Genomic DNA, 824041 nt, shown 5'->3' on the forward strand with positions numbered 1-824041 from the left:
TGATGGTCCTACACAACACTTGAAAAAAACCTAAAGTTTAAAGCCAGTTAATCTTATACTAGTGCTGGATTTTATCACACTTCCAATCAGCAAGTATATTTTAATTGTCAAGCTGACATTTGTGAACCTGCCATGTGACACCATATCCTTGACTTTTGCATACTCTGCTATCTATTCAGAAGTGAGGCAATTGAATTGATCTGGCTTTTACAAACTTCTTTAGTCCCCACAATTTACTGTTATTCAGCAGTCAGTTCTGTAGGAAGTGATATTCCAGTGACTGAACCCATTTATCTATGAACCTTCCCCTGACAGACCTCATAATTTATATCCATAAGGTGTCCTTCAAAGAGGATAAGGATTGATGGTTGAACAAGAACTCTGCTTTAAAAGTCATTGCATTACAAGCTTTTTCTTTCAGCAGATCCAGGCTCTGATCATAATTAGGCAAAGTACAACTAAAACACCCTTAGCACAAATGCTTTGTATGGATGCAGGAGCTGGTACACTGAATCATGATTACCACGACAAGTATGGAGTTAGAGTGATACTGGGGGTTGAAAACAACCCATATACTACACATCCTCACTTATAAACAAACCTTTCACAGCCTGTTTCCCAAAATGAAAAAAACTTCCAGTTCTTTGAATTTAGTTGTGACTTTGAAGGACACCAAAACATGGGCTTAAACCTACCAAATTAATTTGGGTGAATGTTAAAATCTCTACGCTCAGATGAGTGTAATTTGGGGCAAATAGCTCTTATATCAATGGAAGTTAAGGGTATATAGCTTGTGAGTTGATAAGTGTATAGCTTTCTGAGTTGATAAGCAATTAAAGAGAGTCTATGAAAGTAATTTTGTGTATACACCCAAGTGGGTATTGACAAACATCTGCAATGCGAAATAGCTTTTCTTCCTATTGGCTACATCAGCTGATATCTAACTAGGGTGGGAGAAGTGGAGGAGTGATGGCTTCACTGATTTCGGAAAGAACTGTCCCACACAAAGCACAGCTTAGCTGTGTTGCACTCACTTTTATGGTCATCTGCAGAGAAGCAAGTTGAATGTTAATGTAACTGATTATAGTGTGTGCTTCACTTGAAAAATGGGAACAGGTCTCAGTTGGGAGAATTTAATTAAAGCAGTCTTCCAGCAAGATAATTATATACCTTTTCCTCCACTGGACCCTCCTAGTCCTTAAATTTAAGTTAATAATAGCACAATAATCAAAGATTTCTACATTTTTGGCCAGCTAGCAACATGGTGAACCTGAACAGTATCTGAAAGTGTGTCTTTTCTGACTACTGATGCTCTTGCAGCCTGAAATGCAGTTGACTGTTTGATTCAGCCCTTATCTTGTGGAAAATGAGTTCTAGTCGTAAATGACCTATAATGCTACCACCAATACAGTAACAGCTGACTCTTAGGATACTTCTATCCAGAAGTCTTTTTTTTTTTCTCTCTCTCTCTCCCCCAGAATATAAGCATCATTACTGTTTTTTCCGTCTGTAAACCACAATGACATGGAACTGAAAGAAGAAAGATGTTTGGCCTTAAGAGGGATGTTACTAGTTTTCTTCTATCCTCATTCAGTACTCTAAGCTGCTTATTACTCATTCGTACATATTGGGTGCGCAAAATAAAATGGTTTGACATCAAGATGGGACAACAGCTACCAGCTCACATGCATCAGTATGAACTTGTGTTATTTATTTACATGTAAAACCTTAGGGTTGCTTTCTACTTTTCTGAATATAGGATGACATTATCCACCTATTAAAAATGTAGATGTATCAACATCCCACTTATACCTTAAAATTTCACTATATTCTCAATTGGGAAAAGGAGAAATGTCTGTACATTAATACAGTAATAATTAGCACTTTTTTGTGCATCAGATACCTTATGGAATCAGTCCCTAATTCCTGAAGATGGTTTGGGGAAGACATAACTATTCCAGTTTCCACAGAGATGTATCTAATCTAATTTCACAGATGTGAAATAAGAAATGTCTTAAGAGAATAAATTTCATAATGCCCTTGTGCACAAGATAGTTATTGTCAGAATTATTATCCCCTATACCAGATGAAGAGCAGTAACAAGACAGTGGTTTAAGACTTCCCTTTATCACACATGAAGATATACAAATCAGGATGGACTGGATCTCTAATAAATAAACCTTTGCTAGAGGCTACTGACTTTCAATCATCTATACAATCATAAGCATGATTTAGTTTTTCATTTAAACTAAAGAAAAAAATATAACATCCAAATTCCTCAAGGAAGAGACTGCTTTTCTCTACAGCTAGGCTGCAGACTATAATACAGTACAGATCAAAACTGATCTTTAATTTTTATTTTATTTTATTTAAGCACAGTCATTAGTTACAATCCGAGGGCGAAAACTCCACCAGGATGCCAGTCCTGTCAACACTCCAGATCTCTTGGGTTCCCATTTTTAATGGCATCCTCATCAGTGAGGACCATTGCAGAGTTCATCTTGTGCAACTACAGCCTCCTTCAATGTCTTATGGATGTTAGTAGTCATAAAATACATCTGGGGGTAACTAAGAGTCACCATATATTTAAGAGGAAAAAAAGAAAAAATGAAAACTTTTGCAAAAGCATTAAAAGAACAGTAGATTATGGACTCAGCTTTGTGCATCCTGCATTCAGCAGTCTGTCTTATTCTTTTCAATCAGATGCCATGTCTGCATCAGGAAATGGTGTTGAAATAACGTTCAGGTATTTTTATATGTCACTGTGCAATGTTTCTTTTGAAACATACAATTTCCTTATCAAAAAGAATAAAAGTCCTTGCTCCCTTTTGGAAAGTATATTATAAAATCTTATTTGACATTCAATTCATTGTTCTATAAGCTAGCAACGGCTGCAGCTTAAATTACCTATTAAAAATATATAAATCAAGAAGCGTGCAATACCTGTTAGCCTTACATAAGTAGTATTTCTGTTCTTAGTAGTACATGAAGACACTGAAGGAAAAAAGATTTATCTTCTAGACATTCTGACTTTTCTTTTCTTCTTGCCATTATGAACCACAGCACATATTTTTACTAACGGGGGCAGAGGGTGTTTCTTACAAAGTTGTTAGGTTTTGAACCCATTATTCCTCTTTTTCTATACAGACTTATCAAAAGCTAGCTGTCACTGATCTGGGAATATGTAGCAGATGCATCAAAGTTTAACATGTTTCAAGGCACCCAAGGAGACTCTATGTCATGATTTGTGGTAAAAGAAACCCTATACAAAAGACTGGAAATATGGGAAATTGCCATTATTGCTATCTAAATCATATACACAGAGACATACACACCCAAAAAAATAAAAACTCAAACTTGACATCATAGGATTGGGATTCAGATCTTTTCAAGCATCATGATGAAACAAACAGAAGACTCAATGCTACTTTTAACCAAATCTCTTAATGCTCTTGATACTGGCATTCACAATTTAGCAGGCATAATCACTTAGGAATACAAAGAATAAATTTACATATGTAACTCAGATTCTCATGTAGATTCCTAAATTCTGTACTTTGCATCTTTCACTGATTATGTAAAATATTCTTCCCCATTAATTGTACCTCCAAATTGCAGACAAAAATCAGAGACAAGTGCGACTTTGCAACAACAGACTTAAAATGGCCAGTATTTATAAGCAGAAACTATTAACAATTTTGTAAGGGCAAACAATCATCATCAAAACTTTGCCAAGGAACTGTCTGACTATGCTATTAAAACAGTCAAATTGTAAGAACATTGTAAAAAATTATAAGGGGAAAACCTAAACAGTCTCACAGTTATACGGAGCATATGCAGTAGCAGTTAAAATAGATTAGAAAATTCATTTTTACTGATGATCAGCTTTACATTCTCAGTAAACTGTAACTGTCCAATAGGCAAATAACTTCTGCTACCTATTCATTCTGTAAAGAATCGATTATATACTTCCTGAGGATATTATCCTCTGGTCAAAAGCAGAGGAATGAGGGTTTGGGATTCACTATTTTGGAACAGACCCTCCGGTGCAGAGAGAGTTGCGTGAAAGGCAAAAGAGATATTAAGGTGATGCTTAGTAGTTTAGAACAAAAAAAAAAAAAAAAAAAAAAAAAAAAGAGTTGGCAAAGACCATACAGTTTCTGTGAGCTGATAAATCAATTTTGTTCTTGTATATGAAATAGGAGTTTATGTACTTGTATTATTTTAATATAATTGCCATCACTTTTTTTTTTTCTTGTTTTCTTTCTATTGTGGTCATTTTTCCTACCTGTCTCATTATTTACACATGTAGGACCTCAGTACTTCTTAATCACAAGCGTATTTATCCTTTACAACTTGTCTGTGAAGTAATGTAGTACAACGGTGTCATTATACAGATGGGGCACAACAAAAGGCAAGAGACTTCCAAGGGTTCTTCAAATAATCCACAGCCAAGCAGAAGAGTCAAATGTCTTAAGTCGCAGCCTCTTGCCTGACTGTCTCTTTCCTAATTCCCTTGCCCTATTCTGCTGCCTCCCCCTTCCCATTGTCTTACTTCTCCTCTTTAAAAGATCACAGAATCACAGAATTTCTAGGTCGGAAGAGACCTCAAGATCATCGAGTCCAACCTCTGACCTAACGCTAACCAGTCCTCCACTAAACAATATCCCTAAGCTCTACATCTAAATGTCTTTTAAAGATCTCCAGGGATGGTGACTCCACCACCTCCCTGGGCAGCCTGTTCCAATGCCTAACAACCCTTTCGGTAAAGAAGTTCTTCCTAAAATCCAACCTAAAACTCCCCTGGCGCAACTTTAGCCCATTCCCCCTCGTCCTGTCACCAGGCACGTGGGAGAACAGGCCAACCCCCACCTCACTACAGCCTGCTTTAAGGTACCTGTAGAGAGCGATAAGGTCGCCCCTGAGCCTCCTCTTCTCCAGGCTGAACAAGCCCAGCTCCCTCAGCCGCTTCTCGTAGGACTTGTTCTCCAGGCCCCTCACCATCTTGGTTGCCCTTCTCTGGACAAGATGATCAACAAGATGCCAGAAAATATGAGAAGAGGAACGAGGAGGCGAAGATCTTTGGGCAGGTTAAAGAACAACACTGCTGCTTCTGAAAAATGGTGCCTCCACTATTCTTTGACTTCAGAATTGTTCCTACTGCATTAAATGCCTATATTTAAATAAAGTAAATTTGAAGTATAGTTTGATTAACTCTGATGTGATGGTATGTTGACTGAGACAGTCATTTTCATTTACATAATTTGCGCTACGCTACCCGCAATCCTACCTTTTGAGCTTCACAACAACCCAGCATACTTTTACAACTTGTTCACATCTTCCTTGCTCCAAAGAAAGTTGTGCTCTGTTGTATCAGCCTGTCACAACCCAGCTATGAATCCAGTAGTGGGCTCCTTTTGAAGTTTTTGAAACCTGAGTGACCACCATATACTGTGAAATCACAGAATCGCAGTCTCGGGCCTGGCAGGAATTATTAGTTCCAGTTGTTGCTTTGCTATCTCCAGCCTCATGGCCTCTATGCACAGAAAGCCAAACACTCCAAATCCTATTTCTTCCTCCTTTACCCTAAGCACTTTGACAAAGAAAAATATACAACATCTTCAATTAAAGGTGTTTAATATACAGTAACAAAATGTATATTGACTATCCCAAAGGCAAATGCGTATTCTCATCTCCCGAGCCTCTCACCTTCATAAAACTCATACCTGCACAAGACTTTTCCATTCCCATCTTAAATGTAGCCCTGTTGCTCACAGCAGATCATCTACTCCGTGGAACATCTTCCCTTCCCATTGGAGAAGGCTCATCATAGCCATCCTTTTTCACTCAGAGCTCCACAGCCTTCTTAAAAATCACTCAGATGGTTTTTAAGTGAGTTGTTATAATAACACGAGTAAAATCCAGACCGTACAAAATTTTGAAGGTTTAAAAACCTTTTGAGGTGACTAATACATTGGCTTCACAACCCACAGAGAAAGTTTTCTTGAAAATTACAGCTGAATTAAGCATACCCATTTTAGAAGCAATTTAAAAAAATTACCAGAAGTCACATCAGAAGTAACTCACAGGCTGTACTTGCAAGCTATTTCTCCTCACACAGCAGATTAGACTGAGAGAACATCTGTACAACTAGCTGTTTCATTTTTCACCTTCCCGTTACCTGCTTTTCCTCCAGATTGTCCTTTGGCCACCAATGCACTAAAACACTACATAAGAAAACTCTACCTTTGCTTGTTTCTAGAAGCATCATTAATTCTTTTCGTGCAACATCTTCATAAGGAAATGTATCTGTTCAGACTCCTTCAACCACTCTCTACCTTACACAGAATCAGGGACCTCTCCAATTCAACCCCCAGAGCAATGTCAGCTGTGGGAACCAGACCAGGTTCCTTTGGACTTTACACAGTCTGGTCTTGAAAACCTCCAAGGCCTGAGACTTCACAGTCCATTCCACTGCTGGACTGTCCTCTTGGTGAAAACATTTTTCCTTATATAAAGGCAGATCCTCTCCCGATTTAATGCCTTGTCCTTACACCACTGTGGAGGAGCCTTGCTCCATCTTCTTGTGCACCACTGCAAGGAACCTCACTCCATCTTCTTGTGCACCAGCTGATTGTTCTCAGTCACCTTCTTCATGTTCCCAGACATGCTCTAAGAGGACTCTCCTTAACGTTTTGGGGAAGAAAGGAAGTTGGACCACTGTGTAATTTCCTAGATCATCCTTCAGACTCTTTGTCAAGATAGATCTTCCTCTAGTTATCGGGGACCTCTTCAAAAATAACAGAGCAGCCTCACAGTGACTTTGACCAGCTCCCGTGGCACCCTTGGATGCAGCCCACTGAGTCACCTCCCTCCCCTCTCCCTCTGCAGGGACACCAAGCTCTATAACCATACCTTACATATCTTAATGCTCTCCACATTACCTTTCTAACTGCTACCAATACACAAAGTATTTTTTTTTTTCTTAAGGCCTATCCTGCATTTTTAAGAATGCACAGAACACACGATGGAATCCTTCAAACAGAAAATGCGGTATTACTTACACTGTCTTGCATTTACCGGATTTTTACTCCATTTTCCAACTTGAAAACTATATTTTTTTCTTATTATTTTGATTATCTTAAGGTATTTCTTAGAGAAGTATGGTCTTTATTGCATTACTGCTGTAAAAGTAATAAAAACATTCATAGACTACCTGATCTGGACAATCACAGTATAAAATTGACATTATTAGGTACATTATGAGGTAAATTATTTCCTTTTCCGTATTTTCTTATTTTCCCTTTTATGAATTACGTATGCATCTACAGATTCAAGAGGTTTAAGAATGATAAATTCTAGTAATCTACTGATCCAATAATCTCCAATATAATCTATTTTAATTAAAATAGTATTTATAAAATCTAAGCAGAGTGAAAATCTGCTAAAATCCAGATGAGTTAGCGTTGCCTAAATCCTTTACTCAGAGTTCTTATATTCCAAGAATTAGAAGAAAACTTCTAAAACTGCAAAATGAGTTAAGCAGGCAGTCAGGAGAGACATTATTCTGCTTTTATTGTCATCGTTAGTTTATGCTTGAAGTTACAATTCTATTTCAAGACAGTATTTGCCTGTGAGAAAGTAAAAAAGAAAGAAAGAACACACCCTTTCTTGTTTTTCTTTCATATTTCTCAAATGCTATTTATCAAGAAACAGAGCTAGTCTTTTCAGAAAACATAGCTGTGTCCATTGGACCTAAGAAGTACTGACTGCGTCAATCCACTGATAAGTGGATCTATCTGAAAATATTTGTATCATTATATTTACATAACAATAAGATTAAATTTAAATTCTTATAATTATAATATTATTTTATAATATTATATTATAATATATAATTTTATAATTATAATAATATTTTATAATATTATAATATAATAATATTTTATAATATTATTTTAACAAAAATAAATGAACTTAACAGATAATTATTTAGACGTATTTCTAAGCATATTCTTCCCCATTTGAATTGAAAGTTATGTTCCAGTCCAACAAAAATGGAAAAATATATTAAAAACCCTCAAATCTGAAAGTGCACAGATATATTATCAATGCCATAGAACATTCCTGGCTTTGATTTAGGATTGTTTAAGTAAAAGCAATAATTAAAGCATGTTCAGCAGTTAATTATAGAGGTATATGCCTTATTTGATCTTTTTGTAGTTATAAATTTATTTAATTTTCTTCAGACACAGCCTTGGAATCCTTCTGCACCTCAGATTCCTACTGAAGCCACAGGGATATTTGTTGGAGCATCAACCACAGCAGGGTGCTTAATGTTTTTTTTTGTTTGCTGTCTCCTTCCCCGTTGCTCTTGGCCACCAATTCAGCTAAAGCCTGCTCAGCAAAGCTCTGCAAGTGTTCCCATGTTGCACTTCTGCCTCGGTACCCTAAAACTAGCAGCTCCTGATCCTTGCACGGGGCTTGTCACCTCCCTGATGCAGCTCAGGGATGATGACCAGGCAAACCCTCACCTGCTACACATTAGAGAAATACACTGTTGGAGGAAGCAGGTCCTTACCTAAACCCTTGTTTACATACTGTAAACTAAAGCAGCCAAGCTAAACCTATTTATGTGTTTCAATGAGTAATATCCCTGAAGTGCTGAGGACTGGGCAATTTCAATATAGGAACAGCCACAGTTTATTTCTGAATTACCTGAGAATTAACTTCTCTGGTGCTGGAACATTTTATCCCTTTCCAAGGCACTGGAGGGATTTTGCAGGGTTGGTCTGAAGTACTTTTAAGGATGTATCATCACAGTTACCTATATTTAGCTCCTATCATAAATGAAAAGTTCATGAAAGGGTTTTTAAGTAAATTGGAAATCTATTAGAAATTCCAAGTAAATGCTTGATTAGACATTGTGTTCCTTTGTTTTTATTACACACAAAGAAGACCAATCTTCTGTCTAAAGCATTTTAGTCCCAGGAGGAACGTTCCCACAACTCTTGCTTGTGTCAGCACATGACACATATTGGAAAGGTATTGTTGAGGATAAAATTAAACTCAAGGGTTGTAAAGAGGTTTTAGCTGTTGCTAATGAGTACCCTTTCTTTTTTTTTTTTTTTTTCCTAGTGAAAGCAGATTAAGACTAGTGTGTTTAAATAACATTAAAACATCCATAAGTTTAATAGACTTTGAATAGCTAAGACAACAGGCACAAAAAAAGTGAATATTTCAGATAATGACTTGCAGGCTGTTTATTTACAAGTCATCTGTCATATGCTTATTTCAAGGCTGTGCCATTGATCAAAACCTATAAGACTTATTTGAATTAGTTATGGGGCTACAGGTAGGTATAGAAGGGCTTGTGCTGTCCCCTGTTACTGGTAAAGAAGAGCCTTTTGTTAGATTTTCACAGTCAAAATTAAATTCTAATGCCCCTGTTAGCAGTTACCTTGAGCTTTCTTAATCCTTCATGAACATTTGCACATATTCTGAATTTGCTTTTACTTCCACCAGAAATGCACAAACATTTACCTACCTAACTGCTGCCTTTCTTCTCCACTCAGTCTCACCAGATTCAAGAAAATTGCTTCCAGAAGCAATGCCAGTACAGGATATACAAATAAACATTTATTTTAAATCTCTGCAAGCAGATAAATTTGTGTTGAATATTTTATGTTGTTTTGTTACAATCATTCTCCCTTTACTATTGCACACTTGTGGGATCAGAAAAAATTGATTGTTTCTGAATAACAAAGAACTGAGGTGGTTTTAAAGTCTGTGTGAAACTTGGAATCAAATACAATTTTTCTCCTTTGCTAATAGTCCTAGTAACAGTTCCAGTATAACTGGAGATAATTATTAGACCAGGGAGGGGCTAGATGTTGGGAGTGGAAGTACCCAAGAAGCTGCTGCTAATAAAGTGAAAGGCTTTTTACTGCATTCTTAAGCGTGAGACTGTATGATACAGAATAGTAGAAACCTGGATGCTGTTATTCTGACTTGATTTTTCCTGACTCCACCCTGCGGGAAGAAGAAAATTATTCTCTCCTACAAGAATAATTAGAAAAGATTAGTATCTCTCTTCTGAGAGTTCTCAAGGAAGATTTTTCCTTCACACAGGACATCTTCACAAATGAACACACACACAGATCTGGATAAAGACAGGATGACAGTCTTTTCCCCTCCATTTCTATCAGTCAGGAAACCTAATGAAGTTAGAAACTCCATCTCCAAGTGCCTCTCCTCTTCCTCTGTCCCTTTTCAGATAGGTATCTCCACTGATGGATCTGCTAAGGGCTGCCCTTAGCTGAGAAAGTCCTGATAGTCTGAGCTAAAGACAAAGGCTATGAGATGGTAATAGATCTGAAATTTCAGAGCAGGTATACAGGGAAACATTTCTGATGAAACTGCTGAGTGCGGAATTGGGCTTCAGCATTTGAAGCATCAATTTACACAGGTAAATTCAACTCTCACCTTTACCTGAAGAAACATGAAGGAAATTCCCCCTGCATCTGTTTCCCATGCAGCCTTATTACATGCACTTCCCCAGAGAACATAAGCAATTAGGACTAGGTACTTCTAAAATAGCAAACAAACAAACAAAAAACAAACAAACAAAAAACAAACAAACAAAAAATATATATATTATTTTTTCTTATGGGACTTAACATAGAGATAAAATTTGAATGCATTCATGTTTTTTCAATGATATTGCCCCTGCTGAATGCCACCAAAATTAATTTTGTTTGATACCTACCGGAATAGCCAGACATTCAGAGGCTACCTGTTCACTTGGAAACCCTAAAAATTATCTGAATTAGACAGTCAATCTCAAAGGCAAAACAGCATTATTTCCACAGGCATTATTTTGGGCTTTGGCAGTTCTTGTAGTACCAGAAGATGCTCAGTGAGTGAAAGAAGTGCTGGATTGAAAAATTCTGTTTCCTAATGCTATGCAAATACCTGGGATGTCAGGAGAACCAGAGGTTGAATTGCTATTTGGCCAGCTCTCATACAAATGTGCAGGTATAAAGGTATATATAAGTATATATATGTACGCATACATATACACGTACATGTGTCCCAGAGAGTCCAAGATAGTGTTCCAATAGCATCTCATATTCTGTGCTCAGAATCACTATATATCCACGGCACAAAATTACTTACTGCCTCGGACATCATTTCACAGAAACAACATCTCTGTTCCCTTTAAAATAATTTCACAAATGGAACCTTTCTGAAGATGCAAAACTTTAAGGCAGTGGTGATATAGCAACAGGGACAGTACTCAAATTTATAGCAGATGTTTCACTGTTAATTAATGCCACAATGAAAAATCTCTTGAAACAGCATAATGTGATATTTATTTACCATTTCCTTTCATAAGAAAATATGTATACAAATCATTTCCAAGTCTTTGTGACATACACAAGCCTTAGACTGCTAGGATTAGGTTCTTTAATCAAAATAAAAACAAAACAAAAAACCACCATGGAACAAAACTCCTATAAGCAGCAGCACACAGATCATAATCAGTTTATATAATCACTTCCCTTCCAGAAAACTGCCTGTGTTTTATTATGCAAACAACCTCCTGGTAAAAGATTTTCAAACCTTGCTCCCAGGAAGGAAATGAACATCCACTTGACTAAATCACAAAGAAATAGTGATTCTCCCACCCTACCCTGCAAGGCCAAATGGGTAAATGATCACACACTGCAGTACGAATACACGCCTATAAACACTTCCCATTGAGGCTGTTACAGCATCGTGCTTCCTAGTCAGCAAGTAGTAAATGGAAACCAAGCCTTGTTCTTTTGCACACTTATAATGCTCAAACTACATATATAACTTGTATTTTATAGACCTTTTATTTCCCTCAAGAGCCATCAAAAAAAAAAAAAAAAGCAAATCAGTCTTGCAAACTAAATAAATTACCATACACTCCTTACAAGCTAGAAATTTAAGCCAGAGAAATTAAATTGAAAATTTGAAAGCAAATCTTTAAAGGTACTCACATCCAGTATGTTCATTTTCCATGAACTTTGGAGTGATGGTTCATCCCATGGGGATCCAAACAAGCAAAGCAAATATGAAGAAGTAACTTCCAAGTAATTGCTGCATAGGTGGCATGTTTCAGATGCTATCTCACTTGACAGGAATTGATTGCCCAAATTCTTGGTCACAAATAAGAAGAAATTAAATGAGACAAGGCAGGATCTGATCACCTTTGATAATAAAATCAGATATGCCACACAGACAAAGTTTGTCCTATGACATGATACATGGCTTCCTTGTCCTCAGTGTGAACTTTAATTCAATTTGAGAGGACTGGGTGTTGACACACTATTTTATTTTTATTTTTTCCTCTGATGCCAGCAGCAGGGTGCTGAGGGTGGCCCAGCTGTGGGTAAGAGTCCCTGTAGCTGTCATCTGTGACACTGTGGACCATGAGGCACCAAGCTACAGGAGCACCACTGCCCAGGGTGAAAAACCTTGCTTTTTTAGCTCTGAAGCTCCGGGATCCACGGCTGGCACATCTGATTAAGACTTACTCTGAGCGTGTAGCCTCTGCCACCACAACACTGATGATCATTTGAGACCAGTGACTCAAACCAATTGGGACTTTCTATTTGCAGGAATGTTTACTAAGCTCATCAGGGAAACAAATCAAAAATTGGCAAGAAGTATTTTATTTTGTCACCTTTGGAATAAAAATATGTCAACAATTTCCAATATCCTGCCAGTGATTAGTTATATTGATATGCAGTGGTAAAAACTAGGTGTGACAAACACAGTTACCTTTGTTATTCCCAGTATTGATCTGGAAATTCAGTTTTGAGGAAAACTAATAGTTAATATCAATTCAAAAATAATATATGCAAGATATACTGCATTTTCAAGTTCTTGTACAGTAAATTCCACACAAATTCTTTCATTTTTTTTCCCACTCAGTTAAACTATCAAATGTTAAACTATCAAATATAAATATTACATGTATGTAATGAATGCATCAACTAGGTGGACATGTAAAGAAGAAATGGATTCAAGCTCTATGACTGTTCCATTAACTTTTTCTAGCATAAATACCAGTTTTTAAAGGAAAATAATCATTTAAAGACTGATTGTGCAATAAAAGGTCAGAAAAAAAAATGGTGAGTCTCAGAATGTCAGCTTAATCCATTCAGCAATTTTGAATTTGCTCTGTTTCATTAAGGCATATATTCAAATATTTTTCAGTCATTTGTAAAACAAAAAGAAAACGAATACTTGAGTACTTTAAATACACTGAACTTGTGTTGGGTAAAATAAATAAAACTGTAATCTCCTGTTCTTGTGAGGATGCATGTATAAGCATATGTCCATAAAATAAACACAGGTAGAGACAAATTCATAGTAAAGCTCTTTTTGTAACAGGTTGAACAGAGACTTTAGGCTGTACATGCTCTCTAACACATAGTAAATCTGTCATGTTATTTCAGACTTGGGATTTCTAATGTGGAGCATTTCAGGCATTCAGAAAGGGCTGAGTTGTTACGGAAGCACAGGTACAGCACATCTTTATGACTTGCATTAAGGTGTGTCACATTTAGCAAACATGCTACTGTAATCACAAGCAAGGACTAACTTTAAGTCACATTCTCCCTACTGGTTCATAGCTTCCCCAGTGTTCATTTTCCCCAAGTTCCAAGGTGAAATGTAGCTGCCTGCACCATTGGTTTAGAACAGCTGATCCTGAGAAAAGGATCCTGAGAAAAGTTTTCAGTCAAAGCCACCAGAGGTGACACGCTACATCTGTACTTAGTTTCTCTTTATTATTCTATATGAACATTCTTCGTTATATCAGTGTTTGGAAAATTATTTAAAATGTAATAAGGTGAGATTCTTACTGTAACTGTAGATATTGCACCTCACAGAGAATAGCATTAGATGTGTGTTAATTTAGAAAATGAAGACCCAGGACGTTATTCAGAAATTGGAAAGATTCTTGAGTAGTTCATAAGTAAGAATAGTCACTATGGAAGGCTTGTGTGGCATCCTCTACAGCTTGCAAATCAACGTTTAGCAATTTTTCTGACTCCTTCCCTCTAACTCAACATTTCCAAAATGGAAAATATAGTGCTTGACCTGATGGATACGAGGTATGAAATTCAAACCTGTTTAGAAGCCACCCTCTGAAGACAAATGATAACTTCGGTTTCAAGCTTTTTTTTTTTTTTTTTTTTTTTTTTTTTTAAGTGGGGCAGGAGCACTTGGCACTCCCTTCAGACACTAACATTCTCTGACTGTACAGCACACTGACAGAGACTCTAGCACTAAATATCTCAACCTGCTAATTTTGAAAAATGTGTTACTTTAAAAATTGCTGGAATTAAAATGAAATGTGCAATAAAATGTCAAAGCCTATAAGGAACTGAGTATCTGACTATTATAATTAATTATTGTATTTTACCAGCATACCCCCCGAGAATGTATTTGCTGTCATACACATAGATGTGTTGCTGGTAGATGTCAGTCAAAAATTTACATCATTGATCTTAGATTTTATGGGATCAATACAATTTGTCTTTGTTGTGAGCTGCAAGCAATTTTCTGCATCGAGCTATGTTTCTGGAGCCCTTAAAATTGGCAGAGAATATGCCTTTGGAAAAAGAAAGAAAGGGACAAATGGTAAAAATATACACATGCATATACATTTACACACATAAGAGTGATTCACACTGCCTACATTTGTCAAGATCAAACATCTTCCTGAAAACATAGCTGATTGAAAACAGAGCATTGATCCACATTTTCTGAACTATACTATATGCTACAGTGAAGCTGATGCTAAAACTCAAGCAGAAAATAACAATACCTACTGAGTTAACATTTAGAGTTCATGGCCTTGGATATGGAAACAGTTCTCCATGTAAGTGTTCTGAATTCAACATAAATTTATGAAATAATTTACATAAACCTGCTTGCCCATTATCTAAAACCTAAATAAAGTTCCAAACTATTAATTTCAAAGTCTGAAATAGATGGACTTTTCTACAAAACATTATTTTCCACGTGTGCACTCTTTAACCTCATGACCTTCCCAACAAATATCTGGGAAAGTTCTCATGTAGCAGAGTTCAATATTTGTTCTCACAGCATTGCTAACCTTGCAGGAAAATATCCTATATCCTGATGTTAAAGGTAACTTCAAATTCTGATAAAGCTAAAGGTTCAAACATTTGCAAGTGTTATCCAAATAATCTATAACTAGGTTTGCATCTTTGGCCAGAATGGACTTCATTTGCATAAATGACAGAAGGTGACTCAATATTGGGACAACAGGATTTATTGCACTGCACCCACTACCAAACATTTTCACTCTCTGCTATTTATTAATTTCTCATCCCTCCAGCATATGAGATCTATGATCTCTCTGTGCAAATAGGGGCAGCACGAACCTGACTTGAAAACACAGAAGGAGCAAGAAGGAAAACATCTCTGTATCCTGTTGAATAAAGATACAACTTGCATGAGAGTTGTGCATCTACTTGTCCATTTCTCACAGACTCTCATGCTACACTCTCCCACTAGGCTTTTAGCCTAGTTTTCCAAAAAAACTGCTAAATCACAAAAACATGGAAGCATGATACAGCTTTTTTCTTTTTTCCCCCTCTCAGAGTTTCCTGCACATTTTTGCAGATTCCAATCTTGCAAATTCAGTTAGATTGTAAATCTCACATATTAACAACACACCTTGGAAGACAATTAAAAATAATACCTCTTAATATGTCAAAAGTGTTGTCACCATGAAAAAAAATGTTTTCCTAATGCTAAATCTGACTCACTCTATCTTGATAAGTAGGCACCACAGTGAGTATTTGTGATAGGCATATGCTATATACACACTCACCACGGAGATTTCAGCCCCCTTTCAATATGTTGAAGAGGACAGCTCATCCTTTCATTTCCCCATCTTTCTCCACGTTAAATATGCAGTTTTGTCACAAAATAAGAGAAAAATATATAGACTACTTTAAATTTTAGCCAAAGACCAAGTTGCTGTAAATGTTAGAACAGACCTCCAGCTTAGAAATTAAGAAGTCTAACTGGTGGCGTTTTTTTTTTTTTATGAATAGTATTCTGTTGCACAGACATTGACGACCTGGTATTTACATATATAATCCACTCAAAACCAAAGCAAAATAGCAATAAAGTCTCAGTCACCAGGTCAGTGATGCTTATACCCAAGGCATAAAACTGTCTTGCTCTCTACTTTTCACCTATTTTCATGTGAAAAATATTGTCTAGCAGACTTAGCTTTACATTAATGTATTTTAAGCCTATCATGTCTCGTCTTTTGAGCAATTTTATCCCAACTTATCTTGGTGCTTACACTTAGTCATTTGTGATTTATAAAGATCTATGTGAGGAAAGAATCATACCTCTGAACAACATGAGTAATGTGTGAATTTTCCTGCATATCCCAATATTCAGCAAGAAGTCAGGTGCATATAAGTGTGAAAACAAACAACTGAGGATGAGACGTCAGGCCAAAGTCCCTATTTTTCTTCCTACTCCCTGTCAATCTCACCTTGGAAATAAAGTGACAGTCACTTCCTGTGATGTAACAGACTTTCTTTAGTCTTTATTCTATCCAGGACTATTATCTGGGGTGCATCTCATTTCCTGTCACAGAAATGAATTTCTGGCTTTAGGGAGGCCATTTGGTTTTATGAAATGCAACTTTAGAAAGGAAAAAGCTTTAACGAAATTGCTGAACCTTCTTAACTTTAATGGCTGCACAAAACTTTAGGGAGTGTTTTTTTTTTTTTTTTTTTCCCTTGTTGTTTTCAATTACTCTGATTATTGGGGGGGGGGAGGGGAGAGATCAGTGAACTTTTTGGTGAAAAAATAATTAAAAAATAATGGAGGCTGGTAAAAAGTTGTCCAGGGAGCTTTGGGATAAAACAAATAGATAAATCATAGAAGAGAAGGTCAAAAAATATAGGGGCAGGAGGAGAAAGAGAAGGTCAGAGAAGAGTTTGGACAACATAGGGATTAAAGAAAAGAAGGCTGTAGAAGACTAGAGAGCCAGAGAAGGTCAGAGAATGGAGAAGGACAAGCAACATAAGAACTAAAAAGAGGGCTAGACGAAAGAGAAGCTTGGAGAAGAGAAATGTGAAAAGACAAAAGTTATCATCGCCTATAAGGGTCAAAGGGCAAAGGAAAAAGAAAAGAGGACAAATAACCTTTGAGCAGTGAGATCATCTCTGAAAAACATTTAATGACTAAAAAACACTTTTCCCAGAAGAGATGTTAGGATAGAGATAGCTCTGAAATGATATAGTCGATAAATAAATGATAACACGTTTCTCACTTGTGGCAATGATCTGAAATAATAACAGAAAGATAGCTACTTTAGTCTGAGTTTTGCTTATGTCATTAAAATTTAAACCTGATTAAACTGAGCCAGTCTGGTTTTATAACCTGTCAGTATGACAAAGGGACTTTGACACATATTTCTTCCAACACATTATGGGGATTTACATTTTGCACCTTACAATTATAACTGTATTAAAATGACTGAGCACGTTGAATATGAAAAAGTGATTCATAATACTGGCAGTAAAAGCAATAAAGAGTTAAGGACACTGTGAAGGAAATGAAGCAGAAAGGCACAAGAGGCTTTGTATAAAGCAGAGAAGACAGGAAAGAAATATCTCTTTGCTCTTGCCTCTTTATTATGAGTCTAAATAACAAGATGTAAATGTAAGGGCTTTCTGCCTAAAGAATCAATACTGAAATAAAAAAGCCACCTAGAAATAGTTTTCAATCCCCTAGTCTCATTTTGCACTAAACACAGTCCATCCTGGGGTAGACATACATTAAAGTTTGAATCCTGTGTATGTCCATAACTTCTACAAGTATGGCTTTCTTAGGGGACTTTGAAGTCAACAGAGAAAACAGAGGTAGAGAAAATCTTTTTAAGACGTTTTCCAACCAATAAAATGATGGGGGGGGGGGGGGGGGGGGGAAAGGGGTTATAGTTTAAGAAACTATAACAAACTGAATTTAAATAGAAATTGAAAACTCAACTAAAACAGGTGGCAATTACAGCTTTTTTTTTTTTTTTTTATTAATTTCAGTCATATTTTTTTTTTCTTTTTATTGCAGTTGCAGTTTATAGCTGTTGAACAAAATGCTACTTTTAACATTGGAATATCACATCTCCAATGTCTGAAAATATTTACCTTAGACATTTTAAAATAAAGATTAATCTCAGAAAAAAATAGCCATTGAGTATAAGAAGATCTCAAAACTGGATATTTTTCATTGATTTGCAAAATAATAATTTTCCATTTAATATGTTTTGGCTGTGCGTTTTTTTTTTTTTTAATACTAATTAAAATCTTTTGTTTTCGATAAAGTATAGTGCGTTTATAAAACAACGTGAATAAAGAAAAAAAATGAAATCAGAGTTGAGCGTGTATGTACACAATACTGTTATGCAATCAAAAAATATGAATAGCATAGCCTGGGTTCACATTTTGGGGAAATCAATCAAAAACAATAGAGCTACAGTAACTTATACAAGTTGTGAATCTCCACCTATATTTAAACCTTCAGCCTCAACAAACAACTAATACTATTAGATTTTGCTTATTAAAATGTGTAGCACTAATAAATCTTTAAGCTCTGACTTTGTCATTCCCCTGTCAGATCCAATGTAAGCATTTATACTCCTTTGTGTTTGCCTCAAGCTTTCTCCTAAAATATTGTACATTTATTAAAGAAACAAAAACAAAGCCAACATTGCTGGAAGTTAAACAAAATGATAATTAAGTGTTTCTTAATAATGTTTACATGGCATTTAAACCAAACATCAAGGTTTTATGATTTGTCTTTTTACAATGCAATATTTGAAGATAACGAACAGCATACAATCTGGAGATAAGTCCATTGGCCAGGAAAGCAGAGACAGGCCCTCTCAAAGATACATGTTTCATAAAACATAACAAAGTGAAGGGAGCTATAAATAAGAAAATAAAGCCATAGTCTGCAGTTAAAATTCTTGCTGCTTGCAGTACATCATTCTGTTCTTAAGTGTCTGTTGCTGGGCTAGAGTTTCTAAAATTAACATTGCAATAGCCTAGATAGAAACCAAAATGCATACAAGAAAACACTGCTGAACTGGTTATTCTCTCTGCTAACATATGTTTGTTATTTTCACATGTTTCTCTCCCCTGGAAATATTTATCAGGATAAAATTCTGAATTGGCTCTTTGAACAGTCGATATGTAAATGCAAAGACAGAAGCGTGTAGTTTCTAGTAAGAGTTGAAGTATTTTCAAGTTTTAGCAGTTCCCCAATATTTACAGGTATCATTCTTATGCTTGCTATGGTCAGCACCATTTAAAAAAAATAAAACAGATTAAAGCCTATGCATCCAATATTAGGAAAGCAAGCTAAATTCATTTATGAATTTAGAAATGAAAAAAAAATAATCCTATCTTTCACTTAATGGATGAAACAAAAATTAATTGCTGTTATATCGTATATATCAGCTATCCTCTGTGTTTTGTGTGTTCACTCGGTGCATGCTGGTGCACAAGAAGTTTTCCTCTACACACAACCTTTCTCTACAATAACATTACCATGTCTCTGTGTAAGAATGTGAGGTTTGATGCCTTGCTGATTAGAAAAGGGTAGGCAGGTTCCATTAAAAATAAAAAGTGGAATAGAAGATAACATGACCAAGAAATAGGGCAACTGCCACTCACTGCACCGCAAGGGGCAGCAAGATTCGTGGCCCCACAAGGTACCTGTTGTTAGAAGCCTTTCATGGAGCTTTCCCCAGAAACACCTTGTGGCTCCACGCACAACATCTGAGGAACTCCAGGAATTTTAATGAGCATGGCTGAAAGTTCTCAGGAAGGACGAAAACAGAACCCAACCTGATGTCTGCCGGTTCTGATCTGTGCAGCAGGTTTTGGAAAACAGACAGTGCTCAGCCGTTACAATGGAAAAGATCAAACCAGCTGGGTACAACGTGGAGCTGAACTTTCATTTTGATGGTAGTCCGCACAGCTATCCAGACTGTTCTTGTTTCCTGTGAAGTCCATATGCACTCCTCTCCAATGAGAACGGAACCAACAGATATGGAAATATTTGGCAGAGGCATCCCTGAGGCTTTGGACTGATTTCTTTAGTTTCTTTTTATACTGGTTTTTAAGCAAGAGATTTAGACCCTCAGTACAATGTTTAAGAATGCACACGTTTGTGTTCCACAAACGTAGCAAAAGGGCCAATTAAGCCAGATGCCACTCATGCTGTTCTGCACACATACACAGAAACAAAAGAATATTTTTTGCCTGTTTGCTTGGCTCCCTTACATGATGAATTAAAAAAATAAAAATAAAAAAAAATAGAGAACAGCTAACACTCACTTAAAAAAAAAAAAAAAAAAAGACTTTGTGCAGAAATGTATGAGTTTGCAGCAAACACACATTTACAATGAAGGAAATTTCTGTCTCTGCCCTGAAATGACACAAAATATGTCAGAATCAACAACTATTAGTGTCTCTTAAACACATTCATCCAATTACAATGCATGTGAACAAAATTAGCCATATTGTTTTTTTTCTAATAGAAGTGTTAAAAATGGGTTTGTACCAGAAATACCAGTTATGACTTGGTCATAGTTTCAGTCACTTGTTCACATACATGCCCCCATTTTTTATATTAAATTGCTATACCTTCATTGGATTTATTTATTTATTTTAATTTAGCATATAGATCTCTGGGATGACTGTGACTCCAGTGTTAAAAGATGTAACCCCAAGTGTGTAACACGACTCTACTTGGTTACATATGGTTACCCAGCCACAACATAGGATATGGAGTGTAATGTGAAGACCAGACTGGATGCAGAGTTTGGCTCACTTAACATCTTCTACATGCCAAAAGATTGAAAACAGAAGTAAGAGCACAAAACCTTTAGGAAACCAGACAAATGTGATATCTGGACCTAGACTAGATTCTATATATTTCACCTTACATACAAAATAAGAGCAACTAGTAAGCAACAGTCTGGCAACAGCGATACTTAGTTGTAGTTCAGTTGGGATTTACTGGGCAGTTCTCAGTTGCTGAATACTGGGATGTCTTAGGACGTCTTTATTTGATACCTGAGACTCTGCTCTTTTGGAGATAGCATTTGAACTAAAGCATTATTACCAAAGGATTCTGGCCTTTCCAAAATATAGTGTCACTTGTTTTAGTTTAAAAGCATTAGATTTTAAATCAGTAACTGTGCACCTGATGGGATCCCAGCAGTTATAAACAAAGTCACATATTAGTTCTGCGCAATATCCTCCTATCATAATCTCACACCTCTTCCTGGGCTAGGACTGATCTTATTCCACCTTTTACCAGGCTAGTCACTTTACATTACTTTCAGTTTGCTGTTTTGTAGCCTCTTCAACCAGGAGATGTTACTGCCTCCAGGAAAAGAGAGGAACTTGAGATCTGTTTGGGTGCTTTCCAGATCTTGAAGATAGGCATTCTCCTACTGCTGATGCTGTGCCAGGAGGCTGCATTCTGCTCTATTCAGTCACCACACGTAACACATCTTCACGCTGCTCTCGAGAGCCACGTACTTCTGAAGTCACACATCTCAAAACCCAGCTCACTGGTAAAAGAAACCAAATACTGATAACTCATAATTTGCTAGCTATTAATGGGGCTATTTACAAGGAAGATTTCACCTAAGAAGGCACAGAGAACATTAATGTATGAGCACTACTGAATTAGTGTAAATCTTCCCGTTTCTCCAAAAACACTACGTATTTAGCTGAAACACCATAAACTGTTACACAGCTAATAGGAAATGGTGTAGTTGCTGGGAGATGAATTTTCTGGAAGCCAGAAAAGGCATTATTATTATTAGGAAAATGGGCACTTATCCTCCCCTCAGGAGTTCTCACTGTGGCTATGGTCCAGTTTATAAGCATCACGCTGTGCATGATAAAAATGTGTAAATGAAAGGATGGAAAACAGCTCTCAGGTTTTATTACTGCAAAATCAAGGATCACAAAGGGACCTCTCAAACTGGAAACCATACTGGAAAGTTCTTTTTTCCCCTCTACAGAGCTCTCTCAGAGGGGAATTATTTTGAACATCCCTTTTTACACAATATTTTTGTGTAATCTGCTTGGTGTGGAGAGGCACAAGGCTGCAGATTATTTGCAACCTTGTTGAATGCACAATAAGTGAATAACTCTACAAAGAAATTGCAAAGTTACCACATACAGATATTCAGGAGGCTGAGAAGACTGAACTTTAAGGTTTCTTATATTTATTCTCACATGTAACACAGAAACACCCAGAAGTTCACACCAGAACACAGAAACCATATATCTACGTAACAAAACCCTGATCCCCCAAAACACACTGTCTAAATAAACACCATAACAGAACAGATAATATCACATTGCAGTTGAGAGGGCTGGAGCCCAGAGAAGCATTGCCCAATGATTAAGTAATCTTTTTTTTCACCCTCCTTTATCATGCCAGGTATGGTTGTGTCATCTCCCCAGAAGAGCACGCCAAGGCACTTCTGGGTACACCAGAGTCTGGGACTTCAGGTGTTTCAGCATGGCATTACTGGCAGGGAGATGCTCCCAAAGAATAGCACTTACTGTGGACGGTCACTGGATGATACCTTGGCATGCAAGGCTGCTCCTGGAAGACCCATGGATTTTCTTGGCAGTACCCAAAATTTGCAAATACCTGGAGGAAGCTGTTACTAACAGCTGCTGCCCCACTCCCAGCTGCTTATGGTCTCCTTTCAGAGTATGGGGCCTGGGAGTCAAGCCCTCCCCTTTGAGCACAGGTTTTTTGCACTAACTAATCCAACTCAAATGCTGGACTACAGCTGGGATGAGGAGGGGACTGATTTCCATTGAGCTGCTGAAGTGGCTTGATTGTGCAGAAACATTAACGCAAAATTTTTTCACCAGTGAAAGAGAGCATGAGGGCGAGTATAAATCTGTAATCCAAGGTTTAGTCTTATGTCTGGGAGGATCTTGTTTTTCATTCAATGTCATTCGGTGCCTGTTTCATGTGAAAAGCAAAGGCTGAAGCTGGGAGTCTGTGCTTTCAGCTTTGTCCCTGCTGTTCAACACAGTGCTCGAACCAGGTCCCTAAAACACTGCTTTGAAAGTCATCAGATGAAACCCCTCAGGACCTGACTGACTTTATACATGAAATATTTGCTGAGGTATTCAGGCAGAGGAAGACCTGAGCACAAGCAGGTATATACAGTACAAAATATATTAAATTCCCTAAGCTGAGAATTTGTATCAATATCCAGTACCTATAAAGCCCTGACACTTCCCTTGTAAGGCAGCAGCTGAGTGGGAATTTTCAGAGTTGCAGTTCAGTGCCTTCTCCCAGGTGACATGACCAAGGTCTCCAAGCACATAACCCTCTGCCTATCTCCTTCCTTTCCGTTACATCTGGGGCCACAAAATAAATGAGAACAGGAATAGGTCCAGTGATAAAAAATCATGTAACCTTACAGGTACATTGAATTGCGAGTGCTGTGTGCCACAGAGTTTGCTGCTTCACGAGCTCAGTGCCCCCAGGAAAACAGGACCAGGACCAGTCTACCTTCCTTGTGAGGGCCAAGGCAGCTTGTCTCAGCTGACCACAGTATATGTTACCACCTGGCCTAAGGGAGTGAATACTTCATTTTCAATACTTCCTGATGCTCATTCGAAAACCTCAAAACTCGTGGGTGCACTGCCACGAGAGTGACTTTGACTGCCAGTGGCATGAGGACAAGAGGGACTAAGAGAAGGAGACACATGACATGGCAGCAGGTGCACAAGAGGCTGCACCAATGCAAAGGGAAGGTCAGTCGTCTTTACAGAGGTGACGGTGCTCCTGGCGTGGTGCAACAGTGAATTCAGGAACAGAGATGAAGCAAGTCCTAAGTCTGTGCCCTTGAGACAGCAGTTGAGAATTTAATTTCTCTGATCTGTGTCCCAAAAGATAAGCTTAAGAAATGGAGGAAAATGCCAACTTCTACAAGATCACAAATCTTGGAAACGGTGAATTAAACTTGTCCAAAAAGGGAACCTGAATTTCACAGCCCATGATGTTTCTACATGACATATGCTGTTAAAAGAAAAACCAAATGAACATGCACAAAATGCCTGACAGTGGAGGCATGGGATGAATTATGGATATTTTCTAGCATATGCTACTATTTTGACACTCTGCCATGTTGCGCCAGACAGCAACCAGGTCACAGCAGGAAAGGAACAGATCTTCAGAGAAGCCTGTGCTCGGTGATCTCAGTGCTGTAGCAAAGCCCAAGCTTTCCAAGCAGCAGGGAACGCTGCTCACCTTTTGACTGAACAAGGCTGGAAAATAAGTTATTTCCCGAATTTTTCCTCCATAGGTTGTCTTAATCATCGTCATCACTGCCATAAGTCATGCGTAGGTCACACATGTACCATGTCACGTTGGTGCTACAGAAGAGGGCTTGTTAAAGTTAATACTGCTTCAGGGGGTGACTAGCATTTTTCTAATTTTCTGCAGTAATGAATCCAAGTTCTCCAGAAGTTATTCTTACATGTGAAACACCTTTTACCTTTTCTTAAAATTTCTTTCTTTGATAATAACTTCAAACTTTTACATAAATCAACCTTCACCAGAAGGTTTTTTTTTTTTTTTTTTTTTTTTTTTTTTTTTTTGTACTCTGATAGTTGTTTCACTGGTAAACAGCAAATTAAGCCTAATTTTCTTCACTATTAAATGCACTTAATATAAATGCAGATTCAAATTTTTCTTGCATGGAAAATTTTAATCGTTGCAATATTGTGCAAGGTCAAATTCAAATGGTAGGTGTTAATAAAAGATTGGGTAAATATAACAATATGAACCTTTAATGGCAGAAATTGAAATAGATTTATTATCATTATTATTATTATTATTATTTTTATTTTTATGTCATTGTCTCAACTAGAGCAGCTAATTATTTTGCAAGCATATCATCTTATCCTAATTCACCACTACCACAGATCAGCACCACTGAAGACTTGCTTAGGAACTGCTGGTGTATAGATGCCAGTTTTCAACTGTGACAGGCTGTCTGTTATCAGTTTAACTAATATCAACTCCTCACAAAGAAAAGCACTATGATCCTATAGCAGATAATCAAGGGATTATTTAATGTACAAGGAGAAATATATTATTTCTCTGCCATGAGTATTACTATAAAAAAAAAATAACAGAATGATTTAAATTCTTGTGACTATGCTTCTAAATATCATGCCAAACAGGAGGAGTTCAGGAAAAAATTACTTGAGGAAACTGCAAAAGCCAGGTTTTCAAAATAGCCAGAGAAGTTTGCCATAATATTTAGCAATTGCTTTACAGCTCACTGGTTATTACTGGCCACCTACAAATTAGCTCATCATTCTGCATTCCATACAAGGGAGCACTGGTGTGGGTTTTTTTGTATGTTCTATTTTTAAGAAATCAATAATTGGTTTATTAGCTTTTCAAGGAATGAGAAATGGAAAATATTTCTCAAACATAATTGATACTTATAAACCTTTCTTTGGTACAACAACATTTGGTTGTTGGGCATCTTCTGATAGAAACCCCTATCATATACTTGAGCAATGCTAATCACAAGCATCAGACAAGGAACTTTTTTGGAAGAGTTATTTATTTTTGACTGAGTTTCCTAAACAATTCAGTCAAATGGATTTCTAGCAAAGAAATGCAAACTAAAAAAATAAATCAATATAAAATGTGTGATTTTTTTGTTTATTCTTTCTAGAAGGACAGCTAATCTAAAAAGAAAAACAAAACAACAACAACAAAAAACAAAAACAAAACTAGTTCAGACCTGTTTATTAGAAGAAAGAACTGCATTTTGAATGTTTGCACAATTTCTGTGATGTATCTGTTTGTGACATTGCCTACTTGCCTGAAAGATATCAAGGTTTGCTGACATTATCTCATTTCTTCTCTGTAGATTATTATCTTCCCTTGCCTCCCACTTTCTATAGCTTTCTGCATACTTGCATGCAGAATTTGAAACAAAGAAGCGAGGTTTAGTTTTGCTCTCTTTTACCTTTCTCTCTAAGGCAAGAATAAAAGCAGGATATTTAAGATAAGAGTATTTTATATGGTGAAGAAGTCATTGCTTACATCCTAAGGTGCTAGCTGAGAAGCTGAAACTGACAGCAAACACCATATGAAATTTACATGTGCCCACTCCAATAGTAAAAAAAATAAAATAAATTAAAAAACAACAAAAATTACAACAGTTTATTTCTGTCATAACATACAAGCTGTTAACAAATTCAGACAATTCTTCCTATACAGCATCTCCAGGTCCAACCGTCTTCCTCACCACCCCTACTGCTAAACCCTGTCATCTCACACACCAAATGTGGTACCCTGCTGGTCCCTTGGCTTCTCATAGTTACACCTTCCTCTCCTTCTGGTTTGCTGACATATGAAATGTCTCGCTGTCAGAATAACTTTCCTCACTTGTTGTTGATTTTACTCCCTTTTACAAATGCTTTTGCTTCATACCCAAGCGCCTTCCGTATAAAATGTTTTAATTTTAGCAATTATATTATTACACAGAATAGTATATTACACAGAATACTGAATATGTAGATCTGAAATAGTAACTGTCATTAACACTTAAAAAACACTGCATTGTAAATACCAGTAGCAGCTACTTGTGATAAACAAGATTTATCATGTACTGGTGAGGCAGGAACACAGGCTGCAGAACAGAGATTTGAAAGGAGGCACCATGACATTTAAAGTTATTTAAAGACAGATAGCTTGAAATCAAATGTTTCTATTTGTGAGGAAGAGAAGAAATGTTTTCTTTCACAGCAGATTGTGCTTGGTCACAATAGAATTATGGAGAGCACAATAGATACTGGCTCACTTGTACAAATTCAGCTTGCTTAGAAACATGTATATTTTTATTTGACAAAGATAAAATTAACCACTTCAAATACATGACAGTATCTTTCATCTTCTGTAATAGATGTCCTACATCCTTTGGCAAATATTGGTGGCATATTGGTAAAAGACGACATAGTAGCTTAAATCCTATTTTCCAAAGGCTAAAAGGTGGATTGATCTGAAACTACAATGAAATTCACTGAGCAGAAGCATTAAGAACAGGAGTTTACTAGCTGCAGACATAAAGAGGCCCTGTACTTTTAATGCCGGATGTAAGAAAATGCATGCTGTAAGAAACCATGGTCCTGCCTGGGAATTCTTTCCAAGACCTATCAACAGAGAATTTCTGAAGCTCTGCTGATGCACTATAGTTGTGGCTCCATGAAACAGTAAATTAGTGAAGATGCTTCATGATGGATCAAAAATGCCTGGACACATTGCAATAAAATTCGAAAATGTGCAAATCAACTATGAGAGTCCAAATATGTTCCAACACATTTATTCTGGAAGGTTTCTGCAAGCTTAACACGGATCACATAACTCTAAGCGTACAAAATGTGAATATGAAGAATGCAGCTGGCATGGAAAAGCATATTGTTTCATATACCTAATCTGGATCAAATTTATACTGGAAGAAGCTCCAAGAATACAGAGTTTTTATAAACTATATAAACTATAATTATAAACTATAAATTATAAACATAATTCAGAAAGCACACATTCACCAAATTGTTTGACAATACTGTGTGTGTAAACTCTTTTAACTCCTGTACCTGAACTGCATCATATTTATGTACCATTAGCAGTCACTGGCTGCCCAAGTAGCCTTTAATTATGGAAGAGTTTAACATCTATTCTGTAAAGCGGAAAGGGACGCTAGATTTTTCAGTGAATTTATGCTGGAAAAAGTAACTCCTCCAAGAAATGTTATAAGCCTATTGTTATTTAATAGTATGATTGATGATCCTGTAAACATACTTTTGAATTATTCCAAAATAATGAAGGAATTATGCATGTACTGTACTTTTTTTTTTTTTTCTTTTTTCTCCCTCCACTCATTAGAATGAGGCACATGGGAATCAGGGAGTTTTGGGGAGGGAAAAAGTGACAGAAACAATGAGTTTTGTCAGCATCAGAAGAAATGGAGAACACAGTGGCTTCTGTTCTGGCTTGATATGACCATCCAAATACTTCCCCCAAATACATCACAGTTACCTTTATTTATGAGAGAACTTAACTTGGGTAGGGAATACTATTAATCTAAGATCTTTCACAATGAAGAACCATTGTTTCATAATGAAAGAAACACTTTGAAGTACCACTGCTGATTTATACAGTTGAATCAAAAACAGATCTGGAAGGTATGAAGAACCAAACACTGGGACTGAAAATATATGAGCTGGTATGGAGAAAAGCATAGCCAGCTTCATTCCCCCTTTCAACTTCCAGGACTGGATTTGGTCACTTGGACACTTGGGAGAGACCACTGGAAATGTGTTTTCTGTTTGGGGTACATGAGAACAGCTATCATGACTCTACCTCTCTTTCCCAGCCCACTAATGATGGTATACATGATTCTCAACCTGCTCTTTGCACTCTACATCATGGTGTAGGGTGGTACTTTCCTTTTGTGGGGCAGGGAAGGAAGCTGAGGAGTCGAATGTTATTGTTTGTTTGCTCTGACTATGAACTAAAAAGGGAAGAAGTCAGGTCAACTGATAATGGTTTGTGCAAGGCTGCATTTCCAGATCTGGAACTCACTCTGCCTTCCCTGGTTGTTACCCTGTGCTCCTCCAGCCACTGCTAAATACTCTTGACTTTTGGCATACACCTAGTGTCCCTCCTGTATACTCCTGCCACCTCTCCACTGTATACAATTTGCCAAGGCTTCTTCCAACAGATCTTGTCTCTTGCAGTTGCTGAACATGACTTCTCCCAAGCACCACCGTCCCTCCAAACTCCTTCCACCATCCATACAGGCCCTGGGAACATCCTGCTCCAGTTGTCCTACCACCACCTTCCATCTCTTTCTTAACCTAGAACTTCCCATGTTCTGTTAGCTCTGGATATCTGTCATAATTATTTTTACTTGATAATTTTCTAGCCCCCTTTTGGGCTATTTCTTATCTAAAGACATCCTGGTCCCTTCTGTCTGTTTCCAACATTGCCTTTAATTTTTGTCCCTGAGATTCTCATTTCTCTTGAACAGCTCCCTGCCCCTTATTGTCTGCTAGCTAGAATGGGAATGCCTACACAGAGAGATAGAAAACACAAAGGGTTTGGTTTGCTGAAATTTTTCAACTCTGCTGAAGCCACACCTTTCCACAGACATTTCTTCATTTTGTAATCAAGTTAGAATAATATTTTTTAAACAAATAGGAATTCTACAAATATCATCTGCTTTCCCTCAGAAAAAATGCTGGATAGCATTATAAAAATGTTATCTAGTATTACTAGATAATACTACTATTACTAGTATTTTCTGTTATTGGCACAACCATAGACGTTACGGTATCACAAATGTGAATTGGGTGCTAGAATATCACAAGGACCTTAAATTACAATTTATACAATACCCTTACTCTCCTGATCTTGATATATTTTTCTCAGGCTTTTGTTGGACCCAGTAGACACACAAAAAGCTGTCTCTGCCAATCATTTATCTTTAAGCCTTTTACCTTCTCCACAAAAGATGCGTTATTTTCCTAAGAATAACCTGCTACTTTACATTTCTGTGAATAGCTTATTGCAAAGTCTCTTTAAAAAGTAGTTTGTGTTACTGGGATGTAACTGGCTTTGATTTTACAATAAAAATATATAGAGTATCTTGGTTATGGTGATCCATATGCTGATCCATGGTGATCCAATGATACCATTGCTTATGGTAATAAGAAAGGGCACTTACAGAACACAGCAGGTGAGGAATAGCAAGGGTTGGCTTCTCTTAGCATAATTCACGATGGTCAGTGTGTATTTAGGGACAGGATTAGCCAGAAGACAATAGGGTAGCTCCTGTGAAATAGCTCCTGGATGTGAGTATGGTTGGGCAAGGCAGAACATGTCACTTTTACATTAATGACAGAATCAAGATCTCTACAGCTCAGCGATAATGAGAAATTGTGATATTTCTCGTAACTTCTAATTTGGTGTTTAAACTATCCTGGAAACCCAGACTGAAGAAATTTGAAACTCTAAACAACAACTGCAACTAGAGGAGTCAAAGAAATAAGGAGGGACTTGCTAGAATGGACATGGTTTCATTATGAACATTTTTATAACTGATTTTGAGGATTAACATTAATTTATAAAACTACAAAGTGCACACAAATTAAAGACCAAGTCCTTTCACTGCTAAATTTCTTCCTGCCACTGCTAGCCTGTGATCTCTAGGCTTAAAACTGATCTGCTGGAGCAGTAACTGATCTATTGGATCTTCTCTGTAAGTTCCTAACAGTTGAAATCTATCACTGTAAGGTGGGGCAGCAAGAAGCCTGGGCACCTTTTCATTTTCACTGAGGGCATACCTCCACCACAGTAAAGAGGGTACTGCCATTGATGTGGACTCAATCTGTCCTTAACCTAGTTAGCTGGGAAACACAGCAAAGTGCAGCCACAGCTATAAAAGAGCTTGAAACAAGCAGGCTGAGTACGTTCCTGTCCCCCCCGACACCCCCACCCCCACATTTTGCAGCTTGTAGTAGTGCAGAAGCAGCATTATGAGTAACCAAGGCTGCTAGTTTATATATAACTCGGACACGCATAAATGGGCTGCTGTGTAATGGTTCCTTGAAGCATTATTCTGATGGATAGACTTGCCTTCTATGCTCTCTCCATACTGAGATGAATTCCATCCAAGGAATGTACTTTATTTGAGAACGATAGTTATAGCACTAATGTGTTTGTCATGTTTGGCTTGGCCATACTCAGGACATTACTTTTCTCCAGTACTGCTATGGCTGAAGTAAAGTTATAGAGCTATATAGCAACAGTATTAGCTAGAGTTTTGGTTGCATACATCTAGAAAACAAACAAACAAACAAATAAAAAACACCCAACAACAACAAACAACGTAAGAAACAGTAACATGAAGAAAGAGCTTATTTCTTATTGATGAAATTTAGGTTATTTTCGTATGGCTAGAATGCTTAAAGCTTCCTGCAAACCAAAGGAAGTGGTTTAAGCTCTCTAAGTATCAACAAATTGTTTATTCCCTTGCAAGTCAGACTGCTGGAGAACATATTTAACTTACATCATTCCCACAGTTATCCTTTGCATCAAAGAGATGATTATTTATGCAACAAGACGTAACTGGGGAAACAGTTTTTCTGAGATAATCACACCCCTGGGACATTGCAAGGCTCAGGGTTCATTACTGTTGAGAGGAAAAGTGTATTTTGTTCTGAAGTTTTGAATTCCAAACTAGTTTCAACTAAGCAGCATGTTTCACTTGGATTAATATATAATATATTAATATATATTAATATGTATATATTAATATGAGGTAAGTTGCTCACCTCACCTGTCAACCAGAATATTGCACCCAGCCCAAGAAAATTTCTTAACTCATTATTTTTCACACTGTTAAGTGGTCATAGCTCTTGGAAAGGTGAGCTTGTTATTTTAGTTTTAAATGACAACAGATGGAGCAGAATATATCCAAGGGGTATGCTAGTATTCATATAGAAGGGGATAATCTACAGGAAGTGCCAAAGCAATATTAAATTCTCAACATGACAAGTTTGTATATGTAACTCAATTGTTTAATAAGATGAATATTGATAAGTACTTACTGCCAATTATCTGAGTTGTCAAAAAAGATATGTATATTTTCTATAGAACAAGGCACCCTTGTAGTGTGATGGTGCCTTGGAAGCATCTGGGATGAAACAGCCCTTGCCTGCCAGTCTTATACAAAGACAGCATGGCACTTACTGCCAATGAAGGTGAAATGCAATGAGGAGCTCAAAAGGAAAACTTTTTGTGCTTTACTGTGTGCTCTCAGTAGTAGGATCAGAGAGGGCTATTTAACTACTTTTCCCTCAAGAAGCAACTCCTCTGACTGATCATTTTGATAAGCAGGGCCTTGAGCAGAAGTATTTACAGCCCCTTGCAATTTGAAACATGCATCAAAATCAACAAAGAAAACAAATGTCAAGAAAACAGTGCAATAGACTCTGGGCAGAAAAAAACAGTGTTACTTTCTCCCCTCTTTGGTTAAATGGAAAACAAAATAAATATTATCAGTTGTTTACAATGATGCTCATTCTCCCTGAGGTAATGGATGAGAGATCTCTATGGAAGTGACATATAACAGCTATACGCACACTTATCTTTCTCCCAGTGGGATAATTGTTTCTGCCTCAGACCTTCGATACTTTCTCCTTTTTATATTTTGCAGAGACAGCTTCCATCTGCTCCATAAGCTAAATCTCATTTTGAGCATACAGAGTGATTAGAAATATTACAATCTCCTCCCCTCCCTCCTTTTTCTGGAAAGAAACTGTTTGAAATAGTCATCTCTCTGGTCTGTTTATACATTATGGTTTTCCTCTGGTCTAAGGAAGTATTTTGCTTTCGGAGATTTTTTTCATGCCTTAGATATACATTTTTTATTATTATTATTTTTTTAATTTAGCTACTCATTCATTAGCTTTGTGCTTTTATTTTCTCCCTCTTTTCTGATCTGCTTCCAGCTCGACTAATTTAGCTGTGGTAGAGGATTTCTTTCACTTTTTTTTTTTTTTTTTTTTTTTTACCTGTGCCACAAGCAATTATAATTTCTCAAACACAAAACTTGAAGGCTTCCTGTAACACCCCTTATGATGAATTTTATTAAAAAGTAAGTTATTAAAGAGGAGATATAATTTCCGAATGTTACGTCTCCTGATAAGTCCCTGCTTTTAAGCCCCTATATTCTTTTGCTACCATAATTAATACACTACTTCAAAGACACACAAAGGACAAATGATTCATGGAGGGCAGTCCTGGTGGTGAGAATTTCAGTAAGATATTTCATCTCGCGGAGTCCAAATATATTACATCTGGTACTAAAGAAACTGTCAGTTCCTAAAATAATTGTCACAGACAGAAGAACAGAATGAATATCCTTCAACAACATGCTGTGCTCTCCATGTCTCTGGAATCATATTCATTTATTGCACCAATTAATATATTTACTGCCTTTGAAATATGTTTAGATTCGTGGGACAAGCTACGCAGCTTTGCATTTAGTGTACTATCAAATTATCTCTCCAGATTATGCAAATACTTAAATGCACTTTAACCACCAGTTCTTAAAAAAAAAGATTTTCCTGCAGTTTATCAAGGCAATAGGAGTGAGATTCTTGGTTGGTGGAAATAAGGGTGAATGTTGGCCTTTTGTCACAAAAACATTGCTTTGCACGCTTCCTCATTATAAATGGTTGAAAAATGATTTATCTATAGCACTTTCTAGTCTCAAATGACAGGTAGTTGGACTTTACAACATATTCAGCTGGAACTGATGCTTTGAGTTGTCTTATAGTGCTACAATACAAGCAAATATTAACACAATACGGAGGAAATGTTCCAAATAGATCTACATTGACCTATTTCCGAAGGAGTTACAGACTTTAAAATAGCTGCCCCTTCTCTATGGGAAAAAAAAAAAAGAAAAAAAAAGGCAAACAAAACCAAAAAACAAGCAAATAATAATAATGAAAAAAACCAATAACAAAAAACAAAACACCAACAAACATACAGCATATGTGGAATGGAAAGGCAATCTTATTGTTATTAGCATTAGACTTTAAGCACTTCTTGAACAAGAAGAATATTTTTTCTTTTCTGATGTTGTAGAATAAGAGTACAAAAAGGTCCAGTCTAGTGATCCTGCCTCTCTTTCTGATAATAGTACTCAAGTGTCCATTATGTCTTTATGCCTCTGTTTATTGAGTATTAAAACCATAGTGTTTATAATTAAGATACAACTGGCAGCTTATGAGAAGATATGAAAACAGGGAAAGAAAAAACATCAATAAATGATTAGGAGAATACATCAAGAGAAATAAAATCAGAAAAATAAACATTGAGTACATCTCTCTAGGCCTCTGAACAAGCAATATAAAAATATGTCTTGTTTAGCAGTCTGTGCTACTTGTTGTCATCTGATTTTAAAAATATTCTCCCTGTTGCACTATTGAATAATCAATAAATTCATTTTCTTCATCAGTGGTTGGTTTTCCCTGGCTGTCATAACACAAGGACTTCTCTAAGCAGGACTACTTTTTCATTAGATTTCTCCTAACTGAACAACAGAAAGCTTGTTCGTGGAAAGACAGCCAAAAGGTTTCTATTTATACACAGATAGTTTCAAACAGAGAAACTTGACATAGACCAAGTACTAACAATACTTCTATTTTTTATATATTTTTTTTTCTCTCTCATCTTAAAATGAAGTAACATGTAAGTTCACATGTCACTTCAACATTTCAAATTTTAGTTTGCTCTGGTGGTATCATTAGCAGAAGCGGCCAGTTACTGTAAACCCCAAACCAGATATTAAAACCATTTTGCTGATACCATTTGTGAATGGAAGTGCTTACCGCTATGTAAGCCACAGAAACAGAGGGCATACTTCATAACTACTACAAAGCCTGATGCATGAGTTGACTGAGGAGATTATTAAGAAGGGAAGGAGAAAGAAAGATCGATGACCCTTCTCCTTTCAAGTAGCAAGAAAGAAGTCTCATGAAAGAGTTTTGAGGCTAACCAAACAAACACCAGAGTTCCGATTCTTTTCAGAAGTGTAAAAATACTCCTAACTAAAACAATTCTTCTGTGGAATAGAAGTTTTTTTTTGCTACATTCCTATTCCTTGTGTATAGTTTTCTGAAAAAAAAAAAAAAATGACTTCTTACAGTAGCATAACTGTAAAGACAGGTTGCTTTCTATATGGGAAAAAAAAAAAGAGGCATTTGGTGTCTCAGCCTCCTTCTGTGGAATGTCTTTTCTGGTCAGCCAGGATTATCAAAAACAGCCATCCACATGCACATCCACATCTTCATGCCGGCAGCTTTCCAGTATTGTCGCTACATTTTTCAGAGCCCTTAATAGTGGAGAGCAGACCAGATCCATGGGTTACTGCCCTGACTGTCCCTTCTCATATACACATATATCTGCTGTAGCAACTACTTTCAGATGTGAGTCTGGAATTTCTCTGGTGACTTCATTCTGACTTACATGTATTAACATCTTGATCACCTCCATAGTTAGGTCCTTGAGAGGCTTAAAACTGTATATGAACATACTGTGCATGAAAATATACATAACAAAACAAAACATGCTCTGCAGAATGAAACAAGTTTAATTTTAACTCCCACAGCTAAGATATATAAGACTTGTTGGGGCAAAAATAATCGAATGAAAACAAAAACCCTTTGGTCAGGTCAAAAAAACAATTGCTAGTACTATGAAATTCTTATTCTAACTTTGCATTTATTTATTCTTTTTAATTTTTGAATAGTACTTTTTATATACTTGTAATAAAAGGAAACACATTAAAATTCATTTCCAAGGGAAAGTCAAAGACTAGAACAACTACATACTCTTGGGATTTGTGGTTTTAATTAGGCTTATAATTTCTGCAATTAAAACAACAGTTATTTCCTTTTTAAGGAATGATTATTATATAGAAACACAGATATTAGATATGAATATGCTAGAAGTAGATGACTTGTATCATCTACTGTTTCTTTAAGGTATAGGCCACTACAGCCACAGCTATGGACAACCTCTGACATCTTTATATTGTTCTCTTTCTGTCTTTGTGCAAGCAAATTCTGATAAATAATTTCTAAATACTTACTAGCAAATACCATTTGTTCATATTTTACATTACTTCCTTCTTTCATATGATGAAGAAAATGATTTTTATATAAATCTCTCCTGCCCAACTGTTTGCAAATAACTTCAGGTTAATCAGTGGTTCTATTGATAGTGCACAGGGATAAACAGACACTAGAGCAGCTGAGCAGTAATATTTAATTAGTTACTTTCAGTAATTAAGTCACTAATAACGTAACATACAAGATCTATGTAACAAAAAAACATCATGTCAATCAGGTCTGTTTTCAATTAATATGTATTTAACACAAAATCATGATTTGATCTGAGTTGTTTCTGAAGTTATCACAAGCAGATAACATGAAAAATTAAAAAAATATATTACTGTACGAGGAAGGCAGATGTAGGAAGCAGCACAGGGGCAGATAGCCTGTGAGCTGCTGTGGCTTCTCATCTGGCTGGAGCCTGACAGAAATGACAATTCTGGACTGCACCTGCTTGTCCTACGGCATCATGAGTGAACAAAGGAAGAACTCTAGAAGGAAGCACTTCTTTGATACTGAAGACATCTCATGTTTTCTTAAGGCTCGTATAAAAGCAAATAAAAGAAATAAAATACCCTGATAGGGTGGTTTATCTGCAATGAGCAATCATACAAGAATAATATATGATGAAAGGTGTATATATATATATTATTATTTTTATTTATTTATTTTTAGTTAGAAGTAGCAAAGTAAGGATCTGTAGCTGATTTAACACAGCATGTCAATAAAACATCAAACAAATGTAGGATGTTAGGGGCATTATATACAACAGAACTACCTAGAAAAGACAGATATCAACCGTTAATATGCCATTGATGGCCATAGGAGATAAATATAAGTTTTAAGATTTAAATGGAAGGACTCATGCAAATGGAACTAAATATGTTCTGATATTCCTTGGAAGAAAAGTGCAGCAGATTTGGGTGGAGTGAGGTTTGATATGTTTAACAGAAACCAAAAAGAGACAATTAAAAGCGTGCAGAAATGAAATGCATCACAAATAGCAAGAACCTAGTGAAACTGAAGCTGTCCCAGACTTCAGGGTGAATCCCAGTGTCACTTCTATGCGATTTAGATTCACCATTTCTGTGTCAATATTCTTCTGACACAAAGAGCTGAATGTGGTTCCTTTTTTTTTTTTTTTTCTAGAGCTGCTGTGCCTCTGAGCAATGTTTTTCACTTTAATTCACAGTCTATGATATATTCCATAATTTTAATAACTCTTCTAGTTTAAACAGAGAATATAGCTGTCAAATTACTATTCAAAAATGCCTAGGAAAGGAAGAAAAAAGCCATTTATATCCTCAGGTGTGGCTCCTTCAGGGAAAATTATTTCTGAGCCTTACTGAGCAGGCAGATTTTGCAACCTTCTGATTGGTTTTCTTCTTACAAATCCAAGTACAGTAACACTGGCTTCTGGCGAGGCACAAAGAACAGAACCCTGTCCTTTAATTTTTGCTAAGTACTTAGCTTTGCTCGAGCAAGAAAAAACAATCAATCAAACAAACAAACAAACAGAAAACTACCAGGGGATGACAAAAAATAAATCTGTGGATTGTGAAAGTGCTTGATGACTAGTGAACTGAGTGCAGAAACACCTTGATTCAGTATGTGCCATGCTGGGAAACTCCCCTTTCTGGAGAACAGAAGCACATCAGCACCGCCAGAGAGCCCCTCCCTGCTGGGAAATTTGGAAGCTAGGCATAAAGGTTCTGTCTCTCTACATGGCAAATTTATATCCGAAATGACAGCTATGACTACACCTTTGAGATAGCTTTCAGGGAAGGAAATAGAGTGCACCTGGGTGTCAGTGCATGAAATAGCATGAGAAATGGATAGCGTTATTAATACAAGGTCCTAAATACTGTAATGGGAAGAAAAATTTACCGTCCATGGATGCATGTTTCACTTTATTAGAAGCTTTATTGCTTCAAGGACGGAAGGAAACTCCCGTTACATATGTTTCAAAGGTGCTTCTCATTGTTCAGCACAACCATGCCCACACAGAAAGGAAGCTGCCTGCTGCTCGGTGAGATGGTTGCCATTTTCATCTTCTTCAAATCCACAAATACATCCAGGGGAGGAACTGCAGGAACAGCTCCTTGCCTGCAGTATCACCTTTTGATTATGTTTCACTCAAAAAAAGGCATTTTCTGCATGAATTTTTAACTGACATGACAGCTATTTTGGCTAAAATAGATATGAACTTGTTAATTCAGCATGGAGCTCTCATTTTAACCTGTGTCAGGACTTTTAAGAGGGGAAAAAGAAGCCAGTGTTGGAATGAGATATCTTCATAAAAGCATGTAACAAAATCCAAAGCTAGCTTAAAGGAAAAGATACAAGTACAGGAAGATGCTGCTGCTAAGCTGGATCAGATGGAAGACTTCAGAAGGTACACTGTGAGGAATGTGTTCTGCCACCTAAGTCCAAGAATGCACAAAATTCATCAAACAGCTATAAAAATCTTCAGTGAATTATAAAAAGCTACCAGATGGAAAAAGGCTAGATGAGAAAGGGCTGAGTTACTTAAGAGCACAGTGACTTCAAAGGAAGGAACAGCAGGAACCAAGGTGAAATTTTAAAATAAAAATAAATTTCTGAAGATGAGAAGATGAACTTTTGTTCCAAATTAATATATATGTGTATATATATATATATAAAATAAAGGAAAGATATTATGGTGCTGAGAACTTTAGAGGCAAAACTAAAATAGACCACAGTTTATGCAGGCATGAAGGAAGGAAATTATTATCTGTGCCAGATGGCCAATAGAAGGTCTCTCTCTACATCCTAGATATGAAATGCAATGAGCATCTCATAGAGGCCTCGTGCAGTCTGGCAGGAGTGAAGCCAGCCCGTGCAGGACCTGCTGCCTGTGATGGCCCTGAGCACCACACCTCACTTCTGCACAGAAGAAGTTTTCTAGCAGAGCCCCTCAAAACGCTGCCAGCAAACAGCAAAGGGGCAGGAATCGCCCCTGCCCCAACTGTGCAGGCATCCCTCTCCAGCTTGCCCTTTGTTAAAGTGATTTTCCACTGGGCGGTTCTCCGCAGGCGTATTACTAACGTTATTTTCACCACTATTTTGGGAACGGGGGAAGGTTCTTTGGAGTCGGAGCACTGGGGCTGTGCCAGGGATCCACCAGGCACCTGATTGAGGCTGCCAATTGACTGCAAAATTCAGCCAAAACAAATGCATCAGAAGCTGCACTCCGGCACCGCTGCCTTCTTGCTGCTTTCCTTCCAAGCCAGGTGACTTCTTTTGCCTTGCAGACACCCACAGGGTATGGATTGGGCTCAAGAGGGTACTCACACATTTCCCTGTGTATCTCCCACAGCATTATGAGCTCCCCTGCTTTACAGCAGCACGAGACAGGGATTTTTATTTCAAATGTGCACCAGATAAAAGTAAAAAGGTCACTCTTTGAAGTGAGTTCACAACAGCAATAGAAAAGGAGGTAAACCGAAGACTTGCACTTTCTAGCAATTTCTAACTCGGCTGTGTATTTTGTAGTAACAGCCCATTTTCTTTAAGAGTATTAAAATCCTATACCGGTCTCTTACTTGTCCACTTCACTTAGAAAACAACAACAAAACAAACCAAGAACTGCAGGATAACCATGTGGTTTTCCAGCAATACAACACACAACAGCTCCAAAACGATACAAAGGCATGCATCTGGTACTGAGTACCAGTGCTTGAAAAGTTTAGTCTGAAAAGTAAATCCACAAAGCATTCTACATAAGAAATATGGATTACTCTGTTTACATCAAAAGGACACCTGATTTTGAACTCGGTACACTAGAATTATCAAATATTGCAGATAACATGAAAGGAGTTATTTGCTCAGGTATGCCAGCCACAGTGTGCCACAGCAGATATTTTACTCTGTAAACACTGGGAGATCTGGACCTTGCAGATGGGAAAACATGCTACTCGTGAGGGGAAAATCTCTCTTAAATCACCGTTTAAATGAGTTGTGGCAATAATCTCCTGTGTGTTAAACCTGCGCTTAAGGTAGGTCTTGATATTTTCCTCACTAGTATTAAACATCCATACCCTTTTGCACAGTTTAACCATTTGATTATCAATCCTCTCATCTGCTATGGCTGTTGAATGCAGTTGCTGTTGACAGCCCATGATGCAGGATAGTGAAATCTGTCTAAAAGGGGCAATCAAATCTCTGTCTTACTCCAGGGTTTGGTTGTCTGCCTGCAGCCTTGGGGGCCCTGCAGGCTGCTGCTTCTGCTCCAGTTACTCGGGGAAAGCTCTGCAGAAGAGGTGAGGCTTGCAGGCCAACCTGATAAAGACAGGGCTTTTACTTTTTTAAATCTGCCTTTGTGGGGAGGGAACAGGGATCCTGATACATTAATGGTATCACAGGATTGCCCTCACACAGTACATTTACCGTAACACAATTTCTACCATGCCTGGTAGCTCCATTAAGAACTCGAAAACAATATTGCGTGTGTATTTCTTCTTTCACTGTGAGCCAGTTCTTTCACAAGCACTATACCCCAAGCCGTCTGACATAGACAGATCTCCCAGATGGGAACAGGACCTAATGTGGCCTTTTCTGCTTAATACAACAGGTTTGTAACTACAGAAAAGCAAAGTTCTCATATTAGAGGCTTTAACGTCCCAATGTGAATTAACTTTATGCAGAAGCTAATATGCTCAAGTAAGACAGAAATTACTGTATTGCACTGAGCTAGTGAAAAGGGAATGCTGGGGCAGAAATATATTTCAACTTTATGTACTTAGCAGGAAAAAAAAAAGTGAAAATAAAACAATTTTCTCACAGATTTACTCTAGACACCTGTCTTTGAAGTAATAGGAGAAGAATCTGGCAGAAATGACAGGTTCCTTAGGTCAAGGTAAATAAATTGTTCAAATGAAAGAGGGAAGAACTGACAGAAGCTCCAAGGCAAACAAGTTTACTTTAGAAACAATTTTTATAAGCTTATAGACAGATTGGGGCTATTAAAACCGGTAAAGAACTTTAAGGAGACAAAAACGAAGACAGTGAGTTTTCTGTGATTGTTACATCTTTGAACCATCTTTAATTGTTACAAATCCTGCACCAAACTCCCGAGACACAGAAACCAACAGCAGAATTCCCAAGAGATTCAACAAACCAGGATTTCTGTTTAGACAACGCACTGAATAATTAATAAAAATGAAAGGGGTAGGCATTACGGAATTCACAGGAAAAGTAATTTAAGTAGTGCTGCTGAATACTTGAATCACTCTTCTTACATACAATTTAGGTATTTTAGCATATTTTACTATATTTTTTACTTTGTACATTAACAACAGCTAACTACCATCAGCCGTCTTGTGTTGCACAGTAGAAAAAAAACAAACCATGTCTCAGTGTTCCTATATATATATATATTTAATGTGTAAGCATTTAATTGAGACATATGGCAGGGTACATACCTGAGAACACTGTGTAGGTAATAGTAAAAATGCTGTGGTCACACTTCCAACATTAAGAAATTCTGCTTGACTTGCATCTTAGGCAACACCACTACCACCAGCTAGATAGGTAGTTCAAGGGTACAAATTAACCATATCACTGCAGTATTTCCAACTTACATTCATGTCATTAAGAGGAATGATTTAGTACAGCTGTGGCAATGAAGCTTGTGAGGGGTCTGGAGAACAAGTCTTACGAGGAGCAGCTGAGGGAGCTGGGCTTATTCAGCCTGGAGAAGAGGAGGCTCAGGGGAGACCTTATCGCTCTCTACAGGTACCTTAAAGGAGGCTGTAGCGAGGTGGGGGTTGGTCTGTTCTCCCATGTGCCTCATGACAGGACAGGAATGAGCTAAAGTTGTCCCAGGGGAGGCTTAGGTTGGATATTAGGAAAAACTTCTTTACCAAAAGGGTTGTTAGGTATTGGAATGGGCTGCCCAGGGAAGTGGTGGAGTCACCATCCGTGGAGGTCTTTAAAAGACATTTAGATGTAGAGCTTAGGGATATGGTTTAGTGGAGGACTGGTTAGCGTTAGGTCAGAGGTTGGACTTGGTGATCTTGGAGGTCTCTCCTCTCTCCCAACCCAGATGATTCTGTAATTGCAAATAAAAACTAACATGGCTGTGTGGAATCAGAGGAAAATGTATGTTTGACATAGTTTCCCATATGCACAAGCAAGGAAAAACTGAAAACCCAAAAACAACTCTGCAACTTTATTCACAGCACTTGAAGAGACAATGATCCCTGTAGGCTGACTGGAAAATTCAAGCTGTGTCTGGTTGCTCTATATCTTACCCAGAGAAATCCTACCTCCTGTCTCTGATTCCTTCTGAGGGATGGGGAAAGGGCTTGGTCCTAGGGAGACAAGTTCAACTGCTTCCTTACTGTATGTTTTCACAGGCATCAACTTTGGCTCCTGAATGGGCAATATGCTTGACTGGTTTCACTTTTCATTTTTTCTCCTTCAAATACACTGTTTTCACAGCTTTCCACAAATAACAGTAAAAGACATCTTAGTCTGTCTTATGAGCAGACTTGTAACTGAACGGATACTCAGAAATTAAAGCGATGAAAATTTGAGATACAGAACAGGAATGGAAATCACTGGGGAGGAAAAAGCCCCCATATCTCCCAAAAGCTGCACTGTGCACCAATATCGGCAGGAGCTGGTGGGAAAGCCACTAAGCTCAACTGTATGAAGCAGCCAATATGCCACATCAGGTGTTTTCCTCACTGCAGAATAGGGCAGGGAGAGTGCTGTAAGCGGGTTTCCCGCAAGCCCAATTAATCATTACTGCTGGAACAACTGTTAGCAGCACGCCCTAACAGAAGCTGTACATGAAGTAGCCTGGCAGGTAGCAAAAGTATGCACCCTGATCACAGCAAAGAGCTAAGGAAAGTCAAAGAGCATCCTTCCAATTACACGCATGGAGCAGAGTGGCCACTGGGTTGTGTATGTGAGAAACGTAGCCAACACAGTATACTAATTGGAGTTGGCCTGCAGAAAAGCAAGCTGGTTTTTATTCAGCTAAATTATCACTCAAGGAGTAATAAGTAAAATCAAATTCCTTTCTAATTCATTTGGCACCTGTTTCTGTCTGATTTTGAATACCCTAAGTGGTTTCTACATTGTTCTGTTATCTCCATCACTGCAATTTCAGACTGTTCAAACAAGCTTTGAACTTTTGGTGCTATGAAGTTGTTTACCTTAAGCCAAATTGCTAAAAGCCCTAAATGACTGTCAACCACTAGAAAGGCTCTAGAAAGCCTATAATATTATAAAATTACCACAGTGTCTCTCTGGAAAGGTTTGTTTGTTACTGTTTCAATTTTATATACTGTGAAAAATGAGGCACCTCAATGTTGCGTGCAATACGAGGTATGATTATCATTTTAATTAACAGAACGAGTACATACTGATCTAAACTGTTGGTTACAAAACTGCACTCTGAAGAAATACACATTCAGAAAGTTTTACTGCCTATAAATTGCTTTTTTGTATTTTTTTTTTAGTATGCTAGCAGAGATTTGCATCACTTTGTATAGTCTATTTTTCAAGCTGTAAATTAGTGAGTATACAATATGTGTTCCAAATATGAACAGGTGGGACCATAAGGTATAGTGAATTCCACGTACATGAGGAAGCTATGGTTCTTCAACAAAATGAAGAGACAGATAAAGGCTCCAATAATTCACTGGTCTTAATACACACCCGGAAGTTCAACCAGAAGTGGACCTGAAACTATCTGCCTTTATTAACAACAGTCAATATGGATTTAAATATGGATGCTTGAATTTAGCTTAGTATACTTGAGACATTTACATTAAGTGTACTCATTCATTCTAAAGAAGGGCATCAGAACTGGTCTATCGCTGGTCTTCTTTTTTTTTTATTATTATTTATTTTTTATTTTTTATTTGTAGTTGTTATTTAACTGCTATATCCCAAATCCTGCTATTAATATCGAATTAGCTCACGATGAAGACTTCTACTCCCAAACCATATGTGCCATGAATGTGATGTTTCCACCTATGGGTATGTTAGACATGCCTGTTTCTATAAAAAACTGTCACCTACTGAAACAGGCTGTAGACTTTCTGTACTAAAAATGTTTGGCATTAGGAGCAGAAAAAACAAAACTTTAAAGAATGTTTTTCAAAATCAGTGTTTAGTAAAATTTTGCACCACAAATAAGCTTTACTCACCAGTATTTCACTTCCTTTCCTTCTTAAGTGTAAGGCAATTCTTCCATAAACTGTCTCCTGGTTGCACTGGTCAAAGGGCCAAGGGAGTATATACAGGACTGCAGCATGCTTTATGACATATGCATCTGAAAACAGAGATTCCTCTACTGAAAAAAATGTCCTTCCATCCACATTCTTCCATAAAATGCCATATACTTATATTTGAACGATATAAAGCATAGTAATTAAACCCAAAAGAATAGTGTACAAATACCAGCGAGTAGCTGTTAGGATACTAGCTTATGCAAAAGCTCTCTGTGTTTGAAAGCATTTCAACAAAGAGCTTTTATAAACGATGGAGATCCTTCCTGTTTTATACTGCATTGTTCCATGGGAGAAATCGATATTATATGTCTTCTGTCACAGGCAGTATTGTCATGTCCATGGTGCAACAAGCGATGTGTGCCCCTTGTCACAGACTTGCCACAATGCTGAGGGAACTGAAGCCACCTCATCTCTTCTTAGGAATATAGCTGCTGCACCCACTGATCAAGTGCAATAAGCAATTCCTCCACCATGAGACCTTCCCAAATTAAAAGGTCTGAGCATTTCCATTTCCATTCTTCACGGCTTTGCATTGAAAAGCCACAGCAGCACAAAACCGTAATCACAGTGAGTCCTACAAAAGGGACTCACTGACTCCTGAAGAGAGAGTCACAACAGCAAGAGAAAAGACCTGAACAGGTTTAGAGAAACCATTGGTTTGTGACTTGGGTGTTTCTGTGATATAAATTCTCTTTTTTGCTGTGTATCTTTAACTTGTATTCCAACACCCACAGGAGAAAGCCTGATCTTTGTTCATTACTGCTCATTATCAGTCATTTAACACGAGTATGAAATTCATTAAAACAGTAAAGATTTTTGTTTAGAAATACATTAATCAATATTACTTTTAAAATTGCCATTAACCTCTTCAATCATTTAAATATTAAAGCAGGAGGATACCAACAACTTTATCAATGCACAGGTATTTGTGATGCCTATGTAAATAACTGTCCAAAAAATATAAAAAGGCAATAAGCAAAAATTGGACAATGTAGTAACTGTTTTATCCCAGGTTTTTGGAAGTAAGAAAGCATAATGAGGAGGACATGGTAATATTTCAGATTAGAACTATTTCTTCCACAAAAGCCTTGATTTTAAACTTGTTTTGTACATGACATTGCAGAGAACTTGAAGTTCAATAAAGGAAAATGCATGCACTTGGGAGCATTTTCTTAATTGGACTCTTGAACTGAAAACTCAGATGTATTTCTGGTAGATGAAATGCTTCATATTAAATGTCAAGATGTAGTAAAGAAGTGACACTTAAAATGAACTGAAAAAAGAAGCAAAATGGAGGAAATTTTAGGCACTGTTTATTAGCTGAGGATATTCTGTGCATGAAGTGACTCACAGTTTTAAATTAATTTCTATCTATACAGGGTAATGATTGGGTGTGTCAGGAGTCAGAGATACAATGCAAAACCAATATCAGAAGGGAGAAAGGAAACTCCTATGGAAATACCTAGCAAACATGTACAGGAAGACTGCTGTCTTGTGCAGCTCTAATTAACAATCAATGTAAGCCATTTCTGTTCTATAAATATACCCTAAGGAACAATTCTCCAGACACATCATTTGCTTTCCTTTTAAAGAAAAACTGCTTTGTTTGAAAATTTCTGAGCAATGCTACATATGCATACTGTAGGCCAGGAGACCAAGACTTGTCTTAGTGATAATTAGAAGTAAGCTAGAGTCTTATCCAAGCTCCAAGTGTTTAATTCTGAGTCCAAGAAGCCAGCCTCCAAACTCAGGGGCATGCTTCCCCTCCTGCCACGTCATCAAGTGGGCTCCCTCCACCTCTTGGGACGTCCTTGTACTCGAGCAGCTTGCTGCTGGGTGACTGCCCCCTTTCCCTCTTGGCCTCCCCCCACAGAACACCTTCCCCTACCACTTTAGGTAACTTCTGGCTGCTCATCCTATGCAGACCTCCAGGCTTCCAGTCTTATCCTTCAGTATCTATAGTGACCCTGGAAGGTCAGTGAATCTGACCTCATTTTCAAATACTTTTTAAAACTTCTTGGAAATTCCCATCATTTCAACATGTCCTTACTCTCTTGCTATGGAAACCTCAAAATCTCTTTCACTGCTTGAATTACTTCCATTTACTCATCACCTATTTTAATTCAGCTTCACCGGCTTTCTCTTTTCACCCTGTCAGACACTTTTTACATCCATCTCTCACAGTCCTCTCTACCTTTTTAATACAGTTTCTCATATTGCCTCTGACAAACTGTCCTTTCTGTTACTGACACCATGGTGCTATCATATCCTGAGGTCTGATTCTCCTCCAGCTCCTCATCCCATGATGCTGAAGCAAGTATGAGAAAGTGCTCTAATTTTGCAGACTTCCTGCACTTCATTTTGATTCTCCCTTTTCTCATCTTTGTCCTTTTCCTTTTACAATGGCTGAGGCTGATTCTTCTGCTGTCAGCACTCGGTATGAATACGGCTCCCTCAAACCTGCCACCACGCATGAGCTTCTCTTTTGAAACTCTTATTGACATTTAATCTGAAAGACTATCAACCTTCTCTATATCCCTTTCTTGATTGGTGAACTCACTCACAATTCTAGAACTGACCTTTAAACTCTTACCAGCCCTGATTTGAAAAAAAAAAATCCTCATATTTTGTGATTTACTCTCATTGCCTAGTATTATCATCTTCAACTTTCTTGTGTCTTTTGTATCTGCTCATCAGAACTGATGCAGATTAATAGGCAGAGCTTCTTTTTGCCAGTCCTTGATTTATTTTTTCTTCCTATTTGCAGTATCTTCAGTATCTGAGGAGTGTGATTTGTCTATTTCTTCTCAGCTTTGCAGTGCTGAGTAGAACTACACTGTTATTAAAAGTAAGACTTAGATATTACTACAGATTTACACTAATTGCTGGAAATGACAAAGAGTAAAAGAAAAAAAAAAAAAGAAGGGATAGTAAGCAAGGAGAGAGAGAAATGCAAGCCAAATTGTAGGCTGCACCAAGATTAAGGGCAGTTTTGAGGTGGAGGAACTTGCAATCCTCCTACCTCACTCTCAGTCTTCGAGGTTTTTCTCAAGGTTACAACATGCCCTCATGGATTTACCTATTGTTGTGTTCTGGGGGCAGCTTCTTCCAACCCTCCTACTGCTTTCATTCTTCCTTTTTACTGCATCATGCTTTAAAGACCAGGGCACAGACAGACTCGATGCTAGAAATGTTACACTTCTGCGATCAGACGGGGCAGATTTATTTTATACAGAAAGATACAGCTGCAGAGTTGATTTTGGTTAATAGATGTCCATTCCAACCAGCTGGAAGTAAAGCAACTGTCATGTGGGTGGTAGCAACATGCAGATCAATGCTACGTGAGGATATTTGTCACTATTTATATCCGACACAGGTGTATATTAATTATATATTTGCTGGTAGGCAGCCAACAGTCAAGCTCTCAGAAAAGCAGTTATACAATGGTCTTACAAAAAGATTAAAAAAAAAAATAAAAAAATAAAAAGTAAAAATAGAAAGGATCCTACAATTCTCCTTCTTTCTTGTTTATACTCACTCTCCAGGTCCAAGATGGAAGAGCAATTGCAAATTTGAATGCTCAAAGGAACTCTTTACAGGATTCATCAAATACCAGTCCTTGACCTCCCCCAGTAAGTTACCTTCTACAGCAAAAGTTTCAGGTGAAATATTTTATCTTCAAGAAAAAAATGCAATTCTTTTGCTAGATCTGGAACTGGCTTGTATGCAGAAAGATGTGACAACTTCTAGTAACTGCCAGCATCAATGTAACATACATAATTGTAAGAGGGACAATCAACTGGCCTGATACTAACTTCACCAAGTCACTTCTGAGTCAGTTCTGCTACAGAACAATTTTGAAGACAATCTCTACAACAGCTCCCAGTGAATACATTTATGCACTAACTTGCAGAAATCTCCCTCAACCACAAGTTTAAAATACAAACTTTGAGGAATTTGTGAATGACGAAGGGTTAAATGCATAGAAATGCTTAATTTTATTTTTATTTTATATTTTTAAGTAAATATAGTTTAGATTTCTTTCCGGTCACATTTCTGTCTAGGCTGCAATCAGTATTGAATAAAAACCTGGTATATGGTCATACATGTCCTATGGAGAGAACATGTTATGAGAGGAAGCCCTTTTTTTTCAGCTCTGTCATCTGTTTGTTGTGCATCAGCAACTATGTTTATGCCATTTGTACGTGTAGGTGGTATGAGAGTTGTCATTATAATTGCATTTTTCAGAGAGAGGCACAACGATATTTGCATTTTTGCTTGCAGGATTATCCAGCTAGGGAAGCCTGTTTTTAGAAGGTATACAGAGGGAGAGTCCGATTCTCCCTGGCGGCGGGAGCAGGGCTGAGGACAGATCTGTCTGCTATGAACATCCCTGCAGAATGCCAGGATCCTGCAGATGCAGCCTGAAACACGTTTTAGCCTGTCGTAGTCTGCAGGGAGGCCAGTGAGCCTGTCTCATCCTTGCTGCTGAGTGGCTAAGGTTCAGAGGTTTCAGATAAACGATTCCTTCAGCCAACAAAACACTGGAAACAACAGAGGTTGAAGATTCCTCCTATGCCATTGGCTTTGTACTGATTTCTGAACTTTCAAGCAGCGACCTGTTTGGCTGTTTCTTCAAAAGTCAGACACTCACAATCCTTTCCTTCTCTCCTGGTACAACAGTCTTGCACACAGTTCAGCCTTTTGCAGTAGAAAAACCTAATTAGCTCCTTCTGTGATACCATATAATTGAGATATTTTCTGAGCTGATCTTCGAGACTACTCAATAATATTTCATTCCTATTTATCAGTAACATGTTCGCTAATGCATTACATGGCACCATTAGCATCTATATACTCCAAGATTAGTCAGTGTTTCCATTAGGGAATTATAACTCATCCTTACAATTTGACTCCAGAGAGAATTGTAGCTTTCAGTGTCAGAGCCCAAAGTGATTTAAATAATGGAATTGGACTATAGAATCTGTTCAGTTTTCAGATTATATTTTACATTTAAAAAAATGCGACAATATTAAAATAGTTAAAATTGGGTTATTGCAAAGCACAGTTAGCATGCAGCTTTATTCATATCAAAGATCACTACTTTTGTACTTTTTTTTTTTTTAAATAATGTTATTTCTATGTTGAGCATTCTACAAATAGTTTTCTCAAAAATTCACAAGGATACTATCACTACAGATTTGCATATGCATCTATCTCTGTACAAATAACATACTGTTACATTGGCAGCTGATATTTTGAACGTAGAATGGCTATGAAATTCTGAAGAATGTATAAAAAGCTCTTATGTTTTTCAGTTGACAGTCCTGCACCATCACATTGTATCAATGACAACCTTTTACATTCAAGAAACTGTTTTCTGAAGAAGAAAGGTGAGATTGCCAGGAAACTCATTTGAAAAATCAACAGCAATCTATGACCATGTGTAGTGGTTTTAGCTGTGACAGAGTTAATTTCAGTATTGCAACAAAAAGCAATACTGTTTGCAACCATAGCTGTTATGGTGCTACATTTTGGATTTGTGATAAAAGCAGTGTTGATAACACACTGATGTTTTAGCTGATGATGATTAGTGCTTGCAGAGTCAAGGACATTTCTGCTTCTCATGCTGCCCTGCCAGGAAGTAGTCTAACTTTCCTCCAGTGAGATAAACGTGAGAAAAATTTTGGAAATTTTGTGTGAGAAAAATACAGGTAGTTTGATAAGGAAAGCAACAGCTGCACACATGGGCAAAGCAAAATAAAGAATTCATTCACTATTTCCCATCAGCAGAGACAGCTCCACCAAGATGGAACCTCAAATAATTCTTTAACACTTGTGGTAGTTCATCTGGGATTTGAGCCGAGCACCTCTTCTATCAGCTCTTAGCAGACTACAAGAGTTGAACCACAATATCAAGGTTTTCAAAACTGTTAGCTTATATACAGGTTTAAGTGCCAAGATACACGTCTTTCTTTATTAACATGTCATTCTGCACATGATGAGTCTCCCAGGGAGAATTCCAGATGTTTGTACTACCCTTGTCAGTAAATGCTGGTATCCATGGAATAGATCTCCTTTTATTTATAACTAATTTTATTTATAGTTAAACTATTTATAGTATTAAATAGGCCATAATTCAATGGCCTACTTAAAACAATGCCTATTAGAGGGATTTTTGTTCCTTTTATTCCTTGTTTCATTACATCACTGAAATCAGATAATTTCATTTTATATTTGAGGATTTATACATGTTTATATATAGATATATAACATTATATGCATATATTTCATAGAGTTATAGAAGGGCCTCCAAAGGCCATCTACTCCAACCTCATGTTCAAAGCAAGGCTACTCAGGTCAGGTTGCTCAAGAATGTGTCCAGTTGAAACCCGTGAAGGAATGAAATACCACAGCCTCTCTGGGAAAGGTCTTTCAATACATGGTCACCCTTGTAGTGTAAATATTTTATCTTAAATCTAACCTGAATTTTCCACGTCTGTTGCCTTTTCCCCTGACACCGTACATTTCTGGGAAGAGTATGACACTATATTCTCTATGCTGCCCTGTTATGCAGTTGAAGAAAGCAACAAATCCTACCTTAACTTATGTTCTTAAGGTTGAACAAATCCAGTTCACTCATGTTCTCTTTGACCAACAACATCTTCAGGTCCCTGACTATACATGTACTGATCAGCCCAAAATGGGACCCAGCACTCCTGATGGGAATCATTTCCTATTGGGATAAAACAATGCAATGAATTTGCATTTATTTTATAAATTTACTATATTTATATTTATAATGTATGATTTTATATTTATGGTATTCATACTAAAGTCCTGGTATGACACTCTTTTAAAAAATATAGAGCGTAGAATTTGTTTTATGGATTTCATAAAAGCAGAATGTGAATAAAAGACAGTTAAATCCTTGCTATATACCCCCAAGAAAACTAGTAAGCAAAATGATAATTGAGCTATTATCTAAGGGGAAGTATATGTGACATTCTTATTACAAAACGTTAATGTATCATTAGAAATCATTATGCTTTAACTTCAGAAAATACTTCTGAAGACAAATGTCCACTGAAATAGTCAACAGATAAAAAATAAAATAATATAGACAAATAAAAAAACTTGCTTCTGTTTTAGAAAAGTCACAATATTTGATTTGTTTAGACTTCCAAAAATCTGCTACACATGTGCTTTTCAGGGTTAATCCTGTTATAAAATTTATTTACTAGGTTTTATGAGGAAGGTTAAATGATATGGGTCATACACAAAGACCAAAACTGCATTCAGAAATTAGTACCAAAGTATCACAACTATTGTCGCTATCTGAACACACAAATCACAAGCCTATTATGCTGTAGAAGTTATTTTTTAACGTAGGATGAGGAAGTCCCCAAGATCTATCAAGCTATTATGACAAAGCAAAGGATGAGACACAAACATGAAAAGATGCGTTATTTCCATTTGATGAAAGTGGGAGACAGAATGCTGAGCACTAAAATAAGCTGCCTAAGGCAACATGTGAAGATATATGTGCTGAAACCAAACACTCTGAAGCCCAGACTTGCAGTAATTCAAGAGCTCTGGTTTCAGTTCCTGTGCATTAACCCATCTTCTGAACAGTCATGATCCTTCTTCCACTTAATTGAATGACAAAATTCAGGCTACCTGAGCAGTATAGGGTCAGGATACACATAGAAATGGACAAGTTTCTCCCATTCCCCTGAGGGAGCAGAGTGGTGAGATGCTCCTGGGGCATGTCACAAGTTGTGCTGGATGGAGCAAGGACACAAGAGGGTGCAAGGAAGTGCTCAGGGCTGTACCAACAGACAGGCTAAAAGCCATCCTGATGTGTAACAGAAAGCTCTCATCACTTCCAACACAGTTGTGTTGTCCACCACTCAATTCACTAGCTCTATCTTAAACTACCCATAAAACAACTTTACTACCACAATACCAAGTTATTTGGTTACTCTCTTAACTTTCTATCAAATGACAGTCCACTAAATCCTCCTCTACCTTCTCCAGTAATACATCAATGATATGATTTTGTTCCTTTTGAATAGCTTTTTGAATCTCTCTAGATCTGCTGCTAGTACATATATCCACATTTATTTAAACATACACACACAGAACACATATTAATTTTAGCCTACAACATTTTCAAATAAGATACTCAAAAATTCTTCTTTCTGTCTATTCAAGAGCATTAAATGTTCCTGAATATATCTTTATGTATTCTGAAAGTGTATATGCTGAAATTTTAAAATAAAATTTATGATTATAAAACTACTCACATTTTAATGTTGATAACTAGAAAGATGCAGAATTCAAAAAACAGATGGATATTAAATTGAGACTATGAAAATAAGAAGTCTCTATTTAAACTTCAGTGTTGTATTACAGGAGTCAGGTAGTTAACTTTAGTTCACCAAAACTTGGAGCCTGGTTCAAGGTGAAGTTGTCTCCAGAGCTTTAGAAAATGAATGGCTCCGCACTACAGAGCAAGTGTGCTGTCAATTCAAGAGTGAAACTACCACATGGTTGGACTTGGTGATCTTGAAGGTCTTTTCCAACCTAAATGATTCTATGTGCAATGAGCGTGTTTCATTACCTGACATTCAGCTTGATGTACAAGGAAGTCCTGCATAACACCTTTGCAACAGCTAAGTATGAAAGTAGACATAAAAAAAAATAAAAATAAAAAGTATGCAATGACCACAAGAAGCAAGATAATACTTAGTGTTTCAACTACCCCACTGCTACATGTGCACAAAGCTGTATAGCCAAGCTCAGCAAAAAGGCCTGTAAAATTATTTGATGGCATTCCACTGACTCCATATCTTGCCCCTAATATGAAATGCCTTTAAAACTAATATTACATACAGATAGACAGTGTATTACCATTTGGATGTTGCAAGCAAGTCACAAAATCAGGCTCTGTCGGTTTTTGTCACAACCTTGGCACCACAGACAGGAATGCAATCCACATGCGTTTCAATAGCAACAGTGACTGTTACACACCCAGAGATACCACATAATTGATTGTAAGGTGATTAAGAGGAGAATGAAGCATCAGTTCATTCCTAGATTTATCTTCTATGATTCTTTCCATTTTGCCAAAGATTTCATACTTTCTCTAGTCACAGTAAAATATTTCTGTTTGTAGAAAAATTGGTATAATGTTTGCATTAGATATAAATCTAATTCTTTCCTCAAAAATGGATTTAATTTTACCAAGTGCTTAGTCAAATTTTAAGCCTGTAGGAAACCTTTGCCAGTCAAAAACTGTATTATACATGACAACAGTTTTTGTTGCACTTCATTCAGTGACCTGAAACTTCATCTCATTTCAGAAAACTGATGCTTCAACACGAACTGAAGCATCCGGGAGAACTGCAAATGTGCTCTGATAGGCAAAGCCAGTCAGGAAGCTGGCAGTCAGGAGGGCTGACAGATAAAGAAATTCCAGTTTCTCCTCCATGTATGATTTTTTTTTTTCCCATTAATTATTTTACATATAAGTGAGTAGCATAAATCTTGTTTTTTTGAGGAATATAAATTGCCTCACTTCTGGCAGTGTTAAATAGTCATCTAAACCCTTTCTATTAATGCTATAATGGCACTTATCTAAAATAGCTTTGGATACAAACAAAATAAAAAATTGGACAGGAACTAGTGGCAATTAACAGACTAAGTCAAATGCTTTATATAAAATCTTGAAGAACTTTGATCATTTTATTGTTCAAAGCTGTTTATCTCTGTACAATAAAGGTGTTTAAGAAATATACCACAGTAAACCAGTAATGGTCATTCTAATTATTAGGTAAAAATGACTTTGACAATTATATTCACAGAAGACTGAAGCAAGTGTACATGATGTATAATAAAATATTGCTAATGCTAGACGGAAAACAATGGACATTTTGTGAGTGTGAAGAGTAGGTATCAAAATCTGCTTTTGTTTCACAAATGACGAGGCCTTTCAAAATTCCACCTAAATAACAGGTGAATAAAATAACAGCCCAGAATGAAAGCTTGCTAGGCAGTAGAGCCTTTCACATTTCAGAGGCAGGTTGAACATCCCTCCAAACCCAAACTCATGGCTACAATGCCATATTTACTCACACTGAGGCTGTTCTTCGTTGTGGCATACTTCTGCAGAAAGGTTCTTTTGTGACAGATGGACACCATTCATAGAATAAAGCTCTCCCAAATTTGTTGTTTTCACCCTGAGAGACTGTCTTTTTATGTTAAAAATAGTAATAAAAGAAAGCCTACCTTCCTTTTTGCTGCCCTAACTCCCTGTGAAGCTCATGCACACCAACATCCAGGACATCCAGCCACTGAATACTGAGATTCTTTCAGTGACACCTTTTTCCACAGGTCCTCCCAACTTTCTACCTCAGTTTCCCTAAACTAATTCTCATGGAGGCTGTGAGAATTAATAGCACACAGAGAATTAATTGCATACTAGCTGGAAATTGGTTGGAACATGCAAATAAGTATTAGGTAAGATTAATTGCATTAAAAACATTAGTTATAAATCATGTGGCATGCTGCAGAGCAGAAAATAGCATTGAAATACAAAACTATTTAACACGTTGCCATACACTAATAAAAGGCTTTGCGACAAGAAGTATGTGTTCCCTTTGCTTACGCAAAACTCTTCAGTGAGCTGAAGTGAACACTCAGTATGCACTGGGAATTTTGGTCAACTGAGATTTTCAAAAGAGGCCTGTATGACACAAAAGAGTTGATTTATAAGTTAGTATAGCTAGCACAGAATATGAACACCTGTGGTATTTCCAAATGGCCTTCTGTGTATGGCTCAAACAATTTACAATGAAGATAAAAGTGACAAAAGTGATTAGTTTTGTTTGCATTCGAGTTCATAAACAAAAGTTACAGGTGTATTTGAATAAATCATACATCATGAATTATGAAATTATACAACATTGGAATGATGAAAACCATTGATTTCTGTGTCTGCCTAAGGGCAGACAGAAAGAACAAAAGAACAAGATTTACGGAGAATTCACGAGGAATACTTCAAAAATGATGTACGTTTTTCTTTTGGGAGCAGATCAATACAATAATTTTATTTTTAAGCTAAGGCATGGGTAAGGCTAAGACAGCCTTATCTCTTATTCTATCCCATCTCACACATATGCAATGATATTCACACAATGTCTATACCAGAAAGACACAAATTTTGAAAATATAACACTTCACCCTGAGCTCCTGGCAGCTGAGATCACATTTTTGTTCTACATCTTGCACTTAGCTTTAGCGTCCTGTGGCTAAGTGACATTTGCCTCCTTCACTCCACAAAACAAAATGCTATTTTACTTCAAACAATTAATGACATGGGGTGAAGGACTGATTGAAAAATATATGTTTCAGATTTTCTATGCAATATAGAATAATATGGAATGGCTGTTATAAAACAGTCTAAGCTCTTCCCTGGGAGGAAAATATGCACTGAAGTCAATGTGTTTCTTTTTTGCCTTTTGATGACAAATAGCATGTAAAAAGGCCTGCAGGAGAGTGTGTGTAGGTCTGTCTTTGCTCAGACTTGGGGAACACGCACACCACTGGCATTACAATGAAAATGGATACTGCATATGGTGGGGCACCTCTGTCCTCCCCAGGACTAGCTAGCTCCAGTGGCAAAATACATAGCAACAAGCCTTACTCTGTGCAAGCCTGTGCAGTGCCATCAATGTCTCAGGAGATGCATGAGAAGAGCGCGGTAACTTTCCAGCTGGGCAGAACAATATGTCTGCTCTTCCTGATAACGCTCCTGCAGCCTCAGGACATGACTGAGCCCAAGTTTGCAGGGGAAAGCAATATCTTTACTTAGATCAGCTAATGCAACCGAGGAACAGACAGGCTGTCAGATACACGAGAATTCTTCGCCTCCTGTTGGCTACTAAAAATCGTGGACTCAGGAGAGATACCATTCTTACAGGAATTTATAATCTTCCCCACGATTCCTTCAGTGTTCCATAGGAGATAATTTACCTGTTTCTCTCTCCTACAAATAATGGCTTTCCTCCAACCTTACTCTCCTTCCCTTCACTTAATATTCTGTTAGCAACACTTTCCTCTCCCTTTCCCCCCCCACCCCCCAAGAATAGACTGACTGACTAACACACCTAGTTTAGAAGTAGAACAATTTGTTCACAACTTCTGTTTAGCTTCTAAGCTTTCTGCTTCTGTTTCAGACAAGTCTGGTGAGCCTTGAAAGCTCATCAACTTTTCTCCAGGCATCCCAGACTCCAGCAGAGAAAGCAGCAGCAAAAGGTTTGGAGATGCTTTTGCTGTCCACTCTTCACTGCTCACCAAAGAAATTTTTGTTGCAGGGAATAGATTTGGTTATGTTGCAGACGGAAATTTTGTTGTTGGGAAGTTGGCCCCTTATATAGAACATATAAATAGAATATGCAATTAAACATATATACTGAGAGTATGCCTACATTGTCTTGGAAGTGAAGGTTGCTTAGTGGAGACCAAGACTTTAATTGCTTGTATTTATGAAAAAAGGTAACATTTCTAAATAAGTGCAATGATTCAGCACTATCTTTAGTACTTATAGTCCCACATCCAATGAAAAAACATTAACTATAATTTACCATTAATGGACATAACAAGATGTTCTTTTGGAGATTTAGTGCCAGTTTATTATAGTCTAAACAAAACCAAGAATATATACATTTTATCTTTATAAAAGGCAGTGGAAAAAAAAACACACACACACACACACAAACCCAGAAATTTCAGCTGTGTAAAGATTAGATTTTTTTTTTTTTTAATGGAACTAAATGTAAAAATAGACTGCTCTCTTTTCGAAGTTTTCAAGACAGTAGTTACAGTCTGAAATATGTCACAGTGTAGTTAGTTCTACAAAATGTAAATTTAGCTCAACAGAAGACCAATCCTCACATAAGTTTCAGTGCTTACCATATGAAAAAAAAGGAAGGATTTTGTGCAGCTGTGTGTTAATCCCATCAGATATATGTGAAGTTTTGAACTTTAAATCAAACCAAACCATGATTACAAATAAACATTCGAATGGTTAACACAACATGAAACTGTTTCTTTGAGGAATAACTAACATTCTGCATCCCCCTACCAAAAGTTCAAAGAAAAAGAAATCACAGTGTCAGGCCAAAGCACTAAAAGGGCACAGCTCTGCAGAACCCCATCATGCCACTGCCCAGCATGCAATATGGGAAGAGCATGGACAGGTACCAGCAACCTGTCCAGAACAGCCTTTACAGATGCACACAGTGGGGATGCCAGTGTTAAGAGGAGTTACCGGCTTTGCTTTTTGGAATTTCACACTGGGCACTAGTGTCTGTACAGCCTGAGCTTCATTAAGATTTCTAATGAACGTCCTCAAGTGACTACATGCTTCAGCGTAACAGCACTGTGTTGGGAGGACTCTGTTAGTGACACTACCTTAACCACCACACATTTTTATAATGCAGCACAAATAGCCACGAGGAGAAAGGGAAGGACTCAATCCGTTTCCCACTGTATCTTTTCCCCTCTATGACCAGAAGTTCCAGGTAATCTAACAAAGTGCAGAAATGTGGAGTGAAAAGCAAATTGGATCTCTGATATATCTGTAGACATGATTGAAGTCAGCAGGACTATTCCGAAAAGGAACTAAGGTCTGCCTATTCCAGTAGAAGCATTTTATAAACGTTGATGATAGATCATTATGTATTATGGTGTCTCAAAGGTAATAATAGCAATAAGAAATAATTTACAACTAGTGCCCCGTTTATGGCCTCGTAATAGTATGACTTAAATGCTGCATAGACCTTGGACTGGCCCTCAACAAAGAGTGAAAAGTTTTATTCTTTATGAACCTTGCATGATGGCTATTTTATCTGAACAAGAAAGCTGTTTAAAGTATGAGAGCAGGAAGTTTTCCCTTGGTGTCTCTCTTGCTGTATGACTAATGTGCCCTTTTGATTTCTATTGTATGAAAATCCACTGGGAGGTTTAGGGTAGTTTTATTGCAGAAACCTATCAGATCTTATTGGCCTTCTAGGCTGATTAGTGGTGGGCTGTTTCTCACTGCTCTCCTTTGTTCTCTATCATTGTACCTCTCCTTGAGCTGCTCCAGCGAGGTTTACAACGCTAAATCTTGTTTTGCAGGAATGCGTAGGATGGTTTCTATAGCCTGATTTCTGTGTCACAAAGAATTGCGTAAGGTGTCCTTAAAAGTGACAGAACTGGTTACAGTGGATCTCTTTTCAGCTCATAAACCTTATTGATTTTTTTTTTTCTTTTCAAATACAAATGTGCCATTAAATTCAGAGTCAAAAGCAGCTGGATATTACACGCCTTCCATGGAAACAAATGTTCAGATTTTTGGATGTCTTCCAGCCACTTTCTCATGCTAGACTGGTGGAAAGCAGGCTTGAAACTGGTGATGCCTGCCAGGATCAACACAGGAATTCTCTCTTATATGACTAGAATACAAGCTCTAAAACAACTGAAAGAAATATTGGATGAAGATACAGGTTTAAGTGATGTTTGCCTGTCCCATCCTTAGCTCCAGAGGAGCACTTTGGTAGCAAAGACAGCACAAAGTAACCCTCAGGCTTCCACTCGCTAACAGGACAAGAGCGTGCTATTTTGCACGGCAATGATACAGCATGGGACTCTAAAATTTGTCCACAACTCCATGGCCTGAGAGAAATGGAGCAAGGCCAAGGTAATCAGCTAGATCCTGCCATTTGGTCACCTCCAGCTCTTCCCAAGATAGCTTTGCGACAGACAAGGAGCAGAGCTCGGGAACTACCAACATACACACACCTTGGAGGCTGGGTAGATGCTCTTCTTCTGGGAATCAGGGTATAAATCTCCTAATACAGAGATAGAGAGAGAATTGTGTGTGTGGAGAGAGAATTGCATGTGTGACACCTCACAGTAACCCACGATAGTCTGAATTATAGTAACCTTTGGAGAAGCCTGGAACTAAAACAGAAATTTAGTGGGGAATCCATCCAATCTGTTGTGAAAAGAATTAATTTCTTTTTCTTCTGAATTCAAGGGATGGGATAGGTGCAGGTAGGTCTGAAGCTCCTTACTCTGTAGTTAGAGGCATAGACAGAAACATAACTCCTGCAGTTAGACACTGTAATGCAAATAGTCTGTTCTGGTAATTTGTATTATTAGCTGGATGAAAATCTTTAAAATGAATAATTTATTTGCTGAAAAAAAAAAATAAAGGATGTCTAGCTCTCTTTGTGAAAACAGTTTAAATTTGCCAGAATTTTTACTGGGGAAAAAGAAAGAGGAGGATAATAGAACTCAAAACATTTAACTTTTTCTTTTTTAATGTAGAGAATTCCTTTTTTTCTTGTTTTGAAACATTGTTTTGAGACTACATTTAGATTCATCAAACAGAAAAAAGATATGAACAAAAAGTATTTAATTCTGGACCAGGCCAATGTGCATTTTAAGTATTTTTTTTTAAGGGTTCAGACATCAATGTAAGTTACAGACTTTTTCTATGTATCTCTAAGTATTACATCTTGCTTTTCTGTAAATTCAGTGTTGCACTGTACATTCATTCACCATTAATTTCTTACAGCACTTCTTTCTTACAATCTGTTGTTCAATTCATAAAGAGAACATAAGCAAGTAGCCTTGGTAGTAATGTTCAGTAACACCTGAAATGGCTTCCAGCACCCCCATAATAATTCAAAAGTAATAACAAGAATGTCAATGCATCTTAAAAAAAAAAAGTCACTGCTATGTGCAGCAGTCTATGCAAGTCATTGGCTGGCAGAGAGAAAATCTTTTGCTGAAATATTAAGCAGGTTATAAAACATCATTTGTGTCTTATTTTCACAATGATTTTAATTTGTCATTATAAAACCATTCAATTAGGACAACAGAAAGGAAGGATATATTTTAAAGAGCTGTTTATGCCCAAATTAACTGCTTCATTTTGACTTATATTTTTTCCAAAATGTTATGTTTGATTTTTATGAATTGCACAACATATTTTATTTTTGTTTGAAATGGGAGCCATGGGAAAACTCCTCTGATTTACTTGGAAACTTGAGCTACGATAGCACAGATTTTTTAAGCAAAGACAGCATTTTAACCTATATACACTGCACCATAATATCATAACCAAATTGTGGTAGGTTTGTTCCAACTGCAATTTAGAGAAATTTGGATACGAGCTTTTTATGAACTTCTGTTAAACCAGTAATTATCTTATTAGATTTTATAAAGTACCAAAGAAAGGGAAATCTTGGTTTCTAACTTGGAGACAACCATCTGTTTTTATGGAAGTGCTATTTGCTTGTGTACTGGCAGTGAGAAGAACCTTGCTTTATAATAGCAGAAATAGCAACAAATCTCCAAATCCACAATCAGCTCTGGTTTGAATTGTAAATATATTCACTCACTAAGCAGGTCAAGGTGTTATTTGCAGTCTTTTGTTCAGTCCATTCTAAAGGTGAGCCTGACACCAAAGCACCCTGAATTTTCAGTCAGGGGTTACTTCCTGCATTTCTGAGATGGCATTTTGCTTTGCTGGGATACTTTTTTACTTCTAAGTTATAGAAAAACATATTATTTTACGCATACACATATGTTTTCCTATCATAAATTTTTGCCAACTCTTTGTCAGGAAAAGGAATTTTTCTTTATAGTTCTCCTGGACTAGTTACAAATAAACTCACGCCTCTCTCCTAGATTTATTGGGGATGGACTCCTACAATGCCGTATTTCTTGGGGCACTGACAAAGCTTGTTCATATCTAAAATAGCAAGTCTGACACCTTAACATACTGTAAAGTTTTGTTGTAGTCACGTGCTTGTGGCAGGTTTCTGCTCCTTGCACTGCAACAAGGGAATTTTTTCCAGTCCTCCCAACATTTTTTTTTTTTCTTTCCTACCTCTTGCCTCTACCTTAGCAATCAGAAAATAGAGGGGAAAAACTAAAATTAGGAAATAAGGTCCTGAACGAGGAGCAAATGTTCTTTTCATAAGAAAGTGGCAGAGAGTCTATTTAAGCTAAGCTAGCAGCCAAGGTATACCAGAGCAGCAAAACAAATAAGAATCAAATTGTTCTAAGAAGGCACAGCACATTTTTGTACACATCCCTGGATTTACTGTCTTAACATACAACATATTTTCCAATCTCCTTTCTTCCTAACGCTTTGTTTTGCTCTCCTGATCTTTCAAGTTTATAACTGTCCTAACCACCTGGTACATGGTATGAAACTGTTTTCCCAGGGAGAACACAGCTTAATTAGGCTTCTACATGGTATTTATTCTGCTTATTTCCTTGCCAGTTAGACAAGTAAATCATCTGACAAAAAATGTCCCAAATGTGTTTCAGTTTAGATGCAGATTTGCCTCTCCTTGCACACATGTGAGTTGACTCTCGCACATGCACAGAGCTCTTCTGCTGTCAATCTTATTTACAGCAGAAGCAGCAATAAGCTGGAGATTTATTGAAAATTGTCTGTGATGGAGAATTACATGCACACATTTCTTTGTTCTCCTATCCATTCTTTACTCCTTATTACAGTTTCTGGATCCACTGATTGTCCTAAAATTATCTTTATGCTTCATGGTTAGAATTTTTCTGGCCACCTTGTCCACAAGAGCTTTTTCAAGTAACAGAGCAGTGACACAAACCTCAGGAAGTTGTAAACAAGGATATTTTAAAGATTTATGCCTGAATTATAACTATCAAAGTCAAACCACCAACAAAGTTCTTTGTGCCTTCACATAATTTCTAGCATTCTATGAATACACAAAAAATATTGTTTTCAAAAAGGGGTAAGCACCAGTGCTAAGTCTGGGCTTCAGGAACAAAAGGGTGTGTTCTTTCTCAAATATTACTGGATTTCTTTCAGGGAATAATTTTGAAATGCTACTGGATCAATATGTTGATCTCCTTTCAGGATATTGCATTGATAATGTAATAGAAGCTATCCTTTTTCCTTGATCTGAAAAACTTTGAGCTATTTATTTTATATTAGATTTATATATCATTTTCATTACTATTTGGAAACTAAAGCTACCTGGAGTTTAGAGTGTCACAGAAGCCTTACAGAAATCTATGTACAGTCCAATACTCACCCTAAGAAGGTTCAGAATAAAGTACTCGTAAAAGTCGGAGGCAGTTGAATAATTTCCAAATACATTTCATAGTCAAAAGCAATTTAAAATGTTTATAGCACCTTAATATTTTTGCTGTAAGTGCTCCAATTTGGAAATCAGTGAAGCTGAATTCTCACAGCAAAGTTCAGGACATGCTGAACTTACTTACAAATATAGCACTCAAAATGGAGATAAATAGATAGATGAGGACAGCCAGCTGGGGAAAAATAACACCCCAAAAATAAAAAATCAGCTTTGACTGAATAAAAAGAAGCAATCAGAACTCCTTGTGGTCAGCGATGTATATTGAGCTGAAATGAGAGAAAGAAAAGTGAGTGTCTCTCATGCTATGAAAATAAACAGAAGGAAACAAAACTATAAAGTCTTGGCAATAGCTGGATATTTCATTACAATTGCTAACGCTCTCTTTTCAGAATGATTTCTCACGTGCAGGTGTCTGCATACACCTATTTGCTTTTTTCCTCCCCTTCATAAAGCAACACAGCATTAGTCAAACTTTTTGAAGGAGGCTGACATACTTTTCTGGTTTGGTAAGGAGAAAATAAGTGTGTCACACCTCCTCCAAGTCACCTTTCTTCTGCAGTGCCACAACGGGGGCATGCACACAGAGGCTAAGCCCAGCTGCCACATCCCAGGCTCCAACCTAGTCACCTGCCCTGCCCTCACAGCCCGCTCCCCACCTCCTATGTTCTGCAACACCCACGGGCACTCGTTAACATCACAGAGACCCTGTTTTGTCACGGCTGCTCTTGGATGCTGTGCATTTTATCCCCCACTCTCCAAACACCTTCTCACACTCCTGCAGCTCCATCCAGTCAATTTTATTGAATTTCTGTAAGTGGCCACCCAGCTCAGAAAGTCTCCACTGCCAAAAGTTCTCCTGTCCACTAGAAAAATTACTATTGTAAGACACCAGATTTGCGTTGATTTGCATATTCCCTCAGGCCAAAAAACAACAACAACAAAAGTTTAAAACACTTATTTATTGTCTGTAATTTGGCAAAAAAAAAGCTCTTTGTGGCCAGCAGCAAATGGTTGTTTATTTTGGTTGACCCACTGAAGAGTACCTTGACAAACACAATCTGTACTTTGTTTGTAGGCAGTATATTAAACCTGAAACAATACCAAGTTAAAACCCCAAATTATAAGAGATGTCACATACTCTATTAAGAGCACTACAAAAAAAGTCACGTTAATTTTTAACTATCTAGAGCAATAAAACATGACACTGCAATAGCATATTCTCACTTGCGCTGGAAAGCTGACTTTATCCTCTAGGTAAGACTTTATTTTCCACCCCAGTTTCAGTGGTGACCATGAGCACATAGAATCTATCAGACAAAGATCTTCTGAGGAAAATTTGTTACATCAGGAACAACTCCTTCCAAAAATAAAAAATAAAAAAAGAAAGGGAGAGAAACTGAAGATGCTACCTGGTCTAGAAGTTTCTCTATTTCTCTATTCACCGTGTTAAGCAACATCTCCCTTATTTTTCGTCCCCACCTAAAAATTTACTTCAGACAGACTTATTATTTAGGAAAATGTTTAAAAGTTCTGTAGGAAGGAGTAATAAAACCAACGCTTTAGAAGGGACGTGCTCATTCTGGCCTTTCCTCCTCTACAGTGAAATCAGTTCTACTACAAAGCTTCAACCCATGGCTCACACATCCCCTACATTTCAAACGACGGAGTCCTATTTTAGGGACTCGCATCAGACCTTCTGTTGGTAGAAGGTTGAATTTCACTCCCACCAGAAGCAATACGCTCACAGTCTGTGCATCAGACGTGCTTCACCTTTGCACCATGCCTTTATGAAATTTTCAGACTTTACTGAAATATAATGGAAGTGCCACATGTCAACTTAGGGTTTATTTCTGTATTGTGCCATTCATTTCTGTGTCTGTGTTTTGGTTACCTAAGAAACAGTCACTGGGTAAAATGTGACTGATTATGTTGTCAGGTTGATTGTCAGTACCGTGGGTAGAGTTTCATGGGGGTATACGAGTGTGGAGGATGCAAAAATTAAAATAAATACTCAACAATGTTACTTCTTTTTGGTAGTGTTACGGAAAAGCTATACAAAAACTGGGAGAAATTATGCTTTTAAGAAGTCTATTAGGAGCTGAATTACATTTTGAGGTTAGTTTAGTCAAAGAAAGAAAAAGAGAAGAGGCCTACAAGCAGAAAAGAAGTGTATTTTTAGAAAAGCAATCTGTATTGAAAGGTTAGTAACAATAACTTCATAAACTCCCCAAGATTTTAATAAGAACTGAACTTATTTTCAAATAACAGCGCTGCTCAATGCTTTCATTTGTCATTGCCATACACTAAATATGGAAGCCTAACAACCTTATTTTGTGACTTTCCAGTGTCAGAATCTCTACGTGCTTGATTATTTCGGCACCAGGAATATGTGCCATTTCACTTACAACCCACATTATTTAGATTGAAAGAACTTGCTAAACAAAAACTAAATAGCTGTGTTCAGAGATGAATGCCACCTTCTAGTTAACCCCATGCAGCACGGATTTGCTAAGACCACTGCCCTACTCCTCATGGAAAGAAAGAAGCTGCCACATCAAATAGAGCTTTTCTGCACTTGTGGCAGTAAGGCATGCAATTAGAGGAAGGAAAGAAAAAATATCATTTTAATTATCATGAACATAGAACAGGATTTTACCAGAGCTCTGATAATATTACAGTGATCCATTTGAATTGAGAAGCATATGTTCTTAAAGATTTTTAAGTAATGGCATGAATCAGAGGAGAGATTTTTGGGCACAATCTAAAGGCCTTTTCCTCTATTATAACCTCCCCGGTACCTCTTACAGATGTAGTTTCACTCCCCTTATTATTTTACTTCTAATGACAAGGGGAGATTTGCTCAGCAAAGTTATGACATATTACCCTCTTCTTTCATGTCAGGCAAGATTGTTAGTGCTGCATCTGCAACGCCAAAGTATGCTGAAAGCAACACACAATTCCTTGATAAATAACATTTATAGAACAAGTATTTTGGGGAGAAGAGGGATTGCTTTAAAGTATTTCAGCATCAATTCTCCTACCATAGATGCTGAATGGTTCAGCCAAGGACAGAGCTGTACACAGCGAAAACAGAAATCTCTAGTGGAAAAAAGTGGTTACTGATGACTGTGTAACAGTGGTGAAGAAAACTGTCTTGTTGACCAGTCCTGAGCATGGCACAGTTGCTCCTAAAGTGTTCTGGCTGGACAGTAGCCAGAGGTTTCTGGGTGCAAGTCCCAACAAGGTCAGCTATTTTTTCTCTCATTAAAAAATAATGTCAGAACCACTGTAGCATGGTGGCTCGACAGCCTAATGTATCCTGGTTAGTGCTCTGGCCTTCTGCTCTCAGATACCAGTTGGGGATCAAAACACGCAGTGAAAACTCAATGAATTTCCAGGTCTGTTGCACAGGAACAGAGAGGGGTCTTTGTTATTATGAAGACATTTAGCTTTTGGGAGGGGAAACAGACCATATGTTTGGAGAGATGACTGACTTCTGCAGGGATTTGAAAGAGCACAGATCTACTTTGTAGATTATTTCCGTAATGAGGACAGAGTGAATAAACACATTACCAAAAATTCAAAGCACTGGAAGAGTGCTTCAAATGAGAGTATGACTCGATGTTGTACAGCATTTGCTATTAGACATATTTTAATGGGCATATTACCTGAAAAATAAGAATCTTATTTTTTAAAATGTTAGCTTTGCAGTTTTTTTTCTTTTTATTCTGCAATATTATATATATTTTTAATATATATATTTTTTCTTTTCCTTGTACTCATTCCAGGGAAGATGAAGTTTTGGGAAGAAGAGTAAAATAAAAATAAAATAAAATCTTTCATTTGTACAGACAGTCTAGGTCTAACAAAAGATGGAGCATAAAGGTAGGGTTTCTACTGTAGTTTCCAATTTCACATTAATGAAACAAAATATGCTTAGTGCAAACCAACTGAATAGATAAAAATACTACTGGGATGAAGAGAAATAACAGAAGTTGAAAAACAGCATTTTGGCTGGCGAAGCCTGGGAGAAGAAATAGGGATCACAGGTTAAATATAGATATCCTGCTCTACTGTACGGGGCCCAGAAGATATTCCTGTTTATAAAAGGATAAATTTTTGCCAGGAAGAGCAGACTTGCTGCTCCAGCCTTTCCAGAGGAGGGGCTGGCTGGGCAAGAAGGGAGATCTGTTACCATGCTCTGAAGTGGGTTGACAGTTATGAGAAAATTGCTATAAATGAAAGAGGCATTATGGTGTATTAAGCCATTTGCTTATATGATTGCCACAATGAAATTCTGCATTTCTCCAAGCCCTTGTGCGTAAGCACTATATTATCACTGGGTTTTTGCCTTCTGATCCAAAACTTTTGACCATCTATCTCATCCGCTAACAAAATTTGTTTTAAAGAGGGATAGAAAATGTTCTACTATAGGGGAACACCATTCAGGAGTGCACACACTGAAAGCATAAATATTGTCTTAATGAGAGGAAGGTTGATGCCAAAGACCAATACAGCAAGTCTCCATAATATTAAGATGACTAGGTCGGGGCAGGTTTACTTAGTTTACTCTCCTGAACAGTACAAACCACCTGAGGAATGGTACAAAGGAATAGCAGTGAGCTGAGGAGAGTTAGAGGCCCATCCTGAATAGAAATAAGGTTTAAAAATTTGCATGTGAGAAACAAAGCGAACAACACATTTAAGTATTTCACTACAGCTGCAAGACAGGCCATAACCTTGGTTATATCGACTGCAAAGTATATTTACAAGTATATAAAACAAAAGAAACAAGAGCAACAAAAAACAATTTCACTGTGTCCATTTAATGTAATTAGTTGCACCACTAATGCAAAAGTAACTTGAGAGCAATAGTTGAACTTGAATTACTTCAAAAGATGACAAGGCTGCATCTTTAGATGCTTCACCTCTAAGTTCTCTTTTCCTGTGTCACACAAAAAGAAAGTTGGTGCGTTGAGAGTGTCTAGAAAGGTTTTGCCAACGCTTTTGTGCCAGTCCAGAAGACAACCTTAGAACATCTCTGATACATGCTGAAGGGGGAGCTCAGTTAAAGTTGTGCAACCTTTCTCTATAATGCTGGGGATAGGTCCATTTTCTACTGCTGTTTTATTTCTACAACTGATGATTAAATAACCCACCATGCAGTTGCCTTATGGCAGTCAGTACAAAATTAAATATTTCCCCATGCAGAGTTCATTAGGCATTAGAGTTTCCCAGTTAATTCGTTAGGCCTCTATGAATTCCTAGGGAATATTATAAAATTATCATTTTGGTCTATTCTCCTCCAGTCTATTACAGAATACGTTTCATTTTCTCATATCTCAAGCATAGTGAATGAAACTATTAGAGAAGAAAACACATCTGGATCCCATTTACATTTCTTTTCATGCAGATCAACATAACAGGAAGCATTCCTTTCTTCAATATTCTTTATTCAGGGAAGAAAAAAATCAAAATGAAAGAACTACTAGATTGCCCCTCCTACTACATAGCACTATTTTTTCCCCACTTCATTCTGTACTGCTTTTAAGGCAGAAGTACTATTCCAAATAACGCAGCACCTCCTGGAGAAGGGAGAGAGCATCTGGAGGCATGAAGAAGTTGCCAACTCAAATTCACACCTTAAAGCCCCAGACATGTCTCTTCCACACTGTGTTCAGCTGAATGAATTTAAATTTGCATCTACTTTCCGCAGGAGAAATTGTATCTTCACCTATAAGCTGCAAGAAGGTCCTAGCCTAGACGCGGCAAGATGACTCATTGGACTAATATCAAGAGCAGACAAATAAGAGAGTTACTCTTGTGATCCCTAATCAGCAACATGAAGTCCTGAAATAAGGAGTGTCATGCACAGCAGAACGTTCAGTTTTTAGATATCTCACATTTCACAACAAACCCCAACCCATTTAGAGATGTAGAGGCGGGAGAGTGGGCTGAAAGAAAGCCCATGGAGCTCTAGAAATATCCCCATCATGCTCCAGGTGTCTACAGGGAAGGAGCCAGGGCAGGGAAACAGGCAGGACTCATAATGAACTCATATCAATTCTCAGGTATCTCAGGTAAGGAGAAAACAGGATCCATATTCTTTCTTTTTGGAGCAGTTAACTAACTCCAGTAAGTGTGGTACATCTGATATTTTGTCCAGGTTTCTCTGGAAAAAAATGACGTTAGGAAAAAATATTGTGCAAACGTAATCTAGAAACTGTCACGGCAATAAAACACTTGCCACCAAATTTGATGGGGAAAGGCTACATTCTGCTTTAGTGGATATAAGACCTCAAAGAAGATTTAGCTGAGAGTATTGCACATCCTGCCTCCCCACGGACATTTCAGAGATCTGGGCAGCTTCATAACACGTTTTGTGCAAAAGAATAAGTCTCCATAAATAAGACTGAATTATTTTTGACACAAAAAAATGAAGTTGTTAATTTTCCTTACTGTCAGTACTATCATTACTTGCTCATTCAGAGATAAGGTCCTAAAGTATTGGATACGCTGCTAATCTTGTTTGCAGACCAAGCTCGCTAGCAGTTGTGGAGTCACTTGTCTCTCCTAATCAGATAACTGCTCTACCATCAATGATGTACTCTAATCTCTAATCAGTAGCCATTTCCCAAAACCACCCAGTGTGTTTTCATAAATACAGATATATTCACTGAAGTTTTTATTTTTGCCAAACACTTAGGCAGGAGAGGGGCCTTATAACTAATTGTTAATACTATACTGAGGTTAAGTGCTTTCTCTCCACTAACAGATGGACAGCTGGTCTAAAACTGGAATGTTTGTCTGGATGTTAACACACTTTATCACAAATGTTCATATATTCAAGTGTTGCTACACAAATAGAAGCATATGTGGATGTATGTACCTGTGTACATACCTACAGTTCTGCAGTCTGGCATCTTTACTCATTCTAATGGATCTCTAGCCTGGTAAGAAATGTAAAACAACAAAATCCAAATTCCTTTAAAAACGAAATAAAACACCTCTAAGTATTCCACAGCATCGGATAACAGAACTAATGATGAAGGTATACTGCTCTTGGGAATCTGATTTAGATTAATTCAGACGATACACTTGCTTAGTGTTTCATTTAACTTCAGCAGTCCACATTACAAATAAAACTTGCCTCATACTCCATAAAACTAGCCTGAATCCCAATCAGGAAATGCTAGGTGGTCATGCATCTTCTGTTCTTTTACAAAATTCTCTGCAATACTAATCACCGCAGTTTACAGCAGCATAAAGAATGTAAATGTATGGTTTTCAAAGTTCAAAAAGCAAGGCTATTCAATGGAGGAGCGTTTCTGGCTATTAGTGTTAGGCTTTGTTTTTCCAGGTGGCACTGCCCTATTTTGCACTGTAAGTACCGTTGGCTGAAGAAAGTGTAGGTACAATTGACCTTGTACCATGAGAAAGTGAAACTTGGAAAAAAAAATCACAAGTCATTTGTTTCAGATATAAAGTGCCAAATGCTTTCTGACCCTCATGTGGATGTGCCAGACATATGAAAAATGGGGTGTAAATTCCCATTTTTCCTGTCTTGCTTTTCCACAGGTTGCAAAAAGCCTTGCACTAGAGTTCTGTGTCCTAAAAAAGCATCAAGTGCTAAGAGGCATGCACCATATTGCTTACAATGCCTAAGAATAACAAACCACTGTGCGTCCCACAGAGCTGCTGATCCACACCTTGTAACCTTGAAAGCTGCCCCACTAACTGTTAACTAGCTAAATACTGACACAACATTCTTGTAGGAAAGAGAAACGGGTCTGTGACATACAAATGCGGGGTTTTGTGTGTAGAAACAGGTGAAATCCAGGTTTCTTGGTGCAGGGAGAGCCCTGCCTCCCCAGAGCAGATTTCAGAATCCACTCTGGCATAACTGAAAGTGTGCAGTTTTACTATATCTGTGCTCTTCCTCCTGACACTGTATGTTTTGCACATACCTGAGATACTGACAGGAAAATATGCACTATTTTGTCTTCAGCATATGATCTTGATATAATTATAGCAATCTCAATTAGAAAATTTTGATGGCTCTGTTACGGAATGATCTCTTTGTAGCATCCCTCCTATTTATGTGCTTCATCATTCCTGACTCTTCTGTGCCTTTTGTTCTTCTTTTGTTATGAAGAGAACAATAACCGTGGAATATACTGACACAAATTAGAACAGCTTATTCTCATTAACTTCTCTAACAAAGAGAACAGAGAACGAACAGTATCCACAACAGCTCTGTCAAACACTGATTTATGCTGCACTGTCTTAGTTCATGAAAAACAGGGATGTGGGATGGCTTGCACAAAAGTAAACAATTGTTTGGATGAAACCCACTCATTTTCAGTTCTGCACGAGGAGACTAAAACCATTCAATGCCTTATTGCTCTTTGTTGTGCCTCTGCAAATCCTGCCTCCTTTTCCTCTCTGACCCTTGTTACAGGGATACCTCTGCTCTGTGCTTGTCAGAAGCTGCAGCCCAGGCAGTGCTGGTGGCCACCAGTGACTGGCTCGATTGACAGGTTGCTGGTGTCTATAAAGCACTTCACAGGATGTGAATAAATTACTGTCTTGGCCTGCATTTACAGCTGCCACGTGGAGGTAACCTGAAAACTTCCAGGTGATGAATGCTTAACGAGTTCTCAGCCAAAGTCATCAATTCTCATTTTTTTCCAGGCTTACTTGCATTTTTCCATAGGCAACTGCTGCAAGTCTCTAAAATCCTTTATCATTGAATTGCTTTACTAATCTGCATATGCAAATAGAAGCAATTCAAAGTTAAGTGTCAATTTCCATAAACATGACAATATCTCGCTTGATAATATATATGTGCATGTGAAATACTAAGCCTAATTAGACCTCAAGAGTATATATAAATAACTTCCATTGTCTTTCTGTTTTGAACCTAAGCTTTCAGACACTTGAACTCAAAAAACAAGAGCTTATTGGTTGTATTGTAAGATATATTCTCTGATCCTTTAATGTTAGAAGTTTCTGCTGTAATAACCCCTGCCTCTAATCAGAACCATGCTAATTTAAACTAATTTACAGAATAAAATAATATCTCCAGAGTTCCCTTTTCCATAGGTCATTTTTTTGTTATTTGGGAATGAGTAAGAATAATATATCAACGCCAAATATAGTTTTCTGCCAGTAATTTCGGATGCACATGGTGGTATTTAATGATGCTCATATTTTATTTCAGTGAAATATATGCTAGTTTTCTAAGCAGCAACACTTCTGGCTTTGATAATGAGAACTTTTTGTGAACATTGAGTTTCTTATATGTAGATAAAAATGTGGAAAGGTAATAAAAAAGACATAGATCTGGGTTTACCGTATACATAATACACCTGCACTTATTTGTTATGTTCTGATTTAAGGCAGGTTGATTCTCATCAATCTCAAAGGTTATGTCAGATTCAACTCTAATGAAATCAAAGGTAATGTGAAGAAAGCTTATTCTAAATTTGAGACATACCACTATTTTTTTTTTCTCCCAAGTTATTTCTTTAAATAAATAAAACCACAGATGCAGACATTTAGAAATAAGAGCTACGGAATGGCAGATATGTGCATGATTGGTCACTTACTAAAATTTAACACATGTCTTTTTTTTTTGTCTTTTTTTTTTTTTTGTTTGTTTACATATTTAAATAAATGTTTGGAGAGTGTGAAAACAAATATATTGTGGAAAATTAATATTCCAGTCAGACATGAAGAAACAGTCTTGAAATTCAACCACAAAACATTTACAAATGCAATCAGATCCTGTATAAAAACCTGTCTTGATTTTGTAAATGGTTCAGGATGCAGGCTGCCTTTGTTTTGAGAACTTGTGGAATGGGATCCTGACTAGTGAGACACCTTTAGGTGTTTTTCCTATCAACAGACCAATTTCTAATCACAGCCCAACAACAAAACCTATACAAAACAAATACCAGCATTAAATAGATTAATCAACACTTAAATTTATAAAATGTTGACAGTAGATGTGGACTTTTTTTTTATTTATTTAGAAAAGCAGCTTTCTAATAGCATTAAAAAAAAAAAAGAAAAAAAAAAGAAAGAAAGAAAAGAAAGGAGAAAGGCCAGCTTTTACAGTGATGAGATTTGAAGGTTTGAAGACAAATTTTGGAAGTGTTTTTGTAAAGAAAGGAAAGAAGGTGCAGGGGTAAAATCCAGGGTTAGGGATGCAACGGGGCAGGTGCACTGCTTGAAGAACCAGCTGGTGAAAGCAGGCACAGAATGGAAACTTGAGAGGAAGGTAAGGAAGAAAGAATTATTGTTCTGTCCAGGGTGTTTCTGGAAGACCGAAATGACCTTGGTAGTGTTTGTGATAAAACTGCTAATGTGTGCAGTTGAAAGAACTATTATTATTTTAAAGAAGGAGAAAAATAAAAACACATTCCCTGTGTGGCATTTCTCCCATGAAATGTATCAAAGACACATTTGCAGTTATCTTAGATTGCTTGTTTTAATCATGACCCAGTAGGAAATGAAGTTTATGCATTTCTGTGACAACCTTTGCAGCTTCCATTTGTTGCATTATGGTGCGTGATCCATGCACAGAGGTCTAAAGCATCTATGTTTCACAACAAATCAGTGCAGCTCACCTGACAGAAGGGGAATATGACAAGTTTTAAAAATAGCAGCACAGCTAAACTGCAATTTTCCCCTCTAACCAGCATGTCCTAATCTCTCAGCTTTGATCTCCTCTTCATCTGGGAAACTTGACACTAAATACTCCAGGCAAATTTGTTTCACCTAGCTGTAAGCATTTCCTTGGAGACCATGCATGAATGAAATTGGAGGATAATCTTTTTTCATTGCCAGTGTTCAAGGTTTTAAAGAAGAGGGGCACCCACTCTGAAATCTGGGAACTTTTAAAAGGTCCCTCCTGGTGGGACTGACGTGACAAGCAACTAAAATATTTACAGTTCCACCCAGTTTGTTGTTATGAATGATTATGCCTTCCTCATATAAAGTAATGTGGCTTGTAGCTCACTGCAGGAGAACTTGCCCATCCTTCATGGGGCGTGGTGAAGCTACCCTTCTGGTAGCTGAGCACAGCTTCTGCCAGCCTTTTTGGGGTATGTGACATTTAGCACAGTGGATCCATGATAAACAACCACCACCACCACCCATATCCCATATATTAAAGTCACTGATATTCTAAGTAACAATCACAGCTACATCACAGATTTACTGGGCACGCCTCTCCTTCAACCACCACCAGTGTATACAAAAAGCATCTTCTGAAAGATGACAAAAAAGCCTCTATACAGTCATTTTAATTGTAACCAAATCTAGTAAATACAACAACAACAACAACAAAAAATGCTAGGCACTTCCCATAGGCCGGCATTTCAGGTTTAGAAACTTGCTCTACATTCAGACACTAAAATAACAATGGCTTCTACATTCCAAAGGCCTTGAAAACAACATTTTTTTTTTTCAGAGGTCTCACATGGTTTGCTTCCTTTCCTACAGATAGAGGATAATATGTCCTAAGAAGTCATGCTATGCCTGGACATCATCACAACACCCCCCAAATCTAAGAGAGTTACACACCACACCTCCTCAGAAGGCAGGACAGAAGTCTTGTCATAAATTTGGCTAGCCCCCAGTAGAATCTCTGCATGTTATTGAGACAGACAAATATTGAACCATCCAAAGGCTAAGTAAGGACAGAAGTGCTAATTACTGTTATAATGGATTTTTTAAACATTTTACAAATAATTGGACCAGATATCAAAATAGGGCAAGTGTGGATGTGACATACACATTTAGGATAAAATCTGAATCAACGTTTTTCTTTAGTTACCTCACAGAACAACAACTGCAATTAGATCCTTGTTTGACAAGTCTGCAGAATGACTGTAATCAATGGCTTCACTTTTTTTTTTTTTTTTTTTTTTTTTTTTTTTAATTCATTTTTGAGTTATCTGTGAAAGTAGGGCAGCTACTCTTTAGTTTTTAAGTAATGCCGTAGTGGCACATTTTGAGTATATAAGATATTGTATTTAAGGAAAGTCTGGAAGAACCTGTCTATAGAAGCTTACAATGCTCTGATACTGTAATCAGCACTCTGATCAAAAGAATGCAATGCAATCATAAACAATAGAAGAAAGACATCAGATGTAAAGTGCTTTTGGACAGTGTTTTCCAAATTATGGAAACACATCACCTTGAAAATTAAAAGCTGTAGTATTTGAAATTATGGGGAGTATAAGTTTTATGAGAGGATTTTCAAAGTGACAGCATTTTTCAGTTCAACAACTTGGGGGTCACCTCCTGCTGGTATCCCTCTCCCACCACTTTGTGCCGTGGCCTGAAACCTCGGTACCTTCATGTCATGCTGAACTTCATATTGGTTGCTTATGCCCAGATGATCAAGAGCTCTAGATCAAACCTGTTTCCTTCAGTTTATTATTATTATTATTTACTACCCTTATTCAAGGCACATACTAAGTGACAGCAAAAAATCTTTGTTATTTCCAGGTAACTGAAAAAGAAAATAAATCAACCACAAACTATCATTTCAAGAATAAATGTTTTAGGGACCTAACTGAAAACATCCTTTCTCAGCTCATGAACATTAATGAATTAATCATCTTTTATATATTTTAGTGACTGAGCCATCATTTTGCATGTTCTGACTTTTTCAAGTTTAACAATACTCAAATCAAAGCTAAGTGGTCTTTTACAAATATATCAGTTCAGCTCAGTGCACTGTTTAAATATTAATTTAAATCACTGTATATTCTTGCAGGGGAAGGATGAGAAGTTATTTTCCTTGTTTGAACTTCCAGGCAAATAAAGCATTTAGTTGTATGTTTCATGTTCTGTATCTACATTTTGATTCTTTTCCGAATGAACAATAAGGCTGATCACCTGAAAGGTACATGGGTCATTCTGCTTACATACGTATCACCAGAGAATTATCATTGCTAATATCTCCAGATTTACTAAAAATCATCGCTAGTGGTCTGAAGAAATGGTAATTCACTTCATTAGAAACTCTTCAACATATCACAATCAATACCACTGCTCTTAACACAATCCTAATTTTAGTTTGTTTAGCATCTTCTTGAAATGCTAATGGAATGAAAGTTCATTGTATTTGTAGAAGTACTTCCAAAATAAAGAAAAATAATTATAGAGAAATGGGAATTGTTATTCTTATAATGGATAAGATACACTGTCAGAATTCTGTTCAAAAATAAATCTCAAATTCCTATTACACTAACTTTGACAGCCACAGAATTCTTTCTGTACCATTTGGTTTCCCCTGCCAATTTATTGTAATCACCCACTTCTGATTCACATTCTCCCTTTTTACTTTATGTGCTATTTTAGAACAAATAGCGATATGGTTTAGTGGAGGACTTGTTAGTGTTAGGTCAGAGGTTGGACTTGATGATCTTGAGGTCTCTTCCAACCTAGACAATTCTGTGATTCTGTGAAATGTAAATAAATTAAAATGGGAATTTTGTTTCTTAATATTATTAGTGCTTTCTCTCACATTTTCCATTCTTTTACATATGTATTTAATATACTGATGCAAACCCTGAGTATTGTCTGAATTTTATATAAATATCTGAAATTTTCGTTAGTTTATAGGGGTGTTTACTTCTAAATGTGTTTTCTAAAGCATAAGCTTTGTTGACTTGTTTTAAAACATTTTTTTAAAATAACATGGAAATTAGAACCAGAACTATGAAACAATTTGAAGAGGTGAAGGGAAATATTGTGTTTTTCTAGTTATGACAAATTTTATGCTTTAAAATTAAATTAGAATACAAATTTGTCTTTCAGCTTCCAATATATTTAGATGTAGTTTCAAATATTAAGTTCAATTATGAGTAATTTGAGACTAGATTGTCTCCTTGTTATTACTTTGAAAGCTTTCTCTGTCTTTCATAACCTGTGGTGACAAGGCAGAAAAAAGCAATTTTTATGAGCTGGTAGCAGACACTTTTTCTACTCTAATTAAAAGTCATAATTACATTTTTGATTAACCCACAATGAACAATAAAACAGATTAGTTATCTGCTTGCTGCATTTTGTGGAACGACATTGAAGCTTAGAAAATTTTAAATTCACTGACATTCTTAGCAAAACTAGATAAAGCAAAAAACGTAAATGCAATTTATGCTTAACAATTTACATATATTTATTTCTATTTTGACACCTTCTTTTAGAAAATGTGCAGAGAATAATTCATACCAAAGGCTATCGTGGTAGACTTTTGTTGGTTCATAAGGTATGTATATTGCTTACATTATTTTTAATAGCTTAATTTCATAGTCAGAGGTTGTGGATTTTATTTTTATACCAAAAATCAGTTATTGAGTTAAACAGGTATTCAATTTTTGAATGTCAGAGCTGAAATATGTCAAATTTTATGCTTTTAAAGAGGTCCAATACACACATCTTTATGTGTGTGCATGCGTAAGTTTGGTTTGTTCTTTTGTTTGGAAAAAGATCCCTTTAATGATGCTGCAAAAAGAATAAATCCATCAAGAGACATGATCCAGTATATGCAGGTTGTAAGTCAGAAAGGCAGACTCCACTTCAGGATATTGTTAAACTGCAATAAAAGAGAGTGCTGCTCTCTCTCCATACCACAGGTGCCCTTATATCTTCTACAGATCCTTTCATAAAGTGGAACTAGAGTATTTGCAGTACCTGAACACAGGAAATGATACTATTTTTCTCCAAAAATGAAGATTACCAATCACTTCCTGACATACTCAGTCCCTGTCCTATCTCAACTAAGAGGAAGATTCACTTTATTTTCAAAGAATATCGATGCCTCTCCAGAAGTAAGCTTCTAATTCAATTTCAATGGGTAGAGCTGGTAGTCCATGGGAGATTAGTGAAGCTTCATAAGCATGAGACATAGATATGATTTCCTTGGTCATCATAATTTATTATTTAATTAGCCACAAAAGTCATTGTAGTATTGTAGGAAATCTAATAAATCATAGGAAAGAATCAAAAACTGGATGGTTTAAAATGTGAAAATGCAAAGGTGGCTATGAAAGCGATTGGAAAATCCTATGGTATTCCAGGGCAGCCCATCAGAAAATTCTTGCCACAGACTCAACTGCTGCAGAGAACTCGTTTAAGAAGCATTGACTGTGGAAAGGTGTTCAGACCATTTTAATAACTGGACTCATGTTGCACAAGTATAAAAATAAACAAATGTTAATTTTAAATTACATTTACTAAGCCATAAAATATTATTGAATTTGGGGGTTGAATCAAGGGTGAAATCCAATTCAAATCAGGCTGACATCTAAAATAAGCATTTCAAATTTCCAGAGCTCTCTAAGAATATCATAAGTCTTTACAGACAGAGATCATTTTTTCCATATTCTTAAAATCTTTTAAAGTGAGAGATACCTGGTACTACTGAAAAGCACTGATCTATAGGGTGAAAACAATTTTAAGGCTGCTGAAACTTATAAGTCTCACTTCACAAAATAAATCACTTTTGTACAGAAGACATGAAAGAAGCAGGGCTCTTGAGGCTTGACTGACAAAATTGAACTTATCAGCAGGACCATACCTATGCAACTACTGCAACCACCTCTTTTTCACCTTCCAGCTTCTGACCACAAATTTGCCTAAGGCATGTTTTTACTTCAGATATGGGAAGGGGAATCAAAGAAAGATATGTTTATTTTATTTTTAAAAAGTCAAAAAAGGTATCAGCCCAGTGTTTACAATTACAGGCTGAGAGATTCATACCCTGATTTCAAAAGCAATGTTTAGGGATTTATGGAGATTGACCCGAGCAAGAAATTTTGCATATTGACTTTCTTTGGAATTTGTTGCTATGTGTACATTAGAAAAAGTTGATGCATATTAATCTATTATGAGGCTGCTGGGAGAATCCTTAGTGTATTCAGGACTCTAAAATAATAGTGTTGCATGTGATCAAGTAAAGACCCAGATGTACCTCTAATTACTTCAGGCTTCTTTAAAAATGTATTCATTTTGTGATAAAATAGAAAATATAAATATTTAGAATACTCAGAAGACAATCAGCAGAAAATTACATAAGGTTTAACACGTTAGAGAAATTACAAATTACTGAGATTGTATGTGATACCTACATATTACAATCTTAGTTTTAAAAGTGAGTTTCTATGATGCAATATCCTAAAATTGATGACTTGTTTTAGGGGTTTCCTAAGGTGTTTCTTCATTTAAATATATCTAATTATGGTTAATAGTGGTTTTGTTAATATATAAGGTAACTCTTTCATAGTGAAAGTGTACATAAGAACCTAGGTTCTACAGACAGCTAATTCCAGAAAAAAAGAAAAAAAAAAAGAAAAAAAAAAAGGAAAGAAAGAAGACTTTTTTTTTTCCCTATTAATTTACTTTTAAAAGTGGAGAAGGAGAAGAAGAAGGAGGAGGAGGAAGAGAAGGAGGAGGAGGAGGAGGAGGAGGAGGAGGAGAAAAGACTCCTGGTTTTAAGTCTGCTAGTTTGCAACTAGCAAAACAAACAAACAAAACAAAAAAAAATTAAATTGCTGTTCAGAGAGATGTCTAGTCATGCCATCCTTTGAGCCTAAAACCATGTGCTATAAATGTCTTATTTAAGAATTTTGGAGATTTCTCCTTAAAATTCATTGCTTTTACTTGGTAACTAATAACTCCTGGTAAAATATGCTACTCATCAAGTCCTTTAAAAATATTTATGACTTCATACATAAAATAACACAGATGAGCAATACGGCTGTTAACTAGTTACTACTATTAACTAATAAGCTCAATTTCCTTTGTCAAATCTAAAGGCAGACACATCCTCAATTCCTGCTTTGCAACAAAATGAAAGAAAAGTGAACATCATCAGTAATTATGTAATATATGAGATGGAAAAAGTTCCCTGTATTAAAAATCAACTCTGATTTCCAAAGCGTTCATCTTGCAGAGTGACTCATACTGAGAATAGCAGAGTCTCCTTTGATACTGTTCTTTCTGTAATATTAGTTCTGAGATTTATATCTGCAGTAACATGAAACCTTTTTCTTGTAACTTTAAACACTCAGCAGTTGCCATATTTTCCTCTAGATGTAACAAGCTGAGCTATTATAAACAGTCTCAAAACCTGCTATGATATCCAGTGATACATGCCTATTCCCATACCCAACCCTCACAATACTCAGCATCCGCACAGAAAATTAATGCTTATTTCTACTTCATTGGCACACATGACACTCAGGCAAGCAAAGAAACACAAAATATTTTTTTGCAGTATTCTATCATAAAGGTTCAATTTCAGCCACTACTTATTTACTTTACAAAAAAATACAGGTAATGGGATCCTGTACTGAAAAGAATGAAAGAAATTTTCTCACTGTAAAAGCACACAACAGTCAGTGACCAAGAAGAAATCTTTTTAGCTCAAAACTGATTCTTTTAGAGAACTTACAGGGTATATGAAAAAGGGTTTAGGCGAAAGTAGGAGATCTCTTAGAAATTATTTGCATTTCAAACTGTACCTCTCGAGGAGTATAGGAGTATGTTAATATAGCAAGCTGCATCCTAATCTGTTAGCAATGAATGGAGTAATGGGTTTGCAAACAACCCAGCCTCGTTCTCCATTAGCTCACTGAGACTCCTTCATGTATCTCACAGGGAGCAACCATTCTTAATTCTTTGCAAATTTCCTTGGGACCAGAGACAACAAAGCTGCATTTGAGTGCAGCTGCACCACAGTCTTTCCAGGCTAGGTCAGCAATAGCCTTGGGATTTCCTCATTACATACTAAATAATATAACTCTCCCTCTCCATCTGTTCACTGTTTTCCCTTTATTGTGCTATCTATCAAGTTTTTGTTTTATCTAGGTTATTCTGTTTTTGTGTAACAATATGCATTTACCTACATGGTCAGCAATCTGAAAAGTCATCAGGATCCCAAACTCTTCCCCCAAAGTTCCCTGATAGCATGCTTTTGCTGTGGGAGGAAGCCATGATTAATTACATCAATGCTTAGTTCTTTCAAGCAGGAGTTGTTCATCTTCCCATTTTATATCACTGTAAATTGAACCATTCTCTTTGAAATTCTTGTTTAGTTAAAACAAAAACAAAACAAAGAAACAAAACCTCACAGAACCACCACCAACAAAAATGACATCAACTCTCAACATTTGAAAAGACAAAAAATAAATAAATATATATATATATATGTGTGTGTGTGTGTGTGTGCAACATACTGCATCCCTGCCTAATTCTGGAGATGCTAGTAAACAGAAGTGTCTGATTTTCTTATAACTATTAAAACACTTGTTTTGACTCTCAGTAGCTTTGCAGGAAATTATTTATGTCAGAGGCACTCAAATGGTGGTTATGAGAAAGTTTCAGCTACTGGCAAACACCTCTTTTCCTTACTGGTCTGACTGAAGACTGTGAAGAGATTAGAAAGGGACCTGAAATTTCCATAAACTGCACAACTGTATTATGGAACTACATTGCAGAAAATATGGCTGTTTTTCATTTTATTGCTCTCCAATTCTGTGTTTTTATATGGGGGAGTGGTGGAACAAATCTGAACTATCGCAGAACCATCTCACCCTTCCTATTAAACTACTGCACTGGCAAGCAGACACACTTTGAGCGTACTGATGCTGTTCATCCTCTAAAGCAACTGCCTTTGCCAATAGTGTGAGTGATGGATTGCACAAGAGTTTAGCCTCTGCTGGCAAATGCCTCCTCTTGGTTATATCATTTAAGTTTAAAGTTTTTGTGAAAATTAGAAATAGTATATACAGTTGAAAAATAGGTGATGAAATAATTGTTCATAAATGCGCAGAAATAAATTTAGTTAGGAAATAAAATTAAGTGAACACTTTCTAGTAGAAATACCAGAAGAAACAGTTCAACAATATCGGGATAATTTCTGCATGTTGCATGACACAGATAGAAAATCATGACATGTAGAGAGGCCTCTCTGCAGAGAGGTTCAAAGTGATTTAATGCTGTTCCCATAGTTTCTGGCTGTGGAGCAACAGCAGCATGCTATGTTCTCAGGTTACTACCTCAACGACAGTGTCTTTGTGAGCTAAATAGAGCAGAACAGAACCCTGCTTTGATTGTGCAGGTATTTGTGAAAACAGCTGGTCACATCCTCTGCTATCACAGAGAACTGCAGGCAGGTCAAGACTTCAAGCTGTGATGTGACAAATTCCTTATTTTATTTTATTTTTTCTTAAATAAATGATTCCACACTAAAGACAATCTCCTTGGCTTTGCTCTCCTATATCATCAACATAATATCAGAGAAGAAAAGATGAATTTCAGGGAATAGAAACTCTATCTGGAATTCTGTTTTATGGAAGAGATCTAAAGATAAAATGTGGTTTTTATTTTTTCCTTCTATTTTTAATGTAGAAAGTCTTCCAGGTAGGTGAAACTTAGAGAAGCATAATCACATTCAATAGAAAGTTTAAACCAAAAAAAAAAGAAAGGTATGTAAAATGGTATAATAGCTATTTAGGGCTCTAAGTACCTCACAGCACATATTGAACTATGGAATGAGTTTCACAAAAATAAAGAGGAAATTCTGTCAGCTTCAGATTTGGAGAAAAACTATGGGTTTTACAAAACAAATCTGCAGTGTCAAGAGTTGGAGCTGAAAGGAACAGTCCTAACCTATCCAGTTAACTGCTAATATTAAAATTGGCTTTATGTATCGTTGTGGCATGAAGAACATTCCCTCAACGCTTTCTGAAGTTGTCATCATGTAGTGTCATAAAATAGTTTTTAGTCATTATTCACTTCTGCAGTAAACGTAATCTAATACGTGTTTAAAAAATGCACTTTGTTTTATCTTATTTTTATTATTTAAGTGATGATGTCCTTTGGAACTCTGCTACTGAAAAGGGAGAAAATAAAGATCAAGAGAAATGCATTCTACAAAATTGAAGTTGTATGAATGCTTAGAAGTGTAGCATTTAAATTAAAGAAAAACCTAAAAGGTTTTGAGACGTTTGCTTTACATCATGGAGACTACATATGCAGAACTCTCTTTTTCACACAGAAATACACTATCATTTTTGTTTTATAATGTGCGGAAAACACAAATTTTGATCTGATAAAATAAAGAAATTCATAATCCAAATAGCCTGATTTTGAAACCTTTGTTTTCCTCCAATATAATTAATGACAGAACTCCTAGAAGCAAATTTCATAAATTAAGGGCTCCTCACCCTTGTCCCCATTTACCTCCTTGTTCAATCTATTCACTTAGGGAAAATAACATTAGGTGGACCAAAATGAAATCATGAGGTGAACCCATTCTCCCTGCAGTGTTACCTCAACTTAGGCAGAAGTCTTTGTTAGCTCTTTTGTTCAGTATAGCAGGATTTTTATTTTTATTTTTCTTATAGGGTAGGTTTACATTGTTTTCTTCTTCAAATGATGTTTTCTTTTGCTTTCTGCTGTATTCTATTAATTGCCACATTCAATATAGCACTCAGCCAAATATGGTTTCTATCTTATTTAAGATTGACTTGGAAAGTACCCTAGCTTTATACACTTCCTACCTAGGATGTTCAGAATGATCGTTTTCCCTTTAAACTCAAAGTTTCCAGTTAGACTATGCTCTTCTATGGTCCCTGAGGCTTCTCTTGCTGCTTCCTAGTTTGGAGCATTTCTCAGGCTCAGTTAATTTCCCATCAGTTCTCCTCATATTCTAATATTCATTCCATTTCTTCTCTCTCTTCAGTTTCTTCAAGTGAGCCGGAAGCTGCTTAAGCCACATTTGAGGGCAAATGGGAGAAAAAAAAATATTTATGTATATACAACACGTGAGTCACTCTGTACAAAGTGAGGGAGTAACATATGAAATGGAGAGATTTTAGTATGAAAATGATTATGGAAGGTTATGGATCAAAAATGTGAGAAATGCATGGTAAAAGGGAATAGATTAAATATTTTCCATTGCACTTAAAAATATTTATTATTTCAATAAACTATTTTCCAAACAGAAGGCTATAGTCTTATGAAAAATTAATGGGATAAACGAAATGCAAATTTCAATGCCACTTATATATAAAGTTGTTGCCAACTGTGCTGTCATTCATACAGACAGAAATAATAATTGATTATAAGCTTAATTAAGTATAAAATCTTTTGCACTGCTCACTCTGGCTTTGTACATATGCCTGCCTTTCTCAACTTGATTTATAACTGGAGGCAACACTGAAGTCTCTTAAAATCAGCCTGTCTTCTTTGCCTCCATCATCACAATTAAAACTTCTAGAGACTGCTGTATCAATTGCCTCATTTGTTATCTAGGCTTTCTTGGTCCTGCACAACAGCATCACTAAAACAAAATAATTAGTAAGCCAGGAAGCCCAGCAGACTTATGAACTAAACTCAAGGCAGCAATGAATGGGTGTGTGAGAACAGAAAGCACTGAGAAAACCCAGGAGAAACAGAATATAAAATCCAGAGTAGTAACTAAATGTGGCTGGGAAGACTATTCTTAGTAAAAAGCCTTAAACAGACTTTTTGGGGCTGGGTGTAGACGTAAACTTTCAAAGGAAGGAAGAATGTTACTTCAGTTTCTTCTCCTTTGTTCAGAGAAAAAGGATTTACTTCAACAAACAACACTGTCTCAGAGATGGTTGAATTCATCATCAAAATATCTAAAATAACCTTCAAAACCAACACATTCTGGCTGGCTGGATCTGAAAATGTAACAATATATGTCGTACTAGGCTGAATAAAAAAAGTTTCATAGACTTCATGTTTTCCAAGCAAGAATTCTAAATGAGAGTCGTGCACACTTTTATCACCACTGAACATTTTCCAGTATGCGGGTAGCTTTCCCATGGGAGATATTTGCTGATATCATAGAAGGCTTTTCTGAAGATTTCCAGCATTCTTATGAGGATTCTAAAGTTCAGCAGTGCTTTAGCAAAGTCAGTCTGTAAATTCCAAGGTTTCTGGGATAAATAAGGGCTTCTGAGGTCTGGAGAGCAGTGAAACTCATGGGAGAAACCAATAAAACTGACAGAATGCCTCATGATCTTTTTATTCCTTGCACAAATGTCTTGCCTTATTTTAGGTAAGTCAAAATGGTAGCTGGAAGAATACTGGCTTAGCATAACTGCAGAAGTACTCACATGTGACAGAAGTGAGGAGCAGGGAGGATGCAGCACACAACAAATGATAGCATAATTTCTTGTATTATAATCGCTTCAGTTTTGTAAATACTGCCTATTTGATACCATAAGCTTCTGTTAAACAGAATTAAAGTTATCAGATCTGATCAAAAAAATATACATACATATATATTTCCTCAGTGCTCTTTCAACCTCTGGGCTTCCAGTAGATTGATCATATACAGGAATCCAGCCCATTTCATTAAATATATTAAAGACCTTCTCAAAAGGTTTCTCTGAAGTACTTCTCACATCTACCAAAAGATTGCTCCGCCAGATATAGTTTTAAACACATAAATACAAATAGCTAATCAACAAATCATTATCTTAATGCTACATGAAACTTTTAGAAATAAAGAGGTCTCATTCCATTAAAGAGATAGCAAAACTGATGGAGTCTGTAAAGCTAGGTAAACATTTCATATGAAGACAACATTTACATAAAGAGCTCGATACAGTGTCTCCAACAAGAGATGACTTCTTGATCTAGTTATTTTAGTGAATATACAACTTCAGCATTCTGCATGGAACTATTAACATTACAACAGAGACTATAATCTCTCTCTGTTGGCTTCCATAAATCAAAATGAGTGTGAATCCAGTTCACCAAGTGAAGTTTATATAGTTCCCTATACCACAAATTCATCTAAAACACAGTCCATGAACTAAAAACGTTGCATTTATCCTCAAAATATATAACATTGCTACTATAGAGTAAGACAACTCCAACAAAGTGAAACCTGTCATTAGTTGGCACATATCTATCTTAGATAAATATTAGTTCCAATACAGAAAAGCCAATGTGTTTATTTTGCATACGTAGGATTTCTTAAAGCCTGACTTATTTGCCCAATTTCAAGAACACTTTTCTTTTTCCAAAAATAATTACTCTGGAAGTGAAGAAATAATTCAGAAAAAATATTTTGGATTCTCAGATGACATTTGCATATGAGTGTGAATTAACAAGAGTTAATCTTTTAATGAACAATGTGCTTCAGATGAAGGCTGTGACAAATGTTAAACAACTTCAGTACTTTTCTCAAATGCAGTAACTCTAAAATTAGTTTGACCTTTCTGTACCATGAAACAGCCTGAGTATAGCAACCTAAAGATCAAATTGAAAAGTAAAAAAAATAATTATATAAAAATAATCACAATCCTAATGGACATACATACGGAACAATCTGTTCTCCTCTGCCTTTCTGAAATACTTAAAGAGGCAGTTTTTGCAAACTGCAGCAAACTTTTGAAAGCAAATTAGAGAGGCAATACCACTGCATGTTACTTCTCTAAAGCTGTTCTGAGGGGTAGAATGTTAGATATCTAGTAAATATCTTATTCACTGTCATAATTCAAACTAAATAAAGTGAAATTCACCTACTACTGTCAAATTCAGTTACTCCTGCAATGATTTTCTTGGCAGTAAGAAGAGTAGATGCCCTTTTGTCATGCACATATTAGTGTTTACTTTGGATGTAGGAAACTTATGGCTTATTTGCCTATCAAAATAGTGACAGTATTATTCTGGACATGGGGAAAATCTGAATTTGATCTGGCTATGTGCCAAATCATAAGAGGTTCATGCTGAAATATACTTAATGAGTAGCCAGAACAAGTGGCCAATAATTGGCAGTTCTGCTACTGTGGTAGAGAATGCTCATTAGGAAGAAAGACTGACTAGACAGCTTCTTCATTTATTCAGTTTTTGACCCGTAATTTAAACATGTCAAATTGTTCCATTCTGAAATACAGGACAAAAAGACTTTTGTGATCTCACGTATGGAGGTGGCAGTTCCCAAAATATTTACAAATGAAGCAGTCAGTTAATATCTTTTGCCATGCTTTCAATCACCTGAATTATATCTGACACTAAGTAAACAACAGTGATAAATAGTGACAAGAAACTACCTGTTTTGGAGAATGTGCAAACTATACAGAATTTTGTCATTTCCCCAAAGCGTGCTTGCAGTTTTTTATTTCCAGGACAATGGCAGCATGCTCACTTGGTGCTCAAGTGGGTGCAAATGTTGTGCACTGTTCCGGCCCAGGAATCAAGGAAACGTAGCACAGGATAGCCATAAGCAGTCATGTGCAAGATGTTGTCAAACCCTCTGCCATTCAAGAAAATCACTGAATCTAGCATAGATTTTGAATGGATCCTGTATCAAGCAGCATTTGGAAAATCAACTTGAGTCAAAAAGCAACCAGACAACAAAGCAAGGCATCATACACTCAAGATAACAAGACCAGGCTATTCATGAAGTGGGAGAACAAAGCCTCTGTTGCTTTTAGACAAAACAGAGCATCTACCACCACAGCTGATGGTGAAGCAGAAAAGAATGATAGGAATTTCTGTAATACGTTCCTGTGCCAGGACTGATTACGTGCTGAAAATGAATTTGGTATCAGCTGGTAGTAAAACCAAAGTAAGCAAGTTCCATGATCCAAAATTAAATAACCGAAACACAGTAACAAGTTAATTCCCAGTCATTTTCACTGATAAACACCTACTTCACAAACATAGATTATTTGCCATCCATCAGTGGAGGTTCTGTTAAAGCACCCTTCCCACAGCTTACTGCCCCAAACTTCCCCCAAAACATTCCTGTGACTGCTCTGAACAAGCTGCTCTCCTAAAAAGAGCTTATGCATATACTAAAATCTATAACCAAAAATCTACGTCTGCAAACACATGGTAGACTAGATCCTAAACCTGTGCCAAAGAGTGTCCCATCATCATTGTATATACAGCATTTCATGGTCTAAGCTTCACAGTGATGTGAAACATAGCTCAAAGAACTGCAGATGGACTGTCCTCAAATGTATGAATTTGTGATGCTTTCCATGAGCTGATCAGATCTGTGGGCTGCTATCCAGCAGGTTCAGCTGAGCACAAAGCATGAAAAATTGAATCAAGAGACTCACTTTCCATAGCCACTTCATCCGAGCTACTGAGCACCGTCCTCATCACCAGATAAAAACATCAGAAGGGCCAGAGATGTCTTACATCAAGCTACCCAGCTGCTGTGGACCATGCTGAGTCCAGCAGGGATATTCAGGAGATGGGGGGCAAGAACATCCCAAAACAAGTGTTATTCTGGCTTCCTCCACATCTCCAAATTGTACAAAATCTTGGTCAAACTGTTCATGTCAACATGCACTCATTCTTAAATCTATGCTCTCTGAAAGCTCATTATTTCAATTTAGTCAAAGGAAGGACAATGACAGTCACTCCTGAATGCATGCTGGTACTGCAGGATGATTTAAACAAACAAAAACAACCTACGTCAGTCAGGCATCTGCTTGTGAGGCATGATACAAGTGATTACACACACCAAATCTCCTATTAGTGTGGAAGGACAGTTTGCATTTTGTTGTTGTTTTTAATTAACAGCATGGGTAATTATCAGTACTGATATTTAAACAGCTCATATTAACCCAGTCCTTCCTCAGCAAAATCCTCTGGCAATATTCTGTTTATAAACTTAACACCTACTCCTGGAAGAGCTCTTTGCTTATATGCCTTGTTTGGAGGGACAACACAGTGCTTCTGAGAAAAGGGCTTTTTTTTTTTTTACTTTTTTTTTTTTTTTTTTTTTTTTTTTTTTTTTGACAGGATAAGCTGCATCTGTACCACAGACCTTGGAGGATAACTACATCACTTATTGAGTTTGTACAATTCATGGGTTCCCTCAAAGTGAACACATTAATCACAATTCAAACAACAACAAAAAATAATCTATTTTTCCTCTTGAGTTGAATGTTTTTGTCCCCTCAAGACAATTTGAGGAAAGTCTCATCTTTCTTCAGTAACTAAGGAATTTATCCAGAAAATTCTGATGCAAGCTGATATCCCTTTTCTGCATTTAAACTGCTCCCTCAAAACCTGCTTAAGGAAAAAATATACCAAAAAAAGCATTTGAACAGCCAGGTATGGGGTTTTGGCCAGAGGCATGATAATGGGCAAATCCTGGGTACAAACCAGCTTCTGATGTAAAGATTTTTCGGATATTTGGGAAAAATACTGTTTTTGTGCTCTTTTGCTGACAATAAACATTTTAAGGGCACAGCATCATGTGGGTGAGAAGTATTGCATGTCTGGGGGATTCACAGCCCTTTCTGCACTGGATGCAGAGCAAACAGATCCAGCACAGGACCAGAATGTCCCTTTGTCATAGCACCCTGGTGACAATCTGGCAAGGCAGCACAATATTTACTGTCGCGTGCTCCTCTGTGCTGTCCACGTACTCTAAAAGGCAGGAGGGACAGCTTCATGCCACTCGGGCAATGAAGCCTTTTGTAACTGGAGGAAAACACAAATGGATTTATATTTCAGTATTAGCCACTCATTGTTAGCATCACAGCCCCAGCACGGAGAGCAACAAAACGCAAAAAGAATCCAAGGGATTTCTGGCAGAGGAGGAATGACCATATTTCACTCATCTGAGCAACCCAGACACTTCAAGTATCTTTTCCCTGCTCTGGTCACATGATAATTAACACTGTTACATCTATGAAGAGCAACATGCTTCAATAATTTCAATTTCAATAATTTTAATTGCAAAGTGCATTTTAGACAACCTATTTAGTATAATTTAGTGCAGGTATGCTAACTGATTGACTAATATTGTCACTTTTTCAAGAGTGTCCTCTGGGTTGGATGTAATTTCATTTATATACCATCAATGTCCAGCTAATTTTCTTAAAACTGTAGCAACTTTATATCATGCTAGAGAATGTTTCCTGATATATGTATCTCAAAATATACACATTACTGAATATATAAGCGGTATATAAAAATAAAATACTAATGATAATTGTAGAACTATATAAGATATGTAATGTGCTAAACACAGCAGTGGCAGAATGACAATATGCAGGATGTGAGAGATCTACAACTAAATGGAGCAAAGACAACAAAGGAAAAGCACTGGTCAATCTGATTCTGCACCAACTTATCTCAAAGTGTAACTGGACGTTTCTTCGTCTGCAGACTTACCAGTTATAAATACAAAACCAATCCAAATACAGAATGAGCAATAAACAGAAATTTTATGCAGTGTAGAACTGGTGGCTTTTCAGACTAGCATTATTCACAAGCATGCCACTTGCTTTTGTTCAACTGAATTTATCCTTGAGGACACAGATCACAAAATATCGGATTTCAATGACATATTTTTAGAAGTGGAAAAAAAAAAAAAAAAGAATTAAATTAAGTTTGCATCACCAGAAACAGAACAAACAACCCATTTTGTTAACACTCAAAATATGTCTTCTTTTAAGGAGGAAAAAAGAAAGGATTAAAATGATTTCTATTGACCTTTTCTATTAAAAGAGACACTGACAAACACAAAGTACTTTCATCTTGAATTACTACCACTTGGCGTTCTATCACTGATAGCAGTACTATTAGCCAAAAAAATAAAGTGTTTCAGATATTTACATGTAAAAGTGCAAATGTTGCATGTTTATACAATTCCTATGTTTTGTTAGATGCAATAAATTAAACCTTTTGTATTCATAAAATATTTTTGTTCTCAGATGTAGAATTGACAGCCTTTCTTTAGTTATGTGAATGCAGCACTACAAATACAAGCACAGGCATCTCCCCCGTTTCCACCAATATTTTGTTATCCACACTCCCCAGGTCCACGATGAATCACAGAATTAGCATATGCAATGAATTCAAGAATGAATATTCAGGCCCTCACTTATTTTATTACAACTTATTTTGTAATGATAGATATCACTTATCAGATATTGAAGCACAATCCCCAAACAAAATGTTTCCAAAAATTACTGGAGGTTTAAAGATTTCACATTTCTTGTAGCTTCATTATCAAAGTAAATACGCAAAAACAAAACAAAACAAACAAACAAAAAACAGTCAGCAAGCACAACTGATGGGTTTTTGAGAGCACAGGCACTCAAAACTAGGCCTGTATCAGAAACCTTTGCCTGAATAACATCCTTCACAAATGCAGGGTAAATAAAGGAAGTCACATATTTTATTTATAGTTTCCAGAGCAGGTTTTCTACCTACATGTTTTCTATATCTGCTTCAGGAAATTTTACCAATTAATAATCTGTTCAAGAATTTTATTCAAGTGGATTTTGACTGACTGCCAACTGGGAGTCCAAAAATTTCAGGAAGGGTGTGTTATTTTAGCTTTTGAAATGCCATGGGATAGGACTTGGCATTTCCAATTGAACTTTACAACATTCTTGCTTGCCCATTTCTCATCAAAGTTGGGGTGCTTCAGAAGGACATCAAAACCATCCTGTGCATCACCCACTCCTTCCAGCTTCACGTTTGCAAACTTGCTGAGTACACACTCTGTTGCATCATCCAGGCCATCATTGAAGGTGTTGAACAGTATTGGCCCCGGTACCCACCCCTGGGGCACTCCACCACAGACTGGCCTCCTGTAGGTCTTCGTGCCGCAGAATCACAGAATCGTCTAGGTTGGAAGAGACCTCCAAGATCACCTAGTCCAACCTCTAACCTAACACTAAGAAGTCCTCCACTAAACCATATCACTAAGCTCTACATCTAAACATCTCTTAAAGACCTCCAGGAATGGTGACTCAACCACTTCCCTAGGCAGCCCATTCCAATGCCTCACAGCCCTCTCGGTAAAGAGGGTTCTTCCTAATATCCAACCTAAACCTCCCCTGGAGCAACTTTAGCCCATTCTCCCTCGTCCTGTCGCCAGGCACGTGGGAGAATAGACCAACCCCCACCTCGCTACAGCACTGATTACAACTGATTACTGCCACTGATTACAACCCTAAGCCTTGCTAATCCAGGGAGTCTTCAGCCCACCTCACTGACCATCCCTCCAGCCTCCATTCCCCCTTTTATTCCAGTAGAAGGATTACCACAGACATAACATCTGGGGGTATCTGTGTATTAAATGCAGGATGATTATAGCTGGATTTTGGAACCAACAGACGTGATCAAAGTGATTTCTTCCAGTAGCAGCTACACAAAAACCACATTCGCAGTTAAAGGTTTGCCATCCATATGTGACATTAACTTGCCAATGCTGTTCACTCATTTTCCATATTTCATTTGTACAGAAGTCTGCTGTGCCCCAAGGAGTTGCTGTAAATGAAGAGGGCATTTTTACCTCAGTAACTTTAACTAAGAAATGCATATGATCTAGGAAGGGAAGAAACTTTTTTCCAGGTATATTTTTTCACCTGAAATTTTATGCTGTTTTTAAGAGCAAGATCTGAATTTCTAATCAAATGATAAGTGAAGCCAGATGTTAGCTGTGACTTTCCAGATTTATTAGAAAAAAATCTTCTAAAATATGAAATGGTTTTGTACTAAACATTTCCCTGTCTCTGATATAGACTAATAATTTAAATGTACATGATTATTTATTTTTTTTCTGAAATTTATAGCTAATGATCTAAGCTTCTGTATACAGAAATCATGTGAAATTATGGGTTGCTGTAAAAGACCATTTTGCATACATATATGGAGCAATTCCTAGAATAAATTAATGTATTTAAATCTCATATGCAACACCTCTGGCTTATTGAGTATTTCTATTGCCTCAGATGAAATACTTTGTACAGGCACAGCAGTTCAAGAAAGATGTGAATAAACCACAGAGTGCAGAGGAAAGAAAGAAAAAAAGGCAGAAAAGGCAGAGGTCTATAATGCATCTTCTTTGGTGCTTAAAAAAAAAAAAAAAAAAGCCAGAGAGGTTAGCTCAAGGAAAAAAATAATAGGAATGGTAACAGTTTTTAAGCACGAAAAAAGGCATCTATGGAGAGGAAGAAAATTATTTCCTTTAATGTACTAGGTAGGAAGCAAGTCATGAGTTTCAATTTCAGCATGAAAGATTCACATTAGTCATTAGAAAATGCATACTAATGGCTATTCCAGTAAGCACTGGAATAGGCTGCCTGTGGCCATCCCATATATCCTCCTCTACTTTAGTCTCCTAGCACTCAGACTGTCAAGCAGCAATTGCAAAGAATTGCAAACGAGTCTGTGAACATAACATTTGGTATAACCATAGAGTTACCAGGCAGAGCTACCCACAAACGTTCAAGAACAAATGCAGGTCTGTGACAAACAGGTCTGGACTTAGGCACCAGTTCCCTTCTGGAACTTTTTGTGGTATTTTTCTGGTTATGTTAAAGGATAGACATTCAAATATTAGAATATATATATATATATATATATATATATATATATATATAATTTTTCATTAAAGTGGTTCATTCAGTTTTAAAGGCATTGTATTATTGTGATATTTAGCCGTTATCTCCTTGGGAAATGTTCAACTTCAAATATATTTCAGTCTTACAAATTCAAATCCCTTTAAGTAAATATTCCTTACAGTTTGTCCATATTGTCTCAGAACTTTGGATACATTTAAAAGTTTTCTCCTCTGTGTTGTACCTTTGTAAATCTTCTTTCAAAATATCAGTAAGTCATACAAAGACGGGACTAATTCAGAAGGGTATAGCGCGCTATTTGAGGAATTTTTGTTACATGCCCAGTAATGTTCAAAAAACCACTGCACAGCAGCTGTGGTTGAGGCCGTAAGTACAATGACTAAAACTGTTTGGGCTACAGGTAGGAATGTATCTGAATAATCTCATATTTATGTAGTACACCTTATGTCACTAACACCTTTTATTCAAGTGAGCATACGCATTTGTTTATGAAACTGTGTTCTTACCAAAAAAAGGTTTTCAAGGTATAGCATATGCTACAGAGGAAAATTGCACCTTTAACCTATGTAAATCCACATTTTCACAATATTTCCTTTAATCTAAAAATCTTTCTTCTCCATCACCTGCAGAGATTTTTCAATCAAAACATTGAGTTACTGGGAAAAAAAAAAATAAAGAGAAAAGTATATATTTACGAAATTTGGGAGACGTTTTAAGCAGATTTTGAAGATCATTAATTTTGTCTATTCTAATTATACACAAATTAGAATAGTTACCAAATGAATATTTGCCCTAACAGTAATAAATTATAATAATTAAACAATAATTATTCATTGAAATTATGCACTGAGAAATGAAGACACATTTTCAATGTATCTGTAAAAGATCAGAGCAGTTTTTTATTAATGGTGTGTTTTTTTTTTCCAAACATACATATATCCTTTTCGAAGCAAAGAGAAAACAGCCTTAAAATTCCATTAATTTAACAAACATTACTCCTACCTCCCCATCCAGGGATATAAGAGAACACATTATATATGTCACGCATCAAGAATTTATTTTACTGTCCTGCCTCTAATTCCACATTTTGCCCATTGAAAACTCTGTATTCAGCAGTCACACAGCAATTCAACTGAAAAGCAGTTGAAGTTATCAAAGGTCACTCTCAGGAGGACATATTACTTAGTGCTTATAAACAAGATTTCCATTTAATATTTCTCTGCATGACTTTGACCCCAAGAACTTTGGTGACAATTCAGCCAAACCTCTAAAGCACATGCATTATCCTGCTGCCCTTGGCAGGGGGTTGACAATTTATTGGACCCCATTGAGTAAATCTGGTTCTGTCTTTCAGAACGACCGATGGGGTGATCCTGGAGGAACTATTTCTCACATACCAGCAAAAATGAAGTAAACTGTTGGACTACTCATGTCAAAAATAACAAAGAAACTCAGTTGAACTAGGTACAGCAAGATGTAGTAACAGCTAGCAAGAAACTTGTTATTTTAATGTTCTTGTAAAGAACTATTCATGATTTTATCACCTTTCAGCTTCTGAATTTGATGCATGCACTGTGACTGCCCATTCTTTTTTTTTTTTTTTTTTCTTCTGAAATACAACTAATCAGAAGATTTAATTTACAAGCATCAACTGACCCTTACTGGGTGATCACGAGGAAGTCCAGAACTTGAGAAACAGTTAATGTCACAAGACTCATGACAAAGGATTACAAGATTCAGAAATAGCTATTTACTGTGGGTCACATCGGCATTCAGCCCTAATCAAATGGTATCAGTTATTCAAATGTAGTACAAATCCACTTAAAGAGTGTTTCTTAATCAATGGATTGACAAGGCCCTAAGGAAGTTGCAAAAGGCAATCAGCATATGCTGGCAGGGAACTGGAAATGTAATTACAATCTAGGAAAATAAAATTTCAGCGTGTCCTTCAAAATGAAGAAAACTATCATCATTTGTATGATGTCCTTCCTACAAATAAAGATGCAGAATCACCATTCTTACACATTTTCATGTTAGTTGTCTAGTAAATCCACAAGCTTGTGAAATGTAAGATAAAAAGGGAAAAATGAATTTTGAGTAAAGACCTACTCAAATCACTGGGTAAAGTATCAGGAAGATTTAAGAATGTAAAAGTGATGCTACCAACCCCAATTATTAGCCCTATGGATCTGATGGCACTTACAAAAAGATTAATATCTTATTGAAGAAATCACAGTAATGTTAATATTGCTCTTATGTACATAACTCCATGAAAGAAATAAGTTGGAGGTTTAAGTTGTCTTCTAAAGAAGCTGAAATACAAAAACAAAGATAAACAGAGAACTTGGAGTAAGATTTATGAGTCCACAACCTACCTTTTGTGGTACTCGAATTCCCTCACAAAACTCGATCACTCACGAGACTCTTTTTAATTGAACCACTTTCAATGATGCATAAAAAAGATAAAGCTTGGTCATGCTGATGATACGAACTTTCAGTAACTCAGGTCTTCTGTATTCAAATACAATTTTCCCCTTTTTATTCCTGATTATTGTATGGCTCATTAACAGAAACAAAACCCAGCATGACATGAAAAATCACTTTAGTCTGATAAAATGAAGTAAGGCTGTGTTCAGCAGCAGAAGTAGCTTAGCTTGCTCCTAAGTGAGAGCTGAACAGTAATTACTTTTATTTATTACAAAACCTATCTTACGATTTTAATATGTTTTCAAAAATTACACCTCTGAACAAGAGAGATGCTCTCCTACTGTGAGGAAATCTCTTTTTATTTTGAAATTTCCCTTCATACATACGTTGCAGTGATTTTAGGGCAACTGAAATTTCAGTTTGCTTCATGTTCAAAACTTATGCCTAATTAGGATAACCTGCAAACTGGAAATTTTAGAACAGAGAACCAGCATATGAAACAGTGAAGAGTAGGAAAAAGGCTTTTTTCACCTACTTGCTTGAATGTTTTCAGTTACATTTATTGAGTTAATTTTTAACAAGGCAGATTTATTTTTAGTTCTTTTACTGAGAAGTCCCTGAAAAAGCAAGCACAAGCAACACTTAGGCTACACATTAAGTTTCATGAAATCACTGAAGGAAAACATCAGATACCAGGCATTCCAAAAATAACCAGGGATACTCTAATCACAAACTGCTCCAGGCCCGAGCCAGTGGACTGATGGAGAACCTACAAGAACCTCCCTATAAGGGCTACACTGAGATGGGGTGAGGATCCAACCTGCAGAGCCACAGATGGGAGCTGGGAAGCCCCTGCAGGTTCCCAACGAAATTATACCCCAAGCCTTCCCAGCTGGCTTCTTAGGAAGCTTGGAAAGCAGCAACTGATGGAAATGCCACTTCTTGGCAGCCTCCCTGAAAATAATAAGCAATAGCAAATTTCATTTTCAATAGCCAAAAAGCAAAACTCTGATTGCAAAATATCTTGGTTTTGTTTGACTAGGAATGAGACTTTTGTGTAAGTTAAGTGTTAGTGAGTGAAGAACCAATTTCATTCCCTCAACCCCTCATTTTATGTAAATCAGGCATCTTGCTAAGTTTTGCAATCTTTCTTTTCTTTAATAAAAACTTGTAAAAAGAACACACACTCCCCATATACACACACATTTTAATGGCAACTAGCAGATTTTGGAGCTTGGTTCCCTATTTGTTACCAAGGAAACTGCACTGACTTAGAGAGATTCACATGCAAATGGTTTCCTAATCTGCTCTGTCATAAGAGCACAATCTAGCACTCAACTAGTAGTATGCATTAAAATGCAAAGCCCAGGATTATCAATGAGTTCAGTCTTAGTTTTGGCTCTTATATTCACTGCAGCACCATGTGATGAAACTGCTGCTAGACCCTTCTGATTTGGCTCATGCCTACGCTGCGCAAGGAAGCCAGCAAGAACCAAGTCCTCCCTCTCACGTACAGAGCAGACAGTCCTGCCTCCAGAGTCATCCTGTGGCAGGCACATCCAGCCCTGGTGTCCCCCTGGGCTAGAGGCTAGCAGAAGTTGGTCAAGTGGGCTCTGAACCTGCTGCTACCAAGGTCACTGCTCTATTAGACTTGAAAATCAGGGATGTTTAAATGAAAACACTGGCAACATACAAGAGAGAAATGGAAGTTTTGAAGTCCTACAAACCTAATCTCAGAAACACTTCGCCTACTTTCCTGAAGGGGAGTGCTCCTTCGCTCTGAGCGGGGAGTGCACTTTCAGTAACTCCCCCACCTCCTTGACCTCAGATAAACCATGGACTTGCACCGGGGAGCTGCATAGGCTCACAGAAGAAGCCAGAGCCTCCTGAAAGCTCCCGCAGCTCTGCTGGACCCACACCGCAGTAGCCTTGGCAGCACTTCATGCTTGAGCCAGCATCATTAATAGCTTCATACTCTGCCAAGGCCAGCAGGCATATACCCTGAGGAAACGCGATATTTATGTTAGAGAGTGCCTAAGGAAGATTACTTCAGGGCACAACAGCACTATAGAAACCTGTCTGCTCCTACCTCCTTCCACTCAGGAGAGGATGTGTTATCAGCCTCAGCTCCCGGTTAAGTGATACTCCATCTTCGCTGTGATAGAAACTTGTCAGAAGCTGACAATGTGCATTTAGCATTTGATTACATCACCCATTGGTCATTAAGGAAACCACAGTTGCATCTTCCTGTTACAGCCTGATTAAGTTATATGATACATCCTCCAGCATTATTCACGTCCATATACACTAGGAGCTAATTTCCTTTGCTGCACGTCATCCGGTTTTTATTAATGTCTCTTCTGAAATGAACTTTTGGACTTTATTTTTTTCTCTCATACCTTCTCACAGTTCAGTCAAGTTATCACAGACATTTTATTAATTTATCTGAAGAACATACCTGTATTTAACTGTACCAATAAATTTTATTTCATACTTTATTATAAGTAGTTTTAGTCTTGGTTTAACTGCTTTTTTTTTTTTTTTTTCCTTTTTTTAAGAATGCTGATTAGTTCACAAATACTCAGCAAATTTGGTTTTGAACTGTGGATGACAAGCAACTTTTACAACATGCTATTTTGCATAAATATAACTGCTGATATTAAATCAGGGAGGACTAGCTAGTGGTTTAGAGTAGTGACTGAGAACATGAATTCTGTCACTGTCATATGCATAGATTGTAGAAAATTATTAGGAATGCAGTGTTTTCACAATATCTCTAATAGTTCAAAAGCATAAAACACACATAGAAGTAGATATTTCCAATTAATCTAGTTACTGTCCATTTAAATGCACCTGAAAAATACTCGAAAACTTTAGACTGTATCTTCATCTGCCACAGTTGCAGCCTAGTGAGATAAAATAAGTGAAAATGCAAAACATCTACTTTTCTTTCAGTTCAGTCAGATTCCTAGCACAGATGTGCCAGATGCAGGACCCCTCTCCAAAAGACTTAGGAGGCAGTGACCTGCTCACGGCAATACCTGCACCCAACAGGTTGAATCATCCCTGGTTAGAACATGAGAAGAGACCTTGGCTGAGAGAGGTTTTTGCTCTGAATGTAGGACTAGTGTCTTGACTCTGCTTTCAAACCCTATTAAGACAAAACTGATGCGTTTTCACATAGTGGGACCAATTGATACATTTTTCACATTTGCCCTTGCCATACATGCTAGAACAAATGCCTGCAAACTTGCACACATACGAAACTTAGCTTTAACATTTCTCCTAAGTTTTGTCTCTCAAACTTTCAGTTTTGATTTAGAGCAGATCCTCTCCAATAAGTTTATAATATAATCTCCTTCTTCTTCTATAAAAATGGCAGAAGTGAGCAGAGAATATAGTAAAATATGCAAGAACTGGACAGAGAAATTTATACACTGTGTGCATTATGGGTAGTAGTGAATAGGAGGCCAAGGCAAACTCAGAAAGTTCTTGAAAAATAACTTAATAAAAGATAAAATGCTTTGAAGTGTTTTAAGTCTTTCAGGATTATTTAAACATCTTCCTGGAAGTGAGCATGGCCCAGTTTGGTCTTCCTTCCATATAAATGTGCTTTTCATTCTAAAAGAGATCTTCATAATCCCTTTGCTATCCTGTTATTTTGGCTAACTCCAAATGTATCAAATACACTTGCAAATTCTGTTCTTAATTGCCATTAAAATTATACTTAAACATGCCAAAATGATAATTGCCAGCAAAAAAACATCAGGTTTATTTAACAATTTCACCCCATCTTGCTACTCCATACTGTCTATAGAGCTCTACAGGGTTGAAAATAATTTGCATAACATGACAACAATGAACAATTACTCTAGCAGAGCTATGAGTGAATATGGTCGTCAGTGATGAAAATTGTCTGAACCTACTTCATCTCATTAGTATTGAATTAAGTAGGCTTTATTTATTCATATGACATTAATGATTATATAGAGCCTATAACTGTCAAAGTCTCAGAAATTCTTAGTGCACTTTTGTGGGGGTTGTGTTTAGTAGTCCTATAAGAGAGAGTAATATAAAGTTTTAAGTCTCTCTTTAAAACACCATACTAATTTTTATTCTCATCCTGAACTTTTAGATTCATAAAACTTCAGCCTTATTTTTCCCCCTACAGCCACAGAACAGTTCAGTCTGAAGTACAAAAAGCGCATCCATAATGAAAGGCTTCCATAAGAATTATGTGCTCTTCAACTGCATGATTGCTGTATGATTCATTATGTTCAAAACCAACAGCAGATATTACGAGGATACCATTTATTATATGATTACAATTATTGAATTCTTAGTATTTAATCTTGGTGCATTTAGTATCCTACTTTTTATTTAGCTCTTTTCTAAAGAAATATTGCTTGGATGTTACAAAAAAAAAAAAAAAAAAAAAAGAAAGGGAGGAACAAGATTAATATTTCCCGGGAACGTGTGCTATTACTTTGATTTGTGAATGCATATGAATAAAAAAAAATCTTCAGATACATTACTCTGTTGGGTATACATGAATTAAAATTTAGCCTAAAGAAGGAAATTAAAGTATGAGAATTAAATATGTTTTCAAAAAGGCTTATATTAAAAGGTCTAAGTGAATTGTATTTTACACAATATAAAATACCTTTGTGAGATGTTTAAGTGTCACCTAGTTTCTGAGAGAAATAATATTGTGATGCTTAAACAGAATGGAGAGAAACAAAACTGAGTTTGATGTATCTGCTTGTCAGTACAGAACACTAGCTTTTCCTGACTTTGACTAAAAGAAGGGAGATACTTATAGACCACAAAGCTCTGTTATGTAATCAAGCAGAAATGATATTTTAGAAAGGGATTCAGGTACCAGTCTATTGATAAAAATTAGAAGAAGTAACCTAGCAGTGCTCTCATGTAGTAGTTGTACTTATGAACCCTGCCATAGAACAGCCAAGAGAAGAATCCAGACACCTAGTTGTCATATTATTACTTCTCTGGTTTGACCCTAGAAGAGGGGTCAGTAAAAAATATAGTTTAAAAAAATATAGTTTAAAAAATGGCATCAACTTTTTAGAAAATCTAACGCATCAATCACATTGGACGATTATTGGCACTTACAGAGAGGCACATTACAGTACCTGACAAAAGACTTCAAAAGGTTTTAATGGTGAATGTGAGCTAATGTTCACAGGTGAAGGAACTGAAATGCAAAATAGAAATAGAAATGTCTTGAAATACCAAAAATCGAACTAACAAAAAAACAACCCCACACTCACCCCACACCTCACATTTTTTTTTTTTATTATTTTTTTTTTTTAAGTCTTGACTACAAACACCATGTAAAATGAAAGCTGGTGAATGGACTGTATTTCACTGTTCCCATAAACCTTCTAGGCAATGTTACATATGTTCAGAGGCACCTTTCAGCATATTGATATTGATCAGCCATGTTGTGTATAAATACATGTATATGTAGCTTTGCAGATACATGTATATAAATATCAGCATAATAATTATATTAACATATGTAATTAGGACTCTGATAATGTTCCTGATAATTTGCTTCTAATGAAGGAAACAGCAGGGTGTCAAAATAAAAGATAATTAAATTTGTATTCCACTGCTTTGTCCTGATTTGTAGTTAAAAATAAAAAAATAATAAAAAAAATCTTGAAAATGTTTTTCAAGACAGATTATCAAATAATTGTTAACTAATAATTTAAACATTTTATTTAACTTATTTTTTTCTTGATTGGCTTGCATTCCAATATGAGATTTATATACATATATATGAGTAAATATACACACATTAGGAAAAATAATTTTCACACAAAAGCATCAAATGGAATGTGAACTACTAAGGAATTTGTAAATGCAGGAAAACATTGAAATTGATCTTTAATTAGGTGTGGTTTCAGAGAACTAGCAGTTTTCTGTGAAAACAATTCCCAAAGCTTGGGCAGCTTAAAGCAAAGCAAAACAGCAAATAAGTGTTGAAGCATATGTCTTCCCAATTTCAGAACAGAGAAAGAGAAGAGGAGAAGCAGGATACAGAAAGTACAGTTTGATAAGATTTCCAGAGAAAACTATGGATTTGTTTCCTCACAGTAAAGACTGCATTGAAAAATCTCCATTGGATGTTGATTCGCTGAGTTCCTGTTAAAATAATTAATTCCCCACTGCTCGGATAGCAGTTATAGATAGTTATTGATGTATTGGGCCACCAGGAGACTTGGACAGGCAGCCTTAATTAATTATTATCTAAATAAATAAATACAATTAAGTAACATGCCTTTGTGTGAAATTCAAATCAAGTCTCAGAGGTATGTAAATATCACCTTTGTTTAAAGTTGATCTGCACTTACAAACTGATGACTTACAGAAACTTTTAAAGATCAACAAACCTTTTGTTGATGCTGAAAAGGTGTTAATTGTAGGAGTTGGGAAAATACTCTGAAAAGCGTATTCTTATTTTGATCGTTATAAAACCCCAATTTTGTCGAGAGAAAGGCAAAATCTGTGGCAAAGACACAGATGACAAAATGAATGAGAGATATCCAAAGGTTGTGACACCTGGAGTTTGCATTTAATATTTATTGCAATTTCATTTTTCCTCTTTCCAAAGCTTTTGGGCATGTTATCCCAATTCTAGCACCAAGTGAAGAGGTGTCTCCACCAAGATTGAAGTGCTTATCACAAATCTATTTATCATTGCAGAGGAATGGTTCCAGCTGTGAAAGAATGGCTGTAACACTGTCATGAATACTAGCAGCAAAGAAAAGATGCACAGAAATGTATGCGTAGGCAGGCAATTTCACTGGAATGAATTATATACATTCACCACCCTGAGTCAGCTTCTCCAAAGGATATGAGATTGACTTAAGGATCATTATTTCACTTGACTTTATATTTTTTCTCCTATCTTTTACTGTCCATATTTGCTAGCTCCTTTGTGTAATCTTAAGACCAAACGATACATGTTTTTAATGACAGCTGAAGTTCTTACATTATAACCTCCCTCCAGGATGTGAAACTTCATGGAGAACATGAAATATCATGAGATCTAAAATTAGTAGCCTAAATACTGCAAATATTTAAGGTTTCTCCTGCAAACACAATAGGCATTTTATTTAACTAAAAAATAAAAACTGTTAGAGAGTTTGGTGGCAGGCAGAAGAAGGTCCTTACAGTAATATATGTCTAAACTCCAACACCAAATCCACTAAAATCAAAACAAAGCTTTTCATCAGCTTTGGTAGGGTTTGAATTCAGATTCTACTGAGGCAATTAGAAGACTTTAAAGACAATACAGAAATACTTGCTCATTTCTCCAACAGTTTCCTTGTAAGCCCTCCTCATAACTTTTTGTATAAAGTAACAGAGGGATTTAAGCAAGAAAGGGTCTGTTAAGAAAGTTGCAATGTCAGACTGTGTGCCCTCTGAGGCCAACACAAGATGTCTAAACATTACCATTACCATAACCATTTACTATCTGGTTAGGCATGAGCTGAAGAAAATCAAACAGAAAGACCAAACTGGAGAGGAGATTAAGAAAAAAAAATCTTAAAAAATACACAAATCAATGACATTAACAGTACTGAAGATATTCTTATGGGGGAAATTCTGCTGTTCCCCACAGCTATTTTGAAGTGAGACTGCCATATGACTAACACATTCAAGGAAGTATCTTTTATTGCATTAAACCAATTGTTCCTGCCATTAAACCACTGTTCCTGCCTAACAAACTTGATTTCCTTTTATGATAAGATCACCCACCTAGTCGATCAAGGGAAACCAGCTGATGTGATCTTTTTGGATTTCAGCAAAGTTTTTGACACGGTTTCCCATAGAATCCTACTAGACAAAATGTCCAGCATACAACTTAACAAAAACATCATCCGATAGGTGAGCAATTGGCTGATGGGTAGGGCTCAAAGGGTCGTGGTAAATGGGACCACATCAGGCCATGGTAACTAGTGGGGTCCCTCAAGGCTCCAATTTAGGGCCAGTCCTCTTCAATGTTTTTATAAATGATTTGGATGTAGGATGTAGGACTAGAAGGTGTTTTGAGCAAATTTGCTGATGACACCAAACTTGGAGGAGCTGTAGACTCGACCGAGTGTGGAAAGACCTTGCAGAGAGATCTGGACACATTGGAGAGCTGGGCAATGCCTGCATGAAGTTTAACAACAGCAAGTGCTGGGTCCTGCACCTGGGACGGGGCAGCCCCGGCTATCTGTTACAGACTGGGTGACGAGACGCTGGAGAGCAGCCCTACAGAGAGGGAGCTGGGGGCTGTGGTTGGCAGCAAGCTGAATATGAGCCAGCAGTGTGCCCTGTCAGCCAGGAGGGCCAACCGTGTCCTGGGGTGCATCAAGCACGGCATCGCTAGTCGGTCGAGGGAGGTGATTGTCCTGCTCTGCTCTGCACTGGTGCGGCGTCACCTCGAGTGCTGTGTGCAGTTCTGGGCACCATAGTACAAAAAGGACGTGAAACTGTTGAAGGGTGTCCAGAGGAGGGGGATGAAGATGGTGAAGGGCCTAGAGGGGAAGACGTATGAGGAGTGTCTGAGGGCACTGGGCCTGTTCAGCCTGGAGAAGAGGAGGCTGAGGGGGGGCCTCATTGCAGTCTACAGCTTCCTCGCGAGGGAGAGTGGAGAGGCAGGCACTGACCTATTCTCCTTCATTACCAATGACAGAACCCACAGGAACAGTGTCAAGCTGAGGCAGGGGAGGTTTAGGCTGGACATAAGGAAGAGGTTCATCACCGAGAGGGTGGTTGCACACTAGAACAAGGTCCCCAGGGAAGTGGTCACTGCACCAAACCTGTCTGAATTTAAGAAGCATTTGGACTGTACACTTAGTCACATGGTCTAAAATTTTGGGTAGACCTGTGCGGTGCCAGGAGTTGGACTTGATGTTCCATATGTGTCCCTTCCAACTTGTGATATTCTATGAAACCACTGCAGCAAGTTTCAGCCACCCTTGTGCTCCCTCGGGGGCAGGACATAGGGGATGACCTCCTTCTGCCTTCCCTCTCCCCAGTTCCCAGGTTGCTGGGGTAACTGGGAGAAGCCAGTATTTGCAACCAGAACGCCCTGCACAGCCACACAGAGGAAGAGAGCAGTGACAAATGACAATTTGCATCCATGACAATAATGGTGGGAATAAGGTCTGAATAAGCAAAACAATCCTGGTAGTTCATAGGAAAACACAAATTGAGATCTATAGTGGTGTGAATAAGGCACCATAGGCAAAACAAAGGAAAAGAAAGCAATTTGAAAACACTGTCCAATCTGTGGCTTCATGGACAGCATCTCAAAGCCATCATGGTGAGATGCAGGTCTCAGGGCTGCAAGCACCTCTCACTTGCTCACTCAAAGCATCACATGCAGCTGGAGGAGCCATCTTGCCATAGTATTTTTCTTGAGCAGTCCACCAGCAAGAAGGAGAAAGTTTCATGATTCTGGGGTAAAACAGGATGGGGAGAAGAGATCATTTCTACTGCAAACTATATACAGCAGTTTCATTCAAACGGAGGTGGAAGATGCCTGAGCATTTCAGGAGGGTTCTGCTGATGTACTCCATAATTTGAAGTTTCTACAGGCTAACCTGTCTTGCACAGGGATGACAATTGATTTTCAAGCATTTAACCACACCAGAATCTAGAAGAGCTTTTAACATCCATTTCCATTTCCCAGCCACAGTACTCAGTTACCCAAATACTGCAATGTCATATGGGTATACAGGGCTAGATCTTCAAACCTAGCTCAGAACTGAAGACTGAAGAACCCATCTGCCACTCCAATCTTGTGTCTGTTGCATTAACTAACAGCTGGAGCACAGGGAGAATTCCCATCCCAGGTCCAATGAAGACTGTTTGTAAGCATGAATGCAACACATGGTCATAGAAGAATTCTCCTTAGCACATATATCACCTCCATAACTTCTGAGGACCACTTTGTGTTTGGTATGATATAAAGCAGGTAGACTAATGGATCTGAGCTATCCCTGTGCCTTTTCTTTTTTTTTTCCTTTCTAAAAAAAGTGCAAAAAAATACACTGCCAGTCTGCTCCTTCTGAGATCCTCTTCCATTTCTATTAATAATTTCAGCACTTTTCTATATTTTATATTCACTCCTGGGATTTCTGCTTACCCAATTTTTAAACTGTAGGAGATGCAACAGCAACACCTGAGCAAGTTTAGGATTCTTAGCACTATCCCCAGACTGTGGTCAAACTGGATGAGTTGTCAGCTCTGCTAGGCTCACTCAGACTTCATGTCAGTGCTCCTCTGGGGCAGACATCGCAGCAGTACTGCCTTCATGCCAGTGTACCAGACAAAGCCTTCTAAAAGATTCTCTTTGATGTGTAACCAAGGGAGAGCACAGGCTCCAAGTTCAGTTAAGCACGTTGTAAACACGAGCTGATTTAGCTCCAGAAAACAAAAAAAGAAAAGTGACAACCTATAGGTCAAGGTATGAGTTTGGAAGGGTCGCTGCAAGAAAAATGTTTGAGACTCGGACACTGCCTATACAGTGGATTTTTCAAGCAAAATATTGGAGCTCCTAAAAAGCACCCATGCCTGAGCTTTGTTGATAATGGCACAGGTATTAGCAATGGGCTTTGTAGTGCATCCTTACCAATACCTGTCCTAGACATGTAGGCATGGGGGGGGGGGAGAGGAGGGGGGAGAGAGGGCGGGCAGGAAAGTACCATTTCCTTCCCCGACATTTAATTGCATCTTCTAATCAGCATGCACTCGACTTTTAGTCCTTTCCTCATACCATTCTGACCTCTTTGTCCTCAGAATGAAAATTCACATCTGGTCATACCCAAGGCATGCAGCTGTCTGCAGTTAATCCCACGCACCCAAGGAAAGCAAGTGTCCTCTGGACCTAGCTCCCCACTGAGCACAGGTCAACCTGGATGAGCAAATTGGTGTAAGCTGTCTGTGCCAGTTAAGCCTATCCAATTTTCCTATGCAGAGCATCATTCTGCAAATAAATGGGCATGCTATCTGTGAGACAGCACACAATCTCCTGCCTCATTAAAAAAAAAAAAAAAAAAAAGAGAGATGTTAAAATAAAACCATCCCTAACTAATGACTTAACACTAAAGGTGTCAGGCATCCTCCTTTCACACAGAGATAAACTGTTACTGTACACTGTCCTCTGAGCATCCATTTTACAAAATCAATCTGTGTCAATACAATCAATGTATCAGTAAAATACATATAAGAAAACAACATCACAATACGTTAAAAAACAAAAACAACAACAACAACAAAAAAAACCAAACCAAAACAAAAAAAAAAACAAACATTTCCCATTCCTCTAGAATGAAATATGATGTAAGTAGAAAGTATTTCCATGCTATCTGCAGGTAAAGTCACTTTTAAAAGACTATGTTCCCTTTGGTTTAAAGTGCTGGGAGAAAGTTATATTGTAATCACAGGAAGAATAAACATTAACAATATTATATCTCAATAATAAGATCAATTATTAGTAGTAAAAATGAAGTAATAGATGTATTGCAATAAAAAGTTAGCATTACTCATATCTATTTCACACGTGCATCAAAGTACAATTGTATGTAGCTGGAATTTTATAGATCTACCAAAATACTGTTTACATAGATTATGCATATAAAGGACTAATTAGAATTATTCTAAAATTGCACTTGACATTCATATCAAAAGTGAGGGGAGCAGGCTGCTACTCTTTTGTCATTCTCAGCTGATATTTATCCAGCTTATTCTGAAAAATCTCAACAATCCCCCTCAGGCCACATCTTGCAGTGCTACACTCTGGATATTGCAGACGGTTGGGGTTTTTGTTGTCCCGTCCCCCCAGGAGCAAGTCCAAATTTCTCTGTTTACAGTTTAAATCCCTTACTGCTTGTCTTGTGAGTCACAGAAGCAATTTTTTTTTCTCCTCTTTGCAATAGCCTTTCACGTACTTGAAAACTGTTATAATGTCTCCCCGTGATTTTCTCTTCTAAAGGTTATAGCATTGCCATTCTGTCAATCTCAGCTGTGGATTGCTCTTTTCTGGACTCCCACCAATAAATCCATATCCTTCTTGAAGGAAAATCATTGTATTTTTACACAGGATCACTTCATGCCTTTTTGCAGTCTATGCTCTGTTTATATGGCCTAATAAGGTATTTAGTTAGCTTTCTCTCAGCGACATGACAGTGTTGACTCACGTTCTGCCTGGAGAGCAGGAATTGCAGTTCTTCCCCTTCATGCACCTTGGGGTACTGGCTTACCTGGCTAAATCTCACAGCAGATAAAAGCATGGGTATAAGCAGGAGACTGCATGCTCTAGACTTATGGCAAGTTTTTCTTAGAGTTTAAATTCAACCTCAGAAGAGAGCATCAATTTCTCACAAAGAAGACAACCAGGAAATCAGACTGATAAACAAGTAGAGCCCTGATACTCTTGGTTTTCCAGATAGTTAATTTCTTTCCGTCTGGATTCAACACAGCCAAAGGAAAACAATTCCTTTAAGGCACTGTCTTAACAAATGACAGTGTCTTCGGATGGGCAGCATTCACAAGTGATAACACCCTACTTCATAACATGGCTGTACGTGAAGCTGTAACAGTGAAGAGGGAAGGCTAAATTATGAATAAACTGAACATTATTCAAGTTTATGAGAGGAAAAGGAAATCTAGTGGAAAATTTATTGGCATACAAATTTGTATTTATGCAAATACACATTTTCAGAAAAAGCACAAAGAAAGAAAAGGGTGCCCTCAAGGCAGTATCAGTTGTCAGAGGGAATTACATGATTTATAGGAGCTCTCACAGCTGGGGCAGGTGGCATAAAGATATTTATAGCCATCTTCCCAGCAGAACAGGTGTGTTTTGTGAATAAAGTTAATTTCACACAATTTCATTAGACAAATTTTTGTGGTTAGGGCCATGATTCATCAGATTGCTTTTTCTATGATTATGGGTGTTTAAATGCCTTATTGAATCAGGTTACTACATTCAGAGTCAAGCTTAAGACTGCAGCCAACAGCAACCCTGCCTTTGGTGGGAAACCAGAAAGAATTTTACAACATTTCTTCCATTGCCTGTTTCAAATGTTGTCTCAATACATGGACACATCTGTTCAAACTTTGGTCTTGAATAAATAAGGACTTTGTGTTTTGATTCTGATATTTTTCGTTCTAAAACCCAGTGCAATGGCTAAATCAATTGTTTAGGTATAGGATTAGATAGAATTCACTTCAATCAGCAATCAAGTTAATTTATTCTCTTCCAGGATATATTTACAATTTGATCTGGCAGCAAGCAGGGTATTTTTAGTGGTTAAGGACACCTTAGGGAGTTTGAATTTTGCTTTACAACATCTCCATAGACAGTGACCTGTATGTATATTCTACTGCTGCTTGTGTTCACGACTCTTAACACAGGCTGCCTGCACCTCCGGGAGAGCTGGATCTAAAAAGCTGGATGAACATGAAGCAGGATTTGGTGATCACTTCAGGCTACATGCAACTGCCAAAGCTGCATTTTGGTTGCTGCACCACTGTGGATGGATTATTTTTTTATGAACAACAATAATTAAAATAATATGCACTGGACTGTGCTGATCATTCCAAACCTTTTTGTCCTTGTAACCTACTCTGAGTTTAAAAAAAAAAACAAACAAAAAAAGGTCATTAATAGATATACTGATAACCCTGACAGTTCCAAAAAAAAATTAAAATACCTTCTGAAGAATTAAAAAAAAAATAAACACAAAATATTAATAACTTTATTTTTAAAATATTCCTTGGGGATTTTTCTTTTTCCAACATCTTATCTGAAAGACAATGAAGTCATCTTTTCCCCTAAATAATTTCCATCTCCTCACTCACCAGAACAATCTTAAAGCAGTCCTAACCGTTTGTTAATTTTCTCTTCCATGTAAAGAGAACTGATATTGTAAGGAAAGTCTCAACAGATGTCCTCTCTGAAATCGTTCTGCCTTCTGAGGGGTTCCACAAGACATTAGAACCAGAAAATTTGCAAGCCATTGTACCAATGTATTTCACACAAAGATAAGTTCAGACATTTTTCACAGAGGTAAAACTAGATCCAAGGTATCACCGCTGATCATGATACCTACCATCATTTCATCGGAACAGCGTTTGTGAACCAAAAACCTCAGCTGCCTGTCAGGACACTGGGAAGGACACCAGCCTGCTCTGCATGTATCCAAACAGCAGACGGTCTGAGCAGTGTGGTTAACACCTTCTGATATGGTATCATTAGTACATAGCTGTATAGGGCACGCTGCAGGGCCTTGCTGCCAAGGTTGTAGGTAAGAACAACTTCTGAGCATGATCATTTCTCAGTTTAGCTAAGTCTGATGTGAGACACCATCTCTCAGAGATATTCCCCACTCTGAGCAATGTGTTGTGGTTTGTTTTTTAAGGCAGACACGTTTTTGCCATTACCTAAAATTCCATCCTTTTTCTCAACCCAGAGCAAGCTAGATGGATCATCAACCCAGCAAGTCACGGGGACAGAATCAGTGCAGAAGGGCTCTCATATATAACGAAAATGGGGGCTAGGCTACAAGAAAAATAGCACAGTTTGACACTTCAGGGGAGATTTGCCCACACGGTTACACTTCCAGCTCTGATACAAACCTAGTCCACGAGCAGTCTCCTAATTTACAAGTAGCCCAGAGTATTCCATAGTAGCCCAGATGAGTTTATGGTTTTAAAATAAATACTAAATCATATACTCTCAGTTGTGCAAGGCTGCAATTTATGCTTTGAGAAAACAGGTTTTTACTACAACAGTAGCTGTTTATGTTCAGAATTCTTGCCATTGAATAATACCCTTTATGATCAGAAATCATGATATTACACTCTTAGCCTAAACATCTCAAAGGGGTTTATGAAGGCATTAAATATAAATAGGTGGGGGTATATGTAGAGAAAGAAATATGTATGTCTCAAATATATAATGTTAATGATAAAGATTAACTCCAGTTTATAAAACTTTCAGGAGTCTTCAGGATGCTTTCAACAGAATCTTGCATTAATAAAAGTATCCAAGACGATAACTGATTGAATTTGCTGTATTTAAACACAACTTACTGCATACTGGATGAAATCAAATGAATGAAATCACGAATTCCTTCCTGAATCTATAAGACCGGAGAAATAACAATTTGAAAAAATTTACCCACAGAAATAACAAAGAAAGTATGGTTTTATTTATATATATATGTGTGTGTGTGTGTGTATATGTATATATGTATATAGTTTCCTGTAGGGGTGATAATTTACAAGTATTTTCCAGGGCAGCAATCATGAAGCTTTCATTCAGATCTCCCCCAAGAAAGAACATGCTCAGTTTTTTTCTCCCCAGGAAAATAAATAAATAAAACAAAAGTAGGGGTTTCCTTTATAAACTAAAGCGTATATTGAAGAGAAATATCAAGGATAAAAGAGGATAGAGTGTTTCTGCCTTGCAGAACTTCATTTTTGCAAAGATTGGTATGACAAAAACACTCAGAATTGTAGCAATGAATGCAGTTGTATTAGGACAAAAATCTGATTGCAAATAGTCATTGTTCATGTATAGTCTCCTACATTTATTCTAACCTTCTTTATCATATTTTGTGTTGGCAGATTTTCTCTCACTTTCATTATACATGTTTATTGTTTTTGTCTTTGTCCTGTCCCCAACCCTTCTGCTTCTAAGAATAAGCACTGAATCCAGCAGCGTGGATTTAAGGGGTTTTCACCATCTTATTTTAGATTTCCCTTAATTTTCCCCCAACTCATTCTCATTTCTAATGACATCAGTATTGAGAATTGTCAGGTATATCTTAAAATCCATGTGAATATTTCATCAGCCTCTTCTGGACTATTTGATTTCACATTTCATTCATTCTAAGATTTTGATAGTTAAGAAACCTCCCAGGATACACCGTAAATTTTTAAGCCCAAGAATTCCCCTGACGTACAAACACTTCTGAGACCAGTTCTGAAAACACTGTCAGCTTTCCCAATAAATCAAACTCCTAAATATGAGAGTTTGAAGACAGTTCACAAGATACATCTCTGCAATATGTAACACTTGAACAAGGATATAGTTAAGATGGAAAAAGGTTAAGTCATTAAAAAAATAAGTTACTAGAAATGCATAAAATAAGCAAAATCCTAGCCAATGAACAGCTCAAGTAATAACCTTCCAGAGCTCTTGTTTAATAACATCTTATTTATGAAAATGAATCTGTGAAACCAAATTGTTGAATATTTTCTGGTTTTGCCTTTTTTTTTTTTTTTTTTTTTTTTTGTCATTTTTATACAGCTAGTGCAATGGAACCGATAAAATGACAAGTTTCTGAAAATGATTTGTATTGCAGTCAAATTATGTTTGAAATACATACATATATATATATTAAATTAAGCGCTTAATCACATCTGTGTGAACAGGTTGTTTCTCTGCTAAGAGAAGGTAGATTTCTGCATGGAAGATGCAAACCAGATGCATACAGAATACAGCAGAATTCCAGAAGAGTATTTTGTGTTTAGAGAAAAGGGTACTCAATGTATTTTTCTTCTATGCAGTTTGAGTGGACAAAAATTTTCATCTGAAGCCTTTTAGCTATTATCACCAAAAGGCAGCTTTTACAAGTGAAAAATTGCTTTCATCTACTGAAACCCTATTTCTTATTCACTCTGAGATGAAGGTCAAAGTTGAAATATATCTTGCTGTGTAATGAAGACATAATAAAAATGTGAAGTCATAAAAGAGAAAGCGATTACAACCACTGTAATAGATGTCCTGTTTACTCTGCAGATTGCATTACATCATGCAAAACTAAGCTGTAACACACGCCATTGCTACCTATGGCAGATGATAATTTTGATGTCTCTTGGGAAGTGACATCTTCAAGATTATATTTATGAACAATATGGCGCCAATACTGTTTGTTAGCCTGAAAAAGCCCTTCAGTGTTAAGTACAAAAATAGTCCCCGTTACCATAAAAGATGTTGATGAAAACAACTTACAGTGCAAATAAGCCAGAGGCTTTTAGAGAGTGTACATTTGTAGTTTGAGACAGAAGGAAAAAGGACGCCGCCTGTGTCCCAGCAAGGAAGAAACACTAATGGAAGAACTAAGAAAGGAAGCAATATTTGCGTGAAAGTGGTGGGTTATCATACAGAGGAAAAGAGCCTTATTTGCTTAAGGTCAGAGAAGTAATTTGATTTCAGAGAAGTCAAAAGGGGTTTTAAACTACTGAAGTTAGATTATAGTGGAGTATATTTTTGAACCATGTATGTATTTACCTTTGGGTGCAGGTGCTGTACCTATGTGTGCTTACATTCAGCAAACAAAGCAAAAATAAATTACTTATATTTATGCAGTTTTGTAGAATTGAAGAAGTCCTCAGTAACAGAGCTATCACATGCACCAAGTTCTGATCTTGGACATGCCAGAAGAGCAGAAGGTTTTAAGCACCAATATGGGCTGACTGTAATTCCAACACGCAAAATAAGCAACTGACTCCAATGCAGCATACCAGCTATTCATATTTCTGGTGAGCAGAGAAGATATTTGAAGGCAGATAATTCTAGAGCACAGCCTGAGTAATTTCTTCTCTCCTCACTGGTTTTAACTTCACACCATTCATGCTTTGACTTCTTTCCTGATCCGCCTCCTTTATGGGGGTTGTATTGTACAAACGTGCTGGTAGTCAGTCAATTCTCGTAACAAATCCTATTGCTTGGGCAGTTGGAAAGTTCAGCAGTGAGCCAGCCCTGAAGCAATTTTCTTGGCAGTGCTTCCAGTAGATGTAAGCAGGAATTCAGTGTTTGGTCCATCAGAAAGAACTGTTACTACTATAGCATTTCACGAATGACTTTGATCTCTACATAAGAAATAAACTGTGTTCACACAGTAATGTTTAATTTTTTTCTTCTTTACTGTTCATGTCTTCCCCCACCTCCTTCCTAAAAACTAACACAACAATAAAACACACGCAAAATTATGAAGATGCAGGATGACTTGTAGCAGGGCTTGGGCAAAGACAATTGTTTCACTACAAACCTCTCTGGCTGCTCCAGTCAATTCAGTCATATTGCCTCTGGATTGAGCCTTGCATCTTGCTACCAATCATTACCTCCTGACTGATATTGTACAACATTAAACCAAGCAAGTACAAATCACCTGCAGAACCTCAATTTCACTTAATTTCTCTCAGAGCATTATAGTTCTTACCTTGCTATATGGATGTACAAAGCAAAGAAACACCAGGCTGTAGTAGATGGGAGCCCTGTTGTTACCTCCTAAACCCCTGCCAGAAAGCAGAGCAGATTTGTAGGCAGTACTGATGGTGTTACACCACGTGCAGACTAGGCATGACTTTGATGGAGTAGCAGAATACAACAGCTTTTAAAAAGCAACCACTTTGCTCAGAACAAGACACAGTTTGGGCCACTATTTTGATACCTCTGTGCATATGCACTAGCTCCTAAGATTTGCTCTCCAAAAATGGGGCTTGCATCTCCCCAGAATAACACTTGCTCTATTCTATGCATATTTGACACAAAATCCTACAAAGAGGAGATGCCCACTGGATGGCCTTGCCCCTTCACAGCTTTAGGAGATTAAGAAATCTCCTAAATTAAGGGGTTTGGCTTAAGTCATAACATGACCTCCTGCAATAAAAAATAAGCATACTACTGAACAGAAATCTAAAATCATTATTCCTCATAATGAAAACTATTGGTGGCAGGGATACTGCACGGTTCTTTGGCACAATATATATAGCATCTCAGAGCTTCTCATTTGAGAATTTGAGACACCTCTCATTGAGGTCTGAAATGTGGCTGTTTCCTCTGTGCTCCTTCCTCTTTCCTCCTGTCAAGTAAGTTTGAGAAGAGCTGTTGTACGGCATTATTTCTTTTAGTATCTTTACTTACAGTTCACATGAGAAATTCCAGTTTACTTCTTTAAAAACTGGGTGCAGAAAAAGAAGCCATGTAGTATGATTTCTAAGGAATGCAAAGCTCACTGACGGACGTTTATGGCAGTCCCCAGTTAGAAACAGGATCTCAGTATTTAAATCTATGAATTATGAGGTGTCACAGAAGTACTAGCAAGAGGTTTTCCCCAGATTTCTTGGAAATGGCTGGACATCTGCCTGCCAATGGGAAGCAGTGAATGAATCCCACGCTGTGCTTTGCTTGTGAGCACAGCTTTTGGTTTACCTATTAAACTATCTTTATCTCACCCCATGAGTCCTTGCTTGCACCTTTCCAATTCTCTCCTCCTCCCCAGAGGGGGCTGAATGAGCAAATAGCTGTGTGGTGCTGAGGTGCCTACAAGAGATAAACCACGAATATCCACTTATACTCTTGGGCTTACCAGTGCTGGCCCCTTTAACAACCTCCTGTGGCAGCTACTCTCAAAAATGTAGCACTTATTGCTGCATAGACATGGACCTTCTTTACTTTCTCTAACAAGTCTCCTATTTTCTAAAATACATCTTCTAGTCTAAGTACTGTGGGATCTGCTGAACAGAGTTCTGCCTCCAATGCCTTTTTTGTGAGTTCAGAAATCTAGAAGAGCTCCCCCTCAGCCTTCTCCCTGCAGACTGAGGAGCCTTTCAGCCCCTCCTTGTAAGGCAGCAGCTCCTGTCCTTCAGCTGAGGACAGATCCTCGTCAGGTCCAGTGTTAGGTTATGGCACCTAGGTGCACAACCACACATTCATCACCACTGAAGCTCCATGTGAGTTTATTCTCCTTGTAAGCTGCAGCACCTGACTCCAGAAACTTGGTTTTCTCTCTCTGTTCCCTTTTCCAGGTCATTGCTGAGATGTTGATTGAGATCTGGGAGCTGCTGCTTTGCATCAACTCTGTACAGCAACAGTGAAGCACTAGTACTTGCTTTCTACCCTTTGATCAACATTCAGTCCAAAAATTTATGTTTTCTCCAATCTGGTCGAAATTTATTTTAATAGTTCCCTTGAAGCTCTTTTGAAAATCCAGCTATGCTGCATTTGTGGGAATCCCTTCATTCCCATGCTGCTCACCTCACATAGCACTTCAGTGTTATTCCTCTTTTATAAGAGACTGTGTTTATTCAAATTCCCAAAGACGACATTATTTTATATTCCACCTTTCTACTGGCCTGGGAAACAAGACTCAGTCTGTAGTTCCCCACAGAGTACCTTTTGTGAGGAAGAAGCAGGAAGGAATTAGACCAGCAACCCACCAGTCCTCCAACACCAGCTATTTGCAACGGTCAGGTAGAAACCCTGGCCAGTCCTTCTCCAATTTCATATTTGAGTTTCTCTTGGGTGAATGCCATCTGATCTGGGGACTTACTGACATCCAATACATGTTTGGTCTAACATTTCCTGTATATTTACCCACACTCAGCTACTTCATCTGACCCCTACCCTATTTACTCAAAAGAATGGCTCAGTTGTAGAAACCTCCCCAATACCTTCAACAGCAAGGAGCAATGAAAGGAACTCACTCAACTTCTCTGCTATAGCTTTATAAATCCCAAGTTCTTCCTTACAGTTTGGTCATTAAGTGGTCCCACCTTTGCCCTGCCTGACCCCTTCTTTTGATTTAAGAACCTTTGAAAAGAAGCTCGAGCACCCCTTGTAAGCTGCTTTTCAAATTTTTAGTCCTCTATTTCCTGCCTACATTTGACCTGCCGTGATTTATAGGTTTTCTAGTTCTCATTTGGACAAGCTTTGTATTTTTTTTAAAGGGCATTTCTAAGTCTTCCCTGTGACAGCCTCCTCAGAGTCATGCTCCCAGGAGCTGGATCACTTTAATGTCTTTTTTCTCTTGTTTTGTTTTTTCCTTATTTTTAAAATGGGATAGTTTACCTGTGCTTTTGATAAAGCACTTTTGAACACTGCACACTGTGGACACCTTACTTTTCAGACTTCTAGTATATTTATTTGAATAACTGTCTTTTATATATATATATATATATATATATATATATATATATATATAGTTCCCCTTCTCTATACTGATGTATTTGCAGACTGAATTTATTCAGCCTGCTCTCTCCCACTATGACATGAACTTTATTGTATTGTGTTCACTGCTAAGGAGGGGTCTTTCTTTAATTTGTCTTGAAGTGGAACTTTTGTAGCACAACACAATCCAGAATTGCCTTTTTTTTTTTTTTTTTTTTTTTTTGTGGGTCCTAACATTACCATTCAGTCAGCTGTGTCCAAAAATTTTCTCTCTCTCTATCTCATCCTGATGAACTGCTGACCTATCTGTGTGTGTAGATACAATCTCTTATTATTTAGGGTCCTAAATTCGCAGCTTCTCTGATTTAACTTCACATTTCCTAATAACTGTTGTGGCCCTGTGCAAGGGTTTGCAGTACATTCCTACTTATTTTTATTAGTTAATCTCTATTATTAGAGTGGGCAGAAATCCTGTGCAAGGCCTTCCCTTTCGGCACTATTTTTAAGCTGTTACACTTTTCATGCTGTGACACTCTCCCGCCTGTACATATTATTCTCTCATTCCTGCAAAGCTGGTAGCCTGGCAACTCTGTTACCCCATTGATCACTATTCCATTGATCATCCTCCTTCTACTGCATCTGAGATATGTATCATAGCAGGCTTGTCATCCGACGCCTGGCTCTCCTGCTCTCTGTCTCACTTTTTAGGCTTCTAACACTGGCACAGAAGCACTTACAGGTTCCACCCTTCCCCTGCTGTTTAATATTGCATATGCCGGTACACTGAATGCCCTTCTTTGTTACCGTCATTATATTTTTTGTTCTGAAAGGACCAGGAAAGCAACAAACTGAGCACTAACCACATCCACACCCTGTAGGCTGTCTCAGCAAAAGCTAGGTGCTCCTGTCTGCGTGCCAGTTTCTCCTAGTTTCTAGTTAGTGTTCATACCTGTGTTTGCTTGAGTGGTACCAGCCAGAGCAAAGAAAGCAGCGGGGATGTCTAACTTCTACTGCAGTAAAATCAGTACAGCACTGAATAGAACATTTGGTTTGATTTTATGCTTGAGTATTTAATGCAGTTTTTTAGGACCTGATTCCTTCACCCAATACTTTCTACTTAGGGTAGATTTGTGATTCATCATCATCCTTGCATTTTTGCAATAGCATGGCATTTTTTACTCAGGTTTTTCATCATATGCTATAACCCACAAACTGAATCTCTTTTTATGATTATTTTATCATCTTAAAAACACTAAAAGAAATGACATGCACTACATATAAATGAACATCATTAGCATTTACTTTCAAGTGTACCATTGACAGCAACAGCAGTACTCGTCTTCCCTCTTATTCTTTTTTTTTTTTCCCCCCAGACTCTTCATACTTTTGTAACTATTAGAGCTCAAAAAATAAGCTTAATGCATCTGCAGGCTTACCAATGTTGCTACCACTTGAGCTACCTCCCCCATCACTCTTCCTGGATCTTGTATTTCAATCATCATTATACAGGCTTTGTTGATTCAATATTGTCTTTTATGCACTAAGTTCGTAAAGCCTTATTAAAGTTTAATGAAGACATGAAATTGGATAATATTTGCATGTAAAATAAATCTGTAGTCTAAGCAATACAAAGTATCTATAATCATCAAAACAAATCATTCAGCTTGAGACAATAAAAAGAGAATGCAAACCAGAGAACAATTTCTACAGAATCTCCTCCTGGTAATCAACTACCAGAGGTTCACTACCTACAATCATTTAACGTATAAAAGAATACTTATTGAATTGATATTTAATCATTTTTTTTCTACATTAGAAACCCTGATAAGATTCTGAAATGCAGTGAGAGCTTATCCTAATTTTTAATTATTTCTAAAAATGCAACCCCAGAATACATCAATTAAGTGCAAACTATGACATATCGGCTAAGTGGTAGATGGAGGAGCCCTTTGCTCCTCATTCTACAGAACAACATGGAAGGAAGGAATCAGTTTCAATATACCATTAAAATTAAAAAACAAAAATAAAAACATAGTGACAGGAGAGATGAAGGTGCATATCCTTTTGCTCTTGTACTATCTGCAGGAGATCTAAGCAATTTAAGACCTAATTTATTCTAAGATCAAAGTTGTCCTAGTTCAAGTCTCTCTGCTGGCAGAAATGATTTTAAACTAGCAAATTATTTTACTGTTTTTGTAGTGATTCTCAGGAGATGTGTTTTTATGTTCTTCCAATACAGTAGGAGATGACTGAAGACTAGGAAATATTTTGGCCGAGTCAAAGCCAACTCAGAAGTCTGCTTCTCCTTGAATACAGGCAGAACAGCACTTGTTATTCTTAATGCAAATGCTCCACTAGTTAAGGAAGGAGAAGATAGCATGTCCCTCGTGAACTGCCACTAGAATTGAGTCAATGTTGCAAAATACTATCTATGAATATTCATTTCAATCTTAAAACACATTTACTTGGACTTCAATTTTGCATCCCTTTTGTGTTTGCTTTTGGCATGTTCTAGTAAATTAATTGCTAGCAGAAATGTTTGCTGAAGCTGTGAATTTTAAGCAAATACTACAAAATATTTACTGAAAGTGCCCTTTGAATTTACAGTTGTGGTTATAGCCAGCAGCAACATGATTCTTTAGGTTAATTTAGACATGTCAATGGGGAAGAAAACAGCAGGTAAGCCACATCTTTGATTTCCTGCTATTAAAATCAGCAAGAAACCATTCATGAGTCATAGTGACTTAATTGCAGATAGATGCAGTAAATAATTTTGGATGATAAATATTGCAGAACATGCAAGTAGTCCAAAAACATACTGTGATGTTAGGATGACACAACCTTTGTTACTCCAGTGTGATTACACACATGGCTTTACAACATCCCTAGTGCTGGAACTGCTGCAGGAATGGCAGCTCCTGCTTTACCTAAACAAGCACTTTACTGCTGGCACTTCTGTTGTGATTTTTCTCCTTCTCCCCCCAAATCACAAGTCTGCATATTAAATTTGAATGTTTATACAACTGGAGGGGAAAACAAAACGAACAAACCACAACAACAGAAAACAACAGTAGCATGTAAACTGCAGACAACATCAAAATGCCATCCTGAAACTTGTGAGGGGGTAGATACATATCTGCCATCCATTGTAAAATGAGGTACAGTCTGTTTTCTGCAGGCTATACACAAATATTACTTACATTTTTAAGCTTTACTTAAACTCCTGACATAGCTGCGAAGCCTGGGATTTCAACATAGCAAAGTACAATTAACAACATTTGTGTTTTTGACTTGCAGTGTGTGACAGATTCATTTTGCTAACCTGAGCTGCTTTTGAATGTTGATTGCAGCAGGGAATGTGCCCCTTGCTCTCACCAGGTCCATGTCCTCCCTAACTCTTTGATGAAAATTTACTTCACATGAGTATTTACAACATCTCCTGCCAACCTCAGGCACCCTCCAATGACTGGACCTAGTTTAGGTTTTGTTTACAGTGTACTTAGCTCTCTCTTTCTCTCCCCTAAAACACCATATGTCTATGAAGTCATTAAGATAATCGAAGATATACATGCTTCATGTGTATATCTATGCCTACAATAACACAGACTATAGCCATTCCAGCAGAGTGCAGTCCCTTTTCTGCTTAATAAGGTGTCTTGTTAACATCTCTTTTCACCAGCAGTATTAGATGCTACAAACCACCGTTTCTGCTGCAGCTATGAAATGGCCTGACCTGGCAACACGAATACTGTCTGAGCAGAAGAGCAAAGTAACACAGCTCTTCAAGAGATCGTTGGGTTTGCAGAAAGTCAACCTTGTACACTCCTAGCTCTAAATAAGCCTTTTATTAAAGCATCAAAACCAAAACAACAGCCACACATACACACCCCTCAGAATACCAGTATGAACTTTCATTGGAGTATCCATGAAAGAGATCTTACAGCAAGGGACAAATATGACTAACGCAGGGTGGTGTCCACATAACTTTAAAATATTTTATGAGAAACAGGTGCTTGCTACTGAAAAGGAGAGGTTGAAAAGAGACTGTGGAATTAGATTCATCTTCTTGGAATGACATGACTTCAGGGAAAAAACAGTTATTAAGCAGCAGCAGAAAGACTTCCTCCAGAATAGTCACACTTCTAAGGTAACAGTTGAAAAATAATAAAAACATGTTTGCCTCAATTATTTCTCAGGTAATGAAGGTCAGAAATTGGAAGTACTGAAGGACATTTTGCTTAAAGGTTCAGCAAGCAGAGGGAGAAAATGTTCTACTATATCTGTGCAGAGGCATGTAACACTGAAGAAAAATCATGAAGGAAATAATAAACTTTATTGGGATGATAGATGAGTTTATTTCTGCTTTTCAAGATGCAGCATTTCACATTTCAGCTCTTGGCTTCTATTCTCTAAAGACATTTTATGACTAAATAAAAACTTGTACTTTTATTAGGATGTTTATACAGGCAAAAAAATAAACTCTCAATCTTTGGTGAATAAGCCTCAAAAGAATTCCTCAAAATCCTACAGATTGCTCTCTACCAAAAGATTGTGAAAAACAGCACTGCAAACAGAGTAAACTAAAAAACAAACAAACAAAAAAAGGAATTTGAAGATAATTCAAAGAAGCAACCATAGTGCACGAAGATGCCTTCAACATTTTCAATACTTGAATACTGAAATATATATTTCCATAAAAATTAAAAGTAATCTATACTTCCCTTTACTGATTTGCTGCCATACAGCATTCACTTTAAGACAAAAAAAAATATCTTATAATCAGAGTATTGCTTTTCTATTTTTCTATTCCACAGTGTTTAGAGGAAAATTGTGATTTTTTTTTCTTAAGATTCATACTTTCAGTTAGTTATATGCATATTTCATAGCTTCTTCCAATAAAGTATTTTATAAACACTACTTAATAGGAAATTACTCTTCTGTTTCCTGTGATGTAAATCACTCAAAACCAATAATAAGAGTAGTAATTACCCTGAAACTCTTTTCTCTAACTTTTCTTTTATAAGATCTGAGGTTAGCAGACTTATCATTGATTTGCCTCACCTATTTTAACACAGTGCTGACTACTGAGTAGATTTAATTTAACCTTGCCTATTTTTTCAGCTTGGATTTCACCTGCCCAGTGGTACAGTATGACATGACAAAGCAGTGACATGTTATGCTCTTCAGTGGCATAGGAAAGTGGAAGGTTGCTATGTGAACCTGTGATCCATGTTCAAATGAGTGAGGATGTTGTCTTTAGCTGAGAAACTTCTCACTCATTAGCAAAAAAGATTTATGACTGTTTTGGGATTTGCAGGTTTCCATTCAACTGGATACCTCTAGAAGTAACAGCAAGTGGTTCCATTCAAAGATGAGAAAGTTTGGACCAGTCTTTATTTCAGATTAGCTGACGGGAGTTTCAACCACATACAGGTACCCTTCTTCTCACGAGGCATCACCAAGTGCAGATGGCAACTTTCCTGTTCACAATGCAAGAGATCTATTAGTCAGTTCTGTCTGCCTCCCTACCCTTCCCCAAGGGAGTATTTTCATTCATGTTCCTAAAAACCGGTCATGTGAACACCTACTGGGAAAAGAAAGTTGACAAAATTTGAGAAGGGTCAAATAATTCACTCAGACTCTGAGGAGTGAAGTGCTTCACATCTTGTTTAGTTAGTGATCTGTTTTGTCGTTTGAACTGGAGAAATTTTAGAAGACATTTTAGCCAGCCTGAGACTTGAGGTAGTAAACAGTGTGATGTTCTTCTACTCTATTTGTTTCGAATTCCTTCTTGTTTAGGAGTACCTCATTACTGAAGAGATGAAGACTGATCCAGTTGGGGTAAGATTAAAATACGTGCCTTGTTTTTTTTTTGTTTTTTTTTTTTTTTTTTGTTTGTTTGTTTGTTTGTTTGTTTGTTTTTTTCTTAATTAGTTACTATCCAAGTAATAAGCAGTCGATAGTAGGTGTTAAACTGCTGTTATTATTCTGGGTGGAATGAAACTCTGGGTGGTGGCTTCTGTTACAAATGAATTTCCCAGGTGTTAAGAGGTACAGCTATATCTACTGTCTCACTTGAACAGCAGGACTAGAAACATAAAGAAATGATACTGGTCATTATTAAGAAGTTAATAATATTATTACAATCCTTTTCTTTTAGGTTTACTAACCATCACTCAAGGACATTTTGAGGCATTACCATTTTCAACTAGGATTCTGATAAACATTTCAAATCTTTATTACAATCCTGTACTTCGCATAAAAAACCTGTTTGAATATATTATTATGTAGAAGGCAACTATCGATGTTGGGGTGGATACATCATCAGACAGTAAAAATAACGTATGACTCAACTCAAGAGAATTAGATGCATTAAGATGTGAAAATTCAAGTTTCTAAAGGTATCTCCAGAAATAGAAAAATTCACAAGTGGTCCACAAATAAAATGAGAATAGAGTTTTGTAATCTACTGTTTACCTGTCACCTCTAATTTCAAAAACAAAAATAACCACCATTTCACAGGCTGCATTTGTAAATAGTTTTTCTCAAGTATTTCTATATTTTTTTTTCAGAATACCTTTAGAGTTATAACATGAAAACAATTAGGAAAACCAACGGCCTAAAAAAGGGATAATTTACAATTACTGAGTAAGAAGCTAAAGGAAAGATTTCTTATTTTATACACACACTACAGAGCTGAAAAGTGCCATGGAAATCTGAAATTTACTTCAAGGCAGAAATACACTCAACCACTTCCAAATGCAAGAGAGAAAACAGGTTGTGGGGCAGAGGGGAGGTCTGCTCAGTTCTTGGAGTATTCTGTTTCTATGAGAAATTGGATAAATAGATTTGCACAAGGCTCATTTTGCAGAGATAGTTGAGATGTCAAGGACTAGTGTTTACAATTGGATTTGTTGTCTCAATGTATAAAAGCAAAGTATTTATATACTTTATAAAGACAACTTTAGATATTTCTGACTGTTCACAGGATCAAGGGTGATGACAATGAGGTGGCACAATCAGTTATCATAAAACTTGATGTTTGAAATAAACAGGATGATCTAAGTTAACAAGTGCAGTGGTCTTCCATTCCTAATAAGAACCATAAAACAGAGCTCAAATCATGAAAGCAAATGTTGTGGCAACAAACTAAACCAGAATGCTAACTCATAGTAAATCCTTGGCAAAGTTATGATACAGGAAAATAACACCCTAGCTCGGTGACTGTTTAAAAAGAACATCTCCAAGTATTGATATATTTCTTAAGTATAGCTAACTTTTCACAGACTTTTCTCTGCAACATATGGAAAATCATCCTCCTTTCTTTCATGCTAAAATTAAAGTGCCACCCACAGGAGGAGAGAACAAAGAATAGCTGTGCAGCCCACCTTGAAAGAGCAACTGTCTGAGCAAGATACTCCATGAAGAGATATGCAGTAAATTAATTACTCCCTGGAGCAAGCTGTGCTGGGAGGTGCAATCATGTGCATTCAAGGAAGATGGAGAAAAATGCAAATTATCTCACATATTTCTAAAGTATTTCTTACTGACAGAAATACTGACAAGTCTTGAGATTGGCCAGAACATCAGAGGGGCCTGGACAACACAAATTCCTCCTTAGTGTACATCCACGGTGGCAATGCGACATCTGAAGCCAGTTACAGCTGTAAATAATGCTATTAAGAGAAACCACTGAAGTGATCAGTGCTGAAAAATAATTTTTGGAGTTTTCTCTAACTCTATGGCTAGTTGGAACAAACAGCACACAGCTACATTGACTGAAGTTCACAGCTTTCTGGCCAGACTCTTTTTGAAAACACTAGCCTTTGGAGGCATGATCCCTCCAGTGTCACAACCGGTATGGTTTTAGATAAAATGAAATCTAAGCATATAATTTAGTCCAATGAACGTAATAAAGGAAGGTAACAAGTTCAGATAGTACTAAGAAGAGGAAAACAGTTACTAGCAGCAAGTACAAATAACAGCTGTATGGCACTGGTGGGCCTTAGGTACAGTGTTCCTTTAGGTGGGGCCAGAATATCCATTTCAGTTTTATCTGATTCCATGTAATCTCTAACATCTAATCCAAAAATACATCAAGGCCATGGGAGTAAACCCATAATTTACAGTAGCATTTGAACAAGAGCTTGCTCCCTTTAAGATACATAAATGTGTTTTTTCTTAACAAGGAATGAAGCTAATTCTTAGTTACAGACAGCATTGTCAGGGACAAAACTCCTGCAGGACAAGCGAATGTTTGCTGAATTTGAGGTTTTGGTTAAAATTGGCCTCAGACAAGTGCCAAAGCCAATTACTGCACTAATCTGTGCCCATTATACCTAATGGTGCGTAAATCAACTTGGAATCTAGCCTTAGCATTCGAGGGAAAGACATTGAAGACTCAACACGACATGTAGTTCTTAAGTTACCAAAGGCCAACATTTCTTGACTAAATGTTTAGCCTTAACTTGATATAGATACAAAAATCTGTTTGGAAGGAATTAATTAATGAAGAATTTATCCTGTTTTAAAAAGCAAGATAACAGTAAAAACAAGGTCTAGGTTTAAAACATCTCCATTTGCAATTGAAATCCTCAAAAATGGTTCATTGCATTTGAGATTGATCTGGCTGGATTTTGCTGGTAATAGTACTCCTAGTTACAAACAGGTTTACCCTTAGCCAGGACTAAGATAATTTTCTTCCAGGGTTATTTTGCTAATCTAGTCATCAAGACTCATACAGTAATGAAGAATTCTGAAAGAGTGATGTATTCATGATGCACAATAAACATTTATGGCCGGTCCTCTTTAACATCTTCATCAATGATCTGGATGAGGGCATTGAGTGCACCCTCAGTAAGTTTGCAGATGACACCAAGCTAGGTGCGTGTGTCGATCTGCTTGAGGGTAGGAAGGCTCTGCAGGAGGATCTGGATAGGCTGCACCGATGGGCTGAGGTCAACTGTATGAAGTTTAACAAGGCCAAGTGCCGGGTCCTGCACCTGGGGCGCAATAACCCCAAGAAGAGCTACAGGCTGGGAGAGGAATGGCTGGAGAGCTGCCAGGCAGAGAAGGACCTGGGAGTGATGGTGGACAGTCGGCTGAATATGAGCCAGCAGTGTGCTCAGGTGGCCAAGAAGGCCAACGGCATCCTGGCTTGTATCAGAAACACTGTGACCAGCAGGGCTAGGGAGGTGATCGTCCCCCTGTACTCGGCTCTGGTGAGGCCGCACCTCGAGTACTGTGCTCAGTTCTGGGCCCCTCGCTACAAGAAGGACATCGAGGTGCTTGAGCGGGTCCAGAGAAGGGCGACGAAGCTGGTGAGGGGCCTGGAGAGCAAGTCCTATGAGGAGCGGCTGAAGGAGCTGGGCTTGTTCAGCCTAGAGAAAAGGAGGCTCAGGGGTGACCTTATCACTCTGTATAAGTATATTAAAGGAGGCTCTAGCGAGATGGGGGTTGGCCTGTTCTACCATGTGCCTGGTGACAGGACGAGGGGGAATGGGCTAAAGTTGCGCCAGGGGAGTTTTAGGTTAGATGTTAGGAAGAATTTCTTTACTGAAAGGGTTGTTAGACATTGGAACAGGCTGCCCAGGGAGGTGGTTGAGTCACCATCCCTGGAAGTCTTCAAAAGACGTTTAGATGTAGAACTTAGGGATATGGTTTAGTGGGGACTGTTAGTGTTAGGTCAGAGGTTGGACTCGATGATCTTGAGGTCTCTTCCAACCTAGAGATTCTGTGAAATCTGTGAAATTTATGATTTTTTTTTGGGGGGGGGGAGGAACATCCTATTTTATCCTATCTTCAGAAATTACACAGGAATAAAGTAGGTTTTTTTTTTTTTTTCTTAAAAACTTTTCTGTATTTTACCCTAAAAAATAATTTTTTATGCAGCATAATTTATACCTTTAGAACTTAAACCTAAGACTCTGAACAACTTCCACGAGATTTCAGCTATATAAACTCAGGTTTTCATCAGAAATAATAATAATCATCATCATCACCATCATACATCACTCAATATAAACGTGGATGGAAAACATAAAAAAAAACAACAAATATTATATGACATGCATGATGTATGTATAGTTCCTTTTAGGTGTATTTCCTTGCAGAAAGACAGTCTAATGAATTCTCCAATTCAGCTAGATTCAAGAAAAAAAAAAATGCTGCAAATTAACTACAGTTTTTTTTTTGTTTTTTTTTTTGTTTTTTTCCAGGACACTTGCCATCTAGCATAGATAAATGCATGTGTGCGTGCTCACATGCAGGTCTCTAGCAGAAAACAGCTTTCCTGTATGCTGTACACTCATTCTTGAGGCAGTAGCCGGAATACACCATATAGAACAGCACAGCCACCTCTTCAAGCCCTCCAAAACAAAATACCACCCACTACAGGTTATTTTACATAATTTCCAATTACAGCAAGATGTTGTACAGTTTGCCTGGAGATGTTTTAAGCATCATATGAATTACTATTGCTCTCAGGATCCTCAGCATGGCTATGAGTTCTATGGTGTTCCACCTCATACACCTGCAAACAGACCATTCCCTGCCATTCTAGTAATAAATTAGTCTTACTAAGGACTTAGATATTTTTCATTCCATTTCTAATACCTAATAATCAAAGATATGTCACAAGTACCTTCCCACTTCTACTTTAATTTACCTGAGTGTAAATGGGTATTATCTCAAAGTTGGTATAAAATGGTGAAAGGAAAAAGTGACTGTTTTGCAGCAGAAATCTGCATGTACCAGCAGAACACCAGGTTGAAATAACAATATCCTGCCCTTGCAAGGTTAGTAGAGAGATCCAATATTTTAAGAAGAAAGTGATCTACCTTAAAAGATAAAAATGCCTTCCATGTCCTTCCTGTAGCTTTTGACTCTCTATTTTTATTTTTAATCTTCCAATACCAATAAAGAATTAAAAAAAAAAAGAGCTGTATGGATAATCCATTATTGTTGGAGAGTAGCTACAGCTTTATCATACAGAAAAGGCCTTGCAGTTCTCATTGGTCTTTTTTAAAAGATCTTTCCAAGTGGGTTCACATTTGCATAGAAAGTTCTTTCTATTGCACTGGCCTGGCTTTCCTTATTTATGCACTACAAATATTTTATGGTAGTAAGACCTCTCTCTGCATCAAAACTATATGCTGTTATCAGACCTTACAAATCCTCCAGCCGAGTTTTCTTTACAGACTTTCCTTACAAGCTGAAGACATATAACACCATATTTTAAAATGCAATAAATCTGAAATTACAGAATTTACTTCAACCTTTTTTCTTATATTTCCTCCATCCAACAGAACTCTAAACCAAATAACCTCACTGGGAAGCAATGAATTTAGGGAAGATTGCATCTACTAAAGTTTTTGATGTGAAAAACAATGCTCTCTTTGGTCTATGAGGTGGCAATATATATACATTGCTTATCAAAAGCAGAACACTTCTTCCCCTATGGTTAGAAACTGATTCACAAATTCTCATAATGGAGAAAAAGAAAGGTATCAAAGACAAATCGATTGGCTCAGAAATTTTGTCTGGGAGATTAAGTCTGTATGCTGTGACTACAAAAGAAAGCTTCCAGTAAGTAGTAAGGAAATGAAACACCCTACTAAAAGAGGAAATTATGGATTTATTTATATTTTTTTTCAGCAGTAAAAGTGTGGATATTCATATTGCCTGGCTTTATGCAGCTAACACCGTTGTCTAAGCAAATGCAGAGAACCATATCAGTATGTGACACATCCAAAGCTGATTCAAAATGCCTAGCCTACCAGTACAATTATTTGCCCCGCATATTAAGCTGACTGCTAAACCACAGTTTATGCATAGCCTGAGTTGTTTCTACTTTGAATTACTTTGAGATTCCCCACGTCTCTACTGGCATATAGGACCAGGGGAGACTTAGACTCCCTGCTACTCCATGTGTTCTTGGCCACAGAATGGATAAAATGTGTATCTATGAAAGAAAAGTCTTTCCAATGATTCATTTTTCACCTGCTTTAATAGGAGCATATACATAAAAATAATAAAAAGGGCAACAAAACAAAATGCTACAAAGATGATTCAATTATCACCTTGGGGATAGGAGAAGGAATGAGCCAGACATGACAGATGTGAGTCGCATCACTTAATGCCTAGCTGCCAGGCTCCTGGATACTGAAGTGGTAGAAGACGCCTAACAGAATATGACTGGAAAGGTAACAGAAGCAGACACGAACCTCTGATTGATGGTTAGCTAAAACACTAAATTCAGACTTCAGAAAGGATGAAAAATATTTAATTCTTCATAAAAACGGTGCTGAATGAACAGTGTCAAACTCAATTCATAGTTAGCATTTTAGCTAATTGCAGTCATGCATTTAAAATAACTACAACTGTGGGGAAAAAATGAAATTAAATTTGTGTAGGGAAGCATGGCAGTTAAATAGTGATTATCAAGGAAAATTATGGGGCTTCTGGGAAGCACTCAAAGCATTGATCCCAAATAATTTACCATTCATGGGTAAAAGACTGCACGTTTTATAGTTCCATAGAGTATTACTTCATCTTCAGTGAGAGAAGAGGTAAGGCCCTTAACATACCACAGTGAGACCTACACATCCTGCTACATAATATGTAGACTACAAAGACAGAACACAACAGAAGCTTGAACCTTTCCTGCATTAGACCATGTAATTATGCAAAATTACATAGATTGACTCTCATCACCTATATTGAGACAAGTGAAATCTTAGTGTCCTGCCTCAGAACTGCAGAGACAAATGGCAGGACTCAGTACCAACATCTGTACATTAGTACATTTTGGGTTGGTTTTACCTAAAATTCTTGACAGAACTGACCACCTGAATGGTCGTTAGAGGTTGGATGCACAAGATGGACTCATGGAGCACATCCCTCTTTGAGCCTATTTGCATTTTTGTCCAGATCAGAAATGAACCTTCCAATCTTACATCCTCTTAGCCTGTAAATGGCCATGGCACATACCATGCCCTGACAGGCACGTTCCTATCAGGGTAAACTAATTAAAGAATCACTCCAATCTGATGAGACCCAACCTCCAACAAGCATTTAGTCTACAGGAGCAGGTAACAGATAATGACTGAAATCCACTTGGTGAAGTTAGATACCTACTACCAACTGTTTTGCTATAAAGATTTACTGCTCCAACTGGGTCATGCTAGGTGGTTAATATGTTCACAGCCAACGTGCCTGCCTTAGGCCAGCTCTGTTTTTCTTTAAATGGCACTAAGTTAATAAAAAAAAAAAAAGAAATAATTAAGATAAATAAAAATCTGACCTGCAGCTGACTTCAAGCTTAGTGTTTCTGGATAAAAAGTTCTTTCTGCAGATTATACGTATTCTGATTGTTTTAAACAACACTATGCAGCATGCAAGAAAGACAGAGTGTAGAGAACCATGTGAACAAGATTAGATTTACTTATTTTTTTTAAAACTTTCTTGGTTAATGATTTTTGGGATAGAAAACAGACATTTTTCAGCTGCACTGCTTAATTGCAGAACCAAGTTGGTGTCAAAGGTTTTCATGGGAAAATATAATTAGCACTGACTCAAAAGGCAAATAACTTCTGTTTCCATCCCACCAAGTAGGCAATAGCTTTAAAGCTATATTTAGACTTTAATAAAATCACTTCACAATCTGAATTTTACAGTGAAAAAGACACCAATGAAATTAAAGTTTAGGAATAATATATTCTATAGCACAAGCTAAAAATCTACCTGCCTTGACAGATCAGAAGTTATGTCAACATGGCTCAGGTAAATACCTTGTTGGACATCATTACTCAAACTGCTGTCAAAGTACTTAGCCAGTTGAATCCAAGGAAGTGGTTTTTTTTATGTTTTGCTTTGTTTTTAAGGCAACATTTTTATTTATTTATATTTTTTTCAACCTTAAGCAGTTGTAGTTTGACTGTCTAGAAAGCTTTGAGAGATATTCAACTGTCCTTTCATGGTGACCAGTCCCATTCTTCAGGATCCTCCCTTATATCTATACGTCTTTACCAAAAGAATGCCAGAATGTGTGAATGCGAGACCATCCTCCAAACATGCAAATGGCATCTGAGTGCTTTAAAAGAGAAAAGAAATCAGGAAAAAAAATACTGTTAAGCTTCTGCTCCCACTGCTAGTCTTCTCACATTTGAAGTAACAGGAATAAATTCAGCCAAAACAAGCAAACAGAAACCTCAGTTTTGAAACAAGAGCTGTCACGTAATCATGTTTAATCTCAGAAACCTAATTAGCATTGATGTTAGGCAAAAGAGATGTCATCTCCTCTGTCCCAATGTCACCAAGTAAACTCAAGCAAAAGTTCCTTCCTGGAACATTATAGCTTTGTAGTTAAGATCAACTAAAATTTATAAGTTGTATAGAGTTTCCCAAGCCAAAGTGATGCCACTAAAATAATTGACTACTTTCTTTCTACAAATGTAAGATCTGACATGAACACTGAAGTTATCATTTAATTCAGTGTATCCTAAGTCTTTCTCTGCTCAGGTCTTCAAGAAAACGTATGGGTATTTGAATATTCACAGGAAGCATATTGATACAAATAGTATATCAGTACAAATGAGAAGCTTTTCATAGCCAAAACAAATCATTATAACTCACAGAAATCAATATCTTTCATTTTTTTCATTATACTTCAGTTCTCTTCACATCCCATACTGTTGAAATGATAATAAAGAACTACCCTTATCAGCTGCTCAAGTACATAGTACAACAGTCACGGATTTTAAATACTTGCTAGGAAAAGCAAATCCTTTAGGGGAATGTTTCCTTTCCATATTTTCAGGCAAATGCAGGAACAGAAGCACTCAGCTACTGTTTAGACTCCCCGCCCTTTGTTACCATCAAATATCAAAATATCACTGATTAATTCTTGGCAGACAGTGTATTTTTGTGGAAACGTGAAATATCCACAAATCTAAAAACATAAACTCTCTAAACATGTATTTTAACATCAAAATATTTACTCCATGTTATTTTAAATAAATTTAAATAAATTAGCCTATCTACAAACCAAGATTTCACAAAAGCCATCATATGTATTTACTATTTTTTAAACTATGTTTTTAACTAGAAGAGTGCAGAATGGTCCAAGTTCATGAAAAGTTTTCACTGAGAACACACTGTGTCCTGCATTATTTCTGATTGGGAACCTGGAATTTCTTTACTTTCAAGATAAATGTACTGCTTCTGAAAAGGATTCTACAGCTCCTAGTCCCTTGGAACTGCAACAATAACTGGACTGAGCAATTAAGCTTGACCGATACTGAGTAAACATTGGCAATTTTTAATTACTTAGCATGGGAGTGATGGCTACAGGCCTTCTGGACAGGTCATATTTATCGTGCCATTCAGCTTTTAGAGTACTGAGCAGTTTTGTGAAACAGAATAGGGACTAATACCACCTTAAAGAGCACTTAATCCTAAAGGTTTCTGTAGTGTTTTAGGGACTTCACCAGGAAATTGAATATTTGTCTGAAAGAGGAGAGCCAGTGGACTCATCAAAACACAAATAATAAATGAGAGGAAGGTACAAAGTGAGGCAGCTATGTTTTCATAATTCCTGAAACTGTACCAGATGGCCCAATGCTTGCCTTTCATTAACTAGTGTGCTGGGATAAAGCTGTGTTAATTAAATCACTAAACTACCACTAATTCTTTGTTATTTACTAATTCAACAAATTTAATTTTTTTGTTTCGTTCAATACAGCAAATTCTAATTAAGTCTTGTAAAGTTAAAATGATCAATAATTAAATAAAATAGATGAATTATGATATACGGTTGTCTCTGTTGTAATACTAGCAACAAAACAGAAGTTTGAGGCACACAGTAGCTTACAAGGAAGGAACATTTTGCAGGAAAAAGACAACAGAACAAAATATTCAAGCAAGAACTTTATAATCTACTTGCTAGAGCATCACAAATGCTGCCAGCACGCTAATCAAGATGTAGGCTGTTTACCACCAAGCGTGCAGCTTTTCACTGAGATCACCCCACAAATGGTACAGTCTCCTCAGAACCTGATTTTGTGCCCCCCACCCAGTCATACAGTTTCAGTTTCAGCTTCCCTGCTTTTATAACATGCAGCACTCCAAGCTGTAAAGAGCAGGTCCCATCTCTGCTCAGGTTTCCCTTTACCACAAAGTCAAAATCTTGTCAGGAAAGTAGCTGGAGTGCCAGGCATTCTTGTTACCCTTTCCTCCCTCATGGCCTTTCGGGGGAAAACAGCCAGCTGAGCAAGCCAGAGCAAGCCACCAACTGTCCTAATTGTTCCCAGCAGGACTAGCAATTCAGTCTTATCTGAGTGTTTCCCCTCATTTCGCTCTCTGCTTGCAGCAAGCGGTCCTAGGAGTGCAGAACATTATTTATTAGGAGCTGTTCCTTCACTCAGCTATAGTCACAGTCAAGTCCTTCCTTTCTTTATCTAATGTGCTGAAATTTGAGAGCCAGCAGAAAAAAAATCACTCCATAAAATAATCAGACTTGCTCTTTTCTTTCTCCCATGCAAGGCCTCGGGCAGCCTTCTGGGTGCCTGATGAAGAGGCACATCAGCTCTAGGACAACAAAGGTGCAGCCCAGCAGGCACACAAAGCCCTGGAGGCTAAAGAGTGAGGAGCGGGAAGCAGAGGAGGACTGCTCCTGCTCCAGAAGGGCTTCTTCACATTGCTTGGCTAAGAAGTAGCATGGCAGAGCTCAGGGGCCATGTTAAAACACATATTAGACTTGAAAACAAGCTAACATTTTTTTTCTAGTTAGGGAGTTGGGCCTACTTCATAGCATATGAACTTCATATGAGTTCATAGCATATGAACTCATCCAACAAACTTGCAAACTCACAGACAATTACTATGATTTTTTTTTTTTTTTATTATTAATTTGTATGTATTTTTGAAGGCAGAGAACTGTACAGAAAATTGATACTTCAGGAAAAAAAAAAAAAAACATGATTACAATTGACGCTGTGTTCATATTCCAGCCCCATTCATATCTTGTTCCTTCTCTGTGTGTGGAAAAATGCCCCACCATTAACATGTGTGCAAGGCTGACAAATATATGAAATCAGTACAGAAAACAAATTTACCTCCAATACAGGAGAATCTTCTGACAGGAGAGAGAAAATATCACTGTTAAGTGAAGATTATTTTTTTTTTTCCCCCCTGAAAGCTGGACTGTAGCGAAGACTGTTGAGAGGATGGTGGGAGTAGCACCCAGGGTTAATTACCAGTGTCACCCTAGAGAAGACAGATCATTAGCAGCACACAGAATGGATAACTACTTCCTTGGATAACAGCTGCAGTGCTAATACTCTAAAAAAAAAAAAAAAAAAAAAAATTGGCAAATGAGCCTCTATCAAATATTTATGCCAAAATGCTCAGCTATGTGTATGACAGGTGTAACTAACCCGTCCAGTTTTTAATCCCTTCCATATTTGTATTTATGGTTTTTAATTGCATAGTCTTGATACACTCACCCATGAATTATGCCTGTGCCAAAAAGCTAGGAGCTGGACTTGTTCGTTCGCATTCTAATAACTAATTATTATTTGGCTGTTAACAAATGGTGATATTCTAGGAGATGTATTTGCTTGGTTTTATTCCTGAGGCTTTTCTTAAAATATATACATGTATACACATACACAAACGTGCATGTAGGACACGTTAATACCATTTTCCTTCTGAAGCATTAGTGAAAGGAAATGAAAGCAAGCAACTGAATTACATAAAGGGCTGCTTTCTTGGAAGGTTTCCCAAGAAATTAGTTCAAGAATTTGAATTGTCAGAGAAACCTCAGCTGCAGAGCCTGCTCGTGGAGATGGACAGGCTACCAAACCCACCATGTTTCTGTCCTCAGATGAAGCGTACAGCATTTCTGCCACCGTCCTTCTGAAGTCACTTGCAAACTGAGAAACAACTCAAGGCTAAAACACCAAGTAAATCTCATCCCTGGTGCCTTTGGGGCAACACATTGATCTGACTCCCTCCTGAGCAAGTTCAGCTCCTGTGGAAGCACCTCCCTGCCCAAGCAGTGCTCAGGCAGAGTGGGGTGAGACACAGGGGCTCACTATTGACAAAACTCATGGAAGTCTGTAAAGTGCTGAAGAGCACCAGTTCTCAGTGCATACATAAACCTCCTTTAACACCCATTTTTGGGAAATGATTAAGAGACAAATATACCACAAAATGTGAAGCCTAACAGCTTTTACATTGGTTTTAACTGAGAGAAATAAAAGTTGTAGCCAATTTTAGTTATAAAAACTGGTATGCCGGGCTTTTTTTCCCCCTTTATATTTATTTAAGCATCAGAATCTCTCTCCCCTCCACTCTGTGTGCCTCCCTCTCCCTTCCCCAAAAGAAATTGTTTGTATTAAAGAGATATTTCTGTCTTTCCATACATTTCTTCCTGTTTACTTGGCAAAATGTAATACATGTAGTTTATAAAACAATTATTATTTCATTTTTCCTGCTTATTCATTCCTTTGTAGAAAGGATTGCTTAACAATGCATACAAGCAAAGTGAGAAGAAGTTCAGTGGTCAAACTCCATTCATAGTAAGACAACTCAGACAGAAGACAGTTGATATAACAGACATGTACCTATTATGGATATGATTCTATGATATGGATATACATGTACACACATGCAAGCATAGAGAATCTCAGCCACAACCTCCATTCCAAACAGAACACCCAAAGAAAGCACAATTTAAAAGTGCTAATGTTTGATTACACTACTAATGATAAAGAAACAAGGCTGATTTACATTGCGTTCTGACAGATGACTTTTTTCAGCTTTTCCTCTGGAAAAAATTGCTAACCTGGATGTGTTCCTTACTTGGGAAGAGACTGGAAAGAGGTGAAGTGTGTACAATTATACTTTCTTCCTGTTGTTTGTGATGCTCAGACTGAACTGTACCTCTATTAACTAAGGAGCTTAGCAAGGTCACAGTCTTTAAGGGATTATGCTCTACTGAATACTGAATAGTAGGTGTAAAATATTTTTCACCTGTACTAATGCCTCAGAAAACAAATCTTGAAGAATTTAAAACATGATTTTGAATAGGTTTTGGGTGGGGGACTTCCCCCCCCCCCCCGCCCCATTTCCCTTTGACATTTTCTTTGTGCAAGAAAAAGAGGACTGTATTTAATGTATTTATTTCTTACTACTATTTTGAAATAGAGGATATCAAAAAAATTGAAGAGATTGGAGAATATTTGCAACTATTTAACTTACCTGTTGAGAAAAAAAATACCATTTTTTTGGGGTAGGAAATACAGAGAAAAAGAGAATGACAAAAGCAATCAGAAGAGAAACTTCATTCTTGTCCATATGCCCTCTGATCAAAGGGAAAACAAGACAGAATATATTTTTTTAATTGGTTGCATTATCTGGAGAAAATAATGGTATCAAATCTGGTGTACTAAGATACTCAAGATGCTATAGTCAAAAATCACTAACATTACTGAATTAAATGCATGATGACCATTTAATTAAGTTTGTATTTTCATCCTTTAACATGTTTGTATTTCTTTTAAACCTAAACTCCTTGGATCTACAGTAACTGGTCTAGAGATCATTACATGACCTGTTAATTGTATTTCATCCTAAACTGTTATCAATACAAACTTCCTATCAGTCAAATTCTGCTTAGGAACAAACACAAAGTATTTCCAAAATTCTCTCAAGTACCAGAAATACAACTGTTTATTGATTCATGTATATTGTCAGGAATCAGATTTGATCACAGCAGAATTCTCCCAGTAGTTCTGCTCTTCCTTTGGAACACAAATGAAAATACTTTGACACTTTAATTATCAGTAGTGCTCTCAGAACAGAAACTACATTTTAACCCTGAACTGCCCAGTCTTTCTCTTCCCTTCTTGATCTTAGATAAAGCTTTCCAACTTACTCATCTGTAGCGAATAGGTAAAGAAATTAGAGGCCTAACTAGATTATTTAAGTCATAAGTTAAATCTCTGAAATTTCCAGTTTATCAAGGTCTGAAGGTCTGTAAAGAAATAATGAATAAATCTACCTTAATCAGAAAGAAGTCCACTCTTCCTCGGCTTGACATTTTCTGCTTTGTGCCATGTAATTTTTGTAAGGAATAATTATACTTTCATTATCTGAAAACTGATAATATTTAAAACGTAGACATAGGCACTGTAGTCTGCAGCCCGTATCAAAAATTCCATAGACATGAAGCATTGCAGCTGCTCAAACTCTCCACGCATTCCACATCGCTTTTAGAAATACAAGGTTTTAATTAAAAACAACTTATTCTTGCTGGTTTGGATTGTTCTGCAACAATCTCACTTATTAATCTTTGACCCTGTACACCCAAAATGTCACTTGCTAAATTAGCTGTCTGCAGTACTGTTCTAATCAGATTATTTTAATACATATGCTTGCCATTGGCTCCTCTGCAGTCTCAAATAGATGCTTCACAGCCACTCTGATTTTTATTATTTTTTTTAAACAAAGTAATTCTGAACTATTCATTACATTTGCTGATCATGTCAAATTATGAATGATAAAATTATTTGCTATGTCAGAGTAAATGTAATATTTTATGTACCTTGCTAATAGGTTCACATGCATTCAAAATTCTTTGGTAGTCTAGAAGTAGCATGTTAAATTCACTTAAAATACTATTTCCCACCCCCCTGCCACCCCTTCCCCTCAGTATGTCTTAGTTTTATGTACCATGTTTCAGCATACTAAGATACAAGTAAAAATTCAAATATAAGAGCTGAACCCATCATCATTACCTTTCACATATCCACAGCTGATGGATGGGAATTGTCAATTGTCTCCTACCTTAAAATATTAAATGAAGATACATGTTCTTCTTTTTTATTTATTTATTTATTTTTTTTTTCCCCAGCACATCAGTATACACTGTCTCTATTTACAAACCAAGCATTTACAAACCAAGCAAGAAGCTACATCTATTTCATACCCTAAAGTACCAGAATAAAGAGTAATTCTGCCATTAGGAAACTGGTAAGGAACAGACACTGGACTAGCATGGTCATTGTACACAGCAAATTAAGATGCTTATTTTGAGCAGACTTATTTTAAAGACAGACTTTATTTGAATACAAGAAATAGGTACCTCAAGATATGCAACTCATCAGTGGACATACCCTGGGACAAAGAAGATTTTGATAGATCTGAGCTGTATTACCTCCAGGCAGAGAATGACAACTTCCTTTCATTGGGGAAACAGGGAGCTGAAAATGGAGAGGGGCAGTGCTCTTCACTACCACCTCTTGCACACATTACCATCAGTGGAAATGTTATTTAGTCACTGGGGAAAAAGGTTTCTACTGAGCACAAAAATTCTAACAAAGTTGACTTTTCATAAATTGTTCATTTGCTAAGTCTGTCAGTTGTTACTAAAATCCACTTTCCCTGAGACTGTAAGGTCCTATAAAAGAAACAGCTTCCCAGTCTACTAAGTGAATACATTGCGGAAAAAAAAAGATATAATTTGGTAAATAAAGTTCATCAAAAATTTTATCCTTCCCCCTTATTTCTTTTAAGAATTAGTGTTTTTTTGTTTTGTTTTGTTTTGTTTTTTTCTTTTCCCCTCAAGTTTCATAAAAATAGGTATTGAAATTATTATTTTTTAAGGGGAAAATTAAAGTCTTGCATTATATATTTTTTTTTTTTCTGCAAACAATATCAAAAAATAATGGTAGGTATGAGAATACATTACTTATATCATTTTCTTCCATTTGGGAGGACAGGATACTATAAGATGGACATTTGAAAATCTAATTAATATCCAAATCCAAAACTCTAATCCTTATGCACTCTAATTAAACTGTCCTTCATGAACTCTTCTGTAAGAAAGAAACAGTTATTTTGCTTCCAAAGCACTGATTTTAAGGAAAGAATGCATTGTTTGTATTTTTGCTTCTCAGGTGGAAACAACCATTGAATTGTACTGCTAGCTGTTTGTAAACTGATTTTGTTTAAAAAATAATAATAAACCAAAAACCAGGCTAGCGCTGCAAGTATTTTAATCACAGACTGTAAGAGCAGAGAGGAAAAGCAAGCTTTATGGTGAACAAAGCAGTCTGTCATGCTATTGTGCCCTGAGGGTGAATATAATGCTAGATGTTTTATCAAATCAAATAAAAACAGCTTGTACCTTTCTTACATTAATTGGTTCATGATTGAACTTTAATAAACCCACAAACTGTCTTCAAAAGTTTCCTTCCCATTTTTTTAAGCTTTATCTTTTTATTTAAAATTTCCTTGTTTAATGGAATTTCTCAAGTTCAGTGCAGTGACAGGGTTTTACTGCCATTGAGTGCTTTATTCTATTTCAAAGCATTTCAAACCAGCATATGCATTCTTGCTCAAAATATTTTCTTCTAATTTTCATCATATTTCTCTATAATCTTTTCAACTAGCTTATCTATATATGTTTTTCTACCTTTACAGATAACTCAGCCAGAGTTGTACTATTTAAATGTTATCCTCCAAGACAATAGTAACTATTTTGAAATCATTAGAAAGGGAAATGAATAAGGGAACAATGGCAAAGCAAACATTTAAAGTAATCCACATCCTTAAATTGTTTGTTTCTTGCCACCAGCTAGTATATTTAGACAGCCAAAGATATCTAGTATGTAAACTCCTGTAAGCTAGGTTATGTGAATATGCTAGTTTCTGTGTATTTAACTTCAGATTCACCTGTTCTGAGAATTATTTTTTTTTTCCATCTGTGTCTCAGTGTAGTGCAATGTCTAGAATTAAACAGGTGGGAAACAAAAGTGTAGGCAGTCAAAACAGAGCACGTAATGGAAATCAGCTTCCACCTTAACTCCAGAAAAGCAAACAGCTTATTCAGCCTGGTCATGATTAGTGAAATGACTGATGAAGGGAAGGGGCTTTGCAAAAACTCACAGCTCTCTGAAAGATGAAGCTGTAGCATCCATTGACAATAAAATAAGTGTGATGGAAGTTCTATTTCAATCTCTGCAGATATATTGCACTAATGCTACTTTTTCAGTTCTGTAGCTTTTAAATTCAATCATATCACTGTTGATGAAACCAGCCAGCACAAAGTCTTTAAATTAGACCATTAAAAATAGCGATTCAGTGTAAGACCAGGTTAAGACTGGATCTACTATTTAGAATAAAACTGTATTCTAAACTACTCAAGTTACATGTCTGCCATTATGACATTTATCATTCTAACAATTTCAGGAGAATCTTGGGGAGTGAGGGAAGAGTATGGAAGAGTCTGGAAACTGCTTCCATCAGCTCTGACTTAAAAGATTCAGCATCCTGCTCTTTCTTGCCAGATGAAAGTTATCCAGTCTTCTGTGCAACTTCACTGCTATACATTTTATGAGGCACTTTACAGTTGTGCAAATTAACCTTTTATTTCCATAACTCTGGTGTGTTTAGCAGAACGAGGCATCATTGGATTTATGAGGCCATGATATAATTACTCTGAAGATTTTAACTGTGACTATTGTTTTAAATAGACAAAGAAAACAAGTTTTCTTGGAGGCCCAGGGTTTTGACTTTGCTTACTTCAATTTTTTTTTATGTTGAAGTCTACTAAACGACCATCCATCTTTTAAAAGTAGATGTGCTGGTCAATTTTAAATCCAAAGTCATGAATTCTCAAGTATCTCTGAAGTGAAATCTGGTTTGGAATGCATAGATACTGTAAAATTAGGTCAAGCACCTTTACACAACCTTGAATTATTTTACAACAGAGATAATAAAATAAAGTTACCTTCTCCTAAAAAAATAAAAATAAAAATCCAAAAAGTCTAAGGTTAGCTGTCTTGTTTGTTCAATAAACCTTGAAAATTAGATAAGATTGGCACCATTTGATTATGAATTACTGGGAAAGGTTCCTACCCACCTGAGTGCTGATTTTTGAGCTCAGAGTATGAAGCTGTTATTTTCCTATGGCTTTATGGTGGGAGAAAAAATATGCACTTTTCCTTCTTGATCTATGTAATTATTATTTTTAAACATCATGCTTGTACTTTGGAGAAAAAACAACTCATTTTCTGAAGGTAGTATTTAATGTCAGTAATCAGCAACAACTGCTTTTTCAAAGACTAGCAATTCAAACTATGCTGAAATAAACAAAACAGCTCTAATACAAAAAAAAAAAAAAAGAAGAAGAAGAAGAAAAACTCAAAATAGCTTTTCCTCTATTTTTAAACCAATGCAAGCCTTACATTGGTATGAGTTTGTAGTCATTACATCAGTGAACATATTCACTTCATCTGCACTCTACAATTATGCACCATACGGCTAAGGCAAATACATAAGTCAAGTAAACTGACAAAAAACTAATCACAAAAATAAAACAAGTTCTTTTCAAATACAACAGCATCTGTAAAAAAATAATAATAATAAAAAAATCCTACACATACAATCTTCCTCTTCTAAAAATACATGCAATGACGACACCCCATTCTAAATCTGTTGTAGCCAACAAAGGAGCCATTAGTATATCACAGTTACCATTGAAGAATCAGTTATTGACCACTTCCAGCATTATAGAAGCAAGTTAATAAAAAAAAAAAAAGAACTCATACTCAAGTCCAAAATAAAGTAATTTTGAAATAATGGTCAGAAGACCTCTGACCATATATTCAGATGTGCTTATACTCCTCGACTACGTATTTGTTTCCTCAACTTTATTTCCCTATTATTAAAATTAAGTCACTAAAAATTGCTATTTTAATCCCCCAACTCAGTAATTGCTGGAGGATCTGGCATGCTGACCATTTGAAGAACCACTTTATGAGGCAGTATATTTGCAAATTTCTATGGTTTTGGCTTTTGGTTATAAATGCTAGATGGGAGATTTTATATGCAGAAAAACATTTCTGTGCTAGTTCTCTCTCTTTCTAATGAGGTTCATGTCATCTTGTAAGATAACTTAGAGCAAAGAGCTTACTGGTATTCATGTGATTCTTTTTTCCACCACTAGAATCACTTGCAAACTTCATTAGAGTGATAGTTGTGCATATCAACTGCAGATTATTTTCATAATCTCACTATAATTTTGTGTTGACTATTTAATTCCTTAAATGCTTCCTCAGTACTAAAGGGAAAAAAAATAAAAAAAATGATTTGGTACTTCCATCAATCTGTCCATCTCCAAGTAGTTAGCGCTCAAATACTGACAGTACAGGAACTGATTTACTGACTACAGCTAAACTAGATACTATTAAACCCCCAAGGATTAAACCTTTGGATTCAACAAGAGCTTTAGAATGAAACAAAAACTCTAGTTCAAAAGATAGTTCACAGGTTCCAAGTATAACAGAATACACTGAAAACCACTGAAGAAAATAATAAAGAGAAAAGAATAGAAATTCAACACTGAAGCTTTATTTGCTGGTGACACTGCACACTTTAGAAGCACAGACTGATTTAGGTTAGTGGAGATGTCCAGGGGTTTTCTGTAGTAAGATCCAACCGTGGCAGGTTGCTGAGAACTACCTAGTTTCTCCATCTTTGAGAATGGAGATTCCACAACTTCTCTTAGCAGCCTACTCCAGGGCTGGCCAGCCCCCAAGGCCAAGGAGAATTTTCAGCATATTCTGTTGGTATTTCATATTTTCCAACTTTTTGCCTGTGCACCTCTATGAAGAGCATAGCTCCATGTTCTCTACATCCCTCCTATTAAGTGAAGGAAATCAGCAATGACATCTCCCCTTTAGCTTCTCTCTGCCTCTTCTTGACCATCACATGCAGTGTCCTTAGCAAGCTGTCTCCCAGCTTCTCCTTTTATGCTACTGGCATGACTTTCTTTATTCTGGCATCTAACTAAAGAATTTAGTTTCTTTGAAGTAATATCGAAAGCCTTCATAACAAGTCTCTCTCTCTTAGAAGTATTAGGATTCAGGATTAATTAATTGTATGAGGTACTTCATGCATAAGGAAGTGGGTAGCTAAAGAAGCCCACGCAGAAGTTTTCATGTCATTTTTAACAGTAAAAGCCTCCTCAATGCTAATATTGGACAATATTTCCACACATAATACAACCCGCAATATTCCTAACTGTCCTACTCTTTTTTTCAGGCTGAAGCAGCAGAGGATTCATGGTCACATATCAAAGCAAAAATTTTGCAGAACTAATTCATTGGTCAAGGAAGAATATGACAGTATGCTTTAATTATTCAAGAAATAATTATTAAAAAAAATAAATTAAAGGATCATTAATATGCAAAGCCATTAATACGTGAAAGTATATCCCTGAGACACCAACCTCAAAAGTGAGATGCCAGTCAACACTTGACTTGGAGTGATTTACTCACACATGCACACAGAGATATGACAATATAAGAATCTGGGAAAGTGAAGAATATTTTTGACAAACAACTATGTTCACAACTGCTGATACATCTATAACTGTTGGAAAACAAATTCACCACTATTGAAATCAGTGGAGCTATGCTGATATACTCCCTTAAAAGGTCAGATTCCTACTGTTGTCCCCTCCAGCTTCTCAAGATGCTTCTCTTTTGCCATCATGCTGGAAATTATTCAGTTCTCTAAGTTATTTTCAGCCTAATTTCTTTCTTACCCTTTGTTCTAGCTGAATTTAACAAGAATCATTTCAGGAGTTGTTAAACAACTGAACCCATAGTCTCCAATATTTATTAACGGAAACAGAGCGGAGTCTTATTTTGTCTGATCAATAACAGTTTGAAACAATTAGGACTCAATGAACCACAGCACCACATACCTTGCTCACTACTCTGCTGTTGCCTGGCAAATCTTTAAGATCATGCTTAATGCATTTTAAATGTATACTTAACATAGATGTTCAGTTAGCCTTGAGGTCGCTGGTGCTATATAGTACAAAACAAATGTAATGCCTCACAGCAAAGCATTCAAGTATATGTAGAAGTCTAGCACATCATTCATACTAAAAGGTATGCTTCACCTCAACTACTTTCCTGAACAGTGGCCTTCAAACAAGGAAGCTTGTTGGTTGAAAGCATATAATATGGTACTTATTACCACTAGCTCCTACATCAGAGGAATTCATCCCATAGATCAAAATCATTTTGCTAAACACCACTGTTCAACTTAGAAATATTATGAAGGGAAAGCAGTAGGAACAGTATTCTGCATTAAGGAAAAAAAAAAAAAAAAAAAAAAACTTTTTTCCCTGAAGCACCTTGCTGGCTGTGAAACTTAGCTGCATGACAAATTCAGCTTCAGAACAGAAAGTGTGTTGCTTCTTGTAAGGACAATCAATTGCCATCTAAACTTCAGGAACTAGCAGTATTTTGTTCCCTGAAATGATCTATCAGTAACTGTTATGTAGAAATGCAATATATTATCAGCTTGTGTTGCTGAGTTCCCCCCCACCTAAAGTTAACTCCAACTCCAAGCTCTTTTGAAGCTATGGGAATGGGAGCAGAAGTGAAGAGCTGTTACCAGAATATTTTGCTAAATCACATATCTGCTACTTACTAGAGTATCTTGCAACTTTATTGTGTAACCACAGCTTTAATGAGATGTGATCAACGTTTAAGAGCATTTGGTTAGGAATAAGCATTAGTAGTTTGAAAACAGAACAATTCTTACACAGTTAAGAACAATTCTTAACATCTTATTTTATTCTTTCAGCAATTCCTGATAGTAAAAATTAAGTAAAGGTGAATCATCTTAGCATTGCCGACTAACTTAAAATTTAAGACATGAAGCAAAAAATATGAAATTCATTACAAAAAGGACAAAACAGAAGACCACTAGAATTGAACACAACAGGAATATGGCAAGTTGGAATCCTGAGTTCTCAAACTCAGTGGCTCAGCACTATAAGGAATTAATTGTATAACTGAGCTGAGCATACAACACATTTGATACATATTAATGGTCTAGAAGAGTTTTTTTCTTTCTTGCTATAGAGCTATGATTCTGCAGAATTCTGCAGGAAGAGGTTTGTATGCATGGAAGAAACATCATTTAAATATTTTTCTCCCACAAAAGTATTCAGGGATCTAATTATAAAAAGTAATGGGAGGAAGGAACAAAGGTACAGTTTTAGGTCTGTTCATTTTATGACTTCCCAGAGAAAATTAGTTAAAATCTGAGCATTATATTTCATCTGAGCACTATACTTCAATAGCAGAATGAAAAGGTGAGAAAAGCAGTATGTTGGTCACTCTAAAGACACATAGGGTAGAAGTCTCATAATGCACAGAATCTGAGAGAGAAAGAGAGAAAATATATCCAGGAAAAAGCTGTAAAGTATGCGAACTGGGTCCTGGCTTTGATTTCAAACCTTCCCTCCCTTTCCTTTCCCCTTCAAACTCAAAGCCTCAAGTTTGTTTCAAAGATGGTTTTATTGTTTGAAAATTAATATACCGTTTATGAAGAAGACAGCTGACAACACTGTAAAACAAATGCTCAGGTCATAGGATGGAGAGGTGGGGCAATAGTTGTCCTACTGTCTGTGCCAATGATCTGTCCAGGCCTGTTCAGGGTATATCATGTTTTCTATCTATTAGCTGAGCTGTTCCGGGATTCTGCAAGAGCAGCCTATTAACTTCAAAAATAAGTCAAAAGAGCAATCCTACAGAAACTAGTGAAAATACTTGTGCGTATAAAATACATGTAAATCACATTTAAATCCTTCATTTTTATCTTCTAGAATTTTTAGTAAGACATCAAGTACAGACTTTTTTTTTCTTACATCAGCAATTCTCACAAATTGGGATACCAATTCCATTTCCACAGAATATTAAACACTGATCCATTAGCATCTCTTTTCTCCAGTGTTTATGTATCTAAAATGCTACTTTGGAGTATTCTTAGGAGCAACAGATTCTAGGTTGGAGTTCTGTTACTCAGCTATTGTTTCCCATTGTAGCACTACTCTTAGGATATATTAACCCTTGCAAATTATTTTTACGCAGCCGAGCTGTCATATCACCCTTCCGTTTAGTCACTGGTTCTCTATCATTATCCAGTGAGCGGCTGGGAGAGCCAACCAGAAATTCCTGAAACAAAGGAATTAATATGTGGTCTCCCTACTCTCTCACTTCAGGACTTTTTCCCTCAAAAAAGCTAGCAAGCTTGGAGAACTAACAATAAGTATCTACTAGCATTCACCACATGGTTTCAGTCAAGACTGCCACTTCTATCTGTGTTCTCGAGTAATACAACCAGATAGAAAGCCATTACACATCCTGCCTACAAGAGAAAAAGGTTTTACAGAGGTTTACATACAATATCAGAGCAGCATAAGGGTAAGTACAAACATTTGCAGCTAGCTTCTCGTTTTATAAGCATAAGCTCAATACTACCAAATACCTGCTTCGTGATGTTTTGGAGGCTTTTCACTGAGTATACTCCCTATAATTTTTGCCTTCTACAGGCTCTCTCCTATGGTTTCTCTCATGTCCATTTCTCATACATCTTCCATAAGAAGTCACAGACATCACTTTTGAAGTCACATTACAGTCTTTCAATTTACAGTTGCAAAAAAAAAAAAAAAAAAAAAAAAAAAAAAAAAAATAAGGCTTGATCCAGGCTGCCCTTATTACAAGCCGCAACAGTCTTCTTACCTTTATTATTTGTGACTATTGTATCGTAGCTATGCACACTGAACTGTGTTGTCTCCAGAAGACTGGCATAAAAATAAATGATTGCTCCTTCTTAGCAAAGCTACTTAAAGTATCCAGGGGCTTGAAACAAGCACTAGGATTTCTCTTCTTCTGCATTTATATTACTACTAGTAGTCTAGTTTATAATACATGGTGTTAAAGAATAAAAGCAAGTGGACAAAAGACAATGCATTGATGGCTTCAGTAATAACTCAAGAAATCTGCTGTGAATCAAGTTTGAATTAAGGAACTTGATAACTGGCACTGTGGATGCAAGTACTCAGGCTGCATCCAGACAGCTACTTATTTTCCAGGATGCACTGAGTAAAAAATAAATAAATAAATAAAAATCACAGCTACAGAGCAGTTTGAAACCTATTGTTTCCTAAAACAAAGTACCTCATTGTAAGGAAAGTTCATTTATATTAGGGACCTTCTGAGACAATTAATGGGTGAGTGACCTGGCTATATTTGACAGTAAAAGACTGCTTTCACAGACGGAAATAACATAGTGAAGGATGCAGTCTTAATGGAGCTGAACTGAAAGCAAACAATCACTTAAAATTAAAATTGAACAGAATACTCAGGGCATCAAAGAACAAAGTATTCACCGGACATTGATGGGCAGATGTTAATTAGACTAGTGGCCAGTGAGTGCTATCATACACACAAACATAACACACTGTAGGATAATAGAACTGGAGTGAGATGTAGAAAAGCCACACATACTGCAGTGGCTCAGAAACTGTAGACATCATGCAAAAATAGTGTTTCATACTTGAAATGGAAGGAAGCTTTTATCACAATACCCAACCAGTGAATAAAAATTATTACAAGAAGTCATACAATTCTGAAACATTTCACAATAAAAGGAGCATCTTAACCTGGAAGTCAGGTGATCAAGTGTGCAGCAGAAAAATCAAGTCAGGCTGTGGATATTTTTTTTTAATGGCACTGCCAAAATCAGAATTACTCCTATCAACACAGTTGTGCATGATGATCAAAGCACAGACTGTGATGCATAAAAACAAGACAGCTATATCATCTACAATCTGAAGGAATCCTTCAAGATGCTCCTCACATGCAAGAAATCTACAAGTCTGCCCCAACCAGAACAAGTGCAGCTACCAAGTGAAATGACTGTAGCTGTGATCACAGCAGCTATATTCACTAAAGCCATGGGAAAAACTAAGTCAAAAGGGGCGGGGTGGGGGTATAATGGTGTTGTAACAACACAATATATTATAACACCGTTATTGAGCAACAGCCTTACTAATGCCAGTTCCAAAGGTTTTTTGTTTGTTTTGTTTTCATTAGCAATTAATAGAGTAATACTTTGATGATGCACCACAGGGGATGAATGTATTCTGCAGGACACTGCTCTTCAATCACTTTTTAGGGGTGTGCTGATCTGTGGCACTGATAGCAAGATAGGACTTTGAAAAGCTTTTTTAATAATTATAATGACAATGAAAAGCAGCTTCATTTCTTTTATCCCTCATGAATCTCCATTACTGTGAACAACCTAAGCTGTGACAATACTAGTGTTGAGTAGCCAAGCAAAAACATTGAGTCATATCCTAACAAACCTATTAAGAAAGGAAAATTAATAAGATCACATCTCAGTACCATGATACTTACTCTTTTCATGCAGCTATGCAATATATACATATCAGCTTCTGCACTCCTACATTAATAAAGAAGCTGCAGGCTTAACCTGGATACTCTCATCTCTGTTCACATCTGCAGCAATGTTCTTCTTTCCTGCTGTTTTCTCTTAAAGGACGCCAAGAAAGCAACATTTAAGTCTTTTGTCTTCTCTTTTGCAAATCCTGCACTGTTATCAATTCCTGAGCAGAGAGAATTTCCTGCCAGGCACCATGCCCAAAGCCTTGGCAGTCAAAAAGGCTTTAACTCATTCCAGGACAGATTTGAGCATTTTGCATTGAATGGGAAGGAGATCGGTCACAGAACCAAACAACTGGAAAGATTTAGCAGAGTTTAGCAGAACTTAATGAAATAAATCTCAAACTGTCATTTTGAATAGCTTCTCCTATCAGTTCTCTCTCTCAACACAAACACACCACTTTTTCTTCATGTTGCTTTCAGAGCATCACGGTCAGCATTTGACCATCCAACTAGGGAAAATATCTCCAAGTCTCATTGCAAGGCAAGTCGTCTCCTCATACACAACCTCAAGCAGCCCAAGAAAGGCTCAGATGCCTCATCACACCGTCATTTTTACAAGCTCAACTCAGCACTAATAGAGCTGGGTCAGTTTTTGTGCTGTTACAGAGCACAACATTGTAATTGTTAACTCACTATAGGAATAAGCCACCACTTAATGCTCCCCCCGTTCAAATGAAAACCCTCAAACTGTGCAGTAGTGTGCCACCTTTGATAATTCAACCATAATTTATACCAAATCTGAATTAGCATATACTGTGAAATATGCACTTGGCTAAGGCTTTAATGGTTTTCTGAAAAAATAAAAATAAAACAAACATACAATGTGGATTCCGATTAAAATGGTGTAAATAGAAGTTAATGAATATTATTACTTGAGTTATTAGAACTTTCTGCTTGAAAAATTTTAATCTAATATTCCCATTTTTAGCATTGCCAACAGCACTGGGGCATGCAGTTCAATAGTTCAAAGTTACCAGCTTTATAATTGCTTTCTACAGACCTTAAAAAGGCATTTATGTTTCAGGATATAACCAAATGGAATGAATTACCCATAGTCACTTCAAATGCAAACAAACAAAAAAAAAAAGTTATTACTGTGCACCGAGGCTACCCATATACCTTTTCCTTTGAGGAACACAAGGAAGAACTAAAATTCATGGTAAACAAGTGAGAGAAAATTCAGTGAAAAAATGAGGAAGTCTTGCGCATATCCAGTTCAACCAATACTTTAAAAAAAAAAAAAAAAAAGCCATATATATATTAAATTGATGCCATTTTTTTTTTAAATACATTCTAAATACCAAATTGCATTTTATGTACTGTTTTCTATGCTCTTTGTACTCAGAGTATAACAAGTAAAATTCTGTCACCTAGTACCCTTAAAGCATCACACCTGAGGAGAAAGGTTTTCGCATGCTATCTTCTGGTTAGATGGTATTAAAACACAGTGACAATTTTAACTTTGGCATTTAACACTGAATGCACAGAGCATACCATTGGAAGGAGGAATCATTTCATTCTCATACTCTGTGTTGTCTTGTTAATGGCACCATCAGATTTACTATTTGAGTGGCAGCCACAGGAATAGCTCAGTGACTACCTATAGCAAGGATGCATTATTTGCTGAGTAACTACCATGACAACCTATTTTCCATTACTAAGAAGTATTGATTAAAATAATGAGTCTAAATATTAATCTTGATAGGGAAAAATAAGGTAGCTAGCCCAAGAATTATTGTTCTAAAAATCACGTTTCTATTGACAGTGTTTTATGAAAAAACTCTATCTTTTTTAAACTTGCAAGCAAGCCCGGTCCTCGGTGGACAGACTTGTCTTCTTCCTGTTGTCATCAAGGACTCAGTCCAAAATGAAAATTTCTTTTCAATATTTAGGAAAAAAAAAGTCAAAGTTTTTAACACAGATTTGTATTGTGTTCAGCAAAGGGATGGAACATCAGTCAGCTTGGGGTTCATATTCCTCAGCCTGAGCACATTCACATGAAGCACCAGCCTCAGTTCTGCATACACAGAAGCAAGCAACCATTCTCTAAGTCACAGCAGATAAGAAATCAATCATGCAGAACATATCTAAATAGTGAATATGAATATGAGCAACTGTGAAAAAGCAAGTTGCAAGTTGAAAATCTGTATTTTGTTTTATGGTCTCAAACCCAAACCTGTTACTTTAATCAAACATAGTTTTTTTTGTGCACCATATCACATTTTCATAGATTAAAGAACAAGAGAAATAGTTATAACTCAAATATGCAGGAGTAGATTGATGCAAATTACTCTCACTTAATCAGTACAAGTGATTTCAAAGGCCTTGCTCCAAACAAAGCAATTTGGCCTCAAAATCTTTAAGGTTCTCTGAGATTTATGGAACTCATTGTGAGTGGGAAAAGGTAAAAAAGAAAGACCATCCTTGACCTAATACCTCTATGAATTCTATAGTTCTTACTTCACTCTCAGCTACATAAACACTGAAAGTACCGTTTATGAAAAGAAAACCCCATGATTTTCAATGAGGCTATTACTGAGATAATTGCTTCATAATTCTGTGTTCAAATGCCATGATCAATAGCTCTGTGAGCTTTTAGGAAGGTGAAGGACTAGTTTCAAAAAGATGGTGTGCCTTTCTTTCCTGTATTTGCCATGAATCGCAGAATCATGTAAGTTGGAAGAGACCTCCAAATCATCTAGTCCAACCTCTGACCTAACACTAACAGTCCTCCACTAAACCATATCACTAAGCTCTACATCTAAACACCTTTTAAAGACCTCCAGGGATGGTGACTCCACCACTTCCCTGGGCAGCCCATTCCAATGCCTAATGACCCTTTTGGTAAAGACGTTTTTCCTAATATCCAACCTAAACTTCCCCTGGTGCAACCTTAGCCCATTCCTCCTCATCGTGTTTTTCTGGGAGAATAGACCAACCCCCACCTCGCTACAGCCTTCTTTAAGGGACCTGTAGAGTGCGATAAGGAAAAATAAATGGAATTGAAGGAATTCAGAAATTTATAAAAGCTATCAAAGAAAAACAAGGACCGCAGACAGACATCCCCATGGAGTACCACGACTGAATGTATATGCAAAGAAAAAGCAGGATTCAGCGTGCAATCCTAGTATAGTTTGCTTTTCAGTTTGATTGTGTCTGTACAATACAGCAGAACTGTCAAAACCTGCTTAAAATAAATGTTTAACTTGAAAATATTCCTCAGAGACCAGTATAACCTGTGTTGACTTGAATTGAGATTACCCTCCCCCCCCCAAAAAAAAAAAAAAAAAAAAAAATTAAAAATGTCCTTTTGAAAATAGCTTTGTGCAGAAGCTCAGATTTTTCAGAATTCCCTATAAATTTTGGAAGAGAAACAATATACAAACTTCTTTTACTGGTTTGTAAGGCTTAACAGTACAGACTGGATCAGAACTTCAATATTCCTAGAAATTGCTTCAAGGATTTTTATTTTTATTTTGAAATATCCAACTATTACTTCTTTCTTTTTAAAGCACTGTGCAGTATGAGAAAAGAACGTGTCCACATTTCTGTCAAGAGGCTTGGGACCGGGCTATTGTCTCAATGGTCTGTGAAAACCTTTTTCTGTTTGGATACACTTCTGACATCAGCAGGTGATAGATCGCCTGAACACACTGAAATCCAAACCTCTGATACAAGCAAGGAATTTAATTATGAGCTCAATATTCACTGAGTGCTCATTTTGAATGTCAAAGCCTTCCAGGGAGAGATTTTTCATTTCACTTACACCAGTGCAAAACTGAAGTATGTACAGTGATTTTTTCCAGTTGTTTCTAAATTGCACTGATGTAACTGGCAGAAAGTTCAGCTCCATACTTCCAAGAAAGTGCACTTGAGAACAGTATGGCCATTGCACACAGCCTCGTCATATAAATAGCAACAGCTTTTTCAGTAGTATTGCATGAACATCCATCACACTCAAAGACTGACTTTTAATCAAACAGATATTTAAAAATAATTCAGTAGTATGTGGAAAAGATAAGAAAAATCCATTTATAAAAGACTGTTACCTTTTACACCTTTAACAAAAATCTCCTTTTATTTCTGCTTCAACATAAAGACACCACAGAGTAAGTCTAGATAACTTCCAGATACTTTAAATAACAATTATTTGGGTAATGGTTTGTGCGCAAATAATGGGAATGAGAAGAACTTTATTATTTGTCCCTGCCTACGGCAGGGGGGTTGGAACTAGATGATCTTTGAGGTCCCTTCCAACCCAGGCCATTTTATGATTTTATGATTTATTATGGTAAAACATTCCTCCAACAGACAATTACGGGAACAAAATGATGACAAAAGATGTTGAAACTGACTGATTGAACTATATAACCTGGAGGAAGACTGTGAGCCACCCAGACTATGCGGTTGGTCCAGTTTTGGAGGTTTTGTATAGACAAATGCTCACAAGTATGGAAGATTCAAGTACAAAGCAGACAACAGCAGCCAGTGAACTCCAGAACCTCCAAGGGACCAGGCACTGCTGCAAACACCAGCACAGGCTCCTCTATCATTACAGCTGGATTAACAGTAGGGGGAAAAATTCCCCTTATATCACGTAGTACTGAATCAGTGACATAAAAGCCTGAGGCTAAGCTTCCCGAGGGAGACAGCTCTGAAGTGAATAGACTAAAAAAGAGCCTAATCCCAACTAAGCTGCCTGTACCTCATGTACAGGCACAACAGCAGCAGCTCTTTAAAGAATACTGCTCAGGGTTTACTGTAGTTAATAAAGGGTTGAGAGGGGAAATATTTAGAATCCTGTACTTCCTAGATATTACCAAAACAATATGAAAAAAAAAAAAAAAAAGGAGGAAGATCTTGGGAAAAGTTCAAAAGCAGGAAAACAGAGAAATAACCCAGAAAAGGGAACTAGGAGAGAAAACTAAGTCTTTCTGGAGTCAAATGCCTCATCTAAAAAAATACAGTCTAAGACATATTAATACAGTCTTAGGCAGACTTAAAAAAAAGATGAGACAACAGGCAAAACCGACAAAGACCTTCAGTGGAGATAAATGTGTAGTTGTGCACTTAATGTACCATAACCTAATGCTGGGCCTGATGAGGACCTGTCTTCCAGCTGAAGACAGAGCTCAGAATCACCACTCACAGTTTGGCAAAAACATCCCCTCGTTGGACAGCAGCAGCTGGAAAGGTCATAAAATGAGGGCTGGACATTGCTGGAAGGCCAGTGAGAGCCTTAGGCAGCACCATTGTTTTGCTAGGATGTATTGCCAGGCTGCAGTGGATGGTGCTGGAGAAGGTACAGAGTAGGGCCAGCAAAGCGTGCCATGGGGGAGGGAGCAAATGCCTTACAGGGGGACTGAAAGGCTGAGGGGGAGCTCTTCAAGGTTTCTGAACTCACAAAAAAACACAGTGGAGGCAGAACTTTGTTCAGCAGATCCCACGATACGTAGAGTAGAAGACAATTATTTAAGGAAATAGAAGATTAGTTGGGGCAAGTAAAGAAGGCCCATATTGCACAGCTGGTGGTGTCCTGACAGAAATTGAGAGGCAATTTAAAAAGTAAACTCATATCATATTACAAAATAAATTTAAATTATTCAGTGATCACAGATCCATTAAGACATACTGAAAACCTCTATAGCATCCTCTAACATCCCAAATACCTCTGGATGTGAAAGTTGTGAGGATACATGAAACTAAAACAAGTCAGGTGATGATGCTCCCCCCAGACAGCATTTTATTACCATACAAGATGGGTGAGATGATGAACACTGACCAAACAGAGCATTTTCATGGCCTCAATAAGTGTTCTTTTTTCCAATATGGAAAACTTATGGTTTTGCATTTATCACATTTAAAAGGCTATCCCCTTTTTTCTTGCAAAAAGACATGAACACCACCTGATTTATCTTCTTTACACTATTCATCTTATTTCCATATTTAATTTTTATTTTAATTTCCATATAACACATTAAACATCTTATGAGAGATGGTTCCCATTCTTATCCTACAGATTACCTCTAATTCTTTTATATTTGTATTTTTATGTATATATATAGCAATTGGTACTGGCTACTGTTCCAGATGTGGTTACGTAAGACAAATTAATTGTCTTATGTAAATTAATTGTCAATATATTGTGATTTCTAGACTTGCAAATCATAATTGTGCCCTGAGCAGTGGTTTCTGCTGAGCTGTCTAACAAGATGCCCAGGTAGGCTACCTAACTACAGATCATCTAAGCCATATGATGCAGGAGTTCTCCCCTCCACTGCTTGACCTCGCATTTATGAATACTGAACAACACTTCCCACACATATCTCAAATAACTCACAATCTTGTCTGGCAAAGAACAATCAAACAATCTTCTTCTAGACTTAATCCTAAATGCAGCTCTCATTTTTTCAAGATTGTGAAGTCACATTCATATGGAAATCTAAGGTACTCCATTTGCACCTGTTCTTTTTTTTTTTCCTTCTTCATCTTTTCCTATACATAACTACACTGGGTCTCTCATTCTTGTTTGTTTTTCATTTCTAAACAAAAAACGTTTTTTTTTTTTTTTTTTTTTTTGTTTTTTTTTAAGGTTGTCTGTTTTGTTGTAATTGTTTTAAAAACACTTGAGTCACCTCTCCTTTCTGATCACTAAATCACTATCAGTTCTGGTTAAATCACCTGTGAACTCATCACCTCCCATACCATTTACAGATAATTGTATTTCTTAGCCTTTCAGCTGAAGCAGTCTGGTTGGCTGTCCACATGTTAAATTAGGCTATCACTGTGTGTGAAGCCAAAAATAATCTTTCTTCCTTTGGTGAAAGATGACCTATATGCTTAGCACAAGTATGGAGTGGCATGCCAAGCAAAATATCTAGAATTTGGTCATCTTAGCTGAAATTAATTTTAATATTTAATTCAATCACAAATTGGCAAGAAATCAGATTTTTTTTTTGAGAGAAAAAATTATAGTCACAGAAGATTTATATAAGGAAAACCTACTCCCATTCCTTTAAGAAATATATGTTTTTGAAACTACATTAAAAGTTGGCTCAGAAGGCTATTTTTTGTTAGAGAAGTTTTAGTTACTTCATTTCTCACATAATACCAACTAAAAACTTAGAATGCTGTAACCCATTGCAATTATTTTCTTGCCCATTTAACATTAAGTCTGTCCAGGGATGGAGTATAATATGACTTTAGTGACACTGCTGGACATGTGAAATCATTATAAAGAGGCAAGATATGGTCTCAAACTGACTTTGGAGATGTTTTACAAATTAATTCAAATTCCTTGACGAAAAGTTCATTGTCAGATTTGCTGCTTCATGCTGGGTGTTACCCAAGCACAAAATATTTCAGTGCCAGTAATCACACAGGGAGAAGATTCCTCTAGTAACAAGCTAGCAGCTAGAGTACTTTGAACTCATGGACTTTGAGCTATATTCAGTTTTGAAACTATGTTAAGTTTTGCTTCTCCCTAGTGAGAAAAGTTAAGTTGCAACATATTAATGAGCTTTTAGAAAGTTAGGTAATTTAGGTAATTCCATGGCTGCTGTTTCTGTCTCAGGTATATCTGTTTCTGTCTCAGGTGTATTGACATTTTTTATTTTTTTTTGCCTGTTTCAAGTAAATAAAAGTCCATATTTATTTATTTATTTTTAAAAAGAAATGATAGTTATCACTGTGATCCTACAATACAGTTTACAAATCCTCTGTGGTTGTTGTGTAGTAATTCTTTAGAAGCAAAGAAAAACAGTCTCTGTACTGCATACTTAAAGTCCAACTACATGAACAATAAAATAATTGCTAGAAGAGACTGTAACAAATCAACCTTCTAATCTAAAAGAGGTAAACAGCCTTCATATGAAGTTTAAAATGAGCTCTAAAAATCTTTTAACTTTAATGGCTACTGACAAAGCAAGTTGGACTGAATTATTCCATAAACTCTACTTGAAAGTACTTTGAAGTAATCCACACCTTAAACAAAGAAACAATACTCTGCCTGAATTTCTGTGCAAGATGTACTAGGAGCCTCTGCTAAAAGGACATGGTCTCTACTGCTTGTCAAGAAATTTGTCATGAAGAACACAGCTTTTGATCTGTGTAACTTATTCTTATTCTTTTCATAAACATGGAACTTTATTTTTAGTGCTTATTTATAGACTCATACAGATTCACTTTCAGGGATGAGCTTTCAGACAGGAGAAATAAAAAATTTCCTTAGAAAAGGAAAAGGAAAAAAAACATGGCACATTTTTTCTGCAGGTGCAGAACCTCATAACAAGCTGCATGGAGGTGCCTCAGCATTTCTGTGGGCCTCCTAGAACAAAAGTAGTACTGAACTGCATGTAACATCCAGCAAAGATGAGGACGGTCTTAAGGGATAGACTTTGTTTAGCACATCAAGCAGTATTAAAATATAGGAACTGCTATGCATTAACCGCATGAATTCTAAATTGCTAGTCAAAACCCAGGAATAAATCAGTCTACATCTGAAAGGAGGAGAGATGGATAAAACAAGACTGATCTTAATATTTAAGCAATACTTAAAGGCTGCTTGTTGATGTTTAACTTTTATCTATGAGATATTCTTTGTCTCGCACTGTGCAGTGCAGGTGTGCTCCAGTGTAGGCCTTGTGGTCTTGCTACCCAAACCATTTAAAATAGGCAATAGCTTCCTTCCAGTAGCACTAAATGCACATAGAAGTATAGGCCCACCTATCTTATCCATACATCCACAAGGAAGCTGCCAAGGTAATTATTTGGACCTGGAAGCCAGCTTTACAGGTACAATTGGTACGTGGCCATGTACTGCAGTGCAGCAAATTTAAGTTGCCCAAACAACTTCAATTGCGTGGACTGGAAAGACACTGACCGTGAAGATCACAGCAATTTAACTTTTATTTGTTCTGAAATTAAATACTTTCATTCAAAGAAAGTGAGAAATATAAACTAAAAAGGAGAAGAGACCTGCCAGAGGTCACTATAAAAAAATGAAACTGTGCTGCAGGATTAGTTGCATGTCTTTAGGAGATGGAGGTTTTATTAATGTGTTAGCTATATATACACTTGTTATTTATCTATTTGATAATAAATAATATAGAAGTAGTACTAGACATCATTCAGGCTAAGAGAAGATGACAAGGAGTACCATTTAGACTAGTCATTCTGAGAACAGCAGTTTTACAAACCCTCAGTGATAGATATTTTATTGGTCTGCAGAATATATTCAAGTACATAGAACAGAAGCCTCAGAGGAAATTAAAAACTCAGGGAAAAATGTGATCTAATGAGAGAGACTACAAACATTCCAAAATGGGAGAGAATATTTGTCATTAACACCTGCAAAAAGTTTAAATGTACCTTCAGACTTCTGGACTTTCAGTGTTAGACAATGTTTTACAAAATATATTAATTAACACAGCAGAAAAATCTGTGACAGAAGTAGGTGGGAGGGAATAAAATGATTATGTTTGTTTTCCAAAGAAAAGTATTGCACTTTCTTATATTAATAGGTTCTGTGTTGTAGGATTGGAATCACTTCTTTCCATTTTTAAATGGAAGTACAACACAATGGCTGGTCATTAGAGGGCTTTGTTCACCCAGTGAAACACAGCATTATAATCCTGTGCAAAGGAAGCACATGCACCTTGTTTCCCTAGATGAGCAAGATGTGAGGAATAACAAGAATCTTGCCTTCATATCTGTGCTACTGGGCTATACACCTGATGTTTTGGGGACTGACTGTCAGGGAAAAAGGAAAGCCACAAAATTCAGGGCAGGTTTGTTAAGAAGTGAATAGAATTATGAAATCTGAAGTGAAACTTTAAAAGTTCCTGACAATTTGCATTGGAAAGCGAGTAAATGGACATTGGAATGAAGTTTTAAAGCAGTGTCCCAAGCATTAAAACATGAATTAAAATGAAAGAATGCCATGTTTTACCATTAGAAAGTTTGCCTAATATTTGTAATGTTTCTGTTCAAAGACCATGAGTATAATTTCTCTGAAAAAAACACAGCAAGAAATTTTTTCTACTTTACATCACTGTTTCTGTACTCAGTCCCAACTTCCTGTGCTTTATCTCAATGGTACTTTATATTTGTAATTGTAAAGATATTGTAAATTGTAAAAATTGTAAAATCTGAGTACATTCATAGCATCTTTACTTATTCAAATTAAATTTTGGCAGCTGTAGTTTGAGAAACAGTCTTTTTTTTTTTTTTTTTTTAACCCCCCTCAAATGAATCGTATTTTCTTTGCTTGAGACTTGCACTACTATTTAATGCGCTTTTTCCCCTAGAGGGCAGTATATTGGCTTAAAGAAAACACTGGGCTACAAGCGTATTAGTAGTTCAAAACCTCTTATTTCTTTGCTATTAATTGCTATAAGGTTGAACACCCAAGTTAATAAGAAGATGAGAACAAACAGACTGCTCCATGTTATCAACATGAATAGGTTATAGATTTTATTAGTTGCTCTCACGCAAATCCACAGAGCACATTCTGAAAAAGATTAGTACTTTAGCTGCAAGGAAAATTTTGGCAGAGACCATTTTCTCAAGTACTTCATCCCAAAAACATGCAAAGTTTCAGTTCTGCCACCTCTGTTTTATTTTCCAGTACTGCATGCAGATGAGGTCAACTATTAGTACTGAAATAAATGTAAAATGTTCTAAGAGATTAAGTAGGAGACACAGAGGCCAGAGCCACCTGCTTGAAAAAAAAAAACATAGTCTTTTTAGGTGTCAAAGAGAAGGGTCAAAATCATGACACAGCTCTTCTGGCAACTATTTTACGATCTCCTTACCAATATAAGATAGCATTTTTAGAGCTAATTGTTGCACCCAGGGTGTACATGTAGTAGCTCCTACTGTTGGACTGCTAGGAACTCCTTCAGAAAAATTTACAATCAGCCCAAATTCAATTAAAAGCTCACTCCATTGATAGCCTTTTAATCTTTCCATGCCAGTAATTCAAGATATTTGATATTGGCTTATTCTCATAATATGCATTCCTATAAGTCCTTGTTTCCAAACACACTGTAGTAAGCAAAATATCTAGATATCTTATCATCAAACCCTTCTCTTTTGTGTGAAAGTCACTAGTGTCCCTTTTTCCTGGCTATTTGATGTATTTACTGGTATGATTTCTTGAGCTATGAGCAGAGCTACACTTACTCCTAAATTACTATAAACTCCATCCGGCTAATGCAGAACAACTCAAACAACAGTTGAACTTTTGTGTCTGAAAACAATGATTCAAACCTAGAACAATACAAGCACTTGGAAGCACCCATGAGACTAGAGTTTAAACTCTCTCCAATTATCCCAAAATGCAAGACAGAAAGGCATATCCATGGTGCATTTGTAATCAAACAAGTCTCAGAAGAAAAAAGCTATGGAGAATGAACCTGCTTCTCACAAATGGGTTCTTCTCCAGTTTAGAAATGAAAGCAATAAGCAGTCTTGGTAAACAAAAGGCTTTTGTTTTCAGAGCTGTCAACTTGGTATCCTATGAGATCATGAAACTAACTTTCATTTCACATGCGAAAGAAAAATTCACATGAAGTTATTGTAAGTAAAATGCAAATGCATCCTACCTCTGGCAAGGTGACCACTTGCCACACATTCCATCAAGATTTCCTACAAGCATTAAGAATTCCTACAATTGCATCATGAGGAATTACACTTAAAATATTGGTTCTAAGATTTTTGTAGCTTTTGTATGCAATAATGCAGAGGGTGCCATGCCTTTTTGTCTTACCTCATCCCCTGTAGCAATTTTATGATCTTAAATACATTAGCTCACAGCATACAGCATGTTAATACATATGCTGTGGGACTAATGTTTTTAATTTACCTACCAACAGTTGAAACTTTTCCTTTCATTCTTACAGACAAAGCAATTCAAAAAGTTAGCCAAAAGTGTCATATTGTCTGGGTGGGCCAGGGTTATAGGTTAGACTTCAACATTTTATCCAGGCACATTAAGTAATTGCATGAAAATTAAAATTAACTTTAAAACTGCAATGACGTAAAGCTTCCATTCTGCTTCCCTGTCTTTTTAATGGTCCAAGATTACGTTATCTTGTAGTCAGCTCAAGCACACCTCAGTACTCACGATAATGTCTTTTTTGTATCATAGATTCAATTTCATATCCTTCTTCCTAATTTAGATTCCTATTAATATCATCCCTCCTACATATTAAAAAGACAACAGCAGTAATAACCTGGACTACTTAACTTATTCTCCCCCGGTTTTACATCAAATGGGTTTGCCATGACAGAAGCCTCTGGAACACCTCCCATTTTAGTATTGGTATAATTCAAGACTGATACTTTATTTTGCATTATTTAGAACAAAGAGCCTTTGCTTCATTTTAAACCATTAGGTCAAAATATAGAGGGGAAAAGATAAACTGGCACTAGCCATTTTTAAAAAATCTTAATTGAAACAGGTCAGCCTTCATAGACTTTCATTTAAGCAGATGGTTTTATAAACCAGTTGTAAGCTTTGGTTATAAATTTTCCTTCCCCCCAGAGTTTTGCAGAAATGTATGCATCTCTATATGTTTTCAATTTCATTCTTTGGGCTAAATATATAATTTCATATTTTAATTCACTTGCTAATTTTACCTCAACATATCTTCACAGATGACAAAAATTTATCTCCTGTGGCACATTCCTTTGGACCCAATTGCATATCCACAAAACATAGCTGTCATTGAAGTCACCTGCTTACTGACAAAATATTGTCTAGAAAAATAAAGTAAAAAGCTACACAGTTGTTCAAACTCTCTAACTTGAGTTCCATGCTACTTTGAAAAAAAGTCTCCAAGACAGGTAAAGGGAATTCTGAGGACTGGCTAGGAGCTTGCAGAGCAAGTGACACATATAGCAAAAAGTGCAGATAGAAGGGTAGAGAAGGGAAGGATAGGTATTAAAAACATCGCTTCCACTTACACAGTCAAAACTTATTTTATACTATTTCCCATATACAATTATATTTCCTTATCTCAGCATTATGATAGAAATATTTGGGAGAATATATCTTACTTTCACTTCACTTCTGCATTCATGCAGGCAATAACCAATATGTGTCATGAATGCAAAAAGCATAAAAAAAAAAAAGTGTAGTGTAAGGACAGACATCTCCTTTCCCTGTTCATTTCTCATTGTCTACTGCAGACATAAGCATGTTAATTTTGACTATTGCTTTATATTTGCCAGTGTTTCTGATAAAACAAGAAGAAATATGTGGATTTTGGATCAGAATAAAACCACCTCAATACTGCTCTGCTCTGGATCAAGGCAGCTATTGAGATCAGGAATACATAAAACTGCATTTCACTTGAGAAGTATAGTATGTAATAAAGATTAAATGCCGTTTTCTGTTCTGAGACATTTCCTAATTACATGGTGAGCCAGCTGGCTGCCCCATCTTCCCTTACTTTTATCAAGGTGTGACCCATCAAGATGAGATATGAGAATATTCTTACAGACAGCTAACCTATATCTATATCAGGGCATGTTTCTGCAGTCCCTGCTTTCTAAGTATCCAGAGGAGAGAACCTGATGGTAGCATGACCAGGCTTACTTGCACAGCAAAGTAAAGGAGTGGAGAAGCAGCACTTTTTCATTCTGCTTTGAGATGTGCTGGGAGAGACATACCTCCTACTTTCGCAGTACACATACAGCTGTTGCCTCTATTACTCTCCATTGACTAGTGTTTTGATGATTCTCATTTTACCCATGGAATTTGGAAGGCTCATGAAGTAGAAACGCATTTGTCCTGATATACTATATTAAAACGTTCTGTCCTGAAACATACCACTAAGCAATACAAATCTTTAAAACCCATAACCAAAGCTATCTAGCTTTCTTTCTTACTTTATCAAACATGAGATTGTCTTTTCATGTTATATCATCACAAGCTGACAATTACTAAATATTCATGTCTTCAGAACAGTAACTGCATTGGCAATTTATTTCAAAGCTCATGATCTATAACAACAAAAAAATCTCAAAGTGATTGGGTCTTATAATCAAGAGTATTATAAGTCATTTAAATGCACATGTAGATCCATCACAAGTGATGGTAGAAACAGTAGATGAGGCATACTGTAGCTATAAAAAATAACTGAAAGGGCCTGGTATCATAAATTACTAGTTAGGACAATGCATTTTCACCTGTGACAGTTTGCACTAAAATTTAATTGTAGCTATAATGAGGTGTATCATTTGAAAAGCAAGGGAGAAGTTACAACTGATACAGGGCTTCTACTCTGTTTGTATTTGATTTTATAGACGTTTTTCTACTACTCTTATTTAATTAGAATTAGACCTTAAACTAGTTAAATATATATGCATATATATATTATTTTTATACAGATAGATTGTTAAATATTTGTTAATAGTAAAACTTTTATTTTTTTTTCCCTACTCTTATTTACACATTGTCACATAGGAAACAAAAATTAAAAGATCAAAAATCAACACGTAACTCCCCAAATTATGTTATCCAGAACAGTTGCTTGTAATAAATGCTAATTAGTCACCTGGCACATGCAAATAGAGGCTCTTGACAGTGAGAAAAGAAAACTAGACAGTCTAAAAATGTTGGTTCAGTTAGAAGAAAAAAAATCATGCAACAGTTCGTTAAAACATAGAATAGCCATGAAAGTATTTCTGCTTGAGAAAATGTAGTATTCCTTCTCCAACTCTGTATTCCATCAACTTGGATTTCATACAGCAAAAATCTTGCACAGTTAAAACCAACTCTTCTTTCTCAAAACAGATGGCCAAGGTAGATCCAATTAATATTAAACAACCACCAGAAGACCTATATTTTCTCACGATTCTTTCTTGGAAAGCAGGGTAGCAAACAAGTCCTTAAAAATTGAACTCACCATTAATGAGTCTTACAAGCCAACTATCACACAGAGCTAATTGTGCATAGTCACCCAGCTCTACCTTGAAACACAAACTCCATCATTACCTCCTTTGGACTTCAAGAGATTTGCTGCCTCTAAACAAGATCTGCACAAATAAATGATATTAATGATGCATAAGAGAAGCCTTAAGCTTGGTCATAGCTTCATAGTGCAGGCAAATTGGGTCAACAGGTACAGCAAATAGCAAGAGCATTTTTTCATTAGGGACAGCAGATGGGACCGAGCAGATTCAGGACACACACATGAATAAGGGATTACAGTCAGTAGAGCTGCTTGAGCACTTCCCTCAGCATCTGTGAGCACTGCAGAATGGCAGCAAAAGCTGATGGACCTGATGCTTTGCATGAAGCCTCATAGTTAATGCTGTGTATTCACACAAAACAGTGGAGCTATACAGCCTAAGGCAGCGTGATTATTTACATCTCACTTGACAACGAGGCTACAACCTAAAATATCACAGCCACTTTCCACTTCATCCTAACGACCCTATCATTCCTCCCTGCCTGAAACAGATCTACCCACTTGGATATTTACATTGCTTTTTTCCTTCCCCAAGTTTATCTAGCATTTACTAAAACCTCATGAAGGAAACATACAATTACATGGGGGCATAAATGTCTGAATAGATAAAGAAATAAATTCCCTCCCTTCATTAACACTTTTTTCCATGATCTAATCCAACAGAGACTCTGGTTACCACACTTCATCAATTTTACTCTAGAAGTGAGCTAGCTCCTTCGCTCTCTGCAAAATTTATTTAAAATTACCTACTCATGCAGAGTTTCATCTCAAATGCTAAAAAGATACGATGTTGTTCTTTAACCTCTAAACTTTTAAGGAACTGAATCTGGGACTTTCCTACGCGAATCCTCTACACCTTCACAAGCAGCAGATGTTTTGTCTCCTCCTGAAGTATACGCAAGTTTTCTAGGATCGCAGTGGATGGACTTCAGTCAGATGAGTAGCTAAACATATTTATGTGTGATATCACAACAATTTCATCTAGAAAATGGATAGATCTATCTGTCCCTTCCATAGTAGGTGCATAGTAGTTCCTTAAAGTATCATAAAAGGTATCAAAAAAAGTATCATATCACTTCATATATATATATATATATATATTTTATAGGGTAGTTTGTTGTTTCAGAAATGAACTGTTCAACTGCTGATATATGTGTAAAAATAAATAAATCTAAAAGCAGCTTTCATTTCACAATTCATGAAGGAGAATGAGGAAGATAAACACAATCTGCATAGCAAGCTGACACACCATTATGATGGCATATAGAAACAAGGAGAAGGTTAAGGAACAGCAAACAGCAGCCCAGAGAGACTGCACAGTCACCATGCATGGAGGTTTTCAAAATCCCAACAGGATAAAGCCCTGAGGATTGGAAGCTAAGTTTATAGTTGACCTACTTTGGACAGGAGGTGTCCAAGGTCCTTTACAGTCTGAATGATTTTGTGATTCTTGCCTATATTAGTTGTTCAACATGAAGATGATAAATCCACTTCACTGTTTACCAGTTTCTTTGGTATTCAGTAACATTCAGCTCTATCAGGTGAAGAATAAAATCATTCTAATTAGAGATTAGATTTTTATTTTGAGAGTAAAAAAAAAAGATAAATCTTTCTTACCGTAAGGAAATTGGAAATTTCTAAAGTAAATTTCAAGTTACACAAACTCAGTATTTCTTACCTTCCTTGTCTTTGGCACTGAAAAATAGGAAATAGTCAAATATAAGAAACCACAAATTCTGAGTATTCAGTTTTGCATTTTGATATCAAACCTCTTTCAAAACAAATTAGAACACACATTGGCTAATTCTCAGAAAGTTTTTTTCTATCTACTTACAAAGTGTAATTTATTACAATGTTTGACTCTTGTTAAAATGCCTTTCTCCCAAGCCAAGCAGTAGCCTGCCCATTACCAAAAAAGGAAAACACATCTACAGTATTCCTGCTGCTTTGTCAGAGACTTAAGCATCATTACCCAAAAAAGTAGATTTGTCCTTCTAATTTTGATGCTTGGAAAAGGAATGTTGTTTCCTTAAGAGAAAAAATGGTTGTTGTATCAAGCAACACCAGGAATACTTCATCTTTTGCTAACAGGCTTATTAATAAAGAGATAATCTTCTCACATTTATACCAAGGTTGAGACAATCCATAGTACTAAAACAAAATCCCTCACTCATCTTCTACTTGTGTCCTGTTAGTCATATAATGTTATTATAAAAAAATATAGTAAAATAATTATTGTTCAGTTACTTTTCTTCCACACTATTAACTAAATTACTTTCTCATGGACACACTCGGTTCTCAATGCAGTCAGACTGTTTGTTTATTCTCTTGCCCTCCAGGCTGTTTAATGTCATTGAAATTTGGAAACACCACAATCATAAAGATGCTTCCCACATACCTGAGGGGAAGGGGTGCAGGTGGGTTTCCCGAGGCCCCCATGTTCCCCCAGAAGGAAAGAGGGAAAAAGTGGGAGAGGAAGCAGTAGGGGGGAACACAGCATTAATGAATTTTCTCCTTGATAGTCAGATCTGATTTTGAGTTTTATTTGAAAAGCATTCTACAAAATTTGGAAAAGCCTATCAGATGCATTACTGTATAGCCTGACATTAAATTGATACAATGCATCAGTAACAACAAGTACAAAATGAATTACATCTATTCCTTCATTTACGTGCATTATCATTATATAGAGAGATTATATAGAATCAGGTAATATTAAGTAGCTGTTGACAGAATCAAAATATTGTAGTACAATACAAACACACTGGGAAAGAGATGCATAATTGAAGAAGATGCATTTATTAGAAATTTCTGGAATGATTCATTTTAAGAGCAAGAGATGGCAGAAACAAAAGCTGACAGAAGACTTGCTAGAAGATCATTCATCCTTTTAATGCAGAATTACCCTGTATATGAGGTGTTACTTTGACGTGTTTTCCCTTTCTGATCTCCTACTATTAAATTTTGGTCCTGTCTCACCAGGGTTAGTGACCTGAACTTCAGTAAATTGAGCATCATCTGCCTCAAGTTCCAGTAGAATATATTCCTCACCACCTGGTCTTGATAATCTCACACTTAGAGAAATCACCTATAGTGGACAGTAACAGTGATGCTAGTCTTCAGCCTCCCTATTTCATCACAAGTAAATTCCTTGAAGGTAAGGAGCGGCCTGCAGAAGATGACAACTAGCTTCCACAAAGAAACCCACAGAAAAACTATAGGCATGCTCAATGCACTGCTGGACTACTGTAACTGAAGTATTATGCATCCATATTTGAAGAATACGAAGCAGAAAACACTCTAGTATCTGAAAACAGACAGCAGACTTTCAAGGAAATATTTTATTTTAAAAACAATCCTCTGTAGGATAATGAGAAAATATAAACAACATAAGCTTTCAAAATAGTCAAAGGGTAAAACCATGCTAGTATTTTGTTTTGGAATACTGAATGCTGAATATTGAGTTCTGAATATTAGAATAAATATTGAATATATTTCGAAATATTGGTGTGTTGGAGGTGGATATACTCATGTTCAATGCTATTTATGAAAGCAAATCCAAATGTGTTCTGAAAGGGTTATATTTGAAACTGAACCTGAAGACATATTCAGTTTTATTACATATTATTATTCTTCTATTTGACAGGTAAGTACAAAAGGCATTAATATATGAAACAAAATGTACTACTCATTTTTCATAACATTATACTAAATATTGCCATCCATTTTTGAGGACAATAGAAAACTTTCATACTTGGAAGGTAAAAACCAGATTATGGAACCCGTTCCAAACTTGTAAGGTCATTAAAAACATATGGTTTGAAATGGAAGCTAAATATAAATGAAAAAAAAAAAATCCTTCAATGCTATCAAATGCTCTACATCTAACTCTGCTGATTTATGGGTAAAAATATAAGTACAACTATACATGTTTGCATGCACAGTTTGTATTTGAATGAAACACACTGTAGACACTCTCAGCAGAGAAACTGAGACATTTTACAGAAAATAACAAATGAATTATCTCAGATAAGTTTTATTTGCTTCAATAAAAACTGACAGTACCAGAAAATAAATATTTAGGAGAGAAAACACTCAAAATGGATTCATGGTGGATTCATGGATTCCAAAGATAGTAGTAGACAAAGGAGACAGGAGTCCATGGGAGACTAAAGTCCTTTGCATGACTTGGTGGTTTCTAGCATACTTCTCTTATTTGAAATACACAAACTCAACCTCCAGAAAACAAAATCATACAGTCAACCCATGAAATCATTAAACTGTACTGAGTTATGATGTGCAAATCAGAGTTGCCTTTTGAATCCTATACTAATATAACTTATTCCTACACGTGTTCATAACAGGTCACTCAGAGAGGCCAACCAAGACTCTTTACAAAAAAAAGTCACACAAAACATTAACATATTTGGAATTTCCAAAGAGGTACATATTTTTACATACATACATGTATTAAACACATACATGTATTGTACTTTCAAAAAATATACACAGATATTTTGTATTAAGAGAGAAAAAATAATAAAATTAATAATAATTGTATTAATAGGCAGACCTAAATGTTTGGGAAACTTTCACAGGTAAGCCTTATCCCAGGAATTTGTTTTTTCCCCCCCCCCACCTAGTAGCTTCCAGCATCCAGGAGAGAAGTACCCCAGCTGAATGCATTAAATGTGTTCATGGCTGAAATCCCAATTTATTTATTTATTTTTAATAATTATGATTAATGGGTCACATTTAAATGAAAAAATATGATTTAATAAATTATGTCCCATCTTAAACTGAACTTTAGAAATATGTAATATGAGAAAGTGCATTGTTGTAAAAGGAAAAGGAGCATCAAAGTCATAAATGTACAGTAATGTTTTCAGTAATTTATCTTCAATTTTCGACACTGCTCTTTCTAATTGCGCTGGAAGAAAAAGTCTGCAGCTTTCAAACGGTGTACTATTTTTAATAAACTGTTAAAAATAAAGTTGATAAAATCGCTTTCCTTTTAACTGATTTACTTCAGGTAAGGAGGTTTGCAAATCTTTTATGGTAAATCTAGTCTTTAGAATTCTAGCTAAATGTACTTTTTTCCCCACGACATTTCTCAGTGACAATTTTTTTTACCACTAGGGTAAAAACTCTTCCACACTGCTGTACACATTTAGACTATTGATGGATAACCATGATCAGATAAAGCAACCTACAGAAAGGTTAAAAATAAATAAATAAATATAGAAATAAAATCAAACAATACTTTTTTCAGTACTTTTTTTTTTGGGGGGGGGGGGGGATGAGGAGGGGAAATGAGTGATAGTTCTTGGCTCTCTCTCATCCTCTGGAATATGGTACTCCTTCAGTAGACTTTTATGGTTTTATGTTTACCAGTGTATTTACAATGCACTGAAATATAAATAGAAATGATTAAATTCTAGTATAATGGAAAATAAAGTATGTCTCAGTGAGAATGGTGGGAGACAATCTCATTCTTTATACACCTACCACATGAAAAACAGCATGGAATTTCACATCTTGGTAGTCTGAAATATTTTTTTTTAATATCTAAAATTTTTTATGAAAACAAACATCTAAATCAGCAGTATTCAAAGGAAAATTCTTCTCAAAAATTGCTGGAAAACTTTTTTTCTTTACACTGTAAGTTAAGCAACATCTGTTGCTTAATTAAAATAAAACTAAAGAAAATTCTGTATGAAAAGAAAAAATAACACTGAAGAGATAAAGAAATTTATTATTAGATTTCTCATAAGTGAAAAATTATTTCATTCATATTTTTCATTGGCAGAAAAATTTGGCCTAGTTTTGAGAAACAATATTAATCTTCTTGTTTTACTGTGTTAAACTTATCCTTAAAAGCTGTAAGTGATGGTGTCATACACAGAACTGTTAGTCAGTGTAAGGATGTGATGTATGAACATAGGAACTATGCTTTTTCCTAGCGTGTAAGAAAAGCAATAAGAAAAACGCAAAATAAAACTAAAGATGTCACTAATCATCAGAAAAGATGAACCGACCAATATTTTGTTATATATTTTTAATAGCAGGTGTTTAATGGAGCATTGTAGAATAATTCTAGCCAGAGGAAGTACTGATCCGAAGTTTCCCAAAAGCTTAGGACAGTTTTCCATTGAAAAAAAATTTCCGTGTTACAGGAACTAGGTCAACCATTTGGTATACATATTTAAGGGTAAGATCAAATATTGCTACATGCTTAATAATTCTTCTGCTTAGCTTATTAAGTAATTCTATAGTGTGTTTAGGGTTTTTTTTGTCCAAGTTTGATTTCTGTGCTAAATTCATCAATAGCTTAGAACAACTGCAGATTATAAATTTGAGTCAGACTTCTCTCTTCTTTATATTTTCAAATTCATTGCCTATTCTATAGATCACACCAGAATTTCAAACTTCCAGGATTCACAGGAAAAAATGTTTCCTTATTCCTCATCTGTGCAAGCTGAGACCTTAGTCTGATATTAGGATTCAGCCACATCTTATGAATCTTCTAGACTGATTTGTGGAAAAAAAATAAATAAATTAATAAAGCAACCAAAGCCTATTATTTCTCAGAATGTTAGATATTGGCCTATGCAGAAGTCACCTCAAAAGATCAAATTATTTACTTCATTGGGTAATGGGATCAATTTCTTTCTGTCTTTCAACTTCAGAAATACTAAGTAAATACCAAGATAATACTCCACTACTTCTATGACACTACATGTCACTTCACATTAGATTTAATGCCGATTAAGAAAAGATTATTGCTCAGTTCAGAAGCATTAAAAGCTTTTATTTTTACTAACAATGGATTACTGATTCCCTAATCTTTTAAATAAATAAAGTTGAACTCTGATATGTGCTTTGTGCTTTTTCTATCCTGATATTCACCTTTGCTTTCATCCTAGGACTTTAGAATAAGTGGCCTTTTGTGAATGCCTTGTTGGAACTGTGGTCTCTCAAAGTCCCCTTAGTGCAAGCCAGTGTCACAGTTCTACCATGTTTTCATTCTGGTAATCAAAAATACTATTCTATCAATTATATGCAAGAGGCAAACTTGGCTTACTTAACAGCTTTTGTCCAACAGTAATAAACATGGAAAAAAGAACTATTTTCTTTCAAAAATCTAAGCCAAATCCTACACACTTCATCACAATGAGTGCTTCAAGACATCTTTGAAGGTCTTTTTATACTTATATAAAACACCATCCAAATCACTCCATTTAAAATTAGCCAATTCTTTTATCAAAATAGCCCTGAAAAATCAAATTAGGTCTCATTTCCTTCAAGATTTTATGCATAAAAATAGCTAAAAAAAAGGTACTAAAACCTCCACATTGAACTTATTCCTATGAACGTCGTGTCAATGAGATTCCTACAACTTTGGCCAGGTGAATACAAAGCACTTCAAAGATTTCAGGTACAATATCAAAATAAACAAAAAAAATCATAGCAAATAAAACTGCTGAAAATACAAAGTGAAGTAACAATAAGTAACAGTCTCTTCATACTCTGCTTTTATTTTAAAACACGTTATGAGAGAAATTGAATTGCAACTCTTACCATAGAAGAAGACACCATCCTGACCCTATGAGATGAATAAGGTTAACGAATGCTGTTGTTTAAAAGACAGTACTGCGGTACTTACTAGACTCACCAGGCTAATTACTAGGTCTTTACTTTCAGGTTCAGATGCAAGCGTATACCTTAAAGTAGCCCACACAATGCTCTTTTCAAAAAAAGTCTCAAGTCAGTTTATACATAAAGTGTTTCACTTCCCACTCCAAAGTTACCACTTCTCTTCCCGACTTTCCATCAGCAGATTTAACTGTAATTAGTATATGTATACATATTTGAAGGATACTAAACTGTATAAACCTCTAACTGCAAAGAATTAATAAAGTTAAGTTTATAAGATTTCCTTTGCAATAAGCCTTAAAAGCACAAGAGACATTCTACCATGTTACAGGCACGTCCAGCAGGTCACGTTCCCAATCAAGGATTAGTTTTCACCGCCTTTTCTTGCTTTATTTTCACTTTACATTAGTGCTATCCCCTCACTTTGTTAAAAGCATGTTTATACTAACGAGCGATGAGTACATTTACATTAGTAATAGTATTAGTTCCATAATATTGCTGTACTTTCTTACTCAAATAAAAAGTTACTTAAAAGAATCAATGGAGCATGGGCCTTCAATGTCAAACTCTTTCCTTCCCTTCTGTTAAGGATCTACAGCCTGCATAAAAAAAAAAATAATAATAAAAAAAAATATAATATAGATAACATACGGTATACATGGGAAAGTATTTTTCTATTACAATTATTTATTTATTTTTTTATGAGTTGCACTCTTTGCACCTCCCCCCAAAAAAAAAAGATATCAAGCCAAAATAAACCAAACTTGCATGTTAATTATTAAGAAGTAACAGAAATAGAGCTCTTTTTGCTTCTGCTGTTTTAGCACTATACACTAGCCAGCCTGGGGAAGTAAGCATAAAGATTTTGTTTTGTTTAATTTTAATACCAACAGAATCAAACACACAACATAAAGCAGATTATTTAAAAAAAATAAATTTTGCAAATTAGAAAATCACTTCTCTGTATTTGGGCTTGATTACTTATTCTTGAAATACTATATTGGTCTTCCAGGTGGAAAAAGTTTGAAAAATACTGTGTACTTATAATCATCTCTTTTGAAACAACAAAAATCCTACAGCAGCATCACACTGCATGTAAACCACCATCTTTCAAGGTGCTGCTTGGAGTTACAAGTTTCTGAATCCTTACATCCGTCTGTCCTACTCCTACAGTTGACGTCAGCTAATCTGCTCTCACCAACAGCCCTAAACGCATATGTTCTGTTGCCCAATGGCAAGGTACTCTCACAAATTCCCTAACCCCAACAGTCTGGCAGAGTCCAAGCTTACAAGCCTTCAGGGCATGCTGCAGGGCTTATCTATTTATTCAGGCTTTCGCCTGAGGGGTTGGGCTGCAGAAGCAAAAAGAAGGTTAGCAAGTTCTTTATTTGCCAACTAGGTCAATTTTATGTATTAATTTATGTATATGTTCCTGGAGATTCTGGTGGGCACAATTTATACAATAAAAAACAACTTTAGTCATATCCTAAATAATGCTAAATAACAGGAAAATACAGAATTTCATTATAGACACGTTCCTGTAGAAAGTAGCCAGAAACATAGGTACTACAAAAAGCAGGAGAGTTTGTCAGGCCCAAGAGGAAAAAGGAAAAAGCACTTGGCTTCTCACAAGTTGAGATATACATGTAAAAATCTAAAACCAATACAAGCATTCTATATAAGTGCATGACCCTGTTCGGTATTTTATTTTTATTTATTTATTTATTTTTTTTAAAGTCCTTTGAATTATGATGGAACACAAGGGAGCAATTCTCCTAGTATAACCAGGTGTAAGTTTGAGAAGTATTCAGAAGGGTTAGGGATACTGTAGTTCACTAAACTTGAAAGGAAATAAGGAGCTTCTATGAAAGGAGTATCCTGAAAAAAAGAGCACAAAATAGTATGCTTTGTGGTGTTATACTGAAACAGTATAATCAATAGCAGAAATTAATTGGAAAATGAAGGTGACTGATGAATACTTTTCTAGCAAGTCTAAAGAGACTTTCCTGCAGTTGTTGCTTTGACCCATTCCCTGAGGAAACACAGGCATGATATTAGATTGTCAAGTCTAGGGCACATCTTAGAGATAGCATCGTTTTAAAGAAAAAAAAAAAAAAAAAGAAAAGAAAAGAAAAGAAAATGCATTTAAGGTGAAAAACGTCAGTTCCACAGATGTATTTGAAAGAAATGCAGGAAATCTTATGGCACCCATTTTCTATGTTGGTAAAATGATTTAAATTAGTATGTTACTTGGCAACACCAAGTACCAGTAAAAAGACATTGCTTCAAACTTCCCCTAATTTGGGACTGTTCTTGTCCCAGGCCAATATATTAAACAATATCAGAGCAGTATTCAGAGGAGCCAATAAAAGGCTTTAAGAAGAAGATTTTAGAGATGCTAAGAGAAGCTTCAACCTAATAAAATTTTGCTGTACATTTGCAGTTTCTCAGAAAGAGTTAAAGTGAATCATCCTGACTTGGGTGGCTATACTGACCACTTTAAGAATGGCTTTGCACTGATGGAGATACAAAGTGGCAGAAATGCAATTGAGAGTTGCATCAAATGCTATAAAATGATCAAGTACCAAAGGTTTATAAAAAAGTGAAAGTAACCTGAAGTTGTAAGACAAAAGCTCGTACATTTTTTTTAATATATTCAAACTAACAGAATAGCTTATCTGCCACTGACGTTATTTCCAAAGGGAATGCATGGCATGGTTGCAATCCTATTGTGGAAAAGAAGTCAGACTTTCAAACATACTCCAAGTATGAAGTCACACATATGCCTTGATGATAGGCATGTTCCAAATACCTTCGAGAAACATTCACAGGAAGTAAACAGAAAACAGCACATATCGGGAATAATACAAGTAGGGCAGAACCCAGCTTTATCAGGATGGAAAATAATTGTAGTCACAAACATTTATGTAAAATGCCGGTGAATAATATGCTCAGCAGGTTGCACTTGAAAGCTTTCTCTTCCAATATCTGAATTACAGGAACATTCCTGAGTATGATCTACCCTTTTTAAGGAGGATATTGACAATATCAGTAGACCTTTATCTTTAATTAACAAAACTTTCTGAGCTTCACTAGTCTGCAGCTGGTTAATAAGTTTGTATTTTAGGGCCATATCAAACTACTTTCTGTGTAACACAGAACCCATTCAGTAATGCCCTCCAGTTTCAGGTATCCTTTTCCTTGATACATGAAGCATGTTTCAAAAGAGGCAGTGATCAGAACTAGGGGATTGGGAGACTCCTAATCAAAGTCTCCAGGCCTTTTCCCGTTTGTCACCCTTGAGCTCTGAGTGTTTTACAGAGACCATTTTGCAATCTGTAGAGAAACATGATGAAGTTCTTCTTTAAGTACAAACAAACTCAGGATGAAGAATACCAAGATGACTTTAGATTTCAAACTTATCTCGTAGCTCTGTTGCAGGATAAAGCAGCCCATAGCTCAGCTGCACAATCTGCTCTGTGCCTGTTTCTCAGTGTAAGTAGGGGAACAGGTGGATTTAAGCTGTATTGCCAGTTCAGGTACAAGTTGTGATAAAATGCCACATAAGAGATCCTTATTGTGAAAAATCATCCCATCAGGTTTAGGGTCAACTGCCCTGTCTGTAATGCAATAATTCCTAGGTGATAGATGAGGTTAATGTAAATGATGTAAACCCAACTTTATGTTCAAAATAAACTCAAGCCTGCTTACAGCAGTTGCAAAGTACATTAAATTTTCTTTTACAAATGCAAACATTTCATTCTGGTTTTAGCACTATATGGAGATTCAATAGTGTTCATTGACACTATTGGTTTAAACCCTTATTTAACTGTAATGACAAATTGAAATATATGATATCCCCTGGAGTATCATTTTCATCAATATTTTAATTCAATATATTTGCATTCAATATTTTTAAGAGACTACTTGGAAAGTATGCCTACTTTTACATATAACTGAAAAAGTTCTGAAAATCAAAAAACAGTTGCAGAAGTTATTTACTGTGAAGAATTCCCTGTTTCACTTCAAACACTGTTCACCTTAAGTCACTAAGCTACTAAGACTTAAGTATGAGTGCCTAATATCATGAGTTTGAGATTTTTTTCGTTATCTATTTTCTTTACTCAGAACTTCTGACATAATTGTCATCAACTCTAAAATGCTAGAAAGTGATTATATTATCCAATCAATGTGGTTGGAATGGAAAGAAAGGAAAAAGTTGTTTTTTCCAAGGTTTAGGAACATTAAGTCCTTAATCTGTCTACTTGTTTATCATGAGACCGCTCAGTCTTTGCTGGGGATGCGATACCACACATGACAGATGGTCTGCCAAAACCCTATCATGTTTGCTTCAATTATTTGTGAAAGCCTGTAGAGAAGGGAAGGACTCTGATTATACAATGAAATCTAGAAGAAATACAAAGCCAGGTACTAAACAACAGCAAGAATGATACACTGAAGCAAATTGATATACATGCACAAGTTACCCTGAAACTACTCCCAAATATTCCACTTCAACAGAAATGAGGAAAGTACAGAGCCAAATGAGCATGACACCAACCCAGATAGTTTCATTGTTCATTATGCCTAATTTTTCCCCAACCCTCCAAAGACACATACAGCTTGCTTTGCATAGCTTGTCCATAGAATTACAAGTGTGATATTATGAGGACATACATTAAAGATGCACCATGAAGTGTAGTAATTATCTTTAAGTTTAATTGCAAAAGTACCTAAAGGGCAAATTTGTAATGTGAGGGGAGATCAAACTACTTGCTAGATGTAAAGCAAATGCTCAACACAACAGAGTTATGCTTTTGCTTCTCTTAAGCCTTTAAAAATGCTTTTTCTTCCTTAGCCAAGGAGCTGCCATGCAGAAGAACGCATGCAGTACGGACATATGAAAGTTCTCTTTGGTTTCCACACATCTTATGTATCTGACACAAAATGCAAATGCAAACAACATGGTGCTACTTTAAGCAATTTAATATTAAAGGTAAAAGAAAAAGCATGTAGTGGAGATATTTATAAATGAAATGATTTTTTTTTATTGTTATTATTTTTGTTGGGCTAATAGGATCTTAGGTAGGATAGTAGTTGCAGAAATCCAAGATATTTGAGGTAAGATGATTTGTTAGTTAATGAAATCTGTAATCTTGTTGCATATTGCAAATCAGATGTCACTTTTACCAGCTACTTCTCCCTTACTGGATTCAATTAATTATATTTACTACCTTTCTCAGAGTGCCAAAGCTTCTTATGAAGACAACAAAACCAAAAAAAAAAAAAAAACAACCCTAAACTAATTATTTCTGACAGTATGTTCTAAAGATTCTTCTGTATGTATGAAAAAGGTCCAATCATCCATTTGTTGCAGTTTCAATTTCCTGCCACTGTCCCTTGACAAATGCTCCCCTTCAAAAATTCACCTGTTGCTTTCCTTGTAAGGACACACTGGCAAACTACATGTGATTTTCAATATATTATATAAATTCAATATACACACATATGATTGTATTAGATAACTAGACATTTAACTTTTTTTTTTTAATATCATTCTCTATAGGAATATTTGCTCTGTCCAGAACTTCCAGAAGGAAGCTGCTTTCCCCACCTAACAATAATCATTACTTTTTAAGTGCATATGCTAAAACCCCAGTCAACTTCATTTTAGATTTCATCAATGTCACAAAAGTAATCTGCCTCTATATTTGTACTCATATTTGATTGCCTATTCAAGAATCAGAGAACTGTTATATTCAAATAAAGATAATTGTTAGACATGAAGCCCAGACACCTCTCCAGCCCATAAGTGACTAAAGCATCTTTATTCAACACCGCGGGGTACTATATCTTTAAACCCACACTGGGTTTTACTAACAGTAATTATTTGAATTGGAACCATTTTGCCAGAACAATCTGCACCATACAACCTGCCTAACTCTTCAAATTTATTTATTCTTAACTGTTCATTCACTTACCTTTTTGTTAACCACATAAGCCCCCTCACCTGTACTTTATTTTCAGATCATTGCTAGATATTGAGTGATACTGGACATCGTACCAATTTGCACCAAAAAATCTCCACAATTATTCTTTCCTCAAATAAGATCTCACAACAGTTGTTTTGAGCTGTAACCAGCATTCATCCTTTCTCAGGTGCACATAAGGGACAAAATAAAGGAGTAAATTCTTCCTCCACAATCAGAAATGTTATGCAGCATGAGATGAAAACAGATCATTTTCACAATTAGAAATATTTGCCACATTTAAATTGTCAGAAAGTGAAGCCAGCTTACTCGACAGGGCATTTTCCATAAATCCACAGACATCATTAATCCATATTACTTCTCCTATTACTTCATTTCATCCTAATACCAACTGACAAGACTACAGCTGCCTTGGGCATCCAGCTACAATGTTGCTCCCTCCAGTCTGAGTTCTGACTTAAAAAAAAAAAAAAAAGATATATATATTATATATATATGAAGAAATATCACACACGTATGAGAATCAGTATTCGTACGATTCTGTGATTTGAGTACAAAACAATTTGTAAGTAGTGTTACTTTAACTATGCAAACTATTCAGAGAAAAAAATGTCTAAGTAGTATGTAATTATATGTTAAATTAAAACTATTACCATAGATTTTCAGTCTTACAGGAATCAGATAGAAGAGCTAAATCCATTTCATTGCTTCAGTACTTCTTGAGGCAATTAACCATTTTGATTCCCCAAAATTACTAACAAAAAGAGATGCAAGATTGACTTTTGTGCTCCTACTCTCATATAGATCTAACAAACTGAGCTGTTCCTTTCATTTACAAAGGAGATAAAAAACAAGAAAGGATGATTAGAAGTGCATCACATGCTATCAACAGTGGCAAAAACTAGATTTTTGAGATAACTAAATTATATTCTTGCAGACTTTAGATTTTGTTTCATGACAATTTGAGTCCTTCCTGACTGAAGTATGAGTTTTGATTTAAACCTTGACCCTCCTGCTTAGAGATAACTGCATTTGGGGGTGAAACATGCCTGAAATCTGAAGTTTGTTTTAACAATTCACATTCCAAGCTATACAGTAACAGATCTTGGAAGTTACTGTGAGGTACTGCATTCCTACACTGTATTGCATGGCTCATACAAACGCACCTTTCACCTCTTCTAGTGTAAAGGTTGCTTTCAAGTCGGATTACGGTGTGAAATCTGGTCTCTGCTCCATTGGTCTACAAAAACATTACCCAAAATGAATAGTGGCTTTCAGGTTCAGAAGCAAAGTTTTACATCTGTAGACTTATGATTGAGAGTTACCTTCCCTCTTCACTGCACACACCTTGGTTTGTTCTTTGACATGCTACACGTGTCAGTTTAACACTTCTCACCATTTGAAAGAAAAAAAAAAAATAAAAATCAATAATGGTATAAGAGTACTCCAGGAACATACACTAATTGTCACCAGCTTAAGACACTACAGAAAGGCAATAATCCATTCAGTGTCCATTAACTCTATGACCTCTTCAGATCAAACATTTGTCTAGAAACAACATCGAAACAATTTGAGGCTCATTGGTAATGTTTGATAAGATTAATGACATTGACAGGAGGCTGCAGTAGGTGTAGAGTTCCCTATTGATGGTTCCAATAATCACCAGTACAAGGCTGTGTTGGAGTCACAGATTGTGAAGAAAATTACTTAAACCATCATGTGATATATGAATAACACAAAATCCTTCCTCTCACTGTTCAAGAGGTGTTATAGTTTCAGTTTTTACTAATATGCATTTTGAGTATAAAATCAGAGATATTGGAGTCATCATGAAATGTTGCTTCTTGCTCATTTTTCTGGCAGTGAAATCTCTTTGGCCATTAACAAATTATTCCTTTTGAAGAGGCAGAGACCATAGTTCAGTTGAGTAACTATCTAATTTCTTAATAAAAGAAAGCAAGTCTAAGTTACCTGTGAAAATAATGGAAGGAATGTCTCTGAAATTACCAATTGTCACAATTGTCACTCCTGCAAATTCAGTCACTCGTTCCAATGTCTTGTTCAAAACAAGTGTGCCATCACATGTGTCATTGCAGATGATAATGATATTCAATCCTATTTTTGAGTCTTCGTTGTAGGAGGAAAACAAAATAGCATCTGCACTTCAGTTATTTTTTGCTTGTATATGTGAATAGTTAACTGTAAAGAGTGTTGATGCTCAAGTGTATGTAAGTCATGTCCGTGTAATATTCTAACAAAGAGAAAGCACTCTGCAGTTTCCACACCATTTCAGAGCAAAGAGACTAAAAGTAAATATGAGAGCTATGTAACACCAGCATTCTTTATAGCTGCCCCATTTCAGTTGCAGAAGTACACTTCTCTCATCTGTCTAGCCCTATGGAAGCTGTACAAACTTTAAACAGTATGACATTCAGTAATTCCAAATAAAATTTTAACTATAACAACAGCAGCAAGCCATTATGTTTCACCAATCCATCATTTTTATACAAAAATGTATTTTCTTCACAATGAGAAATTTATAGATTCAGAGAGTATATCTGGGACTCATGTTTGTAGTCTATTTCCAGAAATAAAATAGTTCTAGTAAGAGTAAGGCTAGATAAATATTGGAATAAGTTGACATTTTGTGGAGATTTTTAAAATCTAAAAATAATTTGGTAAGCATTGCACCAAATAGTGAATAGAAAAATCTACAGCTAAAATCTAAAAAAATCTAAAGCTGACATTATTTTCAAGGAATATATGTTCCCACAGAGGAGGAAAAAACACCTCAGAACAGGTGTTATTTATGTCTTTTGCTTATACTTAACTTTGAGAGCATAACCTCTTGTGATCACCAAATTGGTAGGTCACTTTTCTGGTGATTTGTGTTACATCATCTGTGCTCAGATAACTTTGTGCTTGTAGCACAAAACTTGCCATACTTAGTATTAAAACCATATAGCAATACCTACCATCTTCACTTGTGACTTCAGAAAATAAGTTCTCTCTTCTTTCTGGAGAGGGCAAGTAGTCCACTAAGGTTTCCCACTGCTCCTTTAAAGCCAATTTTGGTATCTCCACTTTGTACCCTTAGCAATCAGGTGTGTGGCTCTTGGCTTGTGTGTTTTTTGTTGTTGTTTGGTTGGTTTTTAAGAGCAACAGCAAATTTCACAGGTAAATCAAGCTCTGCCCACACACAGAATTCTAAATATTCATTCAATGCTTTTAAGTACTAGCATTCTTGATTTTTCTGTAAGTTGGCCACAAATAAATATTAAAGGTATCCTTCATGATCCCTTAAATATAATTTCTGTGCAGTTTGATACTAATTAACCTATTCCAGAAGAAAATGAAAACACACCTCTTTTGAAAAGTAGATATTTATTTATTTATTTTGAATACAGGACTTTCTTCACCCATTCTGAAAACAGATACTTACTTTTGGGGGAAGAATTAACATTTGACAAAATACCCAAGCAAACCTAAACACTTACAGGAAATAATGAATCAAGTTTTCCCTTCAGAGTCTACAAAATCTTAAGGTCTAGTGCATAAAATGCCTTCTAATAAGCATATAAATCCCAAAGCCAAAGGGGCAAGGAGTTATTTTTCAACTGTAGCCAGTCCTTTATTACAGTATGAAATTAGTCTGCCATAAGCTATGTCAACAACTTACAATGAAAACTAATGAAAACAAATCTCTCAAATACAAGAGTAACACATTAATCTGGTCAGACAAACAAGACGTTTTCCCAGATAAATGGACTCAAGCTGCTAAGTGATTTGGCTACAGTAATATCTTCAAAACACTGCATATAACTGATTTCCTTCTCTTTTCTTCTCTTTTGGAATCAAGTAGTTTAAAATATGTATATTAGTAAAGGATATATTCATCTATTTTACTTATACTCTGTAGAAATATTGCCTATGGAAAAATCAGGCTTTTTGAGCGTGGGGAGAACAGAGGAATATAATGTGCCTATGCCTCCAACAGTATTATTCCTTATTATACCACCTTACCTTTTTACTTGTAATAGTTTCCTAGTCTATTAAAATTGGTTCCACACTACAAACAGAGGACACCCACACAAAATATTATTTCATTGTTCATTAAAGATAAATAAAAAATAATGTTAAGTGATACTTCCTTATCCACTTTTTTGTAGGCTTCTCTCTTCCAGGAGATGAAAAGTTACTCTTCTAGAAATCACACCTCAAATTGAAGATCAGTAAAAAAACAAAAACAAACAAAACAAAAAAAAAGTACAAGAAACTTTGAAATATTCTCCATTTCAGAGTCCTCCTTAAGGGAAACTTTGAGATCTTTTCTGAAAAAGCCTAATTTCTCCTGTTAAAATTCTTCATTTTTAAGACTTGAATAGCTTCATTAGCCTAAATATGTTCAATATTTGAATGGATAATAAAACTATCATCAACACATTGGTACCACGGAACAACGGTGTCTGTTCTGTATAATCTTCATTAGAACTGCACGTACAAAGCACAAATACTCCAAATTACTTGAAAAACCCAGATATTATTCTTATCCATCATGTGAAATCAAGAATTTAATTGATAGTCACTCTAAATAAAGAAGAGAGTAATATCCAAGACAGTTACGGCAGTCCTAAAGCTAAAACATTTCAAGTTCTGAACACCTCGCTTGCAGGACTAGTAACTAGTCACCTCATTTATTGACTGCAGTGAAATTATGTGCAATCATATCTGCTCTCCACTGTCTAAACTGCCTACAGGACCTAATAAACAGTAGTCTCACATTGCTGCTAATCAACTGGTACTCAAGGTATGTGAAACATCACTGAGAAACAAGCAAGAGGAAACAAATCTGTGCTTGACAATAACATGTTCTGAGAAACAAAACCCAAACCTTTGACTAAAGACAACAACTTTAACTGTCATGTTTGAATGTCATAGAACTTCTCACTGCAAAAGTGTTTGAAAAAATATGCCTTTGAATCACTGCAGAAGAAGTGGCATTCAGCAGATCTGCTGATCATTCAGGTTTTAATGAACCTCTAGCATATTTGCAAAAGAGAGGATATTAACCTTGGTGTTCTGGTTAAGTTCCAACTTATGTAAATAAAGTTCACCTGCTGTGATTCAACTTCCCACCTAGCTGGCAATAGATAAACCTATCTTCACTTCTCTTCAAATACACTTCATGCAGAGTCATAGTGGCAGAAATCACTGCATATCAGCTGTACAGTGTTAAATGTACAGTAATATTTGTTCCAAGAAGGAATCTGCTTTTGGACCAGAAATTCATTATACTTATACAAACACTGTGTTAGAGTATATAGTTGCAGAGATATGTATAAACTGTGTTTAATAGCATACAAGATGTATAGGGGAAGATTAAGACTTCATACACACGTGCTTCCGGCTTTATTGTTACACTGGCAACACATAGTGCAGAAATATTTGTCAATCACTGCTGAGCAACATAGGATGCATGATGCAGCTTAAATTAGAGGCAAAAGTCCAAAACAGCTTTCAAAGCTTCAGGATAAAAACACCCAATAGCCCATGAAGTGCCATTAAACGCCCCTCTCCCAATTTGGATTCATGTAGCATGCTAACTTTGGCTTCAGTTCAGAAAGTTGCTTGAGGATGCAGCTAGCTTGAATTCTTTAAATGGCATGCTGATTTGAGACTACATGCACACATATACTGGCATACAGTGACAGAGCCACAGAAGTTACTTAGGGTCTTAATTCCTATTTTTTCCTCTGTAGTGCAAAACCATAGATTTGTGTGTACACAGCTGAATGATTTTTTATTTTTATTTTTATTTTTTAAGACCCATCAGCTTTATCACTCCAACATCTTGTTGCCTATGAACTTTTTTTTTTTGGCATAGTCCTGTGGTACATTTTTTCATAATTCTTTCTATGACCTCTCATCAACATGGTCTTTCATTATAGGTACAAATCCGTGTTCCTATGTTACTGACAACATAGCTTCCATGCACCACCATTCCATGAATAACAGGAAGAGAGGAAAAGGTTGAAGGTAGATTTACTATGGGATTAGTTTGCTCTTTCCTTAGTAATTAGCTGAAAGAGGATGACTTTATTGATATTTTTTTTTCCTTTCCTTCTACTACACAATATCTTGGAAGTTTCATACCTAAAAATGCTCATCTAAGTATTATTACTTATATGAATAAAATACTCAAGGGAAAAAACAAGTTCCACTTCCATTTGACTCTTCTTGGACCACTGTAACACCTCACAAAGACCTAAAGCTACCCAGGATAAGCCTCCCTAAAACTGGGGAATTACTTAATGACAAGAATTATTTCATAATTTTCTGTATATATTATTTCATTTATTTTTTGTTTTGGTATAATATCCCAGGGATATTATCCTCCACTTGGAGGAGAGGCAAGGAGAAGAGGGGACAGCTCCTGAAGGACAGAGACTGAAAGGAACTATTAATCCTTGACCACAAAGGCTGAGGTTTAAAGAAAAATTATCTCCCAGGGCCTGTTGATAAGATAACTATGCTTGTAAGCATTGTACTTTACTTAAGAACATCATATGAGAAGATATTTATTCTTAAAAAGCAACTATTTTGTAAATATTTGTTTAGGTCACTAAACTTGCTGTTAACTACACTTTCTGAATAACTGGTAGCTGATCAGCTTGGATGGACCAGGTGAAGAACAACAGAAGCAATATGAAATTTGTAATGCTAAGCCCAGAATAAGAAAGCCAGAGCTGCTGAATTCCTGGACAGATGGCAGGAGAAAGTTGGTGAATGGGTGTGAATTTTCAGAACCCCAACATCAGCAGTACAAGGAAAGCCTCCTAAGCCTGGGTGCATGCAGCATGCATCCCTCTAAGATTGGCCTGTCAGGAAAACCAGGACACACAGGCTAAAAATAAAAGAGAAATTGTGGCTCACTGGCACTCTACACATATCACAGTAAACAGAATGATTGCCAAGGTTTCTCCTCTCTCTGTTTTAGGCATATGCAGCTGGCACTGATGTGTTGTTCTCATGCACCAAAGGCAGCAGATGGAATGAATTACATATTTCAACAGCCCTTGACATCACATCAAACACCTTGGCTTTTAGTTTTAGAAGAGTAACTCTTGGGACTCTCTTTTCTGACTTCACCATCCAAATAAGTCATACACAGTTATTTCCTTCTTTATAGGACAATATAGCCATGCCATATGTTGCAGACTTGCCAGTCCTGCATAGTAAAACTGTGCACCAGTAGCAAAAGAAAGCATTATAATTGATGGTTTTTAGCTAAGATGTAACCACTAAGCAATGTATTATAGGTAGCCTCTGCAACAAAGGGCTTTACAGTGTCCGTCATATGATAGAAAAGGTAGGGAGTTAAGAAGTTTTGTAAGGAAAATAAAGAAGTTTCAAGTCTTTAATGTTCAAAACAGCTATATTGTGCTATGTTAAGTCAGCTGCATTTACAAACATTCTCAATTACTTGTAATTTATTCCTTAAGTTTCAAAGTTCTCTCTCCCTCAGGAAGTCCACCTCTGTCACAGGTGGGGTTCCTTCCCCTGCATGATGCTGATTGCAGTGACAGGTTGGGGGCAGTGTCTGGCACAGCTGAATGTGCCCCACAACACATCTTCATGGAAAAATCTCTATACACACAAAAGTCAGCTGAATGCCTGTTTCTGAAGTTCAGAGTACCTGTGATCCAATTACGTCTGCAACTGTAACACTACATAAGGTGGACAAGGGATAAAGACCCCACAAGCCTGCTCCAACACCTGACCTCCATCACTTGCTTGCTTTCCTCTCCCAGAGTGGTTGTCAGACAGACCAGAGGAGTCACTGTTCTTATTCACTCTACATATGCATCTGAACCATCTCTGTGTCCTTTCCCTACCAAAAACCCCAAATTATGTGCTTCTGCTAGACTGGGATACCAGTTGGAGACTGCTTCAACATAACAGACTGGAAGCTTCAGCACAGAGCAGATGGTAAGAGTGAGCTCTGAGGAGGGGAAAGCAGGGAAACACCATGTCTGCTCAGGGCCAGGAAAGTACCTCATCTAAATCCCCTGAAAATTTCCAAGTGAGTAAGGTGATGAGTTTTCCTGTTCTTAGAAGCTTGCAGGCCTTCCATCTTTCTGTAGCAAGTTAACAACAGCCTCTGCTTTTATGTTACCAATCATTTCTTCCAGTCTCAGGATTTTGGCGGATCAAGCAAATGTACTTTGTTATGACCTTGATTCCCTCCGCTTTTGCTGAAGTGTGATCAATGGTGGCTATTCTGCTATTTTCAGATAACGAATAGCTTCTAAGACTTCCAGGCTACATCAGACCCATATCCTGCTATAGCTTTTTAGCTGGAAATTTTGCATGTACAAGTGACTTTGATCACAGCTAGCTCAATACTTCTTTGAAATACATTACCTAGTAGCTACTAACACTCATGTCAATCTCTTAATCATACTCTGTATTCTCTTTCCTCCTTTCAAATATTAGCATCACTGTTTTCCCAAAAGGCAGTTTACTTGCATTCAACTACTTACAATTTTAGTAATTCAAAAGCTGAGTTTATTTTATTTTTTTTAAATTTCATTTAGCAGGAAAACACTTGAGATGTAATACAGATTTTTCTCATGTGCACCTTCTTCCTCCAAAGATATTTTTAGTTATTTTTCTTGGGAGAAGATATGCTTCTCTCTCATTTTCTTCAGTTTAAAAAAAAAGTTTCAATATCTACCCCTGAGAAATATATTCCTAAGAATTTTCTCTAGCTTCAGGATCTGCTATGCTAACAGTTCAGAGTGAATTGATGATCTGTTACAGATCCCCATGTAATATTGGGTGTTTCATGTTCTTACCTCCATCCAAAGTGTACTCTCTTCTCCACCATTAAGATACTTACTCGCTTTGCCTCTTCTCATTTTTTCTATGTATCTGAAGTTTAGCTTTCTGCCCAGTTTCTATTTATTTATTTACTTTTAAAGCAGAGGGGACAGCTGTGAGAGACAGGATTATTCTGACAAAGATGAACTACTTCAATTCATCTCTGTTGTCCACTATCCTAATCTTTCAATTGTTTTAAATCAGCCACTCTAAGTGAACAGACTAAAACAGCTTCCAGAAAAAGAATGAGAACATAAAGCCCAGCCCAGATATATCAAAAAGGTGGAAAGAAAATGGATTGCTAAGTAAAAGCAAAGTAAAACATCAACTCAGCTTACAAAAGCAGACAGAAATCAGCAAGATGTAGGCAAAATACATCACAACTGAAATTACCTAAAATGGAATGAGATTGGAGTTCTCAGTCTGTATATTCAGAGTCACTTTATGAAAGCATGCCAGGCAAAGTACTTATTTGTTGTCATCAGCACTGCTTCAAAATAAACTGATGTTAGCCTTCACGCTCAGTACCATGCTTATCTAATGTATTTGCTAATCCTATGTAGTTCATAACATGATGCAGTTAAGACATAATTGATATAGAAAAAAATCAACTGTCACAGTCTTTGATTTAAAAAGCAGAGATGACAGTGTATCCTGTTCCTCTTACAGGAGTCAAGCACAGATCTACTTTTCTTTGCTATTGATCAACTAAATCACCAGCTGTTTATGCAGAATTGCTGGCAACCTTGGAAGTGCAATTTATCTTTCTAAGCTCTATGAACTTGATTCACCCATTTGTTTAAGAGCACAGCAAGCTAACAATATGTATGTTTTTCTTATTAGTACATAAAAAGGCTCAAGAAACAGTCCCTAACCACGCAAAACTTCCACTGGAGAAATTTATACCTGCTGAAGAGTTAAAGGATGAACTCCACAAGTTCATCACAAGTAGCATCTATATGAAATGAATATCTTTATTATATATATATAAAATATATATAAATATCTTTATCTGCCTAAGGTCTAACACTTGAAGCTTATTATAGGCAAATTTTAAAAGTTGTACCAAGTCCATATAGGTGTGCACACAGGCAGGGAAAAATGTGTCTCTTTCCCCCCCAGTTTTAATTACTTTTTTTTTTTGTCTCCTTTTTGTTATCAGCTTACTATCATGGTCTTGCGCAGCTGAGTACAACTACAGAAGTTTTTACATACCATAGACATTTTGATATGCAAAAACCCATAACAAGGACGTCACATTCTCTACTTTCACATAAGAGCGTAGTTTCAGTTTTCTGTGCATTTCAAAAAGCAAGTTAAAGATCTATGAGGTGTAGGTCCTGCCTAGCAAATTTGATTTCCTTTTACGAAAAGCTCACCGATCTTGTCGATCAAGGGAAACAATCTGAAACTGATGTGATCCTTTTGGACTTCAGCAAAGCTTTTGACATGGTTTCAATAGGATCCTACTGGACAAAACGTCCAGCATACAACTAAACAAAAACATCATCTGATGGGTGAGCAATTGGCTGACAGGTAGGGCTCAAAGGGTTGTGGTAAATGGGACAACATCAGGCTGGTGGATGGTCACGAGTGGGGTCCCTCAATTTAGGGCCAGTCCTCTTCAATGTTTTTATAAATGATTTGGATGTAGGACAAGAAGGTGTTTTGAGCAAATTTGCCAACAACACCAAACTTGGAGAAGCTGTAGACTCGTCTGAGGGTGGAAAGGCCTTGCAGAGAGATCGGGAAAGGTTGGAGATCTGGGTGATCACCAACCACATGAAGTTTAACAACAGCAAGTGCTGGGTCCCGCACCTGGGACAAGGCAACCCCAGCTATCTGTACAGACTGGGTGATGAGATGCTGGAGAGCAGCCCTACAGAGAGGGATCTGGGGGCTGTGGTTGGCAGCAAGTTGAATATGAGCCAGCAGTGTGCCCTGGCATCTAGGAGGGCCGACCGTACCCTGGGGTGCATCAAGCATGGCATCGCTAGTCGGTTGAGGGAGGTGATTGTCCTGCTCTGCTTTGGTGCAGCCTCACCTCGAGTGCTGTGTGCAGTTCTGGGCACCGTAGTACAAAAAGGATGTAAAACTGTGGGAGAGTGTCCAGAGAAGGGGGACGAAGATGGTGAAGGGCCTAGAGGGGAAGACGTATGAGGAGCAGCTGAGGGCACTGGACCTGTTCAGCCTGGAGAAGAGGAGGCTGAGGGGAGACCTCATCACAGTCTACAGCTTCCTCGAGAGGGACAGGCACCAGTCTATTCTCTTTAGTGACCAGTGATTGGACCCAAGGAAATGCTGTCAAGCTGAGGCAGAGAAGGTTTAGGCTGGACATCAGGAAGAGGTTCTTCACTGAGAGGGTGGTTGCACACTGGAACAGGCTCCCCAGGGAAGTGGTCACTGCACCGAGCCTGTCTGAATTTAAGAAGCATTTGGACTGTACACTTAGTCACATGGTCTAAAATTTTGGGTAGACCTGTGTGGTGTCAAGAGTTGGATTCGATGATCCTTAAGGGTCCCTTCCAACTCGGGATATTCTATGATAAGTCATCCTGGAAATGTTGATCACAGTTTTCCACTAATTTTTGGTAACAGACCATTCTCATGTTACTTGCTTCAAAACTTATTAGTTCAGCGTATATTGGCTATATGTTTGCTATCAGATCCTATCTGGAAGCCAGGTTTCCCTCTATCCAAAACAAAAGCAAACTTATTTTAACACCTCACATTCCCATACAAGACACTCATTAACAAATGTGCCCAGGCACAATCAGATCACATCTGGTAACTTGTCTAGATTTAGTAGAACTATCATGACCATTTACTAAAATTAAAAACCTCATGTTTTAAGGATATGTCACAAGTGTTCTCACAGATCTCCAGTGCAGTATTTTACAATAGAGTGGATCACAACCTCTGAAGAAATGTGTATGCAGCAGAGAGAATGTACATGCATGAAGAGTTGAGCACACGGTACCTGTCTTTTTCAAGCTGATTATTCTGATGCAGTCTGACAGAAGCTACAGCTTAACTGTATCATTTTCAAAGGCTCTCTGACCGTGTGAAAGTCAACAGATGTGGGAATGTAATAACAGTTGGAAAGACTGAAAAACCAGGCACAGAACAGCAACTGTTAAGTTCCATTTTTCTCTCCCTGCTCTGACACACAAACACAGAGTAGCCACTAAGTAAAGCCTCCTCGTGTAAACCCAGCTCTTTGGAGAAGGGATGAGAGCAGCAGGGAAAAGGCAGAAATGAAAGAGTAGCAGGAATACATCATTCTGTCTGTAAAACAGAAGTAGGAAGAATGCACATGCCAGAGCCAGCAACCCATCACGACCTAGGTGACAGAAAACAAACAGTGGGGAAATGGAGACATTTTAAAGACACTTGCAAAGATAATTTACAGTTACAATAGTGATCCAGAGCACTGAAAAATTATAGCTGTCAAATGACTAATTGGTGATGAACACCAAATGACTGAGTGAAGCTGTTTGACAATAACTGTCAGCATGATCACAAACAAAATACCAGCTACGTACCCAACAGTCCCACCCAGCATATTAATAAGAGAGCTGGGACAATCCTTCAAACTATGCTGCATAACTGAGGCCCGAGTCAGTGAGGTCAAGTGACAAGTGATTTCATTTCCAATTAAAGCTCTTGTAATCATGCATTAGCAGGTACCTTTTAGTTGCAGCACTCACGGGTATAAACCAAACTAGTTTCTTACAAATAAAACCACAATCTATTCTAACCATATACAGCACTTGCATCTGAACCTGCACAAATTGCTTCTTCCCAAGATCACAAATGAAAATAATTTGTGCCTAAGAGCCCTTTTTAGAAATCTGTTATGATTTTAATCAAATTCGCTCACCCCCAAATACTACAATATGAAACTAATCACTTGCTTTTTAAGTTTACACAGACACTAAGGAAGTTTCAACAGCTGTTGGAACAACATTGCAGCCTCTGACTTTTTAATAAAGTTGCTGCAGCCAAAGTTTACTATAAATTGATGATTTAGCTGGATTAGATGTTAATATGCAGCTTGATATATTATTCATGAGACTGAGTCACAGACCTAATTAGAAACATGACATGAAAAGCTTTCGAGTCCACAATCTGGATTCTCCCTGACATGAAAGATTTGACATGTGAATAAATTTTCACTTACTGAGAGAAGAGAGATAAATGACCTTTTACATCTAAATGTAAAAATGTCATGTTGGAGATGCATCACTTGCCTTCCTGAGAGTTTGGGAAAACCAGGAGCAGTATCCAGTTTGATATAAGAGAAGCCCTTCCGAAACAGACCACCTATCTCTATGTGGTTGCAAAATGTCTGTTCCATTCTCCTGCCCAGTCACAGACATTAAATAAAAACACATAATCCCCTGCCAGACAAACTTTTCAGGAGCTTCATTAAGACGGCCTAGAAACAGCTTTGCTTAGCTGTGTGAAGGAGGCCTATGTTGTAACTACACAGCCCTAAATACCTGCATATACCAGTTGGTGTAATGTCAGCTTTCCAGGCTTAAATGATGATTAAATAATCTTAGAGAATTGTTACTTAGATGTTTTGGCCCGAAATACTATGTTAGTGAAATTAGTAACAATAGACTCAGACAACAGCAGAAGGGAGCTGCTGTTCAATTAATGACACTGACTAGCAGCGGGCAATAAGTGTACCTGGGAAAGCATTAGTAACACTTCATATTAGGGGATTATTTTGTGCAGTGAATTATTCCAGTAATAATTTATTTATTGAGGCATATGCCAAAACCCAACTTGCTATAACACTAAGTGAAGTTGGTATGGTAGCATAACCCTTAATTATTTGCCTTCCTAAAGACTACTTTTTTTTTTGAACTCAGGACTGATTTTAAGAGCTCATTTTCCCACACTTGCCTGTTTCAGCGCTAATCAATGTGTTTAGGATGACAAATATTGTTTTAAGAAATATTATTTCTGTTGAGATGTATTTTTGAAAATTTGGGTTAATTATTTCTTATCTTGGTACATAGAAGTTTGATAATTTAATTTCTACTATAATTCTTTACATCCTCTATTCATATGCTACGTATTATCTTACGCACAATGAAACCAACCCTCAGATATAGAAAAAAATGAAGGTATCACTGGATACATCTGAAATAAATATGGTCTGCCAGGCATAGAGAGAATATGATGAGAAACACTTTCTTCAGTTTACAAAACAAACCACCATGATATACTAATTAGCTGACAACATGGAAGAAAGTATTTTAAAAAGAGAAATTAAACTTAGATAGAAATTAGTGTCTGAAACTTGCAATCTCTCTCTCCCTCTATACATATATTCCTAGCCAACATTGATCTGAACCTGGTAAAGCCAAAGGATAACCCAGCATAAGCAAGGCTTCTGAGTCCGTGAAAACAATCTGAAGTGGCACATAAGCAACTGAAAGCTTTTTCCAGACTTGACAACATTGAGAAATACAACAGCACAGAGCAAGAAGTCATTATTAATAAACACAGCCAACAGATTGTAGTCAGCTGTCTTTGTATGAGGGCAATACTGAAGGAGATAAGAAGGAAGAGGTCAGAATGTACTAGTTTCCAAAATTAGTAATTCATTAACATTTCACTTGAGATCTATTATGAAGAAGTCAGAAGAGGAGTAGAGTAATTCTTAGCATCAATGATCTCAGTGTCCTGATTTGTACAGGATCAACTCCTGAGCCATCTGTAAGATTTACATTCACAACCAAACTCGCTTCTCTTACCTCAAGTTGTTTATGGTTTTCCAGCTTGCAGGAAAAAAACACTGTGACAAGGATAAGAGACTATTTACTTCTGAGTTATTTTAAAATAGTATTATGTTTTAGACTTACTGCCAAATAGCTTCTGTTGGTGGTACCATTCATTCTACTCTGAATGCACCAAACAGCAAAAAGCGCCAACTGAGTAGAAGCTACAAGCAAGCAGTCCCTGTCTCAAACTGTAACTGTGCCATCTGGCCTTTTGAAATTTGTAGCTGTTTCTAATAAAGCACTAATTAATGCTTTTCATAATCCGCCATTGTTCGGCAATACATTAGTTTTCATCTCTAGTGAAAACTTTTTCAATCAATGTAATTCACATTCCAGAAGAAAACATGGAAAAGATTAGAGGTAGCTGATTTTTTGATTTATAAATCAGATTAAAGCTTCAACCACTGTTGTAGAGATTACTAGTATGTTCATGGTCCAGATATATAGTTAAACAAATTGAAAACCCATATTTATAAAGATAAATAGCTTAACTAAAGAAAGATCAGGAAAACAAAAAGAATACACAACAAATCAAAGAGCACGGGCTTGACAACTTAAGCCTTATGAGCCCAATTTCAAAGTCTGTCATTTAGCTACAACGTATTCACCAAATGTAACTCCCCCAAAGGACATAACTCTTCATAAGTCTTACTGAAGATAAAATGAGAAACTCACACCCTTGACATTGTCAGTGACAGAAAACAGACCTCAATGTACTACTGTTCAGATGTGTATTTATTCTAGAGAGGGATCTCTTTTCTTACCGTACATGAAAGAGCAGATCCTTTATATTCTTCTCAGCTCAATTGACACTCCATTGGTTAAAGCTAGGGAGGGGGAAAAAATAAAAAACATTTTAGGTAAGGGATTTTCACAAATTTTCTTGGCCTGATATGTTTATACAAGACTTACAAGAAATAATCATAAGACAAAGGTTCTGATGGAGGTTGCCTATGTTATGGCTATTTCAAATTAAATCTAAAAAACTAACAGCTGATGCCAATATGCCACAAGTCCTTACACTAGAACAATATAGTAAAGATGAGGTGGAGTCTGGTGATTTTCTATTTCTTTCTCCCAGCAGCGTGTTATTCTCTTAACAGAGAGTTAGGAAGGAAAGAGAGCTAAGAAGGTCAGACATGTAGTACGATGAGCCTGCCCTATCAGAAAAAGTTTTCTACCTCTGCTCCTGTACATGTTTTTGGATTTCCTTATGAAAGTTATGAAGTCAAATAAAGCATGTAAACTCTGGTTAAAACAAGAAGTTTTGCCTGTAGCATCGTGATGACGAATGCAAGTAAGAATATTTCAGACCTACCAATGTGAGCAACACATTAGTAGTTTCTACACTTTCAAATTCCATCCAGAGCAGTAATTAATAGATGCTTAATAAGAAGCCACATGTAGTCTCATTCAAATTCACCCCAGCACCTCCTACTAATTTTATTCCCTATGTAGTGATCTCTTTCAAAAAAGAGCAATATACTGAAGTCAATAGGACAATCCCATTCCGTAAAAGGAGAGAATCTAGACTAAAGATGTAAAGTACCTCTTTAATAAACCAAGTAAAGTTTGGGAGAGATTCCTGAATACAGTCAGCTCTAATGGAGACATGAAGTTAAACAGTGAAAGGAATAACTGCTATCAAATAACATTGACCTATTGTAAAGAAAATATAATCTATTTACAGAACAAGCATAACAGCAACTAAGCTCAGTGTTTGACTCAAAAGCAAATAGTATCAGTGCTTTAACTGATGTAGTCTATCTTCCTTTGAGATGGTAACAATTATGTTGTTAGAAGATTTATATTTTTGGCTTTCTAGTTCTGCTTTTCAGATAGCTACTATGGTCATCTGTAACAATCCAGCTAGTTATTAGGGAAGCATTCAATGTTCAGAGAGATACAAAAGTCATTCCCCTCTCCTTCCTCTGCTAAGGAAACATTCCAGATAAGAATTTAGGGATGCAACTCATTTAAAGGTTCAATTCAGTGTTTTATGAAGAAGTTTTAGTTTGGAAATTATAAACTGAACAAGCTACTGAGAAAATTCAGACTTTTAGATGCAGATTTAACATCACGCCCCTAAAATGATGCGTTCTGCTACAAAGTAAGCCATTTAAAAAAATGGGTTCCAATCTCCCCTTTTCCAGATTTCTATTGCTGTTAAATTGTAAGATTAAACAATCTGCTTTACCAGTTCAGTGAAAAAAAGTTTCTATAGCAAATTATTCTAATCTCTTGTTAACAGTTTTTCTTATATTTAAACACACCATTTCCCTGATTACCAGATGTAACCAAGATTCCCAGAAGTGCTTATATCTAGGAATTTTTACTAGAATTATCAGTCAACATCAACACAGTATTTGCTGCAGAATGCATACTAGGCATTTCAATATGATAACATCACCCCAGACTGCATTTGCCTTTAATTTATTCAAATCAATTTAATCCCAAAGCTTTTATACTGCAGAAGTAGAATATGCTCCCTTGCACATACTTAAATGATGATGTTATATTTGACTTCAGAGTACTATATTAAACACTTGTATATCATGATATATCAGGCTTTCATCTGTGATCATTTTCCTTTCATGTTAATACTTCTTTCAACACACAGCAGCATTCACGTATGGCTCAGGCTCCCATAAAGCTGAGCTTGGCAGGAACTAAGGGTACTACAGTGTGGTCGCAGCCATCTGTCAGCACAACTGGCCATACATTTAAACAACAACAAAACAAAACCAATTAGAAGTCACTGGCCTGGTTACTGCTAAGACCAGAAGAAAATAACTACCAAATATGACACCCAGGAAACAAGCTTGTTGGAGCCAGGGCCAGCTCCTCATTCTCCTGTAACGTGCCTTTGAGAGGCAGTATTGGGTTTCAAGAGCTGTCTTTCAGTGACAGGAGTTTGCCAGAGACCATGCTGAACACTCATCATAGTCTACTTGAGTTATCTTGAGTTTTCAGTTCATAAGCCCAAGTTTCTAAGTTGCGATAGCTCATGACACATTTCCTATGATCAGTCATTCAGATATATCCATGAAGATGATCCAGAGATGTACTGAGGATATGGAATGGTTTGGAAAGAAAACTAAAGAACTAGGCAGAAACACCTAGTTTGGACCACCATTTATACTTTTATTGCATTCTAGTTAACCATCTCATGGCCACTGCGAGATATAGTTAGTAGTCCATTCAGGTTAACAACACAAATCAAGTTTATTTTTTCAACCTTATCACTGAAAGCATGAAATTCTTTTTTTTTTTTTCATCCCGGGTAAACGCTTAATTATATATGCTTATTATATATGCTTAATGCTTATTATATATGCTTAATTATGCTTATTATAAATGCTTATTATATATGCTTAATATTTGAAAACACTTTCTTGGTTGATCAGAATAAAGGTACATTTAAGTATAGTCGCAAGCATTTTATAAATATATAAAATTCCCATTGATTACTGGATTAATTCCCAAGTTTATTTTTTATCTTTTGCTCTTGCACTTATTGTTGCCTTAATTTATATTCTGTTATTACTTGTAACACAGAGTGACCCTATCTCACTACAGTGCAATAATAAAGCAAATATTACCTAAGGGATGAAGAGTGTATCCCCCAGTATGTTCCACAATGATGAAAAGTAAATATTTCAGGGAGTTGAGCAATTATTATTATTTTTTTTTAAATAGGAAAGAAAAAAGAAAAAAGCTTGGAAGATGTCACGAATTCTAGCTCAAATACAGAGCTCACTAAGAGCTTCTAGATAAAGCCAAAGAAACACATGCACTGTCACCTTATCAGCCTATGAGCAGTATCCCTCCTGAACAGAGATTTAGATCAGCTGGCTTAATGACAGGGAGGGTGAATACCGTGACCAATTTTAGCTGTATTGTCTATAAAGACGAATACTGTCTTTGACAGCACCACCCAAACGCACGCTCTTTTCTATGTAGCTTTCATAACATTTAGGTATCTTGACTACAGAATTAAAAGAGCTAAGGTCTATTTAGTATCACTTGACACTGAATCTTCAGATCAGAGATAGAAATGCAAGTATTTAAGCAATTAACTGGAAGAGAATAGGAAGTTGATTTTTATTTTACAGGAAGGATTAAGTGGGAAGTAATCAAAGTTAGCTTTCTACAGAGGCAGCTCTCAGCTAACAAACTCTTAAGATAGCACCACAAGCTAAAAAAATATGAAATCTGGTTGTGTTGTATACCACCAACAGCATATGAAACTGCTAGCAAAATATCATGGAGACTATTCTCCTATATCTCTGAGTTCCAGAGAAAACTTTGCTTAAAGCCTGGTGTGCCCCATAGGTAGTAACATTAATGCTAACACTGACCAACAGAAATGACTGCAATCATGCTACTACAATCTTCTACTGCAGATAAAGGCAATCATGCAAATGAGTTTCCTGTCAAATTGCTATCTAATTTTAGTAATGTCCATCCAGCCTGGATATCATTACTTTATATTTTTGTTTCTAAGTCATCACAGAACTGATAGCTGCAAGTAGAAAAGAAAGAAACAATGAGAATGGTCCTTGGGTAATAAGGAAAAGAAAACTTCTGGGCTGTCAGGAACTAGAAATAGCATATACTACCTCTATCAGCTGTATTTTTTTTTTTCTTCTCCACCATTGCCCATTCCAGGTATCCCATTACTGTGATTTAGGATTTTGCAGGCTCAAATACAGAGGGCAGCAAATTTAAGAGGCCTACAAGAAATAAACCTTACCAGACCCTTCCCACCTTCCCCAACATAAAGTTTAAAGTATAAAATGAGAAGGAATACAAATTTTTTGTAAGCATGATTCTAGAACAATACAGTATTAGCTGTAGATTCAAAAATGCAAGGGAGAATGTTTCTAGCAAAGTAGATGCTCCGTGTCTGTCCCTTTAAAGGGATGAAGGATGGAGAAGCAGCAGGGAAACGTTCCTGAAAGTGTCTTTTAACACCAAGTAAAGAGACAAGTTAGCCATCTGAAAAGCAAAACATGATTTCTTTTACAGATCATAAGACATATTAAGCAGGGCTACATTCTTGGGTTTCTGTTCTTAACCAGCAGCAATGTACTTACTTGTGGTCATGAGGACAGTAATTGCTCTTGGATATTTTTGTTTCTAAAAAAGTTTCTAAACAGAATATGGGGAGACTGCATTAAACACACTTGATCTCATCTTTTATGAAATCTGCACGTGTAACTAACAAGACTATGTAGTTACTGTCCTAAATGCAACATTTTCCAACAGAAGAGGCATGTAAACCCTCCATCAGAGATATATTCTCGAAGGAACACATTTCATCCTGAGACACCATACATTTTTTAAATTCAAGCTTTTGCAGGCTTTAACATTACAGTTGGACTATCCAGGTTTTTTGTTAAATAACTAGGCTTGTAATCAAAGAAAAAGAAAAATCCAAAGGAATGAGTTTTAGTTGGGACAAGTCCTGTTTTCTGTAGCATTAGAACCTCAAATGCAACTCAGGAAGGTGAAAGCTTGTGGTTGAAAGGTGTCCTGAAGATGCACACCAGCAGCTAAGGACTAGATGTCTCAGTTGTTAGGACACCTGCAGGTGGTGGCAGTTACTTGGCAAATGTGTAGAGCACTTCAGAGGCAGGTGCTCTTGGTGTTTCCATCAGCACCTAGACCAGTTAAACACCCACCCACCCACTCCCACCTGGAAGACTCATGCTCCCTCCCTCCCTATCCTCTCACCACAGTACCTCCAAGTTTCATATCCCCAAGCCCTTAGCCAGGCAATCAGAGGACTTCCCACCTCCACAGGCATCAACAACCTGCACCAAGTGAGATGCTGATGTTAATTAACAGGTGGGCATCTCCCTATCCAAGGCAGGTGCGGGCTCCTGACAGCCTGGAGAATGTTTCAGTTCAGAAGTGCAGAAGAACAATGGGAAGAGAAATATTGCAGGTTTTCTAAATGATTTTAAACTAGTAGAAGAGGTATTAAGTTTCAGAAAGACTATGAACATAGAAGTCAGGAAGAAAAATTGGAAGATGACAATAGGAAATATGCCAAAGAAGCGTGGCAAGGATAAAGGACTCAAAGACAGATAAGAGGGGATTATAATCTTTGTAAACTGATGAGGGAAAATGACAAGGACTTGCACATTCAAGTTCACCATCTTCCTGACTTGTATGCCTTCATCCCACTTCTCATAAATCCAATAAGATTCATTTCCTGGAACAGCTTCCAGGTCTCCATCCCCAGACCCACCTCCTCTCCAGCACTCCCCACCTGAAGAGTGAGCTGCGGACATATCAGGAGCTGCGTTCCTAGCCAGCAGCATTCAAGGCAGCCAGAGTGTCAAGAAAGTGGCACCATGCAGCATCCAGGAAAAAAAATAATAATTAGGAAATAGGAAGAAGGAAATATTGATAAAAGGTCACATCTATTCTGAGTTTTATGCTTTCAGCTGCATGTTCCTTTCCTACTAAAAGAAGCACCTGAGAAAAGCTTGCCAAAAAAAAAGAAAAAAAGGGAGTGGGTGGAAGCCATCAAAACAAAAATATATTCCTATATAAGAAGAGAAGCTGATTCAGTTGTCACCAGACTACAGAGAGTGGTTTCATTACCAAAGAACAAGATATAACTTCTCCCCCTACACTTAGGCATTGTAATAATAAAAAGACCCTGTAAAACCACTGCAGTAAATTAGGAAGCTAGAAAAAATACACAGGGCACAGGTTAATGGCATTTATACATATTTTTGGGAAGAAGAACAATTACAATTTGCATCTCAGCACATGCCCACTACTTAGCATAACCTTAAACACTAATAAATTCAAACACGACAGATCAGTGGTGCTCCTACCTGCTACTTTCCATACACAGCAAAGGGCAGCAGCAAGTACAGCTCTGTTTTCCTGTGGCTGCTGATGCTGCACTGCAGTTATTCCAGCCACACCAGCACTAGAGTGGCCCCAAGTTGTACAGCCAGTGCCTGAAACAGGCATGGAAGCGCTTTGCCTCCCAGGTAAGGACAGCTTGCACTTCTCTCCCTTCTCCAGGAGGAAAACAAGTAGTACTAATATCCATGCCTCTTAAAACCTTCACTTAACAGATTAGAAGAGCTGACAACTACACACTCCTCAGAAAGCCTGTTAATAAGATGCAACTCACACCCCCAGGACTGGCCAGCCCCAGCTGTCCCTCATCACCTTTTGTGACCTCCAGCTAGCACCCCACACTCCTAATCAGGTCCTGCTCTGCCCCAGGGCACAGCACATGACTGAAGAAGCAATTTCTAGAAATAGAGTTTTCTTCTTAAATTCCTTTAGTCTATGAGTTGTGGTGGTAGTTCTTTGTTGTTTTGGTTTGCTTTTTTGTTTGTTTGGTTGGTTTTGCTGACAAATAAAAGAGAAAATTACCATCTTATTCTTTTTCTGCAAGCCAGCCTACTTTTCTACCTCTGAGATAACCGTGAGCATAGCAAAAAGCTTCTTAAAATCTAGTCCTGCTTGTCCAGGATCAGTAGCCAGACTCCTTCTCAACCCACTGAATGAGGCTGTGACCTTGAGACTGTAGATTTGCCACACAGGAACACTTGCAGAAGGTAAAAATGCTTCCTTTGCACCAGCTCTGCTTCTGCACCATACATTCAAAATAATGACATTTCTTACCACAAGGCACAGAGCTGCACTTAAGCACCTAACAAATATGAATGTGCACTAGAGTATATAACTGAAATTCTGCCTCTGGACAGCTTCCTCCCCAAAAGATTTTTATCTATAAAAATGATATGTGGTTCCTACACACCTGGGGAAGATTTAAAAAGGAAAAAAAAAAAAAAGGAAACCCAATTCCATATGAAGATGCTTGATGAGCTAGATTAATGTTATTATCTAACACCTTACAATTTATCTTTTGAATTGTATTGGCAGTGGTGGTGGCTACAAGACAGCAGAGACACAATCAGACACATACATGGTACATATGCCCAGGTTTCTTCACTGTCTGTATTAGGTTTTGTGATTTCCATTGTGAAAGTAATAAACTGACACTTTTGTGTAGCTATGTGAATAAATGCTCTTTTTCTTTTTTTTTTTTTTCTTTTTTTTTCTTCTGTTAGTTAAAGCATAATATTACTGCCCAGAGAGCAACAACATACTGGCCAGAAATGTGCTCATCTATTTGTAATACTGACAAGTAAGGCTGCAATCCTCTGTTGTGCAGGTGACAGCCCCAGCACAGCCTGCTCAGAGGTCGTCCACTCTCCTCTTTGGAGATCTTCCAAAGCTGTTTGAACATGGTCCTGAGCACCCCTGTTTTGGATGGCCTTGATACAGCAGGTGTTGGACCAGCTCTCTCCAGAGGTCCGCTCTAGCCTCAAGCATTGTAAAAAGTGATTCTGTAAAAGGAGAGCAGGATGGGCAGCAGCATTGTTTACTCATACTTCTGTTACATGGAAAACTTCTGGTTTTGTTTTGTTTTGTTTTGATGTGTTAAACGCTTGTAATGTTGAAGTTTGCTTCTGAGAAAATAAAGGGAGAAATAGGGCAAATTCAGCCACCTGAAGTCATGTACGACAGTTTGTAGAGGTAAATCAAAGACACAAGGAAAGCTTTTCTGTGTGAAGAGTGTCAGAGCAAATTAAGAGAGATATTGACAAGATTATCAACACAGTAGAAATGAAAAGCATCTGCACTGTAATGGAGGCTACGCAAAATCAGGCTCTGTATCAAGAGAACACAATTCATATTTCTGTGGCTAGATATCATGTATTGAGATCTAATTAAAATATATAATCCAGCATTTATAACTGCATTCTGAGTCAGACTCAAAAGGAGGTGGGGGCACCAGAAAAAGAAGGATTTTCCAAAAATATCATTAGTATATTAGTGAAGGTATTAAACCCTACATTTAGGAAACATTTGGCTGCAGTACACTTTCAGAAGTACTACTGTGGCCCAGGAAGAAGTCTTCTCCCAGTCACTAGTCAGCAGACCAGGCAATATGACCCAGACCAGGGCCTGTCTGCTGCAGAGGTGCCTGCTGGCCAGATGGTAACATCAGAAACAGTTTTTGTTTGGTAATAATGGTGGAAAGGGCCACATTTCTGTTTCCAAAGTGCAAAAGCAAAAGAAACAAGGTTTGTGACAGTAGTGACTTCAAAGCATGCTACAAACAATTTCATCTGCCATGCTGAAGGGAAAAATGGGATCGAAGAAACAGAAGGAACAGGGAAACACAGCAGCATGCTACAGAGCAGTCTAGAGAATTAAACAAGGCTTGAATAGCCTGAAAACATACAGTCTCACAGCTTGTCAAGCACATATCCTGAAAAGAAATGCTTGGAATCAATTTATGTTATCATTTGCTTATTTTAAATTTTCTTGTCTTGTAATAGCTAATGATGCAATCAATTTTTTTCTCTTATCTAAGACCATCTAGATTGTCACCTAATTTATTTATTTATTTGTGCGCTGCACTGTCTGTGATAGTTAAACTATTTATCATACAACAAAAATCCCTATACACTCTGTTTGCATTGACGAAATCTGTGGCAGCTGTGTTGTGATCATTGTGTGCCTCTAAAAGCCAGTTTGACATAGATTGGCAATATCTGACTTCGAAGGACTGGTGGTAACGAGGGGTGGAGGAATCAATTCCTCATTGCTCTGTAAGAAGGAAAATAGAAGTACTGAGCTGGGTCTAGACTACTTCTGCCACTATGGATTTACTGCACATTGTGATACAATTATCTATAGGCAGGAATTCAGCTTGCTGATGAAAAACAGCAGCAGAGGACTGAATAAACCACCTCTAACACTGAAGAACAATGGATTAACCATTGCAAGGATTTCACTCCACAATAAGGTAAATAAACAAATTGCAGGTAAAATAAATCTACACACATCTGTGTTGAGAGAATCTGACTGGCTTGGCATCTGCATGTTGTGTGCATAAGAATCTCTACCCAAACACTGAATTCTAATTGACTTTCACAAGTCAATTCATAGTGGATTTCACAAAGGCAGTTGTCAATGCTCTATGGTTGAACAGCTTATTGAATTAGGAGGAAGTCACTCGCTATTCTGAGCAGCCTGCATTCTACAAGTTCTGGTGAAACAGCTAAAAATTCCATCAAATATGACTTAGCAAGAAAAGGTTTTATAAAAATTCCACTGTAAATAGGAGCACATTGTTCTGATTTTACTGTCATTGTTCTATGAAATTAGGATGACTTATTTATAAATAATATGTGATTTTTTGTTTATTGAACATAAGTGATTTTTTCTTTACAAATGGCCTCATGGATTAAACACTGTTTATATATTTTAGAAAGCTGTGGGAGAGCTGTAAAGAATTCTGCTTAAATCACCATAAGTGATGGATAAATTGCCTCTAAAATGTTTAAATCACACCTAGCTCATAAGACAGGAATTCTGTGAGAAGAGGCTAACTACAAATTTTCAGATTTGGAATATTCTGGAGGTGTGAATAATACATCAACATTTTAATGCTTATCTTCTGCTGAGGACCCAGCTCACCTACTAGTGTTTGGGGTTATTTGGCAGGATGTTCAGCTCAGCAGCTTGCTTCATTCAGTAGTTGTTTCCAAGCACGTTAAAGAACACCAGCTGTGATGGTCATTTTTTCATTCCCCTGTCTCCACAGTTAAATTATTTAAACAAATAATATAGGTTTGAGGCAAGATGAAGAAAATATGTTTAAAGAACTTATCAAAATGGCTAGGAGAAACATAAATGGCCAGTGATAGAGTGGAGGTCAAACTGGGCAATACAAATGTTAGCTTTTTTGCTATGCAAGCATGAGTCTGTCACTCAGAAAATTTGTTATCAGGGAAGAAAGAAATTCCATAAAGGAAAGAACTTATAACTGCAAACTGGCACTGTTCATTTTGCAAGTCAGTATAGCCCTGAATCATTTTTCTCTATTTCATATTGGATGCTCTCATTTGTGCTGTCTTTTCACTAACTCATCCACTAACAGTGTAGATCCTGAACAGTTTACATCAACTAATCCCTCAGGCTTGGGAATACTGCAGAGAATGATACACATCACAGATCTCTTTATCCTTTCATGATATACATCTTTGATATGCATTATTATGACACACAATAAACCTCACTTTAGTGTAGTCACGCAGATACAGCACATGTCATCAGTCACTGAAAAGTGGGCCTGAGGGTTTTTAAGGCTGAGTAGGTGGGTGTTTTATTTATGACATGAATATGACAACTCTATTAATGTAGAAACTGTATGCAGTAAACGCTCTTCCACCACTAACGATTGTATACTTTTATATAATGCAAAAGCAAAATAATATTTTTTCTATAGTATTTGTTTTTAAAAATAATCCTCTATATTTTACTGAGTAACTTGCTGGATACTGAAAGCCATGAAGACTTTTTCATTTTTTATTTTATTTTATTATTTTTTTTAGGTCTAACAACATGGTTAATATCCTTAAACTATTTTCTCCATGTAAGATTTCATTCCATTTTTTGCTATCCAATCTCATCCAATTTGTTTTCATCAGGTACCAGCTTGCTGTCCAGCAAGCCAATCTCATTCCATATTGATCTGTGGTGAGACAAAAGGATAGAAGAAAGCAAAAATAAAAGAAAAAGAATGGTAGCCAAAAAAAAAAAAAGAGAAGCACCTTGACCTCTATTCCTTCCATGCTGTGGCAGTCTAGCTAGTCTGAAAAAATAAGTGCAGTGCTATATTAGTAAGGAATTCCTCTGACAGAACAAATGTATTTGTGCCCCCACCTCCATACAATAGCTGCTTGCTAGGTTTGGTTAGTTGATGTTGTGTGACAGCAGTTATGAGTCAGCAGAAAATGTGTTTTAGTGCACACTTGAGAAATCCATACGATCAATAGCTAAGGGAAGAACACAAATGTGTAGCATGTTTGTTTGCCCCTCCTTTCTAAAGTATCTCATCACTGATCCGCTCTGAGCTCAAACATTCAGACCACAAGTATTTTCAAAATGGTTTGAGCCTGTGTCATATCTGTTTATACACTGTCAGTAAAATGCTGTTGCATTACTAAGGATGAGTGATTTTCAACACCGTTCTTATTGAATATCTCTGCAAAAATAAAGTCTCTGATCATTTGAGATACTGAAAAGCTCAGACTGTCTCAGCTCTTGAGGGCAGCTATGTTACATGTCAGAAACATGTTTAACACTTGAGGGCTTACAACAAGCACCGTTTGGAATCAGTGGAAGTATGTAATGGGGTAACAGAGAGCTATGGTATGAGAGCTAAGACAACCAGACATCCTCATTACAATTGCAAGTAACTTATGCAAAGAAAGTCTAATGTGGACAGAAATTGAAACAATTCTCTTGTGTATAGTTCACTCTAGCAAAAGATCGTTTAGCAGAAAGATACATTGTGAGGAGTCAGCTCTTTTCTCCTTGTGACGTGTGCGCTATGTCAGTCTTCTGCTGAAGAGCTGTCCATCCAAACAGCTTTCCAGACAGAAATTCCTAAGGTGGTGAAAATCTGTCCCTGATTTATAGATCACAAAATCAGTCTGACTCATCTTTGAAGCTGACCTGACAATTTTTGTCAGTGCATGGGAGGAAGCTACAGAGCAGCACTAAACCAACAGAAACATTGCTGAGAAACACCAGTGCTGTTCTCACCTGTGGGCTGCTGCTGAACATCACCAAAAAAGTAACAGACCAGAAAATGAGGACCACAAGCAAATAGGAAAACCGTAGTTTGAATTCTTCATATTTGTTCAAAGCAATCAAAATATCTCCTGGCAGGCCTAAAATACATTGCATTGCAAGCAAGATCAAGGTTTAGCCCTTTTTTTTTCATACAAAAGCATAACTTATATCACCATGTGATATTAAAAGCATGAAAGAAAGCAAGCTTCTTTAGCATATGGTAGTCAAACTTTAGTTTACTTTTTTTTTTTTTTTTTTTTTAAATAATTACACAATTAGCTAAGATTTCAAACAGGAAATGAAGCTTAATAGACTGCCAAAGAAAAAGTTTGATGATTTCTGGGCCATTTCTTCTCCCATTGCATACAAGGTAGAAAATGTTATACACCATTGAAGTAGAATTTCATTCTTCCCTTTGAGGAAAACAGAAAATAACTTAAGAGTAATATTTAAAAGTTAATGTTCCCATTATTCTGAACCATCACATGGAATAGTGAGGGTTTGTTGTTGTTTGTCTGATTTAAAAAAAAAAAAAATAAACAGTCAAACAAACACCACCACTACAGATAAATAAATAAATAAATAAAAGGAACGGTGTTTTTACTCTCCATAGGAAGAGAGACAAGAAAAGTGAAGGATAGAGTGGGAAGAACTATCAGCCTAGAACTAGAAATACTTAGCATTATCTATGTAATCTCATATTCATTATATGCAAATATGTTAGCAATCCATCAGCTCAGAGATCTGCACACATTTAAAACATGACAGTTTTAATTTCACTACCATAAATTCAAAGCTATGTTCCCAAATGCAGCTCATGTCCATAATGCAAAAAATGAAGCGAATAAAAAACCAACCTTTTTTTCCCTGATATTTTAAATCACATTATTCATAGACCAGAAGCTTTATTTGGGGAGGAGAGGTTGTTTGTTATCCCAACCCACCTCTTTAGGGACTGAAATAAGACTCCTGAGGATGGTCAAGAACAACACAAACAAATAATATGAGTGATTCGGACTCCGGAGAGTATACTTCCCATGTCCTTTCCCCTTTGGTACAGCTTTGCTACAGTAGCTGGCAGACAAGGTTACTGACATTGCTATTGACGGTAAAATGCTGGTTCCATAGTCCTGCAGCATAAACATGATAAATCTACCAATTCTACAGGCATTCCCCGAAGACAAAAAGGGATGAGAGGTCTGGTCAAGAAATCTACATTTAATTAGCCGTTTTCTTTATTCTGCTGCTCTGCTTAGGAAAAACAGACTGTCAAACCTTTCTGCATATTCTGAGGGGTATCTTCATGTCTCAGTAAGCAGATATCTTGAAATATATGGATCTGCCAGGGGGTGAAAGAAAGGAATCATCCTTCTACAGTTTTCTACCCTCATTATCTTTATTTTGAGGATGAGAAGCAAGAACATCTCTGTCACTGAACAGTAAGCCTGCAAAAACCCATAGAAAATATGTGATGTTCTCAATCTTGAAACTGGAATAGAAAGAGTGCCTTTCAGATATGCTAGCCTAGTTTATCTGTACAAGGAAAATAAATATTTTAGATTCATGTTACACCTTCTGGAAATCTCAGAGCACCATCTGTTTTTAAGCAAACAATTGCAATTCATAAAGTAATACACCTACAGTGATTTACAAAGAATGGTTCAGACCTTTGTCCCCAAATCCGATGACAGAAAATTACATATTTTTCTAAATCAATGCTTCCTGGAGATTCAGAATCAATGGAGATGTCCTTTCTTTCTTCAGCATTGTATCCATTCCTAAATTAGATTAGGCTAAATACTATTAGATTGATAGATAATACATGTATGTCTTTTTTCTCAATTTGACTAAAAGACACTTATAATGCTCCTAAAGCAATGCTTTTTCATTTGAGTCTTCATGGACAAAACCTGGGATTCAACTGAAGTTCGATTTTGTGTTTGCCCTGCTACAGTCTCTGACAAAACTTATTTGGATGTGTGAAAATGGAAGAGGATGGCATTTAGAGTAGGGAGAAATCTGAGGAGTAATAAAACAGGAAAAAAAAAAAAAAGCTCTAACAGAATATAATGCAAGGTTCATAGAATCATAGAATATCCTGAGTTGGAAGGGACCCTTAAGGATCATCAAGTCCAACTCTTGACACCGCACAGGTCTACCCAAAAGTTCAAACCATGTGACTAAGTGCACAGTCCAATCTCTTCTTAAATTCAGTCAGGCTCGGTGCAGTGACCACTAAGGTTCCTTAGTGACAGCTGTAGTCATCCCTAATGAATCAACCTTTCGTTAGTGGCACTTTTACCTTTAAAGTATACATTTCATACTCCTGGTGTGATGATAAACTCCAGTGTGAAAACAATCCTCATTGTTTCAACCCTGATAATTTAAATCCTAAAGTGGTATGTGTTGACCAAGTGTCCTGCTATTCAAGTTCTTCAAAAATAATCTACCTCAGGTCTTTCATTTACAGAGATTTCACTTTATTTATTATTGAAAAAGAATTCAACCAAACAAAAATTGTTTGGCTTTATTCTGTAATGCTTCTTTTAGTCACCATTCATGTTACCCCTTTTACAATAATTCTCAAAAGTCCTGATTCTGAAAGACAGTCTATCTGCAGATAAGGTTCAGAATTAAAAATGTTGATCTAAAAGTATTCTGATATGAATTTTTAGAACTCCCCTCTCTGGTCTGCTAAGTCAGAAATAACATTGTTATCTACAACCCTTAGAAAACTCTTATTTAGAAATACTTGTAATGTTTCAGATATTACACAGCTACTTTGCTCATTGTAAATCTGAAAATAATTGGATTTCGGGGAAAGAAAATGATGTGACATAGTAAGTTAAGAAGCAGTTTCTTTTACTTTATAGGTAAGTGGAGATGTCAGGATTTATGAATGGTGTTGGAAGGGTCTGAAATGTTTTCAGGCAATCTAAAGAATTGGGGTGCTTTTAAAGTTTAGGACATGGTCAGTTCTTCAGTTATCTCTTTTTATCTGATATTTTAGTCTTTTGTACTTATGATAGCTGCCATCAAAATATATAAAAAAATATTTAAGTGCAAGCATTTGCCATTGCAGTCGTGACTGGAGAAATATAAAATAGAAATCTCAGGTTCTTCATGTTCTTCTCCAGTTGCCAGTCTGCTTTGAAGGAGAAAGGGCACAAACACAGGAGGCAAAAAAAGCCTGCAAGTTCTTTTCCTTTGTCTCTCTCCATTGGAGGTCTAACAAACCCAAGATCAAATGTTCTGCCGAATTATGCCATGGTCGCAAGTGTATCAGTCAGATATATTGACTACTGGCCTGTTCACAAAGAGATATATTTCTCTGTTGACATCTTTAAACTGTAAAGCTAGCCCTACAAAAGGTTGGACAAATTGTCACAGGCAGCTTGAAGCTAGATCCAGAATTGCAGGTAAGAGGTCAAGGCAGCAGGAACGATGCATAATTAAATGTGCCTTTTAGTGGTCCCTGGTCATCTTCATGAATTAGCAAAGCATGCATCCTTTAATAAATGTTTGGTATATCCTTTGAGATCAGCAGGCCTTGGGGTACCCCAACCACTTCTTTCTCCCTACAGATATTATTTCTTCTTCAAGAAGAATAGGGGGAAGTGTAAAGTGCCATTATTTCTCTACGTTCTCTCAATATTAACCTACAGATTGCAGCGGTAAGTGGCTAAACTCAATACACATCCATTCAGACTACCATGATATATAAATTATCTTTAACTCTGGACACTCTAAAGTCTGCCTGTAAAGCTAGCAGTATATTGAAGAACAGATCTGTAGGTTACTTGCAACACATGCAGGCTAATTAATAATTGTTTTAGAAGATAACTTTCATCTTATATCTGAGATAAAAATACTATAAAAACAGCTGTTCTAAGTATAGAGCAGACATTTGGTTCTGGTGTGATCTGTAAAAGGGTAAAGGTATGAAATTAAAAGATTACTGGAGAAGTTTGGGAAGAAAAGCAGGGAAACAGTCGCTGATCTTTGCAGAACCCTTTAAGCAATAATTAACAAGAGTTCAAATAACATCTCCGTCAGCCCCCAACAATTTGTTTGTTCCTAACCAGAGATTTAAACTGATACCAATGATTGTTATGATGGCTGTCAACATGCGTAGCTTTGAATTGTATTTTAGAAATATGCCAGCCCTATTATCACCCAATCACAGCAGAGTCATGAGACAGAGCTGGAAAGAGAACCTTTCCCCTGGTGAAAAGTTCAACATTTTTGCACGTAAGTGTTTAGAGCTGAAAGGCAAAGGGTAGCTGAGGTTATTTAAGAATCCTGGCATCATTTTCCCAGCACTCAAACCTGGCAACAAAGAACATCATTTTTTCTTGTTCAAATCTTTTGGGGTGTAACATTTGCTCAAAACTTGAAGGACTAGAGAATTGTAGAAAAAATAACTTTTATGCAGCATGGCAACTAAAAATGGAAATACTCAGAATTTTAAAAATAAAATGTTCTGATGCATACACCTACTACAGTTAAAATACTTTCAGCAATGTACCAGATTTGGACATCTGAATTCTATGTGACTTACTTTTTATCATTAATGTTAAAACTAAAAGTTACACATGCACCTCCACATCCATTTCTCTGTTAGGTTCCCTACAGCTGTGAGCCTGTCCAAGTTGTGTTTCTCACTAGCAAGTCAAATATTCTGCATAAAATAAAAATGCTGAAAAATAGGATCTTAAACATGCTTTTTACAATCTCTAGTTTGAGAAATAAAGCAAATATTCAGATCTCAAAGCAAGCAAGGACTCATAAAATATTAAGAAAAAAATGCATTATTTTCTCCAGCTGTCACCATTAAATGTTTGTAGTTTACCACAACTGCATCGGTCTACAGTGGCATAACACGTATCATTCTGAAAGGATGACTTAACTAAGTATAAATCAGTGAAGCTTCTCAGATTTTAATGTGTGAATTTGACAAAGAATCTGAGAAAAATCAGTTAGTGACTTGCTCTCCAAAGACACTCTGGGGATAAAACAATAAATAAAAAATGAGCTGGATTGAACTCTAATAGTCTAATAGATCTGAAGAGGGAAGTCTCACAATTTGTTGGGGTTTTTGTTTAAGTCAGACATATTTTCCAGGGTTCATTAAATGACATGGTGTCCAGAAGAGAAGTCAGGTCATGCATTAAAATGCTTCTATAATGGTACAAGAAACCCACATAAAAAAAAAAAAAAAAAAAAGTTAAAAGCAGTGCTTCTATGCTTTAGAGTTAATTGAGCTTTTCCAGAGGGAAATTCAGAGCCAGACATTATAGAATGATTAAAAACACCTGAATTCTCTTTGCTTATCTCCTGTGAAAACCCCAGGGATTCATAGGAAATTATACATTAGGTAGTACCAGTAGAGCTAGGTGAAGTCTTTATCATTGTCTTCAATGGACAGTGATTATATCACTAATCCATTGTTATTTTCTATAGAAAAATTAATTTACATCATTATTGGTTGCTTTTTTTGTTGTTGTTAAAACAATTTTGGCATTGTATTTTCAATAGTTTTCCAATCATTAATTTTAGCTTCTGATAACAAAATACTTCCTGTTTTCAGTTAAAAACTCTGGAAAATGGATTAAAAAGAAATGAGTCATAATTTCTCTAATTTTTTCAGTTTTTCTTAAATCATAGTTGAACACCTCAATTCTTGAGAAAGTAATTCAAATACTTTGGAACAAAAGACAATTGAATCAGATCTACTTCTACTCGCTCCTGTCACACAATTCTGTTGATGCAGCAGTCTTCCTATTTCTACATGCTCAGAAATCCTTAGGGTCTTCTCCCACCCTCTACACTCCACAAAACTGTAGAAGTCCCAGCTTATAGTCAATGAACATACTAATATACTGAGAATGTGTTTCTTGCCTCCACAGTGTACATGCTTTACATAAAGTCTAGATTTTTCCGTTCAGCTGAAGTCTTCTAATTAAAGACAAACCTGTTGAATTCCATATACTACTGTGGTCATCACTTCTTTTGGACATTCATTCTCATCAAGACTTGCAAGCCATACCAAAGTTTTCAGAATAAGTATAATGATACTCAGGTCTAGGAGATCTTTTCGTCAAAGAAACTAAACAGAGTTACAAGACTAACCATCTTTAAAGGACACACTTTTAAGCATTCTAGAAGTAAGCTGGTTCAAAGCCATTTGTGAACATGCTGAACAGAAATTAAAAGACCAGATAAATGTAAACATTTTAAAAGGAAAACACATGTTTTCCTTTGTTCAGTAATCTTGAAAAGCCTTTTAAATAAATAATGCTATGACATTTGATATAATTAGGTTCAAAACCTATCATGAAATGCCATCCATTTAAGAGTTTCTATTTAACAAACTATCAGGGCTTTGAATGAGGGGGGAAAAAAAGAATCCTGATGAACAATTAAAACAAATGTCATCTCTTTACTTGATTCACTTTTATTTATTTAGCAGAGAAAACATTAATAGAAATTCAGATACATTAGGACATTATGATAATTCTAGTACATTAATAATGCAAATGGCATAAGAAGGTTAATTACTTCTGAAATGAGCAGTTATTGTATAATGTTCTTCCTTTGCAAAATACACCAACTCATTCCAAGACAAAAGCTTTTTTTTTTTTTTTTTAAATCTGTGGTTTGCAGCTAGTATCATAATACACATAAGCATTTTGACCTCTTCAGTTTGAAAATAATTTTCAGTCCACTATCACATGCTGAAGTCCAGCATTCAAAGATCAGAATACACTGTCAGTTGAAAAATGAATAAATAAATCTAGCCTTTATGCAGCATCAAAAACAGATAGAATTACTTCTGTGCAAAAGGGCCATGTGACTGGAGCATTAATGCATTCTCTGAATTGTTTTAACACTGTAGGAGCTCTAACATATGAAATAAACTGTCCATGCCACATTCAGTTGGTTATCTGAGTTCACTTTCCTGGTTTAAACTGCAAACAGTATTGCCTGAGAATTAGGATTTCTACATCTGTAATATTTTATTAATTACTCAAAATAAGAAAAAAGTTTCACAGTGCCCTGCCACAGAGCAAAAATTTTGTTCTGCTTTGGCAACAAGATCATCATTGCAGTGACTGTTACACAGGTAAGAGTTACCAATATTGCTATAGGATTAAATCTCAAATCACATCTTTTATTTATAATCCTATATGTAACAACACATTTATTAGTATGCTCTGCGGAAAGAATCTGTGGTTCTTAATTACACTGAATGCATCATTACAGGATTTCCACCTCTACCATGACAGCCAAAATATATGCAGACTCCTCTGTCCAGACAAGAACTGCCTTGGATAAAATGTTAAAAGACATGGTCCTTAAAAGTGGAAAAATGTATGTCCATATTTCCAGCAGCTCAAAGCTTACTGGTTGGCTCTGGGCCAAAGGGGCAACCTCTCATTTATACTTTATTTATTGTTACGCTTATTCCTCTGACTGTGTTAACCCTATGATTAGGGCGTTTGGTACTCCATATGACCTGTACTATAAGTCTCTCATTGCTTTTTTTGTTTTTCTCCCTAAGTCAAATTGTGCATTATTTATCATGCACCCCTATGTCCAACAGGCATAGCTCTTCAGATGGACAGTGCATGACTCCGCAGTCTTATGTCCCAATATAAATCACAATTCTTGACATAGTAATTAACCTTTTCATTTATCCTCTTCACAAAATTCAGACAGCCTTGAACTGTCTTGACAGTGCAAGAAGCACACTGAAGTTTATCGCAATGCTCCAGCAATGATATTTTTTCTTCCACTTAAGTTCTGAAGCTTTCAGTTTTCCAGACTTGCTCCTACCCAGCTGCAGTATGGAACTGTTGGGTAACCCTGGTCCCCACACTCTAATCAAAGAGATTACATATTAATTTGTGTTCTCTGATACATGCACATCTGGTAATTCTGTCCCAGTGCCATGTATCATAAAAATCTATAGACAAGAGATTAGCCCAGTGCACAACCAGATTTAAGCATAACCATATTCTGTGTGAACATCTGGAAGAGAATAAATATTGTTGGGGGAAGAAAGAAATAAAGGAGGATGTGATATTATGAGTATATCCTATAATTATCTGATCTCTTTCAGTTATCGGATTGCTTCTATTCTTAGGCAAGTCACCAGTGTGTGTGTAGGCCTTGGGCAGCTGGAAAATATGCTTTTTTTTTTTTTTTCCTTTTTTCGTATCTTAGTCAGCTTTAAAGAGAAAATCTATTTAAAAATAATAATAAAAATAATAAAACCCAACAGACAGCCTCCTTGTTGTGCACAATGGATCTGATGTTTTATTACAGCAGAAGGGCATTCAGGAAAGGTCAGTTTGTTTCTAAGGAGCACTCTTATGAATGCCACATGAAACATCGCAGATTCACATCTTGAATCACAAATTTCTGGGTACATATGGCATTTGTACCAGAATTTCCCATGTAACCTGGCACCAGCTTTCAAGCTTGTCACCACCTTCCTCCAGAACCATCTGCACACATACTTTCAAGTCCCAAAATCCAGTGAATCCACACCAAATCATGAGTCGCAAGAAGTATTCTGAAATTATGGAGGTGTCTAGGCCCTTTCCATAAGGAACAACACACCAAAGACACACAGATCTGCCTGCACATAACCATGTTTAAAGCACTTACACTCTCTGTGTGCCAGAATTTGTCAGGTAGTAAAACCTAATAGTTTTAACTCTGAATGTTACCATTGTCAAGGCTGATAGCATTCAAGTTTCCAAAGCTATGTTGCCCTGAGGTCCTTGCTAGCACAGTTTCTAGAGTCTGCTGATATCAGCTCCTCATAAGTCTGCCACCTGCATCTCAATCACCAAGGCACAGAGGAAGGGACTGCAACTGCCCCGGCCACTGATCCACAGAGCATAATGAAAGTCTAAATCTACATAAATGAAAAAAATGTATAAGCCACTTAGAAAAGCACATTTTGGATGAACTTTCATATTTAATGTCTTTTCTATTTTATTTAATATTATTTTATGAAATAATAAATATAATTTGTGGCCAGATCACATTGCTTCATTATGATTTGACTTAAAAAAATTGTTTTTCCTCTTCACATTACAACTTCAAATAATCTAAGAGTCCAGGTATTTTGTTAGGAAGCATATTTCAGCTTTAATCAAAATGCAAAGATTTTGCAAAAGAGCAGACTAGAATGGGATGATGTTTTTGTCCACTCCAGACATTACAAAGAAATGATTAAATGGATCACTCTTAAAAGAACTTAAAGGTGTTAACTCTGAATTGCCATAAGTCACTACTAGATTTTGAATCAAATTACCCAGTTAACACAGAAATTCAAGCAGTAATAAATAATGTGATATATCATTGACAGGTGATATATCATTTATTAATGTGAAATATATCATTAACACTGCATGTCAATGTATTTTGCATTAGGAGAAAAGGTGCTAAATAAATATGGGAAGTTTATTATAATTACCTATAAGGATACTCATAGGTGAATATGACCAAAACTCAAGTTTTATGAGATAACAAACTAATAAATGTTTAAAAATATTTATAGCATCATAAAGTAAATAAATAAATAACCTGCAGATTGTTCTGCTGTCCCTGTGACAGAAAATGGCAGGAACAGACCTCTGAACATTTGGCTCTGTGGTACTATGACAATTTCACTCATGGTCTTCAACATTCTTTTTCTCAAGCAAATGTCTTAAAAAAGAAACAAGTAGGAATTTCTGCTTAGATCTAGAAAATGTGGGAAAGATGTAATTATTAGACAAATAATGATAAGCAATGAGGCATTCCTCAAAATTCACCTTAAAGTCTCATAAATAGTATGATCCATTGAAACTCAATAAACCAGCTCTGTGGCAGGAATCTGTGTATACGTACATATACCTACAAATGTTAACCTACAAATCTATCTAACAGATGCATTATATCATAATACTGGAATTATTATGATATATAAGTTAAAAATACCAAAATTAATAATTATGCTAATATGCACAGGTTAAATATATTAGCAAGGGTTTATTTATATATATATAAGTAAATGAGTGTGTGTGTATAACATTTTAGTCTAACTTTAAAGCCTATCAGTCTCCAGTAAGGCAGCTGTATGAAAGCTGGAAGTAATCACAGAGCTCTAATCATAGCAGAGGCTACAAAGCATCCCCTCAAATGCTGAATGTGTCAACAGGGTGTTACTAAAAGTAAAAAAATAAAAAAATAAAATAAATAAAAAAATAATAATAAAAAATACTCAAGGAAAATTCTGCTTAATAAAAGACACACTAGGAGCTGACCATTAGAGCCTGGCTGACTGCACAGTGCTCCCTAGCAAGGAGGCAGCACTGAAGGAGGAGAGCAGAGTAGGGATGGGGAGGGCAGCTGGGAACCCAGGCATCACCTGCAGGTCTGCAGTAGGCGTCACATAGAGAAGCCAGGTCAGCAGGTGAGGATCAGGGGATGGAAGGTGTGGAGAGCGAGGGTCAGGGTCTGAGCTTTAAGGCAGGTGGGGAGTAAGGAAGGCACTGGGGTCCCCTCCACCACATCATCACCACACACTTGCACCCCATTGGAGTTTGCTGTGAGCCCCAGCAGCTGAACAGGAACAAATGGCCAGGAGGTAACCAAACAGCAGCTCTATTGCTGATCTACTAACCTGTTGATTAAAATACATTTGGGTATGAATTGTGAGAGAGGTCTAAGCAAAAGGGTCCAGTCCTAATCCACACTACTACAGCTACTATAGACTGAAAGAAGTCTTATTTAAACATCAGATTAGTTAAAAAAAAAAAAAAAAAAAAAAAAGCTGCAGTTAAAAATAACAACAGCAATAACTTCAGAATAGAAATTCCTCTGTGAACCCATATTAAAACAACCTATATGATTTTCTTTCATCTACTGCAAATCAGTGCTCAGGAAGCCACTGCACGTTTTGAAGGAGCACATAAAGATATGAAGGAAGATGGTGCAGTCAGTTCAGCGTCCTTGCATTTTCTGGCAACATCCCTCCATATAGGCAATAATGGTATAGAAGGGAGTATCCTCTAGCAAAATAATTGCTGGCAAAAGACAGTAAACAACAGTAACAAGCCATCAATGTGTACAGTAAAAAACAGGTTGCCAGTATGGCATGAAGAGATCAAATACAGATAATTATCTCACAGTGCAAGATCCAACTCAAAGGAAATGGCTGACTTGACAGCTTAAAGCAATAGACTCGTTTTCAATTCTATAATTCTCTGTGAAGAACCAAAGTACAAATGGATTAAAAAAAAGAAGTAAGATAAGAAACTAGGACCCTCTCACCACTATAAACAGCTTCTACATGGCCTTACCAGGCACAACAGCTCTCTCAGAGAATATGGCACCCACCAAGTGTCTGCTTCACAGTCAGCTATTTCTGTGAAAAATCTGCTACAGCTGCGTGTTGCTATGCCCATTGACAAAATGGGAATCAACAAGAAGTTAAAAGACAAAGAAATAAAGGGCAACTTCACTGACTGTGCATCTCCAAAGAATTCTGCTCAAGAATATGCAAAGATTTGCATTGATCAATTCTCCTTTTTTTATGATGGGATTTTTCAACTATTATTACCATGGAAAAATGAAACTGATATTCATATTTTGTAATGTATTATCCCCCTCTCTTGTGAAATTCATTCTGAATATGAATATTTATAGCATTAGCTAGATCACTAGAATTTATTTCCTCTTTTGCAGGTTATTTGTATAAAGTAAGTTCCAAAGGACTCAGTGTTTTCAGTGCAACCAGTAGAAATAGTTCACACCTCACTGTAACCATTCCTTTTTACATTTGGCTCCCTAGGTTCACGTCATTTCAGCATGCTTTGTCCCCGTCTTGCAAATGAATCAATTCTGCCTTTGTCCATTTATTTGTATTCTGACATCAGTATCTCTCTGTCCATGCAGATCCCCTTATAAATTCAGGGACTCAGTTTGCTTTGTTGTTTTCCTTTTTGATTCTTGTCAATCTCCAGGATGATGTACTGTGACAAACTTCACCTTGTATTACCATCTTCCATGTTATTTGATGGAACAACTCAAAAATGAAATGATATGCTATTTTCCAAAGAAAGCTCACTGTCAGAATTATGATTTACTCTTAGGTTTGTAATCACTGCTTTTTTCTTCAACCTGTAATAAATAAATAGGATTTCCTAAACAGCAAACAGAAACAAGCCAATACCCCAAACAAGAAGAAGCTAACTTCTGGAAAAGGTCATAAGAAGAAGCAGGGTCATGCTGCTACTTCATGAAATGTAGGAGGGAGAAATCTCCCATCCAAGCTGACTGTTGTCCTTTTACAGATGGTGACATTCTTGCAAACTGGTGTTCTTTCTGAAATCTTACTCTATATTCCTAGTTACTTTCTGCATTTTTCTTATTTCACTCCATCCATCAGTTAAGTATGCAAGCAATCCCAGCAAAGTGACACAGATGTCTGTAGGTACCTTCTAAGCACAGTCTCACACTCCAGGGAACAGAAAAGAAGTGGTCTCTTGATGAGCAGCAAGTTCGTCAGTTTTTGCAAGACTTTTCACCCCATAGGTCTGAAGACAGACGTGAATGAACTGTGTTCACTTCAAAAAAAGGTAAAAGGTGAAAGCTAGGTCCTAAAAATTACATGCAATAACAAACATTCAATTAGATTAAGCTTTGTGTTTGTTTTATATATATATATGTATAAAATATAAACCTATCTATTATATACATTTATATATATATTTATATTTATAATATATATACTATATACTATACATAATTTTATATATACTTATATTTAATATGTAAAATATATTTAACTATACATATCTATATAGTTAAAACAGCTACACAAGGTTGGAAATTCTCTACGTGCTTGCTCAGTACCTTGCAAAACAAAGTTCTGATTCCCTTCAGCACTTTCAAAAAACCTCATACAATCAATGTTAATATTAGGAACAATGGCATCAATAACAACAAAATTACGCATGAGCATCACTGCATTTAGCAGCAGTCATTACTATAATTGCCTTTAAGGATCAGTTCCAAATTAAACATTCCTATACATGTTTTACGGTGATTTCCTTTATTTATTTTTTTCACCAACATTTTTTTTTTTTTTGGTTCTTAAATATCATGCTTCTGTTTGTCATGATGCACTTGGCATATGATCCTAATACTGACATATCTAAATTTGAATTTCTATGGCACAAGTGAGTTTAAAAGACTTTCTGAAGTGAAATATATGTGTGTGTTTTCTATAACAAAGTTTTCGCAACATCAGGTCATTTTGTTTTCATTTTAGAATTTGGTTTCACATTCACCTAACTTATTGCAACAGCAGTCAAACACCAAGGGCATCTTAGCTCTTCCCACCTCCTCTGTGTTGTCCATCCATCACAAACCTACCATTTTTTTCAGAAGGAAATGGATTTCCACCAAGTTCATAAAGTTGAACCCAGGTCCTCTGGTTGTTACATTTTTGCTAATCCTTCTGAAAGCAAGCGGCAAGCATAGGACCAAGCAGAGCAGGACTACATGTCAGTGGTGTTCGTGGTGGTACAGATGAAGTGTGACATCGATGCTGTGCCTTTATCCTTAATGAGAACAACACTTAAATTCTAAACCTCAGACATGTATTAAACGTATGATTTTATGTTGCTAATGTGAGATGTAAATACTGCCCCATCTGTCTGTGACCACTTCTCCTTTTAAGACTTCAGTCACTGTTAAAGTGTTAAGAAATCATCTTGCTAGGTTTCCAGTTTCTCTCTTTACAACAGAAAGAACAATGTAGTAACACTCCCAACTATTTTCAGGTAAAGCTAAATGTCATTTTTAATAGCTGTAAATTCTATTCATACTTCTGTGTGGCTTTTAAATATTAAATGAAAGAAATATGGTAATTATTAATATGACGTTGGAAAGGAAGAGAGTTCATAAATATATTTGCATTACTTAGAGCATTTTATTTCTATTCCCTATGGAAGTCATATTAATATTAAGCATAATTTTTAAGTCACAGAATGCAAGCAGCAGAGATACAGACTGCAATACCACAAGCCACTGCATGGCTGTACCATACATCATCCTGATGTAGCCTAACCATTTATACCCTACTCTTTACCAGTTACTGTAAGCAAGGACTGTTAGTATGGCTTTACTGGAACTGGACAAGAGACCCATCTTTCATATTATAGATTAACCTGCTTCACAATCCCATGATAAATACGCTGCATTTTTTAATACATTATTTATTTAGTATATTTCTACTCACTGGGTCTGAAAAATTGGTATTCAATTTCTAAGGTCTTACCTAAAACTTCACATACAGGTATCTACCAGGAGAGGGGAAATAAAACTTTGAGAGTGTATCTTAAGTTAAAAAAAGGCAAAAGCTTTTTTTTTTTTTTCTTTGTCATAGAATCATAAAATCAAGGCTGGAAAAGATCTTCCAGACCGTCAAGTGCAACACTCAGCCTGACCTACCATGTCCCATTACTAAGGGACCATGTCCCTTAGTGCCACATCCACACATCTCTTAAATACCTCCTGGGATGGCAACTCAAACACCTCCCTGGGCAGCCTATTCCAATGCTCAATCGCTCTCCATGAATAAATTATTCCTAATACCCAACTAAACCTCCCCTGGTACAACTTGAGGTGATTTACTCATGTCCTGTCACTTGTCACCTGAAAGAAGAGACCAACACCTTCATCACTGTAACCTCCTAAAATGAATTGAATCGAGTAACATACTTAGCCAAGTTATACCTTTCTGTTAACCATGACTTTTTAATTAAGAAATCTAGATTTTCAAAACTTTGTAAAAATATTTTGGTATTCTTTAAGGAAAAAAAAATAAATTCTTTAAAGTGTTTTAATCAGAACTGGGTTAGGTCACAGGAAGCTCAAGAACTACTCATTGGATCAGCTACAGCCTTAATCGTCCACTGTTCAGAAGGAGCTCTTCATTTCCTGAGGCCACATGATATCATTTATATGTCTATAGGAGAATATCCACGTTTCTGAAAATCTGTGCATTTCTGGAATGAAAACTCATCTAAAAATTTACTTTTTTATTTTTTTTTCCCCTAATGCTAAGAATTTGGATCCTGTTCTTAACTATTATACTTAATTAAAAAGTCTTCACTGATTTCAGTGAGACTGTACTAAATCAGAAATGCTTAACATTTAAAAGCATGAAGGCTCAGAGGAAGCAAAAGGAGGGAGTCACATGTATTTTCAAAGTAGTTTAAAAAAAACACTCAATTAGGCAGTTGTATTCGTCCTTTCCCAATCCCCAGCTCACCAAGTAATTTTAGTTTATCTGCCACAGTGTATAGAAACGTATGCCTGGGTTTTAATCAGCACAATCCACTCCTCATTTCATTCACATTTCCTAATAAGAGGCACACTCATCCTCTTAACATATACATTTGGCAAGAGCAGAATGCAGCTTTGGGGGAGTAGAAATTACAGAGAAGCTTTAGGGTTTGTGTTCTGAAAAGAGTATGCGCTTATGGTCTTATACCCATAGAGCCTGCTTTTCATCTGAGCCTGCAAGCAGCACTACTGGAGCCAAGGGCCAGTTAGTAAGTCTATTGTAAAATTTGCTTTTTAGAGTTTACATGTAAGAATTCACTGTGGGATGAAATTTGGCATCAAAGGCCCTGGCATAAAGCACTCTTAAAATGACACCAGTGCAGAAGAAAATCATTTCAGATCTAATTCAGTATTTCAATGGGGAACTGCAGAAAGTGTTCAAACCTGCTAAAAATCTGGCTTTTATAGTATTGTCTCCAGTATGGTGCCTGATAGAAAAGTTTCAGTGCCAACCAAAAACAGAATTATCCTCCATTTAGAAGGAAGTAAATAGATCATATCTCTCTGACCTCCAAAGAGGAAGAACTATTCTATCCACATGTCAGTGAAATGTAATAAAAAGAATGATACTCTTGGGATCCCTTCCACCAACGAAAAACCACTGAGCACACTAACAGCATAGATAATCAACGCAGTTGCATGAAAAATGAGGAATTTAAAGGATTGCTGGGAATGGGACTCTGGCCAGTAAGAAAAAAGGCTTGCAGACTAGCTAGGGGCAGCAAGTGTAATTTAATATATTTCTGGCAGAAAACAAATAAGAAAATACTCATCTGCAATTACAGGAGATATATTCTCTTCTGAACTACAGTTTGCAGGATCTGTTTGTAAATACCGCTACGTTTTTTCTTCATCTTCACTCCTATCCTAGCATAAAGCCTTTGCTCTACAATGGCATTAGTAAGATATATACTGAAAAGATTAACGCACTTTGAAGCAGAGTAGTATTTCACATTTCCACTGTGCTGCACATTATTTTTGCAAGTTCATTCAGAAGGATACGGATGAAGTATGTACTTGGAATTTTGAGATCAATTGGACTTTTTCAGAGCCACGTGTAAGATCACAGTAGTTTTGCTCCAGGGAAAGCCTGCAGGTGGTAGCTGGCTTCCAGCCCTTCCCTGCCTTTGCTAGAAATGATCTGTATTGGGTTATGACCCAGCACTGTTCGCACAGTTCGTATCCCTGGCTTAGCTCCATGGATATAGCACAGGCCCTCCTGCACCCACAGGCGTGGCTGCATTAAATGAGATTTTCTAGGGACTGCAGCAGTCTTCGTGCCAGCCCGCTAGGTCTGGCCTCGGTCCAGGGATTGTTAGCAAGACAACTAATCCCTATGAACCATGAGGAATGCTCACCTGGGCACCACCTCTCTGTCCCACCGCGAGGCTTAGAGCACCGCCTGGGCACCTCCTCACCAGACACAACACAAGATCCTCCTGCAGATGCCAGAGGGCTGCAGATCTCTGCAGTTTTGCACCCCACGCTCAGCATGGGTTGCAGGGTCTGGTTCTGCCTCAGACCTTGCTCTGAAAATTTTACAAGATAAAAACAGCTCCAGCTTAAGGAATCTCAGCTGCAGATTTCTGTGATGTCTGACTGAGCAGGGTGAACAGTCCGTTCAACACTTATAAAACCAAAAATTATTCTACTCATTTCTTTTAAGAGTAGAAGAGCTTACCTAGACCTACAAAAGCATTATCCTACATGAGTTAAATAAGTAACTGCTTTTCTATGCTGTTTGTTAAATGCGAGACTGTGTGTCCATGCTAATTCATCCTCTGGATAGCTGCTTCACTGTGTGAGCTATGTGTTATCAAGCCATTATTCAGCATCAGTTTTCTCATCATTATAGCAAAAAGATAAAACACACAAACTCCAGTGTAAAGCACTGATATGACACATTAATACCTCAAATTAAGAATACTATCAAACATCGGTGTTGTATCTAAATGCTTAATATATGTAGGCCAGTTGCCATGGAGATAGCAAAGCTTCCCGAATGATTTCGTAGTAATGGCAACAACTTTAGAGCCTAAATACTTCCAATTAGGCTGGAAAGCTGCATAAACAGGGAGAAAAATGGCAATTGCTATTCCTGATATAAGTTAGCTATCTAATATATTTCTGAGCAGGTGTTTCAACAAGAAAACAAGCGTAAGCTGCTGCTGTACATGTACCTATGGCACATTTTATTTACCAAGTCCTCAGCTTTTGCAGTGAGTAATATAGTCCATATTACTTTGAACTGGATTTAAGGTGTTCAATAACTGTAACATCTGGGTCTTGCAATTTCCTCTGCCCTACATAAGCACTTTTTTTCTTCTGTATTAGGAATGAGAAGAGCAGTCAAGAAATTGCTAATTTGCGGTCTGGGTAAAAAGCTGACTTAGTAGCTCATAAGGCTTAAGATACCACATTTGGCCCTGGCAGCAAGCGTAATAACCTACCTAAAGTGTCTTCCAGTTTGACCAAGAATTAGCTTCAAGCCTTGGTCCATTCAGAGGAACAAACTGATGTGTTCTGTAAGGCTGTTGTTTTCCAGGGATCAGACGCAGCATGTTGGTTGCAGTCAGTGATGATTCGAGGGGATTTTTGAGAGGAATAGCATTTTCCTGTGCTGTGAGACTGGCTGAAGCTTTTGCTCTGTCCACTAACCAATATTCTTTGTATATAAGCAATTTTAAATGAGAATTAAGACTAACTCCACTGAAAGTGCTAGATCTGTATAGCAGTAAATCTGACATGAGGGGAACAGATCCTCCTGTATCCTTCTAATTATCTCGGCAGTGATATTCTTTTCTGCCACTAGAAAAAAAAGCATAATATAAATTACATATGGAGCAAGGAGGAAGAGAAAATGGAATTATCTCAATCTAGCATCTACAGTCTGATTTTAGAATATGAGAAATAGAGTAATATTCCCTGGCAGTTTATGGCAGAAAAGCTTACTGGGACTGTTTGGACTACCACCCAAGATACTACAGTAAATAAAAGGGTGAATTACTGATGAACATTTTAATGGACAAAGACTTGCAGCAATTACCCTTTATGTATAAGTACATTATTATTATATGTAAATATGCATGAAAAGGATAATATAGGTGAGCCAGTTACTGTTTTGTCCTGGTAAAAGACTGACAAAATAACTCGCTCCATTAACACAGGCTTTCCAGTGATACTTGAGGAAGGGGAGTATGAAGAAGCTCTGTTTTCTTCACATAACTTTGTCTGAATTGTATCAACAGAGGCTAAACCTTAAGGGGTTTTGAAAAGCATTGGCCTACCAGTTCCAGAGGTTTCAATTTCCAGTTTTTGGGGGAAAGCATCTATTATCCTGCATCTATTGTGGGATTACAAAGAAATGATATCTTTTGTGGAGCCTGTCTATGTTTCTATAACTTCTGTGACAGCAAAGGCAACCCACGGCTTCATGGAAGAGTTATTGCACACATCTTTCATGAAAGCAGTTGGTATTGAGATCTGAGATACATTTGTTTGGGAGGAGCACAATTACAGGAAGCAGACTCAGAAATAAAACACTAAGCCATCATATTTCACCAGAGAAAGTCAAATCAGAAGGGAGCATTTCCAACATAAGTTAATGTCAGTGTTAACTGAAATAACCTGTGCATTTTAGCAGTCGCATATGTGTAGTCAGTAGGGATTTTTCCAGCTACATGTGTTTTTTTTTCCCCTGCATCTGTCAGATAAATCAGAGAGCCAAATGAAAATCTAGTACTCGGGAACACTATGTATTATAATATTATGTCACACCCCCTGGAGGGTTGCAAGTTCATAATGCAATGAATAAATTACAAGGAAGCAGTCTGAGATCCTGAAAGTTGCACCTGTCCTTTAGGACATGCATGTCAGGACAAATTCCATTTAATTATGCTGAGCACAGATGAAAAATAAATAAATAAATAAATAAAAGCATTATCTTTCTCTCTGATAGATGGAATTTTTAAAGGCTCCATGTGTGTAAAAGCAAATTGACCTCATTCACTGCTGCATTGCTTCATTACATTATAACTCCACAGAAGTGACATTGAAATGGATTTCAACTTGCAGAAAAATAGAGCAACATGGTGTTTCAATAGGCCCATATATCAATCTTAGAAAACAAGGTAAACAGACAAAACTGGCTAAGTGTCGATTATTATATTAATGTAAACACAAAAATTGCTACGATTATGTTATGGTTTTTTGTTTTCTTCTCTTGCCTGTAGCCTTCTCCTACAGAAATAAAAATGCTCAGCAGTTCCCCATAATCAGTATTTTGAAATTTTAAAATAATTAGCACAGCAGGAGAATGTGCACAACAAGCAATTTGTTTCCCTGTTAAAATTCTCATAAAGTAGATAGCACCTATAATTTCCTTCTTTTTGTTTTACGGTAGTAATTCAAAGTGAACACCAAGAAATGATATGGTAGGCCTTGTTTTTATTTAACCTGAGGCTCACAATAATGTTACATCATTTATTTCGCTGAATTTTTGCTGATTAACATTTCTGTTTAGAAAAAAAAAAAAAAAAAAGTTTTCCCAAATGTGGATTTTGTTCAGAGGCTTATGCTAGGGATGTGAGAAGTTAATCCATGCATCCTTTTAAGATAGAGCTACAGCTGTTGGTAACTTATCAAGGCAGCAAAGACAGATATGAGACATATTCTTAAATATAAACTCTTCCTTACAAAATACGAAAATGCCAACAGCCAGGTTGTTCTGAACAATTTCCCCATGCAAATTTCACAATTTTGGCAAATTTCCCAAATTTTCCCTCAGCAAAGACCAGTCATTGGTAGCTTTTTAGCAATCATTAAAACCAAAAACAGCTCATGTGTGTAGGAATCCGTACCCATATCACCCTCAGGTATTTAAGGAAAGTATCTCCCAGTTAGATTATATTTGGCTTCAACCAGCTTCTACTTGCAATCAGCAGTGAAATACCACCTATCCTCAGCAGAAGCTGGTTAGAGCCATCCAACTCACCTTCTGTGTTGTGTTCTACCCTAATAAAAAAGAGGACTTTGGGGAAAGTGAGTTTTGGTCACAGGAAGAAAAAATATATATGTATATTGTACATGTAAAACCACTGCTTACAGGAACAGGACTGTTTCCAGTGGGGAAGAAGAGAACTGAAAGGATAACAATTCCTTTTGATAACTGCATCTCTATGGTTTCAGCTTGCCCAGCTTGATTGCAGAGCCATCTTCTGGTTGCAAATAACAATTTCATATTTGTTAAAATAATGTGTATACATATGTGCATTTTACTTTAGCTATGTGTTTTGAAGTGTTTCAATTCCCTGTTTTTAACCACTTTAGACAAATGACACTGGAAAGAAACAAGCTGGATTATGCTTTGTTCTGAATCCAAATAGCCCAGTGGCATGTCAGGATTTTAAATAAATTCCACTCTATGCAGTTGGGACTACTTGTGATGATATAAGAAACAAAGATTGCAAACATGGACCCTGAGAAGTGGTGAAACCAGAATGAGAAAGTTAAACAGAAATGGGATGAGAAAAGTTCTGGACATATCCCATGAATAGTCTCTTTCTGTAATAGATCTTCCCTGCTGCTTTGACTTCTCATAATGTTACTTTTGGAAGAACAGAACCACCTCATTAATTTTTTTTTTTTTTATTGTTTTTTCCTTGATTTCTGAGCATTTTCTGTTTTGGCTTGATTGCTGTAAGTTTTAGCTAATACAGCATTAAATTTTGAACTGATTACAGTGTTAGAGGTGTCTGTCAAATGATTATAGCCTAGACAGAAAACTAATCATACAGCACCTCAAGCAGAGCATGACTGTTATAATGTCACTCTGATTCGCAGTAAGTTTTTCTTATAGTCGTGTGATTAGAGACGGTTGATCTGATTCCAGTATAGGTCTCGCCTCACATATTTCAGAAAGGCCAAGGATTACAAAGACACAGAGTTAGCAGTCTCTCAAAAGGATCATTACTAGAGATACGATGCAAACACTAAGGAAACTGTTGTATCAAAAAGAAATCTTTGTTTTCCATTTTATAATGAAAAGAGGCTTTTACTTTGTGGGAGCAGAGACAGCAAGAGATTGATTCCAATCTCTGAACATCACAAATCCAGTGGCTGTTGCTCACTGCACCCAAGAGCAAGGAAAAAGTCCCTCACACCCTGACAGTTTAAGCTGCGTCTTCCACCTTTCACGTAGATGCCCTAATGACAGCCTACCTCATTTATCTGGGAGCTGTTCCAGCCTCTACAAGCAATTTCCCTCCCATTAGAGGAATGACGTGAACCTCAAGCTGCCACCTGCATGCCAGGTAAGGTTCTTAACCACAGGGTCCCCAAATCCCATCTCTTTTATTCAGAATGCAGAATTATTTATAGAAACTTAAACAGCTCCAACAGAAATGACTGCAAGAACAAGACCAACTCTTTAGCCTCTAGGCAGCAGATTAGAGCCTTTCTATATATATGTGCCAAGTTATACACTAACCACTTGGCATGTGATCTTTCTCCCAAAAAGAAATTCGAATTTGAATTGCAGTTAAAGGCCTTCATTATCAAAATTAGCATTTTCTTACAAAGTTCTTTTTGTTGGGACGCTGGCAAGAAAACATTTACTCCTGACATGCGTGACTAGCTGTAGCAGAGGCCAGCGAACATGACACAACACAGGGTGAGTGTTATGTGGGGAGGCAGCCCCGGCGCTCCCAGCACAGAGCCCTTCAGGTCCTGTCGCTGATCCTCAGGCAGTGCAGAGCAGAGAGTCAAATGCTGCTTCCTCAGCAACTCTGCAGCCATCAGGGAATTAAGGTTATTAAAGGCTGAATTTAATGAAAGACTTAAATCCTAAATTCAGTAGTACCTAAGCCAGGTACTATTGAAATCAATGGTGAAACCTGCTCCGATTTAGCAAGGCCAGATTCTAACAGCCATAAAACATGCATCTGTTGCATCTGAAACATCCTTGTTCTTTGCCTAATGTGCACATGTGTTTGTAAGGAAGCAAATCTATTTAAACAAAGCTTCGAAAACATTTTGGTACCTGGTAAAGAATAGATCAAATTCATTTTATTTTTAAAATTCTATATTGTTTTGAAGTTTAGCTGCAACTGTGAGACAGGTTTACGAATAGCATGCTTTTATGTTCACAGCAGCACAATTGAACTATTTAGTTCACTTTACATTGATTGCTGCTGAATAGAGGACTTCTGAAGTATCACTTTAAATCTGTTTGATATTTTAAAAACAAAACTGCTATATGTGTTATCTTTGTAGTGGAGTCTTTCAAATTATTTCCTGAGAATAATTATTAATAAGTTAAATTATTTATAACATTTAAAAACAAGCAAGTTCTGTTATGCCTTTTAGATCAGTTCTTAACAGGAATTGTTTGTTCTCTGAATGTGCCCTTCACACTGCTTGCTCTTAGAGAGTGTATTAATAGCATATTATTTGTGAGCAAAAATACAGTGTTATTAGTAGCTCTTGTTTAATGCCCCCTAATTCCATTTGTGTGTTTCTGCTAAGGAGGGATGTTCACAAGCTGCACCAACAGTTAGAAAACCAATCCATTTCTGTCTAAAACCAGGCACCAGTTCCTTAACTGAGTAAATCTATGGCAGGTTCGGTTACTTCAGCTCATCTGCAACGGCTGGAAAGAGATGAGGATTGCTCTATGAGACTTACCTCAGCACCTACCAAATTCACCAGAAATGGGCAGCAGGGAGCCAACAGCGTTCAGATAGCCCTGCTACCAGTGACAGTGAATGAATCTCAGAGACCCTCGCAGGGGTGGCATTTTTGTGTCTCCTAAGGTGTCTCTGAGGTTTGATGCTTCATGGCTGACATGGCCTCACCATCCCTCCTGCCTGCCCTCTCATGGCTGCGGTACCACAACCTCAGATGAGAGCATGGGTCAGGATGGTTCTCAAGCTATTGCTTCATCTCCAAGTAAAAAAAAAAAAAAACAAAAACCTGATATACAGACATATACATCACATGCATATAACCCTTTATATATGTACATATATATATAAATATATAGGTATATGAGATATATAACACCATATTAAGAAATCTTGCATATGCATAAATTGATGTATATGTATTTTAATATAATAAAAACACTACACATATATCTAGGGTTCCTACTTTTACAGTAAAAGCCCTGATTTTTGTTTAAAAAAGATTTTTTTTCCAAATTCTAATAGAACAGAAGTCACAGAGATGTTCAATTAAAATGAGTGGGGAAATTTTAAAGTGCTGTATATAAACTTTTCATTCTTTTCCTGACATACCCACTGGCTACTACATTAGTAAAAAACACTTCAAAGTAACGTTTTGGATGCTCAGCTCATGCTCCTCTATAGCTCTTTTTAAAGGAGTTGTTAGCAGCAGTGCTCTAGTTTCTTCACTTTTTTGGTCAGTTTTCCTAACATTTCAAGTGGAAAAAAAAAGAAATAAAAAAGGAGGGAAACAAAACAAAACAAAACTTAAAAGTAAAAAAGATAAATGTGCAAAAGCATGCTAAAATGGTAAATATGGAAAATCAAATCCAAAGCACCTCTTTTGTTACAAACTTGAAGTCTTTGCTTAGCTCCTGTATGCGTGCAATATTTTCACACATTTCCATAAAGTAAATAGTATCTTTATTTACAAGCAGAGTATTTGTTGCAAATGAAAAATAATTAGTAGTTATAATATTCATTTTATTTATGAATACCTTGATTATTAATTTCAATTTCTTTTTCTTTATCATCAGGACTTGTTCTTCTCTCATTTGTACTCAAAGGATTGGAGAAGTAGAATCAAAAAGGAACCAAATATGAGACAGATGAGTGAATTAGACACCATAATTTGTCAAGATACAGATTTAAGAACTACCACATCTGCCACAGAGCTATATAAAAATTCTAGTAAGTTCTAGTGGCATAGAAGACCTTATCTTCATGACTTTTCTTGTGATGTGCTTTGTGATGTGACACGATTTGCAAACAAAATAAATCATCAGTCTCCTGAGTGAAAAACAACTTTGATTGGGGTGTTTTTGATTACTAGGTGCCTTATTCATTTAAGCAATTGTCTTGGAAAATGTTTTTACCTGAAGGAAAGCTTGGGAAAATGCAGTTGCATATCCTTGCAGAGGACAGAAATTTGACATTCAATGACAAACTCTTTTGTCCCTTAACCTGACACCTCCAAACACCTATCTGGAATTGTAAGTTTTCAGTGACAAATATCTTCAAAACTCATGTCCAATTACAATGAAGATGTAGCAGAGATATCAAGAAAAAACAAAACTAAACAAAACAAAACACACTTGTACGAAGGTTGTTTTTTTTTCGTACTCTAATATGAATCTACTGAAAAGTTTATTTCCTCCTACTGTCAGCCTACCAAGATACAACTGCTGTGCACTGAGATCAGAAAGGAACAAATAAACTCTTTTTAAAAGAAGGGTCTGTAAAATGCTTTAACATTGAAAGCAAGGGAAAAATTTACTACACTAGTCCATTCAAAGACAGTTTTCCAGAAAGATGGAAATGAAATACCATAGATAAGTATTTTGATTATTGCTCAAGAAATCCATGTTAATTCATAAATACAAAATGAAAAGCTCTTGAAGTTGTTCTTACTTGGGAAAGCCTTCCTAAAAAAAAATACTGTGTTTGCATATATATTTCAATACTGTATTTAATTTGACTGTAAGCCCACATTTCAACTGAAGCATATGCTTAAACACCTTGTTTCAATATAGATGGACTTAAATATATGCTTAAGTGCTTTCTTGAAATGGGATTTATGCCACAAATTATGCCTTACATTATTACATTGAAAGAAATTTCCAATTATAATGTATTACCATTTATGTTGTCTATTTTCCTGCTCCATTTAATCAGGTTGGAAGGAAAGCCATTCTGGTAATTTCATCTTTTGTTGTAGATGGATGGGAATTAGAACTGAGACTGCAAGCGGCTGTACTTTGGGGAAATCAGGATTCAGATCCAGAAACATTTAATCTATGTCTTTGAGATGTTTGTCACCTCTTGTAATGTCTGTGTAGGTTTCAGCAATTACATAATAATCAAATTGTACTGGCCGCTTTTGGATGCCATCATCCTCTCATTCCCTGGTTTTCAGATGTACAACACTGCAATCCTTTAACGCTGTTGTTTTCTCTTTTCATGTTTGCTTAATTACATTTCTGCCCATAGATTTCTACCATAAATACCATGGGAGATTTCTTTCTACTTTGGTTTCAACCAGACAAATTATTTAGCTGAACTATTAGAAAAACAAACAAACAAACAAACAAAAAAACACAGACAAAAAAAAAAAAAAAAAACAAAAAACAAAAAACCAGTGACACTGCACAAAAAAAAGCACAGATGACAACCTTGAAATTAAGGACTGGGAATAAACAAAGCATTCAAATACAAGTCTTAGCCATCCTTCCTTAACACACAATGCATTAAGGGGACAGGGAAATACTATCGATCTAATTAGTAAACATTAAGTGATCTTCCACATTAATCAGCTCTTTAGTGATTTTCTATAAAATTAGTATTGAATTTTTGTATAAAAGCAGTCTTTTCAAATTTTTCACAGCTTTCACAGCTACTTCCAGAGTGAACAAGATGAATTGCCTGCTCACGTGCTCGCACACTTGGAGGAGTTGTGGACTTGAATGAGGGTGGAAAGGCCTTGCAGAGGGATCTGGATAGGTTGGAGAGCTGGGCGATCGCCAACCGCATGAAGTTCAATAAGAGCAAGTGCCGGGTCCTGCACCTGGGACGGGGAAACCCTGGCTGCACGTACAGACTGGGCGATGAGACGCTGGAGAGCAGCCTAGAAGAGAGGGATCTGGGGGTCGTGGTAGACAGCAAGTTGAATATGAGCCGGCAGTGTGCCCTGGCAGCCAGGAGGGCCAACCGTGTCCTGGGGTGCATCAAGCACGGCGTCGCTAGCAGGTCGAGGGAGGTGATTGTCCCGCTCTACTCTGCGCTGGTGCGGCCTCACCTCGAGTACTGTGTGCAGTTCTGGGCACCGCAGTATAAAAAGGACATGAAACTGTTGGAGAGTGTCCAGAGGAGGGCTACGAAGATGGTGAAAGGCCTGGAGGGGAAGACGTACGAGGAACGGCTGAGGGCACTGGGCCTGTTCAGCCTGGAGAAGAGGAGGCTGAGGGGAGACCTCATCGCAGTCTACAACTTCCTCGTAAGGGAGTGTCGAGAGGCAGGAGACCTTTTCTCCATTAACACCAGCGACAGGACCCGCGGGAACGGGGTTAAGCTGAGGCAGGGGAAGTTTAGGCTGGACATCAGGAAGGGGTTCTTCACAGAGAGAGTGGTTGCACACTGGAACAGGCTCCCCAGGGAAGTGGTCACTGCACCGAGCCTGACTGAATTTAAGAAGAGATTGGACTGTGCACTTAGTCACATGGTCTGAACTTGGGTAGACCTGTGCGGTGTCAAGAGTTGGACTTGATGATCCTTAAGGGTCCCTTCCAACTCAGGATATTCTATGATTCTATGATTCTATGATTCTATAATGGACGTGTACATATAGGAGCGGTCTATTCCCATGCGCCCAAAGATGAGCCAGCGGGGAAGAAGACCAGCCTGGCTCAACAGAGAATTGTGGCTTGAGCTAAGGAGAAAAAAGAGGGTTTATAATCTTTGGAAAATTGGGCAGGCCACTAAGGAGGACTATAAGGATGTAGCGAGGCTGTGCAGGGACAAGATTAGGAAGGCCAAAGCTCATCTGGAGCTCAATCTGGCTACTGCTGTTAAAGATAACAAAAAACGCTTTTATAAATACATCAACACCAAAAGGAGGAGTAGGGAGAATCTCCATCCTTTACTGGATGCGGGGGGAAACTTAGTTACAAGAGATGAGGAAAAGGCGGAGGTGCTTAATGCCTTCTTTGCCTCAGTCTTTAGCGGCAAAACCGGTTGCTCTCTGGATACCCAGTACCCAGAACTGGTGGAAGGGGACGGGGAGCAGGATGTGGCCCTCACCATCCACGAAGAACTGGTTGGTGACCTGCTACGGCACTTGGATGTGCACAAATCGATGGGGCCGGATGGGATCCACCCGAGGGTACTGAGAGAACTGGCAGAGGAGCTGGCCAAGCCCCTATCCATCATTTATCAGCAGTCCTGGCTATCGGGGGAGGTCCCAGCTGACTGGCGACTAGCAAATGTGACGCCCATCTACAAGAAGGGCCGGAGGGCAGACCCGGGGAACTACAGGCCGGTCAGTTTGACCTCAGTACCAGGGAAGCTCATGGAGCAGATCCTCTTGGGAGTCATCATGCGGCACTTGAAGGGCAAGCAGGCGATCAGGCCCAGCCAGCATGGGTTTATGGAAGGCAGGTCCTGCTTGACGAACCTGATCTCCTTCTATGACAAAGTGACGCGCTGGGTGGACGAGGGAAAGGCTGTGGATGTGGTCTACCTTGACTTCAGCAAGGCTTTTGACACCGTCTCCCACAGCATTCTCCTCAAGAAACTGGCTGCTCTTGGCTTGGACTGGCGCACGCTTCGTTGGGTTAGAAACTGGCTGGATAGCCGGGCCCAAAGAGTTGTGGTAAATGGAGCCAAGTCCAGTTGGAGGCCAGTCACTAGTGGCGTCCCCCAGGGCTCGGTGCTGGGGCCGGTCCTCTTTAACATCTTCATCAATGATCTGGATGACAGCATTGAGTGCACCCTCAGTAAGTTTGCAGATGACACCAAGCTAGGTGCGTGTGTCGATCTGCTCGAGGGTAGGAAGGCTCTGCAGGAGGATCTGGATAGGCTGCACCGATGGGCTGAGGTCAACTGTATGAAGTTCAACAAGGCCAAGTGCCGGGTCCTGCACCTGGGGCGCAATAACCCCAAGCAGAACTACAGGCTGGGAGAGGAATGGTTGGAGAGCTGCCAGGCAGAGAAGGACCTGGGAGTGATGGTAGACAGTCGGCTGAATATGAGCCAGCAGTGTGCTCAGGTGGCCAAGAAGGCCAACGGCATCCTGGCTTGTATCAGAAACACTGTGACCAGCAGGGCTAGGGAGGTGATCGTCCCCCTGTACTCGGCTCTGGTGAGGCCGCACCTCGAGTACTGTGTTCAGTTTTGGGCCCCTCGCTACAAGAAGGACATCGAGGTGCTTGAGCGGGTCCAAAGAAGGGCGACGAAGCTGGTGAGGGGCCTGGAGAGCAAGTCCTATGAGGAGCGGCTGAAGGAGCTGGGCTTGTTCAGCCTAGAGAAGAGGAGGCTCAGGGGTGACCTTATTGCTATGTATAAGTACATTAAAGGAGGCTGTAGAGAGGTGGGGGTTGGCCTGTTCTCCCATGTGCCTGGTGACAGGACGAGGGGGAATGGGCTAAAGTTACGCCAGGGGAGTTTTAGGTTAGATGTTAAGAAGAATTTCTTTACTGAAAGGGTTGTGAGGCACTGGAACGGGCTGCCCAGGGAGGTGGTGGAGTCACCATCCCTGGAAGTCTTCAAAAGACGTTTAGATGTAGAGCTTAGGGATATGGTTTAGTGGGGACTGTTAGTGTTAGGTTAGAGGTTGGACTCGATGATCTTGAGGTCTCTTCCAACCTAGAAATTCTGTGATTCTGTGATTCTGTGATATCTACTTTTTCCACAGCTGAGAAAGGCAAAATATAGATGTAAAAGGAGAGGGGCCTGGGCCTGGATTTATCACAGATCTGTGGCATGATGGCAAGCACCTGCCCTTTGCCAAGTACTCCCATGGGATTCCAGATGTGGAATGGGTTCCTGGAGGAAAAAAGTCAGGTTGGAACAACTTCTCTTGGCTCACTGTGTCAGAAGAGAGGAGGGGAGGAGGTACAAGATTGATCTGCATCTGTATTGGACTGAAGGTGATTCCCTAGGCTGCACCTAAGAAAGCCTGAGGCAGAGGTTAGGCACAAATATGTTTTTGTAATTTTAGAAAAAATGTGAATTCTGTACTCATTTCTGAATAAATTTTATCTTCACCACAGCTGGTATATTTTTAAAGTTTACTTCAATTATCTATGCCCATGCAATTTTTTTTTCAAAGTTCAGTATTTAAGTCAGATCCTTTAGTCAAATGAATACTGTCACAGATTTCTGCAGTTCCTGTGCTTATGCATATGGCTAAATGCCCCAGCAAAGCAGATTTCAGGATCTGCAAATTCCTTTTCACATCTGTCTCTCACAGTTTCCTTATACTATATCTGGAAAAAGTTGCTTTATTTGAACTAGAAAGAATTATCTAGAAATCATCAGATAGAGCTAGCTAAAAACATTCTCACTACAGAGCTTTCTGTAACAAAATGCGGTCTCATCAACTTCTTGTATATGATAGTATTTAATCTTAAAAAGATCTAAATCTTAATAGATTATTGTGTCAGGAAAATATCCATATATTTTAACTTTTTTTTTTTTTTTTTACTCATTGACATTACATGTTTTCTTTCAGTTATCACCATCAATGACATTTTAATTGGACATCAATAAAGCAGTATTTAATATTACAGTTTAATAAACATGTCATATTATGTGATCTTGTCATATGCCATTTTTCTCGATACTGTATAGGAATCATGAATCTTCTTTTCTTTTCTATGCAGACTTCTCTGTCTTTGCACAGAACCTTAGCCTAATTTTACTGAAGCAAATCCCTGTCATTTCAACATTGTTTCCCATTCAAACTCACAATGAAGATTGTTAATGATTCATGTTTGAAATAACTGAATATTCAGGGGAAAAAAAAAAGTATTTTATATACTTGGCAAACATATATTTTAACATTGAAATGTTTTAAGTAAAGAGCATTTTCCTATAGGGTGTTAATAAAGTGGCCTTTCTTTCTTATTTGGGAAAGAACATATCACCACCTCCTATCCAGCTGATAATGTTTGTTACAGTTTCAATTTTGTAAAATGATTTTACTGCCTGAATCCAATTTCCTTTCTCAGCGAAATGAAGTGGGACTATAGTATGAAGGAAGAGGCACCCAGGCCAATAGTCACCAGACACTCAATGAACTTTACAAAGGGACAGGTTCACATTAGTGTTCTTTACACTGCAGGAAGCAGCAGTTAGCATGACAAATGCAAATCTCTTCATTCTGCAAATGGAGAACTAAATGAATCCATCAGCACATCAGACAGTCAAATGAAAATTTACTCATGACGTGAGAACAAGGCCCCCTCAGCATAAAAACAAATAGCAGTTGGTGTTTTGAAAGATCTGCACGCTCAATGAGACAGGCAAGGATTATGTAGCACATCCCAGCTACGCTGTGCATAGTTAGTGTGCATAGCTGTGCACAGTTGCTCAGTCCTGGATGAGAAGCCGCTAACCAGTATTCTCTATGACACTTGAAAACTGGCACAGTGACACCGTTAACAGGACAGACCCCATGTCAGCAGAGTGGCATTGGCCCTGAATGCACACGGGAACAGGAAAGTGACCAGAGACAATGTGTAGGGCAGTGAGTCTACTGAAATAATCAGAGAAGACCTGAGCATCAAGCACTTGAGTTATGAACCCCGATCTAAATATCACTAGCTCACAACGGACTATCATGGTAGGAAGTGTTCTGAAATATCTGTAGCTTCTTGTGAGATTTATTAGGGCAGCAATTCAATTATCCTGAATCAAATCTTGAAGCATTAAGAGTCCCGACGGCAATGAACATTTGGAATCCCATTTCCTCCTCCCTTTCTTCCCATGGCTCACATAAGTTACCTCATTAACACAGTCACATATTTTTACTTCCAAACCAGAATAATGGAAGAGTAAATTTGTATGTCCACAAAATGCAGCATTAGTGTGCCAATGGGATCCAAAAATACAAGCCTCCAACACAAGAGGAGTAGCTTATCAGTTCTGTCCAATCCCTGGGATTTCTCACTAACAAGAGAAGCTTCAGTTCACCTTACTGCAAGCTACCTGACTCAGTAGATTTGAGTTAATATGGAACTGATGTAAAAGGGGTTGGAATTAGGTCCTTCAACTTTGTGTGATCTCCTGGATATCAAAATGAACACAAATATGTGAAAATGCCACCAACAACTTAAAGAAATACTGAATTTGCCTTTAATAAAGAAGTGCATACAATAATTTTAATTTGCATTTCACTTGAGCCAAATTCATTTATGCTAACAGCATGGAGAATTGCTTTCATTCAAGTCTTGCTGCAGAGAAAGCACATTCATTTTTTTTCCCAAAAGAAGTTTTTTCACCCCTAACAAGCAGTAAATTCAGAAAAAAATGCAGCTTGTCAGTTTGACATTGTTTAATTTGCAACAAACTGTAAACAGAGTATAGAAAATGGAAACTCTAATAGAGACAGGCAGAGACAAACCATATTTTTTGTCACAAGAAAAATCTGTGTGGCAAGAAATGAATCACATATATTTGCATTTGTCCCTGTGACATAATGTTAAGTTTAATTACTTATGTGTGAAGCACCCTATTAGAAGGTATGCACCTAAAAATAAATAAATGCTGGTTTAGTTAATTGCAGTCTGAATTTTAGTCAATGAATGAATATTCTGTATTCATTCACAGACACTTCCAATTTACATACTTCAGAAAGTGTGTAACACTCTCATTTGCTTAAATGTCAAATGACAGAATTATCCTGATAAATACCATTTAAAACCAAGAAATATTCAGAAACTCTCCAACTGCAGCTCACCATATTTTTGAATCTGAATGTCTAAGTCAACATGTAGGAGGAAAGTATCATCCAGCTTAAATTTCCACTGAGGAGCTGGTCCTAAATTTTATGCCAATACAATTATACATGTTATTGTTTCTTATTCACCATAACATTTATTATAGTGTCCAGTCCTTCCAATTACTCTTGGTTAACCAAAAACAGCCATAAGAGAAGTTGTATAGGGAAAGCAGTTTGCTCAGTGAGGAGCACTCCTACATATCCTAAAGTCCTTTAATATTTCCATGTGTTTTAAACATTAGCTCTCCTTGCTTGGGGTTGCTTTGACAAGCATATAATACACATGAGAATGATGTGAATACAGCACTGGAGGCCATTGAGAGACTTTGGGGAAAAAAGAACAAAAACAAATGTATTACCAAAACAGTTTTAGTAATGTAGTTACTGATCATGAATATAAATAAACAAATCCCCTGAGCTATTGTATGCAGAAGTGTACATTTAAATATTTAATTATTCATATTCAAAGTGTTAAGAATAAAGATCCCGAGCTATAGCCTGTTGTAAGATAAAAACAGAAAACAGATCTTTGGCCATTTCCAATCCTCAGATCTCAGAGATCTTCACACATTTAAAGACATGAGGTAGACAAAAGTAACACCAAGTTGTTCAAATAGGCAATGATGACACCTTTGCTGAGACCTCATCCATAACCTGCTCACACAAGTGGCATGTACCACAAACACCCACTGAAAGTCCGTATTGTGCATACTCCTCAGTACTCTGGCATATGGAAGACAGTGCTGTGAGTGAGCATCTAATGTACTGGTTCAAATATTTGCAACAGCTGTTTTGTTGTTGTTGTCATTTTCTTTTGCCTTTGCTTCCCCTCCATTTACCTTCACTAAGTGGGTGTGATGATACTGAGCTTATAACATGCAATTTCAGCTGTTCGGGCTAGCTGTAAACCATTCAGTCACTCATATTTCTCTTTCCCACTCAGACACACTGGCTTACATGGTGGCTAAATTTCACCTAGTAACTTCTTCACTGGAGAAAATAAACCATTAGTGGAAAATAAAAAATGTGAGAGCATAACAGAGTCCTTGTACAACTCGTTATTGTCCCTGTTCTTCAAGTAAACAAGTAAATTTCAGCATGTTGAACCAGGCAATGACTCAACACATGGTTAAGCCAGGCTTAAATAAGCATTGACAATTCCTGTTTTTTAATTAGGGCCATTAAGAATAAATAAAACCAAAAGTAATAGGCAAGAGAAGAAAGTACTGAGAGAAAGCAAGCTGGAGAGAAAGAGAACTTATGAGCAACTGACAATGAAAACTGAAGAAAAAGATAAATCTTAGACTCTGGAACAGAAACACCAACTGTTAAGAAAGAAGCAAAGCAATGAGAAACGAGAAGCACCTGAGTGAGATGAGCCACAAAGAGTCAAGCTCAAAAAATGCATAAAACTGCAGAGTAGAACTGAAGTCAAACCATACTTTTGTAATTACAGTCAGTTTTTATTTAATCCTGCCAATTATCTAAAATGTGATTCAAGAACACTTGACTTTAGTGAATTATGTTCTATAACACTTTCATATGTATCATTCTCAAAAGTCAAGTGGGCATTGATTGCATTTCAGATAACCAGTGATATTTCTGAAACAACGGTGAGGGAAAAGCCACGCTTAACTATCTGTTTAGCATGAAGTTATATGGAGCTTGGGTGCATTTCCTCATGCTCTGCTCCTGCTAGGCCTCCTCCTGCTCGAGGCTGTGTGCACATACATGTTGGCCATGACCAAGGGCAGCGGCGTGCAGCACAGGTCAGCTGGGCTGGCTGAGCCCAAAACCAGCTCCTCCACTGATAGAAGGAGTTGTGAAGAGAGCTGGAAGCAAGCTGGCCCTTGTTCTCCCACCACTCAGCATGGGAACCTGACCTCTGTCTCCGGCCTTGATCCTGACCCAGGCTTGTTGCACCTTGGATCCTCGCTGGCATAGCCACAACTCCCACCTGCCTCCTGCTCAGCCCTGGGCTCCCCATCCCCTGCACAACAGCCACCTTGAAACACCCTGGCAGCAAAGGTTGGCAATGCCGGTTTTATCTGCAGACTCCCTGTACGAGTGGGTCTTGTAGAGCCCAGGATCTGCATAAATACACTATGCATAATTTTGATGTCCTGCAAATCTGCTAGGGTAATCTAGTTCATAGGTCCCAATTGCCATTAACCCTATTCTGATCCTCTTCCCTTTTTGGCTGGATCACCCACTAGAAACTTTATGGGGTGAATATTCATTCTGACTAACCGCTGTATTAAAGTATTAAAATGTCACCAGATCAAAGCATGAACTCAGCACCGGGGAGCTCCATGCAGCCTGGTTCTCCAGGCACTTCGGGTAGGGTAGAAATCACTCTTCCTATGCTGAAACAAGACCTGGGCACATAACCATTGCATTTATGAGGTGTGGCAGCACTTCCCTATTCATAGTCAGCAGTCATAGGCTGTAAACAGACTGTAGATAAAATCCATATCATATAACATAGATAAGGTATTGACATTAATGGCAAAGCCCATGAGAATGTAAATCTGAGAATTGAACCACGAAACACTAGCGGAAGAAAATCTTAGTTATGTCAGCAAGAGGCTTCCTTCATCTGCAATATTTTAGTAAGGTAAGCCTGGAAGAATTCCCCCTACCCCCTTAAAAACCTTCTATAGTTTTTGGGAAGCTTTTCATGCAAATTTGGTTGTGCTTTTATTCCAGCTGGTTTTGCCTCTAAAGACACTGCAGGTGGTGATTCACTGTGTCCTTTGATGAGAGAACAGGCAGTGGTAGGTGTCCTATGGCTGCTGCTTGTAGGAAGTAGCACTAAAACAACAAGCAACCTGCGTCTGTTGTGCAAAGTGTTTGAAGATCAGCTGCCAGCAGATGCATTTTGATCAGAGACAATGAAGGAGCACTTCCTAAGGCATTTTTCTTTGGATATCTGTGAAGGAAATTGTTGAACATGGACAGGTTTCCTACTAAGCTGCTTCCACTTTTCTTTTTTCTCCTCTCCCCTAACCAGTAGTCCTACAGGGAACTCTAGGGGTGGGAACTAAAGATGCATATAATCAGTTTTGTACATAATCAATAGATGGTATCAGGAAATTAAACTAAATTTCTAGCAAGGCAAATATCAACATGAATTCAGCATTTTGGTTTGAAAGATTGGTGTGAACTTCAGAAAGATAAGAAAAAAAAGAAAAAAAAGAAAAAAAAGAAAAAAAAAGAAAAAAAAAGATTTCTCATAGGTACTTCAAGCCCAAGTTTTGAGAGCCACATTTCCAAAGATTTTAAGGCATTTGTTTTTGAAGAAGACAAAAGAAACACACTCCTGCAGATCACCCCGACAACCCCATTATTATACACACACCTGATAATAACATCCCAGGGCTGCTGAAAAACTTCCCACCAGTTTCACGTGGATAGCCCACAGATGGTTGGATGTTGAGCGCTGTAAGGGTGTGTCACATTATTCCTTCAGGTGACTTTACTCTCCTGTTTCAAGGGTAAAACGTTCATTTGTTTTTGCTATTTTGAATAAATTTAAGTCAGAAGCATCTTTCTGGCATCTAATTCTACTCTCAAACCATTAATGATCAGCCTTTTCAGACTAGGATCACCCTTTCTTGAGTGAAATTGTTAACACCATCCCTAACAACTGGGAGATTTATTTTTATGTATCTTTGACAAGGAAACCAAACATAAGTTACTAAGACAGATGTTAAGTTTTAGTGATCACTTTGACCGTTTAACTCGTACAAATTTAACTACTTTCTTGAGGTCACTTTTCAAACGCTCTAGGCAAACTTTTAGTTTCAGTGTTATTCACATGTTCTGAATTCACATTTTCTGAGCCTGTGCTTGCAACGCATTTGAAATCACATCCTAAGAAAATCATTTTTTAGCCAAAAACTTTTGTAGCTTAAATATTTGACAGGGAAGGAGGAATTAATTTTTCTTCCAGAAGATCATTTATTCATTAATAATTACATGTTGGGGCATTTGGAATTATTTTAATTCTAGTTCTATCCACTCAATGATTTCTGCTTAAGCAAAAATGACAACTTTGGAAAAGTTGTAATAGAAGTCTACTTCAGAGAGAATCTTTCCCTCCCTGAAATCAAAACAATCTAATGTAAGTCAAACTTGGTGTCACAAAGAAACTATTTTTTCTTGTTTGTTTATCTGAAAGAAAAAGGAATGTGTATTTCTAGTTAATCCAAATATTTGGGGGGCCAGATCTATACTTAAAATCTACTAATTCAACTAGTGCTACCTGGCAGCGACTGAGGTGGTGACAAGAACTCAAATACGGTCTTTGGACTTTAAACAGCAATATTTTACCAGTCTAACCCAGAGCAGTCCTAGCTCTCTGGAGGAAAGATAAAATAACTCACAGTTGATCTTGCAAGCCTGCAGCAATGGAAAGAAACCTTCCTGAATCACAGGCTGTTCAGGAGTGCCCGAAGCGTACTGGGAGGCACAAACCCAATAAAACAATAGTGTATAAAAACAGAACACTTGAAGCTGTGGAAGGAAGAGGGAGAAGATTTGACTTGCTACCCAATACTGAGATGTGTTGTGTGCTCCAGTAGCCCAATTTACAATTCCCTTTGGGAGGATGAGAGAGGCACTGTATGGTTAGCAAGGCTTAGACCTGCTGGAGAGACTGCAAGAGCCTGAAAATCTGTCTGAAAATCACCCCCAAGAACCTACACTAGTTTTTGTGGAAGTTTACTCTGGAAAGCTGGATAAGAGATTAGTTTCAATAGGTAAGAGCTTATTTCTAGCACAGTTTACATCAATATATCTTTTCTTATTCACTGTAACAGAGGTCAGTTATTTTCCATCATGTGAATGGAGGTAATGAGTGTTTTACCCCCTCTCAACATCCCATTGATTTTGTGATGACACAGAAGCTGTATAAAAGCAGTGAGATCACACGGTACACTGAAAATTGAGGGCCAAAGAAACATCATTTTTCAAAGGCAGATATAGTACCAGTTCAGGACTCATTTCATTTTCAGGTGAACTTCTTCCATTCAGAGTTGAAGCACAGAAAACAAGCTGCTGTTAGAGAGGTCCAGGCTAGTGCCTGAATAACAACTACAAGTCATCCCCAGCCATGCCTCTGTAATCCACAGGTGTGTCTCTGGAGGGCTGCAGGACAGCAGTGAAAATTATTAAAAACACCCACTGGAAAGTGCTGCAGACAGCAAATGCCTGAGGCTTTTGGTGTGGATAAAGCAGGTCCCATCAACCACGGCCAGCATGACTTCGTTGAGGCACCCTTTGGTTGCAAATACGTTTGCGTGCAGCAGTGGGAGCCTTTCATTTATTCATTCATTTGCATTTAAAAAGCTACAGCAATTTAAAATGTTCTACTGGTAACATCGATAAAAACAACATAAAACTCCCCAAAAGGACACATTAAACAAGAGCAACGTTGCCAGGTAATATTCAAGCTAATGCACAGATTCTCTAATGGTGGAAGAGTGAAAGGTTTGTCATGAAAAGCCTTTCTATCCCGTTGAAAGTATCAATACCACACACTGGGGCTGGCACTCTCCAAGAAATAAATATTGATTTCCCTCTCTCCTTCTGTACAAATGGCAGACAATGGCTTTTCTAACTCCCAATCTTTTCATTGTTTTAAGGTTGAAAGATTTGGTTAGTATAGAGTTTTTATTGTTTCATTGTTCTCTTGCCTTCTGCTGTTCCTCCCAACGCACTTTGCATCTTAAAATGCTTCAAACATTCATGGTGTGTGTGTGGGGGGGGTGCTTTGATTATTGTTTTGTTTGTTTGTGTTTTGCTAGACAGGACATAAAAAGGAGTGGTTGAAATTAATGTAGCACTCCCTGTACTGCAGTTCTCTGTCAGGTCTGATTCATCTAATTTTAGGATAACTATCAGGAACACTAACAATTTCTTGGGTGCATGATAAAACATTCTTATTTAAAAAAAAAAAAAAGAAATACTTTCCTGCAGATCATGCTATAAGACATACTTTTATCCTATAATTGTGAACTGTAGACATCATATTACACTCAATTCAACTAATAGAAACACCAATCTTACTTTCTGTCCAAAAGAATCTGTAATTTCACAAATTATCCAATGAAAGTGAGATGCAGAAGTGGAACAAAAAGTCACAAAAATATGTAGGCACGTGTGATTCAAATGATCCAAACACTAAGCAGAATCTGGAGCAAAATGCAGAGTGTAACAGCAAAGTTTTGTTGGTGTTTTTTTTTTTTTTTTTGATGGAATATCTACTATTCTTCAATATTAAGTATATGTCATGAAAAGCTTACAGAATAGTTATTCATTTTCCTGAAGGTCATCCAGACATAGTAAGTTCATTTCATTTTCTTGACAACACATCTAGGCTTGTTATGTACTCTATGAAACATGACAGCGAGTGATTGTCCCTCCCATCCATTTCAAGCAGATGTGATTTTACCGCTGAGGAACAGGGAGATAGAGGAGGTAGCTAACCCTGATCCAGCTGTACCTGTGTGGGCCCTGGGACAACAACTGAAGGGAAACGCTTTGCAGAAACATCCACCCAGCTAGAAATAGGTCAGAGCATGTGGGTGTCTGAATCTGGCCTTGCTGTGTGCACACGGCAGGCAGCAGCACTCGGTTGCGGAGCAGCCTGCAGGTCTGCCCCTTCACGGGCCACACACACAATTAAATCCTTTCTTCCCTCAAAACACAGAGGGAAAACAAGCACTGTCTCAGGAGTGGGGTGTCCCCCCAGTGCTGCTGGGGTGGTGCCTAGGCTCTGCAGCCCAAGTGCCGCAGGAGACATGGTGCAGAGTATGCCTTGCAGGATGGTGCTCAGCCCTACTCCCCAGCCCCTACTCCCCATTTGCTGGCATAAAGGCAGCCAAGGTGGGAAGGTGCAAAACCACCGTGCACTCAGCTCACCTTCTGCCTGCTCAGGACCCTTTGCTCTGATGCACACCATGAGCATGCAGAGAAGGCAAACATGGATCAGTGCATTACTATGATGCCATGAGCTTATAACATATTAAGAAACAAATATTTTGATAATTTATTTGCATGCACTGATTACTTATTTTTCTTTCTGCTTTTCTTTTGCAGCCTCTTTTCTAATCTTATGTCTTTTCTTCATCCCGGTCCAATTATCCATGATTCTTTTCATTTTTCATTTATCTGGACACAACACCTTCTATTCTGCATGGATTTGAAAGTGTACGTCATCGGTGATTTGAGTTTTCTTGTCACATTTTTAATTACTGTCACCTATCTTATGGCATATGCTCGAATGAGATCTTTGGAAATACGGATGCAACTCCCATTTGGGAATTACATGTATTCAGACTGACAGGGTAACAAAGGCACAATGCATGGGCTTTTAGCATCTTTTCTAGCGCTTCTGTTAGTAATGTGATGAGGATGAAGCAGGCAGCTCCTTCACAACAGAAAATCTACAGAAGTACCATGTTGAGATGGGCAACTGCAGCAATTAAATGGGACGTCAAGCATGTATGCTAAGGATAAACATGCAGACAAAACTAATTAGTTAGAATTTGTCTGGGAATTGTGAATAATAAGAGCTATGAATTATGAGACAGCTGTTAGCATTGCCAAATTTTCTCCTGTCTATCTTTTCAGCAATGAAAGTCTATGAAGACACTGAGCTGTGGCTGGTATTTATCCATTACCATCTTAGAGAATAGAAATGCTAAAGGAATATAAGAAGCTCTCTTCTATCTTACTCATATTAAAAGATAGGCATTCTCAACCACATATATGAATCACACTTTTATATTATTATAACTCTAAATATAATTATATAGATACAGTAATAGCATTGAGATTTTTTTCTAATTTATCTTTATGGATTTTCAATGAAGTATCAATCTATAGCCTGATTTTTAGCTGTTGAAAAAAAAGGTTTTCTGAAAACAAGATATGATCTTCAATAAGAAAAAAAGGAAAATCTGACTCTAAACTATGGCTTTTCATTCTTACATTTTGATAAAGTTCCTCAAATTTGGCTGTCAAATTCTTTAAGCCAGCAATTTTGAACTTTTATTTATTATTTAGAAAATCCTAGAACTTGAATATAATTTTTGTAAATGATAGTTCTCAAAATTGTAAACATAAATTCTCAAAATCTTCAGAATTCTGTTACCAATTTAAATGAAATATTTTAATGTGATGCATTCAAAAGGGAGAAGTTATGTTAAGAAATTGTGAAAACTTGCGTGAATAATTGCAATCATTTTTTTCCTGGATAAGTCTGGGAGTGATGCCAAGAAAACTCTTATCCTCTGACAAAAGTTCCTAAACACCACAGTGCTAGAAAGAGTAAATATGTAAATATTAGTGCTAGTAGTAAAACTTACAAAGAACATATGTATATCGAAGGAAAAGGTGGTTGGTGAAGCTTTAATTTTGCTCCATCACTGTGATCACCAATGAGTGCTAAATGTATTGTAACATTTTGTACATGCATGCATCTATTAAGAATTGGATAAAGATTTTATAAGCATAATGCAAGATGATGAACAACAAACAGAAAACATTACTGACTGTCAGTAACTTGGCCAAAATCAAAAGTGTGGCACTGCCACACAAAGTAAGGTAAAGACAGAAGTTTGTTAAACTTAAGAGCAACAAAACAACCCAGGGCTGAGAAAAGTGATAATTTCAAGCCAAGCAAGATTCTAATGAGATTATCTCTTGAACACTTGTCATCTGAATGATCCAGGAATTAAGACCAAAAAAAAAAAGCGCTAAATACCAATAAGGGTTGAAACTGAATAGAGGGAGTCCTGGAGGAGATAGTTAGGATCCAGATCTAATCTTTGATCAAATTTTGCACATTCAAACTCAGATTTTCAGTTACTAGCCGAACTCCTTAATGAGAAATTACTGGATAGTAAGTTGATGTTTTGGATGACAACTTATCGAACGTGTTTGTAGAAATCGGTGGATTTATAACAATTTACACCAGCCAAACATGTGCTCCTTTACGTTCCAAAAGCACAGAATACAGAAACCTAATCTACCACTCTTGATCATAGCTAGAAACATGTGACTGATGAAGCTGGAGATTCCCATGAGTATTCATGCTTCAGAAGGGAACGGGGACTAAAACTGAAACATGGATATCATTGCTTGTATCACTTGGCAATATCAGACAGCTTACAGTACATTACCTCACTTTCCTGCAATTTGGTGCTTGGATTTCATAAATTACATTGACACACTATTAAGATAGGTAAATAGACTAAATAATTGATCTCTCCAGAGAGACATCAGAACCTACTGTAAAAACAGATCTGCAGCACATGTGGGCAAGTCACTGTTAGAACCTTACATGCCTCAATTGTTTCTTCTTTCATTCCTACGTATACAAAAGTGTTCTTCAAACTAAAATTATTTTCTTGATAGTAACCTACTTTGGGGCTGCTATTCATCCACTCTGACAATACAATAGGCCTTTATTATGTAAAATGAGAAAAATGGTTTAGAGATTTATAAGATAACCATGAAACCATTTGTTTGTTTGTTTGTTTGATTTTGAGGAAAACAGAAAGTTGGATTCTCTGCTTAGTCTATGCTGACAACAAATAATTTTCCACAGTGAGAGAGCATAAACAAACCAGTAAGGTGCCGTAATGTACGCAAGAGAGCGGGGAAATAACATGGCTGTGGAAACAGGAGCCCACATCTCAGTGTGGCTCCAGGATGAGGCACTGTGCCATTGTAGCTGCAGGGATGTGGCCCTAAAGAGGTAGATGGGGAGCTCAGCACGTGCAGTGTGCCTGGAACAGTGTTTGGGTCTGACACCCAGTGCTTTTTAGATGGGCTTGTACTGATAACTACTAGGCCTCTACCATGAGCTTGTATTAGTTTCTGTGGTTCTTTACTCTCCATTCAAAACTTTGCATGGATCAAGGGCTTTTTTGTTTTTAAAGGGTGAAGGTGAGGTAAAATCAGATTAAATAATATCTGGCACTAGTTCATGGAAAGAAAGTTCTTCAGCATTTTGAAACCATTTTTATTTTCTATGTAATCCCAAATTCTGCATGCTGTAGGTAGGCTGAAAACAGCTCACCATCAGCCCTGCTGCTGAAGATAGAAGCCCCAGCATCATCTTCTGCTGCCACTTCTTGTATGGGCAACCAGAGGCCAACTCTATCTGCAGGGAACAGCCTTCATGTCTGGGCACACAGCAGCAACCCAACAGGTGGCCTGGCTACTGCAAGAGCCCTGTGGATGCTAACCTTGGCACATAGCCTCGCTTTTAATTACAGAGCAATATTACCTAAAGCATTATCTTCTTATGAAGTGATTCATGCCGGGGGGAAACCTATGTTTATTTTATTTATTTATTTAATTTTAATTTAATTTAATTTTAATTTATTTTTTATTTTATTTTTGTTTTGTGTTATTTGTTTATAAATACTTTATTTTAATCATCAGCATGTTCTTTACAGTACTAAAGGCACCAAAGGAGAATGGTAATGTTGCAGCACAAACCCACAGCTTCCCCATTCGTTACAGTATTACATCTCTATAAAGAAGCAAACACTGCATAATAAAGACCCAGTTAGGACTCATATTTAATGATGAAATTGCCAATAAGTCAGTTGTGCTCAGCTTCACAAAAACTTCAGGAAATGAAAGAGCATTCTAGTTCTTCCCTTTCTTGCAAGGACACTTGACCACCTTGTTCAAGTGTCCTTTGGTGTTTTGTTTTGTTTGTTTGTTTGTTTCCTATTCAGATTTTGGTATGTTTGTGGTAATAAAGGACATGTCTGCCAATATATAAAATCTTGAACAATTATAGATTATGCAAGAAAACATGAATCCTAACTCTAACTGTTTGCAAGAACAATCATCTCAATGCTTTTTCCTCCATAAACTGTCTTCTTACAATGTCTGCACTGGGTGCAGCTGAGTTTCTAAATGCTACAACTGCCTAGTATGCATCATTACTTTGTACCTGATTAGAAATCCATGGTACAAACTTCAATTTCATAGAAAATGTTGCAACAATATAAGAAACATTTCTTTCCTAACTTACTGATCACCTCTATTGTTCCAGCACGCGGAAGGAAAAGTGACATCGATGATTTAGAATGCATTCACCTTTTAGAAAAGGTAATTTGGCTGTGTCTTTCTTCGCATGAAACACATCATTGCCTTATTTGTGGACAGAATTGTTTGAGATAACGGGTCAATATGCCACAGATTTTAAAATTTGTAGAACTTGCATGCTCTCTGATAAAGGGATTATTATGAAGACACAGAATAAGACACAGACAAGAGCTGAACTCTACTGAAGAGAAACAAATAGGTGCAGAAGTCAGTGCTGTATGAAGTATGGCAAACCAACAGAACAATAAGAACCAGATTGTTTGACTATTTGAGAACAGACAGAAAACAGAGACAAGGAAATCCTGCAAGCAAAAGAAAGGGAGACGAGGTAACAGAATGAGTGAGTAAGCAAGAAAAAGAAAACAAGAAAGCAGGAAGGAATCCACCCAAACAAGCAAATAAGATGAGCATGGGAATGCTAGGAACAAACAGATTCACATTTTAGAAATCCTCATGGCCTTTATGGATGTAGAAAGAACACCATTGTCAGATGAATGATATTGATCTGATAAGCAACATAACTGAAATTACAAAGGTTTGAGGTAATAACATGAAAGGAAGGAAGGAAAGAAAGGAAAAAGGCCTCTGGAAGCACAAAGAACAGTTTACATTTGTGGTTTTCATACCTTACTAGAAAATATGCTGTTGGCATATGCTGGTTAAATAAGAGAAAATATGTTAAAAACTGGGTTATTAATCCAGCTAGTAGACTCAGCACAAGTGATGAAAGGTAGCCATGTGTTCAGATAGCTGAGGTATGAATCATTTTAAGACTAGTAAGCCATCCCACATTTTCATAAGCCATCTGTTTAGTGAATGAGCATTAGGTGTATGCAGCACTAATAATTCTTACATGTAACAATTATGCTCAGCATGACACATCATCGGGAACAGCAGAAAAATACTTTTAGATGTCCGTACGGGATTTTAAAAATAGTAGGTGATGGTATGTTCGAGTGGGCAGTGATAAGCAAGAGGAGCTTTGGGTCTGCTCTGAGAACATGCCTCTCATTTTTTCTCAAATTCTAAATATTATCAGCAAAGTTTTATGTTTTCTTTGGATCTGGTCAAAAATTCTCGGAAATGAGACTGAAAAAAAAATAAAAGCAGAACAAATAGAACACTAATATTTTGACGGGCTCAGGGTGTTTTGGCTTCAGATTTATGTATCACAGTTCTCTCTTATATGTCATGTTCCATTACAAAATTTAGTGGACAAACTCCAGAACAACAATCCTCAGCTTTGACTTGACCACAGCAAAAATACTAAGCAAATAATACCCTGATGGTAATGTTCTCTCCCTCTGCGTTGTCCACAGCAGAAATGGTGTCATCTTTATCTTCAAGTTCCTGAGATACTTCAAAAGAGTTTGACAATCATCCGAACAGTGTGTTGTGACTGAGCTGTCATAGCAGCCTACTTCCTTATATGATCTATAATTAGGAACAACTCGAGTTAACCTACTCATACCGTGAGCGCAGTGACTGCACAAATTGTAGTATTAAATTTAAACTTTGGGGTTTGAATATATTAATTAGGTTTGACATCTTAGTGGAAGTTTAGGTTACTTCCTAAAAAAAATTAAGTGTAATTTTTTTCAAGATGGAAGGGAAGGGATGCCACCTCAGAAAGGAATACACCTTCTGAGCCCAGGCTGCAATCAGCTATTAAGTCTGGCTTTAGTAGACACATGATGACACGGCTTCCAACCGTGATGTTGTTTTGCACTCCCAGAGAAAGTGACTCTCTTAGTAAGAAACTGGAAGTTCACATACAGATGCAAGCAAACCATCTCAGCAGGACAGGAAAGTTGTGGCCCTCTTGGAACGATTCAATGAGTTGCAAGTATGCCAGAAAGATAAATGAGCACTTGCTATACAGTTGGTCTTAATAAATATGCCTGTATCTTTTATGGTATAGCTACCTGGTGTTCATGAATTCAGGAAGAACTAGATAAGTGAATTATAAACCTGTTGTAAATAAATATGCACATATCAGAAAGATTATATTTTCGTATTTTCAAATTTTAACAAAAACAATGTGATGAATCTTGTGTAAATTAAAACAGTAAGTCATAGTTTTGTTTATAGAATACAATGGTGAGCTAAATACTAATGGAAAACTGAAGCACAAAACCTAATAAATTTAAGCATTGATCATTCTTCTAATGGGTCAGCACGAAGTGTTGTCATGTGTTCAACTCTATTGGACACACCCAAAGCTTATGACTTCTTAAAACTGACCATTCAGTTCATATTTATCCAACACCAACTAACCTCACCTCTCTCTTTATCTTTACTTTCTTCTGTTACGTCATAATATATTTTTGTCTTATCATATTTCTGGGAAACTTGAAAAGCCTTTAGGGGAGCCAAAAGTGCATTGCCAATAAATAAAGCCCTCAAGCTCTATAGATCCAGTAATTGTGATCCTGTACTTGTATGGCCAACCATGGAGTATAAAAGCTTAGCAGCCTTTTTTCTTCTCTCCTTTTTATGACAAAATAAATTGTTTCTTTCTGAAACTGATTTTTCCTGAACTCTGGAAAGCCCAGCATATCCAAAAATACAGTGAACTTTAACTGATTTAACAAAGAATATTTTCACTGTTCATTGACAGTGTAATTTGTCTAACTATACTGATGAATAAACAGTGTTGAGAACTCCTAACCCTGTATATATAACCCTGTATATCAGGTTCTGACTCAACAAACACTGGTTTAAATGCACATATAAATACATGTGGAGCATGCCTGTGCTTCCCAGCGGATACTCCCTCTACTCAGTAAGTCATGTAACTGTGTCTCATCCTGAGATTTTTTTCCCCACTTCATGAGATTTGAACAGTTCTTCCTAGTGGCACCGTTTCACAGAAGCATTGAAGAGCACTTGGAGAATATTTCCCTCTTCCTTTTAAGAGACTTGGTGGTTGGCTTGAAAATGAGGATTTGAATATCCTGCATCTGGACAGAAAATAAAATCACTCTATCTAAAAGCACCAAGATATTGTTGGTTTTGTTTGTTTGGTTTGTTTTGCATGGTTTTGTTTTGTTTTGTTTTGTTTATAAAAGGCTACCTCCCACCTCTTTGGATTGCAGGCATGAAAACTCTGTCAGCTAGAAATCTTTCAGACTCCCCTACATTTTGCATTTGTTAAATGCTAGGTGCTTGCCTGAGAAATATGCTATACTGTACAAATTGGTGTTAATATTTTCTAAGCCTAGTCCTCCAGCTGGAATGAACTTTTACAGTATCACAGCACATATTGTTAAATACCTTCTCATTTTGCTTATAGAACATAGGGTTTAATGAGATCTGAACTGTGATCTTTTAATGTGATCACTTAGTTCATTAAAACACTACATCACCTACACAAATTTCTTGTTCGTGAAGTTCACTGCAGTGAATCACAGCACACACAAGTAACTGTAAAGCAGTACTGAGTTTTCCTACATTTCTGCAGTACAATACCCATTGGGTTTTCACAATGAAGACTTTTTCAAAGACTTCTGTTCTGAAATAATGAAAAATCCCATTGAGGAGACTCATTTTCATTTTTTCAAGAATGGAACTCATTTCTTGGTGAGCCATCACACTAAACTTCAGGTGCATGAAGTTCACCATCCTGCACTAAAGCGCCTGTTCATCCAGCATTACAAATACAGAAAACCATGGCATTTGGTCAAAGTCTGGCATTCTGGGAATTTTCTGCTGTCTAAAAGCAGAGGACAGAGAATGAAGAAATGGAAAAACAGACAAAAAATAAAGAGAGAAAACTTATTTGAAATGGAACCTGAAACTGTTTTAGTCAGTGCTAACACTGATCCCTTCCAGGACTTTTCAGGAATAGATCAGTTTGTATAACAGCTGAGCATTTGAAAGCAGCCAGTCCTACAGTTCTACAAGGAGTTTCAATATTAATTTTCCCATGCCAGTGGTATCAGACTTTGTCCCAGTAACCAATAATTAAATTCCTCATTCCTGCTCCTTCCTTCCTGCAAGAAGGAAACCAGGGCTGACAGGATGCAGGGGATATATGGCATCTCAGAAGAATTGTTGGGAGATTAACATTTGCTAAATGTTTAGGTGACAAAGAAAACAGGCTGAAAAGCACCTTTGCAACCTAGATAGAAAGGTCCAAGAGTTGATGCCTTTTGCTTCACTAAATAATTTATAATATATAACTTCAACTCAAGATTCAATGACTCAATTGAAAATTATCCATATATTTTCCTATTTTATTTTTTTGTGGAAGCATATTTCTTCTGGTAAAGTAAAATCCATAGAAACACTTCTTCATTATTTTTTTTCCTTTCCAGGCAAAAAACATTATTTATCCCGCTTTAGAATAAAAATTAAAAAAAAAAAAAAAATCAACCAAAACCAGAAAATGGAAGAAACAATGCTTCCTATTTCTGGTAAATGTTAGGCATTTTTTGGCAAAAAACAAACACTGACGTTTGAAGAAAAATAGAGATATACAAAACTATCTACATATACAGAAGGGTTAATCTTTCCATAATCGACTTTCTCCAACCATCCCATTTTCACACTAAATCTAACTTCACTTTGTACTTATAATGCATGCTTTCCTCCTTGACTATGTAATACTTGGCAAAGGCTTGAAATGCCCAGGGTAGATTAGCACAGAGAGTGAAGAGACACTGCCAGAAGTGCATGATAAATGTGGTTCATCATGTGGCTGTCCAATTTATCACCCAGATATCACCACGCATGGAGGGTGTGTAAGTTTTATTAACCTAATCAAAATCCTTCTATCCAGAATGATTGACTGAGAGAGCTACTACTTAGAAATCTGTGGCCTAGCATTGAAAGCCTTGTTCTGATACTTTACAGCAGCTGAGTAGAGTCCCATGGCTGTTCCCCTAACATGTGAGATGAAGCACCGCCCTGGGCAATTAAAACTGACAGGTCCTGCCCACAGAAGTATCAGCCTGTATAAGCTCTCCTCCAGGGAGTGTTGAATATATTTTCCCAGACAGTGTCAAGTTATGCTGCACCATTATTATAAACTTGACAAGTAAAAGTGCAAAAGGTAAACAGCCGAGAATAATGTAAAAGGGCAGGGAAAACCAGCAGTCAACAAGATGTGAGGAAAAAAAAGGGAAAGGGTTTTGGTGGAGAGTCCTTCTGCTAAGTTCACTTTAGCACACACAGCAGGAGAAGCAATGTTCAATGTTATCATAGGATTGTTACAGAGATTACCCTAAATCAGAGTACACAGAAAGAAGCATTTTTAATCTGATAATCAGAAGTAGAGGGAAAGCAGTAACAGAAGGAGGTATGTCCCAGAAAAATTACTTTTACAAAGAGCCAGGGTCCTGCTCAGGACCCTGCAAGCAGCAGTTTCTGATTAAGCTGAGCTGAGAGCCTCGGGGAGATATAAAGAAAAAGAAAAAAAAAATAAAAATTCAAAATAGCTTGAAGAATAATAAATTTTAAAAACCATTTATTCAAAATAAATGACTAATTTATTCTAAGAATTTTTCATCATTTCTGAATAATATACGTGATGAAGTGTGAGAATGATGCTTGATTAAATGAGGTCCCTGGAGTGCATCAGAGGAGATTTAGTCTGGAAAACAGCATCTGCTGTCTCTTTCTTTCCTTCTCTCAATGCTGTGTTGTTTCCACATTTCACAGCATATTACCCTCTTTCATTCTTAAGAGAATGGGACAATATTTATTCAGATTTTTCTGTGGTGGCCATACAATGGGTCTTTTAATGTGTTAGGTCTGAAAAATATTGCTGAATATTTATTTATTTTTCCTGGCTGGAATAATAATAATTATCAGATATGTTCATCAAATCCATTACCTTCTCTTAGTCTTCACAGGTTACACAGACCTAAGTTATTATCTGATATAATCATGCCAGCAAATTTAATTTTACTGGCTTCTTTCCGGACTAATTTTTTTTCTGTATTTCTGTTCTTAGCTACCAACTCACATGATATTGAAGATCATGGATCAAAAGTAGCAGCACTGAGGGCAAAACAGATGTTGATGACCAACAGTTAGAAATTTGACCACTTTGATCCCTTGTCATTTCATCTGGCTTTATAATAATGAAACACACATTGTCCAATACAGCTGTGTTGTACACATCTACTCTTACCCAGTTCTAGAAGCTGAGGTCATGAATTGCTCAGTTTGAAGACCAGATTAAAGGTTAAGTTATTGGACTCCAGATGCAAACACCAATGGAGAATTTTGAACCATGGAAATAAAAAGGGTTAGGAGATCCCATTAGCTCCATTCTGATGGTGTTTGGAAAGATGAGGTTGGGGAAGAATTACCAATCTTGATAATAAGAGAAAAGTCAGTGATATCAATATCAAATCTCATATTTAATTTCATTATAATGTAGCAAAGTGCACAGTAATAAATGTTGTGCCAGAATCCAGGTGCCAGAAAAGAAAGGTAAAAAATAAAAATAAGAATTAAAAAATAAAATAATAATAATTACTATTATTAAAAAAAAAAAAGTGAATACCTTTGGACAGTCCTCAGAAAGTTCTCTAGAGAACACAAGCCTGGCACTAGCCTTCTGCAATGTCCCAGCCCACTGAGCGGGATTTTCATCCCACTTTCTCTTGCTGTACTCACACCATCTGCTAGCAATTCATAGTGCTATGGGAACATTCAGTACCTGTGATACCAAAGGCTTGGATAAAAAAGCCCACTGTAACAGAGTATTTATCCGGCATCAGAAATAAATGTCAAAAGATAACTAGTATGTAGGTGGCCAGATGCTTGTCCACAAATAGCTTTGGATTAATAATGGATTCAGGGTGTGTTTTTTGCTTTTTTTTCTTTTTTAATCTGAAAGTAAAACCATTCACCCACTTCCACTGTGCACTGCTTCTTTATTAGCACACATTTTCTCCCTACCATATACTACATTTGATTAGAGAGACAACCACTTTTACAAGAAAATGTTATGCCAATATTAACTAGCAACAAAGATAATATCAAAGATAAAACTGCCATCAAATTATTACAAGGCTGTAATTTACTTGAACATTTTTATGAAATTATAAATTGGATATCATATCTATATCTGATTACGAACAGCAACATATCCCTGTGAGTTAATAATTACAGTCTTGTTTTTACTTGTTGACAGTCTATGACTAATTGCTGTCTGAAGAGAATTTAAACAGATCAATTCAAAAATCAGCTATCTAAAGAAAGGTACATGCTTAAACCAGGTACTTACTGTGAAATTTTTGTACTTTCTTTAGATTTTAGATACTTCTATGGTATGGTAGACCTTCAACAGATTAAAAAGAACATTATCTAAATTTAAAGTTAATTTAAGTTAAATTACTAGTTTTATCTTTTAATTCTTTGGGTTTTGCAATGCTGTTATTTCTCCTCTCTTTAGAGCAAAATAAAGAGTATAAGGATTCCTCCTTTCCAGCTTTTAGATCTTCCACTAACTAACCATGAGGAAGAAGCAGTGGGTGACCAGACTCTCCCCCATCAAGAGGCTCCCTAGCTCAGCCTCCAGCAGGGCACAGTGTGAACCAAGAGGAGAGCACCTCAGGAGTGAGGTGCTTGCTGCTAGACCTGCTGTCTACACAAGACATTTGGTGTTGGTCTGACAGACAACCAAACAAAAACCTTTTGACTCTTTCTGATCTAGTCCCATGGACTTTATGTCTTTTTGGAGCAGGAATGCATTGGATGCTCAGTCAGTGCATTTTCCAGTTTTGTTTCAGCTGAAAGGAAGCCAGGCTATGCTCAGAGCACTCCGGTATGGACATGTGCACAGTAAACAGCATGATGCAGAGATCTGCTTCAAAAGCATGACTGTCATCCACGTTAAATCAGAAATGCCCTCGCTGTGTTTAGGAGTGAAGCCTGACTAGTTAGTTGGGTAAACAGGAATGACAGAATCTTATCTCAACTTTATATCACCCAGCTTTCAGAAAGGATATCTCTATTTAAAGAACAGGCACCTTTATCACATCAGAAGGTTTTTATTATTTTTATCTGGAATGCCATTTGAAATTCAGGCTCATGTGTTCTTTAACAAGCAAGCATCACCACTGCTTCTACAAAGTCCCAAATACCGTGTGAAAGATAAAGCAAAGCTATACGATTTCTCTCCTTCTATGAGCTTCTCTTTATTAAAATGCCAAGTCTGATTTCCTTTAAGTATGATATTTAAATTGTAGCTAATGGCTGCGATAGCAAGCATACTCCCCACATCTGACATACAAAGGGAGGCTGAGAGTTACCAGTCTAGAGAAGAGAAGGCTTGGGGAAAATCTCAATATGCATAAACAGCAGCAAATTAAAGAAAATGGGCAAATGCTGTACTATTTTAAAAATAAGGAAAAAATACTTTTTACTGTGAAGGTGGTCAAATATTGGAACAGGTTGCCCAAAAATCTTGTAGAGATAATCAAAGGCTATCTGGACATAGACCTGAGCAACCTGCTGTAGCTGAGCAGAGGGTTGGAATAGATCATCCTCAACCTCAAAACATTCTGTGAACCTATAAAAATTAGTACCAAGTAGAGATAGATCCTGAATTCCTTCCTCACATGACCACTATTGGGCAATAGTGGTCAAAATATTGGGCAAATAGCCTTATATTACTTCTTAGAGTATTCTCAGGGTGCCAGATTATATTCTCTTCTATCTATGAATTTCTGAATCTGATTTTAAAACATTTTACCAGGAAACTTTAAATATATTTCAACAGATTCATAATCTCTTCAAGATAACAATAAGGGCTTAATGTAAAGGGAGATTAGAAAGGATTTAGGAAATTAGTGTGTGAAGTCACAGTTTAATTGCTTTGTGGTTCATTAAGCAACACATTTATCTGGCAACAAATAATTTAGCCAACAAATTTATTCTGTGAACAGAAAATCATTTTCAGGTATTTTGGTGAGTAAATTTAGGTGGTGAACTTTTCACAAGTAGTCTGCTTTCAACTTTCATTCAATATTTATTTTTCACAACTCAAGCTAGGGATGGTCTCTGCAATTGCATCTTACCTTTCTGCTTCTCAAAATGAAGAAGTTGGAAAGTTTTTTGGTTTCTCCCCCTGTAGGTAGGCTGAAGTAATATGAAAAGAAAGAATGAAACAGTGTGCAGCTGAAGAAGTTTTAAAAGTAAAACTGGAAAATAGTGCAAACAATTCTTCTCTGCTGAAAAAGGATTCTTAGGAACATTGAAATACAAAAGGCTACAGACCTGTACCCTTCAGTCACCAATATTATGCATATTTTTCAATCTTTTAAAACGAGATATTCATCTGATTCCATTCATATTTAATACACATAAAAGTAATGTAGGTGAGTGTTGTTATTAGTAAATACTATTTTAACTCATTTACTCCTTCCCACCACTTCTACTGAAAGCGTAAGAAAAGAAAAGCAACTAAGACATACACAGACAATTTCAGTCTTCAGCAGACCAGTCTTTCAGAATGCCTCTTTGAAAACAATACCAACCAGACAATGCAAATCATACCCCCCACACAGGGACACGTGAAAGAGGCAGGTGTCCTCCAGTTCCCGTATGGTGCAACAGCTTCTCTTCCCTACATTTGGTAAGCAGGCTCCAAAAGTAAGGGAAAATCCTGACTATACTTGGAATTCATGAATTCTAAAGGATGGGAATGAAAGTATCTATGAAAGACCTCTTATTTTCTTTTCCTAGGAAGTTTCCATAATCTGACCAGATTTCTTAGAATGTACAAAGGCCAAACACAGAAAGTTTTAAAGAGAAGAATATAGAAAATTCCAGGTGCTTTAATACCACTGGCAAGAGTAGAGATACTACTGTTGCCACTGAGAAATGTTGGGTTTAGAACGTGAAGTAAACCATTGACAGAACATTCTTGAAAGCCAATTATTTGCTCCCCACACATATTATTCCCACTGATGTCAATAAATATTGATCTTTGTTTGGGTATCTATTGAGATTAATTGAGTCACGAACTAAATATTGACCAAAACAAAAAGGAGGTCAATATGTACATTGAAGGAAAATATATCTTCATCTTTGCTGAAAATACTAAACCAATAGGCCAAATATTTACCCTAATTTATTTACCCTCTGGAACTCCTCGAAATTCAACTGGTGAAACGAAGCACAAAACAATTATACTGTCCAGAATATGCAACTCTCAGCAAGTAGCTGAAATGGATTCTCACTATTTTGGCTGTTTCAAGGCTATTAAATTCATCCTAACAATGCCATAAGACTCAGCAGTTGGGATTAACTGCTCTCCAGAAGTAGTGCAAGTTAAGTACTATTCTGCAAATTCTATAAATGAGCAAAAATATTTAAGAAATATTTTAAGAAATAAAATGAAGACATGTTCCCCCTTATATGTAGGGTATTTCTAAATGAAGTATTTTGTTGTGAAAATATATGATTAAGTATCAGAGGAATAAACTGTGTAAAATGGAGCAGATTACCCTCAGATATTCCTTCCTACTCATATTGTCTTATGTTTTTTTTTGAATTTGTTATACACATGTGAACAGTGTCCAGAAGGTAAATAAAGACTCATTCAGCAGCTGTATGAAAGGATTTTTATTTTTTTTTAAACTAGAATCAAACCTGTAATAGTTTTATCTTTAATGATTAGCTATTTTGCATAATTGTAACTTCAAATTCTTTTCCTATCTAAAACCTTTTCTAGTTAAGAAGTATTTTATTTGGCGTAGAACAAACACTGGGCTTAGTGATATTTGAATCATTATTTTCCTTGCAATTTAATCTGACCTAAATAGGAGGCCTATAATGACAAACATATTATAAATGAGCAATGGGTGCCATTTTTATCCCATCTTTTATGAAACATTTTATCATGGGTTCTGGGTATTATACAAATTAAATAAGCATTCATCTAGCCATTGCACTGGAAAACCTCATATGGTATGTTTAAAAGGCAACTTTTAACATATTCATATGTCTAAAATACATTTCCCAGGCAAAAAGTCTTTGCTGAGAAGTAGGCATGGCATAGTAGAGAAAAATAGACAACATATTTTTCCTAATTTTTATCTGATTTTGTTAGGAATGGCAATGTTCACACACACTCTGGATGCCACTTTACTGGAAAACAGCAGAAACTGCTAATTTACACAGACAAGAGAAAATTAGACACCTGGCTTTTGAATACATGATTTAATTGCGGCCTTAATATGAAAGCAAGGATCTCTTATACAAAGGATTCAGCTTCAGGTAACGGCTTTTATCTTTATTTTCAACCTGGTGTAATGAAGAAGCAACACATGAGCTTCTTTGTTTTAATATTCCCATTTTGCTTGTGGGCAGCAGTGATAATGTCTTTGTCAAAGCCTGCTATGACACTGTTTCTAAGGGGAAAAAAGCCCAGGAAGAAAAAGACATCCAAATAAGGTCACCCTCACTACTTCAAAAAACTCAGACTTCTGAATGATTTCTTTGTATTTGTTTCACTAAAAAAGTCCCTTACATACCTTATTAGAATTGTGGTCAGCCATCCATCTGTGCCACTTTCACATCGAAGAGGAAAATAACGGTAGAAACTGACATTTTAATTTCTATCTGTCAGGACTGAAATATCTGAATGAACACTTACTCTATCAGGGTAGAGGGAACCTGATTGATATCTTCACACTAGATTACAGCAAGGAACAATGAATTACTAGAAGTCGTTAATGATACACACACACACACACAAAAATTCCTAGACTTTAGTTTGGGTGGACATGTTACTGTTGCATAAAATTAGTAAATTCAAAGTATAAGTGAGAACAAAATGAAGGACTTCTGCACTATTTAATGATTATCATCCCAGAATCAAATCAGGCTTTCCTGATACCAGTTAATCCTGTTTTTCCATAGATCTCAATAATATCTCTCCCTTGAAAACACAAAAATGTCACCCGTAAAAATACAAAAGTGCCTGTTCACTGGTAATGTCAATCTACAAGTCAAGGAGACAAATCTCACTGATTTTTACATGAAGAGAGAATGTACTTAGACTGTAAGCCAAATATTCAGAAACAGTTGCTTATGACTAGAGAAAAAATGATCTTTTTCATATTCTTTTTCATATGCTTTTTCATCTTTTAAGAACATCTGTGTATCTTTTAGCATATGCTGACCTCTTAAAAACATATATTTTTTCCTTGAACATATATCACATACATTTGTAATAAAAGCAGACAAAAAAAGATAAAAAAAATGATATATTTTGCCCTTCATTAGAACTGAAGAGAATAAAAACTGCTATTGTCCTTCCTCCAAAACATGGATTCCTCCAGAAAGTGTGTAAAAAAAAAAATTAAAAATGGTGACAAAGACAAGTAATTACTAGAAAGCATTAAAACTAGCAAGGGAATCAGAGTGTCAGAAGTAAAGTCACATAGCCATTCAGCAGCAGCATGTGGAAGACGGGCACTATTGCACAGTAATCAGATTTCTTAACTTGCTAACTGCATTGAGAGTAGTCCAGCAAAAAATAATAATAAAAAAATAATTTAAAAAAAACTCTAGATTTTCAGATATACTTGTCATTGATCCAAACTATGCTTGTCATTGTGACAAAGTAATGATAAAAAAATATTGCTGTGTCATAGAAGAGCAAAGAAGAGCTCACTACTTGTAACCAAATAACTAGCTCTACAGGTTGTTAGCTCCAAATTAGACCTAGTTCTGGAGATATTTCATGTTCAGGTGTAACAAGTGAAAAACCTGTACATACAGCAAGATTGGAGTTAGACACACTATAAACATGTTTTATTCATTTCATTTACAAGTGTGTCTATAAAGTAAGTCTATATGAAGAAATTTTAAAAGAAGTAGGGTTACCAGTGTCAGTAACAAGCGGATGAGACAACTGATGGCAGGGATAGTTATGAAAGCCTCACTTTGATATATCTGTTGCTTTTATCACACACAACAAATGCGTGTAAGGAAGAAAAAAAAAAAAGTCAAAAAAAAGTGGTTAAATATGGTAATAATAGCTCTGCCACATTTTAATTCCTCACAGTCTATGCAAAGAGATAGAGCCCTGTGACAATGTCTGTGACAAAATACTAGTACAATACAAACTAAGTTGCAAATGCTTTGAAAGCAACTCCTCCAAAGTCAGCAGTTTTCTAGGGAGTGCGGTAATCAGTGGTGTTCTTTCATTGTTGGTTTGGTGTGAGGTTTTTTATTAAAGAAAAGTCGTTGAGATTTTGATTCTCTGAGGATAACAAAGAAGTACTCATGTCAATTATTTCTGGAGGAGTTAGTTATGACAATAGGTGAACAGTATAATTGTGAATTAATTGCTGTATATTCTTGCATACAATTGCATTACTTATTGTGCATTTGTGAGTGTCAAATGCAGTCTGCCCCAGATTATTTCAACAGTAGTGAATAGGAGAGATTTCATGTTAGTTCATTGGAAAAGTTTAGCAATTTGGTTAAGAAAATTGGTTAAGCTGCAAATGTAGCGATTCAAGTAAGAAGCTGCTTACTGATGCAGACATAGATAGGCTGGCATGCAAGCAGTTATTGCTCTGAAATAACAGGTTTCCAAATCCTCACTAAGCTATTTCCAATTGTGAGGAGAGGAAGGAGTTACCATGGGCATGGCTCTGGCTCTGTAATCATAAGGCCAGTTCTAACAGAACAGGATGTGGAATTGCATAGTCCAGGACTCATGCAGTGGTTGACAGAAGTGCAAAAAGGAATTTTGCTCTACCAAAGACCACCAAACACTTCATATTTCTCTACACTGGCACAGAAACCAGAGCTTCACAGATTCTCTGTTTTCAGAGACATGTAATTTCTACATGCTGGATGGATAAGTTTCTGCTTATTTTTGAGACAATATTCACACTTTTCAAAGAAATTACTAACTTGCAATATTTTTCTAAGACAAACAGAGCTTTTCAAGTTTTGTGATCCTTTTCCTATGATACAAACACCCACACCTCACAAAAATTGTGAAACTGAGATTGCAGATACCCTATTAATGTATTTAAGATCTCAGACAGAAGATAAAACTACTCACTCACATTTATTCAACCCTTAATTACTCTCTAGTAACATTAATCTTGATGGTGGTTTCCCTAAAATATTGTGAGGTGCCTACCCAAGGAATCAGTTATAGGTAACTGACACAAGAGTGGAAGTTTGTTATTATTACCACAAACAGCTGTATACTTTGGCAGAAGAGTTTACACAGTGGCCTCCAAACAAATTTACAAATAAAGCCTCTAAAACTAATTAGAGTCCTCAAGCAATTAAAATTCTGTGCTGGTCTGAAGCCTTGCACAGGTCTCTGCCAACTCCTGTGCCTCAAATTGCAGCTGTGGCTCAAGGTAGGAAATGATCAAGTGACAGAAGCGTGGTGACACAAGGTAACTTGGTAGTAGTCAAGCTCTCAGCAGTCATCGGAGACAGTCTTTTCCTTAAACAGAAATTTAGAGCAGGAACCAATTTAGCTGTTCTGATCAGCCCTGCACAGGAGTGCATCCTGAAGAAGGTTTGATTCACCAGTCAAAAAAGCTTTTCTGGGTATCTCACTATTTCCTATTTCTCGCTATATCTCCATACTTAGTACAGCTTTGTCATATATACAATTCCAGAAAACATATCACAAATTATCAAGGTAAAGTCATGTTGACACTTTCATGACTGGTGTAACTCTATCAAGCTCCATGGGGATGAAACTCATTTTCCCTTTTTGATCAAGAGGGTAATTGTACAAATAGGACTGCCGGGGTGGCATTTCAGCATGCCTCTTGAGAGAAATTACTCGCTTTGCTTAGGTTGAAAGTATTCATGGAGCCACTGTATTAAAGTTTATGGAATTACACCAGAAATTAATTTTGTCTTCAGTGTTCAGAGTGTAAACAATGGCATTATTAGTGCATTCAGACCTCTCCAGTTTTAATGAACTGATCAGATTATTCTATTCACAGGCTTCACAATGATGAGGATCATTATGTATTGTCAAAAGAATCAGCACATAACATTCATAACACTGAAGCTTAGTTGAAGTATCCTAATGTTAAAGGCTGATAAATTAAGCAGCCTCAGAATTCTCATTAAGTATGTCAAGCTGAATTGCTGTGTGTTTTGCCTTAGCTAAAGGGTTGGGTGACCAGCAGCAATTCACAATTGAACTGAGGGCATAATAAGATCATCTTATTAAGGAAGCAGAATAGTAGAATGAGTATTTAGAGGAGTATCAAGCAGTCAAAAGCTGCTTAAAAAAAAAAAAAAAAAAAAGAAAGAAAAAAAACAAAGGCAACTTTTAAAGTGGGCTCTTCCATACCATAAAATATAAATACTTTTAGAATCAAGTTTTTCATGTTCTTAATAAGACAGGCACAAGCAAGAAAATACATTTCCTAGGACAACTATAAAATAAAAAGTGAGCTCTTTCTTCATGATGGTTAAACATGATTCAAACTGCTTGTTTCCCACCAGTTTCAGCCACTGAAGCAAGGCACAAACACTCCCATTACTGATTCATCCTTCCAGCTAAGTGTTAAATGTCATTGTACACCATCTGTATTTCACTCCTTTTTCAAGCAAAATCTCTCATCTTTCCTGTCTGCTACTAATGCTTTCCTCTCATTTGTATGAAAATCTTGTGAACCAAAAAGTTCTTTTCAGAAGTCCCATCTTCATGCACAACAGAACCAAGAAAATACCGAAGATATAAAACCCTAACAGCATTGTTACTCCCTGGTCTCCTTAGGAAAGGCCTAAATCATTTTCCATCCTTATTAAACCTCCTCTGAGATGTTTCGTTTGGTTTTGGTTAGAACAGTTACTGATCGGTAACCCCTACTGTTAATGAAGCTTTACATGAATCCTGCTGAAGAGAAAGGAACCTATTATTCTTAGATATTTATCTGTGCACCACCACTAACGCAGTTTAAAGTCTGGTAAACACTTCTCACTGCATTTAATGATAATACTAAAAGCTTGAAACAGATACTACTATGACTCTGCTTATATTTGGAGATACTGCAATGATACTGAAATGATGATTCATGTTCCTTTGAAGAGCCCTTCTACAAATCCATGAGTAACATTTTTTGTACAAAATGAGAAAAAGTACAGAAGCATTCATGACAAGCACTTTCCCTTGCCCCATCCTCCATGGGTCTTCCTTGTAGGAATTGATCCATGACAAATTGTCAGTTGTTGAACTCAGCAGATTTTAGACTAGATTGAGTTCTTTATTTACATGCATTCACCACATATGTATAGACGTGCATGGACTTTCTTCTTCTAATGCAATTGTACATTAACTTTTGGCCTGAAGATAAACAAAGCATTCCCTTTTTTTGTTTTTGGTGGACTGACAGTGGGCATTTAACTTTTTGAAGCAAGTTTTCAGATTATTTTTCTTGGTTGTGTCTCAGTACTTGGTGAACACACCCCTTCCTTATTCTTCTATTGCAGCCAAATGGCTGCGTACCGACACTCCAAAACATTTTAAAATATTTCAGATGTTTGTCTTCATCACATACAGTTAAAAATGGAAACAGACATTTCTTTAAGGATCAAGTTCTGTAATTTTTGTTTCAATTTTTTTGCAGAACAGGTCTGACCTTCCTCTTGGAACTGTAACTTGGATTGAGAGAACACATCAATGCATTTGTTGGAACTAGGGCGTGTTGAGTGGCTTGGACATATTTTCTGTGTACATCAGGCATGTTTAGTTAGTGCAATGAAGCTAGTCCAAGAGCCACAATAACAGTTCTGCTACTGATATATTCTACAAGCATATTAGCATTCACACAAATAAACACAGTTCCTTGAGGCCACAGTTCCTTTGTTACAGCGTTCCTAAAGCACAGTCATTCTGTATGATGTAGAGACGTACTCTGGCTCTAAATTACAACTCACCTTTTCAAAAGCTTTCAAAGCTACAGAAGGCAGTGACATTCTTGAATCTAGAATGGGACCAGATATACAAAGGAATATAATTTGCTACCCCTCATACATACATAAGTGGATGTATTTTTCAAAGCAAAAATGCCACAAAGCAATTTAGACTAAATGATACAAAATTCCTGCAATACAAAGTCTAGTTAATGACCTTATTCACTGTGTTTCGGGATAATTAAAGAACATAACTGCCAGTGACTATTCCTTTGAACTTTATTAAATTTTGTGATGAACCCGTCCCTATCAGTTTGTCACACGAGTGCCAGGAGGATTGCTCAATGCAATATCTTCTAACTGTCATCTCAGGAGCATTGCAGACCATCCCCCATGGCGACCTTACTGACAGTTGTAAAAGGAAATTTTCATTATGTGAAGTGTGGAGTTTCTGACTAATAATACAGTTTATCTTCCACTCTCTTCCTGAGAATATTCTGCATTTGCCTTTTCCTGATTTGTTGCATTTGTACTTTACCAAATGTAAAAATTCAACCCGTAAGAATTCAACCCCAACTAAAGCCTTGTGGGAACAGGGTCTAGGTGTCTCAAGTTGCATGAAACAGAGACTCAAGGGGCTTTCAGTTGCGTTTCAGCCTGGGCTCCTGGAAATCCACTTTAAACTCTATAGAAGCACTGACCTAAAAAATGCATAGGTAAAATGCAGATTTGAAATATTCATTAAAAATAAAAAAAATACAGTGACCATTCTGGTACCGGACCTTGTATAATTCAAGCGGGTCTCTCCAGCTAGCTCAGTACCAAGAGATGCACTAGTAACATTCCTGAAATGATCACTTCCAACAGGAATTTGCAACTAACAGTAAATGTCAATAACCTTTTAAAAGACACCCTCAAGAGCTCATCTTCACCATATATAATGTCTATATTATACAAAGATGGACATCCAACCTGAAATTTTGTAATTATGAAAACATTTTAAATTTGAATGTAAATAAAAAAAACTCATTTAATTTATAATGTAAGTTAGCACGTTTTTGTTTGTTTGTTTTTTCACCTGTCTGCCCAAAATATGACCTCTTATTTTGGTAACACCTGTTAGCATTTTTCTTGCTCTTTTAAGAAACTGGTCCTTGGTCACCAATTATTTAGCACATACACATATTAACATTAGTTATGGAACATAAGCTGTTTCCTTCTTTCATCATCTTAAACTAATTTAGTCCCCAAACGCCCACATCACATGGACAACTCAAAATTCCCAATGAGAAAGTCCATTCTTTATGTATCGAGTACATTTCCTGATTGCACTCATTTTTAAGATTTGGATAGGTACCCTTGCCTTCAGTATAGAATTGTGAAACCTCAAAGAGTTTTTAGATCTGCAGATAACAAAAGCTTGTATGGACTGCAAATAAGCTGGAGGACAAACTAGGAATTCAAATGAACTTCACAAATGGGAAAGCAGATGAAAAGCGTAGGATGTTTATTCAGCAGGGACAAAGGCAAGGTTCTGCACCTAAGCAAGAATAATTAGCTATACAAATGTAGAATGTGGATCAAGTAGATAGCAATTTTACAGAAAAGAATGTGATGTTTGTAATGCACCAATGATGAACAAGAATCAATGATATTATACAGTTGAGAAAAGCCAAATACCACCCTCAGACACCTGAAAATGTCAAGAGTCAAGAGCCATCTCGGAAAGAAAATCTTTCCCTTTAGAAGAACTGATAAGGCTTTGGCTGGAGCATGCTGTCCAGCATTTAGCTTTTGTCTCTGAAACATGGATGAATTGGAGAGAATAAAATAAGGGCAATGAAGCAAAGTTCATTAATTAACAAATACAGACAGAAGTATTTGGAACTGTTTTGCTCAAAGAAAAGAGTATGGGAAACAGTGATGATAGCATTTTATCATAAATAAATAAAACAAGTAAAAGCATTTTGTAAAACAGAAGTGATTAACATGTCCATAACTGGACATGTATAGTAAAGAAAACTGCAATAATAAGGCTTCAATTTACTCTCCGGGAGGAGAAAAAAGTCTCTATTTCAGCTCTTAACTTTCTTTATCAACTGGAATGACTTGGGCATCCTTAACATGGAATCTTTAAGACCAGGTAAAAGAAATGGCTAGTAGAAATAAAGAAGGTGTAACAAATCCTGCTATTGTGTTTTTTAAAGTGCCTTCCAGTATTTTATCTACTAAAATGTCAAGGAACTATACAGTTACACATGAACTTAGTGGGGAGTAAAAGCAATAGAAAAAAATCTTTTCTCTCGTAACATTTTCCCACTTTTCCTTAATTACGGCAGAAGGAAATAAAAAAAAAGGATACAGCTAGCTTGAGCTGCTAACTAGTACTTATGAACACATGCCATACTTTGATAGTTCAGCAAACAGGAAATAATTAGTTTTTTACATTCTAAAAACACTGCAAAGTTAAATCCAAGAGTTCTGTCAAAGTGATAATCTGATGCTGCTGGTAGTTGGTGGTTTATTCCCGTGAACAATATTTAGCACGTGCCCTCTTAAATAAGGAGGGCACATACCGTTGGAGTATGGAACAGTGCTTTTAAGGGGGCAGTGCTTAAAGTGCTTTTAAGTGCTTTTATTTTTTATTTTTTTACTTTTTTTTTTACTCCTCCACCAAGAGAACCACTCATTACTATTTCCAAATAATTAGCTGGGAGGAATAAGCCTAGGGAAAAACATTGCAGTGACTCCAAACTAACAAAAAGAATGAGACTGGAATGGATAAGAATTTCTCCCGACTTGCTTTACAAAGAATTCATTCTGTAGTGTTGTGACTTTTTTTATTTTTTATTTTATAAAAGAAGTGAATATAGCTAATATGTGTCCAAAGTTTGTAGACCCATCACACAATTTAATGCAGATACCGAGCTGCAAGACAGAAACAATAGAGATGGTATAGACGGTGGAGGCCAGTAATTTATGGAAATAGATGGTACAGTGACATTTTTTTATCTCAATGACAGTGGATTCTTATTAAGTCTGTAGGAAGTATTAAGCACAGAGGCAAATGCCAGAAGAGACTGGTGTTTTTATAGTACATAAGCCATCTAGAAAAGTGTTTTAGATGTTCCATGAAAGGGTCATTCTAGAGCAGAAACAATCTGTCAGAGAAATATCACAACTGACAAGTGAAGCCAAACAGAAAGCACAAGCCTTTAAGCATTAATACCAGATTAAACCTGCAATTAAGTTTATTTATCAATCAAAAATATACAGAGGTGCGTTTCGATAGTAAGGGATTCTTGTGCACAGATGGCCTGTGGTGCTGTAGCAGTATCTATATTTTTATTATCACCATTTCTCTAAAAGCACCTATGTCATTGTTTTGAATGTAATCTTTCCCATCATCCAAATTCCCCCTTCCTTGATCTAAACATACCAAAAATCTTTAAAAAAAGATAGTATCAGACAAACAGGTACCAACGTTCATAATATTTTCTAGTCTATAGTTTGTAAATTAAATTTCTGAAGGGGGCTTTCATGTGTAAACATAGTAAACAGAATTTAGTTAATCCATAAATGTATTAGCTTAAGGAACAGTTCTACTACATGGTGCTATTTAGAGATCTGTGAGGCTTTTAGAAACTCAGAATTTCATTCTGCAGAAGAAAGAGCTTTAATTTCTGTTGCACTGAACTTTCATAGTATCAGATTTCAGGATACCTATTGGCAAAAATAATAACATTGATTCAAATAAAATGTAATTTATTGTTGAGAAAACAGCTAGACAGATTACACTTCGGGAGATATTCTCTTTTCAGTACATGTGCTTAATTCCTCTCAGCACTAAAGGGTATTATTTGCATGTTTCAGAATAGACAATATGCCTTTCAACCCTACTGCAATATTTAGGTTCCACTTAAAAAAACGAATGGGTGTTAGACGTAGGAACTTTGTACACAGCACTTAATATTACCCAGTGATAAAAATAACATGGCAACACCATGACCTGAGGGTTTGAAGCACTGCTGAAGGAGATGCAAAGCAGCAGCTATCACATACTGCTCTTAAGGCCATGAAAATACTTGTTCTTACTCCTCTGTGTTTGTTGTGTCCAAATTATATTGTCTCTTGTTCTATATCAGGAGCAAGGAACACAGCCAAACTACGTTCTCCTGCACTAGGACTTACCAGAAATCTTGCAGTACAAAGAAGTGGCACCAGAAACCTTTCAGTGCTGTAAAATGCCTGTGCCGTCATGTGAAATATAGAGTGCTTTTGCTTTGAAATAGATTGAAATTATGACTGGAATTCATTATCACTATATTATTTGCTCCGATCGACCACTGATTTTATACAGCCTTGGAGAAGTAACCCCAAATTTACATCTCCATTCATTCCAAATAGATCTGAGGTTTAACTTCTGATTGATCATGATTTTGGAATGTCAGTAGCAAGGAACAGAAAAATGAAGATCATTTTTTGTAGGTCACATATCTGATACAACTAAGATTATACACAAAATTGTGGTGATAGTAAATGTAGGGTAAAAATACCCACAGTGCCAGGCAGAAACAGGTATAGGAGTGATAAAAGATGGAAAATGTAAGAATAGCTACTGGATTTGAAGGTCTCATCAGCTTTGGCTGCAATATTGAAGGATTGTTAGTGTTAGACCAACTGAAGTTCCAGTCATACCAAACACGTCCCTGAGTATTTTTATGCCTTTAGCACTCCAGTGTTCACCAACAGAAGTGTCTTACAGAAAAACTCTGCAAGTATTTAATATAAATCCAAAAATTTTCATTAACACTGGATATTATTCAGAATGCGGGTCCATTCAAATGACCAATACCATGCTAATAATCAAACTTCTTAGGGAACCTACTTAAAGCAAGAAGAAACATCATCCTTCCTCATCTACTACACTGGCAATGAAGCAATATATGACATTTAACTGAGATTATAATCTGGTCTAGAAACAATAAAAGCTTAGGGAAATATGAAACTCTGCATTTCTCAGAAATTTTATGAAGTTGAGCATTACATACTTTCAAGATAAAGAGTGAAAGGTAGAGCTAAGAAGAAATCTTTTCTGAATAACTTTAAAGACACCTTACAGTCACTACAATAGAAAAATTCTTACTGATCTAGTTTTGCATCCCACCTACATGCAGTCACTAACAAAAATACAAAGGAAATCCAAAAACTCTCGAGTTGCATTTTTAATGGGAATATTACGTTTGAAAAGTAAGAGAAAAATTTGTGACAGAATCCAGGAGATAAGAGAAACAAATTTGTTTCTCTTCAAAAAGGTAATAAGAACGCTTCCCTCAAAACTTACACAAAATGTGCTAATTCTACCTGAAAAAAAAAAAAAAAAAAAAAAAAGAGAGAGAAAAAAAAAAAAAACTACTAAAAACGCTATTTGATGTATGCTATTTTTCTATTTGGCAATGTCAACTCCTCCCCTGAGGGATGATCTGGATCCAGGATGCTTCTTGAGGGGCTTTTAAAGCTGAGTGACTGATGTCCCCTCACTTCTGTACAGCCATGTGGTGGGCTTGCCTTCGGCGGGCTTCCAGGCACCCACCCACCCTCTCCTCAAAAGGGCAGGGGAGGAAATAACATGAAAAAAAAAGTCTCTTGGGTTGCAATACAGACAGGGAAATCATTTACAAGTTATCACCACAGGCAAAATACGCCATAAGCTCATGGCCCACCGTTTTCTCCCTGAGCAGAGCCTCCTTCTCAGCTGCTTGAACTCCTCCCACCTCCCTGAGGAGCTGAGGGCTGGGTCACCACACAGCAGTCCCTCTCTGTCACTCTGTCCTCCTCACACTTGTCCCCTGCTCCAGTGTTGCTGCTGTCCTCAGCCTGCAGCTCCTCCACGACAACCCCGCTCCAGTGCCAGCTCCTCTCAGAAGCCCACTCCTGGTGAGCCCTCCTCAGGCACAGGGAAATAAACGGCTGCCCTGCCACCTGCAGCGCCCCACTGTCTTTTCCCAGCTCAGTGCTCACTGGGCTGCCCTCCACACTTGTCACTGTCAGTGAAGAGTTTTCCCCTTCCTTAAATAGATTTTCCACTGAGGGTCCACACTTGGGGCTGAGGGGCTCAGCTGTGCCCTGTGACAGGGCCCTGTGGAACCTGGCCCCAGCCTCCCCTCACAGCAGCTGCTGCAGCCACCCCAACACCAAGGATGAGCTTGGGCACCCCACACAGACCATGAAGACCATGGCACGGGCCTGAGCTCAAACCACCAGCAATCTGCCATTTTAAAACTTGTAGCCTTGTCTGAACTAGGGGTCTAGACCCCACTCAGAAGGCAATGGCTAGTGAGGGAGGTGCCTCCTAGCCTTGACGCTGAGGACCTAGACACAATCCCATAGTACCTTGTAACCACAGGCGCTGAGGAGAAAAAGGAGCTGCAAGTAGCGATGTACCATTTAGCAAGTGATAGGGGCAGATGAGAAAGATCCATGCCTTTCTGGAACACAGTTTCACTGCATTTTTATTCTGAAAATTCAATGCCCCTTTGATGCCTAACCGAACTAGCAATTAGTTGTCAAGGCATAGCTAAAACAGCAAAATAAAACCTGTAGATTTAATCAGCATTTCCATGGTAGCTGAAATTATGCTGCTTAACGGCTGGAATGTGTTGCAATGAAAATGAGTTGACTGCGTATTCCTAAAAATTGATTCCTGAAAGAACATTCACACACAGTTGCTTCAGGAAATAAATAAATAAACCATGGGTCTCTCAGTTGCCTTAAAACATGGACATATCTAAAACTCTTTAGTAGTACACCAGATTTAGCCATAGATGTAGCTAGAGAAAATAAACTTAGAAAGAGAAATTTTGTTTGGACTAAACTTGCAGAACACCCTAATTGACTTTTGGTAAAGACTACTTTTTTTTTTCCTGGGGAAAGAAATGCTAACTCCCATGATGTTGTGAATATTGTTTTTGCTAGTGTGAAACACATTGTTTTCATTTTACTTCCCCAGACAATAGTGCTCTGTCATTGAGACAGCATATATGAAAAAGAAAAAAAAAAATCAATTTGAAAACAACGTGTTCTACTTTGTTACAAAAAGGAATTAAAAAGTTGGGGGTACTCTGATGAATGCTGTAAGTTTAGATGCGTTGTTAAAGCTGAACTGTTGCTATTGTTCCAGATGCAACAATCATATTGGATATAAAGCACCCAACAAATATTTGCATGAAAAAACTGAGAAACAAGACTGCTTGTCTAGGTTGCCATAGACATCAATTTCCCAATAGCTCAAGAAGAGTGTATAGATTATGTTTAAAATTTTGGGGCTATCTTATAATATTCATATGTTCATTCTCAGAGACTTCTGTGGTTTGGCAGTCATTAAGATTTGTCTCAACATGTTGTGGTTTTATACAAGATATTTGGTAAAAATAATGGTGGAAACTGATATTCTTTTTGCAGTTGTTTCTGAATAGAAATAATAAAATAGAAAATACTTCCATCAAGTAAATTAATCTTTTGGAAAGATGAGACAGATATCATTAGTTGTCTTACTGTCAGATTTTAAAGGAGTATCTAATTTTCAATGAACTTCTGTAAGTGCATAAGTCTATCATTATTACTATGTTTAAAAACCAGAGTAAATAGAAAAACACCAAAAAAAAAAACTTTATTAGCTTTACCCACTTTTTTTTTTTCCTAATGTTGATAGTACTTGAATACCACATTCCTCACAAATCACAGTTGTGGACCTGTGCTACCAACACTCTTTGCCTTCCAGGTATAGTGTTGCTTCACCTTCAGCTGCTTCTTACAAGTCTTAAGAGGAGTGGCCGAGGGAGTTGGGGTTGTTTAGCTGGGAGAAAAAGTGGCTCAGGAGAAACCTTATTGCAATTTACAATTACCTTACAGGAGGTCATAGTAAGGTGGGGATCAGGCTCTTCTCCCGAGCACTAACTGATAAGATGAGGGTAAATGGCCTCAAGTTGCACTAGGGGAGGTTTAGGTTCAATATCAGGACAAATTTCTTCACTGAAATGTGTGGCATTGTGGAAAATGCCACAAAAATGTGGAATTGTGTGGCATTGGAATAGATGTGGGAGGTAGTTGAGTCACAACCCCGGAGGTCTTCAAGAAAGGTGTAGATTCAGAGCTTAGTTCTGAAGCATGGTTTAGTAGCAAACCTGTCAGTACTAGGTTAAAGATTTGACTAGAAGATCTTAGATGTCTTTTCCAAGATGAATGATTCTATGATTCTCCCCCCATCCCTTCCTACAGAGATGCCCTGCAACTGTTCTGCCCCAAAGCTGTGTGGATGCATGGGGTTGTTGTGGCCTGGGGACAGTACTTTGCATTGACATTTGGCGAAAACAAGTTTCCTTCCATCCCAGTCCCATAAGCTTGCTGTTGTCCCTTGGAAGGTTCCTCTGCCATCCATCACATCCATACCATCCATTTTCAAATCATCCAGACAATTTATAAGAGAAAATTTTATCCCAACTTCCAAACCACTTATAGAAATGTATATTTGGGCATCAGATTTTAGGGACTGAACTTTTAACAACTGGTAGTTTTTACAGTTTATGCAAGAGTCATTACTTTATTTGAAGAAGTTTAGAAAATTTTCTGCAGCAACAAACTATGCCATAAACTCATGTTAAGCAGCTACTGAATAAGATTACAGTGGATGAAATCATCACAGAAGGTGAAACACTTTCTTTATTGAATTGGAGATAAGAAACAGTAAAATTTTGAAGCTTGACTTTAGAAACTATGAAACTTTTACAGGACGTGATGCATTATTCACAGTTCTGAAAAATATTTCTAAAGTTCAGTGATAGAGAAACGTCTGCCATTCTGAAAGCTGAACCACAAGTAATCAGTTTGCATTTTATCACTGTCTCTGTGGTTAAAAAGGACAAGTGCAATAACAATACAGCAAATATTAGGATTTTCAGTTAGCAGCCTGCCTGTGACACTTCTCATTATTTCACTTGGTGTGCAGATGGCTTTCACAATACTTTTCCCAACAATCCTGCAATACTCAAATGCATTCTATAAAATGATTTACCATATGTTTATATTATGTACATAATCATTACATCCTGGCTGGAAGAGAGGGAGATTTGCATACAGAAGCTGTCAGATACCTCTCTAATGGACGTTATATATAACGCACACATAAGTGAAGATTACTACCAGAGAGGAATTAAAGACACTTGTTTCAGGACAGTGACAGTCTTCATATAGATGCATTGAACTACCTTAAGACAATTTGAAAAGTCTGTAGTGTTGTGTGGACAGAAAGATAATTTGCTAGTACAAATGTATATCCAGTCACTAATGTCTTTCATCTCAAATGAATGCTTTGGACCTACAACAAGTACTATGACAAGTAAGATATCAACAGTACAAATAAAAAATAAAATAATAAAAAAAGAAAAAGCCAAGTCTAAAGGCTGCCATGACAGAAGTTTTGAGAAATATTGGGAACACCTGCCTTTCAAAAGAGTTGTTCTTACAAGTTTGCTTGGCAAATGACATGGGCTGAAGTTCCAAGCTACCAGCAAGTTATAAGAGATGCACCCTTTATCAAATTTTCAAATCAACTTTAAAAATATCAGACATTTTCATTAGCAACCTGATGTTTACATTTATATTCTGCATATTCCTCATGATGGAAAGGACTGACCAGAAAGGTAATGAACCTCAGTCTTAAGACTGAAGAGATGCCATATGTTTTTCTGCAGCTCCTTGCAGTGGTTAATTTAACTCCAGAATAAGAATCCCCAAAACTGCTGATTATGATTTTTCCTTTGAGTTAGCATTTCTACTTCCCTCTTCCCACTAACTCAGAGTTTTCTATTGTAAAAATGTCAAATTTTTGTTTTCATCTCTGCTTAGAGGACTTCTTCCACTAGAGGACTTTTGTTCTCTCAGCCTGCACAACAGGACAGTAACTCTCCTCGGGCAACCTGTTATTTTCTTTCACTGTATGCGTTCAGTAGCAGCCATTACTCTGCTCTGAGAGTTTTCCTGAAATGGAGGTGCTGAATTACTGATGTGTGTGTGTAGACACTCAGAAAGCGTACTCTAAGAATCTCAAATAGGACCTAATTTAACATTATGGCCTATTCAACATGTAATTAGCCTTGGGTAAAAATCACAGTGCACAGTCATGTTGTGATAAGAATTTTGCTTTGGTACATTCACTTTCTGAAAAGCTCTTGTTCCAGCCTAACACATAAACCTGAATGTAAAATCATTGTGTTTGAAGTCCCTCAACAGTTAGATCTTTTAGAATAAAGAAAAATATCTTTGTTTAATGAACAAAGCCCTTTTTGATTGCAAGTTGCATATCTCTGGTCATCATAACAGAATTTTAGCTGGGTTCTTTAAGAATGAAACACGAGTGCAGTATAACCATCTTTCACCAAACATCAGTCTACATCTTGAGAATTGCTACAAGGGGATTCATGCCAGAGATATTTAATGAAACTGGTTACAGGAATTGGTCAGTCTTAAAGTGAAAAATTAAAAGAAATCCATAGACATTGAGAACAGTACAGAAAGCAACTCATAACCTAGCATAAGTTATTCAAATCTATTATATACTTCCTTGTACATGTTCTGCAGAAGGTTGCGCAGCATTTCAGATGAGATGCTGCAAGAAGGGGCACTGACTTTGCTCCTGCTCCTCAGTGCTGCTTGAAGCCTGCAAGGTATGCAGATACCTGCACCACACAGGCAGCTCAACAAAACTGCTTGGAAACAGATTCTTATAGCCTTTATGTATGAAAATGCATAGGTATTTTTTTATACTCCTTTAGATAAAAAAAAAAATCCCACCCAATTAATTCAAAATATGCAGCATCACTTTCATTTTTTTCTGTCTAATTTAGTAATTACAGGAGTCATCATGCTGCAAACTGACTCTTCTGAACATCAGACTTCTCATTGTTTGGAGTAGTTTGACATTAAAATACACTCATTGACTTGCTGCAAAGCCGAGACACCACACACTATTCCCCATGTATCTTTGTTTAGTGGCTCTGCACAACAGATGGAATTTTATGTCATGCGGCATTAGGCTACTGTTAAATTTTAATTTCAATTAATGGTCTTTATACTCTTTCTTTATGCACACCAGGGATATTTTAGGCATCCATTTCCCTTCTAATTAGCTTTTATTGCTGAATTCATTCTGAATCTCTGGAAGTCATTAGATTCTCAAACATTCACAGATGAATTTACTTACTCTCTAATAAAATTAATTAGTCCCTCACAAAAAAAAAAAAGGCTAAATTTGGTGTACCTCTATACGTCTAGGTAAGCACTGAATGTAGAAGATGGATAGAAGCATCAGTTGACCTCTCTTCCCCATCTCCCCCCTCCGCTTCCACTATTGACCTGCATCTTTGTTACTATCATCACTGTTTCTTGAGTTGTTGCATTGCCTACTTGGGCTAAAATAAAACCCCGTTCAAGTGCTTTGTCTTCTGTGTTATCGCACAACATCAGTTACACACTAATCTCTGTCAAAGGGCTGTTGTGTCATGAGTTTCCTTGGAATATGGTGATCACTGTAAAATTGCATGCAGCAATTAGAGCTGAACGCAAAGGTAGTTTCCACAAATATAGCTTGAAAAATTCAGATTATGTAGGCTAATGAATCATTAAGCAGTATTTAGTGTGTCTGAAACAGAAATAACTAAGGCAATGTAAGTAAGAAAATTCAAAATCCCCCCCCCCCCCAAAAAAAAAAAAAAAAGAAAGATTTACTAGAAGAGAGGGTCAAGCTGGGAAAGAAAAAAGTCTTGCACTGCACAGTAATGTGACCTTTTTTTTTTTTTAATCCTTTGGATAGTTGCTTATAAGAAATCTTGTTTCCTTTGTAGCACAACAATATTAAGCTCAACTTAATCATCATGCTGTAATGATGAAAATTGAAGTATACACCCTCAAGAAAGAGGCAATGAAAGACTTAACGTACAGATTATGGGAGAATATTTATGACACTTGCTAAGAGTCTGCAACAACTTGTGGTAACCTCCCATTAAGTGTAAATTATATGCAATTATATGGATGCTATGCAACATAAATAATTGGTAAAATATTAAAATATTTGTACTACTCACTTGAACTTTTGCACATAGTTTATTTATACTTTTAATACTGTTAGCATTTAAAGACCTCTAATTTTCAAAGCTGATTATTAACATGCTAAAGACATCTCTATTTATGTATCTAAATGAATGAAAAGGTAGATTTATACTAGAGGCACCAGGTGTCTCTGGGATTAGTTTCCTTCAAATCTGCCATTTCCAAGGACCCAACTTCCCAGAGGCAATGCACCTTCCTCACAGACAGGCTTCACAGCAGACATACAGCAGTGGCTTCTTCTGGACTTTAGCATATGGGGTAATACTAGTCTAAATACCGTTCAGAAACAACAAAACAGAGTAAATGATGTTTCTGAAAGTGTATTTATGTAGGTGGGGGCTGCAGCAGTGAAGACAGGGCTTTATCTCACTGTCAGGTTTGGCATTCCTATACTTAGCAGGCTCTCTTGCCAGGTTCCTGTTCTGTGGTCTAAAGCTGTTTCTGACCTCAGTAAGCCAAACACTAATTTAAGGAGTGTAATACTACAAAGCATTTGCCCGTTCCAAAAAGCGGTAGTGTGAGGATAAGAATTAGCTCAATTCCCTGCTCAGTAGAAGAGAACAGAAAAAAAAAAAAGTTTTCTCAAGAAAAAGAACTTTGGAAATTGCATGCTTATTTAACATTTCCCTGGTTTAGCCTTGTAATAGAAGCTGATTTTTTTTCCCCTTTTGAATTGCCTATAGGGCATTCTTTTGCTCTCCTAATTTCTCTTTTTTAATTAGAAACTACATGATAGACCCAAGAGCAGAAGTACCTGACCTCATTCAGCACGTTCCCCCTCAGCTATTCCCTGTTTGGCTGGTGCCTGCTTTGGCAAAGCTCAAGCCCTTTCCTTCTCTGCAGCAGGGGCAAATGGCCACCCATAAGAGCCAACTTTTGTGTGTGAACATGGAAACGGGTTCAGAACAAACATACAGATCAAGAATATACACAAAATAAATGGACACATCCTAAATAAATGATTTACATTATATATTATAAAAACACATATCAAGATTAAGTGTGCAGTCCACTCCTGATGATACTGTTAAGTAGCTTAGCAAAGAGATCCAGGTAGAAATAGGAGACAAACTTCACCCCAGATCAGAGAACCACTGGAGAAGGGTTAATTGTTCAAGGAAGCCTATGTGAGAAGTACATTTTTCCTCCATCAAATACGAGGTACCTTACTGTATTCCCTCAAAGAGGTGGAAAGCTCATGACTCTTCACAACCTCATAAACACAAAAAAGAAGGGCTCACAATGCCTGAGTAAATCCACATTATCAATTACTTTGGAGACAGGGATGAAAACAAATGTGAGCACCACACATTGGGGATATAGCAGCTATATACATTAACTAGTTCAAACCACTCATCAAATTAACTAGTTAACTGAGTAGGGACCAACATCTCCTGTTTTAAAGATTATTTTAAGTCCCTTAAAAGTCATTTCTAAAGATTAATTTTTATATTCTGGAATATTTCCCGAATTTCATTCTTTCAAGCAAGTGTCCCAGGGAAGTAGTTGAACCATGATTCCAGAAGGACTTCAAAAAACATGTAGATGTAGTGCTTAGTGATGTCTTGGCAGAGCCAAGTTAAAGGTTGGAATCGATGATCTTAGAGGTATTTTCCAACCTAAATGATTCTATGACTCTATGATTCTATGCTGTGATAGATGGGGAAAACTAAAGAATTTTAATTCAAGTCTTTCCCTCAATTGAGGTGAACTTCAGCTTATATACATAGTGAACAAGATTGAAAAAACATCTTGAAATTTGCTTCATAGATGAAGTTGTACTGTGTTGTGGTTTTTTTTTTCATTTTTTTTGTTTTTTGTTTTTTTCTCCTCTCTCTCTCTTCTTCCCTCTAATGAATAATACTCCAACTCGATATAAAAGTCAGTACAGAAGTAGATTAAGGAATTAGATCACTTAAGGAAATTAAAAGGCCAAATCTGCTCTGCCTTTCTGGAACAACTGGTGGAAACAAAAGCAAGAATGATTCCAAATGGTATTTTCTTAGGTTTCTTCATTATCATGAAACTATTCATTTTCAGACAGTGCTTTGTCACAAGATTAAAACAAAAGTAGAGTTATTTATAGAAAGTATTTAAATATGCATGGTCATGAAGCATGGCACAGACTCATTTTATGTTATTCAGTCTCATAAGATGTGAAATAAAATGATATTTTCCCCCAATTCAACCTTCTTAAAAAGGAAATGCTGACTAAAACAAAAGAATCATGCAAAACAGATGATTAGAATAAAAGGATCATCTGAACTATGGATGCTAATTGAAAAGCTTTTTCTTTTTTTTTTCCTCAAAAGCTATTATGCATTTTCATCTAGAGTTTTTGTGTTGTTTTGTGTTGGACTTTTTTGCATAAATAAAAGTTTAAACAATAGGAAATACAAATTTATATGTGAATTTTTTAGATGAGTTGTAAATAGCCTAAGAATTCAAGACGGTCAAAAATGAAACAAAAATAAACCACCTGCTCCAATTAACATACCTAATTTCTTCTCTGCCCTATGTACCCATTTTTCCTACGAGCATTTCACATGCAATAGTTAAAACTCTAATTCAAACAAAAAATCCAAGAAAATAAGTTAAAGATTTTTAAGACTCACTGAAGTCGTATTTCTTCTTTTTTTTTCCTCTCCTTTTTTTTTTTTTTTAAAAAAAAGCTGATGTGCATGCCTGTTTCCCTGTTGTACAGGAAACTTTCTTTAAAGCATCGATTGAATTGTTCCCTTCACATTTCCAACCACTTGGCTTTGAAACACTCAAAGCTGCTTTTGCTACTAGAGGGCTATATAGTCACCTCTCCACAGAAACCGATGAGCTGCGGCTGTGTGTCGTTGGTGCCCTTTCATGTGTTTTTTTTTTTTTTCGTTTTTTTTCGTTTTTTTTTTCCTTTTGCAGCTTTTGTTGGGGATTGTTTTATTGTGTCAGTGACTAACAGGCCTCCTTGGATTGTCATCTTTTATTGCCTATTCCTGCCAGCTGCAAAAATACTGGCTTCCTTTTTTAATCATGAAATGAATTGTTGCAGGAATGGGGAATGCTACAGTTTCCTCCACATAACATTCTCCAATCAGAAAATTATAATTTCTCAGATGCATTAGCACAATATACGAGGAAACAGCTGCATAATTTAACTTAATTGTTAAGCAATACCTCATTATAGCTAGACAGTAAATTCAGCAGTTCACATTTTTTGTATGCTTCTCTTTTCAGTGCTCACATCATGTTCCCTTTTTCATCTGTCTTTCTCCTCCCAAAGGTGCTGAAAGTCCCATATTTGTGATAAAAATGAATTTAACCTTCTAAGATTCAGCTTAAATTCACAGTAGATGCCTTAGATGCAAATTTATAGGAAAATAGTCCTTTCTAGATATCTCTGTAAAGTCTGGTAGCAGATATTCACCAGATCAAAAAAAAAAAAAAACAACCTCCAAAGTCCAACATCAAATAAGCATTCACATTTGAAATAAATCTTAATTTCTAAAGGCCTGTGATAGCAGTAAACATTGCACAGCAGGGTAGCACTGCTAGAAAAGTGCAATTCAATGGTAATGTGTGGCTAGCAGCTAAGGTACTCTTAGAAGCATAAGACACTATTAGAAAAGAAACTATTTGCATTCACTACTAGTTCATCTAAGAGAAAATACAATTGTTTGTACAAACTGGAACAGGCAATGTTGGCAATCTAACACCATCTCTTCTCTAGGTATTCGGTGAATCTTATTTTCCTCTGCTTTTCTTTGACATGTTTCAATAAAGATTTTGTCCCAAAACAATTTATTTTGTCTTAAATTTTCTCCACTTCCTAGTGTGTTTTTTTTTTTTTTTAAATCAGTACTTTATGAATCAATTTGAATATATTTATGCATTTATATTTGAGTCCAGCAGCCAGACTCAGCTATTTGCATTGTGTATTCATATATGTGTCTATGTGCTGATTCCTAACTCCTGTGCAAGTTATTAATTTACGGGCTCCTCTGGGCCGAGGGAAGAAAAAATTCAACTCAGTTAGTTTCTATATTAGACATAATCCGTGTTTCAAATAACGCTTCCAAACATGCATCACTTTTATTGCTGCCATTGTCTAACAACACATTTAGGTTTCTCTAAAATATTTATATTGTATCATAAAATAAAAGTACAAAAACTTACTGGAGTTGCTAGTAACTTACAGATGCACTATCAGGTCTTTCTGCTGTTGCTGGTTTCCTCCTCTCTGAACCAGAAGTGTTCTGGATGTGGATTGAGACTGACAATGCAACTAGGAATGGTACGCTGTACTCTGGTTTTAGTAGTTCCTCTCCCATATTCTTAACCAAGAGTTCATCTAGTATCTAGGAGAATGAAAAGATTTTACCAAAATTGTGATACTCACCCTCTAGCCTCCCAGAAGAGATCATCAGGAGTGTGGCCTCTCCAAGTATTGAAAATAAGGGAGGGAGATAGATAGCATCTCCATTAGAAACTCTACTTTAAGGCATGCAGAACTCATTTCGGGTTAGGCCAGAAGAGTAAATATTAAGAAAAACTGTTTACATTCCCCTCTGTAAGTTAGGACTATTATAGAGATGCACTCAAGAGAGAGTAGGAAAACTTCAATGACCTTTCTTCTTGCTGGTTCTATGTAGTATGAGCAATCAGTAATTAAAGCCTTTCTATAACTCTAGTCAAACACGAAAAAAAAAAAAAGCTCTAAGGGTTGAGCCTCTGTAAGAAGGTTTTGGGGTTTTTGTTCTTTTGTTCTTGCTCTGGTTTGTTTCCTTTTTTTGTTCAAGAATATTCGAAGAAAATCACATACAAGAAACAGCAACACTAGGATTCTGAAAGCATTTAGTCGGAACATGTAATTATTGATAACAATCAATCATCCCTGTAGCTTCTGCTCCATATAATTCTCCACCCACTGAAATACAACTAGTTTCTAATAAATGCATCATTACAAAAAAAACAAAAACAAAAACAAAAAAAAAAAAAAAAAACATAGTTTAATGATAACAGCATCCTAACCAAATATGATGCTTTTTTTTCCGATTGCTGCACATTTTCTTGCAGCCTAAGTTCCATTAATAGATTTTAGAACTTCACACCACTGTATACCATCCTTTCTGCTATGTGATATCTGATCATCATGATTCTGAGTTCATGATATCTGTGTATTAAAGGTTACTGACCCAAAACTGATATTGGTAGGGAACTGAAACAGTTCTGTGAAGTTTCTTTAACGCAGTTTCTTGTTTTCCATATCATGGACTAATACACTAATCTTCCTTTTTCTCCTTCATGAGGAAATCAAAGGGACCTCATCTCTACACCTGGACTGTGGTAACCAGGATCTGGCAGTTCAGAGTCTGATGCACAATGGTGAAAATAGCTACCTGTGTATTAACATACAATTATACGGCAGTTTGTCTGTGGTGATCACTAAGGGGAGTGACTAATTATCTTTCTAACCTGGTCATCTAATTAAAGTAGGCAGAACTAGGCTCATTATATTCAGTTCTTAGGAGAGCTGACTACTTTCTGTTGATAATTACAAGAGAATAGAAGAGAAACAGGCTTGACAGTTCTGGTGTAAGGGGAAAATATTTCACTTTCGCATTAAGCAAGGGAAAGGAAAAGATCATTACAAATAAGTGGTAAAAATTAATTTTGAAATGTATGATTTCTCTTTCTTCACTTCTTCAAAAATGCACCATTTTATTTAGAAAAGACACCCAATTAGAGGAAAGCTGCAAGAAACCAACACCTGCTATGAGATATTGTTGAGATAGAACAGAACAGCAATACGGCAGCCATGTCCACAGCTGTATCATTAATGTTTTCAATGTGAGATTAACCTTGGTGCTAGAGCCAGTACAGAGATGAGGAGCAGAGCCCACCCCAGGGCAGGCTATCCTGTACGAAGTGGGTTCTTCCAACCTATTGAAAGAGGCTCCTTCAAATGCAGAATAATGTATCACATATTCTAATATGTATTTTATATATGTACACTAATTACACATTCTTAGTGTATTTGATATATAGCAAGTGCTTTGTTCATGCTATTCACAATTTTTGTTACCCCGTTCCAAACATAACTGTATTTTTGACCACGTCAGTCCCCCATTGCTGTTATTTCTCAACATGATTCAGCTGGTCTGAATGTGATATAATTAACCTGACTCTGTGTTCACTGTTCCCAGTTAAAATTCAGGAGTAGCTCAGATGAAGAAATTGCACCTGTTTAGCCGGGAGATGAGTCAGGTCTGCCTTCGAAAAAATGTCAAAGAAGGACAAATTAGCAAATGGAAAATGCTAAAAAGTAACAGCTATTGTGTTGTTTTTTTTTTTTTAAGCCAATTGCCCCCAGAAAACTGTTTGTCAATCAGCTACTGTAAAAATATTTACAAATGGTTCTAGTGAAATCTGTGCATCTTCTTACAACAGGAAAAAAAATGCAATCCTGTGGTCAGCGTAGCAACTCTGAAAATAACATCTAAAACCAGAAATAAATCTGAAATGCAAAAGCTAAAAATAATTATTCAAACAGTGTAACTGATGCCTAATATACTAATGTAAACAATTACTCCTTTAGCATATTTTATGGTTCCTTGATACCCAACCAGACTTATCAACAAGGAACTGAGTTTTCGTTCTGCATGAATTAACCTTCATCTTTATCTCTCAGAGTTTTTGAATGGCAAACACTATAGCAATGGTTGGGATTAAAATGTTAGCCTGAAGTCAGATACCTGATACAATGGATGAATCTTTAATTCACTTTCATATTGCTTAAATAATGTTACATTCAAATTTTTCTGCATGGATGAACATTAATTCTGCCACAAAAGAAATGTTGCTATGTTTAATTCAATAGTTTTAAAAATTTAGTTATTAAAAGATTCTAATTTAGCATTTCCTTTGGTATTTTATGTCTTGCTTAGTGAGAAGATGCATCAACAGGCCATGATAAAGAGATTAAACAAAGCTGTAAAAATTCTGCCAGAAACAAGTATTTGCTTTTATAACAACAGCTTTTAACACAGGCAATGATGACAAAAAAAGAGTGACATAATTCAATTGTAGGTTAATACAATCACAGTCTCTTTTTCTGAAACAGTTCACTGATGGGTAGGTAACCACTAATACAGAAGGCTCTTGAAGCATAGCGGGTGTAACTGTGTAGTTTATCACTAATTTGACACTTAGACAAACAGATGCTTTTGCTTGAAAAATAAAAGGTTGACCCTTGATGAGAAAGGTGCTAATCAAAGGCCTTATAAATCAAAACGTAAAGGTCTCAATTCTGATCAATGATATTTTACAAAATAAGCTTATTTTCGTATTTTGAAAGCACAGAGAATTTTAAAATTCCTTAAACTGTTTTAAACATATGTGGACTTGAATAATGGTGAAATGAATATTTCCATGAAATAACATGACTCGGATTTAATGTAATATTTATTAAGGAAAAAATGGGAATGTGTAGAAACTATAAGCATTGCATATTTTGATGGTTTGGCTGTGCTTCATATACAAAACCTTTCATGTTAAGCCACCATGTTCTGTGAGGAATTGTGCAATTACTAGAAATGGATTGTTCTCTACAGATTGGGGAAATCAACATTTTTATTCCTTCTTGAATAATTTGCCTTCATAAATCTTATATTCGTTATAATAGATAGCACTCTTTAGCTTGCCACCTTCCTCCTACTGCCTTAGAATTCTTGAGGGGGGTCTAGGAGAAATCTAAACGGAGGTGTTTGGGTTGGTTGGGTTGTTTTTTCCTTTAAGAGAATAAGCTATCCTGAATGACTTGCATAATAAGGAGGAAAAGATTTTCAAGAAAGATCAAAAGCTTTCTTTCTCAGTTTCAAATAAAAATAGGTGATTTTAATCACTGGTATATCCCTGCTGCTCTGCTAGTCCCCATAAAATATCCCAGTTCTGTAATGTCAGTTCTTAACTGAGCTTTAGGAATCTTCTACCAAAACCATTTTTTTCAAGCTGGGAAATTATAAAGAGAAAGCTGTATCAAGTACAGGTCCTAGAGTTAGGTTTGTCCGAGACACATTTTTGGCCTGCAGAAATATGACATTCATCCAACAATACTAGAAAGTTGTCTCTTGAACAGAGTACTCAAGGTCATGGAAAGCATTGGGTCATTTCCTTTCTGGCCAGAGCTTTTTAAGTGTCATCTGTTAGAGCACTCTTCCTTTTAGTCTTGTCTGGCATTTAGCATCCACCGTTCATTTTCATACTTGGTTTGCTCATGCTACAAGAAGCAATCTGTGAGGGGGTGAGGATTCATTGGAGGTATCCTTCAGTTTGCAGGTCCCTCCACTACTACCAGTTGATGTGAGTCTGCTGGGTCATGCTGAAACTATGGGATAAGACATCCAGCCCTAAGGCAGCTTTTGTGATAGATTTGCACAGATAATCAACAATATCAAATCAAAACCCAAGCCGCATAGCTTTTCTGTAGCTAATCATTCATGTCCTGCCTTTATGTAGACATTTAGGGTATTCCTGAGGAATCACAGCAGTTAATGCACCAACAAATAAAGGCCTGTCTCACAGCCTGGGGGTAGAAAACTAAGATACAGCAAATATGACCCTGAATATTACAAGGCGCTTTTGGGGTGCCATTTGTACGGCAGAAATGCACAGTGAAATTCCAGATCAACTGTGAGGAAACAACAACTCCCCAGGGAGTAGTCTGAAAATATTATAAACCCAATGTTCTGTTATGGAACTACAGAAGGGAAAAAAAAAAATGTTTTTCTTAGGACGTGTTCAGTAAAAAGCTCTTTGAAGAACCTTTTGGTTAATAGGGCAAAAATTTAGGGCAGAGCGTGAAACTTTCTTTTGTTTGTTTTGGTGTGTGGGTTTTTGTTGTTGTGGTGGTGGTGGTTTTGTTTGTTTGTTTTTGTTTTTAAGCTGGTGACAGCTCATATTTTTCAGCTTCTAGCAAAAGATTTAATTAAGACTAAAAACTGTCCAAAGATTATTTTTGCTTAAACAGACTTTTTTAGCCTACCATCAGCAACACAGAAAGTTTCAGCTATTGTTAATTTGTCTTCAACCATAAAAAGAATACATTAAAATTGAAGTATACATATAAGTGATGTTAAAAGCTTACAAAACATACTAAAATTTTCAAAAGAGTTTATAAGAACTTGCTTGTTCATTGTGGTAGAGCTAAGAGTCAAAATGCAATATGCCAGAGGTGTCTAGAATCCTAAATATTCAATGCATTTTTTTACAGTCTCAAATTGTCCTACACATCATCAGAAAGCTCACCCTAAAACAGCATCAGAAATGTTTCTTTGAGTGCATGTGTGCCCACAATTTAATCATGTAACCTCAAAAACATCATCATCATTATCCTAAACTGGTCAGAAAGCTTGTATCTATGTGATATTTAACCAAGCCATAGGTTCATGTCCATACAGCAATATCTAGCTCCCAGTAAGTGGAGCTTCTGTCCTTACCTTACATGTATTTTCAAGCAGGCATTTTGTTGAAGGTTTAATGTAAAGCAGTGCACCTTTAAGGCCCAAGCAATGGTTTATGGTGCCATGTAAATAACTGTGCCCATTGCATGTTATATTGGACTTTTTATTCCACTGTCTGTTGTGGACTGTGTGGATATGTTTTTGAAATATTTCAGCTGACAGAAAGACAGAAATTGTCACTTTCTTATTTGCAAAGCCAGGTTAAGGAAATTCAGTCTTGCAAAACAAGGAAAAGAAAATCTGGGTGTTCCTAATACATATTTGTACTTCCTCTCAGCTTTCATTAAATGCAAGTAGTTAGCACACAGCTAGCAGAACATGAGCCAGGATGGAAGCAGCATCTGTACTGGCCTTGATGGGAGGAAGAAAGGAAACCAGCCTCATCTGCACCCACGTGTCCTCAGATGATGGGGTCAGGCTGCAGCAAATGAGGCAGTACAGTTTAAGATGGGTGTGTCGCAGCTGCCAACAGCCTGCACAAGGGGATCTGGCCAAAATGCTCAGGGGATAGGTAGGGGATGTGCTCGAAACATCAACAGTTTGTCCATGAGATTTTGTGGGGTTATATTTATTTATTTGTTTTAAAGTTTTGGAAGTCCTTTGGGAAAGATCTATTCGTTCTGCATTCATTACAGAAGAAGATCTGCTTCAGAAAAATAAGGAACAAACAGCAGTGCACACTTTTTTCTGTCTTTTCAACCCTTTTTAATTTTAAAATTTGGATAATACATGACATTTATTCATGAATTGCATCCCAAGATAACCATATCAGAAATATTCGAGGTATAAAACACAAAAGGATAGGTGCCGAACTTGGTTACTTCTTTTTAATTTTGCAAATTCAGTTTAGAAAAATATTTCTAAATAATGCAAGGAAATATAAGGCAAGTGCTGATTTTTTTTTTATTTATTTATTTTTTTTAAATTAACAGCTGGGGTCCACTGATTTTGTGACTGGATAAAGAGAATTAAAAAATTCCTATATTAGCAACTTCCTGTAATACAGCAATTTAAAAGAGAAAAAGAACAGCCCAGGTGCAGGATGGAATTGTGTTTTGTAAAGACCCTGTAGAGGATCCAGCAGATTTCAGGAAACAATAGCTAAATTTAATATATTAATACATTAACATTTAAAAAAAAAAAAAGTTTACTGACCTGAAATATTGCAGAAAATTAACCAGCAGAAGCAAAATCATCCTGTTGTGCTGTTTACATAATTAACCTAGCTTGGCTGAAGTCTTGTAAGTTATAAATTAAACAAAAGAATGTGTTGGATACTTAGCCTGGTTTTCTATATGACTTGTCCATGTAATTTGCAGGTCCATTTTGCACGTCGGTGCACATTCACCCCAGGACCCTGCATATGGCCATACAAAAGTATTCCTGGCTGTAATTTACATATGACTTGCACAGAAAAGTTGTGCTTCTCCAGGACAAAAGCTAGGAGTGCTGCATAAAGAAGGGAGGAAGAGGAAATAATTGACTGATATTATTTTACATCATAAGAATAATTTATTTTGAGTCATAGAAAGTAGTCTCAAAAATACCCTCTGCTATACCTGCAATGCAGCCCTAGCAATTATATATAAGTGATAATCTAACATTAAAAAACAAATTGCCTGTTTGAATATTGCATATTGACACTACAGGTGTCAGTCTTCAGGTCATCATCCTTCAAAGGTGTGGATGGAAGGGCACATAGGAGGAACAGCCCCAGATTCCCTTTCCAGCACAAGGTCTTTCCACTCCAGTGCAAATCCAGTGCACATCAAAGGTTCAGGCTGTGTCATGCACTTGAGTGCTGAATGCACCTGATAGGAAGGCATCAGAGGGAGAAGTCTCTGACAGCAACTATGATTTGTTTTTGGCAGGTAGATATCTCTTTATTCTTTGAAGGGTAGAAATATGTCACCATTTAAAATGGAACCATATTGTTTAAGTAGGGAAAAAAATCTTTCTGCATCTTTGTGTATACTAAATCTGTCACTTCTGAAATGAATTCTCTTCCAGAGTATGGGTAATGACTTGTCACCTCTTCAGTTTGATCCTCTGCCCTTTCATCAAGGCTTGCAATGGGAATGCAGCACTCTCAGCAGTACAACCACTCAGGGAAATCCCTAAAGAATGGAGAAGACATGCAACAACTCAAAGAAAATTATTCTGACAAACCTGTGATTCAGACTCATTCATTTCTGCATCCCCTGCCTCCTTGCCAAAAATGTGCTCCCTCTTTGCCTGTGTCTCTCACACATTCCTGAGCAGTCTCTCACTGTGCTCAGCTTCATTTAGGGTGCTGCTCCCAAGGTGAAACTTGCTCCTTGGAGGTGTTCAGTGCAGTTCAGATTTATCTGCATGTCTTGCCTGGGGACCCAACACGTAAGAGGAGGACAGTTGGTGAAGGTGAAACACAGAGGGTTTTCCTCTGCTGAACTGTGACTTTGGAACCAGCGAGAAGATAGTAATCTCAGCACTCAAAAAAAAAAAAAAAAAAAAAAAAAAAAAAAAAGTGAAATGTCCCTCCCTCTGACTTTTAATACAGTAACACAGAATAATCTAAAATGTCAATATACACTCCTTCCCTTCAAGGCTACAGAAGATCATGACCAGCTGGATTACAGGGACCAGCTTGGTTTAGGATAATGCTTAAAGCACACATTGATAAGCAGGATAAATAGGAAACTATTTCCATCAGGGCACCAACACAAGATGTTTACATAGAACGTAGAATACAGACTAGAATAATGCACCATCTCCCTTTTTACCTAAAATAATGCCCCTGCCATCACCAAGATTAAGTCCTGGATTGTATCCTTGGAATTACAGAAATAGCTGTGATGAGCAAAAGGCATTTTAGGTAAGTTTTGGGATCTCTCCGGCAATTCAGGTCAGGAAATACCAAAGATATTTCATTTTAATTTGCAAGGGCAAATGTTATAATGGAGACCATCCACAGTTCTCAGAAGATAAAAGCAGGGTCTCACTTTGTTCAACGCCAGAACATGTTTATTTTGTTCTCTTATAAATATTCTGAGCTGATCTATCAATCTGTGAGGCATCTCTATCATTCAGACATGTAACTCCAATAGGATTGATTCGCATTCTGTAACTGCTCTGTAGCCCCAAAATGAAAAGGCTGGTGTTAACAGGAGCAGTTTATAATCAATCACCCAGTGAGCCTATATCTGCAATTTCTATACAATGAATTTATTTCATCGTTTTAATCTAAGACCATCTGATTAGATAATTTACAATCAAAGGTTACAAATTAGACAGCTGAACCTAAACTATGTGAAAGGTTTCTTTTTAGGTCTACTTTTTACTTTTGTGAAAGTTTTTTTTTTTTTTTCCTGCAAGAGAGATATTGGTTTTCAAAGAACTGTAATTAAGGATGCAAGTAATATTCAGGCTGAGAATGATTTACAGCACATCAGCTTCATTCTAAAGCAAAGGCAGAAAACAATGACATGTTGGTGAGAAATGAATTACTCTAGGACAATTAATTATTAGACCCTGCATGCCAATAACAGTGAAATAATTCATGTAAGAAAATACTTTTATAAATTGTTAGAAGATGGGGTAAAAATCTGATTAAAATATAATACCTCATAAGCATGGCATGGTATGAAGGAAGGTCCTCTTCAGCACCCTGCTGAAGGATATAATGGAGTCACTTTGGGTATTTGGCACATTGCTCTGGGTTTTTTTCAGGTTTTGATATGATAAAACTACTGAAAATGTTTACTAGGTGAGGATATGTTCACTAGGTGATGCATACCCATATGCATCAGCTTTAATAAACTTTTGCAGTTTTCAGTCTCAACTCCTTCTCCATACACAGTCTCTCTTCTCAACAGCAATGAAAACAATGAGAACCTCCAAGACGTTTACAAGATGGAAAGGATAAAAATGAACATTGCAGAAAATATGTAGAAAATATACGGGCTAAAACCAACCACGGAATTGGGGCCCTGCTTGTATGGAAATTAAGAAATGGCATCGATCCAGGAGACATTTTGTTTCAGCTTCTCACTTTCTGTTATAAAATTAACAGTCAATAGGAGGAAATGGATCTTAAGTTAATTATTGCTCTGTGCCTTTGAAAACAGGGCTGTTCAGCATGACAGATTGAAAAGACAAAGTTTGAGCATTCATTTCTTTTCTTAGACTTTCTTAAACAGCATCTCTCTCTGCTTTTTCCAAGGTGACTTTTACCACTACTTCAGAACCATGGCAATTCTAAATAGTAAAACTTAATGCACTGAGTTTTGCATTTTGGGCAAAGCTACAGTTACCAAGAATCACTAGGCAAAGTGATGTCAAAGCAACATTATCTAGAACAAACCTAACTGCTGCTGTAGTCAAAATGGAAACTCTCATAAACAGTTTCTTTCTTTCTTTCTTTTCCTGTTAATTTATTTAGCTCTTATCACCCAGTTCAAGAAAACAAAAAACAAAACAACAACAACAAACAAACAAACAACAACAACAACAAAAAACAGAGAAGATTCAATAACTAAGAAAATTCATATTTTTTCTGCTCACGATCTTTAATTTCCATTGGGACTTTCAAGTTATGCACCCAAAATTAGAGGTTAATTAAGTAAATATTATACATGTCAACTTACCAACCTGAGTCACATGTACTCTTCAAGGATTCAAATTGACTTATTCAGAAAGAATTCTTAGAAAGACTAAAATAAGCTGGAGCTGTTCAAAACATGTCTCCCTAAACTAAATCACTTTGGCAGCTTGCAGTTAAGTACTATTCTCCAAAAGCAGCTTTTATAATTCTGAGATGAAGTCAAGTAGCAGACTTAGTTTTAAGCTATGCAAAGTGACCAAAGGTTTATACTTATTTGAATTTGAATCTCATATCAAATTTAAAAAATTGAATTCATTTGCCTGTTTTTTGCATACACTTTCATTTATAAGATTATATCTAATGAAAATATTTTATTGATTTCCTAATTCATTTTAAAATCCATATTATCACGTATTCTCCCTGAAAGATTTGTGATGCATACCATACTTGCACAAATCGACTGATATTTTTCTTTACCTATTTAGCTGAATGAATTATGCTCTATCAAGATTTTCAACAGCCTACATTTTGTATTGCTTTACATTTTCTATTCTTTTTTTTTTCTCTTGCATTATTGCTAGCTTAAATATTCAATTTCTCAACCATCATCAATAGCAAAAGTACCTTTCTTCTAATCTTTTTATTTCAATAGTTTCCACAATTTATTTTCAGATTTTAAAATCCAAAGTATTGAAATAGTTTAATAGACCTAAGTTTAATATCAATAACAGTGGTGAGAAATGGTAGGGTGCATAAATTTTTGAAATTTTTAGAAAGGGTGAACCAATTAATTCTTGGAAATAATTTCCCTTTACAGGTAATGCCACCTGAATTTCTTACTACTTATGAAAATTTTGTCTAAGCAGTAGAGACTCTTTGACATTTATTCAGTTCCTGTATTGCACCGTCTTTAAAATAATCCTTTGAGCATTTAACTATCTGCCCAAGTGTGGAGGAACAAATATTGAATCATCTATTGCACTACTCCCGCCACTGGCTTGTCATCTTCAGTACTAAGTATTAGATGTAGTGGGTTTACGTGGCAAGGTTTTGGTAGCAGGGGGCCATAGAGGTGGCTTCTGTGAGAATGATCTAGAAGCTGCCCCATGTTTGGTAAGGGCCCCACTGCTGACCAGAGCGGAGCCAATAAGTGATGTTGTTGTGAAATGTTAGTGATATACCTCTGTGAGAGCATATTTGAGACAGGGAAAAGAGCAAGGAAAAAAAAAGAAAAAAAAAACGCTGTGCCACAAAGCATCTGGGAGAGTGAGAGGAATGAGGAACAGCCTTGCAGGCGCCAAGGTCAGTGCAGAAGGAGGGGGAGAGGTGCTCCAGGCGCCGGAGCAGAAGTCCCCTGCGGCCTGTGGTGAGGACCATGGTGAAGCAGGATGTCCCCCTGCAGCCCATGGAGTACCACGGTGGAGCAGGGCTCCACGCTGCAGCCCGTGGAGGAGACCACACAGGAGCAGGTGACCTGGCAGGAGCTGCTGCCCATGGGGGACCCAGGTTGGAGCAGTTTTCTCCTGAGGGATGGACCCCGTGGTACGGACCCATATCTGGAGCAGTTCTGGAAGAGCTGCTGCCTGTGGGCAGCCCACACCAGATCAGTTCAGCAAGGACTGCATCCCGTGGGTGGGACCCCACAGCACAGGGGACGAGAGTGACCAAGAAGGAGCAGCAAAGAAGCGCTACAGACTGACCATAACCCCCATTCCCCTGTTCCCCTGCACCACTCGGGGGAAGAAGGTGGAAGAGGGTGGATGAGGGGGAAGGTGTTTTTGGTTTCTTTCCTTTGTTTCTCGCTTCTCTAGCTTGTTAGTAATCAGCAATGAATCTTATTATCTCCCTACGTTGAGTCTCTTTTGCCCATCACAATAATTACTGTGATTTCCTCATCCTTCTCTCAACCCTTGAGCCCTTTTTATCGTATTTTCTCCCCATTCCTCTTTTAGGAGGGGAAGTGAGAGAGTGGTTGTGGTGGAGCTCAGCCGTCCACCCGACTGAAACCACCACATTAGATACCAGGCCACAGGAAAACAGGTGCCAGCACCAGAAAAGGAATGATGCTCCATGCCACCTTTTGCATAATAATATCCTCCTTGAAGGCCAGCTGGCAAAGCTACTGTTCCACTACTAACATTATAGAAGAAAATGTGAGGCTTTGTTTAAGGCTTGGGGTGAAAAGGAGGAGAGAAGATATAATAAGGAAGGGTTTTGAATTAATATCTCAAATTAGTTAATGACAATGCATTTGGTCTGTGTGGTAAGATAATCACAATAATCTAACACAGTAGCTGAACTTTAAATATATATATTATTCTTTATATATATATATATATATATATATATATATATATATATGTATATATATATACCTTTTTTATTGTCTTTCTAGTTTTGTAATTTAATTTGAATGTATTTTTTTAAAGATAAACATCAGCATGGGTTTTTACCAGAATCTGCCATATTGCAAAGTTCTTTCTGACAGTTTATTTCGGAGTCTATCCTTTGCAGCTTAGATTCTGTCCCTACTTTAACATTTTCAAATTTATATGCTAACAGGAACACATGACTTGATAAAGACTTTCCAATGTCCAGTCTGCCAATTCTGACATCCTAATTCCACTCTTAGCCTAACATCTCAAATGGAGGCAAAAGCTGCCCAATAGCACGTTCAGCCAGTTTCAAGTAACCAGGGAATAGGGATGACCAACATATCAAATAACTGAGCATTGAAAAGGTCAAAATGGTCTGATTTACAGTACCGCCGCGTTGTGCGGAATGTGGGAGGCATTTTAATCCTCATTTCACATTCTGCAATGACAATGCCTTTAATGAATAGGAAATGACATATTATGAATTCATTCTTGTGATGATAATTGTAATGAGACTAGTGAATGGTACAACAAATCTAATCCATCTTCATGACAATTTAAAAACTGTAATCTGATTGCAATCCTGGGGTATTTTTCAGAGACTTTACAGAAGAAAACTAAATACAATTAAGTAGCAAACAAAAATATTGCATTTCCCAGATAAGTTAAACCTGTATTTATTAGAAAGTGTTGAGATATGAGAGTAAGTCTTATACAAAAAAATCTTACTTTAATTGCATGGAATCTTTGATTTCCCTTCTATTCAGCTTTGTATGTTGTAACTGTGTTAAGAGAACTTTAAAAGCCATCAACTCAAAATCATGCATTAACAGGGGATAAAGAAAAGAACTGGAAAAAAGTTGAGTTATTCCAATAATAATCAGATGTTCTGTATGTAATAGAACACAGTGATGTATTGCATTTAATAAACTTAAGTGTATAAAAAATCAAACTCTCCACTACAAAAACAAAACAGCGGCTTTGCACAGAACTCACAAAATTCTTATTTTGAGCGTGGGGGAAACAGGCTTTGTTGAGTAAAATATATAGTGGTACACCCTGCAAATTTGGAAATGCAATAATTTCAGCGTGGGAAATAAAAATAAAAATAAAAAATAATAATAAAAAAATACATTTTTAAAAAACAGCTTCTCTAACTGTAAATATTGATGTGAAAACTGGCAAATGGCAGGCCTGTCAGTTAGATCTCCATCTATTCTTTGTAACTAGTAAAGTGCTATAATTCATAAATTGTTGATTTTTTTTTTTTATGTTTTGTTGGTTGTTTTTTTGGTTGGTTGGTTGTTTTTTAAATAGTGTTTCTACCAAAAAATTATCGTTTTCCTCCCAAATAGTACCCTATTCTCTCTGAGATATCCTCCCTTTGCTTCACCATAACTTCAGTGCTATTTTATGTTTTAATTCTGCTGCTTCCTTCTCACTGTGTAATTGAATGAAGTCTGTTATATAGTGCTGCTCCAAACCTAGGCTTGAAATCATGTATAGGAGGGCTCATTTAATGGATCATTGCTTGCTAAGTTTATGTAGTATTGCTTGGCTTGCAATCCGGTTCTGTATGTATCTTGTTACTCAGCTGATGTTCTTGTAACTGTGCTGCTGCATCAACTGAAATTTATGTTTCTGCTTAAGATTTACTTTGGGGATGATTTATTTTGTTTTCAAGAGTAATTTGTATTCTAACAGGGCCTGTTCTAGAAAAATGCAGAAAGCATTCGCTGAGAGGTTTACATAAGCAAAAATAAAAATTATAATGACAGTTTGTAATTTTCACAGATGAACTTTTAATGCTAGTGCTCTAGTAAGCAGTGACAATTTGCCTTCACTCGAAGAATTAAAATCATTTGATATGTTGATTGTATTGAATTAGTCACCTGTATAAGTCATGGGTGTTGACTATTGAATTTTTTTTAAAAGGTCTTTATTGATTTTCTAAAGGAGAAAATGTATTTAAAAGGTGGCCCACTAGTGTAATTCTGCTCATTATAAAGTGCTAAATAGCTATAGGGGACTAAAAGGGTATTTGGAAAAAGAGTATCTATTTTTAACTAATTAGCTTTGAATCATTTGTCTGGCTAATCCATGCTTTCAATCTATGGCAGTATTTGGAAGGTAATTGAAAACCAGTCTTCTAATAAATGTACAGATTATTCTTGTGCTGCCCTAACCAGGAAAGATTACTGTACTTAGGAAAGGGGACAGAGATGACTACAAATGGGTACTGGGAGATCTGGGGAATGATCAACATCCAAATGGTCACTGCGGTGCCCTCAATGTGTGCTAATGTGAGTTAGTACTCACACTGTGACACAGCCACTGATCTCCTAAAATCATAGAGCACCATCAACAAGAGCACAGTTATTAAATATTGGAAACTTATGCTGCTGGAGAACCTTTTTTTGTTTTAGTTAAACTGTGTATCACTGTGACTGTGCTGGCATTTTGTATATAGTCAGTAAAGATGAATGAACTTTGGGAACAAAAATACAAAAATATTTGGAGTAACAATTAATCCTATTAAACCTTAATAATTTCAGAATTTCTGTAACATTCTAAGTGTTATTGGAGTTTCAACTTTTAAGTCTCTACTTTTGGGTTTGCCTAAATAATTGAGCAGTAAAAGAGAAAAGAGCACACTTCCGGGTTAAAATAAATAAATAAATTAATTAAAAATTCTTATTATACTAGAAAAGTCCATTTTTAAAAAAACTGTTAAGTTAATTGCTTGTTTACAGGGCTTTTATCCCAAAACAAATGTACTTGAAAATTGGTACTGTTTTAAACTGTAACGTGTAATTTTCTGGGGGATGATGCGATTGCTGTGGTTACATCTCACTTCCTTTTAGACTTCTATTGTCTGAAAAACTCTCTTGTTGAAACCACTCAGTATGGAAGGTTTGTGAAGACCAGAGCTGAACTATGGCTCTTCTTCAGCATCAGCATGCAGACATCAAACCCAGATAGTATCCCAAACCTATCAGATCCACTTCATGTAGAAAAGTGGCCTTTAATCTCAATGTTGCTCCGTGTTCCTTTGTTCCAGTACAATGCTGTGTATGCACTTTGGTTTTTTACCCTTTAAAAAGAGGTAGAAGCATCAGTGTGAATGGCTTTGGAGTTTTGGATCTAGTAATTGTTGTTGTACTCTCCATAAAACTGCTACTTCCTGACTTTGAAGCACTTTATATAAGATATTTATTGTGGCTTTCTTCTTAAAAAAAAATAAAAAAAGAGAAATACTTTTAATTATCTGCTATGATAAAGCAAATGGTTTTGAGAAAGTATCAAACAACTCTACATTAACATGAGAAGAGAAAAAATAAACAAGTAGATTACTGATTTTATTTCTATTTCTAGACATCCTTCAGAATAGCCAGTCATATATTTTAAGTAAGCTCACTTAACTTAAAAATACAGTGCCAGTAAATAATACCCTAAGTGCAACAAGCGCATTAAGATATAAATGAACATCACTATACTAGACAATGTAAACACTCCAATACTTTCTTTCTACCTCTAATTCTCTATTACAAATTCCACCTCAATTTTCAAGTAGAAGAACTTCAGTGTTGACAGATCCATTACTTTTATCTACTGTTTCATTACTTCTCCATGAAACAACTGTGTCTTTATTATACCACTGAATTGAATAGAAGTCTAGACCACAAAGGAAACAAGCAGAAATACTGAAATGCTGCTCTGTCTCCTTCCTACAACTTTCCCCCAACACATACCTGTCTTTCTCATCCACTGAAAGTTGCTGATGCTTGGAAAATTAGCTGCTACAACCCCAGCCCCTATGAAGAAGCCTGTAAAGTCCTGAATACAGAAACCCATGCTGTATCTGATCTGTTTTGGATAAACTCCTCAGAAGTTAATGGAACTAGGCTTGTTAGGATATTTCAGTGAAAATAATAATAAATATTATGATATATTCTGAAAGCCAAACTACTTTTTCAGAGTATTACTGTTGATAAATATTTAACCAAGATATTTTCTTCCTTCCCAGAGGGAAGGGACTCGTGTTACAGCATTTTGTATATTCCCCGGAGACGCAAAAGTTTTCTGTTCCAGTCCTATGGGATCCATTTGTGTATAAAACATAAGCAGCCCTGGGGATTTAAATTTAATTCTAAAGCACATGGGTTGTGAGCACAACCTGTCAAGTTGATGCTGTGGGGAACCTTTCTTCTCTGGGCATGCTCTTGCATGCTGCCACAGCTCTGTCTTCCTCCTGGGACCTATTCCTGCTCCCACACCTGCAAGGACGCAGCAAGGCTGCCGTGCATCTGAAGACCCAAAGCTATGTGGAGCTGCTCCGGTTAGAAGTTCAGTGAATCTTTGGGATCATAAAGTGATACATTTTACCCTCTTAGGAACATCCACAGCACGGTTACACACAGCTCCTGCTCCACAGTGAAGCTAACATGAGTAACTTCCACTTTGCTTTCAGCCTCCCTTCTGAAAACATTCACAGTGAGGGCTTTGTTTCCATTTTTGGTTTGTTTTTCAGAAGCAAGTGTCAGTCATCCCATTAGCCCTCCATTGGCAGGAGCCACCTGAAACTGCAGTTTCCCCATAGTAAAAGCTTCTATTGCTTTGTCACTCTTATTGAACGAGCTCTCTGAGCACGGACAGGTAGGTTAGTGTCACTGGACATCACTTAACTACACATGCCCTCTTTGGTTCCTTCCCTGGAGCTGTAGAAATGATATTAGTTTTTAAGTATTAATTTTTAGTAATTGGACAGCAAGATAAATGATTTGGGGTTTGTTGTACCTTGAAAGAAGAAAAAAGTAAAAAATAATTTATCTTGACCTGACATGGCCTGACCGGGCAGAGAGAACTTCCTGATAATTTGCTTAGGGAAAGAGCTTGCCATTGTTAGCAGCTGAAACATGTGGATGCAGAATCTCAAAGGCCTCTCTCCATCTTTCTCTGCTTCATTTTAAATTGTCTTTGGTGTACCCTGATTCAACAGGATTAAAAGGTGATTGAGTCCAATAGTATTTTTGAAAGAGCCGGAGAAACATCAGCTATTTCTCTCCAGTTTATTTAGCTCATCCTTTGCATTATGAAGAGGATTCAAATCCACCCAGATGCTCCCCTTTATTTAACAAAATACAAACCAACACTAAAAGCCATCTCAGTCAGAAACACTAGATCTGCATTTTGCCATGCTCAACCACAGCACCCTGTACGGTGGAAGAATTCAGTCTTCATCTCCCTGTCTCCCATCTTGTGTTCAAATGTGGCTGGCTTCTCCATTTGGATTTTTTTTCCCTTCTTCCATAACAATTTGCCTGAAGGATGATATGAATGAGTCTGGCTTTGCAGGATGAGTCACAATGCGCTACCAACATTTTAATGATTTCAATGATTTACTAGACAATAGTAGAACTGGAAAAAAAAAATTGACAGCCTGTCACAGACAATGCGAGCTAAGTTGTTTAAATCATCTCTAGGCATGTTCTAATTTAGCTCATTATTAATTTCCTGCCAGGAAATCACTGCCCTAAACCTCTCTTTAATTCAGACATAAGTCATTCTAAACTCTTGCACAGACAGCTGATTGAACTCAAGACTTTTGTCTCATTACAAAGCCCAGATGCTTTCAGGCAGAAGACTGTTCTAGGAATTTAATATTTTGAAACAAAATGTACTGTATAATTAATTGAGTATGAAATGCGTTGTTCATCACAGAATTAGTTTATCTTTTCAAGAGTTTGCTAGCTGTATGCAATCAATCATTCATATTTCACAAACTGTTGTAGGTTTATGAATTTTCACTTTTGATACAATTGAGTTCTAACTGTGTTGCAAAATGAATACAAAACACTATCTGGAGGCAAACTGAGTGAAACCCCTCTTGTTTTATCTGGTAAAATAAAATGTTAGGTCATTAATCACCTTCTTCTTCATCACTTTTCATTTTTTCTGGCAAATGATTTGTATTCCAGCCACGTGGGGGACACTAGCAGAGAACAAATAAATCTGAACTGACAAAGCAGGAAATATTTCCTAATTACCAAGGCTGCTGAAGAGGGCTAGAAAGCAGAGACAAAGAAAACCCAAGAAAAGATTGCTTTGTGAATCATTCTGTTTGCTAGGCATGAGATGTGCCTGTCGTGTTAACTTTGCTTGCTAACTTTCTTCAAAAGGCACTTCAAAATTGTGTGCTGGGGTGCCACCAAACAGGGGGGACCCGAATACCTGGGCATTGTACAGCAGAAGAAACTGCTTTTTTTGCAATTAATTGACCACAGTGAGAAATGAGTTGTGCTTTCTAGCCTTCAATTTCTCTGACCAGGACATGTGGAAGCTTCAGACATTTAGATGTCATTGTTTTCCTTTCTTGATATCCCTTTTAGCATAAGATGGAAACCAGTGTCCCCCACGTTCAATGCTGAATGGGGAGATCATACCCAGTACTAATAACAAATAACAGTCCTGTCAGCATGATTGTGTTCCAGTACCAGCACTTAATATCATACATGTATGAAAAAATATGGTATGATTTATGGTAGCATAAATCTCTGTCTCCACAGTTACTTTGCACAAGAAATACTGAAGAACTTTCTTCCAGCAGGACTCACATGTCCATAATCCTGGAGAAAGAACGTGTGATTCCTTTAGACAGAGCCTTTCCTACAACTGGACTGATGGTTGTAAGAAAAATGTCTGCAGAACAAATAACATGTTATACTCGACTAGGTGCTATAATAACACCCCATAGTCTTTTAGGAGATCTTGGTGGTGGATTTGTGCTATTTTGATGATAGCTGTCGATTCACAGCTCCTCAGTCCATTTGACAATAGGGCTCCTACTGTGTTATATAAAACATGCACTTTAGCTTTAAAAGCTCAAACCTTTAATCAAATTCAAAATGCGAGAGTGGAAAATTTGAATCACTGTCAGTATGACTTCACTCATGTCTTCAAGTCTGACAGTCTCAAAAAAATACTTTCCTAGCTATACTGTATCTAATGGAATTAGCTTAAATATAGCGGTAAGACTTTATAATAAGGAACCATATTTATTTCTTCGTTTCCCTACTTACATGAAGAGCAGTATGCTAAACCACATTTTCACTATTTCTGTTTTTTTTTGTGTGTGTGTGTTTTGTTTGTTTGTTTGTTTGTTTGTTTTTCTTTTCAGTGAAACCCAGAACTGTTTCAATCTTCACCATGTCGGTCTTCAATGACAGGACAAACATTTCTAGGTGCTGTTTTTATAAAATAGAATGACTGATAACAAACCAATATAAAAAGCTCCCCCAAACAGCTTTATGACATTCAGCTTTTGACATTTAAGATGATTCAGTTACTCACGACCAGACACATAAAAATTGTGCAGCACTGTACTGCTATAATTTTAATAGCCTGCCTTTAACAGTCTTCCCAAATACAGACATGTAAAACAGAATTAATCAAAAACAACAACAACAAAATAATTATTTCAAAATAATTTGAAATAATCTATATTTTTATTTCCCATTCTATTTTCCATTTGAAAACCAAGCCCTGTGAGAGAGTTAAAGTTCCTGTCATTATTATCATTCAGAGAGAGGAATCTGACTAGGATTAAGAGATGCATCAGAAAGCCTGCTATTTTCCTGAATTGCTTAAGTCTTTCCTGAGCTGTTGTCCATCAACAGAGTTCTCTCTTCAATTGAGATGGCTGCTTAGAGGTGATTTTCTTTGCACTGATCCTGCAGTATCCCTCTGCAATAGCAGAGGCTGACTTAACTCAGAGCAGCCAATAAATTCTCTAAGCATTGCCAGTTTCTGAGTAACTTATATGAAAACCAGTGGAAGCACTGGCAAATGCAGGGGTTTCCTGATGAGATGGAAGAGCTTAAAGTGCTGTTTAGATCTGCCATCTTCATCTTGAAGTCCAAGTGGAGGGCTTGAAGGACTCTAGCCTTCTCATATCTCATGCAGTAAACACATGAGATATGTCTTCATTAGCCTGAGAATGTGATGTCACCACCATGGCCACAGGCATGGAATAACTGGGTCTGTATATCTGCCCGATTCCAGCAGTGGTCAAATCTTTATCAAGCCTCTTGATTTTTTTTTCTTTTTCCAGTAATCTCTTTCTCTCTCTACAAAATCAGGAACTTCAGAGGGCTTTAACAAGATCAGTTAAAGGGGGCAACATCGCTTTAGGGTACAACTTTCACCTCAGAGCTTTCCTGTTGGCATGGTCATTCGTCTCTGTTTTCCTGATCTGCTAAAACTGAGTCATTCTGTGCTTTACATTCCTGAAAAATATGAGTTCCCAGGCTCAAACTCCACACCTAGATAGATTCAGTACTCGGCTTTTATAGTCGGGATAGGATGTTATATTACAGCTGCCAGAGTCCACCCATATTGACCCCACTGAAATATAGTTTCAAGCAAAAACTTAAATTCACTAGTCACAGAAAGTACAAACCTCTCATAACAGCATTATATAACAAGCATAAACCTCTCGGTGCGCTAATGAAATTCACAGGTGATATTAAATTCAAAATTCTGTACACCACAACAGTAAAGAGATGATACAAAGGGTACAAGAGAATAAAAAATTCCAAATAATAATAATAGCTAAAGGAAAAGTGCAGAAAAAAACAAAACAAACAAAAAAAAAACTGTAAAGAAACAATGGGAAGACAAAAAAAAATATAAGAGATGAAAACCCAGGATGTACTATGAAAAGATGGAAAGGAATAATATAAGCAGACATGAATTCATGATATAGTCAGAAAACTAAATGGTATTACAGATACCTTTTAGGTGTAGAAGAGACATAGCAATGATATGAAGATGACATGGTATAACCTTTGTTCATTTTAGAACAATGCATTCCCAGAAAGAAAGTAACAAAATTGAGATGCTAAAAAAAAAAAAAAATCAAAATGAAGGAAAAATAGTGAAAGAACCAAAGCATGTGATTCACCAAGAAAAAAAATCAGAAAAAAAGCCATTACTGAGTGAAAGCATGACAACAGCCTAAAAAATTATAATAATAAAAATGTTAATGCAGTGAATAATAATTATATAATGTGGTACATGACAAATAATGAGGTAAAATCAGAATAGAGAAGACTAAATTTTAAGAAACCACTCTGAAAATTAGTTTACTAGAATGCAGAGCAATCTTGCAGAGGAAGCAATGAAAACAGCCCATTGACTGGGAATTAAATATGGCATATGCATGTGTGTAAATGGCATCTCTAATAGATTTCTTAATCAATCTATTTTGACCAAATGATGTGTATAAATACCTGGTAAATAAGTGAGTCCTTATCCCATTTGATGGACTTTATCTTTAAGTGAATAGTCAGGCAAGCAATAGTAATTTTTAAATTGTTTCTAGGTAAAAATAACAAATGTTCATGTAAGTATTTAATGGCAAATACCTTGATGAATATGCAACACACACAGAGTTCACAAGTATTTCCTGAAAACTTCTGATTAGGAACTCATCCAATCAAAGAACAGCAATATCACTTAGAAACATTCACAAAATTAATGTCACATTGCAGATCTTGAACACAATATGCAATAATCCCTGTACTCTTTCTGTAGGCTAAAACAATTCAAGTAACAAAGTAATACCAAAATATTAAGAACATTTACGGATAACTCTAGAATAAAATGGATTGTCAGTTTAAAAAATAATAATGATTGAAATACAACACAATATTTTTGAAATAAATGGTGTTATTGTATGTGGCAATAAATAAATAAATATCATTTTCATTAATATCAAAGCTAGTTAATATTTACTGCGCCTAAGCAGATAATTATACTGAGATCCCCCATCAGAAAGTCATGCACTGTCTCAAACTTGTCTGATGGAGATGGGCATTGCCTTGCATTTCTTCCTGAGACACCGAAAAAACATTGGTCCAAAAGTCTTCTCCACCAGCACTCAGGAGACAGCACGTATACAGGGTCTCGGGAAGGCCCTGCTCTGACTGCCACTCGAGTAAATTTGAGACAGATTATGTCAGTTGGTCTGTTATTGAATAGTACATTCAAGTTAAAACTTTTATTTCAAGGGACAAACTAATAAATCACAGTAGCTTCAGATGACCATTAAACTTGTCAAGATTTCACTTTCCTACTCACATTTCTTGTGACTTGACTCAATATGAGAATTTTAATGGTGGCCACGTAACGTAATGCCAGGATGACCTTCCCGGTCAGAAAGGGCCCATGGGTAAGCATTGAGATGACCTAACCTCTAGAGAGGACTTCAAAAATTAAATGAATATGAGCTTAGACTGTGTGACTGATGCTGTGGAACAGTATCCAGGCAGTACTGTACACACTGTACATGCTGGGAATCTGAATGAAAACTCCATCTGCAGCTTCCTGCCACTTTACATAAAATTACAAGGCTTATGTATACATCATGGCTGACATCGGTTCAAGGGGCTGAGCAGAAATTACAAAGATAACCTTTTAATGAGCAATGCAAATGTAATGAAAGAAGTATGATAGACATAAACTGAGTTTTTTTATGATTGCTAGTTTAACAGTGTATAAGATATTAAACATGAAATCAGAAGCAAACAACAACCTTTCTGTAAAGCATAGTATTGATTAGAGTAACAAACTCACAAAATCTCTGAAAAATTAAGCTCTACCCCTCTCACCCCCCCAGCTGTGACTGAACATTTTCACAGAAGTTGGACTTGTGCATGATCTACCAAACAACTTATGCCTTTGTTTTAACAGGGAGAAAGCAGAAACGATTAAATGTTTCCAACAAGGGAACGAGAGCAACTGCCTCCTCAAAAGTTCTCGGTGTGACCTTCCAAAAAGTTATTTCCTTTTTCCTAATAATAACATAATCAAAGCTTTTGGGGGTAACTCTATTTCTGACTATCTTATTCTGACATGATTATTTCCCCTCCTTCACTGGTAATTTCTTAGTGATTGGAAAATTAGGAAGGGGCAAAGTTCAGTACTGTGTTCCAGCTAGCTAATTAAGAAGGGACAACTAAAGCACACTTTAGAGCAGAAAAGTCTGGAAGGTATTTGTATTCTTTAGATCTATCATGCAATAGATATACTGAGTTGAGTATATTCAGCAGCCATTACTGCATCTCAAAAATACACTCGTAGTTTTCTTTCTGAAGAGGTATTCATCATATTTGCAATGTCAGGGCAAAGCCCATCTATATATTTTTGAAATTATTGCATTGTCCAAGACAGTCTTTCTCTGAATTAGTTAATGCACTATCCCACAAGTTAAGGGCTTATCAAGTTAAAAGGTATCAGCCAGCTATGTTCTAGGAAACTTTAAATTGGTCATTTGTCAGAGATTTCTTGTCTCAATAGTTAAATTGCAATGAAATTCACTGTATGACAATGATGTGTGAGGAAAGAATACTATGTTCTTCCTAAGTGAGAATTGAAGGTCAATCCTTGTGTGGTGTAATCAGTAATATGTGTTAGTAAGGCTAATAAAAGAAGAGCAAAAATGAAGTCTTACAATGACTGAAGCCAGGCTGCGGCATGCACATTCTGCTTGCTCCTTCTCTCCCTCCTTCCAACTGCTGACCTGGGGAAGATAGCACAAAGGCACCGAAATCATTGAACAGGACTTGCAAACCTAATTTTCCTCATGAACCCCAGGCCTTTCTGTGGCTTACCTACAACAGCAATAAATCAGTGATGTTATTTTCACTCTTACATAGAGAAAGAGTTCTCTTAATCATTATTGTCATTGTGCTGTGCTCTTATATTGTATCTATCTTGTATGATCACTTAATGATCTTTCTGTTGCCTAAAAAAATCTTGAGTGATTGTGTTTGTTTTTTGTTGTTGTTTCTATTTACATACTATTGAAGCAGTTGCCAAGCAGGACATAATAAATATAAATTCTGACAAAATAAATAGATAATGTGTTGTAATTGGATTATTTGTAGACTGTCTCACTCAGCATAAATTCGTGTAACAGTCAGAGAGAACACTGCAAATATTGGAAATAAGCAATAGAGCTAATTACAGGTTTTGTTTACATGTATCTTCCTGAAAACACAGTTAAATCAAAAGTATACGCTCTCTTTAGTTTTCTTAGTAAGGCTTACTTTAAGCATTGTTTTAAAATGGCCACCTCTTCCCTGATTATAATACACATGATAGATGATGGAAAGTAGAAGATACCTAGTATCTGATCTGTGAACCACCCAAGGTTATAGAATCAATGCTTCTCACAACCCGTCAAAAATAAAATAAAACTCCATCACCAGCACAAAAAAAAAGGATAACATAGCCAATTCCAGCAACATGTACTATTGATTTTTATTTTTTTTTTTAATAGGTAGATGTATAGAAGCCAACAGAACACATATCTGTGTTCATGCAGATGATCACTGAATTAAAACAGAGGTGTCTATTTACTTGTTGTCCGGTCATATACAGGAGGAGGTTTGGCCTTTGTGCCTAAAAATGCTCACAGGCTGTAACCAAAACTGGGATTTCTGAAGAAGGAAATAAAAGTTTTTCTGTTTTGCAGAAACAGTGCATTTTTAAAGTTCTTAAGAAAGATCAGCAGCTAGAGCCAGGCTGCATGCCCTGAGTAGCAGCACAGTGAGGCCACTTGGAGACTGCAGGTACCCCCCTACCCTCCTGCTGCCTGACTGGGGGTGTGAATCCCTCCCAGGACCCTTCAAATGGCCAATGCATTACTTCGTGCCTGTTTGAATAGCATCATAAATTTACATTTCCAAAATGCCAGCCATTCCATGGTCTTCTTCTGTTCATCTTTTTTAAAAGAAGAATAACTCAGGAAAAAGTAAAACAAATATTTTAGCATCTCTCATCAAAATTGTGTCCCGCAAGAATCCCAAGTTTCAGTATAGTCTCAAGAGGGAAGAACTGTGTTAAATAGGATTAAAAGTTAATGAAATATTTTATGATGGTGTTTTACCATAGCAACTGGAAGTCAGATCTGAGCATTGTATAAATATTAATATTACTCCCCTCATCTCAATCAGTAAAAGACTTGGGGAAGGCGTACAGAGGGGGAAGAATCTCATTTTTATGGTTCTAAAATTCAAATGTGAAAGAGGAAGAGAGATTAGGTTATAAAAATAAGGTACTGCATAACTTGCCTAATGGCCTATAATCTTCAGGAAGTACAGCTGCAGTGAGCTTTTAAACAGGTGCTCTGATTATAGAGCATAGCAAACACGTTAGGCTTTGTAGTGCATTTAATAACTTATAAACAGCTAGGCTAATTTGGGTAAGGCTAATGGATTAGTTCAAATTGTACTCATGTAAAAGGTCTGCGATTATATCTCTGTGCATTAAAGCTGAAAGACTACGTTTTTGGTGTGCTGAGCTCCCCAACCCATGCATCCCAGAGCAGAGGCATAGGCAATGCCTGGAGGCTGCTAGGTGCTCACAGCATGATGGAGAGGTGGAGATGCTCCTGCATCCCACCCATGGCTTTATTTGTTGATCCTGTATCTGTATAGCCTTTCCTTACAGGGGAGTGGGGGAAAATGAGCTCGAGGTACTCCATCTGCTGTCATTTAGATTTGCCTCTTCTTCAGAAATCTATGGCTAGGTTGCTATTTTTTGTTTGTTTGTTTGTTTGTTAAGTGAAAATATATCAGGTACTGATAGCTCATCTGTTCATATGTTTTGTATTTTCTGAGGTTCACTTTATCAGGGTGCTACAAGAAACAGAGCGAAGAACACAGTGCAATGCTGTATCCTCAGCTACACTGGTCTTGTCTGGTACAGCAGCTCTTCAGGTTGGTAACACCTTGAACGCTACCTGCAAGTCTTGGTCATTAGTACTGACCTATGCCAGTTGTGTTTTGGTTTGGTTTTTAATCTGTAGGGGACAGGACAGAAGAAATGGATGTTTGATAGGAAATAGTGGGGGTGCCTTGGAGACCCAAGCTGGAGCTGGAGCCCCACATGGGGCTGTGGTGCCTGCAGGTACCTGCTCAGGACACAGCCAGAGCCTTAGGACTTGCAAAGAACAGAATGTTCCCAGATGCATGGAGAAAGTCAACTCTTTTAAGAGTTTTATTTATTTGTTTGTTTGTTTTATTTACAGATATATATATTTATTTTTTGTCAGAATGGTTCTACATACCTAAGATTAAATTCAACTCAAATTTAATATTTTTTTATGCATACTGTAGTTTATTGCATAGTCATAAATAGTTAAGTGACTCAGAAATTTTTGCAAGTTCTGGGATTTTTTTTTTTTTTTCCAGCAGCTGACATGTTTAAGTTTTAATATTTATGCTCAGTTGAGTTTTGACACCTAAAATATCAGAAAGTGATGTGACCTTTTAAGATTTCTATTTGTTTTTTATTTGAATAGCTGCTGTTCTTTCAAGCATCTGTTTGGTGATATACCATGCAGGAACACTTATTATTAGATAGTTTATTTTAAGAACAATGATATAATAGATATGTCATTGTCAGTTGAAATATAAAATGTAAAAAATAGGGTGCAAAGCTGGCGACTCAAATACATGTTTCAGGGAGGCATATTAGGTGGTGAATCCATTTCTTATTCCACTTGTTCCACAAAAGAAGAAAAGTGGATTCTTTCATAGCTACATTAATACCACATGAGCCATTCTGAATCAAAAATGCAGGGTCTCAGCTCCAATGCTGTAATCCAAAAGAACAATGAGATGGAAAGTATGTCCCATCTTCAAAGTAGTGATTCCCATTTAAGGAAGAATATTGGAAGAGAAAGAGATTAAGCTGCTCATGCTGTAAAAATTCAAAGGTTAAAACCAAAAGATTTAGAGCAAGCACGCACGGCAGCTTAAGCCAGAAAATAGGTTCTCGTGGTGAATCCCAGAATTGCAAAGACATTTATCTCAGTCCAGTCAAGTTCCTTGATCTCTAGATGTCTCTAAATTGGTGTATATAAATGTTCCCCAAAACCTACAGTAAACCAACAGCAAAATCTGCCGGTTTATCCGCTATTCTACTGACCAAATTACTTAAATCATGCTCCTTTCTACAACCAGATATAGCAGTGGCATAACACTCGAGCCTCATTTTTTTAACATATTGCATCAAAAATATTGCATACACTATTCAAGATCACTTTAGACTTTATGTGTGATTCATTATGTGATCTTAAAAGCCTAAAATGTGATATAATGGAACATTTAGCTGAAAGATAAGGAAAACAGCACACTGCACTTTGCAGCCATTTGATATCCCGACAGGAAAGGGAACTGACACATGATAAAGAAATAAATAGCACTGGAAGTGAATTATGGCTAGAACGGATCCATTCATGCATTATTTAGCAAGTATCACGACACAGTACACTTTAGAATTGGCCAGGCCACCATTTTGCTTTCCTTCAAATAGACTTGTTTCCTGTGTAAAGAACTGACAGGAGCAAATAAAATTAAAATATACATACAAATGGGAGGTAGAGGTATGAAATAACAAACCCAAGGGCAAATGTGCACATCCTGTCAATTCCTGAGCCATGAGGGAAATAAAGTATTCAAACATTACAGTGATTCATAATGTATAAAGGGCAGATAATGTAAAGCAGTTGTGATGATCCTCTACAGCACAGGACACAGAACTTCACTGAATCATGTTTTCCTTCTTTCAGGTGAAGAGTTTTATGGAAAACATTATTATTTTTTTTAATTGCATCAATTGGAAGTATAAGCTGCCTATGTTAAATCACTTTATGGTTATCCTCACTGTCAAAGATCATACTGCTGTAGCAGTCTCTTTGATTAGCAAAACAACACAAGCATTTGATTCTTCCTGTTAAACAGATTTTATATCCCCTCCATTGTTCCTGTAGCTGAAGAACTCTCTTCAATTTATTAACACCTAAAAGAAGAGAAATCAAGAAGCTGATTAATGATGTATAAAGGGGAAATTCAAGAACATAAATCCAGCAGGAACTTCCCAGTGCAAAAAATTGCTCTTCCACAGGCTCAGGGCTCCAGAGCTAAAATCAGAGAGATGGGGAAAAGTAAAAATAAAATAATTAAAATTGCAGGCACCACGCTGCTTGTCCTGAAAGGGTGAACACCCCCACGTCGGGAGTCAGCCCATCTTGGTACTCACTGGGCAGAGAACTTGCCCTCTGACATGCTTGGAATCCTGTTTTATGGATGCACCTTTACAAAGATGTTCATTCTGGTTTTGTTTGTTTGTTTGTTTGTTTTTTTCTTCAGTGCCGTTAATCTTGAGATGCCCTGCATTATTTTTTAAATCGTTATTTCCAAGGAGTTTGACACAAATTCTAATTCAATTATTTCCTGCTTTCTGGATAATTTTAGCAATTGAAATAAATTTTGTGACTTTATCTTTTGGCGCTTCATTTCAGATATGTAAATACAAAGTATGTTTAGCTAATGTCTGTTCAAACTACAGAACACTAATAACATAAAACTATTTTTCTTGATTAATTTGTCAAGCACGGATCTTTGCACAGAGTACCTTGTTTTTTGTAGTATTAATCTGAGTTGCTGCTGATAAAATGAGAATATGTGAGGTTTCACAGCAAGAACATAAATTCCAATTAAAAACCAAACAGAAGAAAGAATTAATTCAGTAGACTATGTATGCTGAAAGCATGTTGAAGTAATAAATATTATAAATATTTCTTACATTTTCATAGTCTCCACATGCCAGTAGCTAAACAAGGTTGAGAAAAAAAATCAATAATAAATTGCACTCTTTGCAAACACTAATATATATTCACGTTACTTCTATAGCCCCTATGCACAGATCCAAAGTAATACATGTAAATCATAAGGCTTGTTTCATTTTTACATTTGGCCACCACCCAGAAGAAAGCAGGTGGACAGATTAAAAAGGGTTGTTGGAGAATTTTTTTCATTCAGTTATCTGTCTGTCCCTTCATTGTTTCCTTGATAGGACTACTATTTTCATTTTCATATACAACACAGTTGTTTGTGTCCAATTAGAGTTCTGTAATTTATGGAATACTAGCTTTGGCAACAGAATGTGATTATATACACTACAGTAACTCCTTTGGATAAATAAATGCAGTTAATCATAGTACTCCTAGCTATAGGACTTTATCCAGAGCAGAAATTGCATCTGTGAAATAATACATGCAATTAACTCCAGACCAATCTGCAGCTCATTATATTCTTTAGGACACATGAGGGAAGGAGAAAAGGGATTGGAAAGGAAGTGAAAAGAATTCTCAAATTTGATTGTATTATACAGGGAAGGTTTCTTAGAGGGGAAAAAAAGGAAAGGAAATTATACAGCTGAAAATGAGCATTAATACTACGGCTCTCTTCAAAAACACTTTCAGTGTAGCTCCTTTTTAGTGTGAAGAATGTAAAAAATTAGTTGGACAGCTCCTGTGAATTGGTATGGAGATTAGGTTTGTCCAAAATATTTGAAACTTCATTCAAATTATGAATATGTTTCTTAAAGATTAATATATATATATATATATTGCTTTAAATTGAAGGATTTTTATCGAAGTAAATTTATTTAAATTTTCAAAGCATCTCAGCCCAAGGCTGAAGAGGATGGACTGAAAGCCTGATCTGGGATTCCTGGGCAGAGCAGACACAGCGTTGAACCTAGTACTTCCTTCAACTCAAAGCAGACAGCCCAACTGCCTTTGCAATGCTTTACCCTATTTTGCGTGTGCAAGGGCTGTCAGATCTGCAGTCAGCACGTTAAACTTGTGCTGAATTTTTAATTTGAAAATTAAGGATTAATTAATATGATTTCCTCCCTACTTATTTTCTGGCACCTTCCCCTCTCTATGAAAGGAGACAGTGAGTAGGAAAAGGATGAGTAGAAAGAGACTACCTCTATTCTTGTGTTAATTATTTTGAATTTCTAGGTGGAAATCTGGCAGGAAAAAAATATTTCTACAATATCCAATGAATTTTTCATCCATTCTGTTGGAACTTGTTGCAGCAGGAAAGAATCTCTAGCTTTAATGGTTAAACAGGAACATCATTCACTGGTACTTAAATGGCTGAATGATGCTAATTAAAAAAAAAATAAATAAATCTTTTAAGCCATACCTGCTAGAGTAACTGGCCATAATGTTTTGCACAGCCTTTGTTCTCCAGCATAATGGGACAAACATTAGTGCTCATATTCCACCATAACAGCAAACCTTTTCTTATGTTACGTCCTGTTTATTTTCATATAATTTTTACTGGAAAAAAAATAAAATAAATTTAAAGAAATAAAACCTGGAATCTGAAACAGTATTCTGCAGATCATAAGCATTATGTTGGACATCTGAATCCGTGAAGAGATGGTTAATGTTGTGGTTCTTTGCAACAAATATTGTGCTTAAAAGTCATTTGTGACAGGGTCTTTGAGAGCATCTGTTGCTAGGAACACACAGGCTGAATCTTATTATTGAAAACTATTTGAGTGACAATCAGCACTATCTTTCACTATTCATTATCTTTTCTGCTTGGCAAGAGATCTGTACCCTCTTTCCATCATTCCTGCTACCCAACAAATACATCAGACATTTTTTAGTTTGACAATTGTAACCTCAAAATCACCTATTTCAGGTTTTATTTTATTTCTGTTCTACACTACATAGTAGAATTATTTGTTTTCCTGAAGCAAATGATTGAGGAGACAGTATGCCATGGATACACTAGCCACTGAGCCATGATATATGGGCAAATACAGTTCAAGAAGTGAAACTATTTAGTTAATCTGAGCAAACTAAGGTTTGAATGTTTCCTAAATGACTAAAGAATAATAGCTTAATGCTATTCATATTTGAATCTTCATTTGTAGTTCACTCCTCATGCTCTTTAGAAACCAACCTTGTGGTACAGGTTGGAAATACTGGTTGTGGGAGGAAAGCTGTACCAGCTCTTCCAAAGGTCTATATTATTTTCATTTGTTAGGAGAAGGAATTTGGTATCTACAAGATTCTCTACAACAAACAAACAAAACCATGTAGAAGTCAGGGATTATTGGCAGATAGAACATGATACAGTATCATCAAAATGCATTTTTACTGATTTAAAAGATTTTGCCAATTCTGTTACTATTCCTCCAGTAAAAACACTAAAAACACCAGATATGTCATCTATTCATCTAACAATGAAAGCACCTTTGCTGGTTAAAAATGTTCACCTCTGAGTCCAATGTGAAAGCCTAGGGATCAATTAATTCTGCTTGAATTAGAGTGGAAATATTTAAGTCCTGGAACCACTGTACTGAACACTCGACTAGACATAAGAAAAATCAGTGCCAGTGAAGTCTTGTTTCTGCTACTAGCCTGGAGAGCTGACCTTGTGGAGCACTTTGCAGTGTCTGAACACCATCCAACAACAACCTGAACTGTAGCAGCTCCATTTCCTTCTGAAACAACCTAGGGGAGTGTCAGCATCTCTGACCTTCTTTGTGTTCTCCTGCTGGACACTGTAGGCTGAAGGACATGGAGAAAGGCATTTGCTGAATGATCAACCTTTGTTGTGCTAAACTGAATTGGACTGGATGCCACCATCCCTCCCACTAAAATCCTACAACTGCTGCCCAACAAACGGTAGCTTTATGTTCTTGCATTCCTGTTTGCAGACACTCTGTGCACACTTGAGGATGCCCAGATAAACTTGCCCAGGAGAAGGGGCAGCACTATGTGGCCAATAGGAGCATACGAATCTGCAAGTAGGATTTCAAAGTTGTCTCATCTCATAGCAACTGGCAGCCCTCTTGGAGTACAAAGGCACCGAGAGTATTGAGCAAACCACAATGATCCCCTGAAATGTAAAATGCCTTTAAATTCTAGTGCCTTACAATCTGGTTTACAGTGTGACTCACAGTTACAAGTGAAACACACGGGTATACCTCAAAACAGATTACCAACAGACTACACAAATCCTATTTGACGCTCACATGTCTGTCATATTTTGTTTTGTGTACTGATACAGGGATGACATTTAATAACTTAAATATGCAGCAGCTGAAATGGAAATACAAGTTTCTAACAGCTAAAATACAAGCAGTATTTGGAGTTTGTACATTCTGGTGTTTGTTATAGAACGACGGAATGGTATAGTTAATGCAGATTTTTCCTCCCAGACAAACTTAAGTTATACATTCATACATAATGCTTTTGAAAAAATCAGGATAAGCATCCAGTAGAGTCAGTAATACCATATACTTATATATTAAGCTACTGACTCTACCATATAATATACAACACAAAACTGTTACCTCAGTGTTCAAAATTCTGTTTAGTTTCCTGCCACATTGCCTGTACACAACAGTGGAAATTTCATTTATTGAATTTTACCGACAATGGCAGAAAACGCAGATTTCCTATTTTGTATATCATGTGTATATATTGGAACAGGATAGCCATCCTAAATTATTTAGTTTCCAGTACATAACATAGTTTTGCAAACAAGAATCAGCACATGCCAACACAGAACTGTTAAATAATGTATTGGTTTTCTTTACACTGTGCATAAAGTGCTTTACCTTAGCATCATGCTGTCCAAAGAGAAAACCATGAGTGCTGTAAAAACAAATGCATAACAGTACAAATATAAATTCCTATGGGCATAGTTCCCATTGTCTTCCTCCTTATGTCATCCTTCATCTTTCTGTTAAGTGGGCATATAATACAATCAGATCTGAAAAGCAGCTGATTTATTACTCTTTTCACAATGGTAAATGAAGACACAAGATGTAGAACAGCAAGAAATTTGATCCTTGGTCTTCCATAAGCCTTTCTTGTTTGCTCTGAAGTACCAGCTGTGTTTCAGGTCAGTAGAGATTAAAGTGTATTGGAGCAGCTCTAGTAGCTGCCATAAAACGGCTTTCATTTCCCAGCAGTCACTAAAGCAATCACCTATTATCAAAAAATAAAAATAAGATTGTGCTATACTTAGGAAATATCTAACAGCTATAACAAAATAGGTTGCAGATATTTATTCTATAGTTTGGGAAAATGGCACATGCATGCTACTTTCCCACTTCTGTATAACTCTTTCAGTACTGTTAAAAGGTACCTTCTTTGAGCTGTTTTTTTTTTTTTTTACTAGATTTCAAAATGGATAGAATTGATAATTAGGCCTTGATCTTCAAGAAAACTTGGTATACGCCCAGCCCTTGAGAAAACACATTTCTCATTCAGGTGAGATACTTTACATCTGCCAGAAGCAAACTTAACAGGACTACCAATATCTGGTCAAAAGAAAATCTAACAAACTAGTCTTCCATTTGTTTAATTTTCAGAGAGTGAAGATTTTACCTGTTTGCATTCCAAGTAGTTATATGATAATCTTAATTTACTATGAAATGATCATGAAAAGTGCTGCTTTGCAGAAAATGTCATCTGAATATATGCTGATTTATGTTTATTACATTTATTTATTTTATTTATTTTTAAGGTGGTAATGGTGTCAGAGCTGCTTACAGCCTATGGCCCACACAATACTGGGTCCATGGCTATTACCCAGACTACATATAATTTGTGATTTCTGCAAACAGAATTATTTGTTTAAATAATCAGTAAGGGTTATGTAATACTGACACACACATACCCCTCCCATTGTCACCTTTCACAAATATCTTTCATGGAACATCAACTCATTCAAAGCGTAAATACTTTTAGTTGCCTTCAATTTCTTCTGGCTTCTAAATGAGTAGTGTAGGGTAGAAAGGAGAAGGAAAAAGAAAAAAAAAAAGTTCTTACCTTCCATTCACTAATCCATTCAAAACTCAAATACAAATATTTTGGTTGTCATTTCTTCTACTTTGAACTGTATAAATCAGAAAGTTTTGAGCTGGGATATTATTCACCTGGGATCTACAAAATCATGAAGACCATGGATATTGTTCATTCAGAACTGTTACTCACTAAATTCCACAATATGAGAAAGAGATGGCGCTCAAACAAACCAGCAGAAACTGTTTTAAAACACATATGGGGAAGCAGAGTAGATAGAAAAATTCTGAATTTCTTTGCCACATAGATTTGCTGTGGGGGTAGACAGATATCAGAGACAAAAAAGGAATTAGAGCAACTCATGCGTTCAGCTTCATAAATGGACCCTGCAACGTATCAGAACTATTTTTGCTGTGAGACTACAAGGGGAACAAACCACTTCAAGTGGCTAGGCTTGAACACTCTTCAGCTCATCTAAAGAGCATCTCCCTTCACCTTCATCAGAAACTGACTACTGGGCTGAGATGAGCCTTTTCTGACCCAGTATGGGATTCTGCCTGTCCCAAGGACTTGAACTGGGAACACTAAATGTGACCACGCCTCAAGGCATCTTTCCAGGTGCAGTTCTTTTTGGCCAGTTACAATAAAACACATAATAAAAGCAGCTGTTCCTTGAGAAAGCAAGGATTGTACCTTCCTGGTGCCCTGGCGCAGCACCATGCATGCAGGTGACACCTCTCACCACTTCCAAGCCCCTCAGTTCTCCCAGGAGCCCTCCCTCAGACATGGGAACTTGTACGAGAAACATATGCAGACATTTTAGTCAAGTATTGTAGCATATTTTCTAAAATTGGATTTCTTTTTGCAATATTTAATATTGTCTTCTGCTTGTACACAGCACATTTTTAACAAACATTCCCTGGGTAGGAGTTTGACATATGCTTAAAGATCGCAAAATGAGTTTTGCATCTGATTTTAGTGATACAATCTCATTTCGGCAACATTCAGGAGAAAGAACTTCACTTTACACTTCAAGCACATCTTGTTCCCTGAGTACACTCTTCCTTTAGGTGCATTTGCTTGTTTTTCTTATTACACACAATTTGATACCTTTCAGTTCAAATGTCAAGTTAGACACTGTGTATGGAGTTGGAACAGATAAGTGATTTCTCACTGATACTGATGTATGAAAAGACAGACTTTTGCCAGACTATTCTTGGAAATAAGTTTGAATGATCATTCCCTATGAAATTAAAGTAAGGGTTTGTGATTCTAAAATATTACAACAGAGGGTTCTTCGGAAAATGCCTTATTCTTAACAAATTGCCTGGCACAGAGAGAGAAATCATATTACTCATTAAAAGCAACAAATATGAGACTCCGGTTTTCATAAAAAAGAATCCAAGCTGTGAGAGCCAAAAGAATTAGACTTTTGTGTGTGTGTGTGACTGTAGCTACATGCTAGAATATGAAACATTAATATGAACTATAATAGTTATCATATTTCACATTTTGCCTAGATTTTTGCCACTTCAGTCTAACTCAAATAAATACCAATGAGATACATTCAAAATAAATCCTTAACAAATGGAAAAGCATGTACCTTTTTCTTTGGAATTAGGTGACTTAAATAGATTACTTTATTTGCACATTTTTTTTCCCCCTGCAAGTAATGTCATTGTTAAACAGCCACAGATACAACCAATAAAAATATCTGAATTGGCATAGAAAACAAACAAAAAAAAAAAAACAGATTTTATACAGAGAAAAGTAAATCATTCTTTTGTTGCTTGGCACATAAGGATGACAGATTAGAGTCCCAGAAAGGAAGCTGGAAAAGAGAATTCACTGTATCCCATGTTTTTGCATTCCTACATTTAGCTGTTTCTTGTTCTCACTTTACTGTTGAACTCTTGGGTGAAAGTCTGCACTTGTGAAAAGGCAAAGGTCTTGAGAAATGGCTTAGCTTGATTCGAGGTGAGATGTGGTGGCAGGAGCAGGGTATCCTGTCTGCATCACTTCTCCTCTGCACAGAAATCTCAGCGGGGCTGAGCTGATGCAACGGAACCAGTGTTAATTGCATACAAGAAAGTGCTCCCCCATCAGAAATAAAGACCAAATTTTAGGCAATGGAAAAGGTTGCTATTGCCTACCAAAAACAAACAAACAAAAAAAAAAACTATGTAGATTAGCCTGTACTGCATAGCTCATACAGTTTTAAAGCAGCACACATAAGGAGGGGCGGCCTTTCCAGCTGTTCTTTGTGCTAACTGTAGAAAGTCTTCTAGGCTGATTTTTGCTTTAGATGTGAGTCACAGCTCACTATTATTATTTCTTACTGGATGGAGAAGCCCAGATAATGTGCAAAGAAGCAGAAGCTGTCGAAATACCAATGAGCACTTGTGCTCTCATGAACTGCACCTCAGCTGTCTTATACCCAAGCATGGACCAGTGATTTTCATTGACAAAGTTGCAATATTTGACAGCACCTTGGAACATGACACAAAGAAGAAAACATTTCATCCACCATTTATTGTTCATTTCAATTTTTCTCTATATCCTGCTACTTTATTTCTGCAACTGTATTACCTTATTCTGCAAAGTATTTTAGAGATGCAAAGTGTTAGGAAAGAGGAAAAATATATCTCTTGTTTTAGATGGATTTTAGAAAGCTAGAAGATGCTTCAGATGCTTAGCATCACCTGTTATTTTGAAACAATGGAAAGTCTGGAAGTCTGGATCACAGAGAATGAATTAGTTACAGGAAATTAAAGTTCATTAAATAATTTGTTCACAAAGTAATCAGTAATCAGCAGTAATCCTTCCATTAAAAAATCCTATCTTCTTAATGGCCAATGTAATGCTTGCTTCAAGTTAAAAGAACACGTGTTTCTAGTTTGCCTGTCACAGCAGAAGATGACAATACATCTGCAGTATGCTGACACTCCTCCTTATCTGCCTGCACTGCTCTACTTGGAGAAAATCACTAGAAGCTGCGATAAGCAGGTATCCGAACCAAGAACTGACAGATGGTTGCCTTTTACAAGGTGAATCTTTTTTTTTAATGTTCATCACAGAAATTTTACCATCTGAAAAATAAAATTACATTTAAGGAAATGTTTCTTAGTGTTAGAAAGCCAGGTATTTTCACTGACCAAAACCACAACTTTTGTGTGAATCTTCTGGGAATGTTTCCAGTTTATGGCAGCAGCTTGTAAATCAAGAACCAAATGTACCAGTAAAGCAAAATTAATTTCTGCACACACTTTCATTTCCTATCTTCTCTCTCCTCCTTTATACTCAGTAGTTGCCTTTTTAGGGACTTGACACTTTCATTTTTTCCCTTTGTCTGTAAGAATATGCTTGTACACGTACATGAGTGTACATATGCATGTAGATATGTATAAATAACTCACTTATGGAGCAGCTATGTAATGACTGGACTGCAATTAAGTACAAGTGTGCTACAGCAAAAAGGTCACAGATGTAGACAGAAGAGCTTGGTTTCCCTTCAGGACTCTTCTGCTTAAACAAATAGAATCACAGCAAAGGTAGCACCTAGTGTATTGGTGTACCCATGATAGCTACCAATGCAACAGCACCGTGCATACAATGATTAAATCTAGCTATGGTATGGATGCTGAAGGTCACCAAATGCATCTCCAGAAGCCACTTTGAATTCTTCAGAAATGGGTAAGAGGAGTAGAATGGTGGCATCTATTCTAGTATACCTTAACAAGGCTGAATATTCAGCATAATGAAAGCAGCTGGAAATTTATCACTTTGAACATGCAAAAGATGGGACTTCAGATCATTAATGTAAAAACTGAAAGTCTGATCAAGTAATTGCAATAAATAGAAAGCACTAATGATATTGAAAATAAGTCGTAATGATATAAAAAATAGGCATTGTGACTGACTACTGCATCGGCTGTTGAATAAGAATTACTGCTCATATTGCAGCTGTGAACAAGATAAAAATAAAGAAATACCACTTTCTTTATGGATGGAAGAATAGACAATAGAGGGCCTATAAAGGGAGAATAAAAGCACACCTGTATAATGAATCTAAGTTCTGCAGTGGCTATTTGTACAGGAGTGCTAGCATGGGGAGAAACCTGCACTGCTGAGCAGTATATTTTATTTCACCCTATACCCTGTAGTTCCTGTGGCTCGGATTTACACCAGCTGTGACAAGATGCAGCAGAAGTTTCCATTTAGCTCTATTTTCTGACCAAACAGTCCATTTACTCCAGCTGTGCATTCTTTATCAGGATTTGGCCCTTTGTGTAAAGGTGAATGCTTCTTTGGCTGTGGTCCCAGTGGGGTGTTTGATAACTTTGTCAGAAAGAATCAAGAGAATGTAATATGACTGAACAAATAATAGGCTGTCAAGGAGACTTGAGTTACAGGAGCTGAAAGATAGTCCAAAATGCTTTGCTCTACAAAGAAACCTAGAAAAACTTTGTCTTAATTTGGCCTTGAGAACTTTGACATCAGCCTCTGCTTGTCTGCAAGCATCAGCTCAAACACAGGAGTTTATATGGATAGTTAGTCCTCATGAGAGATTTCTGGCAGGCTGCTTTCCCTCAGGTCAGTTACGTATGGCATATGCTACTGTTTTTTCACCTCCATTTCTTTATGAAAAGCTTCATAGACTGTACTAGAAAAAAACTTTTTCTAAAAAATGTTCAAACAATGAATTATGCTTATTATAGAAAACAGTTTCTTTTTTTTTTTTTTTACTTATTTCTATATTTTGTAGTAACTCTTGAACCATATTTCAAAGATCAGATTCATCTTCATTAAAGTCAATAGATATTTTTGATCTATACTTTTCTTTTGCTTTGCAAGCTGATATATTGTAAGAGGCAAATAGAACAAAATTCAAAGATCAATATGTGTAGCCAATATCAGTCTTTTACTTTGAAAAGCGTTTTTAAAGGGGAAATTCTTCAATGAAGGCCACAAAAGAAAAATCTTTCACATCTCTCTCCACCCCATACTCTATTCCCACACCTTGGCTGTGCTTATTTTTGAAGCAGGGTGTCAGTTCACCTTTAAGCAGCTCACCTTTTCGCACTGTTGGTTCCCTGCTCTGGAAATTATTTCCTCTCCCTTCATATCATCATTCAGTTCAGCTAGAATAGTTAGATGTGCAAAGACATGACACAGGCATATCTCCCATTTCTGCATTCAAAATAATAAACAAATGAGGAACAGGAAGAACATGCAGTACAAAGATTAAGAAACTGCATTTCTGTGCATGTCTTTTTCCTTACCACTTAATGCAATAAATCATTTTAATTAGACATAATTAAAACAGTTTGCATTTGAAATTTAAATTAAAATTGGAATCAGCATTATCCAGTCTCCCCCTTCCACATTTGTCTCAACTATCAGGAGAATATTGCATATCTATCTACTCCTGGTATAGATTAAGTTATAACTTGCATTTTTTGTATACAATCTCTGCTTGTAATCAAGCACTAGTATATGGACTTTTATAATCAATTCCACAGTTACACAGCCTTTCCTAAGTTCCCATCCAGATACCTCTGGGTTTTAAATCCTTTATTGCCTTTTATAATTTTTCTTTTCATCTAAAATTAATTAGAGCACAGGCTCCTTTGTCTTTTTCTTATTCCGTTCAGTTTTTAGGGTGCTTTTGTTCTCCACCTGAACAGCAGTCCTGTGAAGCTTTGTTTAATACCCCGCTCTCCTGCCTACAAGTGTAAACTCAACAAGAAGAGTGTCATGGCAGATACAGGGCAAAAACTATATAATGAAAAATAAGGCAACCTTTGTCTTCCACTATACACAAATACAATATTATGATACTAGAGTGCACAGCAGTGGACTGATTAATTAAGATAATAAAAGTGATGTAATTAAGCATGACATAGATTCCTTTTATTAGACCTTCTGTTGTCAAATAAACCTTTCAAACCCTGTAAATAAGCAAGCCAAACGATGGTTTCCATTGATATGCAGGGGATTTGAGTTACTTAATGTTGTAATTTTTTGCCTGATTTTCACTCTTTAGAGCATCAGCACTAACACTTGAAATAAACACATTGATTTGGCTGTATTGTCAGTGGGTCACTAATCAGAGAAATCATTGATTAGACAGTAATCTGACAATTAAGTCCAACATTGTCTCTGGTGCCTTGGCAATAGGAGGCTGCATTTTTCTTTAAACTCAGACCTTGACCTTGTTGTCTTCAACATCTGGAGCCAGAAATCAGGATTCATGTTAAGTACACTCATCCTTGTTTTTTTCTTTCCCCCCCTAGTTTTTTGAGCTTGTTCTTTTGAGATTGTCATGTGTTTTTCTGCATTTCTCTTCTTCTGAAAAAGCCACACCATTCCTGCACGTAGCTGACGTTTTGACAGGTTAAGACACTTTAACCATTTCCTCCCTCACTTCCTGAAAATTGATTTTTAGGATTCATTCATCTAAATTACATGGTGGTGTTAGGTTATAAACCTGCATTCACACATGTATATGTGTCACACTTATTTGGCTCTTGAGGGGCTCGGGATGTCATTCAATGGCCGTTCCAATTGTAAGCATTTCCAAGCTCCTTGAGCATAATGGCTCAGCCCAACTGATGTGCATCTGCAGCATTCATGGAGAAAGGGAAATGAAATGTGATGTTAATCTCCCTGGATAGTACAAGAATGAGTAATTCTTCCAATCTAGTAATAAGACACAATGTTAGTCTTGAAATTAGACACTTGGGCTCCAGTCCATCATTAATCAGAAAAGCACTTGAGCATGTCTATACCTTTAGGCATGTACTCAAGTGTTTTGCTGCAGTGGAGCAGGCTAAAGTAAATGCTTAAATGATTTGTCGAGCTTGTATTTCAACATGTTATGGTTAGCATTTGTATATAGCATCAGGAGTGCATATTGTTTTCTACACAGAGAATACTGTTATCACTCTGATTTCAGTGAATTAAATCAACATCACTAAGTGAACTCAATCACATGAAGTTGTTTGTGCTGTCATACTAGAAATCCATTGTCACTCTGCGATGCAGGGCAAGTCAGTGATACCCCATCAACTCACCCGAAAACAAGATTTCACTTATTATCATAAAATGCTCATCATCACTTATTTCCAGACCCAGCTATATTTTCCTATAATTTAGAAACATGACCAGAAAGCAGAATTTAGTATTTAGATACTAGGAGGCATTCACCTGTATTTAGAAGTGACTCACATTTTCTACTGTTGACAAAAAATTAAATCAACACTTAATTACTGCTTTTAATTTATCTCATGGCCCTCCATGAAATATAAATCAGTATATAATGAGGTACTGCTATATCTGAAACCCAGAAGTAGAATATAAGGTTAAGTTAATATTTAAAGATATATTTCAAGGTTTTTTAACTTTTATCTTAAGTTTAGGCCCTTTTATCTTAAGGGCCTAAGAAGCATGATAAATTTTAGGGAAAAAAGTTTTGAAGCATGCAGTAAATAGTCAACCTACACGGACCAGTGCTTAACTCAAAGTCTTCTGATATTAGTAGAGTGAGAATTTAATAAAACAGTACTTATCTCCTAAGAAGCCTATACAAGCATTAATCAGACTGAATGATGCATGGCTCCCACATGAATCATTTACTCTTAGTTCACATGTTCTGTTCCTTAAAAAAAAAAAAAAATTAAGGGCTAGAAGAGGAGATGGCTTCCTTTTTTGGAGAAACTAAACACAGAAAAGCTGCCATAGGCTTCAGACTAAATTAAGAGAGGAGACAGTCACAGCAGGACCGTGTCCTCAAACAACTGAGTGTCCTCTAATTAGAGGAGCTCTTATTCATTTGCTATTAAAAATAGGCCATTGAGTCAGTGTTTCATGGCTGCTTTCAGGAGTTCACTTTTGGATGGAGGTTTATGTAGATCCACCTCAATCCAACAGATGTGGTTTCTGCAACAGCAAGTATACACAATGCTGCAAAAATGCCAAAACCCCTCCCAACCAGAAAATATACTGCATTCAGGAATCTGTTCCAAGTTTATGAAAATCTACGGCACATTTCCACACACTAAGTTATTTCATTGGTCTTTGTTATTAATGGAAAACTATAGACCTGTCATCACCTGCTAAGATATTTGTATTCACAAGGAATAGGTATGCTTATTCTTTATTAGAAAAAAATCAAGCTTTCTTAAAAATTCCTCCAAAATATTGTACCCTGCCCACACACACTGTTCTTCCACCTCGTCCAACCAGCATCCTACTGAAATTGTTTACAGCATTCCGCTTACTTCAACTCCCTTTTAGTCAGCTGTTCCTCAATAGAAATCCATCAGATATTTCTTCACTGATGTAATAGTAGCATTCACCATGTTTCTATTTTCTACAGTGAATATCCAATAGTAGAACAGTAGCACATTCAACACTATCATTTTCAAACAATACACAAGAGGAATAGATGTTAAAAATTGCCTCAGCCACATAATGTATTGTCAAAAAGTAATTCTTAGAGAAAACACTGACTTTAAAAAAAAAAAGTGACATTGTTAATGAATATCGTCAGCATGATAAAGTAATAGACCCTTAGCCATTTCTCTATAGACCTACCTGAATAGATAGGCTTTAAAAAAGAATATTTCCTAAGAAAAAAAATGTAGAAACTGAAGTTTTATAACACCTTTTGCCTTTTCTCCAGCTCTTGTCTACTATAGTTTTATATCCAAGCATTTTTATAACTTTTTTTTTGTTTAATTTTGAAGTACATAGTGATAACAGGTATAAGCACGGCTTAGAAATTTTTTTCCTCCCTCATATTCATTTCACCTAATATTGCCCAGTACCTGGCATAGAAATGTGAAAAATTAATCACAGTAATTCGGAAGCGATATTACTCTTGGTGTCTTCATATAGTTGAAAACATGAACAACAACAGCAAAAAAATGATTCCCCTCCAAACTAATCCTTGGAATGAAGTAAAGGTGTCATGCAGAAAGACATCTGTCAGAAAAGCATTTAAAATATAATAATGTGAGTGATTAGTCTAATATACTTCTTATGTCAAATCCCAGTTACCAGAATGACAAAAAAGAGTGAAGTATTTCATTCACTGCAATCTTACACAAATTCCCACCCTACTACTGCATGCAATACCGAGGACAGAACAATAATCACCACTCAAAAAAAAAAAAACATTAAACAACAACAAAAAAAAAATGGTGGTACTCATGTCGTCTTTCCTGTAGCAGTGCTGAAGTTAACATATACTTTTGTCTCAATACTATAGTCTCATCTGGCTATTTCTGACTACCTAAGATCAGTAACATTAAGGTCCTATATAAAATAGGAAAGAACAGTCATTTTCTTGAGCTGTCCAAGAACAGAATCCATAGATCCTCTCAAAGAGCTGCAGAGCATGCTAGTAAAGACACTAGTTTTATACTGGTTTTGCCTACACTGTTTATTAAAACTGAAGTGTTATTTACAGAAATACACAAACTAATAACTCATCTGTAATATTCACCAATAAGCAGCACTGGCAAATACCCAGTTATTTGCAACAAGTAATCATTTTGATATCATTTGCTCTTCTGATTCACAAGACAAAATGCTTAACATTCCAATTGACAGGTCTTTGTCATTATTATTCATTATGCTTTGTTAAAGCCATTTAATCATGTGCAGGACCCTACAAAGGATTTCTTCCCCTTTCTCTTTTTAACAAACATGCTTTTTGAAGGTAAGCTTGCATAGCAAATAACTTATCTGATAGAAATAATTACAGACAGCAAGAAGGGGAAAAAAATCTAATCTGCTGGGAATTGTTCTTTGCTTTCATTGTCCTGCAGCACCATTTTACCAGAGAGTGCTCTGAATAATTTAGGCGCTGCTAATATGATTGCAATGTCTTCTGATGTTCACCACAATTGCTTGAGGTCACCATGCTATCTGGTTATATTTGATGCCCAAGGAAATAGGAAGCTCTAAAACTGAAAGCAGCCTATCAAGTAAGAAAGATCATTCCAGTTGAATTTCAAGAGATTTTATAGGCCACTTAACGTGTACAGTAAGGACAGAGAAATTCAGATGACATTCAGGAAGATGATGGTTTCAGAGGTTTATTTTAGCAAAAACACAAAAAGAGGAAATTGATTATTACTTCTGCATTTTCCTTGCCTATGCTCCAGAGTTATAGCATGAACTAACGTGTTACTTAAGGCAGTAAACATCAGCTGTTAAAAACATTAAGTTAGAAAGGCATATTCTCCTTGCAGAATTAACAGATTAGCACTCTGGGGTACGGTGCTGTACTGTACCCTATTCAGCCATCACATGGATAACTGAACCATGAGTTTTCGAGTCTTTGTTCCCTCCAAGAACACATTTAAATTGAAAAATTAGTCACTTTCAAAATTACAAATAGCAGAGGATGCTATATAAAAGCTATTCCTTTTCTTCTAGGTATATGAAGAAATGCACAAAGGGGCATCCAGCCTCAGTCTTCGAAAAATACTGTATTGTGAGCTGCAACACTACTAATAACTAAACTTATTGTGTGCCAATCAAGCAAATAAAAATACATATATGAAATACTTGTTTACTTGTTTTGAGATTCTTCCTCAGTTTATTTGCTTACAATTAGACAAAGATTGACTTAGGATAATGCAGGAGTTTCATCTAGCACTGCTTTCCTATGGGAGCTAAGGTAAGCCAAATGAAGTTAAGACCCATAGAAAGCATAAAATACACATTTTTGACATAGTATTTTACACTTAATTAAAAGATGGAAGACTTGTTGACTGCTGTTACTGAAGAAAATAAATAAGTTGGTTTTCCACACGTTTTCAAGCCTGCTCCTTCACAAACCAGCTTACCCCATATGTTAAGATTATGATAACAGAACAATCTTTAGGGCCTTCAGTAGCCAAAGAGGTATGATTTCCCTATTTCATACTTAAGAAATAGGAAGTTATCCCTATACAGCTAGATATAGCATCTTCAAGTTAGAAAAAACAACTGGTGGAAATATCTTCACCACCACACGCACCATAACCTCAAGACATGCAACAGTCAGGGAGGGAAAAAAAAATTGAAGTAAAGCAGCAGAAAAGCATTTTCTCTGAGGAATCTGTTTGCTACCTTGGGTATCACCTTACTTCACCTGTATTTGAAGATCTACTAAAGACCATCCACTCAGGTCAATAACTTCCCAGCTTTCCTAACTCAGCTTCCTCAAATACAATAGAGACATTCATGACAACTCTTTACATCTGTGTGAGGAATAACAAGCCCTCCAGAACCAACATTGCTCAAGCAGAAGAGCTTCCCTCTTCTGCCACCTTACTTCTACACACCCACCCACACTACAACTCCTATCATCTAACACTCATACCCACCTGCCTTTGGTGCCCATTAAATAAGGCCTCTAATTGCTCCCAAGTGTGTCATTATTGGTAGCAATTGCTTGGCTTATTTTAAAAGCTTCTAATACCCATCATAGTATTGCAATTCTCTTTCAAATATGAGCTTGTTCCTACAATTATTTCCTCGGGAATTTTTATTTTCTTGTTTTTACATAAGGATAAGGTGTGGTACTAACTAGTCTCAGGAGTCTATGCTCTATTTGATGCCTAGATTATTGAAAGGGAAAGGATTTTGCGTCAGGTGTTTGTGGTAAAGCTCCAGTAGCATGGCTGGGCTGTGAGGGGCCTAGTCAGTGGCCAGGTTCCACAGGGTACAGCTGAGCCTATCAGCCCCAAGTGTGGCCCATCAATGGAAAATCTATTTAAGGAAGGGAAAAATCTTCACTGATAGTAAGAAGTGTGATGGGGACAACCTTGTGAGTACTAAGCTTGGAGAAGGCCCTGTGTCTGAGGAGAAACCACCGAGAGCAGGCTTCTGAGAGGAGCTGCGGCCTGATGAAAGGAGATAGCGCTGGAGCAGGGTTGTCTTGGAGCAGCTGTGGGCTGAGGAGAGCAGTCACACTGAAGCAGGGGACAACTGTGAGGAGGACAGAGCGACAGAGAGGTACTGTTGTGTGGTGACCCAGCCCTCAGGGAGGTGGGAGGAAGAGCTGAGGAGGAGGAGGGCTGAGATGGGGGGGGGGGGGTATATTAACTTTTGTCTTTGCTTCTTACTATGTTAAACCACTTTAATTAGTGATAAACTAACATAAATGTCAGTTGTTACATCTGTTTTACCTGTGGTGGGTAGTGTAAGCGATCTCCTTGTCGTTATCTTGCCTTGTGGGTTCTCTTCATTGTGCTTTCTCTCCCTTGGAAGGGTACAGGGGTTACAGTGGCTGAGGCACTCAGGTGACCAGCCAAGGCCAATCCCCTGCAGGCTGTAAACTAGTCAACTTGCAATCTTGCTCTTTAAGTACATCTTTGCACTACCAAACTCTGTTTTAATATATTCAAAACATAACTGCACAAACTGGAAGCCAACTAGAAAGTCTGTTTTTGCTACTCCTTTTTCCCTGAAGCTGGGAGTATCTATGGGCTTAATGCTACTGATCTACACAGAAGTGAGGTGTTTGGAGGGATTTTCTCAGTGAGCACCCTCTTATTCTTAGAATTGTAGTGGAGTAGTTTCAGTTGTTCATGCCAGCTATGGCTAAAGACTAGCTGAGATGAGAATTGTCACAGCTGTTGCAAGGTGTTGTGCATTCACTTGCATGCTGGGGAAATTTTGGGGAGGCCAAGGTAAGCATGGGCTCTGAATGAGATAGTTTCATTCTCAGGTGTTGCAACCCGCATGTAGATTAATTCCTAAGTTCATTCACTTAATGACATTCACTTAATGACTATGTGCAATGAATAAATCTGAAGGGTGATAGTGTGGAACTTGTAAATGCAAAAAAGGGTAAAACTTGCAATTAAATGGTTCACTCTGAATCATTTGCTTTGACTGAAGGGTGTGCTGGTGGGTGGTTGGACCTGTAAGTGTAGTTAGAGACTGGCTGGAAGTTAAGAAGTTGCTATTTTGTTATTAGCATGATGTGTTCAGAGCTAGTGATTACTCATATGCTGGACGTTGGGCACTTTGGAGCTGTTCAAGAGTGAAAAGCAAATCTTTCTGCTAGACCTCTTGCTAAAGGCTGTTTTTTGTTGTTAGACTTGGAGAAAGGAAAGGTTTCTTTAAGAAGACCATTTCTAACTGCAGATTATTTGTCTATCAGTGGCTCACTTTTTTTTTTTAATTTGATGGTGTGACCTAGAATGTTACAGTAGGAACCTCGTCATCCAAACTACTGAGGTGTCTGTGAACAAACAATATATGCTGTTATTTCAACATGTTCTCTTAGATAATTAATCCACATTGTATCCCTGACAGTTTTTTTGCTTTATTTTACTTAAAAAAAAAAAAAAAGAAAGGTGGGAGAGGAAGGTGGTCTGTATCAAAAGTCCTGGAAGGAAAGCTGCAAGAGATGTGTGTGGTCCCAAGAGCAAAATCCTGAACCTTACCAGTATCTTGTGATGCACTATTTAACACTGCCATCAAATGGCCAAATATATTTATTATTGTACAATGGCATTTCAGCTGACCATCTGTAACACTTGTAATTCTAGGCAACCCAACTGAATCACACAGGCTAAAAAGCAAAATAACAATGGCTTTCCACTTTCAGGGTTCAATGGAAATACAGGCCTGATCCTACAGCTAGCTTCAGAGTGAAGAGTTTGTATACCAGGAGATGTCTCACTGGTGCCTACGGGGCTCTATGCAGATACAGGTGTTCATTCAAGCTGATTCATTCATAGGATCCAGACTTGTTCCTTCTATGGTGTAAATATACATCTTAGAATTCAGGAAAGTACTGAATTTTATTGTTCCTTGGCATGTCAGTTTTTTGCAACTTCAGTGTTTCTCTCCCTAAGAGGCAATATTACTGAAGGTTTGCATTGTCCCCCAGATTGTTTACTAAACATGCAAAGCAGATATAGAATGAAGTAATATATGTTAAACATGGTCTATCACAGCAGAGGCAGATGAGCAAGTGTAGAAGCTACATACCAGTGTGCAACATAAGGAAATAGACCAAGTTTAATTGTTCTGTCACAGGAAGGTTTTGATCAAAAGCTTTCAGGGGCCTCTGGATGAGCTAGGCAACTGAAGTGTCCAGCAGTGAGCCCAGGTGGAAACCATGCTTATCTGCCTTCCTGTACTCCTAGCTACTGCTGAATAGCACCTTGCTGCCTCTTGGATCTGCTCCAAGAATAGAATTACCATACACAATTGTTTTGCATTCTCAGTACAGACCTGTGTAAATAGTGTGTTTAAATACTATATGCGTCTAGTGTAAGCTGTCCAACTGCTAAACTTGTAGTTCAGTAATCTCTCAATGCCAAGAAGTATCAAAGGTATCTTTTCTGCTCTGTATCAGCTCTGGTAATTAGTGTTTTGCCATAACACTCCAAGGGTGGTAACATCAGTTTTAATTCTAGCTACTTTAAGAGCATTTTGGAAAACCTTACAAAGCTACAGCAGACCATGCTTTTCTCTCTGGGTGTTTGTAACGTTGTTCCCTAATTCAAAATTTCAAAAAATTCTGTGGTGTCCAGGGTATTTGTAAGGTGTGGCTGAAACATCCCTACTATAGCTTTAAGTCCATTACATCTGTGTCAACAAAAGCAGCCTTTTTTACCTGTTCTGTCCAAGACCTATAGGATTCATGGATGCTGTACATGTTCACCTGGCACTAGTGCAAAACCTGTCATGGTATGGCAACTCACTGCCGTGGTCTTACAGTTTGTCTCGGGGAAATTAATATCTTTAAAAATGTTTGGCCTGTTGTCTTAGAGTTTGTTTTTACTTTTTCTCTGTACAGCTTCAGACCTCAAATGATGAGGCAAGCATTAGCTTTAGGTTGTAAAAATACCACCAATCCGTAACATAGATCATCGGCACTGTTTTGGCACTTAATGAAATTGTCTTGATGAGACTTGGGGTCTCTGTCACATTTCAAAATGTTACCTTCTTTAAAAAGTTTTCTATATTAAGGGGCAAATGGGATGAGTATAGTGAAGGACAACATATCTAATCTGAACTGAACTTCAGAAGTTCTACCCTAGATTATAAACACTTGTTTATTGTCAGTTATTACTGATGGGGTATAGCAGGTCACTTAATCTACTTGATAAGCGTGATGAAATTGCTTGTTGATAGTACCTACTAGCAAAGATATTTTGACAAAATAATGTATTGGAAGTACATATTTTTTTGTTTGTACGTAATGCTTTATGCAAGATATCTTTGGTGGAACTAGCATGAACTTGTTCAAGCTATAGGTCTATTTTTATCAATACAAAGAGCCTTAGTAATTCCTCGATGTTACTGTTCATTTGAGTTCAATATAAAGTGTCTTTGAACTTCTTGTGGATGATGGGGAATGCAGGAGATCACATCTTCTGTAATACTTTAGAAATAATCATCCTGCAGTCTTAAAATAAAAATGCATTTAATCTCAAAATTCTCACTTGCATTTCTAATGGTTTACTCCTTGCTTCTGTAATTCACTTCTAAAGGGCCTCTTCCTGGGCAGATGCTCTGACAATTTCAGTCCCCATTTTCTGTTCTTGGTGAATGCTTTCAGGACAAATTGATATGGATATAGTATAGATGTAGATTTTTCTTCCACAGCACTTCTCTCAGCTGCTGTAGAGAATTTTCTCAAACAATGTTCTTCCTAATCTCACTTTACAATATACAATATTAAGACTGGAGAGAGAGAAAAAAAATCTGTCTGCCACATGGGTTTTAAGAGGCAATTAATGGTTTATAGTCAGCTTTAGTGACTACTCCCACCTTTTATATGCAACTGTTTATTCTCAGGAAGATGGTTATTTCCTTTTTATTGCCCATATTCCATTCCATCCTCTTACCAGTCTGAAAGAAATGTCCATCTCCGCAGTGCTTTTTTTGATGGTACTTATTGCTTATTTACTATTAGTTTTGTACTTATTAATGTAGCATCTCATCTCCTAATTCTTTTCAGTTAATTGCTTGATCTGGAAGGGACTGCTATCCAACATCTGTGTGTCTGTGGACATCTCTGTGTGGTTGCACACATACAGTAGGGTTTTCCTGTGTTCACAATTTGAGTGGTCAAGGATTCTTTGTGGTCTGGAGAAAGCATGCTGATAAGTCTGAGGATTAAGAACAGTTTTTTGTGGGTTACTTTTATCCCAACCACATTATGGTAAACTGTTTTAAGCAAGCTGTAACCTTACAGACTTAGCTCCTCTGGTGCTTTGCAGTGTTGGCCCTGCTCCTTTGACAGATCAAAATGTCACCTGTGTAAGGTGGATGCCTTGAAACTAATCAAAATGGCATTGTAGGAAAGCGACTGTCTTGCACGTTTAGTCCCCGTAGTGAGATTCCTTTATTAGTATAAGCTATGAATTTAGCAGTTTACCTCTGTCCTACAGCTAACCTTTCAATGTCAGTTTCACCTAAGAAAAGGTGAACTCTAGGCTGTGTGCCCCTACTTGGCCCATCCCTCCTTATCTTAAAAATAGGGGAAAAAACATTAATGCAGTGTGCTCTTTCTATGCTACATAACCAAAATAAATTCCAAATGTCATGTAAAAGTTCCTAGCAATTCCTTATTTCTTCATATCTTAAAATGGTCCTGTCATTTTCTTACTACTTTTTAAATGGTGCTAGGCATATTGACAAAAAATGATAATGAACATCTATAATTCTGTTGATAACCAATTGGTATGATGTCAACCACCTCTTTTATTGATTGCCATAGATTGCTTAAATATTTATTTAGGAAAAAAATATTTTAAAAGTGAAGCTAATAACAAATAGGCAATGAACACAACCTCCCTGCTAAGGTGCTAAAAACGAATTCTCCGGTTGAAAACAGGTAACCTTTTGCTGCTGTCAGTGTGATGCTGCCTAATGCTTCACTGTAGATAAGAAATCACATCAACCCACTTAAACTGCTATATATCTCAAGCTGCTGGGGTTTGCTTTCAAGTCATCACCTTGTACGTTGCACAAAGCTCATGAGAAACTAAGTTAATTGTCTTTGTCCATCTTTGTCCTTGTCATATATTTATGAAAATGATGGCAGGTCCTCTGCAGAGTTGGGAAAGGAGTGTAGATAAATCTGTGGGCTGAAACTGCCCAGTATATCACACTTCTGTCTTTAAGGTCTCTCCATTCCTGATTTACAATTATAAAACACCAAAAGTCACAGGAAAGTCTTCCTAATATTCCTTTAAGGAGTGGTTAACTGCTTTTATCTTCAGAATTTATATGCTTTTGAGTGAGTAACCTTTCCCTGCATGTTCTGAATTTCTCTTTTGACCAGAGTGCCCTCTGTGTCCAGAGAGTGACCATTCAGGTAATTCATTTTTACTTTGCTCTGAGCTGAATACTGACAAGTGACATGATCTTCAGGGATAATTAGAATGGATAGCCCAATCTAATCCATGTTAGATAGAAAATGCAATGTCTTCAGAGCTACTACAGACAAATCCCATAAATGAATTCCTCTGAAGAGGTGCTATATACATGTCAAGAAGCTGTGGAAAGCTCAATGTAATGCTAACAGACTTGTTGGGTCATTCAGTTAGAGGGAAGGGATCTTCAGCTAATGCAAAGTAGCCTAATTCTGTGAAAATCAATAGTGCTCCTCCTGCATCAGTGAAGATCTCTTACTTTCCCTTACGGGTTTGGTAGGCATCAGTCTGACTCCTTCCCAAGCTAATCATGTGAGTAGAGGCACTGTCCCACCTCTGAGGGAGCGGAGACCTTCTCCAAGGCCTTCAGCTGCCTTTCAGAAGATGGGCCTCCAAACACAGTGGCACCTGAGCCCCAGCTCAGCACCCAGGGGGCTTGCTGATAATGGTAGGCCACCAGGTTAGTGGCATTAGGGTAGCTGAATGAGGCCTGTTTACACCCACCTCAAGTGACAGAATAAACTGCAGCTATAACTCAAATTTCCCCTATATCCTGAAGCCATTCTAAGTGCTAAACTGCCTTGGCTTCCCAATGTTGCCCAGTTTGTTGTAAGTTGAGCAGCACATAGAGGTGCAATGCTATTTTTTCATAAATTAGAAGTACAGTTTGGGTCTGTAAGGGGAGTATGTATTACATATCCAAGCGTACAGAAACATAACAGAGCACCCGTGAGAGCTGAGAATGGCTTCAGAAAACAATCTATAAATCTCTGGTGTTATCTTTCTGACAGCCTCCTAATCTCTGCAGGTTGTTAAGAGCTGCATTAAACTAGCCTGTCATTGATCCCAGCTCTCACATCTTCTCAAAGAGATGCACTTCCTGTGATCAATTAGAAAAAGAGGCAACAGCTTCTTAAAAGCATCTTTACAACAGTGCCCTGCAATAACATATCTTCCCAAAATGTGTATTTCTGACATCTACATCATACCTTGTCAAAGTACAGCCAGCATTTGCACCAACAACATAATTCAGTCTTCTGAAACAAGTAAAAAAAAAAAAAAAAACTTGGATTCCTTACATAGCATCATCATTCTCAGCTCAAAATTCAGCCCCAAGAGAAACAGCTATGTTAAAATAGTGGTTGCAGTTTCTTGCCATTTATTTAATTTTGAGTGTTAAAGAAACTCTGAATGAGAAGTAGCTTCCTATTAGCAACATAGGGGTGTAAACAGAACGTGAACCTTCTATCTTGGTTAAATCTTTGTGAAAGGAATCTGTCTTACTGTCCAACTCCTCTTTGTTCCACACATTTAGTATGAAAATACTTCCTCTATAAAGTCCTGTGTATTATTTCCAAAGACATTTATGCATGATGGAGTAATTACACTGCTACTGTGGGATTTATGTTCCTATTGCATTCTCTTGCAGTACCTGGAGAAGGTGAAGTTCCTTTTCTAGCCAGGTTCAAGTCTCACTGTGATGAACTGCAAAATCTGCTGTAAAAGGAGCCTGACCCAAAGAGGTTATAGTGCATGTACATGAAGGTGACCAGCTGCCTGGTTTCACTACAGGAGCACAAATGTGGTTGTGGGAAAAAGAATGTGCAGAGGGAAGAGAAGTAATACTGTTCTGTTGCTTGATACAAGATATTCTGGAATGAAAGTATAAAGTAACATTCACTGTATCACAAGAATCAAAGCTTGACTTCTATGTTCTTCCCCTTCTCTCTTTTTTTCATCTTTTTTTTTGTTTAAAAATTAGAGATCAACCTTTCAGCTACTATGCTTTTTAGTACTTGGAGTAGTCTGTCTTCTTAACAGGGAAATAGTGGAAGGGAAAGATAATGATCTTCTGAATTTAAAATATATATTCTCAACATTTGTTAAACCATGGCAAGTTAAAGTAACACAGATTCTCCTGGACTGGTTTTCCATTTCACATCTTTGTAGCCACTGACACTGACAAAGAAAGCCAATTTGTGTGCCTCAGCTTTTAGAAATTTTAGGACAAGACTTCATAAAATTGCCGCAAAAGGATGGATCTGTTTCAGTGTGCACTTGCAACACTCCATATAATTAGCAAGCTAAGCGGTAGTGCTGTATTTAGCTCACTGGCTCTTAAATGGAGTTACTTTCATTTGTTTACTGAATGTCTCTACCCACTAAAGGCTAATGAACTAGTAATGGATCTGTCAGAAAACGGAAAAGACAAATACTTCTAAATGTTGCTATTATAGCCTAAGAATGTGACTATTATTGTTCCCCTAACTCATGATCTTCATAAGAAGGAAGGCAGCAAGATATTTGGTATTCAATGGGTGTAAGGAACCACAGACATAATCTATGTACTGATGGAGTGGAAGGGAGGAGAGTAGCAACCCTCAGGAAACTATACAATAAGCCAGCATATTCTTCCTGCATATTTTTGCTACTGCTTTTCCATCTTGAGTTCCATGCTTCTGTGTGAAGTGTATTCATCTTCCCAAATCTTGTATGCTACGTAAAGCCTGAAAGTCTTAATCAAAAGCAGTGTCCTGCTGTGTTAGATACTGCAGATACACAAAGATGTTCAGGACTGGAAAAGCTTACAGCAGAGTGAATCTCCTTGGTCTTTATAGATGGGGAAGAGACACAGAAGGAAGCTTTGAGTCTTCTTTTTCTAATGTGAAGGCCTGTACTGGAAAAAAGCTACAGCCTGGGTTACAGGACTTGAAAAAGAGCAGAGCCTGGGCAACTTTTGCTGTCTCCAAATGTCATCAGTTAGATGGACTGAGCACAAAAGACATACTTGCATTTCATTCTCCAATAAATGTAGCAGAAAATTGAAACCCTGCACAGAAAAAAAATGGTTTGGGTTCACTGTAGCAACTGATGGACGGATGTTTCTTCATGTTGAATGTTGTTACTGAGGTTGCTTTGCATGTTCATGATGTGTTCTTCAAAAAGCATCTTTTTTCCAACTTAAATTCGTGGTTCTGTTTAACCAGATGGGATACTACCCCCTGTTCGTCTCCTGAAGAGAAAAGAAAGAAGAGAAATCTGTGGAAAAAGTCAGGTCCTTGGTTGTACCCTGAAACACAAATGGTCCCCAAACTGTTGCAGGACAAACAGAATAGCTTGGAAGTATTTGGGATATAGGGTTATTGTTCCCTTGCTAGGCAACCGTGAATAATCACACCATTTGCAGCTAATTTTCTAATCAATCCTCACCTTTGCTTGTATCAACACAGTCTGTTGTACAAATTTCCATGGGGTGGTCCTTGCTTACATAAAGCCTGAATTCATCTCTGGGCTACATTTACACTTTTCTGTGAGTCAGAAAGCAGATCAAATGTCAAAGTAAATTACATTTCACCTGCTTGGAATTCAACAGTTGAAGCAAAGGGGCAGGCAGGTGCCTCAGCCAGTCAGATTGTAAACAGGGTGTAAAGGGGAAATGCAGCATTTGGAGCAACAGCCAAGTGATGGAATTTCTGTCACTAATTTAACAGAAACTTTGACCCGAGGAATGTGAAAATAACATGGGCCACCTGCCGACTGGGAATCATACTTGCTAAATTTGGGGAGTCTGAGAATTTTGTGGACTAATATTCTGTTCCTATGGACCTACATCACTAGATTTGGCCCCAAATGGGAAAGCAACCAAGAAAACCTGACTGGGCAGACTGTCCTTAGTTGAGCAGGTTAATATGAAATATGGCCATTCAGTTCAAAGCTTATATGCAGATTTGTCACAGCAGTGCAAACATACCCACAACTGCATTTTGAATAACAGCGCTACTAATGTTTTAATGAATTAAATTTAATCATTCCTGCCCTTAAAAACAGAGATTAAATTCCATGATATTCACGCATTGGAAAGGTTCTTCTGTCTGGCTCATATCACCTCTGTCCTTTAGAGACTAATGTTCCTGTAGATATGTAAAAATTTCTATTATGCAGTACAATCTTAGCATTTTTCTGTAGTTTTATTCCTTCCCTATGTACCTTAATTTCTCTACTCCAGTCCCCACTGTTAGTGTTATTCTGCACTTCTTATTTTTTTTTATTGGGGGTTATATTTATGACCTGTGTTTTTTCACAGTTGATGTGGTACTTTTTCATGTCTTTGCATCTGAATGCTGGGACTGAGTTAGACAGTCCCGTGTCTGAGTTCAGATCTAGACAAGCACGGAGGACGCAGAAGAGCCTCTCAGCTGTCAGACCTTTCCCTGTTTGAGGCATCAGATCTGCTGCTTCATGCTCAAGCTTGCACAAACTGTTTGAAGTTCAAAATATGTGGCTACAGGAGTAGATCAGTTCCTTACCTGATACTGTTTGCCATGGTGAGGACCCAGGCACTGAACATTTCTAAGTCTTTATTCTGGTGGGACATGTTTGTGCTGACCACCTGAAGATAGTTCCCAGTTTCCTCAGCTGCCTTCAAGGCATGGAGAGTCTCAGTATGGTTTCAAGATCTAGCTCACCACAGCAGTTTTCTGGGATAGAGGTAGGTGTGACCTAATTTTAATAAAGTAGAAGCTAAAGAACCTAATCAGACCCTTAGCTTCTCTTTGAAGTGTGGCATGACTGTTAGGAAAAAGTTCAAGTCATTATTTAAAGTCTGATAATGAGGAGACTTTCCTTTTGGAGAAAATAAAAAAAAGAAAAGTTACTTTTCTCTTGAAATCTTGTTGCTGAGAGTCCCTCTTGCAGAAGAACATAAGATTGTGGAGAAAAAAAGTATGTTTCTTTATCCCCAGAAGACAGTAATACATCCCTTACAGCTGTAATTGCTCTCCACCCAAGTATGTGCATAGCTGATGTTTAAGAAATCAGCATGGTGTTTAGGGGCTGTTATGAAAATGGGCTTTAGTTACTCAGCAGGCCATCATGACTAATTCCAAACTTAGTCCAGTATTTCCTGTAAAAAAGAAAAATAGTATAGCAATAGGCCTTTCCGAAGCACTTCTGGGTTTTAACTCGGCATAGATCTGTCAAGAATTAAGTCATGTCATGCATTGCTGTGAGCTCTGTCTTCCAAGAACTGAGCTCTGGTCCTGTGAAGGTGTGTAACCTTCAGCTTGTAAAAAATGTTTTAACACAGCTATTTGCAAATTCTGACACATTTTTATGAAGAAATTTTTGTGATTCCCTTCCTTTCACCCATACGACTTTGACACCTCTAGGCTCCATTCTTGTGCAGTAACTCGCCTCCCTGTGTCTCACCTTTTGGATTCATGATCCCAAATCATCCCTATAGCAACGAAGCACAGTTGCTAATTAGGAAGAGCAATGTTAGGAAATAATAATGCATTTGACAGTCACTTCGCTCCTTTTGGAAAGACAGCTTACTTCCACTGTGCCCTGCTTCATTTCTTTTTCCCTCCCATCTGCTCCTGGTGAAAACAAGGTGGATGCTGTGGTGAGTCAAATGCAATCCACGCCCCAGTGGGACAGTGTTCAGCAGACCCTCATCCTGTACCTGAGTCAAGTCATGACCAGTTCCAGACATAGCCTCACTTATAAACAATTTGTACAGTAAAGACCAGAGGTGACTATTTATATCATTGGCCATTAGGTGACCAAAGTCAGACTAACATAGGCAGAATTTGTCAAAAGATGTCATTCTTCTTGTTTCACTAATGTCCACAAAATCATTAAATATTTAAAGTAACATTTAATTTTATATGCTTGCACATTGCCTATTATATTTGCATATTTTGTTCATTGAGCATATAGAATTAAATTTTTAAAACAAATGCAAATGTTCTGCCTTGCTTTCAGCTCTAATGTCCAAAATAACATCTATTCTCTAACTAGATAAATATTGATTCTGTCTTGGAGCAGCTTTATGATATCTTTACTGTTTCCTAAATTTTTCAAAAGTAATAGGAATGAAAACATGGAATCTAAAGTTTCTGGAAAATCCCCCACAATTTCAGTTTTACGGTAAATAGGCTGTTTCCATGGCATGTTCAGAAGTGTTGTTAATACTAGGTTTCCACCATAAGGCTTGAGTGAAGAGTATACAGAGAAAATTCACAGGAAAATATGTCCTTTACAGCCTATGGATGTATTCACTTTGTGTCTCACTGAACAGTGCTGGAATGGATGTGTTCGTGTTTCTGTCAGGGATTATTTTGGGAGAAAATGGTAGTCCAGGTGCTCATGTGCCTACATATTTCTCACACAATGCACAAGACCAGCCAGATCAGATGGGTTAGAGCAGCACTTTGGGAGGATTCTGATCTTAAATTTACCTCTGCTTTTGCTGCCTAAACCTGCCTTCCCGGGTCCCTGAGTCTTAGTTGACGAAAGCTGGCTAGCTGCAGAAAGTCATCAATATTTGGTAACCCTTAGGAAGCCCAGTGCCCACCTGTGACAGGCTGTAGGGCTCCTTTTATTGTGGGGCATTTTGAACTGGACTGTGGGCTGTGGTCAGTATTCATGCAGAGTTCTTTAGCCTTATTTCTAAGTGGTAATGCTGCTTGCATGGTCTTTGTCTTTTGAGAAGCAAGTGTGATTTTTTATGAAGATTGTAGAATAATTGAAAATAGGTAATATTTTAAGCATGCTTGGAAGTGAGCATCTGTAGCTTTAATAGTTGACTTATTGTTCTTGGAGTTTGTATATTCACACTTTAAATTTTTCATGAGTAAATATATTTTGTAACTGAATTTGCAAAAGTCTTATACAATCTGCATACACTATCGTAATATAAAAAACTGCTACGGAGGGCTTTAAGATACTCAAATCTTGAGGCAGAAGGTATACATTATGTACTTCCTCAAAGCCTAAGATGCTGCAGAATGCAAACACTACAGATGTTTTCTAATGTCAAAATGGAGGATTGCATATTAATGTTTCCTTGGTGCTTTTGATTAGGGATCTGTTTTGTCACGTTCTAGTAGTTTTTCTTGTTTTCTTGGCTATGAAAGTTTCAGTTTTATGAACTAGGAAGAGAAGTTCTATGGCTTCTAGTAACTCACAAAATATCTGCCTGAAACGTGAAGTCTGAAGTCAGATCTTGCTGTTTGTCTTGTCTGCTTGTCTGGTATTAGCTTTCTTTGTGAGTTAAAAGTTGCACTGTTTTCTGACAGAAATTTTAAAGGCCAGTTTCAAGTAAGGGAACTTAGGTAATGCTGATAAAACAAAGTGAACTGCCTCCAGAATATCACAGTTTAAAAAGCTGCCCTTTTGAAGATTTAATGCAAGAATAGGGGAAGATTTGATGTGCTACCTCAAGCACTCAGATACTGCTGGGAACTTTCTAGGTGTCAGTGCAGGACTTCCCCTCTGGCTGCACGGGGGGCAGTGCTGGCCTAAGTCAGACATCAAAGTATCGTGATGAGTTACAGCAAGATCAATAAAGCTCTGCAAGCACACAGACTGGGAAGGCATGTTTTCACTCAGATTTCAGGCCGCACTGGTCTTCCACACAGCATGGGTTCATGATAGCTCTGCGAGAAACTAACACATCCAATATGCAGGGGAGGTACCTGTAGCTTTAGCTGAACCAAGGTGGCTAAAATGGTGAAAATAAATGTCACTGTGCTTCCAAGGCTTCAGTGTGGTGTTCTTGTGTGCAGAAGGTGGGAAACTTTCATGGCAATGTGGCCAATGCAGTCAATCAGAAGCTGGCACTGCACATGATCTCACCGTGGTCATACAGATTAGTTGAAGAAGGATACATAACGCCAGAAACCTCAGCCACAGGTTGCACACATGGAACAACTCCCAAAACAAAACTAGGAAAAAACTTGGAAGCAAAAAAAGCATTCTAGGAACAGATGTCAATTAAGCATTTAGCTTATATCTCCAGGGCAGTATAGACTGTGACAGAGAATAACAACGTTAACAGAAGAAATTAACAGCTCCCCAAGTCCTCTCTGCAATGCAAAGACTACAGTTCTTCACCATGGTGCTTAGATTAAATAGCTCTGGTTTTAAAAAAAAAAAAAAAAAATCTACTTTCTGTGTCTGTTTCCTCTTCTCATTATGATATTACATCAGCAGCTCTTGACAATTTAATGAATTAGGTTCAGCGGAAACACATTTTCCACCCATGTTTGATTGATGTGATGGGAATCAGAACTAGCAGATCTAATGTCAGATGGTGTTGCAACGGAAACTCAAAGGTATCTGAGCAGTGAAGAGCTCTAAAATGCGATAAGGAATTTCTCTCAAAGATGGTATATGAGTGAATATTCAGAGTATACATCTGGAACTATCCATGGTCCTTGGAATAAGATTGAAAACTTGAAACAGAAATTAAGTATGGAGTTGTTCTCTTGACAGCACTAGGGACAGAGCTCAGAATCTAGAGGGGCAGGGATTTCTCAGCACATCTGGAATATAAGTCCTTAGTATGATCACATTCTCAACAGTCATCTTGTTGTGGGGCTAGACCTAATAATCACAAAATATATAATTTAATCCTAACAACATTTCTAAAGCTGCGTACTTCAACTAGAGTGGCCAGAATAGCAAACCTAAGAACAGCTAAATAGTAAAGGTTGAATAGGGGAGCTTATCAGTGAATAAATGGCAAACTTGGAAATATATGCCACTTACTCAAAGCAATGAACTCATCTCTTAAATTTGGCCAGCACAGCTCCTTTTTCCTGAATATCTGATGGCATTTTAGGTTGTGCTTGTTTTCAGTCACTGTCAGTTCTTGCTACTCATTTCCAGAGAGGTTCTGTAGAAATCCTTGTCGTAACGCCTTCTCTCAAACTTTGTAAATGTAGGGTAAGGGGTAGCAAAGAGGGAAAACACCTAGTTGTCTTCCTTGTAAATAAAATAAACCAACAGCAACAAGAAAAACAAAACAACCCTTGGTCTGGATGTTTCTAGTCTGTCATAACAAGCTATTGTAGAGGACTGGAATGGGGTATAAGTGGGAACTGCCCAGAGATGACCCCATTTTGTGCCAAGGGCTAGAGTCCTCATTAGCTCCTGGATTAACTGGAGACTCATAATGGCATTGAGCAACTGTTTTTCCTCCCTGCCTGAGCTCTGCATGAGAGCTTTGCAGCCAGAGCCAAGGATCTTACAAGGAGAGAGAATACTGTGATTAAAACCTGTTTCTTGCAAATAATAGACAGACAGCAATTTCTATCAAACTGCTCTGTACATGAAAATCTGTCTTGCCAAAGCCAGCCAGCCAATAACATGATGCTAGTTAATAATAAAAACATGTCCCAAACTTGCCTCAGACAACTACTAATCTCTCCTCAGAAAAGAGGAATGACAGTTTCTTTCAGAAATACAATTTTTCTGTATAATTCTGATACTGGGGCTCAAGTGTCTATATTTTATCAGCATATGTAGCGGTAATAAACAGCTATGTTGTCTCCTCTTTTAGGGCTTGATTGCAAAGAACCATTTTCTGTCAGGCACTGGGAGTTGGTTTAAATATTGTACTCTGCATCATAGCTTCTTCCCAAGAAGCAGTTTAATTTTGTCTAAACATTTTAATTGTGATCCTATGGGAAGGGAAGTCATTGCCCGTATTAAACATGAATCCCATTATACTAAAACGTTTATGTTCCTCAAAGGCTATTTATAGATGCTTCACTACTGTATGAAAATGTAAAATGCCAGAGCTGAACAACAATCTCTTGGCTCTGCTTGCCAGCCTGAACCTCGGCTTGTTTATTCAAATGGTCAGGCAAGGCATAGACACAGCATCACTTTTGGCATTACTGTGATTTCCTATAAACATTTATGGCTGGCTTGTTGCGTCAGGGCAGATGCCAGTGGAGAGGGCTATGCCCAGCAAGGAGAAGAGTCGATAGCATTGCAGACATACCAGAGAACAGTGAGCAGATCAAAAACACGGGGACAAACCCAAGCTGCCATCAAATACAGTGGTTCTGCCACAAAATGGTAGCTAAGAGGAATGCAGATGCTTACTGCTGCATTGCTGTCTCATAAATGTGGTGCATGTTCTTGAACTTTGAATGCTTGAACTTTATATCTGCTTGATGCCAAATAGATTCAAATAATGTTTGACAGGCCTGACCCAATGGCAGACAAATGCCAACCAATGTTGGTAGGACCCTGCAGGCTTAACCGGCTTTTCAGATATGGCAGCAATGATCTCCTCCAAAAAGTGGCCTTGAAAATGGGTACCAGGCTCTCCAGACTGCTGTAGAACTTACTAGAAGGTTAACTGATTTGGCTGATACAAATAAAGTATCTTCCTATTGCACAAACTATATATACTATGCACTGTGTGAGTAAAGGTTTGGGTCTTTTATAACCTCTCACTTTTCAGAGTTATCAAAGCAAGTGAAAGCCTTATTTTTGTCTACTGAACTGGAATAAAAACTTGAAATTGGGAAAGTGGCAACACAGTGTGCAACACCATAATCAAGGAAATGTGAGGATTTAACACTAATACAATTGCAACTACTTTACAGATATGCCATCAAGAGAAATAGATTTTCCTCCAGATTATTAGTGAATCACATGCTCAATGAGAATGAACCTAATTTTGGACATTTAATATAAAGTATCAGCAATACCAAAATAGCACTCCCAGTAATAAATACAACAACAAGCCCATTACTTACGTGGAAATAACTGAAGGTACTGCTTAACTTCTGTCAAACACAAAATACCTAAGGAAGAGAAAGCAATTGTGTATTTCTTAGTGCTCAATGTAGTCTTATCTATTTTGTTCTGTTACTGATAAAAATGATTTTCCCTTCCAAAAAGATCTTCAATAAACAAAAGAACATTTATGGAAAGTCAAAACGTGATTTTTATTTAAAAAATAGGATTCAAAGGCTCTATTGTTGCAATCTGAAAAATATAAATAGAAAATATTTCACATTCTTTGTTCTTTTTCATTCCAGATAATTTGTAAAGCTACTGAAGTCTTTGAATTTCATAGTGAATAATAATCACAGGAAATTATCTTTCCCTTAAAAGAATATTTTTGTTCCTGGTATGTTGAGATTAGCTTTAACATCTCACTGAACAGCCTGACAATGGACAGAGTAGAATTTCTTCCTGTACATACATCATTACCAAAGAATAAACTACAATAAAAATTAGAGCAGTGGAAAGTGCTGCGGCAAACCAAGATATTTTACCGAAGACTTGCCTTTTTTTCTTTCTCTCCTACATGACACTACTTAATAGATCACATGGCCCTACTGACAACGAAACTGTGAAACTGCATTTTCTAATATCCATAGCATCACAGGGAGCATCCATTTCTAGGAACCCCTGAGTGCTGAGTTAATATTGCAGGCTTATTTGGTCTTACATAATTAGTTATAATGACAAAAAGGACTACCGGAACATAAAGTCTTTTCAGCAGGCACTGTCATTTCTGTGTGGTGTTTTATATAGTCTAGACTGTGGCTCCCCAGCTCCAGCGGAATTTCAATTAATGTGCAACATAAAAGAGGGTAAAACACTTTGATTACTTTGGGCATGGAGACAGGAAATGATGCTCAGCAATATATTTTAACATAATATTTTAGCCTTTTTTTAAAGTAGTTTTGCGATTATGTTTGTTCTTGATGTTAAGGGGAAACCAGTGCATTACAAAAATTATACTGCAAATTAAACAGGAAGAAGTCAGCCGTGTATCTTCTTTAAAGATGTTTGTAGCCAAGGCAGCTACATGTGTATTATGTATTTGTGCATGTTCATGCATGAATTAATAATTTACAAGCTAAATAGTAGTAGGATGTAAAGTTAAAATTAAGAATTGTTACAAAGAACATGTAACTTTTGAAGTGTAATAATTACTAAACACCATATCAGTAATTGACAACTGACATCTTAGTGGGAAATGTTTAGTTTGAGTGGTGTTCTTGTCTAGTTTTTGTATATTCTAACTAAAAGTCGTAGGCAACATTGTATTTATCAACATGTTTATATTCTGTCACTTTGGGCCTATCCGAAGTCATTCATTTGCAAAGTTCCTAGGGATGAGAAGGATGAATCATTTAATGAAACTTGGGTATCTGCAGGAATGCTTTTTGCATTGGCAATCAGCTGTATTTTGTTTAATACTGTAGATATTTTACTTCTCATGTTTAAAGTTAGCCTGCCTGCCAGAAAGGAGCTTTAGAGAAAGGCAGGCAATAGAAGTGTGACTAAGGCGATGCTTCTTTAGTTATTACATGAGGGAAGAGCTGTGGAGGAATTTGGGGGGAACTGCAGGTTTCTCTGCAGCTCTGCCTGCCAGTGGTGGTGCTGCATAGCCAAAGCCCTGCTGGATACATCTACACCTCAGCCTTGGAGAAAAGAGGGGAGCAATAATGATCTAAATTTAGCCAGTGTTTTTTCTAAAGCATCAAGTGTGTTAATAAAAAATAAAATAAAATAAAAAAGCCAAAGTTTCTAGGATTTAAGTACTTTGCTGCTTTACTTCTTACATTTTATTTCAGCCGAAAAAAAGGAGTTGAGAGGCAGATGAAGGACACTGGAATGTGTCCTACCTGGGAGACTATCTAACTATAGGATTTAAGTGGAGTGGTAAAGCTGGCCATCTGCTAACACAATGGCATCATTTTTCACCTTCTATATTAACACTAATAATGAAGCTAGAAATATTGCTTGGTAATAGAACTGTGACTTTACTTTTTTTTTAACATACAAGAAAAGTTAGTGCCTTTCCTGAGGAGAGTCTGTGTGGGATGTCCTAGATGAAGAGTTGAGCGATGCTGTGCAGTACTCGTGTGTATGATGAGCTGGGTGGAATGGTATGTTTACACTGCTGAATTACTATTCTGTGCATCTTTTGTGGATGTTTCTTAATTGTGATCTTTAGAAGCTCAATGTGATATCTCATAATAAAGAAAACAACATTGAAACACTAACCAAAGGAGGGAAAATCATTAGATGCTATTTTTTGTGAAGTTTTTGTGAAGTCACAGCACCCTGTGACTTTCCTGTAGGTTAAGTCTAACTGACCACACATTCTTACAGGCCAAGTGCAAAACTCAAAATATATCTTCCTAATCTATAGAAAGGATATATCATAGTGTGAACATCTATTGGCACGCAGTCAATACAGTGCATATGAATATAATTTAATTACATCATTTATAAATTATGTTTAATTGCTTATGGAATCCCTCGGCTGTGTAACTCAACTGTATCTGGTCTGTGCACATGAAATAGTTTTCTGTACTATCTGCCTACAGTTAGCACTGATTTATCAGTTTCAGACAGACTATTGGCCAGGAAGCAAACTTCTTTGCTTGTGGGAAGGACTCTGAGGTTGTGAAGTTGTGATTTGATGTTGTGATTAATGAGGCTGTGAGGCTTTTCATTTCTCAGTATAGATTCCAGCAGAAACTGAGAAGTAACAGCAGAACCCCCAACTTAATGTTTTATTTGATTAGCTTCCTAATGATAGATTCACTAAGAATTTTACACTGAATTTGTCTCTTTCCACATATTAATGTTAAAAATAGGAAGAATAGCCTTATGCTCTCTTTAGATATTTGATGGACTCATGCTATAATCCTCTATCTGTATTGAGTGATTACATTCGTGTGTCTTCACTGCAAGTTGCAAGTTAATACTTTCTCCTTTAGAAAATTCTTATAAAAATAAGGAAAAGGAATCTTCTTTCTAAACCTCTGCAAATATGTAGACAGTTACAGTTGTGACAGTGTAGTAATGAAGTGCTTATCACATACCCTTTGCTTTTCCAGTCGTATTTCAATGATTATTAAAGAATAGTCTGAAATTTTTGCAACTGTCTATTTTTTTCACAGAATTGAGCAGTGACACAGTTCATTGACTTTTTGAATGTTATTTACCAGAGTCTTCAGTGGTTCACATTTGGCTAGCACTTGTGTTTGTGCCCAGTGAAACCCACTCTCCACTAAGATCAAAGGCATAGCAAATCATGCTGATTTACTGAGCATAAGGAGCTGGAAAGATGTTCTCTGAGAGTCTGGCAAGGACAAAAAAGGGCTCAGCATTAAAGCCATGTATAGGGTTGCAAGTATAACATAATGGCAGATGATGAAAATAGAATCCATTCCTAGAATATATCAATAAAGACATACAGCTGTAGTCTAACAGGGTCTTGTTCTTGTTTGGCAGCAGTGCCTGTGAGGTATGAGCCAGGAAAAGGGGTGGTTGTATCTCAGGCACCTGCATGCCAGCTGCCATTTGATTCCTTTAAGCTTTTGCACCACAGACCTTCTCTTCCCCATTTAAAACCAGATCCTGAGATTTGTAGACTCAGAGCAACAAAAAGCACTGGTATACCCTGACACAGGGAGGCTCCTGCTCATCCTTAAACTTTTCTTAGGCGTGTAAGTCTTCCTTTGTACTTACACAGCAGTTAGGTTTTGTAGTGATGAGCTTCTGAAAAAGCATTAAGTTAAAGAAATGCTCACTGCATCACACACTACTTTGGGACAATTTTGCGTCAATACTCAAGCTTGATATTCCTGCTGAGTTTCTTATGCCAAATCATTTCCCGTTTCTTGCACAGAATATATTAGGTTAAAAACTACAAAATTGCATGTCATAGTTTCTTTGAAGAGTGGTTTCTTCTCCAGGGTTTGCCATATTTGATCTGACACTGCTCTGTTAAATATTCAGATCCGTAAGAACACTACAGAAGACTAAAATAGCGTTAGGGATGGGATTACATCAGTATATAATCCCAATTATGATGGGAAAGCCAGGTTTGCTGCACTACTTTCTGGTATCTAGTTGACCAACAGTACTCCTTCAGGCCTGAGAACATCTTTTAATGTTTCTAACAAATGTAAACTGTCTTGTGAAGAATAAACCAAATTAAAATAGAAAAAAAATCTATAAATATTTTCAGTTGGAAGTACTAGAAATATCTGTTTTACAAAGATGAAAGCAAGCTGGTCAAACCTACAAATTCCTCATTTTAATGTCTAATTACATTTTAAAATGCCCAAATTTCTTTTTATGATTAAAATTCACTGACTAATAATACAGAGTATCTGGACTATTATGCTATTCCAGAGCTTCATTCTGCTATGTTAATTTGGTATATTTTAGTGTGTGGAATAACTGAGCTCTCTCTCTTTTGCTAATTTCTGGAAGACATATTGAAGGTGTGATCTTCTTTCAATTAAAACCAGATAAAAACTGTGGAAAAGACACTCAATTTGACCTGGCAAGTCTGTCCTACACTCATTTTAGGAAGCTCAGGCTTCCTTTCAGCATTTGACCCAAGCCCTAAGGCAGCAGGAGGATGGCTGTGAATTCAGAATGAGGTGATTCCTGTTAGCATTTCACTATGCAGAGTAACTTCAGAAGCAGTGAACATTGCACTGGGCTTTAACAAAGCATTAAGCAGGTACTCCAAGCTTTCCAAAACTGCCATTTAAAATATCCTTTCAAAATCTGAGACATCAAAACCCCCAATTTATTCTTCAAAATCTTGTCCACAGTTAGACTGAAAACTTGGGTGGAGTGATGTTCCTTTAGAGGTTGCCCTACTGATCTTCATGGATCTTTAACTGTTTTTGTTAACTGGGAAATTATTTTCTCTCTATAAGTGATAAGAGCAATTCTGAATATAGACAGAATCAGCGGAAACAATTTGGATTACACTTCTCTCTTCTACTATTTCTGAACTCTCATGAAAGAAACACAGAAAAAGGGAGTTACTCCTCTTGTAGCAGCTCTTCTTGTTTCAGAGGACGTGTGCCCTCTGAAATACCTGTGGTAAACAACTGTGCACTTCTAAAAGAATGTTGATGTGCCTCAGGTTGCCCTGTCAGAGGGCACCTTCTCTTCCATCGTGGTGTTTGAGAGGAGGAAGGCCTGGTGCGAGACCTTACAACTCCACAAAATGAGCCAGGGCAGAGGTGGGAGAGCAGGATCCACCAGTCATACTCATTTAAATGTGCTTATTTAGCTATGGTCTGTCTGAAGTAACATTTTCCTGAGCTTTGTCAGATCTGATCCAGAGGAAGTATAGATGCTGCAAAAGACATTCCTGGAGGAAGAAAGGATTTTGCATTTGGAATACGGAAGCCAGTACATTGTCTGGGAAACAAGCCTCTGGGGTCTCAACCCATCATCACTGAAGTGTGAAGTTCTAATTGTATTGCTTTTCATAATGTATCTGCTACATAAATATTATTCAATACCTGCAAATTTGTACTAGTGGGAAATGGAGAGGTTATAATGCAGGGAAGATTTATGCCTGCTAGATGCTGGGCTGTCATGATTAAAAATTTTCCACCCATTATGTGAATCCTATTGATCATTGCAGGAAGCAGAAAATTGTGCTGTTCATTGATTTTGCGTGGCTACAGAATGCATTAGGCCTGATGCATTTGATGGGTAGGCAAGTTTTCAAAGGAAGCTCAGTTAAGCTAATCTTAGTTCAGAGGAATATGCACAATGGAATAAGAAACCTTGTAATTGCAAGAGCAAATAGAAGAGTCAGAGGACTATATTATGAGCCATATCAGCATAAGAATTAGACATGAGCCTTCCCAAGAGACAACAGTAAAACGCATCGAGGCTTTGATGCTGTTTTTCATGAACGTAGCAATTACTGGATAAATTGGGTTTTAGCTTCTCACCCATCAGCCAAGATAGTGAACAAAAAGCAATTAGTTCTTCTGCCTCCTTAGCAAAAGGGGGTTATCAGGTTTTCATCGACTCCATAAAATAACATAGTGAAGAAATGAGTTTGAATCCAAAAGTAAAACAGGGTTCAAGAGAGAAGGAACAAACTTGCAGGCAAAGGGAATATTTTACCTTTGAAATTTTGTTTCTACCGATTTGGTCCTTATCTCTGTCTTTTTATTAGCTTATGATAATGCTTAGTCATCTGTGTATCACATGCTGCATTTCCTATGAACAAAGGCTTTGAGCAAATTTAATCCCTAAAACAAATTCTGTCAGTATCTAATGCAGGGATTAATTCCAATCTTGGAAATAAGGGGAAGGAAAGATCAGTTTGCATCCCAGCTGGATGCTGTCTTGCTGGCATGTTGCTACAATGTAGAGCTACCTCTGTGATAAAGGAAATATTAGAATACCTTGTACTTTTTTTTTCTTTTAGCCAATGAACTCTTATTAAAATTCTGTGGCATGTGGAGCTCTAAACATCTAAAGCATTACTAAGAGTGAAGGCTAAACCATTCGGGTCATGCAACACTTCTGAAGGATACATATATTTAGGGACCTGGACTAAGCATGTGTTTATTCTTATATTCTCATTTACTAACTCTGGTAATTTTGTCAAGAAAAAAGCATTATTGCTTGAAGAGAATGTGAGTGTATAAAAGTTTTCTTCGTCTTAAACATCTGCCAAAAACTACTGGCAGCAATATTAAATATTTTTAAATTGCAATGTGGAATTTATTCAAATAATATGCTGGTTTAGGTGGTGAAAGTGAATGGTTGCTACAACATTCTTACTGCCCTTTTTATTTCAAAATCTGTTGTTTTAAAATGTCTGATGAATTTCAAGGCATAACTCCTTTAAGTTTCAAGTATCATCACCATGTGCACAATAGTCATAGCTGGCCTCCATGTATAAAGAGTGATGAGTGAGGTTCAGGAGTTATGTTTTGCTTTATTCAGTTACGGTTCATAACCTGGGAGTAGGATGGAGTATTTGGTTTTAATAGTGCAAAGATAATCATCAATGTAGATTCTTTGAAATGACACTGCTCATACTTGTATAACCATCATTAACATTTTTTCAGCTTTAGGATATATCTTTTTTACAAAGACTGTATGATCAAGTCTACTTAAATATTCTCAGTAGATACACAATGTCTTGTTCTTGCTGAGGTTGAACTAGCGGGACTTTTTTGTACGTGCAGCCTAAGTCCACACACAGTGTGGCAATACCTGTAACAAACTTTGGAATCAAAAGGGATTGTTATGGAAGCTTTTCCCCTCTTTTTATTTCAATTCAGTGTGCAGATCATCACAACTATTCCAATTTACCAGCAAAGTAAAATTTCAGTTAAACTTTCTATGTCTAAGTCCTGCAAATGCTTGAAGAAAATCTCCCAACTCCCGTAAAGACTTATCCCATACACATGAGTCTTTAGAGAACTAGAGTCCTAACCTGTAATGATGAAGCAAACCCTTGTACAGTAGTTTAGTTATTTGGACCACTTTTTTAAACCTAGCAGTGTCTAGGGGATTAAAGCAATAGTAACAAAAGCAATGTTGTAATATAAAATGTCAGGAATTGAAAGAATGGGAAATCACAGAAGGAACAACGATCATAGCTCTGCACTGAGGTCTTTAGCCATACAGCCCAGAGGATAGATTTGCTCTTGTCTGGAAGCCAGCCCAGCTCAATTTAAAAGACCAGGTTCAGGAATTACTCAGACACTGTCTGGCTAGACTGGAGCAATTGAAATATTTGCCCACACAGTTGCTTACCAGACAATGTATTCATCTTTTGACAGACCTTTCATCAATATTATTTAACAGTTGTTTACTCCTAAAGCATCCAATTACCAATTAAATGCTATTAAAAGGCTTGCATCACTTTTCATTTAATTCCACTGTTTCCCCGGGAAGATGTCGCAGACCACATGCCTTAACTTTCCAGCAGGCAAATTTGAACTGTAATTCTGTACTGCGCATCAAGCTGAATATAAATAATGGGGGATGACAAACAACCCCGGCGTGGGGGAAAAAAAGCAGTTTGACAGAAAAACCACCTGCTGGTTTGGGGTTCTCCACTGCAAACTTGAGGGTTCCTGCTGTCGTTCACACAATATTTCATCGTGGCAGCCTCTGAGATTTTAGGCCTGTGGCAGCTGCTCTCCTGCCTGTATTCCCCCTCCTTCGCAGTAGTTGTCAAAACTCATTGCGAGGCAATTATGGTGATAAGTACCAAGACAGACGAGAGAAAATTAGATAAAATGTAAATGAAGGGAGATGATGCCGAGGCTGTAGGGTATGATCTCAGTGACCTCCTGTGGGGCTCTTAAGAGGCACAGAAAAGAGCTGCACAGCCTTGCTGTTCCATAATTTGTCATAAACCTCAGTTTGTGGTATCTTAAATCTTAATACTTGGAAACAAGAAGTTCGCAGGCTGCAAGTCTCCTACTTCAGAGCATGTAGGAAATTTGGGGGGGTGGGTGGAAAAAGGGGAACACAAGCAACTCTTCCTATAAATGAGCATTTCTGTTCTATGAAGCCGAACACAGAGAATCCTTGCCTTGTATTTCATCCTGTGAAGAGGAGTTGGCAGGCATCATAGCCAAGCCTTTAATGGGCTAGACCAGCAGAAAAGTGAAAAATGAAAACTCTTCTTGTAAATCATCCTGCTGGAATGCATTATTGCTTATCTAAAGCTGAAGGCTTCTTTACAAAATGACATTCATCTGCAAAATGTGTTATGTGTCCTGCAGGAAAATTAATAGCTCTTCCTCTAAGATGGGTTCATAAAGGAACAATGTTTTGGGTGAAAAGCCAAAAAAGGGTCAATATCTTCAGGAAGAGTAAAGTACTAATGTTTTTACACAGAAAAATGACGAACAGGAAAGACCAGATCCAAAAATCTGTGGATTCAAGGGGATGTTTCTCCTGATGTCAGTAGTTTTGGATCAGGCTTGAAACATCTGGAGTGGGTGGGTAGTACTGGCACCAAAACACAAATGGCTGTCCAGGATCATGAAAAATCCACCTGAAAGAATAAAAATGTTTTTAATGGTCCACGTAGAATCTATTTTAGGGGTCCAAGATTATGGTACTTGATTAAGTACAAGATTAAGTACTTGATAAAATTTATACAGGTGTATGGTTATAGTTTAAGGAAGATCTTTTGCTTGATAGAGTGCACTCCAACTGCCTCACGGTCCAGCCCCCACTGAGAGGATGTCTCAGGTAAGTCCCAGCAAGAAGGGATCCCCACCAGTTCATCTAGGACAAAGGAGAGCGTGCTTCTGCAGCCATATGTTCACTGCTGGGTGACAACCCTGACACTGAGTTATTGGCAACTGGTTTTCAGTACAGCTTTCCCTTTTCCTTCCTAAAACCTCTCAGTTAATGCTTACCCAGGACCACACCAAAGAGATGAATCTAATACATCTATTCAGAGCATGCATCAAAATACAGCTGCCTGTACTCTTGCTGAGATGAAAGAGTGAAAAGCTTTTTGGCGAAGTCCTGAAGCATAGGTAGAATGAATTGTTGGAAAGTCCCAGCTGACTGAAGCGTGACAACAGCTTGCGTCTGCTCCTATGGCTTTTCTGTCCTCTCACGTACATAATGTGTGGTTTCCTTCAGATTCACATCCTGGGTGCACTCCATAATGCCAGAAATATGTCTTTGTTCACAAACACTCATGTATGATTTAAGAACTTTTTGGTTGTTTTTGTTGCCTTTTTTCCTCACTTAATGATCCAGCACACAATATTTGAAACAAATTATTGCTTGTTTATAGACAGCTCCATTCTGACAGACACTGAAAAGGATTTTATCACGTTCCTCACAGCAGGCCATGCATGTTTTTACTTATGATTTGTATGTCAAATAACTTGTGTTATTCCCCAAGCCACCCTATCAAATGTTTGCTATTTAATGACAATAAAAGGTGATTTTTAATGTCCCTGAAGCTGGTTTGCTTCCACTCCAATGGAAATTTAGCTTTTTTTTTTTTTTTTTTTCCATTAGATCCATGGTTTCTTTTATTTCACACTGCTAAATGCAGTGGAACAAAACTGATTTTGGAGAATTAAGTTCTATTTAGATTCATTTTAATTTTATTACCAAAATGCCCATAGGGTTTACCTTCTGTGTGTGTGTGTTTGGTAAGAGAACTATTTTTTTAAAACACAATATTATATAAAAGGAAAAAAAATACATGATAGAGACCAGTAAAAGCTGCATAAATGGGGGAAGTGGGAAAAATATTTACATCTGTTGGAGGTGTAGGGTAGTTAGTTACTCAGTTAGGTAAGTTAACAACTGATGATGGTTGAGTGTGACTTCCATGCCATATTGTCTATAACATGTGTCCATCTGGCTTATTATAAATCTGCCTTGGTGAATGTGCCTCCAGTGCTCCAGGGAGCGTTGTGTGCTCCATGCTCTGCTTCTTCCCCATCTGAACGCCTGCTTCACTGAGCAGCCTACCTGAGCAAATGGGTTTGGGCTGTCCTGGCACACGCAGCCCCGGCTGTACCTGCAATGGCCTTGGCATGAGCCTCTAAAAGCTCTGGGCTACAGGTGTCTGGGGTGACCCTCAAAAGGAAATGTGGACATATCCACATGCTTAATTGACTGACATTGCATTTCCCATGGCTCGATACTGAAGATTTTAAGCACTGCCTTTGACCTTAATTTCTTTAAATCCAAAGTTTAATACCTGTTTTTGCCCTTTTCTGAACTGCATCCACAATGAACTGTTTAACTAAGTCATTAGGGCTGTAAGCCAAGCAGATATCTAAGCCAAGCACGCCTTTAAGACCCATTGAAAGGACTGGGGCTATCCATGCCTAAATCCTGTGTTCTTCTCAGCAGTGCTTGAATACCTTAGACAACACAATTTAAATTTAGGGGTAAAGTTTAGGGTGCTAGAACAATTTGACAGGCTACTTTTCTTCATTAAAAAAAATACACCTGATAAGTTTTCCATTTCTTTGCAAAAAGAATCATTGATACGATTCCCCTTTGATTTTTATTAGAAATTAGTTGGAGCCATCTAACTTAATCTTACCTAATTCACTTCAGGATTTTAGGTTGCCTCTGTTCACCTTGTTATCTGGATTCCTTCCATTTAGCCAAAAGTGATACTGAAGTCCCAAGCAAATGTCATGGAGCTCTGCTACTTTTGTCTCCTGCTGTCAAAGCTTTCTTTGGAGTATGTTTTTTTGCTGTTCTTTTGTCTTACTTTTTACTGCTTTACTTCTTTTTTATTAGTGAGTGATAATTGATTTCAAGTGTGTCACTGACTACTGGAAGCATCGTTCTCATAGTGGAAAGTTATTCTTTGAAATATGGTTTGTAAAACTTTCTATGTAGTATATTAAGCAGAAGGTCAAGGTAGTACACATGCCATACAGAAGCATGCAAATAACACATAGAAGCCAAAATAACAAATGGACACTATAAAACAAAGCTCATCTTATCTTGATGAGACAAAAATGAAGTAGGGGTAAATCTCACACTATGGATTTTCTCAGCAATCATTAACAGTTTTCTTAATTGCTTCTGTGCCTTATACAATGTGCCAATTTTGCCAGTTAATAACATGTTAAATTCCAAATGCCATGGAATAAACCTGCCATTCCCTGCAAATAAACTCCAGTGGATTAGAAGAATGTGGGAGGAATCAAATGTTGGCTGGAGAACAAGGGGCCCGTTGTTTCCCATCGTGGAAATGGGGATATCATAACACTCTCTATTTCATTTTTAACTTGTAGAAGAAAAAAATCTCTTCTGGTTAACTGTTAAGCATGCTCCTGTCTGGGCCCCGTCAAAAGCTATGAATAAAAAATACTTAATTTCAGTAACTTTTAAATTTAAGATAACTTTTTCAAGATTTTCTCTAGAAAGACACTCGATACTTTTCTCACATTTTTTTTCCAATATTTTCATGTGAAAAGGTATTGTTTTAGCCAACCAGCAGAAATGTCATCATTATAAAAGACTAACTTTTTCCAGCTCTATGAATCAAGTCTGGAGCTGCATACCAACCAGATCTATTCCTCTTGTGGAACTGAGGGAAAACAAAAAGCCCTGTCATTCTGTTACTCAGCACCTGTATGGGAGGATAAGCTGCAGACCTTTTTGGTGGGATAAGTGGGCAGAAAACCAGGGCCCAGCAGCATTCCCTTTCTCTCTTAGCAATACCCATGTCAAATGTGCTCACTCAGGCTTGAGGCAGGGACTAGCCGTCATAAAGGGAAGAAAGAATCTAGCTTTTCTTCATCAGTATCTTCAAAAAAGGGTTTAAGAAGCAGTGTAGATTGGAGAGTAATTGTATGCTGTTAACCATTGTTCTTAAAGAGACAAAATAACCTTGCAAACACTTTTTGAAGAAGCACGTTGACTATTTTGCAGCAAATTTCATTGTCAGCAGTAAATTCTGGATTTATGGAAAACTTTCCTTTGTAATCAAAGATGTGATCTAATAGATGCAGACAAATCAATTGTGTTTCCTTAGGAATTCTACAGCTCACTTCTTTAACATCCTTGCAGCATGATCTAATTTCTAGGAAGTTTCACCAAATGCGGCCAGTTTAGGGGTATTGAATATTCCTCCTAGCAACCACCAAGCTATATACTGCTGTTAAATCTGCATAATTTATACAATGCTTAACAAAACTTATGTAGATGGTGACTGCTCATTCTGTATTTCTATTTCTACTTCATATTTCTATTTCAGTATGTTTCACAAAAGTCTACTTCAGTGTTTCACAATGAAATTTCTTCATTATTTGTCCTCTACTTAAATTACTCCCCGAGACAAAATGCACTGATATATGCATAAATGATGGCTATCTGACAGCACATCTGAAGAATGTTACCCTTTTTCTCAATTTATCAATTATTTCTCAATTCTTTTCTCTGTATCAATATATTTTTTGAAATATAGGGTTTAAAGTTGCTGGTGTTGATGACAGATAAAACAGGAAGCTGGAAGGGAGCACTGTAATAATTTTCCCTTTTTAAACAAGATAATTCCCTATATTCCAGGGACCAGGGTAGAGGATATTCTGGATTTGTTGTGATAGTTTGTAGTGAAGAATGAGATTTAAATTTCAGTCTTCCTACATTTCTCAAATGAATTTCTTTTATGAAGGCACAGTTCTACAAGGAGCCTATCCATGGAGTAGTAATGCAGCTTCCCATTATAAGCAACTCTTTACATCCAGGTAACGCCAAAACCAGGAGCTGAGGAGACAGCCAACGTATGCTCTGTACCACTTCTGCATTGACTTAACAGGTTGTGGTCGTAACCCCATGAAATACAGATGGGTGAGGACACTTATTTTCTGTTTCATGATGTAAAGGCTTTTCTATTTCAACAGACAATGCTTAGTACCTTAATAGTAGTAGTAAAGCCTAATTTTTATGGGTCAGTTTTTAAGACTTCAGGAAAAATGCTCACCAACGCATCTCTCCATCAGAGAATTAATTTCTTGTTTTATGAAGGGACCAAAATTATTTATCACTGCACGATTTTTCCAGGCTTCAAGGAATGAGGAACTAATTCTGGAGAGAATTATTTATACTTTATCTTATTTATACTTTCTTGCTATGAAAATACCTACTGAGAATTTCCTCAGCATAAGCTTTGAGTTCTTTGCATACTGACTAAATTGCTTCAATAATGTTAGAGAAATACAATATCAATGCTTTAATAATATCACCTTTTCATATCACCACAATTTCCACTAGTTTCTTGTGAGTTGGAATTAAAAGGCCCATTGTCATATCGACTTTTACCTAATATCATCACAAAATGTATTCGTCTAAGTGTACCTTCAATATTTTCTGGAGTAACAAGCTGAAAAGGCAGCTTTTGCCAGCAACATGTTCTTGTAAATGGACCTGGAAATCAGCACATCTTGAAGGCTGATGAAACTTCAAAAAGTTACTTTGCTCTTTGCTAATAACTGTAATTACACTGTGTGAATATAATAATGATCCAAAGCAGTAAAGCAGTATCTTTGTACATCTCCTAACAGGAAGCTTTGGCATTGCAAAATCCAAAAATACCACACACTAAAGCTAATAAAAGTTTTTATTCTTTAAGTTCCCACCTATAAGCCTCATCAGCAAACACCAACTTTTCCCCTCACAAATCTACAGCTAAAATCTAGATCATTTTTTTTCCACACATTAAAATCTTGTACTGTGCCTCAGATGTCTTCCTTTGCTTTATGATTGCAACACATGATTGATAGATGGAGCTTTTAATCTTGATCCTCAAAACTCTTCTTACTATCTGTTGTCCTAATACAGAAAACATCCCTCTCACGATACTAGTCTTCTGCAAGTGATAACCTCAGGTCAGGCCTGTTTGTGTTTCCAATGTAGTTTTGCAGATTTTTTTTCTGAATAACAGAACTAAATCATGCATATCAAAGTATACAGTTGAAATTTTCATCTAGCCTTTTTTGTACTTATATCACTTAATTCTTCTGCCCAACCCTGACAAATGTAATCTTTCCTAGTTCTCTGCCCTGCCCCTCCAAATCTCTCAGCAAAATATTGTGAAGATTTGTTTCTGGTACTACTTCATTTTTAAGTTCTCTGTAGGCATTTCTCTGTGGTTGTCTTTCTGTTAATCTAATCAAACAGAAGCTGCTAGCCATCAATTTCTAAGCTGCTGAGTCCATTCCCATTCTCTTACGACTGCTCTATCATTTCTTAAGTAATCTCCTATTCATTACAGGGAAGCCAGTTGTCTGGCTCTCAACCAGTCCATGCCATCAACTTTCTGTATTGCTGGATTCACATTAAAACAATCTTCCTGCCTTTTCTGATGCCTCTTGTACCTGCAGGGAGTTATCTTCAAATAAGTGCAAAGTTATCTCTCCCCCTTCAGTTCCGTGTTTCCATTAAAAGCTTACAGAAACTTCATGAAAGTTTGAAATCCCAAATGCTGCCTATCTGCTCACCAGAGCTGTCTTACACCTTTAGTATTTCTAGATCAGTCTGCCAGTGGGCTGCTTCTTCTATACATTGAGTATGATTTCCTGGGGACAAAGGTAGTCCTTTTGTCTATGTAGACCAGATAGTATAGGCAACTCAGGACTAGACGTGATTAATCTGCAATTCCAGTTAATTTTACTTGGCATATTACTTTTTTGTATAGTTTATGTACATGAAACGTACAGATTTTATGAACAAGAAACAGTATTCTCCGAGTGTTAAAGCAGACTGGGATTTCCCCAAAGCACTTGTTTGAGGTTTCTCAGCAGATTTTTAATTTACATTCTGTACCTTTGAGCTTGTTTTCAGATGTCATGCACTAAGTAATAGATTGCCTGGGGATGCTGTGAAGGCTCCCTCATCGTGGGTTTTTAAGAAGGCTCTTGACAAACATCTGTCAGCGAAGACTTGGGAATAGATGATCTGACTTCGTGACAACGGGCTGATCTAGATACTGGCTTCTATTTCTGGGTTTCTCTATCTCCTTTTCAATGACACTAAAAATTAGTCTCAGTCCCATCTGAAAAGTCCTGACCTAAGTACAGAAGTAGAGCTTTCTGCAGAAAACGTCTGTCACCATGTGGAGCAGGTGCTTGAGTGCCAAAGCTGTGTCCACCTGGGGTAAGGTACTCTACCCCTTTTGGATTAGGTAACAAAAATAGTTGCAGTAAAGTATTGAGCTAGCTTGTTCACTTCCAAACCTACCTGAAGTGTCTCCATGCAGCAATGCTAAATGTAGCATAACCTGGCTCTGGGCTTCCAACAGAGATTTCAACCTACAGGTAGGAATAGCTGCTACTGGGGAAAATTAGTCTCTCTTTTTGAGCTGCTTAAGCTACATTTCATGCTTCTATAGTCAGACTCCCTGGCTAAGGAAATTAATTTCAGTTTCCTCACATCGTGTTGAAGAATGTAAACATTCCTTTATGCAGGGTTCTATCTTTGAAATATGTAATTAGATCGCTGTCTGGTGCATTTAATTGTCTTTCCAGCAGGGCTTTAGAGAAGAGTCTTAGGAAGTGTGTCCATGTGCTCAAGTGGTATAAAGTCCTCCCTGGTCCTCACTGTGTTTTGTCACTGAACTCAGAGGCTGAGATTTCACCTTGGTCTGGTGTTGTACTCAGTTCTTTTCTTTGATAACTAGTTTAACATTTCCCTTTCCTGTTGACTTTGAGCATAGGCTTGAGTTGTGAGCTCCTGAAGTATTAAAAACAAAACAAAAAACACACACACACAAAACCACTGCTTTTAGTAGTCATGTAGTATGACTGTAAGCCAAATCCAGACATGGCCAGGAACATTTATTTTGTCAAAAGAATTCTTAAGCCTTACAACCAAAAGTTTTATATCTGCAACAGCAATATGCATAACAATGTTGAACAAGGAGTTTATTCCAGTCTACCATAATTTGAAATGAAAATGTGTAAATTGTTTTATAAGAGAACAGCAGAACAGTCTACGTACAATTAAAGATAATAGCTTGGGGGAGACGAAGGCTGCAGAACATATGTTGGTGCTCAATTTTCAATAATTTTAAACATCAAAATGTACTTTCTGTTAATTTTTTATATTCCTGCTACATAGCTGGGTTTAAAAAAAAAAAAGCTAATGATCATATTCATAATGCTGCAACTTTTCTTCCAGGGCTGTTTAATCTGTCTTTCATGGACTAATTTGAGGAGAACCCAAACTTACACCCAGCTGTTTAGTTCCATTTGATTGTCAATAAATTTATTAAAAAAATAAGGATCTACTTTTTATTAATTTATTGTTTTAACCTACCAACTAATTTAAGGGAGCTAAATTATTATAAGAAATGGCTTTACTTTTTCTCACTTGAAAATTACCCAGGCAAATTACTGCTTTGTTCCTATATGCATATGTATACCCCGGCGTAAACACCAGTACCCCTTGTTTCGATGCAGAAACGCACTGTATGTTTATGAATATTCTATGTGAAGGAAATAAAAATCAAATATTAGAGTAAGTTTTTGGCCTTTCCTAGAAAGAAATAAAAGCCAAGCTAAACTATTTTTGAAGCCCACAATTTCACGTTCAAACAATAAATGTTAAGCTACGCAATTTCTAAAACAAGCTGCTGAAAAATATCATATGCATCTTTTAATATTTATAAGTGTTTTATGAAATGGTGATGTAAAATATAAATTTTGCAAAGCAACTGAGTCCACGTCACAACAGTTATTTTTTTTTCCTCTATTTTATTGCTTTGGTACTGTAAAAGCTGTAACTTTTTTCAAATTCAGTTCCATCACTTTGTAATATTTTCTTATTATTTTTCCAAAATCACTGATGGATATTAATTTGTCAAAAGCCTATCCTTTAATTTAGTCAGAAAGAAATGTGAGTTAGTGTAGAGTCCCAAAGTTTGAAGCAGCAAAAATGTTTTAGTGATTAAAAAAAAAAGTAAGGGCAAAGTTTAGTCTTCCAGTGTGGTGTTATGCTGTTGGGGTATACAGTCCAAATTTTCCTATGTATAGACTCTCGATATGGCATAATTCACAGTACCTTTTCTCTCTTGTAGGAGTATTGTTGGCAGAGATCTTCGTGTGTGTCTGTAACCAAGTGTGCAGACCAAGAATAAGTTCTTCCTACAAACCACTGCTACCATGATAGATTTAGTCCTAAACCAGTTTAGTATTAGGGGGACATTTGCAATGATGACGTCTGTTGTCCCAGTAATTGTTAGTGTGCTGGGCCCTGCTTTCCTGGAAATGGTTGCACATCTGCCTGCCAATGGGAAGCAGTGAATGAATTGCTTGCTGTGCGTTGCTTGTGAGCACAGCTTTTGCTGCCATCTCACCCCGTGAGTTTTCTCATGTTTAGCTTTCCAGTTCTCACCCCAACCCCAGTGTGGGAGAGTGAGCGAGCAGCTGGGTGATGCTGAGCTGCCTGGTCAGGGTTAAACCACAATTCCTAACGTTCCTGGCGAGTGCACACCTTTGAGTCCAGAAATATCACTTCTTACTGTGGTTTCATTTATTTCTCTGATAGCTGGTTTTTACATTTGCACCACCAACTCTTGTGTTTCACTTTTGCCCTCTGCACTTCCTAGGTTGGCATTCAGACCTTTCAGTTGTTGTCTTCTTGTCCTTGCTTCCTTCCTTCCTTCCTGGATACTGCTTTCTGGTGTGCTGTGTTCAGGCATTTATGCAAGCAGCTACTTCCTCTCCTCTATCTGATTTCGTACTCCTATTCCTCTTACTTTCCTTTTTCTGCATATCAACACCACATAGGTAGGTGCTTAACACTTTTGAGCTTCATCTGCTAGGAACCAATACCATCTTGTGGCAATCCATAGAGGCTTTGAACAAGAAGGGGGTGCTCCCTACAACATTTTCCACTCATAGCTGGTCTATGGCAACTTGACCAGGTTAAGAGCTAGCTGAACCTAACTCTTTTGCAATGGCTGTCCTAGAAGGTAAAAGGGCTGTGGGGTATGCAAGTGTTATGAAAGCATTGCTTTATGATAGCTATAGACTACAGCGTTGTGACTGCATGTGGCAAATGTGTACATTTGCATGCAAAATTGTGGAGCTGAGATTCCAAAAAAAAAAAAAAAAAAAAATTGCACCAAATCTGTACTGTTTCCTCTGAATCATTTGTTTCTTTGAATATCTTTTAGGGAATTTTTCTTGGGGAGAAATACATCTTTTGTATGTTTTCTCAGAAAATGAATACCTAAATGTTATTTTTGTTATTGTCTGTAAAGTGTTTACAGCAGTAACAGTATTATTTTGTCTGATTGCTCTGTGGTTATTTAAATAACAGAAATAGAAATCCATTAAATGATATTTTATCTGGAAGGGAAAAAAAAAAGATAGTTATATGAGTACTTCTGTATGAATATGAAATGGCACAGTTTATGTTGAAATGGTTTTGCATTTTCTAATACCTCCATATTTTTGTCAGCAACCTTAAGAGATGGAAGTAATTTTGGATGTATATACTGCATTGACTGCAAGTATATTATTTCTGGTTTATTCATAGAATTGGAAGGGAAAAAAAAGACACTTAAATTAATTGACAGCAAATATGTTGATAAACAAGAAAAAGCAGAACCTGTTGGAAGTACAGCAGTACCACGAAACAAGTGTGAGGTCAGCTTCTTCACTGCTAAAATTATCAGGGACTAAATAAACAGCTTTAGAGTATTTACATGTAAAACATACCCTGACTACCAAGGCTCAGCTGCCGAATTAAATCTATTGCTGAGACAGCCTTGTCCTGTATGTATATATACTATGCTAATTATAAAATAACAACCTGGATTTTCAATGTGACTCTCTGTGGTCACAGCTTTAAGTAGGTAAATATCACTGACATGGATAAAGTGGATATCTACACTGCTAATTAGAGCCATTGCTGGCCAGCAGCGGGCACCAGACTAGGAGTCAGGAGACCTGTGCTCCTTTTCTGCTGACCTTTGCTATTTCAACCCTGTGTTTCTACTACTATTTTTTTTTTTTAATACTGTTTTCTTCCATGTTTTTTCTTTTTTTTTTTTTTTTCTGGATTGTCAGTTCTTGGAAGCCTATGCAGAGCTGAAGGTTGTTGATGGTAAGCTTGAATTTTGAGAAAGAGACACTGAGTTTATTTTTTTAACCAACTTTTGCAGAAAATAATGTCTTCATAGAATGAATTATTAAAAAAGGAAAAAAAATCTAGTCGGAATAATTTCATTCAAAATGAGCCAAATGCAATGAAAATAAATAACCAGTCTGGTCAAATAATGACAAATAGAAATCCCCAGGGAACTGGAAGCTGTACCTCCCAAACCCACATACTCCTGAGAAGCCGTCTCTGGATACAGGAACCCTTGGCTGAAACATTCACAGATCCATTTATGCTTTTCACAAGCTGGATCTACTTTAAAAATTAAGGACAAATTAATTTCAAGATGAGTTAAGTGCATCCAGCTGGCTAACTGGGGGGGCGGGTGGGGAGGTGGTGAATTAAGACATCTAAATCAACTCAATTAAAAAAAAAAAAAAAAGGCTTGTGTCACTCACTAGTCAGGCTTATGAGGTATTGGTAGATACATGATAACAAAATAATGGCTGTATAAAGAAGAGTGACCAAAGCCTTGGCATGCTTCTGTCAATAGATCTATTCCAATTTATAGTTTCTGATGGTTGGGCTTGGCACTTTAATCTAGCCATTGTCAATTCCAGTTCTGTTTTTATTAATCATACCGGTGATGTCTGAATAAGTAACTCCAGAGAAATTGGATTTAGGAGGTTGGGATTAAAGAATAAAGTGTACAAGTACAAACTGATGAACAGAAAGATATATATTGGTTCTTTTTAGGTAATATGTATTGCTGCATACGCCTTCAAGGTATCTGTTGAGCAATTTAGCTGTGTTTTCTGGCAGCTGTCACTAGTATCATCCATCAGAACGAGAGCCTTGGCCGACAACTCTTTGCTGAGATGCTAAAGGGATGTGGATTTTAATTCTGGGCGGTTTCATATGACAGACAGCGTGACAGATGAATGCCAGAAAGGCCTAGGACTATGCTAGAATTTGCACAGTTTCAAGTAAATAATTGGGCAATTTTTCAAGTAAAAGAAACAGCTGGACTGTTGCTGTAACTTCTGTGCACTGTTATTTCCAGGTTTAGGGTGGTTTTTACCAGCTTTGTTCAAGCAAGTTGTGGGGGTTGGTATTGAGAACTCAAGGACTGCAAACCCCAGAAATCTGAGATTTGTAGGAGCATCTCTGCTTTCCCTTAGCCTCTTTTGGTCATTACGTACACAGAAGTACCTAGATATAGGTGCAAGAAACCTGTATCACCAGGAAGTGTGGTGTGAGGATGAAAAGGAGGGGAGAATAACAAGTATTGCCTGCAAACACATACTGAACTTCTTGGAATGACAAGGTAAAGAGACATTGTGGGACAGCTGATGGCATCCACCCCTGACACAGACATCTTCTGCCCATGCCAAATGGAGAGGTTATGGTCTTTCATATTTCCTTAGCTGCCTGACATTTTTTCCCTCTTCTATAAATTAAACTTTCTGTTCTCTCATGAGCTCTTTGGCTGCCAGGTTCAAAAGCAAACAGATTTACTTAGGAATCTAATAGATAGGTCTTTGTTAACCCAATTTACTTTGACTTGATTACAATAAACTCCAAACTCCAAAGCAGATTAGGAAGCATCCACGTGAGCAACTTGGCAGGTAGGAGGAAGCGATGAGGATAATGGCATATAACTGCAAGGGCATTTTCATTTGCATCAATATTAAAAAAAAAAAAAAAAAAAAAAAAGCTGTGCTTCATCAACTTCACACAGGCTCTGTTTAAAACTATGGATTGCTGAGTGTGCCCATTAGGACAGAGGCTGTTTGTGTAGCCATGAAATGCTTTAGTCGGATGGGGCAGGCATAGATTGTACTTTCACACAGAAAGAAAAGGTTTTAACACAACTGGAGGTTCTCTGCAAGTGAATTTTACATCTCCAAAAAGTAATAATTGAAGCCATCACAGGTCTGGTATCAGCTGGAGTGCAGCACAGTTGGCCTCAGGCTGATTTCTCTACTTAAAATTTAAAACTAGGAAATTGCTGAGCTTCAGCCTGCTCTAGCTCCTAGAGGTTTCTGTTGCTCCAGTGTGAGGCAGCTTGAGGATTACTGGGGGCCTTTGCCAGCAAATGCAGTGGGGGGGACCCTCCTCTAATCAGGGAGTTTACAGTGTTTAGGCATGTGCTGATTTTCTTTAGGTCTTTACAAGACAAAGTAATGTTTCCCTGCTTAAAATCTGCAAGAATGTTTTCTCCACCTCTTGTAAGTCTTTGATACGATATCAAGATAGGAATGTTGCATCCATGGTACTACAGTAAACATGCAGCTTTTGTTCACTTCGATCTCTCCTAGAAGTGCTGGGTGTCTAAAGATGCCTTGAATAAAACTGTTATCGCCTTAAAAAAATAAAAGGCTAAAAAAAAAAAAAAGAGGAAAAAGAAGAGGAGGACAAAAATGTCTAGTGTTTACAGGTGTCCAATTTAAGGACTAATTTTTGAAAATGTTGATTACTCATAGTGAAAAAAGCAAGTAGCCAAACACAGCTAACACTTCTAAAAACCTTTAACCTAATGTATAAATTTATTTTATCAAGAGTATTAGATGTGGTGTTTATAATGTTTTTGTCTCTAAAATAACAAAAAAAAAAATCTATTTTGTTGAAAGTGTTTTGCTTTGTATCTCTCTTGAATTGACTTTAAATTAGTGAGGCTCTTATAACGATTGATGTAAGAGAAATGGATTGAAGCAAACAGATATTTTAAAAATAGGTCTCAGAAATAACCTACATTTTTATTTTAAATGTTTAAAATATTACAGCATACTTTCTGTATGCGATAAAGCAGCCATGTACTCTGAATTATAAATAGGTAAGACTGGAATTTCTAGCAGGTTAAAAATTGCAATATTTTCTGATTTTCAACCTGAATTAAAATTGCAAAACTACGAGGAATGCAATTATTTCTGTAGAACAGAGAACTCCAGTTCAGATATCTAACACTTATAGGTCTGCACTGTGTCTGGGATGGCTGCTGTGGAGGGAAGGAATCATCTTCTCTCTGGTGGAGGGGCCCAGCATGAGGAAGGTGGCAGAGGCTGTGATAGTGCCAGAGAAGGTGAGGGAAGAGCAGGTCCAGGAGCAGAGCCATTGCTGGGGGCTCAAGGTGACAGGATAGGGGAGACTTTGTGCGCCTCTGGTGCTGCTCAACCCAGGAAGCTGCCCAACTAGAAAATAATACTGGAGGGACAAACTCACCCTTCAAGGACAGCACTGAGAGGGGCATGTTTTTCAACTGTTTTTAATACATCTTTTCACCATGTTTTCTATTTAAACCGACACCTTGTTCTAGTTTATTACTTTAGTGTTCTGATAAATGTCTTTTGATATCCTTTGGCCCATATGTTTAAATAAAAAAAAAAAAAATAGGGGGGAAAATGTGTGAACAGTTGGTGGCTGAGCAGGTGGCCAGGGCTATTCTGCTGAGCTGCATTTCCTGAGATGCACAGTCTTCCTCACCCCTCTGAGACACCATGGCAAATCACACCAGCACCAAGTAATTCTGAAGTGACCCAAGGTAAAATGTAATAATAGCAATCAAACTCTGAATTTGAACTTTGTGCTTCCCAAACTCATTAAATTAAAGGATTTCTATGTGAAACTGTTCAGTACACTCAATCTTTTTTCTTTCTCTTCCACACTTTCTCTTTCAGCCTTTCCTTCCTTTCCGTGTTTTTTTTTTGTTTTTTTTTTTTTTTCCTCTCTCAAACACTGCCTACGCTATATGTGGCACACCTGAAGAGTGAGCTGCTAAGGCTGCAGTGATGGTGCCTTGTAGGCAAACCCAGACCTCTCATGGGGCAGCCGGAATCTATCACAAACAGCCCCATGAAACAAGAGTGCAAAGCCTCAGAAAGAAAGGTGGTGGTGTGCTCAAGAAGCCTTCTCACCTTTGAGAAAATCCCAGATGCATGATTGCTTCTTGGTAATGATGGTACCAATACTCTTTCTGTACCTTTGGAATTGGAGGAAGGAAGATTTGAAACTTTTTGAAAGAGAGGGCTCTCATGAGACATGAGCAAAACTATTCAGTGTATTGGAGCTTAAAAGAGAGTGTGTACAAAGCAAGAAACTCGTAAACAAAATCCTCTCAAGGTCTTGCATTTCTGGTTCACTGGTGTAGATGTATAAGCTTCCAAGTGTGTATATGTGAGAGTTCTGTTCAGATAATTTAGCCTGGTGAAGAAAAATGCCTTCCTACACTATGCTTTCGTCTGTGTCTCAACATCTGTGATCTATCCTAGCTCTTTAGTACTTTTCTAATAAATGTTTGGGTTTGCTAAAATTTGGGACTTTGTAAGACTTAATTCTTGCAATGGTCTTCTGGACCGTGTGGTACCCTAGATAGGAGGTAGCATCTCCAGCGTGCACAGGGCTGTCAGAAGTGTACAAGGCGCCCTGGAATCTCTGCCAGGGAGATGACAGAAATGGGAGGTTTCCATTTGTTATCAGGGAGGTCAATGATGTGCTAGGTTTATGTTGTTTCTTTCTTATTTTTTATTTTTTTTTCCCTGAAGTTACTTAAAATCGCTTTACTGGGTGTTACTCATACTGAGAGTCATCAGCAGTAGAGCATATACCAGAAGGTTTGAGAAAACTGAGCAAATGGGCAAGCACCAAGGAGCTCGTGCTCAAGAGCAGCCCACGGCTGTCCCCTTCGGTGCCACCTCTGCTGGGTGCTGCTGAGCAGGGGCCGGTTCGTGTCCCCCCACAGCTGTGAACGGCCTCCAGGAGGCTGTGCCCAGACTGACAGCCTCAGTGGAAGAGGCAGCCACAAAATCTGCGCATTCTAATAAAATATTTTATTCATAAATTCATAAACTGAATTACAGCTCCTAGATACTTTTTCATTTAGATTCTTTTTTTGCAATGTCGCTCAGCTATAGGGACAGAACAAAATCAGTGTTTATTTGAGAAGTGTCATAAAGCATTAATCTTTGTTTAATATTGCTATGGCTGACTGGCTCTGAACACAAAATGAGTAGCCTGTGAAGTTAAATGTTAAATCTGCCGTGCTCTTCTTCACGTAGCTTTTGACACTGCTGTACCTAGCAGGGCAGTTCTCCTGTTATCATCCATGGCTGTGTCAGATCATGAGGTGTTTTACTGATCACCAGAACCAAAGCCAGATAAAACAGTCCCTGACAAAATTCAACTCACAATGATATGGCAATGAAAGTTAGTTAATGAACTGTAACATTAAACAAACACAATTCTTCTCTGGTCAGAAAAAGGCAAGCAGAAATTGGTGCACAGGGACTGTTTGTGGGAAGCACTTGTGGCCTTTGCCTACGGGCAGCCGCCATTTTGTCGGCGTGTCCCGGCTGCTGCTGGCCTCAGAGGGGCACTGCAAAGGGAGGAGCAGGTCGTCAGGCGTTTGTCCTGGCTTTTCGCTGCTCGTGTTTTGAAAGAAGGCTGACGTTTCGTAGAGAACGGGAAACAGCTTATCAGCTCATTTGTTAGCATGAAGTACCCTCGTTATCTTTTTTTTTGTTCTCAGATGTTGGCCATTTTCACCTCATCGCACGTCAGTGCTGAGGTGATGCCCGCCATTTTGTTGTCAAGGCTGGAGGCAGAGCAAGAATCGGCCTCGGGGCAGGGCTGCCCTGGCACCCGGTGGCTCGGGGTCCTCTCGGCTTAGCATTCCTCTTTCCTTTACACGCCTTCCTATGAAAAGTTTAATGCCTGTCTGCCTTTGATACCACAGGTGCTTTCAAGCAGGGCCATAAGTATATTTCTATGTGGCTGAGGTTGCTCCAGGAGGAAGGTGGTTTCCTCAGATTTCCCTCAGGGCCAGGGAGAGAAAAGAAAACCTTGTATGTCCCAATGAGTGACTTTGGAAACCTTGCCTGTGCAGAACCTGTCAGCACTTGATGTGTTGTCTTTGTAGGGCCCAGCAGACGGACAGATGCAGTTAAGCTTGGAGAGAACTGCTTGGTTAAGGTTAAAAAGATTGAACCGGCCTCACTGCTGTATCCAAGAGTTTGTTGCTTTTCCCACAGATCAGCTGCTATGAGAATATTTACGTCGGATTTCTAGTGAGTGACTGTATTTTTGATTTGAAGTCCTTCATCTTCCCATTCTGTGCACTTCACCAGCAGCATCTGAACTCCCTGATACACAGCATTTGCCTTGAAAGCGACCCATCATTGCCCACTGGGATATTCTTATTATAGCTGTCCTAACCCCACCTGGTATTGTACAGATTGAATTCTGCTCATCAGCTGAGCCCAGCCAGTCTAACCACAGATTTAAATAGAAGGAGAAGTGTAATGAAACCCAAAGGCACCCTTACGGTTGTGGCAGGCAGTCCATTCCTTAAAGTGACAAGCTTTACCAAACCAATTTTTCAAAGGGTGTGAGGGCAGGGCTTTTCACCTCTGATGTGCAGGCCCTGAAAGCTAAATTGACCATAAGGTCCACTAAAGCTGACTGATAGTAGGTTTGCATTTACTGTATGTACTTCCTCATGAAAATAATCAAGGACTCTCAAAAAATAAAAACTGAAAACCACCAGTACAAGGTAATATTTTAATGTTTGTCGTAGATCTGTTCATCTTACTGGAAACATGCCACACCTGGAGCCTTTTGTATCACAAAGAAAGTGCAGAAATGTCCCTGTTTGCTCAATATTTCTATAGTGCTCCCTCTCTTTTTTTTCACCCTACCATTTTCTGAGTAAGAGTCCACTTTCCTGTACCACTTCTCCAATATCTTCTTCCTAGGACATGGCATCACATCATTCTGGACCTGTATAATAACCTGTTAAATTGTTAGTGATGTTTTCTGATCAGTGTGTTTTGGGGACATGAATCCAAAAACATGCAGCAGCTTCCCAGCCAGTTACCCAGGAATTTCCAGCTCTGAAACTGTCCCTAGATAGCAGACGGCTCATGAGGGAAGATCAGTTGTATGCCTTCAAGCCCAGGGAAGAGGTGGCTGGGCACAGGGGATAAGGCAAAGCAGCAGTGCTCCCTCCAGCCAGGGGAGCCCTAAAGGAGCCCTCTGCTCCCATGGGGATCCAACAGGTCTGGGGAAGCCTTCACCTCACACACCTTGCTCCTTTGCTTGGGCAGCCTGGGACTAGAAAGGTAGCAAAATATAGCTACCAGCTTCCAGAAGAGAATTAGAAAATAAAAATCAATACCATAGTTTTTGGTGAGTAGTGTATCGGGTGTTCCGTTTTCAGCAGAGATGGCCACAGAGCTTTTATCTTAGTAGCAAAGAAGACTTGTCTTTAATTTCCACCTCATTTGCTTTCCAGAAAACGAGTGGGATAGTCTGCATCTGAAACTTGAGCATTGGTTGTTATTACAGGTTGTTATACTTTCCTTCCTTTGGAAAATTTTCATGGATCAATGAATAAGCATCATGAGAGTGGGGGCCCCAAACAGCTGTAAGGATCACTTCACGATCCGTGCAGCTACCATGTCACAGCGTCACTTCTGGGGAATGACAACATTTTCATTTGAGCTGTGCGGAGAGTTTGCTGTCTTTGTGCTTGGGCAGCGTTAATTGTTTGCACAGTTAATTAAACCATGGGTGAGGTATTCTGTTAAATATCCATGTGTAATGCACATATTGACTGTTTCAAGGTGAATACTTTTCTAAATCATGAGCTATTGAATGTTGACTCACTGTGGTCTATTTTCTCTAATAGGCTTGAAGCTTCTCCCTATTGCTTGTTGTGATAGTATGCCCTCCCCCCCCCCCCCCAAAAAAAAAAAAAAAATTATTCTCAAAATACAAACACCAATGGGTGTTTAGAGAATCACTGTGCAGAAAGAGATAAAGAGATCCTCTTGTGTACATGTGTAGGTCAGTATTTGGCTGGTGTTCACCTCTGTGTTAAACAGCCCTTGGGTGTGTGCTTGGAGGCCTGGTAGGCCCCAGTGTGCCCACCAGTCATGCCATACAAGTACAGCAGAGGACCAGTGTCTCTTGTGGGGTCACAGCTTTGCTTTCTTCCAGCACTCTGACTTCATGTGAAAAGATCCAATAAATGATTGTTTTCCATATGAAATGACCAAACTATAGTTTGGTAAACATCTGCAAGCTCTGCAAGAATTCTTAGTGTGTAACAGAAGCCATAAAGATAAGCGAGTTTTTCTGGCCTCACCTGATATAAAATGCATCATTCCATGCAAAGCCTCCACTCCAAATATACTTTATATCATAGCATTCATTCAGAAGCAAACTGATGAGGAAAACTAGCTCTCAGATGAAATTTCCTAACTCATTATACATTCAGAAAGAGTTACACATTTGAAGAAATTAATTCAGTTGTGTAGTTTAGTAGAATCTCCTGATAACCCAGGCTATGGTTTGAGCTACGTACTTAAAGTGAAGTCAGGGAAATTTTTAATCCATATGTATTTGTGTGACTCTGTCCATTGGTCAACATCAGGTGTGGGATCATATATGGGACATCCATTTTTAGCTGAAACAATTATAAAAAGAGACCTCTGTGGCTTTAAGGGATTTTACCTTGAATTGTAATAAAAGTAGTAGTGAGATTCAAACCCCAATAGCAATTTAAGAGACATAATTCTATAAAAACTGATTTCACTTTATTTCAATGGCTTTTTTTTTTTCTCACCAGTATGGAAAAAAAAAATCCTCTGTGAATTTAAATGGCATTTAGAGCATTTAAACCTATCTATTGAATGATAATTGCTGCATTCAAAATTCATGCTCTCTTCATCACGCATAAGCAATAAGATGAGAAAGGAGAGTGTTTAGAGAAGAGCAGATACTGCTGGTTGCCACTCAGCTGAGGCAGGAGGGATGGAAGAAACTTGCCGAGACTTACAGCACAGCAGAAGGTAAAACACTGTCCATGGTTTTCCTAGGTCTGTTTCTGATAAGAAGCTGAACTCCTGCCCTCAGGAGGGAGATGTTACAGAGAAATGAAAGCAGCAGCCTTTGCCTCTGTCCTTCCTTATTTGACCTAGAAGTCAAAGTACTGAAAAAGACTGTGTGGTGTAACCTAGTAGGTGTAAGTTGTGTGGTCATACCATCCTTGGAGCAGTTATCAAAATCCTGAGTTGATTCTCACAGGCAGAATTGGTAGAATTGCACAAAAATCAGTCTGCAAAGAACTGCTTGTTAGACAAAAAAATAATAATAATAAATTTTCTCCAGGCCATGTGGGAGAAGAACTCTCTATGTAGAGTAAAAAGTGAATCCTCTTTCTTTGGCTGCTGAGCAGGGGAAGGTCACGCCTTCACAGGCCTCCTCACCTTTCTTGCTTCTACCAGAAAACTGCCACTAATGATATGAGCTCCTGTTGTTTTGTAGCCGCTTCTAGAAGTATGTTTGGACTTGATAATCAAGTAGGGAGGTGTGGAAATGGCTAAGCAGAAGTAACAGCTAATAAGCGAAGACAGAGATGAAAACAGAACCTGAAATGTACAGTCTCTGACCACACTGATGAAAAGTTAGTTGTTGTGTTTTGTTGTTTTTTTTTTTTTTTTTTTTATCACAGTCTTTGCTTATTAGGTAGTATCTAGTCCTGCTCATTATTTTCCAGACTAAGTGTGAAGTTTTATTTTATCTGTCGATGAGCTAAACTTTTAATTAACTTTCATATTTGCCTTAAGTTAAGGCTAATGACTCTCAGAGGAATTGCTTACAAATCCTTAAAGTTTTGAACAAAGGGACCAGAGAAAAAGCACCAAGCTTCCTTTGAAAACCAACCTTTCTATTAGAGAACAAAATCAAACATAAGCAACTTGAAACTGGGAAACACACAGGGTATTAATATTCATCGTTAAAACAAACTGAAAGAGAATTTAAATCTGTGTTGACCCCAGAGGATTTTTGTTAGGAATTTCAGAAAGATTAGCAAATTATGTTAATGATTTCAGTACATGGTCTCTAAACTGGAGGGAAATGGTTGGTGTTTAAATCAAGAGTTTCTCTGAAGTATTAAATACTTTGCTTAATGTTACTTGTTTTGATATAGACATTTAGAAACAAATTATAGTTTGCAATAACTTTTACAGAACATCCACTTGTACAGATTTATTTTCTCTTCCTTCCTCCATATCGTCATATCTGCTTATGTTAATGGGAGTCAGAGCTAGCTGTGTGCCCAAGAAGGCCAACAGCCTCCTGGCTTGTATCCGGAATAATGTGGCCAGCAAGAGCAGGGAGGTGATTGTCCCCTTGTACTCAGCTCTGGTGAGGCTGCACCTTGAGTGCTATGTTCAGCTTTGGGCCTCTCACTACAAGAAGGACATCGAGGAGCATGTCCAGAGAAGGGCTACAAAGCTGGTGAGGGGCCTGGAACACAAGTCCTGTGAGGAGCAGCTGAGGGAGCTGAGGTTGTTCAGGCTGGAGAAAAGGAGGCTCAGGGGCGATCTTTTTGCTCTATACAACTACAAATGAGGACAGGAATAAGAAAAGAGAAACACAAAATTTTACAAAGGGGTATAACTCGGTTATAAATCCTACAAGTTTGATGAGGGTTTGCCCCAGGGTGAAATTAGAAAATTAGCTGTGAAGGTTGAGCTACGCCTTTCATGTTTCAGTGGCTGACAAGAGCCCGTTGCTTTAGTACATATCCTTGAGATGGTGGTATGTTAAATGACTGAGCATTACAGAGATGATGCAGAATATGAAAAGAATGTGGCTTTGTACAGTATATTTGACAAAACTTGGCTGCAGCTCTTTTTTCTTTTTTTTTTTTTTTTTTAAGTCAAGTAGTGGTTGTTGTTTTTTTTTCCTTCTTTCTTTCTGGCTCCTCTGATAGCATGTGTGCTTTCCTGCTCTGTTATTGACTTTGTTGCAAGCAGTCCTCCAAGCAGAATTGATTTATGATACACTTTGCAGCCATCCAGACAGCTTCCAGTGAAGTGACAAAGAAGTTCTGCTTCTGCACCCACCTAATCAATGAAACGCAGAGAAAGACCAGACAAAACAGAACCCCCACATGGAGCGATGGGATGCCAAATATCAAGTACAGTTCACAAAATCCACGATGTAGCTCTTTTAGTTATCATATGAGCATAATATGCCTTTTTTCTATCCCCCCTCCCTCCCCAAGGTAGGAATCTTTCTTTTAAGGAACAAAAAGAACAAAAGAAAAGCATGTATCTAGCTACAGATCAGTGTGTAGAAATGGACTCTCAGTTTGGCAAATGGAATATTAAAACCATCAGATCTTAATATACCAAAGTAAGCAACTGTTAGCTGTTTTCTCCATCTTTTACAACAAAGTATATTTTAAAGCTGAAAATTCTACAGATATCTGAATAATTAGCCAGTAATGGTTTGATCTTGCAAAGAACTGAGCCATGTGGTTCTGATCCAACAATTTTGTGAAGTGTGTATTTAATTGGAGTGTGAATCAACACTTCAATCCTTGGCACAAACCACATAATCAACGTTAAACATCAGTAAATATTTTGTTAAAATGAGGCCAAATGTCCTCTTCTGGTCGAATCAAGCCAAGAGAAACTGGAAGGGCTTTGTCACCCTCATACCTGTGCGAGGATGATAGAAAGTTGTTGGTTTACATTAGAAGTTTCTTCATTATGTAGTAAAGAGATGCACATCGGGATCTAAAATGAAGGGCAGTGAAGGCAGCTCAGGCACTTGCAAGAATACAGGAGTCTGCAGTTCATGGATGAATTTTTGGGAAATGTTACGCCTCTTTGAAGTATCCCATTGCACAGCAGTGCCTATACCAGATAAAATGGCTTCATTCTGCAGTGGAGTGCACTTTTTCCTTAAACGGAAGCCACAATCAAATTTTGAAAATACCTTTTTCCTTTCTACCACATGGCTCCATTTCCACAGATTATATATAGCACTGATTATTTATGCAAACGGTATTGATAAAATAGTTATGTACCTGAATAACAACCTGATAACCTGATGTTAGGGAGACTTATTTTCCAGAGCAGTAAATCATCACACAACTTCATCCATTTACTCAGACAAGCATGTCCTATTATATATGGTTTATATCTATGTAGAAATCTCCAGCTGGTATAATTTCAGCTTTCAGGGTGAAAAACTTCACTATTTATTGAATAAATGGTAGTTCTTTAAAATTATCAGCAGACATTCATACTCCCTAACAATGTAAAAAACAGTTGAATCTCTGTAGTTATGGCTGTAAAGGGAAGATACGTCTGGATTCACGTGATATTCATGAGCTCAAAATTTACTCATAGATCAAATCTTTGGAAATCCTATTAAGGGTAGCACCTTGAGATGTCATGATTAATCCATACTAGTCCTTCAGGAAATCTTTGTGTAGTCACTTTGAATGCCTCAGTAATTAATTCCTCAATGTCATTTGGTTTGACTCAGGAATATAATTTAGGCTGTGCTGGAAATAACTACAGTGAGAAGGACATATGACAATTATGGCTCGTTTATGCTTTTTTATTTCTGGTGTAGTTCTGATTTTTCTTAGGACTTTATTCAGGTTTTGATACTTTATCACTCAGTTATGTACATTAAAATGGAAATATATATTTTTTTTAACTGGAATAAATCCGATTGTGGGATAAAATGGAAAACCTGACCATTACAGATCTTTCAGGGTGGGACAACGGGCTGGTTCATTTAGTCTGGAAGTTAATGTACCTACAATTAAAAATACAGAATAACGAGAAATCTGAGAAGACTTGTTCTTACTAGTTGATGTTCCCAATTTGTGATTCTTTAACCCAAACTACCCCAATTTCTAGAAAACAAGACGTATAAGGAGCAGCTGAGGGAACTGGGGCTGTTTAGTCTGTAGAAGAGGAGACTGATGGGGGAGGCCTCATCGGTCTCTACACCTGCCGTTCCTGGAGGTGGTTTCTATTCTTTCATCTGGGACTGTTTTTAGGCCCATTCAGTTTTGCTGGAAACATGTTGGATTTTACAGACATTCACCTAATCTTATCTGATCTGGGCCTTGTCCTGACTGTTTTGCCAACAATGTTCAGTGACTTTGGGCCTTCCTTCTCCAGGATCTTTCTAGAGCCGAGAGCCATGGCCAGTGGTGGGGCGGCTTGGAGGAGGTGATCCCCATGAGCCTGGGGAGCTGCTGCTGAGGCTATGGCTCTCTGGCAGCCCCCAGCCAGAGCCAAGCCACCAGCTCTACCCCAAAATTTCCCCCAGAGTTTATCTTACCTTCCCAGCCTGGGCTCAGGGACCTGAAAAAAATGAGGCAGTGTCAGGCTCAGCATCCCTGAAACTGGAAATTCTTATTTGATGGAAAATCATTAAACGTACAAGGAAAAAGTTAATGAAATAAAATCTGTATCAGAAGTAGATACCTGACTGCCAAAAGGGGAAAACATCAAATGCTATGTTAAAATCTCTAGGGTTTTGCTGTTAATTTAATCTGGAATTTGAGTAATCTGGAATTTGAGATTTCATGCAAATATTTAGGGAGAAAGGTCATCTTTGGTGGAAATCTTGCCAAGATTTCTTAGCTATTTACCACAAACCTGAAATACTTGTTTGCATATGCCTTACATATATTACAAAATATATATCTTGTTAAAGATGTAAATCTGAACGTCTCAAAATCATCCACAAGCTTCACTTGCCCATTTTTTCATTACATTTAAAAGGCAAGTTGAGTCTACTCAACTCAAATTCGAGTCTACTAGATTAGAGTTAAAACTTTTAATGTCGTGAATGTCTGGACTCAAATCCATTAGGAGGTGAACCATTTCATCTCTAACATTTGGTTAGACTTAAAATACTGCTTGTAGAGTTTTACCCACTATCATACACACAACTAGAGAAAACTCCCCCCAGAAACAAGGGTATGGGATATAAATAGGTAAAGAAACAACTGCTGTGCATAGGATTCTGGGTTTTAGATAGCAACATGGTTGAAATTTACAGTGTGTATGTATGGGTGCACGTTACACTATCTATGTATTAACAGAAATAGATATATGTAATGCATTTATATGCTTGCATGCAAATACAGAAATGTGTATATCTGGTTTAAATATTTACACGTGCTTTGTCTATGTATATTATAAGTGTAAATATTCAAACTAAACATACATTTATGTATTTGTGCGTGTCGGTGTGTTTTTAAGGGGACAGAAAGAAGTCAGGGACTTTGAGCAGCACAGATTAGCACACTGCTTGCTTCAGAGAGGAACCAAGGAGAGCAAACACTGCACGTGAGACTTGTTACTAGCTCAAACACAGATGCCAGTGCTGCAGCCTGGGCTGAGCTGACCCTCCTGATATGAGAGCCACGAGGGGGAAAGTAAGCATGTTTAGGACATGGCTAAGCAGATTTTGGAGCTGCCGTATTGTTACTCTGCCCTAAGATGCTGCATGCACTGCTTTGAAAATGATGGCTTGGGGCTGCCATGCTGTACTGCTCGGTGGCAGGGCTCAGGGTGTCCTTACAAAGGAACACGTTCCTTCTCATTTTAGTATATTTTTAAAACGATGGGTTATTAGTGAGCCTAAATTTGTAAAAGAAATTATTTTCAAGTGAACAAAAAAGGGCAAAAACCCAAAGAAACAGATTTATTACTCCTATTTTAGATATAGTGACAGGTTTTTTAGCACATTTCCTTTCTGAGGTGCAAACCCCAGCTTTATTACTCAAAAATCGACTGCTTTCAGATGTGTGTTAAGATGATTTTATGAGCAGATGGCTTTCCAAGAACTGTGATAGCCTGATCCATAAAACACTTCCATGCTTGATTTACTCTTGCTTCATTTATAAACTTAGAGAAAAGCAGACTCTTATGCTCATTGTCAGGTTGGAAAATGAAGAACCGAACTTCATGAGGCAGCAAGCATCTCTGCTGGAAGATTTAGCGTATAAAAATGATTTCAGTACCTGTCCTGATGCTGTTGCTGTCCTTTTTGTGAGACACTTGCACCTCTTCTAGCTCAGGTTGCTATGTTCTACAAGAAGGAGGTATTGTTCTGCTTTATGGACTCTGAAGGAAGAATATCCTACTCTTGATAGTGTGGAAGTATCCTCGGTGTTAGAAAAAAGACAAAGAAAAAAAAAAGAAAGAAAAAGGAAAAAAAAAAAAAGATGCTGTTCCTTGACTGAAAGAATTTACTGCATGGGTCACCAGCCACTGGAAGCCACACATGCTCAGGGGGTTGACCTGTATTTGGAGGAGAAAAACAAAAAGATCTGTTTGAAATGTAAAGATGCTCTCCTCTGCAGTGACAAGGTACCAGTTGCTACTTTAATAGCAGCAGCAGAAAAAAGTGGGGAAGACAAATGCTGACACACTGCTGACTTCGCAGAAGCATGCTGTGTCCATGTTTATTTGCTTTTCCTCCAGGCTTTTATTATATTTTAGAATTTATCTATTTCTATTCTGATTGATTTTCCATAGTAGTGAAGGCTGGATTAATTTCGTTGTGTGGGTCATTTGATGTATCAAGAGACAAATTTTGCCTGTTAGACATGGTTCAGAGGAGACAATGCAAGTCTAAATGTCTGAGGTTTGGCAGTTTACAAATCAATTATTTCAGTTAGGTAGCCAACTGCTGCACCAACTGGGAAACAGATTATATCAGATTACTGCACTTTTAATTAGCCGATCGTGACAAGCAAGGTTTGAAGAGGAAAAGAAATCAATCAGGAGCTGCCAAACTTGGTCAGCTGAGCACACAGCACCGTTATTGAATTTTAGATGTTGTTCTGAAGCTGCACTTGATCTCCTGGGCTCCAGCAAGGGGACCTGCCTCACACGAGTGAGCCGTCTTAGAGCCAAAGGTTATTCTGGAGCAAATATTTCCAAACATTTGTTATAATTAGCTTCTGACAAGATCTGTTGCAAAGCAGAATCTGGTTTGTGGGAAGGAGGAATGGGGCACGTTGCATGAGGGCTGTTCCCACAGTGATGTGGTGGAGCAACAAATGCCTCCGCATACAAGAAATGCGTGTGGTTGGGGGGAAATATTTGCTTTGTACGTGTGGAGGCCAGCTTGTGTGCATAGACGAGGACATTTTGGCCAACAAATTTTAGAGACGCTTTCCTCACCTGTTCAAGGGACTGAAGTACTCCAAAACTGAAACACTGTTTGCTTTTCTATCGCAGTTGGTTTATAACTAGGTAACTCTAGTGATCCAAATCATACAGTCCTATAAAACAAATCTTAGGGTATGATGTCTTAGAACCGAATTCTCTTATGCCTTCACCTCACATAGTCGTTTGCTCTGCAAGCTACATATACAACAGCCTTACACCGAGGTGGTCCTGCATTGCGCAGGCAAAGGGGAGTCAAGATTCGCAGCTCAGCTGAATTACAACTTTAAAAAAAAAATAATAATAATAATAATAAAATAAATTAAAAAAAAAAATGAGGACACAGGGAAAGTTTCTTTGCAGGAGTACACAGAGCAATGTGTCAGTTGGAGGTTAAATTTTGGGAAGCCTTGTTGACCTAAGAAAGTCTTTCACTGATCAAAAAAAAATTGCAATTGACTTGAAATCCATTAATAAAGCGTAAAATTATGAAATAAAATCACAGATCTAGATGGTCATGTTTACATGAAGAAATAGAGGAAGAATATGTCTGATTTTCTTTTCACTTTTTGCATTGCTTTCTGATGTAACTCTCTTCAAAAATTGTTTTTACATCCTTTGATCATTTGCACATATATGCAGTCTGATTTGAACATGATTTATAGATTTAACCACAATAATTGTATTTTTACTGAAGCAAAGGCCTCAGTCTTGCAAACACGTGATTTATTTTCCAATCAAGTGAAATATGCATATCTTCATAAATCAAAACTTATCAAAATGAAGATTAATTTTACTTCAGTTGCAGCATGGCTGGAGTTTGGGTCTTATTCCCAAATTCTCATAACTTTGCAGCTCATGGTAAAGGGATGTAGCTGCTGCCCCTGTGTCCCAGCTCTCTGCTCCAAACTGCTGAAGTCCCACATTGCTTCAGATGTGTTTCAGTACCTAATACCACACTAACCTTATCTGAATTTCTCATTCTTTGGTTTGGCAGCCAACCTGAGGCATAATACCCATCAACTTTTGGCAGAATGAGTTTCCATTTTTAACTCTGCCCATTTTTAAGGCTCAGCTTTTTTCCTTAGATGCAGGTACCAAAGTATTCTTAAAAGGCCTTTGTGCACGTTGGAACTAAGATTATCAGGATGTATGTCTGACCTACAAAGGAAGATAAACTCAAAATGCCTTCTGGTTTAAATATGAGATAGGACCTATGCATCTTTGTTAAAATGATCCTCAGATTAACAGTAAATCCTCAATTAATCCTCAGATTAACTCAATTCCATCACCTTTTCTGACTGTGACCAGAACATTGAATTAAGAAGTGCCTATCACTGTTTTTGCTGCCAGAGATGTGCACTGGGCATTGGAAAAATAAAAAATAAAAATAAAAAAAAAAAAAAAGGATTGCAAGGGTGAAGCCTTAGTTGGTTTTTGGAGGTTGGAATAAGCTTATTTTCCATGGGGAATAACAGTCAGCAGTTTGGGAGGCCCAATCCTTAAATCCATCAGGCAGTCACTATAAATTAATAGCATTTCACCAAAGACCATATGTCGTAACATTTGAGGGCCAGGGCACAAATGTTTTAATTTGGATAAGATGAAATGGAGTTAAAACTGATGGACTGGTGGGGCCAGGAGGCAGCAGGACAGACAGACAGACAGAAGGCCGCTCGTGATGGAAAAGCACGGAGAGGGCCACGGGTGCAGGTGGACGTTCAGTACAGCCAGCTCCCTGCCCTGGTCTGTCGCCTGCTGACAAACAACTGCTGCCAAATTACCAGGAAAAAAATAAAAATAAAATAAAAACACTCTCCCTTAGTTTGCCCTCATTAGTTTTTAATTGCACAGTTCTGAAAAGGTGTTGAAGAGGTGCTAATTTGAGGCAGCCTTTGGGCAGCCCTGCAACAAACATCTGGGGCTTTCTCCCAGTCAGAGAAGTAGTTGCTGTGAGGAAGAATAATGCGTATGACCAGCTGTTCAAAATCTTGTATTATATGCTGAGCACTTGAGCACACAGAGCACTGAAGCATACTGTTCACTTTGTCCTCTATAGCTGGGAGAAGTTTAAAGCTGAAATTCCTCTGCGCACCCTCACTGCTGCTCCATAAGCCCAATTTCTGTAGTGGGATTAAAGTGTTTAAATGGTGCTTTAGCTTTAGCATGTGTTTGTAGGAAAACAGTGGCTTAATTCGTATCTTTGTTTCTGCGCTGGATGGTCCCTGGAGAGGTTCTCTCCAACACAGTTTATAGAGGGCTTCAATTTTCAGGAAGACTTCTTGGTTCTGGGGAGTTATAGCACCTGTAATGTTCAGTTTGTTTTTCATCTTCCAACACAGCAAAAAAAGAAAGCAGCTGGCATGGTTTTAGAGCATAGTACAAGCAACACATGCCTTCAGACCAGGGACTTGTGAGGTCTCACCTGTGCAGCATGTGTCTGGTAAAACCCTGCACAAAGTATTTGGAAGTGATGTTTGTCTCAGAACAACGTGAGGATTTTCCCTTTGGCATAGTACAAATTTCAGTTTATTCTGTGACTCAGGATGACTTCACAGTGCTTAGCCCCATCCTTTGCTGTGGGAAAGCACTCCCAGAGAAGTGCTCCTACATGTATCTCTGCTCCTTTTGTCAGATTCCCACCACGTGAATGTCTCGTTAGGTGCTCGAAGGTGTCCCCTTGGTGTTTCCAATAAAATCTGTGTTAGTTATTCCTGGGCTTATGCTGAGATGTCACAGTTTCTCAAGATGCTACATTTTTTCACTTGAGAAAGCCTTAAATTATTGTTCCAGTTTATTCAAAAAAAGTTTTATTCAAACAGATTTTATTCTCTTAAGAGCATACCTGGAAAAATAAACTCTGTTTATGAGAACCTCTGCTAAAATAAACCTGTGTTAGCAAAGCAGAGCCCTGACAGCTCTGGGAAAATGTAACCTTGCAGAGGTGGAGGGCAGAACAGGAGAGAGATCTGTAAAATCCATTTTTTTTTTTAATGCATTATGGTGAGTCAAGGTCAAACCATTTTGATTTGGGTCATTTGTAATAGTAACATCAACAATGATGATACATTTCTTTCACTTTTTACGCTTTGAAATCTGTAGTACTGAAAGACATTCCTCTAAATAAGTTTGCTGATATTGGATGCCTGCTTCTTGTCTAGCTGAAGCATTTCCTTTTCCTGGAACGTGTGTTCTTAAATAGGAGAGCAGAATACCAACAAAATTAGGTCAGGTTAATATTTCCAGTAAAGGAATTTTGGTCCAAGAAGGAAGATAGGTTTAGAAAGCCTGTTATCTGCCCTCTGATATGTTGTGCTTGGTCTAACACTTCAGGATTATGAAAATTAAACTGAATTTCATGTATGAAGACAGGTGTTTGGGGCTCACAGTTCTCAACTTGGTGTGTGAAGGGAGGGGGAAATTCAGCCAAAAATAAGACCACCTGCTCCAGAAGGAAAAGCACGTGCCATTATTAGTAGTAATATAATAATTAGTAACAATTGGTATTTTCTAAAGCTATAGGCAATAGGTGATAATTCTGAGCGTGGTATGAATTATTGCCTATAACTAATGAGAAACATCCTACAATTTTAGCATTAGGGTTGTTTTATTTATTTATTTATTTTTTCCCTTTAGTGATGGGATACAGGAAATGAAGTTTTGGAGGTTGCTTTGTGTCTTGACCATTCCCCAGTACTTCACACCTACACTTCCATATGTTTTTCTCTAATGCAGAGACAATTTTTCTATTATTTGTTTTCATTTATGTTTCTGAACTACAACTGTCGTGTGTTCCTCTCGGTCTCCCACAGTCTGGGCCCAGCAGGCAGGGTGCACACCTTCGCTCTAGTCCTCGTTCCTAGTAAGTTGTGCAAATCCTCAGGGAGAATCCTTGCCCAGTTTTATTCAGGTCCCAAGGTACTGATCTGCTGCTGCAATGTTCCAAAATTGCTTGCTCTCAGCTTGTTCCGTATTCAGTTTTTCTTCGCACTGGAACAATTAGCAACATCACATAATAGTTTCAGACACCCTTTTACACTAAGAAATCTAATATTCCAAACTACTAATTAGCAAGTTTTATGTCCTACATTTGGTTTTAACCATATAATATCCCATTTGTGATACCATGACATGGTGTTTTATGTACTTATGCATTTTGTGAATATTTTAAGAATATAATAAAAATATTTTTAAGTAGCTAATATTTAATTCAACTTTATTTACCTCATTTGATGGCTTTGGGAGATTACATGAGGTGATAAAAACTTCCCAGAAATCTTGTCCGTGGGTCTAACGGTAAAATTAGTCCTATTCTCAGGCTGAGAGAACTGTTCTATATTTAGGTTTCCAATTAATACGTTAACATTTTTAACATGACTTATGCGTGTTCAATTAAGATTAGAAGAAAGTGGAAAATGTGTACTCATAAGGAAACAACTTTATTACTTCAAAAATTAAAACACTTGATTAAAAGGAGAGGAAAAGATCTTGAAACCTGACTTCCACTCTTCAAAGCTGCTTCCTTTATTTTGTCTGATTTGTTTAATTTCACTGTGGCCATGATTAAGTGCTAAGCCCAAGTGGACTCAAATGTGGACGCAAATGCTAATTATTCACGTTAGTAGAATGCTCTGAAGTGTTCCAGTATTACGTTATTGACTATATATGTTTTAGCAAGCTTCAGTCTCTTTAAAACAGCATTACTTGTTCTGATCCACATCTTCCTATAAATTATTCCCCTCTGGTTTCTTCTTACTACTTCAGTTAACCTTATTTTTTGGTTCTTTTAATCTATGATTTAAAGTTAATATTCATATGCTGTTACATAATTCTTAGCTGGGGGATTAATTTTGTTGATTTGTAGCTCAATTTCATCCCTTATTTAAGAACATGGGGGTTGTTGTTAATTAAAATAAATAAATAAATAGTCTGCCGATGTATCTTTCTTTTGTATGTTCTGTCTCTGCAATAGCTACCTTCCTTGTTGTTTTGCAATGTGATGGCTTGAAAGCAGTGAAACTTCTGGAGGAGCTGTCTCGGTACAAGTGTCACTTGCTGCTCGATAGCAAGCGGCGGCAGCTGGGGCACGGGACGTGTCCTGCTCCCACACACCCATGACTCTTATGAGGAGCAACTGAGGGAGCTGGGCTTGTTCAGCCTGGAGAAGAGGAGGCTCAGGGGTGACCTTATTGCTCTCTGTAGGTACATTAAAGGAGGCTGTAGTGAGGAGAGGGTTGGTCTATTCTCCCATGTGCCTGGTGACAGGACGAGGGGGAATGGGCTAAAGTTGCACCAGGAGAGGTTTAGGACAAACTTCTTTACTGAGAGGGTTGTGAGGCATTGGAACAGGCTGCCCAGGGAAGTGGTGGAGTCACCATCCCTAGAGGTCTTCAAAAGACGTTTAGATGTAGTTTAGTGATATGGTTTAGTGGAGGACTTGTTAGTGTTAGGTCAGAGGTTGGACTTGGTGATCTTGGAGGTCTCTTCCAACCTAGATTATTCTATGATTCTGTTACCTAGCAGTGGGGCGCTTGGGCAGCGTGCGAGACCAGGTGGCTTTCCATGTCACCTCGCTTAGCTCTGAGCCGGCGGGTGCTGTGGAGAGCAAGAAGTGTTTGGGTGCACACAGGGGAGACCTGGCAAGGTTGGGAAGGCTCAAGGTTATCTGCAGGTGGTATTTTGCCTTGAATAAGGTTTGGCGTGGCCTCTGAGCACGACCTAATCTCACTGTTGATAGTGTTTCTTCTGGTTATTTAGAAGTGGATGAGAAAAGCAGTTATAAGGCTGTGGACAGGAAGGGGAAAAATCACAGTCTCAATCAAAAGCCCATTTTGACAAAATGCTATGACTAAAGCAAACTTTGAGGATTAAATTTATATAATTATGGGAAGTAACAATGCAGAACATAGTCATTTCTTTCGCTGCTGACTTCATTGTCTGAGTCTTTGTCATATGGCTAAGTCCTTTTTTTTTTTTTTTTTTTTTTTTTTTGCCCCTAGCAAAGAACTATTCATGGCAAACCAGGGAACAAATTGCTGCTTTTACAAGCTTGAAACTTTCCATCATTATGGGAAGGAAGTTCTTACTAGAAGAACACGCGAAATTGCTAAATGTACTTATGTGTGAGTGAGATACGTAGTACTTTTCATTAGATAAATTAGGACTATATTAGAGGTTAATTTTGGCTGAACCTTTGATGTGTGATAATTTCAAACTGTTGAAAGCAGCTCTTCAGTCCCAGAGTGCTTATTTCAGAGTGTCATTATTTCAAACCTGAATGAACGTCTGTCATCGTGATTTCCCAAATCACCACTGTTTTTTGAGCTGTGCGCTCCAAGAGAACTAAGCACATTGGTCATTGCCTAAATATAATAACCAACTGTATCTTAAACATGTCCTAGAAAAGCTATGCTATATATAACTATACGAAGCTTATATGTACTATATAACTATATATGTAACTTATATTAAACTATACTATTAGGAGTTATATGAACAACGTTTTCCATTACATTTTCTTCCGTTTTCTTTTGTTGGTGTAGAGGTAAAGTACAACTGGAAGGGCATGATATACTGCAAAGCTCTAAACATCCGTGAGCAGAACAATTCCAGAATAAATTTGTTAACTTCACAAAGAAACTTTAGTTGTTGTCCAAGTTTGTCAGTTCAGAGCGGCTTCCAATTCCTTAGCATGTGATTGTGCTATTCATCTTTATTGACAATGGAGTTGGTACCAGAATCAACAGGGAAGCTTTAAAACCAATGTTAGGTTTTGTTTTTTTTTCCCAGCTGGTGTTCCTCAAGGTGCAAGCAAGCTTCTTTTGAACTGCAGGTGCTTGATCACAACATATCTTAGTCTAAGGAAACTTTCATTAGATAAAAGTTCTTAAAACTTGTCTTTGTTCCAGGAAATTAAACAAACAAACTACAAACAAACAAAAACAACAACAAAATTGTTGGTGACAGTTAGGGTTCTTCTCTGGTATTTCTGAGCCTGTATCATTTTTTTGTGCTACAGGAATTGAAATTAAAAGCAACTTTTTTTGAACAGTGGAAAAGCGAATGAGAATCAGCTTCAGTAGCCAGCCTTATTTCGCACATTGTATCTTCATGTGAGGGGTGGCGTACTTTTGAGTACAAAAAGATTTTGTACAGTGATCGGCTGCATTTTATCTTGTTGGTCAAAAAGCAACTCGGTGACATGAGCACAGAATGCAAACTCCTAGTATGTGGCACAGACATTGTTTTAAAAAGATGTCACTTTATCCCTCAAAACTCAAGCAAACAAGCAGGCTCCAAAACATAGGCGGGACCAAATAGTAATGCGAAACAGAGAGTGTGTTGCTGACTACCTGCATTATTTTTGACTTGGGCATGCTGTAATATTCTTTCACACTATTTTTGCTTTTAAACTGTAGCAGAATAACTTTGGTAGTCATTGCCTGTGTCTCTGTTCTTGGCCTGTTCTCCTTATTTTCTAGCCAAAGCCGTCATTTCACATAGAAGTCCAGTCATTTACCTTTTTGCATTTGTGAGTATTGTGAGTGAACTCCCTGAAAATTCTTTATCAACTACAAAGAAGAGGTGGTTTTTTTTGTTGTTGTTGTTTAAATAGCACACTTTGATCCAGGCTTTGAATTTAAGTTACTAAATTTTTAAGTTACTTGAACTTGTAATTTTTCCTGGGAAGGTTGTTTTGTAGTAGAGGTGATCCAGGACTAAAAACACTCCTGGTCCCATTTATTACTGTGTGCTGACTTTCCTGTCTTCTTTATGTAAGTCTGTTTATGCTACTAATTTATTAATTTTTACAGCTATCTAGAGAATCTGTGCAGCAACCTTGATGCTTAGATTTGACCTAGTCTGATGCAACCTTGTGCATTAATCAGTTTTGCAATTGCTTTCTTTATGTTTGTTCACTCTTAGCTTGGCAAGTAGTGGGACCACTTAGACACCTTCAGACCTTTTCTTACCTCATTTACCTCATCGTGGCTTCTACACTTCAGGCCTGAGTGGAGATTCCAATCTGCTAAGGGTTTCCGTGCCAGACTTCTTGTATGGAGACTGGCCTTCAGGAACCCTTCTTCCTTCTACTTTTTCCTTCTGAATTTCAGATTCCTCTGCTGCACTTTTCACCATATTAGTGACCTGGTAAATGGGAGGTAGCGTGGATTGTCCGTTTTCTTTTGTCACTTTGTTTTGAATGCTCTTTTGGTGGTAATGATAGAATCACAGAATCATCGAATGGTTCGGGTTAGAAAAGGCCTTAAAGACCACCTAGTTCCAGCCCCCCTGCCATGGGCAGGGACACCTCCCACCAGACCAGGTTGCTCAAAGTCCCATCCAGCCTGGTGTTGGGCACTACCAGGGATGAGACATCCATAAGTTCTCTGGGCAACCTGTGCCAGTGTCTCACCACCCTCAGAGTAAAGAATTTCCTCCTTATATCTAGTCTAAGCATACCCTCTTTTAGTTTAAAGCCATTACTATCTGTGTAATCAAATAGTTCGTGGCAAACTTATGTTTCTGTACGATCCCATTGTCTCAGTCCTTTAAGAGTACCCTTGCATAAGTGGTTTTGAGGCCCTATACGCACCTCAAAGGGAAAGGACTTCATCCTACTATGTTTTTATAACATCAAAGACAGTGGAGCATGATACAGAGTGGAGTCTACCTTAAGCAATGGATAAAAGTAAGAGAAAACCACGCTTTCGTACCTGTGTCATTGACTTCATTTCTGATAGACACATGGCAGTGAGGAATCAGGTGCCGGTGCCAGCACTGCTGGTTATGAGGAGGATGTGGGTGATGCGACCCTGTTACAAAGCAGGAATTCAGCTTCCCAAGCAAGAGCTGAAAGTCGTAAGTATGGTAGGTTTACCAAATTAAGAAAAGAGAGTAAGACATCAGCTCTATAATCCCATTCATAGCAACGGTATTACACGTTCATGAATTTAGGGTTTTTCCTCTTCAAAGGACCGCTGAAATGTACTAGCACATTATATTCAAAGTTCAGCCTTGATTTTTGATCCTGATCAAAGGGATACACTTCAAGTATTTTGACATCTAATCCTTTTTCCTCACTTTGATCGTTTCAAACTGAGGTACAAGTAACCACTTCCACTGCCTGTGTTAGCCAAGACTGAAAAGCATCTTATCTGCAGATAATGGATGCTGCTGCTTGGAACTTCATCCCCTTGATATTTGAGTGTAAAAGATGTCTCTCTTCTTTTGCCTGGGGTTTTTAACACTGTTGCACAGTATCATGGGAAAAAGAGGAAAAATCCAATCTACAAAGTACTTTTTAAAAGAAAAATCTATTAAATAATAATTTGGGGCCATCAGATATGAAACCTTCATAGGGTATGTGTGAATTCTGTGCAATACAGTGTCAATGAGGCCTTAGAGAGTAATAAAAGATTAAAACAAACAGGCGCTTTATTGTTGCAATATAAAATTTCTCATGAGATGCAATCATTAGGCAGATCATTACAGATTTTTTTTCCTCCTTGTATCGTAAAACAGAACCGGCATTTACTGGGGCTGATATCTCGCACACTAAACTATCAGAAAGATTTATGGTGGCAGCAGAAGCCACATAAAAGTTGTGTGGTGTTGAGTGCTATGGGATGGGCTCCAGCAGCTGGCGGCCAGAGGGCTCGCCAGAGTTCCCTCCAGTGCCAGTGATGGGGCAAGGGGGTCCTAACCCGTCTGCTGTAGTCACCTTCTGCTTTTGTCACCAGGCTGCTTTGAGAAGATAGTAAATTCCTGCAGCTGTGCCACTAGGTTGGCCTTGAAGATGTAGCAGTACAACTGTGACCCAAAATACTTGTATGATATATCACTTGGGAAATTTGAGAAGAATAAATGCTGGGGAAAGTTATTTCCTGGTTTTATGTTTCCTCTTTCTTAATGTGCTTTTAAAAATCAAAAGAGATGATTTGTATTCAGTTCTGTAAAGGAAGGATTGTGTGTAGGGTTAAGTAGCTGAATATAGCACCATTTTGCATCCATAAAGTATCACCGGTTTCTTATGACATTTTTTATTTTTTTTTAATTTTAACGCTGTCTTGCTTTAGATGTCTTTGCCTTCCTCAGACTATATTGTTAAGCATCTTTTAAGAGGGACCCATATCGGTGTTTTTTTTCAAGTGTATGTAGGGAAATGCAGGATAGTACCAAAAGTGAGGAATCCTGCTATCCAGATCTTAACCACAGTGATAAGCAACTGGACTCCATCTCTGGGCTTTCCAAGTCCTTTTAGCTGATCGCTTTCTTCCTGTGCAACCTTTTTCCTACTCCTTGCCATCATTTTGTCCTGCTTTTCCCTGCTGAGGTCCTGTACTTCCTCCCTGGCTTCTTCCTTCTGGACTTTGACCCCATCTCTCCTACTGTGGTGGCTCCATGAATGGTGAATCGGGCAACTGTTTGGTGGCAGGGAGGAGAAGGATGTCCTCAGGCCTTGGAAGCACCAGGACGGGCCTCTGTAGGAGCAGTAGCTTGCTGTTACTTGCTTACAGCCTTGCTAATGAGTGATGCTTCAGAGATGAACCACTCTCACCTCAGCTGAATGGCACTCGGCAGAGCTGTGATGGCTGCTCAGTGGCTGGCACCATCTCACAGTTTGCATCTCACTTTTGTTTCTGGTCTGGTCCACGGTGGGAGCTGAAAAATCTCACAGTGGCTTCATGAAGCAAATAAGTCCATGCCTCATGCAAGGCTGTCAAGAACTTTGTGGGACTTGTGCTGCCTTTTGTGTTTTATGGACAGCAGGGCTGAAAAGGAAACAAGTGCCAGCAGGTAATTTTGTTTTCCAAATAGTCCAGGCGTGAAGTGTGTGAGCTCCATTTATCATTCCAGCGGAATCTCTGTGGAGACTGACCTCCTGTTTGCCCATTTTTTCTCATTTTTTATTATTTTTTAGTTTTCCTTGACTAAGTGTTGCCTGCTGGAACAAACATTTTTGAATCTGAATTTCTAACCATGCACAAATGATAAATTGCTCTGTTTGTTCAAGAAACATTTTTGGAGGAATGTTTAATTGTAATTAATAAGAGGGAAAAAAAAAAAGGCTGATCGTTGTTGCAGGCATTCTTTGTAAGCAAAAACTGTGTTGATAGCATCAGCAAAGACAATAGATGCGAAAAACAACTCTGTAAACTTGGAGGGCTACAATTACATGATTTATTTTTTTAACATACAGATATATTAGGAATTTATCCTTTGTTTCAGAAAATGTTAATTTTAGAAAGGTATTAAGCTATAAATACCGAGATGAATTTGCTATAGCTTTCCCCCATCATTTACCAGGTGTAGAAAAGACCAAGATAAAACAGCAATGCATGTTTTACACAGGTTTTTCCAGCTTACCTGAGGTTCTTTATCATGGAGATGCTGTGATTAAGACAAAAAAGACAAAATATTGCTACTAACTCTTTTATTATTCATATCCTTGAAGAGAAACAAACAAAGTCACAACCAGAACAGACTACCTTTCCTTCAAACCTGATCCTTCCACTATTTGTTAGCAGCTTTCAGTGGCAACACAAAGCTGAGTGGTCCTGCCTTCAGGAAGATGGCTCTTCCTCTGGAGAAAGAGGAGGTACTGAGAATTTTTCCAGAAGTTGCGAAGAGGCAGCTGTACATGTAATTCTTTGTCTTTGATCAAAATGTAAGTGTTCTGTTTCTCAGTTTAAACCTATGTGACCTTCTGCAAGAATACATAGGCTGAACAGTCAGGCAATTAATAGGAGAAACTGTAATCTTACACTACAATAGCATTTCATTATCCTTAAAATAGCCCAAGAAAAGAGATTCTCTGATTCCTTTGACCTGCAGCATCTGAGTGGTGTTTTCAGTTTTGCAGAAGCACCGGGCTGTTCCTTCATTGCTGTCTGCGGCAACCTGAGCCTGCAAGGGTGAAAAGGATGAGCTGTGATGAGTGCCATAAAACCGAAGGGAGCGGAGAGAGATGCCTGAACAATTCAAAGTGCTTTTATTAATCCCTCTTTCCATAACTTCTTAGAGGGAGGGGGAAAACATCTCTTTCAAGCTTGGCTAGACTTGGAATTAGCTGCTGTCTTCCTTTCATTGTCTCGGTACTTTTGTGGTGCTGCTGCTGTCTTGTTAGCAGCTTCGGCTCATGAACAGCCAGTCTGTTCCTGCCTGCAGAGGGGCTGTAATTTCATCCCATCTTTACAGATATATTGCTTTGACTTTGTGGTGAGAGCTCTGAGGACACTCTCAATGCTAGCTTTAATTAGTTATTTTTGGTTGTTTTTCCCAAGTAAAATTTGTTTCCTTTTAATGCAAACAGTAATTTGCTTTGAATACCTCTATGTCATTGCTTGGGTGATGAAAGCCCTTTCTTTATGAAAAGAGTCTCTTTGCAGCTCCTTCTCAAGGCATACAAGAGAGCCTTCTTAAAAGCTTTTGGAAGAGCTGGATTCTAGCTTTCTAAATGTAGCAAGGACATAATTTGGTAGGCTGAAGATTTTCCTAACTATTTTTATAAATCTTTCTTGGATAGTTTCACTTATGTAGTAAAACCAAAATAAACTACTTTATTTTGGCATGTGAAGTGCTTTGTGCCTTTACATACCATCAACAGTAGGGAAGAACTTGACAAGCGTCTCTGAAGGAGGTGGGGTATATTCCAAAACATGCTGCAAATGCTCATTTGTAGCTTGTCAGGAGTGTGCTGTAGACAATATCTTCTGTGTCATAGCTATCAGTGTCTTCAGGTGGTTTGTGGTGTGTCTCGTTGTGGTGTGTGTGTGTTTCATTCTTTTTGGTTCAGTAACTCAAATATTGAACCTATTAAATAGCTATTCAGAAAAGAGGAAGGAAGTCCTATCTGGCCCACAAACTGTCATAACCTACAACTGTGTATGTCTTCTTATGTATCTTAAAAAGCTAAATCACTTTAAAAAATGCAAATTTTCAGTGCCAGAGCTTTTCAGAAATCAGCCCATTTAGGCTGTCTGGTATGCACGCTTTGCTTTGTTGTTGTTCATGGGCACTGTGTGAAGGTTTCTTCTCACCAGAAGGCCTGGTAAAGACAGGCTTTTATGTGCTCACGCATCATGAGCACATGAGCATCAATATTTTCCTGCCCATAGCTTAATACTGTGGATAACCCTGTGGTTGCTGGCTGAATTCAAAGGTATATCTGCTCATACATAAATGTTATTAGTAACTATTTCAAGAGAATTTTGGCATAACTTTCTCCTTATGGGTTTCATGTGTAACATCTAGTGCAAGAGATGAGTTCGGTCTCTTAAGATCCCTTGGTTTGATTGTCCTTTTGAGCAAGGGATTTGCATTTATGGTTCATCATTTGTTCTATGTTTGCATCTTGCATACTTCATAGTGTAAAAAACAAATGAGTCAATCAATGCTTTTCTGCATCTTTTGGAACAACATAGCATAACAACAGGTTGCATGGAGAAATGTCTAGCTCTGAAAGCAGGCTAAGAGCAAATTGAAAGCGTGCATTTCTTTGATGTGTAGCTTGTCCTGAACTGTAGGAAGTGGAAATCTTTGGGGGCTTATTTTATTAACCTGAATATTTCCATTAATAAAATAAGTATCTAAACCATAAGCAGTATTATAGTCTAGAACAAGCCTGTGTGTAAAAGCACTCACAAGAGTCTCTTAAAACCCAGTAACATCATAGGTAAGTTCTCATTTATCTAACACAATGAACACAAGATATAATTTCATTAACAACTATTCTGGCTATTAATACCTGGAGAGGATACTTGAACGTTACCCTACAGCAAAGAATAAAACACAATGATCTCTCTCTAAGAGTTAGCGTACACAAAGCATGTAATATGCTGTAAAACCTCGTGTAGTAAAAGCTGTTGGGGATGACAAAAGAAAAACTGGACCAAGTTAGGAAGATATTTTTTAAAGATAAACCTTTATCTATGCAATGAAAGAGGATGAATCTGATTCCTTTCTCCCCACTTTCTGAAAGTGCTGATTGCTGTGTGGGGAGGTAACGTTTATCAAGTTACAAAACCAAAGGTAGAAGTAGAAAAGAAGAATAAAACCCCAACTTTGTTGCAGTATTTCAGGGCATACACAGACCTGTACCAGGTAGCTTAGCCTTGTTAGTTATAGGTGCTGTGACACACTACAGCTGTTGCAGTCAGTTTTTGCATGTCCACTTTGCATGGTTACAAAAAGTTTTTTTTTTGCGCTTTTATTTAGAGCTGGTTACTGCTTTCAGATACAAAACATTTACCTACTTCAACAGGAGAATTGTTTTCTTAATTTACCAGCTATTCTTCCTGTCACTGTGACAGATCTCAAACTACCTCAGGCTCAATCCCAAATGTAACTTCATGTTTGCTTTAAAGTCAAGAAGTATCTGAAAGAATAATGTTAGGTGTTAGTTTTGTATTGATTAAGGCCATTTCTCTCTACTAGAAACATCATTGATACCTTTTGCTTATTTTGAATTTTTTTAACATCTTATATTTTAATATTGGCACACTGTAATTTGAGTACTTTAAAATGTCATAAATTCAAGCAAATTCTTAAATATATAGTTTTACGTTTTTTATATTTATTTTTGAATTTATAGTTTTAAGTTTTAAGAAGAGTGCTTGGTCATTTCTGAGACTCCATAAGGAGAGAAATTGGAAAACCTTGTCTATGACTCAGGAAAGAAGATTCCAATGATTCCAGTACATTCCAGTGTAAATTCCCGTTTGAGGGAGATGCGGATGGATTCTTCATTTCTGAGCATGTTACTCTGGCCAGCTGCATGCAGTATATGGTGTTAATTCCGCCTCTGGAATTTAGACAAATGCTATTTTGAACCAACACTGAAATTTACTGAGAAGGAGCTATTTTGAAGAATAAATCACTTTGTTTGAACTGGATGTGATTTTTTTTTTCCCACTTCTGTTAGTGATTGAAGTGATAATAACACAACGTGACACACATTCATATTTCACACAGTATAGGAGGACCTGAGCTCCACACGCTCTGAAAAAGTTGGCAAACAAACAATTCCTTCATCAGATAGGTGTAGTGCAGAGAGGGAATTCAGAGAAGCTTCGCTGGCACTAACAGAACCTACAATTACATCTACTTGGTAATGCCTGTGGAAAGATTAAGTGGAAAAAAGAGAAGGAAATATCAGAAGCTGCTAATGTTAGATGATGATACCCTCTTTGTGTTGGTGGAAATACACTTGAGAGAACAGCGGTGTTTTCCAGTTGTCTTGGATGTCTCTGGCCTTTGCCACCAACAGGAGATGTGCTGATGGTCCACAGAGCACAGACTTGTGCTTCCCCCTTCTCGGTTGCGCTTCAGGGGACAAAGTCACCCTTGAGAAGAGATGTGTTTACTTGTTTCCAAAGGGCTGAGGTCCAGCAGGTTGCTGCACTGGGGTTTCACGTAATATGTAGCCTGCAGCCAAGGTGCCTCATCAGCACCACTGCAGTAGGAGCGAGGCCACCTTGTCCAAGAGTAGTTGCTCTACAGCTGGGTAGGTGGCGCGGGCTCTTTCTCTTCAGGCTTGGCCAAACTGAGACAGTTTGCTTCTGGTTTGAACGCAAGAATTTGACTTTGCTTCCCAAAGCTGCCAGTGCTTCTGCAGGCAGGGGGAGGCTACTTTCCTAAAAGGTTACTGGTTTGGTTCGATAACCTGCTCGATGCTCTTGCTGTAGAAAGGAAGGGCTGCTGGAGGTCAGAGGCAAATGAATTAACAAACCCTGCTAAAACACAGACCTGGAACATGCTTTTGTTGGCATAGTGGCAGCCAGTCCAGATTTTGCAGGAAACACTATTAGAAATAAGCACGCTTTTTTCTCTTAAAGAGAAGAGATTTCCAGAAATACTAACTGAGATCTCAGAGTGCTGACTTAATTTTTTCCCCGATACCTGGAGACAGAGGTAATGCCCTGGAGTATTCCAGTGAGCCCTCTTTTGCACAAACATAACAAGGCAAAATCCTCCGGTCAGGAGCAGCTTTGCAAAGCATTAAGCTAAACACATATGTATTTGCCTGTTTTTGACTGGAGGATTAGTAATTTGTTTCTTTGTGAAACTCTACACTGAGCTCTTAATTAAGCTTACCAGGCACAAGTGCACTTCAGGTGATCCAGACGACCTTTAAAGGGCCTGCAGCAGATGGTGGAAAGTCTGTGTTCGCACAGTATTCTGCTGTTTTGTCTGTTAAATAAGTATCTAATTACTCCCAGTCTTATCTTATTTCAACACTGTGTCACTAAATTACTTACATGGCTGTAAGTAAGGTAATCCTTTGCCAATCCGATAAGCTTTCAGCTTGACTTTTTGGGAAGTAAACTTGCACCTGATGAGAATTTTCTTTCGTGCAGACACAAGCGTCTTCCAGTACTTTTCCAGAGGCTCTTAACAAGATCATTTACCATCTTTCCCACATAGCTTTTCTTTCAGCTGTTTCAAATAAATTGCCTGTGACAAATTCTGATTTTTAAAGTTTGTTTCTTGAGGGCAAAATGGCTTTTGTGATGTTTTACACTGTGATGGGCAAGGGGAAGTAAGCACTTCTGAAGTAACAGCAGCAAGTCTTTGTATTTGCAGATACACAATCATTTCTCTGTTATTTTTTTGAACTGCTGCCCACGTCAGGCAGAATGGCTATTATGTAGAGCAGCACTTAGGCGGGTGGTTGAGTCATCCGGAGTTAATTTCTTCTTGAGTATTGTCTTGAAGAGACCTAAAGTGCGAGAATAGGCAGGTTGTTAGTGGAGTCGATATCTAGATATTTCCTCACCTATGGCTCTTTTTTTTTTCCCAGCCTTACTAATCCTGTAGTGGCATGTGAAAAGCTCGGCAGCACTGGGGAGGCTCTCCCTTCTTCTGTCTTCCACCTCCACGTTTCCCCACCTGCAAGCCTGTTCGCCATAAAGAACGGGCATTGCATGTGTGCACCTCTGTGCCTTGAAAAGAGCGAGATGCCACCACCAGCTATTCATATCTTTAGTAGCTATTTTATTTCTTACTATCCCACATGCCTGTAGAAATCAGTGAAGTTCTGCACGTGTTTGTGGCATTCGTGCAGAATTCAGCATAGGGTGAGGCTCCGTACATGTAAGATTGCCCTTAACTCCTTACCTCAGCTGCTATTCTGCAGTAACAATATTGAGAGTGGGGAATGTTTAGGAGAAGCATAAAAATGTCACTGCTCAATTGTTTTATAGAGCTCGCATGCCTCAGCTTTGCCGCATAGGAGCCCAGCTGAATGTTTACCACAAGCTTGGAAGCAGGTCTTTAGGCCAGTAAGTGCTGACTTTTATTTTTAGCACCACTGTTTTCCTCCTTTGTTTAATCACAAAACGCCATTCAACTAAAATGGTGCGGAAAAGGGGCTCGGTTCAGTCAGGACTCGAGATGATGTGTTAAGATGGACACGGCTGCTGCCTGTTTTGGGCTTGCAGAGGAAGGAAGCAACGCTGCTGTCTTGTTTTCCTCCGTGAATGTGTATGTCCTGGTACCCTGCGATGCTCTGTCTCGACTCCATGCCAGCAGCATTTAGGGAGGCAGCCTCCTTGCTGTCTCCCTGTGTCTGTGAGGGAAGCAGAGTGCTCCATCCTGCTGAGCTGAGGACCGCGGCGCTGCTGCATCTCCTGCTCTTTGCAGAAGCCCCCCTGCTTTTGCACAGCAGTGCTTTGTCCCGTGACTTCCACCCTGAACACCAGGAGGTGATCGGTTTTGTTCAGAAGCTTCAGGGTTAGACCAGTATTCTTTTAGTTGCATTTAATAGGAGGTTAGATAAAATAATGCAATTCTCCCTCCTGTCCTGAAAGATCTGTGAGTCTCACCAGCATAGGGAAATGTCTTATTCCTGTAATTTCAGTCACTGTCCTTAATCAAATGCTCAGAACAAGATCCAGGAAAAGGCATGCTCACAAGCAGCCTGACGACCTCTTTGACTTTAGTTTCTGAGTTCCCATAAATGTTTTATAAAATAATTGTCCTTTTAAGAGAGAGAGAGGAGGGGAAAAAAACACGTTACTAAGGGCAAGATGTTTAATATGTTTCTGGTAAATATGCAATTTAATCTAATAGCGCTGTTCTTAGCTGTTAATATCCATGAATGACCTATTTTGGCATGAGCATCTGAAAGCAGAGCTGTCCTATTAACCTGCCAGGGTATCTGTTAGCCTCATTTTGAGAGTGATTTGGAAGAGCTTGATGAAGATTGTTGTAAACATCATAGCATGATGCCAGGGAAGTATTACCATGAGCACACTTGCTGCTTTTACTGCGTGATCAATTGCTAAAAAGGTCGCTTTGTTTATGCTTTTGCATTAGAAAGCATACCAAATTAAATAATATTTTGTTCCCTCTGTGACATGCTGTTGGTAACTTTTGTTAAACTGGATAAAAACTCCAGCTGCAGAATTTGAACCCTATCTCATTGTATGGGTTAGAAGCCATCCAAAGGATTTTTTTTTTTCTTCCCTAAAATAAAATCCTTTCTTGACTTGCAGTGGGATCTCCTATATTTAAAAGACCTTGGCACCAGTGGTATTAATGCAACCTCTGCTGGCTGTGGTTGCGTGGAGATGAAGCCTGAAGTCCCTGCTGTTGCCCTACAACATGAGTATAATTAAGGATGCAGTGGAATGAAAGCAGCCGCACCATCCAAGAGAGGTGAGTGACCTCTTCACAGCAAGTCTGGGGAGGGCTTTGGGATTGCCTGGCTTTGGTGTCTGCGTCTGTGCCATATCTAGATGCTACTCTATTTCTTTTGTCTCAAGTAGGAGAGCCATATATTCTTGCTGCTTTTATCTGTGGCAGTAGATGGGAATAATCACACAGAATGAAACTTGTTGCCACCGTTTTAAGTATTTGTCTCCAGAAGGATGCTTCCAGCTCATACAAATTTTTGAGCAAGGTGCAAGAAAGCACACAGCAGGTGGAGGCCATCCTTCAGGCTCTCTGGGGTTGCCCACCCCATGCCCTGGGCTGCAGCTGGGGGCTGTGGAGGCTCAGGCCCCACAGGTATAGCAGGGGGGCACTGTGCCCCCCAGCCCTGAAGCATAGCATTGCTCCTTCCCCTCGTCCCTGCTTGGGGAGTAGAGGAGGATGGAAACCTACAACCCATTCCCCATGTGCTGCTCATTATTTTGTATGTTTTCAACACAGCTCTCTCAAATCTCCCTTCTAAAGCAATCAATCTCATCTCTGAAGTAATCAATCAGGAGCTGTTTGAGTCTTTTCACTGCGGTTCTCCATTTCCTTAATCACTCCTGTTGTTCATACAATTGCCCTTGGACAGTACTTTACCTATCAGGTTCAATAACTGCTCAGTACATGACTTTTCTCCCTCCCTCTTTTGCCTTGCTCTAGTTGATCTGTTTTAATACCCATGGAAAAAAAAAAATCATATCAATGTAAACTTATTATTCAAAGAGATTTTATGTTCATGCATATACAGATAGTTTTCATAGCTTGGACTAAGCAAATGCTGAATTTAATTTTCTGTTTAGAGTTGCCACTATGGGGTGTTAAATTGTTGCTGCTATAATGAAACTGCACCAAATGTAGTAATGAATTTAACAGCTGTATATGCACCACAGTAGAGCATAACAAGTCAATTTAGGGTTTGATCTGAGGAAATACTGAATTTTTTTTTAAAGCATTCACAATTCACAGCTGCAAACTATCCTGTCTTCACATACGACTCCAGGAATTAGCTAAATGTTTATGCATGAGTTTAAGGATTTATTATCAACTGCAAGAACTCTTATTTCTAAGCTAAAACTTCAGAGAAAGGTAGTATAATTTGAGTAAGCTGTTTTGTTCTGAAATATTTCCAGCCTGTGCAAGCAGCATGATTTAAAAATTTCATTTCCTTAGGTGATAATCTCAGGTGATGTATACTGGAATGCTCACATGGACCTTTCTTGTATTCCATTTTTAATTTTATTTAGTCCTCTCCAGGCTTTGGAGAAAAGTTAAAATAACCAAACACTTGATTCAGTTGTCCGTGACTTCTCTGAAAATGGCTGACTAAATACTAAAGTGAGAAGGGAAGTAAACACACATTGAAATCATGAGAGCTTTTCTATGACGCTGAAGAGAGAAGTCCTTCAGAAGCTGAAAGCAGAGGGGAAGCCCTGGTTGTTATCTGTGGAATCAGCTCTGTATTTCAAGGTGATTTTTTTCAGGCGACATTATGTGTTTGCAATTGCTGCATTAGAAAAGCTTGATTTTTGTGTATTTAAGCTGTTATTCAGTGATCACTTAACTACATATTCCATAAATGAACTGAAATGTACTTGTGGGCACATAAAAACTACAGCCACAGCCAAATGTCGGTATCCATTTCCTTGGCCAGGACATGAGATGCACATTAAATGGTTTATTTCCTGAATGATACAGGAATAAATACCAGAATTCACGTTTTCCAGTACAAAACAACCCTTTCCTCTTCAGCTATCTGATGCTCTCAACAAAAGGTAAGTATCTGATGTCAGAACTCTTAACACAGGAACCCGTGTGCTTCGAGGTACCAAAGATCCTCAGCACTGAGCTTTATGCAGCTCACACACACACAGCTGTGCTTCTTCCACTGTGCTTTCCACCCCTGTTGTGAGAGGAGTAGCTGTAACATGCTCAAGAAAGAATTTCCAGGTGCAAATCCCATTTGTCTGTCACTCCTATTTCTGCCATTCACAACGATGACAGTTATTATGCTATCAATTATTTTGAGAGGAGAAGGTGTTATATATCTTTTCCCTGGTAATAATGATTTCATAACAAATACTAAAATCTCATTCCAGAGAGTGAGAGAAGAGAACAATAAAAAAAAATACACATTTTATAGCTTTCACAAATTATCCTGGTTTTGTAGGGACAGCCAGTGTCAAGTGATTCTTGCTGCAGACACCAGGCAGTTCTAGCCAACGATACGGAGACTTACTGCATACCATCAAAGTCAACATTTTCATGTGTTAAACACCTGAGCCTGCAGGCGTTCATGCTTCTGTGTTTTTCCATCACAAGTGGTCACACTTCTGTCCTTATTTTATTGAAGAGGATGGTTAAGCATCCTCTGCTGGCTTGGGCAGCTCCTGGGGCTGCCTGTGCACTTTTGCAGTGCTGTCAGGAATGACTGACAGCAAAACTCTGTCCTCACCAGGTTTCCTCTTAATATGAGAATAGGAGGTGGATGGACCAGTGTTGGCGTGAGTGAGGGTTAATTTGAAAGATGCTCCTTTGCTGGTTTTATGCTTTGCATTCACTCTTTTAAATTGCTTTCCTTCCTTCTCTTTGCTCCATGGGTAAAGCCATGTTCATTAAAACTTTAAAAAGTTCCCCATCAAGGCTCTCCCATAACGTGCTGCTCTTCAGAAAAGGGGAAGTAGTTCAGAGTCTGTGTCCATTACTCTTGACTGCTTGAAAACAATATTGAGACAGTTTTCATGTTCAGTCATGACAGAGAAAATATTTGCTCTCTGTTTCTTGAAAACTTGGTGTAGGTTTCTTCCCCATTTGATCTTGAGACATTAGTTTTCTATTAAAAAGAAAAAAAAAGTTAAATATTCACTGATAGCTGTACAGTAGCACTGAGTTTGTTGGATGCAATGGAGTAGCAATGTTCTTTTATTTTGCGGTTTAAGATCAGTTCCACATACTTCAAAATACATAGAAAAAGAAGCAAAAAGCAACCTGGCAGGCATAAATTCAAAATCAAATTTCTGTGCATAATTCTGTGTATAAGTTTTCTTCACTTGGTTTAGCTATGGGCTTAATAAATTCTTCAATTTAGTCCAAAAAAAAAAAAACTTTCAAAAACCATACATTTCTGGTTTGTTAGGTCTCTGGGATAGATTCCTGTAAGATGACAGTCATCAGGAGGAATTGGGAATTGTCATTCCCTCTTTGTCATTGTCATATGAATGGAGAGAGATGAAACTCCTTCCAGAGGTAATAGATTACAACAAAAGATGTTACTGCTCAGGCATGGTGTACATAGAAAAGAACATACTGGGGTCTCTTTCAGAGGTGTACTGGGGCTTATTGCAGGCGGTACAGAAAAGCACTGAAGATAGCTGCATTTTAGGAAAAACCAATCTAGCTATAAAGTCGTTTATGGAATTTGCAAGTGTCATATAAAGGATGATCCTCACCCAAAGGTTACTGAAGAAATCCCAAGACCGCTCACCTGATTATATGCCTACAAGCAAAGGTGGTGCCTCTTGTTGTGACTTCCTGACTTCATTATTTTATTTTATTTTTTTTCAAAGCAATTTGACAAAATTTAATCATAAAGATGGTATTTTGTCAAGCAGCTGTAATTTGCTCACAGATAGCAGTCAAGTCCACTAATTTGCTATATAATTTTATAACAGTCATGAAATCAAACAGTTGAGATGCATGTGTGGCATGACAAAGGTGCGGTTCAGCAGCAGGTGAGGGAAGAAACACAATGCACTTGAAAGCAGGCAGGACTGCACATCCAAAAATACTTTGTTCATATACTTTGGCAGCTACTTGAACTATTTCTGACAATATTTGGTCATAAATGCTCAGTGTTTTTTGACTCCCTATTCAATAACCCCTAAAACATGAGATTTGGGCAAACTTCTTCTACTGAATTGTACAGAATGCATAGGAAATAATGTAGCATATTATGCCAGATTTTTTTGATGTGCCTCTAAGTACATATGCTCATGTATAACACATATGCACACTATTTTGAGGTTAAAATGTTCCACTTTGCAAACAAAATCTTTCCATTCATGTCAGATTTGAGCAGCGTGTGACAAGGAAGCTGTGACAATGATAATAGTTTTGGGAGAAATAAGTTGATAATCACTTTCAAAGAGCAGTGGGGATGCAGGCTTAAATAACGTCTGGAAAGCTCCAGTATTCTCCCACGCAACTCAATACTGTATGAAACAATTAACAAATTTAAGTATGTTTTTGCTTAATGTGCTACCCTAGGATCTGGAGGCCATATCTGTTTCCAAATGAATTTTAAGCCCTTCGGGGAATTTCTTTGGGACCCGCACATCATTTCTCTGCAATGCTGAAGGATTTTTTTTCTCTGACAAAGCAACTTGGGCGGGGTTTTAGGAGAGGGATCTATCACTTTCAGTTTAATTAAAATACCAAGGAAATTTTGAGGAGCCGTGGTCTCCGTGCTGCTCTGCAAATTATTGTTTTGCAGTCATTGAAATCCGTCCAAATTGCTTAGGTCAGTAACTGGTTTTCCACCTCATTGGTCCTGGTGGTTCCTTGCATCCAAAGGCTCTCTTCTGCTGCAAGTGCTGCTGCCTCCTTCTTTATAATATAAAGTCTTAACTGTAAAGTTCCTGATGTTATGATAGAGCGTACAGGGGGGTGTTTCTTATCTCATGTTCTCTCCTGGATTCTTGTCATGCCTTTTTTTTTTTTTTTTTTTTTTTTTTCTGTGTGCTGGACACAATATTACATCTTGGGCAGCATCCATTGTAGGCACAGGAGCTATTTTCTGTATCGCACACTCTGAAAGACTCCAGAACATGAAAAATGATGGCTTCAGAGGCAGACAAAGGGGATACTGAATGCAAAAAAAAAAAGGACTTTCTCGCTCCATCTCTCCAAAAGACCCATGCCTTGTGACAGTGGTATCAGGGCAGCAGATGGCAAAGTGCGAACAGCATGGGAAGTCATCAGGAGTCCCTGGAAAGTGTATTTCGGGAAGCTGTGTGGCAAATCAGGGGACATTACGGGCAGTACTGAGAGCAAGGCAATCGTCTGCATAGCCATAAAATAACCTTCACCTTTTCTGGCGGAGACTGACACTGCAGTAAACAAGCTCAAACTGGGGAAGGCACACGGTAAATGTTACAGATGAAGTCATAAAAGTCTGGCAGCCACGCAGTTCGTGTCCTTCATAAAATCTGTGAAGAAGCAAATGGGAAGCCAGGGACCGGCCAAAGTACCAGCACAAATCAATCTACCTTTCACCATCTAAGGGAAAGAAAAGCAGACCTGAAAAAGACCTGCTGAGCGGATCTCTTCCCAAACCCTGTTAATGCGCTGCCACATGTTACTGGAACTTGCAAAGCAAGATGGGGTCCAAGAAGATTGAATGAGTTGGGACTGGCAGAGGGGCAGAAAAATCTTTTCTTTTTAAGTTGGGGTAGCCTGAGAGAATTCAGTCATCTGCTCTCTGTCAATCTGCAGTGGTCTGCTATACACATACCAAAGCTACTTGCTGGGGTTTGTATGGCTGCCTCAATCCATTTAATTTTATTAAAACTTCCAGATGAAAAAATAATAGGTGTTTCACATGGAATAAGAGGAAATAATTCCTTGGCTTTGGAGCTTCTAAGGAAAATCCTTACATGGAGTTTTTATGTTTTATGAGCAACTTTACAATGACCACTTAGAAATATGCATCAGTTGGTTTCAGAGCCATGTATTTTGTGCTGGAGTTCAGACTCTGTTTCCCTCTCTCTCCTGCTCCTAGCTCTGTATTCCTCCCTTTGCAGGACTGCCATAGTGCGGTGAATTGAAGTGAGCCGATTTGTCTCTGTAGGAGCCGGGGTCAGTACAGCAAGGCACAGGACCTGCAGAAAAGAAAGAAAAGAGGAGAGCACCCTTCTTTCAGTGGGAACAAGTTACCAAGTGAAACCATACCTTGATCAGCTGGGATTTTGGATTGGCTTTGATTTTTCTTTGAAACTCCAGGGGAAAAAGTAGTTAAGCCTGCCACTGAACAGGGGAAAAAGATGGACTTTGCTGTTTTCTGTGACTACCTAGGCCCTAATCTGCCCTGTAGGATTAACAACTCACCACACATGTCTTCTGAAAACCTGTAATCCCTGGTTGTTGATGATACAAACCTTAATGCTTCTCTTGGACAGGAATAGGGTAAATCTCATCTTCTAAAGGAGCAGCTCTTGCACAGGGAAATGAAATTTCATCTCTGCATGAACTGAGCCTGCTATTTAAGTGATCCTGGGGGGAGAAGAGCTGCTGAGCAATTTGTTGGGAGTAAAAACAACACCTCGTGATTAACTTTCAGAGAATCATACCTTTTGGCTCTTGGCCACAAACATTTAGTAGTAGGTCAGGCTTGCTGGAGCTGCTTTCCTGCCCGGACCTTAACTAGTAAGCCAAATCCACTACTCCTTGACAACTTAATTTTGACTTGGGGACAAATCAGAAAGGAACAAGAATAATTATGCAACAGCTGTCACTGCAGAAGAAAGAAAAAAAAAAATAAAGACTAGCTTGTAAGTCATGGCATCCTACTTCAGGAAGCATAAAACTTGCAAATGTGGTGCTGGAGCAGAATCACTCATATGTCCAAATTTTCTTTCATAAAAGAAAATCGAACTAGTTGACGAAGTAGACAATTATTCCACAGATGTTTGGTTGGCAGCAGTTATAACACAGTTCTGGAAGTAAAGGAACATGTCTCATGTGCTGTGTACACAATTCAAATGACATGTTTAACTTGTCAAGAAAAAGGATTTTGAGCATAAGGCAAAATCAGTAAAAATGGCTCCTCTGGGATGTTTCTGGCTACAAGGCCAATTTCCTCCCCCCCCCCCCCCCCCCCCCCCCAAAAAAAAGAACCTTTATTTTTTTTCTTCTGGATCTGGAGATGGCAAAGATGAAACGGAGCTTGCTGAGTTACTTGTTCTAAGGCTGAAGTGTTTGGACATTATAGTGTTTTCAAAAAAAGAAGGAAAAGCAGGGTTGTGCTGCTGGGGGTAGCCATCAGCTGCTTCTGCAAATTAAAAGAGCATTTACTGCAGTAACAGACAGGGAACTGCAAAAAGAGAACAAGTCTAAATTGAGCTAAAATAACAAACATCAGAATTTGCCAAACATCTCAAACTCAGATTGTAAAAAGAAAGGAAAGATGCAACCCCTTTATTCTTCTATTAATTTTTCATTTTGGGGGGACATCCAGGTCTTCATTCAGGACTTTCTGTTCTCCTGAATAACTATAAATTCAGATGACACCAAGTTAGGTGCGTGTGTCGATCTGCTCGAGGGTAGGAAGGCTCTGCAGGAGGATCTGGATAGGCTGCACCGATGGGCTGAGGTCAACTGTATGAAGTTCAACAAGGCCAAGTGCCGGGTCCTGCACCTGGGGCGCAATAACCCCAAGCAGAGCTACAGGCTGGGAGATGAGTGGTTGGAAAGCTGCCAGGCAGAGAAGGACCTGGGAGTGATGGTGGACAGTCGGCTGAATATGAGCCAGCAGTGTGCTCAGGTGGCCAAGAAGGCCAACGGCATCCTGGCTTGTATAAGAAACAGTGCGGCCAGCAGGGCTAGGGAGGTGATCGTCCCCCTGTACTCGGCTCTGGTGAGGCCGCACCTCGAGTACTGTGTTCAGTTTTGGGCCCCTCGCTACAAGAAGGACATCGAGGTGCTTGAGCGGGTCCAAAGAAGGGCGACAAAGCTGGTGAGGGGCCTGGAGAACAAGTCCTACGAGGAGCGGCTGAGGGAGCTGGGCTTGGTCAGCCTGGAGAAGAGGAGGCTCAGGGGCGACCTTATCGCTCTCTACAGGTACCTTAAAGGAGGCTGTAGAGAGGTGGGGGTTGGCCTGTTCTCCCACGTGCCTGGTGCCAGGACAATGGGGAATGGGCTAAAGTTGCACCAGGGGAGTTTTAGGTTGGATGTTAGGAAAAACTTCTTTACTGAGAGGGTTGTGAGGCATTGGAATAGGCTGCCCAGGGAAGTGGTGGAGTCACCATCCCTGGAGGTATTTAAAAGACATTTAGATGTAGAGCTTAGGGATATGGTTTAGTGGAGGACTGGTTAGTGTTAGGTCAGAGGTTGGACTCGATGATCTTGAGGTCTCTTCCAACCTAGAAATTCTGTGATTCTGTGAAATTCAGGGTCAACTACTGTGCCTCGGAAGAGCTGCTCTTCTCATCCTGTGGATTTTGAATAAACTGGAGCTTCGACTACCTGCTCTCCTCTCAGCCCTTGAGCACAGCGCAGAAGACACCTCTCTACCCAGATTCTAGCAGACCAGCACCAGCTAAAACAGGAAAACAATGAGAGAAATGGGGATTGTGACTGAATAATCACCGTGATGCTGGAGGTTTTCAAGGTGCAAGTTGGAAAGGGTGCGAGATAATCTCATCTAGACTCCATTTGCTTCCATCAGGTTGGACCTAATAATCTGTAGAGGTCCCTTTTGAATGGGGCTGTGCAGTGATTCTAAGTTGTTTTCCTCTTATCTTTATGCAGGAAAATTCAGTTTTGCCCACGTATAGCAGAGAAGCTTTGAAGCAGCTTTTTGTGTGCTATATAAATATGTATGAAGAAAAGTGTTTATGACAGGATTAATTCCTTTGTGCATCTTAGGAGGCCTCAAAATGGATTTAAAATGCCAAAGTATTTATATCTCCACTTAAATTTTTCCTAACCTCTCCCCGCCAAAGAGGGAGAGAAGATAATGTTTAGAACAAAATACTAGTTATGTTTGTGCTGTCAAACATGAATCCTTTCTGATGAAGAGACAGCCTCTGCCTCTTACAGCAGTACGTATACTGCAGGTTAGCAAAGTTCTCCATGCGTTTCTGATTTCTTTCACTTCTCTGGTCTTTGCAGTAGGTAATACTGACCCAGATCTCTTATCCAATCAATCCTTTTTCCAAAATTAGGGCAACATTATACCTCCTTTCCCTGGCTGCACGTACGTTCTTGTTTTCCAAGTTTGTTTGAACTAATTCCCAGGGAGCCTTAGAATGTGCTAACTGTATAGAATATATTATTTTGCCATCTGTTTTGGGAAAGACACTTTTCCCCATCACATTCCTATGCTGTAATTATTTAAACTTTACAGTGAACTCTCCAGACTGCTGGTATTTATACCCCTGTAAACATAATTCCCTTTGTTTTAACAAGAATAAACAAGGAACTCTTTTATTGATCAACCTTTGAAAAGGCTTTTGTTAACACTCTGATGCAAATGTTGACACGATGGTTCAAGTTAAAATTGAAATGTGAAATACCTTCACATGCAAACATCACTACTGACATGAACTTTTGATTTGAGGTTCAGTCCTTGCATAAAAGTTGCATTGGTGCAAGGCAACACATATCCATGAGCATTCCTATGATCTAAACATGTGCTAGAGCATCCAAGATTTTGTAAGAAAAACTTGTCCTCAGACAATTGAATGTTAATTGAAAACATTTGCATATCGCTCTGGGCAGTTTTACAAACTCCTATTCACCAGTTCTCAGCAGCAAATTGATTCACTGTTAATGTGTCACCTATTGTTGTGGCTATTTCCAACAGTTATTTACAGCACACCAAAAGACAATTGTCAGTAAGTAAATAAATAAAAACACAGCCCACCTACTGAAATGAGTTCACCTTGTAAAGTCAGAGAATCAAACCACAGCCAAGGTTTGCCAAGTTGGAGATTTTTTTTTCTTTTTGTTTGTTTGTCACTGAGAAGTGCTGGGGAAACTTAGTATTAGCTTAACTTTCTATCTGTGTATTTATTGTTCATGAAGATCTGATACCTTCAAGCATGATATTTAGAACTTCTTATATATGCATGGCACTATGTACTGTACTATTAGTACGTAGTAAATGCGTGTTATTGCAATGCATACTAATATAAATTGGATTTACTTCTTAGGAATGCATGTCAGATAGTGATTTCTTCTGATTTGTTCACGGCTGGAATTAATGCAGTACTGATGTGCTCTGAATGTCTGTAACACTCGAGTTAAGTCACAGATATCCTGAATGAATTGACTGTGATTGTTTTAGGCTAACTACTAAGTTCCTACCAATAGCACAGGTCTAGCAAACATAACAGAGCAATATTGATTTAGTGTCATAGCTGTGTTCCCTGACTGAGTTAAGATGCCTTGGTTTGGATCAAGAATCTGAATCTTGAATCTGATTCTTTGGGCTTCGGTGGAAAATCTGTGGGGAAAAAACAAACAAACAAACAACAAAAAAAAAACACTCTTTGGCCTCTTTCCTGCCTTGATGTCACCCAAACACTTCTCTAGCACTGTGTCCACCTCTTGCACCCAACCTCATTTCATTAGCAATCGCTTTCAGAAATCATGGTTCAATCAGTTTTGTTTTAAAGGAAGAATCTCATGTGCTCTTAGGAGAAGCCCACAAATTAGATTTCAAATGTTTTGTTTATATGAATGCACTTGCACAGCCTTGAAATAATTGTCAGCATTAAAGCTTTCAAGTCCAATACTGAAAACACGCTTTTTGTTTCTTGTATTGCTCACTGTGATGGTTTAGATCACTACAGGTCATGATTAATTTGCAGTTAGCTGAATAAGGAGAAAAGTATCAGTATGTACATGCAGCAATGCCATAGGACCTAAAAGTAAAGAAGCACAAGCTAAAATCTTTGTTTGAGCTTTCACTTCAGTAACAAGTTGACTGCAGGAGTGAAATATTGTGAGTCTCCCCGGGTTAATCGTAGAGGCCCTGGAAGCTGATGGCTGTCGGCGCTGTTAGGGTTACTCTAAGGAATAAACTCCTAACCTGTTTTGGTTAATTTTCTCTTGTTTTTGCTTGTTTTTGTTCCATTAATAAAAAAAAAAAAAAAAAAAAAAAAAAAAAAGCCTTCTTACCCTTGAATTTATTTTTAACTTTCATTGATTGCTACAGAGCAAGAGAAAATGGCAGGCGGGCATCTTGAGAAAGTGACAAAAAGCTCTTAGCTTTTTTCTGGCTACTCTCAGCAAATTTATGTACAAGCAATTTCTCTCTCTTTTTTTTTTTTTTTTTTTTTTTTTTTTATCTGTTTTCTTGGAGAAAAAGGTTTGGAAGTGAATTTTAAAGTGTTTTAAAAAATAAATGCAGGAAAAAAAAAGTTGCTGGTAAGTGTTGATCTAAAGATAAAGACACCACCAGGAACCAGCAGTGTTGCAGAAGGAAAGCTAAAAGCCTGAGCGCTTACAGTCAGGTGAGGAAAGAAAGTGCTTTGGTGCAGTACCCTGTATTAATCTCTGCTGCCACCTGTGTCCTTCTGAACTGAATCAGAGTTCAGATTGTGCTATTACTTACCTCTAGCTACTTATTATGGTGCAGAAACTTTTCAAGTGCACAGCCTCCCAGTCAAAAAATTCAGTGGACTTACTCGAATGTAAGCACGTACACAGTGCCTATCCAAGAATGACCAAACTTGTTGCCTTTGCTGGTTTTGGAGGGCATTGACATGAGCCATCAGTTTGACACTGAAAGTAATTCAAGTATAAAATACCTAAAATCTGACTGTAGATAGTAAGGCATGCCAGAATCAGATCAGCTCCTCTAGAAACTTCCACACACCTAAACAGTACTACAAAAGTAACTTAAAATCCTTCACCACGGAACAATCAGAGTAAGGTACAACAAACGGTTTGTTAATGACTTCAGTTCTTCATTTGCTTCTATTCCAAACTTCTCAACATTTTCAAGTGCTTCCCATGTAGCAATTTCAGTCTGCAATTAAACCAAAAATACAAAAATAAAAATAAAAAATACATCTTATTTTCCTAAAGGTAACTAACCAGGCATCAGTTCTTAAGTATTCATAATACAGTGACTAACTTTGAATGCATAGGATGATGTGAATCCACAAAACAGATTTTGGCTGCCCCAGTAATTCCTGTTATCATGAATCTCTCTGTCATGGAGTGAGAAGTTGGTACAAGGGGGCAGTTGAGAGAAGATTTGTTTTCAGCAGTGTAGGAGCCACAATATTCTTGTGTTATGTATGATATTTATAGCGTATGTGCTGTCACAAAGCCAGTAATAGATTTACAGGCACAATCTAGCCTCGTTAATTTGAAGAAGTAGCAGTTAATAAACATAAAGTAATACAAGTAATTTGCCTAGCAAAATAATAGGAAGACTTTAATCCATATATCCTAATGCTTAATTCAAAATAGAAAGAGTACTCTACAGTTTTGATGGGAGGTTTTAAAGAATAACGTTAAAGGAGGTTGTTGGGTTTTTTTGTTTGTTTTTTTTTACATTTAGATGGAAGCGAAGTGAGTCTTGCATTTCCTCTAGAATCCCTGTCCTGTTTGGTCTGTTTTTTCCCCTTTCACTTGATGTAAAATATCCTCATTTGGGTTCAACATGGGTGTAAAATTAGTCCTTGTTTATGGACCAGGGGCGTTGAGACTGGAACACTGCAACTCTTGCAATGTACAACCACCAGGAAGCCGAATTGGGTGAGGAGCCACTGCTGGAGGCTGTCTGGTGCAGCCTGCTCTTAAAAGCCTTAGCAGAGCTTGCCTGGGGCTAGAACCCTTCCAGCAAGGCAGATTTTACTGCTGTATGACCTGATCCCACAAGTTTTGGAGCTGCTAATCTAGATTCACCTCTCAGTTAACTGGTACTGAGAAGGCAGAAAATTATAAAATTAAAAGCTAAGCTCAAGGAAGCGGTTAGGATTTTCCACCAAAACTGTTCATTTTTTATTTCCTCCAGAAGTGTTCTCAGGTATATTATTTCCATTTGCATCCATCCACCTTTCACCTATTCTTGGCCCCTTGCTGCCTGCGCTGCACTGCACAGCCCATGCAGGTGCTACGCCAGGGCTAGGGGATGTCTCCTACCATCACTGGAGTGGGAGTTGCATGACGTTTTCTCCACTCCCTAGGCTGTGCGAAGGAATGATCTGATGTTGAATTTAGTGTCTTTGGGACAGGCTGGTACTGAAACCCCATAGCTACACACAGGGCAGCTGTGCTGTGGGCAGCAGCAAGGGAAACGTGTGGAGAAGAATTTGAGCAATCCAGAAGGAAGCAGAAAGCTTGTAAGAAGAAAAGTGATCAGCTTAGGTTTTCTCCAGTCAGCTTTTATGCTTATAAATAGATACACTCACTACAGCAAACACAGTAACACAATTACTCAACAGAAAATTATTGACGACCTTACACCTGCCTTGCGAAATGGGGGTTTTTTCTGTATTGACTGACTTGCTGTCTGCCTGACAACTATACAACTTTTAGATTTCCTGGCAATTTCCTCTGATATAGGTAGTCAAAGAAAGAATCCCTTCCTCAGTTTCGTGAAAGAGATGATCTTAAGGGTTTTCAAAATGAATTTGTTTTAAAGGGCAATTTTTCCTCTAATTACAAATCAGAGGAATATTAAGACCTTTGTGGTAGTGAGAAGGTTGACGTGTGTTTCTCTTAAAATTTTCACTCTAGCAAAGTGACCAGTTCTGCTTCACTGTTTAAACCCTCCTCAAATGACTGACTTGGCTGGAGAACCAACAGGCTAATAGTTATTTCTTTGTTGATCAATGCTTCAAGAGCAACTTCCATCATCTTTGTTGATCACCACTTCCAGCATTTTCACACACAAAGCCTGAGCTGCTGAGCAGAGCTGAGCAGCCTTCCACTAGCAGCCTTGATACCAAAAGATCTCCAAGCAAAACTTGTACAAAATCCCTGCAAGAAGGTATATTGCTTATAAAGATGCTCCATTTTTTTTTTCTTTTTTAATTTATATCATTTTATTATTTTATTTTTACAACTTGAAGGGAAACAAAGTGCTTTTATTGACAAGATATTTTTTTCTTCTGTTGGATCAGCTGAGATCACCAAAAAGACTCCTCTGCATAATGCTGCCTGTTTCTAGGGGGGGAGCATTCAACATGACATCTGGCTAATGCATTTCTCAGTTTGCCTGGCATTCACTGAGCAGGCAGGGTTATCAAGTACTCATTTTGTTTTCTTTTTCTGAGAGAGCCCCCTGGGCTTGTAAATGTAAATTTAATCTAGTGCTGACATGCCATTAAAAGTGAAAGAGAAGAAAATAAAGAATTTGTAAAATGAGGAACAGCAAAAGATCTTTGTAAAAGCCTATTGTTATTTACTTCTACTGAGTTAGGTGTAAGAGATGTAGTTTAGATAATTTTCCCCTCACTATTAGGTTCCCCATCCTATCAAAGAGAGTTTCACTGAGCTCATCCTGGCTGTACAGAAAAATATAATCCTGTATGTGTATTTCCAGTTTATTGTTCAAGTAACTCAATCTGAAGATATTGGAGTCTGCTTTCTTCTTGAAAATATAGAAGACAATGGATGTATAAAGGTAGTGTATAAACCTTATGAATAAGACTCATTTACTGTCTTTTGAATGCATAAAATATTCTGAATTTGAATCACTGCATCTTGCAGTGTGTATTACTAGGGCACCCCCTAGCTCCCATTATTTCCTGATCAGAAAGGAAACAAATTGGTTTCCATCAATTCCGGGCCAGAACAATGCTATTTTCTAAGTTGTAATAACATAGTGTATGATTAGCAGTTGCCATTAAAAATAAAAATAGCTGGCAGAACTTTTATTGCACAATTTGTGTTTTAATAGGATTTTTAATATGAAAGGAAATTACCCAAACATTGTAGTAAATGTAATAGAGTGGTGCTGATTTTTTTTCTTCTTCTTCTTTCTTTGATTCCCAAAGCCGGTTAAGGTAGAGCCGGATCACTGCAGTGTATCTGGAGGCAGATTGGGGCGGTGTCTGCGGCAGGAGGGTGCTTGTGCAATGAATTTTACGATCCCTCACAGGCAGCACAGTGCCCTCGGAGCACCCAAACTGGATTCTTTGTGTGGCACAAAGCTGGGAGGTGTGCTCAGGGAGCTCCCAGTGCCCCCCAGCTGCCATCGGGCATTCAGCTCAGCCCTGGCACTAGGAGTCACCCAGTATCATTCTTCCTTTCCTCCCACCTGCCCCAAAGCCCTCAGCATCTCACGGAGTAGTTATGTGCTGAGCACATCACCCTGCCTGTGAACATAGAGGTACAGATGTGGCTTTAACTTTTGGACCAGAGGCAGGGGCAGCGCAGGGCCTCAGACTGTCTCCCTTTTGCTTGGGAGCTTATAAAACAGCACTATGCCACAAGTCTTACTGGTTATTATGTTCCCCAAAGGCTGTAGGAATAAAAAAGTGCTGAACTCCTCCATGCAGGGGAAACAGTGATTTCAAACAGGTTCTTTCAATAAGCTGCTTCCTCTATACTCACCCACATAATCAGACAGACTATTCTAAACAGGCTGTTTCTTGGCATTATGTTTCCTTAATGCAGATTTTTATCCTCCCTGTTCTTAAGCTGCAGTTTGCATAACTCGTTTTATAAGTAGTTTTGTATCAATTGCTGAAGTGCGAGCCCATGGCCTTGTTTGTAGGTTGTTTTCCTCACGATGCTTACAATTTAATCCATGCATCCCCATTAAGCATTCCCTAGAGTGACTATGTGGGGTTTTCCTTCACATTAATTCATTAGTTTTAAAGGCAGAATACCTAACATCAGAAGAAGAGGTTTCCAGATTGAGCTGTAACATTCTGGAGGAAAATAATCTTCAGTGCTTCATAACTACGCTAACGTAGTTGCAGCAGGCTTAAAAATACCCATGAACCTGTCATATTATTTGCTAATTGTTTCTTTCATATATCACCTGGATTCATTTATATTAAAAATATCATTTTGCAGATCATTTGAGCAAGCTAAACAGCCCTGCAGGTACAGAATGTGAATTAATGAATCTCTTCCTATCAGCACATTACATTGCTGCAATAGTATTGCTAGCGCCTTCCACACAAAATCAGTCATGGTACTGAAGTCTGCGCTGGACTTCCGAGACATCACTGCAAGGGACAGCCAGAAGGGACTTCAAAGGATCACCTAATCCATCTCGTGGCTCTGAGGGGGGTGTTAAATGTGCCCAGACGTTTCTGATAGATGTAAAATGCTTTGAAGAAGTCTGATGAAGGGAATTCCACAAGTCCGCAGGTAACTGCAGGGGTCTTTTAAGTCCTTCACGTTTGGCACTGTCTCTGACAGTTTACATGATTTACTTTTCTTTTTTTTTTTTTGTCCAAATTGAGTTAATTGGTCCTTTCTTCCAGTGGAAAAAGAAAATGATTACTGTCCTCAGCAATCAGCAGCACTTGTTGTCTTGGAAAGCCATATAACATTATAACATTCACTCTCTCCTCTTTGACAGAAAGCTGCATTCCTTCAGTTCTTCAAATTGTGTTTTCCAATTTTTCCTTCTTCTTCATCCTCTGAACTCACTAAGAAATCTGCTTAGAAACTCCTACCAAAAAATGGGCATTGGCCATCTATGTGAATTTTGCCAGGCACTCTTTTTCAACCATTTGTCAGTGAGTTTGTGATCAATGGTAATTTTTAGTCCCTCTTGGTCAGTAATTTTATTTTCCATTTTGTATCTGTGTGTAGGCCTTTTATTTTCTAAGCATTGTACTCTTAAATGTGTCTTCATTTAACTTTTCTTGCTTTGGTTTGGAAGCTTTTTTTTCCCGCTTTCTCAGGCCTGGCCTGTTCTCCTCAAACCTGGCCAGTTCTTCATTGCCTTGCTACTTGCCAGATATTTGTAAATAGTTTAGCAAGTGACCCTTTTTTGGTGTTTCTGCATGTCTGTGGTGTCAATAGCTATGGTTGCACTGAAGGGATGAGCACCACGTCAGCGCATTGGGTTGAGAGGCGCTTGCAGAAGGGCAGTTTTTTGTGGTTGCCTTCAGTGTGTTGCTGGGAGGTCTGACTCTTGCTTTCCATGTATTTGAATCATAGATGATGCTTTCTGCTTTCCTGTCCTGTTTCACAAAGCAACATTATAATTTGTCATTTTTAGTGAGTGCCCTTCTGTTAGGATTGCTCTTTCTTTTTCTTAAGTTTGTCTTTGATTCCACCACAATTTTACATTGTAGTCCAATTTTGAATTTCAGTCATGTACTTTAAAAACAACAACAACAACAACAACAAAAAACCTGTTTCTGCTTTGATGCTAACTGGAAATTTTCTGGAATCCACATTTTTGTGGTTTTGTAGTATTGGAAATGTGGACTGTCTTCCTGGGTCTTCGATTTCTGAATGCCGTGCTCCTGCTAACAGGGAAATCTCTAATAGAAAATTTGTGTTACTCAGCTGGAGAATAAGATTTGGTTACTTCCTGAAGTAGGGAACTGACAACATCCTAGACCCTTCAAAAAATAACTTTTGTAAGTAATTCAGAGATGAAAAAAACTCCTAAAATGTTATTTCTCTACATGAAACAAGATCATCTCATTCAGGGTATATTGAGTCGGAAACAATCAAACTTTCTTTTCTACTATGTCTAGAGTATATTGGAAATGTGAATTGGTGAAATGTGAATTGGATTTTGTGTAAGAAAGCTTTCCTGTTATGCAAAGGAAATTCCATGCTGGCGTTTAACCTACCTGTTATGTCCCAGCTGAACAGGAGATATTGTTTATGTTCGATTTCTCGTGTCAAGGATTTCTTTCTTTATTACTTGTATAAATGCAACATTCACTGGAGCTTGTATTCGTTTTTTTTTGGTTTTGGTTGTTTTGTTTGTTTTCTGATCACATTCACACAATTGGAATTGAGCTTTTTTTTCACATCTGAAGCTAGATGTGTGAGCCAAGTCATGAAGTTTACAAAAAAATACTATAGATAATAGCTGAAAGGTTCTAGTTTCTTTGTAATTATTATTTTTTTTTTATTTTTTTTTTTTTTTAGGAAATGGGAAGGCATAAAAACAAAGTAGAAACCTTGTTATTGTATGAATAGACACATCTGTCTCCTTTTTGAATCGCTGAATATCTTAGTAGACTAAAACAACCATAGACAACACGCACTGTTCTTCATCCCAGTGCTGTCATCAGGCAGCATCCTGCCTGTGGCAGAATCCAAGTTTTAAGATTTCAGACTTTCTGTGCATGTGTACATATATATATGCATAGTGTGTGTATATATATATATAGTGAAAGGTGATTAAGAAATTTGTGTAGTTCTTAGTATCCTTTGTCCATATGCCACTGCATGCAAATGATACTGTATTGCCATCATGAGAAGAGCAGATGGTCTGGTTCCCTCCGAACACCAGTAATTCACATTTCTTTGCCTTTTCCCCTATGATATTTGTATTAAAACTGTTGTCCTGGAGTAGTAAACTTGGAGCCAGATGGACCTATCATTTGAACTACACAAACTTGCTTCAAAAAGAGTTCTGGAAAATATTGCATGATTTTTATTTATTTATTTATTTATTGAAAGTAACAAGTGAGGAATTCAAAACTAGCCAAAATGATGGTATCAACCTGTATTTCATGCTTATAGATTTATTGCAGCTTCCATTACAAATGTATTTTTAATGAGAATTTAGAAAAAAATCAATATGGTCTGCAGGAGAAAAAGATAGGATCTTTCTTGAAAAACTTGCTGCAATGACACTTACTGATAAACGTGGCGAGCAGGGGAAGGGAGGAGCAGAGTCACTGCAGGCACTCAGTGTGACTTTACTTTTCTTTCCTCAGAAAGTGCAATGAAACCCATCCAGGGAAGGGCACTGCAGGGCTGCCGCTGGTGCTGGGGCCACAGCACTGGAGACACTTCCTTGTGTGCTACCTTCTGCAGGCTTCAAGGAGTTTCTCCCTCTCTAAACACTAGAGGAAAAAGTGCTTTTGGCCATGGACTTCTACCCTCAGAGATGCTCTCAGTGCTCTCTTGTGCTTAAGTGTGTGTATTTATTTGTGTATACATAGCTGAATATCAGTTACATTTCTAGTGCAGTTTTCTTGGGAACCTCCCAACAGATTTCTTGTGTCGGGAAATTGGTTATACAAAAAAATAATAATAATCTTGAGTATACAGACTAGGTTAAAAAAAAAATATAACAATTTCTAGCCAAAATATATGAAAAAGGGAGAAGTTTTACATGGGTTAAAAACAGTAATCTGAAAGGCAGGAGAATCATGTTCAGGTCTCTGAACTGATTTCACAGGGCCCTCCTGGAGAGTCCTATAAGTACAATTGGGCTATTTAGATTTTTGTTTTTTTTCCTTTTTCCATTTTGTCCTAATAGAAAGAAGATGATCTGGAGCACCTGCCTAATGTTCTGCTGAATACTTGGAGTTTATGATTCTAGATAAAAGCTTTTGTCTCTAAAATTGTCTCTAAAACTGATCGAGCAGATTGTTTTTGCGAAGTTGTGGACAGAGAATGTTGGAAAACGTGCCCAGCTAGAAAACTGCAGTCTGTCAGCAGCACAGAAACTAGTTGTTCTGTTCTTTGATACAGCTTTGAATGAATGGATGCCTGTTCTAATATTTCTTTGTGAGTAGATGAATAGTTGGTTTATTCTGCAGAATGCTTTATCTTCATCAGAAATACTTGATATGGTTTCCTTTATAGCACTGACTTGAAAAACATCATCTTGGTGTGAAGCTTTATATTTCTCTTGTGAATGATTAACTTGATTAAATACATTTCATCTCACTTTATTTCCCATTTATCATGATTATGCAGAATATAGTTTTAATTAGAAAGAGGTATCCTTTCTTTCTTGGATTCAGAAAACTCTATGAAATCTTCTATGGAGGCGGGAGCTCTGTTTTTCCTTCTGTTTGGATGCTGTTGCACTATGTTTCAAACACTTCTCCCCAGCTGGCAATTCCCTTTCACAGATAAGGTTGTAAATGTCTTGGTTCTGTGTGATTTCAGAATGAAAAGCCACTGTGTGCTTAGCTCTTACAGAATTTTTAACACACTCTTGTCAGACATCCAAAATGAGAGTTTGATTTGGGATTAAATAATTCTTGAAAGAAGTGAGACATTCACGGGATAAATCAATTGTGTTGAGCTCCAAATGAGTGTTCTCTTTTTGCTTTCAGAGCATTTTTGGCCACAATAATTTCTTTTGAGCAGATCCAAGAGCTCAGTGCTTTGCTAGGAATTAGTTTTATTTGAATGTCCATGAGTTATCTCATGTTTCCAACCAATAGCCTTTTTTTCATGCAGACTAATTTGGCCATTGGTTGACAATATCTTACCATTGCTTATCCTTATGAACTAAACAGCCTCATGAGAGTGAAAATTTGTGTTAACCCCAAACAAGTCAGCATAAGTATGTATTTTGGCCTTCACCTATTGGGACAATAAATAAATAAATAAAGTCTTTCCTACTGTCAGAAGACGCTCTTGATATTTAGGCTTCAGAGATGATGATTTTGAACTTCAGTGCCCTGCCTGCATTGTTTTCCACTATGTATTCTTGCCCTTTGTTATGTGAAATTGCTCTTTGACCCTGCTTACATACACATATACTTAGAATATACTAAGATATACTGAGAATTTTGTGACTACTCATGTACACTTCTGTGGTGAAGAGTGTAAGGTGAGTTGCATTGGTCTGGGATGTTGCACTGCAGCCCTTCTTCAGCAGCAAGAGTACAAAGTCTAATTTGTGAAGAGGAACATTTTGGCAGGTTGAGGGAATTCGTTTTTCCTTGAAATCAATGAAAATTTCAAAATAAAAGGTCCTGATGAGAACTGGCACAAAGACCATGCAAGTCCTCTTCATTTCACGAAGAAATGCAAGAAACAGAAGACTCACAGTAGGCAGTACGGGAGAATATCATGCTAGAGGCAAAACAGCAAGGTCGACTTCAATCTGAACAGACGATTAAACAGCTTTCATTCTACTGGGACCACATACAAGAATCTGATATTGTAATTTAACCATATTAAAAATGCTTAGTAACTCTTTGAATGCATGAAATAACCACATGAGCTCTCCACTCTGTTTACAATCTCCTGATTAACCCACCCAAAGGACCCTGTAGTGTACAAAGCCACAGCTTCTGAGGCCTTGTTAGCATAACGTGCCTTAATTTTTAAGGGGAAAAGAAGGGTAAGCAACCAGAAGGACCCTGCAAAATGTTTTGTTTTGTTTTGTTTTTTGGTTGTGTATTTTCTTTTTTTTTTTTTTTTTTCCCTCTCTATAAGGAGCTTGGCATATCAAGGACAAACACTGCGGTTCAGAAAGCTCTCTGAGTACTGTATCCTGCTTACCTAACAGAACCTGGTCTGTGCTCTGGTTATATTCAATCTCTAAAAACAGAAAACAAACACATGAAGACAGTCAGAGAGTACTCTAGTGCTTGTCCTGCAACCAGCAAACTTTCCTTCTCTTAAGTGGAAATAAAAACGTGTTCTCCAACAGAGATCCTGTTCCTTCTGACTGTTGTGGGGCTGTTGAAAGGATGAATAACTTGCAATAAACAAGTTAGTACAGAGAGGGGAAGCAATAGTCACGTTACAAAGGCACTCTGCCCAGTCTAACATCTCCTTTCTCACCAGGGCTGAGAATTAGCATTTGTGGGATGCTAGATGAAAATAACTATCTAGCACAGTTCAAAACTCTTCAAGCTGAACCTTTGTAGCCCTCTGGCGCACAGAGTTGTGATACTTCCTAGGTCTTGGTAGAGTTCAGCCATCTGCCTGGGGATTTAGGCCCTAGCTGTAAGGTTTCAGTCCCTAAATCAGTCAACATGGGAAAATGCAAGTAGGAACAAAAAAACAAACAAACAAACAAAAAAGAACCTTTAAATCATTTTCAAATAAATGTTGGTAAGTTTAAAATAAGAAAAAAAAATCGATTATTCTAGAATAACATTCTAGCAGTATATACACACATGTTCCAACTATGTTCTCAGCTGTCCTTCCTGAGCAGTCCAAATGCTTTATTACAACCATGTTATGTAATTAGGTGAATAATTACATTAAGTGCCATCACGGTCTGAGGAATGAAACAAACAATGGCAAAATCACCTGTAATTATAGTTCTGGCATGACTGAATGTAATGCATTCTCTAAATGTAAAGCACTAGCCTTTGCGAAATGGCCTAGTAATTACTTCAAAGCTGTCCATATTATCTCAAAGGACATGTCTTTTGTACGTTCCTCTGCTGACAACTCTTTAACAGAAAGTTTAGGTGATATATTAATTGTTTTTGCTTTAAAACTGTTCCAATTACAATTTTTAACTAACAGGTATACAATAACTGAAATTCACCTTAACTGGTAGGATAATTACTATATGCTTACTATGACATTAAAATACTGAGTGTATTTCATAAATGAACAATTATGTTGCAATTTTTTCATACATTTCTGCTTAATGTGAGTGTGAGTACTGTAATTACCATTAGTTATTCATTTCTTATTATTTCCTTGGGATTTTTTGGCATTTACTAATGTTCTGTAATATAGTGCAATAACTGTTCAATTAATTTTTGACAATTTTTGACATTTCCCTTACTGAATGCTTATATACAGTGTTCTACCAATAGAAGCTTATGGTTAATCAAAAATATGGTAAAATGTAGATGTTACTCTTGATATAAGATTTTGGAATGGTGTTTTCTGAAACAAATGTATGTTAATGTGAGATGAACTGCAAAAAATGCAAAGAAATGCGCTTAGTTTGACACTAAAGCATATATCAAGTAAGTATGAATTTACCCTGGAGGGAGAGGCTGGTCATAGCAGTTCCCTTTTTCAGTCACATTAGCATCACCCAGAAGGTGATGGGCCAGACAGTGCTCCTTGCAGTTGTTGGACTGAGTTTTAGAAGATTATGCTGCAGTGCAGGTGGGTCAGGTGTTTTGGTTACAATAGCTTGGTTAGCTTCAATGAATGTAACAGAGTCACCACAGAAGAACTGCAGGTTGTATAGTAGTGCTGCTGTTATTAAATAATTAAAAATAGGATAGGGACATTTATTTCGTACTTTCAGCAGAAAGAGGCAGTACTTGCTCGCAGCAATTTCTCATGTCAGGAATTGGCAGTACACAGGCTGTGTTCTTTGGCTGTGTTTCTGGAATGTCTGAAGATACAATGGTACAAAATCGTAATTAATTGGGACCTTTGCTTTTATAACTTTAAAAAGAAAAAGTATGTTAGCAGGGATAAGATAATTTTAAAGACTGAAGTAGTAACAGAAGCTCCAGAGGGCATACACGTGTTTTATCATTGCTATCTCTAATTCCAAGTCTTTGTTAATATTTCCCTATTTTCCATGCACAGGGAAAAATCCCTATGTATTTCTTTAACTAAAATACCAATAAATATAGCACAGATACATGTGTTTATATTTGAACAGGATATATGTAGATATGTAGATTTCTACACATCAGCACAACCTCCTCAAATTACATTTATTTTTATGTTGCCTTTCTGAATTATTCCTACAATATTGTCATGGAGGCTTGACAATAAATGTGGTTGCAGTGGAGGAGGATGTCAGATGTGAAGACATATGCGCTTACAATTACTTGGTCTTTTTGTCTGAGTTAATGCAGGGAAAAGAGGGGTATCTGAATACTGAAGCACAGCTCATAAAGGAGTAGGTGAAGAGAAACACCTCTCTAGGCCTTCTGGTCATCGTTTTCTGCTTTCTGGAATCTATACCCAGTCCTTTACATGGTCTAATCCCTAAGCAGTATGCCTTGCTAGGTAATACTTTTACTTTTGGATTATTTAATTTGTATGTAAACTTGCTTAATTGTATGTAAACTAGTCTTCCAGTTGCTATAATACGGTGTGCTTGCGTTTTACCTGTAGGAAGAGCACTGTGCAAAGCCTCCTCTGTTTATTGCTTCAGGACTCTAGCTATGCCAAAAAAGTGGTGTTTTTCTCCTGCCCCTTATGGTGGGAAGTCACAAAAGTCATGGAGAGGGATGGTATTTCCAGCCTTCATGTTCTGGTTGTGTTTTTTACCTCCTGTCCACTCTGCTCTTATGATGGGGGTAGGGAGACCACGGAGCTGAGAGCCTGCTCAAGGATTGCTTTGACAGTCAGGGCTTGTGGGGAGCCCCAGCCGTGGTGTGAAGCCGTCAGCAATGCCCTTTCAGCACAGGTTGGTGTTCAGCTCCTGCATCTTAACAGTCAAAATTACAGCCACAGATGTACTCTGGAGAAATGCATGCCAGAGCAAAAAATGTCTGGGTAGGTAGCTGGGATAGCAATATGACTGTTACAGTCGAGATGATAACATCTCAGGCTGTTTAACAGCTAAGAACAAGTTTGTGTTTTAATTATGGAGACAGTAGCTTGATTAGCGAGCACTATGGAAAAGTACTGAAAAATAAAAATAAAATTTCTGAAGCATTTGAAAAATAAAGTACTAAGGACAAATTTTCCTTCTAAAAGTGTCAAGTCTTCAAAAAGGAATGAAGAAGTGTGTTACAAAAAGGATGGCAGAACTGAAGTCTTCCCATCCCATGAAATCCCTCTGAGGTTCCTGGAACCTGTAGTCAAAGAGGTAACTTATTGGACAATAAATTTAGAAAAGCTTCTGCATCCTGGACAGCCTTGTCAGAGCTGTCAGATGCAAGTTTGACATCATTCTTTCTAGTGTCTTTTAGGCTATGTTTGCTCAGAATGTGACTAGAGATAAAGCTTCATTTTTAACTGATTTTTCAGATTTATTTTTTTTTTGTCTGTTGTTTCCTGTTTGAGCTGAATCCTGGTTTATTTATTTATTTATTTATTCATGTTTAGTATGTGATAATATCTGTGAAATGAAACACGTTTATCAGCCTTGCATAAATGAATGGGAAGCAGGAAAGAAGTAGGGCAGTAAAGCCATACAGCTGTGTGAATGACTGATCTTCCAGGTTTGCTGGCAGCTTAAAAATAAACATAACATCATTCAACATAAACATGATTCTGAGATTGAACAAAATATTTCTTTGTTATGTAAGGTGCTGGTATGAATACATATGAAATCCACAACCATAGTTCAGATTTCACAATCCTGTGAAAGCAATGTGCAAACACCTGGGAAATAATTTCAGAAAGTGAGTGTCAAAAACATAAAATCCAAGACTATTTGAAATCTGAAAAGATGAGACTTGAGGGTTATCCCTAAGGCTAAATTGATAGGGCTCCCTTGTAATCTCTGTCAGAGAACAACGAGCCTTCCAGTTTTGAAATTTGTGAAATAGATGATTACTTTAAAGATAATGGTATCAGCATGTCTTCCTGACAGCAGCATATCCTTGCAGCTATTGTGACCACAGTGCAGTCTTAGTCAAAATCTTATCCCCTTATTAAATCAAATTGTGAGGTAACTCTAATAGTGTTTCCCTTATTTATTTACATGTATAACACTTTAAAAGGTACATGTGGCAGGGTTGCAGTATCAGCCACATTTCTTTCTGTACAGCTGTTTTAAAAATCAAAATCTCAAAACTGAATTTAAACAACATTTTTATTTTGTTTTAATCTCAATTATATATTAAGGATTGCTATTAGAAGGCATGTATTCATTTTTAGAAAATGGCAGAATAATTATTCCAACAGTCATATAGAACTTTAATATACACACCAAATCTTACAGCTGCCCTTGGCTACACTAACATATGCAACCCTACAATATTTAATGAGTACGCCTACACTTTTCCCTCATTAGTAGATTTGCTATTACAAAAGTTTTGATATATTATGCTGTTTTGGTTTCCTAACTTTTATGTCTGCCTGAAGTTTAAAAACAAACAAACAAACAACCAAAAGACAAGCAAAAACAAAGCTAAAAATGTTCCTTTATGCCATTTTTGAGAGGTTGGATCCTCAGGCCTATGTAAAAGGAAGTCTGGCAGAATTCTGTTATGGAGGATTGTTTGATATAAAACTGGTATTTCTGAATCTGTTTGGATGAAAGAATCATTATCATTTTGTCTCTATGAGGACTCAGGAAAGCTTAAAACAAATCAAACCAAATTAGCATCCTATGTAGGTTTCTCATCTAGAAATAAAGTGATCTTAGTTCACTGCAGCTTCTCTCCTTTTTTTTTTCTTTTTTTTTTCTTTTTTTTTTTTTTTCCCCTGAACTTATTCTTGCAGTGCTGCATTCCACATCTCTGAGAAAGGCAGACCAGGATGAAGTTATTTATTTCTCATGACATTTTCTAACACTTTGGATACTTAGCTAATGTACTATAATTTTAGCTTATGCTCTTTCAATTAGTAAGACAAATTTCTTGTATTGCTCATTTACAGGCTGTTTTCATGCTGCACTAGTTATCTGTCTTGTTCCACAGGAACAGACTTTTAAATTGGGAATGGGTCAAGAGAGCACGCTTGAAATGACTTCTGACAAGCAGCTGACATTTTTCTGCACCTAAGATGTTCTAATCTTCATGCTAATAAGGACATTTATTCTCATAGACTTTAATAATTGTTGATGGCTTTAGAAATAAAAAAAAGTAGCACTTAAGTCATGCACAGTGTATGCTCTTTCAGGATGTGAGCTTAGTGAAGTGGCACACAGCGCTTCTAAAATTGAAGACTATTCATGTCTTTAATGAAAAAGTTAATAAATGTCGGCAAAGCCTTACAATGTTTTTTGTTTTGTTTTGTTTTTATGACTATCTTAGAATCGTATTTTTATTCATTAATCAGGGAAACATGTTTAACCATAAGAATAGTTATAAAGTGCACGTAACTCTTTTTGATTTTGGAAATCAAGATCAAGCATGTATTTTTCTCATTTTAAATCTTTATGTGTGAAATAGCAGTTTTTAGAAGTGGCATGAAAGGAAGAATGCAAGCTGTAATAATATGAGATCACATCACAAATCTAAGCACTAGGTTGTTACATCTGCTCTTAAAGCTTGATTCAGTAACTGCAATGGATATTGGTGAGATGGTCAATAATGAGATGATTCAGTGAAACCTACATATATGTAAAGTTTGGGGCATTTCATTGTTTTTCTTTTGTTAAAGGTGAAGGGTGAAAGGAAAGCAAAACATATTGTTTAGAATGCACTATCCAAAGAGACCTATCTGATGGATCATGAATGTGGAGAAAGAATAGGAGCAGACTACCTGTCTTTTTGTTTATTAAATTAATTTCATATCTTAAGTATTTTAGAACTATTTTACATCTTGAAGTAATATATATTTTTTTTCACCTTCAAACCAAATTTGGGTAATCATCGTCTGGCGTCTTTGTACCCATTCAGGCAATGGAAAGCAGGTCACCAGACTGTTGCAAATAACTTGCATCTCTGAGAGATGTATTTGTTTTTGCAATACCTTCATTTGCAAGCAGTGGTTCATGTTCAGTCATAGTTTCTGATTCCACTAGTTGACCACTGGGGCTTTTAAAGGTAATATAACAGATAGTGACCAGAGAAACTTCTGTTAATTACAGCTCAGTCCTTCAAAAGTAGGTGCCTAACTGTACAAAACAAACACCAAGGAAATGTGGGTTTCACTTTCCTCCCTTTGAAGTCAAGAGCTGGATAGGTTCCCTACAGGACTTGTGCATGGAGTTTCCATACAGAGGAAATCCAGCATTTGTTGTGTAAAAGTTTGGGCCCGTGTTGAACCAGACAGCAGATCTCCAGGCAAAGGAGGGACAGGGAGACGATGGCAGGGTGGGATGGTGGAAGATGTGTCCCAACGGCACCAACCTGCTGCTTTCCTGCCCTGCCTAGGTGGCTGTGCACAGTGTGTCACTGTAGTCACACACTTCAGAGTCTGGGCACCTCCTCCTGCAGTGTGCAACCCACTGCATTTGGCTGCCCTGGGTAGCAGTCCAGTTCCTGTACCTGGCAATGCTTTTGTTCTTGAACACTGCCTTTTGCCTTTCTCCTGGTGATGTACTGCTCCCAAAAGCACCTCTTTGCAGTGACAGTCAGTCAAATCCACAGTGCTTAAGGTAAATTAATGTTCTATTGCACTACATTTATATCTGAAACAACTGTATTTCCAAATAAATGCTTCACTGTCGGCTTGGACCAAAACACTTGTGCATGGGGGGGTGCGACTGTATAGATATATATTTTTAATTTTCAGCAAAAAGAAAATATTATTGTCAAGTACTATGCAGTTATCCACCTATGACTTTTTGCATGAATGATTTATGTTCCATCTACACACAATTTAGATGTAATTTATATGGAGAAACCATGACGGATGCCCTCTGTGTATATTACACAAAATTGGTATCTATCAAGATTGAATGCTTGGCACACAACAGGGCAATTGCCTGCAATCTGGAAGTGAGAAAGCCATAAAGAGGAGCAAGAAAGCATAAAAAGCACTCTCATCTGCATAAGTATGCAAATACAGCTGATGGAGCAGCTGAAAATCATAGCAATACCCTGGAAAAGTCCTGAGCCTGTATATCAGCCCTAAGGAGATCAAAAGTACCAAAGCAGATAGGTGCAACAGAGAATTAGGCATTAATATGAATGCCTGTGTAAAATGTGACCTGTACGCAGGCTGGTGTATGTAGGAAAATACTTTTTTTTTTTTTTTTTTCCTAATTTATTAATGATAATAAATTAGCAAATAGCATAGCTATTGTATGTCTGGCTGAACTCCTCCTTATCCTTCCCATAAGTGTGTACCCGAGGCAGTATTAGCAAGCATTGCCCGTACTGAGCAGATGTTCAACAGTTCAGTAGGTGCAAAGTTGCTAAAACGATGCAAAGCATTGAGAAACTTCTCCTGATATAGAGGAAATGCACATTTCCTTGAAAGGGAAGAGGTGATGTCCACAATAGGTGTGGTACGCTGTTCTGCACTTGCTCTTTTGTTAACAAATTATATAGGAAAGAAAATAAACAAACCTTTGATCTAGAAGCTGTTCAGACACTTCAGACCCTGTTCCTCCATCCCTAGGAAATCAGGTGTGTTTGGGCCAGGTTCTTGTGAGGCAGTGGAAGTTCACAAATGTTAAGAAAAAAAAACTCCTGTTCCAATTAAATAAAAATATAATAATGATAATGAAAATGATAATAATAATCACTTTTATTGCAGTGCTTGGAAAAATCACTATAACCCATCTGTAATACCAGTCAACTCTAAAGCTGCATACCAATGATGAATTCTATAGTTTTCTGTGATTTCACCTAAATAAAAGTGTCTTGAGAAGGTATCAGACCTATGAAAACCAACTTTCAAAATTACTTTTATGTCATTTTGGCACCCTGCATTAGACTTGCACAGATTAGGCAGCCATATATTAGACTCGCATTTTAAAATGCTACACTGAAAAATAGATAAAAAGGAATTGGGAAAAAAAAAAAAAAAAGTTCTGAAGGTCGCAATGGAACAGTAGATTGAATAAAATGTTTTGCAACCTTTAAAAATATCCTAAAAGGTTATTAGAAAACTGCAAAACGTCCATGAGAAATTGGTGGTCATCTTGGTTATGCAGCTTACTTGTAAGATAAATAGCTGGCACAAATTACTCCCAGTCTTCTTGTTTACTAAAAGCTAGCATGCGGTTTGTGGAAAACTAGCTAGAGCCTGAACTACATGAGATTTTAACATGCTTCTTGTTATCACCACGTCTTTACAAGGAGCTGTGCCTCTACTGCAAAGTACTTTGATGCACTGGGCATAGAGGTATTAAAAATGACTTTAGAAAAAATCCAAAACATTAACATGTGGGTTTTAGATGCAATTTTCTAATATATGGATTTCAGTATTGAAAGTTGACTCACAGACAGACTTTTGTCATTTTAACAACTTTGGTGTTTTTAGTACCTACTTGGTCTTTGGGCCGTCTGCTCCTCATTCTGGTTAGCCGTACGTTTGGAGGAATGGCATCAGCGTCCTCAACGTGTGGCTTGATAGACCTTTCTCATAACATATATTTAGTGTTTGATATGGAGTACTTATCTTTAACAGCACTTCAGGGTTTGAGTGGGCATGATGGTGCCGTAGTGTCAGCCTCGTGCCCGTGAAGGCAGGGAGGGAGAACAAAGCGGTTACCTTGCAGGAGTAAGGGGGAACTGGAGCTGGTGAGCTTTTAGCACTATTTAGAACTCCTTTCTCTTTTCTTTTACACCAGCATAACTTGATTAAAATAAGTTATTCCTCATCTGCTCCCACGTAAGGAGGAGGCCGGTTTCTGGAGCCAGCACAGAACTGTCAGAAGAGGTTTTAATTTAGCAGCACCAATTCACCAGAGGGTAGTGGTATTAATTTTAAACAATTCTGTGAGCTATTGTGAAATGCAATTTTAAAACAATTAAGTGTTAAAATGTGCTAGTGCTATTAAAAAAAAAAAAAATGTAAAGAGGATCTTGCTACTTTACCCAATAGATAAGAGCTAAATGTTATGCATTAATAGAAAATCTCAGACGCTTTCTCTAACAAAAATATTATGGCTATACTTTTCTATTAACTTCGTAGTCTTAAGCAAAGATGAATAAACCTCTCAAAGGTCTATTTGCTTGTTCTGTTTAAACTGACAGCACAAGCATGCAAAGGATAGTTGCCAACAGACCATTTCTGCAGGCTGCAGCTGCAGCAAACCAAGCACATCAGCGAGTTTAACCGCGTTAGTGCGGCCCTCACTAGGCACTGCTAGAGGACAGGACTTCTCCCTCAGCTCACCTGACGTCTGAGCAAATCCCATCACCAAGCCTTGCTTTTCTTTTGGTAATCCCACTCATGTTGGTTGTAACAGTCCTGTTGCTATGAGAATTACAAAATGAATCATCTGCTTCTTCACAATTACTGTTTTTATCATGAAGATGATGTACTTTAATTACTGCTTGCTGTGGTGCTGTGCCATCTCACTGTTGAGCTGTTTGTTAGGAAACAGCACTAGAGATTTTCAGGTTTATTTTCTGAAGGAGCCAAAGAGATACTAAAGCATTTATGACAACATCAATTTATGAAACATTATTTATGTGAGCATTAGATTAGTGATATTTTAATGTTATTCTTGAAGTCATTTTTCTTCAGTACTAAAAATGTTAGAGGGTAAACAAAAAAAAAAAAGTAATAGTAATAAAAAAAAAGTAATAGTAATAATAAAAAAGCAAACCTTTCTAGGTCTTAAAAGCGCTTCTTCTGTCATGTATGGAAACTGAAAATTATATTAATTTACTGTGCAAAACAAATACCTGAATAGAGAAGGGCTTTATGCAGACAGCCTACACATATCCTTGATAGCCAAGTAAGTTCTTAGTAGGTAACACAAATTACAGAATGTCATAAAATACTTCTAGCTAAGAAAGGATCCAGTTTTGAGTGTTCCTTTCTGTTTAAGCTCTTAAATGAAAGAAGCTTCATTTTTGCAAGTGCTAGTCAGGTACTCCCTTTGGTCTTTGCTTATCACTAAATAATTTAGCCACCTTTTAAACTTGAAATATGATCATCTTTGAAATATACTGCAGAAATAGTATTCATTCATGCACACATTTAAAAAAAAAAAAAAAAAGCACTATTAAAAAAAAAGACAAATAGGCACATACATTCATTACAGTTTTGCTTTCTCATGCCACAACTAGGGCATTGGAATTTTTTCTTTGTTTCGGTAATATGGTGTCAGAGGACATTATTACTGGCAAAAAGCAAAAACAAGTAGGTGGTTTGGAGCTGAGAAATCAGCTTGCAGTGATTCCCACTAGCATGAGAGGCATGGACCTTCCCAGAACTGCAGGTCAGGCTGGAATCTGCCCCACTACGCTCTGTGGGTCTCCTTCTGCTTCTCCCTTCATGTTAATGTTCTTCCTCCAACTTCTCATACAGCCACCGTGTACTGTCTTCCAGCGATGTGAATTCAGTGCAGATTAGACACATGCATTGCTTCTTCTATACCTTTCTGCTAGCAACTGTGAGCATCTGCATTGTCTAGCAAAATCTAAAATTTTGAATGAACAGAACCATTGAATCATTTCTAGGGTGGTATGAAAGCTGATGAAGACAAGGCTCATAGATACCATAGATGAATCCTTTTTCCTTTTTTTTTTTTTTTTTTTTTTAACCCATAGTTTTCTACTTATTCAAGTGGTATCTGTAACAACAGAAAATAGAATGATATTTTTAAACAGAGAGTTTATGCTCTTTTATGCCTCAAAAGCAGCAGGAGACCCAATCTACCTCCTTGGCATTAGGGATGCAAACACACTTTTTTTTGTGAGAACGTGAATCACCTAATTTGCCTGTGTCTGAAGGATGTACCAGCCTTTAAGCAAAGCAGCTTAGGGGGAAAAAAGTAGTTAATTAGCAAATGTGTTTGAATGCACGTTATTGTGGCTGATTTATATGGACCAAATTCTCATGCCATTTATATGGCTAATTTAGCATGGACAAAATTCTCATGCTAACTTTGGTCTTTTGGGGGCCTGTTAAAAACCTCTGCCTCTGCAGTGTTCTGTATAAGTTTTCAGAAATATAGGTAAAGCTCTTATAAAATTTCTAATTTCAAGAGCTGACGTAGATCATTTCTTAATTTTCTTTAAAGGCTCAAATTACTGAATGCCTTGGCACTGTATATTTGCATAAAAACGTAGAAATTTCTCAGATTATGTTACCAGATACCAGTTTTCTTCTGGGAAGCTCTCAGGGGGATTTGGGCAGGGGTAAGATAGTGTCCTACCAACTCAGACAGCTATGCAGAAATCCTGACCCCGAGGTTCAGGGGAGAAGGAGTGATAGAAGGTGGTGGGAGCAGGACAGAGGAGTGAATATATTACTATTGAATATTTTACCATAATTACTGTAAATAAAATCATTTATATATTACTGGAGGAAGAGGGAAGTCTCCTATTCCAGAGGGGCACAACTGTTTTCCAGGTACCCTAAAATTTGGCCTAAAAAGTATACCAGACATGTCCCACGCAACAAAATTCCTGGACTGAATAACACAGACTTAACAGCAAGCCAGGAAGGCAGCTGGGAAGGTGTGTTGTGTTGATGGACAGTGCATTTTTAGCAATGTAATTTACTGCTGTTCAGCTTTACTGACCTTTTGAAAGATTAAAAAAAATATATTATTCTCTGTGGTCTGAGTGATTTCAGCTGTTTCAGCTACTGTACTCAACCACATAAAAGCTTCATATCAAAGGAGCCCCAAGGGAATACAGGGTTGGAGAAATTTCTAATAGTCTCAGGTCTGATTGTTATAACCCCAGCTTGTAATGGTATGCGAGGGTGCAGGACTGAGAGCAGTGGTTGTTTTGTCCTAGCTCAAGTGGCATATTTTTATTGCGCTTTGTTTATACAATTGTTTTCAAAACCCCATCCTGGGAAACAACCTGGGGATCAAACCTGTGGAAGAGGAATGTTGTTTTTACCTGAGATTTCAAGCTCTTTTCTGCAGGACCGGCTCAGCACATGTACAACTGGGAGCGAAATGTGTTTTCCCTGCCACGTAACCTGCCCGCGGCAAGGCACGCGTCTGCAGGGCTGCAGCCCATGCGGCTCCCGCAGCTGCTGTCCCTTGGCTGGCACTTAGACACAAGGTGTTCACAGGTAGCAGCTGCTGCCTTGTGTTTGCCTATGCAAATAAATGCCCACTGAAGCCAACACTTTATTAAACAAGACCAAGACATGCAGGTGACATCTTACCTGATGTTCCACCACCACAAAAACCCACTATGGAAAGGTGCCGTCCTCTCCTTCCCCAGCCCTAGTAGAGCAGAACCACCCTCCTGTGACGTCCTCCCACCGCCAGTGCATTTGCAGGGCCCAGGTGAGCAACATCATCAGGATAAAAAATAATGCAACGATAAACTCGGTGCCCCAGTCCAATTTATCACGCTGCTGTACAAACACTTCTTGCCAGAAATGCTGGGCTATGAAGGATAAAATTTGAGTTCCCAGAAAACAGCACACAGACAAATTCAGAATCCACACAAGCCATTAATCATACGACAAATCAGAAAAGGGAAAGCATGCTAAACTGCCCTCGTATTTGTAATTTTTAATATCTGATTTATTATTTTTAATGCGTTTTTCTTTGAAACTCAAAGTTCATTAGTGTTCTACCCAGCAAAGTCATGACATCCTTTGACTAGGAGTAACGGCAGCTTAAAGTTAGATTTAGCTGTTTCAAGTAAGATGTTTTTTGGGGATAAAAGCACAGTAGTGATAGGGGTGAGGAGGATGAAATAAAGAAATTGCTGTACTAAAGCAGAACAGAAATCAATCTAATCTAATATCTTTCTCTGCCAGTGGCCAATACTGGGTACTTCATGAGAACATATGAGAAAAACTGGGATAATTGCTTTCACAGGAAATATTTCTTTCTGTTGCTTCTTACCCTTGTATTTCTGGCTACCATATCTTGAGATACAATGCATCAAATCCTTTCCAAAATTTTACTTTAAGACTCTTTTTATAGCACCTCTAGAAGTTCTTTTTATTGAAATAAACATCTGTTCCCTTTGAAAAAAAAAAAAAAAAAGTACTGCTTTTTGGTCCCAAGGATACTCATTCCATAAGATCTCATAGGATTATTATGCTTTGAGTGGAAAAAAGTATTTACCTTCACGGGTTTTTAAAATTACTGTCTTCCAGCTTCACAGAACAGATGACAAGAGAAGTAGGGAGAAGTTCCCATTACAACTTCTGTACTGCTTAATGTTCCATATAAATTATCATGTCATAGTTCTGTGGTGATGTACTTAAAAGGATTACATTTCTCTGAAGTTGAGATTTCTTAAAAAAAATACATCAAAGAAATGGAAAACTTTGGGGAGGAAAAGGAAATCATTATTTCTTGTAAATGGGCATTAAAGCATTGCCATTTTAGTTGCCATGTCATGACTGGCTTTGCTTATTGCAGATTATTGCATATCCAATTTTATTTTTTTTTTTGTCTCTCAAGCTTTACCCGAATACAGATATTGTCATCATCACCTCCGTCATGCTGACAGCTGTAGAAGTCTTTTCCCCAGAATGCAGTTAACCACTATAAAGAGACTGCATTGTCTTACTGATCGGCTGCTCTGGTGGTGTCTTCACTGCCAGCTGAGCTTCGGTGTGGTTTTAGGAATGGTTTAGCTTGAGTGGATCAGGATCAAGCTTAAGACAAACTGAAAAATACTACTCTGTTTGAAAAACAAACATCCTTCGAAAGCTTTGTGTGAATTGAAAATGTGTCTTTTAAGAAAGATGACTTTTTAGCACAGATTTTAGGTCCCTATAATTTGGGATTTATTACAGAAGGTTGTGCGTTGCAGTAGCTGATGGACTGAGCTCTGACCAGACAACACAGGCATGCCTCAGCATCCTGGGCATTTTGCAATACCTGGTGAAAAACAACCAGGTGCCACAGTGGACATAGTGCATTATATGACCTGGAAAAGGAGGTTTCCTGCTTGGAAATATAGGTGCAATTTGTAAGCATGCAGCTAATGCGTGGGAAATGTTATATGTATTTCTCTGTCCAACAAACTGCATACAAGAGAATTATTTTCATGTCCTTGTTTGAGGAGGGAAAGGCAAAGGGAAAATAATATCATGGGGAGTTGATTGGTTTTGATTATGTTTTCAGAAATGCGTTTATTTCACTACCAGTGTTGCTATTGTTGCATTGTTTGCTTGTCCCCTGCGAGCACGCTGATCGGAGCAGAAAGGGCAGACAAATGGCTGTAAGCAGGGCTGTGTGGGACCTTGTATGACTCCAGGGTGTTTAGGAGGAGCAATGATTATATTTCTTTCCTTTATCAAAACCAGTTCACCATCCTGCAGTGCATATGATCAGATAATTCAGGCCCCAAATATGCCGGTTTTTTTAATTTCTATGAGGAGCCTAGAGGCACATCTCCAGCTGCTGTAAGCTGAAGGAGCCTCTCTGGCAGCATCAGCAGAGCTCTGTACCTGCTGTCAGCTGAGCCCTCATGCGGTGTTTCTGCATTTTTGTTTGAACAGTGCAGGAGACTGAAAGGGGATATTGTGTGGGGAAAAGAAAATCCAGGTGGAGTAGTTAAGGAAAGCTGTGCACATTCACATGACTTGTACAGGAAGCCCACAGGCTGGCTGCTTTCTCCGTTCCCCCAAAATACTGAGGTTTTTCAAGGTCTGCTTACCCTGAGTTAGTTGGATCTCCTGTCCGATGGAAAAGGTCACATACAACCACTTCTTCCTAGGCATTGCTGCCACGATGAGTGCACTTTTAAAAACTCAGTAGGTATTTCTTCAGGTGTGGGCCAAAGCATAGCTGGAAATGAGTATGGGGGATGTCACGTAGGTCTTACACACCTGAACTCAGTGTAATTATTTTATTTCAGTGGATATGCACCAGTTTACATCAGCTGAGAGTCTATTTTTTCTATATTCTTTTGTTGTAACTTTACAATAAAACAGTAAACGTAGGAAAACTGCAAAAGGTATTCATTTTTTCTCGTTTCAGAAGCAGTGATACTGACTGGGCACTTGATGTGCTCACTCACTGTTGCATTTTGCCTGCATACTTTAGCTGCCCTCTAACAAACTGTTTTCAAACTGAAACACCAGATTTGTTCGCACAACCAGGACATGAAGACAAACTATCAAGTCACCCTGCTGTATATACTTGTGAAAGCATAAATTAACCCCAGGCACTGTTATTTGACTGCATTTCATGACCCTTTTTAAAAACATTAATGAATGTTTAAAGTCTTTTCCCCATGTGGCTAACACTCTGTTAGTTCAGTGCTAGATAAGACTCCACAGTTTTGCTTTATCACTTGAAAAAACATTGAGACAAAAAACGAGCCTATTCTCAGGAGAAGGCAGCCTTCTACATTTATGCCAAGAAGATTAAGACTAGCATGTTTGTGATGGCTAAATATAGATTTTGGACAGTCTTTTCCAAAGGAACGGTACATGATGAAATACTTGCTCAAGAACACTATAAATGCACAAGCAATTGTATTTTTGAATAGGTGAAAAAATGATGATTTTTGAAGCTCAAGAGTATCGAGCAGTTGTTATTGTATGATTAAGCCACTTACAGGCCGCAGTTGCATGCATTTACCTGTCTAGTTTGAAGGCAAAAGGGTTTGACACTTTTTTTTATTACAGTGGGAAAGAAATGAAAGTGCAGACAAGGAAGCCTTTGTATTTCTCCGTATATTTCCTTCAAAATAATGTCTGTCATTCTTTGTAATTTAAATATTACTTTGCAAACAGTGGGGGAAAGAATCACTTTTCTGTTTAACCTAGGGACACCGACATATTTCTTTGACAAACATTTAGAGCAGCAAGTAGAGAAAAGCATTAGAAAGTCAGCTAAGGGCAATTATTCCCACACAGCTATGACAAATGTTTCTTCCTGTATGTGTCAGAAAGTAGTCTGGAAGTCTGATTACCACTGCAATTTGCTTGCATGTTTTCCCATATTTACTGTATATGAGGTACCACGCTGCATCACGTATAGGAAAACTATTAAATAGTTTATAAATAATGGTAATAAAATCATGTGGATTAAAGGAAAGTTCAAGGGCAAACAGAAAGCATCTGAAACTACGGGCCTGGCTTCTCTTGTGAGGAAGGAAGGATGAAGTCCAGCTGCATGTGAAATTGTTTGCCCTACCCATGCCATGTACCCTGGGTCCTGGGATCGATGCTATTTGGTGCTCAAGTTGGTGCCAGTTCTGGCCACCCGGCAACACAGGTTAGCAGAAAAGGTCCAACAAATCAGTTTTGTATCCTTGGATGGACTGACAGAAGAGGGTTTCACAATACAGAAGTTTTCCATCTTTTTCTAAAAGTGCCATTTTCCCCAGGCTGTAAACAAATAACTTGCTGTGCTCTACTCTGTTTTGTAGAACTTTCAAACCGTGATACATATTTTTTCAGTGTCATAAGATTGCACTGGGATAACCTCTATTTTGCTCATTCTTTTCTAATTTTAAACACTATTTTAAAGGCAATGCTTCATAATTCTGGATCTTAACTGTTTGGACCCATGGATCCTTCAGAGATATATTACATAAATTTTCCTGTGCAGATTTCTCTAGGCTGCTGTACAAGCTGGTTAGGTACAGATTCTGCAGGACCATTTAGGCAAATGTTAAGTGATGTGTGCCAAAAGGTTTGTCTTGCTGCTATGGAGAATAAAAGGTTAGCTATTTATCATGGACTTCTTTCACAGATATTTCAGTTCCTCTCTCATAGTGGAGCATCTGATTGTGTGGGACACCCAGGTAACAGCGAGTCTGCACTGTGGGTGCCCCTCTAGAGCTCAGAGACCAGCAAGCCCCACACGTGGTGCACAGCATGAGACCTCTCTTCAGCACGGCACAGGGAGAGGGTATTCTTTACACAAGTCTGTTTGAGAAAAGCCATGCTAAGGGAAAAGATACTTTAGCAGGCAATGTTGGGCAGGTCAATTCTGACAAGTCTATGTGCCGTAGAGGTGTGCATGTGCTCTGATTCTTCCAGAGATATGTATGAAAATAGGGTCCAGATGTGCACAGTTCATTCTGTTAATATGATTACTTTTTGCTCTTCTGGGATAGAAACCCTGCAATACCCTATGAACATTGCTGCAGAGCATGTTGGATTAATTGTAGACTTAGCTGAATCGTGTTCTCAAGACTGAGAGTGGAGGAAGCAAACAGGCTTTCTTATGACGTAAATTTGGGAGCAGGACTCCAAATGAGTTATTGCACCTTCCCTTTCATAGCAAACGGTGTGTTCTCCAGGGATGCTGGATGCAAGATTAGCTTTATCCGTATACTTTAGATGTGAATCCAGGTGGGAAATAAAAATTACAGAATAAGCTATCTGGAAACAGATTCTATTCTTGTTATCAAAGTGTTGCCTTTATGTTTTCCTTTTCATATTTTGCTTTGTTCCTCCTTCTTTCTTTTATCCTCATCTTTGTCTACCTTTAAGCCCATCCTCATCTTTTCTCTTCAGCCTCTGTGGAGACCAGTGGGCTTGTCGCAGAGTTGGAAAAGCCCCAGCCAGAGGTGCTCTGCAGCCATAAGCAGTGCACGGGGACACAGCAACTCTGTCTCCAAATTTTTAGAGCTGGGCTGGCCTTTTGTTTGGCTTGTATATCTCCTTCCCATCTTCTGCAGCCACCCTAAGTATCCTAATTATGCATTGGTGTAGTGGGTTTACGTGGCAAGGCTTTGGTAGCAGGGGGCCATAGGGGTGGTTTCTGTGAGAAAGATCTAGAAGCTGCCCCATGTTTGGGAAGGGCCCCATTGTTTTCCAAATCTGAGCCAATAAGCGATGTTGTTTTGCGCCTCTGTGAGAGCATATTTAAGACAGGGAAAAAACTGCTGCGCCACACAGCAGCCGGGAGAGTCAAGGGAGTGAGAAACAGCCTTGCAGGTGCCAAGGTCAGTGTAGAAGGAGGGGGAGAGGTGCTCCAGGCGCCGGAGCAGAAGTCCCCTGCGGCCTGTGGTGAGGACCATGGTGAAGCAGGATGTCCCCCTGCAGCCCATGGAGTACCACGGTGGAGCAGGGTTTCACGCTGCAGCCCGTGGAGGAGACCACGGTGGAGCAGGTGGCCCTGCACCGACGGAGGCTGCCGCCTGTGGAAGACCCCTGCCGGAGCAGATTCCGGGCCGGACCTGTAGCCCGTGGAGAGGAGACCACGCAGGAGCAGGTGATCTGGCAGGAGCTGCTGCCCGTAGGGGAGCCAGGTTGGAGCAGTTTTCTCCTGAGGGATGGGCCCCGTGGTACGGACCCATATCTGGAGCAGTTCTGGAAGAGCTGCTGCCTGTGGGAAGCCCACGCTGGATCAGTTCGTCAAGGACTGCATCCCGTGGGTGGGACCCCACAGCACAGGGGACGAGAGTGACCGAGAAGGAGCGGCAGAGAAGAAGTGCTGTAGACTGACCATAACCCCCATTCCCCCGTTCCCCTGCGCCGCTCGGGGGGAGGAGGTGGAAGAGGGTGGATGGGGGGGGAGGTGCTTTTGGTTTCTTTCCTTTGTTTCTCACTTCTCTAGCTTGTTAGTAATGAGCAATAAATCTTACTATCTGTCTTCTTATGCTGAGTCTGGTTTGCCCGTTACACTAATTATTGCGTGATTTTCTCGTCCTTATCTCAATCCTTGAGCCCCTTTCACATATTTTCTCCCCATTCCTCTTTGAGGAGGGGGAGTGAGAGAGCGGCTGTGGTGGAGCTCGGCTGCCCACTCGAGCGGAACCACGACAATTGGTTTGTCTATATTAATTAGTGTCATACCCATAAGACCACAGCACATGATCTTTATGGTGGTGTATTAGAAGACTCTTCTACAACTTCCTTGGGAGAGACAATTGACTACATTATTTAGAGGAAATTTGGTTACTGGTTTTATCACCATTAAAAGCTCTGTTACAGGTAGGTGAACAAGCATTTCACTAACCTGGAGGAATTAACCACAGGATAAGAGTTAATCATCTTTGAACTTGTTGCCAGGCCCAAGTAACAACACAAACCACATACACCATGGATGTGGCAGTAGGCAAAAAATCTCTGATTTATGATTTGAATGTCAGACCTAAGTAATATGATATGACAGGACCTCTGGTTCGTTGTTATAATTCATAACTACTGTAGTAATGGGCACAAAACCTAAGGCCCAGGGCTGTCAGCCAATTAGTTGTGAATTAATAGAATTTCACTGAAGTGTCACAGGCAAAGACAAAAACCTAAAACATTTTATATATGGATATGATATATTTATATATACTTCCCATCATACAATCCACCCCATTGTAACGTGTATTACGGCCTCCACTTTCTGAACACTGATTAAGCAGTGACATAACTTGAATTCTCCTTCCTATTTTCTGTTACCTGGTAGAGCTCATCAATCCCAAAACATGAACTGTGCCACATTACAGTCATTGCTTCTGGAGTTCTTACCATCAGTTAAATGATCAGAATTGTGAATTTCCTGCCATGAAATGCAATATGTTAAATTCTAGAACACGTATTTTAACACAGTGGGATTGCTTAATTTCTTCTACCATTTCATTACTATGGACAATGAATACTATCTTAAAATAAACAGGTAGGGTCATCTGAAGTGTCCTTTCACAGGTTTTCTCAGGCACCTTTAACCATTAGGTCTCAGTGAAGGTGGCACACTTAAGAGTGTTTAATGCCCTAGTTTACATTCTTAAAGTGATGCAAGCTGTTGTATTTGACCCTGGGATTTCATAAGGTGACTAAAGTAATTAGCACCCAAATTCCTCTAGCTCAAAAAAGGAATCATAATTAATGACCTTTTTGAGTATTTTATACTTACAAAAATATGTTATTATAAAATAGCTTTATAACTCATTAGTGTTAGTAAAATGTTAGTGTTATATCGTATTAAAGCAGATAACAAAATGCAGGGAGCGCAGGAGCCATCTGCCTCATGAAAAGTCTGAACTCAACCTGACTCCCCAGTGTCCATGCTGGTGGTTGGGCCTGCTGCTATCTGAAAGCATTCCCCTGTGAATTGGTGACAGGATGAGGCAAATCTTCAACAACAGCAGGCATGGGGAAAAGAAATCCCCTCCCTAACCCCCAAGAACTGCTAGGAGAATGCAGGGCTGACTGAAATTTCTGTTATCTATGTAACATTTGCTGCTGTTGCTAAAACTCTGCTTTCTTTTTGTTGCTAAAACTTCACATTTCCTACATCTAAAGAAAAAAATAAAATAGAAAAAAAAAAAAAAACGCATCTTGTACCACTCTAAAATCTAATTTTTTGCAAATGTCATTAGCTGTAGATTTCCCCTGTTAATTCTTTCTACTGTAGCCAAGGGGAAGAAGAAATCTTGTGCTCCTCTGTGTCCCTCTCCAGGGATGTTCAGAAGAGAGTAGGATGTATTCTCTCACAAAAAAATGTCATGGTCAGGAATTATGTTTGCATGCAATAGCCAATAAAGAAAACAAAAACAATGATAGATCATTACTATAGAACCTCTTTTTCTTTCTCAGCATGCTCCGCAGGAAATGATGGAGATAATGAAACATGTTTAAAAATAATAATTCACCATGATGACAAGAAAACCCTCAAGCTTCATTTAACATCTGACTTTATTGGCCCACTACCTTCACCATTTACTATACAGTGAAAATTTTGGAAGATAGCCCAAAAAGTCACTGCTGTATTCCTAAAATAACAGAAACACGAGCTGAGTGGTTTGATATTCCCCAGCCAGTGAAATGAAACAGAAGAAAATTGGTTATTAGAGGACCACTGCTGCTCTGCCTCAAAATCTCCCATGGAGGCTAATTGGAGATACCCAACTGGCTTTGGGAAAAATAGTAGCACTTACAAGAATGGCATGTTTCAGGAGGAAACAGGAGTACGACCATATGATGTTATCTCTGGTTAATTCATTGCTGCGCTTGGGCTCCTCGCTGTGTTTTTATTCCCACCGCGCTTTGGCGGCTGGTGTACAAACCAGGCACCTGTGATCTGGAGCCAGCTCTTCCCCTTCTCCATGCTTCAGGGGAGCCTCATGCTGGGGGAATGGGATTATTCGTGGGACACAAGGTTGGCCATGCTGGGGTGGGGGCAAGGACAACAGCCTTCTGGTCACCTTATGCCTTTTGGGGAAGCTAAACTGATGTGTGCAAAGGTACAGGTGCATGTTTTTCAGAGCAGATAAAGTATGCACAAGTTGATGAAACCTGTCAACTGCTGGCTACAATTAAGGAATAATACAGGTGATAGTTTAGTACAAATTCACTTTCTACTGATTTGCAGAGGGGCTATTTTTATAGTGTTTTCCTTGGGGGGAAGAGGAGATTACTTCTTTTCAGAAATTGAAAACATCAAATGGCAACCCCTGATATTTCTATTGATGTTTTTCTCATCTGCTAGTGCTCTACACTGGATCTTGCCGGAAAAAAATCCTACTGCTTCTGTCTCAATAGCAGCTTAGTGCTGTTGATGGTGCGCTTTATTCACACTCATCCCCGTCATGCAGCTAGAGTGACCGCAGCCCCCTCTGAGTTTGTGCTATGCAGTGGTGTGTTTGAGTGTCGGGAGAGGGAGGGGAAGTAAGAAGGGGTCACCTACCTGAGCAGTGCTGTCCTACAACTGCTTTGATATGTTTCCTAGAGACATCTTGTGCATTGGCTGCATGGTATGTGACCCATGGACTGTGTAGCAGCTGCAGGACCTTCATGAGCAGTAGGAACTGGGTAAAGCCAGTCTGAGGGAGAGTATGTTGTTTGAAAATCTTGACAGTTTTCAAGCATTTACCCAGGAAGATACTGATGGCTTGTTTAATTACATTTTTCTATCCTAATATCTGGAGAAACAAATATTTTATTGACTAAGTTGTTGTTTTGGAGAGTGAGTTTTCACATTTTGCTTTCCATCCCTGGAAGTCCCAGTAAATAGGGATTATGTGGGGGAGGGAGGTGGGATTCCATCCCCCAAAAGCTGCTGTAAGTAGGAATTATGTGAGTGAATTATGCAGAATGTAAAACAGAGAATAGAACAAAGTAGTAATAGTCACTTTGGAAGGCTTTAATTATCTTTAGACAGCAAAAACAGTTATTGTTACAGTTTATGGCTCAAGCTGAGCCAAATCCCTTTTGCACCATTTGGCCAAAGTGGTAGGAATAAGAAAATCAGAGCACAGAATAGCCTCTAAATGCATTTTCTTTGCATGTAGTTGCCAGTGAACATAAACCTGACTAACAATAAGACTATAGAAAATAAAACATTTTAATTCTTTTATCTAAAAATAAATTGAATATGTTCATTCTAAGTCATATATTTAAACATTACTGCTTCATCATCAAAATCACATGCTCTGTACTCCATAGAAAGAAAAACCTGCATGTATAGCTGAAAGTAAAAACCTACCTCATCCAATTCCTCTGTAATGAGTGATACATATGTGTATCCACAAAGCAATAGATTAAGCTCTACTAAATGTAAGCATTTTCTTCCAATGAAGTTTAAGCCAGTTCCAGAACTTATTAAACTCTTTTGTGTTATTCTCTAGGCCATAATTACTTCTTCACATGAAGACGTGACTACAAAATTCATACAGACATTCTAACACTCCCAAGACAAATCCAACAACAGCAATGTCATAAAATATGTTCATTACTTATGTATGGTTTTGGTTATTGATAGGAAGTAGTAATCTAATGTTTACTAGCTTTTCTGCAGCTACAAATATAACTGTAGGTGAAGGTCTGTTGTTTGTTATTTTTTTTCATTTTGAGTGATGGGAAAAAATATTACCAAGAAAATATTCCTTGACTCGCATTTGGTAATATAAAGTTACTCTATTGACCCATTTGTATGAGTTGGAAATGACGATCATTTTGCAGTCAGATGCAGGGAAATGCATTGTCTTAAACAATCAGACTTTCTGAGCTTTACTTCTTTGGTTGTGATTTTGGGGCTGTACTGTCTCAAAACAAACTTGGGGTAAAAATGATATAGCACAGGTATCTTCAGTTCACAATGAAGCAACACTTCCTGGCTCTCTTCTTTAGCTTCTCATCTCAGTTTTTGTACTCTTTATATGTTGTATTTGCTTAGAAAAGACAAAAGATAACTGAGATGAAGTGAAACTTGGACTGAAGAAACCAAAATGCTCGTTTATACATTAACATCAAAACTATAAAAAATTCTCATCTTCCATGAAAATATTTCAAAAACTGACAGTTTCTATTTTCACGAATCAATATATTTCACTAAGATTTCTTTCATAATGTTTTTGATGAGATTCTTGAGCTTACTTCTCAAGATAGCTTTGTTTTTCTCAAGACCTTTTATGAAAATATTCTGACTGATAGAATCTACTGAGTCTTCAGTTTTAAAATTGGGCCAGTAGCTTTCTGTAAATAGCTTAACACTAATTTCACACTGATGTGAGTTCTAAGTTCACAAAGAGGGCAATGTACGTGCAGTCTTATACTGAGATTCCAAAATCCTCTATTTTTTCTAAAAATCTCTTAATGTAAAACCAGGCAGTACTGTTATTACTTCCTTATTCCTAGGTAGGTGGTATTTGAGTAAGACCTCTTTTCTCATCCTAAAATGGGGTAGGGAGTAGGTACATACAGGCTATTCGTATACAGAATCACAGAATCATTTAGGTTGGAAGAGACCTCCAAGATCACCTAGTCCAACTTGTGACCTAACACTAACCAGTCCTCCACTAAACCATATCACTAAGCTCTACATCTAAATGTCTTTTAAATACCTCCAGGGATGGTGACTCAATCACTTCCTCGGGCAGCCCATTCCAATGCCTCACAACCCTTTCAGTAAAGAAGTTTTTCCTAATATCTTCTTTACTTTATACATGAGAGCTGAAGTTGCGTAGCTGAGGATCTGGGAGAAAAGCCTGTGAAAGATATATATATTGGCTCTGGCAACAGTCCTTGTAATCCTTTTCAAAATTCCTTGAAGTACTGCCTTCATCTTACTCTGCCTTGTTCTAGTGTCATTTAGCACTTCGCCTTTTTCATAGGCAATTGCTTCTCTAACCCACTGCTGTATACATGAAACTACCAGATTTATGACACGAGTCCAGCAGCTTTTGTATTCAGAAACTGTGTTGTAATATAAACGTTTCTCCCTGAATACAGTGGCAAAGCAAGATGCTTGTTTGTTTTCATGGCTTGGAGTAAACTGAGAGACTAATACTGGCAAAAAGGGAGCTGTGTTAAGGGCTTATGTAGGAACAAAAACAAGGAAAGGGAAGATTTCAGCAGAACAGAAATGGCATCACTTACTGCTTAACACATATTGATCTGAAGGAAATAGCCCAATTTTTATCAGGTTGACCGATCTTGAAAACAGTCCCTATTGTAGCATTAAGCCAAGACTGTCACAGATACTCAGTCCAAAGGAAAAATTCTGACCTGTACCCCTATGTCCAAGGGAGTGTCAGTTTGTAATTAACTGTGTGAAATCCCTTCCCCTCGCTGTCGTCTGAGGCCCACTGACTCGCTCCGGGAGCTGCTGACTCCCAGAGGTGGGCAAAGAGACTCCTGCATCCAGCCCGACACAGAAAATTGTCACCTCTGTGAAGCCATGTGCAGCTCCTTACTGAACAGTGCCTTCATTGAAAAGGGTTTGACTTTGCAAAAAGCAAGCTTGCTCCGTGCTAGCACCAAACAGAGTTGTTTTGGCCACTGCGGACATTTCATGGGCTTCAGCACCATCCACCAAGCCCCTGTCCTGCTCTCATTGCTGGCAAGGACGCTTGCTCCACATTTCGATGGCCTCTCTGGTTTCAGAGTAAATGGGAGTCCAGCACAGACATTTCCCTGATGACTTTCTACAGACACTTTGAATAAACTGAGGAGTAAATTTCCTTTCACCTGGCTTTTCACTTCTATTAAATACCTAGGAGTGCACTTATCTCACTGAACCTCTGATCCTTTAAAATTAAATTACCCTCCCCTGGTGAACCAGATCAAAAAAAAAGACCTTGTAAAGCAGAATAATCTTAGCTTGTCCTGGTTTTCCTGATTAAGCACTATTAAGATGAATGCCCTCCCCCATGTGAATTATTTCCTTGAGGTCCTCCCTGTTCTGCTGCCCTTGAGTTATCTTTAAAAGCTGCAAAGTGATTTGTTAACATTTTTGTGTGTTTCAGAGCTTAGAAAGAATTGTTTCATATATAAATAGAGCCCTGTGACTGAATTCCTCAAAACTTTTTCTCCATAAGCTTATCTAAAAATGGAAATGGGAGACAACCAGCCAGGAAGGAGAAAAAAAAAAAAAAAAAAAAAAAAAAATATATATATATATATATATATATAAAAGCAAGGAAAAAGACTTTGTTTAGGGAAAAAAAAAAATCAGTTCAGGAGTTTTCAGGAGCAGTCTGCTGTCTTTTCTGCAACCCTATATATATGTATATATAAAGTTATAGTACAGGCATTTCACACAATCTCAGTTAAGTACTTAGGGCATTTTCACCTTCAGGATGCTACAGCCAGTGATAGCTAATTGTTATTAAAATTATATTAAACCTACTGGGTAGTGAAGTCTGCCCTCACATCTGTTTTTATCCTGACTCCGAGGACACTGAGTCAGCCTGAGATAAGAGTTAGCTAGTGTAGAGTAGCTCACAACTAGCCCCCGACCAGCACTGGAATTGCACATGCCAGGATAAATTTAGGAGTCCCACTTACTGTCTAATCAAATGCTGTGGCGTAATCTCCCCCAAACAGCTGCCTAGCTGGGGATCTGAGCTGCAAGCCAGCCTGCCTCTTTGTAGAAACCTGAGACAGAAAGCTTTCTCCTATATTTATATTGTTTATACTGAGCTATCTCACTGTTAAGAACCACATGGAGACTTAAGTATAAAGTGCTGTTCATGCTCCTGCCTTCATGAGTTCGAGCCCTTTCTACAAGCAGCAGCAGCAGCAGTGACACCTCTGCTCAGGTTCTCAGAGCAGACTGCTGTGCTTAGCACAACTTGGCTGTTTCATTCAAAGTTTCTAAAGATCCAGCCTTCCCCTGAGTAAATTATTAAGAAGGGACTTGATCAGCCGAGACCCAGTGACCTATTTAGAGAACTCATCATTATCACCCTAAAGTAATGTCTCTGTGAATTGAATAGAAAGTTCAGTGGTTGAGGAACTCAATAATTTTTTTGCTTTGATGTAATCATTCAGACTTGCATTAGTCTTATTTTTTTAAAGCTGTTAATATAGGACAGAACTTTTGACTTGGGACAGCTCTGTGATAACCATAAATCTTTTACATCATTAGGAAAAAATCCAGAATTGAATAACTGCTTTTATTTTGCATTCAGCTACAGGGCAGCTCACTTGAAGAAGTACAATTTCAGGCATATTCTGTGTGTGAGATAATGCCTTAATTCAAATTGCAGAAAAATCCAGAAAATCTTAATGCTGTTTTTAATGGATAAGTTGTGGAAAGCACTGTCGCCTACATTCAGGAAGAAATAGAGGATATGACTCAGATATTTTTATATAAACTTCTCCTAAAAGTTAGTAGTAACACAGGATGACACCCCACGAGTAGGAGGACCTGTGGATTTAGCTGTATGGATTTACAAATACACTGTTACTAAATAAAAGAAGTAGTTTCTCATAGAAGAGTAGTTTGATAATTTTCACTGTAAGCAGAATGCATGGCATAAGTATTAGCTTTTATGATTATTATGGGCTTTAGAGCCATATTTGTTTAGATGAGGATAAAAATAAGACATGTTATCATCCAGTGAGTACTGGAAGGCAAGCCTCTTGGTCTTTTTATACAGGATAATGTAATGTATCAGGTTATGCTTTTAGTAATCAATTAGAGTACTAAATTTGTGAGAACCTATGACATCTAGAATAGCACAAAACTGTTTTAACAAGTGTGAGATCTGTCTTTTGTTTGATTCTGCAAGTTTATCAAGAACCTGATGGATTCAATTCTCTTCCACTTAATTTTGCTTGGTGTGGTACTTAGGATATCTCTCCAATGCATCTCTGTGGGTTTAGCTACACAAAGGGTGAAAGAAGTTGAAGGCAAAAATCTGCAACTATTCCTCTTAAGCCTCCATTCTGTTTTAGTATGCACCATGTTTTTCTTCCTAAGACTATGAATAAAAGAAAATCTTAAACTGCTAATGTATATCAGATTTCAGAAGAGCAGATTTTTCAACACCAAGAGCAAGAAAAATAGATGAAACTTTAATTACAACATCTGTATATCAAGCTCCTGATGATGATCCTCTGAGGTTAATTCAGTTGGAATATTTTCAGTAAAGTTACAGGCAGAACAGAGCTACACTTACATGTTAAAATGCAAATAAAAATAGAAGTCTCACTTTCTAAAAGAAGACTAAAAAATAAAATCCTGAGTTGCACACATAGTTCAAGAATCACTGGTTTTAATCTACACCATAAACAACAGCATCATCCAGTATTTTGCCTTCCTGTGTGTAAAGCATAAGGCACAGAATGTTGCATAATACTTCTGAATAAAAAAGTAGATTGTTGTCTGATATAACTCAGAAAATTCTCTATGCTAAATAAAGGTTTATCTTGGCCTTTTTTCTGATTGGCAACTTTTTTTTTTATAAGAACACTGTTAACAGATTGAGAGTACAAAACATGAAGCTCATCATCCCGGAGTTACTATTGGTAGCAGCTAAATATTATTGCCAGCTCAACAGAAACATAAGATCTGCAAGTACATCAGACTAGTAGGACATCCTTTTCATTGGTTACTTTATTTTCTTTCACATGTTTTAGCAAAGATGAATGAAGAGCAAAGTAAATCATAGCACTCATATACATGTATGCTAGTTTTCTATCTTGTGCTTTTTAATGTGGTTATGTCTGTAAAAGCAGCATACAGTATCTGAACCTTCTTGGTCTTAGATCTTTTGGGAATACGTGCTATCAAGCAGATACACCCCGCTATGCAATTGGTATCAACAACTACAGCAGGTGGGATCTGTGACAGGATTTTACATATTGAACCTATGCACAAAATTTGCATAGAAAAGCGTAAAGGGGAAAAGCAAAAAAAAAAAAAAAAAAGTTTACACAGCTCCAAGCCTAGCAGCTTACAAACTGATGTTAAGAAAACCTGGAGTTATAATGGTAAATATTAAAACACTAAAGAAGACTTTTGAAAGAAAATTAGATTTTCCTAGCTCTAGGGTCTGAGTTATAACTATTGGATGTTCTGAGAAAACAGCAGAGGAGAGTAATTTCTAGAAAAGAGCAATTTCTTCCTTTTTGTCAGAAGCTGCTGGTAACCACTGAGCTGACTCAGGGAAGCCATCACTACATCTCCCAAACAGTGGGTTTTCTGTAGTGTCCAGTTCCAAACATGGCATATATTTTGGCTGGTAACATGCTGCTGAACAGGGAGAACAGCTAAAGGGCTTTCAAGGAATAAGTAATATCCCTCTTTATTCCCATCAGGCTGAGAACTTTTCTAAACAGAGGATGCGTTTTGCAATATGTCCAAATAATGTCTAGCATCCTCTGGGTATTAAGCTAGTAAATATATGTAATGTACATAGTCATGTGGCATGGTATGAATATTTAAGTTTTTTGGTTGTGGGTTTTTTTTTTTTCCTATGCTTTTGTTTCAAAAATTCTCTAACCCAGTAACCTGTGACCTAAATCCAGATGTAATCACGTGGAAAGGATTTTTAGGGAATGTGACTCTAGATCCAAGTCACATTAAGGGGCATGTTTTTATTCATCAAGTTTAAATTACTAAAATGAACCTGAACCTGTGCCTTTAAAAGAACTTGAGTACATCCCACTGAAATAAATAACTTCCCTTTTTTGTTTTAACATCCTGTGAAGGTAGAACTGCTATGCCATGTGTGTTACCTTTGCTCCATCGTGAACACATCAACATCACCCTGACTGCCAATGTCATCAAGTATAATCAGAATTGGAAGTATAGTCTTTCAGAAGAAAGATTATATATATATTTATATATATATATATATATATATATAGTGGGTAAAAATTATTCTTACATGTAGTAGACATGTCTGTAGACATCCGACTCAGTCAAGTGGTGTGGAAATCTTTGCTAGAAGCATCTCTGTCAGAGGAAAAAAAAAAAAAAAAAAAAAAAAAAGAATTAAAAAGATAGCAGCAGAGAAGGGAAGACTAGACTGGACTAAATGTAACACTGTGCACATGGCTTAGGAGTACTCATGTCTGTTAGACTACAAATGCATGAATACCCTTCAGGAGAATAAAAAAAAAAAAAAAATCTAGATAATTTTATTTAAATAACTGTATTCAAAGCAGGTTGATAACTGCTGTTAGTTAGTACTGTGATTTCATGAGTGCTTCAGTTAACATTTGCAACACTTTTCACCATCTAATTGTTGAGCCAAAGAGAAATCTGGAAGAGCAACCTCCTCCTTCCAGAATGGGATTTCTGTGTGGTGATGAGAAGACCCCTCTCCCTGGAATTTGTCTTGCTCCATGTTCCAGTTTCTGTCTGTGCCATCTGTCCCATTGCATGCACTGTGCAAAAAGCAATAACCAGTGTTATCAGTGTTATCTCCAACACGTACGTCTATAAAATTGCATTCCTCTACCGGGTGTTTTTTTCCCAGAATTTATCAGTTAGGTTGTTCTTTTAACTTGCCATTCCTCCCTCCCTTCTGTCCTCTTTAATTCCAGCTGCTCTTTTACAAAGTCTTGGCTGATCATTTCCTAATAAAATACTCTGGTAAATTTTAAATGTATAGTTAGACAGTTAGTTGCAGACCTCACCCAGATAATACTGCCTTCTAGATAGTGTCGCTTGGGATTATGTGTATATGTTCAGTTTGGAGTGTTTGGTTGTATTCTTTTCAGTGCAGAAATGAAGGTCACATTTTTGCTTCTGTCCAGTTTTATCTTCCTCACATATCACCGAACATTTTACCAAGAATTTTACCATGGAAAAAAATATTATTTTACCCATCTGAGGGCAAGAGCATCTCTTCTTTTTTAGATGCAATGTAGATAAAATAAGAAAGTTTCTGATTCTGAAATGCAATGATCTGTATGGTAATGGGAAAGATACTTCAGGAATATATTATTTCTTCAAAATAACTCAATTTTGAAGAAATGAGAGGGAAATGGTCTCTATTTACATAGAGAAAAGATCCTGAAAAGATTTTAACTGCAAAATTGTCAGCTTAGTGTTATTGTAATTAGTGCTTCCCACACTGTATTCATACCATCCTGTTATGGCCAGTTGACAAATGCTGCTTATTTGGAAACCTGAATAAGCAATGTTGCCTTAGACTTTTAAAGTAGGAGTTTTGCAGTTGTCTCATCCCCTGTTTATTGGGAATCCATATATTATCTAAATACAATGTATATAAAACACACAAGGCCCGGTTTTTAACATTTCTAACATCACTTCCTCCAATACTTTATGGTGCAACAAGATCAGCTCTTTAATCACTGAAAGGTCAGGGAGGTCCAGAAACACCACTTAATGATTCATTAACGTTGAAAAAGTAGGCACAGTTGCAAATGATCATTCTTCTCTTAGGACTAAATCAATGAGTCTTCTATACACAAATAGGCTCTTGTTTGTTTGTTTCCACTAAGCAGTTTCCACTAAACAGTTAGACTGAAGCCAAATTAAACAGTTAGACTGAAGTCAAATGCTGTTTTCTACTTGCTTGCCCTTGCTCTCTCTGCATCTCCCTCCCCTGTGCAGCAGCAGCCTCAATGTGTCCTACATGTATTGTGAGTTGATGCTGCCATGGTGAATCAGTGAGGGACCTTCACAAAGGAGCCCCAGACATTTAAAAAAATGACTGAGCTTCAGTTATGGGGACTGACAGATAAATTTTCCATCTATTTCTATGTATATGTTCTCTTTTTTTTTTTCCTTTTTTTTTTTTTTTTTGGTGTATGTTGTTGGAAATAAGAACAACAAATAAATATTTTTGTTATGAATGAAAACACCCCAACCTGTTCTGTCTCACTAACAAAGACCCCACCAGAGACAGCATGGTGAAATGAAAAAAGACCTAGATCTCTGCTGTGCATCTTCATATTTAATGTTCGTGTATGTGGAGTACAAAATTAGAAGTGTGGGAATATTTCACTTATGCTCATGTAAACATATTTAGGACACCTGAACCTATTTTTTTCCTGTCAGAAAGACAGCTAGAGGCACAGGAGTGCAGTGTGTGGGAGTTGAATCTCTTGGGAGTGTTCTTGGGAGTGTCAGGGTTTCTTCTCCCTGAATTGCCTTGAATTTGGAAAGTCTATTTTATTACCTTCAGTTGCTGTTTTCTTTTTTCCTACAAAGATCCTTACTCAAGCAAGCTATCCTTTTAGCTAATTCATGACCAATTAACTCAAGATGTCTTTTGAAGTTTGTTTCTGAGTGAACTCTTACGGACATTGACTGGCTAAATGAAAAATGAAAATGATTCCTTTGAAGGTGGTGTTAAATGTTGCTTATGAAACAACAGCATCTATGATAAATTAATAGAAAGGAATCCTAAATATGAGCAAAGCAATTTTAATTATTTTGTTTAAGTGGCTATTAGTAAGAATTGATTTGAGATACTAACTCGGTTGTTATTATCCTGCCTGCTGTAAAGTATATTATTCTGGTCTTAATTGTCTCGCCATGTTTATTATTGACATCGTCATGGCTAGACTTGGTCAATAATTACAGCTGATTATCATCACTAAAAATAATTCTACACTGCTGAATCCTCAAATATATAAATCAAGGCTTCTCACACAGTCTTTTTAAAATATATTTGAGTACAAGGTGGATGTCAAATGAAGCTAGATTAAAGAAGCAAGGGTTCTATAACTGAATATAATAATCACGATGTTTTTTAAGGGTGTTTTAAGGAAAGCAGTCAATGTTAGATTATTGGGTTTGCAATAGTAACGTTGTTGCTATTTTAAATGTGATGCACAAGTAGATAAATATGTAAAATCACAGAGCACTTCCTTTTTTGCATTAGTAGAGAAAAATCCTTCATAAATTTCCTTTAAATGCTACCTGTAACAGAAGCTATTGTCTTGTTCTTGGGCAAGAAATGTATTAGTATGAAGATGGTAACAACCTCAGAATGTGTTTCATTAATTCAATTCATAAAAATACGTTCATAAAAGCGTGTTCATACCATTTATAAAACATGGTAATTTCTTTTTGATAAGAACCTATAAACATGTAGGCTCTCCATAACGGTTTTAAAGTGAATGTTGGAGTTTTTTTTAGCAAGGCTGTAGGTGACTGATTGTCTTATTTAAGTCTCATTTGACTGTTGTCGTATATCCAGCTTGTCTAACTTTAGGTATTTGGAAGGTAAATATATGCATCTGGGCAAGTCTTACACCCTGCTTACATGAATGTAGAGAAGTACACTTCCTGAATACTGCCCACTTTGACCTATTGCTGTCACCTAAAACAAGACATTGAGTCACATTATGCAAGACTATTTCTGGCTTCAAATGTGTGTTACAGACATTTGCATTTTAATGTTACATCAGATTAACTCCACTTTCCACGTTCTTCTTGCTGGGTTGGGTTCTACCCAACTGCTCCCTTACTCCCCCTCCTCAAAAGAAGAGGGTATTTAATTAAAGGAAAAAGAAAGAGGGAAAAAGAAAAACAAGCAAAGGGTGTGTGGAAGCAAAGAGGAAAGAAAAAAAACAATCATTCTCTACTTCCCATCAATGAGCAATGACTAGCTACATCCCGGGAAGCAGGGCCTACACACTATAATGCATAACCTCCACACTATAATGCATAACCTCCAATGTTGTTTATCAAATTATACAGTCTGAGATAAAGATATTTATGTTTTTATGTAGAGGCATTGAACCTTGAATTATGAGAATGTGAGGAGAAAGAAAATTTGCTCTGGTACTTTCATTTCCTATTTGGATTAATTCTTCAAGAGTAAACTGTTCTTTATGATTTGAGCAGTGGGTTTGAACTGAGTTTCCTGAAAGAATTGATAACTTACATGCTGGCTTCCCTCGTCTCTAGATTAATGTTTAATCATAGTAAGAGTTCAGATAAGTCCATTTCTTCTCTGCTCAAAAGAGTCTAAATAGTTTTCCCAATTAGCAGAATATTGCCACTGGTATGAGAATGATCTGAAAGAAATGACAATTTAAATGACAGTATTTTCTTACTTTGCTCTCTACGTCCATCCCTAGATATTCAAACTGCAGATCAGTGAACCCCTTCACTCACTGTACACTCAGCTCACTGCTGTGTGACTTTTCTCTCACGATTATCTGGTTAACAGTGTTATTCTTCCTTTCATGCTATGTTGTTTAATTTTGTTTGTTTGTTCGTTACTCTGTTGTTGATTTATGTGACATTAATCATCCCAATTGCAAAGGAAAAAACCATCAAGTCGAACTCACAAACCAAACTACTACCAAGGGTTGATTTTTACACTTGGAATGACAAGCCATCATTTTCAAGATAACACAATACATGTGTAATAGTGATTGCAATCTGCACATGACACAGTTAGATCTAGGAATACATTCTAACACCCCCCAAGGTTATTTTCAGCATATTAGTAAATGGTATGATTTACTATGTTCAGATGCACTTTTTTTTTTTTTTTTAATTCCAGCATTTCAGCAAACACTTAGGTCAGATTTCACATTAAACTTGTTTGTATTAGGTAGGTACATTATTACGTTATTACTTCCCTTTCCTGAATATAATTATTTTCTATAAATGAATCTTGTCTTGAAAGACAAAATGAATTGAGTAATATAGCTTGGGGAGAGAGCCTACTTAGGTTTTCCATGTGCCCATTACTAAAGATATGATATTCATTTAAAAAGAAAAAAAAAAAAAAAAAAGAAAAAAAACCTTCATACCCTGAGGAAGCTCCAGAATCAGATTAAGAGATAATGGATCATTATCAGGACTATATAAACAGCATTTGTATTGATTAATCCATGTTACAACTCTTTAAAAGAGCTAATAATTTTAGTGCCAAATAAAGAAGAGATTGCAGTTTCCAGTGAGGAAATGGCCATAATTGCCATTTGGGTAGTGGATAAGAGATGATTATTAGACACCGTCCATTATTATGATCCAACAGTGAAGCTGCTGACCACAGAGGCCATTATTCTGCAGATGAACACTGAGCTGCAAAGCATGTGCTGGTCTCTGACACCCACTCCACATGCTGAAATAACAATAAAAAGTAAGATTAGTGTTCAATGTGCATTTCAGTATGAACCTACGTGTTTTTAAGCATTCTCCTTGTCCCTAATCTTGACACACCTAAACTACACGGGGATGCCCCTTCAAAATATTATGTTTGTGATGTGGCCATATGTCTAATCACATAAATGAAAGGTTGAATATTTAGTAATAATTTATTCCTACTTTCCAAAAGTTCATAGACACAAATGCTAAAAAACAGCATCTATTCTCACTAGCACATCTGAATTCTAAAAATATTCATGGGGAGACATTACACTTTGATCCTAAAAAGACTTTTTTTATTATTATTTCTGTAGGGGAGAATTACTTTTGTGTATTTGTAACTTCGTGTTCTCATCAAGTACTAAATATTATCAATACCTCTTTCTGTGGAGAGAATAACTAGATTGGAGGTACTGTTCCTCTGTGTTTGAGACCTATGTGAGACCTTACACTATAACGAGGAATTATTAGCATTTATTCTCCATTTATCTATAATTAAGGAAAAATAATCAGAATCTGGAAAAAATTACTTTTAATCTAAGTTCCAAATGATAGCTCAAATTCTGCAACTTTCATCAATCTTAATTCATGGCATTGTTTCTAGAATATAACCTAAGAGCGTATCTCTACAACAGCTGTTAAATTTTAGCTTACATTTTAATATTGTTATAAGTATTGTCCCATTCTTACATTCTAACACAAATAGGTGAAATTGAAAAAAGTTTGAATGGTGCAGTGTGTTAGGCATTGAGTCAGCTATTTGTAACTGAATTCCTAACAGTAAATGGTGGTATTAACACAATTATTGGCAATTTAGTTATCAAGCTAAAAGCATTCTTAAGTGGACCTAGCCAGTTCAGAGATGATTGCTTCTTAAGGTAGGAAAAAGATACTTGTTTAATCTTTATCCTTCCATGTATTCTTGTTTACTAGAGAATACGTTAAGTGCCCTGTAACTTTAAATTCAGTTATTTTAAAATTATTTTTACATGTTTCCATAAGGATTCCATTACAGTTAAGCATTAATGAGGACACATAATAAGCAGTTACCTGTAAAATACTTTCATCTGAGATGTACTTCTAAATAGTACATCTTGGTGGTAAAATTTTTGCCTACAGCAGCTATCATGTCAGCCTACAGCATGCATTATGCTACTTGTATAAATGCAGAATTAGAATGCCTAAGATTTTAAGAGATTATTCTGTAGTTCAGTGAGCTGGTCTGGAAGCTAAAAGCAGTTATCTAGATGATGTTGATCTGAATGACTATAAATAAGATGTGCTTATACAATTGCTGATAAAATGGCCAATACACAAGTGATTAAAATTTCTGTTTCACTAGAAGATACAGGAGATTGCTGTCTTTTTTAACAAAACTTTCCTCACCATACTTTGCAGTTGAAGAACTAGATAGATAGGCACCAAGCGTGTTGGAGTTTAAGAAGCATTTGGATTGTGGACTTAGTCACATGGTCTAAAATGTTGGGTAGACCTGTGTGGTGCCAGGAGTTGGACTCGATGATCCTTATGGGTCCCTTCCAACTCAGGATATTCTATGATTCTACGATTCTATATTTTAATAGGGTAAGAAAGACAGTCTGGAGTTTACATTCAAAAATAACCTTTTTAAAAGATACACTGTATTTTTAATAAAGGACTTTTTTACTGTGTCTAGTTAACTTAGATTGCAAAATGCAAACATTTTTATTGTTATTACTCCCAGAAGTACTTGAAAAAAAATGTGTTTTCAAAAATGACACCACAACAGAAGGCATTATGATATACTACTCGCTCATGGTATTAAAATAACAATGCTGCTAAATATTCAGCAGCAGAATTTAGATATGGATGTGATAGGTACCTTCACTTAAAGGGGAATTTTTCACTATAATTTATTTCACACTTACTCTGAAAAGCTTCATTGCTGTGGGGTTTCCTTCTCTATCTCCTTTCTTCCCCTAGAAGAATATTGCATAGGAGAGATCATGCTCAGGTTTATTTTTATGACATTCTCTCTAAATTTTTTGATAGATTTTTTCCCATCACTACTAGCTTCAGCTGCTTTAAATACTTCATTTGACTTCCTTCATATTTTATGCTCTCCAGGGACTGCTTTTGAAAAGTTGCACTACAATCATAACCCCTAAATTATTGCTCAGTAAGAGCTCTTCATTTTCACTAGTTCTTTTAATCTTTTAATCTTTTAAGTAAATATGGTGATCAAGTTTGTTACTGTGCTCTGGACTCAATAATTTTATTTATTTATTTCTGTAATGTTAATCCCAGAACTGAATAATTTGTAATGCACATTACCATGAAACTTGGTTAAGATTCATTTCTAAAACCATTTCAAATCACTTCAGTTGCTGAAGAATCAATCTGAGCATTCTTAGCATTCACTGAAGCCAAAGCAGAAATTCTTCCAGTCCTGATGTCATGGACATCAATGGCTGCAATACAAAAGAGGGCTGAGACACATAAAAGAGGACTACATGAGTATATATGATTTAACATGTATTTATGGTTTTCTAGCATTTAGGTGGTTTCAGATGTGTAGAATTCAAACTCACAACTAATACAGAAACAGAAGGAAGGTTTTAAGATGCAGACTTCTGAAGAGTAATGGTCTGTGTGTTATTTCTTCAAATAAACCCTCATACTAAAAATTGGTAGCATTCCTATTTCACCAGTAAACATTTTGGTTATCACAAAAGCAAGTTGTGTCTGACTTGATTGTTACTGAGACTTAAACACGACAAGCACTTTGTTTGAAAACTGACAGTCATGTATAGCATCTTCGAGCTGAAAATGGAAGGCAAGAAAAAAAAGAAAGCCACTCCTTTTTGTTATGCTATTCCTTGCTAAAATAAAGTGGTGATGTTTGTACCTAGTCAAGCATAGCTCTCCTTTGATCTACATAATGACTCATTTACACATTCACAGTCAAGCTTGTACTTTCCCTGACATGTAGTTTTTAATCAACAGACTGACATCGTCTGTAGCAAATTGCCTATAATCAGTGCTGTCCTGAGATGGGGGAAGGAACCTCAGCATGCCATAGCTCCAGAAATGTGTAGGTTTGTAGGATACTGCTAGCAGTTCTGGTGAAGAGTAAACTATAAGCTTCCTTTTCCTAGTGGCTTTCATGTTAGTGTCATCCATAGAAGTATCTTCATCTTGCTGTATAGATGACTGGTCTTGTTAGTTTGTCACCAGTATGTGACCCATATTAAGGGTACTCCCATGTTAATGTTGTTTTTGACAACACAGAAATTCCCAGTGAGTTATGTTAATCCAATTCCTGAACGGAATATCATTTTATAAAGATTTCCATAATAGAAAATTCAAAGCCTCAAGGAAATAAACCCTTAGATAAATAAGCATTTTGAATATGCACCTTGTTTTACTTGCTAAATTTTCTGGCATGACGGGAGAGAAGGGTTTTCCTACAAGGTGACATTCATGGTTTCTGTCTTGCACTGCAGCTGCCAAAGGTTTCTGTTCTCACTAATATGACCCAATGGGTTCCTACTTGCAAGCATCCTACTGTCCCCACTTGGACTTGACCTCAGTCTGACTTTGGCATTTTTATTGCTAGAAGAGAGTATTGCTAGACTTGACATGGTGATTACATAACTGTATACAGATTTTACTGTCTGTTGTTTAAACTAGCACATTACACTGTTTACAGTGCTTCACTAATATATTTTAAGAAGTAATTGGATAGTTTTAACTGTGTAAAATTGCTTATACGGGTGTGACAATGCAGTACACTGCTGCTAAGCAGGTTTTAATCAACTCAACATTGGGTTCATTTGGTTACTAATCTCAGATGTCTATGCTTCATTTTTATATTATAGGAAGGAAGTTTCCATAAATATTCAAGACATACTAAGTAAAAGTAATTATTTAGGACTTAGCTGGGAGAGTAAGCAATGGAATGAAAAGCTATATGAGCTGAAAAGGAGATTTAAAAAAAAAAAAAAAAAAAAGTAATTCTTTGAGTATAAGCTAGATTTACAAGAAAACTGTGGATCATCAACATTCATATGAAAGCAATATAGTAGACTTGTTTACTTGGAGTATATGTGTGCTACCAGAGTCACCTTGTACAAAAAAGATGAGCTTTAATTACAATAAAACATCTGTTCCTCTTATAAAATGGAAGTCAGCTTCTAACAAATTGTGCTTTTCTCTTGCATTGTTTTGATATGCTTACAATTTTACAAAGAAATGTTTTCAGAAGAAAAAAAAGAAAAAAAAAAGAAAAAAAAAAAAAAAAGGTTTTGGAAAATTTTCATTGCTGGTGCTCTTCTTCCTGTGCAGTTTATCTGGGGGATAGGCTGGGGAAAGACCTTTGCTGTGGTGACACAAGAAGCCTGGAGCCTCCCCTGCTGCTCCCTCCTGAGTAATGGGGAATCTCTTCTGTTGGTTTGGGTTGACCTGGCTATGATTCCTCTCCTCGGTTTTCTGAGAGACATGCATCGTTTTCTTCCATTTCTGATATTTGCTGACACCCACAGTATTTGTACCTTGTAGCTTCAGAAGCTGCTGTTGCATTTGGATCTTGCATGCACAGCCAAAAAATGTCCTCTGTTGTGAACACATTTACTGCCAGCCTCCCCTGATGAGGGCATTCTTCATTTTTCACTGATGCTGGAACCAGTGTATGGCACACTTTTAAAACAGCCACCAGCTGAGGAGCCACCTCCACCCCAGTCTCACAGGCAGGTCTGCCAATGTGAGTGTTGGTTGTAATGCTGTTATGACATGTTTTTGACATGTTTAGGTAAACATTTACATCTTTACCCTTTCTGTTTGGCATGTGTTGACACAGGTGACCTCCCTCCTGCCACCAGGCCTGATCCTGACCCCACCTGGGGGGGACATCCCAGCCTGGCCTTGGCCCAAAATGGAGGTGTCTGGGGGTCAGGGCTCTGGGCCGCCATTTCCCATCGGCCTTGCTCCCTCACTGAGGTGCTGTAGGAAAGTCCCTGTCAGTCAGCTTGTGGCTCCCCTCCCGCAGGGTGCTGAGCGCTCTGAGCCCTGACAGGAATTTTCTGCTCTCTCTTCCTACTTCTTCTTAAAATGATACCTGAAGATCTTTTCAAGGTTAAAAACTGCTAAAAAGGAACCGAGAAATTAAGTTATTTTCTCCACTTCGTGTGAAGAAAGCTCGTACGTTGCTCTGCCTAGTAATAGCTAAGCCATTTAGAGTACCAGCTTGTTTTAACAGAACAGAGTCTAATATAGCCATGCCCTTATTATTATTTTGCGTATTTGTTTGTTTATTGTTATTTATTCCTCTTTACAGGTGTTTTCCTGCAACCAGTGGCATCGAGTTCCCCGCCTGGAGAACCCCAAGATGGCAGCCGGTCTCTGGGTGAGTCACGGCTCCTGCAGCCTTTTGCAGGGTTTTGCAGCTGCTTTGACAGTTTTGCTGTTTTTGCCTTTTTGCTCTGTTGTTTTTTTTTCCTGGAAGATTTTTCATCTGGTATTGTGGTAATTAAAGGCAAGCAAGTCATGTCTTACCTTGGATGAGAGAAGATGAGAGATGGGGAAAAAGAGGCTCAGGTTTAACTCTTTCCTTTGTTCTCATCTATCAAAGAAGAGATTGCCATATGTTTTCTGTGTTTTTGCTGCTGTAAATGTGACATATATTAATCACATGTTGCACTAAAAGAGTTTTGCTCTTTGAAAGCTATTCATATTTTATCCTGTGCTTCATTTACACTGTTACTTTTTGATTTCATAATTGCAGACTGGATTTTTTCATGTTTTTACATGAAGTATGGGCTACATATTTCTGCCTGAATGGTATATAGGAGAATATTATGTATGACAAGTATATTAACTATATTTGATTCCAGTAATGGAAGCTGAAGTTTCTTCATTAATGTTAATGACAACATAATGATTTATGCCAGCTGTGAAGATCTGTTTGGTTGTATTTTCTGCTTTAGGAAATCCATTTGTTTAGTAGAACGGCAAGGTTCTTTTTTTTTTTTTTTCTGAATAACTTGAAAATATTTATTAGACTGGTTATTAATTCTTAATACATAAACATTCATATTCAGAGGATTATTCATAGTGAAGCTGCTTTGTGACTACAGTGAAACTGCAGTTTCCACAGGGTTATGGTTTGCCTAGGTATTGACCTGGCATAGGTTTACAATTGCAGTGATGTTTGCTCAGCTTATTGAGAGGTGATAGATGCTCTCAGGTTCAGGGCCAGTCATTTGCTCTGTACACAGGGGGCGGTGGCAATGGACAGGACCTGCTAAATGCTGGGGTTGGTTTGGTCACTGTGAGAGCAGGGATCAGCAAACAGGAGCCCACTTTTCCATATGTCTCATTCCAGAACAGCTGCTCTTTGTTATTGATGGAGGTTTGACCTTTTACTGGAAAATCTAAACTAGTGTTGGTATACATACCTGCAAATATTAACAAAACATCAACAAAACAATCCTTTTCTGTTTTCAATATTGACACTTTTTGCAATGAACTACTCCTCACAATTTAAAGTGATTCTTATAGATAGCTTTCAGACAAAAGTGTTTGCCTTCTTTATCACTTTGTATCTTCCATGGTTAAAGCTGCAACAGCTGAAATTTCACAAAATGGCATTTTTGTGCAGGGATCTGCTCTATACAAAGAAACAGCACGTGTTTTGCTGTCCATGCTGTTTTAACACTTGATCTTTCATTTCTGCCTTTATAGTATGGTGTGACCTTTCTTCTGTACCATATTGTGTCTGTCCTTGTGGACTCCCTTCCTTTCACCCTGGTGATATTTCACTTTAATTTCTGAGTCCGTATGTAGTCTACTGCCTATTTCCAGTGGAATTCAGGTTTCTTTTCTGCAGACCAAGCTCTATTCAAACTATAAATTTCATCTCTCTTGGTATTTTTTGCTAAGGTACTGCATTTTGAAAATTTCTTTTTGCTCTGACTTCCCACAGTTTTAATTTTTAGCCTTATGAAGAAATGATCTCAATGTTCAGACAAGCTAATTGCTACACATTTTCAAGCTTCATTTGAATCTATTGTAACTAAGTCTCTTTATTTGATAAAACTGAGCTAGACAAGTAGATTTCCCTAAGTGTGGAGGTTACAAAGTATATGCAACCCATTTTTGTTTATATATGGAAGAAAATTACTGACTGTTCACAAAAGCAAAGCAGTTCAGAAATGATTCAGTAATTCTGTAATAGTGATGCTGCTAGTGCTTCCCATTTCTTCCCCATATTTCCTTTTCCTTTTCCTTTTCCTTTTCCTTTTCCTTTTCATTTCTTCTGTTGCATAAATTTAGCTTAATGGTTAGTGTTTTTCTTTGTTGGTTGTTTTTGTGTGTGTGTGTGTGTGAAAGAATAGTGCATGTGTTTCCTTAGGATTCTTTTGCTTAATTGGTTTTGTACATTAATATTAAAAAACAAAACAAAACAAAAAAAAAAAAAACAATTAACCTCATCACTTGATTGTAATTCAAAATTTAAGAAAGCATGTGGAAAAGATGTGGAAAAGACTCCTTTTAATAGCTAATAAAATTATATTACAGGAATTATGAAATTATTCATTACTGGAGAAAAACTGAGAAATAGGAGATCTAGAAAAACTTAAACTTTACAAACACAGAGCTACTAATAGAGGGCTTGGGACCAGTGTGAATGTGCATTTTAAATATGCACTAAGTGACCTGGTAGTCAGAAGGGATCATAGGTATATGTGAACACAGGTATCGAGGTTCTTCTCCCAACACACTGAAAAGGTTCAAGGAAATATATGTCGTTGTCTCTTAAACAAGTATTCTATTAAATGCCTTTAAAAAGCAAGCAGTTCACTGGAGTTTGAAATTTGTAAGTGATTGCAATTACAAGAAACACTATTTAAATATATATATATGTAGTTTTACATGCACACATATTAAATATTATAACTGCAAAGTTACTCTGTTTGGGTAGTTGGAAGGGAAAATTTATTTTGGCAGTCAGTAAACATCATTTTACTGGTCTTTATTTTCAGTCAAGGAAGAGCATGGATTTATATTTGGAGTGAAAAACTTATACTAATGTGAAGACTTGTTTGTTCTTAATGCTTTGCATCTACCCTTCCCTAAAGGGTAAATTCTTCTAATGGACTAATTTTCTACTTGACTAAATCAATTATCAGTGGTCTTTTCAGGTCCTTCTTTTGTCTGCAGAAGCAAGTCATCTAGTTAGGGAACAAATGCATTGCTTTGGGTCCAAATGGCTACTTTTATCATGGAAGTACAATCTAAAAACTCCTATACTCTATAGCAATTAGTACACTTAGATATTTTTAAAGTTTATGATTCCTTAAATAAACACATATGATAAAGAATTTTCCCAGTACTCTTGCATCAGTACTTTCTTGTCTAAAAAAATACAGAGGCAGTGAAATGTACTAAATTTTGTAGTAATTTGTGTTTTATGTCTGTGAATTTTAAATTTCTACTTTTCATTTTGATGAAGAACCAAGGGGTGGAAAAGCTTTTTTGAAAAGAATTTCAGATCTCTAAATAATGGCTTAGATTAAACTTTTTTATGACCAGGATGCCTCTTTGTATTGGTTGGTTTATCATCTGTTTATTGCATTATACACGTGCTCTTCAACCAGGGTATGGGATTAAAGCAGATAGAGTATTGCAGGATTCAAATAGTATGAATACTAGATAGGATATGTTTTGATTTAACTAATATAGCAATAGCATAGATTATGAAGCCTTTGAAATGAAACACATTTCTCTTGTTTAAACATTTTATATTCAAATATTAGATTCTGCTACTTCCAAATAATTATATTTCACCAGATTATACATGCATATAGTGTATCAATGAGGGTGAGATCTTCTGGAATATATAAAATTTAAAAGAGAAAAGTCTTCTGTTTTCTCAGTAGACAGCGATTGCACAAAGAGAAGTAATTAATAAATTAATCTTACTGAAGATCTAATGGCTTGATTTCACAAGATACTGAATATCTTGGTCCTCAACAAGGCCACAGTGCATGTTTGGATCTAAGTTATCCTTAGCCTCATAGGAACAAAAGGTTAAAATCTTCCATTTAAGTGAATGCTCATCAGTTTGCAGGATTTAGATCGGCTCAGAGCCCTCCTAAACCCTAAATTAATACTGTTTACTGATTCTCTGAATATGGGGATGATCCTTGGATCCATTTGAAGCCCCTGCATTTCTATGCACAGGTTCCATGGGTCACCATCTGAGTCAGTTTTCAGGAAAGGGCTTAATTCTGTGACCTGCCTGATTTCATCCCCTTTTCCAAACAGAGGCTTAGGAAGACTTTGAGCTAATCACACAAGTCAGTACAAACCAAAACTGTCACTCAAAGCTGATTTTTTCCCTTGGTATTTATAACTTTGTATACCTAAGAGTAAATCTGAGACCTAAAAAGGCATTTCCTTTCTTCTAGATATGTGTTCTAATGAAAATAACTCCCTACTTTTAAAGAAAGGAGTTATAAAATTAACACCTGTTTGAAAGACTGCTAAGATTTATTTCAGCTGGGTGTTCATCCATAAAACATTATCTTTTTCCCACTAATGACTGAGACTCGCAGTAAGTGAAGTACAGTTCTTGGTTCACAGTGCTAGTTTTCATTGCATTCACTTTTCATTGCATTTGAGAGATACTGTAGGTGCAATCATTTTAAAAATGGATTTGCTCAGAACTGATTGCTGGTTCTACTGCTAATCATTATGCTATTCTTTACTTTTTGTTCTTTTTAAAGCATAAGTATAGCATTATAAGGTAGCTTACTTCTAGAAGGAGCAATGTTGTGTAATGATGAGCTATTTAAAACTATTCCAGAATCAACTGACTTAAGCATTGGGTAACTACATACATCTTTCTGCCAGAGGACGCTGGTCCAGAGGCCTGTAGATTCAAGGAGCATCAAAGCATAGATGCTGGAAAGCAGAGACAGTGAGACTGTTCAGCCATTTCATGTATATACCATTATTAAACCTCAAGAGAACATTACTGTTACAGATGAATGAAGCTTTGGGATAAGGAATATGAAGGTATTTCCTTAGAGTCCTCATGCCTGAAGTATCTTCTAGAGGCTAGGTATGATTTCATCATTTTAAGGCCAAAAAGTGTTAATTGCAGTAATCAATAATAAATAACCAATATTATTCACAATCAAATATTAAATATGTATAGCTAGGCATTTACTAATTAGTTTCTATCAGTTTAATCACAGCGCATATTCGTGCATATGCTCGTATTACACAGCAAATGTGATATTAAATGTATTTACATAGGAGATTTAAATTAATCATCTTACTGCACATTTTATAACGCACAATGAATACACGGAAAGCTTGTTACTATGGCTCAGCTTGTTAAGCCGTGGTAAAATGACCATATGTCTAATTCTTAGAGTGTCAATATCAAGATTTAATGCTGTTTAATGAATGCACTTTAAATTGATACCTCTTGTTAATTTGGATTAACTTTCAAGGTGTCTCTATGACAAATGTGGAGAATATGATAATATTTACTTTACTGTCCTCTAAAGTAGCAGGAACCATTATACTCCAACTTACTGATCCCTAAAAGTATCATTGGCAAGCATTATTTTCATGGCTACATAGTCTCTTAGGAATCATATAAAACAGTGTTAACTGCTGTGTTTTATGCAGGGAAACATTTTGGGTTTTTTTGGAAGATCAATGAGTACCATCTCTACAGAATGTCCATCTACTTTTTTTTTTTTTTTTTAAATACAGGCTTTATTTTCCATTTGGCACAGCTTTTTTAATAGTTAGTACTAACTATATTTACAAAACTATTAATGTTTTATAAGAGATAAATGTGTAGGTCAAAAAGAGTGTCAATTTTACTTTTATGTTCTGAATTTTCTACCTTAAATTGTTTGTGAAGCAATATTTTGAAACTGCAGTAGCTGATAGGAGTGAGCGGAAAATATATTTTGTCCACTGTAACACATTTAAACAGCTGACAAAAAATAGTCATTTGTAGCAAAAAGGAGTGCTGCAAACCCTGTGTAGTAACTAAATTAATCCAAAGCTCTCTAAGTAACTTTTTTGGAGGAACATGCTTTCGTATGGTAGTCTTGCTAGAATCCCGTTGTTCTTTCCTTGTACTACAAGTGACAGATACTGCAATCTGGTCTGGTTAAACTCACAGGTTTGTGAAGTTTACAGCTGGGACATTGTAGTATGCAAGCCTGAATGATTGAATGCAGTATTATAACCTGTACAAAGCTGTTACGGAGTCACTCTGAACATTCCCACGTGCATCAGTTTCATTTAAGAAGCTATAGAAATACTCAGAGATCTTGTTTATTTACCTAGTGCATGGAACCTAGCATAACTTTAATCATGTACTGGAGGCACAAGTCCTCATTAATATAGCTAGTTTCTCCTAAAGAAAGAGATGTAAAACTGTTTCTCTAAACTGTAGCAAAAATACTTCTAATTCTCCTAGTATTTGTGATTTTTCTATTGCCATTCATGTATTTTTTGCTTAGATCTGTCTCTGTGAAACTCCCCTTGAAAGGCAAATGCTTTGAACATTCTAGGTATTTTCGTGCTCTAAAGAAAATATTTACAATGGAGTGTAGACCTGTTTTTTTCTTCTTTTTTCTTTTTTTTTTTTTCTTTCTAAAGAACCGTGCTATTACAAGAAAAGTTTATTGTTGGAGCTGATCAAAGGATAAGACTTTTCCAGCTCTTAAACTGGCTGAAAATTGTCAGTGTTAAAAGACAGGGTATTTTTTGCAAGTCTTAATGAACTCACTTGGCTTATTCTGAAAAGCAAATAGGCACAGAAAATGCATGTTGAAGTCCCAGATTTTGGACTTGAGAATTATCTATAGTTAAATTTCTAAATTCTGCAGTTGGCAAGGAGCCAGTTCAGAAAATGAAGTCAGCTTACTCTGACTTAATGAGGAATGTGTTAGACAGGAATGGATTTACATTGACACCAGGCCAGAACAACAAAGCAACCAACCCTAGCAAAAACAGCAAAACACAAAAACTCCAAACAAACCATACTGAGTGGCAAATTTACACTCTACTGTTCTCCTTAAGGGATAAGATGAAAAACTCTACTGAAAAAAATACCAGACGAGCATCAATTGAGATCACATAGACACTGAACACACGTTCTAAAGCAAAGTCTCTAGATGGAAAGTCTGAATATCAGCTTTCAGGGTCCTCATAAAAATGGTAAGAATGGTAAGCTTTGAAACTATGTTGTGCAAGAAGACTTTTTATCCATTGAAAGTCTATAACGTATCTAAAGTCAAGAAAGATAACTAATCCTAATCTTTTAAACATCTTGAAAAGAATCAGTTGGATATCATGAAGAGTAGAGAAGAGGTACATGAGAAATAGACAAATGTCTACAGTCAGCCATTTGCAATTTATAACCAGAAAATGTTAGCACTTTCTTTGACCATTTTAAAAGAGACAACACCACAGAAAATCAAGAAAACATGAAAGAAAGTATTCAGAAATTCCTTAGTCCTGTTCTGCTAAGCAAAAGGAAATGCTGGTCAGATTTAATTCATACTTGTAGAAAAAATACTTTTTATGAAGATAGAGGTGTGAATTTTCTTCAGCTATACTGGAAAAGAAAAGAAATCATCAATACAATATTTTCTTGTAAACATATTTTCTATACAATTTCTGAAGCATTAGGTTTAAAATAGGTTTGTTCTACATTTTATATAATCGCAATACTATTCTTTGCAAAGAAATCATCAATGCCACTGTTTTCAGGTTTTTATTTATTCATAGCTAGGACTTAAGATGTCATGAATTTACCAAAAGACTTAAAAGTGCCTCTAAAATTATAGCAGCATTTTTATGCCACTGGGGTCAAGATTGTGTCAGTATTTCTCTGATAAACTTAACTTTCAGGTCAATGATCCATGAACTAGGAAGGATTTACAGATATGCCAATGAGGGCATATTTATCTTTTGTGTCAACAAACACATCTGAAATAATGTTGTATTAACCAAAAAAAAAAAAAAAAAAAAAAAAAAAAGTTCTTAATGTAACACATCATATTGAGCTGAATGATTTCGGTGGCAAACCTGGAATTAATTTGGTCTTTTAAAAGGGTAGCTTAAGCAATATTTTACCATGTAGGCTGGCTGACCAACAAGAGCTTGAACAAAAGTTGCAATGGAAAATCTGTGTTAAAATGTGTAATGGCCGTCCAATGTGTTACAAAATACATCCTGTAGAATTATCAGCTTTGTGGATTTCCTTTTAACCTCATGTCTGTAAGAAGACCATGGCTGTTTGTGTAACTGGAACCATTCTCATTTATGGGGCGACACCACAGCTTTATCTTGTATGCAAGTGACACCCTCATATAGGGTGCAAGGGTGGTGTATAGGCCAGAGGCAAGACAGTGGACAATGTGATACTACTGAGAAACTTTCACTTTTCCACTTATGCTAACAGTTCCAAAACTGTTGAAAAAAATGAACAAGACAAGGGTTCTAAGATGTTTTGGAAGAGATCTGCGTTTTGATGGATGCATTTGCAGTCCCTGGTTTTGATCAACCAAACTTAAACAAACAAGTAAACAGAATGAGAGCTAAGATCTAGCTATACTACCTTCTTCTCTGGTGTGACTTTCATATTACCATCATCAGTTTGGGGAAATGTAACCATAGAAATTAGAAATGATTTTCCAAACAGCAGTTTGGGAATCATTTATTGAAAAGGGTACACCCTTTGAGGAAAAGGTAGGGAGTAGGGAAAGGGAAGAGGTTGTGTGAATCCAGATGAAAGACCAGAACTTGAAATACTGAAGGTCTGATCTGAGATCTGATGACAGAAAGTGGATGTAATTGGTATCAGTGTTAATGAACCAAAGTGGAAGATAAATATATTAGCGTAAAAATAGTCTATTGCATTAAAACAAAAAAAAAGAAAAAAACTATTTTTAAAACCTTTTCTGCCTCCAGAATCCTTCCTATTCATAAAAGCATTTGATGGTTCTAATTGTTTGAAATCTCATCAAAGCATCCAATATCAATGGGAGTGTTCACTCTTCCTGGATATGATTTAATAATTTAATCACTATGGTTTCTTACCGAGAACCCTGCTAATGGGGATCCTACACAGATTACATAAATTGTATTCACTCAAGTACAGTAAATGGTGAAGCACTTAATTCTATTATTTTTTTCCTCAATTTAATTGAAGCGGAACCATTTAAATAGAGCAATTAGAGGGCTCTCTGGCAGCCCAAGAATAGTTAAGGTTATCTTTTTTATTGTGATTGCTTTCAGAGATGGTAATGGAGACAGCTAGTTTGGAGTTATTTCTTATATGAAATAATCTTACTGATTATTAATACCATGTACAATACATGTATATAGGCATGAACTGCATTCCTGACAACTCCCATGTCCTCTCTTGTCAATAATGTTTTCCGTGAACTCTTTCACTTGATGCAGGCTTTCTGTGTGTTACCGTTGTTGGGGCTGCTTGGATAAAGCAGATTTCACCCTGCCACCTTTCTTGCCTTTCCTCCTGAAGCTGTTTATGATAATGCCAGATGAGTATTCAGAACATGTGCATGCTATTGTTGCCTGTCACACAGGCTGTTTGGCATGAAGGCTTTCTCTGATCTACTTCTCCTCTTAATAGGCTCTTTAAGGTGCCTTGAGTCACATTTGTTAAATCTTTTCAGGCTAAACTTACATGTAGAAAGCTTGCTGTATTTTCTAATGATTTACTCTAAAGAAATCACACAAGGCAGTATGGCTCTGTTTGCACAGTCTGTTAATTCCAATCAAACTTGCTAGCAACCTACCTAATACATATAGCTTAAAATGCCCGTTTACAATCTATGGTTTATAACTGCTGAGGGTTTTCCTTAGTAACTTGCATGTTTAAGCATACACCATTGTAGTAATAGGTGCCTAGATACAGTTACACTATATTTCGTTGAGATTTCTGTCAGCCAGCTCCTTTCTCTTTTGCACCTCCTCTATGGTTTTATCTAGATTCTAAGATTGTACATCCAGGATAGCTTGGCTGTAAAAGAAGCCAGGATTTGGACTGTATTCTGAAGTTCAGTAAGTTCAATCAGTTTCATTTTCAAAAGAAATTATTATTTTTTTTTATCAGATGCCTATTTCTTCAAGGCAACTTGATCCTAAGTTCTTGATCCTACCAATGGGACTGGCAGGAATTGGTGTGGCCAACAGAGATTATCTTCCAATTTCACTTCCATTGACACTGAAAACTAATTTTTCAGGTATGTCTCCCTTGTATGTCTCTACAAACAAAAGAAGAGATGGTGACAGCTTGTTCTAGGGAGAAGATTTCAAATTGCTCAGCTACTTTCCTCTTTTTTTCACTTACCCATACATTTGTTACAGCAAAATATAACTGAACATTCTAGTTTGAAATACCCTGACATGTTCAGTCACAGTTGTATGCTGGCTGGGAAGATCTACGTATCCTATGATGTAAAGCTATTTATGACAAAGCATAAGATTGTGAGATTTCCATGACTCTATTCAGCTATCACATGCTTACATTTATTCCCACAAAACCACTCACATCCCACTCTGCATTAGCAAATGTTTAGACTTCAGCGAACACACCTCCATTAGTGTTTCAGTTTGGATAAGGCAGGCAGTTCTCAAATTAAAGAGGCTTTAATTTGGTGGGGCTTGTATGATACCTTATTCTGGTTTGCAGAAGCAGGGTCAAACAAGTTCCCTTCAGATGAGCTGGGAGTGCTGTCACTTGAAATGCACACAGTGGGCTCAGTCTGCTTGCCAGGATGGGATACAGGCTTGCTGGGACCACACTGGTATAGCAGGCTAAGGTGAATAATTTGGATACCTTGGGATAGGACAGCTTTAGATCATCACGCTAACTTTGGAATATTAGATAAAAATATGAAAGACTTCAGATACTCTGACTACAAAAGACCTTCCTTTCAGGAATCTTACAATATTCCTGCAGTTATAATTGTCTACATTCTTTATGCTTTTTGAATGGGTAATAATAGTTTTGCAAGTAAAATTGTAAAATCTTGAGTTTATGAACAAGACAACTTAAGTTTCCAATTTTAACTTCTCTGGATAGTTCCCATGGTTTTATGGAAAGAAAGAAGCAAGCTTCTACAAAATACCTAGAGATATTTCACAGTGTTTCCTATAGGCTTTGGGAATCAAGTCTTTGTAGATCTGTTCAAACAGATCTAAAATTAACAGTATTCCTTTTTTTTTTTTTTTTTCTTAATTCAGTCTGTCCATTAATATAACTTAGTGACTTGCATCAGAAAACTGTTTCCTGTACAAAATAATAGCTGATATTTAGGGTTCTGGAGATCAGCTACAATATCCATACTCCTTGAAGGTTTAGAAGTTGTTTGAGTCTTGACTGCTTAGTTGCAGAACTGGAGGAGGCTATAGAAACTTCATTGAAGGTTAGTGTATGTTGCGCTCTCTTCTCATAGGTTGTATATTGTAGGCAGGTTTCCTCTGATTTGCATACTCAGCTTTGCAATTTTATGAATGCCTATTTCACAAATGTAGTTGATATTTTCTGCCATTTCTGCAGAAAACTACCTATCCTCTTTTTTCAGTCTTAAAAGGATTCATTTGCATCTGTAAGAAGATAAATTGTAACTATAGTTACTCAATCACAGTGATTTAAAATTGACTACATCTTCAACTTTGTCAGTTTGGCTTCAAGTTATATGGTCAAGACTGAAGGCACACGTTTAAATAAACTACATGCTGTTTATTACATCATCTTAAAATTCTATCAATTGCATTAGAAAACTTGTGCTTAACTGGTAAAATAATTTGCATGGCAGCTGAAATTTGCATATCAATAGAAAGATCAATAGCCATTAGAGTTTTTTTTTATTTATTTATTTTATAATCAGACTTAAAACACAATTAAATGAGTTCTAGAAATGTAACACCTTCATACAGAAAACAGAGATGAATCTCCACAGCATTCTTGCTGATTGTCTGCTAAACACTAGGATTAAGACATCAGTGAATGTCAAGGCAGTTTTCCAAGAGTTGATTCCTATTTGGCATCATCTTTATCATTTCTTAAACACTGATAATGTATTTGCCATTCTTCATGTTGTAAAGAATGTTCCTATTGAACACCATTAGCAACCTATGTAAAATTCTTGGAAACAGAAGTAACAAAGGTGAAGTGACATAATTTTCTAAAAATGATTAATATTGAACTACGCCTACATTAATTATCCTTTCTGGTCTAACTTACTAACTAAGGGCAGTCTGTGTCTTAAGATAAATAAGCACAAGCTTGTGTCTTTTCTCAGCAAAGAAAAACAAATTAGCAGTTGTAATGTCCTAATCATCACTTATGATCTTTACTCCCAAATAAAATGTTACTGTTATAAATGAGGTCTCAACTCAATCTGAATTTAGTAATATTTATAAAATAAATATTTCTAAAAGGTATAAAAGGCAAGTAAACAACACTGGGTGTGTGGGGAGTCTACGCTCCACCCACACGCACACACGAACATCAAACATTCTAAATATACAGAACATTGCTTTACATACTAAACCTGAGTATGGGTTTACCCCACAGGGTTTGCCGACCCCGAAGTCACACTCCCACATCTCCTCCTTCTTTATTAATATCAACCATCTTCTCGACGCGAATTTCCACTCCATATATAACACTTCCCAGGTGCAACTTGCTTTTGTTAAATCTCATCTGGTTTCTTCCTGCCCAGCTCTCCAGCCTGTCCAGGTCTCACTGAATGGCAGCACAGCCTTCTGGCGTGCAAGCCACTCCTCCCAGCTTTGTATCATCAGCGTACTTACTGAGGGTGGACACTGTTCCTTCATCAGAGTTGTTGATGAAGCTGTCGAACAAGACGGGACCCAGCACCGACCCCTGAGCTTGTCACAGGTCTCCAACCAGACTCTGCGCCGCCGATCACCACCCTCTGAGCTCGGCCAGTCAGCCAGTTCTCAACCCACCTTACTGTTCGCTCTTCTGTCCCACTCTTTTTCAGCATTGTTAGCAGGATATCATGGGAGACAGTAGCAAGAGCCTTTCATTTTTGTTGTGTTGTTGTTGCTTGGTTTTGGAGATTCACATCACACTCCGTGATAGAAAAGTTTAGCGCATCAGCATCCCACTGGGAAGACACAAAATGCACTCCCAAAGTCTTTCCCCAACTCCTTAGCACTGGAGGTGCCTTAAGAGGAGAGTGGTCATGGCTGGGCCCCTGCAACGCTAGCAAATTCTATGAAAAGTTGCATTCGGCTGAAAAGTAAGTGAATGACATGAACATGATCTCACTATTTGAACTAATGAGTTAAATGTCCACTCCTGCAAAAATGCTCCAAGAAGTAATCCAATAGGTTATGTGTAGTTAGGCAATCACAACTGAAACTGCAACAAAGTGCCGATGGTGAGAAACAAACAACAAAGCCGTTTCCTTCTCTGACAGCAGAACACCTTGCTCAGGGAAGACCCCCATGTGTCTTCTTCTGAAAGCCTGTGACACCCTCCACCTCGTGCTCCCATCAGCAGTTTGAAGAAGGTGAGAGGGAGCGGCTGACAGAAGACTGCTCTATCCAGAGCGTGGGGTCCACTGTGAAATTTTCCACTGAAATTGTGTCCATTTCTGAGGATTGTATTTCAAGGAACACACACACCAAGCAGAAAGCATCCAAGGAACCCAGGAAGTGATGCTAAGAACAACCCTTCTTAGGATCAGACTTTTAGGAAACATGGTCTCTAAGGAAAGATTAAACATTGGATTAATGGACTAAGGCTTCAATGTCAAGAGAAGGCAGAACCGAGATGTGGAGAAGGATGCTGCAAATAAAAAGCGAGCAAACTTCTCCCCAGGCCATAGATTTAGGACAAGGCAAAAATGACTTCAGATGCAGCAAAGGGACTTTAGTTTAGGTGTTACAGTGTGGTGCTTTTACTCGGGTGGGCAGCTGAGTTCCACCACGGCCGCTCTCTCACTCCCCCTCCTGAAAGGGAAAGGGAGAGAAAATATGATGACAAGGGCTCAAGGGCTGAGATAAGGATGGGGAGATCACTCAGTAGGTATCGTGATGGGCAAGCAGACTCCGAGGACGGAGACAGTAAGATTTTTCCCCCCCAGTACACCCTCTCCCACCTCCTCCCCCCCGAGTGGCTCAGGGGAGTGGGGCCATGGGGGCTGTGGTCAGTCTGAAGCACTTTGTCTCTGCCGCTCCTTCTCGGTTGCTCTCTGCCCCTGCTCCACCGGGGTCTCCTCCGCGGGCCGCAGTGTGGAACCCTGCTCCACTGTGGTACACCATGGGCTGCAGGGAGACAGCATGCGTCGTGGTCCTCACCACAGGCTGCAGGCTCCAGCGCCTGGAGCACCTCTCCCCCTCCCTCTTCACCGACCTTGGCGTCTGCAAGGCTGTTTCTCACTCCTCCCTCTCTCCCAGCTGCTCTTCCAAAGCAATTTTTGTTTGTTTGTTTTTAACCTTTCTTAAATCAGGCCTCACAGAAGCACAAACACTAGCGCTTCTTGGCCTGGCTGTGGCCAGCAGCGGGCCGCTCTCTAACATGGCGCAGTTTCTGGATTCTTCTCGCAGAACCCACCCTGATGGTCCCCCCCCCTCCCCACCCCCCCCCCCCGCTACCAAAACCTTGCCACATAAACCCAGTACATAAGGCAAGAGAACTCAGAAATGGTTTGAAAGAGATTTATAGCAGCATGACAGAACATGGCACCTCCTAGTACAAAAAAGACAGTTCTACATTAAATGATCGGTTGGCAGATTGAAAACAAACAGAAGAATGTGCTTCTTCACACGTCAGGCATAGAGCTGTCGGTCTGGCTGCAGACATGGTAGATGCCAAAAAAGCACCTAATTGCAGAAAACACCAAAAGCTGCATGATGAAGAAGTCCTCAAGGGCCGTAGTGAAGAAAGCACCCAAAGCTGCATGATGAAAAACAAACTTCTCAGGGCCTGGAACCAAATGCTAGAAGATGAAGCACTTCTCAGAGGCTGGAAGGTGAAAACAACACCAAAAGCAGCATGATGAAGCTCTCATTAAGGAAAACATGGCGAAGAACTCCAAAGGCTGGATGGTGCAGAACTCCTCAGGGCCAAGTAGAAGAAAACACCACAAGCTGCACGATGAGCTCCTCAGGGCCGTAGTGAAGAAAACACCAAAATATGCACGATGACGCATTCCTCCGGAGTGCCAAAGTGAAGAGAACCCCAAAAGCTGCACGATGAAGAACTCCTCAGGGACCACAAGGTGAAGAAAACACAAAAAGCTCCACGAAGAATTACTCCTCAAGCGCCACAGTGCAGAAAATGCAAAAAAGCTGAATGATGAAGCCCTCCTCAGGGGAAACGTGGTGTGGGGAAAACCCCCAAAAGCTGCACGATGAAGAGCTCCTCAGCGACGTAGTGAAGAAAATACGAAAAGCTGCTTGAGAAGGCACTCCTCAGAGGCTGAAGTGGAGAAACAACAAAAGCTGGACGATGAAGCTCTCATAAAGTGAAAACATGGATCCAAAGAAGCTGAACGATGAAGAACTCGTCGTGGGCCGCAATGAAGAATACGCCAGAAGCCACATGCAGAATCACTCCTCGGGGCCTGGAATGAGAAAAGAAAAACAGCAAATGTTAGAAGATGAAGCACTTCTCAGGGGCTGGAAGGTGAAAACATTACCAAAAGCAGCATGATGAAGCTCTCATTAAGGAAAACATGGCGAAGAACTCCAAAGGCTGGATGGTGCAGAACTCCTCAGGGCCAAGTAGAAGAAAACACCACAAGCTGCACGATGAGCTCCTCAGGGCCGTAGTGAAGAAAACACCAAAATATGCACGATGACGCATTCCTCCGGAGTGCCAAAGTGAAGAGAACCCCAAAAGCTGCACGATGAAAAACTCCTCAGGGACCACAAGGTGAAGAAAAGACAAAAAGCTCCACGAAGAATTACTCCTCAAGCGCCACAGTGCAGAAGATGCAAAGAAGCTGAATGATGAAGCCCTCCTCAGGGGAAACGTGGTGTGAAGAACCCCAAAAGCTGCACAATGAAGGCATCCTCAGTGGAAACACAGTGAAGGAAACACAAAAAGCTGGACGATGAAGAGCTCCTCAGGGCCGTAGTGAAGAAAACACCAAAATATGCACGATGGCGCATTCCTCCGGAGTGCCAAAGTGAAGAGAACCCCAAAAGCTGCACGATGAAAAACTCCTCAGGGACCACAAGGTGAAGAAACACAAAAAGCTCCACGAAGAATTACTCCTTAGGCGCCACAGTGAAGAAAATGCAAAAAAGCTGAATGATGAAGCCCTCCTCAGGGGAAACGTGGTGTGGGGAAAACCCCCAAAAGCTGCACGATGAAGAGCTCCTCAGCGACGTAGTGAAGAAAATACCAAAAGCTGCTTGAGAAGGCACTCCTCAGAGGCTGAAGTGGAGAAACAACAAAAGCTGGACGATGAAGCTCTCCTCAGAGGAAACGTGGTGAAGAGATCCCAAGAAGCTGAACGATGAAGAACTCGTCGTGGGCCGCAATGAAGAATACGCCAGAAGCCACATGCAGAATCACTCCTCGGGGCCTGGAATGAGAAAAGAAAAACAGCAAATGTTAGAAGATGAAGCACTTCTCAGGGGCTGGAAGGTGAAAACATTACCAAAAGCAGCATGATGAAGCTCTCATTAAGGAAAACATGGCGAAGAACTCCAAAGGCTGGATGGTGCAGAACTCCTCAGGGCCAAGTAGAAGAAAACACCACAAGCTGCACGATGAGCTCCTCAGGGCCGTAGTGAAGAAAACACCAAAATATGCACGATGACGCATTCCTCCGGAGTGCCAAAGTGAAGAGAACCCCAAAAGCTGCACGATGAAAAACTCCTCAGGGACCACAAGGTGAAGAAAAGACAAAAAGCTCCACGAAGAATTACTCCTCAAGCGCCACAGTGCAGAAGATGCAAAGAAGCTGAATGATGAAGCCCTCCTCAGGGGAAACGTGGTGTGAAGAACCCCAAAAGCTGCACAATGAAGGCATCCTCAGTGGAAACACAGTGAAGGAAACACAAAAAGCTGGACGATGAAGAGCTCCTCAGGGCCGTAGTGAAGAAAACACCAAAATATGCACGATGACGCATTCCTCCGGAGTGCCAAAGTGAAGAGAACCCCAAAAGCTGCACGATGAAAAACTCCTCAGGGACCACAAGGTGAAGAAACACAAAAAGCTCCACGAAGAATTACTCCTTAGGCGCCACAGTGAAGAAGATGCAAAAAAGCTGAATGATGAAGCCCTCCTCAGGGGAAACGTGGTGTGGGGAAAACCCCCAAAAGCTGCACGATGAAGAGCTCCTCAGCGACGTAGTGAAGAAAATACCAAAAGCTGCTTGAGAAGGCACTCCTCAGAGGCTGAAGTGGAGAAACACCAAAAGCTGGACGATGAAGCTCTCCTCAGGGGAAACGTGGTGTGAAGAACCCAAAAAGCTCCACAATGAAGGCATCCTCAGTGGAAACACAGTGAAGGAAACACAACAAGCTGGACGCAGAAGCACTCCTCAAGTCGCAGTGAAGAAAACACCAAAAGCTGCTCAAGAAAGCACTCCTCAGAGGCTGCAGTGGAGAACCACGGAAAGCTGAATGATGCAGAACTGCTCAGGGCTGCCGTGATAAGAACACCGAAAGCTGCATGACGACACCCTCCTGTAGGGTCACACAGTGAAGACAATACCGAGAGCTGCACACAGGAGCACTCCTCAGGGGCCACAAGCAGCCCAAAGGCCACCCCTCGCCTGTGCGCCACCATCGCCGGAGTGCCGCAGCCCCAGCACACCCAGCACCATGTCACCCACCCTGCCCTGTGACACCTCTGCTCCATCATAGTCAGGCGTTGCCCCATTGGCTGCCTGCCTTGGCGGCTCTGGGCGCAGCCAATAGCGAGGCCGCTGGCGCTTGTTGCTAGGCAGCGTGGAGCTGTGGCAGCCAATGGGTGCCAGGAGGCCCCAGGGTGGGGCTGGCCTCCCAGGGCTGAGGCCTGGCGCAGTGCCTGGCAGGAGCCATGAGGCTTTCCTGACACCACCTCCAGCTCTGCCTCGCCTTGCCCCCGGCCCTCCAAGAGGCACGTTTTGGCGCTAGGAGCACGCAAACTGCTCCAGCAAGGTGGCGGCAGCATTGTGCAGGGCACACTGACATTGCCCATCAGTCGATCCCTCCTCTGTCCCCGGTGACACAGAGTACGCTGCCCGCTTAGCCGTGCTGCCCACGGACGTGAAATTGGGTCCTCAGTGTCCTGAAAGGGTACAAACCAAAGCCAGTTCTGTTGACACAGCCCACAGGAGAAAACTCCGTTAAACCATGCACCGTGAGAATGCCCATCTCTTTCTTCCTCACCCAAACTGCCCAGTGGTATGTTGCTTTTGCATCAGCTTCTTGCAGAACTGGATCTTCAATGTTCCTACAGCTCTGCAAAGCCTTCCGCTCTGCAAACTTTTGAGTCTGTGGACTGTGGAAGGACCAAGGCCCCACTATGCAATTTGCCGTTCGATGTCGTCTTCAAAACCAGGGCTTCTTATCGATGCAAGCCAGGTCTAGAAAGACTGCATCTTCCTCGTTTCAATTGTTAGGGGTAATCCAAGTGTTAGAAGACTGTGGAAACATTGTATTAATGGAGCTGTTACTCCAATATGTTCAACAGAAGATAGAGAAACCTAGGAGTTGTGGGGCTCATTTCACAGAATTGTAGGGGTCGGAAGGGACATCCATAGATCATCGGGTCCAACTCCCCTGCCAAAGCAGGTTTCCTAGAGCAGGTTGCACAAGTAAGCATCCAGACAGGGCTTGAATATCTGCAGAGAGTCCACAGCCTCCCTGGGCAGCCTGTTCCAGTGCTCCATCACCCTCACTGTGAAGAAGTTCTTTTGTGTAGTGGTGTGGAACTTCCTGTGCTCCATTTTGTGGCCACTGCCCCTTGTCCTGTCCCCACAGACCACTGAAAAGTGGTTGGCCATATCCTTGTGTCTCCCACACCTCAGGTATCTATAGACATTGATAAGATCCCCTCTCAGTCTTCTTTTCTCCAGGCTGAACAGAGCCAGGTCTCTCAGCCTTTTCTCCTAGGGGAGATGCTCCCATATCCTGTCTATGAGCCTCCGCTGGACTCTTTCCAGGAGATCCCTGTCTTTTTTGTACAGGTGAGCCCAGAACTGGATGCAGTACTCTAGGTGAGACCTGACCAGGGCAGAGTGGAGGGGCAGCATCACCTCCCTTGACCTGCTGTCCACGCTCCTTTTAATGCACCCCAGGATCCCGCTGGCCTTCTTGGCCACCAGGGCACCCTGATGGCTCATGGCCAACCTGTCGTCCACCAGGACCAACAGGTCCTTCTCCGCAGAGCTCCTCTCCAGCAGGTCATCCCCCAGCCAGTATTGATACATGCGGTTGTTCCTTCTGTTATAAATGAAGTCTCAACTCAATCTGAATTTAGTAATATTTATAAAAGGTATATTTATAAAAGGTATAAAATGCAAGTAAACAGCGCTGGGTGTGCGGGGAGTCTACGCTCCACCCACACGCACACACGAACATCAAACATTCTAAATATACAGAACATTGCTTTTACATACTAAACCCGAGTCTGCCTATATATATGTACAATCAGAAAAGGTAACAAACAATCCTTTAAGTTCCACGACTTACTAAACTTGTGTACGCCTATACATAGGTACAATCAGAAACAAGCCGAACCGATCTTCATGAGGTAATCAATGTGTGTCTTCCCATCCTGGTCTCCGTTCTGCTAGCCTGTTCCTTTTCATTCCTTCTTTCTGCTTCTTTATTGATGACATAACTTCATCACATCGCATTGCCTTTTTTGTTTTATCTTGGGGGCAGGCTCCCCACTTATACCCTTCACCCCACGGCAATCCTTTTCCAAAACAACTTTTCATTGCTCAAACAACTTTGCAAATAACAACAACAGTAAATGCCCAGAAACTTCCATGCCTTAACGGCTGGAGAACAAGCAACCCTGAGACTGCATGGAGTCTCCTGAATCACCCTTCTTTGTTCCCTCTAAACTCTTTTACATTCATGATGGCCTCATCATTAAGAGTCTACTGTTATCATTAACCACAGGGTTTGCCGACCCCCACGGCCACACTCCCACATCTCCTCCTTCTTTATTAATATCAACCATCTTCTCGACACGAATTAACACTCCATATATAACATTACTATGCTGAGTAATACTATGACAGAGCTTTTTTCATCATGTTTTACATTGATAGATGAAAAATTTTCTCAGCACCTTCTAATCCTTCCAAATATATTCAAAAGTTCTAGATGTAGTGTAAATCAGACAAGGATTTTGCCACAACTATCTGCTTCTGTTTTCAGTTTCACAGGTCAGATGTGTACCATGATGATCTGTGAAGACTGCACACAGGGAAAAATTTCATAGTAGGATCCCCACCATTTTGATAGTCCAGGCCAAAGGATAATCTGTATTTCAGCAAGGGATTGATACCTTGTTCCATTGGTTTAACAGCTGCCCACTTGGACTAATGTCAGCGAGCAGCCCATTCAAATCAGGAACCTGAGAGACACACAGGAGAGTTTGTGTCTCAAAGCAAAGGTGGCAAAAAAGACCCAGTTTTTGTTTGTTTGTTTGTTTGTTTGTTTTTAAACTAAGCTTTTATTTTAACTCAAAATAATATTGCCATTTAAAACTCACAGCTAAAATAAGAACTATGTAACATGTCATGAGCAGCCAAAAAAAAAGAGGAGGGGCACTTGAGCTGTTGATTGATCTCACTTAACACGCAATTGTGTGAGTGATATGGGCACTTTCGAGCTCCCATTCCCACAGGGAGAGGCTGCTACAGAGATTAATTGCAGCTCTGACAGTAGCTTTTGTCCATATGTTGTAGCAGGCTGCATTCTCTTCAACAAATGTACTTTTTCCTTTATTTTTTGTTTCATTTTATCTGTTGGATTCCCTGTCTCTACCGTTTTTTTCTCATGCATAACATTCTGAGTAGGGAAAGTTTTTGTTTTAACTTTTGGTTCACCAACGTGAACCTCACATGGTGAGGATCGGGTTGTCAAGCACAGTAAGTGACCTGCTGGATTTAAAACTTTTGTGTTCTTATCTGTTATGTCTGTCTGTCTGGAATTCTCTGCTCCTCATTGTTTAAGTAAATGAGTAAATGGTAATACTTCTGAAAGTCTTCCAGATTATTTAAAATAGATACCTTTCCACTTTCTGTTTCTTGCAGTTTATCAGAAGGGTTTAAGACCATCTGGTTTAATATTATTATATTTTTTCTTCTCCTGCAAATGTACAGCGCCCGTTGTTCCAAGCAGCTTGTTTGGGATTTAAGCACGCTGATGTACCTTGTTCTGCCACAGTGAAAAACAGGAATTCAAGGCCAGACAATTCCAGGCCTGATCACCTGGGAGCTGTTCCCTCCTGCTACAGTCTGTGTCCCCACTGAGGGCTTCTGCTGTTCTTTCTCTGATCTTTCAAGTGTAGAAAACATGCAAACTCATCATTAGCAAATTTCCTACATATAGACTATTCACAGACTAATGCATTTTTGCGTGGCCATGTGGTGGTTTTGCTTGGGTGAGCAACCAAGCTCCACCACAACCGCTCTCTCACTCCCCCTCATCAAAGAGAAATGGGGAGGAAATATGATGAAAAGGGCTCAAGGGTTGAGATAAGGATGAGGAAATGGCATGGTAATTATTGTGATGGGCAAAACAGACTCAGCGCAGGGAGATAGTAAGATTTATTGCCTATTACTAACAAGCTAGAGAAGCGAGAAACAGAGAAAAGAAACCAAAAGCACCTTCCCCCCCCCATCCATCCTCTTTCACCTCCTCACCCTGCGCGGCTCAGGGGAATGGGGGAATGGGGTTATGGTCAGTCTGTAGCACTTCTTCTCCGCTGCTCCTTCTCGGTCACTCTTGTCCCCTGTGCTGTGGGGTCCCTCCCATGGGATGCAGTCCTTGCCGAACTGATCTGGTGTGGGCTGCCCACAGGCAGCAGCTCTTCCAGAACTGCTCCAGATATGGGTCCGTACCACGGGGTCCATCCCTCAGGAGCAAACTGCTCCAACCTGGATCCCCCATGGGCAGCAGCTCCACCTGCTCCACCATGGTCTCCTCCACGGGCTGCCGGGGGCCAGCCTGCTCCACCATGGGCCTCACCACAGGCTGCAGGGGACTTCTGCTCCAGCACCTGGAGCACCTCTCCCCCTCCTTCTTCATTGACATTGCTACCTGCAAGAGTGTTCCTCACTCCTCTCACTCTCCCAGATGCTGCGTGTGGCGCAGCGTGTTTTTTTTTTTTTTTTTCCCTGTGTGCTCTCACAGAGGCGCAAACAACATCACTTATTGGCTCAGCTCTGGTCAGCAGTGGGGCCCTTACCTAGCATGAAGCAGCTTCAAGATCCTCCTTCTCACAGAAGCCACCCCTGTGGCCCCCTGCTACGAAAACCTTGCCACGTAAACCCACTACAGGCCATTCCCTGTGGTATGTCCAGGCTATTAAAGTAGGTATTAAACCACCTTCTATCAGTCAGAACTCAATTAAGCAACAGCAGGGCAACCCACATCAGGTCCTTTCATGTCCATCACTGTAGCAGCGAAGTCAGTTACCTACTGCTGATGGTGCCAGATATAATTCTTCCCATTGAGTTCAAAAACACAAGGTCAGGATCAATGGAAAGCATATGCAGCTGAAAACTCACAAAACAGAAAGAAGAGACAACATTCTTTGAGTCAGCAATATTTAAATCAATATAAGGCCTTTTTAGCACCTATCCACTGTCTTCTTTCATCAGCTTCCTACCTGGATCCCTCTTGGCTGCATGGAGGGTGTTGAATGTACTTTATTTCAAAGATAAAGGCTTCATTGTAAACAGGAATTTAGAGGGTGGGAAAAGACAGAAGAAATAGTTTGAAACATTGTGTTTACCATGTTTGACAAGGAACAAAACCCTGCTTTCATGTGCAATGTTGTTCTTATCAGACACTCCAGGCTATTTTCAATTCCAATTACTGGCTTTTTTTTTTTTTTTTTTTTTGTCTTTAGTTCTTTTATGGATATCTATCAGCTTCTACAACAGTGATGATTCCTTGTTACAGCAGACACCTGAGTTAAATTTGGTTATATTGTACAGTATTTCTGCTTTGCTGAAAGTTCTGAAAAGCACAGTAAAAGGATATGTTTATAAACATCAAAGTTACTATGCCGTGCCCTGCTTTTGTTTTCTATTTCCACACAGAGACATGTCCATATGTCAAGTATCTGGTAAGGTTAGTTCCAGGCTAGCTACCTTCTAATTCTTCTCTGTGTCCCTTTCAATTTTTAAGCAACGTAAACTAGGAAGCCAAGATGGAGTTTATATTCTATATTGCATTAATGTTTTTAAATAATTTCCTCTACTGAAGGTAAACTCTAATACCCTACTCTATTCTATAATTCACCTGCTGGTGAATTTATCCATAAATCAAGTAATCAGTGAAATAAGTATATGGCGATGAGCTTATCTGTGAAAAGCCAAATAGGCTGCTTTCAAAGATAGGAGTTGAAAATTCAGTTAACCTTTGATTCTGGCCACAAATATGGCTAAAAGATGAGAGAATTTCCTTTTGAATTGTTTTTCATTGCAAAAACTGGGAGGAAGAGGGTTCTTTCTGTATCAGAAAGTGAAAAATGTGATATTTGGAAAGAGGTTAGGTTTAAAAATAGACATGAGACCTTAAGGAAAGGGGAGTGCTCACTCTGTAACCTAGAAACTGAAATCCCTGAAGAAGTATCCACTACAGCAGGATGTGAAAAGAAAGAGAAATTTAAAAATCCAGCAAAATAGGCAGTGTAGACTTCCTAAAAATGAATAATTACAAATAAAGTAGGAATAATAGACTTTGGTCTATGGCTCCTAGCACATGTGGTCCTTTGTACTGAGGAATTCTGTTTGGAGATATTTTTTTCATGATTGAAAATAACTGTCTCTCTGTATGTCTTTGAAAAACATAACAGGATTTATAAACTCTTAACATACAACTAAATTGCTTGCATACCAGAATTTCATGGTGAGAATGCAAACTGTATGGTTCTGGGGCTTATTTTATATATTCTAGAAAATGGGTTATCCTGCTACTGTTCTGTGCTTAAAATGTTGCAGAGGATATACAGTTTTAGTTTGTAACACAAAAATCAGATCATCCCTTCCTATGCTTCCATTAATGTCAAAGTGAGCTCAGTATGTAGAATTTGTCAGTAAAATTTGGCTGGCATATCTGGCAATCTCAAGGATGTGTAGCGGTTTAGTGAAGTGTAGAAACCCTCCTTTTCCTTGCTCAGTGCGTGTAGTGGCCAACTCAAACTTGCAATCTGTGTACTTGCCGCTGACGGCTGTTGACAGATGATGCTAAGACAGTAAAAGTGTTTAATGCCTCTTTTTCTTGCAGAATCCTGTGGTTGCTGTATTTAACTTACAACTCCAATTGATATAAAGTTTTCTAGTACCAGACCTTTTCCTAAAAAACTCTGTTTATCCTTTGTGTTGTGCACAATCTCTAAATCGTGTAACTTCCTTTTCCTACGTCAACTTGCTTGTTGATGCTACAAACTTACAAAAACAGGCAATAGAATTCTGCAGCTTTACCTTGCCTAGCAAAGTAATTTTTAGGCATTTTAACAATTCTGTCAATTCTGTTCTCTGGTGGGCTTGTTTCATCTGCTCATTTGTTTCTTTGTTGTTGTTATTGTTTGTTTGTTTCTTTGTTGTTTGTTTGTTTGTTTCTTTGTTTTAAAGAAATATTCAATGAAGATGAAATGGAAAAAAAAAAAATAAAATGGGGGAAAAGGGTCATGGATCATGACAGGAACTGAATGCACACCTTTATGCCCAAGTGACTGATTCCCCAGGTCAGGGTTTTCCTGGTATGGGATGAGAAGACTCTTGGACTATGTCAGTTTTCACAGATCAGAAAATGCACAAAAGGTAAGAGAGCATATTTCTGGTTTCACTGATCAGACTCATGTGTTGGTTATCCTGCCTTTCTTAAAAAACAGACAAACAAACAAACAAACAAAAAAACCCTGCATAGATAACAACTAAATAGATGTCAATATTAAACAGGGTGCTGCTTGCCAGATTTTTTTTTTCCCAAATGTAGCACACTTACATTTGTTTTTCTTGCTGAATTAAGTGTGGGGTAAGAGAAGAATCTTTGTCAAACACAACCCAGCTCCTTAGGTCAATAGAAATAAATAAATAAATGCAGGCAAATAGAAGATCCTGATTTTTATGTCAAGGTAGCAGAAGTCTGGATTCAGGTTCTGTTTAAATGACGTTTATCCAATAATGAAGACCAGGCAGAATGATGAATGTGCTTCAGTGTGACTGTGCTGAAATAGGTTTATAAACAAGCACCTGCCATAAATCACAAAAACGGCTTTGTCAAAAGTAACTAGAGACCAGATGCATCTTTATAATTACCTGTGACACCCTTTGTCCTGCTTTCATATCCTCTGCTCCTCACTTAGATAATCTGTTTTATTTTACTTGTGGTTTCAGTGATTTGCATTCTCTTTTGAAACCTCGACTGATGTCTGGGAAGCTTCTCGAAAGTCTCTAACAATTGCTTTAGAGGTAGTAAAAATTTGTGAGGTTCATTGGTTAAATGCTGCAAATCATTTTTTTCAGGAGAGAAAATGAAACTACTCACTGGTAGTTTTACAAGAACTTTGACAAATATTTTCCCAGAGCAATTATTTTTATTCGCTTGTCTTCTGGAGTCTGTTCACCAGAAAGGGGAAACGTCATACTTGTTTTCTTTGGCTACGTCTCATAATCAGTGTTATGGGGGTGGTCTCAACTCATGAAGGTAATTTTCATTTCTAATTAATAAAGAATTGTAGAACTCTCATGAATATTTTTGTTCTTTGCATTGTCCTTTTGAGTTGATCTTGCAGTGTGAGACTAACCAGTTGTTTGCAGTTCCAAGTAAAGAGTTGTTTCTTGTTTAGCTTAGAGAGGGCTGGAATATGAGTTCCGTCTCTCTCTTAGTCTTTGCTAATTTTTCTACCTTATTGTGTTATCAGGCATCTAGAAATAGCATTAATGCAAACAATGTTAGGCACAAAGCAGGCATCACACGGGAAAGGAGATTAAAATAAAAGAGAATATGAAAGCTTGGAGGTAAATGCTGATTGAATTTGACTTTTTAAAATGTTTTTCTATTTCCTACTGTGGCTACCATGCTTAGCTGATGTACAATCACAGTAATGTGTTCCTTCATATTGGTTTACAAAAGAGCTTTGCAGTAATCATGGAATAGAAAGCGCAGAGCTAGACAATAAATGTGTCTGCTCTTAGGTCAGCCCATTTAATTTCCTTTTCAAATCCAATTGTTCACCTGCTGTGCTTATTAAATATAAGCATACTGTCTGTATTTGAATACACTGTCTGCTACTTCGGCACTCTCTACCTATTGCTTTGCCATTACTGATGCAAGTTGCCTCTGAGGATGATAACAAGAATATGAATGCATGGTCTTTTACTTAAAATGTTGCCCACAGTTATTTATTTTCTGTGGTTTTTGTTTGTTTGTTTGTTTGTTTGTTTTGTTTTTATCTCTTCTTTCTCCCCCCCCACTCCCCCTCCCCCCACTGTCATGATCAGTGCCAGGACATTCAATTTGGTGGATTTACTTTTTAACTGTAAGTTCAGCTTCCCAGTGCCTACAGCCCGTATATTAATACATCTTTCTAATAAATCTATTGCTTCTGGTCACCTTAAGAGTCTACCTCTACATGGAGTAATTCCAAGTAATTCATTATCCTCTCTGACCCTTCTTGTGTGATTACATTTTATGGTGATAATGGGATTATGGCTATTTAATTCTTCCTTTTCACAACAGGAATGAATGAATCTCAAGTACCGAGAATTAAAAACATGATTGGATATAAACTAACAGTGTTGCTACCATGACATAGGCTGACCAAATCCTGTATCTTATCTGTAATAAAAATAGCACTCACGCAGGCAATCACTTCACCTGGCAGATTATTCCTGCTCAGTATTTTTTCCTTTTTTTTTTTTTTTTTTAAAGTCTCAGTTCCTTAAAAAGATTATTTCTTTCCAGGGCATATATATGAGAACCCCAGAACAAGTCCCATAGGGAAGAAATAGAGCATGTTCTTCTGCAAATTCAATCAAACCTAGGACAGAGCCCAGACAAGCACAGTCAGTAGCAAGGAGCCATGGCCATGGTCCTGTCAAAGCAGGAGGATTCATCCTGGCTGTGAGGGAGGGCCCATCTTTACAAATCCACAACATGGAAAAAATTCTTAATTCCCTGTCTTTTGTGCAAGGCTTTGTGCGTGCTTCCCTAGCCATAGCAAAATACGGACCTTTTCATTTCCCTCTAAAGAAATCATCTCTTAAATACAGAAGATGAGATGAGTTAGCAGTTAATCCAATCAGCAATCAGTATTAATTCAGTTTCAGAATGGGTCTCTTGCTGATGTAGTAAAACCACAAGGACTAGCAGCCCTTTTGTTTCTGTCCTTCAGGATTTAATGGTCATTGGGAATTGCCCTGAACCAAGAGTCTGTCACAGAAACACAAAGCTCAAAGTTACATTGAGTTACCTTTTTCACACTTCAGATTTCAATGAGGGAATGCAGGATAGAAATAGATCAGTAAAATGAATGCTGTCTGACCATTAGCTACAACTCATATTTCAGTACATCTGAAAAGCAATATTAACGTGCAGTTTTAAAGGATGAACACTGAGTAGCATTCCAGTTTTAATTTGGTTTATTCAGATGCAGGTTTGTGTTCAAATTTGCAAATCTTCCATTTATATTTATGAAGTCTGACTATATGGATCCAGTTTAGCATGCATCATGCATACCCTGAACTTTCTACCACTACAAAATAACATGACGAGCTCACTCCTAACTGCTCTGTAGAGCAAGAGATTAGCTGCATGGTGAAAGTTTCTCTGTTGTCTTCTAATGACCAGTAGTGTTCTTTATTCAGTGCTATCAGCAGAGTCCTGTAGTACCAGGCCAAGCGTTACACTAAACTTATTCCCAAATGGTTTGAAGAATGTTTATGTCACTGTACATAAACTGATGTTTCCTGTGTGTCTTCTTATACACATGGGTGTGGTACATGTTGTTCTGTGTAACCTTTTTGTTTGGCAGGAGAATAAGATTCCTTGCAAACATGCTTGATTTTCTTACTGTAAGACTATTCTGTTTTTAATCTAAGTAAAACATAAATATTTCTTTTTCTTCCTAGAGCTTTCCATTGGGTCTTTCTGAGCTCTAGTGCAGCTAGGCTCCTTGTAGCTGAGATACCTATTATAGATTTAGGGATATGGGATGTGTAGGTAAGCTGCTGCTTATGACTAAAGCAGTCCTAAAGCAAATGTATAAAACTACATTACATAAGGTGGGGGATTCTTAAGTTTAACCAGAATATATTAGAAAATAGAGCGCACTTTGCTAGTCACAAGTGATGAATTCAACTAAAAAAAGCTATGGAAATGATATATTAGCATGCTTTATGTGCCTTCCTGTGCTTTCCTTGGTTGATTTTAATCGGAAGTTAATTTATCCAAAGCACACCTCATCCTATTCCTGAGTTGCCTCCCCAGGCTTGTTTCTCCTGGGAATGGATCTCATTTAAGTCATGAATAAAAAATACCCAATTTCCTTCATAGGGCTTCACTCCCTACAAGTTTTATATATTCATGTACGTGTATATAAATATGCATATATGTATGTATATACACTTATGTGTATATATTATCCATGTAAATAAAGACCTTGATAGTCTTTATGATACAGATTCAACTTCTGCTAAGTTAATATAGGCACTTTTGACCACTAAAATTTTATCCTGTATTTGGGGCTCTATAACGGAACACAGAATACGTCCATGTTTCTTCACTTATTTTCTTTAGGCTATGTATTTCTGTTGTTTTAATGGAATTATTCTTTTTTGTTTGAGATGAATAACTAATGATTAATATCTTTAAAATGTATAGCCATTAGGGACATGGCATTGCAGTATTGATGAAGTCACTCAAATGCAATTTTTTTCTCTTCTTTAGTTGTGTTGATAAAACCACACTAAAGAAAATAATTAATCTATACATATATATGTTCCTTTGCCTTTGTTGTTCTGTGCTTATCTGCATTATGTATTTATGCTAGCTATGAAAAAAATGCATTTTATCCTGACTGTAAATCCAGTCTATTGAAGAGACATATTTACCAGAAACAGATCATTTTGCAGTAACTAACTGGTTTATGTGAGTGTACAGGTAGATGTGGTACATTTGCAAGAAACTTCCGTACTGGTGCTACACAATCTTTACACAAAAGTTTCCAGGAAAGACAGGATATTTATCAGGGAGAGTTCTTTGTAGCTTGGATCTTTAAGCACAACTGTTATTGAAACACAGATGACAATCTATTCCTCACCAACTGCTTGTTTCTAACAGTAATGCCCTTATGGGCATTAGGGATGAATCCTTCCGATTAACCAGGTCTTGCCTAAAGAAAAAAAAAAAAAGGGAAAAAAAAAAATGTGCTTAACCTTACATTTATATGACCATGCTTAACAGATTCCCATCCAAGTTCAACACCATGCATATACTAAACGATTTGTTTTGACTGGCCTGTTCTCATGGCATTGTCTCATAGAACGGCAGTATCTGGGCAGAGTGGGTGGTTATGCCAATTACTTATGGAAGCATGATACAGTATTTTAGTTTTGTGCCTCAGAACTGTGCATATGCCATGTAGAATATAAATAAAAAAAAATACACTTTGCAGCAGAGGGAACCATCAAACCCAAGTCTCAGAAGTTCTCTGTTTTTCTTAGAGACCATATTTGCATAGTATATTTTTTTATAACATTTAAGTTTTTCTTCATGTTTTGTTGTTGGTGGTGGTTTCCTTTGTTTTGTTGTTATGCTGTTACAGTGTAAGGTTCTGGTTTAGTAACTATGTTCACCACAAACATTTTTTTTAATTAATGCCTTCACCAAATATTTATGAGGATTGGGAGAGAATATGTAACCTGGGCTCTGTACGATAAGTTAAAAGCCTGCTACACTGCATGCAAAAACACAGAAGCCAAAGAGCTTTGCAGCAACTCTACACAACAACAATGATGCCTGCAGTATTATCATGGTATGTGAGGAATAAAACCGAAAAATAACAAACCTATTTTAGGATTATTACGTTCTTTTGTATTGTCTCTTGTCTATGCTGCATATTACCGGGAGATATCACTGACATAATTCATAGTTTAGAATCCTTTTATATGTACTTGTTGCCAGCAGCATCAAAATTCTCTGGAATACTTTTGCAAGAGGTAGGAGCTTTCTAGCACAAGTTAAAAAAACAGGGAAGATTTGTAATTGATATGAGTTTTACTGGTGAAATTGGAGTTTACAAAGGAATTGTAGGATCAATCAATAAAGGATTGATCTAACAGTTTTAAATACTCCTAAGTTTCGATACAAATTATCCACATACAGTTCTTTGTAAGAAATATTTCAGTCTTATTATACAAGGTAGAGAAGAGAGGAGTTGACCTAAACAAATCCCTTAATGACCTGTAATCAACCCAGTCCTCTGATCTTCATGTCGTTTTTGTAAAGGAATACAGGGGACAAGTTGTTGCCGTTTCTGATGAGAGAAGGTGCCTATTGGTCTTCTGAAAAATCTAATTTGGGGTACATGCTGTTAAAAGAAGAGTAGATTTGTGGTAAAAGACCAGGATTTGTGACAGCAGATTTGTCAAATATTCCCAACCTGGATAAATCAGTTTCTTTGTTAAACTCTAGCAAGATAATATAGAGGTTTTGATTTACTTTACATGTGCTACAGTGTCCTAGTGTCATCCTAGGACATCAGCTTCCCTTTGAGTGGCAGCTTTATCGGTACAAACATCTGCAGAGCACCACCTACATTTCAAAGCCTTTCACTAGCAGTTTTATGTAACAAGGGTATGATAAGCACATATATTTTTGCAAATTGTCAGGCTCTGCTTTGTTCTTTGTGGCATCTTCTTCATGTGACAAGCTTAGTGGAGGCAGGTTTTATATAAAAACTGTTTTAAAAATTTAACTTTGAACTTTCCATGTTGTCTTTCAAGGTACATGCAAACTCAAGGCAATGATTTCAACCACTGGAAAGTTATTCTGAATTCCGCATTACATAAAACTTACTCTTACCTTAATGGTTATTTTCTATGCATAATTTTCTTAGACCCCACAAAATTGTCTCTGCAGTTTAGCATGAACCACTAATATTTGCTTCAAGTTGTTTATATTTATTAAATGGTACTTTATTACGAGCACAAAGTTTGGCTATAGCCCCAGCATTTCCCCTTTGGTCTTTCACATTTTAAACAAAGATTCATTTACCTCTGGATTTTGTTGATGCTTGCATATTTTTAGTTTCTACTTTATCTGTGTTTCAAAGTGTGTTTTGAAGAGGGAAAGACTGCCAATGAAGATTTTTTTTTTATTGATTGTAAGGGAAGTAAAGGGTGTTTCTTTGCTAACTCAGTTACAAACCCTCCACTAGTGTTTTCAAATAGCCTTTAAGCAACTGTCAGCCATTCGCCTGTGAAGAAAAACTTCAAGTTTTGTCATGCAATTAGTGAGTGTTCAAAAGGCCACAGAATTCACAGGCTGAGCTCTGCCATGAGACTCTGTACAGGCAATTCTTTCTTAGCATACCTGCAAAAAAGCTACCAGAGGTAGAAGGACTCAGAATAAAATTCGAGAGGAGATGCAATAATAAAGTGTTATTTTAAGGGGACTCAACAATATTAGGAACTTGCTTAGATGCCTGAATAAGGAGCTTAGTTTTAAAATATATCCATATGCCTTATGACAATGTTCCTGAGCATATATGGACACACAATGCACCCACAAATGACACTGTTCCTTCAGCCCTGCCTAAGTGTACTTCTGAATTAACTCAGTTACTATGGAAAGATCTTCTTTCAGTGTGGATTATAATGAAAATGCTACGCAAAATTTTGGTCTTCATTCAAACCTCAGATCATTCAAACTTTATTTTCCAAGTATTTGTCCAGCAGACCTCAATTCTGGAAGCAATTTCAGTAACTGTCATTTGGCAGGTACCTGGCAGCTCATTAATTGTTGCTTTTAACTTTAATGTGGAAAGGATTTCCTTAGTGAAATATCTGTAGGTTTTTCTTTTCTCCTTCACGTGAGAATTTCTTACCTTTTTTTTCTCCTGTTATTTTACCACTGTTAGTTTTTCTGAAAATGGCTTACACTTTTTCTGCTATAAAACTGATTCTTGACCCTCTAGCCCTTATGTGTTGTGTTAAAATTGTTCTTTGGAAATAAAGATGCTACTTTAGTGATGGTATGTCCATCAACTTCTGCTTTCTTCCTGTTCCACAAAAACTAAAGACAAATGGGAGAAAATCTGGTGAACATTTTTATTATTGTTCATGAATTCCTCAGCTTTATGGCATTTTGGTAAAAGATTGACCATAGTCATACTGAAGGGCAAACACTGTCATAGGTTCTAGTCTAGAGAAAATATCTTGGCATAAATGGAAGACATATATATCGTTTACTCAAGCATGAAGGTAAGCTTTCAGGCCTGCCAATCCTTACCAAGATCTTCTTGAAATACTCCTGTCTATTAATAGTTATTACAGCCTCTTGTTTTAAGATATTATTCATTAATGCATGTTTATCTAAAATTGGCCTTCAACTTTGGTACTGTAATATTTGTTACTGTAATATTTGGTTCATGAAATGAAGCAGATTTTTTTCCACTGTGGGGTTGTTCAAAAGAAACATACTGTCTTCCTGGTAGGCATAGAGCTCTGCGATTGTCAATAACTTGATCTCCTGTAAGAAGATCCTAATTAAGCCATTCAATTATTTTACACAACAGAGAACAATATTAGAGAATTTGGTGCTGTTTTCCAGACACTTGCATTTATACACACAGATATGTACACAGACAAATCCACGTCCCCACGCAGCCTTGCTCACCATTTGTGAACTATTTTCTTTCTAATAACTAATAGACTTTGGCATCTATTGCATCAAATAAAGTAATGGAAAGATTTGTGTGGATAATTCCCATTATCATTAATGGTCATTTTAATTATCACGTCTCAATGAGATGAAATAACCCTACAATGCTGAAGTATCTCTAGTCTTCTAGTGGGTTACCTGTATGTGAACTTCCTAAATTATTAATTGGTGCCTCTCATTATTTAGTTATTTTAACAAGTCTCATCTAATATCTAATTAGTCATATCTAATTTTCCTGAAGTCCTGCTGCTGCTATTCTCTTCTTCCTTCAGTAAAGGGCAAGTGCATTGACAACAGCATCCCAAATCTTATTCATGATAAATAGCTGTAAATCAAGATTAATTCCCCTGGTAACCTGCAATTTAATTTTACTCTTTGAGTATGAATGTATTCATCATGCATCTGTGAAGAACCAGCCTCTGATTCGTAACTCTTCATTGACTTTTCCTGTATCATGCTGAGGACTGTGAGATCATTTAAATGTATTATGAAGTTTGTATTGTATTGAATGATAGTAACAACTGATGTTATAATTTCAACACAATCTTTTTAAACAGTGAAAGATCAAATTAGAAACCCTCAGAAACCAAGACAATTACATATATTATCACTAAGTACTGTCTAGACTGATATTTCTTTATTTTCTACTATAAATAGAAATAGAAATCTAGTAAGTAATCACACAAAAAGAGATTTCACATTGTTCTTAGTTTAAAGTTGCCACCAATTCTTAAACTTTTGTTTCAGTCTTCTCTTTGTAGGATAATATTCTCTGCACAGAAATGCATTGTGTAGTTTTAGTGGCAAGATTGCACGTGCTTGTCCTGGCCACTTTAGCTGGTTTTGAATTATGAAAAGTGTTAGTGTCTAGTTAGCTCCTCTGATCTGGGGAGGTGCCAATGTGGCCAATGGAAGCATGCTGGAAACATCACGATTTATGCTTAGCAATTGAGTGGCTCTTCATTTTTTCTTCAACCTTTTATTTCCTATTGTACTAGCCTTATTCGTGCCTGGGTTTCTTTTTCTAAAGCCGATAGGCTAAAAGCCTATGACCAGTATTTCAGGGTGATAAAGGGCTATCTCCTATGGTGAAGCTAGACTTAATTCTCTTGCAAGCTCTCTTGAATATTTGTTCTTCATAAATACAGTGCCGTTTCTTTGTTCTAAAAGTGCCTTTTTGAATAAATATGATATCGCATTTAGAGTAGTGGAAAGGTGAGAAAAATAATCTAGACCACAAGACAAAACTATTTCCTGATTTTTCCCTTTTAGGTAATCAACCATGAAGTCTTGACATTTCTAACAGAGATATTGTGTGTTACAAGTCTCAAACTAAAAAAAAAAAAATCCATCATGATAAATAAGGCAGTTCATAACTCAGGCTTCCTTCTGCCAGGTAGACAGATAACATTAGAAGGTGTACATGCAGATCAATTTTTTCAAGGTTAGCTTCAGAAAAATGAGAACACTGGATATAATTGAGAAATATGTAGACTGAGAAAAATATGGCATCAGTCAATTTTAATATTTTCATACTGATGGTCATACAGTTCAGTATCTAAACAACAAAGTAGTATTTGTATTATCTTGTCCTTTATCTCTTTTGCTCAGTTGTTTTCCAGACCATCATTAAACAATTACTGTTTGACATGAAGAACGAACTGTTTTCTGTCACTTCAGAAATATAAATGCGAATACCTTTATTACAGACCTGATTTCCAGAGAGCTTGAGCATCACAAGAAAGGTTCAAATAAGGTGTCAGTAGTCTGTTTCTTCAATGTAAGTCTGTGGCAGGACTGCCTTGTGACATAGTACAGCATTTGTTTCGGTGAGTTTGGGAGCTAGCAAATAGGGACAAACTAACAACAGATCGTATTATTAAGGAATAATAAGGAAAGAGGATAAAACAGCTGCATCCTTTGAGCTGCATTTGGCCATAGGAAATTAGCAGATTTGTTGTCTAAGAAATCAGAATGAAATTTGTTAGTGATTACTCTGCTCTACTGTGTTCAACTTTTTGAGAGACTTCTGCCATGGGGGTCCTAAATCAAAAGGATTATATCTACAATTGAGCCTAACAAGAAGAGTTTTCAAAAGTGGTGGATTACACAGCTGCTTAGCTTTCTGTCTTTGGTTCAGGACTTTCACATCTTCCTCTGCCTTTTTTTGACAGCAGCACAACATGAAGTCTTAGAAGTAAAGCGTCCTGTGTAAAATTGCTTTACATTAAATGAAATCCCCTTATTTCTGATTTGTGCTCTTAGGATGCGTTAAGGAGCTGAGATACTGAGCAAGTCACTGCTTCATTTAATTACCCACAGACCTGCTGACATACGTGCACCCATACCCACAACTTGCAAGGTTCAGATTTGTGATCTGCTGTTGACAATGAGATGATTTTTGTTATTGTGTCTGTCATCTGAGACTAGATTAGATAAGCAGTTGGTCTAGAAATGGCTACTGAATCCAAATGTAGAACACTCCTTATCTCTCTTATATCGGTTTCCCTAAACATTTTGTGTGTACAAGAAGATTTTTTTATCCTGTTTGTATGTACACCCATCCATGAATTCCTAGAGGACTGGTAAATATGTGTGAATTTGAGAAACTCTAATTTTTGAACTATTGTGTCAATTTTTTCTTCCTGATTCATCTTTAAAGCTTTGGCCGTATCTTTTACTCACTCCTAACAATTACCATAAGAATATTAAATTAGTTAACATAAGTAAGGCCTTTTTCATTATTGTTAGTATGCTATTATTTGTATTATGATAGTGGCTAGAAGTCCTGCTTAGTAATGCAGACATCATTAGGCTAGGTATACTACAAATTCAAAATAGAAGACAGCTCAATTCAAATCTAATAAACAAAATCAAAGCCAAAACCAACACTTTTAATTTCTGGAAAATAATCACCAATATCCTCCTGTCATGTCACCTAATATAGCAGGTTTATAATGATCTTTGTTGGAGCTTGAACTGTGCTGATAAAATGTAACTCATAAGCAGTGGTACAGGTTTGTTTCTTTCTCCTCACAAAATAAAGGCAGCTATTATCAAGAGGAGGGCTTGAAGAAATTTAAGCTATCTCCCAAGAGCTACACATTTAAATTTAAAGGAATAAGCCTATTAGAAATATTCAGTTTAGATGCTTTCAATTTCTCTTTTTACAGAGCCTCTATATTCTGGTCTAATTAAACCATAAAAAGGAAAAAGGCTTACTTAGATATTTACTAGTGCAGACTTCAGTACAAACTTGTTGTATCACATATATATATATCATCCTACTACTAGTTCTAGTTATCCATTCATGGTTTTAGACGTAAAGGTTATTTTAACTTCCTAAATGGCACCTCTGAAATCGTCAGGAGCTGTCTCACTCCCTGACAGCACAACTGCTGGTGGTGGGAGTGTGCCCAAATCAAGCTGCAAGCATGTCTGTTCCACGTAGCTGCTGTATGCCCAACAAGGAACCAGTCATAATATCCTTTGGTAGAGAAGTGGTGCAAAATGGGGAGGAACAATAGTTAAATAAGTAAGTAAATAAATTATTGAAAGAGAAAGAGAAAAGTAAAAGTGCATCTGAACTTAACACACACAGAAAGTTTTTGTGGTATTCACCCAGCTCTGTGCTTGGAATCTCTAAATCAAATTAAAGAATTACCTCAATTAATACCTAGCTGACAGCATAGCTGAACTAGGCAAAACATTAGTAGCATAGCATATTTTAGCAAAACTGTGCTTTCTGGTGTATAATTAATTCCAGTGGTTCCCTCCAGCCTTCCAAGAGGTCGGTAAAGAAACAAGAAATGTAGCTACAGGGTTTTTCTGCCTGGAGGCATATATCATCAGAGCACACCCCTTTGTAGCTCTGTTTCAGATAGCTAGACCAACAGAAGTCTGTATTGTAGACCTTGTGTAAGTAAAAGCTTCCTAACAATGCTACCACCCAAACACTCAGGATTTTTTAACCCTCCCTGAAGAAAATATTGGTTCCTTTTTAAAGTAGCTTCAAAGGAATAAGCAATATGTAACATTCAAATGGAAAAGCTTGTCCGTTTCAGAGTATGTAAGAGCTTCCTATTGACTTTTCTTCCTTTTGATTCCACAAAAAGGGTCAGTCTTTTCTTCTACTCCATTGTCTTTGACAGAGACCTGCAGATTGCAGGGAACCACACTGCCTACAGCTTGCCCAAAGGGATCACAGCAAGACAAAGACTTACACTGAGCCCAGTTTAGTTTCTTATAACAAGCTTTTTGGAGTATTAAAGCCTCTGGATCTGTTTTCCTGCTCAAAGCAAGTTCAGAAACTATTGCTTGTTGTATGTTCTAGGGACCGTGTGCATAATATGAGAGAAAAAAATATCATATGGTGCTCTGCTATGAGTGAACATGAGGGAGTTCTCTTTTGATTCTTCCATTTTGCTTTCTCCTTAGTACACAGATAATTAATATTTGTAGTTAATATTGACTCAACAGATGGACCAACTTGTTTAAAAAGAACCTCAAAATATGTCAAATTTTGGTTTACTCTTCAAAAGCACATATTCTTGCAAGTTATCCATAAACTATGTCATGTGAGATATTGGGATCAAAAGATAAGAGCCCAGAATTACTCTTTTCCTAGGTTAGGGTGCTTCCCACTAGCCAGGACTACACAAGCATACTTCCTCTTCTTCCTCCCCTCTTTTCCCCAAAGTAGCCTTCATTCCAGCTTGCATAGCTACTGTGGCTCAGCAACAGGAATGATAAAAAGCTGTTATCTGTATTTCTTTTGTGCTATATTAGTGTACGTCAGTGTAGTACAAAACTTCAGCATGTATTCTCATTGGGCTTAGAATGCATGTATTAATTGAGTCCTCTTCCAAGGTACATTAATTGAAGCAATATATTCTCTTCCACAATGTAATATATAAGCTGTTACATACAATATGTAGAGAAGAGCACACATTTTTCTGTATTTGAGTGAACACATATACCTGATAAAATGAGTAGTGGCATACTTCTAACCATAGCAGACATATATGAAAATATGTTAGCTCATTCTTAAATTAGTCTATTGGAGTTGCTTGAAGACATACAGAGAATAGTTTCAGTTAATGTCTTAATGTCTTAACATGTCTTTTCCTTTATTTTAGTTCACTAATCATTAATAAAAAGTAGCAAACCATAATAATAAATGTTGGTTGTTCTTTTTTGTTTTAATTGCCTGACTAGCCCTGCTCAGAGGGTAACTAATCACAAGCTAACACAAGAAAACCATTTTAAGTAATGCATTTTGGAAATGTCAACAGATGACCTAAAATTAGTTTCTGATACCAAAAGAATTTTAGCTTCACCTCTCTCTCAAAGGCCAGGACAAATGCCTGCTTTTACAGCTTTTTTAGTTTTCTAAACATACATTTCATTTTACAGTCAGGGAATACGAGATGAAATTAATTCGTAGAATCTCAGGACTTTGAATAAGATGTTTTTAAGTATAAGGAGGGAACATTTATTTGAAGTTTCTTAGAAAATGGTTGATGCTTAAAGATATGTAAAATTGAGAAGTTGGACTGGTAACTACAATCTACTTGGATTTTCAAAGGTGTATGGTAAATTGCTATATTTCAAAGCCAAATGAGGTCTTCTAGATTGAATCATTACATGTGATTGTTGACCAATATATTCCTTGGTTTTGAAATAAGAAATGATGCTGTTGCCGTTCTACATTTGATTTTCATTAGAGAAATTGAGAGATTACTCTAATTGCTTAATAATAATAATAATAATAATAACGATAGCAAGAACAAAATAAAATCCTCAGTCCTTTAAACTTTCCTTTAGGAATGAATGAAGAAATTAACTTGAAAGACTTGAAGCACCTGTTCATTTAGCCCTTCCATTCTAAATCACATTTGATGCCGTAGTTTCAAATAGTTATCTTGATGGTACAAATAATCGCTCAGATGAAAAAGTTAATGACACTAACAGTAACTAATGCATAATGTACATAATGGAATAATTTGGGGTTAACTGATGATCCTTTAATATTTGCGGTCTAATCCTGTATGAGCATGCCAAGCTCTCTCCTCACACTTTATCTCCATTTTCCCGATATCACTCATACTTACCCTTAGGCCTCCATCTTCATTTATTTCCTATAGTTCTACTCCATTAAGTAGATCATCCTGAAATAGCCAGTTCCATTTGTCAGTCTTTTGTTCTGGTCCCCAAGCTCTCTGGTACCTGGATAATGTTTCTCATGCCCTTCTACCTTTTGTGTCTTCAATGAAGTTTGTCATTCAGTATCACAGATTAGGTCCGGAATCAGATGAATAATTAAATAGTCAAATATTACTAGCTGTGAGCAGTGAATGAGACTACTTGTTTCTTCCTTTCTGGACCAGGTTGGGAGTTATACTCCTCTCAGACAGACTTTTGCTTGCAGAAGTTTCTCATTTGTATCAGTTACCATAATTTTTAGTTCTCCGATGCATGCTATTTTTCTTTTTTCACATACTGATCTATGGATAAGAGGTTTCATTGGTCCAATGTTTAGCATCTAACTTTCAGACTCCTACTAAAATTTAATCCAGTAATTTTAGGACTGTGGGAACACTGAGATTAGTCTGTCTTTTAAGGAGAGTGCTGGAAATTAGGAAGTTGATGCTTTTTCCATTCTGAAATGCAGCGAGAGAAGTGTTGCTGCTGCTGCATTTTTTGCACAATAAATAACTCACTGACTGGGTAGTTCCTCAGGATGAGTGGAATTTAATTACCACTTGTATTTGAGGGGAATTGCAGTCAGTTCTTCACTTGTAGCAGGGCCTTTAACCTCCAGCTGCTCACTGTGCTGACCAGACTTTGATTGACCATCCAGCACTTCTCAGGAAAGGTTTGTAGAAGGTTCAGAATGACCATGGATCTGCTGCCTAATAATCATCTAGCAAGAGAAAGTCTTAGGTTCTCCTCTGTACTTGATGCACTGCTTCATGCATTTTGTACACATCCATTCACTGGATTTAAAAAAATGAAAAAACATCTTTGAAGATGGGTATGCATGGAGGAGGTTTCCAAATCTCTAAAATTAGCTCCCCTTTAGGCACCTGCATTGTTTTATTTGGGATACAGACATTGGTGTATTAGAAGACAAATTGTTTTTTTCACTTTTTGTTGCCATTTAATTTGCCCTTTAGCCAACATGCTGAGGAGGTATGTACTGCTAATGAAACTCTTATGTGGAACTATCTTCTCAAAAACAGCTCCCTAGGCATCTTTGAGCTGGTAGACTGAGGAGTAGTCTGGTATGACAGCAATAAATTTGCACTGTACTGCTTCAGTGATCTACCCTTTGTAGAACACTTCTCTAGGGCTCTCTTAAAAGCCATCACACATGTTTCTGCATCCCCATTACATTCTGAATGATATGCTACAAATCGGATACGCTATAGCACATCCGATTAAAGAAGTCATTCAAAATGTGGAGACGTAAATGCAAACTCATTGTCTGAATTTCTGAGAAGAATCTGACACACCTGAAACATATCATTCAATTGCAATTACTTTATTAGTCATATTAGCTTTCATTTGAATTACTTCTGAAAAGGAAAGGGGGAATAATTACTGGTTAATGTAGTCTCTTTTCCTGAGGAATAAAGGGAGAGATTTCTATGGGTAGACTTTTTATCTGATTCTATGTGTGTATCTATCATCACAATCTATGTCATAGGTGTTATTCATTGTAAGTAGCTAGGGCCAGTCCTGTACCAAATAAAGTTCTCAGACTGTTTCAGTACTAGCAAGAATAATTCCCAGGAATGTGAGTGCAATGTTAATTACTGAAATTTCCTAGATCGCTTATTAAAATCTAACCTAACTTGGTGCATGTTAATGGTGTGCGAGCAGTCTTCATGTGATTTTTCAAAATCATGCTGTCTGCTGAGAGTTAAACTCAGAAGGAAAACTCTCAGAACAAATTATATTTCTTTAGATGGTTTCTCCTTTAAGGAAATACAGGCACATGATTTGAGTAGCTGCCGGGGATGAGCTGCAGCCTCTGGGAGCACTCCCAGCTTCATCCCAGAGACCTGCTTACACTGCGCTGGGGCATGGAGGTGCAAGCGAGCCCTACCAATCCTGTGCACCCGCAGCAGGATGGAACCCTCCTGCCCCTGCAGGGCCTGGCCCAAGCCTCTGGCTCACAGGAGAACACACCTGGTCACTTTGGCAGACAGAATATTTTTTTTTCAAACAAAATGAGCTCACTCAATGCAGCAGTACAATTAAACAATACTTGCCTGGTTAGGTAATAACCCAAAAAACCCTCCACGATACCATTTGGAAACAATTCCAAAATGAAGCAGGTGTGTTGCCCTTCAGGACCTAGTTAGTCACTTAGCACTTTTGTAAGATACATACTTTGATCATAAAGTGAGTTAGGGATCATGGGCGTGTTCAGGCACTCATTTCAGAAACTGGGGATAGAAAAGGTACAGGAGATAGAAAATGTCATCAGACATTTCTAAGAGCATTTAAATCCTTCCTTGAGGCCAGGACACTGATGCACAATTAACACATCGCACAAGGAAGAAAACAGCCCTACAGGTGGTTATGTGCTTTAATATAGGTCTCACTCTCCTCAGTTCCTAAGCTTCAGTTACATCTGCTAAGGCTGCATTAGATGAGCAACAACTCTCACTGCTGTTTTGTAGCCAGCTTTTCCCAATATCAATTTAGTATTTCCTGGGAAAACAACACACATTAAAGTAAGACTGGTGTACTGAATAAGCTAAATTGTATAAAATACACAGTTTATACTAGATGTTCTCTCTCTGTCCTTTTTATTCCATTATGCAATATTTTAAAATATTAAAAGACTATTGTTATTGCTTTGGTTTTACAGTGATGAAAGACATTAATCCTCCAATGATGATGAATATTGCAGTCAATTTAGTTCAATCTAATTTAGACCAGTTAAATTAACGTAAGAATTTGGAATATATGATATAGTTATTGGTATAATATTTGCAAGAAGCAAATAGTTTACAGGTATATTTATTCAGATGAATATGGCATACTGGTGGCTCTAATATAGATTGTAACCAAGTTCTGGCCAAGATATTTTAGTTTTTGTCAGATTAAATAATGAGAAAAGACTGATGAGGCTTATTGTTTCTGAAGGACAAGATGTCATCCAATAGCAACCTGTTGCTAAGAAAAAGTCTTGTAAAAATACTGAATGGCTAGAAAAGGAGTAGTAATGTGCATGCATGAGGGTAGAACATTATTCATTTTATAAGGAATGAGATCTTAATTATTTACAAAAATAGTCAGCAGTCGTGAAAAAGCAGATTGAAAATGGAAGCCAGGTGTGGAATGACATATATGTGAATGCCATATGGTCGTTTAAGACTGTCAAAATATGAAATCACAAGGGCTGACAGGGAACACTTAGAAATATCAGAAAAATATTGAAAGTTTTTTTTAATAAAAAAATTATCAGTTTTCTACTAAGATACTTGCCACAATGCACAGAATAATAACTAAAACAATAACTTCACAGAAAAAAAAAAAATGTGATAAAACTGCACCAGGAAATACTGTGTTTATCTAGGAGATCACTAGCCTTTATGTCAGCTGAAGCAGAGATAAGTGTGTCACTAGTTGTATACATTGAATTTTTTGTTGGAAAGTTTGATTGATCTTCAGCTTATCACTAACTAATAGGTTACTCAAACTATGGCCCAAATTTGAACTTTTGAATTTCAGGGTTCAGGAAGCCCAAAGGTTGGGCTAGCTCTGGAGTTAGTGGACTATGTGTGACAAGGAAGGATCTTTCTGACACAAAGTCTTAGACGTACTAGTATAAATGTCCTTGTAAAAAATAGGGCTGCTGTTCATGTTATCATTTTTCTTTGTGCAATCTGGCCACGTAAATCTCCTGAAACAGAATGTATTTCTGGATTGGATCCCAGAGTATAAAAGACACTAAGGGAACAGCAATAATCACAGTGACGCCTCACAGCAGTAGTAGAAACACTCCCATCAGCTACAACAGGGTGAGCTGGGAAAAAAAATGAGGTGTTATTAGTGCAATTGAGAGTACATATCATCAGAGCCATCTTTTATTCCTCTCAGCCCCATCACTGCAGAAGAGGACATGTTTTCCACGCTCTAATAAAACTGGAGGGGGTAAGGGGAGGATAATCTCATAATGGAAAACCCAAATGCATCAGTGAAGCATTGCTGATATATTAGAAATAGTTAATGGTCCAGATTACAATTCTCCTGAATTTCTTCATTCAGCTAAACTAGCTGCTTTCTCATGCCCTTGAGAAACCTTGCAGTTTCCCAGAGCACAGCATTCTCTTAAAGATGAAAAGATCATGGTTGAAATACCTGAGCAAAATTCAGGTGATATGTAGTAACAACATGCTATTACAGGTTTCTTAAATTCTTCACATCAGGCCTTGTGGCCTTGAGGAACTCTGCCCTTACAGGCCCTCAGAAGCCCCTCCTTGCCCAACTGCTGTGCCTAGGGGCCCACAGCCCCTTTTTGGCTCTGCCTGGACTGCTCAGCTCTACTGGAAGTGTGCGAGCCTCCACTGCTGATGTCTGGATGGAGCAGCACTGGGGCATGGTTCCCAGCCACACTTACAGAAGGTAATTTTAAAGTCATTCAAAAGGACAGATTCAAAACTGGGAATAGAGAGCTCTCAGTTCTGTCCACTGAAAAGAAAAAATCATGAAAGAAGTTACAGCAGTTCTTGAAAATTTCTTCTTCAAAAGTTTTATGAAGAAATCTCTCTGCAGGGAATGCACTGTCTCTGTTACTAAAGCTTCCAGTAATCTGGAAATCAACAAGACCTAAGCAAAGTGTTATATAGTTTCCTTATTAATTCTGTCATTCTGTTTCACTGGTGTGTGCAGCTCTTGTTTTCACTCTGCTTTTGTATGAATGACAAGAACTCAAGGGCAAAGAAGCAGTATGTCACGCAGGTATATATGTTTATCATTCAGTGAAATCCAAGAGCACTCTGTTGCATTGCTGATGACTTTACAATTTCTATATGCTTAGAACAAATTAAGAAATAGGAGCATTGAGTTTCATTTCTCTTCCTTGAAGTCATGAATCTGAGTGTGAGATGATTAGCAGCACCAGATTGCAAATATCATCAAAAGTAAGGTTGAGAGTCTCAGGAAGTCAAATACATAATCCCCTCCAAATTAACCTCAGCAATGGGAATCCTGGCAGGGTTAACTTGTAATTTGAAGTCTCCTGTGATGAAAATTTCTAGCTCTTTCTTTCTGCTGCTCAGATATCCTTACAAGGGAAAGCACTTTCCTGAAGTCCAGCCTATACTTTTCTGTCTTGTTTGGCATAGTATGAAGAACAGATTATTCCACTTTAGTAGCAGTTTATGCATCTTTATTCCTCCTCCTCTTTTTTTTTTTTTTTTTTTTTCTATTGGTCAGCCTCAAGGATTTAAATCTTCATACCTAGATCTCTAGGCTGCTGATCACTTTGATCACTTCTTACAACTGTCTTCTTAACTTGCCTTTTGATCCATGTCTCTAAGTCAGTGTCCCAGGTCAGCTGCAGTACTCCTGCTGAGGTCTCACTGTGCTGTCTGAAGCACCTAGTTATAAGCTGTTCATGGGGTACTCCTCTCTTCACAACCCTCATGAAATTCCATTGAGATATTCTTTTGGGAGAAGATGAAGATGGTGACAGCTCCTATGACAACGTCATTGAATGTATTTCCAAACATTATGCCAAAGCATAAAAGAAATCCAAGTTATCTGCTTCAGGCCTAGTTCCATAAGCTACCCCTGCTCAATCGTATAATAGTTGCCATGGTACCAGCAATGAAGTAGAGGTCTCTGTCCAATTTTCCTACCAGTGCTAATCCCATCCTTCCTCAACCGCTGCAGTCGAGACTATTCAAAATTCTGTTACATCAATTGCAAGTCTCGGTGGTTATGCCACTATGTCCCTCTGTGCCATTTGAAAAGTCATGGAGTTCTTTAACTGCTCTAGGGCTGTGTGCAGGTTTGTAGTGAAGGTCTACAGATCATTACTAAACACTTAAATGTTTCTGGTAAAAAAAAAAATTGTAGGTTTACAAGCATAAAAAAAAAAAATAGTCAAAGAGCATGAGAACAAATATCACACTGCTCCTTGGTAAGCTCCTGTTATGATAAAATAAAGGAGTTGATCTTATTTCACTTTTAATAAAAACTCGTCATCTAATGTGACAGCACAAATAGCTAGCAGTGAATGGTCAAAGAGAACAGCTCCCAGATGACTCATAGTATTTAGACAAACAGTTTGTCTGATTCTATAAAAAAAAAAAAAGGAAAACTATAGTTAAGTCACAGACAGTTTCATAGATGAAAGGGCTTGCATAATTTGCAAAGCATATAAATGAATAGTTCAACCATCTTTACTCAGTGGGATTCACTATGCTAAAAAAGAGCGTTTTTTAATCTTTCAGAAATCTAGTAGTGGATAGAACAACATCAACAACAACAAAAGCATTTAAAAAAAAATCCTGAGTATTAAATACAAGATTTGCAAAACCAACAAGAAGAATTTGGGAAGGAGGAATTTAGAAAATGAATATTCACCTAATAAGTTTGAGACAACATCTGGACTCAGTCAACTGAGGAACAAGTTCTTTCCAGTTAAGAGGCAGAGTTCCTGTTGTCCTTTGATTTGACCCTAAATAGGGCAGGGATGAGGCAGAGAGATTTACAAGTTGCTCTAAATGAAAAACTATGACAGCTCTTTATTTCCTTGTATACACGGAGCCAAAAATCAGGTGTTACTCAAGTTCCTACAAAAATGTTGATTTAATCTTTTTTTTTTTCCTTGCAATTAAATCAACTCTTAGAGGTCTATGTACAACTCCACCCTTCTCCTTCTCTTCCTTGCTGCACTTTATGAACTAGGGTGATCAGCTCTATAAGCAGAGTTTGTATATTTCCATATGGCAGTTGAGTAATTGAGAAATCAGATTTCTCTGAAGGTTCTGTATTGCTAGCCTTAAATAAGTGAGACAATGTTAAAAACTAGACAGTGACTTCAAGCACAGTGTTGAGCGGGAACTGATGAAGAAGTAGCCCTCATCTCTTTGTAGGTTCTTTCCGATTGAACTATTTTATTCTATCTCAAGAAAGCAAAAATATCATATTACAAAAGGGATTAAGTCACTGTTTAGGATTGCTTCTGGTGAAGTTTGCCACTTTATGCTTAAATTCATCTCTCATCTCTTCATCTTTCTCTCTCTTAATAGAATTAACCTGACCTGTACCAACTACATGATGTGATGGCCTTTTGAACCCTTACAATTATTATTTGACTCTCTTGCCTGGCTGCTTACTTCAGTATTACCTGAAAGGGTGTATCCAATCTGTTCCCCCCCCCCCCCCCCCCCATTCACTCCCTGTGAGTGTGGTAGGTTTGAAACATAAAGAAATGAAGCTATGAAGGAGAATAATAGATCAGATAAATCTACCAATTTTTGTATCTGTTCTTAGATTTTCTATCTCTTTTTGAAGAACTTTGCAAATTATTGAGAATCACATAGATAAATGAAATGGTCATGCTATCTATAAATGAATGGTACAAAGATCACCCTGTAGTTTAGTTGACTGTTGAATGTGTGTGCTGTATAGTTTGCAATCAAATTAATATGCTTTACTTTAACTTTGTTTTGTTGCAAATAGAGTCACATACAATTGCAAAGTCAACAAAATTTGTGTTCTTACCTAAAGCTACTAGAAAGCAATGCAAGAAAACTCTCAGAGTTGTCAGAAATCTGCCTTTAAGGTACTCCAGAAATATGCATTATTTTATTTCCTTTTTTTTTTTCTGTCAGTGCCAATGTGAAGATATGTATTTCTTCTATTTCTGACATTCCTATAAAAGACATACAACTCAGCATAAATTTTGTTATCATTTTTCTAAATTTGTGCTTCCCAAATATTAACATACTAATGTGCAAGATACTGATGTGCTAGTTCCAGGTCTACTTTTCTTTCTCAGATACATGGGGAACTAAAGGGCTCACAGAGTCCTAGTGAGTGTAAATCAACAGAGCTCAACTGGGTTTAATGAAGTTATGCTAATATACACTAGCAGAGGTTGTGCTAAATCTCTCAAGAGCAAATGTTCCCTTTGATTACATTTTGCTGTTAGGTATAAGCATTGTCCCATTCCAACACAATTACTTCTTACTGTTCTTTCTATATACATATATTCCCTTTAAAGTATCACTACATGGTTTTGAATGTTCCTTGCCTATGTAAGTCCTTATAAAAACACTTCTGAAATCACTTACATTTAATAAGGCTTGAAAAGATGCAAAAGATCTAAATAAATTCTGAGGTGGCATTGAACTGTTTCAGATTTTTCAAATCTTACAGGTGGGTTAAGTCTCTACAAGCACGCAGTAAGCTGGGCAAACTGTGGAAATACGCTCCAGTCATACTGGAAGCAAAAGGTGGGGTTAGAACACAAGAATATGATTTCAGTGCTAGTTATAAATATCTCAGCTATTAACAATGTCAAAGGTAAAGCTAAAGTGAATGCCTCAGCAGATTTACAAGTTTCTAGAAGCCCACATTAGCTATGTTTGGCATCCAGTGGGGTAGCAAAAAGCATTTAACTATGTAGTATAAAATGAAACAAATAGCATGACTTATATTAAATAAAGACAGTTAGGAGAAGGGAACTAGTTGAGAAAATAACTGCCAAAACTTAAGGTAATGCACCCTTGCAGTACTGCAAGCAGTACTGACCCTATATCACTTTTCCTATTCCCTTTTCACCCATTTTTTAAATGCTGGGGGGCAAGGTCAGTAAGACATTTGGAATAAAAAGCTCAGCAATCCAAACTGACAGCACAGAATAAGCAAGTACTGAAGAGGAGGCAGTGGACATACACTCTTTCCCCCCGCTTGTAAGTAGGGTGTAAGTGAAGCAGCAGTGTGATGTGCTGGGAGTGGTCTAAGAGGTCTGTGTAAGAAAGAGGAAACAAAATGTTTCAGGGCTACAACTTCAGCAGAAAGCTGTGCCTTGGTTTCCTCTGCAATTCTCAAATCAGAGCCTCTGTTACTGCTGACGGCAACCTGAATTAGTCCTTTATTCTTCATTGATCTCAAAGCATCTAAAACCTGGCCGTCAATATAATTTGCAATAGCCTCAGGTTTGCTTTTATTTTGTGTCTCGCTACAGCACAAGCTAGACAGCAAGAAGTCATTGACTTAGCAATATTTGGGGCATGCCCCCTTCCTCTAGTTTTTGCCCTTGGTACATTTGTTAAAATGGGAGTTGAATACTGCTTGTTAGCAAGCAAATTCTGAGTGTGATCACTTGTAAGGCTTTCTGCAAGGAAGCTTCTGTCCCTTCTGCCTGTTTTCTCAGAGCAGAAGAAAAGGAAAGGACTATTCAACATAATCAAGGTTTTAAAATCAGGTTCAAAAAATGTCTGCATGTAACAGGGGAGAAAACAGAAATAAAGTTGGAGTAAAGCCTTTGAATGGTATGTGTACAACAAGTTTTTAGAGGATGAAAAATAAGAACCTGGAAAATGGAGCAGACATCTTCCTGAAAGATGAGAGAGCATAATCCTCACATTTTCCAATTCAATAGCCGGATGTAGGAGTTTATTTATAATTTTAATCCTCCTCCTGGAGTTATACTGAAGAACCAGTTCACTTCAGCAGTTTTTCAATTGTATTGTGCTGTGTAAAAAAAAAAAAAAAAAAAAAAAAAAAAAAAAAATCAAGATGAAATAACCACTTTGACAGATCTCTTTAACCATGCAGGGCTGGTTTCACCCATCACTGAAATGGGCTGAAATTTAGCGAGACATTATTGAATTGAAATACCGAGGATTTTGGGGTAGCTAAAAGGTAACCACCTTCCCTGGAATTTGGCCAGGACACAAAGGACGTTAGACTTTCATTTCAGTACTGCCCTGGGATTGGCAGTGACAAAAGAAGCTCCTTTTTGCGCCATCCAGGTGCTGGCACCGCTAGCAGAGCAGTGACTCAGCTCTGTCTTGTTCTCCTCGTTCAGTAGTGACCTGGCCTGACCTCCCTTAACAGGAGGCTCGCAGCCTGAGGTGAACTGGTTTGGCTGCAGGCTTGCTGCCAGACAAGAGGTGCTGGACATTGTAAAGAAATCTAGCTAGAATAATTGGAAGCCACAGTTTTTATTGAGAATTATTAGAGTGTATTTTGGTCTGTATTTAAGCAGCTTTGTCAGATGAGCGTTCCTTAAAGAGATAAAGAGAAAGAAACACAGTTACATGCGTAACAGTTGCCATTGAAAGAAAATTGCAGAAACCCAGGCTTTGGCTTAAAAGGATCAATACTTTACATAAAGCATACCATGTAACGTGTACTGCCTAGCTATCTAGGTGAGTAGCAGAATATTTTAATCTTCCGAACCCTATGAAATTCACACAAAGGAATCTGAACTTCCCATGGTATCTCTCCTTTTGTTTCAGTGTTTGAGTGGATGAGAAAATGCAAACTAGCTCGTTCAGAATCACAGAAACTGAAGGCTATTGATCTTCCTGGTTGTCCTTCTGTTAACATGCCACTGCATTTTACCTTAGAATCCAAATCCTTTTTCTAATCCTCCTTTACATCTCTGAAAAGTTTTCTGTAGCAGCATATTTACAAATCAATGAGTTTGGCTGTCTGTAAAGTTTCCTAATGGCCTTCTTTATATCTTTTTTTCTTTCAAGTCCTTTTTCTTAATCACAAGCCTTTAGACAATTTGATGAAGCTGATCTTCTCTTTCTTTGCCATTCCTTTTCCCAGAATATCTGTACACAACAATCTAATCCCCTTATTCAGTTTCCTGTACTGTAGTTGGTAATATCGGATTCAAAACTTAACCTCTTAACTTTATTTATTTTTTACTTTTTGGCCTTAGGACATATATGAACTTATCACTTCCTAAAATTGCAGAGGTCAGACTAGGTGCTTTCACACAGACTCATCAGAGATGGCCATCTTGCCTATTTTTAAAAACTGGACCATGAACTTGACACCACTTACCTCTGGACAGTTGTAATTGCTATAATTTGTAGTCGATCATTAATTGTATCCTATATCAGTGAGGAACCATTAGAGGCAGAACAGCAGCACTTCCCTTCTTCCTTTTCTTTACTGACATGCCCTGAAATTTCTTATGACAGTTTTCAGAGGAAAATCTGAAGTTTTTGACAAGTGGCATTTGTTTCATTAAAATACTTGTGGACCACCGCATATCGGTTGCACCCAGCCTTCCTAGCTATAGCTTACATAGCTAAAATAAACAGCATGTTGTGTTTTTTTTTTTGTTTTTGTTTTTTTTTTTGTTGTTTTGTTTTTTTTTAGCATAGAGAAATGCTGTGAACAAGCAAGGAAAACAAGTAAAAGGGGAAGAAGTACTTCAGCCTGAGGAGAGCATTCTAGGGAGCTGCAAGCATGCACAGGTAATTTATTTTGCCCAGGCAAAACTCAGCAGACCATGACCAAGGGAATTAGAAAAGTACATTATGTGCATGAAGCCCTCTACACCAAATACAAAGGAAACAACAGAAACTGGAAAGTATAGTGATGCACAGAAAAATGGAGAACACTGAGACATAGGGATGGCTTTGCCCTCTTAGCAGTGGTAACTCAGGAAGAGCCTTTGAGATTACAATAACATGAAGATAAAGATCTCTAAAGTGAGAAGAAAGTGATAAAGATTCTTCTTCAAAATAATTTCCAAGCATTCCTTTTCTTTTACTGCAGTTGATTTGATTTCACTCGTAAAACAGAAATGGCCAACTTTGAATATATTGGCCTTTTAAAAACTGACTGTGCATTGTAACAAGCACACTAACAAGCTAGTTCTGTAGCAATTGACTTCCAAACAGCTCAAGATTTAAGTGTGTGCTTAATTTTCAGCATGTTAGAAATCCTACTGAAGCTGATGGGGATTATTCACCTACTTAAATTCTGTACAACTTTATATATTTTGCTGAATAAGGTCCAAAATATACTAGATTCATCCCAAAGCAGCCCAAAATGCATTCAGGAAAAGAAGCATATACATTCAACCCAGTGTAACACAGAAGTTGTGCTGGAACACAGCAGGCCATTTCCATACTGCTAATCTAACTAGCATAGCTGATGGATTTATCATTTTTTTATGTAATCCAACACAATTAAAATAAGAATTTTTCTTACAAGCAAATTCAAGCCAGGCTTTAGCTGAAACAGGTATTAACACAGCATTCAATAAATTTAAGTAGTTACTTAATGATCTTTGAAACAGGGACTTCTTTTCATTACATGTATGTCAATATAGTGGCTAGCACTGTGAACCCTTACTTTTGGTAATGGTTTCAAGTTCTGTTAATATTATTAATGAACCATGAACTATTGACATAAAATTATAATTTAGATTAGCAACAGAATAGCGGCACTGTCAAGTTTACAGTCTGCCCTGGGACAACGTTAGGAATTTTGTTTAGCGTCTGCTCTATAGAAAAATATGCTTTATTCAAAGCATTCTTGTTGAATCTTGTTTCTTCTAAGCAATGTTAGCCATGTCTTAGATTGCCAACCTTAGTCCCAGTAGAGTGCTATTGATCTGGCTCCAATAGGCCCATGTGATAAAAATGAAGCAATAATGGTCATTCAAATATGTACTACAACATGGGTATCTAGAATGACTTTCAAAGAGAAAAATGCAAGGTAACGTAAATGAAATATCATGATATATCATTTATGAAGGATAAACAGGGCAACATTTCCTTTTTGCTTTCCAGTGTGTATTCAGCATACTCTTGTGGGTTGGAGTATAGCATTTCATTTCCAAAAACAAACAAACAAAAAAAAGTGAAATATCAAAATAATTGTTTACTTTCTTTGGGTGGCCTCAAAGTATACTGGATATATTTTCAAAAGCCTGTGCTTCCCAGGAGGAAGGAGTAATTGAGTAAGAGATTTCAAAAGAACATAATGCATAAAAATTATTTGTATATGTGCAGTGTGATACTTCATTTCACTGCACGTGATAATAATGCATCAGTGTGTGGGCAGTAGACCTGTGTATTTATCATGACTCCATTTTTTTGTATATTTGAGGAAGTCAACATTTTATTTTGATTCTGATGAATTCTTGTATGGCTGTGAGGTATGGCGTGTTTGAGCAAATTTCTATGTGTAAATTTAGGTAAATAAAATAAGGTCAGGTGTACAGTTTAGAGAAAAGTAAGAATCTTAGCTTGTCCTCACAATGACTCCCCACAAATCTTTCTCAGGGCCCAAGGAAGTCTGGTAAAATTCTTTCTCTTTACTGTTTTTTTCTCATTTATAACTCACCTTGTTCTTCAGACTCCATGCTTCGAGCTTAAAAAGAGTAGTGCCAAGGTAAGACAAGAAACAGTTCTTGTGGTTTCCAGCTTTGACCAAAACAGTAAATACTAGACACCTACCTCTCCTCCTCCTCCAGAAAAAGTAATGCTATTCAGTCTTGTATCAACATAGTATGTGCTAAAACTAAATCATGAAAAACTTTACTTTTTAATAACAAGAAATTATGTTAATTACACACATCAAATTATTACTGCACAAAGTGATAACATTGCCATGCAGATTTGTAAGCCTACTTTGTGCTAACCGCAATACAGGAAGTGCTGCTCACCGAAATGCAGGAAGCTTCCCTTTTTGCAGTCTTACAATTCATTACCCTAGTAGATTTAGAGGCTGAAGTCTTACTAATGACTAAAGCTGGATGTGTATTTCAAATTCTTCCTGTGCAGGAAGTGAAGAGGTTGTGACTTAGTGAAATCACCAGTCTTCCTTGGGGAAAAGAAAAGAAAAAAAAAAAGAAAAAAAAAGAAAAAAAAAAGGAGCCTGTGTGAATTCCTAACCTTTCATAAACCCTACTATCCAGCCATTCATTAAAGAGGGAGTACAACACGTAACAAACAAAATCCGAAGTCTAAAGTGGCACAATGGCTTTGCAATGCCAAGATACATCAAGCATATTTTTCCTATTTTTCCTTTGCTTATTAACCAGCGGCTCAGGCAAGTCAGAGGAGACATGTCTTTACGTAGAGCTGTGGTTATGACCTATCAACACATGTCTAATAGATATGATATTTATGTCACTTAGTGGGCCATGTTTTTAAAAATTCAGCTAACCTATAGTTCTGAGCACTTTCATAAAAACAGAAATATGTGAATACTTCAGGTGAAAGGTAATACTCGGATCAGAGGTAATAATGAGATCATATTCGATTATCTAGCTTTCCTTCAGTGAACAAACCTGCACAGTACTCTTAATCCTCCTAACTAGAGAAAATCTCTACACCCAAATTGCTTCGATATAAATGAACTTAGGTTCAAATTAATGTTGCTGTTACTTTAGAGTAACCCTGCATTTTTTAAATTGTTCCATGTTACTATCAAGTATTTCTACACTATTACATGAAAGCAATAATGTAGTTAACATTCATTATCATGCAGATAAGTCATTGCTAGAAAACTGAGTCTTCAGACCTCAGCAAGGATACTTAGAGACACTTAACTTCTGGAAGGACTGTAGTATATATAGTGTTTAAAATTATAATGGGGAACTTTCAATGACTTTGCAATTACTTTGTGACAAAATAATTTCATCTTTTTACTTCTGCTGATTAGGATAATGATTAGTATAAGAAGAGGCTTTATTCTTGACTGATACAATGATGACAGAAGAAAGCCATGGTGATATCAGTAATACTATGTTCTCAGCATTTAAGTTTCCTTTGCTCCTGGGAAGTGATTCTATTATATTCCCTGTTCATACACGTTTGTCCAAACAAATATCATTCCTGTTGTGGAGAAAATAAGAAACAGGCAAAAGTGTTAGAACTGAGAGTGGAAAACCAGAGGTGCAAAAATGAAGCTAATTTATGTACCACATCTCGTTGTGATTAAACTCTTACTTCAACTGTCACCAGACATTCATGTAATCGGTTCAGCTCCAAATCAGGAAAAAATAACAGTTAAAATTATTTTTGGTTTAAGTTTATGTTCAACCCCTTGAGAAAAGAAATGAAAAGAAAAAGGAAAGGGAAGGAAAGGGAGGGGAGGGGAGGGGAGGGGAGCAGAGGGGAGGGGAGGGAAAAAAGAGAGAAAGAAAGAGAAAGAGAAAGAGAAAGAGATAATTTTGTGGGGATTTAAACTTTTTGAAAAAGTGTTTTTTTTTTTCTATTTATATATATATATTTTTTTTTATTTTTTCTTTTTGAAACATCAAATTCTTCTCTTAAATTGAAGTATACCTTAGGGGCTTATATTTAGATCATGATGTCCATGTGTAAAATATCACAAAAGCTTTTAGAAAGCTTTCGCTTTTTTTAGTGGACTTTGGTTCAAAGTTGTGTGTAGGCCTACAAACACAAAAGGAAATTCTGGGTATGTGTTTGATTCTGTTTTCAAATATACTTATTTTGAAAGAAACCAATTTCACTGAAATCATACATTAAAAAGAAAAAATGCATTCATTTTCACAGTAAGAAATGGTTTATCCACAGTAGCATGGCAAGTCAGCAGCAAAACTAGTCATAACCGAAAAAGTTCTGAGATTTTTCTCCTGGAAGATGCAATTGCAAATAAAATCAAGATACAATATCCTAAACCCTTCTATTTTAACCACACTATTAACTTGTATTTCAGTAAACCCAGATTTCATTTCAAACTCCTAAGGCAGTGTTGGTTTATTTCAGTATGGTGATTTGTTCAGCTAAGGGTGTCTGGTTCTCTAGCTGTGGAATTTTGTCTGTGTTTTTAAGCACCCAAATAAGCATTTACCTTTGATTAAGTAAGAGCCCTATGGTGTAAGACTACTGGCCACTATTTATCTACAGTAGAGGGATGTTCATGGCAGCCTCAGTTTAAATTTTCTTGAGCCTTTGGTATCAATCCTGCTAAATTACTGCTCCCCTCTATCAGAGGGGGGAAAGTAGTTCCATTCATGTATCTTAATGCTGTGGTATCTGAATAAACTGATGATAAAGAAGGTGAGTATTGTATTTTTATTGTTAAATAAGAGTAGAACTTGTATTTTTCTTGTTGGGTTTGGGTAAGTTGTCTAGTAACTGCTGGTCCCAAGATTGGACCAGGAACGAAATTCCTAGAAAGGTGTGGTCTTATAGGTAATGAACTGATCTGGATTTCAACCTGTTTCTGTTGCCTCTTTTCATTAGACTCACACAAAGCAGTTGTGTCTTCATGGAAGATAGAGACAGATCTATAATGGATTCAAGCTTAGTAATGTCAAAGCACAGCAGTTAAGAGAGAGGGTAAATCTGATGAAAATGAATGAATATTGCAGAATCATATAGTCAGTGGCTTACACAGAAGCCTGAATGAAAGCAGTGAGAAGGCTTCCAGGAGTCTGCAGTCTTCTCCACCTACTGCAAAACTCCATCTGGTGTCAGGCAGCTGAGGCTCTTCGTCTTTAGTCAGCTGGGAGGTTGGAGAGGTCTTTCAGGGCCTCTGTGCAAAAGCTGTCTACAATCATCTTTTACAATAAAAAAGCATTGCTTGACAAATTAGTTATGGAATATTTAATAATCCTTTTTGGTCAAGGCTTTGGTTGTATAACTTATTCAAAAGATGGATTCAGATATTTAAAAAGTGTGACTTCATTGTGCCTTCAATATTTTATGAATAGAGACTCTTGGACAAGTTACACTCATCAAGAATTCTTAAAGAAGACAACTCTTGAAAAGGAACTCCCTCACTTGCTCTCTCTCTATCATTTTATTTATTCATTTATTCATTTGTTACTTGTATATGGACTTCAAAATGTTACTTCATTATCACACTTCTGGCTTTTCCAGACTAGTACATGCATTGAGATACACACATTACAATCAAAGCATTTTATTTCCTAATTTAGATTTTAGGTTGGATGTTAGGAAGAACTTCTTTACCGAAAGGGTTGTTAGACATTGGAACAGGCTGCCCAGGGAAGTGGTGGAGTCACCATCCCTGGAGGTCTTTAAAAGACGTTTAGACGTAGAGCTTAGCGATATGGTTTAGTGGAGGACTGTTAGTGTTAAGTCAGAGGTTGGACTTGATGATCTTGAGGTCTCTTCCAACCTAGAAATTCTGTGATTCTGTGAAATTACCTACCAGTTATGCAAATTACTCCAATCATGTAGATAAATGCAAGTGTGAGCAACACGGAAGAATCCTTTGGAACTCATTCGTATGCAAGTTATCAGATTCATCACCCTTACTGTTAGTCTGTGGTCCACTGGAGCTCCCAGTAGTGTTTGTGCTATCTCCTTCCCTTTCTGTTTCTTGTTATTTATCTTTTCTTTGTTGTTTTATCTTTGTTACTGTCAGTCATCCTGACAATAATGTATATAAAAGCATTAAAGAAACAAATAGTTGTAAGGGCATCTCCTGACTGATAACTAAGAAAAGAGAGGTTCTATCTTTCTACAACAATTTACAGTTTTACTGACAATATAATTCACTGAAACTTCACGATTTCTAGCTAGGAGAGAAGAAACAATCAGCTAATGTTGCTAGAAATAGGGAAAGAGACTAAAGTATTTATGAAAAATAAAAAACAACATGAGAAATTTAAATTTTATAAAAGGTTGCACACAGTATGAGGTAGATCCTTTGTATATAACCTATAAGTATGCTTATTTCTATTAGGAAAGCAGCTGACTTTATAAACATAGCTCCAATTTTGATAAATAAGCTGAGCCCACAATAACTATTAATTCATACAAATATTTTTCTTCATAGCTTTGTCTCTCATTTCTGGAGTTTTAGTTAGCTTATTCAAGCCTTGTAAAGTATAGTATTTATATAGTGAACTCTTAGAAACAACAATCTGTCCGTTTTGTGGGGGTCCTGTAGCTACTATATGTCTGTCCTGGTTTTTCATTATTCTGCTTAGCCAGGACTGAGGTAAGAGTTACTCACACATTACCTGCTTTCAAGTTATTTAAGTAGGATATAGCTTTTCTTTCCTTTGGCATAGTTTTTACTCAAATAAAACCATATATCCAGATATACATGCCAACTTGCATTCACTTGAAAATGTCTTCTGTACAATTAAAAGCATTATTTAGAAGTTCTAATCTACATTTCCATTCACCATTGGCAGTGGTTGTGCAAATGAGTTTATTACTAATAAGATTGTGATAGAAAACTCATTGGAAATTTTACATCTGTTGATAGATCTAGAATTGTAAATAAGAGGCTCTTATAATAAATAAGCTCTCTTGGAATGAATTTTTTGTATATGTGAAGGTATAAAAATACACCTTTTTCTTGAATTCTTGTGCATTTACAAAGGGCAGCAGAAAAACTTAAGGTCTTTCTTACACAGTGTTATTTTGGTATAAAGTAATTAGTGACTTAAATTGGTGTGATTAAAGCAGCTCAACCTACTTGTTTTCTTGTGAAAGTAGATTAACTCATTTCAGTTGTTTTATGAGCTGAGTATAAATAAAAATCTGCAGACCTTTGAGTTCTTTTTTTCTTTAACAGTTCACAGAACAAATTCAAGTATAATTGTTTTGTTGTGTGTGGAAGTCCTAGCCTTCTCAGAAGAGTTTCCTAAGAACATTTTTACTGACCAGTAAAGGCTGATTTCTCCATAGTTTGAATAAAACAAACTCTGAAAACTCAAGAAGGGCAGACAGTTAAAAATTAAAAAATGTAAATGTATGTTTGCAGACAGATCTTTACAACTAAGTCCTTGGCTCTCATCTTTTCATCAGCTTTACTACTACATCCTGCAATAATCCTTTCTAGATATCTGTTAGTAACTTTTGAGATGCCTTCTTTCTGCACATGCTTTGCACTGCTGAGAAGACAGCTGCATAGGATATGGTTCTAAGAAGCTCTGTAACTGCACAGAAGTCAAACTCATATGTGAAAAAGAGCTTGGGTTATGATGGTTGCTTTGGAGGATGAAAAAAAACTCTAATGAAGCAGTCATTTTCATACAAAAATTCTTACTGATGCCTACACATAGAAACAGTAAGGAAGGGCAAGTTCTTTGCTTTGACTATTGAGTCTGTCTTCCCAAAAGATGCAATATAAACTTGGTACTTCCCTTCTAACATATCAGATATGCCTGGTCCTTCAAGTATCTGCTTAAAGATAAAACAGAAACAACAACAACAAAAAATAATAATAATCTTAAACATATCTGAATAAAACTCAGTCAATCCAGGATATGCCAAAATATATCACTTTTGAAAAGGGCAGTCTCCAAAATGGCAATAGATGAATCCTCTTCAGCCATAGGATTAAACTGGACCTCCTATGATAAATCACTGTTGATGTTACTTGCATTTTTTCATTTCTTAAATATTTACTGGGATATGTATGACTTTGAATTCATCTGTTTAATCTACGGCATCAGTTGTCTTTGAAGTTGTCTTTGAAGCAGGTAAATGTATATTCTGTTCATGCTTACAGCCATGTAATTGCTCCAGCTATTTTGATTTTAAATATTGAAAAAAATAAGGAGGGGCAAAGAGATTCTCAGGGTGACTCAGCAGTGTTGGAAATAATATTTTGAGCACGGTATACTTATGCATATGTCTTCCCCTGTGTGTTGGTAAAGGCTGTCTTTCTTTCCTATCAGCTGTTGCAAGAAAAGCAGGATCCTACTTGAGTCAAGAAATGCCAGCTAAAACTGTTCTTTCCTGGGAACTTTCCATGGATTGAGAAAGAGTACCTGCACCAAGAGGTGAAGGTGATTCTCTTCATCTGACATCCCTTCTACCAACCAGATCTTCTTGAATTTGAGGTGCATCATATAACGCAGATGCTTAGAAATGGTTTATCTCACTGCATTTCAGTTCACTCTTCTAGCTCAGTGGTCGAATACACTGTTATGAGAAGCAGAATACCATACATTCAGTCTGAATGTTTCCAAATCTGAATTCTCTTAGATCCTCTTTCAAAGTGATGTTGTTCTCTCAGGATTGAGCCGAGGACTAAGGCAAAGGGTTGATAGGATATGTCTGGGACATGCAGACAGTATTCACAGAAAACACATCTGAACAAATGGCACTGCCGATTCAGAGCCACTGTTCTGCATGTCAAGTACTTCATTCCCAAGGATTGGAAATATCCATTCTTGGGCAGATCTTTCAGCTGTGCCCACCACGAGAAAACAGTAATGAGCAATCAATTCTGCTGCTGTCCAAGGGGCCCTTTCAAGAACATTACAATGCATTTTAAAATGAAAGCAGACTTAACCAGCAGCTATATCATAGCTGCCCATTACCCATGTTCCTAGATCGCAAATTCATATACAAAAGCATGCTGAGCATTAGGAAGGTACCAGGGCCTAGTGTCAGAAAATCCCCTTTGCTTTTTTCCTTACTACCAGCATTCTTGCAGTCCTCCTGAGGCTGTCACCAGAAACCCTGAGGGACAGGGCATGGCTGAGACAAGGGAGGAGTTTATGTGGCAGATTGATGGCTTTTATCTTCTGATGCCACTGTGCGAGACACATCAGGGTCATGGCAGGTCAGCAGCTGGCAGGCTTCGGAGGTCCCCAGTCATGGGACAGCATTGTGTATAAACAGCAGTGGGACCTAGCACATCACAATCCATCACTTTGGAAATTGAAAATAAGCTTTTTATGAAAGAGCGCCAGCAGCACCATAACAGAAGTTGAAATTAGCTCACCACTGAGAGCTTCTGTTTGTGTACACATATTTTCCAGCAACTGAGAACAAAATCTATCGGATATCCTTATAGCTGCCACAGTGGAGAGGCACGTTCCTATTCAGACATATGTAGTCACTCTGAGGCCCATATGTCCTTAGAACTGACAAAAAGGGTGACAGGATGCTTTGGAAAAAGCCACATTGGCACTGTCACCTTTGTAACAATGTGCAATGTGTCCGCAGGCTGAGACATGTTAGAAAACAGAGTTCATGAAATGTCTGCAGAAATGATTGCTTTGGATCATGGCATTTGCAGAAGATTTTAATGTCTTAGTTGCTTTTTGAAAATCCCAAGATATTCTTAAAGCAAAAAGGTAACAAGCTTGCCCACGGAAAACCAGTGAAAAATTCCCTTTAAAATTTTCCTCTCACCGCATTTTTGTTTAGATGGTTGCATCTTTTCCCTTTGGAATGTATAGATGAAAAAGGCCAAATTTATTCTCCTTTATCAGTAATTCTGCAAGGCTTAAGACTTGAATAGACATCAGTGCCAATGAACATGCCATAAACATTCTGCCGAGCTTTCAGAAACATCTTTTTAGAGGCCAGAGTCAGGGAAAGTGCTTAAAACTGCTGTCTCCCCGGCGGCCTCCAGATTAGATTCATGACATCTGATTTTTCTCTGCTTACAGAAGCAGAAAAGATAACTTATGTTTGTTTTTAGCAAATTAATTGTTCTGTGTTTTTTTATTGTAAAGGTTGACTCAAGCAAGGAAGGAATAATTTATCAAAGATAGAGGGAATATGATTTTTTAGAGTGAGTTGAACACAGCTGCACAGCAATGAGATGGGATATTGCGATGTTCTGTGTGTGTGTGTGTCCTTTCTGCCCATGCATGTGGGTGCCGTAGTGGGTACCGCCGGCTGGGGACCAGGGCTCCTGGCAGGATAAGCCATGTGGGTTTTGTTGCCATAGAGACCAGTGTGCACTCATGTATTAAAATTCCCTAAGACAGGAGAGCACCACACATTGTATTAAATTAAGACTAGTCCTGGTATGCTTCCTAACCTGTATTATAATTTCCTTGAATGATGAATCAGCAGACTGTCAAAGTTCAAGGGTGACAGGAGAGCTGAGCAGTTATATCAGGTTAGCATATTAATCACCACTCTTCTGTTCAGGAACATTTCTTCGTGAGCACTGTCGTGCTTTAGCCTTTCATAACGCTTTAATTGGTACCTCGGGTGATCTTATTACTGGTTTTTGTTACTGCAAGTTAAGTAGGCAACACAATAAAAACCTGCAGAAAGAAACCAGTAACATAAATTTATGTAATAACAATATAGGCTCCTTCAATGGAAATCACTGTGAGTGATGCACTCAAAGCTAATAACATATCCCTGCCAAAATATTTGAGTCAGACTCATTGTATTTCCTGTTATGGCTCTGGCCTGTAAACATGCCCTGTGACTGCTTCGTTGGACTCACAGTTGTCTATGGGGTGAAAAACCCAGGTACAGGTCTTTGGAATACACAAATGAGCTACAGCACTAAGTGCACCTTGGTAAAAACCACACACACTTATGATAATTCAGCTTGCTGGCAGATTAGGAAAAAACAAACAACCACAAAACAAACAAACAAGACACAGAAAAAAATATAGTCTCTTTTGGGACTGCAAGTGTGAGCAACTGGTCCAGTTAGTATGTCCACACATATACCAAAAATATTTACAGCTGTGTAAAGGTAAGTGCTGGTATACTGCAATCGTTGGTATGTTTCTACATTAGTGTGATGTTAAGAGGTGAGATACACCACTCCGGAGACAAACGTGATAAATGTTGTGGCTTCCCCATTGTACAGACTGAGAAAAGAATCCAAGTTTTGCTCTATTTTGTACATTCTGCTTGACTTCAGTTTTATGATGCCACCTTACATTGGCTGAGAATCTGGTCTTGGATGATTCATAAAGAATATTCAGACACAATATAAATGTTTATCTTTTTCTTTTTTCTTTTTTTTTTTTTTACTGTGTTTTTTATCTTTTTTTCTGTGTTATCTTTTTTTTCCTATGTTGTTTATTTTTTTCTGTGTTTGCTTGAGATGCATGCGTGTGTAAATACATGGATACGTAGGTTAACCTATCCTCTTACTAGGCAACTGCCCCCTCTATTAACAGGCATGGGCCAGAGCTTACTCTGAATGTGGAAAGTTACCACCTGAACAAAGAGGTCCTTACCCCTTACCTGCCACGTTGTTGGCACATGCAACAATCATACAGATGTAAATAGCTACAAAACAACCTGGAACAATACCGACCAGAGACTTAACAACATTTTCCACTCACTTTTTACCCAAATCACTGGCAAGTGCAGCCTACACTCCTCTGTGCAGATGTTGACATGCAGTCTTTCAGTTTGGGACATACGTGATTTAGATGACAAAGAGATGATTCAAATAGCAAAATGGAGCGTTCTGCTAAATAATGATGTTCCCATTAGGTTTCCAAGGTCTATTACCAACTAATGGTTTAAGTCCCAAACTATCAAAAACATAATTATGGGGGTAATTGTAAGTGCCTTGGCCATGCTTGTAGCATTTCTGGAAGGCAGCCCTGATGCCAGTCTCACAGCTGCATGGTGGCCATCAGTCCAGCCAACCTTGGGCAGATGAGGTGCAGAAGGGTTGCTCGTAGCAGTCGGTGAGCTTCATCAGCACCACGCTCTGGCGGCTCTTGCAGGGCAGGAATCCACTCACTGGCTGCAGCTATCAGCATGGGAGAGCTCTCCTCTGTGATGCTGTGAGGGTAAATGAAAATCAATGGTCACCTGCTCAGAAATTCAGATCAAAGTGCAGATTAGGCACTGCCTGGTTTTGTAAACTCAGAGATGGGAATGAAAGGGAGGAGTAAGTTTGGGGAAGAAAATTCTTTTAGAAAAAAGGGAGATGTGGAGCTACCCATGGTATAGAGAGGTGATGAGCAGATTTAGCTATGTCACTGCACTGTCTTCCACTTTGATCACAAGGAGACATCATCCCAAGGATTAAAGAGTATTTTTGTTTGAGCCAACCTTGTTTCCTGAGCTGTAGTGACACATTGTGTTGGCTACAGTGTAATACTTTCTGTTCAGCATGAGTGTCTACAGCTGCCAGGATCAGATTGCAGTGGCACTTTGTAAGACAAAATACAAAAAAGACTTTGAAGACTAACTACAGGAAATACCCCAAAAAGTCCATCCAGGCTGTGTGCCAGTCGCTTGGTCACCACCTGAGCAGGGAGGCTGGGTGGGCAATGTGACCCTCCGCAGGATGCCCAGCTGTGGCCATCATTGTAAAACCCCAGTGCTCAGAATCTGAGCCCTCTCACGCAGTCCTGTACTGACCATTTCCTTCTTCTGCCAGGTTCCGAAATGTATTGACTTCTGTGTTTTTTAATGCAACAGTTTAGGATATTGCACTGTATGCCAGATAAGTTAATTGATTCCCATTCAGAAATAATCTTTATTTTTCTCCTGTCTTTCCATAAAGAAAGGGAGAGGAACATTTGTTTTTAACCTGAATATATTCAGTGAGTGCTTATACACAGTGGCCATGTAAAAGATTATGTTCATAAAGAAGAAGGGAATTAATTCCTTTGAATGCTGGTTTTGCTGCCAAAAAAAGCATTTCGCCTAAGTGAAGTCTGTCTAAGCACTGAATTTGGAGTGTGTTTTGGCAGCATACAGATATGGGTAAAAACTGGAAAAGTTAGATTGGACTTCAAAGACTTTGTCTAACAATGTATAATTTGGGAAAATAGTGAAATAATTGCAATTATTTTGCTTTTTGAAGAATTCCTGTGTCGTTGGACTACTGCAAATTTTGTGGTGCCTATGGAGCTTTCAGTTACAATTACCTGCTGACTGTCTCTCTTTGATTTTACTCTAAAAGTGGCTATTAGTGGTACATACCTACTCAGTTGATCTTTCTGTATGTGTATAATACTATGGCTTGGAAACTCAGGTTCAGCAGCAGGTGTTGCATTTAGAAACACAGCTCTTTCAGCATCTGCTGCTCAGTGACTCATAAAGAGCACTGACAACAGCTGGGGTTGTTTGCTTGCCTTATTACTTGAAGGAAAGCTGCTGTGATAGATGCAAGACAAAGAAGAGAGGGAAGATTTGAGTCAATCTCTGAGAATTGCAACCTTATTTATGGAGGGTATGCCACGTTCTTCAGTTTCTTCCATTTGAGAGCATTTGGTGGGAAAGAGGAAGTGCAGGCAGACTGATATGGCTACTCACGGTGTTTATGAGTGGGCTTTCAAATGAAGAGTGTGGGGATAGAAGCGTGCCATTGCCTGATGTCCAGAAACAGGCAATTTCTGTCTGCTTAGCAGCAAGAGGGCAGGTTTCGGCTTGCATTAGCAAGGGATTTTTCCTTTTGTTGCTGTCAGGGAGAGTGGGAAATTAAGGTCTTCTTTCTGTTTCCTTAGATGATAACATACCTCTTGCTGATTTCTGTAGGAGTGCAGATGTGGAACCGTTTTCTTGCAGAGCCTTTTCTCCAGGTATCCTTTTAGCAGATGCTTCATGGTTAGTTAAATGCAAGGTGGTGTCAGGCTTTTCTTTCTTAAACTTTTTATCTGTATACTTCCTAAATCTCAAGTGCTGGCTTCAGTACCATGTTGCCTGTGTACCTTTATAAAATCAGTTCATGAAGATAAGGAACATCCCAAGAGGTTTTTGGGATCCTCTTGGCTACTTTATATTGGGAACACAGTAAGTGGAGCTGTGCAAAAGCAAACACAGTGATTATACTCTTTGTGCTTCATCAGAGCCCTGACAAGTAACTGGATATGAGCTTCGTCTTAAAGGATGAAAAGTTGTAAGATTGAGATAAATGCCCACTGCAAAGATTAAGTGGGGGGCCAAGAAAGAGCAGCAGGAAAAATACTCATGATCTGATTTTGAGAGGTTGAATTTTCCTCAGGCTCTTTCTCTTAAGTTGCTTGGTGTGAACAGTGGGCATCACAGCGGCTGCTTTTGGCCTGCCACCAGTGCCTGGGCTAAGGCTGGTGTCAGCCAGAGGGCTTCAGGCAGGGGTCAGCTACAGAGAGGTGCTTTCTGTGCAGGTGTTTTTTGGAGTGGAGGGGAAGGAATCTCATCTGTCAAGGCTTGTTGTTCCAACTGCAGCACCGTGCTGTTATCACTGACCATGATCCGTGGAGGAAGAGGGGGGGCTGAAAGCACATATGAAAGCCGACCCTCTCTAGCTGAAGTCAGTCAGTACTTCATGGCTGTTTGTAAAAGAAGCAGCAACAGCTGGTTAGGGAGGATTCAGCTATGCTGCAAACATACATGTAGGTATGGTTCTGTCAGCTACCAACCGCGCTGCAGAAGCCAAGGAGCTTCCCTGCCTGCCTCTCAGCAATTTGCAAGGGCTAATTCCAGGTGATTAAATCAGATGAAGCAGTAGGGGAAAATCACAGCAGTTGCTCCTCACAAGCAGTTCATTATTTCTGTATCTTAAAGGGTAGGGTGTCTATACAGACTTACACCATAACATATGCTCAGTCCAAGGTTATATTCCAAAGCCTGGAATGTACCATGAGGGGATTCCCTGGCTCTGGGAGTATGGGTTTTCAGTACGTGGGCACTACTGGCTAAGCAGTTAAGTTACCGAAAGGAGTCCCTCTGTTTCAGCCTCGTTGGCAGTGGAACACTCAATCTGGGAAAAAACTGGATGATAGCTAAAGCATGGGATCTACAGAAGGGCATATATCTATCTGTTCTCTGGGACTTTTCCTATAAAAAGTGACCTTCTTGTGTTTTTTTTTTTTTTTTTTTATAAGCTGTAGGTACAGTGAGAAAACTTCCTTCCTTGCACTGTTTGCAGCAGCCCCAAAATGAACATCAGAAATGCCCCTCCAGCATTTGCACTTCCCCCAGTGTGCATGTCCAGTAGACAGGGGCCTTTATACAAAACACAAAAATAACTTTTTATTCATTCTCTGTATTATCAGAATAAAATCTATTTGAAATGGAGATGTGATAAAATAATCACTGATGTTGCTTTGAGAAAATGATATGGGTACTTGGTTCATATTTTTGCTTTTCAGCCAGTAATTTTCAATGTCAACCTTGTGCTGCCAGCTCCTGCTGGAGTGAATAAGGTTCTGGGTATACACAAAGTGCTTCTGAAAATGCAGGTGTCTGAAATGTTCACAGTTAGCGAACAGTCAGTTGTTCTTAATAGCATTTTTTAGACATCAATATAGACATAGGCCTACAAATGTTGGCAAAACTAAAAAAAATACTTGTCTTGGCCAACACAACACAAATAACCAAAAGTGCCTAAAATTTTGAAGGATTTTCTTGTTTTCATTTTCACAAGTTTTACTTGTTTTTTAGTCAGGATCAAGATAAGCTGCCAAATAATACTAAGTTGCAGGAGAAACTGAATAAACAGGAACAGAAAAGGAGCAAATCCTTCCTTGACATAAAATACAGCTTCCCCTGTGCTCTCTCTGTTGACTCTAGCACACCTTAATATTCAACTTCAGCCAGGCATTATTTGGGAAGGAACATTACAAAAGCAGTGCCTTCTGTGTACTCCTAGTGTACCTCTGCAGAGTGTCTGCGTGTCTTATGTTTATACACACACATGCGCGGGTGTACATGGAGGCAGATGTGTATGTAGATAAATGCAGTGCCATAGCATCACAGGTAATAATCATCTTCATCTTAATGAGTAGGCTTCTTGATACCTGACATTTTCAAAGTAGGAAGACGAGGGAAGTAGGTCACGAGGGTTTATTGATAGAAACTAGAAGTGTAAGTCTGGGATTAGAACTGGATCTAAACCAAGACATCCTGAAAGGTTCTCATGCCAGACTCTGTCCTGGTCTTGATTCCTCCTGTCTGGATCTCAGAAAACAAGGCTGCCTGGTCCCTGGCAGCTTCAGTCACTGGGGTTTACCCACATTTCTGATAGATGTATTTGTAATGGGCCTAAAGTGCTGTGTGGCCTCAATGGTATTTAAAGGAAGAGAAAACTTTCTGGATCCCAGAATAGATAAAATTGCTGTTGTGGTGTATCCCAAAGGATTCTCCATGGAACTGAACATTTTTGGAGATAAGCAACCGTTAGATGATATTTTAGAAAAAAAAAAAAAGAGATGTGCAAGTCTCCTTTTCTGAAGAGAGGGAGGTGTGAATATCACAAGGGGAAAGGGGTGGGAGGAGACTGCAACAGCTGCACTGGCCCTTTCCTTTTCTCTCTTCCCACTTCCAGAACTCGATGGAGGAGGAATCACAAAATGTGTCTGAGAAGTGTAGATAATGATGAAGACATTATGAAAAAGTGCCCAGACATCTAAAAACTCAGAGGAAAAGTCTTGAAGAAAAGTAGAGGGATGAGAAGTGGGTGAATGACAGTTTAGGGGAATAGCTCCACGACAGTAAAAAATTAAATACATTTTTAAAAGTCCTATCCAGCACTGTTTGAGACAGCTGGGAGGAAGGGAGAGTTTCGCATGCCAAACTTCGTTGGAGGGAGGAAAGCTTCAAGAAAAGGGAGGAAAAGATAAGACAAAAAAAAAAATAAAAAAAATCTGGGGAAAGCATTTCCAGGGCCCATCTGGAGAGAAAGTAGAAGACAGAGCAGTGAGGTGGGTAAGATGGAGATTAGTGTAGTGGATTTAGGATGTTTCTGAAGCAAAACAGATTCTTAAATGTCAAGAGTCAGGATTATTAAGTGTTCAGGAAGCTGTTGAGGAAGAGTGCAGTGAGAGCAATATGAAGAGTGCATGGTGAATTGCATGAAAATATGAGTGAGATTTTAAAAAGCAAATCTTTTGGGAGCATCTGAGTTGCAATTAATATGGAGAACGGTAGTCACTGAAATACATACCCTCTTTTTTTCTTAACACACTATTGCTGGTCCACATGAAACACTTCAAGGTGCAACAAAGTCTTCCTATTTATTTCTTTACCTATGTAGTTGCAATCCCACGAGTTTAAGGACTTTTCCTAACATCTTATTGCTCTCCATTGCTTAGCATTTTAAGTTGTAGAAGGAGCAGAGAGAAGGTCTAATTTTCTTCCTGGATTTTAGTCTCTTTTTTGTTGTTTTGTTTTGTGTTTTGTTTTTGTTTTTCCATCTATAACACCTCTTGTACCACTGCAGACTGCAGCTGCACGTGATCTTCACCATAGTCATGCATTCTGAAGCTGTAAAGGAGTCCAGTTAAAGGATGTTTACGCATGTATGTACTCATAGTTTGAATGAATGGCCTTCTCTGATAGTCTTCACATACACCTTACTACCTCATTCCCCACCTTGCAACCTGAACAATGTGCACATCCGAGTGTCATAAGCAGAACAGAACTTTCCTGGTTTCTCACATTGAGGCACTTCTTAGAAGTGTGGCAGGTCCCCAAATCCTTTCAGGCACTATGGAAACCTGCCAAAAGTTACAAGTAAGCAACATGTGATCAGCACCATTCCCTGGTACAAGAACCTCTTCTGTGTCACTTAGGCAGGCTCTGGATATGCAACAGTGCATCCTCTCCTTATGTTAGCACAGCGGTCTCCAGAGTTCACAGCTCCTGGCTCTGAACCGGAGCTCTCTTCTCCATCAACATTTCCATCCCTTGAGTTGCTGCTCACTAATACTTCATATTTCATGGAAGTTTTACCCTAACTAGCTATGCTAGGTTTAAAAACTGCTATAGTTCCAATTTATGTTGGTTTTAGGGTACTTTCACCGCCTTTTTTATTGTCTGAGTGAAGAATACAGCTTTAAAATGTCATCGTACCCCTTCCCTGGCTTCTCCGGTCACATTGCTGCTTGCTAAATTTGGTATTACTCTTTTTTAACTTTTGCTCCTGTACAGCATTATCTCTACCTTTCTCTCTTGTTCCATCTGCCCTTTGCTCCAGCTGAGATGTTTAACCATAGTGTACAGAGGATTTCATTTCTCCCCACTCCTGTGCCTGTTTTCCCCAGGTGCAGTAGGTGTTTTGCTTTTCCCTGCTGCTCTTCATGCTTCACAGAAGAACACCAATTTGGAGCCAGCCTTTGGGTTAATGGCCATGTTAAAAAACGTCCCTCTGTGAAGCATGAAAGACAATGCAAAGCACCAAAGTAGTCCCGAGAGACAGGGTGGGAAAGCAGCTGACTTTCTGAAAATCAGAAATCCAATTAGCAGACGAGCCATGACCTGGCACACCTTACATGAACAAACTCCACCTGCCCAGCAGTTAGCTGTTCACCAAGCTCTAAGGCTTGCCATAACCCTGCTCAGTTGCACCCCACACCTTTAAGGGGGCGACCAGAGGCTGAAGCTCACTGTGAAGTCAAGCTGGAGCCTATGCTGACTGCATCAGGAGCAGGTTCAGTTCCCACCTGTGCTGGATGAGTTGCTTCATGAACAGGGTTGAGTCTTCCATGTTGTCTGTGTACGTGCCACATATTTGACATCACAGAAATCACTGCTGCCCTACTCTATTAAAAGCAATAAATTATTGCAAGACTATTTTTCTGATATTCAATTCAGTTTTACAACCCTGAAATTAAATGGGTGACCAATGTCCAGACTAATGTGTTTGTACTGTTCATATAATTAAAAGCTTGTACCAGCTTAGCACAGAAAATACTGTGGATCCTTAACCAGAATTTTTGAATTAGTAAAAAGCAGAAACAATCTGTTTTCAATTCACTTCCATTCTGAGCACCCTGAAACCACTGACCAAAAGGTAACAGAAAAAGAAAAAAGAATAACAAGGGAGATGGTTGATGTAAGACTCCTCTATATCTTTTCTACGGGTAGAAAGCATCATAGTAAGTACAAGCATACCTTTATTTTCAGTACCACTCTCACTGGTTATCTTCAGGGACTCTTGTTCTTTTCCTTTGTTTTGTATCTCAAAGAACAACTTGAGACTAATTATTTAGGAGAAATATTAAAATAAGTGAGTTTCTTCTGTAACAAATTTCTTTAATATAAGGTTGCATGCTGGATATAGCACAACAGATGCATTTTGAAAGTGCCATGGACACAAATGAGGTCAACTGTCTGTATTGGGAAAACAGTGAATTGCTTGCACGTGCCTTCATGCCTTAATAGGGGTACGATTTTAAACTATTTATAAACATGCTGTCTTCTGTCAGCTTGTCCTGTGAGCAACTGATTGCTAGATTATTCAAAATCTGACACTAAGGTTTTGTAAGAATAGTTTCCCCATTCTTAAAATAATCTTATAATGGCATTAGCAGAAGTGTTTACTCTATCTGCAGATAAAGGGTTATCTTCCAGGCTGTAGAAGAGGGTTGGAAAAAAATAGCAGGCTTAGCAATTGGAGCTGCATAACTGGCAGGAACAATAGCTTAAATTATAACATAGAAAAAGGCTATTCTGTTTAATTAGTAGTGGGTGACCTTCTGTAATACCTACTGTATCTAACATAATTTCAAACTCAGAAATCAACTTTTGTCTCCAAGACATTCATTACAGAGAGGAAGGAAAAAAAAAAACAACACACATATTCCCAGCTACAACAACAGAAGCCTTACTTAAACATAGTCTGAAATCTGATCAATTTGGCTGTACAAAATGCCAGGGCGTCAGATGGTGCTTTGCCTGGGGAAGGTGGAGGGAAAGAGTAGGGAAATAGGAGGCAGAGAGACTAGGGAAATAGAAGGCATGGATATGCCAAGGCCATACTTTGCAGTATGGAAGTTTGTTTGTACAAAATAAATGGAATTACTGGGATTGCATGCATGCTTGAAGCTCTGTGGGTTACCTCTCTGCTGGCTTAGGGCACTAGGTTCTTACAAGTCATGGAAAGGGATGCAGGCTTTTAAAGCTTTGATCTGTCTGGGTCCAAGATGACTGATTCAAGCCAGCTCCTTGTGGAGAGCAAAAGGCTAAGAGCGGGGATCTGTGTTAAACAGCAGATGCCTCACATGCTATAAATGCCTTCTGTATCACCAGGAAGTGATGCTCCTCTGCTTTGGTCAAACACAATTGATTAAAGAGCTCCTGTGGGTTCTCTGTCGCTGGACATAGCTGCAAAGTTTCTTCTCACTGTGTACACACAACCTGATTTTTGTTGTTTTTAGAAGCAGCAGCAGCCAGGGCTGGCTTTCTGACTTCTACCTTAGGATTTTGGATTCTGATTAAGATTCTGAAATTGGAAGGAGCCAAATTACATCTGGTGCAATGCATGAATTCAGGGAAACGAATCTAGAGTGTTCCATTTGACCTGACCGAGATGCAATTTTAAAGAGAGATTCTAATTATGAGGGATTGTATACATGCACTCTTAGAGCAGGTGTCGAAAGTTCGTGCTTGCCAAGTTCCGGAGGAACACGTGCATAGGAAAGTTTAAAGCTAATGTCCAAACTCCCCAGAACATGGCGAGATCAAAGTAATTCTGGTAGCACATTTGTATTCCAGACTTCAATACCATAATTTCATCTAACTAGAAATACAAGAATATACTTCATGAAAGCCAGTGGCTGCTTAGCAATGCTGCTTGCTATAGTCTCATCAAATCTGTCTGCCACTCTCTGCTCCATGTCTTCTAGTGTAAAATCCTGCACAAATCATTTTCCCCAACTGCAGCTTGGGATTGTCTCTTGCTGCTTGTGCTGCAGCCTTTCACCTGCGATCACAGTTCTTAACAGGAGGCAGGAACACTGGAGGCTGAAAGAAGCACTGGGCTAGTCCCCCAGGTGACTGTGGAGCAGGATTGTTGTAGGAACAAGGTCAACCTGGAGAAAAAAAATCTCTGTCAGCTCTTCCACTGCCACGAGGAAACCACACTTCCTCATTCTTCCATGCTGCAAACAATGAGAAAAGAAGCAAAAGCTTATAAGATGAGCAAATTGTTTTAGTTACAGATTGAGAAGGAAGTAGAAGGGATGTGTTGTCATTTCTATTTTTAAAAAAGTTTTGAAGCATTTGCAAGCTGGGGATGTGGGCTCACACATGGCAAAATAAGTCATGGTACATATACTTTGTCAGTTCTACAGAACTGACAGAGTTCTACAGAGTTTTACCCATTTCTGATAGTGGTTAGGTGACTAGAAGTATTCAGTACCCCTGAGGATGTTGTACTCCATATAGAGATCATTTAAAATATTGTTTAAATCCCGGTTTTGTTCAGAAAGGTTCATATGAGAAATATGTGCTTTGTTTTTAGTTCTAATATTCTAATCCTCCTTACATAAATAACTTTGTAAGTCTTAAACAGAACTATGCCCAGATAACTAAAAAATTCTCTTCTCCTGCTGCATTTTAGAAAGTAGTTCTTGTTTTTCACTTCAGTTAATGACAACGCCTCTACAACTGAACAGGATCTTCTGACATGGCACACACCTGCCTTTCTTTATTATTCATCATAAAAAAACCTCCAAGAAAGCTCTGGAGGGATTTATTTTTGAATAATAATGTCTTCTTAAGGGAAGAGTGGAAGTACAATCAGAAGTGGAAATACTTGAAGCAAGAGCTCTAGAATATGCTGTTTCTCACAGTAATCTCACTTAGCAAAGCATCTGAAGTATGTGCTTGAATCTTAGTAACTACAAAAGCAATAAACATACATTTTTAAGTAAGAAGGATGGGCTCACATACTTTAAATATTGCTTATGGTTAATGGGTTGAAGAATCATGGTCTATATTAGACCAACATTAGAGATTATGATAGTAATGAGCACTGATAACTGCATTTTACAGCTTCTTTCCCTGTCAGTGCATGAACATCCCCTACATACTGTCTCTTTGAGTTTCACCTATTTCTTCTAATTGCATGAACTAGCCCTAGGACGCAGGAGCATCTTATTGGTCAAGTAGAAAAGTCTTGTCATAAAGAAATATGTTCTGCTCTTTTAAGAAATTAGTCTGGAAAAGGATGATGCAGGTTGGTCGAATGATTTTCTTAACTCTTTAGTGTTTTATTTATGCATATGTATATTTGTTAGATACTTAAACTACAATACTTGTTTTTAGAGATTACTCTAAATTGATGTAATTAGAAATGTACATTTTAAAAGTTTTTCAAAAATGAATGGCAAAGTACCCAAACAGTTTTTTTGAATGAGCAGAAAAACATCTAGAGCCATTTTGTCACTGGTGCATTATAAGTGAACTTGGTACAAAACTTTTGACATAACACTCTCACAGCATCTTGTTGGAAACAAATGTCATAACTGAGCCTGACTTGAAACATAGGAAACAGAAATGGGAGCTGGGAAGAAGTTTTCTTTCCAATGCATTTTCTGCAATTCTTTGATACAATATTGTGTGACAAAAAGGAGGATTATTCCCTGGACAAAGTGTGTTTGGTAATATATGATGAAGTCTAAAGGCTAGCTTGCATAAAATTACTCTTTTGGGCCAGTTGCTGCTTTTTCTCTTTCTCCTTTTTTTTTTTTTTTTTTTTTTTTGTTATTATTATAAAAGAGTACTATTGCCTAGTACTCAAGCGTAAAGATAACCATAATATTAATTGGGAATTCATTTATCTATTGTAGTAGCTTTACCAAAATATCCCTGAATTTCCTTCATACAAATGACCTTGGAAAAACATGCATCACAGTATATTTCAGTTAGGAATACATTTATGGTAGGAATAGTTCTACTTATAAAAGGAGAAGCATTTATTGAATCTTAACTATGTTGTCAAATAAGCATAATCCATGTGACAGGATTTGGGAGAGGTAATTAAAGTAAATCAGAAACTAAATGCAAGACCGTCATGAAGGTGTGCAGTCAGACCCTTGACTTCTCCTGTGCTTGCACTCAGAACTCCCACTGGCATTTGTCATCACTGGCCTTGGCCTCAGAGTCCAAGATAATTAAAATCAAGCAAGGATTATGTATTCTCCCATCTAATGCATATGCTTAAGCAAATAGTTGGTGGCTGGGTGGTGAATGTTCTGAGTAGCTAAGTTTTCACTTTAAATTAATTAAAATTAAAGGTTTCTTTGTAGGAAAATAAGAGTTCTAGTTCACCTGCACAGTTAAAATTGGTAAACTTCTGAGGCCAGGTCAGTACTGACATTTCACCAAAATTAGTGCTTCATCAGGAACTTCAAGAGACTTTCAGTGATGTCCTTGCTTTTTGGCAAGTTGCTGTCCTTTTTAATAATATTCTAGAAGCTGTTCAAAAAAGCATAGCAAGAACCAGAACCTCTTCTTCCCCACTTTTCAGTGTGGAAAGGTAGCTCTGTGAGGAAGAACAGAAGTTATACGTTGCGCTATGTTATTATTAATAGTGGATGTGAAATAGAAACTTCCACCCTTCGTTCCCAGAAATCCAACAGTGAAAGTACAACAAAGAAATGCTTTTCTATCAGCAGTTTGGTACAACTGATGATGTGAGAACAAAACCAAAATAAAACAGAAGAGCAGTATAATTTGTGAAGTCTGAGTGAGTTAAGCAAGAATTGCCAGCCTACAGACTATGAAGGAGAATGTATAAAATGGGAATTAAGACTGTTGATGAACTGCTTTTATTACTGTTTGGCACTATTGGCAGATTCTTTAGTAGAATTTGGTTTATTGTGATTTAAAGTGAAAATGGTTTTCTGTGCCACACTGTGAGATCTTTGTCCTGAGTTATAAATGCCCAAATGCCCTGGGCTTCATATTTGTCCTCTTACAATATGAGTTATAAAGCCAAGGGTTTTTTGAACAAGAGCCACACATTCACAGATTCACAGATTCAGTATCAATATAGCATATTGTTATGCATGAATAAACACCAGCTTACATTGGTATGAGCCTTATGGGACTGATTTCCCTGCTGACACTCCAGTAGCCCAGCAGATCACTCCTCATGCCCCCTCCCAGCCTGCTGCCAGCACAAGAACACAGAATCCTGTTCGTGTCTTCCATCAGCTCCTGAGGATTCCAGAGATCAGATACACCTGACCTTTGCTTAGGGTTTTCTTTCTATTTTCTTTAAGAAATTGTTTGTGAAACAATTAGACAGACTAAGGTGATGTTCTACTTATATCACTGGGTTTAGTATTATCAATTGCTGGTTGCTGATTTTGAGCCCATCACCTTTGCTTCTGGCCAGAATACCTCGAAATAACATGAGCTTGTGTTTGCTGTTGGGTTGACAGAGCCAGCCTGTAATTAGCCCTACAGTCTCGAGAGCTGACTGTCAAGAGGCTCTGTCTGCAGTTCTCAGTGGAAATTGTCTGAATATAACTGCTACTTTGCATTCCTGTGCTGCAGTTTTATTCTGTGCCAAGTATATTTTTTTTACTGTTTAGGAGTTGTTTTTATAGAATTGAAGTTTCTCTTTTGGTGTAAAAAAATGAGGGCCTTTGGAAGAATGTGATATTGGCTTTTCACTGAGAGCTGACAAATAGTCATTTACTGACACATGTATAGGTGTGATGTCCAGTGGCAAGACATCCATAAGTGAGTGTCATTCCCAGCAAGTCTGCAAAGAATAGCTTCCAGCCGCTCTAAAAGGCAGGCAGAAAGGTTTCCTGTGAGTTAGAACACACCGTGGATTGCTGTCTTCTTAATGTTGTCTTTAAACTTACCCAGTGCTCTTACCAGCTTGTTCCAGAGTTCAGGAATTCTATCTGTTAGTGAAAAACGAGACCAGTTAAAGGTCTTGAGGAAATTCATGGGGAAGAAATGCTTTTTACCATGAAAATCATCAGAATGAATTGCAGAATTTGTGATCTCTTTGTGGAGGCAGGGAGATTTAGCTGCTAGATGGATCCAGCTGGAGAGCTCCACACACCATGAGCCTGTGAATTTGTTTGTGTCCTGACATGGGACTGGGTGACCTCTTTTAAGCTGAGGCTTGAAGCAGCTCTCCTGCGCCTGGATTCACTACCACTCTTTTCATGAGAGTAGGACAGCAATCTCCAATTTTATAGAAAATTTCAACATGGGAAATGACTTTGGCCTACCTGTCTTTCCCCTCCACCTTTGAAGAGAAACAATATCTTTCTTTTCTGAACTGTCCTGATATAAGCTGTTGCCATGCATTGCTATAACTCCTTTATTCCCTGATGCGTCAACAGAAATTGAGGTTCTAGCAATAAAAAAAATGACTACTGGAAAGATAAAATGTCCCAAAGAACAGGCTGAGAGCCAGACTTTGAATATCTAGAAGATTGAAGTGGCCTCCCAGCTCCCTGGTGACTTGTGATCTTGTCTAGTTGGCTGCCATTGCTAAGAGATATTCCCCTATTTTTTAACAAGGATATTCTCCAGGAGTTTTACCACACCTGCTTAATTTCCTTTGTTTTATTCTTCCTTCTAAAAAGAAGGAACATACAATTTTGAATGAGTATTTCTACATGTCTTCCTATATGTCTGATAATAAGTGAATGGTGCGTGGACATTTTAAGGCCATACAAACACTCTAGATTTTTTGTAAACAAGCACGTGACATCCATATCTTAATGTGCTGTCTTCATTTTCATGTGCAACTGGTATGTTTTCCCTTCCTGTATGAACTGCAAGCTTTAACACGCTTGCTTCACTCTGAATGTCAGCGTGTACCACTAACACTCCTTGGGTGTTGCTCCACAGGGGTCATGCAATTAGACTGCAATTGAGCAGCTGCAAATCCATAGGAGGCTGTAGAAATCCTATCTGAAAATGGATCAAAATGAACCAATGTGCAATTGTTTCCCTTGATTGGAAATTGCTTTCTATTGATTAGAGCAACAATCCATGCCATGACACATACCAAGGACACTGGAGCTGATGCCAATTACTACTAAGCTCCAGATTCCTGGCAAGATCATTTTTGATAACGCAAGACTTTAGAAAAAATAATATTTGTTCTCATTGAGATTACTAGACTCTAATTAACAACTAAGTCCTCTTGTAAGACTATTGTGCCATAATTCTCTCTCTTCCTTAGGCTATAAACCCTGGATCCTTCCAGATCCCATGCATTGCAATGGGGTCCTGAATCCAGTCACAGGCCGGTAGGAATTAAAGTTTGCCTTAATGAGAGACTTTTCTACTCTTTCAATGAGAAAAATACTGCTGTTGAGGTTTTGCACGAAAATCAGAGCTTTTTTAAGGAAGGAGGACTAGCTTTGCCAAAATTCTTTTTTGCACACTTAGGAAAAATAATTTCAATTGAGTTTTTATTCATACAATTTAATGGTGTTACATTGTATTTGCATGAATTTAAATGAAATCATACACTTGCCAAAATAATATCTCATATATTTTGCTTTTAGGGCTTTCTTTAAAGCCCTAAATTGTGGTGACAATGGCATACAGAAAGGAAAACAATGACTCCTATCTTAATGAAGCAATAGGAACTGTTTTCATTCACCAGAAATATTTTTTTATGCTCTGAAAGCACCTTATAGATGTTATTTGAAGCACAAAATAATGATGTGAAACAAAGCAGTCATAATATCAACCCACAGAAGGCAGCCCTGTTCTTTCAACAGATCAGCAGCAAGTCAGTCAGTCATCACCAATCCTAGTCTGGAACCCTGACTTATTGTAGTGGTGTTCTTTTGTTTAGCCTCATGAAGTGAAATATTCTTCTGGGACGCTGCTAGGTGCCTGTAATCAACAGCATGCTTGCTTTGGTATTTGTGAAATCAAAATCAAAATTGTTAAAGTACTTGCCGAGTATAGCTCAACACGGAAAGTCAATGCAGACAGAAAAAGATAGTCCTTAACCTCAAGGCATTCAGTCTCAGAATAGTTTATTCATTGCTGACTATATTTTCAATTATAAACTTAACAGGTTGGACAGAAATACAATGATGTGATGGTACAAATAGACAATTACTGTAAGGGCAAAATGCCTTTGAATACAATGAAGGACAACAGCGCACCCAAAAAATCCACAAATAAGGTTAGGGAGGAGTTGGCTACAATCAGCTAACAATGGAAATATCTTACAAAGTACCTGGGGGGAAAAGGTAATTTTGCTTTGATAAAATGAGGGCAATCTGAATTTCAGGCTCTACTTCTTCCACCTGCCTCAGGCTTTCATTGCAGGGCCTCTCTGTTGAAGTGAACGGCATTTTTGTAGGACCAGAATATTTTTTCTGAAAGTGTGTCTGCAGTGATGCAGAAGCAATCTAAGGCTCTACTTGCATGGCTATGTCAATTAACTATAAGAACAAACCATTACAAGAGAGAATTGCTAAGGCTTGCTATTTCATTACTGCAGGCGCCTACAGTAATAGTAATGTAGGACAGGATACCTGGAATACACTGATCACTACAATGCAGAGCCACTGTAACAAGAAAATAGCTAACAGAAACAAGTGAAAGGAAGGGCTTGACAGTCCTGACCTATCCATCTTAGAAATAATAAATCACACTTATTACAACAGCATTATTTCTACTTTACAACTACAGCATGCAAAATTGCCATAGATAACTTATATCTTTGAAAGTTCTTCACATGTTATGCAAGTCCTAATTAGAGCTCACTGATGGAAAGGGTAAAGTTAAAATATTTTCTTCAAAATTTCTTTCTTACTGTTTTATTTGCAAAATTTGGGCTTTGCAGAACTGTCTTCTGTCAAGTCTATAGCACTATGTTCAGGAGGCCTGTCTGCCAGAATATCTACATGTGCATATTGAAGGATGATTTTACTAAAAGAATAATCTAGTGCTGTATCATGCAAAAGCAGATGTATTTATTTCTTATGCTTCAAATGCTAGTATGTGTGAGCCTTTGCCAGGTCAAGACCCTTCTAACAACAAAAAAAGGAAGGGAAGGAGGAAATAATCTCATTTTACGTATGAAGAAATGTGGCAACAGCAGTTATGTGACATTTTAACCTCTCACTGCAGCACAACTTATTTCTGGAGCCAGGAATCATACTTGGTCATAATTTCACTTCTCTAAAATTCTGAAGCCAAGAACGAGAGAAGCCACTGCTATTCAAACCTTCCCAATAACAACAATGTGAAGAACAGTTTGCCAGAAATGAGCTTTACAACAAACATTTCCAACAGGTTTCTACCTAGCATAGCTTCCTCCATCCCATGTATTTGTCTAACATACTCTGCTGATTTCCAGCCTGTCAGATCCCAAGAAGCCTTTACCATTATTATGGTATCAGGATCTCAGGATCTGGACATCAGTTTCCATGCAACTTAAAAGATTTTAATAATGATAGTCTGTCCTTTTCTGCAGGCCTATTCCTACCTTTGGTGCATGGTTAACAGCATATTATCTGTTATCGGGCCATCTTTTCCCATTTAATTAAGCTTGCAGGGAGGTTATATTTTCTGCCAGTGATGATATTTGCTATCCTAAATTTAATTTCTTTTTATAATCCTTACAGTGGCAAGTAGTAAAGAGGAGTTTTAACTAATAAAAATGTTATTTGAGCATTAAAAGAAACCAGAACTTGGCAAAAATATGTATTGGAAAAAAAGTAAATTAACATAGTTACTAGCAAACATACACACGCTATAAAGCACTGCCCGTATTAAGTTTGTGAGTATTGGTGCTTTCCTAATGAAGAACCTTGGCTTTTAGGAGAGGGATGAAGGGGTGGAAAGGCAAAAGTCAAAGCAGTGTGGTTTCTTCTCATTCTGGTCTCCACTCTTTCTAAGCAACCAGAGCCATCAGCTGGTTTCCCAGAGCCCCTGAGCTAGCCTGTGGGGCCCAGTGCCTGCGGAAAGGGAATGTAGATTCACCTCAGCTGCTGGCTGCAAGCTGGATTCTTCGGGCTGCAAGCCACCATAGACTATCAGTTAAAAATATGCAAAGCTGTTGCTTTCAAAGTGTGCCTCACAATCCCTTTGGGACTGGGAGACTTAGTAAACAAATCTGAAGATACAAATGAAAAATGGGGCCCCTAATTCAACCATTCTAGCTTTGCTGCTTTGCATTAACAATGCAAAACACTTAGAAAATATGACTGCTTATTCAGCATGAAATTTATCCTGGTGTTCAGTGTTGTAGCTGCTTTTCACACCACTGAATTTTACGTAAATATTTTAGCTAGGCTGAGCATAGGTTTAAATGTTGTATCCCTTTTCTTTTACCAAAAGGGATTCATTGAATTAGGTGCTGTCACCTTTTTAACCTTGACTTTTTGAAGCACTTTCAAAACAGCTTTTGATTTTCTCATAGAATCAAAACAGTGGCTACATCCTAACATTTTGAACTGCTTAAAATGATCTCATAAACAAGCCACTTATTTATTATTTTATATATTAACTATGTATATTATACAGTAAAACTGGGTGAGCATGAGTCTAGGAAAAATCTGCATTCCTGCCATAAAAATATTTTTTAAGCTGAGGAAAAGATTCACAGCAGAAGAAAGCTGTTGTGTTTAGCAGGTAACACTTCCAAATTTAAAAGCAAACATCACTTTCTTTAGAAGCAAGGTGTATGACTGCCTTTGAGAGAAAGATCATCCTACACTTGCAGCAAGATGTTCTTTTTTGGTAATTCACAGCAAAAACAAATGCAGAAGTACCTGGTGGCATGAAATAAGGGGGCTGACATTGGTAGGAGGGAATGGTGGTTGTTTACGTGGGATAGAAACGCTTATATGAGGTGCAAAACTCATCTAACAGTAGGAATACTTGTTACATTAACAAGATTTACTGACAGACTCCATCTGTGCCTTCCCACCAAACAAGGTCACTCAGTTAGATCCTAAGGAGCCTAATGAGCAAAGTGCCAAGTCTCTGGAGTGATAATGGAGGCTTGCTCTGACTTACGCCTCAGGCACCTGCAATATTTTTAGTACTGAAAAATAAAATAGGGGAGAGGAAAAAAGGTCATAATTTTTATCAAACCAATCCACCTTGAAAAATATCAGTGTGTGTGCCTGTGCATGATTATACCTGGGCATTTTTTCTCTCTTCCTGGTTATTCACAGTTTACTTTTCTCTTTTACTTCAGAGTGGCCCTTGAGGCACTTCAATGCCTTCATCTTGGCCATTCACTTCACAGCTGCACCTCGGTTACAGAAATTTCAGCGTGGTGGCAACATGCCCATTCCTTTCAGAAGGCTGAAACATCAACAGCATGGGCAGTGGTTGCATAGTTGAGGGAGAAGCTTTAACCATGAATTTTTGGTGCATATCCATTTTCTGTCTGCAGTTTCTGAGATACAGTCTAGTCTGCTTGTAGCAAATAGTATGCTAGTGAAAAGCTGGAAAGGGACATAGATAAACTTCGAGCAATACAGACAAAACCATCTGTGAATCACATTTAGTATCTGTTATTCTTGGTATTGATTTGTTGCTGTAGACTTGCTGATAATTCAACAAAAAATTGTTTATTATTTTTTCAAAATTTCCAGCAGAACTATAGGGTACCTTAAAAATATTAAGCCACAAATGGAAAGAAAAAGACAGTGCTTTTTCTATGCCCTGAAGCATGATTTGTGTGACTCTTTGCTGTGAAGCATTGTTGGGGTACAGTTATAATTTGTTCATCTTTTAACTAGTAGCACAGTGGTCTCAATGCCATCTCAGGGTCGAGTTTCTATCATTGCTTATTTGCCTTATTTCTTAAACTTTTTGCAAAAGTGTCTTCTGGTGTCATCTGAAACAGAATTATGGGTCCTATAAACCCTGGGTTTGATCCAGTATCTATCAAATGTACCCACGATTGTTACAAATATAATCTAATGAATATTTATCATACAAATGCCAATACATTATGAACTGCCCACAGAAAATTAACACCTTATTTAATTGATCAGTGAATAAAATAAAACTTGTCTAAATCTGTGAGATAGGATTAGGGAGACTAAAACTGCTTTGTTTTCCATTCTATAAAATAAAATATCATAGTGATCATTAGAAAAACAAATGAAGGAATAGAATAGGAAGACAAATTTAGAAGCAGTGACTAGCATCACCAGTGAAGTTTCTCAGTCCCATCTCTAATGTGCTGTAATGTTTTTGGAATGAAGTAGTGCTTCTCATGGCAAATGATTTATTGGTCATGTTGAATTCCACATATGGCTACCAGTGATGTAGTATGAAAAATATGCCACAGCAGATCTGGTGGAAATGAGTGCTTCACCTCCTGATACATTTATGTTCTGTCTCAGTGTAGAAGAGCTCAAGTCCTGGCATACAGCACACAGAATGCTTGTTTATAGGATGAGGATTTAAACTTTCATCTGTGTGTCTTCATACTTAGTGTGTACAACAGGACATGGCAAAATTGTACACTTGGTGATCAGAATAGAGCATTAATTTAAAAGTTCCTGGGGGAGAAGTTGCCAGGAAAATGCACACGTACAAATGAATATTTCAGCATTCTGAAGGGAAATGTCTCTACAATTGTCAACGGGCTCTGCATGTTAACACCAGTGCTCAGTTGCCTTGTAAAATACAATTGAAAAAGATGTCTTTATGTGATGATATAACATCGCTGACTTTAGCAGAAGTAGAATCTATACAAGTGGAAATTACACTTGTCTTAATCTTAATCCTGACTTGAAGCATCCACAAATATTAAAAATCACATTTTTATCGATCATTTAATTTATAAAGATGCTATTGTTCAGGCCCTGCAACAATATCCATCCATCAGCAGACAGTGCAGGCTGGGAATCCACAACTTGATGTTAAGCCCAGGTCTGCATGGGAGCTTGGTCCAGCCGCACCAGTGTGGGTGTCCTGGGCTGATGGCAGCTGAAGAGCACGTGTCAAAACATGGATGTGCATAATTCAATTCCACTCTTTTTTAAAGACATCCTTCTCTTGCTGTCATCATGAACAATCAGCAGTAGCTCTCATAAAAATAATAATAATAAAAAAAAAAAAACACAACATGTCTTTCAGTGGCTATATGTGTCTGGTCCTAATTGAATTGCCATCTCTTTCACCACCACTCACCATATTTTTTGGTATATGAATGAAAATTCCCTATGACGTAGAATACCTTGATAAACACAATTTCCTCATGCTTCAAGGCTTTGTTAACAATACTGAGAGCTTTTCTGAATTCACCAGTTACAAGTGGCAGGTAATTAGTTCAGCAATAGGAATTACACTGAGAGAAAAATTGGTATTTTTCCTTTATGCACTCTCGTTTCTTGTCACCTGACAAATCAAGCTTACAAAATGTGCTCACATATTCCAAATATATATATATATATAATTTAATTTATCTAATAATCCTCAGTATTTTTTTTCTGAGTGATAAATATTAAATATTCTGAAAGACGGGTGTGAAGCGTTGCAAAATCTCCAAACTATGGAAGTAAGAATGTCATTCATTCCCATACATCACATGGAGCAGCACGTGACGCTCCGTACACACGCTGGGAGAGGCAAAGGTTTAAATTTCAGCGCGTCTCGATTTGTGCTGTAAGGAGCAACACCTTGTTTCCTAAAGTCCCTGTTCCTCCATTCCCCAATTAACTCAGGCAGGCTCCTCCAGCCAGGAAGCACATCATTAAGTACAGCGTGGGCTTTACCCTTAGGTCACTGCAGGCAGAGCTTGCCAGTACCCAGAGCAATTTGTTTTCTCTCCAGTCATACTTCATTTCTGTTGGCAGTGATTTTCTTTTAATTCCAGCCTTCTCCGCAGTCATATTTACCTCAAGCCTCTATATATGTTAACTCCTTTCAAGCAGGCCTTTCTGTCCAAGGCCCTGTGCTCTGATGTTTGACCAAGGTGAGTGGCAGCCTGCTGGCACCCTGCACCTCGTGCTGCCCTCTTACCAGAACTTCCTGTCTGGTCCTCACAAGCACCTGTTTCTTACGCGAAACGCAACAATTTTAAAAAATGGTGATTCCTGGCTTGCCCTAAGTCATAGGTTGTGTTGGACAAATTTCTTCAACTTGTATATTTTTTGCATGGCAAAAAAAGGAGTGGCCTCAGATGGCAACCTGGTGTAGGGAGAAAAGCCTGTCTCTATAAAATGTGTTTCAGCTCCTCACCCAAGCTATATTATTCAATTACTCATTTAAAATTAAAAGTGTGTGTATGCATGTGTCTGTATAGTAATAAGGAACATTTTATTTTTGTAGAGGAGAACCAATTTGTAGAAAGCCAAACAAAAGGAAGCAGTTGATACAATATAATTTAAACACCTTGTCATAAAGTCCAAGGAAAATTAATGCCTGAAAATAAAGAGTTTGAAACATGTTTTTCTATAGAACCTCTTTACAACAGAAGAGTTGAATAAGAAAGATTACATGTACATGTATAGTCGACAACAAATCTTTTGCGTGTGTGTCTTACAATGCTAGCATGCCAAAAACAACACAAAGATCAATAGAGGAAGCTATTAGGTAGCACGCATGCAGATGTTGTATTGAACAGTCTTATCTAAATGAAAGAAAGAAGTGGTTACAATAAGCTTTAAGTACCCACTTTGAATAAATTGAATTTAGAGAGACTTAGGATCAGGTAACACAAGCTCATGTAACATAACTCACGTAACTATACAGAGAAATAAATTATTTCTTGGGATCTTTCCATGGCACTGGTTTAACTTGTCAATAAAAGATGTAAGCTTGAGCAGCTTTGAGTTAAATATGTGAAAGAAACACAAGTGAAACATTTAAAACTCCCTGCCATGGTAGCAATTTATGGGCTATTTCCTTGCAGACTTTAAAGGTGTAATGCCCAGGCAGGTGTGAGACCCTGAGATCTCTCTGCCTTGCTCACTCATGGATGGATTTCCACCAAGTTTAATCCCTGCCTGAGTCACTTGCAATTCTTTGTCAGTGTCTACTGGAGATGGGTCAAGGAATCGTGCAAGAGCATGCATAAGAGTGGCCAGGGAAAGGTAAAGAAAGGGAGTATTTGTATATGATGGTACCAGACTTGTCATAGAGCAAGTACTCCATGTCATGGGAGTGATGCTGAATCAGCTTTGCTGAGGTCTGGGCAGATGGTGTTTATTTTTTATTACTTCCATATACACCTTTCCCAGCAATTAAGGGAGTGCCACACCCAGTGCTCGAGACCATCTCAGGATTTGAGATCTTATTTCCACGAAAGGTACTGAAGTATTAGAAAAGCAAAGCAAAACCAAACAAAACGCCTGTCTGCTTGTTGCATTGTAGTTTGACGAGTCACCTTCAGGAAGTAGTGCTCCTCTATTTGCCACCTGGTGATCAAGCATTACAGAGGATTTAACCAAATAATAGGGCCCCCATCTGCTGATTTTTGACTCATTGTGCTTCCTGTCACATACCACAAAGCACAGACTGAAGCCTCTGTAGAGATTACCATGATAGTATCCCTCCCAAAGACACTGACTGACAATCTCATGCCTCAGACAGTGTTCGATACCATGCCAGCGTGCTGTTTGCATGCAGGGAAAAGCTAAGGACAAATAATTGTAAGAGTTTCTCTTTCTCTGAACAGCTAGTATGCACAATGCTTATGATCTATTTTTCTAATAACCACTTTTACGTGGAGGCAGTGGCAGTGGAACTTTTTTTTAACTGGTTCTCTGAGGATTCAGACGTCACTTGACAACTGAAACAAAAGTGCTGTCTTTTCAATCTGTCTTTGCACCAAGTCATCACTGAACAGCTGCAAAGCTGCTCAAGGTGCACAAATGGCTTGAAGCCAACCTCTGTCCTAGGTACTGGGGACATAGTACCCAAAAAAAAAAAAAAAGCAATGACTGTATCTAAAAGCCTGTCTCTTTTCTAACTACTGTGTTTTGTGAGATCAGATCAAACCTGACTCAGCCTTACCCACCTGCCCCATGTCACAGAAGTTGGAGTTGCACCAGCACAATAGCTCCTCCATCAGCTTTGCTTACAAGTCCACCTCTGCTTTGTGCAGCCTGCTGTAACCCGGTATCAGGTACAGTCTTCTCATTAATGGATGATAAATCAATTGTATTGGGTGGGAATGTGTCAAAGAGAACTGAAAATATTTCTCACCTACTCGATTTTACACAGCAGCAGATTCCTTGGGACAGATTCCCTTATATTTCTTCTTTGGTTTTGTGTTTCCAAGAGCAGAGTTTTCAAAAGAAAAGATTTCCTCAAAGGAAAAGGCTACTAAATGGCTAAGCTGCGTGACCTAAGTGATAGTTTAATCTGTATGCCAGGAAGTCTTGAACTGGTGCCTTTCCTGGCTTTCTGGCCACATCAACAAGAAATTCCCAGTGCTTTTCTTCTCATATTATAACACTGTGGAAAAGATGGAAAATCCTTTGCGAGAGGCAGCAAATATAACTGCAAAGCCTCATAGTAGCTGAGGATCTGGTCTGTGACGCAGGCTGAGAGCCGGAGGTGAACAGCAAACATTGCCTTGGAAGGAAGTGTCCGGGGTCTTGCAAACATTTGGAAGTTTCTGTTTTGTATTGTAGGTTTTCTAAGACATCAAGCACTGAAAACAATACATAGTCATTTAGGATATGAGGATACAAACAAAAATGACCTGACTGTCCTTCCTGGAGTCGCTGGCTCACGGGTTTGGAGGCGCTGCACGCAAAGCAACCTTGTGCGCAGCTCAATGGGATTGTGACGGGGCCTCTGGGACACAGCTGCCATCTGGGGGGAGTACTCTCGCCCATCAGCCCTTACGTGGTGGCATGTGAGCCGGAGGGGGTCACACCTGGGAAACCTCTTGAGTTATGTGTTATGAGGCTACAACTTTGCTCCTGCTAAACGCAAGGAAGTGGCGCGTGTTTTTGAAATGGCGTTAATGCTGTCGGCTCAAATTGTGAGCCAGCAGCTTGCTATGTTCAGAATAACTACCTGACAGAGGCTCCAATAATTCCTGGGCAGCAGTAGATGTACGTTTTGTATAGGAATCCCACTACACAATTATGATTGTTTGCAACCTGAAGCTCAGAGACTCTATTTGATATTTGTTTCTGACAATTTAAGACAGCTTGGAGGAGAGGGAGGAATGTCAGCAATCCAAGTTATTGTCATTATAGTGTGACTGTCGAATGAGCACAGACCACTCTTGATAAAAAAACTTTTTGAGGGTACAGAAAGAAGCATAAAAAGATTGCATGGTTGGTACACAAGCTGCTTGGCATTAATTTTGTACAGCAGAAATCCTAAAAGAACTTCAAAACCAAATCTTTTCAAAGTTAACAGTGTTGACATAGACATAAACATTTCCTCTTCATTGGATGTGTCCTTTCACAAAAATAAATAGATAAATAAATAAAATAAAATAAAATAAAATAAAATAAAATAAAATAAAATAAAATAAAATAAAATAAATTGCAGCTCTGAAAGGGCAAACCTCCAGGATCAAAATTTTGTTTAGGTGTATGAAATCTTGTTTCAGTTCTAGAACAGACCTAAGTTTAAAAAACAAATTTGTCTTATAATTGAGTTCTTTGTCTTTCCATGGCAATTAAAATAATTGCACTTTGTCAAGTTGCATCTTTTATCCTAGTTAAAGCTAGAGCTTACTGAGCAAACATAGACTAGTCTGGTGACAGATGAAAGATTGCACAGTGTGTCTGAAGTAGTTGAGAGCATCACATTATGCTCTACAGAGGGAAAGCTTCATGCAGTAAACCTTCTCATACTCACACAGAAGAAATGAAGTACTTTATTAAAGAGCGATCCATTCTGTGTATCACATTCTTAAACCCAGATAGTTTTAGGTATATATCAAAGTTAATGAGTGCTTTGGATTCTGCCTCAAAGTTAATTATCAGTACGTACCTGGTTGTATTTGAAAGCAAGTGTCTAAAATCACAGGGAATAAAATTAGATGAAAAAAATCTTTGATCATTAAAGTATATACAGTTAAGTTTAAGTTATTGGTGCAGAAAATTTGGTTGTTTACAATATAATTACTGATTTGACTGTGAAAAAAAAAAAAAAGAATTGCAAATTGTTTTGCTTCAATTAACAGTACATAAATAATTCTGTTATGCATAAATATTTTACCACTGAAAAGTGTAGCACATAACTTTTTATGGTGCTCTTAAAACAGGTCTAATGCAAAGTTAATAAGACACATGAAAAAAAGCCTGTCTGGGGGGTGGGAGGGAGGAAGCCATCTGTCATAAAGAGGACTACAATGGTGTTGCACCAGAACCTGTTCAGTGAGTAACAATTACAAACAGTGTAAATAGTGAAACATCGAAAAGCAGGACAGCACAGCTTCAACAAAATATCTGCTGGGTTCATCCTGACTTTTGCCAGTTCTGAGCTTGATGGCACTGCTTAGCACCTGCAGATATGCAGACAGGTTCACCACTCCTACGCTCACGTGTCTGGGACACGCTCTGTCTCAGACTGTGAGATGTTTGGGGTTTGGAAAGGTATTTGAATCTTCAGTCTCTACTGTCATGTTTTGCTTAGACTTGGAATTATTATTATTATTATTATTTAAATTTAGACAGGATTTGCTTTAGCAAATGCTTTAGTGTTTTTTGTTTTTTGTTTTTTGTTTGTTTTTTTTTTTGTTTGTTTGTTTTTTTTGGTGGGTGAGAAGAAAAGAGAAAAGAACAAAAAAATAGTATTATCTGTCCCATTTCAGAAAGAACATTTTCAAATTGCCCTAACCCAAAGCAGTGTTTGCTCTCCTTGTGCAAAGGAAGAAGACTTCTCAGGCCTCAGAGTTATTGAAAAACATATGTGCAATAACAAAAATAGTGTACTTAGAAAGAACTATTGGAAGAAACCTAACAATAATAACAACAACAAGTGCATCTGTATTAATAAGGATGTCCTTACTAATTGACTTAGCTCATTAAAGTCCAGATTCCATTCTAGTGCATTAGCACCTGGACATGGCACAAGGTGCAGCTGATACATGCACTAGTTCTAGCACATAAACAATGTAAACTTTCTTTGTAATGTTTTTTCAACTCCTTCATTTTTGTCATTCTTTGTTTTTCTGTGATTTAAAAAACAAACAAACAAACAAAAAAAAAAAACAAGAAAGAAAAAGAAACAAAACCTGCAAAACCTGTTACTGTTCTGAGCTTTAGAATCTACTAAGTCTGGCTTTTACCTGATTAACACTTCTTACAGAGGCAGAGAGGCAGAAACCCAGCTTTAGAAAGTTGTCAACATTGTGGTGTAACTGCACAATGTGATCTGAATGTTTTCCAAAAATGAGGGGGAGGACAAATTATTCTTTCTTTCCTGTATACAGCAGAGCCAACATAAGTTACACTAGTTGAGCATCTGCTCCCTCGTTTTCTTAAAAATTCTTAACTTTAGCATCAGCAACTTGTGGGAATAAGAGGTTCTTGATAGCTTAGTTTAACAAATGCTAGAATTTGTCCATGCAATTAGAAGGCGATAAAATGCTTGTGCTTTTTTGAATCAGGCTGGTAGAGTGGGCTGTGTAAGTGATCTGCTTGATAGAAGGGCCAGGGCCTTGTCTGCCCAATATTCCTTTACATGCTTGGTTGTTCGCTGTCATGAAGCAAAGCCTTCCTCTTCTGGTAGAGGTCATCTGAGCTGGCATTGGCTGGGCAAGGGACATGTGGCAGAGATTAACAAGTATTTCTCCTTCCTCATATTCATTTCCTCTACCCACAAGAGAATAATAATTCCCGTTGTGTAAGCAGAACAAAGTTTTCAATTGTATCTGGAAACGTAGCGATATTCTCTCTTCTTATTTGAAAAGTTAATTTATGTATGGTGCCTTTTGTGTGATTCTTAGGCTTTGACCATTTACAGTTTAGATCATTTACTGTTAATATAATATTTAATATCAGTAGTTCAGGTTCTGCTCTAGGTGCCCATCCCATTAGACAGAGATTCGTAACTGTCAGGAGCTGCAGCCACTGAAAATAGTTGTAGAAGGAAACATTAAAACAGTACTGTACAGCAAAAAAAAAGCAGAAAGCCCTGGAGACAAAACGGAAAAAAAAAAAAAAAAAAAAAAAAAAAAGCCAGAAGATTGACCAATGAATACACAGTAGCCACTACTAGCTTTGATTGCTAAGAATATAAAAACTAGTCTTCTAGGAAGAGAAGGAAACATTTCATTCAGGTGTGAAATCACTGACAACCAGATGAATCAGCTGACTTTGACCAAGAGCTTCTTTTCAGTGGCAGCTGCTTGGAAAGCACACTTCCTTATCTTCTGTCTTCTCTTCAGAGGCAAGCTGAGACCAACAGGCTGCCTGACCATGCAGGCAGTTTCCCTCTGAAATAATTCCTCCAGGTATCCCTCCTTCTGCCCAGCTTGTTGGCTGAGATTTATGGCTGTATCACTGGCTCTGGCTGCAAAAATAAAGAAGAAATGCAAATCCCACAAGACACTGGAGCTGTGTTTAAAAATACAATTCTTATGGCTTGGAACAAGCATTGAAACTTCTCCGAATTGGTTGGTTGCTTTTATGACATGTGGTAATTTTCTAAAAGAGGGATAATCTTATGAAAAAGAAGCAAAAATAAACAAAAATATGTTCAACTAAAAAAGAATTTTAATTTTAACTAGCTCTTGCAATCTGATAAGTATCTGTACTTTATATAAAGATCTCATTAAGTAACCGAGGAGATATTTTTCTGAGTTGCAAGCACATAAGCATCTCGTTCTAATTCTACACATTTCAGTAGAATTACACCAGAAGCCCAGCAAAGCACCTCAGCTGAAACCATGTTCCCTGCTACCAGGCTAGTTGGATCACAAGAAGAAAGAGGAAATATGATAGCTTTTCTGTTCTCTGTGTGAACACTGAAATGTCAGAACTAGCTGCCAGATCTTCTTCAGACCTGTGTCTAATGATCTTGTAGCACAGAGATCAGATGTTTACATTACACTTCATTAACCTTGGCAAAATCACTTTTCCATACCTTCTATAAAGCTACGCTTAGAATCCTAAATTCAGAATAACTACTCAAGAATAAAACAAGAAATCCTGACAATCACTGCAAGCAGTGTAGTCAGTAGAGGAGAGGAAAAAAAGTCAACATGTTAGAATTTAGGAAACAAAGAAAAACCTAGAAAATGGAAAAAAAAATGATTATAAAAAGGAACTTCTCTTGGCATGTCACACTCACTTCTGATCCTGTTTCAAAGTCAGGGCTGAGTCAGTGGGATTAAGAAACCGGTGTTAAAAACTTCAGCACATGATGGGATCTGGTAAGTTTGGGGCTACTTCGAGCATACCTCCAATAAAAAGGGAAAATAAATAAATAAATAAATAAATAAATAAAAAGTATGAATTGTATATTGTCAAGCAAAAATTTCTATACAAAATCTCCTATAACAGAAGAAAAAAAAAAAAAAAGAGAGAGAGAATTAAAAAGTATTAAAAAGCAATAGATTTAAAATATATTAAGACATTTTTACAAAGCATATAATTAACCTGTGGAACTTGTTGCCAGAGGGTAGCACTGAGGCCAAGCGCCGAGCAGAATTTAGAAAGAGCAGGCATTTTTATATATAATCAGAAGTTACCACGTCGCATTAGAGAGCATAAAGTGCTTTTATGGAGGACATAAACTCCAGTCGTTCAGGCCGTAAGCCACAGCCGGTCTCACAGGGGTAAGGAGGAGAAGCTCAGCTGGCAGGGAGCTCTGCAGTCACCTCCAGGCTTCCTTGGGGCTGCCTCTGCGGCTTGGCTGTGCTCGGGAGAAGGCGAGGTGGGAGCCAGCCCCATGCAGCACCACAGCTCAGTCGGCCTCATCCCTGCTGGTATTTTTGTTCATTTACCTCTCTGCAACAACGTTTTATTAAGAAGATGAATATCTCACAGGTAAATCCTGTCTGGCACTCTGTGTCTTGCTGCTCAGCAGAGGAGAGCAAGGGTGGGGTTTGCCCATGTAATGCCTCTGCAGCAGCCTTCACGAAACAAACGCGTTGTACTGCAAGGCAAATGCTTCGCTGGTTGTTCCTATCTGTGCTGCTGGAGCCGACATATTTCCTTTTACAGAAAGACTTTCAAATCACCTCATTCTTCTATTAATTCGACATAACTGATTGTAAGAACTATGTTAGTAAAATTAATATTTCAGAGCAGCACTGCGAGGGATATTTTTAACATGCAGCACCACAGCCCCTGTCTCTTGTCACTTGTGTCATCCTGTCATCATGTACGCCTTCAGACACAGGCAGGCTGATACTAATGAGCTCACCACTCCATGTTCCTCTATCATGAAGTTCAGTACTAATGAGAAAAATTCCCAGACTGCACTCACACTCTAAATCAATTTGGCAAGATTGATCAAAATATTCATTAAAACAGTTTGTTCTTCAACTCAGCCTGAACCCTGCAGGCATATCTTTCTTGCTTCTATGTGGTTCTGTGTGTGTCTGTGTGTATCTATATGTGCGTGTGAAATTAAAAAAAAAAAAAAAAAACAAAAAAAAACAAAAACAGTTGTTTTCCCTCCCCATGTGATTCAAGCACTACTTTCTGAAGAAAAAGGCCAGAGCTGATTTCTTGCTACGCTTTCTTCCTTGGGAAGTACCCAGGAGCCTGGAAATGATAGGAAGAATATTCTGCACCCCTCTTCTCCTGTGCCTGTCAGCAGCAGGCCTGAGAATGACCGACATGAAGCTACAAATTACTGTCAAAAGGGCAACAAGCAACACAACAAATGGGAATCTGTCAGAAAAAGAGAGACATCTCTGGCCACACAACCCTGGGAATTTAATATATCTTTTGTCTGTCATCTGCATGCTAAATTTCCTTGTCTTCCTTCAACAGAATTTCTTCTTGCCGTGTCAGCCTTGATAAGTACAGGTTAGCTCCCACTGTCTACTTTTTCACAGGCATTTCAAGATAAAACATAGTCTGCGGAGCCAAGAATGACATTAGCTGACTAATGCTCAGCCAGCTGGGCTCTCTGCTCACGAGGGTCTAGACACAAAACCAGAGAAGCACAAATTGCACTGAGGGATGAGCAACGGATAGATTTACAAATCTCAGCTATGATGTTATCTGTCCCTCCAAAGGGACAAGAGTAATTCCTGCTGGTACCAGTTTAAAAGCCAGACACCCTGGCTAGTCATATATTATGTACTTCTGGTTCATTTCAGCAATAGAGAAGGTTGCTGTTGATCATCAGACTTCACTGCTCATTGCCTACAAACTAGGAGCTTGTTCAAAGGCTTTAGAGGGCTTAAAGGAAACTTCAGACAAACTTAAACCAGGCATAGTTTTAAAAGACTTGATGGATTATTGTTCACAACCCTGCAAACCCACTTTAGTTTCCAATGTTAAATACATAAACTGCATTTGTAACAGCCTATTTCTTAGATATACTGTATGCTATAAAAATGAGATAATATTATTCCAGGAAGCTTTCAGTGTGGTTATGAGCCCAATCATTCAGAAGCTCTAGCACAAACCCCACAGACAGTGCTCTGCCAGGTCCAAGCAGCGGGCTGCTGGTGGGGCTCTGCACTGGCTCAGGGCACCCCAAACTAAAACAGGCGTAAGGATTCCTCTGAAGAAGGAGGCACAAGGCACACAAGGGCAGCTCTGCATTTTCCTGAAGGAGAAGGAGCTCCCATGTATGCAAACCCTCAGAAACAAACCCACTATTTAAATGGCAATGATGCAAAGCTCTGTCTCAAGGGTAGCCTAAGCTCTGCCTGTGCGGAACACTGTTTGTCTCTTTACACCAGAGAATAACGCTGCTATCAAGCAAAAAGCAGTCATGTTGTCCAGACAGGTTCTCTGGAGATGAGATAAGGTGTTATTAACCAAATGCTCATTTAACAGGCATGATGTCGTCTGCCATAGAAAGTGAGGATCAACTCCTGGTACCCTCCTTTCAGAGTGCAAGATGCTCGTTTTAATGTGCTTCCTGCTTGTCCACTTTTACTTGGCTGGTGAGGTTTATTTCTCATGACAGAAGCTGTCCCCAGGCATCTGTTTCCACAAATAGAGGGAAAAGCAGATCCTGGAACAGTCAGACTCTCTATTCGGTGCATAGACTCTACTAGATGGCCACTGTAATTTTCATGAAAGGAGGAGTTTTAGGGAATCCAGAAGCTACCATGCTTTTATAGTTTTTCCCTTACTCTGCAAGAAAAGTGCTTGCAGGAATGAGTTAGAATTTCACTTATTCAAAATGTTTCAAAACCTTTAATCAAAAGTAGAAAATAACCATTCAAAGTATATTGTGGCCTAATAAGTGACATGAGTCTTGGGTTACTTAAAGATATTTTTTTTTTCCTACACTGGATTAATAATTGCACAGACAGCAGAGAAAGCAAAGTTAAACACATAGTACCTTATTTCCCTTGTTTGATCTTAACAAGCCAACTCATTCGTTTTTAAATTGTGTAGAAAAAAAAAAAATGCTGATGAATGTTGTCAATTCAGAAGAGTGAGGCCTTTGTTTTGCAAGAGACTTCTGAAACCCTCCATAGTCCTTTATAGTCCTTTTGTACCTTGCTTTAAATTACCGTGTTCCCTTTGTGTAGCTTTGCAGTATCTCAGATGTTTTTAACACCAGCAGAAGATTCCTTGGCTTTGCTGCAGGTTTTTATTTATAACTTTCATTCCTCAGCATCTTCGGTAGTGGGTACAGGAGGAGATACATCCACTTGATACAATGACAGAAAAAGCTATGGGATTCTTTGCCGTAGGTATGGAGATGCTCTGCAATGTTCTGTGTCGCTTTTCCCCTCTCACCTCCCACCAGTGCCAGACTGTTCTAGGAGAGCTGCAGCCCATGCTTGAAGGAAGCTGTCACTCCCCTGCTGAAGGAAACACTGGATCATTGTGGTGCATTTTCAGTTGCCTTGACCTGTATAACCTAAATTAAGGTTGTTACTCTTCTTCAAGATCCAACAAATATTTCCAGTGCACAAAAGCACACATCCAGATATTTCTATTCATGTATAATAGAGTTAATAGAGAACAGGGATGGCGTTATTGGTTTTTGTTTATTTGTTTGTTTGTTTTAATTTCTGGCTTCACATAACATTTAGGTGCAACTGTGGCTAAGGCATGACAAGATTTATTTTACAATGTCTTGGTCACCACACAAAATGAATAATGATGCTATATAGTGTGAGACGCTGCTATTCTTAATGGCTGTCATGTGGTAATAATTGTGCTTATTAATGTGTGATAGTAACAGTTATTATCAACGGTAAACTCTAGCCCATCACAGGTTTTCTGTTATTGGCCTTATTTCAGGTAGCATCTTCCTTTTCGGCAGCTTTTCAAGATAGTAAACTTGGTAAATCCTCCTCTCAATATTTAGTCTGAACTACCACAGGCAAACTAAGTTGTTAATTAAATATAACGCTTTCAATTGGATACTCTTTTGATATGAACACACAACAGAGATAGAAGAGAATATTGGGTTTGAATGACAATGATGAATAATATTAATATTTACCTGCTAGTGGAACCTGGAGCTGCTCCAATGAGCTACAAAGTCTTAAAATCTTAATTAAAGGTTAATGAAAGAAAATATTGAAAAATCTGCTCAAGGAGCAAGAAGTGAGGAAATAGGGTATTCTAAATCATCCACAGCACTGCTATTTCCAAGCACAAAAATTGCTTCAATCAGGCTTCCAGAAGGCTGGTCTATGCACAGTGTGTGCATAGCTTTGAATTCACCTTTTGGCTTTCAAACCTCCTAGGCTGCAGGTACAGTCCCATATTCACTCCTCCTTTTTGCAAAAACATCCTTTTGTTAAATTCAAAGACGGGTATGTGATATATTCATGTGTCCCTAGGAGTTCAGTTATAAAGTACTACTGAGATTCACAAGAAAGATTGGCAACGTTATGAGCAGATCTACAAAACAAAATATTCAAGAAGTATTGATTTTATTCCTTTTGAACTCTTAGGAAAATTCAGGCAATTTTTTCAGCTTAAAACATTGGAATGATATAATTGGTTCTAAAGTCAGAGGCTGCATCTTCATTACATTCCTAATATATGATACTTATTATGTATTAATAACACCTTATTATCTCTTGTCATCTATAATAAATATAGCAGCTGAATATTAACTTGATGTTTTATGGCAGTTCATATGGTTTGAAAACAGAAGCTCTGATTTCTTGTACACCTCAGACATTACTTCAGCATTTCTAGCACTGTTAGGGAATAGTAGCTCTATAGAATTCAGTGAATATAAACTTGGATACATGTAGAATGACCAGTTTACAATGAAATTCTTTCTAACTGAAAATGAATTTCAGATAAGTTTGTGTTTTGGAAATAATGGAGGAATATACTTTTACTACTTTGGTTTGTGTTGGAAGCCTGGCATTTGAAATAACTAAAGAATAATCCCATTTGAGTCTTCAGAAGTGCCACTAATGCTGCAGAAGTAAAACACTCAGGAAATTCATCCCTGATGATACATTTTTCCCCCTAAGCCTTTGTAGCATGACTAACCAGATGCAAAAGCGGTGTCATTATCAATTCAGTATTGTACATGAATATGTACACAGCAGAATTACACAGTAAAATTTACAGTGTCACTGTTTCTTACCTTGCAGACTTTTCAAGAGGCTCAGGAACTTCATATTTATAGAGTATTCTCAGCTGTGATGATATCTACCCTGCAGTCACGTGAGTCAAGATTTTTTCTTTTTTAAAGAGTAATAATTATGATTGCTTCTTTTGATGCTTAATTTAGTATTCTTTCAGATAGTCCTGGTTCTCAAGAATTAAATATTAACCTTATATTCTCTTTAGGGCTCCTAGATATCACAAAATACAGTTTTACCAATCACTTTGGAAGACCTTGGTTTATCCCCTCATTGTGTTGCAGAAGGAGTAATAGCTATAATCGATCCTAATATAAGTAAACATTACATTATTTATTTACACATATACAAAGGTCTGGGGAAATTTATGCTGACAATATAGAGATTTGATCAGAAATTAATCTATATAGGGGACTGCTTCAAAGCAGTTTCACTAGCTTCTTGTTAAAGTCTGCTAGTCTCTTTGGTGTGTTGGGAATGGATCTGTTAGTCAAGTCTTCTAATCTTCTAGTAGTACAACTAGATTAAACAATGTTGATCTCATGGGTATAATAACTATTAGCACACAACAAGGAACTCACTCACCATTAGTTGCTTTTCTTTCTCTTAAAAACAAGTCACTGAAGTTCTTGAAAGATCTCTGTTCTGCTTTCCTTCTGAAACCTATTCTTATTTTTCTAGATATTCAGGTAAGACAGAAAAAAAAAAAAAAAAAAAAAAGTCAGAGAAGTTTCTGCAGTGGGTGGAAGTTGTAGCTTAACACATCACCACTTGACACTGCTGTGGCCTGCACTTTGGGCTGGTGTGATACCTAATGAAAAGTAAACAGCTAATCTATCCCAATTCCTGTCCATTATGGACAATCAACTTTATACAGAGATTTGTTTCATCTGTAAAATATTGTCCACCATAAATATCTTTCAACAAAGCCTTCTTTGAAGTAGGTCTTTGGCTACAAAACACAACAGAGGCTGCCCATGCTGCACACACAGTTCATAGGACCTAGAGATATAAGTTGAGTGGAGTACTAGTATAAAGGTGGGAAAAATCAATCTCTCTGTTGACTGTTTCTAACCTGTTGTCAATCTGCCAACTGTGAAAAAGCTAAATATTTTTATTCGTGAAAACCTATCCCCATTTTAAGATAAGAAACATAAATGTATATAAAAATAAGAGCTCTATGACAGCAGAAACGGAAAATTTCTAAGGTCATAAGTAGTCATAATAATAATATATTTTGTAACATATCTGGAAGTCCACAGGTATAGGATTGGTAAACTATTATGATTAGCTTGTAATTTATAAGTTAAATCTGTGCAACTAAATTATACACTCATGTTATCCTGGAGCATCCATTTCAGTTTGTTTTAGAACTACACTAATCATAATGACATTGTGATATTCTTGTTATTGGAGATTTATCATATTTACTAAGATTTTTACAGTACACTCATACTTCATACAAAGTTCAGCTGAACCCCTATCCTATTTAGGGAGCAAGCTAATGATCCAGGTGTTTTTGTCTTACTTATTTTCAGTCACACTATTAAACACCAAAAGTATTTGTGCTGCATACCTCTTAAACTAATGAAAAATCCCCCAAAGCAAACTTGTATGGCACTTTTTTTTTTTTTTTTCCAGTAGAAAATTGATCAACAACCCATTAAAACACAGTGGTCAGGACCTTAAGAAAGTGTTCATACACTCTCATAAGGTAATTCTACATCCTTCCATTCATGTTTTCATCAACCTCTTTTTTTCTTTGCTATGGGCTTAAGTACTATGGAAATTAAAACTGACTCAACAATACAATTACATTTCCCTGGACAATAATCTAAGCAGATCTAGCTATTATTTTATCATTGACTTCTGTTGTTCTTAAATTTTTATCAGTAACTATATAATACTACACATCTTTTCTCATTAATTGATAACCACCATATATCTTTATAGGCAGAAGAGACTTTTCTTTTTTTTTTTCCAATCCCCTCATATGTCCCATCAAATAAATGTACTTCTGAATGCACTTAGAAGACTTTAAAAATTCATTTTATGCAAATTCATTATTCATTTTCTTGGCATTATTGGACATTTATTTAAAAGCAACTTGCTATGAAAACAAGATCTATGTAAGCTGGTGTATTCTAAATTAGTTTTTGAGAATCCCATTATAACATAACTATTCATTGAAAAGGCCTATGATAAATGTCCACTTTGATCTGCAAGGCTGGTGTGATACTCTAAATGGAAATGTAAATCCACTAGCAGAAGCCGATTGAACCAGATATACCAGAAGAAAATTAAGATACAAGAGATGTGGTTTAATTAGGCCACAGTTGTACTAATTTAACTCATCTGGGAAGTGTAGGGCTGTAACTTGGACAGTGCAGATCACGATTATTTCCTTAATCATATACACGTGGTAGGTGGTAACGACTATCTACCCTCTACATCTGGTCCTGTACCTGTTTACAGGAGAGAAATATAGGCTGTAGTGGAAGTAGATGCTCTTCCTCTTAAACATGTAGGCTGACACAGGCTATAACTGCCCCTGGATATGGCATGGGTTGTATCAGTGTCAAAAAGCAATCTGGAGAGAACAAAATGCAGAAGTATACAGGAGTATCAAATGTGAAGTTCCTAAGCCACCATGCCAAATCCACAACATGGAAAAGGGATTATCTGCTGGCTGTTGCAGTTCAGCTATCTAGCTTCTCTAAGGCATGCCTCCCTCTAGGGCTAATTTCAGGCATGATTTATCAGGGACCCAAAACCCTATTGGTGAAGATCACTAGATACCTGACATATGCTGACTGTGACAGAACAATCCCAAATATATTCCAATAAATCTGAAATACTGTAGTTAAAAAAATAAATCACCTTACCCTTGTCAGTGTAATTTTAAATGATTTGTGATCCGTTGGAAGATAACTCTTGCATAAAACCTGATACTATATTAATTTTAGGGTTGGGATGTTGAGACTTGCTGTTCTGAGTGGGAGAGGACTCACACTTAGGACTCACAACAGAGTTGTACATAGTAGTGTTTATACATGCAAACTCTACAAGTCAATTTACACATAAATGTTTCTTCTCTCCGTACTTTAAGGTATGTCATTATGAATAAATCTGCTTTAGATGCCCATTCTCTCCTCAAGGATCTTAGAAGTTCCCTGTTTGCACTTGCCTCTGAGTTACACTGTACTGTAACAACCCCACAAAGTAGCATAAGTACACAGCTGTGTGGAAAATGAACTGTGGCTCGGGCCAAAGCAGGGTGAGATCTGTGGGTGCCAGCTCAGATGTGGAAAAAGTATATATCATTGCAACCCCATTATATGAATGTCTCCAGTTTTTCCACACTTCAAAGTATCTACTAATGTATTTTCCACACCAGTCCCATTGAACATACCCCACCAGTTTTGTTCATAGGAAGTGCATTGTATGCGTCAGTCTTACATCTTTTCCTTTTTCTTCATGGAAGAATTAATTGTCCTGCTGATGTTCTCCTTCATTCACATCACAGTAGGGTCATTGTTAATAACCTCTTTCCTTCCGTGGAAAAGGAAGTATGTGCCTGCAGGAAACAAGATGTTATAAATACAGTATTGTTCTATGGAGCTGGAGGGGGAGGGAGGTGCATAAGCTACTTTCCATAAATCTGTCAGGTTTCTGGAATGAATTTTGGGACTTACAGAAGCCAGTAGCAAAATGTCCGTGATATTTTGGAATGCACAGTAACACAAAATGAACATACCTCTGTGAAATGCTTTAATTTCAATTGGCAATTATCTCATTTCAAATGACAAATATATGCATTTTGAAACTAACTATCTTTTCAACATACAATATTGAAAACATTTGAAATTGAAGCCTGTGTAGCAAAATGCAAGACATCTTTGACTTCCAGTGTCTTCTATGAATACTCATCTTTTAGCAGTGTCTAGGTATGAGCAATTTATTTGGTATGAGTACAATAAAAGCTTCTTCTTGAAAGCTTTATCCTGTGCTATTTGAAGTCAATAGGAGTTTTGTCATTGGCTTCAAAGGAAGTGAGGTCAAAATCCTAATTAACAGTGTCAGCTCCAACTATCAATCAAAGACAGAATATTCATAATGAAACATAATTCCAAAACAGATCAAAATGCAAAGTATTAAAAGAGGGTATGTACATATAAAGAGTGAGACCTATATCTTTGAGATGCTGAATGTTTTCTGATGATGGATGTCTTTGGGGTTGTTTAGTTATTTTTTCATATATTGGCAAGGTTTTATAGGCTTCTGTATAGAATATGTCTGTAAGCTTACACCCCTGGGTAGCTTTGAAATCAACTACCTGACTTCTATGCACTGCACAGAGCAACCTGAAGACTCTGTCCTCATCTGGCTCTGTGATGGTGCACCTTCTTTGGGGTCTGCACAATTCTATACTCAAAGTGATCAGGTAAAAGTAGAAAGGATTTCTCACCTGCCAGGCTATTCAGCCCTGCATACTCATACTTGGAGGGACTATCTGTGTGGATTCCTTCTTACAGTTGCATGTATTTTTACATATATTAAGAATGAATAAAAAGCAAATAAAAGCATCATAAACAATTTACAGCAGGGTAGTGTATACTGTGTAAGAATGTATGCAAATGTAAACACAAGTAGATTAAAATGGAAGTATCCTCTTTTGAGTTGCCTTTTGGTTGTCTCCCTAGAGTTAAAAGTGCATGCATACCCACTGCCTAACTGCTATAATATCAGTTTCTGTATCTCATACAGCCTGACATTCTTAAATTTTACATTGGGTCACAATTCAAATTGTTGTTTTGATTTTTAGTATGCTCACATCTTATCGCCAAGACATTCAGTATCTCAAAATGAGAAACAAAATGCGTGGTACACAATGACCTCCCTATAAAAATCAAAGCATATTTCCTCAAAACTTTATGCATAACTGAATAAGCAAAGGAATCCCAACATGGATTTTAAGATTATTCAGGAACATGAAATCAATAAAAGCATAACACGAAAGTCGTAGAAGATAATCCTAAGTATACAGAAAAATGGTTTGGACCTTGCAGTACAAGGTCTTCCATAGAAATCTTCTTAAAGCCTTATCAGCTCTAAATGAATGAAGTGTACAGTACATAAGTGTAACAATAGGAATGCATAACATTTCTTCAGAATAAGTGTCTTCAGCCTAAGTATGCTCAAGCAATTAAGTGAAAACCTGATATTTAAGACTGAAAATAAGAAAACCTGTGGGAATAATATTTTATAGTTAACAAGAAAGGTCTGGCCTCACATTTCATTTAAAAGAGATTAACCTCTCTAGGCCAATAGCTGTCAGCATCATTTGCTTTCTTTGTCTCTACATATGGTGAAAGGAATCCTTAAAAAATTCACAGGGAAAAACCTGAAAAATATGTTTTATATAAATGATTATTCTTCCAAACAGCAGCCAAGAAAAAATGTGTGTCTACTTCAGTGTGCATCACTCTTTATTACCAAAAATCTCAGGAAAATCAACTGCACTGGTAGAGTATTCAACATAACCTAACCGAATTAGGATATTGTGTCTTACTGAAAAATGGAGTAAAGAAAAAAAGACCCCAGGGCCATACAGATTTCTCTGAAAGTGCCACATGCCTGTGCACTTCTTGTCTCTGTGAAATGAAGACTGCAAATGGCCCAGCCTGGACCTCAGAGCAGAGACATCTCCAACTGGCCATCCCTATGCTGATGTGCATGTATTCTGTAAATCCTAATGTTTAGGCTCCCAGCTTCTAAAAGCTTAATATAGGTACATGTAAAAGTGCTAAATTTACCTGACAATTTTGAATTTACTTTGTCTTCTTTAGTAATAGGTTTTCCCAAAATTTGAGTAATTGGTGATTAATTTGTACAAAAATGAGTACAATTTAAACCTCAGAAGTCTTCTTAGAAAAGAAAAAGACTTTGCCTTCATTGGACCAGAAGTTTAAAATGACCTCAGAAATGTAGAATAAAAATTAATTTTAAATTCCTGACTGGTTTATGAGGAGCCCATTAAACTGAGATACTGCCCATTCAAGACCTAAGACAACAGCAATGGCATTTGCCAGAACAGTTACGCAGTGCTATTTTAAAAATATATAGGACTAGAGTTCTAATAATGATTTGCTGTGTCTCATAATAATGTACTTGGAAAAGCAAATCCAGTCTTCTGAGTTCTCAGCATTTGAAGGAGATGCTGAACATTTGTAAGGAAACTGTAAAAAATAATAATAGTTCTGATACCAAAAATTGAAATACATCGAAGATGTGTTAACCAGTGTTAACACAGGAAGCTAAGCAAAATACCTGAAATTTAAACAAATTCCAAAGAACTAGTTATCTTCTGTTGTCCTTTATCTTCTATTTAATTGTTTTTAAAACGCTACTAGACATTCCAGTGAAAGTGTTCCAAAAAGTCTGTCAGTTTCTGAAATTTCTTTATGTTCATTACCGACTTACCAATCACTGCTTCACACAAACTCTGAAGGTGAGTGAAAAGTGTCTGGAAGTAGCCTTTGCTCAATAATTCTTATGAGACAATGACATGAAATTCCTCCAGAGATTAAAACAAGGTTGTGAGAATTGTAGTTCTGTGTTTCAATACCTAAGTCATACCTCTCAGACTTTAAGCACCAATCCCTTTTTCAGATCATAAGTAAAACAGAAGCATGGCAACAACCTGCATGTAGCTCTCTTAAAGACTTAAATTAGTATATTCATCATGGGACCTCTCTTCCCCTCATATGAATGAGCTACCTATATTTTTAAACATAGACCACTCCACAAATTACTCTCACTATATAGAATCATTGCGGATAAATTAAAATATGCCAGTTCCTTGTTTTAGAAAATAGAGCTTTTTTTTTTTCTTTTTCTTTTTTTTTTCCTAGCAATGGAGACTGAGCCAATTTTGCTTAGGGCGCTAGCACAATGAGTTTACAACAATCCTAACAAGCAACTGTCTTCATCAAAGCCCATTATTTCATAAAAAACTTGTGTAGATCAATCCATATTATACATAGGAAAAGAAGGATGGTTAATTTCTACTTTTAAAGGAGAAAAATGACATTTTAATTCAAAACTCTCATGTTTCTAAGAGTCCTTGACTTATAATGATAGGTTGCATTTTGAATAAATCAATTGCAATGTTCTCCACTGGGAATATATGATCTATGTCAAATCTCAGATTTCATTGCACACCACTAGCATATTTATGTCCTCTCTGCAATTGCAATTATTTAAAGAATAACTAAAATAACTCCATTTTCGGGATTATGTCTGGAGGTGTAAAATAACAACTGTTCAAAGCAGTATATTTATATTACCTCATGGAGTTGAGGACTGAAGGCAGTATTTCATGAGAAAATGTCTTGGAATTTTAGCTAGCTTTAGCCTGCCAATACTCTTTTTTTTTTTTTTTCTTCTGTTTTCTAGTATCTTGTGGGCATTCAATCTAAAATTCTACTCTTTGAATGGGCAAGGCCAACAAACATCTCCCACTGTACTTGACATGCTGAGTTACAAGATGAGACCGACCCAAGGAGTAGGAGATGAAAAGTGACTAAAATGGCAGGAGTTAGCTTTTGCTGGGTCGCAGCTTTGTAGTATTTGACATAGCAAACATTTTTTGATCAACCCTCTTTTCAGTAAATTACCCCCTGGCTCCCAGAATCTTGAGAAAGTCAAATTAGAGGTGTTACAGTATGACACTAGTTTTAGAGGAGAAAACATTTGTAAGGCATCTTCCTTTTGGCATTGCATGCCTTACAGTGAAGCAAGAAAAAGGCATTTGTCTCGCTTTCCCCAGGGAAAGTATTATATCTGTTTTTCTTGCTGGGAAGTAGGGCTTTTGTAAGGGGAGGCTCTAAGTCAATTTAACAAATGGCTGTTTTGTTGGGGTTTAGGGCCAGTGATACATGTTAGCCTTTGGGGTCTGTTTTGTTCCAATGACTTTTGCTTTTCTGGTGGTTAATCTCACTTAAAAACTCTTCTGTCATTATACTTTTACAATGGCTGTTTGCCTCCTTCCCATCGAAGAAGATGTAGATTTACATTGGCTACAAAGAAAATACAATTGAATGATCTTATTATTTTTCACAGCTTTTCTCATGTTCTGAATTTCTCTTACCTCTTCCTTTTGTGTTCAGGCTCTGTTTCCCGTATGCTTTCATTATTTTCTAATGACCTGTATTTCATACAAGCAATAACAATCTACTAAATGCAAGATGTAGGCATTAGCATGATAGCAGAAATCTCTTTACCCAGCACTACCACTGTATCAACCAGACTCACTGTCAGGTTTTACAAACTGCATCTTATTTACTAAATCACACAGATGAAACAAAACCTTTTTGCCTTTTTTCCAACATATTGCAATGTGCAGTCAGTATGGAGTTTTACCACCAGCGAGCTTTTTACTGTAATGGTCTGTTTCTCTGTTGTGCTTTCAGTAATAGGCTCTCAAAATATCTTGTAAAAAACAAGGACTGGATTTTGATGCTCCCATGTATTGATGCATAACTGGAGGAGTGCAGGGAGGCCAGGAAAATAACCTGTGAGCAGCCTCTGCAAGGGCTGGTCATAGCCAACCGTCCTGTAGCTGATGAATGGAATACTTCCTCCCTCCCAAAGCAAGCAAAGCCAAAAGCCAGCCTGGTCCAGGTGCTCGCAGGAGCCCTCCTCACAGGCATACTTCCCTCCAGCAGCCTGGCGTCTGGATGAAACACTTACGGCATGGCATGAAGTGCAAAGCAGAGTAAGGCAGGAGTGAATTAATCTTAGCATGAGGCATTAATCACAAAATCAAGAATGTTGACCTTATCGTAAGTTAGTAAAAACATTTGAAAATGTTTCTGAAATACCAGACAGACCTCTGTAAATTGTTGTGCTCTAAGGTGATAATGATATGCTCTGTGGAGGTCCTTCTAGTGGTTCATTTTCTCTTGCGATATAGGAAAAACGCTAACCACAGAGAGAAACTTGCTTCGTCTGACCAAGCATGACATTTGCACTGCTTATATTGAAACAGCCATCCTGGCTTCATCCAAAGTGGAGAGGAGCTGGCCTTCTAGGTACTGATACGTGTCACTTTAATAGAGCTGTATAAATTAGGTCTAATGAATCATTCTGTAGAAGTGCCATTAAGTATAAAAAGTTCCCAGGATGACTGCATTGAGGACACCTGGTGTTAGAAAGGGTATATCCCAGAAGGGTCTCACTGCCTCCATTGCTGCTTTTGTCAGCACCCCTGGGCAAAAGATCAGATTTTCTTATTGTTCAGATGAGGTGTCCCACTCCCTCTCCCTTTCAGTAGTATTTTGTATTCAAATCAAACAGCAACACCGTATTTTGAAAGGGGGGATTGTACTTATGAAATCAATGTCCTCATGCCATGTCAAAACATGAGTTTTGTCCCGCTTTCAGCTTCACCAAACAAATACTTGAACACAGCTCTCTGTGAATTCCCAACAGCCCAAGAATATGGCAAGGCACGTCTTGTCTGAGCGTCTGGCTTTGGATTCAAGCTGTACTAATTGCTTTCACCTTTCCTCAAATGCAGAGTCCTGTGTATCCTGAAAAATGCCATTTTCATCATGTGTTTGGCACAATGTTTTAGAAAATTGACATTAAAAATGTATTTGTGACCAGCAACAGAACACCAGAATACTTCAGGGATATCTTCTCCACATGACTCATTTCTGCACTTAGATTTTGGGAGCTATTTTAGATAAATAGGATAAAGAGAAAAGAACTACCAGGTCAGGATAATTTCCCATATGGATGTTTGTACATAAATGTATTCCTAGCCTGACTGTGTGATGAGAACAGCTCCAATAGCTTCAAAGTGAACTACAACTCTAATTATATTTACAGGGATATAATATTAATTAAAAATACACATACATTATGGGGTATTTTGTGTGAAAGAATCCTTTCCACTTCTCCTATTTTGTTCTAACAGTTATTAATCCTGTGCAAAATGATTAAGCAAGATGTTTGGACTAAAATGCATTAAAGAAATCTCGTTCATGGCAAGCTGAAATATGCATGGTGAATGCAGTGCAGTTTTGTCTCCAGTAATTGCAGATCACTGTTTTTAAAGAGATCCATTTCACTTGATCATGTAATCACATAAATTAGGACACTTGCAGTTCATCATGAAAGTAATTATGAAAATGTATGAACCATGATGTATCTTTTTCTCTCTTTTTGCACCTTAATGTAATACCTTGCTACCGACTTTATTTGTAGGAAGAAAAAAACAATTAGATTGTCTTATGAGCTATTGCTGTTTATTACTTGTATTATAGTGGCACCAGGCTGCCTCACATTAGATATTTCCATTACATAGTAACACATTATAGACATCAGGTAGATTACAGTCCAAAGTGGAAAGACAGATCAGGGAATTATTCAGAGTTCTTTGTTTCCAAGGAAAAGAAAGAAACAAACAAAAACACTGATAACGTGCACTGATAATCTGGAGCTACATAGCTAAGTATAGGAAGAGTCCCCTTCCTGGTCAGAAAGTATAAAGACACTATTTTGACATTAAGCCCACATTATTCCTTTGAATAAACAGGGACATATTTTTAAGATTAAGCATGTTCTCCAGAGCTTTCTTAATTGGCAGCCAAAATGACTTGTACACACACGGAGTTACATACAGGATAGAGGATTTCTTAAATCCCAGTGAAGCTTCAGGATTTTTCATTTTTACATGAAAACAATTGGAAAATAATATATATTAAAAATAATACTGTTAATTTCCATAATAACTAAGCGCATTGTTACATGCAAAATGGTATCTAACATAATCCCTTCCATTTCATGTGCTACCACCAAATAGAAAATATATTTTTCAGAATCCAATAAACCAAAAATATATAGTCGAGTATTTCTGGAGGGCGCCTAGAGCTCAGAGTCATACAGCTTGACTGGGACATGAAAGGTGTCAGCTAAGGCAGACGGCAACAGATGAAAAGATAGTGTTTGCTGGTAGTTTGATAATAAGAGGGTGAGTGCTCCAAAGTTCACTCACAATTCTCCAGTATCTTGCAATAACTAAAAAGTCTTTTCACAGCAACACAATAACACATTTTATAGAAAAGTTACAATTTGGTAACCTTTCACAATTTCACTGCCTCCATTTCATTGCATAGGACCATGATGTGGGCCCTTTGAAATCCTGGGAGATGAGAGACAAAGAAAAAAGAAAAACAGACAGAAAGTGTGGGAGGGAAAAAAAAGGGAAAAGGTTTCTGCTCAAGGCTGTAAATTAATACATTATTGATCAAAACTTGATTCAGCAAAGTTCAATGATTTGGTCATGACTGGCCTTTATTCTCTCCCTCAATTCATATACAGTCAATATTCCATTATATTGCTACTTTGAAAAGACGTCTAAACGAATAATAAGCTTGAACCACTCGTTCCAGTTAACATACCCACGTGTAACTAGGGGATTGGTTTTCTTCCAGTTATGAGGGAAATACATAGGGCCTAGAGAGCACACAAATGGCACAGGTACTTCTGCAATGACCTGCATGCTAATATGGAGCTGACATTAGTGAATCTGTACCGATGTCTGGCATGCACTATAGAGGGGAGAGAATTGTTGTTTATATCCATATTGCTGGAGTCAGAGCTTCCACTTCTTATAGATTCCCAAGGAAAGAGCACTTTAAGCCAGTGTTAACATGCTGTGTAACTTCCTTCACTGTGTCTTGCTGAAACTAGCACGAGGCGCCCGTAGCTCGGTGTACACAGATGTGGGTAGGGCATGTGTAGGATGCAGCCAGCTGGTGGCTGTACCACCCCTTGCCTCAGCGGGTACCAGGCCTGAGCCAGCTGAGCCCGCAGGACCCCCAGCTCCCCGTGGGCACCCCGCAGCAGGGATGGCCGGCACAGCCCCACCTTGGTCATGGGGTTCTCGGGGACAGGAGCAGGGCCAGCTCCCTTGGGTGCAACCCAGCCATGGAGAAAACCAGGCAGCCTTTGCTGCCAGGGACCCTTTGGCTCTTCAGGGCAGGGGCTGGAATAAAAATCGGTGCCAGGATTTTCACATACTCCGGTGTGCAGCCCCCCTCTTCCTCTTTAACACATTGATGTAAAGTGATTTCACAGTCACTCACTAGGAATTACACTGAAGGTAGCGTACATTTTGAGACTGTTTTTCATTTCTTTCTTAGTAGCTGGAGTTCAGGGCACATTTAACAGCACAGTCAGCTCCTGCTGATCCTCAATGTATTTTTTTAAATTACTCCTGCTAGGATAGATAAAAAATGTTGTCCATACCATACCCCACTAGATTGGCCTGTGCCACCCCAGTTGCTAACTGGAAAAGGAAGGTGAGGAGGAGCTTGAGAAATAATGCTTCTTTTGCAATATGTCCCTGCAAATATAAGGTCTGCAAGAGGCCTGTGGGGTTTCCTCTCCAACCCCTCGCTTCTCCCCCCTGCTCTGGCTGCAGAGACACACAGGGTTTTGCAGGTGGGGACACACAGGGTTATGGTGTGATGACACCTGGCAGCTGGGGCTGACAACCTGCAGGTGCAAATCAGGGTAAGTCCAAGGCTGCTGCAGGTTGAGGAGGGCTCCTGGGCCTCCCTGTCCTTTCCCCACACCGGCAGCGAAGAGACAGCAGAAGTCAGTGCTGTGTCTGACTAGGAAGTGTTGCACCCCAAAGTTAGGTGTATGCTTAATAGGAGCATTCAGCATTCATCACTGTGGCTTCACTGCCATATGGGATCTGTAGGATAACTTCCAGTGGAGTGCTTCGAGGATGCACAGTAATCTGCCCAAAAAAAGTACAAACCAAGAGCAAAAGGAGAAGGCATCAGTGGTGATGTATAGGGAAACGCATCAGAAAAAGGGAGCATTCAATTAGAGACCAATCGTGGATACTAATTGAGAATAAGTAATACAAATGTCATAACCTATATATAATATATATATCAGTTCAAAGCATAGCACAGAGAATGTTAGATGTGTTTTTCTGCTATAATGAAAGAATACTTAGTGTTTTGAGCCTTTTGAAAACATTTATTTGAAGACATCTGGGCTGGTAACAAAGTATCAAGCAAATTATTTCATTTTGTGTAGAAAGGCGCAAAACTTCCTGATGTTCTCTGTTCTTTGTGCAATTAAATCAAAAAGTTGGCTTTACTGTTGATTAGCTATGGCGTTGCACAGCACCGTCTGCTAATCTGCAGCAGACCTGGTAACACAGAGAAACACAAGTGGTCAGAGAAACATGCCTCTCTTTTTCTTATGTGTATATATAATACATTATATATACTATATAATATAATATTTTATAGATTATACATTACATATGTATTAAATAGCTGCAGAAGCAGGAGAAGCTGCAAGGCAATGAGACCATTTTTATTATTTTTTTTCTTTTACCAAACAGTAAGCCAGCATTTCTCATCTCCAACAATGCTTTGTTAGCTAACCAAAGACTTAATGTCAAAAATCCTGTTAACACAACTTGACAGGAATGAGTGAGGCAAGCAGTCTGGCTCTGGGGTCCCTGTTACCTCCTTCCCCTCCTTCTCCATGTCTCATGAAGGGAAAGGAAAGGAGCATCTGCCCGGGGCTGCCTCCGGGACAGAGATGCGGTGGGGATGGGGTTATTACAGGAGGACAGCAGCAGCCTGACCTTGATTTCAGCAAAGGGGAAATCCGTGTTCTGGTGGCTCATAAGCTTAACTTGTAGAGGCTGAGATGGCTGGCTCTGTTACACTAATTGCCATTTAAATTACTTCTTGCCAGCCACTACATGGATGACAACTTTCTCTGCAAGGCTGACTTCTCAGCTTCCTTCCCCCACCCTTGTGCTGTTAGTAGTGGATCTGAGCGCTGATGAATATGAAACTGGAACTTCTGTGTGCTGTAGCAATAAGCCCATTAGAAATTCAGTTTACAGCCTGACCTCTGTTCTCTGAGGAGAATCTTAAGGACTTATTACCAGTTTGGTTTTGCTGCTTGCTAGTGCTTGTGAGCATGTATGTACAAGAAATTACATTAAAATGATATATTAATCTAGTAATATATTAGTCTTCCATCCTTAGAAAGTTCTTCTAGAGAACCACTAGGGTATACGGGAAAATGAATTATAAAAAACAGTGCTGAGAAAGAAGCGACTATTAAAAACAGAGCATTTTAATTGACCGCTCCAGCTTTCTTCAGCACTTCAGGTTAGTTTAAGGGAGAGGCAACAGAAATATCTGTTCCTAAAACGAGAGAGAGATTCATTGCCTAATTCCTAAATATGTTTCCTTACCTACTTCTAGTGGTAAATCTGTTTTTATTCATAATAGCTAACTTTGTTCAGTTACTGACTTTTTAATTAAAGATAATAATTCAGATGACAACATGCTCCTTTGTCCAAATATTAGATCAGTAGCTATGGAGTACAAGTATAAGCAGGGGTCAAGTAGTTAAGCATCATACTGTGCCTCGTACAGCTGTTGTGAGAGTTGTCAAGCAGTGTCTGTTGGTGTCTAATGGTAGTGATAGCGTAGATACTTGTTGGTGTCTTTAGAGGTGCTGAGTTAGTACTCAGAACTAAGAGCATTCATGGTCTTTGCAGCTTGTAAGGGTGAAAGTACAAAAGCACTGATATGCGGAGATGTCTTTCCAACATATTTTGATGCTTTTATCACAATACAGCTAAAAGGCATTGCATAAAACAATGGCCATACATTTAAATGCCCCCATTGAAATCTCTCCATCACTATTTACATGCTTGCTAGGAACATCTTCCCTGCCTAGCACAAGATGCACAGCTCCCTGGAATTGCTTGGATCTTGATCTCTGAAAAACACTCAAAAGTTCAAGGACAAGTATGATGGAGTTATTCAGATTCTCACTGACAGCTGAAAAAACCCTTCTCTGTCCTTATTAAAGATAATCATTATTATTTCATCTGTTGATGTCAGTGGCAGAAACACAATATTACATTCTGTTCCCTTTTCAAGGTGTTTGGAATAGTAAATGAGTTATTTTTCCCCAGAGATTTGAAAATAAATGTCCTCTGAAAATCTGGCAAGATAAAAGAGCTCCAGACAATACCAAATTAAAGCCCAGATACACAGTTTTTACTTAGCTGATGTGAAACAAATCCTATACTTCAAAGCATTTCATTTCTCAAGGTCAAATTGCAGATCTCTTTGCATTTTCCTGTACACTTCAATGACTAAACAGGCAGCTGAATCCACTTGTTGCTTTTGAAAATCTCAGTGAAGGACTTTCCCAAGCAGCCTTCCACAGCTAGAAGATCCTAGATGCTAGAAGAAAGCGAGATTTAATGGCTCCAGGAGGCATGAAACGCTGGGGCTTTATTGCAGGGCTGCATTCACCAGTGAAAAGAAAAAGCCGTACATGTGTCTCTTTGGCACTGCCATCTATTAATCCAATTTCTTCTTTCCTACCTTTTCTCTACTTAAAAGAAAGGAAGTGTTCAAAGGCTAACTTGCTAAGCTAAAGCATTTCTGGTTACCTAGCTACTGGAAACGTATCCTCATCAGTAAGAATAAGAAATCTGTATGGGCAATGGGCAGAGCTGTTCTCCTTCCCATGTTTCCAACCTTGGTATCTGACAGCAGCCGAAAGCTTGTTCTAAAAGATGTATGGTTAAAAACATGCATTCCCTAATGCATTTGCAGAGTTTTCTTGCTATTAATAACTTAATCTAAACTGCCCGTGTTACATTTGAATTTTTACATTAAGACCCTGCACTACACTTCAGCTTCCACTTTGTTTACTGGAAGAAAGTGATGCAGTGCGCTGGCATTACCAGTCGTGGGGGATGTATTCCTTCCCTCCACAGCATGACTTACCTTGTTTTTGTTAGAACTTGCTTCTTTAGTCTCCTACTGAGGACAGGATGTTGCTGTGTTTTTGCTGGCTTGTTTTGACTGTGGTAAACATGAGAAGTGGACTTCAGCATTTAAAATCTGAAAAGCATTTATGACGCTGGCCTGCTTAGGGTGCTGGACACGTACTGCTGCTGATTCTGATTTTGCAAGTGTCTATAATTGTTATCAGCATTGAATTTCTATCCTCTGTTAAGCAATTGAATAATTCCAGGGTATTATTTGGTGAGGGAAGACCCTCATATTGCATAGTAAAGTAAAGTCCCAGCAATTGAGAGTCCATGCAAGGAAAAAGCATGAAGACAACATACTTTCTTGCCTTTCTGGGAGATTCCAGTCCAGACTCTGTCCTTCACTCGATCCATACATTTAAATGTATTACAATCATTTTCTTTCTTTTACACTACTGTTAATTTTTCCATGGACAGCAGTGCTCATTTTATACATATGTGTATATTATGCCTACTTTAAAAAACAGCAAAAAAAAAAAAAAAAATTCATATCGTTCAGAAATGCCTGAAGGCCCCCTATTAGTATCCACAGTGTGGTATAGAGCAGGGCTGCCAAACAAACATACACCATTAGCATCTATTGAGTTGTCTTGGCAACAGAAGAAGGAATCTCACCTCACAGCAAGACCGTGCTGAATGCCCCAACTGTTTGTGACTGACAGCAGCGAGTTACCTGCTACCATGTACAAAATGGATGACAGTTTCAGGGTGTAGGATTTGCATGCTTCAATCTGTCTGAAACGCTCCACATAAACTAATTTGGTTTTCTGGATCCTGGCCATGCTCAGCTTTTTTTATTATTATTATTATTTATTTTTATTGTTTTACCCCAGGTTTCAGCACAGGTGGCCCCTCCAAGCCTTATCAGAGTGAAACCTCTCAGAGTTTTTCTGGAATCATTTTCATGTTTTCCCCTTCCAGTATTTCAATCTTTTTATAAAAAGCAATACACACTGCAAAAAAACATTTAGTGTAGCTAAATGCAAAGGGATCAAATATGCGTTTTTTTCCTTGGTTGTCCTTCTCTGTCAAGATTATTAAAGTTGTTCTGAGTCAGAGCTTTGAACTGAATGTTTAAGAAAATGTTGGGTGAGGTAGCACGTGAAAACTCATAGGAGAGAGGTCTGTCTGTATGTAGTGCCAGCTTCATCCAGCAACATCCCTTTCAGATCATTATGTTCCACTGCCTTCTCAGGGTACTTCTCATCACCGTGTTACATCCCTTCTTGCACTTCTTGCTCCATAATGAATATTTCACTTCTGTATGAAACTCCCACCAAGGGTCTCAGATCTTTACTGAATAAAGAAGCTGGTGAGTAAATGCAAACAAGTTATGCAGCTTATTGGAATAACCAATTAGGTTATTCTTATAAGCTATTGCTATGCAGCAATTGGAATAACCAATAAGGCCTTTCTTCTTTTTTTTTCCTTTTCTTTTTCTTTTTCCTTTTTTTTTTCTTTATAATTTTTAATTTTTTCCTTTAAGTGTCCACTTAAAGGGATAAGGCTTAGGGGAAAAAAAAAGCACCAGTAGTGTTGGCAGCATTCAGATAGTAATAGCAAGGAAAAAATACAGAAACATGAGGAAATCTCATATCACCTATCTCTCTCTTGGCATCATCTAAGATTATAGTCCAGAAGTCAAAATTTAGCTCACTGTGAATGTTAATATGAAGGAATAACATACTAGGAGTCCCCTAATACTGAAGGGTCACAGAAATTGTCAAATATGACTTATGTCAGTCTTTAAAAAAAAAAAAAAAAAAAAAAGAGGACCTGTGGTGAGAATTTTCACGTTCTCCAGATTTCATCCCTAGAGAGTTTTCAGGATAAAGCTGCACCTCAGAATTGCAAGTGACTGCTCAGCACTGAAATTCCTTGACTGTGACAAGATTTTAGGATTTTTTGAAATATATTTCTGAAAAACTGACCTAACATAAACCCTATTGGAGATCTGTACTCTTGACTGACTCAGTAATCCCATGAAACCTTATTCGTCTTAAGTCCTAAAGAGGACTAGCCTTCCTTTCCAAACAACACCCTGAAGATATCATGTCTCACTGACCATGCTAAATAAATGAGCTGTCTGAAAAAAAAATATCTCTTGTGCATATTCCTACTTTCTACATAAATCACATCCTGTGGAAGGGAAAGGTGTTTGAAGAACTGATTCATCAACATCTTTGATGTCCATGACAACTTCAAATAAAAAGCTCCAAAGGAGAACTTGATATTCACTGCTTTACAATTTTTTTTTTCATCCGCTTAAAGAGGTCTCAGTGCAAACACTTTCCAACATTTGATCAAAGCTCAGGATAGTCTCTTAAAATGTGTTAGCTTTAGAAGAAAGGGCACTGTCACTCAGCTACAGTCTTGCAATCAAAGAGATGAAAATATACAGTAGCTCACCCATTGCAGTACATGTGAAATGAAGAAACTGTTGCTTTAGCTTACCCTATGCAACTTGCTACCATTAGAAAACACAGCATTTATAGAATAATAGAGCTTTTTTATCTCTAATGAGGACTAAGATTTTTTGTTATAGTTAAAATAAAAACACCAGTCAGTATAGCCTATCCAATCCAGATCTTTCCTTCCATTCTCTTTCTGTCCTTTTCCGTGATTCAGGGGTCAGAAGTCACTTTTTATTATTTTTTTTCTGCCATTTATCTAGAACTCCCTTTTTCTTTATTCAGTCCAAGACATTAAATCACCTTTTCTTCTAAACTCTCTGTATAAAATCTTGCTTTTTTCCTTAACTTATAATTGGCTCTCTTGCTGTATGGCATTCTGTGATACTTATCTAAAAGCAAGTTATATAATGAAGAGCATGGAAAAGACATCCATACTTCTTAGAAAACTTTTCTAAGCCTACAGTTGGCTTGGCAGTATGTCAGAAAAATGACTCTTGTGTTTATGTTTCTAAAACAGTGTCAGGAAAAAAAAATCAGTCGTTTCACATCTGAATTGTTTAAAAAGGTTGCTGTGTTTCCATGTCCTATTCTAACCACGCATCTCATGAAGGATTGTCATTTAGAACAATTCTTAAGGAAAAAGACCGAGTCTCTGGTGATCATTGTTTTGAGTTTCACACAACAAACCAATAAATCACTGTTCTGACAACTGCCTTTGCAGGAAGCAAGAGAGCACAGTTAGTCCCATTTGCTGTAGAAATGTTCTTTCCCTAAGAACTACGTCACCTCTTCCAGGGACACCTTGGAGGGCTCATTTGTAGGGCCTCATTTGGAGGGCTCAGGTATGGCCTTCCTCTGTGCAGAACTCCTGGGATGGCCTCAAAGCTTATTAAATCCACTATGATATTCCTCTTGGTGTCAGGTGGCTTAGGGACTGACCTTGCTTTTGAGCCAGATCTTGGTTTCCTTACCAAAACGGGTGATGTCTGTTCATTTATCCTGAGACGTGGCATCATCTGAGAAGACTGTACAAGGTTGTGTGGCAGTGGCAAATGTTTAAAGCGTATCTTACTTTGGTGAAGCCCTCGGTCACCTGTTTCCACTCATGTTGTGCATTTAAGAACGGTGCTGTGGTGCAGATCAAGGGATACTTGTGGTTGAAAAACACTTTTGAAAAAGAAAATAAAAGACAAGTTTCTGTTTAGCTGGATCAATTCTCATGGCTGTACAAGTGCTTTAGCTAGCAGGCTGAAAGAGAGCCTAAATGGGTATGAGGGGGAGTGGAGCAGGCAGCAGCTCCTTAAGGCAGTTTCAGCAGTTCTACTGTAGCATGTCCTGTGTGGTGAGGGTCTTTACATTCTTACAGAGATGAGAGCCAGAAACCATTGGAATGGTTCTTTAATTCATGCCTGGGTCATATTCATTTCACTTTTTTTTTTCTTTTTTTTTTTTTTTCAGAGTTTTCCAGTCTAATGCATCTACAAACACATCCTGAAATTAATTGTCAGTGTATTAATTCATTGGCCATCAGTCTCTAGCTTGTGTATCCTTCACTGTCATTTAGATGGGCCTGTGCTGTGAACACCACTCAGAGCTACCTTTCAGACTTGTGAACTGGCAGTGGGAGGACATGGTGCATAGAAAATATCAGGAAGGTTGTTTCCAGTAGCAATGCTTTTATGCTTTTTGCTGCTCAGTGGACAAGTGGGCAGTAATGCCAGATCTGTGAAAGGCTACACACCTTAACAGGCAGGATTCAGTTGTTTGCCAAGTTGCGGGCAGCTGATGATTATTACTCCTACCCACAGTAAGCCGTACAAGCTGATGTCTCTTATATGAGGCTGAATGAATTTCTTTAGGCAGTGGAGAGCACTGCTGCACACCTTAATTACACTTGTCCTGGGGAGTTTGTTGGCTGCTGACAATAAATAGCAATTGCAAATTTGCAATGTGTTCACACTGTCTAAGGTCAAAACACCTGAAGCCATTATTGAACCCTGAAGCAACCCTGTGGATCCTATATGTTTTTCTAGAAATAGTAAAGAAATCCAGAAGCATCTTTCTGTCTCGTTTAACCAGCCAAAATAAATTAAAAAATAAAATAAAATCTGAGCTACTTTTCTGTAGAAAATATTTTGCATATTCTAATTTTCACCCAAGACTGTTCAATTCTGGGCTCCTTTCAGTACTGTTTCTTACACGTGCATCCAACTCACAACAGGTTAGTTTACAATGGAAAATAGTGTTCTGTTCACATGTAATACGTACTGTCTACTAAATAAAGGAGAATCCTTAAGTTCACAATTCTTATAATGTGTACATATATTTGATCTAATTCAGATTTCTATCATCTTCTCTATTACAATTAATCTATTTTATAAGATCAAAAGGCAAAAAGGTCTATGATCTTTCTTGTTCACAACCTGGTCAAAAATACCTACAGCATTGGTGAGCTGTACTTGGCTTGTTTTCACTGCACAAGTGAAATGTTCCTTGTAATGGACATATTTGGTCTGCAAGGACAGAGCATTCTCAGTGTAAATGTTTTATTTTTCACCTTGTTTGCACTGATTTCTAAGTGGTCACTGTCAGTCAGGAACTGGACAGCTAAACTAAACAGTGTCAAAACAAGTGAAGATCATATGATCATTGCTGCTCAAACAGTGCGCTGAGACAGGGTTTTACATGATGTGATCATTGCTTACATTTAATATTAGGAAAAATAGTGTATTTAAAATATACTAGAGAAATATCAAAGCCAGATAAGAAATTAACTTTCAGCTGATACTGTTGCTTGTCTTTTAATGTCTATACCATCCTTGAACCAAACTGTTGTAAGATAAGAGTGCCACAGAAGTATGGTTTTAGACAGTTCTTCTGCTGTTATTCTGCAATCTGTTTGGTATATTTCTTATTCTACAAATGTAATACGTGGTATATTGTGTTGCAGATTCCACATGCATTTGAGAGTGAAACTGCCCTACATTTTAAAGTGTAGTATACAATGCAAACGGCTGATACTTTTCCTCACCTGATAATTTATTGTGTGAATTGGACAATCTGCACAGACTGCAAGTTTTCTCCTGTCTCTGGGAGCAAAAGGTGTGCTAGCAATCCATCATGGGAACAACCTCCACTTCTCTAAAGTGGTCTCCCACCCTTGACTCCCCACAGTCACTTGGGCTGAATCTGAAAAACTAGATGTGAGTGAATCTGCCTGGTCTAATCAGAAATCAAATCCAAAGTCTCTCTGGGACCAGCAGTCCTTGGAGCAATGGGATGTTAGAACAGATCAACTAATACAAGGAAAACAATTCTGGAAAAGCAAATTAGCTGTTTTACTACAGCTCAGACCATGGGCAATTTACAGGGCATAGCAGGGATGCAGGCAGTAATTACCTACCAAGGATGCTTGGGGGAACAGAGGAAGAGCATGAACAGGGGCATCTTCAAGCTCCTTCCTTAAGGAACTCTGGGTGGGTGCCCATCCAAAATGCCAAAAGCCTGCATGGCATGGAGGAGAGGCATGCATATATGCCATACAGTCTACAGGGAGAGGGCAGGTGCCAGGGAGAGACCTCAGCTAACAACAGAGCAGGAAGAAGTGCTCTCACCCAAGGAGTGATAGAGCCAGCCTGGCAGTGGGCTCTGTGATGGTCTGACTAGTGCGGTTCTGCACAGGGCAAGGGACCTAGGGAAAGAAGGACAAATTGCCCCAAAGCACCGTCTGGGGCCAGCCTGCCCATGCACAGCTAAACCAATTGGTTTCTCTCCTTCCTGTCTGGAACAGTACCGGGATTATTTAAAAAGATGATCAGATCCTACACTAAGGAGTAAAGTTAATGACTGACCTCATTTTAGGCATTTACACTTTCTAAAATGTCTTTCATCATATTTTCTGCCCATTTGTCCTTTGAAGAATTTCCACAGGACAGTATGACTGCTTTTCATCCCGCAGCTCCACAGTGGGAGGGGAGAAGTAAAGTTCATTTCCACAGCAGTTTACGAGAATCAGTGTCAGCTATAGACTTCTAGATGGTCTTCATATTATCATTGTTATAAGAGGGAACAGCAATATTTACCTACTTCAGACAGTGCTTGAGAAAGAAAATATAAAAAGCTGTATTACTACAGTCAGGGAGCCAAATAAGCACTCAAGTACCATGTGCCAAGCAAGTACATGGTTTCATGCATTTAAAAAAAAAAAACAAAACAAAAAAACAAGAAATGTGCCATAAAGAAAAATATTTTTATTTCTGTTGTGTGCATCTTGTTTAATGCTTGTACATAAATACTGTGTATGTCCCCTAAAGTTCTCTTTCATGTTTATCATGACTTTAATCATGGTGCATTTGTACAGCTCTTCTCGAGCAAAGAGCTTAATACAGTCAGTTTGTGAAATGTAATTTCAACATCAGTAGAACATGTTTCTATTATAAGTTCTTTCAACAAAGCACAATGTAACATTTGTGAATTGAAAAAAAAAATAGTTAATGTTTATTCACTACATGCTATTTGCTGGTTGTTCTGAAAATTCAGTAATCGAGTGCCTCCCTAGGAGGATGATAAGCACAACACCAAAGTTGTCACATTGCAGCATTCCACTTGTTCCTCGCAGTAACTCTTTCGTTGCTAATTCAAATTCTTCTGATCCCAAAGCTTAGTAAAATGCACAGAAAGCTACTGAAAATGTACAAAAAATACTTCTTTCTGAACAGAAATACATGTATATGCACCAGCATTAGTGTGCATAGTGCAATCAGGGTAAATATATGGTTGAAAATGAATATATATATATATAAACATACATACATACATGCAAGTACCTACATATGTGTGAGTAAATAGACATGATGTTTAATTACAGGTTACTTTATTCAAAGAAGTACTTATATTTATGAAGATTTGTTGTTCTTTGTGGAGTCCTCGTTTTATTGCTGTGTTATATGGTGCTTGATGCATTTTTAATGTTAATTCACTTAGAAGAAATTAGCTGTGATAATATGCCATTAAATAATACTGGTTTATATGTAACAGCGTATATGTATGTGCATGCATGTTTACGAGTGTCTGCAGGTCACTTTAGTGATGGCATGTCCTGCTTCCTTCTTCTTTGTCTTTAGATTATTTATTACAATAATTCAATCGTTTATTTGCAAAGCAATGAAGCAGGCTTATAAAGCTTGTTTTACTTTTTGCCATAGAATTGATAGTTCAGAGAAGACAGAAATATAACATTCGGTATCAGGACATTTTAATCTAATATGTTTACATGTCAGAGAAAATAAACCAATTACACTCAAAATCAAGATGAATTTGTAATGAAAATAAACTGGAAATACCAGCAATACCTTAAATATCAGATCTTTAGTTATTTTTGGTCTATTAATTCCACTGGATTTTTTTTAGCTGTGAAGGATCCAATAGCTAGTATACATCACCTTATAATTTTGCTTGATTACTTGAGTGGTTGCGCCTTCCAGAGGATCTTACCATATATTCAGCAAACCAAAAATGTGCCCTAGTGCAGACCAGTAGAGCCCTGTAAGGGTCTCTGTGGGGCTGATATTGAACCTCCAGCAGCAACCCCAAGCTGCTGGCCTTGAGCAGCAGAATCTAGAGCGCTTTGGTGTGGTCATCTCCTGCAGGGTCACTTTTGCCTGTAGATGCTTTCACCAGCCTGCATTAATAAAAGTTCTGGTGGTTCAATGGGATTTACAAGACTAAGATGCTATTCGCAATTACAAGTACGCTTTGTGATTTCTTATTTAGAATTCACATTTTAAAAGAAAAGAAAAATAATTGAATATCAATCAGTATAATAATTAATCTCTAGCTAAAGATTAGAACTAGTATCAAGTCGAGCATTACTGATCTATTTCATAACCAAATACAAAACTAGATCCAATCGATTTGAGTTTTGTGACAACTCCTCAGTTACTTATAAAAAGAGAAATAGTGAAACTACTGTGAAACTCTTGTACCATTCCAAAAATAAACCAAAAAAGCATTAAAATATAAAAGTTATAACAGCTTGATATAGCAACAATCTACACTGATGACTCCAATCAAGTAAATGACAAAAATTATCAATCAGTCAGCACTCCGCAGTGCAAGACCAATGTAAATCAGTCATTAACAACAACAAAGTATGTGATTAACAAGTGCAGAATTATTATCTTCCAATCAAATAGCCAGCAGCTAAACAATTATTTGCTTTTGTGCAATTTGTTTCAAATCCTTCCAGAATTAGGATATATTATTTTTGATTTTCAGTAGAGTTTGGTCATTGATTTTCTCCTTCCCTTCCCTTCCCTTCCCTTCCCTTCCCTTCCCTTCCCTTCCCTTCCCTTCCCTTCCCTTCCCTTCCCTTCCCTTCCCTTCCCTTCCCTTCCCTTCCCTTCCCTTCCCTTCCCTTCCCCTTCCCCTTCCCCTTCCCCTTCCCCTTCCCCTTCCCCTTCCCCTTCCCCTTCCCCTTCCCCTTCCCCTTCCCCTTCCCCTTCCCCTTCCCCTTCCCCTTCCCCTTCCCCTTCCCCTTCCCCTTCCCCTTCCCCTTCCCCTTCCCCTTCCCCTTCCCCTTCCCCTTCCCCTTCCCCTTCCCCTTCCCCTTCCCCTTCCCCTTCCTCTCTTACAGTAAAAATGGAGTCCTGATATCCAAATCCAGTTTTCACTTAATGATACAAATAATCTTGGTCTTAAACAACAGTTGTCAAAAATGTTGGCTTGGCCAAACACAGTAGGAGACTTGCCATTGGGGTCCCCGTGGCAGGTTCTCATGCACCACTTCAAAAAGTGTTAAATGCTCCATAATGTGCCATGGTGTTAGAAAAAAAAAAGCTTTTATAGTTTCACCTTTTTTATGCAACTAAGTATTTCACACTTTCTGTGCAAGTTGTTATTTTAAATACATATTTTATACTTAGGCTTCCAGAATTGTTATTATTCAATTTCCAGTACAACCAAGAAATACTAGTGACATATACCTGTGCTTCCTCTTAACTTGTACAACTCAGATTATCAAAAATAGATTAACTAGATTAAACTTATATAATGTTCAACAGTCATCAGGAGAAGATGAATTTAGAAGTAATAAATTTTGTGCTTATTTATTCACTCCTCAGAAGTAAAACAAAAAGTGGCTGCATATTCTGCTGCTTTTCAGATATTCTGATAATTCTTAATATCTGAACCAAAATGATGCACAGTGAATAATGAAGACATCCATTATTTTTCATGGTGTTAATGGAAAGGAAATAAAAGAAAATAGGTTTGGAACAAGTGAAAGAACAAGCCCTCTCTTGTAGCACACACATAAACTCTGGAGCTTGTTATCATAAATGACAGAAGCTAAAAATTTCTCCCAAAAAGCAAATTAGACAAACCGATGGAGAATAATTCCATTGGTACCTGTTTCAGCTGATGGTCCAGGTGAAAGCTGTTTAAACTGCTGATTTCTGGACTGTTGAGAGGATGTGCAAGAGAGACACTAGATAAATGCCCTGGTTGCTTTAAAGTAACCTGCCACAGAGCACTGTCAGAAGATATGCTGGGCTCCGTAACTCTGGCCAAATCTAGCTTGTGTTATTAGGACAAAACTAACATCAAACAATCATTTTCCACACAATGTAACTGAGACAGTTTATTTAGGGAAAATCAGGCAGTGTCTGGAAATGCAGAAAGAACAAATCTTAGCCTCTTTGGGTGCTTTCAAAGCTCTGCTAAGTAGCACAATTTGTGATTCACAATTCAGGCACGAACCTCTTCCTAGAATAAATACACAGTGGTTTTGACTAAGAGACACAAACCTTCAGTGATGTGCTCAGAGGTACAATAGCAGAGGGATGTAGAGCAACAGGAAAAAATAACAGGTTCTTAATAACTTGTGTAATTAAAAGATCATCAGAGTGCAATGTTAACTAAGACAAAAAGAACCACTGTCAGCTCTAGTACCTTTTAGCTCATGGAGTTGTCAACAGAAAAGTCTGTAGTGTGTGTGTACCTGGGTCTGTGTTTAAGAGAATATCATACAAAGCAAGGCAAATGCAGGTTACCTATTATCAAAATAATGGTGGAAATGAGAAAAAAAAAAAAAAAAGTTGTATTAAGTTGCTGCTGCACATCATTATAAAGACAGAACAACAGTAACGGGTTTTATCAAGGTGTCTAGGGTTCTGCTGGGGCTGGACCAATGCCTGAGGACAAGCAGTGCCCTGCAGGAGCCTCATTCCTGAACATCTCCTCAGCTCACCAAACAAGGCATTGTGTTGCGATTAAATTCCTGGTGGCACTGAGAGGCACAAAATGGACTGAACTCAGCCTCTTGCTCCGAGTGAAATTGTGATTCCCAAACCTCATAAGCACAATGCACATCATTGGCCAATAGAGAAAAGAAAGCATATGAGCTGCATTTCACAAAACCAAAAACATTTCTGAGCTTAAAACATATTGTAAAAGTGCCTTTTTTATTATGGCCTCCTCATCAGGGGAGAATTATTTTAGGGAATGGATACTGCAGTCAAAAATACTTTTGAGTCTTTGCTGAAGAGTTTTCACCCTTTTTCCTCTTTCTAAAAATATGCCAATAGAAAAAAGTTCAGTACAACAAACTGTAGATGGGAAATCAGTTTGAGATTAAAATACAGGGCAAGATAAAACAAGAATTGATCTGAACCTTCCCACAAAATGCAGAGGACAGCATGAATCATTCTGAGTTTAAAAATATGGCTGGCTTCAAGCTCTGTTTCCACACTTTTTCACATCATCAGAGATTAGAAGTAGAAATAAAAGCCCCAAATCTCTTCTTGATATATTCCCAAGCTCCACTAAAATTGTTTTAATATGCTTGACCTTATATTCTTTGATGATGTTTCAAGCTATGGCCAAAGTCAACACTAATGCCAGAGGCAGACAAAAGAGAAGAAACCCTCTTAAGAAAAACATTACTCTGAATTAGTCCAGGTCAGAATAGACATTTATGGGAGCTAATGTCTTTGCAAGTCATGGACCATAACTGCATGGAAAGACATCCAAATCACTGATTGTAAACGTCTTTCAGGATTTCTTATTCAAAAAATTGGAGTTTGTGCTGGGTGTTGAGCACTGGGGGGTGGAAGTGCCACAGGTACTCATAGCCAAGCTTCTTCCTTATGTTTTGGTTTTCTACTTTTTTTTTTTGCTACCTTCTAATGCAAGCAGAAGAAAAAATATCCGTCAGTTTAGTTTCACAGATGTTTCCATTTACAAACAGAAGCCCTTGATGGTGCTGAAAGTTCCTCAGCATTGTTATAATTTGCATACGATTAGACATGATGTTTTTATTTTGAAAAGTTGAAATGTTTGTGGCTCGTCATTACCTAGTCCTAACGATGTTCAGTGCATCTGCTTAAAAAGTCGCACCCAGGCAATGTTCTATACTACAAACATTTTTTACAACTTTTACTGTCTTCCAAGTTTTTCCATTCAGATATACTTAAAGACTCTGTTTTATGTACATACAAATTGGAAAATAACAACTGGAGAACAAAGTTGGGTTGTGTGCTGCATACTGCGTCTGTATTTCTGCATCTGTCACAAGAGCTTTGTGCTGAGTTGTACAGACACTTCACAGGTTTTGTTTGGGTAGGCTCATAAAATTAATGTCTCATTTTGTAGATGGCATAGTGAGTTAAACAGGTGTAACAGGAAATTACAATAAGAAGGAGTAGAAATCATGATGACAACTAAAAAGCATCAGTAAAAGAATAATTTCTTCAGTTCTTTATTCTTGTTTCCGTCCCCTAACCATACTAGCAAATTGGTGACTACTCTTGATCTAACGTTAAACCATATCCTAGTTAAAAGCAATAACAAAAGGAGATTAACCATGTTTCAGAGACGTAATTTTATTAGCAGAGATCTACTGTAATGTTCACCTGCATCTTTATTCCCAAGCTGGTTGTTCCTCTGCTGTCTTACGTGGGACCTCTCAGAAGAAACAGAAATCCTCTGTATCTACCAAGGTGTGTCAACCTCCCTTCTATCTAAGCAGAAAAGCAAGCAACCCATTTCTGTGAACAAGCAGAAAGTTCAGCACTTGATATCATACAGAGGTTTTCCTGACAAACATCGTTGTACACTTGCCTTCAAAACCCTGATCGAATTCACCGAATTCACCATCTTCATTTCTGCTATTTTCTTCCTTTTTTTTTTCTTTTTTTCTTTTTCAGTCACCTTTTCTAATTGCCTTTTTCATCTCCTTGCCCTGAATTTGATATGGCAACTTCCTCAGTGCTTGCTCCTACAGTTAAAACAGCCTTTCCATGGCCACCTGCCAAACTCCTCAGCTCTCCCCCAAATTCCCACCTGAAACACATTGTACGAGTTTCTGTAGTGTGGCACTTTCTCCAGTTGTATTTGGTTATGAGCTCCTAAGGCAGGAAACTGCTATGTACTTGTAATGCACACACTTTAAGTGCTGTATAACTAAAATTCCAAATGCAAAAAATATGTGAAATAAGCATATCTGTCTCCTTAGAAGAAAACATCTACACATGTTTAAAAGAGAACAATTAGAAGTGGATCAAGGTGGTATATGTGTACACATTTTTAAGCTCATGATAAAAATATTAGACAAATAACATATGATTGAACCAAAACAAATCTGAATCATTGTTTTCAGAATCTAAAGTCACTCCCATGAACCCAGAAGAATTTCATTCACAGCTCCCCTTGAATGAGAAGTGAATAAACAAGGTACTGCTTCAACTTTTTTGTCATCTCAGCTATATATTTTAATGCTCTCTAGCCTTTCAGGCATTCCACAGTAGTAAAAATATAAGCAGAGTTGTACAAAAAAAAAAAAAAAAAAAAAAAAAAAAAAGAGTTCTGTTTTTTTAATGATGGCATTTGCTCACAGCTAGATACCAATTAGATAGTCCCTGGCCATTCAAACCCCAGCTAACTGCCAAGGAAGCACCGGCTGACAGTCAGGCAGCCCAAGACAAAGCTGTAAGTATAAGATCCAAGGCAGTACTGAACACATAACCCAACAGTTTTCGACTGCTCCTCAGCATATGTCTGCTAATAGCATGCTGGTAACAGAATGCGAGTTTGGAGGCAGCTGAATAAGGGACTTCCTATATGGGGAACTAAAATTCAATGGGAATTGTCAACTAAATGGATTAGGTGATATTGCCAATGTTTGTAATGCATTTATGACAGTTAATTTTGCTAGGGAAGGTGGTCAGAGAGGAAATACTGTAGTAAATGTGAAAGCAAAAGTGCTTGCTCCAGGCATGCAGTGTTCAGGAGCTACTCTCCTTGTAGCCCCACGAGAGGCAGAGTTCCGGGGAGGGAGCACAGCTGAGGACAAATGGCACTGCTTGGTATCCAGAAGTTAATGCGGTGCTCGGCAGGAAGATGTCACTCATGGTAAGACTCAGTTTGAATCCAGCTGCAGCAGCGATCGTGTGGCTGGAGCTAATTAAGGGCTTTTAGCAGCTTTTAAGAGTAAAAGCTGTCTCTAGGCAAAAACATGAAAAGAGATGAAATTGGCCCTTTTTGCAGATGTAACCATTCTAGTGCAGATACCATATTGTCCAGGGGTTGGATGTTGTGAAGTCTAGAAGACAAGAAATCCCTCTTTTTTGTTAACTGATGCATTTTTATATCCTATTTGACAGATAGGACTTACTATGTGAAAAATGAGATACACAAAAAATAACAGGTTTTAACAATGTTGGCTATGATGAGAAAAACGAGTATCTCAGTGAATATCTTGTTTTCCTATGGATCTGTATTATATTTCTTTCTGAAGAAGCAGGGCTATAATCTCTCTCTAACTTGAATTAATTCACTCAGATACCTCTTCCTCAGTAATGGTACTAATAGGTTCTGGCTACTCTATTTTCATTAAACTAATAGGAATTTGATATGCTTGAAAATGCTGTCTCTTTGCCAAATGTAGCTGAAATTATCCAAGAAGTTCAAAAATTATTAGGGCAGAACACACAATATGCAAACTTAAAAAAAAAAAAAAAAAAAAAAAAAGATCAACAGTCCCAGCAAATATTATTCTGGAAAAACTCCTGAGTGATCAGTATCAATAAAAAGGAAAATCATAACCTTTCTGCATATATCATAATCAGGAGATTAAACATTAGCAGCAAAGAAAAAAGAAATCAAACCATCACACAATAATATTGGCAATTAAAAAATAAAAATAGATGCTCATGCAGAAGGAGACTAGGACTGCAGTCATGGAACAAACACATAGCTATTACAAATAAGAAATCAACTACAAAATAAAAAATACTAAAAATTAAACCTGATGTATATTAGAAAGAATTCTAATCATAAAATAAGTCAAAGCATATGAAGAGTTCATGATGCAGATTAGGCTCTCTGGGAACCAAGCTGACCAAACGTTGGTGCCTAGGACAGATGCCTGGTTGTCAGTGGAGCACTTTTCTAAGAGGTTTCTTCTCACCCAGCCCCATTCATTTGTACCTCACTGCTGACAGGGTCCTTTTTGTCAGAAAGATGGGGAGAAAGGAATAGTGGTTTAGTAAACATTTGAAAAATATATCAGACAACTGTGAAAACCTCCTGGGTATGTGGGTTTAGGTTTTTTTTCAAGTCAAGTTGGTTTTCAAGTCACAGATTTCACTCTGAGAAAACATATTTTATGTGTGAAGATTAATTTCTTTCCATCCCGCTGTGTCTGCCAGCATCAGCGCTAGAGAAAAGCAAAGGAAAGATAAAGAAGCAACAGATGGGAGAGAGAGAATAGAGAGAGAATAGAAGCATCTTTTTTTTTCTTTTCTTTTTTTTTCTTTTTTTTGGCTTTCATTCTTGTGTTTCTCCTTACTCTGAGCCCAGCAGAAGTTTATTCTGCTGCACAGCATGACCCACAGCACTGGGGCCAGGGCACAGTGCCATGCCAATCCCTTGTTCCTGCTGGCCTGGGGTCTTGTGCATTCGCACCCTCGGGTGCCTGCATCTCCCACAGAGTCCGCCTGCCCCAGACCTCCCTGGGGACCAGCCCAGGAGCAGCCTTCCAGCCTCCTGCAGCCAAAACCAACTGAGGCAATTGGTACAATTGGTTTTGCTTTTTTCCTTTTTCTTCTTCTGTAAGCCAGTAAATAAACACAGATCCGTATTTTCTCCAGTGCTGAAGCACTAACAGCCTGAGGGGTAATCTCCTAATGTAATGGAGCTGTTATTGCCCAGATGTGTGCAAATGTAGAAAAGAATAAAAAAGGGGAAACTACCACCACGAAGGGGTAACAGATATTACTACTTTTCAGAAGATCTATCCCTCTTTCTAATCAAAACACAGGTACTACAACACAGGTGGAAAAAACACACACAAAACAAAACAAAACAAAACAAAACAAAACAAAACAAAAACATTCTCAACAGATGTAGACTTTTTCCCCTTGCCATATTTCTTCCTCTATTCCGTCTCTATTCTCTCTTCTTCAGGTTTTGCATTTTTATTTTCACAACTACTCCTTTCCATTTAGTCATGGCTTATTCTGTCACAGGTTTTTACTTATGCGTTGAACTGCACTACAGCACTACTTAAGATTAAAGGCTATTAAAATTGATAATCTTAATTTTACAAAGATTGAAGGTTAAGAAAGATTAAACAAGAAGGCTGTGGTGATTGATAGTCCTTGCACAGGGAACATGACCCAGATGTGGGAGAAGACAAAATACATTGAGGGTAACAGAGGAAGTAAAATAGCTCCCTACCATCTTTTATCCTTGCTCTAAATTTATCATATACTAAGTTTGGGGAAGTTCCAGATTCATCAAAATAACTTCTTAATCCACCAGGAGCCAAGTTTTTTCCAAAACTAGGGCTTGTCAAAAATGGTGAGAAGTTACCTGCTGGTCTTTAAAGCGTGTTGGTAGTGCTACAGATTGCAGGAGCTGAATAGCCCTGGAATCTGTTCAGCAGGATGCCTGAGATTTTATGAATTCATTTGGCTCCTCTCCTGTCAGGCTGGCATCAGCTTTTATTTTAAACAGAAATCTCCCTAACAGGAGAGAATACAGGAGACAACACCAAGGGAAATATCAGGTAATTAAAGATAAAAAATACAGAGCTGTTGATGTGCTCAGTATATCCCTTCCTATATTAGCAGTTAACTTGTCCATGCCTGCGCAGTGTGTTGAGGCAGAGGAGGAAAACTTTCGGTAACTTAGCTTAAAACCAAAGACTTTGTAACAGGTGAATGCAGTGCCAGCAGCACACAAGGAGTAACCAAACAGGTCCTGCCCTGCTCCCCCCAGCCCCTCCTGGGGGAAATATTGGCTCCAACCCTTCCTGTCAAAGCAATGAAACACCAAAAGAGCATTTGCTTCTGATTTGAACCCCCTGCTTCCACAAAAATCTGTACCAGAGGCAAGATGCTGAGGGAATTCAAGTTCAACATTCTCAGTCATTTTTAATCAACGGACATAGAATTAAAACCTTGTAAAGTTTTAAGCATTTAAGTTGTTCCCCTTGCTGGCTAAACTCGCATGGAGATAGAAGGTGAGGCAGGCTTATCTTCCCAGCTTTACAAAAAGGAGCCATGTTTCTCAATGCAGCTGAACCTCCATCGTCTAAGAACATAATTCCTCGGAGGGACAAAGGCAGCCTGCCTTGTCACGCTGCAGTCGGGTACAATAAACCACATGCCTATACTTTGTAAATCCCACCTCTCCAGCTTATGTACAAAGACTTACTGTGCGCTGCTGGTGGCCATCACAGCCGAGGAGCTGCTGTTTGGATAGGGGTCCACATGAGAGAAAAGAGGACTCAGGAAAGATTTATGCAGCTCGGTAAAGAGCTTAACAAGGTGATTTATAAGAGAGGAGAGCAGCTTAGAGAAAATTAAAAATGGGAAGCAGAATAGAAAAGGTACAAAGATAGAAGCTAAAGCCGTGTAAAAACCTGATAAGGAACTAAGGTCGAAAAAGTGCATAAATATAGCAAAGGAAATACAAAAGGCAAACAACAAGGAGCATGTTAGCAGCAAAAGCAGCAAAGATCCAGGCCTGCATCAGTGAGGATGGGGGGCCAAGAGGTCATAAAACCATGTTAATGACAGAGATAAGGTTGACGTCGCTGGTAGCCTGGGTTCATTGCTTTCTTTCATACTTCAAGGAAGAAGCTGAGGTGGTCACGACTCAGGAACAGATTACTAGAGGGGCTGGTGGCAGAGACATGGAGTGAAGTGAAGAGGCAGTGTTAAAAGGCTTTGAAATGCCTCCAGAATAGATAAGCTGTTGAAGAAAGAATTAAAATTCACCTGGTGGCAGTGGATTTATCGCAGAATAGGGAAGTAGAAGCGGCGAGGTAAAATAGTGATGACCCTTCAGAAAATATAATTAAATGTTCAGTAAGGGCCTGGCAAAGAGGAGAGGCTTCCAAGAGGACTCAGGAAACTACAAAAACATAACCTCCTTTGGTATTGTTAATGTTAGTTTCGTCGTATGGAGTCAATAGATGTAGCCCATCCATAGCATAGGTCTGAGATCACTAAACTAGTCTGATGGCATTAGTACTATAAAGAAATCATTAACTTGCAGGAGTACAAAGTATTAGAGTGAAAGGTTTTTCTAAATTATTTTGACCTTGTAGCCAAAAGTAATACATGTGTGTGTTTATGTTTAGAAAAAAATCTAAATTCCAGAAATCTGTAGTAGTGATGTCAAAGCAGTGTGAAGTATTTCTGCAAATCTTACTCTTCATACATATTAATGAGGAATGCACTTAGATCACAAAACATAACTTGGAAAAATATATGGCAAAGCTCCCTCCTATTTGGCGAGAAGTGTGAAAAATATATATATATATATATATATATATATATATCAAGAAACAGCCCTTAAGTAGAAATAGATTCAACTTTACCTTTCCAGGGAAGCACAGTCAAAAACAAGCATAAATGCACTTTTTTTTTTTTTTCAAGCACAAGTGAAAAACATAGCATTAAGCCTAGAAAATGTCAACTGGTTTTCATGTTGTCTGTCTGCCGTGTGCTAACACGTGTCACAATGGATGTGGAGATGGGTGAAGGAAGCCAATATTGACCATGGTCCAAATGAATCTTGGGTTTGTTTGAGGCCTTTAGGGATAATATAAGCATACAGATAATCCATATTAATTCAACCTCTGCCAAGTGAAGGTTTTCATGATAAAATTTTTGTATTGTTAGGAAAAAAAAATAATAATAATGCAAATGCACTTATCGTTAGACCTGCAGGTACATTTAAATATTCCTAGCATATATTAATATTTCTGTCATCCCTTGCAGGTTCTCATATAGTTTAAAAATGGAACAAATTTATAAAGCTGCACTTGAAGGTCGTAATAATTTTCTCTGTAGAAAAATAACAGAAAGTGAATGGGTAGGAATATTTTGTGCAATAAATACAAAGAAAAAATCCTCCAAGTCTCAAATGTGAGATTATTTCAGGAAAAGAAGTCTGTCATTATGTACAGAACTAAAGTTCAAAGACTTTGTATCTATTCTCAACTCTGCTTTGGCTCAGGGTATGACCTCTGACAAATGATTTCAAGGGAGCCTGTAAAGCAGAAGGAAGGGGTACACCTGTACTGTGATGAAGAACAGATCAATGCTTCATCCAACATAAGAGTGACCATCCTGGCCCATCTGGCCCAGTATCTTTTCTTTTAAGTGGCCCTAAAAAGGAATCAGTAGGTGCCTCAAGAAGGGCAAAAGAGTGCATTAAGTATATAGAGCACTTCTCCTTGAACCCTTTACACCTTCCTGAAATCTTCAGTTTAGGGCTTTACTACAGCCTGTGTATTGGTCTGCATCCCATAAAAAAAAACACTAGTTGTAAGCAAATAACAGTGGTACCGAAAACAACCTACTCATGCTACTACTTAGAAGTCTGTAAGAATCCTTTTCCCCTGCTGAGTAGTTGGCTCTAAGCTAACTTGCTTCAGGTTAGTTCAGGTTAGTTCCAACAAATTATGCTGCAGCCTGCGTACATTGCAAAAAACATGGCAAAAGATGTTCTGAGGCATTAGGGAACGTGTTTTGCTGGCATTAGGAAATGTGTTTTGCCGGAGGTAGATGCTAAAGAGGGATTTCTAGGTGCAGCCTTCGTGGCATTCAGAATAACATACATGGGAGCAGACTGGCTCTGTGTGGCTTAGATATTTGGTTCTCTGATTAGAGGCCAATCCCTTCATAAGAGGTCCCCATTAGGATCTCGTTACTGCACACTCGGGAACATCGAGTGCGGTGGCCCTGCCCCTGTTGCACCTCTCCTCTGCACCCTCTCAGCTGGCATACCCTGTGCCTCGGGTGGCATGGACAGGCTCAGGTAACAATCGTGCACTGCTCTGCTCCACTGCTGCTGCAGGGGCATCCCCTCCTTCGGAGCAGGCATTTTTATGGTCATACACTGCGCTGTGCTGGCCTTCTCCCTGAAGAAAGAGGCCAAACACAGATGTTTTGTTCAGTCCAACTAGGAGAGCGATGGAGCTCAGGCTCTGTTTTATGATAAGATGACGTTGCTGCACAGTCTAGAATCCAGACATGTATAACCCTCTGTTTCCCTTCAGGTACTGGAGCTGATAACAGAAATAAATCATCAGCTATAGCACAATGGTATGAACTGCAGAATTTAGTTGAAGAGAAAGGATGTAAAGCATGCAGAGTTAGGAAGATTTGAATAACTAATGTAATATATATATATATATATAAAAATTACATGTCAAGATCCTCAGGATCCTGAGAGCAATTAAAAAGAAACCTAGCATGCTCCTCACCTAGTTGTGTTGTTGTCAGTGAGAAAAACAGGGCTCAAAACAAGTTCCATCCACTCCTGAGTCTCAGAAAAACAACTCTACAGAAATCCACAGTATGTTTTTCACTTGAACAATTTATTGGACCTCACAGAAGTGCACTTATACTTTCTGTGAAGGATGCCACTATACCACAAAGGAACTTACACCTACTCCTATTAGGTAATTAGCAGTGAAAAGCACTGGCTTGGAGAACCATTCTGAGAAGTGTAAGATAAAGTCCATTTCTCACTCATCCCCAGTTATTAATGGCAATTTTAGCAATATGTATGAAGAGTATATCTGATCTCTGCTGTCGCACACCAGACAGATTTTAACTCAATTACTTCCCTCTCACCTTATCTGAATGCATTTATTTTCCTGTATGAAATTAGATCAGCTGTTATCTCCGAACACATACCCTCTGAATTGTGGATGGAAATATCCACAAGGAAAAGCAGATGCTCTTGTGATTGACAGAAAAGCCTGAAACACTGTCTGCTCCGCAGAAACAAAGCCAGAGTTGTCATAGGGATGATTTACTGGACTATATTACACTGGCAGGGAGAGATTTTTGTATTACTAAGGGTCTGGTCTCATTGCAGAGTAAGTAAATATACTTGCCTCAAATTCAATCTAATCTAATTTGCAGCAGAAAATTAGAAATATTAGTATAGCAACTATTAAATCAAGTGATTTAAACACAGTGTAAGATGGAATGAAAAAACATCTCTGCCATTTCATAGTAGGAAATCCCATACTGCATGTTTTGGATAAAATCAGCTAGAGAAATAACAGTAAATAACACCTAGAAGACTACAACTGCTAGAGAGATGATATTTTGCTGTATGCAGAGATTATTCTAAATCATGTATTCATACCTGTATTCTCTACCATTTACTCATAACCCTTGATGTCAGTGGTATAAAGTACCTGTAGTGAAAATAGAAAAGGCTGCCATTTCCCAGCATTATAGTTTCAGTTTTCTTAAAAAGACAAACAAAAGACCCAAAGGCCACAACTGTAGGAAACTATGGCTGTTTTTTTGCATAAATCAATAGAATTTTGTTCCTAGCTGTAGTGAGTACTAATGGAACTCTTGTCTTCTAATACTGACCTGTGGCACATCACTGGGGTAGTAATGCCTGAACAAGAAGGACTGATCACGTCTGGTGAATCTCCAGTTACTCGCAGCTGAGAGGCCCTGCAAGGTGGAATATCCAAACAGTTCATTAGTAGTTCTCTGCAAGGAGAGCTCTGACCTGTATGTTACCATGAGTTAAGATTAATGAGAAAGTCTTGGAGTCCTTAGACATCTTATTTTACTTTGGAGATTTGCTCCTTCCCCAGGGAAGGCTGTAAGGGCAGGGATGGCACCAGGAAGGTGAGAGACTGAGACCTCGAAGGGTTTGTTCGGAGAAGAGTGAAAACCCAAGCGATAGCAAAGGACATGCTCTCACTTCCTGAAATGGCAGCTATTTGAAAACTTTGTGTCCTCTATTTTTCTGTCTGGTCGGAATTAGTTGGGTTTGTGTCCCCTGCAACCTCGACATGCAGCACACGAATGAGTACATAGCATTTTCTCTTTTTCCTTGGCTAGCACAAAGACACCACAGTGATGTCTGTGCTAGTGAGAATGCAAAGTATGTCACTGAGTCAGTCCTTCCACAGATATACATGTAAGTCACCGTGAGAGGGATAAATTATATAGCTGAAAAGGCTATACGTGCCCACATGACAAATGAAGAACAAACTGCAGAAAGGTGATGGGTGAATTTTAGCTGGGGAGTGCACTGGAGGATGGAAAAATAGGAGACAGAAGTCTCTGTATAATGATGATTTACAAAATGAAAGCACTGGGGACTGGGAAGGTCTGTCAGAAAACTGCTGTGTCATTTGTTGCAAATCTGGAGCTCTCAGAAGTGCTCTCACAGTGGGTCACAATGCCTCTTTCCAAACAGAAAGTTTCCATGCCCTGCACAGCCAAGTTTGCACAACCATTTCTCCATCTATTTAGAAATCTTTCTGTGTGCGTGCCAAATAAAATGCCAGCAAGCTTCTTTTCAGGCATTTGCCTACCCACCTTTGATCCATCCATGTGAAAGCAGGCAGGACATCTCCAGCTCGAACTTTTATGAAGGCAAAAAAATCTTCAGCAAATCTTTAAATAAAACCTTGTCAAAGTGCGGCAGCGGGAGTTTCTTAGAAATCACCTGCAAAGTCTGAAGCAAAATAATTGCTTGAGAACATAGCAAACTGTATTATGTAAAGAATAGCATTTTCATTACACTGGATTATTCTCAAAGGCCTTTTCATTAAATGGCTTCACAGATTTGATCATTTGTATAAATGTATCCAAAGCTGCCTGGGGTGAGCTAACTCAGCTTGCAGTCCCACAATGAGAACCGAATATCATATCATGGAAAAAAGAACAAAAGAGTGATTTTCAGAGATGAGCTTCCTTCTGAGGGTCACATTTGGAAAGCGGTAGCTCTCCAAAGATCCTTCTGTCCCTCCGGAGTGATGTACTGTGCACCAACTGCTAGAAGTAAAAAGTGATATTTAGACAGAAAGCTGGCTTCCATTGCTGAAAAAAATACAGAAATTTGAAAATACAAGAGAATGCGCAATGCTGATAGACTTGTTATGCAGTAGTGTCGTCAAGCCAAGAGACCTTGCTTGGGCATACACATCATTGCCATAATTCTCTGCAGATGAAAGTGTGTGAGATACTCTGTGTTCAGGTGTTGGCTTGGCCAGCAAGATCTGCTTGGTGGGTGGCTGGACAGACTATTCAAGGTATTGCAATGGCCTAATGTTTTAAACTTTTAGGAAAGGATTAATGACAAGAACCACAAGGCTGAGAAAACCATATACGATGTACATATTGATATTTTATCATTTGATAACCGAATGCCCTTTTTTGAAATGGAGTGAAGAAATCAGGTTTATTTTAAAGGCGTAGTAAGCAAAAAGCATATGTGGAAAATGACTTTCAATGTTCATGGGTTTACTGGCGTTACTAAATTTAATACAGGTAAAAAACAAACAAACAAAAGATACAACACATCACCTTACAAGCAATGGATACAAGGCAGAAGAGCATGTGAAGTGCCTCTTTCCTTGAAACTCCAATATCTTGTCAGAAACCATTTAGTCATGTCAAATTGCTGAATTGTATTTAGTTGGATTCATCAAATAAATGGAATTGTGGATATAGTGTTTTCTTTTAGCAAGCAGAACTCATTCATTTAGTTCTGTAAAACCTCTGCAAAGAAACTCCAGGAAATTACACCATGGGGACAAAATGTCTTTTAACTGATGAGGTATAAAGACTGATAGTAAAATGACTGATAACACAATTGTCGAGCAGTTGCAGCAAAGCCCAGTCTAGCAGTAATCAAAAACATTTGTCTTGATAAGTGTGAGAAGCAAAAACAAGAAATGGTACTATTCCAGAATTTCTTAAGAAGAATGTAGCAAAGGGTGAGAAGCCTGCTTCTGAGACAGTGACTTGTGTGGTAAAAAATTCAGAAAACTGTGTCAACTCCTGCCAAATGAACAAAGGAAGTATTCATAACTGTTCTGATTTCAGAATGATGAGGCAGAAAATAGGCTTAAAATGTTTAAAAATCAATTAAAAATGAATCAGAAGGAAAAAAAAAATCTGAAAAATGATATGCCATTTCCTGCATTTAAACTGTTCCCCTTTTTTTTTGTCCACTGTTGTTTTCAAGTGACAATCTAAAATAATTTAATTTTAGACTACTTTATTATCCTATTAATAAAACAGAAAGAAAAGAGGAGAACAGGAATGCCTTCTTATTCTAATTTAATTCATGTATTTAATAATAAAAATAGATAAGGATGTCAATAATTATGAATATCAGAAATTATTTACTGTAATTTAATCTCTTTAACTTCTTATACAACCTTCCTAACACTACATTATCTCGCCATCTTTTGGAAATGAATTAAGTCAGAGGACCTTCATAGATCTTCCGTCTTCTTCACATAAGGAAAACCATGTGGTGTGTGCTGTTTTTTCATATATATAAAAACATTTTCATACAAAGCTCAACAGTGTTATTTCTGATGCCTGTTAAGAGGAAGGGCAGAAAAGCATATGTTGCTTTTGAAAAAGATACTAGTAAAGGTTGTGGCTTTAATTAGTACTCAGTCTGTATGGCTTTTTGTTCCTCAGTCTTGGGCTATTACTTAAACCATCTGGCTTTAAAGTCTTTCCAAAGTTTACACTGATTTTTTTTCTATTACAGCATATCTACAGATCTTGTGTCAGCAATGTGTTAGTTCCTAAACAAAAACTACTGGTTGGGCTGGGGAAAGAGGTAGGTGACTGGCCAGTATCTAAAATGATCAAAAAGGGAAATGTAGTTATTTTCCAAGTTGTCTAAAACAGGTTAGTCTTGATAGCCTTCTCACCTGCCTGGTAAATGCAGCACGTGAAAACCACTACTGGCAGGATAAGGGCAATGGAGAGCATAAAAGGAAGCTCACTGCCACGTCAGAGTTGGCACCATGCATATGTGTGTCCTCTGCAGGTCCAAAGGTCTCCTCCCATCAGTAAATATACATGGATGGACAAACATCTCTGGGATGAGGGGGCAAAAAAAAAATAATGAAGGAATGCAATGTCAGATAATATTCACAATATTCATGTAATGCCCTGGACTGCCAGGGCCTTGGCTACTAGGGTAAGAAAAAGAAACCAGGACCTCCCTGCCTGTTTGTACATTCTGTGTGCTTGGAAAGTAAGGCTTCCTTCAGAAGTAAACATGCCTCACTGCTCCTCTTTCTCCAGCACTTCTTGTGCCTGCTTCTGGCCTTCCGTTTTGCCCAGGTTGTTGAGAAGCCGTTCCTGAGCTGAGTTTTAGTGGCATTCAATTCATTACAGAAAACATGCCACAGTATAGTGAGCACTTAAAACTCTGTCAGAATATTTTAGTGCATTGTACAGATGGGTCGTTGGCAGTTTACTCTCCACTCGAGTTGTAACAAACAATTTTTTTTTTTTTAAATCTGGGCATTGTCTTTCAAGCTCTACTTTCTCTTGGAAATCTCTGAAGTTTAAAAGGGCCTTTCTGAAACTTTCTTTTGAACATCTACAAGGGGAGCATCTTTGAGCAAGACTTGAGAGAGTTATCTATCAACCTCACCTGTAGTATGAAGCTTTGATATATTACAGCCCATGAACTTGGGACCTTTTATTCTCTTTGTTTCTGGCAGCCGAAGCTTACTTGGAAATAATTTTGCATGTCATGAAAGCTTAGTAGTCACATAGCAGAACTGCTTGTAGAGCTTGTAAATTTGAGAAAGTTAACCCTTACAGTCAAAGGACAATTTATTTTTCAAAGGGAAATTCCACATTGCAAATCAGAGTATTCACATGAGATATTAAAGACAAAGAATCAGCACAGAAAAACAGATAGTTGATGTGGCTGCACCCATAATTCACCAGTGCTTGGCTTCTAGTAAATCATACAAACTCTTATTGCTCTGTCCTACTAGAAATTACCCAAAAGGGGGAAAACACACACACACACACACACACAAAGCAGCAACCAGCAAAGCATCAACAATGAAAAGATCTCTCTCTTCAGTTAAGAAAGCTTTCAAAAATGTTTTTAGCAATGCACTTTCCTGAATAGCTTCCATTTGCGTTAGAAATGCCTACACTGAGTTGGACTGGATTTTAAAGCATCTTTTGTCATTCTTTTTTGTTCAGCCATGATTAAATGCAGCCACTCTGTACATCCTTATACACTGCAACTTCCACAAGAGAAGAAAAAGGAGTCTTTCAGCAACAGGTGCCCATTTATGAAAATTACAATCTTTAGGGAAGGAAAACATTTTCTAGCTTGTGAGCTGATGCCACTAATTTGTTCACACATACTTCTCTGGAGTATGCAATTAACAGAAGCAGCATTTTTTAACAATTTAAACAGTAGTAAATTTAAACTACAGGCTGTAGTATCTTTAAGAAATTTGTTATTCATTCAAGCACTGGGCACTCAAAAACAAGAGCACAGGAAACAAGGAGAACAGAAAGAATAAGTTCAGATGGGGAAAAAAAAAAGTACACTTATAACTCCTCATTACCCAAAGTTCATGTTTTTTAATATATAAATAAATATATATTTATCCATAATAAAGTACAGGAGCAATAAATAGTCAAGTAAATATCCCATGTTCCAGGATGAATCTGTTCCTGCTTCTGTCCTTGGGAAATTGGAGGTTAAACATTTCCTATAGTGTATAGGAAGAAGTTGGTGTCTCTTCGAAACCACTTCCAAGTAACCAGGTGTTGACAATATTCTGTATTTTAGAAGGAACATGAAAATAATAAACACAATGCTAAGAATATAGCTTAACCTTTCATGATGTTTAATATATGTAGAAATTTAGGATCTAAAAGTGCCTGAATGCTTTCTGTGTTCTGACATTGTGCCAGAAGAAGTAAAAGCAGGGATGTTGGGCAATAAATGGCCATAAATCCCAAATGCAGCGACAGACCCAACGAAAAACCTACTGTAGGAAGAGGGGAAAACAGTGAGGAGATTAAAAATGCCTGTTGTAAAGGAAAAATGGGCCTGCCTGATAGTTCAATAGTATGCTCAGTGAAAAGCCTGAACCACCTCTAATAGCATTGCTGATGAGATAAAGGTACTATTTTTCCTGAGTGTAATGGGGGCAAAAAACCTACAACTTGCTGTGCAGACTAAAAGCCTTTGTTAAGCCAGCGGACAAAACAGTTGCTGATAGCATGGAAAGAAAAAAAAAAAAAAAAAAAAACAACTTCCAAAATCACCTGTCGCCGAAGTTGCTGGTGATTTGAAGAGCATTTCTGGTTTTGTTGTTTTTGTAAGCAGTATGAAAAGAAAATGAATATTTCTGAGTACGTGGCTGAATTAGGAAAATTAACAGAGCATCACTTGTTTGGAAGGAGTTTAAGTGATGCACAAAGAGCCCCAATAGCATGTTCTATACAGAATGAACTGATGCAGAATTGCCTGTTTACTGAGGCTGTTTATACCCTAAAGCGTTCCCTAGAAATCAATGGTTAGGTGAGGAGAACTTCTTGCAGTGATATAGAGTTGCAGCACAAGTTTTTAAGTTATAAGCATAAGTTTTCTTATGCATAAATTTTCTTATGAAATTTTCCATGGGACCACTTCCTCTTGCAGTATTTTGGTACCTCCAATTTGTCTTACAGACAGAAGAAACTGCAGCCATTCAAAATTAACAAGCAGTTTCATTAACAGTTTATTTTATTTTAACATGAAAAAAAATTCTTCACATTGATGCTTGCTAAGAGCCAGATTATTCTGTCCTGGAATAAACAATTGATTTCATTGACAGCTGGACCTCTGAAAGGCCTCATCAATAAGCTGTACCTGAACAAGTTTCCCTGTGCCTCCTACATGCAGCCGAGTCAGAAGCAGCTCTGAGCTCAGTCTTACTTGGTATTAGGACAGCAGTGAACAAAATTGACCTTTTCAGCTGGTCCTGATGTTCTTGACAATATTTCATTAGTACTTGCTGAAGGATTACTAGCTTGTTTTGCTTATCACAGCATCTTCTTTTCATTAATTTCATCAGGGTTGGGATTGAAGATGATGGTGAGGAGGAAAGCATGGAGCCTTGTTATATTCACTTTGAGACCCAGAACTGCCCCCAGCCTATGTCCTATACATATTCTAAGTAAAGAGCTTTCTAGACAGAATTACTTATCCTACCCATCCTTACCTTGCTTACTATCCTTCCCATGAACTTTCTTCTGGTCTACTCCAGCAGGAGTGAAGTAGATGTTTTCTCAGGGAACCTGCACTCTGCTTCAGGGACCATCTGTGTTTCAGATGTCTGCCAGAGCCATGGCTACACACATTGGCACATAGAAGAAAGACATGTAAATTGTCCTAAAACATAACCACGAAGGAAGGAACAAGTCATTCACCTCTGCAGTCCTTCCAGGGCATGTGTTTACAGTGACATGAAGCTGCAAATCCCCAGTGTTGCTTCTCAGGAGAAGGTCATCTCTCTCACATTATGATCTCCCTTGTAGCCCTTTTCACTGATGTTTGCTACGAATGGAGCAAAGCTGCAAAGGGGAGTTGAGTATGGAGCTGACATGAGCCCCATGCTATACAGACTGCATGTTCCCCACAGTATGTATATGTATGTTTCTGGATTTGGGTATTTAAATATATGTACACATAAATATAGAATTATATGCAGATCATGTGCATGTCTATAGTGTTTTGTATTGTATACGCTGTGTACATATGTCCTAGCTCATTGCAGTAGGACAATGTGAACAAGGATTGCCTAATGACACCCAGCTTCTGGGATTGATTCAAAGCACAGTTTTTGCACTAATTCGTTACTTAATTTTCTCCCTATCATTTACATTTTTACATTTTACTTTTTACTTTTACATTCAATTCTGCTTCTGATTAATTCTCCTATACACTCAGACGTGGCAAGCTTTTTTGTTGTTGTTGTTGTTGTTTTTTTTTTGTTTTGAAAGACTGAACATATTTGCCAGATTGGCTTTCTTCCACAAAGCCTAATAACTCCAATGCTCAGAGCTTGTTAGGACTGATTCTTTTCTAACTATATCCATGCATTCAGGGATGTGATTAATTCTCCTGGAAAAAAAAAATAAAATTCTATGCAGTTGATAGCTTTAAAAATGTATAACATGGATAAGTGTCACACAGCTGGCTATGAAAAGAGAAGGGTATTAATCACAACATTTAAATTAGATTACAGATGCAGTTGAACTTTTTTCTCTCTTGCTGAAACCATTCTTTTTGGAACAGTCACTGCTCTGCTATTCTAACACGGAGAAAAACACATCTAATTTATACAGCTGAAAAAGCTTGGCCTTAGTTTCAAGATCATCTCATGAATTTGATAAGCATGGCCCGTTGAAGAATACAGGCTCAGAGACGGGAATTATCCTTAGTGTAAGATGTGACAAGCTGCTGGAAGAAAAAAAAAAAATTCTAAGAGGCAAAAGGCTCTCAAGACAGTAAACACATTTGATGGAGGCAAATGTACAATGTTAATTAAAATCTCAGACTGCCTTGGAATTTCACACTGCATGGAATTCGTGACCCTTAAAAGCATCACTGCTTCTAAGCATCTAAAAGCATCTAAGCTGGTGCTTAGAGCTTTGGCTCAAGCCTACTCTGGCTCTGTTAGCTGCCAGGGGTAACACCTCTGGTGTCTTCAAAAGAAATCAGAGCAAGCCCACATTTCTGCCTTTGGTTCTTTCAGGCTAAATGTGGGAAATGCAGCGGACCCAGAGCAGGGTACGTGCCTAACTCAGAGACCTTTTTGCTTTCTGTTGTGGAGCTCTGGAAAGATTCATTTCCTTTGACAGCATAAACACAACCATTGGTGATGCTCAGGAAAGTTTTCTAAGACAAAACAATTTACCCCCTCATTCTCTCCTGTGCCATCACAGATGTGGGTGAAAAGCTTTTTCACCAGACAGACTTTTTGCTATGGAAATACGCACCTGTGACAGAGCAAGACAGAGCATTTCTTCAATAAAAATGGGATTTCAGTGTCCCTCAGGAAAGGCAGGACATTTATATGGCTGCTGTCAGCTTGTGTGGCTGTTCAGGGGAAGCACACTAAGAAGTGCTTGGAGAGCAATCAGATGTCTCTGGGCTAAATGGAGGTGTTAATGCTGCAGCTTTCTCATGAAAGCCAGCTTCAAAATGATACCAGGCCAGTCCTGGTTGTATTCTTTCTTCTTCTGGTTTAGTAGTGGGAACTAAATGATGCAAGAAACCTGTGATTCCTTTTAAACGAAGTACTCTTCAGATGTCATCACATTTTTATGTTAAACAGTCTCAGAAAGACAACAGGTCAGCATGGGGAATAAGTCAGTTTAAGTTCCTAACTCTCATTCCCGTCACAGCATTGCAGTTTTCCAGTCTGAAAGGTGCTTTTAATTTGCTAAAAGTTAGTTTTGAAGTGCTGCATTTTGTGCTTTACTTCAGAAATATACATGTTAGACCAGGTCATGACCAGGAAAGGCCAATGAATAGACTAGCAGACAACTTTTTATTCCTTATATAACTCAGTACTGGACCATTATTTCAATTTAAATGTAACAAATTACATGTTTCCATGCTTTAAACACAGATTTTGTCTGAAGATTTTTGTCACCTTACCACCATGCCTGTTAATTTCTCACCATGAGTTTTTTTCATGCCACCTGATAGGGTAAGGTATCACCCCGGTTGGTACACCTGCATCTGGTCAAACTGTTCCTAAAACATTGTGTATCCAAATAATTTAAGCTGTCTTCTCAGTTCTACAAAATATCCATAAGAAGAATGTGACTTTTATTACTTCATTCCTTATTCATAACTGTTTGTCAGATCACTTACATGAACAGATAATTGCCTACATGTATATATTCTTCTCAAAACTTCCAATCATTCCTGGCCATCTGGACTAGGAAGCTGGCTTTGTTAGTCACCTGGTCTTATTATGTCCTTTGGCTTCACCATAACCATCTTTCTGGAGACTGAACAGGGGTTGCCCAAGTTAAAAGCACAATTTGCTTCAGCTTCAGTTACCTCCCACTTGAGCTGCAGTGTGCTCAGATGCTCCCAGGAGCACACCAAGTAACATACATGTACACCTGCTAAGGGAATCTGGAACAAGCTGAATTTAAGGAAACTTACCAACTAGGTAACTGTGCTGGTTCTCTAGAATACTTCTGGTTTGCGTTACATATCTTATGTACGTATGTAGATGTGTTTGTGTGCTAGAACTAAGCGAATTATTTGTATTTCTTTTCTGATATATGGAGCAGTTGAGGCAGTAAGTGTCTAGCCTGGAACATTTATAAAAATAAACACATACACGTTGTATATTTAAGGATACATTATTCATCCCGCGGGGCTGTGTCCTCGCTCCTTGCTTCTCACAGCCAGTTATGCCCCTGCTTGTTTTCTGCCACATTACTGACTGTCCTGTCCAGCCTTCAGATGGATTATTAATACAGGTACTTCTGGCTCAGCTTGCCAAAGGTAAAGTCACTTTACCTTCTTTTCTGGTTTAGATTTTAAAGAATTTCCACTACTTAATTCTCTCTATTAATAGACTATTATTTCTTGGTATATATCTTTTTTCTATTAAACGTTTTCATTTGGAATTCACACCTGGAGGTTTTCATTTACTTTTCTAACATCTTATTAAAAAGTGAATATCGTGGGTTAGGAAATGATTTGGGAACATAATTCAGCATATGAGCTCGATCTAGTTACTAATTATCATGCATTAGTGCTTGAAAGGCCAGGCTGCTTTCTGAGCAGCCCAAATCTGTGTTGATAGCCACAAAAGATTCGCTCCTGCTGTACACCCTGCGCTAGGCAGGGTGTGAGCTGGGAGCCTGGCAGTCCTGCACAGGCAGTAGGAGTGAGCTGGCTCTGCCTCTGTGTGAAAACATCTGGAAAGAGACAAAGAGCATTATTGTACAGGGGTAAGTAGTATTTAGTAAATAGTATTTAGCAAATGGTAAGTTGTATTTAATAAATAGCAGTGTTTAAAATTAAAATACCAGAAGTCTGAATGTTGTACATTGACAAAGAACAGAGCCCCGATGTAGTAAGTCTGTGCTTTGGTGCTACTCGCTCGGGCTGCTCAGCTCCCTCACTGGCCTTTGGGTGTGAAAAGAAAGGAACAGGCACTCGGCTCTTTTGAAGCAAAGGACTGGGCTGGGATGCTGCTTAAATGCAAGGAAGACCTTGGAGCACGTATCGCAGTGGTGTACCACAGGCAAGCACAGCTTGTAAGCCTTCTCACAGGGATCAGCCAGAGCTCCTGCTTTGAAGCACCTGTGACCCCACCACCAGACTTCTGGCTGCTTTTACTCTGTTCTGCATGCAGTGCATTTTTTCATGTTCGTTACCAGCTCTTCCACCATTTTTATGTTGTGTGCATGCATAAAAAAGTTAAAGAATACTGATTTCAAACCTAGATAATTCTCTGTAAAATTAGACCTCCATCCTTACAGCCATGCACCCATGCAAAAGTCTGAGTGCCTTCCCTGAATCCAGCTATTCGGTCATGGCTTTGCGTGAGGAGGAACCAACAGTATGCACTTGGCACACGGGTGCCAGGCCTTTGTTAATTTGAGAGGAGAACACAGTAAGAAATATCTTTTCAAATGAGTCCATTGTATTACTCAGGAACAAATAGCTATATGCTGGGGGCAGAGTTTAGCTGGGAAATAAGTGCTGTCAACGGGAAAGAGAGAGACCTGAGAGGGGATAAGAAAGAGGAGGGCAAGGCTGTAGAGCATGCATGCTGTAGCAACACGATAGATGGATTCTTGACCAGCGGCTTAGCAACCACTGGTCCAAATCCAATAAATCTTATCCACAGGGTTAGCAAAAAAATCTTCCTAGTGAGAAATAATTGACTGTGCCTCAGGGCAAAAGCAAAAAATAAAAAAATAAAAAAATAAATTCATCATGTACACAGCTGCAACATAGGACTCTGGTGATTCTTCTGTCACAATTTAGCTGAAGACTTCAATGCATCTTCCAATGCTCTAACCTCTGTCTTAATGAATTAATAATTAAAATAATAATAATAATAATGGGAATACTGAGTTTGTTATCAGATTAGCAGAAAGTGTTAGAGCCCGAGTAATATCATCTCGGATACAGTTGCAGACAGTTTAGACAGTCATAGACGTTCAGCTTGTGCTCATCCTGTATGGCCCTCACCATCCTCTTTCTGGGGTTGCTGTCCCTGCAGCTGCCCCTGGTTGAACAGGTCACATCTGCCCTCTTAAATCAGTCCTGGGCAAAGAGAGCTTGTGGGAGAGGTGTGGGAAATGGCCTGGGTCACTGCAGCACTGGTACTGTGGCACCAGCTGGGAACACTTAGAGCACAGCAGGCATAGCTCATCCTCCTGCTAGGGTAATTGTAGGTAGGGAAGTTCTTAACTGTTGGGAGCACGGCATTGTAAACCAGAGAGCAAGCTCTCCCCCCTCCAGAAATGCTCACCTTTTTCCCTGTGTAGGGACTTTTAAACTCTGAAAGAACATCAGACTTGTAGTAACCAGTATAACTCAGGCATTACCTCGTTGCATTTATGGGTTTGGGGATGCAGACTGTTCCCTGTTGATCATCTGGCAGCACTAGAACTCAACATAAATTTTCACATTTATACATTTCAAACATAAGTGGTTAATTTATTTAACTGCTCTCTGAAAATAATAAGGCTCCCGTTGCTTTCATTTTCAGAGCTAACCTCTTCTGTACAGGAATTATTTTAAAATTGTGTTTCCTACTTCTGCAGTCATATTAACATATGTTCTTTAATGAAAATCATCAAGTTAATTTAGACGTATTCAGTTTTCTTGGATGTTAGCCACAGCTCTCATTGCTCAATGCCAAGCTCAAGGAGTGCCTCAGCACCCGTGTGGGATGAGGGCCCTGATCAGCCTTCAGTGGCCACTTAATAACACAGTTTGTCCCTTTACTTCTCCCAAGCCACTTCAGCCATGTGAGCCCTACCCCACAACTCTTTAATTCCTCAAATACCAGAAACCAAGGCAATTAAGTGTTGTGAAAGTGTGCCTGCTGAAAAATCTGGGAGGTTATGGGACAGCACGCAAGTATATGCCATTTTAGACATTGATGCTCTTACAATAGGAGAATTCACAACCATACTGTTGTGCAGTAAGGTCTTCCCTTTGTCTCCCTCCTTCAAATGACTGAATGCCATAAATATGACATAAGAGACCCCATTAATTCTGCCAAAAATATGTATGTCTGAGGAAAGAGAACAATTAAAACATATACTTCAGCGTAAAACAGCTCAGTTTCTTATCAAATACTGGCTTTCCTTTTTCATGGTTTGGAACTGGGGAGCTATTTTCAGTTTGCATATTGCTGGATGCAAGAGCTAGACTGATAGCAACTGCTAGAGAAATTTGAAAACAATGGCTTATGTATATGGAAATTTGTATGTTTTAACCTTTAAAGTTTTGTTTCTCCTCTTTTTTTTTTTTAATGTTTTCAGCTTTGGTGTTTTTGTTTTGTTTTGTTTTTGTTTTCAGTGGGGCATTATAAAAATGCTGGTAAGCAATTAAATCAGTGCACTGAACTGGAATTACATAAAATATTAACTGTGTGTTTTTAAGGCAACCAAGAATTGCATAAACAAAAGTAGCAAGGTATACTGCATTGAGCAACCCATCAACAGTGCTTCCTTATCTTACTTTTATAAGACATTTCTGTAGCATTAGAAATCTTTTCTTGTTACGGAGAGGTCAGTTGGATTAAGCAAAGTTGGACGACATAAATTCTCTTCAAGCTTGAAGGCTTAATTGATTATAATGTATCAATCTGGAAGAGATAATAGTCCTGATAATTGAACTCATTTGGTTTCTTCTTAAAAAATAAATAAATAGGTAGATACAAGAGAGAGGACGTGTAATTCTGACATAATTCAGTTCTCCAGTTAGAAAAAGTTGCACGTACTTGCTTGGCAGAGCAAGGCATTTTACAGCCAAATGTCAGATCTACCGTGTAGTTTGTCATATCATGTGTGAGTTAAAAAGTGTATAGTCAGATTGCGGAGAGGTCTGCTTGCTGTTGTTTTTATATGTGACTTTATTTTATATAAATATGTATTTATAAACATGTATTGTTAAATATATTCCAGTCATTTTGAACACGATGTTCCTCCTAACCATTCAAACTCATAAAGGCTTAGAAGAATATACTGGCAAAACTACACATACAAAATCAGTTATTTTCAAACAAATTCATTATCAGTACTTATTCTTTAAAGATACTAAGAGGAAAATAATCAGTTGCTTTCCACCTCTGAAATTTTATCAAAACCACTATTTCATGGACTGAATTTGTTAAAAGTTGTCTAGAATAAATGAATCTGGCCATTCAAATTGTATCTGACAAAAGTGCCTGCCACTGGAAATTTTATATTAATTTTTAGGCTGAAGCAAATTTATACGACCAAGCTATAAACGTCTACATAAGAGTGTCTGGAGAAAATGCTGACAGGCCCCTATCTGCAGTGATGCTGCCAGGTGCTGTTATAATTAGTTCTTTGGAAGCGAAGAACTGTTCATTTCTGCAAGCCGAGTAAAACCTTGTCTGCAGAGCAGGTCTGGTAATTTGAGACTGAGCATTATTTTAGCACTTGGTCTTATATGAAGAATAAAGAGCTTTTGGTGTAGGCACTGAATCCTGGGGTCTAGCTGTTGGGTTCCCTAAGTCAGCAGAAACTGGCAAGGGTTAGGAAGGTCTGAGCATTTTCAGCTCATTTGAGATTTAATTTATGAAATAAACCTTTAGACAGACATTTAAACAAGCAGCAAACTGCAGAAAAAAATAAAATGGTTTCTCATGCAGCAGTGCAGCTGTCAGTGAGTTAGGGTCTGTTTGCAAAAAGCTTTTAAAACTTGGAGAGAAGAATGTGTGCTATAGAAAAAAAAAAAAGAAAAAAAAAGAAAAAAAAAAAAAGGAAAAGGTAACAGAAAATAATAATAATAAAAAAGAAATGCCACAAGGTGTCTTTATATGAAGATCCAGTAATATTTTGTAAGAAGCTGTGATTTGGTCAAATAAAAAAATGTCAAAGCGTACAGCAAGGGATGGATTGTTAGCCTTTTTTTCCCAGTCTCTACTATTCTTACTCTCTTTGCAAGCAGAACCTTAATTTATCTTCTCATAAAATGCATGTGCAAATATTTTGGACACCTCAGGGATATATTAAGAGGCTGAATTAGTGTTCTTCATTAGTATCCCAAATTGCTGTATACATTCTGTTGTTTAGACTAGCTGAGAAATACAATAGTCTAAATGTGACTGTGGTGTGAGTGAAGAAGGACAATAGGTCTGATCAAGATAAATTACTCTGAGAAAAAGAAAATTACAGGGGAATCTAGTACTGAGGGCAAAAATATCAGCATCTCCTACAGCAGAGATTGTGCTCAAATTAGAAATCGGCTGCCACCGTGTCCCCTGGTAAATTGTGGGAAAGCTCACCTTATAAATAATCCACAATGGTGAGATTAGATGTATAATGATAGAGGTAGGTATCAGAAGAAATAAGACAGGTTTGGTGCTTAGACAATAGCTGCAGCTATGAACCCCTACTTGTTTTATTGGTTGTCCACTATCCTCTGCAGATGATATTAACTGTGTCATTGCTGAGAAAACATTCTCTTGGTCTCACTACAAGTGTCTTCCTCTGGACTAACGTATCAGAGTCTCAAGGAACTTTGACGTCGAACACTAGGACAGTCTGAATTGTAATGTCACAAGGGGCAAAGCATTTGTGTTAGCTTTCACATGGTCCACATCAGAAGATGCCATGATAGCAAAGAACACAAATTCCTGAAGCTGTAAATGCTTAAGACATCTCAGCTGTGGAACCATGGCCATCATCACTCTCAAGTGTCTGACAAGCCTCCTTCTGAGGACCTTTTGGAAAAGCAGCATCAAAAATGTGTTGCTGACACCACCTGATGAGGGCAGTTACTGATTATAGTCTGATACCAACAAGTAGAAACTTACAGTTGGCATCCATTGCCCTCAATGCTAACCAGGAACAGAAGCCACAAAACTGGGAAACTGGCAGAGATAAATTTACAACCTTGACAAAGAGAGAAATATGTAGATGAAGCTAATAGTTTCCAGCTCTCTCAGTCCAGAGGCAGTCATCCTGATGTTGAAGTAACATCTTTCTACTTTTCTCAGGATGAAATAGCTAAAATTCATTTTGTCAGCTGAGAGAGGGGAAAATATGACACACAGACTGCCTGGTCATAGGACTGTTGTGCTGTGGAGCCCCTCACCTGCCCCTCCCAATAAATGTGAGCAAATTACCTAATTTATTTGCCAGTTCCCTGGTTGCAGGCTGCAAGTCAGACCTGCCTTCTCCTGTAATCAGAACAGTAAACTGCTTTCAGCTCTGTCAGACACCAAAACCTTCCCCACGACCCTCAGCTGTAGGACTTTACAAATTGCACCCAAGCAGCAAGTGCTTTGAGCTTGTACCCATTTCTTCTAGGAACCTAGAGGAGCCTAGAACTAGTGAGAACCCAAGTGTCATGCCTGCTCTACTGTGTTTTTGCTGTGCAAGATGCCTCTGTTCTGTTCTAAAGGTATTTTTACACAATTATTTTATGAATTCCTGTTTTTGAGTTCAACCCTGCTGTTTCATGAATTAGTCCTTTTGTAGCTTCCAATATTAGCAGGATTATGCTGAAGAAAACATGAAAGTGATCTATTAAATTCTGAGAGTGGGCTTTCTTGTCTGTTGTGGGTTTGTTATTTTTATGGTGAACTAGAAAGGTTTTCTGTTCTAACAATGTTCCCTGGGGTCTTGCCTAGATCCAACCTGACTGTCTGGCAAATAAACTGAGAATAGGGTAATGCAGATTAAGATTACCATTAAGCACCTGTATGGTTATCTGAGGACTTCCTGCTTGTCTTGCAAAGTTATTTCTGTAGCAGCAGTTCCCAGTCTGCTTCCTTTCTTGCTTCTATGACTTTGTCCTGCTCCATGAAGGGTCAATTATTAGAAGTAAACTTACATTGTAGAGTTGTAAACTTGCAGTGTAGGGTCTGTGTAGGACAAACTTCCCTGGTGATCTCCGCTTGCTAGCACCAGCTGGGGCCCTGGGGAAGGGGAAGCTTGTTGGAGGGGTTGTGTTTTGTGGGACTCTGAAGGCGGAGCTGTGTAGTGACCCTGGGAGGTAAGGCGTGATGTGATCTTCACAGGAAGATCATCACTAGACAGTAAATGAATGAAATTCATATCTACCTAAGTTTGAATCCCTATGACTTGTTTCTATTCCTGTCTGCATATAAATCACTCAGGTGATGCTGCTGACAGGTCCTGTAGCAAAACTTAATAATGAAAGCATGTGTTTTCTTAAGCTAATTATCTCTGCCACCCTTGAAATTCAGATTAAATTTCTGCTTGCAAAGAGGGCTGTTCTAAATGCAGGTTTTTAGTGTTTGTGTGTTTTCTGGTTCTGTCCATTTTCTGTAAGCATAGCTTCTAATGAAGCCTCTCTTTTGAGGCAAAAGCAAGGGTCATGGTGCTTATAGATAGTCAAATAAAAGGACTGTAGCTTAAGATGTATGTGATATGCAAACTTGCTGAGAGGCAGGGAGAGAACTTGTAAACACAGCTGCCCATATGTTGTATCTTGAGCACTTTAACAAGGAAGTTGATTATTTCTCCCCTCGCTGTCTGACAACACTTGCAAGGGTTCATGATTTTTCACTGATAAAGCTCCAGCAACTTTTTTCTTTTTATTTTTTTTTCTGAAAATAGAGAATAAAGGCGCATCCAAGACAGCAGTTCACAGGATAGATGAGCTCCCAGGGGGCTTAGTTTCTTAGGGTTGGCAGATGATAAAGGAAGCAGCTTGTTTTGATGAAAGAATTTGGGGAGTCTGAATGAATAATGACAACAAGTATGTATAGAAACAGGAATATTTTTCCCTGTGTTTTTGACCATGCATGAATTTCTTAAAGCTTGTCATCGAGATAAGTAGCTTGAAACTATATTAATGATTAAAGTGAAAGGAGGCTGTGGGAGGCAGAAGAGGAAGAAAAAGGAAATTCATACAGTGCTGTGGGTGGCTTTTTTCTTTTTGAGAGCTTCATGAAACATAAAGGTGATAAATACAGGGTAAGGACAGAGTAGTTGAAAGATCCTGACAGGAGGAGGAAAACATGGGTTAGCATTTACGAAACATCTGCAGAGCTCGGGTGGGAGAGCAGGAGCGTACGGCCCATCTGGATGGCGAGGGGGACAATCTGTGTTAATTTGGAGCCTACAGCCATGTAAAATGGGACTGAGAATTAGGCCCTGAGTGTTGGAATAAAAGGAGTCATAACTGAAGGAAAACTGCTACGAAGAAACGGTTAGTGGAGGCAGCTCAGGATGGAAGCGGTGAAGTAATGAGGAAGAAAATGGAGGCAGATAATAGGCAAGTTGGGAACTGAGAAATAATAATAAAAATAAAAAAAAGTTCTGTCGAATAAAACCTTGATTTCTTTCATGGGGTGAATCAGAAAGGACTGTCTTTCCCTTCTTTAAACCACTTGGCATTAGGAGAACTCAATAAGTAACTCCTGTTCTTCTCCAGTGCCAAAAGGAAGAGAATCAAGCCTGTTATAACTAATCTATTTGATTTTTATTTTTTTTAATACCTCTTGTTTTCCTCACAGATTTTCTTTGTGGGCTTGAACAAAACCAAGAGAAGTCAAGATTATTGATGTCAGGATTGCACTGAAAGAAACAGGAAATAGCAGTTTGATGCCATTTCTACCTTTAATTGTGTAGAAATCAGCATTGCATTTGGTTTATTGTGATGCTATCCTTTTTAATGTTAATTGTGCATGATTTGACCTATTTACTGTGATTTTTTTCATATTCAGTCTTTTCTCTGCATTGCTCCCCAGATTCTCTTCTTTCTTGCTTAATGAAACTGTACCAGCTTGTATTGGTGGTTAAACAGTATCAGAAGCTAGATATCATCTTTAACCTTATTTTCTATTCCTAAGTGTAATTTTAACAATTAACCTTTTTGTGCAATGAAAAGAAAGTAATGTAGAAGAAGTGACATTAAGAGAAAAACCGTGCTGTTATTAAAATTGCTATCAGGATAAATTAGTATCTTCACAGATAATTGCTTTCATCTTTTGAGCCTCCTTATGCTAGAGAGCAAACCCTCGCCTCCCACATGCAATGGAAATATTTTTCATTAACTCTTTGAGGAAGGAGGAAGAAGGTACCAGTAAGAACGCCAGCTCCTCTGTACCACCATGTTCTACCATGTAGCATTATCTACCAAGTACAAGCATCTCATCTGAAGGCAGTTAAACTAAAGCTTATGCCAGTGTGAAAGCTACCAACAGCAGTTTTGCAATGACCTCTTAGTGGGTTTGTTTTGAGCACACAAGTGAGTCTTGCCATGGTGAGGTCAGATTTTAGTTCTGCAGTAGAGTAGTATTTAAAACAGCTTTTGTTTCAGCTCTAAAATCAGTTTTCAAAGCTGCTGTTCATGGAGATGAAGGAAGCAAGCTGCATGAGCACAGTATAACACTTGTAACAAACATGTCAATACTTAGTTCATAATTCTGTCCGTAGGCTCTTCCTAAACGCTCAAGGGCAGTGTACTTGAGTGTAGAGCCAGGGCAAATGAGCACGCTGTGCACTGCTTCACTGCAGTTCTTCTGGGAGTGCAAGTGATCCAAATCAGCACCACAACAAAGGCTTTTTAGTTTCTGAAGAAAAGTACTGATGTACCAGAAGCAGCAATAGCATCAAAACGCAGAGGTAGTGGGACTTGTAAACTGCTGATCAGGATGTGAGGAGGGAAGAAGAAGGGATTATTGTACTTCAAGTGAGCCTTTGGAAGAATTGAGGGGTTGGGGGGGAAAATCCCCATTTTTGAGGCCTATGCCCTCTGAATAAATTGTAGGAGAGGTTTCTGAACAAGAGCACTGTGAGGCATGGCTGGCTTAAATAACCTGCAGATAGGGGACTCCTTCAGCCCGTCCTGCTTTTGCTTGAGTAAATGCTGCTTTGGTGCCCTGCTGGGATGTGGATTACTGGTTAAGACAATCTCTTGGTTGGCTTGATTCAGCACTAGGACATGTTTATAGCAATTCCCAATGATATAAGCTGCTTAAAGGGATTGAGGGAAACAAACAAGTGGTGTATATAGTCAATCTGGGAGTAAACCCTGAAGATGAGGGTTGATGGGGACTCACACTTGGAATTAGGAGTTGTCCCAGCTATCCTAGAGTGGGACCCTGTGCCACAATATTGCGAAATACCAGCTGGGGAGATAACCCTTTCATTAGCCTGATGGTACCAGATTTGCCCACAAAAGGGCATTGAAGAAGGCTTGTTGAATACACCTGGGACTGAAATCTCAAACCTAGTAACAGAATGTGCTCCATGAGTGCTCATTATGTGAGGTTAGAGATACCACTGAGTTTAAGGCCAGGAGGGACTACTAATATCAGCTACTCAGACTTTCTGCTTTATATATGCCAAAGAAACTTCACCTAGCAATTCCTGTGTGAGGCTCATCATTTCTAATTAAGCTAGAGTACAATCTTCAGAAGGTTAAATATATTCAAATATTTAATGCGATGAAGAATCCAGATCCACCACTTCTTAAACTTAATAGGGAAGATAATTTACCTATATAACAAATGGGGATACATTTGTTTAAACTTGTCACATCTTTTCCTGATCCTTCAGCCTTCATAAGGAGAAGCCACCTGAAGTGGTGAAGGAGTTGCTCTGCCTCCACCAAACCTCCCAAGATGTGTTTGGAGGTAATTTCACTTGTAGCTGGATGCAGCTGAGCAGAGAGCTTACCCTGGAGCCTGTCATACTCTCTGCTTACAAACCTGCTCTGTAGGTGCTTGCAGGATCAGCCAGCCAGATGATTTTTCTATTCCTCTGTGGGCCGTCTTTGAGCACAGTGAGGCTTGGCTCTAATGGTGCTTGTGGAGATGGTACTTGATCCATTATGACAATACAAGTATTGACAGTCTTGTTATTAGGCATGCTTATAAACAAGTATGCCTCGTGTTTCAAAACTTGGCTTAGTTCACAGCTAAACAGATTAGCTGAACAGCAAAATCACAAAAAAAAAAAAAAAACCAGCCCTGCAAGTTGACAAAACTTTAATCAAGTCGATGTGTGAAAATGGCACAGCATTGTGTCTGATATTACTTTCTACTGAGTAGGAATTTTCAGTGAATTAATGGCACAGTTGGATTTTTTTATGCATACTAGGTGTTGAACCCTCTAGCTGAAACCTACTGGTGTCTGGGTGTGGCTAAGTTCTTACCTTTGGGTATCAAAAAGGGTCTACTTAAAGCCTTTTTTCATATTTGCCTACCACTGCTGTCATGGAAGGAGATCTCAAAAATCCCACTGCAGATTTTAAACTCTCCTGACCACTGTAATTTCTGTGCCAGGGTTGGTAGTGTTTATTTTGTGTACATAATTCTGCACATCTTCTGCCTTCATTCTCTGAAACCTTTTAGCTTGAAGTCACAGATATCTTGCATATCTGAACTATTTGTGGAGAATAAGATTAAATTAGGCACAAGGGGCCTGAAAAAATTCAGAAATGTCAGAACAATGAAAGAGATGCTTAATATCAAGACTTGAATTTATTTAAAATCTTGATCTAAATCTTTTCTCTAAACAAACTCCAAAGCGTCAGACTGAAACACATTACTCTGAGGTGTGAAAATGGAGGATGAGGAGTTCAAAAGGAAGCAGGCTGTACCGATCCAGGAACATTGCTGGATTAGCCTTGTCTTCACAAAAGCCTTCAGTTACAGGGAGCTGTGAAGTGCTAATGAGTGTGTTTTTTTGTTCTTTATTATGATATTTTCATCTCTTAAAAATGGTGAAAGGTTTTCTTACAACCATGAAATTGAGGTCCCATTACAGCAATTTGGTGCTTGCAAGTCATGTTCCCGCCATAACTGCTCTGTGACCGAGCTGAGTGCTTTGCTGTATCTTGCAGCTCTTGTGCCAAAGTTCAGATTCCCGAGTGCACTTGTGGCCCAGGTTTTCCACGTGATAGTAAGGTTTTGCATCTGGTATCTCTTTCTTGTAGCGAAGTAATATTTGCTAGGTCTTTAGAAGATTGCAGAAAAGCATAACTGCTTTGATAGATAGCTCCATCTCTCCTCTAAATTAAAACTTTATTTAACAATAGGAGTGGCACTCATTCAGCGTGCACAGGTGAATGTTGTGTGTTCTGAAAACCAAAGTTAAGCGTCTGACAAAATATATGGCATGTAATTTGCTCCCCAAAATTTTATGTTTTATCCAAACAGTTGCATAGTATTTCTAGTATCTGCATGAATTATACTGACTGAACAAGATGAGTTTTTGTTGGTGATTAGGAGGACCCCATACTATGTGTTTTTCTTACCCTGCTAGATAAAGAGAAATTGGAGCGAGGGTTACTAACGTTACCGCTGTGTGTGTTAATTTAATAGAAGGAAGAAGCACAGTCACTCAGGCAACAATATATAATAGCCAGTAAGATTGTAATAAACACATCACCCTGTTAGACATATATGGAAGAAAATGTGCAGATAACAATGCAGTGGGTGGGTCTTTCACGGGCTGCTGAGTTTTTTGTCACAGCAATTTGAAAAATCAATGGCAGACAAAAGGAAACAGGTGAGCATGGGAACATCACCAAACGATCAACATGCGTGGGAGCATGCTGCAGTTGGGCTATGGGGCCTTTTTATAGGGAAGATACGATGATACAGAAACATGGGGAGGTTTGGAAGGGGGCAGGCCAGCCTGTGCTGTGTGGGCCCTGCTTGTGTACAGCTAGCTGGCTTCTGGGCACATGTGGGAGTTTGGGGAAGTATGGTGTGCCCTATGGTTATAGCCATTAGCTTTGTCTGGTCCCAGGCATCTCCATCGCTATCCCGGCAACTTGTGGTCCCCTTAGCTGTTACTGGGGGAGAACATGAATTGCTTGCGTGTTCAGAGGGTAAAAGATTTTGGAGAAAGGGAATGGTAAACCTAAACAGAGGTGTATTTCCCCATTTTTAGGACCATGGCATTTATTTCTAAAGATCTGTATCTTCAGGACTGTTTGTGCTGGCAAACACAGTCTTCCATAGAGCATGTCCTGATGGTGGCACGGCGATGTGGCTCCTCCAGCACTGCTGATGCATGTGGTGATTTTTGTGCTCTCTGAACTCAAGTCCTGCAGCTGCTTAAGAAGCAAATCACACTGGTCTGTGGTGAGAGTAGGAGACAGGTGTCTGATCGCTAGGTATCTAATATAATTTCTAAGGGTAGGGAAAACACTGTTTTCATAATCTTACTGAGCTTATTGAATATGAAGGCATTTTCTGCCTGTGAAAAGCATATTTTTCTGCACCACCTACTTCAGCCCATGTTACTCCATGAATTGTTAGAGGAGTGAAGCCAGTAGAAAGTGCTTAATGTGGGGTCAGTGTGTTGGCTGCTTCTTGGCTGTAAGAGAGGAGTCTCCTGTATTACTGTCTTTTAGGTTTGGAATGACTTGAGCCATTTCCTACTTTGATATGCAATACTGTATTGATGTAATATTGGCACCGAGGAGATAACTCACAGTGACTTGGGTGGCTTAGATGCAAAAATCCATCATCTCTGCCCTCGCTGGCTGAGAATAAAATCCACTCTCTTCTAGCAGAGGCAATCATTAGGTGTTTGCACTGCAGCAGTACAGTCATGGCCATGAACACTGAACTTTGCCTCTAATGACAGTGGAAGTGGGTTCCTCCAAAACCACTGCTGCTGGGTCACACCTACACCTGCACCCTGCCCTTTCCTACAAGCCTGGCAGGTTCAGTAGCAGCCTGTGGGTTGGCCTGGTAAGGAAGATGGTGCCAAATGGGCTGGACATAATTGTTCTTGCCATTGTTCTGTGTAACTTAATGAAAGAAAAATTCAGTGACAGGTTACATCAGTGTAAGTCTGGATAAGCACTGGTGTTTACGTATCTTGGTCTATGCTATGCCCTGCCAAGGTGGGGAGGTAATGTTATTTTAAACTACCAGGTGTCTAATTTCAGAGAAGAAAAAATACTAGAGGTAAATTCTTGATGCTGCCTCAAGAGCAGGTGTGAGAGTGACAACCATGTGCCATGCACCAGGCTGCTGCGGGCTTGGATGTCTTGTGTAACAACAAACGAATGTGGCATCCAGTCCCCAGTGAAGTGACCTGCACCAAATCCATGTTGTCACCTCAGACAAATGCCCAAGAGGTCTGTTCCTTTTTGCATGGCATGCTGGTAAGACGTCATTGCGCTGTGTTCAATTAGCATGTAGGATTTCTGCTACTGGTTCTAAGCAGCTCTGGAAAGGTGTGTCCAGATCCTCAAAATGCTTAGACACAACCCCCTGTGTAAATGTTCAAGGGCACAAAACTAAAGCTGAAGACGGGAAGAAGCAAGCTGCTGTAGTAGTCTAAAAAATAAAATTTGGAGAAAAATAGGAGGCTGGACACCAAGTATTGGCTAAAGGAAAAGCAGAAGGGAGCAGTGTGCTTTTCCAAGCATCCCTGCTATGTTATTCTAGTCAGTATAAAAGAAATGTAAATAAAACAAAACTAGTGCTTTGAGTGAAGTTACTTTTTATCATGTCCACAAATAGTTGTACTGTATCCAACAGTGAGTTCAAGGGGGACCAGTTTGCTATGAAGCAGCGAGCAGTGCATTGGTATCCTTCCTGGTAAAGCCTTTAGTTTCTTTCTTGGTATGCAGAAAAGTGATTCTTCTCTCAAAGTAGCTAAAGCATGTAATCCATACAAATCACACCAATGCATCTTTGCTAAACAACACTTAACTTTCCCATGTCCTCCTCCTTTTGCTTGGTACCTCTTACACATGTTTTTCTTTAGTCTCTGAAAGCACAGATCATTATATGCCATTTCTTAGATGCTGATACAAGAGCATTGCTGTCACTTAGTTTTATTTATTAGAATCAGTGAAATATTTTAGTAGCTGGATGCATCTGTTTTTACTGGTGCTGCTCTTCTGGACTCTTTTGTGGGACATCATGAGACAAGATATTTAATGTTCCTGGCAGTGTTAGACTGACAAATTCAGCTGAAAGAATGGCCTGTCATTTGATTTATCTACTGAGGAGATGCAGAGCTTCTCCAAAAGCAGGAAAATCTGCTAACCAGGCTATGAGTCTCTCATAAATGGGGTTGTAACTTCCAGCTTTATTATAAGAGGGAAATAATTTGGCCTCATTTGCTGTGTTTTCTATTTTATGTAGTCTTACTAAAACAGAAAACAATCAAACAGCAAAAACATTGGAAAAAAATTTAACTTTCTAATTGTGACTTAAATTGTGTAAGCTAATGTATTTCAATATGTATTTTAAGGCTGTTGTCATTCTGAAGCCAAGCACAAATTATTTAAACAATTTATTAGTCCCCAGTTGTATTTGCCAGTCATTCAGCTAGAACTGTTTTTGGTCACTGAAATGTTTAGCTATGCTTGCTTTTTGCAGAAGCAGTAAGAGCAGTCCATCTCCCCAGCAAGAGACGACCTGGTATAGTAGCTCAGATTATAAGGCTTATGTTCTGCATGTCTCAACTTAAATACAAGATATTCTGGTTTCATGTCATCATAATCAATAGCTTCAGAGGAGCACAGTCAAATATTAAAAGGGTGTATGTCATTAGGAAGGTGCATTTGGAAAATATTGTATAGGAAAATACTTTGCTACTCAGTCATTTATACTTCAGTTTATCTTGGAAAGTGTCTTTTCAAGAAAGAAAATTGTTCCCACAAAGTAATATTTGACAGGGATCTCTGCCTCTCTATCAAAGACTGGGATAAATGATTGTACAGTTCTATCATTAGTTTTAAATTAATTTGGGACTATCACAGAGTTGTAGATATGCCATCTAATGATGTGACAGACTTCCATTAAAGTTTAAAAGTTATCTGTTAATACGGCAGCCTTTTAAATGAGTGAACTACAGAAACAGCTTCATATTTCTGTGACAAGTAAATAGTTTCTGTATTTTAAGACCTTTAAGTTTTAATGACATCAAAACCCTTGTAAATACATTACTTTACAGGCCAAATCACTTATAAGCCTTCTCAGCCTCTTCTTTTTGCTAGAAAATACAGTTTGAAGTAGTATTTATCTTCAAATAAGAAGCTTGGTGTTTTTATACTAGAATATTTTGTGTATTTTTGTGAGACTGGTGTGTGCCCGTGGCTGGATGGCACCATGCCCAGCACCTTCTCTATCTGTGAATGGGGAGGGTGGCATTAGCTCGATTCAGTGATGTTCCTGAGAGTGCTGCCGCTTGGAAAATTGCAGCAGCAGTAGAAGATAGGATGGAGATGCCCAGAATACCCATTGTGAACACTTACTGATTTCTTTTTTTCTTCCCCACAAATATTTTTGAGTTCTTTGCATAAAATCTTGTGGCAGTTAAGGTTAGGAGAAAAATAGTCCAGCCAAATCTGTAATTACCTCTGCTGTCAGCTGTTCAAAGTGTCCAAGATCCCATAGCACAACCATGGCAGGGAAACAATGTGTGAGACAGCACAAATCATGGAGGGAAATGTTCCAGTGCTTGCTGGTGCTTCTTTTGGCCATGGCTGCTCTTGCTTCCCCATTTTGAGGCACCTTCTGTCATCTTAACAAAAGAAGCCATGCTTGCAGGCTTCCTTACTCCTCTGCTAGCACATTGCTCTCCCATCCTAATGCCTCAGCATCTTGAAGGAGCTGTAAGGCTTCTGTTGCAGCTACAAGAAACATAAACATAAGCCTAATAATAGAGATCTGCCACTAACCCCATTCTTTAAACTAAATTTTGCTCCCCAACCATCTGGATGTTCTTCCAGGGGAACGCTGGGCCTGCCCTGTGCACACCCATTCCTGTCTCACTGAACTGGGGAAATGTATTTAGCTGCCCAACGCAAAGGTGCTCACCCTGGTGTGCCCTGTGGTGGGGCTGAGCCACCTTCAGGGCCCTCTTGCTCTGGTGACAGCTCCTACGTTACTGTCCTGATACCAAGACCTTTGCACAGGAGAGGACAAGGATCCAAAGAATCCTATTTTTGAACACAGCAAGCATGCAGGCTTCCACTGCCTCGTTTTGAGGATGTTTTTGTTTTTAAGACTTGGATACCCTGCTTCTGTTTCAGATCTCTGCTACAACTGACAGAAGATGGATATGAAACCCTAGCACCAATCCATATACTATTAAATATCAATTTATTATGACAATGTGCTATTCTGTCTACATTACTTCCTATTAGATATTAATTCAGAACAAAGGAAGGTGACCTGGCAGGACAAAAATAAGCTGATTCGATACAAGCGTAGCAGAAAATATAACAATACAATTTACTAAAGCAGAGCCCTCTTATGTGTGTAGTGTATGTAACAATAATAAGGATTAATGTCCAAGGTCTTCACATTGGAGGCTTTTTGAAGAGAAAATAACTAATGGGCTGCTAATAATTTGTAATGTGACTTCAAATATGCTATTACCTTATCACTAGGAAGACTATTTTTTTCTCCGCACACATTAAACCACTTTGAGTAACACGAATTACACTCCCAATAAACGCTTATCTAAAACCTTTGAAAGTATGAAGGTAACATTTGGGAAGCAAGAAGGCAGCGCGAGACAAAGGCAAGCTCTAATCTGTTCTGTTCATGCCATCTGATAAGGCTGCCGAGCAGCGTGGCAGCCGGGCAGCTGGCTTGAGAGTCTCTCGGTGTGTTGCACCACCGGCTCCCCCTGCACACAAGCACTTACAGTGCCAGGTGGGTACCAGGACTCAGTCCTTTGTCAGCCATTCACCACGGCAGCATGGGGCAGAGAATCCAACAAACCTGCTGCTGAACAAGAAACTCTGAACGGGAATTGGACTCTTAAAAAAACTTCATCACGATATGAGTGTTCACTGTACTAATGCAGTCTAGGTTCTGTGGTTTAACCCGCTGCATCTTGTCTCAAATAAGGACACCTCTGTCGTCTGGATAAAGCCACTCAGCAGCTGAGTTACTCCTATGGGCCAGTCTCGCAATGAAGCTGTAACTGGGAGTTTATGATATCAGAGGAAGTTGGCAAAATAATTGCCAACACCAGCCTGGCTTTAGAGAGACATGATGTGATGCTGAACTGTTGGAGTCCAATGAAATATTGAAGAGGGTAATCTGTTTAAAGCAAGGGATGCTATGCTCTTCCCAGGGTGCGAATGCCTGGGACAGCTCTCCAGCTGGTGGGAGCTGGCAGTGTTGCACTTGCTTCTGCAGAGACGTGCAGGCTTACTGCAGCTGAGCAGGATGCCAGCTTTGTGGCTCGTGTGTGCTTTTTCATGTGCAGAAACAGCTCGTTCTGATTCCAAGTAGGAGTTCAAGTACGGGAGGATATTTGCTCCTTTCCACAAGGTTCTTGCTCCTGTGAAGATGAAAAATTAAAATGCCTCTCATTTCTGCAAGTTAACAGTGTTTCCTGGCTGAGAAGTTTCAGGCTTACTCTCAGTAAACTGTTTGGTCCTTTTTGCTTTTCTGCTTTCCAGACTTTCTCATTACCCAGCTCCTCATTTTGCTGGCAGTACTTTCATGTGTGTTTCAGAAAACCAAGCAGAGAAGGGTGGGCTCCTGCATCAGAAGCAGTGTTGGGGCCCCAAGGCTCGCTCAGCACCGGCTCTCCCATGCAGAGAGCAAGCCCTGCCAGGATCATGCCCCTCTGCCCACCCTCCAGCATGGAGCCTCGCGAAGTATCTTCAAAGCTGCTAAGCAGGATGCAGTGACCAGAGGAAGATCAATTAATTGCCCTGGTCCTGCTTAAATATGAGCTGCTTTCTGCTATCCTTTTAAACTCGCATGCTAGATCCAGCTCAAAACTACTTGCTTAAAGATATAACAAGGAGAGAAGGAGGGGGGGGGATGGAGGGAGAGAAGGTTATCATCTCCCTGCAGGTAGGTGGATGCTGACTGTATTCAGTGATTTGATGTGTGACACTGCTACAGTCGCTAGACCCCCTGCAGTAAATAGATTGTCTGCTGCCTGCTTGCTGTTTTTTCCACCTTGTCACCTTTCATAGGTTTTCATCTGCTGTATTGTCAATGGCAGCCTCCTTCCATGACTTACTAGGAGAGGGAAAGCTAATAACTTTCTCAGCCAATATATCTTGGCTATCTAACAGAGAACCCCTTTCATTTCACTTATCAGTAATGGAAGCCACCAGTTGTCTTTGGAAATGCTCAGATCTAATGTATTTATACACACCTGCCATTTATTGATAAATAACTAAGCTGTAAATATCAGCAACATTTTAAGCACTATTTTCTCCTTTCTATTATCATTACTTTTGGCAACCTATTTACTTTTCAGCAGATGAGCTGGTCTTGTGTAATATTAGGGGAGCAGAAAAATCCTGTGCTAATTGAAAATCAAAATAAATAGAAACAGATGAAACAAGGAAAGTTTATCAAGGGTTTTTCTCGTATTAAAAAGGGGTAAAGCATCTAGGACGTAATGACTAACTGAAAGCTTTACACTGGTTTTTGAGTGGAGTTGGGACAGCTTAACTATGTTCCACGGTTTTTGATGCTGCTTGAGAGATGGGGTAAAAAGTATTGTTAATTATGAGGGTTTTCAGGAAGGCGTGAATTTGACATGAGTTCTATAATTCTTCCTTCTGGACTTGTGATCCTAGAACCAGGAAGGAATGGATCCCTTGAAATTGTGCTAAGATTCAGAAAACTTTCAGCTGTACAGGTACAACTATAATCCAGGAAAATCAAAGATTTAGGGCTAACTATTAAAATTTAACTAGTGTACTACTTGAGCATTATTAAATGCATTGTTGAGCTCTCTTTTATGCTCTGTAATGTTACAGCATAAGGTATTTAGGAAAGGCCATTAAAAAGTCTCAGGCTCTGATGCCAGAGATTAGAGAGCACTGCAAGCAGAAACAGTTGCAGAATCTCTCTCCCTGCTAGCTTTGTAATTCAGTGCTGTTTGCCATCATGTCCTGAACTACATGTATAAGGGAAAATGTCTTATTTGACTCCCAAAACAGTGTGCTGAACTTACTGCTAGCAAACCATGGGGCTACTGGACAGTTAGGCTGGTTTCTCCCATCCATCTCCTCCCTTCCTCTCTCTCCAAAGGGAATGTGAGCTAGCTTACCTGTCAACCCACTCTCACAAAGGAAACGTTTGGAAAATGTTCATGCTCAATTCACGCTTGAAATTCAGTACCGTAGGAGCTGCAATATGTCTGTCACTGTTTCTTTTCACCTGCACCACTTTCAGATCTCCTCACATACATTCATATGACTTCTAAACACTTCAAAATTGCTCACAAATGTTGCTAAAGCTACACCACAAAAGCCGAAGTTGTTCTTGTGTATGTTTTAGAGGCCACTTACTGCAGCAGCGTTAAGTTAAACTTCCAGGGGGTGCTTATGGGAGGTGAAAAAGAAAAACAACAAAGTCTTCAGGATGGAGCTTGGAAAATAACTATGCATTGATGCTGTCACTTTCACACACTAAGGGCTAATGTGGACTAATACCTTCTGAAAGTCCAGCATAATTAAAACAGTGTGTAAACCCTCTATCTGTCCTCAGCTGGTTGAGTTGAAGTGGATCTCCTGTGATTCTGGCATTGTTTGTGAGCCCCAACTCTTAGCAAGAAGGCACAAATTAATCCATCCAAGGAACCCCTCAGCAGACGATGCTGGGGTAGCACAGCCCCCTGAGCCCCTGGAGAGGGAACACTGCTGCTCCTATCTGGCACAGAGGGGAGAATAAAGCTTGACAGCTTGCTACCATCAGAAAGACACAATAAACCAGTTACCAGGGAGATGCAGACCCTGAGCTTCTGCTGAAAAACAGTTTTCACTTGGTGCTATTTCCAGTGTTGGAAATGCAAAGGTCTGTTTTGTGTGTTTTATGCAAAGCAGGTTGAAATCAACATCACACTTCATTTGGCTCCCAGCAGTTGAACAGAGAAAACATATAGAACTAGAAACATATTTATTTCAGAGTACTTTCTGGAGGGAAAAATCAAGCACCTGAGCCAAGCTCCTGGTTTGGGCACCGAGTAGGCTGAGGATGTGAAAGTCATTACCTGTTTCAGGCTGACACTGTTGGGGTAACTCCTTGATGTAACTCCATTCTAAAGCCCTTTACCCCCTGGTGGGGTGGAAAAGGGATGTTCTCCTTCCTCCTAGCCATGAAGAGGCTGTCGCAGGTGCGTGGCCACCCAGCCCTCTGGGCAGTAACAGCTCATCCTCAGGGCTCAGGCAGAAGGGTACTTGCTCTGTAAGAGACTTGCTCTGGTGTCTTAACTTTAGAAGGTTAGTTTAAAATGTCATTAATGACAATGGTTAGCAATGTTATGGGAGCTTCTAGCTCTAAAGTACACTTTTGTATTTTGTATTTTTTGTATTTTTCCGTACGGTTCTTGTTATTGTTGAATAAATATGTGATACCCCATGAAAACCCATGCTGCTGCTTTTGCAGCCAACACTACCTGTGCAGTGCTCTGTGACAAGAGCCAGATAGCCCAGGCTCATGTCCGATGGAGGCTGTGGGCCTGGAGCTATTCTGCTCCAGTGTCAGCCCTGCTCTTGCTCTTATCCCTGTATTTTTACAGCTGACTTCACATTTATTCAGTGAAGTCGCAAGAGACACCTTCCCTCTGAAAAGCATCTGTCACCAAGCTTTGAAAGAGCCTATGGGGGTGGGGGGGACAGTGTTTTCTTGGTGAAATATATATGATTTCTGATAGCCCCTGTACCAATGGTGGCTTCCTATCTCCTGTTTGTCTTCTAGAGACAAACAACATCAGCTGCACCAGTCCTTTCACCTTTCCTTATGGCATTAGTTTGTTTGAAAGTAGGCTGTGTGGAGCGTGCTGTAAATTACCGTGCGTGATGTGTTTGTTTCCAGGCACAGAACAAAATACTGAGCTCAGAAGGCAGGTGGCAGGCTGCTGGTGCTTAATTTCACTGTCTGCTGTTTTCATTGCATGAGAAGTTTCATCCTTGGGTTCATATAGACATTGAGAGTTTCAGGTGATCAAAATCAATCATTAAACAGAACTTGTTTGACTCTGACAGATGACTTCTCATTTTTTTTTCCCGAGCATCTTTTATCACCTGGGTCCGTATGAGAAGCACGGGGCTCTCCCCTGCCAGCCCTATTCCTGTGCCTCTTTCCCCCAGCCTGGGAAGGAATGGCTGCATCTCAGTTCTCTGCAGCCCAGCTGACCTCTGGCCGAACCATGTCCTTGCCCAAGTCTCCCATCCGCAGGGCAGAAGCCCCTTGGTGCAGAGCAAGCTTCCTTGGCTTTGAAGTTCAGAGTATGTGATGTCCTTTCTGGTGCATGCAGCTGTGGCTGTTCAGCCAGAAATGCACCTCTTGGTTGGAGAGGACGAGCAGTGGTGACTAGCACAGCTTGCTTAAACCTGCGACGATGCTGAAGCTCTTCCTTTTGCTCTTACTGTCTCCTCCAGCTGAGCTTCCTTCGGACTGCTGGTGCCACATCGCGCTCCCACCCTCTCGCACATCTGGCAGAGTAGTCACAAACCTGCTGCCAAATTGTGAAATTATCCTTTTCTCTCTCGACTGCCTCAAATAAGCTACCATCTTACGGGATAAGTAACTCCCTACCCGCAGCTTGTCAGCTTGCTGTGGTGCCTTACCAGCAAATAATCTTAACGCAAAGCAATCGTTACAAATGGGACCTGTAGATTATTTTCACAGTGAAAATCATTAGCAAGGATAATTAACTAAGACTGTGGTGATGAATAGCGCTGCACTACTGATCAGTGTAATAAAGAACAGAAGCCACTAATTACAGATAGCAAGCCTTGAAGCCAATGAGAAATTTAATTTAACGTTGCTACACAGACTCCACACAGTCTAATGTAACTTTGCAATTATCATAATAAAATCTTGCCACAGATGATGCTTCTGGGAATGTTCCAGGTACAAGGATGTGTGTCCATCAGGGTAAAATGGTTTGTGATCTATCAATTACAGCATCTTGAGAGAACAGGTTAAAAACCCTGAGTCTGAGCAGGCGCAGTGCTTCTGCATCCCGCAAAGTCCCGAGCTCAGGTCCACTTCCACAGGCTCCAAAGGTCCCAGTGTTTCTGAAGTTTGCAAAGCAGAACCCTAATGTTGTTGTTAGAGATCTTAGAGTTGTGCTTTTACCTAAAGGCATCTCAAAATGTCTAGTTCAGTCTTTCAAAGCACCTTTTTTGCTTGATGTTTGTCATGCTCCATCATACTAAAGCGATGAATCCTGGGCAAGAGGAAGTGATGGGGACCAACCTTGTTATCCCCACATACACATGCAGCAAACCGTGTTAGATACCTACTAGGAAATGGCCTTCAGCTGCAGCATGCTGTATTTCAACCTCTGAATGAGGCTGTGTGAATTAAATGCTTGTGTTTGTAACCAGGGCTATGACGTGATTTCCAGAAATCGAGGCAAGCCCTCTCTCCTCTCAGCTCTCCATCCTACATTTCATGTGCGCTTGGAGAGCATACGGAGTGAAGAAGAAAGCAGTGGGGCTCCCTGGTTTTGCATCTATTTGAACAGGCTGTCTGAAGTTATTTTTGAAAGCACTGCATGTTATCTTTGATTGCCAACTGCGATGTTTATGAATGGTGTCAGGATATGGGTTGTCTTGTGTGAAGATGAGCTTTGCTTTAATGAATGTGGGATGAGGAGCCTATGTTAGTTAGGTGGAGGTGGAGTAAGTGGGATTTTTTGATAGCATAGATGATTTTTTGACAGGAGTATCAATTGCACTGAGCTTGCCAAAGTTCTCCTATCTGGTAAGAATGAAAGGAGGAAGAGAGAAACTTCAAAACGTTTAAAGGCTTGCTGAAAACAGGTAGGTAAGTCTACATGTCAGTCTCTATTGGATAAGTATTAATATGCTGAAATTAGATTTAAGGAAACCTATCAGTTTGAAAGCTTGTAGTATAGTAATTTGGAAAGATATCAGTTCAGAAGACTTGTAGAGGAAGCTCTTAAAATTGTTTAGGTTGTCAGGAGTTGCCTGGTTGAAAATGTTCCTCCCCTGAGGCAGAGGAATGGACCAATAAGCCCTTCTAGGCTTATTTTGGATATTTTCCTGTAGTCATTGCTCAGATGACCAGTAACCCTGGCTGCACCTGCTATGCAAAGCTCCAGTGTGTTTCAGCTGCATTTCCATTCCCCCAGTCTCCAAGTTAGCTTGGAATAATTGTAATCCTGAAGACACCAAAAATCTTGAAATAAAGTGACAGCAAAATTGGGTTAAGTTCAATTAAAAGAAAAATGCAAGAAATCTTCCCTGGCCAAAAGGACAGGGGGAGTTCACTCAGGTTGTGGCCAGCTGCTGCCTGACCCTTGTGCCCCATGAGTGTGCCTCTGTTTGCTCTGAACATTTTGATTTTGTGCAGAGGTGGGGAGTCAGGGCTCAGGATCTGTCTGCCACTGTTTTTTGTTTTTTTTTTCAGAGCCCAGTGCACAGGTACTAAACCTGCAATGGCCCCAGCCTGATCCTGAGGATCAGGCACAAATCCAGGGTCACAACAGTGCCTCACCAAGTGTTTGCTTCCTTCTTGAATCCATACAGCGAGTCGGCCCTGGCTAGGTGAATACAGTCAGGGAAATAGCACAGTGCCCGAGATGCATCCTGGCTTCATATATTCAGTATGATTTCATTATATTCATAATTTCACTATGATCTTTGTTTCTGCTGGTTTCCATTTGGAATGGCATTTTTGGAAAGGCAATTTCAAGAAGAAATAAAAATAGAAAGCTTTAAAAAAAAAATCTTCATTGAAAACTGATCTTTTAATTAAACTCCCAGAATTTATTTTAGTGCGAGTTAGTGTGACCAGTCAAGAAAAGGTACGGATTGATTAAGCTATTACCATTGACATCATATGGTATTAAAGCAATAATACAAATGAGTTTAGCACTTGTTAGAACATGATGAGAGCAAAAGGTTGTGGTCTACTGAGATGGAGAATGCATCATAATCAAATGGAAAATCGCAACGCAGAAGTTGGCTAGTCCCTACAGAATTTAAGATGTCAGGCAGTGCTCATGTTTACAAAACTTACTCCTACTACTCTTCATCTTGGTACTTGTTACTTGTATGGCAGGAAAATTATAGGCTATGCTTTAAATACAAAGCTTCTGTTTCCCTGTCCCAGATTGCTGACGCTGACTGTGAGGTAATATTACCTGATAATATTAATGGTGGTAATATGAATGATAATATGAAAGGGATCAAGACTCATTCTTTACGACTAATATTGGTCAAAAAAGTAAATAAATTTACAGACTAAAACTTCTATTTTTATTAATGAAATGAATTTTTTTCCTGTAGCTATGTGAAAGTGGAAGCTGATCTTTTAAATATTCCATTTATCCAGATCAGATAATTCAAGACACACAGATAAAAACAAATTGCTAAGAGAAGGCTTATTTTGATATACTTAACCCAACTCATTCCAGGAACGTTAATTGCAGTGAATCATGTCACAGTCAAGTTGTTTCACTGAAGCAAAACTAACTTGAAGATTTGTCACTTTTTTTCTTTTTTTCTTTTTTTTTTTTTTTGTATGGAGACTTTCAGACTTGTTAGCAATACATGACTTAATGAAATGCACTAGATAGTTCTGCCTGCAAAAGAAAGAGGAGTGAGAAAGTGGGTTTAGTGTCTGTGATACCAGCCTGGGTTCTATCAAGAGATGTCTCTCTCCCAGATCTGTTTAATTCAATGTAAACTTTTGCCCTGAGTCATGTGGATCTCATGCATCCTCAGGTAATGCCCTGATCATAAGACTATTTGTGAATCCCTTCCTGCAGTTAGAAAGCTCAAAGTCATGGTTTTGTGTAGTTTCATTTATTTGTTGGTTTTATTTCAAAGCAGAATGAAAATGACTTTCTGGAACTGCTCAAGTTGTTACGAAACAAAACTGTCAGGTTTTTTTTCTTTGGGTCTGTAGCTGAAGAGCTGCCTTGATCCTCCTTTGTACATTTCAGTTTATATTTGTATCTGGAACATTCAAAAAAGCATCATAAGTTATAAATTTTGACTATAATGGCAAATTTATGTAGCAGATAATGTAAACTGAGACTTTAAACCAATGCCTTCCCTCGTGCTTCATAGTATCAATTACCAAATTAAATGTATGCCCCAATATGATCTTAGCAGAGAAGCACAAAGTGAATGGAGTAGAGATGAAGTAGCTTACTAATGATGCATGTTGCAACCTCAGAATTTCTACCAGTAAAGTTTGTTTTAATAAAATAAGGAAAATGCCTGAAAGGATCTCAAAGGAGTTACAGATCTAGTAGGCTGTAGTGCTGTTTCTATCTCAACAGCTTCTCATGTCCATAATTCTCTGCAAAGGACACGCACGTGTTTACCAGAGGCCTCCGTTCTGTTTTAACTTGTACTTCATTTTGATGGACAGATCTCTAAACACTCTTCTTGCTCAAACTTAGACTGTTATGGTTAAAATGAGTCAAGACCACACGCCACACCGTCATGATGTAGCACGCTGTCAGAGCACGTGTCACTTTAAAAAGCCATTATCTTAAGCTAGCGCAGCCTGGGGTGTGTTCTCCCAGCTGTCCCAAGACAACCTCTGTGAGCAAGATTAATTAATTCTTTGCTCACCAGTCCCAGCTGGTGGTGACATTTCATTACTGCAAGTCCAGCTTTCAGGTTCTCCCCATTGCAGCAAATTGAGTTGGCCTTTGCTGTCCTGCAGCCACAGCTGCTGAGACTTGCCAGTCCAAACGGCTTTCTGCTACAGCTGAAAAACAGGTTGCCTCTGTGTTTGTCTGAATCAGCCTATATGTCCTATCTTTAACAGCAACCTGTAAACCCCCAGTGGTGGAAGGCAGCCAGGCAGCAAGCACGGATGCAGTTGTGTCATTCATCTGGTACCAGAATGTTGTTGGGGATGTTTGGCTGAGAGACAGGAAAGAATTACGGAAGGTTGAATGAGAAGTGGTTTTAAATAATGTGTGTCTGTGGAAGAATATGTGCTAGTTCATATGTTCACGTATATCCAGTTCACAAAATGTTCGCATACATCCAGCATATACTATATTTTCTGGGAAATAGGGTATCATGGGAAATATGTGAAATGAAGTATTGTTCTCCTCTGTATCTCACTATTTTAACAAGTGCTTTGCTAAATTCAGCTGAACAGATAAAGAAATTACTACATCTCTGGAGAATCCATGTTGGGTCTAAGAAAATCTAGGTTAGTATGATTTACTATTTAATTTTCTCAAATTCCTTAAAAACTTTGGAAGTGGAAAATGCTGGGGGTTTTGTGTGCTGGCTGAAATTGCAATTAGACTCCAGCTGGAGACTGCAAAACACAGCAGAACCCTTGCAGGGAGAGTATTTGCCTTGGCTTCTATTTGAAACTCCTTAGCAATATCACCTTGTCGCAACAGCTGTTCTGAGAGCTGGGATTGGTGTGAATTTCTCCTCCACTGCCTGGCAAGCTGAAAAGATGTAATACATTTTTGGTTCATTTTAGGTTCAGGTATCGCTAGGAGCAATCTTCATGTTCGTCTAAAGGAACGAGATGCTAGGATTGCGAAGCAGAGATTCAGGAACTTATGCAAACTGCTCTCAGTTGGAAGCCTCAACTGGGACTTTATTGCAAAAGCACCAGGCAGTAGAAGATCAGTTGCTAAATTAGCCAGAATAAATGTCCAAAGGTACAAAACTACTGCCAACCTGCTCCTTTGACAAGACGGGTGGGCTGGCAGTAGGCCTGAGAAAAGGTCTGCATAAACAAGAATAAGCTTGGTACCTGTGCCACTTCAGCGATTTGCTAATCGGTGATCTTGCTTGGCAGCAATGCCTGTTACAGCCACTGGTTCTTCAGCTGAGCTCTTGGAAAGCTGATGTTCTTGGTTAGCAGACAGTAAGCAGAGAGGGCTAGGTGGGTAGCAAAGGTTTCTTTGGAAAGTCAAGTGTCTAGCACGGTGAATGATGGGGAGATCTGAGACTGCTCATTAATAAATGTAGGGGCAACCTGCTGCATCTGCTTGCTCTTGTTTATCCGTTTTGTTTCTTGGCAAAGTTCTTGGGAACTTCTTGATGTAGGGATGGTCTCTAGCATGTTTCATGTCATACTTCCAAACATATCCTCTAGAAGCTTTCTCAGTTACCCGGATGAAATCTTAAGATCCAGCAAAAATATTCTTAATGCCACTGTTCAAAATAGTCTGCCCAGACATCCAGATCCTTGAAAAGAAGGTAGAAAATGTGGGTCACGTTTCTTTGTCCTCCCAGGAAGCTCTCTTGACCTCTCTGTAACTCAGTGCTAGCTGGGAGCTATGAAGCATCTGCAAGGATGCTGAGACCTGCTTAGCTCCTAAGGCAAAGGCTGTGTGCGAGTGTATGGGATGGAAACTTCCCACAAACATTAAGGTTTGAAAAGATGGTTGAAAAAGAAAGTAAGGCATGCTGAGAAAGACAGAAACATCAAGTTAGAAAACTAAATCAAGAGTCTGTTCTCAATTTAAATATAGGCCTTCAGAAGGAGTCTAGTTTCCAGTCACCACTTTTGTTTGAAAAGCTAGATGAAAAACACTTCCATGCTTGCAGAACATAGCAGTCCATCATGAATTGACGTTTGCTGCTCTGAGCATCCCTCCTAAGGTGTAACGACAGAGTCTCACAGCAGGGTGCCTTGAGGCTGATGTGCTGCGATTAACTGGCTGGGCCCTGGGCATTGCAATCTGTTTGGTGCAGGGTTCAGATTAAATATCAGCGTGAGTGTAAGAGAAAAGGGAATATTCTTTCCCCTCTGCAAGCCCTGACATCAATTGTTTTATTCCTGCAAGCACGGATGTGAACAGAACAAATCCTTATATCTTGGCACCCACGTACCTTCTATCACTTTCTCTGAGAACCATGCTTCAGTAGCACACCCAAAGCCCCATTTGAGCAGGGGAGACTGCGCAGTTATGCCACTGGTACAGTAAAGCACAGTCCGTGTTGTCACCATTAGGGTTTCATTTATTGCTGCCTGGGGTGCAATCTGCATTTGTTCTCACCTTGGACTCTTCCTTGGCAAATCAGAAACATATTTGATGCCAGTGTAGAGATAGATTTAAAAAGTGAGCTATGACTATACACGTATTTAAACTGTGTCTGTTTTTGGAGAACATCTATATAGTGTTTGCAGCAGATAAATATCCATTGTTTATAATGTGCAGAAACTACTGGGTTTATCATTAACATTTCTATTCATGTTGCTATAAGAGGAAAAGCAAGTATTCTGAATGTACAGGCAATCTGTTACTGGAAAGTGGGACTGATTAGCTGTGGTCAGAGTAAAATTAGGTTATTTGTATCTTCACCACTTTGCAGATTATTTCTTTTCAAAGGTTTTTCAATCAATTGCTTAGCTATTAGGATATTAAATAGTTCTTCCAAACATCTCATCACAGATAGGGATGAAAACAGTTCCACTGGGAAACCATTCGAGCTGAAAGAGATCCAGTCAAGCAACAGGTGGACTTCTGTTTCTGAGCAAAGAACCAACCAGGTTCAGGTTCACCATCTCTTTCCAGAGCTGCAAGGGATTCTGTGGTCACTCCATGTTGCTGAGCAGGAAAAAATCATTGAGGTGCAAGTGTTTTTCATATTTAAAAGTGGCCTGCCTGTCTAGAACCAGGTATAAAGGTAGTCCTAGCGAGCTCCTGGGTACCCCAGCCCCAAATTAAACCCAATGCTGGGATCATCTTTCAATCCACAAAGTTTATGCTTGCAGTAAGAGCTCCTATACCAAAGAAAACTTCTCTCTTCAAAGTCCTAATGTAAAGCAAGGCTGAACTTGCAGTCCCTATATTCATATTTTAGATATTGCTGGGTTTCTGTAGCACAGTTTGGCAAGTCATTTTTCTTCTCTCATTAGTGATTAAGTGGATTTGCGTGAATGTTTTTCTCCTTAACTTCTGTGGGATTTTTTTTTTGTCTGCACCAAAATACCTCTTTTCCTCCAGAGAACAAAGAAGATAGATTTTCTGGCCATATGGCTGCAGTGAAGTGGTTTCCCTGGCAACTGTAACCTACAGAACTTCTTAAAACTTTTTCCCTCTGTGGATTTTTTTTAGTGGTTTGATTTCAGGATCTTGTCATCTTCTCCGAAATCATTACGGCACAGGAATGGAGGTTAACTGTGGAGGCCCTGGAGTGTGCTAGGGCCCTGGCAGTCTTCTAGAATCTGGGTTCATTTGCAGTGATTCAAATGGTTTTCCTTTTTGTGGATGTTTGGCTCAATTTCCAAGATGTTTAGCAAATTCCTCTGAGTTAGTGCAGTAGTCTTCACATAACCATTACTGAAAGGTGTCTGGTATGATTTAGGAGGGAAAAAAAAGTTCAAGATGAGAAGCAAAGTCAGTGGGGCTGTGCACAAGCACCTTCTTGCTAGGCAAGAGCACCAAGCAGCCAGGGTTGCACCCTGTTGTGGTACCAGAGGTGGAGCAGGCTGCAGACTTTCTCTCCTGCCCATGCAGTCCCTGCTCCTGCATGGCAATAAATAAATTAATAAAAGAGGGGGTGAAGAAAAACAAAAATTGTTAGTTATGAATTAAAAATAAAAATTTTGCCCAGTAGAGATCAGTAGAAATCACAGAACTTTAAGACACAGATTATGAAGCAAAGCAACAAATGGGCAATTACCTGCCCTAAAATTTGTCCCACTCCTATGTTTCAGCAATCTCAATGCAGCCATCAGAAATAGTGATAGCGCAAGTGTTGTTCCAGGAACCTCATCTTGACTGCCATGCATTCAGCTGAGCATCCTGCTGGTGGCAAGTTGCAAAGATGAACCTGAAAGTGTTTTTTACCCTCGGCAATACAGATGGAGCTATTGGCTGTACATGTGTGTCTGACAGTCATCGCATTGACCTTTCTCTGATGTTTTTATGTTCTTCTGGGTATTGTTTGGAAGATAATTAGTAGTCCGAGTTGCAATTGAGCAAACGATCAACAGAACCACGTAGTAGTAGTAGTAAGAAATTCTTGTCAAGAATAAGTAAGTTTGCAGTAATCCTCAGAAAAGTCACTGAGAAGAGCTAAAGTCATGTAAAAATGTGTGAAAACTGGGGAGCTTAGAAAGGCAACACATGGGCCAATAAGATCAACTTTGATGCAGATGAATACTGGTGCAGGTGGCTTTTGTCATGCCAAGCAGGACATTTTCAAATGAAGTTTTCATACCTCCTGGTTTGAGATAAAGGGGTACAAGCAAAGTACTTTTTCTACTTTGCATGTATCATGTTAATTCCAGAAATCAGTATTTCATTCCTACAGCCTCCACCTATTTCTTCTGTGGTTTTATTTGTAGTTTTAGCTTCCTAGTTCTCACGTAGGAAAATATAAGATGCTTCAGGAAATGGGCCAAGAGTTTTGTCCTAAAGCAGTGAGACCATACAGTAAGACTATAGGCAGTTGGAGGGATCAACAATAAAAATATTTCTTCTTTTACCTTTGTTCATTTTTCCTCACATCCTTAATCTTTATTTTGTAATATTGCAGCTCTTTTAAGGAGGGCAATCCGGAAACCACCTGAATTAATCAGTAAGTTGTCAAAAACTCATAAGTCGTTCCATTCAAATATTAATAATGTTTTTCAAATTCCTATTTTTTTCTGAGTGAAATAAACAATAACAAAAAAATCCAGAAAGCCCTGCTGTAAACAAATCCCACAAGCACACTCATCATTAGGCAGTAAAACACACAGGACAACAGATGCTGGATCTGAATTTTTCCAGGATAATAAATGTGTTCAATGTCCCCAAGAAGAAGATTTTAAAGAGCATTTTCTGCAGAGAGCTAAATAATTCATCCTCAAAACCTCTCTGTTTTACTTACTGTGTTAAAAGAAAAAGCACAAAAGAACATTGGAATAAAGTCATAATGTGCTGCTAAACCAAGGGACAACATCTTAGAAGTAACAAAACTCTGTGTTTAGAGTAATTAATTACACTGAATATAAATTACTGCTTCATGGTTTAACTCTTTTCTCTATATCTTTTGCTTGGAGTGCAACTGGGAGCAACTAGAAGGGATTTACTCTGGAAAACCTCAAAAGGAGAGTCATAACTTTACTGCCACTATTTGGATATTTGCTCAAGCATTTGGGGGGTAGAGGGGATTTTTCTTTAAAAGACTGAGTTACCTCTGAAGCTTGGACATTATTTCCCTTTACTTTTGTCATGCTTTTCTTTTAATTCTTTATCAGATCTGAGCTGTTTGGGGTTTTCTGTTGGGTCTGTGGATCGTGATTTCTGCCTGTATCCCCATGGACATGAATATAGGAGTCAAAGCTAACTTTACCTGCCTCTTCCTTCTGCTTACATATACAATCTTTTGCTGGATGCCAGATGTAGTTGTCATCCTGCCTTTGACTTCAGAGCTAACATAGGTTGCTGTTCTCCTCTAAAAAAAGTAGCTGGAGCGTACCAAGAGCTATAATAGAAGCATCATTTAATTGTATTCTCAATTATTTAGTAGGAAAAAGTCTAACCTTGGGGTATAGTTTAATGTTGGTTTGAATTTCAGCCAACATAAGAAACCACTTACAGAGGCAGGAAAAGGAAGATCATGTCAGCCTGGATGTTTTTATAAGGTGCACCTTACCATAAGCTCAAGAGTTCGTGATTACTGCAACATCTTCAAACATCAGGTAACTTTAAAGAATTCATAGGGGTAAAATGTCCAGACAAGCCTCTTTGGCATTGATCTGTTGGCATGAAGTGGGTCAGAGGGCTGCGGAGTCCCTGGTGGCCTGCAAGTGCTTGATGTGGGGGTGCTGGAGCTGCCCGTGGAAGAACAGCTGATGTGCAGCCAGGGTCAGCTTCATGGGCTCGGGGGACTTGGCAGTTGCTCTCTGCAGGAAAGCAAGAGGAGAGCAGCTGTGACTATCGAGGAGAACATAGCATCCCTTCTGTGTTGTTTTTGTTGTTTGTTTTTTTTTGCATTTATCCTGTATCTGTGCACCTTCTCTTGTGTTCCTGTGAGATCAGTTATTAGCAGCAATTTCTTCTTTAACTGTTAATGGATTCTAGACTAGAATCACAAATATTAAAATTCTTTGAACTCATATAATTTAGGAGGGATAAAGAAAATGCTAAGCTCCTTCCAGGAGCTGTCAGGTTTATTAAATGATACAGTCAACGTGAGTTTTCTGGAAAAATGGGCTAAGGTATTGGTCCTGAACTTTGCTTGTTTATGGCAAGCTGTAAAGGAATTTTTGAAAATGACAGTATTTCTCACCCATAGAATAGCTGTTCCTGTGCAGAAAGCTGAAAGATAAATGTAATGTAGCTTGGACCCTACGAGTGTGTATTTATACCTTCTGCAGAAAGTCACAAGTGTTCAGATGTGCTGTGCCAGACTCTTGCCTGCATAATGCAGGCCATGTAGCACATCTTTTATTATTAACTGAATTTACTCAGAATACATGTTTCCACGTCCACTAAAATATGCCCATCACAGGTAGCTGAATGCTATCATGATACTTATTTTTGTTTTCCCGTTTCTTAATCCATCTTCTGCCATTCTTTATTGACCCTGATCTGATCCCTGTCTAGCCATGCAAGATTACTGGTGCTCACTCTTGTTTAGACCAGGTCAAGAGGATTTTTGTCAGTGTGAAATTCCACATGGAGCTCTTTGCCAAGTGCTGTGGTGGCTGTTAAAATATCCCTCTACTCAACAATCAGGTAATAGCTGGATGTGTTTCTTTAACATGGGGGCTTTGCTCTCGGTGTGCCTTGTTAGCCATTGCTGCCCCAAACTACCCCTCAGTGCAGAGGGCAGGATGAGGCCATGGGGTCCTCACACCAGTCTGGGGCATTCAGCATAAGGCTGTCGTGGCTTGTATCCTCAGCATCCTTTGACCCAAAGAGCAAACTGAAGCTTTTCATGATAGGCACAGGCACATCAGTGCATGTGAAGCTGCAAGGGATAAAGGAAATAAATATTTCCATTTGCCAGATGTAGGAGGCTCTGAGTGGCAGGCCATCCCTTGAAGGACCAGCTAGTCAAATAGATACTGGAGATGTGAGCCCAGATACTCACTCAGCATTTAGCACAGATTGTCACAGAAGCTGAAATATTAAAAAGAATAAGGTAACATCAGCAAACTGATGACACTCGTATTCACATTTAATCTTTTTCTTATATTCAGAGTCCCAAGTGATCACACAGTTGAGAGTGAAAGGCTCAAGCCCTTGTTTTAAATTAACCTTATAAGAAAATAAGTGTTGGCAGTGTGTGGTTGCTTAAAAAAAAATGAAAGGAAGACTGCTCTTTCTACTAGCAAGATCTTTTAGTTTCAGTGGAAAATCCATAATCAGAATTAAAACATAATTAGTATTAAAACCTACTGAAATATCTGGCAACCTCTGCACAAATTACGTGGCCAAAACCTTATGTGGGCACACTGGGGCTTGATTGCTGTTGTCAGGTGTACATCGTTCAGCAGCTTCCCTGGTGGAATTGGAAGGCTCCAGAAGAGCGGAAGGTGTCACAGGGCCTTGTCCATGGGTTTGGCGACCCACACTAGGAGAGAGGTGCAGCACTTGTGACAGTGATGTCTGCCACCAGAACTAACTGCCTGAGCCTATTACAGAGGCTGGTTAGAAGGAGATGTGGCTGTTTCCTGTGACGAAAGTCATACTTCATTTATAACCTTCAAGACAGGCAATTTGTAGGACATTTTACAGATGTAGGATAAGATCATGTAAAAATAGGTCTGGCAATAAGGTCTCTCTTGTCTCCACTACAGTGATAAGATCTGTTCTGGACATAATGATGGGAGAGGTCTGCAGCCATGAGTATTTTGTGAAATACCAAGTTTTTTAGTAAGACTGTTTCAGGTAGAACCATTCTTTTCCTGTTTCTCAAGTATCAATGTTCTGATAAAGAGGTCTGCACTATACTAAGGTGGTGGTGTCTGGTTAAGTTCTGTTTCTTATGCACCTGTAGTTATTGCATGCTTCTGAAACCCATACCAGGGTCTGTAGAATTAAGCACATGCTGAGGTTACTTAAGTGCTTTTAGTATATTCTGTTTGCAAAGAAATGCTTTCTTGGAGTAATTTGTGTGAACATTTGCATTGCAGTATTTGTATATAAGCTATTTTGGTGAAGTACTTTAATGGCATTGCTTAATGTTCAGAGACTTACATATTATTTTAATGAAATACTCGTGTTTGATCTGTAGCAGGAGCAACATGAAAGCTTAGCTTGTTCTGTGGGTGTATCACAGAGTTTAACTCCTCTACAGTGGATATGAGTGGAAACCAACTTTTTTCTACTTTATCTTTTTCTCATTTCTGAGAGTATTAACAAAATCTCACCCTGTGCCTGTGTTTAGTAATGGGTGCTATAACATTGAACCTGTATAATCTGTGAAGAAGCCTTTATATCTTAAGGAATGCTTATCTGGGAGTGAATAAAATGTTTAATTTAGGCTAAACTGACCCTATTTATAGGGAGAAGTCAGTTTTGAGCGAAGTCAAATGTTGTGTCTCATTTTCAGTTAAACTATTTGTCCTGCTACCTGTACTATATTTCTTGCAGACAAATCTAGAAACCACAAATATAAAGTTCTTTTCTAAAGCTGAAACAAAAGCATGCAAAATGGGGGAGGCGGTGTCTCCTAGTCTGGGGGATTGGGCTTGAAAGTCTCAACACCTAAAAGAAAAGAAACGTCAAAGACTTGGAGTATGCTAATATTTTATCCCCAGTTGCTTTCACTAATGGAAAACTCGGATGTTGCACATTGAGACCACTCTCAAGTGGTAAAGTAGAGGGAGTTCACAGATTTAGCCTATGCTTCAAAGTGCAGCTCATGATTCTATGGAAAAGGTGATGAAGGATCACCTCATTGCTTCATGCAGGCAGCAGCTTAACATCAATCCATCTGGAGTTGTGCTACTGAAAATCTATGATGAAGATAAACTCAAAACAGCTACCAGGTATTTTATCTACTTTCACAACAGTAAAGCTCTGAATGTTCTGTATTTGATTTGAAGTCTTCTGGGTTCTTTTCACTTCCACTGCTAGACGTATAATAAGAGCCAAGGGCAAGGTTTCAGAAAAGGTCTTCAGATTTTCAAGCAAATTGCGTATCGCATTTGCAGAGATGAATTTGATGGTGCAAAATCCCATGATTCTGTACCACAGTGCAGAACTGCTTGGTTTTTACATCGTTGTTTTGTGTTTGTGTTTATCTTAAAACTTCTGGCAAAAACTTCTGTCATCTACAGCTTCTAGGGGAAGGTAAGGATGCCATTCAAGCACATTTGGCCATTAAAATCAAACAGCTTAAAAACAAAAATATTTTAATGAGTTTCCTGCACCATCATTTTGTGGAATCATTGTTCAGTAATATCCATTTCTTAATCTTTGTGCTAGGGGATTAAGTCAATATTAAGGCTATGGTAACTCTATCAGAGATAAGCAGTTGCATTTAACTGGTGATGAAATTGAGCTTTTCAAAGAACTTGTTAAATGGCCCTTGACTGAACGAGGCTGATTCAACTGGGTGAAATTTAATTTTTCTTGTCAGTTGGCAGAACATCAACAAGCTAGAAGCCTCCTCTAATTCAGCAACTTTTGGCAGAGAAGTGCTGCTGGAAAGGAGGGAAGAAGTACTCTGTTCTCTGTGTACTGTGCTGAAGGGAAGGTTTTAATGTCAAAGCAGTTCAGTAGCATTTGTAGAATTGCTTTTGTATAAGAGGAGAGATGCTGGCCCTCTGCTTAGTCAACATTGGATTATTCAAGGCAAAAATAGACTTACTGATGAGAATTTATTTTTAGATAAAACTTATCTAAATAAGCATAATATTTTAGTTAGTGGAGAAGTGTCCTGATGTTAACTGAGAGAGCTGGGGCCCTTTGGTCCCTGGATGTAGCACAGGCACAGGCTATTTGTCAGAGTTAGTCCCACAGGCAGATTTGTGTAACCATGTCAGTGACACACAGCCGCCTCCACAGGGACAATATATGTCCCAGTTGAAATGAAGCTTTTTCTACCTATAGCAGCTTTCTCTTTTCTACAGGTGTCAGTTAGAACAAGTATTGCCAGGCTGGAGCAAACTGGGATGCAGCATGTTCCTGTAACAGGTGGCCCACAATTTCTAACAAAAAATCTTCAATTTTCTTGTTAGAGAGAAATTCTCAATTCTAGTCAAAGTGACATAGGAATTCTGTTTCTCTTCTGTCCTTTACTTCTACAGAGGTGCTACATCATAATCATCCAGAACATGAAGTTATTTGCTAAATCATTATATTGCATGTATTGAGAGACTTTTCTGTGGGAAGTTTAAAATGTGATTTGAAAACAGTGATAAGACAGGGAGGTCATACAAAGTGAATTTAAGGAAAAATGAATAATAAAAAGAATGATTTCCCATCTTGACATCCATTTTATTTGCTGTCAGCCTCTTTGTCAGTTTGTCACCACAGCTGATGTTTTCTTCTCTTCCATTTACTCACATATTTAAATTGATCAATATTTGTATTGTACTTGCTGGCATCATCTTATCATTTGTACACTTATAGAAGTGAAAGTTCCATTTCTTGGTATCGATCCCTACCCTGCTCTGAGAAGCAGATATAAGTTGTTCTGTCTGCCGAGGCTGACCTTTAGTCCAATTTAAATATCATCTCTGAAAATGGATGGCAACATAGGGGACAAGAAAGCAGGAGGTGGTTTTTCTGTTTGCAAGTCTCCAAGAAATGCCAGTGCCCCACTGAGGAAGAGGCAGTGCAGCAGAGAAGAGATGGCGTAGGCTGCTGTATGAGAAGTCAGAGCCTCCCCTTGGCATCGGTCTTTGTCTTCAGCATGTGTATGAGACTTACTCTGATCCAAAGTTTCCTGTGAGAAAGAAAGCCAACATGCCTGACTACTCCTGTTAATCCTACACACACTTTTTCTCTCCACCTTCAGTTGTCTAATTCAGACAATTCATTGGTAAATATCTTTTTTTTTTTTTTTTGCAATGCAGTGATAATTATACACAGACTGTGATATTTTTTTATGCTGTTTTTTCTTGTCGTCATCTTACATTGAAGCCTTTTGTTGCCTGTAGTCTCACAAGACCCAGTCCCGCTCTCTTAAATCAATTAATGTTTTTAAGGTTGCCTTTGCAAAGTGAGGACCTCACCTGAGATCCTGCTGAGGATATGATTTATCTAGTAATGTGGGTTTAACTAATTTTAATTTATGGTTATTGAGGTAATAAAAAATGTTCCGCATGATGCATCTTTCCTTAAAGATTCCTTTGACTCCAGTGTCCCCTGCAGTTTCTCTACTAACAACATCCAAAAATACCTCAGAAAATGAAGATAAGTGAGACGGTTCATATCCATTTTTTTGCTTCTTCCAGCAAATGCTCACTTATCCGAGTAAACGAACAGCTCAGCAGCCACACAAGACTTGTTTATGTTGTTATGGGCTGTCTGTGTAATCGTTTCCAGAGCCAACTGAAACCTAAAGAAAAAATTTGCCAAGCTGCAGCTGGAGCACTACAAACAAACCATGACATTTGGTGGAAGTTTAAATTAACATATGTTAGAGCAGGCAACAAGGAAACAGCTGGGAAATATGACAGCTGTTATCCATAAATAATGTTACATTATCGGCACCTATATTTATATGGGATTTTATTGGGTAAAGATGCAAATAAGTATTTCATTACTTAACATGACTGCACTGTAGGAAGATGTTTTGGCTATCTTCAGTGTGCTCCATGTGCTGTGCAAGCAGCCTTCCCAATTTGACATCTGAAAATCCAAAGCAATGGTTGAAGGTCTGCTTTTAGATGAAGTGCTCTTAGAATTGCAGAAAGGCTTCTCTGTTACCAACATAGGAGTTGTAGCGATACTGTTGTTCTCCAGAACTTCCATTGTTGCTCTGGAGGTTGGTGTATGGTGGTAGTTTAGGTGTTTTGGTGTTTTGGTTTTTTTTTGGTTGTTTATTTTTGGGTTTTGTTTTGTTTGTTTTGGTAAAGACATCTAAAACTAGGAGGGATTGAAAACTCAGCTCCTTTAAAGAGCAAGGGCACGCTGGTTACTCTTTAGACAGACTGTTTTCAAGCTACTGGCGCTGCTCTTAATTCTTGTGGTCCTTGATCTGATACAGCAAGATACAATCTTGTCAATGTTACTCATAATACCTTTTACATAGAAAATAGAAAATTCACTCCTGAGATAATTCTGTTAGCCAAGTAAAAGAAGAGACTTCTACAGGCCTCTGAACTTAATCCCTTTACTTTGTTTCAACTCATCCCTGGAAATACCAGTGGCAAGCTTAAATGAAGTAAGTGAATATGTCTCCAGCATCCGCTGATGACATCCAGCTTGATATGGATTCTCAGTTACATGGAGATGCTTTGCTATAGACTATACATACATATAGCGTTGATGGTCTTAAGGAATTATGGTGCAGCATAATACTTTCAGTAAAGCCAAGTGGGATTACTTGGGATTTATTTGTTAAATCTGAGCATTTTTATTCTTAGTGTAAATCTATTCTTTTTTTAAAAATAGAAGTGATGGTGACTTAGTTCATACAGGAAAAAAAAAAAGACAACAGAAGACTTGAGGTTAAAATATCCACAAGATGTTGGATTGAGGTGTTGACTGTATTCAGATTTGCCTGCTGATTACAGACTCATAATAAACAAACTTAATCATTGATTATGATTATGATGGTCTGTCTGTAAAATAGTAACAATAGTAACTGACTACTTGTGTCTGTTTTTTTTTTTTTTTTTTGGAGAACATTACCTTAACACAGGTGACTGATAAGAATTTCTTCAAAGTTTTCCAGTAACATTCGTTCAGAGGAAGAATAAAAAACAATACCTCTGGAGCAGCTTTGTAAATAATAATCGATTCTTTCCAAAGTGGTGAGGCCTGTAGAAGCAGTGCAGGGGAAAACTTCCATTGCATCAGTTGTCCAATAGGTATTTTTCACTAAAGTGTGGAGATGTGCACTGACTTCATAAATATTTATACTGGAATTTTAGCATCCTAAGAAAGAGAACAATCTTGCTTAGGAAAACAGTTTCTTTGTAAAGCTAGATAGTTATTTATTGTAAATACACAGGCTTGTATTGGCAACTGTTTATGCTAAGGAAAACATTCAATGGGAATATATTGAGCTTAAAAACAAACGAATGAAAAAGGGTCTTTTTATCATCATCACACTCAGCATATTGCTTTTAAATAGCTCTGTAGTACAGATAGAAGATACATTAAGAGACCTATTTAATTCAGGCGCTTCGCCAAGAGTAGGCACTGATGTTGTTTTCAGTTTATTAATACTGAATAAAGTGAAATTATATTCAATTTTATCATCTGGAGAAAACATGTCTGTAGAAAGGTCAGACAATTGAAAGGCTGTCCAGGTTCTAAAAATGCAGAAGCTGAGGATCTGATCCAGGGAATCACAGTAAAAGCATTGGAAGAGCATCTAATAGGAATCTGACCAGAAATATTAATCTGCTCTCAAACTGCTGTATCACATCCCTTCACATGTAAATTATTATATATGCCTTTGCACAGTTTAAAGAATCAGCAATGTGAAAATAAGTGGAGGCTGGAAAAAATAATTGTAACTTTAAACCAAAAATTGGTGTAGCTGACCTAGAATTACTTTCAGGCAATTTGCCATGCCTTGTGTGAAGAAAAGTGAGGATCCATTTAAAGTAACCAATTCGCAGCAGCAATGACATAGATTTGCAAAGCTGTACCAAGTCACTACAGTTACTGGGGGTGAACAAATTGTGTCATTTGTCCTCGAAGAGAGGCTTTTCTACCAATAATGTTTCTTTCCCCAGTTCCCAGCACAGTGAAAACCATTTACTACCCATCGTGGTCTTAACATGTGCTCTGGAAAAGCCGGCAGTTTAAATGGGCATATCTGGGAAATGAGATGCTCAGAATAATCCATCATTCCTGTTTGGGATTTTTCTCTTAATAGATCTGTTGGTGTCCTGGTAGCAAGAAGTGGTGAGCACTAATTTTCACCTTTGTTTGATGGTGACAGAAAAAGCTTCCTGCCCTGCCTTATCCCAAAGAACCTAAATAAAATGATTCCTTTTGCCTTAGGGATTTTCTGTAAGAATTGGGGAGCACATGGCTCTGAGTGTGCTCCACATAGTCTCCCTTGGGTGGGGGGTGAGGGTGGTGGTGCTAGGAGTGTGGAAGTGAAGTCTTTAATATGTGTAGATATGCACAGTATTAGTAATGCCAGTTTAACCCTGCTAACACAGTCCATTAAGATTTTGGACAAAAAATAAATAAAATAACTGTGCTGCCATCTCTGGAGGGGAGTCATCTTTGCAGTCAAGAGGTTCTCATTATGTTACAATTTTGAACTTCTTATTTTTTTTTGATTGGAAAATCTGTAATTTCAATTCACTACCATCCTCATCCATTTGCAGTCCAAATGTAGCGCTGGTATACTAAAGCTTAAAATTTAAGGGGGGGGAAAAAAAGGAATTAATGGTCTAACAATTTCTTGAATCAAAGATTGGGAGTTAAAAATCTTGTTAGGTCTTCAGTTTTAGCTCATGTTGATGCCAAACTCTTCTTGTCTTAATTATTCTTATACAATTTGTGGTAGGAACCTTTTAGAAAATGTCCTTGTTCCTCTGCCCTGTGGGCCTCACTGATATCTACACTGCTGAATATTAACGAATCACTTCCCCCAACACCCAAAAAAAAAAAAAAAGAAAAAGAAATACGCAGCATATGCAGCACCAAAGAAATCTTCAGTTTTTAACACTTAAAAGGGAGAGCATATAATTGAACCTGGAACTTGGTGACAGCCATGGAGATGTGCTCAAGGTTTTTTGCCAAATAAAGAATGTACAGTGGACTGTTCTGGGAAAAACTCAGCATAGCTTTGGCCCATTTTAGAAGCACCCACTAGTTAAGCTGTGGTATAGTGTTACTTTTGACTGTGCATTCCCAAAATCCATCTAAGCAACACTGACATTAGGAGGAAGATCTGTCCTCCAAGTTGTAGAGTCTGCAGACAAAGGGACTACTTTCCAGACAGGTGGGTTTGCCTTTCAGTCCTGCCTTAGATTTCCTCCACTTAATCTCTGTCTCTCAGTGTTCTGACTTCCAGGGAGATGATAACACTGAATTAGAGGCCAGGTAAAATAATGCACTTCAAAATGATCTGCATTTATTTTTAAATAAGAAGAGATGGTATACTTGTTCCTGTTCTCTATAGCAACAAAAAGCATCTGAGCATTTTGGTGGTAATTAACCTGACTGTGAATGCAAAGTAGCAATCAAATTTTTTCTTCAGCAGTTATATATAATCCAAAAGTGGTTCTCTTGACAAACAGAAATCAAGGATGTAATTTCTATATCTAGTTACACATGCTGAAAAGTTACTACTCAGAGATGCATGTCAGAAGAACCTAAGGCATGTCAGAAGGACCTAAGTCATTATAGCAGTGAAATAAGCTTGTTGCAATAAAGTGTGAAAAATGGAAATTCTTTAGCATGATACAAAAGGGTACCACTAATTAAACCTGGCTTAGAAGTGAGCAAATGTGACTTTAGCACATTATTTCTTAAGATAGTTGACGAGCCATTTGTAGCCGACTTGCGGTAAGAAATTAGAATGTACTGTGAAACTCGAGGATGGAAAGTATGTCTTCATGGTGAAACAAAGGATGTTACCAGTTAGTGACCCTGGTCAGTAAGAAATAGCTACCGATAGTATGGGCTCCTGCACTGTGTAAGAGGTGACCAAGTGAAAGAACAGTAATTGGAAGTCTGTCAGGGATAATTTTCACAATAGGTTTAGGAATGTAATTGTGGAAGGATGCAGTAGCTGTTAGTTAAGGCTGACTGTAAAAAGCAGTTTCTAGGTAACAAGGTATATCTGATGTTCCTTGCTTCAGTTTCCTAAGGACTGAATGAGGACCATGGAAATTTAGGCAGAATATAATGCTTGCCAAAGGAAACTTGGACATCAGGTAGGAAATTAGAGGCAGTCTACTTAACTTTGTTAATTGGAGTCAAGTAATGAGGACAAAACTGTTGAGTTTAGTAAAATGGCTGACCATGGAGACCACCATAGTGACTTATAAAACTGAATATGAACAAATATTGTAACTGAATTTCTTTCTCTGAAAGTGAATAAATGTATGATTAGTGGAGATGTGTTTTTGAGCTTAAAAAAAAAATAGTTAACTAAAAAAAATATTTATTTTGGAATAAAATTAATTACAGATAGCTATTAAAGATGGTGCAGTTACATGAGGCATGAAGTGGCGAGCAAGCTTTTATTTTGCTTCTGGTCTGAAGGTTATATTGTTTGTCATACACTAATTCACAGTGCTAGTCTCTGCTGCCTTTTTGTTCTTGGGACTGGCTAAGCCATTATATCGTCTAAAAGAGCATGCTTTTTTCTGTAGCCTTTGAATAAAGACTGACATATCCAAGATTTCAAGCAGATTAAAAGTCTCCTGTTCTTCTTTACAATTTTTATGCAAATTAGAAACTCATGTGGTACTACCTTGGGCAGATACTTACCCTTCAGTAAGTACCTTTAGGATATTTCTCTAACTTAGATAGTCAAAAAATCAAAGGTGGGAAAAGTGCTGCTCCTCACTCACACATGCACTTTCCAGGGGCAGTGTGCATCTTGAAATTAATGTATTATTAAATATTGATTATTTTTTTTTTGCCACAGGTCTGTATACTGCAAGTAGATTTTTAAGAAGTGAGATACCTGATGGCAGTTCTCCCTCCATAATTAATTTGGACGTTCATAACTATTTTAATAATTAAATAAATTTAGCAACATAATCTTGAAAAAACACTTGCCTACACTGTAGTTTATATTTGTGGTTGGAGATGGTGGGAGTGTGGAAGCTGTCCATGGGGCAGCTGTCTCATGGGAGACAGTATTGAAAGCCTTGCTAAAGTCAAGGTAGATGACATCCACTGCTCTACCCCCATCTACCCAGCTCTTGATGCCATCATAAAAGGCATCGAGGTTGGTCAAGCACGATTTCCCTTTGGTGAATCCATGCTGACTACTCCTAACCTTCTTCTCTTCCAATTGCTTGGAGATGGCATCCAGAACAAGCTGTTCCAACACCTTTCCAGGGACAGAGGTGAGACTGACTGGCCTGTAGTTTCCCAGATCCTCCTTCTTGCCCTTCTTGAAGCCCAGAGTGACATTGGCTATCCTCCAATCTTCAGGCACTTCTGTTCTCCAGGACCTTTCAAAGATGATAGAGAGCTGTTCGGCAATCACCTCTGCCAACTCCCTTAGCACACGTGGATGCATCCCATCGGGACGCATGGATTTGTGTATGTTGAGCCCCCTCAGATGCTCCCGAACCACTCCCTTGTCAACAAGGGTGGAAATCTCCACTTCTCAGACTCTTTCTCCTCCCTCAAGGGTCGAGGAGTCCTGGGGGGAGTCCTTGAAGCCAAGCCTGGAGCAAAGAAAGCATTCAGTATCTCCGCCTGTATCAGCATCTCCTGTTACCTGGCCGCCCCCTGAAAATCTTATGGGTGAATATCTTACCAATGATATTCACAATTTCACTTCAAGTTAAAGCATTTCCCTATCTTCTGTGTCTTAAATTTAAAGTCAGAGAATGAACTTGGAAAAAAAAAAATGAGGAGAAAGAGGCCTTAAGACAAGAAAGTAAGGTAAGAAGAACATACAATAAAGAAAGGCAAAGTGTCTTGTTAGGGTCTTTAGTTTCTAGTTAATATTGTAATACCATATGGTATTATAATAAATATAAATAATAAATACCCCTGACAGGATCAATATATAAATGGAAAGGAGGAAGTTTTTCCCCATACAGACATTTGTCTAACTTTTTCACTCATCCAAGGGAATACTGGCATGTTTTCGTGGAGAAGCTGAGTTTCTACATGCATTTGCATAAACATGTACAAGTAGGGCCTAGCGTTTTGGCAAGGAGACAGTCGTATTGCATTTTCTCTCATAATTATGTCCTTTCAGAAATATTAAGGTATCTTGATCTTTTCCGAACTTGACTAGTGTTACTGCTGCGACTTTGAGAGTTCCCTTCATTGTTTTGTAGTGTTTTGTTTTGTTTTTTTGACATTTTTGCTCAACAAGCAACATCTGAAATCCTAATAGAGAAGGAAAAGCAGATAGCACAAGCTATCATTTTGTGCAGTGAAACAGGTTACTGATCAAGGATCCTGTGTAAAGTAAAGATTGCTGCTGGCCTTTGGGATGAATGCCATTATAAAAGATGTAAATATATTCCATGAGTGTTAATAGGATTGTCCTATTCCTCTGTACTCATCCACTCTTAAGTCCACAAACACTGCACTATTGTATTAACTCCTGTAGTATAACAGCATACCCAATCTATATTCTATTTTTATTAATCATTTCATAAACTGAAAGTGATAAAAATTCTAAAGCCTCTATGAGCATGTCACCTTGCTAGACAATATTCTCATGTCCTGAGCTGTATTTGTGAGGAGGATGTTTTGAGGCATATAGTATGACTGACAAATAAGGTACTGCATATATACCTTGAAGACTGGTAGGGCTGTAGAAGCAGATTGATCTCATTCACTATGAAGCTGGAAGAGAACTTCATCCTGATTCATAGCAGATAGGTTTGCAATGAGAAAAGGAGATAAGGAGATCTGGCTTTTTTTTTTTTTTTTCATGGAGAGGTCTCATTAGAATTATTCCTGCAGAGTATTGGCCTCTTTGTGGCATTACACAGTCCAGCCTTCAGCTTTGAAACTTGTAGAGGGAGGACAAAGCAGAACCACAGAGGTAGTTGTATGAGAAGTTGATTTTACTCATGTATTCTTTGAAGGCTGTTAATCTTGATTTTTAAAAATGTAAGCTACTTTACGTTTATGGATTTGCTTGGCATTTTTGATATTATTCTAAATCTGCTCTACAATTCAGTAACAACTTTTATTGATTTCCAGTGAGTTTCTCAATTATGGCAAAAATCAGATCAAATGAAAAAGATAATTCAGATTTCTCCAACAATAAATACCAGCTACCGTGGTCTATTCCATTCTTCTCCCCCTCTCCCTTAGGGACACAATTGCTAGAAGTTGGGCTTTGATATTGAATCATATCTTCATGATTTTGTTATATATAGTGACTGCATTACAGGAAGAACTAGTGTATAACTTCTAAGTTATTGAAGAATAAGCCTAAGAAGATAGAAACGTCATTAAGCCAGAGTGGAACAAACACAAAGATACATAAGATGTTTTTTATTTTGATTTGAGTATGTGACTATAATACTGCATTTATTCACAACATATTATTTTGTTACATTTAATCAACTTATTCTCTTTGAGTAACAGTTTTGATTCTCTGTCTCTGTGTTTCTCTGATACCCATCCATTAAGCAAACCTGTTATCAGTGCAGAGGAACAGGAGTGATTCGACTGAGGTTGAACTACCAGGGTTGAAAAGTGTCTTGCCAAATGAAAGGTGCAAGTGGACTATGTTTATCTCAAGTCTGTTTAATGTCAGCACACGGATCTTAAATGTGAGGAATGTAACACAGAGGCAGTTGAGATCCATTTTCATGGCTGTTTTGTGCCCTGTTTTTGTAGCATCCATGCTTTCAGTGAGAGCACATTTCTCTCCTAACATATCTATAAAAGTGTCATTTGTCCCCTGGCAGCAAAAGAGACCCTTCCTGTGAGGAAGAGCAAGTGAGGCACATTATTATTATATAACCACCAAACATCAAACCATCAAACACCAGATATGTATTCTCTTGTTAAACAAAGCTCATCCCACTGTAGGTTGTTATGCTAATGAACCACTAACAGTGTTAGTGAGATCACTTTTCTACTCAGCTATCCATTCTGTTACTGTCCATATCATAACCTTGATTAGGTAGACTCAGTTTGGTTACTGCACAGGATTTTTCCCACTAGAAAGCTAATGGAAGCTCTAATCTGTCTTTCTATATTTAGCATCTTGACTAAAGTTTCTTCTGTATTAAAAATAAACGTTAGAAATAATTCAAGTCATATCCACTGTGAAGGAAGAGATGATGTAGCCCAGTCTCTCATCATTTCATTAAGTAAATTTCACATTACTATCCATTCCCTGCAGGTGAATAAAAGAAAAGTGGAACAATTAAAAATGTGGGTGATCGTAATTTGGAACTTGTTTCCTTTTCTACCCATTTAAGTATGTCACTTTCCCTTTAGCTCTCATCATCTCTGATTTACTTAATTACTGCACCATTAGTATCCATTCTTTTCAGTTTCAAAATCTTCCTTGCTAAATTTTTAATGGCATTTCTTTACGAACACAATTTTCCATGTCTTTCAGAATTACCGCGTTAAATTGTTGTCAGTAATGATCAGATCAGGAGCACAGTGACCTGCTTGCTACTTTTATTATACTTGCTATGGCAACTGCTACTGATGTTTAAGATGCACATTAATTTCTATGACTACTTGTTGTAGCGGAGCAGAGAGATTGTCTTCATATTTTTGAAGCTGGCAGGACAGATCATACGTTGTTGGTCCCATCCCCTCATCCCAGTTAATTACTGCCAGGGTACTGGCATGTGCTGATCATAGAATCATAGAATATCCTGAGTTGGAAGGGACCCTTAAGGATCATCAAGTCCAACTCTTGACACCGCACAGGTCTACCCAAGTTCAGACCATGTGACTAAGTGCCCAGTCCAATCTCTTCTTAAATTCAGTCAGGCTCGGTGCAGTGACCACTTCCCTGGGGAGCCTGTTCCAGTGTGCAACCACTCTCTCTGTGAAGAACCCCCTCCTGATGTCAAGCCTATGATGGTGCACTCCACAAATTTACGCCACATGGATGTTGTGCACTGGACTTCATCGGGATCTTGAGGTGTCTGGGCATTGTCCAAATCACTATAAATCATCTCCCGCACAGCTAATTCCCACAGATGCTGGAGACCTTTATCCATAGTGGTCCACTTGCCTATGTGATATACAATATCTTCCTTATGGGGATATCTTTCTCACAGCTACCAGGAGTCGTCTCCAGAGGCTGAGGGCCTGTGCTCCTCTCCCGATTACTTTGTCGATTACCCTTTCTCTAGATAGGGATCCCAGCTGCTTGGCTTCGTTGCCTTCTAATTGTAGGCTATTGGCCCCGGCATCCCAGCAGCCAGGTGAGGATGTGTTCACCTGGGTGTCAACCATAATCCTTTCGTATTTCTTGCAACTCACTCAGGGATAAGGATCGAGTGATTTCTGATTCCTTCATGATTTCCGTCTCTTCTTCCTGCTGTTTTTGTGATGGCTCTGCTTTAGAGGTGCCTGCCATTTCCCCTTCTCCCTCCTTCTTAGGAGAGCCTTCTTTCCTTACTAAACGAGCTGACCTCCATTTCCATTGTTTTGACTTGCCTATGGGGGCGACTGATACCATAGTTGGTTGGTCCTCTGGGTTAGCCACAGCGTGTGTTATTTGGTCATCAGATTCAGAGACTTCCTCCCTCTCTTCAAGTTGCTGGATGATGTTAAACAGTGTTTGATAGGAGTAAGCCAAGACCCAGCACAATGCTGCAAGCTGTCGTTCTCCGGCATTATCAGGGTCAGGACATACAACTCTCAAACATTCTACCAAGTTTTTAGGATTTAGCACTTGCTCAGGGGTGAAGTTCAAAACTATTGGAGGAGACACTCGTGACAGGTATCTGACAACATCATCCCACACACCTTGCCACTCACCACAAGACTGTTTCAGGACAGATTCCCAAGTAAGTTTTCTAAACAATCGACTAATCTTAGAGAGAAAATGAAACCTGTTATTCAGAATTAGAAATAGCAATACATGGGTTACAAATGGATCTTCAAAATACTCCCAGACTGTTGTAATTAGCCCACTGTGAAAGAAGGGAAAGGTACCATTCCTAATATTATTAATAAACTGGTGTCCAGATGAGAAAAGGAAGGCAGTGTAGTTCTGAATATTCTCTGAAAGATAGTTTCCATGAGACCCAAATGATAACAGCGCAGAGCCTGAATGCCAGATTAAACTCAAGGTCAGTGCTTGGCAGCACAGTGAATTAAAAAAAGTGAACACAGATTGTAGCACTTGGTCGGATCAGATATATAGGAGAAAGGAGAATATGACACGGATTGCATGATATATGATCAAAGCTATTATTAACAGGACAATGGACGTGGTTACTAGCAAGTAAGTGTGTTAGTTGTATGCATTTAATCAATTTTATTGTTACCTCAACCCTTCGAGTCCCACGTTGAGCATCAAAAAGGACTGTGGTGGTTTTACTGTGCTGGGCAGCTAGACCCCACAACCGCTCTCTCACTCCCCCTCCTTTAGATGAGGAGGGGGAGAAGTAAAGCAAAGAACAACTCACGGGTTGAGATAAGGATAATTTAATTAAAGGGAAATAATAATAATAAATAAAGATTCTTATGAACTAAACAATTTAACTAAGGGGAAATAAAAAGGGAAAGGGGAAAAGGGAGGGGAAAAGGGAAAATAAAAAGAAGGGAGGAAAACAAACAAACAAAATAAATGAAGGCTATATGGAAGTGCAGAGGAAAGAAATTACTTTCTACATCCCAAAAATGAGCGCTGATTGACCATGTCCTTGAAGCAAGGCCTCAACGCCCGCAGCCGGTGTTCAAGAGGAGGACCGACGTCTTCTCAACGAGAGCCCACCCCTCCCCTCTTCTTCCCGTTTCCACCTTTTATTGCTGAGTGTGATATCACATGGTATGGAATATCCCTTTGATTGGTTTAGGTCAGCTGCCCTAGTGATGTTTCTCTCCTCACTTTTTGCCCACCCCCTAGGAGGGTTAGAGAAAGGCCCGATGCTGTGCCACTGCTGCTCAGCAGCAGACACAACACTGGTGTGATACCACTGCTGTTCCAGCTACAAGTACAGAGTACGGCACTGGATGGGCTGCTGCCGGGAAAGTTAACATTCCAGCCAGACCCAGTACACTTGTCTTTTCCAAACTGCCACTTGGCTATATAACCAAGAAGGCCATAATGTGAGGTATATGGTTACCAAACTGCTTTGTGTTCTCCTTGAAAAAAGGTGGTTCTTCCCAAATACTATTTCTTTCCTATACTGCTTGGGGCAGGAAGGGGGTGTTTTTGCCAAAGCTGTATCCCAAGAGAAAAACAGCAAAATGCTGCTTGTGTTTTGCTAATCGAGAGAACGGGTTAGAAAAGTGCTACTCTGCCATGAATGAGTAACACTGGAAAACTCTTGTTAGAAGCCAAGAAACATCTGTTCTGTTCTTATGAATGTTCTGCAGAGGAGCAAATCTCGTTAAACTCTGGAAAAATTAAATTGCAATGTACAATATCTGTCTGTGCCCCATAAGAACTAATTGCTGAACTCATTTGCACCCATCCTGACCACCACAGGCTCCTCTGTGTGGTATTTACCCAGCTCTCCTTGTTGAAGTGCAGGTTATGAGTTAGGCCTGGCTGGGCTTCCTTCCATGTAGCAGTTTTACTCCAAGGATGAATTTGTACATCTCTTTGTGTTTGCTGTCCATTTAGTTTACATGGAAAAGAATCACAAGAGAGGATTCTGTGCCCCTGTTTTGTTTAAACTAATATTGAGAAGAAAATAAAAACAAAACAAAAAACCACCACCACCACAAATCTGATCTATCCTGAAGTTATGACTTTGCTACTATTGTCATTTTTTGAGTAGTGGCATGCTAGGAAAGGCCAAATTTGAGGTACTGTTAAGTAATGTATCTCCAACTGCAGAAGAGCTGTGCTATGTGGCAACAAGTAAAGAATGGGGCAACTAAAACATGCTCTCAGGTCCTGTTTGTGCTTCGGCATGATCTATGGCACACATAACTACTCTAACACCATCTTGATGTTGCTGACTTGGCCAGATGCCATATTAAAAGTGTAGAATACTACCTCCGACCACATTTATTGTGAGGAAGGAGTAAAATTCCCAATTACAATAATAAAAAGTGAAAGGTCCCCAAGAACTGACAGCATATTGCACTGAAGCAGGCATAAACTGCAGTCTGGTACCGCAGCCTTGTGACAAAGACTGTAACAAGAAGAAACAACACTACACTGGTTCATCTCTGTAACATAATTGTTTTTCTGATTGTAATGAGAATGGGAAATGATGCTAATTTAACCCATTCTTTCTTCTGAAGTATTAATACTAATTCTCTTCAGATGCTTCTCTCTGCTGCTGCCAGTGCCAATCTTCTGTGGTGCTGAAAGGGCTCCTGGAAGCACGAACACCTACTTACAGCATAGTTTGTATTTAGTGCTCTGCCAACCTAGTGCAAGTGACAGATATGTTAGCATTTTTTATTTTTTTTTCCTGTCAGGCTGAACAGCAGGCTACCTTCATTCATTGAATATGTCAAGTAAAATTCACTGAGAGCTCTTTTTCCTGATACAGACTCTATCTACATGTCTCCCATAAGCAGATTCTTATTCAATCCTTCCTGCACGTTAGCATGGTGCAAAGACAGATATTCTCGTATTGTCTTTTTAAGCACTGATTCACACCTTTTATTTCAAGCTATTTTCAAAGCAAGCTTACAAAGGAAAAAGGAGATGAGCTAATGTATTGTACTCTTTTTTTTTTTTTTTTTTAAGAAACAAATTTTTTTGTGAACAGAACCTGGTCTTAAAAATAATTCTTTCTATGTATTAGTGCTTTATGTTTCCTAATTGCCTCTCACTGCCAGTTATAACCAGTTTCCTCCAGTTTTCTCATTATTCCTTGATAATCTCCTTCTTGCAGGAAGCCTATCTCCCTTTAGCATTCCCAGTTTATTTGACCGGACAAATTGCGGTGGTTCGCTCAGAGTACGTGTGCTGATTTGCTGGCTGTTATCTGTGAGAATAGGAAAAGATCTTTCCTCAGCTGAGAGAGTAATTTGGATTTCTTTTCAACAGTCTACTGTTGTCCTGATATTTGCAGGAGTTTCACACCTCTGAAAGCCATGCCTTTTTAAAAGTGACCGTGAAGTTCAAGGGTTATTAAGGTAAACGGCCATATAAATGGGCTGCATAGATGTCACTTAATCAGGAATCTGGAGAAAATGTGACCCCAAATGAACTCGAGGCTGGAGAGAATAATGTTAATCTGAGATTTTTTTTTATTGTTCTGAAAATCAAATCAGTCTTAAAATTGCATGTGGATGTGGGTTTTTGTTTTTTGTTTGTCTGGTTGTTGTTGTTGTTCTAGTTTTTCAGTGTTGAGGTTACATGTAAAATATTTTGTTGATGAAAGAGTTGTAGAACCCATTCTGAGTGAAGAACAATGAAGAGTTTTCACCTTGCCTGTGTTTATGAATATTAACCTAGTGGATCTTCAATACCTCCATGAGAAACATGCATAATGATGCATTTCCTTGGTACAAGGAAAAGAAACCAAAAAGAAATTTAGGGGATCACTTTTGGAGAAAGGATTAAAATCCCATCCTCTGAGTCTGTCTCAACCAGTGCTTTGGCCACTACACCATGAGGGACCACAGGTGTGTGTTTTTTGTGTAAAGATCTAAAAAGAAAACAATCCTTCTGTGAGCTTGCTAAACACGTCAGTGGAAGATGGTATGCAATATTACTTTCCTCACTGGTGAATTATCATACAACCAATCTGGTTTACCCTAACAGGGTTCTGTCTTCTGATGTCTCATACAGAGAATATTGATCTGCTGCCCTAGCCATGAGCTGGCTTTTGCTCTCTGCTTGTTTCTAAGATGTTTCCTTGGTTTTCTGTTCTCTTCCTGTCCATTGTTTTTTCTGAGATGTAATTCCATCAACTCCGATTCCTGCAAGCCCTTTTAAAACTTCTTTTGTATATGCTTTCTTACATTATTTTTTATTATTATTCCTATCAGTATTAGTCAGGTCAAAGGAGCATTTTTGCAATAGCTTATCTATTAACTTTTGAACCTACTTTTCAGAAATGTGGCTTATAATGTATAGAGTTTTGGCAATGAAGTAGTATGCAAATCCTTCACTGTATTAAAACTTTGTACTGACGGGTTTTATATACCTAATTGTCTAGGTGCAAAAGAAATACCAATTTCAGGGGAACACAGCATAGTTCAGTGCAGAGAAATTGAAAACCCTCACCTTTATGACTTCCTGAAAACCAAAGCAAAAAGATTCACAGTACCAGAGATTAATGCAGGAAACAGACACTGGTGCTACTTAACCTTCTTCCAAAGCAGTTGGTGGATTCAATTTCCAATAGGAACTGATAGGTGAACCCATACAAGAAGGGCATGACTCAAAATAAATGTTTGCAACTAGATAAACCAACTAGCAGTGCACCTCAATCCCATTAGCTCCTGATGGCGCTCAAGGCCCTTTCAAAAAAAAAAAAAAAAAAGTATATTGCCACAAAATATTATCAAATGGAACAAATCTTTTTATTACATGGAAAAGATGAAGTAACCTTCTAAATATAAGGCGTTCAAAAAAAAAAATTGAAGTTCATAGAGTGAAAAGTTATGAGCTTGGGTTTTTATAAGATTTGAAAGGTCAGGAGGGTAAGCAGATGGTTAGCTGTAGAATTTATTGTGCTTTTAGCAATTGTTTTGATGTTCCAGGTGAAACCTTGCAAGCTGATGAGACTGTAAAATTCTACGACCCCACATTAGAGTGAGGATTATGCTCATAATATGCATGTGATTTTAGAGATCAATCTATCACCCGTTTATCATCTGCCAAAATCTCACAGGATTCAGTGTGATTAATATCCTGAAGTACAATTTTTACTATTCTGTAACAGTGAATCCTTTTTTCTGTCCATTTTGTATTTATTTCCTTTATGAAAATAACACAAGCTTATGATAATGAACTGATATCCTATTAACAACAAATGCCTTTCCAGCAACCTTTCTGTACTCAAAAATTATGTCATTTTATAAGGCATGTAAAATATATACATATATTCAGAGATAATTATTGCTCATACTTATTCATATATGACAAGCTGTGCTCAGTAGATCCAGTATTATCAGGGTCTCTGTGCAGTACCTTGTGAGAAGGTTAACAACATCAGTACAGAAGTGTCAGAAAAGGGCTCTGAGTTTGCCAGCACCTACACAGCAGACAACAGCAGTAATACCAAGACTGTTATTTTTGTTCTTCCGGTAGCCCAGTAAATATAACAATTCCCTCTCTGTATCAGTGTTGCATTCCAGTGGGTGATGCTTCATGTCTCCAGGAGTATTTGTTCACTGAGTAAAAAGATATCCACATACGTAGACAGCATCCAAGATTATGCACTGGAATTAAGCTGCTCTCCTGGGCTTGCAAAGAGAGCTTGAATTCAGGTCAACAAAAAATTACAGTGAATTTGACTGTAAAGCTCTTATGGCAGGTCCACCTTGTTATTCTAAATTCAACATATGAAATTCAAGACCACGTATGTGACTCCTGGCTCACAACTGGTTTCTACCTCAGTGTTAATGATGAAATGCTGGTAGAAATTTCCTGGTGTCTCATAGGAATTAGAAATCATAAATGCTTTGTTTGTTTGTTTGTTTTGAAGATCTTTCTAAACATTTTTTCAAAGATGACAGGCCCTCTGTGTTTGAATACCCCATGCTAATAAAGACAAGGTATGGGGTAAATTCCAGTGGCTTCCAATTCAGCTCTCCATTGCATTTGGGAGAAGACTGACCAGGCACAACAGGTGGGTCAAACGGGGATGACCATCAATATTTTGTTAAACCCTAAGTTGGTAAAGAAAGGATAAAAGCTGGTTTTTTCCTACGTGAAGGAAGAGGTGTATATGCTACACGTGCAGGAGGTCATTTTACAAGTCTGTGTATGTGCATCTGTAGAGAAGACTTATTACCCTCTTTATAAATTCAGCCAACTTCTTGATTCAGTTCCTTCTTTGTCGGGATGGGTTTTAATTGGTCAAAAAGCAACAAATTCTGATTGTGGTAACACAATAGGTAATTTTTGTCATTCTAGACTGATCATTAACTCATGTCCTAGAAAGATTTCTGGTGTTGAGTGGTGGTAGAGGAAGGAGTGTAGGGCTCATGGGAGGCTGATGTTCTAAAACTCCACAGTCTGATTTTCAAAAGCTTGAACCTCTATTCCTGCTGAAATAAAGCACAGCAGCTGTAATTAAATAGATTTCTATCGGGCAGAAAGGAAGGCAAATGGAAATGATAAGAGCAATGACTGCAAAATTTGTTCAGATGAAATCTTCTACATCTATGTAGATGTAGCACTTTTACAATGGAAGATGCTATTTGTCATGATTTGAGCATTGACCATTGTGCTGGCGTTTGTGTAGGTAGGACCCCATTATGTTTTAATGTGTAGTAACTTGAAGTGTGTTGCCTAAGGTGGATTATCAATAATAATTAACTTTTCTTCATTTCATTGTTGCTGTATGCACAGTTTGAAGTCATATTGAGTCCAAGAATTGTTAGTGAGTTACCCTCAGAATCTGAAACGGTTGAAGTAATTCCACCCAAGCTCCCCCACACGCCCACCCTTAGTTCAGCACCTCTGTGTTCACTGGAGTTGGTGTTTAGTTTCTTCTGCACAAAAATGAGTGGTTAACTAAATGCTAATTAAAAGCAGCATGTCAGTTTATTGTGCACAGTAGGAGCAGTCACAAAAGAACATGAACCTGAATTAACTTTTTTTTATTTGCTCAGCAGACTCCATGAGATCTGAGGAAAAATCCTATTAGGATTTTTCAAATGAAAATTTCATTGGGCTTAAGAAGCCCGTGAAACTGTGAAATATTCTGTTAGAGCCTCCAAATTCCAATGCAGTAGCTCCTCAGCCTGTCAGATCAGTATGCCACAGCTTCTGAAACCTGAAAGCTGCAGGACGTCTTGGGCTCCCATTAGTCATGGGACCATTTCTTAGATATGGACCTGGTCCTGTGAGGTTTGTTGATGTTTTGGGACCTGAAGGCATTCAGCAGCTCACAGAGGTTATCAGTATCCATAATGGTTAGTCCCTACAGGCCTGATCAGAAGTCTGTTGCATTCAATGAGGTTTTGCATTTCACTTCAATGGACTTTAGGTTAAGCCTTAAGATATGGGATAAAAGCAGATAATGAGGGCAGAATGAAAGGCAAACCAGAGGAAGAATAAGAAGAGAACTGAAGCACGAGGAGAAGAAGCTTGGAGAACTGGAGAAGCTCACCTCACAGATGCAGTAAAACTCAGTTGATTTATCGTCTTTGGCTACCTCATGTGGGTGCCAAACCTAAAATTAAAGCAACTAAAAATCATTTTATTGTTGGCAACATTCAAAAATAAATCTGTACAAACCAAGGGCAGACCTTCATTGGTGCAGTGGAGCTCTACCCATTTACACCAGCAGGAAGTAGGGATACACAGAGTTATATAGATCCATTTTTGAATGCTCCCAGCAGCAGAGGAGAGGGAGGATTTTCCTGTGCTTTTAAGTACAAAATAGCTGTTTCCTTTAGCTCTTCTATTGTGCATGTTTGGGTTGATCTACCATGTATGTGGTTTTCATGAACCTTCCCACATTGTCAATAATCCCCATCACTATCTAATACTTAGTGCCCCTCCTTTGCTGGTCATGTGGGTCAGGTGATGTGGCCTTCTCATGGCTGGATGACCAAATTATGAGAAATTTTATGTCCAGACACACCAGCTGAGATCCAGCATACTACCAGAGGGAAAGTTTTTCAGCTACCTTCTCTTTACTCCTTTAACCTCCCTTTGGCACTGCTTAATGTATGAGATATCAGTATGATATGGTAGAAGAGCCTTTGCTTTGAAGGACACGTTGAGTAACTTAAGTTATGCAAAAGATAGAGTAATAACTTATGTGAGTAGTAAAGATTTTACTATAAGATCTTTAAGCAACCCAGTACTGTTAGACAACCCTAAGAGATGCATTTTTCTATGAGTCTAATCTAGTTACATCTCATTATAAATGTGCCGTCCCTCTAGTTGTACAGAGGATATAGGGCAGAAATCGAAAGTTTGAAGTCAGTTTTGGCTCAAGCCAAGTTCATAACACACCCTATTTGTTACAGTCCCAAGAGTGCTGTAAGCTGCAGTACCCTGTAACAACCCCCTCCAGAAGGCTAGAAAGAACACCGTCACCACAACACAAGGGATTCAGGTACTTTCTCTCCACCCCCTTGTAGAGTTACAGTACAACTACAAATGTGGTGCCAGGACATGGCAGAGCGTAAGTGTAGGTCTGATGAACAGAAGTAGAAAATATTCAAGCATGATGCATTACTGCCCATCCTTATCTTACCTTCCTGTTATGTCACGCTATACCAGTATTTTGTCAGATCATTTGGCTTTCCTTTTCCAGTCTGTTGCTTTCCACTAGCTCTTAATTTCATCTGGCTAAGAAGCAAAAATCATGTAATGAGACAAAGATATCTTCGGATTTGCCAGTATCATGAAGTACTTGTAAGCTTTCGATGATCTAACAATATAAATCTAAGATTTGAATTGTTTCAGATACACTTCAGTTGTTTTCTTATAAAGCCTTAAAGAAGTTACCAGGTTTTCATGCTTTGCTCAAAGCTCATAAGAAGGATAAAGATCTCCAATACTGCCAGCAATGGAGTTATTCCCTTAGCTCCAGACTCGTTCTTCCAGCTTCAGTGACTCTGTGAATGGGATCATCTGCTAAAAGCTGCTGATCAAGTTTCTTTAGTCCTGAAGACCTTTAGTGTTCAATACTCCCCTCGTTTTTCTAGCAAAATTAGGGATCCCATGATACTGCCATATCCTCTTCTATCTGATCTCTTCTCTAGCAAAGTACTTTAACATACTAAGAATGCAATTGTTACACTCCATTAAATCACTGACTTGGTTTGTTCCTCAGTATCTTAGGCTGTGTGCTGTTAATGAATGTATAAAGTATTGTTCATTGAATCCTTACTGGTCATCTGTGGAATTTTCACATGCTAAAGAATCTCCCTAATTTCGAGAACAGTTGTTGTAGCAGGTTGAAAAATCAATGGGCTCTTTCCATCAGATAGCACAAATCCCTTCATGATACCTGTAGTTTCTCACTGAATGCCAACAATTTATAATGATTTAGGACCACAGGAATAGAAATGAGCTTAACCACAAGTCTGTGACAGAGATTTGAAGAAGACATGTTGTGAACTTTCACATACAATGATTTCCTGTACTTGATACAGAGAATATGAGCAACTGATGGGTTATTTTTGTGGTATACTTTCTATTATGAAGCATAAAATGTCCTAGAATTCTAAAAGATGTTAAACTAATGCAGTCATTTAAAGTGTTATTGATGCTTAATAGGAGCATTGTAGTCAAATTAATGGAAATGTGGTAGTGGTATTGTAACACTCAGCAACAGTTCATTTTCCCTGCATGTTCAGAGTACGTGTGATTTATTTACTAGACTAAAATCAGGCAGATTGTTGTCATTCTGTGATTACTCATGCACCCTAGGTATGGATGACCAAGTATAGATTAGATAACCAGAAATGTGCCAGGATCACTGAGAAAACACAAATTGGACTGTGATATGCAAATTTCAAACTGTTTTCTTTCAGACCTAACTGAAGATTTATTTGTCCGTCTCTGCACTAACACCTACTTAAATGCTTTATCAAATATTATAATAAATATCTCATATGTAATAAATATTGAACTTCTTAAATCTCCCCAGAACCTGTTTAGTACAAGGTACAGGAATTGCACTAGAATGACAACCTGAAGATTTCTCTGTGCATTATGACTTCTTGAGCTTTCTGCATCATTATTTATAACACAGTCTGACTTAGAAATACCGTCAGGATTTGTATTAAAGTATTAATGGATATAAAGTACATCTAATATTGATGATAAAGGGTTTTTTATTGTTCGGAAAAATTACTTGAGGCTACGCTTTGGGCTTTTTTCCCCCTCTTGTTGAAAGGATGCACCCCAGAGCCCTTCTGAATCTGTCCTGACAAAAGGGGCTGCAAGTACAAAACAGAAAAAACATCAAAGATCATCCTAGATTAAAAGATCTACGTTAAAATTAGTAACACTTCCCCATAAGTACAGCGTATAACTAGCAGCACATCTGGAGAGTGCACAGGGGTTTTAGAGACTGTCTGATCATATCTTGAATAGTCTGATTGATGCTACTTGCAGACACGATGTCGAGGGCTATGAAAGAAGTAATTGCAGAGTTTCTATTTGTCACAATATTCCTTGATGGGATTTCTGATGCTAGTAATTTGTCACAGCGGTTCATTGTCTTGCCGGATGTCAAGCAGAATGGAGATGCCAGAGAGCTGATGATTTGCTTTAAGAATGTCAGTGTCAGGACAGTGAGAACAGATTGATAGTGAGTATTGGGGTGGCTGTGGAAGGGCTCGGTGTTTTAGGAGAGGATTGGTGGCTGTTGCCATTTCTGTTTATGCTTCAATACCTGCATTCAAACTCCTGTCCTCCCTGAGATCTCACCTGAAATTGTATTTGATGCTGCACTGTCTAGCAACCCATGTATGTTTTGAACCTGAACCTACCCAAAATTTATTATGCAGCAGGTCCGTTTGGGATTTACAGCATACCACAGCATTTTCCGCACAGGTTACAAATTGTGGGGAAAGACATCTCTCACTGAGACACTTTCCCATGCCGCTGTACCACAGCAGAGACTCCTACTGCAGGCTGGTGAGTTCCTATCAAGGAATAAAAGAAGTGTAATTACAGGCTGGTTTTCCTTTGATTGCAGAGGGATGACCTTGGCAGTGGGAGCACTGAGCTTACCCTTGGGGTGCCTAGGGCAGGCCTTACCTCGGCTACCCAACACTTCTATGATTTCTTACTCCTTGGTCTTTCCCTTCCCTGGGAAAGGATGCAGTGGGGACAATAACAGTTACTTCCCCTCACTGACTTTGTAATCCATTTACGTTAAGAACACTTTAAGACATAGGCAAGTCCTTCCCATACAAATGTATTGCATGGTATAGAGGGATCTTAAAGTTGATAGAGGTTTGTGGGGATTCATTTATACAAATAATAATAAGTCATATTCCTGCATCAGTGATGTTCTACATGGGTTTCACATTTAAAAATATAAAGGAAAAACTATAAATGTAACTAGAATTGGAACCCTGGCATTTCTCAGAAACTCTTCTGTTAAGTCTGTTCTATCATTTTTCTTCAACAGTTTGTGCATAAATAAATAAATGATAGGAAGGATAGGAAGGGTCACTGATCTCCTCTGAAGAAAGGTAGCTTTGCCTTCTGTCATATCAGAGCATGGAAAAATAACCTAATGATTAGATATGTCATCGATGACAAGTTCCAAGAATAAGCTGCTATAATCGCTCCCCCCCCCAAAAAAAAAAAAAAAAAAAAAAAAAAAAGATTGTACAGAGAAATCTGACTGTCAAAACACATCTTGGTAAAGTGCCCATGAAAGCTCAGGGAGTGTAAATAAAGGCAATAAAGGCAAAAAGGAAATAACGAAAGGGTAAAAGATTGGTCCAAGAAGATCACATTGCAAGTTGAACAGTGTTGTGGCCTCTCCCTGGGATATTCGGTGGCTGCCATAGTATAGCCATCAAGCAGGCACATAAATAGAAGAAACCACAAAAACAAGGAAGTGGGATGTGGAGACAAAGTTTAAACCCCCATTCTATGCCAATTTGTTTCAGACCATACAAATAAAAATACAGAATGAATGAGAATCTGGCCTAGAATACATGTCCTTGTTGTCCTGTTTCAGTACACCATATATAATATGAATGCTTTTATTCTTATGGATGCATATTGTTATTCTCAGGCTGTGCATTAGTCTCCACAGAGCCATACAGCCCACGTGCTGGGCCTGGCTGAGCACTGACTGAGCAAATGCACTTTCTCTGCCACTACAGCCACTGCTACTGCACAGATGCTCAGGGATATGGCCACAGGGGAGCACCTCGTTCAATCTATAGGATGAACCTGCAGGTGCCGTATCATGGTGTGTTAATACATAAGGCGAGATAGTGTATGTTGCTACTATGCATAGGCAAGAAGAGGTCACTGGAGGAGGATGTTGTATTGGCCAAACAAATAGGGTTTTGAGTGAAGCTTGTGGAAGAAGAAATTGGATGAGAAGGGAGAGCAAAGCAAACTAAACACCACTGCAGAGACACACAAAAAAAAAAATATGGGAAAGCAAGGGAGAAAAAAAAAGGAGGCATGCAGTGGGAAATTACTGACTGGGGAGTGTGTCACGAGGTGTTACAGGAAGGTAGAATAGAGATTAGAGTGAACGTGGGAAGGAAAAATACCAAGGCAGCAATAGTGAATAGGATATCCTGAACAAGGTTGGTATAACAATATTCAATGACTAAATTATTTAATTGCTTAATGTGTTTTATCAGGATATAGTAATTAATCTGTCAAATGCATTTTTAGTAGGATCTGGTCAGCTCTTAGGATGCATAGAAATACAAATGGATAAATACATCAGAAAAGTGGGGAGTGACAATTTAAAAACATACCAGGGTACTATTTCTTTCTACCGTTTGTGCAGCTTGAAGTAATAATTTCTGAAAATACACTTATCAGTCATTAACTAGAAAGCTGAATAATAACATTACATGCTTATTTTACTGCTTTATAGTTTAAGAAGGGTAGTCAGATTTTTAGATTGGCTAGAAGTATAAGACGTGTCCTCTTTTCTAGTGCTGTGTGTGCAGGCCTCTTTGGCATGATTATCAGGCACAGACCTGGGAGTACCTGTTATGTCCCCATGGATCTAAGACATGAGTGTTACGGATGCTATCAGTTCATTCAAAATGAACTGGTAAGTCTTAAAATAAATTTCAGAGATGAAGACAGTGTTGTTAATTACTTTTGTTAATTTCTTTTTCTAAAGCTGACTCTTTAAGGAGGTATTAAATACTTGTATGTAACAACAAATAATGTTTCTGGGCTTGCCTTCTCTGTCAGAGATAATTAACTCAGGAAGAAAGGTGAAATCTCTTTCGTGTGTTTTCATATTGCAACTCCTCATTACTCCAAGCTCTCCACATGCCCTGAATGATATCAGGAGTCTTTGCCCAAATGCCTTTTGGAGTGTTGTAGCAGGCAGATAAAGCGGTTAATGATGTCACTATAATGGATCATTATTTTTTAGTGCCAAGCTCTTAGCAATTTTATATTTTCTGTCTTTCATACCTGGAATCTATAGGTTAAAAGTGAGTTTGGGCATATGCAGAAGGTGAGGGAAAGTTTCAAGACAGACCGTCACGTACTGTAGTGCCATGTCACCAGACAGTGATAAAGCCAGATAGTCTTATCTATAAATCTTGCTGAAGCTTGGCACAATTCACCTCTGCCTTGAACAACTTGAGAGTGGTTAGGTTTTCCTATTAGAAACAGAACCAAAATGTATTTATCAGAAACATCTGGAGTCTGGGAGAAGTATGTGTGTCTCATCAGGTGGATGGCTTTGAAGCTTGTGCTGGTGAGGTGACGTTAAATAACACCACGGGAGCTGACGTGGAAGATGATTTGGTGCTGTGAGCAGGGGGGCTCTTGGTGGCAGCGGCAGAAGACTGGACAAGCTGACCACAGTGGGACCGTGCCTCAGTAGATGAGACTCTGAAAGGAAATGGTTTTTGTCTTGGGCCCTACAAGTAGATGAGGGCTATCAAGTCATATGTGCTCAAACGTGGCTGCATGAGTATGAGAGTTCGTAGCAACTGCAAGTTCTTCTTTAGCTTTTATTTGCTTCAGATACTCATTTCCTTTTTGCCTAATGATGTGTCCTTGTTTGCCATGTGAAATGCAAGCTGACCAGTGGTTTGAGCTGTCAACTCATTACTAAAGATTAAGTCTTAGACTATAATACTGCTGCATGATCATTTCCCTTAAACACAATCTTCCACATTCAAAAAAAATGCCTCTGTTTGTTTGGTTAATGACTGTATTTCATCTTGAACAGTGATACATTGATTTTCATTTGAGGTGAGCTTCCAGGTTGCCATTTAGAAAGATGTGTTTTGACGAGGCTCCGTTAGGCTTCTTTGTATTCTTGCTTGTCCTTCAGCTGGGAGAGCAGGCAGCTGTATTCCCAAGTACAGGCCACCAGAACCATCTCATTCAGCCCCAGTTCCTTTATTCCTCTTTCCGTTGGTGTGGTCCCGCAGTACCATTAGTTTATTCACAGGTTAGTAGGAGGTGCTTTACCCAGTGCTCACAGATTTTTTCCCTATAAACTACCTCTCTAGGCTTTAGCAACTACACTGAAGGCTACAGAAATATTGTGCTACCTGTGACTGACAGTTTCTGCAGAGTTTCTCCTTTCCAATAGGGAACGCATTAATTTGCACATTGCTCCTTTGGCTACCATTGTTAAAGATTATCAACTTTTCCAAAGGCTTGGTGAAGGGAGAAAGAGGGGTGTGTGTATTCTTTCTTTTTTTTTTTCTTTTTTTTTTTCTTTTTTTTTTTTTAATATTAATTACATTTATCCTGTTTACATCATCATATATGAAATAAGCGAGGCCAGCCTTCCATTTGGTACTACATTAGTTATTTACCCTGGAAAATGACTGAAGGCAGAAACTAATCAAGAAATAATGTAGCAGTAATATGGAAGTTATTTATTTTTTTATCAGACCTTTGTGCAATTGTACTTTCATGAATTCTGAGTTTTTCATGAGTATGTGAATGCAAATCAGACGACCTATTTCTTTACATGCAAAACTTAGAAAAGATATTTTCCATAAAATGTCTGCTAAAGGCAGTGAAGTATAATCTTGAGTTTTCCATATTTCTGAGGAATCTAGTGTGAGTACAACTGATGTTAAGATATCAGGACTATGCTCCTTTGTTGTTCCCATAATTACCTTTTTTTTTTTTAATAAGTTGCATACTGTAACTATGGAGATGCTTTTCTGAAGCTTGTATAAGGTGCAGGAACCAGCAAAATATCAGGTAAATGTTTATGTTAAATGATGTTTGGGGCATATAGAGTTTTACTGATTTCTTTTTAGAATCCATAAAATATGCAGTGACTTCAGACAGACCGATAATTTAATATTCCAGTCTGTCTTACATTAGATTTCTCTTTTGTCCTATGATCAAATATGTTGTATAAAATTGTAACTTAATGCCCTGAGTGAACAGTGGAAGATTTAGGTGAGGAAGTACTGTTCTTTTTCTTGTTGTTGTTGTTGTTTTAATAATGTCCTGGAAAACAAAGTATTATGATTACTTTCCAGTACACACACGCATTTAAACAGCTTATATTAGCTTGCTGGGTAAGTGAGTAACTTGTCTATCTTAGAGAAACACTTTAGGCAAGTAAGACAGTCCCTTGGAGAAAATAGTAAGAAAAAACTAGGGTTATAGACAATGAGAAAAACAGAGATGAGTGTATCTGACAGTTCATAGTACAAGTGAATAATTTCAGTAAAACTTGACAGAGACTGAAAGAGCAAAAAATCAAGCCTAAGTTATACAGAGTGAATGTTATTTATCCTAGTGCAACAATTTCAGCTCTTGATTACTGTTGGCATTCAAGATATAGATAAAGTTCAGCTACAGAAAAGCATTACAACATACCCTTTTTTAGATGGAAGTCTGATAAAGGGGCCTTGCTAAGGAAGAACAGCTACTAAATACTTTGAAAAATAAAGTACTGAAGTAAATGTTGAGTTCTCATTAGAGAGTGTTTTACAGAGAAAAGGATCTAATTCAGAAAGGACAGATCTATGAAGAGTTGAAAATAGCAACTCTAATTAAATTGCAGTGATTTTAGCAGGCAGGGGATGACAGAAGCATCTCTTTGAAAATCATTCTTATCAGGCTTGGACCCTTAGCCAATAAAGGAGAAGAAAATGGGAAGTATTAAGCAGGACATGAAGCTCTTACAGTAAACTACAAGTAACAAGAAAAGATATCCTTCCAGAAAGAGAGGGCCAAAACAGGTTTATTTTTTTTTTGACAGAGGCTAAACAGCTCACCCTTGGCAGAGAGTAAATGTGTCTTGCAGCATTAGCTGGACGCCACCAGCAGCGCCATGCTTTAGTAGGAGCTGTGGGAGTCCACAGACAATGTTCCAGTGAATTCCCAAATATCCTCAGGATTACAGCCAGCTGAATGTGTGATTAAGGTGACTCGCCAATTGGTTTGCAAGGGGTTTGTTCACCAGATACAAACACTCCCTGACACAGACATGGGACTGGAACAAACTGCTCCATGTCCCTCACCGTGCCCAAAAGAGCATCCCCTGGTTTTGGCATCTTTCCCTCTACTGAGTGTTAGAAACCATTGCTTGCTATTGTGTGTGGTATTGAATGTGCCATGTATTATATTGTGCAAATGGTTTTCACATCTGCTTTTCTGCCGCTCTTAGACCAGACTATGTGACCAATAAATTCACAGGCTGTCAGACTTGCCAGTGGATGACTGATACATTACTGAGATTATATAGATGTGGTTGAAAAATGTGGGTGAAGATGACCTGCAGAAGATCTGAAGGGAAAGCATTTCCTTTCTCAGTGAGGTGATAAAAGTTATGAAAGGTCATTCAGAAAAGATATGGTCAGGAATATGATGGTCTACCGTCAAATGGAAAATTGAAAAGTGAGAATGTGAGTGGTTATTTTTTAATAAATAAGAGTATGTGGCTTACAAATGATGAACTAGTAATCAGTCTTGGCAGAGAAACACAAAAATTTGATATTGGCTTTAGGAAAATGCTGAACAGAACAAGTCCCAGTTTTCTTGTGCACGTCCTAGAGCTGTGTGCTGTGAATGGGGTGTGGGATAACAGTGCATTGCTGTCTCTTGTGGCTCAGAGAAATTGGAGAGGTGTTTGGTGCTACGGTCCACTGTACTCCTCTCTCACACACAGACCTGATTTGTGTCATTTACTATATGCATTTTGCATTAATAGTCCTCTAATTGTTCATGCTTGGGGCAAGGACTGTCGTGGTACTCCTAGGTACTGCTACAGAGCAAATAAATCGCTGAAATTGTCTTTGCTCCATATTCCACACATTTTAAATATATTTTGCCTCCAGTCCCTAATTTTGGCAGATACTTTTTTCATTATTTTAGGTTGATTACATTAGGGATTTGGTAGTGATTTGAAATGGTCAACAGTTGTGAGTACCTTCTTATATGAAAAATTACATTTTGGAACTTAATTAGCATCATAGTGTGATATATATTTAAATTAATGTCTACCTTTTAAAGAGGTGTCTTGGGTTGGGGGTGGGGGGGGATTTTTTCTGAAATTAGACCTGAAAATTAAATGAATGACTAAAATAAGGGACAAGTAAGAAGTTATTGCTAGGTTGATTTTTTTTTTTTTTTTCCCAGAAGTTCCTCTGGGCTGTATCCCAAATTGTTTCAGTCTCATTTGAAAGGACATGTAAATTGAAAAATTACAGCGTTTGCTTTATTTATTTTATTATTTTAGGAGGACAATGTTTTGGTCTTTGCTTTGTCAATACTTTCCTGAATGATAGTGGGTAAAAGCAAGTACCTGTGCAAAGTGGCAGAGCTGCCCCTGCTGTCATCTGGTAGCAGCTAGTAAATTCCTACACGTTAGAAATATTCTGCTAATTCATCCCAACTAGGGAGCTGATTGATTATAGATTAGTTTGTAAATACTCTTCGGAATGTGTAGTACAATGGTTAAGCCAGAAACCATCTCTGTGATTTAGCCACCCAGCACAAATTACAACCTTATTTGTTGATTGAGTACTGGAATTCAGAGCTAATATTAACATTAATATTGGTCAGTTTAATTTATATCAACATTGATTTAGACCATGGTAGTAGCTTGAATATTGTACAAATTCATTTATTAAGTCAATATTTAGAGTAAGAAGGCAATCTCCAAAACCTGTAAATGTCCAATTATTTAATATTTATACCTATAGCCTAAAATGAAGTCAGTTTTGAATCTTCCAAAATTATGAAATAGATTGCTTTCATGCAGAGGCTGCACGAACCAAACATAAGCCTGCAAAAACTTTATGTTGTGATAATAAAACTCTTACTCTGTAAAACTAGTATTATAAAGTGCTGACACAAGCCTAACTATAGAGATACAAATGGCAACACTATAATAATCATTCTTGTTCAATTTCCCACCCAATGGATGCAGCAGGGAGTTGAAGCGGTGCCTTTTCAGACCTGTGAATCTCCTGTCAGGATAATTTCATATGCTGATGTATGTGTCTCATACAGGATTATATTACGTTAGGATCACACTTGTATTTTGAAACCCCTGAAGCATGCAATGCTAAAGTGGACCAAAACAGTTTCCAGTCTTTATCTCCCACATCAAATTGTATTCCCATGAGAGGCAGAGCTCTGCTCTCTGCCCTTTTCAGTACATGTTTACCAGCTTGAGTCTTTTCTTCAAAATCATTTTATTCCAGACAGTTTAAGATTCCTTTTAAGGTTGATTGTGATTTTCTCCTCCCACTTTCCTTCTTGAGTGAAATTATATATTCATTAATCAGTCTATTTTTGTTTTAAATCCATTCCTTCAAAGACTGGGCTATCTGAGGGCAACCCTTTCTCAGAAATTATAGGCTATCTCTTGCATGAAACAATCATTTAAATGATGCCTCTGTAATCTCTGTTCCTAGTCAATTTTAGAGACGATGGCAGACAGAGCTATTATCAGTATAACTGACTTGGAGAAATAAAGGGAAATGCAGATGTTGTCTTGTTGACAATTTTATGAGTAAGCTGAGTGCAGGCAGTAAGAGCTGATCATTGATATGGGCAAGATTTGGCGAGTGGCCGGGATGGAAGTGTGACAACTACAAAATTTGCAATGCTTTTTAAGGAAAATGTTTCTGTCCTCCTTCTTGCTCCTTCTTGAAGGATTTCTTCATGGTGCTGGAAGAGATCTGGAGCCAGAGATCCCCCTCTCTAGTCACTGGCAGTGACAAAGGGACTGGCCAAAAGCAGTCACTGTACACACAAATAAGTGCGCTTACAAGAGAAGGTAGCCCAATTATCACAGCATATGGAGAATAAGATGGGACAGGCTGGCTGCTATCCTTTTCCTCGCACATGTTTTAGCAGTTGCAGACCTCTTGTTTTAAATGACGCGAGACCATGCCAGCAAATAATCTCAGTTGCTATAATAATCTTTAGGCCAGTCATTAAAGACCCATATTTACCAAGTGCAGCTAAAGTTCAACAATAATGGAAGATGGCAAGATGGAAGGCAATCAGTTTTGTCATTTTTGAGAGAACAGATTGAGTGACTGAGGTCATTTTAAGCTACTCATACTTACAGCTGATAACATTGCCATCTGATAGCACTTTCATTCTGAAAAAGAGGTCTAGGAAAACAAGTCTGTTCCTAAGCAGCATGTTTTAATTTTTGTGGCCACTGCTATTTTCACAGTTGTTCAATATTTTTGAAGAACTGTATTGATTTCTTTGGGGAGGGGAGGAAAAAATGCTTGAAAAACACTCTGTGTTCTTTGTGGTTGGTTCCTCCCTGTAACTATTGGGTTAGACAATCCACCAGTGACAAATAATTTGCCATCTGCATAACTGTATCACCAGATTCTGAGCCCCATTTTGAATAGGCTCATTTTAGGTTTTAGAAAATAAGAATTGCTGAGACAAGTTGCTTAGAAAAAATTATTGTTTCATTCTCTTTTTAGTGAATTCACATTAGATAAATGATGAATAATACAAGTTAAAAGAGTGTCTGCCTCTTTATGTTCTCATGAGGATTTTTTTTTTTTTTTTTTTGAGAACTTGGCACAGCAGACTAAACACAGTGAAAACGTGGATGGCCACATGCTCTGAGCACAAGAAAAGCAGTTTGTTTGTTTTTTCTTAAATGAAAGACAAATAAACAAAACGACCTGCTGGTCAAACATATTTTAGAGAGCTTTTCTACAGTCTGAAATAGCATGACTAGTTACTGTTTAGAAGAACAATGCTATTTGATAAAGTAAAGAGGGTAACTCAGCAACTGTAACTCACCTGGGTTCTATGGCACACACACACACACAAAAAAAAAAATAAAAATAAAAAAGGATAATTTTTACTTATTTTTCCTTTGCTTTTGGAGACTGGATAGCTTAGCAGAGGTTCATGACTGCTGTTAGTTGTATAACCATTTGGGTATACCCATCTGGGAATACAAAGATAGGAAATCTAGGGCTTCTAGCAATGCAGGTCCTCTTCTGCTGCAGTCTTTCCTCCAGCTCTACCCCTGGTGAAAGTAAGAAAAATAGACCAATTACATTCCTAATGTTGCATCACTAGGTGATTCACACAGTGATGAATCCTTGCCTGACACGTTAAAGCAGGCTTAAGGCATGATGAGAGAGTTATGAAATCATTTTAATGGAAATGTTCTTTAATGAGTCTGTTTCTTGTCCCCTATTCTGGAACTCTCTAATAAACAACATTTCAAACAACTCTTTAATGTCACCTGTGGAGAAGTACCCAGATGTAAAATACATCTCTTTTCCTATTCTTTTTGATACGTATTTCTGGTGACTTTTTCAGAGTAAGTGAAAAGCAACAATGGGAGAAAGAGTTTATGTGAAGGATTATGGTTTTGTTTTGTATTGTTTTGTTTTTTGTCTGGCTAATTGCAGAATTTATTGGACTCTGGTTCCTTAATTGTTTTAGTTTAAGTCTTATTTTAGTTATGCTAAGAGTTAACATGTGTAATTCTCCAGTCTATGGGTGCCTTATGAATATAAATGCATTGTTATTGACACTGCTTATCATAACCAAATATCTTTCTCACATTGTTTGATTACTGGGAATCAATTGAGGGGGGGAAAAAAAAATGTTTTAATGCTAAAAGCTGTTGGGTATATGCCAGAAAGTGTGCTGAAACTCAGGAGGAAGGAGCAGATTTGTTTATTTTAGGTATGAATGTCCTTATAGACCAAACAAGGGTGAATATCTGTGTAACCATCATATACTGCATCTAATTGACATGGTGCAGTGCAACAAGCAACATGAAAATTCTCTGCATTAGAAATATTTCTGCTGGCTGTTGAGGCTTTTCCCTACCAAGTAATTGCAGTATGTTATTGCATACTGAGATCTGAGTTTGCAACATTTCATGTCCACTGCATAATGCTCAGTGCAGGCTACAGCAACTGCATTGACCTCTAGCTGATTAATGCCTAAGAGATTTTGGTACAGTATCTTTAACGCTTTTATAGAAATCTGGACTTGGTGCCATGGGTGAGAGCCGTATCACTGAGAACAGTAGGATTAATTATGAATTTGAAATTAGCTGTGTGTTGATGTGCAGCATCGAACTGGGACGTTCACAGGGCAAGAAAGCAAGAGCACCAGCATCATGGTGAGGGAAGAACATTGGATATTGTCTCTTGGAGGACTCTATGATAATGCCCAAGAGTGCTCAGGTTCAGTTCCCAAGGTGTCTGCAGTGAAGCATCCCTAAAGCTGAAGCGTTAACTAATGCAGTTTGGGGCAGAAAAGGCACCTGGAGCTATCCTCAAGGCTGGAAGTGATGTATAACTGTGAACCCTGGCTTGCTCACTTCTATTTCAGAGATTTGTATTTAACCACTGCTGGTATTTGGAGAAGTGTGAGGTTAAGTACAATTAAACAACCTGAATTCCATGTCAGTGTCCTTTTAGTCCACTATTATCACTTGTTTTTAAATATAATCTCTGAGCACTTCTTATTTCACAAAAATGCAGTCAATTTCCCAAAATATCAGTATATGACTTTCATGTACTTCTGAATACACAGTATTTCAGAAAATGAAAGAAGCCATATTTCCAGCATGCATTCCTAAGCAGTGGGATGCTCTTCATTCACATGGGTATGACTGAAGGCACAGTCCTTCTAGTTCAATAATAGCCCATTTCTCATGCTCACAAATTGTAGTGGTTTCAGTGTCCACACACAAGTGCAAATCCAGCACCCTTCCAGATTGTCAGGGTTTTCCCATTCACCTCCATGTATGCTGAGACTCTGTGACACACGTTGGATGCAACAAGATCACAATGCTTAGAGTGGAAAATGAAACTTCAGGATACCTGAAATTTTATGTCAGGATAAGAGACTAGCCATTTAACTCCCTTATTTTATGAAATATTCCCCCAAAATATTGCCTAATACATTACAGCTACTCAAAATACATCTTAGGATGGCTGTTAAGTGATCAATTGATAAAATAATTATTTTAATTTTTATAAATGCTTGAAAGAAAGGTATTATTTGCAAAGACTGCCACGTAAAAAGTAGATTGACAAGTAAAACCTTGATAAGTTTTGCAAAGTAAGCAAGTACTAAAATGTTTGCTAGTGGTACAATGAGTGTCTGCAAGGATGACAGGATACTATTTCTGGTGAAGTTAACACTTTCTGTCAATAGCACAGAGTAAATTTCAACATAGCATAATCAATTGTTTTAATTCGAATAAATCACATTCACTCTTAATACTTGTCACCAAAATAATAATAATAATAATAAAGGCTTTATGTCAAACAATACATACCATTTAACCTAAAATAACATTTTGTGATGATTTTTCTCCTTGATCTATTTATGGATCCAAAGTTTGAAGTTTAAAAAGAAAAAAAAAAAAAAAAAAGACTTCAGCTGAAGCAATTCTAACTTAAACCAGTATGCCTAAAAGCATGCATTTTAACTGTATTTTCAAATAGGTAACTGAGTATGTAACTACAAGATGCTTCCCTCGCAGGTTGTGGATAGGTGACAAAAGAACTTCAAGATCTCTTTTCTGCATGAGTTCAGATTCCCAGAGGAAAAAAAGACTTTGTTCTGTGCATTTCTGCCAGCTGACACACAAAAAGACTAACAACTTGTCTTTTGCTCCATGGAAATCTAACTGTGATATGTTAATGGCCTTCATTAGATGTGTCACCTAAAAGTCCCAAGCCCCGTCATGTGCTCAGTGTCCTCCCCACCCACCGAAATGTTTTATCACTCCTCTAATGATGTGAAGGGAGGCACGGGCCGTTAGCAGCAGCACCCGAGATGTCTGCAGGGGGATGATGAAATGTACTGTCATCTCCCAGGTCCTGTGCAGCCACCATAAGCAATGGTCGTCCTGGTTTCCTCAAATCACGTTTTGTGATAACTCTATAAATGTGTGTGAATAGCCTGCTTTCATGCTTGAACTCGGTTACGTGATTAATGCTTAATGAGTTCATTATCCTATTTAATGTTTCATGGATAATTTGTGACTATTTAAAAATAAACATGTATATTCAAGATCTGAATTAATGAGGAGAAAAAAGCAAGTACTGAAATACGTATTGATAGGATAGGTAATTGCTTAGAACGGAAAAAAATCCACTTCTCCTCTCCCACATGAAACCCAAATGTATAAATAGGTCAGTAGCTACATGCACGTAAACACACACATGTTTTTGTTAGCTACCTTTATGTCCTTCCACAAAAAGTATCAGGATGGCTCTTTGTGCTACCAGTAAACTGTGGATTCAAAAGAGATTTGTCACCTCTTTTCTGAAATACCGAGAACTAACTCGCTGGTTAAGCTTTAGGTATTCTCGGCTTGAGCATTTTGATCCTTTTCTCACATGTGTGTATAGGGAAATAGAGTAGAACTGGATTTTAGAAGTAGAAATTGATTTCATTTGCATATATTTTGTTGGACGACTCAGAAGGGATGGATCCTGCTCATAGGGAGACCTGCGTCGGGAGAAAAAAATAAGGGTTTCTGAAATGTATCTGCACTGCTTTCAAGGTATTCCCTAGCACAGTTTTTGTCTCTGCCACTACCGCTTTCATTCCTACTACTGTGTTGTTTCTTTTGCTATCCTTTTTTCCTTGAAGGTGATGAGATCTATAGCACATGGGACATAACTGATAACATTATCTCCTAGTAGACATCACATGCCAGGTAAAGAGATTTGTATTTAGCATACAGCACCTGAAATGAATATATGTTCAGCCTCCACTTGACAATATCCTTTAGATTACAGTGTCTTGACTTGCTTAATGTGGTACTATGCTAGATGAGACTTGCGAATCAGAAACAGTTATAAGATGTTTGTGTCTAAATCAAAAACAATATTCACCCTAGAATGAAATTCCAGTCCCCCACAGAAGCCAAGGAAATTTTGCCTTCAACTTTCCTGTGACCAGAATTTCAATCAGAGTTGTTACAAGAAAAACAATTGAATAGCTTTGGTGGTTATCATTTCAGTCAGAATCTCCTGCATTTTTATTAAATTAGCAGTCAATAACAATAACTTCTGAGAGTGTTAGAGGACAACAGAAGAACAAAGAAGAAAAGGAAACCTTGAAAGGTAGATGTTTTGCTTAGGCACGCACATGCTAGTCTTTGACAGTGGATGTAGTTCCATCCCCAACTGTGGGAACCTGAAAAGGAACAAACAGTCTGCTATAATCTGTATCAAAGCAAAATTAATACTGCCCCTTGGGGTTACATATGTCTGGGCAGTTTGCGATAGTGAGAACTTATTGGAAGTACACTCTGGAGTCTGCCCAGGAATAGATTAGTCCATTATAGAGATAGACAAAGGCATCCTTATCATCCTGCTCTAGCGGTGCAACATGGCTTATGGTCTGTGGAACTGTGGTTTTGTGAGGCTGGAATAAAAAAAAAAAAAGAATAGACCACATGTCTGTGGTGAATGGCCATGCTAGTGTGGAGCAGTAAAAGCAGGAAAAGGAACCATATTTAAAAAGGATTTTGTTCCAACAATTTTGAATGCTGTTTTGTACTCCATAGAAAGCAGTATCAAAACTATGAGTTTATCTTTTCACTTGAGATAGTTTTGCCAAGCCAGAACAGATATTGGAGTCTAGTTCATGCATCATGAAGAGAATTACTAAGTTCTGAAAACACGGGAGACAGAAATAGTGTTTATTAAACTTGCACGTTAAGTTTGCAATTACAGGCTCCAAAACATAGCAATAATATAAATACCTATTTTCAACAAATGAATCCAATAACGCTGCAAAAGAAGGGCACAAGTTTCAGAGTCAAGTTTCAGATAAAATATTTCTGGTTTTCTCATTACTACTTTAAAGGGCAGGCCAAATATGGTTTATCATATTTTCTATTTCTAATTTTATCAAGGAGAAGATGCCACAGAATTGCTACCTAATGCTCTGTCATCAACAGAAGGAACTGGAAGGGGTTTTACAGAAGGAAGTAGAAATCAAATGATATTGATGAAGTGCATGTCATGAGGCAAACAAATCACAAATAGAGGAATTCAGGGGAACAACTAGTTTTCAAGTATTTTAAGCTCCATCATGATATGTACTAAATTACTCAAGTATCACACCTATGGAAAGGGTGGAAGTGAACAAATCCAAAAATAATGTTTTTCTTCAGAACTCTGGTTATGTTTACAACTGAAACATATGCTTCTCTAACAAAACTAAGCTAAAACCTTTCATATAATTGTAATGTGTTTCAACTGGAATTGCAGGAAAGTTATATCATCTAACAGCTACGGTATAAAATCTTAGGAAGGAGTGAACATTTAAACTAGATTTATCCCCTGTGGAGGACTTCATACGGAAATTAGAAGATGATCAGATCTCTGAATGGTAATTTAATAGCTAATTTAAAATCTTCTCTTGCTTAAATTGTAAAGAAACCACAAGATACGTAGTTAATATTACACAATGCATACTATAGCACAGGCATATGTTAGTGAGGAAAGGACTCCAAAACCACAGTTTGAGTTTCATATTAATTTGAATATATAAGATTACCTAAAATGTCAGGTGCTTTTAATCACATTTTAAGCCACCAATTAACACAAAAACAACCTACTGTTCTGACTTTAGGCAGATTCTACCTAATCCCAATAAACCACTCTGGGAAGTAATTCCTCATTCAACATCCAGTCTATTAAATTCACCTGCAAATAAATGAATGTTGCACCACAGCCAGAAACTCAGTAAATTTATCCAATTTTGGGACTGAAAATTCTCTGCCTTCACCTCTCTCTCTTTAATGTTGAAGGCTGTAGCTTTAATGCCTCCACTAATCTCAAATGCAGTGAGAGTTAAGTCCTGATCACTCGAGCAGGCTAGCGTCAAGCCACCAGTGGGTATGCACAAACATTGGTACCTCACACTCAAGCCCAAACTGCCTTCTGCATTTTTATCTCTGTTATTACCTTTAGGGGCTTTTTATATATTTCCTTTTATTATAATATTCCCCATGCAGAGAGGTCAAGGAAATCAGAACTATTAAGCTGATTGCACTAAGCACAATAGAATTAAATAGCACAGCATCAAAATCATGCAGAAAGATTACACTGAACAGTGCTCTACGCTACATTCAAAAAATAATTTCATATTAATTAATCACTGGTCATTTTTTACACTGACTTCTCAAGGCTTTAAGATGCTGTTGTAAAATTTGGAGATGGTTTTGATTGCTCAGCCACACAGGGAGAATAGACTTTGTTAATGCATTGTGAAGCACAACTCCACTCTGTCCCCTGGCCAGCTGGATGAGCTCCGAAGGGACTTGTCCCTTCTGTGAATTTCTTACAGTGAACCTTGATGTCCTGTGAGTTTCTGTCTCTCCATTTAGCTCTCCTTTTTATTTGGACAGCTGTGAAGGAACAAGGTATATTCTCCTTTCCAGCACAGAAGAAAGAAAACAAAAAACAAAACAAAACAAAAAAACAAACAACCACCAAAAAAAAAAAAAGTCAGCTTCATTTCTTTTCCAGCAAAATAAGCCTAAAACACTCCTGGATTTCCCCACAGGGAAAGCTTCTGACTGATATGTTGAGTCAAGACAACTTGAAGCTCTTCCAGCTGTCACAGCACAGAAAAAATACAGGTTTGTCTACCGAAAGCCAGAAGGTTATTCTGTCACTGCTTCTGAATGAGCATGTCGGGGATCGTTTCCTGATTAATTCAATCCAGTTGTTTCTGAGATGGTTTCACTGAAAATAACTGACTGATATTTATGCACTGACCCTCTGCTTCTGTGATTTGGACATAAATGTTTCAGAAACAAGGAACTTTGAACCACCTTGGAGCTACATCTCTAGCAGGGGCATCGGTGGGGCAGGCTGGGGCTTCTTTCTGATAGCCAGAAACCCTGGGCCCCTGGCCAGGAAGCATGGATCCATCTCATCCAAAAGGGGGAAAAGCCCCTGGAGCAGGTGGCACAACAGCTCCTGGTGCTTGTGGGATCAAGCATGCTTATCTTTCAGGATGGTGTAATATAGCAATCTGCATAAAAGAGAACAGGACCACATCTTTATGTCAAGGAGTTGATCCAAAGTCCTCAGAAGGGAAAGAAGAGCACTTGAAGGCAATCAGGAATTTTCAGTCAACTCCGAGGTGTGAAGAACAGCTGTCTCTTGCATTCTACTCCTGATGGTGTCCATCTTCCTTATCAAAGAGGACCACCACCTAAGCACTGACATGTGGCTACCTCCAGGAACCTTCTCACCCCCTTCAGCAGGGGTTTCTTTTTTTTAAGAACAGCCTCTTCTGTATCTTCATACTGTAAGGTAAAAATATTTGGAATCAGAACAGCTTTTGGAGTCAGACTCAATTTCTAGCCTAGACAGGTGAAAAATTGCCTATCCTACTGGGTTTTGATTAAAAGTTAGGGTTTTACTTAAGCAATGAAAGGTATGGAAAATCTGTTTTCTTCCATAAAAAAAGAAAAAAGCTTTTACTTAAAAATGGTAAACCAGTATTTTAGAAAATACCAAAGTAGCCGCTTTTTTTGATAAAAGAAACATAGAACCAAAGTAACTTCCTCTAGGAAAAAGTCTTAATTTCATGGAGCTTTATAAGTTCAAAAAGGTGTTCAAACAGCATGTAGTAACTACCTAATTATAGTGGCCTACCAATAAGAAACACAGAGAAGAAATGCCTTTAATTTCTTATATAAAGCATATCTCTCACCATTTTAAGGGGGCAATTTCTCAATTGCAGCTGAAATCTAAAATTATCAGTTTGATCAATGGTCTAGGTAGATGAAAATCTGGTCAACCCATTAAATAAGAAAGTTAATAAGAAGAGAGAACCATCTCACAGTTCATGAAATAGTACAGCAAAGTATAATTTTTCAAGTCTTAGTAATTATGTTGGCTATCACACCATTACTGATATAATGTGAAGCTAATAAGCCAAGTAATTAGAATGCACTAGGTCAGAGTTTTCACCTTAATATGTGAAGGGTAAATGAGGATGAGGCATTATAATATTTAGCATATGGTTAAAACAGTACAAAAGCAATACAACTGAAAGGTTACTTTTTAGAGGGAAAATGTTCATCAAGTTGAAAGTTGTTTGTATTGACTTACATGCTGGGTCCAATGAAGGTCATTATGGGGATTTCATCACATTACAAATGCATCAGAGATGTTGGAGTTTCTTGTACGTGAACAACTTGCTGCGTTGTTGTTCTCTGAACTGAACTGCATTTCTCTCTCACAAGCCACTGGTAAATCGAATGCAGGACTACACAAGACTTCCTAGTAGGAAGCCCCAGATCAGTCTGTACCTTAGAAAAGGAAGTGTGATGTTCCTGAAAAGTGTGGGGGGAAACACTTCCTTTTGCTACGTTTCTGTTCACAGCATCACCAGACCAAATTCTGTTGTTTTATGTTCACACTATCAGACTCTTTCAAAAGAAATCTGAGTACAGAGAAATTAAGCTCTGCTTGCTACTTTCATTATGGGGCAGAGTGATGCCCCATGTGTGACCGTGATGCACAAGGCTGCCAGTTGTGTTGCCATGCAAAAGATTTGTAACCTTTGCTCGATTTCACCTTGTAATAAAGCCTCTCTTTTTGATTCCCATTTGTCAGTATCAAAAAAAAAAAAAAAAAAAAAAAAAAAGATCATGAAATTGGTCTGCAATAAATGAGTGGAAAAATGCACAGGCTGAATGAAAGAAGTCAATGGGAGAAGTCATTTGAATTCTTATGGCAAAGCAGCAAGAAAAAGACTGCCTCCCAGAAGGTTTTGAATTCAAAAGGTGCCTTTGAGGTTTTAGAATCTCTTCAGCTTGCATGTTGTAAGCGATACCAAACACTAAAAACATTAAGAGCTCTGAGGAATGCACATTCCTACGCTTCGCTGAGCAGCATTACTTTAAAGAGCAGTTATGTAAAGTTCTGAAAATCACTTCAGAAACTGAAAAGGAAGATAACTCTGATGGGACAGAGCCTACAGCATGCTTGATCAACACTGAAAATGTAGGCATTGTCATACGTGTGAGGTAATTGTCTCTATCTGAGGATCTGATCTTGATGAGAACAGGAGTGGAAGGCTCCCTTCGTCCCACATCCGTGTTTCAGATGATTGTGTATGAAAGGCCCATTTAGGGAATAAGTTTATCATTTACAGGGAAATGATTTTAACAAATGTCCTTCAGATGCAGTCATATAAGAAATAACTATTTAGATGGAAATTGGAACATGTCCAGCAAACAAATCATGATAAGTCAAATCAACCACTCTAACTTCTCTTTCTAAGGAACTAATACAAAATGTAACTCTAAGGTGGGCATGACGTTTATGATGTGTATAAAATTTAATGAAAAAACAGACTGTTGTAATGTTAACGTGTTTTATAGACCAAAATTATTTTATTTAAATTTTAGCTACATTACCACTTTAGATAAAAAGCTGTGGATAGAAATGCGGACTGAGTCATTGACATCAACTTTGTTCATAGGGCTTTTACATAGCTGTTAGGTAGAAAGCATTTAGTGAGTAGGTCCTGACCTGACTTCTATGGCTTCCACTACATTGACTTTCTTGAAGCAGGAGTGGGTGCTGGAAGAGGTGAGAAGTCGTAGTTTTCCAAACCTCAAAGGAAAAAAATAAAATAAAATAAAGAAAAGGAGCTGTCTTCTTACAGCAGCACCACTACCATCCTCAATAACTGTTTGCTCACAGCCTGCCCAAGAGCAGAGGTTGAATGAGCAGTGCAAGGAACGAGCACAACAAAGGGAAACCTCCACCTGCGTCCCAGAAGGAAATTTGGGTGACAGTGGTGGAAGAGGAGGTCTTGCAGCAAGTTCTGTGCCTCATCAGTGCTCTGCATGGGAATGTCCCATGGTCCCAATCAAATTCCTCGGTGACCTTTAGGAGCCACTTGGTCAAGAACTGATGTGTGGGAAGCTGCTCACCAAAGCAAGTCTTCTTGGCACCAACAGTTTTTGCTTCTACTTGTTTAGATCCTGCTAAATAAAATGTCAGTGAAGTGAATATAAATGAGCATAAAAATAACTTATCATTGCCAGACTATACACTCAAATTATAGTTCCTCAATAATTGCTTGACTGATGCGTCTAAGCATGTATCTTTCATATCCATGCTAATTAATGAGTTGGCACCTCAAGAGATTCAAAAATATGCCTTTTCCTTCACTGGAAATGATGTGTAAGACTCCAGAGTATTTCCATGTAAAATTCCATCTAATATTTATATTTCATTAAAATATACTTTTTTTTTTTTTTAACACTTTGGCACAGTAGCTATCATTTAACTCCTACAGGTTTTAACTATGTTCACACAAGGGTATGAATAATTCAAAACATGATTTATGCAGTTCATTTCACTATTGTTTTTTCTGTTGCACGTGCTGTCCACGAACTGAGCACAGACTTCTCAGGTGCACTTCTTCCCAAGCACAAGTTTCACATCTCTCCACTGAGCAGTGCAAGAGACTAAAGGAACTTCAGAGAGGAGTTGAACTTTCGTTGCTAATCACTTCAGGAGATAACACGGGCTCAGGCTTCTGAGTGATGGAGATCAGCGAGCTTCTGTCTTCCTATTGCCTCTCTAAAGGGCTTTGTGATAAGATGCTCAGACATCCATTTCCTTTTTTTCCCTCTCAGATGCTTCAAGCTGATAATGGACTGAAAAGTGCTCAGATTTCATCTATTCATCCGCCCCTGTCCCCCTGCTGCCCTGCACCCCATGTATATCAATGAGGAAAAGCAACAGGAAGGATGATACTGAAGCCACTGTAAACCTTGTCCTTCTACTCCAGAGTAAAGTTAATTTGCATCAAATTACAAGTCTGTCATAGTTGCAGGAGTGAATGTCACTAGAAGACATGCATTGTCAGTTTTTATTTCATCATGCACTGAAACCTGGAGGCAATTATTCATGTTTAATATCTGAACTTTAAATAGCTTTAAAGATGTTGAAGCAAATGTCCACTTAAAAATAAAAGTGGGAATAAAGTTTAAAGTTCTAGTAGGTTTCAGGGGCTAAGATAAGGGGAAATATTACTTAGTAAAGACTTGCTATAAACTGGAAAAGTAGTTTTTTGTTTCAAATCTCTTCAGGTTTTCTGCTTTGCTTGATGCTTTGGTAGAATTGCAATCAGTGCCTAAGCCACAGAAAAGACTGCCGCCTAAATCATGAAGGCATATGTTGCCTTCAGACAATAAATGATTGTTATTGCCCAGTTTAATTTTAAAGGAGATGAGCAATGGGTGACTGGGAAAAAAAAAAAAAAAAAAAAAAAAGTGGCTCTTGAATCTCCTTTACTGCATAAACATAAAAAGTAGTTTTGAAAAAATCGTCGAATGTTGCAAGTCTCCAGTGGAAGAAATTCAGATCTACAAGCATTGCTTTCCTTTCTGATTAACTGTGGCAGGGACAGAGCTCTAGAGAGGAGCAAGAGCTCACCGCCCAGCAGTTGAAGGCACGCTGTGCTAATGCTGCTCTGAATCCCTCGAGTCTGCAGAAACAGAGAAGAAATCTCCTAGGACAAGCCTTTCTTCAGGTATTGAAAAGGTTCTTTATTTCAAGTCCTAAAGAAAACCCAGAAGAACAGAAGCTGCAGCAAAGTGAAGAGCTGTTTAAAGCACTGCCCGTACGGTTTCTGTGACACTTTGGTCTCACTGCTTTCGGTGCGTCTTTGTGGTTGGGAGCAGGGATGCTGCCAGCCCTCACGATGTCACTTTTGCTCTGGGACCTGCATCAACGATAAGGGTACAGAACAGCTCAGGATGGAGCTGGCTCTTACCTGGTCTGGAAATCACCAAAATAAATGTTCCCACATTACAAATAAGCATCAAAGCCTGCTGGAATCAATGGAGAGAAGTCTTATTGCTGCTACTAATTTTTATTTAAAATTTTATTACTGCAGTTCAGATGAAAGCTAGATGCTTGGCATATGCAGGCCATAAACCCCTGACAGCTGATTGTCAGCCAAGGCTAAAACATGACTTTACAAGTGACAGGTGGGGAGAGGCTTACGGAACTTGACCTGCCTTAAGCACATCAGCATGTGACACCAGCCCCAGGTTAATAAATATTCTTTACTGTGAGCATGTGCAGAGGGGCTGCCTGAGTATAAGAAGTTGCCATATGGCGTAGCCAGTGCACCTGTGGTGCTGCAAAGAATGATGGATCGTGTGCTCTCGCAGTTACATGGTGTCATCAGTTATTTGGGTGAGAGTGGGAGAGACCACATGTAAGCTAGGTAGTGTGTCTTCTCAAAACCTTTGAAATAATACAAGATTGGACTGCAACGTGCTTGTAGGAAGAGATGATGCTAATGTGTATCAGGTGGGTGGAGGTGTGCAGGAAGATTCAACGTGCTTCGTGCTATTTCCATCCCTGTAAATCCATGTCTGGAGATGTTCTAGAATATTTCAGAGCTGAGGTCAGTTTTGGCAATGCTGTATTATTACAGGCAACTCCAAATTTCTCACCTCAGAGAGCTGAAAGGCAGGAAAGACTGTAGCATGAATTTAAACTGACCAAGAAAAGAGGTCTTCCAGGAGAATTTAATTCCACCACATTTTTGAAGTAGTTGAAAAATGAGGTCTCATACAGCAGATGCAGCACTAGGCATTTGGCGCAAGATGGTGTGCACACCGGGGCAGCTCGCTGGCCATGGTTGCAAGTTGGCTGCTGGCCAGTGAACAAATTGCTTAAGGGGTGGGCAAAAGGCAGCTTTTGTGGTCCTTGTTTTTAGCAGGCTGGCATTCATGCAGAAAGCAGCTAAAGGTAAACAGGGAGTAGAGTACTCCATGTCATGGCCCTAACTGTGGCAGTGGCCTTCCCCAGTGTTGCAATCAACGCTGGGCTGGTCTTCGGCCCTGAGTGTCAGGCAGTGCCCTGGATAGAAAACTGATCTTGCAGTGCATGTGCCAAATAATCCTGCCACTGAGATTGCTGAAGCACAATGAAGTATTTCTGGTGGAGAGAAGCTCTGTGTTGGAGGAGCTCCTGGGAGCAGTCTTCTCTCTGCCTTCCTGGGAAACTGTGCTCCAAAGTGAAATTGCTGGGCTTAGCTGTGAGATGTCAAAAGCAGTTAGGTAGTTGGTGTGCATCAGCAAATAAGTGGACGTTACTTTAGAAAAAAAAAAAAAAAAAAAAAAAGGAACTTGTACTACTGACTGCATTTTAATAGTTCACTACTGTCTTGTTGGTTTAGACCACACGAGCTATGTGAAACACTCCAGTACCGTGAGTTCAAATATCATTCCCCTGTCAAAGCACAGATTTATGGCATTTTTATTCTTACAGCATGCTCTCTCCCGGATAAGGTATTTTGCAGGATGAGTAGCAAAATCTGCCTCTTTCTTTGTTTTCCCTTGACCAGAATACACAAGAGAAAGAAATGGAAAACAACACAGAGTAAAAGACCTGTAAAAATAGATCCTGCTTAGTATGGGGAGCATTCGTGTGAAATTAGAGAGGGAGAAACTGAACTAGCAGTATTGTCAGGTAGAATGGCTCTATAATTCAAGGAAAATGTGGGTGAAGTAAGTACAAAATAAAGGTTCGGCAAATAGAAAGAACAGGCAACAGTAACATAGGTGGGTGACAGCAAGCCTGAGCCTACACTGCTGACGATAATCTGAGAAGAAAGGAGGGCATTTCCTGCAAATCAGGAAATATTTCCTGGTGGTACTATCTGTTCAGCTGAGGATATTTGTTGATGGCTGTCAAGGTACAGGAGAAAATAAACTCCTTTGAGGAAAGGCTTTCCAGGTGACAATATAGCACAGAGTCAGGCAAAGTCCTAAGGAATCACGGAGCCATGTTCAGGCACAAGAGCAAGCACATCTTGCTGGGGCAGCAAGGATCTGCCAAAGCACACAGGCACTATGTGATAGCCACAAGCCTTCATGAGTTGGAGAAATGGTACAGCATTTCCACTGATTGGAGGCAGCAATTTCTTCAGAAACAGGGCTATGCAAACAGAAGAACTCTACAGAAATTATTGAGGGCATTGTAAGGTATTGTAGGAAGCTGGAATGGCTTTGTATGGGCAACTAAATTCCCCAGCTCCTGTTTGATACATTTCTTGAGGGATATGTCAACAGAGATCAGATTTTTTGACAGATAATCCCCATCCCCTGTGTGCTGCTATCAAAACTGTGCCTGTGCTGAGGTGCCCAGCCTTGTGGAGGCATGACAGGTGGAAGGTTTGTGAAAGTAGGTGGGATGTCATGTAACTGCATGATGGTAGGGCCAATACAGGTGTGCATCATGTGTGTGCATGTATAATTACATTGGCATCCCCAGTCATCATAGGAAGACCTACAGGTTACACCTTCAGCAGGAACAGGGGACACTAGCTAGTACATGAGAAGACTTCGCCACCCTTGTCCAGTTTCATGTCTTTGACTTACATTTGTCTCTTTCTGACATGCTCTGGAGCCTCCTGCTCCATGGAGATTGCAGACTTTGGGCTGTTAGTCACAGCCATTAGAGGTTAGATTTTTTTCCTCTGGTCTTTAATAAGAGCAAATAACCTCCTTTCAGTTGAAATAGATCCAGTCAGCTGACCAGCCTGTAGGCAAACATCAAGGAAAGGGCTGATGCAAGCCACTGGGTGCTGTAATTGCCACAGACATTTTTTTTTTGTTTCCCTCACTTTTTTTTTCTAGATTTTTTCTTTCCTTTTTTGTTGTGGAAGGTCCAAGGCCACAGCAGGGGACATGGAGCAACCAGTGGTTCTCCTGGCAAAGCTACTCAATGGAAGTGCTGTCAAATCACAAAGAGAAAAGTAGGGCATGCTCCCCTCCATCTTTTGTAATGAGGAGCTGAATTATGAATAAGAATGATGAGTAAAACAACTGCAATTTCTAAATCAATCCCAACAGTAATAGGATTTATTTTCCTCCTTTCATGTGCATGACTTTTCATTCTGATAGCCTGATTAGCATGAGACTGCCCATTTGCTCCTGTTTCTCACTGGTTTTGCAGCAGGAGGCAGGCAGCAGGGCAGAGAGAGGAGTGGGCAGCAGCACGGCCCTGCTCTGCTGTTTGGAAGCATCCTTCCATGTCACAGCAACTTTGTCAGACATCCAAAAACATCTTGTGCAAAGTCAGGGTGCAATTAAAGCCCTGCAAGGCTCTTTTGTGAAATCTCACCCATCACAGATTACACAATAGCCAAAATGCTCACCTGGAAGATTCAGATTTAAGTTTCCTTGTAGAAGCAAAACAGAGGCTTGGAGTGGGGAGGAATTCCCAACATCCTGAGGATATCTGAACTATCAATTATTCTTTCTTCTGATCAGAAATTTTGTCTCAGGACCAAGAAAAACCATCCTTCAAAACTGGTATGTCTGTTCCCACAAGAATTTCTGGCTGCAATGAATTAACATTTTCTGAAACACTTCTGCATTTTATGAATTGTTTGGTTGTTTTTTGATCAGGAAAAAAACATTTCATAATGTTTGTCTGTGAGATATACAGATCAGCATTTTCCTCTTATTATCACTTTTCTGACTGATTCCACCCATTTGTTTTTATTTTGTTTCAGAATGAAAAAATAAATAAAGTGGGGCTGTTCTACATTTATGCATTACTCTGAGTAAGGCCAGCACCTGAGCTCACTTCCATGGTCCCCAGTGGTGTTTCAACCAAGAAATTATGATGCAACAGATGGGGTAAGAGTTATTTCTAGATAGCAGTGTTATGTTTTATGAAAAGGTGGAGTAATGGCAGGGTTGCAGTGTAGTATTCAAACCTCTCAATGTTCCTCAAAATAGATACATGAAAATAGCATATCATATTCTCAGTATGCCTCTGAACCAAATTCTGTAATGTCCATCAGAAGTATACCTTATAAATTTATTTTTCTTCTTATTTAAGAGTCACATACTTAGATTCTTCAACTACGTGTCTTATCAGGAGAAGATCAGAATACCTCTGAACAGCTGTCAGTGCTGAATACATTATTTTTTTTGCCAAATCTTCTACCAGCTAATTGGGGATACCAGGAAAAATTCTTCATGGAAAATCTCAAAAATATTTTTAAATTCCTTGGGGCATTAAACTGGTGTCTGCGGCACCCCATTATTTAGAAACATAAATATAAGTACACCATATTTTGGTACAGTTTTCAGAAAATTTGAGATGCCTTGAATATTTATTTGTTTAGCAAATATTTGTTATTTTCGTTAGTAAGGAGATTTAGCCTGCATCTACCCAGATCATTCTTATCCCTAAGAATAGGAAATGCACTAGCCATTATCTTATTGATGCATAAAATGTACCAATACATGTATTCGTGAAAGAAATACAAATTACTTATTGTGAAATAATAGAATATAGAAGTTGTATTAAAAACGGAGCTTTAGAGATGCGTGCTAAATGTCAAAGAATTTGTCTAAATACTAAAAATGTTGAAATTATGCAACTTAAAATGGTGGGCTTTTTAACAAAAGAAATCAGATTTATCTACAGGAATTGTAATTGCATAATGCTGACAACTTTGAAATAATGTAACTATGTAGAAAGCTTATAGGAAGATTTATGCAGTGGAATATAGTGGAAAAAGCATTGTGGTGGGTATCTCTCAGAAGGGCTCCTCTGTTCCCAGAGAGGTTGTACCACACAAATATTTCCTTTTGGTTTCACCTCCAACTTTCCAAATTTTGCATTAGCAGTAGTTAAAAACTAGTGAGAAACTAAACCTGTTTTACACTGCAGTTCATAAATCCGCATCAGGCCTTCACGGTCAGGTTAATCTCTTTACCAGTGGCATCAAAGTCTTAGAAGCTGAAGGTGGAGTAGATGGGGGTTTCTTTTCTGGTGGGCAGTGCAGAAGATATAGTGGGGCCACTTGGGTTTGGGAGTAAACTGTCCTGGCATCCCACAACACCAGCTGTGGTGGCCCATCACCTTCTCTTACACACAGCCTCATACACCCATGTCCTTCACAGATCCCTTTTTGGGGCTGAGTTGTCCAAGCCTGGGATAACTCACATGCTTGCCCCTTTTTGCCAAAAGGAGAATAATAACAGGGAGTATTTTCTCTACAAACACTTCAGAAATCAACTATCAGCTGTCTTTCAGACTTCAGGGTTTTCAGTTTTCAAGGTGCTGAAACAAAAGCCAAGTAACATCAGGACTGCAGTGAATGAACCAAGCGACCAGTCTGTCAGCTCTGAGCAGGCTCTGTTGAAAAAAATCTCCATAAAGTTTTTCACTTGAGAAGAGGGACTGCTGTTGCCCAAATCTAAGCAAGCCGTGCCCTCAAAATGGGCTGGTGACAGCAGGTCTAACTTATGTACCAGCAGTACTCATGCTGACTTCCTAATGAAGAGGTGAGTCTTGCAGTCCTGCCCTTCATGGGCCTGGTTCTGAAGCAGGCTTAAGTTATGAGGAATGCCAATAATCAGGGGTATAAAACAAGAAGGATAGAGCAATGAAGGAACAGAAGCATACACATGTGCAGACTTCCACAGGAAGAGTTTTTTCAGTGTGGCTTAGAACAGGCTGTCACCGGGGTCAAGGAATAGATGGGAAATGAGAAAACCATATGCCAAGTAATGGCTTCAGCATTCAAGGCTGGGTTTTTCTAGTCACTATTCACAGGATCATTAAAGAAAGAAAGAAAGAAAATTTATTCATGTCTTTCTATCTCATACAGTCTATCACTTTCATATTTAAGCAGTGACTCCCATATATATGTTTGTGTTTACTAGAAACTGAGGTGACTAGCAGAAATCTGATAGTCTTTTTTATTATTAGGGCTTCTTGAAGTTTAAACTTCTAAATCATATGCGAAAAAATATTAAAATAATACTATCAAAGGCTCCGTCTTTCGGAGATTCAGTTCATAAATATGCACTTTGATGGAGGAAATGCAGACCCTTTTATGCAGTATGAATGTCATCAAGGAGATATTCTCATGCTAATTATTACAGACAATTCGTGGCTGAACAGCTCTCAGATAATGTAAGAAATGGTGGGGGCTTATTGCCACATTCTCCTATTCTTCTGCTAAATCTCCTGTTAACCACTTTTTCACTAGCTCTGCTGTTTATTTGTGACTTTTCATCTCCGGGGAGGGAAAATGCACAGTTCAGAAACGGTTGGTGGGGATGGTGTGAGGCCCTAATGGTGCTGAGCGATCCCGGGTACCCATCCCTGGTCCAGGAGTTCCATTTCAGCCCTGTGTGTGTTGCTCCCTTGCAAGTGGTAGGTGTGCACACAATTCCTGCCTCTCTGTTTAGACCAGGTAATGGCTTTAGAAGGGGCAGTCTATCCCAGTCTGTGGTGGTATCCACTGTAAACAACAGCTATGCTCAGTAAGAATATGAAATACCAGTTTTTGGCACAGGGTGGACAGAAGAAATGCATATGCATGATGAAGTGGGAGGATTACATTGCAACGACCCACCTTAAACAACAAAGTGCTCATTTTCATGAGCTTTCTTACTGGCATTTCCATGCCACCGATGGGATGAAATCCCAGCACTCTGCAAAGAAGATGAGAACATCACCATGCCCTCATCGAATACTGAGCTTTAGCCAGAGATGTGAGCATCTTGAGCTGGAAGAGAAGTAGAAAATAAACAAGTGAGGAAAAATAGCTTAAGGCATAACAAGTTTAATATATTTTTCCTTTAACATTTGGGGCTAAGGAGGGGAGGGGGGAGAAGTGTATGCCAAATTTAAGGTTGATTGCCGCTGGCCATTACTTATGTAACAAACTTGCATTTGCCAGCAGTGCACAGGGCTGATTGACCTTGGCAGCGGTACATAGGTATTATTCTCGCACAAATCCAGTAATCTTTGGCAGTTTCTGCAATTCTCTAAGCAGAGGCAGGCTTGTCAGCTGCTAGAGTATGTTCCTCCTATCTTTTTGCCATTTTTTTTTCAAGAAGCAAGGAAAAACTAATGCTAGTTTCTGTCCATATTAAAGAATGTTGCAACAGGGCAAATCTTTTAATTTGCTGCACTGAAAGAGCAGTTGTGGAGCCGGGCAGCATGTAAAAATGTTGTGCAGAAAAGCAATAACTTAAAATGGATGCTGGAAAAAAATGAATTTAGGTAGCAGAGGAGAAATAACTGGGGCTGAGCATTCTCACAAGGCTGTGATGTTCGTATTTCCTCTGGGTGGGTGCAGACTCTATTTTTTGTGCCATTTTGCTGTCAGTACAGATCCTAAACAGGATTCAAGAAAAGATGAAATGTGCATAAGTGTGAACCAGAAAATGTCAGGTTTCCAGGTCAGGGAACTTGCAGAAAAATAAATAGGGGGAAAAATCCTGTTCTGTCTGCAGAAGAGCATCTGCAATAACTGGCAGCCGAACCAGGGATTAATTACAGCAGCACATCACAGCCGGACCTGTGAGGATTTTACCACCCTGAGCCAGAAGCTTTATGATGCTGGTTGAGTCCCATTCTTTGGATGGGATCACAGTTGGGTTTCAGGGCATGTTCCTTCTGGGGAAGCTGAAACTCAGGACAGAGCTGTCCCATGATGACCACGCAGAGGGACTGGGGTCTCTGGAGGTTGGTGATGAGAGTCACCCAGCTGTGCTCCAGGTTTGTTTTTTTTGTTTGGTCGAAGCCCAAATCTGAAAATAACCTGAAAAGCTCAGGTGAAGTTTTGGCAGATCCCTGGTTATTCCTTGACCTTCTTAATGAGACATCTTGGAAAAGCACATGAGCCAGTGTTGGGGTGGCTGTGTGCTAGTGCCGTGGCTAGCAAAGCAATGCTGTGATTTTCTTCCAGGGGCACCCAGCTGCCCGCTCCTCATCCTGCACTGCACCTTGGTCAGGGCTTTATTGTTTCAGCTGTAAGTGCCAAAAAGACCATTTGGTGCCTCATTCCCTTCAGCCTGAATAAAAATTATTTTCAACTAAAAAAGTATTTATACCTGATACTAAGCCACAGAGTATTGCTTCAGTTACTGTTTGTGTCTGGTTTATGCTTTATACATACATAGGCAGGTAAATAGGAAATGGAATATGAGTTTGCTCACTCTTACTCTTTCCATCTGCTACTGGGGTCCTCGAGCATGGTGCAGCCAAGTCATCAAACAGACATACAGGGTCTGAGATGTGTATATATTGAGATTTCTTTTATATCTGCCTCCCTGGGATAGAGTAGGAAGACTACTTGATTTTCAAATTCATGTAATTGCAGATACACTTCAGGCATGAACAAGATCTTTTTTATTTAAAGCAGATTGATTTCATTTAAATATGGATAAAATCTCTCTATGCTATACCTTTCATCTTTGTTCAAAAAATATGTATTTTTAATCACCTCTCTTTCTGTGTCCAGTAGTGACTCAAGCGTCTAATTCTGTACTGGATGAATATTTAATTTGCAGTGTGATCTTGCTGTTGTTGCAGGTTCACCCATCCATTAGGCTTCTTGGGTGTACCCTCCTGAAGGATCAGAGCTGCCTTTTGTCAGCTAACGTGGTAGCCTGATATTCTGTCGTACTGTTACCAGGGGTGTAGCCAGAGCCTTGAATACAGACCCTGCCCAACCAATATGGTCCCTTGAGTTTTCCCATAACTTTTGAGCCTTCTAGCTGTCAGTCCCTCTTTGTCATGAGAAAACCTGTAACAGAGGCCACTCCCCACATACCAGGCTTATTTGTTATTTATAAATAATTCTATTACTTATAGAAGTACGCTATATTTACCCTATATTACCCTATTTTTAGGGTGGGTGTTTTGTTGCTGTTTTTCTGCTGAGGGAATGGGCTTTGCTTTTACATTTTCATGCAGCTATAGGGTAAGTACTTGAAGGAGAAGGCAAGATGGGGTAGTAGAGGAGGGTTTTATGCTTGAGCATCCACATCCTTCCAGACTCTGATCCTGCTAGCAGGTCCCCATGGAGGTTTCCAGGTCCACCCTGCAGAGGCAGGTTTTGCTGGGGAGCCCTTGGGCAGACCCAGGGCACGGGGCTTGACCTCAGCATCTGAGCGAAGGCGGCTAAGGGAGAGCACAGTTTGTGCTTGCACAAAGTAATTCTCTGCATTTGTACAGCAGTCGTAAAGGGGTGCCACAGGAGAGGGGTGCATAATCTTCCTTCCCTTTAAACTAAACCTTTTTCATTTTCTTTAAGCATATATTATATATTGTGCTTTTCTTTCTGCACTTTATAAGCTTCTATTTCTTTTGTATCTTAATAAGGACAGCAAAACTGAACTGAAGTTTTTAATATATTAAATCGGAAACCTAGACTGGAATGAAAGATAAGAACCCAATAACACCAAAAAGACACATAGGACAAAATCGGTTGTAAATGATTTATGCAGCAGGATTAGGAGGTTAAAAAGGCAAAATCTTTAATGTTCGCTCATGCAAGAATGTCAAATCACTGGTCTAAATAAGGAATTTGACAGTAATAAAACTTTAAAAGTGGACATTTTCAGGTAGCACTATCTGCCGTAATAGAGGTCATAAAACTTTGATCTAAGTATTTGCCAGGGATGTTAATGGCTGAGATGGTCACTCATCTGAACTTTGAAAATGTGTTTTATAACCTGCTTTAATAAACAGCTATTAATCCAAGGCATATTTATATGCCTCAATAAGGCCACGCTTCCTACGCTCGCCTGCTTTATCTGCATCTCTGCAGTCCTTGTGGAACAGATGAGGGTGGCAGTATTCCCTGCAGGGCTAACCCTCAGTTCCCTTCCACCTCGGGGAGGACACAAGTTGCATGCAATCCTCTTGAAAGTTTGGCAGGAGGGCAGTTTCTAAGCGCTGACGAAGGCCACCTGTCCCTGAATGATTTGGGATGGAAGTTGTAATGCTGTGCGGCGCAGATGATGTGCCAGGAAAGCCGGGGTATTTAGCTCCCCGGAAAATGAAGCCTTCTCCCTGCCACCTCTCAGTGCTGGGGACCTCCCGGTGCCCACGGGGAAGGGACCCGTGCAGGGGAGCAAGAAGCAAGGCTCCGGGCAGCCCTGGCGGTCTGTCTGACAAATTAGCCCCTGGTCGCTTTAGCACGGGACAAGGGTGACATCGCCTGGCAGCGGGTGACAACTGCAGCGGCCCCCAGCGCACGGCGGGGACCCTCCAGCTGCCAGCCCGGTGGCCCCGCGGGGTTTTGCCCCTGCCCCAGCAGATCCTGATTTCCACTTGCAAAATGTTCAAGGCTCCCCGTTCCTACAAAAGCTGGGGAAACTCTTCAGAGAGCACAAGCTAGTTAGTCATTAAATTGGTAGTTTGTTTTCCAAGAGAGATGGGAGGAAGGAGGGAGCGCGGGGGGGGACACGTAGGAGTTGAAAGAGCTCTCGTGTTATTCACCGTGCAGCCAGGAGCAGAAAATAAAGAGGCAATTAGAAGGTCAGAACCAGTAATAATACGCTGGCAACCCACAGAAGCCGTAGAGCAGGTGTTTGTTCGCTTGGTGTTTTTCCTGCAAACCATCATTAAAGCCACATGACACCACCAGTTTTCATGCCATGATTATTTGCATGCAAATTTGACATCTTCAGTGTGAAGACAGATTATATCTTCACTAATTTGGTCCAAGGCAAATTGTCACTATTTCCTTAAGAAAACACTGCTATTCATGAGGAAATTATTGAGCGCAAACTGAGTTTTTCATGAATTTAGCCCAGGCAACCAGACAGAATCATGCTTTTATTATTTACTTCCACTGTATAATCAGCTTTTCATTGGAGATGACAGCTTTCAGCCAAGAAAGTCCAATGTTTTTGTGTTTTTGTTTTTTTTTTTCCTCGGGAAAGCATGACAAGCAGAAGGCAAAAAAAATGTTGAGCTTTCCTTGGGGCTGAAGAAATCTTTTGGTTTTGCTATTTTCCCTACACATATCCATGCATGTATCCAGATCTGCTCCCCAGTACGCAGGCAGGGAGCTGCGACCTCCCTAAGAGCTGTGGACCTGTGTGAAACCTCGTGCAGTGTTAGGGAGGTCCAAAAGGACATTGAGAAAAGGTTCTTTGGGGCTTGAAGTGGAGAAATTGGGGAAGAAATTTGCTCCAATAAGCACAGAACAGATGGGAATATAATAGCTTCTAATAGTTTATACTAATAGCTTCTAATAATACTAGTTTTATGTATTTATCACACAGGTGATAGTCTGATAGTCATTCTCAGGCTTGAAATGGAAGTGGCATGTGGAGAGGGAGTTGCTTGATATTGGTCAAGCATTTTCACGGTTTTGGGGTAGAAAAGGCAGAGCTGCTGCTGCCCCGGTGAGCCCCAAGCCCTGCAACAGGCACCTGATGGCCCCGGCTCTGTGCCTTCAGGGTGGGCATCACGGAGGAGCTTTAGTCACTGAGGAGTCGAGGCTGTGGCTTCTGAGGATTGTGTCCAGCATGTGCTTTGCTCAGCTTTGGAGCTGGAGCTCATGGCTCAGTTAAATACATGGTCATGGTTAAATACATTGTCATGGTGAACTGTGGGAGGGCAGGTACTTAAACCAGCCCTCCTGTACAAGTATTGCCCTGAAATAAAATATGCCAGTTCTCAAGGGCTGAAATGGGGAAAAAAGCACAAAAACCTGCTGCTGATAGCACAGCCTTTGCTTCCTTTTTTTTTTTTCTTCTGTGCCCTCACTCAGTGTTTTTTTTTCCATGTGTTCATTTTAAAGTGACTTTTCTTGCATACACAGTAAATGCCACCTGCCTACCCTACAGCTCCCATTTACCCACCTGAAATGGAAAGAGCCTTCTCATGCTTGGCCCTTCCATAAATCACCTCGGTGTTGAGCCCTGCTGGCCTTTGGCTGAGGCTCTGTGCGTGGAAAGCATTGGTGCTGGTAAGCATCAGCCGCTGCCTCTCCAGAGCCTTTACATTCATTTTTATCAGAACAGACAGCAAGGCATTGATCTCACACACACACTTGAAATGGAAGATGGAAAAATATTAATGTTTCATTGTCTCCATGTTTAAAAGTGAAACCTTTTAAAGAAATGGGTCTTCAGCAAGGATAAGAGATGTTTTTCTTAACTGCATAGCAACAAGCTATAGCTGCAATTATTTATATCAAGTATGAAATTCCCTCAGTGCTTCATTTATTCAAAGCTATATTTCTACAAGGTTTTTGTTTTCACAGATGGCTAAGCTAAGACGCCGTCTTGGGCTTAAATATCTACACAAAACTCAGCAGTCCCCACCAACAAACAAAAATAGATTTACAAAAATCAACACCAAAAAAATGTGGTTAAACTTGCAAAGACCACTAAAGAGCACAGCGATATTTTAAACTAATTTAAAACGATGATTATCTACTGAGAAATGTAATGCAATTCTGTCATTGCAACATAGTATTAAATATGCCTTTATGGGAACCACTGATTGTCAAGTGACAATTGTAAGTGGGATTTTTTTTAATCCCTTTACAAAAGGCACAGGTTTGTAATTTGATTCTGGCTCTTGTTCTGAGTGCTTTGCTCGAGGAAAGTTTATTATTATTGTTTAGGAAGGGAAAGTTAAGTACTTGTAACCAAAATGTACACACTCAGACAATTCAATTTCCATGCTTTGTTTCATGCTCTTTCATGGTGAAAAGGTGTGGTTTGCTTTTGTTGTTGTTTTTCAGCCTTTTGCTTAGTTCAGGAACAGCACACGCTGTTTGCTCTTAGTGGGAGAGTCTTGGTGTACGTGGGAAGCAAATTCTGCTCTGGGGCAGCAGAGCGCACCTACCTGGGCATCTGCTGCACTCACATGGGCGTGCTGAGCCCAGGCACCATGCTACCAAGCCATCCACGTAGGAAATGGCAGCCTTCATATTCAGCCCAAATCAGAATCCATTTGTTTTTCACCATATCCGCTATTTAAGATGTTAATTCTAGAAGTAGCCAAAAGTCCCAGCTATTTCCAAAGAATGAATTTGGGTGCAATATCATTGTGCATTTGGGACATAATTGACTGCATTCTTCCCTCCAAAACACGTAATGCGCTCCCGCATCAACAGTCTTCATATGCTACAACAGCAATGTGTTTTCCTACAGTTTTCTACCCAGCATGTAGCAACCCAGCTTGTTTTGGTGATGTGCTCTGTTTCAGCTGTCTGTAGATGCCCTTTTTCTCAGGCCAACTCAGCTTTCTACCAAGGTGTTAAGAGCAACACAGAAACAGGATGGGTTTGCCCAGGCCTCAGAGACCACAAAGATTGTAGACTGGTAGGACAGGGGTACTGCTCATTGCTGTCTCTACAGAGCAGAGATACTGAGGAGGTGAGGAGGTGATTTTCATCAGATTAGAGATTACTTCCTCACCCAGTCCTATCACCAGCCTTCGTTTCTGATGCAACATAATTGATAGAGTTCAGGAAAATTTCATCTTTTTCTAGCACTGAGATCAGTCTGGAATGTAAGTTTCCTGAATTGTATACCAAGTCTGACAGGAGCTCCTGCACTGGTTATTTTGGCTCTGCTACCTAAAGATGCTGAGAAAGTTGCTTTGCCTCTCCCTGGCTCATTTTTCTGAGCTATAATATTGAATTAGGGCTATTCTGAAATCTGCACAGGATAGAAAATGACATCTATGGACCAGGTAGTAGAAAAATACTGATTCAAAGCAGTGCTCTGCATTTAAAATAAAGTGTATTGGGAATGCTTTGATGTCTATGGAGGTGTCACACAACCTCTGTGCCAGCACCATAGTTCTCATCAGCCAGCACGAGAGTGGCTGCTGCAATCAGAAACAATTACTCACTTCTATTGCAGTTCCAAACAGAGAGAATAACGAACATTTTTCACCAGCTCCTGCCACATTATGTTTTCATATCAACCAGTCAATCAGAGTCTGTATAAAACAGCATGTGTCTGTTCATTAAGAGAAGAAAAAGTTGATTGGTACCAGAAGATGAGTGCAGAGTGATTTAATTGTAGCCCTTTGGCACATCTGCGTTAGATATATTAGGCACTTAGACACTCCACACTGACAGCAACAATGGGAATTATATTGGAATAATACAATTTTTAAAGCTGTACTTACAAAAAAAAAAAAAAAAAAAAAGAAAAAGAAAAAACACCCTTTTGATCTCCGATTAAGTGTTCCAGGTAATTTCACATCATCATTTAGTCTTTCTCCAACACCAGACTGAAAACTGTTAAATCCCCTCTTCTGCGGAAGCTACCTGATCTATAAATAAAGAACATGTTCTTACAAAGAAAGCGTTCTTATTGATTGGCAAGACGCATTGTTACCGTTTCATTGTTCTTGATCATTATACGCTTCTCTCCTGACAGAATTTTTTTATTCATCAACAAGTTAGAGAGTTGCAAACTTTGCAAAGGCTTTTCCCTTCCAACCATACCTGTAGGGGATGTTGTCCCCTGGCCAGAAGCAAGGTTTAACCCAGTGAAATTGCTGGCAATGAGCTATCATTTTACTATTACATCTGAAACTCACCCTGGATGTTCTCAAGTGTGTTTCTCGGGGTACCTTTACTGTCTTTGTCTTGTGGAAACTGTGAAAAGAGAGCCATGAGAAGAGAGCTTTCTGGAAAGATAAATTGTAGACTGCAGTTTCTTAAGAGATTGCAGACTCCAGGCACTTATTACCTTCAAGTAGAGAAAAGAAAGGCAAGTTAGACTTGTTTTCTGTTGCTGAGCAAGCATGATTCATGATCTTTTAAATAGCATTTTAGTTATTTCAATCCCAAAGACAGCCCACCTGGGATGCAGCTGCAGAGCGGCTGATCTGTAAAGGACAGCAGCTCGGGGGCTCTGGTGGCACCTTGGCGTGGATCAGCGCAGCTCCAGTGCCCTGCAGCTCAGCCTCCCTGCCAGCACCGCTTCTTGCCAGGCTGCTTCAGCATGGCCGGTACATTTGGCTGCTTCTGTACTGCTCGTTTTGCCAAGTTCTCCACCTTACTGCAGGTCTCTGAATCTGCAGAGTCTCTGCTGAAACTGAGCACTCCTGACAAATGGGGGCATGGGCCATGGTGTCTGGCTGGCTGCAAACATTGAGCCATCTTTGTCAAGGAGCCAGCAAGCTTTCAAACCCTGGCCTAACAATCCCAAATGTGTCCTTATGAGAAGAGCGTGGCTGAGTTTCTTTTATTGTTTCCATTTGAAACATATCCTGCACTAAAACATTTTTGTGAGGCTGGAAATTCTTTGCAGAACCTGCTAATTATTTTCACAATCTACAGTCTGCTCTTACATTTCTAATTGCAACTATTAATCCTCACTCATCTACATGTCCTAGATCTGTGCAAGGCAATAACGCATTTTATGCTCAGCAGCACTCTGCCTCTTTCCTCATTTGTCAAAAGGATTATTGTACAGTCGATGCTGAATGTGAGGAATTAGCTGCATAAACTTGGCCACTAAAAAGAATTCCTGTGTATTACCTGAGCATCAGTATGTAAGCCGTAGTTCTCTTCTCAAATATTCAGACACATCTCACTAAGTTTCAGTTAGTCATACAAGTGGCAAAAAATAAAAATCAAAAACTGGAAGTGATTTGAATGCAGTTCTACCTTTGTGTCAAGGCAAATGGTATTAAAATTGTAGTTAATAAGGACTTGACTTTAGTCTCTTAATTCATATTTGGTTTTTAATCCATTTTAAAACGTGGCGAGTATGATCTGTTGCTTTCAAAATGCAGTCAGGTATCTACCTACAAATATTGACTCCAAAGGTCTGACAGATATTTATAATTACCAAACACTCCTCAATGCTGCTAAGACAAGACAGCATCCCTGCCGCTGCATTTCGAGATGAGGAAGAGCAGTCAGCACAGAGCGGTACCCATTGCCTTTCAACTGTGTAGAAATGATGTGCTTTCCATTCCTCTCTTACAGCAAAGAAATTCCTCTTTTCTGACTAATGCATATTGTCTACCCAGGCATCTCTGAGTAGACAGATTTCAGTGAGAGTTGTTTGATGGTGAAATCTGTTAGTAGCTGCCTTATCAGAACACCAGCTGGCACTATCCCTACCATCAGTGCCAGAGACAGCAGCCAAATATTTTCTGTTGGCTAAGTATGAAGAAGTCTACTGAAGCATTCATTTATACTAAAATTTGGCCCATTATCTTCATGGACGGCCCTCAAGCTGCACAAAGGTCTGTTCACTTCTTGGCTTATGGTTATTCGCATTCATCATGCACTCTCTACAAGAAGACCACTGGGAGAAAAATGGCCTAAAAGGTACTCTGCTACTTACATCCTGCCTATTGGTCCTAGCTGCATCATGGCCAGACACAGCCAGAGCCTACGTGCCCCATTGTTGGTGTGCAGTTGGGTTTCATGCTCACTTCTCAGGTCATGCCACAACCTCTGCTCTGGGCTGCTGCACAAATCCAGCACCATGTCCCAGCTCTAACATTTTGTCTGTGAGGCTCATTGAGGTATGGGAGGGTCAGACTTCTCACATTCCTCTCCCATACCACCAATCTCCTGGTTTCTCCTGGGCTATCCCTTGAGCAGTCTGACCCTTCATTCCTCACACCAAATCACAGCTTCCTCCAGCAGAGACAGTGGGAATTCTCCTACCTGGCTGGCACGTGGCCTTCAAAGCAAGCTCAGCCCTTCCTTCAGATCAGGCCAGCTTCAGGGGTCAGTCTGTTGGACTCACTCCCAGTGGTCTCTTTGGGCTGTCCGACTTGGCAAGGAGGAGGTACGGAGCCACATGTGCTGGTTCTCCTCTCATATTCCCACAAACAGGGTACTGTTTGGTGTGATGGGAGTCCACACAGTACTCTCATGGTCCAGTTCACTTGCCACCACTGCAAAATTGCTTCCAAGCCTTTGTAGTTGGGTTAAATACAGAAGGACAAAATCTTTTCCTTCTCCATTATCTGGTATAAACTTTTCCAGATGATTACTCTTATCCTGCTAAAGCATGAAGGTTTATCAGCCTCGGGTTTAGTATACGTGGTAGAAGTAATTGGGGTGACATATTCTAATGGGAAAGCCTTAATTGAAAACGGTTTTACTCAGGAGACCAGAAAACAACCTCTTTCTGAAGTAGATCAGATCTTGCAAGAGGGACTGTGTGTTTTTTTCCTGTAGCACCTGCGGATGTGCAGGCAGCCATCCAGGCAGAAGTGTCATCATACTGCCTGACAATGACTCAACAGTAACTTGAAATCCAGCCGTGCTTTGCAGAGCTGCTTCTCTGCTCTATGTCTCCTTTCCTGTCTCACCCAAGCTGTTTAGCCACTTGCTTTCTCTTCCAAAAGGTGGCATTTATTCTAATTCTTCCTTCGTATTCACCCCATTAAGCTTCCGTTTGCAGTCATCAGCTGCTGAAGCACTTGACTGCACCACTAAGCAAGCCTCAGTGTTGGGCTTGTGCTGGAACAGTCCTGTGCCCTTCTTTATCAATTTGCTGACACTGGACTGATAAAACTTATCTTCTCTGGAGGCTGATGCAGGGCCTTTAAAACAAATTGAAATTCTCAGTATGTAAAGATAGCTCTGTTCCAAGAAGCGAGGACTCGCACTGCTTTAGCCTGGTGCGGTGTGTGGCCTCAGCCCAGGGACCGCACCCCAGGGCTGCTGGGGGAAATGCTGAAATAAGTCTGAAACACTGTGTTATGCTGCATCATATTAATTTATTTTTCATTCTAAAGTCTTTAGTAAGAGTGCCAAGAAAACTGAAAAAGAAGAGCACTTACCTGTATTTGAAATAGCAAATACAATGCTGGAGGCAGAAAAGTGTCTTCTGCAAGAGTAAAAACTCCTGTTGAATAAAAATCAGAAAAAAAAAAAAAAAAAAAAAAAAAAGAAAGGAAAAAAAAAAAGGTATTACATTATTTTCTTTCCCACCCACAAATATATATATATATATATAAATTATTATATTTTTATTATATTAAAAATTATGTGTATATAAAGTAGCAACGACTTAACACACAAAGGCTGGATGTAGTCTAACTTGTGAATTGAGTCCTGGATGTCTCCAAGGTGCATGGTGTGCCAGAAGGCATTGTAATGGCCATATGTACGTCTCCCTTGGAATTCGTAAATCCTAGCTACCTGAAGCCCTTTGAATAGATGTAGAGGCCTCAACAACATGCTGATGTTTGATATCCACACCAGTCCCTTAGACCCTATTGCTTTGACCATGTGGGGCGGACAAGTAAGCTGGGCACTATGCCCAGCCTTCTCCAGGACTGTCCTGGATGAACTGTTCATGGCAGTAGCTTCAGATGGAGTATAAACTCCAAAAGCTACTGTGCATGTGATCACACCCAGCAGAAGAAACTGTTTCTGATGCAAATGTAGGTCAAATCTGGCAAAAACTGTAGGTTGATATCCTCAGTAGTTTAAACAAGGTGAGTTGCAAGTAATCTGAGCTTCCAACAAGTGGGTTAGAGCTGGGTTAATTTTCCTCCACAGCTTGGCACCTGCACTGACCACCACTAAAACTGTCAAAGTGTAAAACTATTCTGTTTTAAAGCAGCTTTGTTTTGAAGACAGTTTGGAAAATACATGTAAAGCACAAAACAAAACAAACAAACAAACCCACAGACTGTATGATCAGTCTTTTCTGTGACAGTTTTTTAATTTCCCCAGCTTTCATTGAACCCTTTCATTTCTCCTTTTCTTATTGTTCAAAAGCACTTTTCAGGAGAACATATGTAATATTTTAGTGTGATGACAGGGTAGCATGTTCCTGTAGGATGCTGCTTGAATTTGGGAGTTTCGATTTTCTTTTCTTTAAAGATCAGGATCACACCATCATTTTGTCTTTCTTGTTTCTCTGTGATAATGAGTATGTGAAGGCTGCAATTTCCCTACAGCAGCTTTAGCTTCCTTTCTCATTTATCTTTCTTCTGACCATGCATTCGCATGCTTTCTTAAAGAGCAGGCAAAGCCCAGACAAGAAAATACCCACACCTGTGGGCAGACATTGTCGCTGGTTTCCAATGAGGAAACCAGGTGCAAAATGAGGAAACCAGGTGCAAAAAGCCAGCAAGTGAACGATGAGGACTCAGAGGCTATAAAGGAGAGACTCACAGATGATGTAGGGGCACCTTATAGTGATATAGGCTGGAATGGTTGTCCTTTCTTCTCTTCAACCAGAGGTATTTTCTTTTCCTTTCTTTTTTTTTTTTTCTTTACCTGTGAGATTTATATTTGTAGCTTATAGCTTGTTAGTAGCATAAGGTTTAAGAGTATAGAAGAGTGGCTTTTCTCTGTTTTTGGGTATTTCCTGGCTTTTGGGTATTTTTCTCGAACCAATGAATCAACTTTCTGAGTTACTAGTTAAATCTTTCTTTCTTTAGAAGAAGATTTGAAGAATAACAACACACAAACAAGCACAAAACCTTTCAAAGTACTGCTTATCAAGGGCACTACTGCTTTCCATCTTTGTCTAAGACTTTCTGGGCTCAATGGTCCAGACATTCGGTGAGTTCAAAGAGTGGAAGAATCTGTAACATAAGAAGATGCAAGGCTTTCCTTTTACTTTATAAGATACCTAAAGTAGGCTAAGCTCTTACAAAAATACCATCCTAGGGAAGGTGTCAAATCTGAGGTTAATCTCAGCACTTTTCTTTAAGGAAAAACTTGGTGTAGATGTGAATTCAGAATTCCATCTAGAAGCAAAGCTTCTGCGACAGACCTGAGCTAGAACTGGTGTCCTGAGAGTTTCCTCTTCTTTTTGATGTTAGTGGCTGAATGTGGTGAAATTTGATAGTTGAAGCTCTTACAGCTTGATCTTTAGGATATAGAGAATGAAATATCTCACTCACAGTGAAGGGATTCATGGCTTCTTGTTTAATGTATGGCAGCATGAGCTGTAAGTGAAACCATAATTTAAGAAAAATCCTTTTTCCATTGATAGGATCAGAGATTCTAACGGTCTTTGTTTAATTTGTAACAGTGGTGATCCTGTTCAAAAAGCAAAACAGTTCTGAAAAGGTGGGACTATCATTGATTTTTCTTGTTATTTTTATAAATGTCATATTTAAACCAGAACAAGAACAGTGCCACTGTTTTTCCTTTAATTGTTTGTACTACTGATAGGAAGGCAAGTGGGTGCTCCAAAAGCAACTATATTAAACTTTTATGGAGCATTGAAGAGAGCTAGGAATTTTTTTCCTCACCTGTTGAGGAGGAAGAAATGTTGTAACTTCACAGCTGATTAAATTGATCTCATAAAATATTAAGCTTGAGTAAACTGAGTTTCTTCAAACCTTTATGGTTAGCCACTGGTCATCTTAGGTTCTTTGATGTAAGCAAATTGTTAAAGGTGAATTAAAAATACATAAATTGATCAGGGCTTAAAACTAATGGGCTGCTTCTTGACAGGCACGGTCCTCCCACATCTCCCAGTAGAGCTGGGGCAAACACAGCACTTCTGAAATTTCAGTTGTAGTAAGGTTGTTTCTAACAAGCTCGTGCATTTGAGGTTGCTCTGATAGCCCCAGAGGCGCAATACAGAGAGGAGTCCTGGGACATCACTGGGGGAATAAAACCAGGAAGGGTGTGTGGACAAACCCATGGGTGGAGAGAAAAGAGCTGGAGGCAGGGTTCACAAACTGGAGTTAGCTCATCAGGTCTGTAACGTACAAAGACAAATGTCACCATGCTCCAAGCTGTTACCTGTGTTGTCTGGGTGAATTTGCATCCACTGCTTCTTCTGCTATGCCCCTATAGCACTGGCACTAAGGAAAAGCAGGACACAGAAGCAGAGCTGCTTGCAAAAACCTCCACTTTTTCTCTGGCAAGTGAGTATTTGAAGGAACCATACTGAACCAAAGCTGAGATTTGCTGATCCTAGTGTTGGTTAAATGTGGACTGGCATTTAAATCGTGTCTCCCCACTTATCTTGACTTTCTAAAGCTTTTTCAAGATAATTCTGTGTATTGCAAGGTGTACGGAGACAAAAACTTAAACTCCAGAAAAGGCTATGTATTTTCCACAGGGAGAAACACAGGCATGGATGCCATCTGGTTGCCAACCCACTTGATGCGATTGCAGCCCAAGCCCATGACAGCAATTTCCAAAGGGCTGCTGTGACCTGCCCATACAGGTGCACATTATCTGTGTAACAATAATGCCTAATGTCATTCTGACTAGTTTAGGCTGAGCTGCACTGAAATGCAAAGTAAAACAAACAGGAACTTGAGCTTTCATTAACAGAAATGTGAAGGAAGATCCAGAGAGGGTTGAATTCTTACCTGAATTTATAGCCCAGAACTCAGTTTAGCACCAGCAGCTTCTGATCTCCCTGTAGGATGAGTTTTTTTCTCTCAACAATACATGCAATAGGAAGAAGCAGGTAGCAGATGATTGTGTATTCTCTTTCATACCTACTTTCAAGTTGAGATTGAAGGAAGCTCTCATTATGAGTTAATAGAAATAAGTTGCAGGAGGGATTTGGGAGGGGTCATTGTGAAAGTTAGGGAAAACATGTTATTTCCAAAATGTATTTTAGTTTGATCCTGGGGGGGCGGGGGGGGGATCTTTAATAATGCAAATGTGTGCAAGAAGCAATAGATTTTTACATTTTTCAAATATTAAAGCAATATCTCTCTTGCTACATCAGGATTTTGTTTTTCAACACCAGTATTTTCTTTCATTTATCAACACAACCTATTTCTTGCTTTATTCAGTTTTTATTTAGATTATGTCTCACTTGCATTTTTGAAATATTCCACACTGAAATCCTTTTTCTCCTCTTTTCTGGCACCTGTTGCAGAAATATAAAAATAAATCAAAAGCTAGAGTCTGTGGCACTTACTGGGTGATAAGCCTCACTTCTTTCCCCTTTTTGTCTTACACTTGCTGTGAAAATGTTGCTGAAATGATCTATGTTTTAGGACCCTTTCTGTAAGATAAGAGGAAAGGAAGAAGTGAAATTGTGAGATAAGAGCTGGATGTAGTGCCAAATACATTTTCCTCACAGAACAGGGTAAGTTAGCAAATAGGAATCTTGGGTTTGTTGAGGTGGTGTCCTTCGAAATCCAGCTCTGTTATGTTTAAGAGAACAAATGGCTTCAGCATGTGGTACTTTGTACATGCTAGGGCTGCTGCTGCTGCTTGCCTTGTGGTTTGTCATACAGGGATTCATTGATTGATGCCCTGCATGGGCACTAATTAGTTATGTATGTGAATGAGGGACATCCCCTGGCTCATGAAGCAGGACATTCTCAGCAGAGCTTCACCAGAAGTCTCTGCTGGACGTCTTAGGGCTGCCCATCCTATGGCATCTGGAGGGTGGATGCCATAGGATGGGCAGCAGGCACAGCAAGCAGGGAAGAACTATGGCTCTGCAGCACTAGGGTGCTTACAGGTGGTGATGAAAGGTCACCTGTGAGAGTTGTGAGGAGGCAAATGCTGCTTTTCCTTTGAGCTGCCCCCAGGAGCTGGGTTATCACATGGAGGTGTTGTGTTAGCAGCTCTTTGTCCAGCTGTATGGGCTATCCCACGTTTAGACGAGCAACGTCGCATCCAAGCATGCTGTGTGTACTGTGTAAGTGGGCTCATGTTAATTCTGCCATCAGGAAAAGCCTCTAATGTCTCCTGAGCATTCGTCCCTAGATGCACAGCCTCCTGTGCAGCCCCAGGAGAGATTCCTAATGGACCGTGCTGCACAGCATGCTGTGCGTGATGATGCCTTGCCTATCCAAATCAAGCAATGTTTTGTAACTTATATCAACCTACCCAGTGGTTTAAAGCATTGTAGCACTTGTCTTGAACAAGCAATTTTTAATGACAATAGATCCTTACACTTACATATAGCTTGCCAGAAGCATGATTTTATTTCTTTTGTGACTTGCTTGTCTGAGTTATTTGTGAAGGAGCTCAGGATCTACACATCACTCAGATGCACAAGCTCGTTTTGTGAGTAAAATGTAGAAACACATGCCTGTGAATAACAGGGCATGTTGCTGTGCACAGGATGGCAAAAATCTCCTTGTGAGGAGATATTTCCACTCTACCCTATGAGATATTGCATTTTTGATCCTGATTAATGACTGAATAGTTTAAAAAGCACTGATAGTGTCTCTAATCAGGACACACATTCATAAAACATCAACTATTGTGGAGTTTAGAGGTGCCCAGATGACAATAAGCCTCCCCAACCTGTTGAGTTCCACTGGATGTAGCCTTAAGAGCTTTGACCTGAAACCAGTGAAATGGCCACCCATGCTTTGAGGAGCTATCTCTGGATATTGGTCCATGATGGCTCTTTGGTCAAGCACAATGGGTCTTTAAAGGTGGAGTTGCTGAGCTATGGTGCAGGAATGATTTATCAAGATGTATGAGGCCAGCACTCTTACGTAGCACATCTGCTGGGTGGTAGTAACAGGGCTTTTGACTGGTCGGGGCTTTTCTGAATTTACTTTAAAAAAATTGTTCTGATAAATGTATTTGTCTTTTCTCTAAAAGACAACACGACAGTTGCTGAATATCTTTTTTTTCTCTCAAAAACTATTGCGGATGCATGAAGAAATTTGTGTTTAAACATGAGAAATCTGAGTCTATATAAGTAGGTTAAAATGAAGCAAATAGGAAACTGTTTAATTTATGACTTTAATTCATGTTGTGGGCAAAGTGGCTGAACCAAAAGTGAAGAGCAGCAGTGAATTTAACAATGCAAAAAATGTTTTCCCTCTTTGAAGCCTGTTGCCACACACCAGGTTTGAATATCTATCTTGTAATGGTATTTCATGTTTTGAAGTATGACAAAGTGTGTGATTGCTAGTTGTGATTTCCAACAGTGAAAAGCAAAGATTGACATCTGGTAGGTTGTGGGTCTTTCTAAGCCAAAAAAAAAAAAATCAAGCCAAAATCACTGCGCAGTTGAAGTGTCCTTGGGAAAGCTAGTAAATGTTTTCAGCAACAGAACTGAAAAAGTGGATTTGACAACTCTTACAATTACCTTAAATGAAAAAAAAAAATCCTCAGGAAAAGTATAAGGCTTTTTTGGAACAGTTATTGTATGCTTTGTGTACTTCTGCCATATGGCTTCTTCTCTTTCTCAAGAAGAGGAAAAAAAAAATTAGACTCGTTCCTAGCACAGATCATCATCGCAAAGATTAAGTGACTGGTCTATAAAAATGAAGAATGTGCAATTTACAGATTGATAAATCAACAGTCTCATAGGCGCATCTAAACTCTATTATACTGGAATGGAGCTGGGGATGAAAGTGAATTGTAGTAACACCTTTGAGTCAGAAAAATATAAATGGCTGTTGCAGGATTAACTTTTTTAAAGGAAATGAAGTTAACAATAGTTTATTCTGTTCTCTTAATGCTGTTAAGCCTCTTAGGAGCTTTCTCTTCTGCAGAAACCAAATGTTTAGTTTTATTAAAGGGACTTCAGATTCTTTATTCCATCAGTTGGATGTTATTTTTATAATGTTTTGCCAATTGTTTCATTATGTATTTATACAAGTCACATTTTAATTTCTGAGCATCCTTTATACGTTGCCACATTGGGGAGTTTAACTGAGGCTGGGAGGATACAAAGATTTAGTCTTTTGTAATGAAGAAAAATGTGTAATTCCTTTCAAAGAAAATAAATACTGGGAGGTAATTTTCGTGGGGAATCAGTATGTTGGATGTAAAGCTTTTTGTGTTCCTCCTTTGTTCTAGAAATAAAGCACTTATATGACTTTGTGCAAAGTGAGTCCTGTAGTGAAACAATTATGTGCAGCTAAAGGATTTTTGTCTGACACTGGGTTGCTGTTTTGAATCCAGCTGGGTCAGAGAGACCAGAATTCCCATCTCCCTTTAGCCTGAGTCAAATAGGAACTTTCTGATATTTGGTGCTTCTCTGACTGTATTCAAACTCGATTTTCTCCAAGCATTCGGCAGCTCCTGGCTGTGGGCTGTTCTGAATGCTGGAAAGCTTGTATTCTGCTGGATCAGGCAGTGGTATGCTGGCTGACCACAATATAGTGACCCGCATTAAAGAAATCAGCGGTCTTGCAGAAGAAGCTTTCGTCTCAAGTGTATAATCAGTGTGGCATGTGATCAGGTGCCAAGTGGAAGATGTTACGCCATTAAGTCAAAAATACTTGATGGTGCAGAGATAAGTAGCTGTGCTCTCAGTTACTTGCTGTGCAGAGCTGAAACAGTGCATTGGTTTTGTAGTGCTGAAAAACAGCTTGATAAACATGGGTTCACAGCAAACTACAGGCATGCTTTGGAAGGACTTAGACTAGGAAGAGCTTTCCCCCTCCTTACTGCATCCACAGTGCTGCTTTGTGCAGTGATCTCTGTACCATTTGTGGGCTCAGGTAGCTTTGATTTGTGACCACAGTGTCTGGGCAGGCAGGGTCAGCACTCCTCAGTACTGTTGGGTGGTGCAGTACTGGCACCCAAAAACTAAGTGGGCAGGCCTGCAACTACAGGGCATGTACTGTGAGGTGACTGAGGTTTCCTACAGTGCCCTGCGCCAGGCTGTGCTCAACTTTGTTCACCAGTCTCTTTTTCTGTTGGGGCACTTAAAGGAAGTAATATCATGTAGAAACAACAACGATCATATTTCGTAAAGCAGAGACACAAGTCGTGTGAAAAAGCTGGAATTTAAATTCACATAGGAAAGACAACCGATCTTTCCTTAGATTCACTTCTATCATGTGCCTATCACTAAACCAAACACAAAAGTAGTCATTGCCTTTATATGCCACCTCTGTGGCATCTTTAACATTTTAATGATTTTGTGTTCTCTTTTCAGTCTTAAATCAGTCATTACTGTGCTGTTGTAAGTAATTTTGGGGTTAATACTTTATGCATGCTTGCCACTGGGAGACTTTGGGATGCAGCACTGAACCCAGCACTGCTTTCTGCTCTGCCTTGCAAACCCAAACTCCCCTGAGGTGCAGGGCTCATTTAATTTGGAAAAAGAGTGACCTGACATTGTAACAGCAAGGATGCAGATGGCTTCCCCTGGTAACTCAGCAGTTGTAGGCCCAAGTCTTCTGCTTCAGCAACTAGGACCAGATCTGCTAGTTGAGGCTGTTATACAACAGACACATCATATCATCTGGAAAGGGATAAGGCATCACCCAGCCTTAAGTGGCTTCAGAGCAACTATGAAGAGCTTTAGTTTGGCGCCCCAAAGTGAAATAAAGACTTGAGGAATGAGAGCATGAGCCTTTCTTTTCTCCAGACTGAGCAGAGATGATGGGGGAAAAAAAATAATAATAATAAATTGCTACTGCCCTGAAACAATCAATGAAAACAGGATGTCAGGGGAAAATTCTAAAACTAACCTGCAATCAGGTAAATTTTGCTATTGTTGTCTGTACCTGACTCTCACGAGAACGGGAAGAAGGATGTTACAGAAATTATTTTGAATTAGATTGTTTGATGTCTGCATCATGGGAGTTACAGGTGGCCACGGGAGGGGAGTGCAAAGCTAACAAGGAAACTAAAGTGACTTTTTCTTTTAAATAGCAGCTAATGTATGCATTTTTTTTTGTAATCAGGGCAGATGAAAATCTATAGAAAATGATCTGCATTGAGAAAGTGAACAAGAGAAACAATATCTTCATGAATCTGAAAGACATGGGGAAGCCTATTAGCCTGCCTCTGACATTGTTAAGCCTTTTTCTATTACATTTCTTTGTGTAATAGCTGCTCTTTTTGAACACAGTGGCATTTTTCATCTAATCTGATGATGATTCAAGGCATTTATGCATTCTACTTATAATATGAACCACTGTTCTTTCACCACAGGGTTCACATTTAAGATTAGACTGCAGAGATTTTCACTGCTGCTCTGGTTGAAGGTCATTCCGTTTAGGAAATGGAGAGGGCAGTTGCCAAAAGGTAATCTCCTCTCATTTTAGCTGGCAGTTGGCTGTCAGGTTCAAATCACAGCATTAAAAGCCACAGCTACAGCCATGCCTAGCTAAAAGCAAGAAATGGCTGGGACACACTGCAACTGTTCCGCAGGAAATTCAAATCTCAGCTTTTCTATAAAGTTTGCTTTGCTTAATGTGGGATTTGCAGAGCAGGTCTGATTGATTGGCAGTGTTGAATGCTGTACACAGCTCATAACTCCACTTCATGATTATGTCATTTATATGTTAGGTTGCATTATGTCATAATAGTGCTCATAATTATGCTTGCTTTTGCTTTTTCTCCCGAAAACACATTCTCTATCATCTTGGAGTGAAACTTCCTTTAAAGTTCCTCCCAGTAGTGACTTTAAAAAAAAAAAAAAAAAAGGAACAAAAATGGAGAAGTCAGGCTCATCAGTGGTTACAAGTTGTAGCTGAAAATGCTATGAGGTAAACTTTATTCAAAGGTCAGATCATTTCTTGAGAGGTGAAATGTCCAGGTATTTTCATGTTCATTGTCTCTACAGGTTTCTTTAACAGCATCCACATCATGGGCAATGCTGCAAAATTTTGAAGTCTCTGTATCTCATATGTATTTGTTTTAGAAGAACATCACTGCAAAGGGAAGAAAAATGTGACACCTCCTATTCACCCAGCAAACTGTCTTTAAAAGAAATTTGCAATCCAAAGCGACATTGATATTGCACACAGTGAAAAGCAGAATGGTGTTGAATGCTCCCACTTTGCAATCAGCATCTCCAAATGTCCTTTATCTTTGTTCAGTGTATTTTAAGAAAAGATGCAGAGCATTAAACTGAGTTTACTGAGAAAGGGACAACATATGGCCCTCTCTGTGTGATACCTGCTCAGAGCAGCTCAAAGCTGCAGAGGAGAGGTGGCTTTAACTGATTTCTTTGCACATATGTGGGGAGCACAGCGGGTAATATAATTGGAAGGGACAAAAGGCATCTAGAGGCCTCTCTGTCTTGAGGGTAGTAAATACTGGAGATGCTGAGCCTCCCTTTGGGAAGCTGAGTAGGAATTACAGAAGTAGGTAGAAATCTTCATCCACTGACTATCATCTGGGCTTAAAATGATAACTGGAAGCTTGGTTCTGTTGCTTTTTAATTTTAGTTGCAGAAGGATATGCCCTATCCCAAGGCTCCATACTGTGCAAAGGAAAACCTACGGATCCCTGGTTTTCAGGACAGTTGGATCTTGGCTTACAAACAAACTGCCCTCCTGCTGCTTAGCAGTTAAAAGTCAGCATCAGACTAGCAGTAAAAACCTATACTCTCCAGTTCCTTTATATTTGCTCATTAGTTTCTAGATAATCTACACAGTTGCTTTTTTTCTTTTTAGCTTTTTATTCTGAAGGCTTAAAAATCATCACTGAGGACAATGTGCCTGTGGGAGTAATAAACCTACATACCCATGGAGTGTTTAAAGACAGTCTTTACTGAATATGTAAAGCTGCTGAATTGCTTTTGCACGTATGAACCTTGGAGAACATGGTACCTCACGTTCAGGATGTTCAGCTGTTTATGAAATTAAAAATTTGGGCTATAAAAGGACACTTCTAGGAAACCTGATTTATTTCATACTGCATGGAGTTTAAGTGCTGTTTTGTTTATCTGCTGGCAAAGTGTGTCCAAGGGCCTTTTGCAGCAGTGGTCTCTCTGTAGTGGGCCAAAGGCTGGTCTATTCTGGGAGCCAGGTGCTCCGTCCTGCCATTTCCTTCAGGAACTGAAATTAGGCTTTCCTGAATCCAGAAGAGAAGTGATGTGTATCCCCTGGCCTTCTGTCACTCTAATGTCTCACCTTCCAAGTTTTCAGAAGGTCAAGGCTGACTGCAGAGGAGTTGTTTTCCACAAGAATATTTCATGAAGTATTTGTGTTCATCTGATTTAAGGAAAATAAATCCAGTCAAGAAATGTGGCTTCTTCCCTTATGTTTTCACTTAGGGAATAAACAAAGGAGAAACAATAAAGAATCTTATGCACTTGACGGTCCTGTCTCTGTTGGGATGACTATGGTATTAACTTACTGATATCCCTCCCATGTGACAAATGCTTCATGTGCAAATAAAGAATACAATGACCTTGATATGCCTGGGTACTAATAAAAGAAGATATTTGAATGTAAAATATTTATATTCATCAGGAAACTCTGGCACTGTTTATACAACTTATTTACTGAACTCGGATGGTTAGGAACTGCCTCTGGAGGTTAGAGGAAGAAAGGAGACAATTTGTGACAACTGCTTAAAGTAACATTTTGATAAGCATTATTTTAATTTATAAAATAAACCCACAAAGTCTCCTCTGAAATAGGACTTCATCTTTGATTTTTTTTAACCTGATAAAATCAAAGGAATTTCTTAATAAGGATATTCAAACTCCAGCTGATCTTATTCCCTCAATCTTTTAAAGCAAAGATCTTCCATTTGATAGGAGGACTTCGATAAAGTCACCAAAACATGATTACCATATTTTTGTTTAATTGAATTGAGCTGTTCTTTATTGGCAATTCACTCCGAGTTTTCTACATTCATTTTAGCAGTCAGCACAGTGTTCATCTTCTTTGGCTTTTGCCATCACGCATGCTAACTCATAATAACTTCGGAGGATTATTTTTGTTTTATAATGCTTGAATACTTAACTGGAGTGAACGGGGCACTGAATACTGGAAAAAAGTGAGAGAAAAACTTGCCCACAGAAGGATAAAGCTGGCTGTAATATCAAAGTACAGGAGGCCTTGAGCAGAGAGACCCCGGAAGGGCCTTTTCAAGCACATTCTGTGCTTTGGCAGGGCCTGCTCCTGGTGCCAGCCTCCGAGGGAGGGAGCAGAGGGCTTGGGCAGTTCACCTCAGCCTTCTCCAAAACGCAAACGGGTGCCCAGCCTGTGGCTATACAGGTTCACAGCTGCAAGTGCAGAGGTTTCTGTGGTAAATAAGTTTGTTTTGCGATAAGTTTTTCCTCAGTTTCTTGTTTGTTTTTCTTTTAAATCTTTGGTTTGCTCCTGGTGTGAGCGGTTGGGCCATGCATTGGGGTGCCCCTGGTTTTAGGCCGAAGTCTAGTTCTGAGGCCCGCTGCCTCAGCATTGTCTCATCAGTTTAGCAGCCATTTTCTGTCACAACTTCACTTATTACAGTCAGGTTACCTTTGTAACTGCTCCCCTCACACTTTCCATTTGCATTCTTCGTGTTGTATGTGGAGTAACTTTTCCTGTGGGGTGAAGCTTGCAAATGTTCACCATCAACCAAAAAAATCTTGTCTATTCATCATCTATTTCTGAACAAAAAATTGTATCTCAAGAATAACTAATATATCTCTCTTTTTTTTGCATTCTGTATTTCTTCTGGATCTGAAATGGAAGTCAATATGTTATTTTTATTGCAATTGTGTCCAGGTACAACAGAAATGAAAGCCAGAGAAAACCCTCAAAGCTGCATGTACACTTACACAGTAAACAGAGCAACTAAAAGGGAAGAGGCAGAATCATCACCACTCACCTGCAGAGCTGTGATCAGAGCTGTCCCTTTAGGTAAGTACTGTCTGGTTGGCATATTCATTACAATCTTTTAATGTGATATTTGTTTGGCCTGACGAGAGGTTTCAAGTCAAGTGGTTACATTGGTGGTAGGAGGCAAGAGCCAGCCTGGATAACCTGTCCACCCTGGGCCTGAAAAATAAGCTCAAAAATGTGTGGTGAACCTTGGGTGGTGTGTGGAGCATTATGAAGCTGTGGGAAATGTGCTGGAGGTGCATGTGAGAACTTGGGTCCTCATAAATATATGGAAGGAGTAATCAAGGGAGCAAAGCACTAGCGGCTGCTTGGGTCCTGTGGGGCTTGCAACACTTGCAAATATAGTGACATCTGTATCTCCTAACAAAAAGAAAAAATGGTTGCTATCAGCTTATTGTTTATTGCCTGGTGATTGTCTGTATAGTTCGTGATCAAAAACTTAATTTCCAACATTGGTTGCTTTTATGACCTTGCCAGAAAGTATTTCTCACTTTAAATTCCAGCTATGAGCTATATACATTGCAATAGTTCTGCAGAGCATCAAATTATTTTTGTAAACCATTGGTAAACAGACCTGAGTTCATTATTCTAAGTATCTAAGCAGGTATTTTATCCTGTTTAAATGGCTATTGAAACTACCTCTTTACGTCCTAATATTTACATACACGGTGCTGGCAATTGTTGTGAATTCAAAGACTTTTCTTCCTAAAAGGGCAATCAAGAAACGAAATTAGAAAAAGCTTGACACCATAATAAATCAGAGCAACAACAAAATTGTAAAAATCATTTGTAATGACATATTTTGTTGCTGTACTTGTTTGCTAGATTAGATTTCCGCTAAAGGTAATTGAAAAAATTGTTCTGGTTAGAGGGATAAAATACATTAAAATTAAATGAGCTTCTTGAACTCTGCTTAGGCTTTAAGATATCATATCAAGGGAAGAAAAAAAAATTAAACAAGCATAATAGATACTGTGTGTGGTTGACCATAAAGTACTGTACACTAGCCTTTCTGTTGTACTAGACACCAGAGCTCTCAGGTAATGGACACAAAAAATGGGCAAAATGAAAGCGTGGTGTCCATGGGCTTACTATGCTATACCTGAATTTCACACCTCCTGTGTTCTCTTGCACAAGCACTGTTTGCTACCTAGCTCACAGAATCACAGAACTGAAGGGGTTGGAAGGGACCTTGAAAGATCATCGGGTCCAACCCCCCTGACAAAGCAGGTTCCTTAGAGCAGGCTGCCCAGGTAGGCATCCAGATGGGTCTTGAATATCTCCAGAGGAGGAGAATCTACAGCCTCCCTGGGCAGCCTGTCCCAGTGCTCCGTCACCCTCACCATGAAGAAATTCTTTCCCACATTAGTGTGGAATTGCCTGGGCTCTATCTTGTGGCCATTGCCCCTTGTCCTGTCCCCACAAACCATTGAAAAGAGGTTGGCCAAATCCCTGTCTCCCACACCTCAGATATTTATACAGATTGATGAGATCCCCTCGGTCGTCTTTTCTCCAGGCTGAACAGCTCCAGGTCTCTCAGCCTTTCCTCATAAGGAAGATGCTCCAGGCCCTGTATCACCTTTGTGGGCCCTTGCTGGACTCTTTCCAGGAGATCCCTGTCTTTTTTGTACCAGGGAGCCCAGAACTGGACACAGTACTCCAGGTGAGGCCTGACCTGGGCAGAATAGATGGGGAGGATCACCCTCTATTTGAGGAGCAGTGACAAGTCAAAGGGTGTAGAGAAGAGCATCGCCCAATTTAATGAGCATACACGACTGGTCATGCTACTGCTCCAACGAAGGAAAGATCTTGGTGTCCTTGGGGAATAATTTCTCAGAAAACTGAGACAACTTAATGTGTTAGCAGTCTTAAAAGTATTGTCTCCTTGAGGAATTCCAAGTCTACAAAAATTCTACAAAACGCTTTCTCCACCTGTTTCAAACCACTGCCTTTAAAATTGTGTTGAATTTCTCATGGCTAAATGTGGAAGTAAATTTGTTTTGTAAACTTTTTAATTTGTTTCTATTTGTGATCTCCCATTATATATACTGTCTTAATTCTTTTTTAACCTTCCTTTCTGTCTACCTTTCTTTCTCCCCAGAAACACTGAGTCAGTCAGCATAATAAACTGCATTTTTGTTGTTTTTTTTAAATACCTTACTTTTCATGGATGTCTGTTCTCTCTGCAACTGGTGTAGAGGAAGGAGCAATAAATCCTTAAGAGCATCCTGTAGAAAACACTTAAGATTCTTTTATTTACTAAATCAAAGCCAATGCATCTGAGGCTTACAGTGATGATAGCAAAAATTGCAAAGACCTTTCATATAATAAGAAACATTTTTGTCTGACTGAAGATTTGAAATGTATTATGCCAATCTTGTTTTCAAAGAACAGCTTCTTGGGGTTTGAATATTATGTCATTTTTCAGGAGGCTTTTTGTTTCTTGGCTATACTTTGTCATTTCCAGGAAGTTTGTATTATTAGTACTTAGGCTATTCTTTCACAGGACATTTCCTTTGAACCCTGTGCATGAGATGAATAAAGGAGCTGGCTTTGCTTTGTGAATCAGCCTGCCTAATAGGTCTTCTGGCTCTGAAAATATCACCAGAATTCAGAAAGCCAGCAGGCAGATCTTCAACAGTGGTTTAGCACTGGCTGCACAAAGCTTTGAATTTAGAAAGATCTTTCTTTTCTACTTTTATGCATCTTGAAGGGATGTGTTATCTTGTTGTCAAGGGATTTGGAAAGGGAGGGTGAAGCACTTATAAGAGGTAGAACCACAAAATTTTTGACTGAATGCCATATTTTTAATCAAAATTGCCAGCTCCTCAGAGTTCAAGGTTGCTCTCTTTTGTTATTGCTGATACTGGGACATGGCCTGTCTGTAGTGATCTATCAGCTGTTTAAGACTTGCAGAAAAATAATTGCTGTCAAGTTTCTGGGTTCCTGGACTGGTTCCCATTAATTGACTTGTGACAAATGTTTCTGGCTTTTCTTTGCCCTATCTCCTGCTGGTGCTGGGGTACCTACCTGGCTGTGAGTTACATCAGACAGCTCCTACAGCCTGGGGTGCAGTCTCAGCCCCCTTGACTTCAGTGGAGTTGGGATTTTTAATTTCTTCCTTCCTTTCCCCCCTTTTCTTAATAATAAACCAAACACCGTTTATTACTACTCTTGAAACTCACCTCTCCTACCAGCATGGCAACAGCAGTGTTAGCAGGGAACTGAGAAGTGTAAACTTTTAGCTTTGTTTTTGGCTGATGACTCCTACCTCATGGTGTCTAATACCCAATAAATTCTCGCAGCACAGTATGAAAAGGTGTAGTTATGGTCATGCCTTAAATGTCCAAAACAGCATGAGTTCAGACCCTTGCTCTTGCCTCCTGTTGCATCAGCATGCAGAGGGGTTTGGGAGGTTCATCTACTGCGAGGCCATGGATTCCGCTTTCTGCTGCCAAATCCAAGCACATATGGTCTGTGCAACGTGGAGACAAAGATGCCTACCAAAGGAGACCACAAAGTGAGTTACTGTTGCCAGGTACAGCTAGGTGCTTCTAACAAGTGCTGAATGCAGCTACTAATGCATACACTGTGTTAACGTGCATGTTAGTATCAAATGGGAAGCACAGGATAGAAGTCATTGATTTTGAAATAAAACTGATTCAGAAGGTTAGGGCCAGATACTGTCATGCCACTGCCATAAACAGCAGTTACCAAAATGGAAATCAAAGATTCTTCCTATGAGCTCTTGCCTTTACAAGTTACAGCTATATTTTAAAATATTTATTTTAAAATGAGGGCAACAGGGATCAGCTACCTATTTAGAACTGCTTGTGCCTTTTAACTATCACTATTTTTGTGCTAAATGAGAGAGAGAATTACGAGAGCCTGTGAAACAGTCTTTCTCTTGATGGCTTATTTGGGTATGTACAAATGAGAGGTACCCTACAGTGCTCTAGCATCTCAAAACACTTTTCATAAACAATCCCAAAATTGTCCTGCAAAGCAATATCTATCTACCTTGCTGACAGATTCAGAACAAATTGTGCTATATGAAGTTCAGTTTTTAATAGACTAAAAAAAATGTGCACAGCTATGCAGATGTTTCAGCCATTTGGCTTACTGTAATCAAACATGGTGAAGAAGCTCTAAGTGCATTTCAAGTTTATAGCATGTCAGTTCAGCTGCCTTGGCTATTTTTTCTATAGCTAGTCTGTTGGAAAATGCATTCAGCAGAGCAAAATGGTGCTGCTGCTAATATTAATAATAATGCTTAGCACTTCAATTGCATTTCATATTTTCAAAGTGCTGTACAAATGCTAATTAATTTGGCTATGAAGCTGAATGACAAATACAGAAAAAGCGTTGTCATTGCTTGCAGAACAAGTTATCTTGATTATTGCACTTTTAATATTTTTCTTGGGAAACAGCTAGTAATCCAAGGAGCAATTCAACTGCACAGAACGCTGCAGAGGACTGGGGGGATAACTGTCACCAAAAAAAAAAATGGATGTGCCAATCCCAAGGCTGTGATAAGCGCTTGTGATTTTAATGTTTGCTACAAAAAGGATCTCTTATTCCATGGCTAGGTTTTTAGTTAGTGGTGGAAGTGGAACAAGTGTTCTCCTGTTCTGTGCTAAATCTGACTTTGTTTTTCTAATTCCACTGTCATACTTGGAAAAAGCCAGAAGTCAAATCCCTGCCCTTCTTCAGATGTGGTAGTCTGAAACCTGAAAGTTGTCCCTGTGGCTGGAAGCTGCTTCTTTGAGGTTAGCTGTGCTGCTGAAGACTGTGTGCAGGAGTTTGCTTTTTACTGGAAATGATCACTAAGTTTCAGAGAAAATCAAATGTGAGTTACAGTTAAATAAGACCTTGGGATGTGTACTGGTAGCATTAATTCTGTACCGAGTGGCACAGAGACATGAGTCATCCTGAAGTGGATGGCGCACAGCCCTGGCTTGGGGTCTTCTCCCTTGTGAGCACTGTCACCCTCTGGTGCTTCCACAGCTCCTCCCATGGGGCTGGCCTGCAGCCTGACCCTACCTCTGAATGGTCCACGTCTGCTGCAAATGTGGCTTCACGAAGGAGACAGCATGGTGTTAGGCTTCCTTAGGAGCCAAGGCAGGGAGGGTCAGTCTTTCTTGGTGTCTGTCTTGTTCGTATTTCTTTTAATTATATGCAACAATGGTTGTGACAAGCCAGAATCTGGTAGGATTGGGGTCTACTGAGCAGGAAGGCATTTCTAGGGCCAATTTGATATGGTAAATACTTTTACTTGCTCTGAGTGTTAATGTCTGTTGCGTACTCTTCCAGACTGACGTACTGTTTTGGTCAAATCTTCTCACAAATTGTTTTTGGCTGAAGAATGGTAGAGAATTCATACAAGTCAGCTGTGAGTTGGAATAGAGAAAGGCAAATCAGGTCCAGCACCTCATGCATGTCAGCAAAGGCTGAAGCATTCCCTGGAGCCCAGACTGCAGTTCTGAGAGCTTCACTTGATATAGTTGTCTCCTGGTGCAAATGTCTCTAATTCATCAATAAATAACATCACTGGTAAAAGTAACCTGTCAAAAAAAGGCAGGAAATGGCTTTAAAAGTTACTCTGCTGACTTTCTGTTGGTATAAAAGAGCATCCTGAGGTGGCTTTATAGGAAATGTTTTCCCAGTCTTATATGCTTTATTATCCATGGGAAGGCACGCCATGCAATGCCATGGGAAGGAAGCATGACATTTAAATAGACAAAGTTATTCATGCCTGGGAGGGACTTTACGAACTATTGTAACTGATGGAAATAGAAATAATGGTGAAATGTTAGTTGTCTTTTCTACTCTCCCTGAATTAATGGGGGTAGGTTACTGCTTTCCAAAGCAGCATTTTCAGGATAAAATCCTGATTCTACACTACGTTGCTGTTTCAAAGAGACAAATAGGCTACTATTCTGGAATCAACAGTTCAGGAATTTTCTTTGCCTGTGCTGTGTTTTTTCAATTGCTCACTATAATTATGATGATGAAACAAGGTAATTGTTGGTCTGATCATCAGCCCTTTGTTAAACAATTAATCTTTGGTTTGATGACAACAGTGCATCTAGCATTCTATATTTGTTTTTCTCTAATACCAAGAAATCACTGTTATTTGTACACAGTTTGCATAGGAGTGCTTCCTTTCACATATTGAAATACAAATTTCAAGGTGCTTCCATAACTGTGTTGACAATATTCTATGACAATCACTTATCCAATGCTTTTCAAAACACGTTTGTTGATACTGACTTTACCAGACTTTTTTTTTTTTTAAGAGGGAGATTAAGTGGTAAAATTGGTGAAATTACCTGTGCTCACATGCAGTTCCTTAAACCTAACTTGGACTAACGGGAATTTGGCTGTGTTCTGATTCATACTGAGTGTCAGTCTAATGTGTAGAATGGGATTCCCCCCTGCAGTCTTGGGAACAGCTCGTTTAGTGGATCACTCATCTGATGGCATGCAAATAAGAGAAAGTAATGCTTGCAGTCAACAAATTCTCTGCAAGTATGAATGGACCCTTCTCCAAGCATGAAAATGTTGAGGAACCCATGTATTAAATCTTTAAAGCAAAAAAGGCACCTGCAATGACCTATATTTGTCATGCTGTTTCATTTCCACGGTGTTTTGAAAGTAGTGTTTGTAGGTTCCAAACCTGCGGTGCTGGGCCCTGCTGCCTGTTGCCAACCCACAGAAGCAGTGGGGTCAAGGGGTTCACCAGTACCCTCACATTGCTTACTGCACTCTGCTGCTCAATCCCCTCTGTGACAGGAGCTGAAACCAGTAGAGTCAAAAGCTAATTGAGAAGTTGTAAAGGGTACTGCACAACTCCCCAGCTCTGTAGAGGGATGGGTGGTTGAGTACTAATGAATTCAGAATGTATTTCTTCTGGGACCACCAGTTACTGGTAAGTAATTATTCTGTAAAAGATATGCATCATAAAAGATTGTTCTTCTCAAGAACAAAGGCTCAAATGAGATCTCCAAGAACAAGATGGACCAAAATGGGCATCGTGTTTTCCCAGTGTAGATAAGTACACTGTGGTTACATTAATGCTGGGCCAATTAGGGGGAGCTGCAATTTGCAATTAGACGTTGACTGTGTTAACACTCCCTGGCAGTAGCTCTATGCCAGTGCTCATATGCCAGAACAATTTATTTACATGCTCGTGATGGACAGCCATAAGGCACCTTTGCACTCCTGGGAGCCTCATTCGTGTCTGTGCTAGGATCCCTTAACGCTCTCATTGAGCATTAAAATTACTCAATTTTTACTGCTCAGTGCAGAGTGCAGAAGTCTACATGTAAATAAGAGTTAGTCAGCTGTGTTTGTTTACTTAAGAGAAGAAGGTTGATCCAGTTTTAATGAATGATATGGCATCTATATCTTCATGCTGAATCTGCTGCACTATTTGCTTTTTTTCCTGTAGCATTTAGGAGAAATCAAATTAGCGTGTGTTGTAGCATTATATATCTTGTTGCTAAAAATGTACCCTTGCTGTATATATGTCCTTTGTGTATGTATACAGAAATATAGATCTTATCTATCCTGCAGGTACACAGTTGCCCAGGCTTTGCATTTTATATTCTGTTGTAGCTCAATAGATAAAGGATTACCTTTGAGTCCTCTCCAGCCATTCACTCTCTTCCCTTGCCTCTCTGTCTCTGCCCAGTTACAATTTGGGTTAGCTCCTGTTTTAGCTGAATTAAATGTACGCTCCATATCCAGCATTCTAAACTCCAAGAGTTGCAAATCCTTTTTGCACTGAAGCTACGAAGTCTTTTTTTTTCTAGAGTCAATTCCACTGTCATTTCAGAATATATCCAGTGCATCTGCACTGAAGATATACAGTGGGATAAGCAAAGCCAAAATCTCACTCATACAATATAAATGACTTTTATGTCTGAAGAAGTAATTATCTAGTGTCATAAGAAAAGCAATAATAATTTCCGGATGCTTCTTCCAAGTGACATAGGAAGCATCAGACGGTCTAAGTCTGTTCTGTGAAGTATAGGAGATGTTAGCGAAGATTAAAACTGAATTAGTGGACATACCGATACAATCACATCAAACAAAAGCAATGGATACACTAGATTATAATTGCAAACACTGTTTTATGGTACTTTCTCTCATGTGGAAGCAAGAATAACCATATTCTCCAGTCCCATTTCAGTCATTTTTATGAATGTTGCATTTTGTTCCTTTTCCCCACTGTACAAGCCAGGTGTTCCTTTCTGCTGCAAAACAACAATACATCATTTAAGTGAAGTTCATTTTCTGAAGCTCAGTGAGTTGAGGCTTTCTCCATTTCCCTGGCTGTATCCAATCAGCTAGTGGAGGCGCTGGCATGTGTCATAAATTTTGCTTCGAATGTGGACCAGCTGAAATCTATACCCAATTCAGAGATCACATCTCAGCATCCCACTAGGCAGAAAGAAATGAATTGTTTGCTGTGTTTGGCTGAAGCAGGAGGACAGAGTAGGAGCTGAAGGAATTCTTAGCAGGAAAGAAAACCTCTCTCAAGAGAAAACTTTGAAGGGTGTGTGTGTGGGGGGGGGGATTAACCCCCAGAATACTTCCCATAGTTTTCCTACAGAGCCTTTACTGAAGCAGTCTCCGAGTCCAGCATGCCCTGTGCTTGGAGTGCTCCATCAAGGCTTTCACTTCTATTTCCCTGGCAGTGGATGCCTTTTCTGCTTTACACACAAGTCTGCTGTGAGCTTGCTTTATAATACAAGTAGGGAAAGTGGGTTGAGAATGAACACCATTTCTAATTAAGGAGTGTTATGATGAGTAAGAAAACTTACTCTTCTGTCCAAAGAGGAGTTTTCTGTAGCTATTCCATTTACAGCTGAAGAGCAGCGTGGTACAGCTCCAAGATTGTCTGGTGTTCCCATCCCAGCACCATGTCCAAGAGCAACAGTGGGGTAAAAGACTGTTCCTTCCGCACACAACACATTTTCTCACCTAAATGCAGCCATGGTAATCTAGAAGCATGGGATCAAATGTCCTGCTCCAGTTGCCCAGAACCCAAAATAACCCTACCTGGTTCTTGAGGAGGGCACTGTCAAAAGCTGTACTTGACCAGCCTGATGACTCTGCCTTGCATGCCCCAATCAGGCTGCTCTTCTCTACAGGCTCTGTGTGGGGTTTCTGGCATTACTTGTCATCTTCATAGGATGATGCTCTCCCTTTTCAGGTCTGAAGCACTTGTTCCAGCAGAGCCACATGGTCTGTTGAGGTCAAGGGACTTGATCCATTTAGGTCCTAAATCCCCCCCCCAAAAAAATTCCACAAAACGTGAAGAAAGAAGGCCAAGTAGGCCTGGGTTTGTGGATTCAGCCCTTTGTTCTTGGACGGCTGTGTGACATGCCCATCCTCGTAGCCAGAATGTGTCATGAGAGGAAGGGGATATATATCAAATCTGGAGCTCTGCTCATCCTGAGGGTGTCAATTTTACCTCAGATTATGGACTATAGTGTCACTGTGTGGTGCATCTAGTTTCCCTGTTAACCTTTCTTCTGATGGCTGTTGCCATTCAGGGGGAGCAGGGGTCAAGGTGTCAAAACGTGTCTAAATGGTGGCTTCTTACTGCTGGGCATAAACACACTCCAAGACTACTCTTTGGCATACACCCCACAGGAATGAACAGTTTGAACCCTGAATAGTCTGAGTAAATATGGGTGCTACAAAATCCCTTGGAATGGCATGAAACGTGGGGACATGCATTCTCTGATTATTTCAGGAAGCTTCCATGACTGTAACAAAATTCACCCAAAAAAGTGTAGTGAGAAATGCTCGTTGGTAATGTGCCCCAACATTTGGGGGGGGGAGGGCACAAGTGGAAAAGGATTTAACTGTACTGCTTCGGTTTCTGGATTACTTGCTGTTGTCTGTTTGCTTCAGGGCTTTTTCTTAACTTTGCATCAAGGGTGTGTATTGACTTTGCTGAATTATTAAAGGTAGTTGCAAATGATGCATGAAATGAAAAATCCTTTCTCACCCTTCACGCAGACTGCCAACAGACAGTTCTTTGCAATCACTGCTGAGCTGCACCATGCTATCAGGTACACCTAGGTACCCACAAAAATTGTTGAATTTAACAGTAATGGGATTTTGTTCTTGATACTTCTCTTATTCTTCTCACCCATCAACTTCTGCAGAAATGCAAGGCACTGCCATGCTTGGCAGGGAATTGCCATGCCCGAAAGCAGCTGCACCCACTGTAATGTACATACTGTGATATAACTGGGGGTAGCATTGGTACCAATCCAAAGAGAACAGCCCTCTAGCTTGCTTCTAGAAGTCTTCAGCATACATGTGTGCATCTTCAGGTATTTATTAAGGGTGTTCTCGGCACAGGATACATAAGAATTATCTAGAAGCTGCTGCAATGTAACGTACAGTTGCAAAATGAGTAAAGGATGAATGTAGAAGGTTACAAACAGCAAAGATTAAGTATAATTAGAGAAACGCTTATTAAATTCTTACAGGAGAAAGAGGTATGCACATTAAAAACAAACAAGAGAAAAACTATCCCATGCAAGCAAAGGGGAATGGGTGTTGAAGAATGGGGGGGGGAATAGCAGACCAGATGGTAGAAGACTAGACAGTTTCACAGGATAAGCCCTAAAGAAAATGTGGAATGTGCAAAAGTTGTGGTACACTAGAAACAGCTTTAAGAGTGGCATGTGTCAGGACTAAGGCCTCTGGCTGGTTAAAATTTGTCTCTGGTTTAGAACAGGAGCAAGGAATGGGCATTCTTGGTCTCCCCACCCTAACTCTGAGAAAGTGTTAGGGATCCATGTACTGCTGGCCTTCCAGGCTTGCCGCATACTCCAGGAAGCGAGGAGTCCACACTGAATATGGGTTCGCTCTTTTGAAACTGCTCTGCCTCGTAAAGGTATCGTTATTTTGAAAAGCTTTCCACGTAGCTACAAAAAGAAGATTGTACCACATTTGAACTGAGCAGTATACACGGACAACAACTGATTAGAAATATGAAAGCTTCCCAGTAACTTGCATGCTTCTGTTCTGAGTGGTGTTTAGTTTATTTTAGCAGCACAGCTCTTGCTCAGAGGCCCCTCACCCAAAACATTATTTGGTTGACATAATTTGAAAATCTTCTGAAAAGCTGTATTCTAAATGTGATAATGTTAGGGTATGGCATTTAATTGTGCCTGCTGCACAGCTGCTAACACCAGCCTGTTTGGAATTTATATCCTCATCTAGGTTTTCAGGAAAATTTAATTTGAGGAAGTTGTGTTTATCAACTTCCTGGCTTGCTGTCAACAGCATGTTGCTTTCTTTTTAATATGAGGTGCTAATTATGTTTTTCTCAGACTTCAATAATAAATGAAAAGTATTTGGCAGTTGCCAACAGCTTTGGAAAGTATGATAATGCCATCATGCGAATTTTGAGGCTCTCTGAGCATGAGTTTGTGCTTCAGAGCTGTGTAGTTCACAAGTGAATTTCATGCTGTGGACAATATGATCTGCCCCGCAGAGGTCATGACCAGAGAAACCTCTTCTGCAGAAATTTTGGAGAACAAATAAATCATCAGAAACTGCACCAGTGCTGAACGTTAGCAGCTCTGGTTCTTTGTGGAGATGGAGTGCAAGAAAATTAGTCTGCAGTGAAAATCTCAGGTGTCAACAGTTTGAATCAGATTAAGCAAGAGTACACCTGCGAAATTCCTTTGTGCCTAAACCTAGAAGGGTTAGATAAGGGCAAGCCATTCAGATAGGGTAGCTTCCTCATTTCCAACAGCACAATAATCTGCATGCTACCAGTTCCCACTCCAAGAAAATTCACACTTAGCCTTCAGTGAAGGGAGATCACAGAACTTTCTAAAAACAGAATAAAGGAAGCCATTTCTAATAGCTAACATCAATTTTCAGATTATTTAATTGATGGTTGATTGACATTCGGCTGTGAGTTTAAGCTGAGTAGATCATATTAGGAGATGCTCTTGGACATGAGGACTTGAATAATCCATGGAGATCTTGAATTAGGGATTGTTAAAGAAGTATTGAGCTTCTTCAGTTCCCATAACAAAATGAAAAAAAAAAAAAAAAAGAAAAAAAAAAGACACAAAGGAAGGAATAGATAAGGGCTTGACTGCAGTTTGAATATAGCACAAGATAGAGGCAGCCTATTCCTACAGGCCATCACATTAGAACAGAATCATATTAGTGCAGAACAATCCTGTCATTCCCTTTGACAGTGACAGTCTCAATAGTGGTATTTTAAAGCCAAATAACCTACAGGCTGCTGGTCAGAAGAAAGGATGATGGAGTATTGATTGCATTTTAGTTAGAGATTGAAAGTGAGCAGTGTATGTGTGTTGGGTTACTGCCATGGACAGACTGAGACCTGGAAAACCTTTGTTTTCATCAGAGAATAGAATTTCACTGGTCTTAATGACCTTTGCAAATAAGTCACCGATATCAAAACTGGAGGATGAGGTGGAGAGGGTGATGTAGGAAGCCATAGTATGAAACTATTAGGATCTTTTAGGATTAAGATATTGTTCCATCTTTTTTGATTATCTTGTGCATTCCTAAAAATCAGACTTTAAATTATATAACACTAAAAATAACACCAAAACATTATTCCTAAAAAAGCCTTGCTCTTGGCTTGTTTATAGAAAGTCTTGAAATGGGAGGGCTCTTTAAAACAAATGTTGTTTCTTGAAAGCATTTTTTTAATAATCCTTTTTGCTAAATAAATTTTACATCTCCTATGTATATATAGTTGTAATCTTACCATAATTGAAAGACACTTCCTAGACATTTCTGCATCCCCTTTTTTCCTTAAATATTTCTCTCGAAATACTGAAACCTGCAATTTTCCTCCTGCTGTGCTATTACTCCCGTTTTAGAATTAGTGTCATATTTATATTCACCATGACTGCTTCATGGCTCCCTTTCCTTCTGAAAGGTGTACTGTTTGCATCTTCCTGGCAACATCTGCTCTAGGACCTGTGCACGATGATGACAGGATCATTTACAATGTTCACCTCCTTTTGAACAGCGTTTGACTGATTCGCTTGTGCGTGGTGGTTGCCCTCCTGAGGATATACAAAAGTGGAACACCCCTGGGGACTCCTAAAATACTAGCCAGGCAACAAGGATAATATCTTTTTCCTTCCCTCAGGAGCCACTAACCATGCACAGATACAGAAGATGAACACATCTTTCTTACGACTGCAAGGAAAGGCAGATAATTCAGATCCCCAAAGAGATCTGCAACATAAAAAAACGTATCCCTTTTCCCTACCCAAGCTAAAGCAAATTGACTTCTCTAGTCAGTTTGATTTAGGTCAGCTTGCCAAGCACTGCAAGTGCTGCTGAGCCCTTCAGAGGGACAGATTCCTCAGAAGTGAGGTGATGTCCAATGTAAATGTACCTGCTGGCACCCCCCTGTCTGCTCCCTTGTGATTTTAGGCCATTACATCACCTACCAACAATTCAGTAGCTGCACTTCTTGCCACTGCAGTAATGCATACTTTTCTGCTTTGCTTTGTTTGTTCGTTTTAATAAAGTATTTATGATTTATCAGGAGGAATAATATTTTCTGCGGCTGCAGTGGGGGAAAGCCTCCTCTGCCAAGATTGCTCTTGGTGCTCTCCAGTATACCCTAAAGCCTTGGTCCCAGTGACAGACCAAGTTATCCCCATTTTTGCAAATGGGTGAAGTGAGGTCCCTGGCTCAAAGGTTGCTCTGGGGACAAACTGCAGCAACCATCCTGCTTGGTGGTGGGTCTCTGTAAGTGACCTCACTGGTATCTTAACATGGAGGGAAAGCTGGTCTCAGTCAAAAGATAGGAGGATAAGGGGATCTTTAAATGAATAAATATCCCAGTGTGCTCATTCTGGGCTGAAAGTAGACTGAAGAGAAACAGTGTACTGTATGAAAAATGATATCCCTTTCCATGTTATGTTAGAGGGCTTCTGAGAAGGAGTCCCTTCTTTCTTTGATGGGGGGTGCAGCTCCCGTCAAAGGGTATAAAATAAGCAAGTGGTGGTCTTGCTTAGGGAGTAAGATCCCCAGAGAGCGCTCACCTATTTGCATTGCTCTGGGCAATGCTTCCACTGCAGACAAGGAGCCTGCCTGAATATTATTTCTCAACTTACTCTTATGGTCTTTATATGCAAAACTTTGGCACTGATACCTTCAGCCCCTGCCAAAATGCACGTCTTATTCATCCTTTTGTTCTCCTTTAACTTAACCATAATTTAATTTTGCATAATTAAAAAAAGAAAAAAAAAAAAAAAAACTTCAAGCTTTAAACACCATGATTTTTTTTGAATGAACAAGCTGGAGTAAAACACCAATATTCCACTTTTCTGACTGTATGTATATATTTGAAATCACTTGCCATTTGTTTCTGTAAAGAAACTTAATCTGATCTCAGGAAAAATAGTTAATTCATTTTAGTTCATTCAGTCCTCTTCTGAGTTTAATTTTATACATGAGACTTTCCCCCTTATTTATATTTCTTACAGCCACTGTATCAAAGTTATAATTCACAGTTGTGTGATGGAAACAAAATTGAAAGAAACTAGCGAGATTCACTTATTTTGAATCAATATGTTTTTGATTCTGAATGTCAAAGGTGCAGCAGAACCTTTCTTCCCATCGCATCAGAAATATTAATAAAGCAAATAAAGGAGACCATCTTGAATAATGTGAATTAAAAAAATAATAATAAAAATCAAAAGGAAGAGCTGAAACTCACTGCCTGAAAATAAAAGGAAAGAATCCTGAATTTTTTATCAAAACTGTATTTGGTCTGCATTTTTGAATGTATTTGTCATGCCTTATCTGCACAAAGAACAATCATAAATCAGCTGATTTTTATTATTTCTCCAGATTAAGGCAAGAAACAAACAAAAAAGAAGACATAAACAGCTCTTTTTTTTTTTTCCTTATTACTGTGTAGTTGTTGACTTTGATGGAGTGACTTCAAAGACTCTGCGTTTCTTCAAGCATGGGAGTAAAATCAGACTCAAATTCATGCAAAAGAGCACTGTTTGGCTCAGAAAAGCATTTTCCGTCTTGAACTTTCTTTACTGTGTAAAAGAAATCCTTGAGTCTCTTCTCCTAAACCTTGCAATGAAACTGAATATTGTTAAATTTGTTAAATTTATTGCTAAATAAAAATAAGTGATCTCTATGCGCAGACAAAGCCAAATAGAGATCAAAGGATGGGAACTCAGTAGGAAGTTTGAAGTGAGAAAACCAATCAGAAAATCATGGGAAATCCTTTTACAGCTGAAACAATGAGAAAAATTAAGATATTAGTCTAAGATTAAAGATCTTTCTTTTAAAAGAATCTCTAACTGTAAAAACTGCCCTAGTCCCCGTAACTGGGATCTGGATCCAGTGGGACCCTGCTTTTTCTTAGGAGTGCAAAGCTGCATTAATTTTGCTTTGGAGCCGTAACCACTCAATCACGCCGTTGCTGGTTCACAGATTAAAATAGCTCTGCTGAGATGCCTGTTGTCTTTTCTAAGAAATTTGTTTCAAAAGCAGAATGGGAATTGTCCTAAGAGTTATTTGCAATGGGAATTGTCCTGGGAATTTCCTGTTTTGTTTTTTGTCATTTTTCCCTGATTAGGAAAGACAAGTTGCATCAGTCTGGATTCCCATTAAGTCTGATTGCTGTGTAAAATAACCTAGGTTTTAAACCTTGATTTATAATATGAATACAGAGAAAAAGGTTATGACGCCATCATCTTAAGCACAGTTTCTATGGCCTGTATGTGTGAAGAGTGACAAATGTTTGTAAATGCAATCGTCCATTTTGCAAGGAATAATTTCTACAAATCTGTCTTCATTCAGGCCAGAAAGACTGTTTCAGCATTGAGATAGATTAATGGCTTTCCTATTTCTGTGTTTTGAGGACTAGCCTGGTACTGGCTTAAACTGTGGTTCCAAGTATGAGCATTGCTGGGGGGAAGGTAAACTCCAGCTAAATATAGTAGCATCACTGTGTAAAGTAGTTACTCGATTGAATTGTTTTAGTCAAGAATGGGGCATCTTAGTTCTCAGGGTTAGAATTAATATTTGATGCTCTTTGAAGTCACTAATAAAAAAAAATCCTGTTGTGTAAAGTATGTCACAGATTTTTTGGGTTTGCTGGGAGGGGAGGAAGCAGGCTCTGAGCAAGAAGAAGGAGTCTATATCATATACATACACAATATATGAAATACCTGAGAAATTCCTCTTATTTCCACAAACTTCTAAAACTTCAAATATTTCACATTATGGCCTGAATCCTTTAGATCTGGCATGGAATCAAAGGTTGCAGTAAGTCATAGAGCACCGAGTGATACTTGTTTGCTGGGCAAGACTGGCACTTGAATGTGGTGACAGGGCTTTATAAATGGCAGTGCTGAGTGGCAGGGCAATCTATAGGAAAATTTAGACTTTGTTTTTAAGAAGGTGGAAGAGCAGTGTGCTATGATGCCAATCATGAAACAAACAGAACTTTGTTTGAAGATTTTCGGAGATAAGCTATGCAGGACAAATAGATAAAATAAAAAGCAAGATTAAAAATCAGAAAACTAGAACAAAATTTGATTCCAGTGTAAATCATGAAGTCTGTGATTCTAAGTGGCACTTATCTGTCCAGAACAACCAAGAGTGAAGAAAAGGACTAAATGGACCTTGCAATCAGCCCAGAACAGTGACCATCCTGCATTTCTAATACAGCTTCTCTGTGGCTTTGCGACTTGTCAGGAGGACTCCAGTCCCAGGAGAAATCTTTCCCACTGGTGTGCTTGGGTAGGAGCTGCTGTTCTCAATCTTCTGTAAAGATTACTATAATTGTGGTGTCTTTGGACTGTAGAACGATCATTAGCTCCCCACTGTTCTTAAATGTTTATCAGTCTCCTTTTCAGTTCAAATGATTTTTTGAATGCAGGTTCCATGGGAGCCGGAGTGCTTGTATCTCTGAGGAGTTGGATGCACTTGTTTTTTTTCCATTCTGTCACAGGGAGAGGGCGAGAGGAAATGCTTGCTTAATGAGAACTGCTGGAGGAGAGTTGACTATGATGCTTACCTGTTTTGCACAGCCATTCATCTTTGCTGAATCAGTTTGAATGAGAATGGTGTCACTTCTGCATTTGTCACAAATGTGAAGTGTCTACTGCTGTCTGCTGTACCACTGCTACTGTACATGTTTGTAACTCTCTAGTTCCATCCCAGAGTTCTTGCCAGGTTTTTATATGAAAAGTGTATCAGGCAGCTTAAAAGTACTCCAGGATTTTCTGCATTTCTTTCTTGTCCTTTCTTCCATTTCACCTTTCCAAATAACAGCTCCCTGCCAGCTGCCCATCAATGCCTTGTCCTGCTACAAAAAAAAAACCAAATAAATAATAATTAAAAAAAAAATTGTTTATAACTTTTTAGTCAGGGAGAAAAACAAGAAACACATAAGCCTAAAAATTAGCCATGTGAGAAGTGGGAGTTTGTAGTCCAAGGTTTTAATGAGCTTGGACAGAAGTCATTTGAGAAGAAGGCTTCCCGATCAGAAAAATCAGAACTAGCAAATTTGAACTGGGTATGTTTTTAAATATGTTTATTTAAATGGGTTTGACCCAAGAATCCTCATGTACACCTGTTTTTTTCACCTTTGTACTTTATCTTCTACCTGTGGAAACTGCTGGACCTCATTTGCCATACAAATAGGACAGCAAGACTTTGCTAACAACTAACACCAACATGTGCGGAGGTTGTATTTTCTTTTCTGTTTGATCAAAAGGTATGCATCCTCCATTGGAGATGTTGACTAGCCGACCTTAATTTTCTGGACCTGTAAGGTTAGGAAAATGTCTTTAAGAGGCATCTTGTTAAATATGATATGGAAGAAGGGTAGCTGGGTAAACCGTCCCTGCTCAGTGGGGGTAAAACAGCCAAGAATGGCATCAGAGGAAATAAGGTGAATTTGATAAATTGGGAATGAGCAAGATTTATGTTCAAAATACTATAACTAAACATGTAGGAAGCCTTAAATGAGGAAGTAAACCTCATGTAGTAATACTATTTCTTCCCTAAAAGGTTTTGTCTGTTGGTCATTCTGGGGGTACTTAGGTGTAAAACAACCTGCAAAAGGAAAATACTATTGAAATTAGTGTTTTAATTATATATTAATTTTTCATAGTATTCTTTCATTTTCTATACTTTATATTGAATAACATTAGTGATTTTATCTCAGAAGCCTAAATGCTTAGTTTTGTCAGGCAAACTAAAACCAAGCACAAAATAGCCTATTATGTCTGAGAGGATTTTCTCTAGTTAATTGAAAATAAACTAGAACTAAGCTAAATTGCATGAATGTTTAATCTTTCTTCACTACACTAAGGTTACTACAGGGTGCAAGCATAGACACATTTATAAAGAGAAATAACAAGCTATTTAGTGTTTCAGCTTTGGTAAATGCTAAGAAGGGCAGTGACCTGTAATACTAGTAAGAGCATGAACATTTCAAACTCCCAGGCGTTCTTGCTAAAATACAACTTCTCAAAGCTTACATTTGTTTGTAGCCAAGGGAAATGTTAAAGAAACTTCTTATAAGAAAGTTGATTGCATCCATCATTAAATGTAGAGAGAACCTTCAGAAAATTGAACTAGTTTGCAAACAGACAAGTAAAGAGGCTATTTTAAGGATCAAGCAGCAGGATAGACTGGATCTCCTGTCTTGAGGGAAAATTACAGTAGTTACAGCTCCCTGTGGCGTGAAGTCCTTGCTAATCCTCCAAGCGCATGTTACCTATATCACCAAGCATATCTCACTTGCAGTGCTCTGAGGCAGGCCTTGAAAATACTGTATGTGGGAGCAGAATATCATAAGAAAATTGCCCTGCGTTCCTAGAGAAACTCAGCACAGAGAAGGCAGAGGAGAACGTCTTTCTGGGGAGAAAAGGTGCACCTTGCAGATACACAGATGCTAGGACCAGCATTAAGGCAGAAGCTAGGATGAGAAAAGCCAGGGAGGTGCACAGCTGTTCACTGCATCTCAGGAAGGTAGGACGTGCATTTGTAATGAGCCAAACGTTAACAAAAGTCAATACTGTGCTTTCATGAAGAGCAGGCAGAGGCTAAACCTTTAAATAGTCGCTTTAAAATATGTCTCCTAGACTCCTCGTTATTTCCACTGGCAGCCGTTCACCATGTCTTACTGTTCTTCATAGCCCCTTGTTAACTTTCCCTTCTCTTTCCCTTAGGCACAGGTGCTATTTCATTCCACTGCCACAATTAAATGTGATACAAATGTGCTTTTTGCTCAATCTCTCAAAGCACAGACATCAAGAGTTTGAATCCCAGCCCATTGATATCAATGGAAGTCTTTCTATTCATCTCAATGGAGTCTGTGCCTGGCCAAGTAGGGATACAGATGAGAGGAGGTAACGTGGCCATTGCTTTATCCTTTCATCAAGTGCTTTACACAGTAAAACTGTTTTTAGCGTAGCTTCAGCTCCTGAGATTTGGAATTTGTCAGGGTGAAATGAATTTCTTTTAATAACTACAGTGGGCTGCGTGTAATTTCAGGACAGGGCTGAGAAGAGCATTGAAGAACTCAAATCACATTGGACATGTGTAAGGTCATGAACATTTTTTTCCCCTCATTTGCTGGCTGAACTGGAGCAAAAGGGGTAAGCCAGTTTGGAGCTGAGTAAGTGAAAAATGAAGGCAAAGGAAACATCAGCACAGCAATGTAGCTTGAAGCCGTGCTCTGGCATGCAGCAAAGGGCTGAAGCAGTGGTGGGAGCCATGAGCTGAGGGGCAAAGCCCAGATGGCCGTGAGTCCCTCAGGAAAGCATCAATGTTATTACAGAGACAAAGGCAGGGCAGCACAAAGAAATGAGCATTTCAGTGGCCTGGGTGGGAAGGAGGATGGGCAGCAGCACAACAGGTCTAATTACAAGTGAGATTTTTTCCCCTCTGTGCCTCCGTATCCTGCCTGAGGTCAGCAAGGAAGGAGGGCACTGGGGCAATCCCTCACCTGCAAACCAGTGGAGGGGGCAGGGAGGCACTAAGTCCTGCTTTAAAGGGGCTAAAGGCCTCTTAGTCTCCGTGTGGGTAGCAAAGCCCCTGAATTATGTTCCTGCAAGCAGGATCATACATAGCTGCCGAATACCAGCAGAAAAAGGTGGCATAGCTTTGGTTTTGGGTTTGGTCATTTTCTTTGTTGTTGTTTTATGTTTGTTTGCTCACCTTGAAGTGGCTAGTAGTCATATTGTTTTAAAGTCCACGTAGGTGACAATCTCATTGTCTTTCTTTTGAGAGGTGAACTTCCTGAGGTCTGCCAAGTGTTGCTGTAGTCAACTGGAGGAGCAAAACTGAAGAGGGTCCCATTATCATTTTCTTTTTCCTTTTCCTTTTTCTTTTTTTTTATTATTTTCTTTTTCCACTCTTTTCCTGTGGCTTAAGGAGAAGGGAGTTCTTTAGCTACAATACCTTTGCAGACTCCTGATGACTGAGCCATAGCACCAAGGCAGGAAACAGCTTTCAGCCCCAAGTCTAGAACGGGATAGATAGAAAGGGCAGCACTCACCACAGCCACCTTGTCTCCATTCTTCTTGTGAGTGTTATGACAGAGGATCATCATGTCAGAAAGAGAAGTTAGCAGGCCTGGGGACTTCAGTTAATGGATCTCATTTTGTCAAGACACTGTAGAGTTTTGACTTTTAAAAAAATGGTTAATATAAAATTAAAAAATGACATTAAATATTGAACCGTCTTTCAGACAAATGGGTTGCTACTTTCTCTATTGGGACAGGTGCCAAAAAAAACAGTACCTGGGAGGTATCCCTTGAGCTATCAGCTTTCTTAGGAGGAAATATACTGAGTGACAGGCAAGATCAAAAGTGATGATTTGTCTCTTATTCTTCCTTTAACCTGATGTGAGCATGGTAAAGGCTTGAAACTCAGGTGAAAGGCTCACATTAAGTCAACTTTCTGGCATCCCCCAGTAGCACCTCAGACATCTTAATATTTGGAGTTTCATTTAGAGGTCATCTTTATTTTGACAAGGCCAAGTCCCTGGGACACTCAGGATCACGGTCAACCTGTAAGAGTTCGATGCATTGTCAGAGAAGTGTGCGTCTGAGGTTTCTGAGTGACGGCTGGAGAGCCATCTGCTCCTGGTTTTTCAATCCAGCGTGAGAAAAATGGAGAAAGGAGGCAGTTCTGCCTCTCTGCATGCCAGCATAGCTGAAAACTTGGGCGAACTTCTCTTCAGAGGTAAAAATGGAGATTTTTTTCTTTCTGCACACACATTTCTTGCATCATTTTTCTCTAAAGTTGTGGATGGTTATTGTTGAAGTAGGCCAGGACGTCTGGGGCCTCTGATATGGTTACACTGTGTTGGCCACTTCCATTCCTTTGTCCATTTAGTGACTGGATGCTGAAACCAGACCAGATGCAGCTTGGATTTTTTAATTCAGGGCTGCTCAGTGTAATCACGGCCATGAGACCTAACCCATTTTAGGTCAGGACATAAACTCCTACCATTGAGATTCTTTTTGAAATCATCATCTAGCTATGCTAACAATTTACACTAATTACGTAGAAATCTGGTATTTCCAGTTTATAGAAATCAGCCTATTTGTCATTATGTAAAGCTATATTATACATATGGTGTGTAAGAAGCATCTTTAAAATGTGGACCCATGTACTATTTTTTTCTAATTTTTATCAAAGAAAGTTTTAATTGCCTTAGAAAATAACTGAAATCAGGAAAAATAATGATTTTTCCTCACTCTGAAACTTCTAGATCTCATTTTTTCAGAGAGGCAACTTAGTGTAGTAGTTCACAGAATCAAAATGTCCCTGAATGATTTGAAAGCAATGCAACAGCCACTCATATGAGATATAACAAGATAAGCAACATGTCTTTCACATAGAGTCAGGACACCAATCACAAGCTAACTGTGGTTTTTACTAAGAGCACATGACAACAAAAGCATGTAAACTTAACTTCTTCAAGATTATTGTCTTGGTGGAGTTAAGAAATGGTTGATACTGCTGAAGGACTCTCCCTGATTGCCAAAATTCAGAAAATTTCTTTAGAAATACCTAGACTCTAACAGAAGAAACGAAAAAGAAAAAAAAAAAAGTAAAATTAATTTACACAAATACAGCAGCTGTTTAACCCTTTTTTCTTGGATTTACTTAAAACAAAAACAAAATTACTATCCTGTAGGTCTAGTGTAATTTTCATGTTCAGTCATCAAAAAACTCTTGAAAGCTGGCTGACATATCAGGTACTTGACCCTGTCGAGTTGCATATTCAGCAGTAGAGGGTGCTACCCATCCTGAAGATAGCTAAACAGGACACAGATTTGGGGAATTGAAAGATCATTCTTTACTATGCTTTTTCCTACCTGAATCCTATGAAATTCTGGTTGTATCCGTATGGTTTATGGAGTACACCAGAAGATAAAGAAAACATATAATATTCCTTCTCTCTTACATTTTCCATCCCAACAATGGTAGCTTCTTCATTGAGTTCCTGTTGATAGAGCATTGTTTTTACCCTTTGAGTGGAAAGCAGTAGCAGAACTTAATGCATGTCTAATTTTAAAACTGTTCTCCCAAAGTCAGTGCAGTGTTAACTACATTATTTGTAAACTCTTTTCTACTGTAATAACTAAGCCATTTTAGCTTGTAGTCTCAACTCGTGATTACTCCAGATTCAGTGCCTGATAGGCTGAAGCTAACGAACCTTCACTTTGCCATACAGGTTGTCAGTGAACAAAATACGTGTTTAGCAAACCATCGAATTTGTCGATGATGGGAAGCAGATGTATCATTAAGCACTAAATGGGAATATCATTTACAGTAGGTGTCATGTTTCATTTCGATGAACTGCAAAAAAACACGTGAAAGACATAGTACTGTGTATCCAATGGTGAAAGCAGTATTTTGAAAGGTAACATTATTGATACTCAGCTAGGCTCACAAATCTAAGATTTATTAGAAAATATGATATATGACTCAAGCATTACCATGAAATATAATGAAATGCTAGATGATATATGAGATGGTATTCCCTATAAAAATCTCAAAGAATAGAGGCTTGGCAACAGCAGTCTTCCTTACCCTAATGTTTAAAAACAATGGGTTTCCAATTTTAAAGTAGTTTCATGTGTGAGTCTTCTCCTTCTTCCAAAATAACAGTACGTACCCCTGGCATCACACTTCTGTCATTTAAGGATTTTCAAGTTGTGAGCTAATTGCTTATTAGAGCTGTCCTGGCATATAGCAAATGAAATGGTTACATTGTAGAAAAGGTGCATGGAATTCAGAGGCTTGGTTGGGACAAGAAATTTAGCATCAGTTTTTTGTGGACCTCACGTTGCTGTAGCCCAGTCTTCCTTTCGTAAGAGGTGTCTGTCCCTCTAGCTGAAGAAAAAGTGTTGCTGTCATTTTTCATAGCCTGTAATGATCAAATACATTTTCATGCAATAAGAAGACATAGTGAAACATGCTTGAAATGATTCTGTTGTTGGGGAAGAAAATCCTTTGATTAATCTATCATATTCCTGTCACTCTTCCTTGAGTGCCAATTTACCATTTTTAATGCACGTATCTCTTTTGCCTTTTCTTCATTTTGCACATTCTTCCTCCTTTCTCTTCTTCCTATTCAATCTCATATTTAATGTCATAGCATGTTCATCTCCTAAATCCCAAGTTACTTGGGAGAAAAATACACAGAAATAACACTCTTCCTGGGGCTGTTTTAATTTCTGTTTTTAGTCAGTTTCATTAAGACGTTGTTTTCTTCAGATTTCTCACAAAATACTTCTCAGGAGTTGTTTTCTGTTCTCTTTCTGGAATCCATGTCTAGGTATTATAACCCATTATGCATTTTCTTTGGGTATTTATTCCTACTCCCCTTATTATTCATATAAAATTTATAAAGTATGAAGCAAATGCAAATCATACTGCATTATCATTATAATTAATAGCAAAGCTCCCTCTGCACTGGCTAAGGATCTGCTGCTAGACAGGTACAGAAAGACACTATTGGCTCAGAAAGTGTAAATTACACAGTAATTCATTGAGAGGCTGTAGTTTAATATGAGTTTTGCTAGTGGGATTTCATATAAATTGGCTAGTTTACTGCTCTAACCAGCACAGGTACAAACTAGAGTACTGACAAGACAATTCTGAAATTTTGGACTAATACTCACTGCTAAAACCAGTATGATTCACTGTTGTGACTCTGGAAAAAGTAAGGGTCTACATCAGGACTAGGTACTGCCAGAGCCCTCATTTGTGGAACAGCCCATCGTCTCAGTCTGTTGAAACTCAGCCCTGTAGTTCTGGGAATCAAAGTGATAGACAAGTTGTTCTTCAGCTGCCTCTGAGCAGTGATGGAGGTCTGCTGGGAGGCTGAGGGTTAGTCGTTAGGTCGTAAAAGTGCTGCAGGAGTGCTGCTTCTATGCAGTTTGGCCAGATCAACGGGGCCAAATCACAGGTTTGGAGGCATATGTATTCCTCCTAACCTTGAAAAAAATGATTTCCTTCACCCAAAACTTGGATCCAAGTTGAAGTCCTGGTGGTACTTTCCCAAATAAGCAGCAGTTGAATACAACGGGCAGTTCACCTTGAGGCATTCAAATTTGGGTTTCTGCATGGGAATTGTAGGTAGACCAGGAGACTGTATCTTCTCATGCATGTTACATGAGCAAAGAAAACACCGGGAGGCAAAAAAGTTCCTAGCTGATAGAAGGGCTGCTGGGTGGTGCAGAAGGTGGCAGTGAGGACAAGGTTATAGATGGCTCTTACATGCAGAATGACAGATGTGGTTCACTTTTAATCATTATTTCACTGACTGCTGGGTCCAGTCCGTGAACTGACCTCCTTAATGATAAATGAACAGCCATCAGATTAATTTGAGGAAAGCAATAAGAAATCGATAGCAGTACAGTGCAACTGTTATTTAAACTGTTAGTGGCATGTGACTAATCATGCTCAGAAGTTGTGGTCTTTTTGTTCTTCTGACATTTACAAATTGCTAAGTCTTCACTTTCAGAGTCTATGATGTCAGATGAATCCCTTGGGAAGGTATTTTCCTTTCAAATGATGTTTAAATGTCTATAATTCTACATTAAATGCAATTTACCAACAACTGCAGTGCTTTAAAATATACAGTAAACTCCCTTATTTCTAGATCAAGCAACTTGACATTTAAGATAATTCGTTAACTGCAGCATAAATATATAAACAATGTAATTTTCTTGTAAACAGCTGCCATATAAGACATGCAGTATAATTGGTAATCTATATCTCAAGTGCAAACAATGCAGTTTTAGGGAGTCTTTTTGCCAACATGGGTGTGGAAAATCAAAGGAAGTCCCTTGGGCTGTACCTGAGTTAGGTCCGTTCAGCTGGGAAAGTAAAACCCTTCTCCTAATGTCTGCTCCTCTTTTTTCTGTCGCTGGGCAGCAGCGTGTGAGCTTTTGTCGTGCACAATTGAGGATCTCAGCAATTCAGTCCGTCTTTTGTGTGTGTTTTTGCCGTTAGACCAGAAAGGAACCCCTTGCTTCTGGTGATCAAATGTGGCAGGATCACCTGACAGAGCTTATCCAGTGTCTCTCAGCAAGGTGACAGACATGCACCGCATACAACAATGCACAAATGCTTTGTTTTAAAAAGACAAAACTGCAATCACTGAAAGCAATGTATTCAACACATATGCTTAGAGATTACTGGTGATATGATTCCTCTTAACAGGAGGATATAACAGAGGTTTTAAAAATGTTGGATGCTTCTTGCCAGTCAGGCGTCAACTGCACCGGCACAGCAACATTCATTAACTACCATCAATCATTAATCGTCTGTAAGCTCTGGTTCCTAAGTGAGCTTCTGAGAGAGCAGAGAGGATTTATTTCTAGAGGCACATTATTCTGAGTGCATCCTTCATGTGGACACTGAAAAGATTCATTTTCCTCTCCTATTCACTTTGCTTCCTTGCAGGATTTTCTTTTGTGACACATCTCTCTTTGCAGGGTCTAGGCCTCTTCTAGGAGATAACTAGGCTGCCACAAGCCTTCCCCATTCATATTTGCTCTGCTATTATTATAGCAGCTATCCTTTGTGGATGCTATTGTCCTCTTTACTTCTCTTTCACCGGAATCAAAATCAAATGCTCTGTTTTCTCCCAATGCATAATGGTGGAAACACACTTTTCACAGAAAAGATCTGTATCTCTAGTTCCACTAGTTATCTGCTTCAGTGCTGCAGTCTTTATTCTGAGTTTATATTATGAATTCTGCGTCTATTCAAATTCTGTTCACAATATATTAAGAGCTACATGAAACAGTTGCAAGCCCCTTATCTTTATTTAAAAATAAAATAAAATTTTATTTCCTTCTCGAACACAGTTTTTTAGGGGAATAACATTTTATATCCTCCTTGTGCATAGTAACGGTGTTGCTAGGGGGACAGTATTTCTGCAGAATCTCCTTCAGCTGAGGTTTCTTTTAAACATTTGTCAACTTGCTTGGTGAGAATAAAGTACACCATTAAAAACACATACACACAAAAAAACCACAGCACTCACATCACCTTAAACTTTCTACAGATTCAAGGGTTACAGTAGCATAGGTTTTCTTCTATCAATTAGACATGGCGTACACCAGCTTTGTGTGGAGGTAAATGAAACCAGATTATTTGCTCTTCAAAAAATCATGTTTTTGTCTCTTACCTGAGAATGATATATGTTGAAGGTGTTTGGCTGCATTTTGTTTCTGTGCAAACTGAGATTTTGTGGTAATCCTCCGAGTTCTCCTCACAAGCAGCTAAGCAAAGGCAACCCCACAAGCTTAAGTGTGTGCTCACCTTGCAAGTTTTTCTGTAAATATATGTGTAAGCGTGCACCCAGTCATCAACGTTGGGAAAGAGAAGTTGTTGCATGCTAAGTGCAAACAATTTTTTTCTTTACAACATTAATCTGATTTAATGCAGAGAAAATGCATACCAGGCCATACGTATCTCAGCCCTACTTTCTCTTTCAACACTCTCAGTAAGGTCACGCCTACTCTTTTAGACTATAAAGTTCTAGACATGTCTGGAGGCATACCGACATTTAAAATGAGCACAGGAATCAGATACTAGCTGGGATATTTTATCTGCATCAAAGAAAGGGAAGGACAAGAAGCGTGCATCTTGGCACTGTTTCTTTAAGGCCAGGAGATGTTCCCGTAGTGGTGTCTTTACCTGTTTAAGCTGGAAGAGGTCCACGTTATTTTCAGCAAAATCCCAGTTGTAACTCACCAGAGCCACACTCCAGTTCAATGGAGGCAATTTTCAAAATACAGTCAGAACATAGGATTTACTCTTTGATTTAATTGGTTCAGGAGAAGATAAGATGCTGCTTCTCATAAACCTGTTGTTTTGTTTTGCTGAAAAATCCATTAGCTTCTATGCAATCCTTTAAATATTTATAAGATTTAAATAACCTCTTAAAACATCCTCAGAGATGGCTGACTCTTCTTTTAGTTAAATGTTTCTAATTTTTTCTAGTAGGGGAATTGTTTAAGAACTCAGTAAGCCTAATAATTCCTCAAATTAATCACAGTATTTTTATACTCAAGTGTCTATGTAAGCAAAGAGAAGTACAACAGATGATCTTGTTATATTTTTGTGTAAACTCACTTACTACTTGTGCGATGGGGATATTACAGAGTGATTTGGGACAGACATGCCTATAAATTGAAGGTTTTCAAATAAATAGCTCAACAACTTCACGCCCATCTAAATATTTATGTTATGAGCAAAGTTTTGCCACAAAATATTTCTCATCATCACATTTCTTCCTTAAAAACATCTGAATTGTCTAGACTATTTGCAAAACATGTGCTGGAGAGTAAGAAATAGTAATCTGCAGAAGGAGCCATGAAGCTTCTGATGAAAGCCAGAACTAGAGACAACTCCAGAGAGAAACAATATTAGTCTGTCCTAGCATCTTTGCTCACAGCTCTCAGCTGAAATGTGTTGCAAGCACAACTTACAAAAACAAAAGCCAGAGCCATGAACTACCTATTTCCAATAATTCAAACAGCATGGACACAACCTCATACCTCCTGGCTACTGCTTTAATTTCTTGGGACTGTAAGACGTGCTTGTCCACAGAATGTATTTGCATTTCAGGGGTCTCTTTCCACAGTCTTGGGAGAGCCTTGGGAGGGCCTTGGATGCTTTTATACCTGCCCCAGCACAGCACAAGTGGATGAAGAGAGGCTCTTGAGCTGTATTTTTCAGTTAGTTGGCTCCTGGTGGTCTTGGTTTGTTCTGTTCTTTTGCTCAGCAGAGTTTTTGTTTCTCTGCTCGTTTCTGCTATCAGCAGTAGTTGCTACTTCTCTGCTGAGTTAAATTAAGTGCTATGCTTAGATTGCCTCTTCAGAACATATAATTGTGCTCAGAGGTACGAAAAAGGCATTCTTCAGGATCATGAAAGTTCAACACACATTTTTCTGCTCGTTCAGCTTGTGCTGAACCCCTCAGCTGAAACCAATACTTCTTGGGCACATTCTGCTGAGAAGCAAATCTGACATTTCCAGTTCCAAGTCGTGTTACCTTGCCCACCACATCACCACCAGCAGCTATCCCAGGGAGGCAGCAGCAAGAAATTTCCTCTTTGTTGGGATAATAAGTAATGAGAAGGACCAAAACCATCCATGCGTGTGGTTGCACCCTGTACAAAGATGTTTTCAAAGGGGAATTCCTAGTAATGCTGCTAACCAAAGCAGGCACTCTGTAAGGTCTACATCACTCTGTAAGTGCACTGGAGTTTTTAGCATTAGCCTAATCCTGTGGTGATAACAATAAATGATACCGTCTTTTTAGTCAAGGGGCGATGTTCTTGTTGGCTGAAAGAAGTGTTTTTATATGAAATAGCTTCCAATAATAACCCGTCTTGTTAGTACTATAAATTCTTCAGGCTGAAATCCTTTGTTTCTCATTAAATAAACTAATTACTGCCTCACTGGATCAATGGGTTTAGGAGCAACTGACATAATCTGGCTAGGAAAGGAAAGCTGCCAAATTCCATCACTTTGCTTAAATCTGTTCGCCCAGGATCTGTACACTGGTAGCAGTTTATCATCATGTAATTAACGGTTTTATTCGGTGGATTGCTATATCAAAAAGAGGTGAAGAAACAAGTTTTAAGCTTCACAAAAGAAAAAAAAAAGGCTGTGGGAGCAGGTATTTGTACGTATGCTGGAAATGTGTCTCAGGGATGCCTCTGTGTTGCCCAGCTGTGCACAGACTGCCACGCTGAGGATCCCATTCACTGTGACAGGGGCTAGCTAACCCTCCAAATCATAAAAACACATATTGCCCCTGAATGATGCATTAAATGCTAATTTATTTCATTTTTGCCAGCTCTGCAAGGGAATATTTAGGGTCCTGTCCTATGTAAGAAATATAAAAACGGGATTTCACAGGATTAAAGAGCCAATTAATCTCGAAAACAGTTGGTCCATAAGGTAGGAGGACTAAATTTCAGAAGGTTAATGGTGCAGACAGGCAAAGCCATTTCTCAGCTGCAAACACTGCACTATATCCTACTCCCAGCTTAACTATCCAAGTGGTTTTATTATGTTTGTTCAGCTTTAATTTATACAAGTTTTAGCATATTCTTAGTTATTTTTAATTTTAAACTAAGAAACCCTTGGCAAATCTCTTTCAATATAATTGGAATTTTCCCTTTAGTTTGCTATTTAGTCATTATTTTCTTATTTCAGCTTTATTTTCTGGGGGATAAATCCTCTTATTCATTTGTTTCAATGGAGCTTGAATAAAGGTCATTTAAATTGATTCACCTTTCTTATCTCCCTTGCGTTTACTCTATAATCCTACCTTCCATTGTGTGCAGGAGAATAGCTTTCTTTTCTCTGCCTGTTTCTGCTAGAAGAAAAATGGTAACCTTTTATTAAATAAATCTGGAAAAGCTGTGCTCCAAATCCATATTATCAGTAGCCTGGGGAAACAAATTATTTCACAAACTTGAAAAAAAAAAGAAAAAAAAAAAAAGAAAACATACAGCACTTTTTGGAGTTTCTTGTTAGATAGCCTAAACCTACGGCTTCAAACCCCTGAAATGAATGAGGGGAATACTTTGGTATCATTTGTAAAAGCAAATGCACACACAAAAACCCAGGCAGCCAAATACAAGAGCAGTTTTCATTTGTAATCCCAGTACTATGTGATCTCTGAGATATCTGTCGCTGCAAAAGAAACAGTGCTTCATAATTCTCGTATTCCTTCTGCTTCATAATTTGCAAGACAGAACATAATGCTGATAATTAACAGCGGCACACACAGATTTCTAAGTCTGTGACCATCAGTCCAAACTTACATGGATTGGACTTTATTTCAAGCTAGCTTTTTGGTGGTCAAAAGGTGCCTGAAACCAGTAAGAGCAAGCTGGGATAAGCCTCCCAAGGCAGGAGTGCGTGGACACGCATGGCAGACGCAATTCCAGCCCCAGTTGCATGAGCTGGGGCCCGTGGAGGTGGAGCCCACTGGTGGCTTTGGTGGTACAGGCTATTGGGGCCAGCACCCATCCCGGGGACTGCAGCAGGAGCCTATGCTAAGAAGTCCCAGCCTGGAAGAAGTCAGGTTTTACAGAGACAGGGCTTTTGAGCCCTGGTGAGATGTGCTGCTTTTCCCACTATTCCAGGACGTTTCCATAGCACCTCCCAAACTCACTGACTTACCTCTTCGCATACAGCTCAGCTTCTGAACCTGCACCTGCCTTGGAGGAAATGTTTCTGCTCACTTTTTCCCAACCCAAAACACATGCTATCTACCTCTTCGTGAACTTTTTAGTCTTTTTAAAAGCAAAGCTAGACTTCTGGAAAGCACTAGCTTGAACAGAACAAGTTTATGCCATCTCTAAAAGATTTGATATGAAATAATCATGAGTGACTACTCGGTTTGCCTTGAAAAATTACTTGAGTGCATAGTTTTATTTTCCATTTATTTTCAGCTGAAAAGTGTTCCTATAGGCTCTGGCACCACTTCCTGGGCATTTTCTGGTCCTGTTTCAGAGCATAATGTTTGTCCCTGATCAGATGTCATTCTGTGAAGGAGGACAAGCTTTATGAAGACAGGAAAAAAAAAAAAAAAGAAAAAAAAAGGTATTTTCTAATACTGGAATGTTTAAGGAAGTGAGAGGAGGAAATGTGAGATGGAGCCATATGATTAGGAAAATAAAAACAACCCAAACCAATCTGTTAACAATATGTTCCCCCACATAATGGTGTATGTTCTCATTTTAAACAACTAAACCAGTATCGCATTTTATTTTGTTGCCAAGGTTACTGAATTTTTAATAGTCTCTGGAGAGTGGTGGTTTTAACTCAGTGAATGGCATTATTGTTTAATATTAAAAATATTCTGATAAAAGCTATTTGAGCTGTGGAAAATCTCATCTTTTCTTCCTTCAAAAACAATAAAAACTGGAAACTAAGTTGCCATTTAAAACTACTGGAAAGAGAAGGCCATTTTCTGGCTGAAAAAAAAAAAATATGTAAAAAAGTAGGATGAATGAGCAGCTAAGTAAAAGCATCCTCCACGTTCAGCCAGTATGGTGCCAACAGGGCCAAGGGGCTCGGCCAGCCCCAGCAGCACCACCTCACACATGTGCCATGGGAGTGTGAAATTTGGCAGCCCCGAGTGCGCCAGTGGCCAGCCTGGGTTCTGCAGCAGGGACACATCTCCACTGGATCTCCAGGTCACCCTGCTGACACAGAGACACAGATGTAAATGTGCTTCAGGTTCCCCTGCTCTCAGTTGGCAAATTCAAGCACAGGAAAGGCAAAGTTTAGGGGAGCAGGAAGAACTTTCCAGAGCAACATTATGAGCAGAATACAGTTTATTAAGACAGGAAAATAATAATAACAATAATAATAATAATAACAATAATGATGATAACAGTACTACTACTAATAATGTGCACAAACAAGTGATGCACACTGCAATTGCTCACCACCCGCTGACTGATGCCCAGCCTAACCCCGAGCAGTCCAGCCGCCCTCCCCCGGCTAGCCACCCCTATATATTGTTTAGCATGCCATCAGATGGCATGGAATACCCCTTTGGCTAGTTTGGGTCAGCTGTCCTGGGTCTGTCCCCTCCTAGCTCTTGCTGCACCCCCAGCCTGCCCGTTGGCAGGACAGAGCAAGAAGCTGAGACGTCCTTGGCTTGGTGTAAGCACTGCTCTGCAACAATTAAAACATCGGGGTGTTATCAGCACTCTTGTCATCGTAAGCCAAAACACAGCATTCCACCAGCTACCAGGAAGAAAATTAACTCTGTCCTAACTGAAACCAGGACACAGCCCCAGGCTACGCACAAAGGACTCGCTGCAGCACCGAGATCTTTCCTTCTGTAGTCGCCTAAAGAAAATGTGTGATTGCACCAACATCTTGCTTTTGCGTTGCATATTCCAGCTGTCAAGGCATAAATATGTAAGAACTGATGGAGTTAACTTTCCTCCTCCATGCCACAAATTGCAATTTCCAACCTGCAAAAGGTGAAAGGAAAAAGAAGATAATGTTTGTAAGCAAAGACTAGAGAGAGGAGGTAGACTCAGCTAGGGGATAGGGATGCTTCTTTTCATCTTGTTGTGTTATCCTTTGCTGGTCTTACACACAGAAGTATTTGAATCTAACGAGTCAAATTCTCAGGCAAAGCACAGTTTATAAGAAAGTAATACCCAGTCTGTGGTATAGAAATTCATTGTTTATATGTTATATTCACTGCTACTGATTCATCCAAACCCACACAGACATATATATTGAAATATGTTGTCATTGACAGAGGCAGTAATTTGAATAAAATGTTTGATTTGGAAATATTAACAAATGTACATGTATGAATGGTAGCAACATTTTATCTGTAAGTATATCTGCATGCAGTTTTATTGTCATGAAAGACTTGAAAAATAGTTTTATACTGTACTGAGAGTACAAATGGACTGAGGGGAGGCACAGCCCTCAGAGATGTTTGGGGATTTCAGGTATTTGTGACATTCACTTTAAAGGAGGAAAGCTTTGTGTTGCCTTTGCATGTTCTTACGTTCAGGAGGAGTGGGCAGGTTTGGGATAACCCCCTGGGACAGGCAGGGTTCCTTTGAGCTCGGGGGTCAGAAGGAGACTCCAGGAGCATCCCCTAAATTCTCACTTCTGTGCTAAACCACTGCCTAATGCTGGCCTGGTGGTTAGTTTGTTTTATACTAGATTTTCAGTGTCATCAAATCTGGTGTGAAGTTCTGGACTAGTCAGAGACCTTACCCTACCTGAATCCTTGCACTGTCATTTCAATCTGCCCTTCTCAGAAATTTGGAGACCAAGCTGAATCTGTGACTTTCCTCTCAGGGTCCTTGCTCGCCCCATGCAGCTTGTCTCTCACATCCGAAATGCGTGTTATGCAGCACCCTGCTGTAACACCCTCAAAGTGGCATTTTAGAATCTGGAGGAAGACAGACTCAAGTAAGTTAGAAATCTCTTTTCCCACTGGTAGTCTGATAATGTAAGTGAAAACTTTTTGGTTTCATTAGGTTTCAGAAAATTGCTTTCTTCTAACTACCTCAGTGCTCAGTTCTCTGCAATGCTCTTCTGTGAGTTTGGCTGTTAAACGTTGAGTGCCACCGCTCGAAACTGGAGCCACACTACTGGGTGCTGCTATAATGACCTTCCTCATGAATATGTATCACGGGATGAGTAAAGCAGAATAAAAGATTAGAAACTTTTAACGCTCAAAACTCTCCAGAGCTTCAGCATTGGAGATTGGAAAGGCATTCTGCTGCTTCAGGAACAGAGCACCAAGGGAGCTCTCAGGTCTTTCTGGTCCGTAGGTGCTGTTTCTCAACCTCTAACAAAAAAAAAAAAAAAGGAATACCAGACCCATTATAGCAGCGCTACATATTTTCCCTGCTAAAAGCAGTAATGTGAAAGGCATTAAGAGTTTTGTTCAAAATGAAAAAATTAACCATTAAGGAGAGGTGGACTAATTACTGGGAAAAATCTGGTTCCAAAATGCACCTGAGTGTTAAGGAGTTTGAATTCATTTCAAAATTAGATCAAATTTAATTCTGCACAGAATGGATCATATTTGATATAATCATAATGAACATTACCATGTACTGTGCAGTCAGGGAACTCAGCTGAGCTTGCCAAAATTCATTCCTGAAATCACCGCCAAAGCAAAAAAATAGCTACCCCCCAGGCACAATATTGAGGAGTTTTAAAAATACTTCAGAGTGATGTTAGAGTTATGTTTCAAAAGTACCTAGTTACGTTTTGGAAACAGCACCATGCTATTCATACCCAGGACCAGGGTCCTATCCAGGATCTCCAATGTTATGGCTTTGCATGGTCATTCAGTGACCATCTGTCACTTAGCTCCTTTGGCTCTCTCTCTGTGTCCTCTGCTCTCATCATCTTTTTTTTTTTTTTTCCCCATATTTTTTCTTTTTTCTTTTTTTTTCTTTTTTCCAAAAGGAGAGCCATAAACCAAATGCTGTAATTATTACATTCAGGTCAGAGAAAAAAGCCCTTTGTTGCTGTAAATTGTTTATGTGTTTCTAAAATGTGGGTTAGAAACAGCCAACAAAAGGAGAAATGATTTTATAGGAGCCCTGTCACACTGGGATCATTTAAGCCCATGTCTGCAGTTTCATTACCAGCCTTCATTTTCAGGGAGGTAAAAGTCATTTGCACGATTTCCCATACTAAGTTTTAGTGCCACGGAGAAGTATTGACTCTGATGCCTGAATTCCCCCAACCTTTTTGAGCTCTATTTGAGTGTTTTCTGGTTCTCACACAAACTGCCTGTCTCCCCCAGAAAACATCAAGGCTCTTCTGCTCTTCTCCCCCATCAAGGCTGACTCACCCCACCGCATATGGCTCGCGTCCCAGGGCTGTTCTTGGGTTCCTTGTCCCATCTCAGGGCTTCCGAGTGCCAATCTGAGCAAAGTGAGGGCAAAACTTGGAAAAGCAGACCAAGGAGGGACACGGGAGACATTATTGTAACAGGGATAACACAGCACACAATACTGTTACGTGTCTTCAGCAGAGCACCCCTCTGCCGCTACTAACGCTTCTAAGAATAATCTAACGGGAATCCAGTATCACTCTCTGGGCCTGCTCATTTACCAGAATTAATGATCCTGAGGCTATTTTTTCACTAACCTCCCAAATTATTCGTTGGGAAAAAATGTTTGGAAGACCACTGTTGCCTTTATAGCTGTCTGAATTGCACAGTATCATCTAAACAGGAGAGCAGGGCTGCTTTACTTTATATATGGGGACATTTTCCATGAAGTCCCCTGTATCTGTACTGATCAGAGCACAGCTTCAGTGAAGAGCTGCCAAGAAATGGTGGCAGAGCGGGGGTACGAGCTGTATGGTGTGTATATACACAAAGCTTGTTGCATTTGCATAATCACCACAATTTTTGAATTAGTAGATTTTTCCAAATGCTCTTTGAGATCAAAAGTGCTGTTCTTTGCTTACTGCCACTACAGATACTCTAGGCTTACTAGAGCCACCCAAGAAACTATCAAAACCAAATGGGAATGTGTGTAAAGTCATGTCTGCTGGCAGAATTACATTGCTATATTTTTTAAAAAAAGATTCTACTACCATTCATCTCAAAAAATATGATGGGCATCCTTATTTTACTGAAGTCAATGGGATGTTTTTTTGTTGGCTCCAGTGGAAGTCAGTTTTACCCCAAATGTCCCAAAAGATGCAGAAGTGACACAATGCACTTAAAGCTAGGGGAAAAAAATGTTATCATGTTCTTTTTTACCCATTGTAATCAAATCCTGTAATCTCATGAAAAGACAGAAAGATAAATGTCTTTAAAAAAGAGCAGACAGAGGTTTCTGTGCAAGAGATCAACATTATTGATTAGTTTTGCTTAAGATCCCAGGTAAACCTCTTCTCCACTTCTGTGGTTGTCAACCCCAAAACTGTTTCTACATCAGACAGCAACACTGATAACCACTTTGTTTCTTCGATTAGCTGCTTTCAGTAAGGACAAGCAGGGAATAATTGTAAGGCAAGAACATGGTCTTTTTGTATGCTGCATTTATTAATGAACGAAATAAAAGAAAAGAAAATGAAAAATGAAAGCTGAACTTTCTTTCTCTAAAGTCAGTGCATCTACCTCAATGGAAGGGCTAGTCTCCAGATGCCTTCTGGATTGTTCTTAGCCTTGCTTTGTCATGTTTTCAGATACCATCTGATTAACAAGAGCTATGGGTGATATTTTTGCTGGCTTCCTTTCCCTTTAGCTATGCCTTGAAATCTAAGAGAGGTTAGCCTTGTCCTAGCAGCTATGAAACTGGGAAACAGAACCTGCTTCAGCCCATTTCTGTGGCTTCTCTCCATTTTGTTGAAGGCAGAACCTTGCTCAGGTTATCTGAGGAGTCAGGAGTTGCAGACTTTCTTTTATTTTTCACCTAAATTCTTTAGCTCCCAGGCTGTTGCTTTTGGGACTATTTGGGTGGTGACTTCTCAGAGGTATTTGTTTTGTTGTTTAATAAAAAAAAAAAAAGCACAGGTTTACAATTGCAAAGTGATGTGGTAATGGAAGTCTTTATTGGCTTTTTATTGGTAGCACTTTGAAATGTTTTGCTTGAAAGATGCTTTCAAAGTGTTTTCTTTCTTTGCATTTATCTCTGCTCTGCCAGCTTTAAAATGTTCCCTCAAAGACTTCTGGGAATTATAGCTTAGTGCGGTGATTTTTTTTCCCCCCAAGTAAAGGTTTGCACTAAGAATGCTATTTGCTTTCCAGAATTAGAATGTGTTGAATTCCTAATTACAGCAATTGATCTGGTATCTTGTCATGAGAGTATGAGGGAAAAACAACCTTGTGTGAGGCTGCACTTGTACCTATACAGTCAAATCCCATTTTGTGAAAAAATTTGCTCAGTCAACACTGTCTTGCCCAAGTGGTTCTGGATGGGAAAAATGATAGAGAAAGTTTTATGTGTAAGAGTAAGCTGGTGTGCAACTTCTGAGGAGAGGAGAGGAGAGGAGAGGAGAGGAGAGGAGAGGAGAGGAGAGGAGAGGAGAGGAGAGGAGAGGAGAGGAGAGGAGAGGAGAGGAGAGGAGAGGAGAGGAGAGGAGAGGAGAGGAGAGGAGAGGAGAGGAGAGGAGAGGAGAGGAGAGGAGAGGAGAGGAGAGGAGAGGAGAGGAGAGGAGAGGAGAGGAGAGGAGAGGAGAGGAGAGGAGAGGAGAGGAGAGGAGAGGAGAGGAGAGGAGAGGAGAGGAGAGGAGAGGAGAGGAGAGGAGAGGAGAGGAGAGGAGAGGAGAGGAGAGGAGAGGAGAGGAGAGGAGAGGAGAGGAGAGGAGAGGAGAGGAGAGGAACCTTCTGTTTTACATAGATTTCAGAACACACACTTACTTGATCTTTTTCTGTTAAGATTAATTTCTCAGGGAGCACAAAGTGCAGGCTCAGGCACAAACTCTGAGCAAGTATTCATAATTTGGAAACAGATTTTTATTTAAAAAAAAAAAAAAAAACACAACTAAATGTGTTGAAGCTTCCAATTACCACAGAAAAACAATTAATTGCATGGCTAGTAGTTCAAGACTTAAGCTATTTCAAGGCTTGGTAGAGTGTGTGAGACTAAAAACTATTTATATATGTCATCTTTCTATGTGTCAACTATTTGCATATGTCAAATACAAATATATATTCAATTAAGTAAGTAATAATTTACAACTTTCATACAGGCACGCTGCAAATAAGACCAAATCTGAAAGTACAAACTTATTTATAACTATGTTTTTTACATAAACATAATTTTAAGGATTTTTGTCTGAATTTTTCTGCAAGAAAAATGATTTGGTTTTGGCCTCCAAGAGTTTTGGTGCCTCATTGCAAAATGCAGATTGTTCTAAGCATAATAATTAGCAAGCATTTTCAGTACAGATTGCTATTGTACATTACTTCCTTCATGTACTGTCTTCTAACTGTGCGTGTTTTGCTACTGCTTTCTTTATAATCCTGTCGTCTTTTTCCCTTAATTTATATACCCTGCTAGTGCTATTTCTGGCAGTGAAAGTGAGTTCTAACTTACAGCTTATACAAATGAAGTGTACTTGGGTTTGTAATTTGATATTTATATTTAAAATACATTCAGTGTACTTGACACCAATAACAGTAGTTTGGGGAAATGGAAATTTAATTTAGTGATAGACTAGATAGCCTATGATATCCTTTTCTTCAATATATTGCATAGTCTCGGGGCCTGATTCTGGTCTCTAATTTAACATTGGTTAAGCTCTACTGACAATTTCAATGAGTGAAATTATTTTTCATTTACTAGAGAGTACGTGACACCAGAGATTCATTTTTATATATCATGTCTTTACATTTCCTAATACAGGGTAATGATGCTAAGCACCTGCTTAAAAAATGATTGTTCATGCTGATAATTTCCATTATATTAAAATATCACTTGGGGGGAAAAAGTATAAAATCATTGCTTCCTTTTAATAAATAAGCTTAGAAAAGAAATATCTGTTAAAATGTTCCTTTAATCTTTGTTACGTAAATAACCACATGACATTATGAAAATTAAGCTTGTGTCTGGCAGGATGCAGAGATTTGTAGCATACCATGAATAGTTGCCAAGTGGGTGCAGTGACCAGAAGAGGTTTAGGTTGGAAATCAAGAGAAAATTCTTCTTGGAAAGAGCAGTCAGGCATTGGAATGGGTTGCCCAGGGAGGTGGTGGCATCACTGTCCCTGGGAACGTTTAAGGAAAGGTTGGACATGGCACTTAGGGACATGGTTTAGTGGGTGACATTGGTTGTAGGGTGGGTGATGGTTGGACCACGTGATTTTAGAGAACTTTTCCGACATTAATGATTCTATGATTCTCCAGCCACACATTCCTGAGATCTCATTCATTCTCATGCAATGAGAATGAAAATGGCAAACATCGATATAGGCATGTTTGTAGATTAGATAATAAATCCTATATTCAAACGTCTAAAAATTTAACTGCTGTCAAAGAGGAAGCAGAAGTTAAAATGTAGACAGTGGACTTTTTTCTGTTTATAAAGGCCACCTCTCTAAGGTGTGCTCTGACAACCATTCTGTGGATCTTTACAACCTCATGTTGCTCCTGTTCTGTGAGACCAGAAGGAGAATCCAAATACTTCAGTTTATATACAGTATATAGTCATAGTAATACTTTTCTCGACCTTTATGATTTTTAATACAGAAAATAAAATACCTTTTTAAAGTAGCAAACAACGGAATTTATGTAAGAAAGAAGAAAATTGAATAATGAAGTAATAATAGCTGGTTTGGCATGCTACTCAACGGTTCAATATGGGCATGACTTGCCTCATTGTGTAGTTTATATATAGCTTCATTATGAGCAAAAGTACAATTTACTGTAGAATTATTTTTCTGGAAGGCTTGTTTTATGCATCATCTACTTTCCTGGCACCTTACAACCATGTTTAACCTGTATAAAATTAACTATATTTATAGGTGATATCTAAACGAGCTGAACATGATTTTTTTCTACAGCCTATTTCCTAAATCAGATACAGTAGCTCACCTCAGAACAGAACAAACCTGATGAATTTAGCTTTGGTGAGACCTTTGCAGCCAGCTCCATTTCTAACTTGTAATAACATGAGGCGGATTGCCTGCTGAAGTTTCCTTTGGTTTTCTCCTTTAAAATTGCACCCTACAGATGAGCTGGAGCGCTTATCTCTCAGAAGGGATTTTGGGTGAAAGTATATTGCGTAGAAGGCCAAAAAACTTTTCCAAAGAAAAAGAAAAAGAAAAAGAAAAAGAAAAAGAAAAAGAAAAAAGAAAAAAGAAAAAGGAAAAAAAAAAAAAAGAAAAAGAAAAAGAAAACAAAGGTAATTTCTAAGGTGGAATTTTACCTCCACTAGAACTACTTTTTCAAAACAATGTAGAAGATGGATAATTCTAATCAAACAAGTAACATTATTGTAAAGTGACAAGGGGCTGGGGGTGGGGGGTAGTTTTCTGCTGTGTAGCTTGACATGTAACTAGTTGTTCAAGTACATGTGTGTTTGTCTTCCAGAATTACACCTTCAGGTGGTAGCTAGCCATCCTACCTCTGAGTAATTGCTCTTCAGTTTATTTATCCGAATTATCATCTTTGCTAGCATTCGAAGAGTTTTGTACAAGAGGAACTCACATACAATTCACTTTCAGTAAGCTGTGTAATTAGCTGATAGTTCTTAATACCTGAGACAACTTCAGGTCACATATTTAATAGAAGCTATTTTGGCTACATAGAATCATGATTACCCCCAACCCCCATGCAATCAAAAAACAAGTTCCTCGAGATTCACCTTAATTTTCAATTCATTTCAGGTTCCACATCTTATTCAGCAAGTATTCATTTATATTTAGAAAGTGAATATGCAGTAAGCAGAAAGTTTTCAATTAGAGGTCATTATAGTTCTCTCTGGTTATTATAAGGAATAGAATTTTAAAAAAGAAAGAAAAAAAAAACCTAAACACGTGCTTTTCTCTTAAATCTGCTTTTCCCCAGAGAATATTCATAGGGAGTTTTTATTTTCGTTTTTTTTTTTTTAAAAAAAAAAAAAGGATGAAAAATATCTCAAACAAAATGATAGAAAATGATGTGAAGCTTTAAATGTCACCTTTCCCAATGAAGTTAGCAGTAGAAAGTTGCAGGAAAAAGATATGTTTTAAAGTCTACTGTGTGATAAAGACGTGGCTGCCTCCCAGGAGATAGCTGCCTTGCTGATAAAAGGCAAAGTCCACTGGCTACACAGCCACCTCGCCTGGAGCACTTTCCCCGGTGACCTCTCCCTACAGACCCCTGTCGATAGCACTGCAGACTGAGAAAGCTGTGCTTCGGTGTCTGGGATAGGAAAAGATGATCATTCATTATCATATAATGACCTTCCAGAGTGGGAGTCCATCTCAATAGTATATTAAAGCAATCCATTCAGGTATAACAGAATAAATAGGCCAAACTATATCAAAAATCTCTGAGCCATAAACTATTTATTGGCAATTGAAAGATAAGCTTCACAGAAGAAGCTACTGTGTATTTGCCTTCTGGTTTAAAGCTATTTTTGAATCCTCAAAGATATATTTAAAAACCCTTGCAAAGCCACCCGTCAGTCGACGGTCCATGGAAAGAATAGGCTTCTAGCTCAAAGCTTTGAACACTGTCACTAGCTTTAGTTTTCAGCTTAATTGTTCAGTGTTTATTACATGAGACTTTATATATAAAAAGTACACTTGACATGGTGAGAGGACTCAGTGAGATTTGACTTAAGAAATCTGGGCAACATATACCCAAACGTAAGTAAACAATCATCTACTTAATTTACAAACATGGTTCAAAAGGTATCCTTTGGCGTAACAGCTCTCTTCTGTTACCTTCTTGGGAAACCAGTAGTTAAATTTAGGACCTGAAGCTATAGTTACAGATTAACCATTAATCGGAGACAGTCAAGTATTAATAAAATATCAGTATTTTTAAAAAGCATTTATGATGTCTCCTGGAACAACAGCAAGAACAAATTGTATGCTAGCACATACAGGTTGTGCTTACTGACTTGCATCCAAATCTGTGCAAGTCAACCTTCTGCTTAGTTCTAAAAAAATAATCACTGGTGTATCTGCAAAATAGTGTGTAGAACTATCCTGTGTTGCTTTAGAGAACTGCTTCAGCTGAACCTGCTATTGGAAAGCAGAAAGAAAAAACAAGAAAACAAGAGGTTTTACTTATCGGATCATTATAAAGAGACTGGAGAGCATGAACCCAATTTCAATCCAAGCCTTCTAAAGATAAAGTGGTTTGGGGGGGAATTTTTGTGTTTTTTTGTGGTTGGTTTTGGTGTGTTGTTTTTATTTTTTATTTTTTTCAGAAACAAAACATTGCTTTCTCTCATGAACTCTTCTTTTTTGTATATATAATTTCACTTTTTGTTGTTGTTGAAATGTATTTAGACTCTAAACCTAAATGACTGTGGCACAGAAATGAACAGGTTGATATCAATACTTGTTACAGATTTTATTTTGGGAGACATCCTGCAATTTACCCATATTATGTTTAAATGAATAATCTGAAGATATAAAGTGAACTTTAGGAACATGTAATAGAAAAATTTTGCGTGAATTCCAAACACTTTTAGGCAACACTGCTACCTACTGGGACGTTTGTTTAAATCACATTTTAAAGCCCATAGAAATGGCAGAGAATACTTCCATGACATCAAACTCGGCAAGAAGACAATGCCCAGATGATAAATAACTCAGCCCCACCAAAGAACACCATTAAGTTGTTCAGAAAAGTAAGTGCTGAATGACCTTGCACTTGTAGCTAACCAACAGCTAAAAACACTAGTTGAAGACTATAGGAACAAAGATTTCAAAGGAAGACGTTGTCTCCATATTCTCCTGATACTGATAGCTGTCTGGGCCAATTCAAGAATATAATCAGTGACAAAATTGCAAAACTTGTCTGAACTGAGATGCTAATTTGTTCATGTTATTTCAAGTGGAAAGCAACCATTCTAACAGCAAAGCCAGATAATGTACTGCTCTGTCTAGGAGGCAATTTGTTCTGCAAGCCAAAACTTGCTCAAGATACCTATGGTGTGACTGTTATTTAAAGCTGATACTTACCTGCTATCAACAGTCATGGAAAACTGAATATTCAGCATACCACCTAAAAAGTTTTTAGCTAAGTGCTTTCACAGTAATTGCATTCGTTTTATAGGCATAATCATAAAAGCTGAAACTGTTGAAAGTAGCACCCTTTAAACAGGAGGGCATGGATTAAAATGAAAGTAGCAAATGTTGATAAGTAAAAGTATGCTGGACGTGTTTAAAATGTGCATATGGGCTCTAAGAAACCGTAGATGTGATGATAAGTAAAAACAGTCTCTTGAAGATTTTTGGTATCATGAAGATTTCCTTTGGACCTGTTAGCTTATGATGTGAAGAGTCTGATGGTGACCACTAGTCATTAAGTATTTTCATTCTTAGCCAGTCCTCCAAGCAGTGCTACTCCCTGCACAGAACAGATTGGGAGGCAAAACAAGAAATTTGTCTCTTACAAAAAATACCAACAGAAGAGACAAATAATGGCTTAGAATAACTGCAGCATTACTGAATGTTCAAATACGAGAGACGTGTTACAGAGCCAAATTGCTCTGTGTCCACATGTTGACAAACAAGACGTGTCCTATTTCTTGCCTCATCAATAAAGCATGCTTAGCTCTCAGCCAGGATCTCACAGGGAATGGAAAAGCGCAGAGGGCTGAAAGCAAAGGACTACAAAAGTTCAGCCTGTGCTGCTCTCTCCAAGTGTCCAGGATCAGCCTCTCTCCTTTATATGTGTTTCAGGGCTACAAAAATACTAATGTTTGGAGAGCAGTAAATGAATAAGCACAACTCTAACACTGTTTTTTAAATTATTATTATTATTATTTTTAATGTACTCATCCGCCACATTTAACTACTACCTTTCACTGAGACTGGGAGCTCTTGTTCCCTTTAATTTGAGACTGGGAAGCAGAATAGATGGGGGCTGCAGGACTTGCATATAAGTTTTCATATTACGCTCATAAGTAAGCATTTTAACTAGGTAGGGGTCACATTACATCAGTCTCTATCAAATCAGCTGTGAATCAGTTGATGTAGGTATTCTTTTGCCTAGGTGATTATACCTATTAACACAAAAATTCATTTGATGTATATATGTGAAGAATTCCGGCAGTTGTCTTTTTGATGTCAAGTATGAAAGAGCATACACTTCATTAAATGGCACATCAAAAGGATGAAAATGCAATCATTAATCTATATTTTATGACATCCTCGTAACAATGCATTGTAGAAATACATCTTGCATCAAAAAGAAAGAAAAGTCCTGAAAACATTCTTGGAGCCTTTTAAATGTCCTAAGACCTTCGATTTATAGCTAAGAATAGTCATACTCATCCTTTTCTCACTGATGTCATTTTCAAAATTGGCACCACAGAGGCAAGGTTAGGGATGTAAAATGTAAACTTGCACACACTGTGTATAAATCCTTTGTCTTGGCAACAAATTATTTATTGCATTTGATCTGTTTGACTCTTGGAGCATAGTGAACTCCAGACCTAAATTAAAGCAGGCTAATTTCTTCCCTAGCTCATCCAGCTCCTCCCTCTAATGTACTGAGGAATGTCTCCATGTTTGGTGACACCACCTGCAATGTCAGATTTATATCGCGGTAGGTATGGTTTCTAATTGACAGGGAAGTCCAAAGCTGGCTAGGAGGGCAGATCTCCATCCTTGCTAACATGACAGAAGAGGGAAGTGCCCTTGGGCTGAGATGTCCCTCACTGATTTTAACAAAAGGTATAGTAGTTGTGAGCTTCTTGCCTGGCAGTAAGTTCTTGCAGGACTACGCCTGTAGCACTCAGTCCCCTCTGCTACTTGTGGAAAGCAAAAAGTTATCTGAAGCTTGAAGCTATTAAAAAAACAAACAAACAAACAAACAAAAAACTGCTTAAATGGGCAAAAGTTTTCCATTCGGAAACACCGAGGCAAGTGGAAAAACAGAGATCTGCGGTCCTCATCTCCCATGGAGCCTCTCCTGATCATTTGGGTACTTGCTTGGGTACCTGCATCTTTATGCCACGTCCTGTGATGGTACAAGCCAGGTGAGAAACTGCAGGATCTTGTTTCCCAGTGCAGACATCCTGTATCTGACCACAGAAATGTCTGAGCTCCTTTGCAAAGATAGCGAGATCCAAAACAGTCCAGGAAAATCCGATCTGGGATTTGGATGTTTCCTGGTATCAGGAAAGAGGGGTTTACAAAGTCTACAGGGTAGGCAACATAACAGCATTGCTGCCAGGCCCACTGTTTTCGGTGTCCAGTATTTTACAGCATATTTTGGAATATAAGCTGTGAACCTCAGCTTATGCAGGGTTTCACTTCTAAACACAGTTGCAGGATTTTTTCTTAAAGGTTCAAAATTATGACTACACCTCTCCAATGGGTCAAAACCCCAAGAGCAAATAAAAACTCTGAAATTTAGTATGACTTTAAACGTGAGAGACTTGTTGATTTAATGTTGAATGACATTCCAAGAGATATAATGACTTTGATTTTTAATCTTTGAGAAATATAAAACCAATTTGACCCTGTGACTATGTCCTGAAAGAAGCTACATGGACAATTCCTCCCGACTTTCTTGATTTCACACAGAGCTTGATGAATTTTCAACTGATGAAGAAAAGCAATTCAATTTGCTGTTGTAGCTTTCCTGTTGAATTTGCATTCCGCAATTATGCTATTCAAAAAGTTTTCTGGCAAGGATGTTCTTTTACACAGAAGCTTAAAGTAAATATTGGAGGAGATTCATAGAAGATTCCTTTTCCCCCAGCTTGTGAATGAGAATGTTAACACTAGAGATAAGCCTCACGGTACAATTTTTATCCAATAACAGTGTGACCCACTTAGCCTATTAAAACCAAACAATATAGTTGGAAATAAACATGCAGATGGTCACTATATCAAAGAAGATACTCTACTGAAAACATTGTATTTCTACCAGTACTATAAAAGTAAATATGGAAGAAGTAAAAAAGCATTTTTAAACACACACTACCAGAGTGGAAGAAGGAGAGTTTAAGTTTTCAGGCTGCAGAATTTGTCATAGCAAAATTTGTCATTTAAAAATGGTCCTGTATTACCTACTTATAGGGACATACATCATTCAGTCATGCAACAGAGTGAAATCTTATGACTTAACAAGATAATTTGCTTTCCATATTTCCATTATCAAATGCTAAGAGTAATCATGCCAATAATACTTAGCTGCATGTCTCAGAGAAAAAATTACTGAGAAAAATGTTAGTAATTCTGAGGGAAGGATAAATTCAACATTTCTCTAGTCTTTTCATAAGCTTTTGAAGATGAGGAACAAATTTTTTCATGTAATATATCCTTTTGATACCAGTCATTTACATATACTTACTACAAATCCAGTATTTGAGACACAGGCAAAGAGGTGTTTAAAAAATCCGCTTCAAGTCTGTAGATGGAAACAAAAAGAAACCTCAGTCTTGTAGTTTTCCCCAATGCGGTGCGGGGGCAGAACTGAGATCTCTGAGTCCTTTGGGAAGTGTTTGCTTTCAAGGACAATGAGATGTGTTTTCTCTTGGTTGTGGTAAATAACCACCAGCTTAACTGCGGAAAAGGAAGGGGGAAGTGATGCAAAGGCCACTTTGCACGTACCCCATGGCTAAGTCTTCTGTCACTTATAAGCATATGCAGTGGGGTACCCGTGCTGTGTGGTGGCCACCCAGCCCAGAATCTAAGTGAAAGATCTGGCCGAAGGCACCAAGATCTTTCCTGGCCCATGTGGACCCTTCCTGGGGCAGCTGGGATTGCTTGCCTTGACTCTGAAGAAACGTGTCCCTCTGAGACATGGGGGTTTCTTGTGTTGCCTTCATCACTTTCAAGACTTTGCTGTACAGCAGGTGGCAGTGTAACCTTCTTTCCTGTGTTGAATTTGACTCAAACTGGGGAACCATATAGTGTTTGAATCTGAAATTGGTTTCATACACCCATAAAGCAGGTGGCCACCCTGGGATGGCAGGAAGGATATTTGGAGATGAGAAGAAAGTCTCGCACTATCAAGGACCCACAGGCTTTTGTGAGCAGGGAGAGTAAAGAGAGATCTTCACGATGCTGATTTTTTGTGGGAAACAAAAATCCATGGCAACTACTCAGGAATGTGCTGTGAGATCTACAGAGGGTTGGTCTCCCAGACAAATGTTCTACTATTTCTGGCACTTAGAAGTATTAATTTATTAAGGGTGAAGTAACACAAATGGATTTTATTTCCTTGCAAGGCTGGCAATGAGGGCAAGATGCTGGCTGGCGTTTGACTCTAGCAGGGCAAAGGCAGAGGCATTTGTCCTAGTGCTGCCCCAGGTGGGCACCCAGCAGAAGAGCAAGAAGGAAGCTCTTCCCAATGGCATTTCACAGGTGGGGAAGGGTAAGTTTTAATATCCTTTGCCCAGACATCATGTAGGTGAGATTTTGTCTAACAGTACCATAAAATCCTCACAGTCTTTATATCTCCCCCATGCAGTAAATAACACAAATAGCAACATAGCTGTCAATAAACCAGCTGAACCAACCCCCCCCCCTCCCCTCCTTTTTTTGAGTCAATCTCTATATAGTGGCAATTAAAGAGAAAACACTTCAGAGTTTCTGCTCAGACTCTTCAGCATTCAGCAAGGAAAGCATCTCTGAACATCCCCCTTTTCTCTCAGGTTTTTCTCCCTTTAGTTTGAAGGTCAAAGGTTTAATTTGTATGCTCGTCTCTCTCTTTCACTTTCCAACATATCCCTAATTGAAATTTGACACATATACCCATTAGCTGAATTTATTCTTTTTCCACGCTTCATTAACAATGCTCTTTGCTATATTACGATGATAATGCTCATCATAAAATGCTCTCCTATGCAATGTGGCTTACAATGGATGGTGATTGATGGTATCAAAGGTAACATGGAATCTAGAAGGTATAACTTTACCGGATGAAATTGCAGGCTGTGGTAAGAATCTCAAAAATTAAGGACAGATTCTGGTTTTGTAACGTCTCATAGGGGATGTAAAATGTCAGCCAGCTTCTCTGATGCAGTACTGTTATCCCAGCTTCATGGAAGTGCACCTAAAGCAGGATTCATCCCCTCCTGCCTGCTCTGCACCTGAGTCTGTGGCAATGAACTTCTTCAAGGCAAATTTGATCTTAATCTACATTACTCACCTGAAATGTTGAATATAATTTTCTCCACTAAATTGTGCACAATTGGGTCTTATAACTAGAAAATGAAACTCAAAACCATAAATGCAAATGAGCTTTTCATTTTAAAATCGCAATTTCCTTTTCTGATGTACCGTACCACTTGTCCATGAAGTTTTGTCTTTTTTGGAGAATGACATTTTCCTATGGCGTGTAAGTTTCATCGGGTTGCCATGGAAACTGGGCCTCTCTTTCTCTCCATCTCTAAGTCTTTCACCTTGAGAGGAAAATGGTTGTCATTTACAGTGCATAATTTTGCAGGTTAAACTTTCTCTGATCGCTCAGATAGCGATGAAATACAATTCCAGAGTTCAGGGACAGGGGAAAAGGGGAGAGTGCTCATGTATTTCTAAAGGTGACAGCCAAATCCTTCTCTGTCTTTCAGCCTCACTTTAGCTGCAGGGGCAAGGGCTAGGAGCCCGACACGCTGAGGGAATGACCCAGGCTCCCTGCTTTACAGCGTGTTTACGTGGCCAAGCAGACAGAGCGACTCCAGCCTCTCCTGCCCTTGCTCCAGAGCAGGACGTGGCGAGCCAGACCTGAGGGTCAGGCTGTTCTTCTGTCCACACCCACAGATCTCTCCCCCTTGCCCCAAACTGGTTTGTTTTCATCTGCACAGGATCCGTGCATGTCAGGAGCTGCATCCATTGTGCAGCCTGTGAGAAAAGAAACCTACACCATGCACTGCTTGTGGAGTGAGGGGATGAGATGTCAGTGACAGTGTGATGGCCATGGGGACCCTGTCCCAGCCACCTAACACAGCTGCATGAGCCAATCCAGAGTGTGACACCCTGAAGTCTGGGACAGAATCCCTCCCAGAGCTGCTGTTAGGTAGATTGTTTGCCCATAAAATCTGAGCTGTATATAAGAATGATTTGTCTATATAGAAAGTATCTCAAAGTAAACCAAGAGGCAGTAACGTGAGCAAAAGACCTGCTGCTTTTATGGCCAACCTCAAACAAGATAAAGTGGCGATCTTTATTACAAGTGCAATGTTTGAGGTTTTAGGCAGAGAAGGCTGAGATGCATTTAAAAAAAAAAAAAAAAAAAAAAGGCTAATCATCTGAACCTCTGAATGCTTCCCAGTATTATCAGAGGTTTACTAACCACTCACTTTAACCCCTGCAAATCAATTAGCTAATGTGTGCAAATGCTTGAGGAACGATTAGTCAGGAGGAGTCACTTCGGTAGCACGTATTTAGCAGAGAGAGAAAAGGTTATTAAAAGGAAGCTTTGTAGCAAACGAGTGCTTGGAAGCCTAAATCAGTAGTAAAAAAGTTCGTTGGTCTTTTTTTTTCTTTTTTTTGGTCACTATTTCTTTCACCTACAGGAAGCTGTGCAACTCTAAATTCTCTGTGTTAGAATATACAGCTCAATAGAGGATTTTTTGTTGTTGTTTTAATGAATAGCACTGCTGTGTGCTGCATGATGTGAAGAGGTCTAAAGAAGCCTTTGCAGGAACACTACATTGCACTTGAAGAAACACCTGATATGTTTTCCAGCTGTTTCCTACAGATGTCACATGTATGCTTAAAGGTCACTGTTCTTTGAGAGCATCCACAGCCCCACTGTTGTTTAGATAACACACAAACATCTCATGCCAGGATAGTGTTTTAAATACAAAAAGTAACAGAAATAAAAAAGAGTCCAAGCAACAGACAAGGCATGGAAAATGAGATAACTGAAGGAAAAGCTGATAAAAAATGATATTTTGACTGTTGTTCCAGCTTTAGAGAACTGGGACAGGTCCCATGGGAAGAGACTTTGGAGGTCGCATGTGAGGTGGGGAAGTTGCACCACTTCATGGCTCTCACTGCTCCGGCCATCCCACCACTGATGGAGCCACCAAACTGTGTCACCTGCAAAGGCTGAGCTGCCTGGCCCCACGCAGTCTTCTCTCAGAGACAATCTGCCTGGGAAGCTGCCACACAATGGGAAAACAGTTGCTCTCTTTGGAAAATAATGAGACTTTGAGTTAACAAATTTTAAGACTGCTACAGTATCCTGGGGGGGGGGGGGGGGGGGGGGAAATAAATCAGACTGGCTTCACTCTTGAAGGTTTCATACATTTGCTTTTGTGTTTTTGTTTCCTAATCGTGAAATCACCCTGTAATCGATAGCAATATCTTTTAAAACTTCAGTCATGTACAACTGAAAGGTAAGATGTTCAGATGTTGATGTTTCAGTTAGCAGCAGACAGTATTTAACACTGGCCTCCAAATGACCTCCAAGATAAGAGATGAGAAAGACTGCAATTCAAGGATCCCAAGATTAATTACCTAAAACTGAATAGCAACTCTCAGATATTTACCCTGGGGTATTTGGTCTTCACATTCTGGTGCAGCCTAGGTGAATTCCTATCATGGAAGTGTGTGTCCTTTCCTAGAAATGCTGCGTCTGCTTTTGTATCTGCATCTAGTCACTTATCAGTCTGGTTGGGAACAGCTTGTACAAAGAGAAAAGTGAGTAAGTTATGGTACTTTGATAATAGCCCCTTATCCACCTGGCAGTTTATGAGAGGTTTCATAAACCTATTTACTCCAGGTATTTATTCAAATACAGTGGTACATTAGCAAGCTGTCACAGTACTTAAAGGTATCTCTCAGCTGCATATAAAGGAAGTGCACATAATTACCATTTGTTTCTTTATGGTGTTTTATTACAAGAAAGTAGCACAAACTGTCCTGTATTCTGCTGCAGAATACAAATTCTTCTCAATGTATCGGCGAGCTAGTTGGAAATATTTTATAATTCCTCTCTCCTGGTGTGTCCATTAAACATCTTGAGGTATGTTTTTCTTTCCTACTGAAGGTGTCTGGTTCTCCTCCTTAACAGATGAAAGCTCATGCTCTTCAGATTAAGTACATTAATTTTTATCCCCCAAACTTGTCAGCAGAAGCACAGACTGGTCTGACCAGCATGTCTAGACAGTGCTTATAGCCCATTTTCCACAGGCTCAGGGTGACCTTGGGTTTGTCACTTTGCCTTCCCCTCTCCACCCGTCAACTCAGGTTGTCAGGGCTTCTTTTCACTTGTGTCAGGTAACTGTGTTTGCAATATAGCTTGCTTTCTTGTATGTGTTTGTACAGCAAAATGAGACCATCGTCTTGGTTAAGATTCCTGAAACCTAGCTTGATACCAATAAACAAGCAATCGCTACGTATGGCTCCAAGGAAAGCTGACTGCCAGCCACTCTGTGCTTGCTTGCTGATGCTCCCTCAAACACAGGTTTTGCTGGTTTGCTTAAAGAAAAAAAAAAAAAAAGAAAAAAAAAGTGAGTTGGAGGATGAGAACATGAGTGGTAGGTGCAGCTTCTGAGCCAGGAAGAGAGCTTGTGTTGCTGATGTGCTGCTGCCCCAGCCTTGGGGAGATGCAGGGCTCACTCTTTTGATAAAAGTAGATGGAAAGCTGTTTTCACACAGTTACTCTGAGCTGAAAAATAAAAGTCCTTAGGTTAGGAGTGAAGTGATAAAAGGACTGAAGCTTCTAGCAGTCATAAAGAAAAGCAGCTAAAGGCAGCCAGCCAAGAGATAGTAAAAAGGACATTGAATGTCATGCAAATGTCTGTATTTTTGCAGTGTATCTCATATGGAGAAAAATTCTTACAGATTTTAAGATGTTATAATTTAGAGAAAACACTGTAAAGTTTCCTAATAACTTTTGACTTTAATTATTCAGAAGAAGAAAGAATATTCACTTAGCATGGGAAATCTGCATTGCTGCTCATGAGCTCATGGACAATATTTCCCCAATGATGTCCTGCAAAAGAGGAAATGTCTGGCTGAATTTATGGGAGGCTGGTGTTCTAGTGCAGTGTCTGCTACAAGCTCCTTGGCACCCTGAAGCAAACTCGAGCTTCAGGCTGCCTAAAAAGTGAACACAGGAGAATAGGGTAGTAGAGCTCCTTTCGTCTGCTACCTTGAATCCAGAATTTGCATTGGGGGAAAAGAAATTCAATAGACAATTCCTTTGGGTCCCTTGCAGCCAATATAAATCCATCTTGTTCATATGAAACAGTAAATATTGTAATAATTGACAAAGTTACTGTGCTGAGTTCTGCTGTTCTTGCATTCTAACCTGCAGCATCCTAAGATGAAAGCATTAACAGAGATGTTAGCTTGGCTCAAGCTATCAACCCCATGAAAGTGATGATTACATTTTCAGTGAGAAGTCGGTGTCCATTCGCAAAATTACCTTGAATTGCATAAAAAATTGCACTCTAGCTTCAGTATTGTAATTTTTGGTGGCCTTCCCTTTAAAAGTAACTTCCTGTAAGCACAGTTAGTTAATAAACTATAGAACAAAGGCTTTAATTATAAGGGAGTTTTCTACTCAGTGTTTGTTCACAGACTTGTCCAATGTACTATTGTTCACACAAAATAACATTACTTCAGTCACATTTGCAGAATGAGGCATATTCTGGTGCCCAGTCCTGGTTAAACGAAGCCACCTGTTTTATCTTTGCTCCCAGTCAAATCCCAGTCTGTTAACAGTTTCAGTCACTGTAAACCGACGCTGGAGGCTCCCCTTCTCTTCTCAGTATGCACATGTTTAATCCATAACTGTATCGCTGCAGTAATGACTGTCTACATCTCTGGATGGGTAAAATGTTACATAACCAATTGAACTCCATCAATAACATTAAATGCTCTTTTTGTGTGTGTGTGTGTGTGTGTGTGTGTGTGTGCTTCTTAATTTTTCTTTTTTTTTTTTTTAAGAGTACTTTTGGAAGCACTTTGCTTACTCCGTTTAGAAGCATTTTGAACATGTCAAGAATATTTCCCAGCCTCAAAGCTCATTCTAAATACTGACTGTGAGGATGAAGCAATGATTGATATTGTTATGTGATCACCACTAGCTATGTTTTTAAGGGCTATACAGCAATTTAGCAGAAGGGTTCCCATTCTAAGGAACACTTTAAACATTTGTTTGCTGTGTAGACAAGTGACCTTCAGGACTCATCTAAGGACAAGGTAAGGCACAAAAGCTAAGCTACAGCAGCAGGGAGCTGACAAGCTGGGAGTGTACATGCTTAAATAAGTTTCACTTATTAAAAGAAAGTGTAAGCTTCTTTTCTGCAACTTGTACTGTGCAGACAAAGTCCTACAATTACATGGTGTGCTGGCATACCCTAATCTCCACAAGCAAAAGCAAATAGGTCAGCAGAACAATTAGGACCAAAGTGGCACGTAGCCTCCTCAGCTGGAATTCTTCAGGTGACACCTGCAGACTGCTTGAGCTTTTTAGGCACAGATAATACAGGCTGTAGCCACCTAGACACTAAGACAGGTAGATCTGAGACTCCCTGATGAAACTTCAAGCAAACCTATCAGTTTGCTTTATTTTCTTGGTCATGACATTTCTGACTATTGCTCACCAAAGAAAAGAAAACAACTTGCTCTATTTTTCATTGCCACCTATAGTTATAGACAGTGAAAGGACAGGGCATACTTGTGGAGATATTTATTTGGTCTTTTGAATTGAAGTAACAAGTATTTGAATTTGATTTCATTCCTGTTTCTAGTATTGAAAGGAAATAGTGTGTATGGTTTCTAATAGTCAAGGCGGATGCCACTGGATTTTCATGTGCTGAAGACAAAACAGTTGAGAAACCACAGGAAGGCACAGGAGGAGTGCAAACATAGACTGATGGTATGAAAACAGCAAATAAGGAGGAGGAGCATGCTAGCAGATGGAGGAAAAGCAGACTGTTCAATAGTTAAAGACTAGCTAGGATACAATAATTTCAGTGGGGAAGACTTTGATGATCCCTTAAAAAAAATGGCTTTGCATATGGCAAGAGCTGATGAGTAAAGAAAAGATTAAGAGCTCCATTTAAACCTTTATTTTGTGTTATTGTGGGATTTTTTATGTAAACCTTGTATTTTAAATGAGAAAACTGCTGGTGGAGAATTAAGGCTAACTGAAAGTCTCTATCCCTGATAACCTCAAGGTAAGGGAAACAGCTATACCTACTTAGATCTATCTTCAATTAAGCAAATGGTCTGGAAGAGATGTTGGTGCCTTCTAGACTGCCTGTCCTGCTTAAGGGAGAATTTTAAATATTTAGGTGACTTTTGTTACACTGAAAGGTTTCACGGTTGCTCTCAAATGGACCTTCATATAGACGCACTGAGTTCATTGAGGTTGATGAGCATACTAGCTGGCTGTCAGTCAGGCTAAAATGAAAAAAAAAAATCACAAGGCAACCAAATAAACAAAACAAACAAAAAAAATTGTGCTATACAGAATAAGATAGATTAAATAAGAAGCTATTCTCTAAGACATGGCTTGGCAGGGCGTTTGTAGAAAATGAGTCAGGTTGCGGGAGGGTAAGGTACTCCCAGTTGTGCTAGGAGAAGAGTCCATTTCTTTTTTCTGATCTAGTTTCCTGCTTTTGGGGGCTAAATCAGGCTCATAAAAGGTCCAGTGGTGTGTGCGTGCTGCGTCAAAAAGTGTCATGCACTCCTTTCCGGGAGATGGTGGTGGCTGCAGTAGAGCATCAGGCAGGCCCTGAAGACTGAATCTGTGCAGAAAAGGGAGATAATTAGGATTCACTCCTGCCCAGTTGATACAATGCTGCTAGAGAAAATTTAAAATGTTTTGAAAATACGGAGAAGTCAAGGGGGGTAATGTCTGAAACAGTTACAAAAAGAAAATACAGTGTTAGCAGAGAAATTGAGTGGGATCATCAGAGTAAATGGAGCCCAAGCAGAAATTTCCTTTCAAAGCTGTCACTTCAGGAGGCCTTCATGCTTCCCAGAGACCCAGTGGAGTCTAACTGCTTAATTACCATTTATGATGTAGATGCAAACCACTACCAATCTTTGGTACTCATCCTGACGTTCTCTTTTCTCACTTTCAAACAGGCACAGTACTTCAGAGTTTTTTCAGTATTGCCAAGGCCTCAAACTCATTGGCCATGAAAGGAAAAATAAATGTTTTCTGCCACTCAGAAAGCCTTCTCTACCTTGCAGAATTAGTCCCTCTGTTAATTGCCAAAAGGCAGAAGGTTATTGAAGTCAACTGCTAATGGTTTCTGTGTTCCTTTTAATCAGGGAAGGGTCATATTACAACTGAAATAAGATTTTCCTCTCGTTGAAGCAGAGGATTTCAGACTAAGATTAAGTTCTTGATCCAGGTGCAAATTTGTCCCAGAGGGCAAATTGGTTACGATTTCTGTTACCCACCACTAAATGGGATAATAAATTATTCTTCAGCCCTTTTTGTATTTGCCAATTAACCTGCGTTTATTTAACCCTCACATTCTTGAGGAGAATGTCTGTGCTTAGGGCGCACGTGTCAATGATGCTGGGGTCCTAACGCTGTTTGGGATCAAGCCTTAGCAATATTTTAAGTATGTGTTATACCAAGGCAGAAAATATAAGCAAAATACATGTCCCCAGCTATTCCTCATTTCATTTATAAAAGCTTAGAAAGGATAATTAGGACAACTATGGGAAAAACTGAAACTGTTGAGGATAACCCAAAATAAAGGTAATGTTCTGCCAATTACTGATGCAGATGCTCTAGGTTATACCTGACAATGTATGAAAAGGACACAAACAATTTAACGTCTCCACTGAAATTGTTAATCTATTTTATAAAGACAAATTTTGTTACTGAATTACACCGAGAAAAGGATAATGACAAGATAAAACATACATACAGGCTCCAATGTGAGTTCAATTATCTGCTGCCATTTGTGCAGTTAAAACCTGGGAATGTGTATAAGAAGGACATTGCAAAACTACTGAACTGAGTACAGAAGGCAAAATCTTTCATTGCAGATCCAGATTCTATGTCAAAGCCGAAAGAAGGTAAATTCTCCTAATCAAAGTTACAAATTGACCTAATTAATTTTATAATTAACCTTGATAATTGAAAGGAAAAAGGGTGACCTTCACTGAGTTTGTTCAGTGTTTAGTTTCAGACTATAAGCAAATTCATTCCAGCTAATAAGGCCACTACTCCCAAATGCTGGTGGGATACAGTAGAAATTAATTAGCACATGCAAATGAAGACTACTTTTATTATACTGCACAGTAATTCCTAATTTATTCTTCCAAAGTGTTTAACTGTTTTATATTAAATTTTGAGGATACTATATCTTAGTTACATACAAACATGAGACTTCTAGCAAAACACTTGTCTAAATAGGTAAATTTTTTAAAAAATAAGATTAGTATTTATTTAAACTACATCTTTAAAACAAGCAAATTCTTAACTGTTTTAGTGAATTGTCCTAGTTGGACTACATTTTGCAGTACTTCCTTCAGATCTTCAGATTTAGATCATCTTCATCTCAAATTGAAATGGTTAAAAAAAAAAAAAAAAAAAAAAAGCTGTTTCATTTGATTTAAGATTGAGTAAAATAAACAGGATTTCATTAAACCTACAGAGCAATGATCTTCTACATCTGCATATAAATAACTGCCTACCACCTGGCAGGGCAAATAACCTGAAATAAGTTTTAAACAGTCTGCTATTACAGTTCTGTCAGCTTGAATTAATTCTTCGTGAAAAGGCTTTAAAGACTCAGACTCGTGCTGGAAAGCAGGATGGTGTCTCACACGGGCTGTCCACTACTTGTAGGAACGATGGGAAACATCCAACCCTGTATCTCGCTGCAGTCTGACACTTTTATCTTAATGGTGGGGGGCAAAGAAGACTTCTCAGCTACTCTTGCAAATGCTATCACACTTCTAAAGAACTTGACTAAGAGGTCTGTAAAACATGTTTTGAATCAGTAAGTGGCAGAGTGCTCCTAAAATAGGTTTGAGGAGAAGATCTTCTTGAAGAAAGGGGCAGGAAAGTGGTGTGCTTGTCCTAACAGCATCTAACCCATGTGGTTTGTGAAGGAATACTCCATGCAGGGTAACCATTATTCTCACCCATATCCAAAATATTTTAGCTTAAAACTAATAACTGTTTTTTAAAACTGTCTTTGAGAGGAATAAAAGTGGAAAGGGAGCACTGGAAATACTTACCGGTCATTTCTTACTTCTCTTGGTTGTAGTGTAATGCTTTTTGCCTGTGTTAGAGTGAAATTGTAGTCCTGGGATAAAAGAACAATAACAAAGTACTGTAAGTCTGTGCTGTAAGTGGCTGAAATTTTATATTCATTATACATTTTTTTTTTTAACTGACAACAATGAGTTGCAAAGGTGGGGTCTTCAGCTGTAGGTAAAGATAGTCCTACCCAGAGAGAAACTGCCAGGTGAGTGCAAGACTGCAATGAGTCACCTGCTAGCATTTTTTGATCCATATGTAAATAGGCTGATCAATTTTCATTCACATACATCAACTCTGGATGTCAGTTCCCCAAGTTCTTTATTAAAATCTGTAACGAAATGCCAAGATACTTGCTTTAAGTGAGAGGAACCACTGCCATCCTCACTCATGTGCACCATGCCGGAGCTGTGCTTGGAAGGGCACTGTGCTGCAGCTACCAGTAAGCATGAGGCTGGGAGCAGATGTGGGGTCCTAACAGAGACTCTCAGTGCTCTGTGTGAATGGCTTAGCCCCTTCTTCCGTCCTCTCACAGGCTTGGGGTGGGAGAACAGGGTAGTGACAGTTTATAGGTGTTCAGCCAAAAAGAGAAGTCAGCTTTAAAAATTCCTGCTACTTGCCCTGACTTATCTGTCTCACAGTAAATCAGAGTAGGCAGTAAACGCAGCCCCCACTGTGAGACTAGCACTTTTTAAATGATTATCTAAGGCTATTTCCTTCTGGAGTAAAAGAAGCTCTTCTGCTCCTGACACCTTAATAAAATATATATATATATATATATATATATATATATATATATATATATAGCTAATATATAGCTCATTTGTTTTCATTCCTTGAAAGCCATTAAAGTACTTTAAAATGGATGCTTACATTTTTGTGCAACAAGGACAATCTCATGCACTGGAATTGATCCTGAAGCAGAACAAGAATAAACAGCCTTTTGCTTTAGGGACTTACTGAGGCAGATGAAGGCATTATGTAGTGATGACCACTAGTATTTTTATGTTCTTGTGTCCAAATAAGAGGAGCAGGCAAAATTCCCTTCCCTGAAGTAATACACTCACCCCTCCTGCTGTATAATTCACACTTAGTGTGGGAGTGTGGGGAGGGGGATTAATTACTGTGGATTGGAGCATTGCTAGGACACTCTTCAGATGCTCTTAAAAATGAAAACAGCAGCTCTTGATCCCGGAGAGCCTCTTGGGGTCCTTGGTTTTGGCACAGAGGGAATTCTGCAGCCAACACCATAACAGCCAGCAAGTCCTCAGCCTGAGCACCATCTGCCACCAAGGGCATTTGTCTGTCTCTCTAGGCTTGTCATCATGTATCGCATTTTGAGAAACCTTGGCCTTCAGGAAGCACTCCTATCCATGCACCTGCTAAAGCATGCAAAAGACAACTGTAACTCCTTTCACTAGTGCCAGGTTGTTACACTATTTTATTTCCATATGTGGTAGGGAGGGAGTCACTGAGAGATGGAATGAATGAACTGGGGGTAAAGGGAAGGTTATGAGGCTATTTAGTGTTATTTCAGGAAAAAGAAGAATCCTTAGTACGATTCTTCAGAAGTGTGAAGAAGAATAAACAAGCAGGTACAGAGTGTCTGCCAGGGCCTTCAGGCTACTGTACTATAAAGTGGAAAATATTTGAGGTGTGAACATCGTGTATTTATTGCAGCTCTGTGTTGTATCTGTATCCATAAGTATAATATCACGTATACCATATATACAAATATTATTCCTAAGTGTGCTACATCTGGACAGGATATATAAGAACAAAAAAAAAAAAAAAAAAAAAAAAAAAAAGTGCTGCTCAAAGCAAGCACTGGATGAGAGTCCCTAACTAGAAAATCAAATTCATAACATATTTTTTGTATCTTCTCTATTTAGTCTCTTTCTGACACCAGTAGCTGCTATTGATTTTTCCTATTGATATTTCTAATGATATTAGTTCTGAAGCACTTGTACAATCCAACCCTGCTTCTTGGCATGACAATATAATAGAAGTAGTTACAGCTCTGTTCAAATCTCTTGTGCAAAACCAGTGATGTCTGCCTATCCAGTGTGGTAAATAGCTATCAGAATAATATAGTTGTGCTGTTTATCTTCTACCACGGTATTTGTTGAGTCAACTGTTGAGCCAAAACCTGAGGAATAGGCTTCATGCAAAATTAGGGATACCCTATTTTTACTTGACAAAGTGAAAAGCTGTTACCTAAGATGCTCATTACTGTAATTATTGGCTTACCTCAAAGTGGAGAGCAACTTCAGCTTTCATTTTAAACTGATGGGAATAGAAGTTGGCACTTTAATGGGTTAAATTCTGCTCAACCCGTGAAGTCAGTAGCTTGTGTACTCTAGCAGCTAAGTAGTGTTTGCATCATCTCTATGCCATCCACCTGGGTAGTTCTTTCTTCTAACAATACCCAGAGACTTGGTATATTAGGTTTTATTTTTAAATTGCATAGTAATATTTTGGTTTTATACAACTGTGAGTTTCATACAAAAACCTCAAAGGCTCTGAACAACCTTTTAATTAGATAAATACAATTGTATCTATAAAGTAGAGACTCAGAGGGATTTGATCAACACACAGGGAGAACTTGCCCATGATCACATGAACTGTATTTTATCATTACAATGGACAGCTGGAATAAAGCACCTTTATAGGCAGATGTAAACCAGTGAGGTTTTACTATTTCCCGAGACTGCAACTGAACTTATTCTTTTCTTTTTTTTTCTTTTTTTTTTTTTTTATAGTTTCACATACTGTGTACCAATTGCAATACCCATACTCAGAATTCATTTCATTTCCTTTAATTCTCAAGTACAACAGGTCACAGACTAAAACTGTATCACATCTGGTAGCACTGTGTTAAGAACCTGTGCAATTTTCTTGGTGAGACTACTCAGGGAATTATCTTGGCTTTTGCTATAGAAACTTAGAATTATCCTTTAGATTTTTTAAACTACTTGAAAATGATCTACCTACAGCCAACACCTGGTTCCCAATGTGACTGCCAGTTTCAATGAAGAATCTCTTTAACAGCCTTCAGTGGTTGATATTTCTGGTATTGCTGCATCCAGCTTTACTGAACTAAATGCAGTATTTTCAAGACATATGTTGGTTCATCACTGAAGGCTCATTTTATGAGATAAACGAAAGTACATTCTACCCCATGCGTAACAGCAATACCTGTCCTATGAGGAATCTGGAAACAAGGTCTTTACTTCAGTTAATGGCATATTTTAGCTCTTCCTCTGTTATCTTTAAAAGAAAAGAAACTGAAACTTCATGACCTGATTGTCATCAGAAGTAATAAGAAGCTTCCTAAGTCACACAGAACACCCTCTCCAGACCCTTTGAAAACTGAACACCGGGCTCCTCTCAATGATTCCTCCTAAAACAAGCCTGCTGACTTCAGACACCATCTGATGGACAGTCCAAGATCCCTGAGTAGAGCCCAGGACACCTCTGTAGCCTTTCTTATCTGTACTTCTTTCCTCAGACTGACAGAATATCCCATCTCTTGGTGAGAGTTCACCACCCTGTAGAGCATTGCTGCTCAAAGCTATGTAGGAGTTTGCCCTGAAGTAAAGAATAGCTACAAGGCCAGTATGAGAAATTGAGTCAACCTCTGAGGCTTCATTTTTTTCCTTAAGAAAGTCTTGCCTTCTAGAAACCTATTTCAGGAGGACCTTTCCCTTTCAATTTGCATGATGGTATTTATTTTACTATCTCAGTCTAGCAGTGAGCCAACTTGGCTGATTGTCTTCTGTTCTTGTTGACAGGGACTCATGATGTTGTTATTGATGTATGTGATTACAGGGATTATCTCTGAGGGAGCCAATTACTTCAGCATTCATCTAAGAGGTTGCTGTAGAACTGGATATGACTTCTGAGTTCAAAATTATGCTGATCAATGCCTTAAAATAATGTTACAGAAATTATTCGATCTCACTAGTTAATTAACAGTTGGAAATGATAGGGTAATCAGAATTAATGAACATGGGAAGCAAGCCCTTTTATGTGTATCACACAAGACAGAGAAGTAAACGCTGAACATTAAAGTTATCACTTAACTATATAGTTTTAATTGTATACAGAAACTAAATATGGGAACTTCCATAAATACCCCTGTAAAAGAGAAGGAAAACAGAAAAACAGAATGTAAACTGGTCCAAAAACAGCATTGAATGAAAAACTAACATACTAATATTTTTCAAGACTCCTTTTTCATTTTCTGAAATAGTGTGTAGGCACCTCATCACCTGTCCTTGGGTTTATTTTCACATAAGTTAAAACATTCTTAATAGAAAATGTGATTTGGTGAATGAAAATTTTTCTAAGCATCTTGAAAACAGCAATAAGCATTCCAAACAGTTTCAGAAGATGAATAGAAGACAGTGTTTGTACAACGTCCAGCTTCTTATACACAAAAACTTTAGGGATTTTTAACCTCTTCTGTTTAAGTTATGCATTAATGTGAAAAAATCGCTGCCTACTTGAGGAACCTTTGGACCTTATTCTTTGATCAAAGTCAGTCTATGATTTTCATTACTCAATTGAATGATGGCAAAAAGTGTGTTTACCTAATTTTAAAGAATACAGGAAGCCGAGAAGATACAAGGCCATCAAGAACAATGTCCATAAAATACAACCACCAAATGTGGGAGTTGCTGATTATTCTTCTTCCATATTTACCTCTGGAATTGAATACTGTGCTCCTCGTATTTAGAGCATTTTAAATACATCCATTGATTCCTACAAGATTCTTGTAAAACACTGTTGTGAAGCCAGGACTGGTTGTGTATCCCAGTAAAGAGTAACAGCAGGTGCACACAGTCCAGCAGCACAAACTTGTTGAAGTGGTAAGCAGCAATAGGTGCAATGTGTCATAAGCATGTTTGCTTTCCTGTCCTTCTATTGATGAACAAAAGCTAGGTCCCCAACAACTTCTTCTAACAAGATTCATGTTCTTGTGGCAGTATTGTAATATCACATTTGTCAAATGAATACACAATTTATCTTTGCATTTATTTTTACGATAAGAATCACTCTGATGCCTGAGTTACAGGTCCAGGACTCTTGCAGACAACACCAGCTATGCTATTTGCATCATCTTACTCCAAGAAATGTTTAACTGTGTTGCAAGAAATACACAGGCACAGTCCTCTTTTTGTCCCCCACTGACAAGTGTTGTTGGTGGCTGGTACAGAGTTTAAGAGTGTGCTGTTAATTGGATTACTTGATTCAGCTTCCTAGAGATTCAGAGAAATGAAATGCTCGTAGAGCTAATTTCACATCAATACCAGAATGCTTTTCTATCAGCTGTGTCACTGTGTTCACAGGATAAAATGAATAAACATGTGCAACTTATTTGTGCACTGACTATGTCAAATGTAAAATGTCAAGCTAAGAAATAGAAAAAGCAGAGCAGAAGGCAACCAAATTATTTCCAGGGACTCAAGTTCTATTTAACAGTTTAAAATAAGCATTTGTTTTTTGAAATGAAGAGATAGTTTAGTTAGATTTCCTTTCTTTTTTTTTTTTTTTCATGAAACTGTACACTATATAGCACAATTTTAAAATCAGGCAGTTAAATATTAATGGATAAATCCAGTCTTTATATCATGTAGTCTGTATCTTCCCTATCTGATTTGGTTCTTCTCTCCTGCAATGAGAAAAAAAAAATAAAAATAAAAATAAAAAATCCAGCTTTCTAGCCAGTGCTGTTGGGTATGAAGTACAGATGCTGCTGACAGTTAAACACCAGATTTTGGATATGGTGGCTTCTTATTGATCCAAAAGTCCCTGATGATGCCTGACACACTGCCGAAGGACAAAAAGCCACCTCGCCAGCTGTGGCCAGTCACCAGTTATTAATCAGAGTGGTATATGGCAAAGAGCACAGTGCCACCGAATCCAGCCCCCAGAGCTGCTTAGTTCCACCCCTGCCTGAGTATCTCCTAAATATTCCAATATAAAAATGAGGAAGAGGAAGCAGGTCTTAATGTAACTATTTATACCTACCACAATAGGTATGAAGCAGTCAGGTGCTCTTCCAATTCTAGTCTTAATTGGACCCTTAATTGAAAAACACTTAGTGTAAGGCTTAATTTTATTCACTCTTCTTTCCCACAAGCCATCTGAGTGAAGGAAAGGGTTCATATCTTGAATAAAACTGCATTCAGGACTTGGTATATTCCAGAGGACAGTGTAGCTATGTTTTACTGGGACTGTTTTATTTGTGGAAGTCATTTGCCAGTTAAAATCCCCTGCCAGACTTGTTGCTTCCTTTAGAACTGACTTAGTCTACAGAATTGTGTTCGTACACTGACATCGAAAGCATAAAAACAGCTTAATCTGTTACTGCCTCTTAACAAAAATCTCCAGAACATTCCCTAATATATTTTCTTTTAATAAAATAGCTTGTTAAGAGGGAAAGAGCTGGATGAAGGAGCAGGAGATGAATGGGAGGACATGACAACTTTTAGAAAATGGTTACACCAAGAATCCATTTTTAATAAATAAGCCATGAATCATCTATTGTGCATATATCTGCACAAATATTGATACATATTCATCTATATATCACAGGAATTGACTTGAGGCAAAAAGATATAAATCATCATTTATGTAAAGCCCAGGCAGGAATTACTTCCTGTTATTTAAAATTCATCTCAAGAGCAAAGAAATGCCGTAAGAAAATTGCACAAGATTTTCTCTTCTGTACTTATTCAAATAGTTATTCACTCATTTTTCTCCCTTTACTTGACATTTACTTTGTTCACAGAAGTGGTAGGGCCCTTCTTTCTCTGTTGGGAAAGGAGGACGTGAAGCCAAACCAGAAGCTTAAGCCAGCTGATCTGAGTGGGGAGAAGACCAAAATGACTAAATACAGCCAAATATAGTCTGGAACATGAATTTTCTGGTTTTTCAGCATGTAAACCTTTTGGACTGCAAATGAAACTGCAAAAGGTTACAGACATGCTCTCGTAACTTGCTCATGTAATGAGCCACTTCAGTCATGACTTGAAGACAAAACCATAGGAATAAATGTTTCCATTTTCTGTCGGGGTTAATATTTACATGAAATGAAGATGGCCTCACAATCTCAGCACTGTAGTAATAACCCTAAATTCTTCAAAAGTGGGGGGTTTCATTATTTTGGGTGTTCTCTTCCTTTTGTACAAACATAGGGAACAAGACTGTGGGAAATAAAAATCATCCATCCTCGGAAAGCAGTCTGACATCTGTGAGTGCAAACTGTGCCCCAGCTTGCTATTACCTCTCCCCATAGCACAGACTTCACTCCGTTACTAAGTGCAACACTCAAAAATGACCAACAGGATAGCAAGGTGTTTCTGGGTCCGTGCAGAAGAAAGGGAAAACTGCCCCAAATCTGCATAGTATAATTTTACACACACTCAGACACACACACACACATAAAGGTGTCCCACAGTTCTCTTTACATGCTGTTTAGGAATGGCAGTGTTTCCAGTACTTGCTGAACCTGTGTTTAAAGCACTGATTAAAGCACCTCCAAAGGTGTTTAACACAAAATTTAAATCTCTCTTTTAATATAAATGCAGTTTTATGATATATTAAAAGACAGCAGTTGTGTCTTTAGAAGCAGTACACGTGGGTAATCGGCAGGGATTCAAATGAGGTTTCATGCTGGTGCATCTTACAACTCCTTCTGAAACTGTAATGGAGGTACCGACTACACAGATAATATTTAGAAATGAATGATAAAATATATAAGCATAGCAGGAAGATCAGAAAAAAGTTGCTAGTAGCTGGGTCCTAGTCATCTGCTTCAGGAAGGTCAGCGTCCTTCACAGCCTTGCCTTCGGACATGCACACCCAGGAAGACACAGACCTCCAACCCACTGTATGGCATAGCGCTGGGCAGTGCCAGCCCTGCAGCTCTTGGAAAGGAGGAGAAAAGCTCCAACATCCTGTCCCCTTTTTCACTCTTGTGCACTGGAAGACTCTGGTCAAAAGCATACTTTCAGTATACATATAAAAGAAAATCCTTCCAGGAGTGGTGATTATTGACTCGCTGTTTAAAAGAAAATGGAGAGGAACTGAAGTGAGACAGGAAATGTGTTGTGGATCGAAGCTGTATCACACGTAGCTCACTGCAGGATGCTGGAGGCTATTCCATATCAGCAGCAACAAAGGAGAGAGTTTTTTAGTGTGAGTTCTAGCAAAATAAAATATTTTTTAAAAAAATCTGAAAGTGAATAGGCGGAAAGCTGATGCCCCTCTCCCCATTGTTGTCTGCCATTGCTGATACCTGAAGGATGGTGGCTTAGGACTTAACCTTCAGAAGAGGGAGACAAGTTGTTTTTTCCCTATTGTATGGCAGCCCTTTTATACAGCCCTTTTATATAGGTGGGGACTACAGCATTATGTATATCGCCTTTTTGAGTTCTAAGCTGTGGCTTTCAAGGCTCAGTGCTGCCACTGCCACTCCACTGTGCCCCCACAACCCAGATGCTACCTGTGGGACAAAAATGCCCCAGGGGATGAGCACAACACATCAGGCTGCCACAGAGGGGTGGCTGCTGCTCAAGGGCATCAGTGCCCAGCTGCATGCCCACAGTCAGTGGGACAGGATTTCACTGCAGGTGCATGTACATACAGCTTTAGGTGCTTCGTGTGGTGTACAACATGCTGTGCGTCTATATGGGATTCCCAGCTTCAAAGAGAAGCAAAACACATTAGTGCAAGGCACCTGAGGCAGGTGGGTCAGAGCTGTTAATTCGCTCTCCCACCTCCCCTTTGATAGCACGTTGTCTGAGATCATGTCAGAGGCATCTGGAAATGATGTTGTGTATTACAGGAAAACGTGGCATTACTCTTTTTTACCTTTTGAGACCAAAAAGGTACCATGTTAAAATTTCACAAAGGATTCACTTCAGCAGTGTTCTCCGTCCCTTTGCAAAAGATAATATTTGTTAATCAGTAACTCAAAGATTGATAAATGGTTAATCAAAAATATAGCTGTTTCTTAGAAAAGGCCATGGTGCTAAACTAAATGCTTCTGAACTACCTGAACGTTAGAAATGAGAGTTACCTAAATTCCTATTTTACTTGCAACCTTTATCATGATACCAGGCAGATCCAAGGTAGCCTGATCTCTGTAGGACTTCAAATCCAAATCCAAATATCACAGCTTCTGCCTATCTCAGTTTCCTGTGAGTTTGAAGTCATCAGCATCAGAGATAATTTTTTAACAGCAGAGCCAAAAGCAGCATCAGAGCTGGCCTTTGCAGGAAGCAGAATGGAGCTGACTGCGGCCAGTAGATACTGGCAGAACTGCTAATGAGAGATCGTCGCAGCTCCCATCATCTGCTGTGGCAGATAAAGCAAAGCCACTTTCTGAAAAAGGTGGGGAGGGAGGAAGAATTGTCAGTAAGAAAAGGATTAAGAACTGAGCAGAAGTATAGGTATACATATGTGTACAAGAAAGATGCTTATGTATGCATATATGTATGATATCTTGCAGTAGCTTATTTCATCATTTTGTTAAAAGCTTTGGGGAGGTCAGTGTTGGTCACAGAGCAGATTCAGAGAGTGCAGAGCGGAGGAGGAAAGCTCATAGGAAAGGGAAACAAAAGAAGTGGAGTCAAAAGAAGGCATTTAACTTTTTGGGTAGGAGTTCTGAAAAGAGCTGCCTGAGATAAGAGAACTAATGCAACCCGACTTCTTCATTTCTTATTAATGTGGAGCAAAATGTGTAATGAGGCTATGTGAGAGATTACAACAAACACATTGCAGGGGCACCTAGGAGAGAGAGAAAATCCCTGAATCACTTGCCAAGTAGATAAGGAAGCTTTGATATAAAAATAGCAATGAATACCAGCTAGAGATGTTCAGTACCTTTGTTCCTATACCAAAGAAAAGCCCATCAAGTGAGCGCTGTTATTTCCAGCCTCACGTCTGATAACATATCTACCTCGAAATGAGAGCTCTGATGCAGAGGCATAGCTCTCTGTACAGGATTTGGCTAGGGCAGGGATGTTGGCAGCAGCCCTGTGAGCTCTCTGCACTGGGCAACCTCTCCACCTGCCCACCCTGCACAAGTTTAATTCTCCAAGTGCTGCCACACAAAAAGGAGAGGGCTTTGTTTGCAGAGCAAAGCTGCTGAGACAGACGTCAACCAAAAGCTTCTTCTGTGTCTAAGCAGCAGAGCTGAGTCTTCAGATGGTGAGCAGTACCGATGCTTGCATTAGGCACTTTTGGAACCTTCGCTTGAAGATCTCGATATATTCCCCAGAGCAAAACACAATAATTTTCAGGCCAAATAGAATTAATGAGCTGGGTAACGTTTGTCTCGTTTAATGTTCCTGTTCCTATTAGAAGATATGCTTATGTTCAGCAATCTGAATACTACAAAAAACATTCATTTTTACCATATCATGTCAGCCGAGCATGGGGTAAATACTACAGAAATTGCATGCTTTGCTTATTATAACTAATACCCCAGCTAGAAAAGAACTTTAGTTGCATGTTCCTGGTTTCTTCATTTTGCGCACTTTTTAAACACATATACATGTGCCAGCATATTTCACGGGCCTTTTGATGTTTTATTATCTCTGTATGTGGGTGGTTTGGTTCCAGCTATAGTTTGAAGTGCAAATTTGCCTCTCAGCTTTTCTGTGTGAAGGTTAAAAATACAGTCATGAAACAGCCCCCACACGTTTCTTTCTGGGTTTCCAAAGCAGAAATCTCAAACAAGGCACTTTTTGTCAAACATTTGCATTTTTAAAATAGATAAATAAATCTAATAATAGCCAGCTGTTAAATAAACATCAAGAGCTTCAAGGCGCACCGTCCCTAGCTATTTCTGTGTAGCCCTGAAGCGTTAGCCACAATGCCCGCACCACTGAAAGTCTCTTGGGAGCAACCAGCGGAGCAGCGCGAGGAACCACGCCGTGCTGGAGATTAACTCGGTGCCCGCCGCTCTCAGCCTGCTGCGCATCTCTGGCGCTTTGCATGTTACTGTGACTCAAATGGAAATGAGGAGATGGATCCCAACCAGAACATCGCATCTGAAATCAAACGTAACATCAGATATTTATTAAATGAGCAGTTCCATCCAAAATACTGGAAACAAAGCTGAAAGCGTTAGCACTGTTATTTTTCACTCTTTCTTCAGTGTTCTTCCAAAACAGGAAGGTGTTTTCCCTGTTCTGCTGGTCCATTGGTCAGTGGCAGCAAACACTGCAGTGTGGCTCCTGGGAGTGTTTGGTTACTGAAATCATATCAGGTGTGCTGCAGGTGCAAGTGAAGAGGGAAGGAGGCAGTGTGTTATTTGGGTATTTTGTTCTCTAGGCAGAAAAAGAAAAAGAAAAAAAAAAAATCATGGGTCTTTCTTAAATGATTTTCTATGGAAATTAGTGTTTAGAAGTAATCCTGAGGCTCTCAAACTTTAGGGCTGTCACAAAGAAGAATAGAAAGTCCTAAGGCGAGCTGGCTGACTTGTAAAATTAACACCTCTTTACAAGATGAAAAGTTTCAGAAGGGTCTTTCCAGGAAAGAAGGCAGCACTTTGCAGTAAGGGTGGCAATGCCCCTCGTCCACCTGGCAGCTAGCTCACAGCAGCCCAGCACGTGTTTTCTGCTGGTGCAGAGCCACAGCACGCGGTTACTTCCTCACTGCAAAGGGCAGCAGGGAGAGAAGCATGGTTCACTTTGCCAAATTCTCTCCCTGCAGAGCTCTTGAGGCACTTCATGCCATGTATTGACCTTTATTAGAGCAGTAACCTCGCGAAGAAGTTGAGCCCTTCATTGAAACAGTCAGGCAGTGACAGAAGGAAACCAGAAAGGAGATTTTTCCCTATTTTTTGGCTTCAACAGTCTTGAGGTGCTGCTTTTTAAATTTAATGAGAATAGACAGAAGCGTAATTTTCAGGTTGGAGATGCTGCCTTTAATGATGCCAGCTGATTAGAGCTGAAGAAGTCGCTGCAAACTGGTGATTATAAGTGACCTGGTTGCATGCTGCCAATGCGCCGTACCTTTCCCAGAAGGTGGCTGTTCTGCTGCGGCTAAGCATAAGGAAATGAGGTGAAATACTGGTGGTGCTAAGGTGTGGTTCTTTAATCCATGCCAGCCAATGGTAATAGGATTCCGAGTCCTCCAAGTGCCGCAGTGACAGAATTGAATTGAATCTGTGGATTAGTCTTTCCTTTATTCCTTTGGATTCATTTTGTTTTGTTAATATTCTTAACCCTTTCCCTTGAGACAGCCTTACTTTTACGTCTTTCACAGCTGTGACCCCCTTCTCGTTTGCTTACCCCTGACTTTCAATTTCCTTTCATCGCTGCTTTATATCTGGCCTGCTGACACCTTCTTTCCCTTTCCCCTTTTCCCCCTTCCCTGTCAGCCCAATATGAGCTAAGCGTTTTCCAGCTAGACTGAACCATAAAAGCGTGTCTTTTCATTTGTGGGAGATATGAAATATTAAAAACAATATTTCCTTGCTTCACTCTCAGTAAGCGCTTTAAGGAGCTGTTAAAAGGATTATTTTTCCTCTACTTACTGGAAAACAAAGATAAAATTGTAGCTTTCAAGTAGGTCATTTAATCTTAGAACATTTAATTGTGAGGTTGCCAGCCGTGATTTGATTTTTCATCTTCTTTTGTTCTAAGGTTACAAACCTTCCGATTCATTTATATTTATAAACAATGTTCCCACTATATTACATGCATGGATTATTAGGAACACCTCCCAGTAGAGTACTGTCAACTTTTTGTACATAATTAATTAAAAGCCTCAAAGTTACCTTTTATCAAACTTTCACAGAGGTTTAGCATATCAGAAATCTCAAAATGAAAGAACTCCATTTAGACCAAAGGGCTATCCTGCTTACCCAAGTAAGGAAATATTCTTTATTTCATGGGATTAAAAAAAAAAAAAAAAGGATTAAAGCCAAAGTGGAAATCACCTAGGGCAGAATGTGGTTGCACTGATAACAGAATTATATTTCACAGTAAAGGGAGCCAAACCCTGGCTCTAATTAACAGGCCAGTTCTGATAAAATAAGTCAAAGGAGAAAACTGCTAGCCCAGAACTATGATCTTACCTGGAAAGGAATTAAGGTGGGAGTAATAACTGACCCCTAACGGTTAAAGTGCTTATAAATCATCCGCAAGAGGGAAAAAGGCTGGAAATGCAAAGCTCTGCCTATCTGCATGACTGCTGCTTTCTACAGTGCTTCCTCAAAAGCAAATTGAGCCTTTCAGCATCAAATTAACTTGCAAAACTTTGAATCCGAGGCCAGGTCAATCTCACACAGGCCCTGTGCACGTGGGAGTCCCCACATTATCGTCCTCATTTCGTACCTGCCATGTGCAGCATGCAGCATGTTTGCTGTCCTAACAAATCCTGGTCCTCTAACCATGAGCTCACTGCTGGGGTAAGTGCTGCAGTGAGTGTGAGCCGTGGGCAGCAACCCTCCTTTTGACTCAGGCCTTTACCAGCATCTTTCAAACACATGCAGAGCTCCCAACAGCATGTTGCAGTGGTTAGCATTTTGCCGGGGCTTCCTGAGTTTTCTCACGGTATAAATTTTGCTATGGAAGTTGAAATGTTTGGGGAACCCAAAGGGCTTATTCCCCTTCTTTCCCTTGGCACAAATTGTCTTTGAAGCTGCAGACAGGTCAGCAGCAGTGCAGTGCACACAGGCGATACCTCTGATGATGCACATGTTAGTGGGTTGTTGCACAGAGGTGGATTGTCTGGACTATGGCTGCTGGTTACACTTCCACCGATGTCCAGGAGATACCGAGGGATCTCTGTAGGTGCTGAGGAGGGCTTTGAGCCACGCTGCCAGCTCTTATCATTTTTAACAGCAGATTGAAACCATTTCCCAGGATCGATAACTTTCCAGTTTTCAAACGCTATAAAAGGCAGCTTTGCAGGTGGCTATCTGCCAAGGAGTTTTCCTTCTCCTGGTAGGTCACTGCTGGTGCAGCAGCAGTGTAACTGAACAGACAGTTTCTCTCTAGAGAAAGTTATATATTGAGTGTCTCAAATGCTAGGTTAGATGTCAGATTTAATTTGAAAGCTGAGTTGCTGTAATTCAGAAGGAACTCTTGGCAAAGTATTTGTGATTAAACAAGAGGGCACTGGTTTTACTAAACGTTCTCATATTCTGCTTGATAGTAATTATCAAGTGATGGTTTGCCTAAAAAAGTTAAGAAACCAAAGGTGACCAGACTTGCTCTGAAGTTCCCTGTGGTACTGAAAGACAACAAAACTTAAAGATCCTAATGATGGAGGCTTTGCTCTTATCATACTCTAACCACTCTTCAGGGCACCGTTTTACTGTCCATTACAGAGAAAAATTCCCTTTCCCAGAGACTGAGACATTTTTTTTTTTCCTTTTGATTTAATAAGGTAGAAATGCAAATATTACACCTTGCAGAACCTCCAGTGTATGTATCTACATCTAAGGTCCTCATGCTGGCCTTCTTTTCTATTCAGTGGAGACCTAGTGAGTGCTATCTTAACATAAAATGGATGCTTACATTTCTTCAGACGTATCATATCCTGACTTCTACCTGTGATACCAACTAGATAACTAGTGGCCATAGAGAGATCCCTGGGTAACTGCCTCAGATGTAAACAGAAATACTTCATGCTGTCACTCCTACTTACTGGTACAGCCGTATACAGTACAGCACAGAGCTTTGGGCTCAGAAATTTAGCAATGTAACTCACAAACAGACATGTTCCTTTTCAGTGAATAAATACAAAAGGAGGCTAGTGTAAGGTACACCATTAGGTAAAATTGGTTCTTCAGTAGTGATCTCTAGGCCTTAATGAAATGGGTGGCACTGATTGCCACTTCTACTTGAAAGCACAGGGAACCCCCCTGCTGTCTTCCTTCATCCTTTATAGTATCTTGTAGAGATCTTGTGAACTCCATTTTCTTAAAGAAAAAAAATCATCGCCATTAGTGTCTTTCAGGACACCTGCTATAAATAGTTAAAATTGCCCTGCTTTTCTCTCTCAGTTTAATTATTTATTTGGAGAATAATTACATTAGATGTCAGATTCCATTATCACTGAAGTTGTAAATGATCCTGAAACCAAAACAAATGCTGTCTTCTTGAGACCAGTAACCTCAGCCTTTCAGACACTGTGTTAATTGTTGTTTCATTGCAGAATCCATATGGAATAAGAATAAAATGTGAATCTCGGTCTGCCCTGAGATTTAGTTTAGAAAAGTTAACAAAACCTACAGATAATGAGAAGTGATGGATTTCCCATTGCAGATGCTTGTCTGTGCCTGTCAAAGTCTTGCAGAAAATAATATATCCCTCAGCAGCAGCAGAATAGGTAAAAGAAAGAGTGTTAATGGAGACTCAGTAGAAAATATGAATATATTATGATAGAATATCATTGTTAAAGCTGGAGTCAATGAACTTGAATTAATTTATCTCCATCAAAATCTAAGCCTTTCAATCACATGCATGCAAAGTGGATACCTATCAAGCTCCAAACTGAACTTACTTGTACTTAAAGAAAGGTAAATTTTTTAGTTTATTGAATATTCAATCTATTTCCTGATCATTTGCAGAAATCCGCCCATTTCTGTGAAACATCAACCTTGCCCATCTCTCAGAAGGACAACAAACTTTTTGGCTAACCATAATGTTGCTGTTAAGTGCTTTTGCAATGCTCCTCTCCTGTCACTGAACAGGAGAATATGTGGACTGGGTCAGATCAAAGATCTGTCTAATCCAGTAACCTCTTTCCAGCAGTGTCCAAAGGCAGATGGCTGGGGGAGAGCTGAAGACCATGGCAAGAAGCTTGACACTACTCTAATAGTCCCTCAGCTGCCAATCATCCGTAGCTTAGGGACTTCAGGAGCTGTGCATGGTTTCTTTGCACTTAGTCACATCCTCTGGATTTCCCCTCCAACAATGTGTCCGGTCTTCCCCTTGAGCCTTGTAGACCTTCAGCCTTTGGTATTACTGTTAGCCCAGGACATTTTGTGAAGACCAACCCTACCCAGCCTCTCTGCTCGAGAGACAGCGGTAACAGTGTTCTGTCTGTGCAGATTCTCCAGTGGTACCTATTTAACTATTACAGTCTTTATTTCTAATTCTGTACTGCTCTTCATTGTTATGTCCTCTTCCATATACAGCATATTTGCACTTTATTATTTTGGTGCTTGGTTTCATATTTATGAGCTTATGAATAACAGAAACTATATAAATAGGATATTAATTCAGAATGATTACTTGAAGGGAGCAGGGTGTACCACATGAAAATGTTTTTTTCCATGACACAAAAGTAGCCTGGGCCCTTCCCTTTACCCAGAAAATCAACATAGTCACCATTTCAGTATCGTTCCTCAAGAACATTCCAAATCACAGAAAATAAGAGGAATATGAGTACACACAGACTTAGGGGGTTACTTCTGATACTCAGAAAATAACCCACTATCCGCTTTCACTTCTCTAAGGTTCAGTCCCAAACCTACCCTGTTTCCTTAGTTCATTTTGGCAGATTTAAACATTGAAGGACAGGTTTTGTGTTGTTTCTACCAGAAGCCAGCTTTCTAATTTCTGAACATGTAAAAAGTTGTTGTTTTTACAACCGTCTTTCAAGGCTTACTAGATTAGATTTGAAATCTTCTCCACTTCTCATTTACTATATGCCACTTTTTTAATTGCAACCAAAATACCATCTGTGCTGAAATTTGTTTCATGAGGGTTTTGCTTTGGATATCAACTATTTCTATAAAACATTGCTTAAAATCAATTAGTCGCTTTGGACGTAAAGAAAAATTAAACAAACAGTTTTATATATCTTCCTGCACCCTTTTTTTTCTGGCTTTTATGGTATTTTGAGAAGTTTCACGTTTGCCTGATGGATGGTTCCCTATTTAATGACAACAGATAAAAATTCTGTAACAGAAGTTGGGAAAAATATACGGGAAAAATATACCGTACTGCTTATTGTCATCCTACATGAAGGAAAACATCCTGCTGCTTAGACTAGTGAGTAAGATGACTCAGATCTCCTCTCTCTGCCCATAATGGATGGTGAGGATCCTGTGCTCTTCACAAAATCTCTTGACACCATGCTTATGGGGAACACAGACAAAGTCCATAGCCATGTAGGCTTCTCTGAACATCACTGGGCTGCAAAATTAGCTGAGGATTACTCCTTCCAGAGCCCCTGCTGAAAACACCTCCATCATCTCCATAGTAATACTTCCTCCGTGTTAGTACCTGCAGTGTGCTGGGTACTGCCTGTATGTAAGATGTGGAGCTTTTGGCTGTGTCCTCATGATAAGTTTAATCTTGTTTAAGTATGGGTTGCTACCGAGAGGGAAACCCTATCCTGCCACTTGCTGCCCTACCTATAGAGCAACAATGTGATAACAGAGGAAGCTGCAGCTGTCTGACAAGTGAAGGTGGTCTGGCTGAAAAAATAACTGGACAAATAGTTAACAGATAGTTTTCAACATTGGCTCCTTGAGGAGGTTCCCCGCACAGTCCTTTAACCATTACTGCTGGCTCACAGGAGAGGTCAGAGACACTAAGGTGCCCCTTCAGTGTGCACTTAGACACAGTCAAATTGCAGTTGTGGAAAGACAGATAAATCCCCTGAGGTTGTCTGGCAGCACGGCACAGGCCTGTTACTTGGGACTGTGTTTCTGCCATACTTAAAAGCCCTAGCTCTTTTTAAACAGGATCCAATTCATAGATTTTTGTTTCCATAAAATTTATCTCACTGGAATCTTCAACATGAGATAAAGGTAACAGGCATAGCATCTTGCTATTAGCAAGAGCACATAAACATTATGTTCTCCTAAATACAAGTCAAATTATTTAATTTCCTATTAAGATTTATTTTTTTAAGTTGATATCCATTTTTTTAAAAGTTGATATCCATTAAAAAAAAAAAAAAGAAAAAAAAAAAAAGAAACTCTTCACTGCAGCTTGTACATTTTCTTCTCTCTTCTGGGAGGACAACACCTTTCCTGTATAGGATGATTGGTAGGCTAATGCTCTAAAAATATGAGAGAAGCATCTTCTGTTAGATTAAGATAAGGCATCAGGATGAGAGTCTTTTTCCAGGCCTTTTCAGAAAACAGTATTAATAAACAGTGTTTATATTGCCTGATTGCACAGCTTTTTGCATCAGAACTCCCAGCATCAGGTCCCTCCTCCCAACTCTGCCAAATTCTGTCCAGTGTCCTTACCCATATCTTCCTGCCTTTTCTGTGCCTCACTTTCTGAGCTGGGAAATATGGATATCTTATTTTTTTCTTCCATTCTTTGTCAGTCATACATTTGGATTGCAAACCTTTCAGTGAGCAGGGTGCACCCACATTCCTGCCTCTACATACTTGGCTTTACTTGGCTTCTCAAATAAAAGTGATGGATAATAATAGAAAATCTGTAGAAGTGGAGCTTGGTGCTGCTGCCATTCCTGACAGATGCCCAAGTTACGCTTGATCCTCTTATGTAAGTTATACAATGATAAAAAAAAATTGCATTTTGCATAAATGAGAGCTAGAAATGGCCTTCATTGATCCCATGGTGGTTTTATGCAGTGAATCCAGGAATGCTTCAGTTAGCAGCCATGAAGAACCCTTCTTGATTAAATCAGCTTCATCTTTTACTGCCTGTGACAGAAAATGTACATAGCCTATAAGTCACAAACACATTTTTTTCTCCATTCTGCCCATGTGAGTGCAGTTTGGACCTCTGATATGAACTTTATAGGATTGCAGATCTTGTGACATGTCACTAAGAATTCAAGACTTTGAAAAGCAAAAGAGCAAGCCTTGATATTACAGTACAAGTGTTTACATTTACTTTTTAACGTTAAAAATTAGCAAATAATTGCCTTAAGATGCTGAGCCCCAAATGAAACAAGCTCTGTAGGATTGATTTTACTAAATGCGAGGTAAGCAATGATGTAATTTTAAGGACATTGATGAGTGTAATAAAGCAATCCAATCCTGAAGGGGTTGAGAACTGGTTCTGTTTGGGTTTTTGTTTGATTGATTGATTTTGGTGTTTTTGTGTTGTTTTTTTTTTGTTTTGTTTTTTGTTTGTTTGTTTGTTTGTTTGGTTTGGTTTGTTTTGTTTTTATTTTGTTTCCAGAAATCCCTAAGACAGAAGCTTTGCTGCTGTTCAGAAGCATTTTCCCTGAGAACACATCAGATTGCCTAGCATGGACATGAATAATTGAAGAACACCATCACGGCAGCAGTCCTCCCAAGGGGCTTTTCCAACACCTTGTTATCAGCTGGTAAGAAGCATGAATGAAAGCAAACTATAGCCTCAACCTGGTCTTCCCTGTCCCACCAGGTGTTCCCCCAAGCAGGGGCCAGGCTCTGGGTTCAAGATGTCCTGTTTACCTGCATGTACGTGCTGTGTGTACGTAGCACACAAAGACCAACCTGTGTGCTGTATGTACCATAGTGTATGCAGCACAGCATGCATGGTGTGCACACCACTGGGTACATGCCATGGCATACACGGCACAATCCCAGAGTGAACACATCAGCATGTCTTGATACATACGACAAACAGAGGGGAAAGTTAAAAGGCCTTGCAGCTGAGGCTGTTCCCCTAACCCCTCTTACATTGTGAATACGCTAAACTTTGTGTTTTGTTTTTTTCCTTTCTTTTGTGTATATAAATAGACTTGTAATTCTGGACCAAAGCAAAGTAGCAGAGATCTGTTAGCATCAGTGAAACAAAGTCAACTTACACACCGAGGCTATATTTTTAGTTACTTTTTGCTGTATGCTATATATAAATTAAGGTTGAAAATTAAGTAGACACAAGAAGTGTCTACTTCTTTTAGACACTCTAAACCTAGGCCTTCTTTTCAGACCAATACAATATTACTGTTTAAGAAGTAATTCATTAATTCCATCTTAATTCAATAATTCAAAACGATTTAATAACTCTTTTGCATGAGAAACCTCACCAGGTGGCATCTACTCACAAAAGGAGCTATATCTTTAATTTGCCTCTGCTACAAAGTTGGCTTGCCCCTGTGTTTTTTGGTTACAGCAGCTTTGATCATATTTTACTCTATAAAAATAGAGTCTGCATCTGACAGCATAGAGCACATTTATTTAAAATATGGGAAACTGTACAGAAATAACAATAATAGCATCCCCTGCTTGTATGAGGGAGAGTGAATGAGAATGTGACAATTTCTTCTCTACTGTTATCTATCCGAACAAGGTCAAAATTTCAGCTCTAGTGACCTTGTGGTCACAAAGATCACAAATCACAAGAGAGAAAAGGTTAAAAGAAAAGGGCCATTACAACAGCCAGTTGTACATGGCTACAATGCACAAGACAACCTGCAGTTGTTGTATCTCTGAAATTCATTTTCTTAATACAGAAACTAGGTTTCACCTCCCGATGTTCAATAATTTACAATACACAGATCGCAATAATGCCCACTCTTTCTCAGCACCAATAAGAGAAATACCACTTCATTTAAATATTAAGAACCCTCAAAATTGAAGAAGAAAGTGCCAAAAATACAGGCATTACAAATTTGCTCTGGTGAATTTTGGCGTAGTTCTGCATACAAGAAAGTCCTTTTTGAGGAAGCCGCAGACAGGTTCAGCATTACATAGTAATATCAACAGGAATATTATAGGAAACCTGATATCAACAAAATCAGGATTCTAATAGCTCTATGACTCCTGGAAGAGATCCCTGCTTTGTAGGGCTTCCTAAGCCCCAAAATGGACCAAGAATGTATTTAGGTTCTTTCCAGGCTGTAGAGGCACAGAGACCTTACTGCACAGCTTCAAAATTCACAGCTCTCCCTGCCCTCAAGTGACCTGCCTGCAAGTGCCCTTAAGTCTTTAAACTCATGGAACATTAAAGACCATATAGCATTTAACCATAAATGCCACCAAAATTAAAACCATATAGATCTGCTATGAACACCAGAGTCTGTCTCTCTGCCAATGATCATATTTAACTTTTCATACCATCTTATTAAGGACTATGTTAGTATATAATGTAATTTAGAAGAGCTTTTCTGCTCATAAAGCTATGGCATCTCTAGAGGAGTTAATATTTGTTCTGAGGATCAACAGGCACTATAACTGAAATTAAAGATGACTTTTTCATCTAAAAAATCCTTTCTAAGCCTCATTGACTTAGTGCCCTACTCACAGCGTAGGGTTTGGAGCAAAAACAGAGACCTGGAGTCAAAGTCTGATGACAAAAAAAGTCAGTTATTGGCAGGTTTTATCTGATTTGATCTTACTCACAATGTATCTCAACTTCATACAATGTTTTAATCAAAGTAAGCTTTTATGAATATCCATTATATCCATTTCTACTTATTCTAATGGATCCTAGGACTGAGAAACCTATATGGTAGGAAGTAGGGTCTAGCTATTAAAGTAATTTTTATTAACTACAAGGAAGCTTAAGAAACGTATTTCAAAATCAGTTCATTAAAGGAACTAGGACAGCAATGAAATCAGTCAGCATTTATATAACATTCTTTGGACAACAGTTAATTGCCCAAACAGGTTACAAATAACATAATTTAGCAGAACCAAGCAGGTGCAAAGGCTATATGTGATTCAGCCTCTTAGGTATCAGAAGTACCACAACTTGCTTAAGAAGAGGCACAGAAGTAGGAAGGTGTCACTCATCCTCCTGCCCTGCCCCTCCCTTGAACATCACTGTGGGGATGTGTACTGTAAATGGTAAATCCTTTCAAAGCTGCCATATCCCTCCTTAAATAAATACCAAACAATTAAAAGATGTGCTCAATCTCCCAGTGGATGTTAGATCAAGCGGAAATTCAAAATGCAGCGCTACTTTCTAAATTTGCCTCTATGCAACTTCATGTTTCAAAGAATAAGAACACAGTGCCCAAAGCTCCATGACAAAAGGGGGAATAGTATCTCAGGAAGTCCTGTTTTCCTTTGCAAAGTTAATCAGGACAATATTCTATGCAGATATGCTGCCTAGACAACCTCATGGGAGCTCAGACTGCGATCCCCTACTACGTCGAAGGGAAGGAAGCAAGCATGACAGGTAGAATATTGTCTTTTTTACCATTTTACTATTTGACATATTTGTTTGTGATAAAGTCTGCAATCTAAATACAAATGAAGGCCCCAATACTCTGGGCTTTCAGTATATCCTGTTTAGAAATACAGTAAATTAGACAAACAATTCAGAAACGTACTTCTAGATGAGGATAAACAGTGGAAATCTTCATGCCTGATCACAGGTAGGTGGTGACTCTTAGAAAAGGTTTTAGAGTTACAGTAAAAATAAGAGAAGGGATGCCAACATCTCTGCCAAACAGCAGAAGAAAATCTGGGGCATTCCTTTGGGTATGTATATTTGACTTACGGGTCTAGAAAACAATTTTTAAATGCTTTTGTGGAAGTGAGGGTGGCTGGATTTGTTGGGGCACATACAATACTGCAAGTATGACTACAATCCCTGAATGCCTACCTGGGAATTAAAATAGTTATCAAGTTTACAAAAGTCATTCATCTTTTCACGAAAGCAAATATGCATGAGCAGTCCTCCTCCATGATTCAAAGTTAAATGTTTTAATTCAGGCAGGCTCTGGGCTCTTGTCACTCCTTTGCAAATGTGTGCCTAATTTGACACACAGAGCCAAAGATTAGTTCCAGCAAAGTCCTGTGATGCATTTAACCATAGGATCAAAAAGCTCCCACTGACTCCAAGTGTGAGAGATCAGAGACTGAAGGATCAAGCTTTATAGCAAGGAGGGTCAAAGAGAAAGTTTCCAACCCACAATATGAGCACTGTTTTTTATTGTATATCAGTGCTCTTCTCTGAAGGACTATTCTCTCTCCAGCATGGCAGTTTCTTTTTTCTGAATGGCCATTATCAGATCACAGCTTAACACTGAAGTTGTTTATAAATGTTCCTTATGACATTTCCTTTATTTTTTTTATTTTTTTATCAAGCCATTTTTCCAGCATGAAACAGGACTTTTATTGTTCATATATAGTAGGCAATGAACCTGCAAATGCAGCCTTTATAAGCCCTAGGAACCTCCTCAATGAGCAAAATGACTAACTGTGATGGACATTCATAAATCACTCTATATCATTTATCATATTTCCCAAAGTTTCATTAATTCCTACAGGAAGGAATCAATATAATGTACATCTTCAGGAGCCAGCAGGTTGGCTTGGCCTCTAGGCATAAAATAAACATGATGCTCACTTCCTTACTCAAGAGGTGCAAGTTTTGTATGCGCACACAGCAGAAAATTGATGTCACTCACACAGGCACTGGTTTTGTTTTCAGAATGGGCAAAAATTCAGGTTTAATCCTGCCTCCACTGTATTCACTGGACATTTTTTCCTCTGAAGCTCAGTCAGAATTTTATGTGTAAGGCTTTCAACCTACCTCTGATTTTGAGCAATCAGATTATAGAGTGCAGATTTGGTTTCCAGGTGAACTGAGAGGCCACCACCATCTGGGCCAGGGCTGCCCAGGACCCCCTGAAGGTGACCACAGAGACAGTATTATGTCTGTAAGAATCCATAGAAATGGAGCACACAGAGTCTTTTCCTTTTAAGCTGTCAAGTGAATAAAACACAAATAGATTAAAGAAGCCTTTTCAGTGAAGCCTGGTGCAATGCTAAAGCAAGCTTGACATCCTGTGGCCAGAGCCAGCATGGGAATGACTCAGCCTTTGAAAATCTGGACTCACTCCCTCTGGAGACAGTCCTACTCCTAAGGGCATATACTTTCATTTGAGATAGGTGTGACAGTTTTGTGAGAAGTGAGTAAGTATTCTAGAAGAAAAGATACAAATGTGCATGCTAAATATTTCTGGCAGAGCATGACTAGGAGCTGAAAGAGTGATTCCATATGAAAGCCAGGAGTCTACCCATCATCAGAGGGTAGACAGAGAGAGAAAGTCTGTGTGCATCCTCTGCTCCAGGTAACTCCTTCCCTGAAACAGGGGTGCAAATACAAATGTGGGACTGGAGACTGGGAAAGGAAAATAAACAAAAATATGTGCGATGTGTAACTTTAGAAAGACTAGTTTCTCCTGAAAGAAGCAGGTGCAAGCTGGAATCTAAATATCTCCGAAAAGATTATTTAGTCATAATCATAAGGTCTTTTCAAAAGTCTGCTGCTTCTTTTTGCAGCACAGATTTCACAAAAACAAGAAAAGCTGTCCTTAAAATATCTGCAGTAATTGTTATAAAACAATCACATGTAGCAATCTCAGCTTATTGATGCACAAACAATGTACCACATCAATCATTGTAAACCTTTCCAAACCTACATGCACATGTAATTTGGAAGAACTCATCCTACAGCAAAGATAGCAGGGCAATTTGCTAGAACTTAATATAAAACAAATTATTTCTGTTGAAAGAACAAACAGTAACAAAAGGGATATCTCTAGATACACGGTTGCTGAGGCAAGACCCAACATTTCAGCTACACAATACCTTGGGATGAGTAGTGTTTATACAATTTACAGAAGATTGTCTTTGAACTTTCAAGATCATTGATATACTTTTAAAAAGAAGTTAATAGATTTATTGCTAGGTTTATTAAGATAAAATGAGTATTTATTTGCTCTTGTTTTGTTTCCCAGAGCATACAAACTAAACTACCATTATCCAACTAATTTGCTACGTATTCAGCCATGGCAAGCTTTCCAGGTTGATTGCATGGCCTTTGAATCAGGCTACTGATCGGTCATGTTGGGTAGGACAAATGAATTCTGCGTGTTTCTTTTTCAAAATATTCACCGCCTGTGAACTGCTTTCTCGTATCTTTGCTCAGGACCCCTATAAGCCTCTTGACATTCTTGAATGAATATTTTGACATTACAAGAGTACATGATTTTTTCAACAACCATTGTTTTAAACTTTTTAAAACAGTGTATTTTAGTATATGTGACAATATGCCACAGAAAGTTAAAAAGGAGAGACCATGTCCAATCCTGAGGATACAAAGCAATGGAGCATTTCGAGGATAAAACTACTTCCTCTCTTTTTTGTGTGTGTGGTTAATTTCAAAATATTCAGTTTTTTTCAAGTTCAGCCCAAAACAAATTCTTAACTCATTGCACAAATGTAAAATTTTTTACTGTTAAAATGGAAAGTTATTAATGATAAGAAGGAACATACTGAACTCTATTTCAGCTCATAATAAAAAATAGGTTTTAATTCTGAACATAGAATTAATATTGTTGATAATAATGTGCTTCTACTAGCAAGTGCTAGCTCAGCAATAAAGACTTCTGGAATTCTTATTGTATTTGTAAGGTGAGTGGGAGATCACAACTCTCTGAGCTTAGTTTATTCATTGTAAAAGGCGTTATCAACCTAGACACCATACATGTACATCAAATAGAGAATTAATCTACACAAAAATATATCATGTATGTAATTGGAGATAGAGAGCCACTCCAGAGGTAACCACACAATAGTTCATATAATGCCTGCCTATTTCTAGTTTTTTCACATCTATTTTTAAATTATTCCATATTAGAAAATGTCTACAAGTACAATGTCCTTGCACTATATTCCATTTCTAATCATTAAATAATTATGACTATTTTGCCCTCCTTAGTTAAAGAGTATCAGCTGTGCAGTTGAATAAGGACAACAGGAGAAAGAGATTGTTGTTTGTTTGTTTTTTTTAGCAGGTGTATAAACACATAGGCACATGATCTTCACTTTGCAGAGGTAGCTGGTGGCAATTATAATCAGAGTGGAGATGTGTCACTCTAAATTTGTGAGCTGTTATCCATCAGTACTTGTTCTAGGAAGCATTAGTTCATTCTGCAATACACTGAATGCTCCTGTTGATTGAAACTATTTAAGGTTGTCAAATCAGGGCTTTTCTCTGTGCTGTATCACACCTGCTCAATTTATATTTCATTGTTATTACAAATAAAACAGAAATAAACATTTCCTTTATAAAAGACCCCATTAACACTTCCAAAACTGAGAATCTGTTTTGCAAACTACTTTGTTTTGAGGAGTAAAAATCTCAGGGGTATTTACATGTAATTTTCAAAAATATTTCTAGACACCTTAGAGCTAAGATTATAATAGCGCATAAGTGAAATTTTGGGTGAAATGAGGAAGCAGCATGGCATCAAACTCACATTGTTTAAATATCTGAACATAAAAGCCACATTTACAATATGGACATATTCATATGGGATTTCAATGTCATTTCTGCTCTTGTAACATTAATATGCCTTTGGAAATATTACTTCAGCCTTCCACACTAGGCATTTTTATGTCAATGGCATTAGCATCTTTACGTTTGCAAAGCATGCCATGGAATCCTTGCCCTTGCAGACGTCTTTCTTGCTCCAAACTTGCCTTCCAAACAAAAGCTGCACAAGCAGCAGCTGTTGGACAACTGAGAACTTCAGTATGAGGGAAGTGGAATGGATTGAAGGGTCTCTTTTGAAGAACATTCCCATAGCAAATCTGATGTTTATGGTTTTTGCGTCTTCCACAGGTGTACAAAGCATACTTTAGGCCTAGTCTAGCCTGTACCCCTTTAGAAAGTGTTGGCTTTGTCTACACGTTGAGCATTGCGTATTTGGATGTCTACCTTGTGAGATATAATTTCTCTTCCCTAGCTGTATGACTGAGGTTTTATAATTAGGTTGGTGATCACAAGCAACCTAAATAACAAACACTCCTTTCCAGATGAGTGTTGTGCTGTGAATATATTTGTGGAAAGAAAGAAAGAAAATATATAAATAAATAAATAGAAGTTTAGAAACAATGAAAATCCCAGACTAAAAGTAAACAGTACTATACTATTGCTGTTTTAATAGATGTTTATCAGCAGGTAGATTCTTCCTATTGTATTATATCCAAAATACACCAGAAAATGTTTCATGCCCTAATATTTGTCCTGTAGCAGCATAATGTCTAATACCACAGTGGTTATAGATTCAGTGCAGGCCCAGAAGAGACCAGGAACATGACTTACTCTATAGAAATTAGGGTTAATATTTGTTACCTTGTAGAATGAGAGTGCCAAGTGATTTATCTGCAGGTTCAAAATACCAGGAGTGAAATCTCAGTGTATTCAGAGTTAGCCTATTTAGTTATTTAAGTGATTACTGGTCATTAATGTAATTATACCTACTTAGAAAAAATTAGAAAAAGCCATTTCTTGGAACACAAAGTTGATAGTGGTTTATAGTTCAGTTTTTGGTTGTTCTCTGAAGTGAAGGAGAAGCCAAAGAACATCAACAGGAATGCTGAAATATTGCATTTTTCCAAGCTTTCGAATCCCCATGCTGAGAAGAAAGTTGTTTAAATTTTAATTTAATTTGATAGTAACATGATTATGAGGGACAATTGTTTTGATTTGTTATTCATCATATTTTGGACAACTGAATGACAGACTTGAGAGCTTTTTTTAAAAAAAAACTTAATAACCTGTTAACTCCATTGTGCTGCATTATATTTATATTTTCCCCAGGTACTAATACAGCTTTCTAATTGCACCACTGAGTCTCATATTCAAATTACTATTTTTAATTATTGACACATAAAACAATCAAATATGATGCTTCAGCAATAAATTAGCATGATATTAGAGGAAAACAAGCTGAACATATTCACTAATCAAGTCAATGACTCGCCAAAATGTCTTCAATCTGCACAATTATAACAGTTGAACTACAGAGTCCAGGTTTTCCAGCAGTTTGCAGGCAAGCTCAACAGCAAACAAAGAAATATGCCTAAACAGTCTGCTGCCTGAGATTTGCTTAGTCCTCCTTTCAGGATGCAATCCAATGCTCATTTTAGCAAGAGGACACTTCTGTCCTGTTTACACAGGCACTAGATCAGCTCTCTATTAACATGTTTGGAGGAGGGAGAGGCCATCCTTTTCTTGGTCATTAAAAGAACTCCCAGTGATGGACAAAAAATAGCATGGCACAGGCTTCATCTGCAGTAAGTTACAAGATACACTGAAAATGTAGCAAAGCTACAACGATGGAGATTTGCAACCTCTGCCCAAAAATGTCAGCATTATTAAGGGGGCTGATCTCCCTATTGATAAACATGTTTAACTAAGGTATTGACTGGCTTGCCCCATATACACCCACAAACACAGTGTTTGAGGCAGGCTACACAGACAGGTTCTGCACAGCATTTAAAATACTGCCCATCTATTTTTCTAGACAAATTGCAGTGATAGGAGATGCACAGTCTCTGACCACAAAGTGGCAGACAACCAGTAGACCTCAGATAAGCTGGAGTAAAAGGGGAAAATGGGCAAGGATCATGCAGTGTTGCAGGCACACAGACCTCAAATTCCTTCTGCTGGTGTGTACCAACAGCTTACACATGAGATTGTGCAGGATCAAGGCCTTTATCTGCTTGCTAAGATCAAGCCCTAGAGAAAGTGATTGCTTTGTGTGAAAAACAGCCCAGAATCTTGTACTCTGTGATGTTACAGCCAAAGTCTCAATACGAAGATACATCAGACCATTATGTACTGGGACTTGGGCTGAAAATGAGATGCCATGAAATATGCAGAGCTTTTTGTGTGTTTTGTTTCTCTTGCCACCTATTTTCTCTCCCATGAAATTGCTCTATTCCTGTTCGTGGTAATGTGAAATACAGAGATTTCGTATTTAGTGCACAACCGCTCCACCTTGGCATGGCATAGAGCATAGCAGCTGAGTGCTAAGTGCTGCCGACACTCCCCCAGTCTGTCTGGGACCCTGGTGCAGCTGGAGTCTTGGCACGTTGGCACTTTTACAGGCACTGTGAGGTGTGAGTTTTGATCTGCTTGTTGCAACTCAAAGTTTTCCTTCCGTGCTTTTAAACCATAAATAATTATCCATGAAAAAACAGAGGTATCAGATTGCTCTGTCTTCCTGCAGTGTTTTGCAATTGTTTTTATACAGTCTTGTTGTTTTCCTCACCATCTTCTTCTGCTCTTCTACCTGCTGCCTGCTGACACAGATTACTGTGCTCTCAAAGACTGCTCACGTCAGTAAAATTTTAACCAGAGCAAACATGCAACCTAATAGAAATGCAGTGTTTCACTAGCATAATTGTGGTGTTTTGTTCTGTTGTGGCTGAAAGTCTCCATCTTGATGAGACAATATGGCTTCTGCTCAAGTAGACCAAACAAGGCATAGTCAAGAATTTGTAAGATTAAAGCTTTGTTGGCGTGGGGATTGCTGTAACACCTCCACTGTGAAAACAGGTACTCAATATTCATTGCTTGCCTTATACCTTAGCTCCTAAACGCCATCCAGTTCCTGGGTAAATGGGTAGTATGAGCTGTCATACAGTTTAACACTAAGCTGTTATCATACTTGTTTGACACTAAGCATAGGCGGTTGAAGAGGACATTAGTCAATAGCTAAAGATTAGGAGGCATAAACAAACCCTGCATATGCATGGCAATTTAATATGGCCGGCCTGGAGAATTTCCACCATCATTTGAAAACACAAAATGAGTTGGTTTCATGGTCTTGACTGCTCCTTCTGTGATACAACCTTTTTCCTTTGTGTGACCAGTTTGTTTGCTTTTTCTGAGAAATCAGGTATTCCTTCCATCTAATGAATGTTTTTTTCCAGAAAAATCCTGGTTTTCCATTGACACTTCTTTTCATTATGTGACTTGCCTTTCAGATAGAACTGGCATTAAAAAATAACCAGGGTTTAAATGGGATAAAAATAGCCAAGAGACTTTTTTCTTATATTTTTGCTTTTTTTTTTCTCTCTCTTTGTGTTCTCCTTTATTCAACACATTCCCCATTTTATTTTTCACAGACTTTATTATCCACATTCTCAAAATGCCTGATTTTTTCTCTCCCTTCTGATATGTTTGTATTGTTGCCCTGGGGTTTATAGTATAGTGCATGCTAACTGGACCAGAAATAAGTGAATTGTACTTTATGTTTAGTTGGAGTTATGGTAGAGAGTTTCTAGCAGAGTTTCCTCCGTCTCCCTCTTCTCTCTCTTTTTATTAATCTTTGATAACCCTCTTTTTGATCTATACACTACACCCTGCTAATTTACGGATGCTTTTAAAACTCAGACATGGGATTACTTCATTTGATTCATGGAAGGCCACAAGCACTTCAAATTAACCTTTTGCTTCCTTGGGAAAAAAAAAAAATAAAAAAAAAAAATTACTTTGGGGATTTGGTTCACCTGTTGAGAAAGAAGCTGTCTCTTCTTATTTACTGAGATTGCCTCAGTACCATGGAGATGACTCATGCATACTCTGCAGGGCTTAGATGGCACCGTAAATTCACTGCTGGACACCATGGACCTGATCCAGAGCAAACTGAGGTCAAAAAAATCATTCCCATTGACTCCAACTGCAAACCTGCATTATACTGAGTGCACTTTATTCCCACAGAAATTAATGGAAGAAGATGCTGTTTAGTATATCAAAGAACCATGTAAAGGTGACAGTGTATTGTTTTATCTACTGAAAAACAACAGTACAAAGTGACATCATTGCATCACCGACAGTTCTATCCTCTGACCTTTCCATATCTGTTTACCACCATTTTTTGAAGGTGTCCAGAGAGAGATGTGGTCAGTGTCCAAAGCATGTATTAAGCCCTACTTTTCTACCAGCCTACCAGGGGGGCACAATATTTGCAAATTCAATAGAATGAGAAGAGCTGAATAATAAGAAAAGACATGGAGACTACTTGAAAGTATAGCTCACCTGGGATGGCAGGTAAAGGTCTGTGGGGCTTATCTTCAGTCTGAGGCCTGTGAAATTCTGGGAGTGTGAGAGACTGCTTTGCAGAGGTCTGCAGAAAGGAGCTAAGGAAAGCAGCCATGCAAATATCATCAAAATGCTGAAAGAGTTCCCTCTACAAAAGTGTCTGAACTGTGAGTTGTGAAGATTTCAGAAGTTCCTTATCTAATGCTGCCCATGAACAAAACAAAACATCAGAATTTGAGTACAAACACTTTTCAAGCACTGAATGGGGTGTTATTAAAAATAAAAAATAATAATAATAATAAAAAAACAGATCAGAGGTTTTCCTTCCCTGTCTCCAGCCATTAGACAGAAAGCATCACACCATAGTTCTGAGAAAATCAAATGAGTAAAAGGGGAAAACAAGAGCAGGCATTGAATTTGCTTTCTGCTTTTCTAAGCATTTTATAAACAAGAACTTGGCGATTAGAAAAATAAACCCAGAAACTGACGTAGTGTTAGCTTAATACTATTTTCTATCCCCACAAGCTTCTCCTCTGCTCCCCTCAGTATTCAGAGACAAAACTGATTCTCTAAATCCGGTCCACAGCCCTGATCTAATTACTTGACTGCAAACTACTTTACATAACTACTAATAAACAGCGCGACTGTATTGTTCAAACACTGTTAGTGTGAATACCACTCAAGTCTTCAAGAACAGCCATGAACTTAGGAGGGCAATAGTGCTTTATGGGGGTTTAATACAAAGCTACATTGTGTGTACCCAGTGGAGTAGAACAGGGCAGTAGCAGAAGCCCTTTCTATTCAAGAATATGAATATTCTTTCTATTCACCATCCATTTTCTGCTTCCGATAGCACAGGTTGCATATAAATATATATATATATATATATATATATATATATCCCAGAAGGTGTGAGAAATGGCAAGATTAATGTCGTGTTTTCATCTTCACTATAGATGCTTCCTGGTGTTACATTTGAGTGCATCCCACTGCCTTGCTTTAGCCTGTCTGCCTCTTAATGAATCAGGACTCCATGAAATCTGGCTCGGTCCATTATACCCGTGGGTCATTATCTCCTAGATCTACAATAGCCTTCTAGTCAGGACCGCAACATATGGTAACTGCCACTGATCAACACACCACATAACGCTGTTTATTATCCACTCACTGACAATGAAGCTTCAGGCAGAGACTCCAACAGGGCTCAGGATGCACTTAGCAGAAGCAGTGGGTTTTTCACCCTAAAAAGCTGCAGAATTCTATAGGTTAAAGTACAGTGAAAATACTGGCAATTTATGGACTGTGTTTTAATTCATATTTACAAAGAAGACTTGGAATCGGGGTGTTTTTTTCTGAAATTATATTGACTCCTTTCATATAGAGAGCTATTTGGACCACATAAGCCAGCTTTCTCCTGTTTTTCTTCCTCCTCCTTTGTTTCTCTGCATAAGCCAAGTACTCTCATCAATCAGTCTTCTCAAGTTCTTCAGGAAACAACTCAAAGTGCCAAAGGGACCAAAGAAACAGCAATAACTATAGTGACACCAAAAGCCGCAATAGCACCTGGACCTGCACTAGCAGCAAAACGTGCAAGATTTATGGACATTACTGAGCCAGTGCAGAAAACACAGCTGAAGTCATCAGCCTAGAGCAATGCAAACTTACTGTGCTGTGGCACTGGTGAAAAATTTTTCTTCAAGGTCACTTGATCCCAGAGGTTCCAATGTTTTTAGGAAGAAAATATCTGTAGCATACACATATGATCCTGTTTTCATGTTGCTCCCCTTTACTCCCTGCCAGCCTAGTGAGAATAACCCTGTGCATTGAGACTTGTGAATGGATTACATGCAGCCTCAAATGGCCAAACTATCCACTGCAGTGAAATGCATTAAACCTCAACACAATGCAGAACAGATAGAATTGGAAAGAAAGGAAAAAAAAAAAAATTAGAAAGAAATACCAGGATGGCCCATTTTATATCTTGTGCACTTAGAGTCCACAAAAGAAGGCAGTGTGTCCTCTTGGCACCTTTGCTACCTGGAGTAGCTCTTTACTATGCATCCCAGCCAGCAAAATCAAGCTTACTGCCAATGCAGTTAAAGAAATGGAACAGAGCTGAGATAGTCTCAATATTTATAATCAGATGTGTTAAGAAGATGTTAAGAGTATTTATTTGTTCCTTGCAATGATATAATGTCCCAGATGATTTGTATAAATGTATTTAGTTGTGTCTCACCACCTTACAAAATACTACATAGCTATGGGTTTTGGAGTGGCTGTGGTTCAACACAGTGAGTCATGACTTCATTTTTGATAAAAGACTGTTTGTTTTTCAAACAAATATTTGAGGAAAAGGAGTAACCCTGTCTCTCTTATAATCAGTGCAAGCATACAGTAGTGTCAGTCACAGTATTATTTTACAGGAAAAAGATGACAAAGTAGGAAAAATAACATGAAAGTCCCCATGTGCAAACACAGCTACTTTCTTTTTACCAGTCTTGGCAACATTATGGGAGAAATTGGGACCAAATGCTACTTCTTCAAAATCTCCACTAATCCCTTATTCACACTTTTTTAGTACAATGTGATGAGATACACAGATGTCTTAGGAGAGGGAATAAGCTAATGGTGAAAAATCTGCCTTTATCTTTCACCTAATTTTTTTCAATGAACAAGTTAAATTGTCCCCGTTTGGCTTCACAAGCAGTATGCTTCAGTGCAAGCTTAAGCACAAGCTGAACAAAAACTGGACTCTGATGCATTATTTATAGCTCCTTGCACAAGCCACTTTGCATGAGCATTTATTAATTGCCTGCAAAATCAGCGAAATACATTTTGAGCGTGTCAGCTCAGCATATATTGAACATAATTGCACATTTGAGCCACACGGTTGTTTATGTCACTTTGTAATCACACTAATAATTACCAAACAACCAAGTAATTCAATGAACAGTAAATGTAACATTTAATTACTTTATTAATTTCCACATAACATGGAAGAAGGAAAATAACCATCTCAATCTATAATTTTGCTCTATTTGCAAACCCTATCTTTATGTAGATATATGGGAGAAATTATGAAAACACAGCACAGGAGATGCACAAACATAACTCAGTGCTTGCTTGATGTTTTTTGTGTTGGCACCTCTCCTGCATGGAGCTTTGAAAATTTATCCTATAATGTCAAGCAACTTCAAGGCATCGTGGACTTCGAAAATTAAAAGGAAAAGAAAAAAATAAATTCTGCACTGAGATACAAATTCCACCTTCTGTCAGGGACTTACTGATTAGAAAACTCTTTATAGGTTAAGCCAACCATTACATTTTTATGTTGCTATATATTTCAAAACATAAAAAATAAAACATTTTCCCCATAAAACCTTTCAAAACCGTAAATACTCACACAGTCCATAGCTCCAGACGAAGTTGCAATTTATTATTTATCTGTTTTTATATTCTGCTATAGTATCTCTTTCTTTTATAAGTCTGGCAAATCTCCCACAGAAGTTTCTTCATCAGCAGTTATTTTAAACTACAGTCTTTCATAGTACATGCTGCTCATGTGTTGAACCAGTCCTCAAGAACTGTGTGTTTTCCCAGCAAAGCGTTCTGGTCCAGGAGATACAACAAAATCACTGCACTTAGTGAACATTAAGGAAGCTTTTTAAAATTCAAATGCATCATTTTGAACCATGCCTGAATTCCTGCTGAGCATGATTTTTTTTCACAAGTGTTTCTGCATTCATGCTGCCTTTAGTAATGATGCTTCAGACAAGCTCAAGTTTTCAATGTCAAATTGTACAAGTCAGTTGCATCTGCACTCAGAGAGCTTGAAACCCTCAACTTCAGTTTCCCTGCCTGGAGCATCTCTGATCTAGAACCAGAGCCAAAGTGTGAGCTATTTTTGTGGCTATTTTTATGGAACACCAGGAGAAAGTGTATTTGAACCCTATACTAATGTGGAACTACAGGTGCAGCTTCTGAGGCACATATGGCTTTTCTTGCTAGAGTCTATAGTGGTTGAAAGTATTATCGGAATGTGGCCTCCTCTCTGAAATGGAATGCTTGCCATCTCTGACCTGCTTATTAGACAAAAATATAATGGTGTTGCACAGCCACCTCAGAAGGTATTTAACTTCCAGCGATGATAGCAGAAGGTCTGATCCAGCTCTCAAAGACAATGTGCTCTAACTGTCAAAGGACTCTGTCAAACCTTTGCTTGTTCTTGTCTGTGGGGCTTGGGGGAGTCAGTTATTTGTGCCTTCTTCAAGTTGCACAGTGATGACCTTAAAAATGGAACCTTTTTTTAAGGTTGCTATTTAATGGTAGGACAAATGCAAAGGAGTGAGCACATCTTGCAGTATGACTTAGTCCTACTGCTTATCCCAAAACAGAACTGAGGCCCACTTGTATCTACATCAGAAAAAAAATGGCTCCAGATGGGCCTGGAACCTACTTCTTCTCAAAATAATTTTTGAGCATATCTTTTCAGTACAGAAATAGTTTGTACTTCTTCTATCATTTTTATAGACCTTCTGGTGTTCATTGACAATTGATCAGCTGGATAGTTTACCAAAAGACAGCATGAGAAAGTAGTGAAATGATATACTGAATAAAAAAAAAAAAAAAAAAAAAAAAAAAAAGACTTTAGTGAAAAATGTAAATGCTTTGCTTTGTCCTTGATGTTTAATACTCGTATCTTTCAGCTCATCTACTTTATTTATTAGACTTTCACCTTATCCCTCACAGTTATTCTGACACACAAAAGTTCTTAGTTCAGAGAGTAAATATGGTACAATGCAAAGGGTTATGAACATAAAAAATGCATTAGAGAAAAATGTAAATGCTCAGATTTGTCCTTGATACTTAATACTCTTATCTCGCAATTCATCCACTCTATTTATTAGACCTTCACCTTATCCCTCACCACTGCTTTGACAGTTGAAACTTCTTTGTTCATCAAAGGGTAAGATTGTTTGTGTGAGTACTGAATAGCAGTACTCCAGCTGCCGTTGGTAAACTTATCACAGGTTGTGTAGCTGGTGATGCTGCTTCTGAAGGAGGAATCTGAGAAGTTTTGAATAAAGTCTGTGGAGCAGAGGCCCATATAACATCAGATTTGTTCTGGTATTTAGAGTAATTAAATAGTCATTTATATTCAAAAGCCCTGTACTAGGAGCCCTAGGTGCATGTGAGTACTGCTACAAGTGAGGATCTGTAACCATTTTCACCTCTAACCTCAACAAAGAAAGTGATAGGTTTCATCTATTTCCAGTTGTATTGTGCTTGATAACACTGAAATGTAAGCCAGCCTGGCTTCAGTGAATACTTTGAGTGACCAATTGGTGTCAGTTATTTTACAATATTTATGCAGTACTGTTTTATTTATATTTTTCCCATTAAGTTAGCAATTAGTATGAAATACAGGCTTATGAATTTTTAACAGGACAATTAGCAGTTATAAGATTAGGGTGGAGCCATTCTGGTCAAAATTTGTCCTAACAGTGTACATGTATAATTTTCACCGCTGCCTGGAGTAATTAGAAGTAAGTACTAGTACCAACAGTCATTCAGCTGACTTTAGTTTTTAATATATAATTTTCTAAGTCCTTTGATAATGCATCTAAAAATACTTCAGTGCTGATCTAGAACCAAAGTTTACACAAAAATCTCGTTAGTTTTCCCAGAGTACAAGAAGTGTCTCTAGAACAGGGAATTTTATGCCAAATACCGCTACTCCTATGAAAAAGAAAAGTAATGAAAAGATAATAAGTTATCTAAGAAAGGGTGTTGAAATGTTGATAGAAGTCTAACTTACATAATACAAAGACAAATGCAAAGGATTAAAATACCATATAATTTTGAAACCATTACAGTGTGCCTGAATGATTCTTTATTAGGAAGTCTCAAAAAAGCATGTAATTTCATCTTCCACAAAAGCTGTAATCTGTCTGTTTGGTGTGTTAAGAATGGCATTTCAACCTCCCCTCTGAAAGTCTTTGATTTTGTGGGTTTCTGTCAGGCTGCTGTTATTACTTTAATGCATTTTGTATATATTGTAACAACATAAATTTTTTAATGTTTTTCTTCTCAGATCAGTCCAGACAGGTATCTCTAAATCAGTCTTGTGAAATGTTAGGTAAAGAAGCCATAATTGAATCAATGGGAACAATTCACCATGAATAAGCATTCACAATTTATTTTTCATTTTCATGTAGCAGAACTTGCAGTATTAGACTTCTGAGAACTACTCCCAGATACATTTTTAGTTCTTGATTTTTAGAAAACACTTGTTTGTGCAAGATAAAGGAATTTGGAAATGCACGTGAAGTGCAAGTTATACTGTGTATCTTCCTCACAAATCACTTGCAAACTACCTTTATAAAATTCAATAAGCCATGAACAATGATGTCAGAAGATGCACTTTTGAACAACTGGAAGCCATCAGACTGAAGCTGTCAAGAAACAGACTCTAGTGAACTTGAAGCTGCATAGGAAAAAAACTCACCAACCCTTAAAGGGAGGTTGATTTCCCAGAACTACGAGAATGAGACATTTTGTTTGTCTGGCAGGTGGCATCACCACACCTTATACAAAACTTATAACTCAGTATCATGTAATTGAGAGTAGTCAGAAAGATTTGACTCTATCAACTCTTGGGAGGCCCCAGACCTGCCATTTTCTCTCAAACCCCAGTCTCATCATTTCTGTTAGCTAGAGTATGTCTACAACTCAGTACAAGAGCATACTAATCATGACTGGGATCTTGAAAGCAAGTCATTCAGCACAACAGCCTTATCACCAGTGAACCATGATCATTACTTGGAAGCAGATATCACCAGTGCTAGAATCTCTCCAATGTTTTTATTCTCTATATATTATCTATAAATATTTACAATATTTAATTTCCTATCTTGTGCATATTATCGAAGGAACAATAATGAATGAATTCATTCAAGAATATCTAGAAGTGCTATTATAACCACCTACGTGGCACGTAGAAACTCTACTTCTGTAAGCATGCTACCATTCTAATGAACTAAGTAGTATTTTCATTAAAGGAAAATAAAGGGTTCAAGCTTTTAGAGTTCAGCTGGGCATCTCTTACTGATAGTAGTGAGAAAAAGTAAGAAAAGGTCAGTTTTCACACTTAAACAGAAACATCAGGCAGTCAATGGTATATCAAATAATAACACCACCAGGGTCCTCGTGCATTAGAAAGGTTTACAAGTTTGCATGTACTAGCCAACACCTTTACACTGGATTAAAGACCAAAACTGGATTGAAGACCAAGTTGTTGGGTTCAACCCTGGGTCAATTCAGATACTCCTTATTCCAATAGCCACTACTCTCAGTGGCATACTAAACTAATTTCCAGTTTGAGTACAGGAATCAGGATTTAGTCTACAGAATTGCTAATTCTCATTCACACCAGAGTCCTTCTTGAGTTTTTTACCACTTATTTATGCAACCTCTCGGGTATGCCCTGAAAGGTTCTTGAACTAATGCTGATCAATAAACATAAAAGGATTTTAAAAGGGATAATTTAACACTAGCACTCTCTCACATCTGTCAGAGAAAGCCAACATGCACATATTCAAGTGTACAACCTGATCTAACCACAGTAATTAGAGACTTCAAATGTGAGCCTTATGCACATGGCTTGTTGCTCAGCAGAAATGGGCTTAACCTTTGGCTTAACCTCTGGCTAAAATCAATCTCAAACAGCTGACATGTAATTGTCCTGAGCTTTGTCATTTAATTCCACAGATTCATATTTCCTATCATTAGAGATATACTGTATAATTTTCAGGAAATACCACTTTTTGTAGCTCTTTATTCTGACTTTAGGAGTTTTCTGAGGTTGACAAATTGTTTCTTTGCCTGGAGACTGGCAATAGGTTATTGGTCAGATGACATTTTGGGATTTCTCTGCCTTGACCATGTGGGAGAGATTGGATCTATTTTTTAGTTCTGATTTTTTGTTCCTGTGGGCCAGGTTTCCACTCATGCCATTCATTAGAAAAAGAGACTGTTTTTTGCATCACTTGGATGTTGTTTTATCCAAGCAAAAAGCTGCACTTTGGACTCAGAAGATCTGACCAGTTTGTCTGGGCTATATGTAATAATCCTAAATATGGACAAATCATTAGAGATATCTGAGGAGTCACAGAAGAGGGAAACTATCAAAAACAAGAATTAATAATAATAATAAATAAAATTTAAAAAAAAACGGGGAATGAGAGAATTATTTTGAGAGCTAAGTAAATGATGGTATAATAATAATGATTATATTAATGTTGGTGGTGACAATAGTAATAATAATAAGAAGAAAGATGTGGAGTGAGTTAAAATACATGGACTTTTGTTATTATGTTTGTTTATTTTTTAGTAAAAGTTGTAAAAATTATAAAAACGGTCTGGGCCAGATTTGCAAAGGTGTCTTGTTACCTGCGATGCAGGAAGCAACTCTGCAAGTTACTCTGACAGGTAGGAGGATGACTGAAATTTCTACCTATAGTGGAGGTCAGTATCCAACCTTCTTCATGGATTTTAAAAACCCCTTTTCTAAATTACCAGCTATGCATCAGGCTACTTTTTTTCAGTGAGGTGCCTGAAAACATATTTGAATAGGGAAACTGGCTCTTAAAATAGTTCTCCTCTTCAAGTTAGCAAAGCTTTATTTTCCTATTCCTGAGCACCAAATACTGATGGATTTCTTTTGTGGCCATTACATGTATAGCGTCTCTGTAAAATTAAGCTAAAGTTTCTACTATTTAAGATGTTGTTTGGTTTGGTTTGGTTTGGTTTGGTTGTTGCTTTTGTTGTTGTTGTGTGTTTTTTGTTTGTTTTTCCTTTTTTTTTTTTTTTTTCTGAACGTTTTGTCTTGTAAGTAGCCTTAGACTCCTTTATATCCATGCTTATATTTTATTTATGCAGGGTCCAGCATAAAAGAGAGTAGATAGAAACTACTGATCTATCTACTGCTGGTCACTGCTAGAATATTTTCATTGCATAAAAACATGGAAATCTATGGGACAAAATATAAGGTCTTTGGAGTTAGACTAATGGAGTTAGTGTAGTTTTCCACTTCTTATATGGATAGGAGCAAATACATTGGAGAGACACTGGGCATGGGAAGAGAAATAAACTATGGATCATCACAGCTTAGGGCCCTAAAAACAGCAGTCCAGGCTGAGGAGTGCCTCATAGTAATGTTTGTCTTTTCTTTTTCAGTTTTTACCAGATTCAGCTGCGCAGCCCAGACACTGGAGTTGAAGGGGAAATTTAGGCAGAGCAGGAAAACCTTAGCAGATCACTTAAACCATCCTTGAAACTGTGGCCTTAACCTTTCCTGAGTGTGTAAAAGGCAAAGATGCCATTGAACACAGAAAGAGCAAACATTGCAGATTCTTGTTGTCACTTTCACACACATACATGCACACACAAACAAACAAACAAAAAGTTAAGGTTGAACTATGTCTGTAGAAACGGGAATTTTTTCATCCTCTCTTTTTTTTTTCTTTAATGTTAATGTATAATGCTAAGGCATAAGTAACTGAGATTATTGATATTTAAGGTGACTATTAGTGCTAGTTGAAGCAGAAAGCTGGGAGATTGAATTTTGTCTGTGTTTTTTAAGCCAACAAAAGTTCTTGTAAGGAACATGGAGAAAAGAAAATCCCTACATAAGTTCCCTGATTTTCCACATTTGCTAGTTTTCTCATGGTGAAGTTGATATTATACATGGGTGAAAGCATTGAACCTATATAACATATGCACCTATATGCATATGCTCATTCAGTATATGTTATTCCTTATGTATACTAAAAATTCAGAACCAATTTATCCTAGATCAAAATCTTGGACCTTGTCATGGTCTGGTCCTTTATAATATTGTTGCATTGCAATATACACAAGTTGATGGGGTCAGATGGGATCCACCTGAGGGTACTGAGAGAACTGGCAGAACAGCTGGCCAAGCCACTTTCCATCATTTATCAGCAGTCCTGGCTATCAGGGGAGGTCCCAGTTGACTGGCAGCTAGCAAATGTGACACCCATCCACAAGAAGGGCTGGAGGGTAGACCCACGAAACTATGGGTCTGTCAGTTTGACCTCAGTTCCAAGGAAGCTCATGGAGCAGGTTATCTTGAGTGTCATCACGTGGCACTTGCAGGGCAACCAGGTGATCAGGCCCAGTCAGCATGGGTTTATGAAAGGCAGGTCCTGCTTGACTAACCTGGTCTTCTTCTATGATAAGGTGATGTGATTAGTGGATGAGGGAAAGGCTGTGGATGTGGTCTACCTTGACTCTTGACACCATTTCCCACAGCATTCTCCTCAAAACACTGGCTTGGACTGGCGCACGCTTCGTTGGGTTAGAAACTGGCTGGGTAGCAGGGCCCAAAGAGTTGTGGTGAATGGAGTCAAATCCAGTTGGAGGCTGGTCACTAGTGGAGTTCCCCCAGGCTCAGTACTGGGGCCAGTCCTCTTTAATATCTCTATCGATGATCTGGATGAGGGGATCGAGTGCACCTTCAGTAATTTTGCAGATGACACCAAGTTAGGTGCGTTTGTCTGTTGGTCTGGATAGGCTGGACCGATGGGCTGAGGCCAACTGTATGAAGTTCAACAAGGCCAAGTGCCAGGTCCTGCAGCTGGGGCACAACAACCCCAAGCAGTGCTACAGGCTGGGAGAGGAGTGGTTAGAAAGCTGTCTGGCAGAGAAGGACCTGGGAGTATTGGTTGATAGACAGACAAATATGAGCCGGCAGTGTGCTCGGAAGGCCAAGAAGGCCAACAGCATCCTGGCTTGCATAAGAAGCAGTGTGGCCAGCAGGGCTAGGGAAGTGATTGTCCTCCTTTACTGCGCTCTGGTGAGGCCGCACCTTGAGTACTGTGCTCAGTTTTGGGCCTCTTGCTACAAGAAGGACATTGAGGCGCTCGAGCAAGTCCAGAGAAGGGCAACGAAGCTGGTGAGGGGCCTGGAGAACAAGAGGAGCAGCTGACAGAGCTGGGATTGTTCAACCTGGAGAAGAGGAGGCTCAGGGGCGACCTTATCGCTCTCTACAGGTACCTTAAAGGAGGCTGTAGCGAGGTGGGGGTTGGTCTGTTCTCCCATGTGCCTCATGACAGGATGAGGGGGAATGGGCTAAAGTTGCTCCAGAGGAGGTTTACGTTGGATGTTAGGAAGAACTTCTTTACTGAAAGGGTTGTTAGGCGTTGGAATGGGCTGCCCAGGGACGTGGTGGAGTCACCATCCCTGGAGGTCTTTAAAAGATGTTTAGATGTAGAGCTTAGTGATATGGTTTAGTGGAGGACTGGTTATTGTTAGGTCAGAAGTTGGAATAGGTGATCTTGGAGGTCTCTTCCAACCTAGATGATTCTGTGATTCAAACTACAGCCATTTGGAGCATAGAGCTGCTTAGAGCAGTCACTCTTGTAAACATGTATTTTCATTCTTTTCTTCTTGAGAATATAGAAGAATTTTTCTTCATACTTTAAAGTGTTGACATTGGCATAAGTTCAGGACTAAAACTGCAGCACAAAAGGGAAATGCTGCATAAAGTTATGAGTTACCTTTCAACCTTAATTATAGAAGTTGCTACCAGGCATATTCTATAAAAATCCACCCTCTTCACTAGAAGTAACAAGAGCACTTTTCTATGATCTTGTTATCACACTGAAACAGGAATTCTCATAGTTTTGCATTGTTAACAATGATTTACAAAGATTTGTTTCATGGAGGGAGCATTTAAAATTCTGCAGACCAGAGGAGGCTTTTTCTGTTCATGAATGCGTAATATTTCTGAAGTAGAAGCATGGCAAACTTTTATTTACTTGGCCACCTTGCAATAGCTGGAGCTGAGAGCAGTCATCTTTCCTATACCTCTTCCCCACAACAGAAGAAGTTTTGGGAACCCCTGCACACACTCGAAATAAATTTTTCTGGTTGTCATTACTTCATGCAGTATTGGAATGATCACTCCTTATGTATTCCTTTAAGAACTTCATATTAGGGATTTGAAGTTCCTGGTCTTCTTGACAGTAAAGGCCACAGGGTACGTTTCTGTTGTTTGATGTCAAGGTTGCTGTAGTAAGCTTCTACAGCTTATAAACACTTACAAATTCCAGTTGCAGTTATAAATTCCATGTTGATTGTCTTTGCTAATCTTGGTGGAAATTGTTCACCTAGAAATTTCTAGCAAGTAAAAAAAAAAAAAAAAAACAAGTATTTTTCAAAACTCCCATGCGATGCAAGTTATAATGGTCATCTTTGTCTAATAAACACAGTGAGGTGATGTCTCAGGGCACTTCAGGGGTGTTTCCAGACTCCCAACTCTCCCTGTACATCAGGAACCTATTCAGGGTCACTGCTTTACTAACAAGTTTATGCTTGGATGCATGAAGTAACTATTGTTATTATCATTTAATGTTGGTTTTATTTATCAGGCTGGAAACCATGGTAGACAATTTGTGATGGTGCCAATGAATGTCAAGTGCAAATTTTAACTCAAATAAGCTTCAGACTGTACTACTGTAACAAGGTTGTGATGGCAACCTGTGATCTTCACAGTAAAACTCATTTTCACAATACTGGGAGCAGAAATGGTCAGTTCACTCAATGAATTTCAAGAATGAGGAAATTAATGTTTTGTTTGTTCTTGTTTTGTATTTGCAGGTGATCAGAGCACAAGCACAGAAGAAATGTTTTTAGGATACTGGCAAATGCAGTTTAAAAATGTGGAGAAGAAATACTAAGCTTACAGCTGGACTTCATGATATAATCTCTGGTGAGATGCTCTGATTTAAATTTCTTAATAACTACCTTATTTTAGACATTTAATAAAAATGCTATAGTGTGTATGTTGAGTATATTCCTCCTTTCTTCTGTATAATCCATTCAATATGATATATGTTGGTTGTAAATATCTTAATATCTTGATACCAATGGAAAAACTTCCATACAGGTGATTGATCTAAAAACTCATAACCATTTCAGCCCAAAGATATGTTTCTTCCCTTCCCCTCATCATAAAAGCCTTAAATTATCTTTCCTTACTGCTATAAGTGCAGTGACTCGCATTGAGTTGGAGCACCCTATTTGGAAAAGTCATAATTAAATAGGGGAAAAAGGTGAACCTTTCTCACATTGCACTCTAAAAACGTCAAGGGGTATTTCTGAACAGCCCATAATTGGTATTCCATGTATTTCCTATGTCAAAAGTTTATGACTAGTATAAAGCTCTTCTGTAGTAAATTTTTGCCAGAACTTATATCACAGTTTTGAAGCATAATAGCATAAATACAAGATTTTTTGTTTGTTTTTGTTTTCACAATTCATTCTACTCTTACATAGCACAGAAGAAAAAGAACAGTTTAAACTAATATGATCTAAAGAAAACATATTAACAGGTACACAAAAAGTAAAAGTCGGCAGGAAGTATGCTCTTAAACCTCTTTATATTTTTAAAAGTTTAATTTTCAAGTTCTATTTTACTGGGAAAATGTAAATAGGAATGTAATTTATTCACAGTCTGAGAAACTTGCGACATCAGGATATTGGACACAACCTCCCTGATTAACATCAAAAACCTGATTAGTGATCAAAGCAGGTGCATACACTTTAAACTTAAATACCATTTAAAAACAAGGTTAATTGCCATATCAGGCTACTCATGAGGTAGGAGGCTGAACCAGAACTGAACCATTTTTGCTTCATGGAGGGTTCACTTTTTAAGTCATTTATCTGAGCAGCATTGCCATGTCACATTCTGGAGTAGTTGTCTGCATAGATATCCATAGCTGGCCACTTGTCAGAGAGCTCCACAGAAAGCTAACCACTTAGAAAAAAATCAACTACTTTTTCCATAGTAGTGATTAAATATGGACTGAAATTATTTGAGCCTGCAAAACACAGAATTTCTGAAACAACAGCAAAGCAATGTTAAGAGTATATCATAGAAGAATTTTAATGATGTTTTCCTTCTCCCCTTTCTAACAACTATGCTATTATGTAAATAAATCTGTGATTTTCCTTTCTAAGTGAATTAGTAAGAAAGTACCTGATAGCATATTTTCATGGGTATATTCCAAGGAATTTTTCTTTTTAGAGCATTTCCATAAACTCAGATGAAACGTGTGGGTAGATGATAAAATTAGAATTACTGTATATTACCGTTGTTATCCCCACCTCCCCCACCCAAATATTCTAGATCAATGTATGTTCGGATTTATCCATATCCAGACTTTTTTTCCCTGACTCGGTCTATAGATCAATGAAGGAAAACATTAGCAAATGCTCCCCGGGGCTAATACAGTGCTTCAAAGAAGGAGCAGTTTATACCCTTAAGTACAGAGCTGACTCAAAGAAATCCTGTAAATGATGAGCTGAAAAGAAAGAAGCATTTAGCCGTTCTGAAATAACGTTTCATTGCTCCTACACCAAGAAATTATGCTGCATAGTCTGGAGCTCCATCTCCTGGTGCTTGTCAAATAACTAAAAATCATTTCCAAGTGTCTCTTAACAAACACAAACACCTTAAGGCACTCAAGCTACGTCGCTGAAGCAATTGCAAAATTTCTTACCCCACAAAAAGTCCTGTGTTAGTCTCGTAACCCCTCTGGGCAGGGAAATGCAGGTTCACTGAATGCTTTTTTGGATCTCTCTGGGTCCATGGGGACCGTCTGTCCCTTAGGTCCCTTAGCACCTTCACCATGGGCTGGGCTTAAACAGCATGATCCAGCTTTCAATGAAAATCATGGGAATCATGGGAGTACTGCCCCACTCGGGATTTTTTGAAAAGGGTGAAGGCTGCAATTATGTAAAAGCACTGTGCAAAGTAGAATAAAAATTATGTGTTCTAATATATTTGTGCTGCTCTCCAGTTGTGAGACATGGAAGGAACTGTTATTAGGGGGTCAGAGTATTTTCTGGGAAATAAGTATATTAATTTCTCAGTTAAACTGCCAACTCTTTATTTAAACATTTTTTCCTGCATAGATATAAATATGTATGGGTGTGCATAGCATAATTACACATATAATTTCTACCAGAGATGTTAAAAGGTGGTTGTTATTGGCAGAATACAACAGCCAAAGGAAATATCATACAGCCAGGAGTACTAAATGTACAATATACATGTGAGTGTAATACATGAGGGAATAGAAAAATCAAGGTTAGGATGCCAGTTTGGAACGATGGGAGGTTAAGTTAATGAATTTTGTCTGTACATCAGCCACAAAAATATCCATAATAGTAGTGACACGAGAAATAATATATTTCAGGAATATTTCTGTTAGAATAAGAAAATTACCATTACTATTATGAATATTAATTGTTTTATTAGAATCTTATTCTGTCATCTTGCTGGTAAATGTACCCATTCTTGTTATACTTGTATTAATTTTTCTCCATGAAGAGATTCAGAATTGAACATCCCATCATTTCTTGAGATCATTATATGAGTCATTTAGAATGTTTTTGCGTCTATTAAAGTATTTACAAGTAAATAAGCTATTTTATTCAGCCAATCAACAATACCATCACTAAAATACATTGTTACTGCTGTACAGTAGCTGGATCATTAATTTAATATAGTAGCTTCATTGCAGATACGGGCTCTTTATCAGCACTGTCAGTACAAGCATAGCCAATTTAATAGTTAAGTTTACAGCTGATCTATTTTTACTCTATTTCTTCATCATTTGAAGGCTAACAAGATCACAGGCAAATCTAAATCTATTCAAGAGAGAAGGAAAGAAACAGAGAATATAATGTGGGACAGTGATTTCTTGGGAAGGAGTGATGGCTGTGATCCGCATTTAATTTAAGTAAGTCGCTTGTGCATTTTTTTACCAAGTGTCCATTGCTCTCCCCATTTCATCAGTGTATTCTCATTAAATATTTTTGTGAGTTTTAATCACTCTTGTTTTCATCTCCTACTTGGTGCAAAGTCTTTAAGGGTTCAGTGGAGTTGTCTACAGAGATCACCTCCATCTGGCAGCCCAGGAAACCTGAAGAGGAAAGAATAAAATGGGGAATATGAAGGGGAAAGAATAAAGCATGGGCGAATTATTTTAAAGAGCTTTCACATTTTTTTTAAGAGTAGGAGTAGCATATACTCATATCTACTTTTAAGTTTAATCACACATAGGGTTGATCCTAAAAAGACAGATAAGAATTGATTTGGGACTATGAACCGCCTTGCTTGTGAATCATTATGCAGCAAATTCCAGTAATACATGACCGTCCTCCCACAGGGAGCAGAAAATACTAGAAATCACTTGTATTATGTATGTGGCAATTCTCTTAGAAACTATTATTGCTACTCAAATTATTGCAGATTCTTATTACAAGGCACATGCCTGATCAATAGTAGGCTTTTATTAGTTCCCTTACCGACCTTCCAATATATTAGACACGGCTGATGTTGTAACTAAAAACTTGCCAGGAATAATGCAGAAAATCTTCAATGCATTGCTTTGAGTGGGAAACTTCAAGTACGTATGCTTTTCTGCTATTTTACGTGCATCAGTCTAATAATATTTTAATGAACTCTGGCCTTAAGTTCAGGCTGAAAAGTAGACACAAACACATAATAGTTCTTTAGGATGAGTCTGTAATTCCACCATAATATTTCTCTAGGCTTCTGTCCCTATGACTCTATGGATCACACTCTGCCATAGTATCCACAGGTGAACGAGAGCATGATCGTTGATTTGCATCAGGTTTATTGCAAGGCCTGTTACTTTTTTTTAACAATATAATTTGCATGTTTACTATTTTTATAATTATCACACAGCCTATACTATATTGTCTGTCAGTGCAGCCAGTAGAGAACTACAAGAGGTTTCAGATTTCCAGGTGAATACTAATTCACTACACTAATACTAATTCACCACACTAATGAAATCAGCTTGACCTGAACCTAATTATTTCCTTTCCATAAAAGGAGAGTATAAGGCTGTTTCACATTTTGTAGAAGACCTACTGGTTGGCGTTAGCACAAAGAGGATGGAGTTCTACAAGTGTTTGGTAGGTTTTGTATGAGGCTGTAGGGTTTTTATGCCCCTTAGAAAATGCAGGCTGGGGTGGATTCATACTACATCAAATGAGTAGTAAACCTGTAAACACACCAAGTTTTAAAAGCCAAAATAGCTCTAATTAGCTAAGCATTTTGTAAGCTGCTCTTTAGCTACTCAAACTTGCTTGCTGATATGGTGTGCTGGTAGTGATGTATCTGGTTTCTAGGAAACATCTAATTCTTACAGTCATAGCTTGTACTTTTAGATCCCTAGGGATCACATATGACCTTTTAAATGTGAGCTAGTGCTTCAAAATACTTCAGCCTAAGACTTTTTAGAAATTTGTGATTCTGGAGCATTGTTTTAATGAGCTTCAAATATAAAACCAAACTGAGCAATCCTGAACAAGATTATCGTTTTTCTAAATTTACTCTAGGATGAAAAAGAAGCCCTTTTTTTTTTACTATGATCATCTCCCTAAGTGTATTCCTCATCCTTCTGATGTTTATTTCCTGTGTTGAAGATTTTCAGCTTCATATCACTAGTAATTTCGATAACATGTTTTTACTTTGTCACATAATTAATGAAAATATTGACTGAGTTCTAATGCAAGGTCAACCCCTCTACTAATAAATTTTCTGCAACAAAGTTATTCCCACTTCATATAACTTATCATTAGCTTTTCATTAGCTAGAAGTTTACCTTCCTTGCTATTCTTGTGATGTTCTTCAGCTTAACCCACACAGTCTCATGAGATATGAATCAGCTGTGTTAGCAGAATACAGAGAGGTTAGGTCTCCAGTTTTCCAAAAGCCCATAGAGTAATTCTCACCGAAGAAAGGTGGTAGTATGCTTTGCCACAGCTGTCCTTGATGTATCAATGATGTACTTTATTCATTATATTTCTGTGACTTATCCATTTCCTAATAACTACTTTAAACCTTACATAACATGGAGTCAGACTGAACCAAACCCCATCCATGCCTTAACTGGATAACCAGAGTTGATTACTCCCACCATTGTGTTATGACAAGCTCTAAAAGAGTTGTCTAGTAGTGTATATGTGTTCATAGCTGAAAAGTGTCCTTTTTTTAAAGCATCTCTGAATTACGGTGCTTAATTTAAACAAACATTGCAAAAACATTGTGAGATTTGCCCAGGTGACTAGAGAGCTACGATCTTCACCAGCTACCCCTGCTTTAGAGCTAGCTGTTGCTTTTATGCCTGTACTGTGTGCTGCAGCACACTGACAGAGCTCCTTTATTAAGGAATACAAACATAATATCCTTACCAAAGAAGTAATGATTACAAGAAGTAGTGGACTTGTTTGAGATGAGGTGGCTGATAGGGAAACCAATGGACCAGAATATAGCAGACCTGACATGCTGTGTAACCTTGGGCATACTATAGCTCTGGGGCCTCAGTTTCCCCATTGCTTTTTAACGCTGGTCATGCAAACTGTTCAAACTGTGCTTTGAGATTCATTAACATTGGATATTAAGGAAACTATTATTAACTATTTTACTGGAGAACAAAAGCCAAATATTTCTCAAATCCTTGCCAAGTGAATTTGATCAAAATGTCATGGGAGGTCTTACAGCAAGCTGTGCTGAGGGGATGCATGAATGATGGATGCAGTTCATGCATCCCCTCAGTTGGTGCCTTTCTTCTCCAGGTTTCTCAAAGTCTTTTCATGTTAGAAAGTCAAATCTCTTTCATCAAATTTTCCTAGAGTTTAGTAAATCCTGGCAGGACTCAATCTCAGATATGTCTATCTCCAAATATATATAGATATATGCATAGATACGTGTGTGTGTGTATATATATACACGCATCCTTTTAGGTATAAGCTTCCAATGTCATGTTTGGAGACAATCAAGTATTTCTGCTGACTGCAGTGCACTTGCAGGCTTAACACAATAACTTTGTTGTATGTTTTTTTTTTCTTGTTCCTGTTAAATTGGCCTGTTGAAGACTAAGGGCTTGTGAGCTTTGCATGTTAAAGGCTAAACTCTTGTTATAGTGAAACTGATTTATTTTTTTTTTTTTAAGGCTTGAGGGAGATTGAAGGTAAATTGAAAAGAACACCATGGAGTCCTTCTGCAAGTCATTCACCTTGTAGAGCTCTAGGCTGAGATCTCAAATGCCACTCTACATAACAACCTCAAAAACACTAATTTAAATAACAAGCACAAACTCCACTTGGGAGCCACACTGAGGCATTTGTGGATTGTGCAGCCTGAACTCCCAAACAACATTATCTGAAGGAAAAAAAAAAAGAGTAATTCCTTTTTGTAAAGTGGTAATTCAGGGCCCAAGTCTCAAAAGCATTTGAACGTTTCAAGGACTATTGCTATAACAAATTGTTCTTAACTACAAGTATTAAACTTTAAAAGGGATAGAGTACTTTTTTCAAATTCAAATTATTAGCTTCAAGTCTCACAAGAATAATAAATCTATGTATGCATATTTTTCTCACTTCAACTTTAGCAGAAAGTACAATATTTGTGTTTTAAAGCTCAAAAGCTAATGCTTGCAAACAAGTGATGTAGTAGATGTTTAAGCACCATCTTAATGGCTCAGAAAGGATACAAAAGAACAAAACCTAAAACTCCTATATCTAATACTGATCAAATAAAAATGTTTGGGAAAGTGTAACAGGTGTCATAGGAAGAAGATGCAACATAGGCTACTTAATAGAAAGACATCACATGTCGTCAATAAAGTTTAGTACAAATTATTAAATGGAATTCCATACAAGTACTCCTATATATTTGCCTGGTCATTTTAACTTTCTCAGTTACCCTAAAATGCTGTGGTTAAAATTCAATGCCTGCTTTGGATTTGTCTCCATATTCAAAATTCTGTAGCTAAAAATAAATAAAAGTTAAAAACAATTGAAAGAACAAATTTTTAACAATAAGAAAATATACTTGCTTTTTTTTTACAGAGCATCTTTGCATTTTGAATGAAAATGTTTCTTAATTTATCCATAAGATTTCTGAAGTTAACATTAGAAATGAAAATATTTCACCCAATCACCAACAGTTTTAAAGACAGCCAGTTGACAAAAAAATAGAAAGGCAAGGCGCTAATTTTAGTTCTTTAAAATGAAGAAAATTTCTATTTGGGAAATGAATTCTGTGTAAGTCTCTCTTGTAAGTCCATTGAGCTCAGTATTTCACAAGTTTTAATGGATTTTATTTTAATTTGAGTGATTTTTAACATCCTTTCTTTAGACCTGAATGCTACTCTCATTCAAGAACTAGGTCACATTAAGGAAAAAATACAGAGAACAGCAAGATATTCAGAACTACTGTAGTTACTACGAGTACTTAACTCCTGAAGTCAGGATGCCTTAAATAAGCTTCTAAATACTATCTTCTGGAATATCATTAAGTTAAACTAGGCGTTCCATCTTTACATGTTGTAAACATTATGAAATGTGCAGGAAAATCATGTAGAGGTAATGGAAGTATATGGAGTGCATGGCTTATACACGTTAATAGGTAAGACATTAAATGTCTCTTTTCAAGCTCAGCCGCAGCACAGTAATTTTTTCTGGATTAGTTTTTCAAGCTACTTTTGAGACAAGTCCTACAATTCACATACAGTCAAAGCTCTCATTCAGTCAGCAGGAACTTTGTCCGCTTGCAGGAGTACAAGCTGCAGCACTCAGCCCTAAAGAATTTAATACTGCTATAATGATTCATTATTGAATGTTTTAGTCGAATAGTAACTACTTAAGTGTATTAATCTCAGCTAATGAATGCAAGAACTGTTTAGTGAAAAGCTGTTTTTCTTTACATTAGCATGCAATTATTTAAATGAAAGGTTCAAAAAGACACATCTAATTACAGTGTTTCTTTAAAAGTATTTAAGCATCAGTTATTAAAATATCATTTGAAATACGCTTATGGACCTCCTGTAGTGTTGCTAAAAAGCAAAATTTTATACTCATATTACTAATTATAATAGGTGTCTTTTTAGTGCTGAACAAATCCTTACAAAATCTGCTTAATGTAAAGGATCGAGCTGTTTCCTTTAAAACAGACAAGAAGATTCAAGAATCTGTGCAGAACATGCATGTCTCTGTTTAGGCTGAGATTACTGGTTGAAAATCAAAATTAGTGATGCACATTAACAAACAAGCAGTTAAGGATCCTATTGCTGAATTGCCATTAATGGGGAAAGCCTCCAGTGCTAAAATCTGGCCATGTATTTGTCTGTCATTAGAGAAATATACTTCTGACTAACTACAGCAACACTAAGTCTGCTTGTTTATCATTCTCAAATATTTGTCCTTAAATTGGCTATTATATAAATATGTATATGTATATCACAGGTATCTTGGCTGTGGTCTGCTGTGTTGGTCACCAGTTTTTTGGGGATGCTTATTCCTCTAGGACGTGCTTCTGTTGGCCTGCAGAGGACAGAGAAGGAACTCATATCACTCATCAGAAATTCCTGCCAAGCTCTATACATCTGACAGCTGTGAAGAGAATCATCAGAAGGAAGGTAATGTGGCATGTCATATGTCTAGCAAAATTACCTTTGGTCAAAGGCATATAAGGAGTTAAAAAAAAAAAGATAAAATAAATAAATTTAAAAAAAGGTGGAGCTGTAGATAAACACATGGATGATAAGACCCAGGTACTCTTCCAGCTAAACTACTTATTACAAAGAAAGTGTGAAGTGGTGGAGCTGCTCAACTAGAGCAGGAACACTGGAGGCCTGAATAACAGTTCCCTGGCCTCAGAACATTTCTTTCCTCTATGGCTTTGGCATGTAATAAATATCCTTGCTGAACTATTAAAGTACAGATTTTCAGTCTTTCACAGATACAAGGCTTTAAGAAAGCCTGTTAGATTATTTTCTCACTAAACTCCTAAACAGCTCAGTTAACCTCTTCCTGCTCTTAAATTTCAAACCTACATTATTATTATTGATTCTTTCTCTCTCTTTCACATTGGTGTTAATGCTATTGATCTTTCTTACACTGTATTTCTGTTGCATTTTGTTCTCTGCCTTCTGTTTCTCATTCTCATGGGGAAATCTCCATCCTTCTTGTTCAGGGCAGAGGTTGTGTACCTGGGTGCTCTCAGGGTCACTAAATGCTATGGTTGTATCAAATGGGGACAGAAGAGTTGCAGATGAGGAAGGAGGGCAGAAATGCTGCAGGGCAGCTTGCAATGCATACTTCCAGTTAATGTTAATTAGCCCTAAACCTCCTTAGACTGCTCAGCCTAGGGCTGGGCTATGGGCCTGCTCTTCTCTTGTCCTGTTCTCAACTTTGTAAGTAATGATTAAACTGTGAAATTAGAGATTGTAGCCTCTTTCACAAACTGTATCCTTGATTCACTTTGTTCCATCTTCCTTCCATTTATTCCTTGTGTAGCAGGCAACAGATTGCTGTTTTGTCCCACATTTCTATTGTTCTCCAGAACTGGTATCAGCCAGGTATCAGGGTTCACTCACAGGGCTGCAGGTTGCTATTTCAAACCAGGAAAACAATGATAGGTCACAGCACTAACACTTTATTTTTCTCTTTGTATAAATAGTCGCAGTGAGCCAAGCTCAGGATAGCTTCACAAACCTTTGAGAAACAGGACTTGCTTGAGACAGAGAAAGGACTCTGGGCCACCACCTCTGCAGCAAGCCCTGCTGTCAAGTGACAGGCACTGCTCTCAGCCCCACACACACGAGACATGTGAATAACACAGTTTCCCTGGGTAGAATATTCACAATACAAAGAAATGCAAAAGGATTCCACACATGGAAAATTTAGGGTTATTTTTTTCCAGTCAAACGATGGCACAGTGGAAATAAAGATAATCTGTGCTGGGGGACACTTTTTGCTTTACAAAATAAGAAAAGTAATGGCCAGTGTAGGAGGTTCTTAACCCACAAATGTGGTCCAACAGCTGTGGCAACCCAAGCACAAACATTGTTTCTGATCATAAGCAGTAAAAAATAAAAATAATAAAAATACTCAGGCCTAGTACTTTACAGCGCTGATTTAAAAGTGAACTTCCTTAACACACGTTCCAATTGTAGGATTTGTTGTTGCTGTTGGGATTTGCTATTACTGTATCACTAGACCTGGGGAGGGCTTTCTTACATAAAACAAAACAAAAACAGAAGGTGCAGGACCCTGCACTTTGTTAAACTTCAGGGGGTTTCTCTCTGCCTATTTCTCCAGCCTGTTGAGGTCCTCTGAATGGCAGCACAGTACTCTGAAGTATCAGCCACTCCTCCCAGTTTTGCACCATCAGCAAGTTAGCTGAGGAGTCACTCTAACCCAAGTCACTGATGAATAAGTTAAGCAATATTGAACTAAAAAGGTTAGATTTTTAGTAACATCTGCGTAATGCTTTCTGAGTAAATAATTATTAGCCTCCAGCTCAAAGTTGTCAGCTAGGTAAAAGGTGTTAAGGTAGCTCTATGGCAGGTGTGGCAGCTGTCAAGTTCAAATCACGACTGCATTCTATTTTTCCACCCCTCAAAAATGTGTCTAGATACATTAATACTATTCATTAAAAATTGGTGGCTGCTGGTTTTTGAAACATGCATCAAGAATTGCATGCAGTGTAGCAGAAGTTCAGAAGTATTGGTGTGTGTCAGCACGGGCAGGCAGCAGGGACAACCATAGACCCATGGCTGAAATATGAAGATCAAATTTATTTTTGCTACCTTAGCAACCAGAGGATCCCCAAAGGAACACCCAGCTGGAGGCACACAAATTGGGATGCAGGCACTGCTAAGCTTGGTCTGTGCTAGAAGATCACTGACCTCCTGTTTATGAAGTGTTTGCACAGACATGGTTTACCACCATGCTGTGATCTTCGTTGTGGTTTTGATCTTCTCTGTACCAAGGCAGGGAGCTCAAGGGTGTCAATAGGGTGCCTCCAAGTCTACCAAACACCAATGTTATCTGTACTCAGATGTGCTACTTGTCAAATGCACGGGAGACAAACAGCAATAGGTATGATATGTGTCTTCTACATTACTACTTTCCAGGCTTTGCCTATTCCCAGCTGCAAGGTCACCTGAGCATATTTATGATCTTCCTTGCCAGTCTTTTGTTATCATTCCATCTGCCTTGCTAATCTTCTGTTTTTAACCCATTTTTTCCAACAATGGGCACAAGGCTTCAGCGATTCCTTTACAAAATTGGCCTTGCTGATTCATTGCCTTTTGTCTCCAGGCCCTGCCTTCAGTGTAAAAGGTCTCAGGGAAAGGAATAATAAGAGACTGTCTCCTCTTAGAAGACCTAACCTAATCACAGCACTGGTACCTCTTTAGACCCCTACAATGGCATCTAAGGGGCTTGTGGAGGGGTTTATGGGCAACTCCTCAACACGATGCGCAAGAGGAAGAGCAGTATAGCAACAGGAGCCCTGGCCCCTGCTGTGAGACCTAACCAGGGTTAGCAGCAGCTATCAAACTCTCTGCAAGGGGACGCAGCAGGAGAATGGCAATGGCTCTTAAACCCTCCACAGGACATTAGAGATGAGTACTAAAAAATACTAGAAAATCACACAGGAGTACTTAAATATTACTTGATCATTAACATAGTAATTACATCAGTGCTGCTCCCGCCTGATGCCATAATTTAAGAGGATTCAGCATTTTCATTATAATCAGTAGCAGTTATTTCCTGTGGTTCATTGCCCATAAAATGTTCACCATGAGAAAAAAGGGGAAGAGACTTTGCCATGATGACAATTAACATCCACCGTGGACTTGTGTGTCCCTGAGCTGCAAATCACTCTGGTGGGTGCTTCATCAGGCTTCAGGGGGGCTACACAGGGCACATTTCTTCCTCAAAGCTTTTAATGGGGGCTTTTAACTAAGATTTTGAATGGAACACTTTCTGAGGAAACAGGACAGAGATATTCTTGAACTGCTGCCACATTATTCTGTCTCAGACAGACCACAGCATCTGATCTTCCCAAAAGAGGCACAGATCTTCTGCCCCCCCCCCCCCCCCCCAAGGGGACATG

General features: G+C 38.2%; 4 long non-coding RNA genes across 5 annotated transcripts; 2 read left to right on the top strand and 2 right to left on the bottom strand.

Moving 5' to 3' along the window:
• Positions 1-44058: 44058 nt before the first annotated feature.
• LOC106019248 (uncharacterized) lies at positions 44059-197999 on the bottom strand. Its single transcript, XR_011810835.1, has 3 exons — positions 197696-197999; positions 191603-191665; positions 44059-44184 (listed from the first exon to the last, which is right to left on the bottom strand). It is a non-coding gene; the product is annotated as an uncharacterized lncRNA (long non-coding RNA).
• Positions 198000-325537: 127538 nt separating this feature from the next.
• Positions 325538-823747, top strand: LOC106017808 (uncharacterized). The gene is made up of 12 exons (XR_011810505.1): positions 325538-326036; positions 396123-396285; positions 457122-457190; positions 553020-553092; positions 684603-684729; positions 711197-711331; positions 787402-787549; positions 790254-790332; positions 811690-811801; positions 814722-814841; positions 820442-820553; positions 823243-823747. It is a non-coding gene; the product is annotated as an uncharacterized lncRNA (long non-coding RNA).
• LOC110353135 (uncharacterized) lies at positions 605869-626032 on the top strand. 2 transcript variants are annotated; one of them, XR_003498547.3, is made up of 3 exons: positions 606108-606341; positions 623558-623657; positions 624268-626032. It is a non-coding gene; the product is annotated as an uncharacterized lncRNA (long non-coding RNA). The 2 variants fall into 2 exon arrangements; XR_011810508.1 differs by lacking the exons at positions 623558-623657; positions 624268-626032 and adding an exon at positions 621896-622720 and having other exon boundaries at positions 605869-606341.
• Positions 763937-813736, bottom strand: LOC140002886 (uncharacterized). The gene is made up of 3 exons (XR_011810509.1): positions 813597-813736; positions 768226-768293; positions 763937-765761 (listed from the first exon to the last, which is right to left on the bottom strand). It is a non-coding gene; the product is annotated as an uncharacterized lncRNA (long non-coding RNA).
• Positions 823748-824041: the final 294 nt, after the last annotated feature.

Source organism: Anas platyrhynchos, chromosome 7, assembly GCF_047663525.1.
Source record: "Anas platyrhynchos isolate ZD024472 breed Pekin duck chromosome 7, IASCAAS_PekinDuck_T2T, whole genome shotgun sequence".
Taxonomy (NCBI): Eukaryota; Metazoa; Chordata; class Aves; order Anseriformes; family Anatidae; genus Anas; species Anas platyrhynchos.